This window comes from Oryx dammah, unplaced genomic scaffold (assembly GCF_014754425.2).
Source record: "Oryx dammah isolate SB20612 unplaced genomic scaffold, SCBI_Odam_1.1 HiC_scaffold_28, whole genome shotgun sequence".
Lineage (NCBI taxonomy): Eukaryota > Metazoa > Chordata > Mammalia > Artiodactyla > Bovidae > Oryx > Oryx dammah.
Genome location: NW_024070212.1, coordinates 92,835,577 through 93,723,774, shown reverse-complemented (window position 1 = coordinate 93,723,774; position 888,198 = coordinate 92,835,577). Strand labels below are relative to the sequence as shown.

Genomic DNA, 888,198 nt, shown 5'->3' with positions numbered 1-888,198 from the left:
GTGTCCGACTCTTTGCAACCCCATGAATCGCAGCACACCAGGCCTCCCTGTCCATCACCAACTCCCGGAGTTCACCCAAACTCATGTGCATCGAGTCGGTGATGCCACCCAGCCATCTCATCCTCTGTCGTCGCCTTCTCCTCCTGCCCCCAATCCCTCCCAGCATCCGGGTCTTTTCCAATAAGTCAACTCTTCGCATAATGTGGCCAAAGAATTAGAGTTTCAGCCTCAGCATCATTCCTTCCAAAGAAAACCCAGGACTGATCTCCTTTAGAATGGACTGGTTGGATCTCCTTGCAGTCCAAGGGACTCTCAAGAGTCTTCTCCAACACCACAGTTCAAAAGCATCAATTCTTCGGCGCTCAGCCTTCCTCACAGTCCAACTCTCACATCCATACATGACCACTGGAAAAACCACAGCCTTGACTAGACAGACCTTTGTTGGCAAAGTAATATCTCTGCTTTTGAATATGCAGTCTAGGTTGGTCTTAACTTGCCTTCCCAGGAGTAAGCGTCTTTTAATTTCATGGCTGCAATCACCATCTGCAGTGATTTTGGAGCCCAAAAAAATAAAGTCTGACACTGTTTCCACTGTTTCCCCACCTGTTTCCCATGAAGTGATGGAAGTTTTCTGAATGTTGAGCTTTAAGCCAACTTTTTCACTCTCCTCTTTCACTTTCATCAAGAGGCTTTTTAGTCATCTGCATATCTGAGGTTATTGATATTTCTCCTGGCAATCTTGATTACAGCTTGTGCTTCTTTCAGCCCAGCGTTTCTCATGATGTACTCTGCATAGAAGTTAAAAAAGCAAGGTGACAATATACAGCCCTGACATACTCCTTTTCCTATTTGGAACCAGTCTGTTGTTCCAAGTCCAGTTCTAACTGTTGCTTCCTGACCTGCATATAGCTTTCTCAAGAGGCAGGTCAGGCAGTCTGGTATTCCCATCTCTTTCAGAATTTTCCACAGTTTATTGTGATCCACACAGTCAAAGGCTTTGGCATAGTCAATAAAGCAGAAATAGATCTTTTTCTGGAACTCTCTTCCTTTTTAGCTGATCCAGTGGATTTTGGCAATTTGATCTCTGGTTCCTCTGCCTTTTCGAAAACCAGCTTGAAGTTCACAGTTCACGTATTGCTGAAGCCTGCCTTGGAGAAATTTGAGCATTACTTTACCACGTGAAACGAGTGCAATTGTGTGGTAGTTTGAGCATTCTTTGGCATTGCCTTCCTTTGGGGTTGGAATGAAATTTGACCTTTTCCAGTCCTGTGGCCACTGCTGAGTTTTCCAAATTTGCTGGCATATTGAGTGCAGCACTTTTACAGCATCATCTTTCAGGATTTGAAATAGCTCAACTGGAATTCCATCACCTCCACTAGCTTTGTTCACAGTGATGCTTTCTAAGGCCCACTTGACTTCACATTCCAGGATGTCTGGCTCTAGGTGAGTGATCACACCATCGTGATTATCTGGGTCATGAAGATCTATGTGGTGACAAGTGGCTGGAGCAGAGAAGTCTTCTCATTCCTGCATATATTGGGTACACGATCTCCACCCACCACAGTCCCTACACCGAGGGGTCTAACAAACTTTGACAGCAGCCCAGGATTAAAGACCACCCCCCTACACACACCCTACCTCCTTAAGACTAGCAGTGATGTTCTACCAGAGTAAGAGGGAGTAGCAAAGCAGAGGGTATGCAACTCTTTAAGAGGCAACCGCCCTCCACCCAAGCATTTCTCTCATTGACATTACCTACCTGCTCCTTGGAGTTTTCACCTGGAGCCTGGCTGTACGTTAATGACATGTTTATGTGACTGTCCATGGCTGGAGGTACCACTCACTCTGCACACCCCCACCCACAGCCCTTGTCCTAACTCTTCCACCGCCAGCATCTCCACTGTTTTCCCTAAGGGCCTCCTCTGGCTTCCAGAACCCATTTCCCCACCCCACCCCGCTGCTGGTCCTCAACTGACTGACTGAGTTCCTGTAGAAATCTCCAGCCCCCTCACCCTCAGCGGAGCGCTCTAAGGCGCATGCTCTCCACGGAGTTCCCCAGGGTTTCCCAGTGCTATGTGAGCTCCAGCTGCTCCTTGTGAGGACAGGGGCTTCAGTGACACACCCCAGGTGGCGCTCCGCCTCACTTGCTCTCTGTCCTGGGGAAGTGCCTGCGGGATCTCCCCTCAGATAACCTGCTTATGCGAGAGCCCTTATCTCAGGGTCAGCTGCGGAGGAGCCCAGAGTTGAGGACGGAGATGTGGTTTGTCTGTTTGTTCGTCTCCACAGCACACAGCACAGCGCAGGCACGCGTCTAGTGGGCTGTGTGTGTCGACCTCCGCCGTCTCCCCTCCAGCCAGGCCTGGCTTAGGTGCTGGCAGACAGTGATGAGCGCTCCGCTGTTCCACTGCCCTCCAGGAGTTTCCAATCCAGGGAGGAAAACAAAGATGGCTGCCTCCCTAGAAGCCTACCACTTGGCCATGGAAAAAGACTTAGGAATGTGAAAAAGTGGGGAAACAGCACAAACTAGCAAAGAGTGAGAACTCAGATGAATGAGCTGATCCTTCACTCACCTGGCAAAAATCCACTGAGGGATATCCTGACAGGCGCACACACACACAAACAGGCCAACAGAACACCAAGAGGGCAGTGGTCTGATAGGAGCAGAGAGACCGTGGCAGCACCAAGGAGGGCTAACTCAGCCTGGCAGGGCAGGAGGACTTCCTAGAGGAGGTGTCTTCTCAGCTGAGTCTTAAAGGATGGGAAGATATGTGCAAGATATTAAAAGGAAAAAGCATTCTAGATGAAGAAACCACACAGAGACTCATAGAAAGGTATGAAGATGGTTCTGTTTAGGGAGGCTGCAAGTGGCTTGGTATGGCTGAGACAAGGAGAGGGCTCAGAGGGAGGAGAAGCCAGGGGCAAGATTATGGACAAGTTTCTTGCTAGACAGAGGCATTCAAACCTCTTTGGGACTCAGTTTTCTCCTCAGTGGAATGAACATGACAGGCTCTTGTAAAGATAAGACATACTAATGCAAGAACAGACCTTTATACAACAGCTGGCGTTTCACTGGCTCTCAGGGAACTTCAGCTACTTCATCCTGAGAACCACGAGAAATCACTGTAGGATTTGAAACAGCACAGTGGCGTGGTCAGCTAGGAGCCCTAGGAGACACCAGCAAGGCAGGCCAGAAATGCTGAGGAGTTAACGCCCTAGAGACAAGCTAACCCAAGAAGAGTTGGGAGTTGGTGGTAAATCCTCCCGCCTCCTGGATCTCAGAGGGTCTTCAGCTGTTGTGAGCTCCAGGTGATGCCAGAGGCAACCCACTTATTAGCTTAACTTTTATTAGCTTTTCTCCATTTCCTGACTCATTTCTGTATTCCCTCATTGTGTCTCCTAGAATCATCTTCCAAATAAATGACTCACACCCTAATTCTTGTCTCAGGATATACTTTCAGGAAAATCCAAACTGAGTAGTTGGTAACCAATCCCTACCCCCCACCTCCCAGAAAGCAAATGTCAGCAGGAAATTCCAGAATTAGATGCCTAGCCAGCCAGATGGCAAAAAAGAATCCCGTTTCTGGTGGGAAGCGGGAGGTTTTAGCAGCATCACAGTCATGACTCTCACCTGTGATGGGTGGACTGGGCAGATATATAAGTGGAAAGGGAATCCAAGCTATGTAATAGCTCCAACAATTGAAAGATATGGAGGCAACATAAGGATCATGGAGTTGATTAACTTTTGTTATCTGCCACAAGAAGCTTCAAAGAAAGATAATCTGATATGCTTAATAAAGTCCACTAGCAACTCAGAGCATATTATGAAAACTAGAAGGGCTCCATGGCACAAAGAAACATTTATCTCTTACAACTGGAGGATGGACTATGCCAAAAATCAGCCCAAAATTTGATTGTAAGCAAGGCCGGGTTACAAAAGAGGCTGAATCCACAGGCCCAGGAAGTCATGGGCTAAAGTTAGGGTCCAAAGGGCAGAAGAGGCCCTGAGACTTGGGGTTCAGATTTAAGAACTTCAGACTGCCACATTCTCCTGAACCTTGTAATGGTGTCACAAATACCTCCCTTCCCCTCATAGGCAAGGGAAGCTTCCCACTGCCAGGAGACCATGCCAAATCCTCACCCAAGACAAATGCTCTCCAAGATAATGGTCCTCCTCCTGCCTTCCACCATGCCACTCCACCCCACCCCACCCCACCCCACTGCCCATGACATCCAGTCCAAAAACTACAGTCTGATCTCATAATGACTAGTCAGTCAGTTCAGTCGCTCAGTCGTGTCCAACTCTTTGTAACCCCGTGGACTGCTGCACACCAGGCTTCTCTGTCTATCACCAACTCCCAGAGCTTGCTCAAACTCATGTCCATCGAGTTGGTGATGCCATCTAATCATCTCATCCTCTGCCGTCCCCTTCTCCTCCTGCCTTCAATCTTTCCCGGCATCAGGATCTTTTCTAATGAGTCAGTTCTTCGCATCAGGTGGCCAAAGTGTTGGAACTTCGCTTCAGCATCAGTCCTTGCAATAAATATTCAGCACTGATTTCCTTTAGGATGGACTGGTTGGATCTCCTTGCAGTCCAAGGGACTCTCAAGAGTCTTCTCCAACACCACAGTTCAAAAGCATCTATTCTTTGGTGCTCAGCTTTCTTTATGGTCCAACTCTCACATCCATACATGACTACTGAAAACATAGCTTTGACTATATGGGCCTTTGTCAGCAAAGATGGAGTAGTACTGGCCCTTATATGGAAGATAACAGATTATTCATCATCAAAGCTACAGGAACTGACTAATGGTTTCAGAAGCAACTAGAAGATGAGGGTGTTGGACCATGGTGGAAGAAAACTATAAGGCTGGATAGGAGATAGTTGTTGAAGTGAGTGATCCTATCACTCAAGACTTCATAGCCTGACAAGGATGTTCAAAGTCAACCTTAATATGTTGCTAGAGATGACAATGGCCTCCAATAAGTGAGGTGTATATACCATAGCTACCTTGGCAGAGTGTTGGGGAAGAGGTCAGAGGCTCGGAGTAGTGGGCATTCTAGAATGGATTTATGATGTAAGGCCAGACAGCCACCAATGGACTAAGTCCTACAGGAGGGCTAGAAGACACTCACTTTACTAAGTGGAGGGGCTTCCTTGATAGCTCAATTGGTAAAGAATCCACGTGCAGTGCAGGAAACCCCAGTTCAAGTCCTGCATCTGAAAGATCCGCTGGAGACGGATCCCAGACCCATTTCAGTATTCTTGGGCTTTCCTGGGGGCTCAGTTGGTAAACAATCTGCCTGCAGTGTAGGAGACCTGGGTTCGATCCCTAAGTTGGGAAGATCCCCTGGAGAAGGGAACAGCTACTCACTCCACTATTCTGGCCTGGAGAATTCCATGGACCATATAGTCCATGAGGTCACAAAGAGTTGGACACGACTGAGCGACTTTCACTTTCACACTTACTGAGTGGATGTACATTGTAGAATAAGAAGGGATGTATTGGAAGAAACTCAGTGGTGGCTCTCCTCTGTAAGCCAAGCTGATAGTAAGGATGCAGCTATGGAGCCGGCCTACCTAGTGGTGGTAGGAATATAGAAATCTGAACTCTCAGAGGCCAACTGGTAGCATTTAAACATCAGAGGCAAGGTTGATGGGCCACAAAAGTAGAAGGGTAACCAAAGACTCTGACCCACAGAGGGATATGTGGTGATGGCTAACAGACCACAGTATTCCCAGAGATGAGACAGATGGGCAGCCATCTAGAGTGCAGACTTATAAATCAAAAAATATAAGAGCATGGAAGCTGGAGACTGATAATCTGTTGTCACAGTGAAAACCGATGGTCCCTTGTCTGGTTTCTAGGCTTGACCAGGTTTTCAGATCCAGAGTCAATTAATTAAAGGAGAGGCCAGATCCCTTTGCTAGGAGCTGATGTGTCATAGCAAATATATGCAACACATATTACCCTCCTTTCCCCAAAAGCCATATAACCAGTTACAAGACTAACTGCATGTTGAAGAAAGGGAACACCCAAGTCCCTTAAGAGCTACTGAATAAAGTGCCTGAACAGGCACTCTTACCAGGGAACCCAATATGCCATAATGGCTCCCTTGTTGGACTGGTATTGTTTTAAGGCCAGATGACACAGGGAGTCCTGGCCCAAGTCCATCTTATAGTGAAATCCATCCTATGAGAAAAGGTCAAGCGACATCCCCTGAAACTACCCGCTGCCCTGGCCAAGAGAAGGAGTCAGAAGCAGTGCTACATCATGGGTAGGGTGGCAGGAATTAGATCCACCCTCCGTGATTTAAAGGCTGCCAGGGTGGTGGCTTTCATTACATGAGTGTGTGCTCAGTTGTGTCCGACTCTTTGCAACTCCATGGACTGTACCCCACCAGGCTTCTCTGTCCATGGAAATTTCCAGGCAAGAATACTGGAGTGGGTTGCCATTTCCTCTTCCAGGGAATCTTCCCAACTCAGGGATCAAATCTGTGTCTCTTTTGTCTCCTGCATTGGCAGATGGATTTTTCACCACTGTGACACCTGGGAAGCCCCATTTTTACCATCTCTCTCTCTAATTATATCCCCTGCCAAAAAAAAAAAAAAAATAGATTATGGTAGACAATAGTGGACTCTCGGAAACATAACCAATCACAGCCCTCATGCCAGATATGCTACCTCTGCTAGAAACAGTCAGCGCTTGGTTATGGAGCTACTGATTCCGCACATGTATTCTTTGCAGTCCCCATCAAAAAGGAAGATCAGCAGTTCACAGTTTCCCGTTTCCCAGTCACCTAGGATGAGCAGCGGTACACACTGATCTTCTGGCCCGAGGGCAGTGGTAATCCTCCTTTCTGTCTCAATATATGTCAGGGGAACACAGATCATTCTGACAGTGCCACAGAGTATCATCATACATCCACCCTGCAGATGGCATCATCTTAATCCCATTACAGTGTGCCAGAGAGTAAGTAGATTAACCCTGCAAAGATTAAGGGGACTGCCACATCAACAACACTTTAGTAGGCTAGTGGCAAAGGGTATTGGAGGACATCCCACCGCCCCAGAGTAAAGGCTGTTATTGTACTTTTACCTCCTACAACTAAGGAAGAGTCATAGCCCTTAGCAGGTCAGCCCACACTTAGGTAAACTGCTGTAATCTGTTTTCTGGGTGACTTAGAAGGTTACCTACTTTGAGGATTCTCTACAGTTGGTTCCGGTCACTGTAAAAGCTGCCTTGACCCATAAGCTATATGAACCAGTAGACCCAATCCTGATAGAGGTGTCCGTGGTCGACAAAAAGACCATGTGGAATCTCTGACTAGTCTCAAAAAAGAGCTTCAGTGTAGGCTTCTGGTGTTCACAGTTCTGCAGCAGAGAAGACTTCACTATTCAAAGACAAGTTCCTGGCATATTACTGCACCTTAGGATATAAACGAAGAACATGACCTAGAATATAAGACGACTACAAAACCAGAGATGCTTATCAAGACCTGGGAGTTGGGAATTCTCTGGCAGTCCAGTGGTTAGGACTCTTCACTTTCACTCCCAAGAGCACAGGTTGGTCAGGGAACTAAGATCCCATAAACCTAGTGGCATGGCCAAAGTAAAAGATACATAATTAATATAATAATAAAACTTAGGTAGGGGTTTCCCTGGTGGCTCAGTGGTCAAACAAAAAAAGGAAAAGTCTGCCTGCCAATGCAGAAGACGCAGGTTTGATCTTTGGTCCAGAAAGATCCCACATGCTGTGGAGCAACTAAGCCTGAGCACCATAACTATTGAGCCTGTGCTCTACAGCCTGGGAGTCACAACTACTGAGCCCATGTGCCTCAACTACTGAAGCTCTTAGAGTCAGGTGGCCAAAGTATTGGAGCTGCAGCTTCAGCATCAATCCTTCCAATGAATATTCAGGACTGATTTCCTTTAGGATTGGCTGGTTTGATTTCCTTGCAGTCCAAGGGACTCTCAAGAGTATTGTCCAATACCACAATTTGAAAGCATCAATTCTTTGGCACTTAGCCTTCTTCATGGTCCAACTCTCACGTTCAGACATAACTAATGGAAAAACCATAGCTCTGATTATATGGACCTTTGTCAGCAAAATGTTTTTAATATGCTGTCTAGGTTTTTCATAGTTTTCCTTCCAAGGAGCAAGCATCTTTTAATTTCATGGTTGGAGTCACTGTCTGCAGTGATTTTGGAAATCCAAGAAAATAAAATCTGTTGCTGCTTGCACTTTTTCCCCTTCAACTTGCCATGAAGTGGTAGGACTGGATGCCATGACATTAATTTTTTGAATGTTGAGTTTCCAGCCAGTTTTTTCACTTTCCTCTTTCACCCCATCAATAGAATCTTTAGTTCCTCTTCGCTTTCTGCCATTAGGGTGGTATCATCTGCGTATCTGAGGTTGTTGATATTTCCCTGGGCAATCTTGATTCCAGCTCATGATTCATCCAGGCTGGCATTTCGTATGATGTACTCTGCATATAAGTTAAATAAATGGGGTGACAATATATAGCCTTGACATATTCCTTTCCCAATTTGGAACAGCCAATTGTTCCATGTAAGGTTCTACCTGTTGCTTCTTGACCCACATACAGGTTTCTCAGAAGACAGATAAGGTGGTCTGCTTTTTCCATCTCTTTAAGAATTTTCCAGTTTGTTGTAATACACACAGCCATAGACTTTAGTGTAGTCAGTGAAGCAGTTTTTTCTGAAATTCTCTTGCTTTCTCTATGACCCAATGAATGCTGGCAATTTGATCTCTGGTTCCTCGGCCTTTTCTAAACCTAGTTTGTACATTTGGAAGTTATCTGTTCATGTACTGCTAAAGCCTAGCTTGAAAGATTTTGGACATAACCTTACTACCATGTGAAGTGAGTGTAATTATATGGTACTTTGGACATTCTTTGGCACTGCCCCTCTTTGGGATTGGAATGAAAACTGACCTTTTCCAATCCTGTGGCCACTGCTGAGTTTTCCAAATGTGCTGACATATTGAGTACTGCACTTTAACAGCATCATCTTTTAAGATTTGAAATAACTCAGTTAGAATACCATCACTTCCATTAGCTTTGTTTATAGTAATACTTCCAGTCAATCCTAAAGGAAATCAACCCAGAATATTCACTGGAAGGACTGATGCTGAAGCTGAAGCTCCAATACTGTGGCCACTTGATGTGAAAGGCTAACTCATTGGAAAAGACCCAGATGCTGGGAAAGATTGAGGTCAGGAGGACAAGGGGGCAGCAGAAGATGAGATGGTTGGATGGCACACCAACTCAGTGGACATGAGTTTAAGCAAAATCTGGGAGTTAGTGAGGGCTTCCCTGGTAACTCAACTGGTAAAGAATCTTCCTGCAATGCAGGAGACCCCAGTTTGATTCCTGGGTTGGGAAGATTCCCTGGAGAAGGGATAAGCTACCCACTCCAATATTCTTGGGCTTTCCTGGTGGTTCAGATGGTAAAGAATGCACTTGCAATGTGGGAGACCTGGGTTCAATCCCTGGCTTCTGAGGATCCCTGAAAGAGGCCATGGCAACCCACTCCAGTATTCTTGCCTGGAGAATCCCCATAGGCAGAGAAGTCTGGCAGGGTACAATCCACTGGGTTGCAAAGAGTTGGACACAACTGAGTGACTAAGCACACACAGAGAGTTAGTGAAGGGCAGGGAAGCCTGATGCGCTGCAGTTCACAAGGTCGCAAAGAGTCAGACATGACTTAGCCACTCAACAACAATGCTTCCTGAGGCCCACTTGACTTCACACTCCAGTATTAGATTTTTAATTTATTTTTATTGTAGTAAAATATACATAAATGCTACCATTTTATGTACACTATTCTTAAGTGTACAACTCAGTGGCATTAAATCCATTCATACTGTGGGGCAAACATCACTGTTATCCATCTTCAGGACTTTTTCATCATCCCATACTGAAATTCTGTACCCATTAAATACTAACTGCCCATTCTCTCTTCCCCTCAACCCCTGGTAACAACTGTTTCACTTTCTGGTTCTATAAAGTTGGCTATTCTAGGTACTTTTTATAAGTAGCATCACACAACATTTGTCCTTTTGTGACTGGTTTATTTCACTAAAGTAAAGAATGCACTTGCAATGTGGGAGACCTGGGTTCAATCCCTGGCTTCTGAGGATCCCTGAAAGAGGCCATGGCAACCCACTCCAGTATTCTTGCCTGTTTGGGCTTCTCTGATGGCTCAGCAGCAAAGAATCTGCCTACAATGCAGGAGACCTGGGTTCGATCTCTGGGTTCAATCCCTGGTTCAGGGAGATCCCCTGGAGAAGGAAATAGCAACCCACTCTGGTATTCTTACCTGGGAAATCCCATAGACACAGAAGCCTGGTGGGCAACAGTCCTTGGGGTCAAAAAAATCAGACACAGCTTAGAGATAAAGAACGACACCATGTCTTCAGGCTTCTTTCATGTTATATCATGTATCACGATTTCATTCTTATTTTAATCTTTTCATTTTCTATCCATTATTGAGAGAGAGCTATTGTAGTCTCCCACTATTATTATAGAACTGCTTCTCCCTTTAATTCTATCAATTTTTCCTTCAGATATTTTGAGGATCTCTTATTAGGTGCATAAACTTATTATTATTATTATTATACCCTCACAGCAAACTCTGAGGGAAGACCATTACTATCCCCATTTTGAAGATGAGGAAAAGAAGGTTTACAGAGGTCAAAGTAAATGATTCTTTTAAAAAATGTATTTATCATCATTGGAGACAGTCAAGAAGAGAGTGAAAAAGTTGGCTTAAAACTCAACATTCAGAAAACTAAGATCATGGCATCTGGTCCCATCACTTCATGGCAAATAGATGGGGAAACAATAGAAATAGTGAGAGACTTTATTTTCTTGGGCTCCAAAATCACTGCAGATGGTGACTGCAGCCATGAAATTAAAAGACACTTGCTCCTTGGAAGAAAAGCTATGACCAAACTAGATAGAATATTAAAAAAACCGAGACATTACTTTGCCAACAAAAGTCCATCTAGTCAAAGCTATGGTTTTTCCAGTAGTCATGTATGGATGTGAGAGTTGGACTGTGAAGAAAGCTGAGCACCAAAGAATTGATGCTTTTGCACTGTGGTGTTGGAGAAGCCGCTTGAGAGTCCCTTGGACTGCAAGATCAAACCAGTCAATCCTAAAGGAAATCAGTGCTGAATATTCATTGGAAGGACTGATGCTGAAGCTGAAGCTCCAATACTTTGGCCACTTGATGTGAAGAACTGATTCATTTGAAAAGACCCTAATGCTGGGAAAGATTGATGGCAGGAGGAGAAGGGGATGACAGAGGATGAGATGGTAGCATTGCATCACTGACTCGATGGACATGAGTTTTGAGTAAGCTCCAGGAGTTGGTGATGGACAGGAAGTCTGGTGTGCTGCAGTCCATGGGGTCGCAAAGAGTCGGACACGATTTAGCAACTGAACTGAACTGAATTGTACCCACTCCTAAGTCTGAGTATTATCAGTTAACAGGAAAATATAAAGCTTTTAGCCTACTTGTTCTACTCAAACTGTCTGTCAAATTGCAGGCAACTAAGTACATTTGGCCAACGAGGAAAGGTCTTTCCTTACAAAAGAATTTCAACTAGAAAATGTTGATAGAATGATGGGATTAGAAAAACACTTTTTTTGCGAGTCCTCATGGAATAATATTCTAGATGATGATGAGCAATGGATAAAAAACACATTTGATCAAAATTTGGTGGATGTATTTTCTATTGCTACTGTAGTTACAAAGTTAGTGGCTTAAAGCAATATACGTTTTATTATTTTACAGTTCTGGAGGTCAGTAGTTTGAAAAATCAGAGCTAAAAATCAGAGCGTCATGAGGGCTGTGTTCCTTAAGAGGCCCTAGGGAAGAATCTGATCCCTGGCCTATAGCTGGGTTCTAGAGGCCACCTGCATTCCTTGCCTAGCTGCCTCTTTCTTCTTCAAAGCCTTGAGTGTAGCATCTTCAGAGCTCTTTCAGACTTTGAGCCCTCCCTCCCATGCCTCCCTCTTCCACTTTAAAAGAGCCTTATGCTTCACTGGGCTTCCCTGGTGGCTCAGACAGTAAAGAATCTGCCTGCAATGCAGGAAACCTGGGTTTGATCCCTGGGTCGGAAAGATTCCCTGGAGAAGGGAATGGCAACCCACTCCAGTATTCTTGCCTGGAGAATTCCATGGACAGAGGAGCTTGGCAGACTATAATCCAGGGGGTGGCAAAGAGTTGGACATGACTGAGTGACTAACATTTTCAACTTTGTGCTTACACAGGACTCACCTAGATAATCCAAGATAATCTCTTAATCTTAATTTCAGTTGATTGTCACCCTTAATTCCTTCTGCAGTCTTTCATCTTTCTAGGTAACATATTCACAAATTCTGCCTATCACAATAAGGAACTAGATGCTTGCAATATATCAAATGATCAACTTACTTAGAGGTCATAAAGGGGGAAAACACACCTTATCAATGAAGGAGTCAGATTGTCTCCAACTAAACCCACTAATAATTTTAACATCACTAACAGTATGCATTCTGATGTTATGTAACGTGAAATAAAAAGCATCACCTATGAAATATTCTTAACAGAAATGTTTTACATGACTTTAAACAACCTTTTGTAACTAACTTCCAGTTTATCAGAAATACTGAGGATGGAGGAAAAAGTTAAATGACATCATGAAGCAGGAAAATTGTCTCAGTTTCTTTAGTAAATCACTGCCCTTAAAAAAAAAAAAAAAAAAACCCAGTGGCTGTTTAGGATTAAATAATAATGGTTCCCCCAGAAGCAGACCCCCATATATGGATCTGAGTGTATGTGGGAAGTACTAGAGTACCTGTAAAGATGCAAGGAAGAGAAACAGGGAAAGAAAGGTGTTGATACTGGGTTTACCATTAAGCCAGCTACCACAGTGGGCAGCTGAGTCTCAATCTCATGAGGAAACTCTAGGAAATGACACAAAACACAAGATTCAGGATTTCCACACCCCCTCAAAAAAAAAAAAAAAAAGAATTACCACACCCAAAGAGCAAGGGAGCTGGAATACCTATATAGCAACTGGTAAAAGTCACTTGTAGAGAATTGGTCCCTGGGAGTGTTAATTGCTTGGCATGCAGCAAGCAAGTAAAGGAATCTTGTACAGTGGTATACCTAATATATTTGATACATGCAATAGATCACATTTAACCTCTTTCACAATATGAAAAAATTGTTTTCAATAATTAGTATGGAATAAGATGAAAAATAACCAGATGGGAAATACAGTAAAAAGTTTCTTCTGTTGAACTTTGTACATCCATGCCATTAAAATGTAAAATAATAAAAAATAAAATAAATAATACAGTACAAAAAAAGAAAAAGATAAAGGCTTTCTAAATATATCAACATAGTTTTTGAAAAAGGGGGAAAACATACCCTCTACTGATCTATTGCAGTAATGAATAATAACAAAACTTATTTTTAAGCCTTAACTTTTACAAATTTGCCAGGGACTTCATCAAAATTACCTTCTTCATATATACATGTCAAACAAACAGTATAATCTGTCGATCTGTCTTTACTCCTTTATATCAGTTTTAATTTTGAAAAATCTCTTTTATATGAAGTAGCCCATAAATACTTTGATGGAGATTCTTAAAAATCTATTTCATAACAAATTCTGGAAATCATAACATCACACACTACTTTGTTTTTGGAGAATGATGCTAGTGGATTCTAATTTGTCTCCAGAGCCAGTTTTCCACTAGAGTGTCTTCACTATTCTACTATGCTTGGTAATCTCCATTTTTATTCTGCAAAATAAGATGAAGTGGCTGAATGACAGAAAATATTGATGTTATCTGAGTCATTGTTTTAGAATGAGTGTCCAGTTCTTGGTCGAAATGATCAAAATATTCAAACATTGACTTTTTGTTTCTTCCGGCATATTTTTTCATTTCTCCTGGAAGTCTTCTTCAAAATGTGGTTCTTTTTTTCCATGTAAATATTCATTCCTTTCATTTTGTATTGTATAGTCGATGGCCTTCTCCACAATTTTTATGTGTCAATCTTCAATCATGACTTTTACCATACATTGTTCAAGGTTGATTCTGGACCTTTCCAAACATTAGTTTCTTATTAACCTCATCTAAAATTTCAAACCAAATAATAAAATATAATTCAGAAAACAAATCATGGAGAGCAAAGAACAAATTATGAGTTGACCCTCTTATGTGCATGCTTTCTTTTAGATTGCACAGTATCTCAAAAGTTAACTAACTTTCAAACTTTGACCTTATTGTGGACACAGCTTCATTTGCCTAGAATAGTCTCTTTCACTGATATACTCACATTCAGCAGCATTTTTAGTAAATTAGGTGATATTGAAAAGAAAGAATAATTTTTCCCCAAAGTTTAATAAAAAAAAAAGTCACACATTAAAAAGAACTTCCAAAAGTGTGAACTCCATAAAAATTCAGAGAATATTGTAAAAGGCATAAATAAGGATTTGGAATTAATATCTTTGAGTTTTACCTGAACTACACTATGCTCACCAAAAAAAAAAAAAAATACTGCACCTCAAATTTCACACTTCGTTTTACTGTTTTAAATTTCAAACACAAACAAAAGTCTCCAAGAGGTCACATGAAGAGACAAAATTAACTCAAGTTCTGATTATTTTTTTATTTTATCATCATTTATTTTGAATCTGCTGTTTAAACAAGGGAATACGTAGTTCCACAGAAGTTGGAGTATTGAACTACATCCTAAGTAGGCTCTGATGATTCCAAACCTTTACTAATTTAGTTTTGAAACAAATGCAAGTAGCTGAGTTTTCATATGTTGGGGACTAACTGTATACCTTTAATTGCTCTGAATTAACTTACAAGTAGAATACAAGGCTTGTTAAAATGTAAGCAATTAAAAAGAAATGATTTGTTTCTGGTTCCAGCTAAAAGGAACTAAAATAATCAAAGCAATTTAAAAAATGAATAAAGTTGAAGGATTTGTGGCACTCAGTTTTAAAGCTACATTGAGGAAGATAATGTGTGATTAACAAAAGGATAGATACATAAATCAATGGAACAAAATAGAATCCATAAATAAATGCACATAGACAGGGCCACTTGTTCCTTCAACAAAGGTGCAGAGACAGTTCAATAGTGAAACGACAGTCTTTTCAACAAATAGTGTTAGAACACATGTTCACCTGTATGCAAAAGCATGAATTTCAACCTGAACTTCATGCCTTTTACAAAAATTAATTCAAAATGAGTCATGGGTCAAAAGTTAAACTATATAGTTATTAAAATTTTAGAAGAAAAGATAGAAAATTTTTATGACTTTAAGCAAACAGTTTGTAGATATGATACCTCAAAAACAATTCTTTAAAAATTGACAAATTGAACTTAATGAGAATTTAAAACGTTTCTCTGTGGAAGGTACTGTTAAGAGAATGAAAAGATAAGCTACAGACCGAAAAAAAAAAAACTTACAAATTACATATCCAACAAAGGACTTGTATCCAGAACATACAAAAACAAATTCTCAGTCTGTTTAGTCGCTAAGTTGTATACAACTCTTTGTGACCCCATGGACTGCAGCACACCAGGCTTCCCTGTCCTTCACTATCTCCCAGAGTTTGCTCAAATTCATGTCCATTGAGTCAGTGATGCTACCTAACCATCTTATCCTCTGCCTTCCCCTTCTCCTTTTGCCTTCAATCTTTCCCAGCATTATGATCTTTTCCAATGAGTTAGCTCTTCACATCAGGTGGCCAAAGTATTGGAGCTTCAGCATAGGTCCTTCCAATGAATATTCAGGTTGATACCCTTTAGGATTGACTGGTTAGATCTCCTTGCAGTCCAAGGGACTCTCAAGAGTCTTCTCTAGCACCACAATTCAAAAGCCTCAATTTGGTGCTCAGCCCCCTTTATGGTCCAACTCTCACACCCACATATGGCTACTGGCATAGCCATGGCTTTGACTAGACAGATCTTTGTCAGCAAAGTGATGGATGTCTCTGTCTTTTAATATGCTGTCTGGATTTGTCATAGCTTTCCTTTCAAGGAGCAAGTGTCTTTTAATTTCATGGCTGCAGTCACCATCCACAGTGATTTTGGAGCCAAAGAAAACTAAATCTGTCACTGCTTCCATTTTTTCCTCTTCTATTTGCCATGAAGTGATGGGACTGTATGCCATGATCTTAGTTTTTTGAATGTTGAATTTTAAGTTTTAAAAGTTTTTATGTTTAAGAATATATAAAAACAAATGCTCAACATTCAATAATAAAAAGAACAAACCAAACCCAAGGCAAGTAGAGAAAGGAAATAATAAAGATTAGAGTGGAAATTAATGAAGTAGAACATAGAAAAACAATATGCAAAATAAAATTATATGTTATTTTGAAGATTAATAGAATTGACAATCTTTTAGCTAGACTGGCCAAGAAAACAGACTAAAGATTGAGGGAAAAGACTCAAATTACTAAAATCTGAAATGAAAGAGGGGCATTACTACTGGCCTTATAGAATTCTTTTAAAGGAGTATAAGGGAATATTGTAAACAACTATGTGCCAACAAATTAAATAACTTCAGTGAAATGAACACTGAAATTGACACAAGAACTAACAGAAAATTTGAACAGATCAATTACAAGTTAAGAGATCATTAGTAATCAAAAAACTACCCACAAAGAAAAATCCAGGCCCATGTTGTTTCACTGATGAATTCTACCAAATATTTAAGGAAGAATCAATACCAATTCTTCACAGACTTTCAAAAAATAGAAGAGGGCACAATATTTTCCAACTAATCCTATGAAATTAATATTACCTTGACACCAAAATCAGACAAAGACATCACAAGAAAACTACAGCCTGAAATTCCTTATGAAAATGATGCAAAATTTCTCAATAACATGGGCTGAATCCAACAACATACAAAAAAGGATTATACACCATGATTTACCTCAAGAATATAAGGTTGTTTTAAAATCAAAAAATTGATTAATATGATAATTAACAGAATAAATGATAAAACCATGATTATCTTAATTGATGCATAAAAAGCATCTGACAAAATTCAACACCCCTTCATGATAAAAACACCCAACAAACTAGGCATAGAAGGGTACTTTCTCAACCTAATTAGGACACCTACAAAAAATGCACAGCTAATATTGTATTTGGGCTTCCCTGATGGCTTCCTGCAGTGTGGGATACCTGGATTCAATCCCTGGGTCGGGAAGATCGCCTGGAGGAGGGCATGGCAACCCACTCCAGTATTCTTGCCTGGAAAATCCCATGGACAGAGGAGTCTGGTGGACTATAGCCCATAGGGTTACAAAGAGTTGGACGTGACTGAACTGACTTAGCACTCACATGTGCAAAAAAATGAATTAGGACCATTACCTCACACATATACAAAAATTAACTTAAAGTGGATCAAAGACTCAATGTAAGAGTTAAAACCATAAAGCTCTTTGAAGAAAATAAAAGTGTAAGTCTTCACGATCTTAGTTTAGGCAGTATTTCTTAAATATAATATCCAAATACAAACAGCAAAGGAAAAAACAGATGAGTTATCCTTTATCAAAATTAAAAACTTGTGCTACAAAAGACACTGTCAAGAAAGTGAAAAAATAACACTACAATGGGCAAAAATACTTGTAAATCATCTAGCTGATAAGGGGCTATATTTTGGATATATAAAGAATTTTTACAACTCAACAGCAAACAGACAACCCAATTTTAATATGAGTGAAGTACTTGAACAGACATTTCTACAAAGGTGATATACAGATGACCAAAATGCATATGAAAGATGCTCAATATCATTAGTCATCAGGAATATGAAAATCAAAACCACAATGACATACCACTTTTATACCAACTAGGGCGGCTAAAAGTAAAAAAAAAAAAAAAAAACACAGATAATAACAAGTGTTGTCAAGGATGTGGAGAAACTGAAACCCTATTGCAATGCCAGTAGGGTTGTAAATGGTGCAATGGCTGTGGAAAACAGTTTAGCAGCTCCTCAAAAAATTAAACAAAGAGCTATGACCTAGCAATTCCACTACTGGATATATAATTAATAGAAAGGAAAAATGTATGTTCACAGAAGAACGTGTACACAAATGTTCATAGCAGCATTATTCTTAATAGCCACAAGTGGAAGCAACTCTTAATTTCATGGCTGCAGTTGCCATCTGCAGTTATTTTGGAGCCTAAGAAAATAAAGTCTGTCACTGTTTCCACTGTTTTCCCATCTATTTGCCATGAAGTGATGGGACCAGATGCAGCCATGAAATTAAAAGACACTTGCAAAAAAATAAATAAAGACACTTGCTTCTTGGAAGAAAAGCTATGACAAACCTAGACAGTATATTAAAAAGCAGACACATTATTTTGCTGACAAATGTCTGTGTAGTCAATGCTAAGGTTTTTCCAGTAGTCATGTATGGATGAGAGAGTTGGACCATAAAGTAAGCTGAGCACCAAAGAACTGATGCTTTTGAACTGTGGTGTTGGAGAAGACTCTTGAGAGTCTCTTGGGCTGCAAGGATATCAAACCAGTCAGTCCTAAAGGAAATCATTCCTGAATATTCATTGGAAGGACTGATGCTGAAGGTGAAACTCCAATACTTTGGCCACCTGATGCGAAGAACTGACTAACTGGAAAAGACCCTCAGGCTGGGAAAGACTGAAGGTAGGAGGAGAAGGGGACGACAGAGGATGAGATGGTTGCATGGCATCATCAACTTGATGGACATGAGTTTGAGCACACTCTGGGAGTTGGTGATGGACAGGGAAGCCTGGCGTGCTGCAGTCCATGGGGTCGCAAAGAGTCAGACACAACTGAGGGACCAAATTGAACTGGAAGCAACTCTAATGTCCATCAGCAGATGAATAGATAAAAAAGATGTGGTATATTCATTTGATGGAATATTATTCAGCATTAAAAAGGAAGGACATATTTATCTATGCTACAATGAACCTCAAAAACATTATACTAAGTGAAAGAAGCCAGACACAAAAGACCACACATTGTATGATTCCATTTATGTAAATTTTCCAGAACAGGCAAATTTATAGGCAGAAAGTAAATCAGTAGCTATGCAGAGTTGGAGAATTTAGGGCAAAAGAGTAGTGACTGTTAATGAGTATAGAGTTTCTTTGGGGGTTGATGAAAATATTATAAAACTGATTTTGGTGATGTTTTCATAACTATGGGAATACACTAGAAACCATTGAATTGTACACTTTAAAAAGTGAGTTGTATGGTAGTTGAATAATTTCTCAAAAAGCTATTATTTAAAAATATACAATTGTTAGAAAACAACTCAATTTTTTAAAAACTGGGCAAAATATTTGAACAGACAATTCAGCAAAGATATATATGGATAAAATATAAATACATGAAAAGGTGCTTAAGGTCATTAGTCATTAGGGAAATGCAAATAAAACACAATAAGATACTGCTGCACTACTATCAGAAAGGCTTAAAAAAATGAGCCAGACAAAGCAAGAGTGCTGACGCAGCAACTCTCATATGTTGCTGGTGAGAATGCAAAACGGTATCACCCCTCTGAAAATATGAAGTTAAACATACACTTACCATATGACTTGGCAGTCATACTTCCAAGTATTTACCCTGGACAAACGAAAACTTGTGATCACACAAAAGACTGTTCATAGTTTATAACAGTTCCATTCATCCATTCATAATCACCAAAAATGAAAACAATCCCAAAGTCTTTCAACAGTGAATGGATTAGCAAACTGTGGTATATCCATTTAATTGGATACAGCTGCTGCTGCTGCTGCTAAGTCGCTTCAGTCGTGTCCGACTCTGTGCGACCCCATAGACGGCAGCCCACCAGGCTCTGCCGTCCCTGGGATTCTCCAGGCAAGAACACTGGAGTGGGTTGCCATTTTCACCTCCAATGCATGAAAGTGAAAAGTGAAAGTGAAGTCGCTCAGTCATGTCCGACTCTGTGCGACCCCATAGACGGCAGCCCACCAGGCTCCTCCATCCATGGGATTCTCCAGGCAAGAGGACTGGAGTGGGGTGCCAGTGCCTTCTCTGCAATTGGATACTATGCAGCAATCAATCTGAATAAACTACTGACATATGCAACAACTTGGTTGAACCTTAAAGGCATTATGGTGAGTGAAAGAAGCCCATCTGAAGAGGCCACATACCATATGATTCCATCTATATAACACTCTGGAAAGGAAGGAACTGTAAAGGCAGAGAACAGTGGGTGCCAAGGGCTAGACGCTGAGGAAAAGCTTTGATCAAAAAGGAGCTGCATGGCAGCTTTCCGGGGTGATGGAGATGTTCTGAATCCTGATTGTGATGGTGGTTATGCAAATCTATTTGTGCATTCCACCACTTAGCAATGTACCACAGAACAGTCAAATATTAAAAAATAATAAAAATAAAAATTTTTAAATAACAAAAGAAAGAAATACATGAATGTATTATATACATGTGTTTATCTACCTATATTTGCACACAGTCACTGCAAGGTTTGTTTAGGACTTTGACCACCAACAATTTTTTTGAGATAAGTAATATTTTCTTTCTGACACTTTTCAGAATTTCTGGGCTCTGGTGGTAATTTTAAAAGCTGATCAACTTGTCAGTATTATTATTGTTTTAAACTCTCTACAAATCATGTACCCACTCACTGCCTACTCTGGAGAAAAGGCTCTCACTACCCCAACCATGGTGTGTCACTTGCTTCTGTGATTCTGCACTTAAAGCCCTCACACACAGAGAAGCTGTTTCTGGAAGCTGGAAATAAGTGAACTAAAAGGTCCAAGGGATGTAAGTGGGACTCTGACAGGATCTGCTATAGATGATCAAATCCTGGTTCAAACGATCAATAAGTTATATGTTATATGTGTGTGCATGCACGCTCAGTCACGTCTGACTCTTCGCAAGCCTATGCACTTTGCCCACCAGGCCCTTCTGTCCATGGGGTTTCTCCAGGCAAGAATAGTAGAGTGGGTCACCATGCCTTCCTCCAGGGGCTCTTCCTGATTCAGGGATCCAATCCACGTCTCTTACGTTTTCTGCGTTGGCAGGCGGGTTCTTTACCACTAGTGCCACACTTTACCACTTAAACAAACAAATAAGTCTATCCCCAATAGGAGTAATTGGGTAAATCTTAATACATATTGAGTATTAGATAATATAAAGGAATTATTTTTATTATTGATATTGTATTAACAATACTGGAGTTCTGTAAGAAAATGTCTCATGCTTCAGAAATGCACACTGAAGTATTTCACAATGGAACTTTACAATGTCAGTAATTTATTTTTAAATACTTCAAAGAAAAATTTAGACCAAATATGGCAAATGTTAGTAATTAATAAAGTTCTGTGATGAATATGTAAAGACATATTCTTCTCTCAACTTTCTTAAATGCTTGAAATCTTTCATAATAAAAGGTTTTCAAAATAAAAGTGCACCAGAAAATCCCAGAAATGTTGAGTCTCTTAGTCCCTGAGCCAATGAACCCTTTGCAATTAGACCCCATGGTCCGATCATGGTATATGCTGAGATGAGTTTGAATCAGAAAAAGTCTAGAGTATTTCAGTGTCCCTTGGAAACGAAAATGGAAAAGTAAGTACCACGTTTTATATAACTTCTACCCTAAAACGTTAAAACAAAAACTAGTAGGGCTAAAATAGACATTCAACTGTCCTGAAATCTTGGTTTTCCAGAGGCCCTATATCCTGCAGAAACCTTAGTAACTGAGGAAGTTTCAAGGAGGACTTCAATGATCTCTTTTTAAGTTAGTGTGACTTGGGTGTCAGTCACTTGCAATAGTAGAGTCTTGTTACATTTCTTGATCTGTAAGGCTAGATTGTAAATGGCCACATAGCTTTCACTTTGTTCACAGAAATACCTGCTCTTGGAACCTTGAGTCAACATGTAAGAGGTCTGATACCCTGAGGCCACCATGACAAAGGGCTGCAGATAGGTGCTCCAATCAATGGTCCAGCTGAGCCCAGCCTTCCTGCCCCATGCAAAGGCACCAGACAAGTGACTGAAGCTGTTGGCCTCCAGACCAACACATTGACCAGCTGCATACCACTAAGAGATCTCCATCAGCACTGTATGGAATAGTTTTTAGAATAACCCAGCCATGTGCTTAGTCGCTCAGTCATGTCTAACTCTTTGCGACCCTTTGGACTGTAGCCTGTCAGGCTCTTCTGTCCATGGGATTTCCCAGGCAAGAATACTGGAGTAGGTTGCCATTTCCTTCTCCAGGGAATCTTCCCGACCCAGGGATCAAACGAATGACTCCACAGTCTCCTGCATTGCAGGTAGAGTTTCCACCCACTGAGTCATCAGGGAAGCCCAATAAAATAAAATAAAAGACACTGCATATTTTTACTGGTGGCCACCGAAGAACTCCAAGCTGAGATGTGCTGTGCTGTGCTTAGTTGCTCAGTCGTGCCTGACTCTTTGCCACCCCATGGACTGTAGCTCACCAGTCTCCTCTGTTCATGGGGATACTCCAGGCAAGAATACTGGAGTGGGTTGCCATGCTCCAGGGGATCTTCCCAACCCAGGGAGTGAATCCAGGTCTCCTGCATTGCAGGCAGATTCTTTACCCTCTGAGCCACCACGGAAGCCCATGCCCTGTCCAAATTCCTGACCCACAAAATTACGAGGTAATAAAATGATTATTGTTTTAAGTCACTAAATTTGGGGGCGTTTGCTATGCAGCAATAATGAACAGAAACAGGAAACCAGAAGGTGTGACCAATGTTGTACAGGAGTGGATGCAATTTTTAATGGAGCCTGAAACTTTAAGACAAAGAAGCCTCTTGACTATGTGCACAAAATGCAAGACCTTGGAAAGAACATGTAGAGGTAAAGAGTCTCAAAGTTTAAGTTTTAAGCTCCATTGCGTCACAATAGATCCAGGACTGACTGCCCAGGGTCCTGCCCCAGGCCAGTGACCTTTAAAGGGTGCAAAGTTTTAAGAGAATAATTTTAATATGCCGGCCTTCTTGGCATGAACAAAAATGGTGAGAGGCAGAATTCCAATGTCTGGGATCTTGACACCCTTCCCTGGTCCATGGCCTCTACTAAGAGAGTCCTGTGTCCTAAGGAGTGGGGGAGAGGTAGTGCGGACCCATTCATTCTCCCAAGGCCCTGCTGCCACTCAAATATTGACTCCAACATTTTGGTGTCCATTTCTAGAGGCCCTATAAGTCCTTCCAAGTCTGTATTTTGAATATTGAAAAAATGTTCCTCACCCTCCAACCTTGCCTCTGTTTCAGGAGCCCACATTCCAAGTATCATCCTCAATGAGTCACCCAGCCCAGACATCTGCAAATCAGCCATGAGCTCTCCTCCCAGCTTACTCCCCACATTGGATCACCAGTGGAGAGTCTGGCTCCCAACAGTGCTTGCAGTCAACCTCTTCTCTCCCTGTTCCTGCTCCCACTGGTCATTTTTGGTGCTGCCATCTCTCACAGCTCCTTCTCAGAGGTGTTCAGCCTCTCTCCTAACAATCTATCCAATCCAGGATCTTCCCAACAAAGGTTGAATCTTCCCAACGCAGAGATGGAACCCGGGTCTCCGGCATTACAGGTGGATTCTTTACTGTCTGAGCCACCAGGGAAGCCCTAGGCTATCCAATACTAATGCAAACCTCACCAGGCTCTGCTATCAGTGTCTGCCAGTACCCACACTCTGAAAGCCAGACCCCTTTTACTGGAGTTCAAGGATCTCCATGACCTAACCTCTAACCTCTAGTCACAGCCTGCCCCCAACTCCTTCCTCTCCAACTGCTTCTTTAGAGGAACACTTCACTCTCTCACCAGTTTCCTTCCATGAATTGCAATGCTGCCCCTCATCAAGCTCCTTGGAACCTAGTTGCAGCCTTCCCTTGTCTCAGAAGCATCTGCAGAACCCACACTCTCCAATCTGATGACCTTTCTCTGTGGCCCCTTGCCCTGGGCAGGGTGTCTCCCATAACTTGTGACACTTTAGAGAATTTATAAGCTGAATTTGTCCCAGTCACTCCATCCCTCTGAGCCATTTCCTCCTCTGTGAATTGGGATAATGTCCACACCAAAGAGAAAGTGAAAAGTGAAAGGGAAGTCGCCTAGTAGTGTCCAACTCTTTGCGACCCCGTGGACTGTAGCCCACCAGGCTCCTCCGTCCATGGGAATCTCCAGGCAAGAATACTGGAGTGGGTTGCCATTTCCTTCTCAGACCCAGGGATCGAACCCAGGTCTCCCAGATTGCGGGCAGATGCTTTAACCTCTGAGCCATCTGGGAAGCCCAAAGAAATCTGAGAATTACAATAAGGGAAGCCTAGTGAGTAGGCACTGAGTAGTGAGTACTGACTGAGCCAAGAGCTTTTTGTACAGTATCTCATTTAATCCTCACAGCACTCAAAGCAGCATAGGCTACCACAGCCCTATTTAACTGAGAAGGAAACTAGGGTGAAGCACCTTGCCTAGCTTGCCTTTCAGTGGCCTCCCTGGCAGACCTCCTTGGCACTGGTCAGCACATCCTCCTTGTCTGCTTAGTTGTTTCCTGACTTAACTCCCAACACAGTTTTTATTGGGCAGGGATGGCCCCTGTCTTGCACTGGGTTTGGCATTCAGTAAGCACTGAGTAAATACTCACTGACTTCAGTGATCTGTGAATGAATACACCTGGCGGCCGACAACGGAGCCTGGATCCCAGTTCTTGGCTCTTCCTCACCTGCCCCACCCCAGGAGGGTCCTGTGCAGGTAATATGCTTAGTACAGGTTCTGGCACACAGCAGACACTCAGTAGCATGGAGCTGCTGCTGTTGGGCTCAAAGGGGAGTTAATTTTTAAAGACTACTATTTCAGTGGTGTCTCCTGCAAGGCAGTCCAGCCCAGGGTCGGCTCCAGCAGGCTTAGGGGAGGGTTTGGAAATAAACAGCCAGTACAGATCAAGGGAACTCCTGTCCCATCTTCCCCTCCTGGGAGAAAAGAGGTTATGCTCCTATCTTTGTCCTATCAGGGGAGACAGCACCACCCAACTCGAGAACCCCAAGCTCTTCCCCAATGCGGAACCCAGCGACCTCAGGCCCCAGCCCCCTCCAGCCCACCGAGGAAGCTCCCGGAACACGGAACCCGAGGTGCCTCCTCACCCACCCTCGCACTCCCACCGGTGCAACTAGCAACCTAGCTTGAGCTTCCTGGGCTCCCGATTCCCGCTCCTCACAGATGTCCGACCCTGCACGGGTCACTGTCTTAGCCTTTCTGACTGCTCAGTGGGCGGTGGAGTCTGGAGCGCCAAAGATGTAGGCCTTCGCCAGGCGCCGAGGCCGTGACTGACTGCCCTGGGTTTCCAGCAAGAAGCGAGCTGAAGAACCAGCGAGAAGAGGAACCTTGGAACCCCGCTACCCCATCCCCTCTAACTTCCACCGCCTGAGAACCTTTCTGAGTTCTATGAAAGATGACGTTCGAACCTAACGGAGGCCCCGCGGCCTCTCTGGGAGCTAGGAGCGAGTCGTTTCTCCTCTCTGGGCCGCGTGTGTACACAGAAGTGCAATTTCCGCAGAGCCTCCACCGTCGGTCAGCCGAGACCGCTTCAAGAGAGGAGGAGGAGGAGGAGGTCCAGTGGGAAAATGGAAAGGAAAAGAGAGCCAAGGTCCCGGATGGGTGGACAAGTCCCTGAACCACTCTGGATCTGTTTCCTGATGATTTGCCTGCGAGGATGAACTAAAATAATACCCTTGGAATCTATGAAGCTCTAGGTATTTTAGAGAGTGGGCAACACGGGCCCATAGGCAGCCTCCCTAGGCCTAGCTTGAGGACCATCAGGAACCCAAAACTTCATAGTATCCAGTATAGATCCCTCCTGAAACCAAGAGATCTTAAGTTTACCTCGAGTGAGGATGGGGGCAGATGCTGAGGAGGGGGTGGCTAGAACCCGGAATGAGAGAGACCTCGAGGCATCCGAAAACCTGGAGTGGGAGGCAGGAGAGCGCAGCCTTGAAGCACAAGCAAGTTCACACTTCTAGAAGCTCCGCTCACTTTCTCCCGCCTTCCTACTTCCTAGGTAACACTTTCCTCTTTTCTTTTCCCCTCTCTCTCCTTTCCTTCCTTATCTTCATTGCCTGTCTCGAGCCATCTCTCTCTTGCCCCATCTTTCTTCTCTCGCTCCTTCTCACCGCCCCCCCACTTCCAGCTCTCCCTCACCCTCTCACTTTATAACCAAACAGCCAAACCCCTTTCCAATTAAAGTGGAATTAGGCAACTCAATCAAATTAGTTCCCTATTAAAGCCCTTCTTTATTAAACCGTTTTCTTGTCCTGCTATTAAGTTTCACCGCCTGGCGGAACTCGAGTCGGCCTCAGAAGTTTACCTTGGGAAGTCGCCGGCCCAGCCTAGGGGAGGGGGCGCGCCCGGTTTCTCGGAGAGGGGGAGTCACTCAGCTGGGAGCTGGAGGGACGCGGGAGGCCGGAGGAGGGGGTCGGCCCGGAGCCGCTAATTTCCTCCGCTCCGCTAAAGCGGGGAAAGAAAAAGGGGTGCGGAGTGAGGACTGAGGTCGGGCTGGAAAGCGCGTCCTCACTGCCGCTCTCAGATTACACTGCCTAGGGCGAAGGCAGCACCCCGCCACCCCAAAATAACTCCCAGGCCTCTGGCGGAACACGGTCTTAGCCTTCCCGCCCCAGTCGCCTGGTTGTGTCTAGCCTACGGTTCGTTCCAAAACCCAGCAGGGAGGCGCGCGGTGGGCGCCCAGATCTGCGCCCAGAGAACAGGAGCCGGGCCGCCAGCCTCGCAGGATTCCAGAGACAGAGAGCACTGGCCAGGCGACCCCGCCGCCGCCCGAGCGGGAGCTGGAGGGACACCAGGTCCCACGCGAGCAGCGGGCGCCGCTCCTCCTGTAGGGCCGAGCGCACGCCTCTCCCAGGCGCGGCTGGAAGTCTCCTCGTTCAGCACCCCCGAGGGTCGTAGCACCCGCCGGACCTCGGCCAAGCTTCTTCCAGGCACCGAGGCTCCCGCGAGAAATTAAGATTTTTCAACCCGGCCGCCGGAGAAGCGGGACGGGATTCGGTGCTGTTTTCTTAGAAAATAACATTTATTTCTAGCTCATGTCTATGCAAAGGAAAGCACAAAGTGAGCCATTCTCTGCAGCAGCGTTTTCCGCTGCCGGCCCTTCGGCCGACGTGTTTGGCGAGTCCGGGGAGGCGGGGATGGGCTCCAGCGGGCGGCTCTGGCTCAGTCACACGTCACTCCGTTCTTGCTTTCGTGCGCACCTTGACCGTTCCTTAGGGAGAGACCGGCCGCAGGCAAGAGGGGCGGGTGGGCAGGATTCGTCTCGAGTTTACGATATATTTCATCTATAAAACCTGATAAGTACAAAGCGCGCATAGTCTAATTTTTTCCGTTTTGTCCTTTTTTTTTGCTTGTTTTTGAATATTTTTCACGTTAATACCGAGGTCACCTACAGATTACAATTAATAACTTAGAATTCCATTTTATAACATTATACACTGGCTTGTATATATATGTATAGTTTATATATAGATTTATACATATATAAAAACTCACACTGCACCAAGGAAACCCATGCTTATCGGCATAAGCAACAAAGAGAGCGACAAATACCGCAACGAGGAAAGTGCACCTTAGAATTTGTTTCCTTTTTTTTTTTTTTTACAATTGATATCGATATATATGTGTGTCCCAAAGACTCGACTCAGTGCCAAGAGATTTATACATCCTAAATTTATATTTGTTAGAATATTTAAACTTTTTTAAGGAAAGGGGAGACACATAAGACAGACTACCCTGCCATCCATTTGCGAGCGCGGGCAGGTGGGACGAGCATAGAGACAGGAGAGGCAGGAGCTGGCGCGGCGGCTGCGACCTCTGAATTCTCAAGAATTCCTGGTCTTTCGAAGGGCTGAGAGCCTTGATGAGGGGGTCGGGTCGAGGATCTGGGCGGCGCATCCCCTCCGAGAACATCTGCACCCGAAGCTGCTCCTCTCTGCTCGGCTCTCCCCACCCACTGTCCAAAGCAAAACTGAAAACCACCATGGAGCGAGAGGACCCCAGCCGGGGCGCAGAGAGCGCACCAGGTGAGGCCTAGCCGGCGGCCCGCGGGAACCAGGCTGGAGTCCCTGTTTGGGGGCCGACGGGCCCTACTGCTTCTCAGGGGCGCCGTTGACCATGGGCCCGTACAGGCCGCCGCCGTAGGTCGGCTCCTTGTGCACAGCAGCGGCGGCGGCCGAGCGGTCGCGCATGAGATCGCTGAAGGCGTAGTCCATGGGCGGGCGGAAGCCGAGGGTGGGCACCAGGCCAGCGGTGGAGTAGGGAGCCATGAAGGCCAGGCCGCGGCTGTGCGCCGCCGCCGCCGAGTAGGCCAGGCGCAGGGGGCTGAGGCCGAGCGGCGCGCCTAGCGGGTAGGCGCCGGCGTCGGCGCCGAAGTGACTGGCGTTGGGCTGCAGTGGCGAGAAGGCCGAGCGGCTGCTCAGCGAGCCCAGAGCCCCGGGCGCCATGGCGCCGGCCAGCAAAGGTCTGTGGTGCGGAGGTGCGGCGGGGCCCGCCTGCAGCGGCGCGGGGAGCCCCGGGCCCCCGGCGGCCGCGGCGTCCACGCGGCCTGGCCACGTGTCGTCCGCAGCGCCTACCGCCCCCACTGCGGCCTTGTCTGGGGGCACGGTGGGGCCGAGGCCGGCCGCCAGGCCCCCGCGGTGGTGGTTGAGCACCTGCTCGATGGCCTGCACCACGTCGCCGCCGCAGCCCTGCAACACCAGCTCCAGGACGCCCCTCCTGTGGCCCGGGAAGACGCGCGTCAAGATGTCCAACGGCGTCCGCTGCCGTGGACCCGGGCCCCCGCCCAGCCCTGGCGCAGGCGAGGCCTCTGCCTCTTCTTTGTCGGCCTCGGAACCGGATTCTGAACCCAAAGGGCTGGCGGATCCTGGGCTGTCCTCCTCGCCGCCACCTCCGGGGCCAGCACTGCCTGGGCAGCTGCCACCTGCCTCCTTGGAGGCCCGGGCCAGGGGTGACCCCGAAAAGGACTCGCCGTCGCCGTTCTCCGAGCCCGAGCCTGGCCGCACCTCTGGGGACGATGTCCCAGGACCCGAGTCCGCGCCGTCGGGTGATAAGGGCTTTCCCGGCTGCGGCTGCGGGCTGCCTGGGCGGCCTGCCTGAAGCAGCGTCTTGGGGAACAAGTCAAACTTCTGTAACTTGGCCTCTAGGAGGGGAGAAAGGGGTATGTAAGGAGGGGTTAGCACGGAAATGACCGCACCCTGTGGCACCTGAGCCCTTTGGATCTCAGCTTCCTTTCCCTCTGAGCCCCACAACCCTCATTCACTGGACTCCAAAGCCCATCTTTTTGCTCCAGCATTCCTTCCCCTCTGAACTCCTATAGGCCTAGCTCTCTTTCCAGGCTGTCAGAGCACAGTCTTTCTGTACCCAGAATCCCAACCACCTATGCCCTGTAAACTCAATGTCCAGTGACCCTCTTCCTACGACTGTGCCTAACATCTTCACTCTTCCTAGTCTTGCTCTGCTCTGGAGAAGTGGCCTGACCCAGAGTTCAAAAAGCAGCCAACACAACTCGCACCTGTACCACCACGCTGTAAAGAAGGCCTCACTCTATCCCTGTGATTCCAAGAGCCAAGCCAGCCCCGGCTGTTCTCTGGCCCTGGGCAGCACAGCCTGTAAGGGAAGGTACTTTGGGCGTTTATAAGATTCCAAGCTTCTCTACAGGGAAAAGTAGAGCCTCTGTTTTAATCCATCCTTTCCAAAATCAAGAGCTAAGAAGTTCTTCCCTCCCAAGCTGGAAGGTGAGACACTCTCTGCCCGCCCCTCAACCCCGGGCAAATTCCCAGCCCTACCAAAACAGCCTAAGGAGTAGAGAGGGAAGAGGAAAGGGGATTGAGAGAAGGGAGAGAGCGCATACTCTGAGAAAAGGGAGACGAGTGGGGAAAGAAGCTGGAAAAAAGGAGCAGGGCGGTTGATTAGGGAACACTGGGAACAGAAGAAAAGGAATCTCGCCCGGGGAACTGAGGGGTTTAAAAGGAATTCGGTGTCTTCAATACCTAGAGAAAAACAAGCGGGGAGGGGGAGGAGATTTGGAGACAGTGGAATTTCTGAAGAGAGTTGGGAAGGAGAGGGGCGAGGGCGGGGCAGGGGGGGGGGGGTTGGGAATCTGCGGCATTTGGAGAAGCGCTGAAAGAAGGAAAAGATAAGGCGCGTGGGTTTTTCGCGCTGGGGATGACCCAGTGAACTAACCAAGGAAGCTGGGACATCCCTGCGTTTGGGTAGAGGCGATAAGATTAAAACCTTTACTTTGGGGCCTGCGGTGGGAGAAAGGAATAAAGAGCAAATGCTTCAGAAAGAGGAGAAAGGAGAGTTTTGTGTGTTTATGCCCCAAATTAGGAGCTGGGTGCGCGGCCAACTCCAGCAGTTGGGGCATCTGGAGAACGGGATTCTACTTTTTCAGAACCGAGATCAAGTCCCGAAGGCCTCGCACCCCTGGACCCGTCCCTGCTCCCCTCTCCTCACCTGAGCTCCCTGCGCCCGCTGCGCCGCCCCCGGTCCCCGCGGGCGTTCCTGCTCCCGGCCCCCCGCCGTCTGCTGCGCACACCGAGCCAAAGACCTCGTAGGCCGGTCGCGGCGGGATGATGCCATTGGCGGCGGCCAGCGCCAGGCCCTCGGCGGTGCCGTAGAGCAGCTGTAACTCGCGCGCCTCGTTCTCTTCCTGCGCCTGTTGCCTGCGCAGCGCCACCTGCGCCGCCATGACGCGCTGGCGCTCGGCAATGAGCGTGCACTTGGCGCACAGGCAGTCCTTCCAGCGGCAGTAGCGCTTGTGGCCCTTGAGCGCAGACACCACGCCGTGGTTGCGGCAGCGCGCGCACTTGGGCGTCCGCGGGTACTTCTCCGCAGCCCGCAACAGCAGCGGCGGCGCCCGTAGCAAGCCGCCCGCCACGCTCACCGGTAGCGAAGCGGCCGCCGCCGCCGCCGCCGCAACCGACGCCACCGAAGCCACGGGCGGCCCCGTCGCTGTCGCCGCCGCCGTCGCCGCGCCGGGTACGCTGGGCAGCTCAGAGCGCAGCTCCATGGCAGGACCTGGCGTGGAAGACCGTGGGAAGAGAGGAGAAACTTGCGGTGAGGAGCGCATGGTGCACTAAGCTAAAGCGCACCCTTGAGGAATCCAGGTTTAGGGAGAGGCATTTCGGCAGCGGACAGTTTGGCTAACAGTTACCAAATTGCTGGGAGGAGTTGCTTTGGAGCCTCCTTGTAAATGCCCAGCTCCTTCACCCCACTCCCTTCAGAGTTCTTCTTATAACTCATTTACGCACTGTGTGTAGATTTCATTTGAATCAGTAGTTCCGCTGGGGAAAAAAGTTTGAAAGTCACTGGTTCAGATGAGTGTAACGTGGGTTCTTTTTTAAAAAAAAAACAAAAACAAACAAACCCAAACTTTAGCATAACTAAAGGTTAGTCGGGTAGAGAAGAATGTTTGATGGGACTCGGATTAGAGAGAAAAATTTGACCCAATAATTAGACTGATGCCAAGACCAAAACAGGAAAATCCGGAGCGAAACATTCGGTTTTGTAGAAGGGTGACGAGGAGGGAGGTACTAAAGCATAGAGATCAGCTGGTGGGGCTGGAACAGTTTTCGCTGGTGAGAGGTGAATGAGAGAGAGGGAAAAAAATCAAGAATAGGAAAAAAAAAAAAAAGCTCTAGGAAGGCGAGGATACAAACTCAGAGGCAAAGTTAGGCCCAGGGGCCCAGGGACCCGTGGGAATGTGGGGGCTCCAAATTCCAAGGTACGAGCCTCCAGAGAGTAAGAGAAAATGGTTCTGGAGCTGAGTTTAGGAGGCCTGGGAATGAGGATTAAAGAGAAAATTCAGAGCAAGAAACTTCTTTTCAATAGGCAACCCTACCCCGAAGATTAGCATGAGAGGCGAGAAAAACAGCGAGAAACAGGTGATACTGGAGTCTGGGAGAGAGGTGTGTCCGTGAAAAAAAAAAAAGAACCCTCAGGCATAGGCTGGGCTAGAAATCGAGTAAAAACTACAAGTTTTTAAGCCTTGTAGTCTGGAGTAGTCGGGGAGCAAAAAGTATCTTGCAGAAGTTAGGTACTGTAGAAAAAGCCTTTTCGCTGAGCCACTCACCCAGCCTTCCCCTCCCCTCCAGTCGTCAGACACGCCCTCCCCATCCTGGGGCCCCGCGGGACCCCGCTCGGGAGCAGATTCCCCAAGTTCTGGTCTCGGAGTTGGGCTCGTGGGACTTGAACGGCCCAAGTTAGCAGGACCGAGGCGTTGGGAGTCGCCTCTGGAACGGGGTTTCGGAGAACACAGGAGTCCCCCCTGCGCCTTGGCCTCTGAAGGCCCAAGAAGGCCCAACTCTTAAGCTTCCGCCGCGGCCTCCTCTGGGTCCCGGGTTCCCGGCCTGAGCCCAGGAACGGATCCTGGTGTTTCCGCGCAAGAATTCTGGACCCCGTTCCAGCGAGCGCTGCCTCTTCCGCCAGGCCCCTCGAGCCACGCAGTCCCTAAAGCCAGAGTGGCCCGGGCTTCGTCAACAGGGACGGAAGGCCGGGCCAAGTCCCCCCGCCCTCCCTGAGGCCCTCAACTACCTGCCTTGGGCTCGGGGATCCTCCTCCGCGGGCGCTGCGCGCGCCTCCCAGCTCCGCCCGCGACGCTGGCGCTCTCGGCCTCTTCCCCTTGCCCCCGGCCCCTGATCTGACCACGTCACCCTCCTTCAGTCACCATGTCCGAACTTCCGGACCCCCTCTGAACGCTGCGCAGTTCAACCCTTCCGTCGGAAATCGGAGCCGGGGGACCGTTTAGGGATCGACTGGCTGGAACCCACGACCCGGCCCTCGCCGCGTCCCTTCGCGGAGCGCGCCGTACGCTGCGCACAGCCGGGCCGCAGTTGCCCGGCGCTGCCAGACTCTCAATGAGCCGCTCGCCTGCTCTATTGTTGCTCCTTAGGGCTCCATTAGACAGAATTGGACAACAATGTGGCGCCTGCCATTGGCCAGGGGAGGCAGACGGCGCTCTGATTGGCCGGGCCCGCGTCCGGGGAGCCCCGCATTCTACAGTGTCCGAAAGATTCGAAACTCCAAAAGCTTCTCTGAGCGCCTCGGGGAGGGGAGGGGGCGCGCCAGGGAAGGAGTGGAAAAAAGTGGGCAAGGAGGAGCGTTGAAAATACCGTGACAAGTAGTTTCCGTGTGCCCGAGAGCGTGTGAATTGCGCCTAATTACCGTGTCCGGTGCGCCTCTACGTAGACGTGTGTAACCCTTCGGTTTCTGGGGCGCGGGCTCTGCTGCTCCGCTCTCACTAGCTAGGGGCGCTTGGCAAGGCCGACATTCCCAAGTAGCCCTGGCGGCCGGGGGCGGGATGGGGGCAGGTGACAATTCAATTACCGTGGCCGGGGTGGGGGTGGAATGGGAGCCCGGGGGTGGAGAAGGGAGGGTGCTCATGGCATAAATGCCAGGAAGATTTTTCCTGCCTTTATTCCGCTCTGTTTCGGCTTGCTCCCAAGTCCGACGCTTTTGGGGTAGTTGAGACACATTTTCCCCCCTTTGCCGCCTTTAAAACGCAGGTCCTTTACTTTAAAAGCCCTGATACGATAGGCATCACGGAGGGTAAATGTGGCTTGACGGTTTTCGTTTTTAGAAAGGGGCCGAGAGAGAAGAAATGAGATTGCGCTTCCTGTCGGCGCCCGCCGAGCCAGTGCGCTCTGCGCCTTTCCCCTCCCAGCCCCCCTACCCCGTCTTCTGCCCCATCTTGCGCTTTTTTTTTCCTCGCTATTGCAGCATCGATACCTTTTCCGTGGTGGTGGGGTTATTTTCATCGTTGCTTTAACAAACAGTTTTTCTTTTTTAAATGAAAGTAAAAAGTGGCCTCTTCGACTCCCCAGATTCCCTTCAACGCAGGACGCACATCAATCTGTCTATCCTTCCAGTCCGGAGACAAGGTCGCCGCCGGCCCCCAAGAATAGTTTTAACTTTGGTCACACTCTCCCGTCCTGACGTCACGGCTCTGAGGAACAGCACGGTGCGCTGAGGTAACAGGTTTCGGATTTTGTTTCCCTTTTGAATGGCAACATCTGGAATTAATGCCGCGGTCCTCGCGCGGGATCGCTTCGGGTTTTTCTAGCTCTGACTCTTGCCGTTTCTTTCTTTTTCTCGTTCTAATGTTCTCTCATTCTTTTTCTTTTCTCTTTACTCCGAAAGTAAAGAAAATTCATTTAATTCATGAGCAAAGAAAAATGAATTGCCTGTCGTTCTCTCTCCACTCCCGACCAAGCGTTTCCGCGTTGCTTTTTCGAACTTCCAGGGCCCCCAGGCTCTGGCCCGCCGTCCTGGGCGCGAAGATTCGGCCGGGGCCCTCCGGACGCAGCCCTTCCCACCTGGAAGGTCAACTGCTGCCAGCGCAGCCGCCTCTGAGCCCGGGGCTGGGCAACTGGGGTGGGAAGGCTAGACGAGCCGGGTTGCCGCCGCATGCCAGAGAACATCGCGCAAGTTCCTCCGCGAAGCCAAGCCGGGGACCCCGGCAGGGGAGGGGCTGGTGCGCGGAAGCGCCTGGCACGTACCGGGAGATTGCTTCCAGAAAGTTGACCAGGCCCGCGCGCGACATGCTCAGACCTTGACGGTCTTCGATAATGATAGAAACCGGGCTGTTCGCCCCTAGCAAATTCCACTCGCTGGAGCCTGAGAGCGAAAGGTGTCAGCCCCCGTTGGGTCTCCCGCTCTGAGTGAGGGTAAGGAAGTGAGTCTGGAATAACTGTCCTGCAGGGGCGTAGGACCCAGACCCCCACCTTCCAGCACCTTGAGGTTACGAGGTTAAGGAAATCTGTGCGTTAACTGCACCCTAGCAGGGGACGGCGGGGGGTGGCTGGAGGAGAGAGAAGAGAATCTGGCCCCGGGAGCCAGGCGCCTCCCAGAGCTCCCTTGGATAAAGTTTTCGAGTCATTTTAAACCCCAAACGAAAAGAAGTAAGAAGTATAGGCGTCGGCCTAGTTTGGGAGGCGCAGGCGGGGGCTGAGCGTTGAGGCCAGGCCGCTGTGAGATTCCCTCCACTCCTGTCCCAATGATCCTGCGGCATCCAAGGGTCAAGCCACAGGGTTTGGGGTCCCCGTGTTTTATCCCAGTGGTGTAGAAGGAATCTCATTTCCTTAAGATGCGGAGAGGACACAGCCTGGTCCCCTGCTCAACCAGAGGAAACCTGCCTCCCTAGAGCCTGGCCTCTTTCCTCGCATTCACAACCCAACAGGTCCGGGACCACAACCTTGCTTTTGATGTCCCTGAGGTTCTGATGTCCCCCTATGCTCATGTGAGTGCATATGTCATGGAAGGAGTCAGAGTAACCGTCCTCCGGCGAGGTGGCTGTACTCACACCTCCATAGGCCACTTTGGGGCTAGTCCTGATTTGAACTGTGCTCTCAGAGGGGAGCAGACCGGAAGTGGGTCATTGGACGTGGCCGCCAAGGGTGGGGAAAGCAGGCCGATTGAGGCATTAGGGGGTATGCCCCTAACGCACGCCGGAGTGTGGCTTCACAGCTGGACACACAATCTGCACGTGTGACCTCATTCTGCACAAGTCTTGGACACACCCTTACATCTGAGCACCACAGGTGGTGGTGGTTTAGTCACTTAGTTGTGTCCAACTCTTGTGACCCCATGGAATGTAGCCCATCAGGCTCTTCTGTCCATGGGATTTCCCAGGAAAGAAGACTGGAGTGGATTGCCATTTCCTTCTCCAGAGGATCTAAACGCATCTCCGCTGCTCTCCCACCCCAGAGGACCCCTTCCGAAAGTTTGATGGACTTCACAGCCCTCTCATAAGCATGTTCTCATTCTGAGACATCCACGTGGTGTGTGACCTCTCACCCAGAGGTCCACAGACTCCCACCCAGGTGACTGAACACCTAGACCGGAGCATAAGCACTTGTGCTTGGCTCGTCCACGGACCTAACACTACTACAGAGCCCGGCGCGCCGCCGCACCCTGGGCAGAGAAAGTCAGACCTCTGGGACAGATGAGGTGAGGAGAGCAGAAAGCCCGCCTTCACACAATCGCACACTACACACTCGCTTACGCATGTCCTCTTAGCTCAAACTCACTTGCACACACAGTTCTGCTGTGCCAAGGTGTGGGGGCCCCGGGTGAGCGTTCTGAGCAACGAAAATCTACCGCTTGCATGTCTGAGACTGGCCCCCAACCTTCGCCCCCGCCCAGGCAGTGGTGGGGTACAAACGGACGGCCCTGTTGGGGGCCCAGGGTGAGGGCTGTAGGAGGCGCGGAGGGGGCTGGGGGCGGGGCGTGGTGGCGCTGAGTAGGAGCCGGGCCGGGGACGCGGATGGGGGACCCGGGAGGCATTGACTTTTGCGCTGTTTGCCCTCGGCCGCGGAGCGAGCAGGCGCCATCTGTTTGCCGGCTGCGGCGCGTCCCGTTTAATTACCCTCCCGGCAGCCTAATAGAGATGATATTAAACTAAATCTTTCTGACATTAAAAGTAATTATCCCCAAATCAGGGGCTTCGGGACGGAATCGCCCCTCCTGTCCCTGCCCCTCCTTTGGCCGCGCCAGATTCCGTTAGTTTGGCTGAAACTCCTTACCGGGAAGGGGGCGCGGGGAAAAGAGGGAAGGTGCCTCTGGGAGAAGGAGTCTACGCCGGCCGCCCCAAGCACGCTGTTTCCAGCACAACTACAGACGCTCTTGTGCATACGACCTGCGCATGGATACACACACACCTGTACACGCACAGACACACAACGACAACATCTTCCTCCAGTTCAACTCTCAAGCTACGTTCATTAAGGCTGTCTGCCGCGTGCACCCCCATTTGGACCGGGGAAGCGCAGCCTGGTTTGCAGTCTCGGTCCCCAGCCCTTAAAACGGTCTTTTTGCGTGGTCGAGGCCTCGGATCTGGCCTAGGCCAGGACCAAATACCTAGATACAGGTTTGCAGCCACCAAGACCCTCTGCCATCGTGGCGCTTGACTTCTCCCGAGACCGTCCTGTGAGGGGCCCTACGCCTCATGCTTCCTTCACATGCGTTTGTAAGTCACACCGCCTTCTGCCTCTGAGAGGCAAGTCCTGTTATCCCACTTGACAGGTGAGAAGACAGACTCAGAGAGGTGAGGTGACTTGTCCCACGTCTTACAACTAGTACGGGACACAGCAGAATTCGAACTCGTGTGTACCAGGAAAGCCAGAGTCCAGGTCCTGCCGGATTCCAGGCGCGGGCTCTCGCTGGGCACGGTGGATTTCTGGGCCTGAGGCCCTTCTCAGAACCCATACCCTGGCGCCCGCAGGACCGGCCTCTTCCCAGGCTCTCAACTCCCCCAGGGAAGGAGTGAACCGGAGACCTAGCTGCAGGCGGAGGGAGCGAGGGCCTCCACGCGGAGAGCGCGGCCGGAACCCCAAAGCAGAGCCCCAGCCGCAGCCCTCCTCTGGTTGAAGCCCTTGCCTCTGCAGGTCGCGCCCAGGAGGGCAGCCGCCCCTGGCCGCCTGGCTTCCTGTCTCCACATCCTTCTTGTTGAGCGCATCTGAGCCTGGGACAAACGCGCAGAGAGTGATGTTCATCACCCTCCTACTTACTTCTAGTTTTGAGTGCCTACTGTGTACCGCTACTCTGCTAAACGCTTGGTGTGTGCTGTCTTGCTTGTTCCGCAGTCCTTCGGGGAGGTGTGACGTGCAGCCTTTCCGGATGAGTCGGCCGAGGTTCCAAGGTTCAGCGAGGCGACATGACTTGCCCAGGGTTGTAGTGCTGCTGAGCCCAGAGGAAGACCGGCACCCAGATCCGACTCCCACTCCCAGGCGTTTTTCTTCTCACCTTCAGTTCTGGGCTGGTAGGGTCAGACCTGGGGGCTTTCAGTCGATTCCATTCTATTCAACTCGCTGGTTATTCACAGAAATGTAACATTGGTCATCATTCATTTCATTAATATCGAGCACCTTGTATGTGCCTGGCCCTGAAGACTGGAGATAAGTCAACTGCGATGGGCCCTTAAAGAGCTCATTGGCCAACTGTGGACCCAGTCACCTAACAGTGACCTCGCAGGGAGTAGAGGGCTGAGGTGTGAGTGGGCAAAGAAGGGTCAGAGGAACCTTATGAAGAAAGGGACCCTTGATTCAAGACTTTAGGTTTCCAAAATGGAAACATTATTGCCTGTTCTGATAAGTAAAACATTTTAGACATTTCAGCAAAGTGTATCTGGAATATTTCTGTGTGCCTACATTTACAAAAATACACTTTTTGTTACTTTAAAAAATTTGCTATGATAAGCACTTTTCATATCAATCTATATCTACATAATCTTTTAAAGAATTGCTTAATATTTCGTTGTATGGATGTACCCTAATTTATTTAACCAATTCCCTTTTAATAGGTATTTAAGTTTGTTCCCAATATTTCCTATAATAAAAAAATACAGTGAACATCCTTTGTGAATTTGCCTAATTATTTTCTTAGGATAAATTCCTAGAAATAAGACTGATTAGTCAGAGGGTCAGAGGCTTTTTTCAGTTTTTGATTGCTACCTGTCAACACTCAGGAAAAGTTGTATCAGTGGATACACCCAACAGCAATGCATTTTGCTGATCTTTGCCAGTTCAAGCAGGAAAAGGGGATCTTATTGTCACTGTAATTTGCACTTCCTTAGTTTTTCCCATGTGTTGGTCATTCATGTTTAAAAAAATCTGTGTATAGCTTTACTTATTTTTCTAACAGAGAGCTTCTCTTTTCCTTAATTTGTAATTGCTTTATATAGTAAAATCAGCAGTATCCTTTTATCTGGACATATGCTGCATTTCTCCATTTTTGTTGATCCTATATTGCTATTGTTATACCCAAACTAACATTTTTCATGTAGTCACATCTGTCATTTTTTTCTGTATTCTATTTATAGATCATACTTAACAATTGAGTTTTTCAAATCCAACTATCCAAAAGCATTTACTTATATTTTATATTAGCACTTTTAAATTTACATTTATTTACATTTTTGAAATTAATTTGAAAATTAATGTTGGAATATGTGAGTAAGTTTATGGTTTAATTTCCCCCCAATGATTAGTCAGTTATTACAGCACCACTTAATGACTCACCATGTCCCCACTGACCAAATACCATACTCTGCCTTCTCAGGTGAACTCAGGTCCTCTCTGCTTTCTCATCTAGGGAGCTATTTCCTTTTGCCCTAGTCTCACCCTTTTAATTATTGTAGTTCTGTAATGCTTGAAAGGGCAAGTCACCTTCTGATTCCTGATTCTTCCCTCCCTCCCCAAATTCTCATAGTTATTTGAAAAAACAGTCTTCTAAATAAATACATTAGAATTTTTAAAGCTAGTTCCAAAACGAAAGTGAAAAAATTTAAACCCTTTGGAAATTTGATTTAACTACCTTTAGACATTACTTTGAGGGAGATTATACATCTTCACAATATGGTATTTTTTCATCTAAGACCCAGAATGACGTTCACTTATTCACAACTTTTACAGCCCTTTGTAAATTCTGTCGTGCTTTTTTCCCCTCTGTTTCTTAAGCATTCTTTGGCATTTTATATGCTGTTGTGAATGAAATCTTTGCACTCATTACAGTGTCTAACTAGTTATGACAGGAGCACAAGAAAGTTATGGGTTATAGTATATTTATCTTGAAACCAGTCTCCTTTCTGACCCTTCCCCTTTTAAATTAGTTTCCTGGAGCTGAGTTTAGAAGGACCTGGAATTGACCAGGCCAAGGAAGGGAGGGAGGGAGAGGCAATTTTGCACAGACAAAACAGTGCAGAGGCCCGAGTGATTTGCAGGTCCTCCTGGGACTCTGGAGATGGTGTTCACCTGCAGGGTGGTCTTCTGGAGCATTCTTCTCCTGGTCTCCATCTCCCAAGACGGCCTTTGGAAACAGCAATTGGGGAATCAGCCCCAGCCCGACATCCCATCTAAACTTAAGCCACTGCTGCGCTATGTGACCCATGCTGGGCTCACCTCCTGGCCACCCTGAAATCAGACTACCTGGAGGAGGCAGCGGCCAGGCCACCGAATTTCAGGGGAAGAGAAGTCTAAGAGGGTGAGCATTAGGGCTAGGCTCTCACCGGAGTCTGAGTTCCAACTCCACTTCAGAAATGCGTGGAGGAGCGTGTGTTAGCCGGTGTATGCACCCAGACTGTAATCCCCAGGTCACTGACCAAAATGAAGATATGAGGGAGGGATGGGGCTTGGAGGGAAGAGACCTAACCTGGCAGCCCCAGCCCCCACCCTGGGCCTCTTTCCCTCAGATAAAAGAGTTCTGCTCTAACTTCCACCCCCACAGGCCCACCGCCCATTCCCTCCACCCCTTCTTTTGCGCTAGGACCGCCCTAGTCTTTAAACTGTGTATGGTGGGTGAGTTCCAAGCTGCATGACTGGCTCAGGACCCAAAATTGGTTGGCCTGGAGCCCAACATGTTAGCTCTCTTTCCTGGCCATGGTGGTGGCAAGGTTGGGGTCAGGAAGCTGGCTCACAAATACGCCTTTGTGCCCCAGTGGGTGGTTCAGACTCTAGGCTTGAGGTGATAACTAGGTACAGACCACCAACCCCGCCTCCCCCCCCCCCCACCCGCCCAGGTTCCTAGGCCCAGGCCAGTAAGTTACCTGGAAATTTCTACTAATGCTCTAGTACCCAGCCCCTTTGGATCCCTTACCATCCTTGCCAGAGGCACAGTAGGCACAGTGTGACCCTGAAAGCTCTCCAAGTGCCTCTGCATTCCCCTCTCCCCTCTCTGAAGCAATCCATATCATGTCATATCAGAGGAACCTGAGAGAGGAAGTGACTTTTCCAGGCTCATCCAGCTAGGTGCAGGGTAGGGGAAGCGAGCTGTTCTTTGCATCTACAGAAGAGACTGGTTGGCGACTTGGAGGAGTTGAGGCCACTTTCTTTACCCTCATTTCTCTGAACTGATCCACTGGGGATGGGTGGAGGAAGGTGTTTGGAGCCTCTTCTCCTGGGGGTTTCTTCACTCCTTTCTGTGCACCTAGAACCCCCTTCACCCCTCAGGATGGACCACACTGTGCCTCACTGCTGGGCAAGACTCCAGCACCACCTTTCATGCATCCTCTGCACGTGGGGTCACAATGCCTGGCTGAGCAGGGCTGCCAGTATGGAAGGGAACCTGGGCTGGAGTCCTGCTTTTGTCACATTTCCTCCTTTTTGTCACATGGGAGTAGAACTAAGGCTTTCATGGGAGCCTCGTGAGGCTTCAGTAACACAAGTGATGTGAAGTCCTCAGTGTCTGACACGTAGTGGACTCAGGTGTACCGGATATTCTTATTTGTTGGCAGTTGTTGGATGAATGATTTTCTCTTTCTTCAGAGAGGAAAACTGTTCCTTTTTCAGTACTTTTTTTTTTTTGCCTCCATCAGAAGGAAGACTGGGGAGCTAGTTGACAGGAGGTGCCTCCACACTTGAATCAAAATCTGAAAAACCTCCTCCAGAGTCAGAATTCTGATGGATCTGCATGGCTCAGAGAGCTTGTAGCAGGCCTGGGCTATTCCCTTCCTCGGTCACTTCACCCACTCCGCCCATCACCTTCTCCTGGGACTCCATTAACCAGAACATGTCTGCTACAAAGCACAAAGTGGTAGTGTCAGTAAGAAAGGAGCAGCCCAGCTCAGGGCACACCCCCAGCCTCTGGAAGCATCCTCACCTTTTCTCTTCTCAGGGGCCTCCACTATTTGGAGCATGCTTGGCACTGCTGATTCCTAGGAGAGCTCCCCTAGTAGACTCTGGACCCCCATGGCACACTACCACTTTTATTCCACAGAACCTGTTCTTCATTCTATGTTCATGACTTCCCATAGCATATAAAAAACTCATAAAACGTACCCTTTTTCGTATGAAGAAACGGAGGCATGTAGGCAATAGCTGTGCAAGCTAGTTCCCCACTGATGCTTGGTGTGGTTGAGGAGGCCGGAAGGGAGGCTTTGGCTAAGTCACTTCATTGCTCTGGCCCTCCATTTTCTCATCTGTAGGTAGGCCTGCTGATCTGGAAATGCTCTGAAATGAGAGGACTATGCAGACCCTGCTAGGAAGATGATGATCCCCACGTAGGATGCACCATCCAGCTGAGGCCCTGGCATCCACCTCTGGAATAGAGCAAAGTTCCTGGCCTCCACACCTGGTTTCCCATGCATGTGCTTCCACCTGACCCCCCAAACACAGAAAAATTTCGGTAAGACTCTCGTTGTTGCCACCTCCTTGGAAAAGTCCTACACAAATGTTAGCAGTGTGTGCCCAAGGAAGGCAAGAACATTTCCAGGGGGCTGGAGACCTGAGCCCAGAGGGGCAGATCTGATCCCTAGGATGCCCACCTTCTCTAACTCTGGGATCTGACTCTTGGGCTTGGGTGGCCCATTCATTACAGAGGGGACTCTGGCCAGAGCGCCTAGATGGGGTTCACCCCTCCCCAGAGCCCCTCTGACTGCCTGCATGAGGGCCTCCTCTGGGGTCCCACATCTCCTGGCACTCCTCTAAGCATTGCCCACACTGCACTGGAGTTGGTGGCTCCAGGCCAACCCAGGACTTCTGGGTCAAGGGTAGAGGCTGCAAATCTGTGTTTAACAAAAAGCCTAAATGATGAATGGATGTGTGAGTCAAAACTGACCCAATTTCCATAAGGAAAAGGCCACTTAAGTGCCCTTAAAAGTACTTCAACTAATGCTGGTTTGATGAAAATGCATGATGGAAAAAGCATTTATCTTAGAGTATGCTATATAGTAGCTGTGAGACTTTGGGCAAATGATTTAACCTCACTAAGCCAGCCTCAGTTTATCAATGTAAGAGACAGGGATTGTAGATCCTGTATATTTCGCCTCAGAGGGCAGTTTTACTATTCATTCATTCATATAACACTCACTGACTGTGCCCTATGCCAGGCCTGGTGAGGACACACCTGTCATGGTCCACAGAGGAGATTCTGTGCAAATAATCACAATGATGTGATAAGTGCTCTACTGCAGGTAAGCACAGGGATTAGAAGGGGCCCTAACTCGTCCTGGGGATTCCATGAGGCTACCTGGAGGAGGAGTAGTGGGGTGGAGTGATCATTGCCTGAGTTCTGGAGACAAACTGTGAATCTGACTTCTTGGTTTACCAGCTGTATGACCTCAGGCAAATTACTTACCTAATCTCTTGTGCTTTAATTTGCTCACCAATAAAGTGGGGATAGTAATATTAATAGTTCCTACTTCATAGGATTGCTGTGAGATGTAAATGAGTTAATACAAGTAAAGCACTTACAGTGCCTGGCATACAGTAAACATGGTATAAATATTCACCATCGTAACAGCCATCTATCAAGCACCTACACAGTGCCAGGCCTGTGCTAAGGGATCTGTCAATGATCAGACTGACACAGACTACCCTCATGGAGGCAAAATCTGAACTGAGTATCAAAGTACAAACTGCTTCTTCTCTAAGGAAAGTTTGGAACAGCAGAAGGCAAAGGAAGGAACTCAGTGAGTGCTGACATTTCACAGGCAAGCAGAGCAGGAAGACTACAGAGCAGACAGAGGGGGCCTTTCGGAGAGGCAGGAGGGAAAATAACGAAGTGCAGAGTCCTGGAAGGCAGAGGGGAGTGGGTGAGAATGTTCACTATACTCTATTATCTGTGGGCTAGAAGTTACAGCTACTGAAGCAGCTCATGGAAGGTGCCTCACTGATGAGGGGAAACAGAGCAGGCCTGAGGGTTGGCCTCAGATCCAGACTGGAAGGTCAGCTTCTTTCCCTACTTGGACACGTCTCTTGGACAGTGTCACAGTTTCTCCGAGCCTCAGTTTTCCGGTGATATAAGGGGCACTAACAGTAGGGGCCTTACAGTGATGCTGAGGCAGTCGTGGGAGGACAGGGCACAGAGCCCCAGCACCGCGCACGGCTTACCTGTGCGCTCAACACCAACTCCTCTACTCTCTCCTCACCAGCGCCAGTTGGTTTTGCTCCAGCTCCAATTAATTAACTGCTTCAGTAACTACTGGGTGCCCGACAGCTACGTGCCAGACCCTGGGCTGGCTCACGGAATAAATGGATGACTACGATCTGGTCTCTGCTCTCACAATGTTCCCAGAAAGACTGGATGTTAGAGATGGAAGTGACCACCTTATTAGTATTGATACGTGACCATCATTATTTCTTTGTTTGAATTTGGTTAGTAAGTCCAAATTACTGTGTGCTTACTTCGAGTCATTTTGCTAGGCCTTGAGGACATGAAGTAACTCAGACTCTTTGGGAGCTCACAGTCTGGGGTCAGGCGGAGGGACAACATGTGAGCTGAGAGTTCCAGTTCAGAGCGATTCAGTGCTGCAACAAATCCAGTCCAGCTCAGCACAGGCCCCTAACCTGGAGAGTGTGTGGGGGTGTGGCTATGGTCTGGTATACCAGCCATCGTGGAGGAAGTGAAGCCTAAACTGAAAGTGAGGGCTGGATGGATGGATGGTGCAAGGAGTCTCATGGTGATGGAAGAGCAGTCAGGGGAGAGGGCCTAGGAAATTGACGCTTTTAGGAAACTGCAGGTATTTCAGGATGTGTGTTGAGGGCGTGGCTGGAGATACAGATCAGGAGAGAAGTAGGGACAGATGACAGGTGGTTTAAATCCAAGCCAAGTTTGGATTTATTTGGAGGGCAACGGGAAGCCTTTGAGAGGATAGAAGCAGGGGTGTGGCATGGTAAGGCAGGTGTTTTAGAAAGCTCTTTCTGGCAGTTAGGTGGAGACTGGTCTAGAAGAGAAAGGACTGGAGAAAGGGAGATCAGTTAGAATGTAGTTTTATCAGCCAAGTGAGAAATGAAGGTCAGTAGGGACAAAGGATGAAGGAGTAGGGAGTCCAGTTTGGAGATGTCAGAAGCAGAAGCTATGGAAACCTTCTTAAATCACTGCATGTACTTAAGAGGCAGTGCTTAAATTCTGGCTCTGATGCTCTGGGGAGTCATTTTGGAAAGCTGAGTTTCCTATAAAAATGTGACTTTTTAATCCCTCTTGGCATCCACCAACATTTAAAAGATGTTATTATTGTAACTATTATTTGAAATGCTTTAGTTGTGTCATAGTTTAGCTGAAGGTGGCACTGAACTGTCATAAACACAGAAGCTTTGGCGTTGCAGATCTGGGTCCCAGACTGCTCTGCACTAGCTCTAGAGCTCGGCCAAGTCACTTCATCACTGTGAGTTCGCTGCCTCTTCAAAGTGGGGTCGAGATGACCCACCTAGCAGGTGGTTGTGGTCTTACGGGAGGTAATAAATGTACACAAAGCTCTAAGTATAATATGGGCATACCCTGAGTATTCAGCAAGTTAGTCCTCCTCCCTCCTCCACCTCCTCACGATGCCCTAGGCTGACCCTTACAGACACCAGTAACTCAGTGACACTTTGTGCAGGGCTCTCTGACCTTCCCTGAAGGACCCCAGAGCAGTGCTTTGGACTTCTTGTGTCTGCTTGTCATGTTTCCTGTGTCTTCCCCCATAACCTGCCATTTCGTACTGCTGTCATCACCCAGATAGCAGTGGTTCTCTAACTCCCTTACATATTAGCTAATAGTTGAGTGTTAATCATTTAATTTTCACAACTTTATCAAGCAGGTACTTTTATTATACATTTCACAGCTAAAAAGCTGAGACACAGGAAGGTAAAGTAATTCCCAAGGGCACACTATTAAGTGGGGGAGTGACCTGAATTCGGGCAATATGGCTCCAGAGGCTATTCTCTTAACCACACATTATGTCACAGTTAATAGACTGAAGACTGGAGAGCAGGTCTCTTTTACTGGCGTTTCCTTTCAGAGATTTTCAAAACACAGGAGCTGCATGGCCAGTTGGGGTTGTTAATGGTGATCTTCCAAAGCAGCCTGGGACAGAGGAGAAGCACGAAATGTAGAGGGCGGTTCAAGGCAGGAAAGACCGGTTGTTGCATCCGACCCTCTTTGTGACTTTTAGATTAAAAAAAAAAAAGACTTGATGAGAAGAACAGACAGATTCAACTTCCCAAATGGTCTGATGTTGTTTGCATAATGTAAGTGGGAGGGGGTGTCAATCAAACCCACTAACAATCTGATAAATACAGATTCTCCTTCCAGAATAGAACACATTTAACTTTTTGTATACAGTTTTAGGGAATTCTAAGATCCATGTTTGGACATGAAATTTAGAAGTTCTTTATGGAAGAGCTGTGGACCTGAAAATCAGAGCCTGGGGCTTGAGTTCTACTCTTCTACTGCCATTTTCTGCGACTTCAGGCAAGCATCTACTCTGAGCCTCATGTACAAAATGGAATGATCATGCCTGGCATGCTTCCCTCATTGCAGTGGACTGTAATGATGGCTGTGGAAGGTGTGGTAAAATGCAAAGTGCTGTGCAAATGTTATCAGCACACTGAGGTTCAAATAATTTACTCACCTTGGGTCACATAGCTGTTTAGTGGCAGAACCAAAGTTCAAACTGAAGGACACTGTAGTCTCTGGAATGTGTGTGTGTGTGTGTGTTTAGGGCTCCCTCCAAGAATCTGAAAAAGGGTCAAATGAGGTAATGCATGTGGAAGGGTCAGTTAGACTATAATGTGAATTACTCCTGGACTGAATTTAAGATTCCACATCCCATCTGCCTGTGGGATTCAGGACTGGTCGAATGAGGGGCTGAGGGGGATGGTGGAAGTGTGTCAATCAGAGATGCTGCTTATGGAGACAGTTAAGACCCCCTCCCACATCCACATGAACTTCTGTGCTTTCAGGAAAATATGCTGGAGCTCTGCAACCTCACTGACCAGCACATCTGACTCAGCATGTCTAGCTTTGAGAGTAGAAATTTTAATACAACTGCAGACTTATTTTATGTTTTTAATGTCACCAATAAAATCTATAAAAACCTGAATCCTCTTCTCTTACACTGAAAAGGAAAGACTCCATAAAAGAACTCAGAACTTGGATGCTTGCGTTTCAAAAATGAACACCTGTGTGTCCCAAAAAACTAGTGATGCCCGAGCATGAAACATTGTAAACCAGCAAACTCCCCCAAGCTGCACCTTCTGAGAGGCAGCAGGAAATTGGCAATACTTCCTTAAATCTCCAAACAATTTCTCCAAACATACAAGTGATAATCCAAGAAATACAAAGGAATGAACTGGGCTGAGGCAGGGATGACTGCAGCCTGGAATGTCACTCTAGACAGCTGGGCAAGAACACAGGGCACGTGTTCTGACCGACACATTTCTGTGTCTGGAGGCTGGGATGTAAAGCCCAAGGAAGCAGTAAAGCCAAGGGCAGGAGGAAGAATTACAAAGGACACTGCTGTTTCTGTGGGGACAGTAAGTGATTTAATATTTTTCTTGGATCCTAACTTTCTATGTCATTTTAATGTTGTGTTTGTAAGAAAGGACATAACATTGCTCTGGGCTCCTGTTCTAAAGCTCAGTAGGACAGAATGGCATGAGTGAACAGTGATAAGTAGCTGAGGTGTCTCCTAGCAGAGGGACCAATACGATAGGATTTCATGAGACCGAGCAAGAACTTTTCAAGGCAGGGTTGAAAAAGGGTGTGTAAACTTCATACAGGTTCAAGTAGCATTTAATAACTTTTATGAAATCGGTTTCAGAGTAAAGTCTATATTATTGGAATACAGAAGTGAAGGTGATAGAGGGGAACAACATGATGCAGTCAAACCCAAATTAGATGGAACAGGTCAGACATGAGAGTGAACTCAAGAGTCGCCTCCCTCCAGTCCCCACCCACACCATTGCTTGCTGGTCCTGAGTGTGGCCTGAGTTCAGGGCTGTTGCTTCTCCGCATCAGCTACAGAACATGGGCTCCCTGGAGAAAGAAGAGCTGGTGCCCGAGTACATCTGTAGCACTGGAAATGATCGTCTTGTGGGGCCATCAGTTTGGGAAGGTGGGAGTGGAGCTGGAGAGGAAGTGCTCAGGTTGAACTACCCCGGTTTGGGTGTCTTTTCCTTACAGCCTCCCTTGAGAGACCCCTGGGGCCAGAAAAAGCCTGTACACAGGCAGATGTAGCACTAGTCTGTTAGGAACACACTTCTCTTACGAGAGTGTTCAGGGGAGGTCCCTGGTTTGCGTGTCAGAGAAAAGACACAAGGTGGAATTTTCCTGGCCAATGCCCATTTCTGGGCAGAGGGAAAATGACCAGGCATATCTCAGGCTGTTGTTAAGAGTCTCCTGAGAACCCCTTGGTTTGGGTCAGGGGGATAAACCCAGCGCTTAAGACTCTTCTGGGCATGTACAAAATGTCAAATCAGGATCCCAAAGCCTAGGATAGAGACCACAGGTGATACAAAAACAGATACGGAAAAACATTTCAAGACTGAAAAGAAATCACTAGTGGTGAAGGTATAAACAGTTCTTGCAAGAACTAAATTCCCACCCCCAAATCCATAGATTATTAAGAATCCACATTTACTAAATCATCCCAAATTATTATATGTAAGTTCAGGCAATACATGTCTTCTGAGCTGAGCCCCCAGGTTTGCTCTCTCAAATATATGACATCAGAATTTTCAGCCACAGAATGAGATCCCTTTCATTTGAGATAGGACTCTACCATCTAATACTGAAACATTAAAACAGTGAAACAGTGGGGCAGGTTCCTATTACAGCAGGGTTCAGAGTCCAAGGGGTGGCTGATCAGTCAAAGTGCTTAAAACACCAAGTGACAAGGTCCAAATGTGTGATGGAGTAGAGGGAGAAAAGAGCAAGAGAGAATTGCATTTAGTGTAGACTGACGGACCAGCAACCTGGGAGCTGGTATCCATGAGGTTCTACCTGCCCAAGAGCAAACCTAACAGCAGCTTTCTGCAGCTGGGCCAGACATTGAAGTCCTGGTACTGGTCCTTTTCACACTATCCCAACATTCACATCGTGAGCTTAAACAGTTTCTCACACTGTAATGGAACAGCAAATAACTCCCAGATGGGTCCTGGGGACCCAAGGCAGCAGCAATAAATAAATATCTTGCTATATGTCAGATGCAGTGCTCAAACACAACCTTACATCTTAGTAAAGGAGTCAGGAAGTATCAACAAAAATGATATGCCTTTTGTTTTCCTACAATAATGTTTAATCTCCATGCCAAGAAGTCTCATTTGACTTTTCCCCCTGCCTCTTAAAATTAGGTGACAAAGTAGAAATCCAGTCATGAAAAGAAAAAGGCAGGAGTGTATGAGCCCTGGCTCAATGAGACATATCAAATACACAGCAGCCTGGTGTCACAGGTCAGGCAGAATGGTCCCAGACCCTGTGTGGAGAAGACGGGCACGGGAGAGGTAAAAATCCTACTTCATGATCACTCACACTTTAACAGCGCATTAGTCATTGAACAAAGGTGAGGTGAACGGGGTCAGGATGGAAGAGTTGTAATTCTCTACAACGAGGATTGGGAACATATACTCGCGGATGGGAAATTTTAAGTAGCTATGTTTATTATTACTTTTTTCCAGCAATCTTGCAAGAGGCAGAAGTGTGACATTGAGTTGAGTGAGACGAGCGTGTAAATGGGTTGATGAGGAGCCGTCCTCTTGATGCAGCCTCTGGCTTGTCAAGGAATGGCTGGTTCCACCGCTGAGCCATGTTCACTCTTTTGCTTCAAGGAAAAGGGTTTCTTGAGGGAACAACTTTACCTCCAGTAATGACTTATTTGGATCCAGCTGGGTTACCTAAAAAGAAAGAAAATATATACTCAAAAGACTGGAAGAAGCACTATTTTCTCTCATGGCATTCAGATCCTGTCCTGAACTTTGATTTTGAGCCTACTATGTACCAGCATGAGCATTTTCACACCTACTATTTTCATTTGATTCTCAAAATAACCCTGTGACGTAGGTGTTGTCCCCATTTTATAACCAAGGAAACCAGGGCTCAGAGAGGCCAAGTCTCATAGTTTAGTGGAAGAACTAGCATTTGACCTCAGGATGTACGTTCAGAAGCTGGAATCTCTTCCTGGGCAGGTAGAGACCCACAGCTCAGCTGGGAGAGCAGAGCAGGAGGGCCTTAGGAAAGGGTGCTGGTTAAAAACTAACTGGCATTCCAGAGGACACATACTTGTTTAACTCTGGACAGCAGGGAGGACCTTTTCTGTTTGGTGGGAGAGAGCTAAGCTTTTGGGGCTGATCTACCTGCTGAACACACCTGCAGCAGAGACTATACGGTGCCCATCCCATGGAGCCCAGAGACGAGCATCTCCCCTACTGAGGAGAGGCTCCCTAGGGAGGCATATCAGTCTCCCTGCTGGTGGCACTGGTGAAGATATTCAGTTCCAAAAAAAGGAGGGAGTTGATGCCATAATATGACTTTATATTTTAGAAGTAAAAATTATTTTATGATATGAACTAGTAGAGGGAATAAAGCTAGACAGAGTCTTCTTGGCTCATTGGGGTATGTTGATCACACCCCAAATCAAACCCTATATTAGGGTTATGGCTTCCTTGGTCACCGGCAAGGATGTGATGTGGAGATTTTCTGAATCCAAGAGTGAGAGGAAAAAAACCCCAAGCTTTCCTAAAGGGAACATGAATTTTAAAAAGCTGAGACATACTAATACTAGTTTAGTGATATGGACAATGGGCTGTGACTCCAGAAAGATTCTGGTTCAAATCACAACTGTGTAGCTATTAGCTTTGTGGCTTTGGAGTTAGTATCAACCCTGTAGGGCTGTTATGAGGATTAAGTGAAGAAAAACATAATTAGCACAGTGTCTGGCACAGAGCAGGTATTCAATGATGGCTGCCATATAGGTGAGTAACTATAAGGGTGGATGATGGACACACAGATAAACGGACAGCTCCAAGTGTGTGTGATGGGAGGCTGGGCAGTCTGCTCAGTCAGATTTGTGTATAGGAGCTCTGGGCCCCTGGGCACCTGAGAGGGCAATCTTGTCCTCTGCTCAACTCAAGCCACACCTAATGAGATGGCTCTGCTGTCTTCTCCAAGATGATGGGAAGGGGACACCCTGGGGGCCTGAGTGTCACAGGCAGGCTGGTGAACTGAAGAAGGGAACAGTAGCTTTGACTATATCCAGATGGAAATCTGGTATGCCCAGGAGGGTCATTAAGGAGGCACACCCACCTCCAGAATCCTCTCTGCTTACAAGGAACCCATTGCAAGGCTGCTCTACTGATATCTCTTGGGCTCTGGGCAGATGGGCAGACAAGGTGGTGGGGAGAGCCTAGCCTGCTGTCTGTCTTCCAATGCACAGTGGGTAGGGTGGGGGGGGGAGCAAGCTGCAGGCAAATGTTTACCCACTTCCCCAATTAACGTACAACACTGCGCTGGCTTCTGTCAACAAACAGAGCTATGCTGCCTCTGCTTCTGACTCGTTGGCATTTTCTGCCCAGCTGCTTCTGCTATTGTTCTTAATTAACAAGCCAGAGCTCTTCCAGCATCTTCTACTTTGTTATTTGTGGTTCATAAATATGATGTTTGCTGGAAGAAACCAAAATCATAATAGTGCCAGGGCTGTGCATACCAGCAGAAAGATAGGCCTAGAAGCAAAAGAGGCTGGGAGATTGGAGCCTTGAGGGCGTATTATCGATACACAAGGTTAGGTGTTCGGAAAACACACCCAGTTTTCACTGTGTCTGATAAAAGTCGAGTGATTTTTCCCAGTCAGTTTAAGTGGGAAAGCTGGGATTTGAGATGGAGAAAACTGTAATTTCTTGAACACCTGTTACATATCAAGCACTTTAAATATGTTATTTCATTTAATCCTTAAAAACTAGGCGCGACTCCATGGACTGTAGCCTACCAGGCTCCTCCCTCCATGGAATTCTCCAGGCAAGAGTACTGGAGTGGGTTGCCATTTCCTTCTCCAGGGGATCTTCCTGACTCAGGGATCGAACCCAGGTCTCCTGCATTCCAGGCAGACGCTTTAACCTCTGAGCCACCAGGGAATTAACTAGGCAAGGTAAGACGGAGATGACAGAATTGAGGCTCAACATGGCTGCCACTTGTTTAAGGCCACATAGTTAGTGAGGGTCTGTGTATACAGTACAGTAGTTAAAAACAGTGAGGCAACAGGTTCAAACTCTAGCTCTGTTACTTACTACTTATATGACCTTGAAGAAGTAATACAACCCAAGAGTCTCAGTTTTCCCACCTATAAGATGGGAATAGTAAATTTCTCTTTTATAGGTTGTTGTGCTAGTTAAATAGAATAATGGTGATGAAGGCTCTGGTACAGAGACTGAACCAATAAGTGCTCAGCTGGTAGCAGCCATTACTAGCTGGAGCACTGCCTTGGGTGGGGACTGGATCTGCCTAACTTTAGCTGGAGCTCTTTCCCCAAAGTCTTCTGGAGCCCAAGCCTGCACTAGGCTCTCTCTCTTATTTCCATCTTGTTGCTCAGCAGAAGGGCTCCCTTCTCTCTGATAGATCAATGTCTCAATACTTGGAGAATCCCTTCAGCAGGGCTGTGCCACCAAAAGACTGCTCACATTAAATGTGGTCGTGTTGGGGCTGCTCCTTCTGGTGCCTTGTATCACAAGCAATTTTTTTCTCTGAAGGTCATTTCAGACAGAAATTTAAAGTGAACAAGGACAATTTCATTTCCATTCTCATCTGCCTGGAGTAGACAGAGAGACTGTACGGAACCTAGTGAGATGCAGGATGCCATGCCTTTCCTCAGCAAGACTGTGGCTATACTGTGAAATGGTCCTGAAGTGTTCTGGGCCCCATTCAAGAAGGACTGGGAGTGTGCTGGAGGGACCTCCTGTGAGGGAGGAATCTAAAAACCATGTTTTCTAACACACATCTGAAAAATGGGGTATGTCTTCCTGCTGCTGTAGGGTAAGGGAGGGGGCTGTGTGCCCTCTTTGAACATCTGCAGGGCTGGCAAATAAGCCAGGCAAACAGAGCAGATGTGTTCTCTGCAACTCCAGTGAACAGAGATGGCAGTGATGAGGTGAAATTGCAGGGGAGCAGAACCTCAGCTGGTCAGAAAATACTTTTTAATAGAGCAGCAGGTGCTGGTGTGGCCACTACTTCTCTTCCATCTTTCTTCATTCCCCTCTTGTCCTGTAATTTTCTTGTTTTTCTTTTATCATCATCATCATAGTAGCAATCATCAATTCCAGTCGACCCTTGAACAACCTGGGGGTTAGGGGCATCACCTTTCTACGCAGTGGAAAATCACTAACTTGTAGTCATCCCTTCATATATGCAGTTCCTCCGTATTTGTCTTTCCTCTGTATGTGGGTTCTGCATCCATGATCAAACTGAGAATGGCACATTATTGTAGCATTTGCTGCTGCTGCTGCTAAGTCACTTCAGTCGTGTCCGACTCTGTGTGACCCCATAGACGACAGCCCACCAGGCTCCCCCATCCCTGGGATTCTCCAGGCAAGAACACAGGAGTGGGTTGCCATTTCCTTCTCCAATGCATGAAGGTGAAAAGTGAAAGTGAAGTCGCTCAGTCGTGTCCGACTCTTAGCGACCCCATGGACTGCAGCCTACCAGGCTCCTCCATTCATGGGATTTTCCAGGCAAGAGTACTGGAGTGGAGTGCCATTGTCTTCTCCGGTAGTATTTGCTACTGAAAAAAAATCTGCCTATAAGGGAACCTGTGTAGTTCAAATCCATGTTGTTCAAGGGCTAATCATATTCAGCGCCTACAGTGTAGCTGGAACCATGCTAAATACTTCATATGAAATGCTTTTGAAGTAGTCCTCAAAACAGCCAAACAAAGTATGTATTATTATTACCATTTTAAAGTTGAAGATACCATGGGTTATCTTACCCAAGGTTGCAGATTGAATAAGGTTTAAAACTCAAGTCTGCCTGACTTCAAAGCTAAGGATAACCAGAGTGCCACTGGCCTACATGTTGACAGGCTGCCCTGGGGGACAATACAGGGGTTGGGAGGGGAAGGGAAGTGTTCAGAGAGGGGCTTATTTGAGGAAGAAGATCATGATGATAAAGCTAACATTTATTGAGTATTTAATTTGTACCAGCCACATTCTAAGCACTTAACATTTATACAACAATTTAATTTTCATAATAACCCTCTGACATAGGCACAATTGTTATTTCTATTTTACAGATGAGGAAACTGAGCCATGGAACATATTAATACTTGCTTAAGTTCTCAAAGTTGTTAAGGGCAGAGCCAGAATGTGTCAAGGCAATTTAGCTTTGGAATCCATATGTTTAACTATTGGACTATTTTGCCAGAGGTGCTGCTAAGCATAGAGTCCACACAAAGAAAGAAGTTGGATGACATGACACTGAGGTTGTTTCTAACCAAGCTTCTAGGATATAAGATCTTCACGTTAAGAATGGCAAAAGGTCAAGGGTCAAGGAAAAAATCCTGAAATGTTTATAAAATACGAATACAAAAATGCAATCTGAGCTTATGTCTTGCCATTTACTTGGGATTTTACTGAATTATTGACTTTCTAAATCAACAGAGAAACCCTCCCTTTGGGACCTTCTCGGGGAGGAGGGGCCGTTCTCAGATAAGAAGTAAGGCCTGACTTTGTCTAGGTTAGAAAAGGAAAGTTAACCTTCTTGATACTTTATTCATTATATTTAAGAAACCTGAAAAAAAAATGTTCTCATCAAGTTTACATTTTAGCAAACTGCCTTTTGTTTATGTTAACAAAAATGAGACATGCTTTCTGCCAAAGAGAGTTATTCTTTTCTAGGTCACTTTTCTCAGCAGTTTGAGCTTTCATGTATATTGTACTTCTGTTATTTCCCTGGGCATTTTTTTTTCCCTGAAAAAGTATAACATTGTTGCTGAGAAAACTGTGAATCAATAGGACAGTTTCTCATCCTTAGGCCATATTGAGTGAGTCCTACAATGTAAGAGTGGGAAAGCTCCTTAAATGCCAAATGGTCCAAGCCCTTCACTTCTCTATGGGCAACCTGAGGCTCAGAGAGGTCAAGTGACATGGCCCAGATCACTTGGTTGATAAGGCACAGATACAGTGCTCTACCTGTTTCTGACTTCTGATTTGAGGTTCTTTCTAGTCACACTATTTTGCTTGTCACTTAACAAAAATGCCTGAGCAGAAAATATAACACTAGTACTAGGCTGGGAGCTACCTGAGAGTAGGAGCTGAGTAATACTAAAAATACCAGTAACTACAATATATGAACAGTACTGTATAGTCTGTAAGATATTTATATAAACATTAAATCAAAATCTTGCAGGGTTGGTATTATTAGTCTTTCACGTTTTATTTAGCTTTCCTAAGGTAAGCTTTTATTTTAAAATTGAATAAAGGAAAGTCTGGATCTAATATTTTCATATTTAGAAAAAAATGCTAAGTTCAACAATTGGTTTGGAACAGAACATCTGCAAGCAAACAATGAATCTAGATGCAAAGACATTACAGCCTTCACAAAAATTAACTTGAAATGGATTGTGAACTTAAATGTAAAACACAAATCTATAAAATTCCTAGAAGATAACACAGGAGAAAATATAGATGACCTTGGGTATGGTGATGGCTTTTGGGATACAACACCAAAGACACAATTCATGAAAGAAATAATTGATAAGCTAAACTTCATTAAAATTAAAAACTTTGCAAAAGACACTGTCAAGAGAATGAAAAGACAAGACAGAGACCAGGGGAAAATATTTGCAAAAGACACAACTGATAAAGAGCTATTATCCAAAATATACAAAGAACTCTTAAAACTCAACAATAGGAAAATGAACAACTCAGTTAAAAAATGGGCCCAGAACCTTGAAGATACCTCAGTAAAGAAGATTGACAGATGGCAAATAAACATATGAAAAGATGTTTCTCCAACAGTATATGCCATCAGGGAAATGCAATTAAAACAGTGAGATACCACCACACACCTATTAGAATGGTCAAAATCCAGAACACTTACAACACCAAATGCTGACACTCATTTACTGCTGGGGGAATGCAAAATGGCACAGCCACTTTGGAAGACAGTTTGATGGTTTCTTACCAAATCAATCATATTCTTACTATATAGTTCAGTAACGGCACTCCATGGTATTTACCCAAAGAAGCTAAAAACCTAAGGTCCACACCAAAATCTGCACACAGATGTTTAATAAGCATCTTTATTCACAACTGCCAAAACCTGGAAACAACCAAGACGTTCTACAGTAGGTGAATAGGTAAACAGAATATCCAGACAATGGAACATTATTCAGTGCTAACAAGCTCTCCAACTACCGTAACATATATTGTCTAAATCTTAGAGCTATCCTAAGAGATTCGACTAATTTATCCTCATTTTCACAGATGAGAACACCAAAGTTCAAATAGGGACATTACTTGCACGTGGTCATACAGCTAAAAATTGGTGGAGCTCAGGTCTTCTCACTCTAAATCCTGAGCTCCTTCTACTCCATGAAGTAGGTAGCACAAAGGCCACATATGTAAATCCCCATATTGTATTTAGTAAAACTGAATACATCTGCCCTTGGTTTTGTTCAAAATTAGCATTTACTTTGAACTTGGAAGAACAACTTGTCTTTCTGGTAAGCTATGAGTAACATATTCTGTTAGCTGTGTATGTGTGCTTAGTTGTGTCCAACTCTCTGTGACCCCATGGACTGCAGCCCGCCAAGCTCCTCTGTCCATGGGATTTCCCAGGCAAGAATACTGGAGTGGGTTGCCATTTCCTCCTCCAGATCTTCCCAACCCAGGGATTAAACCCACGTCTCTGTGTTTCCTGTATTGGCAGGTGAGTTTTTTACCACTAGCGCCACCTGAGAAGCCCCCAACATGTTCTGTTACTTACTCTATTAAAAACATGCATATTAAATATTACAAGTTTAGAAAATAATTGCCAATGTCATCACTATCAAAAAATTTACCATTTATTTGGCAAAGTGTCAGGCACTATACTAGCTGTTCTATATATTACCTATTTAAATGATCACAACAATCTTATGAGATAAGTACTCCTGTTATTTTCATTTATAATGAATTCGCTGAGGGCAAAAATGGTTAAGGGACTTGCCCAAGATTACACAGGTAAGTAGGAAAGATAATGTTGGAATTTGCACCCAGGTTTGTGAGCTTCTAGCCTGTATCTGATGCACTGCATTTCACGTCCTTTTAACTTCTGATCCTTCTTCTAAACAGAGGACAGCTAATGTAACTAAATGGCTTTTCTTGGCCATAAAGAAAGCAGGCATTCTGCAGCTGTCCTGGCTCATGTCCCTGTTGTGGCACAGGCTTTGCTGTTCCCCACAGGAAAACAAGCTACCTTTTGTTACTATCAACTTGGTCCTAACAGCTAATTGTTCATTTTCTTTAAACACCTTTTGATGAGCTGGGAATCCTTAAAGAGGGCAGTTATACCCACAAAGTATCAGAGGAAGAACTTAAGACCCAATCTGCTGGTCGTGTGCTGATCAGGGTGTGAAAAGGCTTTGGTAACTGTAAAGTCTTTTGCAAACATAAGGGACTGACCATCAACATCATCCACAACACCAGCTGTAGCTCCTAGCAAATTCTCCTCTACATGTGCTGCAGGTGGTAATGCAAAAAGAACTTCCATTCTGGAACGGTGGCACTACGGGGCTGGGGCTTCACTACAGCTTATTTACATTCCAGCTTCCAGTATAGTTTCTGGACCAATCTGTCTCACAGGATCACAGAAAAGAGTGGCACTGGGGTGAGGATTTCCAGGAAAGAGTGAGAGATGCTATTCTTCCCATTATTAAAGTGTGGTAGAACAAGTGGGGTGCTAGAAGTGAGGGTGGGTGGTCTTCTGTGGCTGCTAAGCACAGGAATGCCTATAGGACATTTTGATGTTTTCAGGTGGGAAGAAGACAGAAAGAAAAGTTAAAGGAAGAACAAAGGGAGAGAAAACTAAGGTCTAGGCTGCCCTATGTGTTCCTTTTTTTTTATATATAATATTATAATGATAACAACAGTTAACATTTATGGGAGCTTACTAGGTGCTAATTGTACCAAGTACTTTATAAGTACTACACAAGCCCATGAGGGAGATACTATTACCTCCACTTTAAAATGAGGAATAGAAGCTCAGAGAGTTTATATAACCTGCCTAAGATCGCACAGGTGGGAAGTAACAGAGCAAGGATTTAAAACTAGGTCTGGTTCCAAAGTCTGTTTTCTTAACCACCACATTAGGTACTTCTACTACTGTAGTCATACAATGCACTATTTATTCTTTGCCTCTTGCTTGGAAAGACTATCCCCTTTGTGTAACTGAAGCATAAATTTCCCCACAACGGAGTATATTACAAACTCAGACACTTGGGCAAATTTCATTCATAGCTCCTCAATTATCACAGACCTAGTGATTGTTAAAGCTGGAGGGCCTTTAGGAGTCCATCTCTGTAACAGATGGGGAAAGAAAAGCCCAGTGAGTGGAAAGAACTTACCCAAGGTTACTCAGCACTCTCAGCAGATCTGGGACCAAATCTGGATTCTTCATTCCCAGCCTGTGCCTTTAGACAGACTGTTTAATGAGGATACCAATTCTAAAGTGTTCCCAGTAACAAAATGACCTCAAACTTGGTATACTGTCAGGGAGATCCTAGGCATCAAAACAAAAAAATGTGATCCTCTCCTTGCAGTGCTATCACTGATGGTGGTTTTGGTCACTACACTTTTTTTTTTTTAAAGTTTAAAGCAGGTTTTTTGAGAGAGACACATATTCCATAGGCAGAATGCAGTCCATCTCATAAGGCGAGAGTGGCCTGGTCACTGTATTAAAGGGTAGTGGGGAAGACCCAGAGGGAACAGAGAGACTTCTATCTGGAGAGGTGGGGGGTGGGTTGTGGAGGGGAAAGCCTCTTTAGTCTAGAAACACAAGAAGATCCAAATTGGCAGAATGAATATAAAAAGCATAAAAAAATAGAAGAGGCATGCCTCCTCACCCTGGGAAGCCCAAGATTAGTCCTGTCCCTCCTGGGCTCTGGAAGACAATTTCAAGTAACTAAAAGGAAGTCCTGCTTTACAGAGTGGTTTGCAAGCTCACTGTTTCTGAAAGCTTAATAAACAAGGTATAGGCAAATTCATTAATGAGGATTCTGGAGTGTGGCAAGAGAAAGCCAGAGTCACTCAGCCTTGCTGGTGTGGGTTATAGGTGTACCAGGAAATGGGTCTCATCCCTCAAAGCAGCCAAGATCCTGAGGGGTGGGTTACCTTTGACCCTGAGCACCTGGTGCTGATCTGAAACAGTCTGCAAAACATTGATGGAGGGGACATGCCTCACTTTCAGAGGCCCATATCATGGAAGGCAGCCAGGATCTTGCATAAAAAGCTCCTGGAACAGAAGCTCAGAGAGTTTGCCTCTGATAAAAGATGGGACCGCAACACTGCACTAAGACAAATGAAAGGAGAGAAATCTGTTAACTGTTTAGATTTAGAACTGCTCAGTTCAGTTTAGTCGCTCAGTCGTGTCCGACTCTTTGCGACCCTATGAATCACAGCATGCCAGGCCTCCCTGTCCATCACTATCTCCCGGAGTTCACTCAGATTCACGTCCATCGAGTCGGTGATGCCATCCAGCCATCTCATCCTCTGTTGTCCCCTTCTCCTCCTGCCCCCAATCCCTCCCAGCATCAAAGTCTTTTCCAATGAGTCAACTCTTCACATGAGGTGGCCAAAGTACTGGAGTTTCAGCTTTAGCATCATTCCTTCCAAACAAATCCCAGGGCTGATCTCCTTCAGAATGGACTGGTTGGATCTTCTTGCAGTCCAAGGGACTCTCAAAAGTCTTCTCCAACACCACAGTTCAAAAGCATCAATTCTTCGGCGCTCTGCTTTCTTCACAGTCCAACTCTCACATCCACACATGACCACAGGAAAAACCATAGCCTTGACTAGATGGACCTTAGTCGGCAAAGTAATGTCTCTGCTTTTGAATATGCTATCTAGGTTGGTCATAACTTCTCTTCCAAGGAGTAAGCGTCTTTTAATTTCATGGCTGCAGTCACCATCTGCAGTGATTTTGGAGCCCAAAAAAATAAAGTCTGACACTGTTTCCACTGTTTCCCCATCCATTTCCCATAAAGTGATGGGACTGGATGCCATGATCTTCGTTTTCTGAATGTTGAGCTTTAAGCCAACTTTTTTACTCTCCTCTTTCACTTTCATCAAGAGGCTTTTTAGTTCCTCTTCACTTTCTGCCATAAGGGTGGTGTCATCTGCATATCTGAGGTTATTGATATTTCTCCCGGCAATCTTGATTCCAGCTTGTGTTTCTTCCAGTCCAGCGTTTCTCATTTAAATACTCTCATAGAAACTCTGATTATTGTTCTTTAGTAGACATGGATTAAGTGCTAATTAGGGAGGCAGTAAGAAAAAGGTCTGGTGGGTTTTGAATCTTCGTTCTGCATGAGTGCTCTTGAGCAAGTCACTGGATCTCCAGAAGACCCAAATTTCTCACCTGTAATGATAGCATCATTCAATACCTAATAAGCTCTAACAGACCATTTCTCTGGGTTTCTCCTGTCACTTGAGAGAGTTGAACAAAATATTTGAGCCCATCTCCGTCCTACTTAAAACTCCTACAAGATTCCATACGACAACAGGATAGTTCCTTTTTGCTTTGACCTCATTTCCCCCAATTTGTAAATGGGTAAGTTTCCTGGCAAGGCTCATAGCATGCCAATAGTGGAAGGAATGGCTGGAAAGGCAGTTTGGAGACAGACTGTAAGGGACTCAAACGACATATTATGTTTAAACGTCTTGGAAACATTTTTCTCTCAGGCTTTGGAGAGACCTGCAGTAGCATACTAGATGCACTCTTCAGGCAGAGTGGCTGGGGAGGATGTAAGCATTCTGAATGCATTTTAATACTCAAGCAGAGCCATGTGAGCTGGTGTGGGCGTTAACTCTGCACGCCAACACAGCTCAAGAGCTGGAGCTTTGAACAGGAGTTAAAAGAGTTGAGTCCCTAACGACATACAAAAGACTTGCTGGTGTGATTTATTCTGATGTATTTACTTATCCAATTACCAAAACAGCAGGAGATCATTAAATTTTCTAGTTACCAGATGCAGCACGTTCAATATCTTAAATGTTACCAAGGCTCTCTCTGAGCTATTTTGATATTACATTTCATCTGCCCAAAGCTTATGAAACTGGAAGGCAAGAATCATGAAGAGTGCAGGTGTTTTCTTTGAAGGCTGGTACAGTGGGTGTTTCTACTGCACCAAACTTATACCAGCTCCCAAACTCGTGGATTTAAGGAAAAGTACTCTGATGAGAAACAAAAGTATTTAGGAGGGAAGATGTTAAGAAAGTGGAGATACGCAATGAAGGTGGCTGGAGATATGCATTTTACCTGGCCAGAACTTTCTTCATGCTCATTTCCTATCACTTCAGTTCCAAAGTCCACAGAGGGTGAGTCAGGCCTCAGAGTAGAGGAGAAGAGAACGGAACGAATATCCTCTTAGTGACTACAAACTTCACTACTAACCTTAGCATACTTGTGTGAGCTTGAACAAGTTACCCTTCCTTCTCTGAGCTTGATGCTGACATCTGATGCAGCATCTTACAGGCCTGTGATGAGCATCATCACAGCTTGTCTTCACAGAAACATTTCCTGTGTTAAGACTGAATAACTTAAAAGGCAGGACTGTTTCCAGCTTCTGTATCTCTAACATCCAGCAAAGAATCTGGTATATTATATGCTCTCAATAACTGCGTGTTGAACAAATGACCAAACCAGAGAATGGACATTATGGAATACTAAAAAATACAGACTAAATAATAAAAGACTTTATTAATGATATTTTAGGAGTAAGTTGCAAAATAGACATTTATTCTATTTTCTTTTGAAAAAAATATCAAGAAGTAGAATCTGGGCCTAAACTTTTTGAAAGGGTGGTGGTGGCTTGGCCTCAACATTCTTTACTGTTTTGATCTCTAAATACCATCCCTTCAAAGATATTATGCTCTTGTCAACCAGAGCAGTTTGCTATTCCCCATTTATAGCTTCTGCTTCTCTTCCCTGAACCTTTGTTTATGTTGTTCCCACTAGTGGACCATCCTTTCTCCCCAGTTTCACATGTTGAAAACATCCTTCAAAGCTCAGCTTAACTGCTACTTCTCTCATGAAACCAGGTCTAAGTGACAGAGTGTCTTCTCCCATTCACGGGGTCACGGCTCCTGTTGACAAAGGGGCCATATATGTTCACTGAGGTCTCTCCTTCATATTCCTATTCCACTGCCCTGCACCTGATGAATTCACACTTGCTTAACTAATACTTTTGTTTCCCCTTAGGTTTCTCAGACAAGGTGGCTTAAAGGGTCTGCTGGCAGACTCAAGATTAGTGTTTAAACTGGAAAACAGGCACAGGTAATGCTAACCTTGTCCTTTGTTAAAACAGTACTCCTATACTTTGACCAACCCATTTCTGAAGCACCTACCCCAAAGGATTAGCTCCTGTCTCAGACTAAGTTATCTGTTCTGTCTCTCAAGCTATACTGCAATTGTCTATAAGTCAGTCTCTCCAGTTATATTGAATTCTGAGGGCATATAATGAGGTTTTACTGACTTTCTATCCCCAGGGCCTAGTAGACTACTGGAAACAGTGTGAATTCAACAACTGTTGGCTGAAAGACAGAGCTACTGAATGACTGAATAGAGGCTCCCCACTACCCGCTAAAGCCTCCACCAATCCAAAATCAAAAGAAGCCACATCCCCAGACCTCTTCCCCTAGACTCACTCCTATGGCAGGCAGACCCTGCCAGTGATGCCACCAGAAGGTCACCCAGACAAGTCCTCTAGCTCTGGACTCTCTCTGGCCCTTGTCTCAGTCAGCCCTGCTGCACAGACAAAGGGAATGAAAATAAGTTTGTATCTGTTGCCCTTTCAGAAGGGACAGATTTTTCCCTGCCTATTTAAACTGCTGTTGGAATTGGATAATTAGAAGGATTTAAAAAATCTTAATACTCTAAACAGAGAAAACTGGTTCTGAATTATTAAGCAACATTTTCAATGCATGTGAATAACCTTAAATGACTTAACTGCCACCTGATCCTAAGCTCTGGCTCAGATAAATAAATGTGAAATATTGTCAAAGCCCCGGCTTATAGGAACTGCCAACTACAGTAAATAAAAGCTTAAGTCCCCATAAACTGCCTGGGACAGAGACATTCTCATATAAAAGGAGTAAGAGAAGATGATCTTAAATAAAGCCAGTAGGACTGGGAAGCCAATGGTTTTGTTTTAGTTTTCAGAAGAGAGTTGTCAACAAGATAGGTATTATCTATATCCAGGTCATTTAATTATAGAATCACATAGTATCAGAGCTGACAGAATATTAAGAAAGCACTTATTTTAATCTCTTCATATTTCAGATGAGGAAAACAGGACCCAGAACTTACTTCTCTAGTAAGTACCTTCCTTGAGATCATACAACAAATGGCTGGAAGAGTAAAAATTCTGTTCCAGGATACATGGCTCCCAGCTCAGCTCCCTTTCCACTACATTCCATTCATCTGAGACTACCCTACTGGAGATGTCAAACTAAGAGGCTGACTGTTAAAAAACACCTGAAATATTTTTTCCATCTCTTCATTTTTAATCTATGTGTACGGCGCTAGTGGTAAAGAACCAGCCTGCCAATGTAGGAGATATAGAGATGCAGATTTGATCTCTGGTCTGGGAAGCTCCCCTGGAGGAGGGTATGGCAATCCACTCCAGTATTCTTGCCTGGAGAATCCCATCGACAGAGAAGCCTGGCAGGCTGCAGTCCATAGGGTTGCACAGAGTTGGACACAACTGAAACGACTTAGCACGAACATCCCTTGCCCTAAAATGGGTCTCTTGTAGGCAACATATTGTAGGTTTTTATCAGAGGTTCCTTAAAAAGCTAAAAATAGAGTTATCATATGACTCAGAAATCCCACTCCTGGGCATATATCTGGAAAAGACGAAAACTCTAATTTGAAAAGATACATGCACCCTGATGTTCACAGCAGCACTATTTACAACAGCAAGAAATGGAAGCAATTTGTGTCTATTTGACAGATGAATAGATAAATAAGGTGTGGTGTATATACACAGTGGAATACTACTCAGCCATAAAAAGAATGAAATAGTGCCATTTATAGCAACATGGATGGACCCAGAGATTATCATACTAAGTGAAGTAAGTCAGACAGAGAAAGCCACATATTATATGATACCACTTAGTTGTAGAATATAAAAAAAAATGATACAAATGAACTTATTTACAAAACAAAAATAGACTCACAGATATAGGAAACAATCTTACGGTTACCAAAGGGGAAGGGGTGTGTGTGGGAGGGATAAATCAGGAGTTTGGGACTAACAAATATATACTATTATATGTAAAATAGATAAATAAGAAGGACCTAGTATACTGCACAGGAGATTACATTCAGTATCTTGTAATAACCTATAGTGGAAAAGAATCTGAAAAAGAACATATGTATATGTATATCTGTATGTCTGAATCACTTTGCTGTATAATACCTGAAACTAATACAACAATCTAAATCAACTATACTTTAGGAAAAAACAAAAAAACATGGGGGAAAAGTAAAAAAAACTAAACTAAACTAAACTAAAAATTTAACTACATGGGTGACTTCTTTAATTCCAGAGACTCCATGCTTTGAAGTTCTGCTTCCATGACTATGCGGGAGGAGCAGGAGAAAACCAGAAAGGGAGAGGGAAAGAAAGAAAGGAGAGGGAGAAGAAGGGAGTGAATGAGTGAGCAAATGTACAGGAACGTGGAAGGAAGAAAAAGGAATAAGTGAGGGTGAATGCCACTATGCTGTGGTCCCTCTCTTGCCTTCCTCCACCATGAGGATACCATAAATTACACATGAGTTTCTGCCTGGTGAGATGAGAAATACAAAAACCAAACAAAAACAGTAGATGCATGAATGGGTAGGGATATTTTATTTTCTCTCATTTATTTACTAGACAAATATTTCCTGAGTGTTTACTATGAAGTCAGAAATCATGCTGGGCACTGGGATAGAACGGTGAACACAGCACTACCTCTGCCCTCAAGGAATGCAGCATCCAGGGCAGGATGTGCAAGAAATCAGCCCACTGCAATTCAGAACAGTAAAGGGGTACAGTATGGAAGAAGGCAGCAGGGGAGCACAAGGAAGGTAAACACCTGACTCAGTCCTGGTGTGTCAATTAACTTTGTATTGCTCTCTCTTCTTTGTCTCATTCCAGTACACACAACTATTTCCCACAATCTAATTAACCATTCTACTGACTTTCAGATACAATGAACTAGTATGTGCCAGGCACTGTACTAGGGAAAATTCAGATGAATCAGACATAATCCCAAATAATTTCAGATTTCATGTGTACAAATTTTTTTTTGTTTAAAAAAATGTATATTGTTGTTATTGTGTCCAACTCTTTGCGACCCCATGAACTGCAGCACATCAGGCCTCCCTGTACCTCACCATATCCCAAAGTTTGCCCAAGTTCATGTCCATTGCAATGGTGAAGCCATCCAGCCATCTCATCTACTGATGCCCTCTTCTCCTTCTGCCCTCAATCTTTCCTAGCATCGGGGACTTTTTCAATGAGTTGGTTGTTCGCATCAGATGACCAAATACTGGAGCTTGAGCTTCAGCATCAGTATATCTTATGCTAATTCTGTGACTATGCAAACTTGGGTGTCTTTGGTTTTTCGAGGCCTTGATCAAATTATTTTTTTCTCAGCATCTTGCTTTTCTCATCTATAAAATAAGGATTTTTCGCAATTCTCACAGCCTAAAATGCATGTGTGAGGAAGGCCTGTTCACACAAGGAAGGAAAGTGGAATAAACTTGGAAATATCAAGAATCTTCAGGTTTGCGATTCAGCCACAGACACTCAACCTGAAGCCTGCAGGGCTAGATTCTGGATGAAAAGCAGGGTGTGGTCCAGGTGAGGTAGGCTAGGGCTGCAGCTGGAACTGTAACAAGCACCGCAGTGAGGCCCAGGGAGGCCCAGGGGAAACTGGTATGTTGATGCATGAGCTACTGCACTGTGAAACTCCAGCACTGGCTTTGAAAATTACAAGGAGTGTTTAGAAAAGGTTAATCTGCGCATATACACGTTTGCAGTTGTTTGTATTTACAATGGGGTTATTATGCAGACTTTAAGTGAACAAAGCGTGTCTGCAGAAGCACCTGGAATACTGAGCACAGAACTAATGGTTTTTTATTTATGGCCGGACGGAGCCAGATTGGGTTGTATGTACAGCCCTCAAAAATTTATTTGATTTTGGATATTGAATGATATAGTGCTTTATAAGTACCTTATAAAATTAAGTTCTGGGGCAAAGTAAGTTAATTTGGGAAAGGTTTAAATACATCAGCCTATCTATACACAATCCTAACAGTCACTGCATTTTATGTTTAGCATGGTATAGGGAAAGAACCTGGATTTTAGAATCAAATAGTGGTACTGACATTTACTATGCAACTTTGAGAAATTTAAGCTCTCTAAGCTTCTGTGTTCTCATCTGTTAAAATGGAGATGATACGCATCTTTCAGATAACTAATATACTTGATTGTGCACACAAGGGGCATAAAATAAATGGCTCTATTCGTTGTTATAACCCCCTACTATTCCAAGCACTTTGTAAATGAGTTAGAAAGGGGCAAGGGCAGATTTTATTAAGGTTTGAATCCCATTCAACTTTCATGAAATGGCTGTAATCACCTCAAACATATTTTAAAAACTCTTTTGTGTACCCCTTTTGATCTGGCGAGGAGCATTCAATGATGGGTTTTCTTACAGGGTATCACTTGGTCTCTCAATTCTTTTGTGGGTTAGCAAAATCCTTTCTGTTCCTTGCTGTCAACTTCATCACAACAGCTTAGGTATACTGAGCATTTACTACATATTGATGCTAGTGCTTCATAAGTATCATCTCTTGCATTTTTCCAAAAGCCCTGTGAAGTACGTACTAGCATTATCCTTCTCTTATAAATGAGGAAATTGAGCTATGTAGAGGTTAAGTAATTTGCCAAAGATCAAAAAGCTAGGAAATGCAGAGGTGAGAATCAGCTTGGGACTCCAGAACGCAATCTTTTAACTACTGCCTTATACTGTCTCTCTGTCCCTTATCTCCTTCAAATCCACTCCAGTTACTGCCAGGGCCAGTTTTGGTATTGAGCCAGTCTCAGTTTAAATCTCTTTGTCCTCATCAGAAAGCACCACCTAGACTTTCTCCTGGCACCTCAGACTTAACAAATTCTAAAGCGAACCTGCACCTTCATCAGTCTTCTCTGATTCTGCACATGGTACCTCTAAGCACCTTTGACAACTCCTTCTTCCTACCATCCCTATCTTGATATAGTTAGACAATTACCAAATCTCAGTGATTTGTGCTTCTTCCTGATTCTGTGTCTCCTCTTCATCTCCACCACTGTCATCTTAGTTCTAACTCCCATAAACCTGTTGTCTTGGGTACTTCAAAACAAGTATCTGGTTTCCCTTTCCCAGGCTCCCACTACTCTGATCCTTTCTGATATAAATAATCAACAGGTTTGAGACGGTAGGGGAAAAACACAGAAATATGTAATCAGATGAGATCAGGCATGGTTAGGGTGGCATGATGTAGACAGAAATGTGAACTCAAAAGACCTAGCTGGAGCCGTTGCTCTGCAACTTATTAGCAACCCAATCTGTTAGCCATTTGACAGCTCTAAGCCTAAATTCTGCTTCCTTACACAAGGGCCAACATCTACTTTAACTAGTTAAAATTTCCACTAGAATTGGTTCCATGAGGGTAACAACTTTATTTAGGCTATTCACTACTGTATTTCCAATGTCTTATGCTATATAAGAAGTACTCAAGTGTTTGTTTAATGCAAAGAGAACTCTCCAGTATTTTTTACCTCCCATCTCATTTTTCTCCACTTCCAACTTCATATCCTAAAATCTAGTCACTGCAAACTGTGAGCAATTCCCAATCAACTGCTGCTAAGCCTAGTGCTGAGGTGCTACCTAGTGTTCCTAAGTGTAGGAAGGAGAGACTGTGTGTGTGTTAGATAAGCTGCGCTTAGGCATGAGTTGGTCACAGATTCAATGTTAACTAATCAACATCATATGTCAAATAAGGTACCTTTAAAAAGAAACACACATAAGGCAAGGTTATATATTGACAGGTTGATGAAAATTTGTGACGAGAGGCTCATAGTAATTTAACCCTCTACTTCACCTAGGGCAACAATTGAGTATTTGCTTCTTTAGTGCTTTTGACAACTTTATACAATATAACTACTGCAAATTATAAGACCTGGCTGCAACCCACTCCAGTACTTTTGCCTGGAAAATCCCATGGACGGAGAAGCATGGTAGGCTGCAGTCTATGAGGTCACTGAGAGTCGGACAAGACTGAGCGACTTCACTTTCACTTTTCTTTCCTGCACTGGAGAAGGAAATGGCACCCCACTCCAGTGTTCTTGCCTGGAGAATCCCAGGGACGGGGGAGCCTGGTGGGCTGCCGTCTATGGGGTCGCACAGAGTCGGACACGACTGAGGTGACTTAGCAGCAGCAGCAGCACACCTCTCAGTTCTAAAGCTAATAGCCCCATAGCCCACAGAATAAAATTGTTAATTTCTTAGCTTTAGTTACCTCTCTCACCACAATCTGCACTCCCGACACAGACCTTTTTGTTCGGTCAAATCAGTGTATGCTTCTGTGCCTTGCTTGGTGGTATGTGCCCCACGCCTGCTAGGGTGATCTCCTGCCTTACTGCCCCTACAGACTTGGTCTTTTAGACCAAGGTCATGTTATAATTGTCATTACATTCTCCCCAGTGTGTGTCATCCACCTACACTCCATCTACCCACAGTTCAGGGAGCCCCTACTCTGTGATAGGCCTGTGTGGTCCCTGTGTCAGAAACAGGGGTCATAAAGGCAAATAAGACAGTACAGCTACTGCCCTACGTGAGTTTACACAGAGTCAGCCCTGGAGGACCCTGATATAAATGTCATCATGAGGAAATGAGCCTGTCTCTCACCCTCAGAAAGATACCATAAACTAATTCAGGAATGCTTCCAACTATGAAAGAAATCTGCTGTTTTGGTAGAACAGAATGCAGATATTAAACTCTGTATATTTCTACCTGAACACCCCTTAACCTTTTCTTATTGGTCATACAAGGTAGACTGTTAGATAGCCTTCCTGTAAAAGCTGATATTTTCTAAACAGTTAATATTGGATAAAGATTTCTTGTCTTCTTAAAACCAAAACAGAAAAGAAAAACCAAGGATAGGAAAGAGGGTGTGGGAGTGAAGTGAGAAATAATCACCATTACATCATATCAGTTACCATTATTAGATTTTTACTCTGTTAAGTGCTAAATATATATTAAACATGTTACATTTATTCTTTCACTTAATGCTCACAACAACCCTTTAAAGTAGACACTGTAACTCCCATTTTATCAAGAGATTAAATAATCTCTCTAAGATCACTCAGTGAAAAGTTGATCTAGAATACAAGGCCAGGTCCATTTGACTCCAGGTCTATGCATGCTCTTGTTTCAGGCTACAGTGTCTCAGAAATGTGACTGAAAAGAAGTAGTGTTAAATAAATCATCCTTACAGTGTTGATTTATATTTGCTTATAAAACAAGCAAGGAAAAATAAATACCAACAACTCTCTCTTTATTTTAAGTAGCCAGTTTGAAGAAAGTAATTCTCCCTCTGTGGTGAGGAAGCATAGTTGCAACCTCAAGTGTAGTTGCAACTGCGGGGGCTCTGAGCAGACCACTACAGATTTGGGGGCGAGTTTATATTGAATGTAATTGGATGTTTTGAATGTAATTGAATGTACTGGAACCCTAGAGACTAGGTGACGACCATCTCTGGGGACTGAGTTTCTCTCAGGTTCTCTTGAAAATCTCCTTTGAAAATACAGGGTTAACTGATGCCTGTTTGTATTCTGAGGTTATTTTTATCCTTCACTACTGGACCAAGTTCTGCTACAAGTAAAGATGAGAGACAAAGTCAAATGCTTAGAAGTTTCCCAGTTTATGGAGTTCTACCTACATATCTACTAGTAAACCCCAGAAGTAAACTTGAGATGTGACTGTCTTAAAAAATAAAATTATATCTGCAGAGAAGAAGCCTGATGACTATTCTTTTGAAAGGCTTGCTTACAACGTTGGCATGTGGGAACCTGGCTTTGAGGAGGGTTTGTATGATTCCCAGAACTGGTAATTGTGGCTTACTGTGCCTAGTTTGTACAAACAACATGTTAATAGTTTATGCCGAACATCTTCTTTTCTTCCAGGATTCTAGAGTTTTGGTATATACCAGGCAGAGGGTATCTACGTGATCAGCCCCCAGTGAAACCCCTGAACACTGAGTCTCTAATAAGCTTCCTTGCTTGGCAACATTTCACACGTGTTGTCTCAAGTCATTGCTGGGGGAATTATGTCCATCCTGTGTGACTTCCCTGGGAGAGGACCCTTAGAAGCTCTGCCTGGTTTCTCCTAGACTTCAATCTATGTGCTTTTTCTCCTTGCTGATTTTGCTTTGTTTCCTTTTGCTATAATAATCATAGCTGTGAGTATGACTACATCCTGAGTTATGAATTTTGCTATGGAACCATGAAACTCTGGAGTGGTCCTGAGATCTCTTCCCCAGATAGTGTCAGAAGCGGGATTCAGAAGCCCAACTAGACTCATCAAAATATGGTGGAAACACTGCTTTGGGGGGAAAAAAAGGATGAAGAAGCAGGGAATGATGAACACTTGGTGCCTGAGTGGATACAGAGTCATTTATCCATGGTATGAAACAGAAGCTGAGCTGATGGTTTGTTGTGAGGTAACAGCTACCTTATGCAATTTTAAAATAACAGACCCAACCCAGGAGAGTTGGCTTACTGGCTCCCCTGACTGCTTCTGGCTGTGCTGGGTAAAGTAAGGGGGAAAAGGTGAGCCTTGTAATGCCTTCAGCTTTTGTTCTCACTCTCAGGTGGCAAGAGATTGGATGGGCCAAAAATATTAAAAGTTTGTACTGTTCTCTTCTTTGAGTGTGAGGGAAAAGAAAGTTACATGAGTTCCTGGAACTGGAGCCGAATTTTAGATAAATTAGTGGGAAAATTAAGGGAGAAAAATATTTCAGAAATTTCTTCTGTTTGGCTGCTGTTACCCTTGCTGGACTTCCCTGGTAGCTCAGATGGTAAAGAATCTGCCTGCAATGTAGGAGACCTGAGTTCGATCCCTGGCTTGGGAAGATCCCCTGGAGAAGGGAATGGCTACTTATCCTAGTATCCTTGCATGGAGAATTCCCTGGCGAGCTACAGTCCATGGGTCACAAAGAGTCAGACATGACTGCATGACTTAATACAACACACCCTTGCTGCAGCAGCCTAGTATGGTTCCCTCCCTGACTTCCTTCATATTCTAGGAGAGGTCTTCCCCCAGCAACTTTAACATTAGAATTTTTGTGGTGCTGGAGAAGACTCTTGAGTCCCTTAGATAGCAAGGAGATTAAGTCAATCAATCCTAAAGGAAATAAACACTGAATATTTATTGGCAGGACTGATGCTGAAGCTGTACTACTTTGACCACATGATGCAAAGAACCGTTCAACTCATTGGAAAAGACCCTGATGCTGGGAAAGATTTAGGGCAGGAGAGAAGGGGGAGACAGAGCACGAGATGGCTGGATAACATCTATGGACAGAACTCAATGGACATGAGTTTGAGCAAACTCCAGGAGAGAGTGAAGGACAGGGAAGCCTGTCATGCTGCAGTCCATGCCGTCACAAAGAATTGGACACTACTGAGTGACTGAACAAAATGCTAAATTTACTGCTGGAGGGTTAAGTAAATTTGCAATGAGAAAAAAAGGAGACTAAAACATAATGGTTTTGGGGCTACTATATTTGGGTATATAGTAAAAATTGATATAAAACATGATATATCTCTAATTTCATAAATGCTAGCAGAGTCAGCTTAACTGGGGAAAGCTGCAAGCAAAAAGTGTTAGCAGAACACAACTGCCTTACTCTTTGCTGCTGGTGAGTGGGTTAGAATTTAAACTCTTTGAATGACAGAACAAGTCTCCAGAATGATTTTTGCTTATTAGAGCATCTGGAGAAAGAGAGACAACATAGAAAAGAGAGGCAACCTCCAGAGAGAGATACACATTGGGAGTTTTTAAAAAGTAGTTTTTAGTTTACTTATCAGCACTTATAAAATCAGATGTCTAGTCTTTAGAGGCTTAAGATTTTCCAAGTAAACTGGGCATATTTTTGAGTAGGTAAATTTGGACAAGGCCAAAACAGCATAGGGAAGTCTTGCTTACCATTTGAACTTGGAACACAGCTACCTGTCCCTATAGCATCTTGGCTTTGTTGCTGCAGAAGAAAAGTTGCTGGCTTCTGTTGTTCAGTTGCTAAGTTGTGTCCAACTCTTTGTGACCCATGGATTGCAGCACAACAGACTTCCCCGAACTTCATTATCTCCTGGACTTTGCTCAACCTCATGTCCATTAAGTTGATGATGCTCTCTAATGATCTCATCCTCTACCACCCCCTTCTCCTTGTGCCTTCAATCTTTCCCAGCATCAGGGTCTTTTCCAATGAGTCGGTTCTTTGCATTGGGTGGCCAAAGTATTGGAGCTTCAGCTTCAGCACCAGTCCTTCCAATGAATAATCAGGGTTGATTTCCTTTGGGATTGACTGGTTTGATCTCTTTGTGTTCCAAGGGACTCTCAAGAGGGTTTTCCAACACCACAATTGGAAAGCACTCAGCCTTCTTCACAGTCCAACTCACACATCCAAACATAACTACTGGACACCATAGCTTTGACTATATGGACCTTTGTTGGCCAAGTGATATCTTTGTTTTGTCTAGGTTTGTCGTTGCTTTCCTTCCAAGGAGCAGTTCAGTTCAGTTCTGTCACTCAGTCGTGTCCAACTCTTTGCAAACCCATGGACTGCAGCACACCAGCCTTCCCTGTCCATCAACAACTCCTGGAGCTTAACCAAACTCACGTCCATCAAGTCGGTGATGCCATTCAACTATCTCTCCCTCTGTTGTCCCCTTCTCCTCCTGCCTTCAATCTTTCCCAGCATCAAGGTCTTTTCCTATGAGTCAGTTCTTTGCATCAGATGGCCAAAGTATTGGAGTTTCAGCTTCAGCATCAGTCCTTCCAATGAATATTCAGGGCTGATTTCCTTTGGGATAGACTGGCTGGATCTCCTTGCAGTCCAAGGGACTCTCATGTCTTCTCCAATACCACAATTCAAAAGCATCAATTCTTTGGTGCCCAGCTTTCTTTATAGTCCAACTCACATCCATACACAACTACTGGAAAAACCATAGCCTTGACTAGATGGACATTTATTGGCAAAGTAATGTCTCTGCTTTTTAATATGCTGTCTAGGTTGGTCAAAACTTTTCTTCCAGGGAGCAGGCATGTTTTAATTTCATGGCTGCAGTCACCATCTACAGTGATATTGGAGCCCCAAAACATAATGTTTCTCACTGTTTCCATTGTTACCCCATCTATTTGCCATGAAATGATGGAACCACATGCCATGATCTTAGTTTTCTGAATGTTGAGTTTTAAGCCAACTTTTTCACTCTCCTCTTTCATTTTCATCAAGAGGCTCTTTAGTTCTTCTTTACTGTCTGCCATAATGGTGGTGTCATCTGCATATCTGAGGTTATTGATATTTCTTCTGGCAATCTTGACTCCAGCTTGTGCTTCATCCAGCCCAGCACTTCTCATGATGTACTCTGCATATAAGTTAAATTAGCAGGATGACAATATACAGCCTTGATGGACTCCTTTTCCTATTTGGAACCAGTCTGTTGTTCCATGTCCAGTTCTAACTGTTGCTTCCTGATCTGCATACAGATTTCTCACAAGGCAGGTCAGGTGGTCAGGTATTCCCATCTCTTTCAGAATTTTCCACAATTTGTTGTGATCCACATAGTCAAAGGCTTTGGTGTAGTCAATAAAGCAGAAGTAGATGTTTTTCTGGAACTCTCTTACTTTTTTGATGATCCAACGGATGTTAGTGATTTGATCTCTGGTTCCTCTGCCTTTTCAAAACCAGCTTGAACATCTGGGAGTTCATGGTTCATGTACTACTGAAGCCTGGCTTGGAGAATTTTGAGCATTACTTTGCTAGCATGTGAGATAAGTGCAGTAGTTTGCGCTTTCCTTGGCATTGCCTTTCTTTGGGACTGGAGTGAAAACTGACCTTTTCCAGTCCTGTGGCCACTGCTGAGTTTTCCAAATTTGCTGGCATATTGAGTGCAGCACTTTCACAGCAACATCCTTTAGGGTTTGAAATAGCTCAACTGGAATACCATCACCTCCACTAGTTTTGTTCGTAGTTGCTTGAGTCTATTTGTCACTTCCACTGTATAATCATAAGGGATTTGATTTAGGTCATACCTGAATGGTCTAGTAGTTTTCCCTACTTTCCCTACTTTCTTCAATTTAAATCTGAATTTGGCAATAAGGAGCTCATGATCTGAGCCACAGTCAACTCCCAGTCTTGTTTTTGCTGACTGTATAGAGCCTCTCCATCTTTGGCTGCGAAGAATATAATCAGTCTGATTTCAGTATTAACCATCTGGTGATGTTCATGTGTAGTCTTATCTTGAATTGTTGGAAAAGGGTGTTTGCTATGACCAGTGCATTCTCTTGGTCAAATTCTGTTAGCCTTTGCCCTGCTTCATTTTGTACTCCAAGACCAAATTGGCCTGTTACTCCAGGTATCTCGACTTCCTACTTTTGCATTCCAGTCCCCTATAATGAAAAGGACATCTTTTTGGGTGTTAGTTCTAGAAGGCCTTGTAGGTCTTCATAGAACTGTTCAACTTCAGCTTCTTCAGCATTACTGGTCGGGGCACAGACTTGGATTACTGTGATACTGAGTGGAATGCCTTGGAAACAAACAGAGATCATTCTGTCGTTTTTGAGATTGCATCCAAGTACTGCATTTCGGACTCTTGCTGACCATGATGGCTACTCCATTTATTCTAAGGGATTCTTGCCCACAGTAGTAAATATAATGGTCATCTGAGTTAAATTCACCCATTCCAGTCCATTTTCATTTGCTGATTTTTAAAATGTCGATGTTCACTCTTGCCATATCCTGTTTGACCACTTCCAATCTGCCTTGATTCATGGACCTAACATTCCAGGTTCCTATGCAATATTGCTCTTGCAGCATTGGACTTTACCTCCATCACCAGTCATATCCATCCACAACTGGGTGTTGTTTTTGCTTTGGCTCCATCTCTTCATTCTTTCTGGAGTTATTTCTCCACTGATTTCTAGTAGTATACTGGGCACCTATTAACTTGGGGAGTTCATCTTTCAGTGTCCTATCCTTTAGCCTTTTCATACTGTTCATGGGGTTCCAAGGCAAGAACACTGAAGTGGTTTGCCATTCCCTTCTTTAGTGGACCAAATTTTGTGAGAACTTTCCACCATGTCCTGTCTGTCTTTCGTGACCCTGGCAAGGCTCATAGTTTCATTGAGTTAGACAAGGCTGTGGTCCATGTGGTCAGATTGGTTAGTTTTCTGTGATTGTGATTTGAAAGAATGAAAATCCAAGGAGCAAACATCTTTTAATTACATAGCTGTAGTCACTATCCGTAGTGATTTTGGAAAAAAATTCAAAATAAAAATCACTAATGCCTTCTATTGGAATCCTAAATCCACAAACCCTAATGACCCAGACCTGACTTTAACCTGATTGTCTGCTGTGAGCAGTTTTAGCATCAGAATGTACTGCAAGTGCTGAACTGCAATTAAGCATAGGTTCAATGAACAGGACTCTGACTCTGGGACCACTGGAGATTTATATGTCTGGGTAGGGCCTGAAATTGTGAAACATTATGAATGTTGTCTATACCATCTGGGTCACATACAAATGCCAACAGGAAAGGGTTTGTTTTTTGATTGGACCATCCAAAATCAAGCTGCTGGTGGGCTTATATTTGATATGGAGACGGAACTATCACAAACAGTGTGACCTCCTTGCCCACTCCTGACAGAATGGACTCCTGACTACCTCGGGGGACATCTCATTGCTGTTGACTTGTGTTCACCTTCCCAGAATAGTTGTAGTGTGCAACAATGGACTAATAAATAACCTGACTCTGCTTCTCTCATTTTCTCTAGGAGCACACACCTTTGAAAGACAATTTAATTATTAAATGCTACTGTTCTCAGAAAGGGATTGATCTTCTCCAGGCTACTCATGGGATAAATGAACAGGACTAAAGAGTGAGAGGTTATATAAAGTCATTTTGAAAATTTTTCATAATTCAGGATTTTGTACTAACCAAATCCTAAACATGACATGTCTTTCTGGTTTAGTTGTATAAAAACTATATTCTGTAAAATCTTTTTTCCTTGTTGCATATACAGTCCTTCCTAAGGAAGGGTCTGGATGAGACCAGGGCATAGTTTTTAAAAAAGTAAAATTATGACTGCTAAGACACAATTTTAAAACAAAGGAGGAAAAACTAAACAAAAACCTTGACACCCGGTGGTGGTTGTGGTGGTGGTGGTGGTGGTGGGCTTACAAAGGAGGGAGAAAGCATTAAAGGTCTTTGCCTTTTGAAACTGTTCCTGGACGTTTTCCCTTCTTCCTGAAGGAAAACTCTCCATGCTGCCTTTCCAAGTGGCTGCAAGTGCTTTGAATTCAAACTGACTGCTGAGTCTACCATCACACATGAGAGTGGTGACTATGAGACAGCAGGGGGTGGTCTCAGCTCCGTGCGTTCCAAACAGAATGTCTCCAGATGCCGTCTACACTCAGGAGGTGAATGAACTGGTGTCACGGATAAGCAAAACTGTTTGAGACTGCCTTAGGCAGTCCCTCTGAAACCAAGGGCTGAACTAAATCACTGACTGAGAACCCAGCAGTGGGAGGTATCACAGTGGGCCCGACTAATGCATGTCCTGCTTGGGGTGCTCTAACACTTGTAAGCTTTGTTTCCCATGACCATCCTCTGTGATTGCACTTCTGGTGTGTACCTGGATATTGTGACAGGCTTGTCCCTGGAAGGAGCTTCATGTCAGCTTCAACTAGCTAGTTGTGCTGTACCTGAACCGATGCCTTGGGCCAGGTGAGAGGAAGGGTTAACACATAAACTTAAGGAGGAATCCATCTGGCTTTCTAAGACAGACTATAATGGTTAATGGGATTTGTTTTAACTGGCTAAGTCCAGGATCCCTAAGAAGCAAAAATAATTGAGATCAACAACTATAGGTTTTTCTCAGCCTGTGTGTAGGTTCCTACTGATCATAATTTTTCTGTAAAGATGCCTCAGACAGGAGCAAAGGGTGATCTCTGCAGAAAAGAGTTAACATAGCAGGCCCAACTGCTATTCTTTGAAAGGTTTGCTTACAAGGTTGGCCTTTGGCTGGTGTCTGGGAACTTGGCTTTTAGGGGCGTTCCCATTATTCCCAGAACTGATAAGAGTAGCTCACTAATGTTACTTAAATAGTTTGTGCAAACAATATAGCTATGCTAAACACCTGCTTTCCTTATCAGATTCTGGAATTTTTGTATGTACCAGGTAGAGGGTCCTTATGTAATCAGACTCCTATTAAGCTCCTAAAAAGCTTCCTTGATTGGCAACATTTCACATGTGCTGTCCCAAATCACTGCTGAGGGAATGAAGCTCATCCTGTGTGACTCCACTGACAGAGGACCCTTGGAAGAAGCTTTGCCCGATTTTCTCTGGGCTCGGCCCCATGTGCCTTTTCTCTTTCCTGATTTTGCTTTATATTCTTTTGCTATAATAAATCACAGCTGTGACTATGAGTAGGCTCAATTCTGTGAGTCCTCCTAGAATATCACTGAACCTGGAGGTAGACCTTGGGGACCCTCCTGACATATTATATGAAAAAGTTTTCCATTTAGGATAAAAAGCATAGGTTTTGGATGTTCAAGTCCCAGTTATGTCAGTTACCACATATATGACTCTGGAAATAATACTAAATGTCTTGTAGCCTCAGTTATCTTATTTGGAAAACAGAGCCACTATCTGTACTTTAGGGTTTGTATAAAGATTGTGAGAATACTTTCTAAAGTGTCTAGCACAGCATAGCAAAGAATTATTATTATCCTTGACTGAGTGAAAACTGGAAAAGGCTGTAAGAACTGAAGAGATCACCAAATCAGGCATAAACACTTCAAAGAAAACTTCACATCAGCATCCACTCACTTTCAGAAGGCTCAGACCCAGCTCATCTGAAACTAAAGTAAAAAATTGTACCAACACTTTTTACTAAAAACCTCTTTGGAGTTTAGTCACATTTCCATGCAGTCCTAACTAAGAGGATTCTGCTTTATGAAAACGGTGGTGTGGAAGGAAGAGAAGAGAATATACTTCCTTAAAGCAAAGTCTGATTAAAAGTGACATGGTGTGGTTTCATCCTACACACAGTGCCTTGCCCAGGGGGCATGCCCATGGTGAGCTATGTCACTACCCAGCATAATAAGCTCTACACATCTTAAAGCCTCACATATCCTGAATACCTACTACGTGCCATGTCCGTGCTCTCAAATCACCTCATTTAATTCTTAAAGCCGCTCTATAGGTGGCTATTATTATGTACCTTCTTACATGTGAAGGAACCAGTTTATAGAGGTTATGTGATGCATCCAAGGTCCACCTGATAATTCATTCCTTATACTACAGCATCATGCCATCTCCCCCATTGTGACTGCCAATGCTCAGAAAACATTTTTCCTATACCAGAGGAACTACAATAAACAGTGGACTTTCTTCCAAGGAAGGGCCTATTATAACCCAAGTGACAAAGTGCAGGTCACCCTCATATTAAGAATGAAGAATGTGTCTAAAAAATTTATCTTTTAAAAGTTAGAGACAGGTCAAAGGCAATGACTTGCTGGAGATGGATCAAAGAAACTCAGCATTACCAAATCAAATGGCATGGCCCTCTGCCGTCTACCAAGTGTTCTCATTATCACTTTTGATCTTATCATCACAGTGTATCTGTGAAGATGCACATTATCCTCACTTGAAAGATGAAGTAACAGAAATATAGAAAACAAATCACTTACTCAGTGTAACTCAGCAAATGGACAGAAGTGCCAACATGAGAATGAAGATCTGTCTGACTCCAAGTACAGAAAAGGGAGGAAGAGCTGTGGAACCATTTATCACAATACTTATAGTCTAAGCATTAGACTTTACATACCTACAACCATCTCTCTAATTTCTCCCTGTTTAGTTACATTTTTATCAATCTTATTTTAAGTATTGTGACATCCCCTGACTATTCTTCTGGCTTCAGTCTTTCTCCATGTCAATTCATCTCTCCAAACTACCAGTGAGATATGTAAGAAAAAGAATAAGGACCCTCATATTTAATTTCCAGCTCTGCCACTCTCTGGATATGTGATCTTGGTCAAAACACTGAAAGAATTTCAGTTTCTATATCCATAAAATAGAGATAATATTTGCCTGCTTGATATAACATATTCTGGACCTGGGTTTTTAACTTGGTTCTTTATGCCTTTAATTTTTTTCAATTATAAAGTAACGATAATAGCAGTCTCATAGGGTTGTTGAAAGGATTCAATTAAATGATACCTGTCCAGTGCAGAGCATAGCTGCCCAACACGCAGTGGGAACTCACACAGTGGTAGACAGCATTATTATTCACAGGTTGTTTGTCTACTTTATTCAATAGATAGTTATTTACTGAGTATCAATTTACTTTCAGGTACTGTTCTAAGTGCCAGGTATACAGCAGTGAACAAGTAAAGTTCCTGCCTTCAAAAAGCTTTCATTCTGGTAGGGTGCAGACAATAAACAATATCTATTATTATCTATGTCAGATAGTGATCAGTTCAGTGTAGGAGGAAAAAAAGCAGGCTAAGAGGCATAGGGATTGCCATTCTGGCAGCTTAGGGAAGGTGAGGACAGAGAAGAGGGAAGGAGAACTGTTTTTTTAATATAAGTTGGTGAGAAAAGGCCTCAATGGAAAGGCAGTATCTGAGCAGAGGTCTAAAGGAAGTAACAGCACAGGTACTATGGATCTAGAGAAGAAAATATGAGTGCAAACATCCAAAGTGGGAAAATGCTTCATGGCTTTAAACAAGCAACAAGGATGCCAGGGTGACTGCAAAAGATTCAGTGGGGTGAGAGGAATGCCAAGGAGTCGCATCAGAGAGGCCTTTCAAAAACTCAGAACTAGATGGGATGCCATCATAGGGTTTTGAAAAGAGAAATGACATGTTCTGCCTTATATTAAACAACAACAACAACTGTTACTGTTTTTCAGAAAAAGAGACTGAAAGGGGGAGGATGCATGGGTGGAGGCAGAATGGCCAGTTAGGACACCATTACAGTAAACTAGACAAGAGGTGACAGTGTTTGGACTAACATTTATTTGTGGAAGCAGTGAGAAGTAGATTCTGAATGTATTTTGAAGGTAAAATCAATGAAATTTGCTCATGTGATGGATAGCAAAATGAGAGAGAAATCAAGGATGAACCCGAGGTTTTGGGACTAAACAAGAAGAGTGAAGTTGTCATTTAATGAGATATGGATGACTATCAGAGAAGCAGATTTGGGGGAGGGAGGAAATCAAGAGTTTAGTTTTGATTGTTTAATTTGAGATGTCAGTCAGAAATAAAGTGGAGATGTTGAGCAGGTAGTTGTACGTATAAACATCTGGAGTTTAGGAGAAAGCCTGGGCTAGAATATGGAGCTATACCTGTATACAAAGCATTTGAAGCTACAAGATGAATGAGATCACTTAGATATTGAGCAAAGACAGAGAGAGATCAGAGATTTGACACTTACTGAGCACCTACTATGTGCCACGGAATGTGAATTTATACATTATGGAGTAATGTAGGGGTAATCTTACATTGAAGATAACCATGACTATCAAGTCTTTCCTTTGTTCAACAATCTACTCATGGAATAAGCTCCCTTTCCTGATATTTGAGGTTTTATATAATCCCCCATCAGTCTTTTCTCAGAACTTTATGATACAAACTCCATATTTCAATCAATCTGTTCTATGCTCCAATGCCTACCCATGCCTTGAACTTTCCAACATTAGGTTCTTTCCTCAAGCTGGCCCACGGGCTGCAGAATGTTCTCCCTCTATCAGCCTAACAAAAATCCTATCATCTAAAATTTTGTTTATCTGTTTCCTCCTTTACAAAACTTTTCTTGGTCATCCAGGCCAGCTCTGACTTCTTTTGCCCTTTCAGTCTGAAATACTCTTAGGACTTACTATGTAAACCACACTGTGAGGATTATTTATATGAGAGGTGAGAATATTCTCAAAGGAAGGACTATGCTCCATTCCTTAGCACTTAGCACAGTGCATGGATAAACAGAGTAAGAAATATACAACTAAGTGTATATTTTAGCTACATCTGGCTGTGACTCAGGAATAATAATTACAAGGATAATATAAAGAAATCAGAGATAATGAAACTTTCCCAAATGTATAAAACTGGGCTTCATTTACACATCAGAAGCATTTTTTTGACCATAAACTATCTCACTAATTCATTCCTTACTTGGCTCAAGAGGCAGAATGGCTCTAGAATCATACACACTTAGGTTTATATTTGGTTCGGATATTTACTATGACATTGGGCAAGGTACATAACCTATTTTGTGTCTGAGGACTGTATGAATACTGACCTTTAGAATAATTTTTTGGATTAAATGATAATGCATACAAAATTGGGAAAGGAGTACATCAAGGCTGTATATTGTCAGCCTGCTTATTTAACTTATATGCAGAGTACATCATATGAAAATGCTGGGCTGGATGATTCACAGGCTGGAGTCAAGATTGCCAGGAGAAGTATCAACAACCTCAGATATGCAGATAATACCACTTTCATGGCAGAAAGTAAAGAGGAACTAAAGAGCCTCTTGATGAAGGTGAAAGAGGAGAATGAAAAAGCTGGTTTAAAACTCAACATTCAAAAAACTAATATCAAGGCATCCGGTCCCACCACTTCATGGCAAATAGATGGGGAAACAGTGGAAACAGTGGCTGACTTTATTTTTCTGGGCTCCAAAATCATTGCGGATAGTGATTGCAGCCATGAAATTAAAAGAGATTTGCTCCTTGGAAGGAAAGTTATGACCAACCTAGACAGCATATTAAAAAGCAGGGACATTATTTTGCCAACAAAGGTCCATCTAGTCAAGGCTATGGTTTTTTCAGTAGTCATGTATGGATGTGAGAGTTGGACTGTGAAGAAAGCTGAGCGCTGAAGAATTGATGCTTTTGAACTGTGGTGTTGGAGAAGACTCTTGAGAGTCTCTTGGACTGCAAGGAGATCCAACCAGTCCATTCTAAAGGAGATCAGTCCTGGGTGTAAATTGGAGGGACTGATATTGAAGCTGAAACGCCAATACTTTGGTCACCTGATGCAGAGAGCTGCCTCATTTGAAAAGACCCTGGTGCTGGGAAAGATTGAGGGCAGGAGGAGAAGGGGACGACAGAGGAGGAGATGGTTGGATGGCATCACTGACACAATGGACAGGGGTTTGGGTGGACTCCGGGAGTTGGTGATGGACAGAGAGGCCTGGCATGCTGTGGTTCATGGGGTAGCAAAGAGTCGGACATAACTGAGTGACTGAACTGAACTGAAACTTACTTAAGGAGACAAAAACACTGTACACAGAAAATTATAAGACAATGATGAAAGAAAGCACAGATGACATAAACAGATGGAGAGATATTCCATGTTCCTGGGTAGAAGAATCAATATTGTGAAAATGACTATACTACCAAATGCCATCTACAGATTCAACGTGATCCCTATCAAATTACCAAGGGCATTTTTCACAGAACAAGAACAAAGATTTCACAATTCATTCAGTTCAGTTTAGTTCAGTCATGTCTGACTCTTTGCAACCCCATGGGCTGCAGCATGCCAGGCCTCCCTATCTATCAGCAACTCCCAGAGTTTACTCAAACTCATGTCCATTGAGTCAGTAATGCCATCCAACCACCTCATCCTCTGTCGTCCCCTCCTGCTCCTGCCTTCAATCTTTCCCAGTATCAGGGTCTTTTCCAATGAGTCGCTTCTTCGCATCAGGTGTCAAAAGCATTGGAGTTTCAGCTTCAGCATTAGTCCTTCCAATAAACATTCAGGATTGATTTCCTTTAGGATGGACTAGTTGAATCTCCTTGCTGTCCAAGGGACTCTCAAGAGTCTTCTCCAACAACACAGTTCAAAAGCATCAATTCTTAAGTGCTCAGTTTTCTTTATAGTCCAGCTCTCATATCCATACATGACTACTGGAAAAACCATAGCTTTGACTAGACAGACCTTTGTTGACAAAGTAATGTCTCTGCTTTTTAATATGCTGCCTAGGTTGGTCATAGCTTTTCTTCCAAGGAGTAAGTATCTTTTAATTTCATTGCCGCAGTCACCATCTGCAGTGGTTTTGGAGCCCCCAAAAATAAAGTCTGACACTGTTTCCACTGTTTCCCCATCTATTTGCCATGAAGTGATGGGACAAGATGCCATGATCTTCGTTTTCTGAATGTTGAGCTTTAAGCCAACTTTTTCACTCTCCTCTTTCACTTTCATCAAGAGTCTCTTTTAGCTCTTCCTCACTTTCTGCCATAAGGGTGGTGTTATCTGCATATCTGAGGTTACTGACATTTCTCCTGGCAATCTTGATTCCAGCTTGTGCTTCATCCAGCCCAGCATTTCTCATGATGTACACGGCATAAAAGTTAAATAAGCAGGGTGACAATATACAGCCTTGATGGACTCCTTTTCCTATTTGGAACCAGTCTGTTGTTCCATGTCCAGTTCTAAGTGTTGCTTCTTGACCTGCATATAGATTTCCCAGGAGGCAGGTCAGGTGGTCAGGAATTTCCGTCTCTTGAAGAATTTTCCACACTTTGTATGGAAACATCAAAGATGCTGACTAGCCAAAGCAGTCTTGAGAAAGAAGAATGGAGCTGGAGGAATCAACTTTCCTGACCTCAGATTATACTACAAAGCTATCGTCATCAAGACCGTATGGTACTGGCACAAAAACAGAAATATATACCAATGGAACAAGATAGAAAGCCCAGACATAAACCTATGCACCTATGGGTACCTTATTCTTAACAAAGGAGGCAAGAATACACATTGACAAAGATAGCCTCTTCAATAAATGGTTCTAGGAAAACTGCACAGCTACATGTAAAAGAATGAAATTAGAACACTTCCTAACACAAAGATAAACTCAAATTGGATTAAAGACCTAAATGTAAGACCAGAAACTATAAAACTCTTAGAAGAAAACATAGGCAGAACACTCGATGACATAAATCAAAGCAAGATCCTCTATGACCCACCTCCTGGAGTAATGGAAATAAAAACAAAAGTAAACAAGTGGGACCTGATTAAACTTAAAAGCTTTTGCACAGGTGAAAGCAAGGTGAAAATACAACTGTCAATGGGAGAAAATCATAGCAAATGAAACAACTGACAAAAGGTTAATTTCCAAAATATACAAGCAGCTCATACAACTCAATGCTAGAAAAAGAAACAATCCAATCAAAAAGTGGGAAAAAGACCTAAACAGACATTTCTCCAAAGACATACAGATGGCTAACAAAAACATGAAAAGATGCTCAACATCGCTCGTTATTAGAAAAATGCAAATCAAAACTAAAATGAGATATCACCTCACATTGGTCAGAATGGGCATCATCAAAAAGTCTGTAAACAATAAATGCTGGAGAGAGTGTGGAGAAAAGGGAACACTCCTGCACTGTTGGTGGGAATGTAAATCAATACAGCCCTACGGAAGACAGTATGGAGATTCCTTAAAAAACCAGGAATAAAACCACCATATGACCCAGGAATCCCACTCCTAGGCATGTACCCTGAAGAAACAAGGGTTGAAAAAGACACATGCATTCTACTCTTCATTGCAGCACTATTTACAATAGCTAGAACATGGAAGCAACCCAGATGCCCACTGACAGATGAATGGATAAAGAAATTGTGGTACATATACACAATGGAATATTACTCAGCCATAAAAAGAAACACATCTGAGCCAGTTCTGATGAGGTGGATGAACCTAGAACCTATTATACGGAGTGAAGTGAGTCAGAAAGAGAAAGATAAATATCGTATTCTAATGCACATATACAGAATCTAGAAAAATAGTACCGAAGAATTTATTTTCAGGGCAGCAATGGAGAAACAGACATAGAGAACAGACTTATAGACATGGGGAGAGGGGAAGAGAGAGTGAGATGTATGGAAAGAGTAACATGGAAACTGACATTACCCTATGTAAAATAGATAGCCAATGGGAATTTGCTGTATGGCTCAGGACACTCAAACAGGGGCTCTGTATCAACCTAGAGGGGCGGGATGGCAGGGAGGTTCACAAGGGAGGGACTATATGTATAGCTATGGCTGATTCATGTTGCAGTTTGACAGAAAACAGCAAAATTTTGTAAAGCAATTATCCTTCAATTAAAAAAAAAAGCGAGACATTACTCTGCCAACAAAGGTCCATCTAGTCAAAGCTACGGTTTTTTGGTAGTCATGGATGGATTGAGAGTTGGACCATAAAGAAAGCTGAGTGCCTAAGAATTGATGCTTTTGAACTGTGGTGTTGGAGAAGACTTTTGAGAGTCCCTTGGACTGCCAGGAGATCCAACCAGTCAGTCCTAAAGGAGATCAGTCCTGAATATTTATTGGAAGAACTGATGCTGAAGCTGAAACTCCAATACTGTGGCCACCTGATGTGAAGAGCTGACTCATTGGAAAAGACCCTGATGGCAGGAGGAGAAGGGGATGACAGAGGATGAGATGGTTGGATGGCATCACCAACTCAACGGACATGAGTTTGAGTAAGCTCTGGGAGTTGGTGATGGACAGGGAGGCCTGGTGTGCTGCAGTCCGTGGGGTCGCAAAGTTGGACATGACTGAGCGAGTGAACTGAACTGAACTAGATGCAGAAATAATATTATAACCTACTAGATACTAGTTGCATTCCATTCCACAGTCAGAGTTCCTATTCTCTGAGTCTTGATTACTTAGAGATACTAGAAAATCTCAAATTAGATACGGTGATGTAAAGTATCTGAAGGGAATGGAACAAGCTCAGCATTGCAACTTTCATGCATTTCATTGATTCGATGCTTCATCTTGCTTTACCATGAAATCGATGCTTTTAAGATATAAGTAGTTAAATGGCATTAAGGTTTTTCCTTCTGGTTCTCTTTTTTGGTTTATTTGTTTTTAATCAAACTCAGTCTAACTCAGGGTCTTTTCCAATGAGTCAACTCTTTGCATGAGGTGGCCAAAGTATTAGAGTTTCAGCTTCAACATAGTCCTTCCAATGAACACACAGGACTGATCTCCTTTAAGATGGATTGGTGGGATCTCCTTGCAGTCCAAGGGACTCTCAAGAGTCTTCTCCAACACCACAGTTCAAAAGCATCAATTCTTCAGTGCTCAGCTTTCTTCACAGTCTAACTTTCACATCCATATATGACCACTGGAAAAACCATAGCCTTGACTAGATGGACCTTTGCTGACAAAGTAATATCTCTGCTTTTGAATATGCTATCTAGGTTGGTCATAACTTTTCTTCCAAGGAGTAAGCGTCACCATCTGCAGTGATTTTGGAGCCCCCCAAAATAAAGTCTGACCCTGTTTCCACTGTTTCCCCATCTATTTCCCATGAAGTGATAGGACCAGATGCCATGATCTTCGTTTTCTGAATGTTGAGCTTTAAGCCAACTTTTTCACTCTCCTCTTTCACTTTCATCAAGAGGCTTTTTAGTTCCTCTTCACTTTCTGCCACAATTCTCTGAGCCAGGTATTATTATTCTCTTCTAAAAGTGAAAAAATAAAAGTTCAGCAGGGCCAAGTAAGTTGTTCAATGTCATAAAACAAGTATGTGATGAGGTGGGATTCAGATACAGGTCTAACTACCACTAAAATTTTTATTAAAAGCATGACTTTTAACTAATCTATTTCACTTTCATTCACCCAACAGCTCTCTGTGAAAGGCTCAGGTCATATTCATTTCCTTTATGAAGTCTTATCATGGCAGGCTGAAATTATCTATCCTTCCAACTGTTTGTATGATTCGTAATGCAGTTTGCTTTACATATGTGTTTTTACTAGAATGTGAACTCTTTAAAAGAAAGTGAAGTCGCTCAGTCGTGTCCAACTCTTTGTGACCCCATGGACTGTAGCCTACCAGGCTCCTCTGTCCATGGGATTGTCCAGGCAATAGTCCTGGAGTGGATAGCCATTTCCTTCTCCAGGGGATCTTCCCAATCCAGGGATCGAACCTGGGTCTCCCACATTGTAGACAGGTGCTTTTACTGTCTGAGCCATCAGGGAAGTCTGAACTCTTTAAGGTCAGTAACAATTCCTTTATTTCTCTGTCATTAGTGTCTGGAGGCTGGCTGAGTGGTTGCTCAGCAAATGTTTTACTCTATGAAAGAATGACTAGAAGAATGAAATGCCAATAACCTATTTTTATTTCCTTATGGTGGTAAATAGGATATTCTTGTATTATCAATAAAGTCTAAAGTCATCCAGCAGTAGCTTGTGGATACATATTGTTAAGTTTGACAAGCGTAAGAACTATGTCATTGTTTTTTAATACTGTGTTCTCAGTACTGAGCTTAGTGCTTGGTGCTTAGTGTAGTAAAGGGGGATGGGTGACAGAGGAAGGAATCTGTATACCCTAAATTTGTAAGGCTTCCCTCCCAGCTCATTTAAACAAATCTTCACTGTTTTGGGGACTCATAGCTACAGATCTAGAGGAAGAGATGTTCTTGGGGCAAGAATGGGGGCTGTGTGATTATGCAAGTGGCAAGGCACACAGGTCACCAGTTCTGAAGCTCACCTGTCATCCCCATCCTCATTTAGCAATAGTCTGTACTCATCTGATAAATAGTAAGACCTCACATTCCAGTTGCAGGTGGATATGAGTAGGGAAAGGAAGGAAAGGACAGAAGGCAGGAAGGAGAAGAGCTGTGGGATTAAGAAAACAAAAAATGGAGAGAAGAGTGAAAACAAGGAGGAGAGGGTAATAAGGGTAAAACGGGACTGGAAAGAAGATGGAGGGGTGGGAAAGAAAGGAGGCAAGAAAAAGGAAGAGGAAGGCTGGGGGATACTGACAACCTTACACTGAGTGGCGCCAGACAACTGCAGAGGGCAATGGGGAGCTGGCAGGGATCCCTTACTCTGATTCCAAGGCAGGGTGAGGAACAGTGGGGGTCAGTCTCATTCTTCAGTATTTAGACTCAATTACCTCACTGCCTGGGTATGCCTGAGTAAGGCAAACGGGCCAATGATGTTCTATGGCTCTAACATACCGACGAGGTAGGGCCTAATGATGGCAGCTCTGAAATGAATATTACTTCTTCTCCTAGTAAGTGTCATTAGCAAAATGGAAGACAACACAACTAAACAAACAACTCAGTGTTCTCAGCATCTTGACAATCAGCTTCTCCCAGGAAGGCTTGTGTCTGCTGCTATTTTGGTTGTCCCACAGCACTCAGTTCAGTGGTATACCCAGCAGACATTTAGTAAATACTTGGGACAGCTGGGAAATCTTAACATGAAGTATTGTTTTGATTGGGGGGGTGGGGGGAGGGGCGCAGAAAAATGTGTAACAGGTCCTCTGGTGAGAAACCCGTCTCTGCTTTGTGAAGAAAAGGCTGAAGACACAATAAGACTTCTAGAGTTAACTCTTAAGTTATTTGTTATTAAAAAGGCAAGGTCTTAAGATGTGCTTTTTAACAGTCTTTAGTTTGGCTGTAATTTAAGATGACTTTTACAAATTAGATCCTAATCCTTGCAGACACAGATGGCTGTTACAGAACAGCCTTGCAAAAACACTACTCATTCTACTTGAAAGAGCATTCAGAGAAGGATGAAGGGCCATTAACTCTCATCCCACCCCTAGCTCTAGGAGGTCTAATGAGTCCTGGGTGGGCTTTCTGGGTTTAGGTGTGGTTCTGGAATCTGGGTGGGCCTATGACATCTGTTCTCATTTGGAACAGCCTCTCTAGTTCACCCTGGAATCAGGGATTTAGGATCAATCAGACTTGAGGTCATTAACACTTAACAACATTAACTTGAATGCTTATGTGTGAGTCACCATGCTGGTAACTTCATGGGAGATAGATACTAACATGATATGAACAGTCTCTGTAAATAATTACAGGACAATAGGACAAGTCCTATGAGAGAGGAATGTATAATCTAAACTGCACTGGATACATAAGTGAGGAGCTTAAGAGAAGGGGAAGGCTTCCCAGAGTGGGTGACATTTGAACTAGGCATTAAAAAGTTCAAATGGGTCAGGAAAAGTGGGAAGGGTAGATATTCAAGGAAAAGAGAACAAAGTATATACAAAAGCACAAAGGCATGACAGTCTCTTGTGTCTTTAGTGAAAAGTGAGCAATATCCTATCTCCTGGTGACAGAATTAAGTAAGGGGAGGCAGGATTTAAGGTGGGAGAGGTAGAATTGTGGGCCAGATTGTGATGAGTTTTTAAAAAGCATTCTAATGGGTCTGTACTTATCTTGAGGGAGTAGCAAGCTACCAAAGATCTTTTAAATAAGAAAAAGAATGATCAGAGTAGGGTTTTAGAATAATCATTCTGTGGCAAATAATTTCAAGTTGACCAAGGACCACAGAATGGACCTGTGATGGATACTGGGAAGCTCTTGATTTCTCCAATAGGAACAAGCTGTCTTGGCTAGACATTTTCTCTGAGCAACTGGGCGAAATTTAGTTTAAACTGGCCTTCAGATGAGATGGAAGTAGAAAGGGATCAGGGAGAAGAGACTGTTAACCAGATTGAATAGTGTTCTTCAGCAGAGTAAAACAAATGCGATCTAAGAGTAAATTCTTTCTAAGACCAAGTGACTGACCCTCTATTTCAGTTCAGTTCAGTCACTCAGTCGTGTCCGACTCTTTGCGACCCCATGAATCGCAGCACGCCAGGCCTCCCTGTCCATCACTATCTCCCAGAGTTCACTCAGACTCATGTCCATTGAGTCCGTGATGCCATCTAGCCATCTCATCCTCTGTCGTCCCCTTCTCCTCCTGCCCCCAATCCCTCCCAGCATCAGAGTCTTTTCCAATGAGTCAACTCTTCACATGAGGTGGCCAAGGTACTGGAGCTTCAGCTTTAGCATCATTCCTTCCAAAGAAATCCCAGGGTTGATCTTCAGAATGGACTGGTTGGATTTCCTTGCAGTTCAAGGGACTCTCAAGAGTCTTCTCCAACACCACAGTTCAAAAGCATCAATTCTTCGGTGCTCAGCCTTCTTCACAGTCCAACTCTCACATCCATACATGACTACTGGAAAAACCATAGCCTTGACTAGACGGACCTTTGTTGGTAAAGTAATATCTCTGCTTTTTAATATACTCCCAGTAACCAGGTTCAAAAATTAATCTGAAAGAAAGGTTACTTTTAAAAGCCAGGAAGGTCCATAGATTCCATTTCTTTCAGTACTTTCATTGTATAGATGAGGCTCAGAAGGGTGACTTAAAACCAAGTGTTGGAAGGGGTTAAGTTATACAAGTTATACAAGTTCTCCTAAGTTATACAAGTTCTCCAAGGTGAGATATTCATGGTCCAGCATAGCCTGAAAGAAGCATGAGAGCCAGGCTGATCTTGAACCCCTTGACAGTGCCTCTTTTCTAAGTGTTCACCCATTTAAAGTTCAACTTCAGCCCTAGAATTTAAGGTAGTTTCTTACTTGGCCATGAGGTCCATAGAGCATATGCATGCGTGTGTTCCATTAAGCAAATTTTGTATCTTATATAAGAAAAAAGAAGAGGTTGGAGTAGTAGGTGAGGGCAGTGAGAGAAAGGACAGTGTCCAGCACCTGAGGTCCACTTTAGTCTCCTTGGGTTAGAGATAGTTGTTGGATCTTCATCCTACTTAAGAGGTTTGTGGCTGAGTGGTAGAGCTAAACATATACTACTAGCTTCTGTTTCTGTCCTACAAATCCAACAGCTAATGTGAGGGACTAAGTTGGTGAAGGACAGGAAAGCCTGGTATGCTGCAGTCCATGGCGTTGTGAAGAGTCAGGCATGACTGAGTGACTGAATGATGATGATGAAGATGAACCTTGACCAAATTCTTGGTTTTGGTGTTGAAGTCTATGCTATTAAATCTCACATTAGCAGATCATAATGTAGTCACAGAATATCAAGATTTAAAACGTATCTTAGAGATAAGCTAGTCTCAGCACCTTTTCATATAAAGGAGGAACACCAGGAATGACTTCATATATATCCATTACTGCCAAAAAGGGATAATTTAGTGGTGCTTTGTTAACTTCAAAAATAGAAAAATCACTACCTCACAACACAAAATATTTTTTTCTTAGAAAGACCAAATTTGCCTCCCAATAACTTTCAACTTACTGGTCCTACTTTACTGTTGAGTCGCACAAAATCAGATTCCAGTTTTTACTGGTAGGCTTTCAAACAGCTGAAGACAACAATCACATCTCCCATGGCCATTCCTTCTCTAGAGAAAAATACTTCCCCAAATGATATGATTTCCTGTTTCCTTCTCTTCCTAACTGCCCTGCTCTACAGAAGCTCCTATTTCTTCAAGTGACAACAAGCAGTTTCAGTATGGAATCTAAGGACTCAAAGGTAGTTTACTTTTGTAAAGAGTTGACTAGGACTTAAGTTACTCTCTTGATGGGATTATACCTTTAAAAATGCAGCTGGCTTTTTGATGGCAGTCATAACACATTATTAACATATATTCATCTTAATTTAACCATAATAACCTCTATTCAAGCATGATTTTTCCATCTCAAACTTGAGCAATTTGTTTTCTAAGTCTATGCAGTCATCTCTTTCCATATGTATATCTGTCTGTAAAATTTTCTAGGTTTTACTATTTTAAGGGTTTCCTGAATCTTGTTTTTCATAATCCATAAATATGATAATGTCTTCGTTTAAGTTGCCAATATGTACGGTGAATAATTAGATTAAATATAGAACCTTTTGTTTCCTTCCAGGGAGAGGACAGTCTCTTAGCCAGCAATTTCTGGACCCATCTACTTCATCAGTAAAGAATCTACCTAACTGTCGATTTATATCTCTTTACTTTTCTCCAGAATATTGTGAGAGACTATCAAAAGCCTTACTGAAATACAGATACACAGTGAATTCAGGTCACCCTCCCTGACTTCCCAGGCTAATAAGAGCTATCAAATTATAAAATATTCTTGGTTTAGCATGACTCTTTCATGGTGAACCTATAATCAATGACCCTGATCTGAGTGTTAAGTTGTTCAGAACATAATTCTCAGATCTCCTATGGGATACAGAGATGAGATCTTGGGAAAGCCTGTATGAGTGCTGGAATAGGGGGAAATTGTTAGGAAGGAAGAAAGAAAGACCTGGTACTTAATTCCTTACCTAGGCTACTAGGCACATGTCTGCTGGCCTGGGAAGCCATACTTTCTCCAAAGGCTGAGGAGAGAATGGTGTGCAGAACAAAGAAGGACTCACGAGTGCTTGGTTTTGTGGTAAGGTATTATGCCATGGCACTTTGCTTGGACTACTTTGTCTAGGCTTAATGATGCTTTATCTCCCATCCGGATGTATTTCCCAAGACAGCTGTGGGAACTTACATCTCTCCTAGGAAAGGTACTCAGTAACTTGAATTCATCCCACGGAAATCCTTTGGAAGCTACGAAATCAAAGACGATCTGGAGCTTATTGCTGGCTAGGAAACGCCGCTCAAGGAACTCGCCGCTTGGGGTCCGGATCCGCAGTTTGCTCACAGGCTCAGCATTTTCTTCCTTTGGCTCAGGAGGCAAGGCCTGCTCTAAGGAGAGCCTGATGGCCTGAAGAGGGCAAAAACAAGGTGTTAAACTGTTGATAGATGGAACTGTGGGGGGTGGGTGAGGGAGACACTAGAAAAATCTGCTGGCTTCTAGAAACCCATCAAAAAGTCATTGCCCATTTATGAACTAAGCCTAATACTTGAACAACAGAATCACGTGTTTTTCACCTTTTAAAATATTAGCCCAATATGCAAGTAATTAAAATAAATCCCATCATGATGCCACATTAAATTGATAGGTAACGACATAGAAAAGAAATTAATTTTTTTACTGAAAGGCTCAGTATTTGTGATTGAGGAAATAGGTATCAAACACCCAATTGCTTCCTTTCTGCGGTATGAATTAAGGCTATTAGAAGCATTTGCAAAAGCACGTGTACACACACACACACACACACACACACACACACACACAGGGATGTGAAGGTGGGGGGAGAGACAGAACGAAAGACAGAGAAAACATACATTTCCCAAGTAGAAATGGCTGAAGACTTTGTAGAATTCTGGATAAGATATTAACAATGAAATGGAGGGATGATTCTGCTTGGGGTGATGAAAATTTTTGGAAATAGTGGTGGTGGTTGCAAAATTGTGAATGTAATTCATGCCATTTAATTGTACTTAAAAATAGTTACAAAGGCAGATTTCTGTTATATATATTGTGTTTCAAAACAAGAAAATGGAATGGAAAGAAAAGAAATTAAAATACCAGGTTTACTGGAGCAGACTAAGGTCCCAGTTCCAGCCTTGCCACTAAACTGTCAGAGTTGGCCAAGTCCAGATCTCTGGATCTAGAGATGGCAGATTCAAACACCTTAGGGTAAACTGTTGGGAGATCTCATGGCTAGGGTTGGGCTCTAGTTTTTAACCTAGTGTTATTTCACATTCAAGATACTCCAGCAGAAGGAAGTTAAAGGTCTCTGATGTCCCTGCCTGTGGCAGAAACTCACTAAAACCATTTTGTTCCTAGCACTGGGGGAGGTTCCTTAGACAAATAAGCCTGGAATTGGCATGCTTAGCTTCACAGAAAGTAACCAGTTGTGTTCCTGGTTACTCTCACTCTTTCATGTTCCCAATTTTCATCAACAGGAAAAATAAAAATTTCCCCCAGTTAATTTACAACTATTATAATCAAGTAATATGAGAGAGAGAAATTGGGATCTACATTTTCTAAAATCTCAACACAATTTTCCACATTGGTGTCACTCTTCCCTTTGGAGAAAGGACAATCACAAAAAACCACTCTATTAAACAACTCTCAGGTAAAAAGGGAAATATAAATGAAAACTACAGATTATCTATAAAACAATGACTATTGAAATTTCATATTCATATTAGAATGTAAAGGATTCAGTTAAAGCCGTACTCAGAGGACATTTGTAACCCTAAAATTCTTATATAATTCAAAAGGAAAGAATAAAAATAAGAATGAGGCTTAAAACACTAGTAGAAAAGAAAACTCAATAAAACAAATGGAAAGTAAGCTGAGAAGAAAATAAAACTAAAAGCATAAAGGAATTACATTAGAAAAAAAGAAGAAAAACATAACTAGTAACCAATAAATAGGCTGCTTCTTTGGAGAAAAATCAATAAACTTAAAAAGTAATAAAAAGAAACACAAAAATGGTAAGCTATAGAAGTGGGATAAACAGGATGGAAGAAATGACAGCATTTTCTGAATACGCTGTTTAATATATTTTACTTCTGACTTATATAAATGTATTACCTGTTAAAATATATTTAAAACAACTAACAGCAGAACAAAATCTGCTCAGACTCTAGTATGAATAAGAAATTACTTTCTCTGTTATTCAGATAATCTGATTTGTTCTTACATTGAAGTATTTTCAAAAAAGCATTAAAATTTTCTGTACTGTATAGAAAATCTAGTCTTTTCTATGATACTGAGGTCATTTTCCTTCTGGAAGCACTGAATTAATATCACCTACTTCATCCTGTGTGCTCAGTCATGTCCGACTCTTTGCAATCCCATGGACTGTAGCCTGACAGGCTCCTCTGTCCATGGAATTTTCCAGGCAAGAATACTGGAGTGGGTTGCCATTTCCTTCAAAGGGGATTACAAACATGGGATTATACACACAACATATGTAAAGTTCCCAGTGTACTGTCTGAGACATAACAGTCTTTGGTTTATGGTTGCTTAGGGTTACACTGGTTAAATAGTCCTACACTCTCACTTTTTATATGGTGAAATTGATACTCAGTAATGGAGACAAAAATATTGTTTAAAAATCAGAACAGAAAGTTAAATCAGTTACTTTTATCTTTTTTTTTGGATACCACAAGTAGAAGTTTATCTAATATTAGTGTTCTGAGTCAGCAATGAGTTTCAGCAAAATATTTTCAAATATTAAACTAATTAGTAACACTGTCATATGTTAAAAACCTAATGAAGAGATGAACCCATGTACATCAAAATTAAGGTCCAATTATGTCTATTATAGCTTTCAGTATACTATATTATTGATACTTGTTTAATGTCTGGCTTTCCCACTAGCCTGCAGGCTCTGTAAGGATGTGAGAAAATGTATTACTTTTTATTATAACTCTAAATAGGGCATAGTATACAAAATAGATGCTCACTATATATATTTGATAACAGAAGCAATAAACTAACATGTTAACTGAAATACTGCATATAAAAGTGCTTAGTATGGTGACAAGCACATAGTGGTGCTCAGCAAATGCTAAAAGAATCTGAATATCATGGCTTCTATTTCTAGGAACCAAGAACTGAACACCCCGAGTTTCCTTTCTTTGAGATTGACTTCCTCCAGCATCAACTGTTCAGATTAAGTTTCCTCATGTGTCCTACAAGGGCCAGCTAACCAAGAGTTATTTAAAGGGTAAACTACCTCTATGGATCAGTTATATACATTTTCTAAACTATTTTCCCTGATTATAAATGTAATATACATTTACTGTAAAAACTAGAGTAAATGATAAGAAAACATTACTAATGAATATCTAGATTCACCACCAAGAGACAGCCACCAGAGGCATTACGCATATTCATAGTGTTGCGTTGTCATCACCACTATCTGTTTCTAAAACTTTTCATCACCTCAGAATCTTCATTAATTTTCATTTAAATACACATTTTAAACTTTTAAAAACAAAATTTGAATCAGTGTTATACACAGCTGATACACAGAATCTTCATCTTTTGTTAAAAGCTGTATTTTGTCATTGTTTTAGAGTTTTTATTGAAATATACATGAAAAAGTGCACATATATTAAGTATACAACTTGATAAATTTTCAGTAAGTGAACATTTCTGTGTAACTAGCATCCTGATCAAAGTTCTCAGAATCCTTTTGTCCCCTTCTTTAGAATTACCTTCCTTAATCACTATCCTGACTTTTAACACTGCAGTTTAAAAAACTTTAGTCTACTAAATGTAATGTATGGTTAGAAAACAGGCTTTTGATATGACAACCAGAGGTTCAAATCCTAGCCAATAGGCATATGACAGTCTTTATGAACTTCAGTTACCCTATTTAACAGGGCCAATAATATCTACCACATAACGATGCTTGTATAAAATGCAGTCACATTTATAAAACACTTAGCAGTTGCTGACCCATGGTCAGCACTCAAATTAGTCAGCAGTGCCCAGTACTGAAATTCACGCCGTAACACTGGGCACAACAGATGACTGTTGCTGTTGTTGTCATTATCCCTTTGCATCTACTTTAAATCAGAACTTATGTGATATTTCCTGGTTTCTCTTCCTGTTTCTCTTTTAATCCACCTGTCTGCCTGCTTTCTATTTTGACATTTCCTTGTACAGTATAACAACAGATGCTACATTATTATCTGAACTCAACCAATTATACTATAGACAAATCAACAACAGTAGCTCATTACCCCATTCACTGTGCAGACAATGTCTGCTCCTCAATGCACCCAGTCTCCAGGGCTTTTCCCCAGAATGAAAACAGACCTCAGATATCCCTCACCAGTGATCCAATGTGGAAAACAATGGAGAGATACTAGGTAAGTTAGCAACCTTGGGATCTGAATACCCAAGTTTTACTGGCAAAAAAAGAATAAAAATACATCAGTAGCTCAGTTTCAAACTGACTAAAAGCAAAGGCCTTGTGTAAGTAAATACTGTGGTAAAACAAATGACATAAAGGGCAGCTACAACTGAATAGCAGTCATAGTAAACACTATTGTTAAACTTTTGTTTGCTCAACAAATACAGTTTTTTATTTGCATTATTTTAGGTTTGTAACAAAACGAGGAAACCTAGTGTAAGTAGGAAATATGAACTGATCTTGAGCTTTTTGTTTCACTAAAGTCAAATGAATATTCAAAGCATTCACATTTGAGGGATGAGAAATGAGGACTTTTTGAAGTGAAATTCAGCAGTAAAGACAGATATCCAAAAAAGATTATTTCTATACAATTATGTTTTTTAAACAGAAAGTGTAGGATACACCTACACCAACCTTTAATAAGAATAATCCAAGACTGGCCTAACGTACACCCACCCATGCATATATAAATACATGCACACTCTCTTCTAGTCAGTTACGAACAGACACTAAATAACAATTTATAGCTGGCTGAAGCAGAGTGTGAAATAGGCTAAAGCTAACATTCATTAATTCCATGAACTCTTAAAATGAGCACCTATGTGTCACCTCCCCTCTAGATGATGGGAAAATAAGAGGGAACAAAACAGATAAAATATTCTGCTTCCATGAGGCCAACATTTTAATAGGGTGGGAGAAAAACAACAAATATACACATAAGAAAATACACAGTTTGCCACATAATGATGAGTACTATGGAGAAAAAAGCAGGAAGTATTGGCAAAGGGAGGAAGCGGAACATTAAATACCATAAACCTTGGTACAAATATAAATACAAATACAAATACCATAGGCCTCAGTGAGTAGAGGCCTAAAGGAGAGAAGAGTCATATTTATATCTGAGAGAAGTATTATATGCAAAAGACACAGTAAATGCTAAGCCAGAATGATCAGGTGGAAAGAGGTAGGAGTTGGAGTCAGAGAGGAAGTAAAGGAGAAGAGTGATTAGATTGTTTGTCTTGAGTAGCCCAATTAAATGATTTTTTTCCCACTTAAAAATTTAGGTATAATTTATATATAGTAGCTCAGTTGGTAAAGAATCTGCCTGCAATGCAGGAGACCTTGGTTTGATTTCTGGGTCAGGAAGATCCGCTGGAGAAGGAATAGGTTACCCACTCCAGTATTCTTGGGGTTCCCTTGTGGCTCAGCTGGTAAAGAATCCTCCTGCAATGCAGGAGACCTGGGTTCAATTCCTGGGTTGGGAAGATCCCCAAGAGAAGGGAAAGGCTACCCACTCCAGTATTCTGGCCTGGAGAATTCCATGGACTGTATAGGCCATGGGGTCACAAAGAGTCAGACACAACTGAGCGACTTTCATTTTCCCTTTCCTTGGAAGAAAAGCTATGACAAACCTAGACAGCATATTAAAAAGCAGAGACATTACTTTGCTGACAACAGTCCATCTAGTCAAAGCTATGGTTTTTCCAGTAGTCATGCAATGACGTGAGAGTTGGACCATAAAGAACGCTGAGTGGCAAAGAACTGATGCTTTTGAACTGTGGTGTTGGAGAAGGCTCTTGAGAGTCCTTGGACTGCAAGGAGATCAAACCAGTCAAACCACTTTCACACACACACACATATATAGTAAAACTCATCCTTTTAAATGCATAATTTGATGAGTTTTGATAAATGCATATATTTGTCTAACCATCATCAGCCATCAATATAAATAAAGAACAATTCTATCATCTACCTCCCAATTCCCCTATCCCCAGGCAACCTCTGTTTTCTATCCCTGGTTTTGCCTTTTCCAGAATGTTATATAAATTTAGTTATAAATGTCATATAAATGGCTTCCTTCATTTAACGTAATGCATCTGAGATTCATCCATGTTGTTGAATATATCAGTAGTTCACTTCTACCTATTGCTGACTGGTATTCCATTATGTAGCTATATTACAGTTTGATTACTCTTTCTCCAGTTGAGGGACACTTGAGCTATTTCCAGTTTGGGGTGATTACAAACAAAGCCAGTATAAACATCTGAGTATAGACTTCTGCATAAAAATACATTTTTCTGTTAGTTTCATTTCATTGATATAAATACCTAGGTGTGACTGCTGGGTCATATGGTATGTACATTTTAACTTTAGAAGAAAGTGCCAAATTATTTTCCAAAGTGGATGTGCTATCATTAATGATGCCCATCATTCATATATGAGCATTCTAGTGGCTCTTCATCTTTGCTACTACTTGGTATTGTCCTTTTTTTTTCTAAATGCTATTCTATTGACAATTAGTGTATATCTATTATGGTATTAATTTGCATTTCCCTAATGACAAATAATGTTGAGTATCTTCTCACATCCTTGTTTGCCCTGATGTATATCTTCCTTGGTGAAGTGTTTGTTCAAATATTTGGCCCATTTTTAAACTAAGGGTTTTTTAAAAAAATTACTGAGTTTTGAGAGTTCATTCTATATTCTGGATATTAGAAAGATGACTTTTTTTTCAGTCTGTGGCTTGTCTTTTCAGTTTCTTAACAATGTCTTCTGAACACAAGTTCTTAATTTTGATGAAGTCTAAATATTTGTTATTTTTTGACTTGTGCTTTTAGTGTCAGAACTAAGAAATCTTTGCTTCACTCAAAACCATGAAGGTTTTCTCCTATGTTTTATTTTAGGGCTTTAATAGTTTTAGGTTTTACAATTAGGTTTATGATCCATTTTCAGTTAATTATTGAACATGACACAAGATATGGACTGGAAGTGTTTTTACTGTTTTGTCTTCAATTTTGTTTTGCATATATCCATATATCCACTAGTTTGCAGCACTATTTGTTGAAAAGACCATCCTTTCTTCATTGAATTGTCTTGGCACTTTTTCAAAATCAACTGATGATCCATACATGTGGGTCTATCTCTGGATTTTTGTTCTGTATCATGGATATATGGGACAATCATTTTGGCAATCCCCACACTGTCTTGATTATACTGTCTTGAACTCTAGTAGTGTAAATCCACTACTCTATTCTTTCAAAACTGATTTTTGGCTATTCTAGTTCTACTGGCTTTTCATAAAAATTTTAGAATCCATTTGTAAATGTCTAGAAAAAGAAAAAAAAACCCTGCAAGGATTTTGATTGAAATCACTGTATTTTTAGCTTTTATTTTGAGATATGAAGATAAGTGACGTGAAATGACATGATATGCCAACTGTTTTAAGAAGAATGTATCAAAAGACATACAGGAAAGGCAAAAAATGGAGGCATGGAGTCAAGCTGTGAGGATACTAAAGTAATCCAGGTAACAGAAAATGGTTGCTTAGGTGAGGGTGGTAGCAGTGGGGTTAGTGAGAAGCATCTGAGTTCCACATACATTTTGAAGGTAGAGTCAACAGGATTTGCCCTATTTGTTAAATAGGGACATGAAAGAGAGAAGTTAAGAGTAGTACCAAGCTTTTTGGCTCAAACAACTGGACAGATTTTCCACTTATGACAGGGAAGGCTGTGGACGGTAAGATTGGGTGGGGAGAGTAACATCAGATGTTCAGTTTAAGATATGTTAAGTTTGTGATGCCTATCAGACATCTAAATGGAGATGATGGGCTGGCAATTATACATTCATATCTGGAGTTCGAGGAATGGAAGGAGATGGAGATATAAATTTGGGGGCCAAATGTATAGACAGTACTTAAAATCATGATAATAAATGAGATCATCAAATAAGTGTAATGGATCTTATACAGGTATTGCTGGTCTGACAATCCCACTGCTGGGCATACACACCGAGGAAACCAGAATAGAAAGAGACACATGTACCCCAATGTTCATCGCAGCACTGTTTATAATAGCCAGGACATGGAAACAACCTAGAAGTCCATCAGCAGATGAATGGATAAGAAAGCTGTGGTACATATACACAATGGAGTATTACTCAGCTATTAAAAAGAATACATTTGAATCAGTTCTAATGAGATGGATGAAACTGGAGCCGATTATACAGAGTGAAGTAAGCCAGAAAGAAAAACACCAATACAGTATACTAACACATATATACGGAATTTAGAAAGATGGTAATGATGACCCTGTATGCAAGACAGCAAAAGAGACACAGATGTGTAGAGTGGACTTTTGGACTCTGAGGGAGAGGGAGAGGGTGGGATGATTTGGGAGAATGGCACTGAAACATGTATACTATCATGTAAGAAACGAATCACCAGTCTATGTTTGATGCAGGATGCAGGATGCTTGGGGCTGGTGCATGGGGATGATCTGGAGGGAAAATGTGGGGTGGGAGGTGGGAGGGGGGTTCATTTTTGGGAGCTCATGTACACCCGTGGCGGATTCATGTCAATGTATGCCCAAACCAATACAGTATTGTAAAGTAAAATAAAGTAAAAATAAAAAATTTTAAAAACAAAAGTGAAAAAAAAAAAAAGTGCTCAGCACAGAGTTTAGGACACATTAACTGCTCAAGAATTGATGCTTTTTGAACTGTGGTGTTGGAGAAGACTCTTGAGAGTCCCTTGGACTACAAGGAGATCCAACTAGTCCATCCTAAAGGAGATCAGTCCTGGGTGTTCACTGGAAGGACTGATGTTGAAGCTGAAGCACCAATACTTTGGTCACCTGATGTGAAGAGCTGACTCATTTGAAAAGACCCTGATGCTGGGAAAGATTGAGGGCAGGAGGAGAAGGGGACGACAGAGGATGAGATGGTTGGATAGCATCACCGACTCAATGGACATGGGTTTGGGTGAACTCCAGGAGTTGGTGATGGACAGGGAGGCCTGGCATGCTGTGGTTCATGGGGTTGCAAAGAGTCGGACACGACTGAGCCACTGAAGTGAACTGCTCAGATAGTGACATGCTGATGGCAAAACTGATTGTCATTATGGTCCAGTGTAATGGTATTATCTATGTGAAAAGAAGCAACTTACCTAAGATGAAAACATAAACTATAAAAAAATAGTTTTAGTTTAATAACCTGTTCATGGTGCCACCTTCATTCTTCCTGTGTAGAGTAATAAATAAAAAGAATACTGGATCGGAGTTCTGGTTGTGCTTTTACTAGACAAATGCTAGGTTCAGTTCAGTTCAGTCGCTCAGTCGTGGCCGACTCTTTGTGACCCCATGAATCACAGCACGCCAGGCCTCCCTGTCCATCACCAGTTCCTGGAGTTCACTCAGACTCATGTCCATCGAGTTGGTGATGCCATCCAGCCATCTCATCCTCTGTCATCCCCTTCTCCTCCTGCTCCCAATCCCTCCCAGCATCAGGGTCTTTTCCAATGAGTCAACTCTTTGCATGAGGTGGCCAAAGTACTGGAGCTTCAGCTTCAGCATCAGTTCTTCCAATGAACACCTAGGACTGATCTCCTTTAGGATAGACTGGTTGGATTTCCTTGCAGTCCAAGGGACTTGCAAGAGTCTTCTCCAACACCACAGTTCAAAAGCATCAATTTTTCGGTGCTCAGCTTTCTTTACAGTCCAACTCTCACATCCATACATGACCACTGGAAAAACCACAGCCTTGACTAGATACACCTTTGTTGGCAAAGTGTTATCTCTACTTTTCAATATGCTATCTAGGTTGGTCATAACTTTCCTTCCAAGGAGTAAGCGTCTTTTAATTTCATGGCTGTAATCACCATCTGCAGTGATTTTGGAGTAAAATAGGCTTTTTAATTCTGCTTTGATCTTATTTTCTTCATCTGTAAGATGGTAATGATTGTATCTACCATAATCCATTTTGTAGGATGGCTGTGAAGATTAAATCAGAGAATTGAAGAGAAGTGCCAATGTTTCTAATTCCATCTTCTTCTGTTCTCTCATTTAGTGGTCTTTAATACTGCTTAGGATTTTCTACTTGAAGAGGCATAAAGATTGAAAGGAACCAACTCTGGGTAGATAGGCAAAAACACAACGTTAAAATTTTCTGTTTGAGGAAACCAGCAGCAAAAGGGAATAGCTTTGGGTCCATTCTTTCCTACCCATGATTCCCCAAAACTTGGCCTTCTAGCACTTAGCTCTAGTGATTAAGACTGTGTTCCAAATTTGCCCATTTACAGTTCTGAGGAAGTCCTATGCCTTTCTCCCTTTTTTCATGATTATCCAGCCCATACCTTTTGCCATTTGTCCAACCACCTATCTATTCAATCCATCCAAAATACTCTTCTACTTCATCTTTAACCACCAGTGTATTATCAGTCCTCCAAAGCTTCCTTCCTCTGTTAAGTCTTCCTCGTTGCCTTCCTAGTCAGAGGTCATCTTCCTCCCAACCTGCTATTCTAATGGTTTTTACAATGTATATTATGTTTTCCTATAGTTATTTGGTATTCATCTACCCCCCTGTACTGAACAGTGAGTTCCTTGAGGGTACAGGCTGTCTCACACTTGCTATATAGTACCCACAGTACCAGATTCATTGATCTGTACACACAAAAATATTAACAAATATTTGCTGAATACTGACTGATTAAAAGACTTGGGAGTCAACAATCTTAGTTGAAACCTTCTCTACTTACTCCAAACTCAGTGGCAAAAAACAATATTCAGGAAAGATTTAAGGATATGTAGTTCATACATTTCTTTAAAAATAATTTTTTTTTTATTCATTTTTTGGCTGTGCTAGGCCTTTGCTGCTACACAGGCTTTCTCTACCTGCAGCGCGTGGAGGCTAGTTTCTAGTTGCAGTGCACAGGCGTCTTATTGTAGTGGCTTCTCTTGTTGCAGAGCATGGGCTCTAAGGCACGCAGGCTTCAGTAGTTGTGGCTCCTGGGCTCAAGGGCATAGGCTCAACAGTTGGGGCACATGGGATCTTCCCAGATCGGGGACTGAACCCACGTTTCCTGCATAGGCAGGCAGTTTCTGTACCACCAAGCCACCAGGGAAGCCCCATACATTTCTTTAATTATGATAAAATCCATTCTTTAAACTGAACTATGAGAAAAATGTATTGTTTGAGCCTTTGCAGAGATGCTTTCATTAAACTGTGCTCTGGTCTTATGACTTTAAAGTTGAAAGTTGTAAGCTGTCATACATGACTTGCTATTGCTATTACAGCTACTGGATACAGCTGAGTACAGTATTCGCCATTTCGCATAGTTTTCTCTTGAACAGGAACCACATGGAACATCGCTCTATGGTCTTTGTGCTTGAAAAATCTAGGCACTTTCTGAGGGACTATAACATCAGCTTTTATCTGATATTATAGACAGAGTAACACCTGTAAACAATCATATTTTCCTTTAGCCCAAGAGAAGCAAATAACAAATTCTGTGGCAAATGTACAGAACTCAGTCATATGCATTTGGTGTCTCTGCTGGATTATCTGTTGTCAACATATTAATCTTATCTTTGGCTTTATCTTTCTTAATTTACCTTGTCTTGATTTCTTTATCTTTTCTTTTGCTTTTAGTCCATTTGAATTGAATTGCATGTATTTATGTCAGTTACTTGAAACTCATTTTGGAAAGAAGAAGACATATAAATTTGCAAGACAGCACAAATTTTTGTTGTCATTTCTTTTTTTTCCCCCTTCAGAATAGTCTTACAGACTTTCACCTTATCATGGCCAAGGACCAGATCAAAATACATTCCTAGATTTTACTGATTTTACTTCAGGATTTACCACAGCAAAATAAAGCCAATCCTGAAGGAATTTTCCTGTAACTAAGGTGATCTAACTATTCAGTACTTAATTTTTCTAAAGAATTTTGTAATACTTAGAGATAATGAAAATAATAAAACCATTCTTGTTTCTCAATGCAGTTACATAGGTTAGGTTTTCTGGTTAGAAAGGGATGCAGTGTTACTGTGAAAAGTCAGGTGACTTGGTTTCTAGTCCAGATTATGTGTCCAACCAGTTTGGTGACCATAAGCAAACTGTATAATCTCCCTGGGTCTCAAGTTTTTCAGAGGTTTCAAAATACCAGCTTTTCCCAAAGAGACATTTTGTTATACACTAGTGTGCTGAAATATGTTAACTGGTGCTCCACGAAAAAACAGGAACTGAGTCTGGATAGCAATGAATTAAATTGCTCAGTCGTGTCTGACTCTTTGCAACTCCATGGACTGTAGCCCACCAGGCTCCTCTCTGTCCACAGGATTTTCCTAGCAAGAATACTGGAAGTGAAGTGAAGTGAAGTCACTCAGTCTTGTCTGACTCTTTGCGACCCCATGGACTGTAGCCTACCAGGCTCCTCTGTCCATGGAATTTTCCAGGCAAGAGTACTGGAGTGGGTCGCCATTTCCTTCTCCAAGGGATCTTCCGAACTCAGGGATCTAACCTGGGTCTCCTGCACTACAGGCAGACGCTTTACCGTCTTAGCCACCAGGGGGAGTGGGTTGCTATTTCCTCCTCCAGGGGTTATGTTCCTGATCCAGGGATTGAATCCATGTTTCCTGAGTCTCCTGCGCTGGAGGCAGATTCTTTATCCCTGAGCCACCAGGGAAGCCCAAACTAAGATAAGCATAAGATAAACAGTTTCTCAGTGGTGGGATTTATAAAAGTCATTAATGCAGCTCTCTGAGGGAAAGGATAGTTCATCATTACCTGAAGTTGTTTTTGGGAGTACACCAAAGGACAAGTTCAAGTAATGACTAGCTGCAAAGTATGACTTATCCTTTTTCCCTCTGCGTCCTGTCCTTACACATGTTTACAGCTGGAACACACCTGCACTGAAGTATGCTAAAGGATATTTATGGGGTTTTCTATGAGAGGACAAGCTTTACCAACATTTGGAAAGAGAGAAAATTTTAGCCAAGGGTAAATAAGGTAAATCATCAGAAGAAAGTACATATGCTACCAAGCTCAAGATTCCCTGGAGATGGGAAGAGCTACCCACTCTAGTATTCTGGCCTAGAGAATTCCATAGTCCATGGGGTCACAAAGAGTCAGCCATGACTGAGTGACTCTCACTTTCACTTTCTAGGTCTAAAACAGGCAGTTAATTGTGCACAGTTGGCATCTAGCAAATATATGTTGAAAATATACTATTAGAGAGAGAGCAAGCACATTTGTGAAAGAGCATAAAAGTGAAAGTTTTAGTATTTTAAAACTATATTTCTTGGGACTTCCCTCGTAGTCCAGTGGCTAAGACTCCACATTTTCAATGCAGGGGTGTCCTTAGTCACTCAGTTGTGTCTGACACTTATGACCCCATGGACTGTTGCCAGGCTCCTCTGTCTATGGAATTTTCCAGGCAAGAATACTGGAGTGGGCTGCCATTTCCTACTTCAGGGCATTTTCTGGACCCAGGGTTTGAACCCAGGTCTCCCACCTGGCAGGCAGATTCTTTACCAGTGTGCCACCTGTGAAGCCCTCAATGCAGGGGGCCTGGGTTCAATCCCTGGTAAGGAAACTAGATCCTGCATGCTACAACTAAAGATGCTGGAATTAAGACTCTTTGCAGCCAAATAAATACTTTTGAAAAACACTGTATTTCTTGAAATAGCCTAAAAGTATAGTGACAAATCTCTTATCCAAACTTTTATGAAACTCTACACACATGATTCCTATGGTCATACACAATGAAAAATGGCCTTGTACTGGAATGGAGTAAGCAAAAGAGCATGAGCTTGGTACACAGTCATAAAGACCTAAGTGAGAATCTCAGCTGTTCCCATTTCTATGTGTGACTTCTCAATGAGCTTCAGTTTTTTCACATGTGAAGAGAAATCTCTAAGGTTGTAGCTTGTTTTAATGGTCAATAAGTAAACACAGGTAAAGCAGCTGGCAGAGTACTTGACACACAGAAGATGTTTAACAAAGTTATTTCTATCTTCCATTATTAAGAGTCTTCAGCATGTACAAAGACTAGAGTTTGTCAGGTACAGTGTCTTGCACATAGGTGATAGGCACTCAATAAGTGTTTGAACATGAATAAACTCTGATTTCCAAACAGTGAAATCTTACACATTTCTCAAGACCTACCTCAAATATCACCTCTTCTATAGTGTTGTCTGATTTCAAAAGCTGTGGAAGATTTTTACTTTGGCCCTAAACTCATAAGTATTTTGTTTTTATTTCTCTTATGTTATTTAGCACCCTTTTCCTTGATCTGCTGTTAATTGTAGACATGTTGCATCTTCCCTACAACATGTAATCTCTTCTTGCAGGCAGAAAATGTCTTTCTAGCCTTTGTTTCTCCTTCAGTGCTAAGCATAATTCTTATTCAAAAATCATTTGTTGATGCTGGAGAGGGTGTAGAGAAAAGGGAACCCTCCTATACTGTTGGTGGAAATGTAAATTGGTGTATTCACTATGGAGAACAGTATGGAGGTTTCTTTAAAAACTAAATGTAGAGCTACCATATGATCCAGCAATCCTACCCCTGGGCATATATCCAGAAAAGATTAAAAACTTAAGTTTGAAAAGATACATACACCTCAGTGTGTTTACACTGAGGTGTAAACAGCAGCACTGTTTACAATAGCCAAGACATGGAAGCAACCTAAGTGTCCATCAACAGATCAATGGATAAAGAAGATGTGCTACCTATACACAATGGAATATTACTCAGCCATAAAAAAGAACGAAATATTGCCATATGTGGCAACATGGATGGACCAAGAGATTATCATACCAAGTGAAGTAAGTCAGACTAAGAAAAAAAAAAAAAAAAGACCAATATTATGGTTACCAAAAAGGAAAGGAGGGGAAAAGGGATAAAATAGGAGTATGGGATTAACACACTACTGCTGCTAAGTCACTTCAGTCGTGTCTGACTCTGTGTGACCCCGTAGACAGCAGCCCACCAGGTTCCCCCGTCCTTGGGATTCTCCAGGCAAGAACACTGGAGTAGGTAGCCATTTCCTTCTCCAATGCATGAAAGTGAAAAGTGAAAGTGAAGTCGCTCAGTTGTGTCCGACTCTTGGCGACCCCATGGACTGCAGCCTACCAGGCTCCTCCATTCATGGGATTTTCCAAGCAAGAGTACTGGAGTGGGTTGCCACTGCCTTCTCCGATTAACACACTACTACATAAAAAATAAACAAAAATAATTTATTGTATATCATAGGGAACTATATTCAAAACCTTGTAATTATCTATAATGGAACAGAATTTGAAAAAAAAATGTGTGTGTGTGTATATATATATATCTGAATCATTTCTCTGTACAGCTGAAATTAACACTATGTTGTAAAGTCAACCATATATCGATTTTTAAAAATCTGCTGAATAAGTTACGAGGCAGCATCCTCTGACAAAGAATGAAGACTAATGGAGTTTTCCTCAGCCCAAGTTAGGGCCCTCCAGGCTTTTCCATCACTTGCTTTCTCTTTTTATAAACGAATTTGGCCATTAATTTCATGTCTAGCACAAAGTTCTAAAAGTCCTTTCCTGCGAGCCATCCAAGGAAGTCATTTGATACCACTTCCTTTTTTTTCCCCATTGCACTTCAGGTAAATCACTAGAATACCTTTTACAAATATTATGTAGTTTTATTTTTATAAGACTATGAATTCCTGGAGGGGAGGACCCATTTCCCTGTTCCTAAAGATTTCAGACACATACTAAGTAGTCAAAAAATATTTGCAAAATGAGTGAATGAAAAATTCTCTGTATTATCACAGACATGACATGGACTCAAGGCGGGGAAAAAAAAAAAAACAGCCAAACTAAATGGATTTCTCATAATTAGGGGCCCAGTGCAAGATGTTGCAGGAGTTACTCTGTTTCTCTGGGTGGGTATAGTGAAGCCTGGGAAAAGGGGAGAAAATACACTCTTTGTGGGGTGAGACAATATTTAGGAAGAATGGGAGTATCTGTCAGGCAGGAAAGGGGAGAGGAATTGAGAAGAATAGAAAACCATGAATCTAGTACAAGGTCAAGTTTTCTAAGAGTTCAACAACATAACAGATCAGGAATGATTCTTCTTAAAAAAAGGTTAGTTTTCCATACTAAAATGAGTCTGGGAAAAGTGAAAGAATTAAGTTATAAGAAATATTAACATCCTTAGTAGCTAATGCAATGGAAACAGACGTAGCATTTTAATAACTTTTCTAAAAATTATGACCTACCTCACGTTCTTCTTCTTGTTCTTTTCGAATCTGTTCCAAACGAAATTGTTCTGCCATCTCTCTCTCATGAGCTTCCCTCTGTTGATAAAAGAGAATGGAATTCAACACTCAATAAACACTGGTCTACTTAAAAAAAGAAAAAATCCATTCTCAGCATGGCCCAGAGGTACACTGTAGTAATGAAAATGTTTCTCTCTGGAACAAAGATGGAAATTAAAACAACAACAAAGCAAAGGTCTCTGATCATGTTTAGGTTCCTATTAAACTTGTTTAGGTGCTCTGGGTAGTGCAGCATTCAAGATCCTTTAGAGCTTTCTCTGGTCATCCTTTCTGGTCCTTTCTGCTACCTCAGTTCAGTTCAGTTCAATCAGTCATGTCCAACTCTTTGCTACCCCACGGACTGCAGCATGCCAAGGCTTCCCTGTCCATCACCAAGTCCTGGACCTTGCTCAAACTCATGTCCATCAAATCGGTGATGACATCCAATCATCTCATGCTCTGCCATCCCCATCTCCTCCTCCCTTCAATCTTTCCCAGCATCAGAGTCTTTTCTAACGAGTCAATTCTTTGCATCAGGTGGCCAAATTATTGGAGCTTCAGCATCAGTCCTTCCAAAGAACACCCAGGACTGATCTCCTTTGAATGGACCGGTTGGATCTTGCAATCCAAGGGACTCTAAAGAGTCTTCAACACCACAGTTCAAAAGCATCAATTCTTCTGCGCTCAGTTTTCTTTATAGTCCAACTCTCACATCCAGACATGACTACTGGAAAAACCATAGCTTTGACTAGATGGACCTTTGTTGGCAGAGTAATGTCTCTGTTTTTTAATAGGCTGTCTAGGTTTGTCACAGCTTTTCTTCCAAGGACGTGTCTTTTAATTTCATGGCTACAGTCACCAACCTCTCTTGTACCCAAATATCAAACTAGCCTCTGTCATGAGCCCCTGCTTTCTGCCCTTCCTGCTAGCATATATTACTTCTTCTCTTATCTCTCTTTCTCTATCTGGTTGGAATAAACAGCCTCTTCTATGAAACCCTTCCAAGTACATTTCCACTTCTTGGCTGTTCTGTTCACTGAACTCTTACAGAACTCAGGGCTTCCCTTATGACATTTACGATCCTTGCCCAAGTGTTCCAGCTATCTGTGCTCTTGACTTAATCTACCCTCCACCACAATGACCCTTCTTTTGAGGGTAAGAAACTGTGGCTTATTCATTTTCCTCTTGTGGAAGTGTGTGCTCAAAAGCACTAAATAAGCCAGTGGTTCTCAACCCTGACTGCACATTAAAATCACCTGAAGAGTTTTTAAAACATTTCTAAATTTTACCATAGGCTGCTTAAAGAACAAATGAAGTAAATACTAGGCCCATTTGTATCTTCATTTCTCATGATCCTTAAAAGAGCTGTATCTTGTCAAAATGAACCATGCTTTAAGAACCAGAGGCAGAATTATATTCTTTCTGTTAACTGAATCCAGCTTTCTCCAAGGCAAAACCACCTCTCATGGATCAAGATGATTAAAGGACTGGTCCTTAAATAATCAAAGACTATTTAGGATTGATGTCTTTATCCCAGAAGTCCCTTGACCAAACCTACCTTTGCTCTGTCAGCCTCAAGTGAAAGGCGATAGGCCTCATCTTGTTCTCTCTTCACATTTTCTCTGGCTTCTCGTTCATCCTTATTAAGAAAGGAAAATATTCAATGCCTTTTACCACATTACTGTTTTTTAAAGAAAAAAAAAAAAACGATAATCCTCTTGTCTTATCCCTGTATAAATTTATTATAATTAACAAGGCACTTATAAAGTGTACAGCACAAACAAGTAACAAGGTGCACAGCACAGTATACAGTGAAAATAAAAAGTTTGAAGCTGAGTGGCACCACTTAGAATTGTGTGATCTTGGGTAAGTTAATTAAGTTCTCTAGGTCTTAGTTACCTCAACTATAAAAAAGAAACAACATTTGTCTCATAGGGTTGTTGTGAGAATTCAATACCATATTATATAAACTATTAATACCTAGCAAAGTACTTGGCATTTAGTTCTTCAGTGATTAGTTCCTTTCTTTTTTTCTCCTGATTTTTCTAAGATAAACTTGGAGACTGTCAGAACTGGGCCTAAGGGATGGGAGACAGAAAAAGACTAGGAAGTAATCCCCTGGTCAGCACAGAAAGAGGCTGAAATATCACTGCTAAAGCTTGGTTGTGCTGTGCTGTGCTTAGTCACTCAGTTGTGTACAACTCTTTGTGATCCCCTGAACTGCAGCCTACCAGGCTCCTCTGTCCATGGAATTCTCCAGGCAAGAATACTGGAGTGGGTTGCCATACCCTCCTCCAGGGATCTTCCAGGTGGATTCTTTACCATCTGAGCCATCAGAGAAAGTATTTCCCTATAACATTCACACTCATGAAGTGTACATAATGTAGAAGTTATTTGAGTTGAAGATCTTTTGGAATATTTTTAATGTCAGAAGTGATTATGCCATCTGCCTACATTTAAACTGTGATGTTATATGAAATTAATTCAACTACCAGAATTTATGTGTTAAATTCTGGAGTATAGCCAATATATCAATGTGCTGTGCTGTGCTTATTCGCTCAGTCGTGTCCAACTCTTTGCAACCTCATGGACTGCAGTCCACCAGGCTCCCCTGTCCTTGGGGATTCTCCAGGCAAGAATACTGGAGTGGGTTGCCCTGCCCTCCTCCAGGGGATATTCCCAACCTAGGTATTGAACCCAGGTCTCCCGCATTGCAGGTAGATTCTTCACCGACTGAGCCAGCAGGGACATATTTATCAATACATGTACTTAAATTTAATAAATACCCACATTGGTTGACATTAGAGTACAGCTTCCTTTTATGGTTATTTTGCAGGATAGGTTGATTCATATAAAGTCATCAATATTTACTGGCTTTTGACCCATAAAAATGGACGTTTCATACGGTTTAACTTAATTCTTTCTTTTTGTCTCCTCGATTCAATATATGTTTACTCAGGCTGAGTATATGCTCAGCACTGTCTTAGGTGAACCCTCTGATATCTACTCAAGGTTGGCCTTCTTCCTGAAGTCTCATACTCCTTTTGGTTTCAATGATCCCATTAACTACAATCTCTGATACAAATAGTAACATTTCATTGATTCCTAGTCTTTCAAATAAAAAATTATAAAGAATTAGATGTTGCCGTCCTGAAGTTAATTACTATACTATCTATGATGAATAAGTATGCCAGGGAAATTTAATGTTACAATAAAATATCAGGAACAATGTTTAACCTGAAAGATCACTTAGATAAGGATAATTTACAAGCCATGTAATATTACACATGAATAAAACTAGGTTGTAAAAACTTCTACTTGGAGACTTAGTACTTAGCTATTAGTATTTTCATTTTAAAGAAACAGAAGCATATTCCTTTAAAGATATCTTCATTGATTCCAACGGGTATTTCCCACTGTGGTCTACATACTACAGTTTTACTATGACCAGGTACAACCAGACTGATAGGACATATTTTGTATATTTCTGTTTATATTTACATTTGCCTAATTCATTACTCTGTAAGCACCTCCCTCCCCCAATATACAAGCTTGTACAGAGTGGATACTTAATAGCTCTTTTGGCCATGGCTGATCTATATTTGATGTATAATATCTTATTTTTTCACCGAGAGAGGTAATGAGAAGATTAGTAGACCTGTGTGCAAGTTCCAGCCATGCTATGAGCAAGCTGTGTATTCTTGGGTAAACAGTGTCTCCCTTTTCAGTCATTTATTAAGTTGAAGAATCGAATTTTTAAGGATTCTGTGCCTTTCTAAGCAAGTCTATCTTTCCAAATTTAGATATCCCTAATATTATCAACAACCTATGGGAGTTCTCTTTTAATATTTCAAATAGGGAAATATTTAAGATGCTTAAAATTTTAACTATAACATACTTTTTGATCTCATTTGCAAATTAGTTTAGATTTCTCTTGTAACATCCTGTACTTTCCCTTTAAAAACATTTATCACAATTGTATTGTCAGATGATTGTTTATTTTATGTGAGAGTTCCCCACGACAACTGTAAGCACCATAAAGGCAGAGACCTTGTCCATATTACATACCTTTATATTACAAGTGTTTTGCACAATGCTTAACTTTTGGGAGGCATTTAACAAGCATCTGTTGAATAAATGAACTGCCTTTCCAGGTATAAAACATTTATTGTCTACTGTAAAAATTAGGGAGGAAAATGATACAGCTCATTCACAAAGCAGCTCCATCTGAGTCAATGAAATTGACTAGCTGGGCAGAAATGACCTGTTACGACACTCTGTACACACCACAAAGGGATCTTCTAAAAGCTCTCTGAGCATAAATATAGTCTATAATAGAAGTATTCTAGGTGAACAGCTCTGTTTTAAAACAGACTGTTGCAGATATGAAAGGTCATTAAATACAGGGATCTGTGGCATAAAATGTGGCACCTGTTGTGATAAGACTTCCTAAGCCAGCTAACTTTCTTCCTTTCCTCTCCCCTCTTCTCCCTTCTATTTCTCTGCCCTTCTTTCTTTCTTGAAAATATTTATTAAGCATCACTTTTACTTTAGGCATCACACTAGCAGTGTGAAGCAGGGATACAGAATACAGAAGCGGGACACAGTTTAATAGAGGAAGACATAGATAATTATACATGGACCACCTTCATCATTATTTTAGGCATCTACTGATTTACTGTGACAAGTTCAGTGTTCAAGTTTTGCATTATTTTCCTTTTGTTTCTTAAATAACTTCACTCTTACCACCTGGAAAACATCTTGTTCCATTGGCTCTATCCCTCAAAATCCCAACAGCTTTTCATATGTTTTTAGAAATATAAGAGACCAGTAAACAGATAAAGAAACTGAAATCACATAAGGGTAAATAATTTACACATGACCATTAAGTTAGTGGTAGAACTCAGATTTGAATCCAAATCAGCAATATTTTCCTCTCCTCTCTCCTGGTAATTCAATGTTCCTTTCCTTACTCACAATGTGCCTGAGTATCAGACAGGGAGACAGAAGGACCAGCTCAGGCATGTGGCTCAGGGTCAATTTTCGTAAATTCCATAGGGTCATAGATTCTTGCATGTTTGGTAGTTGCTTGTGATTGACTATCATCCATTTTCCCCCCCTGTCTTGTAGATTTTATACTTGCCTCTCCAACTGTCCTACTCACAGTCATTTCCAATTTGGGGATATGGAGAATGCTGCTTAGCCTTTCCCCCCATTATCCTATGTTGCTGTTGTTGTTCACTTGCTAAGCTGTGTCTGACTCTTTGCGATCCCATGGACTATAGCCTGCTAGGCTCCTCTTTCCATGGGGTTTTTTTCAAGCAAGAATACTGGAGTGGGTTGCCATTTCCTTCTCCAGGGAATCTTCCCGGATCACAGATTGAACCCGCATTTTTTGCACTGGCAAGGAGATTCTTTACCACTGAACCACCTGGGAAGCCCATATTACGATCAAACTTTTAGGACAATTCCAGGTACTGCGGTTAACAGTTCATGTATAAATTTGTTTACATAAACTGTGCCTCTTGGAACGTCTGTGTCCTACAAATACTGTCCTTGCAGAGGTTCCCCTTGCTAAATCTCAGGGGATGCATCAGACAAAATGATTAGAAATACACTGTTGCTTAGGTGGAGGTAGAACAGCTGGATGATCTGGTTTAGGAACAGGTTTCAGGTGCTGCCTGATCTATGGCTTGGGCTACTTAGTATAAAAATACTTCCTGTTATAGGAAAATGAGAAGCTGCTTTGCTCAGAACTAAGTAATAACCTCTACTGGAGGCTTTCACCTGTAGCATACTTGTCACTGCTCTCATGCTGCTTTGTGCCACACTCATCTGTGTATCTGTCTCACTACTCCCTACTTGAGCTATAAACTCCCTAAGGGAAAAGACTCCATATATCCTATAACATCTAGGCTACTATCTTATACATAGCAAGCATTCGATACATAATTGGTAGATGAATGAGTAGAATTATCAGTGCTCACCAGTTTTACATCTGAAGTTCTTGAACTTCTAAGTATTCTTTAGACTAGTGATTTTTTTTTACATAAGCATATTTTTTCTGAGTAGTATAATTACTTGCAAAGAAGTGCTAGAATTCAAATTCAAACTCAGTCTTTTCCTTCTGAAAGCCTATGCCTTTCTTCCACTGTGGCTTTCTGGGTTGCTCAGTAGAGTTTTATATCTCTGAAACAGTGACCACTGAATTAGATGTCTCTACAACTCATCAAAAATAATGTCCACTAGACAGTAAAGTGTCTGCTTACAATGTGGGAGACCTGGGTTAGATCGCTGGGTCGGGAAGATCCCCTGGAGAAGCGAATGGCAACCCACTCCAGTATTCACACCTGGAAAATCCCATGGACTAAGGAGCCTGGTGGTCTACAGTCCATGGGGTCGCAAAGAGTTGGACACGACTGAGCGACTTCACTTCACTTCACTTCAAAAACAATGAACACATTTTATGAGCTATCAAATGGTTCTTAAATGAGGAAATGAACCAGACGTGGAATTTAAGTGCAATCTGTTACTCCTCCTTGTTTAAAGTTAGTAATCATCAGTTAATTCTCAAGAACTAATGTAAAATTTCACATTATCAAATTGAAGAAGCTATAGTGATTAGGCTGGTTTCAAATAATAACCAACTGTATACACAAATACACACATACATATATACATATGGTATTTATCTGTTCTTCTGAATGCCCAGGTTAAAATGTACCTTAACAAGTAGGCCTTTGAAAATAAGGAAATGATCCTGGTCTGTCCCTGAGGAGATATGGACCAAGATAATGTGAAATTCTCTCAATATAAATACTTAGAAATAGTAGATAAAATATAACAAAAATGTTAAAAAGTATTACTTAGCATGTGAGAAAGAAAGGACAAAGGAGAATTCCTAAGTACCAGAAACAAAGAGGAAATTAAATATCAGCACTGTAAATAGTGAGGTAATACGGAACCTGACAGGTAGATTATCCATCTTGGTAACCTAGAGGCCCAGTTGGAACCAGAAGATTTTATTTTGCACCCAAGCAAGGTAGCAAGTTGGAAAAGTTATCTATGGGATAACTTCTGGTAATCTAACAAAAGTATAATTGGAGAGTGGAAATAGGTGCAGGGAATAAGGAAAGAAAAATTATTTTAAGAAATAATGGCCAATTTTTTTTTGAATTTGATAACTATAAAGCCACAGATCCAAGAATATAAATGAACATGAGACAAAATAAAAATGAAGAAAGCTACACTAAGGCACATCATAACCAAATTGCATAAAATTAATATTAAAACAAGAATTCTTAAAATCTATCAGAGAAAAGACATAATATATAGGGGAAAAAATAAAGATGAGATCAGACTTTTCATCTGAAACAGTGCAAATGAGAAGACAGTGAAGAAACATCTTTAAAGCACTGAAAGAAAACAACAACAAAACTTAACTTGGAATTCTATACCCAGGAAAAACATCTTAAAAACTGAAGGTGAAATGAAGACTTTTTCAAATATATACAGAAGCTGAATTAACTACTATCTTATGTATTACAATAAAATTTAAAGGAAGTCCTTTAAGGAGAAGGAAAATGAGTCCAGTCAGAAATCTGGATCTACCCAAAGGAATGAGGAGAACTGAAAATGGGCATTTCACGCATAACTTAATAGACGTTTTCTCTTTACTATTTAAATCTCTATAAGGAACAACTGAGTATATCTCAACAGCATTTGTTACAGAAATAAAAAATCCATTCTAAATTCACATGGAAACTCAGAGACTCTAAATAGTAAAAAAAAAAAAAGAAAAAAGAAAGAAAGAAAAGAAAAGAAAAGAAAAAGGAGAACAATTTTAACAACTCACATTTTCAAAACTTACTACAAAGTTAAAGTAACCAAAACCTTCTGGTCTAAACCAATGCAATAGAACAGAGAGCCCAGAAATAAACTCTCATATAGGGATGCCAAGACCATTCAATGGAGACAGGTGAGTTTTTTCAATAAATGGATCGGGGAAGCTGGATTTCCATATGGGAAAGAATGAGAGTGAATTATCACTTTACACCACATATAAAAACAGCAACAAAAACAATAAAAGATCTAAAATTAAGAAGTCAAAACTATAAAACTCTTGGAAAATAAAGGTAAAAATCTTAATTACTTTGGATTAGGCAATGATTCCTTTAGTATGACACAAAGCTCAGGCATTAAAAAGTAAAAATAGATACAAAAGTTCAGTTCAGTTCAGTAGCTCGATCGTATCCGATTCTTTGCAACCCCATGAATCGCAGCATGCCAGGCATCCCTGTCCATCACCAACTCCTGGAGTTGACCCAAACTCATGTCCATCGAATCAGTGATGCCATCCAGCCATCTCATCCTCTGTTGTCCCCTTCTCTTCCTGCCCCCAATCCCTCCCAGCATCAGTCTTTTCCAATGAGTCAACCCTTCGCATGAGGTGGCCAAAGGATTGGAGTTTCAGCTTCAGCATCAGTCCTTCCAATGAACACCCAGGACTGATCTCCTTTAGGATGGATTGGTTGGATCTCCTTGCAGTCCAAGGGACTCTCAAGAGTCTTCTCCAACACCACAGTTCAAAAGCATCAATTCTTCAGTGCTCAGCTTTCTTCACAGTCCAACTCTCACATCCATACATGACCACAGGAAAAACCATAGCCTTGACTAGACGGACCTTTGTTGGCAAAGTAATGTCTCAGCTTTTGAATATACTATCTAGGTTGGTCACAACTTTCCTTCCAAGGAGTAAGCATCTTTTAATTTCATGGCTGCAATCACCATCTGCAGTGATTTTGGAGCCCCCAAAAATAAAGTCTGACACTGTTTCCACTGTTTCCCCATCTATTTCCCATGAAGTGATGGGACCGGATGCCATGATCTTCGTTTTCTGAATGTTGAGCTTTAAGCCAACTTTTTCGCTCTCCTCTTTCACTTTCATCAGGAGGCTTTTTAGTTCCTCTTCACTTTCTGCCATAAGGGTGGTGTCATCTGCATATCTGAGGTTACTGATATTTCCCCCGGCAATCTTGATTCCAGCTTGCGTTTCTTCCAGTCCAGTGTTTTTCATGATGTACTCTGCATTGAAGTTAAATAAGCAGGGTGACAATATACAGCCTTGACGTACTCCTTTTCCTATTTGGAACCAGTCTGTTGTTCCATGTCCAGTTCTAACTGTTGCTTCCTGACCTGCCTACAGATCTCTCAAGAGGCAGGTTAGGTGGTCTGGTATTCCCATCTCTTTCAGAATTTTCCACAGTTTATTGTGATCCACACAGTCAAAGGCTTTGGCATAGTCAATAAAGCAGAAATAGATGTTTTTCTGGAACTCTCTTGCTTTTTTTCATGATCCAGCAGATGTTGGCAATTTGCTCTCTGATTCCTCTGCCTTTTCTAAAACCAGCTTGAACATCAGAGATTTCATGGTTCACGTATTGCTGAAGCCTGGCTTGGAGAATTTTGAGCATTACTCTACTAGCATGTGAGATGAGTGCAATTGTATGAAATACTTAGGAATAACTTTGAAAAAAAGATGTACACTGAAAAACTAAAACATTCTGAGAGAAATTAAAGACAACCTAAATGGAGACATATAAGCTTTTTATGGATTAAAAGAGTTAATGTTTTATATGTCAATTTTCTCTAAATTAGATTCAATGCAACGTTAATAAAAATACCAGGAATATTTTTTTTTAAAGAAATTCACAAACTGATTATAAAACTCATATGGAAATGTACAGGACTTAGAACAGCCAAAACAACAATGAAAAGAGGAACGCTAGAGGACTTACACTACTTGATCACAAGATTCATTATAAAGGTAAAGTAATTGCATGTGGTATTAGTATAAGACAGACAAAAGAATAATAAAACAGAATAGAGTCTAGATATATACCTGCACAAGCAAAGGTCATTTAGCAAATAGTGCCAGAAGTACTGAATATCCATAAATTCTTTTACCTCCCAGAAAAACAAAAAAACCCTTCAGTCCCTACTTTATACTAAATATGAAATTTAACTCAGATGGATCACAGACCTAAACATACTATCTAAAGGTATAATGCTTTTAGAAGAAACATAGGAGAAAACAGTGACCTTGGTTAGTCAATATTTCTTAGATATGATGCAAAAACAGAATAAAAGTAAAAATACTAAATTGAATTTCATCAAAACTAAAATCTTCTGTAGTTCTAAAGACAGTTGAAAATGATAATGAAAATTAAGCCACAAGTTGGAAGAAAAATCTTTGAAAATTACATATCAAAGGACTTGTATCTAGAGCTTATAAAAAACTCATTTAATATAAAGCAACGAACACAATTTTAAAAATAGGCAAAAGATTTGAAAACTTTTTATTAAAAAAGATATGGGTAGCAAGTAATCACATGAAAAGCGGCTTGACCTCATTAGTCATTGGGAAAATGCAAATCAAAACTACAATGAGGAACCACCAAAAATGTATTAGAATATCTAGAATTAAAAGAGACTAGTTACACCAAGTGTTGACATACAAACTGTAGCCACTGGAACTCTTACACAGTGCAGGTAGAAAAGTAAAATGGTACAACTACTTTGGAAAACACTTTGGCACTTTCTTAAAAAATGAAGGATATACCTACCATATGATTCAGGTAATTACTATGCATATTTAAATTTAGAAAGCACTGCTTAAGAAGCTTTATGAGAGGGAGAGGGTGGGATGATTTGGGAGAAGGGCATTGAAACATGTATAATATCATATAAGAAACGAATTGCCAGTCTAAGTTCGATGCAGGATATAGGATGCTTGGGACTGGTGCACTGGGATGACCCAGAGGGATGGTATGGGGAGGGAGGGGGGAGGGGCGTTCAGGATTGGGAACACGTGTACACCCGTGGTGGATTCATGCTGATGTATGGCAAAATCAATACAATATTGTAATTAGCCTCCAATTAAAATAAATAAATTTAAATACCCCCCCCCCCAAATAAAAGTAACATACATTGCTTAAGTGACAAGTGGTTGTCATGTTACTTCTGCCTTCAGAAAAACCATAAATGGAGAAAGTTTATCTATACTGGTGCAGAAGAATGGTTAAACACTAGGACCAGGACCTAATTCTTCAGCAGTCAATAAGTCTGGGAGACAAGACCTATGCTTCTGAACAGAATCCTATAATAGGTTCCCAAATGGACACATAGATTTCTCCTACCTGTCTACTGAGAACATAAACTCTCGAGAAAGGGAGAGAGACAAACATATTTCCTTTCCAGTATGGCAGCCCTGTTACATGGAAAGTCCAGCTAAATGCTCTGGAGATTTTTTTGGTGCATGTGTGTACACGCACATGTAAAACAGAGATGATGTAACAGTCTTTGAAAAAATCTAAATACTATAGTCTGTGGCCATTCCTTCCTGAAGGCGGACAGATAAGAAGGAGGAGGAAGGTTACTTTCAATCAAAGGTCAGCAAACTGTGGTCTTTGGGCCAAAGATGGCCTGTGGCTTATTTTTGTAAATAAAATTTTTAGTGGAACATAGCCATGCCTATTTGCTCATGAACTGTCTATGGCTACTTCTGTGCTGCAGAGGCACAGTTGAGTAGTTGTGACAAAGAGTATACAGCTCCCAAAGTTGAAAATATTTACTATTTGACCCTTTGCAGAAAATGTGTGCCAACCCTTTAAAATCATTATAAATGTTGGTTTTAGCCTTTATAACTTTTAGTAAGTTGAGAATAAAGCCCTAATGAAATTTTAAATTTGTAAGTCTAGGGAAAGCTTCAGGAAAAGGTCAGATGGAAAGAATAACTAATTTGCTTATCACATACAAAAAATCAGAAGCCATAAACTAGCTCTGACATCAGTATGAACGGTTTAAGTCAAAGGTCTTACAGCAGCCTCTTACAAGGACTAATAATAAAAGGTCTTGAAGGTAGATCAAAGATAAAAATAACTGTATTAAATGTAAGAATGAAAGAGAATTACATACTTGGATAGGTTTTCAGGTATCTAGGAAAAGTGGAGGAATGATTTCTAACTCTAGACACATTTAGGGGGCAAATCATCTGTCTTAGAGACTTAGGTATAGAACTTTTTGTTCTGTACCACTTGGTATCTTGGCTTAGTTTCAGGCAATGACTCTGTTGAACATAGGGTATGAGTAATACACTGGGCCAGGTATTGTAGGAAAGAGAAAGATGGTAAACTAAACTAGTAGTTGTTAAACTAGCCATACTTTTTTTATATAAATTTATTTTAATTGGAGGTTAATTACTTTACAATATTGTATTGGTTTTGCCATACATCAACATGAATCCGCCACAGGTATACACGTGTTCCCCATCTTGAACCTCCCTCCCTCCTTCCTCCCCGTACCATCCTCTGGGTCGTCCCAGTGCACAAGCCCCAAGCATCCAGTATCATGCATTGAACCTGGACTGGCAATTCATTTCATATATGATATTATACGTTTCAATGCCATTCTCCCAAATCATCCCACCCTCTCCCTCTCCCACAGAGTCCAAAAGACTGTTCTATACATCTGTGTCTCTTTTGCTGTCTCGCATACAGGGTCATCATTAGCATCTTTCTAAATTCCATGTATATGTGTTAGTATACTGTATTGGTGTTTTTCTTTCTGGCTTACTTTACTCTGTATAATCGGCTCCAGTTTCATCCACCTCATTAGAACTGATTCATGTATTCTTTTTAATGGCTGAGTAATACTCCATTGTGTATATGTACCACAGCTTTCTTATCCATTCATCTGCTGATGGACATCTAGGTTGCTTCCATGTCCTGGCTATTATAAACAGTGCTGCGATGAACATTGGGGTACATGTGTCTCTTTCAATTCTGGTTTCCTCCAATATGCCCAGCAGTGGGACTGCTGGGGAAATAGAACAGCCCTACTTTTAAAAAGTGTTTTAAATTTCATCTAAAAGAAAGGGACAAATGATCTGGGAAAGCTATTTCTACGGAGATTTTGTAGTTATCAAATTTTTATTGTTGAAAGTACAATGTCAAAGACTTACCTTTCTACAATATAAATCACAGTATAATACTCCTTCTTCCTAACCTTCAATGACTTTCCCACACCCTCGGGATAAACTTCCTAGCACAGGAGCCCTCAATTACTTTATCAGCTTCATTACCCACTTTCCCCTTCCGCATACCCTATGGTCTAGCCCTCTCACTGCTCCCTGAAATGCATCTCACTGCATCCTTCTCTGCCTTTGCCTATCCTTTATCCTCAGCCTGGAATATTCTTCCTGACTCCTCCTTTGGCAAAATCAGACTTATCTTTCTGGCCCAAAGTAAGTGTCTAGGCATTCACAGATACCTCAACCTGCGCTGAATGGTTTCATTTCTGTGTTCTATTTGCATTGTATTATTATAATTATATTTTCACACATGCCTCTCACTCAGTAGACCAAGCATTTAGAGGACAGGAATACTGTCCTATTAATTTCTGAATTTCCAGCATACCTGAACACTACCATGTTGGCATTTGATACAATAATAGTAAACATCCAGTGAATGTTTAGTATATGCCAGACATTCTTCTAATTATTATTTTATTGAATACTCAGATATATTAAGGGAAGCAGGAAAGAAAAGAGATGACTATACAGATAAAAAGAGAAAGAGACCTAAGGTGTCTGCTCCAGGAACCGTCATGGACCTCAAAAGTGGCAAACGTCTTTGCAAGCTAAATGCTCTTATTTTACTTTCCTCTTGCTACCATAGGGTTTCCCTGGTGGTTCAGATGGTAAAGAATCCGCCTGCAATGTGGGAGACCTGGGTTCGATCCCTGGGTTGGGAAAATTCCCTGGAGAAGGGAACGGCTATCCACTCCAGTATTCTGGTCTGGAGAATTCTATGGACAGAGGAGCCTAGCAGGCTCTAGTCCAAGGGGTCATAAAGAGTCAGACACAAATGAGTAACATTCTTTCTTGCTACCATTATCCTAACTGGGGTTCTGAGACTATGGCTAGAAGCATTGAGAGAAATAATAATATAGTCAGGAAGGGAAAATGCAAATAGCTCTCCTGGGGAAAATGACAGCATCCTCTTGTAGGGTGCTGGATTATTTTAGGACTATCTTCCTTCTGTAACATAATCTGTAAGGGTGACAAGTTTCTTTTCTTCATCTGATGACTGGGCACAGTGCCTGGCATGGAATAGGTAGTCTACAAATGTATACTGAATTGAGCTGGGAGGACAATTAACTGACTTTTCTTGAGTCACTAAAACAGATAAACCAGTTTCTAGAAAATTTGCAGATTCAGTGATGTCAGAAAAATGTAAAATAATTCAAATATTTAATCATTTAATGCCAAGTTTTCAAAACCTGCCTCTAAAGCTAAGTTGATTATTTTTCATAAATACTTGGTTGGTGTGAGATCAAAGGAAGCAGAGATTTTAACAATTAAATTATTCTTTTTTTTTTTTTTCAGTGTTACAGCTCTATTTTATTTAGAAGATAGCAGGAGAATCCACCCTTGAAGCATGAGGGCATGCCAACCCAAAGACTTGAAGAAAAGAGAGTGGAGGAGCACATGGGAGAGGGTGAGAGAGAGAGAGAGGGAGAGAGAGAGAGAGCACACATGCAGGAGAGGAAGAGAGAGAGACAGAGAGAGAGAGAGAGAGAGAGAGAGTGCGCGCTTTGGCTCCTCCTTTTATATGTTTTCCTCCACCTGGGCCTGCCCTATGCAAATTGGGCTTAGCCAGGAGTGCTGTTTCTTCCATCTGAAGTCTTCACTCTGGTCCTCGGACTTTCCTTTGACCTTCCTTGTTTTTATTTTTTAGCCACTGCCATTTTGGACTCCTTTTCCCTATTCTACCTACCTAACATTCCCCCCTCAAGAGATGTGAGGCCCAGTTCTTTGGGAATAGGGGCGTCGAGGTCTTTCTGGCTACTTCCTGCTGAACTGGGGCTGCGAGGGGTATTGGGCCTCCCCCTCTTGCTAGTCTCAAGCCTCAGAGTCCTTATAGCAGTGTCCATCTAAAGGTGTGATATTTTTCGTGGTCGGCTGTAGTTTTATATCTTTGTTGGACTGGCACTGCATGTTGTAGCTTGTTGACCTTAACTGGAGGTCTTCTGGGATCTGAGACTGGGCCATGTGGGCTTTCCGCTGTCCCAGTTTCCAGCACGATGGGCCTTCCCCTGCGCTGGATTTTCTTTGTGTTCTGCCTATACCGCGGGAGCTTCACTGAGTTGGGCTCCGGCTCTGCTTGGCCTCTTCCACACGGAGATTGTTTCAGCCAGGTTACATCCGAGTCATGGCACCATAGATACCACACAAGTGTATGTTCCTCTGTTCTTTGTCTCGTCACAACGAAGATTTGGAGCGATGGACATTAAAGCCCTCAGCAGGTCACAGCTCTCGGGTCTTGGACAAATCGTGTTATAGCTCTTAGGCAAATCAGTGTTACAACTCTATTTTATTTAGAAGATAGCAGGAGAATCCATCCTTGAAGAGTGAGGGCATGCCAACCCAAAGACTTGAAGAGAAGAGAGTGGAGGAGCACGTGGGAGAGGGGGAGATAGAGAGGGGGAGAGAGAGTGAAAGAGTGCACGCATGCAGGAGAAGAAGAGAACAATTAAATTATTCTTAAGGAGCTAATTCATTAGGCACCAAAAAGATGTAAGACTGTCTCAGTTTCTCCTTTGGTATTTGAGAAGTAAAAAGCCTGTGTCTCTCTTTTTTTAAATCTCCAACTTATGGTTTTGTCAGAAAGCATTTAACAGGAGGCTTCCTGTGTGCTGTTTGGGATCTGTCAGGAATTCAATATACAGCCTTGACATACTCCTTTTCCTATTTGGAACCAGTCTGTTGTTCCATGTCCAGTTCTAACTGCTGCTTCCTGACCTGCATATAGGTTTCTCAAGAGGCAGGTTAGGTGGTCTGGTATTCCCATCTCTTTCAGAATTTTCCACAGTTTATTGTGATCCACACAGTCAAAGGCTTTAGCATAGTCAATAAAGCAGAAATAGATGTTTTTCTGGAACTCTCTTCCTTTTCCCATGATCCAGTGGATGTTGGCAATTTGCTCTCTGGTTCCTCTTCCTTTTCTAAAACCAGCTTGAACATCTGGAAGTTCACGGTTCACATATTGCTGATGCCTGGCTTGGAGAATTTTGAGCATTACTTTACTAGCATGTGAGATGAATGTGAAGTCAAGTGGGCCTTAGAAAGCATCACTATGAACAAAGCTAGTGGAGGTGATGGAATTCCAGTTGAGCTATTTCAAGTCCTGGAAGATGATGCTGTGTAAATGCAACACTCAATATGCCAGCAAATTTAGAAAACTCAGCAGTGGCCACAGGACTGGAAAAGGTCAGTTTTCATTCCAATTCCAAAGAAAGGCAATGCCAAAGAATGCTCAAACTACCGCACAATTGCACTCATCTCACATGCTAGTAAAGTAATGCTCAAAATTCTCCAAGCCAGGCTTCAGCATACGTGCATCAGGGGAATGCAAATCAAACCACAAGGAAATACCACCTTATATCCACTACAATGGCTATTATTTTAAAAAAAGAGAGAGACAACAGCAAGTGTTGATGAGGATGTGGAGAATCCTTGCACATTGCAGGTTGGAATGTAAATGGTACAGACACTGTGAAAACTGTTTGGTGGTTCTTCAAAAAGTTAAACAGAATTACCACGTGACCCAGTGATCTATTTCTAGGTATATATCCAAAAGAACTGAAAACAGGGAGTCAAGTAGACCCTTGTACAAGAATGTTCATTCCATCATTACAACAGCCAAAAGACGGAAATAGTCCAAATGTCCATTAACAGATGAACGGGTAAACAAATTGTGATGTATCCATACAGTGGAATATTACTCAGCTATAAAAGGAATGAAGTACTGAGATATAATACAATGTGGAGGAACTTAAGTGAAAGAAGCCAGACACAAAAGTCCCATGTTGTATGATTGCATTTGTGTTAAATATCGAGAACAGGCAAGTCCAGAGACAGAAAATAGCACGGTGGCTGCCAGAGGCTGGCAGGGAGCCAAGAGGGGTGGGGCAAGGAGCCAAGACTGCTTAATAGGTTTGGGGTAACTAGAATAGAGGTAATGGCTTCCCAGGTGGTGCTAGAGGTCAAGAACCCGTCTGCCAATGCAGGAGACATAAGAGATGTGGGTTTGATCCCTGGGTTGGGAAGATTCCTTGGAGAAGGAAATGACAACCCACTCCAGTATTCTTGCCTGGAGAATCCCATGGACAGAAGAGCCTGGCAGGTTATAGCCCACAGGGTCACAGAGAGTCAGACATGACTAAAGCAACTTAGCACATTTACAGATAGATATAATAGGTGCAAAACACTGTGAATGTACAAAATGCCAGTGAATTGTATGCTTTAAAATGGTTCATTTTCTGTTATCTGAATTTTGCCTAGCCACTGCACCCCCTACATGTCAAATTACAGAGCCAAGAACTACATAGTGACAAAGCTCTCTATGTGTAAAATGGAAGAAGATTTTAATTTTTCTTCATGTCAAGTATAAATGATGAGGGCATTACTTGAAAAGATGTGTTAAGTTAGCATTCAAAAGAAGTACTGACTGGGTAGCTTCTCAGTGTACTGTGGCCAGGGCATTCGTCTTCCAGCCAACTTGGATTCTAGTCCTTGTTTCATCTCGATGGCAGAGCAGTACAGGGAAAAAATACAGCTTCAAACACAGATATTTTAGTTTGGTTTGAATTTTAGGTTGGCCACTTAATTTCTGTGTCCTTGGGCAAGTTCCTTGACCTCTTTCAACACTTATCAATTTTCTCTCTAAAATTGGAAAAATACCTCCTTGTTGGATTGCTGGAAGGAGGAAATTAAATGATGAATACCTATCACGTAGCATAGTGGGCATTTGATAAATGTTACCCTAATAATCATCGCTATCATAATCACCTTAATAATATTAGTTTTCTTCCTTGTAATAACTAATGTGTAACCGTAGGCCAAACAGTTGTATTCCTCTGAATTTTTCACAAGGACTTCCTAGGGAGGATCTGGGGAAAATCATCCGTCATTAATAGCATCATTTTTCAGCAAGTAAACTGGCAATGGTAGAAGAGGATAAACAGGGGAACATTCATAAATGATTATACAGACATGAGCCTCAGGTCTCTGAAACATCTTCCCACTGTCCCGTAACTGAATGCTGTGCCCTACTCTAGTCACTGTCTGTGTACCAGGGCTCTGGCAAGGATCCCAGGGCCAAAAAAAAAACATTAGAGGTCTGAAGCGAGATTATACAGCCTATGTAATTTAGAAGCAATATTAAACTGTGTTCAGAAGTCTAACAAAATTGTAATTTTTCTTAAGACTACTTTGATTTTTCTGAAATAATAAATTTCAAAAAGGTATCTCTCTGTCTCTCTATATTTTTCCTATTTGGTGAAACTACTTTGCTTATTTTACAGGTGCTTGGTCTGCCTTTATATAATCACATTTTAAGCTGCAAAGGAGGGAGGTTTTTAATATGGAGGCCCAGGACAGACCCCTAAGTTTGCTCTACTTCCAAGAGACCCAGGCTATGAGGATTAAATACAATACATGGTGGGATAATGCTCTGAAATGGACTAAGATTCCAGACTGGAAGGAAGGATCAGTTTGTTTACAGAATTAGGAATGACTTAGAAGGCCTCATTTACTCTGTGGTAAGAATGAATTTCTTGGCACTAGGCCTAATTTATCACTGATTTCCATTCTGTAAAAAGCTCTCATTTCCTTGTTAATCAAAGTGACCATTAACTAAGTATTTGCAAAGGAAAACATAGTAAGTATTAATAAATATCCCCCTGCCTATATCTTTATCTAAGATTTTTAATCCTTTAAAGTCTTATATTTCAAGGTTTACAAACCACTTTCACATGTGATACTTACAATAATTAGGCTGGCCAGGAAGGGACTTTGATCCCCATTTAGAAAAGAGCAAACAGACTAAGAAAGTTTAACTGATTTTCCCAGGGACACTTAGCTTATTAAAATATAGGCCACCCATTCTCATTTACAGTTCTTTCTGTCATTTCACCTCTCTTCAACCAAACACTTACCATGTTTCTCCCTCTCTAAATTTTCTTCCTTCCAAACACTGCAAATATTGTTCTTGAATCAGTACAGGAATGGTTATGGTATGATTTTCATGGGAATAAACTATTTTTACTTGCTGAATGAATGAAGCAGGAAAAACAGATACAAGTTTAGCTTACTTCATTACCAATGGACTCTCCACAGAGAAGAGCAAGATGGTATAGAATGGATATGTACCTCCAGCCTTGTATTATCCTGTAGAGTTGTCATCATTTATTTACTTGTCTATTTCTCTCTTCAGACTCTAAACAAACTGAAGAGACTTTTCCTTATTTATCTCTGAATCCCTGGTTCTAATCTCCAGCAGTACCTATTACTTTGTAGAAACTTAAAAATGGAATAGTGAATGAACACCTTGAACCCACAGACATATGCATTATAAGTTTAGACTTGTTAAGCTGAATTGCTTGTAAAATCATCAATGACAGCTCAAAAACAGTGAAATGATTATGGCTAACCTGACACTTGACATTCTTTCAGGTTCCTGAAACAATAAGTTTGGCACCTATTATATCAAGGGCAGAGCCTAAATGTTAGACTAACTGGTTATTTTTAAAAATCCAGTTATCAAAAGTTTTAAGCAGAGAAATTTCAAGATAGTTATATCTGGTATTTATATCATAGTCTAATCATAGGACTATGAAAACAGAGATGAATTCACAAATAGAAAGTAACTTCCAAGTTCTAACTAAGACTGTCTTGCTTTGCTAGAATGTAAGTCCCTGGAATTTCCGGCAGAGATGTTTAGAAAAGATTCTTTTTCATCTGGATAGAAGTGGTATGTGGGAGTGAGTTGAAAAGCTGGATTTAAGACTGGTTTGCTAATTTCTTTAGTGGCAGGATTTCAAATGATGAGCTGCGTCTCAGAGTCTGCTTTAGAGGAAGTGGGACAACTTGTGAAAGAGAGAGTTCATGTTAAGCTAAAACAATCCAGAGAATCTACCTACCTGCTTGGTAACCTGGGATGAAACCTGCATATTTTCCAAGCATGATGCCTCAGTTCTGACCCTGGTCATCTCTTGCGACTACGGCACTGGCCTCTTAGTGGATCTCCTAACTTCCAGTCCCTTCCTATAAAATTCATTTATCCAGTCATTTCACTTACACACTTGTAAATCATTTATGCTCATCTACTATATGTTAAGCTTTGTGTTAGGAAATGGAACAGTAAGTAAGAAGTTGTTTCCTTCTCTCACTAGTTGCTGGAAACAGATGTATAAGACTGGAAAGGAAGGCAATATGAGGGCCTATTATGGATTAGTCATTTTATAATATGCTGTTTCTTTTCATCCTCACACTACTACAATTATTACTTCCACTTCACTATGGGAAAACCAAGACTTGACTTGGTTACATAATTAGCCTGTAGTGTCTAGCTTGTATGGGACTGAATTGGCTTTAATATTTAGGTCTATCAGTTTGTAAAGCCTATACTGTTTCCACTAAACTAATGGTTCTCAAATTTTAAGATATCAGGAATCACTTGTGAAACTTGTAAAGACCCAGATTCTCTGGCCCAACTGCAGAGATTCTGATTCAGTAGGTCTAGCATGGAAATTCAAAAGTCTGTACTGTTAACAAACATGTGCTCAGGATCACATTTTGAAAGCACTGCAACTCAAAAAGAAAAAAATGATAAAATTATAACTCCAAAAGAAGTACTATCATAAAGATATGAACAAAATGATTAGCAAATAGCATAGACATAAGAATTAATTTCCTAAATAACAAATCTAATTAGGTCAACTTCCTGCTTAAAAGAAGAGATGAATACTCACTCTGCCCACAGTTTAGGGTTCAAATGCTACAGCAGAGCATAGAAGTACAGTGTGGTGTAAAGCATATGTTTAGCCTCTTTTTTTCTCTTTTCATACTCTTCTTGCTGTTCATGGGGTTCTCAAGGCAAGAATGTTTAAGTGGCTTGCTACTCCGTTCTCCAGTGAACCACGTTTTGTCAGAACTCTCCACCATGACCCATCTGTCTTGGGTGGCCCTGTACTGCATGGCCCATAGTTCCACTGAGTTAGACAAGGCTGTGATCCATGTGATCAGTTTGGTACAAGATGGTGGAGTAGAAGGACATGTGCTCTTCTTCTCCTGTGAGTGTCTGGAGTTGCTGGCGGAGGCACGGGTCAACAGCAGCCGCTGGGTCAGGGGCACTGACCACAACTGTCCTGGGATCCGTGGTGTGCTGGTCAAGACACTTGCTCCTTGGAAGAAAAGCTATGACTAACCTAGACAGCACATTAAAAAGCAGAGACATGACTCTGCCAGCAAAGATCTGTCTAGGCAAAGCTATGGTTTTTCCAGTAGTCATGCATGCATGTGAGAGTTGGACTATAAGGAAAGCTGAGCGCTGAAGAACTGATGCTTTTGAACTGTGGTGTTGGAGAAGACTCTTGAGAGTCCCTTGGACTGCAAAGAGATCAAATCAGTCAATCCTAAAGGAAATCAGTCCTGAATATTGTCAGTGGAAGGACTGATGCTGAGGATGCAATACTTTTGCCACCTGGTGTGAAGAACTGACTCATTAGAAAAGACCCTGATGCTGGGAAAGACTGAAGGCAGGAGGAGAAGGGGACAACAGAGGATGAGATGGTTGGATGCCATTACCAATTCAATGGACATGAGTTTGAGCAAGCTCCTGGAGATGGTGAAGGACAAGAATGCCTGGCGTGTTGCAGTCCAAGAGGTTGCAAAGAGTTGGACACAACTGAGTGACGGAACAACAACTTTCCCCTTCCCTTTACTAATACTTCCTTCTTGTCTTACAGAACTACTTTACATTTCCCACATGTCTCAAGTCATTTGATAATCTCCAAGCTGTAATACATTTCCACATTTTTTCAATGTACTTCTTCCTTAATCCAAATGATTATTTCCTACTTGCTCTTCAAAATTCATTTATATATTATTATTGAAAATATTTCAAAAGTACTTAATAGATACCAGGTACCAATCCAAACACTTTACATGTATCAACTGATTTAATCCTATCAAGTAACTACCAGCTACTAATTGAGGAAACTGAGGCACAAGGAGATTGAAAGAGTTTTCTCAAGGTTATACAACTGCTAAATGGCAGAGCTAGGGCTTGAATTCAGGCTACAAGTAACTTTATATGAACATAAAGTAAAATAATTATTTTCAATGTATGTTCCTATGAATTTTAACACATGTATAGATTTTAACCACCACTGAAATAGGATACAGAACAGCTCCATCATCCCACAAATATCCCTGATGCTATCCCTTTGTTGTCATCCTCTCTCTTGAGTCCTAATTCTCAGCAACAACTGATTGGTTCCCTGGCCCTAGAGTTTGTCTTTGTAAAAATATGAAATGGAACTCTATAGTACATAACCTTTAGAAACCTTTTTTTTTTACACTAAGCAGAATGCCTCTGTAATACATCCACGTTGCTGTACGTATTAGCAGTTTTTATTTTTATTTTTTAAGTTTCTGAGTAGTATTCCACAGCATGGATGTAAGCAGTATATTTATTCACTCACCCACTGAAGGTGAACTGAAGGATAATGAAGGTCCTATTTGTTTCAGCTCTGACAATTATGAATTGAGCTTTTATGAACATGTGCAGTTTTGCTGTTAACATAAGTTTTCATTTTTCTAGGGTTAATAGTAATAAATACCCAGGGATAAGACTGCTGGGTCATATGTTAAGTATATGTTTAACTTCCTGGGAAACCATGACCAACTATTTTTCTGAATGGCAGAACCATCTTGTATTCCCAGGAGCAATGAATGAGAATTGTTCTTCATCAGGCACCTCAGTGTTCTCTCTTTAACTTATGGGTAATAAGCAGCCCTAGTCCAAGTCCCCAGAGCTTGGAGGGGAAACCCCACACAAACAGGTCATGAGTATTTTAGCACATAAACAGTGAATTGCTTCAATAAGACAATGTGTGAAAGTCGCTAAGTCGTGTCTGACTCTTTGCAAACTCATGGACTATACAGTCCATGGAATTCTCCAGGTCAGAATACTGCAGTGGGTAGCTGTTCCCTTCTCCAGGGGATCTTCCCAACCCAGGGATCAAACCCAGGTCTCCCACACTGCAGGTAGATTCTTTACCAGCTGAGACCCAAGGGAAGCCCAAGAATACTGGAGTGGGTAGCCTATCCCTTCTCCAACAGATCTTCCTGACCCAGGAATTGAACTGGGGTCTCCTGCATTGTAGGCAGATTCTTTACCAGCTGAGCTACCAGGTAAGCCCCCCAAAATGGGTACAACTGGGAATTCCAAAAGCAAATCCTCTATTAAAATAGTTTAATCTGCTAACTTTTTTCCTAGGATATTTTTCTACATATGTCCAGACATGAACACACACACACACACAAACACACACACACACCCCCCAAACAACAACAAAAATTTAGAAGTGTGGAGTGCAGAGGACCATTTATCTTTGTGGTAACTACTGCTAGCGTAATTTATGGTAAAAATGGTCTGCAAAGACAAGATGAGTATAATAGGATATGGGAGGTATATGGCTATTGTTAGAGTGAAATATTTAATCTGAAATTAGAATCATTCTGCCCAGTTAACCAAGCAGCCCTCATTTACTTATGTGTGTCTCTTCTGGCTGATGATGTAGTCTTCTGATCTAGCCATCTACTAGAAAAGTACCCTTCCTCTGGAAGACACTGCCCTATAAGTCCACCTGCTACAATGTTGCTTTTTCCTTTTTTTAAAGTTTCAACTTAAAAGAATCTTCCCTGACAGGCAGATTTAACATCCTACATCTATCTCCATCTTGGAATTACATAATTATACTGGGATCTTTTTGCCAACATGTCACCAAACATCTAAAGGATTGTGTCATCCTTATATCTACTGATGCTTAGCACAAATGTGGGTATATAGCAGGTCCTTAATAAAAATGTGTTGATTTAGGGGCCAAAGTAATGAATTAATGGTGGTGAACATCTACATGTCATGTTTTAAGATTCAAACGTTTCTGCCTCTAAAAGTTCTTCGTGTCACCTCTGTACTTTGTGTGTGTGCACAAGCAAAGTTGCTTCAGTTGTATCTGACTCTTTGCAACTCTCTGGACTGTAGTCCACCAGGCTCCTCTGCCCATGGGATACTTCAGGCAAGAATACTGGAGTGGGTTCCCTGCCCTCCTCCAGGGAATCTTCCCAACCCAGGGATTGAACCCACATCGCTTACATCTCCTGCATTGGCAGGTGGGTTCTTTACCACTAATGCCACCTGGGAAGCCCTCTGTATTATGTACTTATTGTCACTGCTGTTTTACATACTATACCATAATTACTGTTTGCTGGTAGAAGTAACTGAATAGTGTAACTGTAGTTAAGGCAAATTTATAACTGTAAGAAGGGTACTCCCCCCATGAGAGGCACACAAATCAGAGAAAAGTAATTTTGAAAGGCAAAGGTGACTTGTTGAAAATACTAATGGTAGGCAACTTAATTTTCCCTCCTGCTATTTCTACACAAATTCTCTGTTTTATCTAAACATGCCTTCAACTTCTTTACACTATTCCTTTGGTCATACTTTCTCCATATTGTAATGCTCTCTCCTTTCCAGTTCCAGATCCAATCTCACATCTTCAGAGAAGTCTCTTGTGACTACACATTTCACTCCTTCTGAATTCTTTCAGGTCATATAACAAACTGTTTACTTCCGTAAGGATGTGCTTTAGCTTTCAAACTGTAGGAACTAAGTCCCTTAAAGAAAAGTACTGTCCCTCATGATTTTATTTTTAAAATCTCTCCAAAAACAGTGAAAGGCCCTCAATCTTGTAGCATAACACTTCAAGGTAAAGGAAGAATGCACATGTACTTTCAGCCCCTAAATTCCTTCTCACAAACACAGCCATGTATTTCCTAGTGGGAAAGAACAATTTGTGAAGGATATGACTATCTCTAAAGATAGGAATTTAGGTATCATTTAAGATATGAACAGTTTCTTCTGAATCTTTTCAATCTTTTTGGTGCCTGTCAGGCTTATGACATTGGGAAAATCTTAACAGCTACTTGAGAAAGACTTTGGAAGTAGTAGAAAGCTTTAATTTTTATTTAGAGAACACTAAGATAGCTACTTTGAAAACAATGGTACATAAAAGAAAACATAATAACTAGATATACTTCCCCCAAAGCTAGCTAATATTGAATAACTACAAAAATAAACATACTTTGTTAGACTCTACTGCTACTAAAAACAAAAACTGGACAGGTTGGGCCAGTTGTTTAAAAATTAGTGCCTTTATAGTAATAAATGTTGACAGCCCAAATCAAAAAAGAACGCATTACTGAGATATCATCAATTGTGTTCTGCCATTACAAGGCAGCTCCACCCAGTCTAAGCTTGTCAAAAAGTGTTACTGTAATCCATGAAGAAGTCTCCACCTCAGGCAAAGGAAGGAAAAATGTGATGGGCTGGCTCTGAACAGGTGTGTTGAATTGTAATGCTAATGTTGAGTCATAAATCTCTTTACATTAGCTTCACAAATGACAAATTATTAACTTCTACACTGAGGTGTCAAGCATGAATGAACAGATCTGTCAGTAGGCACTTTAAGAGCAACAAATGTAAATAAACAGGGTGTGGATATAACTTTTTAACAGTGAGCATTATTCAATGCTCAAGACAAATGTTTTTATCCTCCTCAAGTGAATATGATATTTGGGAATCTCTGAGTGTCTGACCTATTCTTTGGGTCAGTCCACTGATTCTCCCTAATCTTGATAAGAGAACTGCTTCAGTTTACCCCCTGCATCTTTAATGTGAATGTAACTCAGCTTTATAAGGGATCATGAGTGTATGAAAAGCACGTAAGTGTGTATTCTGGTTTTGACACAGCTGTGTGACTTTGGGCAAATTATTTAACTTCTGTAAGCCTCACTTTCTTCCTCAATAAAACAGCGATAATAAGTATCTCATAAGATTACCATGAAAGCTAAAACAGAATATTTATAGAAATTATCTAACAGACACTCAACACATGCTTGTTCCCTTCTTGAAGGTACTTCAACTGACACCCTTGCTTCCCTAATAGGTAGAAGTTAGGAATTTAATCTAGAGTAATAAATTGCTCAGGATGAAAGTGAAGCAATAAATTGCTCATGAAGGTGAAGATTGTCTCTTTTCCACTCTATGTCAGTCCCCAGGAGTGTCAGCAAGTATTAAGCCCAAGAAATCAACAAGATTGCCAGTCCACAGCATTCTGTATTCTATGCACTCAAAAATACTAAACATGCTTCTGTATTGTTTTCTTTTATAAAACATTATTACAGTATTTCTTTTTAAAAATCTTACTCATTAGAAGGGACTGATGCTGAAGCTGAAGCTCCAATACTCTGGCCACCTGATGCAAAGAACTGACTCACTAGAAAAGACCCTGATGCTGGGCAAGAAGGAAGGCAGGAGAAGAAGGGGACAACAGAGGATGAGATGGTTGGATGGCATCACCAACTCAATGGACATGAGTTTGAGCAAGCTCCAGGAGTTGGTGATGGACAGGGAAGCCTGGTGTGCTGTAGTCCATGGGGTGGCAAAGAGTCGGACACGACTGAGCAACTGAACTGAACTGATAGTAAGATATATATAATATATAATTTACTATTTTAAGTATTCACTTTAATGGCATTAAGTATATTCACAATGTTTTGCAAACCATCACCACTATTTAGTTCCATAACCTTTTCATCACCCTAAACAGAAACTCTATACTCATTAATTCCTGGGCTTCCCTGGTGGTGCAGAGGTTAAAGCGTCTGCCTGCAATGTGGGAGACCTGGGTTCGATCCCTGGGTTGGGAAGATCCCCTGGAGAAAGAAATGGCAACCCACTCCAGTATTCTTGCCTGGAGAATCCCATGGACGGAGGAGCTTGGTGGGCTACAGTCCACGGTTCGCAAAGAGCTGGGGACGACTAAGCAACTTTTATCTACTTTCTGTTCTTAGGAATTTGCCTATTCAAGATATGTAAGTGGAATCATATAATATTTGACCTTCTGTATCTGGCATTTTTCATTTCAAGATCTATAAGGTTCATCAACGTTGCAGCATGTTATCAACACTTCAATCTTTATTGCTGCTGTTGTTCAGTCGTTAAGTTGCATCCGACCCTGTGTGACCCCATGGACTGTAGCATGCAAAACCTGCCACAGTATCTCCCAGGGAGTTCATGTCCATTGAGTCAGTGATGCTATCCAACTATTTCATTCTTGGCTACTCTCTTTTCCTTCTGCCTTTAATTTTTCCCAGCATCAGGGTTTTTCCCAGTGTATCACCTGTTTGCATCAGGTGGCCAAAGCACTGGAGCTTCAGCTTCAGTATCAGTTCCTCCAGTGAATATTCAGGGTTGATTTCCTTTAGGATTGACTAGCTTGATTTTGCAGTCCAAGGGACTCTCAAGAGGCTTCAGCACCACAATTTGAAAACATTAATGCTTCAGTCTTTATTATGACTAAACACAAATCCATACAATGTATATAGCACATTTTGTTTATCCATTCATCTGTTACTGGACATTTGGATTGCTTCCACCTTTAAGCTTTTGTGAATAATGATGCAATGAACATTCATGTACAAGTTCTGAATCCCTGTTTTTAATTCCTAGAAATGGATTGCTGAGTAAAGTGATAATTCTGTTTAACTTTTTGAGGAGCTGTCAAACCGTTTTCCATGTACCATTTTACATTCTCACCAGCAATGTACAAGGTTCTGCTTTCTATACATCCTTGTTGACAAGTGTTATTTTCCATTCTTTTAGATTACAGACATCCTAGTGGATGTGAGATGGTATCTCACGGTAGCTTTCATTTGCATTTCTATAATGACTAATGATGTTGAGCGATTTTTCCTGTGCTCATTGGCCATTTGTATATTTTCTTTGGAGGAATGTTTATTTAAGGCCTTTATCCATTTTGAATTGTGGTGTTTGGCTTTTCATTGTTGAGCTGTGAGAATTCTTTATATTCTGGTTATTAAACCCTTACCATATATGATTTGTCAGATAAGGCAACGGCAACCCACTCCAGTACTCTTGACTGGAAAATCCCATGGGTGGAGGAGCCTGGTAGGCTGCAGTCCATGGGGTCGCACTGAGTCGGACACGACTGAAGCGACTTAGCAGCAGCAGCAGCATATATGATTTGTAAGTATTTTCTTTCATTCCATAGGCTGTCTTTTCACTCTCTTGATAGTATTCTTTGATGCACAAACATTTTCAACTTTTATTAAGTTGAAACTTACCTATTTCCTTGTTGTGTTTTCTGTGCTTTTCATGTCAGATTCAAGGAACCATTAACAAATTCAAAGTCAAAGTGATTCCTCTCTGTGTTTTATTCTAAGGGTTTTATAGTTTTAACTCTTAAATTTAGCTCTTCGATCCATTTGGAGTTAAGTTTTGTATATAGTATTAGGTAAGGGTTCAACTTCATTCTTTTGCATCTGGGTATCCTGTTTTTCAGCACCATTTGTTGAACAGATTCTTCCTTTCCATTGAATGGTCGTGGGCCCTTGTTGAAAAACATCTGACCATACATATGAGGAATACTTCTCAGTTCTCTTTTCTGTTCTGTTGGTCCATATTATTATGCTAGTGCTATACTGTTTTGAAACTGTTAAGTCTGTAGGAAGTTTTAAAATTAAGAAGTGTAAATCCTCCAACTCTGTTGTTCTTTTTCAAGATTGTTTCAGTGACTTGGGGCTCCCTGAAATTTTGTATGAATTTTAGAATGAATTTTTCTATTTCTGCAAAAATCACCTTTGGGATTTTGATAAGGACTGCTCTGCGTTCGCAGATCACTTCGAAGTGTTATCTAAAAATAGTCTTCCAATTTCATGAACAGGAGAGGTATTTACATTTATTTAGGTCTTCTAAATCTCTTTCAGCCAATATTTTTAGTTTCCAGAGTACAAGGCCTAGGCCTCCTTGGTTACATTTATTTCCAAGTATTTTATTATTCCTAATGTTATTTTAAATAGAAATGCTTTCTAAATTTCCTTTTCAGATTATTCGTTGCTAAATTATACAACTACAATTGATTTTTAATTTTATGTCTGGCAATTTTTTCAAATCTGTTTATTAGTTCTAATAGTACATGATGTGTGTGTTTGTATGTAATCTTCAGGGTTTTCTACACAGAAGATCATGTTATCTGTGAACAGAGATAAATTTTATTCCTTTCAATTAGAATGCCTCCTATCTGTTTTTCTTGCCTAACTGCCCTGTATAGAATTACTACTACTGAAAAGCAGTGATGAAAGTAGGTATCTTTGTCTTGTTCCTGATGTTAGGGGAAAAGCTTTTCAATGTTCCACAACTGACTATAAATGTCAGCTGTGGGTTTCTCAAATATGGCCTATATAATATTGAAGAAGTTCCCTTGTATAAGTATTTTTGTTTTTGTTTTTATCATGAAAGACTGTTGCATTTTCTTAAACACTTTTTCTTCATCAATTGAGTCTCATTAATACCATATTTGCAGATTACGGAGTATAATAGTACGAATACACAATATTTGAGGGCCTATTTCCAGTTCATTTTTTATCTTAATTTGTGCACCTCATAGTTCACTGGCAAAGAAATGGACTTTAATTCCTTTAAATACTGAGCTTATGATACTGGCCCATGTGTAAACCATCAACTTTATGAAAATTTCTAAGATCATAATTTTTAGATAATAAAAAATAACCCATAATATTTAATTAATACTAGTAATAGTTTCTCTCGGCCAGCTTAGTGCACCGGCCGCCACCGCTGCCGCCGCCTGGGGGACAAAGAATAATAGAGTTTTGCCAAGAGAATGCACTGGTCATAGCAAACACCCTCTTCCAACAACACAAGAGAAGACTCTACACATGGACATCAGCAGATGGTCAACATCGAAATCAGATTGATTATATTCTATGCAGCCAAAGATGGAGAAGCTGTATACAATCAACAAAAACAAGACCAGGAGCTCACTGTGGCTGAGATCATGAACTCCTTATTACCAAATTCAGACTCAAATTGAAGAAAGTAGGGAAAACCACTAGACCATTCAGGTATGACCTAAATCAAATCCCTTATGATTATACAGTGGAAGTGAGAAATAGATTTAAGGGCCTAGATATGATAGATAGAGTGCCTAATGAACTGTGGAAGGAGGTTCGTGACATTGTACAGGAGACAGGGATCAAGACCATCCCCATGGAAAAGAAATGCAAAAAAAGCAAAATGGCTGTCTGGGGAGGCCTTACAAATAGCTGTGAAAAGAAGAGAAGCGAAAAGCAAAGGAGAAAAGGAAAGATATAAGCGTCTGAATGCAGAGTTCCAAAGAATAGCAAGAAAAGATAAGAAAGCCTTCTTCAGCGATCAATGCAAAGAAATCGAGGAAAACAACAGAATGGGAAAGACTAGAGATCTCTTCAAGAAAATTAGAGATACCAAGGGAACATTTCATGCAAGGATGGGCTCGATAAAGGACAGAAATGGTATGGACCTAACAGAAGCAGAAGATATTAAGAAGAGGTGTCAATAATAGACAGAAGAACTGTACAAAAAAGATCTTCACGACCCAGATAATCATGATGATGTGATCGCTAATCTAGAGCCAGACAACTTGGAAAGTGAAGTCAAGTGGGCCTTAGAAAGCATCACTACGAACAAAGCTAGTGGAGGTGATGGAATTCCAGTTGAGCTGTTTCAAATCCTCAAAGATGATGCTATGAAAGTGCTGCACTCAATATGCCAGCAAATCTGGAAAACTCAGCAGTGGCCACAGGATTGGAAAAGGTCAGTTTTCATTCCAATTCCAAAGAAAGGCAATGCCAAAGAATGTTCAAACTACTTCACAATTGCACTCATCTCACATGCTAGTAAAGTAATGCTCAAAATTCTCCAAGCCAGGCTTCAGCAATGCGTGAACCGTGAACTCCCTGACGTTCAAGCTGGTTTTAGAAAAGGCAAAGGAACCAGAGAGCAAATTGCCAACATCCGCTGGATCATGAAAAAAGCAAGAGAGTTCCAGAAAAACATCTATTTCTGCTTTATTGACTATGCCAAAGCCTTTGACTGTGTGGATCACAATAAACTGTGGAAAATTCTGAAAGAGATGAGAATACCAGACCACCTGACCTGCCTCTTGAGAAATCTGTATGCAGGTCAGGAAGCAACAGTTAGAACTGGACATGGAACAACAGACTGGTTCCAAATAGGAAAAGGAGTACGTCAAGGCTGTATATTGTCACCCTGCTTATTTAACTGCTATGCAGAGTACATCATGAGAAACGCTGGACTGGAAGAAACACAAGTTGGAATCAAGATTGCCGGGAGAAATATCAATAACCTCAGATATGCAGATGACACCACCCTTATGGCAGAAAGTGAAAAGGAGCTAAAGAGCTTCTTGATGAAAGTGAAAGAGGAGAGTGAAAAAGCTGGCTTAAAGCTCAACATTCAGAAAACGAAGATCATGGCATCTAGTCCCATCACTTCATGGGAAATAGATGGGGAAACAGTGGAAACAGTGTCAGACTTTATTTTGGGGGGCTCCAAAATCACTGCAGATGGTGACTGCAGCCATGAAATTAAAAGATGCTTACTCCTTAGAAGAAAAGTTATGAGCAACCTAGATAGTATATTCAAAAGCAGAGACATTACTTTGCCAACTAAGGTCCGTCTAGTCAAGGCTATGGTTTTTCCTGTGGTCAGGTATGGATGTGAGAGTTGGACTGTGAAGAAAGCTGAGCGCCGAAGAATTGATGCTTTTGAACTGTGGTGTTGGAGAAGACTCTTGAGAGTCCCTTGGACTGCAAGGAGATCCAACCAGTCCATTCTGAAGGAGATCAACCCTGGGATTTCTTTGGAAGGAATGATGCTAAAGCTGAAACTCCAGTACTTTGGCCACCTCATGCGAAGAGCTGACTCATTGGAAAAGACTCCGATGCTGGGAGGGATTGGGGGCAGGAGGAGAAGGGGATGACCCAGGATGAGATGGCTGGATGGCATCATGGACTCGATGGACTTGAGTCTGAGTGAACTCCGGGAGATGGAGATTAACAGGGAGGCCTCGTGTGCTGCGATTCATGGGTATCACAAAAAGTCGGACATGACTGAGCAACTGAACTGAACTGAACTGATGATGAAAAGGACATCTTTTTTTTTTTTTGGTAGTTAGTTCTAGAAGGTCTTGTAGCTTTTCATAGAACCAGTCAATTTCAGCTTCTTTGGCATCAGTGATTGGAGCACAGACTTAGATTACTGTGATGCTGAATGGTTTGCCTTGGAAACAAACTGAGATCATTCATTCATCTTTGAGGCTGCACCCAAGTGCTGCATTTTGGACTCTTCTGTTGACTAAGAGGGCTGCTCCATATCTTCTAAGGGATTCTTGCGCACAGTAGTATATACAATGGTCATCTGAGTTAAATTTGCCCATTCCTGCCCATATTAGTTCACTAATTCTACTATGCTGATGTTCAGTCTTGCCATCTCCTGCTTGACCATGTCCAATTTACCTTGACTCATGGACCTAACATTCCAATTTTCTATGTAATATTGTTCTTTACAGCACTGAACTTTCTTTCACAACTAGACACATCCACAACTGAGCACTGTTCCCACTTTGGCCCAGCCACTTCACTCTTTCTGAAGCTATTAATACGTGCCCTCCACTCTTCACCAGTAGCATATTGGATACCTTCAGACCTGGGGGGCTCATCTTCTGGTGTCATATCTCTGTGCCTTTTCATACTGTTCATGGGGTTCTCCAGGGAAGAATACTGGAGTGGGTTGTGATTTCCATCTCCAGTGGACCACTTTTTATCAGAACTCTTCATTATGATCTATCCATCTTGGGTAGCCCTGCACATCATGGCTCATAGATTCACTGAGTTACACAAACCCCACTGCCACAAAAAGGCTGTGATCCATGAAGAGAAAATCAGATTGACCATGTTCTTTGTAGCCAAAGATAGAGAAGCTCTATACAGTCAGCAAAAGCAAGACCAGCTGCTGACTAGCTCAGATCATGAGCTCCTTACTGCAAAATTCAGGCTTAAACTGAAGAAAATAGGGAAAACCACTAGGCCATTCAGGTATGACCTTATTAAAATCCTTTATACAGTGGAGGTGACAAATAGATTCAAGGGATTAGATCTGATAGACAGAGTGCCTGAAGAATTATGGACAGAGGTTCATAACATTGTATAGGAGGTAGTGGCCAAAACCATCCCAGAGAAAAAGAAATGCAAGGAGGCAAAGTGGTTGTCTGAGGAGGCTTTAAAAATAGTTGAGGATATAAAAGAAGTGAAAGGCAAGAGAGAAAAGGAAAGACATACCCAGCTGAATGCAGAGTTCCAGAGAATATCAAGGAGAGACAAGAAGGTCTTCTTAGGTGAATAATGCAAAGAAATTGAGGAAAACAACAGAATGGGAAAGACTTCTTAAAAAAAAAAAAAGGAGATATCAAAGGACTATTTCATGCAAGGATGGGCATGATAAAGGACAGAAATGGTAAAGACCTAACAGAAGTGGAGATTAAGAAAAGGTGGCAAGAATACACTGAAAACTATACAAGAAAGGTCTTAATGACCTGTATAACCATGATAGTGTGATCACTCATCTAGAGTCGGACATTCTGGAGTGTGAAGTCAAGTGGGCCTTAGGAAGCATTATTACGAACAAAATGAGTGGAGGTGATGGAATTCCAGTTGAGCTATTTTAAATTCTAAAAGATGATGGTATGAAAGTGCTATACTCAGTATGTCAACAAATTTGGAAAACTCAGCAGTGGCCACAGGATTGGAAAAGGTCAACTGTCATTCCAATTCCAAAGGAGGGCAATGCCAAAGAATGTTTAAACTACTGTACAATCATGGTCATTTCACATACTAGCAAGGTTATGCTCAAAATCTTTCAAGCGAGGCTTCAAAAATACGTGAACTAAGAAATTCCAGATGTACAAGCTGGGATTCAAAGAGGCTGAGGTCAAATTGCCAACAGTCAATGGATCATTCAGAGAGCAAGGGAGTTCCCCAAAAACATCTACTTCTGCTTCATTGACTACACTAAAGCCTATGCCTGTGTGGATCACAAAAAACTGGAAAATTCTTAAAGAGATGGGAGTACCAGACCACCTCACCTGTCTCCTGAGAAACCTGTATGTGGGTCAAGAAGCAACAGTTAGAACCAAACATGGAACAACTGACTGGTTCAGAATTGGGAAAGGTTGTGTATTGTCATCAAGTTTATTTAACTTATATGCAGAGTACATCATGTGAAATGCCAGGCTGGATGAATCACAAGCTGGAATCAAGATTGCTAGGAGAAACATTAACAATCTCAGATATGTGGATGATACCACTCTAAAGGCAGAAAGTGAAGAGGAACTAAAGAGCCTCTTGATGAGGGTCAAAGAGAAGAATGAAAAAGCTAGCTTGAAACTCAACATTCAAAAAAAAAATTAAGATCATGGCATCTGGTACCATCACTTCATGGCAAAGATAGGGGGAAAAGTGGAAGCAGTGACAGATTTTATTTTCTTTGGCTCCCAAATCACTGTAGATGGTGACTCCAGACATGAATTGAAAAGATGCTTGCACCTTGGAAGGAAAGCTTTGACAAACCTACACAGAGTATTAAAAAGCAGAGATATCACTTTGCTGACACGGTCCATATAGTTGAAGCTATGGTTTTTCCAATAGTCACGTACAAATGTGAGAGCTGGACCATAAAGAAGGCTGTGCACTGAAGAACGGATGCTTTCTAACTGTGGTGCTGGAGAAGACTACTGAGAGTCCCTGGGACTGCAAGGAGATCAAGCCAGTCAATCCGAAAGGAAATCAACCCTGAATATTCATTGGAAGGACTGATGCTGAAGCTCCAATACTTTAGCTGCCTGATGTAACAACCCAACTCATTGGAAAAGACCCTGATGCTGGGAAAGACTGAGGGCAAGAGGAGAAGAGGGCAGCAGAGGATGAGATGGTTAGATAGCATCACCAACTCAATAGACATCAATTTGAGCAAACTCTGGGAGATAGTGGAAGACGGATGAGTCTGGCATGCTGTAGTCCATGGGTCACAAAGAGTCGGACACGACTTAGGGACTTTGTTGAAAAACAACAAAGCAAGACAGTGAGCACAGTGTGGTCACTACTCTTCTACAGACCATCCTATTGCCACTGCATGCCACCCAATAGTGCCATTTGATGAAGTTACTTCCTTTAGAACTTATTCTGCTTTATTGTTTGGGCTTTTCTTTTTTTTTTTTTTAAACTGTTAATTTTGTAGTAGCTGGATTTACAAGTTTCTTGGCAACAGTAGAATCTGAATCCATTTTTACCTCAAAGACTGCCATTTGTAACCAAATTCTCCTCGGTGGTTTGGTTACTTTTCTGAGGTAAGCAATATGATTTAAAAAAATGTGTTAATGGTAAGTATTACTTTGTCTTTTGTCCTGAAAAAAATCTATTGCTTTAACAGAGTGGCAGGTCACTGAACTTTACTTAAAAGTGAAACAAAAACTCTGAAGGCTTTGTGCTTTTATGAAAAATTTTGTAACAGAGAAGCAGTGGCATTAGGGTAAACAGATTGTGTTTCCTAAACAATCTATATTCATATATTTACTTTTCAGTCAAAAGTTTCTTTTATTGAGGCCAGTATGAAATCATCAGTATCAATAGTAAGTTCCCTTGCATGTTCTATGCTAGCATTAGAGTTCTCTTAATTATGTTTACACTGATGTTGAACTAGTTTCAACTGTCTATACTGATTTACAGTATTTTTAAATATTTACTTTATTTTTGGCTGAATTGGGCCTTTGTTATGGCACATGGGATATTTGGTGTGGAATGCAAGATCTTTCATTGCAGCATATGTGCTTCTCTCTACCTGTGGTGTGTGGACTCTAGAGTCTGTGGGCTTCGTAGTTGCAACATGTGGAAACTTTAATTCCCTGACTAGGGATCAAACCTGTGTTCTCTGCAATGGAAGGCAGATTCTTCACCAATGGACCACCAGGTAAGTCTCCTGATTTACAGTATTCATTTACAGTATTTTCATCATTATCTTTATGCTTCAGTGAACCACATGTAAGCCATGAAAAATTCTGGTGAACTAAGAATATAACTAATTTAAGCAAGAAAATATGAATGTAAATTTAACAGTAACACATGAATGACATGAAAGTACAGAAGCTGAAACCAACTGCTGCAGTCAAATGAGTGTTTGTCAAGACTAAACAACCAATGTAATCCTGGTAATACACGAGGAATCTAATAAATTATAAAAGATACGATGAATCAAACAGGATTTGGAGGGATACTGCAATTTATCTTACATTTCAAAATATGAAATAAACATGAACAAAACTGACTATGTTGCTTGTTCAAACTAGCTGCTTGTAATCCTTGATAGATGGCTGAGTACACCAGTAATCCGGGAAACACAGTGAAAAACACTGCCTTAGAGATTAGAACTATACCTGGCATGTAGCACGAACTTGAAGAATGACTACTATTATTACCTTATTTCTTATTTCTTCTACCTGCATCTTAGCTTACATTGGCAGTATGCAAGAGCCCTTCTGTGTGCTCCATGTCAAGCTGCCTGCAAAGCATGCCTAGCTCGCCCTGGGTAGGTGCTCCTAAGGCTTCATCTACCTGACAGCTTCGTAGACTTATTGAAAATGCTGGGTGGTAAGTCCAAGGACCCTGTCTGTCTTGCTACAGCTGTGTTACTGGTGCCCTACATCTGGTGCATAGAAAAAGAATATGAAATGAATATACAAGCAAGATTACACAAAACATCATCTGCTGTGATTGGGGACTAACTATGTAGAAAAGTCACTGGATGAAGAACCCTTTTAAAGTACTTATGTACCCCAAAAAAGGAGCACCTAAATATTTGGTTGGCCAACCCAATACACAAAACAAATATTAACAGACCTAAAGGAAGAAATAGATAGCAATATAATAATACACTACTTTATTAGTAGATATTTTTGTTAACAGTATTGATTTGGTTTTCTAAGTGTTTACTGAGCATCTATGAAAGATACAGCTCCTCACTAGAGAAAGCACTAGTTTAAAGGGAGATTAGTGGCTCAGCTGGTAAAGCGTCTGCCTGCAATGCAGGAGACCCAAGTTTGATCCTTGAGTCAGGAAGATCCCCTGGAGAAGGCAGTGGCACTCCACTCCAGTACTCTTGCCTGAAAAATTCCACAGACAGAGGAGCCTGGGGGGCTACACCCCATGGGGTTGCAAAGAGTCGGACACGACTGAGCAACTTTACTTCACTTTCACTTCACTTCACTAGAGCAAAGTACCTCTCTGTCCCCAGTACTGAGCCCAGTGCTGTATCTTTCATAGATGCTCGGTAAACAGAACAATTAATGATATAAAAGGTTAGTTCATTCTGAGCCACTGAAGAATGAGTCATTAATATATAGTTTGTGCTTGGTTCTATTTAATAAAAGCTTTATAATATAGGCATTTCTGGTTGTACTAATACAGTAGAATCATTGAAATGATGAATGTAAGTGAACCAAAGTTAAGTTTAAATAAATTCAGGCCTAGGAAGTCATTCTTCAAATCTGCTCACAAATTCCATTTTAACTGTATGCTTAAGTCTTATTTAAAACTTTTAAAGAAGTAAAGCCAAATTTACAATTACAAGAGACAGTGTTTCTTATCACTTACTCAGCAGATACCAAATCATGATCTATGCATAGTCAAGAGAAGATTTTAAACTTAGGAAAGCTTTTCTTAGGAATTCTACTTATGATCTGAAAGATAACTTTTCATGAAGATACTCTAAAAACAAAGAGAAACCCTTATCTCTTGCAGTTAAATTTCAATTAAAAATTTCAATTATATGGAGTCTTAGACATTTCCTGTAACCTTCATATTAAATTTTGTGCTCAGTATTAAAGGAATTAAAGTCAATTTCCTTACCAATGAATTACGAGGAACACAAATTAAGATGAAAGAATGAACTGGGACTATGCATGCAAATATTGTACATTCATATTATTATACAACATAATCTATAAATCTAGTACTAATGAGACTCAAGATTTAAATGGCTGAAGAATGCGTTTAGTGCATTATTGTCAATCAATGCCTCTATTCCAGGATAAATGTAATCTTGAATGGCAACACACCAATTATTACAAATTCCTAACTAAGTACAGTACTTCATAATTTCAAAATGTCAGTGTCAATTTATAAAGCAACAGATAAACATCTTTCTACCATATATCCAATTACCTTTCCCTCAGAGTAAATAAAACACTATTAGGAAAAATTACAAACAAAATTTTTACAGCAACAAAAGGAACCTATTGATATTAAAATTCTAGTTATAGCACTCTGAACTTTCATATTTGTTGATGTGGATACATCAGGTTTTATACCACTGTAATTAAGTATTATTTTTAAAGTCACACTATTTTATATAAGTTCTTGCAATAATTTATTTATTTAGTCATTTAACAAACATTTTTTAAGTGCCTACTAGTGACTGAACTGAACTGAACACTGTGAGAAGTTTGTTACTGTTTGGTTGCTAAGTTGAGTCCAACTCTTTTGTGACCGTCATGGACTATAGCCCACCAGGCTCCTCTATGGGATTTACCACAGAGGAAATGGGAATTTCCGAGGCAAGAATACTGGAACGGGTTGCCATTTCCTTCTCCAGGGGATATTCCAGGCTCAGGGATCAAACCCATGTCTCCTGTACTGGCAGGCAGGTTCTTTTACCACTGAGCCACCAGGGAAGCCCAAACTGTTACAAGACAGCGTTACAATATGAATATGATATAACCCTTGCTTTTAAACTCAAGTCTAACAGAAGACAGAGACAAATAAATAAAGTTAAATACAATATTAAAGGTTATACTGAAATTGTTTACATGTTTCCATTTGTAATAGCCAAAGGGTATTGTACTGAAAACACTCATTATACCTGGAAATTTTACATTATTGCTCAAAAATCAAACTCTCCTTTATTTGTTCTATGTAAATCTTTCTTTAAAAATTAAAAACAAAGAAAAAATTAAAAAGAATAATTTGATAGATATATGAATTTAGCATCTCAAATTAATAGGTGATAATATTTGTTTCATATTTTACCTTTAGATTGCTTTCCAAATCCAGAAATTTCTTGACTGATAAAGCACTAATAATTACTTGAGATTAACATCAATCCTACTCGCTGTGTGACCTTGGGTAAATTAACCTTTTTGATTCTCAGTTTTCTCATCTGAAAACTAGAGATGACAGTACCAATCTGTGTTGGATTATGTTCCATTTGCCCATTCAGTTCCTGATGGCTCAGATGCTAAAGAATCTGCCTACTGTTCAGGAGACCCAGGTTCAATCCTTGGGTCGGAAAGATCCCCTGGAGAAAGGAATGGCAACCCACTCCAGTATTCTTGCCTGGAGAATTCCATGGACAGAGGAGCCTAATGGACTACAGTTCATGGGGTCGCAAAAAGTTGGACAAGACTCAGCAACTAACACTTTCACTTTCCTTTCACCCGTGTTCTACCTGAGCTTCCCTGATAGCTCAGTTGGTAAACAATCTCCCTGCAGTGCAGGAGACCCTGGTCAATTCCTGGGTCGGAAGATCCCCTGGAGAAGGGATAGGCTACCCAATCCAGTATTCTTTCCTGGAGAATCCCATGGAGAGAGAGCCTTATAGGCTACGGTCCACGGGGTCTCAAAGAGTCGGACACAACTGAGCGACTTCACTTTCACTTTCACCCACTCCAGTATTCTTGGGATTCCCCTTGTGGTTCAGCTGGTAAAAAAATCCAACTGCAATGCGGGAGATCCGGGTTTGACCCTCAGTTGGGAAGATGCCCTGGAGAAGGGAAAGGCTACCCACTCCAGTATTCTGGCCTAGAGAATTACCTGGACTGTATAGTTCATGGGGTCACAAAGAGTCAGACACGCCTGAGCGACTTTCACTTTCACTTTTCACTTTCATGCTCTACCTAGCTTTTTGCCCAGGGAGGTTCTCTTGGCTGCCTTTCAGTTGCTAGTTGGGTTAGGTCAATAGAAGGTACTAGCAGGAGATCATAAGTATAAAAGGGAAGGGGAGCTATTCCTTAGTTTCCTCCTTACCAGCTCAAAAGGGCTGGCCCTGAAAGAAGCAATCGTCTCCACATACTACCCTTTCCTAGGCCTTCAGGCCTAAGGGTGGTAATGGCTTCCTTTAGCCCTAGAGTATACTATCCATTGATGACTCCTATAAATTCTGCCCGTATCTGTATAAAGAGTTGCCTTATTAAACTCTTCTCAATAATCTAGTTTGAAAGCATCACCTGTTCCAGCCAGAACTCTAAATTATACGCAACCTTGTGGGATAGTTTTAAGAATCACATGAGATGATAAATGAAATGTACTCTGAATAGTGCCAAGTCTTATACATTATCTTGGTCATGAAGATCTTTTTTGTACAGTTCTTCTATTATTGACACCTCTTCTTAATATCTTCTGCTTCTGTTAGGTCCATACCATTTCTGTCCTTTACTGAGCCCATCTTTGTGTGAAATGTTCCCTTGGTATCTCTAATTTTCTTGAAGAGATCTCTAGTCTTTCCCATTCTGTTGTTTTCCTCGATTTCTTTGCATTGATCGCTGAGGAAGGCTTTCTGATCTCTCCTTGCTTTTCTTTGGAACTCTGCATTCAGACACTTATATCTTTCCTTTTCTCCTTTGCTTTTCGCTTCTCTTCTTTTCATAGCTATTTGTAAGGCCTCCCCAGACAGCCATTTTGCTTTTTTGCATTTCTTTTCCATGGGGATGGTCTTGATCCCTGTCTCCTGTACAATGTCATGAACCTCATTCCATAGTTCATCAGGCACTCTATCAGATCTAGTCCCTTAAATCTATTTCTCACTTCCACTGTATAATCATAAGGGATGTGATTTAGGTCATACCTGAATGGTCTAGTGGTTTTCCCTACTTTCTTCAATTTAAGTCTGAATTTGGCAATAAGGAGTTCATGATCTGAGCCACAGTGAGCTCCTGGTCTTGTTTTTGCTGACTGTATAGAGCTTCTCCATCTTTGGCTGCAAAGAATATAATCAATCTGATATAGGTGTTGCCCATCTGGTGATGTCCACGTGTAGAGTCTTCTCTTATGTTGTTGGAAGAGGGTGTTTGCTATGACCAGTGCATTCTCTTGGCAAAACTCTATTAGCCTTTGCCCTGCTTCATTCCGTATTCAGAGGCCAAATTTGCCTGTTACCCCAGGTGTTTCTTGACTTCCCACTTTCGCATTCCAGTCTCCTATAATGAAAAGGACATCTTTCTTGGGTGTTAGTTCTAAAAGGTCTTGTAGGTCTTCATAGAACCGTTCAACTTCAACTTCTTCAGGGTTACTGGTTGGGGCATAGGCTTGGATTACTGTGATATTGAATGGTTTGCCTTGGAAACGAACAGAGATCATTCTGTCATTTTTGAGACTGCATCTAAGTACTGCATTTCGGAAGCAGAAGATATTAAGAAGAGGTGGCAAGAATACACAGAAGAACTACACAAAAAAGAGCTTCATGACCTAGATAATCACAATGGTGTGATCACTCACCTAGAGCCAGACACCTTGGAATGTGAATCAAGTAGGCCTTAGAAAGCATCACTATGAACAAAGCTAGTGGAGGTGATGGAATTCCAGTTGAGCTATTTCAAATCCTCAAAGATGATGCTGTGAAAGTGCTGCACTCAATATGCCAGCAAATTTGGAAAACTCAGCAGTGGCCACAGGACTGGAAAAGGTCAGTTTTCATTCCAATCCCAAAGGAAGGCAATGCCAAAGAATGCTCAAACTACTGCACAATTGCACTCATCTCACATGCTAGTAAAGTAATGCTCAAAATTCTCCAAGCCAGGCTTCAGCAATACATGAACTGTGAACTTCCAGATGTCCAAGCTGGTTTTAGAAAAGGCAGAGGAACCAGAGATCAAATTGCCAACATCTGCTGGATCATGGAAAAAGGAAGGGAGTTCCAGAAAAACATCTATTTCTGCTTTATTGACTATGCCAAAGCCTTTGACTGTGTGGATCACAATAAACTGTGGAAAATTCTGAAAGAGATGGGAATACCAGACCACCTAACCTGCCTCTTGAGAGATCTGTAGGCAGGTCAGGAAGCAACAGTTAGAACTGGACATGGAACAACAGACTGGTTCCAAATAGGGAAAGGAGTACGTCAAGGCTGTATATTGTCACCCTGCTTATTTAACTGCTATGCAGAGTACATCATGAGAAACGATGGGCTGGAAGAAGCACAAGCTGGAATCAAGATTGCCGGGAGAAATATCAATAACCTCAGATATGCAGATGACACCACCCTTATGGCAGAAAGTGAAGAACTAAAAAGCCTCTTGATGAAAGTGAAAGAGGAGAGCGAAGAAGTTGGCTTAAAGCTCAACATTAAGAAAATGAAGATCATGGCATCTGGTCCCATCACTTCATGGGAAATAGATGGGGAAACAGTGGAAACAGTACCAGATTTTATATCTGGGGGCTCCAAAATCACAGCAGATGGCGATTGCAGCCATGAAACTAAAAGACGCTTACTCCTTGGAAGGAAAGTTATGACCAACCTAGATATACATATTCAAAAGCAGAGACATTACTTTGTCAACAGAGGTCTGTCTAGTCAAGGCTATGGTTTTTCCAGTAGTCATGTATGGATGTGAAGGTTGGACTATAAAGAAAGCTGGGCACCAAAGAATTGACGCTTCTGAACTGTGGTGTTGGAGAAGACTCTTAAGAGTCCCTTGGACTGCAAGGAGATCCAACCAGTCCATCCTGAAGGAGATCAGTCCTGGGTGTTCATTGGAAGGACTGATGTTGAAGTTGAAACTCCAATTCTTTGGCCACCTCATGTGAAGAGCTGACTCATTTGAAAAGACCCTGATGCTGGGAGGGGTTGGGGGCAGGAGGAGAAGGTGATGACAGAGGATGAGATGGCTGGATGGCATCACCAACTCAATGGACATGAGTTTGAGTAAACTCTGGGAGTTGGTGATGGACAGGAAGGCTTGGCGTGCTGTGATTCATGGGGTTGCAAAGAGTAGGACAGGACTGAGCAATTGAACTGAACTGATTAATACATTATAAATATTCAGTATGTGTTGACTACTATTATACTATCAATATTGCTGTTATTATGATTCTATTATATTTGAGGTTCCATGCCCATGTCATCTATGCCATCTAAATGTTTGAGAGACACAAAATTCAGAATTCTGGTGATCGTTTTACTAATTCTCACAGTGATTCAAAAATATGTTCAAATGTAAAATGTGTTCATTGGCAATCAATCTCAAAAAGAGTAAGAGGACCTTAAAAGGGAGTGAAATACTCATATAATAGTACTGGACTATGTAGTTTCTCCTGTAAACATGCTTCAGAATTCATTTCCTGTGAATTGCAAATCTAGCAAAGAATAACTTCATAAAGTTAAACAAATTGTTGGGTCTTTGGGTCATGAAAAGAATGGACTGAAATGTAAATTCAGTGGCATAAAAATTCTCAGTTCATGTAGAAATGCATCTTCATCAATGCCTTGTTTATCAATCATGTCATAGGCAAACATCACCATGTGACAAATTATCTCATCAAAATCCTATTAAACATCCACTTAACCTTTTACCTTACCTCATCCTTTATATCTTCCTGTTGTTGGGCTGTGAAGATCTCCATTGCAGCCATGAGTCTCATCATTAACTCATCCACTGTTGTATTACCTAGCAACATACGGAGATTGCCAAACTTTACATCAAGGTTAGAAAATGGGAAGTTGCTCTAGAATTAATCATTAAGGAATAACTACAGTCTAAAAAATTACAGACTAGCATGCCAATAAAGACTTTTATGCTTGCATTGAAAAGTTTATTTTCAATAAGAAAGTAAGGCAGTACACTGGCAATTGAAATTTCAGAATACTTAGATTTGTGAGAACAGTCTCTTTATAAAGATTTTTGGTACTATTTAGAATATCCAAGTCAAAAGTATCTTTCAAATTAGGAAAACATATCTACTGAACAACACTGGCAACAACTACCATTTGTTTGTAAGCCAGTGATCAAGTTAAATGATTAGGTTTATATATATAAAATCTCACTTAATCTGTATAACAATTCTATGAAGGCTCATTATGATTTTGATAGTAAAGAGAAGGAAAATGAGGCTTACAGAGCTCAAGTAACCTGACTAAACAAGGTCAAGTTGGTTAAGTTACAGGACCAGGATTTGAAACCATATGAGTCTGACTCAAAAGCCTGTCTTCTTTGCCACTTTAGCACACTGTTTACTTAGAATTATCTCCTACTAAAATTTCTTTGGTGAAACAAATAGTAATTCAATTTCTGGGAAAAAAAAAAAAAAAAGATTTTTTCCCCCTAAATGGTATTTTTCCCTTTTAGCTGCAAATATTTCCCTTCAAATAACTATGCTATATAATCTTTATGGACAGGATATTTAAAATGTTTGATTTTCTTGAATGCTATTTTATTCCAAGTCCATAACAAACATATATGCCATTTTTTGCATGCATCGAGTCTTGCTATTTGCTTTGGATACATCTACAAGAGAGAAAGTCATGAAGATCCATAAAGATATAGCAATTTTTCTCTTCTTTCAAACCAACAGGCAAAAGAGCCTGTCTTTCTCCAAGCCTCAAAAGGTGTCTTACAGTCCCATTAATGGAATGGCCACCAATGAGACAACACATAACAAGCTTCCTTGCTTGTATTCTTCCAGAGTACCATCTGCCTAACATGATCCTCCACTGGTCCTTTCCCAGTTTTCCTTATGATCACTGGCAACATGGGGTTGCTACTGCTAAGTCACTTCAGTCGTGTCCGACTCTGTGCAACCCCATAGATGGCAGCCCACCAGGCTCCCCCGTCCCTGGGATTCTCCAGGCAAGAATACTGGAATGGGTTGCCATTTCCTTCTCAAATGCATGAAAGCAAAAAGTGAAAGTGAAGTTGCTCAGTCATGTCCGACTTAGTGACCCCATGGACTGCAGCCTACCAGGCTCCTCCATCCATGGGATTTTCCAGGCAAGACATGGAGTTAGGGGGCAGTTTTGGTCTCTAGTCAAAGAAATAATCTAATCTGGCCACACTGAGCACCACTCTCTCCATAAATCAGCTAAAGAACAAATATTATCTTGGTGTGGTATAACATTACCAAGAAGTAGAGTTAGTTTTAGAGTGAGAGTTCTAACCCTAGTTCTACTTCTTACATGATCTAGTACCTAGAAACTGCCTAGCACATGACAAGGGCTTAGTAAACAAGTGAATAAGAAAAGAGAGCGTGACTATAGCTCTGACACAATCAGTTTTCTTATCTGCAAAATGAAGATAACACTACCTCTGTAGGGTTCTTAGAAGGATTAGAAATAATATAAAGTGCCTGGTACCAAGGACACACAGCATCACTGTGTGAGACAGATACAATAAACAGTAAAAGTTTAATAACAGTAACCTCAATGTAGATTTTGATACTGAGCAAATCTTTGGGTTTCCATTTCTTATTTGTAAACTACAGTAACTAAGAGAGCATGGGGCATTAATACTTTGTAAAGGTATCAGAATCATCACTGGGGAAATATTATAATTTTATTGTTGTTGTTGTTCAGTTATGCCTGACTCTATGCGACCCCGTGGATTGCAGCATGTCAGGCTTTCCTGTCCTTCACCATCCCTGAGCTTGCTCACACTCATCCATTGAGTCAATGATGGCACCCAACCATCTTGTCCTCTGTTGTCCCCTGAATAGGTGACTACATAATGGCCATTAATTTTTAGGCTTAAAGCTACTGCTTATCAACTATGCTTTGACCCTAATTTACAGACTCATTGCCAAACTGTACTTGAAGGTACTTTATACCTAAGCCCTTAATGATCCAAGATGCAGAAAAGTATCAGTTAATGCATTTCAGGGACAATTTATTTGTTATAGTTTATTGCAAAAGAATTTCTTTATATACTTAAAAACTGTTGAGATCCCTGAAGAGTTTTTCTTTATGTGGATATGGTTACCAACATCTACTGTGTTGGAAATGAAAACTGAAATATCTAAAACATAGTTATCCATCCATTTAAAAGTTAATAATAAACCCATAATTTGCTAATATAAACATCATGTTTTATGAAAAATTACTGTATGTTCCAAAAGGAAAGATTTACTGAGAAGAATGTCATTATTTTAACATTTTTACAAATTTCTCTAATGTTAAGCTTAATAGAATACAATTGGATTGTCATATCTATATCTACATTAAACTAATTATAATGCGTCATCTTGGTTGAAATTTATGAAGCAATTGTGGCCTCACACGGATACATAGTCAGAAAACGGAGAAGTATTTTAATAGGTAATTACAGATTTTTTATTTAATACTCCCAAACTGACAAGTGGGACTTTTTTTAAGATTAGGTATGTGAGGAACTGGAAACTGTATCAGTGAACTTACTGTACTGTGTTATATTAAAATCCATTGGTCTATTTTGACCTTTGAATAGGTCTGTTACTCATGCATGAGTTTATGACATTATACACTGGTCATCTGGAAAATATTGGTTCATTGAGTAATCCATTTCTTTTGAATGCTGACACAGCTAATTTTATGATATAAAAAAAAAAAATCACATTTGTTAGTACCACCACTGATGTCACCAGGACAGTATTTAAGCTGTCAGTCTTAAATGGTGGAGGACATTCTAACTTTTTGCTTAAAAAAACAAATTTCTATCATTGGCAACAAATGTTATTTGTTCTAAAGCTTGCAGTAATAGGCTGTCATTTTGTTCATTTTAGAGAAATGTCTGCCCAACTGTGTCACATAAACTATAAAAAGGTTTAATATTTAATAAAATATACTTTTTTAATGTACATACATGGAAGTGGAAAATATGAGTACAGTTCTGGGTCATGGCCCTGATTTGTGCTAAGGTGCCAGCAGTTTTAAACAGCACTGATTTTTTGCCGTCAGTGCACATGTCAACACAGTAAAAAACGCAAAAAAAAAAAAAAAAAAAAAAGTCTATTACTATTATGAAAACGTTTTTGACCTTGGAGATGCCCTGAAAGGGTCTAGGGGACCTGTAGGGTCCATGGACCATCCTTGAGAACCACTAGCTATTGTAACAGTGCCCCTGACAGGAAAACTGAAATGAAACATTATCTACTTAATCTGTATAATTTGTCCCCCCAGCAGGTCTTCTTTAACACTGTTTATGAAAGTGAAAGCTCTAGTTATAGAGAAAACATAAAATACTGGAGGTTTTGTTTTATTTGAGTTTGAAAGGCACTAGAAGTTATACCCTTTCCTCACTGCGTTATCCACTATCGAACTTTTAGCTTAAATAGGGGCAGAAATTAAGTATTTCAGACACCTTGGAGCACTTGAAACATCGTTTTTCCTGTGGCATAGAAAAAATAAACTGTTTTCAATTTAAGCTTTGCCAAGAATAAGGTATTTTTTTTATACTAATCTTTAGGGTATGTTAGTAACATTAAAAAAACACTCATTTTTTGGTAAAGAATGTGCACTGTGATTAAACTGACAGGCATCCTATAGCTTCACACCTCAAGGTTGCATTCTAGACAAAGATTCACACAAATAAGGATAAACAATTGCCACTGTGAACTATTCAATTCACAATACCCAGTCACAAGTTTTTCCAGATAACTAACCAGAAGGATTTCCTTCAACCAATCAAAATTACAGCAAGAAATATACATACGTATACACAGACACACACACACACACACACATATGACATCATCTTTGATGACTGATTATGACTTAATTTCTATTTTAGAAAACTTAGCAATTTTGAATAGTTAACATGATTAACCTATATCCCAAGGGCTGTGCAGTTTTATTAAGGTGTTTCTATTGGATTTTCATGTAGCATATTTCATATTTCACAGCATCTATACTTTTTAAAGATACTCTTCTTCAGGATGTTCTATATTTCAAAATGCAAAGATATTCACCAATACAGAGAATAACTTTCAGCTATGATGGTAAATATTATAAGGTTATCACATAAATAAGGAGACACTCTATTCCTCTTGTGAATGTACTTTACCTTGTATCACATTTAACACTTCATTAGATGATCGCTTTCCCATAATAATCAGAAAAAGTGGAAACTGATCTGTTTTTTGAGTCCGAATGGTTTGGGCAACAACACTGCCAAAGTGTCTATTGCACATTGTCAGAAATCTAAAATGAGACAAAATCCAAAGTTAGCTTCATTTCAGAATTTAAGAAATTTACTACTACCCAAAGAAAAAATTCAGTCTTATAATAATTATAATATTATAACTGAAAAAATTCAGTTATATTAGACAGTCTGCTTGATATCAATACATAAAATCTTACTATATTAAGTTTTCAACTAAATCATAAATGGAATAGAAATGATTATCAGACATCAATATCAGAAATGATTATCAGAAGACAGAAAATCAGGCACTACATGCTAAGTGCTGAGTAGGACTGACAGCATAGGATTCTTAGTTTTAAACATTACAAGCTGTATTACCTTAAACTATCAGAAAAAACAAACAAAAAGAATTTTATGAGGAAAGAATTTCTTCAAGAGGACAAATACTGGGTGGTAAAAGTTAAATTGACCAGCTGTATCCTAGTCTAAACAGGATTCAGCAACATTTTTGCAGGTCCTTAGAATAAAGAATTGTACTTTAGAACCGTGTTTTCTCCAGTAGTAGCAGGTCTTCTAGTTTCATACTTAGTATGGGATAAAAATAATAATTCTAAGCTTTTGACCAAAAAAAAAGCTCAGAGATATTAGCATACAGAAGTCTAGCATTAGTATTCTTAACACGATCTGGAATAAATGAAAAAACTGATAAAGCTTTTCTCTTCTATTAGAGGACTGTTTGAAATTAGCATTTCTTTCAAGAGAAAAGGGTAGCTTATGATATGTTTTCAGATCTGATGGTAAAAAGTAAATGTCATAATAATAATGAATTATGAAAGACCAAATGCAAATATAGAATGCTTTAATAAGATCCAATTTAATAAAGTCTGTAAAAATAATGGACTTTTAATAACACAGGTCACAAAAGGCAAAACAGTGGAAATTCTGGGGACTAGCCACTGGTACTGGCTTATTAATTCTTAATTATGTTCATGAAAGGCAACTTAAATCATGTGTTTTCTCATGCCTTATGATAATATTTTAGGTAACAACTCCTCTGAAATGTATGTTCTAGTTGATGAGCAAAGTCCTGTCATCACATGCATTAGAAAGTAAATCTATTTGAAAAGACAAACGGCATTAAAATGTCATGTGCTCATATTCATTTGATATCCAAATTCAAAACAGAATCAAACCACTTCATTTTTAAAGCCAATATATTTCTTGTGTATAGAAATTTATCCCAGAAATTTAGGCTGAATCCTCCACAAAAACCTATGCTATGACTACACACAGGGCCACGAGAACTGTTGGCAAGAGTGTCAAAACAAGTTAGCACCACTGCAGTAAGTTCATTGGGAGTTAGGTTCATACACACGTTTAGAGCAGCAATAACCAGATCTCATGGCAATCTGAAATGACAAGGCCTTAAAAAACTCATTGTTGACCATGAAATATCAGTCCCTCCATGAAAATTCAGATCTTCACATTCCACAACTATTATGAGATAAAAGGTGCTGATGCAGCCTAAGCCTCTATACCAAAATTCACACCCATACAGCTTTAATTCACCAGTGAAGATGTGTAGATCAGGAGACTAGAAAGTTAGATCTCATTTTCCTTTCTGCTTACTACTAAAATATTTCAGTCAATCCTGACCCTCATCTGATCATTGACAACCTCTGAAATTAAAGATGTCAAAAAACAGTTGGAATGCTGTTTCCTACAAAAGGGAGAAAATAAGTCCTTGTTGCTTTCACACCAATGGATTAAGTGGATATCACACAGTATATGCCCAACACAGCATTAGCCTCATGAGTGATATTAAATACTAGCTAAAGAGGAGACCTGCAAAAAGTGAAGGAAGGAAAGAAGCCAGGAAGGAAGGAAGAAAAGGGGGCAGGCAGGCAGGTTGGCTTAGTAGTTTTAGGAATTCGATTTCAAGACAATTTTGCCTGGAAATTGTGTACGTCCCAAAGCCTCTTTTTGCGAAAATGAGCTAGATGGGAAAATAACTATGAAAATACAGGTATTTAATTGGGTTTAAATTTACAACATAAATTTCAAAACTATATAAAACATTCAAGGGAGGTACAGACTTCAAGGTCACATTAACCACTAAGCCATTCAATTGCTACGAAAAAACAAGGTGATCAGTTTTCTACCAGGTATTAGCAAATCCTTCCAATCATTTCTCAGCAAGTGAGAAATATGAAGGGATCACACAGCCAGTTGATGCTTTCCAGTGGCCTTAACTAACAATTTGTTGTAATCAGAGAAACTTTGTTAAAACTTTAATTAACCTGCTTAATCTTCCTAAGATCTGAATTAAGCAGATCTTAATTAAGAATTCAGATCTCAGCTCCTAAGATCTTCCTAAGATTTGAAATTTTCAAATTGCAATCATCAAGAGCCTATAGCGCCAATGGACAGCTCCCAATTAAAAAATTCCTACTTGCCAGTTCCTTCCTTTACAATTTACAAGAACTTCACAATGCAAATATCAAATCTTTCTCATGGGTGGGAGGCCCTGCTTCTTCTTCTCAAGATCACTCACAACACAAAGTTACCATTCACATCACACTACTGGCAGCAGAAATCTAGTTCAAAACCTTACAGCAAAATCAGACATGGGAAAAAGCAAGTGGTTTTAAGAGAATAAATGCAGTTCTCTCATAATTGTGGTATTTTCTTCCTTTGAAAACACAAAAGTGTGCCAGTGCATCTAGAGGCAGCAGCAAACTTGTCTGACTACCAATGGTGCTCATCAGAATCAGGTGCCAAGAAGAGATAAATGCAACTGAATTGCTGCAATCTCAAACACCAAAGAGGGAAGCAATGGTAACCATTCTGTGGCAAGAAGAAATGACTTTGTTTTTTGATTGTAAAATATTTTAACAAATCAAACAACCTATGCATCATAGACTGACTTGAGGAATGGGAATAACAAACTGCAAAATGAACCCCCAAAGCCAAAGGCTAAAGTAACAAATTTGAAAAGACAGAGAATGTTTTTATTAAGGGGGTAAAACGAGGGAAAGAGGGAAAGAAGAAGGACAGGTTGAGAAAATGAAGTAAAATGGTTAATAACAAGTCAGAATTAATAATGCAACTCACTGTTCCCTGGGGCATGGGTGGGTAGGTAGTGGTGGAGGTGGTGGGGATAGGGAGTGGGAAGCCTCAAACTCTGGCCTTGGTAAAGAAAATGAAAGTGTTAGTTGCTCAGCTGTGTCAGACTCTTTGTGACCCCATAGACTGTAGCCCACCAGGCTCCTCTGTCCAGGCAAGAATACTGGAGTGGGTTGCCATTTCCTTCTCCAGGGGATCTTCCCCACCTGGGGATTGAACCCAGGTCTCCTGAATTGCAGGCAGATTCTTTACCATCTGAGCCACTGGGGAGGCCCAAGAAAATATAATTAGAAGCTATATTCACCAATTCTTGCTATTAGAAGTCTAAAATTGGAAAGATAAGAGGAAGTGGTTTTAATCTAAAGTTTGAGGAGAAAAATAAACAGAACATCTGATGGCTAGCATATATTAATCACTAGTAAAATTTTCAGCTTCTGAAGCAGAGATCTTTTCTATCCTGTTAATGGAAACCAGGATTACTAATAAATCAGATATGAGAAAAAGTAATCTCATTTTAATTCAAAACATGATATAGTTTAGTTTCTTTCAATCAAACCCATAATTACATAAGTCATCAACTTTAAATTTCAACAAAAGCTATATACTAAAAGAAACAGCAATTTAGGGAGAGGGTGATGAAATTGTACATCTACTGTCTACCTACTGTATCTCAGGTAATGTAAAGAGGCACATTTGCTAAAAAAAAAAAAAACAAAACAAAACCAAAACTGTTAAATACTCTGTGTGAGGCTTCCTGATTATTACATTTCAATGTGACATCCATAAGTTTAAAGAAGCCTTGTATATAAAGTGGAAATAACACAACTTTAAACCACTTAACATTCTTATAAGATACAGAAAGCACTCACAACTGTGCTTAGAACATGGTAGACAGTTAAAATTGGTAGCTATTTGATCACTATTAAATGCACAATTATATTTAAATTTTTTATCATTTTTTCCACAATCAAAATGATAACTTATAACTATGGGCCAACACTAAAAGATTTTTTTGTATATTAAGACACAGCATCAAAAAATTGTTGACGAAACAAATACAATCACTGGTATTACTCTCATTCAAAGCACGAAAGGGCAGGTATTGATATTTGGGAAATAAGGAAGTACAATTATAAATGCTGCAGTTGTGTAGTACTATAAAACTTTACACACTTAAAAGGGAATATGTAACTAAATAATCTGGAGAGAAATGGCAACCCGCTCAAATTGCCTGGAAAATTTTATGCATAGAGGAGGCTGGCAGGCTACAGTCCATGGAGTCGCAAAGAGTCATACTTGACTGACAGTGTTCATGCATGCTTGTGTGCATGTGCCTGTGCATGCACATGCGCGTGCGCACGTGCACACACACACACACACACACACACACACAATGTTAACTAATTTGAAACCAAGAATCAGCATCACAATTTCTGGTTGCTAACCCTTGAACTATTAAACACATTAAATGTCTTTCTGATAATGTGTGAACCATTTTTCCAAAATGAAAGGTTATCGAGTAGAAGAAATTCATATTCAAAAGTAATATAGGACTTTTCCAGTATGGGCTGCTGAGTGGGGTTTTTTTGGTTTGTTTGATTTTTATATTACATCTTTTGAAATCACTTTGATTTAAGGAGGCTCTTCTTTTTAAAGCAAGCCAAACTTGGTTTTTGCTATAGTAGTAAGCCTCATTAGTTATACATATTCATTCATGCGTTCAGGGTCTGTTAAAAAACATGTATACAGCTCAGTAGAAAAACCAGAATACAAAATACATAGAAAGGACTTTAAGAGATCATCTACTGTCTAGCCAACAGAATTCTCCCTTCTTCCTTTTTTGCCCTTAATAGGCAAGTTAAAGCCAAGGGTCTATAACATGTAAAGTGAGACCTAACAATGTTGCTAGCATTGTCAAGCATACCAAAAACAGCCAAAGACTACTGTCTCCGACGACAAAATCCTTTCTCCAAGCCTGCATGCCTATCCACTGTGCAGCTCATTTCTGGAGATGATCTTCAGCACCGCTGGCATATGTGCCTTTGTCCTTTAAGGGTGGCTTTGAGGTTTTGAAAAGTCTAAGTCTAAGGGTCAAAATAAGTTAGGTAAACAAGCTGGGAGACACTGACTATAAAGGCAGTGATTTTCAAGCTTTAAAGGCCTAGGAATCACCTATGAAGTTTATTCAAAAGGCAAATTCCTCAGTCCCATCGTTGAGAGATTCTGATTTAATAGATCTGTGGTAAGGCCAGGAAACTGTCCTTTTAATAAGCTCCCAATTGTCTCCCTCCAAGGTGTTTCTGATTCAAGTGTTTGGTGGGACACACTTTGAGAAACACTGCTTTTAGGTGGCAGGACTTCTTTCTCTGAAGGCAGCTCTTAAAAGAAGTGTCCCCTAAATGTTTTGGGCAGTGGCATATTCACTGGACCTAGTGTCTAGTCTCCTGAGGTGATGACAATGAAGATAATTCCCACTTCCTTCATCTGTATAGGTGAGGTGTAATATGATGTGAGACAAAACTAAAGTCTGTGAGCTCCAGGTGATGGAGGAAAAACAAGGCAGAGAAGAGGTGTTGCAATATTACATAGAGAAGTCAACTTAAAAGTGGATACTTGATCAAAGATTCAAAAGAGGTAAAGGATGAAGTGGAACACATATCTCTGGGAAGAGAATTCCAGGCAGAGAGAATAGCAAACACAAAGACCTTAAAGTTGGAAAGTATCTAGCATATTTGAAAGGTGAGTATAGCTGAAGCAGAGTGAAGCATAGAAGAGAAAACTGATAATTTTGAGTTTTCACATGGTTGGAAGAAAACCATAGCTAGGCCAAAAAATAAATTATGAACTGGAAAAAAATTCTGAATTTGAAACCACAGAAAAAGGGCTAACTTCCCTAAATGTATAAAGAACCCTTAATAACCAGGAAAAGATCAACAAAGAGTATCTGTCTGCTTCCAGAAACAGAAACAGTAATGGCTCATAAACATGTGAAAAGATACTAAAAATAATTCCTAATGATTTCAGTTCAGTGCAGTCGCTCAGTTGTGTCCAACTCTTTGTGACCCCAAGAACTGCAGCATGCCAGGCCTCCCTGTCCATCACCAACTCCCAGAGTCCACCCAAACTCATGTCCATTAAGTCAGTGATGCCATCTAACCATCTCATCCTCTGTCGTCCCCTTCTCTTCCTGCCTTCAATCTTTCCCAACATCAGGGTCTTTTCAAATGAGTCAGCTCTTCGCATCAGGTGGCCAAAATATTGGAGTTTCAACTTTAACATCAGTCCTTCCAATGAACATCCAGGACTGATTTCCTTTAGGATGGACTGGTTGGAACTCCTTGCAGTCCAAAGGACTCTCAAGAGTCTTCTCCAACACCACAGTTCAAAAGCATCAATTCTTCTGCGCTCAGCTTTCTTTATAGTCCAACTTTCACATCCATACATTACTACTGGAAAAACCATAGTCTTGACTAGACGGACCTCTGTTGACAAAGTAATGTCTCTGCTTTTTAACATGCTCATAACTTTCCTTGCAAGGAGTAAGTGTCTTAATTTCACGGCTGCAATCACCATCTGCAGTGATTTTGGAGCCCCCCAAAATAAAGTCAGCCACTATTTCCCCATCTATTTGCCATGAAGTGATGGGACTGGATACCATGATGAGTTAGCTCCTAATTAAAACTGTACTAAAACCATTTTTTTATCTGTCAGATTAGTAAAGACAAAATAAAATTTGGTAATACCTTGCACTGGTCAGATTATAGGGAAACAGGCACTACTGCTTGCTGTCAGTAGGAGTGAAATTGGTACCCACTCTCTTGTGGGAAATTTGCCAGTGTCTATTAAAATTAAATATACTCTTAACCCAGTACTCCTAAAATTGGGAATTTATTCTATAGATATATTTTCCAGATGGAAATATATGTGCATAGTTATTTACTGTAAGCTTGTAGTAGAAAAATATTGGACATGACCCAAATGACAACCAATAGGGTCTGGTTAAATAAATTATAGTATATTATGGAATTCAAAGGAATACTATGTAGTGATAAAATAAAAAGGATTGTTTATGAACTGATATGAAGTATCTTTTAAGATATGATGTTAGTGAGAAAAAGAAGGTGTTAAATATTGTTTACCATTTATGTAAAATGGGAAAATGATGATATATTAGCTTATTTATGTATAAAATAATCTCTGGATGGATAAATAAGAAAAAGGTAACTTAGAAACAAGGATAAGGAGGAGACTTTTCATTATGTACCCTTCTATGACTTTGAGTTTTGATTAATATGAATGTATTACCCAGTCAATAAAGAATTTGAACCTAAGACAGGAACTCTCTTATAAAAACAAGGAAAAATTGCACACAATCCCCAAATTTACCACAATGTTAATCACATTTGTCTATTTCTTATCAGTCTTTTGCACAAGTACATCTTTTTCTTTTTGTGGTAATCAGTGTTTAGTTGGATACAGTCCTTTTGCCACCTATACAAAAGTAATGAACCAGCAAGTTAGATGGCTGAATAACATTCCATTGAGTAGACGTAACTGCCATATTCATAACTATTCACCTACAGCTAGATTTTTCTTTTTAGTTTTTTTTTTAATCAGTATAAATAATACCGGAGAAATTCTTAAAGTATTTTTAAGGGAAAAGTCTGTGAAGTGGAATTACAGGGTAAAAAAGTATAGAATCATTTAATGACTGGTGATAAATACTGTCAAATTGTTTGCTAAAAGAATAGTATAATGTCTCTCTGCACAAATGCAAATACTGAATGCGTGCATGTTAAAGAACACAGCCAAACTAAAAGGTGAATTTAAGAAACCACAAGATGAAACTTTGTGAAAATTTAATCTGAAAAGCTTCTTTCACTTGTTTTTGATTTAAGACTAACCAGTAATAGTAAACTGCTAAATCATCTCAATAGATTAGTAGTCAGAGTTTAAAAAACACACAAGTATCTCCTTGCTGTCATCCATAAATTATTCAAGTGGAAAAGCTTTGAAACACTGACAGTTTAATGACAGGGCTGTAACTAATATACAGGGACCAATTTATACTAATTTTTTGGAGGGACAATAATCAGATAACTGGGTAAGAATATAAACATTTATTACTCAAAAATATTTAAGTACCCCATTTTAAGTTGGGTGAGAGAATAGAGAACATTTAACCCAATCGCTTATCAAACATAGACATTTCTTCTCTAGCAATGTAAAGAGAATACTCATTTTCCAGGGGCTATACAAGAGAGCAAATTTATGTTAAATGGCAGATATTTTTTCTGTGTTCTGCCTTTTACCAATTGATCAGTATTTATGAGGGTCTACTAAATATGCAAGATAAGACATGGTCTGTGTCCTTAAGATAATAAGAATATTTCAGGTTTGATAAATCAATACTGCCAAATAGGAAGCATAATCTGATATAAAACTGGGGGCTAGATAGAGTGGTTCAGATTAAGGGCTGGAAAAAAATCAGAGAAAGGAATGGGAGCTTAGAAATCATGGAGGACTTTCTGTTCCAAGATAGTGCTCCTGGACAGCTAATAGGAGAATCATCTTTTAATCATATCTGTATTCCTAGCACCTACTGCCAAACAGTATATATCAGTATTTTTTACAAGAATGGGCTAGTTCATGCTTCAATAACTTTTATCTCCACTGTAGCACTGATGATCATACAATCTTTCTTTCTCTCTTCCAACTACTTTAGTTGAAATCAGTTTATTTTTATTTATTTATTTGGCTGTGCCAGGTCTTAGTTGCAGCATGTGGGATCTAGCTCCTTGACCAGGGATCAAACTTGGACTCCCTGGCAGAGTCCTAGTCACTGGACTACCAGGGAAGTCCCCTGAAATCAGTTTAATTAAGACAGTTGGTATGAATTACCATCGTCTCCAAGACCTCCTTCAGTATGCTTCTACCTTGATAGATCATTTGATCCCTCAAAATAGCAGGTATTCACCCACAAGTTCATGACTCTAAGCTTCCCACCTGATTTTTAGAATACTGTAGTTTTTACATCATTTCATCCTGTCACCATCTACTAATTGAAAATGTTACTTAGAAGAGGTATAAAGTATCCAAATTTTATCATATTAGAGAAAGCATTAATAGGAATTATTGTAATCAACATAATATTGTGAGACAAAGACTTTGGAGTAAAATAAACTGGATTTTGTTGCTTACTAATTGTTTCTTTGGATATCTTAATTTTTCTGAAGTGAGTAAGTGAGTGAAAGCCACTCAGTTATGTCTGACTCTTTGTGACCCCATGGACTATACAGTCCATAGAATTCTCTAGTCCAGAATACTGGAATGGGTAGCCTTTCCCTTCTCCAAGGGATCTTCCCAACCCAGGGATCGAACCAGGGTCTCCTGCACTGCAGGCAGATTCTTTACCAACTGAGCTTCAGGGAAGCCCTAATCTCTCTGAGCCTTTGTTTTCTTACATATAAAGTGAAGGCAATAATATCTACTCTGGGAGTTGGTCTGTGGATTAATCAATATTACCTCTTTTTCCTCCCTATTATATGCTTTAGAGTCAAAATGGGGTTTTCCTTTCTCATCCCTTCCCCCAAAATTAAGGATATGGCAAAATGGTTCCTAACGTAAGTTATAACAGCAAATCTTAAGACTCATATCACTTAAATAAGAAGTCATACGTATAATACAGTGCCAAACACTGTATTAAAAGTTACAGTGCTCTGTAACTTCTATGGAATCATCATAAAGTAAGATTATGCCCTACTCTAAGGTGGAAAACAAAGATATACATATTTTTTTCCATGTTATAGTCTATGTTTTTTTTTCCCTGCAAAATTTGGAGACTTTGTGATTTTATTATTATGTAAGATTCACTCAGCATTATTATATAAAAATTTTTCAGAGTTGGTTGGCTTCTCTTGAGACCTTAATATTTATATACAATTTCCTTATGTATTTGAAAAGAACTATTATTCTAACGGATTAAAAAATGTAGGAGAGCATCAGGAGAAGTCTTATGCACAGGAAAAAAGGTTTTAAAAGATAAATGACCAACAGCGCAGAGTATTAGCACTTCGTCATTCATCAAAGCTTTCAAGCAAGAACTGGTTACAACGCAGCACCTGACAAAGGCTCATTTGAGACAGCTGATGTTTGACAGAAAGTTGAAGGGCCAGGTTTACTACAAGGCTGTTTCTAAGCTCTATGCCTGTTATAAGTTAGATCAAGAAAAGGAGTATTTCAGGGCCGTATTCACCTAAAGAATTACCATGTCTGAAAAAAGATTTAATACAAAGCCCTCTGTTTTCACCGGGTATTGATATAAGAAACATCTATTTAAAGTGAGTCATCTTTCTACAATAGTAGAAAATAATTGTTTATTATATTTTATTATTATATTTCCTAATGTTTCTCAAATTAAAAATCATGCAACAAAATTCTTCTTTGAATTCAGTGCCAGGAAATTTTGACACAAACGATTAGGCTACCTTTTATCAGACAATGAAAAATTTAAATGGTAAATCATAAACTCTAAGGCATAGTACCTGGCACATAAAATAAATATACATTTGATGGATAGATTAAAGAGTGAGGATATGCCTATCACATTTCCTCTTTCTCCTTTAGCTGCCAGAACTGAATTCAATGCTTATATACAAAACCTTGCTTGTGCTTATTTTTTAAAAAATCAGTGTGATTGTCTCCAGCAGTGTTCAACTGCAAGGCATGGGCATAGAGAAGGTGAATAGTTTGGGTCAACAAATTGAGTGCAATGGAGGAAGACAGAGATGAAAGAGTTTCAAGTATTACAAAGAAGTGATAATGATGAACCTTGAAATTTAAATAGGACAAGGAAGGAAATGAAGACTGGACATAGGAAAGGGTGGATGAGGTCAGGTGGTGGGGGTCAACAGATTGAAGGGCACGATGAGATAAAAACAAAACGAAACAAATTTAGCACTGGTGACACTTGAGGTAAGTGAAATAGGACGTGTTTGTCAGAGCCAGATGTTTGAAATAAAAATACATAAGGTGATAGAGTTTCTATTGATGACCAGATCTAAGTATGGTAAACAAAGAGAAGAAAAAAATTTTTCTCTAGTTGGACAAGTCTGGGAACTGAGAGAATTATCAAGAATGATAACAGGAATGGAGACAATAAGAAGTTCAGGTATTGTTTACGAGTGATAAAATTTGGGAGAGTTAATAGAACACAAGCTTCAAAAGATCTTGCCAATCAATTGCATTAGTAGAGAATGGTAGAAATCTGGTTTAATATCAATAACAACTCAGACCCAGTCCATTCTGGACCACCCCATACTGAAAAACTGCTAAGGGATTTTAGTTGACTTCCTCAGTTCAATAAAAGCCAATAATAAAGTTATAGTCTACAACTGAGCACAGCATCAGACAAATTTCCACTGAAGTATTATGCTCGATTCTGGGTCCCTTTAGAATGGGCTAGGTCTAGATACCCTATCATATGAGGAACAATGGAAGGAATCAATATACTTGGTTGGAAAGGCAAGAAAATTAAGGTAAACAAGACAGTTAGGGTTAAACAAATAAAAGACTACAATGCAGAAAAGAAGCTAGTCTTTTTTTTTTAATTGCCACTCTTTTGTTTTCTTTTTTCGTTTTTGTTTTTTGAAACATAAATTTATTTATTTTAATTGGAGGTTAATTACTTTACAATATTGTATTGGTTTTGCCATACATCAACATGAATCCGCCACAGGTATACACGTGTTCCCCATCCTGAACCCCCCACCCTCCTCCCTTCCCGTACCATCCCTCTGAAGCTAGTCTTATTTCAGGTAATTCCAAGGCCAAAACTAGAACCCAAAGGGAGGAAGTTGCAGAAGTTCTCTATGGGAAGAAGTACTATTGCAAAAAGTGCCACTCAAAATCTTTTGAAGCTTTCATCTCTCTGTCCCTAGCAGGATTCATGTAGCAAAGTGAAAGTGAAAATGTTAGTAACTCAGTCACATCTGATTCTTCGCAAACTTACTTGGGGCCCACTAGGCTCCTCTGTCCATGGAATTCTCCAGGCAAGAATACTGCCATTTCCTCCGCCAGAGAATCTCCCAACCCAGGAATCAAACTCGGGTCTCCCAAATTGCAGGCAGATTCTTTATGTAGAGACTGTAGTAGTATCAGTTAGACATAACATAGGGGAAAATGCCTGCACAGTTGCAAACTGGATGTTAACTAAGAATGTTTCTAACCCCCAACTCTTTAAGATTTGGTGAATTTGGTGTTTATTTGTTCCCTAAGCAAAAGATCCCTGTCTTATACTTCTCTTATACCTCCCACAGGTCTATGCACAGTTTTTGTACAATTTGGTGGTAATAATACAGCCTGACAAGGTCAAGGGACACCAAGTATGTAGTAGAAAAGTGCAGGTAGATCTAGGATTTATATCTGGTACAACCATTTATGTGACCTTGACTAAGTTACAGAATCTGAGTCAAAATAGCTTCCTAACGTGTGAAATTGGACTTTACCATTGCCCTTACAGAACTATGGTTAAGTGGGGAAATGTATATATAGAGTGAGGATTAAATGAGCTTATATATAGTGGTGTTAGAGAAGACTCTTGAGAGTCGCTTGGACTGAAAAGAGATCAAACCAGTCAATCCTAAAGAAAATCAATCTTAAATATTCATTGGAAGGACTGATGCTGAAGCCCAAGCACCAATCCTTTGGCCACCTGATGCGAAGAGCTGACTCATTAGAAAAGACCCTGATGGTGGGAAAGATTGAAGGCAGGAGGAGGAGGGGACAACACAGGATAAGATGGTTGGATGGCCTCACCAACTCGATGGACATGAATTTGAGCAAGCTTCGGGAGATGGTCCATGGGGTTGCAAACAGTCAGACATGACCAGAGCAACTGACATACAGTTGAGGCTTAATTAATGACTGCAATTGCTGTGTGTGTGTGTCTGTGTGTGTGTATGTGTTTTAAACAAGTATTGATAATCTTGATCTTAGCTACTGACTCTCTGTCAGTATTTGAATGACAGTTCTAAGAATAAGGAAGATGCCTTTATTGGTAAAAGAGGTGGAAAATGGCTGTGGTTTCCTTAGCTGCTGCTGCTGTTGCTGCTAAATCGCATCAGTCATGTCTGACTCTGTGCGACCTCACAGATGGCAGCCCAACAGGTTCCTCTGTCCCTGGGATTCTCCAGGCAAGAATACTGGAGTGGGTTGCCATTTCCTTCTCCAATGCATGAAGTGAACAGTGAAAGTGAAGTTGCTCAGTCATGTCTGACTCTTAGCGACCCCATGGACCGCAGCCTACCAGGCTCCTCCGTCCACAGGATTCTCCAGGCAAGAATACTGGAGTGGGTTGCCATTGCCTTCTCTGGCTAGACCCCACTAAGGTCACTCTGACTGGATCACAAGCTGGTAAGGGCAGTATGCTACAATCTACCTACAAACTTTATTAACATTCATTTTTAAAATAAAATCTTGCTTAACTCTCATTTTTCTATTGAAAACTGTGTGTTCACATCATCAGAAGATCATAGAATTTTAGAGGTAAAAAGTTCAAATAGGGTCAGGTCCCCCACATTTTCACAGAAGAAAAAAAAAGCTACAAATATTATACCACCTGACTAATAACCTCTTATTCTTCATAATCCCAGACTGAGTCATATTCTTAATTTACCTACATTTTATGATTTACATATGAATGTCTGCATAAACAGTGAGGAAACAGTTGTATTGAAAATCAGTCTTTTAAGAATAACAGCTAACATATTTAAATGTGAATAGGTTTTGCTTTAAGAACTAATAAGTAAGAGTTACATAGCTTTCATAACATCCAAATAATAAATTTTTGTTGCTGTGGTTGTTAATTAAGTAACTTATCTGAGAACAGTTCAGAACCTCCAATACCTTATTTGATACTGGGACTGGGAAACATAATCTCTCAGATTGAGACATCAAAGTCATAGTCTCTTTACTGTTCATATAAACTTGCCTCATTCTTTCCTTAGTTGAGATCTGTCGAGAAGTATGTTAAAGAGGACTTTCTTGGTGCTGATCACATACTGAGGAAAGGAAAGATACATGAAAGGTGACAACTTATTAGGAAGATTTTAATAATTGTTGTGGCTACAGGCTGAATCAGTCAACAACAGACAAATTAACAGATGGCTGTTTAAAAACCCCTATAGTTAACTCTTTATTTGTAAATATATAAAACTGATACTTTTCTCTATTATGATAATGCAACCAACCAAGTACAAAGATACAAAAGTATGCTGAACTACCTAAACATCTACGAAATAGGAGTTCACCTGATCCCTCAACTGCAGACAAATAGTTATTTCCTCTTTCAATTTTTGGTGGTATGTTTGGCAGATTCAATTACTAAGATTATTGGGCACTAAAACCTCTTTTGAGCATCTATGTAGACTGAAAGGCAAATATTGGAAAAGTATCAAAGGAATCAGTTTCCATAGGTGGTTTTACATGACTGACCTAATATGTTTCTTTTATAGTTTCTCTCAGGATTTTACTATCAGCATTTATGAAAGAGAGAAATATGCTACCAATTTAAATGGCACAGACGACATGATTAGTAAAAATTCTTCAGAAACAACCATAAATATAGAAATTATCAATACTTACAAAGCAATTAAGAAAAATTTCTTGAGATCTTATCAATTTCAGGAAATAAGAAAAGTAAATGATATGAGGGGGTATATTACTTTAAAAAATATTTTATTTGGGGAATGTCATCATTTTTGAATTTGTTCCATTAGATAACTCATGTTTAGTAATCTCTATACGTAAATTGAATCGAGTATCTCTGGTAGTCATATTTATTTGAACCTGTATTTACTAAAATACAAAGATAACTAGCAATCAGAAGTGAATATTTGCACAAAATTATACATGGGAGTCACACAAGAGGTATGGATTTGGCAATACAGCACAAAGGGGTGAAGACTTGGTATGAAGCTCAAACTTTATATGTCTTGAGAATGCAACAATTCTTTTAATTCTATGATTCTCAAAATCAAGATCCCTAGAATACTCAAAGCACAGAGTTTAGGAGAAAGACCAAGGAAAACTCCAACAGAGTAATAAGAAAAGTCTAGTGCATGAGGAAAATGGGATCTGATAAAAACTTGAATGTGCTTTTGGACTGCCATGTCAACAGTATCACCCTGCATTGTTCTTTTGTAACAGTCTTCATGTAGACTGTGAAAACAGACAACTGTATCTGAGTTAAACACATATTTCATGAATAGTATTAATTGTTAACAGATGAATGTCAAGGAAGTAAAATTGTTTTTACACAAATGCTTGATTCAGATACAATGCATGCACCACCAGACAGTTATGACTGTAGTACTAGGTAGTAGTGTGGGAAGTATCCAAATCAGAGTTAAAAAAGCTTATAAAGTGGTAATTTAAAGTTATATCAAAGAACGCTTTTAAAAGGATAATTGTCTATTTTATTTTATTTTTTAATTGTCTATTTTAGAAAGAGTAAAAAATATATTGTAAACAGTTTAGCCATCATCTATATACAGACTGGCTTCTTTTCAATTGTAAGAGGCCATCACCTTTTATCCTCTCCCTCTTTTCCTTCCTTTCAGTACTATTAGGAAACTATTTACAAGTGCACTCTTGGACAACGCTGAGCAGTAATTATGACTTGCTGACGAAGAGATATGAACAATTACTGAGCCCATTTTGAAACCTTACACTAATAAAGTCATTAGATGCTGCCCTTGCCATGATCCTTGTAAAAGCTTCTGAAGTTACAAGAACACACAGCATTGTTTGCAGGGACAATTGCTGCTGGCAGAATGCAAACCTTGAGTTAAACCATGCTGCAAATTGATCTTGACATTCTGTTAAGACCGCCACTAAAAATCAAAAGCAGAGGAGAAAAGGAGAAAATGAGTGGGTAGGATGTAATCATGGAACAGGAGGGGTTCCTCCTCACCTTCTCTCCTCCCTCTTCACAAAACAAACCAGGGAGAAAATGACAAACTCTCCTGGTGTTTTGGAACCTTTATTTTAAAGCATTAATTAAGCCTTGACCTGGGATGTTTAGGATGGCAATACATTTCCTTTATAAGGATTTGGAAGGAAAATGTGTCATAAAGGAAATAAAGGAGTTTGGGGAAAATTATATGGAAATCTGGCATGAAGGCACCCTGGAAGTCTTAATACTCTGACCATAACATGTCCATCTGTTTTTATCAGCTACTTTGCAGAATCCATATCTGCTTGTAGGGAAGCAGCTGGAAATTAACACTTCTTGTGTCTCCCAAGGAGACACCACACCTGGGCTATATTTGCTGGATTAAATGGAAGCATAGGGTTAGAGTAACATGGTCAGCTAGCTTCAGCCAGGCATGAACCAGCAAGTAGTTTGAAATTAAGGGTAAGCCACTGTGATATGGCTAATTACTGAGATGGAACGAGCAGGCAGACAACCTACTGATAATAAGAGATTTAAGCCAATTAACTCTTGCCAAAGATTAAGTAATGTGGAAAACTATTACTTGAATATCAGGGCTAACAAGTACCTGTCAGCACAGCAGCATAAGTCTACAGTGACCTATTATACTGCACCCAAGGGCATTAAGTTCAAAAGCTAACACTGATAGGCAATAGAATTGTCTGTGAACACTGGTACTAACTGTGTAATGCTACATGTGTTACACGTAACCTGTGTAACCCAGGCTCTGTCAGTAATTCCTAGGGTTCTATCTGCAGTTACTCTGAACACCACTTAGAAATAGTGTGCAATGCCTTATTTAACACTCTGTGGCATGTCCACTGATGTGCCAAACATTTTCATCTCAGGAACTTACATATAAGCAGCTCATTCTTCAGCACTCATACATTGCTGATTACCCAGTTTGCACTATCCTAGTCAAATTCAATGCTTAAATTTTCTAGAATGAGATAATCTAAAGCAATATCTATACTGGATGTACTAAGACATTAGCCACATGGGCCTATTCAGAACAAGTGATACCCATTAACCTACTCATTACTGGTTAATACAGGTGGTTTATTGTGCCACACGTATTACATGGCTTTCCCTGATGAAACAACTTCAGTCAAGAACCTGTAGTTCAACATCAAGGGCACTCATGTGTCAATATTCCCACTACCCAGTCCCAAATAGCTCTAATAGAGTTTTTTATATAGTTCTACGTATATTTAATTATGATGGTGCCCAGATGGACCTTTGCCTAGCTTCTTGACATACTGCAAAATGAAGCAAGTCCACCATTCTTATATATCCAATGGGCATATTTATTTTAATCAAAGCCACCACCAAAGCAGAAGGTTCAGAGTACCATCCCAAATGGCCCAATGTGAAAGACCAATTGCTTTAGAGGTATCACAGAGACTTGGTGAGTCTGGGGGAGAAACTTTGGAACCAATGGATAAACTTGTCTTGGTTAGAATTCAATCCTCTTTCCAGATGGCCAGCGGGTGCCGGGGGTACACGAGCTGAAGCCACAACAGCCTGGGGTACTAATGTTAGCAGAAGATGAGGTACCCCTTCTAGTTATTTTTAGTTCATTCTCTAAGAAGACTTTTGAAGGCTTTTGCTTTATTATTCCTATTAACGGCTGTTGGGGAAAATCATACAATTAGAGGGATATGGTAGCATCTCCAATGATATTTCCACTATCCAAGCTCATCTCTCTTATTCATTATGTTTCAAAAATCCTATTAGAGATTATTGGTTTAATCTATCAATATAACACTTATATTTTAAAAGGTACTTTAATGCATTGACATTACAGACATAGCTCCCTTGGGAAGCTGACAACCTAACAGGGAGATAGACAATAAACATTCCATGTAATGAATGCCATCAACACAAGTTAGTACAGCGATACTATGGCAGTATACAGAATGTGCATTTTTACCCAGACTGAGGCAAGGGAAGAATGGGAGTAGATGCAAGGCTTCCTTGAAGTGATATGTGTTCTGAATTTCAAGAAATTATTCTCTCACAGATGATCCACTTGCTATATTATGCTAAAAATATTTTTGTTGTTTATTAGTTAAATCCACCATGGTTTTATACATGTTACAAGTCCAAAGGGTTCCTGATCTCTGCTCCACTGTCTGCCTAAGAGCATTTGCCAATACCAGCATGAATTACTGACAAAACAACTTCTTGAGATCTGTCTATCCTGATTGGTTGGCCTTAATGTTCAGTTTGGTTCAGACCACACAGGATTACATTAGCTCGCCAACTCCTATTTTTTCTCTCCTCCACAATTCAGATAGCTAATTATGAAATTTAAAGTACCAATATCCTTTTGTAAGAATAGCAACTCAATAAAGTAAGAATGCTGCTAACATTAAAAAATCTCTGAAGAGAAAGAGTGAAAATCTATTATCACCTTCTGTGTGCCATCTCTTTCAAGTCCTTCCCTGGCTCACTCAGGTAGAATGACTCAGTATGAATTTCATCTATACTCCCAAGGTACCCTGTATATATTTCATATTACATATTAGCTCTTATGTCAGTCGTACCTACTAGACTATGAGTGTTTTAAGCATTAGCACTGTATCTTTTCCAACTTTTCATCCTCAGTGCATAGCACTGATCCTGGTTCATATTAGACATTCAGTAAATGTTTGAAAAGTGAAAGTGTTAATCCTTCAGTCGTGTTAGACTCTTTGTGACCCCCTGGACTGTAGCGTATAGCCATTTCCTTCTCCAGGGAATCTTTCTGACTTAGGATTGAACCTGGGTCTCCTGCACTGCTGGCAGATCCTTTAAAACATCTGAGCCACCAGGGAAGCAATAAATGTTTAATAAATGAATAAACATGGAGCAATATATACCTTTCTTAAGATATTTTAGCCACTTCCATTGAATTACAAGATCTCTTTGTTTACTATTATCTATTTGGTTTTAGCTTCTTCTTTACAGTTACATCCTGTTTTTATCAGGATCATTGTTTTATTGGATATTTGGGAAATTATATCTTCTAGCACCTTTCAAGACTAAAAAGGGCTTTCTGCCTACTGCTTTAAGAAAAAATGGCTCTGAAATGCAACTATACCTGGCAGCCAGTAAGACTATACAGAATTTTCTAAGAAAGAAACTTCCATTTAGATATACAATACTGAAATTATAAGCAACATTCTTAAGTGGAATTAAATGAATACATTCATTTGTCAAATTCTTACTGAGTTTCTTCCCCAGAATTTCGTAAAGTGCTTTGTTTAATGAGACAAATAAAATAAGTCCTTCCAGAAGATCATGATTTAGTGAGGGAGAAAACAGGCAAGTAATCACTACTGTTAAAGTCTGATGTTTTAGTTAATATTTGGACTGATCCACAATCAATCTAGAAGTTATTCTAATCCATTATACAGATATAGACTGGTTAACTTAAATATTCAGCTTAGAAAGTTACTAGAATCATTTTGGAAGGGGGAAATCCAAACCATCTATATCTTCAGGGTGTATACCTGTAACATTCTATAGAAATCTGTTTCTTATTTATTCTAGTTTAACAAAATCAGGCATTCTGGATTGTTAGCAAAACTAGGATATCTAACTTACAATATCAATTCACATTCATATTCTTGTAACTTAACTAAAGCATTCACTTAGTTCACTATCCTTCACTTAAAACAGAAGAGATTCACAGTAAATTATGGAGGACTAATGTTTCTGTAGGTTCAATCCAAGTATTTCTTAAGCAAAAATAAAATAGTTTGGCAAGTCTTTTCCTATCTTGGGCATCAATGTCCCCAGCTATCATATCAGAGGACAGTCTCATAAAACCACTAAGGAAGCATCCAGACTAAACAGCTTATAGACACTACAGAGATGGAAACTCAATTAGATAATTTTATTTAGATGAATCTATGGTAGATGGTAAGAAAATTGTGGCTAAAGCCAAACTCTTTTGGGGGGCAATATATCAGCCTAAGTAATTCTCTTATAATTTTGTATATCAAAAGGAAATCTACTTTTACTCTTTTGGAATAAAAGTATGGAAGTGTGGAATGGAAGAACATTCCATTCTAACAAATTGTCATCTTGTGTTTGTAGAATGTGAATTTTACCATAGGCCTTAACTGTAAAAATGAGCAGCTGTACACAAACAGTAGCAATATAATTTTACTTATTACTTTATAGAGATAAATGTAATACCTTAAAATAGTATTTAATTTGTAATATGGATAGAATTTGACTTTGAGTAAGGATGCCAAATATTTTAAATCCCAGAAATTATGTTTTCTCCCCATTGCCTTGTTTCTTGTTCCTATAAATGTTTATTAAATTCCTAGATGTTTCTATTTAGTCTTTAATATAATTTCTTTTTGTTTTCATAACAGTAACTTAATAATGAGATGCCACATAAATGTAGATTGAAATATCCTATCATACCTCATAGTTGGTCTTGCAACTCCTTGAGAAAGAGCTCTAAAGCCTTAAACAAGGCTTTTATTTTGTGTTTCAAAAAAGTGTCATAAGGAGTTAATAGGACACAGCTGTACTGGCTCTTTCTAATAAGCAGCTTCTGTCGCTTTGGTCACCACAGGTGTCTCTGTAACCTGCAAACTCTTATTACTAGTGTATCAAAGTTGTGCTACTTAACAGACTTCTTTAGTAAAACATAACAAAGCAATTACATGGCTGTTGATTGCCAGTCATAAAAAAAACCCTCAAACACTGCTTTTCAAAAGAAACTACACTGCAATTTTTTGTCATTGTAAAATAAAAGGAACTAAGGAATTAAATGGAGGATAGAACAAAATAACAGCAGGTAGCCTGCTGAACTTAGCCACTACAGATGGTTTAGAAATAGTGTTTCCTTCTCCATCGAGTTGTGGATAAAAGGAAAGGAGGAGATTCCTTACTGCCAGTGAATGGCAAAAGATTTAGCCAAGTCTCCAGTCTATGTATTTTGCCTCATGAAAGACCTTCGATGCTGCATTTTTATCTGTTTTTGGCACTGCTTTTCATCACCTTTAACTGAGTGTGAATAATAACCTGATTTAATTTAAACAAATACAGGTGCTAAAGGTTCTTTATTTATGTATAACAGGGAATATTTCCAAGGCAGAATGAAGTTATCCTATGAAAATTCCTAACCATTTACTTAAAGAAACGAAATATTAGATGAAGAAACTGCTTCAACATTCTTTCGCTTCACTTTTAAGGGAAGAATCATCTTTCTTTCCATATTCATATTACATAAAACAAAGTTTGAATGATGAACAAAAATTCAGTGAGCCATAAAATAATAAAAAGACAAATCAGATGATTTTCAATTGTTCTACAGTCATTTAAATCATGTAACTACAATAGGATTGCCTGAAATGAATTAATTTAATTTCCCTGTTCATAAACCAGCAGGCTGTGATTATGATTGTGTTAACACCACCCAAAGTTGCATCACAGGATGTTATGGCCATAAGTGTAATTAAACACGATGAAATATATTTCAGATGGTAAACTCAAACAGGCAAAATATGAAGAATTATTCATTACTTACAGATATTATGATTAACAAACAAAGTAAATTTATCCTGACAGCTAGGAAAGGGAATTTTTTTTTTTCTACTGAGAATATGGATGTATTGCTAGCTGTGTGCAAAAGAATGTGTGCAATAAAGCGATTACATCAATTAGCATATGCTAGAGTTAAGCTATTACCAACTCCACTGGACTAGTCCAGAATGTCTTGCCTTCATCACTGGAATTATTAAGAAAGCAAACTTACTAGTAGGATTATATATTATATTTTCCTTGTCTTTCCTGAATATTATTAGAAACAGATTTTAATGTTCAACAACATATTAGAACATTAGAATATACAGTACAAAGAAATGTATTTTATTATTGCAAAAGGATAAGAACAATGTATTTTGGTTTTGGGGTTATTCCTGAATTTAAGAAATCTTTTATTAAAGTATTCTTTCACAATTGTAAATAACTGCATATATTAACTACAACAAACAGTTTTTATCTAATTAAATGTAATAATAGAAAAGCTGAGGATGAAAATGTTTATGATGATAAATCAAATACAATGATGACTTAAAAAAAATAAAAGCCCAACTTATAACTTATGAACAACAGTATTACCTTGCTCTGTTGGCATCCTTTGTCAGATCCCAAGCCCAGGTTATAAAATTTTGACTCAGATAAGAGACAATAGATTCAGCACAAAGCATTTGTGAGCAGAACACGTTGGTTAATACACTTTCATCATGGTGGAGGTAGATAGCAAGAAGCTTTCTCTGAAAAGAGGAGAAAAGATTGATGAATTAAAATATCCACTGAGGTAACCTTTCTTGAATTTTGAAAGGCACAATCAGTCAATACAAACAACAAAGATAAAAATTAAATGTTATTCCCTAAGAGTATCTGACACCTGGAGCTCCTAAAGCATCTACTAATTTGAATACATTTTGCTTCGGATGATTATACTCTGTCTTACAGACTGCTGTCACAGATTCCTGTTAACATGTGCAAGCCTATCTCAAGCATGAATCAAAATAGGATTGCGTTTTCTTTAAAGGAAATGTAATTACAATTCTTCATATTTAGTACATACTTTATAAGTAAAGGGAAAATTAATTCTGAGCTATTCAACAATACAGAGAAAAAAATACCGATTAAGATTGAATGCCAAAATCTCCTCTTACATATTTTTTATGTTTTCAACCTGAACACTGAAGAGTCTCTTCTACTTGAAAGAAAAAAGTCTGAAATAACTTTTGTTTTAGTTCCACAGGTAATTTCAAAGTCATTAATGTTTTCCCATGTCTAAGTCCTTACTTCAGAACATGTGATTGATATCTACTTGCCATTTGAAAGGATGCTAGAAAAATGTTTACTTCACATGAGTTCTTTCTAGTTTATATTTCAGAAAATATCCAATGTAGTTTCTCATATAGAAAATTATTCTTTCCTTTTTGCCTGATAAAACTTGCTTTCAAGAAATGACATTTGCTCTTTTAAATGTACCCTCTGTCATAGCTAGATAATAAAATAACTGAAACTAAAAGCTGATATGAGCAATATAATTTGCAAATGTCAGCTTTAACCACAACAATGGTGGTTAAAGAACCTAAATTGTCCTTAACTAATTTTCTGGTGCTACACTATAGAAGAGCTGAGTTTAAGAACAGCCAGTTACCAGGAAATGGAAAGGTAAAATATTATGATAAATACACAAACTAATCTGTGAAATTCTGGTGAAGGACAATTTCAAGGAAGCTTAGAATCCTTCCCCTCATATTGAAAAAGAATGTGATGATGAAAAAAACTGCTGTGTAGTAAGATGAACAAAAGATGGGATTTTATTATAACCCAGGGTTTTTATTTATTTAACCCATTCACAGAAGAAGGGTTCATGTTGATGAACATCTGATGCTTGGAATTATGTTGATAAACAATCCTAATAATAATAATAATCATTATTTTCTTCAAAGGAAAATTTTGTACTAGATGAGGGTAGCCAGAAGAAGATGCTTCCAAAATGAGTGTGTTAGTTACATACCCATTATCTACTTTAATCTCTAGAATAAACCTGTAAAATGGTATTCTTAACTTTATTAACCTATGAGGAAACTGAGCTTTAGAAACCTGACTTATCCTGAATTTCACAACTAATAAGTAAGTAGTTTATCTGGGATTGGAATCCAGATTGACTGACTCCAAGCCTAGTGTTCTTTCTTTGATACTATAGAAGTAGCAAAGAACCCAACTACACTACACTCCAGGCTTAGAGAGCTTGTAGAGTATTAAGGCACCAGATGCTCACACATCAGTACTTCTGGGGCCTCAGAGACAGCATGTAATGTGAATAAGGGCAGAACTCCTGAGTGTAAGTAGCTCCAACAGTAGCTGCTTCCAGGTGTCAATTTATTCATTCAACAAGTATTTGTTAAAATATTCTTTGTCTCAGGCTCAGCAGGAAGCAGTAGTGATGAAACATCGAACAAGAAAGGTTTAGGGTTTTTTCATCTATGTTGACACCTGCAGATAATAGTAGCTGGTATCTAGGAAGTCTGTAATCAGATACATTGTGGGAGAGATATTTATCTGGAAGATTCCTACTCAATCTTTAAGGCTCAAAGTAAATGCCTCTATGAAACCTTCCCTGATTCTCCAAGGCAGTGGAGCGCTTCCTTTTTGGGCCTCTATCTCTTCTGTTATATTATAATTGTTAACCAGTTTCCCCTCTAAACAAAGTCTCTCAAGGGTAAGGGCAGGATCTCTTTTGGTCTTCTTTGCGTCCCTAAGTTAGCACAGGTCTCAGCATATTTGAGGAAAGAAACAGGAATGCTGGTTTGTATCAACGGTAGCCCTCTGGCAAAAAAGACACCAAATGGTAGCCAAATCACTCGTAGTAAACTAATCTAGAAATCTACTGCTTTAGGGGTGGGAATATGAACCTGGCAGCACTAACAAGTTCAGCCCTAACAAGTCTTCTCCTTAGAAGCTCTCTAGCCCAACAGACAGAGAGATGTCAACCTCTAATTCTGCTTGACTGTATCTCAGCAACTACATTTAAAGAGACACCGGGAACAAGAGAGCCATCCATTTTTGAATCAGCATATTTTTAACCAAACAATAGCAATGGCTAAATCTTTAAAATGCTTATTTCTCTCAAGAACACTGCAATGGAACATTTAGACTTTGGGAAAGAGATTAGCAATTTACATTACTATATCACTGATTTAATTTGAATGCTCTTCCAAAACAAACACACACATACTGAAGAGGCTACTAAGAAACCCAACATGCAGAGTTCCCTATAAGTGCAGCCGACAGTGTTGACTGAAACTAAACTTGGAAATCCAGGGCACTAATGCACAATATCAAGCAATAAAAAGCATCTCTTTGGCAATATTTAATTTAAAAGAAGAAGAAAGAGGCAGGCGAAGATCAGGCACTGTCTGTTTTGGAGGATCAACCATTCTGCATTTCAAAGCATTGGTCCCTGCAATATCCAGGTTACTGTGCTAGAATCTCGACTATTATATCGCAGTTGTGAGAGGGAGGGCAAAGATGTGTTTACTCAGTGATTAGGCCCTTAGAATAAGCCTCTAGCTCCTAGAGAGACAGCTCACCACTTATTCATTTGGACCAATTCACAAAGCCTAGGAAGATTAAACATCCATGCTGAGAAGACAAGCGAATGCAGACGGTGAAAAAGAAATAAAAATTCTTTAAAAACTCTGAGATGACTTCATTATTTTTCCACAAGGAAACTTTAGGAAAGTGTTTAGTTAGAGAAAAACCCACATTGACCTCTCTCTAAACCCTTAATCTTTCCTTTGTGGTGGCACTGCTTTGTGGTAAGCGACTGGCTCGCCTCGCCCCTCTTTTCACTGGAAGCTGAGAGAAAAAAGGGTCTGGAGAAACAGTTTTCGTTCCAGGGACACAAACCCCTGACACTGTTAAACATGAGATGCCAGGAAAACACACTTAAAAAAAAATCTCACTTTAAGCTCTAAACTGTGAGAAAGGAGATGATACAAAGAGTATCAGAGAAGGATCTTCAGATTGGGGGTATTCCCATAGTAGCTTTCACAAGAAAAACTGAAACATCTTAAAATAATCTTTTCTCCCAAACATAATAATGCTTTCAACTTTCAATGAAAATTTTTTCTTCTGCTATTATGACAGGTAAAAATAGGTAAAATGTTAAGACTTAATAATATGAAAATGCTACTAAATTTTGGTTACCTAAATCTCTGATTAAACTATAGGCACCTAAATGAAACCTCTCCCAGACTCAGATTTCTGATTACTTTATTGACTCAACTAAACACAGGCCAAAACAGTGAGAACTGGGTTGAGCATATCATAAAACTGCTTTTGTGAAGAAAGGGCATTTAGTACATAGAAAAAGCATAGGAAAATGTTTTGTTTTCCATTACTATAACCATTTTTCCCTTTGGCCCATTAATAATTCAGTTCAACAACATTTACAGAGTGCCTATGTGTTAGGCATTGAGAATATAAAGATGAATAAAACAAAGTTCCCGTGCTCTCTAAAAGTTGGGGGTCCGGGGGCAAATGCGGAAAGCAAAAACTTAACTGCAGTATCATATGAGAAGCAGTAAGAGCAGGGCATTTAAAGAATGTACATTTTATTTGTCCTTTCTAAATTGGCAGAGAGAGTGTAAGCCTGGTTGAGGAAAAAGGCAAGCAGCCTAGCTATATTCTCCTTAGGCTCCCTCTTTGTGATCTAGGTTTTGGTAACAGTAAAAGGAAAGCCTCCAAGCATTAAAGTAACAGAAAAAACTGTGCTAAACCCAGTTTTGCCACTTAACAGCTGTGTAATTATGGAGGCAAGATGTAAGGATTGTGGATATAATAGGTAAAATACCTATTTACAATGTGTGGCCCGTAATAAGTGCCAAATAAAATGCAGCTGTTAGGCTCAAGATTCTGAAAATATCCATGCAAAATAAAGGATTTAAAGGCCATTTCAAGATAAATTATAGCCATAAAAATACAACTCCTTCATTCCTCCTACTAGTGTTTGGGATGCTTAATTGTGTCCGCAATTTCAGGGCTTCACTAATCTTCATATTCAAATCCAGGTGCTAAGGTACTAAGTTGACTCTTAGAAAATGCCAGGCTGCCAGCAACCAATGTGACCTGGCCCTGAGCTACAGTAGCTATTGTATTTAGACACTCAGCATCACAGAACTACAGAACAGTAGAGCTGGAAGAAATGAGCTGGCTAAGTCTCAAAATAAGCCAGGCACAGAGCAGACACTCAGAAAATATTTGCTGATGGACTGAAAAGAAAGTTGTTTAGTTTCTTTTTAGGTACCAGAATATCCGTCATTTGTGTGTTCAATGATTTTGAAGTTGATATGACAAATGATTTCCAGAAATGGTATTTCATATGTTTTTCAGTATAAGAATTAAATTAAAAATAATTATCTTTGTGTAAACTGGGACCCAACTTTATTTCTCCATTTTCAGTTTCCCTTCTCCTTTTACATCATCACCATAATAGAATCATCACTCTTCTTTTAAGTTTGGGGGTGGTTTATGATACAAGCCACTGATAAACTGATACAATAGTAAACACTCTTTTATATTTTACCTAGATTGATCAATTATTAACATTTTGCCATATTCACTCAATCATTCTTTTCATGTTTCTTTCCCTGAAACATTTAAAGCTACACATATCATGACACCTCTACTCTAGTGTCTGTCTCCTAAGAAATAAGGATATTCCCTTACATAATCATTATTTCTTTACTCACACCTAAGACATTTAATATTGTTTACAATATTTACAACTTGATATTGTACAATTATCTAACACAAAACCCATATTCAAATTTCTCCAGTACCTCAAAATGACCTTTGTAGCTATCTTATTTATTGTTTTAAATCTAGGCTCTAATTAGTTCACGGCCAGTTCTAATCATCCCAGTTCACTGCCCACTTCTACAATCTTGTTCCTATATATGGATATTCATAGATCCAACCAGCATCCAACCAAGACTCAAGCACACAGTAAGAACTGTGGCACAGTAGTATGAAGCTACATTGTCTGGAAACAAATTCCTGCTTCACCACCTCCCAGCTCTGTGACGTTGGGAAAGCTATTTCTTTTCTGTGCCTGGGGTGACACATAGCTTTGGAAGTCCAACACTCTTAGATGGGAGTGGTGACATGACTAATATATAGAGGGGGTCCTTGCGTCTAGGTATGAACAACAGACAGGCTGCTTCTTTAGGAAGGTGATATTTGAGCTGAAATTTAACTTTAGGTGATAGTGGAAAAAAGGAAGAGTGAAAAAAGAGTAAAAGCAAAGAGAAAAGGTTGGGAAAAGGCCCTGTGATGTCAATGGCCTGATGCATTCAAAGAACTCCAAGCTAGTAATTTTGAAGAGTAAAGAATCAGAGTGCAGACTGATTTTGGAGAGAATTGTGACACTCTTGTCTTTTTTCTTTTTTTTTTGCTCCTAAAACCGAGTTGAGGGACCAACTGATAGCAACCAACTAGAGAAGTTCCAAAAGAAAATAGCCAGCTAGTGAAGATGAAGAGGTGCTAGGATGGTATCTTTTCCCTCTTACTTCCTAAAGCAGATGTTGGAATGGCACTCTTGAAGACACAGTATATGTCTGAGATGTATTTGAATCTCACACTGGGAGATTGCTCATGTGAAAGTCATAAGTTAAACAAACAAACCAAAAAGCCTAAAGCAAAATTAAACTCTCTTCGTAAAATAAGCTAACAAGTGTTCACTGGGTACAGAGCTTTATCAGTTTGCATTGTTCAAACTGTATTACTCAGGTCATAAAATATCTTTGAGAAAGATAACCATGTGCCTAAAGTTCTTATGAATAAGGAAATTGGAAGCCTGGGACTTCCCTGGTGGTCCAGTGGTTATGAATCTGTCTTCCAATGCTAGGGACACAGGTTTGACTCCTGGTCAGGGAATTAAGATCCCACAAGCCGTGGGGTGACTAAACCCACAAACCATAACTAGACAGCCAGTGTGCTGAAACTAAGAGCTGAACAGTGTGCTGAAACTACGAACTAACAGTCAAAATAAATAAATAACTATAAAAAAAATAAACTGGAAGCTCAGTTGATTGGCTGTTATAGCAAACTGACTGTTTTTACTTTTCTTTTCTGTGAAATATTTACTTATATTGTTTGCCCCTACTGGGTCATTGTCCTCTTTTAACTGATCTTTAGAGTTCTTCATGGGGCTTCCTGTTCTTCGTAAGTGTATATGCTAGAGAAATTAAGTTCCCAATACTTCTAATAAAGATACTAGGCCCTGCTTAACATCAGAGATACTTTGATTTTCTTAATATAGTTATTTATAAAAGACTGTAAATGACAAGGCAAATATAAAACCAACAGGTTCTATTGAAATGCTTCAGAGGAAAGAAAGGTCAGAACACATTAGTGTAGGTCTATGACAAAAGCAGTATTATTCTGTTTTGTTAGGCACTCCAAGAGTGTGGGAGAAACAGGATACTAGAAGATACAAATGTATAAAAAGGTATACAAAAGCTAACAGGCTGTGAAATGCAGGAGTCAAAAAGTTTGTAAACTACACTGTGCTATTATCTACTATGATTTTCTAATCATTGCCTGACACTCCACAATTACACATATACAAACATACATAGTTGCTCAGTCTCTGCCACCAATTTCTCCCTTTCCATCCATTCTATTGATACAAACTGCCACCACAATATTTTTCTCTGACAATGTCACCCTCTTCTTCAGCACTTTCAAAAGCTAACTACTACCTCACAATAACAATAGTCTTTAGCTGGCATTCACGGATTTCCATGTTGAAACCCCAGTCTACTTCTCTATTTCAGATTTCCTACTGCTCCTTTACATTTACCAATTATGTAGACCAATTCATCTTCCCTAGTATGTGCATCTGAATAACTTGGTTACTGTGAAGGTAAGGATTCATTATTTCAAGCTGGGTTAATTGCCAAGGTACTTTAATCTCCATTTCAGAGAAAATGTTGGCTTATATAGTCAGTTTCAGGTTCCAGGTTCAAATCCAAATCTGCCTGATTTATTCAATGTCCATCTACTAAAAGCAAACAATCTTAAAGATGTTTCACAAACATTTTGAAGATGTTTTACTTATATTAATTTCTTGTTAACCTTGTGAGGTATGCACTACAATACAAATTTTTAAGTTGATGCTCAGAGAGATTGAGTAACCTAATTTTAATAGCGCACGGCAAGTAAATGGGGGCTCAGAATTAAATATAAGAATTCCCATTATGTCTCTTTCTACCATACTCTTTATATTTAAATGAAAATGTTTAAGATTAGATATAGAACAAATTTCTTAAATTTACAAATGAATACTTAAGAGATCCAATTTAGCTTTTTATCCTTTACAAATAGGTAGTATGAGTAACAGACACTTTCTAGGGACAGGGAGGGCTCCTTAAGAGAAATGATACAAATATGACTAAAGCCCACTAATAAAAATCAGCCTTGCTTTTCAGATTTTAATAAATTTTACCTATATAGCTGTTTTGAATATGGTTATATGGCTCTCAAAAAATGGTGAACAGCAATAAATTGAGAAGAATGCTTCACACAGCAGCATATCTTAAAACTAATTAATTTTAACTAATTTTAAAAAGTTTTATTATAAACATTAAAGATTTTTACAATCTTAATTAGGTAGATCTGATAACTCAGAGAATTAGAGGCAAATTCTAGATAAGGTGCTAACTATATACTGTTTAGTGGAAATATCTAATTACAGAACACCATATTTAGTATGGCTGCACTTCTATAAAACCCAGCAACATTTTTACTGATATAGATGTTTGGAGACTTTTCTTTTTTAAACCACATTTAAAAGTAAAAACATTTAATAGTGCTTATTTTCAGGTTTAGGATTATGAGGTAACTTAATTTGCTACTTTAAATGTATCTGTATTCTTTTCTTTTAACAAACACTTCATTTATATGAAAACATACTTCAAAAATTATACTAGCATCATAGTTCTTATCTCATACATGTGCCAGATGCTATCCTAGCTGTCATAAAAAATTACTCTAAAGACACTGTCTGCCTTTAAGGAATTTAAATTGAAAAGAAAACAAAGACATGATGAACAAACTGCGTATTTTCCAAAGCACAAATAGGTCTGTTTGGCTGATTTTTCTGGATGATAGAGTGCTAGAAACTTACCAATCACGGTTCTGGCTTCAGATTTGATTAGTGCTTATTTCTTTTTAAAAAACATTGACTGGGGATGATATTTAGGTTATTCACTTGAGGAAGCAGAAGCAGCACTGCTACTTTGCTGCTCAGTCCTGTGCGACTCTTTGCCTGTCAGGCTCTTCTGTCCATGGGATTCTCCAGACAAGAATTCTGGAGTGGGTTGTCATTTCCTTGTCCAGCACTACTTTAAAATGGGCCAATTTTTAAAATGAGTGTAATAAAACCTGATAATGAACAAAGTACTATTAGAGCAAAGCATTCATTTTAGATCTATAAATGCTCAAATGGGTTCTCAAAATTCCTTTATGGAACTGTTCTTAAAGTTAAGAACAGTTTTTTATTATTTTTTTTATTCATGTACTGCATAAAAAAATCAGTTTTGGTATTTTTCAGATTATTTTCCATTGCAGGTCATTATAAGATATTGACTATAGTTTCCTATGCTATACAGTAAACTTTATTGCTTGTTGTATATCTGTTTTCTGCGACCCCATGGACTATACAGTCCATGGAGTTCTCCAGGTCAGAATACTAGGGTGGATAGCCTTTCCCTTCCCCAGTGGATCTTCCCAACCCAGGAATCGAACCAGGGTCTCCTACATTGCAGGCAGATTCTTTACCAACTGAGTTATCAGGGAAGCATTTGTGAGGAGATCCCACTTAATCCTCAAAACAACCATATGAAGTAAATACATATTATCATCAACCCTTCTTTTTTCTAGATTAGAAACAGGCTCATTATTTGTTTGGGAACACAGAGTTACTAAGTGGGAAATCAAGAATTGAAGCACTGGTTTCCTTAATTTATGTGTAATATTTGGAAACAGCACTGGGTCTGAAGATCTAAGGAAGTATAACAGGATTACTGCTATCAAAGCCCAGTCTCCCAAAGGGCAGCTGGGAAAAGGAACAATCTTTCACATGGGATATAAGCCCTGGCATTGGGGTTTTTACTGCTGTTGATTTTTAGTCACTTACAAATGTCTAATCATTCTCTGGGGGGCTTTTTGTTGTGAAGTGATCTTAGGGACAGCAGAACTGAGAGGTGGGGAGGCTATAAGGAGAAAAAGAAACTTCTTTAGGGGAAGAAAATCCCAGGGAATCATGGGTGTGGCTGGTGGTAACTTCTGCAACTATAATTAAGGAGGCAAACCACTGGCTCTTCCTTATCTATAGATAAAATGGAAGCTTCATTCAACAAATATTTTTTAAACACCAGGTAATGCCAGAGCATCACAGACCCCTCTATGCTCCTGTTGATGTTCTCAGCCTCATCATACCAGGCAATCCAACTCTCTGTCTTGCATTGTTTCACTCTCTGTCTTATTTTTTTGGTTGTATTTTCCCTGGTAGCTCAGATGGTAAAGAATCCACCTGTAATGCAGAAGACCCAAGTTCGATCCCTGGGTCAGGAAGATACCCTGGAGAAGAGAACGGCAACCCAACTCCAGTATTCTTGCCTGGAGAATTCCACAGACAGAGGACCCTGTCAGGCTACAGTCCATGGGGTCACAAACAGTCAGACACGACTGAGCACCTTTCAGCCTCAATTACAATCTGCTGGTATTTCCTTATGACCTTCTTTTGTTTAGAATTCTATTTGCTTGTTTTATTTATCTTACAAGATTTAGGTCAGAAGTACCTCCTCTAAAAATCTCCCTGAACTTCTAAGGCAGATGAAGTACCTCTCCTCTTTGCTCCTAAAGCATTTTACATTTACAGCATTTTATAGATCTATTTATATATTGTTTTATCTTCCTTACTAGGGCTTCCCAGGTGGTGCTAGTGGTAAATAACCTGCCTCCAATGCTGGAGATATATGAGAGATGCAGGTTCAATCCCTGGGTCAAGAAGGTCCCCTGGAGGAGGGCATGGCAACCCACTCCAGGATTCTTGCCTGGAGAATCCCAAGGACAGAGGAGCCTGGAAGGCTAGAGTCCATAGGGTTGCAAAGAGTCGGACATGACTGAAGTGAATGAGCACACATCTTCCCTACTAGACTGTGGACACATCAAGGACAGGAAACCTCAATATCCTAGGTCCTTAAATAGGCATACAATAAATATTTATGGCCTTCAATTCAATCAACATCCCTAACAGTTAAGGGCAAAGAAGAGATCATAAAACCAATTAATCCATTATCAGAAGTCAAAACTTTCCACGATATACTTAAACACAAGAACTTAGAATACCTGTTTCACTGAAGTTGGAGCTCTACTTTGAACAATATTGTAAATTTCTCATGAAAAAGGCAGAAAGAACTTGAGTACCCTCACCAAGTGCTCTCAAATGAAATCAGTTTGAAGCAGTTTTCATTAAGATGAATTGAATGTGTATCGTGAGAAACACTTTATCAAATGTAGTGTTTTACTTAGTGATTAACTATATACCAGTTGATGAAGCTCCCCAAATCCTTTGTAATCCCACCACTCCAATAAACATTTAATGAGTATATAAGTTCAAAAAGCCTAGCGGAGGATTTAAACCTTCAATCTTGTTTTTATTTACTCTTGGAACTCAATTTCTCACTTCAAGTGAAGACTGCTGGTGCTCAAGGCTCATCTGTTGCCCTGGTAAAATTAATGTGTCTCCCACAGTTTAAATTAAACATGTAATGTTTAAGATGAAAGAAATTTAGTAACAATCCCATAGTATCGGTCATACTTGCCTTAAAATGTTTGAACATAATAGGAAAACTCTTTTCTTAAAAATGATTCATTCAGAAGTTTTTTAAAAAAATATCAAAAACAATTTCTTTTAACTTTCAAATGTGCAGTCTGAAAGAAGAGATGAGTTTGATAACTGAATACAGTAGTTTAGCAATTAGCACTGAAAAGGTTCTGGAAGTAAGATGGTATAATATAAAACACACTTTTATATGTTACAACACCTGCACTTTTACTTGGCCTCTACTGCTTACCCTTGATTTGCCTTTGGTTAAGTCATGTAGCTTTTCTGAGCTTTCTCATCTCTACAATTGGAATACTGATATTATGGATCCCTATCTCACTGGTTTGTTGTGGGGTTGAAATGAGATTGTATGCACAGGAAAAAGCTTCACAACCATAGTACTCCATATAAACCAAAAGCAGTAGTACTATTTCTATACTTTCTAGACAATTGTTTTTAATTTTAAAGGAATATGTATATAATTTGGTTGATGATGTATATAATTTGTATGTATATAATTGTATGTGTATAATTTGATATGTATATAATTTGGTAAACTATGATGACTAAAATAAATGTTTCTTCTCAGATTTAATTTTGAATAACTTATCCACTATGCCAGATAAATCTTAAGTTTACAGCAATGTAATACATGATATATAAACTGCTATTGACCTTCAACTTGGAAAAGAGAAATGAAGAAAGAAAAAAATCCCTGGACAAGCAGAAAAAGATAAAGATGGTTTAGGAGTCCAAACAAGTCAATGGATTTTGGCATCAATCTAATATAAAACAACACATTTAATTACATGAACCAATGACTTTCAGTTGTTAAAATACTAATTCACTAATCAAAAACAAACAATCAATTGTTTCATTAGAAATACCAGAAATTATTAAGAGTTTATGTTCCTCTGGGGATCAGCAGTCTGAATAAATCCAAATCCCAATTTACTGTACAAAGGCAAAAAAGTTCTTTCATCTATTACATATTGTATATTTAAATAAAATATCATCACTGAAAGTTATAATGTTTCTAATAGCTTTTAAAATGGAATTCAACAGATGACTATGCCTGTTTGGGAGCTATATTTAGATTATAAAAGACCCTTGTATTTTCTGGTTACTCCAACTGCTTAGCAATCTTGCTGGAAAGCAGAGACAAATTCATCCTAAATACATTCATACACAGGAATGAGTTGAAAAATAGATTATTTTAGAACTATAAATATTCTTTCAAACATATTTATGTTCAACAATAAGTGATTGTTTAAATAAAATAACATCTCCATACAATGATGGACTCTATAACCATTAAAAATCTGATTATAATAAAGTATTCAGCATTATTAAAAAGCACTCTTGCAAAAAAAAAAAAAAGAAATTCACCTGAATCTAACAAAGCTTTAAGCCTTAATATCCATTTCTCAGGAAATACGGAGATAGAGGAACAAGTTAAATAATATCACAAGGAAACAATAAAACAAATCAAGAATTTAGAACAATGTGTAATCATCCAACATGATTTCTTCACAAAGCAAATGTCATAAAAACAGGCGGTGGGGAATAAAGGGAATGTTTGCTTAAAAGGGTGTAAGAAATCTAACTAACATATAATTTGTTATCCTTGACTGGATCATGGTTTCCCAATCCACCAGTGAAGTTTGAATATGCACTGGATACTAGATGAAGTTATTGTTAATTATGTTACAAGCAATATTGGTATTGTGATTCTGTAGGAAAATATCATTATTTTTGAAAAGTGTATGCAGCTGTTTTTATCGGTAAACTATGATGTCACCTTGAAATGGCTTAGCAAAAATAATGAATATATAAGGGTATCCTAACTTATGCAGTTTAAGTTTCAATAATTTCAAAAGTTTAACTGCTAAAACTTAAAAAAAATTTGCAACTTAGATTTCTTTTATATTTGCTTTTATGAATTTTGAATAATAAATTCAAAATTATTTTCTGTTCCAGTCAAAGTTTGCCATTTTCAATCAGAGGGACTGAAACAAAAACTTACCATAAAAATTTATTAATCAAAATCATAAATCTAATAGCATAAATAATGTAAATAATTAAACCTCAAATGCTGCTTCTTTATAAGTATGTAGCAGTTAAACTTTTGAAGTTATAAGGCTTAAAATTCTATTAAAACTTTAGGATGTCCTGTATATAAAGAACCAAATATGGGGTAAAATTTTAGTGATTATTAAGTCTAGGTATAGGTGATTTGAGTGTTTATTGTACTATTCCTTTACTTTTTCTGTATTAAAAATTATTTTAGTAAAAGTTGAAATATTATAAAATATAATTAAGGAAATGATCATATAATATTAAAAGATGAAAATAAGCTGTTTTAACAGGATTATAACATGACCAATTTCTTGTTAAATGTGTAAATGGGTTCAACAAAATATATAATAAAAAATGGAAAGAACATATCATAAAGCTAATCTGCTAATTAGAATGTATTCTTTGTGCTTTTTAGTATCTTCCAAAACCTGTATAGAAACTATAACACTATATTATTGTAAATATATGTCTTCAAAAATAAAATCCATTTAATATAGTTTTAATAGTTAAAAAATTGATGGTTAAAACAGACTTTACATGGGCTATTCAGCTATTCTTAGGGTAAAGAACAGTTTATGTTTCTTAATCTACTTCATTGAGCTATCAATGACAGATTTAAGTTGATCACTAATTACTGTCATGGAATTCCATTTTTCAAAGTTGTTTTATTTTTTTTTAAACATAACCACATTTATTTAAGAATGCATTCCAATATTAAATGGCAAAATTCAACAATGCAAAAACCACAATTACTTTTGCACCAACCTAACAGTAAATTAATTATTATTTTTCTTTAGGTCATAAGTAGAAACTAGAAATTCCAGAGCCATCCTTGTACTCTATTCTCAAAATTCCTAATTCCAAAACTTTTACTCTAACTCCATCTACACATTAGTCCTTTCTTCCTCCCTTTTTTCCTTTATTCATTAAACATTCAGAGTATTTACCTAACCAGGTAAAGAGCAAGATGAAAGATATTCTTAACAGTAAGGCAGCATTAGAAAAGAGTAAGATTATGGGGAAATACAAATAGTATACTACTGCTACATTAATTAAGTGTAAGACAGGAAATGGGAAAAGTTGAAGCTGTACAGGTAGGCAAGAGCCAGATAACTGAGGCCTGGACTGCAGTGTCAACATATAAATAGAATAATCGCATAGAATCTTCTTGCTCAAAATATAACTACTGATTTTTTGTTACATATTTCAATCTTCTTGATTTTAAGATCACAAAGTTCATTTCTGTATTTGAAGAAAAATCTTCTTGTTGTCTAAAATGACTTTTAGGAAAAAATATTACAGTTATTAGATATATACTATTAGATGGAATAATCATTTGGGGAAAAGACTGAAGGACAAATCCTTTAGCAAGAAACTGTCAATCACATAACTAAAAAGAATACAAGTACATAACCTGGTCCCTTCTAAGCATGTCCACCTCTTTTTCCCCCTTAAAAAAAAGAAAGAAAGAAAGAAAGAAACCCTATTTCAAAGCCTGACAAAGTCTTCTGCAAGAGCCAGTAGTACCCTATCATACTACTGCTCTCTGACTGAAATAGGCATCTTGGTGATGCTTAGGTTGGGAAATGGACCAAAAACAAAATCAAGTCTTCAATCTGAAAAAAGCGGAAAACATTAAGCATTGCCTCAGGCCTGGTGGTAAACCTATGGGATGCATTGTTTAATTTTAAAAGGTAAATTGCACTTACATCTCGGGCTTTCACATAGAAGGCCTCTTGAAAAGCTGCTTCTAATGAGCCAATAAAAAATACAGGATGGCAGTCACCATATCTATAGGAAAAATTGCATCTATTAATTAAAATACATTTCAAATTTACTTCAAGTTTCACAAGTCTAACCAATGACTTTTAAGTAAATGTTGGGGCTAATGTCTCTTTCAGTATAGACAAACATTGAAGTATTTCTTTAAAGGCTTCATTAGTTTTTTGAACTCTTCTTGGCCTCTAGTGGTAGATCAGAACACTGGAATTTTAAGTACATCAAGCAAATGGACTTAGTAAGTGCCCCACTGCCATTTATAAGCAGTAATTCCTGGTTACCTATTTCCCTAAGATTTCCTGATTACAACAGCCTTAACTTTCCATTTTAGTTCATTTATTCTGGAAGTCCAACACAGAGAGAAAAGATGGTCCCTTGCTAAGTTTCCAAATTACATTACATCAGAAAATAGAACTAAAGAGAAATATCATTTACATGAAAATTTAGGTTTAAATATTTAAACACCTTAGGAGAATCTCAAAAAATTCACAGAAAAATTTGTATTAGACTATTAAAAGAAGAAATGCTAAATTATTCCAAAATAATTAAAAGATTCATTTACAGTTAAAAATGTTTAATTGTCTTTTTATCCAATAATTTAAAGAACATTTTGTTTGTCCTAGGATATACTAAAAATTAGTATCCTATACCTAGTCCTTTTGGACTTCCCTAGTGACTCAGCATTACAGAATCTGCCTGCAATGCAGGAGATGTGGGTTTGATCTCTGTGTTGTGAAGATCCCCTGGAGAAGAAAATGGCAACTCCAGTATTCTTGCTTGGGAAACCCCATGGTCTGAGAAGCCTGGCAGACTATGGTCCATGGGATCACAAAAGAGCTGGACATGACACAGTGACTAAACAAAAACAGCCTAGTCCTTTTGCAAATATCGTCAAGATATTAAATTAGTAATCCATTTATTATGCTTCTATAATGACACAGAGATAAGATAAACACATCTCTGAAGTGGCATAAGTAGTTTATAGTTATCTGATTGGAACACTCTATATTCACTATCAGGACTATATGTGTAGATAAATGTATACTTTGAATACTTTAAGGATAAATTTTAAAACAATCTATGATTAAAGTTGTTTCAAAAAAAAAAATCACAGTAGCATTAAAAGAACATCAATTTATATAGTTAATGTCCTAACCCTACCTTGAAGAAAACTCTGCTGTAAATTGTAATAAGGCATCTCCTTCATTTTCTGCGTTTTCTGGCACTAAAAAACAAACAAAAGAAAAAACAAAAAACAAAAAACCAAAACAAATAGACACAAAAAACAAACCACATAACATCTAATCCCACATATAAGAAATATATTTAATCAATAAAGAGGAAATAAAATTAAATTTTTACTTCTGTGATATATCTGAGAAGACATTTTAACTCCAGCTACATTAGAAGATTTTATCAAACCTTAGAAAAGAACCCCCAAAAATGTCAAGCTCATGAATTTTTGAAAACTGACACAATCTTGCTAGGTGTTCAAAATATGTGCCAGTCATCAATTATGATTTCAAAGTTTTCTTGAAAATGACACTTGTAATTAAATTATATAAAAAGGCTCTCAAATTAAAGATCTAATGGGAAAAATGAACTTTATGTAAATATCACATCTATTTCTGCCCATAAAGGTTCCCTAATTTCAGAGTAAATGAGTCGCTTATGGGCTTAGTTTAACAGTCATCTTGTATGTAGCACCACTTAAGATCCTACACTGCATCCTGTCAAGTGCAAGTGAGGGAGAGGATATAGTTTACTTTTTTCCCTCCAAAGATGGGTGAATGGAAAAATAATATAACTACTGATAAAACTGGTATCTCCAATAAGATGTGTGGTGGTAACTATAGTCACAAAAAGTACAGCTATTTTATCAACTTCCAGGCTTCAAGTAGATAGACGAATTCATACATGTGAAACAAGTTACATTCCCTTGAGTTTTTAATGAATTTTACTAAAGTACTGGGAATGGTTGGACTTAAGATCAAAACTTAAGAGGCTCTAGTTCCTATGAATAATGTCTGCTTGCTACATTTTATCTCTCCAAACCTGAAAGTCAGGAAGAAATTCTTAAGTTCATCGCTCCTCATAAGTTGCTGAACTAGGGGGGAGAATCATAATGCTGGACCCAAGGAGCTATTAATACTCACTCATTGGAGATTTTCTCAGGGCAGATGACGCCATGCCGAATACTTCTCCATCATCCACCCCAAATTCGGAAGCATCTTCAAAGTCATCTCCATCACTATCACTAACCATATGAACATCGGTGCTTTGCTATTTAAGAAAAGTCCTATAATTAGTTTCATACTGACTTTAGGAAATCAAATTCCTAACATACAAGTTATATAATCACAATAGGGCATTAGAATTATAAAAATTTTATTAAATAAGAAGCTATTTGCTAGAGTGAAGCTTAATATTTCTCATTTTAAGGCTTATATATATATATTAAATATATTTCTAATCTTGCTATGATACCCCTACTAAAGGATGGAGGCTGAGGGAAAATGAAGGATGCTTACAAAATCAATGAAGACTGACGTTTTTATCAGTTTTATCCCCAGCCTATAGTACACAATTAAGAGCACAATAAACAAAGGAAATCGGAGAAGGCGATGGCATCCCACTCCAGTACTCTTGCCTGGAAAACTCCATGGACGGAGGAGCCTGGTAGGCTGCAGTCCATGGGATCGTGAAGAGTCAGACACGACTGAGTGACTTCACTTTCACTTTTCACTTCCATGCATTGGAGAAGGAAATGGCAACCCACTCCAGTGTTCTTGCCTGGAGAATCCCAGGGACGGGGGAGCCTGGTGGGCTGCCGTCTTTGGGGTCGCAGAGTCGGACACGACTGAAGCGACTTAGCAGCAGCAAACAAGCAAATGGGTAAAATCTAAGATGTCAGAGATAAATAAGCTATACAGGTCTTTCAGAAAGCTTATGGGCAGGAGTAATGATAACATTTTAAACCTTGCCATTTCCTTATTGCAATGGTTCTAAAATTTCTTATTAGTGAAATATGGTATGCCACCTCCATGGTATTTTTGGAAGGTAACACAAAATAATATATGAAAGGTCTTTTAAACTGAAGGCTATTAAATGAGATGCTTCAATTATAATGATGCTTCAATTCAGTAAACGTTTACTGAGAATTTACTACATGCTAGGAACTAGTGGTGTTGGAGAAGACTCTTGAGGGTCCCTTGGACTGCAAGGAGATCCAACCAGTCCATTCTGAAGGAGATCAACCCTGGGATTTCTTTGGAAGGAATAATGCTAAAGCTGAAGCTCCAGTACTTTGGCCACCTCATGCGAAGAGTTGACTCATTGGAAAAGACTCTGATGCTGGGAGGGATTGGGGGCAGGAGGAGAAGGGGAAGACAGAGGATGAGATGGCTGGATGGCATCACGGACTCGATAGATGTGAGTCTGAGTGAACTCCGGGAGATGGTGATGGACAGGGAGGCCTGGCATGCTGCGATTCATGGGGTCGCAAAGAGTTGGACACGACTGAACGACTGAACTGAACTGAACAGAGGCACTAGTAACCATCCTCTGTTTATTTTGTTTTCAGTAACCTCAATTGAGATGTAAGGTACTACAATGGAAAACATCACTTTCAAAATATGAATTCAGCCCCTGATCTCTAAATTAGAGATTAAAAAAATTATTTAATGTTTTGGTTGCATTTGTGCTGGGCTTTTGTTGCTGCCAACAGGCTTCCTCTGGTTGTAGCATACAGGCTTCCTCTAGTTACGGAAAGGGGATACTCATTGCAGTGGCTTCTCTTGTTGTGGACCATAGGCTTTAGGGTGCACGGACTTAGTTGTCCTGTGGCATGTGGGATCTTTCCCAAACAGGAATCGAATCTCTGTTTCCTGCACTGGCAGGCAGATTCTTAACCACTGGACCACCAGGGAAGTCTGAAATACCAAACATTTGAATTGGGTTGTGAATACTGACAAATATTCACATCTTGGATAACAAGGGTGCCCCAGCAAGGTATCTGGCTAAATGCCTGTATATACTATGTTTAATAAATCAGGTCTACAAAGGTCACTTAATAAATGAAGTTTCTATATTTTAAATTATGGTGGTGTGTACCTAAATTATTAAAATGTATTAAAAGGAACTTAGGAGCAAAGATTCATGAAACTTGTCTAGAGGGGACGTTATAGTTCGGTCAGCCATAGAATTATAGATACTGAAACTGGAAGGGATTTTAAAGATCTCTCACTAATGGGTTTCATGTTTCTTTTCACAGAGTTACCTAGCTGTCCTTTGCTTTTGTTCAGTCACTCAGTTGTGTCCAACTCTTTGTGACTCCATGGATTGCAGCACGCCAGGATTCCCTGTCCTTCACCTTCTTCCCAAGTTTGCTCAAACTCATGTCCATTTAGTTGGTGATGTCACCCAACCATCTCATTCTCTAGTGCCGCCTTCTCCTCCTGCCTTCCATCTTTAGCAGCATCAGGATCTTTTCCAGTGAATCAGCTCTTCGCACCAGATGGCCAAAGTACTAGAGCTTCAGCATCAGTTCTTTCCAATGAATATGCAGGACTGATTTCCTTTAGGATGGACTGGTTGGATCTCCTTGCAGCCCAACAGACTCTCAAGAGTCTTCTCCAGCACCACAGTTCAAAGGCATCAATTCTTCAGTACTTAGCCTTCTTTATTGTCCAGCTCTCACATCCAAACACAACTACTGGAAAAACCATAGCTTTGACAGTACAGACCTTTCTTAGCAAAGTTATCTCTCTGCTCTTTAATATGCTGTCTAGGCTTTTCATAGATTTTCCTCCAAGGAGGAAGCGTCTTTTAATTTCATGGCTGCGGTCACTGTGTACAGAGATTTTAAAGCCCAGGAAAATAAAGTCTGTGACTGTTTCCATTGTTTCCCCATCTATTTGCCATGAAGTGATAGCATGGGATGTTATGTTTTTAGTTTTTTGAATGTTGAGTTTTAAGCCAACTTTTTCATTCTCGTCAAGAAGCTCTTTAATTCCTCTTCACTTTCTGCCATTAGGGTGGTGCACTGACAAATATGAGGTTATTGATATTCTCCTGGCAATCTTGATTTCAGCTTGTGAGTCATCCAGGAGTAGATATTATGGTCATCTGAATTAAATTCACCCATTCCGGTCCATTTTAGTTCACCGATTCCTAAAATGTCGATGTTCACTCTTGCTATCTCCTGTTTTGACCATTTTCAATTTACCTTGTTTCATGGACCTAACATTCCAGGTTCCTATGCAATACTGTTCTTTACAGAATTGGACTTTACTTTCACCACCAGACAAATCTACACCTGGGCGTTGTTTCTACTTTGGCTCAGCCTCTTCATTCCTCCTGGAGCTGTTTTTCCACTCTTCTCTAGTAGCATATTGGACACCTACTGACACGGGAGGTTCATCTTTGAGGTTATATCTTTTTGCCTTTTCATATTGTTCATGGGGTTCTCAAAGCAAGAATGCTGACGTGGTTTGCCATTTCCTTCTCCAGTGGACCACATTTTGTCAGAACTCTCCACCATGACCCAACCATCTTGGGTGACCCTATATGCCGTGGCTCATAGTTTCATTGAGTAAGCCAAGGCTGTGAACCATTTGATCAGTTTGGTTAGTTTTTTGTGATTGCTGTTTTCATTCTGTCTGCCCTCTGATGGATGAGCCTAAGAGGCTTGTGCAAACTTCTTGATGGGAGGAACTGGCTATAGGGAAAACTGGGTCTTGTTCTGGTGGGCAAAACTAGGCTCAGTAAGTCTTTAATCCAATTTTCTGCTGGTGGGTGGAGACTCAGGCCAAATGCAACCTCTTTCAAAAGGACTTATGCTAGCCTGAAATGAAATATGTTGACTTGGCAGGCTTTTCCTCCTTGGGCATAACCAAACATTAATGCCCAGACTTGTAACATTTTCCCTCTTATCTTAAAGACAGTTTTCCCAATGGTTTGAATTGAGAAGGTACATAATACTTATTGGAAAAATGAAATGAATGGCTCCTGCCCTAAGCATCTTCTATTCTGACTTTACCACTATTTCTTACAGAAGTCTTGGTTCCATTTGCAGTCCTAATGTTTCTTAAGTGTTTTGCTTTGTGGAGTCAAGATCTCCTCTTTATTTCAGCAATTCAACAGCTTAAAAATTTAAACCCTTTCTCATATCAAAACAGCGAGGGAACCTACTCTTCAAAATAACACATTTTATAGGACCATAAGTGAACTAAAAAGCCTCTCGATGAAAGTGAAAGAGGAGAGTGAAAAAGTTGGCTTAAAGCTCAACACTCAGAAAATGAAGATCATGGCATCCGGTCCCATCACTTCATGGGAAATAGATGGGGAAACAGTGTCAGACTTTATTTTTGGGGGCTCCAAAATCACTGCAGATGGTGACTGCAGCCATGAAATTAAAAGACGCTTACTCTTTGGAAGAAAAGTTATGAGCAACCTACACAGCATATTCAAAAGCAGAGACATTACTTTGCCAACTAAGGTCCATCTAGTCAAGGCTATGGTTTTTCCTGTGGTCATGTATGGATGTGAGAGTTGGACTGTGAAGAAGGCTGAGCACTGAAGAATTGATGCTTCTGAACTGTGGTGTTGGAGAAGACTCTTGAGAGCCCCTTGGACTGCAAGGAAATCCAACCAATCCATTCTGAAGGAGATCAGGCCTGGGATTTCTTTGGAAGGAATGATGCTAAAGCTGAAACTCCAGTACTTTGGCCACCTCATGCAAAGAGTTGACTCATTGGAAAAGACTCTGATGCTGGGAGGGATTGGGGGCAGGAGGAGAAGGGGACGACAGAGGATGAGATGGCTGGATGGTATCACTGACTCGATGGACATGAGTCTGAGTGAACTCCCGGAGTTGGTGATGGACAGGGAGGCCTGGCGTGCTGTGATTCATGGGGTCACATATAGTCGGACATGACTGAGTGACTGAACTGAACTGAACTGAACTGTACTTGAATTCCATCTGTGCTTCAGGTAGGCAAATATCTGGAGCATGAACTGCCTTTGAATTTTGAGGCTCAGTCTTTAAACAGGTAAAGGCTCAGGATATAAAAGGTACACTATACATTCCTTTAGAGTACTTAGCCAGGCTCACAGACACGTGGAAAGAAACAAAGGTCCAGTATGAAAAACTTTCTCGTATTCTCAGTCAGCTAAGCTAACGTCTCAGCCTTCACTTAGTCTTGCCTATCACTTACCCTCCCTTTAAGAGGCATCAGATTAAGAAGGAGGTTTGGAGGACAGAAGGTAAAGAAAGAAAGAAATTGTTCTATATATTTTCTCTGTCGCCCCCTCACTGTTTTACCTTACTATCTCACATCTATCCTTTCTCCTAATCTAGTTTTCAGACAAATAAAAAACACTTTTCGTAAAAACAGGACTTGACCTCATACTAGGAAGGTGATTTTAATTTTGTGCCTATGTAATGCATTGTTTTTTCTTCACGAAGTATAGAATTTCCAATTCTCTTAAGAGAGAGATCCTAGAAAGACAAACCCTACAACTAGAACATCTTCAAAGGAGGCTATCTAAAAAGCCGATTTTGTTGAAAAAATTATATTTCAAATATAAATTATTGAACTATCTGCAAGAATGAGCTACTTAATTATGTATAAGGAACTCCCAATCTCTTCACATTTTCTTATCAGCTATCTAATAGGTTAGGAAAAGCTTCGTCCAAAAAATGAGATAAATAATCTTTTCTCTTTAATGTTTGCTGATGAGAATAGATAATCTCTTGGTTCAGAGATGGTTGCCCTAAAATTCTTTGAATTCAGAGAACTATTTATTGAGAATTTTTAAATAAAGGTAAAAATAAAGTAATTAACCTCCAATTAAAATAAATACATTTATATTAAAAAAATAAATAGTCAAGATCAAAGTATTTCAAAGGAAAAAAAAATTAGTGATTCTATTTTGGCTTATTGCATTCACTTATTCCCTTTATCATTTAAAATATATCCATTAGCCCTACTAAGTGCTACATAGCCTGGACTTGGATGAAAGATATATACTGTATGTTCTCTCATGGAATATAATGTAATATATTTGCGACCCCAAGCACTGTAGCCCGCCAGGCTCCTCTGTTTATGGGATTCTCCAGGCAAGAATACTGGAGTGGATTGACATTCCCTTCTCCAGAGGATCTTCCTCACCCAGGGATCGAGCCTATATCTCCTGCATCGCAAACAGATTCTTTACCATCTACGCTTCAGGGACAATCCAATGTAATATACAGTTACAGGTAATTATAATAACTAACAATAAGTGTTTAAAAAAAAAGTGTGAACAATAGAGATCTCTTCAAGAAAACTATAGATACCAAGGGAACATTTCACGCAAAGATGGGCACAATAAAGGACAGAAATGGTAAGGACCTGAAACGAAGCAGAAGAGATTAAGAACAAGAATACACAGAGCTCTACAAAAAAGGTCCTAATGACCCAGATAACCACAATGATGTGCTCACTCACTTAAGAGTCAGACATCCTGGAGTGTGAAGTCAAGTGGGCCTTAGAAAGCATTACTACAAACAAAGCCAGTGGAGGTGACAGAATTCCAGCTGAGCTAGTTCAAATCCTAAAAGATAATGCAGTTAAAGTGCTGTACTCAACACGCCAGCGAATTTGGAAAATTCAGCAGTGGCCACAGGACTGGAAAAACTCAATTCTCATTCCAATTCCAAGGAAAGGCAATGCTAAAGAATGTTCAAACTACCATACAATTGTGCTAATTTCAAAGGCCAGCAAGGTAATGCTCAAAGTCCTTCAGGCTGGGCTTCAACAGCACATGAATTGAGAGCTTCCAGGTGTACAAGTTGGATTCATAAAGGGCAGAGGAACCAGAGGTCAAATTGCCAACATCTGTTAGATCATAGAAGAAGCGAGAGAATTCCAAAAAAACATCTACTCCTACTTCATTGACTGTGCTAAAGGCTTTGACTGTGTGGATTACAACAAACTGGAAAGTTCTTGAACAGATGGGAAAATACTACTTTACCTGCCTCCTGAGAACCCTGTAGGCAGATCAAGAAGAAACAGAACTAGACATTGAACAACAGACTGGCTCAAAATTGGGAAAGGAGTATGTCAAGGCTATATATTGTCATCTTGCTTATTTAACTTACATGCAGAGTACATCATGCAAAACGCTTGGATGAATCACAAGCTGGAACCAAGATTGTGGGGAAAAATAGCAAAAACCTCAGATACGCATATGATACCACCCTAAGAGCAGAAAGTGAGGAGGAATTAATAAGCCTCTTGATGAGGGTGAAAGGGGAGAGTGAAAAAGCTGGCTTAAACCTCAACATTCAAAAAACTAAGATCATGGCAACCAGTCCCATCACTTCATGGCAAATAGATGGTTAAAAAAAAAAAAAAAGTGGAAACAGTGACAGATTTTATTTTATTGGGCTACAAAATCACTGTGGGTGGTGACTGCAGCCATGAAATTAAAAGACACTTGCTCCTTGGAAGAAAAGCTATGAAAACCCTAGACAGTATATTAAAAAGCAGAGACATCACTTTGCTGACAAAGGTCCGTCTAGTCAAAGCTATGGTCTTCCCAACAGTCATGTATGAATGTGAAGTGAAATGAAGCGAAGTCGCTCAGTTGTGACTGACTCTGCGATCCCATGGACTGTAGCCTATCAGGCTCCTCTGTCCATGGGATTTTCCAGGTAAGAGTACTGGAGGGGGATGCCATTTTCTTCTCCAGGGATCTTCCAGACCAGGGATCAAACTCAGGTCTCCTGCATTGTAGGCAGACGCTTTTACCGTCTGAGCCACCAGGGAAACAATGAGAGTTGGACCATAAAGAAGGCTAAGTGCTGAAGAACTGATGCTTTTGAACTGTGGTGCTGGAAAAGACTCTTGAGAGTCCCTTGGGTTGCAAGGAAATCAGTCCTGAATATTTATTGGAAGGACTGACGATGAAGCTGGAGCTCTAGTACTTTGGCCACCTGAAGCAAAGATCCAACTCATCAGAAAAGACCCTGATGCTGGGAAACATTGAAGTCAGGAGCAGATGGTGATAGAGGATGAGATGGTAGATGCCATCACTGAATCAATGGACATGAGTTTGGGCAAACTCTGGGAGATGGTGAAGGTTAGAAAAACCTGGTGTGTTGCAGTCCATGTGGTCACAAAGAGTCAGACACAATTTAGTGACTGCACAACAACAGGAGTTAGGACAGATAAGTTCAGTGGAGAGCACCTAAGATCATGGCAGTGCGAGGAATCAGAGCAAACTTCTTAGAAAAGAAGATAACTAAACTGCTTGAGACAAAAATTTAGAACTCATGTATACATAAGGGAAGCTCATAATTAAAGCTGATATTTCTTTCACCAACTACTCACTATGTTAAGAACCTAGTTAAAAGTCTGGGATACAGAGAAAATCCATGGTTCCAGTTTTCAAGAAATTCCCATTTTAAAGCAAGACATATTTAGTGGCAAATATGTGTTTTTCAGTGTTAAGGGATACAGTGAAAGTTTAAGCAAAGACTACTGAAGAACAAAGGAGACTGTGCAGGCCTCACGCAAGTGCCAATATTTCACCCGTATCATTAAAAAAGATTATATATTAATGAGATCATCTCTTCAACCATTACCTGCTTTTCAAATATTTTCCCCATTTACATTTTCATTTTATTGTGCTTTTAGAGACTAGGAACTTGTTTATTTTTACACTATTGGACTTGTGCTTCATAGCTTTTCTTTCTGTTTGTGGTTAGGAAGCCCTCCTCATCCTGACATATCTTGCAGTTTTTGTGTTTCCCAAAGTGCTTAACATAGTGCCATACGCATATTGGTTTTAATGTGAACATGAGGTTTTAGGACTAGCTGCTTTACTTTACAGGTATGCTTGGGCTTCCCTGACAGCTCAGTTGGTAAAGAATCCTCCTGCAATGCAGGAGACCCTGGTTCGAATTCCTGGGTCAGCAAGATCCACTGGAGAAGGAATAGGCTACCCACTCCAGTATTCTTGGGCTTCCCTTGTGGCTCAGCTGGTAGAAAGTCCACCTGCAATGCAGGAGACCTGGGTTTGATCCCTGGGTTGAGAGGATCCCCTAGAGAAGGGAAAGGCTACCCACTCCAGTATTCTGGCCAGGAGAATTCCATGGATTGTACAGCCCATGGGGTCACAAAGAGTTGGACACGACTGAGCAACTTTCACTTAAAAAAGGTATCAATGTTGTGCAGAATGTATAATGGAAGATTGTTGGGGAGGGAGCTGTGCTCTAGGGAGAGAAAAAACACGGGCAAGAAATTGGATATCTTAAAAAATCAATAAAAAATTACAAAAAATAAACTAAATCATCAGCTCGATGTATGGAAGTGGGATGTGGACTGGCTACAAGGCAAGGAAGTTTTCAGGAAACTAGATTATAGCACTCAAACTGGCATACTTAGGAATTTGGACTTTACTCTGATGGCAATAGGGAAATCACTAATGATTTTCAAGGACAGGACTGTTCAGAGAACAACTCTGATGGATGGATGGATATGTGTGTCTACAAGCGTGCGTGCATGTGTGTCTTTTTTGTGGTGATTTGGTACCATTCGGCAGATTAGATCTGAAGACATGAGAAGGGATACTTATTTCAATGTTCCAAGTGCAAGGACTTGAGAGTTTATACCTTAATAGCAGTGAGAATTTAATAAAGGGGACAAACTTAAAACATACTTCAGTAGAACTGATAAGAATTGTTCATCATTTAGATTTGAAGCTTTAAAAAAGTGGAAGAGGCACATAAAACCAAACTCCTAGTTTGGGTAACTGAGTGGTAGGGAAGGTCAGGTCTGGTAAGCAAGAATATTGAGGCCAGTTCTCAGAATACATCTGAGGAAGCTGTAGGACATCCAAGTAAAAACATCTAATAGGCAACTTGAAAAAAAATCTTTTTAGGAGCTCAAGAAAGATGTCCAGAAAAGATTTAGATCTGGAAATAATCAGCAGATAAATAATAGCTGAGCTTATAGAAATGAATAAGATCATTCAGTTAAATTTAAAAAAGAACAACAATAAGGATAAAAGTTTACAGAATATATTTCAACTGGTGAAGAAAAGAGAGATGAAGTAAAAACCATCAAAGATTAGAAAGGCAATTAAGACAAAGAATCTGAGATGTAAGAACTGAGGAAATCTCAATGAAGATAAGAAACATAAACAGATTCAGAAGGATGAGAATTAAGTAAAAAGAAGTTATGGTATGACGAAAAAAAAAAGGATAAAAGATCCTGAATTTATAAACCAAAGAACAGGTGTTGAATATTTTGCCATTTTCTATATGACTCTAGGCAAGCATCACTACATCACTACTGCAGGGGGTGACTTATATTGACACAAAGGTGGCTGTGAAAATGAAAAGATACGGTGTAGTATGGCATTTTATAAAATCTACTTTTTTCTGTCCCAAACTGTTTTTTTATTGAAGTATAGTTTATGTACAGTATTATAAAAGTTACAGATGTACAATATAGTGGTTCACAATTATTAAAGGCTATATTCTGTTTATATTTGTAAAATATTGCCTATATTCCCAGTGTTGTATAATATATCTTTGCAGCTTATTTTATACATAGTATTACATTGGTGCCAAAGTAATTTAATTTCTGAAAATAAAACTGCCTTTCTGAATATGAGTTCCCAATCACTGGAGGTATTCAAGTAAAATCTCTGTGATAATTTGTTGAAGAACATTATCAGGAATTAAAGTATTTATGGAGAGTTTTAGTAGAATGTATTAGGTTGGTACAAAAGTAATTTTGGTTTAGCATTGCTGAACTTTGCCATTTGATATTAGAATGAATATGTTCTTAAATAAGTGTGATTATGTTATACATCATTTTAATGTGCATTTCTTGCTTTATCTGTTTTGCTAATGAATTATTACTTTCTGTTTATTTTATATGCATTTTAAGACTATGGAAATGATGTCAGACAAAAAGCAAATTTGAGTGATTTTCTTATTCAAGTTCAAATTGGGTCATAAAGCAGCAGACATAACTCAACAATATCAACAATGCATTTAGCCCAGGAATTGCTAATGAATGTATAGTGCAGTGGTGGTTCAAAAAGTTTTGTAAAGGAGACGAAAGCCTTGAAGATGAGGAATGTAGTGGCTGGCCATCAGAAGTTGACAACGACCAATTGAGAGGATCATTGAAGCTGATCCTCTTCACAACTAAATGAGAAGCTGCTGAAGAACTCAACATAGACCATTCTAAGGTCATTTGGCATTTGAAGCAAATTGGAAAGGTGAAAAGGTCAATAAGTGGGTGTCTCATAAGCCGACTGCAAACGAAAAAATTGTCATTTTGAAGTGTTGTCTCTCTTACTTCATGCAACAATGAACCATTTTTAATCAAATTGTGACCTGTGATGAAAAGTGGATTTTATATGACAACTGATGACAACCAGCTCATTAGCTGGACTGAGAAGCTCCAAAGCACTTCCCAAAGCCAAACCTGCATCAAAGAAAGGTCATGGTCACTGTCTGCTGCCTTTCTGATCCACTACAATCTCCATAATCCTAGAGAAACCATTACATCTAAGAAGTATGCTCAGCAAATCCATGAGATTCACCAAAAACTGCAATGCCTGCAGACAGCACTGGTCAACAGAAGGGACCCAATTCTTCTCCACAACAATACCTTACCGCATGTTGCATAACCAACACTTCAAAAGCTGAACGAATTAGGCTAAGGAGTATTGGCTCGTCCACCATATTCACCTGATCTCTCACCAACTGCCTGTCACTTCTTCAAGCATCTCAACAACTTTTTGCAGGGAAAATATTTCCACAACCAGCAGGAGGCAGAAAATGCTTTCTAAGAGTTCACTGAATACTGAAGCATGGATTTTTATGTGACAGGAATAAACTTATTTCTCACTGGCAAAAGTGTGTTGATGGTAATGGTTTTTATTGTGATTAATAAAGATGTGTTTGAGCCTAGTTATAATGACTTAAAATTCATGGTCCAAAACCGCAATTACAATTGCACCAACCTAGTTTCACCTCTTAGTCAGCTACCTGTATTTTGGCTCTCACTTCCCTCTTCCCGAAGGGAAAGGCTACCCACTCCAGTATTCTGGCCTGGAGAATTCCATAGACTGTATAGTCCATGGGGTCGCAAAGAGTCGGACATGGCTGAGCACTTTTCATTGCCCTCTCCCCACTGGTAACCACTAGTTTGTTTTCTTTATCTGTGAGTCTGCTTCTTTTTTGTTATATTCACTAGTTTGATGTGTTTTTCAGAATACAGACATAAGTGATATCACATAGTATTTGTCTTTCTCTGTCTTATTTCATTTAACACAATAACTTCCAAGGCCATCCATGCTGCTGGAAATGGCAAAGTTTCATTCCTTACTATGGCTGAGAGGTATTCCATTGTGTATGTGAGCACACACACGTGTGTGTATGTAAAATACTGTAGATATTAATACATACATACACAAACATATAATGCCAGGACCCCTGTCCTGGGGACCCCAACATGGGGCTCAGACCACTCAGTCCTATGAGAGCCTCTGCAATAAAATTATTCTCTAGTTTGTGACTTGGGACTATGAGACTTGATTATATCATGAATCTGCCCCTCCTACCCATCTCACTTTAGTTCCTTTATGTCTTTAGCTGGAGGAGATCTTTTCTGGTAGGTTCCAGTCTTTTTCATCAATGGTTGTTCTGCATATAGTTGTGATTTTGGTGTGCTTGTGAGAGAGGTAAGCTCAAGATCCACCATCTTAAATGATCTCCCAAAGACTATTATCTGACTCTAACAGTTAAATTCAATTTTAGTCACATAGCAGAAAGAAGCCATGCTGTAGTGAGTTAACAAAATAAACAATGAAGAAATAGAGTCATTTGGTACAGATTACTCTAAGAAGCTTGGCTGTGAATAAAAGAACAGAGGAGTTAAAGCTTGAGGGGGAAACTAAATTTGAAGGAATATAATATATATATGTAATATATATATTTATAATACAATAATATAAATAAAACAATATATATTTTTATATAATGTATATATATAGATATTATATATATATTTAGGATGAGAATATATATATTATATATATATAATATATAGAAATATTTATAATGAAGAGAAGGAACCAATAGACAGAGGATTAAAAATGCAAGAGCAAGTCCTTACCGTTCCCATGTTGTACGGAGAAGCTAGTTGGAGTAGGATCAAGATAATGGGCAGAACATAGACTCTAACAACAAACATTTCAGCTAACAAATTAGGGTAAAAAAATCTGATGCTGATATAAAAATATCCTAATTTGAACAGTCAAAAGGATCATAAATATCTTGATGTATCAGATCAACTGGGACAGTTTCAAAGAACAGCAGGTCCCTCAATGACTGGAATAAACATATTTTGTCTTAGCTTAGCCCCCTCCCTCACCTCCCACCTGGCTCCCCAGTCCCACTGTGACACCCAGTCACCTCTGGAGCTCGAAGCAGCTACCATAAGCTAAGTTTTTAAGTAACTGTCTTGCCCTGGGAGTGTGGAAAATAAGAAAGAGACTTTGTTTCAATAAAAACCAGTGTGTCTGGCTGAAACTGTTTCATTTAGGCATTTCAGTTGTATGCAGAGATCAAAACATGAATAAAGAGCCAGTTTAAGATGGCAGAGCAGAAGGACATGTGCACCTCTCCTCCTGTGAGGGCATCAAAACTGCAACTAGCTGTTGAACAACCACTGACAGGAGGACACTGGAACCCACCAAAAAAGATACTGCACATCCAAAGGCAAGGAAGAAGCCAGAGTGAGATGGTAAGAGGGGAATAATCACGATAAAATCAAATCTCATATCCGCCAGGTGGCTGATCCAGACGAGAGAACAATAATACCAAAGAAGCTCTTGCACTACTGTGAAGGTTCTGAACCCCACATCAGGCTTCCCAGCTTGGGGATCCAACAAAGGAACTGGGAATCCCCAAGGAATCTGGCCTTGAAGGCCAACGGGATTTGATTATAGGCCTTTCAGAGGACTGAGGGAAACAGAGACTCCAGTCTTGGAGGTGAGACATAAACAAAATTTTGCACACACCAAGACCCAGAGGAAAGGAGTAGTGACCCCACAGGAGGCTGAACCAAAACTACCTGCTAGTGTTGGAGGGCCTCTTATGGAGGTGTGGGTCGACAGGGGCTCACCACATAGGGACAGGCACTGGAAGGTCCCCTTTGACATAAACTTTCTTGGAGTTTTCCATTAACCTTACCATAGAGCCCATAACACCAGGGCTGGGTCAAACAACTACCAGAGAGGGAGTGCAACCCCAACCCATCAGCAGATAGTTGGATTAAAGCTTTACTAAGCAAGGCCCTGTCTACCAGAGCAAGAACAAGTTTTTCTCATTGCCAGTCCCTCCAATCAAAAAGCTTACACAAGCTACTTAGACTCATCCATCAGAAGGAAGACAGAAGAAGCACAGTCTCACAGTGGCTAAAACAAAAAACATATCACAGAAAGTTAATTATGATGACAAAGTAGAAAGTTAAGTCCCAGATGAAGGGACAAAATAAAATTCCAGAAAAACAACTAAATGAAGTGGAGACAGAACTCAGAATAAGAATTCAGAATAATGATAGGGGAGATGATCTGGGATCTCGGGAAAAGAATGGAGGCAAAGATTGAGAAGATTCAAGAAATGTTTAACAAAGACCTACAAGAACTAAGGAACAAACAGAGATGAATAATACACTCGAAGGAATCAACAGCAGAATAACTGAGGCAGAACAGATAAATGGCCTGGAGGATAGAATGGTGGAAATCATCACCACAGAACAGAATACAGAAAAAAGAATGAAAAAAAAAAATGAAGACAGCCTAAGAGACTTCTGGGACAGCATTAAATGCACCAACTATTGCATTATAGGGCTCCCAGCAGGAGAAGAAAGAGAGAAAGGACCTGAGAAAATACTTGAAGAGATAATACCTGAAAACTTCCCAAACATGGGAAAGGAAATAGTCAACCAAGTCCAAGAAGCAGAGAGTCCCAGGAAGGATAAACCCAAGGAGAAACAGACTGAGACGCATAGTAATCAATTTGATAAGAATTAAAGACAGAGATAAAATATTAAAAGCAACAAGGGAAAAATGACAAATAACATACAAGGGAACTCCCATCAGGAGTTCTCAGTAGAACTGATTTTTCAATAGAAATATCAGCTGATTTCTCAATAGAAACTCTATAAGCCAGAAGGGAGTGGCAAGATATATATATGAAATGATGAAAGGGAAGAACCTACAATCAAGATATTCTACCCAGCAAGATTCTCCTTCAGATTTGATGAGAAATCAAAAGCTTTCCAGACAAGCAGAAGTTAAGAGAATTCAGCACCACCAAACCAGCTTTACAACAAATGCTAAAGGAACTTCTTTATGCAGGAAACACAAGAGAAGGAAAAGATCTACAGCAAATAAACCCAAAACAATTAAGAAAATGGTAATAGGACCATTCATATCAATAATTACCTTAAATGTAAATGGATTAAATGACTGTGTGAAAGAAAACATGTGGATGTATGCACTTCCACTTACCACATCACTCTGCTTGATCTGCCCAAACTGTATGTAATTATTTTATACTGTTAAGCTAATTTTCTTCTAATTATTGCTTGCAATTGTAATTGACTTTTATTTTTTGTCTGGCTATAGATTGTGAAAACTGATAAACATGTTCTACTACTGTGATTCTGTAACTATTACTCATTTAATACCACTATATCATGATTGGTCAACAGAAAAATAATAGAACTCTGTATCACCAAAACTAGGATAAACTAGGATCTAATAGAAAAACCTGTAATCACTTTTTAAAATCCAGATGCATATCAGAATTATCTTGAAATTTTTTGAAAAATACAAATGCTCAGGTATTGCTTTTTCTCCAGAGCTCCATATTTATGTTTCTAATGAGCAGTCATAAAAACCAACTAGACTATATGATGATCTTTTATCTAGTTTGTTTCACTTTTTCTATTTCATATTCAGTGTTTCCTTTCATTTAGTTTATGTTCTCCAATTTCTCCATCTTTTTTTTGATATTCTTCTTCAAGCCTTTATCAAATGTATTAGAAAAGCTTTTGTACACACACACACACACACACACATATATATATATAAATATGTATAATATATATATTTTAGAAAGCTTATGAATTTTTGCCTAACTAAAAAAATTATGACATTTTGGTTGTACTTGTGTGACTTAGTATGAATAGAATGCTGTATTTCATATTAAAAAATAGATATGCAACAAGAAACAAAGGTTTATTGTATAGCATAGGGAACTACAAATTTTCAATAATAATATATGTGTATTTATACTAACTGAATCACCTTGATGAGCACCTGAAACACTGTAAGTCAACTATTCTTCAATAATACATATACATAAAAAAAAAAAAGAAACACAAATTTTGTGCAATTATGTGCATTCAATTTCATTTAGTTAGGAACAAGCTCCTTAATGGAAAGACTGTTTTTGTTCAGAGCCATATTCCTAACACTTATGCCAGTGTCAGGGGTAGAGAAAGGATGTAATCAGAATTCACTGAATAACTACTGAATAAATCTTTTCTGCCAATTAAGCCAAAACCTAGGTATTCTTATCCTCTGCCTCTTTCTTCTCCCACAGATCCTGTCTGTCACCAGTCCTACTGATTTTCCCTCCAAAATATATCCTAAATCCATTTCCTTCTCTTTTTTGACTAGTGATGTTCTAGTTTAGGAATCTCATTATCTTCTGCCTATACTAGTACAACAGATTCATATCTGATTTCTCTGTCTCTAGTCTTGCTTCCCTTACATCTAGTCTCTGCACAGCAATCAAAATGTTTTTCTCTAAAATGTCCATTTGGGAGAGAAAAAAAAAAAAATCACCCTCCACTTAAAAGTCTTCTGGCTCCCCAGAGTTCAAGTTTCCAACTTGAGATATAAAAACCTATTCACCGTTGTCTCATTTCTTATCTTTCTTTGTCTCCAATTTTATTTTGCATGAACACCAAACTGCACTTAGGTCTCCCCATTCACTACATCAAATCATGCTATTTTCTCCAAATGGAATACTACATTCATGTTTCTTCATTTGGCTATGACTCATTCTTTTCATTTTCATTTGATTTGGATATAAATTGCTCTAGTTCTCCTCTCCTTCTTTCTTTTTAAAATATTCATTCACAAACTATTTATTCTGTGGCTGGTATATACCAGGAGCTTTACTAGATGTTAGAGCTACAGAAGGAGATAAGGCAGACAAGGCTTTTGCCTACAAACATTCTTGAAAGTTGTAGCACCCCTTTCCCTGTAAGTGTGTTTCTCTAGTATCTTATGCTTATCTCATCTTTCTCATTAATTACATAATATGAAATTTTCAGTTTATAGTCATTTGATTAGCACAGCAAGTATTCAATAGATGTCTGCTTAACTGAAATTACAAATCAACAGTTTTAACATAACTATATTTTAACCTTGGGATTTTATTTTTGTTGTTGTTATTCTTGGAGTATCCCTCCTACTCTTACACTATCAACTGAGGATTGGACAACTCTCAAAAAGCCTGGGTCCAGCAGGGGTCCCTGTAATGTCCCAACCAAGCAGCTGGGATGAGGAGAGATAGGTACCTAGCTAAAGTACCTAGAAATATGGAAAGGTCATTGAAAGGGAGGGGCTTCCCAGGTGGCACTAGTGGTAAAGAACCTGTTTGCCAATGCGGGAGACATAGGAGATGTGGGTTCGATCTCTGGGTAGGGAAGATCCCCTGGAGGAGGACATGACGACCCACTCCAGTATTCTTGCCAGTAGAATCCCATGGACAGGGGAGCCTGGTGGGCTACAGTCCATAGGGTCGCAAAAGAGTCACACACTACTGAAGCGGCTTAGCATGCACCTAAGCATTGAAAGGGAGCTCAGGAACAAAGGGAAGATGGGAAGAAATGAGAAAATATTAATTATAAGGAAAATGTATTTGCAGGGCTAGAAGGACGATGTAAGAAAAAAAATTCCCCCAGTTAAAAAACACATAAGTACAATGCATAAAATTCAAAACCTGAATTTAACCACTGGTCTCAAATATCTTCTTCCTAACTCAAGGCTGAAGACAATCAATAGCAAAGTGGTAATTATCTTGAAACACACAAAGTCATGTAAGAGAAGGGTTAAAACAAGAAGAAAGAAGTAGAACCACTGGGTTCTACACAGTTCTACACAGTCATAGCTTCTGATTTAATATAGGGTAGATAACAACAGCGGAGAAAGCAATGGCATCCCACTCCAGTACTCTTGTCTGGAAAATCCCATAGACAGAGGAGCCTGGTAGGTTGCAGTCCATGGGGTCGCTAAGAGTCAGACACGACTGAGCGACTTCACTTTCACTTTTCACTTTCATGCACTGGAGAAGGAAATGGCAACCCATTCCAATGTTCTTGCCTGGAGGATCCCAGGGATGGGGGAGCCTAGTGGGCTGACATCTATGGGGTTGCACAGAGTCAGACATGACTGAAGTGACTTAGCAGCAACAGCAGCAGCAGATACCAACAGAGATGCTCAACAATGGAACCAGTTGCCTCATGAGGACAGAACCCTGCCATTAGAGATAAAATGCAGATATTATTTTGTGTGAGCTCTTGCAGCACAAAGACTGGGATCCTAATGTTTGGCATGTAGAAGACACTGAAAAAATGTTTAAATAAATGAGGCATAAATGGATGGGCAAGTGTAAATCAAATAAAAAATTGCTTCCAGTTTCATAATTTTATGACAACATAAAAACCAAGCCATGGCTCCTTTCCCATTTCTCACCAGCCGCCTGGAGAAAGTGGTATATTTACTTAGCCAGGGAAGGAAAAATAATGGAATCATCCCAGAAAATCAGATTTAAAGATATCCCCAAGTCTGTGGCTCTCTTAGTTTTACAAAGCTCCCTAACCCCACTCTACTTTCTTCCTTATTAATCTAAAGTATATGCCACCCTCTAATACGCTTTTCCTCAATTTATGGGAAAATTTTTTCCATAAATAAGCATAAAGTAAGCATAACTCACTTTAGCCACTTTTCCTTCCACTGAAAGTGAAAAGTGAAAGTGGAAGTCCTGCAGTCATGTCCGACTCTTTGTGACCCAATGGACTATACAGTCAGTGGAATTCTCCAGGCCAGAATACTAGAGTGGGTTGTCGTTCCCTTCCCCAGGGGATCTTTCCAAACCAGGGATCAAACCCAGGTCTCCTGAACAGTGGGAAGATTCTTTACCAGCTGAGCCACACACTCCACGGAATGGAATGCCCAAATAACACATATAATGGTGAGGGTGAGAAAAGGAAATGAAATGAAACAGGTAACTGTCACCTCTTAGATCATAAAATCATTAAGAATTCTGGGTGGAGCTAGTTGGCTTCCTTTTAATATTAGCAGATTTATTCATTAAAGGGTTGAAGCATAACTTACTTTAGCTATTAAAAATATACTCAAGCAGTAGAAGGGAATATTTCAATAAATTGTTTTTGGCAGTTTCTTCAAGCAGTGAAACTCAATATTATTTTTCCTTTCATGAGCAATTAGCGAGATAGTGTTGGAAAAAATGGTGTGGGCTCTTTAAAGGAAATTAACATTTTTAGAAACCTAAAGAAATAGTATAGTAGTATTTGCAGTGGGGGGAAAATCTCCCTTCCTTATGGATTTCCAAAAATTGATGAGAAAATTGTCATTTTCACAGGATGATCACAGATTACAACTTCAGTTATTCAGTCCCTTTTCTCTTTTACATATTTAAATGATACAATTACATATTCAGAGAATAGTGGGAGAGGTTTTGTGGCAGCTTCCATAATAAATGTCCAAAATATTTAAGTTTAAATAAAAATTTGCAACTGTATTTTATATAGAATGTAAATGGAAAAGGTTTTACGGGACTAATTTAAACTTTTGAAGGACTTCCCTGGTGGTCCAGTGGCTAAGACTCCATGCTTCCAATGCAGGGAGCCTGGGGTATGATTCCTGGTCTGGGAATTAGATACCACATGCCAAAACTAAGAGTTCCCATGCTGTAACTAAAGATCGAACCTGCCCCCACTGCACTGGAAGCACAGAGTCTTAACCACTGGACCACCAGTAAGTCTGAATAAATACTTCTAAAACTGATAAACTGCAATGTCCAGGCTGTCTTTCTCATTCCCTTATACCCAAGTCATGGCTGGACACAGTGCTATTGTACCCAAGGAAAAGATTCTGCCTTTTAATATAGTTCAGACCTGCAAAGACACATACAGGCATACCACATATATAAACATGTTCAATCTCCTTGCTCCTCTTTGTTTCTACGGCACCCTGTAATGCACTGCTGTCACTGCATTTATTACATTTGCCATTATTATTGGTTTACTAATGTATCACCTTTGACTCTGAGCACCTTGGTACAGGTACACTGTTATTCATCTTTGTTCCCTAGTATTGAGGACAATGTTTGGCACATAAAACCCGATCCAGCTCAATGAGTTAAAGGACCTTCAGGATGAGTTCTAATAAATGTAGTCTACTACACAGTCAGCAACTAAAAAATTCCTTTGTTAACCTAACAATTCTAAGTAAAAATCATTTCAGTTGATCCACCCCAATTCTGTCTGTTTGAAACATGAAATTTACAGAACAAGAAGAAGCACATTAGCAATAATTTTGCTTGGAAAGTTTCTGCCTTTAAGAATTTACTGAAATGTTATTCATGCTACATTAACTCTACCTATTCTTTGCTGTGGCAGATAAAAAAGAATAGGAAGTGGGCAGGTGAGTGGAGGACAGACATTATGTTTGATGAAAAGCTAACTAACAAACATGCTTACCTCTTCAGATTGCTCCCGGGTCTGTGCAGGTGAAGATCTTCTTCCCACTGTAAGTCGATGGCAGGGATAAGAGAGCCCTGATTCAGCAAGACACATCTGTAAAACGTAGAATCCATCACTTGTAAACAAATTGAGGTTATATTTTGCAAAAAAAATTATATTTAGACATTTTCTATTATTTCTGAAGCAAAATTAAAGTTCACTCTAGTAGTCTAGGCATTACATTCAAAGGGAGGCTTTAAAAATCTGAAATTTTTCCACATATGTATGTTACATTGGTCAAGGCTAGTTTTTATCAGACAATAGGCTGGGGCTTCAGGAAACTGCAGCAAGCCTAAAATAAAGCTAATCATATACACCTCCCCACCCTAGCATGTCTGCTACTTTTCTGAGCAGGATAATAACACCTCCATTTCTCAATTCCCAAGGCAATACTCTCTAATCTTGTTTGAAAGTGTATCTAGAAGACTGTTTGCTGAAGGCATTAAAAAACTTTTCTATACAATGTAACAATGTCATTTATGATCAAATCAATATTAATCCAGAAGTTCAGATCATTATAGCTGATGAGTCTATAATACTTATAAAGTACCTAGCACAGTACCTGGCACAGACATTTAGTTTTATTACCATTATGATCTAAAACACTAACCAAGTTTAGCCAAACCAATGAAATTAACATATATTAATTTCTATTGAATTTTATAGTGAGTCAGATATTAAATAACTATTTTGAGATTTAAATTAATTTAGGGAAACGAGAACATGTTCAGTTCATGTTCGAGTTCAGTTCTGTTGCTCAGTTGTGTCCGACTCTTTGCAACTTCACGAACTACAGCACACCAAGCCTCCCTGTCCATCACCAACTCCCGGAGTTTACTTAAACTCCAGTCCATTTAGTCAGTGATGCCATCCAACCATCTCATACTCTGTTTTCCCCTTCTCCGCCCGCCTTCAATCTCTCCCAGCATCAAGGTCTTTTCCAATGAATCAGTTCTTCACATCAGGTGGCCAAAGCATTGGAGTTTCAGCTTTGGCATTAGTCCTTCCAATGAATATTCAGGATTGATTTCCTTTTGGATGGACTGGCTGGATCTTCTTGCTGTCCAAAGGACTCTCAAGAGTCTTCTCCAACATCACAGTTCAAAAGCATCAATTCTTCGGCACTCAGCTTTCTTTATAGTCCAACTCTCACACCTATACATGACTACTAGAAAAACCATAGCTTTGACTAGATGGACCTTTGTCAGAAAATTAATATCTCTGCTTTTTAATAAGCTGTCTAGGTTGGTCATAACTTTTCTTCCAAGGAGTAAGCATCTTTTAATTTCACGGCTGCAGTCACCATCTGCAGTGATCTTGGAGCCCAAAAAAATAGTCTGTCACTGTTTCCATGGTTTCCCCTCTATCTGCCATGAAGTAATGGAACCAGATGCCATGATCTTAGCTTTCTGAATGCTGAGTTTTAAGCCAACTTTTTCACTCTCCTCTTTCATCAAGAGGCTCTTAAGTTCTTCTTCACTTTCTGCCATAAGGGTGGTGTCCTCTACATATCTGAGGTTATTGATATTTCTCCCGGCAATCTTGATTCCAGCTTGTGCTTCATCCAGCCCAGCATTTCTCATGATGTATTCTGCATAGAAGTTAAATAAGTAGGGTGACAATATACAGCCTTGACATACTCCTTTTCCGATTTGGAACCAGTCTGTTGTTCCATGTCTAGTTCTGACTGTTGCTTCTTGACCTGCATACAGACTTCTCAGGAGGCATGTAAGGTAGTCTGGTATGCCCATCTCTTTCAGAATTTTCCACAGTTTCTTGTGATCCACACAAAGGCTTTGGCACAGTCAATAAAGCAGAAGTAGACATTTTTCTGGAACTCTCTTGCTTTTTCGATGATCCAATGGATGCTGGAAACTTGATCTTGGTTCCTCTGCCTTTTCTAAAACCAGCTTGAACATCTGGAAGTTCATGGTTCACGTACTGTTGAAGACTCACTTGAAGAATTTTGACCATTACTATGCTAGCATGTGAGATGAGTGCAATTGTGTGATAGTTTGAGCATTCTTTGGAATTGCCTTCCTTTGGGACTGGAATGAAAACTGACCTTTTCCAGTCCTGTGGCCACTGGTGAGTTTTCCAAATTTGCTGGCATACTGAGTGCAGCACTTTCACAGCATTCTTTTAGAATTTGAAATAGCTCAACTGGAATTCCATCACCTCCACTAGCTTTGTTCGTAGTGATGCTTCCGAAGGCCCACTTGACTTCACATTCCAGGATGTCTGGCTCTAGTTGAGTGAACACACCATTGTGATTATCTTGGTCATGAAGATCTTTTTTGTACAGTTCTTTGTATTCTTGCCACCTCTTCTTAATATTTTCTGCTTCTGTTATATCCATACCATTTCTGTCCTTATTGTGCCCATCTTTGCATGAAAAGCTCCCTTGGTATCTCTAATTTTCTTAAAGAGAATGGTTCTATGAAGACCTACAAGACCTAAAACTAACACCCAAAAAAGATGTCCTTTTCATTGTATGGGACTGAAATGCAAAAGTAGGAAGTCAAGAAATACCTGGAGTAACAGGCAAATTTGGCTTTGGAGTACAAAACAAAGCAGGGCAAAGGCTAACAGAGTTTTGCCAACAGAACGTGTTGATCATAGCAAACACCCTCTTCCAACAACACAAGAGAAGACTCTACACATGGACATCACCAGATGGTCAATACTGAAATCAGACTGATTACATTCTTTGCAGCCAAAGATGGAAAAGCTCTATACAGTAAGCAAAAACAAGACTGGGAGATGACTGTGGCTCAGATCATAAACTCCTTATTGCCAAATTCAGACTTTAATTGAAGGAAGTAGGGAAAACCACTAGACGATTCAGGTATGACCTAAATCAAACCCCTTACGATTATACAGTGGAAGTGACAAATAGATTCGAGGGATTAGATCTGATAGACAGAGTGCCTGAAGAACTATGGACAGAGGTTCATCACATTATACAGGAAGTAGTGATCAAGATCATCCCAAACAAAAAGAAATGCAAAAAGGCAAAATGGCTGTCTGAGGAGGCCTTACAAATAGCTATGAAAAGAAGAGAAGCAAAAGGCAGAGGAGAAAAGGAAAGATACACCCATTCGAATGCAGAGTTCCAAAGAATAGCAAGGAGAGATAAGAAAGCCTTCCTCAGTGATCAATGCAAAGAAACAGAGGAAAACAATAGAATGGGAAAGAGTACATGTTACTTTTGTCTATAAAAAGGAACTCAAACAACACTGAATAGCCTAAAGATGTATTTTTTCCTTGGTGGTAGTAAAATAACACATATTTAATGTAATGATGATATAAAGTTTCTCTATATTACTATTAGAAATAAAATAGGGTATCCATTAGCACACTGGAAACATCCATTGTAACTTTTGGGGAGCTGGGAGTTAAACTGACATATAAGGAAACCCAAATATCAGCAAATTCATAGGTACCAGACTTAATAGTGGGTTAGTTCTAACTACACTTCAAACGTGTTATAATTAGGCTAATTATCTGAAGACAAATACTGGAATGGAAAACATAAATGTCACCTAAATATCTACATAGTTTCAATCATGTGCAGTGTATGCTGTCATATGGATTATACAAAAATTGTGTCTTTGATTATTGTTATCTTTCTTTTAGCCTCATTAGTGGTTTTTGTTTGTTTGCTTTTGCATCTAGATATTTTGGCAGTGTACTTCACAAATGCTAGAAGACCTGATTAACACAACAAACAGACAAATAAAACTTCATTGATTCTGTCATTTCTATCCACCAACATAATTATCACAATTAGCTCAATTTATTTCATTTCAGTATAAATAAAAGCAAAGCTACGTTGAATAAGCAGCATAAGCTAAATTTCAAGCCACACTGCTTTCATTTGAAAAAGGTTCTCCTCCCCCTCTCTGAAATCCTCTGGTAATGAAATAGTAATGATGGTAAATGTCACTGACAATCAGAAGCAGTGTAGTGTAATGGAAAGAGACCTGGAGGAGCCAGAAAAATCTCAATTTAAGTACTGCCTCGCCTCCTGATCTTGGAATAGTCATTTCTCTATTCTAAGCTAGAGTTTCCTCTTTTATTAATTGAGGTGAGTAATCCCTGCCCTAACTACCTCAATGGACTCTTGAAGGGGTTAAATAGGATAAGATAAATAAAAGATGGCTTTGAAACTATAATGAAATAGCCAAAGAGCTTTTTATCACTCCAACAGTCATTATTTATAGGATTGAGAGAAGAAAAACAGTGATTAACTTCCACTGTGACTATCACTGCATACAGTCCAAATGTAAATCAAAAAAGGGTATATTTTGGGAGGAACTGGAGGAAGGCACTCACTAAAAGTACCTGGCACTACAAATGCACTGGCTCTTTAATGGGCTTGTCTCCACAGTTATCAACGTTAACCTTCTCCATTGTTTAGTCGCTAAGTCTTGTCTGACTCTTTTGCAAACCCATGGATTGTAGCTCACCAGGTTCCTCTATCCATAGGATATTCCAGGCAAGAATACTGGAGTGGGTTGCCATTACCTTCTCCAGGGGATCTTCCTGACACAGGTTCAAATCTGAGTCTCTTACATTGGCAGGCAGATTCTTTACCACTGAGCCACCAACTTTCCCCACAGCTACTAATAATTCCTGAAGATAAGAGGACAGTAGTCAGTACTTTCTCCTCAGTCTACAGGTGACCAGGTAGGCCTCATTCTGCACTGAGGAAATTAAAGGGTCAGGAATTTTTAAGTTACTAGGTGCCCAGTGCTGATTAAACACAAGGCATGATGTCTATTTTAAAGGAACATATATACCAGTTGGGGAGATTTACATAGGAACAGACAGAAGAAGGAAAATTACTGCAGTCTCAGTAGAGCTGGGGACCCTTTGGAGGGACAAGTTACTCAGACAGTCATTTCAAGAAGTTAGCACCAAAGTTTTGCTATGATTCATGACAAAAACTTATAACAGATGTGAAGTCAGAAGGCTGAGGTTCCAGCCTGGCTAAAGCACTTAAGTCGCCCAATGATAATGGGCAAAATCATTTAGAATTTTTGTACTTCAGGGTTCTTACTTAGAAAATGATGTAATACAATCTGTCCTTGATTTATAAAATAGGGTAATACAATCTGTTCTCTCTCTCTCTCACAGAGTTGGTATGAAGATACAGAAAGATAATGTATGTGAAATCAAAGATAATGTATGTGAAAGATAATATATGTGAAATCAAATGTGATATCAATATTATCACTGGAGTATTTATTTTGCAAGAAACTGGAACAAGAAAAAGATTACGGCTGCAGGTTTGTTTGACTTTATAGTTTAAAATTTTACATTTAGATATACATACATCATAATAATTAATTAACCTCTACATAAAGGTAATCTTTCAATCACAAGATTGCTTTAATCTAATACAATGAAGGATTGTGACTCATTTCAAAATCTGTTTCAAGTCTTTATTCAGTTTTTTCTGGTTATGTTAGACTTAATTCTCTGACTTTCCATCATGGTAGATGAAGAGATTAAAAATGGGTTCAAAAATTCAGCACAGAATAAAGTCAAGAAAGCTTCATTTTATTATTTAATTCTACACAATTGCTGCAAATCTGGGTATATAATCTTCTGGACACTGAAAGATTGGGAAGACTGACAAAAAAGTAGAATTTTTATGACTAAAATATCACTGGTATCACTCACTGCACATTTTTACGCTAAAATGGGTATGTTGTTGAATGGGTTTTATCGAAAGGGCTGAATGGGCATAGGATTTTGTTATATATGTATTAAGACTTTTTTTTTTAAGAGTAATTTTAGGCGTACAATAAAATGGAAAGCAAAGTACAGCAGCTGCTCAAGTTATTTATATAAAATGGCATAGTATAGTCAGCCCTCTTTTATCTGCAGGTTCAGCATCTGTGGATTCAAACAACTGCAGATCGAAATCCACAGATAGAAGGTTGATTGTATGCATTTAAAGTTCATCTATGTCTTGCCATGTCTTAAAAGTTCATTTACTTTCAGTGTTGAGTGATATTCCTGGATTTGCCATGGTTCATCCATTCACCTATTGAAGGACATCTTGGTTGCTTCCAGGTTAAGGCAATTATGAATAAAGTTTATATGTAAAGTGGAGAGGACAAAAAACTTGTAAGTCTACCATTGTAGTAGATTCTATGAGGGCAAGAATGAAGCCTGTTTGTCTAGTTATTGCCTCAGTTTATCATTAAGAAAATTGTTAATAATAATTGAGTGAAAAAAAATGTCTCTGAGATGAAAATAAATGGCTCCAATGCACATGGGAATCAGATATGACTATTATAACACCTAAAAAACAACAAATTGGAGGAGAGACACAGAATAAAGAAACTCCATAAGACACTTACATCCCTAAAACAACAAGTACATGATTCAGTTCAGTTCAGTCGCTCAGTCGTATCCGACTCTTTGCGACCCCATGAATCGCAGCACGCCAGGCCTCCCTGTCCATCACCATCTCCCGGAGTTCACTCAGACTCACGTCCATCGAGTCAGTGATGCCATACATGATTAGGTTCTATATAAAATTCTCTCACTGAAAAGGTTACCTTTTATTTGAAGGTTTACAAAAGTTCTCATATTGCAGGGTGCTTCCTCAAATACTTTAAGTTGGACGACAACAGACTATTTGGGAAAGACTATTTGGGAAAGAATTAGTCTGAAATAAGGCCTCCCCTCTCCTGTCAGTGATGCTTGAGATGCTTACAGAGCACCTCTGTCAGAACTGGTTAATAAAGGAGACACGGATACTTAATATCAACTTCATGATTATTCTTAGAGGTATGATCTCACAACTGCAAGTGTTGGAAGTCCTTATAAATAAGACTTTAAAAGATATTTTGAAGAATGTTTTGGCTTCCCTGGTGGCTCAGACAGAAAAGAATTCACCTGGGTTGGGAAGATTCCCTGAAGAAGGGAATGTCAACCCACTCCAGTATTCTTGCCTGGAGAATTCCTAGGACAGAGGAGCCTGGTGGGCTATAGTCCGTGGGGCTGCAAAGAGTCAGACATGGCTGAGCGACTAACACTTGGGAACATGATGATATATCATAAGACAGATGATAACAAAAACCCCACAGATGCCCTAATGATACATAATAGAAATGGTATTAGACTAGTACTTTTTCACAAGGACAGGATAAGGCTGAGCTAATATGTGTAAAGCACTAAGAACATTGTCTAGCCACAGTAAATGCTCAACAAACACTCCTTTTGTTATTCTGTGAATAAGGACTTGTAGTTTGGGATAAAATGACCAGTGAGAGCATGAAAACAATGATTCAAATTAATGTTAAATTAATGAATTAATTTGACAAGTATATATTCTATTACATTACCACAAAAAGTTTATATATTTAAACTGTTCAACAAACTCTCCTCTTTTCAAAACTAAGGGATTCTACAGTACTTTTATTTCAAAAATAAGACCACATTTTTAAAGCATGATAGCCACAGTAGGGCTTCCTTGGTGGCTGAGAGGTTAAAGTATCCGCCTCCAATGCGGGAGACCCGGATTTGATCCCTGGGTTGGGAAGATCCCCTGTAGAAGGACATGGCAACCCACTCCAGTACTCTTGCCTGGAGAATCCCATGGATGGAGGAGCCTGGTAGGCTATAGTCCACGGGGTCGCAAAGTGTCGGACAGGACTGAACAACTTCACTTTCACTTTCCACAGTAGGCAAGAATTCAAGCTGATTCTTCCTGTCAGCTGATGACAAAACTGTTAATAGGTTAGAACAAATGCAACTCCATACTGGATCTGTTTCTTTTACTTTAAACTCTGTATGCTATTACTTTTTCTAAAGTTAAGAATGTTGCCAATAGCATGGAAATAAACAGGAAAGAACATTCTCAAGGTTCTGATCTTCAAAGGTATAATATTTTCCCATTCAAATAGAGACAAAAAGTGGCAGAACAGAGAGTAACATTTGTCTTGTTGGAGGTTTACAGGAATATTGTAACCTGACCTACCTATGAGGATAGCTCCAAGAACAAAGGATTCTGGCACCAAGAGGTTTGCAACAACCAGTCACATGCCCTCTCATTTTAGTATAAAAGAAGCCTGAATTCTAAGTCAGGTATGATGATTCTTTGGGACACTAGTCCACCATCTTCTCAGTCTGCTGGCTTTCTGAATCAAGTCACTATTCCCTGCTTCAACAACTCAATTTATCGGCCTGTCATGTGGCAAGCTGTATATGAACTTGGTAACACTAAAAGCAAATTTGTTTTTAAATTAAAGAAAAATGACCCAAATCAAGTAAATCTGCTGTGTTAATAAGTAATCCAAGGAAAGCGCAGGCACTTAAAAGTTCTGGTGAATAGTTAAAGGAACTCATTCTATTTAACAACAGGGGAAGGTTGAATGTACCATGGACTTTTAAAATTAATAATACACATTTGAAGTTCATCTATGTCTTTTCATGCCTTTAGAGCTCATTTCTTTTTAGTGGGGGGAAGAATAATAACCCATTGTCTGCATGTATCATAGTTTATTCATCCATCTACCTACTAAAGGACATATTGATTGCTTCCAGATTATGGCAATTAGGAATAAAGCTTCTACAAACATCTGTGTTTAGGTTTTTGTGTGGACATAAGTTTTCCACTCCCTTCAGTAAGTACTACAGAGCACAACTGCTAGATCATATGGTAAGAGTATATTTATTTTGGTAAGAAACTGCCAAACTGTCTTCCAAAGTGGCTGGACCATTTTGCATTCCCACCAGCAATGAATGAGAGTTCCTGTCGCTCCATGTTCTCACCAGCAGTTGGTGCTATCAGTGCTCTGGATATTGGGCATTCTAATAAGTGTGTAGTGGTATTTCACTGTTCTTTTAATTTGCACTTCCTGATGACATATAATGTAGCATCTTTTCCTATGGCTATTTGTCACCTGTGTATCTTCTTTTGGTGAGGTGTCTCCTAAGGTCTTTGACCCATTTTTCTGAGTTGTTTGTTTTCTTGTTGAGTTTGAAGAATCCTTTGTATATTTTGGATAAGAGTCCTATATCAAACGTAGGACTTTTGAAGATATTTTCTTCCAGTTTGTGGCCTGTCTTCTAACTCTCTTGAAAGCAAGGACTTGAAGAATAAGAGTGTCCTGAGTTCAAAATCACTTTTGCTAGTCACTGTGCGACTATTTACTCAAATAAATATTTTATGTCTCTTAAGTTGTTTCTTTTTATATAAAAATGGATAATATTACCTCTCCTAACAGGCTCTCTGAGTGGATACATTTGCCACATGTAGATACTCCATCATCTAGTTCAGCTCAGTTCAGTTCAGTCGCTCAGTTGTGTCTGACTCTTTGTGACCCCATGAATCACAGCACGCCAGGCCTCCCTGTCCATCACCAGCTCCCGGAGTTCACTCAGACTCGCGTCCATCGAGTCAGTGATGCCATCCAGCCATCTCATCCTGTTGTCCCCTTCTCCTCCTGCCCCCAGTCCCTCCCAGCATCAGAGTCTTTTCCAGTGAGTCAACTCTTCGCATGAGGTGGCCAAAGTACTGGAGCTTCAGCTTTAGCATCATTCCTTCCAAAGAAATCCCAGGGCTGATCTCCTTCAGAATGGACTGGTTGGATCTCCTTGCAGTCCAAGGGACTCTCAAGAGTCATCCAACACCACAGTTTAAAAGCATCAGTTCTTCAGTGCTCAGCCTTCTTCACAGTCCAACTCTCACATCCATACATGACCACAGGAAAAACCATAGCCTTGACTAAACGGACCTTAGTCGGCAAAGTAATGTCTCTGCTTTTGAATATGCTATCTAGGTTGGTCATAACTTTTCTTCCAAAGAGTAGGCATCTTTTAATTTCATGACTGCAGTGATTTTGGAGCCCCCCAAAATAAAGTCTGACACTGTTTCCACTGTTTCCCCATGAAGTGATGGGACTAGATGCCATGATCTTCGTTTTCTGAATGTGGAGCTTTAAGCTAACTTTTTCACTCTCCTCTTTTACTTTCATCAAGAGGCTTTTTAGTTCCTCTTCGCTTTCTGCCATAAGGGTGGTGTCATCTGCATATCTGAGGTTATTGATATTTCTCCCGGCAATCTTGATTCCAGCTTGTGTTTCTTCCAGTCCAGCATTTCTCATGATGTACTCTGCATAGAAGTTAAATAAGCAGGGTGACAATATACAGCCTTGACGTACTCCTTTTCCTATTTGGAACCAGTCTGTTGTTCCATGTCCAGTTCTAACTGTTGCTTCCTGGCCTGCATACAGATTTCTCAAGAGGCAGGTTCAATTGCTCAGTCATGTCCAATTCTTTGCGACCCCACGGACTGCAGCACTCCAGGCCTTCCTGTCCATTGTCGGTGACGCCATCCGACCATCTCATCCTCTGTCATCTCCTTCTACTCCCGCCTTCAATCTTTCCCAGCATCAAGGTCTTTTCAAATGAGTCAGCTCTTTGCATCAGGTGGCCAAAGTATTGGAGTTTCAGCTTCAACATCAGTCCTTCCAATGAATATTTAGGACTGATTTCCTTTAGGACGGAATGGTTGGATATCCTTGCAGTCCAAGGGACTCAAGAATCTTCTCCAACACCACAGTTCAAAAGCATCAATTCTTTGGTGATCAGCTTTCTTTATAGTCCAACCCTCACATCCATACATGACTACTGGCAAAACCATAGCCTTGACTAGACGGACCTTTGTTGGCAAAGGAATGTCTCTGCTTTTGAATAAGCTTTCTAGGTTGGTCATAACTTTTCTTTCAAGGAGTAAGCGTCTTTTAATTTCATGGCTACAATCACCATCTGCAGTGATCTTGGAGCCCCCCAAAATAAAGCTGTCACTGTTTCCACTGTTTCCCCATCTATTTGCCATGAAGTGATGGGACCAGATGCCCTGATCTTACTTTTCTGAATGTTGAGTTTCAAGCCAACTTTTTAACTCTCTTCTTTCACTTTCATCAAGAGGCTCTTAAGTTCTTTGTTTTCTGCCATAAGGGTAGTGTCATCTGTATATCAGAGGTTATTGATATTTCTCCTGGCAATCTTGATTCCAGCTTGTGCTTCATCCAGCCCAGCGTCTCGCATGATGTACTCTGCATATAAGTTAAATAAGCAGGGTGACAATATACAGCCTTGACACACTCCTTTTCCTATTTGGAATCAGTCTGTTGTTCCATGTCCAGTTCTAACTGTTGCTTCCTGACCTGCATACAGATTTCTCAAGAGGCAGGTCAGGTGGTCTGGCATTCCCATCTTTTGAAGAATTTTCCACAGTTTGTTGTGATCCACACAGTCAGGTTTTGGCACAGTCAGTAAAATCATCATTTAGTGAATACTCTTAAATCTACAAAGTTTTTTCTTTTCTTCTTACAGAAAGTATTTAGTATTTTCTTAGGAAGACATTAACTATCCCAATTAGTTCTCAAAGTATGGTGCATAGACAGAAGGTTCTCTTTAGTTTTGGTTTTTTAAATTTCTACAATATTGTGTTGGTTTCTGTCGTACAACAACATGAATCAACCATAATTATGCACATATTCCCTTCCTCTGACTTCCTTGGTGGCTCAGACGGTAAACCGTCTGTCTACAATGTGGGAGACCTGGGTTTGATCCCTGGGTTGGGAAGATTCCCTGGAGAAGGAAATGGCAACCCACTCCAGTACTCTTGCCTGGAAAATCCCATGGACGGAGGAGCTTGGTGCAGGCCACTGTCCATGGGGTCACAAAGAGTCGGGCACGAGTGAGCGACTTCACTTTCACTTTCCCTCCCTCTGGAGCCTCCCTTCTTTCCCCTCATCCCTCCCCTCTAGGTCATCACAGAACACCAGACTTGGCTCCCTGTGTTACGTAGCAACTTCCCGCCAGTTACCCATTTTACACACGATAGTGTATATATGCTGACGCTACTCTCTCCATTTGTTCCACTCCCTCCCTCCTTCACTGTGTTCACAAGTCTATTTTCTACATCTGCATCTCCATTCATTCCCTGCAAACAGGTTCATCAATATCTTTTTTCTTGATTCCATACATATGTGTTATTATAACAATATTTTTGTTTTTCTCTTTCTGACTTAGTTCACTCCGTTTAACAGGCACTAGGTTTATCCACTTCACTAGAATTGACTCTAACTCATTCTTTTTATGGTTGAGTAACATTCCACTATATACGTGTACCACACATCTTCTTTATCCATTCATCTGTTGATGGACATCTGGGTTGCTTCCATTTCTTGACTATTGTAAACAATACTGCCATGAACATAGGGGTACATGGGATACACGATTTTCAGTAACCTTTTAGAGTTTCCATAAAATCAAAATAATTTTTGAAATAAACACATAGATAGTATTTTATTTTTTCACTGTGTTTATACGAATGGTAAATCAATGGTGTGCTGATGTGTGTGCTAAGTCGCTTCAGTGTGTGCTAAGTCACTTCAGTCATGTCCAACTCAGTGCAACCCTATGGGGTTGTAGCCTGCCAGGCTTCTCTGTCCATGGGATTCTTCAGGCAAGAATACTGGAGTGGTTTGCTGTGCTCTCCTCCAGGGGTTCTTCTTGACCCTGGGATTGAACTTGCATCTCTTACTTCTACCAGCACTGGCAGGTGGGTTCCTTACCACTAGTGCCACCTGGGAAGCCTGAAAACTGCTGATAACCTTAGCACAAACCAAAGTAGTGATACTATATTGTGTTTAAGTCTTCAATACCATGTATTCACTGTAAAAACACATATTTCCCTCAAGAATGTTCCTGTTGAATGGGCAAATTTTATTAGTTTTAATTAAACCTGACTTGAGTACAAGCCTTTTAATATTCTATGTGACAACTAGGAAGCATGCATAAAGCACTCATACTGCACAGCAGAGAATTATGATTGTGCAGAGGGAAAAGCACTTATGTAACTATATGAGTTGTGTTCTGAACGAGCTACTTTTTCCAGGGAACACTATTATTACTTAAATAACTGGCAGACGAACTATGGTTATTCAGATTTAGGTGTTAGGATTTTCCACCAAAATAAACGAAGCAAGCTTGTTATTTCAAGGCACAAATCTGACAATATTAATTGCCAATGACAAAATTTGAGTTTTCAAGATTAAAAATTAAAATTTTGGAAAACCATTTATTGCTACCATGCAATCAATATGCTCCTTAATGCCTAAAGACTTTTCTAATGAGATTGGAGGTGATATTAACAGAGTGATTTTTTTTTGACATTATATAATGCACTCTTTCAACATTAGAAAATTTGTGTAATTCAGAGGACCAACACCCTCCAAATAAAGAATGCATGACATTACAAAATTATGCATGGATAAAGGATATATTCTAAGTGTGAGACAGATCAATGGATCTTGTAACAAAGTACAAAAAATACACTGATATGGTACCAGATTCCACATTGAAACTAATCTTTAGAAAACTGTCACTTGTCAAGTTCTAGTTTAGTATCAAAGAAGAATATCCACAATTGTCTGAAAAGACTATTAAAATACTTTTCCCTCTTCCAACTACAACTCTGTATGAGGCCAGATTTTCTTCATATACTTCAGGGGTCCCCAAACTTTGGGATCTAATGCTTGATGATTTGAGGGACCTGATGTAACAATAATAGAAATAGAGCACGGAATAAATGTAATGTGTTTGAATGATCCCGAAACCATCACTTCCCACCCCTCAGTTCGTGGAAAAATTGTCTTCTACAAAACTCCCTGGTGCCCAAAAGGCTGGGGAATGCAGATCATACGTCAATGAAAACAACATATCAGAATAGGCTGAATTCAGAAGCTATGAGAATCTAATTGTCTTCAATTACGCTAGACCTTAAAGAGATTTGTAAAAGTGTAAAACATCATTCATTAATTCTAGTTTTTTTTAAAAAATAAAATTACTTTTCATAAAAATGCTATTCATACCAGCATGTAATGCGTTTATTACTACTATCTTAAACATTTAATTTTTCTCAATTTTAAATATGGCAAATGTCAGTAGATATAATTCTGACTTTCTTAAGAGTACAAAAGGATCCTGAGACCAAAAAGTTGCGAAGTGCTAGACTATGCAAGGTGTACAGGTGAAACTAATTTTCATAAATAAGGGCAATTATTTGAAACAACTGAGAAGGCCCCACAGCATATTCTTCTGTGAAGTTTAGAATCTTCTCAATGTTTCCTCTTATATAATTTTCTTTTAAATAAATTAAAATGAAATACCAAAACAATATGTAAAGACAATTCCTAAAACCCATCATAATTGACCACTGGTTATTTCTGACAAGTATTCTTATTGTTTCAGGGTGTTTATTAGGCCCTTCTTAATAATGCTTTCTCTAACCATACGAATTAGTTCTTAAAAGTGTTTTTGTCTGGCAGCCAAATTTTAGCCTTTCCCCAAATACAGACTTGTAGCCTGTCTTTATTCCTTACTATTAATGACAGACTAAGAGAAATATCAATAACCTCAGATATGCAGATGACACCACCCTTATGGCAGAAAGTGAAGAGGAACTAAAGAGCCTCTTGATGAAAGTGAAAGAGGAGAGTGAAAAAGTTAGCTTAAAGCTCAACATTCAGAAAACAAAGATCATGGCATCCAGTCCCATCACTTCATGGGAAATAGATGGGGAAACAGTGGAAACAGTGTCAGACTTTATTTTTGGGGGCTCCAAAATCACTGCAGATGGTGACTGCAGCCATGAAATTAAAAGACACTTCCTCCTTGGAAGAAAAGTTATGACCAACCTAGATAGTATATTCAAAAGCAGAGACATTATTTTGCCGACTAAGGTCCATCTAGTCAAGGCTATGGTTTTTCCTGTGGTCATGTATGGATGTGAGAGTTGGACTGTGAAGAAGGCAGAGTGCCTAAGAATTGATGCTTTTGAACTGTGGTGTTGGAGAAGACGCTTGAGAGTCCCTTGGACTGCAAGGAGATCCAACCAGTCCATTCTGAAGGAGATCAACCCTGGGATTTCTTTGGAAGGAATGATGCTAAAGCTGAAGCTCCAGTACTTTGGCCACCTCATGCGAAGAGTTGACTCACTGGAAAAGACTCTGATGCTGGGAGGGATTGGGGGCAGGAGGAAAAGGGGACGACAGAGGATGAGATGGCTGGATGGTATCACTGACTCGATGGATGCGAGTCTGAGTGAACTCCGGGAGTTGGTGATGGACAGGGAGGACTGGCATGATTCATGGGGTCACAAAGAGTTGGACACGACTAAGCGACTGAACTGAACTGAACTGAAGACATTTTTAGAGTACTACACAAGAATTTAGGAGACCAAATTATGGGCCTTGGGATAGTCATCAGGAGAATCAATATTCTCTTTTGTAAAATGTAAGAGCAACCCACATGATTTATCTTTCAGACCTCTTACAATTCTAATGGACTGTGATCTTAATAAGAGACTAAGAAAATTCAGTTCAGCCACCAGGAGGATCTTCACCCTGCATATGACACACTCAGTAACATAAAACAACAATTCTGAAAGCATAGCTTTACTTTGTGCTGTGCTTAGTCGCTTAATTGTGTCTAACTCTTTGCAACCCCATGGACTGTAGCCCGCCAGGCTCCTCTGTTCATGGGGATTCTCCAGGCAGGAATTCTGGAGTGGATTGCCATGCCCTCCTCCCGGGGATCTTCCCAATCCAGGGATCGCACCCATGTCTCCTGCATTGCAGGCAGATTCTTCACCGTCTAAGCCACCAGGGAAGTTTTACTATATGTATCTTTAAAAAATCAGTTTGTAAAATATAATTCTCTTGTGCTTAAAAAAAATAAAAGAAAGTTTTTTAAAAACTATGTTTTCAAGCCTGTCATCGTCTTGATACTAGGATAATTAATTTCATCTGGGTCTGGGAATGCTACTGGGCACCAGGTATTCAATACAATCAATACTACACACACACACACACACACACATGATTGAGTATTGCTCTGCTGTTGTTCAATCACTCAGTCCCGTCCAACTCTGTGACCTCATGTACTGCAGCACGCTAGGCTTCCTTGTCCTTCATCAACTCCTGGAGTTTGCTCAAACTCATGTCCATTGAGTCAGTGATGCCATCCAACTATCTCATCCTCTGTTGTCCCCTTCTCTGCCTCAATCATTCCCAGCATCAGGGTCTTTTCCAGTGAGTTGGCTCTTTGCTCATCCACAGGATTCTCCAGGCAAGATACTGGAATGGGTTGCCATTTCCTTCCCCAGAATATTGCTTTATTGAGGTAAAACTGATCTACAATAATGACACATATTTTGAAGAGTATAATTTGGTGTTCTGAAATATGTATATTTACCCATGAAACCACTCAGTAGTTTAAAAATTATTTTTAAAATAACTGCTATTATTGAGAGTTTAATATGTATTGGTATTATATGAAGTTTTTATATGCATTATTCCATTTAATTCTCACAATAACCCTGCCAGATAGGTATTATAATCCCATTTTAAAAGATGAGGCTACTAAGCCTTATATAGATTAAGAAGCTTGCCCAAAGTTATACAGCTACTAAGTGCAGTTCAGTTCAGTTCAGTTCAGTCGCTCAGTCGTGTCCGACTCTTTGTGACCTCATGAATCGCAGCATGCCAGGCTTCCCTGTCCATCACCAACTCCCGGAGTTCACTCAGACTCACGTCCATCGAGTCCGTGATGCCATCCAGCCGTCTCATCCTGGGTCGTCCCCTTCTCCTCCTGCCCCCAATCCCTCCCAGCATCAGAGTCTTTTCCAAAGAGTCAACTCTTCGCATGAGGTGGCCAAAGTACTGGAGCTTCAGCTTTAGCATCATTCCTTCCAAAGAAATCCCAGGGTTGATCTCCTTCAGAATGGACTGGTTGGATCTCCTTGCAGTCCAAGGGACTCTCAAGTGTCTTCTCCAACACCACAGTTCAAAAGCATCAATTCTTAGGCACTCTGCCTTCTTCACAGTCCAACTCTCACATCCATACATGACCACAGGAAAAACCATAGCCTTGACTAGACCGACCTTAGTTGGCAAAATAATGTCTCTGCTTTTGAATATACTATCTAGGTTGGTCATAACTTTTCTTCCAAGGAGGAAGTGTGTTTTAATTTCATGGCTGCAGTCACCAAAATTAAACTTAGGCAGTCTTACCTCAGAGCCATTTAAAAATAATTCAATCAAACAACTATTAATGCCCTACTATATGTTGTCTCATGGTCTGATAAACAATAATTACTTTCTTTGTCTTAATTTAAATAGCTGCTTCTTGATATCATCAATGTGCCAGGCACTATATATAAAATGTGTAACATACATATACCCTACATGGCAATCCTGCAAATTAAAGGCAATCATGATTGTATAAATCACAATACAGCCTTTTGAGAGACAGAACAACTTATCCAAGATCAGTCAACTACCAAGTAGCAAAGTAGATTTTACTCCAAAGGCCATGGGGTTTTCAACTACATCATATTTCTGAGCAACACACGGCCTTTTAATGGAGCCCTGACGATGACTGTTGGAATACTCCTTTAAAATTTTCAGATGCTCACTGTTTAGCTAGACAGATTATTAATGTAGTTTAAGCCAAACTGAATCAAGAGGCTGAAGTTTCATTTACTGCCAACCAGAGTGCAAATCAAAAAAGCTTATTTATTTCACAATTCAAGCTTTTTTTTTTTTAAATCACTTATGTGCTAGAAAAATCACAGAGCTTTTAATTTGTGGCAGGTTGAAGCAAGCTTATTAAGAATGTTAGTTACCAAGTGCAACTCCACTTGTCTGGACTAGTCCACTGTCACATTCTTGTAGCAGGGTTAAATAGCAGTTTAGTCACCTCATAAAAAAACACACTGTTAAAAAAATGTGACTAATAATAAGCTGGAACCAATGGAACATCATAAGAGATGTATAGGTCAAGATCAATTATGTACAAAACTCCTGCGTAAACAGCTAAAAAACTGTATTCTCTGCCTGTCCTTGTTGTGCTATAGTACTCAGTTGATCGGGCAAGTTAGTAAGATTTAATGAGATAAACATCAACAGTAATAAACTCTGAAGTTTTTTTGTTATGTATATAAATATGAATGCTATCAGAAAAGCACAGAGTTGGAAGAAACAAGGCTTCTTACAGATGGGTTCATTTTAGACTCATAAGATATGAGAGTTGGAAGGGTCCTTAGAATTCATCAAATGGCATTCCAAGCAGGACATCACAGATCTTGAAATCTTAAGTGTATTATGCATTGCTGCCATACCCTCCCTGTCAAGCATCCTCAGCTCCCTTCCAAGCTAGAATTGAGAATCTCCAGAGAGAAATGTATCAGCAGCCGATTCTTAAAACTTCTTCTATCAGGAGTCCCATCATCCCCAACAGATTCCAAATGAAAAGCAATGTCTTCTCACAGGAAGGAAACTGAGATGCACAGAGGTTTAATTTGCTTGCCCAAGTCACCTATCTGCATGAACATATTTTTTTGACTCATATTCAATATCTTCCTACTAAATAATGTTAATTGTGTGTTCTTCAGATGCCATAGGTAGTTGTAAAATACTAATAAGTATCTTGATTTAATAACATCAAATTTCTAAAAAGATTTTTAGGAATATGTATGAAAATAACAACAACAAAAAAGCTTCTGACTTAGTATTTGTTTCTTTCAATCTGCTGAGGAGCTTCAAAACGCATTATAACTGCTCACCTTTATGCTTCTCTGAACTGCTCAAACATTATCTTGAGTTCTAGCAAAAAAAAAAAAAAAAAAAGAGTGCTCCATATACAAGTTTTGTTTAAAAGAAAAAAAAAATCTATTGCACCCCAGCCCTTAAAACTAGATTACACCATAGAGAGATAAAAAGTTGCCCACTGCACCAGAATTAGATGTATTTTTATTCAAAAAGGTAGTATTTTTATAAACTAGATATACAGGCAATAGCAGCATTCTTGAACCCTTTTATTGATTATCATAAGTACACTTAGAAGAGCATCTGAAAAACTTCAGAATACTAGAATAAAACCGAACAGCATTAAGTCATGCAAGAAATATTACCCTATTAGGCCAGCCTAATGCTGCCTAGTGGCACAGTATTTCCCATATCTATTTAGCAAGATTGGTCAGGTTTACCTGCATAAAGATACTTGCACAGGTAGGCAGACAAGCTGTATTTGCAAGGCAACTTTAAACCAGAGTTCTGTTTTAAAGTCAGCTATTTTGCACAGGGGCCAATAATCCATGCTGTGAATTAAAATGGTACTGGTTTCTTGGTTTGTTTCTATGGCTTTCTGTCATTTAATTGCTTATGAGCACCCTCTGGTGGAGGGCAGAAGAGAGAAAATATTGCTTTAACCCACAAGACTGGTTACAGGGAGAAAGTAATCTGAGACAAGAGTAGATTTCTCTTGACTTTTTTCTTCTTCCTTATAATTAGTTCATAATTTAGAGTGAGCTGTTTAATAAGCTTCATTAACCATATCATTATCTAGAGTCTATAACTTAGTCATTCAGCAAACACTTATAAAGTTCCTATTATATTCCAGGCACTTGGATGCAGATAACCCGGTCTAGGATCCTCATTTAGATATTTAATGTCATTTCCCAGGTAAGCTATTTAACCTCAAAAGACCTCAGTTTCCTCATATGAGAAATAAGAATAATATCTTGGTTGACAACATTAAAAAGATGAAAAATGAAAAGGTGCCTTAGAAGATTGGACTTAATTTTGCAATTTGAAACACACACACACACACACACACACACACACACACACACACAATTTTGGCTCTTTGACAGTGGAAAGGACTATCATATGGGTGTTTTCAAATGCAGTACACAATTGTTTCTTTTAAGAAATTTAAGCCTATTCACAAATATAGGGGACAAACTAGTGGTTACCAATGAGGTGCAGGACAACTTAGGAGTGGGGAAGTGAGAGGTAAAAACTATTGGGTGTAAGGTAGGTTCAAAGATGTACTGTACGTCACATGGAATATAGCCAATATTTTGAAATAACTGTAAATGGAAAGTAACATTTTAAATTGTGTAAAAATTTTTTTTTAATTTTAAAGAATTTAAGCCTAGATGCCAGTGTTGGGGTTTATTGGTATGCATTGTTTTATAGCACCTTATGTCAACCATGTATAGCTTATTTAGTATGTATCCTGAAACATACAGAGAGCAATCAAAAATATAACTTAATCTTTTCCACAGCAAAAATATCCAGATGTTGATCAATACTTGATAAATTACTTTTTTCTAGGTGAACAAAGTTTATTGAGATGTTTCTCATCTCTTCTCAAGAGCTTATATGACATTCTTTTAAGTGCCGCCCAGTGGAGAGTATGTTTATTTAGATATATTTTGGCTCTCAGTTTGTCTAAGAGTTCATCTCTGAAATTCACTATCTGCTTATGACTGGTATTTTTAAAAGTATATCCTATAAGTGATGTCCAAAACTGGAACTTGTTTAACTCATGAGATGAACTTAATGAAGACTGAGAGACCGGAAAACAGGTTATTGAGGGTACAGAAAAGTCACTGCGGCAGTGACTTTAGGAGACCAGTTAAGCCTACTGAGAACTTTCAGCTTAAATACACTTAACTTAGAAGAGCCTGTAAGCTACTTCTTTTCTGTCACCACCATTAGAGCAAAGCAAATATTGTTCTTTTATGTCTTAAGACTGCATGGTGCCTTTTTATTACTTTCTCCCATCAATACTGCCTGTGATACGATTCCACGTGTGTAAAAATATTTGTGGAGCACTGTACACAGATAAAAGGACCGGGGTAAAAATCCTAAATCTGCCTCTTACTAAAGTTATTTCCAAGTTCTTTTCTCTTACTCTGAACCAATTTTTCAAGGCTATTACGTGGCCCACCTTTCCAGTTATTATCTCCCACTATTTTTTATACTGCATACAGGTGAGAGGGAAAGAACTATACTACTGAATAAGGAAGGAACCTCATCCCCTATATGTACCCAATGTCTTCTGAATCATTTATATCTGTGACAAGGAAGTTTCTGGAAAAAAGTATGTCACTGTAAGGCAAATTCCTTGCTAATTAGGTGTCACTATATTTGCTTGGAGAACTATATAAGAAGAGTGATTATGAAGTTGACTCCAAAGCTACACTGCCAGTGTTTGAAATCCTAGTTCTGTATGCCTCTGAATAATTCTCCTATCTTCTAAGTGCCTCAATTCCCCTCTCTGTATAGCTCCTAAGTCAAAATCTTGTAGTGAGGCAAGTAGTAGACTCACCGATATATAGAACAAACTAGTGCTTACTGGCAGGGGAGGCAAGGGGAGGGACAAATTGCTGGGTGTAAGATAGGCTCAATATTGTACAAGTTGGGGAATATAACCAATATTTTGAAATAACTGTAAAAAACTGTAAATCATAACAAATTTTATAAAACATTAAAAAAGAAAAAATTAAGATTATTGTGAGGATTATAGTCTATATGTATACATATGTAGATAGATATAGGAGCCTGGCAGGCTACAGTCCATGGGGTGGCAAAGAGTTGGACATGCCTAAGCGACTAACACTTTCACTTTCATTTTTTCATGCTGCTGCACCCAGTACATCAGAGACTTAACAAGATAGCCAGGTTCGCTCAATCTAAAGTGGAGGTGATACCACTTTTTTTAAAAAAAGCTAAGAGTCAACATATGTTAGTCCTGACTCTGCTCTGTTTATTGGCTCTGAGATCTGGGGTGAAAACAGGGGCTTCAGTTTTCTTTTCTGTAGAATAGGACTGTAGCAAACTATGCCAAATGCATTCTCATTTAGGGTATACCAAAGATTAGGCATATCAAGGATTAGGTACACCAAGGATTAGGATGGACAGGGAGGCCTGACGTGCTGCAGTCCATGGGATCGCAAAGAGTCAGATACGACTAAGCGACCAAACTGAACTAAACTGAAGGATTAAGTATAGCAGAATACTGGTAACATTGTCTGCAATTCATTCACAAACCTATAGCCTAGAAAACCATTCACTTCATCAAAGTAGATACTGTTCACCACTGGTGGTATCCTTGGCAGTCAGCTGAGATCTTGGCACACAGTAGATGCTCAGATATGATTAGTAAAGTGAATTTATAATATATTTAGCACTTTACTTAAAACAAATTTAGTACCACCTATTTGTCTTTTCCTCAGAATTATATTTTAAAATCCTTACCATCACCATATACCTATATATATCTTATATCTGCTGCTGCTGTTTAGTCACTTCAGTCATATCCGACTCTGTGAGACCTCATGGCTCTGCCAGGCTCCTCTATCCATGGGATTCTCCAGGCAAGAATACGGGAGAGGGTTGCCATTCCTTTCTCCAGGGGTTCTTCCTGACCCAGGGATCAAACCCGAGTATCCCGCATTGCAGACAGAGTCTTTACTATCTAAGCAACTAGGGAAGTGCCACAGCAACATGGTAAAGTTGAATTATGGAAAAAAAAAAAAAAAAAGGTTTCTAGATGTCATTAGATCACCTGAAACCATAACTCTAGAAAGGCAATGAAAGAAAAACAGCAACTAAAAAAAAAGAAAAAAAAGAAAAACAGCAACTAATATTGTAAAATCTCATCTGCTTCTTTGCAGTTAGCTTCTATAGTCTGGAAATTTATGAAGAAGAACCATACTAAAACGTCTCTATATTTCTCAGGTTAGATAAACATAGTCATCATGTCATTTGAATTGTTTTGTAAGTAAATTAAAGGTCTCCTGCATTGCAGCACGGACTCTTTACTGACTGAGACACTAGGGAAGCCACCTTAAAAATACTACTGTCAAAAGAAAATGACAATGGATGGTGCTTGAAGAACAGATGAAAAAGATTTATCAAATCTCACCTGGGTCCTATTCCACTAAGGAAGTATACTGCTGCTATACTTCTCCAAGGAAGCATGTGCAACACTGTTGACTTGCATTTCATTCACGTCATTCGTATGTATTATTCTGCTTCGTATGGGCGAGTCCAATATACTGAACACCTCTCAAAGTATCTGACAACCAAACTTTCAAGCAGTTTTTGGTGCTAGTTGTGAAAGTATCCTTTCCCAGAAGACAATATAACTTTCTATAAACTACTTGAGATTTCAGACCATAATGGCTTCTTAACACAAAAAGCATGAAAAAAGTTTACCAAAACTACTAAAACAAAAAACAAACAAACAAAAAAACCCAAAGAAATCATGTGTTAACCGAAAAAATCAAATGCATGTCTTCCAGCCATTTATATTTCATGATAATAATTAAGTTATTGTTTAATTAGGCTCCATGAAAATACCTCTTGAAAGGTATTCAGCAGTTTATGTTAAACGGGTGAAAAAATCTATCTTGGGTCCAGTGTGTTCAGGTTATAAAAGCACCAGTGCTTATTTTATCTCCCCACAAAGTGTTGCTGAGATAATTACTGCTGACAGCTTTATTCAAGGTTCATTTCACTTTTTCTGCTATTTTTCTCTGGTTAGAAGTTCAACAGAGCCCATGGGAAGCCACACCCCTCACACCTGTTAGGCTTCTTCATGTTACGGAGGGCCAGTATGGACATGTCACTTCAAATTAGCATTGTACCAGGGCGCTAACTGTGACAATTACTTATCACAGGTTTAACTAAAAAAAAAAAAAAAAAGTTTCTAATTCAACCACAAAAACAGTGTGACAGAATGTAATTTAAACCTGTAAAAGCAGGTTGCATTAAAAACATTCAGAGAGCAGCAGCAAAAGTTCCCAGGGTTGAGCTTTGTGCTATATCTGAATCATGCAGGAATGCTCTGCAACTGAACATTTCTTTTAAAACAAAACCAAAAAGGTAAACAAGGAAGAGCCAGCAATTTTACCAGTAAGCAATGGTGATAAGTGGGCCTCTTCATGTTTCTCTCTCAATCTTGAATCTTTTATTCATTTTGCTAATTCTTCTGTGTCATTTAACTAAATCAATAATGAAATTTTCAGCTAAAGCAAAGCTGCTACTTATAGATTTACCAAAGGAAAAACACAGCTCTATAACTTGATAGGAAAGAATACTCTCTTCAAATATTTGCTTTTTTTTTTTCCCCCACTTGGAAACCATAAAATTATTAGGGAGGGCAGGCATTAACTCAAAAAGAAAAAGGAAAAAACTCACACTCTTAAATGTGTTTCAAGCTAATTATTATAAGTTTCTCTGTTTCAAGTACAAAATAATCTCAGAATTAGGCCACCTCTGAAAGACCTGGGATGGTTGAAGGTGGTTAATATGGACTGCTGGGAAGCTAATTGTGGATCTTGAGTTAATTACTGTCTCCTCATAGGGGATTTTAAAAATAAATAAAATGGTCTTTTACTCAATTTTTACTTCAGTTTGGAGTTAAGGAAACACCAATGATGATGGATACTTCATTATTTGCTGCTGTTATTTAGATGAAGAAAGTCTTGGAAATAAATATGTCCACATCATAATCAATGCTAATGTACACTAACAAAACAATAAAGAATGTATCTGTACTTGCCACAGCGTGCAAGACTTGATTCACAAATGCCCAGTGTCTGTTACCTGGGTACAGTTAAAAGGAATTCAGTGTTGTTTCTCACAAACATACATATACCCTCACATGCATGGATGCAGATAACAATCTGTCTGGAGGATGCAAAGCCAAAGCTCATGGAGACTTCTTTGAAAAACAATCTAGAAGTATTAAACACTCATAAAAAGCAAAGGACATAATAATGATGCTAAGCAGGAATTCAACAGAAGAAATCAGTCACAAATTTATAGGAAATTACATCTAATGGTGAATCCATCGTAATTTTGGTATGGCAACATAATTTCAATACCTTAACAGTACCAGAAATTAAAGAGCCATCATATGCATTAATGGTGCATTAAAAATACAGAATTTTTCTTCATCTAAAATACAGACAGGGTATTTTATGTAGAAGAAAAAAAGAGAAACTCCTCAAAATATTTTTCTCCATTTTTCCAACATTTAGAAAGTTAACAAAAGCATACAAAGTCAACATAGGAAATATTCATCATAAGAATCCAAGATCTTATCAAAACAAGTCCTTTGCCTTATTCGATAATCACAACATATTCAGAGGCAATAAAGACAAAATCTTTGGTTAGAAAGGTGCTTTTTACCTCAAGCTGGCTCCTCATTTAAGTTTGATGAAGAGGTACTATTAGCAGGAAAACCTCATTATTTTAGAGAGCTACTGTATTAATCAGTGGTGACTTCAGTTTATCATAACTACAGAAGCTTTAAACATACAAGGATACATCTCAAATCTGTTTTGTATGCATAAAGAGTACTAACCAGCCATTTGGCACATATCTAGTCAATAGTGGGATGCCATTTACCCCACAACACTGTGGAACTCTTTGGACAGCAAACATAGTAGTTCTGGATATTTTTCCAGCAGCATCTAATTCCTTGGCAAACTTGGGCAGTTATGCTAACAGCTTTGGTCTCAGCACATGGACATAATGCTCCTGAGCATCTTGTCATGGCTCCTCCTCCTGGGAAAAATAGTGTGACTTAACTACAGAAAGTTAGGCACAGCACTATAAATGGGTGCTATCTAGAAACTAGAAAGAATGTCCCTTTGCTCGTTAATGCATACCTAGCCCATCCCAGACAAGTGATTTTTCTCCTTTGGCTCAACTCCTATACCCTTATTGTAAACTTCTAGAATTCTTAGTCTGTGGTCCTTTTAACTCTGCTTGTGTCTATGTTTAGGTCCTAAAGTCCTTGAAGACAAATCAGTGTTCTCATTTTCAGCCCTCATAGGGCTTAGTAAGTTGCTTTGATAGGCCAGCCATGTAATAAATGTCTGGCATGGCGTGTGTGCTCAGTCGTGTCTGACTCTTTGTGACCTCATGGACTTTAGCAGTCCAGATTCCTCTGTCCATGGAAATTTCTAGGCAAGAGTGCTGGAATGGGTTGCCATTTCCTACTCCAGGGGGTCTTCCTGACCTAGGGATTAGGGTTAGGATTAGGACTGAGTGACTAACTCTTTCACTTTCAGCCTAAATAAAACACAAAAAGATACTTGTAATTTTCTGGAGAAAAAATTATATCTACCTGGGGAGGGGCTGTGCCTGGAAACTATTTCAAAGTGAAATAAGAAATGCTAAAACTATCATCAGAGTACTGTTTTAGTGATCTCTGGGTTTGAGTGGAAAGTATAAGGCTCAAAAGGATTCTGACATAAAATAGCTTAAATTTAATTCAGCAGTCAGTGATGACTTGAAACAACTAGTCAAATAAGTAAAATACAGACCACTTAAATTCAACATCAATATAATTTAAACTTAGTTTCTTTTTTTTTCATATAAAGGTACATTAGTTTCAGAGAAGGCAATGGCACCCCACTCCAGTACTCTTGCCTGGAAAATCCCATGGATGGAGGAGCCTGGTAGGCTGCAGTCCATGGGGTCGCTAAGAGTCGGGCACGACTGAGCGACTTCACTTTTACTTTTCACTTTCACACACTGGAGAAGGAAATGGCAACCCACTCCAGTGTTCTTACCTGGAGAATCCCAGGGACGGGGAGCCTGGTGGGCTGCCGTCTATGGGGTCGCACAGAGTCGGACACGACTGAAGTGACTTAGCAGCAGCAGCAGCAGTTTCATTTTGTATTTAGCATTTCTGCATAATTATCTTTCTATTCTAAAGTATTACATCCTATGTACTACATGGAAATTAGAGTAATTCAAATGTCACTTAAGCTCTACTCTGTAAACACGGTAACTCTCAAACTTATGAGGATGCATAATATAGCTAATAAAAATGTTTTCAGGTATAGAAACCACTCAGTAATGCATACTATAAATCAAAATGCTATAATACATTTTAAACTCTCATATAAAAATAATAATATACCAGAATTACTTTACTATTATATTTTTTAAGACTTGCACTAGAAATACAAGAACCAATAAGTCATTCCTCTGTTATACATGTGTATATGTTTCTTATTGGTTTATCGGTTCTTCTATATCCATACACAAGCTCACACACACACACACAAAAGAATAATATTTTGTATTAAAAAATAGGAAAATCCTCAAATTCAATAATCTTTAAAATAATATGTGAAACATGACAGTGTTCCTTCCCTGAGTCAAGCATGTCTTCTGTGGGCAGATTCATACCTGCAGCAGTTATTTATATGAATGCCAAAAAAATTATTATAAAATGAAACTGTGCTAAAGTGTTAATTCTCCAAACAGGCAGTAATCACTGTTGGATATTAAGTCTTATTTTTCAAATAACTACCTGTGAAAAGAAAGGGAAAGTGTTAGTCATTCAGTCATGGCCGACTCTTTGTGATCCCATGGACTGTAGCCCGCCAGGCTCCTCCGTCCATGGAATTCTCCAGGCAAGAATACTGGAGTGGGTCGTCATTCCCTTCCCCAGGGGATCTTCCCTAGCCAGGGACTGAGCCTGGGTCTCCTGCATTGCAGGGAGATCTTTACCATCTGAGTGATCAGAAACTTCACTTTAAGCTAAATAAATTTACGGAAAAGTACTACAGTTAAAAATAAATAAATAAACTTTAAATAAATAAAAAAATTATTTACTTTAAATAAATAAATGTATTAATAAATAAACTTGAATGTGAGTATAACAAAACTAAAACAGTAAAGATTTTTCTCCAGAGGCTAGGAATAATTCATTTTATACAAAATTATTTTGATCAACATATCAACATACAGTAATAACATTAGCAAAATCAAGAAATGATTAAAGAATTTAGGAAAGTTTTATTTTTAAAAGAACACTAATACAGTTGTCACTCAGGAGTCATTTATTATTTGACATTTACCTACTTTTAGTTGATCTATTTCATTTGTTGAAGACTTATGTATTAGATTTGCCTAGAATTAGAGAATTTTAGAATTAGGGGAAACCGTGGCGTTGAGGGTAGGGAAGATGATGGAAGGAAGAGGATTCTGATATTTATTGAGCATCTACTAAGCAACAGACACTTTAAATTCATCTTTTCACTTCCCATTAATACAAGGGCTCTATGAGGTAGGTATTAATATCCCAGTTTCAGGAAATAGAAGTCCTGAGAGACTATATACTCCTGATGGGATTGAGATTTAATTTTAATTAGAGACGTTCTGATTCTAGAATCTGTATTTGTTCACTCATATGAAAGAAACTGACTTTTATTCAGCCAAACAATCCATATTCATGAACTCATTTAATCCTAAAGCTGCTAATATTGACACATGACAGATGAAGAAACACAGGCTTAGGAAAATTAGTAAATATGTCTAAAGCTACTTTAAGATCTATTATATCTGATCACATACATATTTTCTAATATATCTCATTTTTCTGCTCAGAAAATCAACATTCAGAAGATTTGCATGACTTTTCCTAAGTCAATAAGATGGCAAGTTACGGAGGAAAGACTATGACATGGCTCTGTCAGCTTCAATGTGCCGCTTTTTCCATTCTTTGTCATTCAAGAGACACATTTCACCACCACTTAATCCAAGAGCCTCATAAATGATGTCATATAAACTCTTCCCCAGCAAAAATGACATTCAAAACTATTTAACAACATCAAACTAACATTACCCAAACTGAGTTCTCTAATTTTCTAACGCTAAAAGTTTTACCCAGTTACGGCCTGGGAGAAAATAATAACACGCGGAAGCCAGTCTTAGGTGAAGTCTGAATTCATCAAGGTTGGCTCCTTGGAGCTTAATAACCAGCAGGTTGCCATTTTGGACACATACAGGAAGCTAAGGAACAAGTGGCAATGAATGACTCGCCTCTAGAGTTGAATGTCCTTGAAGATACCATGAGAGGAGGGGAATCTGGTTCTCCTGGGGAAGCTTTGATTGCACAGCTGTGTATATCTGGAGCAGTGTTAGTCACGATTGGGCACAACTAGGAGGTAGCCTAGAACTTCTTCTACACTCTACCCCTGTTCCCTAACTCCCCTTCTAGGATCTGGATCTCTCCTTCATCATCTTAGACTTGGTAACTCCATAATGTACCCTCATCTCCATACCTTCAGTTCAGTTCAGTAACTCAGTCGTGTCTGACTCTTTGCGACCCCATGAATTGCAGCACGCCAGGCCTCCCTTTCCATCACCAACTCCCAGAGTTTACTCAAACTCATGTCCATTGAGTCGGTGATGCCATCCAACCATCTCACCCTCTGTCATCCCTTTCTCCTCCTGCCTTCAATCTTTCCAAGCATCAGGATCTTTCCAAATGGGTCAGCTCTTCATATGAGGTGGCCAAAGTATTGTTTCAGCTTCAACATCAGTTCTTTCAATGAATAATCAGGACTGATTTCCTTTTGGATGGAATGGTTGGATCTCCTTGCAGTCCAGGGGACTCTCAAGAGCCTTCTCCAACACCACAGTTCAAAAGCCATCAATTCTCTGGCACTCAGCTTTCTTTATGGTCCAACTCTCACATCCGTACATGACGACTGGAAAAACCATAGCCTTGACTAGATGGACCTTAGTTGGCAAAGTAATGTCTCTGCTTTTGAATATGCTGTCTAGGTTGGTCATAACTTTTCTTTCAAGGAGTAAGCGTCTTTTAATTTCATGGCTGCAGTCACCATCTGCAGTGATTTTGGAGCCCCCAAAAATAAAGTCTGTCACTGTTTTCATTGTTTCCCCATCTATTTGCTATGAAGTGATGGGACCGGATGCCATGATCTTTGTTTTCTGAATGTTGAGCTTTAAGTCAACTTTTTCACTCTCTTCTTTCACTTTCATCAAGAGACTCTTTAGTTCTTCTTCACTTTCTGCCATAAGGGTGGTGTCATCTGCATATCTGAGGTTATTGATATTTCTCCTGGCAATCTTGATTCCAGCTTGTGCTTCATCCAACCCAGCGTGTCTCATGATGTACTCTGCACAGAAGTTAAATAAGCAGAGGGACAATATACAGCCTTGACATACTCCTTAACTGATTTGGAATCATTCTGTTGTTCCATGTCTAGTTTAACTGTTGCTTCCTGACCTGTATACAGATTTCTCAAGAGGCAGGTCAGGTGGTCTGGTATTTCCATCTCTTTAAGAATTCTCCACAGTTTGTTGTGATCCACACAGTCAAAGGCTTTGGCATAGTCAATAAAGCAGAAGTAGATGTTTTTCTGAAACTCTCTTGCTTTTTTGATGATCCAGAAGATGTTGGCAACTTGATCTCTCGGTCCTCTGCCTTTTCTAAAATCAGCTTGAACATCTGGGAGTTCACAGTTCACACACTGCTGAAGCCTGTCCTGGAGAATTTTGAGCATTACTTTACTAGTGTATGAGATGAGTGTAATTGTGCAGTAGTTTGTGCATTCTCTGGCATTGACTTTCTTTGGGATTGGAATGAAAACTGACCTTTCCAGTCCTGTGGCCACTGCTGACTTTTCCAAATTTGATTTTTTAATGTTATCTTCTCCTACACCATGACCCTGCTCCTCTTGATCATCTCCCAACTGTGCTGAACCTTACATGTGGTGAGTTTCGTCTTCTCAGTGTTTTAAGTATCAACTAACTCAATAGATGCACCAAGCTTGAACCAGTCTATATCAAGTTAATTGCTGGAACTGAAGACTTTGCTAGATTTACATTCATTCATTTAGACTATGTCATTTAAGGGACATTGTTCAACTTTGAATGTAATTTGGAAGTTTTCAGAAATTTTGGCTCAGGTTAAAACAGTCCTTATAGATCAAAGCACAAATGGCATTGCCCTGGTATAGCCACCAGAAAGGTCATGTGGCTCCATGGGAGGCATTCTGGTAGACAAGTCAGTCTACTCCAGACTCGCACAACTTTCTAATTTTCTAGTGTTCCTGCCAAAGTTTTTTACCTTTCTGATCCTCAGTTTATTTGTAAAAGAAAACAATAGCTCTTCTGCCTGATTAAAAATATATGAAAGAAAAATAAGTCAGTTCATGTGAAATGACTTTAAAAACTGGAAAAAAATAGATGATTGATTTTATTTCTCAATATTTACTAGGTTCATCCTATGTACTATATAACATGGGGCTTCTCAGGTGGCTCAGTGGTAAAGAATCCGCTTACCAATGTAGGATATGTGGGTTTGATCCTTGGGTCGGGAAGATACCCTGGAAGAGGAAATGGCAACCCAATCCAGTATTCTTGTCTAGAAAATCCCAAGGACAGAGGAGCCTGGCAGGCTACAGTCAATGGGGTCACAAAGAGTCGTATATGTCTGAACATGCATACATGTACACACACACACACACACACTATATAACATGAGCATTATCATATCTGTAACTTTTGGTATGTGCTCACCTGGTTACTTTATAAGACCTCAAAGTAAAACTCAAGTGCCATACGGTAAGCATATGTGCAATAAAAACATATGACTATTAAGCTGATCTTGATGACACAGTAAGAACTCTAACTAAAGTTCAATGCACTGTAATTACCCCCCTACAAAGCACTAGCATCCTGCAGCTGACCTCAGTCTTAACAACAATAATAGATGAAATCCCCTATGCAACATGAGTTAGGCCCTACATATGTTCCCATACTTTAAAATATGACCATTCTTTATTTGCCTTGGTCATTTTTCTCTGCTGCTGCTGCTAAGTCGCTTCAGTCGTGTCCGACTCTGTGCGACCCCAGACGGCAGCTCACCAGGCTCCCCACTCCCTGGGATTCTCCAGGCAAGAACACTGGAGTGGGTTGCCATTTCCTTCTCCAATGCAGGAAAGTGAAAAGTGAAAGTGAAGTCGCTCAGTCAGTCGTGTCCGACTCTTAGCGACCCCATGGACTGCAGCCTTCCAGGCTCCTCTGTCCATAAGATTTTCCAGGCAAGAGTATATTTTTCTCTAATCACCCTATAAATAAAGTAACCATTATATATCTATCGATAGAGTTTAAAAACAATAGCATCCCTGCCTTTGAAGGGCTCAAAACAAGTAGTCAAGTGTACTTGTACATAAGAAGTGTAAAGAACCTATTTTCCCAATATGGTAAGTTCCTTAATAGGTGCTTTGGGAAGAAATGACTAGCTTTGCCTGAGAACTTAAGAGAAAATATCACAAAGGAGTATCAGCTGAATCTTAAAAGGATGATACGATTAAGGAGTAGACCAAGAGTGGTACAAGCACCTAAGAAGAGAAGGAATGTGATATAAGCAATGGCAAGAAAGAAGGTAATATATCTAATAAACAAGTAGCCTAGTATTGCTGGAGAGGAAGCAGGGTAAAAAAATGGTGAGGGAGACAAGTAGAAGGGAAGGCATAGGTTAGATCACAAGAGTCATATATGCTCCATTAAGGACCTTAAACATTATCCTATAAGCAATGGGAAGCCATACAGTTATATGAAGCAAGGGAATAATACGATGCAAATGCATTTTATAAAGATAACTAACTGAAGAAGGGAGAAAGGACTAAGGGAAGCAAGAGAGGAAGATCTGGAACAGGTAAAGCAGGAGAAAATGATGAGAGTCTAAACTATAGCAGGAATGATAGAACGACCATGGAGACAGATCAACAAACCAAAAGAATGAGAACTGAAACCACAATAATTTTTGCCATTTGTTTACATAATCCTACTATCATAGCAAGATTTAATATTGGAATCTTCAGTAGCCAGAATCTATCTGCTTGGGCATAATAATACCAGTTCCTTACATTTCTTTAGAGCATTGTATTTTAGGGTGTGTTTCCACATATGTTATCTTATTTGAACCCTACAACAATGCTGAATAGCTGTTAAGAATTGGAAACAGGCTCAGACAGGTTTACTCATTCAACCAATATTTACTGAGCACCTTCTATCAGAAGGTATTAGTTATGTAAAGCTGAAAAAAAATAAGACATTTTCCCTATCTTAAAGCTTATGTGGTAGATAATCACTTAAATAAAATGTAAAATCACAAACGTGGGAAAAAGGAATGAAAAAGCAGCTTCCATGGAGAAGTGACTGAGTTTGAAGAATGAGTAAGAAATATACAGGAGAGACTGAAGGGAAGATGACTGTTCCAGGTAGAAACAACAGCATTGCAAAGATCCAACAATGGTACAGAAGAACTATAGAAGACCAGCGTAGCTAGAGAAGAAAAGGCAGTGTAATATAGACAACACTATAGAAGCGAGCAGGAGTCAGACTAGACAGTGCCCAGTGGATTATGCTAAGGCTCTTGGTGCTTTTAAGGGAAAATTTTGACATGGACATTGCTTGAGTAAATATATTTATATACTTATAAATATATTTATAAATATATATTTATATATATATGTATTTTTTAAAGGATTATCCTGATACAGTCTTAAGAGTAGTTTGAAGGGAAATGAGAGCGGTTATGGGAACCCAGACTGGAGATTCTTGCAATAGTTCAGATTCAAAAAGTTGGTACCATATATTAGGGTGATGACAGTGGAAATGGATAGCAGAGAATGAATGAGAAATATATGAGCTAATATTGACAGAACTTGACAATTTGGATATGGGCAGCATGGGAAAGCTATTAAGAGTAGCTCCTATCTGGCGTACAGAACTGGTGGGTGGAGGTGCCATTTATGGAATTAGAGAACTTTAGGAAAAAACAAGGTATGGCCAGGGAAGACCATGGATTCAACTTTGGATATGTTGGATTTGAAGTCCTTTGGGACCTTTAAGTAGAGATGATAGGGCTCTTCTGGATCTGACATGGGATGACTGGGCCAGAAATACATTTCCTAATTGCCATCACATGGGTGATAATTTAAACTATAGCTGTGATAAGAATGTCAAGGAAGAACACACAAAGTAGGACAAAATGATTGCATAGGGCTGAGCCCTACTGAACTCCAATATTTAGTGGTGGGCAGAGTACGATGTTGGCTCCCCAGGTGACTCAGTGGTAAAGAATTCGCCCACCAATGCAGGAGACGCAGATTCGATCCCTGGGTCAGGAAGATCCTCTGGAGAAGGAAATGGCAACCTGTTCCATTATTCTTGCCTGGGGAATCCCAAAGACAGAGAAGCCTCGTGAGCTACAGTCCAGAGGGTTGCACAGAGTTGGACACAACCGAGTGACTGAGCTCGCACGCAAGCAGAGAAAGACGAGCTTCCAAAGGAGAGAGAAAACGAAGGAGCATCATAAGGGGAGGGGAAAAACCAGGACAGTATCATTTCCTGGGAGCCAGTGGAAGAGCACTTTAGGAAGGAGTTCTCAACAGGGTCAAACGCTGCTGAAATCTCTTTAAAATAGCCCAGCACTAGAGCTAATTAATGAATATAGTAAAGTTGCAGGATATAAAATCAACACACAGAAATCCCTTGCATTCCTATACACTAATAATGAGAAAGTAGAAGAAGAAATTAAGGAAACAATTCCATTCACCATTGCAACAAAAAGAATAAAATACTTAGGAATATATCTACCTAAAGAAACTAAAGACCTATATACAGAAAACTATAAAACACTGATGAAAGAAATCAAAGAGGACACTAATAGATGGAGAAATATACCATGCTCATGGATCGGAAGAATCAATATAGTGAAAATGAGTATATTACCCAAAGCAATTTACAAATTCAATGCAATCCCTATCAAGATACCGGCGATATTTTTCACGGAACTAGAACAAATAATTTCAAGATTTGTATGGAAATACAAAAAACCACGAATAGCCAAAGCAATCTTGAGAAAGAAGAATGGAACTGGAGGAATCAATTTGCCTGACTTCAGGCTCTACTACAAAGCCACAGTCATCAAGACAGTATGGTATTGGCACAAAGACAGACATATAGATCAATGGAACAAAATAGAAAGCCCAGAGATAAATCCACATACATATGGACACCTTATCTTTGACAAAGGAGGCAAGAATATACAATGGAGTAAAGACAATCTCTTTAACAAGTGGTGCTGGGAAAACTGGTCAACCACTTGTAAAAGAATGAAACTAGATCACTTTCTAACACCGCACACAAAGATAAACTCAAAATGGATTAAAGATCTAAATGTAAGACCAGAAACTATAAAACTCTTAGAGGAGAACATAGGCAAAACACTCTCCGACATAAACCACAGCAGGATCCTCTATGATCCACCTCCCAGAATTCTGGAAATAAAAGCAAAAATAAACAAATGGGATCTAATTAAAATTAAAAGCTTCTGCACAACAAAGGAAAACATAAGCAAAGTGAAAAGACAGCCTTCTGAATGGGAGAAAATAATAGCAAATGAAGCAACTGACAAACAACTAATCTCAAAAATATACAAGCAACTCCTGCAGCTCAATTCCAGAAAAATAAACAACCCAATCAAAAAATGGGCCAAAGAACTAAATAGACATTTCTCCAAAGAAGACATACGGATGGCCAACAAACACATGAAAAGATGCTCAACATCACTCATTATTAGAGAAATGCAAATCAAAACCACAATGAGGTACCACTTCACACCAGTCAGAATGTCTGCGATCCAAAAATCTGCAAGCAATAAATGCTGGAGAGGATGTGGAGAGAAGGGAACCCTCCTACACTGTTGGTGGGAATGCAAACTAGTACAGCCACTATGGAGAACAGTGTGGAGATTCCTTAAAAAATTGCAAATAGAAATGCCTTATGACCCAGCAATCCCACTGTTGGGCATACACACAGAGGAAACCAGAATTGAAAGAGACACATGTACCCCAATGTTCATTGCAGCACTGTTTATAATAGCCAGGACATGGAAACAACCTAGATGTCCATCAGTAGACGAATGGATAAGAAAGCTGTGGTACATATACACAATGGAGTATTACTCAGCCATTAAAAAGAATACATTTGAATCAGTTCTGATGAGATGGATGAAACTGGAGCCGATTATACAGAGTGAAGTGAGCCAGAAAGAAAAACACCAATACAGTATACTAACACATATATATGGAATTTAGGAAGATGGCAATGATGACCCTGTATGCAGGACAGCAAAAGAGACACAGATGTGTATAGCGGACTTTTGGACTCAGAGGGAGAGGGAGAGGGTGTGATGATTTGGGAGAATGGCATTGAAACATGTAGAATATCATGTAAGAATCGAAATGCCAGTCTATGTCTGATGCAGGATATGACACGCTTGGGGCTGACGCGCGGGGATGACTCAGAGAGATGTTGTGGGGAGGGGGGTGGGAGGGGGGCTCATGTTTGGGAACGCATGTACACCTGTGGTGGATTCATGTCAATCTATGCCAAAACCAATACAGAATTGTAAAGTAAAAATTAAAAATAAATAAATAAATTTAAAAAATAAATAAATAAAATAAAATAAAATAGCCCAGCAGTAGAAACTACCCAAAGACCCCATCAAAAACAGATGAGATAAATAACATGAAATATCCACATGATGGAATATTATAAAGCAATGAGAATGACTGAATTATAACTACAAATGAGTATGAATCAATCTGATAAACATAAGGTTGAGAAAAAAAGGAAGGAAGGAAAGATGGAGAGAGGAAGAAAGGAAAGAAGAAAAGAGCTAGACAAAGAATATATACTATAAGGCTCCATTTACATATGTTTAAAACAAGACAAAACTAATCTATGGTCTTCTCTCCTAGATAAAAGAGACATGAAGGAGTTTTTAGATGCTGGAAATGTTCTTTTTCTTAGTCTGGATCCTGGTTATCTAAGGGTATTTTCTTTATGAGAATTCATTAAGCTGTACATTTATGATTTATACCCTTTTATGAATAAATGTATTTCAATAAAAAGGTGTTTTTTTTTTAAGTACTAAGAGGTCAAGACAGAGAAAGCAATGGCATCCCACTCCAGTACTCTTGCCTGGAAAATCCCATGGACGGAGGAGCCTGGTGGGCTGCGGTCCGTGGGGTCGCTGAGTCAGACACGACTGAGCGACTTCACTTTCACGTTTCACTTTCATGCATTGGAGAAGGAAATGGCAACCCACTCCAGTGGTCTTGCCTGGAGAATCCCAGGGACAGGGGAGCCTGGCGGGCTGCTGTCTATGGGGTCGCACAGAGTTGGACATGACTGAAGCAACTTAGCAGCAGTAGCATCAAGAGGCCAAGAACAATGAGACAGCAGTCACTGGTAACTGAAGAAAAACTATTCTGGTGGAGAAATGGATTGAGGGTCAAAGTGGCATAAATTAAGGAATTACTGGAAGAGAAAAAATTAAAGATACTAAGTATAGATAATTCATTTAAAAGTTTGGCTGCAAAGAAGAGAGACAGTGACAGGTAAACTCAAAAGAGGATTTTTGTCTTTGTATTTACTGCATGTATGTGTGTGTTTCTTTCAAGGTAAGAGGCTTTTCATGTTTAAATACAGACAGAATATCTAGTACTATGAGATTAGTAAAAAGTACTAAAGCAGAGATTATTGATCGTGATAACTGATAATTATTAACAGGGCAGAAAATACAAAAGGTGATGGGGCAAAGAGCACAGGTAGAGGAATAGACTTTCAGCTTGGACTAGAAACAAGATTTTGTGATCCCCAAGTCCAGTATTCTTTTTCTACACACAGTTATCTGATTGGAAGTGTGGGCTGGGGCTAGAGGCAATATTCTAATGTTCAGTGTAAAGGAGTTTCCAAGTTTTAATCCTATTTCTGTGGCCTTGGACAAATTTTTAAATAAAGAGCCACAGTATCTTCCACATTTAAAAAGAGGATAAATTTAATAATATTTCTGGAGTCTGATGATCAATTTGTAAACCATCAACTAATATTGCTTTATAGATGAAAAAAATGGAATGATGATCCTTTCTCCTTCTTGGAAGTTAAAAGGTTATTAGTAATTAAACAACTGTCTCTAGACCAGTGACACTAAAAGAAAAATGAAGAGAATTGGCAGACATTGTGCATACTATGGTTACACTGCACTGTAAATTAAAGAAAGATCCAGTTTCCATTTCACATTTCATGAAAGTGGAATTATGGCCACAATGAATGTGGTGAGTTCATCCTTGAGTTGCTCCACAGTGAACATTACAGCATGGTGAAGAACAAAGATGATGGATAGGTTTTTACAGATGTCCTGTCACTGATCTTCCTCTGCTATAATGAGGCATAGAGTAAGGCCATGAACTCTGTTGTACCTGAGTTCAAATACCATTGCTACTGATTATAAGGTCATAGGAATATGCCTCAGATGGTTCATGTGTAAAATGAAAAAATAATAATCTTTACCTCATGGGGTTGCTAGGCAGATTGAGTCATATTATTAATTGTATATTGCTAAGGCAATATATATACTTTGTATATAGTAAGTATTTTTAAGTACTCTATAATGTTATTTACAGAGACACAGGTCTAAGATGAGCCTAAGGCAATGGAACCAATCTTATGAGGCTAAGATAGAGTAAGGAAAATATCTAAAAGTTCCTAATAGGTAAAACTGAAGAACTATGCTAGGGAAGGAAAAAAAAGTAATTGGGGTTTAAGTTCCACAAGAAAATCCATATGGTACAGCACAAAGAGGTAGCCTTTAGAGTAAAACAGGACAGCATCCCCTTCCCACCACTTCTCTGTGTGTTGCTGGACACGTTACTAAGCCACTCTAAGCTTGAGCTCCTTCATGTGCAAATGTGGGATAATAACACCTACCTTTCAGAACTAATTAATACAAAGACTAGAGATAAAATATATAAAGGTCCAGAGAAGTGCATAAGAAAGCAGGATAAATATACTATTCCTGTTATTATTATTAACAACAAAATACTTATAGAAATAAGGAGAAATGGTTAAATTTCATCTAGACTTTTTATTTTACTTCCTAGATTCAAGTCACAAAAGTATGTAATACTGTGTATTAAAATAACAAAACTGCAATTTTTGTAAGTTATTTTAGTGCACTATAAAATCTGTGATGTCATACTGCAACAGCTACTTTTCACTGAATTATTTTTGACTTTACAGTTACCTGAAAACAGATAAACATCAAAGGCAAAAACTATGATGAAATTTTTGAGTTTCTGAATTCAGGGGATAAGGTGTTATATTAGTAAAAAGCTCCAATCTCCTTAATATAATAACCACTTTTTAACATGCAGTCACCATACTTTTTGAGAGCCAACATGCCCTTTCCCTCTATTCTGTAGGTTTCATTACTTTGTTTTGCTTGTTTGCTTGTTTTGTGTTTTTTTTTTTTTTAAGTAACAATTATAAGCTGATATTTATCAATTTTAAAACACTGTGGGAATGATATGGTCTTAAAGACCATTTCAGTAAATGACTAAGTTTTGAGAGAGACTCTTAAGTGGATAACCACAGCACAAAAAAGCATATGACATAATTATACAACTCTTAAAAATTTCACTTCTATTTTCCTCTTAACATAGCAAAACAGATAACTGAAGATCAAGTTTAAACCATAAGAAGGAATGCAATGAACATCACAGGGTAACACAGTGTTAATAAAAGTCTACTAAATATCATTTGAAAATGTCATATTTATTTGTCTAGTCTGAAGGTAACCCTTTTTTGTCTGAATGATAAATATTTGAATTTTATGAGTGAGTTTATATCTGCTCAAAATGAGCCTAAAAGGTCAGAAAGTAACACAAAGTAGAACTCCAGCTTTTCAACTGTACAACTAATCGAAGAATTAGATTTTTTAGGCCAAATTTCTCTTCTGAGCCCTCATTCATGTGCTGTCTATTTGCCTGTTCATCTAGCATGGTTCACCAGCAATTCTGAAATTGAGGAACACATCTATTGTTTTTCATGTCTTCGTATTCCCAAGTTACTTCTCTATTTGGCTGGTTCTACTTGCTCCCTATTTAACTGCAAATTACATTTCAATTTTAGGTGTTTAAGTGTTTCGTACCTCCTTTCAGATTTGCATAGTTTAAATTTAGGTTAGTGTTCCTCTTCTTTTTGGTGTTCTTTTCACTGCTTTTAAATATCAACCATATAGAAAGTCTGGTTCTCAAAGTATCCTTTACTTACCCAGTATTACTCAAGTTCTCTTTCTTGCAGAATAACAAATATTAACTCTCCAAGCTTTGTCTGAGGTTGGGGCGGGGGGCGGGGGCGGGGAATGGCTTCTTAAGACCTCTATGTTTTTTCCAGGTAAGATTCCATTTTCTCCAGTTATTTCTTGAAATGTACCCCTCCCTCAACCCACTATGTTTCATCATCATAGTGTCTTCTTCTGTATAAGCCTCTGAATAGCTTATACCATTATGTTATTTATAAAACATTCATTTTTAATTATTACACTGAGAATGCTGGAAAGAAAGTATAATTATAACCTTAAGAATGTGTCCTAATAAAGCTACCTGCCTCTAAACAACAAAATGTTAAAGCAATGGTTTCAAATGGGAAAATGATATATAGAAATGAAAGATAACCTCTAAACTTTGAGATGTAACAGCTTCGAGATGTAGTATGGTTCATCAAGTAATTTAGAAGTCAGGTGCATTTACTTAGCGAGTGCCTAACTACATCATCCCTAATAGCTGAAAATGTCCAAATTAATTTGTTACATATGGTTATGAAACATGAATTGGCACTTTAAAGTTTTATTTGCAGTATCAGTCCTGTATTTTCTAACCTGTTATAATTAATTCACTCCCCTTGCACTTTGAAATCTCCACAATAATAAGAACTTTATCAGGCTGGTGTTGGTATGAAGTGGCACAGCAAACTGAAATCCCACCGGGAGCAGTCCACAGACTTCTCTTCTAAGCAGCAAAAAGCTGTTATCATTTTCTGAATTACAGGAACTATAAAAGGACACTCTACTCAAGCTGCCGCTGAATGTCACCTGAAAAGCAATCACAAAAGGGCTCTGTCTTGGCTTATCTCTGAGCTCTGTCACTACGGCAACCAGCAGGGAATAAGTATCTGTGGGTCTATGAATTTCAGAATCCCATAAAAGCCAGGGCTAAAAAGGCATGTGCAGCCTCTCAGAGATTGACTGCATTAATACATTAGCAAATACTGTGAAACACTGGATAAATGTCAGCAATTATGGAAAAAGCGTCTAATAACGATATTCGTTGCCTGTCAAACCCCCGTGAGGTTTGATATGTAACTGCCACTCAAAGCTGTCTGTAATTTTATCTCTTTTATACATCTGAATCCACAGCATTCAAATTTGTACTTTGAAAGTAATAAACTGTAAAGCAGTTCATTCCATGTTGATCACAACTGTCAACAAACATACAATAAAAGAACAAAAAGACTTTCTTTGGCTGTGGGAACAATCAGTACCAGCAATCTCTTGTGGCTGTTTATCAAAAACACCCTTATATATTCTACATGTAGAATATCAAACAAAGTCATGATGTGGGGCAGCAATTGATTTGACTATTGATCAAGGCACCTCGAGCTCAAATGGCTACTTTAACATGCATAAATTTTCATTTTAAGCCTTCTCTTTGGGTTACAAAATTTGTAAGAACTTAGCCAATTAGACAAAGTTGCAAACATCCTTTTAATTGCACATCAAAAAATGCCATGGAATCTTTGTTAGCCAAAACAGCTGTAATGCTCTCTTTACTATCTTTCTCAAACAGAATTATGGGCAATTGATTACATCTAAATCCAAGGGTCTAAAGTACAACTTAACAAGCTGGGAATACTGCCCTTCATATTCGTATTTCCACTGCTCAAGAAAAAGACTTATTAAGAAATCTTATCACATATGTTACAGCTGTTCAAACGCAACAGACAGCATGTTAACTTCAAAACACAAATGCTAGAGATTAAGTACTGCACATATGTATTATAAACAACCTTCCATTTCTCAGTAATAGAATAGGGTCAAGTACAAGAGTTCCAACAACTTCTTTCTCAGTTAACAGCGGAAAAGAGCTTTCTTTCTTGAAAAAGAACAGGGGTATCTCTGAAGAAAGTAATGATATATATTGGAGAATTAAACTAGCAGTTGTTTACTGCAATTTAGTGCCAACCACTTGACTTCATCAAGTTTAATATAAACACAAGAAACCTTTACTGAATGTTTATTTTGTGCCGGGGCTTTGCTAGGCACTTGAGACACAAAAATGAATAAGACACGCTTTCTAAGAGGTAGCTATTAAGAAAATATGGTTTGAAGAAACTCTGGAGAAAACTTCTACAGATAGTAATGTATTCCACTGTATACTATTTCTATCAAAAATTATTTGTAATCTACTACTTGGCTCAAATGAGATCATGTATATGAAATATGCTTTGTAAACTAAAATCATTACATAAATGTCTGTTAATATACTCACCGACCACTATGTTAAATAACTATCAGTACCAAAATAGAGTCCTGTTGCTCATTCTCTGCCACATTAATGATATGGCTACTATTCAAAAAGACACAGCATATAATCCAAAGTGCTACAGTGAAAATTTTAAGTTCACTTATCTTCAAAGACTCCTAAATGCCAACTTAAAAAAGGAAAATAAAGGCAAAGTTTGTTTCTCTGTTACTGTCTTTATGAATAACTAAAACTTCACAAGAGCATGAATACAATTCTGGGGAAAACTTAGACTGGATATTTCAAAACTGGAACTATTTTGAGCAGCATGGAATATACAAGGACCCACTCCAGTACTCTTGCCTGGAAAATCCCATGGACGGAGGAGCCTGGTAGGCTGCCGTCCACGGGGTTGCTAAGAGTCGGACACGACTGAGCGACTTCACTTTCACGTTTCACTTTCATGCATTGGAGAAGGAAATGGCAACCCACTCCAGTGTTCTTGCCTGGAGAATCCCAGGGACAGGGGAGCCTGGTGGGCTGCCGTCTATGGGGTCACACAGAGTCGGACACGACTGAAGAGACTTAGCAGCAGCAGCAGCAGCATGGTACAAGAGAAAGAACACTGGCATCAGAGAGCAGGCAGATTGAGAAATGAATACTGGTTCTGCATTTCACCTTCTCATGTACCAGTTACAGTTTTAGATCAACATGCTCATCATAAATCACTAGTTAAAATTAATTGAGATCTAGTTACCTATAATAAAATGCACCCATTATAAATGTACAGTTCAAGAGTTTTAGCACTTCTAACTACCACCACTACAATCAAAATTTCAAAAAGTTCTATCACTCCCCTAAATTGGCTGTGTTATTATTTATTTGTAAGACTTTTTTATGTAACAGGATAGAGGACCTTTGCCAAATATGTTTTCAGATATTTTCTCCTTACTCTTGAAAAGCAGAGACATTACTTTGTCAACAAAGGTCCGTCTAGTCAAGGCTATGGTTTTTCCAGTGGTCATGTATGGATGTGAGAGTTGCACTATGAAGAAAGCTGAGCACCGAAGAATTGATGCTTTTGAACTGTGGTGTTGGAGAAGACTCTTGAGAGTCCCTTGGACAGCAATGAGGTCAAACCAGTCAATCCTACAGGAAATCAACCCTGAATAATCACTAGAAAAACTGATGCTGAAGTTGAAGCTCCAATACTTGGGTCACCCTATGCAAAGAGCAAATTCATTAGAAAAGACCCTGATGCTGGGAAGATTGAAGGCAAAAGGAGAAGCAGGTAGCACAGGGTGAGATGGTTAGATAGGATCATCGAGTCAAAGACATGAATTTGAGCAAACTCCAGGAGAAAATGGAGGACAGAGAAGCCTGGTGTGATAGAATCCATGAGGTCTTGGAGTCAGACATGACTTAATGACTGAATAACAACAGTAATCTGATATTAAGCTCATTGGTGAAATTATCATTTCAGATATTATTTCTCTATCTTTTATATATTCTATTCTTTCATCATTAAATTCATGTTTTCCTTTAAATCCTTGAGCCTTTTCAGAGCATTTACAATAGCTAAAGTCCCTACCTGTCAATTTCATTTAAACTGATTTCTTTCCTGGTTAAGGATTAGATTTTCCTGCTTGTTTGTATATATAGTAACTTCTAATTGGATGCTGGACTCTGTTCTTAGATCTACCTATTAATCATCTTAGTCCTTTCGGAAACTGTTTCTAAGCCTGTGGAAGGGAAGTCCTACAGTAGCCTTCACTCTAAGCCTTGTTTATACACTGCACCGAGGTGTGATTCTCCTGTGAATATCTCCGATGGTGCTCCATGTATTCACTGAGGTGCCTCTACTATGGCTGGTGGGAACTCAAACTATTCCCAGCACTGTGTGGGCTCTGAGTACTGTTTGCCTTACAGCTCCCAGTTAATTGTTCTTTTTCCAGGCAGTAGTTCTTTGCCCAGTCTCCTGGAATTTCACTCTATGCATGGCATGCATGGATTGGGATTCAGCTAAAAATCAGGAGAACAATATACATTTCTGGAGTTTTTTCTCTGTTGGTAGTCTGTCTTGCAAAGTCTAGCTGCCTTGACCTCCCTAAACTCTATTTCAGTCTCTTCAATTGCAATAAAATAAGCAGATTCTGTTTTAGCTTTCTCTCCCTGTTATGGGGTCCAGGAACTACTTCCCAGCAAGGCTCATTTGTTTCCTTCTTCAGAGTCCTGAACTACCTGTTGTCTAACATCTGAGAACTGCTGTTTCACACATTATATCCAGTCTTCTAGTTGTTCACAGAAGGAAGACAATTCCCATAGCAGTTACCTCTTCATGGGCAGAAGCAGTATTGTACACGCTTGAGATTTTAATAAAATGAAGTCAACATTCAGAACATCAGATCTTAGTGTTTGTAAATTTCCTGTTGAGGGCTGTCTCACTTTCATGTGTTCTCCCTCATATTTACCAAGTAAATATGTCCCTTGAGTGCCTTACCCACCCTCCTGAACTTCTCTCTCACTCTTCAGGGTGTAGTCTATTTTATAACTGTCTATTCCTTTTAAACTTAAACTTTCTTCTACTGTTTTTAAACCTGTTCTTTCTGTCTGTTTAGCCTTTGCCTGTGTTATTTGTAAAAGACTCTATATGTTGACAAGGGCAGCAGACCTTCTGAAGCTACTGAGTCTCACCACCATTAGAAGCAACATTATCTATGACCTTGTCAAATAAAGAAAAAGCCAGTGAAAATGTCCAAAGAGTGCCTGAATCTGTCTGACCTAGGACAGGCTAACAAAGTAATCTGAATAGCATAAGATGACCCCGACGCTACTCAAAGAATACTTCTGATTCTGTATGCGTATGTGATATAAAGAAGATGCTTATACAAGGGAAAAGGGGCCAACATTTGTTGAATGCCTACTCAGTGTCAAACATTACACCACTGGTTAGCAAACTTTTTCTGTTAAGGGTCAAACAGTAGATATTTTACGCTTTGTGAGCCATGTAACTTTGCTGCAATTAAACATCCCTGCCACTAGTTACAGTGTAAAAGCAGCTGTATACAACACAAAAGCAAATGGTGTGACTGTGCTCCAATAAAACATTATTTACATTCGTCTTGGTGTTGAATTTTTGGATCTGACTCTAAATGCAAAAATAAAAGGTGGGACTACATCAAACTAAAAAGTTTCTCCATAACAAAGGAAACCATCAACAAAATGAAAAGGGAATCTACTGAATGGAAGGAAATATGTACAAATCACATATCCAATAAGGAGTCAACACCAAAGATATAGTAAGAACTCAGACAACTCAACAGCAAAAAAACAAAAACATTTCACTAAAAAATGGGCAGAGGATTCAAATAGACATTTTCCTAAGGAATATCTACAGATAGTCAACAGCCAAATAAAAAGCTGTTCAACAACGTTAATCCTCAGGGAAATGCAATTCAAAACCACAAGGAGATTGACTTTACATCCTGTTACAATGGTGACTATCAAAAAGGCAAAAACTAACAAGTGTTGGTAAGGATACAGAGAAAAGGAACCCTTGTGCACTACTGGTGGAGTGTAAATTGGTACAGCCACTACAGAATGGAGGCTCTGCAAAAAATTAAAAACAGAACTACCATATGGTCCAAGCTCTTCCACTTCTGGGTATTTATCCAAAGAAAACGAAAACACCATTCAAAAAAGACAAATGCAACCCTACATTCATTGTGGCATTATTTACAATAGCCAAAATATGGAAGTAACATAACTGTCCATCAGTTGGTGACTAGATAAAGAAGATGTGGTGTGTGTGTGTGTGTGTGTGTGTGTCTAATACTATTCAGCCATAAGAAAGAAGGAGATATGGCTATTTGTGACAAGATGAAATAGACCTTAAGGATATTATGCTAAGAGAAATAAATCAGATAGAGAAAGACAAATAGCGTGGCTTCACTTATATGTGAAATCTTAAAACAAAATGCATAGATACAGAGACCAGTCTTCTGGTTACCTGAGGGAAAGGAGTTCGTAGGGTGGAGGGGGAAATGGGTGAAGGGGGGTCAATTTTATGGTAATGGATGGTAACAAGACATTATGGTGATCACTTTGTAGTGTATACTAATATCAAATCATTACACTGTATATCCAAACTAATATAATGTTTTATACCAATTCTGGGGCTTCCCTGGTGGCTCAGATGGTAAAAGATCTGCTTACGATGCAGGAAAAACAGAGAGAGTAGGATTTGGGCTGAACTGCTAAATCCTGCATTATATAATATAAGCTTTACATATAGGTAAAACCATATGGAATGGCTAATATTCAACATTTTGTCCTTTAAAAATGGCAATTTCATACAGTTCAAACTATTATGTTAATCCATTTAATCTTCACAACAGACTTTCAAGGGTGTTAACGTCATCTTCATTTTACACATGAGGAAAATGAAGGTCATACAATAAAGAACTTATAATAAACAACTTATCCAAGTGATAGCAATGTAGGGATGTGATGAATTTGGACTGGTCTGCTTGGTTCTCTCACAAACACCTCACCTTCCAAATCTGCTAGTCTACTTACCAAGGAATATTGAGTTTTGATCATTTTTATTAGAAGGAAAATAAACCTGATTCTCAGTTTATAAAGTCACTATATCACACCAATTCATCATTTAGTTGTTTATTGTCACAGATGTCAACTTGGTGGAGCTCTGAACAACTCAGATGCGTGAATGTATAAAACACTATATTAAAAAAAAAAAAAACCCACTACACTTTATCCTGCAGTGCATACAAAAATGAGGAAAACAGTTCTTACTCTCAATTTTTAGAATTTACATAAGCGAGGAACACAGGATACAAATTAAAATGTAGTTTAGACTTGTTTAATTTAACTTAAGGGGTATTTGGTTCCTTTTTCTGGGGAGCCATTTTTTCACTACACCATCTGCTAGAGAAATTAGTTGTTTCTTCTTCTATGATTCTATGTTTTGCATTTACATAAACTTCAATCATCACTGTTTATGTGTCTGTCTCACACTATACTTTGCAAACCCTAAGGAACAGGACTTCATCCTTGTAACTTTAAGGTCCAGTTTGTTTACTGGTGTAAAAGAGTTTTTTTCACAAATGTCAAATGAATGAATAGATATATGGATCAAAAAAATAGTAATAGCCAAAGGTTAACCATATATTAGACATTATCTAGTACAGACTACTTAAATCTTCAAAATAAATAAAGAAGTAACTATATTTGTAACTACTGGCTCTAAGTTTTTACAAACTCTAGTAGGAGTATTATCTGTGTTTATGGTTATAGAGACTGAGACTCAAAAGAGGTTAATCAAGTTATTTGCAATTACTCAGATAAGTAATGGAGCCAGGTGGGAGGGAATGAAGGACAAAAATAACAAAAATAAGGAAAAATAAAAATAATTTAAATAGAAACTAATTTCTAAGTTGGTTGGAAATGGTAGCATGGGATACAGGCAAAGTTTCTGAAGGAAAGGTCTTGAAGGAAAGAAATAATTGTTGCAGATATTGTGGGTAAAAGGAATAGTATGATAAAATACAGGAATAGAGAACCAAATATATCAGAAGAACAGCAAAATGAATATTTAGCTAAAGTGGAGATATATGTGGTATCATATTCAATCACTTATTCAAGAAACATTTATTGAGCAATTTCTCTAGGCTTGTAAGGGAAAATAAACCCAGAAGGGAAGTTTTACACTAAAGCATGAAGGTTGTGAATGACAGCATAAAAATCTGTACATAAGTCAGCACATACTAGGCTGCCATTGAAGATAAATAAGTAAGGCTGATAGTGTGGTAAGTATGTGGTAATAGGGAGAGTCTGTACTAGGATAGCAGCTGCTATACAGTGAAGGGCGGGGATCCAGTATTAGGGGGATGTTTATAATTTGACACCTGCCAAAAACAAATCATTAGAAAGAAGTTACAGGAGAAAATGGCCTCCACCAGTAGGATGAAAGTAGACGGTATTCCCTCATTCACAAATTCTTTTTAATAATAATAAAAAAGGAATATGTCATGTGTGTGACTTTTGTTGTATTGTTATTTCACAGAAAAGCCACTAGGTTTACCCTGTTTATAAATGATCTCATTTTCAATGTGAAAATATTTAATATTTAATAAGTAGTTTTATGACTCCTAACATATACCTAAAGACCTCTGGTCCTAGAATTCCTAATTTCTCAAATTCTGATTTAACATTGCTTAGCCAATGATGAAACTACAGATGATTACTATTAAAGAAAAAAGAGGAGGGGAGAACAACAAAAACTATTAAAAACTGAAGAATTTTTCTTTCTTTGTATAAGTATTACTAAAACCTGGAGTTTTAAAAACTACATATATTCATATTGTCTGCATTATAATAAGGTGCCTTGACATAATTCATAGAGTTAAAATCATTTCTACTCTCTGGAAATCAAGTGTCCTGTTAAAGTATAAAATGAGACTTTGCCTACTTATAACTCCTTGTTCTCACAGCTGAACTGTCACAGCATGAAAACATTCCCCTACTGGTGAAGCTTTAGATACCTATTTCCCTGGTGAAAGAGCGCAAAAGGAACTAAAAGAGTTATTTACAATTCATACAGTATCCCATGTCCCATCAGAGTACAACTATAAGCAAAGAAAATATTTTAACTCTGAAGGGAGATGGGGCAACAATGCTTTAAATCATTGTTAACTTCACTGTGTAGTGCTGGAAATGTCAAAAGACGTAGTCTATCACGTTTGTAAGAGACTCAAGATTATACAAGAATCTAATTATAAGAAGTCTTTCTTTGTCCTGTTTGTTAAGTCAAAGGTTAATGAGAAGTACATTGAAGAAAACACCTTCTGCATTACTGCAAAGCATTTCTCATGGAACATAAAAATGCAAATCAAGAAATATTTTAATATAGTTCTTCACTCGTATCCTTTAAGAAATAGCTTTACTGAGAATATAATTTACATGCCACAAAATTTATTTTTTGAAATGTTTAATTCTATGATTTTTAGTAAATTTACAGAGTTGTATGGTCATCATCAAAATCTAATTTTAGAACATTTCCATCATCCCAAACTATTAATTTCTTGATCTAAGATATTTCCATTAATTCACAGAAGCCACTGGTATCTAAAACTATTATATATTCAAAGCCACAGAAATTTCTGCAACTGAGCAGGAAAAGTATAAACTAATCTCACCTTTAATGACCTTTATAACCAATCCTCTACTCTGGCATTGGGAAGAAAATGTTCAGGTGCTTTCTCTGAAAGTTAAACCATCCTAAATATTCAGTTATGGCACACTGTCTTGGAAAGAAATTAATTATATTTTTGTTGGTAACACATTTCAGGCTGTTTACACAGCTGACATTTCTCAGCTGCACCCAATTCATGCCCTAAGCTGTGAGGACGATCTTATTTTGTAGCAGATGCCTCCACTTGAGGGATTTAAATAAGTATAAAAACACCATCGCCTGCAACAATATAGATTACAGGCACCAGCTTTACGAGTTTTTTATAGTCCTAATGAAAGAAAGGTTGCATGACATTTCTTTGGCTAGGATCTCCTTAAAAGACTACAATTATAAGCATTTTTTGCCAAGACTCAAGCACTGGAACTAGTGGATCTGCTATGGCACCAATTAAAAGCAGCCTGGCCTTAAACATCTTTGTTGTATCAAATCATGCAGATCAAGGCAACATCCTGCCAATGTGGCAACATATGCTCTGGGGAGGTACAGGCAGGCATCACTTCACGGGTTCTGGGACTAGGTGCAAACATGAAAAATGAGGCAGAAAGAATAAGGCTTCTTAATGGACATTCCCTCTTTACTTGGATTTCTAGTATCAAGTAGAAGCACAGACGGGAAAACAATGGTCCAGTGGTAAAAGGCGGTAAAAATCTGCCTACCAAAGCGGGGGATCCAGGGCAGGCAACTAAACCCATGCTCCACAACTACTGAGCCCACATACTTTAAAGGCCATGCTTTGCAACAAGAGAAGCCTCTACAATGAGAAACGGGAGCACAGCAACTAGAGAGTAGGCCCTGCTCATCACAACTAGAGAAAGACAGTGCATAGCAATGAAGACCCAGCATAGCCAAAAATAATAAATAAATGAAATTAAAATATATTAAGTACTATGTTACAGAGGAATATATTGCATTTCACTGATTTGCCTATCACTCTTGAAACTTGCTCTGATAAGCCCACTTCAGCTTGGTATCCATAAAGATGGGGCCCATGAGCAAATGACTTTTCCAACCCTATTAAGTCCCACATTTTTGGACTTTATTATCTTAAACCAGACAATTATTTTTATTTTAAACTTACAGAAATTTTCAAATGTATACAAAACTTGAGAGTATAGTATAAAAAAATCAAATATACACATTAACTATCTTCAACAATGATCAGTTTGGATTTATAAATATCCCCACTCATTCTTCCAACACAAGAGGTTATTTTAAAGCAAATCTCAGGTACCATTTCATTTATGTAAACCAGTCAATTCTTGCCCATGATCACTCTCTGAGTTAATATTAAGTTATAATACTGACTCCCATTTATTGTCTACTATGAACAGAGTATTTGTATTATTGCTAATCCTCATTACAATGCTTTAAATAAGTGAGGTATCTGAAACTCAGTGACATGCTCCATCTTAATAATTTTCTTCTATTAATGTTACAAATTGTAGCAGTTTATTAGACAATGTTAAGAACATTTCTGGTTTCTTCATATATTCTCAGGTAAACAAAAAGCTATCATTTATATACTTAGTTTCTTAATTTTATAAAAATAAATGTATTGTATTTTCCATTAAATTTCTCAGTCTAACAGGAAAAAACCATACTAAAAACAACAACCACATTCTTACCACTTAGCCGTGGACAACCATCAATAATTATAATGACATAGTATAATGTCAATGTCAAAATTAACAGTTTATAAATAAGTGTAAGTGCCTATACGTAAATAATTTTTTTCTGAAGGGTTCACTTGAAAAACAAGTTTTGCTATTTTCTGGTTATTTTTGAAGTTTCATAATCCACAAAGCATTTTACAAAGGCACAATATTTAGATTGTGGAATAATTAGACTCAAGTGGCATCTACATAAACAAATTGTTTAAAAATGTTACTGTCTTCCACAAAGAATTCCTTTAGACTAAAGTATATGATGGTGGTGCTAAGAGAGAAGTGGTAATTATTATTATGACAAAATGTAATATTATTCTGACAAATGTAATATTTAGAACATAAGAAAACATAATTAAACTCCTAGCCATAATCATTTATTTCGATATTTATTGTTGTAATGTGTTTACAAAATCTTAGCATCTTTTTAGCCCTATTTATTTTAAAAATAAGACTCACTTCAAAATTCTTGAAAGATTTTAATTTTTTCCTTAAAAAAATTGGTTAGATCAAGACTGTGGATAAAAGTAGCCAAACGGCCTCCTCAATGATAAAATTTACTCTCTTAGAAAAGAATAATCACTGGAAACAAGACAGAGATAGGAAAGGTTTCAAAATTTACAATAGGAAATTATTATGAGTAGATGTAATAATAATTAAAAATTACAAACTAAGTCTTGTCTTTCAGTTTTTTATGGCAGTGAAAATTATGAGTATTTTAAGAATAGAGTGCGATTAACTATAAAAATTAACTTTTTAAAGTATAGGTCTAACTATGGGAAATGCAGTTATAAAATTAAATAAAATGATTAAATTGATTTTGAAGTATCTGTAATTTAGGAAAAAAAATTTTTGTGTTTGGGACATTTCACTAGAAATATCTGAATATCTGTATTTTTTTCATCAAGGAAAAACTTAAGTCAAATCAAGCAGTATAAAGTTCCTGACACTGATATTGTAACATTGTCAAGAGAATGCTGATATATTTGGCTTATGACACTAGTTCTTCAAGTGAATGCAAATGATTTATAAAAATTATTTCCATGGATACAAAACATTTGATTTCCACTTAGTATCACAGCCAATTAGGCTGAAAGTGGCAAAAGAGAGAGGAGGATATAAGACTGACAATTCAACTGTCACTTACGGAGTCATCTGTGGCAGAAGCTGGCCAGCCCTCCCATAACTGATGGCGAACAGGGATACTTGTGAGGTCATACACATTTCTCTTTACCTATAAAAAGAAATAAAACAATTAAAATAGGGTTTCCACATGACTTATGATAGCTGCTAGTCAATTTATGGGATACACTGTGTTTCCTTTGTTCTCTTCTAGATTTAAAACAAGAATTTGAAACTAGGAAAACACAAATCATAAAAAAATTTTATTAAATAAAACTAAACCAAATTTAAAAGCAGATTCTCAATAAAGGTTAAATGAAATAACAGTTCAAGCCATATTCTCCTACCTCACCCTGCTGATTATTTTTATAATCCTGGATGGCTTCAAGTTTCTTTTCAGTCTAAAGAGTAGTAGTTTCTTTCCCAACAGGGTGAAAGGAAAAACCTAGAGTTTCCTTCACTGTTTTATGTACATTTCAAGGATACAATACTTAATAATAAAGCTGTACAGGGTATATATTTTTTTTAATCACCCCAAATTAGAAACTATTTTAAGAAAATATTTATTACCTGAGGGCTATCCATTAATATATTATTTAGGCCCTTCCCCCAAAGAAAATATAGTACTGATAGTTTTTATTTTAAATAAGATAAAAGTTGAAAAACTATTTTTTTTCAACATTTAATATTATACTTTGAAAATACTTATTTATTTATAGCCATACCACACAGCTTGTGGGATCTTCTCTACCAGGGATGAACCTGCACCCACAGCAATGAAAGCATGGAGTCTCAACCACTAGACCACCAGGGAATTCCCAATACTTTTTAACTTTAAAGGAGAGGACACAAGTAATTATCAGAATGAAGTGTTGGAAGGTTAAACTCTTATTCAGTAATTATCATATCCTTTTTTAGCTTTTTTCTCTAAACAAGTTACAAAAATTCTCTCATTCCATATTTCCAAATAAATGATCAAATCATAAGAATGACTAGATCATCCATCTTAGCAAACTCTTCATGTAAATTCTGAGATTAACATATTGTAACAGTGAAACTAATTTTGAAATGTTGCACATAATACATTCTATAATATGATTTCCATGTGGAAAAGAAGCAGCGTTCATTCATGTTTTTAAAATGCAGAAGCCTGAAGTAACACATTGTCCAATTACAGCATTTCTGTATCACATTACTGTTTATTATACATAAGCATATCTAAGTTACACTTCCAGTGAAATGGAGATATATATTCACTGGGGAAAGAAAGAAACAAAACAAAACCTGGAACTCAATCTATTTTTATCTCTAATATACACCTGTGAAAAAAAGACTTAGTAAATGAGAACTGTGAAGCTTGGGGTCATGGCTTGATACCCACTCAATTCAAACAAACAGCTTTTTTTCCCAAGATTCTTAGCAATGCCAGTCTACCATGCAGTATCTTGTTTATGGTCAGTCATATCAAGTTTGGAAATTTTCGTTAGTCATTATCAACCCAACAATTTAACAAAATGCAACTGGACTAACCTCTTATCACCTGCACTAGCAAAGACTATTCTGTCATGCTTAAACATTAGTGCTCTTAAGAGGAAAGGTGTTCCATAAAGCCAAAGCATTATTATTATTGTTTATTAATAAAAGAAAGGGAGAGGACAGAAGATGGTAGTATGAGGAAACTTTAAGCCACAAGTCAAAAAATTCCTTTCTTAAAGTTAGTTTTAATTATGTTGTCTAGAGACACCAAGGGTCAGCAGTTATTCTTGAAGGTGGAGGGGAAGGCAGGGCAAATATTTACATCTGTTGGAAAGGTGGCAAGGCTACCTCTGCACTGGAGAATATACACAAATACTATGAGTTGAATATATAAACGAATAACCTGGAGTGGAATTCTTTAAATTCCATCTTAATTCTAAAACATAACAATACGGTACTATGAAATAAACAGTATTTTTCTTCTTTCATTAACTCATCTGTAACTGCACTGAATGAATAACATTCCTTTGCTATTCTAAGCCTGAAAAGCATGTTCTGGCTATAGTGTTATGTTGGTATAAAGCACAACGCCAGACTGATGTGCTGAACAAAAGTGATCAAAGTTAGAGTAATGTTAGCCATTGCACAAGTATTTGGCTTCATTGTTCTCCCCAGAATGACATCTGTTAAGCAACTTGTCATAGAATAAACTGGTTAATGCAGAAAGAACTTGGCTGAGAGGGTACAACATAAAGCATATTAGGCTGATGTTTGACTGTTTCAATGGAAAAGCTAAGTTCACAGTATTTCTGAAATTAAGCCAAAAGAATCTTGTGCTAAACCATAATCACTAAACAATATACCTGAAAACAAATTAGTTTTTAAAAAATAATTTCATGTTTATCAGTGCTAAAATCATAGGCAGATTTTACCAGTATATGGAAAAAAGACAAATGATAAGATAGCAAAGGCACAAAATGAGTAATGGTTTTATTAATAGAGATAAAAATATTCTATTGTCTTTATTGATGACTTTAACTAAATTTTCAGTGACAATCCTGCAGGAAAGAAAAAATCAGAAATATATACAAAATAAAAATTGTTCAAATATACCTAATTATAAAATGATGCAGATGGATTTAAGGTCATCATGAATCAAATGCAGGACAGAGTTTTCTCAGAGAGATAAGGATGAAGGAATGGAGGAAGGAGAGAGCAAAGACTTAAGGCAAGGGGAGAAGTGAGAGGCGGGGGAGGGGGGAAGGTTGAGAGATTGATTGATTTGAGAGATTTAAGAGCTCTTCAGAGAAAGAACACACACACAGGCTAAGTTGCTGTAGCTGGCATGCTCAGCTGCCATTACTGTGCTACTTCTCATGGAGTTTCATCTTTAGAGATTTGTGTTAAATTCCAGTTAAGGACAAGTGGCACTTCACAGGGTAACATTTCCTAAGGGCCCTTTTGTCTTACATAATTTCTTTGATCAGCTTTGGCTCAAGATCATTCTGAATCTTCATAATCTTTTCAATTCTTGTTATGCATTAAGCTCTAAATCTATGAGATTTTAGGCTGTTAAACTACATAAATGTTTCAATTAGTTCTGAAAAAATTTAATGAAAGCTTTGATTAGCAGCTGAACAGTACAATTATGTTACAAACTACACTGTATTTGGATCAAAGGTTCTAGATTGACAACAGATTTTCCAGAGCTTATTTTCCAGATTTTCTAAAAGAACAGTTTCATTTTTCTGCCTTCAGTTGTTTGTGATTAAGAAAAACATATTTGAATCAGATTACCCTGAAATAGTACAGAATTAATGCAGTATTGATTCATTTCCTTATTATTTGCTTTTCACTGTTAGTAAACATCTATTTATATATAATAAATAATGTAAGCAATGATCTCCACTTCAAACTTCATATTTCCTCACTGTGAAAACTTCAATGATACACACAGCACTGGGAAAAAAGATTACTATATTACGACTTGCTCAGTATAAAATTATATAAGACATTCATCTCCCACAAAGCTTTGAGTTCCATACATTTTTAAACAGTTTTATACTTTGGTTAAATTTTATCAGAATTTCTTAGAAAATAATTCTTAGTTCCTCTTCTAAAGGCTAGATTTTGAGGTTGAGGTTTTAGATTAGCCTTAAATGAGCCATTTGCAGCTATTTGCAGCTATTCAAACTGAAAAAAAAAAAAAACTGGTAAACAACTTTGTCAGCTCTATTTTATAGCAAAATGTTGTGAACTATATGTTGGATACACTACTGAAAAATATTTTAAGGAAGTTTAAATTTCATTCAGGTATTGGTCACCTGAAAGAAGTCACAAAATTTGAGTTAACTGTGGCATAATATGAGACAGAAAATTAGATTTCTAGTCCCAATTCTACCCAGCTGTTACTGTGGTACAAACTGGTAGAAACTGAAACCAGTTTATTCAATATTAGAAGAGAACAAAATGAGCTCATTGCTAACTTTCTAAGCTCTAAAATTCTTTGATTTTTTGGAAAAGACTGGAGTTAATCCCAGGTACAGGAAAAGAAGAGCTAAGTACATTTAAGATATGCAAGTAAAGAGGGAAAGTTTAAAACCATTAAGGCTAGAAAATGAAAGAAAAATACTAAAGAGTTAATAAATACAACACATCAAAAAGGAAAACTGCAAATAATTTCAGTTAAGAAATCTAGACATATAATAAACATTTTAAGTGAATTTTTTTCTTGAATAAAGAAAAGTCTTAGTTTTTGCTTTTAATTATACTAAAAAGTCTTAGTTTTGTTTTTGTTTTTTTTTTTAGAAAAGACTCAATATATTTTTCCCCAAAGAGATCTCATTTAAAAGTAAAGCTTACTGGTTTACTTACATCCTGGTTTCCCAAATAATCATTTCATCAACCAAACAGGCTAAGTGTTGCCAGAATACTAACAGCAGAGTGATACAACTGTAAAGTTCTATTAATTTATTTCAGCATTTAAAAAATTTTGAAATCTGGGCTATGAATTTTCACATATCAAACAGTTTAAAATAGCAAAAAGAAACATACAATATATTGAATTGCCATGGGCTTAGAACAGCTATCAGTTTGTTAGCACTTTAGTTTCTAGATTTTTTGAATTAAGAATACCTTGACAAATGACAGCCCTTACAAAAAAGCATCCTGAAACTACATACATTTATCTCATTCTCTTATCAATCTTAGAAGAGAAAGGCCTTTGGGAATATTAGAACCTAAGCTTATTCAAACATTAAAAGTATCAAAATCTGAACTGCAAGTAATTCACATCATCAAATGATGTTCCAGTTGAGTTTGCTAAATAATAACTGCACCAAACAAATAAGTATCTGTGTGTGATTAAAATAAGACACACAGACTAGGCTTAGTTCCAGTTTCTTAGCAATCACTGGTGCTCAGAAAGGCTTATAATAGGAAACCAATCACTTCTGATCCAGACTGGGTTTTGAACATATACCTCATATCTAAGAACTTTTTTTTTTTTTTAACATACTGTACACTTGACGCAGTTGCACATGGATCTGTTTTACTAGGATGCAAGTTAAAATCCTCCTAAAAATACTTCTTGAACAAAAACACTTGAAACCGGATGGTGCAAGGGGAAAGAGAAGGTGGCATCAGTAATCAAATGTTAATTAGCAAGCTTTTTTCCCCTCTTCCCTCAGGGCTGGCCTGTGTTGGAGAATTCAAATCAGAAATCAATGCTCCAAGTGTTTAACTATTACTTCTTCTCATTAACCATTTAAGAGACTCAGCAATTCTTTCCTCATAAAAAAAGTAACTCAAGACATTTCTTTTTCTCAAATACCATCTTTCCAGAAAACAATGAAGATGTTGTTTGAAGAAAACTATAAAATTGGTGGCTTTCAATCAGGCTTTGGACTGCATTTTGTTCTATTAAAACATTTTTTTGGCTGTAGCTGAATTCTTCATTCCAACAACTGTAACTAAGTTTTGCTTTGTAACATACTTTAAAAACTTATTTCACTTACTTGTCTGTAAAGAAATCTGACAACTGGCTCTTAAGCAATTACTGGGAATGATGACAATAAAGCTAATCAAATATGGAAACTAGTTTGAATGCATATAGTTAGATGGATTTTATCCAGCAAACTATCATGGATAAGATTTAACACTTTCAACATGGTTATATTCATAATATTCTATTCTAAAAGTTTGGTGTGGGTGAAAATGATACAAAAATTGCAGTGGTAGGTCATAAAATAAATGAACTAATGGTCATAAAGTTATTAAAATTAATTCATATATATATATATATATTTAGTGTTCTTGCCTGGAGAATTCCATGGATAGAAGACCCAGAAGGGCTATAGTCCATGCAGTAGCAAAGAGTCAGACTTGATTAAGTAACTAACATATATATATATATATAAATATCTTTAGTTAAAGGGTAAGCCCGGATTTTAAGAAAAGAGAACTTGTAAAGAGTGAAGAAAATGTTTATAAATGACCAAGGTTAAGTATGTTTCACAAATAGAAAAGATGCTAAATTTTAAGTCTTTTGGGAAGCAAAAAAGGTTTAGAGAAACTGTAAAGTTATAGAAGTTGCAGTTATAAACAACAACAATACCACAAAGGGGAACAATCATTTTTCTGCATTTGTGACTCTCAATGTGTGGTGCCTGATACTAATACAAATAGTATTAGTATCACCTGGAAACTATTAGAAATGAAAATCCAGGGAATTCACCCAAGGCCTAGTACACTGGAAATGCTAGGACCCTACAGTATATGTTCTGACAAGCACTCTAGGTAACTCTTACCAAAATTTGAGTTACAGGCTCTCCTAGATGGCCATGCCCTTCTAATTTACTGATTCTAGAGTTCTTTAAACTCCTGCCTGAGGTAGCTAGTCCTTTTGAGAATGAACATGATTAATAATAATTTGCTAAAAAAGTTCTAGAAATGCTATCACTTTTACAATGATAAAGTAGTTATTTTTAGTCTAAGAAAGTAATGAGAGATAGTACTAAGTCACTACAGACTCCACAGCACTGACATAATTGATAAATAATAATCTTCATCACTGCAAATCTGTGGTAATCTTCAGTTCTTCTGCCTTAAGTGTTATTGCTTTTTGGCTATAATATATATTTGGGCATTGCAATAAAACTGAAAATCCACAATAAATGATCTATTGGTCATATTAAATAAACTCGGAAGGCACCTGTACCTGTCAGTTGAACTGAGGAAATGTCCCTGAACACCAGAGAACTGTTTGAAGCAAAGGAAAGACTAAACAGTTTCTGGTTTGTTTTTTTGGTCTCTCTCATAGGCAAGCTGAAATAAGACCCACAGGAAAAACAGTGGGAGGTTAACCTCATATCAGTCATTAAAGACCTTATCCTAGAAGGTAGTATTTCCTCTCTGTACCTTATGGGAACAGTGAAAGAGCGAAATCTTTCCAACAATGGACTGATACCAGAGAGGTGAATTTTTTTTTATTGTCCTCAATGAATAAAACATCAGTCACTCATTAAATGCTCTTAAAATTTTTCCTTTTAAAATGAAGTAAATTAATTTAAAAATTCTTCCATGAAGAAAAACACTAAGTAAAAAGTCAATCTTAGAAATAATGGGGTAATTACAAGAACATTTTAAGGAGTCCTACTTAAATCTTAAAATGTTTCATTAAAGTTCAATTTTACATACAACTTTAAAAATTGGTCACATAAACCAAGAAATACTTGTATATCAGGAACACTTTGATTTTTAAGTCTGAACTTTAGTAGATAAACCATTTGCTATGTCAGAAGCACTACACGAGTTAATGTTTAAAGACATAATCATACATGTAAGCCAAATATTTAACTACAAAGATATTCACTGCAGTCTGTTTATTATTACACACAGACAGACACACAATTGGCACAAATTTAATATCTGATAATGAGATAGTTAAATAAATAAATACCACGAAGCCATTAAAACGATGATGTAGAACTAGGGTCAGCAAAGTGCAGCCTATAGGCCAAATTTAGCCTGCTGTTTGTTTCTGTAAATGAAGTTGTATTGGAACACCACTACCTCCATTTATTTACATACTGTCTATGGATGCTTTTGGCACTACCATGAGGGCAGACTTAATAGATGCAACAGAGATCACACGCCCTGCAATGTCTGAAATATTTATTATCTAGCCCTTTGTAGAAAAAGTTTACTGACCCTACCTAGAAGAATATTTAATAACATATAAAGTTGTTACATATTAAACAAAAACCAAGTTACAAAATTATGTTCATTTCTATTTATTAAGCTATACATGTACATATACGAAAGTGAAAAGTGAAAATGTTAGTTGCTCACTCGGACTCTTTGCCACCCCATTAACTGTGGCCCCCTGGGCTCCTCTGTCCATGGAATTCTCCAGGCAAGAATACTGGAGTGGGTTGCCATTTCCTTCTCCAGGGGATCCTCTCTCACCAGGGATCAAACCCGTATCTCCTGTATTGGCAGGAAGATTCTTTACTGCTGAGCCACCAGGGAAGCCCACCTGACACATGACCGTAACGTGTAAGAATTTTCCGTTAAGACCATTTATACTTACTCTAAATGGTGAGCATTATAAGGTAACAAAAGTGATCAACCAAGGTTACTCTCTCTCGTAACTGAGCCTTTTTATACCTGTTGCTCTGTAACAGCCAATGAAGAGCAGTTACAGGCTGTCAATTTTGTACTGCAGAAGAAGGACAACTACAAGATCTGTGACTTACTGTTTCAGTGACTGAATGCTGCCTTCACAGTAAGAGGGCAGTTCCTGGTGTCACACATAGCTGGGAAAGAAATAGCAAGATAAAACATATTCAAGGAAAATAAGTCAAGGTAAAAGAAGAAGAATACTTAAAACAGTAAAATAAACTTTATCGTGTGAGGGTTGGCAAAAACTTCCTCGTATAAACTTTTGCTGAATGCCTTCTGAGTTTCTACCCACCACTAATGTTGAGTTTTGTCTGCAATAAAAATATAGGAAGACTGCTGCTTCTACTTTGTCTATATACAGTAAGTAAATCAATTATGTCCTATCTTGTTATTCCAGTTTTTCCTTCTCTCACCAACTGGGCACTGTTGCCATCCCTCTTCTGTGCTTTGGATCTGGACAAGTGAAACTCTGATTAGATATTTATTTGCAACCTCATTAAGTTCTAAAATGAAATTGCATCTATAGGGAAGACGATATAGGGCAATGCTATAAATCTATTCTGCCAATTTGTTTTTCATAGAACTATATTTTCTTTTAAATTTTATACACAGATAGATTAAACTACTTGCCTTGCAAATGTCATTCACTTAGTTAATGCCTAAATCAGGATGATAATGCAAATTTAGAAATATTTTTAAAATCTATTTCTTGTTAATTTTTTTTTTCCCTTTAAAGAACCAATGCCTCTGTAGAAACTTCAAAATTTTTCAGGTGCTGGCAATCTTACTGTTTTGGTGAAGACTCATCTTTATATTTTGATAAAGACTGTGTGTATCCTCCCCCACTCTGGCAGCACCAACAATGATGCTTAGACATAATGTTTATGTTTGCTTTGCTGCTTTCTGTTGCCTATCCAGGACTTTGTCTTTTTCTGAGACGCTGAAAAAAGTGGTGGGAACTATCAGCAATGGAACCTCAGTCTATAATCAGGTCTCTTATAATTTTATCTTTTCTTGTTAACAAAAAAATTCAAAAAACAAAGACAACAAAGGGACTTAGTGTTGGGGTCTGCCATGAATACTAAAGTGCCTGGGGGTGTGGTTCATCAAGGGAAAATAAACCATTCAAGTCACCCACATCAAGGAGAAAGTTTGGGAACAACTAGGCCAGTGTTTGCATTTGGGGCCCTGGAGTCAGGAGACTTACATTTCCCTTCCCTCGGCTTAACCAAGGCACCAGAGACAACCTATTTAACCTCTCCTTTTGGAAATATTAAGCAATCATCAAAGAACAGCTCTGTGAAATATTTTAAAATGTGTCTAGTCAGGTTTTCTGATTTTAACTTGCTCTTTTCCAAGATCAGCTTAATGCTGTCATTACTTTCTCTGAGAGAAATGTGGGTAGAAAGGCAGGAAGTATATCTTAAGAAAAGTAGCTGCTTTGGTCAAGAGCAAAGTTACAATAAGAGCATAGCCATCAAAATCACAAACCTAGTTAATTTTAGATGAATGAAGAAGAGTTAGAAACTGGTTCCAAATAACAATTTAATTAAACCTTTCAAAGTGAACTGACATCATGAATGAAAATCTAATACAGTACAATAAACTTAAAGGACTGATGATGCCAATGCTCAGACGCTCCATACAATTGGCTTTTAATTAAGGAAGTTAAAATTGCACCCCAAAGATTTCACTGTTAGGACTGACCCTGAAATGTAAATGTAATTATTTTATAAAAAATAAAACAGGGATACCTTAGCATCATCTCTTAATGTATTAAGATCAGAAAATCTTTAATCACATGATTTATTAAATAAACAGGCATTCTAAACAAACAGCCTGAAGTCTCCTGTTTTAAAAAAAATTTACTCCTATTTATTCATTAACAAAGCTATTGCTTAGCTCATCCCTGCCATAACCTACTCTATTCAAAACCATATGGGAAAGGACATTAAAAAACCGCCACAAACCATGGACTTCTGGTATTAGTGCTACACATTGCATACCCCTATTCATTATTCTACCTCCCTTGTTTAATCTATCATTAAGATTCAGTGACCCTACACTAAATTTAAAGCAGATCCTTCCTTCCTCCCATGCCTAAATTCACATACTTTTCTAGTTGGGGATGCCCTCAAGTATTAACAACTCTACGGGGTTTCTCTAATCTCAGCTCTGAACTATGTCATGCTATAGAACCAAGAAATTGCTGTTTTACATCTCTAACTATGAAGACTTCCATAAAAAAGGACCATATAATTTACTTAATAAGATAAAGGGAGAAAAATCACCATTTAATAAGTTTTTTTTCATTGAATATAGTAGAAAAGGCACATGGAGACATTATTATACACTGTGTTGTCTTAAAAGTGAATAATACTTCAACTGTATTCATCACAGAATTTAGAGTTTTAAATAATGATGAAAATGTTAGGTATTGACTATCTTAATAAATGGAAGAAACATATTGTTTTAAATGTATAATTGATAAAATAATCATTTTGGGGGCAAAGAGATTTCAAGAAATTAAGCAAGATAATATTTCTAGGACATATTCAATTTCATTTTCAAAGTACAAACAAAATATCTAACATACAATGTGGCAAAATAAGGGATAAGGAATTGTGTATATGATAGCCTACCAGCTGCTAACAGAACTTTCTGTGATGACAGAAATGTTCTGTATCTGTCCTATCCAATAGGGTGTCCACTAGCCCCATGTGGCTACTGAGCACTTAAAACACACCTAGTGTGACTAAGAAAAATGACTTCAAATTTCATTTCACTTTAATTAATTTAAATTTCCATATGTGGCTAGTAGCTACCCTATTGGCCAGTGGATTAAGAAAGTAGAGAACATAGACCCACACAAAAATATACCATTAATGTTTACAATGCCCTGGTGGCTCAGTGGCAAAGAATCCATTTGCCAATGCAGGAGACCTGATTTTAATACCCCGGTTAGGAAGATTCCCTGGAGAAGGAAATGGTAACTCACTTCAGTATTCTTGCCTGGGGAATCCCACGGACAGAGGAGCCTGGCGGGCTACAGTCTATAGGGTCACAAAAGAGTCAACACAACTTAGCGACTAAACAACATACTTTATATACAATGTAGACTATATATACATACTATATATTTAAACATGCTTTAACACATTATTTCCTTACAGTCTTTTAGGCATAAAGGTAGAAACATTGTGCTAAACTAATTTTTTACTTATTCTTTTATTATTTTTAATAGGAACTATATGCTTAGTACCACAAAATTGAAAGAGTAATGATAGAATACATGTAATCATAAGCTGAAAAAAAAGAGCAACAATAAAATATAAAATAATTAAATATCGAAGACAGTAAAAATACTCTGTAAAGAAATAAGTTTACAACTCACATAACTGCCACATTATATTGGTCTAATTATTCATCAATTCATGCATTCATTTACAAAACAGTTACCAGGGAACAACTACAATGATGTAGATGTTATCAAAATAATTCATGTTAACTGTGCATCTGGCAGTTTTATTTTATTTAAGTGAGTGATGATTCAAACTTAACCATTCTTTTGGGAGGAATTCATAGCAGCAGACCGGGAAAGATAGGTGTAATGGATGCCAAAACAGTACCAGTCTCACACTCTGTCCCTTATTGACTCAGTAAGTTCTTACCAGCATCTATCACTTAAGTCATTACAACATAGCAAAGAGAGTGGTGGACAGACAAGATGCAGACTTTCACACTCCCTTAAGGAACCAAATCTAGTTGGGAAGAAAATGTGTAAATAGTTATGTACAACACAAATATACTTGTTACAAGATTTTTATTTTAAAGCTAAGATTTTTATTTTAAAAGTGAATAACTTGAACATATAAGTGAAAAATTACAGATGGGACTGAGAGTTAAGATATACACATAAAACTCTTGCTCCTTACAAAAAGCACTTCATTCCTTATATTAAGTGCTAAAAATTAGGGTGTCAGTAAAAAATATTTTAAAAGAAATACATAATCTACTGCTAATAAAGTGCTAGGAGAATCTCTCATTGGACTTATAAGCAACAGATAAACATGTTCTAGTTTAACAAGTACATTCAATAAGTGCTAATAATTCATGACCATTCATTTAGTTGGCTACACAGTCAACAAATATTTATGGAGTGTCTACTAAGAGGAAAGCACTATTTTGTAGTGGTTCCTGAGAAAACAAAGTCTCTGCCTTCATGGAGCTTACATTCATTCTATATAGCAGGTGCATGGTGGAGGGAGTGGTGAGAAAGGAGAGAGAAAGAAATATGAATATATAAACGAGATAATTTCAGAATTAGATAAGTTCTATGAAGAATGATATTAGAATCCTTTCAGTCATTCTCTATTTCTTGGATAGGTTGAATCCTGAATGAGAAGGTACAAATCCCAGAAAGAATGTTCCAGGCAGAGAAAATATGAAATAGAAAGGTTCTGTGAGATGTTTTACATATATGTATATATTCTCCAACTCTTACTATCAACTTCAATGCAGCTTTTATTTATTTTCTTTACAGAAAATGCAACTGAGGGTAATAACTCTTCAAGTAAGAAGCAGAAGCAAACTTCAAAAGGAAAATTATAGGACGTCCAGGCACTTTATCTTTTTTAACTATTTATGATATTTTCCTCCAAAACTGAAAGTAGAAAAGTTTTCCAGTACATCATTACTACACCCCTCTTCCTTGCCAAAGAAATGTTACCCACACTTTTCACTTACTTGGCTAACCCTTCCTTCACAGATTTGGGACATGCATCAGTTCAACTAAATAAACATAAATCCCAAATTACTGTCAGGTATAAATTAATAAAGTTTATTATACTAATACTAATTCAAAGGGATACTTCAGAGTTCTGATCAAAGATTCCTTGTCTTCAAACACAGTTGGGTGTTGTTTGTATGTTTTGCTTAAGTGGAAAAGATACTACCATGCATTCCAAAATAAATGGCAAGTGCATTTGATCATATTTTATTTTTTTGTCATGTTTCATTGCACTACACCAGTAAATTTGAGGATGTCTAGTTTTGAAAATGTGGCAGTCTAGTAATCACATCCAATGAAATCCAGTTATTTCAGCTCATCATTCTCTGACCATGTCCAACATTACCATTACTTCCTCATGCTGTATATTGAAAAAGGTGATGGGAGTAGTTGTTGTTAAAGCACAGCTAGATCCTCATCATTCGGACATTTTAAAGTAGATCAAGTAAACCTTCTATACTTGTTTATGCTTAAGGTTCTTTCAATCACTCATTCATTCAACAAACATTTGTTGAGCGCTTTCTAAGTTACGGACAGGCTTCCCTGATGACTAGGATAGTAAAGAATCTGCTCGCAATGCAGGACATCCAGGTCAAACCCTGGGTTGGGAAGATTCCCCTGGAGAAGGAAATGGCAACCTACTCCAGTATTCTTGCCTGGAAAATCCCATGGACAGAGGAGCCTGGCAGGCTACAGTCCACGGGTCACAAAGACTCAGACACGACTGAGTAACTACCAAAGTTACAAACTCTCTGTCACTAGAGCAGCTTTCTCAAACACAAGTATCTAGAAAAGCAGACAAAAGATGAGTGAAATGTGATGGGCAAAGGGCATTCAGCTTTAGTTCTGAAGAAGCAATATTCAGGTGTTGAGGACTATGGCAAACCAGACAGCATGCCTCTCGAAGGATGCAGCTCTACTCCAGAAAAATTCCTTACTGCCACGGAAACTCTGGGGTTCAGTATTGCTGAATTTTCTGATTCTTTGACAAAAGCCAGAAACAAGGAATCCTGTAATGTTTTGCTTTATCTTGAAATGTGAAACTTTTAAACTTTTCAATGTTGGCAACCAGTTCAAATTTAAAACACTCTGGGACAAAAACAGGTAGCTGAACAAAACAGTGCTGTACTTAGTAGTTGGCAGTTGCAAACTCTGCAAGAGAGATATGAAGATCGACCTGATACTCTTACCTTTAAGAAAGTCACAGCCCAATGAACATCTGTCACACAAACAAATACTCATGGTACAATGTGATAATTATAATGCTAAAGATATCAATAAAGTATTAGGAAGATAGAGAAGAGACAACTATAACAGCTGCAACCATCATTTACTGAGTGCCAAGGCAAGGATTATCCATTTGGCATGTGCTACTACATTTCATGCTCACATCAACCCTGTGTATACAGAAATGACTTTATTAAAGTGGCAGACCCAGATTTGAACTCCATTCTTTCCAACTGTAAAAATGTGTTTTTGTCCTACCATATTACACTGGTACCCACTGCTCTAAATAAAAGTCTTAGTTTCTAAAGATCAACATGAACATATGAAAATGAAACAAATTACTTTTTTACTCATTCTACCTCATTCCAGAAAAAAAGAGAAATCTTTTTTCTTTTCAATTTAATGATCACACTGAAAGATACTTATAAAATACATTCTTTAAGATGTAATTTTTAGACATTAACATTTAAGTTGTAATACATTTGCATCATTAAGTTTTATCGAAAATGCTGAGATTCCAGTGTTTGAAGAATTACATGTACTCGATATGCAATAAAATTTATGAATTTATTTAGCATATATTCAAATAGTACTTACAGGCAGTAATCTAAGCACTTTGTAAATGTTAACTATTTTCATGATTTTTCTTTTATAAACCATTTTACTGAAGTATGATTAAAATATAAAAAGCTATACATATTTAATATATACAACTTGATGAATTAAACCTGTGAAACTATCACCAGAATTTATGCCATAAATCCATCTATCACCCCCAAAAGTTTTCTCCCACCCTCTTTATTTATTATCATTATAATTACCATTCGGTTCAGTCGCTCAGTCGTGTCTGACTCTTTGAGACTCCATGAATCACAGCATGCCAGGCCTCCTTGTCCATCACCAACTCCCGGAGTTCACTCAGACTCATGTGCATCGAGTCAGTGATGGCATCCAGCCATCTCATCCACTGTCGTCCCCTTCTCCTCCTGCCCTCAATCCCTCCCAGCATCAGGGTCTTTTCCAATGAGTCAACTCTTTGCATGAGGCGGCCAAAGTATTGGAGTTTCAGTTCAGCATCAGTCCTTCCAATGAACACCCTGGACTGATCTCCTTTAAGATGGACTGGTTGGATCTCCTTGCAGTCCAAGAGACTCTCAAGAGTCTTCTCCAACACCACAATTCAAAAGCATCAATTCTTCCGCACTCAGCTTTCTTCACAGTCCAACTCTCACATCCATACATGACCACTGGAAAAACCATAGCCTTGACTAAACAGACATTTGTTGGCAAAGTAATATCTCTGCTTTTTAATACTTTCTGATAAAAACATTTAACATAAGGTCCACTCTCTACTGCTACTGCTGCTAAGTCACCTCAGTCGTGTCCGACTCTGTGCAACCCCAGAGATGGCAGCCTGCCAAGCTCCCCCGTCCCTGGGATTCTCCAGGCAAGAACACTGGAGTGGGTTGCCATTTCCTTCTCCAATGCATGAAAGTGAAAAGTGAAAGTGAAGTCGCTCAGTCGTGTCCGACTCTTCGCAACCCCATGGACTGCAGCCTACCAGCCTCCTCTGTCCTTGGGATTTTCCAGGCAAGAGTACTGGAGTGGGGTGCCATCGCCTTCTCCGACCACTGTCTTAGCAAAATTTAAGTATATAATACAGTACTGTTAACTACAGACACTGTGTTTTATTGTAGATCGCTAGGATTTAAATATTCTGTATAACTAAAACTTCGTATCCTTTCACTAATGCCTTCCCATTTCCTTCTTCCTCCAACATCTAGCAACCACCATTCTATTTTCTGTTTCTAAAAATCTGATTATCTTAGATTTCTCATATAAGTAGTATATGGAGAATTTGTCCTGTGTCTATTTCACCTAGCACACTGTCCTCCAGATTCATCCATGTTGCTGCAAATGGCAGCATTTTCTTCTTTGTTAAGAATGAATAATATTCCATTATAGTTATAATTAATCTTTATTATTTATTTTTAATAATTTACAAATAAATTACTATTTATTTTGTTTATTCATCGAGAGATAAGGCATCTGAGGCACAGAGATGATATGTAACTTAACCAAAATCACGTAACAGTAAGTTCCGGAGGCAGTATTCTGGTTCAGGCAGTCTGGCTCAACAATCCATACTTTTAACCACTACGCTCTTCTGCCTCTCTACATTTTATTCCAGTAATGATATATTGAAAAGGGCACTAAATTAAACACTACAACATATACTGGTCTAAAGTAAAATTAACAATGTGAATCATGGGTGGCAGTGTCACTGTAGTTTAACCATTACTATACACATTAACTCGGAGAAGGCGATGGCACCCCACTCCAGTCCTCTTGCCTGGAAAATCCCATGGATGGAGGAGCCTGGTAGGCTGCAGTCCATGGGGTCGCAAAGAGTCGGACATGACTGAGCGACTTCCCTTTCACTTTTCATTTTCATGCTTTGGAGAAGGAAATGGCAACCCACTCCAGTGTTCTTGCCTCGAGAATCCCAGGGACGGGGGAGCCTGGTGGGCTGCTGTTTAGGGGGTCACACAGAGTCGGACACAACTGAAGTGACTTAGCATTAGCATACACATGAACTAATCACCACTAATTCAATAAATACTAAAATAACCTGACTTGGAAACTACTATAATATCATTAAGATAATGATACAGAAAGAAAAACGTTTACTTTTTGAGTAATTAAGGAAATGCATATTGAAACAAACACCATTCACACCTTTCAATTCAGTTCAGTTCAGTTGCTCAGTCATGCCCAACTCTGTGACCCCATGGACCACATGCAACATGCCAGGCTTCCATGTCCATCACCAACTCCCGGAGCTTGCTCAAACTCATGTTCATTGAGTTGGTGATGCCATCCAACCATCTTATCCTCTGTCACCCCCTTCTCCTCCTGCTTTTAATCCTTCCCAGCATCAGTGTCTCTTCCAATGAGTCAGTTCGTCACATCAAGTGGACAAAGTATTCAAGCTTCAGCTTCAGCATCAGGCCTTCCAATGAATATTCATGATTGATTCCCTTTAGAATTGACTGGGTTTTATCTCCTTGCAGTCCAAGGGACTCTCAAGAGTTTTCTCCAACACCACAGTTCAAAAGCATCAATTCTTTGATACTCATCTTTCTTTTTGGTCCAACTCTCATATCTATACATGACTACTGGAAAAACCATAGCTTTGACTAGACTCACCCTTGTCAGTAAAATGATATCTCTGATTTTTAATATGCTGTCTAGGTTTGTCATAGATTTTCTACCAAAGAGCAAGCATCTTTTAATTTCATGGCTGCAGTCACCATCTGCAGTGATTTTGGAGCCCCCCAAAATAAAGTCTGTCACTGTTTCCATTGTTTCCCCATCTATTTGCCATGAAGTGATGGGACTAAATTTCATGATCTTTGGCAGTTCAATGTTGAGCTTTAAGCCAATTTTTCCCCTCTCCTCTTTCACTTTCATCAAGAAGCTCTTTAGTTCTTCACTTTCTACTATAAGGGCAGTGTCATCTGCATGTTCAAGGGTATTGATATTTCTCCCAGCAATCTTGATTCCAGCTTTATCCAATCCGGCATTTCGCATGATGTACTCTCCACAGAAGTTAAATAAGCAGGTCGGCAATATACAGCCTTAATACACTCCTTTCTCAGTTTGTAACCAATCTGTAGTTCCATGTCTGGTTCTAATAGTTGTTTCTTGACCTGCATACAGATTTCTCAGGAGACACGCAAGGTGGTCTGGTATGCCCATCTCTTAAAGAACTTACCACAGTTTGTTGTGATCCACACAGTTTAAGGCTTTAGCAGAGTCAATAAAGCAGAAGCAGATGTTTTTCTGGAACTCTCTTGCTTTTTCTATGATGAAACAGATGTTGGCAATTTGATCTCTGATTTCTCTGCTTTTTCTAAATTCAGCCTGAACATCTGGAAGGTCTCGGTTCACGTACTGTTGAAGACTCGTTTGGAGAATTTTGAGCATTACTTTGCTAGCCTGTGAGATGAATGCAATTGTGTAGTAGTTTGAACATTCTTTGGCATTGCCTTTCTTTGGAACTGGAATGAAAGCTGACCCTTTCCAGTCCTGTGGCCACTGCTGAGTTTTCCAAAGTTGCTGGCATATGGAGTGCAGCACTTTCACAGCATCATCTTCCAGGATTTGAAACAGCTCAACTGGAATTCCTTCACCTCCACTAGCTTTGTTTGTAGTGATGCTTCCTAAAGCCCACTTGACTTCACATTCCAGGATGTCTGGCTCTACGTGAGTGATCACACCATCGTGATTATTTGGGTCATGAAGATTTTTGTACAGTTCTTCTGTGTATTCTTGTTACCTCTTCTTAATATTTTATGCTTCTGTTAGGTCCATACCATTTCTGTCCTTTATTGTGCCCATCTTTGTATGACATGTTCCCTTGGTATCTCTAATTTTCTTGAAGAGATCTCTAGTCTTTCCTATTCTATTGTTTTCCTCTATTTCTTTGCATTGATCACTGAGGAAGGCTTTCTTATCTCTCCTTGCTATTCTTTGGAATTCTGCATTCAGATGGGTATATCTTTCCTTTCCTCCTTTGCCTTTACCTTCTCTTCTCAGCTATTTGTAAGGCCTCCTCAGACAACTATTTTGCCTTTTTGTATATCTTTTTCTTGGGGATAGTCTTGATCATTGCTTCCTGTACAATGATACAAACCTCTGTCCATAGTTCTTCAGGCACTCTGTCTATCAGATCTAATCCCTTGAATCTATTTGTCACTTCCACTGTATAATCACAGGATATTTGATTTAGGTCATACCTGAATGGTTTAGTAGTTTTCCCTACTTCCTTCAATTTAAGTCTGAATTTTGCAATAAAGAGGTCATGATCTGAGCCACAGTCAGCTCCTGGTCTTGTTTCTGCTGATGGTATAGAGCTTCTCCATCTTCAGCTACAAAGAATATAAACAGTCTGATTTCAGTATTGACCATCTGGTGATGTCCATGTGTAGACTCTTCTCTTGTGCTGTTGGAAGAGGATGTTTGCTATGACCAGTGCATTCTCTTGGCAAAGCTCTACTAGCCTTTGCTCTGTTTCATTTTGAGGTCAAAGGCCAAACTTGTCTGTTACTTCAGTTATCTTTTGACGTTGTACTTTTGCATTCTATTCCCCTATGACAAAAAGGACATCTTTTTTTTGGTGTTAGATAAAGAAGGTCTTGTAGGTCATCACAGAACATTCAACTTCAGCTTCTTTGGCATTAGTGGTTGGGGCACAGACTTGGATTACTGTGATACTGAATGGTTTGCCTTGGAAACAAACAGAGATCATTCTGTCATTTTTGAGACTGCATCCAAATACTGCATTTTGGGCTCTTTTGTTGACAAGGAGGGCTATTCCATTTCTTCTAAGAGATTCTTGCCCACAGGAGTAGATACAATGGTCATCTGAATTAAATTCATTCATTCTCGTCCATTTTAGTTCACTGATTCCTAAGGGCAAATTCATTAGTGTTTGACCAGGGTATTATAGGGACTCCCTTTTAACTGTAGCGTACACATTTCATGAAATTCACTGATTTTTAAGAGTAAAAACAGAAGTGAGCAAGAACTAGAAAACCTATTGATAAAATTAGTTGCTTTTTTAAAAATACATTTTCCTCTGGCAGATTCTTTATCTATCAAATATGACAAATCAACACAGCATACAATTCTTTGTAACTGCTAAATGTGGCAACAAAATTACAGAGGGAAAGTAACTCAGTTCCAATTTGTTAAAGAGTGCAGTTATAAGGTTTTAAAATATCAACTTCATTCATTTATTCCTTCATTCATTCAACTAACTATTAAATGTCACATGTTCTATACATTACCACATCCCTCAGTATACCTATTAAATATATAACATTATTTCCACTTTAAAGATGAAAAAAATGATATCTAAGGACTTGTCCAACTGATATACCTGTTTCTCCACAGAGACATTTAAAAGACAATGAAAAGTTAACAGTCAAAGCTAAATTATCACATTCAGTCCTCTTTATGTCCAATAAATGACACTACCATGCACTCAGTTACTCAAGTCAAGATTTCAGGAATCATCTTTCATTTTCCCCTTAATCTCACCATCCAGTCCCTTTTAATGTATATTCAAAACACGACTACTATAATCTATTAGCTAGACTATGGCAAGAACCATTTCTCTAGTCTAGGTGCTTTCACTTTTGCCTTCTGCAATCCACTCTACACACAGAGCAAAAATAGTATTAAAAACAAAAAATAGGTCATATCATTTCTCTATTTAAAACCTCTAAAAGCATCCCATTATGCTTAGAATGATTTGGTCCCAACTTACTTTTCCAAACTAATAATTTATCCTCTCTCCCATCAAGTTATTTGTTTAAAGATGAATATATGACCCAAGCTGGGCCATTTAAATCAGCAGCAAGAATTCTGCTGTAACCATAAGAAAGGCAGACTTCACTGAAGTTAAACTCAGAGCTCTATAGTAGCCACTATATCAATACTTTGGAAGCCACTGACTAAGAATAAAAATATTTCAGAAGAAAATAGAAGCAAGAGATGGACATAGAGAATCATTTATGTGACTTGTACTAGACTCACATCACTCCATTTATTATTCAAACATTGACAACTTACTATATGTTAAGCATATGTGTTGGGTAGACCCTGACAGGATCTGAAGATAAAAGAAATCTTTTATATATATATAAAAATCAGAAAAATAATGTTTCCTTAAAACTTTCATGCCTCCACACTTTTTCCTCTTGGCCCTTGGAAAATTCTTACTCATTTTTAGAAGTTCACCTCAAATATTGCCTCTTGAGAAGGCTTTCTTCAACCCTGCAGGTAAAGTTAATCCCAGTTCCTACAATTCTTCAACACACTTCATTACAATACTTACTAAATCATCTTTAATATGTATGGGTTTATCTCAGAAAGTCCACATGCAAACTATCTTTGTGCTGTCGGGTGTCGGAATGGTGCTTAGCATGTGGTAGAAGCATCAGGAATATTTGTTGTATATATATGTGTGTGTGTGTATTACATGGGGAGATGTTTATACAAATGTCAGAAACTGCACTATTAAGTATCAAAAGAAAGTAATTCTATCTCTATGAAAGATTAGCAAAGTTTAGAGGTGGCACTTTTCAGCACAGATCTGAGAAACTTTCTAGATATGGACATGGAATGTAAAAACAATGAGAGCAGAAGCAGTATGAATAAATAAAAGTGCAAGAAATTGAAGAAGTGTGTGTCTAAGAATGCAGAGCAGCCCGGAGCAGTAAGAACCTCTGATGAACAAGGGAGAATAAAGGTGAAATCGTTACTAGCTCGTTACAACACTCAGACATGAAGAGAGCAATTATTATTACGATGTAGATACTTAAGGGATAGAATCAAGCATCAAATGGGTGTTGAATTAGACTTTAAATTGCAACAGAACACTGTACATTAAACCCCCCATATATGAACCTTCAAGATGCAAATTTTCAAAGATGCAAACATGTGTCTGCATGTCAGCTGTTGTACTGTACTACTGTACTTTTCAAGGTACTGTTTTCTAAGATTAAAAATGTTTTCTTTAATTTTTGTGTGTGTTTGTTTTTTATGCATTACTGGTATGAAAAGTGTTATATATCTATTACATTACAGTACTATATAGCCAATTGTATTAGCTGGGTACCTAGGTTAACTATTTGTACAAACTGGACTTATGAATGTGCTCTCAAAACATAACTCATTTGTATATAGGGGACTGACTGTACTAGATAAGAGTAATATATACAAGTAAGGAAGACATACCCACTATCCTCCTGAAGCTTACAATGAAAGAGAGTAATGGATACAACAATAAAAAGGTTTCACACAATCCAGGCAATAATACATCTTAAAATAATGTTATAGCATGTATTGAGTGCTTATTACATTTTAAGCATTGTTAGGAGCTTCAGATACACTAGTAAAGTTAATCTTTATAACATACCTGAGACTGATCATCATCTCAGAGATGAGTAAACTGAGGCAGGAAGAACCTAAATAACTCCCAAGGTCACAGAGTTTCTAAGTGGAGGGTCTAGTACAAAGTGTTACATCAGTATAGGAGACTGGATTTGACTGGAAATGTCTCTTAGAGGCAGTAAAACTGTGTTGTAGATACTGAACTAGGTGCTTGGATTATGCCAGGGAATGGAACAACATGGTTTTACTCCTGTGAAGCCTATAGTCTAATAGGAAAGACAAGTAAACAAATATTTAATTACAACTTGTGATCAATCCTATGAGGGAAATAAACTAGATTTAGTAATGGAAACTAACAAAGGAGTGGAAATCTACTTAGATTGGGGGAGAGGGGAATGGTGGCAGAGAATGTCAGACAATATTTAAACTGAGACCTGAAGAATGAAGAGCCAATTGTAAAAAGAACGTTTCAGACAGGACAGTAAGAGGCGGTCAAGAGACTTATGTGTTTAAGTAAAGGAGACAATGTGATAATTCTCAGTAAATAATTTTGTAGTAAATTATACTTTATTTCTATTAGCTATATTTCAATTTAGTACTGCTGAAAACATATTGCTGGTTAACAAACTCATAACTCTATGTAATTAAAATGTAAAGTACATAGTAGGAAAATAGAAAATAAAAAATACTGGTAATTACCATATCACTCCACATGTATTTGTAGGTCACAGATATTCTAAATGCAAATACTAAAAAACAGTTCTGTAGCATCTGAACCATACATCTTGGCAGTTAATATATCTAATAACAACATCACATAGATCAACAATATATTCCATATATGATAAATGTTCCAAAGAGGAATAAGTTCTAGAGCCTGGAACTTATATCTTTGCTTCAAAATAAGTAACATTTTGCCTTGAGATAAAACCTAGCTTAAAAAAGGAAATTCATTTTCACTGCAACACAGCTAGTACACATAGTAGGTGCTCAAGAAATCAGTTTTGTTTCATACCAAATTAATGAGGATACAGAATTAGGGAATGTTAAAAGATTAAAATCATGTTTTCCAAGTTGAAACAATGTCAAGCTCCGACAGTGTACAACAGAGTGGTAATACAGATAGCTAATTAATGTTTTCTAAAACTCAGTGTTCAAGTGTTATGACAATTAGTTTTATCACTTGAATTATATTTTTTAGTCTGTTCCCTGCTATACATTATTTAGATTTTATCAAAAGTATGCCTTTGAAAGAGAAGTTATAATGCTCTATCACATTATTAAGAGAACACTTTGAAAATCAACAGATTATAAGAACTTTAAAGCCAAAAGTGACCTATAGGATCATCTAGTCAAGACATCTACTCAGTGTGGCAGTCTCCATAATGAAATTATCTCATAACTGATGAGAATTTTGAGGGAATTTCTAACCCTCTCCAAGACTCTCAGATCAACTTAAGATACTTCTAATTTTTCCATTCTTATAGTATAGAACACATAGAATTTAACCAAACCCATTATATGCAGACTCTACAGAAAGCTATTCTCTAATCTGAACAGTTGCTCTACAGAAACTGACTATGCATTACAGATCACAGACACTACATTAAGATTTCCAATTATTTCAATGAAATGCCCGAAAAAACGAAAACTCTTAGTTACATGCTTAATTTGTGATAACCATGACTTTGTCAGAAAATAGTAGTTAACTTTTTGTTTTGATTTATTGTAAATTTCAAGTATTCTGAAAATGTTTCACAAATATTCTCCCCTACATACACTTCAAAAGAAATTCTAACACAGTAAAGTTTTTAATCCAAACAAGAATCTCCCATTTTTCTGAACAGCTTGTATCTCTTAACTGTGCCATACAAAAGGTAAGGTTTTTATTAAGATGTCATCACTCCATTATTATTATCCTTGAATCAAACATCTTTAGTATCTGTGGTACATTAATTCCATAAAGCCCAGAATTTCAATATGCAACTGAGTAGCTGATGCTGAAAGATGTACCTCCAGAGATAGAGTGCACTTGCATCTAATTAGAACTGTTTGAAATTTTTCACACATTCAATAAAACCAACAAATATGGATGTTGTCTAATGTCATTTTCTGTTTGTCTCGATTTTAACCAACAAAATATTTAACTTGTTGTGTAAAGTGAGAGCAGAACATGAAAAACAAAAAATTATGTTGATAAGCGATTAGTCTGAATATGTTACACATCTAATATGTATTGGGACTTTCTATCTTTCTAAAACAAATTTAAAGTACTATAAGTCACATAAAATATGGTGTACAGAACATAAAACTTACTGAAATCTTTAGAAAGTAAGTTGCTATATTTATATTCTTTTAATGATTAGTGTTGAGACCTTAATATAATGTTGATAAATCTACAAATTTTAAAATAAATTAAAAACAGTTTCAAGTTTAGATGGTAACAGATGGCACAAAGAATGGCCAGAAAGGTAGCATTATTTTTTTAAAAAACTTCCTTGCAACCTCAATATGAAGGATGTTTTACAAAAAATTAAAAAGTCAAGCGACTGTTAACATCTTTAAATTTCATCTTATATGCCACTTTTGATAAAATCAACAGAAAATAAGACAGTAAAGTTGTACTAATATAGAATTTTTAAAGTAAAATTTTAAGGTCCTAACACATTATATTTTCATTTGTTGGTATTTGTAACATCTGTGACTAGAGAAAAATCAGTTAGTTACCTCTTATAAATATGAAAAAAAATCTTTCAGCTAATTTGAGATGGTTCACACTCTTGGCTTTCAACTCGGAAATTAAAAAGTAAGTTAATTCATTAAGCAATAGATTCCCCAAACTTAGTAGGTAGCAAAGTCAGAGCAAAAGTAGCTTAACAAGGTGATAATGGACAGAAATGCCATCCTAACTGTGCTATTGAAACATGTATGTTTAACAGCCTTGATTTCCAACAGACACTTTTTTCTGGTTTAAACTATGAAGCAGAAAGAAAACTGCAGTCCATGACAATGGGTCATTTTGGAACTTGGTCTCAAAAATATATTAGATTCTGCTAACTCTACTAGCAAGAGTTAGCAGTATAGGAATAAGGCAGTTGATATATTCAATCACTTATTTATTCACTAATTCAGCAAACAGCTTTCCTATCACAGAATAGGCACTGAGGCAGAGATGAATCTGAAGGAGTTCACAATCTGCTGGGGTTTAGAGACACACCCAGAGTGTGCTGATAAAACTGGACCTCCAAAAAAAAATTAAAAAAAAAACAAAAAACAAAAAACTGGACCTCCAAACAAAAGGCTGTGATTTGAAAAGACTGCTGATTTCCATGGTGCAAATACTCTCTCTATGGCTGATTTCAAGTAAGCAACAGTTTGCCAAGTTCACAAAATTCTTGAGTGTCTCAGTTAATTTCAACAAATACCTTTACTTCTACTACTGTTCTAAAAGCATTCTGTTCAGTTCTATATAGAGGAAATAGAAAGATGAGAAGAAATATATTAATAGTATAATCCCTCTCTTCTCAAACAGCATATAGGCTGGACAATGGGCTAAGATATCTACACGTTAAGTATGGGACACAGTGACACTCTGTGGCATTTGAGGACAAAATCAACATGTAAGGAAAGGTTACATTCACAATAGGACAGAGGACTTAAGGTTTCCCACAGGGTGTATAAGCTAAGTATGGTCTTCCTGAAACATATAGGGGTGGTTGAACAGTGTGAAGAGAAAGTGAAAGTGAAGTTGTTCAGTCGTACTCGACTCTTTGCGACCCCATGGACTGTAGCCTACCAGGCTCCTCTGTCCATGGGATTTCCCAGGCAATAGTACTGGAGTGGATTGCCATTTCCTGAAACATATAGGGGTGGTTGAACAGTGTGAAGAGAAGGGATCAAGCAAAAAGAGAAGAGTCAAAGGAATCTTTTTAAAAATAGTAAGGTGTGAGACAATAATATCATTTAGTAAAATCTGAGGTACATGGAAAGTAAGAATAACTCCTTTAAAAAGTATTTTACAGTAAATAAAGTTATATTCAACTATATTATCTCAATTTCATGCTCACAATTAAATATCTGCCAGGCAAGTAATATTTCCACTATGCTAACTTTAAAGATGAGGAAAGAGTCTGCGCAGAGACAAAAGGAGGGTAAAGTAGGTTATTCCTCAGTACACACACTGCTAATGGATTAAAGATTTAGGGAATGGAATCACTGAAGGCACTACAAATCATACAGCGAGGAAAAGTGCCGGGAGCCAGCGTGGGGAATCCCGCCCATGGCAAAGGTCATGAGGAAGAGGCCTGACAGGCAAAGGCAAAAAAAGTAATGATTTTATTGGAGATTCTTAGAGACAACTTATCTACAATCTGCATTAGGACCTCTCTTTATTTAGCAAGATGGAAGAGTTTCCATCGAGTCCTACATTCACATGCACATCAAGACCACAGCTTTCAGGAGATGCCATTTTCAACCTGTGTAACGATATGCACAGGCCTCACACTAGTAGAGTCTATAAGAATCAAATGAACTAAGGCAGGAAGAAGGGAATTGAAAACCATAAAACACTAACCCAATGTGAAGCTTCCTCCTTTTTCCTCTCAATGAAGTTATCAACAACTTTAAGGTTAATAACCAGAATATCACTGACTAGAGGAGTCTCCACAGAAATTTATCCAAGAATTTGAAAAAGAACAGACACATGTATATGTTTAACTGAATCACTTTGCTGTATACCTGAAACTAACAAAACATTTTTATTCAACTCTTCTGCAATATAAGTGTTTTAAAAAAGAATTAAAGCCAATTACACTATTGAAAAGAAAAATACACAAACAAATCCAAGTAAAACTGGGGAAAGCTGAATAAGGGGAAACAAAAAAAAGAAATTCACCTAAATTACTGTGAAATAAAAACCATCCCAGTTTTTAATGAGCCTCTACTAGATTACAGATGACAGATAATAATTTCCCATAAAGAATGTTTTTTAACAGACTAACAAATAACAAAGAAAGGAAATGTCAAAGAATGCTCAAACTACCACATAATTGCACTCATCTCACACGCTAGTAAAGTAATGCTCAAAATTCTCCAAGCTAGGCTTCAGCAATATACGAACCATGAACTTCCAAATGTTCAAGCTTGTTTTTTTAGAAAAGGCAGAATAATCAGAGAGCAAATTGCCAACATCCACTGGATCACCAAAAAAGCAAGAGAGTTCCAGAAAAACATCTTTTTCTGCTTTATTGAGTATGCCAAAGGCTTTGACTGTGTGGATCACAATAAACTGTGGAAAATTCTGAAAGAGATGGGAATACCAGACCACCTGGTCTGCATCTTGAGAAACCTGTATGCAGGTCAGGAAGCAACAGTTAGAACTGGACATGGAACAACAGACTGGTTCCAAATAGGAAAAGGAGTACATCAAGGCTGTATATTGTCACCCTGCTTAGTTAACTTCTATGCAGAGTACATCATGAGAAACACTGGGCTGGATGAAGCCCAGGCTGGAATCAAGACTGACAGGAGAAATATCAATAATCTCAGATATACAGATAACACCACCCTTATGGCAGAAAGTGACGAAGAACTAAAGAGCTTCTGATAAAAGTGAAAGAGAGAGTGAAATAGTTGGCTTAAAACTCAACATACATGGCATCCGGTCCCATCACTTCATGGGAAATAGACAGGGAAACAGTGGCTAACTTTTTTGGGGCTGCAAAATCACTTCAGATGGTGATTGCAGCCATGAAATTAAAAGATGCTTACTCCTTGAAAGGAAAGTTATGACCAACCTAGACAGCATATTAAAGAGCAGAGATATTACTTTGTCAACAAAGGTCCATCTAGTCAAGGCTATGGTTTTCCCAGTAGTCATGTATGGATGTGAGAGTTGGACTATAAAGAAAGCTGAGCGCCAAAGAATTGATGCTTTTGAAGTGTGGTGTTGGAGAAGATTCTTGAGAGTCCCTTGGACTGCAAGGAGATCCAACCAGTCCATTCTAAAGGAGATCAGTCCTGGGATTTCTTTGGAAGGAATGATGCTAAAGCTGAAACTCCAGTACTTTGGCCATCTGATACGAAGAGCTGACTCATCTGAGAAAACCCTGATGCTGGGAAAGATTGAGGGCAGGAGAGAAGGGGATGACAGAGGATGAGATGGTTGGACAGCATCAGGACTCAATGGACATGAGCTTGGGTAGGCTCCAGAGTTGGTGATGGACAGGAGGCCTGGCATGCTGCAGTTCATGGGGTCGCAAGGAGTCAGAAACGACTGACACAACTGACACGACTGAGTGAGTGAACTGAAGTAAACAAATAATTAGCATCTTTACTCTGGATACAAAGTATTCACTCCATGCTCAAAAATGAATCGATTACATCAAAGTAACAGAACAATACTGATAGGGAATTTCCTGGTGTCCAGTGGTTAAGGCCATGCACTTCCAGCGCAGAGGCTGCAGGTTCGGAACTAAGATCCCATATGACGTGTGGTGTGAACAAAAATAATACTGATGAAAAAGTTCTATGAAAAATTAAATCAAAGAAACTCTACATGATGAAATCATCAGGACCATTTAACAGTACTGTTCATGTTACCACCGTGTAAAGAAATTGGTATTAATCCACTTGGGATATTATTCTAGTCATGCAACAGACCTGCCGTGAAGTAGAAACAAAGTAAGAATCTGTTCCCTTTTAAATATTTACCAGAAATGCTTATGTGATTCCCCAAATCTCTCCAATCCTTAATAATCTCAAACTCAAGAAAAATTCTCTCCAACATTACCAAGTCTGTCTATTTCCTCTTAACTTCAACAGAAAGGGGGGCATGGAGGGAAATTTAGTTACTATCTCGAAAAGAGTTCTTTAAATTCTTGGCAAATACTGGTAAATTGAAATCTAGTTTCTCATATATTGGGTTGGCCAAAAGGTTAGTTTGGTTTTTTTTCAGTAAGATGGCTCTGCTGCTGCTGCTAAGTCGCTTCAGTCGTGTCCGACTCTGTGCGACCCCATAAACGGACACCCACCAGGCTCCTCCGTCCTAGTAGTATTCAAAACAATTTTGTTATAGTGTGATGGCTGTCATATCAGTGTACATTTAAAAAAAATTAAAAACTGGTGAAATTTTGTGTAGCCATTTTAATAGAAGAAAAACTGAAGATAGAAGAAAAAGCAACATTTCAACATATTATGCTTTATTATTTCAAGAATGGTATTAATAAAAATGCAACTGTAATGCAAAAAAAAGATTTGTAGTGTATGAAGAAGGCACTGTGACTGACTGTGTCAAAAGTGGTTTGCAAAGCTTTCATGCTAGAGATTTCTTGCTGGACAATGTTCCAAGGATGAGTAACCAGTTGAAGTTGATAGAGATCAAATCAAGATATTAATTGAGAACAATCAATGTTATACCATGCAGGAGATAGCCAACATACTCACAATATCCAAATCATGTGTTGAAATCATTTGCACTAATGCGATTATGTTCATCACTTCAATGTTTGGGTTCCACATAAGTGAAAAAACCTTCTTGACCATATTTCCACATTTGATTCTCCACTTAAATGTAAATATTCTGTCTTTAAAACAAATTGTGACAGGCAATGAAAAGTGTATACTGTATAGAAATGTAGAATGGAAGAGACTGTAAGGCAAGTGAAATGAATCACCACCAATCACACCACAGGTCGGTCTTCATCCAAAGGTGCTGTTGTGTATATGGTGGGACTAGAAGGGAGTCCTCTAGTATGGAGTGTCTTCTGGAAAACCAAACAGTTAACTGCAGCAAGTAATGTTGCCAATCAGATCAACTGAAGGCAGCAACAGAAAGTGTCTGGAATTAGTTAACATAAAAAGGATAATCCTCCATAAGAGTAATGTAAGAACACGTGTTTCTTTGATGACCAGGCAAAAACTATTACAGCTTGACTGGGAAGTTCTAATTCATCTGCCATGTTCACCAGACATTGCACCTGCAGATTTCCATTTATTTTGGTCTTTAAGAAATTCTCTTAATGGAAAAAATTCCAATTCCCCAGAAGACTGTAAAAGGTACCTGGAACAGTTCTTTGCTCAAAAAGATAAAAAAATTTGGGAAGATGAAATTATGAAGTTGCCTGAAACAGCAGTAGGTAGCGGAACCAAATGGTAAATATATTTTTCTGTGAAGTTCTTAGGGAAATGAAATATGTGTCTTTTTACTTTAAAACTAAAGCAACTTTGTGGCCAATCCAATACTTTATCCTGGTGGCATCATCACCAGTTCTTTAACCCTTTTTGGTATAATATTTCAATTAGTAGGTGTTGCATTCTCGTAGGCTCTCAGTTCTTGATACTCATTTTTGTTTAGTTTACTTTACTATTTTTAAATGTATAGTTCAATGGGTTTCAATAAGTTCACAAACTTGTGCAACCATCATCAATAGTGAATTCCAGAGTTCATCAATCCAAAAAGAACCTCCCCCCAAATGGATAAAGGATTTAAATGGACATTTCTCCAAAGAGTATGATATACAATAGACAATAAGCACCAGAGATAATGCCAGGTCAATATCACCAGCCATCATGAAAATGCAAATCACAAACCAAAATGAAATACCACTCTACATTTACTAAGATGGTTTTATTAACCTAGAATTACCGTATGACCTAAAAATTTCACTTGTGGGTATATATCCAAAAGACCTGAAAGAAGAGGCTTGAACAGATATTTGTCCACCCACACTCACAGCAGAATTATTCTCTATAGGTAGAAGGTAGAGGCAACCCAAATATCTCGTCAATGGATGAATGGATAGAACAAAATGTGGTACAAAAAATACAATGGAATATTATTCAGCCTTAATAAAACCATGGAAAAATCATACATATGGCAAATTCAGATATTTTAAAATTTTTAACCTTTTTTTTAAAATTTTTTTTAAATTTATTTTTTAACTAAAGGATAATTGTTTTACAAATTTTGCTATTTTCTGTCAAACATCATCAGATTTTTCTTAGAAAGCCAAAAATATTTTAGAACTCTGAAAATTCACTAAAGTAGGGAGAGATATGCACACAAAAACAAATGTGTACACAAATAAATATGAAGATTGAAACTGGCTTTCCTAATTTCTTAAATATTCTATGGGTACCCATATGAAGACCACTGTGTTGTATTTAGATTACAGGATATTTCTCATCATGAAAAGATGTTGCATGTAAATAAATACACAGTTAAAGATATTTAATATTCTAATGGATTGTTGCACCCTTAAGCTGTTTATTATTAATGAAATGCAAAAAACAAAAACAAGACAAAGGAAAACAATATCAAAACACCTAAGTTCATTAGTAGCCATGACCCATTCCCCTTTCTTACTCAGCCAGATGTCCCTGACAACAATGAATCTACTTTAAAAAAAAAAAAAAAGTTTTTTAAATAGGCTGTAATTTTTAAAGAAGTTTAGGTTCACAACAAAATTGAGAAGGTGGAGTTTCCACATACCCCTTGCCCTGACACATTCACAGCCTTCCCCAACATACCCTACCAGAGTAGTGTATTTATTACAACTGATAAACCTACACTGACATCTCATTATTACTCAAAGACCATATTTTATGTTAGGGTTCTCTTGGTGCTATACAGTCTATGGATTTGGACAAATTTATGGCATGTATCCACCAGTATTGTATTATACAGAGTAGTTTCAGTCCTACTAACCTTACATGTTATCTCTGTACATTTGCCTATTTGGGGCACTTCAAATAAATGTAAACACACAGTATGAGTTTTTGTGTTTGGCTCTTTCATGTGAATAATTTTCTCAAGATTCATCTAAATTTTTTTTTTTGGCAAGTATTGGTATCTTATTTTGGTTTCGGTTTGCAATTCCCTAATGACTAAAGAAAGTGAAGTGACAAGTGCCTAAAGAAGGCAGAAAGTGAAGAACTAAAGAGCTTCTTGATGAAAGTAAAAGAGAGTGAAAAAGTTGGCTTAAAAATCAACATTCAGAAAACTAAGATCATGGCATCCAGTCCCATCACTTCATGGCAAATAGATGGGGAAACAGTGGCTGACTTTGTTTTTTGGGGCTCCAAAATCACTGTAGAGGGTGACTGCAGCCATGAAATTAAAAGACGCTTACTCCTTGGAAGGAAAGTTATGACCAACATAGACAGCATATTAAAAAGCAGAGACATTACTTTGTCAACAAAGATCTGTCTAGTCAAGGCTATGGTTTTTCCAGTAGTCATGTACGATGTGACAGTTGGACTATAAAGAAAGCTGAGCACCGAAGAACTGATGCTTTTGAACTGTGGTGTTAGAGAAGACTCTTGAGAGTCCCTTGGACAGCAAGGAGATCCAACCAGTGCATTCTAAAGGAGATCAGTCCTGGGTGTTCACTGGAAGGACTGATGTTGAAGCTGAAACTCCAGTACTTTGGCCACCTGATGCGAAGAGCTGACTCATTTGAGAAGACCCTGGTGCTGGGAAAGATTGAGGGCAGGAGAGAAGGGGACGACAGAGGATGAGATGGTTGGATGGCAGCACCGACTCAATGGACGTGAGTTTGGGTGAACTCCGGGAGTTGGTGATGGACAAGGAGGCCTGGCGTTCTGCGGTTCATGGGGTCGCTAAGAGTTGGACACAACTGAGTGACTGAACTGAACTGAATGACTAAAGATGTAGAGCAATTTTTCATGTGCTTACTGATTGCACAGTCTTCCCTGATGGCTCAGTAGGTAAAGAATCTGCCTGCAATGCAGGAGATGCAGAGACACTGGTTCAATTCCTCGATCAGGAAGATGCCCTGGAGGTCTTCAGTATACCTTCAGTACCCCTACTCTAGTATTCTAGCACATAAGTATGAACTTTTCCTCATTTTGCCATCGGGTTATTTTTCTTTTTGAGCTGTAAGAGGTTTTCACATATTTGAGATAAAGTCCCTTACCAATGTATGATTTGGAAATATTTCATTCTCTGAGTTGTCTTTTCACTTTATTGATTATGCTCTTGGAGGCACAGAAGTTTTTAATAATGATGAAGCTCAATTTACCTGCTTTCTATTGTTTATGTTTTGGTGTCATATTTAAGGAATCATTGCCTAACCCAAGATCACAAAATTATTTCAATGTTTTCTGTTAAAAGTTTTATAGTTCTAGCTTTTACATTGAGGTCTTTGATCCAAGTGAGTTGATTTTTGTATATGATGTGAAGGAATAAGCCAATTTTATACTTTTGCATGTAGATATCCAGCTGACTCAGATTATTTCTGGACTTATAATTCTATTCCATTAATGTATATGTCTATTATCTTGGCAGTAACTTAGCCTTGATATTCACATAGAATTTTAATTCACTTACTACAAGTGAAACTAATGACATCAAATTAATATACCACTTACTTTTATCACATCTCAGTATTTTTTAAATCTCCTTATATATTAGAAAGGTGTGTCATGCTTTTGCAATTAACTGTTAAAATCTTATTGCATGATACATATTTAAGGCAAAAGTGTACTTTAAGATAAAAATAAAATTATTCAGAAAAATTCTTAACTATAGAAATCCAAACACCATGGCAACAGAGGCCTCTATTTCAACCTTGAGCCTTTTAAGTAACACCTTAATGATTAAAGGGATATTTACATCCCACTATGGTAAATATGTATATTTATATACATAGTTATTACCCATTGACCAGTTTTTTTCCTTCTCTCCCTCTCCCTCCCATACAAGCATATATGAAATTTTAAAATTCACATGTAATCACAACATTTTAGAACCAGAAAAATTTTGGAAATTATTTCCTATTTTTTATAGATGAACCAAACCCAAAGTAGTTAAATGAACTGCCCAAACTCATATAGGGAGAAAGCAAAATATCAGATATTAGAATCTAGGTTTCCAAATTTCTTTTCAACCACTGAATGCTAATTCATGTAAATATTTGCTCATTCAACAATCATTAAAGGGCGCTAGGCACTAGGCTTAGTGCTATAAATATGAAGACTGAATGACAGATCCTGCCCTCAAGGAGCCTACCATGAAAAGGAAAACAAACGCAAGGCAAATAGAAGGACAGAAATGCTACAACAGAAGTGTCTAACAAGTGCAATGAGACACAGGGACTTTACACATATTTTAAGGTTCATTTTATATTTTCACTAGCGAAAACAGAGCTTCTGCAGTCTTACATTGAAAAAGCCAAACAAACGAAAAAGACATACCAGGCCACTCAGGCCTAGATGATCATATAGCTTTCTAGTGGCAGAGGGTTTAGACCTCAGATTCACTATGTCATAATGCAATAATCTTTCCACTATCACAAGTTAATTAATTGCCAATTGAGAAGTACTGTTAGATTCAAAGCTATAACACTGAATCTTGGATCGACATTCACTGTACTTAACATTAGGCTTATCTCTATCAGAGAACAAAAAGAGAATTACATAAATGGATACAGAGTCATGCTTTCGAAGTGGGGCATATTCAAGAGGTACAGCAAGTATGTAAAAATTCTAGAGTTGTTTAGCTCTAAAATCTACAAAATGGAAGTTTCAGTCTCTTTCATAATATGGTTTTTCTCCTTCAACTACATCGCTTTCTTTCTTTTTTCTTTTTAATTTATTTTTAACTCACAGCTTACAAAGCAAGGAGAATTTTATCGGTATCATTAAATATCCTCCTTATGGACAACCTGAAAGCAATTCAGATTATTTCAGTCAAATAGGAAGTCATGGTTCCCTAATCTCTAACAATGAAAGAGAAATTACATTTATAAGATAGTTTTATTTAGAACATTTTCTTGTCTTCTCACTCAATAGTTTAATCTTGGACTTCCTATGGTATATAATTTATGCTGTCCTCCCAAAAAACATAAATAAAAGTTTGTACTTTCTCAAATGGAGGTTATTTAATCCTAAATGTCCCCTCACAGATATAAGCCTAGTATTTGTTTTGGAGACAGAAAATAATTCCCTCTTGGATGCCTACAATCATTTCTAGTCATTCCTAGCTAAAAGTTTAACTAGGAAGTTCCTCTCTTACCTTCTTCTGAAATTGGTGCAATCATTTACTTCTTCACTGTTTTTCCCCACCTAATGTCTCTAAATCAAACAGAACAAACATCTGGTTTTTATACTAATACTTTTAATTATTTCCAATTTGTGGGCATCTGACTTTTGTAGCATAAATTTTTAGCAAATTATTCCATAATCAACGTGTGGAATAGCTGTGGCTAAAAAGGAAAAGATTTCTGTCTTGTGTTCAGCCACATGGATTCCATACCTCTAGACACTGAAGACTAAAACTCCTCTGGCATTTTAAAAATTTTGCACTCTATGTGCAAATCTAATTGGTTTTCCACTGTCACTTATGTCTTTCCCAGCATTATTCTTTTCCAAAGTACCTTCTTTCCTCTTGTTTCCTTCATCCTTTTTCATCAAGTGTCCATGTTCAATATTTCTCCCCCTGCTCTCCCTCCACCCTTATGTATTAGCTGTAAAATAGATGTAAAGCTTGGTGTAAGTCCAAAAATTTTATGATCAAAATACATACTTAGCAAATTGTTTGGCTAAATCTTTCATGTATGATGAAAGATTATTACCACAATTCATTAGCAAATTATAGACTTTGAAATGTAGGCAGACAAATATTTGGCCCTGTATCAATCAATTTGGACCAGCTGGGTAGAAATTCACACAATCCCAGGAAACCCGGGAAGTGAGGTGCTCTTTCATTTTTCATTCACTTGAAACATTAAAGAAAAATTATCATTCTATAAAAATGTCCACTTCTCAAGATTTTAGCAGAGCTATTTTAGATTGAGTTTTATTTTCAGTCAATTACTACTTTAGTGGCCAATAAACTGATCATTTTCCTTGCAATTGACTGTAGAATAGTGCCTAATGCATACATAGGCATCTTGACTATTTATATCTCAGTTTAAAAGCTAAATATTTAATAATGATTCTATTGCCCTAAAAAGCAGATAGGGGGAGAAGCTATGGGGACTCTACATATACTAAACCAGCCTGGAAACTAATTTTGGAGTTATTCATGATAAATAATATCATTAACATTCTTCCTCTGAGCCTCTCTTGCCTAGTGAGGTGACCCTTGTACAAAGATTCTGATTGATCCTGTGTGTCTGTTTTATGGGGACAGCTGCACTTTGGGAGCAACTTAAAACAAATTTCATCTAAGGGGCATCTAATCCAGTCCTTGGTACAAGACACATGGAAAAGTCAGTGTCAAAATTAAACAATGCCGGCTTTGCAATGAGCAGATGCTTTTGCCTTGCAGCTGTAAAAACCTTAAAACAATCCAGTACTCTACTGTCTGGTCACGCAATGACCACAGAGCAAGGAATACATTTTGTCATTTGCAGAAAATGTTTGCTATGAGCTTTTAAAGTCTTTTTCTTCTAAAAAAGTGCTTAAGAGAATAATAATAGGAATACATTGATAGTACTGAGCAACAAAATTTTTTAAAGTATATTTGCCAAAATAGATAACGTTTGAAAAAGGATAACTGCTTGGCTAAATAGTATTAGGCCACATACAAAACACATTAGACAAAAGAAAAATTACCATACGCAGACATTTTAAGAGGTTATAGACAACGTTTGGTATATAGATAAACATGTAAATATTTCCTATATGCAGACCTTATTTTTATACACCTAGTCTTAGTCTAGCTTATGTATAAGCACTTTATGTTTGTTCATTTACCTACCCACCCTTTGATTTACTTCTTTGTTTTTGTTTATGTTTTTGCTGGGGGGAGAGTGGGAAGACAGGGAAAATATAATTCTCTTTTTTATTTTTATAATTATATAAAGGAGGCTACATAATTTTCTTTAATATGTTTATATCTATTTAAAGGAAGCTATATAATTCTTATTTTATGCCTAGAGGATAGTATAATGTTAAAACACATCTCAGCTTAAGCAATGTGGTATTTACCAAGGTATATAAACCACAGTATTTTCCAACCTTTACCCACAGAAGAGAATCTTATCTCTGACATTCAGGAATCTAGGGGGTTAATATTTTAATACTGAAATAAACTCTTCTTCATGAAGAGAAAAGCTCCAACTACTGTGTGTGTGAAACCAAAGATTGAGCCCCACCTAAACAAATGACTGCATGGTCATGATCAATCCACTTCTGCTATATGAGGGTCTGGCTTTAAACACAGCTTTTTATGGTACCTACAAGAAAGAGAATCTAGTAGTCTTACCCTTATTTTAAATAGTCTACTGCAAAAAAATTTTTTCAGTAAGGTCCCCTAATCATTCAGATTTTTTCTTGAAATCTCTTTTCCCCCAACGATATCAATTCATTAATACCTCATTGCTTATAAATTTCACTGGATATTTTGTTAGTTGAAAGTCTGGGGATTCCCCTTATATTCCTCTCCAGCCTACAATTTATATTTGAATGAACAAGTCCCAAAGTAATGACTGCATTAATAGGAAATTAATTTAATTTAAATATCAAGCAGCATGCTATCCTCTTCATTAAAGGTCTTTGAAAAGTAAAATTTTAAATGTTTTTGTGGTTGTCTTTATATTTCTATATTTTATTTTCTAAGAATATAACTAAAACATATTGACATATAAAGCATATTGGTACATTATGCCAAAATGTAAACTCTAGACATTTATTTTTTTGTAAAATGTTTATAATTATCACATAAGTCATATACTATTGGTATGATTCTGCTGTTCTTTGCTAATGGCTATATTTAAAATAAACTTGATTACAGTGTAATATGTGCCATTAAACAAAAGTAAATCATGGAACAAAAATATATAAGAGAATTATGCCCAAAATATAAAAATGCACAAAATAATTTGCATGTGATCCTTTGTATTTTAATCCATATACCTTAGAATAAGAATTATTTTACATTATCAGTATTCCAAGTTACAATTGTACACAAACAGCTTTAAGAATAAAAAATAACTATAAATTTGCACAAACTAGGTTTGCTTATACTTTCTTTTTTATTTTATAATAATTTTGGTTACTAATCAGAATTATGCTAAGCAGAGCTATGCAAAAACAATTTATTTGGAAGTTCATTTGAACTTAAGGTTATTAATTACACAAGTCCAATTTACATTTAATGGACTTTAATACATTATATATTTTTATGGTACCATGTGGAGATTTGGAAAAATGGTTGGCTCAAATAAGTGGTTCCTTTTTAAGTGCATTTTATCCCTTTCGGTTTACTCAGTAACAGCGATATATTTTTAAAGTATATATTTTACTCAAAAAATTCATAAGTAAGTCACAAACCAAAAGCTAACAGATGTGTGACTTCTAATTAGTTATAATAATCTCTGCTTCAATGCCATTAGAATGAGCCTTTCTTTTCTTTTGAAAACTAAAAAAGCTTTCCTTTGAATTTTAAACTGTCAGGGTGCTTCAAAGTCAATATACAAAATCTGCTTTGATTAAAATTTTAGACATCTACAGTGATAACTTTATGAAAGGAAAATATTAAATTATAATTATCCTAAACAGACACAGTCTTGTGAAACTAACCCTACATTCATGTTAAAACACAAAGAGTTGAATATAATGAATTTGATTCATCCTCGAACACAAAGCTTCATCACAGTAAACTCAGTCAACTGTTGCTCTTGCGCCTATATTCATGGTGCTTAAATAGCGCACTTTAAAACAAAAAAAACTCCAATTGGCTTTTCAGACATCCACCCTCCCCAAAAATAACGCACTTGAAAAACTCAAATGATATGAAAGGCTTCAAGGCCTCTTTTCTCCCTTTCATACCCCCTTTTTTTTTATTTCTGTTTGCAGTAATCTGCCTTTCTCTTTCTCTTTCTCATTGCTACAGAGCAAGCGAGGAGGCTCAGAGCTTTGAAAAGGGGGCTCAGTGTGTAATGGGTCTACTAGAATTAATTTACTTGCACCAAATCCATTGAGCACAGAGGGATTTTTTTCCTCCCTCTCTCTCTCCCTCTCTCCTCAAATCATTTGGAGTCGAACGCAGCCCCCCAGCCTTTGTAATTCTAGTAAAGCACTTAAAGTGCACAGTAGGTGTTCATGAGGACCATCTGGTCAAAAGCAAAACAAGCTGCTGATTTTGCCTTTGAATAGAATGAAGCAAGTGTGAATTAGTCTCTTCAATTAGCACTATTACAACCTGTCAAGTGCATATTGTAAAACAGGATTATTACAGTATTGGTCACCAGTGCAATTATTTACTCTCTGCCTTTTCTTGCATATAAAAATGTCTTATGTTTATTAGTTTCTGATAACTGAACATAATATCTCTTACCCCAGGCATTCAAAACCTACCAACACACAAATCACAGATTATGAAATACAGTCGGCCAAGAAGTTGTTAGGATACACGTACCTTAAGTAACAAAGGTCTAAACCCTCTGTCAACTTTTTAACAAAATTTCATTGTTTCTATCTTCTTGAAATGTAGGAGAAGAAATACTTACATGGGCTAAAAAAAAAGCCCAATAGAGATTATTTTAAAATACTTTCAGAGGGAGAGAAAGACTTGTCAGTTCTAATGGCTGCATTGTAAATATTAAATGTATTTCCTAAGGAGATAATTTATTAAGCATCACAGAAAACCCCAATATTTATAAACTGATCATTACTCATTTGTTCATTTGAAATAGCATAACTTCAACACATCTCTGTTATAAAGTACAACTTGAAACTTATAATATACATGCATATTTAAAAGAAACTCATAATCTCCTTTTCTGAAAGCTGAATAAAGGCTTGAATTCACTGCCCAGTTTCTTAAGAAATTATCTTTTATTCTTGCTTAGGTATCATTTGTGATTTCATATTTTAAAAAAATCAGACTATGATACATGCTAATTAAAATGGGTTCATTCTAATTGAGCTTATATGTCATTTATCTTGCAATAAAAATAAACCACTTAAACTTTAATTAAATAAGCACACAATTTAATTTATCCTATTGCATATGAGCATTCTCAACTCCCTACTCTCCAGTTCTGTGCCAGCAGCCCCTACACTCTCCATACTGGAAAACAAACAAACCAACAAATAAACAAACAAACTATATCTAAAACATATATAGAAAAGGCATGTTAGTTAAGAAGTTACAGTCAATACACTACTAGAAAATTGCTCCTTAGTATAATCTGTAAAAGACTACATATTTAATTACTGGTACTAACCTCTAGCACTAAAGGAGAATAGTTTGAAATATATGTTAGTCAAGCAAGTTGAGAAAGGAGGAAAAGAAAAATGCACACAAACCCCTAACAGGAATTTCAGTTTGCAGAATCAGAATTAGCCTCATGAGTTCACAGTTATTTAGCCGACATTATTTTCAAGGACTGGTATGATTTATTTAATTTACTTCTACTTGCTAATTCAAATTTGTAGCTTCCTACTAGTATTAGTAGTAAATTGTTCTACTATTTCATGCAAGATGTATCTTTATAGGTTGTCAATTTTTCCCTTTAATTTCCATTAAGAAATAAATCAACATTAACAAGAACAGTGAGAATTTTAGGATAAAGTGAAACTCAGAAAAGAATTTAAATAATTCCAATAGCTATTCATCATGCCTTCTGCTGTATGAGACATGGAATACTCCATGATTCAGAACCAAAATTACTTTGTTTCTTTAATCCGTATTATTCTGGGTCATGTGTATATTCCTTAAATTTGTATGACATCTACAAAGCAAAGTGGATATTTTGTCTAACAGGAGCTTCTGCAATAGCAAGATGGACAACAAAGAATTAGTTTCCAAGAAAAGTTGGCTTGATTTCAGGGACTTTATATCCTTTTCCACACCTGGAATTAGGATTTACAGTAGGCAAATCAATCTTTTCTTCTCCTTAATTTAACCAATCCCAAGTGCATTTGTAACCACAGATCTTTAATAGTATTTGAAGACAGAATTACTTAGATCTATACAATTAACTGTTTAAAAAAATCTAAATTCTCAGGGTAGAAAATTCATTAAAATAAGGTAAGATTGTTTAAATTTTCAAGGAAAGTCACTACAGTGTGCCAACCAGCTGATTGAGGACCCCAAAAGTAGAAATATCATGAAATTATCGTTATATTATTTGATAATTTTTATAACTATCTTGTCATAATGGAAAAGGATAATGGATTTTTTATTCTTATGACTACTTGCAACCCTCCATTTTGACCTTTTTATACTAATATTGCTTTTTCCTCAAGTAGGAGGATAATGTAAGTGGAAGGATTTGTAAAGAGCTTAAAAAAATAACCTCAATATCTAACTAGCTTAAATTAAAGTCTAGAGCACCCAAAGGACATAAGTCATGCATTGTAAGGCAAGAGACCACAGAGCCAGAATGAACCAACACTTGTACAACTATCGGTTTATCACCACTAACTTGCATGAATATATGGTCAGTGAAGTTATTTAAAATTCAAACTGCATCTAAGTTCTATTTTCCAAGTCAGTATTTTTTAAAATGTATTTTGTTAATTAAAAGTTGAAATTATAGTGCCTTTTTCAATCCTATTTCATTTAAAAGAACTTTCCCTTTAGGGTGTAAATATTATAAGAGTTTTCTTTTTAAAATATAAGACTTTCAAAATACCCCCAAAATGATATTTTTCCCATCTAAAACAAAAATAATATACTATTAAGTGAAAAGTAAAATAAAGTTTAAAAAAAAATTTCTTCCTTTCTCTCATATGTTGCTTAGAATTCTTCTTGAACCTTTTAAACAATACTGAAAAAGAGATTTCTGAAACTGGTGACAAAAATTAATTTACAAGTTAGAATATATGATATCATTAAGCTTTCACAGTAATAGCAAAATTTCTAGCATTTATAAAGTAACATTGTAAAATCATTTCAAGATTATATTTTTGTTGTGTGGCAACCTGACCTTCCATCAGGCTACTACAAAAAAATACATGTATTTAAGTGTCACTGTGGGTTGCAAGGCTGTAGCATAAGACCATTTTGTCCTCCTGAATCCCCTTCCAGGTATTCCACAAGTTGAAGAAGTCTTAGGGTTAGGCCTACAGAGTAGGACCCAAGGCCTAAAGAGTATAATCCACATTCCTTTTCTAACCTGTACAGAATAAAAGAGCCTATGTGTACCTGTCTGCCCACAGATATTAGAAATGAAAGTATTTATTTTTTTCCTAATAACTAGTATTTCAAAATATTACTTTAGGTCAACTTTTGAAAAAGGAAAAAAAAAAAGAGAGAGAGAGAAAAGAAAAAAAAAGAAAAAGAAAAACCAAACTCTTGTTAAGAAATACATTTAAGAACATCCATCTGCAAAAATATTTTTGAGACATTTTTCATTTAGAAAATGATGTAAAAAGATTTACTGTTTTCAAGTCCTTGAAGCTTAAAATATATTTGATAATCTAAATAGCAGGCTACAGAGAACAGTTTCAGCCAACGGTGGCATACAATGGCACATTTACAGAATTTTAAATATTTCTTTTAATAATTGATGTAGTCATTTTGAATCATTCTGCATAGGATATCAGGTGTGAGCAGATTGCATTAACGCTGCTTAAACATTTCAACTTGTCAGTATGGCCAACTCGATTTCGGAAATATTTGCAGTATTTTCCCATCGAAACAGTAATAAAGGCAAAATAAATATATGCCACTACTTTATAATCACCGAACATTAATGAATATTTTATGTCTTTTTAAATCTCCCTGTTTAATTTAAAAGGGTGAAATTAAGTCTCCTCCCTGCAATGTGCCAATTATCTGTAAATCAAACAATAACTTGGCCATTATGCTCCTTTTTGTTAATATAAGAGAAGCTAATTTGAAAACACTGAATGGCATTTTTAGACTATCAGTTTAATAGTCCTCTCTGCCCTCTTGTGGGAGAAAGTTGAAACACACTCAAACTATAAAAACTGGGAATGTTAAAACAAAAATACAATAAACAAAAAAAGGGAAAATTTTGGCTATAAAAATCTCAACCAAAAAGAAAAATAGGACAGTCTATATTTATCCTTCATGCACTATACTAGTCTTCAACTTAAAAAAGTAAATCAATAACAATGAAATTATCTCTCATTATCTGTGCTTTTCTTCATTAAATCGAGGTTATTTATTATATAACTAAATTTCTTATTTAATTTTATTCAATATATAATTTAAATTTCATAATCATGAGGTTCCAAGAATAACTTTTCAATAGGGCCAGAGTTATTATTTTTATTTTATTATTTTTAACATAAAAACAACAATGATTCTTCAAGGAACTAAAATTTAAATTCAGAGAACAGAACATCCATTTTAGAGATTTTAAATGAAATGGCAGTTACTATATTTAAAACCTTAGAAAAAAATCAAATAATTTAAACCTAAAATTCAAATTACGGGCCAAAATAATTTTTTAATCTTAGTTACTAGTCAATAAACTATTCAAGTGATAAACAGAGAAAATAAACTTCATGTAATGAGTTATTTATGCCAAACTCAGCAGCTGAAATTTTTTGATAAAAAGAAAAAAGAAAACCATTAACTGTCCAGCCATTTCAGAAACAATTCATATACTTCTGAAGTATGATTAGGATGGAAACTTGTTCTTTCAATATGATATTAATAATTAGTTTAAGCAATATAGTCCAAAAAATTTATGAAATAATCCAAGATTAAACATGATCAATAAAAACATGATTAGACATGAGTGCTGTCTTCATATCTTACAAGAGGTAATGTGACATAATCATTTCACTGTTTCTAAACACAAGTCTCATCATAGCCTTACACATATCTGCCTCGCCCCATCCAAGGAGATAAATTACTAGCTTTTAGGTGGGTGGGGCCACAGACAAGAAGTTACCTCTTCTCTCTTGGGGAAGGTTCTTTTTTGAAACAGTGGCCCTGGTTGGCTCCACTGAAGAAAATATTGACACTATAAATAGATTCTTATTAGATACTCTGGGCAAAATGACTGGGTTCCTACAGCATCTCTAGAATACTGCCCAAGGCTGGAATTCAGCTGCTTAAGAAAAGCCTCTTCAATTCCTTTTGGAAGCAGGCAGGATACACATTATAAATAACACATTTGAGAGCAACCATTCAAATAAAATATAAACATGTCTGAAAATGCATGCTATCAATAATTTCCAAATTAGTATACTGAATAATTACTATAAAACTGTGAAATATATAACAATGAGTTATTTTTAAGAAAGGTTTTAAAAGTTGACTATTTTAAGAATTATTAAGAGCTTTCAATTACGACATCTATCTTTCTAGGTCAAGTAATATATCTACAGTAATCATTGATGCTCCAGTTAATTAAAATTAAGAAGCCAATAATGAAACATACAGAGAGTTTCCAACCAGAACAGATAAGCCCTCTTTAACAGGGTCAACATTAGCTATAATGAGCTACCTTTATTCCTTAACTGTGAGACAAAACTCACCTCTTGAATGGTACTGCTTCCTGAGAAGTTCAGGTTGTACTCCCGCTGGACTTCTCGGTGGGTGATGATCAGCATGAAGTTTTGATTTAATGACTCCTGCAGGGCACTGAAAGGGTTGAAAGAAAAACAAGGAACTCTGAGATGAACAAGTTCTAGCATGCTTTACAGTTAGCTGCAAAAACCCCAGGAGTACCATAACCTCCACACAGGCAAGTCCGGGCCCAATGTTATCATCTTTTCAGCTCCTAAAGGCAAGAGAGCATACTGAGAACAACCAAGGGGAGCTAACTCGTTAACTCCTTCTCTACCAAGGTGTTTTAAACTTCAATTATAAATACATTGCATACATAAGAATTTCTACAAGTTATATGCTACTGCCTACATATGTATTTTCGCCAAGAGAAGCAAATTCGTCAACTATATTAAATTCCAAATATGCTACTAAAATGTACACTCAAAGACTAGTTTCCAAGTGAAACAGCAATTCTGGAAGAACAGAAATTTGAAACTATACTCACGAGTATTGTATAGGAACAGAAATACAGCTTCAGTAAAAATTGAGAAACCATTGAAATCTATAGAACTTTAATTGCTATACCATAATTCCCTCAAAATAACATAATTTCACTTAGGACTCAGAAAAACCCAATATTCAGAAACTGGAGAATTCAGAGCAACATTAAGCTCTGTGCCAAAGTTCCAAACAGTAAGAAATGTGCCAGAATCATGAATGATAAATACATTTAGCCGCATAAATTAAGAAACATAAACCATGGTTCGTTTATGATAATATTAAAAAACACTAACAGCAATAAAAATTTTTTAATGTCACCATTACATATGAACAATCTATATTGCTAGCCTCAAGTGTAATTATGCCATACTTATGGAATAAAAAATAATATATGATTCTGGCCTTCATCACTCCTCCTTTGCCAATATGTAACTATGGGATAGATATACGTACGAAGTAAGATTAGAATTAGGCAGTTATCTGTAACTTGGTGTCTCCCATAGGGTTCAAAGGTTAATTACAGATTCAAAATATCTAGGAAACACCAATATACAGCATGAAGTATTATTAATCAAAATCAAAGAAAACAATACAGTTTCTTTGGGCAGGGACCTTTGTCAGCCTTACCACTTAAGTATAATGTCTGGCACACTTTAGATAAATATTTGTTTAATAATGAATAAATTATAAATTCACAAGGCAAGAGCAATGTTATCTTCTGGTAAACTACCATGGGAATCAAGATTCTGATTTTTATTCATTTATTTATCAATATTACCTGAATGCCTTGAATATTTCAGATGCTAAGGAAACCAACCCAAATAATATACAGCTCCTGTTCATGAAAACCTTCACAATCTAATGAGGGCAGACGGATACATAAACAGCTGTAGTATAATGTAATAAGTAAAACTGAGAAATTGAAAAAAGTACAATGAAAACTGAGAAGGAAGTGCTTAATTGTGCCTTAGTGAAAGGGTGAAAGGGCTAAGGAAAAGCTTCAGAAGAGAAGAAAAATATAAACAGAAACTTAAAGGACCTTAGAGTTTATTAATGAAAGGGATGAAATTTTTGGTTTGGGGAAGAGAGATGGGTAGACAATGAAATAACACACGGAAGAACACAGCATGCTCACATGTATTTATTGAGCACCTACCTACGTTTATGACACCATTCTAGGAACTAGGCATATGAACAAAAAAACTACGGTCCCTGTTTTCATAAAACTTATATTCTAATAAAGGAAACAATACTCAAGTAAATGAATAAGTAACTTTAGAAAATGCTAAGTGTTGTGAAGAAAATAAACAGGATTGTAAAAGGTAGCAGAGGGGCAGGGGGAAGGGAATTATTTTCAATAGAATAGCTGGGGAAGACATCTCTGAGGAAGTGACATTTAAGTTGAGGCTGGTATAAGAAAGAGATAGCAGAAGTCTGATCATGTAGGTCCTTACAGACCACAGTAAAGAAGTTGATATTTATAGTAATTGCAAAGGAAAGCCATTGGAGAGTTTTACATTGGGAAATGGTTAAGATCTGATTTACACTTACATTTATACAACATCATTCTGGTTGCCCTGGCTACAGTGTGGAAGGAGTCAAGGCATGGCTGGTCTCAGCAAGAAATGATGGTGGCTTATGCTAATGAGGGTAGCAGAGGCAGAGATAGTGAAGAGTTGTTAGGTTCAGCTGTATTTTAAAGGAAGAAACCAGATAGCTTACTAATGAAATATAAGAGAAAAACATAACTCCAAGGCTGTCCAAGCAAATGGAAAGATGAAACTGCATTTGACAAAGAATCAGGTTAAGAACAGGCTGGGTGGAAAAACTAAGAGTGAAATTTTGTATATATTAAAGTTTCAGGTACCTACTAAAGATCCAAAAAGAGATATGATATACAGTTGTGTATAAGAATTGAGTGTCAAATAAGTCAGCTTAGAGCAGGAATCAAGATTGCTGGGAGAAACATCAATAACCTCAGATATGCAGATGACACCACCCTATGGCAGGAAGTGAAGAAGAACTTAAGAGCCTCCTGATGAAAGTAAAAGAGGAGAGTGAAAAAGCTGGCTTAAAACTCAATATTCAGAAAACTAAGATCATGGCATCCGGTCCCATCACTTCATGGGAAATAGTTGGGAAAACAGTGGAAACAGTGACAGGATATTTTTTTGGGCTCCAAAATCACTGCAGATGGTGACTGAAGCCATGAAATTAAAAGACGCCTTGCTCCTTGGAAGAAAAGTTATGACGAACCTAGAAAGCATATTACAAAGCAGAGACATTACTATGTCAACAAAGGTCCGTTTAGTCAAGGCTATGGTTTTTCCAGTTGTCATGTATGGATGTGAGAGTTGGACTATAAACAAAGCTGAATGCCCAAGTATTGATGCTTTTGAACTGTGGTGTTGGAGAAGACTCTTGAGAGTCCCTTGGACTACACGGAGATCCAACCAGTCCATCCTAAAGAAGATCAGTCCTAAATATTCATTGGAAGGACTGATGTTGAAGCTGAAACTCCAATACTTTGGCCACCTGATGGGAAGAACTGACTCATTTGAAAAGACCCTGATGCTGGGAAAGATTGAAGGCAGGAGGAGAAGGGGACGAGAGGATGAGGTGGTTGGATGGCATAATGGACTCAATGGACCTGAGTTTGAGTAAATTCCAGGAGTTGGTGATGGACATGGAGGCCTGGAGTGCTGCATTCAAAGGGATTGCAAAGAACTGGACACGACTGAACGACTGAACTGAACTGAGAGCAGGAGAGTTGATAGCACATAAAATAGCATCCCCTTATCCTCAGTTTCCATTTCTGCAATTCCAGTTATCTGCAGTTAATCAAGGTCCAAAACTATTAAATGGAAAAATTCCAAAAATAAACAATTTCTAAGTTTTAAATTGCAGGCTATTCTGAATAGTGTGATGAAATCTCATGCTCTCCTGCTCCATCCCACCTGGGTCATGAATCATCCCTATGTTCAGAAGTCATTCAGCAGTTATCTTGGTTATCAGATCAACTATCACAGAGCTTACATGCAAGCGCAAATCCTAATTTTACTTAATAATAGCCACAAAGCACAAGAGTAGTGATAGTGGCAATTTGGATACGACAAAGAGGAGCCATAAAGTGCTTCCTTGACGTGAACAGGTAAAAGTTAAAAGAAATAAAAATGTATACTGAGTTTGCTAAACTCAACAGTAAGAATGAATTTTCTTCCATGAAATTGTGATGAAGGAAAAAGAAATCGTACTAGTCGCAGTCTCACTTCTACTTCCAAAAGTTATGGCTACAGTGCCGGAAAGCGCTTAATTAAGAAAAGGCATTGTATTTACACAATACAATATTTTGAGAGAAAGTCCACATTCCTGTAATTTTTAATATAGTAATTGTTATAACTTTTCTATCAACATTTATTGTTGTTTATCTTTTACCTAATTTAATACTGTGCCTAATTAATAAATTAAACTTTATTATAGGTATGTATGTACAGGCATACCTCATTATATTGCACTTTGCTTTATTTTTTATATTTTTATATTTTGCTTCACCATGTGTTTTTTTTTTTTACAAATTGAAGGGTTGTGGCAACCCTGTACTAAGCAAGACTATTGGCATCATTCCAACAGCATTCTTTTTTAATTAAAGTATATCATTGATTTTTTTAGCCAGAACTCTATTATACACGTAACAGACTACAGTATAGCATAAACATAAGTTTACATGCGTAGGGAAGCCAAACAATTCACTTGACATGTTTCATTAGTGGCTCACATGGTAAAGAATCTGCCTGCAATGTGGCACATCCAGATTCAGTCCCTGGGTTGGGAAGACCCTGTGGAGAAGGAAATGGCAATCCACTCCGGTATTCCTGCCTGGAGAATTTCATGGACAGAGGAGCCTGTCGGGCTAGAGTCCATGGGGTTGCAAAGAGTCAGACACGACTAACACTTTCACTTTCATTTCATTATGATATTTGCTTTATTGCAGTGGTCTGGAATTGACTTTAAAATATTTCTGGGGTATGTGCCTGTATAAGGAAAAACACAATATATGTAGAATTTTGTACTCTTTGTAGTTTCAGGCCCACCATGGATGGCAGGACTACTATAGATAGTATTTAGATTTTGTAGTCCCCACCTCAAAAAAAAATCATCTAGGGAACCAGAGAAAGAGGAGAAAGGCCAAGATGGAGTCCTGTGGCATTCCAATAATTCAAAATCAAGCAGGGATAAATCAATGAAAAGGAGACTGATAAATGGCCAGTGAGATAACAGAAAAACCAAGGTAGCCAAAAGACATAACCATTTCAATTAGGAGGGCATAAGCAATTATGTCAAACGATACTTGAGTTTTACATGCAGTACAGCCAGAAAAAGTGATCCTGTTCAGGAAATTGCGGAAAGCTCAGTGTAACCACAATAAAGGGTATATGAGAGGACTATGGTGAAGCTCAAACAGTAGGCTAGGTCAGTGCTGGAATGGGTAGCCATTCTCTTCTCCAGGGGATCTTCCCAAGCCAGGGACTGAACCTGGGACTCCCACAATGCAGAAGGATTCTTTATCATCTGGGCCACCAGGGAAGTCCCTCAATGTACATACGTATGTCAAATGAATCTGGAGTTGGAAGTGGCAAGACTGGAAAGTCTACTTGGGGTTTCAAGGTCTTGCATGGGTAAACCTATTTCACAATTATTCTCTAGAATTCAAGCTCTAGAGTTTGGCTGACTTCCCCTCACATCAAAAACTTTACACCAAACTCACTTTGATCTCGATTCATATTGTTTTCATCCTTCTTTACATCCCTCTCCTCCCAAATACTGCACATGTGAGTGAGTGAGTGAGTCGCTCAGTCATGTCCGACGCTTTGCAACCCCATGGACTGTAGCCTACCAGGCTCCTCCATCCATGGGATTTTCCAGGCAAGAATACTGGAGTGGGTTGCCATTTCCTTCTCCAGGAGATCTTCCCGACCCAGGGATTGAACCCAGGTCTCCCGTGTTGTAGGTAGACGCTTTACTATACTATACATATACCTTATTTAATACTTATTTATAGTGTGTTTTGTAAGGTTTGCTTTGTTTCATGTGTGGAAGGCCTGAATTCAAGACTGCAACCCTTTTGAGGGTAAGAATTTTATCATTCATCTGTATTTCCCTTGGCATTAGCATCTAAAAAGTGATTCAATGAAATCCTATAAATATTTAAGAAATAATTCTGCATATAGTTTACAAACTATATTTGATTCTATGTTCTTTGTACACCAGCATTCTGTCTCCCAAATAGCTAGGCTGCTTTGAGGATGTAACAATGAATAAGACCCCTGACTGCTAGAAGCTCACAACTCCTCCACTTTCTATAATTATTTGATTCTTATTTGTAATAATATAGGAATCAAAGACATAATCACTGACCTCAAGACAGACTAGTGTGAGTTAAAACTTGAGGATTTTGGAAAAGCGAACGAGTACTTTGAAGTACTATGAAGAAGAATAGATGGTAATTTTATTAAGTAGATAATGGAGGTGATTTCAGACACAGACTAGTTTGAGCAGAGATAGAGACTGGAGAATACAGGGAAGGGTATAGAAAGCAATGAAGAAGAAGTATAAGAGGATGTAAAGAAGGGTTTCTGAAAGAGGAAACTTGAAAAACATTAAAGACCAACATTATGAAAGCTTTAAACGCTAGGCTAAGGAATTCAAAATTCCAGAATTCTTGATTATTATATACAGAGATCCTCTTATCTTTACATATGAACCTACACAAATGCTTAATACCCTTAGTGCTTGCCTTTATGTGATCCCTTAGATATGTTTCTTGATCCTGATTTGCGAACTTGTGCAATAACTTTGGAAAAAGGTTTGCCAGGACCAGCACTGACTGCCAGAATAGATTAGAAGAACAATTTAGTCTAGTGCTACAATTTTCTAGTAGCCCTGGGGAAGGGTAAGTTTGGCAAGAAAAAATATTTATGGCTTCAAACTGTTTGGGAGTCAGAGACAGATTTGAATTCCTGCTTCATTACCTGCTAGTTGTTGCAAGTTGTCCCCCACCTCCACAATAACACATTCTTTGAATACTATTATGCCACCATCAGTCAGTCAGTCAGTTCAGTCACTCAGTCGTGTCCGACTCTTTGCGACCCCATGAATTGCAGCAGGCCAGGCCTCCTTGTCCATCACCAACTCCCGGAGTTCACTCAGACTCACGTCCATCGAGTCAGTGATGCCATCCAGCCATCTCATCCTCGGTCGTCCCCTTCTCCTCCTGCCCCCAATCCCTCCCAGCATCGGAGTCTTTTCCAATGAGTCAACTCTTTGCATGAGGTGGCCAAAGTACTGGAGTTTCAGCTTTAGCATCATTCCTTCCAAAGAAATCCCAGGGTTGATCTCCTTCAGAATGGACTGGTTGGATCTCCGTGCAGTCCAAAGGACTCTCAAGAGTCTTCTCCAACACCACAGTTCAAAAGCATCAATTCTTCAGTGCTCAGCCTTCTTCACAGTCCAACTCCCACATCCATACATGACTACTGGAAAAACCATAGCCTTGATTAGACGGACCTTAGTCGGCAAAGTAATGTCTCTGCTTTTGAATATGCTATGTAGGTTGGTCATAACTTTCCTTCCAAGGAGTAAGCGTCTTTTAATTTCATGGCTGCAGTCACCATCTGCAGTGATACAAGGCCTGTAGTTGAGACACTTAACTACTCTATAAATTTTCAGTTTCCTCTTCAGAAAAAAGGAAAATAACTTTTACTTGATAAAACTATGAATATTAAATTTTAGAAAGCCAAGTCGGAATTTTTATTACATATAAGATTTATGGTGACCTATTATTAAAAACTAGAATACTTTTGAGGGGTACCCACAATTTAAAATCTTACAATGACAGTGAAACATTGACCAAAGGATCTTTGGTGCTTTTGAGGCAGCTATTTTTCATGTGTTAGTTCTATTTTTCTGTAGGAATTCATAGACAGTAAAACTTTTTTATAAATTTGTATTTTATACTGGAGTAGTTGATTAGCAATGTTGTGTTAGTTTCAGGTATACACCAAAGTGATTCTGTTATATATGTATCTTCTTTTCCAAATTTTCCCATTTAGGTTGTAACAGAATATTGAGTAGAAGTCCCTGTGCCATACAGGCTATTTATTTTAAATATAGCAGCGTGTGCCTGTCATCACTTTCCTGATGGCTCAGTGGTAAAGAACCTGCCTGCAACGCAAGAGCCGCAGGTTCGATCCCTGGATCAGAAGATCTCCTCAAGGGCATGGCAACTCACTCCAGTATTCTTGCTTGGGAAATCCCATTACAGAGGGGCCTGGTGGGCTACAGTCCATGGGGTTGCAAGAGACCTGGATACGACTTAGTCATGTCGTATGACTTACACATGTCAATTCTAAACTCCCAGTCTTTCCCTCCTCTCCCAGGGAATATTGGAATGGTATCCTGTCCCTTCTTCAGAGATCTTCCCAACCCAGGAATGGAAACGGGGTATCCCATACTGCAGACGGATACTTTACCAGCTGAGCTACCCATATGATAATCTCCAGGTAAAACCATGTTTAGTCATGAAATTTAAGTGTATATTATGCCTAACATTATACAAGCTTATAGGTTCTTTATAGCACAGATCTTGTTTAGTATTGATACATCACATTCACGTTCCCTGTGAAAACATTTTTTTTTATTATTTGCAACCTCAGACTCCAGCCTGATTCACTCACTCAGCCGTTTGGCTACTCTTCAATGAGTGTAGACAGTAAAGAATCTGCCTGCAATGTGGGAGACCTGGGTTCGATCCCTGGGTCCAGAACATCCCCTGAAGAAGGGAATGGCAACTCACTCCAGTATTCTTGCTGGGAGAATTCCATGGACTGAGAAGCCCAGTGGGCTACAGTCCATGGGGTCGAAAGGGGTCAGACACGACTGAGCTATTAACACATTCACTTTTCATGCTAGGATAGTTAGCCACAGTTAATCCACCTTCAAGCAGTCTTCTTTCATCTTCAAAATGCAAAGTCATTCATGCTACTTCAACTTTGACCTTTGGAATAGTTCTAAGGGTAACTGCCAACCAAAGTAGGTGGATGAGAAATAACACAAAACAGTTTTTTGTTTCCCTTAATGGTTTTCTCTTCAATTAGAGGGAGAAGGAAAGTGTTAGCAAATGTAGAAAATTTTCAGAAGCAGTTGAATTTTATCTCAGTGCAAGAAGTGGTTTTAAATAGAAATCTATTCTCTCCTAGGAGAAGGCAATGGCACCCCACTCCAGCACTCTTGCCTGGAAAATCCTATGAATGAAGGAGCCTGGTAGGCTGCATTCCATGGGGTCACTAAGAGTCGGATACGACTGAGCGACTTTCCTTTCACTTTTCACTTTCATGCACTGGAGAAGGAAATGGCAACCCACTCCAGTGTTCTTGCCTGGAGGATCTCAGAGACGGGGGAGCCTGGTGGGCTGCCGTCTATGGGGTCGCACAGAGTCGGACACGACTGAAGTGACTTAGCAGTATTCTCTCCTCACTGGTTTTTAATGTATTATTCTCCATTGTGATTTTCCTTTCAGTTTTAATAGCTGCATTTACCAACAAGGAGATGGTTGTTTCTACAAACAGACAACAGTTATTAAAACTTACCATTACTCTACCCTCAAATACAAACTGAAATTAACATTTAAAAGGTAATGAAAATCATATACATTGTCCCCAAGCTTCAAACTGGTAGGTATTTGCAAAGACTACAACATAATGAATGTTAATATTTTAAAGCAGTTAGTGGCAAAGTGCACATTTACCATCTCATAATTTTCCAGCCAGTTTCTTAAAATTCAAGCTGGGGGGAAGGGCAGAAGGAGGGAGGTACATTCTAAGAGAGGGAACTATAAAAAGACAGATAGGTGAATAAATAGATATCCACCTCCTTAAATTTTTCATTATGATAACTAAGCATTAGTATCTAATACCAACAAAATTCTAGAAGTAGTTTCAATAGAACATCCCTTCTCTACTTTCATTTTTGTCCACAAGTCTTGCCCTTCCAGTGCTCTTTCATTAGCAGAATGTCCATCTCTTACCTGGAGGGGGGGATCCCATTCCAATTTAATTATGAGCATTTATCAGGAACAGTGAAGTCATCTGTAAAATATCTGCCTTCTAGTGAATAACAACTTTATTTTAATTCACTGACTTAGTTTAATACATTTTATATTCCTTTCTAGTTTTTTCTTTTGGGGGCCGGATGCGGGGGAGGGGTATTGGATGGGGGGGTTGACCATAAGGAGAAAATAGCATTTAGCAAATCTTAACCCAGGCCCCAATAAATAAATCTGAAGTTACAGACATTTTTATACCTGTGAACATAAAAAGTCATAAATTACTGGCTTCCATATGTCAAGTATGGATAAAACAACATTAAGAAAATATATATAACAGCCTTTACTGTCTTTATTTCACATTGAGAGAGTACTTTAATGATCACTAATACAGAAAGCATATGGATATTTTAATATATATGCCACAATGATTTTTCAAGGTTAACTTATGGTTGAATTATGGTAGCAAAACAATCATTTAATCATCATGTCACTATATACCTGCCATTAATTCCTGATTAAGAAGAGGAATGACTTCTTTCTGACAAAGAGCAGCAGGCCCATAGGATGGAACAGTAGAAGGCAGGGTGTTTTTGCATCAAGGATATTAACAGTAATTTTAAGGATTTCTTCTCCAGAAATTCCTTGAATCAAGAATTTTCTCTTAAATCTTCAGTGAACAGAAGATTTGGTCAGGCTAAACTATAGCCTTTCTATTATTAATAAAACAGAAACAGTTCTGTGAGAAGCACACATAGAGTATAAATCCATCAAGATTAAACAACTAGACTAGGAAGAACAACACATTTAGACTTGGGATTCAAGGCTGTTACAGAATGAATGTTTGTGTATCCCCTCAAATTCACATTCTGAATACCTAACACCCAACATGACAGTATTTGGGCGCAGGGTCTTTGGAAGATTACATTTATATGAAATAATGAGGATGAGACTCCTAAAATGAGATTACTGTTCTTATAAGAAGAAGAGAGATACAGGATGCTCAGAGCTAGTGCACTGGGATGACCCAGAGGGATGGGATGGGGAGGAAGGTGGGAGGGGGGTTCAGGATGGGGAACACATGTACATCCGTGGCGGATTCATGTCAATGTATGGCAAAACTAATACAATACTGTAAAGTAATTAGCCTCCAATTAAAATAAATTTTTTTTTAAAAAAGGAAAGAAAACAGAGCTTGTGCTCTCCCTCTGTCAAGTGAGGACACTGTGAGAAAGTAGCCGTCTGCAAGTCAAGAAGCAAGTTCTCACCATGAACCAAGTCTGTCAGCATCGTGGACTTTCTAGCTTCGAGAACTGTGAAAAAGTAATGTCTGTTGATTAGGCCACCCTGTCTACGGTATTTTTTATAGCAGCCTAAGTGACTGACATGAGTTTTTAGGGGTTCTGTATTCATAGCACTCAAGAAAACAGACACCATCACATCAGCACAGGCTGTTTGTTAAATACCTGTATACACACATCCAAATTAATATCCCACTCATTTAAACCCACTGTAGAAAACAATAAGCATTTGTCAAATCTCATATAACTGGGGGGCACTTAAGAATTATGCATTTATTGTATGTAAATTATATCTCCATAAAAAATTATAAGCCATAAAATTTACTTCAATAATTGGATAACTACTATTTGTGCAATCAAATGAGACTTGTATTTTTAACCTCACACACTTTTAATCAACGTAAATGGAAACTATGGATTTTTTCTCCAATGCTACTTTATAAGAGTATGTGACCACTAACATATACTGGTTGTTGTCCGTGAAATTAAGTTTCTCAAATCAATGTTGTATAGGTAGTTCAGATGAGTAAAATATTAACATCAGTAAAGAGATCGAAAATCTTCTGTTTCATTTCTGCTCGTGTGTGTATGCTATTTCTTTTTATTTTTTGCACTGAATATTTTAAACAAATATCAATGAAAAATAGGTTTAGAAGGTGCATTTCCATTAACTTGATTTTTTAAATATGACCTAATACTGAAGCCAAAAAATTAATTTTTTCAAATTACTGATTTTCTTTTAAAAATAAAATAATCTTAGAATGTGTTACTGAATTTTTCATTAATATTTTACAATTTATATTTTTCTAAAAAGGTCTACAAAATTTTCTCTCCTTTGTCTCTTTGGGAATATTTTATGATCTACAATGATCTTTTTATCCTTTCAGATATAGCAAGCTTTTAAATTAAAAAGCATGACACATGGCAATTTAAATTTCCATTCTAAACTTACAGAGTCATATGAGCTCTTGTCAACAAAAGACCAAATTTACTATAATTATGGATTATTTACACTAAAACAAAATAAGAAATCAATATGTAAATTTAATGTTTGTTGTAGCTAATGCAGCCAGCAATGACAGATTAGGTTCAAATAGCAATCAGTTTGAAAATCTGGTACATATGTAAATGAGCTAGGGACTTGATGTTTACCTTTGACTGTATTTCATTCAGGATTTTTAAATTGTCTCAGGAACAGCACAAAAATAAAATGTTAATCTTTCTACTACAAATACAACTTGAGCCCTCATCATAACTGAAATTAGGTTTTGTTCCTGTCCAGCTAAACTAACATGTGATATTAATAATTCTGAGCTGCAGATTACATCATTCTTAATTAACACTCTGCTACAGTTGTTAACATCCTCCAAGACACCATGTTATCATCACCACAAGTTCTGTAACAATTTTAAAACCACGTTTAACAAAGGTTGGCCTCTTACTCTGCAGCTACTTTTAATTGCTTTCTTTGCTGGCAATTAAATATGTCTAGATAAACAAACATTTGGTTTCACATAATTCTTAATAACATTTTTCAGGAAGATTTCAAAGTTCAGGTGTCCTTATGTCTATAATTACTGTTTATCAATATAGAGATATATTGGATTCAGCGAAATGTACTAACTAAAATATATAAGATTAATCAAAATGTGGTAATTAGCAGTGATAGTGATATATTGTGATTTACCAAGTAGTTCATAGCAAAACTGTCAAAACATAATTCTATCCATCTAGACAAACCATGAAGAAAGAAAAACAACTTACAGATACATTGATTTTTGTTTCATGAATTAGTGACCAAGTTTCCAATTTTCCATTAAATCAACCACAGAGAATACCTGTAGTTCTTTTTCAAAGTGTGATTTTAACAAGCTAATCTCAGTAGTCACTGACCTATCAATAGGCAGTTAACTATATAAACAGGTTTGGTACATCAATCCAATTAGAAGTGTTGTGATCTCCATCAATGCTATAATTGGGGACAAGTTTTTTTTATCCAGAATGCATAACTTTAGGGAAATGTCGTCTTCTTAAAATAAGCCACTTTTCAGTACCCTTTATTAAGACACATTTACTAATCTAATACTTCCTAATATCACTTTTACAAAATGTAATAAAAATGCTCATGAGAATTGAAGTTAAACACTAACCACAATAATGTACTTGAAACACTGATTATACTATATTAAGAAATGATGAGTTGCTTTAAGAATGATATACATCAAATATTGTACTGCTTACAGCACCAGTAAAACATTTTCACAGATGAATATCATTTGTGAAAACAACAAAGAAGTTGTTTTGTAAAGCATTTTGGAAGGAAAAATTAATCAATCCATTCAGAACATCTACTTGCATATGTAAAGTTACATCTTTCTGTACCTCAGTTCTCCCAGTCATAAAATGGGACTAGATTAAATGACTGCTTTAAATCCTTCCAAAGATGATACCCTAGAGTTGTCACCTTATTCTAAGTCAGAGATCTCGTAACTGTGACAACTGCATTAAAGAAGAACACCAAAAATTGAAATAGCAGGACATAGACAAAAAGAGTGAAAAATATTACAATGATTAACATCTGTGTAGAGATTGTGAGATGGTAGGGAAACAGAAGTAGGATGAGAGCTATCTGAAAGCATCCTTAGAATGTTCTTCTAATAAGTGGACCCCAAGTAGTTCCATGAGACGTCTCAGTAATCTTTTTAGTGGGGATAATGAGGGTGAATAAGTATCTTGAATGGCCTCAGAACAGGGTGGGAGAGATGAGGGGAAAAAAACAAAAAGAAAAAAGTAAACTGTCTGTGTAAGTATCAATATACATATCACCCAGAGGTGTCACCTCTTAGCTAAGACCAAGGCTAGGAACATAGCTGCAATTACCACAGCTAGTTATAAGAAGCAGGGGCAGAAGAGGAATACTTCCATTTTCCCCTTTTTTATACCACGCTTCATGGATGGAGGAAGGGAGTATTCAAAGCACATTAGAAGATACCTCAGGGATCATGAGAACAATGTTTCATTTGCTTTCCTTCAAACTTCTGCCTCTGCTCACAGGTAAGTGCTATTTCCGCCCGTGCTGCTTCTCTTCACAAAGGAAGGTTTCTAATAAGAACACTTGTGGCATTTTTTCCAGATTCTAAACTTTCTTCTTCCAGAAAAAAGAGAAAAGACTATTACAATTATTCACAAAGTCACCGTGTGCTAGGTTAGGTTTCACAGAAGGTGAGGATGAGACAAGCAGCTTTGTCCCCCATTTCCTATGGCCTAGTGCACTAAATTACCTTCCCCTTTTTATCCCCCGTGGTAGATAGTCCTGAACAAGGTTTGCCATGAGCTCTCTAAGCTACGGATGCTGCTGTGACCACGTTGGTGAGGCAGGCCGGCTGCATCAGTCCTTAAGGCTCTGAAAACCCAGTCATAACTCTTTCTGTAGGTCACTTGAGCATGTGAAAAAGTAAAAGTGTTAGGTGCTCACTTGTGTCTGACTCTGTGACTCCAAGAACTACAGCGTGACAGGCTCCTCTGTCCATGGAATTCTCCAGGTAAGAATATTGGAATGGATAGCCATTCCCTTCTCCAGGGGATCTTCCTGACCCAGGGATCGAATCTGGGTCTCCTGCATTGCAGGCAGATTCTTTACCATCTGAGCCACCAGAAACGTGGGTCCTAAGATTTAGGTCTGGAGTGAAAGGTAAAAGATCTCACGAAGAACTCAAGTCAAAGCCACATGATCTACTTGGTGCTTGTCTGGTTACTAAAGCAGTTTCTTTTCCCCAATCATGGAGTCTCTTTATTTTCTGGTAGCATCTGAGGTCCATAGCAGAAGAGTGACCTGCCCTATCAAACAGTGATTCTGTGGGAGAGCTGGGGCTAGAACTCAGACGGGGCTGCAACTCAGATATCTTGACTCACTACTACTCAATTTCCTTCCACAGTATCCACTGGAAAATATAATACCCTACTCTAGATTAATTCAAGGCTATTGTTACCCGATTTCCCATGAATGGTTTTCCAAGAACAAAGAAAGGCCACATATTTTAATACCAGTGGTTTACTTAACTATCACAAGAGTCTCAATCAGTACCCTGAATTTACTCAAGCTTGCACAAATAGCAGCTAACTCAAAGCCAGAATAGGCCACACAAGAGGACCATATGCTAGACTGTATGACCAGAGTTCAACAACACCCTCACAGAACCCATCAAAATATTAATGGGAACCATCCTCCCAGTATAAAAAGGTCAAAGTTCAATAGCAAGACTCAATTACTACTTATAAAAAGGGACAACTATATATAAGGGATAACTTATTTTCTATCCCCCTGCCACAAAAAATTGAGACAATCTATGTAATTATTATGGAGCTGGACATTTTTATTACTTATTAGGATAAGACTAAAGCACACTGAAAAGACTATACTTTATTACCAAGGTACCTATTCAGTCACTAGTTATTGCCACTAGTTATTTGGCACTAGTTATTTCCCTTGCTTAGAATACTATTCATTCTGCTCTTCACTTTAATAGTGTTTAATTTAATGTCTCAGCTGAAATAGTACATCTTCTGAGAGGCCTTTCCTCACCATACAACTTACAGGAGTTGCCCAGTTACTTCTTATCATGTCATTCTATTTCAGTTTTCTGCAAAGCACTATTATCATCTGATGCCTCTTCTTGCTTGATTCACAGTTTGGTGCCTGTCCTTGCACTGTTCCCCCATATGTACACATATTATATTGTAAATTCCATGAAAGCAGGTACCCTGTCACCTGGTTTCTCATTGTATCTCTAACACCTAGAACAAGGAACTAAGACACTGTAAGATGGTACTCAATCTGTATGTGGCAAATGAATGAATAATTGACATCCTATAAGACTAAAATGAGACAGACTCTCCACATATCTGAAAAACACAATTAGCAAAACAGCCAATGGAGAGACTATATGTGTATGGATGAAAACTAAATCCCTCAATTTGTCATGAAACTTTTCATATTCATTAACAACAAATGTTTATTAAGGGCTTCTACATAGATGGCCATAGATGAGCTGAGGGAGATGCTCAGTAAGAATGCTCTTGTTTTCACAGCTTGGGATCTGGCTGGAGAGAGAGGACAGCCATTTATGAAATAATACCGGGGAAACTAAGATTCATAAAAGAAAGGTGCTGCCGGAGGCCACAAAACCAGTGGGACAGACACAGGATAAACAGTGTCTGACTATAAAGCCAGAGCTCCTTCCATTATCCCATACTTCAGTGGGAAAAAAAAAAAAAAAAGATCAACAGGAACACTGGAAAAAAATGCTAAACTCAGGCCAAGGAGTGGAGACTGCCTAGTTTATTACACTTATGGAACACTTGTAAGATCTTCAGCTCCCCAAATATCTTATATCTGTTCTGCATGATGCTTGATATTCCACACTAGAACTTTTACTCATTAGCTTTGGTCTCTCTTAGGAGGCAAACATTCTTAGGGATATATTACTTCACAGTATTCATTCTATTAATATTTCTAAGTACTTACAATGTTTCAGGCACTCTTTCAGCTGCTGAGGATACAAGAGTGAACAAAAAAGGTCCATAATTTCTTGTAGCTTTACATTATGATAAGGAATACAGACAACAAATATGAATATATTACTAATATAATGCATTTTATAATAATTTAAGATAAAGGGAAAGACTATAAGAGAGGGACTTTTTTAGCCAGGGGAATTAAGAAAAATCTATCTGAGAATGTAACATTTGAGTAAAGGACTGAAGAAAGTAAAGGAGTGAGTCAAGTTGATAACTGATGAAAGAATATTCCAGGTAGGGGAACAGCACAGTGCAAGTGTCCTGAAGTTGATGAAGCACACTTAGAATGTTTAAAGAACAGGGAGGCCAGTGTGGCTGGCAAGATACAAGCCAGAGATGAGAATGATAAAGGTGAAGTTTAAAAAGTCAGGGACAAGATTATGTAAGTCCTTAATATATTTTGGTAAGGAACCTGAATTTTTGTCTAAGAGTAATGGAAAGCTAATGGAGGGATGTGAGCAGGGGAAAGACACAATCAAGCTATGGTTTTGATTCATGTATATCTTAGACCATTTTAATATGGGGAGAGCTGTCATTTGCAGGTAGTGGAATAAGGACAGGGGAAAGAAGAGGTCATTAAATGGTAAGACTGAGAGAAAGCAAAGAAAAATTTACCTACTCATTTTTATTATCTATGAATATAAGTAAGAAATACACATAATTTTTTCTTACATTATTTTTTTCCAGTTTTGATAACAAGATTACACAAACATTATAAAATAAGATAGGTAGCAGTCCCACTGGGAAGTTTGTGGTAAGATTTCTTTATGGAAATCCTCTGGGCAAGGGGAAGAATATAGCATGCAAAATTTTACACTATAAGTTCAATTTCTGTAATGGTCATATTACTTTTTCAGGTTATCTAAGTCTTATATTCATTTTAGTATCTGATAGTTTATACAAAATTCTCCACTTCAACTAAACTTCAGATTTTACTGCCACAAAGACAAGTTTATTTTATTACTATTCATGTACACTTTCATTTTAGAACAATTTATTAATTTATGTTTAGCATTAACTTATTTAATAATTATCATACTAATCAAAACCTCTCCTCTGAATCTGTAGTTAAGTCCTCTTTTTCAACCTAATATTTTTGTGCTTTTTCTCACCCTTTCTTGGCTAGATTTCTCAAGCAGTTATTATTTGTTAATTACTTATATCATTAATTGCACGCGTGCTCACTCATATTTGACTCTCTGTGATCCCATGGACCATAGCTCGCCAGGCTCCTCTGTCCATGGAATTTTCCAGGCAAGAATATTGGAGTGTGTTGCCATTTCCTACTCTACTATCATTAATTACTGCTTTTAAATGTTTCTTTCCATCTATTTTCTTCAGACTTACTCTACTGCTATTTCTGTAATTTCTTAAGTAGAACATAAAATGCAATTATTTGCTATCTCTATTGTCTTCTAATTAGTGGACTTAATATTACAAATTTCCCTCTAAGTATCACTTTTGCTGTATTCAAAGTTTCAATATATAGCACTCTTATTTGTTCAGTTCAGTTCAGTTGCTCAGTCGTGTCTGACTCTTTGCAACCCCATGAACTACAGCACACCAGGCCTCCTTGTCCATCACTAACTCCCAGAGATCACCCAAACTCATGTTCATTGAGTCGGTGATGCCATCCAACCATTTCATCCTCTGTCGTCCCCTTCTCCTCCCACCCTCAATCTTTCCCTGAATCAGGATCTTCTCAAATGAGTCAGCTCTTCGCATCAGGTGGGCAAAGTAATTGCACTCACCTCACACACTAGTAAAGTAATGCTCAAAATTCTCCAAACTAGGCTTCAGCAATATGTGAACCGTGAACTTCCAGATGTTCAAGCTGGTTTTAGAAATGGCAGAGGAACCAGAGATCAAATTGCCAACATTCACTGGATCGTTGAAAAAGCAGGAGAGTTCCAGAAAAACATCTTATTCTGCTTTATTGACTATGCCAAAGCCTTTGACCGTGTGGATCACAATCAACTGTGGAAAATTCTGAAAGAGATGGGAATACCAGACCACCTGACCTGCCTCTTGAGAAACCTATATGCAGGTCAGGAAGCAACAGTTAGAACTGGACATGGGACAACAGACTGGTTCCAAATAGGGAAAGGAGTACGTCAAGGCTGTATATTGTCACCCTGCTTATTTAACTTCTATGCAGAGTACATCATGAGACACGCTGGGCTGGATGAAGCACAAGCTTCTTCCCAAGAATCAAGGTTGCCAGGAGAAATATTAATAACCTCAGATATGCAGATGACACCACCCTTATGCAGAAAGTGAAGAAGAACTAAAGAGCCTCTTGATGAAAGTGAAAGAGGAGAGTGAAAAAGTTGGCTTACAGCTCAACATTCAGAAAACTAAGATCATGGCATCTGGTCCCATCACTTCACGGGAAATAGATGGGGAAACAGTGGCTGACTTTATTTTGGGGGGCTCCAAAATCACTGCAGATGGTGATTGCAGCCATGAAATTAAAAGACACTTACTCCTTGGAAGAAAAGTTATGATCAATCTAGACAGCATATTAAAAAGCAGAGACATTCATTACTTTGTCAATGAAGGTCTGTCTAGTCAAAGCTATGGCTTTTCCAGTAATCATGTATAGATGTGAGAGTTGGACTATAAAGAAAGCTGAGCACCAAACAATTAATGCTTTTGAACTGTGGTGTTGGAGAAGACTCTTGAGAGTCCCTTGGACTGCAAGGAGATCCAACCAGTCCATCCTAAAGGAGATCGGTCCTGGGTGTTCACTGGAAGGACTGATGTGAATGGGAAAGACTAGAGATCTCCTCAAGAAAATTAGAGATACCAAGGGAACATTTCATGCAAAGATGGGCTCGATAAAGGACAGAAATGGTATGGACCTAACAGAAGCAGAAGATTTTAAGAAGTGGCAAGAATACACAGAAGAACTGTACAGAAAAGATCTTCACATCCCAGATAATCACGATGGTGTGATCACTCACCTAGAGCCAGACATCCTAGAATGTGAAGTCAAGTGGGCCTTAGGAAGCATCACTATGAACAAAGCTAGTGGAGATGGAATTTCAAAATCCTAAAAGATGATGCTATCAAAGTGCTGCACTCAATCTGTCAGCAAATTTGGAAAACGCAGCAGTGGCCACAGGACTGGAAAAGGTCAGTTTTCATTCCAATCCCAAAGAAAGGCAATGCCAAAGAATACTCAAACTCTTATTTGTGCTCACTTCTAAATTACTAGTGGTTGTTATTATGATTTCACTTTTACCCATAAATTATCTGTAGTATCCAATGTATGGAGGACCTTAGAGATACCTTTTTATTACTACTTCACCTTTAATTTTACTGCAAAATGGCCAAAGAATGGATCAGCATGAGAGTGATTCTTTGGTAGTGATTCTTAATCATCCTACTTGGAATACACTGCAGTATTTTGTACCATTACCACTGTATATTTGAGACAAAAAATATAGGTAGTAGTACAGATTTCTCAGGATTGTTTCAATCTAGATAGAGACATATGACTGAATTACAAGACATACATACCAGTGAAAGCTCAACTGGCAACTAGGAAACAGGTGTTTATAGAGATTTGTCATTTATACATATTTGGAAAACGAAGCACTGAGAGGAGTTGTCAGGGAAAATGTATAGTAAGAGGGGCTGCTGAAAACAGAACTCTAGGGGACACCAACTTTACAGCAGATGAAGAAAAGGGGTGCTTACAGGATGAAACAATCTGAGTGGCAGACAGAACACCAGAAGAGTGTTGGAAATTTTCTTTAAAGAGATTAATTTTTTTTTAAGTCACAATATGTCAATGACTAGGTTGTAAGTGCCTAGAGGACAGAGCATGTTTCATCTAGTAGTTAATCAATAAATCTTTGATAGATTGACCCTCTCCTATGATATGAAACAGGTATAGTTGACAGTTCCCCTCTTTTAATTTTATTGTGATTGACAGTACAATCTGAAGTTGTGCCATAGGTGTAACTGCATCACCTTTGAATTAATAAGTGAAATCTGATCTATTTTAAAAAGCTTAAAAGCACTTTTCAATTGTTAAAAAGATCATGATTAAAGAGTTCCTCTTAAATTCTCAAAAAGCCTGTAATTCTATTTTCTGAAAAACAAAAACATAATTTACTTTAAAATAATTCTAAATATAAGGTTATAGACACTTATATGGTAATTCTGCTGCTCTTAGCTTTTTAAAAAATACTGTAAATACAAAATAAGATTTGATTACTAGGCACCCCCTAGTGGCAGTAAAATCTAGTTAAAAAAATTTTCATAAGGCATGGTTTAATATATAGCTCTCACCAAACCTGGAGAATAAAACTGTTTGTCAGTAAACAATTTAAGAGCATGTTATTTTACATCTATATTTTACTAGATGATGAACAGTGTACAGTAACTAAAAAGGTCATCACACTAAAATTTCATCAATATTCTTGAAAACTACAGTAACTGAAATGCATATAAATGAATTTCAAGGACTATATAATGACAAATAACAAGATTTTTTTTTAAATGTCATTATAGAAAACAGCTTCTAAAAAAGAAGTCATCTTTGGAATAAAGCTTTATATATTTGTCAAGAAACCAGAAGCTAGATGGAGAGTCAGATGAAGATATCAGTAGCAGAAGTATTATTCACTGTTGACCTTAAACCAGCTGCAAAACTCTCTTTAAAACACCTCAATTTCCTAATTTATAATATAGATATCAATATCAGCCTCTGTGTTCTTACAGAGGTGCTATAAAAATGAAGTGAGAGTTGAATGAAAAAGATTACTACTGGTATTTACTAGCATACATGTTTTAATAATTATGCTTTGCAATTTGTGCTTTTACATATAAATGTACCTCTTCTGTTTAATGAATTTTTATGAACACCCTGGCAACTAAAATCAATGCTTAATATTTTATATAAGGAGAATCTAAGACCCTAGATAAACAGGGGTTATAATCTGGGACTTTTCTCTCTAGATCTTACCTTTTTTGCATGGGTAGATTATAATAACATTACTTTCCTGATTTGGTTATAGTAAACTTTGTATAGGAATGACAGCATAACACCAGTACTATCCAATTCATTGAGAGAAGACTGATCCTCTAAAGAAAGAACATGACGATTGCCACTGCACTGAAATTGGAAGGGTGGAATCCAGCAGCAGGACCTCGTCACAGTTCTGCACTGCAATTAACAGGCAGTTTATTACCCAGTTTCCCTCAGTCTTTCCACATCCACTGACTCGTGTCAGAAAAATAAAAGAATAAAATCAATTTAATATCAAACCAACCACCTAAATCAAATATACCTTTAAAAAAAATCCCAAATCTGAGGAGAAGGATGGGGTGGTATGTACATAAACTTTGCTATTTTCCTCTATCAGTTTCCAAGTTTTTCTATTTGCCAGTTCTCAAATATAACAATCAGAATGATATTTTCTCCTTTTTAGATTATAAACTGGATTACAAATTATAAATAAGGTTTGTATGAATCCACCAATTATAACAAAATGTTGCAAAAACAAATCAACTTGATTTATTATGTAGGTTAGTGCACAGCAATACTGTCTCCCATATTTGATAATATGATATGCTATATAAATAAATATTAAATTACTTTGGGGTTCCATTATACAGTTATGATATAAAAATTATTTTTGTTTGATAAAACACAAGTGAAAATCATAAGTTAAAAATAATTATTACCATTAGCTTTTAAAATTCTGTATGGATTTTGTTTTTAATTGTCTCTCATGAAATGAGAATTTAAGATACATTTTATAGATTAAAAAAAGAAAAATTATCTCTAGCTTTATAGAAAGCTATCTTGGATTAACATATCTAAAAGAAGTACACTGTAACTTTTATGTGCATTAATAAACTTCTTCATCAGCAGGAGCCTCTATGCTCCTCCTCTCACTAGCCAGATACACTGTGTTTTTTGTCTCTTTTATTTGACTTTGAATTTTTCCGTCTTTCTTATCATTCCAACATAGGAAAAAGCACCATTATAACTTGCTAAAAATCCATACAGCCAACTAAGGAAGACTACTTTGAAAAGTGGAAGTGAAAGTCACTCAGTCCTGTCAGACTCTTTGTGACCCCATGGACTATCCAGTCCATGGAATTCCCCAGGCCAGAATACTGGAGTGGGTTGCTTTTCCCTTCACCAGAGGATCTTTCAAACCCAGGGGTCGAACCCAGGTCTCCTGCATTGCAGGCAGATTCTTTACCAGCTGAGCCACAAGGGAAGCCCAAGAATACTGGAGTAGGTAGCCTATCCTTTCTCCAGCAGATCTTCCTCACCCAGGAATTGCACAGGGGTCTCCTGCATTGCAGGCAGATTTTTTACCAGCTGAGCTACCAGGGAAGACTAGCTTAGTATTACATAAAGTAGTCATTCCCCAATAAACACTGCATTTCAAGAAACACTGTAGGGCCCTGCCTGCCTAGGGACTGAGACACATGGCAATGAACATTTCCATTAGCCCAGGAAGACATTTTTGAACAATCCATTTAATCATACTACTGGAAAGCAACAGACTATAACCAATGATGTCTCTTATCTATATTTAATTATGTGGATTACATACTGGATGACATTCTTAACTAACCTAAAAATAATGTTGTACTTGAGTAGATAAAGAACCCCTATCTATAATCTCATCTGGCATTTAAATCAACATTACTATAAGCACAGACTATAAGTACTGTTTCTCATAGTATGCAAATACAAATTCCCATTAATATATGATCTGGACATAAGATACAGAGCAACTCAAGAAATCTTTAAATTCTTAGCCTAAAACAAACCATTAACAGACTATTAGATACAATTATATCAGATTTAACTTTCTTCAGCTCAGTGATTTCTACTTTGGTAAAGTGAAATTTACTTTTCTTTTTGATACTATCCACCTGTGATGGTATGAGCTATTAGAAATACACATTTGGTTTTCTTCCCCACACAGAGCTCCTAATATCTGCAATTTTTTAAGTAATAAGAGTGATACTAAGGAGCTTCTATCCTGGTTGTCAGGGGAACCAACCTCATGATTAGAGGGTTAGAATGTTTAACCACCTCTCCCTCCCACCCTACTCTGTGTAGAAGAGAGGAGCTGGAGGTTGGGCTAATTACTAGTAGCCAATGATTCAATCAATCACGCCTATGTGGTGAATCTCCATAAAAAATTCTAGTTCAAGAGCTCTGGAGAGCTTCCAGGTTGGTAAAAAAGAAAGCATCCATGTGCTGGCAGGGGGTCACACCTTAAACATTACAAGCACTCCTCTGCTCGAGACCCTTCCAGATCTCACTCTATATATCTCTTCATCTGGCTGTTCATTTAAAATATGTTTTACAATAAATTGGTAATAGTACATAGAGCATTTCTGAGTTCTATGAGCCATTCTCTCACAAATTATCGAACACAGAAGGGAGTGGTGGGAACCTCCAATCCACAGCCAGTTGGTCAGAAGCACAGGTGACAACCTATACCTGCAACTGGGTCTGATATGGGGCAGTCTTATGGAGCTGAGTCCTGAACTTGTGGGATCTAATGCTATCTCCAGGTATGTAGTATCAGAATTTTGTTAAATTGAAGAATATCCAGCAGGTGTTGAAGACTTGGCAGGTAGGAGACACATTTGTTGGCCAGTACTGTTCCATGGGTAGTACAGTAAAGAAAACAGGACGTTTTTCCTTTCACTACGCTAATAATAAAGATAGTGGTGAGGAAAAATTTGACAATATTTGAAGTTTAGAGACACCAAGTTGTATTAAATTAAAAAAAAAAGAAAATGGGCAAAAAATTGTAAAAATCTAAGAACAACTTAAACACAGTTCTAGAAGGATACTGTGGTCAGGAAAATTATGACTCTATTACTAGCTTAATGATTCACTTTAGATCTGGTTGCTTCATTAGGCAATAATAATACAATATATAATTAAATATTGAAATCATTTGATCATTCTATAAATATACTGAGTTTCACTATAAAAACTAAAAAAAGAATGACACTATCTCTTCCAAAAAGAAAGAAAATATTAAAAATTTTATATCAATGTATTTCAAGCTGTATTCTCCAGAGCACAAGAAATTTCCTCAAAGATATACTGCTTCAGCCATGGGAGAAACTAGAGTTCCAGTTACTCATTCTCTTCCCTCCCTCCCATTCTTCCCTTCAAACAGAGAAGTACCATTTATGACTCTTTTATTATATAACAAAGTTTTGCTAGCTTTTCTTTGTAAAAAGATTCCATCACTAAAATCAAACAAATAAACACTCCAAACCAAATAGTTTGAAACTTTATATAGTTAATAGTTGTTAGTAAGCTAAAACTTCAACAAGCTTTGATTTAATTTTGATATTTATATACAGCTTAAAGAAATTTAATAATCACACTTTTCATTTCCTATTTCCAGGAAAATTAAACACCTTACCCAGTATGACTAGATGATGAAGGTGGCGGCAAATCTGGTGTAAGGACATAAAGACTGTTGTTTTTTGGCAAGTGTAGTGATTTTAAGACCGTCTGAAAAAGAAAAAGAAAAAAACAAAAAATAACTATTGATTGTGCACTATTAATCTTTTCCTATAATTCTTAGAAAATTATTGCCATTGCAGCTTGACTTTTCATCTTTTGACAATTTCCTAAATAGGATAATATAGAACTATTGAATCCAAATAAATCTGAGTAGTAAAATAAAATACAAATTCTTTAGCTCACAAAGAGATACAAATATACACAGTTATATACACAGTTGAAGACTATTAATTACTTCATTGAAGAAGCATAAACTGGCAACTAATATCTACTTCATTCAGGACCATTATAGCAAAAATTAGCAAGTTATGTTTTCAGAGATCATTAGACCTAGAAAAGATGATAGAGAATATCTTAAATCAAAGATTTTATAAATGAGGAGCTATAGCCTAAGAAATGAAAAGACCTGGATGAGGTCTCTACTAAGTGTTACCGAGGTTACTTAACTCTTCCTCCAGATAATCATCATGTGTGTATGTGTGCTCAGTAGTGTCCAACTTTTTGGGACCCCATAGACAGTAGCCTGCCAGGCTCCATGGTCCATGAGACTTCCCAGGCAAGAACTCTGGAGTGGGCTGCCCTTTCCTCCTCCAGGAGATCGTCTCATGCCAAAGATAACCCATGACTCTTGCATCTCCTGCACTGGCAGGTAGATTCTTCACCACTGTACCACATGGATGACTAAAAAAACATTTTAACATGAAAGTCAATGCTGAAGGTTCTTCAGAGAGGAAGGACTGGAAATGGAAAAGAGGAACAATGAGGACACATATTTTAACAGTTAGTCCAGTAGTATAATGGCTACTTCAGTTCAGTTCAGTCGCTCAGTCGTGTCCGACTGTTTGCAACCCTATGAACCGCAGGACGCCAGGCTTCCCTCTCCATCACCAACTCCCGGAGTCCACCCAAACCCATGTCCATCGAGTTGGTGATGACATCCAACCATCTTATCCTCTGTTGTCCCCTTCTCCTCCTGCTCTCAATCTTTCCGGGTCTTCTCAAATGAGTCAGCTCTTCGCATCAGGTGGCCAAAATATTGGAGTTTCAGCTTCAACATCAGTCCTTCCAATGAACACCCAGGACCGATCTCCTTTAGGATGGACTGGTTGGATCTCCTTGCAGTCCAAGGGACTCTCAAGAGTCTTCTCCAACACCACAGTTCAAAAGCATCAATTCTTCGGTGCTCAGCTTTCTTTCTAGTCCAACTCTCACATCTATACATGACCACTGGAAAAACCATAGCATTGACTAGACAGACCTTTGTTGACAAAGTAGTGTCTCTGCTTTTAATATGCTGCCTAACTTGGTCATAACTTTCCTTCCAAGGAGTAAGCATCTTTTAATTTCATGGCTGCATTCACCATTTGCAGTAATTTTGGAGCCCAGAAAAATAAAGTCAGCCACTGTTTCCACTGTTTCCCCATCCATTTCCCATGAAGTGATGGGACCAGATGCCATGATCTTCTTTTTCTGAATGTTGAGCTTTAAGCCAACTTTTTCACTCTCCTCTTTCACTTTCATCAAGAGGCTTTTTAGTTCCTCTTCACTTTCTGCCATAAGGGTGGTGTCATCTGCATATCTGAGGTTATTGATATTTCTTCCAAAAATCTTGTTTCCAGCTTGTGCTTTCTCCAGCCCAGCGTTTCTCATGATGTACTCTGCTAAGTCACTTCAGTCGTGTCTGACTCTGTGTGACCCCATAGACAGCAACCCACCAGGCTCCCCCTTCCCTGGGATTCTCCTGGCAAGAACACTGGAGTGGGTTGCCATGTCCTTCTCCAATGCATGAAAGTAAAAAATGAAAGTGAACTCGCTCAGTCGTGTCCGACTCTTAGCGACTCCATGGACTGCAGCCTACCAGGCTCCTCTGTCCACAGGATTTTCTAGGCAAGAGTACTGGAGTGGGGTGCCATCGCCCTCTCCACATGATGTACTCTGCATATAAGTTAAATAAGCAGGGTGACAATATACAGCCTTGATGGACTCCTTTTCCTATTTGGAACCAGTCTGTTGTTTCATGTCCAGTTCTAACTGTTGCTTCCTGACCTGTATACAGGTTTCTCAAGAGGCAGATCAAGTGGTCTGGTATTCCCATCTTTTTCAGAGAAAAGCAATTAAAACTGAGAATCCTCCAAAGAAACAATATCCTCAGGAAGGTAGATTTCAATCAGAGGTAGATGGTGAAGAGAATGTGTAGGCAAGAGGTTGGCAATAGAAGGAATTTTGCTAATGATGAAATTAGTCCCACAGGGCTCAGGAAAAATTTTCAAGCAGTGGAGAGCAAAATGAACAGAGACAGATATGGGCTGTACAGAGGCTATGGAGATTTAAGTGAGGAATAATTTGGGAATCTGAGACTCTTGCGGTATAAACTGGCATAAACAGTATAAAAGGCATAATGAAACTCGTTCTGGTTGAATCAAAGCAAATAATAATGTCAAGGCTGAAAGTATTGGAAAGAAATGTGGAGCAGATATCTAGGAATCACTTTAACCCTGCATATGAAACAGGGACACCTGGAGAGAGCTGATCTTATCCTAGCATATAACCTAATGAATTTATTCTTGACCCTCCATGAGAGTACCCATCTTACTAAAGGCAGAGTCTTCCTTCACAAGCTTTGGGACTTATTCTTGACTTATATTTGTCATGCCTTAAGCCTTACTCATTATTTGCAATATATTCTGACATCCTTCATACTATTTCCTTTTCTTTTAATGCTGGATATAACCCACTCAATTAACTTCACAACTCACTAATGATTTGTGACCCATGGTTTGAAAAAACACTGTAATAGACAATTAATCGTAACTTCACAATCATCCAGGAAGCCTTGAAGTTCTGAATCTTTTTGTCAAATATATGCAAGTTATTCTGAAATGGATCTGTTACCCTGCAAGAGTTAACATGCAAACAAACAAAAGTATGGCATACAAACACAAGAAAGTTACTTTTTTTTCTTTTAACACAGGAAAGTTATTTTTTATCTTTCATTATTTTACTTTGATGATTACTGATAACAGCTTGGTCTTACCATTTGATCATTACTGTCACTTTACCATTCCTGATCCAAAGATTTTCCAATAAATCTTCCTTCTCAAACCACTTATGATATGATTAAACATATACTTTAGGTAGGTCAGTCATACCACAAACATTTATTTGATGCTTATTATATCAGGCATTGGATATCTAATGATGAAAGAAACACCATTTTATGGTGTTGTGATAGAAAATGCTGGGATGGGAGCTATTTTACAAAATACAAACATCTGTTAAGAAAGTAACATTTAAGCTGAGACTTGAAGGTTGAAAAAATTACCCATGTGAAGAACTGACCAGGGTAAAGCATTCCAGGCAGCTAAATAGCATCTGTCAGATAAAGATGTAAACAGCTCAAGCATTTTAGAAGAATTAAAAGGTTCTATGATCACAGCTTAGAAAGTGAAGGTATGAAAGGTTGAAGATGAGGTTGTAGAGGTGACTATAGGGTAAATAATATAATACCTTTTAAACCACGGTGAATAGATTGAATTTTATTCAAAGTGCAATAAAAAGTTATACTTTACCAGGAGAGTGATATAATTTATGTTTTTAAAAGAACACTGTCACTCCTCTATGGAGAATGCATAGGAAGAATCCCCCCAAAAAAGCTGAAAAAACAATAATGAAACTATTACACTGGCCCAGGCAAGATATGCTAACAGCATGGATTAACAATAACAATACTGTAAAGTGGCTATGGTTGAGACATATTTTGAAAACAGAGTCTATAGGACTTACTAAGGATTAGGTACTTTTGAAATTTTTTATAAAATTATTTTATTGAGGAACTCCCTGGCAATCCAGTGGCTAGGACTCAGTGCTTTCACTGCCATGACCCAGGATCAGTCCCTGGTTGGAGAATTAAGATCCCGCAAGCTGCAGAGCATGGCCAATTAATTTATTTATTAAAGTTTATTTTACTGAAGTATAGTTGATATACAATGTGCTGAGTCAGTTTCCGAGGATTAGGTGTTTTTCAAATGGGAAAAGATTAATGCCCACATTTTTGGATTTAGCAGTGGTAATATGGTTCTGCCATTTATCAGGGAAGACTGGTAGAGAAATGGCATGGGAAAGAAAATCAAAAGTTCCATTTTAAATATGTTAAGCTAAAAATGCCAATAAGATATGCAAGAATAAAACTGAACTACCAATTTGGTTATATGAATTTACAGACATATAACCTAGCAATACATATTTGGGAGCAATCAGAAAATTAATGGCATAGAAATAGCAAATATCACTTAGGGAGAAGAGCACATAAACAGTCAGTCCTCTGTATCCATAGGTTCCACACCCAAGGATGGAAAATACTCGTAAAAATAAAAATTCCAGAAGCTCCAAAAAGCAAAACTTGAATTTGCCACACATCAGCAACTATTTACATAGCATTTACATTGTATTACATATTGTAAGTTATCTAGAGATGATTTAAAGCATACAGAGGATGTATAGGTCATATGCAAATGCGATGCCATTTTATATAAGGGGCTGACTTTATTTTTCTGGGCTCCAAAATCACTGCAGAGGGTGATTGCAGCCATGAAATTAAAAGATGCTTACTCCTTGGAAGGAAAGTTATGACCAACCTAGATAGCATATTCAAAAGCAGAGACATTACTTTGTCAGCAAAGGTCCGTCTAGTCAAGGCTATGGTTTTTCCAGTGGTCATGTATGGATGTGAGAGTTGGACTATAAATTAAGTTGAGCACCGAAGAATTGATGCTTTTGAACTGTGGTGTTGGAGAAGACTCTTGAGAGTCCCCTGGACTGCAAGAAGATCCAACCAGTCCATCCTAAAGGAGATCAGTCCTGGGTATTCACTGGAAGGACTGATGTTAAAGCTGAAACTCCAGTACTTTGGCCACCTGATGCGAAGAGCTGACTCATTGGAAAAGACCCTGATGCTGGGAGGGATTGGGGGCAGGAGGAGAAGGGGACAACAGAGGATAAGATGGTTGGATGGCATCACTGACTCAACGGATATGGGTTTGGGTGGACTCCGGGAGTTGGTGATGGACAGGGAGGCCTAGTGTGTTGCGGTTCATAGGGTCGCAAAGAGTCAGACACGACTGAGCGACTGACCTGAACTGAACTTGAGCATCCATAGGTTTTGGTATGAGGGGAGAGATGCTGGAACCAATCTCTTATGGCTACTGAGAAACAACTTATCAGAACACACTGCTTTAAGAACATTTTGAAAGTGTTTACCTTTCTTTTTACAAGCTACCAAAAATGCCAGGTAGGTAATTCATATCCATGGGTTTCCCAATAAATGAATGGATAAATAATATAGCTATGTAAACTAATGCATCTTGTTTTATTTCTACCAAAGTTGTTGGTTTACTCAGTCAACATTTCTTTTTATTCTTAAATCTACATTTCAATTAGAACAGCCATAAAGGACCAGATGTCAGTCAACTATACCCTGTGCAAAAATTCAGCCTACTACTTAACTTTTGTATGTCCTGTCAGCCAAGTATGGTTTTTGCATTTTTAAATGTTTGAAAACAAATCAAAAGAAGAGTAGTGTCTGATATGTGAAATTATATAAAATGAAAATTTCTATGTCCACAAATATTGATTTAATCCAACAGTCATGCTCACTGGTTCATATATGGTCTAAAGTTATTTTCATCTATGATAGCAGAACTGAGTGGTTGCAACAGAAATTCCATGGTCCACAAAGCCTAAAATATTAACTACCTCGCTCAGTACAGAAAAAGTTAGCTAACTCCTAATATTGTTGTTGTTGTTCGGTCGCTCAATCATGTCCAACTCTTTGGGACCCCATGGAGTGCAACATACCAGGCTTAGCTGTCCTTCATCATCTCTGGAGTTTGCTCAAACTCATGTCCACTGAGTCGATGATGCCATCCAATCATCTCATCCTCTGTTGCCCTCCTCTCCACCTGCCTTCAATCTTTCCCTGCATCAGGGTCTTTTCCAATTAGCTGGCTCTTCACATTAGGTGGCCGAAGTACTGGAGTTTCAGTTTCAGCATCAGTCCTTCCAGTGAAAACTGATTTCCTTTAGGATGGACTGGTTTGATCTCCATGCAGTCAAAGGGACTCTCAAGAGGCTTCTCCAACACCACAGTTCAAAAGTATCAATTCTTCAATGCTTAGCTTTCTTTATGGTCCAACTCTCACATCCGTGCATGACTACCAGAAAACACAGCTTTGACTACACGGACCTTCGTCGGCAAAGTGATGTCTCTGCTTTTTAATATGCTGTCTAGGTTGTCATAGCTTTTCTTCCAAAGAGCAAGCATCTTTTAATTTCATGGCTGCAGTCACCATCCGTAGTGATTCTGGAGCCCAAGAAAATAAAGTCTGTCACTCTTTCCATTGTTTCCCCATCTATTTGCCCTGAAGTGATGGGACTGGATGTTATGACCTTAGTTTTGTGAATGTTGAGTTTTAAATCTGCTTTCTTACTCTCCTCTCTCACCTTTATCAAGAGGCTCTTTAAATCCTCTTAGCTTTCTGTCATTAGGGTGGTATTATCTACATATCTGAAGTTATTGATATTATAGTAATAATATAGCACATCAGTAATTTTTACTTAAATTTATAAGTATCTTGCCAACCTGAAATTCCTATAAATAACTTAATGAAGTACTCAGAGTATCTCCATGTATCAAATGAACTCACATACAAATATTTATAAGCACAATGTCTACCAGAAGCTATTAACAGAGAGTTGAACCAAAAGTTGAAGATTTTAAGTTCATGCCTGGTATTTAAATATCAACTCATTAACTAGCGTGAAAAGATTTAGTATTTCTATTTCAAACACCTAAAACTTCAGTTAACTCATTTCTTTCCATCTGACTCACTCTGTCAGAAAAAAGAATGTGCATAAAATATTTTATGCCTGAGGCTGCAAATGGGTGCTTGAGAATAGCAACTACTAGCTTAAAATTGCAACATTTTGTGTAAACTCTTAAAATATAACTCATCCATGCACCTGACCCTATCCACCTAACAGAAGTATTCTTACCATTTAAATTTTCTAAGTTAAAAATATTTCCTATTACCTTTTTGTTTCATATAAATACTTGACATAAACATATGCGGGCTTCCTTGGTGGCTCAGATGGTAAATAAAGAATCCACCTGCACTGCAGGAGCCCTCGGTTCCTGCGATGCAGGGTTCAATCCCTGGGTTGGGACGATCCCCTGGAGAAGGGAATAGCTACCCACTCCAGTATTCTTGCCTGGAGAATTCCAAGGACAGAAGAGCCTGGTGGGCTACTACAGTCCATGAGGTTGCAAAGAGTTGGAAACAACTGAGTGTCTAAACATTCACTTTCATAAATGTATATAAACTGAGTATGACTTCTTTCAGGCCAACAAGTAACTGTTTAGAAAATTATTATTCCAAGGCAATTACTGACATCATATGAGGTTTGAGAAAAGGATAAAATGCTCTCAGAAAAAGACGTCAAGTTGACTTCTATAAAATACTTATAAATAGGAAAAATATGCCAAAGAGTGATTTCACTTATATACCTAATGAATGTTGCTGATTAACTATGAAATGTTTTAACTTGAAAAACACTGTTTGCTGTATTCTTAAACTAAGTTACTATTACCAAATCTCCATCTGTCATATGTAACAACATTAACAAAAAACAATTTTATACTTTAGTCAATAGCATAACTTAATTTTCTTTTATTTCTAGGTAATTATGAAACTCACACTGTCTTCCACGTCTCCAGTCTTCCAGCCTTTTAACAGCATTTTAGACATAGGTATCTGAAGTTCATTTTCTAAAATCTGTTTAATTTCTCCTGTACAAATAAGAAGAGACCAGATATTAATAACAAAATAATACAATGAACATTTATTCATATCCAAAGCTAGTACTAATATTAGGTATATGGTTCTCAAGAAAATGACATTTGTTTCATGAATGAATATGAAAAATTTCAGTAGTCCAAACTTCAAATCTTGATTATACAATATGATGCCCCTTTGAAGAAGTGAAGTTTCAACATTATAATAAAAAACTTATTAATTAAGTACTTTTTAAAAAAGAAACAGATATCAGTGATGGGGTTTTGAATAGAAACAATCTACTTCAAACCAACCAACAGACCAATTTGTGATCAGCATATTGTGGGAGTAGTCAGTAAAGTATAAAACTTGAAGCATTAGAGTATAAGGAAAGCAAACTGTGCAATGCAATTTGGGGTTGAAGTCTTAGCTTAAAGAAATAAAACAAATTGTCTATTCTTAGTTTTTTTATCTGTAAAATGGGGAATAATACTGTCTATCTTATCTACCTCTAAGGTTCAAGGATAAGAGGAGACAACATCCATGAAAGTAGCTGGGAAAAAAAAAAAAAACAACCAATGCGTATAATCTAGAAGACAATTTAAACTGTCTTAAAAAGAAAAGGAACAGAATTTAAGAAAAGAAAAAAAAGTTATGTTGGATCAAACAGAGAAAGCTTTGTGAGACAGATGAGACTTCAACTCAAGTTTCAATTGTAGCTGGATTAAAACCAAGCATGAAGTATAATAGGGTTGTAAAGGAGAATCAAATCAAAGGAAAGGATATACTACTCGGTGAAGAAAAAGACCAAACGGTAAAAGCAAAAATGAAAATGATGCTAATGAGAAACAGTAAGGAAACACAATTTTTCCAGCATGCTACAAAGTACTTTTCAAGAATCAAGTCTACTTATTAATTAGCCAGCTCATTTCTGGTTCTACAGATCATTAAATCAGAATGTACAAATATTTCATTTATGTGCTTTTATTAGATTGGTTAGTCTATAATTTTAGATTAACATGTAATTCCATTCATAATAAGTGACTGAACACTGTAGAAAATGATCATACTATACATTAAAAGGAAAGTAATTCCATGCTGATAAAGGAAAAGAAGGAAGGTGGAGCTTACCCTATACAAGTTCTATGGAATCACAGTGGTCTAGGTAAGCAATGGTACAATCAAACCCTTCATGGTCTTCAGTTCAGTCAGTTCAGTTGCTCAGTCATGTCCAACTCTTGGCAACCCCAAGAACCACAGCACACCAGGCCTCCCTGTCCATCACCAACTCCTGGAGTTTACCCAAACTCATGTCCATTGAGTCGGTGATGCCATCCAACCATCTCATTCTCTGTTGTCCCTTTCTCCTCCTGCCCTCAATCCCTCCCAGCTCTTCTCAAATGAGTTAGCTCTTCGCATCAGGTGGCCAAAGTATTGGAGTTTCAGCTTCAACATCAGTTCTTCCAATGAACACCCAGGACTGATCTCCTTTAGGATGGATTGGTTGGATCTCCTTGCAGTCCAAGGGACTCTCAAGAGTCTTCTCCAGCACCACAATTCCAAAGCATTAATTCTTCAGCACTCAGACTTCTTTATGGTCCAACTCACATCTGTACAGGACTATTGGAAAAACCATAGCTTTGACTATGCAGACCTTGGTTGGTAAAGTGACGTCTCTGCTTTTTAATACACAGTCTGGTTTCCCAAGGAGCAAGCGCCTTTTAATTTTGTGGCTGCAGTCACTATCCACAGTGATTCTGGAGCCCAAGAAAATAAAGTCTGTCACTGTTTCCACTGTTTCCCCATCTACTCACCATAAAGTAATGGGACTGGATGCCATGATCTTTGTTTTTTTAATGTTGAGTTTTAAGCCAGCTTTTTCACTCTTGTCTTTCACCCTCATCAAGAGGCTCTTTAGTTCCTCTTCAGTTCAGTTCAGTTCAGTCACTCAGTTGTGTCCAACTCTGCAATCCCATGGACTGCAGCACACCAGACTTCCCTGCCCATTACCAACTCCCGGAGACTACTCAAACTCATGTCCATCATGTCAGTGATGCCATCCAAACATCTCATCCTCTGTCATCCCCTTCTCCTCCTGCCTTCAATCTTTCCCAGTTATCAGAGTCTTTTCAAATGAGTCAATTCTTCACATCAGGTGGCCAAAGTACTAGAGTTTCAGCTTCAGCATCAGTCTTTCCAATGAATATTCAGGACTGATTTTCTTTAGGATGGACTGGTTGGATCTCCTTGCAGTCCAAGGGACTCTCAAGAGTTTTCTCCAACACCACAGTTCAAAAGCATCAATTCTTCAGCACTCAGCTTTCTTTACAGTCCAATTCTCACATCCATATACGACTACTGTCTAGTCAAAGCTATGGTTTTTCCAGTAGCTATGTATGGATGTATGGATGTGGGAGTTCCTCTTCACTTTCTGCCATTAGAGTGGTATCATCTGCATATCTGAGGTTATTGATATTCCTCCCAGCAATCTTTACTTCAGCTTATGATCCATCCAGCACAGCATTTTACATGATGTACTCTGCATATGAATTAAATAAGCAGGGTGACGTTATATAGCCTTGAGGTATTCCTTTCCTAGTTTGAACCAGTTTGTTGTTCCATGTCCGGTTCTATTACTCCTAAACATAAATGTTCCATTAATTCTAACAGAAGCCTAATAATTATAACTAGAAGGGGAGTATTCAAAATAACTTTACTATGAGCAAAAATTCCAGTCATTTAGGAAGCATAATGATCAATAATGACTGTCAAATAATTTTCATTAGCAACTGTGTTTTCTGTTTATCTTTTTGCTTCTTATACCATTGAACCTTTACCCAAATAAAGATACTCTGTGTTCACCATCCATAAAGCAGAATTATTTTAAGTTGAGTGGAGTACAGACTGGGCCAAAAGTCAAAAGACAGTGACTGGCTGTTCTGGAGTCTGCTACTACTACCATGGCAGGGTAGCCTCCCTAAGCTAGGTTAAATGCCCTCTAAGGGCTTTTCCAATCCTAAAACCTCATGTTCATATTACAGCCAATATGCGTTAAGCACTTTGGGAAATACAAAAAATGAAAGATACGTCAGGATGAGAAGAGCTTCCTAACCACAAACAGAAAGAAAAGCTATAAAGGAAAAGTCCATTATCATAAAAATAAAAAAAACTTCCATGTCTCCAAAAGCACAATAAAATGAAAATGTAAACGAGGAAAATATTTGCAAAACATGTAATGAATAGGTAATCTCATTAATATATAAGAAGTTCTTATAATTTTAAAAAATGTTAAGGAAGTCACAGTAGAAACATATAAGCTTACATAGAAAAGAGCCAATAAACCAAGTGTATTAATTAATTAAAAATTTAAAAAATTGAACTGAAAACATAACATTTTTATTGGAAATAAAACTGACAAGACTTTTTTTTCTTTTCTTTTTTACTGTAATAAAATATTCAAACCAAATGTACCGTTTTAAAGTATACAGTTCAGTGACATTAAATACATTCACATTATGTAACTACAACCACTACCCATCTACAGACTGTTTCATCAATCCACAATGCAACTCTTTATCCATTAAATAACTCCCCATTCCCACCCCATCTCAGTCCATAATAACCACTATTCTACTTGCTGAAATTTGACCATTATAAGTACCTCTTATAAGTGGAATAACATGTATTTCTCCTTTTCTGCATCTGGCTTATGAAACATTTAGCCTAATGTCTTCAAAATTCAGCCATGTTGTAGTAAATAGCAGAATTTTGTTTCTCTGTAAAACTGAACAATACTCTATCTACATACCACATTTTGCTTATCCATTCATCAGTCGACAGTCAGTTGGGTTGCTTCCACTTTTTGTTCTGCTTTTCTGTAAAAGCTCCTATTTTCTATTATTTGGGATATATACTCAGAAGTGGAACTGATAGATTATGTGATAATTCTATGTTTAATTTTTTAGAGAACTGACATACTATTTCCCCAGAAGTTGTACCATTTTGCATTCCTACCAACAATGCACACCACTTCCAATTTCTTCATACCCCCCAAAAAGCAGATTTTTAAAGCATCAAAGTGCCAACATTTGTTACTTTTTGTTTGGTTGGAGTAATTTTTTATATATATAACAGTCATTTTAATGGGCATGAAGTAGTATCTCATTGTGGTTTTGATTTCCACTTCCTTAATGATTCACGATGTTCTGTATCTTCTCACGTGCCTACCAGTCACCTGTATCTTATTTGGGGAAATACCTATTCAAGTCCCTTTACTTATTTTAAAAAATTATTGTGATATCATTGACATATAACATAGTATAAGTGTAACATATACATGTGCTGATTTGATATATTTATATACTGAAATACAATTACAACTATAGGATTAGCTCTATCACATCACATGGTTTTTTGTAGTAGGAACTACTTTAATTGGTTTTTTGTTGTTGTTGTTAAGTCATAGGGGTTCTTTATATTCTGGATACTAATCCCTTATCAGATATATGATTCACAAATATTTCTGCCATTCTGTAAGTTGCCTTTTTACTCTATGGACATTGTTCTTTCATGCATAACTTCTTAATTTTGATTAGGTCTGATTCACTTGCTTTTTCTTTTGTTCCTGTGCTTTGGTGTCATAAATAATAAATTGTTCCCAAATCCCCTGTCATAAAGCTTTTTCCCTATGTTTTCTAAGAGTTTTATAGTCTCAGTTCTAATGCTGAAGTCTTAGTGAGAGTTCTGTTCTTTTTAATATCACAAACTACTGGCAAGACTACAAATTAGTATACTGTTGATGGTAATTTAAAATAAGATTTCTCTAAAGAGTAATTTGGTAGAATATATCTAAAACTTTTAAAGTGTGTATCACCTCTCATGCAGAAGTACACCTCTAGGCATCTTTACGAAGAAACATAATCACTGAGGTTCAACAAAGTTCACTATAACATATAACAGGGAAAGATCAAGAATGAGGTGAGCTCAAAATAACCAGCAAAAGTAAAATGGTATAATAAATCATAGTACAGGTTTTAAAAATTATATGACTCAATGGTATTTTAAAATATAGAAAATGACCATGATGTAATATTGCAAGTAAAAAAAAAAAGCAGCTTTTAATGCATCAAACATAGCCTATCTCAATTTTTAAAAATATTTATTTATACAAAAGACATAGAATGAAACTGGGAATAAATGCAGCAAAATGTTAACTGTAGTTAAAAGTAGAATTACTGGCAATTTTTACTTTTTTCACTCTTTTACTCAATTCATAAATGTTCTACAATCAACACTGGAGCAGGAATATGGTTGGAAATGAATTATTTCAAAACAGAGCAAGGCAATTTCTATCCCAGGATTCAAGAAAGAAAGGGGAGACAAAGAAACTAATATCTATTGAAAGACTTTCTTCTAAGCACCAAATTTCAACCATGTATACTGAATAGTAATAGGAACTGGTTACTTTTTCAAACAAGAAAATCTAGCAGTAGAGCAAAAAATTAAAAAGGAAACAGAAGAGAGGAAAGCTATTAACCAAGGGTATTAAAACAGCAAGATAAGAAATGGTAAAAGGCGGCATAAACTGTTTATGTTGAAAATGGAAAAGGTGATGCACAAGACAGTAAGCTGAAAAAGACTCTTTAGCAGTGTTTCTTAAGATGTAGTTCTTCAATTTCATCAGAATAACCTACTATTTGTTTCTAAAAAGGCATATTTGTGGGCTTTACCTTGTTACAGAATTAGAATCTAAATCTCTGGGATGTAACCCAGGACTTATACATTTAATCAACCCCCATCCCCTTTCCAAGGTGAGTTTTATGCATATAAAATTAGTAACATTCTTATGGAATTTAATAACTAGTAGAACCTGAAGATGACAGGGATGAAGGAACAGAAGAAATGGTTGAGGTATCAAGAATGCTGGTACCAGCTCCATGTTGCTATAGACTCTTCATAATCCACAGGCTTGCCACACAACTGCTGCTTTATACTTACTTTACCCTGACAATTACTTCTGCCTAAAGTCGGTTGCTTTCCATCATACTACCTAACCGCTTAATTTGTTCTTTAGGGAGTATGTTTTATTAACCTCTGAAGCTGTTTACCTTAAAACTTAATAAGCATTTTAATGTCAATCCTATCCTTAAGGGACTAGAAGAGCACTTGAAGGCATACAATGAAATCAGAACCAGGTATTTACAAGGTAAAGAAAGCAGTAGGGCTAGAAAGGTAGGATAAGACCAGATAATAAAGGGTATATGTTTCCATACAAACTATGAAATTATTTGTTCTAGTTCTGTGAAAAATACCATCGGTAGCTTGACAGGGTTTGCACTGAATTTATATATTGCTTTTCACTATATTGCTTTTCACTATATTTTCACTATATTGATTCTTTTCACTATATTGATTCTTCCAATCCACGAACATGGTATATTTCTCCATTTATTTGTGTCATCCTTGAGTTCTTTCAACAGTGTAGAGACTCCTTTAAAAACTGGAAATAGAACTGCCATATGACCCGGCAATCCCAGTGCTGAGCACACATACTGAGGAAACCAAAACTGAATGAGACACATGTACCCCAGTGTTTATTGCAGCACTGTTTACAATAGCTATGACATGGAGCAACCTAGATGTCCATCAGCAGACGAATAAGGAAGTTGTGGTACACATACACAATGGGCTATTACTCAGCTATTTAAAAAAAAAAAAAAAAACACACATTTGAGTCAGTTCTAATGAGGTGGATGAAACTGGAGCCTATTATACAGAGTGAAGTAAGTCAGAATGAAAAGAGGCACAGAACAGACTATTGGACTATATGGGAGAAGGTGAGACTGAGATGATATGAGAGAATAGCATTGAAGCATGTATATTACCTTATGTAAAACAGATGACCAGTGCAAGTTTGATGCATGAATCATGGCACTCAAAGTCAGTGCTCTGGGACAATCCAAAGTGATGGGGTGGAGAGGGAGGTAGGAGAGGGGTTCAGGATGGGTAGGGTGGGGTGGTGGGTGGAGTGCACATATGCGCCTGTGGCTGATTCATGCTGATGTGTGGCAGGGGCCTCCAGAGTGTTGTGAAGTGACTGTCCTCCAATTAAAATAAATAAATTAATTTTTTTTTAAAGGGTATACGTATGCTAGGCTAATGCACTAGAACTTAACTGTAGTTAATCTCTTAACTCCGGATCTGATTTTTTTCACTAGTTTTACCTTTTCAGAAAGTTATATAAATGAAATTATAAAGATTTCCTCCTGTATCTGGCTCCTTTTACGTAGCACAATATTTGAGATTCAACCATGCTGTAATCAGCATCAGCAGTTTATTCCTTTTTATTGCTAAACAGTATTCCATTACATTGTTGTACCACAAGCTGTTTACTTATCAGTTGATGGACAACTGAGGTATTTCCTGTTTGGGGTTATTATGACTAAAGCTTCACTGAACATTCATGTAGAAGTCTTTGTGGGAAATGTTTTCATTTCTCTTGAGTAAATATCTAGAAATATAATCACTAGGTCATACAGGTAAGTATGTTCTAATAAGATTCTACTGTATCATACCAAACTACAAAACGTTTTTTCAAAACTGTATCATTTTGCATTCCCACAGCAATATATGAAAATTCTAGTTGCTCTGCCTCCATGTCACCCTTTGGCATTCAGTGTTTCTAATTTTAACCATTCTAATAGTTGTCTGGTTGTTTCTCATGATTTTAGTTTTCATTTTCCTAATAATTAATAGTACTGAATTATTTTCATGAGATTATATTCTACCTCTCCAACAAAATATATTTTTTAAGATTATTATTCTTTGATAAAGTGTTTGATAGACTCATTTGCCCATGTTTTATGGGCTGTTTATCTTCCTCAAATCGAATTTTGAGAGAGCTTCCCTTGTGGCTCAGCTTGTAAAGAATCTGCCTGCAATGCGGGAGACCTGGGTTCGATCCCTGGACTGGGAAGATGTCCTGGAGAAGGGAAAGGCTACCCACTCCGGTATTCTGGCCTGGAGAATTCCATGGACTGAGTCCATGGTGTCGCAAAGAGTCGGACACAACTGAATGACTTTCACTTTCATTTTAGATATCCCGGATATAAAACCTTTATAAGGCATGTGTTTTGCAAATATTTTCTTCCAATACTCTTCAGCTTGCCTTTTCATTTCTTTAAAGAATATCTTTCAAAGATCAGAGTGTGTGTAATTTTGATAAAGTTTAATATTTCAAATTTTCCTTTAGATTTGTGTTTTTTCTGTCCTAGGGAGCAAGGGGAACTTGGCCTAGCCCAGATCACAATGATCTTCTTTCAGAAATTTTACAGTTTTAGCTCTTACATTTAGGTCTGTACACTATTTTGGATTTTCTATGTGGTATAAGGGTAACATGGAGATGATGCTGATGTGGCTGCCCTTTTTTTTTTTTTTTCAATTTCAATGTCCAAATAGTACCAACTACACTTGTTGAAAAAATTATTCTCACTAAAATGAATTAACTTATAAAGTTGTAAAAATATGACTGACCAAGTATATGTAGGTCTATTTCTTGACTTTATTATGTGCCAATGACCTATCTATCTTTGTTGCCCATACCATACTGACATGGTTACTATTTTTAAATGAGTCTTAAAGTTAGGTGGTATAAAGCTAAAAATGTTTGATTTTTTTCAAAATTCTTTTGACTATTCTATACCATTTGCATTTCAATATAAATATTAGAAAAAACTTGCCAGTATCTACTTTTTGTAGCTGGAATTTTTACTGGAATTGCACTGATTCTATAGATTAATATGAGAAAAAGGATGCTTTATTAATATTGAGTCTTCCAGTTCATGAATGTAATATATCTCTCCTCCATTTGTTTAGGTTTTTAACTCATCAGGAATGTTTTATAGTTTTTCATTAGAGGCCTTACATATATTTTGTTATATTTACCCTAGAAGGTGAAAGTGTTAGTCCCTCAGCCATATCCAACTCTTTTGAGCCCCCATGGACTAGCCCGCCAGGCTTCTTTGTCCATGCAATTCTTCAGGCAAGAATACTGGAGTGAATAGCCATTCCCTTCTCCAGGGGATCTTCCTGACTCAGGGATCAAACCCCCATCTTCTGCACTGAGGCAGATTCTTTACCATCTAAGCCACTAGGAAAGTCCTAAGTCTTTTTAAAAATATTTTTATAATATAAAATATAAGTTTTTAATAACAGTTTAGTTTCCAATTGTTTGCTGCTAGCATAAAGAAATGGAGAAGGAAATGGCAACCCACTCCAGTATTCCTGCCTGGAGAAACCCAGGGACAGGGGAGCCTGGTGGGCTGCCATCTATGGGGTCGCACAGAGTTGGATGCAACTTAAGTGACTTAGCAGCAGCAGCATAAAGAAATACAATCAATCTTTTATATATTTACTTTGTATCTTGTTGACTATAGAAATTTCAATTATTAGCTCTAATATGTATTTTGTAGATTATCTGGGGCTTTCAACACAGATTATTATGTCATTTTTGGATAAAGATATTTCAATCAATATTTTATTTCTTTCTTGCCTTCTAACCTAGGACTTCCAGTAGAATGTTAAACAGAAATAGTAGGAGGGATCTTCCCTGCCTCGTTCTTATTCTTAGGTTGAAAGCATTCGATCGTTTATCATCAAATATTATACTAAGTATACGATTTTTCTACATGCCCTTTATCAGGTTGAGGAATCTACCTTTAATTCCTAATTTTGAAGAGTTTCTTTCAAATGGATATTGAATTTTGTTAAATGCTTTTTCCATATCTGTTAAGATGACTGTATGGGATTTTTTAAAGTCTGTTGATAAGGTACATGATTCCTATAGCAAATCAACCCTAAATATTCACTGTAAGGACTGATGCTGAACCTGAAGCTCCAATACTTTGGCCACCTGATGTGAAGAGCTGACTCACTGGAAAAGACTCTGACGCTGGGAAAGACTGAGAGCAGGAAGAAAAGGAGGGGCAACAAAGGATGAGATGGTTGGACAGCATCACCAACTCAATGGACATGAGTTTGAGCAAACTCTGGGAGATAGTGAAGCACAGCGAAGCCTTGGGTGCTGCAGTTCATGGGGTCTCGAAGAGTAAGACACAACTCAGTGACTGAACAACAACAAGGTAAATTACATTCTTTTCAGTCACAGCAGTGACATGATTCTAATTCTATTCATGATACGGAACTTTTCACAGGCTCCAATTTATTTTTAATGAATTGGTTATGTCTATATCCCTTACTAAGTTCTATGAAGATAAATGTTATGCCTGTTTTCTTCTCCATCTTATACCTAGGATCTAATACAATACCTAGATCACAGTAGAAAACGCATACTGAGTGAATAAACAACATGTAAACAAATGCAAGAACAGCAATTGCTATTAAGAAACAGCTAGAGCAGAGAAAGACCAAAAGTGGAGAAAATAATGGGACTATCTCAATGAGGGTTGATATTTCCACAACAGAGTAGTTAAGGGGTAAAGGATCTAATCTGATTAGGAAAAAAAAAATTTTTTTTTCAAAGTTTCTACATGCCCAAGATATCTGGAGAAATTTAGGCTGATATCAGCAGTCTACATCAATCAGGGTGTGAGTTATTGTCATCACCAAACTAGGAAATGAAGGCCAGGAAATCTGCTCTATTTCTCCTTGGTTACCACATATACTTGAATTAACCTAAAACTTTAAGTATCCTTGATCCTCTCCAAACTAGAATTTATTTTCCAAGCATATAAAGGAATTTCCAAACCAAATCTGTTTGTGTATCAGCTTGAAAAGTGAAAGTGTGAGTTGCTCAGTCGTGTCTGACTGTGACCCCATGAACTATACAGTCCCTGTAATTCTCCAGGCCAGAATACTAGAGTGTGGGTAGCCTTTCCCTTCTCCAAAGGATCTTCCCAACCCAGGGATCGAACCCAGGTCTCCTGTATTGCAGGCAGATTCTTTACCAGCTGAGCCACAAAGGAAGCCCAAGAATACTGGAGTGGTAGCCTATCCCTTCTCCAGCAGATCTTCCCAACCCAGGAATCAAACCAGGGTCTCCTGCATTGCAGTTGGATTCTTAACCAACTGAGCTATCAACAATTTAATATCCTATAATAGCATAATTGCCTAAAATGAGAGAGAAGGTCAGAAGAGGTATGCAAAACAAAGGATAAGCTCAAAAATACAACAATCCTAAAATACCAAGATATACTAAGATGTTTGTTTTTATTGAAGTATAGTTGATTTACAATGTTGTGTTAGTTTCTGGTATACAGCAAAGTGACTCAATTTATACATATACAAATATTCCTTTTCATACTCTTCTCCATTATGGTTTACTGCAGGATATTGAATACAGTTCTTTGTGCTATATAGTCGGATATTACTGTTTATCTATTTTATATATAGTTATTTGTATCCTCTAATCCCAAACTCTTAAATTATCCCTCCCCTACCTCCTTTCCCCTCTGGTAACCATGTTTGTTTTCTATGTCTGCAAGTATGTTTCTGCTTTGTGAATAAGTTCATTTGTGTCATATTTTAGATTCCAAATATAAGCAAACTATCACTTGATAACTGTCTCTAACTTATTTCACTTAGTATGGTCATCTCTAGGTCCTTCCATATTGATGCAATGGCAACGTTTCATTCTTTTTATGACCGAGCAGTATTTCATTGGGTATACCACATCTTCTTTATCCATCCAAGATACATTATGTTTACAAGAGATTGTTTGGCTGATAGAAGAGGTAATAATTAAAAACGCCTTACATTAAGGGCATATTCCTATTGCTTTTTCTTCTCCAGACTTTAGCCCACTAAGATGGTAAACAAGTTGGCCTTTGGAAAGCCAGGAGAATGGTCTGAGCAAATCAGAAATTCAAGCTGCATATGAATTGGAGCTATAGGAAAGGAAATTCTCAAAAAAAAAAAAAAAAACAAAAAAAAAACAACCCACAAACTAAAAGAAAAGGAAAATGGACAGGAGAAGATACCATTAAAGTTTAAGTATCAGATCAAGGCTCATCCCATTATATGATAAATGTACTCAACAAATATTTAACTAACACCTACTATTGCCAAGCACCAAGGCACAATAAAGATAAGAAATTATGGCCATCTTCAAGGAATTCACAATCTAACGTAAAGATACTTGTTAAAAACCATAAAATAACTGCTATACATCAATATATAATGGACAGAAAGAGAGCACAGGGCAAGAACCAATCACCATCTCACTGTGAGACTCTGAAACACCTGAAAAAGAGGTTCCAAAAGATACATCCTAAAATGAACCATGGATCTAAAGTGTGAAACTATCTGGAAGTGATGCCTCACAAAGAATGTGCTATTTCCAGTTTATTTGAAATATAATCATTATATAACATTATACTGGTTCCAAAGTACCCAACATAATGATTTGGTATATGTACTGCAAATCATTACCACCATAAGTTTAGTTGGCAATCACCTTCTTAAAATTTTTTCCATGCCATGAGAACTTTTTTAAGATCTACTGTCTTAGCAAATTTAAAATACCTAATACAGTGTCGCTAACTATAGTCACAATATTATCCATTACATCCCCATAAAGCAAGCATTTTAATTTCAACACAATTCTGTGCTCAATTCTGGCTGAATGAACTGAAAATGTTTAGCCTGAAGAAATGGGGGAAAATAGAACTGTCTTTTAATATCTGGAAAACTATCAGGAGAGAAAATATATCACTTTGTGTATTCTTTCTCTGAAAACAGAATGAGATCCAAGTAGAATGAGGTCAAGTGAAGTGAAGTGAAGTCACTCAGTCGTATCTGACTCTTTGTGACCCCATGGACTGAGAAGCCTGGTAGGCTACAGTCCATGGGATTTTCTAGGCAAGAGTACTGGAGTGGGTTGCCATTTCCTTCTCCAGGGGATGTTCTGGACCCAGGGATTGAACCTGGGTCTCCCACATTGTAGGCAGACGCTTTACTGTCTGAGCTACCAGGGAAGCCCTGGCAGAATGAGGTCAAAGTGGTCACTTAAAATAAAAAAAAATTAATACATTTAGCTGATATCTCTGTTTTGCATGTGGTTGATGAAGTGTTTTTATTTAAAAAATTTCAGTCAGAACTGCTGAACAATGAAATTACTTCCTTAAAATTAATAAGCATCCCATTGCTAAAAGAATTTAGGCACACACTAGATAAACCTAAAACAAAAATGTGGAAAAGACTACTTACTTAGTGATCAGCTAGACAAGCTTTTACAGATCTTCCAAAACGATTAATCTCAATGAACCAGTAAGTCACTTACTCTCTTATGTCAGTTTTCACATCTATAATGTGCGGATCCAGGTTCTGGCTATCTCAAGGTAACATGAAAATAAGTAAGCCAATGAGTATAAAAGGGCAGGGGCAGAAGTGAGGCAGGATCAGGAGAGGGAACTATAGCATGGATCTGTCACTGGTAGAAAAGGAGAGAACTTTTCAGCTAACTGAAGACCACAACCCCACCTTTATGCTCAGGATTGCATATTCCTCCAGACACACCATTATTATTCCTGCTTCTGTGCTTTTCCTTGACTAGAATAAACTCCTATGTCCACATGACATATTTTAACTCATAGCCTGGTTATTTCATTTCCCGAAATATTTCATAGTCTGGGTCCTCTGTAATCTTTCCTAATCACCCTCATAACTCTATTTATTCCCTTCCCATATTTCCAAGTCATCAAATAAAACTGAATTGCTTCTTTTTCAACAATCTCATAGCACTCTGTATGTATTTTCATAACTGACACTGTTTTATTGGAAAGATCATGAATTCTAGATTTGTCTAAGACCAAATCTGTGGTTCAGGAATTCTCTGAGCCTCAGTTTATTCCTCCTCAAAACAGTTTTAATAACATCTGCCTTACAGTATTGTTGTAAGGGTTGTACAGCAATTAAGTATAGTCAATACAGTAGCTGGTGTACAGTAGGTAAATATACATACAGTAGGTATGTTTGTGTGCATGTGTGTAAATGAATGAATGAGTAGGTAAATGTCCTTTTTTCTTTGTCTTCTTCCTCTCTCTATCCAAACAGATGATGGAGTTTTCTGGGATAAGGGATTCCTTATTTATTCAAAGCCCAAGACCTTAGCATAATATTAAGCATAAAGTAATCAGCAAACATCTATAATAAAATGACCCATTCTAACTGCACAGAAGTCTTTTAAAATTTACTTCCTAATTTTCAGCAGTAATTGCTAAACATGAAACCCTGGGAAAGTACATTATTTACTATTGCTATTACCTCATTTTATTGCACTCTGCAGGTTATTTCCTTTCTTACAAATTGAAGGTCTGTGGCAATCAGGAAATCTACTGGTGCCATTTTTCCATCAACATTTGCTCATTTCATTCCTATGTCATATTTTGATAAGACTCATGAAACTTCAGACTTCTTTATTACTCTTATTTGTTATGGTGATCTGTGATCAAATGACCTCTGATGTTACTAGAGAAACTGTTTGGGGGCACTATGAACAACGCCCATATAAGACTAGGAACTTGATAAATACTGTGTGTACTCTGACTGATCCACCATCAGGCCATTCCCCTTTCTCTCCGTTCCTTGGGTCTCCCTAATCCCTGAGTCACAATAGTATGGAAATTAGGATAATTATTAACCTTACAATGGCCTCCAACTGTTCAAGTGAAAGAAAGGGTCATATATCTCTCACTTTAGAATCAAATGCTGGAAATGATTAAACACAGTGAAGAAAGCATGTAGAAAGTCAAGACAGCCCAAAAGCTAGGTAGGCCTTTTTGAACAAACATTATCAAAGTTGTGAAAAGGAAAAGTTCTTAATGAAAATTAAAAGTGCTATTTCAGTGAATACACAAATGAAAGAAAAGTGAAACAGCCATATTTGTGACACCGAGGAAGATTCAGAGGTCTGCACCGATCAAACTAACCACAACAATCCCTTAAGCCAAAGCCTAATTCAGAGAAAGGTCCGAACTCTCTTCAATTCTAAGAAGGTTGAGAGAAGTGACGAAAGTACAAAAGAAAAGTAGGAGGCTAGCAGAGGTTCCTTCAAGAAGTTTAAGGAAAGAAGCCATCTCCATAACAACAAAATGCAAGGTAAAGCTGCAAGTGCTGAGGTAGAAGCTAAGGCAAGTCAGTCAGAACATTAGTTAAGATAATGAAGAAGGATACACTAAACAACAGATTCTCATATAGACAAAACAGCCTTATATTGGAAGAAGATTCCACCCAGGGCTTTCACAGCTAGACAGTAGTCAGTGTTGTTGTTGTTCAGTCACTGAGTCATTTCCAACTCTTTGGGACCCCAGGGATTCCAGCACACAAGCTCTCCAGTGCTTCACTATCTTCTGGAGTTTGCTCAAATTCATGTCCATTGAATCAGTAATGCCATCCAACCATCTCAATCTCAGTCATCCCCTGCTCCTCCTGCCTTCAATCTTTCTCAGCATCAGGTGCTTTTCCTATGAGTCAGCTCTTCCCATCAGGTATCAAAAGTATTGGAGCTTCAGGTTCACCATCAGCCCTTCCAATGAATATTCAGGGTTGATTTCCTTTAGGATTAACAGGTTTGATCTCCTCGTAGTCCAAGGGATTCTCAAGAGGCTTCTCAGTCAGTTCAGTAACTCAGTCCTGTCAGATGTTTTGTGACACCATTGCAGCACTCCAGGCTTGCATGTCCACACCAACTCCAGGAGCTTGCTCAAACTCATGTCCATCGAGTCAGTGATGCCATCCAACCACCTCATCCTCTGTCGTCCCATTCTCCACCTGCCCTCAATCTTTCCCAGCATCACGGTTTTTTCCAGTGAGTCAGTTCTTTCCATCAGGTGGCCAAAGTACTAGAGTTTCAGCATCAGCATCAGTCCTTCCAATGAATATTCAGGACTGATCTCCTTTAGGATGGACTGGTTCAATCTCCTTGCAGTCCAAGGGACTCCCAAGAGTCTTCTCCAACACCACCACACTTCCAAAGCATCAACTCTTCAGCACTCAGCTTTCTTTACAGTCCAACTCTCATATCCATACATGACTACAGGAAAAAACATAGCTTTGACTAGACTCACCTTTGTCAGCAAAGTGATGTCTGCTTTTTAATATGCTGTCTAGATTGGTCATAACTTTTCTTCCAAGGACCAAGTGTCTTTTGACTTCATGGCTGAAGTCACCATCTGTAGTGATTTTGGAGCCAAAGAAAATAAAGTCTGTCACTGTTTCCATTGTTTCCCCATCTATTTGCCATGAAGTGATAGGACCAAACGCCATGATCTTAAGTTTCCTGAACGTTGAGTTTTAAGCCAACTTTTTCACTCTCCTCTTTTACTTTCATCAAGAGGCTCTATAGTTCTTCTTCACTTTCTACCATAAGAGTGGTATCATCTGTGTACCTGAGGTCATTGACATTTCTTTTTTGAGATATTGATACTTCTATGCAAAGTATCACGTGAAATGCCAGGCAATCTTGGATTTCAGCTTGTGCTTCATCCAGCCCGGCATTTTGCATGATACTCTGCATGTAAGTTAAATAAGCAGGGTAACAATATATAGCCTTGATGTACTCCTTTCCCAATTTGGAACCAGTCTGTTGTTCCATGGCTGGTTCTAATGATTGCTTCTTGACCTGTGTACAGATTTCTCAGGATGCAGGTCAGGTGGTCTGGTATTCTCATCTCTTGAAGAATTTTCCAGTTTGTTGTGATTCACACAGTCTAAGGCTTAGTGTAGTCAATAAAGCAGAAGTAGATGTTTTTCTGGAACTCTCTTGCTTTTTCAATGATCCAACAGATTTTGGCAATTTGATCTCTGGTTCCTCTGCCTTTTCTAAATCCAATTGGAATATCTGGAAGTTCTTGATGCACACACTGTTGAAGCCTGGCTTGGAGAATTTTGAGTGTTACTTTGCTAACGAGTGAGATAAGTGCAATTTGTGCAATAGTCTGGCATTCTTTGGCATTGCCTTTCCTTGGAATTGGAAGGAAAACTGACCTTTTCCAGTCCTGTGGCCACTGCTAAGTTTTCCAAATTTGCTAACATATTGAGTGCAGTACTTTCACAGCATCATCTTTTAGAATTTGTAATAGTTCAACTGGAATTCCATCACCTCCACTAGCTGTGTTCGTAGTGATGCTTCCTAAGGCCTACTTGACTTCACATGCCAGAATGATTGGCTCTAGGTGAGTGATCACACCACTGTGGTTATCTGGGTCATTAAGATCTTTTTTTGTATAGTTCTTCTATGTATTCTTGCCGCCTCTTCTTAATATTCTCTGCTTCTGTTAGGTCCATATCATTTCTGTCCTTGATTGTGCTGATCTTAGCATGAAATGCTCCCTAGGTATCTCTAATTTTTCTTGAAGAGATCTTTAGTCTTTCCCATTGTACTGTTTTTCTCTATTTCTTTGCATTGATCACTGAGGAAAGCTTTCTTACCTCTCCTTGCTAAGAGTCTTTTCCAGTACCACAATTTGAAAGCATCACTGTTTTGGCACTCAGCCTTCTTTATGGTCCAACTCTTACATCCTTACATGACTACTGGAAAAACCATAGCTTTGACTAGACAGACCTTTGTCAACAAAGTGATACCTCTGATTTTTAATATGCTGTCTGGGTTTGTCATAGCTTTTCTTCCAAGGAGCAGGCGTTTTTTAATTTCATGGGTGCAGTCACTATCCACAGTGATTTTGTAGATGTCAATGCCTCACTACAAAGCTACAAAGGACAGGCTGACTCTCCTGTTGGGGGCTAATGCCACCAATAGTCATTTTATCATTCTGAAAATCCTAGTACCATTAAGAATCACAGTAAATCTGTGATAGAGCACTCTGTTTGTGCTCTATAAATGGAACAACAAAACCTGGATGGAAACAGATCTGATAACATATTTGCTGAATATTTTAAGCCGACTGTTGAGTTCCTACTGTTCAGAAAAAAAGATTCCTTCCAAATTATTTCTTTCCAGTGACAACACACCTGGTCTTAAAAGAGCTCTGATGGAGATGTATAAAGAGATTCATGTTGTTTTCATGCCTGCCAACACAACATTTATTCTGCAGTCTATGGATGAAAGAAAGAGTCATTCGAAATTTCAAGTCTTACTTTTTGAGACATACATTTCATTTGGCTATAGCTGCCATAGATGATAATTCCTCTGATGGATCTGAGCAAAGTAAATTCAAAGCCTTCTGGGAAAGATTCACCATTCTAGATGCCATAAAGAATAGTCACGATTCATGGGAAGAGGTCAAAATATGAACAGGAGTTTGAAAGAAGTCAATTTCAACCATCATGGATGACTTTGTGGAGTTCAAGACTTCAGCAGAGGAAGTAACTGCCAATATGGTGCTAACAGGAAGAGAACCAGAATCAGAAGTAGAGCCTGAAGATGTAACTGAATTGTTGCCATCTATGGTAAAACTTGAACAAATGAAGAGCTGCTTCTAATGCATGAGCAAAGAGAGTAGTTTTTTGAGATAAAATCTACTACTAGTGAAGACACAGTGAAGACGCTGAAATGACAGTAAAGGATTTAGAATATTACATACCCTTAGTTGATAAAGCACTGGCAGGGATTGAGAAGATTCATTCCAATTTTGAAAGAAGTTCACTGTGGGTAAAATGCTATCAAACAGCATCACACACTACAGAGAAATCATTTGTGAAAAGAAGATGTGGAAATTGATGTGGAAAACTTCACTGTTGTCTTATTTTAAGAAACTGTCACAGGCAAGCCAACTTTCAGCAACTGATACCCTAATCAATCAGCATTCATCAGCACTGACACAAGATCCTCAACCAGCAAAAAGATTATGACTCACCAAAGGCACAAATGATGATTTATATACATCTCTATTTTTAAAATGTTTACTAAAGCACAGTATCTAAAAATGTGGGGCTAAATTTTTTAAAAATGCTAATGCATAAACAAAAATAAATTATGCACAGTAAGACCAGTATGGGATGATGCTTATTTAGACTTCAAATTGACTTTATATGATGTATATAACTCAAATCATTATGCTTCACACCTTAAACAGTGTTCTATGTCAATTATAACTCAATAAAACTTGAAAAATGATTTTATAAATAATTAGGAGTAACATAATTGTTAACATGGTGACAACAGACATGAGTTTGCTGATGGACCAAAGAAAAATATTACTAATAGACAACATTTGCTATCTTTCCTCTTCAAAAGTACAAGCTATGATCAGTTCTCTTGCTTCATGCTGATTCATACATATGAGGCAAAAAAGGTTGCTACTATTTCTTTCCACATGTACTGATAACAACTAACAACAAAATTACAGAATTTACCTGCATTTAAGAGTCAAGACCAGAAAACAAGTTCATATATTCAAGACAAAAACTGGTTTGAAATATTCCAAACTATTTTTTTTTTGGTTCAAATGCACTTGGTAAATGTTTTAACTCTTTCCATACTCAATCAAACACTTTTACACCAAAATGGCATCCAACATAATAAAAGGATTAAAAGCTCTTTTTTAAGAAAGAAAATTAAAAAGAAATAAGTAAGGCAAATGGTTCAACTCACAACAAACCTATTTTTCTGCTACACTCCAAAAATGGAACTTAAGGCTACGCTGAACAGGCCCAGCAAAAGCAGGTTTGCAGACAGACTTTATTGAACAAACTGTATTGAACAAATACCTGTATGTCCATTGCTAGATCTTAGACATAAAAATATACAATAACTCCTATCTTCAAGGTGACACTACTTCACACTAGATAGTATTACTGCTTTAAAATAATTCTTTAAGTTTATTCAAGAAAATCCCAAACAATTTTGTAATAAAATGAAACTACAGTAATAAAAAGGACACAAAAATATTAACAGACCAATACAATTACCACTAGGTGTCACTCTGATATAAAGTTCTTGGCTGCCTTTAGGCTTACTTTTTTTTTTTTTTTTATACTCCCTTTTGGTTGGTTTTATTCACTTGGCATGATTATTTGGAAATTCATCCATGCTACTGTGTATATCCATAGGCTTACTTTTATATTTTGTAAACTCTTCCTGGTAATAACACGGGAATGGCATTATCTTACTGAGCATCTCTCTGTACTTTAGTATTTATTTACATATATATATAGAGAGAGACACAGATAGATAGATACAGGAAAAGTAGTATTTGTCCAACTCCTTAATAACAGTAAGATGGTCAACAGCTAAAAACTAACAATTACATTGTAAGTTGCATAAAATTTCATGTGTCTATTTTTTTAATTTCCTGCAGGGAAGAATTAATGTGCATACACATTTATACACATGCTCATTTACTGAGACATACATTTTCTCAACTGATACCACTCTATGCCAAACATTGCGTTTAGAGGAAGGATTCAGAGAAAAAAATAGAACTTGGTCTCTGAGTTTGAGAAGTTAACATTCACAAGGGAAAACCAAAACACAAAAAAAGAGTAAGATGTTTTAAAATCAATTTTGAAGGTATACACAAAATTTTATGATATCATAGGAGATGAATCAAAGTAACTGTCCACGGTGGTTAGGAAGGGCTTCATAAAGGGAGATATTTACTCATCATATTGAAAGATGAGTGTACGCTTTCCAGAAAACTAAAATAAGAAAGAACAAAGTCAAACAGAATATAGAAAGTAAGGTACCAACCAAGGATATGAGGAGATTTAGAAAGATTATAAAAGATCACCATAGGAAAACTATGTAAGATACAGACTACTGGAAGGAAGAAACTGAAAGAATATAAATAGAGGGAGGAATTGTTACAGTAACTAATGCAAGAAATTAATTCTTGAACTATAACATAAGGGATCAAAATAAAGGAGGAATTCAAGTGATACCATGAAACTAAGAGAACTTAATCAAAAGCAGTGAAAGAAAAAAAAAAAACTTCCAACAATTCCAAATATCCCTGAGTGTGCCTTCCACAGTGATGCATATCAACAAACCAACAATGAACAAAGAAAATATGCATGATATGATTATTTAACTGGTATATAGTTCATAATAAGAGAATAACAATAATCCAGAACAAATAAAAACTGGAACAGTGTGGACAAGCAGTAGAAAGATACATATCATACAATGATAGTATCTGGCTTACAATTTATTTGGAATCAAGTTTCATTTATAAAATGTATGTAGCTACTTAAATTGTATTTGTTTTCAAAAATCAATGATAACACAAATGCTTCTACTCTATAATACTTCAGTAGAAGTCCATTTTTACAGTTAATTAAAAGACTAAGAGTTTATAAAATGTGACCCCTAGAAACTCTATCATATATTTCTATAACAAAGCTTTAAAATAGTTCACATTCTCCAAACTAGGATAGAATTAAAGTATAATTTTAACATATATAATCGAGAAGTGAACATTTTCATCACCATCTTTGAAATGAGGAGGGACACAAAACTGACTCCAACTGAGTGAACCAATAAAAAGTGGTTCAAGTGATTAAAATATCCATGAACTTTCATCATATCCCAAATACTTCAACAACAAAAAAGTGAAGTCGCTCAGGCATGTCTGACTCTTTGCAACCCTACGGACTATAATCCACCAGGCTCCTCCTCCATCCATGAGATCTTCAAGGCAAGAATACTGGAGTGGATTGCCATTTTCTTCTCCAGGGGATCTTCCTGACCCGGGAATAGAACTCAGGTCTCCGACAACAAAAAGAATCAGGTCAATTTGAAAGAGACACTATTAACTACTCAGTCACATGCTATACAATAGCAGTTAAAATTTATTTAATACAGAACTGTATCCTAGTATTCTTAAAATAGATAAAAATTTGATATAATTTTATGATTTAAAAGAGAAAGTAAGATATGACACTGAGTTACTTCTCTAATTACAGTGAATACATTCATCATTATGCTAAGAAAGTAAAGGCTGGCTAATACCCTCCTAACATACCAAGGATAACTTAGCAATATTACTGAAAATACATATGAGCAATAAGCATGGTCAATTCTAACTAATTACAATATTACTGTAAAGATAAATAAAATTATTTTTCACTATCAGTAGATGAGCTTTGTGATTTTAAAAATGCAAGCTCATTTTAAATATCAGCAAAGAGATAATATAAAAATTAAAAAACTATAAAAAAGAATCAAACATGAATCCTGGAGCTGAAAAATATAATAAGTGAATTGAACATTTCACTAAAGGGGCCCAACAATAGACTTGATTAACAAGAAGAATCTATGTGCTAAGACATGTCACTTGAAATTATCCAGAGAAATAAAATGAAGGATAAAAAAGACTGAAGAAAGGCCAAAGGTCTTATGGTCATCCATTAACAGACAAATATACACATAATGGGAGCTGCAGAGGGAAGGAGAAAGCATATTTGAAGAAATAATGGTTGAACACTTCCCAAATATGGGAAAGAAAAGACATTCAGATTCATAAAGCACAAAAAATAACAAGAAGGATGAATCCTAAGAAATCTACATCAAAACACATTAAAATCAAACTGTCAAATTAAAGGATGTGAATGTGTGCATGTGTGCTCAGTCACTCAGTCATGTACAACTCTACAACCCCATGGACTGTAGCCTGCCGGGCTCCTCTGTCCCTGGAATTTTCCAGGCAAAAATATTGCAATGGATTGCCATTTCCTACTCCAGAGGATCTTCCTAATTCAGGGATCAAACCCACACGTCCTGAGTTTCCAGCATTGGCAAGTGGATTCTTTACCACTGAGTCACCTGGCAATTAAAGGATAAAGAGAAATGTGAAACAGCAAGAGAAAAGCTTGTCACATAGAGGGAACCTTCACAAGACTATCAGCTAATATTTCTCAGTAGAAACCTTTCCAGTCGAAAGAGAATAGAATAATATATTCAAAGTGCAAAACCACCAAACAAGAATACTATGGCCAGCAAAATTATCCTTCAAATATTAAGGCAGAATAAAGACTTCACCAGATAAACAAAAACTGAGAGAGTTCATCAACAGTAGGCCAACCTAATAAGAAAAGCTAAAGAGAGTACTCTAAGTTGCAACAAGAAGACACTATATAGAAACAAACCACAAAATATTTTAACAGTGGTACTTAAAACACTTAATCTGAGAGAGGAGTTAAAAGACAAAAGTGCAAAAAATAAGTATAACTACAAATATGTTAATGTATACATAATATGAAAAGATGCAATTTATGAATCAGTAACAAAAACAGGCAGGTCAGGTGGTCTGGCACTCCATCTCTAAGAATTTTCCAAAGTTTGCTGTGATCCACACAATCAAAGGCTTTGGCATGGTCAATAAAACAGAAATAGATGCTCTTCTGGAACTCTCTTGCTTTTTTGATGATCCAATGGATGTCGGCTCTTGAGAAATCTGTATGCAGGTCAGGAAGCAACAGTTGGAACTGGACATGGAACAGACTAGTTACAAATCGGGAAAGGAATATGTTAAGACTGTTTTATTGTCACCCTGCTTATTTAACTTCTATGCAGAGTACATCATGAGAAATGCTGGGCTGGATGAAGCAAAACTGGACAAGACTGCTGGGAGAAATATCAATAACCTCTGATGTGCAAATGACACCACCATTATGGCAGAAAGAGAAGAAGAACTAAAGAGCCTCTTGATGAAAGTAAAGAGGAGAGTGGAAAAGATGGCTTAAAGCTCAACATTCAGAAAACTAAGATCATGGCATCTGGTCCCATCACCTCATGGCAAACAGATAGGGAAACAGTGGAAAAAGTGATAGACTTATTTTTTTTGGCGGGGGGGGGACCTCCAAAATCACTGCAGATGGTGATTGCAGCCATGAAATTAAAAGACACTTGCTCCTTGGAAGGAAAGTTATGACCAACCCAGACAGCATATTAAAAAGCAAAGACATTACTTTGCCAACAAAGGTCCGTCTAGTCAAAGCTATGGTTTTACCACTAGTCATATATAGATGTGAGAGTTGGACTATAAAGAAAGCTGAGCACGAAAGAATTGATGCTTTGGAAGTATGGTGTTGGAGAAGACTCTTGAGAATCCCTTGGACTGCAAGGAGATCCAACCAGTCCATCCTAAAGGAAATCAGTCCTGAATATTCACTGGAAGGACTGATGCTAAAGATGATACTCCAGTACTTTGGAGTACTTGGCCACCTGATATGAAGAACTGACTCATTTTAAAGACTCTGATGCTGGGAAAGATTGAAGGCAGGAGGAGAAGGGGACGACAGAGGATAAGATGGTTGGATGGTATCACTGACTCAATGGACATGAGTTTAACTCCAGGAGTTGGTGATGGACAGGGAGGCCTGGCATGCTGCAGTCCATGAGATCGCAAAGAGTTGAACATGACTGAGTGACTGAACTGAACTGAATTGATCAAAAAGAGGAGAGAATAAAGCAGCAGAGGTTTTGTATATGACTGAAGTTAGGTTAAAATAGATTGTAGTAACTGTAAGATGTCTTATATAAACCCAATGGAAAGTACAGAGAGAATACCTAAAGGAGATATACAAATGAAAAGAATCAGAGAATGACACTACCAAAAAAAAAAAAAAAAACGAAGACAGGAAAATAGAGATAAAAAAGCCACAAGACAGAAAGAAATAATTAACAAATGGCAACAGTAACTCTTTTCCTATCAGTTATTACTTTAAATGTAAATGAATAAAACTCTCCAATCAAAAGACATAGACAGGCTAAATGGATTAAAAACACAAACTCCAACTATATGCTGTCGATTGTGTCCACAACTATATGCTCAGTTGTGTCCAAATCTTTGCAACCCCATGTACTATAGCCCATCAAGCTCCTCTGTCCCTGGGATTTTCCAGGCAACAGTACTGAAGTGAGTTGCCAAAGGTATCTTCCTGACACAGGAATCAAACCCACGTCTCAGGCATCTCCTGCATTGACAGGTGGATCCTTTATCACTGAGCCACCTGGGAAGCTCATATACTGTCTATAGGAGACTCTAGCTTCATGAACACATACAGGCTGAAACTGAAAGAATGAGAAAAGATATTCTGTGTAAATGGTCCAAAAACAGACAACTAAATGAAGGAGATCCCTCGCTCTCCCTATCCCTCTCTCCCACTCCCCCAAACACATACATACACACACACACACGAGTACTATTCAGCCATAAAAAAGTATGAAATGCTGTCATCTGCAGAAACATGGATAGATCCAGAGAAAGGCAATGGCACCCCACTCCAGTACTCTTGCCTGGAAAATCCCATGGACGGAGGAGCCTGGTGGGCTGCAATCTATGGGGTCTCGAAGAGTCGGACACGACTGAGCAACTTCTCTTTTACTTTTCACTTTCATGCACTGGAGAAGGAAATGACAACCCACTCCAGTGGTCTTGCCTGGAGAATCCCAGGGATGGGGGAGCCTGGTGGGCTGCCGTCTATGGGGTCACACAGAGTCGGACACGACTGAAGCCACTTAGCAGCAGCAGCAGCAGAAACATGGATAGATCCAGAGAATATTATACTTGGTGAAATAAGACAGAGAAAGACAAACTTATATGTGGAATCTAAAAAATCTAATACAAATGAACGTATATACAAAACAGAAAGAGACCCAAAGACATAGAAAAAAACTTATGGCTAAAAATGGGGAGAGGGAGCCAGGGAAGAAAAATTAGGGGTATGGGATTAACACACTACCTGCCTGGAGAATCCCAGGGACAAGGGAGCCTGGTGGGCTGCCCTCTATGGGGTCACACAGAGTCAGACACGACTGAAGTGACTTAGCAGCAACAGCATGCATGAAATAAGTAAACTGCACAGCACTGGGAATTACACCCAATACATTGTAAAAATCTATAGGGGAACATAATCTACAAAAACACTGAAAAACTATACAGCATACCTGAAATTAACACAACGCTGTAAATCAATTATCCTTCAATCTAAGAAAAGAAAAAAATGTTGCGAGAAAAAATTATATAATGATAAAAGAAGCTATTCACCAGGAGGACGTATCAATTATGAGCATATATGTATTCAACATCAAAGAACCCAATTTACAAAGCAAACAAGGAAAGAATCAAGGGGAGAAGTATACAACACAAAAATAGCAGAGGATTTCAATAATGGATAAAACTTCCACAGAGAAAATCAATAAGGACTTGAACAAAAATTGTAGACAAAATGGAACTAACAGACATGTACAAAACATAACACCCAACAGCATCAGAATACACATCCTTTTAAGCATACAAGGAACACGCTCAGGACAGATAATAAATTTAAGAAGAAAAGCATAAAGAAAAGTGCTGCTGACTTTCAGTTTCATTATACTGTGGTTGGAAAACATTCGTGGTATGATTTCAGTCTTCTTAAATCTGTTAACTTGTTTGTAACCTAATATGCCAGGATTCCCTGGCAGCTGAGAGGTAAAGAGTCCACCTGCAAATGCAGGAGATGCAGGTTTGATCCCTGGGTTGGGAAGATCCTCTGGAAAAGGAAATGGTAACCCACTCTAGTATTCTTGTCTGGGAAATCTCATGGATAGAGGAGCCTGGAGGGCTACAGACCATGGGGTCACAAAAGGTGGACATGACTTAGTGACTAAACAACCACCACCACCTAATATGTCCTCTATCCCAGAAAATTCACAAATATGTAGATATTAAACAATTTAATGCTTGAACAACCAATAGGCCAAAGAAGAAATAAAGAGAAGTAGAAAATATCATCAGACAAATGAAAACATAACATTACCAAAACTTATGGAAAGCCATACTAAGAGGAAAGTTTCTAGCAATAGATTCCTACATTTTAAAAAGTAGAAAGATCTCAAATAAAAACAATACTAAAATTCATATGGAACCACAAAGGACCCTAAATAGCCAAAACAATCTTGAGAAAGAAGAATGAAACTTGAGGCTTCACACTTACTGACTTCAAGAAATTTTACAAAGTAATCAAAACAGCCTAGGACTGGCATAAAGAGGAGAACAAAATAAAGGCCAGAACAAAACCCACACATAAGTCAAATGATCTTTGACAAGGGTACCAAGTCTACATTATAAACAGTCTCTTTAACAAATAGTGTGGGCAAAATTGGATAGCTACATGCAAAAGAATGAAATTAGACCTTTATCTTATACCATACCCAAAAATTACCTCAAAATTGGTTAAAAATCTGAAATTGCAAAACTCCTAGAAGAAAACATAAAGGAAAAACTCCATAATATTTATCTTGGCAATGATTATTGGATATATGACACCAGAAACATAGACAACAAATATAAAAATAGACTAGTGGGACTAAATTCAACTAAAAAGCGTCTGTACAGCTAAAGACATAATAGAGTAAAAGGAACCTACAGAATCGGAGAAAATATTTGCAAACTACATATCTGTTATGGGGTTAATATTCAAAACAAATAAATTCACAACTAAATAGCAATAAAGTTAAATAATCCAATTTAAAACTTGGCACAGGACTTGAACAAACATTTCTCCAAAGAAAAACAAATGATCAATAGCTATATAAAAAGATGCTCAATCATCATGAACTATAAATCAAAACTACAATGAGATGTCACTCATGCATGTTAAGACGGTCATTATAAAAACAAAAACAAAATATCAGAAAATGACAAGCAGTGGTAATGTGGAAAAACTGGAAGGAATACTTGTGTACTATTGCTGGAAATGTAAAATGTTCAGCCACTATGCAAAAAAGTACAGAAGCTGCTCAAACATTAAAAACAGAAATAACATATGATCCAGCAAGGCCACTTCTGGGTATTAATCCAGAAGAAAGTGAAAGTGAAGTCGCTCAGTCGTGTCCGACTCTTTGCGACCCCAAGGACTGTAACCTACCAGGCTCCTCTGTCCATGGGATTCTCCAGGCAAGAATACTGGAGTGGGTTGCCATTTCCTTCACCTAAAAGTCTATTGACAGAGGAACGGATAAGGAAGATGTGGTACCTATATGCAATGGAATATTTGTTGTTGTTTAGTCCCTAAGTCAGGTCTCATTTTTTGCGACCCCATGGGCTACAGCCCACCATGATTCTCTGTCCATAGTATTTCCTAGGCAAGAATACTGGAATGGGTTGCCATTTCCTTCTCCAGGGGATCTTCCTGTCCCAGAGATTGAACCCACGTCTCCTGCATGGGCAGGCAGATTTTTTTTTACTGCTGAGCTACTAAGGAAGCTCTAACAGAATATTACTCAGCCATATAAAAGCGTGAAATAAGCCATTTGCAGCAACATTGATGGGCCTAGAAATTATCATACTAAGTGAAGTGAGGCAAATATCATATGATGTCATTTATATGTGGAATCTACTTTAAAAAAAAAGAATGTATTTACAAAACAGAAATGAACTCACAGATACTGAAAACAAACTTACAGTTAGCAAAGGGATGGGGAGGGGTGGCAATAAACTAGAACCCTGGAATGAATACACATGCACTACTATACTTAAGATATTAATGGATAACCAACAAGGATCTACTGTATAGCACAGGGAACTCTACTCAATATTCTATGATAGCCTATTTGAGAAAAGAATCTTAAAAAAAAAAAAGAATATATATATACATATAACTGAATCACTTTTGCTGTACACTTAAAACTAATGCAACATTGTAAATCAACTATACTCCAATAAAATGAAATACAGAAAACAAAAACAAAAAAACAGAGAAAAAAACAACACACACACACACACAATGAATTGAAAACAGAGTCTAAAGAGATATTTGCAATACCATGTTCACAGCAGCATTATTTATAATAGCCAAGAGGTGGAAACAACCTAAATGTCCATAAACAGATGAACAGATAAAGAAAATATGGTACATACACACAATGGAATATTCAGTTCAGTTCAGTCGCTCAGTCGTGTCCGACTCTTTGCAACCCCATGAATTGCAGCACGCCAGGCCTCCCTGTACATCACCAACTCCTGGAATTCACTCAAATTCACGTCCATCGAGTCCGTGATGCCATCCTCTCATCCTCTGTCATCCCCTTCTCCTCCTGCCCCCAATCCCTCCCAGCATCAGAGTCTTTTCCAATGAGTCAACTCTTCGCATGAGGTGGCCAAAGTACTGGAGCTTCAGCTTTAGCATCATTCCTTTCAAAGAAATCCCAGGGCTGATCTCCTTCAGAATGGACTGGCTGGATCTCCTTGCAGTCCAAGGGACTCTCAAGTCTTCTCCAACACCACAGTTCAAAAGCATCAATTCTCTGGCGTTCAGCTTTCTTCACAGTCCAATTCTCACATCCATACATGACCACTGGAAAAACCATAGCCTTGACTAGACGAAACTTAGTTGGCAAAGTAATGTCTCTGCTTTTGAATATACTATCTAGGTTGGTCATAACTTTTCTTCCAAGGAGTAAGCGTCTTTTAATTTCATGGCTGCAGTCACCATATGGAGTGATTTTGGAGCCCAGAAAAATAAAGTCTGACACTGTTTCTACTGTTTCCCCATCTATTTCCCATGAAGTGATGGGACCAGATGCCATGATCTTCGTTTTCTCAATGTTGAGCTTTAAGCCAACTTTTTCACTCTCCTCTTTCACTTTCATCAAGAGGCTTTTTAGTTCCTCTTCACTTTCTGCCATAAGGGTGGTGTCATCTGCCTATCTGAAGTTATTGATATTTCTCCCAGCAATCTTGATTCCAGCTTGTGTTTCTTCCAGCCCAGCATTTCTCATGATGTACTCTGCATAGAAGTTAAATAAGCAGGGTGACAATATACAGCCTTGAAGTACTCCTTTTCCTATTGGGAATCAGTCTGTTGTTCCATGTCCAGTTCTAACTGTTGCTTCCTGACCTGCATATAAGTTTCTCAAGAGGCAGGTCAGGTGGTCTGGTATTCCCATCTCTTGAAGAATTTTCCACAGTTGATTGTGATCCACACAGTCAAAGGCTTTGGCATAGTCAATAAAGCAGAAACAGATGTTTTTCTGGAACTCTTGCTTGTTTGATGATCCAGCAGGTGTTGGCAATTTGACCTCTGGTTCCTCTGCCTTTTCTAAAACCAGCTTGAACATCTGGAATATTACTCAGCTTTAAAAAAGGAAATCGAGGATATCATACTAAGTGAAGTAATCCAGAAACACAAATGCTGCATAATTCCACTTATATAAGGTATTTAAAGTAGTCAAACTCATAGAAGCAGAAAATAGAATGACAACAGCCAGGGAGTTGCATTTCAATGGATACAGAGTTTCACTTCTACAAGTGAACCCACTTCAGTACTCTTGCCTGGAAACTCCCATGGATGTAGGAGCCTGGTAGGCTGCAGTTCGTGGGGTCGCTAAGAGTCGGACACAACTGAGCGACTTTCCTTTCACTTTCCACTTTCGTGCGTTGGAGAAGGAAATGGCAATCCACTCCAGTGTTCTTGCCTGGAGAATCCCAGGGACAGAGGAGCCTGATGGGCTGCCATCTATGGGGCTGCACAGAATCGGATACGACTGAAGCAACTTAGCAGCAGCAGCTGTACAACAATGTAGCTACTGTTAATAAAACTATACTGTACATATCTCATTTACATGTGGAGGAATTTAGGCAAAGAAAAGAACAAGTCCAAATGCCCTATTGGGTATAACCTATTCAGTGAACCAAAAGAAGTCCATTACAAGTTGGGCATGGTGAGTAAGGAGAGTGATAACAGATGAAAACTAGAAATGCAGCAGTGTCTGGTCAAGCAGGGACTTACAGGCCATGTTAAAAGACTTGAATTTTATCCTCCAAACAGTGGAAAGTTTCTTAATGGATTTCAGTAAAGGAATAACTATCTGATCAGTTTTAACAGCCTTGCTTTTGTCTTAATGTACTTCAATTAAAAAAATTAAATAAGAATCACCCCAAAAATGAACAAAAGCAAAATTTCAGAAATATCTAAAATTTAGATTTAAGGCAAAATTCTATTAAAATAAAAATACAATTTCTGGTTCTACAACAAACATGGATCAAATAATCTTAATCAAATATGAATTCAACATAGTTTCTCTACAGAATTCTGGTAAAGTTTGTCTTAAAATGGCAGGCATACACTTTGAGTCTCCTTTTTTTTTAGGGTACATTATATTTTTATTCAGTTGGAAGTCATATGGTATTTGTACAAACTTAGTATCTTTTAAAAAAAATTTTTTTTCTTTTAAAATGGTTGATTTTAGACATCTCTTTTATTTTTTTTCCCCCTTTGTTTTATTTATTTATTTACTTTACAATATTGTATTGGTTTTGCCATACTTCAGCATGAATCCGCCACAGGTGAGTCTCCTTTGAAAGAATAATGCTAAAGCATTTATTCAGCCACCAGGGAGAAAAAGTGATCTCTCATTAATCAGTATTAAAAATGAGGGCACTTCAGCTAAAAAGTCTGGTATCAATGTACTTAATCATTTTTTTTTTTTTTAAGCTCTGAGATGTTTGGTTTGTATCTGCCCTGAAACAGCTTCATATACCATTCTGTATATGTAGAACAAAAAAAACTTTCTTCTCAAACTTACCTCAGTATCAAGACAGTATTTAAAATTAGAATACAATAATATATATGGAACAACATCAATCTGGTTTTTTTACCCCTTCTTGGTATAGCAGTCAACTCAAAAGAAAAGAATATGAGCTGAATGTTTACCTAATAAATTTTTTATTTGTGAAGGCTATATGGCAGGAAAAACCTTACCAACAGTACAGCTGTCTTCAAGTACCACATCAACATTTCTGTCTCTGTACTCAACCCTGAAGTCCAGCATCCGTGGTTGCCTTTCTACAATTTGCCTAGATGGCATTACAGGTCGAAATGCTGAAGAGGAAGAGGGAGCAGGAGCTGGAGCTGGGTGACTTCCTGGATCAAATGCAGGTCCTGATATAGTCTCACCTCCATAGTCACTGAAATATTGACAAAAAAGGATTATCATCAACCAAATCACTACAAATTACCACTAAAGATCTACTGTATACTTGGCTTGTGTTGTTCTTCACGTCATATTTATCTACCTGTGCGTCAAGGACTATCTTAAGTTCTAATTCTTTCACAAAATCTCTCCCACTGAGTGAAAGCCACCTTACTTTCCTTCTCATAGTAGTATCACACATATCATTCAATTATTTTTTTGTCCTGTGCTCTTACTATGTTGGTAAAATATCATTTAAACTCTTCTGATTTACAGTATTTTCTTAACCCACTCTGATTTACTTACCCAGTCATTAACTGACTACACTTTCCACAAAAGCTATTCTGAAAACTTTACCATTCCTACACCAAATAAACAAATAACCTTAACCATTTCTTCCAAGAACAATCTTTCCTTCCCATCCCATTCCCAAATTTCACCTTTCTTCTAGCTAAATTATCCTTCATATCTCAGATTAAATATTTTTCAACTCAGAGCAGGTTTTACTACCTCAGACTAGTTCTAACTTCTCACCACTACCAATAATTATGAAGCTCACATTTGTGTTTTTATTGGTAGTGTCATCTGCCAAGTTCAATACTTTTTCACAGGAGATACACATTTAACAAACTAATGAGAGGAGAAATAATTCTAAAGAATTTGGATTTCTTTCTCTGACTTAATGTATATTACATATATATATATAGTGTCACTGTTTTCCCCGTCAGTAGGAACAGTATTGAGGGAGCATAAGAAATGCTCCTGTTAAATATCATTATTGTATAACTTTTCTCCAACATAAGAACTATAAGCTCAGTTCTAAAATACCTTTCCTCTCACCCTGAAGTTAAAGTAAATTAATGGGTGGAGGGCTCGAATAGTAACAACGACAAGAATGACCAAAAACAAGCTAGGTTAAGCGTTGTTTATACAATTAAGGAGAAAACATTTACATTTACTTCATATTTTAAAGAATAGAATTAGGATAAGACTAAGAATAGAGTAGAAGAGAACAGAACAAAATAGAAATTATCAGTATGTTTAATAGTTAGAACTAAGTATTGTTTCAAAAAACTTGATTCTGGGACATATTTGTAATATGTGTTTTGGATTTCAACTATTTCTCACTGTAGGTCACTGTCAAAAAGTCTTAACATGACTAGCTTCTTAGATCTTAACTGAGTTCAGGCACTCATGTAATCGCTGATTCAAAGACAAAAACCTATCCATTCTCCCAGTTGTTACAGTCAAGGAAAGTAATGTGGGAAGGAAGACATGAGAACAGAGAAAATGTCCAAAGCAGGAAGAATGTCACTGCTGGAATCCAAAGTGAGTTTTTAAGTATCTAAGAACAGAATCTGTGCAACACTTCACGCATCTAAATGTTGTCATAATGTCTCAGAATCTAAGAAAAACAGTAGCTTAGTCACTGACTTATTGTTTCTTAACTCCAAATCCACCCTTGTATAGTCTTCTGTAATTTAGGAGCTAAGATTTCTGCAAAATTATATTTTTTTCTTTAAGGTTTCCTGATAGACTTTGTCAAATAGAGGATACTAGATAGAACTTAGTAACTAGGAGGAGGGCAAGAAAGATTTCCTTCTCCCTGTTTACATGCATTTCCATTAGCATCACCCTGCAGCTTTCAGTCGCATGCTTTTTTCAGCATTCTTACAACCAGCTTCTTGTCATTGCCCCTGAGATACCAGTTAATGGCTAGACAATAAACATCCCACAGAAGTCTAATCCTCCATTCCAAAGAGCCGTTCTGAAATTTAAAGTTCTGTTAATTTCTTACACCTTCAAGTAGTAACTTCCTGAAGCAATTATTATACCTAAGTTACTTCAGTTTTACTTTTTTGCTCTTTAGTCCTCCAAACCTGTTTAACTGATCCTACACTGTGTGCTTAGTCACTCAGTCGTGTCCAACTCTTTGAAACCCCATGGACTGTAGCCCACCAGGCTCATGGGATTCTCCAGGCAAAAATACAGGATTCTTGGATTCTGAATTCATGGGATTCTCCAGGCAAGAATTCTAAAGTGGGCAGTCATTCATTCTCCAGGGGATCTTTCTGACCCACAGATCGGACCTGGGTCTCCTGCATTGCAGGCGGATTCTTCACCGTCTGAATACCTCTGTTAAAAATACCCTAGAGTGTGGTTTCATTTTCTTGATAATGAAGGTGTACCAGGAAACACAGGATTCAGGAACTGCCTTGATTATGGCCTTGACCTTCAATGCACTGCTTAGCTCCTTGCCAATGGAAAATGGGATATTAGTGATCCAAGCCATGCACTGGCATAATGATTAACTATCACTATAGAAACAAGTGCCTGAAGGAACCAAATGACGATCGGACCTGACCATTATGGTGGTAATAATGATAACAAGAACTATGAGCAGGCTGCTTCTGACTCCAAAGGAGAGCTTACAGAATGACACACTAGGGGGGTTTTAACATTCCATTCATTCATGTTAAGAATGTTACAGAGTTTCTGAAGTGGCACTTCTAAACAAGTTTCTTATTTCTTGTAATCAAAGGTATGATTCTCCTAAAAATCAGACTCAAAATTTAAGTTTTCAGCTTGCATAGCTATAGTGAAAGTTGAATATACATGCTTTTTAAGTCTCTCTTGTGAAAGTTAAGGCACTGTTGTGGAAGGAGTGAGGACCTAAGATGTGGAATGGGGATGAAAGTGAAAGTTGCTCAGTCATGTCTGACTCTTTGCAACTCCATGGACCGAATAGGGGTCGTATAGGGAATGTATTCTCCAGGCCAGAATACTAGAGTGGGTAGCTGTTCCATTCTCCAGGGAATCGTCCCAACCCAGGGGTCAAACCCAGGTCTCCCACGTGGCAGGTGGATTCTTGACCAGCTGAGCCACCAGGGAACCCCAGGAAATGCGGATACCTGAGTGGATTCAGATAAAGGTGGAAACTGTGAACCCCTTGAGTCTCTCTGAGCCTCTTTTGTAGGCAGAAACACCTCCTCCTCATGGTTAAGAAGACTAGCCTCTTGCTTAAAAACTATTAATACTATTACCTGAGACAGTTCCCTTGAAAGTACATGCCTATTCTTAAAACCTACCTCCACCATTCCTTACTACTTCTAAAGTCAGATGTAGGCATGCTCCACAAAAACAAGTACAACATATTAACTGAGAAAAGATAGCTTATATCCAAAAGTAATTATAAGATTTTGATAAATATATCAGCAAAATCCTAGGGAATAGTTGTGGAAATAAATTTGAAGTGAGTCTGACAAAAAGAGTTTGGATAGGGCCAAATATAATGTTTGCTTAAACAGCTGTAAGAACCTCTAGTAGTTTTCTTGCTGAGCGAAGAAAAGTTAAATCCCAAATGAGTCTACATTTAATGAGGATGAAATGCCCAAACTTTCCTGGCAAAATGTAGAAGAAATCAAGATGCTTAGAAAAACAAGAATGCTGGAGTGGATTAATCATGTAGAACCTGAATATATACACATCATCCCATGACATTATCCATGAGGTCCCAGAGAATACTGCACTAAAGCATTGAAAAAACACATTAGGAAGGAAATCTACATCCTTGAAAAACTCTGTAGTATCTGTCTTCTGTGGGTAGGGAATAAGACGGTGTTTCAGGGCTAATGACACCACTGAAAAAGATTCCCTAATAGGCATGATGGGGTCCCACAGTGCAGAGGTCACAGAGCAGAGTTCAACAAGAAAAAGGTGGAAGCAATGTTGTTAATAGAAAGCATGGATGAAATGTAAGAATCAGATTTCAACCTGCAGAAATCTTTAATAGTACTTCATTGAATGTGGTACTTCTAAGAAACAAAATTGAAAGTCAGTTGACTAAAATTACTTGATCTATAAACAGTAGAAACCTAGATCTGGCAACCTAGATCCTAACTTCCATAATATCTACACTGGAGGGTCATAGTTACTCTCAGTTTCCAAACACAAAGTCCTTGGTCACCTAAAGACAATGCAAGAAAGCCACCATAAGTATTGTAAAATTTCCTCTAAGAATTCCCCTAAGAGACCTGTAGCTATTTACTAAAGGTTTGTGTACTGATTAAAGGAAAATCTAGATCTTTAGGAAATAACTAGATGCTAACTCTAATACTAATTCTCCTGGGAATATAAAAAAGGAGGATTACAGTGGTAAATGAAGTTTTGGCCTAATCTAATTACACAAGGTTCATTTACTCTCTTCAACCTCAGTTCAGTTCGGTTCAGTCGCACAGTCTTATCCGACTCTTTGCGAGCCCATGAATCACAGCACGCCAGGCCTCCCTGTCCATCACCATCTCCCGGAGTTCACTCAGACTCACGTCCATCGAGTCAGTGATACCATCCAGCCATCTCATCCTCTGTCGTCCCCTTCTCCTCCTGCCCCCAATCCCTCCCAGCATCAGAGTCTTTTCCAATGAGTCAACTCTTCACATAAGGTGGCCAAAGTACTGGAGCTTCAGCTTTAGCATCATTCCTTCCAAAGAAATCCCAGGGTTGATCTCCTTCAGAATGGACTGGTTGGATCTCCTTGCAGTCTCCAACCCCACAGTTCAAAAGCATCAATTCTTCGGCGCCCAGCCTTCTTCACAGGCCAACTCTCACATCCATATGTGACCACAGGAAAAACCATAGCCTTGACTAGACGGACCTTAGTCGGCAAAGTAATGTCTCTGCTTTTGAATATACTATCTAGGTTGGTCATAACTTTTCTTCCAAGGAGTAAGCGTCTTTTAATTTCATGGCTGCAGTCACCATATGGAGTGATTTTGGAGCCCAGAAAAATAAAGTCTGACACTGTTTCTACTGTTTCCCCATCTATTTCCCATGAAGTGATGGGACTGGATGCCATGATCTTCGTTTTCTGAATGTTGAGCTTTAAGCCAACTTTTTTGCTCTCTTTCACTTTCATCAAGAGGCTTTTTATTTTTAGCTCCTCTTCACTTTCTGCCATAAGGGTGGTGTCATCTGCATATCTGAAGTTATTGATATTTCTCCTGGCAATCTTGATTCCAGCTTGTGCTTCTTCCAGTCCAGCGTTTCTCATGATGTACTCTGCATAGAAGTTAAATAAGCAGGGTGACAATATACAGCCTTGACGTACTCCTTTCCCTATTTGGAACCAGTCTGTTGTTCCATGTCCAGTTCTAATTGTTGCTTCCTGACCTGCATACAGATTTCTCAAGAGGCAGGTCAGGTGGTCTGGTATTCCCATCTCTTTCAGAATTTTCCACAGTTTATTGTGATCCACACAGTCAAAGGCTTTGGCATAGTCAAGAAAGCAGAAATAGATGTTTTTCTGGAACTCTCTTGCTTTTTCCATGATCCAGCAGATGTTGGCAATTTGATCTCTGGTTCCTCTGCCTTTTCTAAATCCAGCTTGAACATCAGGGAGTTCACAGTTCAAGTATTGCTGAAGCCTGGCTTGGAGAATTTTGAGCATTACTTTACTAGCATGTGAGATGAGTGCAATTGTGCAGTAGCTTGAGCATTCTTTGGCATAGCCTTTCTTTGGGATTGGAATGAAAACTGACCTTTTCCAGTCCTGTGGCCACTGCTGAGTTTTCCAAATTTGCTGACATATTGAGTGCAGCACTTTCACAGCATCATCTTTCAGGATTTGAAACAGCTCAACTGGAATTCCATCACCTCCACTAGCTTTGTTCGTAGTGATGCTTTCTAAGGCCCACTTGACTTCACATTCCAGGATGTCTGGCTCTACGTGAGTGATCACACCATTGTGATTATCCGGGTCGTGAAGATCTTTTTTGTACAGTTCTTCTGTGTATTCTTGCCACCTCTTCTTAATATCTTCTACTTCTGTTAGGTCCATACCATTTCTGTCCTTTATTGAGCCCATCTTTGCATGAAATGTTCCCTTGGTATCTCTAATTTTCTTGAAGAGATCTCTAGCCTTTCCCATTCTGTTGTTTTCCTCTATTTCTTTGCACTGATCGCTGAAGAAGGCTTTCTTATCTCTTCTTGCTATTCTTTGGAACTCTGCATTCAGATGCTTATATCTTTCCTTTTCGCTTCTCTTCTTTTCACAGCTATTTTGTAAGGCCTCCCCAGACAGCCATTTTGCTTTTTTGCATTTCTTTTCTGATCCCTGTCTCCTGTACAATGTCACGAACCTCATTCTATATCTTCAACCTATCCTGCAGTTTTTTCCCCAGATCCCGACAGATAGCTCCTATTGACTTCCTGATCCATGAAATCAGGGATATTATGTAGGAGGAGAGAACAGGAACAACAACTCTTGCATATACTTTTTGTTTTAATTTGCAAGCACCATGACAAGCATTTTGCTGCCTCTCAGCAGGGTAAACAATAAACCCTCACTGTCTTTTCCTGAAGGTTAAATCAACTCTCTTGCTCTCTGTCATAATAATCTAGCCTGGACAGATCTTGATCACCCAGGTATCCCACAAAACATTATAGTGATGACAATGCAGACTGGCCCCGAAGAGCAAAAGTAGCAAGCATTTTGATGCTTTGGTAAGATACATGGGCGTGCTAGACATTAGGAGATACACACCACAAAAATGCAGGGCCCTTCACCTTGGTGAAGTTTCAGGGTCCAGGGGTCAGAAGCTGGTTGCTGTACGTACTCCCATCAATGCCTAAGAGATATCTAAGCTAACTGAGAAAGAAAAAATTTGGACTGGGAAAGGAAAAAATGATTATGTATAATATGCCAGTAACAACCAAAAATAAACTGCTGAAACATCATTACAACCCTAATCAAAGATATCCCTGAAGGACTTCCCTGGTGGTCCAGTGGTAATGAATCTGCCTGCCTATGCAGAGGACACAGGTTCTATCGTTGGTCCAGGAAGATCCCACATGCCTTGGAGCAACTAAGCCCAAGGACCACAACTTTCTGAGCTCACATGTTACAACTACTGAAGCCTGTGCAACTAGAGCCCATGCTCCCCAACAAGAGAAGCCATCGCAATGAGAAGCCCACACACTGCAACGAAAATAGCCCTACTCACAGCAACTAGAGAAAGCAACTAGCACACAGCAACAAAGATGCAGCACAGCCAAAAATAAATAACAACTAAATAAAATGTTTTAAAAAGACAGTAGTGAAAGTGAGGAGAACTTGAGGTTGTAACACAGGGTGATCACTTCATTTTGACAGAGAAATAACTTGAGATACAAATTATACTGAATCACATGAAGTAGTTAATGAATTGGTCAGCTGATCAGAACTTAGAAAACATAAAAAGAAAACTGACTCACACAAGAGTCCGAGGAAGAGGGATGGAAATGGATCATTTAGTGTGGACACAAAATGTGAATATATGTTACTGGGTGACTGCTGTCTATGAAACTGAAAGTAAAATCGCTTAGTCGTGTCCGACTCTTTGCAATCCCAGATATTAGTCCATGGAACTTTCCAAGCCAGAATACTGGAGTGGGTACCTACTGCCTTCTCCAGAGGATCTTTCCAACCTAGGGATTGAACCCTGGTCTCCTGCATTGCAGGTGGATTCTTTACCAACTGAGCCACCAGAGAAGCTATCCAGTTAAAAAAAAAAAAAAAGGCGGGGGGTGGGGGTGGGGGGAAACCTCTCAATGCAGATAAAATGGCATTGTTCTGCTGATGTCAGTGAGCTTTATTCATTTGTACCCCAGGACTATTCAATGCTTTAAGGTACAATCTGGCCACACCAATAGGAGTGGAGGTTAGGCACAACAATATCAGCTTACCCTCACCAGGTCTGAATCTGGCTAGGGAATCTACAGAATGCCTAAACTGCAAACAACAGGGACCAATACGGAACCCTCAATACAACTCCATTCACAGGGGTCTGGTAATGGATCATTTCTACCATGGAGGGGGCAGTCAGTCATCTGTTCCTATCTAAAAAGACACTTTTCTGGATACATAGTTGACTTCTCTGACAGCAATGCTTCTGCCAGCACCACCATTCATGGATTTAAGGAATGCCTTATTGATCTATGACTTCCCTGGTGGCTCAGATGGTAAAGCGTCTGCCTACAATGTGGGAGACCTGGGTTCGATTCCTGGGTCGGGAAGATCCTCTGGAGAAGGAAATAGCACCCCACTCCAGTACTCTTGCCTGGAAAATCCCATGGATGGAAGAGCCTGGTAGGCTACAGTCCGTGGGGTCGCAAAGAGTCGGACATGACTGTGCAACTTCACCTTATTGATCTATGGCTTTCCATGCAACACTGGTTCTAACCAAGGAACTCATTTCACAGTAACAGAAGTTCAGCACTGGTATCACTGGTGTATACCATTACCCAGACAGCTAGCTATTTAACAGTGGAATGGTTGAAGATAGTATGGCACAGATTGGGTATACTTTGTGTGTCAGTTGCTCAGTTGTGTCTGACTCTTTGCAACCCTATGGACTGTAGCCCACAAGGCTTCTCTCTCCATGGGATTCTCCAGGCAAGAAAACAGGAGTGGGTAGCCATGTCCTTCTCCAGGGGATCTTCCCAACCCAGGGATCAAACTCAGGTCTCCTGCATTGCAGGCGGATTCTTTACTGCCTGAGCTAGCAGGGAAGCAGTCCTCAAAGTTTAAGGGTCCACCTTAAACGATGGTATATGCTTTACATCAATGACCAAAACATCGTGATATGTCTCACTGTCAGGGAAAAAAAAAATGAGTATGAGAATTAAGTGGTGGTATTAACTTATTATGCCTAATAACTTACCGAATTTCTGCTTCCTGCAACTTTGGGATCTGGTGGTTCAGAGATCACAGGACGTAATGTTTCCACAGTACTTCTACTGTGTTAGAATTTGAGAATGCCACTTGGCCATGTTATACTCCTCAAGCTACTGAATCAGCCAACAAAGGAGGAGATACTAGCTGATACCTCCTGATAATCAAGGGGAAAAAAATCAAGATTGTTGCTACATGCAATGGGCTATTTTCTAGGGTATACCCAAAATTAAGAGTTAATGGGAAACTATAACCAATTTTCTTCAAAAGTCCACTGAGGATTCTAACTTTTCAAGAATGAATGTTTGAGATGTCCCACCAAGTAGAGAACCTTGACTATTTGAGGTACTGACGGACAGAAAACAATGGAAGAACAAACAAACCATGGCTGTACGGCCAGTAAGCAGAAACAAGGACAGTAACAACATGTGTGTACACACACAAAATTCTGTTCTTACAGTTTACACACTGAACCTATCAACACTATCCTAGCAGTGACAGCACCATCATTGGCACCCACTTTGTTTCAGAGTCAATCACTGATGTTAGCTTCTATTTTCTTTCAATACTTCAAAACAAATCTCTGCATCCTGTCAGAAATATCAGTATCAGCTGAGCAAGATTTCTTTCTCATGTCTGGTGCTAAGTTCCTAGGGTCCTTCCTCTGAGCTCCAAAATTGTGCTAACTTCAACCTCTCCCAAAAATCTTTCTTTTTTCCCTCCAGTACAAGGAATAACCTTGTGCTCTTCAGTGGTCAACAGGGGGTTCTTCTGGGCAGCCTGTCCTAGAGCAAGCTCTCAGGAGTGGGTTCCACAGATCTGCCCCATACAGTCCCAGCTCTGCCCACCCTTCTCAGAGGACACCACAGCTTTAAGTTTTCTCTGGCCCTAGGCTCCCTTCCTCACTCACCAGAAGAACACACCCCATCTGGGCCTAGTGGTGCAGTTGTTTCCTGCAGTCGTTACATTCAGATTGTTTTAAGTATCCCTTTCGGCTCTTTCAACCTACACCACATCTGTATAACTATGCACTATATGAAAGACCCTCAGATTTGAAATTCCTAGTGTGCTGCTTTTTTTCTCTTTACCAAACCCTAACTCAAGGACACAGTTTAATATTTCTAATCAGAGCAGGCTATTTGGTATGTTTGTTGGTCACAAAGGATTTTTTTTTAAGTTATCACTTTAAAATTTTCTTATTAGCTATAATTATTCTATTTCAAGATCAACAAAACATAATGAATTTACATTAGCGTTTCTTACTAGCAATCAAAAAAAGAGAGAGAGTCAGAGAGAAAAAGAGGTCCAGTTAATGAATAATCTTATCAGTCGTGACTAATGTTCAATAGCATCCAAAGAGTGCAAAAGTATCCAAAACTGTTTACTCAAAAAATATATTTAAAAATTTTTCATCTATGAAGACTTCAATCCTATAATCTATTCTCACTATTCTAGTTAACCAATAATTTAAAAGGAGAAGAAAAAAAAAACATACATACACACAAACACAGTGGTAAGGGAAACTATGGAGAAAACAATTTAGATCTAAACTTCAACTAAAGTGTTGTTTTTATCCTTATTCAACTTTCCTCTACAAACCACACAGGTCCAGGAAAGGCAGTGAACAAAGCAAAGTAAACAGAGACTCTAACCTTGTTATTTCCATTTTGAAAAGTTCACCCCTTGGTAAAACCTCTAGGTACAAGATAAATAAATAAAGTGTGCCTTAAAGATAAATGTATTAAAAAAAAAAAAGCCAGATTTTTTTAATGGACATCAGAAAAGACAATAAACAGAAACTAATTAGCCAAAATGGACATTTTCTAAATTAGAAAATTTCAGCATCTACCTATTCTGAAAGCTATTTATAATAATGCTCAAGATCTGAAAGCAAACCTCTCTTCTCTAGGCTTCCTCAATGAATTAATAAACAAAGACACATATAATACATATGTCTGGATCACAAAATAAAATAGTTGATAAATACTATTCAATCAATGAGCAAAATTACACAGTATTAATTCAAAAAATTTTTAGAACATAACATATACTGGCCAAAAATACAAGTAATTCATTAGTGCAACTTTCTAACAATAGCTATCTCCAAAAATAATTCTTTAAAGGTGCTGAAGTGAAAGAGAAGAGTGAAAAAGTTGGCTTAAAGCTCAACATTCAGAAAACGAAGATCATGGCATCTGGTCCCATCACTTCTTGGGAAATAGATGGGGAAACAGTGGAAACAGTATCAGACTTTATTTTTTTGGGCTCCAAAATCACTGCAGATGGTGACTGCAGCCATGAAATTAAAAGACACTTACTCCTTGGAAGAAAAGTTATGAGCAACCTAGATAGCATATTCAAAAGCAGAGATATTACTTTGCCAATTAAGGTCTGTCTAGTCAAGGCTATGGTTTTTCCAGTAGTCATGTATGGATGTGAGAGTTGGACTGTGAAGAAGGCTGAGCACCGAAGAATTGATGCTTTTGAACTGTGGCGTTGGAGAAGACTCTTGAGAGTCCCTTGGACTGCAAGGAGATCCAACCAGTCCATTCTGAAGGAGATCAACCCTGGGATTTCTTTGGAAGGAATGATGCTAAAGCTGAAACTCCAATGTTTTGGCCACCTCATGTGAAGAGTTGACTCATTGGAAAAGACTCTGATGCTGGGAGGGATTGGGGGCAGGAGGAGAAGGGGACAACCGAGGATGAGATGGCTGGATGGCATCACTGACTCGATGGACGTGAGTCTGAGTGAACTCCGGGAGTTGGTGATGGACAGGGAGGCCTGGCCTGCTGCGATTCATGGAGTCGCAAAGAGTCGGACATGACTGAGCGACTGAACTGAACTGAACTGAACAATATCCTGAATAAAAAAACATTTTACGAAGAAGGATTAAATATACATGTATATATTTGATGTTTATGCATAAATGAATGGTTTAGATTCTGACTGCATTAGTTACAAACTTCACTCAGTTCAGTTCAGTCGCTAGTCAAGTCCAACTCTTTCCGACCGCATGGACTGCAGCATGCCAGGCTTCCCTGTCCTTCACCAACTCCCACAGTCTGCTCAAACTCATGTTCATTGAGTCAGTGATGCCATGCAACCATCTCATCCTCTATCATCTCCTTCTTCTGCCTTCAATCTTTTCCAGAATCAGGGTCTTTTCCAATGAGTCAGTGTTTTGCATCAGGCAGCCAAAAGATTGGAGTTTCAGCTTCAGCATCATCCTTCCAACAAATATTAGGGACTGATTTCCTTTAGGATTGACTGGTTTGATCTCCTTGCAGTCCAAGGGAATCTCAAGAGTTGTTTCCAACATCACAGTTCTAAAGCAACCATCTTCGGCGCTCAGCTTTCTTTATGGTCCAACTCTCACATCCATACATAACTACTGGAAAAACCATAGCTTTAACTAGACGGCCCTTTGTTGGCAAAGTAATGTCTCTGCTTTTTAAAATGCTTTCTAGGTTGGTCATAGCTTTTCTTCCAAGGAGTAAGCGTTTTTTTAATTTCATGGCTGCAGTTACCATCGGCAGTGATTTTGGAGCCAAAGAAAATAAACTTTGTCACTGTTTCCATTGTTTCCCAATCTGTTTGCCATGAAATGATGGGACTGGATGCCATTATCTTAGTTTTCTGAATGTTGAATTTTAAGCCAGTTTTTTCATTCTTCTCTTTCACTTTCATCAAGAGGCTCTTTAGTTCTTCTCACTTTGTGCCATAAGGGTGGTGTCATCTGCATATCTGAGGTTATTGATATTTCTCCCGGCAATCTTCATTCCAGCTTGTGCTTCATCCAACCCAGAATTTTACATGATGTACTCTGCATATAAGCTAAGCAGGGTGACAATATACAACCTTGATGTACTCCTTTCCCAGTTTGGAACCAGTCTGTTGCTCCATGTCTGGTTCTAACTGTTGCTTGGACCAACATACAGATTCCTCAGGAGGCAGGTAAGGTGGTCTGGTATTCCCATCTCTTGAAAACTTTTCCACAGTTTGTTGTGATCCACACAGTCTAAGGCTTTAGCTTAGTCGATGAAGCAGAAGTAGATGTTTTTCTGAAATTCTCTTGCTTTTTCTATGATCCATCAGATGTTGGCAATCTGATCTCTGGTTCTGCTGCCTTTTCTAAATCCAGGTAGAACACCAGGAAGTTCTCAGTTCACATATTGTTAAAGCCTCTCTTAAAGAATTTTGAGCACTACTTTGCTGGCATGTGAGATAAGTATAATTGTGCAGTACTTTTAACACTCTTTGGCATTACCTTTCTTTGGGATTGGAATGAAAACAGACCTTTTCCAGCCCTGCGGCCACTGCTAAATTTTCCAAATTTGCTGGCCCACTGAGTGCAGCTTACACAGCATCATCTTTTAGGATATGAAATAGCTCATCTGGAATTCCATCACCTCCACTAGTTTTGTTCACAGTGATGCTAACTAAGGCCCACTTGACTTTGCACTCCAGGATGTCTGGCTCTAGGTGAGTGATCACACCATCATGGTTATCTGGGTCATTCAGATCTTTTTTGTATAGTTCTTCTGTGTATTCTTGCTACCTCTTTACATGAGTTCAAAAATAGAAATTTTCTTTTTTTTAATGTACCCATAAGTTAAAGACACGTAAGAAGCCTTTTTTTTTTAATGCTTAAGGTATTAGGTAATTGATAGGTAATTGTGTTAGGTAATTGATATTGTTTTCTTTATTAAATCCCATTAAAACCCTTAAGAAAGAAATGCTCATATAGATGAGGAAACTCAAGATTAGAGAATTTACAGATTGACCAAATGCCACAAATGTAATAGGTGGTGAGGTCTGGATTTTTTTCATTTTAAAACCATGCTTTTTCTTTTATACTACTCTGTCCTCTTGAAGTTATTAATCTAGTCATAACTTTTAAGATTTTTTTCTCCTTGGGATAAAGAAAGCAAAATTTAATGCATGTATGTAGCATCTTTCTTCTACAGCTTTGCTTTTACAGTTATTATTTTAGTTCTAAGCAAGCATATGCTGTATTAGCAATATACTGTGTAGTTAAATAAGCCTTGGAGGATGAGGCAGAAGACTTGCTTATGTTCCTGACTCCATCAACATCATGCTGTGTTATCTGAGTCAAATCACTCATGGCTTATTCTCTCTCCTTTAGAATGAGAGATAAAAATACCTGTGTTTACTTGCTTACAACTGAAATAATGACTGTAAAAACAAAGCTCTAGAAGAAAGATGCTATATACATGCATTAAATTTTAACTTCTTTACCCCAAGGAAAAAAAATCTTAAAAGTTATGACATGACTAGATTACTGACCTTCAAGAGGCCAGATTGGTATAAAATAAAGAGCATGGTTTTTAAAATGAGAAAATCCAGACCTCATCACCTACTACATTTGTGGCCTTCAATGAACCTATAAGTTCTCTAATCTTGAGCTTCCTCATCTATGAAATATGAGCATTTACTTAAGGGTTTTAATGGGCATTAATAAAGAAAACTGTATCAATTACATAGCAAAATACCCTAAGCATTAAAAAAAATAGTTTCTTTACCTTGAATTTATGGGTACATTTAAAAAAAAATTCCACTTTTGAACAAACGTGAACATCTGATTTCAAGAAAAACTATAAAGTACAGAGATTAGGTTCTTTTCCCCAAAATAATTTACATATTTAAAAAAAATAACCATCCCTCTTCTTGGTAGCTCTTTTCTCTGTTGAGGTATAAACTGACAAATTGAGGTAGCTGTTTTCACAGCCTATCATCAACTTATTACAAAATTCAAACACACAAAACAAAGATTCTTTTAAACTGCCTACATATACCATTCCTAGCACTGTATCTTACACTTTCAGTGTTAAATCCACGAAAAAGTACAAAGAGCCCTCTTTCATTTCCTCTGGTCAGCAGACTACAAGAAGAATTTTCAGTTCTATCAAATCCAGTGATTTGAAAACTAAAGAACAAAGTTAGGAAGGAAAATAGTTGAAGACTATTACTTTCTTCTGTGGACATATGATTCATTCCTTTAACAAGCAAACAAAACAAAAGAAAACACACCCTGATGAAAGTTAAACCCCAAATATTATAGTAACTTTATTAGAAATCAATTCAGTACTGAATTTCTTAGCTATAAAATATATTAAGCAAAAAGTATCTTCTGTGACAGGAAGTTGGGATGTTTCCAGGGATGAGGGAATTTCTACAGTTCACCTCTAGCAAATACTATTAATTATAAGATATATCCAATATGTACTCAGAACCTAGCAGCTGAATCCACAAGGGTTTAGCAAGCAAAAATTCTGGCACAAAAAGTGACATAACATTTACTCAAGAATAAAACTGGAGCCATATTTAGCAATCTAAAACTTTCTAAACCAAGGGGAAAAAATAATCTTGAAGGAAGCTCTTGTAATCATCTAGTTTGCTTTCTAGACAAGGGTTTCAATAGAATTGAATGCTTGTGAACTTAAAAAAAAAAAACTGAACAAACCAACAGACAAAAATTTGGTACAGACTGTGGAAATCGGCCACATTTACTCTGGATGAAATTCTGATAGTCTTCCAAAAAAAAGAGAGAGTGGGGAATAGGTCTGTTTATCATTGCTTTGACCTAAAAACCATTAATCACAAAGGGTGGTACAGGTAACAAACAGAATTTTTCTTCCTTTCTAAATATACACAGTTTCCTATAAAGTACAGCACATTCTGCAGTTCATGGTGAATTTTTTGATGTTTTTGCAACAGCACTTTCCTTCCTCTCCAAAACAACCTCATTCCTAGTCTGCTGTTTCTGTTTGCCTCATCTGCACTTAGCAGATCATGCTTCAGTGACTTAGAAATCCCAGCCACCAAAATTCAAGCCAAAGTTTGAACTGCAAGGAGAGAGGAGGGGTAGGGGGAATCGAGTAATTAAACTATACTTGGAAGGGAGAATGGTTTGCCTCCTATGACTTTATAATGTGCTCTCTTAATCCATAACCAGTCTCCAATTTTAAGAAAAGAAAGTTATGAATTTATTTTTAATTTAAGGAATTATTTTGTAACTACTATAGCTCTCTTGGCATCATCTTCCAATTTTACCTTTTGGCAATGACACAAAATCACGAAGACTATTCCACATGTTTTACAGTGGATACTTCAGGCAAAATAGTTCAAAGCTCTGGGAAGTTTCATTAGTAAGGACTTACTCAAATTGTTGCAAATTAACAAAAATTTAATTTTGAAACCAAAAAGAAGGAAAAAAAAAGAATTAGTAAGGTTGGAGATAAAGCCTGTATAGTTAAATGATAACCATGCTCTGGAGTTACTGAGCCATGGTCTGATTTTCTCACTACTAATAGCTTGAAGGATTCAGTTCCTCCCATCTTATGAATTTAGAAGATGACCTTGAAAAGTTTTCCTAAAAATAAAATAAATCATCTTTAAAAATGGTATCACCCAATCTGAAATAACATTACACAGTTAAACACTAGAGACTTTCAGAAATTAATATAACTAATCAAATATCTGAAAGAAGAACAACTGTATCAATAACTTTATACACCAAAGATAAAATGCTCTATGAAAAAGTGAAACAAACAAACAAAAAATTAACCACTGTCTCTTTTTTGCTTTAAATTCTCATCATCTTATAACATACCTTTGCAGAATGCCATTTTCCTGGGGTATTACACCATTAATAGCTGCCTGTAAACAAAAACAGAGAAGACATTTAAGGAAACAGAAAAATGCTCAGGGGTGGAGTGTAGTGGAGTGGAAAACACTATAAAGGAAAATAAGTATACTTTGAAAATTTAAACAAAATATTAGGTGTTTCCTCAGTGATAAAAAAAATTTTTCGTTAAATATTTTTTATACATCTCTATAATAAAACTGTATTTTAGAGAATTTTTTAAAATGCATTTGGCATATAATACTTCCAAATCTTGAGTCATAAAAGCTTAATTCCACAGTCCTCATTTAAGCAAAACACCCACAAAACGAAGGATGTTTAAGGATGTTAGAACAAGTAAAATCAGTACCTTAAAAGTTATCTCTTAATATTATTTCCTTCCTCAGACTGAGAGAAGAAAGATATATAATCACAAATGAAAAATGCCAATAAGAATTTTTATATTAGCTCAGGAATTAAATTCATTGTGTTATGTTACAGTCATTATTCCTAACAAAAAGAACAATCAGAAGGAAAAAATGTAGGGCATAAGGTGTCTGATAAACACACCACAATTGGATCAGGTTACAAAAGGAGCAGGAGCATCACCGGGGAAGTCTCCTTACATAAAACATTTCTGAAATTGGTGTCTAAGCTAACAAGTCACCAGTTACTTAAGAGAACAAATGTGACATGATACGGACATTTTTAAAGACTACTAAGCAAACAGGCTGTTACATCCTGGATTGTGGGCAGATCATTACAGGGTAATAGAGAAGATTCCCTGAAGGAAAAAAAAAAAAAAATGATTCTTCCAACTTTGCTTTTGCATCATAACGACTTCTTTCCTCCCCTTTCCCACACATTCACATCAAAATGCAGATAAACGCTTCGATGTTTTATCAGCTGTGTGGAGATCAATTGCAAAAAGGAGTTTGTGTATTTTGTGAAACATTAGTTTAAATACTTGCCAGAGGTAGGTCCAGTTTACAAAATTATACCGTTGAATAGAAACAATGTAGAGTATAAGACACTTGCTATGAATTTTCAAAGTTTAAATGCTCCACGGGCAAAAGTCAAAGAAATCCACAGATTAATACAGATAGTGGATACCATAGAACCCTGACAACTCTGGAGGCTCATAAATCCTTCGAGTCAAGCAAACCCTAAAATCAGTTTTGAAAGCCACAAATTCAATAGAAGGATCTCTTCCTCCGGCCAGGTCAATTATCCCTTTTCTGTTGACAGCAATGGTTCCACATACAAATATCTTCTTTGTTAAAAAACAGAAAGTGGCAAGGGAATGTTCTGTGATGTTGGAAAAGAAACAAAATACCAGAGTCTGGAAAGATTTTGTTCAAATTTTCACTAGAGAATGCCAAGGTATAATGGAAAGAACACTAAGGATTTATAAAGTCCAAGGTTTGAATCTAGATTCCCCCACTTATTGCTTTGATGACCTTAGTATATATTCTCCATTCACTGAACTTCCTTGAGCCACAGTTTCCTCATCTGTAGGAGTAAATACTACACCTTCAGTCAAGGTGGACTTGCCTTTTTGTTCCTTAAAGGCCTTTTTGTTCCTTAAAGGCCTTTTAAGATACTATATCTGCTTGGAATGCCCTTTTTCCTATTGCCTGTCTGGCTGAAACTTAATTAATCATCCTGGCTTCTAGCATGGAAAAAAACCTATTCAACAATTAATTTTACCATGAGAAGTTCTGGTAATATCCAAAAGGAGTCAAAAAGTAACTTTAAATTTACTTTTCTTTAAAAAATCAGAGCTAGATTAAGTAAAGCATCTATTTAAAGGCAAATAAAATGAAGCTCTGGAAATATTTTAATTCCCTCCCTCTCTTTCTTCTTTGGTGAAGTGAGACAAACAGAATCTTGGGGAATTCATACATGTAAGAAAAAGAGAAGAGAAAGCTAAAACCAAAAACAAAACAATAAAAATGAAAGGGTTAGAAAAGAGGGCAAAGAATAGGTATATGTCATAGAGAGGGCAACAAAGATACAATAAAGAGGGACTAGACAAAACAAAAAAATATGGAATCAGTCCAGTATCAGTCCAGTTCAGTTCAGTCGCTCAGTCATGTCCAACTCTTTGTGACCCCATGAACTGCAGCACGCCAGGCCTCCCTGTCCATCACCAACTCCTGGAGTTCACCCAAACTCTTGTCCATCGAGTCAGTGATGCCATCCAGCCATCTCATCCTCGGTCATACCCTTTTCCTCCTGCCCCGAGTCCCTCCCAGCATCAGTCTTTTCCAATGAGTCAACTCTTCGCATGAGGTGGCCAAAGTATTGGAGTTTCAGCTTTAGCATCAGTCCTTCCAAAGAACACCCAGGACTGATCTCCTTCAGAATGGATTGGTTGGATCTTCTTGCAGTCCAAGGGACTCTCAAGAGTCTTCTCCAACACCACAGTTCAAAAGCATCAATTCTTCAGCACTTAGCTTTCTTCACAGTCAAACTTTCACATCCATACATGACCACTGGAAAAACCATGGCCTTGACTAGACGGACCTTTGTTGGCAAAGTAATGCCTCTGCTTTTGAATATGCTATCTAGGTTGGTCATAACTTTCCTTCCAAGGAGTAATGAGGTCTAATAAAAGACTGTTAGACATATTTGAAAACAGTTTTGGTAAAAACTGTATTATAAAAGACTAAGAAATATATAGGAAATAAGAAAGTATAACTGATCTTGAAACAACACAAGAAGTAAAAATATAGGACCTGCAAGAAAAATGGCTACAATAAATTTTTGTTTGTGATTAAAAAAAAAAAGAATAGTGATTTATTGAGTTCAAAGAGAATTCATTAGAAAAGGGAACAGTAAAGAATGAAGAAATGAAGAGTAAAATTAAAAGTTCAGTTCAACAAACAAATGCCTATTCATTGCCAGGCACTGTGCTAGACTATGGGGATGCCTGGGATCTATGTAGGGCTCAGGAGAGCACAGATAGAGAGGATACCTTTAGGAAAGAGACAGATTTAGAAAAACCTACATTAGAGACCGGGCTTCCTTAGTGATCTTCACCAGACTGAAATCGATTTCAAAAACAGCACCTTGCCTTGGTCTAGGTTACAGTAATTTGAAAATCCATTTTGGCATAACTATTATTGCTTTTATGCCATTATGTCAATGACATTTTTAATCCACTAATTTACCACAATTAGAATTCAGCTTCTAAGTTCTCTTTAGCAAAACTTGATGACACCTGAAACATCATTTCTCAGAGTCCACTGGAAGATAGGTAAGGTTATGTTTTAAGTGTAATGGAAGTCAAGGTCAGAGGTGGCTGTAAGAAATATTCTTATCTTCAGCCTTAACAGATGGAGAAAATGATGACACTCATGGTGGGCTTTAGACCTTTTGGGGATGGGAAATGGCAAAAATTCCTGTAGACAGTCTTACATTGTCAGATATGAAAGAAAAATGAGCCATTGGTAAACTGGTGGATTATAAAACTATGGCATCCATTAAATAAATAAATAAATTTACAGCATCTAATACAAATCATCCCCTACACATATAGTAAATCTTGGCTTTGGGTTTCTTTATATTTAAGAAAATGCTAATAACATTTCTTCAGAAGGGAGGGAGATGATATTATCCAAAAATTTCAGTGTCAACTTCCGAGTAAAAGAGATGCAGTAATAATAAAGGTAGCTAACATTATATATTAACAGTACTTACTAGGTGTTATGCATTCTCTAGGTGCCTTGTGTGTGTGTGTGTGTGTGTGTGTGTGTGTGTGTGTGTGTGTGCATGTTCAGTCAGGTCTGACTCTTTACAACCTCGTGGACTATAGGCTACCAGGTTCCTCTGTCCACGGAATTTTCCAGGCGAGAATACTAGAGTAGGTTACCATTTCCTACTCCATGGACTGTTACCTATCAGGCTCCTCTTGCTTGGAATTTTCCAAGCAAGAATACTAGAGTGGGTTGCCATGTCCTACTCCAGAGGATCCTCCCAAGCCAGGGATAGAACCCTCATTTCTTGTATCTCCTGCACTGGTAGGCTCAAACAAAATCATTCAACTTTCATATTACTCCCTCATTTTACAAATGAGGATACCAAGAAACCACAGTAGAAAATAATAGGCAAAAGATGAAACAAAAAAATGATGAATATAAGAGTTTTAAATGTTTGTTCTTTGAAAGACACCATTAAGAAAATGAAAAGGTAAACCACAGACTGGGAAAAGTATTTGCTTCATATATATGTCTGAGAAGGGATTTATATTCAGAATATTAAAAAAATTCTTATGACTCAAAAATGACAAATAATAATAAGATCTGAACAGAAAAGTCTCAAAAAAAGATAAGCATATAAAAAGCTGTTCAAATTAAACAGTCATCAGAGAAAGGCAAATTAAAACCATGGTAAATGACCACCACAAACCTATTAAAATGGCTAAAATTAAATCAGATGATACAAGTTTGGACAATAATGTTGAACAATAGGAAGTCTCATATATTGTATAATCACTTTCAAAATTGCTTTGTATATAAAGGTAATAAACATATAAGCTAGCAATATTACTCTTGAGTATTTATCTAAAAGAAATAAAAACATATTCCCCAAACAAAAACTTGCATACTATAATATTCATAGCAGCTCTAATCACAATTCCCAATAACTGGAAGTAGCCCAAATGCCCATCATTCACACAAATGTTGTTTGGGGTATAACACATTGTCTGGATACAATGGAATACTACCCAGCAATTAATAAAAAAAAAAAAAGAACATACTATAAACACTTTCAACTATATAGGTACATCTCAAAAACATGATGCTAAATGAAATCAGACACACACGAGAAAATACTACATGATTTCGCGTATATGAAATTCTAGGAAAAACTAACTTAATCTCTAATAAAAGAAGGCAGATCATAGGTTGCTTAGGGTGGATGGGGAATGACACAGCACTAACAATAGCACAATTAAGGGATAATGACTCTAGTGGTGGCAGTAATATAGATTCATACAAAACTCATTGAATCGCACATTTAAAATGAGTACATTTTACCATCAATAAACTTCATTTCTGAAAAAGAACAACTAAGAAATCTACTTCAAACACACTAAAATGGGTGAAATTTAAAAGACTAACACCACCAAATGGTGGTGAGCATTTGAAGCATAAGAACTAACACACTGCTGATGGCACAACTACTTTGGAAACAGTTTGACAGTTTCATATATAAAGTTAAACAACCACTTAACATACAATACCACATAGGGATTCATCCAAGAGAAATAAAAACATGTCCAACAAATACTAGCATACAAATATTCACAGCCACTTCATTCATAATACCAAACACTAGATACAAGCAAAAATGTCCTTTAACCAATAAGCAAGACTGCAGCATGTTCACACAAAGGACGGTTATTCAATAATGAAAATGAACTTCTGATACTTGCAACAATACTGATGAATCTCATAAATATCAAGTAAACAATGCCAGACACAAAGACTGCATACTATAGGATTCCTTTTACATGAAGTTTTAGAACAGACAAAACTTTCAAAATGTAGTAATACAAATCTGATCAGTGACTGCCTGAAGCAGGGTTAGGAGTTAGGGGAAAAGAAAAGATTTTCTAATGATAGAAATCTTGAAGGGATGGGGACTGGACACACTGTATACATAAACAATGTAAACACCATCAAAACTCATAGAACTGTATATAATTAAAGTTTGCATATACATATAAATTAGTCATTTTCAAAGCTGATTTAACAAAAGAACATTAAAACTCTAATTCAGTCTCATGGGACACTAGAAAAACGTCATCTCAGACACATATATCATCCCATTAGCTATTATTGTGCCCTACCTGTGGTTTGTACCCACCCATCATCACCTCCCTCTTTACTTTTGATAAGGTCATCTGTCTCCTTTAGAGAATTACGCACGCCTTATCCCATGTGATACTGAAAATGTGCTAATCATGGTGACCCAATTTAGACCAATCAGGCTCTCCTGGGAGTGTGGATCTTGAAAGAGTAACTAACTGGTTGAAGCTGTGTCCTGACAACAGTGCTCAGAGGCACTTTTCACAATAACCTTCTGACAGAGCAATTCTGTTTACTAATTGTCCTAAGACTTGGTTGTTCAAGCTTTCTTTCAAATATGTGAGCAACCTTCCAATAAACCCTGCTTCTTATTCTCCCTAAATCTACTTTGCAGTCAAAGACTGATAAACCAATACTCAATGAGGTTACATGACAAACTCAATACACATTAAGTTATAGATCACCATTTTTCCAGTCTTCAACAACTGTCAGTATTATTAGCTTAATTCTTATAGCAGCCTTCTCACCTGGTCAATCTCCAAATTAACTATTGATCAAATCAATGAAACTAAATACATTTCAAATACAAGAATCTATAAACAAGTAGAAAAAGAAAACCTGTTAAATTTTAAAATGTATGAAAACAGAAATGACATATAATTTTCATTATATAATCATACACACATATATACACACACAATCTCCAGATAGACTAGTATAGGCGACTCTATATTCTAAATGTTTGGAAAGCCTGTGAACTAGGGTAATAGTTATGATCATAATATTAGCATTGTTTCCATCTCTTGAAAATACTTAAAGTATAAAAAATGCTTTCTAAATTAGTGTGCTTTTGTTAAACTTGAAATCATTACTCTATGGTATGTCAGATTTCAGGTATTTTCAAAATATCTTAATAACAGGTGCCAGACCCACAAAGTACTCATATTTTAGCATTCACAACTCTGATCTTGCCATCAAGTGAATTCTTCCAGCAAAATCCAGGCTTTCTCTTCCCCATTATCAAGGCAGTGTTTTAGACACTGGAGGGAATACAAGGATGACAGAAACATTCCTCTCAAGTGACCAGTTAAAGAAACAATTAATAGCAGTCCAACCTGAGAGACAGTATGGAATTCAGAAAGGAAGGAATGCCTATTGTTGATTAATAGAGCTCAAGACCCAGATCTGAATCATTTTCTCCAAGAAAATTTAACTGACTCACACTACGTTTTTCTCAATGATTTTTCCATTGTGTTGTACTTACATAGCAATCATTCATCTTATATCATGCATTTGAATATTTCATTCTTTCACTCCACCATTAACTCATTCAACAAATATTTAATTATTAACTTGAAACTATTCTAAATACTAAGGAAACGACTGTTGTGAATAAGACACAATCATTCTCCTCTCATGTTTTGCTGTAAGTTGAGCCAATGAAAAATTCTGAAGAGATCATCATTCTATAGCTCTGAATTTTGGAATTTTCACCTCTGACCTTGTATGGGGGGAAAACATGCTCGTTGCCCTGTGTGTCTCCTCTACTCTCAAGAGTACCACAACTCTACTTCATTTCTGACAGCACTTGTGTAGATTTTCTATACATTAAGCAATTCTGTAACACCAGGAAAGTATCCATATAACTTAAGTCTGACACTATCTTCCGGAAGATAGATCCCACAAGTTAAGGGTTCAGTCCCACAAGACAGTTTCTACTTCAGATGCTAATCACAATTGCAAGTTGTCATCCGTGCTTCTGATCAAATGTCTATAAATCAGAGGTTTCCATGATCCTCTCCTCAATTCAATTAATTTGATTAAGTGGTTCACAGAAATCAAGCAAAGGTTTTACTTACTAGATCACTAGATTGTTATAAAAGGATATAACTCACGAACAGATGGAAGAGATGCATAGAATGAGGTATGTGGTATGGGACATGGAGATTCCATGCTCTCTCTGGGCATGCCACTCTCCTATGCATTCACCCAGAAGCTCCCCCAACCTGTACTATTGAGATTTTTATGAATGCTTCAACAGGTAGGCATAATTAATCATTAATTAACTCAATCCCCATTCCCTCTCCCCTTCCTAGAGGATACGGCTTGGTCTTTCTAGTGACCAGACGCTTTCTGAAGCTATTCACAAACCCATGAGTTTCATTAAAACAAAAGACACTCCTATCACCCAGGAAGTTCCAAGCATAGATTTATGTTAAGAACCAGAGTCAAAGAAAAAAATATTAGAATAACAACAACAACAACAAAAATGCTACTCTTATCACTTGGGAAGTTACAAGGGTTTCAGAAGCTCTGTGCCTGGAACCAGGATAGACCAATACCAACATCTATTATTTCACAAACCTCATTAGAATTATGTTAATCAAGTGATCTATTTTGGGATGAAAACTTCCCCAGCTACCCATGTGATAGACCAAAGAAATAATAGATTTAAGTGTCCACACTAAAAATGGCTATAAGATTATGGTTGAAAGCCAGTGAAGTCTCTAAAAGATGGCTTAATACCATTTCCTCCTCTTTCTGAGCAGAAAGGAAAACAATTTTTAATAAATAATTATTTAATTTTTCATAACTGTAACAGCTATGTCCAACCATCTACTATATTTAAGGAGAAGGAAATGGCAACCTACTCCAGTACTCTTGCCTGGAAAATCCCATGGATGGAGGAGCCTGGTAGGCTACAGTCCATGGGGTTGCAAAGAGTTGGACTCGTCTGAGCGACTTCACTTCACTCACTTCAAACTTTATCACTGGAGAAGGAAATGGCAACCCACTCCAGTATTCTTGCCTGGAGAATCCCATGGACAGAGGAGCCTGGTGGGCTATGGTCCATGGGGTTGCAGAGTCTTGACACGACTGATGTGACTAAGCACACACTATATTTAAATTCTTCTAAATGTACCTTCAAATTCCTATTTTCCAAATATGTTAATCATTATGATATTCTTCTCTAAATTTTTCTAAAGGACTCCACTGTATGACTGCAAAGCTGATGACTCTTATCTCCATTTATTATGGACTTCTGGAGAAGGCAATGGCACCCCACTCCAGTACTCTTGCCTGGAAAATCCCATGGATAGAGGAGCCTGGTAAGCTGCAGTCCATGGGGTCACTAAGAGTTGGACATGACTGAGCGACTTCACTTTCACTTTTCACTTTCATGCATTGGAGAAGGAAATGGCAACCCACTCCAATGTTCTTGCCTAGAGAATCCCAGGGATGGGGGAGCCTGATGGGCTGCCGTCTATGGGGTCGCACAGAGTCGGATACGACTGAAGCAACTTAGCAGCAGCATTATGGACTTCAATGGAGAAATACATAAGATATTCTAAAGGCAAAACAGTGGCAATAATCTGAATGTTAGGAGTAAAGCTGGGAAGAAAGGATGATTATTTGAAGCAAGTATTAAAACAAGGCTCTTGCAGGGAAAAGGAAGTTGAATGAAAGCATTCAGGGACAGATTTTCTTTCTTTTAAGTGGATCTACTTAATTTACCCAGGAAGGTAAAAGTAATTCTGTGTGGCTTCAGGAACAGTTTACATTAGGAGGCAGTGAGAGACCAGCTGGAAAAGTAAGCAAGAGTTAGATTATGAGATGTGGGATAAAGGCATTAAAAGTTTTGTTTAACCTGAAGATAAGGGGGAGGCAACTGCTGCAACTCAAATTTTCCCTTTAGGAAAATCATTTTAGTAGCACTGTGAGATACGAATTGAAAAGGAAAAAACTGCTGAAAATGAAATCTGGGCTTCTGACTTGGATGAGGAGACTGCTCCTGTTCCAGTTCTCTCACTCTCTAAAAATTACAAGCAATTCTAATGATTCCACCATTCAAGTCAAAAATCATACAATCATCCTCGATTCCTTTCTTTCTCTCTTACTTCACATTTAATCTCTGAGGAGTTCTTCATTATATGTCCAAAATGTAGAACCTCACCAATGTTCTCTGCTATCACCCTGGTCTAAATCACCATCTTTCCTCTGGCGTAGTATTCCAACAGTCTCTGAACATCCTTGCTCCACACACTTACTGCCTATTCACACAGAAGCCAGCATGATGCTTATAAATGTCAAACCAAATAAAATCCCTTTCCTACTCAAAACTCTTACGCCTTCACATATCATCAGACTCTAAGTCAAAGTCCTTATGCGGACCTTAGAAGACTCTATATATTCTGGCTCCAGCTCTCTCTCTCTGACATCATCTTCTACTAACCCTACCAAGTTGTTCTGGTTTTCTTACAATCTCTTGCACAAGCTAAGGATGCTCCCACATTAAACTACTTAACTTATTCTTCCCTTTGTCTGGAATGCTACTCCTTTAGATAGCCACATATCTCACTCCTTCACTCCAGTCAAGTTTCTACTCAATGATCATCTAAGAGAGGCCTTCCTTAACCAACCTACTATTTCCTTGTTTGTTATCAGATAACAAGCTCCAAATGTCTTTATTTGTTCACTAATGCACCATCATCAGGATCAATGGTACCTAATACCTATATAGTGTAAGTTAACATATACTAAATGTTCAAGTGAAAAAAATAAATGAATGCCATAGAATATGAGCAAAGGAATAGGGTAGTAAGGATAGGGAGGTTTGAGGCTTTCAGGTTTAGGCATGTTGATTTTGAACTACACATGGAACATTCATAAAAAGATATCCAACAGATTGTTAAGAATCGAAAATGTGTGAGTCTGAGATACTGAGTTTGGACTCATGAGTCAATCACTTAAAAAGTTATCTAGGGAAAAACAGAGCTACCAAATGATCCAGCAATCGCACTTCTAGTTAAATATCAAAAATAACTGAAATCAGAGTCTCAGAAGAGATATTTTTTTACTGACATTCACAGCAACAATAACCAAGAGACAGAAGCAACCCAAATGTCCATCAATGCTAAGAGATTTTTTTTTAAGTGTTACATACAAACAATAGAGTATTATGCAGCCTTAAAAAGAAGAAAATATTGTCACAGACTACAACATGGATAATCTTAAGACATCATGCTGAGTGAAATAAGCCAGTAAAAAATAACATATACTATCTGATTCCACTTATATGAGGTACCTAGAGTAGTCAAATTCATAGAAACTGAAAGTACATAGCATGGCAGTTACCAAGAGCTGGGGGAAGAGAAGAGGGTTTTAATTTAATGGGTATAGATTTTCAGTTTTGCAAGATGAAAAAGTTCTGGAGATCTACTTCTCAATAATATGTATATATTTAATGCTATCAAACTATATACTTAAAAGTGGTTAAGAGAATATATTAAGTCTTTCATATCTCAATATTTTTTTTAAGTATTTGTAAAAGTCCTAGGAGTGAAGTCAACCAAAATGAGAGGTACTGTGGACAAAGAAAATGTCTCAAGATGGAACCTTTGGAATGCCAACATTTTAAAGTAGTATGTAGGAAAAAAATCAGACAATATTAAACAGAAGTATCAGAGTCGAAGGAGATAACATGAGCATCTGAGCTTCAATACAAACCTCACTTACAGTTATATAGCTATGCATCACAGTTATATATATATATATATATATGCGCATGAATCAACCAAATTGTTAATACTGAAATGTTGGCCTTAAAGAAAATGCAGGTATGATAATTTACTGCCATTAACAGAAAATGGATAAAAGACAGATGGCATGCAAACACTAATTTTTATATATTCATTTTATATCTTTGTTTCTAAGCAAAGAAAAAAAACTACAGTAACAATTCATATTCGGTATTTAGTTCTTCATGACCTGTGATCTATTTAACCATATCAATTAAGGGAATTCCTGTGTTCCATAGTCTGACAAGTCTGTTTTCAAACCCTGGCTCTATCATGTATTTATTACCTGTGTGACTTCCGTCATGTTAATTTGACTACCCTAAGATTTAGTTTCCCATCCATAAGGTAGAGATAATAATACCAACTTATTTCATAAGGCTGTTATAAGGATTAAATGAGATAATACAACAAAGTACTCCACAAATGTTAGCCACCATAATTATCCATCCCTATTACGTGGTCTTTGTTTTAATCAGTTTTGTTATGTTATGCGCTATATATAAGTTCAGTTCAGTCGCTCAGTCGTGTCCGACTCTTTGCGACCCCATGAACCACAGCACGCCAGGCCTCCCTGTCCCTCACCAACTCCCAGAGTTCGCTCAGACTCACGTCCATTGAGTCCGTGATGCCATCTAGCCATCTCATCCTCTGTCGTCCCCTTCTCCTCCTGCCCCCAATCCCTCCCAGCATCAGAGTCTTTTCCAATGAGTCAACTCTTCACATGAGGTGGCCAAAGGACCGGAGTTTCAGCTTCAGCATCATTCCTTCCAAAGAAATTCCAGGGCTGATCTCCTTCAGAATGGACTGATTGGATCTCCTTGCAGTCCAAGGGACTCTCAAGAGTCTTCTCCAACACCACAGTTCAAAAGCATCAATTCTTCAGCGCTCAGCTTTCTTCACAGTCCAACTCTCACATCCATACATGACCACTGGAAAAATCATAGCCTTGACTAGACGGACCTTTGTTGGCAAAGCAATGTCTCTGCTTTTTAATATGCTATCTAGGTTGCTCATAACTTTTCTTCCAAGGAGTAAACGTCTTTTAATTTCATGGCTGCAGTCACCATCTGCAGTGATTTTGGAGCCCCCCAAAATAAAGTCTGACACCTTTTCCACTGTTTCCCCATCTATTTCCCATGAAGTGATGGGACCAGATGCCATGATCTTCGTTTTCTGAATGTTGAGCTTTAAGCCAACTTTTTCACTCTCCACTTTCACTTTCATCAAGAGGCTTTTTAGTTCCTTTTCACTTTCTGCCATAAGGGTGGTGTCATCTACATCAGTGGTGCATAAATGTCTGCCTCATGCTGGACTAGAAATTCAGATACATAAAGTCCTGATCCCAGTGATCCTACTTCAGGTGATTTGAAGTAAGACCCAGAAATCTTTCTTCCCGCCACAAACTCCTCAAGTGATTCTGATGCACAACTAGATTTGGGACAACTATAGAGTATTTGTGAGGTTCCCTGGTGGCCCAGACAGTAAAGAATCTGCCTATAATGCAGGAGACCTGGGTTCGATCCCTGGGTCGGGAAGATCCCTTGGAGAAGGTAATAAATATTCAGTCCAGTTTTCTTGCCTAGAGAATTGCATAGACAGAGGAGCCTGACGGGCTATAGTCCATGGGGTTGCAAAGAGTGAGACATGACTGAGCAACTAATACTTTCACTTTTTCACTTTTCATAGAGAATTTATAGCATACATTTTTAGAGGCCTAGATAAAATAGGCTAGTCTGCCATTACAATACAACAGAATCTATTATTTCCCCTTAAGCCCCTTATTATTTTAGAAATTAATGTCTAAAGGAACATATTCTTCATAAACTCACTCATATGTTGTTAAATAGGCCAAAAGTGAGGGCTCTTGAGCCAGAAACCCTCATATTCTAGCACCATCATTACTAGTTGCATAATCTTGAGAAAGTCTACTTCTCTCTGGCTCAGTTCTTTCATCAATAAAAGGTGGGGGGGAGGGGCCAGCAGTGATAACAGTACTTGTTCACTGGCTTTTTATGAAACTTTCTAACACATATAAAATGCTTAAATGGTGTTTGATACATAGTAAAATACCCAGTAAAGGTGAACTGCTTTTATTGTAACTGCTATCATATTGAGAGCTACCCTTGTTTGAAATCATAAAGATTTTAATCATAAAATTCTGAAGGCAAGGAAAGGACACTATTTAAAAATAGAGAATTTTCCACTCATAACACTTTACCAATTGCAGACAACTTATTTCTGGAGATGCTTCCTCTCTCTCTTCACTGTTTACATAAAGATGTACCATCATCAGAATACTCTAACAGTTACAGATAAGATGATCAGACCAAAGTAGAAGCAAAAAGTTTAACATCCTTACCTAACTCTAAACTCAAATTTCTTTTTATTAACCTTGCTGTTTATTATTGCAATAGAAAAGAATTCCAACTGGCAATCCTATAACAGATTCTAACAGCCTAATATTTGGTTTTAATAAGTTCTGATTTGATTTTTTTCAGGGGAAAAAATGGAAAGCAAAACAATTTAAGAAATGTAACCATTCTACAATTTGCTTTTAGTCTAATACAAAAAGAAAAAAAAAAAACACTCACTGAATATTTCCACACAGATATCACTATCACAATAGCCCAACATGCAGAATCAAGACTGAGGAATACAGGCAAGTCCTAAGACTAATAATGGTACCGGAGAGACTCACCCTTGTCAAATACCTATAGATGAAAAAACAAACAGCAAAAACAACATAGCTAAGATCAAAACAAACGGAACACCAAGATCTCATTTACTAAAACTGAAATGTAAGAAAGGTGGTTTCTGGTATGGTCACTTCCCTTCCGTGGATTCTTGACTCTTCCTTAGGCAACTGGATGGTACTTAGACTTTAGTCAGCATCACATAAAGGGCTACTCAACCTCTCTCTGCTGCCTATTACACAATAATTATTTTCTGCTCTATCCAACAACTGTGGAAAAAGAAAGGGCAAGTTCATTAATCTGCCTTTTCTAGATTCAACTGGCAAGCCAAAACCCAAGAGACAGAAATGTCTTAACGTTAGCAGTTTGAAAGTTTTATAGAGGCAGACATCCTATAGTAGTCAAGGGAAGACTTTTGGTTGCTTGAGCAAAGCCAACAAACCAGATACGCTTTATATTACAAGCAGCAACATAAGGAAAACACTTTTTCTGGTTACTAGCAGTCCTGAATACAGCTACCTCCATCTTGAGACTGATGTTCATCTAAAAAAATCAATTTAATCCAGGAAATAGATTGCAATTACTCTGTACAAAGAATTGTGCTAGATACTACAGATAAGAAACAGGCAAGACAGCCCCAAACTTTTGGAAACCAGGAGGACAAAAAACAATACAACATTAAGAAGAACATAGAAAGTTTCACAACCTTAATAAATGGCAACTCCATTCTTCCAGTTGGTCCAGCCAAAAACCTCAGAACTATCCTTGACTCCCTTTTTCTCTCACTATTCCCTCCTTCTCTACTCATTAGCAAATTCTGATTTCTGAAAAACACTGAGATTCTGATCATATTTCACTGCTACCACATTTCACTGCAACTCTGGTCCTAGTCTCCATCTTCTCTCTCCTCCATTATTATAAGAGCCTCCAAACTGATTTCTGAGCCTTGCACTTCCTCACTTTCAACGTCTTCTTATTTAATAGTGAAGTTATTTGATCACATAAAAGCTCTACTCAAAATCGTCCACGGATATGTTCCTTAATATAAAAAGACAACAGCCTTAAGATGCACTATTCCTCCCTCACTCTCCCAATCTCTCTGATTTGTCCGTCTCCTCTTTTCCCGAGCCATACTTGTGTCTCCTTGATGTTCCTGGGAAAATGTCAGACCTTATTTCTCACTTCAAGAATGTTTGTGGTCACTATTACCCCAGCCTGAAATACTCCTGCCCCCAGATACATGGATGATTTGCTAACTCTCTTCTTCCAGGTCTTTATTCAACTATCACCTGTCTATTTTTCTTAAAAAAAAAAAAAACAAAACTGCAGAGCACCATCCAACATACTTTAGCCTTCTTCCTCATTTTATTTATTTTCCCTTAGAGTTAACATTTTCTGATACACTATATAATGTTATTTATATCATTTATTTCTGTCTCCCATTAAAATGTAGTTCCATCATGGCAGGGATTTGGATGAAAGTGTTATTTCCCTAGCACTGAGAAGAGAACTTTGCATATAGTAAAAGCTCAAAAATATTTCCCGGTGAATTTCTGATACAGTGTCAAGTGAATAAATCTGAGTATATGTGTTTTCAGTCTTAACGAGGAATGAGAAGAAACAGAGGATCTGTCATGTGCAAGGCGTAATTACACATCATTACCTATCTCATTTAATCCTCACTCTATGAAGTAAGCATGTTAACAGATGAGTAAAATGACATTCTGAAAAATTAAGAGATTTATCCAAAATCACATACAGTGAAAAAGTTGGCTTAAAGCTCAACATTCAGAAAACAAAGATCATGCCATCTGGTCCCATCACTTCATGGGAAATAGATGGGGAAACAGTGGAAACAGTGGCTGACTTTATTTTTCTGGGCTTCAGAATCACTGCAGATGGTGATTGCAGCCATGAAATTAAAAGACACTTACTCCTTGGAAGGAAAGTTATGACCAACCTACATAGCATATTAAAAAGCAGAGACATTACTTTGTCAACAAAGGTCTGTCTTGTCAAGGCTGTGGTTTTTCCAGTGGTCATGTATAGATGTGAGAGTTGGACTATAAAGAAAGCTGAGTGCCAAAGAATTGATGCTTTTGAACTGTGGTATTGGAGAAGACTCTTGAGAGTCCCCTGGACTGCAAGGAGATCCAACCAGTCCATCCTAAAGGAGATCAGTCCTGGGTGTTCATTGGAGGGACTGATGTTGAAGCTGAAACTCCCAATACTTTGGCCACCTGATGCGAAGAGCTGACTCATTTGAAAAGACCCTGATGCTGGGAAAGATTGAGGGCAGGAGGAGAAAGGGACGACAGAGGATGAGATGGTTGGATGGCATCACTGACTCAGTGGACATGAGTTTGAGTGAACTCTGGGAGTTGGTGATGGACAGGGAGGCCAGGCGTGCTGCGGTTCATGGGGTCACAAAGAGTCGGACACGACTGAGCGATTGAACTGAACTGAGCACTCAAACTGGGGCCTCTTTGACTCCAAAAAGTCCACCTCTTTTAATCATAAAGCAAGTTGGGGTCTATTTCTTGACAGCATAGAGGAGAGGGGATACTTTTGAGTATCAATCAATACAGTACAAATCTCCATAATTTACTTGCAATACTAAAATTTACTACAGTTCTTTAGGTCACTAAGTTTATTTTAGGAACTGGAAAATCAATCCACCTCTCATCTGTGTCTATATGGAAGAATGGAAGGTGATGGCTGGATTGGACAGCTGAGGTGGAGGGAAGCATGGAACTGACTGCTACCACCAATAGGATCATCCCTAGAAATCTCTGAATTCTTTAAGGCTACAGAACATCTTTCCAGAGTAGTGCTACCCAACAGAACTTTCTGCAATGATGGAAATACTCTGTATCAGCACTATAGAATATTGTAGCTACTAGTCCCATATGGCTATTGATCATTTGAAGTATGGCCAGTGGGACCAAGGAATTAAATTATAATTTAAATACCTACATGGCGTTAGTAGCTTTTGTATTGAACAGCACTGTTCTAGACTCTCCATTCCACTTCAACCACCTCCTTCACCTAACTCACTAACTGACTTGTAATACTCTGGTCAATTTTAAATGACGACACTGAATATAGGGTTAAATTTGTCCCCCAAAACTATCCCAAAGAAAAGAGGAAACTGCCTTATAGCTGAGTCTTTACATTATTCTATTTTTTAAGAACAAAAAACTATTTAGAAAAGACACAGAGCCTAAAGCAACTTCAGACAATACTAGTTCTGGACACTGAAAACAAGTTACCAAATGGAATCAGTTAAAAAGGATGGCAAAGAAATTCAACAAATATCATATTTATTTGGCAAAGTGGGGGAAAGTATTGGCTCAGAATTAAAACTTTACATTCATTATAAATAAGCCTGTTAAAGATTACTTGAAAGGGTTTCATTGTAAAGCTCATGAATAGCAAATAAGTTCTTTTGGCCTGAGATTAAAATTTCCAGAAAAAGTACCATATCCAGATTTTAAGTGCTCTAATTTAAACCACTTAAACAAAAATTAAGATCAGGTGTTCTGGAAAAATATGAGACTAATTTCAGTAATGGGGAAGACACTAACCTTTAAAATGTGTGTGAAGTGTTTGAATATAATTGTTTCATTACATGAGTATTTTTTAAAAGTAACATTTCTAAAGTAACATTTTATATCGTATGACTTAAAACATGTATATATAAGTTAATAAGCTAACTTAATGACTATTTCGTATACAAGCTTTAAAAAGTTTATAGGGCTTCCTTGGTGGCTCAGTGGTAAAGAATGCACTTGCCAATGCAGGACACAAATGTTCAATCCCTGGTCCAGGGAGATCCCACGACACAGAGCAACTAAGCCCATGTACCACAACTACTGACCCCCACATACTGCAACTACCAAAGCCCACATGGCCTAGAGTCCTTGCTCTACAAAAAGAGAAGTCACTATAAAGAGAAACCCAATCACCACAATTGGAGAATAAGCCCCACTCAATGCAACTAAGGAAAAATCCATACAGCAACGAAGGCACAGCACAGCCAAAAATAAATAAAATTATTTTTTTAAGTTTATATCTTCAGGTTAACAAAAATATTTTTATCCTGTCACTGAAAAATGAGAATTATCTCATATTCAGACATATACAATAACCCCCCATATTTATTTTAAAAGCTAAGCTCATCAACTCCAGTCAATAGTCATGAGGCCCAATTCAAGTCTCTGTTTCCTACCCTGAGCATTCTCATGCATTCTCACATTTTTTCAATTTTTATTGCCAAAATATATTTGAATATGCTTATTTTATGGGTCACACACTTAGCACACAGTAATATATTTTGCCTTATAATGTTAATCTTTTTTCTCCCAGTTAAATGATCTATATGTTCCAGATATTCAAGCTGGATTTAGAAAAGGCAGAGGAATCAGAGAGCAAATTGCCAACATCCACTGAATGACTGAAAAAGCAAGAGAGTTCCAGAAGAACACATACTTCTGCTTTATTGACTACACCTAAGCCTTTGACTGTGTTCAGTTCAGTTCAGTCAGGTACACAACAAATTGTGGAAAATTCTTCAAGAGATGGGAATACCAGACCACCTCTACTGCCTCCTGAGAAATCTATATGTAGGTCAGGAAGCATCAGTTAGAACTGGACATGGAACAACAGACTGGTTTCAAATTGGGAAAGCAGTACGTCAAGGCTGTGCTGGATGAAGCACAAGCTGGAATCAAGATTGCTGGAAGAAGTATCAATAACCTCATATATGCAGATGACACCGCCCTTATGGCAGAAAGCGAAGAAGAACTAAAGAGCCTCTTGATGAAAGTGAAAGAGGAGAGTGAAAAAGCTGGCGTAAATCTCAACATTCAAAAACTAAGACCATGGCATCCAGTCCCATCACTTCATGACAAATATATGGGAAAACAAAGGAAACAGTGACAGACTTTACTTTTTTGGGCTCCAAAATCACTGCAGATGGTGACTGCAGCCATGAAATTAAAAGATGCTTACACCTTGGAAGAAAAGTTATGACCAACCTAGACAGCATATTAAAAAGCAGAGTCATTACTCTGCCAACAAAGATCCGTCCAGTCAAAGCTATGGTTTTTCCAGTAGTCATGTATGGATATAAGAGTTGGACTATAAAGAAAGTTGAACGCTGAAGAATTGATGCTTTTGAACTGTGGTGTTGCAGAAGATTCTTGAGAGTCCCTTAAACAGTCCATCCTAAAGGAAATCAGTCCTGAATAGTCATTGGAAGGACAGATGCTGAAGCTGAAACTCCAATCTTTTGGCCACCTGATGGGAAGAACTGACTCATTTGAAAAGACCCTGGTGCTAGGAAAGATTGAAGGCAGAAAGAGAAGGAGATGACAGAAGATGAGATGGTGGGCATTATCAACTCAACGGACATGAGTTTCAGTAAGCTACGGGAGTCGGTGATGGACAGAGAAGCCTGGCGTGCTGCAGTCCATGGGGTTGCGAAGAGTTGGACATGACTGAGCAACTGAACTGAACTGACTGACATGTTCTACGTCCTCAATTAGAGTCTAAGCTCCCACAGGCAAGAACAATATACTACTTCTTTGCATTCATCACAGCACTTACAGCTGATTGATTTTCTAGAAGACAGAAGGAAAGCTGTGTATCGGGTGCTCCAAACATACTAAATAATGACAAAATAAAATTGCCTTCAATCTATTACACAATAGATCTGCAGGACAATTACCTCAAGTTCAGTAAACTTGAGTAATTTGCACAAGGTAAGTGCTACTAAAATCTACGGTCTTTCCAATCCCAGTTCCCAAATGTTAATCCTTTACTGATTGATCACCATCTTATTTGTACACTTTAAATATTAGCACTCAGAAATCAAAATGGTAAAGGAGCACAAACTATTGAATTGGTTATATTTTTTCCTTTTTTAGTCCTATAAACTAATAATGAGTAAGCTCCCTTTGTAACTATATGAAACTGAAAGTAATATGCAACTTAATGCTCTGCTCGGAGAAGGCAATGACACCCCACTCCAGTACTCTTGCCTGGAAAATCCCATGGATAGAGGAGCCTGGTAGGCTGCAGTCCATGAGGTCACTAAGAGTCGGACACAACTGAGCGACTTCACTTTCACTTTTCACTTTCCTGCACTGGAGAAGGAAATGGCAACCCACTCCAGTATTCTTGCCTGGAGAGGCCCAGAGTCGGGGAAGCCTGGTGGGCTGCCCGTCTATGGGGTCGCACAGAGTGGGACACGACTGAAGTGACTTAGCTGCAGCACCAGCAGCAGCAGCAATGCTCTGCTTACTTTCACCTAAATGAAAAACTGTTCCCCACCACCACCCTCTCCCCTCAGCCCCTTCTACTGGCACTACAGGAAGGGAGAAAAGGCAAGAGAAATAAGATGCAGGAGAGACAATAAGGGTTAATGGCAGCAGAAAATTTACATGTGTCCATGGAACATAATTTCATGGTAAAAGCGTCCACTGCAGAAATGTCTCAGCTAGCAACAGTCAGACAACAGCCTAGATATTTTCACTCAGGAAAGGATCAGTATTAACAAAAGATAAGGGATCATAAATAATTAACACCTAAAGGTAAGCTGTATGAATCATTTATCGTGCCAAACCAATGAAGGGAAAAGGCTCCAGGCTGATGAGAATCAAAAGTTCACTAAATCCAAATCACTTCTTCCTTGCTTATTATCAGTATCACAGTGATGGGTATAAAAGAAATATGCAGAGAATGTAGCATAATAATTACGAATCCCAATCCCAGATACGGAGATCTAAATTCAGATAACAGGTCTGTTGCTGACTATCTGTGTCATCTTAGGCAAGTCATTTGCCTCCAAATATGCAAAATTAAAGACAATAATAATAATAGTTATTTCCTAGGGCTGTTGTGAAAATTAAACTGAAAGAAAAATACAAACTACTTCGGAAGGACGTGATGTATGGAAAGTACTCAATATGCTTATTTTTTATTTGAAGTAGAAGAGGGTGAGCTTTTCCACCTGGTTTTACAGCTCTGGGCATGGTTATTTCAGATAATAAGAGTGTTGAATTGGAAACCAAGAGATGGGTTCATGTTGTGGCTTTCTCAATAACTTGATGTTTGATCTTGGTCAATTTCTTTCTCTTTATTAGTCTTTATGTTTCCAAATCTGTAAAACCAAAGGGGTTGGCCTAAATGATCTTGTATTATTCAGAGCTTTCCAGAGAAAGAAAATTAATAGGATGGGGAGAGAGAGAGAGAAAGAGAGAAATTAATTTTAAGGAACTTGCTCATGCAGTTATGGAGGCTGGCAAGTCCAAAATCTACAAGATGGGTCAGCAGCTGTATACCTAGGAAAAAGTCAATGCTGCAGTTGTCATCTACTACATAATTCCCCCTTGCTCAGGAGATGTCAATCTTTTTTCTGTCCAGGCCTTCAACTGATTGGATGAGGCCTATCAATGTTATAAAGGGCAATCTGCTTTACTAAGTTCACCAGTATAAATATAAATCTCAACCAAAAGCATTCTCACAGAACATCTAGCATGCCAGATCAAATATCCAGGCACTATGGTCCAGCCAAGTTGACACATAAAATTAACCATCACAGATTTGTAGGGTCCTTTCCAGACCTAAGATTCCATAACCTCTGACTTCTGCATCTGTGAAAATACTTACTTCATAAAGTCTACTAATGTATCTTTATGGAATTCTGAAATTAGTAACAATAACTACACATACATATATATGCATACATATTGGAGGAGGGCATGGCAACCCACTCCAGCATTCTCACCTGGAGAATCTCAAGGACAGAGGAACCTGGCAGGCTATAGTCCATAGGGTGCAAAGAGTTGGACACAACTAAAGCAATTTAGCATGCATGCATGCACACACATACATACATAATTTGTTAAAGTGGTTTTAACATTAACAGGGCAAGAACTGAAACTAGAATAGATGTAGTCTCCAATGACTCTGTACGTTTTTAAAACTAGCCACAAATTCTTGGACAATACTCCCATCAAGAAGTGAGCTCTTCTGGAATGAGTACAAATCTGTAATTTATTTTTGGAGAGAAATGTGGCAATATTCTGAACATTATATGTGCATCCTGTGTGACCCAGATTCCTATTTAGGCAGGGATGCACCCTGGTATAGAAGGTGATGTGCACAAGAACATCTGTCATAGCATCATTTGGAACACCGAAAACTCAGGAACAACCTAAATGCCAATGAAAAATAAAATAGATGCTGTGTTGCCTCCATGAAAAAAAAAAAAGAAGTGGGCTCTTAAATCTATATTGGTTTGTGTGAAGTACAGCAGTAGTATACTATGTGATTTCTGAAGCTAGGTAATAAAGGGCTACGGATGGTAACTTTCCACATGGTTTCCTTAAAAGTTCACTCTTCGGAAACACCTTTTCAGAACTTAACCCCAAGCTGTGAGAAAAGCACAAACCACATGGAGAGGTCATGTAGAGATGATTCAGTTTACTGTCCTAGCTGAGCTCAGTCTTGTAGTCATCCCAGGACAGGTTCCAGAAACATGAGTGATGAAACCATCTTGGAAGCAGATACTCTAGCTTCAGATATTCCAGCTCCCAACAAGGAGTCACTCTAAGCCATGCCAGCTAAAGCTCTGGACATTGTGGAGCAGACATGCCATTCCTACCATAATCTTTTAAAATTTCCGATCAATGGGATCTGTGAACATAATAAGGTATCTATTTTATGCCACTGAAGTTTTGGATTAGTTTATTATACAGCAATAGTAACGGGAACACTTTTTCATATCTAGCACTCAATATGAAATCATATTCAATATGACAAACACATTGCTATGCACTTTCCATATGTAATTCTGTTTAATCCTTATAACCTTGTGAAATAATTATGATTACCTGAGGATTAAAGCAGTTAATTTAACCAAACAGCCATACTTTTACAGTAAGTATTAGAATGGAGCTGTAAATCAGGACTTTAGGCATTATGTCTACTATTATAGTGCCGTCATTTTCTTAAGCATGATGTAGAGAGAGAAAGTAGAGCTAAGGTATTGAGATAGATATGTGAATAAGCGAAACAGAACCTCAAAAAGTAGGAATGTGGACTTAAGGCAACTGTAGACTGAATGACACAGGGAACCAACACTCTTCAACTCCAACGTATTCTCTTTAGTGTTCTAACCAGATAATGAAAGAAGCTCATAAAAATCACAAACTTGGTTGGAGGTGCAACAGGGCGCTGCAACAAGATCCCCAGGGGAATTTTAGCTCACTGAAGTTTAAGAATCACTGATTCCCAAACTAATTAGACCAATGTCAAGGAACAGTGGTATTCCCCTGGTTTCAAATTTCATCAGGGAAATCTATATTTTCCCTGAAATGATTTAATGGCTTACCTAAGAAATCCCCAAAACAAAATAATACCATATATTAGAGGTGAAAGAGTAAAAGTGATTAATGCTCATTTGAATTTCACAAATAAATCATACAGTATATTTTTCTAAGGTTGAAACTATTACACTGGGTTGGGGCAGCACTGGAGTGATTTTAAAATATATTAAATCCTAATGTCTAGTCAAGGCTATGGTTTTTCGGGTGGTCATGTATGGATGTGAGAGTTGGACTGTGAAGAAAGCTGAGAACTGAAGAATTGATGATTATGAACTGTGGTGTTGGAAGAGACTCTTTGAGAGTCCCTTGGACTGTAAAGAGATCCAAGCAGTCCATTCTGAAGGAGATCAGCCCTGGGATTTCTTTGGAAGGAATGATGCTAAAGCTGAAACTCCAGCTGATAATCAATCTGTTCAGTTCAGTCGCTCAGTCATGTCCAACTCTGCAACCGCATGAACCAAAGCACGCCAGGCCTCCCTGTCCATCACCAACTCCCGGAGTCCACCCAAACTCATGCCCATTGAGTCAGTAATGCCATCTAACCATCTCATCCTCTCTCATCCCCTTCTCCTCCTGCCTTCAATCTTTCCAGGCATCAGGGACTTTTCAAGTGAATCAGCTCTTCGTATCAGGTGGCCAAAATATTGGAGTTTCAGCTTCAACATCAGTCCCTCCAATGAACACCCAGGACTGATCTTCTTTAGGATGGACTGGTTGGATCTCCTTGCAGTCCAACGGACTCTCAAGAATCTTCTCCAACATCACAATTCAAAAGAATCAATTCTTTGGTGCTCAGCTTTCTTTATAGTCCACTCTCACATCCATACATGACTACTGGTACAATCACACCCTTGACAAAATGGACCTTTGTTGACAAAGTAATGTCTCTGTTTTTTAATATGCTGCCTAGGTTGGTCATAACTTTCCCTCCAAGGAGTTCAGTTCAGTCACTCAGTCATGTCCAAATCTTTGTGACCCTCTGCATCACAGCACGGCAGGCCTCCTTGTCCATCACCATCTTCTGGAGTTCACTCAGACTCACGTCCATTGAGTCGGTGATGCCATCCAGCCATCTCATCTTCTGTCGTCCCCTTCTCCTCCTGCCCCTAGTCCCTCCCAGCATCAAAGTCTTTTCCAATGAGTCAACTCTTCGCATGAGGTGGCCAAAGGACTGGAGTTTCAGCTTTAGCATCATTCCTTCCAAAGAAATCCCAGGGTTGATTTCCTTCAGAATGGACTGGTTGGATCTCCTTGCAGTCCAAGGGACTCTCAAGAGTCTTCTCCAACACCACAGTTCAAAAGCATCAATTCTTCGGTGCTCAGCTTTCTTCACAGTCCAACTCTCACATCCATACATGACCACTGGAAAAACCAGTAAGTATCTTTTAATTTCATGGCTGCAATCACCATCTGCAGTGATTTTGGAGCCCAGAAAAATAAAGTCAGCCACTCTTTCCACTGTTTCCTCATCTATTTCCCATGAAGTGATGGGACCAGATGCCATGATCTTAGTTTTCTGAATGTTGAGCTTTAAGCCAACTATTTCACGCTCCTCTTTCACTTTCATCAAGAGGCTGTTTAGTTTCTCTTCACTTTCTGCCATAAGGGTGGTGTCATCTGCATATCTGAGGTTACTGACATTTCTCCTGGCAATCTTGATTCCAGCTTGTGTTTCTTCCAGCCCAGCATTTCTCATGATGTACTCTGCATAGAAGTTAAATAAGCAGGGTGACAATATACAGCCTTGATGTACTCCTTCTCCTATTTGCAACCAGTCTGTTGTCCCATGTCCAGTTCTAACTGTTGCTTTCTGACCTGCATACAGGTTTCTCAAGAGGCAAGTCAGGTGGTCTGGTATTCCCATCTCTTTCAGAATTTTCCACAGTTGATTGTGATCCACACAGTCAAAGGCTTTGGCATAGTCAATAAAGCAGAAACAGATGTTTTTCTGGAACTCTCTTGCTTGTTTGATGATCCAGTGGGTGTTGGCAATTTGACCTCTGGTTCCTCTGCCTTTTCTAAAACCAGCTTGAACATCTGGAAGTTCATGGTTCATGTAATGCTGAAGCCTGGCTTGGAGAATTTTGAGCATTACTTTACTAGCCTGTGAGATGAGTGCAATTGTGTGGTAGTTTGAGCATTCTTTGGCATTGCCTTTCTTTGGGATTGGAATGAAAACTGACCTTTTCCAGTCTTGTGGCCAAATTTTCTGACATATTGAGTGCAGCACTTTCACAGCATCATCTTTTAGGATTTGAAATAGCTCAACTGGAATTCCATCACCTCCACTAGCTTTGTTCATAGTGATGCTTCCTACGGCCCACTTGACTTCACATTCCAGGATGTTTGGCTCTAGGTGAGTGATCACACCACTGTGGTTATCTGGGTCGCGAAGATATTTTTTGTACAGTTCTTCTGTGTATTCTTGCCACCTCTTCTTAATATCTTCTGCACTGTTAGGTCCATACCTTTTCTGTCCTTTATTGAGCCCATCTTTGCATGAAATGTTCCCTTGGTATCTCTAATTTTCTTGAAGAGATCTCTAGTCTTTCTCATTCTATTGTTTTCCTCTATTTCTTTGCATTGATTGCTGAGGGAGGCTTTCTTATCTCTTCTTGCTATTCTTTGGAACTTTGCATTCAGATGCTTATATCTTTCCTTTTCTCCTTTGCTTTTCGCTTCTCTTCTTTTCACAGCTATTTGTAACGCCTCCCCAAACAGCCATTTTGCTTTTTTGCATTTCTTTTCCATGGGGATGGTCCTGATCCCTGTCTTCTGTACAATATCATGAACCTCCGTCCATAGTTCATCAGGCACTCTGTCTATCAGATCTGGTCCCTTAAATCTATTTCTCACTTTCATTGTATAATAATAAGGGATTTGATTTAGGTCATATTTAAATGGTCTAGCGGTCTTCCCCACTTTCTTCAATTTAAGTCTGAATTTGGCAATAAGGAGTTCATGATCTGAGCCACAGTCAGCTCCCAGTCTTGTTTTTGCTGATTGTATGGAGTTTCTCCATCTTTGGCTGCAAAGAATATAATCAATCTGATTTTGGTGTTGACCATCTGGTGATGTCCATGTGTAGTCTTCTCTTGTGTTGCTGGAAGAGGGTGTTTGCTATGGCCATAAAGAATAAATAGCTGCAATTAATAATGCTGAATTCATTTAATTGAGCTGTGATAACAGAGATATTTTTCAATCATAAGAATGTAAAGTACAATTCTTTTTTTAAGTTTTCTTTAAATTTATTTAGTTTTTTATTTTTAGCTGCACTGGGTCTTCGTTGCTACATGGGTTTTCTCTAGTTGCAACGAGTGAGGGGCTATTCTCTAGTTGCAGTACACAGGCTCTATGGTGCTAGTGCTTCAAAAGTTGCAGCTTGTGAGCTTGAGAGTACAGGTTCAAAAGTCTGGCGCATGGGCTTAGTTGCCCTGTGGCATGTGGAATCTTCCTGGACCAGGGATCAAACCCACATTCCCCACATTGGCAGGCGGATTCTTAACCACTGGACCACTGTGAAAGTCCTAGAGTACATTTCTTTATAGGAATGTGGAAATGCTATAAATGATTTCATAAAACACTCAAATACACTTGCTCAGGCCTTAAATTTTTGTGTAAGCTTCTTGAACTATAATCCATACAAAAGACCATGATGTTTTTGCTTCATCTATGCTTTTAACAATACAAAAAGATGGCAAAACCTTATCTGCCAACTGGTACACAGATGTTAGTCACAACAGCAATGTAGCAAACCTAAACATTTAACCAGTCTTAAAACACAAACAACATAAACTGCAAAATGGCCAAATTATACTCCTTGAGCATACTGAAAAAAGTAGCTATCATCTCCCCTATTTTTGGCACATACGGAAAAATTAAAAATTCAGTTAACTTTTCCTCTAGTTCCTTTTCAGTCACACTAACAATTTTACGACCTTTTCAGTCACACTAACAATTTTACAACTTAAGTCTCATATCAAAGCACTGAGATAGCAAAATTACAACCAAGAATTCTATAACACTTGGTCAACATTTGATCTCAAATCATCTCTAAAGGACCTCCAGCCACTTTTTCTACTTTCCCAGATGGTGCCATCTTAATACCAGGCATGATAAGAGATACAAGGCAAATTAATAAGATACCCAGCAAGGACCTACTGTATTGCACAGGGAACTCTACTCAATATTCTGTAATAACCTAAATAGGAAAAAATATTTTGAAAAAGATAAAGATACTTGTATATATATAACTGAATCACTGCTATACACCTCACACTAACAAAACACTGTAATCAATTATACTCCAATAAAGATTTTTAATGTTAATGTTAGAATATAAGTGACAAGGTGATAGATGTTAACTGTGAAATCCTTTAAATTTTTCTACACATTCAAATATTTTCATAAAAAATATTGAACACATTTTTTAAAGAAACCAAATTGAAGTTCAGCAAAAGGCACTTCCTCCCTATCTATTACTGTGGGCAAGAATCCCTTAGAAGAAATGGAGTAGCTCTTATGGTCAACAAAAGAGTCTGAAATGCACTGAAAAGTGAAAGTGAAGTCACGTGGTCATGTCAGAATGATCTCTGTTCATTTCCAAGGCAAACCATTCAATATCACAGTAATCCAAGTCTATGCCCCAACCAGTAATGTCAAAGAAGCTGAAGTTGAATGGTTTTATGATGACCTACAAGACCATCTAGAATTAACACCAAAAAAAAAAAAAAAATGTCCTTTTCATCATAGGGAACTAGAATGCAAAAGTAGGAAGTCAAGAGATACCTGGAGTAACAGGTAAGAATGGCCTTTGAGTACAAAATTGAAGCAGGGCAAAGGCTAACAGAGTTTTGCCAAGAGAATACACTTGTCACAGTGAACACTCTTTGCCAACACCACAAGAGACAGATTTACACATGGACATCACCAGATGGTCAATAATGAAATCAAATTGATTATATTCTTTGCAATCATGGAGAAGCTCTATACAGTCAGCAAAAATAAGACCAGGAGCTGACTGTGGCTCAGATCATCAGTTCCTTATTGCAAAATTCTGGCTAAAATTGAAGAAAGTAGGGAAAACTACTAGACCATTCAGGTATGACCTACATCAAACCCCTTATGACTATACAGTGAAAGTGATAAATAGGTTCAAGGGATTAGATCTGGTAGACAGAGTGCCTTAAGAACTATGGACGGAGGTTTATAACATTGTAGAGGAGGCGATAACCAAAATCATCACAAGGAAAAAGAAATACAACAAGGCACACCGGTTGTCTGAGGAGGCCTTACAAATAGCTGAGTAAAGAAGAGAAGTGACAGGCAAAGGAAAAATGGAAAGATATACCCAACTGAAGTAGAGTTCCAAAGAATAGCAAGGAGAGATAAGAAAGCCTTAAGTGAACAATGCAAAGAAATAGATAACAATAGAATGAGAAAGACTAGAGATCTCTTGAATAAAACTGGAGACATCAAAGGAACATTTCATGCAAAGATGGGCACAATAAAGGACAGAAATGGCAAGGATCTAGCAGTAGCAGAAGCAGTAGAGATGTCAAGAATATACAGAAGAACTATACAACAAAGGTCTTAATGACCCAGATAACCACAATGGTGTGGTACTGGAAAACCTCAGTTTTCATTCCAATCCCAAAGAAAGGCAATGTCAAAGAATGTTCAAACTACTGCACAACTGCGCTCATTTCACGCACTAGCAAGGTAATGCTCAAAATACTTCAAGCTAGGCTTAACAGTACGTGAAATGAGAACGTCCAGATGTACAAGCTGGATTTACAAAAGGCAGAGGAACCACAGATCAAACTGCCAACATCCAACGGATCATAGAAAGAGCAAGAGAATTTCAGAAAAACATCTGCTTCAGTGACTGTGCTAAAGCCTTTGACTGTGTGGATCACAACAAACAGTGGAAAATTCATAAGGAGATGGGAATACCAGACCACCTTACCTGCCTCCTGAGAAACCTGTATGCAGGTCAAAAAACAACAGTTAGAACCAGACATGGAACAATGGACTGGTTCCAAATTGGGAAAGGAGTACATCAAGGCTATATATCGTCACCCTGCTTATTTAACATCTTTGCAGAGTACATCATGTGAAATGCTGAGCTTGATGACTCACAAGTGGAATCAAGATTTCCAGGAGAAATATCAACAACCTCATAAGTGTAGATGCTACAACTCTAATGGCAGAAAATGAAGAGCAACTAAAGAACCTCTTAATAAGGGTGAAAGAGGAGAATGAAAAAGCTGGCTTAAATTTCAGCATTCAGAAAACTAAGATCCTGGCATCCAGTCCCATCACTTCATGACAAATAGAAGGAGAAAAAGTGGAAACAGAGACAGATTTTATTTTCTTAGTCTCCAAAATCACTGCAGACAGTGACTGCAGCCAGGAAATTAAAAGATTTAAAGGAAGAACACTTATGAAAAACCTAGACAGCTTATTGAAAAATAGAGACATCACTTTGCTATATAGGTCCATATAGTCAATCCATGCTATCATTTTTCCAGTAGTCATGGACGGATGTGACAGCTGCACCATAAAGAAGGCTGAACACTGAAGAATTGATGCTTTCAAACTGTGATGCTGGAAAAGACTCTTGCGAGTCCCTTGGACAGCAAGATCAAACCAGTCAATCCTCAAGGAAATCAACCCTGAACATTCACTGGAAGGACTTGATGCTGAACCTGAAGCTCCAATATATTGGCCACCTGATGTGAAGAGCCAACTACTTGGAAAAGACCCCGATGCTGGGAAAGGCTGAAGGCAAAAGTAGAAGGGTGTGACAGAGGATGAGACAGACAGCATCACTGATTCAGTGGATATGAATTTGAGCAAACTGTGGGAGATAATAAAGGATAGGGAAGCCTGGTGTGCTACAGTCCATGGGGTCACAAAGAGTTGGACATGACTTAGTGGCTGAACAACAACAAAAAAATCATGCCTCAATTAAAACATTTTTTCTTAAGTTATAAAAGAAGCCAGAGAAAAAGGAGCAATATAAAATCACAGGAATGCCATGAGACTGGCCCACTAAAAACAAAACAGAAAGGCCAGAATATAATGGAAGAATGATATCTTCAATCAATGTGTAAAAGGAAAATTAACAACTAACTTAGATTCTATACCCAGGGAAAATATTTTTCAAGAATAAAGGAACGAGGGGAAAACGATTCTTCAGACAAATTTAAACCTGGAACCTAATCATCAAAAGGACATCATCACTTTATTGTTGTCACTCACACTTGACAGAAGGATACTAAACAAGTGCATGAACATATAGAGGCAGAAATCACCAGAAGCCATCTTACAGTCAGTCTGCCACCAAAAATAGCAATAAACTGCAAAGGACTGAAATCATACAAAGTGCACTATCCCATAATGTTATAATTATAGCAGAAAACAATAACAAGATTAATTTCTTTAAAAAAACATATTTGAAATGTTATACACATATGTCCAAATATATCCATTTGAATTCTAAATATATCCATGTTAATTCTAAATAAATCCATCTGAATTTGTTTTTACATTTTCACTGCACTGCTTAAACACTCCACTGTGTCATATAATAACACTCTTTAAAAATTCTTGCCTGATCATTGAAATATGTGGATACCCTATGGATCTGTTTCTGTTGTGTTTCTCTTGGTCTTCAGTACAAACTTTACTTCTGGGGAAAGAAGAATGGTACAGAACCTTTCATTTAAGGGGACAGTACTAGCATTTCCTAAAATTGACAGACATCATCAAGACACATATCAAAGAGATCCTATGAACTCCAAGCAAAAATAATAATAATAATAATAAAATAATAAAAAAGCCACATATAGGTACATATTAGTTAAACTGCTAAAAAACAAAGACTTAAAAGCAGCCAAAAAGAAAAGCTTTCCTTTCAGGAACAAAAGTAAATCTATAGTTGTTTTCTTCTGGAAAGCAAAAGGAAAATTTTTTCAAATTAATGAAAAAGTAGATAAACTTTCCAATCCAGAATTCCATATTCAGTAAAAAATACTCTTCAGTAATGAAGGAAGAAATGAGATTATAAATACATTTCTGAAAATATTTTAGTTTTTATTAATAGACCCACAATAAAGCAAAAACTAAAAGGTGTTCTTCAAGCAGAAGAAAATGATACCAGATGGAAGGAAGGAAATGCAGAAAGAAATTAAAAGCAACAGAAGGAGTAATTAGAAGGTAATTCTAAAGACATAATGTAAAACAATAATAATAACCTCTTATAAACTACAAATGCATATAGAATTAAATAACACACTGGGCTTCCCAGGTGGCACTAGTGGTAAAGAATCCGCCTGCCAATGCAGAAGATACAAGTGACATGCGTTCAATCCCTGGGATGGGAAGATCCCCTGGCGTAGGAAATGGCACCTACCTCCAGTATCCTTGCCTGGAAAGTTCCATGGGCAGAGGAGCCTGGCAGGCTACAGTCCGTGTGGCTGCAAAGAGTCAGACACGACTAAGCAACTGAGTACACACACAAATAACAAAATACCTAAAACATAAGAAGCAAAACATGGATGTTGTGTTGCTCTACTGTCACTGCTTTGTTTGGAAAGAGGTAAAACTCTTCATTTATATTATGTTTTAAAAAATCAGGGGTACAATGTTTAAACTCTATCATAATCAGGTTAAAAAGAATAAAATATCCAATAAATAAAAATTGAATATCCTTGCAGGATATAGGTCAATATATAAAATTAATATCTGTCCTATATACCATCAATGAATAATCCAAATTTTAATTTACACTAGCACACTCAAAATGAAATATTTATCTCTAAATCTAACAAAATTCCAGGCATAGATTACTTCACAGATAAATTCTACCAAATGTTCACAGAAGAAAACACCAATATTACACAAACTCTTCCAGAAGAAAAGAGAGAGGCAACATTTCTGAACTTACTTGTGCTGCCAGATAAAATATAGTGCACCAAATTAAATTTAAATTTCAGATAAAAAATAAATATTTTCAGTGTAATTATTCATGGGATTTTTATTTGCTATATATGGCAGGCCTTTTGAGATCAAAACACATTAACATTACAAGAAAAAAAGTCATTTTACTTTACTAAATACTTTCTTAAGCACAGATGTAAAATTTCTAAAACATTAGCAAAGTATATCCAGAAGTAAATGGAAAAGAATAACATAACAGTCAAATATTAATCACTTAATGCACAACATTAATAGAAGAAGAAAATGTCTCTGGCCATTTCAACCTATGAAGAAGTATTGAGTTCAGTTCAGTTCAGTTGCTCAGTCGTGTCCGACTCTTTAGTCAACCTCAATACCAATTATAATCATTAAAAGATAATTTCTTTATAAGAGAAAAAAGAAATTTCATTAGCCTGATAAAAAGTAGCTATAGAAAACCTATAACTAACATCGCTTTTAAACACTCATTGAAATCTCTACCTGTAAGAATGGGAATGATTCAAGGATACTCACTAGATCACTTCTTTCAACAGTATAAAAAAAGATCTTAACCAGAACAATATGCAAAAAAAAACAAAATTCAAAGTATTAAAAAAGGAATGAAAAATTTTAAACAGCATTTACATCACAATCACAAAGGTTTAAGTACCTGGAGACTAATGAAAAATATAAAAGACAACAACAACAAAAATCTCAGAATAGTAAGAGACATTGAAAACAAGTTCAATAAATAGAGTGATATTCTATGTTCATGGAATTGAAGATTTCATGCTGTAAAGATGTTAATTCTCTCCAGATTAGCCTCTAAATTCAATATAAACTCAACTATAATCCTGACACAATTTTTTCTTAAAACTGATAACCTGACTGTAAATATATATGAATATGCAAAGATTCAAGGACAGCCAAGACAACCTTGGAAAGAACAAAGTTCAAGGACCTATACTGCCAGATTATCAAGATTTTTTAAAAATAAAATATAGTAGTAATGAAGCAAGGGTAGATAAATATAGCAATGTAACAAAACAGAGTTCAGAAAACAGGTCTACACATCATAAGTGTAGTCAATTTATGACAAAAAAGGCACTGCTAAGAAGTAGGGAAAGAATAGTATTTTTAATAAATGATAGTCAAACATATATTTGTAAGAAAAAATAAAACAAAAAACTTGAGCCTATCTTATACCACACACAAAAAAATCAACTCCAGATGAATTATAACTCTAAATGTAAAAAGCAAAAATGGTAAAACTTCTAAAAGAAAACATCTGTAAGAACATTTTCATTAATTTAGGATAGGCAGAGATTTAAAAAAAAACAAAAACAGGACCCAGAAATCAATAAAGGAAAAGATTAATAAGCAGAGCTACATTAAAATTAGTCATTCCTGCTCATTAAGTATCCCACAAGAAGAGCAATAAGGCAAGCCAAGAATGGAAGAAGATATTTACAATACATACAACAAAGAGCTTCTAAACCAAAAATATGCACAACTCTTAAAAAACCAAGTGGAAAAAAGACACAATCCAATAAAAATAAATAAATAAGTAGGTTTGAATGGGTACTCAGAAAAGAACATAGCCATATGGCCATCAGTAATCGGGAAAGTATAAATTAAAACCACAGTGAAATGCCCTTACATGCCTAAGACAAAAGATAAAAATTAAAAGACTGGTAACACCAAGTACTGGCAAGTATGTAGGACAACTAGAACTTTCATACTCTGCCAACTGTAATAAAATTGGTGCAAACACTTAAGAAGTAATATGACACAATCATTACGTAGAGGGGAGTGGGATATGAAGGTGCATTCCTGCAAGGAGCTTTATTCCAACATGAAGGTAAAAAATGGAACCAAGCCGGTCAGAAGGATGGGGCAAAATATACAAAAAAGGTCTTATCCTTACACACTTTTTCAACAGTCTCACAACTTGGTTTTTACAGTGTTAGCTACTATGGAATACTAACATCGTGTGCTGTAAACTATAAATTGATTCACCCTCAGCTAAACAGCCTCTCATTAGAGCCTAACCTCAACACTGCTGACGCCCATCTGTTGCCTTCCTCCACACATTCCCAAAGTGGAAAACAGGCATGTATGCCAGAGTAGGTAGGAAACTGAGACTGCTGCTCAGAATTAAAAGCAGTCAACAGCAACAATCCTTCCCAAAAGTCCATTCCTCTTTCAGAGCATTTTGTACTACTGAGTGGAAACATCAGGAAACCAAGAAACTACCCACACACCATTCTCTTTTTTCCCATTCCACTTGTTTCTTCTAAATCTGGGCAGCTCTTCTGCATCCTGTAACTGAGCTGCCAATTATTGACAAACCAAGGGCCAGCATTTCAGTTGTTTAAACCTCAGGAGCCAAACTGCTTTTGCAAGTGAGTTATATAAGAAAAAAATTATTATAAATAAAAAGCATTATTAGTAGCATGAAACAAACTGTGAGGTTACAAAAGTAACAACAGGTTGGTCATTAGAATCTGCCCTGCACACAGCACTCAAACCTTGGTGACACAGAGAGACTATTTTTTTAAAGGTTTCTTTAAATTTTTTCTTATAAATTTGATCATTAAATCAACAGAGAATCAGTACTTCAGCAACCATTTTTTTTATAAAACATTTCCAAGTTTTATCAATGTACATTTTATAATCTGAATAGAAATTGTTACTAGTTTATCAGAAGCTATTCTATACTGCAACTTCCTCCAGGGCTGAAAGTCTTGTTTACCAATTCCAATTGCTTCTCATATCACTTTAAAATATGAAATAAATACAACTAAAACTTTACTGAAGAAAATAAAATGAAAATTTGAAGACATGGAAAGCTCCCCTGAATGGAAATATTATTGCAGTGATGCCAATTCTTCCCAAGCTACCTTATAAGAATAAAGAAATCCCTATAGTAATAACAATTTTCTTTTTGTAACTTAAAATACTTCTAAATCCAATCTAAAGAAAAAAAAATCTGCTGAAAACAAGCAAAACATTTTTATAAGAGGAGTATAAGGAAAATATATTTGTCCATCAGATGTAAGTACACACTATAAAGCTACCTTAAGGAAACCAACTTGAAGCAACTTCAAGAATAGATTTTAAAAATTAAAGGGACCACCATATGTTGCAACAATCCCACTGCTGAGCATATACCAGGAAAACACCATACAGTAAATCCCACACATACAAATTTCCAAAGATGCAAACATGTTTGCATGTCCAATCACGTAAGTTAGTTCATGTGTCTAGCGTACACTGTCACATGCATGCATCCTCTACAAGTGGTTGTGCTTTTGCATACTGTACAGTACTGTATAAAGTTCAGTAGTACAGAATCTTTATTTGAAGCCCAGGATGTCCAGAAGCAAGTATAAAAGAAGCAGTGATACAGCTGGTACTGCTAAGAAGCACTAAGAAATGACAATGGAAACAAAAGTGAAAATAATTGAGAGAATGGAGCAAGGCAAAAGGATGGTAGATCTTGCTTGTTTTTGTACAATAAATCATTCAACCATTGGAACGATTCTAAAGAACAAAGACAAGATCATGGAACACACGAAGTCTGTTGTCTAAAGAACAAGGACAAGATTGTGGAACATGTGAAGTCTGCCATTTTGATGATGTCGACAATAACATCAAAGATGCATGGAAAAGTGATGGAAGAGATTAGGAAACTGCTTAGTGTGTGGATGTAGGGTCAGCATCAGTGTCAGGCCCCACATGGGTTAATACTGATTCAAGAGAAAGCTAAAAGCTTTTATGAAGACAGGAAGAAGAAACATGGCGAAGAATCAGGGGGCACATCTTTAACACCAGCCGTGGCTGTATCATCAGTTCAGGTTGACAGCCAATCTTCACAATGTAAAAGTAAGTACTGACTGCAAAAACAGTAGCTACCCAGGAATTTCCTGAAATGCTTCAAGAAATTATTGATGAGAGGCATATTCACCTCAGCAGGTTTTTAATGTGGGTGAAACAGGACTGTACTAGAAGAGGATGCCAGATTGAAGTTACATCAGTAACGAGACAAACCTGATACCAGACTATAGGGCAGCAAAGAACAGGCTAACTCCAATGTTCGGAGGCAATACTTCTCTGCAAAAAATGTACAAGCCGGAAGGCAGTGGCATCATATTTTTCAAGGGCTGATGGGAGAAAACCTACAACCTAGGATATTCTACTCACAAATTATTACTCAAAACTGTCCAAGAGATAAAGAAGTTCTCAGACAAGCAAAAATTAAAAGAATTAATCAACAATAAACTGACCTTAGCTTTGTAACCACAATGGGTGTGATCTCTCACCTAGAGTCAAACATCTGGAATGCGAACTCAGGTGGACCTTAGGAAGCATCACTGCAAATAGAGCTAATGGACATGATGGAATTCCAGTTGACCTATTTTGAATCCTGAAAGATGATGCCGATAAAGTGCTGCACTCAATATGCCAGCAAACTCTGGAAAACTCAGCAGTAGCCACAGGACTGGAAAAGGTCAGTTTTCATTCCAATCCCAAAGAAAAGCAATGCCAAACAATGTTCAAATTACTGAACAATTGCACTCATTTCACACGCTAGCAAAGTAATGCTCAAAATTCCCCAAGCCAGGCTTCAACAGTACGTAAACTGTAAAATTCCAGATGTTCAGGCTGGATTTAGAAAACACAAATGAACCAGAGATCAAACTGCCAACATCCACTGGATCATAGAAAAAGCAAGAAAATTCTAGAAAAACATCTACTTCTGCTTTATTGATTATGCCAAAGCCTTTAACTGTGTAGATCACAACAAACTGTGGAAAATTTTTCAAGAGATGGGAATACCAGACCACGTCACCTGCCTCCTGAGAAACTTGTATGCACGTAAAGAAGCAACAGTTGGAACCAGACATGGAACAGACTGTTCCAAATCGGGAGAGGAACACATCAAGAAGGTATATTTTCACCCTGTTTATTTCATTTATATTCAGAGTACATCATGAAAAATGCCTGCCTGGATGAAATACAAGCTGGAATCAACAATGCCAGGGGAAATAGCAATAACCTCAGATATGCAGATAATACCACTTTTATGGCAGAAAGTGAAGAGGAACTAAAGAGCCTCGTGTTGAAGGTGAAAGAGAGTGAAAAAGCAGGTATAAAACTGAACATTCAAAAAACTAAGATCATGGCATCCAGTCCCATTACTTCATGGCAAACAGATGGGGAAACAATGGACACAGTGACAGACTTTATTTTCTTGGGCTCCAAAATCACTGCAAATAGTGACTGTAGCCATGAATTTAAAAGATGCTTGCTCTTTGGAAGAAAAGCTATGACCAACCTAGACAGCATATTAGAAAGAGACATTACTTTGCTGACAAAGGTCCATCTAGTCAAAGCTATGGTTTTTCTAGTAGTTGTGTATGGATGGGAGAGTTGGACTATAAAGAAAGCTGAGTACCGAAGAAATTATGCTTTTGAACTGTGTGGTACTGGAGAAGACTCTTGAGAGTCCCTTGGACTGCAAGGAGATCAAACCAGTCACTTCTAAAGGAAATCAATCCTGATTATTCACTGGAAGGACTGATGCTGAAGCTGAAACTCCAATGCTTTTGCCACCTGATACGAAGAACTGACTCATTTGAAAAGACCCTGATGCTGGGAAAGACTGAAGGCAGGAGGAGAAGGGGATGATAGAGGATGAGACGGTTGGATGGCATCACTGACTCGATGGACATGAGTTTGAATTTAGCAAGCTTTGGGAGTTGTTGATGGACAGGAAGTCTGGCATACTGGAGTCCATGGGGTTGCAAACAGTCGGACACGACTGAGGGACTGAACTCAACTGAAACTGACCCTACATAAAGTGTTAAAGGTCTTCTCTAAGTGGAAAAAATGGCTCAACAATAAGTAAGACTTTATAGGTATGTAAAATTCCCACTACCAAAGGCAGTTCAGCTCAGTTCAGTTGCTCAGTTGTGTCCGACTCTTTGCGACCCCATGAATCGCAGCACGCCAGGCCTCTCTGTCCATCACCATCTCCCGGAGTTCACTCAGACTCACCTCCATCGAGTCAGTGATGCCATCCAGCCATCTCATCCAAATATATACTAAAGACTATACTTCAATCACTTAAAGGACTGTAGCTCCCAGGCTCCTCTGTCCACAGAATTCTCCAAGCAAGAATACTGGAGTGGGTTGCCATTCCCTTCTCCATGGTATCTTCCGTACCCAGGGATCAAATCCTGAAAGATGATCCAGATCTCCTGCATTGTAGGCAAATTCTTTACCATCTGAGCCACCGGGGAAGCCCAACACAAAGATTAAAAGACAAAAATTCAAATAAAAAAATCTGTAACTATAATAAAGTTACAGGAAAATATGCAGGTGTAAATAAGATATCAAAACACAAAACATGGGGAAGGGGAGTAAAAAATGTAGATCTTTTAGAATATGTTTAATCTCAAATAACTATCGATTTTAAAAGAGTAGATACAGTTAAAAGTCAATATATATGAGCCCCATGGTAACCACAAATCATAAACTGACAAGAATTACTTCCCCAATGGTCCAATGGTTAAGAAGCAACCTGCCAAAACAAGGGACAGGAGTTCAATCCCTGGTCCAGAAAAATTTCACATGTAGCAGGGCAACTAAGCCCATGAACCAGAACTACTAAGCCAACAATCTAGAACCCACAGATCACAACTACTGAAGCCTGCACACCCTAGAGCCTGTGTCCACAAGAAGAGAGCCACTGCAATGAGAAGCCCATGCACAAGCAACTTAGAGAGTAGCCCCTGCTCACCACAACTACATAAAGCCCATGCAGCAATAAAGACCCAGTGCAACCAATAAATAACTGCTGAGCCTGTGATTTACAGCCCACAACCTGCAACTACTGAGCCCACAGGCTGCAACTACTTAAGTCCTCATAGCCTGAGCTCTGCAACAAGAGAGGCCACAGCAAGGAGAGGCCTGAGCACTGCAACTAAAGAGGAGCCCCCTCTTGTCACAACTGGAGAAAGCTCATGCACAGCAACAAAGACCCAGCAAATCCAAAAATTAATAAATAAATACCAATAACATACACATAAAAACTAACAAGAAAGGAAGACAAGCATACCACAAAATAAAATCATCAAAGCACAACAGAAAAAGACTAAAAGAAGAGAACTACAAAAATAACCAGAAAACAAGAAACAAAATGGCAATGAGTACAAACCTATCAATAATGAATTTATTTTTTTCAATATCACTTTAAATGATAATGGACTTAGTGCTACAAACAAGAAACACAGGGTGTAAAATTAGATTTTTAAAAAACTGCCATTTAAAGAGATTCACATCAGAACTAAAGATGCATACATAATAAAAGTGAGGGGATGAAAAAATATATTTCATGGAAATGGAAACAATAAGAAAGCTAGGACAGCAATACTCATACCAGACAAACTAACCTATAAAACAAAACTCTATAACAAGAGACATAGAAAGGCCTTATATAATGATAAAAGGGTGACCATAAGAATAGTATATAATATTAATTAACATACATGCACTTATTACATGAGCACTTAACCATATAAAGCAAATATTAAGACAAAAAGGAAGAAGTTCACATTAACACAATAAATAGTATGGACTTTAACATCCCATTTACATCACTGGACATATTATCCAGATAGAAAATCAGTAACAGTGGCCTTAAAGGATCTATTAAACAAGTTGGACTTAATAACCAAAAGCAGCAGAATACATATTCTTTTCTAAGGTTCTATGAAAACCTACAAGACCTCTAAGAACTAACACCCAAAAAAGAAGTCCTTTTCATTATAGGGGACTGGAATGCAAAAAGTAGGAAGTCAAGAAACACCTGGAGTAACAGGCAAATTTGGCCTTGGAGTAAAGAATGAAGCAGGGCAAAGGCTAAAAGAGCTTTGTCAAGAGAATGCACTGGTCAGAGCAAACACCCTCTTCCAAAAACACAAAAGAAGACTCTAAACATAGACATCACCAATGACCTACACCGAAATCAGATTGATTATATTCTTTGCAGCCAAAGATGGAGAAGCTCTATACAGTCAGCAAAACAAAACTGGGAGCAGACTGTGGCTCAGATCATGAACTTCTTCTTGCCAAAGTCAGACTTAAATTGAACTGAACTATTCACATATGACCTAAGTCAAATCCATTAAGATTACATAGTAGAAGTGAGAAATAGATTTAAGGGACTAGATCTGATAGATAGAGTGCCTGATGAACTATGGACGAGGGTTCGTGACATTGTACAGGAGACAGGGATCAAGATCATCCCCATGGAAAAGAAATACAAAAAAGCAAAATGGCTGTCTGGGGAGGCCTTACAAATAGCTGTGAAAAGAAGAGAGGCGAAAAGCAAAGGAGAAAAGGAAAGATACAAGCATCTGAATGCAGAGTTCCAAAGAATAGCAAGGAGAGATGAGAAAGCCTTCTTCAGCGATCAATGCAAAGAAATAGAGGAAAAAACAGAATGGGAAAGACTAGAGATCTCTTCAAGAAAATTAGAGATACCAAGGGAATATTTCATGCAAAGATGGCCTCAATAAAGGAAAGAAACAGTATGGATCTAACAGAAGCAGAAGATATTAACAAGAGGTGGCAAGACTACACGGAACTGTACAAAAAATATCTTCACGACCCAGATAATCATAATGGTGTGATCACACACCTAGAGCCAGACATCCTGGAATGTGAAGTCAAGTGGGCCACAGGAAGCATCACTACGAACAAAGCTAGTGGAGGTGATGAAATTCCAGTTGAGCTATTTCAAATCCTGAAAGATGATGCTGTGAAAGTGCTGCACTCAATATGTCAGAAAATTTGAAAAACTCAGCAGTGACCACAAGATTGGAAAAGGTCAGTTTTCATTCCAATTCCAAAGAAAGGCAATGCCAAAGAATGTTCAAACTACCACACAATTGCACTCATCTCACAGGCTAGTAAAGTAATGCTCAAAATTCTCAAGGCAGGTTTCAGCAATACATGAACCGTGAACTTCCCCATGTTCAAGCTGGTTTTAGAAAAGGCAGAGGAACCAGAGATCAAATTGCCAACATCTGCTAGATCATCAAAAAAGCAAGAGATTTCCAGAAAACATCTATTTCTGCTTTATTGACTATGCCAAAGCCTCTGACTATGTGGATCACAATAAACTGGAAAATTCTGAAAGAGATGAGAATACCAGACCACCTGACTTACCTCTTGAGAAACCTGTATGCAGGTCAAGAACCAACAGATAGATCTGGATATGGAACAGACTGGTTCCAAACAGGAAAAGGCATCCGTCAAGGCTGTATATTGTCACCCTACTTATTTAACTTCTATGCAGAGTACATCATGAGAAACGCTGGGCTGGATGAAGCACAAGCTGGAATCAAGATTGCCAGGAGAAATATCAATAACCTCAGATATGTAGATGACACCACCCATATGGCAGAAAGTGAAGAAGAACTAAAGAGCCTCTTAATGAAAATGAAAGAGGAGAGTTAAAAAGTTGGCTTAAAGCTCAACCTTCAGAAAACGAAGATCGTGGCATCCAGTCCCATCACTTCATGGCAAATAGATGGAGAAACAGTGGCAGATTTTATGTTTTTGGGCTCCAAAATCACTCCATAAGGTGATTGCAGCCATGAAATTAAAAGATGCTTACTCCTTGGAAGGAAAGTTATGACCAACCTAAACAGCATATTAAAAAGCAGAGACATTACTTTGCCAACAAAGATCCGTCTAGTCTAGGCTATGGTTTTTCCAGTAGTCGTGTATGGATGTGAGAGTGGACTATAAAGAAAGCTGAGTGCTGAAGAATTGATGCTTTTGAACTGTGGTGTTGGAGAAGACTCTTGAGAGTCCATTGGACTGCAAGGAGAACCAACCAGTCCATCCTAAAGGAGATTGGTCCTGGGTGTTCTTTGGAAGGACTGATGTTGCAGCTGAAACTCCACTACTTTGGCCACCTGATGTAAGGAGCTGACTCATTGGAAAAGACTCTGATGCTGGGCAAGATTGAGGGCAGGAGAAGGGGACGACAGAGGATGAGATGGTTGGATGGCATCACCAACTCAATGGACATGAGTTTGGGTAGACTCTGGGAGTTGGTGATGGACAGGGAGGCCTAGTGTGCTGCAGTTCATGGGGTCGCAAAGAGTCAGACATGACTGAGTAACTGAACTGAACTGAACATATTCTTTTGAAATGCACATGGAACGTTCTCCAGGATAGATGACATGCTAGACCACAAAACAAGTCTTAACAAATTTAAGAAGATAGCAATTATATCAAGCACATTTTTCAACCATAATGGTATGAAACTACAAATCATTTATAGGACAAAAATATAGGACAAACATAAACACAAGGAAACTATGCAACATTCTACTAGGAAATGAAGATGAAGAAATAAATGAAGAAATCAAAAAGTAAATCAGAAAATACCTTGAAAAAATAAAAATAAAAGTTTACAAAATTTATAGGACATAGTAAAAGCACTCCTTAGAGGGAAGTTTATAGCAGTAATGGCCTACCTCAAGAAACAAAAATGTTTTCCAAATAAACAACCTAACCAAGCATTTAAAGAAATTTTACAAAGAAAAAAGCCAAATGTCAACAGAAGAAAGGAACTAATGGAGATCAGAGAAGAGTTTTTTAAAATAATAATAAAGACAAAAAGATTTTAAAAAGTTAGTGAAATCAAGAGCTTTTTTTTTTTTAAATAAACAAAACTTCTGAGACTTCAGTCAGGTTCATTAAGACAAAAGACAGGACCCCAATAAAATAAAAAATGAAAGAGGAGAAAGTACAACCAATATCACAGAGATAAGAGAATAGGGCAAACAGTTATATGCCAATGAACCAGACAACTAGAATAAATGGATAAATATCTAGAAATATATAATTTTCCAAAACTGAGTCAGGAAGAAGTACACATTCTGAACAGATGAGTAGTGCAACTGAAAAGTGAAACTGTTGGTTGCTCAATTGTGTCTGACTCTGCGATGCCATGGACTGTAAACTGCCTGTTTCCTCTGTCCATGGAATTTTCCAGGCAAGAATACTGGAGTGGGTTGCCACTCTCTTCTCCAGGGGATCTGCCCAACCCAGGGATCAAATCCTGCATTGAGACAGATTCTTTACTGTCTGAGCCGTCAAGGAAGCCTGCAATTGAATTAGCAATCAAAAAACTGCCAGCAAACAAAAGTCCAAGACTGATGGCTTCACAGGGGAAATCTACTAAACATATAAAAAAGAACTAATATCTATTCTTCTCAAACTATTCCAAAAAGCTGAACAGGAGGGAACACTCCTAAATTCATTCTATGAGGCCACCATCACCCATACTAAAACCAAAGATAGTACAGAAACAGAAAAATTACAGGTCAATACTTCTAATTAATATAGGTGCAAAAATCCTCAACAGAATATTAGCAACCAAATTCAACAATATATAAAGAGGATCATAAAGAGGATCATACAGCATAATCAAGTATGATTTATTCTGGGAATGCAAGAATGGTTCTATATCCATAAACCAATCAACATAATATAGCACACTAACAAAAGGAAGTATAAAAATCACATCATCATCTCAATAAATGCAAAACAGACATTTGACAAAATTCAACATCCATTCATGATAAAAACCCTCATCAAAGTTGATACGGAAGGAGGACATCTCAAATGAATAAAGGCCATATGTGACAAAACCACAGTTAACATTATACTCAACAGTGAAAAGCTGGAAGCATATCCTCTAAGATCAGCAACAAGATAAGGATGTCCACTGTCGCCACTTCTATTAACATAATACTGGAAGTCCTAGCCACTGCAATCAGATAAGATAAAGAAATATAAAGTTTCAATATCAGAAAAGAAGTAAAAGTGCCACTGTTTGCAGATAACATGATACTACACATACAAAATCTAAAGGCTCCACCAAAAAAAGTTTCAGAATAAGTGAATTAAGTAAAGCTGTAGGACACAATAATAATATACAGAAATCTGTTGCCTTTTGACACAGTAAAAAATAAACTATCACAAAGAGAAATGAAGAAAATAATCCTCTTTAAAAATCCTTTCAAGACTTCCCGGGTGGTCCAGTGGTTAAGAATTCATCTTGCAGGGCAACCCACAAGACAGCCTATCTGCAGTCACCCTAGCCGAGCCCTGTAGACTCATTACAGACTTACTAGGAGCAGGAGTGGACATTGTGAACACCATCTATGGTTGAGGACAGTGCTGCTGTACATGGCAGAGATCAAGCCCAAGCCTTTGGAGTGGGAGCACTGACTCCAAGACCCTAGACTACCAGAGAACTAACCCAAGGGGGTATCAAATAGTGAGAACTCAAAAAAGGAAACCACTGGAATACAAGACCCGGCATCACCCAACCACCAATAGCACCCTGTGCATGATCCCTCACCTAAACAACAAACAAAACAAAAATACAAACCCAATCATCAGCAGACAGGATTACCACCTCACCCAGCCTTGCCCATCAGAGGAAAAGCAAAAAAAACAAAAACTCAGCACAAATCTCACCCTATAAGAAGCTTACACAAAGCAATGGACCAACCTTGGGAGGGCAGAAACCAAAAGGAAGAAAGAACTCTTGAAACTTGGGAAAAGTAGACCTCAAACAGAATAAGTTAAAAAAGTAATAATAATAATGAAAAAGCAGAGAAATACTACACAAATGAAAGAACAAACTAGAAACACAGAAGTCCAAATAAATGAAGAGGAAATAGGCAAATTATCTGGAAAAAAATTCAGAATAATGATAATAAAGATGATCAAAAACCTTGAAAACAATATGGAGAAAATGCAAGAATCAACTAACAACAATCTAGAAGAATTAACAAATAAACATGCAGGGACAAACAACAAAATCACTGAAATTAAAAATACTCTAGAAGGAATCACTAGCAGAATATCTGAAACAGAAGAACAAATCAGTGAACTGGAAGATAAAATGGTAGAAATAACTTCTGAAGAGCAAAATAAAGTAAAAAGAATGAAAAGAACTGAGGATAGTCTCAGAGACCTCTGGGACAATATCAAACACACCAACATTTGAATTAATGGGATCCCAGAAGAAGAAGAGAAAAACAAAGGGAATGAGAAAATTTTTTAAGAAATTATAGTTGAAAATTTCCCCAACATGAAAAAGGAAATAGTCAATCAAGTCCAAGAGGCACAAAGAGTCCCATAAAGGATAAATCCAAGGAGAAACACACCAAGACACATACTAATCAAACTAACAAAGACTAAACACAAAGAAAGAATATTAAAAGCAGCAAAGGAAAAGCAACAAGTAACATACAAGGGAAACCCCATACGCTTAACAGCTGATCTTTCAGCGGAAACTCTGCAGGCCAGAGGGAATGGCAGGATATATTTAAAGTACTGAAAGGGAAAAATCTACAACCAAGATTACTGTACCTGGCAAGGAGCTCATTCAAAATTGATGGAGAAATAAAAAGCTTTTCAGACAAGCAAAGGTTAAGAGAATTCAGTACCACCAAACCAGCTTTACATCAAATGTTAAATGGACTTATATAGTCAAGAAATACAAGAGAAGAAAAAATATCTACAAAATCAACCCCAAACAATTAAGAAAATGGCAATAGGAACATATATATCAATAATTACTTTAAATGTAAATGGATTAAGTGCTCCATCCAAAAGACACAGACTGGCTGAATGAATACAAAAACAAGACCCATATATATGCTGTCTACAAAAAACCCACTTCAGACCTCAAGACACATATAGACGGAAAGTGAGAGGATGCAAAAATATATTCCATGCAAATGGGAAGCAAAAGAAAGCTGAAGTAGCAATCCTCATATCAGACAAAAAATACAGAAGATCACAAGAGATAAGAAAGGACACTACATATTGATCAAGGGATCAATTCAAGAGGAAGACATAACAGTTGTAAATATCTATGCACCCAACAGAGGAGCACTTCAATACATAAGACAAACACTAACAGACATAAAAGGAGAAATTGACAGTAACACAATAATAGTAGGAGACTTTAACACCCCACTGACACCAATGGACAAATCATCAAAACAAAAATTAATAAGGAATCACAAGTCTTAGATGATACATTAGATGAGATGGATCTCATTGATATCTTCAGGACATTCCATCCAAATGCAGAAGAATACACCTTCTTCTCAAGCGTACATGAACATTCTCCAGGACAGACCACAAATCAAACCTCAGTAAATTTAAGAAAATTGAAATCATATCAAGCAAGAAATTGTATCAAGCATCTTCTCCAACCACAACACTATGAGACTACATATCAATGACAAGAAAAAAACTGTAAGAAACATAAACACACGGAGATTAAACAACATGTTTCTAAATAACCAACAGGTCACTGAAGAAATCAAAAGGGAAATAAAAAAATTTCTAGAAACAAATGACAATGAAAACACGACAACTCAAAACCTATGGGATGCAGCAAAAGAAGTTCTAAGAGAGAAGTTTATAGCAATACAATCCTACCTCAAGAAACAAGAAAAACATCAAATAGACAACCTAATTTCACACCTACAACAACTGGAGAAAGAACAAAAAAAACCCAAAATTAGTGGAAGGAAAAAAAAAATAAAAATCTGAGCAGAAATAAATGAAAAAGAAATGAAAGAAACAATAGTAAAAATGAATAAAACTAAAAGTTGGTTCTTTGAGAAGATAAACAAAATTGACAAAACTTTAGCCAGACTCATTAAGAAAAAAAGAATCAAATCAACAAAATTAGAAATGAAAAAGGAGAGGATACAACAGACAATGCAGAAATACAAATGATTATAAAAGACTATTATGAACAACTAACTATATGGCAATAAAATGGATAACCTGGAAGAAATGGACAGGTTCTTAGAAAACTTCGATCTTCCAAGGATGAACCAGGAAGAAACAGGAATTATGAACAACCCAATTACAAGCGTGGAAATTGAAGCTGTGATCAAAAATCTCCCAAAAAACAAAAGCCAGGACCAGATGGTTTCACAGGAGAATCTGAGAATTCTGTCAAACATTTAGAGAAGAGCTAATGCCTATCCTTCTAAAACTCATTCAAAAAATTGCAGAGGAAGGAACACTTCCAAACTCATTCTACAAGGCCACCATCACCCTGATACCAAAACCAGACAAAGACAACACACAAAAAAAGAAAACTACAGGCCAATATCACTGAGGAACATAGATGCAAAAATCTTCAACAAAATTTTAGCAAACAGAATTCAGCAACACATCAAAAAGCTCATACACCATGATCAAGTTGGAATTATTCCAGGAATGCAAGGGTTCTTCACTATATGCAAATCAATTAATGTAATACACCATATTCAGTTCAGTTCAGTTCAGTCCAGTCGCTCATTCGTGTCCGACTCTTTGCGACCCCATGAATTGCAGCACTCCAGGCCTCCCTGTCCATCACCAACTCCCGGAGTTCACTCAAACTCACATCCATCGAGTCCGTGATGCCATCCAGCCATCTCATGCTCAGTCGTCCCCTTCTCCTCCTGCCCCCAATCCCTCCCAGCATCAGAGTCTTTTCCAATGAGTCAACTCTTCACATGAGGTGGCCAAAGGACTGGAGTTTCAGCTTTAGCATCATTCTTTCCAAAGAACACCCAGGGCTGATTTCCTTCAGAATGGACTGGTTGGATCTCCTTGCAGTCCAAGGGACTCTCAAGAGTCTTCTCCAACACCACAGTTCAAAAGCATCAATTCTTCGGCACTCAGCCTTCTTCACAGTCCAACTCTCACATCCATACATGACCACAGGAAAAACCATAGCCTTGACTAGACGGAACTTAGTTGGCAAAGTAATGTCTCTGCTTTTGAATATACTATTTAGGTTGGTCATAACTTTTCTTCCAAGGAGTAAGCGTCTTTTAATTTCATGGCTGCAGTCACCATCTGCAGTGACTTTGGAGCCCAAAAAAATAAAGTCTGACACAGTTTCTACTGTTTCCCCATCTATTTCCCATGAAGTGATGGGACTGGATGCCACAATCTTCGTTTTCTGAATGTTGAGCTTTAAGCCAACTTTTTCACTCTCCTCTTTCACTTTCATCAAGAGGCTTTTTAGCTCCTCTTCACTTTCTGCCATAAGGGTGGTGTCACCTGCATATCTGCGGTTATTGATATTTCTCTTGGCAATCTTGATTCCAGCTTGTTTCTTCCAGTCCAGCGTTTCTCATGATGTACTCTGCATAGAAGTTAAATAAGCAGGGTGATGATATACAGCCTTGACATACTCCTTTTCCTATGTGGAACCAGTCTGTTGTTCCATGTCCAGTTCTAACTGTTGCTTCCTGACCTGCATACAGATTTCTCAAGAGGCAGGTTAGGTGGTCTGGTATAAAAACCATATGATCATCTCAATAGATGCAGAGAAAGGCTTTGACAAAATTCAGCACCCATTTATGATTAAAATTCTTCAAAAAATGGGCATAGAAGGAAACTACCTCTACATAGTAGTAAAGGCCATATATGATAAGCCTACAGCAAACATTACTCTCAATGGTGAAAAACTGAAAGCATTCCCCCTAAGATCAGGAACAAGACAACGGTGTCCACTTTCACCACTATTATTCAACATAGTTCTGGAAGTCCTAACTACAGCAATCAGAAAGGAAAAAAGAAATAAAAAGAATCCAAATCAGAAAAGAAGTAAAGCTCTCACTGTTTGCAGATGGCATGATACTGTACATAGAAAACCCTAAAGACAGTATCAGAAAATTACTAGAGCTAACCAGTGGATTTAGCAAAGTTTCACAATACAAAATTAATATACAGAAATCACTTGCATTTCTATATACTAACAATGAAAAATCAGAAAGAGAAATTAAGGAATAAATCCCATTCACCATTGCAACAAAAAGAATTAAATATCTAGGAATAAACTTACCTAAGGAGACAAAAGAACTGTACACAGAAAATTATAAGACACTGATGAAAGAAATCAAAGATGACATAAACAGATGGAGAGATATTCCATGTTCCTGGGTAGGAAGAATCAATATTGTGAAAATGACCATACTACCAAATGCAATCTACAGATTCAATGTGATCCCTATCAAATTACCAATGGCAGTTTTCACAGAACTAGAACAAAAAATTTCACAATTCATATGGAAACACAAAAGACCCCAAACAGCCAAAGCAGTCTTGAGAAAGAAGAATGGAGCTGGAGGAATCAATCTTCCTGATTTCAGATTATACTACAAAGCTACAGTCATCAAGACAGTATAGTACTGGCACAAAAACAGAAATATAGACCAACAGAACAAGATAGAAAGCCCAGAAATAAACCCATTCACCTATGGTACACCTTATTCTTGACAAAGGAGGCAAGAATATACAATAGGGCAAAGACAGCCTCTTCAATAAATGGTGCTAGGAAAACTGGACAGCTACATGTAAAAGAATGAAATTAGAACACTTCCTAACACCATACACAAAGATAAACTCATAATAGATTAAAGACCTAAATTAAGACCAAAAACTATAAAACCCTTAGAAGAAAACCTAGGCAGAACACTTGACATAAATCAAAGCATGGATCCTCTATGACCCACCTCCTAGAGTAATGGAAATAAAAACAGAAGTAAACAAGTGGGACCTGATTAAACTTAAAAGCCTTTGCACAGCAAAGGAAACTATAAGCAAGGTGAAAAGACAACCATCAGAATTGGAGAAAAATCAGAGCAAATGAAACAACTGACAAAGGGTTAATTTATAAAATATATAAGCAGCTTATACAACTCAATGCAAGAAAAACAAACAACCCAGTCAAAAGTGGGAAAAACACCTAAACAGACATTTCTCCAAAGAACACATTCAGATGGCTAACAAACACATGAAAAGATGCTCAACATCACTCATTATTAGAGAAATGCAAATCAAAACCACAATGAGATATCACCTCACACCAGTCAGAATGGCCATCATCAAAAAGCCTACAAATAATAAATGCTGGAGAGAGTGTGGAAAAAATGGAACACTCTTGCACTGTTGGTAGGAATGTAAATCGATACAGCCACTATGGAAGACAGTATGGAGATTCCTTAAAAAAACTAGGAATAAAACCACCATACGACCCAGCAATCCCACTCCTAGGCATATACTCTGAAGAAACAAGGGTTGAAAAAGACACATGCATTCCATTGTTCATTGCAGCACTATTTACAATAGCTAGAACATGGAAGCAACCTAGATGTCCACTGACAGATGAATGGATAAAGAAGTTGTGGTATATATACACAATGGAATATTACTCGGCCATAAAAAGGAACACATTTGAGTCAGTTCTGATGAGGTGGATGAACCTAGAACCTATTATACGGAGTGAAGTGAGTCAGAAAGAGAAAGATTAATATTGTATTCTAATGCACATATACGGAATCTAGAAAAATGGTACTGAAGAAATTTTTTTACAGGGCAGCAATGGAGAAAAAGACATAGAGAATAGACTTATGGACATAGCGAGAGGGGAGAAGTGGATGAGAAGGGAGGAGAGGAAAGAGTAACATGGAAACTTGCATTACCCTATGCAAAATAGATAACCAATCAGGATTTGCTGTATGGCTCAGGAAATTCAAACAGGGGCTCTGTATCAACCTAGAGGTGTGGGATGGGAAGGAGATGGGAGGAAGGTTCAAAAGGGAGGGGATATATGTATAGCTATGGCTGATTCATGTTGAGGTTTGACAGAAAACAAAATTCTGTAAAGCAATTACCCATCAATAAAAAAATAAATTAAAAAAAAAAAAAGAATTCACCTCGCAATCAAGGGACACTGGTCTGATTCCTAGTCCAGGAAGATACCACATACTGCGGAGCAACTAAGTACATGCACCATAACTACTAAGCTAGAGTACTAAAGCCTTCAAGCTGCAACTACTGAAACCTGTGCATCTAGGGCCTGTGGTTCACAGTAAGAGAAGCCACCACAATGAAAAACCCAAGCACCAAACGAAGAGTAGCTGCCACTTGCCCCAACTAGAGAAAGTCCATGTGCAGCAGTGAAGAGTCAGTGCAGCCACAAATAAATAAATTTTTAAAAGTAATAATAATAAAAAAACCCACAAATAACAAGCATAGGCAAGAATGTGGAGTAAAAGGGAACTCTGGTATACTGCTGGTGGGAATGTAAACTCATGCAACCATTATAGAAAACAATACAGAGACTCCTCAAAACACTAAAAACAGAAACACCCTAACACTTAGCAATTTCACTCTTGGGTATATATCTGAAGAAAATGAAAACATTAATTTCAAAAAGATATATGTACCCCAATATTCATAGCAGCATTATTTACAAAAGCCAAGGTATGGACACAAACTAAGTGTCCATCAACAAATGAACAGAAAGATGTAAAATAAGTGTGTATGTGTAAAATATGTGTGTACATATAGGTAGATATACGTATGCACTTATATATATATATAATATCGATGTGTGTGTGTGTATATATATATATACACATATGCATGTGTATACAAACACACACACAATGGAACCGTACTCAGACATAAAAAAGAATGAAATTTTGTTATCTGCAATACTGTGGATGGACCTGCAGGGTATTATGCTTAGTGAAATAAGTCAGAAAGAGAAAGACAAATACTATATGTTATCACATACAGAATTTAAAAAAAAAAAAAACTAGTATATACAACAAAACAGAAACAGATTTATCAGATACAGAGAAGCAGCCAGTGGTTACCAACGGGAAGGGGAAAGACAAGAGAGGAGGGACAAGATGGGGTAGGGAATTAAGAGGCACAAACTAACATGTATAAAATCTGTAAGATAGAAGAATATACTGTACAGCACAAGAAATATAGGCAATATTTTATAATTTCAAACGGAATATAGTCATAAAAAAGTGAATCACTATGTTGTACACTTGAAACCAATACAACACTGTAAATCAACTATATTTTAAGAAAACCAATACAACACTGTAAATCAACATACTTACTTATCAGACTGACATATGTCTATTTATACACACACAAATACAGTGTTACTAAAGACATAATGGAAAGGATTTCTTATATATTGTTGGTGGGATTGCAAATAGATGCAGCCTCTTTGGAGGTTCAGATGGTAAAGAATCTGCCTACAATGCAGAAGACCTGGGTTTGATCCCTGGGTCATGAAGCCCCCCCTGGAGAAGGGAATGACAACGCACTCCAGTATTCTTGCCTGGAGAATTCCATGCCCAAAGGAGCCTGGCAAACTATAGTCCATGGGATCACAAAGAGTCAAACACAACTGAAGTGACTGAGCATGGCCTCTACAGAGGTTAATATGATATAGCAGTATCAAAAACATTATAAAGGGTCAGAGAAAGAGATTCTTTTAAATCAACAAATCTATCATTAGGTATTTGGTTTCAGGAAATAATTAGTAGTATTTGATGTGATTTTTCTACATGGATATTCACTCTGGTGTTTATGTTATAAAAAATTAGAACAAACCAAGTGAACAGAACCTGGAAGCTGGTTCAAAACTACGTTTCATGATAGGACTTGGGGTCATTGAAAATCACACTTTATAAAAATATACATTATAACATCTTAAAAGAAATACTAAAAATAAAATAATGTATAAAAGAATCATTTGAGGGAGAGACTTAAGCCAAATTATTAACAGTACTGATAACTGGATGGAGAGAAACCTACTCTATATTTTTATAAATTTTATAAAATGAATCTATATAACTTTTATAATTATAAAAGAGGTTAAGTTTGAAATATGTAATTACTTTTGAAATATATTTTCAGCCAAAAATGTAAAAGTAGCAACAAGCTTCCTCTGTCATTTTTATCTTTAATCTGGGAATATATTTAAATGAAATTTTCAAAAATTATGTCAGGATAGTATACACTGAAATAATAATACCCCAATTCTGGTGGTTTAACAAATCAAAAGTTTATTTCTCACTCACTCATGAAAGTATGCACAACTCTCCAGGATAGCTGTCTTCCATATAGTAACTCAGTGATTTAGGCTACTCCAGTATTGTTCCATCACATTAGCAGAACTTTCATCAATGGCCACAGTTTAGAATGAAGTAAAAAAGAAGGGAAGGAGGAAAAAGGAAAACAAAGGAGGGGCATGTCTGCCTGTAACTTCAAAAGGGCTAGAAAAAACAACTTTTCTCTTTTCCCAGGAAAGAGTCATATGAAAAAAGGGATTTTGTATAAATTTCATAGGATTATTGCAGTCCATGATCAGAAGTCAATGTTGTCAGAAAACAGAAGTTTTATTATTTGTTCTCATTCCTCCAAATGCATTCTATGATTCAGTGATACTGTAGAATCTATAGTTTCTTAAGCCACTCTCTTTCAATCTACAGTGCCTTTACACCTGATCCTTGTCTTCCTTCAAGATAAAAATGTCACCTCTTTAATCTTACCTCTTTCCTGACTCTCCTCTTACCTCCTCCTTCCTAGGTCCCTGAACAGCAAATACAGAATGAATACAAACAGGTATTCAGCACCGGGTATGAGCCTCTATCACCCAGTTTCTCATACTGCACTGCAGATAACAGGGTCTATATCTGCTTTCCAACTACACGGGAACTCTTTAAGAGCAAATAATCTAACTAGTTCCTGTTCTCTTGAACCTACTCTTGGTACAGTGCTATGGTTCATTAAATGTTTGTTAAGCAAATAAGGGTGAATATGATCAAAAGGAAAGAAGGTCTCTACCAAAAAGTTTTCAAGTTACCAGCACTTCTCTGTAGTAGGTTGAACAATAGGCTAAATAAAAAAATTTCATTTCTACCTATAACCTAAAAGTGTAACCTTATTTGATGCTGGGAACCTTCCTGATGCTGGGAAAGATTAAGGGCAGGAGAAGGGGATGACAGAGGATGAGATGGTTGTATGGCATCACCAACTCAACGGACATGAGTTTGGGTAGGCTCCGGGAGTTGGTGATGGACAGGGAGGTCTGGCGTGCTGCAGTTCATGGGGTTGCAAAGAGTCGGATATGACTGAGCAACTGAACTGAACTGAACCTTATTTGAAAACAGGGTCTTTGCAAATGTGACTCGATTAAGATAACACAGAAATAGAGTGAGCCCAGTATTTTTGCTGAGGAAATCCCATGGACAGAGGAACCTGGTGGGCTATAGTTCATGGGGTCACACAAGAGTCAGACACAATTTAGCAACTAAACAACAACAAATCCAATGAGAGTATTTTTATCAGAGACAAAAAAAAAAAAAAAAACCCACACAGATAAGGTCATGTGAGGATGGAGTTATGCTGTCACAAGCCAAAGAACACCAAGAGCCATCAGAATCTAGAAGAAGCAAGAAAGGATTCTCCCCCTAGATCTTTCAGAGGGAGTCTGGCCCTGCCAAGTCCTTGACTTTGAGTATCTGGCCTCCAGAACAGTGAGTAAATTTCTCTTGCTTTAACACACCAAGTTTGTGGTAATTTGTTAAAGTAGCCCTGCTGCTGCTGCTAAGTCACTTCAGGAAACTACTATACCTGCTGTCAGAAACATGAATGTGCAGTGTGACGGAACATACGAAGGATGAAATTGGAAAAACCAATACATTTCCTCTCAACTTATCTGCAAACCCAGTGGAACCATTATTTAGAAGTTCTCGAGTAGTACAGACATTAGCATTAGCTGTTTCAGCAGTTGTTCCCAGAGTCCTGCACTGCCACAGAACCTACAGTAGTGACAGGAACAGAGTGATCCACCATCCACTGCACCTCTTATACTTAGTACCAATTTTGATACCTGAGAGTTTCAGATTTCTTGACTGTCTGGAGGAATAAAAGCCAGCAGCATCCTTATAGTATAATAGGTTTTAACAGCTTCCTGCAGAACAAGTACGAGAGCATAACAAATACTAAATTTAAGCGTGCAACTGCAATAATATTAACAAGGAGACTTTCTCCACAGTGTATGTTCCATAAGAAAATTCTCAAAACCAAAACTTATAGCCTTTGAACTCAATGAGCATGTTTAGAGAGTTGTTTTTTTCACAATTAGTTTTCTCTTTTTCTATCTTTAAGCTGCTTCTAATAGCCCTCTCTACTTTTAGGGAAAACAGAACCTAAATTGGTTTTTAGGGAACCAAGTCTTTAGGTGGGAAAAAAATACATATATTCTGTATAAATCTGGAATGTCTCTGGTTTGAAGTTCCATCTTTTATTCTCTTTTGACACTAAGGCTGAAATTAGAAAATAGTTTAAGCTATTTACTCCCCTAGTTATATTACCCCTGACACAGAAAATCCAGTTTCTTACAGAACAAAGAAGTGTTGTCATGCCCTCCTCCAGGGGATCTTCCCAATCCAGGGATTGAATCCGCATCTCTTCTCCTGATTACAGGCAGGTTCTTTACCACTACTGCCACTGGAAAGCACAATTTACCCTAAACATTCTGTCAAAGTGGAACTCTTACAAAACTATTGTCATTGTGTCACATCTTTGCTCAAAAACCTTTCATATGAAATAATAAAATCAGAGTGATTGGGAAGGATGGATTTGGGGGGTAGGGAGGGGCAGAAAACATTTAAGTCAACCTGTCATTAACTGGATGAGGTAACAGAGGTCTAGAAAATGAACAGTGACTCGCCTAAGAGTGTGTACCAAATACTAGAAATAGAGTTCTCCAATTTACCATTCCAACACCGAGGATGAACAAAATAAACATAAAAGTCACAACAACTCTGAGAAAATCTAATTTTTCCAGCTCCCCTAGGCAAAGGTAGTTTTACAGTTTTACTATTAGATGGTGGCCCATCAACATTTACTGACCCTAGAGTTCAGAGTTTTAAAGCAAGGCATGAAAATGTAGTTCTATAACAGAAACATGCATAGGACCAAAAAGAAGTACCTAATTCAGCCAGCGAAGGTGTTATAAAGACTTCAAGTAGGAATTTATACTTTAAAATCTTGAATAAGTATGACAGATAATGTGGCTGATACAGCTAGGGAAATAACAAATATGAAGGCATGCAGTCACAAGAGACTTGTTGTTGCTGTTGTTCAGTCGTTCAGTCATGTCCAACTCTTTGCGACCCCATGGGCTGCAGCACGCCAGGCTTCCTTATCCTTCACCATCTCCCAGAGCCTGTTCAAACTCATGTCCATTGAGTCAGTGATGCCATCCAAACATCTCATCCTCTTGTCATCCCCTTCTCCTCCTGCCTCCAATCTCTCCCAGCATCAGGATCTTCTCTAATGAGTAGGCTCTTTGCATCAGTTGACCAAAGTATTGAAGTGTCAGCTTCAGCGTCACTCCTTCTAATAAATATTCAGGGTTTATTTCCTTTAGGATTGACTGGTTTGATCTTCTTGCAGTGCAAGGGACTCTCAAGAGTCTTCTCCAGCACCACAGTTTGAAAGCGTCAATTCTTTGGCACTCAGCCTTCTTTATGGTCCAACTCTCACATCCATACGTGACTACTGGAAAAACTGTAGCTTTGACTAGATGGACCTTTGTCAGCAAAGTAATGTCTCTGCTTTTTAATACACTGTCTAAAAGTTATGACCAACCTAGATAGCATATTGAAAAGCAGAGACATTACTTTGCCGACTAAGGTCCTTCTAGTCAAGGCTATGGTTTTACCAGTGGTTATGTATGGATGTGACAGTTGGACTGTGAAGAAAGCTGAGTGCCGAAGAATTGATGCTTTTGAACTGTGGTATTGGAGAAGACTCTTGAGAGTCCCTTGGACTGCAAGGAGATCCAACCAGTCCATTCTGAAGGAGATCAGCCCTGGGATTTCTTTGGAGGGAATGATGTTGAAGCTGAAACTCCAGTACTTTGGCCACCTCATGTGAAGAGTTGACTCACTGGAAAAGACTCTGATGATGGGAGGAATTGGGGGCAGGAGGAGAAGGGGACAACAAAGGATGAGATGGCTGGATGGCATCACCGACTTGATGGATGTGAGTCTGAGTGAACTCCGGGAGTTGGTGATGGACAGGGAGGCCTGGAGTGCTGCAATTCATGGGGTCGCAAAGAGTTGAATACGACTGAGCAATTGAACTGAACTGAAATGAACTGAGGTTTGTCATAGCTCTTCTTCCAAGGAGCAAGCTTCTTTTAATTTCACGGCTGCAGTCACCATCTGCAGTGATTTTGGAGCCCAAGAAAATAAAGTCTCTCACTGTTTCCACTGTTTCTCCATCTATTTCTTGAAATGATGGGTCTGGATGCCATGATCTTCATTTTTTCAATGTTGAATTTTAAGCCATCCTGTCACTCTCCTCTTTCACCTTCATTAAGAGGCTTTCTAGCTCCTTGCTTTCTGCCATAAGGGTGGTATCATCTGCATATCTGAGGTTATTGATATTTCTCCCGGCAATCTTGATTCTAGCTTGTGCATCATTCAGCCCAGCATTTCTCATGATGTACTCTGCATAGAAGTTAAACATAAGCAGGGTGACAATATACAGCCTTGATGTACTCCTTTCCCTATTTTGAACCAGTCCATTGCTCTACGTCCAAGTCTAACTGTTGCTTCTTGACCTGCATACAGGTTTCTCAGGAGATGGTCTGGTATTCCCACTTCTTGAAGAATTTTCCCCAGTTTGTTCTGATCAGCACAGTCAAAGGCTTTTGTGTAGTCAATGAGCAGACTATAGCAGCTGCAATTCAGCTCTTCATGCAGCTGGAAAGCAGGATAGATGTGAGAAGCAATGAAAGATGAGGAAAAAGAAGCATGTAGGGACAAGGTGGTATGAAGTGCTTTGTTTGCTGTTTTCATGCTATCAATGAAAAGAAGCAATATGGCTAGACTTGCTTTTGAAAAGGCTCACTCTTCAACGGCTTGGAGACTTAACTAAAGAAAATGGGGTTGATAAGAGAAATACTGATTAAGTAGGCTCTTTAAGCAATCAAAACTGAGACTTAAACAACAGTAGTATCACTGAAAGTAACAGAAAAGGTCTTAACTTAGGAAACTGGAGAGAATGAAGTCCTTAGAAACTGGAAGTATGTGTGTGTATGTGTGGGACTGTGTGTGTGTGCACGTGTGCATGCACGTGCATGTGTGCGTGCGTGTGTGTGTGTGTGTGTGTGTGTGTGCTCAGCCACTCAGTAATGTACAACTCTTTGCGACCCCATGGACTATAGCCCATCAGGCTCCTCTGCCCATGGGATTTTTTGGGCAAGAAAACTGGAGTGGGTTACCATTTCCTCTTCCAGGGGATCTTCCCGAGCCGGGGATCAAACTCACATCTCCTTCATTGACAGACGGTTCTATACCACTGAGCCACCAGGGAAGCCCCAGAATATTGAATAAGTACATGAAAAATACTAGCTCTCTTTCCCCATTTCTTCCTCCCCTAAAGACAATTACATACAAGGATAGTAATTGTAGGATGATACCCAGGTGCCTGGCAGATACACCTAGATAGATCAAGGCACCCGTAACTATGGAAAATAAAAAGAAAGGAATAAGCTTATGACACTTTGCATTTAAGGTATCTGTGTGACATCTAGAGTCTCATGAGTAATTAGAAAGAGGAACGACCTCAAGGTTTAGGAGAGGAGTCTGAGCATGAAGTAGTTGTCTATGACCTTAGGCATATTTCTCTAAACCTTACATTACTCATCTGTAAAGTTAAGAAAACATCATCTATCTTACCTAGTTCACAAAATGTAATAGAATGTATATAATCCTTTATATATATTCTTTTCAGAGCTAACATAAGATCCAGCAACCCCATTCCTGGGCATATATCCATAGAAAACTCTAATTTGAAAAGGTACATGCACCCCAAAGTTCACAGCAACACTATTTAAAATAGCCAAAACATGGAAGCAAACTAGATGTCCATCAACAGCTGAATGGAAAATGTGCTATATAAATAAAGGAATATCACTCATCCATTAAAAAGAAAGAAATAATGCCACCTGCAGCAACAGGGGTGAACCTAAGATCATCATAATAAATGAAATCAAACAGAGAAAGATAAATATCATATGCTGTCACTTATATGTGGAATCTAAAAAAAAATTATACAAATGAATTTATTTACAAAACATAAACAGACTCACTGACACAGAAAACAATCTTATGGTTACCAAAAGAGCTAATAAGGGGTTAGGGAGGATTAGCATTTGAGGATTAATACATACACACTACTATATATAAAACATGTAAACAACAAGGGTCTGTACATAATATAAAAAGAATATAAAAAGAATCCCTATAATAAGAAAAACAATACAAATATAATGCACAAAAGATCTGAATATAGACACTTCACCAAAAAATATAAATGACCTATAAACAACAGAATGTTTCCTATAGAATCTTTCTGTGACAGTAGAAATGTTCTATATATTGACTGGAGGCATTAATTACACAGGTATATAAAACTGTCAAAATTCATCTTACTGCATACTTGAGAACTATGCATTTCACTTATAAAAATTATAATAAAAATATTCCATAATGTGTAGTGTTAGTAAAGATTAACTTTGTTATCTATAAATTTCTCAAGTGCAACTAGGCAATTCAGATAAAATTTGAGCAATTTCACTTCTAGGAGTATATCACAAGGAAATCGTCAGACAAGTAAATAGGAAGGTATTTACTGCACCCATGTTTCGTTTATAATAGAGAAAAATTAGGAAGAGCCTAAACGTATGTCAGGAGAAGATTAATTATATAAATTATGGTACATTCAACAATGGAATATTATTCAGCTGATAAAAAAATTACATGATGGGTTATTAAGGCTGGTACTGACACTACATATTACCAAAACTTAGTCTCTCAGGACCCAGTCACTTGGTACATGGGTGTCATACTTTGACAAAAATAGCTAACACTGGACATGATTATGAGAGAGGAACATCCCAACTATAGCATTACCATGACCAAAGGTATGGAGCACAATGGCTCTACTGCAGAAGAATAAGATCTAAAAGAATAAGGTTCAGCAACACATAACAGTAAGTGAAAAAAACCAGTGCCGATATACTGAATCCTGAATTCTCCTGAAAATATATATAAAACATTGTCTTTTAAGTCCTTTTTCTTCATCCATAAGTTCCAAAATATTTTAAGATACTTGTGACCCCAAACAGTTTAAGAAAAACCAATACATATGTATACATGCTTATACATAAGCACAGGATGGGAAAAAAAGGACGAAAAAAATTTATCAAAATGTCAAACAAAAGTTAGAGTATCAAATGATTAGTGACTTTCTCCTTTGTTGCTTTTACATAGTTGTCAATTTTTTCAATAATATCTTATGTATTGTTCACTATTTAAACACAAATATTTATATCATAAAAACATAATAGTAGTAAACTCAAAAGAAACAGACTAAACCTAGCTATGCTTTTCATTTGTTTCTTTGCCTTTAAGGTTTTAGTAAAAGGAAGATAAGAGTAAGAACTCAAGGCCTGTGCCTAGCAAAGGGGAAATAAAAGAGAAAAGATACGAAGTTATTTGAAAAGCAATATTTTTAATTAGCCAGTCAATTAATGTAAGAGAGAATGAAAGGCCAGATAGTAAAAGATTTTTTAAAAGAAGTTATTAAGGCAAAAAGAAAAACTCAGATTGACACATAAAATTTTAAAGAGATTGATCCAAAGCAGGGCTTGAATAAATTAATGATTCCAAAACTTAACTTTGACCATTTATTTCTATTTCCTTCCCATCAAACCTTCATACCAGCTGCTACGCAGTATCCAGCTAAATGCTGGACTATTATACTTCCTGACCAACTAGGAATGCTGGACCATTACACTTCCAGACTAAGTAAGAGATTTGGACTCCATTACATTTCCTGACTGACTAGGAATGCAAGGGCCTCATTATATTTTCTAACTTACTTGGAATTCTGGACTACATTTCAATTACTGACCAAAAATGTAAGATCCCGTTAATACTTCATCTAAGTATACCAAGTTTTATTACCCTAAATACGGTTGCTGGGTCCAGACACATTAATGTACTAAGCCTCATTACACTAAGAGTACTTACTTAACCACTTCACACCTACTGACCAGAACCAATACTTACTTTCAGTCATGCATTTTGAACTCTTAGATCACTGCAGACCAAAAAGTGGAAGACAGGTAGGTACAAAAAGAACTGAGCACCTGAGAAGTGATTTCTTTAGAACAGTAATAAGTTCGTCCCATTGTTTCTTCATTGATAGGTATTATATAACATGTCATTTTAAGAAAACACTATTTTGTAACCCAAACCAATATTATTTTCTATCATTCTTAAGCATGTATTTAAATGTTTCATGTATTAATGAGAAAGTAATTTTGGGGTTATGAGTTATCAAGTTGAAATCTTCTTGATACACATAAAATTTCATCTATGCCCAAAGATGGGCACAATAAAGGACATAATGGTAGAGACCCGGTAAACACTGAAGAGATCAAGAACAGATGGAGAAAATACACAGAAGAACTGTACAAAAAAGACCCAAATGAACTGAATTACTATGACGGTGTGGCCATCCATCCAGAAGAGAGCAAAGTCAAGTGGAGAGCAAAGTCAAGTGGGCCTTTGGAAGCACTGCTGTTAATAAAGCTAGTGGATGTGACAGAATTCCAGTAGAACTATTCAAAACCCTAAAGGACGATGCCATCAAGGTGTTGCATTCTATATATGTCACCAAATCTGGAAGACCCAGCAGTGGCCACAGGACTAGAAAAGGTCAATCCTCATCCCAATTACCAAGAAGGGTAGTACTAAAGAATGAGCTAGCCATCAGACAATTGTACTCATCTCCTATGCTAGTAAGGTCATGCTTAAAATCTTGCATGCTAGGCTTCAGCATTATGCAAATCAGGAACTTCCAGATGTCCAAGCTAGGTTTAGAAAAGAAAAAGGAAGCAGAAATCAAATTGCTAACATTCACTGTATCATAGAGAAAGCAAGGGAATTCCAGGAAAACATCTACCTCTGTTTCACTGACTATGCCAAAGCCTTTGACTGTGTGAATCGTAATAAACTGTGGAAAGCTCTTTAAGAAATGGGAATAGCAGATCATCTTACCTGTCTCCTGAGAAGCCTATATGCAGGTCAAGAAGCAACAGTTAGAACCCTGTATGGAACAATCAATTGGTTCAAGATTGAGAAAAGAGAATATGCTGTCACCACGTCCATTTAATCTACATGCTGACAACATCATGAGAAATGCCAGGCTGGATGAGTTACAAGCTGGAATCAAGATAGGCAGGAAAAACATCAACAACCTCAGATATGCAGATGATATCACTCTAATGGCAGAAAGTGAAGAGGAACTAAACAGTCTCTTGATGAGGGTGAAGAAGAGTGAAAGAGCCAACTAAATACTAAATATTATAAAAACTAAGATTGTGGCATCTGGTCCCACTACTTCATGCAAATAGAGAGGGAGAAGGTGGAACTAGTGACAGATTTCCTCTTCTTAGGCTCAAAAATAACTGTGGACGGTGACTGCAGCCATGAAATCAGAAGATGTTTACTTCTTGGCAGGGGGACTACAACAAACCTAGACAGTGTACAGAAATGCAGAGACATTAATCTGCTGACAGAGGGCCATATAGCCAGGCTATAGTTTTCCCAATGGTCACATACAGTTGTGAGAGTTCCCAATGCCACATACAGTTGGCAGAGTGCCAAAAAATTGATGCCTTCAAACTGTGGTGCTGGAGAAGATTTCTAAGAGTCCCTTGGACAGCAAGGAGCTCAAACCAGTCAATCTTAAGGGAAGTCAACCCTGAATACTCATTGGAAGGACTGATGCTGAAGCTGAAACTCCAGTATTTTGGTCATCTTATGAGAACAGTTGACTCACTGGAAAAGTCCCTGATGCTGGGAAAGACTGAAGGCAGGAGGAGAAGAGGGCATCAGAGTATGAGATGGCTGGATGGCATCACCAGTGCAATGGACATGAACTTAGACAAACTTAGGGAGATGGTGAGGGACAGAGAGGCCTGGTATGGGGGTCACAAAGAGTCATGCACAACTGGGCGACTGAACAACAACAACAATAATTTTTAGATTATGAGTTATCAAGTTGAAATATTCTTGCTACACAAAAAATTTCCATCTGTAGAGTCCTACAAATTCGAGTCCCTATCTCTTGTTCTGCCTTAGTATTCTCTTCCCTTTGCTAACTATAGTCACATCAGAGTTCCATCTCTTCCTCAAACACATGTTGACTCTTACCTCAGGGTCTTTATATTTCCTCTGTCTCTCCAAAACTTTTTCCTTATATCTTTACATAACTGGCTCCTCATTCCAGTATCAACTAAAATGCTACTCAATAAAATAATGTTACTTGAATCCATAATATAAAAGAGCCCTCTCTATGTCTCCAGTCCTGTTTGGTTTTCTTCCTTTTTGATATTACTTTCTAAAATTATATCATATATTTACAAATTTATTTACAGATATTAAGGCTCCTACCCACCCAAGACTGCAAGTTCCAATAAGACTTGCTGGTCTTATTCACTGCTATATTCCCACTGCCTAGGAAAATGCTGGCACATAGTAAGGACTCAATGAAGTGAAGAAGTGAAGTCGCTCAATCGTGTCTGACTCTTTGCAACCCCATAGACTGTAGCCAACCAGGCTTCTCCATCCATGGGATTTTCCAGGCAAGGGTACTGGAATGGGTTGCCATTTCCTTCTCCAGGGGATCTTCCTGACCCAGGAATCGAACCTGGGTCTCCTGCATTGCAGGCAGACGCTTTACCCTCTGTGCCACCAGGGAAGCCCAAGGACTCAATAAATTTAATCAATTAATAAGTGAAGCAGATAAACTCACTTTGGGGTTATATATTAGCTTCATAGGACACATCATGGCAGGTGGTGGGAGCAGAGAAGCAATGTCAATTATCTTTGATTAAAACCAAAACCTAAAACTGCTAGTTGAACTTCATTACTAGTGAACACAACTGATTTTTAAGACACTCCAAAATAAATGTGGTTACAATGAAAAATATATGTCCATGGCAGGTATTCAGAAGCACTTGTGTCACTTTTTCCTACTAAATCTGAACATGATCTCAAATCTTAACACACTTCTTTAGTCAGGCACTACCAACTAACTGCCTTTGCAAGCAGAAAAAATACAAAAGAAAAATCAACAGAATTGGGTTATGTGCTAAAAGCATCTGTTGTCTCTAGTATAATGAAATCTAAATCCAGCATCAGAAAACCTGGACCAAGTTCTGGTCCTTCAGCAATGTCAATGTAATGATGGAAGCTAAAATTTTAGTCGAAAAGACAGGTACACAAGATTTGAAAAATAGGGTAAAGGTGGCAGAATCAATCAATTATAGATTCTAGTGTGCCTGAAGGACTTCCAAGTCTAGTTATTAAAGGGTATGGGATGGGGGGGGGGGGGGAGACGGATGTCTGAAATTAAGATTACCAAGGACAGGCAGCGATTGGTAATAAAATGGTTAAGAAAAAGATTATAAGAAGGTGCCTATGGCAGGATAAATGTTTGACACACTGAGATGAAGGAAAGGTTTGAAGTACCAAGTGATGGCACAGCAAACACAGGCTTTAGTAAAAAATAAAGGGTACAAATATATAAAATTTGGTGAGACTTCCAGATAACTTAAGCCAACAATGGCTGCCTAACTATCATGCAATATTTCTTTCTGTGTTATTTATCAATTTACTGACTCTCAGATCTGAATGCACATTTCAGTTATGTTCTAGGATAGGGCTGAATAGGAAAGGAACAAAACAAAATGGAATGAAATGAAATTTCTTTAAATATCTCTTTTTTAAAGGGAGCACAATCTTAAACTTTCTCAATAGAGAACACCAGGATATAAAATTCAGTGTTCAAAGATCTCTTGCCTACCCACAGTCCCTTGACTCCCTCTACAAGCCCCTGTGAACAGCCTGCCTGTGGTCAGAGGGTTCACACCATGCCACCCCTTCTTCTTCAAGTCTCCAGTCCACCACATGCAGCGTTCCTGTGCCCAGAGGATCCGCAACTCCATGCAAGCTCACTGTACACCCATACTAACTGATTGCTGATTTGCTCCTCCATTGCACACCAGGGGGCTTCCTAGGTGGCCCTGGTGCAGAAGCTATCTGCCAGTGTAGGAGACATAAGAGACTTGGGTTCAATTCCTGGGTCAGGAAGACCCTCTGGAAATGGCAACCCACTCCAGTATTCTTGTATGGAGAATCCTATGGACAGAGGAGCCTAGCAGCCTACAGTCCTTGGGGTCGCAAAGAGTCAGGCACAACTGAAGTGACTTCACACACACAGCATACCAGAGAGTGCCAATTACTTGCCTAGTGATTACAAACCATTTCTGGCTTGGTCAAACAATGAACACTTCTTCTACTGAGTGAGCTGAACAACTTCTCCATCAAGGTATGATTCCCTTCAAAGTATGTCCATCCTTGGGTATACTCCCTCAGTACTACACAGTACAATATAGAGTTTCCTCATATCTTATCTTTACTGGTTTATCATAGTTATTAATTCATTATATTAAACTTCACCTGTTTAACCTACTTTGTGATTATATACATCCTGATTGAACGCAGACTATTATACCATACATAACAATACTACTCAACAAGGGGAAAATAAAGCTAAACAAAGAGAATACTGAAACTTCAAAAACAACTATGAATTTTAAAAAAAAATTACCAAATCCTAGTGCCTGATCTCTCATGTGCCTGGTCCCACCCCTACCCTACAAAGACATACCCAGAAAAAAATGAGAGGAAGACAGAAGAGGGAAGCTAGGGAAGGAGATTAAAATTGCTCTAAAACTACTGCCTGAAAACCTAAGTTCAATCTGTCTGAAAACATTAAAAAGAGTATATCAACAGATCAGAGCAAAGATTACAAGAAAGGAACTTCAAAAAAGCACAACTTAAAAGGAGCAGACATGACCTAAAGGGCAAGTTAAGAAACACATAGCTTCTGCAAAGAAGAAAAAAGGCAAAAAGAAAGTGAAAAGTTCCCTACGACAACCAAGCGGTAAAAGGGAAAAGAGGCAAAAGAGAATCATAAAACCAAAGTGCTTGTTACTCCCCACCACCCTTCCTCACCAGCCCCACACACACTGAAACAAACCAGCCAAAAAACTAGCTAAAGTATATGAACTTTGACAAACTGACAGAAGAGGGCGCCCTTAAATAAAAATCTCATAAATCACACCATTCCCATGAAAATACAAAGATATATGGTGTATTGCAAAAAAAAAAAAAATCAAGAAATGAAATTACACACATTTCTACTAAGAAAAATTTCTTCCCACAAAATAACCATGAACAGAAAAAACCTGTAAATCAAACAGTATATTAAATATACTTATACTTATATTAGGATATTAAGTAAATTCATAATGACTAACTCTGAGACACAGTATACTAAAATATACTTCAAATAGTATATTAAATATACTTAAATTAGCATTTGAGGATATGAAAAATCACCTGAATTAGAAAATTCAAAAACTATAAATAACAACCTCCCCCCCAAAAAAAAGGGCATGGAAAAATGGAAGAAAGTTGATGTTACCAAGAAAGAAAAGAAAAAAAAATTCTCTTAGAAATAAAGAACAAATCACAAGATGCCCAAGGGAAAATAGATGCCAACAAAATTTAATGTGAGGCACTGAATAACGGCAAGAAACCAACCAAGAGAATGAAAACAACATAAAGGTAGAAAGGATCAGAGAGAAAGTAATGGAAGTAGTAGACAAAGTAATAATATTCACATTGTCAAATCCCTGAAAGAGAAAAACAAAGCAATGGAATAGATCTAAAATTTAAAACTATAATCTTCCCAGCTGGCACTAATGATAAAGAACTTGCCTGCCAATGCAGGAGACACACGAGAAGCAGGTTCGATCCCTGGCTCAGAAATATCCCCTGGAGGAGGGCATGGCAACTCACTCCAGTATTCTTGTCTGGAAAATCCCATGCACAGAGAAGCCTGGCAGGCTACAGTCCAGGGTTGCAGAGAGCCAGACATGACTGAACCCACTTAATAATCTAAGAAAGCTTTCCAGAAATACAATAAAGACAAGAATCTATATCTTAATAGCTCACTGGATGCCTCAGAAAAATTCATAATGTCTCTGAGACATATTCTACTAAAACTACTAAATTTCAAAAATAAGCTCCTCAAGGCCTCCAGGAAAAGATCAATAATTTACAAAGGCAAAAGAGTAAGAGTAGCATCAGAGTCTACAATATATAAAACAAAGCAATAATGAAGCAATATTAGGGTGGGTGGGGGATGAACCAAAGATCTTTATATACAGAAAAGCTGACTGTCAAATTTCAGGGTGACAGAAAAATTGTTTTCAATAATACAGGAACTTAAGGAATTACGCTTCAATCAGACCTTGATAAGTCTACTAGAGAAAGAGCATCCAACTGATGACTAAGAAACTTTCAGTAAAAGGATCAACGATAAGTATTTTTTTAATACGTGAGTATTTTTAAATACAAATAAATATACACCACTAAAACAAAGGTGGGATGCAAGTTGAAAGGCAAATAGATAAATCTTCACGTTCTTAAAAAGTATAAATAATGCAATTTTTAAGTGAAAGAAGGATGAGAAAAAGGAAAATACAATAAGTATATTGATTGCTATATAGGCAAAGCTAAGGCTGAGAGAGTACTTGAAAATTGATAAATCACGTAGTATTTCATAGAAAGCATAGCAAATACAACAAAGTATGCAAGATTACAAAATATTATAACAGCACTGACCAAACACATCAATTATATTTAGTGACTATGAATGGACTAAACTATGAAAAGAAAAACATTTTCAGTTCAGCTCATGAAACAAGACTCAACTATATGCTATATATAAGAATTACAACTAAAACAAGGTAATGATTAAAAATAAAATTAAAATATCAGGTTAATGGAAACAAAGAGAGTAGGGGCAGCCTACTGATATCAGACAAAACAGAATTTAAGCCCAAAGCATTATATGTGAAAAGGTCACTTTCTAATGCTTAAAGCCATATTTCACAACAAAATATATTACTCTTACGAATATGTATGCATGAAATAAAGCAATCAATTTCATGAAGGAAAAACTATAGGAAATTTAAAAAGACAAAAATATACTAAATAATGAGGCTAAATACACTCACTACTCTCAATAAAAGATATATCAAACTGAGGAAAGAAGGTAGAACATCTTATGGGTATATACCCTGAACTCCACATTTTATACCACAGAACACACCTTGTCTCAAAACCCAAAGACACATACACAAAAATCAATTATATGTGAGATCATAAGAAACATAATAGACACAAAATAGAAACATCATAAGCTGATACTCTCTGAATGCAACAAAATGGAACTAGAAGTTACTAACAAAACAAAAAAAGAAAACAGAAAGGACTCTGCATTTGAAAATTTTAAAACCATCTATTAAACCTTTGTCTGGAAAGAAATACAAACTGAAATTACAGTGATTTCTCAAGGTAATGACAATGAATCATTAGAGAACTGGAAAGTATATTGTTTCCAACCTAAATATGGATATCTTACCATGGCTGAGAAATGCAAGCTATTACTTCTGCTGGAATCTGATTCCAAGATCTATTCTCTACCATTAGTGGGAATGTAAGTAGTGCATTACTCATAAAAACCTTTTCAGCCATATATGTATTGAAATGTTTATGATAAACATGTGAATCATTTGTACTATGAATATGTCATTAATACTTGGGTGACCTTATAAAAGGTAATCACCTTATAAAGGACTTTCCTGGTGGCTCAGATGGTAGTGTCTGCCTACAATGCAGGAGACCCGGGTTCCATCCCTGGGTCAGGAAGAACTCCTGGAGAAGGAAATGGCACCCCACTCCAGTACTCTTGCCTGGAGAATCCCATGGATGGAGAAGCATGGTAGGCTACAGTCCATGGGGTCGCAAAGAGCAGGACATGACTGAGTGACTTCACCTTCTTTTCTTTCTTTCCAGCCTTATAATGGGAAGAGCAAGAGCATATGTACATGACTTTTCTGAAACCCATCAGAAAGTAAGATCACAACACAAAAAATTGGCCCAAAATCTAAGACAGGTTAACCCTGTCAGAGACAGACAAAATGTGAGCACTGGCTTACTAAAGTAAAAGTTACACTAGGATGACTGACAAATTGGTAGAGGCTAACAATGTAATGGTGAGAAAGTTAAGGCAAGTATAGGGAAGGGGTCTGCAAGTTCCTGCAGGCTTTTACTCCATTAACACCACAAAGTGCTCACAGAAAGGGAAAAAAAGAAAGAGGAGGAATAAAATAAATAAATGGCAAAGTCCTCAGGAACTCTATTATGGTGCAGAATAAAGAAAGAGGGCACAATGAGAGGGCACAAAACTCTACCAGGACTCTGGTATCTCCTTCACAAAACAAAAGCCTTAATCTGAGAGGAGAACGGCCACAACCATCGTCATCTTGGTGCACTTGTGGTATCCAAGTAGAAAAGGGAAAAACTCCTCTGCCCCAGGAAGAGGGTAGGAAAACATGCTTGGGCTCACAACTATATCTGGAGAGAGACGTGAGCTTTGCAAAGACAACATATCCAAGGACTAGGGACTCAATGCCTGCAGAAGCCTGAAATATTATCAAAAACAGAAAATGCCCTTCCAGTTCCCATAGTCAGATAGCTAGCAGAGTAATAGGCAACTTACAAGAGATATATCCTTTCTAAAAGATGATGCTGTGAAACTGCTGCACTCAATATACCAGCAAATTTGGAAAACTCAGCAGTGGCCACAGGACTGGAAAAGGTCAGTTTTCATTCCAATCCTAAAGAAGGGCAATGCCAAAGAATGCTCAAACTACCACACAATTGCATTCATCTCACATGCTAGTAAAGTAATGCTCAAAATTCTCCAAGCCAGGCTTCAGCAATGCGTGAACTGTGAAATTCCAGATGTTCAAGCTGGTTTTAGAAAAGGCAGAGGAACCAGAGATCAAATTGCCAACTCTGCTGGATCATCAAACAAGCAAGAGAGTTCCAGAAAAACATCTATTTCTGCTTTATTGACTATGCCAAAGCCTTTGACTGTGTGGATCACAATAAACTGTGGAAAATTCTGAAAGAGATGGGAATACCAGACCACCTGACCTGCCTCTTGAGAAATTTGTATGCAGGTCAGGAAGCAACAGTTAGAACTGGACATGGAACAACAGATTGGTTCCAAATAGGAAAAGGAGTATGTCAAGGCTGTATATTGTCACCCTGCTTATTTAACTTCTACGCAGAGTACATCATGAGAAACACTGGGCTGGATGAAGCACAAGCTGGAATCAAGATTGCCGAGAGAAACATCAATAACCTCAGATATGCAGATGACACCATTGTTATGGCAGAAATTGAAGAAGAACTAAAGAGCCTCTGGATGAAAGTGAAAGACAGCAAAAAAGTTGGCTTAAAGCTCAACATTCAGAAAACTAAGATCATGGCATCTGGTCCCATCACTTCATGGTAAATAGATGGTGGGACAGTGGAAACAGTGGCTGACTTTATTTTGGGGGGCTACAAAATCACTGCAGATGGTGATGGCAGCCATGAAATTAAAAGACGCTTTCTCCTTGGAAGGAAAGTTATGACCAACCTACATAGCATATTAAAAAGCAGACACTTGACTTTGTCAACAAAGGTCTGTCTAGTCAAGGCTTTGGTTTTACCAGTAGTCATGTATGGATGTGCAAGTTGGACTACAAAGAAAGCTGAGCACCAAAGAATTGATGCTTTTGAACTATGGTGTTGGAGAAGACTCTTGAGAGTCCCTTGGACTGCAAGGAGAACCAACCAGTCCATCCTAAAGGAGATCAGTCCTGGGTGTTCATTGGAGGGACTGATGTTGAAGCTGAAACTCAAATACTGTGGCCACCTGATGTGAAGAGCTGACCCATTTGAAAAGACCCTGATGCCTGGAAAGACTGAAGGCAGGAGGAGAAGGGGACGACAGAGGATGAGATGGTTGGATGGCATCACCAACTCAATGGGCATTAGTTTGGGTAAACTCCAGGAGTTGGTGATGGACAGGGAGTCCTGGCGTGCTACAGTTCATGGGGTTGCAGAGTCAGACACAACAGAGCCACTGAACTGAACTGAAGCACAGCTCAGATTAAAAACCAAAAATTAAGGGCAAAGTGAACATTAAAAAAAAAAAAAAATCTCAGAATTCTCTGGTGGACTAGTGGTTAGGACTCCACACTCTTACTGCCAAAGGCCTGGATTTAAGCCCTGCTTGGGAATTAATATCCCACAAGCTGCGTAGCCCCCAAAAAATAATCTCTACCAAATCAGTTGACACCCTAAACACTATGTATCAGGAGAAGTTTGTTTTTTTTTTTTTTTTAATATTTATTTATTTGGCCACACCAGGTTAGTTGTGGCACACAGGATCTTTAATCTCTGCTGTAACCTGTGAGATCTAGTTTCCCGATCAGGGGTCGAACCTGGGTCCACTGCAATTGCAGCATGAGTTTTAGCCACTGGACCACCAGGTAAGTCCACAGGAGAAGAATTTGAAGGCCTTGGTATACTGAGCAAAAGCCATTGGAGAACAGAGTCTCAAGAACAACCCACATCAAAATCAGATCAATTCAAACACCTGCACTGAAGTCTTAGCATAAAGAAAGGCATGTCAATTTCCAGACATAAAATACTGGGTTGGCCATTAACTTTGTTTGGGTTCTTCCATAACATCCCAAAAGAACTTTGTGGCTAACCCAAGATTTACCTTAGTCTCTACTATCCTAGCAATAAGTTATGCAGAGTTGAAGGACATGTGCTCATGCTCTCCTGTGAGAACACCAAAATCTCAACTAGCTGCAGAACAACCATCAACAGGAGAATGTTGGATCCCACCAAAAAAAGATACCCCACGTCCAAGTGCAAAGGAAAAGTCCCAACAAAATGATAGGATGGGCATAATCAAGTTTAGAATCAAACTTCATACTCAGCAGGCACAAACAAAACCTTGTGTGCACCAGAACTCAGGGAAAGGAACAGTGATGTCCACAAGAGACTGAGCCAGACCTCCCTTTGAGTGTTTGAGGGTCTCCTGCGTACGCATGGGTCAGCAGTGGCCTGCCATGGGGTCAATGGTACTGACTACAGCAGTCCTGGGAGCCATGGCGTGTTGGCCTAAGTCCTTTTGAAGGAAGTCGCCATTAGCCAAACTATAGAGACCCTGAGCAGATGACCCACAAACTGGAGAACAATTATACCAAAGAAGTTCTCGCACTGCTTTAAAAGTTCTAGGGCCCGCAAGAGATTTCACAACCTTGGTGATCTGGCAAAGGGACTGAGAAATCCCAGGGAAACTGACTTTGAAGGCCAGTGGGATGTGATTACAGAACGACCAGAGGACTGGGGCAACAGACCCTTGTAAGGCATAACAAAACCTTGTGTGCACCAGGACCCAGGAGAAAGGAGCAGTGATGCCACCAGAGACTGAGCCAGACTTGCCTGTGAGTGTCATGGAATCTCCAGTGGAGATGGGGGTTGACAGTGGCCTGCTGCGGGGTCAGTGGCACTGACTACAACAGTCCTAGGAGCTGCAGCATGCTGGCCTAAGTCCTTTTGAAGGAGGTCACCATTACCACCAACCCCTACTACAGTTTGGCCTCAGGCCAAACTACAGGGAGGGAACACAGCTCCACTCATCAGCAGAAAATTGGATTAAAGACTTGCTGAGCAGGGCCTCACCAACCAGAGCAAGACCCAGTTTCTGCCACAGCCAGTCCCTCTCATCAGGAAGCTTGCACAAGCCTCTTATCCTCATCCATCAGAGGGCAGAAAGAATGAAAACCACAATCACAGAAAACTAACCAAACTGATCACATGGACCACAGCCTCAATGAAACTATGAGCCATGCAGTGTAGGGCCACCCAAGATGGATAGGCCATGGTGGAATGTTCTGACAAAACATGGTCCACTGGAGAAGGGAATGGCAAACCACTTCAGTATTCTTGCCTTGAGAACCCCATGAACAGTATGAAAAGGCAAAAAGGTATGACATTGAAAGATTAACTCCCCAGGTGGGCAGGTGCTCAATATGCTACTGGAGAAAAGCAGAGAAATAACTCCAGAAGGTATGAAGAGGCTGAGCCAAAGCAAAAACAACACCCAGTTATGGATGTGTCTGGTCATGAAAGTAAAGTCTGATGTTTTAAAGAATAATTCTACTTAGGAACCTGGAGTGTTAGGTCCATGAATCAAGGCAAATTGGAATGTTCAAACGGGAGATGGCAAGAATAAACATCAACATTTTAGGAATTAGTAAACTAAAATGGACCAGAAAGGATGAATTCGATTCAGATGACCATTATATCTACTCCTGTGGGCAAGAATCCCTTAGAAGTAATTAAGTAGCTCTTATGGTTAACAAGAGTCCAAAATGCAGTACTCAGCTGCAATTTCAAAACAGAATGATCTGTTTGTTTTCAAGGCAAATCATTCAGCATCATAGAAATCCAAGTCTATGCCCCAACCACTAATGCCAAAGAAGCTGAAGTTGACTGGTTCTATGATGACCTACAGACCTTCTAAGAACTAACACCAAAAAAAGATGTCCTTTCATCACAGGGGACTAAAATGCAAAAGTAGAAAGTCAAGAGATATCTGGAGTAACAGGCAAGTTTGGTCTTGAAATACAAATGAGGCAGGGCTAAGGCTAACAGTTTTGCCAAGAGAATGCACTGGTCGTAACAAATACTCTCTTCCAACAACACGAAAACAGACTATACACATGGACATCACCAGATGGTCAATACCAAAGTCAGACTGATTATATTATTTGCAGCCAAAGATTGAGAAATTACATACAATCAGCAAAAACAAGACCAGGAGCTGACTGTGGCTCAGATCATGTACTCCTTATTGCCAAACTCAAACTTAAATGGAAGAGGGTAAGGAAAACCACTAGACCAATCAGGTATGACCTAAATCAAATCCCTTACAATAATACAGTGGAAATGACAAATAGATTCAAGGGATTAGATCTAATAGACTGCCTGAAGAACTATAGATGGAGTTTTGTAACATTATACAGGAGGTGGTGATCAAAACCATCCTGAAGAAAAAGAAATGCAAAAGGACAAATGGTTGCCTGAGGAGGCCTTACAAATAGCTGAGAAAAGAAGAAAAGCAAAAGGCAAAGGAGAAAAAAAAAGATATAACCATATGAATGTAGAGTTCCAAAGAATAGCAAGAAGAGATTAAAAAAACAAAAATGTTCCTAAGTGATTAACGCAAAGAAACAGAGGAAAACAACAGAATGGGAAAGACTAGAGATCTCTTCAAGAAAATTAGGGATACCAAAGGAATATTTCATGCAAAGATGGGCACAATAAAGGACAGAAATGGTATGGACCTAATAGAAAAAGAAGTGATTAAGAACAAGGGGCAAGAATATACAGAAACTGAAGTCGGTCAGTCATGTCCGACTCTTTTTGACCCCATGGACTGTAGCCTATCGGGCTCCTCCGTCCATGGGATTTTCCAGGCAAGATTGCTGGAGTGGATTGCCATTTCCTTCTCCAGGGAATCTTCCCAACCCAGGAATCAAACCCGGGTCTCCCACATTGCAGACAGACGCTTTACCGTCTAAGCCACAATACACAGAATACACAGAAGAACTATACAAAAAAGATCACACCACGATGGTGTGATCACTCACCTAGAGCCAGACATCCTGAAGGGCGAAATCAAGTGGGCCTTAGGAAGCATCACTACAAACAAAGCTAATGGAAGTGATGGATTTACAGTTGAGCTGTTTCAAATCCTAAAAGATGATACTGTGAAAGTGCTGCACTCCATATGCCATCACATTGGGAAAACTCAGGAGTGGCCAAAGGACTGGAAAAGGTCAGCTTTCATTTCAATCCCAAAGAAAGGCAGTGTCAAAGAATGTTTAAACTACCGCACAACTACAATCATTTCACATGCTAGCAAAGTAATGCTCAAAATTCTCCAAGCTAGGTTTCAACAGTATGTGAACTGAGAACTTTCAGATGTTCAAGCTGGATTTAGAAAAGGCAGAGGAACCAGAAATCAAATTGCCAACATCCAGTTGATCATATAAAAAGCAAGAGAATTCCAGAAAAACACCTAGTTCTGTTTCATTGACTACACTAAAGCCTTTGACTATGTGGATCACAACCAAGTATGGAAAATTCTTCAACAGACGGGAATACCAGATCACCTTACCTGCCTACTGAGAAAGCTGTACGCAGGTCAAGGAGCAAGAGTTATTACCAGACATGGAACAATGGACTGGTTCAACATTGTGAAAGGAATACATCAAGGCTATATAGTGTCACCCTGCTTATTTAACTTCTATGCATAGTACATCATGCAAAATGCTGGGCTGGATGAAGCACAAGCTGGAATCAAGATTGCCAGAACAGATATCAATAACCTCAGATATGCAGATGACACTATTCTATGGCATAAAGTGAAAACTAGAAAGCCTCTTGATGAAAGTGAAAGGAGAGAGTGAAAATGCTGGCTTAAAACTGAGCATTAAAAAACTAAGATCATAGCATCCAGTTCAATCACTTTATGGCAAATAGATGGGGAAAATCACTGCAGATGGTGACTGCAGCCATGAAATTAAAAGACACTTGCTCCTTGAAGAAAAGCTATGACAAATCGAGGCAATGTACTAAAAAGCAGAGACATCACTTTGCCGACAAAGGTCCTTATAGTCAAAGCTATGGTTTTTCAAGCAGTTATGTACAGGTGTAAGAGCTAAACAATAAGGAAGGCTGAGTATCAAAGAACTGATGCTTTTGAACTGTGGTTGGAGTCTTAGAGAAAACTCCTGAGAGTCCCTTTGACTGTAAGGAGATCCAACCAGTCAATTCTAAAGGAAATCAATCCTAAATATTCACTGGAAGGACTGATGCTGAAGCTGAAGCTCCAATACTTTGGCCACCCGATATGAAGAACTGACTCGCTGGAAAAGACCCTGATGCTGGACAAGATTGAAGGCAGGAGGAGAAGGGGACGACAGAGGATGAGACGGTTGGATGGCATCATCGACTCGATGGACATGAGTTTCAGCAAGCTCTGGGAGATGGTAAAGGACAGGGAAGCCTGGCATGCTGTAGTCCATGGTGTCATAAAGAGTTGGACAAGACTGAACAACTACTATCCTACATAAAATGTCCAGCTTTTGACAAAAATTGCAAAGCATACCAAAAGGCCATGTAAAGCATATTTGCAAGCGACAAGCAATCATGAGAAACCTACTTAGATAGGATACTAAAATTGACAGGGAATTTAAATGCCTATGATCAAAATATTAAAGGCTTTAATGGGAAAAATGGACAACATATAAGATCACATGAAAAAATATTTGGGAGGGTTAAAAAGGGAGAGATTTAGAAGAGGCTATGTTAGAAAATTTTAAAAAAATAATACAGTAACAGATGAAGAATATCTTCAACAAGCTTATCAGTAAAACTGACACAAGGAAAGAATCAATGAACTTGGAGACAGGTCTAGAGAAACTACTCAAATTAAAACATATAGAACAAAAAAGAAAAAAGACAGGGAAAAACAGAACAGAACATTAAAGATGTGTAGAACACCAAACCACACTATTTAATATATGCAACACAGAAGGAGAAGAGAGGAAAGAAAAGAGCAGGAAACATAATATCCAAGAGAGCTGGTGGTTGCACAACACTGTGAATACAGCATATACCATCAACTATATACTTTATGTTACACGAATTTAGTCTCAAAAAGAAAAAAGAATCTTCAAAGTCACAGATCGAAGAACATCAAGCTGGATTACAAACACTACACACACACACACACACACACACACAGACACCCCTTGGGTAGATCATTGTCAAACTGGTGAAAAACAAAAAGAAAATCTTGACAGCCGTAGGAGAGGAAAAAGACATTACATACAAAGGAACGACTATAAAAATAGCAATGGACTTCTCTCCAGAGACCAAGCAAACTAGAAGATAACAGCATGGCATCTTTAAAAAGGTAGAGGGTAAGGGGAAAAAAAACTTTCAGTCCAGAATTCCATAACCACTGAAAGAATCTTTCAAAGCTGGAGACAAAACAAAGACTTCCTCAGACTAAAAAAACTTATGGGAATGTACAGCCAGCAAACCCACACTACAAGAAATAAAGGAAGTAGTTCAGGCAGAAGTATGATACCAGATAAAAACTTAAACATACAGAAAGAAATAAAACAAATACAATTAAAATTTAATTATTTTTCTTTATATTTTATTGCTCTAAAAGATAATTATCTGAAGAAATATAGTAGCAACATATTATGTGTTATAGCATATGCAAAACTAAAATATATGAGAAAGTGAAAGTCACTCAGTCGTGTCTGACTCTTGTGACCTCCATGGACTATACAGTCCATGGAATTCTCCAGGCCAGACTACTGGAGTGGGTAGCCTTTCCCTCCTCCAGGGGCTCTTCCCAACCCAGGGATCAAACCCAGGTCTTTTGCATTGCAGGCAGGCTCTTAACCAGCTGAGCCACAAGGGAAGCCTGAAAATATATGAGAACAACAGTACAAAAAATAGGTGAGAAGAATTGGAAATACAGTGGGATAGGACCATCACACTACATATGAAGCAATATCTTATTATTTAAATGTAGATTTTGGTGGCTTGTATTTTAAAACCTAGAACAACTACTAAAAAACAATTTCAGAAGAGAGATTACAATAAATCAACAGAAGAGAAAAAACTAGTGGGCAAAAGTTTAGTGAAAAACAAGATATTTGTATTATCTAAATGTATCTCCTCGCAAGATATTGACTAATTACAAAGGTGAAGAAACCTAGGAGACATCATCTTAACCAAGTGTCAAAGTTAACACCATCAATAATAAGACACATTAACATCATGTACCTCCTGTTGCACTGAAAAAGGCACAAAATTACATCTGTGGTATTCTTGCCAAGAATGTATAAGCTCAGTCTATCATGAGAAACATCATACAGATCTAAACTTAGGAATATATTGCATGGTATCTGAAATGTCATGGTCTCCAAAAGTGTCATTGTCATGAACAAAAGATCACAGACTAGAAAGGGCTAGAAAGACAAGAAAACTAAATGCATTGTGGAATTTAGATCAAATACGAAACCAAAAAAAGTACATTAAGAGAGTATCTAGTGATATTCAAATAAAGGCTGTTGTTCAGTTAATAATATTGTATCAACAGTATAATAGCACCAAAATAGAGTACTATACCAATTGTGTTTATGCAAGATGTTAGAAGTCTGATGAAGGGTATAAAAAACACTGCACTATTCTGCAACTCTTCTGTAAGTCCTTAGCATTTTCAGATGTCCTCATGCCCTACACACATTGTAATACATGTCTCAGAGTTATAGAAACTCATTCATAATGAAATTACTTAGTTTCTAAGTCATGTCCCACACTTTTGCAACCCCATGGACTGTGACCGCCAGGCTCCTCTGACCATGTGATTTCATAGGCAAGAATATTGGAATGGGTTGCCATTTCCTTCTCCAGGGGATCTTCCCAATTCAGGGATCGAACCTGTGACTAACTAACACAGAGCTTAGTCAGTCTTAGAGTACCTTAATATCTGAGGAACTATGAAACTATGTTTATCACTTTACTATGGAGAGAGTTTAAGCTTGGCTATGATTTTTTTAAAAACATACAAGTCTGTGTTTGAGAGAAATCCACCCACAAGAGAAAGAAGCATTAAATAAGGACCCCAAAAAATATAATTAAAAAATTACTAAAATATCAAGTTAAACAAAACCTAAACCAAACAACAAAAGCCAAAAATAGAAGAGAGTAAAATTGTTGAGAGATCTTAAGCATTCTCACCTCAAAAAAAAAAAAAAAATGTTTAATAAGAAAAATAAGAGGGAATGAAGAAAATGATAACTACAGGATACATAGAAAGGAACTATAAATGTTTTTTATGTGAACATTTTAAGCACAATTTTACTTAAAGACAGAAATACAACTAAACTTTTTAAGAAACTATACTGCCATTAAGTACCAATTTATTTAAAAATTGTCAGTATAAATACAAAGTTCTAAAGATAGGAATTTAAAATACCATATTACTTTTTCCTTACAAGCACACACTGATCTATGTCAGCTAATCCTTGAAACCAGCAGAAAGAACAGCAAGTCATCACATTTACAGGTGTAACCACTAAACCACTTATTTTGCTGCAATGATATTTTGTTTAAACCACTTCCAGTAATAGAAATAAATATAATATCAAGGCAATCAGTTGAAAATAAACCCATTTTTCAAATGAAGTTAACTTGTAAGTTAGCAAACTTTGTAAAATATCAAGACCAAACTACATCTAACTGAAATGAACAACTTTAAAAACAAACCCATGTACATTTTTATTTTCTTTTAAATGTTCAAGTCACAGCCTTTGGCTTAATTTCATAGCAGTAAGTGGACTCCTTACTACATGCTCCATTTGAAGAGTATACCTGTGCTCTAAATCATTGGTTAGATAAGTAGTACTGCTGCTGCTAAGTCGCTTCAGTCATGTCCGACTCTGTGCGACCCCATAGACGGCAGCCCACCAGGCTCCCCCATCCCTAGGATTCTCCAGGCAAGAACATTGGAGTGGGTTGCCATTTTCTTCTCTAATGCAGGAAAGTGAAAAGTGAAAGTGAAGTTGTTCAGTCATGTCTGACTCTTAGTGACCCCATGGACTGCAGCATACCAGCTCCTCCGTCCATGGGATTTTCCAGGCAAGAGTACTGGAGTGAAGTGCCATTGCCTTCTAGAAATCAATAAATATTAACCGACATTTCCAAATTGCACTTAACAATGGGCATATCATTTCCAGCTGGGAGATTAACATATGGCATTCTCACCAAGTCTTAAACCCTGGGAACTTTTATCTATCATCAGTTCAGTTCAGTTCAGTCGCTCAGTCGTGTCCGACTCTTTGAGATCCCATGAATCGCAGCACGCCAGGCCTCCCTGTCCATCACCAACTCCCGGAGTTCACTCAGACTCACGCCCATCGAGTCCGTGATGCCATCCAGCCATCTCATCCTCAGTCGTCCCCTTCTCCTCCTGCCCCCAATCCCTCCCAGATCAGAGTCTTTTCCATTGACTCAGCTCTTTGCATGAGGAGGCCAAAGGACTGGAGTTTCAGCTTCAGCATCATTCCTTCCAAAGAAATCCCAGGGTTGATCTCCTTCAGAATGGACTGGTTGGATCTCCTTGCAGTCCAAGGGACTCTCAAGAGTCTTCTCCAACACCACAGTTCAAAAGCATCAATTCTTCGATGGGTTTTATAAAAGAGGAGATGTCTGGCTTATGTAAATTACATTCAAAGGAAAACTAACATATGAAGCAAAAGCCAATAAAGAGATAAGCAGAAAGTTAACTTGCAGTCTGGGGTAAAACGTGGACCTCAAACAGTTTTGATTTAATAATGCGAACCATTAACTGTAAGTTTTGTAAACTGAGAATTTCATGTTCGTAAAAACTCAAGTTTTCCTTTGAAAGGCAGAAAACAATTCTTTCATACCCACTTAATTAAACATTAATTAGAAGTGATCTTTTATCACACTTAGTTTTCTCCTGAGAGGCAGAACTGTGAAAACTTCAAATAGGTTGCATTAGAGCTTCCTTTACAATAGAATGGTACAACCAGAAATAAATAGGAGAGAAAAAATTATTTTTGAGATGCCAAGAAAAAAACTTGCAAAGAAAAGGATTTATTTGTGAATAATATTTCTCAAAAAGCCACAATAGGTAGAAACCATCTAAATTTTATTTGTGAGATAATGAAATCAGTCCAATCTATTCCTTACGTAACTGGGCCTCCCTCTTTTCCTCTTTCCTCAAATCTTATGTTTGCCAGATAAGGAAGACTGACAGCAATAAGAATCACAAGTCTGAATAGCAAAGACTTTTCCAATATCCAAATAATGAAAATGGAAAACAGACTTAAAAATAAGTATGCTAACAATAATACCAGTCAAATATTTTAGTAAGCAACTACCATGTGCTAAAACAAAATTAATAAGAAACATAATTCCTTTCCTCCAGAGTATTAGAACCTATCTGAAATCAGAGCATAAACATATTTAAATTACCATTATGTAACTGTAGCAAAAGCTCTTTCATTTGACAACATGAAATAAGCTGTGAGTGACAGAAAGAAAAGTATAGGAGTTCAGAAAAGATTAACACACTACAGAAAATCTAGTAACCTTAAAACTGCAATAGTAAAGCTTTTAAAATTTTAAAGGGGAAACCCTAGTTCAAAACCACAGTTTTACCCCTTATTAGCTAAGTGAGCATGAACAATTTACTTAAAGCACTGGGCCTCAGTTTCTCATCTATAAAATAAAGATAATATCTACCTACCCACTTTAAAGATCATATCTACCTGCTGGGAAGATTAAATGAAATAATGTAGGTACATCACTTGACATGATACCTAACACAAAGCAGACCCTCAATAAAAGGAGAGAAGGTAGAGGTGGGTGGATGATGGTCAAATTACACAGTGAGAAACTGAAAACTTCTGTAGAATTTTAAAGGGCTTATAGTCCCATAAACCAAGGGAAACAAAGCAGGCTATAGCAAAGGAGGAGAAACTGATATGACGAGGTAGTCCTTCACAGTAAAATCTCTTCTGTCACAGCAAAGATCTGTGCAAATATAAGCCAGTGTCTAATGGCCATTGATGAAGCCCAGCACTCAATGCTTGGCTGCTTTCTGACGATGACAGAGACTCATTATATCACTGGTTAGACTAGTTCATTCATAAAACTGCAGGTGTTCATAACACTGTATAAAGTAGCAAAGCAATGCACATTCGAGGAACTCTATAGCCACATCTTGAGAAACGTAGAAGAAGAAACTGTTCTATCGCATTTCAGGATAATTATTAAAACACATTTCTTCAAAAGTGAAAATTGGTGGAATGGAAATGTCTCAAAGCACCTCAATGAATCTCAAAATGAGACAGATTATGTGCATAATTTTCCTTGGATTTGACTTAGATTTACTGTCTTTACTATAAACTTCCATTAACACAAAATTATTTTTGAAGATTAGAAATTCAGTAATGATCCAAAATTGGACACACTGATTTGTTTCACTTTTGCCGTAAGTTGGGACATGTAGTTAAAGATAAATACAAGCACTCTGAATAGAGCCTTTCTTCAACAAAGCAGCTATGTCAGCACAGGCAGCAAATTAGAGCAGAAATTGAGTACAAAGTTCAAAAATTATTTCCAAAGAGCATGGAGTACTTAAAATGTAGTACGGCTAGGTTAATATTTACTTGTACTTTATTTCACTTAGCATTGGGTTATTAAGTATACATCAAATAGCTTCCCCTGGATCTCCTAGAGCTCAGTGGAAATATTAACTTATTGAAGGAGTTTCATATGTATAGACCTTCCATGAAATAACTAGCACAGCATCTTGTCCATTATCTATGTCATAAAGCTGTTAAAAGGATTCATCAAAATAACACAAGTGTTTCAAACTTACAAAGTTCCATTAAAATATTTACTGGTACTATAATTCATAATTGACTGTTTTTATAGAATATTATTAGAAATTAAGACATAAATAGACTCTTCATAAATATTTAATGTTTCAGAGATCTTGAATATAAATTAGTCCAAATTCCTTAATTTTATATGACATTCAGAGAGAAGTAACTTGGCCTAGGCCATACCGAATAAAATTGTAACAAGAAGTTTGAAAGTCAGGGCCCTTGATTCAAGATGAATGCAACGGGTTTACCATGATAGTTAGCTGCCTCGTATTTTGATTACTCAAAATAAACACAAGCTGCACAGACTACTACTCCTCATTGGCCCAAAATCTTCTATACTGAAAACAGAATATGAGCAGTGGATCAATACTGGAGCCCAGATTTATAATTTATAATATACAGTGATCATGCAGCATGTTTCCACGTAAGAAGGCAATCCTTTGGTAAAAGATTCTAATTCATTGCTAATAATTCTTCCTTTCTGGAGGTACATTGAAAATACTTGTCTGCAAAGAAGGAATCACTGCAATGACATTAATCTTAACTAAAAATGCAGGACAATGTGAAAAATGTAAGTCTGAGGTAGACTGAGATATGAGGAGTAATACTACAGGACTCACATCAAGTAGATCAGTATCTCAAGATGCTTACCAATATTATTAAAGTTGATGTTATTTTGTTTTCAGAATTTAGCATATATAAGCCAACCTGCAGTTGCCCAAAAAATAAGCAGTCAATTGTAGGGCACTTAAAACATTGGGTTTGGAAGGACTGGTCTGTGGATAGCTATATAATGAAAATAATGTACAGGATCAGAGAAAGTGACTAATAATTAAAGTTTGTTAGGACTGGGCTTTCATATAAAGTTCTTTTTTATTTGTATGTGTAAATCTATAAAATGGCAACAATATTTGCAATCATTACTTTTTCAGGAAGTTATACCCATTTCTGAGTATAATATGTATGTATAAAGGCCCACCTGTCTTATCAATTTCTCAGTACACTTCAGACACCATAAACATGTTTTTAAGCATCCATTGTATCGAGCATAAATCTGGGTAAACTGTAAGCATTCAGTACCAAGAGAATGAGTTTTCTGTTACTGGACTTTATAAATTTCATTACAATTCCAGACTGTGACGCTTAACTTACATTCCTTTCTACATCTCTAGTAAAATATGCACAAAAACCCTGGAGATGTCTTACTGATACGTATAGCAAATCTGAAATACAAACATGTCCTAAGTTAAAAACTTAAACTACGCAAACTCTTCCACAAGGGCCATAAAATACAAAAAGCAGTGATAATCATAATTAAAAAACACAAAATATAATGCACAGACAAAATATATAAAATACCACATAAAAAGTTTCATCATCCTAACGAAACTTTGAACTAGTAATGGATTATTCAAAATACTTGCTTTGTTTTTTAAAAACCACAATGTAAAGTGAGTTCTACATAAAAACAAGGTAAATGAGAACTTTTACAGAGTAAGACAGTTACACAGCATAGCCATCATTTACTGTGAATAAAAGTGGATTATGTGCAAAGAAAAGCCAGCTAAGACAAATATTTTTTTTAAAAAAAGCCAGTTTAAAACTGTGAAAGATAGCCCAACAAAGGATGTTTGGGCCCAACAAAGAATGAGATTGCATTTCTGCAGAAAGATAGCATCACTGTTTTTAGCCCAAATGCTATTTTAATATTTTTCCAAATTTTATCTCACAGTTGGAGAATACCTGTACCACTCAATTATTTAACTACCTGGGAAAATTCTCCTCTTGCAATATTCTAGATTATTGGGTTGAGAAAAAATCCAGATTCAGTAAGAATTTAACCTTCAAAACTAATGAAACAGACCAATATGAAGCAGACAAGGAAAGAATTTATAGCCATTCCCCCAAAATGGTAATTCTTACTTCAAAGACCTGTAGTCCATTACTCCCAATATACAACCTCCCTTTACTCCAGCACCATGCATGAGTGGCTTGATGAGATTTTTAACCTTAACCAGTAATTTGCATCAGGCTCTCCATGAGATACTCTAAAACTATACATACTAAATAAAGCAATGTTCTTGCTATTGCAAAAGAAGTTTCAAGACAAGAAACCTGATGATATTATTTCAGATAAGCTACTGTCCTTTCCCCCTTCCACCACATAGAAATCAGGAATATGTCACCTCTATCATGCTTTGTTAAGAGAATCACAGTGGTGAAAGCATGGTTTTGAAGTCAGGCCATACAAATATTTATAAACTTTGACAAGTGCTAAAACATGAAAAAATAAGATAATCGTAAAACAGGCAATCCTAAAAATATATGTAAGTCAGTAGAAATTTAAATTAGCACAACCAATCTGGAAGGTAGTATAATTATAATTATCCAAAAGCCTAACAATATGTATATAATTTGACCCAGAAACTCAAATTATTAATTGGAATTTATTCACTGTCTTCCAGGAAAACAGTAGGTTAAATATGCAAGGATGAATGTACAAGAATATCCTATAACATATATAATTCCAAAAATCACAGAAATTAACTATCTAACAGCATAAGACTGATGGGTCAAATTACTCTGCTATGACAAGACCATAAAGCACCAGCCAAACATTAAACATTAGAGAGAATGATGAATGGTCACATTTACCCAAATGGAAAGACATTCATGATAGCCCATTCCATGAAAAACTCAGACTACAAAACAGAAGTATACAACTCTAATTTGCATTAAAAAAAATTTTTTTTTAATCATATAATTAAAATAAAACATTCTGGAATAATATACACAAAAAAGTTAAACTAACTATCTCTAAATGATGGAATTAAATGTGATTATTAATTTATCCTTTATAAATTAATAGTGGTAAATCTATACAAAACACATAGATAATTAACTTCATTATATAAATCTATGTATGGACTTGAACATAGCTACGTATCTAATCTCAGCTCTATTATTACCTTCAGTTTTGACTTTTGAAAATTAACATTTCTTCAAAATTCTAATTTAGACTTCTTTAGGATTTCAAAGGCATTGAGAGATATGTGTCATCCCAACATAACCAATACTGTTCCTATACTACTGTACAAATTATTTTTAGTTTGCTTTGCAACTGTAAATAAAATACAATTTTGCAATTTTGCAATAAAATACAAATATGCAATGCTATGCTGGGCGTTGCCTTCTGAGTTACTGCCCAACCCCCTCCAAAAAATAAATAAATAAATAAACCATTTCTATAATAAACTGCCTGAAGTTCATAAGGAAAACCACAGCACAATGCCACTTGCTTAATAGCTTTAGAAAAGAGTAATCATCAGTGAGGCCCCCCCACCTCCACCGCAAGAGAAGGAGAAACATCAAGTAGACTTATTCAGACATTCAACAAGTCTGACTTCCCTCTCCTTCTAAATAAACATCTCTACCGCAATACTACAGGGGGAAATGTAGCTTAATATACAGTAAGAGAAGTTTAGAGATAATTGAAATTACCTAAGGTTTCATAATAATTTAGCAATTTAATACTGAACTAAATATGAACTTCATATTAAATATATGACATTCAGATTGTCCTCATTCAGATTACAATTATAGATGGACCACGTATAGATATGCTGAACCACCTATAAGTAATGCTAAAGACATTCCAGAATTCATAAAATTTCATTGTCAAGATAAAGAGTTAGTTGCTCAGTTGTATTCAACTCTTTGCAACTCTATGGACTATAGCCCACCAGGCTCCTCTGTCCAAGGAATTCTCCAGGCAAGAATATTGGAGTGGGTTGCCATTTCCTACTCCAGGGGATCTTCCTGACCCAGGAATCGAACCCCCGTTTCCTGCATTGCAGGCAGATTCTTTACCATCCTAGCCACCAGAGAAGCCCAGATAAGGAAAAAAGCACTTAAAATAAGTCAGACAGTTAAAGACAAATACTGCATGATTTCACTGATACGTGTAATCCACAAAGAAAACCAATCATAAAAACAGAGTAAAGTGATAGTTGCTAGGTGTGGGTGGAGAATGGGTAAAGGTGGTCAAAAGGTTACAAACTTCCAGTTTTAACATGAATAAGTTCTGGGGGTCCAATGTACAGCATGGTAACTATAGTTAACAATACTGTATTATATAGATGAAAGTTGCTAAAAGAGTAATGTGTTAACTAACCTTACTGTAGTAACAAGTTTGCAATATATATGTACATCAAATCATCACATTGTACACTTTACACTTACACAATGTTGTTTCTCAAATATATCTCAATAAAGCTGGAAAAAAGAAAAAAGCACTTACCACTAAGTCCCAATTATTTTGTTCAAGCAATGTAATAGCTTCATCAATGTTTTCAATGCCAGTACATGCCTGAAAACAAAGTAAGAATTTTAGACAGAATTTTGAGAATGGAGAGGTTAATTAGCATTGAAAGAAACAAACAGCATAATGTGCAATTTAGGTTTGAACAGGTATGTAAACAAAGCCAAGACACTAAATGCCTAACACTTCTAAGCATTTTACACAGACGATTTGAAAATTGTTCATTACAATATAAGTTAACATTACACTGAAGTAAAAGACAATAAAGTAATAAATATGTTTGAATGCTGATTGGAGCCCAGAATGATCTCTACATCTCTATCGGCCCAGGACAACTTCTATTAAGCAGCTTCTGATGAACAATCATGTGTTTAAAAAATGAACTTTGATCCATACTTCGCACTTTATTCAAAAATTAACTCAAAATAATAACAGACAAAATACTCACTGCAGCCACTGCCAGAACCACAATGCTGAAAGGAAAGCAGCAGCAGCAGCAGCCCTCATTGCCAGAGCAGGAGGAGACTTGAAAGGGCTGAAAGTCCCATCAGACTACCTAGCCTTTGAGGCCCTCCTGTCATGGCAGTGAAAACCCTGGTGACTCCAAGTCAGCTCTTCACGATGACTTCACCATTGCTCAGTCTCCCATCTCCTCCCTGAGCAGGGAGAAGGGTTAATTAAGCCTCAGATCTGGCTCATGTGGTCACAGCTGGTAGGAGGCCAATTGCTGAACTGCCTTTTCCTGGACCAGGCCATAGGGATCCCTCCAGGCAGGCTTTTACAAAAAGCAGAGAAATCCTCAAAGTCTCACGAGCTAGTCTTATTAAGAATACCTGCCCATCCAAGGATGGACCCCAGGTTATGAAAGACAAGATTCAACTGCCCTGTCTGCTGACACTTTGCCAAAAAGGTCCACTATTCATACAGGGACTGACCTCTTTGTCTTCTACCACCCAGGCATCAGTGGACCTCCTCTGTGAGACTGTGCCTTCCCACGGCCCTCTGTAACCTACCAACCATATACTTCCCTGTGGTCCTGTGATGGCTAGTGTGGGGCTATTCCAACAACCAGTCAGTAACACCCACTCCCATGGCCATCTCCCCCATTTGGGGTCCAAAGTTGTGTTTCATCACTGGTGTGCAGTGTACATACTTCTGATCAAGCCTTCAGAGAGTCATTTTCAGGACCCCATCTTTGCTCTGTTCAACTGCCTCCTGGATCCTCTTCCCCCTAGCCAATGACTGCTGAACAGGAAACTTCTTTGGTGCTGTTTCTTATTCATCTGTCCACCCAGCCTCCAGGGTTGCCCTTAATTCCTGAGAGGCACAGAGCAGTTCCCTTCATCTAGCTGCTTGTATTTTAAGTTCTTTATATGTCACAACCCCTACACCCAATAGTGTCAGCAGCTCTGTGAAACTGACCAGGTGGTCCAATCCCAGGGCAGGTTTGAATGACTGGTAGTCATACTCCCTGAAAGGCTATACCTCCATTTTCAAGTTTCATAGTTTCTGCACTAATAGCATGATCCCCACTACTATGGTCTCTGGTCAATATACTTTGTGAAACTGTACGTCCCCTCATAGCCTTTCTCGGTGTTCACATAACCTTTGTCACTTTCAACAGTATAGTACTCTTTTCTGCCCAATTGAGTGAGGCCACTGTACTGTCTAGACCTTCCCCACCTCCCAACATGGAAAAATTATGAAACTTTACACAAGACTGCCTTTCTGGTCCTCCCCATTCTTCCAGTGCCAATTTCTTTGGGTCCAACATAGGCCCAAGAGATGTCCTCTAAGTATCAGATGGGCCTACCCTGTGTCCTCTTCAACTTCCCTGGTGGCTCAGACAGTAAATCACCTGCCTACAATGCGGGAGACGCTTTACCATCTGAGCCACCAGGGAAGTTGAAGAGGACACAGGGTAGGCCCATCTGATACCCAGGTTAGAATCCCTGGGTCGGGAAGATCTCCTAGAGAAGGAAATGGCAACCTACTCCAGTACTCTTGCCTGGAAAATCCCATGGACGGAGAAACCTGGTAGGCTACAGTCCACGGGGTCTCGAAGAGTCGGACACGACTAAGCGTCTTCACTTTCAATTACTTTCTTTTTTTTATGTCCTCTTCAGCCCATTTTACTTAAGATTACATCTCTGTGAGGTCACCAGCCCTTCTGCTTGAATTCTGTGAATCTCCCCCTGGCCTCTTTGGGTAGAACCTAGACAGTACTGTTGGCACCCCACTCCAGTACTCTCGCCTGGAAAATCCCATGGACAGAGGAGCCTGGAAGGCTGCAGTCCATGCAGTCACTGAGGGTCAGACACGACTGAGCGACTTCACTTTCATGCATTGGAGGAGGAAATGGCAATCCACTCCAGTGTTCTTGCCTGGAGAATCCCAGGGACAGGGGAACCTGGCGGGCTGCCGTCTATGGGGTCACACAGAGTCAGACACGACTGAAGTGACTTAGCAGCAGACAGTACTGTTGCCCATTCCCAACCTTCTTTCCCGACAACCGTGGCACTTGCTGTTGTCCATGAAAATGGCAGTGAACAGATTCAGTTTTGAACTGGCCCTAAGGAAAGAGGTCGGAGTTGTATGGGCAAAAGGGAGGAATAAGAGCCATTGGAGAACTGAGAATGAATTAACTTTTTTTATATTAGTAACAAATACAGTGGAAAATAAACAAATACATACATATCTAAATAAATAAATAACAGAGGTAAAGTAAAACCCCAAATTACAAAGCCTCTAAATTTGTGCTGTTGGATATGGTAGCTACTACATTCAACTGAGTTAAGATGTGTTGTGTTAAATACATACCAGTGTAGGACTTAATATAAAGATTAAAATGGAAAGTATCTCATTAATAATTTTTCTAATGAACAAATGTTGAAATATATCATTTAAAGTATATTGGCTTAAAGGCTTCCCTGGTGGCTCTGTGGTAAAGAGTCCACCTGCCAATAGAGGAGACAGGGTTAGATCCCTGGTTGGAGAATATTCCACGTGCTGCAGAGTAGCTAAGCCCACACAACACAACTATTGAATCTGTGCTCTAGAGCCTAGGAACTGCAACTACTGAAGCCCATGTGCCCCAGAGCCTGTGCTCCACAACAAAGAAGCCACTGCAACGAGATGCTCACGCACCTCAATGAGAGAGTAGCTTCTGCTCCCCGTAACTAGAGCAAAGCCCACACAGCAGCAAAGACCCAGCACAGCCTAAATAAATAATGAAATTATAAAAAATAATTGGCATGAATAAAACACATTTAAATTTATTTTACCTGTTTCTTTTATTTTTTCTGTTTCTTAATGTGGACACTAAAGAAATTTATTACATATATGATTCATTCTAATGCTATTCTAGAAGAACACATAGAAGGAAATCTTTGTGACATTTAGATACAAATGCAAAAGTACAATCCAAAAAACTGATAAAATGGACTTTATTAAGAACTACCACTCACAAAGACCAAAACAGACATTTCTCCAAAGAAGACACAGAGATGGCCAAGAGGCACATGAGAAGATGTCAAATATCACCAATTATCAGAGAAATGCAAATCAAAGTGACAATGAAATATCACCTCACACCAGCCAGAAAGGCTATCATCAAAAAATTCACAAACAATAAAGCCTGGAGAGGGTATGGAGAGAAGGGAACCCTTCTATACTGTTGGTGGGAATGTAAATTGGTATAGCCACTATGGAGAACAGTATGGAGGTTGCTTAAAAACTAAAAACAGAGCTATCATATGACCCTGCAATCCATTCCTGGGCATATATCCAGAGAAAAACATGATCCAAAAAGATATATACACCCCCATGTTCATTGCAGAACTGATTACAATAGCCAAGACATAGAAGGAACCTAAATGTCCACCAATAGGGGAATGGATAAAAAAGACGTGGTACATATATATAATTCTTTCTCAGCCATTAAAAAGAATGAAACAATGTCATTTGTAGCAACACGGATAGACCTAGAGATTGTCATACTGAGTGCAATAAGTCTGACAGAGAAGGAGAAATATCATATGACATCCTTTATATGCGGAACCTAAAAAGAAATGATACAAATAAACTTACAAAACAGAAAGAGACTCACAGACTTAATGAAAACAAACTTATAGTTGTCAGGGGGAAGGATGAGGGAAGGGATGGTTACAGAGTGTGGGATCAATAGATACACACTGCTATATTTAAAATGAATAAGCAACAAATACCTACTGTATAACACAGGGAACTTTGCTCAAAGTTATATGGCAGCCTGGATGTGGGGAGTTTGGAAGAGAATGCATACTTGGATACGTATGGCTGACCCCTTCACTGTTCACCTAAAACAATCACAATATTGTTAATCAGCTATACACCAATAACAAGTTAAAAAAAAAAACAAAAACTACCACTCATGAGAAAAGGGGATGACAGAGGAATAGATGGTTGGATGGCATCACCAACTCGATGGACATGAGTTTGAGCAAGCTCTGGGAGTTGGTGATGGATGGTCAGGGAAGCCTGGCAAACTGCAGTCCACAGGATCGCAAAGAGTCAGACACAACTGAGCAACTGAACTGACTGACTGCTCACAAATTCCCTGGCAGTCCAGTGATTAGGACTCAGCACTTTTACTGCTGAGGACCCAGGTTTGAACCCTGACTGGAGAACTGGATTCTGAAAGCCACACAGTGCAGGCAAAAAAGAATAAGAAGCTTTGGAAAAAAACCTACTGCTCTTTGAAAGCCACTGTTAAGAGAATGAAAAGGCAAGCCACACACTGGGAGAAAATCTGCAAAATACATGGAACAGAAGATGAGTAACCAGAATATAAGAATTTTAAATCATTAAAATTCAATTTATACAATTTTTAAGTAGCAAAAGATTTTAACAGAAACTTTACCAATGAAACTATACATGAGAATAAGAACATGAAAAAATATTCAACATCATTAGTCATTCAGTTCAGTTCAGTTCAGTCACTCACTTGTGTTCGACTCTTTGCGACCCCATGAATCACAGCACGCCAGGCCTCCCTGTCCATCACCAACTCCCGGAGTTCACCCAGACCCACGTCCACAAGTCGGTGATGCCATCCAGCCATCTCATCCTCTGTCGTCCCCTTCTCCTCCTGCCCCAATCCCTCCCAGCATCAGAGTCTTTTCCAATGAGTCAACTCTTCACATGAGGTGGCCAAAGTACTGGAGTTTCAGCTTTAGCATCATTCCTTCCAAAGAACACCCAGGACTTATCTCCTTTAGAACGGACTGGTTGGATCTCCTTGCAGTCCAAGGGACTCTCAAGAGTCTTCTCCAACACCACAGTTCAAAAGCATCAAGTCTTCAGCGCTCAGCTTCCTTCACAGTCCAACTCTCACATCCATACATGACCACAGGAAAAACCATAGCCTTGACTAGACGGAACTTAGTCAGCAAAGTAATGTCTCTGCTTTTGAATATACTATCTAGGTTGGTCATAACTTTTCTTCCAAGGAGTAAGCGTCTTTCAATTTTATGGCTGCAATCACCATCTGCAGTGATTTTGGAGCCCAAAAAAATAAAGTCTGACATGGTTTCCACTGTTTCCCCATCTATTTCCCATGAAGTGATGGGACCGGAGGCCATGATCTTAGTTTTCTGAATGTTGAGCTTTAAGCCAACTTTTTCGCTCTCCTCTTTCACTTTAATCAAGAGGCTTTTTAGTTCCTCTTCACTTTCTGCCATAAGGGTGGTGTCATCTGCATATCTGAGGTTATTGATATTTCTCCCGGCAATCTTGATTCCAGCTTGTGTTTATTCCAGTCAGCGTTTCTCATGATATATTCTGCATAGAAGTTAAATAAGCAGGGTGACAATATACAGCCTTGACATACTCTTTTTCCTATTTGGAACCAGTCTATTGTTCCATGTCCAGTTCTAACTGTTGCTTCCTGACCTGCATACAGGTTTCTCAAGAGGCAGTTCAGATGGTCTGGTATTCTCATCTCTTTCAGAATTTTCCACAGTTTATTGTGATCCACACAGTCAAAGGCTTTGGCATAGTCAATAAAGCAGAAAGATGTTTTTCTGGAACTCTCTTGCTTTTCTGATGATCCAGCAGATGTTGGCAGTTTGATCTCTGGTTCCTCTGCCTTTTCGAAAACCAGCTTGAACATCAGGAAGTTAACGGTTCACGTATTGCTGAAGCCTGGCTTGGAGAATTTTGAGCATTACTTTACTAGCATGTGAGATGAGTGCAATTGTGCAGTAGTTTGAGCATTCTTTGGCATTGCCTTTCTTTGGGATTGGAACGAAAACTGACCTTTTCCAGTCCTGTGGCCACTGCTGAGTTTTCCAAATGTGCTGGCATATTGAGTGCAGCACTTTCACAGCATCATCTTTCAGGATTTGAAACAGCTCAACTGGAATTCCATCACCTCCACTAGCTTTGTTCGTAGTGATGCTTTCTAAGGCCCACTTGACTTCACGTTCCAGGATGTCTGGCTCTAGATGAGTGATCACACCATCGTGATTATCTGGGTCGTGAAGATCTTTTTTGTACAGTTCTTCTGTGTATTCTTGCCACCTCTTCTTAATATCTTCTGCTTCTGTTAGGTCCATACCATTTCTGTCCTTTGTCGACCCCATCTTTGCATGAAATGTTCCCTTGGTATCTCTAATTTTCTTGAAGAGATCTCTAGTCTTTCCCATTCTGTTATTTTCCTCTATTTCTTTGCATTGATCACTGAAGAAGGCTTTCTTATCTCAGACTCTATCTAAGTTGCAACCACATTAATGAAAATTTCTTCTGAGTGGTTTCAGGTCAGCAATGGCCATAAGAAAAATATGTGCAAGATTTAGAAGGCAGAAGAGAAGCAGCAAAAAAAACTACCCTCCAAAAGTCTAGTTATGGCCCCAAGTGTTATTGTAACTCATATACACTATTACTGATCCACTGGCTCACCTCATGAACATGGAACAGAGAGAAGGTCCACAACTTCTCCAGGCCTGGATTAATTTTCCTCATGAAAACAGATGCCAAAACCCTTAACAAAACCAAATGCAGGGACATATAGAAAGAATAACACATCATGACTAAGTGGGGTTTCTTCCAGCAATGCAAAAGTAGTTTAACATGAAAGAAGCAAAGGTATCTTTTAATATAAATGTCTGTACATAGAAAATCCTCTTCATTCTTTAAAAAGAAAAAGCTTCCAGAGTGATAGATAAATGTTTAAGGTCACAGGATACAAAATATATGACAAAAGTCTACTATTTTCTCAAAAAACTAAACACAGAGCTACTATTTGATCCAGCAATTCTACTTCTGGGTATATACCCAAAAGAACTGAAAGCAGGGGGGCTTGAATAGGTTTTTATAGATTTGTGTTCATAGCACAGTAAGTCAAAAGATGGAATAACAATAGCACAATAAGTCAAAAGATGGCATCAACTCAAATGTCCATTGACCAATGAATGGATAAACAAGATGTGGTATATACATACAGAATAATATTCAGTCTTAAAAAAGAAGGAAATTCTGACATATGCTACAATAGGGATGAACCATGAGGTCATTATATCGAAATAAGCCAGACACAAAAGGACAAATACTGTATGATTCTACTTCTATGAGGTACCTAGAACAGTCAAATCCATAGACAGAGAAAGAATGGAGAGTTAATGTTTAATCAGAATGGCATTTAGTTGGGAAAGATGAAAAAACTTTGGAAAAATGGCAGTGATTGACGTGCACAATAAAGGGCATGTACTTAATGCCACTACACTGTACACTTGAAAACAGTTAAAAAGGTAAATTTTGTTACACACATTTTAATATACAAAAAGAAAGCTACACATAGTTTCACACATACACTGTTTTTTTCAGGTAAAACTAATATATATAATATTAGATTAAAAGTACTGGGTTTTCTTAGAGCATGGGGAATAGTGCAAGGGGAAGTACTGACTAGAAGGAGATTTCTATAGTTCTACTTATATTGTTTTCTTAACTTGAATGTCATTTTCACGGACATGTTCATTTTGTGCAAGTTTATGAAACTATACTTTTATGATTTGTGTTCTTTAGTATATGAATATTACACCACAATGAAGTTTTATTTTTTGTCTTAGTTAATGACAGATAAATTGTGATTTTGCTGATTGAGGACTAGATCATGCTTCATATCTAGATAGGTTTCAAGAACACATACCAGTCTAGCAAATGAGCCCAATATCTACCTGGATGGGTGGGGGTCTGGGAGAGGATTCATGGATATGCACAGCTGAGTCCCTTCACTGTTCACCTGAAACTATCACTACATTGTTAATCGTCTATACCCCAATCCAAATAAAATGTTTATAAGAAAAAAGAAATCCAGTATCTATACTACAGTAAACATTTATTGCATGCTACCTGTCTTTGGCACATCAAGTATAATTTTTCTCAAGAGGTGAAAATATTGCTTCTGTTTCAAAAATAGTCTAAAATGAAAGTCAACTTCTACTATTAACAACAGAAGTAAACAGAAAATGAAATCTAACAGTGTACTATGAAAATCTCTAAGTATATAAATAAAAGAATGTCAAGGACATATATCTGTGTTAAAAAGATTTTTCTACATGTCAAAGAATTTCCAAGGCCCAGATGCTTATTGTCTCAGTTGGATTAAGTCTTTAGAACAAAAATATTATGCATTTAAAAAAAAACTGGTCAGGTCTTCTAATATTAAAAGCTATAGAAGGCAAGCAAACTGATTAAGTTTTTATTTTTACTTTGATCAAAACAAGTAGTGATTTTTAACACAGGAAATAATACTCAGTAATACTCTCATAATATACAAAAACATCTAATGTGCTTTAGAATTAAAACAAAAAAGTTATTTTCATAATTGTAATTTATATGCAGAAAATTAGAAAGAATATGCTTTAAAAGTACTACTAAGTTCTGGACTGAATAATAATTTACAAACTTTATCTTGGACATTACACAGTGATACTTGAACATGAATTCTGTATGTTTTAGGAGTGTACATGAACTAAAAAATTTAGAGTTGATAAAGTTGTATGAATTAATATCCTTCCAAAAACAGAAAAAATTGATGTTTTATATACTATTTATGGTTCACCTCTTAAAAACAAAACTAGAGAACAGACTTATTATAAGAACTTACATTCTCCTTTATATCCACAAGAGGGAGCAAACATTTAATAAATCTTTATAGGAACTGCATTACATACTAATTTTTACATGAGACTTTTAGGAACAATAATCAGAAAAAATAATAAAACTACCAAAAATATTTGAGTGTCTACCACATACCAGCATAGTCTGAAAATGCAGCAGGTAAAAGATATAATCATGATCTCAGATTTCACAGCGTATCAGGCAACAAAGTACATCTAGAGACTTGTAAGATAACACAAATAATACTTAGCATTTATAGCATCACTATAAACTAAAGTTTATAAGTATTCAGTCTGACCAGAAACTACAAATGTGATGAAAAGATTAAACAAGTATCAGTAATGCACAGTCTACAACTCTAAGAGGCAAATAATATGCATTATGCAATTTATCATATAAAGAATGCACAACAGGCTATAAAATGCCAGTATCTTTTTACCAAGCAGACTTTGATGATCTAAACTACTTTGTCTTCCCATTAAGCTTAATCAAAATGAAAGCAAATTAACACTGGCTTAGGGGACTGCTGGGCCATAGTTAAAGTACTTCAGGAGAGGCATCTTTGAAATGTACTGATTAGTAGTAAAATCATAATGCCAACACTAAAAAGTCTCAATCACAACCTATTAATAACATTTGAATACAATTATTTTTATATGACTTAAAGAAGAATGGGTTCCAAAAGGGCATGATTAATTAGGTAGCAATAATCGAGGAGATCTTCCAATTAGGTATGCCTATATAGAAGCAAAACATATAGATACAGTCCTTTTCGGGAAGGTACATTGTCAGGAAACAATGTATAGTGAAAAAAATCAAGTCTTAATCAACACAGAACCAGAAGGTGGCCTAATGGTTAGGACTCCATGCTTTCACTCCTCCGTAGATCCACATCCATCTTTAGCTTAAAGAACTTGCATCAGCATTTCTTACGAAGGGCAGGTCTGCTGGCAATAAACTCTCTCAGGCATTATCTTCTGACAATGTCTTCATTTTCACTTTTGAAAAATAATTTCACTAAATAAAACTCTATTTTGATTTTTTTTCAGTACTTAAAGATATCATTTCATTGTCTCCTGTATTCCATAATTTGTGATGAGATGTTAACTAACATTCTTGTCATTGTTCTCTTCATAGAATGTCTTTTTTTTTCCTCTGACCGTTTTTAAGACTTTTCTCTCTATCTTTGGTTTTCAAGAATTTGGCTGTTATGTGCCTATGTGTTAGTTTCTTTGTAATAATCCTACTTGGTGTTCTCAACTTAAATCTATAAATATATGTCTTGCACCAAGACCCATCAAAGATACTAAGGGATTTTTCTTTTTTCAACATAAGGCTAGAATCACTTCAAAAGAGGGGGAAAATAGAAAAATTAAGATAAATATTACTTTGCTATCAATTCATAACAAATTTTAAAGTAAATTCTTGAAGAGATGCTGGCCAATAGATCCTCAGACGGTAACTATTATCACTATGAATAAATGATGTCCAAACATTTTTTAACAGATGATTTGACTTGTATGTCAGGAATATAATTATTTTTCATAAATCTGGATTTCAATAAGGCAAGTGACAAAATTTCTTGGATTTATTCTGAAAGATTAAACATAGAAATAAAGACTTCCCTGATGATCCAGTAGTTAAGACTTCACTTTCCAATGCAGGAAGGTGTAGGTTCGATCCCTGATTGAGGGGCTGGGATCCCATGTGTCTCACAACCAAAAAATCAATACATAAAACAGAAGTAGTATTGTAACAAACTCAACAGTCTTTAAAAATGGTCCACGTTTTTTAAAAAATCTTTTTAAAAAAAAAGGACAGAAATAAAGATGAATGCTACTAGTCATGCTGAAGCTTTAGAGCATGAATGCCTTCATCTAATTTCAACTTGACTTCAGTTCAGTTGTTCAGTCGTGTCGGACTCTGTGCAACCCCATAGATGGCAGCCCACCAGCCTCCTCTGTCCCTAGGATTCTCCAGGCAAGAACACTGGAGTGGGCTGCCATTTCCTTCTCCAATATTAAAACTAGTTAAGTTCAATTTAATACCCAGTGAGAATACACTTTGTGCCAGAAAGTATGCTAATCATTAAGAATACTAAAATGACTAAGATCTACTTCCTGGCTGTACAGAATTCACAAATTAATTAGAAAGACAAACAGATATTTTAAAAGTATGTGAAAGCTGCAATGACAGCTATTATGTATAAGAATAATAGATACAGAGGAGGAAGGAATAAGTAAATGTGAGGGAAGACTTCACAGAGAAAATGCCTATGCACAAGTCTAAGAGATAAACAGAAGACTGAGATGCAAGCAATTGAGAAAACTGGCAAAGGCAAAGTGACATGACATGATAAAAGTTCACAAAAATTACAAGTATCAAAGTATCACTATAGAACAAGTCATTGGGAAAAGTATAGGCTGCTGCTGCTAAGTCGCTTCAGTTGTGTCCGACTCTGTGCGACCCCACAGATGTCAGCCCACCAGGCTCCCCTATCCCTGGGATTCTCTAGGCAAGAACACTGGAGTGGGTTGCCATTTCCTTCTCCAGTGCATGAAAGTGAAAAGTGAAAGTGAAGTCACACAGTCATGTCTGACTCTTTGCAACCCCATGGACTGTAGCCTACCAATCTCCTCTATCCATGGGATTTTCCAGGCAAGAGTTCTGGAGTGGGTTGCCATTGCCTTCTCCAAAAGTATAGGCTACCTTGGGCCAAATCACAAGGAGCTCTGTTAACCATGTCAATTAAGTTGACTCATCCTATATAAGCAATTGAATAGAGAGTTCAAGAGATGTTAGGAATGAGGCTGCTGCTTTGGGAGTCAACAGCACATACATAAGTGAGTGAAAGTCGCTCAGTAATGTCCGACTCTTTGCAACCCCATGGATTATACAGTTCATGCAATTCTCCAGACCAGAACACTGGAGTGAGTAGTATTCCCCTTTTCCAGGAGACCTTTCAACCCAGGGATCAAACCCAGTTCTCCCACATTGCAGGCTGATTCTTTATTAGCTGAGCCACCAAGGAAACCTAAGAATACTAGAGTGGGTGGCCTATCCCTTCTCCAACGAATCTTCCCAACCAGGAATCAAACCAGGGTCGCCTGCATTGAGGGCGAATTCTTTACCAACTGAGCCACCAGGGAAGCCGAGCACATACAGAGTTCAGTTCAGTTCAGTCGCTCAGTCATGTTCGACTCTTTGCGACCCCATGAATCACAACACGCCAGGCCTCCCTGTCCATCACCAACTCCCGGAGTTCACTCAGACTCACGTCCATCGAGTCCGTGATGCCATCCAGCCATCTCATCCTCTGTCGTCCCCTTCTCCTTCTGCCCTCAATCCCTCCCAGCATCAGAGTCTTTTCCAATAAGTCAACTCTTCGCATGAGGTGGCCAAAGTACTGGAGTTTCAGCTTTAGCATCATTCCTTCCAAAGAAATCCCAGGGCTGATCTCCTTCAGAATGGACTGGTTGGATCTTGCAGTCCAAGGGACTCTCAAGAGACTTCTCCAACACCACAGTTCAAACGCATCAATTCTTCGACGCTTAGGCTTCTTCACAGTCCAACTCTCACATCCACACGTGACCACTAGGAAAACCATAGCCTTGACTAGACGGACCTTAGTCAGCAAAGTAATGTCTCTGCTTTTGAATATGCTATCTGGGTTGGTCATAACTTTTCTTCCAAGGAGTAAGTGTCTTTTAATTTCATGGCTGCAATCACCATCTGCAGTGATTTTGGAGCGCCAAAAAATAAAGTCTGACACTGTTTCTACTGTTTCCCCATCTATTTCCCATGAAGTGATGGGACTGGATGCCATGATCTTCATTTTCTGAATGTTGAGCTTTAAGCCAACATTTTCACTCTCCTGTTTCACTTTCATCAAGAGGCTTTTTAGTTCCTCTTCACTTTCTGCCATAAGGGTGGTGTCATCTGCATATCTGAGGTTATTGACATTTCTCCCGGCAATCTTGATTCCAGCTTGTGCTTCTTCCAGCCCAGCATTTCTCACAATGTACTCTGCATATAAGTTAAAGAAGCAGGGTGACAATATACAGCCTTGACATACTCCTTTTCCTATTTGGAACCAGTCTGTTGTTCCATGTCCAGTTCTAACTGTTGCTTCCTGACCTGCATACAAATTTCTCAAGAGGCAGGTCAGGTGGTCTGGTATTCTCATCTCTTTCAGAATTTTCCACAGTTTATTGTGATCCACACAGTCAAAGGCTTTGGCATAGTCAAGAAAGCAGAAATAGATGTTTTTCTGGAACTCTCTTGCTTTTTCCATGATCCAGCAGATGTTGGCAGTTTGATCTCTGGTTCCTTTGCCTTTTCTAAATCCAGCTTGAACATCAGGAAGTTCACGGTTCATGTACTGCTGAAGCCTGGCTTGGAGAATTTTGAGCATTACTTTACTAGCATGTGAGATGAGTGCAATTGTGCGGTAGTTTGAGCATTCTTTGGCATTGCCTTTCTTTGGGATTGGAACGAAAACTGACCTTTTCCAGTCCTGTGGCCACTGCTGAGTTTTCCAAATGTGCTGGCATATTGAGTGCAGCACTTTCACAGCATCATCTTCCAGGATTTGAAAGAGCTCAACTGGAATTCCATCACCTCCACTAGCTTTGTTCGTAGTGATGCTTTCTAAGGCCCACTTGACTTCACATTCCAGGATGTCTGGCTCTAGGTTAGTGATCACACCATCGTGATTATCCGGGTCATGAAGATCTTTTTTGTACAGTTCTTCTGTGTATCCTTGCCACCTCTTCTTAATATCTTCTGCTTCTGTTAGGTCCATACCATTTCTGTCCTTTATCGAGCCCATCTTTGCATGAAATGTTCCCTTGGTATCTCTAATTTTCTTGAAGAGATCTCTAGTCTTTCCCTTTCCATTATTTTCCTCTATTTCTTTGCATTGATCACTGAAGAAGGCTTTCTTATCTCTTCTTGCTATTCTTTGGAACTCTGCATTCAGATGCTTATATCTTTCCTTTTCTCCTTTGCTTTTCGCTTCTCTTCTTTCCACAGCTATTTGTAAGGCCTCCCCAGACAGCCATTTTGCTTTTTTGCATTACTTTTCCATGGGGATGATCTTGATCCTTGTCTCCTGTACAATGTCATGAATTTCATCCATAGTTCATCAGGCACTCTATCTGTCATATCTAGTCCCTTAAATCTATTTCTCACTTCCACTGTATAATCACAAGGGATTTGATTTAGGTCATACCTGAATGGTCTAGTGGTTTTCCCTACTTTCTTCAATTCAAGTCTGAATTTGCTAATAAGGAGTTCATGATCTGAGCCACAGTCAGCTCCTGGTCTTGTTTTTGTTGACTGTATAGAGCTTCTCCACCTTGGCTGCAAAGAATATAATCAATCTGATATCGGTGTTGACCATCTGGTGATGTCCATGTGTAGAGTCTTCTCTTGTGTCGTTGGAAGTGGGTGCTTGCTATGACCAGTGCATTTTCTTGGCAAAACTCTATTAGTCTTTGCCCTGCTTCATTCTGCATTCCAAGGCCAAATTTACCTGTTACTCCACGTGTTTCTTGACTTCCTACTTTTGCATTCCAGTCCCCTATAATGAAAAGGACATCTTTTGTGGGTGTTAGTTCTAAAAGGTCTTGTAGGTCTTCATAGACCCGTTCAACTTCAGCTTCTTCAGCGTTACTGGTTGGGGCATAGACTTGGATTACCGTGATAATGAATGGTTTGTCTTGGAGACAAACAGAGATCATTCTGTCGTTTTTGAGACTGCATCCAAGTACCGCATTTCAGACTCTTTTGTTGACCATAATGAATACTCCATTTCTTCTGAGGGATTCCTGCCTACAGTAGTAGATATAATGGTCATCTGAGTTAAATTCACCCATTCCAGTCCATTTTAGTTCGCTGCTTCCTAGAATCTCGACGTTCACTCTTGCCATCTCTTGTTTGACCACTTCCAATTTGCCTTGATTCATGGACCTGACATTCCAGGTTCCTATGCAATATTGCTCTTTACAGCAGCAGACCTTGCTTCTATCACCAGTCAGATCCACAGCTGGGTATTGTTTTTGCTTTGGCTCCATCCCTTCATTCTTTCTGGAGTTATTTCTCCACTGATCTCCAGTAGCATATTGGGCACCTAAAGAAAAGATGATTATCCAAAGAGACCATACAGGGAAGGATGGAATGGAAAAGGGAACAAGGAGAGACCCTTAAGGTATACTGATATTAACACTTAAAAGAAAGATGGGAGTGGGAGGGAGAGATCGATGCATTCAGAGTAGGACATAAAATCAATAAAGCCTATTTTTAAACTGAGAAAAACTTGGTAAATCTTTAAATTGGAAGTGGGCTCAGAAACAGGAGCCAGTAGAAAGGGAGCCACAAATCCAAAGGAAATGTAACGAAAAACTGATGTGGTGCAGATTTCTAGAGAGATGATTAAGAGCAGGTAGAGGGATGGCAGTTAAAGTTTAATGATAAACTCCCAAGCTCCTCCTTTGAAGTGTGCCATTAATAAGTAAACACATCCAGAAAAAGCAACCAAGTGATAAGACTGGTGGAACGAACTGGAAAATTAGGGCTCAGATAATAAGAGTTAACATAGCTGCCTTCATGTGGTGGGAAAATAAATCCTGTAAGGGTCTAAAGTAAATTAGTACATCCTGGAATGTGAACTCAAGTGGGCCTTAGGAAGCATCACTACAAACAAAGCTAGTGGAGGTGATGGAATTCCAGTTGAGCTCTTTCAAATCCTGGAAGATGATGCTGTGAAAGTGCTGCACTCAATATGCCAGCACATTTGGAAAACTCAGCAGTGGCCACAGGACTGGAAAAGGTCAGTTTTCGTTCCAATCCCAAAGAAAGGCAATGCCAAAGAATGCTCAAACTACCGCACAATTGCACTCATCTCACACGCTAGTAAAGTGATACTTAAAATTCTCCAAGCCAGGCTTCAGCATTACATGAACCGTGAACTTAACTTCCAGAAGTTCAAGCTGGATTTAGAAAAGGAAAAGGAACCAGAGATCAAATTGCCAACATCCGCTGGATCATCGAAAAAGCAAGAGAGTTCCAGAAAAACATCTATTTCTGCTTTATTGACTATGCCAAAGCCTTTGACTGTGTGGATCACAATAAACTGTGGAAAATTCTGAAAGAGATGAGAATACCAGACCACCTGACCTGCCTCTTGAGAAATTTGTATGCAGGTCAGGAAGCAACAGTTAGAACTGGACATGGAACAACAGACTGGTTCCAAATAGGAAAAGGAGTACGTCAAGGCTGTATATTGTCACTCTGCTAATTTAACTTCCCTTTTTTTTAATTTTAATTGGAGGTTAATTACTTTACAATATTGTATTGGTTTTGCCATACATAACATGAATCCGCCACAGGTATACACGTGTTCCCCATCCTGAACCCCCCTCCCTGCTCCCTCCCCGTACCATCCCTCTGGGTCATCCCAGTGAACCAGCCTCAAGCATCCAATATCATGCATTGAACCTAGACTGGCGATTCATTTCATATATGATATTATACATGTTTCAATGCCCTTCTCCCAAATCATCCCACCCTCGCCCTCTCCTACAGAGTCCAAAAGACTGTTCTATACATCTGTGTCTCTTTTGCTGTCTCACATACAGGATTATCATTACCATCTTTCTAAATTCCATATATATGTGTTAGTATACTGTATTGGTGTTTTTCTTTCTGGCTTACTTCACTCTGTATAATAGGCTCCAGTTTCATCTGCCTCATTAGAACTGATTCAAATGTATTCTTTTTAATGGCTGAGTAATATTCCATTGTGTGTATGTACCACAGCTTTCTTATCCATTCATCTGCTGATGGACGTCTAGGTTGCTTCCATGTCCTGGCTATTATAAACAGTGCTGCGATGAACATTGGGGTACCTGTATTCAACTTCTATGTAGAGTACATGATAAGAAACGCTCGGCTAGATGAAGCACAAGCTGGAATCAAGGTTTCCAGGAGAAATATCAATAACCTCAGATACGCAGATGACACGATCCTTATGAAAGAAAGTGAAGAACTAAAGAGCCTCTTGATGAAAGTGAAAGAGGAGAGTGAAAAGTTGGCTTAAAGCTCAACATTCAGAAAACTAAGACAATGGCATCTGGTCCCATCACTTTATGGCAAACAGATGGGGAAACAGTGCAAACAGTGGCTGACTTTATTTTAGGGGGCTCCAAAATCACTGCAGATGGTGATTGCAGCCATGAAATTTAAAGACGCTTATTCTTTGGAAGGAAAGTTATGACCAACCTAGACAGCATATTTAAAAGCAGAAACATTACTTTACCAACAAAGATCCATCCAGTAAAAGTATGGTTTTTCCAGAAGTCATGTATGGATGTAAGAGTTGGACTATATAGAAAGCTGAGTACCAAAGAATTGATGCTTTTGAACTGTGGTGTTGGAGAAGCCTCTTAAGAGTCCCTTGGACTCCAAGGAGATCAAACCAGTCCATCCTAAAGGCGACCAGTCCTAAGTGTTCATTGGAAGGACTGAAGCTGAAACTCCAATACTTTGGCCACCTGATGCAAAGAGCTGACCCATTTGAAAAGATCCTGATGCTGGGTAAGATTGAAGGCGCGAGGAGAAGGTGAGGACAGAGGACGAGATGGTTGGATGGCATCACCGACTCAATGGACATGAGTTTGAATAAACTCCAGGAGTTGGTGATAAACAGGGAGGCCTGGCATGCTGCGGTCCATAGAGTCACAAAGTGTCAGACACGACTGAGCAAATGAATTGAACTGAAACTTTTATTAGCTATCTTAGTTGCATTATGAAGTAGTGATCTCCCAATTACTAGTACAATGCCTGGCACAGAGTAGGTATTCAGTTTCGTCAAGTGAGTGAAAATATTCATTAAGACAGTTTCAAGTAATATATATATTTTGGTATTCTTCATATCTTCACATCACAATATGTGATATGTAATAAGAATTGAAGATTCTATTCATTAATCCAGGACTATCACTAATACCACCAAAACTCCATGATACTCCCATCTCTTTTACTTCACTCATCTGATCACAATAACAACCAGAAGAGACATATCAATATTTCTGAGGAAAGGTCTTGTTGGGTAAGATCAGAGCATCCTATCTGCGGTAAGTGAAAAAAGCAGCCTAAATACATGACTCTATAATTTTATACTTTTCCATGGGTGACAAACAGCAGGTCCAAATGTGAGATGTGGCCTGGCCAGCAGGGAATTCCCTGAAAGTATCTTCATGAAGGTCTCCTAAAAACTCAGGAGGACTGCATATGGAACTGAGTCCTAGGGCCAGCTATGTATGTTACCACTGCCCTTTAATCAAAGGATGACTCTACATACATGTTAAGTCAGTATACCTTCAGGATCCATCCCCTGGAAATGCCAAGGCTCTTCTTTAATCTCTGTCTCTCTCTCTGTCTCTCTCAAACACACACACATACACACACGTGAACATAAGGCATAGATTTAAAAAAAAGGAAAGACATAAAAATCCTCTGTTAGACATGCCAGGAAAATATGTGGTTGTTTCTTGGCATATTAATATTTTTATCTTGGCAAATTAAATTACTCCTGGATTATGGACAGGATTTATGATCCAAAAAAATCTTTAATCTTAGCAATAAAACATACTTCATTATGTCACAATCTACATTTTAACTTTACATTCTCTTCATGCCTGCTTAAGTGGGAAGACTAATAGCTTAAGCAGTATTTCTCTGATCTTCAATCCACATTAAACATGTTTCATGAGGCAAGCATTACCCAGATAGTAGAACCAGGCAAGGACATCACACACAAAAAAATTACAGGCCAACACCATAGATGAACATAGATGCAAAAATTCTTAATAAAATAGTAGCAAACCAAATTTAACTTATATACCATGACAAAGAGGAATTTATTCCAGAGTTGCAAGGATGGTTCAATATCTGCCAGTTAGTCAATGTACACACCACATTAATATAACAAAGGGGGAAAAAATCAAATGATCACCTCAGCAGATACAGAAAAGGCATCTGATAAAATTCAATATCCATTTATAATAAAAACTCTCAATAAAGTGGGTACAGGATGAATGTACCTCAACATAATAGAGGCTACATATGACAAACCTGGAGCTAATATCACACTTAACAGTAAAAAGCTATAAGGAACAAGACAAAGATGTCTATTATTGCAATTTTATTTAACACAGTGTTGGAAATCCTAGCCACACCACAGCAATTTAAAAATAAAAAGAAATAAAAGGAATTCAAATTGGAAAGGAAGAAGTAAAACTGTCATTATTTGCAGCTGATATGATACTATATATAGGAAATCCTAAGGACCCTGCCAAAATACTACTAGAACTAATAAATATAGTAGCCATAGGATACAAAATTAATATATAGAAATTTATTGCATTTCTATACACTAACAATGAATTACTATAAGGAGAAATTAAGACAACAATTCCATTTACAACTGCATCAAAAATAATAAAATGCCTAGGAAAAAATATTACCAAGAGAGGTGAAAGACCTGTACATGAAACCTATAAGACAATGATGAAAGAAATTGAAGAGAACACAAATAAATTAAATTCCACGCTCATGGATTGGAAGAATATTGTTAAAATGTCCATACTACCTAAAGCAATCTACAGATTCAATGTAATATCTATCAAAATTACAATGGAATATTTTATAGGACTAGAACAAATAATTATAAAATTTGTATAGAACACAAAAGATCCTATTTAGCCATAATCTTGAGAAAGAATGAAATTAGAGGTATCATGCTCCTTGATTTCAAACTACATTACAAGCTATATAGTATGGTACTCACACAAAACAGATTCAGAGTTCAATGGAACAAAATTGAGAACCTGTAAATAAACCTACAGATAAATGGTCAATTAATTTATGACAAAGAAGGAAAGAACATACAATGGAGAATGGATAGTATCTTCAATAAATTGTGCTGGGAAAACCAGACAGCCACATGCAAAAGAATCAAACTAGACCACTATGTGGGTTTTTCTGATGGCTCAGTTGGTAAAGAATCCGTCTGCAATGCAGGAGACCCCAGTTCGATTCCTGGGTCGGGAAGATCCACTGGAGAAGGGACAGGCTACCCACTCCAATATTCTTGGGCTTCCCTGGTGGCTCAGCTGGTAAAGAATCCTGCAATGTGGGAGACCTCAGTTCAATCCCTGGATTGGGAAGATCCCCTGGAAAAGGGAAAGGCTACCCACTCCAGTATTCTGGCCTAGAGAATTCCATGGACTGTACAGTCCATGGGGTCACAAAGAGTCGGACAGGACTGAGCGATTTTCACTTTCACTTTCAGACCACTATCCACACCATACATAAAAATCAACTCAAAATGGAATAAAGACATGAATGTAAGACCTGAAACCATAAAATTCCTAGTAGAAAACATAGGTTTTAACCTCACGGACAGCAGTCTTAGCAATGTCTTTATGGATGAGTTCAAAGGCAAGGGAAACAAAAGCAAAAATAAACAAATGGGACTACAGCAAGCTAAAAAGCTTCTGACAGCAAAGGAAACCATCAAAATGAAAAGGTAGCCTACTGAATGGGAGAAGGTATTTGTGAATCATATCTGATAAGAGGTTAATATCCAAAACATACTTTTAAAACTCATATAACTCAATAACAAAAAATAAACAGTTGTTGTCAAACAACAATTAAGAACTGGGCAGAGGATCTGAATAGTTATTTTTCCAAACAAGACCTACAGATAGCTAACCCATATATGAAAAGGTGCTCAATATCTCTATCAGAGAAACACAGATCAAAACCACAATGAACTATTACCTCACAACTGTTAAAACGGCTATTAAAAACACAAGAAATAAAAAGTGTTGGACAGAATATGTAGAAAAAGAAACACACATTTGCTGTCGGGAGTTTTGTAAACTGCTGGTACAGTCACTACATAAAACAGTACAGAGATGCCTCAAAAAATTAAGACTAAAACTACCACATGATCCAGCTATCCCACTTCTTGGTATTTATCCAAAGAACACAAAAATATTAATTGGAAAAGATATGTGCATCTCTATGTTCACTGCAGCATTATCTACAATAGCCAAGACATGGAAACAACCTGTTTCTATCAGTGATGAAAGGACCAAGAAGACATGGGTGTGTGTGTGTATGTATAAATTATACACAATGGAATACTATTCAGCCATAAAATAAATTTTGCCGTTTTTGACAACATGGATAGACCTTGAGGATATTATGTTAAATAAACTCAGAAGGAAAAACACAAATACCATATGATTTCACCCATATGTGGAATCTAAAACAAAACAAATGAACGAACAAAACCAGTCTCACAGATACAGAGAACAGATGAGGGGTTATCAGAGTACAGGAGCTGGAGGTGGATGAAAGGGGTAAAGTAGGTTAAGTACATGGTGATGAAAGGTAACTAGACTTCTGGGGGTGATCACTTTGTAGTATATAAAGATGTTGAATTATAATGCATCTGAAGCATATATAATAAAAATGAAAGAAAAGGACAGAAAGAAAAAAATGTATTTAAACATTATCATCACTTGCTATTCTACTGGGACAACAAAGGCAGAATGAAAACTAAAAGGGCACTGCAAAAAGCAGATTGTATCAATACACAGAAAACGACACATCACTAACTAGCCTTTATCTTTTGCTTAATATATCTTTTGTACTTAGGTTTCTGATTTTATTTAAATATTCCTTTAAAAAAAGAAAAGAGGGTGGGAGGGGGGTTCATGTTTGGGAACGCATGTACACCCGTGGTGGATTCATGTCAATGTATGGCAAAACCAATACAGAATTGTAAAGTAAAATAAAAAAAAAATTTTTTTTAATAAATAAATAAATAAAGAAAGAAAAGAGCTATTAGCACCTCTTTGCCAAAATAACTCTTCTCTTCAGTTATTCAAATTTAGCACACAAAGTTAATTCCTTACACGTTTCTTTTAGTTAGAAAATTGATTACTTTCAGGAAACCTTTATTCCAAGACTTCAGCTAAAGCTTTTAAGAAAGAAAATTTAACTAGTAAGCTACTTTAAATTTTACATTGAAGACAAAAATATAGACAAAAATTCACCAACTATATTGGTAAAATGTTAGAATTACATAACATTACAACTTCCTTGTAATAGTCATATCCCTATTCCTCTAATCTTACAGTCCATTAAAACATGAAGATACTATCCTAAAGCTTACAATCTCCCCAAAGTAACTTTTATTTTGGCAAAACATCTTTTTTACTTTTTTATGAAAAAGATCTAGCACATACAAGAGTAGAAGTTAACAGTAAAATGAACAACCATGAACATAACAGCCTCGTCAACACGTACCAAGACACAGCCACTTTTGTTTTACTCCCCATTGATCTACTCCCAAAGACCTCCCAGAGAGTTCTGAAGTAAATTCCAGACATCATATCATTTCATCTGGAAGTATTTCTGTATATATTTCTAAAGGATAAGGACATTTTTAACATAACCTAATATATTATCATATTTAAAAGCCCTAAGTATTTAATTTCCTCAAATATTCAGTCAACCCTGGCAAAATATCTTACTACACTATCCCAAAATAATCACTAGGTAATGTTTTTCTTTTTTAAAAATACAACGCAAAAAAAAAAACCCACAACACAGTGTAAAACAAAGTTCGTGTATATCAAGTTGGGGTCAACTTGATCGATTCAGTGGCATCAACTCTATTACTCTTGCCACTATGTCATTACAGTATCCATGGATGTGAAACCTGTAGACTGTACTGGGCCATTCTGTGTAAGGGACTTAAACATCCTGGATTTGGGAATCTTCAGGGGCTCCTGGAGCCAATCCCCCGTAGATACAGAAGGACTTTAGCTTCACACCCCACTACCAGGACATCACAAATATACCCAAACAGACAGCAGGCCACAAAATGATGCAAATACTGATAAATGCAAAAATGAAGTTAAAAAAAAAAAAAACAGTGACAGGATAATCTCTTGCTAAAGTACTAAGTAATCCCAATAGAAACCACTGCCACACACAATTTCAAGATAAGAAGTCAATGAATACCAGTTTTGTTCTTTGATTCCTCTATTGACCTCAGTAAATCCTGAGACACCAGAAAAACCTTGTTATTCTTCCTTTTTGTGTTTCACAAAGCTATATACAATAAGAGGAAAATCAAAAATAACTGGAGGCATCTTTGTGTTTTTTTCTTAAGGCTACCTTGTAAAACAGTGTCAGACTATTTTTGGGGGCTCCAAAATCACTGCAGATGGTGACTGCAGCCATGAAATTAAAAGACGCTTACTCCTTGGAAGAAAAGTTATGACCAACCTAGATAGTATATTCAAAAGCAGAGACATTACTTTGCCAACAAAGGTCCGTCTAGTCAAGGCTATGGTTTTTCCTGTGGTCATGTATGGATGTGAGAGTTCGACTGTGAAGAAAGCTGAGCGCTGAAGAATTGATGCTTTTGAACTGGTGTTGGAGAAGACTCTTGAGAGTCCCTTGGACTGCAAGAAGATCCAACCAGTCCATTCTGAAGGAGATCAGCCCTGGGATTTCTTTGGAGGGAATGATGCTAAAGCTGAAACTCCGGTACTTTGGCCACCTCATGCGAAGAGTTGACTCAATGGAAAGGACTCTGATGCTGGGAGGGATTAGGGGCAGGAGGAGAAGGGGATGACAGAGGATGAGATGGCTGGATGGCATCACGGACTCGATGGACGTGAGTCTGAGTGAACTCTGGGAGTTGGTGATGGACAGGGAGGCCTGGCATGCTGCGATCATGGGGTCACAAGGAGTCAGACATGACTGAGTGACTGAACTGAAATGAATCTTGTAAAATGCAGTTCTTATTAATATTTTCCTCTACTGTAGTCAGAATAATAGAGGAAAACATGTTCTCTCACAGGAGGGGAGGAGATGACCCAAAGAAAAGCAGGCCAAATTTTTACAATTTCTTTGAAGTTTGCTTTTCTATTTAAAATTCATGCAAATTTTATATTTACTTCATGACAACTGACTTTAATTTTTTTGAACATATATTTCGTTTATTCTAGTAAATTGGTCCTACAAAATGTGCATTTTTATTCTGTAGCTTTGAGTACTCCCTAGCATGCCCATTTAAGAAATGTGTATATATATAATTTCACAGACTAGAACTGAGTTCCAAAACCAGTCTTGTTATGACTACCTGTCATTAGATAATTACTTAACCTCTTTACACCTCCATTTTTTCATCTTTAAAATGGGAATAATAACAAGACCTACCACAGATTAGATCTCATATACCAATTAGTTTGGATAATGCAGATAAAACATATCACAGACACCAGTAAAAAGCTCAGTAAGTGTTAGTAGTAATTACAATTATCTCCAAAATCAATCTGTACAATGAGGGATTACCAGCCTTTCATGGTGGTAAGAACTGTGAAGCATCAAATATTACTCTCAACTTACTTGCACGCTAACAATACAGCCTGTTATAATTTCATGAATGCTGGAGGAAGACTCAGTAGTTGTGGTACACTGGCTTTGCCTCACAGCATGTGGAATCCTCCCAGACCAGGGAGTGAACCCGTGTCCCCTGTATGGGCAGATGGATTCATATCCACTGGACCATCAGACAAGTCTGAACATGAATCCTTTATCGTGGACAGTAAGCATGCCCACTCTTTGCTTTGTTTATCTTTATTTTCTAGGCCATAAGCAAACTTGCCCTTTGGTCTGGAAAGGAGACATGTGACCATGGCTGATCACAATCCAACACCTTTGAAAACAGCAGTTTGGAACAACCAGTGTCTCTATTCATAAGACATGCAGAAATAGAAGAGATACAGACAGAACTGTCTCCCAACAATATCTACCCCTCAATCCTAACCATCTCTGCCACTGAACAAAGTTTCTCATGGGTATACCACTCCAGCAGCTGCTGTGATTAATCTGATCGGCAGAAGCTAGGGCTAAATCTATCTAATTTGTCTCATACAACATTTAATTAAGGCAACTATCAACAGTCAGCAGGATGATGACAACCTTCAAAATTTATTTCATCCATGTTCCTCAGGGTTCCACACCCAAGTAACATGAAAAAATCAGATAAGTCATCAGGGTTTACCTCAGAAAAGTATGTGGGGCTTCCCTGGTGGTCTAGTGGTTAAGAATCCACCTGTCTATGCAGGGGACACTAGCTCAATCCTAGCTGCTGTAAGGCCTGGGAGCCACAACGACTGGGCCAGTGCTCCAGGGCCTACGTACGGAAACTACTGAATCTACACGCTGTGACTACTGAGGCCTGCGCACATAGAGCCCACACTCTGTAACAAGAGAAGCCTTGCAAAGAGAAGCCCAAGCACCAGTACAAAGACCAGCCCCAGCTCACCGCAGCTGGAAAAAGCCTGTGCACAGCAACAAGGACCCAACTCAGTCAAAACATAAAATCTTCACACAAAAAAAGTCTAATAGCTTTCTCTCAGTTTCTGTATTAACCTTTCCACTTGGCCCAAGGCATTAATCTAGAACAAGGGAATGAATTAACAATTATACAGGCTCTGCCCTGACCGACAGGAAAGAAGTACAGGGCAATTTTATCAACTCTGGTTAGTGACTTGTGGCTGACCTGAATGCTTTCCAGGGCCAAGATGATCCACTGATCACTTCAGCTAAAAAGTCAGGAACAAATTTTGAACCACCTTTTCTAACTGAATGACTTCCCTCAGAGAGGTAACTGTCCACAGGGTGCACATAAGTAACAAATCAGAAATCACTCTGCGAGGCTTTCCCAAAGATAGCCTCATCTGGGAGAGATCTTCGCAGTCATATGAAGGCTACAAGATCTACTGGTGATGTTTACTTAAATATTCAAAAGGTGAAGGAGTCCATATTTTTTGGAGGAAGGGGAATTAATGCCTGGTTTCCACACAAGAAATACAGTCCTGAAGGCAGACACAGTTCACCTAGAAAGAGTAGGTTGTTCACAATTGTTGGTTCCTTCCAAGTGGGACCTACATCAGTCTGGAGGCACTATTAACTTGTTTCTCAACATGATGTCCCATTTAAGTGGTGGCTCTTAGGGTTCCCAATTCCTACAATTAAGCTTAATCCTTGTTGTTGACAGGAATTAATGAAGGCAGTTAATCCAAACTGTCCCATCTGACCAGGCCCACCAGTAATTTGCCCCACAGAATCTCTAACTGAAGGCTATGGTATCGGACTGGGGTAGGCATCAGGAAGTGCTGACAGCTGTTCTGCATGAAAGTAAAGAATCTGGAGGCCAACTCCTGATATTTCCAATAGACCTGTTCATAAGGTTAAGACAAAACACAGGAATGACAATCAAAAAGCTGTGAATGGTAGAGTGTATCAAAGGTCCCTCAAATACCTTGACTGTCAGCTCACTACTGACTTTTGCAATAAAAACTGCACCACTGTCAGACTGCAAAAGGTCCAGAAAGATGGAAAGTAAAGCACAATTAGTTTCAAAAGCCAAAATGGCATAGCCAGTCAGCTAACTGGACCAAGAACAGTGAGGCACCACTGATACTTCAGAGAGGGAGGTCAAGGTCCAATTTATTTAACCTGCAAAAAGCAAGCAGGAGCCACATCCCATGCAATGTGGCTTCTCTCATGTGACAAACAGGTCAACTTTTGGGAGGAGTCACATGTCTGTCATGCAGTGGTACCCTCTGCATCAGAAATACAGTCTTCTGCTTTACACATACTTTATGATAGTTAATATGTTGTCACATCTGATATGATGATGAATCCTGGCAACAGTAATGGCTCTGGGCAGTACAGGCTCAATCAGAAGCTTGATTCCAGGGGGCTTCATCAGAGAAAAAGCCCTTACTGTGGGCATCTACATGAGTGATTCAGACAGTTTGATCAGCAGCTATAATTTGTTTCCATAGTTCACAGCTTCAAAGAAAGCTGTCTTTAATCTGTCAGTCTATAGTTTCCAAGTGGCAGACCAAATAGCTGGGCCACTGGCTACAGGCCAAGGGTCAATAGAAATACAACAAGTCTCATGAAGGAAAGGACAGGCCAGACCTATAAGAACACTCTTGAGTTCTATACACTGAACACAGCAATTACAGTCATTACTAGTCTGCATAGCTGGTGCAGAGGCTGAACAGTCACAAATGACAAGCAGACACAACCCATTTCAGCTTGGCTGAACCACTGGTGAACCAGGTCCAGGTTTAGGAAAACCTTAATAAATTGAGGCCCTCACTGAGTCATTGGCTTTGCTTTAGATATGAAGTTGGGAACAAAGCTTCCTTCAAAGGAGGGGCTGAGCTACAAGACATTATGCACCCTCATCCTCTGATCTCTCAGACAAACCAGTGAAAATTCTAATAATTTTGCTTTCTGTCCACCGTGACTGTAAATTTGACTCCTTTCGCATTCAAATGTAGGTGTATATACATCTGTAAATGTCTGAAAGGAGGCAGAACCTTCTGCCCAGCCAGGACAAATCTTAGTGCTATTTGCTACATTGTGGAGCATCAGAACCTGAGTCTGACAAATTGGTGGAAAACATTCCCTCCATCTGAGAGGACATTTGAGAGTTGTTGAAAGTTAGCCACAACCAGTGAAGAAGGAAATGACAACCCACTCCAGAATTTTTACCTAGGAAATCCCTAGACAGAGGAGCCCAGCAGGCTATGAGAACAAGCCACAACCAGAGGATTGTTTAGGCAGCTGTCTTTGAACCTATTTCCCGGTACTCAGTCTGCAACCACCTACTTACTTCCTCCTCATTAATAGGCAAGAAAGTAGAGAACCACTCAGTTCTGTCAACATATTCACTACCAATTCCCAAGAACTTCTCTCAAACTATTAACCAGCCCATAAGGCCCTCACTCTTCCTCTTCCAGAAAGTTATGTGTCTGTCAACATCTCATCCTTACTGCTAGAACTGTTAAGAGAATTGAAGGATATGTGATTTTCACCCTACTTGCAAACGAAGTTGGAGCCTGCCAGTTTCATGGATGCTGGCAGAAGACCTAGACTCCTGAGTTGGAGACAATGAACTTTATGATTCATGGCAATATTTGTAGTCAAAATATCAGCATTTTCTTGCACAGTTTCCTAGTTCCATTTCCCACTGCGTGACACAAACAAAGCAGTCCAAATGATACCTGCACATACAGTGGACTGTATTACAGCAAAGGAACCCAGAGCCTGGAGCACCGAATTCTTTTTAAATGGGACACTGTGCGTGCTTACCCTTTGCTCCAGAGAGAGATATTACCTCTATCTTCCAAGGCTTCTCACTGCACAAATATCCTTGAAAATATAATCAGAAACAAAAGCAGCAGCAGTCAGGACTCTGACAAGTCATACAGAAACCATGGTTATCTCTGAAATCCAAGACAGGGCTGCTGTAGAATTTAGATGTTAAGAACCTAGCACAATATCTGGCACATACAAACCAGTCAAAAGCTATATGCTAATATTATTATTCCTTCCTCATTAAACCTAAAATAAAAATGATCAATCATGTCTCCATCTCGCTTTAAAGATGCCAAAGAATATGACTAAAATTGACTCTGAAAACAGTTTAACCACTACTCTTCCCTTGAGAGAAAGAGAGTGGGATGCCAGGAGAGCACAAGAGACAAAATTTTCCTGTAACATTTTTCTAATATAGCTCAGTCATTAAAGCACATGAACTCTGGGATGGGGAGGAAGGGGAGGGAAATGTGACTGGAACCTAACTCTAATGCCATTAAGGTGCATATAACCTGCAAACTTTTCTACTTTTCTTTACCATAACTTGATATCTCATTCTATCTCAATTTTTCCTCTATAACCACAAATAAAGTATAAAGACAGGTACAATTATTCTGTTAATCTTGCTTCTCAAACTTACCTTAAAATCAATGAGTAATGATTTAACATGGCAAGAACTTTTTATTTGAAATTAGAATTTCTGCCTTAAAAACAGTTTGAGTGAAAATGTAATCAGGTAGAGTGGTAACATAATGCAATTCAGTGATAGCATGCAAATTTTACAAAGGTCATGGCCTCAAGCCCTATATTTTGCTACATTATCTTACTGAGTCCTCTATAAAAGCTAACACAGAGGGTAGGTGTTTTGAACTTCCCTAAAAATGGCTCACCTTGAAGTTACAACCCTCAATTCAATAAATGAGTCTAATTTTTACTCTCCCAATGACAGATTTACTTATTCAAAACTATGTCACAAAACAGTAGGTACTTAAAAATACATGAAAATTTACAATTCTACTCCATTTATTTGTACCATAACAGCCAATATTCATAATATTCCTTCCAAAAAAATTCACTGAGCACCTATTAATAGATACTACAGGAACAGTGGTTAAGATCCAGGCAGTTGTTCACTCAAACAGCTGACAGTAGAGGAAAGAAACATGGTAAGTGATTAGCAACAATCTGATATAAGACTCAAGAGAAATACGTACAAGATATTTAAGAAGAAATGATTAACTGGGCACAGAATATGGATGTAATTAAATAAGAAAAAGGTAGGCAATGATTTTGAAAGACAAATAGAAGTATTCCAAAAGGATATGAGGGTTTCCGAGGTGGCTCAGCAGTAAAGAATCCGCCTCCCAACGCAGGAGACGCAGGAGACACGGATTCAAAACCTGGTTTAAGATCTCCTGGAGGAATAAACAGCAACCGACTCCAGCATTCTTGCCTGGAGAATCCCATGGACAGAGGAGCCTGGAGGGCGAGAGTCCACAGGGTCACAAAGAGTCAGACACGACTGAGCACGCACGCACTCAAAGGGATATGAAAACTAAGCCTTCAAACATATAGACTCATGAAACAGCACATTTTATTATGAGCATCAAGTATACACTGAAACACTCAAATTTTTCTAAGTCATAAAAAATGGAAGAGCACTTAAGATTACAAAATCAAAGAATCACAGGAATGAATGTAACGTCAAAAATCATTTAGGTCAGTTGTTCTCTAGTCCATAGATCCAGCAACATCAGAATAACCGGAGAACCTGGTAGAAATGCAAATTTGCAGGCACCACCCACGATCCACTGAATCAAAAACTCTGGTCTCTTGTGATTTAACAAGTCCTCCCAGTTTTTTTTTGTTTGGTTGGTTGGTTTTTTTTGGTGTTCCCTGGTGGCTCAGTCGGTAAAGAGTCTGCCCAAAATGAGGGAGACCTGGGTTCAATCCCTGGGTCGAGAAGATCCCCTGGAGAAGGAAATGGCAACCCACTCCAGTATTCTTGCCTGGAGAATTCCGTGAACAGCAGAGTCTGGTAGGCTACAGTCCATGGGGTCACAAAGAGTGGGACATAACTAGGTGACTAACATGTTCATTTTCTTTCCCAGTTATTTTTATGCAAGCTACAGTTTGAGAACCACTAATTTAGACCAGTGGTTTTCAGCACTATTGAAATTCTAGGGCAGATAATTCTTCATCATCATGGGATGTCTACTGCATTGTACAATATTTAGCAGAACCCTGGCCTCTATCCACTAAATGCCAGCAGCACCCCCTAGTTGTGACAGCCAAAAATGTTTCTAGAAACTGCCCGGTGTTCTCTGGGGGACAGAAATTATCCAAAGCTGAAAACCACTTATCTAGACCAGGGATCAGTAAACCTTCCTGTGAGAGCCAGGGCTCTGCAGACCATGCAATGAACTACCCAACTCTGATAACAAGGGCAAAAGTGGCCAGAGACAATACATAAATGAATATGCATAACTGTCTTCCAATAAGGCTTTACTGACCAAAAACAAAAATGGTGATTTGGCACTCCGGATGTAGCTTGCTAACACCTCAAGCTAGATAAGGGCTTCCCAGGTGGCACTAATGGTAAAGAATCAGTCTGCCAATGCAGGAGACATAAGACATGCGAATTTGATCCCTGGGTCAAGGAAGATCCCCTGGAGGAGGGCATGGCAACCCACTCCAGTATTCTTGCCTAGAGAATTCCATGGACAGGAGACTGACAGGCTACAGTCCACAGGATGCAAAGAGTTGGACACAACTGAAGAGACTCAGCATGCACATGAACTCAACAAGCTAGATAAATTGGCTTCTCTGGTGGCTCAGTGGTAACAAATCCTCCTGCCATTACAGGAAACACAGGTTCAATCCCTGGGTCAGTAAGATCCCCTGGAGAAGGAAGTGACAACCCACTCCAGTATTCTTGCTGGGAAATGCCATGGACAGAAGATCTGGAGGAGACAGTCCATAGGGTTGGTCGCAGAGTCAGACACGACTTAGCAACTAAACAACAACACAAGAAAGCTAGATAAACTACCTAAATTATATCTGAATGTCCCCAACCTCAAGTGATTATTCAGACTCTATCTGAACACCTGATCTAGTCCAATCTTTTATGTTCAAGTAGATAGGGTTCTAAACAGATCTCCATCTTGTATTCTGAGTAACTGATATCCAGAAAGGATAAATGACTCTCTCAGAAAACCACAGCCAAAGCAAAAAAAAAAAAAAAACCCAGAGCTCTTGTTGGCCTAAGTGCCTCCTATAGAAGAGTAACCATATAACGTGGCCTGTGATACATTCAAATGTTCTCACTTCAGAGTTATTAAAACCTAGAAGGGCTTCCCTGGTGGCTCAGAGGTTAAAGCGTCTGCCTCCAATTTGGGAGACCTGGGTTTGATCCCTGGGTCGGGAAGATCCCCTGGAGAAGGAAATGGCAACCCATTCCAGTATTCTTGCCTGGAGAACCCCCTGGACGGAGGAGCCTGGTAGGCTACAGTCCACGGGGTCGCAAAGAGTCAGACACAACTGAGCGATTTCACCTAAAACCTAGAAAGAAAAGTACTGATATCATGGGGTGGGCTGAGGGGGGTGGTATGGGAAAAGGTAGATAAGTTTATCTTAAAAGCCCAGATAGTAAATATTTTGAGCTCGTGGGCCATGAAGTCTCTGTCTCAACTACTCACCTCTGTCACTGCAGTGACAGAGCAGTCATAGAAAACAGGTAAATGAATGGGTGTGGCTGTGTGTCAATAAACCTTTATTCATAAAAACAGGCAACCAGCTTATAGATTACAGTTTCCTGACCCCTGAACTACAGAGTCCATAAAACCTGTCTGGCAAACAATAGGCATCCACCCAACCACACTCAACAAATCTGAAGTCTCTTCCCATTCCATGGTTTCTGACCACCTGTGAGGTCAGAAGCATGGCACTGGACTGGACTGAATGGCAGTCTAGGGAGAGCAGTCCCTCCCTTCCTCCTCCTTTTCTTCCCTCCCTTCCTCCTCCTTTTCTTCCCTCCCTTCCTTCCTTCTGGCATGTCTGCTATATGCCAGGAACTGTTAATTTATTTATACATAAGTTTTATCAATTTAGAGAAATTTCTAAGTGGTGGATCTTGTTTTCCCTTGGAAATTCAAGCTATCTGACAAATTAAGCTAGAATATGAACACTTTTATGTACACCTGAATAAAACCTTTGTTTCAAACCAGTTCATGACCATGGACAAGTCACTTCCTTTTTCTGTGTCTCAACTTCCACAAAAGAAAAAATGAGAAGCTAGAAATAGATGATCTCTGAAGTCCCCTGCAAGAACAAGTGCGTACCTTAAAACTGTCAACAATGAAAATAACAGCTTAAATTTATTAAACATTTTCTATATCAGACATCTGTTCTAACCACTTTAACTCGTTTTTCCTATGGGAAAACTGAAGCAAAGTCATATGAACTAACTGGTCAAAAATGACAAGATGAGTAAGAGGCAGAGCTATGATTTTAATCTAAATAATCGGACATCAAAGTCCATTCTCTTAACCACTATCTACTAAACTTTAACCTATATGCCAAAACCTTATTTCCACAATGACAAACAATCCAAACACAAAACAACATGATTTGTCCCTCTAAAAATAAAGGGGACAGTGAAGTAAAGAAAAGAAAAAAGAGTAACAAGACTACTTCCTACCATAGCACTCAATCTCACCCAAGATAACTTCCAGGAAATAAAGATGATGTTCCATGATTACTTAGTTTGGTCCCTGATTCACAATATCACCAAGGAAACCTGTCTGTCTGATTGGTACCAATTCTATTCATAGTCTGATATCCTCTTTTGGAGAAGATAACTCTTTGTGTCAAACTGAAAAAGACAGGAGAGGGATTTACAGATTTAGAAGGAAAAAAAAAATGTAATGAAAGGGTAGACCAATAGTGTCATGAATTCATGCTTCAGAGAGGAGTTGATAGGCAAATGAAAATTTATTATACTCCATATTGATAATCCAATAAATGTAAATGTACAAAGCAATTTAAGTACCAAAGGTATTACTAGCTGGAAAGACCAGGAGTGGAAAACAAATGCACAATTGTGTCATCCAGGATACACAACAGAAGTAACATCAAAATCAGTGCCAAATTAGAGAAGAAATAAAGGTCTTCCTATTGTGACCAATAGAACTAGATTCAGAAAAAAATACTTTTTTAGCAAAGCAGATGAGTTTCGTTTAAGCAAAAGTCTAAAAGAAAATACTACTAGTAGTTAGAGTTGCTTTTGCTTCACTTGAGTAGCACTGTAATGTGTCTGTATTATCAGTCACCAAGAAATAGAAAGACATGTGACGCACATGTGACACTAAATTGCTACACCACTCATTCTGCTCTCAAAAAAAAAATTTATAAGAAAGTACTTAGACAAAAAACAATTTGGCATAGTATTAATTGAAAAGTTAAAGGGATGGGGAAGAGAGAAGACTCATTCTTCTGTTTATCTAGAATTAAAGTAAAAGGTAACTAATTACTTATTAAATAGCAACTACAATTTTGTTTGCGTGTTTTCTCATCTATAAGCAAATCAAATACAGTATCGAGAGTTTGTCTGATCAAATGATTTTTGTTCTATACCTCAACCTTTAAAAAAAATTAAAGAATTATACAATTACAAAAAGATTTGGAATTTTCACCCAAATGCATCTCTTTGTTATAAAAAGACCTTAAGGAAGGAAAAAGACTCACAATTCATCAGTGCCTGCCTGTTTTTTAAACCCAGGAAATTCCTTTACACCCCCTCCTCATTCTGATTAGCCAGAACTGTAGGTGTACCAGTTTACTCATTCCTTTACCAGTAATATACTATGCTAACACTATTTACATTTAAAGCTGATTTTTGTTAGACTATTCCAAGTTCCAAACTTACTAGTTCAGAGTGGAATTTACAAATAATTGATTAAACACTATGTTGTCATTCTCTCCAATCAATTTTGGTGATGTAACCATTATGGAAAACAATAGGCAATTCCTAAAAAAATTAAAAATAGAAATACAATATGATCTAGCAATTCAACTTCTGGGCATATATCCAAAAGAATTGAGAACAGGGACTTAAAGAGATATTTGAACACCCATGTAGAGCATTAATGATTCACAACACCCAGAACATGGGGGAAAAGTGTCCACTGGCAGATGAATGGATCAACAAAATGTGGTACATACACAAAATTATTAATTATTATTAATATTCCATTATATTATTCCATAATATTCGATATTAATATTCAATAATATTAATTAATAGTAATTAATATCAATAATATTAGAAAGGAAGGAAATCCTGACACATGCTACAACATGGATGACTATTGAGGCCATTATTGTAAGTGCAATAAGTAAGTCACAAAAGAACATATACTGTATGATTCCACTTATCTAAAGTACCTAGAGCATTCACATTCACATTCACAGAGACAGAAAGAATGGTGGTTACCAGGGGCTGGAGAGAAGGAAGAATGGGAAGTTATTTAATAGAAACAGAGTTACAGTTTTGCAAGATAAAAAGAGTTCTGAAGATGGTTGGTTGCACAACTGTGACCATACTTAAAGCCACTGAACTGTCATCCATGCATCTCTATCTCAAATCTCTTAACTTGGAAAATAGTTAAGATGGCAGATTTTATCTTACGCATATTTCACCACAATTTAACATTTTTTCCAACTGGTAGCTGCTTTTACTTGGGGTTGGGGGGGAGAAATCTTTTAGAAGACAATTCGAAACATATTTGCTTTGTAATTAGTTCACTCACCTACAAAATCTCAAATCTATTCCATTAAGTGTGAGCCGGAATCTCATCCACTACTTATCCCATTAAAAGAAACCAGGCAATTTTTTAAAATTATAGCCTAAGACTTGGAATGTAGATGCTTGAATGATACATGCTTCTTCTATAACTGGTCAAATCAATTTCCTTACCCATAACTGAACATAGTAAAATTATGTTCTATTTACCTCATATGATTGTTAGCCACTCCTCCACTGACTTCACCAGAAGTCATTTCTTTATTAAGTTGAAATATTTAGAGAGAATACAAAATCCTTCTCAAGAACTTTCCCACATTTGGACATTGTAAGAACCTATTATCTAGCAATAATCAATGTCATAAACTTAATTATTTTAAATTTTACTCACATTTTAAAATCATGTCCTCTTCTACAATGGAAGCAATGAGCTCAAAACTATTAATTTTCACAATCATATGAAATAAGCAGAACATAACTACACTATGTTCACTTTTGCTGGGGAAATCTTTTGTCCAGTTACAAAAGAAGCCAGTATCATCCACGTATCTATATCTCAAATCTCAAGCTATAATTTTTAAAATAAACTGACTGGTTTCTGATAACTGGATAAATGCTATTTTTTAGGTTAATTCTATAAAAGTTTTACATGTTATTTAAAAGAATAATTTTTATTTTTATTTTATATTGGAGACAGCTGATTTCCCTGGAGAAGGGAATGGCAACCCACTCCAGTACTCTTGCCTGGAGAATCCCATGGACAGAGGAGCCTGGAGAGCTACGGTCCACGGGGTCACAAAGAGTCGAACAAGACTGAGCAACACACACACACACACACACAGCTGATTTACAATGCTGTGTTAGTTTCAGGTGTACAGCATAGTGAAGAATAATCCATTTTAAAACCAAGTCCAGTTTACTGGAGTAAACTGATCTGGAATCATCATTTGCAAGAGGAATACAAGGTTCCTAAAATACACAAAAAGCTAATGTGCTTGTGTATGGTTTTCCAAATAACTTTATTCTACAATAATATTCTCCTGCCTATTTGACAATATGAAATAAACTCTCACCATTTGGAAAACAATTGTTTGATACAGATGCCATAAGCTTTTTTTTTCCATTTGTAAACAACTGTTCACAGGATTGCCATTTGTTTGAAGAAAAAAACTTACTAGAATGTTTTCATGTGCTCAAAATAAAATCTGAAAAGCTTGTCAGAAAATCTTACTTTACCTCTGAATACAAGAATTCTAAATTTCCAGACCAAAACCAATACATCTAAGCATAATAACTGTCACAAATAATGAGAGAAAACAGCTACAAGTTACTAGAGTAAGTTTTAATGAGTAAACTATCCTTTTTGTTGTAGTCTAAAGCCATTCCTACCAGAGCAGAACAATTTTACAAAAGGATAAAACCATTTCTAGATATATTGAGTCCTTTGTCACACAATGATATTCCACATTAGGTAAAAGATTGAATTGGAGAATGAAAAAAAGAAGGTGAAATTAGGCAGAAAATCTCAGGCCAATCCTAATCCTACAAAGCACCAAAAGCTTGCGGTCAACTTTTATTTTCAGAACCTCTTTCTGAGTTTGAAAGTTACAGTATAATGAAATGCAGACACATGCATTTCCCTAACGTAGCAGGTATCACTTAGATAATTAAAAGAGCAAACTCTGGAAATGGACATCAGACTATAAAGTTGTAAGAATAAGTAACTTTAAAAATCAAAGAAAGAAGAAAAGCCGTACAAAATATCATTAAGAAAAAATACTGCCTACTAAGCTAATGTGAGACCATGTGCAATGATGACAGCGTTAAAGGAAGGAAATGCCTGCCTATATGTAACTGAAGCTTCTAAGTTAATGCCAAAATAAATGATTAAAAACATCTCACTACAACATTTTCTTCAAACATCAAAAGGCAAAAGTGGTGTTTACAGGGTATTCTAACTTCAAATGCTTCATGAAGCATACAGCTTTACTTTCAAAGGGATTTCTTAAAACAATTATATGCCAGTGGCACTACAGTTGGGTTCACTAAGAAATAATCTTAGCTCATCCTTTAAATTATTCCTGGAGAAAGAACACCACCCAAGTAATTCAAATCTGTAGAGGAAGGGAGTCCAAAAGCACGGATTGGTAATTTATTCAACTTGTGAATTCACAGTTTGTAAATTATCTTTGATATACACACTCCTCATCTTCTTATACCCAAAGATTCTAATAAGGCATCAAAGTCTCAAATGTTTACTTCCCCTTCAAAACCAGCACAATGCCCTGCTACCCTTACCACCTCATCATTCTTTTTAACTCTCCCCTTAATACACCACACCCACACCACACCCACACTCCACAGAGCACACTCTCCTCATAAACAACCCAAACTCCTCACCCAAAGCACCTCATACTTAGAAGCCCCAGATTTAATACCTTCAAACTCTACACACTCTTCATATAATACAAGAAACAGTACACAGTCCACACACAAAACAACCCAACACAATACAACCTCTCCCTATAAACGACGTTCACACCGTACATAACACATTCTACACACGCCCCAACATAACATAATCCCCCACAGTTCACAACACACACACATCCCAAGCCAGGTACTGTATAAAAAAAAACCTGAACCACACAGCACTGCTGTGCTCAAACAAACGCTGGGAAGAGGCCACCCTGTGGGCACTGGAAAGCCACGAGGTTGGAGATGGGAGGATAATCGGGCCCAATACTTCACCTGAAAATCCGCCAGGATCATCTCCCGGTCCATGTTGGACGTCATGGCGGCCGCCGAGTTCCGCGGCTCCGGGAGCGAAGCGCGCACCTGGGAGGGAGACTGCGCCTCCTGCGGCCGTCGCCGCCGCCGCCGCCGCCGCCGGGCGCCGAAGGGCTGGCGGGCGAGCCGGCGGGCGGGCCGGCGGGCCGGCGGGCGGGGCAGTGCGGGAGGCTAGGCGCTCATGCACTCGGTAACCTTCAGGCGCCTGGGCCGCCCGCCTGTGCCCTGTGGAGCCCGCTCCGCAGCCGCCCAGACAGAGGTTGGTAAGGATGTGGGTCCGGTCTTACTGTCGCCGGCCAGGATGAAGGCAGGTTGCGACAGCGCGCACCCGGTCTCTTCAGCGGCGGCGAGACCGGCGGGGGCGGAGAAAGACAGCGAAAAAGCAGGCGGGCAAACGCCACGGCCGCCTCCGCCTCCTCCGCTTCCTCCCAGGCCGCCGCCTCCGCCCCTGGTTGGCCAGAGCCAAGGCTGTCGCACATTTTGCCTGTCATCGAGGTCGCAAAGCGCCGCTTTGCGGCTGCCACGTGACTGCTCTCCTGTCAAGCGCCGGACGAGCGACTACCGGGCGGGGATCTGCGCGCGGCTGGCAGGGACGCCAACCTGAAACTGCGGGAGCTTGGAGTCCCGCAACAGGTTTTTCCGGTTTGAATTAAGCAAAGGCCTGAGGTACCGCCTCCCTCTGGCTGGGTTGGCGATCAGTTTCTGCTCCTTACGTTGTTATATAGTAGCACACATACACGTCAAGCCTCACAAACCAACTCCCCACAGTCACAACCCGTCTAACAGCATTTCATAAATGTACATTTTCTCTAACAAAGTTTCACCAAAATACAACTTCATATACACTCTTTTACGTCAACCTGTCAAAACCCACTTACAGTCACACTCGATCCCAAGCCCTGACGCTTACATCTTCAGACATAATGTATAAAGGATGACGCCTTGCATCCTCAGACATAATTTACAAGGAGTAAGAAAGAACCAGATTCCCACGGTAGTTATGGGGCAAACATGGAAGCTGAGAAATGCGAGAATATCCATCCCAAGACAAAGACGATCAGGCTTTGAGCCAAAAATAGACAAAGACTATGTACAGTGAAGTGTGATGGTTTGTAATTGTCGCTGGAGGAAGAGTGACAGTAGAATTTGTTCAACTTTGACTTGGGAAGATATCATCTTCTGGATTGAACTAGAACTTGTATTTGCCTTGGAAAGCATACAAAATCCTGAAAGTGTAAAGTAAGATTGATAATTTTGTGCTGTAGAGTTGAAATAGATAATAGTGAAATCACGATATAGAATCAAGGCCTGCTGCTGCTGCTGCTGCTAAGTCGCTTCAGTCGTGTCCGACTCTATGCGACCCCATAGACGGCAGCCCACCAGGCTCCCTCATCCCTGGGATTCTCCAGGCAAGAACACTGGAGTGGGTTGCCATTTCCTTCTCCAGAATCAAGGCCTAGATCTTTGTATTCCCTGAACACGAAGAGCACTGTGGTGTTCCAAAGATCTAGGTTTATTCTGTGGGCTTTTTTTTCTTTAAATGAAAATAGTCTGGCCTACAATTCTCAAGTAATAATCTGTATTGAGCCCAGAATTAGCTAGATAAGGAATAGAACCCTCCATAGTCATATGAATTGAAGGGTTCCCTGGTTAATTGCTGCCCCCCAAGGAAGTAATTCCAAAATAAAGCATGAATGTGAATCATGAGGTGAAACATACTACCAGCAATTTAAGTGTGGCAGTTCACTTGTCCCATTCATATATGTCGTTCTCAGCACAAGGCAAGTGAGCAAATCCTGCAAAGTTGAGATTTTTCTCTGTGATGAAAGGTATGTGTATCTGAGCCAATTCAAATCCAGTACTGCTCCCCTTCTCCCTCCCTTCTCTCCATCTGGAAATTAAAAGAATGTGGTAATGTAGAAACCAGGGAAGAGAACACTAAACATTCAGGAATATGGTTTCTAGTACTGCTTTCCCAACTAATTAGTTAGGTGAAAGTGGATGGGTCACTTAGACTCTCTGACTTCAGCTTCTGACATGACTGTTTCAGGTGATGAGAAAACAATTATGAAAATGCATGGAAGCATAAAATATTTTTACAAAACAAGCATAGACTGCATAGCATTACTAGGCTTGCGTTCTAGTTCTGCCCCTTGACAAAAACAAAAAACTTCTCTGAGTCTCAATTTATTTCTAAAATGGGGCTCATAAAACTTACTTCATAAGGTGATTGTGAATAGAGTGTATAATGCTTGTGAAAACTTTTCAGAAACCTTAAAGCTGTCCAAACATATTAGTTGCTATTACTTGTATGTATGCATATATGCTAAGTTGCTTCAGTCATGTCTGACTCTTTGCAACCCCATGGACTGCAGCCCACCAGGCTCCTGTAGGCAAGAATACTGGAATGGTTGCTATGCCCTCCTCCAGTATTACTAGTACACCAGTTCCTAAATGCTTTTCTCAGGATAATTTCTTTCATAAAACTTAAGCCAACAAGGATTCTCTTCCTTTCTAATCACTGCTCTACGATCTTTACAACACAATTTAATACTCTGTAATTAAACTCTGTAATTTTTTTTGTCTAATTGTTTCATCTATGCATGTTTTTTTTAATATTTATTTTTATTTATTTGGCTCCTCCAAGTCTAAGTTGCAGCATGTGGGATGTAGTTCTCTACCAGGGATCAAACCGGACCCCTACATTGGGAGCTCGGAATCTTAACCACCAGACCACCAGGGAAGCTCCTATGCATGTTTTAATCTCTCCTCAAAGTCTGAACATTCCTTGAGATTATAAGCCGTTTCATTCCATGTTTTTATATTCACCATAGTTCATTCATGGCAAGGTCTTGGGTATATAACAACCAAAGCTTTTGAATTTATTTTTATTGGATGTCTAGAATGTACAGGTATTTTACACATCTTATCTCATTTAATGCTTATAATGGAATAAACAAAATTAAAAAACTGCTCTGAGAGGTTAAGAATGTGCCCAAAGTCATGCTATACAGTGAGGCTAGGTCAAAACTAGTGCTCTTTCCACTTACCCTGTTGCTTCTCCGCATTTTACCCTCCATAGTGTATAGTGAGGTGATTGATTCTTCTCTATGACCTAACTATTCATGGTTGGATATCCAGAGTAATTTTTTACTACAAAAATAAATACTGAATTAAGAGAAAATTCATTTCGCCAGAATTCCTTCCTTAAAAGAAACAATTTCACTGCAGTGTCACAAACTAAGAGAATAAAAATGTATAGAGATTCTCTGTCCATAAGCACAAGCAAAGAATGGTTTTTATATATCCATCCTCTTAGTTGTTCTATTGCATTAACTCATGGAGCACAGTCTAATTCAAATATAGATCTTTCTCTAGAATCTCCATGTTCTTTGATCTTACCATTCTTCTTTTGAAAGGAAGTTTTATTTCATAATTTTCAAATATATATATAAGCTACTTGTAGATATTTTGCTAAATTTTTAGTTGCAATAATTTTCAATTAATCTAATACTTGCAAACATAGTACAGAATGCTCTTTTAATCCAGCTTTCTCTAATGTTACCGTCTTACACAACCATGGTACTGCTATCAAAACTAAGAAATTGACATTGGCATAATACTGTTATGTTTCAGAGACTCTGTTTGGATTTTTACATTAATGTACTCTTTCTGTTCCAGGGTCCAAACCAGAATTCCACACTACATTTAATGGTCTGTTTCCTTAGCCTCTTCCAATTGTTGACAATAACTCAGTCTTGACTTTTGAAGAATAGTGGTCAGGAACTTTATAGAATGCCCCTCAGTTTGGGTTTGTCTTATAATGTCTTCTCATAATTATGCTGAGTTTATAGATTCAGGGGAGACCACAAACATGGTATGTCCTCATCACATCATATCAGGGACACATGATATCAACATGACTTATTTTGGGGGGTGTTAACCTTGATCTTTCAGTTAAGTTAACCAAGTTTTTAAACTGCTACTCAATTGTAAATCATGAGATTAATGCTACTACAGTTAGATCCACACTCAAGTAATCAAAAACATATATATATATAATGATATATGATATAATGTTCCTTAGGGCACTAGTGCCTGATCCTGTCTTTTTCTTTTTTTTTAAATGTATGATTACAACTTATTACAGAGAAAGGGGAAAGGATACAGGCCAAAACCAGCCAATGGAAGAAGCATTTAGAGAAAAATCTAAATGCTTTGCGTTCTGAACACAAAGCTTCCAGGGTCCTGGACTCTGAAGTAGTGGAAAAGGCCTAATATTTGGGACCCAAGATCTGAGTTCAAATCTTATATCCACTACTTACTGGCCTTAGTCACAATTTCTATAAGTCTCAATTCCTTCACCTGAAAAGAATGAGGGGATAGTTATATTTACCTCCCAGAGATGTTGTAAGATTAAATAATGTATACATCGTATGTTATAACCAGGAAACACTACACAAATATTAATCATTGCTATTATAAACTTTTGAGTTGCTTACATTTTTTTCTCGCTTTACAAAAAGACTTCCATAAGTGGTATGAGAACCCATATGAAAAAGCCTACTGAATCTCAGAAATAAAATGCCAAATGCCATTTCATTATGCCACAGTAATGAAATGACAAAAAGTTCCCCTGAGTGTACCAACCTGTTTCCTACCTCCCTTGGGTCTATAAATATAACAAAAGGAAGATTTTGAAACTATGTAAATAAATTGTAAATACCATATACACATAACCATAAGTTACTCATTCAGAAACTATGTATACTTAAGTCAAAGGGGGGAAAGCACAAAATAATTTGATTATAGTCTTTCTATAAGTCCTTTAAAATAAGTATGAATTGCTGAAAAGAAAAAGATTTCCATGACTATTTGTATTTTATACCCAACTAAAAGGCTCTGTTTCAGTGTTTGAGAGATGTGCCATTACTGTGTGAAAACACAAACTACTATTTTCAATATAGTAGATTCTTAACTGTAAATCTTTCTTGTATACCATGTTAGAATTTAAGCTTGTTGACCGCAGAGATACTCACCTTTGAAACTATTTCAGTGAACTAGCAATCAATATGAAATTTTCATTGAGGGTCCTCTGTAGTCTCACTTATGCTTTCTGAACTAAGATTGTAACTTCTGTGCCTCTGGACTGCCAGTTCTGGGTTATACAATAAGCAAACAAAGCATATGCTTTAGAACACCAGCAAAGCCAAAGTGAAAAAACACACACACACAACTTCCTTAAATTGTTTAATATTTCAGCAAAATCACTAACATAGTCAAGACGGGAAAAGTCAGAACCTTGTTGGACTTCTTCACATTTATGTTTTGGTCTTGTATTATTTTTATTTACACATTAGGTGAATTGGTGGGACATCAAAATCTTTTCAGTGCTTAGGATCTCCAAAAATCTTAATCCAGCTCTGTAGGCATCTTAAATTACCCTAAGTTTTATTTCTTGTTATTCAGCAAAAAGAATTTTATTTCATGAAAATTATAACCCATGTATACCTATACTTCACATGAGTACAATTTAAGAATCTTCCTTATTACACTGTCTTCTCTTAGAAACCATAATAAATGCTAGACAGCAACTCTCATAAGTTGGATTAATGCCAGTTATCTCTTATTAGCCAACAATACTACTATAGCATCACACCCTCCAGCTGTATTGAAGGATTACATACTAATTTCCCAGAATAATCAGAAGTAAATTATATTATTTATGGTATTTACTGGTATATATGGAATCCTAAAAGTTCTATTTGAAATGTCTAAATACACGTAAGAAGCAAGAGGAGTTAATTTCTTGTGTTGTAGTTCATGTTTGATTCACATTTCAAGTTTAGTTACCTAAGAAAATAGATCTGGTTACTTTTCTGTTAACAATTCCGTTAAAGGAAACACCACCAGATTGTTCAAAGTTTGAACTCTCCCTCTACCAACCAGGCAATCTGTTGCTAATGACTATCCAGATGTTGTTGGTGTGTTTCGTTGCTAATACCTACAGTGTACCTCAAGGAGCTCGGTATAGATGTTGCTTAAAAACATGCTTGCTAGAGACCGGTAATAATTAGACCACCTGTCACTTTTTGTTTGGTTTCATTTTGCCCACTGGGTGCATCATGCAACCGTGTTGGATATTTTTAAGAGCAAAAAATATAGAAAGCAGTAATTAATTAATCTTACATAGCTAAAAAAGGAAGTTAAAGTACAGAGAACTGGTGCCTCGGACGACTGAAATAAACATTAGGGAAGATACTATTCCTTTACATTTAAACACCCCTCCCCCACCCCCAACAAGTCCCATCTAAAGTAGTCAGAGAGAACTTTGACAAAAACAAAGGCCCTTCTTAGAAAACCCTTCCCAAGACCTACTTTAAAAAATTTTTTTGGCTTTAAAGTTAATTGCTTTTCTCCCTTTCCACAAAGAAATGGAATATTTCCGTTTCAAGTCCCTGGAACATTAAGGCTTGAGTTCGTCGTGATTTCTTACCTACACCATGCCTTTAGTTTTCGTAACAATCAGTCTAGAAAAGACTTTTGCTTTTTCTGAGCAGTTTTTTGCTGTCAGTGAGGTCTCTCCCCCCATCCCCGCGGCCACCTCGGCCCACCGCGGCCCTGAGCGTTGATCTGGCAGGTGCGAGGCCGAAGCGCTGGACTGAGAAAAGGAGGCCGAGTTTGCACAGAGCGCGCCACGGAGGTGGCGGCGGCAGCGGTAGGCCTGGCCTCCGGAACTTCGAGAGCCTGGCCGGGGAGCGCTGAGGCGGGCGGCCTGCCCCGCCAAGGCCGGGGAAAGACTAGCTCCGCGCCAGACTCCTCTCTGCCTTCCAACAGTCAGAGCCGCCGAGCCTCCGAGGCCCTGCGGCTCTCCGCACCCTTAATTAACAAGCGTCTTTTCCCCACCTCCGGCCCCGCCGGCTTCAGGACAGCTCGGGGTTTCACGTCGCACCCTCCATTCCGCCCGCCAGCCAAAGGAGGCCAAACCCGGCTTCGCCGGGCCGAAAGCCGCTCCAGCCCGGGCCTGGCCGCTGGGCTGGCGGGTGGGAGCCAGCGCAGGAGACAGCGAGGGAAGCGGAGAGCCGGGAGGCGGGAGAAAGGGCGCGGGGCAGGGGGCGGGGCGAACGGGGCTGAGGGCTCGAGCGCCACCAGGGCGGAGGGCGGGGCGTGGGCGGCGCCCGGCCTTCCCGCTCCCGCGGTGCTGTAACTCCGCCGAGCCTCCTTAAAACTCTGCCGTTAAAATGGGGGCGGGTTTTTCAACTCAAAAAGCGCTCAATTTTTTTCTTTTCAAAAAAAGCTGATGAGGTCGGAAAAAAGGGAGAAGAAACCGGCACCGTCTCTGCAGCGGCAACAGAAGCAGCAATTGTTTGAGCGAAAAAAGAAGCGAGGGAGGGAAGGAAAAGACCAGAAAGGGGCACGACGCACAAGTGTCTGTAGGGGTGAAGGGAGCAGGGACCAGTGATTTGGGGGGGACCAGCTACAAAAGAAACTGTCACTGGGAGCGCTGCGGCTCGGGAGGAAGCGGTGCTACCCGGCTAGGCTCCCGGGCACAGCTGGCTGGCGGCCGCTGCTCTATCGGCGGCACAGGCTGGGGGCACAGGCCAGGGGACTGCGAGAGGTTGGCGAAGTGGCACAGGGCGCCGAAGCCGTTGAGCTCTCGCCGAGGGCGGAACTGGCTGCGCCCTGGAATTGTGGCGACTCGCAATACTCAGAGCTTGGCCTGAGACTTCCTAGGACCCTCCCGATCTCTGGAGCCCTCAGAAAACCGAGAAAGGAAGGAAAAGAAGCGGCGGTCGCTCAATGAGCTTCTTCTACGTTAGGAAGTCTGAACTGGCTCGGTTGTAGGCGGGAAGTTACCGGTGGGCTGCCCCGTGCAGCTGCGATGCTGCAGCGCGCTGCCTCAGCAGCCGGGGCTCCATAGACACTTCCCGCATCTCTCTCCCCCTTCCTCACGCTGCTGGGCGTCCCAGGACCCGGTGGGGCCGGCATGACCGGCTTGCCGGGGGCCCGCCGCGCGCCCGGCCGTCTCCGGAGACGCGCGCCGAGCCTGGCTCCCACGGCCTCTCAGGCTCGGCAGGGCTGCGGTAGCCCGGCGGGCGGGCTCCGGAGCCCTCCCGCACGGCATTAGCCCGCAGCTCGGCCTGGGCGCGGATTAAGACTCATCCGGAGAATCGAAGGCCACGGAGGAGTTCTTACGACCTGTAACTTGAGGGCCACGGAACTGCTACTCTCGTTTGATTTTGGTGATCATCTTTAACCCCCGGAGCACATCAGCATCCAGCCACCGAGGCGCTCTCCCTGCAGCGGAGGACTCAGAACTACCCCTTCGCCGAGACGGATGGAGACCGAGCCCCTCCGAGGACCTGCCCCTGCGGTACTGGCTCGCGCGGCTCAAGTCACTACTGTGAACAAGGGTGGGTTAATACCTTTTCTTCCCCCTAAATGTCTCTTTTTCCACGGTATTTTCTGCCCTAACCTAGTCCCTTAAATCTCCGCATACATTCCTCCTGGAGATCTGGAGTGTAGGTACGTGCCAGCTCTGCCTACATTTTACGTCCAGAGTAATTTGCCAGGAATATATGTGTGTCTGTATATCTCTCAGTTTAATCACCAGAATTCTTCATAGGGGTTAAGCTAAAAAGCGAGGAGCGGAGCCCCTCTCCAATGGCTCAGTTTTGCTGAATAATCACGTGTGAATCGAGGGGCGGGCTTTTGGCAGGCAGATCTTACTAGTATTTACTACCAAGCTCTACTCCAGATTAACCATCCCAGTCCTTCTGTCAGTCTCCGATGCCATCATGCAGCCTGGTTAGGAGCGAAGGAAAGGGGAAAAAGAAAAACAACTAATTCATCTTTTCCCGATCGTCAGGACCCTAAAGAATGGCCGAGCCTTGGGGGAACGAGTTGGCGTCCGCAGCTGCCAGGGGGGACCTAGAGCAACTTACTAGTTTGTTGCAAAATAATGTAAACGTCAATGCACAAAATGGATTTGGAAGGACTGCGCTGCAGGTTGGTATCCAGAGAGGTGGGGAAAACAGGTCAACAATGTTGCCTACGTGACCCGGGTTTCTAGAATAATAGCTTTCAAGCTTTCAGGGGTACTAAATTTCACTGTTTTTAAAACTAGTTGGTTGCCATATTTTATATCTTTAAGTGGATCCAACTCCCCAAAATGACGTACTTTGAACAAACTCGTCAAATCCAATAACATCCTCTATATCAAGTGGGTTCCAGGTTTGGTCTTAATTTTTGGAATGTTTTTGTGACTGTGGGGATTGTGTACCAGTCGTAGCAGCGCCGAGGTTTTTGGTTTTTTTTTTTTTTAGACAGTTCTGTAAACACGTTATTATGATTATTATTTGAAGTAAATACACTGCTATTAGTGGTTTCCGTACTTTGCTCCAATAATTGACTTTAACGTTAATTTTCTTGACTACTGGCGAGGGTATTTTTTCCTTCAAATGCTTCAAGTTTTGACAAACGACCTTTCCTCGTTTGGAATGGGTGGCCTGGGCACAGGCACAGGATGTACATTTCACAGTTAATATAATACCATCCACCCATTCAGGATTGAGGAGGAATAAAAAGTTGAATTTTCTAATCAGAGCTCAGTTTATAGTGTTTTTGTCTCTGCGGTCTTACCGTGGTATGTTCTAATTTTTAGTAATTAGATTTACAAGCAACAAATGAAACATGTCCAGCTGCCAAGTATTGTACCTAATAACTTTTTTCCTCCTCTGAACGTTATCATGTAACTTGGTTGAAAGGCTTAGAAACAGAAAAATGGCAAAGTAGTCTCAAACAGTTGCTTTATCTGAGTTCTGATGATATTCTTAAAAGAAGTTCGTATTTGAAATGCAACACTTAAAGCTGTTTTTGAAAATCCACTGGGGAGAGGGTTTTTAGAGTGCTTTGTTTTTAATTGCAAGAATGAGAAATTTAAGTGACAGAAGATGTACTACTAACAGACTACGTCCATACACCCTGTATATTTTAAATCAGAATACACTGACTTTGCAAAAATTTCAGTATTAAGGAAGCTTATAGATACTAAATTATTTATCTTGTTATTTCAGGTATATTAAGTGGGGAAAGGATTTTTTTCTTTTTCCACCTTGTAGTTTTTAACAGGTATTGTGATGATAGCAATGTCACAAATTTAACATATTGAAATTTTTCCTATTGAACATTCAAAATATTATATAAATCTCACAAAGAATGAGCCACTTAACCCTGTAAGAATAGTATCTTGCAGGACTTGTGACGAGCAGGAAGACTAGGAGATTAATACTGCAAAACAAAAGTTTTGACAAACATTTTTAATACAACTCTGCGGTCTTGTTTATATTAAACATACTTATCAAGATATTAACACCCACTTATTGTGGCTTAGTCCTAGTACATATAATGAAACACACACAAACAAGAGTCTCAAAGCCTGTTTTCAGTATGTATAATCCCGACTCTGAAGTTGTATCATAACTCAAGAAAGAACTTTCTTTCAAAACAGTTTCCAGCATTGGTATTATTTTCTGTGGAATATGGCAAAATTTCTCCTACAGTAATGTTTATTTAACTGAATTACAAAAGGTTTTTCCCTTTTCCTAGTGTTAGCCTCTCAATCAGGATAATATCAAAGGCCCTGATCGTACATTTGCTTTACAAAGATCCAAGGTGTCTATCTCCTATTTTTCCCAGTTCAGGTCTTTAAATGTAACTAAATATTTAGAGACAATTGTGGTAAAAATTAGATTGTGTTAATTTTTAATAACCAAAAAGTGTATTTCATCTAAGTTCTTAAAAAATAAATTATGTATCATTTTTAACCACTGCCACAAAGGAAGGGCCAAAAGTCAGCAGAGTTTTATCAACAGGGAAGCTTAACATCTTAGTCATCTATATAGTTTGAATTTATAAAATATTATTCATTCTAAATATATTTTATATTACTTAATTTGTGATTTTTAAAACAAACATTCTAAAGAGATAGATCAGCTTTGCATGTTTTTCCAGGATGTATTTAATTTCGAGTGTCTACTCTGCAATCTATTTACTATAAATTTAGGTTATTATGAATATACCTAGGAATAAAACAATTAAAATGCTGAAATTTCCTTGCATGTTAATGAGACTGTATTTTTTCACAACTAGATTATATGTATTGTATAATTTCATGCTGCTGTACAAAATACTTTATAATTATGAGAGCCTAATAGAGACCTCTTATTAGAGTGAAATATATTCAAACACCAGTACATAAGTCTTTATCATGTAAATTAGTTGTATGTTGATAGCAAATTTTAATATCAAATTCTGGCTTTTAAAATATTGCCAGTTTACAAATAACTTTTCCTAAATGCCTGATAATAACTGCTAAAGGAAATAAGATGAGGTCACCAGTTGATTAACAAATAGGCTGAAACCACAGACAAAGCTTTCTATGTCCCAAAATATACGTTAAATATCTTACTTTCTCTTCTTTTGCTCAATTGAAATTAGGAAGCTACCTAAAACTTTTTAGGAGACAGTAAAATAGTAGAATGACTGTTCTATTCCTTTTAAGAACAGTTGCCATACAGTCTTTTCCTATCTAATACAGGCACATCATTAATATGTTATGTTTTAGATAAATCAGTATCATTGGCAATGTAAAAACACTTGCTTTTTTAAAAAAAAACACTTTAATATTCAATAACATTTTAAATTTTCAAGTGGAGGATTCTAAGCACTAAATACACCTAGTAACCCACATGAAATAATTGCAAAGAAAAAAAATTTAATTACTTGGAAACTTGGGGTTTATCTGTTTGGAGAGAACGTGTGAAAATTAATAATTTAAGAAAATACCAGCTTTGGATATTTAAAAGATCATTTTTACACTAGTAAAATCAGCCTAGATGGAGTCTGGTGTGTGGAAGCATTTCTTTGAGGATTTAAAGAAGCTCATTCTCCTTCTTTTTAGCTATTTAGAAAAATTTTACCCACATTTAATTTTACAGAATCAATACCCCAGGCACATTTTATGAACATGATGAACCAAACAGAAGACTTACTTAAATCTCAAGTTCCATTTCTTTTATTTTAATAAATTCATGAAATTACACAACTCTTCATGGGAGACAGAGAGCTGAGTTGTCAGTGAATTTTGTACAAATAGTACTCATTCTATTTTTATTAATCAATATATCCTACTTGGTGGCTCGTTTAAGATATTCCATCATAGAAGCTCAATTTTTAGAAGTTTTCTTCTACTTTTACCTAATAGTACTCATCTGCTGCAACTGAGCCCTTCAAACTCCATCACATGGGTCCTCCCAAAGCACTCCGTCACCAAAAAAGTTACATAAATAGAAAGATGGATATTCTAAAATAGTCTTGTAGTAGGAGCGCTTGAAGGATTCTACCGTTTCTTCTCCTTTTCTAGGTTATGAAACTTGGAAATCCGGAGATTGCCAGGAGACTACTACTTAGAGGTGCTAATCCCGATTTGAAAGACCGAACTGGTTTCGCTGTCATTCACGATGCGGCCAGAGCAGGTTTCCTGGACACTTTACAGACTTTGCTGGAGTTTCAAGCTGATGTTAACATCGAGGATAATGAAGGGAACCTGCCCTTGCATTTGGCTGCCAAAGAAGGCCACCTCGCCGTGGTGGAGTTCCTTGTGAAGCACACGGCCTGCAAAGTGGGGCATCGGAACCATCAGGGGGACACCGCCTGCGACTTGGCCAGGCTCTACCGGAGAAACGAGGTCGTTAGCCTGATGGAGGGCGACCGGGCAGAGGGAGCTGCGAATCTGCAGTGAATGTGGGGAGGGCTCTCCCACGCTGCCTTCTGTTTTGTCAGTTAATTGATTGGCTGTCCTATTTTAATATCATTTGTTAAAATTCAGTTTTGTCATATTTTAAGCAGCTAGTTAAAGCCTCTGAAACTGCTAAGTGGAAATCTTACTACAGCTTTATGAATATATTTAAGCAACATCTCTTTCAGCTGCAAAACCCCGAATTCTAACATGTAATTGCAAAAGCTTTGTCTTTCTTCTGAATATTTTATCTTTCCCTGACTTTTCTCCTTGCCTCTCCCTTTGCCAGTCTCAGTACCCAACTTGGAGACTTTGTTTTTAAAATGGTTTGTCCTGATGCTTCTTTTGCCTGATTAAAACACATTTTCAAAACAGGACAATGTTTTCTGTGATTTCCACTCCTCTTATAATCCACACGTGATATGCTTCTTGCTAAGGAGAACTAAACTGAAAGATCATGGTGTTCTAAGTCTTGACATTAGAACTAGACATATTCTATTGATGATCCAGTTAAATGCTTTTCTTTCTCTCCTCATGCCTCCCAGCAAAGATTTTACTTGATGCCTAATATGTCTGCTTTAAAATAGAGTAAGAACAACATTTTTTTGGAAATCAAACCTGAAATTACCTCAGTGTAGACTTATCCTAATATTTGATCTTCCTTTTTTCTCAAAGTTAAGTTAAATCGTTGAAAAACAGGTTTCAGAAGTAACAATATGGAATCAAATATATGTTAGCCCTAAAAGTCACTTCAAAAAGAAATTGCCATTAAAAAGTGCTTCCCATTTGTTGATTTTTTTTTAATCACAAAATGAAACAATTGGTTAAATAGTATATTTCCCAAAAGTATGCTAAGTGTAACAATGGCTTTTTCTCCCTAAAATACCAGAAGTGTAAAATTATAAAAGTTTAAGTATTAAAATGCACTGCAAATACCAATATTGAGGTGATAAAAAGCTTAGCAAGGCATATATATATTAATTACATATGTGTCATTACTTATTTAGGGGCTACAGTATAATAAATATAGAAACTTTTACAGTAAATAAATAGGCCACTCCTACACATAGTACTTGATTCCCTCAAAACTTTTTAGTAAAGGCATATAAAACTCTTAATAATACATCTAGCTAAAAATTTTTTTGAATGAAATGGAAATATCAAATTTCCAAGAGAATTTTCCAGTCTCTACTACTTACTATTATTTTAAAGATTTCACCAAAGGATTTCAATGCAGTTATCTCTTATAAATTTATAAATACTTTATTCATCATCTCCCACATGAACAAAAATGTTTTATGTAAAAGGTCCCTCCTGTTTCATAAGCTCCCTGCCCTCACTCCAAAAAGAACAAAATACTTGAAGGTTTATTGACAGACATGGTTCTGATGCTTGCCCTAACAAGGATTGGAAGGTTGCAGACAAGCGGTTTTCGATAATTTATTTTTCATAGTAGTATAAAAGAATATGCAAGAAAAAATCCTTTCCATTTGGCATTTTAAGTTCACCTTCCCTATGTCAAGTGCAACAAGACTTCAACTTCTGCCATCTCAAACCACAAGATACTGAATAAATTTATTTTTAATAGCAACATGAAATTAAATGTAAAACATTTATTTTAAAGTTTGGGGGAAAAGTAGAAATTGAGATGATTTTGAAAGAAAAGGGTGTATTTTGTATTTAAGAACTAGAATCAATATACAAAATACACTGCTTGAGTAAGCTGAATACTTTCTAAACATAAGACTATTACTAAAAATAAAAGTAATACTTCTTACAAGTTGTAACTGTAAAGATAAATGTTTCTTAAAGTTTATTTAATGGACTTTTCAGTATCCACTAAGTATAAGCATTAAAATCGCTCTTTAGCTATTTCGAATATAGGATGTTCATTGAAGTTAAAGAGCGGTACTTCTGCGCTTGCTTTAGTCTCAGATGGTCGGAGCACGAAGTGAGAAGAAGGAGCTCTATCTCTCTTCATCAGCCTAAAACTTGCCTAGACATTAAAACATCGCCACATTTCTTTGGTTCTTCGCAGGAAATAGCTTTGCTAATCTAAGTATTTTAGAAATGAGTTGTGTGGTCCCCTCTAGGAAATATGAAAAGCCATTATTCAATCTCTTAAAAACCTCGACAATATCCAGTAAGACAAATATACCGAAATATATAGGATGGAAGAAACGGCACTGCAGAGTTTAACCGGGGTTTAATTTACAGCCAGCTGAGACCGGAAAGGATCTGAGCTTTTTCAGATGCAGAGTAGAGAGGCAAGTGCTAATCAATGGAGTAACCAGGGCCTCAGAGAAAGAGTGGCGCGGCAGTAGGCAGAGATGCGTTTCTCAAACTCAGTTATTCTCTGAGCCCGCATCCACGTCGGGAAACTCAGGCTTAGCTTTTGCTCAGTAAATTGAACCCCCGGCTTATACCTGGGGCAAAGCAGGGCCGGTGAGGGGTTGCGGAGAGGGTGGAGGAGAACACCAAAAGGACCTCAGTCCACGTTCTGGTCTCCAAGCCACCAAGCAAACTGCATTTTATCATTTTTTGGTAGTAAATCAATAGTTCTCTGATAAACAATACACATCTCCTAATAGTGTGATGAGCTCCTACAAACACACACCACGCTGGGTGACCAATAAATGTAAAATATTTCTGTCCCAGGAAAGCATTTCAATTAGTAATATTGTAAATGTGCCTGATAATGTGGGTCAAACAAACGTTGTGGAATCCGTAGCCCCGGACTGGTTTCGAAATCTCAGTTCCCAAAAAGGTGCTTTCGGCTTTTGCCGGGGGAAGAAGTAATCGTTCAGAAGTGCTGAAAGAGCACAGTGCTGGAGCGAGAAAGGGTCGTACTCACTGCCTTCCTGACTGCCCTAAGCGACCTTCATCCAAAAGGGGGGGTGTAGGGGGTAGGGTGGCGGGGGGTGGAGGGGAAAAGTCCGGGTCTTGGTCTATGGAGACTGCTTTGATTTTTACACCACAATTTCAAAATAATCAGATTGACGTTAGGGACCTAATGAGAGGCTGGAGACAAGCTTCCAGCCTAAGAACCGGGGTAAAAAGGCTCTGCCCGTCGTCAACCCAAGTCCTCTATGGAGGGGCTGCAGAGTCATCCTTTCTGTTCCCTCGAAATTCTCCAGACTCCAACCGCAGCTCCCGGCTCCCTAGCGAGGAAGCTGGAGCCCAGAGCTCCCTCAGGGCGCGCAGAAAAGCCCGGGGTGGGGGTGGGGGAGTTTCAAAACCGTTAGCTCGCGTTGTGTTTTTTTTTTTTCCCCTCCCTCGCTAAGGTTTCTTTTCTTTTCTCTTCCTGTCCAAATATTTCAAATTTCCGCGCCTTAAATAACAGTCTCCTTTTATTTAGTTAGTTTCCTCGGCAGGTTTGGCCGCCCGCTTGTCTCTGCCCCCCAGCGGGCCCGGGGCGCCTTGGATGCCTCGGTGCTGCCTGCAGCCCCTGTGCGCTGCCCCCCGGCCCAGCCAGCGCGGCCCGGAGCGCGGCCGCCGGAGCCACAGCCCCCTCTTGCCGCGACCTCGCCTGACCCGACTCTCCCAGCACCCAGAGCCAACTAAGGCCGCCCCCCGCCCGGACGCTCGTCTGCTCCCAGCTCGAGACTTCCCTCCCCGGACTTTGGAGTCTCTTCTGCTTTGGGGTTTGGAACCCGGTCGCCCTGGAGCGGCTGAAGAGCCGCGGCGATAGGAAGGCAGCGGAGGAGGCCAGTGGCCGGAGACTGCCCCAGCCCCCACCCCGCGGGTAACCTTGGAGGCGCCCTCGGAGTGAGTGTGTGCGCTGCTGCGCCAGCCGGCTGGGGCAAGCGGGCGCACGGCGCGGCAGGCAGGAGGCGGGAGCGGGGGCGGGAGGGGGAGAGGGCCCCGGTGCCTCACTGCAACCGCCACAGCGCCCCGGGTGCTACGGGCTGCCAGGGCGGCCAGGGTTCCCCGGCCCTGGCCCTCAGGCAGCGGCCCCTGAGGAGGCGGCGGCCATCCCTCTGGATGGTTCCGGCGACCTATGCCTGAGGACTGGGGCCGGAGGGCGACTTGGGAGCAGGGGCGAGCGGGCCGGTGAGTGCCTAGCTCTCCGCAGAGGTGAGCTGGCGGCGGGACCGGGCGCGGCGGCTGGAGCAACTCCATGCCCAAAGCCAATGCCAGCACTCCCTCCCCCCTCCCCCCGTGACAGCTGAGGACAGCCGGGCTCCGAGCCTCACGTCCAACTGCGGGGAGGCAGTTGCCTCTCCGGCTTCTCACCCTCTTCGACTGTCCGAAAAGTCCTATGGTGTTGCCTTTTAACCCCACAAATTATTAGACGTCCGGGACTGAAAATGCACATTCATTAGGAAAGACCCTCAGCTTGAAACACTGAGAACTGCAGGCCCGTCGGGACTTTGGGTGGGGCTGGGGTGCGCAAAACACCTAGAAGTGGTCTTGTTTTTTCAACCCGGAATAGAGCCGAAAATCCAGTATGGATCTTCAGCGGTGCCTGAAAAGATGAAAAACTCTGCAGATCTGGATATTCACTTGGTAAATCAAGTTTCCAGTGAAATGTTTTGCCATCTGCTATAGAAACACTGTGCGAGCTTCAGGTGTTATGATGTGGGTTTGGAATTTTCTGTGCTGTCTTTAATCCTCAAAGATATTCAATAACAGCATGGTAACACACCCGGCAAAGGAGCAGAGGTTATCCTTGCCACCACAGCACCTGCAAAAGCACAAGTGGGTCTCCTTCCTAAGTTCTAAAATGGCTTCAGGACGGTCCAGAGGTACCAGCACATAGGAGGAGAGGGACGGGGGGCTGGACGAGTTTGTACATTTTGTAAAACTACACAGATACTGTTATACTAAGAGTGTTTGATCTCATCTCTCCTCTCTCCAGTCACCATTGGTCAAGGAAGATTTTCAGTGTTAGGCCTATTCAATAATTCAACTTACAGACTTTTTCTCTTCCCTCCCCCTCCCCACCCCCCCGCAAAAAAAAAAAAAAAACAAGAGTCAGCCAAAAACATCAGCTCTTTGGGGGAGGAAGTAAAAAAACCACCAATCCTTATCCAAACTACCCGTCATTTCTTTGAGCACTAAGAAGAAATCCTACATATAATCTATACTGTGAAAGAAAAAAATAATTTACCAGGACCTCAGATGCATTCAACTGATATAATTAAAGTGATATTAATTGCCTTTTAACATTAAAATAATGGGACAGTTTGTGGAATTGATAGGTGAAAAGCTTAAAAAAACTGCATTGAAATGTTTGGAGATGGGAGCTTCTGCTCTCCTTTATATTTCATAAGTACAGTAGTTACTTAGAAAAAAAAACTGATACTTTATCTTGACCATATAAAGCAGTATCATTCTAACTAATTTTATTTTAGTTATACACCTTAGTTTTTCAGATTAGTTATAAGCAGAGTTAAAGTTCACATATAAAGCAAAACTGACATCTTTAATGTTAAAAGTTTAATTTAGAAATGCAACTAAATTATCACAACTATACTAAAGTACAGTTCACTCCCTTGTTTCTTCTGAGTGTACAGTTTGTACAACCTGCTGGTAAAGAAGTCTGTCCTGGGTTTAAAATGTATGCCTTAGAAACATAATTTCCTAAAGGAAAAAATAACTCACTATGCTTTAAGAATGATTATTCTATAATTTGGCTATTCTTTACTATTGCTAATGTAACAGTATCTTCTTTTATATTTTGGAACTATTGTAAAAGCCATTTGGGCCCAAATTGTTCTTGTTCCAAAGTTTTCTTCTTCAGATATTTTTACTAAGAAGTGGCTGTCCTTAATGATGTAGCAGGATTCTGATGCCCATTCTGTTAATTCAAGAACTTCACACTAGACTTATATACACATTTTAAAAGAAATATGCATTTCTTCTTTTGTCCAAGTTCAGAACAGATGTGGATGAACGTTAACATTTGAAAGGCCTAGAATAATTAATTTGTAAATCAGTTATTACACTGTGATGATGAAAGATGAAATTTTAAAAATCTCATATATCAAAAGAATAAATGGGATCACATTATTAAGTAGCATTTGATGTTGATTAATAATACAGTATTACCTATCTCAAATTCAAATAAGTGATAGTGTGTATTGTGGAATGATTTTTAACTGTGAAAGACAGTTATGTAATACTCCTCTGATATATAAAAGGGGTTGAAGTCCAGAATATCTTTTTCAGTGTTACATAAGACATAATTAAAATACAATAGTTAAAAAAAAACTTAACTACACTATCACCTATGTTTTTGGCTGTCCACATATTTATTTCTTTCTCTTTTTTCCAACTTCTCTTACTTTTTTGTCTCTACATTATAGGTGATGAACAAAAATAGCATATAGAAAAAGGTTTCCAGTTCTCCTTTATTCCTCTGCCTTAGTCATCTACTTCTCTGTTCACAAACATGACTTCAGTTTTAAAAACCTTGTTTTGTGGTGCTAAAAAGTAATCATTCCCATTAATTAAAATTTATCACAGGTCTATGAGTGAAAAAAGCATTGTCTGTATTTTATTTAAAATAAAGTTAAGTGAAAAAAATGGACATTAGGTTGTAGCAAGTGTATATTTGTTTTGAATATAAGTTGGAATCTTAAAATACATTCAAATTTTGACATATGCTAAGGTTATAATTTTAGAATCAAGATCTTAAAAGTATTAAATTTAGTTTCTGGTCTTTGCAAAATAATTTAATATATTTTAATTTGCCACGGTAAGATAAGGCTAATTGTTTTAACTAGTGAAAAGTTAGAATGTTGATACTTGGAAAATATGAAGAGAGGACTATAATGTCAAATCCAAGGCAGTGTTTTCTTTTTTTAAATAAATTACTCCTACTGGTAAATTATATACTTTAATTGTAGTGATTATTATTTTATAATTAAATTTTACACTTGGCAGATGGACCAAAGTTCTCTGTGTTTATCTATAAGCATATATTTGGTTATGCAGGTAATCCAAATAATACTTTGTAGTCCTGTTATATATGAGCATTTTTATGTATGTGTGTGTATATTTAGATATTTCTTACTAATGTTCAATACTGAGTAAATAGATATTTTGGACAAATACTACAAATTCACTTCCTATTGCTGTTTTTTAAGATGGTAAATTATGATTTGCTTCAGGAATATAAGCTGATAATTTTTTAGATATACATGAGATCCTTTTCACTAATGATCCAGGGAAAGATATAAATTAAAATCTTAGAACTGGATACACTGATGCAGGTCTTAGGTCTATCTAGGTTACTGTTTCAAATTCTTATCATGAAGCAAATATATATGAAAGCCACTTAACATCCACAATTAATGTAATCAAATTTGAAATATTAGAAACAGAATTGTGGTAAAGATAAGAGGAATAATGGACTTTTCAAGTGTTTTGGATAGCCATGCCTCTGAATTAGCTTAATATCAGTTACATGATGGGCAATTTGCTAAATAATCCAAAACAAGGACAAAGCAAGACCAGTAAAGACATTTGCCCAGTAATTCAAAAGTGGGGCAAAGACCAAAAAACAATTTTTTCCCATTACACCACCATGGGAAATAAAAAAATTAATGTACTTGTATGGATAATTTTACAGTTTCCAGTGAAGTTTTCTACTATTTCACTTAGATAATGTTTTTTAAAACACAGCTGGACAGTAACCACTTATTATATTTGGTCGTATTTTAAAATTACATATATGTTTTACTTAAATACAACATATACATATTCTGTCCAAAAATAGCAAGTTTAACACCAATCTGAAAGGGTGAATGGATACAGTTGGACATCTGGACTAGACTGAGGAGCTGTTTAATGTGCAGCCCGAGTAGGGCCGCATGGGAGAGAGTACAGAACTGACTGAATGCTGGCAAATTTGCTTAAGAGTAATCAAAATGGCTTTGAGGTAGTATAAATTTCCTAGTTCTTAAATATACCATGTACCTGATGAAAAAGCAAATAGCTTTATACAAAGACAGTTAAAATAAGGAATATATATATGTTTTTTGAATCCATAGGGACATTACAAATGTCACGGGGAAGTATTAATGTAATATTAATATAAAAGAAAACTGTACATAATAACATCAGCTGAAGGTAAATGATTGCTTTCATTTCTTTAAAAAGGCTTATTTATTATGTTTAAAAAATTTTTAATGTACAGTTCTTCGAACATATGGATATCTATAAAATATAGTGCACATACTAATTTTTGATATTCTAATTTTTAAATTTTTCTCAAAAAAGTTATTCAAAGTACCTTTTAGTTCATCAGATCCTATTAAAAGATAATCTACCATACCCTAAAATCAGCACATAAAGTTTGAGGCTTAGCCATATAAAAGAACTGTAAAGATAAGTGCTTTCAAAGAAAATGTTCTGTCTCAAATTATCAAGATAAAGGTCTGAGAATTTTCAGTAGCAGATTTCATCTTCTATGAACAAATAGATTATATTTAGGATCAATGTAAGGTATATTTAATATTTCTATAATAAGGTAATATTTTAATATCATCATTTTGAGTTTAAATATGTAGAATTTAAACAATGGAACTCTGTAGAAACATTGCAAGCTTTCTCCTTATTTAGCAACAGAACAGATTAAAGAGAAATCAGATCAAAACATAAAATTCAGATAAAAGAGTCAAGTTAAAGAGCAACAATGATGTGAAATCAACAGAAAAATTGTCTCACCTGAAAATCTTCCATTAATTTGGGGAAAAGGCGTGACAAGAAAAAAATATTTAAATCCTTTTCCATTAGATTAAAAGGTTACTGATTTCTTATCCAATATTGTTGGAAATAAAATCCTAAATATTTAGAAAAAGGGATATGACCATGCTAAAAAGCAAGTGAGTCTCTGTATAGGAAGTGTGATGGTAATTGACCTGAGAGGATTTTCTAAAACTATTTTAATATAGTTGTGAACATGTTAGCATATAAAAAGTACTAAATATACTGAAATTTGTCATCATCCTGTTAAATTGTGTACACAAAGAAAGTAGGAGATGCTCTAATAATTATCTCTTCTTTTTGGTACTTCTTAATTTACAAATATATTAATTCAACTTACATTTCAGTAAAAGGAGAGAGAAGAAGACACAAAATCAAGCAAGTTAATAAGTCAATATTCATTATTTAGTCTCTGTATAACCTAATTTAATATTCATAGCCCCTTCATGGATTGAGCTTTATTCTCCCAATTTTATAAATCCAAAAACTCAGATTTAATGATTCTGAATAACTTGCCCATGTTACAGGCTTGTAATTATAGCATAAGGATATGAACCCATGTCTTTTGTTACTTCATTATAGCCAGATGAAAAGATCTTTCAGGGAAATAACAAATCAATCAACTCAAAAATCACATATTAAGGATCCATCATTATAGTCACTTAATAGGTTTATAGCTTTGAGACCAACTGTCTCCAAAGCTTTCTGCATCTGCAAAACGGGGGTAATAATACCTAATTTGTTGTTACTGTAAATGAAATTTGTGTAAATTTCCTGGGACTCAGCAAGACTTTACTAACAGGAACTATTATTATAGGGAATACAAAGTAAGAGAAAACCCATCTTGACCCCAAGGAACTTAAAAAACTATTTGGGTAAATAAAGTTTACATGTGGCACACATATAACAACTAGAAAGCAAGCAAGATATAAGCAAGGACATGATAGTATGTGGTATAGCTTACGCCATCTTATTAGATTTATGATACTGTAGATTTAAATATCCTGTAGTGGAAATTTTCCTTTATTGAGAAGAAAAGGGGAAGGCCACTTCAAAATAACTGACTTCTCTAGCATGTACACTCTCGAGGTGTCTACATCTAACAATATATTGGGTAAACAATGGAAAGCAACTGCATGGACAGAAAATATAAAAAACATGTGTAAGTAGGTATTTTGAAAGGTATAAATGAAAGACATTATTTTTAGAATAAGTGACTGTGATATTCTGATTCATATGAGAATAGAAATACCTAGGAGTTTCATAATCATTAGATAATGGGATCCCTAATAAGCAGTAGAGGATAGTGAGTGAATGGCTTTAGGACCACTCACTATTCAAAATAAATAAACTTTATTTCTAATTCTGGTACATACTATATATCTTAGCACTTAACCTTTTTAATCCTCATTTTCTCATTTGTAAAATGGGCATAATAATAACAACAATTACTTTACAAGGTTTTAATAATTAGGAATAATATTTATTAATAAGTCATTTAATACTCTAACATAGGAAGCTTGAAAGGCTATACACTAACAGGTTTTCTGAGATTTAGAGTTAGTTATATTAATCAGAAAGAAAAGAAAATCCCTCTTCTGTGAATACAACCTTGAGTAACACAGACATTTGTGGATTAAGAATAAAAACTTTTCATTTAAAGTCATTACTCCAAGTATCTATGCATATGACCCATATATAAGTACTTTCAGTTGAATAACCACATTTATTAAAAACCCATTATATGTAAAGTGCTTTTGCATATGCTGAGAATATAAAGGTAAGACATCATCTCAGCCCTCAAGGAACTAGAAATTTAATGAGAGAAATAAAATATCTTATATGGTGTATAGTAGGATATTAAATATAATGAAGTAATAAGTTAGATTTGGAAAGTAATAAGTACCTTTAAGATACCAAACTCCATTTTCAGAAAGTTACTCTGGAAGAGTCAAGTAGATTTTCATTTCCAACAAAATGAAGACTAGATTTCCTTAAAAATCTTCCCAAAACATAACAAATAAACTGCTGGCTAAAATATTTTTTTAAATATACTTTAGAATTCAGAGTTGCACTGACAAGGTAAGGGAAATCTGCAGAGACCAAAAATAAGGAAAGTGAGTCTGTTGTGGGGGGCATCCACTGATCTCTAGTATGTTATTTTCCTGGGGCTGCTGTAATGAAGTATTACAAACTGAGTTGCTTAAACAACAGAAATTTATTGTCTCACTCTTTAAAGCTGAGAAGTCTGAAATCAAGTTAGTTTCTTCTGAGGGCTGAGGGAAAATCTATTCCATTCCTTTTTCCTAGCTTCTTGTAGCCTCAGGTATAACTTGGCTAGTAGATGCTGTTCATCGTGTTTTCTCAGCCTTCCCTTTGTATGTGTCTACTTCTGCATTCAAATTTCCCTTTTTTATAAGAATACCAGTCATAATTAATTAGGGCCTACCCTAATAATCTCATCTTAACTTGATCATCTGTTAAGACTCTATTTCCAAACCAGAACACATCCACAGGTACTGGAAGTTGGAAGTTGGAAGTTTGACATCTGTTAGAGGGACAAAATTCAACCAATAACATTTGATAACCTCAAGTTTTAGTTTTAAAGAGACTCAAGGAGAGGAAAAAAGACAATGCTTAGGGCAACTGTGACCTGGGAAGACTGACAGAAGGCCCCCTTGACAAAGCCAGAACTGCCAAAGGATAATGCATTCAAGGCAAAGTTAAACTAAACGTCAAAATATTTTGCCTTCTTTATTGTTTATTTTCTTATTATTGAATTTTGAAAGTCCTTTGAATATTCTGGATACAAGTTTTTTTTATCAGATACGTGTTTTGTAAATACTGTCTCCTAGACTGTGGCCTGTCTTTTTGTTTAATCACATCTTTTGAAAAGATGTCTAATTTAATGAAGTACAGTTTATCAGTTTTTTTCTTTTCTGGTTCATGCTTTGCATGATCCAAGAAATCTTTACCTAAACCAGGGAAATAAAGTTTTTGTCCTAGAAGTGTCATGGTTTTAGAATTTACATTTAGATCTGTGATCTATTTTAAGTAAATTTTTATACATGGTGTGAGGAAAGGGTTAAAGGTTTGGGGGTGTTTGATTTTGTTTTGTTTTGTTTTGTTTTTTTGCATAGGTATATCCAATTACTCTCGGATCATTTGTTGGAAATACTATCCATAACCACTGAATTATCTTGACATCTTTGTGGGAAAATCAATTGACCATCTATATGTGTAGGTCTAATTCTGACTTTTTATTCTGTACCACTAATATATATGTCTATCATTATACAAAAAAATTTTTTTTTTCTTTTTTTTGGCTAGGCTGTACTGATTGTGAGGTCTTAGTTCCCTGAACAGGGATTGAACTTGTGCCAGGGCAGCAAAAGCACTAAGCCCTAACCATTGGACCACCAAGGACATCCCTGTACAAGTATCATAGTCTTACTATAGCCTTACAGTAAGTTTCAAAATCAAGTAAAATGTGAGTTCTCCAACTGTTCTTTTCCAAATTTAATTTTGATATTCCATGTCCTTTGATTTCTATATATGTTTTCAAACTTTAGGTTTAGCATGTCAAATCCTCAAAAATGATTAGGATTATGTTGAATCTATAAATTAATTTGGGGGAAATTGACATCTCAGCAATTTTGAGGATTTTGACCATGAATATCTCTCTAATTATTTAGGTTTAAATATTTCTTTCATTAAGATTGTGCCATTCATCATATACAGACTTTGCATACATTTTGCCAGACTTGCTCCTATTTCATATTTTTATGCAGTATACATTTCAATTTGCAATTGTTCATTGCTAGTATAGAAAATCAATGACTTTTGTGTTTTAACCTTATATCCTATAATCTTGCTAAACTCACTAATTATTCTAGCTTTTTTTTGGTAGGTACTTTTTGACTGTCAACACAGATAACCATGTGCCTGTAAATAAAGACAGGTTTCATTTTTTTCCCCTATCCAATCTGCATGCCCTTTATTTCTTTTTCTTGTCTTGCTGCACTGGCTATGACCTCCAATACAGTGTTGAATAGGAGTGGCAAGAGAGCACTTTCTTCCCTTATTTCATTTCTGAACTTAAGGAGAAAGCTTTCAGTCTTTCACCATGATACTCAGTTCAATTCAGTCGCTCAGTCATGTCCGGCTCTTTGTGACCCCATGGAGTGCAGCACGCCAGGCTTCTCTGTCCATCACCAACTCCTGGAGCTTACTCAAACTCAAGTCCATCGAGACAGTAATGCCATCCAACCATCTCATCCTCTGTCATCCTCTTCTCCTCTTGCCTTCAATCTTTCCCAGCATCGGGGTCTTTTCCAGTAAGTCAGCTCTTTGCATCAGGTGGCCACAGTATTGGAGTTTCAGCTTCAGCATCAGTCCTTTCAATGAATATTCAGGACTGATTTCCTTTAGGATTGATTGGTTGGATCTCCTTTCAGTCCACGAGACTCTCAAGAGTCTTCTCCAACACCACAGGTCAAAAGCATCAATTCTTTGATGCTCAGCTTTCTTAATAGTCCAACGCTCAATCCATACATGACTAGTGGAAAAACCATAGCTTTGACTGGATGGACCTTTCTCTGCTTTTTAATATGCTGTCTAGGTTGGTCATAGCTTTTCTTCCAAGGAGCAAGTGTCTTTTAATTCCATGGCTGCAGTCACCATCTGCAGTGATTTTGGAGGCCAAGAAAATAAAGTTTCTCACTGTTTCCATTGTTTTCCCATCTATTTCCCAAGAAGTGATGGAACCGGATGCCATGATCTTAGTTTTTTGAATGTTGAGTTTTAAGTCAGCCTTTTCACTCTCCTCTTTCACTTTCATCAAGAGGCTGTTTAGTTCTTCTTACTTTCTGCCATAAGGGTGTCATCTGCATATCTGAGGTTATTGATATTTCTCCCGGCAGTCTTGATTCCAGCTTGTGCTTCCTCCAGCCCAGCATTTCTCGTGATGTACTCTGCATATAAATTAAATAAGCAGGGTGACAATATACAGCCTTGCTGTACTCCTTTCCTGATTTGGAACCAGTCTGTTGTTCCATGTCCAGTTCTAACTGTTGCTTCTTGACCTGCATACAGATTTATCAGGAAGCAGGTCAGGTGGTTTGGTAGTCCCATTTCTTTAAGAATTTTCCACAATTTGTTGTGGTCCACACAGTCAAAGGCTTTGGGGTTAGTCAATAAAGCAGAAGTAGACGTTTTTCTGGAACTCTGTTGTTTTTTCGATGATCCAACAGATGTTGGCAACCATGATACTAGTTCTAGATTTTTCATAGATGCCTTTTTATCAGTTTTAGAAAGTTTTCTCTTATTCCTAGTTTGCTGACAGTTTAAAAAATCATAAATGAATGTAATTTATAAAAATTTTTCCTGCTTTTCTTGAGGTGATTTTTTTTTTTTAGCTTCTCATAGACGTGAATTACATTGGTTTTCAGATATTAAATCAACCTTGCATTCCTAGAAGAACTCTCCCTTGGTTTTTATTTTCTTCTTACATATTGCTGGTTTTTATATGCTAATATTTTGTCATATATTTTAATGTTTATTTTCATGAATGTTATTGACTTATAGTTTTGCTTCTTCTTGACATCTTGATATAGATGGAATATTTGTGTCCCTGCCCAAATTCATATGTTGAAACCTAATGCTCAATGTGATGGTATTAGGAGATGAGGGCCTGTGGGAAGTGCTTAGATCAGGAGGGCAGACCCTTCATGAATGGGATTAATGTTCTTATGAAAGAATGCACCCCCTAGAGCTCCATAGTCACTATCACCTATGAACCAGAAAGCAGACCTTCACCAGACATTGAACCTACCAGAGTCTTGGTCTTGGACTTCCCAGCCTCTAGAACTCTGAGAAATAAATTTCTGTTGTTGAGAATTCCCTGGTAGTTCAGTGATTAGGACTCTGAAGCTTTTACTCATGAGTTCTGGGTTCCATCCCTGGTCAGGGAGCTAAGATTCTACAAGTAGTGTGGCACAGCCCCAAAAAAATCGGTTGTTAATAAACCACCTAGTCTATGGTATTTTGCAGCCTGAAAAGATAAGATACATCTCTCTCCCTCTCTGATTTTGGTAGTATGATAATGCTGACCTCATAAAATGAGTTGGGAAACGCTCCCTCTTCTGGTTTATGAAATAATTTATATAGAATTGGCATTATAACTTTCTTGAATGTTTGGTAGAATTCACTAGTGAAGCCCCCGTGGCCTGGAGTCCTCTTCATGGCAACATTTTTATCTAGAGATTCAAAATTTAAAATAGATACAAGCTTATTTAGGTAACCTGTTTATTATTTAATAAGATTTGTTAGTTTGTGTTTTTAAAGGAATTTGTCTATTTTATTTTTGTTGTTAAATTTATTGAAAATACATTGGTCATAATATTGCTTTTTTTTAATGTCTGTACTATAGGTAGTTATATCCTCTCTTACATTCCTGATGTTGACAATTAATATCTTCTCTCCCTTTAATTCATTTATTTCGATCAATTGACAATATCATTATACTGAACTTTTCAGAGTCAGTTTTTGGCTTCACTGATTTTCTTTATTGCTTTTTTTTTTTTTTTTGCTTCAGTTTCACTGATTTCTGCTCTTACCTTTATTATCTTCTTTCTGTTTGCTTTCAGTTTAATTTGCTCTTATTTTCCTTTTTAAATAGAAGTGTAGCTGATTTACAATATTGTGTTAGTTTCAAGTGACAGCATAGTGATTTATTATTTTTTCAGATTATATTCCATTATAGATTATTTTAAGATAATGGGTATAATTCCCTGTCTGTATAGTATAGCCTTGCTGCTTATATATTTTATATATAGTAGCTTCATCTGTTAGTCCTACACTCCTAATCTGTTCCTCCCTACTTCCCTCTCCCCTTTGGTAATCACGAGTTTGTTTTATCTGTAAGTCTGTTTCTGTTCTTCATATAGATTAATTTGTGTTATTTTTAAAAATTTTATTTTTTTCATTTGTTTTATTTTAAAATTTTATTTATTTATTTTTAGCTGCAGCACCATGCAGCATGCAGGATATTTAGTTCCCTGGCCAGGTATCAAATCCATGTGCCTTGCATTAGAAGCATAGAGTTTTAACTACTGGACTGCCAAAGAAGTCCCTGTGTTATTTTTTAGATTCCACATGTAAATGATATCATACACTATTTGTCTCTCTTTGTATAACTTATTTTGCTAAACACAATATTCTCTAGGTCCTTCAACATTGCTGCAAATGGAAGTATTTGATTTCTTTTTATGGCTGAGTAATATTCCATTGTGTGTATGTACTACATCTTAACTGAATCATCTGTTGATGAGTACTTGAGTTGTTTCCATGTCTTGGCTATTGTAGATCATGCTGCTATAAACACAGAGGTACATGTATCATTTCAAGCTGGCATCTTTGTTTTTTCCTGATATATACCCAGGAGTGGAATTGCTGGGTCATATGGTAGTTCTATTTTTAGTTTTTTAAGGAACCTCCATAGTGGTTGCACCAATCTACATTGCCACCAACAGTATATAAGGAGGGTTCTCTTTTCTCCATATCCTCTCCAACATTTGTTATGTCTAGACTTTTTGATGATAGACATTTTGACCACTCTGTTATGATACCTCACTGCAGTTTTTGTTTTTAATTTTTTTAATATTTAAAAATATTTATTTGTTTTTGGCTGTGCTGGGTTTTTGTTGCTGTGCATGGGCTTTCTCTAGTTGTGGCTAGCAGGGACTACTTTCTAGTTGTGGTACATGGATCTCTCATTGTGGTGGCTTCTCTTATTGCAGAGCATAGGCTCTAGGCATGTGGGCTTCAGTAGTTGTGGCACATGGGCTCAATAGTTACAGCTTGCAGGCTCTAGAGAGCAGGCTCAGTAGTTCTAACACATAGGCTTATTTGCTTTGTGGCATGTGGGATCTTCCTGGACCAGGAATTTAACCCATGTCCCCTGCAGTGGCAAGCAGATTCTTAACCATTGGACCACCAGGGAAGTCCCCTCATTGTAGTTTTGGTTTGCATTTTTCTAATAATTAGCAGTATTGAGCATCTTTTCATGTACTTGCTAGCCATCTGTATGTCTTCTTTGGAAAAATATCTGTTCAGGTCTTCTGCTCATTTTTTGATTGGTTGTTTGTTTTTGATATTGAGTTATACGAGCTGTTTGAATGTTTTAAATATTAACCTCCTGTTGGTTGCATCATTTGCATTATTTGCTCTTATTTTCTTAAAACAGAAGCTTAGATGATTGATTTCACATATTTCTTATTTTCTAAAAGAATCAGTTGCTTCTCAAATTTCCCAACATGCAACAAATTCTGATATGCTCTGTTTTCAATCAATCAAAAATATTTCTAATTTCCCTTTTGACTTACTCTTTGATCCATGGGCTGTTTGTACTATGGCCAGAAAATATACTTTGTATTATTTCAATTGATATCAACTACATCAGCCATATCAACAAATGTGAATGGCCAGAAAACATTAAATGAGAAAAATGAGGAAATTTTAATAATTACTGAAGACAACAATACACAGAGAAGTTATAAAAGTTATGAATTATATGAAGCAAATAACAGCAACTTCATAAATAACTTATCATTATAAATTAGTTAGTACTTATACGAGGTGCAAGGAAAAATAGACAGAAACATACTAACATGATTCTTAATCCAGCATGTGTCAATTTTAACCAAAGGTGTAAGACTCAAAAAGTCTTAAAGAACACAATAAATATGGTAGCCCTAATGCATATATCAAACTTTACACTCTGATAATAGAAAATACTCCTGCTTCTCAAGTGCACATGAAGCATTTATGAAAATTAGTCATAGTGAGCAAAAAAAAAAAAAAACCTCAACAAAAGGTAAATATATTACAAACAAGAGTCTCTTATTTCACTTAAAATAGCAATTTTTTTTTTTTTTTTGGTCTCCAGAAAATGTTTTTTTGTAGCTGCTGCTGCTGCTGCTGCTACTTAGTCAATTCAGTCATGTCCAACTCTGTGCAACCCCATGGACTGCAGTCCCCCAGGCTCCTCCATCTATGGGACTCTCCAGGCAAGAATACGGAGTGGGTTGCTATTTCCTTCTCCTTTTATGTAGCTGTGTAGCTTACATATTTTGTTTTGTCATTAGAAAATATAGAGTAATGATCAACAATTCCTTGTTTTTCAGACCCTCCATCTTGTGGCATTAATAATAATGGCAGTTAACATGTATTGTAAACTATGTGCCAGATACTGTCATCTTTTTAAAAAATTTTTATTTTACATTGGAGTACAGTTGTTTAACAATGTTGTGTTAGTTTCAACTGTATAGCAAAGTGATTCAGTTATACATATACATGTATCTAATCTTTTTCAAATTTTTTTCCCATTTAGGTTATTATAGAATATTGAGCAGAATTCCCTCTGCTATACAGTAGGTCTTTATTGGTTATCTATTTTTTTATTTATTCATTTATTTAAATATTTTATTTTATTTTGGCCATGCCACATAGTATGTGGGATCTCAATTCCCTGACCAGAGATCAAACCCATGACCCCTGCAGTGGAGGCTTGGAGCTTTAACCACTGGCCCACCAGGGAAGTCCAGTTATTTATTTTAAATAAAACAGTGTGTACATGTCAACCCCCAAATCCCAGTCTGTTGCTCCCCATATCCTTCCCATCTGGTAACTAAAAGTTTGTTCTCTAAGTCTGTGAGTCTGTTTCTGTTTTGTAGATAAGTTCATTTGTATATATATATATTTAGATTCTGTATATAAGTGATATCATGTGATATTTGTCTTTCTCTGTCTGACTTAACTTCACTTAGTATGATAATCTCCAGGACCATCCATGTTGCTACAAATAGAATTATTTCCTTTTTCTTTTACTTAGTTCTTTATTTTTCCTCAGTTTTAAAAAATTATTTATTTTTTAATTGAAGGATAATTGTTTTACAGAATTTTGTTGTTTTCTGTCAAACCTCAACATGAATCAGCCATCAGTTCAGTTCAGTTCAGTCACTCAGTCATGTCCAACTTTTTGCGACCCCATGAATCGCAGCACGCCAGACCTCCCTGTCCATCACCAACTCCCGGAGTTCACTCAGACTCACGTCCCTCGAGTCAGTGATGCCATCCAGCCATCTCATCCTCGGTCGTCCCCTTCTCCTCCTGCCCCCAATCCCTCCCAGCATCAGAGTCTTTTCCATTATCCGCTCCCTTTTGAACCTCCCTCCCATCTTGGCTGAGTAAATATTCCATTGTATATATGTACCACATCTAAAAAAAAATCTTCTTCCAACTACATATTTTATAAATTTCTCACAAACAACTCTTGGCTATAAAGGAAAATAAAATTGAAAAATCCCAAAATTTCTAAAAAAAATAATAATAATGGGTAGATGTCAGAATCTCAGTGACATAAATAAAGCAGTGGTCAGAGGAAAATATCCTTAAACACTTATATCAATAAAAATGAAAACACATGAATTAGTTTTTCAATTTAACAAGCTAGAAAAGAAAAATCAAATGAAATCAGAGGGAGGACATAATATGTAAAAGCAAATATTGCGGTAGAACACAGAGAAACTGTACAACAAATAAAGCTTCTTTTTTGGGGGGAATGTAAATAAAATAGAAAAATCACTAGCTTTCCTATCAAGTGGCAGAAGGTATACATGTGCAAAATAAGAAATGACAAATAGGAAATAAACAGTGATATAGAAAATATGAAAACAAATAATGAAAAACTACTTTTCACAACTCTATGCCAACACATTTGAGTATAGTTAAAAATACATAATTTCTAGTAAATAAAATTTACTAAAATTGACCTCAATGTAGGTAAAAAGCTTAAATAAGCCAATTTCCACAGGAAAAAAAATAGAAAAAATTATCAAAGAAGTAGCTCTCCAAAAAGCAATATTATATGTTTTACAGGCAAATTTTACCAACTTCTCAAACACAAATAATGACAAGCTCACTTAAATTATTCCACAACATCATAAAAAAAGGAAAAATTTTAAATGCTACACTTGATAAAGATAGGAACAAAGAAAAATACTGTGGTAGATTGAGTTATATGGCCAATTACTCGTTGTTCCCCATATCTATATGCTTTGCCAGGTGAATTTGCTATTCCTCTCACAAGAAGCAGACTATATTTTCCAGCCCCTTATATTTAGACTCAGTCATATGATTTGTGTTGGCTAATAGGATTGTTAGCTTTTGTTGGTTAACCGACCACCCAAAAACTTAATGTTTAAAACAGTAAGATTTATTATTTAATATGGTTCTGTGGATTGACTAGAGGGTTTTTCTCAATTTGATCAGTTTACATAAAGTTGGATAGTCTAGAATGGTTTTTAAACATTTGAAAAAATATTCAATTTCATTCAAAATTATATAAAGGCAAAATGAAAATATAATTCTCATTGATAACTTTGGTAGGAAATTTTTAATTTGGTAAAAAAAAATGAACAGTGTATTCTGTTGGTGAGGCTAGGGGAAAACAGGCACTCAAATCATTATTGGTGGGAATAAAATAGTGGTACAACCTCTCTGAAGTAAATCTGACAACACATAGAAAATGCATTTGAATAAATGGATAACCAAAATATGATATATTCATAAAATATAATATTTTCAGACAAAAGGGAATGAAGTATTGATATATGGTACAACATAGAGGAACCTTGAAAACATTATGCTAATAAATGCTGGAGAGGGTGTGGAGAAAAGGGAACCCTCTTACACTGTTGGTGGGAATGCAAACTAGTACAGCCACTATGGAGAACAGTGTGGAGATTCCTTTAAAAACTGGAAATAGAACTGCCTTATGACCCAGCAATCCCACTGCTGGGCATACACACCGAGGAAACCAGAATTGAAAGAGACACATGTACCCCAATGTTCATTGCAGCACTGTTTATAATAGCCAGGACATGGAAACAACCTAGATGTCCATCAGCAGATGAATGGATAAGAAAGCTGTGGTACATATACACAATGGAGTATTACTCAGCCATTAAAAAGAATACATTTGAATCAGTTCTAATGAGGTGGATGAAACTGGAGCCAATTATACAGAGTGAAGTAAGCCAGAAAGAAAAACACCAATACAGTATACTAACACATATATATGGAATTTATAAAGATGGTAGATAACCCTCTATGCAAGACAGCAAAAGAGACACAGATGTATAGAACAGACTTTTAGACTCTGTGGGAGAGGGAAAGGGTGGGATGATTTGGGAGAATGGCATTGAAACATGTATACTATCAGGTAAGAAACTAATTGCCAGTCTATGTTTGATACAGGATACAGGATGCTTGGGGCTGGTGCATGGGGATGATCCAGAGAGATGATATGGGGTGGGAGGTGGGAGGGGGGTTCAGGATTGGGAACTCATGTACACCCATGGCTGATTCATGTCAATGTATGGCAAAACCAATACAGTATTGTAAAGCAAAATAAAGTAAAAATAAAAATTAATAAATAAATAAATAAAAATAAATAAAAAAGAAAACATTATGCTAAATGGAAAGAAGCCAAGCATAAAAGACTACATATTGTATGATTCTATTCATAAAAATGTCCAGAATAAGCTATATACACAGAAAGTTGTCAGGGGCAATTGGAGGGGGAAATAGGGAATGACTGTTAAAGGGTATAGAGTTCCATTTGAAGTGAAGTGAAGTTGCTCAGTCATGTCTGACTCTTTGCAACCCCATGAACTGTAGCCTACCAGGATCATCCGTCTATGGGATTTTCCAGGCAAGAGTACTGGAGTGGGATGCCATTTCCTTCTCCAGGGGATCTTCCCTACCCAGGGATCGAACCCGGGTCTCCCACATTGTAGGCAGACACTTTACCATCTGAGTGATAAAAAAGTTCTTGAACTAGATAGTGGTGATAGCTACACAATTTGGTAAAAATGCCAAAATCACTGAACCATTCATTTTATTAAAAGGGTGAATATTATGGTGGATGTATTATATATAAAATCTTTTTCAAAAAGAAAGGGACAAAAAAGACAAAATCAAAACCCAGAATGTGTCTGTGCCTTTACTTGATACAAAGATAATGATGAGTCTAAATAGGATATGTTATTTAGTTTTGAAGTGCTTTATTTCTCTCAATGTGAATGAGGAAATGCATTTCTTTTGGTTACCTCACTATCCCTAATTCCTACCATAGTGCCTAGAACATGGTAGACACCCTGTAAATACGTGTTGAAGAATGAAGGAGAGAGTTAAGAAATGCTATTTTGTAATCATCAGTGTAATAGTACTTAGCTAGAAATCACTATGTGAAAGTTTGCTGGGTAACAAGATACTTATGAAACCAAGCAGGACCCTGTGAGACTCCTGGGCACGGAAACCTTCCCGTGTCCCTGTTTCTTTTTTTTTTTAAATTAATTAATTAATTTTAATTGGAGGATAATTACAATATTGTGATGGTTTTTGCTATACATCAACATGAATCAGTCACAGGTATACATGTGTCCCCCCAGCCTGAACCCCGCTCACACCTCCCTCCCCTCCCTATCCCTCTGGGTTGTCCCAGAGCACTGGTTTGGGTGCTATGCTTCATGCATCAAACTGCCACTAGTCATCTATTTCACATATGGTAATGTACATGTTTCAGAGTTACTCTCTCAAATCATCCCACCCTCGCCTTCTCGCACTGATTCCAAAAGTCTGTTCTTTATGACTGTGCCTCCTTGGCTGCCCTGAATGTAGGATTATAGGTACCATCTTTCTAAATCCCATACATATGCATTAATATACAGTATTGTGTTTCTCTTTCTGACTTACTTCACTCTGTGTAATAGGCTCCAGGTTCATCCACCTCGTTAGAACAAACTCAAATGTGTTCCTTTTTATAGCTGAGTAATATTCCATGGCTTCCCTGGTAGCTCAGCTGGTAAAGAATCTGTCTGCAATGAAGGAGACGCCAGTAGACATGGGTTTGACTCGTGGGTCAGGAAGATCCCCTAGAGGAGGAAATGGCAATCCACTCCAGTATTCTTGCTGGGAAAATCCCATGGGCTGAAGAGCCTGGCAGGCTATAGTCCATGGATTTGCAAAGAGTCAGACATGACCGAGTAATTAGACATGCACAGCTTAATCATAATGTGTTTTGCTATGGATGACATTCATTTATCCTTCTTGGAACATATTGAACTTCTTGAATATGTAATTTCTTATCTTTGGTCAAAAAGCACACGCAATATTTCATTGTGTATATATACCACAACTTCCTTATCCACTCATCTGCTGATGGACATTTAGGTTGCTTTCATGTCCTAGCTATTGTAAATAGTGCTGCAATGAGAAATAAAAATCAAATGCAAATCAAAATGATAATGAGGCATTATCTCATACTGGTCAGAATGGCCATCAACAACAAGTCTACAAACAAATGATGGAGAGGGTATGGACTGTTGGTGGTAATGCAAACTGGTACAGACATTATCGAGAACAGTGTAGAGATTCCTTAAAAACCGGGAATAGAATTGCTATACAACTCAGCAGTCCCAGTGCTGGGCACATTCCTTGTTTCTTTTAGACAAATGACTCCAGCATTCATGATCCTTGCTGAGTTCCAAAGGGCAGATTGAACAGTTGCTAATTAGACAAGGGAGGGGGATACAGAAATAAGGGAGAAGCAGAAATAATAGTGCAGCCTTGGGGGCATTGTCCTGATGCTACATCAAGGGATACACAATATAATATCTTTGACCTCTCTGTTGTTATTGTTCAGTTGCTAAGTCCTGTCTGGCTCTTTGAAACCCAATGGACTGCAGAATGCCAGGTTTCCCTGTCCTTCACTATTTCCAGGAGTTTGATCAAACACACGATGACTGAGTTGGTGAAGCCATCCAATCATCTCATCCTCTGTCACCTCTTCTCCTCCTGCCCTCAATCTTTCCCAGCATTAAGATCTTTTCCAGTAAGTGGGCACTTCCCATCAAGTGGCCAAAGTATTGGAGCTTCAGCTGTAGCATCAGGCCTTCCAATGAATATTCAGGGTTGATTTCCTTTAGGATTCACTGGTTTGATCTCCTTGCTGTCCTAGGGACTCTCAAGAGTCTTCTCCAACACCACAGTTCAAAAGCATCAATTCTTCGGCATTCAGCCTTCTTCATGGTCCAACTCTCACATCCATACATGACTACTGGAAAAACCGTAGATTTGACTATATGGATCTTTTTCAGAAAAGTGATATCTCTGCTTTTTAATATGCTGTCTAGGTTTGTCATGGGCTTCCTGATGGCTTGTGCGTGCATACGTGCTAAGTCACTTGTCATGTCTGACTCTTTGCAACCCTAAAGATTGTAGCCCGCCAGGCTCCTCTGTCCATGGGATTCTCTGGGCATGAATACTGAAGTGGGTTGCCATGCCCTTCTCCAGGGAATCTTCCTGATTCAAGGATCAAACCCACATCTCATATCTCCTACATTGGCAAGTGGGTTCTTAACCACTTGCATCTATAAAGAATCTGCATGCAATGCAGGAGACCCTAGGTATGATCCCATTACTTCATGGCAAATAGATGGGGTAAAAATGGAAACAGTTACAGATTTTATTTTCTTGGGCTCCAAAATCACTGCAGATGGTGACTGCAGCCATGAAGTTAAAAGATGCTTGCTTCTTGGGAGAAAAGCTGTGACAAACCTAGATAGCATGTTAAAAGCAGAGACATCACTTTGCTGACAAAAGTCCATATAGTCCAAGCTATGGTGTTCCCAACAGTCATGCACGGATGAAAGAGTTGGACCATAACGAAGGCTGAGCACCAAGGAACTGATGCTTTCGAACTGTGGTGCTGGAGAAGACTCTAGAGAGTCCCTTGGACAGCAAGGAGATCAAACCAGTGAATCCTAAAGGAAATCAACCCTGAATATTCATTGGAAGACCTGATGCTGAAGCTGAAGCTCCAATACTTTGACCATCATCAGTACTTTGATGCAAAGAGCCAACTCATTGGAAAAGGCCCTGATGTTGGGAAAGACTAAGGGCAGGAGGAGAAGGAGGTTACAGAGGATGAGATGATTGGATGGCATCATTGACTCAATGGACATGAGTTTGAGCAAAGTCTGGGACATAGTGAAGGATAGGAAACCTGGTATGCTGCAGTCCATGGGATCATAAAGAATCAGACACCACTGAGCAACTGAATAACAAAGGTTTGTCATAGCTTTCCTTCCAAGGAGCAAGTGTCTTTTAATTTCATGGCTGCAATCACTGTCAGCAATAATTTTGGAACCCAAGAATATAAAATCTGCCACTGTTTCCACTTTTCCACTTCTATTTGCCATGAAGTGATGGGACTAGATGCCATGATTTTAGTTTTATGAATGTTGAGTTTTAAGCCAGCTTTTTCATTCTCCTCTTTCACCCTCATCAAGAGGCTCTTTAGTTCCTCTTTGCTTTCTGCCCTAAGAATGGTATCATCTGTATCTCTGAGATTGTTGATACTTTCCCAGCAATCTTGATTCTAGACAAAAACTCTCAACACTCAACAAAGGGAAAATTCTTTACTCAAGAGAAGAACACCTAAGAACAGTTCAGTTCAGTTCAGTCGCTCAGTCGTGTCCAACTCTTTGCAACCCCATGAATCGTAGCACACCAGGCCTCCCTGTCCATCACCATCTCCCGGAGTTCACTCAGACTCACGTCCATCGAGTCCGTGATGCCATCCAGCCATCTCATCCTCGGTCATCCCCTTCTCTTCCTGCCCCCAATCCCTCCCAGCATCAGAGTCTTTTCCAATGAGTCAACTCTTTGCATGAGGTGGCCAAAGTACTGGAGCTTCAGCTTTAGCATCGTTCCTTCCAAAGAAATCCCAGGGCTGATCTCCTTCAGAATGGACTGGTTGGATCTCCTTGCAGTCCAAGGGACTCTCAAGAGTCTTCTCCAACACCACAGTTCAAAAGCATCAATTCTTTGGTGCTCAGCCTTCTTCACAGTCCAACTCTCACATCCATACATGACCACAGGAAAAACCATAGCCTTGACTAGACAGACCTTAGTCAGCGAAATAATGTCTCTGCTTTTGAATATACTATCTAGGTTGGTCATAACTTTTCTTCCAAGGAGTAAGCGTCTTTTAATTTCATGGCTGCAGTCACCATCTGCAGTGATTTTGGAGCCCAAAAAAAATAAAATCTGACACTGTTTCTACTGTTTCCCCATCTATTTCCCATGAAGTGATGGGACCAGATGCCATGATCTTCGTTTTCTGAATGTTGAGCTTTAAGCCAACTTTTTCACTCTCCACTTTCACTTTCATCAAGAGGCTTTTTAGTTCCTCTTCACTTTCTGCCATAAGGGTCGTGTCATCTGTATATCTGAGGTTATTGACATTTCTCCCGGGAAATCTTGATTCCAGCTTGTGTTTCTTCCAGCCCAGCGTTTCTCATGATGTACTCTGCATAGAAGTTAAATAAACAGGGTGACAATATACAGCCTTGACATACTCCTTTTCCTATGTGGAACCAGTCTGTTGTCCCATGTCCAGTTCTAACTGTTGCTTCCTGACCTGCATACAGGTTTCTCAAGAGGCAGGTCAGGTGGTCTGGTATTCCCATCTCTTTCAGAATTTTCCACAGTTTACTGTGATCCATATGCCTATGGGGCAACCCAAGATGGGCGGGTCATGGTGGAGAGGACTGACAGAATGTGGTCCACTGGAGAAGGGAATGGCAAGCCACTTCAGTATTCTTGCCTTGAGAACCCCACCTAAGAACACCTAAGATTAAAGGAAGTAGAGAAACTCATCAAGAGACTACCTGAAATCATATCAAAGGAGTGCAGACCCTGTACACACCCTAATCCTTATCAGCAATCCTGGCCTTGAACCATTGCTATAAAACTTCTTCAGAATCCTCCCAGGTGGGGACTCATAGTTTTTCAGGGCATGAGTCGGTATTCTCTTCGGCCTGACAATGAACTAAAGCTATTCTTTTATAAAGTAAATGTTAGTCACTCAATTGTGTCCAACTCTTTGCGACCCAGGCACTTTAGCCAGCCAGGCTCCTCTGTCCATGGAATTATCCAAGTAAGAATAATGGTGTGAGTTGCCATTCCCTTCTCCAGGGGAATCTTTCCAACCCAGGGACTGATCCTGGGTCTCCCACATTGCAGGGAGATTCTTTACCATCTGAGCTACCCCAAAACTCTGTCTCCAAGATTTGATTTAGCACAAGTGCGCAGAGGCCGAGTTTCTGGCATCATTTATATGATCTCCAAGATCACCCTTAAGATTGCTTATTAATCACAAAAGGGAATCGTATAATTATAATGGAGATCTCTTGAACATCACTTTAATTAATGATCAAACTAGGCATGACTCTAATGGAATGAAATGATATTAAAGCATCTCCTGATAAGATACAGGGGACAAACACAATTGTTGTTCACTCAGTTGTGTCTGACTCTTGGAGACCCAATGGACCTCAGCATGCCAGGCTTCCCTGTCCTTCATTATCTCCCAGAGCTTGCTCAAACTCACGTCCATTGAGTTGATGATGCCATCAAACCATCTCATCCTCTGTCATCCCCTTCTCCTCCTGCCTTCAATCTTTCCCAGCATCAGGGTCTTTTCCAATGAGTCAGTTGTTCGCATCAGGTGGCCAAAGTATTGGAGCATCAGCTTCATCATCAATCTTTCTAATAAACATTCAGGGTTGATTTCCTTTAGGATTGACTGGTTTGATCTCCTTGCTGTCCAAGGAACTCTCAAGAGTCTTCTCCAGCACCACAATTTGAAAGCATCAATTCTTTGGCACTCAGCCTTCTTTATGGTCCAACTCTCAGTCTGTACATGACTACTGAGAAAACCCTAGTTTGGACTACATGGACTTTTGTCGACAAAGTGATATCTCTGCTTTTTCATATGCTGTCTGGGTTTGTCATAGCTTTTCTCCCAAGGAGCAAGCATCTTTTAATTTCATGGCTGCAGCCACTGTCTACAGTGATTTTGGAGCCAAGAAAAATCTGTCATTGTTCACACTTTTTCTCCATCTATTTGACGTGAAATGCTAAGACTGGATGCCATGATCTTGGTTTTTTGAATGCCGACTTTTAAGCCAGCTTTTCACTTTCTTCTTTCCTTTCATCAAGAGGCTGTTTAGTTCCTTTCACTTTCTGCCATTAGCGTGGTATTATCTGCGTATATGAGATTGTTGATATTTCTCCCTGCAATCTTGATTCCAGCTTGTGCTTCATCCAGCCTGGCATTTCTCATGATGTACTCTGCATATAAATTAAATAAGCACAGTGACAATATACAGCCTTGACATACTCCTTTCCCAGTTTTGAACCAGTACATTGTTCTGTTTCCTGTTCTAACTGTTGCTTCTTTACCTGCATACAGATTTCTCTGGAGAGAGGTAAGGTGACCTAGTATTCTCATTTCTTAAAGAATTTCCCACAGTTTGTTGTGATCCACACAGTCTAAGGCTTTAGCATAGTCAGTGAAGTGGAAGTAGATATTCTTCTGAAATTCCTTTGCTTTTTCTATGATCCAACGGATGTTGGCAATTTGTTCTCTGGTTCCTCTGCCTTTTCTAAATCCAGCTTGAAAATCTAGAAGTTCTCGATTCACGTACTATTGAAGCCTCACTTGGAGAATTTTGAGCATTACCTTGCTAGTATGTGAGATGAGTGCAATTTTGTGATAGTTTGAACATTCTTTGTCCTTGCCTTTCTTTGGGACTGGAGTGAAAACTGACCTTTTCCAGTCCTGTTGTCACTGATGCATGTTCCAAATTTGGGGGCATACTGAGTGCAACACTGGAACAGCATCATCTTTTAGGATTTGAAATAACTCAGCTGGAATTCCATCACCTCCACTAGCTTTGTTTATAGTGATGCTTCCTAAGGCCTACTAGACTTCACCCTCCAGGATGGCTGGCTTTAGGAGAGTGATCACACCATCATGTTTGTCTGGGTCAATAGGATCTTTTTTGTATAGCTCTTCTGTGTATTTTTGCCACCTCTTCTTAATATCTGCTGCTTCTGTTGGGTCCATAACATTTTGTCCTTTATTGCGCCCATCTTTGTATGAAATGTTCCCTTGGTATCTCTAATTTTCTTGAAGAGATCTAGTTTTCCCCATTCTATTGTTTTCCTCTATTTCTTTGCATTGTTCACTTAGGAAGGCTTTCTTATCTCTCCTTGCTATTCTCTAGAACTCTGTATTCAGAGGGGTATATCTTTCCTTTTCTCCTTTGCCTTTCACATCTCTTCTTTTCTGTTATTTGTGCACAGTGCTACTTATGTATTGTATACATAATATTACTTATGAAATTTCTTGCCCAAAATGTTTAACCAGAGTCTAATTTTGAAAAGCAATCAGACAATAAACAGATTGTGAGATATTCTATGGCTCAACCCTTTAAAAATATCAGTGATATCAAAGAAAAAATAGATTTACAGTGACTAAAGAGATGATATATGCAGCAACATGCATGGTCATGTCTTGGATCCTTGATTGAATTAAAGACAACTTTAAAGAACATTTTTGGACAACTAGGGAAATTTTAATATGGACTGTATGTTGGACATTATGAATGTATCAATGTTAAATTTCCTGTGTGAGATAATAGCAATGTGATTATTTTCAAGAATATCCTTGCTAGAAGATACCAAAAGCTGGCCTTTGAACAGGTTAAAAAATATTCATAAACCTTTTAGCTAGGTTGATCAATAAATAGATAATACAAAAATTAACCACTATAGATTTTTAAAGGATAAAACAAAAATTATGAACAAATTTATCTTAATAAATCCAAGAACCTGAATGAAAAGTACACATTTCTTCTTGGCAATAACAGATAAACAAATTAACAAAATTGAATCAAGAAGAAATATAACTTTGATGAGTTGCATAGTGTTTTACCTATTAAGGAAATTAAATTCTTAGTTTAAAACTTTAATGCTAAGGTAACTCTGGTTCCAAATGACCTCAATGATTTGACTTCATAAAGTTTAAGGACTTCATAAATCTTCATAATGCTAACCTGCACAAACTCTTTCAGAAAACAGTAGAAATACTTTCCAGTTGATTTTATGACATAAGCATTACCCTGATACCAAAACTGGGTATCAAAAGAAAATAAAGTTATTGAGTATCTCTCATAAACATGGATAAAACACTTCCTTTCAAAATATTCACAGTTAGAATTCACTAATATATAATATAGCCTGAGGAAGTAAAGTTTAGCACAGAAATGCAAGGTTGGTTTAACATTCAAAGGTCAATCACTTTAATTCACTATGTTAGCAAAATTCAGGAGAAAACTCATGTAATCATCTCAACAGATGTAGAAAAAGCATTTGTAGATACCCATGCATTATAAAAAGTAATAATAAAATGGACGTCTTTAACCTCCACAGGGCAACTATGCAAAAATTATGACTAACCTCATTTGTAATGATTAGACTCAGTGTTTTCCTCCATCAGATCAGGAGCATGGCAAGGATGTACATTCTCACCACTTCTATTCAATGTTGTGTTGGTTATCCTAATGAGTGAAATAAGCAATAAAAAGAAATAAAAGGCACAGACATTAGAAAGGAAGTTACTTTTTGGTGTCATAAATTACTTACTGATGAACTTAACAAAATATGTTCACAAGTTATACATTTCAAACCACAAACATTGGCAATAAGTTTTAAAAATAAATGGAGAGATATAGTGTAATAGACTCATGGATTAGAAAAGTCAGTAACACTAAGATTTTAATCTTCTCAAATTGATTAATGGAGTCAACAGAATCACATTCAAATGCCTAGAGGGTACCCTTTGTTAGAAACTAACAACTTGATTCTGTAATTTGAATGAAAATACAAAGCTCCTAGAAAAGTAAAAATAATTTTGAAGAGAACAATAATGTTGGAGGACTAACTCTACCTGATTCCTAGGTGTACTATAAAACTTCACAAATATTTTACACAGCAAAGGAAACCATAAACAAAACAGAAAGACAACATATGGTCTAGGAGAAAATATTTGCAAATAATGCAACCAACAAAGGCAAACTCAGGGAGATAGTGAAGGACAGGGAAGCTTGAGTGCTGCAGTCCATGGGCTTGTAAAGAGTTGGACACGACTTAGCAACTGAACAACATACAACTCTAAGAAAAACCAATTATATTTAAAAATGGGCAGAAGATGTAAATAGACATTTATTTGAAAAAGGCATATAGGTGGCCAATAGGTAGATGAAAAGATGTTCAACAGCACTAATTTTTAGAGAAATACAAATCAAAACTATGAGATATTATCTTACTTTGGGGAGAATGACCATCATTAAAAAACCTACAAAAGATAAATTCTGGAGAGGGTATGAATAAAAAGGAACCTTTGTAAACTGATGGTGAGAATGTAAATTAGTGTAGTCACTATGGAGAATAGCATAGGAGTTACTCAAAAAACTAAAAAATATAGTTCCATATGATTTAGTAATCCCCACTACTAGGCATATGTCCAGACAAAACTATAATCTGAAAAGATACATGCATCCCTATGTTCATAGCAGCACTATTTATAATAGCCTTACACATGGAAACAACCTAAATGTTCATCGAAAGATGAATCAATAAATAGATATGCCATACACACAGACACATACCCACAAGAATATTATTTAGCCATAAAATATAATGAAATCACTTGCAGTTACATGGGTGTACCTAGAGCTTATCATACTAAAAGAAGTCAGAAAGAGAAAGGCAAATATCATAAGATATCACTTATATTTGGAATCCAAAATATGACACAAATGAGCATATCTATGAAAGAGAAACAAACTCACAGACATAGAGAACAGACTTGTGGTTGGCAAGGAGAAGGAAGAGTTGGATTGAGAGTATGGAACTAGCAGATGCAAAATACTATATTTAGAATAGAGAAGCAATGAGATCCCATTGTATAGCAAACTATATTCAATATGCTGTAGTAAAGCATAATGGAAAAGAATATGAAAAAGAATGTTCTGTATACCAGAAACTAACACAGCATTATAAATCAACTATACTTCAATTTTAAAAAGCCGTAATGGAAAAGAATTTTTTAAATACTTCAGAAATAAAAGATATACAAATTGGAAAGGAAGAAGAAAATTATCTCTGCCTATAGATGATATATGTACAAAACACTAAAAATTCTACAATCACACACACTTTAGAGTTCATAAATCAATTTAGCAATGTAGCAAAGTTGCAGGTTACAAAATTAACACACATAAGCAAGCTGCATTTTTATACACTATCAATGAACAGTTTAAAAAGGAAATCAAAATATAATTCCCTTTACAATAGTATCAAAAAAGAATAAGATGTTTAGAAATAAGTTTAATCAATCTTGTACACTGAACATCACTGAAAGGAATTTTTAAAAGGAATTAATAAATACATAAATAAATGAACAGATACCCCATATTTATGAATTATAAGACTTAATACTATTAAGATGACAATATTATTAAGATGACAATACTACCCAGAGTACTCTACCAATTTGATGCAGTTCCTATCAAAATCCAAACATTTTTTCATAAATAGAAAAACTCATTATAAAATCCATATGGAATTTCAGTTCAGTTCAGTCGCTCAGTCGTGTCCGACTCTTTGCGACCCCATGAATCGCAGCACACCAGGCCTCCCGGTCCATCACCATCTCCCGGAGTTCACTCAGACTCACGTCCATCGAGTCCGTGATGCCATCCAGCCATCTCATCCTTGGTCGTCCCCTTCTCCTCCTGCCCCCAATCCCTCCCAGCATCAGAGTCTTTTCCAATGAGTCAACTCTTCGTATGAGGTGGCCAAAGTACTGGAGCTTCAGCTTTAGCATCATTCCTTCCAAAGAAATCCCAGGGCTGATCTCCTTCAGAATGGACTGGTTGGATCTCTTTGCAGTCCAAGGGACTCTCAAGAGTCTTCTCCAACACCACAGTTCAAAAGCATCAATTCTTCGGCGCTCAGCCTTCTTCACAGTCCAACTCTCACATCCATACATGACCACAGGAAAAACTATAGCCTTGACAAGACAGACCTTAGTCGGCAAAGTAATGTCTCTGCTTTTGAATATACTGTCTAGGTTGGTCATAACTTTTCTTCCAAGGAGTAAGCGTCTTTTAATTTCATGGCTGCAGTCACCATCTGCAGTGATTTTGGAGCCCCCAAAAATAAAGTCTTCTTGTTTCTACTGTTTCCCCATCTATTTCCCATGAAGTGATGGGACCAGATGCCATGATCTTCGTTTTCTGAATGTTGAGCTTTAAGCCAATTTTTTCACTCTCCTCTTTCACTTTTATCAAGAGGCTTTTTAGCTCCTCTTCACTTTCTGCCATAAGGGTGGTGTCATCTGCATATCTGAGGTTATTGATATTTCTCCTGGCAATCTTGATTCCAGCTTGTGTTTCTTCCAGTCCAGCGTTTCTCATGAAGTACTCTGCATATAAGTTAAATAAGCAGGGTGACAGTATACAGCCTTGATGTACTCCTTTTCCTATGTGGAACCAGTCTGTTGTTCCATGTCCAGTTCTAACTGTTGCTTTCTGACCTGCATACAGATTTCTCAAGAGGCAGGTTAGGTGGTCTGGTATTCCCATCTCTTTCAGAATTTTCCACAGTTTATTGTGATCCACACAATCAAAGGCTTTGGCATAGTCAATAAAGCAGAAATAGATGTTTATCTGGAACTCTCTTGCTTTTTCGATGATCCAGCGGATGTTGGCAATTTGATCTCTGGTTCCTCTGCCTTTTCTAAAACCAGCTTGAACATCATTTTTTCATAAATAGAAAAACTCATTATAAAATCTATGTGGAATTTCAGGGGACTCCAAATAGTCTAAACAATAAATAAGAATAAAATGGGAAGACTCACACTTCTTGACTTTAAAACTTACTACAAAGTTGCAGTAATCAAAACAGTGTGGTACTGGCATGAGGATAGACAAGAAAAATCAATGAATGGACTTCCCTAATGGTCCAATATGCCTGCCATTGCAGGGGACACAGGTTCTTTTCCTGGTCTGGGAAGATTCCACATGCCATGGAATACTACTGTGCACCACAGTTACTGAGCCTGCCCTCTAGAGCCTGCAAGCTGCAACTAGTTAGCCCATTTTCCCTTGACCCCATGCTCCAAAACAGTGAAGACCCAGTGCAGCCAAAAACAAAACAAATGGAACAACAACAACAAACACCACACAATGGACTAGAATAAAGCCCTCTCCCCCAGAAAAAGAACCTAGAACTATATTCTCACGTAATGGTCAGAATGAATTCAATACTGCTGCCAAGATCATTCAATGAAGGAAAGAAGAGGTTTTTGTTTAACAAAATTTACTAGGAAAACTGTACATCCACATGCAAAAGAATTAAATTAGAATATTACTTTACACCACATAAAAAATTAACTCAAAATGACTCAAAGACCCAAATATAAGAGATAAAACCATAAAACCCCTAAAATAAAACATAGAGGGAAAGCTTCATGACATTAATTTTGGCCGCGTTTATTTGATACAACATAAAAAACACATGCAACAAAAGAAAAAATAAATTGACCTTCACCAAAATTAAAAACTTCTGTGCACCAAGGGACAGTGTAAGGAGAATGAAACCACAATTCACAGAGGAGAAAGATATTTCCAAATCATATAACTGATAAGGGATTAATATCTAGAATATAAAAAGCACTCCTACAACTCAACAACAAAAAATCCAGCTTTAAAATGGGCACAAGATTTAAGTAGTCATTTTCCCAAAGAAGAAATACAAATGGTCAATAAGGAAAAGAAATGGTGCTCAACACCACTGATTGTTAGGGAAATGAAAATCAAAACCATGACAAGATGTCACTTCACACTTGTCAGGATGATTATTACTACTTTTAAATGAAAATGACAAGATGACATCAATAAAATAGAGCTTTCATGCATTTTTGTTGGGAATGTAAAATGACACAGTTGCTGTGGAAAACAGTTTCCAATGTTCCTCAAAACGTTATAGAATTACCAGATGACCTAGTAATCTATTGCTAGATATATACCTAAAAGAATTAAAAGCAAAGAATCAGATATTTGTACCATGATCAGAGTAGTATGCTTTTTTTTTTTTTTTGGCTGTGCCAGGTCTTAGTTGGAGCACTTGGGATCTTTAGCTTGGCACATGGGATCTAGTTCCCTGACCAGAGATTGAACCTGGGCCCCTGAATAGGGAACACAGAATCTTAATCACTGGACCACCAGGGAAGTCCTCACAGTAGCATTCTTCACAATAGCCTGAAGGTACAAACAACTCCCATCTATAAATGGGACATATAAATCCACTGCATAAATGAATAAACAAAATGTGGCATATACAGACAATGAAACATTACTCAGCCTTAAAAAAGAAAGAAATTCTAATACATGCTACAACATGAATGAACCTCAAAAACAATATACTAAGTGAAGTCAGCCAGACACCAAAAGATAAATATTGTGTGATTCCAACTATATGAGGTCCTTAGAACAGGCAAATTCATAGAGACAGAATGTGGAATAGTGGTTACTAGGGGCTGAGGAAGCAGGGGATGAGGAATGATTGTTTAATAGGTACAGAGTTTCTGTTTGGAATGATGTAAGAACTCTGGAAATGGATAGTGGTGATAGTTGTACAACACTGTGAGTGTAACTTAATTCCACTAAATTGTATGTATACAAACAGTTTAAATGGCAATTTTTGTTGTATATATTTTACAATAAGAAAACAAGATAAACATTCATTAATAAAAAAATTGTGGTCTTGGTGTAAGGGCAGATACAAAAAACAATGAAATAATACAATCTGCAGAAATACTCCCATGCAATTATGCTCAATTGATTTTTATTTTTAATATTTTATGTATTTTTTAATTTGGTTGCATCAAGTCTTAGTTATGGCAAGTGGGATCTTCCACTGTGGCACTTGGGATCCATAGTTGACACTCTGGTTGTCTAGTTGGAGAACATGCACAGACTTTGTTGCTCCATGGCATGTGGAATCTTAGTTCCCCAACCAGGGATCAAACCTGTGTCCCCTGCATTGCAAGGCAGATTCTTTACCTCTGGACCACCAGGGAAGTCCAGCGGGTTTTCAACATACCAAGATAATTCAAAAGAGTAAGTTTAGTATTTTTAACAAATGATATTTATTTGGAATAAATGAATCTTGACTCTTACACTATACACAAGTTAACTTATTATAAAAATAGATTTTAGGGAAATATATGCAAATCATATATGTGATAATGGACTTGTATCAGAATATATAAAGAATTTTTACAACTCAATAATAGCCAAATGACCTAATTTTAAAATGGGCATAAGTATCTTAATAGATATTTCTCTAAAGAAGATATGCTAATGGTTAATAAACCCATGAAAATATGCTCAAAATCATTAGCAGATAAACAAGGAAAAAAACACACACAGGGAGATATCACTTCACATACAGTAGGATGGCTACAATCTAAAAAGACTATAACTGTTGACAAGGATGTGGAGAAATTGAAATCCTCATTCACTGCTGGTAAGGATATTAGTTAGTAGAACCACTTTAGAAAACAGTTTGACACTTTCTCATATTGTTAAACATGCAGGTACCATATGATGCAGAAATTCTGTTTTCAGTGTATAGATATATCAGAAAAAAATGAAATATATGTTCAAAAAATTATGTACACAAATGGCCATAGTAGCAATACTGAAAGTAGCCAAAATAGTGGATACAACTCAAATGTCCATTAACTGATGAATGAATAAATAAAATATGATATAGCCATACAATAAGTAAAATTTTTGTTTTGATGAAGCCCTTTTATAATTGTTTTTCTGTCATGATTTTCAGGATCCTCTGTGCAAAAACTTTGCTTAGTTCATGATCATGAAGATATTTTCTTTTTTCTTCTTCTAATAGATTTAGCTCTTATATTTAAATTTATCATCCAGTCTATCAGTGGTTGACACATGACTCTTAAGTCTCTGGCTATAATTATGGATTTGTCGATTGTTCTTTCAGTTCTAAAATTTTTACTTCTCATGTTTTGCAGACCTGCTGTTTGGTGCATATATATTTAGTACTGCTGTGTCTTCTTGGTGGATTGATCACTATATAATGCATTATACATTCAGCAAAACAAGACCAGGAGCTAACTGTGGCATGAACTCCATATTGGAAAATTCAGACTTAAGTCAAAGAAAGTAGGGAAAACCACTAGACCATTCAAATATGACCTAAATCAAATCCCTTATGATTATACAGTGGAAGTGACAAATAGATTCAAGGGATTAGATCTGATAGGGTACCTGAAGAACTGTGGACAGAGGTTCGTGACATTATATAGGAGGCAGTGATCAAAACCATCCCCAAGAAGAAGAAATACAAACAGGCAAAATAGTTGTCTGAGGAGGACTTAGAAATAGCCGAGAAAAGAGAGATGCAAAACACAAAGGAGAAAAGGAAAGATATATCCATCTGAATGCAGAGTTCCAAAAAATAGCAAGGAAAGATAAGAAAACCTTCCTAAGTGAACAATGCAAAGAAATAGAGGAAAATGATAGAATGGGAAAGACTAGAGAGCTCTTCAAGAAAATTAAAGATACCAAAGGAACATTTCATGCAAAGATACACACAATAAAGGACAGAAATGGTATGGACCTAAGAGAAGCAGAAGATATTAAGAAGAGGTGGCAAGAATACACAGAAGAACCATACAACAAAGATCTTCATGACCCAGATAGCCACAATGGTGTGATCACTCACCTAGAGCCAGATATCCTGGGAAGCGAAGTCAAATGGGCCTTAGGAAGCATCACGACGAACAGAACTAGTGGAGGTGATGAAATTCCAGTTGAGCTATTTCAGATCCTAAAAGATGATGCTTGAGAGTACCATACTCCATATGCCAGCAAATTTGGAAAACTCAGCAGTGGCAATAGGACTGGAAAAGGTCAGTTTTGACTACAATCCCAAATAAAGGCAAGGACAAAGAATGTTCACACTACCACACAATTGCAATCCTCTCATATGCTAGCAAAGTAATGCCCGAAATTCTCCAAGCTAGACTTCAGCTGTACGTGAACCGTAAACTTTCAGATGTTCTAGCTGGATTTAGAAAAGGCAGAGGAACCAGAGATCAAATTGTCAACATCCGATGGATCATCAAAAAAGCAACAGTGTTCCAGAGAAACATCTACTTCTGCTTTATTGACTATGCCAAAGTCTTTGACTGTGTGGGTCAAAACAAACTGTGAAAAATTCTTAAAGAGATGGGAGTACCAGACCACTTTACCTGCCTCCTGAGAAATCTGTATGCAGGTCAGGAAGAAACTGACACAGAACTGGACATTAAACAACAGACTGGTTCCAAATCGAGAAAGGAGTACGTCAAGGCTGTATATTGTCACCCTGCTTATTTAACTTCTATGCAGAGTACATCATGAGAAATGCTGGTCTGGATGAAGCACAAGCTGGAATCAAGATTCCCGGGAGAAATATCAATAACCTCAGATATGCAGATGAAAGGGAAGAAAAACTAAAGAGCCTCTTGATGAAAGTGAAAGAGAGTGAAAGAGTTGGCTTAAAACTTAACACTCAAAAAACTAATATCATGGCATCCAGTCTCATCACTTCATGGCAAATAGATGGGGAAACAATGGAAACAGTGACAGACTATATATATATATATAGGCTCCAAAATCACTGCAGATGGTGACTGCAGCCATGAAATTAAAAGACGCTTGCTCTTTAGAAGAAAAGTTATGACCAACCTAGATAGCATACTAAAAAGCAGACATTATCTTGCCAACAAAGGCCCATCTATTCAAAGCTGTGGTTTTTTCACTTGTCATGTATGGATGTGAGAGTTGGACTATAAAGAAAACTGAATGCCAAAGAATTGATGCTTTTGAACTGTGGTGCTGGAGAAGACTCTTGAGAGTCCCTTGGACTGCAAAGAGATCCAACCAGTCCATCCTGAAGGAAATCAGTCCTGACTATTCGTTGGAAGGACTGAAGCTCCAACACTTTGGCCACCTGATGTGAAGAACTGACTCACTGGAAAAGACCCTGATCCTGGGAAAGATTGAAGGTAGGAGGAGAAGGGAATGACAGAGGATGACATGGTTAGATGGCATCAGTGACTCAATGGACATGATTTTGAGTAACCTCTGGGAGTTGATGATGGACAGGGAGACATGGCCTGCTGCAGTCCATGGGGTCACAAAGAGTCGGACACGACGGAGTGACTGAACTGAACTGAAATGACACCTGACTCTCTTTGGTTCTTGAGATCCTCTTCTTCACTTAACTTTGTCCCATACCTGTAAATATCCTTTATAATGCTGTCTTAATTTATGTACTTCTGAGCGTGCCATCCATTTAGTGCAAGGGCTATAAATGATTTCAACATGCACTCTGAATGAAGGTTGATGTTAGAAATATTCAGATTCTGATTAGAAAGTGAAAGTGAAAGTCGCTCAGTCATGTCCGACTCTTTGCGACCCCATGGACTGCAGCAAACCAGGCTTCCTTGTCCCTCACCAACTCACAGAGCTTGCTCAAAGTCATGTCCATCAAGTTGGTGATGCCACCCAACCATCTCATCCTCTGTCATTCCCTTCTCCTCCTGTCTTCAATCTTTCCCAGCATCAGGCTCTTTTCAAATGAGTCAGTTCTCATCAGGTGGCCAAAATATTGGAGTTTCAGTTTCAGCATCAGTCCTTCAGATGAATATTCAGAACTGCTCTCCTTTAGGATGGACTGGTTGGATCTCCTTGCAGTCCAAGGGACTCTCAAGAATCTTCGCCATAGTTCAAAAGCATCATTCTTCAGCACTCAGCTTTCTTTATAGTCCAACTCTCACATCTGTACATTACTACTCTCACATCTGTACATTACTACTGAGAAAACCCTAGCTTGGACTATATGGGCCTTTGTCGGCAAAGTGATGTCTTTGCTTTTTAATACGCTGTCTAGGTTGGCCATAGCTTTTCTTCCAAGGAGCAAGCTTCTTTTAATTTCATGGCTGCAGTCACCATCTGCAGTGATTTTGGAGCCAAAAAAAATAAAGTCAGCCACTGTTTCCACTGTTTCCCCATCTATTTGCCATGAAGTGATGGGACCAGATGCCATGATCTTCGTTTTTTGAATGTTGAGTTTTAAGACAGCTTTTCCACTCTCCTCTTTGATTTTCATCAAGAGGGTCTTTAGTTCCTCTTCACTTTCTGCCATAAGCATGGTGTCATTTGCATATCTGAAGTTACTGATATTTCTCCCAGCAATCTTGATTCCAGCTTGTGCTTTATTCAGCCCAGCATTTCTCATGATGTACTCTGCATATAAGTTAAATAAGCAGGGTGACAATATACTGCCTTGATATCCTCTTTTCCCGATTTGGAACCAGTCTGTTGTTCCATGTCTGGATCTAACTGTTGCTTCTTGACCTGCAAACAGATTTCTCAGGGGACAGGTAAGATGGTCTGGTATTCCTATCTCTTTAAGAATTTTCCACAGTTTGTCTTGATCCACACAATCAAAGGCTTTGGCATAGTCAATAAAGTCGAAGTAGATGTTTTTCTGGAACTCTCTTGCTTTTTTATGATTCAGCAGATGTTGGCAATTTGATCTCTGGTTCCTTTTCCTTTTCTAAATCCAGCTGTAACATCTGGAAGTTCTCGGTTCACATACTGTTGAAGTCTAGCTTGGAGCATTTTGAGCATTCCTTTGCTAGCATGTGGGAGAATTGCAATTGTGTGGTAGTTTGAACATTCTTTGTCCTTGCCTTTCTTTGGGATTGGAGTGAAAACTGACCATTTCCAGTTCTGTGGCCACTGCTGAGTTTTCCAAATTTGCTGGCATATTGAGTGCAACACTTTCACAGCATCATCTTTTAATATTTGAAATAGCTCAACTGGAATTCCATCACCTCCACTAGCTCTGTTCTTAGTGATGCTTCCTAAGGCCCACTCGACTTCTCACTCCAGGATGTCAGGCTCTAGGTGCATGATCACACCATCATGGTTATCTGGGTCATTAGGATCTTTTTTGTATAGTTCTTCTGTGTTTGCCACCTCTTCTTAATATTGTCTGCTTCTTTAGCACCACCTAATATTTAAATGTTTTACTTGCTTACTTGCAATCTTCTCCAGTAGACTGTAAGCCTAGAGCAGAAACCATGTTTATTTTTGCCACACTGTATTGCTTGTTTCTAGCATATAGCAGGTTATTAATAAATATTTTCTTTTCTACTTATTTAACAAATAAACATTAATTGAAGACCTTTTGTGTGACAGGCCCTATTTCAATTTCTGGAAACAGAAAAAATAAAGCAAATTCCTTCTTTTATAAAATGAATAAATAATTTGCATTCCAAATATCGACCTATGGGTATTAATAGCTTTTACATGACAAAAGCATTTTACGGGCAAATAAATTTAAGAAACAGTTACTGAAAATTTGTATAAAATTTTTTGTTGCAGGCTTTATCAGTTACTTTAATAAGCAATCATGATTTTTGCAAGAAGATCTTGATATATATTCACTGTGTCTTTAGCTCTTCTATCACAGAGCTCCGTTTTCAAAGAGCAGTCAAAGATAAAGATTTTAAAGTAGGTCATAATTTGGCTGCGGGGTTGGGGCATGGTTGTTGTTTTAGATTTTTAACATGTAAGAATCGAAATGCCAGTCTATGTCTGATGCAGGATATGACACGCTTGGGGCTGACGCGCGGGGATGACCCAGAGAGATGTTGTGGGGAGGGGGGTGGGAGGGGGGTTCATGTTTGGGAACGCATGTACATCTGTGGTGGATTCATGTCAATCTATGCCAAAACCAATACAGAATTGTAAAGTAAAAATTAAAAATAAATAAATAAATTAAAAAAAAAATAAATAAAATAAAATAAACTGTGAAAAAAAAAAAAAGAACTTAGGAAAGATTCTTGGTATATAGTAAGAGTGTAGTATATAATTGCTTTAATTGCTATCATTAAAGTTTTCCCTTTTACATGTTAAAAAAAAAAAAAGTTAGAGATTTAATTTCCCTATCTAATCCACTCCTATTTATTATCTAATCCCCTCCTATTTATTTCCCTACCAGAGCCCCATTGTCCTTTAACCAACTGATTCAAAATGTATAACATAAAATGATTTTTTTTGATGTAAGACATGATATATCTCTTTTAGAAGATATAAAATTTAACATTTTTTTCTGGTGATTCATGGAGTGATGTATAAATTTTTGTCTTTTTTAATTTATTTATTTTTAATTGGAGGATAATTGCTTTACAGTATTGTACTGGTCTGTACTGAACATCAGCATAAATCAGCCATAGTTTTACTCATATTCCCTCCCACTTGAACATGATTAATAACAAATTTTCCATAGAAAAATTAGTTCCTCAAAGAGGTATAATTTCAAATTTATCCATGTTTTCTTCAGGGTCATGCCAAAACAGCCTTCATCAGTTTTACCAATTCACAAGATGCCCTACTGGGAAAACCATGTACCTTCTCATTTCTACCTCTTACATGCTCTTTTTTCCCAGAAGAAGTCATAGTTCCATCTCTTAATCACTGTGTCTTTGGAAAAAAGATCTCCTCTTTGAACTCAGTTCTCAACTATGAAATGAGATAATAATTGCTATCTCATAGGAATAAATAAGATTATATATACATGTATACATGCGTGTGGGCTTCCCTGGTGGCTCAATGGTAAAGAACCACCTGCCAACCCAGGGGATGCAGGTTCAGTCCCTGAGTTGGGAAGATCCCCTGGAGAAGAAAATGGCCACCGACTCCAGTATTCTTGCATGGGAAATCCGATGGACAGAGGAGGCTGGCAAGTTACAGACCATGGGGTTGCAAAAGAATCAGACATAACTTAGTGACAAAACAACAACAAATATATTTCTGTATATATTTATATACACATACATACATTTCCTCTAATGACTGGGAGGTTATAGAAAAGTCTGAGAAAGAGACTAGAGTGAGAAATGTGGTAATGGATTCAAGTTGGCCACAGCAGTAAGAAAGCATGTTTGATTAATATAGATACAGATGAGCAAATATAGCATGGATCATCTTCTGTCATCAGAATGTAAGGAACTGTTCAACACATATACACATATTAGTGGAACATGTCAATGGGGCATAGGAGCCAACTGAAAGAATTCCCAGTGGTCAGAGTTGGAACAATCTAAGCACTGTTCACATATAAGTAGGATTGGATTATAACCAAAAGTATAAAATAAATATTCACAAACCCATATTGATATAAATAAATGACTGAACACATTAGTAAATGAAGGAGAACAGATAAATCTCCCATGCAGAAGAATTTCAAATAAATTATGTAGATGCTAAAACTTAGAGGAAGGGGAGAATATGTTCCCACTCTTTGAGTGTGGGCTGCACATAGAGAATTTTTTCCAAACAGTATAACAAGGAAAGGAGGTAAGAAAGAATATCCTTACAGTGGAGAAGCCTGATGAACATTACTTCAGTCAGGTGGTCAAAGTCAACATCAACAGTGTTAAGTAATGGTGGTAGTATGTAACTTTGATATGATATTATAAAATGGAACTTCATATTTGCAATCTTCCACCAAAAACTCCCTAAATCATACCATTATGCACCTATTCAGTTCAATTCAGTTCAGTTGCTCAGTCGTGTCCAACTCTTTGTGACTCCATGAATCGTAGCACGCCAGGCCTCCCTGTCCATCACCAACTCCTGGAGTTCACCTAAACTCATGTCCATCGAGTCAGTGATGCCATCCAGCCATCTCATCCTTTGTTGTCCCCTTCTCCTCCTGCCCCCAATCCCTCCCAGCATCAGAGTCTTTTCCAGTGAGTCAGCTCTTCGCATCAGGTGGCCAAAGTATTGGAGTTTCAGCTTCAGCATCAGTCCTTCCAATGAACACACAGGACTGATCTCCTTTAGGATACACTGGTTGGATCTCCTTGCAGTCCAAGGGACTCTCAAGAGTCTTCTCCAACACCACAGTTCAAAAGCATCAAGTCTTCGGTGCTCAGCTTTCTTCACAGTCCAACTCTCACATCCATACATGACCACAGGAAAAACCATAGCCTTGACTAGATGGATCTTTGTTGGCAAACTAATGTCTCTGCTTTTTAATGTGCTATCTAGGTTGGTCATAACTTTCCTTCCAAGCAGTAAGCGTCTTTTAATTTCATGGCTGCTGTCACCATCTACAGTGATTTTGGAGCCCAGAAAAATAAAGTCTGACACTGTTTCCACTGTTTCCCCATCTATTTCCCATGAAGTGATGGGACCGGATGCCATGATCTTAGTTTTCTGAATGTTGAGCTTTAAGCCAACTTTTTTACTCTCCACTTTCACTTTCATCAAGAGGCTTTTAGTTCCTCTTCACTTTCTGCCATAAGGGTGGTGTCATCTGCATATCTGAGGTTATTGATATTTCTCCTGGCAATCTTGATTCCAGCTTGTGTTTCTTCCAGCCCAGCGTTTCTCATGATGTATTCTGCATAAAAGTTAAATAAGCAGGGTGACAATATACAGCCTTGATGTGCTCCTTTTCCTATTTGGAACCAGTCTGTTGTCCCATGTCCAGTTCTAACTGTTGCTTCCTGACCTGCATATAGGTTTCTCAAGAGGCAGGTCAGGTGGTCTGGTATTCCCATCTCTTTCAGAATTTTCCACAGTTTGTCTTGATCCACAGAATCAAAGGCTTTGGCATAGTCAATAAAGCAGAAATAGATGTTTTTCTGGAACTCTCTTGCTTTTTCAATGATCCAGCGGATGTTGGCAATTTGATCTCTGGTTCCTCTGCCTTTTCTAAAACCAGCTTGAATATCTGGAAGTTCACGGTTCAAGTATTGCTGAAGCCTGGCTTGGAGAATTTTGAGCATCACTTTGTTAGCGTGTGAGATGAGTGCAATGTGTGGTAGTTTGAGCATTCTTTTGCATTGCCTTTCTTTGGGATTGGAATGAAAACTGACCTTTTCCAGTCCTGTGGCCACTGCTGAGTTTTCCAAATTTGCTGGCATATTGAGTGCAACACTTTCATAACATCATCTTTTAGAATCGCCACACACCTATTAGAATGGCCAAAATCTAGAACTCTGACAACACCAAATTCAGGCAAAGATGTGGATCAATGGGAACAGTGACTAATTGCTGGTGGGGAAGCAAAATCATACAACCACCTTAGAAATTGGCAGTTTCTTACATAACTAAATATACTCTTATTCTTTGATACAACAGCTGCATTCCTTGGTGGTGATGGTGGCAGTTTAGTTGCTAAGTCATGTCCGACTCTTTGTGATGCCATCCAACCATGTCATCCTCTGTGGCCCCTTTCTCCTCCTGCTCTGAATCTTTCCCAGCATCAGGGTCTTTTCCAATCAGTCAGCTCTTTGCATCAGGTGGCCAAAGTATTGGAGCTTCAGTTTCAGCATCAGTTCTTTCAATGAATATTCAGGGTTGATTTCCTTTAGGATTGATTGGTTTGATCTCCTTGTTGTCCCAGGGACTCTCTAGAGTCTTCTCCAGCACCACGGTTTGAAAGCAAGTAGGCCTTAGGAAGCATTACTACAAACAAAGCTAGTGGAAGTGATGGAGTTCCAGCTGAGCTTTTTCAAATCCTGAAAGATGATGCTGTTAAACATACCATCAATATACCAGCAAAATTGGAAAACTCAGCAGTGGCCAAAGGGCTGGAAAATCAGTTTTCATTACAATCACAAAAAAGACAATGCCAAAGAATGCTCATATTACTGTACAATTGCACACATTTCACATGCTAGCAAGATTATGCTTAAAATCCTTCAAGCTAGGCTTCAGTAGTATGTGAGCTGAGAAATTCCAGATGTACAAGCTGGATTTAGAAAAGGCAGAGGAATCAGAGATCAAATTACCAACATCCGTTGGCTCATAGAAAAAGCAAGTGAATTCCAGTAAAGCATCTATTTCTACTTCATGGACTACACTAAAGCCTTTGACTGTGCAGATCAAAGCAAACTGTGGAAAATTCTTACAGAGATGGAAATACCAGACTATCTTACCTGCCTCTTGCAAAACCTGTATACAGGTCAAGAAACAACAGTTGGATCCAGACATGGAACAGTGGACTGATTCCAAATTGGGAAAGGAGTACGTCAAGGCTATATATTATCACCTTACTTATTTAATTTACATGCAGAGTACATCATATGAAATGCTGGGCTGCATGAAGATTAAGTTAGAATCAAGTTGCTGGGAGAAATATCAATAACCTCAGATATGCAGAAGACACCACTCTAATGCCAGAAAGTGAAGAGAACTAAATAGCTTCTTGACGAAGGTGAAAGAGGAGAGAGAAAAAGCTGGCTTAAAACTCAGCATTCAAAAAACTAGATCATGGCATCCAGTCCCATCACTTCATGGCAAATTGATGGGGAAAAAGTAGACACAGTAGCAGATTAAATTTCCTTGGGCTCCAAAATCACTGTGGACAGTGACTGCAGCCACAAAATTGAAAGACATTTGCTCCTTGAAAGGGAAGCTATGACAAACCTAGACAGCATATTTAAAAGCAGAGACATTAGTTTGCCAACAAAGGTCTGTCTAGTCAAGGCCGTGGTTTTTCCAGTAGTCATGTATGGATGTAAGACTTGGACTGTAAAGAAAACTGAGTGCTGAAGAATTGATGCTTTTCAACTGCGGTGTTAGAGAAGACTCTTGAGAGTCCCTTGGACTGCAAGAAGATCCAACCAGTGCATCCTAAAGGAGATCAGTCCTGGAGTTCATTGGTAGGACTGATGTTGAGCTGAAACTCCAATACTTTGGCCACCTGATGCAAAGAGCTGACTCATTTGAAAAGACCCTGCTGCTGGGAAAGATTGACGGCAGGAGGAGAAGGGGACGACAGAGGATGAGATGGTTGGATAGCATCACCGACTCAAGGTACATGAGTTTGGGTAAACTCTAGGAGTTGGTGATGGAAAGGGAGGCCTGGCATTCTGTGGTTCACGGGGTTATAAAGAGTTGGACACGACTGAAAAACTGAACTGACCGACTGACTGAGCTTACCTGGAGAGGGCTCTTTCTCCCAAAATTTTAATTAATCTAAATGAATGTTGGTGTATTTTAAAATATGACTTTTTGTCATTTATCCCACTAAAATGGTCCACAGGCATCTTAATTTCAACATTTCTAAAATATTTTCTAACCTTTTTTATTATGATATATTACATATCCACAGAAGAGGGAAAAAAGCCACAGAGAAAGGGAATATATTTGCAACACATAAAACTTACCAAGAACTCATTATAGAAAAAATACTTATAAAAATCTCCTTCAAATCTTCAAAATATAAACAACCTAATAGGAAAAAAAAAAAAGTAAAAGACATATATTTTACAAAAGGGAAATCCAGTGCCCATAAATAAATGAAAATAGCTCAATTTAATTAGTAATCAGGAAAATTCATTTTAAATCATAATGATAATTCCACTTGTAGATAGGATATAGGGGAGGATAGATCAATGTTCTACTGCAAGAATTTTTAAAAAGTGGACAAATTACAAAAAGTCATATTTTAAAAGATACCAGCATTCATTTCAATGAATTAAAATTTCAGAAAGAAGAGACCACTCCATGTAAGCTGACAATAGCCAACTATTTTTTTTTCTTCATTATAGTTTTTAATTCTAGGCACAGACTGAAGAACTGGGCTTGGCCTAGTCAGAGAAACTCCTTTGGAAGAAACAGAAAATCATTTGATAGCTGGCATAATGGATCAGAATTTAGAGGTACCTCAAATGTGCAGCCAGTTTATTACATGGGATTTTTTGACAGTGAATCAGAAAGCTGGTGGGCCTGGGCCAGGAAGGCAGAAAAATGTTCAAGATGTTTAGGAGACAACGAATCTCATTAGAGTGAAACAATTCAGTTCAGTTCAGTTCAGTCACTCAGTCATGTTCAACTCTTCACGATGCCATGGTCTGCATCATGCCAGACTTCCCTCGCCATCACCAACTCCCAGAGCTTGCTCAGACTCATGTCTTTGCATTTTCCAAAACTGATAAGAAAGATAGCAAAATAACAGATTCAAGAATTTCAAGATAAATGCAAAGATAACATTCCCAGATAAAATTTAGTAAAATTGCTGAAAATCAAAGGAAGGAAACCTAAAATTTTAAAAGCATCAGAGAAGAAAGGTAGCACTTTAAAAGAGCAACAATAAGATCTCTAACTGACTTCCAGTAGAAGTTGAAAAGATCATGAAATGACATCATTAAATTGTTCAATGAAAATATCTCCCAACATAGAATTCTGTACGCAACAAAAATATTCTTCAAAATGAAGTAAGATAAAGACAGAAAGCAAGCTAAATGAATTTGTTGCCAGAAGATTCACAGAACAATAAATTCTAAAAGGTCTTCAGGCTGAAGGAAAATTATATAGAATAAGTACAGAGCTGCAGAATGTAATGAAGTGTAAATACATGGTTTACTGCAAAAGAATACAGGTTTTTCAGAAGACAACACTAACAATAATATTGTCTTGTGGGGTTTGTTACATATATAGAAATAAAATATATGGTAACAATGCTACATGGGGAACAAGGGAGATGGGGCTAAACTACTGTATATTTTGCTATTGTGGTAGAAGTTTTTATTTATTTTGACTGTATTTACTGACTTATCTACTAGTGATTATAAGCCAAGGGTTAAAACAGAGATTTCTAGAATATTGCCCATTTTGTAGCCAGTTATATGTGGCTATTAAGTATTTGATATGGCCAGTTTAAGTTGAGATGTACTGTAAAAGTAAAACACAGGTTTGGAAGAAATAGTTATAAAAAAGAATGTGGAATATTTTATTAACAACTTTTATGTTGATTACATTTTGAAATGATGATACCTTGCATATATTTTGTTAAATAAAAACATTCTTTAAAGTAATTTTACCTCTCTCTGTTTGCTTTGTTAATGTGGCTACTAGAAAATTTTAAATTACATCTATAACTTGTATTATATTTCTATTGAATGAATCTAGAGCAGTGGTTCTCAACCAGCATTGATTTGGCCACCCCAGGGAACATTTGGTAATGTCTTGAATTTTTTTGGAAGTCACAATCTTGTCAGGGGGTTTGGGAAGGTGCTGCCACTGCATATAGGTCAGATATGTTGCTGAATATCTTATAATTCACAGGACACAAGAATTATCTGGTCCAAAATGTCAATAGTAGAGACTTTCCTGGCAGTCCAGTGGTTAAAGACTTTGCCTTCCAATGTAAGTGATGTGGGTTTGATCTCTGGTTGAGGAGCTAACATCCCACGTGTCTCATGGCCAAAAAATAAAAATATAAAAAACAGAAGTAATACTGTAACAAATTCAATAAAGACTTTAAAATTGGCCCATATAAAAAAAATCTTTAAAAAATGTCAGTAGTGCTGAGATTGGGGAAACCACATTCCAAAGTGATCCTTTATATAATAATAAAATAAAATATGGAAACAAAAATTGACCAGTACAAAAAAAGAAGATTATGATCACTACCATAGGAAAGGAGAAATAAGAAAACAAAGATTGGATGAAACAAATAGGAAACAAAAAGAAATATGATAGATTTAAATCTAAATATATCGGCCCTGACATGTATATCGACACTGATTAAAAGACTGACAGAATGACTGAAAACAACATCCAACTATATACTGTTTACAGGAGGCATGCTGTGAGAATAAGAATAGATAAAGGTTGGGAATTACCTCTAGTCAAAAGAAAACTATCATAGCTATATTAATGTGAGAAAAAGTACTTTAAGGCAAGATGTGTTGCTAAGTATAAACAGACATTTGATAATGTTTAAAGTATTGATTCAAAAGGAACATGTAACAATCCTAAATATAAGCACCTAATATCATTCAAAATAAATCAGCTCAGTTCAGTTCTCTTGCTCAGTCGTGTCCGACTCCTTGCCATGCCATGAACTGCAGCATGCCAGGCTTCCGTGTACATCATCAATTCCTAGAGCTTACTCAAACTCATGTCCATCAAGTCGGTGATGCCATCCAACTATCTCATCTTCTGTCATCCCCTTCTCCTCCCACCTCAATCTTTCTCAGCAACAGGGTCTTTTCAAATGAGTCAGTTCTTCCCATCAAGTGGCTAAAGTATTGAAGTTTCAGCTTCAGCATCAGTCCTTCAGATGAATATTCAGGACTGATTTCCTTTAGGATTGACTGGTTTGATCTCCTTGCAGTCCAAGGGACTCCCAAGAGTCTTCTCCAACACCACAGTTCAAAAGTATTAATCCTTTGGCACTCAACTTTCTTTGTAGTCCAACTCTCATATCCTTACGTGACTACTGGAAAAACCATAGCTTTGACTAGATGGACTTTTGTTGGCAAAGTAATGCATCTGCTTTTTAATATTCTGTCTAGGTTTGGAGACTCAGATGGTAAAGCATCTGCCTACAATGCTGGAGACCCGGGTTCAATCCCTGGGTTGGGAAGATCTCCTGGAGAAGGAAATGGCAACCCACTCCAGTATTCTTGCTTGGAAAATCCTATGGACAGAGGAACCTGGTAGGCTACTGTCCATGGGATCTCAAAGAATGAGACATGACTGAGAGACTGCACTCACTAAGTTTGTCATAGCTTTTCTTCCAAGGAGCAAGTGTCCTTTAATTTCATGGCTGCAGTCACCATTTGCAGTGATTTTGGAGCCCAAGAAAATAAAGTCTGTCACTCTTTCCATTGTTTCCCCATCTACTTGCCATGAAGTGATGGGACTGGATGCCATGATCTTTGTTTTTTGAATGTTGAGTTTTAAGCCAGCTTTTTCACTCTTTCCTTTTCATCAAGAGGCTCTTTAGTTCCTCTTCACTTTCTGCCATAAGGGTGATGTCATCTGCATATCTGAGGTTATTGATATTTCTCTCAGCAATCTTGATTCTAGTGTGTGCTTCATCCAGCCCGGCATTTCGCATAATGTACTCTGCACAGAAGTTAAATAAGCAGGGTGACAATATACAACCTTGACGTACTCCTTTCCTGATTTGGAGCCAGTCTGTTGTTCCATGTCCAGTTCTAACTGTTGCTTCCTGACCTGCAGACAGATTTCTCAGGAGGCAGGTAAGGTGGTCTGGTAAGGAGGCTTCCCTGATAGCTCAGTTGGTAAAAAATCCACCTGCAATGCAGGAGACCCCGTTTCAATTCCTGGGTCAGGAAGATCTGCTGGAGAAAGGATAGGCTACCCACTCCAATATTCTTGGGCTTCCCTGGTGGTTCAGCTGGTAATGAATCTGTCTGCAATGCAGGAGACTTGGGTTCGATCCCTGGTTTGGGAAGATCCCCTGGAGAAGGGAAAGACTACCCACTCCAGTATTCTGACCTGGAGAATTCCATGGACTGTATAGTCTACAGGGTCGCAAAGAGTCGGATATGACTGAGCGACTTTCACTTTCACACAAAGGCTTTGGTATAGTCAGTAAAGCAGAAGTAGATGTTTTTCTGGAACTCTTTTGCTTTTTCGAGGATCCAACAGATGTTGGCAATTTGTTCTCTGGTTCCTCTCTGCCTTTTCTAAATCCTGGAACATCTGAGGTTCACAGTTCACATACTATTGAAGCCTGGCTTGGAGAACTTTGAGCATTATTTTGCTAGCGTTTGAGATGAATGCAATTGTGAAAAATAGTTTGAACATTCTTTGGCATTGCCCTTCTTTGGAACTGGAATGAAAACTGACCTTTTCCAGTCCTGTGGCCACTGCTGAGTTTTCCAAATTTGCTGGCATATTGAGTGCAGCACTTTCACAGCATCATCTTTTAAGATTTGAAATGCTCAACTGGAATCCCATCACCTCCACTAGCTTTGGAATGATGCTTCAAAATATGTAAAAGAAAGCAAAAGGTAAAGAAGGAAAAGGAAAAAATCTGTTAGAGAAACTGTGTCCAAAATTAAAACTCTTTCCACAAACAAAATTCCAGGCCTATATGATTTCATTGGTAAATTATTCCTCACATTTAATGAAGGAAATAATACCAGTATTAACACACTCTCTCAGACTATAGTGAAAGAGTAAACAGTTCCCAACTTGTTTTACATAGCCAGCACAACCCTAATTACAAAATCTGACAGTGATATTACAAGAACAAAAAATTACAGGCCAGTATCTCCCATGAAGCTAGATGCCAAAATCCTAAACAAAGTATTAACAAATCAAACCTATGATATGTAAGAATACCACATCATGACCAAGTTAGATTTATTCCAGGAAGAAAGCATGGTTTAAAATTAGGAAAATTAATTAATTTACTACATTAACAGAATAAGAAGGAAAACAATTTGATCATCTCAACTGCTGCAGCAAAACCATTTGCTAAAGTTTGACATGCATTCATGATAAAAAAAGAAAACTTTCAGCAAACTAAGAAAAAAAGGAGAACTTTAAAAATCTTTTAAATGTTATTTATATTTCATCTAAACCTTCCCCTAAACTTGGGAAGATGACATCAATGTTCACTACTCTATTCAGCACAGGCAGGCCTAACTCAGTTTATTGCTCTTCACTTTATTACACTTCACAAATACTGTGTTTTTTTTACAAACTGAAGGTTACCTTGTGTTATCAGATGGTTGTTAGCATTTTTTTAAACAATATATACATTTTTATAGACATAATGCTCTTTCAAACTTAATAGATTATAATATAGTGCAAACTTGTGGCTCAGATGGTAAAGAATCTGCCTGCAATGCAGGAGACCTGACCCCAAGCCCTTTGTTGGGAAGATCCCCTGCAGAAGGGAATGGGCTACCCATTCTGGTATTCTTGCCTGGAAAATCTCAAGGACAAAGGAGCATGGTGGGCTACAGTCCATGGGGTTACAAAGAGTCAGACACAACTGAGTGACTAACACTTTCACTTCACACATACTGTAACATAACTTTTACCTGTACTAGAACACAAAAAAATTGTTTTATGTGTACTGGGAAACCAAAAAAGTCTGGGGTTTCTTTACGGTCTGCAGGCTCAAATGTTCCAGGCTCCACAATTTCTGATTTGAACACTACAAAGATGACACTAAGTTTACTTCCTTCAAGAAGACGTTAACACAGAAAGTTAGACTTCCTTGGTGGCCCAGTGTTTGGGAATTGGCCCGCCAGTTCGGGAAACATGGGTTTGATCTCTGGTCTGGGAAGATTCCACATGCCTCGGGGCAACAAAAGCTGTGTGCCGTGACCACTGAAGTCTGTGCACCTTAGAGCCCAGGCTCCACAACAAGAGAAGAAATTGCAATGAGAAGCCTGTGAACCACAATTAGAGAGAAGTCCCCTCTCTCTGCAACTAGAGAAAGCCCGGGTGCAGCAACAAAGACCCAGTGCAGCCAGTAAACAAATAAATAGATAAATAAAATTTTTAAAAAAGATTAACAAATGTGAGGTGTTAGTGACATACCAAATTAAGATTTAAAAAACATAGAAAGCTGTTCATATTCCCAGAAACAATTTTAGTAGTTAGGTGATTTAAGTAGGGGACAGATGATTTTCCCCAAGGCAGGTCCAGCAATCAGTAGATCTACAATCTTTCCTTAAGAGTAACCATGAGAGCAATAAAAATGGGCAAATCAGGCCAGCATAGCTCATTCTTATGTTCATTCATCAGGGGCTTTCCTGATGGCTCAGTGTTAAAGAATCCACCTGCCATTGCAGGAGACATGGCTTCGATTCCTGACCCAGAAAGATCCCACATGCCACAGAGCAACTATTGTGCTCTAGAGCCCGGGAGCCACGACTAATGAAGCTTGTGTACCCTAACCGTAGAGTCTGTGCTCTGCAGCAAGAGAAGCCACTGAAATGAGAAGCCAACACCTGCAAGGATAAAGTAGCCCTTGCTTGCCACAACTAGAAAAACGTCTTTACAGCAGCAACGACCCAGCACAGTCAAAAATTAAATAAATAAATAAACAAAATTTTAAAGAATGAAATATTATGGCATTAAACATTACATGAAACAATGGACAGGTTCAAAATTGGGAAAGGAGTACATTAAGGTTGTATATTGTCACCCTACTTTTATTTAACTTACATGCAGAGTGCATCATGAGAAACGCTGGGCTGCATGAAGATCAACCTGGAATCAAGATTGCTGGGAGAAATATCAATAACCTCAGATATGCAGATGACACCACTCTAATGGCAGAAAATGAAGAGGAGCTAAAGGGCCTCTTGAGGGTGAAAGAAGAGAGTGAAGAAGTTGGCTTAAAATTCAACATTCAAAAAACTAAGATTATGGCATCCAGTCCTATCACTTCATGGCAAATAGATGGGGCAAAAGTGGAAACGGGGCAGGTTTTATTTTCTTGGGCTCCAAAATCACTTTGCATGGTGACTGCAGCCATCAAATTAAAAAACGCTTGCTCCTTGAAAGGAAATCTATGAGAAACCTAGGCAGCATATTAAAAAGCAGAGATATCACTCTGCCAGCAAAAGTCCAAATAGTCAAAGCTATGGTTTTTCCAGTAGTCATGTATGGATGTGAGAGTTGGACTATAAAGAAAGCTGAGAGCCCAGTAGTTGATGCTTTCAAACTGTGGTGCTGAAGAAGACTCTTGAGAGTCCCTTGGACTGCAAGGAGATCAAACCAGTCAATCCTAAAGGAAATCAGCCCTGAATATTCATTTGAAGGACTGATGCTGAAGCTGAAGCTCCAATACTTTCACCACCTAATACAAAGAGACAACTCACTGGTAAAGACTTTGATGTTGGGAAAGATTGAAGGCAAAAGGAGAAGGGGGCGGCAGAGGATGAGATGGTTAGATAGCATCACCAACTCTGTGGACGTGAGTTTGAGCGAAGTCCGGGAGATAGTGAAGGAGAGGGAAGGTAGGAGTGCTGCAATCTATGGGATCGCAAAGAGTTGGACGTGACTTAGTGACTGAACGACAAAATGTTATAAAATGTAGAAATGACTGTCTTCATAGTACTTTTTTAAAATAGCACTTTAAAGTTAATTGATCATATTTAAAATTTTGAAAATAACCATAAACAGAACAGTATATTCCTAAAATGTCACAGAATTATATAGGATTAATTACCTTACACCAATCTGATGGGCATTCAGTTGATAGTTTATACAGGTATACTTAAAATTCAGTCTCATAGTACTATTACAGTCACAACACTCTTCATCTTTAAATCAACAAAAGATGTCTCAATATCACATTGACACTTACTAGAAATCACTTTTTAGCTCCTATATTCATGTTTAAAGGAATCTCTAAATTGTAAAACATTAATACAGCAAAAATATAGTCAAATGTTTTACAAGACTTGGTATTGCATTTATTTCATTGTAAACCATTTTCTTTTTAAATTAGAAATTGAAGTTAAAATTCTCAAAAGATGTAAATTGGCAGCCAACCTCTCAAACATTAATGTAACATCACAAATTAAAATCTAATAGTTGCATATTTTAGTTTAAGTTATATTTGAGATTGTCTCATCCATTACATTCGCATTGGGTTTGATAATGATCTGATGTAAACTTTTCACCAATTTCTAAAACAGTTTCTGGTACAGTTTAGTCTGAATAACTTATGATGTTTTAATAGCAGGAAATCCTGTTGCTAAATTTGTTAATATTCATCTACTACTAGGATTTTAATGGTAATTTGCTCTTGTAAACATAAGGTCAAAAGTATTATTTGGGAATGTGTACGCAAAACCAAGTTTGGAAGAAAATGTACCACAGTAAACTTTTAACAGAAATGCAATTCAAGGATTTAGAAATTTATCATTTTAATGACACAAGAAATAAGCATTTCTCCTAAGAAGCCACCTGTAACACATTAAGTATAAATCATAGTTTCTCAAGTGCTGTTTTGGGACCTTTATGTTGCAATTCCAGATGCATAAGTTAGGTTGATTAAGCAAGGGTATTGTAATTGGAGTGAGCAAAAAGAAAGTGATGAAAGGCAGGCCTTAAAATAAGTTGAGGGAGAAACACTTTGGAATTCAAGCTTGATATAGAGTAAGTGTGGTGAAAAATAATATAGCACAAAGTAAGTAAACTTTAAATTTATAAACATCTATATAGCAGAGGAACATTTGTTTACTGGCCTTATTAGATTTATTGTTTTTAAATCGTGGCTTGGAAAGATTCCCTCTTATTAAAAAATATAACAAAATAGCACCAAAAGTTTAAATTAGACGAAAAACTATTTTAACATGTAAGTATCCATATAAAAAATAGAGTTCAGTCTTAACCCTAGAATTTCTTAAAACTTTTGCTAAAATTCCTCATTATTTTTCAACAATACTTTTATAATACTTACAAAGTACCAGTTACTATTCTAAATACTTCATAAATATGAAATCATTAAATACTTATAATAACCTCATGAGTTAACTATATTTTCATTTTACAAACAAGGAAACACATTACTTTTAGCTGGTTGAAACCTCCAACAGATTGAACTTCAGCTACTTGTCCAAGGTCACAAAGTTAGTAAGTAGCAGAACCAGACTAAACCCAGACAATCACTCCAAAGACTATGTATGATCCTATCTACAGTATGCTATATTACGCTTAATATGAAGTCTTCAGAAGATTAACTAGTATCAGAAAATAGTAAATCATTTTGAATTTTTTAAATTGAATGAAATGTCAATGACTATAAAGGCTAAGGGTATGAACTGTTAGGTTGGTGCTCTCCTAGTTAAAAAAGAGTCTGAAATGTAGTACTTGGGTGCAATTTCAAAAACTATAGAATGATCTCAAGTCATTTCCAAAGCAAACCATTCAGTATCACAATAATCCAAGTCTATGCCCCAACCACTAATGCTGAAGATTAATGGTTCTATAAAGACGTACAAGACCTTCCAGAACTAACACCAAAAAAGATGTCTTTTTCATCATAGGTGACTGAAATGCAAAAGTAGGAAGTCAAGAGATACCTGGAGTAACAGGCAAGTTTGGTCATGGAGTACAAATGAAGCAGGGCAAAGGCTAACAGAGTTTTGTCAAGAGAATGCACTGGTCATAACAAACACTGTCTTCCAACAAGATGAAAATTGACTCTACACGTGGACATCACCAGATGCTCAACACCAAAATCAGATTGATTATATTCTTTGCAGCTAAAGATGGAGAAGCTCTATACAGTCAGCAAAAACAAGACTGGGAGCTGACTGTGGCTCAGATCATGAACTCCTTATTGCCAAATTCAGACTTAAATTGAAGAAAGTAGGGGAAACCACTAGGCTATTCAGGTATGACCTAAGTCAAATCCCTTATGATAATACAATGGAAGTGACAAATAGATTCAAGGGATTAGATCTGAAGACAGAGTGCCTGAAGAACTATGGATGGAGGTTCGTAACATTGTACAGGAGGCGGTGATCAAAACCATCCCCAAGAAGAAAAAAGGCAAAATAGTTGTCTGAGGAGGGCCTTACAAATAGCTGAGGAAAGAAGAGAAGCCAAAGGCAAAGGAGAAAAAGAAAGATATATCCATCTGAATGCAGAGTTCCAAAAAATAGCAAGGAGAGGTAAGAAAGCCTTAAGTGAACAGTGCAAAGGAACAGAAGAAAACAATAGAATTGGAAAGACTAGAGATCTCTTTAAGAAAATTAGAGATACCAAGGGAACATTTGGCATCTCTAATATGGAAGGACTGATGCTAAAGCTGAAACTCCAATAGTTTGGTCACCTGATGTGAAGAACTGACTTATTTGAAAAGACCCTGATGCTGGGAAAGATTGAAGGTGGGAGGAGAAGAGAATGACAGAGGATATGATGGTTGGATGGCATCACTGACTTGATGGACATGAGTTTGAGCAAGCCCTGGGAGTTGGTGATGGACAGGGAAGCCTGGTGTGCTGCAGTATATGGTGTCGCAAAGAGCTGGACACGACTGAGCAACTGAACTGAACTTAAAGGAACGTTTCATGCAAACATGGGCACAATAAAGGACAGAAATGGTATGGACCTCACAGAAGCAGAAGAGATTAGGAAGAAGTGGCAAGAATACACAGAAGAACTATACTGAAAAGGTGAAAAGGTCTTAATGACCTGGATAACTACAGTGGTGTGATCATTCGCCTAGAGCCAAATATCCTGTAGTGTGAAGTCAAGTGGGCCTTAGGAAGCATCACTATGAACAAAGCTAGTGGAATTGATGGAATTCCAGTTGTGTTATTTCAAATCCTAAAAGATGACGCTGTGAAAGTGCTGCACTCAATATGTCAGCAAATTTGGAAAACTCAGCAGTGGCCAAAGGACTGGAAAAATCAGTTTTCATTCCAATTCCAAAGAAGGGCAATGCCAAAGAATGTTCAATCTACTTCACAATTGCACTTGTTTCACATACTAGCAAGATAATGCTCAAAATCGTTCAAGCTAGGCTTCAGTAGTATGTGAGCTGAGAACTTCCAGATGTTCCAGCTGGATTTAGAAAAGGTGGAGGAATCAGAGATCAAACTGTCAACATCTATTGGAGCATAGAAAAAGCAAGGGAATTCCAGAAAAACATCTACTTCTGCTTCATTGACTATGCTAAAGCTTTTGACTATGTGGATCATAACAAACTGTGGAAAATTCTTAAAGAGATGGGAATACCAGGCCACCTTACTTGCCTCCTGAGAAACCTGTATGTGGGTCAAGAAGCAACAGTTAGATCCGGACATGGAACAATGAACTGGTTCCAAATTGGGAAAGGAGTACATCAAGGCTGCATATTGTCACCCTATTTATTTAACTTATATGCAGAGTGCATCATGTGAAATGCCAGGCTGCAAGAATCTTAAGTTGGAATCAAGATTGCTGGGAGAAATATCAATAATCCCAGGTGACACCACCCTTATGGCAGAAAGTGAAGAGGAGCTAAATAGCTTCTTGATGAAGGTGAAAGAGGAGAGAGAAAAAGCTGGCCTAAAACTCAACATTCAAAAAACTAAGATCATGGTATCTGGTCCCACCACTTCATGGCAAATAGATGGGGAAAAAGTGGAAACAGGGGCAGATTTTATTTCTGAGGGCTCTGAAATCATTGCAGATGGTGACTGTAGTCATGAAATTAAAAGACATTTGCTCCTTGAAAGGAAAGCTATGACAAAGCTAGACAGCATATTAAAAAGCAGAGACATCACTTTGTCAATAAAAGTCCATATAGTCCAAGCTATGATTTTTCTAGTAGTCATGTATGGGTGTGAGACTTGGATGATAAAGAAAGCTGAGTGCTGAAGAATTGATGCTTTTAACTGTGTTGTTGGAGAAGACTCTTGAGAGTCCCTTGCACAGCAAGGAGATCAAACCAGTCAATCCTGAAGGAATCAACCCTGAATATTCATCAGAAGCACTGATGTTGAAGCTGAAGCTCCAGTAACTTGGCCACTTGATGTGAAGTGTCAACTTGTTGGAAAAGGCCCTGATGCTAGTAAAGATTGAAGGCAGTAGGAGAAGGGGGCAACAGAGGATGAGATGGTTGGTAGGCATCATCGACTCAATGGACATGAGTTTGAACAAACTCTGGGAGATAGTGAAGGACAGGAAAGCCTGGCATATCGAAGTTCATAGGGGTCACAGAGTCAGACATGACTGAGCAACTGAACAACAACAACCAAAGTAATTATGGTTTCATACCCTGAATTTTAAAATTATTATAACTAGTCTCAAACACATTTTTATTAATTAAAATAGGAACCATTGCAATCAACATATTTTGCCAATAAGAAATAAGTTTGTTTATTCTGGTAGCATAAAAATCCATGCTTCAGGATTTGATGAACTCTTGGAAAGCATTTTCTGCATTCTGCTGCTTGTGGAAGCATTTTCCCTACAAAAGTTTTGGAGCTTCTTCTTTAGTCCAACCACTGAGAAGGTAATTGCTGGTTATTTAAATAAATTCCACTTTTTGTCGCAGATCACTATCCGATTGAGAAATGATTTATTGTTGCTGAGTAGAGTAAGAAAAGAGGACACTTGAAAATGACGACTGTTTTGATTTGCGGTCAGCTCATGAATCACCCTCTTATCCAGCTTTTTCACCTTTCCGATTTGCTTCAAATGCCAGTTGACCATAGAATGGTCTATGTTGAGATCTTGGGCAACTTCTCCTGTTTGCGTAAGAAGATCACTTTCGATGATCCTCTCAGTTGGTTGTTGTCAACTTCCAATGGCCAGTTACTGTGCTCATCTTCAAGGCTCTCGTCTCCTTTGCAAAACTACTTGAACCACCATGACACTGTATATTAGTTAGCAGTTCCTGGGCCAAATGCATTGTTGGTGTTGCAAGTCGTCTCTGCTGCTTTACCATTTTGAAATCGAACAAGAAAATTTCTCAAATTTGCTTTTTGTCTAACATCATTTCCACAGTCTAAAATACATATAAAATAAACAGTAAATAATAATTCAATAGCAAAATATATAAAGCAAGAAATGCACATTAAAATGATGTATAACATAATCACATTAATTTAAGAATGTGATATCAAATGGCAAATTTCAACAATGCAAAACTGAGATTACTTTTGAGCCAACCTGATACATTATATTAAGTACTTTAACTCCTAATGAAGTTTGTCAACAAATTTTCATAGAGATTCTACTTGAATACTTCCAGTGACAGGGAACTCATATTCAGAAAGACAATTTTATTTTCAAAAATTAAATTTTTACTGAACTGTGTCTTCTTTAGTTTTTTTATCCTATATCTAACTTATCTTCTGAAGTCATACAAAATCAATCTTTTGTACAGCTGCTCTTCAAATATTTGTGAAAGAACTAATTATATTCTAATTTCCCCTGACCCAAGCTAAACATTCAATTTCCTTCAAAATTTCTTTTTGTACAAGGTGAAATTTCCTTACATTTCTACTTTTGTCCTCTGGACACGCTCCAGTTTGTCTTGTATCATTTAACTTGTAGCAGTACCAAACCAATTTCCATATTCAGGAAGCATTTTGGCCATAATAGAGTAACAACATTATATTTCATTGTAAATATTGTTTATATAGATCAATATTGACTTTTTTAGACAGCATTTATAGACTTTACACCAGGTTTATTATAAAATAAAACCTCTAAGATTTTCTTTCACATATGCTTCAGTTAACAAACATAATTTACTTGTACAGTTGACTTTTGGACATAAATTCAAAATAATTTAATTTCATGAAATTGGAGATCAGCCTATCAGTCTGTTGAGATCTTTTAAAATCTTGGTTATCCCTTTAAACATTTATCCCTTCTCATTTTTCTCAATCAAACCTAGCTTGGACACTATCAGTGCTTATTCAACACAGTAATTTATATACCAAACATGAAAGAAACAGATTAGCCATTAAAAATTACTATTAGCCATTTAGAAATTTATTTATTAAATAATCTGCTCATTTTATAACAGTTTTAGATACATGGACTTATATTACAATGATAGTACAGAGAGATATACCCCATCCTACCACTAACTTTTAATACCAAAGACTGCCTCCAGTTTAAAACATCTATGATTCTTATTATTGTCTTTGAAAGTGAAAGTGAAAAGTGAAAGTTGCTCAGTCGTATACAACTCTTCACAACCCCACAGACTTCTCTGTGAAGTCCAAGGAATTCTCCAGGTCTGAATACTGGAGTGGGTAGCCGTTCCCTTCTCCAGGGGATCTTCCCAATGCAGGGATCAAACCCAGGCCTCCCTCATTGCAGGCTGATTCTTTACCAGCTGAGCTACCAGGGAAGCCCATTATTGTCTTTAATAAATATTTTTTAAAATTAAAAATTAACTTTATTGCATAATTATCAAGTCAATATGCCTATGTTATCCACCATCTGTTGTCAAAAGGGATTAGGTGCAGAGAGTATTAGCTGAATTCCAAACAACATATAATGGTTTCCTTCTTCTAATAAAGGTCTATTAATACTTTCAAATGACATTATCCAAAGAAAATAAGAGGTTCTTCTTATTGAACATGGGCTATGTGCAATTATGACTGAAAAAGATTAAAGGACAAAGTTTCAGAACCTGAAAATAAATCAATTAATTAAAGTTGTTAAATATGCAAATAAAATCTTAGCATCCAGAAGTACAGGACAATATATGGCAAACAATCTGTAATTATTGCTCTTTACACTGGGTAGCTATTATGCCATTGTAAGCTAGCAATGGAAATGACAACCCACTCCAGTACTCTTGCCTGGAAAATTCCATGGACTGAGGAGCCTGATAGGCTACAGTCCACGGGGTCTCAAAGAGTCGGACACGACTGAGCAACTTCACTTTCACTTTCAAGCTAGCAATAAGTTCTATAGTCTCAAAAAAACAGAACTTTTAGAGACAGTAATGTAAATGATGAAAATGTTGAGAAGTAGAAAGTAACAATAAAGGTTAAAGTCCACCTGAAACTATCACAACATTTTAATTGACTATACTCCAATATAAAATAAAAAGGTAAAAAATAATAATAGAGGTTAAACAACTCTATTACTTTAGAGAAAGGACAGATACAGAGTTATTTAACAGTGCTCTTAAAGATTAAGGCACTTATCTTTCTCTAGTTGCTTTAGGTATAAGGTTACTTTGTTTATTTGTGATTTTTCTTGTTTCCAGAGCTAATTGTATTGCTATAAACTTCCCTCTTAGAGCTGCTTTTGCTGTGTCTCATTGATTTTGGATTGTCAAGCTTTCATTTTTCTCTAGGTAACTTTTTATTTCCTCTTTAATTTCTTTAGTAATCCATTGGTTGTTCAGTGCCATATTGTTTAGCCTCCACATGTTTGTGTTATTTACATTTTCTTTAAATAGTTTACTTCTAATCTCATTGCATTGTGATCAGAAAACATGCTTGATATGATTTCAGTTTTCTTATATTTATCAAGGCTTGATTTGTGGCCCAAGATGTGATCTATTCCAGGAAATGTTCCATGTGCACTTGAGAGGAAAGTGTTTTCTGCTATTTTTGGATGGAATGCTCTATAAATATCAATTAAATTTATCTGGTCTAATGTATCATTTAAGGCCTGTGTTTCCTTATTGATATTCTGTATGGATAATCTGTCAATTTATGAAAATAGGGTGTTAAAGTATCCTACTATTATTGTATTACTGTTGATCTCTCCTTATATGGCTATTAGTATTTGCCTTATATATTAGGGTGTGCCTATTTGGGGTGCATATATATTTACAATTGTTTACCTTCTTCTTGGATTGATCCCTTGATCATTATCTAGTGTCTTTCTTTGTCTTTTACAACATCGTTAAAGTCTATTTTGTCTAATATGAATATTTCCACTCCACCTTTCTTTTGATTTTCATTTGCATGGAATATCTTTTTCCACCCCTTTCTTTCAGTCTGTTGTGTCCCTAAGTCTGAAGTGGGTCTCTTGTAGGTAGTATATATATGGGTCTTGTTTTTGTATTCTTTCAGCCAGTCTATGTCTTTTGGATGGAACATTTAATCCATACATATAAAGTGATTATCAATATGCATGTTCTTACTCCCATTTTCTTAATTGCTTTGGATTTGTTTTTGTAGGTCTTTTTATCTTCCCTTCCTCTTTTGTTCTCTGCTATTGTGATTTGATGACCAATTTTAGTGTTGTGTTTGGATTCCTCTTTCGTGTGTGTGTATCTATTGTAGATTTTCAGTTTGCAATTATCATGAGGAGTTGATATAAAAGGCTTCCCTGGTGGCTCAAATGGTAAAGAAACTGCTTGCAATGTGGGAGTTTGGGGTTCAGCTCCTGGGTCAGAAAGCTCCCATGGAGAAGGAAATAGCAATCCACTCCTGAAGAATTCCGTGGACAGAGGAGCCTGGCATACTGCAGTCCATGTGGTCACAAAGAGTGGGACAAAACTGGACAACTCACACTTTGATATAAAAGTCTATATATAAACAGATTGTTTTAAGTTGCTGGGCTCCTAATTTCAAATGCATTTCCAATATCCTGCATTTGTGCTCTCCTCTTCCCACAATGACTGGTTTTGGTATCGTATTTGTGTGCAGATGATTCCCTACTTTTACTTTATGGTTGCCTTTACTTCATTTCTTCATTTACTGGTAAGCTTTTCCACTTGTAATTTTCTTGTTTCTTAAAGTGGCTTTTTCTTTTCTGCTTTGGCATTTGTTGCAAAGCTAATCTGGTGGTGCTGAATTCTCTTAGCTTTGCTTGTCTGTAAAGCTTTAGATTTCTCCACCAAATATCAATGAAAGCCTTGATAGGAAGAATATTCTTATTTTTTAAAAAAAATAATTTATTTTATAATTGAAGGATAATTGCTTTACAAAATATTTTTGTTTTCTGTCAAACATCAACATGAATCAGCCATAGGTATAGGTAGAATATTCTTGGTTGTAGGTTCTTCCCTTTCATTGCTTTAAGTATAATGTGCCACTTCCTTCTGGCACACAGAGTTTCTCCTGAGAAATCTTCTGATACCTTTATGGAAGTTCCTTTGTATGTTATTTGTTGCTTTTCCTTTATTGCTTTTAGTATTTTTTTTACTTTAATGTTTGTCAACTTGATTACTATGTGTCTCAGTGTGTTACTCCTTGGGTTTATCATGCCGGGGACTCTCTCTGCTTCCTGTACTTGGGTGACTGTTTCATTTCCCATGTTAGGGAAGTTTTCAGCTATTATCTTTTCAGTTGTGCTCTTTGTCCTTTTTTTCTCTCTTTTCTCCTTCTGGGATCCCTATAACACAAATGTTGGTGTGTTTAATATTGTCCTAGAGGTCTCTTAGACTATCTTCATTTCTTTTCACTCTTTTTTTCTTTATTCTGTCTTGAGGCAGTGATTTCAACCACTCTGTCTTCTAGGTCACTTATTTGTTCTTATGCCTCATTTATTCTGCTGTTGATTCCTTCTACTATATCTTTCATTTCAGATGTTATATTGTTAATTTCTGTTTGTCTGTTCTTTAGTTCTAAGTCTTTGTTAAACATTTCTTGTGTCTTCTCAGTCTGTACCTCTATTCTTTTTCCAAGATATTGGGTCATCTTCATTATCATTACTCTGAATTCTTTTTCTGGTAAATGCCTGTCTCCACTTCACTTGGTTACTCTTTTGGGGTTTTATCTTGTTCCTTCATCTGGGACATATCCCTCTGCTGTCACGTCTTCTCTACCCTTCTGTGATTACCGTTTCTCTTCCTCAGGATTCAGGGCTGTAGTTCTTTCTTCTTTTGTCTTCTCTCTGATGGAAGAGGCTGTCTAAGAGTCTTTGGTAGGTTTCCTGATGGGAGGGCCTGGATTCTGCTCACTGTTGGGTCTTGTCCCTCTGGTGGGTAGGCCCATGTTCAGGAAGCTGCTTATTTGCTAATGGATGGGGCTGTGTTACTATTCTGTTGGTTGTTTGGCCTGAAGCATCTCAACACTGGCCTACAGGCTCTTGGATGGGGCTGAGTCTGGGGGATGGTAGCCTACAGAAGGGCTTGCACCAATGAGTAGTTACCAGAGCTACCCCTGCCAGTGTCTTTTTCCCTTGTAGTGAACCACAGCCATCTCCCACGTTTGTATGAGATCCTCTAACACTAGTAGTTCTGGCCCAATGTCTTATGAGCTCACTTCTTTTTTCCTTTTGGTCCTGATGCACACTAGACCTTGTGTGTACCATCTAAGAGTGGAGTTTCTGTTTCCCTCAGAATTCCTGTGGAATTCCTGCAATCAAACTCCACTGGTCTTCAAAGTCAGATTCTCTGGGGGCTTCCCGTCCATTGTCAGACTCTAAGGGTTGGAAGCCTGCTGTGGGGCTCAGGACTTTCACTCCTATAGGAGAACTTCTGTGGTATAACTATTTTCCAGTTTGTGGGTTGCCCACCTGGCAGGTAAGGGACTTGATTTTATCATGATTGTACCCCCTCTTATCATCTCATTGCACCTTCTTTGTCTTTGGGTGTAGGGTATCTTTTTTGGTAGGTTCCAGTATGTTTCTGTTGTTGTTTTGTCAATAGTTGTTCAGCAGTTGTGATTTTGGTGTTTTTGTAAGAAGCACTGAGCTCATGTCCTTCTACTCTGCCATCTTACTGGCAAGTCCTCTAAGACATTCTTTTCAGTGCCCAGAAGCAATTTAGAGATTATTGAAAACATTAAAATCATTTGATATGGTGCATTTAAAATTTTTAAATTTTATGCTGGAGTATAGTTGATTTGATATAGTCAAGGAAATCAATCCTGAAAATTCATTGGAAGGACTGATGTTGAAGTTGAAACTCCAATACTTTGGCCACCTGATGCGAAGAACTGACTCATTTGAAAAGACTCTCATGCTGGGAAGGACTGAAGGTGGGAGGAGAAGGGGACGACAGAGGATGAGATGATTGGACGGCATCACCAACTCAATGGACATGAGTTTGAGTAAACTCTGGGAGCTGACAATGGACAGGGAGGCCAGGCGTGCTGCAGTCCATGGCATTGCAAAGAGTCGGACACGACTGAGTGACTGAATTGAACTGAACTGATAGTTGATTTACAATGTTGTGTTTGTTTCAAGTGTTCAGGTTTTAAAGGAACTTCCATATTGTACTTCACAGTAGTTGTACCAAGTTACATTCCCAACAGTAGTGTAGAAGTGTTCTCTTTTCTCCACACAAAATAATGCATTTTTGAGGAGAACGTAGGATACCTTTTTTTGATTCTAACTCATGAGTCTCTCTAGAGATCAAATTCAGGATGCAATTAATTTGTTTACTTGGAAGCTTATACAAAAATAAAACAAATCTGAAAACAACTTACTGTTGTAAAACATGACTTTTGAATAGCATCTAAAGGGCTAAAATATTTAGTTATAGGTCATTTTAGTCAATTGTTTTATTCTTAGTTTAAATGTATACTACACAGATATCATATCTTGCAGTTTTGGTGTAAGAATATGAAGGCTTCTGATAGTCATAGCTAAAGCATAGAGAAAAAATGTAATAACTAAAAGGTACTAATTTGAAAAGGAAGAGACAAAAGTATTATTATTTGCAGATAGATAATATGATCAAATGTGTAAAGAACCTAAGAGAATCAACTGAAGATTTTTAGGAACTTTACTAAGTTAACTGGGTACAAAATAAGTAGGCAAAATTGTATATTATAATAAAACTGTATATTATAATAAAAGCTTTATGATGACAACCATTATGGAAAAATGTTTCTTTAAAAAACCAACCCAAATAATTTCCTGTTATGAACTTAATAAGAAATGTAAGAATTATTTGAAAAGCATAAGCCTGATGGATATATTGAAAACTGATTCAATGGAAAAACTGTCTTACACAAGCATAGAAAAATGCTATTGGTCCTTTTATTAATTTATGCATTTAATATACTCAATCAAAACAATTTTTTGGAATGAAATAATTCCAGTTGAGCTATTTCCAATCTTAAAAGTTGATGCTGTTAAAGTGCTGCACCCAACATGCCAGCAAATTTGGAAAACTCAGCAATGGCCACAGGACTGGAAAAAGTCAGTTTTCATTCTAATCCTAAGAAAGGCAAGGACAAAGATTGTTCAAACTACCACACAATTGCACTCATCTCATACACTAGCAAAGTAATGCTCAAAATTCTCCAAGTGATGCTTCAACCATACATGAACTGTGAACTTCCAGATGTTCAATCTGGATTTAGAAAAGGCAGAGGAACCAGAGATCAAATTGCCAACATCTGTTGGATCATAGAAAAAGCAAGAGAATTCCAGAAAAATATCCACTTCTACTTCATTGCCTATGCTAAAGCCTTTGACTGTGTGGATCACACCAAACTGTGGAAAATTCTGAAAGAGATGGGAATACCAGACCACCCTACCTGTCTCCTGAGAAATCCGTGTGCAGGTCAAGAAGCAACAGTTAGAACCAGACATGGAACAATGGACTGGTTCCAAATTGGGAAAGGAGTATGTCCAGGCTGTATATTGTCACCCTGTTCATTTAACTTATATGCAGAGTACATCATGAGAAATGCCGGGCTGGATGAAGTGCAAGCTGGAATCAAGATTGCTGGGAGAAATATCAATAACCTCAGATACGCAGGTGACACCATGCTTATGGCAGAAAGTGAAGAGGAACTAAACAGCCTCTTGATGAAAGTGAAAGCGGAAAATGAATAAGTTGGTTTAAAACTCAACATTTCAAAAATGAAGATCACAGCATCTAGTCCCATCACTTCATGACAAGTAGATGGGGAAACAATGGAAACAGTGAGAGACTTTATTTTCTTGGGCTCCAAAATCACTGCAGATGGTGACTGCAGCCATGAAATTAAAAGACGCTTGCTCCTTGGAAGAAAAGTTATGACCGACCTAGACAGCATATTAAAAAGCAGAGACATTACTTTGCTGACAAAGGTCCATCTAGTCAAAGCTATGGTTTTACCAGTAGTCATGTGAGAATTGGACAATAAAGAAAACTGAGCACCGAAGAATTGATGGTTTTGGACTGTGGTGTTGGAGAAGACTCTTGAGATTACCTTGGACTGCAAGAAGATCCAATCAGTCCATCCTAAAGGAAATCAGTCCTGACTATTCATTGGAAGGACTGATGCTGAAGCTCCAATACTTTGGCCACCTGATGCAAAGAACTGACTCATTGGAAAAGACCTTGATCTGGGAAAGATTGAAGGCAGGAGGAGAAGGGGAAGACAGAGGATAAGAGGATAAGATGATTGGATGGCATCACCGACTCGATGGACATGAGTTTGGGCAAGCTCTGGGAGTTGGTGATGGACATGGAAGCCTGGTGTGCTGCAGTCCATGGGGTCACAAAGTGTTGGATATGACTGAGTGACTGTGCTGAACTTAACATCATTCAATTCTTCTGAAAAAATTAATATATAAAAGATCTTCTTCCAGCAACATGTTGGACTATACACTCGAAAGGTTATCCTATTACATTATAATGGCATCCTGGGTAAAATATAGGCATTCGGATAAACTATAAGACTTTTTTTTTAAGTTTTGCTGAGCTTTCAATATAGTGAAAGAAATTTCCAAGAGCCAAAATAAAGACACAGCAATATGAAACCCGAATTGTGAGAGGTTAGTAAATTCCTAAGAGAAAGTTCCATTGGATTTAAATGCCAATGCCAACACTGATACAGGGAGGCAAAATATAGATCCTGCTCCAAAGTAAAGGAGCTAAACTTGAGACTCCAATAATTAATCAGAGTTCATGAACAAGCTAAAGTGGTCTCATAGCATCCCCAGTTATTATTAGAAACAAGCAAAATAACATGTTTTCCTCTTGGAAATTTTAATTTAGACCTTCATGATTCCATATATATCGAATTCAATAAATTATGTGAACTCAAAATATCAAACAAAGAAAGAAAAATCCAATGAGTAACAGTCAGCAAAATGCTAACAAATTTTGACTTCCAAGATCAGATAAAGATTATAAAACATGTAAATTACTGATATGATATTTTAAAATGTCAAAATAAACAAGATACAATCAAAATGATCAGGTAAATTTGAAAGTAAGTAAAACTTCTAGAAATGAAAAATAAAAGAAAAATTTAAACATTAGTTGTTTAGTTAAACAACAGACTAGCTACAGAAAAATGTGGACAATAAGCATGAGGTAGAAAGGAAGATGGATATGAGGCAATTCCCAAGAATGAGGCACAAAAAGAGTAAGACACAAAGTAGGAAGAATTTAAGAATTAACATATATCTAAGAAGATTTCAAGAAAGAATGGAAGCAATATAATATTCAAAGAGATTGTAGCTTGGAATTTCCAGAATTAATAAAATACATGAATATTTAGCTATAAGAAACACAACATGTACCACACAGGATAAGCAAAAACAAAACCCCCCAAATCCATTTCTAGATATGTTCCTGAGAAACTTGAAAAAACACCATAGTTTTAAAAAAGATACATCTTAAAAGTAGCCAGAAAGAAAGGACACGTCACTTATAAAGGAATAATATATAGGGCCAGAGCAAAAACTTCTCAGAAGCAGTCCTGGAAGAGAAGAAATGGAATAATATGTTGGAAGTGCTTAGAAAAAAATAACCTTCTAAAGTTGTATAGCAAAATTTTATTTCAAGAATAATGGTTTTTGGTCTTCCCTGGTGGCCCAGTCATTAACAATCCACCTTGCAATGCAGGGGACACAGATTCTACTCCTGGTCCAAAAAGATTCCATATGCCACAGAGCAGCGAGGCCCAGATACCGCAACTACTGAGCCCACACGCTGCAACAGTTGATATATGTGCACCTAGAGCCTTTGCTTAGAAACAAGAGAAGTCACCGCAATGAGAAGCTTGTACACCTCAACCAGAGAGTAGCCCCAGCTCACCACAACTAGAGAAAGCCTGAGATCAGCAATGGAGATCCAGCATTGCGAAAAATAAATTAAAATTTTAAAAAGAATAATTCTTTTAAAAAAACAAACTTTTAGATTAGCAAAACTTATGAGAGTTATCTACCAAGAAACCTAAACTAAGTCTTCTAGAGGATTCATTTCAGAAATAGGAAAAATGACCCCAGCAGGGGTGTCAACAATATGTAAAGAAATGGTGAATATATATAAACATGTACACCCGTGGTGGATTCATGTCACTGTATGGCAAAACCAATACAGAATTGTAAAGTAAAATAAAAAAAAATTAAAAAAATAAAAATAAACATGTAGAGAAGTTTAAATGAAACCTGCCTGATAACAACAATAACAAAAAAAATTTCTTAGTGGAGTTAAAAATAAAGTATTAAGAGGGAAAGAATTACAGCTGTAACAGAATAAAAACCTTGACAAATTCTTTTACCACAAAACAACTTAAAACTGGACGAAATTGAAAAACAAAATATTCACAAATCAGAGAGAATTAACAAGAAATATTTGTGGAAACCTGCTAAATAGTAGGGAGAATGTAGAATTCTTGCATTCTCATACAGACAGGAAAATATGACTCATTCTTAGGGTGGTTAGAAGGCAATGGCAACCCACTCCAGTACTCTTGCCTGGAAAATCCCATGGATGGAGGAGCATGGTAGGCTGCAGTCCATGGGGTCGCGAAGAGTCGGACACGACTGAGTGACTTCACTTTCACTTTTCACTTTCATGCATTGGAGAAGGACATGGCAACCCACTCCAGTGTTCTTGCCTGGAGAATCCCAGGGACGGCGGAGCCTGGTGGGCTGCAGTCTCTGGGGTCACACAGAGTTGGACACGACTGAAGCGACTTAGCAGCAGCAGCAGCAGGTGTGTTATAATGTTGCATTTAGTATGAAATTATTTTAAAGCAGTTATGAGTTCAGAGAATTAAAGGGACCCATATTTAAAGATTAAAAGAAAATATAATCACAATAAGTGAATAGGGAATATTCATATAAGTAGAAATTATTTTAAAAGGACTCACACTTAAAGATTAAAGGAAAATGACAATAAACAAATAGTGAATATCAATATAAGCTGAAATTATTTAAAAGAAGCTAATGGTGATTTGAGGATTGAAAAGCAATATAATAAAAATGAAAATTTCAATTTGCTCAACAAAGTATTTAAGTGCTAAAAAAATTAGTGAACTTGGGCTAGATCCATAGAAATACTAAAAATTTAAGAACATAGAGTAAAACATTGAATAAAGATTAACAGCACCTCAGAAACCTGTGGAACAGTATCAAATGTACCAGCATACATGGAGGGGATACTTCAGAGAAAAGCAGAGGAAGAAAGGGGAGAACCATTATTTGAAAAACAGCGATTGGCTTCCCAAATTTGATTAACAGGAAAAAAGGTTGACTTAGACTTTCAAGAAGTTTGAAAAGCTAGGGAGAAAATCTTTAAAGAAGCAAGAGAAATAAGATTCATCAAGTACAGTCACACTTAAGCGATATTGTGGTTTCAGTTCCAGACCACCACAATAAGGCAAATATTGCAGTAAAGCAAGTCACACAAAATTTTTTTGTTTCCCATTACATATAAAAAGTATGTTTATATGTCTATACTATACTGTAGCTTAAGTGTGTAATAGTGTTATGTCAAAAACAATGTACCCACCTTAATTAATTTTATTATCATTTGGAATTTTTGTATGTATTTTAAAAATATTTTTTACTGAAGTATAGTTGATTTACAATGTTGTACCAGTCTCTGCTGTATAGCAAAGTGACTCAGGTATACATATATATATATATATATACACACACACACTCTTTTTAATGGTTTATTATGAGATATTGAATATAGTTCCCTGTACTGCACATTAGGACCTTGTTTTTCATCCATTCTAAATGTTAATAGTTTGCATAAGTCTCTCTCTTCCCCTCCCCCTATCCCCTTGGCAATCATACATCTGTTCTCTGTGTCTGTGAGTTTGTTTCCAATTTGTAGATAAGATTCACTTGTGTCATAGCTTAGATTCAACATATAAGTTATATCATATGATATTTTTCCTTCTCTTTCTTTTTTTTTAAAATATAAATTTATTTATTTTAATTGCAGGCTAATTACTTTACAATATTGTATTGGTTTTGCCATATTTTGACATGAATCCGCCACAAGTGTACATGCGTTCCCCATCCTGAACCCCTCTCCCACCTCCCTTCCCATATCATCTCTCTGGGTCATCCCAGTCCACCAGCCCCGAGCACCCTGTATCATGCATCAAACCTGGACTGGCAACTCGTTTCACATATGATAATATGCATGTTTCAATGCCATTCTCCCAAACCATCCCACCCTCACCCTCTCCCACAGAGTCCAAAAGACTGTTCTATACACCTGTGTCTCTTTTGCTGTCTTGCATACAGGGTTATCGTTACCATCTTTCTAAATTCCATATATATGCATTAGTATGCTGTATTGGTGTTTTTCTTTCTGGCTTACTTCACTCTGTATAATAGGCTCCAGTTTCATCCACCTCATTAGAACTGATTCAAATGTGTTCTTTTTCATGGCTCCTTTGTGTGTATGTACCACAGCTTTCTTATCCATTCGTCTGCTGATGAACATCTAGGTTGCTTCCATGTCCTGGCTGTTGGAAACAGTGCTGCGATGAACATTGGAGTACACGTGTCTCTTTCGTTTTCTGGTTTCCTCGGTATGTATGCCCAGCAGTGGGATTGCTGGGTCCTATGGCAGTTCTATTTCCAGTTTCTTAAGACATCTCCACACTGTTCTCCTTAGTGGCTGTCCTAGTGTGCATTCCCACCAACAGTGTAAGGGGGTTCCCTTTTCCCCACACCCTCTCCAACATTTATTGCTTGTAGACTTTTGGATAGCAGCTATTCTGACTAGTGTGAATTGGTACCTCATTGCGGTTTTGATTTGCATTTCTCTGATAATGAGCGATATTGAGCATATTTTCATGTGTTTGTTAGCCATCTGTATGTCTTCTTTGGAGAAATGTCTGTTTAGTTCTTTGGCCCATTTTTTAAATTGGGTCATTTATTTTTCTGGAATTGAGCTGCAGGAGTTGCTTGTATATTTTTGAGATTAATTCTTTGTCAGTTGCTTCATTTGCTATTATTTTCTCCCATTCTGAAGGCTGTCTTTTCACCTTGCTTATAGTCTCCTTTGTTGTGCAAAAGCTTTTAATTTTAATTAGGTCCCATTTGTTTATTTTTGCTTTTATTTCCAATATTCTGGGAGGTGGGTCATAGAGGATCCTGCTGTGATTTATGTTGGAGAGTGTTTTGCCTATGTTTTCCTCTAGGAGTTTTATAGTTTCTGGTCTTACATTTAGATCTTTGACCCATTTTGAGTTTATTTTTGTGTATGGTGTTAGAAAGTGCTCTAGTTTCATTCTTTTACAAGTGGTTGACCAGTTTTCCCAGCACCACTTGTTAAAGAGATTGTATTTTCTCCATTGTATATTCTTGGCTCCTTTGTCGAAGATAAGGTGTCCATAGGTGTGTGGATTTATCTCTGGGCTTTCTGTTTTGTTCCATTGATCTATATTTCTGTCTTTGTGCCAGTACCATACTGTCTTGATGACTGTGGCTTTGTAGTAGAGCTTGAAGTCAGGCAGGTTAACTCCTCCAGTTCCATTCTTCTTTCTCAAGATTGCTTTGGCTATTCAAGGTTTTTTTGTATTTCCATACAAATTGTGAAATTATTTGCTTTACTTCTGTGAAAAATACCGTTGGTAGCTTGATAGGAATTGCATTGTATCTATAATTGCTTTGGGTAATACACTCATTTTCACTGTATTGATTCTTCTGATCCATGAACATGGTATATTTCTCCATCTATTTGTGTCCTCTTTGATTTCTTTAACCAATGTTTTATAGTTTTCTATATATAGGTCTTTTGTTTCTTTAGGTAGATACATTCTTAAGTATTTTATTCTTTTCATTGCAATGGTGAATGGAATTGTTTCCTTAATTTCTCTTTCTGTTTTCTCATTGTTAGTGTATAGGAATTCAAGGGATTTCTGTGTTTTGATTTTATATCCTGCAACTTTACTATATTCATTGATTAGCTCTAGTAATTTTCTGGTGGAGTCTTTAGGGTTTTCTATGTATAGGATCATGTCATCTGCAAACAGTGAGAGCTTTACTTCTTCTTTTCCAATCTGTATTCCTTTTATTTCTTTTTCTGCTCTGATTCCTGTGGCCAAAACTTCCAAAACTATGTTTAATAGTAGTGGTGAGAGTGGGCACCCTTGTCTTGGTCCTAACTTTAGGGGAAACACTTTCAATTTTTCACCATTGAGGATAATGTTTGCTGTGGGTTTGTCAGAGATAGCTTTTATTATGTTGAGGTATGTTCATTCTATTCCTGCTTTTAGAGGGTTTTTATCTTAAATGGATGTTGAATTTTGTCAAAGGAATTCTCTGCATCTATTGAGATAATCATATGGTTTTTATTTTTCAATTTGTTAATGTGGTGTATTACGTTGATTGATTTGCAGATATTGAAGAATCCTTGCATCCCTGGGATAAAGCCCACTTGGTCATGATGTATGATTTTTTAAATATGTTGTTGGATTCTGTTTGCTAGAATTTCGTTAAGGATTTTTGCATCTATGTTCATCAGTGATATTGGCCTGTAGTTTTCTTTTATTGTGGCATCTTTGTCAGGTTTTGGTATTAGGGTGATGGTGGCCTCACAGAATGAGTTTGGAAGTTTACCTTCCTCTGCAATTTTCTGGAAGAGTCTGAGTAGGATAGGTGTTAGCTCTTCTCTAAATTTTTGGCAGAATTCAGTTGAAAGCCGTCTGGCCCTGGGCTTTTGTTTGCTGGAAGATTTCTGATTACAGTTTCAATTTCCATGCTTGTGATGGGTCTGTTAAGGTTTTCCACTTCTTCCTGCTTCAGTTTTGGAAAGTTGTACTTTTCTAAGAATTTGTCCATTTCTTCCAAGTTGTCCATTTTATTGGCATATAGTTACTGATAGTAGTCTCTTATGATCCTTTGTATTTCTGTGTTGTCTGTTGTGATCTCTCCATTTTCATTTCTAATTTTGTTGATTTGATTTTTTTTCCCTTTTTTTCTTGATGAGTCTGGCTAATGGTGTGTCAATTTTATTTATCTTCTCTAAGAACCAGATTTTGGCTTTGTTGATTTTTGCTATCGTCTCTTTTGTTTCTTTTGCATTTGTTTCCGTCTTAATTTTTCAGATTTCTTTCCTTCTACTAACCCTGGGGTTCTTCATGTCTTTCTTTTCAAGTTGCTTTAGGTGTAGAGTCAGGTCATTTATTTGACTTTTTTCTTGTTTCTTGAGGTAAGCCTGTATTGCTATGAACCTTCCCCTTCAGTTCAGTTCAGTTCAGTCGCTCAGGCGTGTCTGACTCTTTGTGACCCCATGAATTGCAGCACACCAGGCCTCCCTGTCCATCACCATCTCCCGGAGTTCACTCAGACTCACGTCCATCGAGTCCGTGATGCCATCCAGCCATCTCATCCTCGGTCATCCCATCCTCGGTCATCCCCTTCTCCTCCTGCACCCAATCCCTCTCAGCATCAGAGTCTTTTCCAATGAGTCAACTCTTCGCATGAGGTGGCCAAACTACTGGAGCTTCAGCTTTAGCATCATTCCTTCCAAAGAAATCCCAGGGCTGATCTCCTTCAGAATAGACTGGTTGGATCTCCTTGTAGTCCAAGGGACTCTCAAGAGTCTTCTCCAACACCACAGTTCAAAAGCATCAATTCTTTGGCGTTCAGCCTTCTTCACAGTCCAACTCTCACATCCATACATGACCACAGGAAAAACCATAGCCTTGACTAGACGGACCTTAGTCAGCAAAGTAATGTCTCTGCTTCTGAATATACTATCTAGGTTGGTCATAACTTTTCTTCCAAGGAGTAAGCATCTTTTAATTTCATGGCTGCAGTCACCATCTGCAGTGATTTTGGAGCCCCAAAAAATAAAGTCTTCTTGTTTCTACTGTTTCCCCATCTATTTACCATGAAGTGATGGGACCGGATGCCATGATCTTCATTTTCTTAATGTTGAGCTTTAAGCCAACTTTTTCACTCTCCTCTTTCACTTTCATCAAGAGGCTTTTTAGCTCCTCTTCACTTGCTGCCATAAGGGTGGTGTCATCTGCATATCTGAGGTTATTGATATTTCTCCCAGCAATCTTGATTCCAGCTTGTGTTTCTTCCAGTCCAGCGTTTCTCATGATGTATTCTGCATAGAAGTTAAATAAGCAGGGTGACAATATACAGCCTTGACGTACTCCTTTCCCTATTTGGAACCAGTCGGTTGTTCCATGTCCAGTTCTAGCTGTTGCTTCCTGACCTGCATACAGATTTGTCAAAAGGCGGGTTAGGTGGTCTGGTATTCCCATCTCTTTCAGAATTTTCCACAGTTTATTGTGATCCACACAATCAAAGGCTTTAGGATAGTCAATAAAGCAGAAATAGATGTTTTTCTGGAACTCTCTTGCTTTTTCCATGATCCAGCAGATGTTGGCAATTTGATCTCTGGTTCCTCTGCCTTTTCTAAAACCAGCTTGAACATCAGGAATTTCATGGTTCATGTATTGCTGAAGCTTGGCTTGGGGAATGTTGAGCATTACTTTACTAGCATGTGAGATAAGTGCAATTGTACAGCAGTTTGAGCATTCTTTGGCATTGCCTTTCTTTGGAATTGGAATGAAAACTGACCTTTTCCAATCCTGTGGCCACTGCTGAGTTTTCCAAATGTGCTGGCATATTGAGTGCAGCACTTTCACAGCATCATCTTTCAGGATTTGAAACAGCTCAACTGGAATTCCATCACCTCCACCAGCTTTGTTCGTAGTGATGCTTTCTAAGGTCCACTTGAGTTCACTTTCCAAGATGTCTGGCTCTAGATTAGTGATCACATCATCATGATTATCTGGGTCATGAAGATCTTTTTTGTACAGTTCTTTGTGTATTCTTGCCACCTCTTCTTAATATCTTCTGCTTCTGTTAGGTCCTTACCATTTCTGTCCTTTATCGGACAGAAGCCCATCTTTGCATGAAATGTTGCCTTGGTATCTCTAATTTTCTTGAAGAGATCTCTAGTCTTTCCCATTCTGTTATTTTCCTCTATTTCTTTGCATTGATCGCTGAAGAAGGCTTTCTTATCTCTTCTTGCTATTCTTTGGAACTCTGCATTCAGATGCTTATATCTTTCCTTTTCTCCTTTGCTTTTCGCCTCTCTTCTTTTCACAGCTATTTGTAAGGCCTCCCCAGACAGCCATTTTGCTTTTATGCATTTCTTTTCCTTGGGGATGGTCTTGATCCCTGTCTCCTGTACAATGTCACGAACCTCATTCCATAGTTCATCAGGCACTCTATCTATCAGATCTTGTCATTTAAATCTATTTCTCACTTCCACTGTATAATCATAAGGGATTTGATTTAGGTCGTACCTGAATGGTGTAGTGGTTTTCCCTACTTTCTTCAATTTAAGTCTGAATTTGGTAATAAGGAGTTCATGATCTGAGCCACAGTCAGCTCCTGGTCTTGTTTTTGTTGACTGTATAGAGCTTCTCCATCTTTGGCTGCAAAGAATATAATCAGTCTGATTTCAGTGTTGACCATCTGGGATGTCCATGTGTAGAGTCTTCTCCAGGCTATTTATCTGTAATTCCACTTTGTTTTCAAGATTTTGGATCATTTTCACTGTCATTATTTGGAATTCTTTATCAGGTAGATTCCTTATCTCTTCCTCTTTTGTTTGGTTTGGTGGGCATTTATCCTGTTCCTTTACCTGCTGGGTATTTCTCTGCCTTTCATCTTACTTATATTGCTGTGTTTGGGGTGGCCTTTCCGTATTCTGGCAGTTTGTGGTTCCTCTTTATTGTGGAGGTTCCTTGCTGTGGGTCGGGTTGGACAGGTGGCTTGTCAAAGTTTCCTGGTTAGGGAAGCTTGTGTCAGTGTTCTGGTGGGTGGAGCTGGATTTCTTCTCTCTGGAGTGCAATTAAGTGTCCAGTAATGAGTTTTGAGATGTCAGTGGGTTTGGCGTGACTTTGGGCAGCCTGTATATTGAAGCTCAGGGATATGTTTCTGTGTTACTTGAGAATTTGCGTGGTATGTCTTTCTCTGGTACTTGTTGGCCCTTGGGTGGTGCTTGGTTTCACTGTAGGCATGCAGGTGTTTGATGAGTTCCTACTGATTAATGTTCCCTGGAGTCAGGAGTTCTCCGGTGTTCTCAGGATTTGGACTTAAGCCTCCTACCTCTAGTTTTCAGTCTTATTCTTACAGTAGCCTCAAGACTTTTCCATCTCTACATCACTGATGATAAAACATCTAGGTTAATGATGAGAAGTTTCTCCACCGTGAGGGACACCCAGAGAGGTACTCAGAGTTACATGGAGAAGAGAAGAGGCGGGGAGGGAGATAGATGTGACTAGGAGGAGAAGGGGGGAGAATCAAAAGGGGAGAGAGCAAGCTAGCCAGTAACCACTTCCCTATGTGCTCTCCATAGTCTGGATCCCTCAGAGATGTTCATGGAGTTACACAGAGAAGAGAAGAGGGAGGAAGGAGACAGAGGTGGCCAGGAGGATAAAAGGGATAATCAAAAGAAAACAGACTGATCTAGCCAGTAATCAGTTCCCTAAGTGGAACTGTTCCACAGCCCAGAACACACAAAGAGATTCATAGAGTTGGGTAGAGAAGAGAAGGGGGAGGGAGGAGATAGAGGCGACCTGGTGGAGAAAAAGGAGAGTCCAAAGTGGGAGAGAGCAATCCAGACAGTAATCTCGCTCCCAAGTAAAAATGGGCACTGAAGATTGGGTTCTTAAAGGTACAAAATTGATAACAAATACCAAAAAGCAAAGATTAAAAATCTAGAGTAGAGATTAGATTCTCAAAAGTACAATATTAAAGAAAAAATCAAAGTCACAAAAATTATAAAATACATATATATGAAGTTTGCTTTAAAAATCGGGTCTTTTTTTGCAAATAGGTTATAAAAATGAAAATTAAAGGAGTAATAGAGGACTTAGTTTTTTTTAATTTAAAAAATGACAATAGTAAAAATATATCTAGGACTTTCTCTGATGTTGTGGACAGTGTGAGGTCAGTTCATTTTCAGATAGTTCCTTGATCCAGCTTACACTTCTCAAAATCTATAGGCCCCTTACTATGTAGTCGGTGCTAACTGCAGGGTTTTAATCTGTTTCACCTGTCACTTCCAAAGTGGTTCCCTTTGTTTATTTTAGCTTCTTCTGTTTTCTGGCCTCTTCAGTGTCTAACTTCCGCCCTGACACAAGGAGGCAGTGGTGGTCACTTTTTTAGGCTTACTTGTTCAGTCGTGCTGTGGGGAGTGACGAACACTGCAAACAAGTATCACTGGCGTGTGTGGGGATTGCTCGCAGTGTCTCAGCCACAGTGGGTTTGCCCCTGCTCACGGCGTGTGTGCTTTCCCAGTCTACACTGTTCAGGCTCTAGGTTGCTTTGCCAGAAACTGTCTGAGGCGGGCCCTGGGTTTCATGCACTTCCCAAGTCTAAGCCGCTCAGGTTCAGGTTCTCGGGCACTCCACAAAAGCACAGACTTGGTTGGGCCTGCGTTTTGTGCCCTTCCCAGGTCCAAGCAGCTCAGGTGACCAGGTGCTTGGCAAGCACAGTCGCCTCCAGTTGGAGGCTGCAACTTATCATCTCCCGCGTCCCTGCCACTCGGTTTTCTGGGTGTACAACCGACATACCTTCTCAGGTGTGCCGTGTGTCTCTTCTGGGGAGCTGATCTCTGTGACCCTCCTGGTGGATGTCGACCGTCCAGAATCCCAAGAAGTCTTGGTTAGCAACAATGCCTGCTTGCAGTTTGGAAGATGATGCCTCTCTGGGGCCATGATTGCCCCCTTCTGGCTCTGGCTGCCCTCACCTGCCTGTCTCCAGTGGGAGGTGGGCCCGTCCGCAGCCAGCTAGCTCTGCTCAGTCCTTTGTTCTGTGAGCGGTCCTTGAGGTGTCTTAGGTTAGGGCTTTTCACGGGATAGCTATCCCACAGTCTGGGTTGCTATCTCTAGTTAGTTCCCTCAGATTGCCTTCGGGGCATTCATGCCCGGTCCTCACCCTAAGCAATGCAGCCCACACCTCCCTGTCCTGTCCCTGCTTGCTAGTGGCGGATGCAAGCGTCTGTGCTGCTTCTCTGCTGGGAGGTGCCTTAGGCACATAATCTGTGGGTTTAATTATTTATTTATTTTTCCTCCCGGTTATGTTGCCCTCCGAGGTTCCAAGGCTCGCCACAGACTCACCGGTGAGAGTGTTTCCTGGCGTTTGGAAACTTCTCTCTTTTTTAAGACTCCCTTCCTGGGATGGATCTCTGTCCCTACCTCTTTTGTCTCTCTTTTTATCTTTTATATTTTTTCCTACCTCCTTTCGAAGACAATGGGCTGCCTTTCTGGGTGCCTGATGTCCTCTGCCAGCATTCAGAAGTTGTTTTGTGGAACTTGTTCAGCGTTCAAATGTTCTTCTGATGAATTTGTGGGGGAGAAAGTGGTCTCCCCGTCCTATTCCTCCACCATCTTAGGACCGCCCCCTTCTTTCTCTTTCTGACTTACTTCACTTAGGGAGATAATCTCTAGTTGCATCCAAGTGCTGTAAATGGCATTATTCCATTCCTTTTCATTAGTGAGTAGTATTCCACTGTATATGTATATCATTTTTTCTTTATCTAGTCATCTATCTATAGACATTTATATTGTTTCCATAATTTGACTATTGTGAATAGTGCTGCTATGAACATAGGGATGAATGTATCTTTTTGAATTATAGTTTTATCCAGCTATTTTTCCAGGAGTGGGATTGGTGGCACATATGGTAATTCTATTTTTAGTTTTCTAAGGAACCTCCACATGGTTTCCCATAGTGACTGCACGAATTCACATTCCTACCAACAGTGTAGGATGGTTCCCTTTTCTCCACACTGTTCAGTATATGTTATTTGTCAACTTTTTAATGATGGCCATTCTGATTGATGTGAGTTGATATCTCATTGCAGTTTTGATTTGCATGTCTCTAATAATTACTGATGTTGAGCATCTTTTCCTGTGTCTACTGGTCATCTTATGTATTCTTTGCAGAAATGTCTATTAATGTCTTCTGTCCATTTTTTAACTGGGTTGTGTTTCTTTGTTGTTGAGGCGTATGAGCTGTTTGTATGTTTTGGAGATTAAGCCCTTGCCTGTTGTATCACTTGCAGATATTCTCTCCAATTCTGTACGTTGTCTTTTCATACCTACCTTAATTAAAAAATATGTTATCACTAAAAATGCCTACAATCATCTGAGCCTTCATTGAGCTGTAATCTTTTTGCCAGCAGTGGGTCTTGCCTTGATGTTGATGGCTGCTGACTGATCAAAGAAACGGTTGCTAAAAATTGGAATGCCTGAGGCAATATCTTAAAATAAGACAACAACAAAGTTTGCTGCGTATATTGACTTTTTTTCACAAACCATTTCTCTGTAGAATACAATGCTGTTTGAAAATATTTTACCCACAGTAGAACTTCTGTCAAAGTTGGAGTAAGTCCTCTCAAACCCTGCTGCTGCTTTATCAACTAAATTTATGCAATATTCTAAATTATTTGTTGTCATTTCAACAATCTTCACAGCATCTGTACCAGGAGTATTTTCCATCTCAAGAAACCTTTCTTTACTCACCCATAAAAAGCAACTCCTCATCCATTCAATTTTATCATGAGTTTGCAGCAATTCGGTCACATCATCAGGCTCTACTTAAGATTCTAATCCTCTTGTTATTTACACCACATTTGCAGTTGCTCCTTCAGTGAAGCCTTAGTCAACCATGAGAGTTGGAATCAACTTCTTCCAAATTCCTGTTAATGTTGATATTTTGGTTTCTTCCCATGAGTCATGACTGTTCTTAATGGCATCTTGAACGGTGAATCCTTTCCAGAAGTTTTTCAACTTATTTTGCCAAGATCCATCAGAGGAATCACTATCTATGGCAGCTATAGCCCTATGAAGTGTATTTTTAAAATAATAAGATTTGAAGTCAAAATGATGCCTTGATCCATGAAATGCAGGACATTGAGTTAGTAGGCATAAAAATAATATATAAGTGTCATTGTACAACTCTGTTTAGAACTCTTGGGTGACCAGGTGCACTGCCAATGAGCAGTAAGGTTGAAAGGAATCTTTTTTCTGAGTAGTAGCTCTCAAGATAGGGCTTAAAATATTTAGTAAACTGTATTGTTAACAGATGTACTGTTATCCAGGCTTTGCTGTTCCATTTATAGAGCACAGACAGAGTAGATTTAGCATAATTCTTGAGGGGCTGAGGATTTTCAAAATGATCAATGAGCTTTTGCATCAACTTAAAGTCACCGACAGCATTAGCACCTAGCAAGTGAGTCAGACTGTTTCTTGAAGCTTTGAGGTCAGGTATTGACTTCTCCTCTCTAGCTATGAAGATGCTATGGCATTTTCTTTCCATATAAGGCTGTTTCATTTACATAGAAAAATCTGTTGTTTAGTGTAACCACCATCATTAATTTTCTTAATGAGATCTTCAGGCTGACTTGCTGTTTCTACATGAACACTTGCTGCTTCACTTTGCACTTTTATGTTATTGAGATGGCTTCTCTCCTTAAACATGAACAACCAACCTCTATAAGCTTCAACCTTTTGTTTTGCAGATTTTTCACCTCTTTCTTGAAAAGAGTCAGGGTCTTGCTCTGGATTGGCATAAGAGAATGCTGTGGTTAGTTTGACCTATGCAGACCTCTAAAACTCCCCAGATCACCAATAAGACTGTTCTGCTTTCTTATCACTCATGTGTTCACTAGAGTAGCAATTTTTGTATCTTTTCTTAAAAAAGAAACCATTTTTAATCTTTTAGTACAGTACCTTAAAAGATGTGTAGTATAGTATGACAGCTGGCAAATAGGGGCTGGCATCAAGTGAACAGGCAATAAAAGTTACTGACTGGAGGACAAAGAGGAGGTGGGAGATGGGATTTCACTTGGGTTGTTTGTTTATTGAGTTGGATGAGTTGTTTGCATATTTTGGATAGAAACCCCCCGGTTTGTCACATCATTTGCAAATATCTTTTCCCATTCCATAGGCTGCCTTTGTTTTGTTGATTGTCTCCTTTGCCAAAGCATTACCAAATTCCTTTTCCAAAGATTATTTCCTTGTAAGTTTGATTAGGTCCCATTTGCTTAGTTTTGGTTTTATTTATTTTGCCTTGGAACATTGATATAAGAAAATATTGCTATGGTTTATGTCAGAGAATGTATTGCCTATGTTCTCTTCTACTAGTTTTAGTGGTATCATGTCTTATATTTAAGTCCTTAAGCCACTTTGAGTTTATTTTTGTGTATAGTGTGAGGGAGTGATCTAACTTCATAGATTTACATGTGGTTGTCCAGCTTTCCCAACACTGAAGAGACATTCTTTTCACCATTGTATTTTCTTGCCTCCTTTGTTGTAGATTGACTGTAGGTGTGTGGCTTTATTTTGGGGCTCTCTACCCTGTTCCATTGATCTATATGCCTGTTTTGGGGACAATACCACACTGTTTTCACTCTGCAGATTTGTAGTATTAAGTATGGAAGGGTTATGCCTCCAGCTTAGTTCTTTTTCCTCAGGATTGCTTTGACAATTCTGGGTCTTTTGTGGTTCCATATAAATTTTAGGAATATTTGCTCTAGTTCTGTGAAAAAAAATGTCATAGGTATTTTGATAGAGATCACATAAAATCTGTAGATAGCTTTGGGAAGTATGGCCATTTTAACAATCCAATTCAATGAGCATGGCTATCTTTCCATTTCTTTGAATAACCTTCAGTTTCCCTTATCATTGATAGTTTTTAGTATGTAGGTCTTTCACCACCTTGACTAAGTTTCTTCCAATTTTTTTAAATGGAATTGGTTTTTTGTTTTCTGTCTATATTTAATTGCTAGTGTAAAGAAATGCCACAGATTTCTATGTATTATTCTTGTATCCTGCTGCCTTACTGAATTAATTATTAGTTGTAATGGTTTTTGTGGGGAAACTTTAAGGTTCTCTTTATAGAGTATCATGTCATCTGCAAACAGTGACAGTTTCACCTCTTACTTTCCAATTTGGATACCTTTTATTTCTTTTTCTTGTATGATTGTTGTGGTGAGGACTTACAATACTGTGTTGAATGAAGTGTTAAGAGTGGGCATCCTTGTCTTTTTCCTGAATTTAGTGGAAAAGCTTTCAGCTTTTCACTGTTGGCTGTAGGTTTGTTGTAACTGCCTTTTATTATGTTGAGATATGTTTCCTCTACAGCCACTTTGGTGAGAGTTTTTATTGTGAATGATGTTGAATTTTGTCAAATGCTTTTTCTACATTTACTGAGATGATCATGGGTTTTTGTCTTTCCTTTTGTTAATGTGGTATATCATACTGATTGATTTGTATATGTTGAACCATCATAGAAACTCCTGAAAGAATCTAACTAGATCATGGTGTATGATCTTTTTTTGTGTATCATTGGGTTTGATTTGCTAATATTTTGTTGAGAATTTTTGGATGAATATTCATTAAAGATACTGGCCTGGAATTTCCTTTTTTTTTTTTTTTTTGTAGAGTCTTTTTCTGGTTTTGGTATCAGGGGTGATGGTGGCTTCAAAAAGTGAATTTGGTAGTCTTTCCTCCTCTTCAACTTTTTGGAATAGTTTGAGAAAGACAGGTATAAGTTCTTCTTTGTATGTGTGGTAGAATTCCCCAGTGAAGTTTTCAAGTCCTGGACTTTTGTTTAAAAAGAGCTTCTTATTATTATTATTACAAATTCTATTTCACTTCTAGTGATTTGTATGTCCAAATTATGTTTCTTCTAGATTCAACTTTGGTTGGCTCTATGTTCCTGGAAATGTTCATTTTTTAAAGGTCATCTAATTTAGCATGTAACTGTTCTGTATGACTTTCTAAACTTCTGTGGTATCAGTTGTACACTTCCCTTCCCAATCTTTCATGTGACTTCCCTTCTCTATTTGCCATCTCCAAATGCCTGTGTCAAAGAGTAGAATTTTATAAAAATATCAGAAAATAGAACATAGAAAAGAGGAAACATCAATTATTTTTATGAGGAAAGGACAACTTGATAGAGCATCCCAACAAGGATAGCACAAGAAACATGCAAGCAAATTTCATTTATGAAAATACCTATAAAAATCTTAAATATTAGCTGGTTGAATCCAACAGTGTATATTAAAAATGCAATATGATCTAATGAAATTTAGCTTAGCAGTGTTAAAAAATTATCAAAATTAGCCTCACTAATGCTCAACATTGCTTATTATTAGAGAAATACACATCAAAACTCAATGATGTTATCACCTCACACTGGTCAAAATGACCATCATCAAAAAATCTACAAACAATAAATTCTAGGTGCTGGAAAGGGAACTCTCTTGCACTGTTGATGGGAATGTAAACTGATACAGCTACTATAGAGATGAGTATAGAGATTCCTTAGCAAACTAGGAATAAAACTACCATATGACCCAGCAACCCTACTACTGGGCATATACCCTGAGAAAACCATAACTGAAAAAGACACATAATCCCCAGTGTTCACAGAAGCATATTTACAATAGCCAGGACATGAAAGCAACCTAGATGTCCATTGATAGATGAGTGGATCAAAAAGTTTTGGCACATATATACAATGGAATATTATGCAGCCATAAAAGGAATGAATTTGAGTTAGTTCTTGTAAGGTGAATGAATGTAGAGCCTGTTTTACAGAGTGAAGTAAGTCAGAAAGAGAAAAACAAATATTGTATATTAATGCATACATGGGCTTCCCGGGTGGCTCAGTGGTAAAGAATCCACCTGCCAATGCAGGAGACTCAGGTTTGATCCCTGGATCAGAAAGATCACCTGGAGTAGGAAATGGCAACCACCGCAGTATTCTTGCCTGGAAAATTCCATGGACAGAGGGGCCTGATGGGCCCTGGGGTTGCAAAGAGTCATATACTACTGAGCACACATGCACAACACATTCATATGGAATCTAGAAAAATGGTACTGATGAACCTATTTGCAGGGCAGGAATAGAGGCTCAGGCATAGAGAACAGACTTGTGGACACAGCAGGGGAAGGAGAGGGTAGGACAAATTGAGAGAGTAGCATTGAAACATATACATTACCATATGTAAAACAAAAACTGAAATGTGATTTACAAGATGAAAGTGAGATATATATCAGTTAGCTGTAGCTCTGGTCTGCTGCTGCTAGAAAGCAAGTTTTATAAATGTGCAGCCCTCTGAAAAAGGATTCCAGTGTCCATTACCTATGAGTAAAGAAACAACAGTGATGGCAACGCTTTTGCATTGGAATTTACACTTTGTAATCTCTAGTTTGCTGTCTTAGAGACTCATTCTTTGCCTTCTTGAGTATAAGAAACTATTGTGGCAGCAGCTTCTTAAAGCATAGATGCTGTGGCCTCAGTGGTAGTTGTCACTTCAGACTTATTCTGGTAGTAATCCTTAGGATGCTTATTCAAGAAATCACTCCTTTAATTCTCTAAAGATTCTGTAAGCACTTAAGTCCCTGTATCAAATCCCTTCCTGCATGAAATATCAAGTCTTCTATCTCTTATCTGGAGCAAACCCAAACTGATAAGAGTTTTTGGTATCAGAAATGGATGATGCTATAAACAAAATTACTCAAAAGTGCAACATCTACATTTGCTTAGTAGATGAAAAGAAAACAATTGTATGCTGAAAATTTAATTACCTTCATATACTGTGGAAAGACATCTGGTAAAATTGTTGTCTCTGATATCTTGGAAGTAAAATTATGCACTAAGAGAACCTGGAGCTCTAGATGAAGAAGTTACAAAATACTAGCCTATGGTATATATTGGCTATTCCTTGATGCTGACAGTAAGATATTACAACAAAGAAATTTTTTCAAACAAGAATTGGTTAATTTTCAGGCATAAGTGAAAAAGAATTCAGTTCTCTTAAAAGAGATTCTCCCTGCCTGTGGGTTGACTCATACCCAGTAGGTTGACTCATACCCGGTGGGTTGGAAAACTCCAATCAGTTATACTCCTCCAAACTACTTTATTTGGCTCCAGATTTTTCTCAAGCTTCTTCCATTAATACTTCTCTTCTATAAAATGGAAGATAGAGAAAAAATAGATTAAGAATGATATTTTCCTTCCCAAGCCTGTTATTAACTTAATTGGACTCAGCAGCAAAAATAAATGTAAATAAGTTAGTCTCACGAAAACAATTTGTGCAGTGATTATTAGCACATAGAACTGTCTGGAAGTATGTCAGAAAGTTGCTAAATATTTTAGGGAATTGAGATGCCAAATAAACCATAATTCAAGTTTATAGAAAACAATGAGTATACCTAGGTGTGGATATCTTTGAGTTTATCCTTAAATTGAACTTGTTTAGCTTTTCTGAGGTGTTGATTAATGTGCTGCACCAAATTTACAAAATCTTGGCCAAAATTTTAAGTATTTTTTTCTGTTCCTTTCTCCTTGCCTCCTTGGTCCAACCTTATCCACTATTCATTATACATACATACTATTATGCATATAAGAATGCATAATTGAGATTATCCAGTCCGAGGAACAGGAAGAGAAAAGAATGAACAAAAATTAACAGAGTCTCAGAGACCTGTGAAATACTGTCAGGCATATCAGTATGTGCATAATTGAAGTCCCAAAAGAAAAGGCAAGAGAGAAGGAGCATAAGAAATATTTTAAGAAACAATGTCCCAAGTCATCCAAAATTTTGATGAAAAACATTACTCTATACATCCACACAACAGGATAAATTCCAAGTAGAATAAACTCAAAGAGATCTACACCCAGACACTTCAAAATCAAACTGTGAAAAAGAGAATCTTTAAAGCAGCAAGGAAGATGCAACTCATTAAGTAAAAATATCCTAAACAAGATAAACGATAACCCTGTATGTGAGACAGCAGATGTATAAGAGCAGTATAATGCTCAAAAGATGTATAAGATGTAAAAGAGACACAGATGTATAGAGCAGTCTTTTGGACTCCATGGGAGAGGGCGAGGGTGGGATGATTTGGGAGAAGGGCATTGAAATGTATAATATCATATATGAAACGAATCGCCAGCCCAGGTTCGATGCATGATACTGGATGCTTGGGGCTGGTGCACTGAGATGACCCAGAGGGATGGTACGGGGAGGGAGGTTCAAGATGGGGAACACGTGTATACCCGTGGCGGATTCATGTTGATATGTGGCAAAACCAATACAATATTGTAAAGTAATTAACCTTCAATTAAAATAAATACATTTATATTAAAAAACAAAACAAAATAAAATACAGGGGAAAAAAGATAAATAGCTAATTTCTAATAAGAAATTCATAGAGTGTATTCCAAACACTCAAAAAAAAAAAAAAAAGAAAGAAAGAAAAGAAAAAGAAGACTGTCAAACAAAAATTCTGTATCAGTGAAATCATTCTTCAGAATTGAAGGGGAACTTAAGACACTCCCAGACAAACAAAACTGAGAGGATACCTCATGAGCAGAAATACTAAAAGGAGTCCTTCAGGCTAAAAACTGTACTGTGATATCATTTCTCACATACCAGATTGGACAAACCTCACAAGTTTTTCAACACACTATATTGGTAAGGCTTTGAGGAAAGAAGCAGTTTCACATGCTGCTGATGGGAATGAAAAACAGTGCATTCCCTATAGAGGTGAATGTGGCAATATCTAATAATTACATACACATTTATACTTTGACCAGCAACTCCATGTCTAAAAATTTACCCTCAGAATACATATCCAAAAATAAGAAAATACGTACGCACAGGGCTATTTACTGTTCCATTATTTGTAATTACAGAATACTGAAAAAACCTAAATGCTCATACATAGGAGACTGGTTGAGTAAATTATAGTATATTTATACAATAGGGTATGCAGCTATAAAACCAAATGAGGAAGAGCTGTATAAACTGAAATGCAGGGATTTTTCAGGATGTACATAAAGTGAAAAAAAAACTGTAAGAAGAGCAAATATTATATGCTATCTTTTATGAAAGCCAAAAGGGAAATAAGAGACTATATAATACATATGTCTTTCTGATTTTTATAAAAAAAAAAAAGCACAGGAAAAACAAACCACTATGCAATGTAACTGACAATGCAATAAAGGTAATGTAATGGGACAACCTGATATCATCATTATATAGTTTGTGATAAAATGAATAATCTGGATTTAATTGTGAGGAGACATCAAAATATAAAGGATATTCTGCATAACAACTAGTCTATACTCTTAAAAATATCAGTATATGAAAGACAAAGAAAATTTGAAAAGCCATTCTATGTATTAAAGGAGACTAAATGAAGACAGCAACAAAATGCAATGCATCATCCTGGACTGGATCCTGAATCATGGGGAAAATTCCATAAGAACATTGCTGAGATAACTGCCAAAAATTGAATATGGACTCTACATTCAATAATACTGAGATATCAGTAGAAAATTCCCCAAATTTTCTAATTGTATTTTGACTATATCATCATTTGTTTTCTTGTTCTTAGGAAAACACATGAAAGAAGTTTTTAGGGCATTATCTCTATTAACTCCCACTCTCAAATGACTCAAGAAATTATATATATATAAATACATATATATATATATGTACTCATGATCTAGCAATTCCACTTTGGATCTGTAACCAAAAGAATTGAAACCAGAGTCTCAAAGAGTTATTTCTATGTCCATGTTTATAACAGTGTTATTCACAATAGCTAAAACATGGAAGCAACTCAAGTGTCCATCAATGCATAAATGGATAACCAAAATGTATATATATAAAATGGAATAATAAGCGTCTTTTAAAAGTTAAAAAATTCTGAAATTTGCTACAACAGAGATGAAACTTGTTGCAAGTTACATCATGTTAACTGGAATGTTAGGCACAAAAAGATAAATATTGTATGATTATACTTATTTGAGACACTTAGAATAGTGAAAATTATAGGAATGGAAAGAATGGTGGCTTCCAGGTGCTGGGAGGAGGGTAGAATGGAAAGTTATTATTCAGTGGGTATAGTGTTTCAATCCTCTGGGATGAAAAGAGCTATGGAGATAGATATCTCCCTATCTCCATAGCTCCATCTCCATAGAATGTGCCAGTTGCATAGCATTATGAATTATTTAATACCACTGAACCACACACTTAAAAAATTGTTGTTGTTTGTTTAGTTGCTAAGTCATGTCCAACTCTTCAGCGATCCAATGGACTGTAGCCCACCAGGCTCCTCCATCCATGATATTTCCCAGGCGAGAATACGGGAGTGGGTTGTGCCACTTCCTTCTTTAGGGGATCTTCCTGACCCAGGGATTGAACCTGTCTCTTGCAATGGCAGGCAGATTCTTTATCATAATTGCTAGGGCTTCCCTGGTGACTCAGAAATGAAGTGAAGTGAAGTGAATTCGCTCAGTCGTGTCCGACTCTTTGTGACCCCATAGACTAGCCTATCAGGCTCCTCCGTCCATGAGATTTTCCAGGCAAGAGTGCTGGAGTGGATTGCCATTTCCTTCTCCAGGGGATCTTCCCGACCCAGGAATCGAACCCGGGTCTCCCACAGGGAAGCCCCCAAAATCATTAAGATAGGTAAGTTTTATGTCAATTGTATTTTACCACAACAGAAAATTGAATAATGCATATATGTATGTACGTATGTAGAGAGTGAAAGAATGATAATAAAAAAGTAGGAAAACAGTAAAAATTAGTGAATTTGACTGAGGAATATAGAAAACTGTACTATTCTTATTACTCTTTTTTGGGCTTGAAAGTATTTGAAAACAATTATTTAAAAAGATGTTGATTAACCAAAGTCATCAGTTTTTTTAACCAGTGTCTACATTTGATGAAAATATGATTTGATGATCAATAATGAGAAATAAAAGAGCCTTTTGATGAAGGTGAAGGAGAAGAGTGAAAGAGCTGGCCTAAAACTCAGTATGAAAAATCTCAGATCATGGCACCTGGCCCCATTGCTGCTGCTAAGTCGCTTCAGTCGTATCCGACTCTGTGCGACCCCATAGACGGCAGCCCACCAGGCTCCCCCGTCCCTGCGATTCTCCAGGCAGGAACACTGGAGTGGGTTGCCATTTCCTTCTCCAGTGCGTGAAAGTGAAAATGAAAGTGAAGTCGCTCAGTCGTGCCCGACTCTAGCGACCCCATGGACTGCAGCCCACCAGGCTCCTCTGTCCGTGGGATTTTCCAGGCAAAAGTACTGGAGTGGGGTGCCACTGGCCCCATTACTTCATGGCAAATAGAAGTGGAAAAGGAGGAAGTAGTGACAGATTTCCTCTTCTTGGACTCTAAAGTGAAAGTGAAAGTGAAGTCGCTCAGTCGTGTCCGACTCTTTGTGACCCCGTGGACTGTAGCCCACCAGGCACTTCTGTCCATGGGATTCTCCAGGCAAGAATACTAGAGTGGGTTATCATTTCCTTCGCCAGGGGATCTTCCCAACCCAGGGATCGAACCTGGGTCTCCTGCATTGCAGGCAGACGCTTTACCCTCTGAGTCACCAGGGAAGCCCAAGATCACTGCAAATGGTGACTACAGCCACAAAATCAGAAGATGATTGCTTCTTATTAGGAAAGCTATGACAAATTTAGGTACTATGTTGAAAATCTTACCCTGCTGACAAACAGCACCAAAGAATTGATGCCTTCAAACTGTGGTGCTGGAGAAGACTCCTGAGAGTCCCTTGAATGGCAAGAAGATCAAATCAGTCAATCTTAAGGGAAATCAACCCTGAATACCCACCAGAAGGACTGATACTGAAGCTGAAACTCCAGTCTTTGGGTTATCTGATGCAAACAATTGACTCATTGGAAAAGTCAGCTGGGAAAGATTGATGGCAGAAGAAAAGGATCCTTCTTCTTGTCCTCCCGTGTCAGAGGATGAGGTGGCAGGATGGCATCACCAATGCAAATGAACATGAACCTGAGGGACAGGAGGCCTAGCGTGCAGCAGTCCGTGGAATCACAAAGAGTCAGACACAACTGGGCAACTGAACAACAGCAACAATGAAAAATGTCTGTTGGAAGACAGGAAGAAAGAGGCAGTAATTGAAAGACTGCAAAATTCAGACTAAGTCCAAAAGAAAATAAGATTTCTAAATAGTTTTATCACCAAAACAAAATTCATAAAAGGCAATTCTGAAGCAATAGATTATATTGGAAGTAGAATACCAGATTAAAATCTGAGATAGTATATAAATTTGTAAAAAGAAGTAATTAAGGTTCTTTTTTAAAGGTTTCTGGATAAGTAATTCAGAAATGAGGTAGAAAACATATTAGACCTATTAAACAGATAAAGAAATGGCAAAATCTTGTAATGAATAAGTCATGAAAAATACCAGACTAATCAAAGAAGACTTCAAGTACAGCTAACTAATAATAATTGTACACCATAATAGAAAAATGCAAAGAGATAAGAGTTTAATGATAAAATTTTAAAATAATTTTAGGTGTTTGTAGGAAATCCAGTCAGAGTATTTTCATACTTCCACTTTTCCACATATTTTTCACTTCACTTTTCCCCATTTCCTAGCTTCCCTCTTGAGCTGCTTTCTCAAATTTCAGCGTATTCTTGCTGTATACCTCTGACTATTTTAACAAATTCTCCCCATCCACTCATCAAATTCTCCTTTAGATTTTCCTTCAAAATACACCCTTTTACTACAGCTGTGTGCTGTATTTGTGCTAAGTCACTTCGGTCGTGGTCAACTCTTTGCGACCCTATGGACTATAGCCCACAGGCTCCTCTTTCCATGGGATTTCCCAGGCAAGAATACTTCAGTGGTTTGCCATTTACTGCTCTAGGGGATCTTCCTGAACCAGAGGTCAAACCTACATCTCTTATGTCTCTTGTATTAGCAGGCTGGTTCTTTACCATTAGCACCACCTGGAAACCACTGCAGCTATGGTGAACCTAAATTGGAACAGCCTTAAATATTGTTAACAATTATATATGTTTAACTATAAGTAATCGGAGAAGGCAATGGCACCCCATTCCAATACTCTTGTCTGGAAAATCCCATGGACGGAGGAGCCTGGTAGGCTGCAGTCCATGGGGTCGCTAAGAGTTGGGCACGACTGAGTGACTTCACTTTCACTTTTCACTTTCCCGCATTGGAGAAGGAAATGGCAACCCACTCCAGTGTTCTTGCCTGGAGAATCCCAGGGACAGAGGAGCCTAGTGGGCTGCCGTCTATGGGGTCACACAGAGTCGGACACGACTGAAGCGACTTAGCAGCAGCAGCAGCAACTATAAATAATAGTTGATTGTTATAAACTGTATGAATTTCCATCTACTGTGCAAAACATGCTTTATTTTTTAATAATTTTTCTGCAGTTTTGGTAATTTTTATTGTTAAAGGTTGTTTTAATCTGCTCAAACTGCCATAACAAAATACCATAGACTGAGTAGCTTTCCAGTGGTCAAGTGTGGATGTGAGAGTGGACTATCAAGAAAGCTGAGCACCGAAGAACTGATGCTTTTGAACTGTGGTGTTGGAGAAGACTCTTGAGAGTCCCTTGGACTGCAAGGAGATCCAACCAGTCCATCCTAAAGGAGATCAGTCCTGGGTGTTCATTGGAAGGATTGATGCTGAAGCTGAAACTCCAATACTTTGGCAACCTGATGCGAAGAGTTGACTCATTGGAAAAGACCCTGATGCTGGGAAAGATTGAGGGCAGGAGGAGAAGGGGACAACAGAGGATGAGATGGTTGGATGGCATCACTGACTCAATGGACATGGGTTTGGGTGGACTCTGGGAGTTGGTGATGGACAGGAGGCCTGGCGTGCTGCAGTTCATGGGGTCGCAAAGAGTTGGACACGACTGAGAGACTGAACTGAACTGAACTGACCAGTTCCAGAGGTTGGAAGCCCCAAATCAGAATGTTAGTATAATCAGTTTCCGGTGAGAATTCTTCCTGGCTTGCAGAATGCTACCTTCTGGCTGTACCCTCAAAGGTGAAGAGAGACAGTAGGCTCTCTGGTGTCTTTTCTTATAAGGGTACTTATCCCATCATGAGGGCCCCCTTCCTGAGCTCATCTAAACCTAATTACCTTCCTGAAGTCCCATCTCCAAATACCATCACACTGAAGGTTAAGCTTTCAACATATGAATTCTGGGGGGACACAATTCAGCTCACAGCAAAGACCCAGCCTATATATAAGATTAACTGATGCTAATTAATGGAACAGCATTTGGATATTATTCTTGATTATGGCAGTAAAGATGAAACATGAGATCATTAAAAATATATCCATTAATTTGTAAAATATAAAAGGTCCAATTGATGTCTCTTTTAGCAACTTTGAATATCATTTCATTGTTTAATATTCCTTTTGAAGAAACATACATTTACAAAGAATAAAACATTTTAATATTAAAATGTAATAATTTGAACATGCAAAATGCATTAATGAATATTATTATAGAAAACAAATGAAAATTTGGTGGTAATTTTGTCATATACAATGGTGTGTCAAACACTTTCTCCTTATTTTCAAATTTCCATGTTAATATGTTAACCATGGCACCATCTTGTGGATATTTATCAAATAGCTGAGCTGTGCAAACATTTATCTGAAGGTACTAAAAATGAAAGTATTTATGAAAAATATGAAAGTTTTAAAATAAAGTTTAGGTTAATGAAATAAAATGTTGGCAAGTAATCTTCTGCAATCTTTCAAAGACCTTTAATTATATAAATAAACTCTTGAACCAACTCCAGCATTTTCTTTTTAAATGCTGGAGTTGTTTCTTTTTAATTTTCTTTTTCTTTTTAAAGCGTCTTCTTCATTAAATGCTTATATAAAATTTCTAACTGGCCACTTGGTTCTAAATACACCAAATAGATTATATTTTAGTGTGTATAGTATGTGTACATGTATGTTTATATAATTAAATATAAATGTATATGCTTCTATAATTTTATATTGATTTAAGATCATGGTTGTTAAAAAATAGGAACTGATACAGAGTAGCTTTTTTTAAAAGCAAAATAATATTTAATAAATTTAAGTTTTGTTACTCACTGGCCATGAACCACCTCTTTTAAATCTTATTTTCCTGAGCTAGAATGAAAAATACTGATAACTGTCAAATTTTGGAGAAGATATACCCAAACACATTAAGCTCTGACAATGTCAAATCAAAAAGTATATGTTATTTCACATATAGGATTTAAATATTTATTGACTACAATAGGAAACTATACTAAATGTGGTATTTTAATTAGAAAACTCTTAATCACACAATGTTTTAATGACTTCTTTAGAGAGTATACAGGAAAATCATTGCTGTAATTAATGTGATTTTTCAAAAAGATTACTGAATGTGTTTCTGTAATATCTCCATTGTAAAGTTTCAGAATTTAGAATTCACAATTACATTTAATTGTAGCATTTATTATAGATTCCATTATAGGCTACGCATCTGGGTACATTATCTAATACATCCTTCCAACAATCTTTTGAGTTCATATTATTATTTCTACTTTGCATGTAAGGAAAATTGAGACTGAGTAATTATATAACATTTCATGAAAAGATGGGCACAATAAAGGACAGAAATGGTATGGGCATAACAGAGGCAGAAGACATTAATAAGAGGTGGCAAGAATACACAGAAGAACTATACAAAAAGGATCTTCATGACCCAGATAACCACTATGGTATGATCACTCACCTAGAGCCAGACATCCTGTAATGTGAAGTCAAGTGGGCCTTAGGAAGCATCACTACAAACAAAGCTAGTGGAGGTGATGGAATTCCAGTTATTTCAAATCCTAAAAGATGATGCTGTGAAAGTGCTGCACTCAATACGCCAGCAAATTTGGAAAACTCAGCAGTGGCCACAGGACTGGAAAAGGTCAGTTTTCATTCCAATCCCAAAGAAAGGCAAGGACAAAGATCATTCAAACTACTGCATGATTGCACTCATTTCACAGTCTAGCAAAGTAATGCTCAAAATTCTCCAACCTAGGCTTCAACAGTACATGAACCAATAACTTGCAGATGTTCAAGCTGGTTTTAGAAAAGGCAGAGAAACCAGAGATCAAATTATCAACATCCGTTGGATTATAGAAAAGCAAGAGAATTCCAGAAAAACATTTGCTTTACTGACTACACCAAGGCATTTGACTGCATGGATCACAACAAACTGTGGACAATTCTGAAAGAGGTGGGAATACCAGACCACCTTACCTGCCTCTTGAGAAATCTGTATGCAGGTCAAGAAGCAACAGTTAGAACTGGACCTGGAACAATGGAATGGTCCAGATTGGGAAAGGAGTATGTCAAGGCTGTATATTGTCGCCCTGCTTATTTAACTTCTATGCAGAGTACATCATGCAAAATGCCAGGCTGGATGAAACACAAGCTGGAATCAGGTTTGCCGAGAGAAATATCAATAACCTCAGATATGCAAATGACACCATCCTTATGGCAGAAAGTGAAAAAGAACTAAAGAGCCTCCTGATCAAAGTGAAAGAGGAGAGTGAAAGAGCTTGCTTAAAACTCAACATTCAAAAAACAAAGATCATGGCATCCAGTCCCATCATCTGAAGGCAAATCAATGGGGAAACAATGGAAACAGTGAGGGACTTTATCTTCTTGGGCTCCAAAATCTCTACAAATATTGACTGCAGCCATGAGATAAAAAGATGCTTACTCTTTGAAAGAAAAGCTATGACAAACTGAGACAACATATTAAAAAGTAGAGACATTACTTTGCCAACATAGGTCTGTGTAGTCAAAGCTATGGTTTTTCTAGTAGTCACATATAGATGTGAGAGTTGGACCATCAAGAAAGCTGAGCACTGAAGAATTGATGCTTTTGAACTGTGGTGTTGAAGAGGACTCTTGAGAGCCTCTTGGACTGCAAGCTCAAAGCAGTCAATCCTAAAGGAAATCAACCCTGAATATTCTTTGGTAGGATGGATGCTGAAGCTGAAGCTCCAAATACTTTGGCCATCTGATGTGAAAAGCTGACTCATTAGAAAAAATCCTGATGCTGGGAAAGAGTGAAGGCAGGAAGAGAAGTAGGCAACAAAGGATGAGATGGTTGGATGGCATCACTGACTCAATGGACATGAGTTTGAGCAAGTTCTGGGTGTTGGTGATGGACAGGGATGCCTGGTGTGCTGCAGTCCATGGGGTCACAAAGAGTCAGCCATGACTGAGCCACTGAACTGAATTATACAAGTCACCAAGGTCACACAGCTAATAAGAAGTCATAATTTTAACCCAGGTCTTCAAAGCCCCAATTCTTGTCACAACACAAACTTGCTTCTCAGAAATGTCAGGTGAGGACTTCCCTGATGGTCACTGGTTAAGAATCCCCCTTCCAATGCAGGGGAAGTAGGTTCAATCTCTGCTCAGGGAACTATGACCCTACATGCCATAGGCAACTAAGCCCGTTCACGACAGTGAAGAGCCTGTGCTCCACAACTAAGAAAAAAAAGAAAAGAAATTCAGATAAAATCAGATATTTTAATCCAGACATCAATAAAGAATTTAAAAATCTGTTTACTGAAAGTCCCAAGCTATGCCAAATTAAAACTGCTTTATTTTTCTCTCTGGAGTGAAAATATGGGGAGGGAGGTGGGAAGGGGGTTCAGGAGTGGGAACTTATGTACACCCGTGGAGAATTCATGTTGCAAAACCAATACAGTATTGTAAAGTAAAAAAAAAAAATTAAAGAAAAAACTGCTTTATTTTACACATGCAATTTTTAATGCACTAAATTTAATATTATTGCATTTTAAAACATAATTCTCCCAATAATATAATACCATGAAATACAGGAATGTAAGGTATATTATTAATTCTCTGTGTGTGCTAAGTCACTTCAGTCATGTCCAGCTCTTTGCAACCCTATGGACTGTAGCCCACCAAGCTCCTCTGTCCATGGGGATTCTCCAGGCAAGAAACTAGAGTCGGTGGCCATGCCCCTCTCCATGGGATCTTCCCAACCCAGGGATCAAACTTGTGTCTGTAAAATCTCCTGCATTGGCAGGCAGTTTCTTTACCACTAGCTATAGATAAGAATAGAATATAAATAGAAATAAAATTTTCTTAATGGTAATTCTTAAGCATTAATATCCACTCCATCATTATCTTCTTTTATTAAATACTATAGCATAAAACTCTTTATGAGTCTTTTATAATAAAAAAAATTGTGATAGAAACACTTAATATGAGATTTACCCTCAACAAAATTTTAAGTGCTTAATATAGTATTGTTAACTACAGGCACAATGTTGTACAATAGGCCTCTAGAATATACTCATCTTGTGTAACTGAAACCTGATACCCACTGAACAATTCCCCATTTCCTCTCCATTTAGCCCCTGGTAACTATCTTTGTACTCTCTGTTTCTATGAGTTTTGCTATTTCAGATATCTCACAGAAGTGGAATTATGTTGTGTTTGCCCTTTTGTGCCTGGCTCATTTAACTTAGCATAATGTCCTCTGGGTTCATCCATGTTGTTGCAGGATTCTTTCTTTTTTAAGGCTGTATGTATATAACATGTTTTCTTTATCCATTCATCTGTTCATAGGCATTTAGGTTTTTCCCACATCTTAGCTATTGTGAACAGTACTGTAACGAACACTGGAGTGTTCATCTGAGATCCAGATTTCTCTTTTTGATATATACCCAGAGTAGGACTGCTAGATCATGTAGTAATTCTATTTTTACTTTTTAAAGGAATCTCCATACTATTTTCCATAATGACTGCACCATTTTACATTACCACCAACAGTGTATAAGCATTCTAATTTCTTGACAATAGCCATACTAACAAATGTGAGATGGTATCTCATTGCAGTACTGATTTGCCCTTCCCTGATGATTAGTAATATTAAGCATCTTTCCATTTACCTGCTGGCCATTTGCATGTCTTTGGAGAAATGTCTATTCAAGTTCTTTCTTATTTAAAATATATGTCATTTTATTTTTTTGCTGTTAGGTTGTGAAAGTTCCTTGTATACTTAAGATATTGATCTCCTACCAGATACATGGTTTGCAAATATTTTCTATTCCATAGGTTGCCTTGTCACACTGTTGATTGTTTTTTGAGTTTTTTTTCCTGCTGTGCAGAAGCTTTTTAGCTTTACATAGTCCCACTTGGCTTTTTTGCTTCTGTTGCTCGTGCTTTTGGTGTCCTATCCATATCAGTAGCATATATCAATCATTACCAAGCTCAATGTTACAAAGCATTTTCCCTATGCTTTCTTCTAGGAGTTTTACAGTTCCAGGTCTTAATGTTAACTCATTAATCCATTTTGAGTTGATTTTTTACTATAGTGTAAAATAAGGGTTTAATTTTGTTCTTTTGCATGTGAATATCCAGTTTTCCAAACATCATTTGTTGAGGAGACTGTTCTTTTCCCATTGTATACTCTTGGCTCTCTTGTTGAAGATCAATTCATCATATATCTACGGGTTTATTTCTAAGCTCTCTATTATGTTCCATTGTTCTCTATATATTTGTTTTTATGTCAGTCATACTTTTAAAAAATAATTTTATTTATCTATTTATCTTTGGCTGGGCTGGGTCTTTATTGCTGCTTGGGCTTTATTTTTTCCTAGTGGCAGCAAGTGGGGTCTACTCTCTAGCTGTAGCGTGCAGGTTTCTCATTGCAGTGGCCTCTCTTGTTGCAGAGCACAGGCTCTAGGGTGCGTGGGCTTCAGCAGTTGTGGCATGTGGGCCCTAGAGCAGAGGCTCAATAGTTGTGGCACTCAGGCTTATTTGCTCCACAGCATGTAGGATTTCCCTGGATCAGGGATCACACCCATGTCTCCTGCATTGGCAGGTGGATTCTTTAACATTGAGCCACTTGGGAAGCCCCAGTCATACTATTTTAATCACTATTGTTTTATAATATATTTTAACATCTGAAAGACTGATGCTCCAGCTTTGTTCTTCATCCTTAAGATTGCTTTGGCAACTAGGGTCGTTTGTATTTCCATATGAATTTCAGGATTGCTTTTTTCTGTTTCTTAAAAAACTGCCATTGGGATTTTGATATAGACTGCATCAAATCTGTAGATTGTTTTGGGCAATACAGACATGTGAACAATATCAAGTCTTCCAATCCATAAATACAGGAAGTGTTTTCATTCATTTTTGTCTTAATTTCTTTCATCAATGATTTATAGTTTCTATAGTATGAATCTTTAAACTTTGGTTAAGTTTATTCCTAGGTATTTTATTCTTTCTGACACTATTGTAAATGGGATTGTTTTCTTTTTCCTTCTCAGATGATTCATTCCTAGTGTATAGAAATACAACTTATATCTATACATTGATCTTGTACCCTATAATTTTATTGTATTCATTTATTAGCTCTAATAGTTTTTTTTTTTGTGTGTGTGTGTAGTCCTGAGGATTCTCTATATATTAGATCATGTGATTTGCAAATAGAGGCAATTTTATTTTTTCCTTCCTGATTTGGGTATCTTTTATTTCTTTCTCTTGCTTAATTATTCTGGCTATAACTTCCAGGATTATGATGAAAAGAAGTGAAGCAAGTGGACATCCTTGCATCATTCCTGACCTTAAAGGAAAAGCTTTTAGTTTTTCACTGTTGAGTATGATGTTGCTGCTGCTAAGTCGCTTCAGTCGTGTCCGACTCTGTGAGACCCCATAGACGGCAGCCCACCAGGCTCCTCCATCCCTGGGATTCTCCAGGCAAGAACACTGGAGTGGGTTGCCATTTCCTTCTCCAATGCATCAAACTGAAAAGTGAAAGTGAAGTCGTTCAGTCGTGTCCGACTCCGCGACCCCATGGACTGCAGCCTACCAGGCTCCTCCGTCCATGGGATTTTCCAGGCAAGAGTACTGGACTGGGGTGCCATCGCCTTCTCCATGAGTATGATGTTAGCTGTGGGGTTTTCACACTTGTCCTTTACTATGTTGAAGTAAATAAATGCCTTCTGTACCTACTTTGTTGAGAGTTTTTATCATGAAAAGGTGTTAAATTTTGTTAAGTGTTTGTTCTGGCTTTCTTGAGATGGTCATCTGATTTTTATTCTTCAATCGCCTAATATGGTGAATCACATTAACTGATTTGCATGTGGTGAACCATCCTTACATCTTAGGGAAAAATCTTGGTCATGATGTATGATTATTATAATGAGCTGTTAGATTCAGTTTGTCAGTGTTTGTTGTTTCTTTGTTTTCAGAAATTTTACATCTATATTCATTAGGGATATAGGTCCGTAGTTTTCTTGTAAACTAGTCTTTGTTAGTTTTTGTCTAACTTTGGTATCAGAGTAATTCTGGCTTCATAAAATGAGATTGAAAATGTTCCCTCTTCCTCAGTTTTTGGAAAGTTTAAGAAGGACTAGTGCTAATTATTAACTGTTTGACAGAAGTCACCAAAGAAGCCATCTGGTCCTGGGTTTTTCTTCATCGGAATTTTTTTTTTTTTTTTTTAGTGATGAAATCTTATTTGATATTGGTATGCTCATGTTTACTAAATCTTAATGATTCTGTCTTGGTGAATTATGTGTTTTTAAAAATTTAGCTATTTCTTCTGGGTTATCCAGTTTGATTGCATATAACTGTCCATAATAGTTACTTGTGTGTTCAGTCACTTCAGTCATGTCCAACTCTTTGCAACCCTATGGACTGTAAACCACCAGGCCCCTCTGTCCTTGGGATTCTACAGGCAAGAATACTGGAGTGGGTTACCATGCCCTCCTCCAGGGGATCTTCCCAACCCAGGGATCAAACCCGGGTCTCTTGCATTACAGGTGGATTCTTTACTGCTGAGCCACCAGGGAAGCCCATAATAGTTACTTACAATCTTTTAAATTTCTGTGGCATTAGTTGTAATTCTGCTTTTCCATTTCTGATTTTATTTAGTTCAGTCTTCTTTTTTTTCTTAGCCTAGCCAAGGGTTTGTCAATTTTTAAAATCTTTTTAAAAAACCAACTCTTTTAATTATTATTTATTTATTTTGGCCACACCATGTGGCTTGCAGGATCGATGTCAATCATGTCAGTCCTCTGTATGAAGTGAGATAGAAACCAGCCCCTCGGGTGGTACACTGAAAGACTGCTAACTTTGGGGACATGCTACACTCTCCTCTCCCTTTGAAAAGCATCAGTTATGTGCCTTTTTCAACCTTGCAGAGCCATGCCAGCTGCAGAAATGCTGTCCATTCCTTTAGCCACAACAGACAACTGTATTATGCCAGTTCTTTCTGTGATCCACATGAAATGGGACTGAAGCTGGTTCCTCTGGCAGTCCACTGAAAGACCAGAGATGTAGAAGTTGGCCCTACTTTTTCTCCCTCCCTCCAAAAAAAGAGGAATCACAATCTCTCTTCATGCTTAGTTGTGATACAGGTAAAGAAAATTTGCTTTGTGTAACCTCTCTTGATGAAGCTGATCTCAGCCTTGTGCTTGTCTGGAGTACTGTAACTTCTTAACTGAATTATATACTGCTCATAAGGATATTTTGTTACTTATGTTATTGTTAAATCTGTGTATCTGTGAGGAAACAAGGACTTGCCATCTAGCTGATGTCACTCCATCTTGTCTTTTAGACACAAATTCTCTGACTTATTTATTATGAAGATAAATGTACTAGAGATTTGATAGAAGTTGTTCAGATAGATCACTGCTGCCATGACACATAGATAGATTACTGTTCTTTACAAATCTCCCCAATTATTTTTTGGAATTTTTTTCAAAATAATCTAAAATTTTAATTTAGACATAAGTATTTTCTGGTCTACAATATCAAAAAAATTTCTGGAATTCATTTCTTTTTTTCCTTTAAAATATCTGCAAGCAACAGACAGTTTGCAGAAATAAAATACAAGTATTTTAAATGCATTAAGACAGGGCACTCAGGACCAGTGCACTGGGATAACCCTGAGGGATGAGATGAGGGGTGGGGGTGGGAGAGGGTTCAGGATGGGGGACACATGTACACCCATGGCTGATTCATGTGAATGTATGGCAAAAACCATCACAATAAAAAAATAAATAAAAAGCAGAGACATTTAAAAAAACTTCCTGATACTAAGAAAAAATAACTCAAAACCACACTGTGATATTGTTTTCTTATAGTGACAAAAAAACTGAATATTATACCACTTTGTGAAGATGTGGAAAAATAGAAGCATTCTCATACATTGTTTTAATTCAGTATTTTATATGATTCCATTCTCTCTCTTCCTGGCTGCACTGCATGGCTTGTGAGATATTAGTTCCCAGACCAGAGATTGAATCCAGGCCCTTGGTAGTGAGAGTGTGGAGTCCTAACCACTAGACCACAAGGGAATTCCCTCCATTTTCTCTTTCTAAGTACATCAGTTATACTTAAAAATTTGGTTTTCATGATTGCTTTAGAGTTTGGAATACATATTTACATCTAAGTCCACTTTCAAACAATACTGTAACACTTCATAGGTAGTGGGAGTACTATAAAATAATCCTAATTCCCCCCCCCCCATCTTTTGTATCATTTTGTTATTCATTGTCCTTATATGTAAGCATACACACACACATAACTAAACACATTGTTGGTACTATTTTGAACATAATTTTTTCCTATTAGATCAATGAAGAAAAAGAAACATTTTAAATTATGCCATATTCCTTCTCTGATGGTCTCCCTTTCTTAATGTAGATCAGAGTTTCTGCCCTACGTGATTTTTCTTCTCTCTAAAGAACTTCTTTAGAACTTTTTTATAGTGCAGATCTACTATCAACTAATTTCTCAATTTTTGTTTGTCTGAGAAAGTATTTCTCCTTAATTTTTGTAGGGTACAGAATTCTAAGTTGTTATTTTTTACTCTTAATGCTTCAAATATTTCTTTCCACTCTCTTTTTGCTTGTATGGTTTCTGAGGAGAAGTTGGATATAACTAATCTTTGTTCTTTTATAGGTAAGGTTTTCCCCTACTCTGGTTTCTTACAGAATTTTTTATCTTTGATTTTCTATAATTCATTTAAAAAAAGCTTCTTGGCATTCATCCTGCTTGATGTTATCTGAGTTCCTAGATCTGTGATTTGGTGTCTGACATTCAGTTCAGTTCAGTTCACTTCAGTTCAGTCACTCAGTCATGTCCAACTCTTTGCGACCCCATGAATCACAGCATGCCAGGCCTTCCTGTCCATCACCATCTCCCGGAGTTCACTCAGACTCACATCCATCAAGTCCGTGATGCCATCCAGCCGTCTCATCCTGGGTCGTCCCCTTCTCTGCCTGCCCCCAATCCCTCCCAACATCAGAGTCTTTTCCAATGAGTCAGCTCTTCACATGAGGTGGCCAAAGGACTGGAGTTTCAGCTTTAGCATCATTCCTTCCAAAGAAATCCCAGGGCTGATCTCCTTCAGAATGGACTGGTTGGATCTCCTTGCAGTCCAAGGGACTCTCAAGAGTCTTCTCCAACACCACAGTTCAAAAGCATCAATTCTTCGGCGCTCAGCCTTCTTCACAGGCCAACTCTCACATCCATATGACCACAGGAAAAACCATAGCCTTGACTAGACGGACGTTAGTCGGCAAAGTAATGTCTCTGCTTTTGAATATGCTATCTAGGTTGCTCATAACTTTTCTTCCAAGGAGTAAGCGTCTTTTAATTTCATGGCTGCAGTCACCATCTGCAGTGATTTTGGAGCCCCCCAAAATAAAGTCTGACACTCTTTCCACTGTTTCCCCATCTATTTCCCATGAAGTGATGGGACCGGATGCCATGATCTTCATTTTCTGAATGTTGAGCTTTAAGCCAACTTTTTCGCTCTCCTCTTTCACTTTCATCAAGAGGCTTTTAGCTCCTCTTCACTTTCTGCCATTTGAGGAAGTTCTTAGTCTTTATTATTTTAAATATGTCCTCTGGTCCTTTCTCTTTATTCTCCTAGTATTCCCATCACACATACATTATAGCTTCTATACTTGTACTACAGTCCTTGGATATTCTGTTCTGTGTTTACAGGCTTTTCTCTTTTCTCTTTTCAGTTTTAGAAGCTTCCATTGCTATATCCTCAAGCTCAAAGATTATCTCTTTGGTCATGTCTAATCCACTGTTAAGTCCATTAAAGGCATTCTTCATTTCTGTTATAGTGTTTTTGATCTTTAGTATTTAGTTTTGGTTCTTTCTTAGGATTTTCATCTCTCTGCTTACACTGCACATCTTTGCTTGAAAGCTGTACTTTATCCATTAGAGTCCTTAGTATAGTAAGACTTCCCTGGTGGCTCAGACAGTAAAGCGTCTGTCTACAATACGGGAGACCCGGGTTCGATCTTTGTTTTAAATTAACATTCTGGTAATTCCAAATTCTCTGTCACATTTCATTCTGATTCTAGCTTTATGTGTTCAAAGTGTGTTTTGTGCCATTTAGTATACCTTGTAGTTTTTTCTTGATAATGAGACATGATATGCTAGGTAAAAGGAACTGTTTTAAGGAGACTTTTAGAACTATGCTAGTAAGGTGTCAGGGGAGGGGAAACAGTCCTATGATTAGGTCTCAGTCTTTCAGGGAGCCTATGCCACTGGACTGTGAATTTCATGAGTATCTCAGTTTTTTATCTCCCCTCTTGGATGAGGCAGAATGGCTAGAGGGAGCTGGAATTGAGCATTTCCCTTCCCCCCAGAGTAGGCTCTGATAATATCTCAGCAGATTCAGTTCAGTTCAGTTCAGTCGCTCAGTCATGTCCAACTCTTTGTGACCCCATGAATTGCAGCACGCTAGGCCTCCCTGTCCATCACCAACTCCCAGAGTTCACTCTGACTCATGTCCATCGAGTCAGTGATGCCATCCAACCATCTCATCCTCTGTCGTCCCCTTCTCCTCCTGCCCCCAATCCCTCCCAGCATCAGAATCTTTCCCAATGAGTCAACTCTTCGCATGAGGTGGACAAAGTAGTGGAGTTTCAGCTTTAGCATCATTCCCTCCAAAGAAATCCCAAGGCTGATCTCCGTCAGAATGGACTGGTTGGATCTCCTAGGCTCTGTTTAAACAGTTTTCCCTGATTGTAGGTCTTGACAAAAAGAACAGAATGATATGGCATATTTCAAACCGGTTCCTTTTTCTATCCTCATGCTGGAAACATGAAGGGATTTTTCTCAGATATTTGCTGTGGGAACTTATTTGAACTCTTGGTTGAACAACACTGTGAGTGCTCCCCTATGACTATATTCGTTGGAGTTTTAAACTCTCAGACAGGCCCATGTTGAGGCTCCAGCAATTCACAATTACAGTTCAGGTTCTCCTACCCTGACACTGGTTTCTGGTTCATTTTTTGCTTAGGCAGGAGTCTCTGCTCTAATAAACTGTGACTCTTTGTATTTAATTGTCTTTCTGATCCTGTGTCTTCAGTTTTCTATTTTTCAACCTGTCAGCTTTTTACTTATTGTTAGGATGAAGTGGTGACTTCCAAGTTCCTTATATGTGAAAATGGAAGTCCTCATATATTATTGAGGGAAGTATATAGTGTTATTTCTATGGAAGACAGCTGGCAAAATCTATTAAAATTACAAATGAATATATCCTTTAACCCAACAATTTCACTTATGAACTTATCTCATAGATTTATTGATATACAATCACGATGGTGTGATCACTCACCTAGAGCCAGATATCCTGGAATGTGAAGTCAAGTGAGTGTTATGAAGCATCACTATGAACAAAGCTAGTGTAAGTGATGGAATTCCAGTTGAGCTATTTCAAATCCTGAAAGACGATGCTGTGAAAGTGCTGCACTCAGTGTGCCAGCAAATCTGGAAAACTCAGCAGTGGCCACAGGACTGGAAAAGGTCAGTTTTCATTTCAATCCCAAAGAAAGGCAATACCAAAGAATGCTCAAACTACTGCACTATTGCACTCATCTCACACGCTAGTAAAGTAATGCTCAAGATTCTCCAAGCCAGGCTTCAGCAATATGTAAACGTGAACTTCCCGATGTTCAAGCTGGTTTTAGAAATGGCAGAGGAACCAGAGATCAACCTGCCAATATCCACTGGATCATGGAAAAAGCAAGAGAGTTCCAGAAAAACATCTATTTCTGCTTTACTGACTATGCCAAAGCCTTTGACTGTGTGGATCACAATAAACTGTGGAAAATTCTGAAAGAGATGGGAATACCAGACCACCTAACCTGCCTCTTGAGAAACCTGTATGCAGGTCAGGAAGCAACAGTGAAAACTGGACATGGAACAACAGACTGGTTCCAAATAGGAAAAGGAGTTTGTCAAGGCTGTATATTGTCAACCTGCTTATTTAACTTTTATATGCAGAGTACATCATGAGAAATGCTGGGCTGGAAGAAGCACAAGCTGGAATCAAGATTTCTGGGAGAAATGTCAATAACCTCAGATATGCAGATGTCACCACCCTTATGGCAGAAAGTGAAGAAGAGCTAAAGAGCCTCTTGATGAAAGTGAAAGATGAGAGTGAAAATGTTGGCTTAAAGCTCAAAATTCAGAAAACTAAGATCATGGCATCTGGTCCCATCACTTCATGGCAAATAGATGGGGAAACAATGGAAACAGTGTCAGACTTTATTTTTCTGGGCTCCAAAATCACCATAGATGGTGAATGAAGCCATGAAATTAAAAGATGCTTACTCCTTTGAAGCAAAGTTATGACCAACCTAGACAGCATATTAAAAAGCAGAGACATTACTTTGCCAACAAAGGTCCATCTAGTCAAGGCCATGGTTTTTCCAGTAGTCATGTATGGATGTGAGAGTTGGACTATAAAGAAAGCTGAGCACCAAAGAATTGATGCTTTTGAATTGTGATGTTGGAGAAGACTCTTGAGAGTCCCTTGGACTGCAAGGAGATCCAACCAGTCCTTCCTAAAGGAGATCAGTCCTGGGTGTTCATTGGAAGGACTGATGTTGAAGCTGAAACTCCAGTACTTTGGCCACCTGATGCAAAGAGCTGACTCATTTGAAAAGACCCTGATGCTGGGAAAGATTGAGGGCAGGAGGAGAAGGGGATGACAGAGGATGATATGGTTGGATGGCATCACTGACTCGATGGACAAGGGTTTGGGTGGACTCCGGGATTGGTGATGGACAGGGAGGCCTGGTGTGCTGCGGTTCATGGGGTCAGAAAGAGTTGGACATGACTGAGCAACTGAATTGAACTGAACTGATATGAAATGACATATGTAAAACGTTATTCATTGCACCACAGTTGTATTAGCAAAAGATTAGAAGCAACTTGACATTCATCAACTAAGAGTTTGTTATGTCCACATATTCATGGGATGGAAAACTAAGCAGCCATACATATGAAACTGCTAACACCAATTGCTTGAGTAGAAGGGAACCATAACAGAAGGTAGATATTTCATTATTCACTCACTTACCTTCTGAGTGTTGAATCACCTTAAAAATAAACACCACTCCAGTGTTCTTGCCTGGAGAATCCCAGGGACGGGGACCTGGTTTGCTGCCGTCTATGGGGTCGCACAGAGTCGGACATGACTGAAGTGACTTAGCAGCAGCCAAAAGAAACTATGGAGTTAAACCCCTGCTCCCCAAGCCCTCTGACTTTGCCTTCCCTTGTTCCCCAAGGACCTTAAATCTGAGATGGGCATGTCTAGGGTGACATATACTCACTCTGGATATCCAGCTATTAGGTTGGTGCAAAAGTAATTGTGGTTTTACATTGTTGAAGTTTGCCATTTGATATTGGAGTACATTTTAAATAAATGTAGTTATGTTATATATCATTTTAATGTACATTTCTCATTTTATGTTTTTTAGCTAATGACTTATTACTTGCTGTTTACTTTTTATTTATTCTAGAATAGAGGAATGATGTTAGACAAAAATCAAATTCAAGCAATTTTCTTTATTTGAGTTCAGAATGGGTTGTAAAGCAGTGGAGACAACTTTCAACATTAACGAGGCATTTTACCCAGAAACTGTTAACAAACATACAGTGCAGTGGTGGTTCAAGAAGTTTTGCAAAGGAGACAAGAGCCTTGAAGATGAAGAGTGCAGTGGCTGGCCATTAGAAGTTGACAATGACCATTTGAAAGGATCATCAAAGCTGATCCTCTTACAACTTCATGAGGAGTTGCTGAAGACTCAATGCCAACCTTTCTAAGACTGTTTGGCATTTGAAGCAAGTTGGAAAGCTGAAAAAGCTTGATAAGTGGGTGCCTCATGAGCTGACCATAAATCAAAAAATAACCATCATTTTGAAGTGTTGTCTTCTTTTATTCTCCACAATATCAATGAATCATTTTTTGGTCAGATTGTGACTTGGGTCAAAAAGTGGATTTTATACAATAACAGGTAGCTCAATGGTTGGACTGAGGAGAAGTTCCAAAGCACATCCCAAAGCCAAACATGCACCAAAAAAAGATCATAGTTGCTGTTTGTTAGTCTGCTGGTGGTATGATCCACTACAGCTTTCTGAATCCCAGTAAAACCATTACATCTGAGAAGTATGCTCAGCAAATGGAAGAGATGCACTGAAAACTGCAACACCTGCAGCTGGCATTGGTCAACCGAAAGGACCCAATTCTCCTCCACAACACCCGACCACACGCTGCTTAACCAACACTTCAAACGTTGAATGAATTGGGCTGCAAAGTTTTACCTCATCTGCTATATTCACTTGACCTCTCGCCAGCTGACTACAGCTTTTTCAAGCATCTTGACAATTTTTTGCAGGGAAAATGCTTCCACAACCACAGAAAGCAGAAAATGTTTTCCAAGAGTCTGTGAAATCACAAAGCATGGAATTTTATGCTAGAGGAATAAACAAACTTAATTCTTGTGACAAAAATGTGTTGATTGTAATGATTCCTATTTTGATTAATAAAGATGTGTTTGACCCTAGTTGTAATGATTTAAAATTAACAGCCTGAAACTGCAATTATGTTTGCACCAACCTAATATTTAGAGAAAAATGAAAACAAAACCACAGCATACCAAAATATGGAATGCAGAGAAAGCAGTGCTCAGCAGGAAGTTTACAGCTATAAATACTTAAATTAAAAAGCAATAAAGATATGAAATCAAGAACCTAACTTCAAAACTTAAGGAACTGGATAAAGAACAAAGAACCCCAAAGCTAGCTTAAAGTAGGAAATAATAAAGATGAGAGCAAAGATAAACAAAATAGAGAAAGATAAACACAATAGAGAAATCAGTGAAACCAAAGGTTAATTGTTCAAAAAGATCAACAAAATTGACGAATCTTTAGGCTGTTGCTGTTGCTGCTGCTGCTAAGTCACTTCAGTTGTGTCAGACTCTGTGCGACCCCATAGACGGCAGCCCACTAGGCTCCTCTGTCCCTGGGATTCTCCAGGCAAGAATACTGGAGTGGGTTGCCATTTCCTTCTCCAATGCATGAAAGTGAAAAGTGAAAGTGAAGTTGCTCAGTCGTGCCCGACTCTTAGCGACTCCATGAACTGGAGCCTACCAGGCTCCTCCATCCATGGGATTTTCCAGGCAAGAGTACTGGAGTGGGGTGCCATTTCCTTCTCCAGATCTTTAGGCAGATGACTAAAAAAAAAAAAAAAAAAAAGAGAGAGAGAGAGAGAAGATTCAAATTTCTAAAATCTGAAAGGGAAGCATTATTATTGATCCTATAGAAATAAAAATATTATTAAGAGTACTATAAAAGATCATATGGAAAAATTTTGGATAACCTAGATGAAATGGACAAATTCCTAGAAACACAAAACCTACCAAGACTAAATCACAAAGAAATAGAAAACCTGAACAGACCTATAAGGAGACCCTGAACAGACCAGTAAGGAGACTGAAACCATAATCAAAAATCTCCCAACAAAGAAAAGTTCTGGACTTGATGGCTACACTGGTGAATTCCATCAAACTTTTAAAGAAGAACTAATACCAATTCTTTTGCATATCAGATCCTTTTTGTACATCAAAAGACACTACCCAGAGAGTAAAAAAGCAATGCACAAAATGGGAGAGAAAATTTGCAAACCATATATCTGATAAAAGATTTACATCTAGAATAGAGAACTCAAACTCAACAACAAAAAGCAAACAATCCAGTTCAAAAATGGGCAAAGCACTTGAATACTGATATTTCTCCAAAGAAGATACATGAATGACCAATAAGTATATGAAAAGATCTCAACATCGCTGATCATTAGGGAACTGCAAATAAAAACTACAATGAGATACTGCCTCACATCAACAGAATGGCTAATATTCAAAACCAAATGAACAGAAACCAGAAAATAAGTGTTGGTGAGGATGTGAACCCTTGTGCAATGCTGATGGGAATATAAAATGGCCCAGCCACTGTGGAAAATGGTATAAAGGGTGCTCAAAAAGTTAAAAACAGAATTATCACATAATTTAGCAATTCCCCTTCTGGGTAGTTACCCAAAAGAATTTTAAGAAGGGTCTCAAAGAGATATTTGTACATCAATGTTCATGGCATCATTATTCTCAATAGCCAAGATACCGAAATAACTTAAAAGTTTATCAACATATAAATGGATAAAGAAATGTGGTATATACATACAATGGAATATTATTCAACCTTAAAAAGGAAGGAAATTCTACCATATATTGCAACATGGATAAACCTTGGAGACATTACACCAAGTTAAATAAGCCAGTCAGTCACAAAAAAAGAAATACTGTATGATTCTATTTACATGAGATACTTAGTCAAAATCATGAAGAAACAAAGTATAATAGTATAGTGGTCGGCAGGGCCTCAAGGGAGAGGAGAATGGGAAGGTATTGTTTAATAAGTATAAAGTTCCACTTTTACAAGATAAAAAGAGTTATGGGGATAGATGATGGTGATCGCTGCATATCAATGTTAATATACTTAATACTACTGAACAGGTAAGATGGTAAATTTTATGTGACATGTATTTTACAACAACAACAACAAACTGAGGCAAATTAGCTTATTCATCAGTTCAATATCCTTCAACAGTTCTCATCTCAGAGTAAAAGTCAAAGTCTTCATTATGACTCACAAAGTCTTTCATGATCTAAACCCTTTCCCTTTATCACTCCAACCTCATCTTATTATCTACCACTTCCATATTCTGTTCCTGCCACATTGGCTTTAGGGCCTCTGCACTTGATATTCCATCTCTTCACATGTACTCCCCACACATAACAGCTTGATTCTTTCCCCTGTCTGCTTTATGTAAGGACCTCCTTGGCTATCCTACCTAAAAATGCAACAGTCCCTACCACATATATCTTATCTCCATTCATTACTTCACTTTTGTATTTAACACTTAGCACCTAACATGCAACATATTTTACTGATTTATATTCATCTTATTGCCTGCATCTCCAACCAGAATGTAAACTCCATGAAGACAGGGATTTGGGTCTGATTAAACCTCTGTTTCACACAAAGTAAGAGATCAACAAAATTTATTGTATTGATCAATGAAAGAACATGAAAAATATGAAGTAGTAAAGAAGTTAATCTACTTCTGTTTATTTGAAAATGATTCATGTATTTTCACCAGTCTATATAGTTTTTCTGTTAACAGTAACTAAGTGCCAGCCTGGGCATGCTAGTTATAACTTAGAACACTGACTATTTTACTAGACAGCCTTCTCCTCTACGCCATAGATGGGGCTGAATGAACTTGGAAGCAAAGGCCAAAAATACATATAAATATGTAGACACAGACAGACCTTGATTTACATCCCAGATACTCCACTTGATAGAGTAGGGTTTTTAACTCCTATGTGCCTGCATCGCTATAAAGACAGTGTGAAATGCTGGAAAAAGTATGTTGGCTTAGAAATCAGAGTCCTGGACTCCATTGTCATTGTAACTTTGAGCCAATGTAGTTATAACTTTGAGCAAGTTATTTGTTTATTTTTTAAAATTTATTTATATTAATTGGAGGCTACTTTACAGTATTGTATTGGTTTTGCCATACATCAACATGAGCAAGTTATTTAACAGATTGCTCAGTCTCAATTTGTTTATCTATAGAATGAAGGTAGTATTTCTTTCATAGGGTCCCTGTAAAAATGTAAGACACCTGACACAGAAGATAACTAGTAAATGTTCATTTCTGTTACTAACGTAGGACAGTCATTAATTTTCTGCATGAGATAACTTTGTTCATTGGTAAGAAGGCATCTGCCCTAGAGATAGTGGGTTTTTTTTTTTTTTTTTGGTCATGACTACTACTTTCGTAATGAGCTAAGATGATTGTCAATATTACTAATAAGCCCTATGGTTAGAGACCAAAGCCAGAAATGCATTTTTATTAGTAAGATTTTACCCACAAATATACATTCCTAAAGAAAGTCAAGGCTATGGTTTTTCCTGTGGTCATGTATGGATGTGAGAGTTGGACTGTGAAGAAGGCTGAGCGCCGAAGAATTGACGCTTTTGAACTGTGGTGTTGGAGAAGACTCTTGAGAGTCCCTTGGACTGCAGGGAGATCCAACCAGTCCATTCTGAAGGAGATCAACCCTAGGATTTCTTAGGAAGGAATGATGCTAAAGCTGAAACTCCAGTACTTTGGCCACCTCATGCGAAGAGTTGACTCATTGGAAAAGATTCTGATGCTGGGAGGGATTGGGGGCAGGAAGAGAAGGGGACGACAGAGGATGAGATGGCTGGATGGCATCACTGACTCGATGGACATGAGTCAGAGTGAACTCCGGGAGTTGGTGATGGACAGGGAGGCGTGGCGTGCTGCGATTCATGGGGTCGCAAAGAGTCGGACACGACTGAGCGAATGAACTGAACTGAATTGAAAGAAATGGAAGGCAGCAAGCACTGCCAGCGTAAAACATTCGTTTTGCATCCATTTTCTGTTTTCTATTACAGGTGGAATTTCATTTTAATGAATACCATTTTAAACATCTGTATGGACATGGTGAAGCTATTTTGGTGTTCTAGGAGATGAGCCACAGGAACTGCGCTTTGTTGACTTGGCTAAAACAAATTCTAAAAAAAAAGAAAGAAAGAAAGAAAATTCTTTATTTACAAGGGCTGTCAATGCAGAAATAGGTATTTTAATAAGAAGCAATTATCATTCATAAGTGAAATACCCTGGCTACTTCCAAGAAAACAGAACAAGAGCTGATGAGTTGAAGGCAAAGTGAACTGGAAAGCAAGAGAAAATGAGGGAAAATGGAGCAAAGCACTCAACTGAGACCTGTTAGAAAGTTCAAACCTTAAGCCAGAATTCTACTTGTAAACATAACCCCTCCTCTTCTACTGCTTACTTTACAAGTTACCTCCTTTACAAAGCGTTTTCAATTCCCTCCAGACATACAGTTCAGTTCTCTGTTTCCTGTAGTCCCACTTGCTCTGAATCTGTGCATAGCATTTACCATTATTCATCTTATACCTTTAAAGATAATTGTTTTGTGCTTCTGTCCCTTTCCCCCACCAAGACTCAGAGCTCAGATCTCTAAGACAAAGATTGAGTCAACTTTCTATGACCAAAACCTAGAACAGAGCTTAGTACATAATAGCTATTTAATAAATTCTCATTGAATTTAATATATATTAAATATATTTTTTACGTATATAAATATAAGATAGATAGATATAGTTGTTGGTGAAGCTCTCAGGACAGGGACTTGGAAGGGCTTAACACACTGTTAGGGTTTCGCAGCCTGCAAGAACAAGTACCTCAAAAGAACCAAAGGCCAGAATGGGGACTGCGAAATGGACTCGAAGGCGCTGTCCGGCACCACATTAGAAGGCTTGGTCCCCTTCCCTCAGATAACATCAGCTCAGGGGCTGGTGCCAGGGCAACGGAGCTATTCTGAATGAGGTTCCACTTCCAACCTCCCTGCCCCAGCGTTCACGCCTTCACATCTTGACTTGGCACTGCGTCCTGGGTCCAAGCTTCCTAGCCTGCCAGGCTCTTGCTTCCGGCTGCGAGACTCTGGCTTCCGGCCGGCCGCTGAGGTACCGCTCAGTCCCAAAGGTGCGCAGTGGGTGCGGCGCTGGTAGTTGGCGCCGCGATGGCAGTTGGTGTTTTGAGCTTTCTTGCTCCTCCCTTCCCTAGAAGATCTTTCCTCTTTCTCTCTTTCTGCTGTTCCAACAAGCTGCAAACCCTATATTTAAAAAAAAAAAAAAAAAGCCTCTGTGCCTCTAGCTTCTGTGAAGTCTGGCATCTTCAATGGAGTCTCCTGCAGGGGTGAGTTAATGGCCTGGCACCTGTTTTCGCCCTCATTTTCTTTTGCTCCCTTTCTTTGGCAGCCACTAGGCTTTAGGATTTTGGAGTCGACTTCCCTCTCTAATCTAGGGTTCTTGAGAGAGGCCTGCTTTAGTTGACTCTGGTTTGCAACGGTTTCCCCGGTGCTCTAGTGGTAAAGAACCCAGCAGCCAATGCAGGTAGATATGAGATGCTTTGATCCCTGGGTTGGGAAGATACCCTGGAAGAGGGCACAACAACCCATTCCAATATTCTTGCCTGGAGGATCCCCATAGACACAGGAGCGTTGGCGGGTTACAGTTCATAGGTTTGCAGTGAAGATCCCCTCGCCATGTTTGTAAGGGAAAACCAGAATCTTAAAATGATGAAGAAACTGCTGCCTCTAAAAAGTTGCAGAATGGTCCTTGGAATAGTGAGATAACCCTTTTTTTTGTCTTCCTATGCCTGCCTACAAGACCTTTTAGAACTAACACCCAAAAAGGATATCCTTTTCATTATAGGGGACTGGAATGCAAAAGTAGGAAGTCAAGAAACACCTGGAGTAACAGGCAAATTTGGCCTTGGAATACATAATGAAGCAGGGCAAAGGTTAATAGAGTGTTGCCAAGAGAACACACTGGTCATAGCAAACACCTTCTTCCAACAATACAAGAAAAGACTCTACACATGAACATCACCAGATGGTCAACACCAAAATCAGATTGATTATATTGTTTGCAGCCAAAGATGGAGACGCTCTATACAGTCAGCAAAAACAAGACCAGGAGCTGACTGTGGCTCAGATCATGAGCTCCTTATTGCCAAATTCAGACTTAAATTGAAGAAAGTAGGGAAAACCACTAGACCATTCAGGTATGACCTAAATCAAATTCCTTATGATTATACAGTAGAAGTGAGAAATAGATTTAAATGACAAGATCTGATAGAGTGCCTGATGAACTATGGATGGAGGTTCATGACATTGTACAGGAGACAGGAATCAAGACCACCCACATGCAAAAGAAATACAAACAAGAAAAATGGCTCTCTGGGGAGGCCTTACAAATAGCTGTGAAAAGAAGCGAAAAGCAAAGGAGAAAAGGAAAGATATAAGCATCTGAATGCAGAGTTCCAAAGAATAGCAAGGAGAGAAGAGAAAGCCTTGGTCAGCAATCAATGCAAAAATATAGAGGAAAACAACAGAATGGGAAAGACTAGAGATCTCTTCAAGAAAATTAGAGATACCAAGGGAACATTTCATTCAAAGATGGGCTCGATAAAGGACAGAAATGGTATGGACCTAACAGAAGCAGAAGATATTAAGAAGAGGTGGTGATACACAGAATACACAGAAGTACTGTACAAAAAAGATCTTCATGACCAAGATAATCATGATGGTGTGATCACTCACCTATAGCCAAACATCCTGGAATGTGAAGTCAAGTGGGCCTTGGAAAGCATCACTACGAACAAAGCTAGTGGAGGTGATGGAATTTCAGTTGAGCTATTTAAAATCCTGGAAGATGATGCTGTGAAAGTGCTGCACTCAATATGCCAGCAAATTTGGAAAACTCAGAAGTGGCCACAAGACTGGAAAAGGTCAGTTTTCATTCCAATTCCAAAGAAAGGCAATGCCAAAGAATGCTCAAACTACCACACATTGCACTCATCTCACATGCTAGTAAAGTGATGCTAAAAAATCTCCAAGCCAGGCTTCAACAATACGTGAACCGTGAACTTCCAGATGTTTAAGCTCGTTTTAGAAAAGGCAGAGGAACCAGAGATCAAACTGCCAACATCTGCTGGATCATGGAAAAAGCAAGAGAGTTCCAGAAAAACATCTATTTCTGCTTTATTGACTATCCCAAAGCCTTTGACTGTGTGGATCACAATAAACTGTGGAAAATTCTGAAAGAGATGGGAATACCAGACCACGTAACCTGCCTCTTGAGAAACTTGTATGCAGGTCAGAAAGCAACAGTCAGAACTGGACATGGAACAGCAGACTGGTTCCAAATAGGAAAAGGAGTATGTCAAGGCTGTATATTGTCACCCTGCTTATTTAACTTCTATGCAGAGTACATCATGAGAAATGCTGGACTGGAAGAAGCACAAGCTGGAATCAAGATTGCCAGGAAAAATGTCAATAACCTCAGATATGCAGATGACACCACCCTTATGGCAGAAAGTGAAGAGGAACTAAAAAGCCTCTTGATGAAAGTGAAAGTGGAGAGCAAAAAAGTTGGCTTAAAGCTCAGCATTCAGAAAACTAAGATCATGGCGTCTTGTCCCATCACTTCATGGGAAATAGATGGGGAAACAATGGAAAGAGTGTCAGACTTTATTTTGGGGATGGCTCCAAAATCACTGCAGATGGTGACTGCAGCCATGAAATTAAAAGACACTTACTCCTTGGAAGGAAAGTTATGACCAATCTAGATTGTATATTGAAAAGCAGAGACATTACTTTGCCAATAAAGGTCCGTCTAGTCAAGGCTATGGTTTTTCCAGTGGTCATGTATGGATGTGAGAGTTGTACTGTGAAGAAAGCTGAGCGCCAAAGACTTGATGCTTTTGAATTGTGGTGTTGGAGAAGACTCTTGAGAGTCCCTTGGACTGCAAGGAGATCCAACCAGTCCATTCTGAAGGAGATAAGTCCTGGGTGTTTTTTGGAAGGAATGATGCTAAAGCTGAAACTCCAATACTTTGGCCATCTCCTGCAAAGAGTTGACTCATTGGAAAAGACTCTGATGCTGGGAGGGATTGGGGGCAGGAGAAGGGGATGATAGAGAATGAAATGGCTGGATGGCATCACCGACTCGATGGACATGAGTTTGAGTGAACTCTGGGAGTTGGTGATGGACAGGAAGGCCTGATGTGCCACGATTCATGGGGTCACAAAGAGTCAGACACGACTGAGAGAGTGAAATGACTGATGCGTGCGTGAACACTCTGGCAAGAAATTAATTTCCTACCACGTGCTAATTGAAGTAATGGTCAATAACCTCTCCTTTGTGTATGACCTTACTTTTGCAGGGGCTGTAATGGAAATGAAGTGTAAATACTCTACGTATAAAATAATATGTGTGGCTGACTTATTCCAAAAATAAGGTGTGCTGAATCTTAGGAAAGGTGTAGATACCTCAGATACCGCAGGTTCATTTTCAGACTAGGACAATACAGTGAATAGAGCAGTAAAGTGAGTAGCACGATTTTTTTTTTTTTTTTGGTTTCCCGGTGCATATAGAAGCTATATTTACACCATACTGTAGTGTGTTAAGTGTGCAATAGCATTATGCCTAAGAAAAACAGCATACATAATATAATTTAAAATGCCTTATTGCTAAAAATGCTGGGCATCATTTGATAATGCAGTATTGTCATGAATCTTCAATTTGCCAAAACAAAAAAGTGCGATATTTGTGAAGCACAATAAAATGGGGTATGCCAGTATAGCAGAGAAAGTGAGAAAAGCAACCAATTCTACTTGAATATATTTTCTGTTATTAATCCACAAGATTTATTTTTCAAAATGTAATTCATTTTATTCTGTCAGGAATGTGTATTCAAAACTAGTATTCTTTTCTTGAACTTTTATAATCACACTGTTTATACTACATATAAATTTAATTATGGGTCTGACCAATAGGAAAGAGAAAGCTCAAAACAAGTTAGGAGGTGATATAAATGTAATAGGGGCTTCCCTGGTGGCTCAGAGGTAAAGAATCTGCCTGCAATGCAGGAGACATAGGAGTTCAATTCTTGGGTCAGGAAGATACCCCAGAGGAGGACATGGCAATCCACTCCAGTATTCTTGTCTGACTACAGCCCACTGGGCTGTAGTCAATGGGGTCTTAACAAGTTGAACGTGACTGAGTGACTAAGCACAACAGTACAACATAAATGTAATAGAGTGTGGGTTACATAGAGTCAGATGGACCAAACCTATCTATTTATTAGCTGTGTATGAATTTAAGCAACTTATTTATCTTAAGTTGGGTTCTCCTACAGCTAAGACCCTGAAATAAGGCATGGGGTACTAATTCTCTTCTTAGTGGTTGACAGTTACTTTTGGGATTGTTAATTCTCTGGTACTTCCCTAGGCAGCCTTCCTTTGAGTAGCTTGTGCCTACTGCTAAATAAAATCCTCAGGCAAAAAGACAAACAATTGAGACAGGAAGGCATCAGCACAGCCTTAATGGAAATTGACACATGAACCTGCTGGTAGCCTCTAGGGTGGAACAACAGAATATGGGCTGGCACTGATGATGTGTGATACATTCATTAAACCTTAATTTCTTTCTCTGTATGCTAGAAATAATAGAGATTATAGCTAGAATGATAAGCCTCTAGCTCATAAAAATATTTTTTAAATTTTGAATATCTTAACATAATAATGTTGTATAGTAATACTTAGTCACCTCTTTTTAAAATTTTAAACATGCATTAATATTTGTGTGTCACTCTGTTTGTGGGACACACTCCCTTTTCTTCTTCTGCTGCTGCTGCTAAGTCGCTTCAGTCGTGTTTGACTCAGTGCCACCCCATAGGTGGCAGCCCACCAGGCTCCCCCAACCCTGGGATTCTCCAGGCAAGAACACTGGAGTGGGTTGCCATTTCCTTCTCCAATGCATGAAAGTGAAAAGTGAAAGTGAAGTTGCTCAGTCGTGCCCGACTCTTCGCGACCCCATGGACTGGAGCCTACCAGGCTCCTCTGTCCATGGGATTTTCCAGGCAAGAGTACTGGAGTGGGTTGCCATTGCCTTTTCCACCCTTTTCTTCTAGTCTACTTCTACTCACTCTTATAGGAATCACACATTAGCTAGAAGATGTTCCTAAATCTGATTCCTTAACACCCTACTCCTCTCTCTAGAATAATTTGTCTCCCCACTAGATCATAACAAGAACAAAGGCAGTGTAATTTATACTTCAACAAAAATGTATGAAGCACTGTGACAAACTGGAGAACATAAAGATTAAAAAGGAAACCCCACTTTCAAGGTTTTACGATTCAGACTGGGTATAAACAAAAAGTTAAACTACTAAAATACATCATGATACTTCAGTTCAGTTCAGTTGCTCAGTCGTGTCCGACTCTTTGCGACCCCAAGAATCGCAGCACGCCAGGCCTCCCTGTCCATCACCAACTCCCGGAGTTCACTCAGACTCACATCCATCCAGTCAGTGATGCCATCCAGCCATCTCATCCTCGGTCATCCCCTTCTCCTCCTGCCCCCAATCCCTCCCAGCATCAGAGTCTTTTTCAATGAGTCAACCCTTCGCATGAGGTGGCCAAAGTACTGGAGTTTCAGCTTTAGCATCATTCCTTCCAAAGAAATCCCAGGGCTGATCTCCTTCAGAATGGACTGGTTGGATCTCCTTGCAGTCCAAGGGACTCTCAAGAGTCTTCTCCAACACCACAGTTCAAAAGCATCAATTCTTCGGGGCTCAGTCGTCTTCACAGTCCAACTCTCACATCCATACATGACTACCGGAAAAACCATAGCCTTGACTAGACGGACGTTAGTCGGCAAAGTAATGTCTCTGCTTTTGAATATGCTAGGTTGGATAAAGGTAAATACAAGGTTTTAAAGAAGAAAATAGGAATTAACTCACCCTGTCTTTGAAAGTGACAGAGAGCCTCAGAAGTAAATGTAGTTAAGCTTACAGTTGATGAATAAGTAGAATTTAGCCTGGAAGGATACAAATGAGACTGTTAATAATAGTTACATGTAGAGAAGGAAGTGTGTGTTTGTAATTCGGAGGAAAGAGGGCAAAATAAAGGAATACTTAATTTTTACTCTGTGTACTTTTGTGTTACCTGAATCCTTTGTAAAGAATATGTACTCATCATTTGCTTGTGTAATTAAAGAGAAAAAAGAAAAAACCTGCTAGCTTGATTGAAGGGATACCAGAGAGGAAACTGTAAAGGTAGAGACTTCAGCTCAGGAAACTGCATCACATTCAGAGAGGTACATGTATGGCTGTTACATAATGAGCCTAAAGGAAAGTGTCAGGAAATCAAATTAGAGAGTTATATTTGGGGCAAACCAGATGTGTAGGTTATTTGCAATAGTCAAATGGAAAAGCATGAACACATAAACTAACAAGGGTGAGAGAAGAAGGAATGGAGGATACCAGAGACAGAGGTAGTGAAAGAAAGTTTTAGTCACTCAGCCATGTCTGACTCTTTGCCACCCTGTGGTCTGTCCATGAAATTCTCCAGGCAAGAATCCTGGAGTATCTTCCCAACCCAGGGATTGAACCTGTGTCTCCTGCATTGCAGGCAGATTCTTCTATAGTCTGAGCTACCAGGGAAGCCCAGAGAAAGAGGTAAAAGCTACATAATTTGGTGCATAGATAGAGAAGGTAAAATAGCACCTATCTCAACTGAGTTCTATGAGACAATTAATCCCTTATGTCTTAAAATATCTATTATGTGCAATGAATTAATTTCCCATGCATCTGGAATAGTACTAATTATGTAACTATTCTTGGAAAAATTGTGAAAATAATCACTTAAATAATTTTCCATGTTCAGATAAAGAACATGGATTGAGAATATAATTGCCTGGAATATGGTTGCATATTATTGGCAAAAATGTGTCCTGTATGTGTAGAAGTAAATTTGAGTTCAGTTTTCAGTATATTGAATTTGAATTGTTTATGGTACATTTAGGAGGTGTGATGTGATAGCTTGTTGAGTAAAAAATTCTGGAGCATCTACTAGATGTCTTGACTGGAAAGAAAGTTGAGTAAGATTCAGCATATAAGTTAAATCCATAGATTCATAAAGTAACTCAACTCAAGTAATATGAGAAAAAAAAAAGATTTAAAATAGAATCTTAGAGAAGTATGACATTTGGGAGATGGGCATCAGAAGATGAGCCTGACTAGAAGATTAGAGAAAGAACTGGAAACCTGAAGAAAATTATGCATAGAAGTCGAGGAAGAGAAGGATAATAAAAATGATGGAAGGATCAACAGGGTCATTACTGCAGAAATGTGTCCATTGACACTTCATTGCACTGCAAAGAGAAGAGATCCAGCTCCACCTACCAGAACACAGACACAAGCTCCCCTAACCAGGAAACCTTGACAAGCCTTTAGTCCAGCCCCACCCACAGGGAGGAACCTCCACAATAAAAAGGAACCACAAACTTCCAGCTTACAGAAAGGGGCCCCCCAAACACAATCTAAACAAAATGAAAAGGCAGAGAAATATTCAGCATGTAAAGGAACATGATAAATGTCCACCAAACCAAACAAAAGAGGAGGAGATTAGGGAGTCTACATGAAAAAGAATTCAGAATAATGATAGTAAAGATGATCCAAAATCTTGAAAACAAAATGGAGTTACAGATAAACAGATTGGAGACAAGGATTGAGAAGATGCAAGAAATGTTTAACAAGGACCTAGAAGAAATAAAGGAGAATCAATCAATAATGAATAAAGCAATAACTGAGATCAAAAGTACTCTGGAGGGAACCAACAGTAGAATAACTGAGGCAGAAGATAGGATAAGTGAGGTAGAATATAGAATTATGGAAATAAATGAAGCAGAGAGGGAAAAAGAAAAAAGAATTAAATGAGAACAGCCTCAGAGACCTCTGGGACAATGTCAAAGCCCCAACATTGGAATCATATTAGTCCCAGAAGAAGACAAAAAGAAAGGACATGAGAAAATACTTGAGACAATATTTGAAAACTTCCCTAAAATGGGGCAGGAAATAGCCACCCAAGTCCAAGAAATCCAGAAAGTCCCAAACAGGATAAACCCAAAGTGAAACACCCCAAGAAACATATTAATCAAACTAACAAAGCTCAAATACAAAAGAGCAAATATTAAAATCCACAAGGGAAAAGCAAACAAATAACTCATAAGGAGATCCCCATAAGTATAACAGCTGATCTTTCAATAGAAACTCTTCAGGACAGAAGGGAATGGCAGGACATACTTAAAGTGATGAAAGAGAAAAACCTACAACCCAGATTACTGTATCCAGCAAGGATCTCATTCAAATATGAAGGAGAAATCAAAAGCTTTACAGATAAGCGAAAGCTGAGAGAATTCAGCACCACCAAACCAGCTCTTCAACAAATGCTAAAGGATCTTCTCTAAACAGGAAACACAGAAAAGGTTTATAAACTCAAACCCAAAACAACAAAGTAAATGGCAATGGGATCATTCTTATCAATAATCCCCTTAAATGTAAATGGGTTGAATGCCCCAACTGAAAGATAAAGACTGGCTGAATGGACACAAAAATGAGACCCTTATATATGTTGTCTACAAGAGACCCACCTCAAACCAAGGGACATATACAGATTGAAAATAAAGGGCTGGAAAAGATATTTCATGCAAATGGAGACCAAAAGAAAACAAGAGTAGCAATACTCATATCAGATAAAATAGACTTTGAAATAAAGACCATGAAAAGGGACAAAGAAGGACACTACATAAAGATCAATGGATCAATCCAAGAAGAAGATATAACAATTATAAACATATATGCACCCAACATAGGAGCACCACAATATGTAAGGCAAAAGCTAACAAATGTGAAAGGGGAAATTAACAGTAACACAATAATAGTGGGAGACTTTAATACCCCACTCACACCTATGGATAGATCAACCAAACAGAAAATTAACAAGGAAACACAAACTATAAATGATACAATGGACCAGTTAGGCCCAGTTAATATCTATAGGACATTTCACCCCAAAACAATGAATTTCACCTTTTCCTCAAGTGCACACGGAACCTTCTCCAGGACAGATTACATCCTGGGCCATAAATCTAGCCTTAGTAAATTCAAAAAAATTGAAATCATTTCAAGCATCTCTTCTGATCACAATGCAGTAAGATTAGATGTCAACTACAGGAAAAAACTATTAGAAATACAAACATATGGAGGCTAAATAACACACTTCTGAATAACCAACAAATCATGGAAGAAATAAAAATATGCATAGAAACAAAACAAAATGAATCCTATGGGATTCAGTAAAAGCAGTGCTAAGGGGAAGATTCATAGCATTATAAGCTTACCTCAAGAAACAAGAGAAAAATCAAATAAATAACCTAACTCTACACCTAAAGCAACTAGAAAAAGAAGAAATGAAGAACCCCAGGGTTAGCAGAAGGAAAGAAATCATAAAAATTGGGGCAGAAATAAATGAAAAGAAACAAAGGAGACTATGGCAAAAATCAACAAAACTAAAAGTTGGTTCTTTGAGTGGATAAATAAAATAGACAAACCATTAGCCAGACTCATCAAGAAAAAAAGGGAGAAGAATCAAATCAACAAAATTAGAAATGAAAATGGAGGAATCACAACAGACAACATAGAAATGCAAAGGTTCATAAGAGACTGCTATCAGCAACTATATGCCAATAAAATGGATAGTTTGGAAGAAACAGACAAATTCTTAGAAAAGTATAACCTTCCAAAACTGAACCAGGAAGAAATAGAAAATCTTAACAGACCCATCACAAACATGGAAATATAAACTGTAATAAAAAATCTTCCAACAAACAAAAGCCCAGGACCAGACAGCTTCACAGGTGAATTCTACCAAAAATTTAGAGTAGAGCTAACACCTATCCTACTCAAACTCTTCCAGAAAATTGCAGAGGAAGGTAAACTCCCAAACTCATTCTGTGAGACCACCATCACCCTAATACCAAAACCAGACAGATGCCACACTCAAAAAAGAAAACTATAGGCCAGTATCACTGATGAACATAGATGCAAAAATCCTCAACAAAATTCTAGCAAACAGAATCCAACAACATATTAAAAAGATCATGCATCATGACCAAGTGGGCTTTATCCCAAGAATGCAACGATTCTTCAGTATTTGCAAATCAATCAATGTGATACACCACATTAACAAATTGAAGGATAAAAATCATATAATTATCTCAATAGATGCAGAGAAAGCCTTTGACAAAATTCAACATCCATTTATGCTAAAAACTCTCCAGAAAGGAGGCATAGAAGGAACATACCTCAACATAATAAAAGCCATATATGATAAACTCACACCAAACATTATCCTCAGTGGTGAAAAATTGAAAGCATTTCCCCTAAAGTCAGGAACAAGATGAGGGTGCCCACTCTCACCACTACTATTCAACATAGTTTTGGAAGATTTGGCCACAGCAATCAGAGCAGAAAAAGAAAAAAAAAAGAATCCAAATTGGAAAAGAAGAAATAAAACTTTCACTGTTTGCAGATGACATGATCCTATACATAGAAAACCATAAAGACTCCACCAGAAAATTACTAGAGCTAATCAATGAACATAGTAAAGTTGCAAGATATAAAATCAAAACACAGAAATCCCTTGAATTCCTATACACTAACAATGAGAAAACAGAAAGAGAAATTAAGGAAACAATTCCATTCACCATTGCAACGAAAATAATAAAATACTTAGGAATATATCTACCTAAAGAAACAAAAGACCTATATATAGAATACTATAAAACACTGATGAAAGAAATCAAAGAGGACACGAATAGATGGAGAAATATACCATGTTCATGGATTGGAAGAATCAATACAGTGAAAATGAGTATACCACCCAAAGCAATCTATAGATTCAATGCAATTCCTATCAAGCTACCAACGGTATTTTTCACAGAACTAGAACAAATAATTTCACAATTTGTATGGAAATACAAAAAACATTGAATAGCCAAAGCAATCTTGAGAAAGAAGAATGGAACTGGAGGAATCAACCTGCCTGACTTCAGACTATACTACAAAGCCACAGTCATCAAGACAGTATGGTACTGGCACAAAGACAGAAATATACATCAATGGAACAAAATAGAAAGCCCAGAGATAAATCCATGAACCTATGGACACCTTATCTTTGACAAAGGAGCCAAGAATATACAATGGAGAAAAGACAATCTCTTTAACAAATGGTGCTGGGAAAACTGGTCAACCACTTGTAAAAGAATGAAACTAGAACACTTTCTAACACCATACACAAAAATAAACTCAAAATGGATTAAAGATCTAACTGTAAGACCAGAAACTATAAAACTCCTAGAGGAAAACATAGGCAAAACACTCTCTGACAGAAATCACAGCAGGATCCTCTATGACCCACCTCCCAGAATATTGGAAATAAAAGCAAAAATAAACAAATGGGACCTAATTAAAATTAAAAGCTTTTGCACAACAAAGGAGACTATAAGCAAGGTGAAAAGACAGCCTTCAGAACGTTAGAAAATAATAGCAAATGAAGCAACTGACAAAAAATTAATCTCAAAAATATACAAGCAACTCCTGCAGCTCAATTCCAGAAAAATAAATGACCCAATAAAAATAATGGGCCAAAGAACTAAACAGACACTTCTCCAAAGAAGACATACAAATGTCTAACAAAGTCAAGTGGGCCTTAGAAAGCATCACTACGAACAAAGCTAGTGGAGGTGATGGAATTCCAGTTGAGCTGTTTCAAATCCTGAAAGATGATGCTGTGAAAGTGCTGCACTCAATATGCCAGCAAATTTGGAAAACTCAGCAGTGGCCACAGGACTGGAAAAGGTCAGTTTTCATTCCAATTCCAAAGGAAGGCAATGCAAAAGAATGCTCAAACTACCACACAATTGCACTCATCTCACATGCTAGTAAAGTAATGCTCAAAATTCTCCAAGCGAGGCTTCAGCAATATGTGAACCGTGAGCTCCCTGATGTTCAAGCTGGTTTTACAAAAGGCAGAGGAACCAGAGATCAAATTGCCAACATCTGCTGGATCATGGAAAAAGCAAGAGAGTTCCAGAAAAACATCTATTTCTGCTTTCTTGACTATGCCAAAGCCTTTGACTGTGTGGATCACAATAAACTGTGGAAAATTCTGAAAGAGATGGGAATACCAGACCACCTAACCTGCCTCTTGAGACATCTGTATGCAGGTCAGGAAGCAACAGTTAGAACTGGACATAGAACAATAGACTGGTTCCACATAGGAAAAGGAGTATGTCAAGGCTGTATATTGTCACCCTGCTTATTTAACTTATATGCAGAATACATCATGAGAAACACTGGACTGGAAGAAACACAAGCTGGAATCAAGATTGCTGGGAGAAATATCAATAACCTCAGATATGCAGATGACACCACCCTTATGGCAGAAAGTGAAGAGGAACTAAAAAGCCTCTTGATGAAAGTGAAAGAGGAGAGCAAAAAAGTTGGCTTAAAGCTCAACATTCAGAAAACGAAGATCATGGCATCTGGTCCCATCACTTCATGGGAAATAGATGGAGAAACAGTAGAAACAGTGTCAGACTTTATTTTTTTGGGGCTCCAAAATCACTGCAGATGGTGATTGCAGCCATGAAATTAAAAGACACTTACTCCTTGGAAGAAAAGTTATGACCAACCTAGATAGCATATTCAAAAGCAGAGACATTACTTTGCCAACTAAGTTCTGTCTAGTCAAGGCTCTGGTTTTTCCTGTGGTCATGTATGGATGTGAGAGTTGGACTGTGAAGAAGGCTGAGCACCGAAGAATTGATGCTTTTGAACTGTGGTGTTGGAGAAGACTCCTGAGAGGATGAGATAGCTGGATGGCATCACGGACTCGATGGACGTGAGTCTGAGTGAACTCTGGGAGATGGTGATGGACAGGGAGGCCTGGCGTGCTGCGATTCATGGGGTCGCAAAAAGTCAGACACAACTGAGCGACTGAACTGAACTGAACAAGCACATGAAAAAAATGCTCAACATCACTCATTATCAGAGAAATGCAAACAAAACCTCAATGAGCTACCATCTCACGCCAGTCAGAATGGCTGCTATCAAAAAGTCTACAAACAATAAATGCTGGAGAGGGTGTGGAGAAAAGGGAGCCCTCTTACACTGTTGGTGGGAATGTACACTAGGACAGCCACTATGGAAAACAGTGTGGAGATTCCTTAAAAAACTGAAAACAGATCTGCCATACAACCTAGCAATCCCACTGCTGGGCATACACACTGAAGAAACCAGAATTGAAAGAGACTCGTGTACCCCATTGTTCATTGCAGCACTGTTTACAATAGCTAGGATATGGATACAACCTAGATGGCCATCGGTAGTTGAATGGATAAGAAAGCTGTGGTACATATACACAATGGACTATTACTCAGTTATTAAAAAGAACACATTTGAATCAGTTCTAATGAGGTGGATGAAACTGGAGCCTATTATACAGAGTGAATTAAGTCAGAAAGAAAAACACCAATACAGTATATTAACACATATATATGGAAGTTAGAAAGATGGTTAATGATGACCCTGTATGTGAGATAGAAAAAGAGACACAGAGATAAAGAACAGTCTTTTGGATTCTGTGGGAGAAGGTGAGGGTGGGATGATTTGAGAGAATAGCATTGAAAGATGTATATTACCATATGTAAAATACATCACTAGTCCAAATTTGATGCATGAAACAAGGAACTCAAATTGGTGCACTGGGAAAACTGAGAGGGATGGGATGGGGAGGGTGGTGGGAGGGGGTTCGGGATGGGGGACACTTGTACACCTGTGGCTGATTCATGTCAGTGTGTGGCAAAAACCACCACAATATTGTAAACTAAATAGCCTCCAATTAAAATAAATAAATTTTTTAAAGAAAGAATTGTGTCCATTGGCCATGGTAATGTGGAATACAATGTTGACATTAGTGAGAGCAGCTTTGGAGGAATTGTATGGGCAGAAGCAATATTAGAGTGAGTTGGGAAGTGAAAAACAGAGTAGTGACAGTGAAAAACTTCCAAGATGCTTGCCTGTGAAGAAGGATAAAGGTTTTATTTATCTTGAAGATGGAAGGGACTTTTGGTTGGTATATGTATATATTAAGGGAAAAGATCAATAGAGGGATGGGAAAGAAATAGTACAGAAGGAAGAGAGAAGATAGTTTCCAACTGTAGTGCTGGAGAAGACTCTTGAGAGTCCCTTGGACTGCAAGGAGATCAAATCAGTCAAACCTAAAGGAAATTAACCCTAAATATTTATTGGAAGGACTGATGCTGGAGCTCCAATAATTTGGCCACTTGATGTGAAGAGCCTGCTCACTGGAAAAGACTCTGATGCTGGGAAAGATTGAAGGTAGGAGGAGAAGGGGGCAACAGAGAATGAGATGGTTGGATGGCATCACCAAATCAATGTTCATGAGTTTGAGCAAACTCTGGGAGACAGTGACGGACAGGGAAGCCTGGCATGCTGCAGTCCATGGGGTTGCAAAGAGCCAGACAAGACTTAACAACTTGGACAACAATGGTAGCTCTGTTTTTGTTTTTCTGAGGAACCTGCATATTCTTCTCCATAGTAACTATATCAGTTTACCTTCTCACCAGCAGTGTAGGAGAGTGCCCTTTCCTCCACACCCCTTCAGCATTTGTTGTTTGTAGACTTTGATGTTGGCCATTCTGACCTGTATGAAGTGATACTTCATTGTAACTTTGATTTGTATTTCTATAATAATTAGCATTGTGAGCATCTCTTCATGTGCTTTTTGGCTATCTGTATGTCTTCTCTGGAGAAATGTCTATTTAGAACTTCTGCCCATTTTTTAATTGTTTTATTTTTTATGTTAAGCTGTATGGGCTGTTTATATATTTTTGATATTAATCCTTATCATTTGCAAATATTTTCTCCCATTTTGGTTATCTTTTTGTTTTGTTTATGGTTTTCTTTACTGTACAAAAGCTTTTAAGATTGACTAGGTCCCCTTTGTTTATTTTTATTACTCTACAAGGTAGAGTAGTAAAAGATTGGTACAAAAGATTGGTACGATTTATGTCAGAGAGTGTTCTGCTTGTGTTTTCCTCTAAGGGTTTATAGTATTCAGTCTTACATTTGGGTCTTCAATGTATTTTAAGTTTATTTTTGTGTATGGTGTTAGAGAATATTCTAATTTCATTCTTGTACATGTCCAGTTTTCCAAGCACCACTTATTGAAGAGGCTGTCTTTTCTCCATTGTATGTTCTTGCTTCCTTTGTTGTACATTAATTGGCCATAAGTACTTGTGTTTATTTCTGAGATTTCTATCCTGCATTGATCTATAAGTCTATATTTGTGCCAGTAATCAAAACAGTAGCTTTTGATTACTGTAGCTTCACAATATAGTTTGAAATCAGAATGCCTGATTTCTCCAGCTCTGATTTCCTTTCTCGAGATTGCTTTGGCTCTTCAGGGTCTTCTGTGTTTCATACAAATTTTAGGGTTTTTTGTTGTAGATCTGCAAAAAATGCCATTGGTAATTTCATAGGGATTGCACTGAATCTATAGATTGCCTTGGGTAATATAGTCATTTTGACAGTATCAAAGGCAACTTCATTTTATGATTAGTTTTCTTACTACATTCTTCAGCATATTCTTTCTAATGATATTTTTTAGTACTTCTTAGAGTTTTTCAAAATAATTTTAATCATAATAATAAATGATTTAATATTGAATACCAAAGTGATTTAAAACATCTGCTTAATTATGGTTGTATTTTACTATGCTTTTCAGGTCAAATAAAAGGGTATCAATATCAGTGCTGAACTAAACCACTTACACTGGACAGTTACCATCTTCAAATTCAGAGTAGGCCACACTTCAAAGAACTTAATTTATTAAAGGGCTGGGAAGAAAAATTATTTATGGGTGTTAGAAAGGCAAAATTTCAACAGAAAATATGAAACAAAGGCAAGAATTGGCAAAAAAGGTTTCATTTGAAAATATTTTAACACTCATTTAATATGGTAAGCAAAAATAATATCAGTGAAATTAGGATATCTATTTACAAAAGATAAAAATGAAAAACAAAACTCAATTTGGCTTTAACAGCAAAAATTATATTGTTTGGAATTGTAGGAGTTTGAAGAAATACATATAATATGAATCAGATCACATTTTATGAAAGAATCTTAAACTTACCTAAGAAAGAATGTAGTTGAAAAAAAAAACAATTCAATTGACTTTAATAAATATTAACAATATACTCTGACACATGGTTGGTAAATACATTGAGAAAGTCTTGTGAGAATAAAAAAGCATCTCAGTATTAAATTTAACCTACTCTCTTCAATGAAAACAATCATTTCAAACTAAAAGCAAAAAGGATACTATGATTTTCAGTTCAGTTCAGTTCAGTCATTCAGTCATGTCCGACTCTTTGAGACCCCAAGAACCGCAGCATGCCAGACCTCCCTGTCTGTCACCCGGAGTACACCCAAACTCATGTCCATCGAGTCGGTGATGCCATCCAGCCATCTCATCCTCTTCTCCTCCTGCCCTCAATCTTTCCCAGCATTGGGGGCTTTTCAAATGAGTCAGCTCTTCACATCAGGTGGCCAAAGTATTGGAGTTTCAGCTTCAGCATCAGTCCTTCCAATGAACACCCAGGACTGATCTCCTTTAGGATGGACTGGTTGGATCTCCTTGCAGTCGAAGGGACTCTCAAGAGTCTTCTCCAGCACCACAGTTCAAAAGCATCAATTCTTCAGCGCTCAGCTTTCTTTATAGTCTAACTCTCACATCCATACATGACTACTGGAAAACCCATAGCCTTGACTAGATGGACCTTTGTTGGCAAAGTAATGTCTCTGCTTTTTAATATGCTGTCTAGGTTGGTCATAGTTTTTCTTCCAAGGAACAAGCATCTTTTAATTTCATGGCTGCAGTCACCATATGCAGTGGTTTAGGAGCCCAAGAAAATAAAGTCTCTCACTGGTTCCATTGTTTCCCCATCTATTCTGAATGTTGACTTTTAAGCCAACTTTTTCACTCTCCTCTTTCACTTTCATTAAGAGGCTCTTTAGTTTTTCTTTGCTTTCTGCTATAAGAGTTGTGTCATCTGCATATCTGAGGTTATTGACATTTCTCCCAGCAATTTTGATTCCAGCTTGTGCTTCATCCAGCCCTGCATTTCTCATGATGTACTCTGCATGGAAGTTACATAAGCAGGGTGATGATATACAGTCTTGATGTACTCCTTTCCCAATTTGGAACCATTCTGTTGTTCCATGTCCAGTTCTAACTGTTGCTTCTTGACCTGCATGCAGATTTCTCAGGAGGCAGGTAAGGTGGTCTGATATACCCATCTCTTTCAGAATTTTCCACAGTTTGTTGTGCTCCACACAATCAAAGTCTTTGGCATAGTCAATAAAACAGAAGGAGATGTTTTTCTGGAACTCTCTTGCTGTTTTAGTGGTCCGACGGATGTTGGCAATTTGACCTCTGGCTCCTCTGCCTTTTCTAAATCCAGCTTGAACATCTAAAAGTTCTCGGTTCATGTACTGTTGAAGCCTGAGTTGGAGAATTTTAAGCATTACTTTGCTAGAGTGTGAGATGAGTGTAATTGTGCGGTAGTTTGAGCATTCTTTATCTTTACCTTTCTTTGAGATTGGAATGAAAACTGACCTTTTCCAGTCCTGTGGCCACTGCTGAGTTTTCCAAATTTGCTGGCATATTGAGTGCAGCACTTTCACAGCATCATCTTCCAGGATTTGAAATAGCTCAAATGGAATTCCATCACCTCCACTAGCTTTGTTCATAGTGATGCTTTCTGAGGTCCACTTGATTTTGCATTCCAGGATGTCTGGTAGGTGATAAATACCATATGATCTCACTTACATGTGGAATCTGGAAAATTCGGTAAATGAACAAGCTGAAATAACACAGAAACAGAGTTATAAATACAGGGAACATTTGGAGGTCTCCAGAAGGGAGTGGGGGGAGGTGGTTTGGTGAAATAGGTGAAGGGGATTGGCAGGTACAAACTTGTAGTTATAAAATAAATGAGTCATAGAGATGTAATATACAGCATAGGGAATATAGTCAATAATACTGCAGTAACTTTGTATGATGACAGATGGTTACTAGATTTATTATGGTGATAATTTCATACTGTATAAATGTTGAATCACTGTATTACACACCTGAAATTATTATAATATTGCATGTCAATGATACTTCAATTAAAAAATAAAAAAAGAATGCCCCTGTGACTCTCTAGTCTGGCTCAGCACTTATCTTATACTGTGGTTTTGCTGTCTGTGCCCAGACAGCAGCTGTGATTGCTCCTCTGGTTAGAATTTGGAGCTCTGTTCTTGATTTGTAAGCATTTGAGTCCCTCTTCCTTTATACTTACTCTTAGCTTATGCATCCACTAATTTCTGACTTAAGTTCATCTTCTCTTCAGTTATTTGTTATAATAAGTATATATGATGTGTCAGCCACACATACTTCACTCTCCTGGCATTCTTTCACTATCGCTGGCACTGGAATCTCAGGGCTTTTGGGTGGGTTTCCAATTAATCCCACTGTTGTGACTTTGTTCTCTTGAGCCCCTTCCCCTTCTTACAGGTTCTCCTTGGAAAGCAGTGACACCTATAACTAGAAGGAAATAGAATTCAGAAATGAAAAAGCACTAATCTCCAAGTTTTGCTTATATGTTCTTTTATAGATTATCCCTATTTATGAGATTGGATTGTAAAATATCTTATAAAAACTAAGAATCTTTGCTATTTGTTTTATAAATTATGCTGTTATATTTCATCAAGTTTGTATCACTTGTTAGAAACAAATATATTTTTGTCACATTGGATAAAACTATATTAAATAGCTTATTTTACCTTTTTCAGTTGTGCTTTTTAGTTTTTCTGAATATATAATAAATGTACATGTGATGGAAGTAAAAGTATATAAAAAGACACAATTAGAGAATTTAAATCACATGAGAAAGTTGTTTTCCCATCAAAATTCATTTGAATACTTTCCAGAATAATGTATTAGCATTTATTTGTAGTAGTGTCCTTATTATTTGTACTTGTATAATTGCATATCTCTCAGATGTATGTTTAAGTTTGACAGTAAGCACTAACATAATACTTTGCAAGGTTGATAACTTAATGATAATGAAACACCAAATATTTTATTCCTGTGCTAAATTCCATAAAAGCTATTTCTCAAAATCTGTAAAAGCTTATCTCAAACATTATCAAATAAATTAATCTCCACCAGAGGATGCTGCAATTGCATGAAGAAGAGAAAACAATGGGTTCAATGATATCATACCTATCTAATTCAAGTCAGGGAGATTAAAGTGCTTATCCTAGCCAGTGACACATGTTTATCTTTTGACTTATGATCTGCTTATCTTTTGGAAGAAAGGTTACAGTGAAAAGGACCTAAGAAAATGCAGAGAAAATTTAAGAAATAAAAATAGAAGGCTCTTCCCAACCCAGGGATTAAACCCGATTGTCCTGCATTGCAGGCAGATTCTTTACCATCTGAGCCACCAGGGAAGCCCAATAGAAGGCTACCTTTAGTAAAAGTCAACAGACTTCTCTGTTGTTTGTATAATGAACTTAAATAACATAACTGTCTATGTTATTTTGATGCTCTAATAATGTTCAACATTTTCTACTTCTAAATCCTTAAACAAACTCCCTAGCATTGTTTTTTTTAATAAGTGCCCCCAGTAATTGAACTGATGACAAATATAGGTAGTATCCCTTTTAAATTGACAATTCAGATATTTTTATGGATGATAGTACAAAAATACACATTATCTTGAGATATCCTTTCCAATTTCCCACTCATTCTTTGGTGATTTCTCTAAGATCTTTATTATTCTCTAAAAGTGTCTTATTTGCTTATGTGTTTATTCTTTGTCCTCTTACTAAAACATGAGTCCTAGGACCCTCATCTTTTTCATCACAGTATCATTGGCTTCAGAATGTGTCTGGCACATGGTAGGTGCTCAGTAAATAATTATGGAATTAATAAATTCCATTCTTATTGTGTGGGAATTCTTCAAATTATAATATGAGCCATTCACAGTTCTATCCCTATTGGTTACTAAGCTGTAAGCAAAATTTAAGGATCAATTTTAAAGTGCCCAGGGGGACAAAAGTCAACAGTATGGGATGCTTTTGAAGCACTAACAAAGTTCTAATGAATTTAAGAAATGTATGACTTTTTTAATTTCGGAAAATTTAAAGTAGTTTTCAATGAAAGTCATATAATAGAACTGATTAAGATATAAAGTTAAAAATTGAAAGGAGAAATAGAAAAGTCCTAATTTAGAAATTTCAGTTAGCATAATTCCCATAATCAAGGTTGAATTTTAGTCTAAACTTTCTTGTACTCAGGGCAAAGGATAACTGGGTATATATATACTTCTTAGGTCTTGACAGTTGAACGCATTATCAGTTGGTCTAAAAAGACTGTTTCTTGATATTGACTAAAAGAAGTTTGTCATAAACCTTTAGCCAGGCTGTCCAACAAAAAAAGAAAGGATATCCAAATGAACAAAATAATAAATGTAAGAAGAAAATTAGCAACCAATACCAAAGAAATACATAAAAGAATACTATGAACAGTTATGTATTGACAGATTGGACAGGCTATAAGAAATGGACATGTTTCTGGAAACATAAAGCCTGCCAAAATTGAGTCAAGAAGCACTAGTTGTGAAACAAAATCTGTAATTAAAACAAATTCCCTGAAAACAAAGTCCAGAACTAGATGGCTTCACTGGGGAATTCTACCAAACATACAAAGGACTTATACCTGACGTTCTCAAACTATTCTAAAAAGTTCAAGAGGAGGGAACACTCCCAAATTCACTCTATGAAGCCACCATCACCCTGGTACCAAAACTAGACAAAGACACTACAAAAAAGAAAGTTACAATCTAGTATTTTTGATGAATATAGATGCAAAATTTCTCAACAAAAATGTTACCAAACCAAATCCAACAATACACAAAAAGGATCATACACAGTGATCAAGTTGGATTCATTCCAGGGTCTCAAGGATGTTTCAACATACGCAAATTAATCGGTATGATGCACTACTCTAACAAAAGGAAAGACAAAACCCGCATGATCATCTCAATAGGAAAAGAAGAAACATTTGACAAAATTCAACATTCATTCATGATAAAAACTCTTACAGAAGAGGTGTAGAGTGAATCAGTTCAGTTCAGTGCAGTCACTCAGTCGTGTCCGACTCTTTGCGACCCCATGAATCACAGCACGCCAGGCCTCCCTGTCCATCACCATCTCCCAGAGTTCACTCAGACTCACGTCCATCGAGTTGGTGATGCCATCCAGCCATCTCATCCTCTGTTGTCCCCTTCTTCTCCTGCCTCCAATCCCTCCCAGCATCAGAGTCTTTTCTAATGAGTCAACTCTTCGCATGATACCTCAACATAATAAAAGTCATTTATGCCAACCGCACAGGCAACATAATACTCACAACTGAAAAGCTTTCCTTTAAAGGCAGAAACAAGACAAGAATGCCTACTCTTACCCTCTTGCCACTTCTATTCAACATAGTATTAGAAGTCCTAGCCACAGAAATCAGACAAGAAAAAGAAATAAAATGTATCCAAATTAGAAGGTAAGAGGTTAACACTGTCACTATTTGCAGATGACATGGTACTCTATAGAGAGGACCCTGAAGTCTCCCCACAAAAACCTTTACAACCAATAAATGAATTCATCAAGGTAGCAGGGTATAATAATATACAGAAATTGTGGCATATCTTTACACTAACAATGAAATACCATACAAAGAAAGCAAAGAACCAATTCCATTTTAAATTAAAAAAACCTAGGAAGAAACTTTGTCAAGGTGGTGAAAGACCTACATACTAAAAACTATCAAACAATGATAAGGGAAACTGAAAGTTAATCAAAGAAATGGAAAGATAGCCATGCTCATTGATTATATTGTTAAAATGATCATACTTCCCAAAGCTATCTACAGATTTTATGTGATCTCTATCGAAATACCTATGACATTTTTTCACAGAACCAGAATAAATATTCCTAAAATTTATATGGAACCACAAAAGACCCAGAATTGCCAAAGCAATCCTGAGGAAAAAGAACTAAGCTGGAGGCATAACCCTTTCACACTTAATACTACAAAGCTGCAGAGTGAAACAGTGTGGTAGTGGCCCAAAAACATACATTTAGCTTAATGGAACAGAATAGAGAGGCCCAAAATATAAAGTCACACACTTATGGTCAGTCTGTGACAAAGGAGGCAAGACTATACAATGGTGAAAAAAAGTCTGTTCAGTGGTGTTGGGCAAGCTAGACAACCACGTGTAAATCAGCACTAAGTTCAAACACTCCCTTACACTATACACAAAAATAAAGTCAGAGTGACTTAAGGACTTAAATACAGTACATGACATCATAAACTAGAAGAGAACATAGGCAATACATTCTCTGACATAAATCATAGCAATATTTTCTTATGTCAGTGTCCCAAGGCAAAATAAAATTTAAAAAAAATAAGCAAATGGGACCTAATAAAATTTAAAAGGAAGCAATCTTTGGAAAAGAAATTTGGCAATTTGTCAAAGGAAACAACAAATCAAAAACAACCTACAGAATGGGAAAAGATACTTACAAATGATATGGTAAACAGGGGGTTAATATCCAAAATAGCAAACAGCTCATTCAACTCAATAACCCAAGTAAAATACAGGCAGAAGACCTAAATAGACATCTCTCCAAAGAAGATGTACCAGTGGCCAACAGGCACATGAAAAGATGCTCTAATAATCACTAATTATTAGAGAGATGAAAATCAAAACCACAATGAGGTATCACCTTCCATCTGTCAGAATGGCTATCATCAAAAAGTCTGCAAATGATAAAAGCTGGAAAGGGTATGGAGAAAAGGGAATCTTGACTGTTGATGGGAATGTAAATTGGTACAACCACTATAGAAGATAGGATGGAGTTTCCTTAAAAACTAAAAGAAGATCCATTGATCTCACTCCCAGGCATATATCCTGAAAAGATTAAAACTCTAGTTCAAAAAGATTCATGCACCCCAGTGTTCATAACAGCACTATATAAAATAGCCAAAACATGGAAACATCCTAAGTGCCCATCAACAGATAATTGGTTTAAGAAGTGATATAAGTATATATGGTAATACATATATATGTGCTATATATGTGTTAGTACATATATGTGTATTGATCAACATACAAAAGAATATTGCCATTTACAGTACCATGGATGGACCTAGAGAATATCATCCTAAGTGAAGTAAGTCAGAAAATATGTTTTTCGTTTTATTAGCTAATATAATCTTTCCATCCTTCCCCCCTACTCCACTGCTAAGGTTGATACCATGAGGCTGAATCAGAATTTAGCTCAGAATTTCTGCTTTGAAGTCTGGTACCTTTCTCCCTAGGACTTGCCCATCTTCAAAAACAGATGAGTCCCAAGAGTATCTGCAATGATGACAGAATTGTGTGTTTTTATTTGTGTTTTTTGTTTGTTTGCTACTATTTTCTTGTTATTGATCATGGAATAGATTATTTGGGCCTGGACGTTTTTTCTGAAAGAATTGTTAGAGTTTGGCCTCAGTCATTGAAGTTGTTCAGTGGCTAAGTCATGTCTGACTGTTTTGTGGCCCTCATGGACTGTAGCCTGCCAGGCTTCTCTGTCCATGGGGTTCTCCGGCAAAAATAGTGAAGTGGGTTGCCATTTCTCTCTCCACAATCATCAAAGACTTGCTTATAATTTCTGCCCATCTGATTTTTAATATCATGTCCAGATAAAGCCTTCAGAATGAGCTGGCTGTAAAACTTAAAACTGTGGCAAGTGGGAGCTACTCTTCATTGTGGTGTGCAGGCTTCTCAGTGTGCTATTTTGAGGCCAGAGCACAGGTTCTAGGGCATGCGGGCTTCAGTAGTCATGGCACACAGGCTCAGTAGCTGCAGCAAGTGGGCTGTAGAGCACGGGCTCAGTAGTTGTGACACATAGGCTTAGGTGCCTTGCAGTATGTGGAATCTTCCTGGACCAGGAATTGAACCTGTGTCCCCTGCATTGGCAGGCGGATTTTTATCCACTGTACCACCAGGGAAGTCTTCTATGTAAACCTTCTTCCCATCCTTCCCTGTCCCCTATCTCTAAGCAATCACTCATCTTCTTTCTGTCACTGTAGACTAGTTTGCATTTTTTAGAGTTTTATGAAAATGAGATCATACAGTATGCAACCTTTTTTTTTTTTTGGCTTTCAGCAGAATTTTAAAATGTATTCATGTTGTATATATCAATAGTTTATTTCTCTTTATTGATGAGACGCTTACATTGTATGAATATATTACAATCTGTTGATGGTCGCTTGAGTTGTTTCTGGTTTGTAGTAGTTTTCTATTGCTGCATAACAAGTTACTACAATCTAAGCTGCGTATAACACCACCCATTTATTAGTTTTTAGTTATGTAGGGTGTAAGTCCAGGCACACCGTGGCCAAACTGATATGCTTACAGTATTATAAGGCTGAAATCAAGGTGTCAGCCAGGCTGCATTTCTTTCTGGTGGCACTGGGGAAAAAATCCATATCCAAGCTCATTTTGGTTGTTGACTAAATTTAGCTTCTTCTAGTTGTAGAACCAAGGCCCCCTTTTTCTTGCTGGCTTCAGTTAGGGACTGCTCTCAGCTGCTATAGGCTTTCTTCATTCTTTGCCACGAGGCTACCTCTACCTTCTAACCAGGAGCAGGGAGCTTTTTATACATGAATCCCCCTCATGCTTCAAATCCCTGACTTTACCAGGCTGACCTCTAGACCCAGATTCAAAGGGCTCAAGACTTTACCAGTCTGACCTCTAGACCCAGATTTAAAGGGCTCAAGTGATTAAGTCAGACCCACTCAGATCATCTTCCTATCTTAAATTCAGCTAATTTGGGGCCTTAATAAATCTGTACAGTCATTTCAAAGTAGTACCCAGATTATTCCTTTTAAAATACCTGGGTGAAGGTAGGTGCATGTATACCAGGGGCCAGGAATCTTGGAAAGATCTTAGAATTCTAGGCAACACACAGGTTTTGCCTATTACAAATAAAGCTGCTATGAAAATTGTATGGATGTATATTTCTTTTTCTCTTGGGTAAATATATAGAAATAGAATGGCTGAGTCACATGGTAGGCATGTGTTTAACTTTTCATGAAACTGTCAAACTATTTTCCAAAGTGATTGTGCCATTGTTCATTCCCATCAACAGAGTACAAGAGTTCTAATTTCTCTGTATTCTTGCCAGACTTTGGTATGGTCAGTCTTTAATTTTAGCTGTCCTGTAATATATTTGTGAATCCCAATCCTTCAGTTTTGGATGCCAGATCTTAGTTAGTATATGCTTTGCTGAGATTTTCTTCCAGTCTGCGGATTGAATTTTCATTCTATTAGTAGTGTCTTTTGAAGAGTATGTGTTTTAAAATTTGATTTTTAGAACTTCCATGATGGTCCAGTGATCAAGAATCTACCTGCCAAAGCAGAGGACACAGGTTTGATCCCTGGTCTGGAAACTAAGATCCCACATACTGTGGGGCAACTAAACCCGTGAGCCGCAACTACTGAGCCTGTACTCTGCAACTACTGAGCACATGCATCGCAACTACTGAAGTTTGTGCTCCCTAGAGACCATGCTTCACAACAAGAGAAGCCACAGTAATGAGAAGCCTGCATACCACAACTAGAGAGTCACCTCTGGTTAATCACAACTAGAGAAAGTCTGCACACATTAAAAAAAAGAGCCCATGGGCCACAGCAAAGACCCACTGCAGCCAAAAATAGTAAATAATTTTAAAAAAAAATAAGATTTGATTTGTCCATCTGTTTTTGTTTTTTTTTCTTTATTTTCAGTTGTGCTGGGTCTTCACTGATGCACAGGCTTTGCTGCTTGGGCTTTTCTCTCATTGTGGCAAGCGGGGGTTACTCTAGTTGCAGGGTGTGGGCTTCTCAATATCAAAACAGTAGTATGTCTTTCAACTCATGAGCAAGGTATGTGTCTCTATTTATTTAGATCATCCTTAATTCCTCTTAGCAATATTTTGTAGTTGCCTATGCACAGGTTTTTCACATCTTTGATCAGATCTGTGCCTAAATATTTCATATTTTTAGTCTTCCCAGGTGGCTCAGTGGTCAAGAATCTACCTACCAATGCAGGAGATATGGATTGGAGTCCTGGGTCAGGAAGATCCCCTGGAGAAGGAAATAGAAACCCACTCCAATATTCTTGCCTGGGCTATCTCATGGACGGAAGAGCCTGGCGGGTTACAGTCCATGGGGTTACAACAGAGTTGGACATAACTTTTCATATTAAGTTGTGAAACAATTTTTCATACTTTTATGCTGTTGCAAATGGTAATTTTTGAACATTTCAATTTCCAATTGTTTTTAACAGTATATAGAAAGTCTTTTTTCTACTTTAAAAAAAAATTGTATTTTATTGTGGTAAGAACACTTAACATGACATTTATCCTCTTAAAATTTTAAGTGTGTAATACAGTACTATTTTCTATAAGCACAATGTTTTACAGCAGATCTCTAGAACTTATCCATCTTGCATAGTTAAGATTTTATGCCCATTGATTAGCAACTCACCATTGCCTTCCTTCCTCCAGCCCCTGGCAACCACCATTCTGTTCTTTGATTCTATGAATATGATTGTTTTATATACCTAATATATATAAGAGGAATCACATAGTATTTGTCTTAATATGATTAATTTATTTAACTTAGGCTAATGTCCTTCAGGTTCATCCATGTTGTAATATTTTGCAGGATTTCCTTCTTTTTAAAGGCTGAATAACATTCCATTGTGTGTGTGTGTGTGTGTGTGTGTGTATGCATATGCTTCATTTTCTTTATCTATTCATACATTGATAGACATTTAGGTTTTATCCAATTTTAGCTATTACTGAACTTTAGAGTACTAATACCTCTTTGAGATCTTATTTTCATTTCTTCTTGATAAATACCCAAAATGAGATTGTTGAATCATATGGTAGTTCTGATTTTAATTTTTTGAAGAATGTCCATTCTGTTTTCCATAGCAGCTGCACCATTTTGCATTTTAAGCAACAATGTACAAGAACTCCCAATTTCTCTGCATCCTCTTTTATGTTGTTGTTGAAAATAACCATCCTAACAAGTGTGAGATTATATCTCATTGTGGTTTTGATTTGCAGATCCCTAATGGGTAGAAACGTTGAACATCTTTTCATATGCCTATTGGCCATTTCTGTGTTTTCTTTGGAGAAATGTCTGTTCAAATCTTTAGCCCATTTTAAGGTGGGTTCTTAGTTCTTTTGCCACTGAGTGGTAGCTTTTATATTTTGGAAATTAACCTCTTATGGTTTGCAAATATTTTTTCCATTCTCTGTTGCCTTTTCACTCTGTTGTTTTCTTTGCTGTGCAGAACCTTTTTAGTTTGATATAGTACCATTTGTCAATTTTTGCTTTTGTTATCTATGCTTTTGGTGTCATATTCATGAAATAATTGCCAAGGCTGATGCCATGAAATATTTTTTTCTGTTTTCTTCTAGGAGTTTTACAGTTCCAGAAAACAGTTGATTTTTGAGTATTGTCCTTATATTCTGCAGTCTTATTAAACTCACTTAATTGTTTTACTGGTTTATATAAAATTGTCCAGGATTTTCTACGTATATGATAATGGTCTCTGTATGCCTTAGTCAATTCAAGCTGCTATAGCATAATACCACAATCTGTATGTATAAACAACAGAATTTTATTTCGCACGGTTCTAGAGGCTGTAAATTTAGATCAGGGTGCTTAAACGATCAAGTTTTGTGTCTAGTGAGAGCCCTCTTCTGGCTTCTTGCTGTGTCCTCGAATGGTGGAAGGAGCTAGGGAGCTCTGTGGGATCTTTTTCTTAAGAGCACTAATCCCTTCACAAGGCCTCACTCTCATGACCCAAGCAGATCTTGGAGATCCCACCACTTAAAACTATCACATTAGGCATTAGGATTTCAACATATGCATTTGAGCAGCACAAAAACATTCAGACCAAAACACTGAGAACACTTATTTTTCCCCTTCTTAATCTAGATGACTTTTTCCTTTTTCATGCCTTCTTGCACTGGCTAGAACCTTCATTGCAGTGTTCAATAGTAGTTGTAAGAGTGGACATCCTTTTACTGATTTTAGGAGGAAAGCATTCATTGTTTCACTATTAAGTCTGATTTTTAAAATAAATGACCTTTATCAGCTTGGGGTACCTGATAATGAGGACTGAGATACACTTCTGCCTAGTTTCTGAGACCTTTTTTTAAAAATCAGGAATAAATCTCAAAATTTTTCATCTCTATTGACATAGATCCTTATTGATCACATGAATTTTCTAATTTGTTAATATGGTAAGTTGCATTGATTTTTTTTTTTGCATTGATTTTTTAAATGTAATCCAACCCTATTTTCTTGGGATAGACTCCACTTCATCACCCTTTTAATATAATGTTAAATTTAATTTGCTAAAATATTGTTTAGAATTTTCCTTGTTTATAGGTACATTTTCATGTATGTTCAGTTTGTAACTTCCTCTGTTTCTCTTTCTGTCTGTCTGTCTTTTATTCCTAGTTTTTGTATAGCCTCATAGGATGAATCACAAAGAATTCTCATCAAATTTTTGAAGCAGTTCTGCAGAATTAGTAATGTTTTTTTTCCCCTTAAGTGTTTGGTAGAATTTACCAGTGAAGCACCTGGACACGGAGTTTTCTTTGTAAGAATTTTAACTACAATTTCAGTTTCTTGAAAAGATATGTGTGTATCTATGTTATCTGTTTCTTCCTGAGTGAATTTTGAAAACATATCTTTTAAGGAATTTTCTAAGTTGTTAAATTTATTAATATAAAATTGTTCATAATATTGCCTTATTATTCTTTTAATAGCTATAGTATCTGTAGTAATGTCACCTCTCTCGTTTCTGATACTGATAATTTGTGTCTTTTTTCTTATTAGTCAGTCTAGCTAGTTTATCAATTATATAGATGTCAAAGAACCAGCTTTTTGTTTCAGTGATTTTCTCTATTGTTTTTCTGTTTTCTATTTCATTGGTTTCCATTTGGCTTTTTAAAATGCTTTTCTTCTGTTTTCTTTGGGCTTAATTTACTTAGTTTTTAAGGGTGTTTCACATTTTCCCCTACTATTACAATGTTTTAGTATTGATTTTCCCCTACATATTGCTTTATTGGCATCCCCAAAATCCTGATATGTTGTGTTTCATTTTATTTGGGTTGAGTGTTCTGTAAATGTCAGCTAGATCAATGATGATACTTGGTTTCCAAAGTTTCCTTGGGATCATCTCCATCTCAGCCAAGCCTAAAGGAAGATTATGGAGAAAGGTACGTGGGAGGTTTTTATGACATCACTTTCATTCAAATTCCATTGGTTAGAACTCAGTCACATGGCTTCACCTAATGGTATGGGAAGCTGGGACATGTAATCTAGTTTTTACATGGGAAGAAGAAAATACATTTGGACAAACAGCCAGAAATCTCTTTCTGTTTTCTGGAAGAGCTTGTATAAGATAAGAAACATTTGTATCATGGGTATACAATAGAAATTATAGTTATTGGGGCCTGCTCTTTTCTTTGGGGGAAATTTTGTAACTGCTGATTCAGTTTAATGGATACATGTTCATTTAGGTTTACTATTACTTCTTGAGTCATTTTTTGTAAGTCACTTTATAGGTATATATAATTTAGTGTAAGTTTTAGAATATACTAGAATAAGTTTGTTAAAAGTATTTTCTTTTAATCTCTGCTATAACTGTAATTATATTCTTTCTTCATTTTTGAAATTGTTTACTTGTGCCACTTTTTAAAGAATTTAGTTACTAAACATTTCTTAATCTTATTGGTCTTTTCCTAAAATCTTAATTTTTTTCACTAATTTCTGTTCTTTTTTATTTCCTTCCTCCGCATTATTTAGGGTTACTTTTCTGGTCTTTTTCAAGTGGTAATTTGAATGCTAAGTTCATTATTTTTCACCTTTTTTTCCTAACATAGCATTTAGGGCCATATATTTTCCTGGAATTGGTCATCAGCTTTGTTGCTGCAAGCATTTATATTTAAGTTCAGTTCAGTCACTCAGTCGTGTCTGACTTTGCCACCCCATGGACTGCAGCATGCCAGGCTTCCCTGTCCATCACCAATTCCCAGAGCTTACTCAAACTCATGTCCATTGAGTTGGTGATGCCATCCAACCATTTCATCGTCTGTCATCCCCTTCTCCTCCTGCCTTCAATCCTTCCCAGCATCAGGGTCTTTTCCAGTGGGTCAGTTACTCACATCAGGTGGCCAAAGTGTTGGAGCTTCAGCTTCAGCATCAGTCTTTCCAGTGAATATTCAGGACTGTTTTCCTTCAGGATTGACTGGATCTCCTTGCAGTCCAAAGGACTCTCAAGAGTTTTCTCCAACACCACAATTCAAAAGCATCAATTCTTCGGCACTCAGCTTCCTTTATAGTCCGGCTCTCACATCCATACACAACTACTGGAAAAACCATAGCTTTGACTAGACAGACCTTTATTGGCAAAGTAATATCTCTGCTTTTTAATATGCTATCTAGGTTGGTCATAACTTTTCTTCCAAGGAGCAAGCATCTTTTAATTTCATGGCTGCAGTCACCATCTGCAGTGATTTTGGAGCCCAAGAAAATAAATTCTGTCAGTGTTTATGTTGTTTCCCTATCTATTTGCCATGAAGTGATGAGACCAGTATTTATATATAGTGCTTCATTATTGATTAGTATTATGTATTTCCAAATTTCCATTGATTTCTTCTTTAATACATAGTTATTTACAGTGTGATTTAAAATTTTCCAAGTATGGGAACTTTTCTTAGAGTATGTGTTAGGTTACTAATTTAAAATTAATTGGGCTTAATTTACTTATTTTAGTTTTTAAGGGTGTTTCACATTTTCCCCTACTATTACAGTTTTTTAGTATTGATTTTCCCCTACATATTGCTTTATTGGCATCCCACAAATCCTGATATGTTGTGTTTCATTTTATTTGGGTTTAGTGTTCTGTAAATGTCAATTAGATCCGTGATGACACTTGGTTTCCAAATTAGGTTACTAATTTAAAATTAATTTAAAATTAGTTGTCAGAGTGTGTGGTGTGTATAATATGATTCTATAAAACTTGTTGTCCTGCTTTATGGTCTGGTATACACACGCTGTTTGAGATATCTTCTTTACTATGTTAGTAATTCCTTGCAACATTATCTTGTTTATTCCTTATTCTAATCCTCTGAGACAGATAATATGACTCCCGTTTTTCAAATAATAATGTTAAAATCCAATCAGCATAAATAACCCTTCCAAGTTCAGAGATCTAGTCTGTCAGAGCAGCCAACAACTAAAAAACTGGTGTGATCAGCTTTTTATGCCAGGTGCATATGAGGCTTACTAATAATTTCGTTATAAAATTTTAAACCTCAGGATGAAGATTCCTTCTTACTTCAGTGACCTTTTATCCCTCACTTGGTGCCTCAAACAATATCTCACACATATGGGTTTTCAATAGGCATTTGTTGAATTGCAGTAAATCTCAGACTGAAATCTGAAACCCTAAAAGAGTATAACAAAAAGTTAATTTGTCAATACTCAAAAAATGAAATTGAACATTCAATTCTGGAATCACTGCAAAATATAATTTGAAAATACTCCTGGAACAAAGGTATAGTAATTCTGCTTAAAGATATTAGGCATAGATACAGATATTACATCTACATCTAATGTCTGTATGTGTCTATGTTCTTTATATATCTGTGTATAGCCCTATTTACATATGTGAAAGGATACAGCTAGATCTTTCTCTGGAAGGATAGATGGACTGAGGAAGTTGAGGAAGAGGGACCTGTAAAGGCAATTAAATTATAAACAGAGAAAAGGGAAGAAAACCAAGTGAATTTAGGTTACTTATGCCCAGGTAAGAGAGTGAGAATGGTCAATAGTGACCTTTCAATTTTGTGTTCATGAAGTTATTAATGACCTTGGAAACAGAACTTGTGAAGTAGAAATTCTCATTTTAAGAGTTTTGGCTGAAAATGATTTAAAAAAAAAAAGAAAGGGTCAATTGTAAGCTATAGCTTAATGTGCATTGAGAGAGTTTTGTTTACCATAAGATGAAAGAATCATACCCTAGTTTAAGATAATATCTGGAAATTTATCTCTTACTCATTCTGTAAGATTCAGCTCTGGTGTTCCCTTAAAAACTGTTCCAGCACTTGGTCAAACTGCTTCTGCTGTCTTCTTGTTGTTCAGTCGCTGAGTCGTGTCTGACTCTTTGCAGCCCCGTGGACTGCAACATGCTGGGCTTTCCTGTCCTTCACCATCTCCCAGAGCTTGCTCAAACTCATGTCCACTGAATTGGTGATACCATCCAACCATCTCGTCCTCTGTTGCCCCCTTCTCCTCCTGCCTTCAGTCTTTCACAGCATCAGGGCCTTTTCTAATGAGTGAACTCTTCATATCATGTGGCCAAAGCATTGGAGCTTCAGTTTCACTATCAGTCATCCCAATGAATATTCAAGGTTGATTTCCTTTAGGATTGACTGATCTCCTTGCAGTCTAAGGGATTCTGAAGAGTCTTCTCCAATACCACAATTTGAAAGCATCAGTTCTTTGGCACTCAGCCTTCTTTATGGTCTAACTCTCACATCCATACATGACTACTGGAAAAACCATAGCTCTGACTAGACAGGCCTTTGTCAGCAAAGTAATGTCTATGTTTTTTAATATGCTGTCTAGGATGGTCATAGCTTTTCTTCCAGGGAGCAAGCATCTTTCAGTTTCACGGCTGCAGTCACCATCTGCAGTGATTTTGGAGCCCAAGTAGATAAAGTCTGTCGCTGTTTACAATGTTTCCCCATTGATTTACCATGAAGTGATGGGACCAGATGCCATGATCTTCGTTTTTTGAATGTTGAGTTTTAAGCCAGCTTTTTCACTCTCGTTTTTCACCTTCCTCTTCACTTTCTGCCATAAGGGTGGTGTCATTTGCATATTGAAGGTTACTGACATTTCTCTTGGCAATCTTGATTCCAGCTTATGCTTCATCCAGCCTGGCGTTTCACATGATATTGTGCTGTCAAGATGTTATTATCATAACAATTAGAATATTATAATGAATATTCTATTTAAATGTTGTACCCTTCAGATTTTAAAGTCTATGACCATGTGTTACTTATGTTTGAATCGCCAATTCTTGTCAAGGACTTGGCAATGGAAAGTTTTCAAAGCATGTTTCTCATTAGACTATGTAACTTTCAAAATTTTTTTCTCTTATCTTTTTATAGATCTTTCTGTATCTGTATTTTGTATTTATTTCTTCCACTATAATGCCTATAATACCTTTTAATTGCACTTATTCTTTTTCACATGTATGACCTTCCTACTAAACAACATACCTAAGGACTTCCCTGGTCATCCAGTGGTTGAGACTTCATGCTTCCACTTCAGGGTACATGGGTTCAGGCCCTGGTCAGGAAACTAAGATCCTGCATGCCACTTGGCACAACCAAAATAAGAAAAAAAAAATCCCACATACCCATATTACAATTTTTGTACTAGCATCTAGCACAGTGCCTATCATTTATTCATTGAATAGTCAATCATCTATGAGTAACCAGCCATTATTCTACCTCATAGAATACCAGTGAAAAAGACTTATCTTCAGTTGAAGACAGACATTAGACAGTAAACTAATAAATAAAGAACATTATTTATTATATTAATTATTAAGATGAAGAAACAAGGTGATGTAATAAATAAAGTGACTGTTGACTATGAAGAGTCATTAGATACCATACTTAAGGACAGAGTCAAGAAGTAAAATTACAACCTTTATATATGGTGTTTCTTAAAACTATATATTGGCTAAATCTTCAAAGCGAGAGGGGATTTTAAGAATAACAGAATCAAGACTTTTCATTTTACAGATTGTTTTACAGATAAAGTGTGACTTGGAGATATTAGAAAATATGTAATTTGTCTTTCTGTTGGTAAATTGATTTGGGGAACTTTTATATTCTTTATACCTCATTGGAATTCCTCTTGAGATGTAAATGGCTCACTGACACCAAGGACTAGAATGGTGTTTTACTAATTACAAAAATGATAAAAAGGAGGGCAGAGCTCTTCAGTAGGAGAAAGCTACTAAGTAGGTTATAAAACAGTGATAACAATAGAGAAAGTGCTACAAGGAGACTTGTACTGTCCAAGCAAAGGAATCAAGAATCTCATATGAACATTAAAAATTTTGTTCCTGATTTTTCTAAGATACTCATGGTAGAAAATCTAAATATACAGAAAAGTCTAGAGTAGAAAATTATAACTAAGCCCTTACCCCAGAAGTAGCCAGTATTAGCCAGTATTGATTATTTTCCTTATACAAGTATGTTTCTCCCTTTTTCCTCTCCTTTTTTTTTTACAAAATTGAGGTCATTGTTTATATTTTTTACACTTGAGATAACCAGGAAGGTAAAAAGAAAGGCACAAAGAATAACAAACTTTCATGTAATTTTCTACTAAGTAAAATTTTTTTGGTTATGTAAACTTCAAATATTTAATCTTTTATACAAATCTACAGATAAATTCTTAAGTTTATATTCAATCCACAGTCCCAGATGCAATTAATACTATATTTTAATATTTATATCATACTTTTTAAAAAAGTATATTTGATGTTTTCTTTTAACGTACATAAATGGAATCCATATGATTGTTACAATTGAATATAAATTTATGGAAATTGCCTTATTCACTGAACACTAGGTTTTCCAGTTCTGTTCGTGCTGATACATATATACCTAATTTATTCATAAGTGTTAAGCTTGAATTTTCACTGAACACACCTATATAATCAGCGCCCAGTTCAAGAAACAGAACGTTAATTACTAGCATTCCTGAACTCCTTCTGATGTCTGTCTTTGCCTCTTTTGCTCAACGTTATTTATGAAATTATCCACTTTGTTCTGCATAGTTGTAGTCTACTCTTTCCCATTGGTATGTATTTTGTTTCCTTAAATCAATTAAACTTTTAAAATTTATACATTAACTATTGATGGGCCTTTGCGTAGTTTCCAGTTTGTGTCTCTGTCAACATACAGACACAAAAGTGATGCTTTCAACATTCTAGTATATAATTTTGTGAAAATATATATGTACTTCAGTTTGGTATGTGTCTGAGATTTGCTGCATCATAGGGTATGTATATGTTCAGCTTTAATAATAGTGACATGAACACTTTTCCAAAGCATTATATAAAATTACGCTCCCACCAATAGTGAATGAGAATTCAGGTTACTCTGCCTCCTTGACAACATTTGATATTTTTTCTCTTTTTCATTTTAGGCATCAAGTTGTCATATTAACTCACTGTGGTTTAATTTGCACTTCTGTGATTATTAGTGAAGTTTTCATATATTTATTGGTCATTTAGATATTCTCTTTTGTGATACACTTCAATATTTAGTATTCATACTTAACTGTTTTTCTAATAAAATCTAAAGATATTCATTGCCTCTATTAGATAAGGAAGGACTTTAGCAATTTGTAAAATTACTATTGTTCCCTTGCTTATTGATTATATGCCTTTTGAGCAAGTTACTTAACCTCATTTTTGCCTCATCTGTTTCCTAATCTCCAAAGTGGGGAAATAGAGCTGTTGTGAGAATTAAATGAGTTAATATAAACACTTTGAGTAGTGCCAAATACTGTTATATAGTATTTGCTCTATAAGTAATATGTTGTTATTACTGTTGTTATTCATGAAAGGGAATATATCAGGGGAACAGAATAGAGAGTCCAGAAATAGACTGACACTAACATAGCTAATTGATTTTTTCAAGTGTACAACAGCAACTCTATGAAGAAAGCATAGTCTTCAACAAATGGTGTTGAAACCACTGGATATGCATATGCAAGGAAAAAAAAAAGACCTTGACCCCTATTTCACACCTTATGCAAAAATTAATTAAAAATGAATCCGAAATTAAATGTAAAACATAAAACTGAAAATATTTTATAGGAAACATAGAAGAAAAACTTTGTTACCTGGATTAGATATTGTGCTGTTAGAGAAGGACCCATAGCACAAGTCATAAGAAAAAATTGATAAATTGGTTTCACTAAAATTTAAGTTTTGCTTTGTGAAAAACACTATTAAGAGAATTGAAAAGACAGTACACAGCTGGGAGAAAATATTTGCAAACCACACATCTGACCAAGAACTTGTATCCAAAATACATAAAGAATTCTAAAAATCTGCCAAGATTTGAACCAAAACTTCACTGAAGAAGATATGAATGGCAAATAAGCTTGTGGAAGGATGTTCAGCATAACTGACTAAGGAAATGCAAATTAAAACCACAGTAGGATACCATTGTGTATCTATTAGAATGGCTGAAATGAAACTGACAATATCAAGTGGTTGCAATGATACAGAGCATGTGAAATTGTTGTATAACACGGTAGGAAAGCAGAGCAGAATGGCCACTTTGGAAAGCAATCTCATAGTTTCTTATAAATTTGAATATATACTTGCTACTGAATTCAAAGTTTATGTTCAAACAAGCACCTGTATGCAAGTATATAGTATGCCATATTCCTAACAGCCCTGAACTGGAAACAACCAGATGTCTCTCTGCTGGGGAATATACTGTGGTCCATCTATAAAATAGAATGTTCAGTTCAGTTCAGTTCAGTCGCTCAGTCGTGTCCAACTCTTTGTGACCCCATGAATTGAAGCACTCCAGGCCTCCCTGTCCATCACCAACTCCCGGAGTTCACTCAAACTCATGTCCATCGAGTCGGTGATGCCATCCAGCCATCTCATCCTGTCATCCCCTTCTCCTCCTGCCCCCAATTCCTCCCAGCATCAGAGTCTTTTCCAATGAGTCAACTCTTCACATGAGGTGGCCAAAGTACTGGAGTTTCAGCTTTACCACCATTCCTTCCAAAGAACACCCTGATGGCAGAAAGTGAAGAGGAACTAAAAAGCCTCTTGATGAAAGTGAAAGAGGAGAGTGAAAAATCTGGCTTAAAACTCAACATTCAGAAAACTAAGATCATGGCATCTGGTCCCATCACTTCATGGCAAATAGATGGGGAAACAGTGGAAACAGTGTCAGACTTTATTTTGGGGGGCTCCAAAATCACTGCAGATGGTGATTGCAGTCATGAAATTAAAAGACGCTTACTCCTTGGAAGGAATGTTATGATCAACCTAGATAGCATATTATAAAGCAGAGACATTACTTTGCCAACAAAGTTCCGTCTAATCAAGGCTATGGTTTTTCCAGTGGTTATGTATGTGAGAGTTGGACTGTGAAGAAAGCTGAGTGCTGAAGAATGGATGCTTTTGAACTGTGGTGTTGGAGAAGACTCTTGAGAGTCCCTTGGACTGCAAGGAGATCCAACCAGTCCATTCTAAAGGAGATAAGTCCTGGGTGTTCTTTGGAAGGAATGATGCTAAGATGGAACGTTAGTCAGAAATAAAAAGAAACTACTGATACATGCCACAACATGGATGAATCTCGAATGCAGTGGTGGCAGTTTAGTTCCTAAGTCATATTCCACTCTTGAGATCCCATGGACTGTAGCCCACTAAGCTCCTCTGTGCATAGTATTTTCTAGGCAAAAGCACTGGAGTGGGTTGTTATTTCCCTCTCCAGGGGATCTTCCCGACCCAGGAATTGAACACGGGTCTCCTGGATAGTAGGCAGATTTTTTACTGTCTAAGCTACATGGAGGAGAAGGCAATGGCAACCCACTCCAAGTACTCTTGCCTGGAAAATCCCATGGACGGAGGAACCTGGTAGGCTGTGGTCCATGGGGTCGCTGAGGGTCGGATATGACTGAGCTACTTCACTTTCACTTTTCACTTTCATGCATTGGAGAAGGCAATGGCACCCCACTCCAGTGTTCTTGCCTGGAGAATCCCAGGGATGGGGGAGCCTGGTGGGCTGCCGTCTATGGGGTCGCACAGAGTCGGACACGACTGAAGTGACTTAGCAGCAGCAAGCTACATGGAAGCCCCTCGAGTACATTATGCTAAGTTTAAAAAGCTAGACTATTTCAATTTATATGAAATTCTGGAAAAGGCAAAAGTATAACGATAGAGAATGCTGCTGCTGCTGCTGCATCGCTTCAGTCGTGTCTGACTCTGTGCGACCCCACAGACGGCAGCCCACCAGGCTCCTCCATCCATGGGACTCTCCAGGCAAGAGTACTGGAGTGGGGTGCAATTGCCTTCTCCAACGCATGAAAGTGAAAAGTGAAAGTGAAGTAGCTCAGTCATATCCGACCCTCAGCGACCCCATGGACCACAGCCTACCAGGTTCCTCCATCCATGGGACTCTCCAGGCAAGAGTGCTGGAGATGGATGCCATTGCCTTCTCCGATAACAATAGAGAATAGGGATGGAAAATAATCAGTAGTTGCCAGCAGTTTGTTCTTGACCTCTAAGAGGCTGTTCAAGGAAATATTTTCGGGTGATAGAAGTTTTCTGTAACTGGGTTGTGATGGTGATTAAACACTTTTTATATTTGTCAAAACTTACAGAATTGCATGCACACAGTGAATTTTACTATGTGTAAATTGAAAAAAAATTTTAGAAGAAACCTTCTTAAGCTGTATCTCTGAATATTGCTTCCCTTCTACTTCTTTATTTTCTCTTTGGGGACCCCTGTTAATTTTTTATTTTTTAATTAGTTTAGTTTTTATGGAAGGATAATTTCTTTACAGAATTTTGCTGTTTTCTGTCATACCTCAACATGAATCAGTCATAGGTATACATATATCCCCTCCCTTTCAAAACTCCCTCCCATTTCCCTCCCCATCCAACCATTTTAGGTTGATACAGAGCCCCTGTTTGAGTTTCTTGAGCCATACAGCAAATTCCCATTGGCTATCTATTTTACATATGGTAATGTAAGTTTCTATGTTACTCTTTCCAAGTTTTATGCTGTATGTTCTTCATCTTTTCTGTCTCATAATTTATCATATTTTTCACTTTTTTAATGTAATTGGATGGACTGTCAGTATTACCTTTCATTTCATTAATTCTTTGTGTTTAAAGAGAGTTTATTCCATCTTAAAATGTTTAATTTTATAAATTCCAGGATTCTTCCTTGGTCCTTTTTTGAGTTAGTCATTCACTCTGCCAGAGGATGACTTGGTCTAGTTATTGTCTTACTGATTTTCTTTGCTTCTTCTAGTTAATTCCTCTTCTAGATCTCAGAGCTTAGATGCCTGTGGTTGAAGCTACTAATTATTATCTATATAGCTTTTCTTCTTTTGTCCATAGAAATATTTATCTTATATTTGAGAATAACTATATCTTTTAAGTTTTTTTTTAATATGGGTTTTATCTACTTGCTTTTATCATTTAATACTATCTGATATTTCCTTATACCACTATACCTATAATTCTCAACTGAGGGTAACTCTGCCCCTCAGAATACATTTGATATCTTTGGCATAATGCACAGGACAGTCCCTCAGACAAAGTATCTGATCCAAAATATCTATACTTTTTTCATATGTAACACCATCATAATTTAATTGACTCCCTATATGGGTATTGGGGGGGGTTGTGTTTTTTTTCCAACATTATATCACTTTTATAAATAGTCTTATATAACTTTTTTACACCATTAATGAATCGCCAAATGTAGATATTTCTGAATCCAAAGAAAACTAAGATTTGAGAGGCACTATCTAGGAAGTTGAAAATTACTTAGAAAACAAAAGTCTTTATCATGTTGTTCCCATAGTGGAACTTATAATATACGTTCACACATAAAGATCTTCTATTAGTTTTACTTTTAAACTCCTTCCCTCCACCCCAAATATACTCCTAAGTTGTCTTGCATGCGTGCATGCTCAGTCACTTCAGTCGTGTCCAACTCTTTACAGCCCTATGGACTGTAGCCTGCAAGGCTCCTCTGTCCATAGGATTCTCCAGGCAATAATACAGGAGTGAGTTGCCATGCACTCCTTCAGTAAGTTGTCTTAAGGTCCTTCAAATTCTATACAGCCTTCCTTGCTTTATGCTTATGTAGAAGATTTCAGAATCTTAATGAATGCTTTACCAACCTAACTGTAAATATATCATGCTTTCTTTAGTCTTAATTCTTTTTAGTACAGACCAGTATTAAGATGTTTGGTAGCAGGGATATGATAATAGATAAGAACAGAGGACTGCCTTTAATTTGCTGCTTGACCTAACTTCACTTGCTTCTCTCACCTGGGCTTCAGTTTTATCATATGTAAAATAAAAGAGTTATACCATCTAATTCCCATAGGCTTTTCCACTTATAAACCGGTGATATGTTATTATTTACATTGCTTTTATTTGCCTTTTGGCTATGACCCTTTACTGGGATAGAGATAAAATGTTTAAAGATTTCTAAGATCTTGAAAAATTCCTCGTATTTGGCCTTTACTATCCTTATCTCTCTCCTGGTAGTGATTGATAATAAAAATCTTAAAATGGAAATTGTCATATGCTGTAGAACTACAAAAAGTGGTGCTGGAAAAATAGCATAAAATTTTACAGCTGGATTGGAAAGGGAAAAAACTAGATAAGAAAAAAGGGGGTAACAGCTATATAAAACAGCAACAACAACCTAGGTCTCAAATTTTAACAGGGTCAAAGAAATGTGCCCTAGGGACTAATCTTCATTAGCCCCCATGTAATTCTCAAACTCAGGATCTTGAAATTTATTAGAATTACACAGGACCAGAATTCAGGTCCCCCAACCTTCTAGTTAATATCTTAAACACTACACTATGTAACACCATTTGAAATATTATGGCATTTAATTTTACATAGAGAATGAAGATACATGCATGAAATAATCTTTTATAATTTATTTGTATAGGTTTTTTTAACCACTTAACCTATTTTCTGGCTGCTGGTGCTGTTACTTTGGGAATTGGTTTCTTTGCTTTGGCATCAGCCTTGTGGTTCCTGATTTGCAAAAGAAGGTAAGATTTATTAAAGCATCTGACATTTTTCTTTTAAAAAATTGATGAAAGATTTTCTCAAATGATATTAAACTTAAATAACTATAATGATATTTTATAATTTGACTGGGAAGAAAACTACTTGTTTAAAGTAGCCTGAGCAGAGAAGTCCTAGTAGTATAATAGTCCGAGTAGTATAGTAGCAATCTTCATGCATGAAATTTTTAAGGAATAATGAGATGTGTTTTATTCTGTAGAAGACATGGGTTTGAATTATAATAAAAGGCTAGAAATTTTTTTAAATTTTTGGTTACTAATTTGGAGATTTAAAAAGTTACTGAAAGAAAAAGACTCTCTTCCTTTAGGAGATAATATAAGAAAAGAGCTGACAGAATGCTCTGGTATGGTCTAAGTGTAGTCTTTTGCCAGAGATGGAAATAAGAAACTTGATACCTCAGTTCCTTTCACCCCTAAAATTTGGTGTTTTTCATTATTTAATTGGTTTGGTGTTTGCTTTGGCTCATGTTAAAAAATGTAATCTTCCCACACACTCTTCCAGTATTTCCTATTTCAGCAAATGAATATATACTGTCTACTCACTTGCATAAGTCAGAAAACCAGAAATTATTCACTAATCCATTCTTTCAACAAATATTTATTGGGTGCCCGCCATTCTTCAGGGTACTAAAGATACAGTTGTGAACAAGTCAGGTAAGGTTCTTATTTCATAGACTTGCAGTGCCACTGAGAAGAAACAAATTAACAAAGTGGTGGGGAGAATGTCTCTTCCAGTGAGTAATATCGAATCTGAGATTTGGCTTAAAAAAGGAGCCAGACATGTGGTAACCCTGTGCAAGTGCTTTTCCCTATGCTAATGGGATAGTAAGTACTGGGATTTCAAGTGGGAATGATCTTGGTGTTGTTCAGTAAACAGAAAGTGTGAATAGATCAAGTGAGAGGGAAATAATGATGACATTAAAGAGGTAGATAGGGGTCAAATCACATAGGAGTTTGTAGGTAAGAACATGAAATTTAGGTTTTATTATTTCTGCCATCAGAAGGTTTTAAGCAAGAGAATGGCATTATCAGCATTATCACAGCTAAAATCAGGTGTTTACTATATACTATTCTAAGTGCTTTATATGTTCTTATCTCATTTAGACTTCATAGCAGCCCCATGAAGTTTCAGTAATATTATCCCCACTTTAAAGACTACAGTGCCACCTATAGATGATTTACATTTTAGTAACACTTAAAATTTGAGATATAGATTTTAAATATATAATGAGGAATTTCAACAAATATATTCCCATATAATCACAACCCCATTGAAGTCTCAGAACTTTTCCATCATTCTGTAAGGATCTCTCATCCTCTTTTCCAGGATTTATTCCCCACCTCCCACCCAGAAGCAGTCATTATTCTGATTTATCACCGTAGATAAATTTTACCCATTTTGAACTTTGTACAAACTTTTTACATTTGCTTTTTTCACTTAGCATAATATTTTTTAGATTCATTTATGTTGTTGAGTTTATCTTTTCCTTCTTTTCACTGTATAAGTATATCTCAGTTTGCTTTTCCATTTTTCAGTTAATGGACATTTAGGTCATTTCTAATTTTTAGCTCTTAGGAATATGGCTGCTATGAACATTCTCCTCTAAATCTTTTTGTACACATATCTTTAAGTTCTCTTGGGTAAATACCTAAGAGTAGAGTTGCAGGATCATGTGATTAGCTTTATAAGAAACTGCTAACCAGTTCTCCAAGGTGGAATTACACTCCCATTCAGCAAGGTATGAGCGTTTTAATTCATATTTTTAAAAGATTTTTCTTACATCTCTCTGATTCTATATTTTAATGGAGTGTCTAAGTGTCTAAGAGGATATGAAAAAAAAGGAGTTGGATTTGGGATAATTTTACAGGTAAAGCTAGGAGGTCTTGTTGATGGATTGGATGAGGCAAGGAAAGATAAGTGAAATGGCAGAGATAATGCTAACACCTACATTTTTACCATGAGTTAATCATGCCATTTACTGAGATGAGGAGGTAATGAGGGGGACAAATTGAGGGAATGGTGATAAACTAGGAATTGTATTTTGAATGTAAATTTGAAAGCCTATGAGACATCCAAGTTAAAATGTTAAATAGACAATTGGATATACATGTATGAACTTCAGGAGAGAAGTCAGGGGTAAAGATTTAGGTTATCAGTGTATGGAGGTATATAAAGTCATACAACTGGATGAGACTAACCAGGGAGTAATTTTTGAAAGAGAAGACTGTATGACTGTTCTCTTCAGCTCACCAACATTTAGAAAGCTAGAAAAAGAGCAAGAAGAATCAACAACATCTGAGAAGGAAAAGCAGAAAGGTGTGTGGTGTCAAGGAAGTCAAAATTAAAAAATGTTTTAAGAAGGAGGCGATGACCAGTTATGTTAAAGGAACTTAAGAAGTTGAGAAAATGAGGATAAAGAAATAATTTTTGGATTTAGAAGTATAGAAGTTATTGTTAGCCTTGAATAGTTTTGGTAGAGTGATGGGTTCAGAAACTTACTTTTGAGTAAAACCAGGAGGTGAGAAAATTGAAATAAATACATACATTCTTTTAAGAAGCATTTTTTGGGCAGTAATGTGTAGAGGAGTTGCTAAAAGGGGCAGAAACTGGAAGAAAATGTGAGGTCAGGAAGAATTTTTTTTTAATATCTATTTTAAGAAATTATTTATTTATTTTTGGTTGCACAGGGTCTTTGTTGCTGTGCTTGAGCTTTTCTCTAGTTGCCACTCTTGTTGCAGAGCACAGGCTCTAGGCACGTATGCTTCAGTAGTTGCAGCTTATGGGCTCTAGAGCTGGACTTAGAAGCTGCGGTGCGCGGGCTTAGTTGCCCTGCAGCATGCGGAATCTTCCCAGACCAGGGATCGAACCCATGTCCCCTGAATTGGCAGGCGGATTCCTATCCACTGTCCCACCAGAAAAGTCCAAGGAAGGATTGTTTTGTTTTTCCTCGAAACATGGAAAGCATGTTTGATATCTCCTCCTCTCTTTCGCACCCCTACTAAACTTGAACCATCATGTTCTATTTATTTTTACCTCATAAATTGCTCAAATCTATCCATTTCTCTCCATTACCTTTGCCACCACCTTATCCCCCACATAGACTCCTGCAGTAGGAGTTATAAATGACCTTTACCTTTGCTACTGACATCATTTAATCTCTTCTCCACACTTCATCCAGATATTTTCCAAATGCAGATCTGATCAAATCACCCTACTTCCACCCCATTCCCACTGTGAAGGCCATCCCATTGATTTTAGGATAAAGATAAAACAATATGACTTTTAAGGCCCTACATGGTCTCCCCGTGCATATTCTCAAATTTCATTTCCCACTTTCCCTCTTGCTTTCTGTACTTCTGCTACACTGTCCTAATGTGGCCACTAGGTCTTTGTACTTGATATTCTCTCTGACTAGAATGTTCTTACTCCTACATCTCCCCTCCTCCACTCATTCTATCTAATACCTGCTCCCATTTCTTCAGATGCCTAATCCAATCATTTCTTCCTCAGAAAGGCCTTCCCTGACCTTTCTAATCAGGTTAATTCCCTTTCTTATAGACACACAGAGTAGCAAGTAGTTTTCCTTGATAATACTTTCCATAGTTGTAATTTTTTCATTTTCTTGTGTTTGTTTTATTACTATCTGTCTTCGTTGCTAGTGTTTAAGCTCCATGAGCACAGTGACAGTTCCATGAGGGTAGTGGCTGTGCTTTTTCTCCCCTGCCACTGTATATAACACCCAGCATAATGCCTGGCACATAGTAAGTACTCAGTATATATTTGTTAAGTAAATTGAATTCAATAAGTGAATGGATTTTAATTGTTAATACTGTATTAAGTAACATAATATGATCTCTTGAATTGATTTCGAAAATTTCTAGTACCTCAGAAAAAAGAAATGGAAAAAAAATTTTAATTAAGTCTAGAATTACTATTAGAAACTACAATCCTTTATACTTAACTGTCTTCAATCAGCTGGAGTTTTACTTGCTATTTCATTATTTTAGAAATAATGTGGCTGCATGCATAAAGATCCCAGGTATTCTTCCCCTGTAAGTCATTAGTTTCCATTCAGTTTCCTTCTACTTATTTTTGCCAGTTCAGTTCAGTTCAGTCACTTAGTCGTGTCTGATTCTTTGCGACCCCATGAATTGCAGCACGCCAGGCCTCCCTGTCCATCACCAACACTTGGAGTTCACCCAAACTCATGTCCATCGAGTCGGTGATGCCATCCAGCCATCTCATCCTCTATCGTCCCCTTCTCCTCCTGCCCCCAATCCCTCCCAGCATCACAGTCTTCTCCAATGAGTCAACTCTTCACATGAGGTGGCCAAAGTATTGGAGTTTCAGCCTCAGCATCAGTCTTTACAATGAACACTCAGGACTGATCTCCTTTAGAATTGACCGGATCTCCTTGCAGTCCAAGGGACTCTCAAGAGTCTTCAACACCACAGTTCAAAAGCATCAGTTCTTTGGTGCTCAGCTTTCTTCACAGTCCAACTGTCACATCCATACATGATCACTGGAAAAACCATAAGCCCATAGCCTTGACTAGATGGACCTTTGTTGACAAAGTAATGTCTCTGCTTTTTAATATGCTATCTAGGTTGGTCATTACTTTCCTTTGAAGGAGTAAGCATCTTTTAATTTCATGGCTGCAATCACCATCTGCAGTGAATTTGGAGCCCAAAAAAATAAAGTCTGACACTGTTTCTACTGTTTCCCCATCTATTGTCAATATTATTAAATATAAAAATGGCCAATGAGTTTCATTCATTTAATTTCCTATGCCATTAAAGGCAGATCTATGAAAAGCCTAGCTGACATTAAAGTTGATTATCTCACAGCCAGAGAGAGAAGATTATCAAAAACTAATGGTTGATCTTCAAACTGGAAATATTAACCCTGTGATGAAGTAACTTAATTTATATTCTATGAACAAAATAGTGTGAAATCAGTAACATATGAGAAGAGAATACATGAGTTGATTTGCACTTTTGAAAGTAAATATGTAATAATATATTCTGATTTTAAACCATTTAGGTAGAACTGTTAGAAACAATGATTTTGTTTTATAATTCATGTTTACTAATATTCTCTATAAAATATTTTTCAGAGAAATATTTCAAGACTCTAAATTTAAAGCAGTTGATGAGAAATGCAGACAAAGACCATCAAAGGCGAAGATCAAATCTCATCCTCAGTGTGTTTTTATTTCTCGTAATTTTCATACTGGAAGATTCCAATCACAGGTAGTGTGTAATATTTTATAGCAATCTTGTCAAATAATTTCTTGTGACACCATGTCATTAGCATTGTTGTCTTTATTTTAATTATCCACTATTTTTAAATTTGAGGGACAGTAACATGGAGCTAAACTTAAATTACCCAAATTAGTTAGGGTTTATATTATAGGAAATTGAAAGGCTAAGTGAAAATGTCTCCTGTAGTTGTTTCCTTATATTTCTAGCCTGAGAACCTGTATTCCCCATATTGCAGTTGTTATAGGCTTGAAGATAAATGGCATAAGAAAAGCAAAGCAAAATTGCTAAGTCTATGAAAAGAAAGAGATTTGGAGATAAGAGGATGCTCAGATAACCAAAAAATCTAATCAAACCAACTAATTGAAATTAAATACAGTTTAACAAGGATTTATTAAGGCTTCATTACATTCTGAGCTCTTGGCCCTCCCTATGGTAAGATATGAACCCTACCTTCAAAGTGCTAGTGTAGTACAAGTGGAAAAGACAGATGCATAATTAACTTTCTGTTATATGGTATCAAAATAGTGTTGTACGGACAAAGTAAAACAAGGGAGACACCAGTAGAAATTTAAAACTATGGTATAGCTAAACAATGTTTGATTAATGTTTTTGGATTCTATGTCTAATATATTCTTCCTTTTTCTGTTGTACTTCTAAGCCTCATCCAGATTGGTGCATATACTGATTATTCATTGTTTTTTTTTTTTATTTTGTGGTGTTCTGTTATATAAATATGTCAAGTTTTTTGTTATAAACATTTAATTGTTTTCAGCTGGGGTTTGTTTTTTTTTGAAATTTCCAAAAAAAATGTACCTAACATTGGAATCACTGACTCATGAGATTTGTGCATGTTTTATATTATTAGATAAATTCAAATTATTTTCCAAAGCAGTTATGTCAACATATGTTCCCCTAAGGCATACAAAATTGCTAGGATTGCTCCATATCAACAAGTACTGATATTTTTAGGCTTCTAAGTTTTTAACAATCTGATGGGTGTGTAATAGTATCTCACTATAGCTTTCTCTTAGTTGACTTTATTTTTCCAAGAGGTTTTAGGCTCACAACAAAACTAAGGAGAAAGTATAGCATTTTCATATACTCCTTACCCCTACACAAGTACAGCCTCCTCTACTATCAACATCCTGTGCCAGAGTGGTACAGTTGTTACTACTGATGAATCTACATTGAGACATCATCACCCAGAGTCCATTGTCTGTTAGGATTCACTCTTGAATCCTACATTCTATGGGTTTTGACATGTATGTAGAGACAGAAACACACACACACACACACAGAAAAATAGGGACAGATGGAGAGAGATATGTGGGCAACATTATATTAATAGCATCACATACAATAGTTTTACTACCCTAAAGGTCTTGTTCCATGCTTGTTCAATGGAAGGATCATCCAACCAGTGGTCATTTAGCTGTTTCCATGTTTTTGCCTTTTCTAGAATGTTGTATAGTTGGAATCATATAGAATGTAGCCTTTCAGGCTTCTTTTTCTTATTAATATGCATTTAAAGTGCTCTCTGTCTTTTCAAGACTTGATATCACATTTCTTTTTGGCAGTGACTAATATTCCATTGTATGGATCTGTTGTTGTTCAGTTGTTCAGTGCTGTCCGACTCTTTGCAACCCCATGGACTGTAGCACACCAGGTTTCCCTGTCCTTCACCATGTCCCTAAGCTCACTCAAACTCATTTCCATTGAGTCAGTGATGCCATCTAACCATCTCATCCTCTGTCATCCCCTTCTCCTCCTGCCTTCAATCTTTCCTGGCATCGGAGTCTTTTCCAGTGAGTTGGCTCTTCACATCAGATGGCCAGAAGTATTGGAGCTTCGCTTCAGCATCAGTCCTTCAATGAATATTTAAGATTGATTTCCTTTAAGATTGACAAGTTTGATCTCCTTGCAGTCCAAGAGATTCTCAAGAGTCTTCTCCAACACCACAGTTTGAAAACATCAATTCTTTGGTGCTCAGCCTTCTTTATGGCCCAGCTCTTGCATCCGTATATGACTACAGGAAAAACCATAGCTTTGACTATATGGACTTTTGTCAGCATAGAATGTATGGATCTACCTCAATTTATTTATCCACTCCCTTACTGAAGGATATCTTGGTTGCTTTCAAGTTTTAGCAAGTATGAGTAAAGCTGCTGTAAACACTCAGTGTGCAAATTTTTGTATGGACATACATTTTCAACTTATTTCGATAACTACTGAGTAACATGATCGCTGGATTAACTGGTAAGAGGTGTTTAATTTTGTGAGAAACTACTGAACTGCCTGACAAAGTGGCTGTACCATTTTGCATCGCCACCAGCAATGAATGAGAGTTTCTGTTGCTCCACATCCTCGCCATGACTTACTGGTGTTAGTGTTGTATTTTCACCATTGTAATAGGCATATACATATAGCTGAGCTATTTCAAATCCTAAAAGATGATGCTGTGAAAGTGCGGCCCTCAATATGCCAGCAAATTTGGAAAACTCAGCAGTGGCCACAGGACTGGAAAAGGTCAGTTTTCATTCCAATCCCAAAGAAAGGCAATGCAAAAGAATGCTCAAACTACTGCACTATTGCACTCATCTCACTCACTAGCAAAGTAATGCTCAACATTCTCCAAGCCAGGCTTCAACAATACATGAACTGTGAACTTCCAGATATTCAAGCTGGTCTTAGAAAAGGCAGAGAAACCAGAGATCAAATTGCCAACATCTGCTAGATCATCGAAAAAGCAAGAGAGTTCCAGAAAAATATCTATTTCTGCTTTACTGACTATGCCAAAGCCTTTGACTGTGTGGATCACAATAAACTGTGAAAAATTCTGAAAGAGATGGGAATACCAGACCACCTGACCTGCCTCTTGAGAAACCTGTATGCCGGTCAGGAAGCAATAATTAGAACTGGACATGGAAAAACAGACTGGTTCCAAATAGGAGAAGGAGTACATCAAGGCTGTATATTGTCACTCTGCTTATTTAACTTCTATGCAGAATACATCATGAGAAACACTGGGCTGGATGAAGTGAAGCTGGAATCAAGATTGCTGGGAGAAATAGCAATAACCTCAGACACACAGATGACACCACTCTTATGGCAGAAAGTGAAGAAGAACTAAAGAGCCTCTTGATGAAAGTGAAAGAGGAGAGTAAAAAGTTGGCTTAAAGCTCAACATTCAGAAAACGAAGATCATGGCATCTGGTCCCATCACTTCATGGGAAATAGATGGGGAAACAGTGGAAACAGGGACAGACTTTATTTTGGGGGGCTCCAAAAATAACTGCAGTTGGTGACTACAGCCATGAAATTAAAAGACGCTTACTCTTGAAAGGAAAGTTATGACCAACCTAGACAGCATATTAAAAAGCAGAGACATTACTTTGCCAACAAAAGTCCATCTAGTCAAGGCTATGGTTTTTCAAGTGGTTATGTATGGATGTGAGAGTTGGAGTATAAAGAAAGCTGAATGCTGAAGAATGGATGCTTTTGAACTGTGGTGTTGGAGAAAACTCTTGAGAGTCCCTTGGACTGCAAAGAGATCCAACCAGTCCATCCTAAAGGAGATCAGTCCTGGGTGTTCATTGGTAGGACTGATGCTGAAGCTGAAACTCCAATACTTTGGCCACCTGATGTGAAGAGTTGACTCATTTGAAAAGACCCTGATGCTGGGAAAGATTGAAGGCAGGAGAAGGGGATGACAGAGGATGAGACGGTTGGATGGCATCACCAACTCAATGGACATGAGTTTGAGTAACCTCCAGGAGTTGGTGATGGACAGAGAGGCCTGGTGTGCTGCAGTCTATGGGGTCGCAAAGAGTCAGACACAACAGCTACTGAACTGAAATGAATAGGCATATAATTGTTTCTGTTGTTTTTGTTTTTCATTTCCCTAATATATGGTGCTAATAATCTTTTCATATGTTTATTTGTCATCTGTATATCTTCTTTGGTGAGGTGTCGGTTCAGATCTTTAGCTCATTTTTTAATTGGATTGTTGGGTTTATTATTGTTGTTTTAGGGGTTCTTTGTACATTTTTAATAACAATCTTCTATCAGATATGTCTCTTCCAAACACTTTTACCTAACCTGTGTCCTGTCTTCTCATTCTCTTGATATCTCACTATAGTGTTAATTTGCATTTTCCTGCTAAAAACTGAGGTAATTGTCTTTTCTAAAGATCATTGGCCATTACTAATTTCTCTTACGGAAAATGCCTATTCAGATTTTTGACCCCTTTTCCTATTAGCTTATCTTTTTATTATGAAATTTTAAAAGTTTATGTTAATTTAAATTTATATAAATTAATATAAATTATAAAATTATAATATAAATGGATACCTATTCCTTTGAAAGTTATGTAAATTTTGATACCTTCATCCATTTTTGGCTTTTGTTTTCACTGTTTTTTAAACTGAAGTATAGTTGACTTACAATATTGTGTTAGTTTCAGGTATACAACAAAGTGATTCAGCTTATATACATATATTTATTATACATGCATTAAATTTTCAGATTCTTTGCCATTATAGGTTATTAGAAGATATTAACAGTTCCCTGTGCTATTCATTAAATCCTAGTTGACCATCTATTTTATATATAGTGGTGTATATCTGTTAATCCCATACTCTTTTTAAAATAATTTTTTGTTTAGTTTTGTTTTTTATTAAATTAATTATTTTATTTTAATTAAAGGCTAATTACTTTACAATATTGTAGTGGTTTTTGCCATACATTGACATAAATCAGCCATGGGTGTATATGTGTTCCCTATCCTGAACATCCCTCCCACTTCCCTCCTCAACCAGTCTCTCAGGGTCATCCCAGTGCACCAGCCCTGAGCAACCTGTCTCATGCATTGAACCTGGACTGGTGATCTGTTTCACATATGATAATATACATGTTTCAATGCTATTCTCTCAAATCATCCCACCCTCACCTTCTCCCACAGAGTCCAAAAGACTGTTCTTTACATCTGTGTCTCTTTTGCTGTGTCACATAGAGGGTCATTGTTACCATCTTTCTAAATTCCATATATATGCATTAATATACTGTATTGGTGTTTTTCTTTCTGACTTGCTTCACTCTGTATAAAAGGCTCCAGTTTCATCCACCTCATTAGAACTGATTCAAATGTATTCTTTTTAATGGCTGAGTAAGATCATGGCATCTGGTCCCATCACTTCATGGGAAATAGATGGGGAAACAGTGGAAACAGTGTCAGACTTTTATTTTGGGGTCTCCAAAATCACTGCAGCCATGAAATTAAAAGATGCTTACTCCTTGGAAGGAATGTTATGATCAACCTAGATAACATATTAAAAAGCAGAGACATTACTTTGCCAACAAAGTCTGTCTAGTCAAGGCTATGGTTTTTCCAGTGGTCATGTATGGATGTGAGAGTTGGACTGTGAAGAAAGCTAGCGCCAAAGAATTGATGCTTTTGAACTGTGGTGTTGGAGAAGACTCTTGAGAGTCCCTTGGACTGCAAGGAGATCCAACCAGTCCATTCTAAAGGAGATCTGTCCTGGGTGTTCATTGGAAGGACTGATGCTGAGGCTGAAACTCCAATACTTTGGCCACCTCATGTGAAGTGTTGACTCATTGTAAAAGACTGATGCTGGGAGGGATTGGGGGCAGGAGGAGAAGGGGACAACAGAGGATGAGATGGCTGGATGGTGCCACCGACTCGATGGACATGAGTTTGAGTGAACTCCAGGAGTTGATGATGGACAGGGAGGCCTGGCGTGCTGCAATTCATGGGTTTGCAAAGAGTTGGACACAACTGAGCAACTGAACTGAACTGAATATTCCATTGTGTATATGTACCACAGCTTTCTTATCCATTCATCTGCTGATGGACATCTAGATTACTTCCTTGTCCTGGCTATTGTAAACAGTGCTGTGATGAACACTGTGGTATACTTGTCTCTTTCAGTTCTGCTTTCCTCGGTGTGTATGCCCAGCAGTGGGATTTCTGGGTCCTATGGCAGTTCTATTTCCAGTTTTTAAGGAATCTCCTCATTGTTCTCCATTGTGGCTATCCTAGTGTGCATTCCCACCAACAGTGTAAGAGGGCTCCCTTTTCTCTGCACCCTCTCCAGCATTTATTGTTTGTAGACTTTTTTTTTTTTTTTGTAGACTTTTTGATAGCAGCCATTCTGACTGGCATGAAATGGTACCTCATTGTGGTTTTGATTTGCATTTCTCTGATAATGAGTGATGTTGAGCATCTTTTCATGTGTTTGTTAGCCATTTGTATGTCTTCTATGGAGAAATGTCTGTTTAGTTCTTTGGCCCATTTTTCAATTCAGTTTATTTTTCTGGAATTGAGCTGCATGAGCTACTTGTATATTTTTGAGATTAATTATTTGTCGGTTGCTTCATTTGCTATTATTTTCTCCCATTCTGAAGGTTGTCTTTTCACCTTGCTTATAGTTTCCTTCGTTGTGCAAAAGTTTTAAAGTTTAATTAGGTCCCATTTGTTTATTTTTGCTTTTATTTCCATTACTCTGGGAGGATCTTGCTGTGATTTACGTCAGAGAGTGTTTTGCCTATGTTTTCCTCTAGGAGTTTTATAGTTTCTGGTCTTACAGTTAGATATTTGATCCATTTTGAGTTTATTTTTATGTATGTTGTTAGAAAGTGTTCTAGGTTCATTCTTTTACAAATGGTTAACCAGTTTTCCCAGCACCACTTGTTAAAGAGATTGTCTTTTCTCCATTGTATATTCTTGCCTCATTTGTCAAAGATAAGGTGTCCATAGGTGCATGGATTTATCTCTGGGCTTTCTAATTTGTTCCACTGATTTATATATCTGTCTTTGTGCCAGTACCATACTGTCTTGATGACTGTGGCCTTGTAGTATAGTCTGAAGTCAGGCAGGTTGATTCCTCCAGTTCCATTCTTCTTTCTCAAGATAGCTTTGGCTATTCAATGTTTTTTGTATTTCCATACAAATTGTGAAATTATTTGTTCTAGTTCTGTGAAAAATACCGTTGGTAGCTTGATAGGGATTGCATTGAATCTTTAGATTGCTTTGGGTAGTATACTCATTTTCACTGTATTGATTCTTCCAATCCATGAACACGGTATATTTCTCCATCTATTTGTGTCTTCTTTGATTTCTTTAACCAATGTTTTATAGTTTTCCATATATAGGTCTTTTGTTTCTTTCACTTTCTCCAATATTTAGGTCTTTTGTTTCTTTAGGTAGATATATTCCTAAGTATTTTATTATTTTCGTTGTAATGGTGAATGGAATTGTTTCCTTAATTTCTCTTTCTGTTTTCTCATTGTTAGTGTATAGGAATTCACAGGATTTCTGTGTGTTGATTTTATATTCTGCAACTTTACCATATTCATTGATTAGCTCTAGTAATTTTCTGGTGGAGTCTTTAGGGTTTTCTATGTATAGGATCATGTCATCTGCAAACAGTGAGAGTTTTACTTCTTCTTTTCCAATCTTTTTATTTCTCTTTCTGCTCTGATTGCTGTGGCCAAAACGTCCAAAACTATGCTGAATAATAGTGGTGAGAGTGGGCACCCTTGTCTTGTTCCTGACTTTAGGGGAAATGCTTTCAATTTTTCACCATTGAGGATAATTTGCTGTGGGTTTGTCAGAAATAGCTTTTATTATGTTGAGGTATGTTCCTTCTATGCCTGCTTTCTGGAGGATTTTTATCATAAATGGATGTTGAATTATCTCAAAGACTTTCTCTGCGTCTATCAATATAATCATATTGTTTTTATTTTTCAATTTGTTAATGTGGTGTATAACGTTGCTTGATTTGCAGATACTGAAGAATGCTTGCATCCCTTGGATAAAGCCCACTTGGTCATGATGTATGATTTTTTAAATATGTTGTTGGATTCTGATTGCTACAATTTCGTTAAGGATTTTTGCATCTATGTTCATCAGTGATATTGGCCTGTAGTTTTCTTTTATTGTGGCATCTTTGTCAGGTTTTGGTATTAGGGTGATGGTGGCCTCATAGAATGAATTTGGAAGTTTACTTTCCTCTGCAATTTTCTGGAGGAGTTTGATTAGGATAGCTGTTAGCTCTTCTCTAAATTTTTGGTAGAATTCAGCTGTGAAGCCATCTGGCCCTGGGCTTTTGTTTGCTGGAAGATTTCTGATTACAGTTTCAATTTCTGTGCTTGTGATAAGTCTGTTAAGGTTTTCCACTTCTTCCTGGTTCAGTTTTGGAAAGTTGTACTTTTCTGAGAATTTGTCCGTTTCTTCCAAGTTGTCCATTTTATTGGCATAGAGTTGCTGATAGTAGTCTCTTATGATCCTTTGTATTTCTGTGTTGTCGTGATCTATCCATTTTCATTTCTAATTTTGTTGATTTGATTTTTCTCCCTTTGTTTCTTGATGAGTCTGGCTAATGGTGTGTCAATTTTATTTATCTTCTCAAAGAGCCAGCTTTTGGCTTTGTTGGTTTTTGCTATGGTCTCTTTTGTTTCTTTTGCATTTGTTTCTGCCCTAATTTTTAAGATTTCTTTCCTTCTACTAACCCTGAGGTGCTTCATTTCTTCCTTTCAAGTTGCTTTAGGTGTAGAGTTAGGTTATTTATTTGACTTTTTTCTTGTTTCTTGAGGTAAGCCTGTATCACTATGAACCTTCCCCTTATCACTGCTTTTATAGTGTCCCATAGCTTTTGGGTTGTTGTGTTTTCATTTTCATTCATTTCTATGCATATTTGGATTTCTTTTTTTATTTCTTTTGTGATTTCTTGGTTATTCAGCATCATGATGGTCAGCCTCCATATGTTGGAATTTTTAATAGTTTTTCTCCTGTAATTGACATCTAATCTTACTGCATTGTGGTCAGAAAAGATGCTTGGAATGATTTCAATTTTTTTTAATTTACCAAGGCTAGATTTATGGCCCAGGATGTTATCTATCCTGGAGAAGGTTCCATGTCCACTCGAGAAAAAGGTGAAGTTCATTGTTTTCATGTGAAATGTCCTATAGATATCAATTAGGTCTAACTGATCCACTGTGTCATTTAAAGTTTGTGTTTCCTTGCTAATTTTCTGTTTAATTGATCTATCCAGAGGTATGAGTTTGGGTATTACAGTCTCCCACTATTATTGTGTTACTGTTAGTTTCCCCTTTCACACTTGTTAGCATTTGCCTTACATATTGCAGTGCTCCTATATTGGGTGCATATATATTAATAATTGTTAATCTTCTTGGATTGATCCTTTGATCACTATGTAGTGTCCTTCTTTGTCTCTTTTTATGGCTTTTATTTCAAAGTCTATTTTATCTGATATGAGTATTGCTACTCTTGTTTTCTTTTGGTCTCCATTTGCATGAAATATCTTTTTCCAGCCCTTTACTTTCAATCTGTATGTGTCCCTTGGTTTGAGGTGGGTCTCTTGTAGACAGCATATATAAGGGTCTCGTTTTGGTGTCCATTCAGCCAATCATTGTCTTTTGGTTGGGGCATTCAACCCATTTACATTTAAGGTAATTATTGATAAGTATGATCTTGTTGCCATTTGCTTTGTTGTCTTGGGTTCGAGTTTATACACCTTTTCTGTATTTCCTATTTAGAGAAGATCATTTAGCATTTGCTGGAGAGCTGGTTTGATAGTGCTGAAGTCCCCTCAGCTTTTGCTTGTCTGTAACGCTTTTGAGGTTATTGATATTTTTCCTAGCAATCTTGACTCCAGCTTGTGTTTCCTCCAGTCCAGCGTTTCTCATGATGTACTCTGAGTATAAGTTAAATAAGCAGGGTGACAATATACAGCCTTGACGTACTCCTTTTCCTGTTTGAAACCAGTCTGTTGTTCCATGTCCAGTTCTAACTGTTGCTTCCTGACCTGTATACAGATTTCTCAAGAGGCAGGTCAGGTGGTCTGGTATTCCCATCTCTTTCAGAATTTTCCACAGTTGATTGTGATCCACACAGTCAAAGGCTTTGGCATACTCAATAAAGCAGAAATAGATGTTTTTCTGGAACTCTCTTGCTTTTTCCATGATCCAGCGGATGTTGGCAATTTGATCTCTGGTTCCTCTGCCTTTTCTAAATCCAGCTTGAACATCAGGAAGTTCACAGTTCACATATTGCTGAAGCCTGGCTTGGAGAATTTTGAGCATTACTTTACTAGCATGTGAGATGAGTGCAATAGTGCAGTAGTTTGAGCATTCTTTGGCATTGCCTTTCTTTGGGATTGGAATGAAAACTAACCTTTTCCAGTCCTGTGGCCACTGCTGAGTTTTCCAAATTTGCTGACATATTGAGCACAGCACTTTCATAGCATCATCTTTCAGGATTTGAAACAGCTCAGTAGGAATTCCATCATCTCCATTAGCTTTGTTCGTAGTGATGGTTTCTAAGGCCCACTTGACTTCACATTCCAGGATGTCTGGCCCTAGATGAGTGATCACACCATCGTGGTTATCTAGGTCATGAGGATCTTTTTTGTACTGTTCTTCTATGTATTCTTGCCACCTCTTCTTAATATCTTCTGCTTCTGTTAGGTCCTTACCATTTCTGTCCTTTATCCAGGAGATCTTTAGTCTTTCCCATTCTGTTGTTTTCCTCTATTTCTTTGCATTGATTGCTGAAGAAGGCTTTTTTATCTCTTCTTGCTATTCTTTGGAACTCCCCATCCAGATGCTTATATCTTTCCTTTTCTCCTTTGCTTTTCACCTCTCTTCTTTTCACAGCTATTTGTAAGGCCTCCCCAGACAGCCAATTTGCTTTTTTGCATTTCTTTTCCATAGGGATGGTCTTATTCCCTGTCTCCTGTACAATGTCACGAACCTCATTTCATAGTTCATCAGGCACTCTATCTATCAGATCTAGGCCCTTAAATCTATTTCTCACTTCCACTGTATAATCATAAGGAATTTGATTTGGGTCATACCTGAATGGTCTAGAGGTTTTCCATTCTTTCTGGAGTTATTTCTCCACTGATCTCCAGTAGTGTGTTGGGCACCTACTGACCTGGGAAGTTCCTCTTTCAGTATCCTATCATTTTGCCTTTTCATACTGTTCATGGGGTTCTCAAGGCAAGAATACTGAAGTGGTTTGCCATTTCCTTCTCCAGTGGACCACATTCTGTCAGACCTCTCCACCATGACCTGCCCGTCTTGGGTTGCCCCGCAGGCACGGCTTAGTTTCATTGAGTTACACAAGGCTGTGGTTCTAGTGTGATTAGATTGACTAGTTTTCTGTGAGTGTGGCTTCAGTGTGTCTGCCCTCTGATGCTCTCTTGAAACACCTACCATCTTACTTGGGTTTCTCTTACCTTGGGCATGGGGTATCTCTTCACGGCTGCTCCAGCAAAGCGCAGCTGCTGCTCCTTACCTTGGACGAAGGGTTCTCCTCACCGCCATCCATCCTGACCTTCAACGTGGGATAGCTCAAAAGCCTCTTGATGAAAGTGAAAGTGGGGAGTGAAAAAGTTGGCTTAAAGCTCAACATTCAGAAAACGAAGATCATGGCATCTGGTCCCATCACTTCATGGGAAATAGATGGGGAAACAGTGGAAAGAATGTCAGACTCTATTTTGGGGGGCTCCAAAATCACTGCAGATGGTGACTGCAGCCATGAAATTAAAAGACACTTACTCCTTGGAAGAAAAGTTATGAGCAACCTAGATAGCATATTCAAAAGCAGAGACATTACTTTGCCGACTAAGATCCATCTAGTCAAGACTATGGTTTTTCCTGTGGTCATGTATGGATGTGAGAGTTGGACTGTGAAGAAGGCTGAGCGCCGAAGAATTGATGCTTTTGAACTGTGGTGTTGGAGAAGACTCTTGAGAGTCCCTTGGACTGCAAGGAGGTCCAACCAGTCCATTCTGAAGGAGATCAGCCCTGGGATTTCTTTGGAAGGAATGATGCTAAAGCTGAAACTCCAGGACTTTGGCCACCTCATGCAAAGAGTTGACTCACTAGAAAAGACTCGGATGCTGGGAGGGATTGGAGGCAGGAGGAGAAGGGGACGACCGAGGATGAGATGACTGGATGGCATCACGGACTCGATGGACGTGAGTCTGAGTGAACTCCAGGAGATGGTGATGGACAGGGAGGCCTGGCGTACTGTGATTCATGGGGTCGCAAAGAGTTGGACATGACTGAGTGACTGAGCTGAACTGAAAGTTTTTGATTTCTCCTTCATATTTTAATGAGATCCTTGCTGGGTACAGAAATCTGGGTTGTAGTCTTTTCTTTTTCATCACTTTAAGTATGTCCTGCCATTCCCTTCTGACCTGAAGAGTTTCTATTGAAAGATCAGCTGTTATCCTTATGGGAATCCCCTTGTGTGTTATTTGTTGTTTTTCTCTTGCCACTGTTAATATTTGGTCTTTGTATTTGAGCTTCATTAATTTGATTAGTATGTTTCTTGGGGTGTTTTGCCTTCGGTTTATCCTGTTTGGGACTTTCTGGGTTTCTTGGACTTGGGTGACTATTTCCTTCCCCATTTTAGGGAAGTTTTCAACTATTATCTCAAGCATTTTCTCATGTCCTTTCTGTCTTCTTCTTCTGGGACTAATATGATTCGAATGTTGGGGCCTTGTCCCAGAGGTCTCTGAGGTTGTCCTCATTTCTCTTAATTCTTCTTTCTTTTTTCCTCTTTGCTTCATTTATTTCCACCATTCTTTCTTCCACCTCACTTATCCTATCTTCTGCCTCAGTTATTACTGTTGGTTCCCTCCAGAGTGTTTTTGATCTCAGTTATTGCATTATTCATTATCTCTTTTTTATTTCTTCTAGGTCCTTGTTAAACATTTCTTGCATCTTCTCAATCCTTGTCTCCAGACTATTTTTTAAATATAAATTTATTTATTTTAATTGGAGGTTAATTACTTTACAATATTGTATTGGTTTTGCCATACATCAACATGAATCCACCACAGGTATACATGTGTTCCCCATCCTGAACCCCCCTCCCTCCTCTGGATCGTCCCAGTGCACCAGCCCCAAGCATCCAGTATCATGCATCAAGCATGGACAGGCAGTTCATTTCATATATGATATTATACATGTCTCAATGCCATTCTCCCAAATCATCCCACCCTCTCCCTCTCCCACAGAGTCCAAAAGACTGTTCTATACATCTGTGTCTCTTTTGCTGTCTCACATACAGGGTTATCATTACCATCTTTCTAAATTCCATATATATGTGTTAGTATACTGTATTGGTGTTTTTCTTTCTGGCTTACTTCACTCTGTGTAATCTCCAGACTATTTATCTGTAACTCCATTTTGTTTTCAAGATTTTGGATCATTTTTACTATCATTATTCTGAATTCTTTTTCAGGTTAGCTCCCTATCTCCTCTTTGGTTTGGTTTGGTGGGCATTTATCATGTTGCTTTACCTGCTGAATATTTCTCTGCCTTTTCATCTTGTTTAGATTGCTGTGGTTGGGGTGGCCTTTCTGTATGCTGGAAGTTTGTGGTTCTTTTTACTGTGGAGGTTCCTCCCTGTGGGTGGGGTTAGATGAGTGGCTTGTCAAGGTTTTCTGGTTAGGGAAGTTTGTGTCAGTGTTCTGGTGGGTGGTGCTGGATCTCTTCTCTCTGGAGTGCAATGAAGTGTCCAGTAGTGAGTTTTGAGGTGACTGAGTTTGGTGTGACTTTTGGCCATCTGTATATTAATGAGTAGGGTTATGTTCCTGCGTTGTTCAAGAATTAGTTTGGTATGTCTTGCTCTGAAACTTGTTGGCTCTTGGGTGGAGCTTGGTTTCAGTGTAGGTATGGAGGCTTTTGGATGAGTTCTTGTTGATTAATGTTCCCTGGAGTCAGTTTTCTGGTGTTCTCAAGTTTTGGATTTAAGCCTCCTGCCTCTGGCTTTCAGTCTTATTCTTACAGTAGCCTCAAGACTTCTCCATCCATACTGCACCAATGATAAAATATCTTTTGAAGACAATGGGCTGCCTTTCTGGGTGCCTGGTGTCCTCCACCAGTGGTCTCCCCATCCTATTCCTCTGCCATCTTAGGATGCTCCCCCCGCCCCCGCCAGGCTTCCCACCTTTATAATCTCCACACCAGTCTCCAATCCTATACTCTTAATTTATCCCTCCTCCCTACCCCCTCAACTTTTCCCCTTTGGTAGCCATAAGTTTGTTTCTATGAGTCTGATTCTGTTTTTGTTTTCACTATTTTACGGTGTGTTTTGATGAACAAAAAATTCTTTAAATTTTAATGTAAACTAATTTCTCAACCCTTTCCTTTATTATTTATTTCTTTTCCCTACTGCAGAGTCATAAAGATACTCTTCTGTATTGTCATCTAAGAGTTTTATAGTTTTGACTACATAGATCTTTAACCAATCTAGAATTTATTTCTGTGTTTGGTATAAATAGCAACCCAATTTCACTTTTTCTCTTATGTTTGCTCAACTGCCTAGTAGCACTTACTAATATTCTTTTGGGATTTTGAGGGAAACTGTAGTGCAATTTTAGATCAATTTGAGAAAAACTAGTTTTAATATCTTTAAATAAAGCTTTAAAATCTTGCACATCTTATACTAGCTTTTTTTAAAGTTCATTTTTCATTGAAGTATAGTTGAATTATAGTGTTATATTTATTACTACTGTACATCAAAGTGACTTAGTTATACATATGTATATGTGTGTGTGTGTGTGTATACACATTCTTTTTCATATTCTTTTCCATTATGGTTTATCACAGGATATTGAGCATAGTTTCTTGTGCTATACAGTAGGACTTTGCTGTTTATCCATTCTGTATATACCAGTTTGCATCTGCTAATTCTAAACTCCCAGTCCAATCCTTTCCTGGCCTATACTAGTCTTTATTACTGGAAAATGTTTTTTATGTTTTTATGATATGGTTTTTAAGTAAAGTATTTTGGAATGGTTTTCGATTTACAGGAAAGTGACAAAAGTAACACAGTATAGAATTGTCTTGTACTTTACCTATTTCCCCCTGATGTTAAAAATATTTTTGCCATATTTTTGTCAAAACTAAGAAACCAATGTGATGGACATGAATTTGAGTAAGCTCTGGGAGTTGGTGATAGACAGGGAAGCCTGGCGTGCTGCAGTCCATGGGGTCTCAAGGAGTTGGACATGACTGAGCAACTGAACTGAACTGAACTGAAGAAACCAACATTGATACATCACTAGTAACCAAGCTCCAGACTTTTATTTGGGTTTCACCAGCTTTTACATGAATTTCCTTTTGCTCCTTCAAGACCTAATCCAGGATAACACACTGCATTTGTCTCTAATTTCTTCCACTCTGTGACTATATCTACATCTTTCCTTCTTTTATCTGAGCTTTATAAGTTTGAATAGTACTGTCGTGTATTTTTTACAATGTTCCTCAATTTGGATTTATCTGATATTTTTCTCATCATTATACTAGAGCTATGGATTTGGGGGGAAGAATACCACTGAAGTCAAATTTGATATGATTTTTAAAATATTTATTGATGTATAATTACCTGCAATAGAATGCAAGACCTTAGATTTTCCACTGTTGTAGGCTTCTCCATCCATGGGATTTTCCAGGCAAGACTATTGGAGTGGGGTGCCATTGCCTTCTCCATTATGCATTTAAACAACACTAAAAACAAGATACAGAATATTTTTATCACCTGAAACAGTTACCATATGTCCCATTCCAGTCAGCTCTTCTAACCATTCCATGCAAGCACTTTCTGATTTTTATCAGCAAAGTTTAGTTTTAATCTATGTCTGGATTTCATGCAAATGGAGTTGTATAATATATACCTTTTACATATGGCTTTCACTTAATACAAATTTTTAAGATTCACCTATGTTAATTTATATGTTAAAACTTTGTTCTTTCTATTGGTAAGTAGTGTTCTATTGTACTTTGGCCACCTGATGCAAAGAGCTGATTCACTGAAAAAGACTCTTAGGCTGGAAAAGATTGAAGGCAAAAGGAGAAAGAGGTGGCAGATGAAGGTTAGATAGCATCACCGACTCAGTGGACATGAATTTGAGCAAACTATGGGAGACAGTGAAGGACAGGGGAGCCTGGTGTGCTGCAGTCAATCCATGGGGTCACAAAGAGTTGGACACAACTTAGCGACTGAACAACAATTCCATTGTATGGTTATATAACAACATGTTTATGTATTCTTAGTGAGGGACATTTGAGTTTTTTTTCAGTTTTTGACTAATATGAGTAAGGCTGCTATAAATATTTGTGTACTTTTAGTAAAAACTTTTGGTATTTTTCTTGGAAAAATACCTGGCATGGAATCAGTGGGACTTGAGTAGTCATATATATATCCTTATAAGAAACTGCCAAACAGCTTCCAAAGTGGTTCTAACTTATTTCACTCCCATCAACAATAAGCAGATGTTCCAGTTGCACCACATCCTTGTGAACATTTAGTGTTACTAGTGTTTTGTTTTTAATTTTGCTATTTTAGCAGGTGTGGAATGGCATTTCCATATGCTTTTAATTTATATTTTTCTGATAAGTAAAGATGTTGAGCACTTTTTCATGGGTTCATTAGCCGGTTGCATATTTTTTGTGTGGAGGGCTTGACAGTTTAAGTTTTTGGTCATTTTTAAAGATCGGTTTTGTTTGTTTGTTTTTTAAATAATGACTTCTAGGAGTCCTTAATACAATTTGGAATTAGTCTGTTGTAAGATATATATGTTGTGAATGTTGTTTTCCAGATTGTAGCTTATCTGTTCATTTTTATAATGGTATCAGTTGGTAGGCAGAAATTTTCAATGTTGATTGAGACTATGATTTTTTCTTTTAAAAGAAATTTGTATCTGTCTAATAAATATCTACCTTTCTAAGTTTGCAAAAATAGTCTATATTTGTCTTAGCTGTATAGTGTTGGGTTTTATGTTTAGGTCTGTAAAGTACAGGTCAATTTGCATATCCAATTGTTCCAGAAAATTTTGTTAAAAAGACGTTCTTTCCCCATTGAACTGATTAGTCACTTTGAATGAAAATCAGTCTACTGTATATGTATTGGTTTATTTGTTGAACTTTATATTCTTTTTAGAGAACTATTTGTTCTTAAACAATACTCTTCTGTCTTGATTACTGTAGCGTTATGTCATGGAATCAAGTATAGTAAATCCTCCAACTTTTTCTTTGTTCAAGAATATTTTGACTACTCTAGGTGCATTGTTTTTCCATAAAATTTAGAAAGCAACTTGTTTAGTTCTTTAAAAAGGCCTGCTTGAATTTTTATTGGATTGGCATTGAATCTATAAGCTTAGGAAGAATGGATATCTTAATATTATTGATTCTTCTAATCTATGAGAATATTATTCTTGTTGACTTCTTTAAAGTTACTGATTTGATTTATTGAGCTAATCTTTTATTTTAGTTCATTGTTTTCAGTATAGAAGTCCTTCACATTTGTTTTAGATTTATTTGTAAGTATAGGTATTTTTAATATAATTTTATTTATTTTTGGCTGCACTGGGTCTTCATTACTATGCGGGCTTTTCTCTAGCTGTGGCAAAAGGGATTGCTGTTCATTGTGGTGCATGGGCTTTTCATTGCAGTGGCTTCTCTTGTTGTGGAGCACAGGCTCTAGGACACGTGGGCTTCGGTAGTTGAGACACATAGGCTCAGTAGTTGTGGTTCCCAGGCTGTAGAGCACAGGCTCAATAGTTGTGGTACACAGGCTTAGTTGCTCTGCAGCATATGAGATCTTCCCAGACAAGGGATCAAACCCATCTCTAGTGATTTGGCAGGTGGATTCTTTACCACTGAGTCACCAGAGAAGCCCTATTTATAGGTATTTTTATGCTATGTTAAGTAGTATTGATTTAAATTTTTTATTTCCCTATTTTTGTTGTTAGTAAATATAAATACAATTGATTTATCTTATTCTGAATTGAAAATCAAACGTTGCAAAAAAATGTACAAAGATGCCCTATATACCCATCACACACTTGTCCAATGACAACACCTTATATAAGTATACTTCATGAAAAGCATACTTTTAAGTATGCATTATCAAAACCAGGAAATTTAGATTACAGACCTAACTCAAAGTTTACCAATTTTTTCACATACTTACTCTTTGTTGCTTTTGTATATATTTCTATGACATTTTATCGTATATATAGATTTGTATAACCACCATGACAGTCAACATACAGAACTGTTCCATTGCCATGAAGAAACTCCTTCATACTAGCCTTTATTGTCACACCCTCCCTCCTTTTCCTTAACCTCTGATTCTGTCCTCCATCTCTCTAATTGCTTCACTTCTAGAATTTTGTATAAATGGAATCCTATAGCTTTATGGCCCTTTGAGCTTGGGTTTTCATCACATAGCATAATGCCCTTAAGATCCCTCCATAGCATTGCATGTATCAATATTTTTTCTTTTTTAATTGCTGAGTAGTATAACACCATTTATCCACTGAGGAATATTTTGTTTCTGGTTATGAGGTATTACAAGATAAGCATGCCATGATTGATTGTTTGTATACAGGCTTTTCTGAAAACATTAGTTTCAGTTCCTCTAGAATAAATTCCCAGGAATGCAGTTTCTGGATCATGCGGTAAGTGTGTACTTTTTTTTCTTTTGGCTGTGCTGGGTCTTCATTGCTGTCCATGGGCTTTGTCTAGTTGCAGTGAGCTGAGGGTATTCTCTAGTTGCCATGCATGGGCTTCTCACTGCAGTGGCTTCTCTTTGTTGCAGAGCACAAGATGTAGGGCAGGCAGGCTCAGTAGTTGTGGTGCACAGACTTAGTTGCCCTGTGGCATGTGGAATCTTCCCAGACCAGGGATCAAATCCATGTCCCCTGCATTGGCAGGCAGCTTCTCCACCTTTGGACCACAAAGAAGTCCCAATATGTTTCCTTTTAAAAGAAATTCCCAGATTGATTTTCAGATGGTACCATATCACATACCCACCAGTAATGTGTAAGAGAATCATGTTTCCACATCCTCACTATCATTTGATACTTAGCAGCATTTTAAATGTTAGCCATTTAAATTTGTGTGTGTGTATGCCATTTCCTCAGTTGTGTTCAACTCTTTGCAACCCCATAGAGTATATCCTGCCAGGTTCCTCTGTCCATGGAATTTTCCAGTTAAGAATTCTGGAGAGTGGGTTGCCATTTCCTCCTCCAGGGCATCTTTCTGACCCAGAGATCGAACCCATGTCTCTTGTGTATCCTGCATTACAGATGGATTCTTTACTCACTGAGCCATCAGGGGAAGCCCATTTAAATATGTTTAGTGATTTTCATTTTTATTTCTTTAATGGGCAGTGATGTTGAACAGCTTTTCATATTTTTATTTGCCATCATGTATCTTCTTTGATAAAGAGTCTCTTCAGCTTTCTTGTGCATTTTCTAATTGGATTATCTTTCTGATTAATTTAGAGTGTGTATTCTGTATACAAGTCTCTTTGTCAGATATGTGATTTACAAATATTTTCCCCTAATTGATGATTGTGCTTTCATCTTGTCAACAGAGGAGTTTGCAAAGCATAAGATTTTATTTATCCATTTTCCCTTTTTGCTTTGTTTTTATTAAAGGATGGTTGATTTACAATGCTGTTTCAATTACTGCTATACAGAAAAGTAATTTAGTTATATATATTTGTGTGTGTGTGCTCAGTCACTCTGTACTCTCTGACTCTTTGAGACCATATGAACTGTATCCTGCCAGGTTTCTCTGTGCATGGAATTTTTCAGGCCAGAATACCAGGCTGGGTTACCATTTCCTACTCCAGGGGATCTTCCCAATCCAGGGATTGAACCCACATCTCTTTCATCTCCTGTGTTGGCAGGTGGATTCTTTACTACTGCACCACCTAGGAAGTCATAGCAAAATGATTTAGTTATGCATATATACACATTCTTTTTAATATATTATTTCCATTGTGGTTTATCGTAGTATATTGAATATGGTTCTCTGTGCTATACAATAAGACCTTGTTGTTTATCTCTTCTATGTATGAAAGCTTACATCTGCTAACCCCAACCTCCCATACCATCCCTCCCTCATAATTCCTCCCCTTTGGCAACCACTAGTCTGTTCAATATGTCTGTGATTATGTTTTTGTTTCATAGGTTCATTTGTGTCATATTTTAGATTCCACACAGGAGTAATATCTTATAGTATCTGTCTTTCTCTTTCTGACTTGCTTCATTTAGTATGATAATCTCTAGTTGCATCCACATTGTTGCAGATGGTATTATTTTTTTTTCATGTTTATCTGTTCATTTATTTCCTCTTTCTTCCTCCCGCACTGGAACATAAGTCATAGATACTAGGGATTCAGTATGGATAAGACATGCTTTGCTCTCTTGGAATACAAAAGTCTAAAAATGATTTGTAGCAGAGTGGCGCCGCGGAAGCGTGCTGGGCCCATAAAAACGATCTGTAATTAACTTAACAGATGGTATTATTTCATTATTTTTATGACTGAGTAGTATTCCATTGTATGTATGTACCATGGCATCTTTATCCATTCATCTGTCATTAGACATTTAAGTTGTTTTCATATTTTGACTGTTGTGAATAGTGCTACTATGAACATAGAGGTGTGTGTAATTTTTTGAACCATAGTTTTGTCTGAATATATGCCCAGGAGTGTGCGTGCTGGATCATATGGTAATTCCGTTTTTGGTTTTTTCAGAAATTATCATACTGTTTTCTACAGTGGCTGTACCAACTCACATCCCCACCAACTGTGTAGTGGAGGGTTCCCTTTTCTCCATATCCTCTCCAGCATTTGTTACTGTAGACTTTTTAATGATGGTTTTTCTGATTGGTGTGAGACGGTACCTCATTGTAGTTGATTTGCATTTCTCTAATATTAGAAATGTTGAGCATCTTTTCACGTGCCTGCTAGCCATCTTCATTTTTTCTTTGGTGAAATGTTTGTTTAGGCCTTCTGCTCATTTTTCAATTGGGTTGTTTGCCTTTTTGTTGTTTAGTTATACATTTTTCATTTTTGGATCATGCTTTTAGTGTCATATCTAAGAACTCTTAGCCTAACCCTAGGTCACAAGAATTTGCTTCTAAATTTTCTTCTAAAAGTTTCTTGGCTTTAGGTTGTTTTGTTTTATATTTAACAGCTTTACTGGTATAGCTCACATAATGTATAATTTGCCTTTTTAAAGTGTATACTTCAGAAATTTTTAGATATTCACAAAGTTGTAGAACAGCCTTCACAATCAATTTAGAATACTTTTATCACCTCTAAAGGAAACCCCATACCCTTAGCAATCACTGACCCTCCATTTTCCTACAATCCTCCTAGGCCTAGACAACTACTAGTCTACTTTCTATAGCTATAGATTTGTCTATTCTGGAATTTCTCATAAATATGCAATATATGGTCTCTTATATCTACCTTTTCATTTGGCATAATGTTTTCAAGGTCCATCCTTGTTATTACATATATCAGTATTTTATTCTTTTTTCATGGCTGAATAATATTCCATTGTATGACTATACCATATTTTGTTTATCCATTTATCAGTTGAAAGATGTTTGAGTGGTTTATACTAGGTTGGTGAAAAAGTAGTTGTAGTTTCAGATGTGAATTTTAAATTGTTATAACTAGGCTCAAACAGCTCTTTATTAATCAAAATAAGAACCATTAAAATCAACACATTTTTGCCATGAGAGATAAGTTTGTTTATTCCTGTCTTGTAAAAATCCATGCTTTGGGATTCAACAAACTTGGAAAGTATTTTCTGCCTCCTGCTGGTTGTGGAAGCATTTTTCCCTGCAAAAAGTTGTCAGGATGCTTGAAGAAGTGGTAATCAGTTAGCAAGAGATCAGGTGAATATGGCAAATGTGGCAAACCTTTGTAGCCCAATTCATTCAAGTTTTTTGGGGCAGGGGCGGGAGCAGGTTGCTGACAGAGAAATCTTTATTCAATCTTTAAAAATGATATTATTCAAGACACACAAAAGGGAAATGAGTGATGAGAAAAGAAGGTACTATTACAAAAGTAGTCCCAGGATATTAGGTTTATCACAAAATTCTTTCCATGAGTTAGTTCATCTTTTCCATTTTCGTTTCAAGGAGGATATTTGACCCCTTGGAATTAAGTCTTCTCCTACTTTAACCAAATTACTAGAGCCAATGAATATTCAAGTGAAATCTTATCCAAATTCAGGGCTCCCCTGACCACAGAGGACCCTCTGCCTATATTATTGTTCCTGAAACCCACACAGCTGTCTCTGGAGAACACAGAGTGGAGGCCAAGTTTCTTGCATGAGATGCAGTAAGATTTAAAAGGAGGTAGTTGATCCCAGAAAACACACAGCTACTTTTGAAGCAATGGTTGTATGATATGTGGATGGGTGTTATTGTGGAGAAGAATTGGTCCCTTTTTTGGTGACCAGTGCTGGCTGTAGTTAGTTAGTTCAGTCACTCAGTCGTATCCGACTCTGTGCGACCCCATGGTCTACAGCACACCAGGGCTCCCTGTCTATCACCAACTCCCGGAGTTTACTCAAACTCATGTCCATTGAGTTGGTGATGCCATCCAGCCATCTCATCCTCTGTCGAACCCTTCTCTTGCCCTCAATCTTTCCCAGCATTAGGGTCTTTTCAAATGAGTCAGCTCTTTGCATCAGGTGGCTGAAGTATTGGTGTTTCAACTTCAGCATCAGTCCTTCCAGTGAATATTCAGGACTGATTTCCTTCAGAATGGACTGGTTGGATCTCCTTGCAGTCCCAGGGACTCTCAAGAGTCTTCTCCAACACCACAGTTCAAAAGCATCAATTCTTCGGCCCTCAGCTTTCTTTATCATCCAACTCTCACATCCATACATGCTGCTGCTGCTGCTGCTAAGTCACTTCAGCCATGTCCGACTCTGTGCAACCTCATACATGACCACTGGAAAAACGATAGCCTTGACTAGACAGACCTTTGTTGGTAAAGCAATGTCTCTGCTTTTTAATATGCTGTCTAGGTTGGTCATAACTTTTCTTCCAAGGAGCAAGCATCTTTTAATTTCATGACTACACACACCATCTGCAGCGATTTTGGAGCCAAAAAAAACTAGTCTCTCGCTGTTCCCATTGTTTCCCCATCTATTTGCCATAAAGTGATGGGACCAGATGCCATGATCTTAGTTTTCTGGATGTTGAGTTTTAACTCAACTTTTTCACTCTCCTCTTTCACTTTCAAGAGGCTCTTTAGTTCTTCTTCACTTTCTGCCATAAGGGTGGTGTCATCTGCATATCTGAGGTTATTGATATTTTTCCTGGCAATCTCGATTCCAGCTTGCGCTTCATCCAGCCCAGCGTTTCTCATGATGCACTCTGCATATAAGCTAAATAAGCAGGGTGATAATATACAGCCTTGACATACTCCTTTTCCTATTTGGAACCAGTCTGTTGTTTCACATCCAGTTCTAACTGTTGCTTCCTAACCTGCATACAGATTTCTCAAGAGGCAGGTCAGGTGGTCTGGTATTCCCATCTCTTTCAGAATTTTCCACCATTTTTTGTGATCCACAGTCAAAGGTTTTGGCATAGTCAATAAAGCAGAAATAGATGTTTATCTGGAACTCTCTTGCTTTTTCGATGATCCAGCGGATGTTGGCAATTTGATCTCTGGCTCCTCTGCTTTTTCTAAAACCAGCTTGAACATCTGCAAGTTCATGGTTCACATACTATTGAAGCCTGGCTTGGAGAATTTTGAGCATTAGTTTGCTAGCATGTGAGATGAGTGCAATTTTATGGTAGTTTGAATATTCTTTGGCATTGCCTTTCTGTGAGATTGGAATGAAAACTGACTTTTTCCAGTCCTGTGGCCACTGCTGAGTTTTCCAAATTTAACTTTCACAGCATCATCTTTCAGGATTTGAATTACCGCAACTGGAATTCCATCACCTCCACTAGCTTTGTTCATAGTGATGCTTCCTAACACCCACTTGACTTCACATTTCAAGATGTCTGGCTCTAGGTGAGTGATCACACCATCGTAATTATCTAGGTCATGAAGATCTTTTTTGTACAATTCTTCCGTGTATTCTTGCCACATCTTCTTAATATCTTCTGCTTCTGTTAGGTCCATACCATTTCTGTCCTTTATCGAGCCCATCTTTGCATGAAATGTTCCCTTGGTATCTCTAATTTTCTTGAGGAGACCTCTAGTCTTTCCCATTCTATTGTTTTTCTCTATTTCTTTGCACTGATCACTGAGGAAGGCTTTCTTATTTCTCCTTGCTATTCTTTGGGACTCTGCATTCAAAAGGGTATATCTTTCCTTTTCTCCTTTGCTTTTTGCTTCTCTTCCTTTCCTAGCTATTTGTAAGCCTCCTCAGACAGCCTTTTTTGCTTAGCTAAAGAAGATAATTGCAACCTCCTTCAAAAGGTCCCATGCATGCATTGCTATACTCAGTGCCCCTAACCCTGCAGCAGGCCACCACCGACCGACGCCTCCACGAGAGACGCCTAGACATTCACGGGCAAGTCTGGGACAGTCTCTTGTGGGATCACTGCTCCCTTCTCCTGGGTCCTGTTATGTACAAAGTTCTCTTTGTGCCCTCCAAGAGTCTGTTTCCCCAGTCCTGTGTAAGTTCTGGCAGCTCTATGGTGGGGTTAATGGCAACCTCCTCCAAGAGGGCTTTTGCCACACCCAAGTCTGCTGCACCCAGAGTCCCTGCCTGTGTGGCAGCCCACTGCTGACCCGTACCGCCACAGGAGACACTCACACACAGTTCTGTCTCAGTCTCTGGAGTCTCTGGGTCTTGGTGGGCACAAGGTTTGTATGAGCCCTTTGAGCATCTCTGGCAGGTATGGGGTTTGATTCTAAATGCAATTTTGCCCCTCCTACCATCTTACTGGGGCTTCTCCTTTGCCTTGGATGTGGGACATCTCCTCAAAGTTGCTCCACTTTTTTTGTTGTTGTTGACCAGTGCTGGCTGTAGGCTTTGCAGTTTTCAGTGCATCTAATTGATCTGTCCCTTGGACTGCAAGGAGATCAAACTAGTCAATCCTAAAGGAAATCAGCCCTGAATGTTCATTGGAAGGACTGATGCTAAAGCTGAAACTCCAATCATTTGGCCACTTGATGACTAGAGATCTCCTCAAGCAAATTAGAGATACCAAGGGAGCATTTCATGCAAAGATGGGCTCAATAAAGGACAGAAATTGTATGGACCTAACAGAAGCAGAAGATATTAAGAAAAGGTGGCTGGAATACACAGAACTGTACCAAAAAGATCTTCATGACCCAGATAATCATGATGGTGTGATCACTCACCTAGAGCCAGACATCCTGGAATTCGAAGTCAAGTGGGCCTTAGAAGTATCACTGTGAACAAAGCTGGTGGAGGTAATGGAATTCCAGTTGAGCTATTTCAAATCCTAAAAGATTATGCTGTGAAAGTGCTGCACTCAATATGTCAGCAAATTTGGAAAACTCAGCAGTGGCCACAGGACTAGGAAAGGTCAGTTTTCATTTCAATCTCAAAGAAAGGCAATGCCAAAGAATGCTCAAACTACTGCACAATTGCATTCATCTCACATGCTAGTAAAATAAGGCTTCAGCAATATGTAAACCGTGAACTTCCAGATGTTCAAGCTGGTTTTAGGAAAGGTGGAGGAACCAGAGATCAAATTGCCAATATTCGCTGGATCATGGAAAAAGCAAGAGAGTTCCAGAAAAACATCTATTTCTGCTTTATTATCAGTATAGATTCTTGGATTTCTATTTTATTTAGCAGATTATAGTCCATCACTATCATTAATTTATTGCTCAAATTTTCCTAAATCTAACCAGTGAGCCACTTGTTCAAGATTATTCCTCTTTTTTATATATCCCCATCATTTTTAGAGTCTTTACTTACTTCTGATCTATAGTATCATTTTTGAAAGAATACTCATTTTACTAATATCTATATATCCTTATATATTTAAATATTTCCTTACTCTTAGAATTTTACATTATAGACTTTAAAAATGCTAAACTGTGTTGTGAGGAAAATTCTAGTAACTGCGTATTAACATAAATCCAAAATTATTTACCTGGCAGAATAATTTTCTAGAAGAGGACTTGTTAAATTGCCCTCTAGAAAAATTATACCTATATTAATAGTCAGTTCAATTAATCAGTCAGTTCAGTCGCTCAGTCGTATCTGACTCTTTGTGACCCCATAGACAGCAGTGTACCAGGCTTCCCTGTGCATCACCAACTCCTGGAGCTTGCTCAAACTCTTGTCCATCGAGTCAGTGATGCCATCCAGCCATCTCATCCTCTATGATCCCCTTCTCCTTCTGCTTTCAATATTGCCCAGCATCAGGGTCTTTTCCAATGAGTCAGTTCTTTGCATCAGGTGCCCAAAGTATTGGAGTTTCAGCTTCATCATCAGTCCTTCCAATGAATATTCAGGACTGATTTCCTTTAGGATGGACTGGTTGGATCTCCTTGCAGTCCAACGGACTCTTGAGAGACTTCTCCAAAACCACAGTTCAAGAGCATCAGTTCTCCGGTGCTCAGCTTTCTTTATCATCCAACTCTCACATCCATACATGACCACTGGAAAAACCATAGCTTTGACTAAATAGACCTTTGTTGGCAAAGTAATATCTCTGCTTTTTAATATACTCTCTAGGTTGGTCATAACTTTTCTTAAGGAGCAAGCGTCTTTTAATTTCATAGCTGCAGTCACCATCAGCAGTGATTTAGGAGCCCCCAAAGATAAAGTCTGCCACTGTTTCCACATATTCCCCATCTATTTGCCATGAAGTGATGGGACCAGATGCCATAATCCTAGTTTTCTGAATGTTGAGCTTTAAGCCAACTTCTTCACTCTTTTCTTTCAGTTTCATCAAGAGACTCTTTAGTTCTTCTTCATTTTCTGCCATAAGGGTGATGTCATCTGCATATCTGAGGTTATTGATATTTCTCCCGGCAATCTTGATCCCAGCTTGTGCTTCATCCAGCCTGGCATGTCACATGATATACTCTGCATATAAGTTAAATAAGCAGGGTGACAGTATATAGCCCTGAGGTACTTCTTTCCCTATTTGGAACCAGTCTTTTGTTCCATGTTCATTTCTAACTGTTGCTTCTTGACCTGCATACAGATTTCTCAGCAGACAGGTAAGGTGGTCTGCTATTCCCATCTCTTTAAGAGTTTTCCACAGTTTATTGTGATCCACACAGTCAGAGCTTTGGCATAGTCAATAAAGCAGAAGCAGATGTTTTTTCTGGAACTCTCTTGCTTTTTCCATGATTCAGCAGGTGTTGGCAATTTGATCTCTGGTTCCTCTGCCTTTTCTAAATCTAGCTTGAACATCTGGAAGTTCACAGTTCACGTATTGCTGAAGCCTGGCTTGGAGAATTTTGAGCATTACTTTACTAGTGTGTGAGATGAATACAACTGTGCAGTAGTTTAAACTTTCTTTAGCATTGTCTTTCTTTGGGATTGAAATGAAAACTGACCTTTTCTAATCCTGTGGCCACTGCTGAGTTTTCCAAATTTGCTGACATATTGAGTGCAACACTTTCACAGCATCATCTTTTAGGATTTGAAATAGCTCAACTGGAATTCTATCACTTCCACTAGCTTTGTTCATAGTGATGCTTCCTAATGCCCACTTGACTTCACATTCTAGGATATCTGGCTCTAGGTGAGTGATCACACTATTGTGATTATCTCGGTCATGAAGATCTTTTTGGTACAGTTCTTCTATGTATTCTTGTCAGCTCTTCTTAATATCATCTGCTTCTGTTAGGTCCATACAATTTCTGTCCTTTATTGAGCCCATCTTTGCATGAAATGTTCCCTTGGTATCACTAATTTTTTTTAAAGATATCTCTAGTCTTTCCCATTCTATTGTTTCTTATCTCTCCGTGCTAGTCTTTGGAACTCTGCATGCAGATGTGTGTATTTTTCTTTTTCTCCTTTGCCTTTCACTTCTTTTCTTTTCTCAGCTATTTGTAAGGCCCTCTCAGACAACGAATTTGCCTTTTTGCATTTGTTTTTCTTGGGGATGATCTTGAGCCCTGCCTCCTGTACAGTGTCATGAACCTTCATCCATAGTTCTTCAGGCATTCTGTCTATCGGATCTAATCCCTTGAGTCTATTTGTCACTTCCACTGTATAATCATAAGGGATTTGATTTCAGTCATACCTGAATGGTCTAGTGGTTTATATATTTATATATATAGCAATATATAAGAATGCCCATTTTGTCATTCCCTAGTTTGGGTAGAATTTTAATATTTCTAGGGCCTTACTCTATGGTTCCCATACCAATAATATCAGCATTACCTGGGAACCTGTTAGAAATGCAGAATCTCAGACCCCACCCCAGACCCACTGAGTTAGAATCTATATTATAACAAGTTCCCCCAGGTAGTACATAGGCACAGGAAAGTCTGAAAAGCAGTTTCAAATATAATTTATATGTTGTTCAGTCGCTCAGTTGTATCCAACTCTTTGCAACCCCATGGACTGTAGCCCACCAGGCTCCTCTCTCCATGGAAACCTCCAGACAAGAATACTGGAGTGGGTTGCCATTTCCTTCTCCAGGGGATCTTCTCCACCCAGGGATCAAACTCACGTATCCTGCATTAGCAGATGGAATCTTTGCCAATGAGCCACCAGGGAAGCCCGTGTGTAGGCAGGAGCATAGAATAGTCCAGAACTTGATACCAGAACTTCTTAGATTAAACTGCAGGCCCGTGTGGGAAAATTGACTTGATCCTAGACAGGCAAGTTAAGTCAAGAGCCTATACTGAAATTAGATTCCAAAAACAGTGCTTATGTGTTATCCTATCTATATTTATATTCCGTGTGTGTGTGTGTGTGTGTGTGTGTGTGTGTGTGTCTCCTAATCAAGCCTTTTTGGCAAACAGGACAATGAAGATCAGCACAGAGTACCAACACTGTTCCCCTGTAACATGAGACAGTTTGTCTCTCTGTCTTCACCCACTGCATACCAAACACTCTGTGCATTAGCTCATCATTTATCTAGTAGTCTAAGGAAAAACTGAATCAGATCGCTTATGGAGTGGTTTACAATAGATACTTGTAAACCCTACTGCCCAATAATCTGTTTTAGTGGTCTGATATTGTGTCTAAGAAACAGCATTTTTAATAAACACACTAGGTGATTCTGATGCCCTAAGTTTGAGAACTACTACACCACTACACTTTCCAGAACATATCTGAAATGTATTGTTTGATCAGATGTTCTATTGGTTTCAAAATAGTCGCAATTTTATAAAAGCTTTCAGCCAGCATTTACTTTTTTGTTGTTATTAGTTAATAGGATGAGTAAGTCTAGGAATTGTAATTACTTTTATTGTCATCACTAGTTCTAACCAAGCAACTCTAAGTTAGTGAGAATAGAGAGAAATAATCCTGTTGAACTCTATTTCACCCTTCATTCCCTATCCTGGAGACTGCCTTCTTGAGCCAATTCACATTCTTTTCAGATGATACCTCAACACATTTTCTTTCCTGTCAATATAGTTTGGTGAGATAAATTCATATCATGGAAAAAATATGATTCTATAAAAATTTTATTATGATGTTAACATATATTATCACATAAGTATATATCAAGTAATTATTTTAAAACTATTAATTTTTAAAATTCAAATAATATTTTTTATGTAGGAGGAGCAAAGAAAAAAGGAAACAGCATGTATAAAAGGTACTTTTTCTCAACAGTTTATTAGAATAAATCATAATCAACTTTTAGCAATTCACATTTTAAAGAATCAAGAGGCTATCTTAAATATATACTAAATATCTAAATATTTTTAAAATCATGAAAACTCAAGGGAAATATCTGTTTATTAGTGCTATGAATGAGCATTTTTTTTAGAAAACAAAATTTGCAATGTCCTATCTTAAAATGTGAAATTTTATTTATTTATTTTTTGTCTTTTATTTATACCCAAAGGTATCAGAGTCAATGCCATAGAGACATGATGGAGAGTCAAAAGGCATGAGCATTTTGTAACCCTTTAGATACTGACTTAGTACCTCAAAGCCTTACTCTCCTACATAATTTTAGAAATGCTGAATATAGAATGTAATAAGGTATTTAAAACAGCTTTAAAATTAATGTTACATATTCACATCAACATTATGTAAAATATCATAAAAGATGTTTTAGGATATTTTGTAAATGTGATATTTTCTAAAACTTAGCAATTTTATTTGCAACTGTACAGCGTAAATAATGTAATGGGAGAAGCATGGGACTTACAGTAACACAGATCTAGAACAAAGTCCGTTTTGTATCTGATTTTGGTGACTCATTTCTCTAAGTCTTATTCTCAGTAATATCTTTTGTGAAGTAGGACTGATAACTACCTTGAGTAATAATTGAAAGGATAAATGATATCTGGAAGTATATCAAACTGCTGTGCAAATTCTAAAGCATTATATATGAATGTTAATTTAGTTGTTACTTTAATTGGTATAAAGCCAGTTTGATCCCATGGTGGACAAACATTTTGTAATTTAGCTGCTTTGACCCCATGAACTGTAAGCTTCAAGGCTCCTCCATCCATGGAATTCTCCAGGCAAGAATACTGAAGTGGATAGCCATTCCCTTCTCCAGGGCATCTTCCCCACCCAGGGATCAAACCCAAGTCTCCCATACTGCAGGCAGATTCTTTACCATCTGAGCCACAGGGAAGCCCCAGTTTATCTGCTTAAGGAGACATTTTTAAATTTATTTTTTATTTTTTTCCTCTTACTTTTCTTTTTTTTAATTGAAAGATAATTGCTTTACGGAATTTTGTTGTTTTCTGTCAAACCTCAACATGAATCAGCTATAGGTGTACATATATCCCCTCCCTTTTGAACCTCCCTCCCATCTCCCCCTGCATCCCACCCCTCTAGTTGATACAAAGCCTCTGTTTGAGTTTCCTGAGCCAAAATTTATTTTTAAAATAAGATAATATTTAGCTCTAAATAGTTAAACTATCTGCCATTTCTGATTTTAAGGGACATTCCAGAACTGAGCTTTCTAGCCTGTTTAGAATCTTCTCCTGTTGAGACAAGTTGATTTTATTTAGAATAGATTTTTCTACTCTGGTTTATCATGAAAATATTGCTGATTCCCCATTAAATACTTAACATTGTGTAGATATTGATAGCAACTTAGAATTTTCACTGTTGCATTATTCTGTTCCTAAAAACCGTAAAAAGAGTTTGAATTTTAGAAAAACATTATCCTTATATTAAGATTTGTCTCATGAATATGTAATATTCATAGTAAATCTGTTTTGTTTTGTTTTGTTTTACAGCAAATAATGGTTATTCTAAAGATGATTTCTGCCTTGCAACAAAAAAAGTCATTTGTGACCCCTCAGTGTCTAGCTCGGCAACAAATCCCAGCAGTGTTACCTTAAGCTTATCAACATTACCATCTGATTTTTATTATAGCCAAAGTGTAGAAATAGCTGATGACTGGCATTCTGATGATTCTCAAATGAAAAAGAGCCCTCCGACGCCTTTTCTCGGGGAGCCTCTAATGGAAAAAGTATTTTCATACTTGACAACCATTCCATTAGAACAATGTACTGAAAATGTACTAAATATGACACTTTGTGATGATCAAAAAGATGATAACCTTAAGGAAGTATTTACGCGAAGAAATACAGAGGTTGAAATACAAAACCTTCAACATAATACTGAATGACTTTTTTCTTTTGAAACTTTGTGTACCCTGAAATCATGTAAAGTTAAAACTGAATTACCAGCTTCTGAGTCTCTTAACATGTCCATGCTAATATTATTTCTTTTGTTCTTTAGCATAGAGTGGTCCTACTTCCCTTTCCAATTATTTGTAGAAACAAAATTACAGGAAGAAGTAGAGTGATATCATAAACATTAAGTTTAACTCCTTGTATCTCATCAAAGGATATAACAAATAATACAAAAGTATTTTAACACATAGGAGAAATACTTTAAGAAATCCTCAGCACAAATACATTTTAAATAAAACATTTGCAGCATTTCTTTATACTTCTGACATTTTCAGTTTCATTTCAGTGTGGGTAAGACTGGGTAGAATACTTCCATCAGCTATTCTGATTTTTAAATACATAAATCACCTACCATTTAAATCTTATTACGCCATGATTTTCATAAGCAATATAACTTTGTTCCTCTAGGGGAGCCTGGAACACTGAAGAATACAGAAAATAATTTTCTTTGCCCTATCCTATGTCTGTTTCTCAGAATGACCCTCTGACCCTTACCCCACTATGATGAAGGTATAAGCAGCTATGTTCAAAAGCAGTTGACTCAAGCTAGGATGAACCAGAATTTCTCTCTAGTCTGAGAAACCCATGGTCAAATTTCAATTTATGGCTCCCATGGATTTTGACACCTACCCCATAATTAATCTTTTTTTCTTTCTCATAAATACTCTTCATGTAATTAGGCCCTGTTTTTCTTTCTCTTCGGAGAAACAATGAACTATATCATTACTTTTTGTGCTTGAAACACTCACACTGGGACCTGTGCATATCTTCCCAAGAGATAAATCATGTCTATTACAATAAATGAAAGGAAACTTGTCTCAAATATGGTAGTAGTATTATACAGGCCCATCACTTCTCTCTTAGAGAGGATATTAAAAAATATTAGAACACCTCTGTCTTTTGAAGCATCTGGTCATATTTGTTGGTTAGATTGTGAGAATATCTCTCTATATCTCCCTACATCCATTCCTAAATCAAAATAAGCCATTTCAGTTAGAAGTGTGTAAAGAATGGTAAAAAAAAAAAAAAAATTGGTCTCTATTTCTTGGTTTTCTACCAACTTCTATCTTATTGCCTATCCCAGAGAAGAAAGTCATCTCTAATTTTGGTAACATTCTAAAGCTTCCCTAGAAATTTGGGGTTAGAGACAACAGATTCTAGCCTTTTTTGACTAATCTCTGGAATAGAAGAGGAGACATAAATTGGGGAGCTGTGGACTGCCGTGTCCCACTCTGTGGTTTAGGAAGAAACGAACAGCAAATCTGCAGTAAGAGAGCAGTGAAATATTTGCAAAGTGAAGAACAGAGATGAGAGATCAGAAAAATGTGATCCCTGGCTTTCTTAACAGTGTTCCATTCCCTTATTCCAGCCCTTCTTGAATCCTGCCCTTGGCTTAGTAAGGCACCCTCATATCTTAATTATAAATTCCCCTTTTTGCTTAAACTGCTGCTGCTGCTAAGTCGCATCAGTTGTGTCTGACTCTGCGACCCCTAGCAGATTTGATTTCTGTTACTAGCCACTATCACTGAGGCCTGTTTTTAACTGTTTTGTTCTGTTTTGTTAGCTTTGGTGAGGTACCCATATAATTCTTTAATAAATTACCCTTTTTGCATTAAGTAGAGTTTTGTTTCTGTTACTGTAACCAAAGCATCCTAATCAAATTCTTGTCATTACAAATGAGAAATAAAAAGAACTATACATTTAAAGAACTTTTCACACTGTAGTGATAGAAAAAACTGAGTATTTCTTCAGAACCTAATACATTTGCTTGTTTATTAAAGTGTTACTTTGTATCATAGGTATATACCTCGTTCTCTTTGAAAAATCTAATGAGCAGTACATATGAAATTACAGCATGTCTTTTAAAGTGAAAGTGAAAGTTCCTCAGTCGTGTCCAACTCTTTGCAACCCTATGGACTATATAGTCCATGGAATTCTCCAGGCCAGAATACTGGAGTGGGTAGCCGTTCCCTTCTCCAGGGGATCTTCCCAACCCAGGGATGGAACCCAGGTCTCCTACATTACAGGCAGATTCTTTACCATCTGAGCCACCAGGGAAGCCCACATATGTTTTAGGTCAGTGACAAAGGACAGTTTATTATTCATAGCAATAGCCAAAGTATCATCATTTTTGCCTCATTTCTTGAGCCCCAGTTCCCAAAAAGCAGTGAAAAGAGGCCCGAATAATGACTGCACAGTGGATTGCATTACAGGAAAGAACACTGAGTTAATGGAAGCAAGTATTTTATAATGAGCAGTAAGCATGCCTGCCCTTTGAACCATAGGAAGCCACAATATATTCTAAGAGTGTTTTGCTCCATATACATTGGTGAATAGAATTAGGCATTCTGTGTGTCTGCTCACAGGTATGCAGAAATACAAGAGATCGGTGATTAACACTGCCATAGAGTATTGATTACAGTTTATTTTTAAATCCAAATACCTGGAAACCAACACAGATTAGCTTAGGAAAAATATTTTTATTTGTAAATCGAATTCAAATAATGGTTAAGCAACTAAATATAGAAAGCACAAGAACATCTCTTCTTGGGTCTCAAGAACAGATGGAACAGGGTCAAAGTCCATCAAGACTATTTCTGTTTATACCAGTCAAGTTTTGATGAGGGGAAAATGAATCACTATCATGTATGAGAAAGGGGATTTTTAAGAGCTATATCTTAAATAGTTGTAGAAGAAGCTGGGGAAGTGAAGGTTTAGAAGAGAAGTTAGAGGATCAGAGAAGTCACATAATCTGAGAAGCCACCTTGTCCAGCTGCCACAGGGAGCCTGGGGAAGGGAGAAGGAAGGCTTGTGAGAATGTCTAGAGAAAGATGTGCCTCTGCGTAGCAACTGCCTTGACAGTATTTTATCAACCATCTGGTGGTGACCCTGGGGCCGTTGTTTGTCAACAGGGTCAACAGTTAGGAAGAAAAGCTGTATGCTGGGGGAATGAACTAGAAACACAGCAGAGGAGAGTGAGGACAATTTGGAGCCTACTGTCCTCTGCTGATACCACATGTAAACATGATGGCCTTCACAGAATAATGGCTTCTGCTTGAAGTCTGCCTTCCAAATAATGCACAGATTACTTTCTTGGCCAACTCTAACCCAGAATCATACAGGGGAAAGTGTACAGGGAAACATAATTCTAGCGTAAGGAGTTAACAGAGTATAAACTATCTCAGTCCACTCATCAATTTGGCATTCATTTGTTAGAGTCCCAAAGAGTCGGGCACAACTAAAGCAATTTCGCATGCATGCACACACGCACACACACTTGAACAATATTTAAAACTTCTGCAAAAAGAAGTAGCAATTGTGTTCTCATGTTTCAGATGAGATGAGGCAAGTTACCCCCTATAAAAAACAATGCACCTAGACTCTCCCCAGGGGAGGATACAGAGTCCCACTTGTCACTTTGTCCATTATTGAGTGATGTTTCTCTTTTAGCAAGACAGATCCGCATTGAAATTCTATAACCTAAATAATGAAATATAAGGTTAGCCACTATTCACATGTGTTCTTAGAGGAATAAGATAGAGGAAGAAAAGAAAAAGAATTGGTATATATTCATTTCAAGGTAGGAGTGAAATGCCTGTAACTACTGCCATCGTTTTTGTAATTTGTCACGTGGTCATTGCTGAGACAAAATAAAATATTCACAACTGGATTACCAGGAGTAATAGAAGAGTCAATCTTTTTTACACCCTTTCTTTCTTGGACCTGAGAATCCTGGCCAAGAGATAGAGAGATCTCACTATTCTTGGTATGGAACACATCTGTCTGGCCCATGAAAAGTGTTGCCATTAAAACTGGGTCTTCAAAAAGTCCCCTCCCCAACCCCCATACCATTCTATCAGATTCATGCTTTGGGTAAAAGGGAAAATGGTAAGAAAAGTTAATTCCATGAGCGTAACCCTACTGACACACCTCATTTGATGTCAAGTAAAATTGTTTTCTGGTCAGAAGCACTTTTCAGATACCATGATGGTGAATCAGGTACCCTGAAGTCCAGGGATAGTGGTAATGGAAGAAGCTCTGTGGTCTGGAAAGGCAAATCTATATCCAAAGTGAAATTCAAGTGAGAACACAGGTAATAATTTGTAGTAATTTGTAGTAGTCTGAAGTAATCAACCTGTTACCAGATGGTGATACATGCTCCTCCCAGGAAATGGGGAACCAGTGTTAGTCTCTGCTTTTTGCAAGTGGGGCTCTCAGAAGTGGCTGTAGTCACATCAGCTTTAGTGAGTGGAAGTCCATGTTCCTAAACCCATAAGTAACTTTCATCCCTTTCAACATGGTTGTTTTCTCCATGAGTCTGTTGGACAAGGACAAGGGTAGCTGTTGGAAGAGGCTGACTGACATCCATGGAACAGATCATCTTGTCCACTTGATTATTAGCATCTTCTGATATTGCCCTTTGGGGAGCATTTACAAGGGCCTCCAATTTATCTTCACATTTTGTGCCCATTCTGAGAAATTTACCTACAAGTCTCTTCCTTGACTCCTTATTGGTGATTTTCCAATTGTACTCCTTACAAGTTCCCAGCCATCCCCCCAGATCATTAGCCACTGCCAATGAGTCAGTGAAAATCTATACTTCTGAATGTATACTTCTTCCAGTCTATAAAAACAGGTCAGTGCTCAGAGTTATGCCTACTAAGACTGTCTTTCATTCCTGACCATCAGAGTGATATATGAGCAGGGCTATGGTACTCCAACTCTGAATTTTTAGCTGATGCTGGCACATCGTGCAGAAGTATCTGTGAACCAGGGTCAAGCATTTCCCTCCTCAGTCAACTGGTGACAAGTAAGTCCACTTGATCTCATAGATACAAGTAGAGAGAAGACCACGTAGCAGTAATCGGAGCCCAAAAACATTAACCATTTCCTCATACAATTTCTTTGTGGCTTCAGAATCTACTCAAATTCAGTTTTACACGTCTTAATGCCATTTTAGGTCTATCACAGATCTGTATGCCTAACTTTATCTATTAGTGAGCCAGACAACATCCAGTTCATGGCGAGCAGCTCAGTTCACCAGTTCTAGGTAGCTTGGTGGCCGTGGTCACAGATTAAACCGCTACTAGTCTAATGGCAAGCTAGGTGTTGTTTTCAAAAGGTGAATAATTATTGGCAGGTGATAACATAGCTTTGTTTGGAATCCTATAAACTCTGATTAACCTTACTTGCCTGCTGAAGTCTCCATACGGCTTCCTATCTGATAGATGCTTCAAATAGCATAGGTCTGCTGGGCCATATGGCCCAAGGGGCAGAACAACTAACTTGGTAACCTGGACCTGTTGCAGAGCCTTCTGTTCTTTTGGGCAATAGTCAGAACTGGAACTCTTTCCAGTTAACTCAGTGAGTCAGAGTAGCACATCCAAGTGAGGTTTGTGTTGCCTCCGGTATCCATTGTACCTCTTAGTGCTTGGAGAAGTCAGATGCAGCAACTATTTTTCCAACTTGAAGCATCTTGTCCATTTCCATCTGAACATACTCCAGACCACTGGATGCTAAGAATTTACTGAGGCAACAAGCCCTTGTATTTTGTAGAATTTATTTCCACCTTCTGGCATGCATATATCTTATCAAATTATCTAGAATAGTTACTAATTCTTATTCACCATGGACAATCAGCATGATACCACAAATATCCTGTGGTGTCCATTCATGTGTAATGAAGATCAAGACCAATTTGGACTAGATTATGACGGAGGGTTAGAAAAACAATATAACCCTTGGGGGGAACAGTGAGGGTACAGTGCTTTTCCTTGCAAATGAAATAAAACTGCATCTTGTGGTTCATACTAACAGGAATAAAGGCGGGGGAGTATTTGCCAGAGGAATAGCAGATACAAGGGAAAGTGTTGATTTTTCTTTTCCAATAATGAAGCAACACATGAACAGCAGCTTTAATTGAAGTCTACCTGAATAAATCATTTGGAACAATCCTCTTTCATCTTCTAGAAGCTATTTGTCTTCTGCACAGGCCAGAGAAGCAAGCTGAAAGAAGAGTCACCATCCCTGCCTCCTTCAAGCAACATTAATCTTTCTCATCTTTCTATGTGGTTTTGCTTTTGGTTTCTTATTTTGGTAGGGAGAAACACTTACAGTGTGTGTGGTTTTTGCTACCATAATAACTCTCATTCCATAGGTTAGAGAGCCTACATGGAGATTTTGTCATTTGTTAAGTATGTCTATTCCAATTATGCTTTCTGCAACTGGAAAGAAAACCATGGATTGGGTTTGGAATTCAAAGGACCTGTTGAGATGGACCCAAACCATAACTACGTTAGTGACCTGACCTCCATAAACCCCTATTTGACTAGTGAACTACTGTGACATTTTAAAACTCCAGTAATTAGTATCAATTCACAGCTGCTGTCTCCATTTAAAAATCTGGTTATTTCCCTTAGCCCAGTGCACCGTCACACTGGAAAATGGTTGTACTTATTTGGGGGGAAGCCTAGGAGGAAGATTTACAGTGTGAATTTTCAGCAGAGCAGCGAGGTCCTTCCTCAAAAGTATCTTTTATCCTAAGGGCTCTGGGTCTGAGAAAAAGCTTAAATTTGGGATGTAGTTGAGGAACCACAACTCTATATTGTAGAGATTCGAGCTATTTATCTAGCTAGAGCTTTTTCTCTCATTCAAATCAAGTTAGATTTATAGGTTAAATCTGTCTGCACTGTGGTAGACCTCAGCTGAAGTGTTTGCTTGGCTCTTTCAGCTCTTGTTTTGCCCCTGGACACCTTGGATTATCACCTATGTAACAGTTCAATAGTAAGCCATGGCAGAGGACCAAAGATATATTTTCCCAAAGACATGCAGATGGCCAACAAGTACATGGAAAGTTGCTCAGCATCACTAATCATCAGAGAAATTCAAATCAAAACCACAATGAGATGTTACATCACACCTATTAGAATGGTTGTCATCAAGACAAATATAATAAGTGTTAGCAAGGATGTGGAGAAAAAGGAACACTTGTGCACTGTTGGAGGGAATGTAAGCTGGTACAGCCATTATGGAAAACAGGGTGGAGATTCCTCAAAGATTTTTAAATGGAACTACCATATGGTCCAGCAATTCTGGATCATATCCACAGGAAATGAAAAGCTATCTCAAAGAGGCATTTGTATCTTCATGTTCATTGTAGCATTAATTACAATAGCTAAGACACAGAAACAAGTTTCATCAGCAGATGAATGGATAAGGAAAATGTGGTATATATAGACAATGGAAGAGTGTATAGGACTATATAGTGAACATCTTGCCATTTGTGACATTGATGAACTTGATGGGCGTCATGCTAAGAGAAATCAGGGGTAAGACCAGAAACTATAAAACTCCTAGAGGAGAACATAGGCAAAACACTCTCCGACATAAACCACAGCAGGATCCTCTATGATCCACCTCCCAGAATTCTGGAAATAAAAGCAAAAATAAACCAATGGGACCTAATTAAAATTAAAAGCTTCTGCACAACAAAGGAAAATATAAGCAAAGTGAAAAGACAGCCTTCCGAATGGGAGAAAATAATAGCAAATGAAGCAACTGACAAACAACTAATCTCAAAAATATACAAGCAACTCCTGCAGCTCAATTCCAGAAAAATAAACGACCCAATCAAAAAATGGGCCAAAGAACTAAATAGACATTTCTCCAAAGAAGACATACGGATGGCTTACAAACACATGAAAAGATGCTCAACATCACTCATTATTAGAGAAATGCAAATCAAAACCACAATGAGGTACGACTTCACACCAGTCAGAATGTCTGCGATCCAAAAATCTGCAAGCAATAAATGCTGGAGAGGGTGTGGAGAGAAGGGAACCCTCCTACACTGTTGGTGGGAATGCAAACTAGTACAGCCACTATGGAGAACAGTGTGGAGATTCCTTAAAAAATTGCAAATAGAACTACCTTATGACCCAGCAATCCCACTACTGGGCATACACTCTGAGGAAATCAGAATTGAAAGAGACACATGTACCCCAATGTTCATCGCAGCACTGTTTATAATAGCCAGGACATGGAAACAACCTAGATGTCCATCAGCAGATGAATGGATAAGAAAGCTGTGGTACATATACACAATGGAGTATTACTCAGCCGTTAAAAAGAATACATTTGAATCAGTTCTGATGAGATGGATGAAACTGGAGCCAATTATACAGAGTGAAGTAAGCCAGAAAGAAAAACACCAATACAGTATACTAACACATATATATGGAATTTAGAAAGATGGCAATGATGACCCTGTATGCAGGACAGCAAAAAAGACACAGATGTGTATAACGGACTTTTGGACTCAGTGGGAGAGGGAGAGGGTGAGATGACTTGGGAGAATGGTATTGAAACATGTATAATATCATGTAAGAATCGAATTGCCAGTCTATGTCCGATGCAGGATATGGCACGCTTGGGGCTGGCACGCTTGGGGCTGGTACGCGGGGATGACCCAGAGAGATGTTGTGGGGAGGTGGGGTGGGAGGGGGGTTCAGGTTTGGGAATGCATGTACACCCATGGTGGATTCATGTCAATGTATGGCAAAACCAATACAGAATTGTAAAGTAAAATAAAAAATAAATAAATTTAAAAAAAAAAGAAATCAGGGGAAAACAAATATTGTATAGTCTCACTTATATGTGGAATTTCAAAAAACAAAACTCAAAGAAACAGAGGGCAGATGAGTGGTTGGCAGAGGCTTGGGGTAAGGGGTGGAGATGGTCAAAAGGTACAAATTTCCATTTATAAGATAAATAAGTTCTGGGATATAATATACACCATGGTGTTTTTAGTTAGCAATACTGTATTACATATTTGAATGTTGCTAAGAGAATAAAGTTCTCATCACAAGAAAAAAATTGTAACACTTTGGTGATGAACATTAATTATACTTATAGCAACCATTTTGATATATATATATACATGAAATCATTATGTTGTATACCTTAAACTAATATTGTCAATTACATCTTAATAAAACTGGGAAATGTTTAAATAAATTAAAATATATTTTAAAAAATGTGGAGCCCTGAATTGCAGGAGCATTTATATGCAGATTTGGGGTTCCACATCCATTTTAGCAGTCACCAGTACTGAAGGTACTTTTGTGGAAGTCCAGGAATCCAGTGTAGAAGTTCCAAAATACTGCCAAAGAAAAATCTGGGAATAAATATTTTGAAAATGGTAAGATAAAGAGTTTCACTTTGCCCATGTTACCTCTCCCTCAAGGTAGCAGGGCTTGGTGTCAGGAGAACCCCACAGCCTATGATTTTGCCCACAGGAGATGAAGAGAATATGTGAGTGAGTACCTGCTTCTCCCAGCTGAGCAGGATGCTGACCAAGAGATGCTTTCCTTTCTCATCCAACTCAGTTTACTGAAGTGATCTGCAAGACTGTGTGATTGGGAGAGCACAGGGACACAACTAACAGCTTCACTCTTCTTCCTACCAGCTGATCTGTGGATTCTCTCAAAAAGGCCAATCATGAGACATTGGGAATGCCTTACCCTACCAGGATCATGAGAACTCTCAACTCTCTGTGCATCTCTGCCATATCTACAACCTCCCCAGGCTGGCTCCCAGCATGAGCTTCTATGGACAGTGAGAGCTAGCCCTTGCAGATGGCTAGTAAACAAGCACAGAAAGTTATCCCAACTCTGCAGGACTGGGAAAAGGTTCATAAATTTCAGTGATTCAGGGTAGTGCTAAGGGGAGGGAGGCGGGGGGCTCTCAGCATCCAGTCTGTCTTTGCAGGATTAAGAAAAGGCATACAATTTTTAGAATTTCCCCTTAAGAGGAAGCACAAAGTATAGATTGGGCATACCCGTAGAAAAAGTCTTTAAAAGTCTCAGAATTTCTTAGCTGTACTAACAGATGAAGGTACTCTCTCCTGAAGTCAGTCAGTAAATAATGGAAGAGATGACTTCTTCAAATGTGAAGACAGCAATGCAAGACTTTAAGAAATAATAAAATTTTTTTAAAAATCAAAGAAATATTACACCATCAAAGGAACACAATAATTTTCTAGTAACCAATCCCAAAGAAATGGAGATCAACAAATTGCCTGGCAAAGAATTCAAAATTCTTATTAGTATTACTTTTGGTCATGCATGGTATGTGGAAGCTTAATTCCCAACCAGGGATCAAACTTGTGCCCCTGCAATGGAACCACAGTCTTAACCACTGGACCACCAGGGAGGTCCTCAAAATAATCATTTTAAAGAAACAGTGAGCTGCAAGAGAAGACAGACAATGAAATCAGGAAAACAGTGCATGAAAAAGGTTCAACAAAGAAAATAAATTATTTTTTTTAATTCTGCAGCTAAAGATACAATGAATAAAATAAAAATTGTGGTAGCATGAACAATATACATAATCAAGCAGAAGAAAAAAATCTGTTAATTCAAAGAGAAGTAATTTGAAATTATCCATCATCATGGAATCCATCCATCATCACAGGAATATATAGTTTATTCCAGCTATGTAATTTTACACCTCAAGGAACTAGAGAAAAAGAACAAACTAAGGTCAAATTTAGCAGAAAAAAGAAAATAACAAGGATCAGATTAGGAAAAGGGTACAGACCAAAAAAGAAAAAGAAAAAAAATCAATGTAACTAAGAGCTGTTTTTAAGATAAAGCAAACAAAATTGACAACCTTTCAGTCTGACTAAGGAAAAAGAGATTCAAATAAATCTGAAATGAAAGAGAAGATATTACAACTGCTACTGCAGAAATACAAAGGACCATAAGAGACCATTATGAACAGTTATATGCCAATAAATTGGACAACCTAACAGAAATAGATAAATTCCCAGAAAGAAAACCTGCCAACACTGAAGAGACAAAAATTGTGAATCACTATGTTGTACATCTGAAACTAATATAATAGTATTATAAATCAACTTGTACCTCAGTAAAAAAATTTTAAATAAAATAAAATTTAATTTTTAAAAAGACTGACTCATGAAGAAATAGAAAGTATGAATAGACCTAAAACTGGTAAAAAGATAAAATTAGTAATCAAAAACCTCCCCAAAATAGAAAAGTCCAGGACCAGATGGTGTACCTGGTGAACGGTACCAACCATTTACAGAAGAATTAATGCCAGTCCTTCTCAAACTCTTCCAAAAAATTTAAGTAGATGGAACACTTCAAAGCTCCCCTTGCAAGGCCAGCATCACCCTTATACCAAAGCCAGACAAGAATACTATAAGAAAAGAAAGTTACAGACAGACCAACATCCCTCATGCACATAGATCCAAAAATCCTCGGCAAAGTATTAGCAACAAATTCAACAATACATTAAAATAATCATAAACCATAATCAAGTGGGATTTATCCTGGGGATGCAAAGATGTTTCAGTATTCACAAATCAGTAAATGTGATATATCATATTAGCAAAATGAACACTAAAAATTATATGATCACCTCAATAGATGCAGAAAAAGCATCTGATAAAATTCAACATCCTTTCATGATAAAAACTGTCATCAAAGGGAGTGAACGTACCACAACATAATAAAGGCCATATATGACAAGTACACAGCTTACATCATACTCAGTGGTGAAAAACTGAAATTTTTTACTGTTAGATCAGGAATAACACAAGGATGCCCACTCTCACCACTGTTATTTAACATAGGAGTAGAAGTCCTGGCCAGAGAAATTAGGGCAAAAAAAAAGATATCATATATAGAAAACCCTTAAAAATCAAAACAATTGTTAGAACTAACAGTTACCAAAAAAAAAAAAAAAAAACTGTTAGAATAAACAGATTCAGTAAAGTTGCAAGATACAAAATAAACATATGAAAATCACTTGCATTTTGATATGCTAACAATAAACTGTCTGAAAGAGACATTAAGAAAGCAGTCCTACTTACCGTCACATTAAAAACAATAGAATATTTAGGAATAAACATAATCAAGGAGGTGAAAGACTTGTACACTGCAAACTGTAAGCTACAGATGAAAAAAACTGAACAAGACACAAATGGATTGAAAGAATATCAAAAAAACATCCATACTCCACAAAATGATCTACAAATTCAACACAATCTTTATTAAAGTTCCAGTGGCATTTTTCACAGACACAGGGGGAAAAAAATCCAAAAATTTATATGGAGCCACAGAAGATCCTAAATAGCCAAAGCAATCTTAGAAAAACAAAGTTGGAGGTATAACACTTCCTGATGTCAAACTATACTACAAAGCTATAATAATCAAGCACTGTGGTACTGGCATAAAAACAAACACTTAGAACAATGGAATGAAACAGAGAAGCCACAAATAAATCATGCATATACAACTAATCTTTGACAAGGGCACAAAGGACACACAATGGGGAAAGGCTAGTCTCTTTAGTAGTGTTAGGAAAACTGGATATTCACATGCAAAAGAATGAAACTGGACCTCTATCTTATGTCACTCACAAAGATTAAAAACTTAATGTAAGACTGGAAAATGTGAAAACTCCTAGAAAGAAAACACAGGGGAAAAACTCCTTGGTGTTGGTCTTGGTAATGGAATTCTATATTTGACACAAAAAGGACAAGTAACAAAACTAAAAATAAACAAGTAAGACTATATCAATTTAAAAGGATTTTGCACAGCAGAGGAAACTGTTAAAAGAATGAAAAGGCAGCCTGTGGAATGGAAGGAAATTTTTGCAAACCACCTACCAAATAAAGAGAATAATTTAACATATAAGGAACTCATATATCTCAATGCAAAACACAAATACTCAAAATTTTAAAATTAGCAAAGGACCCAAATAGGCATTTTTCCAAATAAGACACAGAAAAGGCCAATGGTACATGAAAAGATGCTCAGCATCTCTAATCACCAGGAAAATGTAAGTTAAAACCACGGTGAAATATTACCTCACTCCCATCAAAATGGCTATTATCAAAGAGAGAATACATAACAAATGTTGGTGATTATACGGAGAGTAGAGAACCCTGTGCACCATTTGTGGAATGTAAATTATTTCAGCCATTATGTATGTAGTTTCCTCAAAAACTTGAAAACAGAATTTCCACATGTCCAACAAACCCAAGTCTGAATATATATCTGAAAGTGAGTATCTTGAAGAGATATCTCACCTCCATCCATGTTCCCTGCAGCATTACTTATAATAACCAAGCCATAGAAACAACCTAAGTACCCGCCTGATGGACACCTGATGAAGGAGTGGAGAAAGAAAATATGGTGTGTGTGTGTGTATACATAGGTATATATACATATACACATAATAATGGAATATTATTCAGCTACAAAAAATAAGAATATCTTGCCATTTGCCACAACATGGATGACCCTGGTGGGCATTATGCTAAGTGAAATAAGCCAAGTAGAGAAAGCCAGTTTCTATGTAGTATCACTTATACATGGAATCTAAAGAAAAAAAAATGTCAGTTATAGAAAAAGAGTAGAATTGCATTTGCCATGGATTGGGGAAATGGGGAGATGTTGGTCAAATGGTACAGACTTTCGGCTATAAGATGAGTAAGCTCTAAAGATCTAATGTACAGATAGTGACTGTAGTTAATAATACTGTATTACATGCTGAAATTTTATAAGAGAGTGAATCTTAAGATTTCTCACCATATACACTCAAAAAAGTGTCCTTTTTTGAGGACACTTTGTTAAGTGTCCACCCACCTATTAAGGTGAAGGACATGTTGATTAAATTAATTGTGGTAAATATTTCAGTGTGTTAACATATCACATCATCACGTATGCCTTGCTGCTGCTACTGCTGCTGCTAAGTTGCTTCAGTTGTGTCCGACTCTCTGCAACCCCACAGACGGCAGTCTACCAGGCTCCTCCGTCCCTGGGATTCTCCAGGCAAGAGTACTGGAGTGGGTTGCCATTTCCTTCTCCAATGCATGAAAATGAAAAGTGAAAGTGAAGTCGCTCAGTCATGTCCGACTCCAAGCGACCCCATGGACTGCAGCCCACCAGCTCCTCCATCCATGGGATTTTCCAGGCAAGAGTACTGAAGTGGCTTGCCATTGCCTTCTCCAATATATACAATTTTGTAATAAAATTATACTCAATAATTATATTTGATAATAGTGTTCAATAATTATATTATTATAATCAATTATATTTAAACGATATATAATACATGCATATGATGTATATATTATGTATAATATGTTCAATTCAATACAGCTAGAAACAAAACATTTCCCAAAGTTGTTTCATTAAATTCTGTGCCTTCAAGAAACTGTCAAATGCTCTTGAATATCATGATAATATCTTCATCAGCACCCCAAAGACTTAAAAAAATAAAAAGATAACAAACTTCTGTTCTGTGGGAAAAACAATATTATCTGGTGTGCTTGTTTTTGTATTTTAAAATAGAGAAAAGTACCATAAAATTACAATAAAAAGTCATATGTAAATTCCCAAAGTAAAAAAATATTTATGTTTTCTCAAAAAAAAAAAGTGATTTGTTAGGTGGCATCCAGATGAGTCTGTAGTCTAGGCCTAATAAGTAAAGCTCCACTCCTAAGGCATTCCTATTCTGAGAACTCCATGTGATGCCTCATATAATATGATGTCTCCCCACTCCAGCTTTGCACACAAAAATATTCCCAGCCCTAGGCAAATGTGGAAATTGTTTGGCCTACTGCTTTCTAAGAGACCTTCCTCAGCCTCAGACAGTTTTCCTCGTTTGCTTTCATGACTTACTGCTCACCCAAGCACACAGAGGTCACCCTCAGTAGATCTCTCAAGTTCTTTCTTTGTGCATTCTGCCTGTCTAATTACAGCTGCCTTCGCCTCCAAAAACTCCAGTATCTATTTCCTCAGCTCTAGACCACCAGAATCTGAATTTCCCTTCTCTGCGCTGCACTGTAGAAACTTCCTCCAGGGTGTAAGTTGAGGAAATCAAAGGATTGGCTTCTTTTATTTCCCAATTCTCAGCGTTTTCACAGTCCTTCAAGGCCTATTCAACATCTAAAACATGTTTCACTTAGTTTGTCTGGTTTTCTATTTATGTGGAAAGATAAACCTAGTCCCTATTACTACCTCATAGCTAGAAGTGTGCTGCTGCTGCTGCTGCTGCTAAGTCACTTCAGTCGTGTCCGACTCTGTGTGACCCCATAGACGGCAGCCCACCAGGCTCCCCTATCCCTGGGATTCTCCAGGCAAGAACACTGGAGTGGGTTGCCGTTTCCTTCTCCAATGCAGGAAAGTGAAACGTGAAAGAAGTTGCTCTGTCGTGTCCGACTCTTCGCGACCCCATGGACTACAGCCTACCAGGCTCCTCCGTCCATGGGATTTTCCAGGCAAGAGGACTGGAGTGGGGTGCCATTGCCTTCTCTGAGCTAGAAGTATAAGTCCCACCTAACTCTGGATTTGCATTTCTCAAATCTATCTGCTTCCTTATAAAGTCAGAGTGATATTTTATAAATGCAAATCTAATGTCATCTCTCCTCACGTAAAGCCCCTCAATTGCTTCCACCTGACACTAATCCCGTCCTTAAACTCCAGGTTCCCGTCATCCCTAAGCAGTCCTGGAATGCATCAGGCTGTCTCATGCACCTATTCTTATTTTACTCCCCACTCCTTTAGCCTTTAAAAGATAGCTCTCTGTGGTCAGAGAGTAAAACTTCCAGTTACAAGAAGAATAAGTTTGGGATATCTATTGTACAGCATGGTGATTATAGTGAATAATATTGTATTATATACTTGAAGTTGCTAAGAGAGATCTTCACCATTCTTACCATAAAAAAGAAATATTAGTATGTGAGATGATACAGGTATTAGCTAATGCCATGGTAGTATTCTTTTTGCGATATAGAAGTGTATCACATCAGCATGTTTACACCTTGATATTACACAATGTAATATATCAATTATATCTCAATGGGGAAAAACAAGGACAGCTCTCTGAATCCTTTATGAGGACTTTTTAAACCACTCCTTGCATCTCAGTTCAGCTCAGCCACTCAGTCGTGTCCAACTCTTTGTGACCCCATGGACTGCCACACACCAGGCTTCCCTGTCCATCACTATTTCCCAGAATTTGCTCAAATTTATGTCTGTTGAGTAGGTGATACCATCCAGCCTCTCATCCTGTCATCCCCTTCTCCTCCTGCCTTCAATCTTTCCCAGCATCAGGGTCTTTTCCAACGAGTCAGTTCTTCACATCAGGTGGCCAAAGTATTGGGAGTTTCAGCTTCAGCATCCATCCTTCCAATGAATATTCAGGACTGATTTCCTTTGAGATTGACTGGTTTGATCTCCTTGCAGTCCAAGGGACTCTCAGGAGATCTGGCACAGTCAATTCCTTCTTCATTTGTACTGACATTTTATCTAGTACTAAATTCAATTGTTGTTATTATTACTATCTGTTACTACTACCATCTGTTCATCACACACACATATATTAAAATTAATTGTGGGCAGGTGCTATAGAGAGGTGGAGGAGGAAATGGCAACCTACTCCAGTATTCTTGCCTGTAGACTCCCCGTGGACAGAGGAGCCTGGCAGGTCGCAGAGTCAGATATGACTGAAGTGACTTAGCACACTGCTGCTGCTGCTGCTGCTAAGTCGCTTCAGTTATGTCCGACTCTGTGCAACCCCATAGACGGCGGGGAGCCCACCAGGCTCCGCCATCCTTGGGATTCTCCAGGCAAGAACGCTAGAGTGGTTTGCCATTTCCTTCTCCAATGCATGAAAGTGAAAAGTGGAAGTGAAGTCGCTCAGTGTGTCCGACTCTTAGCGACCCCATGGACTGCAGCTTACCAGGCTCCTCCATCCATGGGATTTTCCAGGCAAGAGTACTGGAGTGGGTTGCCATTGCCTTCTCTGGACTTAGCACACTACAGAGAGGAATAGAGGAGTGAGACCCTGGCACCCGATATTCCTGGCCCTGTCTTCTACCTGTTGGGCTGAACTGGCCACCCCCAGGGGCTCTGCAGTGCCACCAGACCCTGGATATCTGTGGGGTACACATATCCCCAGAATTTGACCTAGGATGAGCAGAAGCTCAGTGTGGCCAGGCTGGACTCTACACATCTCCGTGGTCCCGGCCCACTGACCTAACTGCTCTGGCCAGAAATACCAGTTGTTGATGGTAGTCGGTGGGGGTGACTTGGGCAAGTTGGCGCTCACCATCCAGTACTATTTTGTAATGGATTGTGAACCAACCATCTGCTTTGTGTATATGTGGTAAATGACAGAGCAGCCCAGCTAGATATTCAGGTTACAGTGGGAGAAGAAGTCCTGAGCTATAACGGTTCCTGAGAACTGGTGAGGGTTTCCTATTGCTCTTTTCAGTCATGGATAGAGGCAGTTTTGAAAGTATCTGTCAGTTTAAGGAACAGACTCTCAGAGTAAAGAATCATGATGAGTTCCAATGATTTTAATTGGCAATAAATCAGACTTGGATCATCAAACTCAGGTAACATAGGAAGAACACCAGTGGGCTCACAACTTACAGTAACACACCATGGAGGTGTCAGCAAAGACTAGGCTGAATGCAGACAGATTAAAGGAAACACTAATGATGCTTCAAAAATCATCTGATAGGGACTTCCCTGGTGTGGGCTTCCCTGATGGCTCAGATGGTAAAGGCTCCACCTACAATGTGGGAGACCTGGGTTCGATCCCTGGATTGGGAAGATCCCCTGGAGAAGGGAATGGCTACCCACTCCAGGATTCTTGCCTGGAGATGGACATAGGAGCCTGACAGGCTACAGTTCCATGGGGGTTGCAAAGAGCCAGACATGACTGAGTGTCTCACTTCACTTCACTTCCCTGGTGGTCCAGTGGTTAAGAATCTGCCTTCCAATGCAGGGGATGCAGGTTTGATCCCTGGTGAGGGAACTAAGATCCCACATTCTGCAGGGCAGCTAAGCCCACGCCACAACAAGAAAGGGCACAAGTCACAACGAAAGAGCCCATGTTCCACAACAAAGACCCAATGCAGCCAAATAAATAAATAAAATTTTAAATTATCTGATTCCATATAAAAAATACACTCAAACTGAAATGAATTTAAGACCACTGTACCTGATTTGAGATACTAAGTGGTATTGTATGTTGTCACTTTATTGAATGTGTACAACAGTCCCATGACATTTGTAGTGTATGCTTGTATGGCTCCAGGTTCTAGAACTAAAATCGATCTGTTACCACATATAAAAAAATTATTTGTATATCTGTCCCCACTGCTAAATTATGAGCTTCTTAAAAGTAGGGCTTGTCTCTTTTTAGTGTTTCTATCCCCAGGAATTAGCACAATGTGTAGCACATAGTAGACATATAATAACCATTTGAGAATTCAGAATCAGTCCAATTAGCTTCTACCTCCAAAATATATCACAAGTATATTCTTGTCTGTATCATCTGCTGCTACTCTAAATCATTATTTTACCTTGCCTATGTTACTACAAGTCATAACTATCTCCCTGCTCTTTTTTCTTGGCCTTGAACAATTCATTCTCTACACAACATCCAGAGTACTATTTGGAAAAATAAATCAGATTATCATGATCCCCTTCTCAAAAACTTTTAGTGTCTTTCTGTTGTGCTGAAATTAATTCCTAACTCCTTACTATGTCCTGTACAGCTTTTTATTCAAACCACCTTTCAGTAGCTCAGTGTGTTCCAACCACTTGAGTCATTCTGCTTCTCAAACATATCACACATTTCTGCTTTGAGTCTTTCTGTTGTTCCCTCTGCTTTTAATGATCTGCTTCCAGAGTTTCACATGGCTGGCTTCTAAATATTATTCTGATTTCATCTCAAACATCACTTCCCTAGACAGACCTTAGCTGATCTTCATGCAGAAAAAGACCACAGAATGAAAAAAAACCATGTAATGTGGTATTAGTTTAGAGTTACAGGTATCCATATATATGTATATATATTGTGTGTTTGTATATTTATTTATTTCCACTGATCCCTCTAATCCTGTTATTAGTATCAGCATATTCATACTATATATGTTCATCCTATATATGTTAATACTGACATCTCATTCCAGTGGCAGTGAGCACAGTTAATGCTCAGATCTTGGTTTCTAAAAACTATTCCCCACTCAAGGGAAACAGTGTTCCTTGAAGAAATGGCAAATTCTATCTATTTATGCTTTATTGACTATGCCGAAGCCTTTAACTGTGTGGATCACAATAAACTGTGGAAAATTCTGAAAGAGATGGGAATCCCAGACCACCTGACCTGCCTCTTGAGAAACCTGTATGCAGGTAAGGAAGCAACAGTTAGAACTAGACATGGAACAACAGATTGGTTCCAAATAGGAAAAGGAGTACGTCAAGGCTGTATATTGTCACCCTGCTTATTTAACTTCTATGCAGAGTACATCAAGAGAAACACTGGGCTGGATGAAGCACAAGCTGGAATCAAGATTGCCAGGAGAAATATCAATAACCTCAGATATGCAGATGACACCATCCTTATGGCAGAAAGTGAAGAACTAAAGAGCCTCTTGATGAAAGTGAAAGAGGAGAGGGAAAAAGTTGGCTTAAAGCTCAACATTCAGAAAACTAATATGGCATCCAGTCCCATCAGTTCATGGGAAATAGATGGGGAAACAGTGGAAACAGTGGCTGACTTTATTTTGGGGGCTCCAAAATCACTGCAGATGGTGATTGCAGCTATGAAATTAACAGATGCTTACTCCTTGGAAGGAAAGTTATGAACAACTTAAACAGCATATTAAAAAGCAGAGACATTACTTTGTCAACAAAGGTCCGTCTAGTTAAGGCTACTGTTTATCCAGTAGTCATGTATGGATGTGAGAGTTGGACTACAAAGAAAGCTGAGCACCAATGAATTGACGCTTTTGAACTGTGGTGTTGGAGAAGACTCTTGAGAGTCCCTTGGACTGCAAGGAGATCCAACCAGTCCATCCTAAAGAAGATCAGTCCTGGGTGTTCATTGGTAGGACTGATTTTGAAGCTGAAGCTCAAATACTTCGGCCACCTGATGCGAAGAGCTGACTCATTTGAAAAGACCCTGATGCTGGGAAAAATTGAGGGCAGGAGGAGAAGGGGACCACAGAGGATGACATGGATGGATGGCCTCACCGACTCAATGGACATGGATTTGGGTGGACTCTTGCCTGGAAAATCCCATGGATGGAGGAGCCTGGTAGGTTGCAGTCCATGGGGTCGCGAAGAGTCGGACACGACTGAGAGACTTCACTTTCACTTTTCACTTTCATGCATTGGAGAAGGAAATGGCAACCCACTCCAGTATTCTTGCCTGGAGAATCCTAGGGACGGAGGAGCCTGGCACGCTGTCGTCTATGGGGTCGCACAAGAGTTGGACATGACTGAAGCGACTTAGCAGCAGCAGTAGCAGCAGCCAGGAGTTGGTGATGGAGAGGGAGGCCTGGCGTGCTGCGGTTCATAGGGTCTCAAAGAGTCAGACACGACTGAGCGACTGAACTGAACTGAACTGAACTGAACTGAACTGAGGGCAAGAAAAGTACAAAATGAACCTCGAACATTTTCTTGTCCTTAAAGTAAGGAAGTGCTCATAAATTGATAGGACCAGGCCAAAAGGACATCTGAGCCAGCTTGAAGGGGCTCCCACTTGTCAAATGTGGGAAATTTTGAAATAAAAATGAATAGTAATAGGCTATAATGTATTGAATAAAAAAGAATCCATGAGTCCATATTGATAACTTTTTTAAAAATTTAAAGGAGATAATGACAGAAAGCAAGTAGTAAATGCAGAAAGAATGATAAAATTAGGACATCACCATTTTGCAACCTCTTTAGCAATAACTAACAATTGTACAAGTCAATGTACACTAAAATATTAGGTTTAAGATTGTTGAGAATATGATATTCACAGTCTCAAAGAATCATCCACTCATTATGTATAAAAGGGGAAAGTACTTTTGCAATGAAAAAAATCTAAAAATGACGAAAGTGATCAAAATTTTGTCACCCGAAATGGGACCAGTTAACATTGTTTGCCTCCTGATAGGTTTGTGCAGAGAAGAACACAGCAATTCCTATGTAGTATTCCTGAGGTTCTGCCCCCAAATTAATCTGTATGTAATCATGGAAGTGAAAGTTGCTCAGTCGTGTCTGACTCTTTGGGACCCCACGGACTAAATAGTCCATGAAATTCTCAAGGCCAGAATTCTGGAGTGGGTAGCTATTCTCTCCTACAGGGAATTTTCCCAAGCCAGGGATCAAACCCAGGTCTCCCACATTGCAGGCATTAGAAACCAATAACATAAATGTAAATTAAAGGATAGTCTGTAATACAACTGACCTGGATTCTTCAAGAATGCCAGGGTCATTTAGGTCTGATTCACGTTGTTGTATGGAAGAAACCAACACAATATGGTAAAGCAACTATCATCCAATTTAACAAAAAAAAGAATGCCAATGTCTTGAAAGACTAATGAAAGGTAGGGAATTGTTCTTTTTTTTTTTTTTTAATTCTTTATAAGTGAGACTAGGAGCTTTGCTTCCCTGGTGGCCCAGTAGTTAAAACTCCATGCCCCCAAATGCAGGGGGCGTGGCTTCAATCCCTGGTCAAGGAACTGAGATCCCACATGTCATGTAGTGTGGCCAAAATAATAACAATAAGTAAGACTAAAGAAACATGTCAACTAACATGTGATACTTGTTTGGATCCTGGATCTCTGCCCCCCCACACACACACATACATAAACACATACACAGCACTATGAAGAATATTATCAGGACAGTTGGAGAAATTTGAATATAAACTGTAAGATAATGATATTGTATCAATGTTCAATTTCATGTGTGATAATTATATTGTGAGAATGTCCTGATGCTTCAAAGTCACATGTTGAAGTGTTTAGGAATGCTGTATTTCCCACATGTATAACATAATTCCACCTGCAACATAGGAGGCCTGGGTTCTATCTCTGGGTCGGGAAGATCCCCAGGAGGAGGGAATGGCTACCCACGCTAGTATTCTTGCCTGGAGAATTGCTTGGACAGAGGAGCCTGGCAGGCTACAGTTACTGGATTGCAAAGAGTCAGACACAACTGAGAGACTCTCACTTTCATAATTGTTTAATTTAGTATTTTGAACTAGAAGCCCCAGTCGGTAACTGATAATAAAAGGATTTATTGTTTTTCAGTTGCTAAGCCATGTCCAGATGCCCAATAAAAGGATAAAGTAATAGTTTCAATAAGATTGGTTTAGAAGTGATATGCAAGATAAACTGCAGGGAAATTATTTAAGAACTTGCTCTGTTATACTAGAAGCAATCTGAGCTGAATCTTGATCTATTACCAATGTTTTACTTGGCAGAGAAGTAGGAGAAGAGCAACACAGGCAGAAGAGTCAACATTACACAGCAAGGGGAGCAGGGTGTTTGGTTGAAGAGGAAATTGTAGTCTAATGCAGCATGAGCCAAAGTGTGGTAAGGGACACAATGACGGGAGATAAGACTAGAAAAATAAATTGCAGCCACATTGTGGAGAGCTTTGAATGCTCAGCTAATGTTCTAAAGGCAATAGGTGACATAAAATATTTTTAAGAAGAGAAAGATGTTTTGGAGTGAAAATTATAAAAGAGTATTGAAATGCTCAATCGGTTCAGTTCAGTTCAGTTCAGTCGCTCAGTCATGTCCGACTCTTTGCGACCCCATGAATCGCAGCACGCCAGGCCTCCCTGTCCATCACCAACTCCCGGAGTTCACTCAGACTCGCGTCCATCGAGTCAGTGATGCCATCCAGCCATCTCATCCTCTGTCATCCCCTTCTTCTCCTGCCCCCAATCCCTTCCAGCATCAAAGTCTTTTCCAATGAGTCAACAAAATTCAAGATAGAGAAAGTTTTCATTTTTCTAAATTTGGATTTTCATAAATGACAGTGTATGCTTTAACAAAACAAAGTTACAAAGAAAATTCCAGGAAACTAATATTCTTGAAGAGATCGAAACTTGCCAGCTGGTTTGTGTCTCATCAGATAGGTATATCAAATATAAATATTTTGTACCTTTACTTGAATCTGCTAAGGATGTGTTTTTGAGTGTTAAGTTTGATTATCTTTGTAACTCTTGCATTTTTAGACTTATGTTTCATTTGCAGTGTTTCTGAGTTCAGAGGGATAATAATTATTGTTTTAGATTCTTGTTTTTTAGCTCTTCCATTCAAAACCACAAAAGAGTCTTTGTTCCAGTTTTGGCAACATTATTTTTATTAAAAATTTTCCAACATGCTTTTCTCTTTGCTGGTGTTATTCTTACACACATACCTACAAAGTCTAAATCAACAAAAATACAATGAAAGTGGCATTTTAATTGACTAAATCAGACAAGATATTTTGAATTATAATAAAACATTTTTTTTCATAGAAATCAAATAGTAGCATATGTAGTTGCATAGAAAATAAGTTGGATTCTTTCCTGGATAATGAAAAGAAGAACTAATAAAATCAGGCATAGGAAGAATAATAAGTTGGAATCTTCACTAATTTGCAGTCTTCGAAGTACTTAAATTATTTAGTTTCCAAGTTCTCTTGGAATTATACTCTTCATGTTTGATATGTGTCTTTAATGTTGATGTTCTACAGCGTTACATATGAGTGATGTAGACAGTACATGACTTAGCATTTTAAAGGGTAATTTTGAGTATGTTCAGTTTTTGGTTTAAGCCTAATTTTAAATACAATTATTCTGTCTCCCCATCTATTATTAAGATAGGATTTCAGTGTTTCCTTCTTTCTTCCTAAAAGAGTTTCATTTAATTAGTTGATTTTTTTGTGTGTAAAACATTTACTTCCTGAGGAATTTCTTTTCTAAAGAGAAATGCCAATTTTTGTTTATTAAAGTAATAGCAATACTGTTTAAAATGTTTACCTATTGGAACTAGAAATGTACTATTACTTTTCAGATGCTCATTGGGTTAAAACTCTTGGCATTACTTTTGTGGGATGTAGATGCTATCTTCACTCAGGTAAATATGAATAATGATGAATAAAGAATATTTGTTAAAATAATACTCATCTTAAATATTACAAATAAAAATGCCTTTAAAAAATCAAAACACTTCCAGATGAGAGTATGAGACATGATAGCAATACCTGAAACACTTAGAAGTAATATTTATAATGATTGCGCACAAACAGATTAACTTCTGCAAAAGAAAGCACCATTGTTGTTGTTATTGTAGTTGTCATCAAGGGGAAAAAGTACAACCCAACATTTTGTATTCACCATGATTATTGTTATACAAAATCATAGCATATAAAGACTTGAAAAGATGGGAAGAAAAGGAAAATACTTGCTGAGTTAAGATTTAGAGATTATTTTTATTTCTAAAAAAAAACTGCAAGTTTAATTAGAAATAAGCATATTAACAGTCTACAAAGCCAATTAAAGGTCAGTCTTTATTTTACCATGTTTAAGAGAGAAAATGTTTTAAAACTTTTAACAATATTGAAAATAACAGAAAGTAAACTCTTAAAAATATTCTTTTAAAAAACACTTCAATCAAACTATTCCTTTAATCAAAGAAACTGTCGATCTTCCTCAGGGGTGGGAAGAAAACAAAGGATTGAGATGAAAGCACCCTTTGATTTGTCCAAAAAGGATTTAGGCGTTTAAAAATTCCATATGCTTTTATAACCTTCTGATTTATTTAGTCTTATGTTTCTTGGCATAGTTCAAACTTCCATAGCTGGTCTTCATAAGAGGTGTGTGTCTACATTGATAGAAGAAAGGAACATGTGGTAAAGAACTGCCACATTAATTTTCCATTTTGAATACTTTTTAAGAGGGCTGATAATGCTTTTTTTTCTTCATTCAAGAACTTTTGAGATAAATTTTGCAATTTTTCAAAAGATTAAAATAGTGTCTTGGATGCAAAGTTTGAATTATGTAATCAATAGTATCAAGTTTTCAGAACCTTAGGCAAGAACCTGCTTCTGGGGCCCAGCTGTGACAGGAACAACAGTGACGACCTCAAACACGGAGAGGAGTCAGCTACCTTTGAATCTCCTAAGATCTTTATTGACCCAGGAAGTCAATCGCTGTCCTCAGTCACAAAGACTGAAGGAGATACCCTTTTCATTTTGACATTCTCCTTTGCCTCAGGTGAGATCTTTCAGGATTGCCCTGTATTTGGGGAGGTGGAGAGGCCAGACATTTGGCAGGAAGTTGTGAGACTGCAGAGACATGTATTATATTGTTTTAGTTTCTTCTGGTATGATGCTAAAGTGAGGACCTTTCTGGAGATGGAGACAGTAAATCCCCCTTCTCCAAGGAGGAGAAATGCAGGTATAGTAAATATATTTCCACATGACTGCTGAGCCCTTTGTCTCTTTGAAATCTGCCAGTTTCAGCCCTTGCTCTAGGGATTTGCTGGCCATGGCTGCATTAGGTGACCCTTCCTTAGCATCCTTTTGACTACTGCAGAACAGATCAGAGTTCACACCTGGTCCAACTTGAGTCAAATTCTTTTTCTCTTAGAAATTTCAAATTGGTATTCAAAGTTGATAGAATTCAACTGGGAAAACCAGAGGTTGTCTGAATGTACTTCCAAATTGGAGTGTTGCTGCACTTTTTCAGGATGTCAGTGTGAGGGTGAGAGCAGGTCAGGGCAATTTAAGGGCAAGCATTCTGAATTTGAATTCCACCTCTGCCACATACTCAATGTGTAACACTGAGAACATTAATCCCCTCCAAGATTGAACTTTCAAGTGAAAAAAGATGCAGTTAAAAGTGCTAACCTTGAAGCACTGGCTTCCGTTGCAGCTCAGCTGGTAAAGAATCTGCCTGCAATGCGGGAGACCTGGGTTTGATCCCTGGGTTGGGAAAATACCCTGGAGAAGGGAAAGGCTACCCACTCTCCAGTATTCTGGCCGGGAGAATTCTATGGACTCTGTAGTCCATGGGGTCGCAAAGAGTTGGACACGACTGAGCGACTTTCACTTTTCACTTTGCAGCACTGATGTGAAGCTCAAATGAGATAAATGATGTGAAATCAATGTGATCATGAGCAATGTTTTTGTGATGAAATTGAGTAAAGTAGAAAATATCACACTATATAACACGTAGCTGTGAAACTCTGTCATATATATATATATATATTCACATATGTATGTGAAACTCTGTCATACACACACACACACACACACACACAAATGTGTGTGTGAATTGGATCAAGCTATAAAGTATATTAAATCGTTTTACTAAAGATTGTAGTATTTTTTTTCTTACATTTGAATGGTGCTGCTTAACATATATGGTCCAGAGACATCTACATTAGAATCATTTGGATACCTGTTAAAAATGCAGATTCTTGAACTCCACTGCCAAGAATCAGAATTTCTGAGGGTATAGTTCAGGAATCTACATTTCAGCTATTTCTCCAGATAAGTCTCATACACACTGAAACTTGAGAATCAGTGCTTTAAACTTCCAGAAAGTATTCAAATGTTAGTTGTTATTATTATATAATTAAGTTCATTCCTGCCTTCAAACACAACTGTACTCCACGACAGGCATAGAGGAGGAGGCAGTTAATCTGTTTTGAGTAGTGTAACATCTATCAGCATAGTGCTCTGGCATTTTGGTTGATCTGATATGTTTTGCTGCATTTGACTTCTTGTTTACCAGACAACTAACTCTAAGGCTAGAACTCCCAACCTCTATACTGTACCTCAGTAATGTCACAGATGTTCCCAAGCTATTGATTCCCCCAGTTCTCAGAAACTTGAATTATGAGAAGGCTTCTATATTTACTCCAGTGTGTCATTTTTGGAAGCACTAACAAAGGCACAGATGGTAAATATACATACATATATATATATATATATATATATAAAATTTATGGTCAAATGTAGACTAGAATTCAGGTACACTAGAGCTACTACTCAAAATATTGTTCACAAGCCAGAAGCACTTACATTATCTGGAAGTTTGTTAGAAATGCAAAATCTACCTAGAGGGGTGAAATGGGGTGAGAGGTGGGAGGGAGGTTCAAGAAGGAGGGGACATGTGTATATCTATGGCTGATTCATGATTCAGAACCCAACACAATATTGTAAAGGAATTATTCTCCAATTAAAAATAAATAACATTTTAAAATGCAGAATCACAGGCCCATCCTAGACCTACAGTAAAGTTTGAGAAGCACTGTACAAGAAGAAACATATAATCTGTTACCTAATTTTCAGCAACAACTTCATGCAAAGGTAACAATTTTCTGAAAAATAATTATTTAAAGTATACCCACTACCCTATCAACAAAAATGCCAGTATTTTGTAGGTAGTGTTTGCTGGCTATAAAATCATATGATCATTGTAGAGATGTTTGAAAGTTTAAAAAGTAGGAAAACTTATCCACAATGAAATGTATATTCATGGAACTTCGCTGGTGGTCCAGTGTCTGGGAGACATCTTCATGAAAAGATTACTGCAATATGGTGTGATAAGTAACAGAAGAACATTCACACTGTGAATGAGGCAAGACTTCTGGGATCCTGGAACCTATTGGGTAAGAAGGGAGTTAACAAGATAAAATCCAAAGTAAGAATAAGGCAGTTTAGAAAACATTCTAGTCTGAAGGATCACTACAATAAAAGACACAATAGTGAAAGATAATACTAAAAATTTACTGAGAATTTACTGAGCCAGGCACTGTGCTATTTATCATCTTCTTTCATCTTCACAACCCCATAAGGTTGGATTTGTCATAGGAATGATAAAGATGCCATTGGAGGGTTTTAAGCAGGAGAGTAATGTAATTGTGTACTTTAAAGGTAAAGAATCACTCTAGGGGATTCCCTGACAGTCCAGTGGTTAGGACCACGTTTCCATTGCCGAGGGCAAGGGTGCAATCCCTGGTCGGAAAACTAAAATTCTGCATGCTGTACGCCCCCCCAAAAAAATTAAAAATAAATAAATGAAAGAGTCATTAAAACTAAAAAACAACAACAAAGGATCATTCTGGCAGTATAGAAAGTGCTTTTTTTAAAAGCCACTACATGTAGGCTCTCTTGAAATACGTGTAATTACCAGCATTCCCCAAACCTAATTTCATAAGTGAGATCCCAGATTCCCGTTACCACTTAAAACCAAACTGTCCAATACCTTAACTCTTTTATTCTATTTCTTCTTTTTCTCTCTATTCTGTTGATTTTCTAGCAACACACAACACTCTGTAAGGAAATTGTTATTAGGTTTTGTAACATGGGCTCCCTCTGTTGACGTGTAGCAATAAAACAGCAACCATTCGACATCCAGCAGAAACAATTGCTTTGGATCTGTACAGTAATTCTTCTTTTTTTTGCTTTTAGGAAAATTAGAGGTCTTTAAATTATGTAACTTATAAAGCAATCAAGTGTATTTATGACCCAGTTATTGAGTCATTTACATTTTAACTAAAGAAATATTTTCATACTCCCAGTCACCATTTTCACTGGCCTTGTTCCATTGCTTCATCAAAAAGCCATTTACGCTTATTAAGCTGAACAGCTACTTGAATTTCATAATAGAATTATTCAGACTTCAATTTCCTATTATGCCCATAGTCACACAAATGAACTTTATTATTGCCACTTATCAGTAATAATCACTCATTAGGAGTATCATTTCTACACAACCTCCAGATCGCCTAAGTCCATAACAGGTTGGCTCCCAACAGCTCCAAATGAATACCTGGCAAAGACTGCAGTAAGAGATTCACTATGTGGGCTTCCCCTGTTGGACTGTAGACAGTCATGCACTCATTTAACAAATACCTACTGGCACTTGCTCCAAGCCAGCTCTGTGCTTCAGAGACCTATTGTAACATCGACCCTGAACCCAAGATTCCCTTGGTCTAGTGAAGGAGACATTTGACATCTGAAGCAGCCTCTACCTTGTAGTAGAATTTACGTGTAATTCCAGTGGTACTACATGCCATAAAAGCAGAAGGAGTTATTAATTATGATTGAGAAAATTCAGAAGGATGCCTTGGAGAGGATGCCATTTGGTCTGAAAAGGACATAAGCACCATGATGGCAGGATTATTTTCCTGTTTTGTTCAGTGTTTTATCTGAAGTTCCTACAAATACGACTGGCACATAATAAGTGCTTAATAAATAGCTATTGAATGAATGGGTTGATCTTGAAATCAATAAGAATTTTAATGACAAAAAAGCAAAGAAAAAGAATTTCCTTTTTGAAGAGGCTTCAAAGCCATGATTATTACCTTTCGTTTACTCTTGACTTTCCATTACTTTTAGGATAAAATACTGTCCCCTGTCCTCCTCTCCAGAGTTATATCCACATATCCCATTTCAAGCCATTAGTGTTTGCATATGTCTGGTGAGGAACTGGACAGTCTACATTTTATCTATCTGTCCAAGAAATAAAAAATACAAAATATTTTAACTTGGTATGAATAATTCATGTACCAGTTATAATGTAAGTTATTAATGAACATACTGATCCTGTGTATATGTGTTTCAAGTTGAGATCCACACAGTTTCAAGAAATAGAAAATCCAATTAAAATTGGTTTAACTTAGTGAAAGGATTTATTGTCAAATGTAACTGAAAGCCAAACAATAGGGCAGAGTTCAGAGTGGTTCAGTCGGGGCTTTTCCTCAATTGCTGTTCAGCTGTTTCATCTCCAACTGCTATGTATATAGCCTATAATCCTTGCACTGGCTTCTGTAGTGGATGCAGACTAGCAGCTAGCAGAAAGATTATGTGCTTTCTTGCTCACATACAAAGGAAGAGAGCATTGCTTCTTAAAACTATTAATAGTGAGTAAAAGTTCCAGACTTGACTAAACCCCCACTGAACTGCTTTCTGTAGCCAGAAACTTCCAGATTTGACTGACTTATGCCTGATCTACCAGAACGAATCGTTGTGTCAAGGGGCTTAAGATTACTTGGCCTCTGTCAGTCAGAGCCCCTCTAGAACTGGGATTGGAGTCAACGACACAAGGAAGAAGAAGTAGTGCCCAGAGGAAAATATGAGTGCGGTAAGAAAGGGAAAATAGCAGAAAGGGAAGAGGAGCTAAAGATTAGATAGCATCACTGACTCGATGGACAAGAATTTGAGCAACGTCCGGAATTCAGTGGAGGTCAGAGGAGCCTGTCATGCTGTAGTCCATTAGGTTGCAAAAGTGGGTCATGACTTAGCAACTGAACAACGACAAAGTAGGGAGAAGGGAAGGTTGGCGCTGGATAGGCAACTGATGAACCTCTAATGTGTCACCTTTTTGATTGGCAAGTATGTATCAACTATTGCTGAAATTTTTATTGAGGTTATCTGAAATTTCTGCTGGCTATAAATCTACAAACAGGCCTGAGCTTTTACCATTGCTCCATCACATATTCAGCTCTCTCTCCCCAGAAACCCCCTTTCACCCAGGAAACTCTTATTGTCCTTGAAGAACTACTCTTCCCTGAAAAGGCTTTTCTGACTCTCCATCTGGTTACTCACTGACACAAGGCTCTCATGGTCCCCTGGTTTTCCTCTAGGGCAGCAGTTGACATACTGAGATGTATTTGTTTCCATATCTGGCTCTCCCACAGGCAGGGTTCTCCTTGAGGATAATGTTATCAGATGCTTTGGCTGCAAATAACAGAAACCTAATGCAAACTGACTTAACCAATATGAGAATATATTATTTTTCAAAATGTTAAGTGTTTGGGTAGGGCAGCCTCCAGAATTGGTTGATATAGTGATTCAACAGTCTCATCAAGAGCTCATCTTCTTTCCCTTTCTCTGCCATCTTCAATGTTTAGCTTCACCGTCAGGCTGCTAGAGAGAAGGCAATGGCATCACACTCCAGTACTCTTGCCTGGAAAATCCCAAGGACAGAGGAGCCTGGTAGGCTGCAGTCCATGGGGTCGCGAAAAGACGGACACAACTGAGTGACTTCACTTTCACTTTCACTTTCAGGCTGCTAACAGGATGGCTAAAAAGTTTTAGGCATCATATAATCCAGAGAAAGAAGAGGAAATTTCTATTTCTTTGGAATAAGGAAAACATATTCCAGAAACTCCCCTCTACATCAGTCACTGGCGAGGGGAATAATGTTATCACAGAGTTTAAGTTAATCATCCAAGGCAGGGTGGAAACTGGTAAGTATTTATGTTAATTACTACAGTAAAGTCTTGCTGTCACCCCTCATCCCCTGAACTCTGAGGTTTTATGGCTCTGTGCATCTGCCTTTGTGACTCCATTTTCCACCCCAGCCCAAAACTTATCAACATTGTCATATCCTAGATCATAACCTTACCAATAAATATACCCCTCCATAATTTCACTTTGAAACATCTCACTCACTGACTATAGTTCCAGCTCTTATAGTTCCAGTTCTTTAGTACCGCAACTCCAGCAATCTTGCAGCCCCACTCATATTCCACTAATGATTGACATATTCCACCAGTGTTCCTACCACCTTTTCACCATCTGTCACCCACTTCATGTCCTCATTTCTCTTCCTACCCAGCTTAAATTTCATGGGCCATGATTATGATCACTCCCTTGCATATACTATCAACACCCTTGCCCCACTTCATTTCATGATACTTTTTTTTGTAAGGTTACAACCCTACCCATACCCTACTCAACTTATTCTGTGCACCAAGACCTTTATGTGTGGCTGGAGAAAAACACAAGACGTTGTACATTATTCAGTTCAGTTCACTTGCTCAGTCATGTCCAACTCTTTGCGACCCATGAACCGCAACACATCAGGCTTCTCTGTCCATCACCAACTCCCAGAGCTTGCTCAAACTCAAGTCCATCGAGTCTGTGATGCCATCCAACCATCTCTTCCTCTGTCATCCCCTTCTCCTTCTGCCTCCAATCTTTCCCAGCATCAGGGTCTTTTCCAATGAGTCAGTTCTTTGCATCAGGTGGCCAAAATATTGGAGCTTCAGCTTCAACATCAGTCCTTCCAATGAATATTCAGGACTGATCTCCTTTAGGATTGACTAGTTTGATCTCCTTGCAGTCCAAGGGACTCTCAAGTGTCTTCTCCAACACCATAGTTCAAAAGCATCAATTCTTTGGTGCTCAGCCTTCTTTATGGTCCAACTCTCACATCCATATGTGACTACTGGAAAAGCCATAGCTTTGACTAGATGGACCTTTGTTGGCAAAGTAACGTCTCTGCTTTTTAATATGTTTTCTAGGTTTAGTCATAGTTTTTCTTCCAAGGAGCAAGCATCTTTTAATTTCATGGCTGCAGTCACCATCTGCAGTGATTTTGGACCCCAAGAAAATAAAGTCTGTCACTGTTTCCATTGTTTCCCCATCTATTTGCTGTGAAGTGATGGGACTAGATGCCATGATCTTAGTTTTTTGAATGTTGAGTTTTACTTAACCATTAGTCTTACTTTACTCTTAATGGATTTTTACTGCTGAACAGTAAAGCTGCTCAGCAATCACGATACATTTCGTTAGTCTGTTTTGTCTTTCATTCTCCTAGGTGATCCTCCATCTCTGAAAATACCTCCTTTCAGTTTCCAAATGTAATTGCCTACTCTGCTTCTATTTTATTGAGAAAACAAGGTGACTAGAAAAGAACTTCCTTAGATTCCTAACAACTTCCTTAGATTCCTAACACCACATCTAGCCATCCAGCTGCATCTGTGCCGATAACCTCTGCTTTCTCTATTAATGTGCATTCACAGTCTATGAAACTAATGGAACCATTCCTCTTCTTATGCCATAGATCCAAATCCATTCTCACTTACTCAAGGATATTGCCCCAGCAATTCTCCCATTTTTCTGTCTGGCATCACCAATATTTTTTTCTACTAAGTCAGTGGTTCTCAACCATGGGTTATTTTTGCTCATTGCCCTCCCTCATCTTGCAGGGAACATTTGGCAATGTCTAGAGTCCCTTATCAGAGAAGGCAATGGCAAACCACTCCGGTACTCTTGCCTGGCAAATCCCATGGATGGAGGAGCCCAGTGGGCTGCAGTCCATGGGGTCACTAAGAGTCTGACATGACTGAGTGACTTCACTTTTACTTTTCACTTTCATGCATTGGAGAAGGAAACGGCAACCCACTCCAGTGTTCTTGCCTGGAGAATCCCAGGGACAGGGGAGCCTGGTGGGCTGCCGTCTATGGGATCGCACAGAGTCGGACACGACTGAAGCAACTTAGCAGCAGCAGCAGAGTCCCTTATGGCTATCAGAGCTAGGGAGATTGGGGAATGCATAGAGTGGATAGACTGCCAGGGATATTATGTTCAGAATCCTATAATGCAAAAGACAGCCCTCCACAACAAAAAATTATTCAGCCCAAAATGTCAGTAGTGCCAAATTTGGGAAACTCTAAACTAGGTCATTCCTATAAGCACACACGCATAAATTCTGATATTTCTCTCATATTAAATCCTTAAACTCCCCTTCCAACTTCAACCCTGTTGCTATTTTGTTGTAGAAGTCCTCAAATATCTTATCTAATCTTGCCGTGCCACTTCCTTTCCTCTAAATCTCACTTAAACTTTTCCAGTCTGGCTCTGCCCCATCAGAGCCAGACATTCCATCAGAAATTCTCTTGTTAAGTTCAACAGTCAATTCTCAGCAGCACATAATTGAGTTGATCACTCTATTTTCCTAGAAACGTTGCCTTCATTTGATTCTTAAAAATCTACCCTCTCCTGGTTTTATTTCTAATTTTAACAATTCTTCTTCAGTCTTCTTTTCTGGTTTCTTATGTCCTGACCTTAGCCCAGAGCTCAGTCCTTGGACCTTTTTCGTGTTTATACTCACTTCCTTGCTGAATTCATGTAGCTTCAAATAATCATCTACATGCCAATGAATCCTAAATTTTTATCTCTAGCCTGAACTCCAGAGCCATATATTCAGTTGCTTGTTCATCATCTCCACCTGAATATTTAAATGCACATAAGGCTTGGCTATGGTGTTGGAGAAGACTCTAGAGAGTCCCTTGGACTGCAAGGAGATCCAACCAATCCATTCTGGAGGAGATCAGCCCTGAGATTTCTTTGGAAGGAATGATGCTGAAGCTGAAACTCCAGTACTTTGGCCACCTCATGCGAAGAGTTGACTCATTGGAAAAGACTCTGATGCTGGGAGGGATTGGGGGCAGGAGGAAAAGGGGACGACAGAGGATGAGATGGCTGGATGGCATCACTGACTCGATGGACATGAGTCTGATTGGTGATGGACAGGGAGGCCTGGCATGCTGCGATTCATGGGGTTGCAAAGAGTCGGACACGACTGAGCGACTGAACTGAACTGCACTGAAGGCTTGGCATGTCCAAGCTTAGCTCCAGATCTTTTCTCTTAAAACCTGCTTCTTCCCAGTCTTATTCACCAAAGTAAATGTCATCCATGACTCCACTCTTCCACATCTCAGTCTGATCCATTAGCAAACTTTATAAGCTCTACCTTTAAAATACAGGATATTCAGAATCAGACCACTTAGCGCCTCTACTGTTATCATCCTGATCCTAGGCATCATCATTTCTCCCCTACAATACTACCTATCAGTCTCCCAACCTCCACCCTTATCCTCCTCCAGTCTATTATCAACACAGGAACCAGAATGAAAATGTGACATCATAAAGTAGATCATATCCCTTCTTGGTTCAGAAGCCATCCAATTGCTACCCATCTCTCTCAGAATACGAGTCAGAATTCTTATAGTACTTAGTCTGCCCCAGTTTCACTAGCCTTTTTGTTTCTCCTGGATCACACCAAACACACTCCAGCCTCAGAGATTTTGTACTTGCTCTTTTTTCTATCTAGCATGCTCTCATTTTTGTGAAAATGCAAGGTCTTTGCTTAATGGTCAGCTTCCTAGAGAGGCCTTTCCTGATCTTGGTATCTCACTGATTCTTCCCGCCCTCCTTTCTTTCTTTATTTGTCTTCCTGACTTTTAACACCTTCTAAAACTCTATATATTTCACATACTTATTTGTCCATCTCTCCCTAATAAAATGTAAGCTCCATGACAGCATGTCTGTCTTTTTTACAGTTGTATCTGTAATGCCTAGAGCAATGCCTCAAACATAGTAGCTTCTCTATACTTATTTGTGGAAAGAATGATCCAGCCCAGTGACCACTACTGGAAGGGACCATATGACTTTAATCCAAATCCATGGTGCCCAGGAGAGGCACACAATAGGGACTAATAAAATAAAGGAATCTTCATTATTGTTTTGAACAGTTGTGCCTGTCATGTGTTTCAGTGCTTTCTTGATTCTGATGGATAAAGTTTCTCCTCGTCTGCACTCTTCAGATAGTCCTGTGGGGAGACAGAGATTTCTCTGGGCACTCTTTTTAAGTCCCTTGGTATCTGGGAGTCTTTCTATTCCCTTTCTCCTCTTCCTGAAGTTTTTAACCCACGACTCTGTACCCCAGCCAAGCCCTGGGCATATCTGACACCATCACTCCTTTGGGCTCCACTCCTGGAACACCTGCACTTTCCCCCTAATTTTGGGTGCCTGACACCTTTGTTAAAGATTATATTGACTCTTTTGTGTCCCTATATATTTAGGATAGGGCCTGGAACATACTGCTACTACTGCTAAGTCGCTTCAGTTGTGTCCGACTCTGTGCAACCCCATAGACAGCAGCCCACGAGGCTCCCCCATCCCTGGGATTCTCTAGGCAAGAACACTGGAGTGGGTTGCCATTTCCTTCTCCAATGCATGAAAGTGAAAAGTCAATGTGAAGTCGCTCAGTCGTGTCCGACTCTTAGCGACGCCATGGACGGCAACCTACCAGACTCCTCCATCCATGGGATTTTCCGGGCAGGAGTACTGGAGTGGAGTGCCATTGCCTTCTCCATGGAACATACTAGGTATTCTATTATTGGTACTTGGACTAAGCCTTTGCCTATTTCTACTTTTACTTACTGCCATTCAATAAACGTCATTCTCTCCATATTACCACATAGTCACCATAATACCTTAGTAAATGTATCAGTAAACATATTTTTGTGGTGTTGTGATTAAGAGCATAGTTTTGGAATCCAATATACTGAGTCCTGGCTCCGTAACTTGCTGGTTATAAAATTTGGGGGAAAAAAAGATATTTAACTTCTGTAGCTTCTCTTCCTCTACTGCTAAAATGGAAATAATAATGCCAGAGAAAGTTATGGTGAAGATTAAATTCAATACTGTGTACTAAACCCTAGCACTCTGGAACAAAGTAGTTCAATGAGTGATAACAGGAATATTCTCTAGTGTATGATAATAATAGTACAACTATGAGTATCTTGAGGATCAGGGACTATATTTTTAGCATCTAGAATGTATAGGCCTTGTGAAGGATGCAGATGGTGAGAGGTGGGGCTGTTGATGCCAGTGGGGGCCACATTATGAAGGGTTAAGCTTTTATTCTTTAGATAATGAAGAATAATCAAAGAGTTGTATAACACCTTAAAGCAAAGAGCAAGTTAAAGATGATATTTGTGAGTATCAAATGAGGAAGGCCAGGAGAGCTGCATTGGGCCATGTTAACAACTCATTGAACTTTATGGTGACTGACATCAGTAATGCACTCAGGCTATAGTTACATGATGTCAGCCTTCAGATGAAAACGGAAAACTTCAGTCAAACATCTGGTTGTTTAGTCTACCCAACATCAAAGACCTGGCTGTTCTGAAACTTTCAGATGTTTGGCTGAATGGTTTAGTTTTCATCTTCATCTAAGGGGCCTGGTAGACACAATCACTATGATTTTTGTCAGCTTTAGGCTTGAGGGTTCTTTTTTTTTAATTATAAAAACATTTTTATGGTAACATAAAAGGATTTTTTTTTAAAGAAAAACAAAACCTTCCTAATTCTACCATGCTAAAACAACTGGTTTTATTTTTGTATATTCCCTTTATAGCACATAAAGTTTATATTGCTTATCCACAGTGAACATACATTTGTGTCCTTTTCTTTGCACTTAGTGTTATATTGTAATGTTTAATGTTAATATAATTCATGTTGGAAAATAATTACTATATAATATTATCAACTCAATAAACTAGACATCTACTGAATTTTAACATCTTGAGACTGTTGGAAATTTTTGTACTTTTTCATTAAAATGTATAATTTTTTATTTATTAAATTTTTCCCTCTAAAAAATTTCATAGGATAATCAGTTAAAGGTCAAAGTGTTTTTATGACTCACTATATATTTATATATTCCAAAGGAATTTTATTAATTTATGTTGCTAACAATAATGTATGAGTTCTCTATTTTACCACAGTCTTATCAACATTGATATTATAATTTCAATGCTTTCAATTTTGGCTAATTGAACCAGTTCTAACATAATAACATATAAGTAATATATTATATATGTAATATATACATAACACATGTTTTATATATGTGTGTATTATAATCTATATTTGTCCTTATCTCTTTTTCTTTCCCAAAACATCAATAAAAAGAGAAAAAATTATTTTTTTCAAGGTATCAACTCATAGTTTAAAAAAATGCAAGAGAAGTTGTCAGTGGGCACATTTTTAGAAGTGGGGAAAGTTAGCAGAGTTGAGAAATTTGAAATATGCTGACAGGTGAATCCATTGGGAAGCTATAGAAATGAATAATATTAATAGTAATATCTTACAACATATCTTCTTAAATATCAGGCATTGTTCTAAGCATTTTATATATATAATTTATATATATTTATATATATGTGTGTAAAATCATTTAATTCTCACAACATCCTTTGAGGTAGATATTATTTTTACCATTTTACAAAAGAAGAAAATGAAGTATGAGGTCAAATAATTTGTCCAGGGTCACATAGCCAAATTTCAAGCCCAAGCTGTCTAGGTTCAAAGCTTATTCCCTTGACTACACATTGTACTGCCTCTTGATAAAGCCTCAGTAATTTGAAGAACAGAGAACCACAGAAGGCAGGGACGAGGTATGGAAATTGATTGAAAGTCTGTAAAAAGAGAAGTTAGACTTGCAGGTCCCTTCCCCAAATGAATAAGTCAACCTGGTATATCTCCCTACCCTGGCAGGAGACCAGACATTTGATCAAAAGAAAAATTGAGCCCTAGAGGCCAAAGCACAGATAAATTAGGTCCTGTGGTAGCTGGAGAGAAGGGCCAAGTGAAAACAGGAAAGTTAAGTGAGTGTCTACTTACTGAATGGTGAGGCCTTTGGCCCCCATGTCCTGTTCAGCTTAGAGTACTTGGATAGTCAGGCAGTCACACCTGCCTCTCTTACCCAAGAGAAGGGACTGGAGAATCTGACCAGCTTCACAGAAAAGAACTATAGATACTGATACTTTGGGATCCCCAGCAAACTGGTCAAGTAACCCCCCTATTACTCTACAGTGAAGCCACCAATCAACAAATTCCATCTATTTTACACAGAGCTCCCAATTGACTTTTTAGTAACTTACTGTTAAATATGAAGAGCTGCAAAATTTCACCAAATGTTTGAAAAGAGATTCCACAATGAGAGATGACAAAAGAAACAAACAGAAAATTAAACTCACAGGAAATAAATTAGGAAACAGAAGAAAATTTTGAAATGATCATTAATATGAGAAGGGGATGACAGAGGATGAGATAGTTGGATGACATCATCAACTCAGTCAACGTGAGTTTAAGTAAACTCCAGGAGTTGGTGATGGACAGGGAGGCCTGGCGTGCTGCAGTCCATGGGGTTACAAAGAGTCAGACATGACTGAGCAACTGAACAGAACTGAACTGAATTGATACTTAGATAAAAATAGACATTGCATTCATGAAATAAGACTAGGATGCTTTCTTTTAAAAAAAAAGGAATAATAAAAGACTAAGAACTCATGAAAATTAAACACATGATAGCAGAAAGAATCAACAAAATGTTTGGAAATTAAAGAAATAGAACAAAAAGTGTTTGACAACAGAAGAGATACGGAAACTGAAAAAAAAGAAAAATCCAGGAGATCTAACTTCCAAATAATGTGAGTTTCAAAAAGAGAAAGAAAAAAAAAAAAACTTCCATGGCTGCTGCTGCTGCTGCTGCTAAGTCACTTCACAGCTAAAGAATACATATTTCCATTTTATAAAGGCTTATCAAGGGTGGAGCAAAATGGATTTAAAAAACAAAAACTATGTCAAGGGGCATCATTAAGAAACTTCAGAACACTAGAAGATTAAAAAAAAAGTATGCTCAGGCTCCCAGGGGAAAATAATGGTATTATATAAGGGATTGAGAGAGTATTGAAATTACATTAAATTTCTCAAAAACAAACACTAGAAACTAGAATATGAAATAGCAATGCCTTAAAATTTCTGTAAGAAAAATTTTTTCAACCAACCAAGAAGTCTTTATCCAGAGAACTACCAATCAATTGTGAAGGCAAAATTAAGGCATATTGAGACTTGCAAAGTCTTTTTTAAAAATTACTTCCCATAGCTCTTTTCCAGGAGGCTACTACAGGATATATGCCACCAAAATGAGGGAGTTAAAAAAGAGAGAGAGAAACATGGGATTGGTAAAATAGGAGATAGAACAAAGGAGAGAGGCAAAGAGAATCCCCACGATGATTATAAAAAGGAATCATAGAACTGAGAAAGTAGCATTGACATAGGTACATGTGTGCATGTTCAGTCATATCTGCTTCTTTGTGACCCCATAGACTGTGGCCCACCAAGCTCCTTTGTCCAGGGAATTTTATATGCAGGAATACTGAAGAAGGTTGCCATTTCCTTCTCCAGAGGATCTTCCTGACCCAGGGATCGAACCCACGTCTTTTGCATCACCTGAATTGGCAGGCAGATTCTTTACCACTGCACCACCTGGAAAGCCCGAATATATATATAGTTAGTTCAGTCGCTCAGTCATGCCCAACTCTTTGCAACCCCCTGGACTGCAGCACGCTAGGATTCTCTATCCATCACCACTCCTGTAGCTTGCTCAAACTCATGTCCATCGAGTCTGTGATACCATCCAACCATCTCTTCTTCTGTCGTCCCCTTCTCTTCCTGCCTTCAACCTTTCCCAGAATCAGGGTCTTTTCCAATGAGTCGGTTCTTCAAGTCAGGTGGCCAAAGTACTGGAGCTTCAGCTTCAGCATCAGACCTTCCAATGAACACTCAGGACTGATCTCCTTTAGGATTGACTGGCTTGATCTCCTTGCAGTCCAAGGGACTCTCAAGAGTCTTCTCCAATACCACAGTTCAAAAGCATCAATTCTTCAGCACTCAGCCTTCTTTATAATCCAACTCTCACATCCATACATGACTACTGGAAAAACCATAACTTTGACTAGATGGACCTTTGTCGGCAAGGTAATGTCTCTGCTTTTTATTATGCTGTCTAGGTTGGTCATACCTTTTCTTCCAAGGAGCAAGCGTCTTTTAATTTCATGGCTGCAATCACAATCTACAGTGATTTTGAAGCCCCCAAAAATAAAGTCTGCCACCATTTCCATTGTTTCACCATCTATTTGCCATGAAGTGATGGGACCAGTTGCCATGATCTTCATCCTCTGAATGTTGAGTTTTAACCCAACTTTTTCACTCTCCTCTTTCACTTTCATCAAGAGGCTCTTTAGTTCTTCGTCACTTTCTGCCATAAGGGTGGTGTCATCTGCATATCTGAGGTTATTGATATTTCTCCTGGCAATCTTGATTCCAGCTTGTGCTTCATCCAGCCTAGCGTTTCTGCATATAAGTTAAATGAGCAGGGTGGCAACATACAGCCTTGACGTATTCCTTTCCTGATGTGGAACCAGTCTGTTGTTCCATGTCCAGTTCTAACTGTTGCTTCTTGACCTGCATACAGATTTCTCAGGAGGCAGGTAAGGTGGTCTGGTAATCCCATCTCTTAAAGAGTTTTCCACAGTTTGTTGTGATCCACACAGCCAAAGGCTTTGGAGTATTCAATAAAGCCAAAGTAGATGTTTTTCTGAAACCTTTTTGCTTTTTCAGTGATCCAACAGATGTTGGAAATTTGATCTCTGGTTCCTCTGTCTTTTCTAAAACCAGCTTGAACATCTGCAAGTTCATGGTTCACATATTGTTGAAGCCTGGCTTGGAGAATTTTGAGCATTACTTTGCTAGCGTGTGATATGAGTGCAATTGTGTGGTAGTTTGAACATTCTTTGGCATTGCCTTTCTTTGGGATTGGAATGAAAGCTGACCTTTTCCAGTCCTGTGGTGCTAAGCTAAGTGTACTATATTTCCTGTCTTGTACATATTTTCCTTACTGGAGATATTAATAGTTTTTTCATTTGTTTATAGCAGAGACATTACTTTGCCGACTAAGGTCCATCTAGTCAAGGCTATGGTTTTCCCTGTGGTCATGTATGGATGTGAGAGTTGGACTGTGAAGAAAGCTGAGCGCTGAAGAATTGATGCTTTTGAACTGCAGTGTTGGAGAAGACTCTTGAGAGTCCCTTGGACTGCAAGGAGATCCAACCAGTCCATTCTGAAGGAGATCAGCCCTGGGATTTCTTTGGAAGGAATGATGCTAAAGCTGAAACTTCAGTACTTTGGCCACCTCATGTGAAGAGTTGACTCATCGGAAAAGACTCTGATGCTGGGAGGAATTGGGGGCAGGAGGAGAAGGGGACGACCAAGGATGAGATGGCTGGATGGCATCACAGACTCAATGGACGTGAGTCTGAGTGAACTCCAGGAGATGGTGATGGACAGGGAGGCCTGGCATGCTGCGATTCATGGGGTCGCAAAGATTCAGACACAACTGAGCGACTGAACTAACTGGACTTCCCTGGTGGCTCAGACGGTAAAGCATCTGCCTACAATGCGGGAGACCTGGATTCAATCCCTGAGTTGGGAAGATCTCCTGGAGAAGGAAATGGCAACCCACTCCAGTATTCTTGCCTGGAAAATCCCATGGATTGAGGAGCCTGGTAGGCTACAGTCCATGGGGTCACAAAGAGTCAGACACGACTGAGCGACTTCACTTTCACTTAGCTTAGCAGTAGCCAATACTTAGAATAATTCAAAACCTGAATTTTGATTTAGTCAAAAGTTATATGTTAACTATATAAGGGAGAGGAAAATAGGTGTCTAGGGTGATAGAAGAGATGAATACTCATCTTCCACAATAGGGATTTGAAAGAAAACGCCTAAAGCTGATAAATCAAAAAGAATCAGTATAAGTTGAATTTCCTTAATTTTTTTTTAATCGTGTTTATGTGCTGACTGCAAGTTACTTAACAAATATTTACCTATGTGTTTGGTGTCTTGCCGGGCACTGAAGATAAATAAATAAGAAGAATAAAAGCTTTCCCCTTAAAGAAATAGCTCAGAAAACAGGTGAGGGAAAAGATAAATAACCAAGTAGCTATCAAATAGATGAAAAGTGCTATAATAGAGAAATATGGTGGGCATAATGGGAGAAGAAAGGAGGGCATTGCTAGCTTTGCCTTGGGAGAGGTGTATCTTAGCTGCTTCACAGAGGAGGAAAAGGGAAGGGAGAGCTTTTCAGGCAAATGGAATTGATGTGAAAAGAGTTGGAGGTGCCAGCAAATTTCCTTTGTCATGTCTAGGATGTGTAGAATCTGGACTTCCTCAATTTTGTTCAGTTTTATTTGGGTCAGGACAAGTTTAGGGGCATTCTGTGGACATTTTCAAGTCTCAGAAAGGTACCTGCCATTAAAATCCAGCTGATGTCCTGTCTTTGAGGTAGAAAGAAAGCACATAGCTATAGATGGCACAGTATCATTAAGAGGAAGGCCAGGAAAACAATAAAGTGTTTGAAGTTTTTTGGTACATATATCCTCTTACAGTCTCTGTGTCCAATTTGCCCTATGTGAAAGACCAGTGAATTGTAAGCAGAGTTTCTGACTTTCCAAATATGCTTTCATCCAAGCCTCTCCAAGCAAAACTGGCAGCATTTAATCATCTTTCAAAATATTATGCCTGTTGGTAAAGACATTAGCTTTGAGAATAAGCACTAGTCCACATGTTCCTTGGTTCCCTTTCCTCCATCCTCACTATAATCATCCTAGTTCAGGTGTTGATGTCAGATATGGCACCTGATTCCTGACTTCCTTCTCTTTGCCTCCAGCCTCTTCCACTCAGTCCATTTCTCCTTGGCACCAGATTAACTGTTCCTGAAACACAGACCTAATCATGGCATTCCTTTGATTAAAAAAAAGAACAAGAAAGAAAAGCAATTTTAATGCCTCCGCATAGCCTACAAAATCAAGTCCAGACTCTTCTGTCTAGCTTCCTGGCCGCAAACTACATTTCTAGCGCCCTCTTCTATCATTCTTCTTTCATCATCTCCCTCTACTTCCTACCACACACACACCCATGCACAATGTTCTTTCTCTAAATTTCCCTAAACTTCTCTGAAATCCTATTCTTAGAACATGGTGAACTTTCATGCCATCAAATATTAGCCTGTGTTTTTCTCTCTTAAATGTCCTTTGGCATAGGAATCTTCTTATCTTAAGGCCTAGTTCAAATGTCTCTACTTATGGTTAAGAGCATGATGTCTGATTCACCAGGATCTAACCCAGGATTACTAAATGTGTGACTTGAACAGGTTACCTAAGCTCACTTTGCTTTAGAAATAAAAGTGGAAAATAATAGTACCTGCTTCACAGGGTGAGATATAAATAGCACATGTAAAATACCTAGAACAATGGCAGGTACATAGTTTGAGCTCAATGAATGTTAGCTCCAGTTTAAATAATAATAAATGAATAATTAATGAACAAAATTAAATGTCTTCTTTTCTAAGAAACTTTATTCATTTATCCAAGGAAAATTGATCATTTCTTCAACTTCCGCCAAGGAAAATTAATCATAAGCAATTCATATTGCCTGTGACATTTACTTTCACATTTCTTCTACTTTATACAATATCAGTCATATAGAATATATTCAAAATGATTTTTTAAATAAAGTAATATTAACTTCTGAAGTTTTTAAAAATATTGTTTCAAACAATATTTTATACCTAAATATTGTTAGGAAGTGACTTAGCAGCAGCAGCAGCAGCATGGATTCATATCCTGGATCAGCCACCTACTAATAATGTGATCTTGTGTGTGTGCGCAGTCGCTTCGTGTCCAGCTCTTTACGACCTTATGGACTGTAGCCCGCCAGGCTCCTCTGTCCACAGGATTCTCCAGGCAAGAATACAGGAATGGGTTTCCATGCTCTCCTCCAGGGGATCTTCCTGACCCAGGGATCGAACTCACGTCTCCTGCATTGCAGGCGGGTTCTTTACCCACCGAGCCACCTGGGAAGCCCAGTGTGATCTTGGGCAAGTGACAAAACCTCAGTTTCTTTGTGTATAAAAGGAAGAAAAACATAATTTATCTGACAGAGGATTCAATGGTAATTTTCCTTCAGAGGTTTCCCAGGGTCTGTAGACAAAGCCTAAAACTTTTGGCTAGGTACACAAGTCTCTCCACAATCTGGCCTTTGCCTACCTTTCCAGCTTTGTCTACCACACTCTTCCTTATACTTGCTACTTCAATGATTCTAAAATGCTTGCATTTCAGGTTTGTCCAGGTTTTTGCATTTTTGTACATGCTGTTCATTCTGCCTGAAGTGTCTTTCCCTTCCCTTCTGCTTACCTAGTTCTTCATCCTTCAAAACTCATTGAAATATTTATTGAATACCTAACAATATATGTTCTCTGTTCCTCTGGTCATTCTATATATGAATGCCATTTGGTGTAGTCCAACCGCCTTCAACTGCATCCAAACTGAAAATCAGAGCTATTGAGACTCTTAGAGTTCACCCAACCTAACCCAACACTGCTCAAGCTGAAGAAGTAGTACTAGAGAGAAGAGACTGACTCAAGGTCATGGAGATCTCAATTATTTACTGCTGTGTAACTGTAATTATCCCAGAGTTCAGCAGCTTAGATAACAACCTTATTATTATTTCTCAAAATTTTGTGAGTCAGGAATCCAGTCAGAGCTAAGATAGTTGCTTTTTCTTCTCCACATGGAATCAAGTGAGATCACTCAGTGACAATTTGTGGCCAGAGGGCAGATGGTAACAGATTAAAGATGGCTGTAAATTCTTTGATCCTCAACTGAGTTTCACTCAATGCTTTGAACCTTTGCTTCATTTGGCCCCCTCTTCCCTTCCAGAAAAGGCTTCCCTGGTAGATTAGCTGGAAAGAATCTGCCTGCAATGCAGAAGACCCCAGTTCGATTCCTGGGTCAGGAAGATCCCCTGGAGAGGACAGAGGCTACCCACTCCAGTATTCTTGAGCTTCCTTGGTGGCTCAGCTGGTAAAGAATTTGCCTGCATTGCGGTAGACCTGGGTTCAGTCCCTGGGTTGGGAAGATCCCCTGAAGAAGGGAAAGGCTATCCACTCCAGTATTATGGCCTGAAGAATTCCATGGGGTTACAAAGTCAGACATTCACTTTCACTTTCACTTTCAGATAGTTTCAATGTGATCTCTTTGCTAGAGTACATGCTAAATCACTTCAGTTGTGTCTGACTCTTTGAGACCCCGTGGACTGTAGCCCGATGGTCTCCTCTGTCCAGAAGATTCTCTAGGCAAAAAGACTGGAGTGGGTTGCCATTTCCTTCTCCAGGGGATCTTCCCGACCCAGGGATCGAAATGGAGTCTCCTCCACCTCCTGCATAACAGGCAGATTCTTTACCACTGAGCCACCAGGGAAGCCCATGGAGCCACCAGGGAAGCCCAAATAATAAAGGCATCTCATACATGCTAAGTCACTTCAGTCAAGAGTACACGGAATCTTAGGGCTCAAAGAGAAAATGTTCCCAGAAGACAGGGAGTGGGAATTACCAGTCTCTTAAGACTTGGGCTTGGAAACTAGCACAGTGTCACCTCTGCAGTATCTTCTTGGTCAATACAATCATAGAGCCCATCCAGACTCCAGGGAAGGACACACAGACCCCATCTGTCACTGGGAGGAGGATCAAAGAATTTACAGCTATCTTTAATCTGTTACCATCTGCCCTCTGGCCACAAATTGTTTACATTCTTCCCACAGCACAATACATTCACCTCCTCAAAGGACCTGCCCCTCCAAACTCAGCCTATTATAGCATCAGACTCAGGGTCAACATCCATGATCTCATCATCTGAATAAGTTCCAGGCATGGATGAATATCCTCAGATGTAGTTCCTAGGGTGTAGTTTCTTTAGCATTGTTCTTTTCCATTGAAGATCTCTGAAACAAAAAAGTGACCTTCCCCATATACAACCAACTATTGATTATAATGGTGAGCAGGCATAAAGTAACTGCTGCAGACATTCTGTTCAAAGGAGGGTGGTGGTTGTGGTGGTAGAAGGAATAGAAGTACAAAGCAGTCACTGGTGCTTAGAAATTCTGAAATCTAGCCAAACACTTGATGCCAGTTCTTTAATTAAGGCCTACTTCTGCTCCCTGGGAAAGAGTCTCTGTGACTTTTGGTTCTGCCCTCTGAGTCACCCTTCTTTTTCCACAAGAAATAGCCCATTTTTATAGTTGAATAGTTTTTTCAGCCTGCTCTCTGCCTATAGTAGACTGGGAGTCCAAAGACCTCTTTTCATTTCAAACTGCCTCTGTCAGTTTCAGGCCAAGCTAACGTAATCCTTTTAAAATTTGGGGGATTTCCTGTGTATCGAATTATACTCTACTCCATTATCCAAAACACACACACACAAATCTTTCAGATAGTATTTCTCGACCTTGGTCCCCCTGTGAACCTGCTGTGGAATGACACCCTTAAGACTCTTAGAAACCCTACTATTTAACACAGAGTATCCATAAGGCACAGCATTGAGATCCTCAGAAAAAATTTGTTTCCACTAAGAATAACTTTGAAAGCATCTATGAGACACCGCCTTAAATCTTTCTGACCTACACTGTTGGTGAGAATGTAAATTGGTGCAGCCATATGGAAAACAGTATTGAGTTTCTTCAAAAAAATAAGAATAGAACTATAATATGATCCAGCTAGTCTACTTCTGCGTATATATCCAAAGAATGTGATAACAGTAATTAGAAAAGATATACATACACCTATGTTCACCACAGCATTATATACAAGAGCTAAGATATGGAAACAACCTAAGTGCCCATCAACAGATGAATGGGTAAAGAAGATGTGGTGTGTGTGTGTATACATACACACAGACACACACAGACACAGATGCACACACACAGAGAAATACTACTCAGCTAGAAAAAGACGAAACCTGCCATTTGCCATAACATGGGTGAATCTTGAGGGTAAAAGGCCAAGTGAAATAAGTTAAAGACAAATACTTTATGATTTCATTCATATGTGGAGTATAAAAAAATGAAACTAAACAAAAACAAACACATAGGTACAGAGAACAAAGCAGTGGTTTCCAGAGAGGAAGGGGGGTGGGGAGGGTGAAATGAGTAAAAGGGATCAACTGCATGGTGCTAAATGGAAACTAAATTTTTGATAAGCATGCTGTAGTGTATATAGAAGTTGAAATATAATATTGTACACATGACTGTTAAAAACCAATGTTACCTCAATTAAAACATATCTTTCTGAAGTCTTAACAAAAGATCTTACAGTTGCATCTTTGACTTGTTTTTACCTGGTGATGTCATTTTGTCAGCAACACCTTAGATTTAATCTTTACCATGAGGCCATTCTTTACCTTTGAGACTCTTGTGCTGCTTGGAAATACTATCCTGGGTTCTTCTTTAGTTTACTTCTAATATTTAATTATAAATAGCTACAAGAAGCCAGTTGACACTTTGGACTTTCTGTCTAGAAACTCCCCAACTAGATCCTCAAGTTCATTAGGTACCTTTCTATTTTCCATGTTGCCATAGGTAACCTTGTTTCCAAACCTTCCTATGGCTTCCAATAACAATTTATTGACTGTTCTGAAAGTGATCTCCAACACCTCCAGATCTTTCTAGCTTTCACTAACAGACTCCTCAAGGTCCTTCAAGTCACTACCCATTTCCCAGTCTCAAAATTAATGTCACATATTTGGGGTTTGGGTTACAGAAGTGCCCAATTACCAGTTATCAGCTTCTGTTGTGGTTACCAGTTGTTCCCTAACAAAGTGTCTCAAAGCTTAGTAACTTTTAAAAAAAAAAAATCATTTTATCTCTCAATATTGTGTGTCAATATTTGAGGTAAGGCTTGAATAACCAGTTCTCAGCCCCATATGAAATGAACTGGGGTCTGCTGATGGTATTCAGCTAGAAGTTGAGCTGATCTGAAGGATCCAAGATAGCTTCACTCACATGACTGAGACATTAGCAAGGCTAGACTTATCCTTCTCTTGAAGGCTGGGCTCATTCAGGCCCTTCTCTTCTGCACGTAGTCTCAAATCCTGTTCATGAAGTATGTCCAGAAGTGTTGTCAAACATCTTATATGACAAACCAAGAAATTCAAGAATCAGTGTTCCAAGAAAAAGGAAGTGGAAGCTTCCAGTTTTTTAGTCCTGAGTTTGCAAACTGTCAATTTTTGCCATGTTTTATTTATTAGCTAGAGAAAGGCAATGCCAAAGAATGCTCAAACTACCGCACAATTGTGCTCATCTCACACGCTAGTAAAATAATGCTCAAAATTCTCCAAGCCAGCAATACGTGAACCATGAAATTCTAGGTATTCAAGCTGGTTTTAGAAAAAGCAGGGGAACCAGACATCAAATTGCCAACATCCGCTGGATCATCGAAAAAGCAAGAGAATTCCAGAAAAACATCTATTTCTGCTTTATTGACTATGCCGAAGCCTTTGAATGTGTGGATCACAACAAACTGTGGAAAATTCTGAAAGAGATGGGCATACCAGACCACCTGACCTGCCTCTTGAGAAATCTGTATGCAGGTCAGGAAGCAACAGTTAGAACTGGATATGGAACAATAGACTGGTTCCAAATCAGGAAAGGAGTACGTCAAGGATGTATATTGTCACCCTGATTATTTAACTTCCATGAAGAGTACTTAATGAGAAATGCTGGGCTGGATGAAGCACAAGCTGGAATCAAGATTGCCAGGAGAAATATCAATAATCTCAGATATGCAGATGACACCACCCTTATGGCAGAAAGTGAAGAAGAACTAAAGAGCCTCTTGAAAGTGAAAGAGGAGAGTGAAAAAGTTGGCTTAAAGCTCAACATTCAGAAAACGAAGATCATGGCATCTGATCCCATCACTTCAGGGTAAACAGATGGGGAAACAGTGACAGACTTTATTTTGGGGGCTCCCAAATCATTGCAGATGGTGACTGCAGCCATGAAATTAAAAGACTCTTACTCCTTTAAAAAAAAGGTATGACCAACCTAGACAGCATATTAAAAAGCAGAGACATTACTTTGCCAACAAAGGTCCATCTAGTCAAGGCTATGGTTTTTCCAGTAGTCATGTATGGATGTGAGAGTTGGACTATAAAGAAAGTTGAGTGCGAAGAATTGATGCTTTTGAACTGTAGTGTTGGAGAAGACTCTTGAAAGTCCCTTGGATTGCAAGGAGATCCAACCAATCCATCCTAAAGGAAGTCAGTCCTGAATATTCATTGGAAGGACTGATGTTGATGCTGAAACTCCAATACTTTGGCTACCTGATGCGAAAAAGTGACTGATCTGAAAAGACCCTGATGCTAGGAAATATTGAAGGCAGCAGGAGAAGGGGATGACAGGGGATGAGATGGTTGGATGGCATCACTGACTCAATGGACCTGAGTTTGAGTAAACTCCAGGAGTTGGTGATAGACACGGAGGCCTGGCATGCTGCAGTCCATGGGGTTGCAAACAGCTGGACACAACTGAGCAACTAAACTGAACTGACCTGACTGAAAGCAGTTAGAGGGTCTGCTCAGATACAAAGGGAAAGAATATGAATATCATTCCAATAGAAGGAGCATCAAAGAATTTGTGGCCATATTTAATCTGCCACATAAAAAAGTGAAGTCACTCAGTCATGTCCAACTCTTTGCGACCCCATAGACAGTAGCCTACCAGGCTCCTCTGTCCATGGGATTTTCCAGGCAAAATTACTGGAGTGGGTTGCCATTTTCTTCTCCAGCCACATAAAGAAAGTTAACAGCAAAACAAAAAGTTGAATCCAGATCTTCTGCCTCCAGATGCATGCATTAGTCATAGCACTCATTCATTCATTCATGATTCAGCAAGCATTTCTGAAATGTCCCTGTCTGTTAGATACCGTATTAGATGCTGAGACAGGATGCCAGGGTCCAGCCTCGGTGGATCCATGGTGATTCAAAGGGGAGATGGAGTAGGCGAGGAAAAAACTTATTTATTTATAAATATAAAATTAGATTAGGAAGAAATAGTGTAGTAGGAAAATTAAGTGGAGAAAAGAGGCTGAATATCTTGGTTTACATGGAAAGCCAATAAAGTTCCAGACAAGGAGCTTAAGACTTATTTGTGTTGTTCTTCTCAAAGTCTGGTGCCACTCTCAGAAAAACACTAAATAAAGTTACATTCTTACATAGCAAAGATACAGCAATTTATAACAAGTTAAAGGAGTACAGTGATTTATAACAAAAGAAAAGTAATTAACTCAAAAGTCTAGTGTTGCTAACAGCAAAACTATTATATATCTTTTTCCATATCCCGTTTACATTGATTAACATCCTCCCAGGTGCCTAAAAGATAAAGAATATGGAGGCCTGGCGGCAATCATTGAATCAACAGTGAAAACCCATCACCAATATGATTTTTAGCTCTTTAGAAAAGGCTCTGTATCTTTAAGATGCTTTTAAGCTTTGTGCCTCTCTTGGTTGGGGGGCTGTAAGCAATTCACAAGCTGTAAGAGGTCCGGGGGAATCTGTTAGGCAAGCTAGAGAGTTATCAGAGGGGGTTTAACTGAAACATCCCTTTCAAATGCAGAAGACTAAAGCCCTGAGTTGACTTTTTCCAGAGTGTGTCAGAAGAGTGGAAAAGCAGAGTACAAAGGCTGGCAGATTTTTGGTTTTGGGGGTACATGCTCAGGAAATACCAGGGGGACACCCTGAGATCTGACTCGCCTTGCCCATCAGATCTCTGCTGCATGACCTTTTCATGGGTGGGATTCCTCACTTTGGCTCCCGGCAACAGGATATAAACATTGAAAAGGTATAAACTCTATTCTAGAATAACCCATAGTCTAATGAGATCAGTAGATATGTTAACAGATAATGCTAAATGCTATTAGAAAATGAAATTATTAGTTGCTCAGTCATTTGTCCAACTCTTTGAGACCTCATGGACTGTAACCCACCAAGCTCTTCTGTTCATAGAATTTTCCAGGCAAGGATACTGGAGTGGATTGACATTCTCTTTTCCAGGGAAGAATCTGGGTCTCCTGCATTACAGGCAGGTTATTTACCATCTTAGCCACCAGGGAAACGAGATGCTGTTAGAGAGTTATGCCAAATGCTAAGGGAACACCAAAGACAGAGGAAATATCTACAGTGAGGTAGAGGGAGTATCAGCAGACCTCCTAGAGAAGTGACTTTAGAGCTGAATTTTGGGTTTTTTTTTAAAGTCTTCTTTTTTTCTAAGGCCTCCTCAGACAATCATTTTGCCCTTTTGCATTTCTTTTTCTTGGTTATGGTCTTGATCTCTGCCTCCTATACAATGTCACGAACTTCCATCCATAGTTCTTCAGGCACTCTGTCTATCAGATCTAATCCCTTGAATCTATTTGTCACTTCCACTATATAACCATAAGGGATTTGACTTAGGTCATACCTGAATGATCTACTGGTTTTCCCTACTTTCTTCAGTTTAAGACTGAATTTGGCAATAAGGAGTTCATGATCTGAGCCACAGTCAGCTCCCAGTCTTGTTTTTGCTAACTGTACAAAGTTTCTCCATCTTTGGCTGCAAAGAATATAATCAATCTGATTTCAGTATTGACCATCTGGTGATGTCCATGGGTAGAGTCTTCTCTTGTGTTGTTGGAAGAAGGTGTTTGCTATGACCAGTGCATTCTCTTGGCAAAACTCTGTTATCCTTTGCCTTGCTTCATTCTGTACTCCAAGGCCAAATTTGACCATTACTCCAGGTATCTCTTGACTTCCTATTTTTGCATTCCAGTCCCCTATAATGAAAAGGACATCTTTTGGGGGTGTTAGTTCTAAAAGGTCTTGTAGGTCTTCATAGAAACCATTCAACTTCAGCTTCTTCAGCATTACTGGTTGGGGCATAGACTTGGATTACTTGATACTGAATGGTTTGCCTTGTAAATGAAGAGAGATCATTCTGCTGTTTTTGAGATTGCATTCAAGTACTGCATTTTGGACTCTTTTGTTGACTATGATGGCTACTCCATTTCCTCTAAGGGATTCCTGCCCACAGTAGTAGATATAATGGTCATCTGAGTTAAATTCACCCATTCCAGCCCATTTTACTTCACTCATTCCTAAAATGTCAGTGTTCACTCTTGCCATCTCCCGATTGATGAACCTAACATTGCAGGTTCCTATGCAATATTGTTCTTTAAAGCATCGACTTTACTTACATCACCAGTCACATCCACAGCTGGGTGTTGTTTTTGTTTTGGCTCCCTCTCTTCGTTCTTTCTGGAATTATTTCTCCACTGATCTCCAGTAGCATATTGGGCAACTACCAATCATGGGATCTAGACCCATCACTTCATGGCAAGTAGATGGGGAAACAGTGGCTGACTTTATTTGGGGGGGCTCCCAAATCACTGCAGATGGTGACTGCAGCCATGAAATTAAAAGACACTTACTCCTTCAAAGGAAAGTTATGACCAACCTAGACACCATATTAAAAAGCAGAGACATTACTTTGTCAACAAAGGTCTGTCTAGTCAAGGCTATGGTTTTTCCAGTAGTCATGTATGGATGTGAGAGTTGGACTATAAAGAAAGCTGAGCACCAAAGAATTGATATTTTTGAACTGTGGTATTGGAGAAGACTCTTGAGAGTCCCTTGGACTGCAAGGAGATCCAACCAGTTCATCCTAAAGGAAATCAGTCCTGAATGTTCATTGGAAGGACTGATGCTGAAACTAAAGCTCCAATAATTTGGTCACCTGATGCGAAGAACTGACTCGTTGGGAAAGACCCTGATGCTGGGAAAGATTGAAGGCAGGAAGAGAAGGGGATGACAGAGGATGAGATAGTTGGATGGCATCACCAACTCGAGGGACATGAGTTTGAGCAAGCTATGGGATTTGGTGATGGACAGTGAAGCCTGGCTTGCTGCAGTCCATGGGATCACAAAGAGTCAGACATGACTGAGTGCCTGAACTGAATTTCTTTTTTTATTACTTTGCCCAAGTATTTTTTTTAATTAATTTAATTGGAGAATACTTTACAATATTGTGATGGTTGTTGCCATACATCAACATGAATCCATCACAGGTATGCATGTGTCCCCCTCATCCTGAACCCCCCTCCCACCTCCCTCTCCACCTTATCCTTCTGGGTTATCCCAGAGCACTGGCTTAGAGTGCCCTGCTGTATGCATCAAACTTGCACTCGTCATCTGTTTTACATATGGTAATAGGCCTGGTGTTCTGCGATTCATGGGGTTGCAAAGAGTTGGACACAACTGAGCGACTGAACTGAATGTATATGTTTCAATGGTATTCTCTCAGATCATCCCACCCTCGCCTTCTCCCAGTAAGTCCAAAAGTTGTTCTTTACATCTATGGCTCCTTTACTGCCCTGCATGTAGGATCATTGGTACCATCTTTCTAAATTCCATATATATGCATTATTATACAGTATTTGTCTTTCTCTTTCTGACTTACTTCACTCTGTATAATAGGTTCCAGGTTCATCCACCTCATTTGAACTGACTCAAATGTATTCCTTTTTATTAGAACTGAGTTTTAAAAGCTAAAGAGAATTTCCTAAGAAGACAAGACAGTGAAAGACTTTCTAGGCATGGGCTGAGAAGAGGTGGGGTGAGGAAACATGGAATGTCTGGGGAACGATGAGGGGTTCACATGATTGAGGTGGAAAATGTGAGTAGTAGAAACCTGAAATTATTTTAATGTTTTTTCCTGGGGTAGTCAGAAAGGTATAGGGAGAAGGGGATCGGAGACTTCATTTCAACCTAATGTTTTTCCTATTGATTCTAAGAGTTGTGACTCCAAAGCTTTTCTTTGTTTCTATTTGTAACCCTGCCACCCCATTTCTTCATTAAATCACAGCAATAGGACTAGAGGAAGATAAGACTATTTAATGTTTTATATTTACATCCAGTAGCATTTAAACTTGTCTTCTAACAAGAGTGCAAGTCTGGGCAATGGACTGTGTGTCATAAATGTTATTCATGCCTCTTCATATGATTATCTGAAGACTACATATTAAGCCCAACCTTAATCCTTACTGGAATAGAGATTGATATGGTTCAACGAAGAGGTTATTTTACTTGGCATCAGACTCCAACATGCTAAGTCAAAGACCTATTCCAATACCCATCCCCTGCAATGCCTATGTGAAAATCAGAAAAAAGTACATCCTCTGGGTACATACAGCCCTACACTAGGTTTCAGTGGCTTGGAGAGTAGAGCAGGGTCTGAATTTCAGCTGCCATTTGTTTCCTGCCTCAGGCACCTTTGTGACATGAACAAAATGTGTGACTCTATGTTCTGGCCCCGCCTGGTTATTGGTGTGCTATTGTTAAATTCAGAACACAGCCTCTGGACACAGACCAGGGAAGTTAGTTTCTGTCCCCTTCTCCCCACATCTTTTAATTATAACATTTTGTGATTTAGTGTTCAAACACTAAGCAAATCTTCCTCCTTCTGTCTTTATTTTTCTGTCTGAATGCTCCAGAGACTGTTCCTTCCTATATGGAATATAGAGCTCCATTTGTCAGGAATGAGTTTGGCAAGCATAATACTCTATCCACACTTTTCATCTGACTCAGGAAAATGATGGGTTTTTTTAAGTTGTTTTTTTTTTTTTCAGTGCATAAATCATTTTGAAACACTAATACCAGAAATAAAAAGAAAGAGGGAGAGAAAACGTTGCCGACAAACCCTATCTCCTATCGAATAACTGTTCTCATTTCTCCGTATAACCTTGGTGACATTGTCTCCAAATTCCTAAATTCCAAACTCTGTCCTCATGTATGTCATTTTTTCATTGTTTTAATGAAAGAATACATTTCATCTTATTTTCTGTACTTTTTACTGAATAGTATTGGCCCCCCCCAAATTTCGTGTTTCATTCATGCATATATCCAACAAATTTTACACAGTTCTTATAACTTGCCAGGCTCTATTTTAGATGACAAGGATTCAGTAACGAACATGCCAAAGACTTTATCCTGTGGATTTAATTCTACTTAAAGAGACATACAACCAACAATGCATATATAGCAAAATGTCAGGTGCTATAAAGCAAATTAAAGCAAGGCAAAGGAATAGAGAACAATGTTGCAGGGAATGACCATTTTAGAAAATGCCTCTTGGAGTAGGTACAATTACTTAACACTGATACCAAATTCAAACATTTAGATCATTGTTTCTGAGATTGCCTATCAGTGAAATACATATTTATGTTTTTATTAAAAGTTTCCTTTAGCATAAAACTCTGAAAGAGGACTACTAGCAGTTTTAGCTCCTGGTCTTTCCTAAAGATTATAATCACCACAATTCACATGTCAGAGGGCAAAATGTTAGCAAGAGAGAATTCTAGGAAGATGGCAAAGTAGAAAGCACCAGGATTCTATCTCCCCACCTGCCAACAACTGCACTAGCAGAATCTGCCTCCTGTAACTATTTGCAACTCTGGAACCTACTGAAGACTTGCTGGCAACTTCCAGTGGAAGACTTGCTTCTGATCACAGAGGTGCAGACAAAGAAGCAGGCAGTCGTTGCTGTACCTCCCACCCTGTCGCAAGTGCCTACCCATACAGCAAAACTCCAGGGGATTTAAAGGGCTGCCATTACTATTCTCCCTCTCTTTTTCTCTGATGGAATTGAAGAGAGAAATAGAAGGTTCAATTCTGGGATTTATTTAGGGGTTTGAAATTTTCTCATGTTGGCCATGAGGGAAAAAGAAACAAGCCACAGCAACATCTGAACCCTTGAAAAGATCCTGAGAGAAAGGGGGAAGGGAAAAGAACAGCCAGCAGCCCAACCACTTGTGTCTTCTGCCCCTTTCCACCTATCTCGCCCACCCTACCAGCCCACACTGCCTGGTACTTGAAATCTGTGGCTAAAGGACCATTACCACATAACTTCAAAAATAATTAACCACCCTTCCTTCCGAAACCCACCCAAATTCACCCATTCAACACTTACTTTTTTGAATCCACTCAGAACTTTTTTTCTATGAGCCCCCTCCCTAAATGGAGTTGGGGAGGGGGGAATGCATGCTGAGTTGGGCTTTATTTTTTTAAGAGACTTTTTGATCCAATGAGGCCCCCCCAAATAATTGAACTTTGGGTTCTGATTGGTTGTTTTATTTATTTTTTTCCTCCAAAAGTTTAATCTCCTCCCCACCTGAGCCTGATAAAACCTTGATCATGGGTTTGGGTCCCATAGGCCTCAAAAAGAGTCCTTAAACTTAAGGATGCTGGATAGCTTCCTTAACTGAGATGGGGAACTCAAGAATATGGATGAGATTTTAAAGATGTTCAGTCTGATGAAGGAAGCATGAGAGATGGTGAGTCATCGCACTTATCTGAGCATTCTGCTGCAGACTCACTCACCAGAAATATTGGTCAAGTTTATTGATGCTGGTAGTTACAAGTTTCTTAACAATTCACTGACAAATTAAAAAACAACCAACAACATTCCCCTCTTGCAGCAAATTCTACTGACCCTGCAGCATCTCCACTCCCTGCAGACCATCTCAAGCAGAACAACACAGCCAAACTGGTGAAGCAACTGAGCAAGTCAAGTGAGAATGAAGAGCTCTGGAAATTGGCCTCAGTCCTTATCAGCGACTAGATGACCGTCATCCACTCCCAGAGCAGTACACCACCCAGCCTGCTGAGAAAGATAAGAGAAACAGAAATAAGAGGGAAAGAGTTAAACAACCCCTCCTGACCAACCAGTGATAGAAGTGAAGGCTGAGACTCAGGCTCAGGAGGCCCCAGAGAAGAAGATGGAGAAGTCTAAGTCTCTTATAACCCCAGTGTCCAGTCTCACACCAAGTTTCACTGGACTAGAGCTGGAGACCCCCATCTTTGGTGACTGTGAAGAATACCAGTGTAGTGGTGGTTTCTGACAAGTACAACCTTAAACCCGTCCCCCTCAAGTGTCAACACAACACCCATTGCCACCAAAGAGATCTAAGATAATCCTGCCACAGCTAATGGAAAGCCTGGGCTTTCTGGATATGCTCAATTCATCTTCTGTTCCAGGCATCAAAATCAAGAAGAAGGTGCTATCACTCACAGCTGCCAAGTCAAGCCCATTTGAAGGGAAAATAAGCACAGAATCAAGCACAGCCGAAACTTCTTCCCCAGAGCCAGTCAGAACCTCCTTCTGAGGTTATGGACACAGAATGTCCAGAGCCCCCAGTTTCCCCTGCTGAAGTCCCAGAGCTCATGGATACCACCTCTTTGGAACCAGGAACTCTGGAAGCAAAGCCAATTGAGAGTACCAGAGATCCTAGTCAGCTGACTCGGAAAGGCAGGAAGAGGAAAGCTGTGATGTAGCCAGGGGGCAAACTGGGAGAGTATTTCTGTTTTGAACTGGATGAAACTGAATGAGCAAATGTGAGTAAGATCAAGGACTTTGGCAGGTCAGCTAAGTGAGAGATACCATCAGCGCGAACACATGTTTGAGATAGGCTGGCATCTGAGCCACAGCACCATGGAGGAGAAGGTGCCCTGGATGCGCACCAGGCCCCTGGTGATACTTTCACCTCTCGTTATCCCTGAATGCAACAGCAGGTACATCCAGGCTGAGGAGAAGGGGATCTTTCAGGAGCTCTTCCTGAACAAAGAAAGTCCTCATGAGCCTGATCCTAAGCCTTAGGAGCCTATTCCCCCCACCCAAACTCATCACCCTAGATGTGGATTGTTCCATGGATGAGACCGTACAGCCTAAGGGGCCTGTGGTTCACCTGATGGGGAAGGCAGTTTGAAGTTGCCTCCTATTATGGCCAATTTTATTGGAAGCACAGGTGCCGGGAAGAGTCCCCAGGACCCTAGAGCAGGAGGCATCAATTTGCAGGAGAGCCTCTCCTCCATCATGGGTAGACCTAACAGTTGGCCCTCACAGGAAGACCAAAGCAACCAGACTGTTCAGACAAGATCAAGCAGATGCTGGTGCCACCTGGATTCAGGCCTGGCCCAATTGCCAGTGGTTTCTTACTGGAAGGCCCTGAGGGGCCCAAGGGCATGCAGCACTTCCTCCCTGAACCTGGGAAACTCTGCCAGATCCCCACGGAGGACCTGGGTGTCCTGGTAGCCCAGAGGGTCCACGTCTGCTGTGTCCCCCACCCTCTTCCAGGGAGGGGGTGGTGATCCCTTCTGGGATGGCCCATGTGACTCCATGCAGGGTGACCTGGTGTGGGGGGGTCAGCATCAGGTCCTGGGCCATACCATAGAGGCCATGGTGGCCAAGGAGGAAATGAAGCTTCTCTTGCTCCAGTCTGAGGGGCCAGAAAAGCTCGTTCTGAAGGAGGACTCCCAAATGGAGGGGACCCTGGTGGGGGTGTGGTTGGAGATGGTGGGCATCATCTCCACAAAGGCCCTGGCAGTGGCATGGGGGTGAAGGCAGTGGACATTGCCCCCACGAAGGCCCTGGTGGAGGAATGGATGCTGGTGGGAGACACTGGCCCCGTGAAGGCTTTGGACATGGGGGACGGACCCCATGGCCACCAGCCTCATGATATTCCTGGTTACTGAGGCCACAACCATTGAGGGCCACCCCCTCATGAACACCGTAGCCATGATGGCTCTGGCCATGGGAGGAATGTGGGGCCACTGAGAGCATGACGGAGGCCACAGCCATGGAGGAGACTGGAAAGTTTCCCCCTAAGATCAGGAACAAGGTAAGTGTGGATGCCCACTTTCACCACTTCTATTCAACATAGTACTGGAAGCTGTAGCCAGAGCAAGTAGGCAGAAAAAAAAAATTGAAACCAATTTTCAATTGGATTTGAATTGTAATCAAATCCAATCCTTTCCAGATTGGAAAGGATGAAATAAAAATATCTCTATTTGCAGATGGTATAATCTTATATGTAGAAAATACTAAAGATTCCACAAAAAAAGTCTGTTAGAACTAATTAATTAATTCAGAAAAAAATCAGGATACAAAGTCAACACAAAAGTCAGTTGCATTTCTATACACTAAGAATGAGCAATTTGAAAAGGAAATTATAAAAACAATCCTCTTACTATAGCATCATAAAGAATAAAATACTTAGGAATTAACTTAGGATGTTAAGTGCAATGAAAACTATAAAATATTGCTGAAAGAAATTAAATAAGACATAAATAAATGGAAACACCTCATATTTATGGAATGGAAGATTTAATATTGTTTAAAAATGACAATATTGCCCAAAACAATTTACAGATTCAATGTGATCCCTACTAAAATACCAACTACATTTTTTTTTTTTTTTGCAATATGAAAAAGCATACTAAAATTCACACGGCATCTCAAGGGACCCCACAAAGTCAAAACAATTTTGAAAAAGAACAAAACTGGAAGACTCACACTTCTTGATTTCAAAACTTACTACAAAGTTACAGTAATCAAAATAGTGTGATACTGGCATAAATACAGACATAAAGATCAATGGAATAGAATATATAGCCCAGAAATAAACTATAACATATATGGTCAAATGATTTTTGACAAAAGTCTCTAGACTATTCAATGGGGGAAGAACAAGCTTTTCAACAAGTGATTCTGGGGAAAATGGACATACATATGCAAAATAATGGAGTTAGACATTCAGCTAACATCATATAAAAAAAAAAATTCTTCACGGATCAAGGGCCTACATGTAAGACCTAAAACAATAAACTCTTAGAAGAAAATAGGACAAAAGCTTCATGACATTGAACTTGGAAATGAATTCCTGTCTATGACATTAAGGACGTAAGTAACAAAAGAAAAATTAGACAAAGAATACCTCATGAAAATTTTAAAACTGTATGCATCAAAAGTCACTATAACAGTGAAAAGGAAAACAACAGAATAGGAGAATATATTGGCAAATCATTTATCTTTAAGGCATTAATATACAAACTATATAGAGAGCTTTTAAAGCTCAACAATAAAAAAGCAACCTGATTCAAAAATAGGCAAAGTACGTGAATAGATATTACTCCTAAGAAGATATACAAATAGCCAAGAAGCACATGAAAAGATGCTCAGCATCACTGATCGTTGCTGCTGCTGCTGCTGCTGCTTCTGCTGCTAAGTCACTTCAGTCGTGTCCGACTCTGTGCGACCCCATTGACGGCAGCCCACCAAGCTCCCCCGTCCCTGGGATTCTCCAGGCAAGAACACTGGAGTGGGTTGCCATTTCCTTCTCCAATGCATGAAAGTGAAAAGTGAAAGTGAAGTCGCTCAGTCGTGTCTGACTCTTAGCTACCCCATGGACTATAGCCTACCAGCCTCCTCCATCCATGGGATTTTCCAGGCAAGAGTACTGGAGTGGGTTGCCATAGCCTTCTCCTCACTGATCATTAGGAAAATGTAAATAAAGACTATAATGAGTTATGACCTCACACTCATTAGGATGGGTTCTATCAGAAAAACAGACAACAACTAATATTGGCAAGGATGTGGAGAAATTGGAACCCTTGTTCATGTTGATAACTGGAGGATTATTGTTTAGTAGGTATAGGGTTTAAGTTTTACAGGATAAAAAGAGGTATGGGAATGGATTGTGGTATTTAAAACCACTGAACTACACATTTAAAAAATGGTTAAGATGGTAAATTTTATGTTACAAGTATTTTAGCACAATTTTTAAAATCTGGAAAAGAATGTTATCAGAAGTCTAGATATGTTCTGTTTGCAGTTTCCCAGCGTGTCATAACATTTCTCTCTACTACTATTTCATCCATGTTCTCCTGTCTGCCTGAGTCCTTGGTCATCAGTCCTTCCCTAGTCATTCTATAAAACTCAAGTGTCAGGGAGATTTTTTTTAACACCCCTAGACCAGTGTTTCTCAAACTTTAATGGGCATCTAAATCATCAAAGGATCATGAAAATGTACATTCTTATTTATTCAGTCTTGTGTGGGGCCTGAAAGTTTGCATTTCTTTTTTCCTTTTTTTTTTGAGTTGGCATTTTTAAGAAGCTCCCAAGTGAGTTAAGTAGTGCAATCCATGGAACACACTTGAGTGGGGAAGATTTAGAATAGCAGTTCTCAGACTTTTAATCTTAGGACTACTGTATGCTTTTTAAAATTATTAAGGATCTAATTGTGCTTATTTAACTTATATGCAGAGTACATCATGAGAAACGCTGGGCTAGAAGAAGCACAAGCTGGAATCAAGATTGCCAGGAGAAATATCAATAACCTCAGATATGCAGATGACACCACCCTTATGCCAGAAAGTGAAGAAGAACTAAAAAGCCTCTTGATGGTGAAAGAGGACACTGAAAAATTTGGCTTAAAGCTCAACATTCAGAAAACGAAGATCATGGCATCTGGTCCCATCACTTCACGGCAAATAGATGGGGAAACAGTAGAAACAGTGTCAGACTTTATTTTGGGGGGCTCCAAAATCACTGCAGATGGTGATTGCAGCCATGAAATTAAAAGACACTTACTCCTTGGAAGAAAAGTTATGACCAACCTAGATAGCATATTAAAAGCAGAGATATTACTTTGCCAACAAAGGTCCATCTAGTCAAGGCTATGGTTTTTCCAGTAGTCATATATGGATGTGAAAGTTGGACTGTGAAGAAAGCTGAGCGCCGAAGACTTGATGCTTTTGAAGTGTGGTGCTGGAGAAGACTCTTGAGAGTCCCTTGGACTGCAAGGAGATCCAACCAGTCCATTCTAAAGGAGACCAGCCCTGGGATTTCTTTGGAAGGAATGATGCTAAAGCTGAAACTCCAGTACTTTGGCCACCTCATGCGAAGAGTTGACTCATTGGAAAAGACTCTGATGCTGGGAGGGATTGGGGGCAGGAGGAGAAGGGGATAACAGAGGATGAGATGGCTGGATGGCATCACCGACTCGATGGACATGAGTTTGAGTGAACTCTGGGAGATGGTGATGGACAGGAAGGCCTGGTGTGCTGCGATTCATGGGGTCACAAAGAGTTGGACACGACTGAGCAACTAAACTGAACTGAACTGAACTGAGCTTCTGTTTATATAAATTATATCTAGCATGTCTGTCATGTTAGAAAATAAAACTGAGAAATATCAAATATGTATTTAATCCCTTTAAATCACAATAAAAATTCCATTACATGTCTATATATAACATATTTTTATGAAAAATAACTATATTTCCAAGAAAAGTCTTCTATATTTTTACAATAGCTCTTTAATATTTGGCTCCACTTTGTCCGAAATGAAGGCATCTAACAGAAAATTTGTAAGCACATATTTGAACTCAATAACACCATCAATCAAATGGGTATACTGGGTATCTATAGACTACTTTATCCAATAACCAGCAGAATATACATTTTATTCAAGTCCACATGAAACATTCACCAAGATAAACTGCATTCTGGGCTAGAAAACACCTCAACAAATTTTAAAAGAAATCATACAATATTTGCTCTCAGACCACAGTAGAATTAAACAAGAAACCAATAACAGAAAATCCCTAAGAACTTTTTGATTAAACAACACACTCCTAAATAATCTCAAAAGAAATTAAACAATATTCTTAACTAAATGAAAATGAAAACCAAACTTATCAAAATTTGTGGGATGCGGCAAAAGCACTACTTCAAAGGAAATTTAGAGCATTGAATGCATCTATTAGGAAATATAAAAGATCTAAAATCAGTCACCTAAGTTTCCACATTAGGTGACTAGAAAAAGAAGAGAAAATTAAATCCAAAGTTAATAAAGAAAAGAAATAAAAAACAAGAGCAAAAATCAATGAAATTGAAAACAGGAAATCAATAAAGAAAATCAGTGAAACCAAAACTGTTTCTTTGAAAAAAAAACAATAAAATCAATAAACCTCTAAGCCAAGTTAACAAAGAAAAAATGAGAGGACACAAATTATTAACATAAGAAGTGAAAGAAGGGGCATCACTACAGATCTCATTGACATTAACAGAATAATAAAAGAATAATATGAATAACTCTATGTCCACATATTTGATAACCTGGATGAAATGAACCAATTCCTTGAAAAAAGCAATCTGCCAAAACTCAGACAAAAAGAAATAGACAATATGAATAGGTCTATATCTATTAAAGAAATTTAATCAATAATTAATAACCTTCCAAAACAGAAAGCACTAGGCTCAGATGGGTTTACTGTTGAATTCTTATAAACATTTAAGAAAGAAATTATGCCAGTTCTCTCAGTCTTTTTCAGAAGAGCAGCAGAATAGATGCTAACTCATCCTGTGAGACCAGCCTTACCCTCATTACTGAGACCAAAGAAAGACATTATCAAAAAAAACCCTGACCAATAGTGCTCATGAACATAGATGCAAAAACTCCTCAATGAAATATTAGTAAATAGAATTTAACAATGTATAAAAAAGAATTATATACCAAGTGACATTTATCACATATGCAAGGCTAATTCAACAGTTGAAAATCAATTAATGTGGACTTCTCTGGTGGTATAGTGGATAAGAATCTGCCTGCTTATGCAGGGGGCATGGATTCAATTCCTGGTCCTGGAAAATTCTGCAGGCTGCAGGGCAATTAAGCCTGTGTGCCACAACTACAGAGCCCATGCACAAACCACAACTATTGATGTGCCGAAACTACTGAGCCCCAAGCTCTAGGTCCCATGAGTCACAACTACTGAACCTGAGTGCCTCAGCTACTGAAGCCTGCATGCCTAGAACCTGTGCTTTTGTAATAACAGAAGCCACCTCAATTGAGAAGCTGGTGTACTGCAATGAAGAGTAGCCCCTACTCATGGCAACTAGAAAAAGCCCATGTACAGCAACAAAGACCCAATGCAGCCAAAAATAGAATTAAATTTAAAAAAGAATGAGGGAAGACCCAATTAATAAAAATAAAATAATGTAACCCATTACATTACAATCTTAACAGTCTAAAGAAGAAAAATCATATGATCATATCAATAGATATAGAAAAACTATTTGATAAAAATCCAACACTCAAAAGAAAGAAAAAATCCAACACTCATACATGATAAATACTCTCAGAAAACTAGAACTAAAGGGGAACTTTCTTGATAGTATAAAGAATATTACAAAAAACCTACAGTAGCATTTACTGAATGGGGAGATTCCAACATTGGTAAGATTTTCCACTGAGATAAGGAACAAGGAAAGGATGTACCCTCTTACCGCTGCTATTCAGCATTGTCATGGAAGTCCTAGTTAATGCAATAAGACAAGAAAATCGAAGCTATTTAGGTTGAGAAAGAGGAAATAATAGCTTGAGAAAGAGGAAATCAAGCTGACTTTGTTAATAGAAGACATGATCATCTCTATAGAAAATCTAAAAGAATCAACAGAAATAACAAAAACCCCACCTGGAACTAATAAGTGATTATAGTAAGATTGACCCCTCCTAGAGTAACATTGGAGGATACAATGTTAATATACAACAATCAATTACTTTTCTATATAACCAGCAATGAACAAGTGGAGTTTGAAATTAAATATGCAATATCACTTACATTCAGTTAAGTTCAGTTCAGTTCAGTTCAGTTCAGTCCAGTCACTCAGTCGTTTCCGATTCTTTGCGACCCCATGAACCGCGGCACACCGGTCTCCCTGTACATCACCAGCTCCCAGAGTTTACCCAAACTCATGTCCATTGAGTCAGTGATGCCACCAACCATCTCATCCTCTATCGTCCCCTTTTCCTCCTGCCCTCAATCTTTCCCAGCATCAGGGTCTTTTCAAATGAGTCAGCTCTTCGCATCAGGTGGCCAAAGTATTGGAGTTTCAGCTTCAGCATCAGTCCTTCCAATGAACACACAGGACTGATCTCCTTTAGGATACACTGGTTGGATCTCCTTGCAGTCCAAGGGACCCTCAAGAGTCTTCTCCAACACCACAGTTCAAAAGCATCAATTCTTCATTGCTCAGCTTTCTTCACAGTCCAACTCTCACATCCATATAGGACAACTGGAAAAACCATAGCCTTGACTAGATGGATCTTTGTTGGCAAACTAATGTCTCTGCTTTTTAATGTGCTATCTAGGTTGGTCATAACTTTTCTTCCAAGCAGTAAGCGTCTTTTAATTTCATGGCTGCAATCACCATCTGCAGTGATTTTGGAGCCCCCCAAAATAAAGTCTGACACTGTTTCCCCATCTATTTGCCGTGAAGTGATGGGACCAGATGCCATGATCTTCGTTTTCTGAATGTTGAGCTTTAAGCCAATTTTTTCTCTCTCCTCTTTAATTTTCACCAAGAGGCTCTTTAGTTCCTCTTCACTTTCTGGCATAAGGGTGGTGTCATCTGCATATCTGAGGTTATTGTTATTTCTCTCAGCAATCTTGCTTCCTAAGGCCCACTTGACTTCACATTCCAGGATGTCTGGCTCTAGGTGAGTGATCACACCATCTTGGTTATCCGGGTTGTAAAGATCTTTTTTGTGTAGTTCTTCTACGTATTCTTGCCACCTCTTCTTAATATCTTCTGGTTCTGTTAGGTCCATACCATTTCCATCCTTTATTGAGCCCATCTTTGCATGAAATGTTCCCTTGGTATCTTTAATTTTCTTGAAGAGATCTCTAGTCTTTCCCATTCTATTGTTTTCCTCTATTTCTTTGCATTGATCACTGAGGAAGGCTTTCTTATCTCTCCTTGCTATTCTTTGGAACTCTGCATTCAAATGGGTATATCTTTCCTTTCTCCTTTGCTTTTCGCTTCTCTTCTTTTCACAGCTATTTGTAAGGCCTCCCCAGACAGTCATTCTGCTTTTTTGCATTTCTTTTTCTTGGGGATGGTCTTGATCCCTATCTCCTGTACAATGTCACTTAGTATTTATCAAAATACTTAGATACATATCTAATAGAATATGTACAAGATTGATATGAGAAAAACCATGAAATTCTGAATAATGAAATCTAAGTAAATAGAGAGATAGATATCCACATTCATGGATAAGAAGACTCAATATTATCCAGATGTCAGTTCTTCTAAAGTTGATCTGTAGATTCAGTGAATCCCAAATTCCAGCAAGTTATTCTGAGGTTATCAGCAAACTGATTCTAAATTTTTTATGAAGCAGCAAAAAACCCCTTTTTTTAAAAAAATGGGCCAAACACCTCACCAGTTAAAATATACAGATGGCAAATAAGTACATGAAAGGAAAATTTCAGGGAAATGGGAATTAAACAATGAGATCTTACTCCATACCTATTAAAATGGCCAAAACCCAAACCCAAACACTGTCAACACCAAAAACTGGTGAGGATATGGAACAACAGGAATACTCCTTCTTTGCTGGTGGTACAGCCGCTTTGAAAGACAGTTTGGTAGTGTCTTACAAACTGAACCTACTTTTACCATATAATCCAGCAATTGTGCTCCTTGATATCAGCCAAATTACTTGAAAACAAGTTCACGTAAAAATCTGCAAACATATTGTTTGAGGGAATGTAAAATGGTACAACTACTGTGGAAAAGCAGTCTGAGTTACTCAAAAAATTAAACATAGAATTACCATATGATCCAGCAATTTCAATCTTGGTGTATAATCAAATAATTCAAATGAGGGTCTTGAAAAAGATATTTGTACATCCATGTTCACAGCAGGATCATAGCAGCTAAAATGTGAAAGCAACCCAATTGTCCATCAATGAATGAATGGATAAGCAAAATGTGATACATACATACAATGTAATATTATCCAGCTTAAAAAAGGAAGGAAATTCTACAATATGCTATACCAGGATGAACCTTGAAGACATTATGCTAAGTGAAATAACCTAGTCACAAAGTACAAATGCTGTGTGATTATACTTATATAAAATACTTACAGTGGTCAAAATCAGAGACAGAAAGTAGGATGGTGGTTGTCAGTAGCTGAGGGAAGGGGAAAAAGAGGAATTATTGTTTGATGGATAGTTGGAGACTTCCCTGGTAGCTCAGATGGTAAAGCGTCTGTCTACAATGCAGGAGACCTGGGTTTGATCCCTGGGTCGGAAAGTTTCCTGGAGAAGGAAAAGGCAACCCACTCTAGTACTCTTGCCAAGAAAATCCCATGGACGGAGGAGCCTGGTGTCCATGGGGTCACAAAGAGTCGGATACAACTGAGTGACTTCACTCACTTTCACTTGAGTTTACAAGATGAAAAGTGTTCTGGAGATGGATGCTGGTGATGGTTGCAAAATATTATGAACATATTTAACATTGAACTGTACACTTAAAATGGTTAGGGTGGTAAATTTTATGTTGTGTATTTTACTACAATAAAAATAATTGGGAAAAAGACCCCTATACACAGATGTTTATAGTAGATTTATCCATAATTGCCAAAACTTGGAAGCAACTAAAATGTCCTTCAGTGGCTAAATGAATAAATTAACTGTGAGATAGCTAGAGAGTAGAATATTATTCAGTGATAAAAAGAAATCATCAAGGCATGAATAGAAACAGAGGAATCTTAGTTTTCACTTAAGTGAAAGAAGTGTGAAAAGACTACATGCTGTAAGATTCTAAATATATGACATTTTGAAAAAAATCAAACCATTGAGACTGCTAAGAAATCAGTAGTTGCCAAAGGAGGAATGAATAGGCTGAGTACAGAAGAGTTTTAGGGCAGCGAAACTATTCTGTATGATGCTATAATGGTATATATACATAATTATATATTTGTCTAAACCCATAGAATGTACACCACCATGAGTGAACACTAACATAAACAAGCATTTTGTGTGATAGCTTACCAGTTTAACAAATGTTTGGGACTTCCCTGGTGGTCCAGTGGTTAAGAATCTGCCCACCAATGCAGGGAACATGGGTTCAATCCCTGGTCTGGGAAGATTCACATGCTACAGAGTAACTAAGCCCATGGTCCACAGCTACTCAGCCCATGCACCTAGAGCTTGTGCTGTGTAACAACAGAAGCCACTGCAAGGAGAAGCCCATGTACCATAACTAGAAAGGGTCCACTCGCCACAACTAGAGAAAGCATACTCACAGCAATGAAGACTCAACACAACCAAAAATAAACAAATAAGCTGGTCTGGTGCAGGGTGTTGATAATGGGGGAGGCTATGCATGTATGGGGGCACGGGTATATGGTAAATCTCTGTACCTTCTGCTCAGTTTTTTGATGTGAACCTAAAACTGGTCTAAAAAAATTGTTATTAAAAAAAAAATCTGGCTCAACAGAAGATACTAGATTTTCGTATCTGATTCTGCATTAGATATCCTGGTCAGAGAAAACAAGAATCAGACAAAGCAGTGAAGGCATATTTTATTCAGTACCTGTTGCAATAGGAGACAAGAGACTCAGTATAGAATTAGACTTCACTCTATATTATACAAAAAGGACAAATGGGAATTTGTGGGCAAGGAAAAGGGTGGGAGACAGTGGATGGAAAATTACAGAGGAAATATCAGGGATAAAAGAGAATTCTGGCTAAAAACATTGATAGGATTTCTGCTAAAGGCAGGCCAAGGTGGTCAGATACAAAGGGAGAGGGACTCTGGCTAAACTAATTCAACTAGATTCTTGCTAAAACTGAAATAAGTAGGTCAAGCATAAAGCCCAAAGTTAGAGCCTTGAGGGCTTAGAGGAGCCTGACTAGAGCTGGGTCTAGAAGAGTCTTTGTCACTTCAATAGTGTTGGTTACTTTTTTTATTTAAAATTGTTTTGTGATTAGATCACCCTTTCTGGTATACAGGACACTTCCCAAATGTTCCCTTCTAAAACTAGATTAGGAAGAAAGATCATTGAATAGTACTTCCTTACAAAAGTACACATGGATGCTAAAGGCATTGAAGATAAGTCTTCTCCCATTCTCTTGTTTTTATACACTGAGAAAAGACTATCAGAACGAAAAATGACATAGTTCCCTCTCCCAACCTAATAGAGGCAACTGGTATATAATTTAAATACTGGCTTTACCCCCTGAGTAGCCATGTGAAGCCATATTTCTATTCCTGTAAAACAGGAATGTTAACATCAACCTTTCAAGACTCAGGCTAATAAATGGAAGTTATGGTTTCATTCATTCTTACATATATATTCAGATATATACACATCTGTGTATATACATAGAAATTATGTTAAACTATTCACATAAATAGATATATAGAGTATAATATAGTAATGGATCCCATTTATTTTATATTTTTACATATATTTCAACTAAATGAAATCAAGGGCAGCTGTATGAAGAAAGTAGCATCTAAGGATTCTAATCCATCTTAAAAGATAGTTGGATTTCAACAAAAGGGAACAGCATGGCAAGGGATCAGAAATGGAAAAGCATAGTGAAAATTGGGGGCATAGAAAAATAGGGCATAGGGTAAGTATTATGATGTGGCTGGAGTATAGGATGCCTGGTTGGAGTCAAGAGTCATATAGGCGGGATGGGGAAGGAGGTGGGAGGGAGTTTCAAGAGGGAGGTGACTTATGTATACCTATGGCTGATTAATGTTGATGTTTGGCAGAAACCAACACAATTCTATAAAGCAATTATCCTTCAATTAAAAAATAAATTTAAAATTAAAAAAGTCACATTGGAGATCAGGATGGGACCAAATGGTTCAAGGCCTTAATGTCATGCTAAATTTCTGAACCACAAGTCTATGAACGCTCTCTGATCACATTCTTCATGACAGTAGTGTGGAGAATGTATAGATGGTGCAGAGGCAAGGGCTTCATTAAGAAGTTGTCACAACAGTTCAGAGGGGACCAGGAAAATGGCAATAAGAGGAAAGAGGAAAATACCTGAAAATTTCTTTCCAAATGATCCAATAATTTTATTTGTCCAAGCCACAGAATTAAGCAATGATTCTTGGGGATGTGTGAAAGATTCTGATAACAAACATGGCGTTACAGATACACCTATTCAGGTGGGAGCCACTAACAGGAAGAAAGGTAAGTCTTGGCAAAGAGGGAAAATAGCAAAATGGTTACATTTAATGTGTGATATGAGTATATTCAAATAAAATATGTGATTTTGCAGAACAGGGACTTCAAAGTTACAGCATTTAGGACATGTCATTTTAACACAGTTCTACTTCCAAGAATCCTTTCTGATCCTCACCCAATGCTCTAATTACTCCCTCCTGTGCCCTCTAGAGGAGAAGGCAATGGCACCCTACTCCAGTACTCTTGCCTGGGAAATCCCAGGGACAGAGAGAGGAGCCTGGTGGGCTGCCGTCTATGGGGTCGCACAGAGTCGGACAAGACTGACGCGACTTAGCAGCAGCAGCAGCAGCAGCAGCAGTGCCCTAGAGGGGCACTGTCCTGGGGGTGGCAGAAGACCTCACTGTTTACATATCTTCCTAGCTGGATTCTGGGCTCTATCAAGAATAAGCCAGATTTCCTTAGTGCCTAATATACAGTCTAGTGGAAAAAAAAAAAATTAGTAAATGAAGAATGAAAAAAAGACAATCAAGACCCTCTTTTCCTCTCGTTGAATGAATATTAGAGCATTCTCATCTTTCATATTTCCTCCCTCTACATACATTGCCTCTTGAACTCTTTGTTATTTTGGTTAAGAAGAAAGGCTATTCTGCCTCAGGCAATGTGCCAGGTCTTTGTACAGAGGAGGGGCAGATTCAGCTTGATCTGGCTGTGACAGAGACTCACAGGGACTCAGGAACTGAGTGCTCAGGGACTGTGAGCACAGAGGAGGTAACTAACCCAGACAGGAGGGTTAGAGGACAGGCTTCCCAGTGGAATCAAAGTTGAGTCCAGGAAGGACAAGTGGGGATATAGTTTGATGGAAGGTATAAGCTCAGGAGTGGGGAGAAGTGAGTTTATGTCAGAGAAACATTATGGGTAAAGACCTCAGCCAGAGGGAATAGTCTTCTAGATAACTGAAAACTATTTAGACATCCTAAAGTTTAGAATATGTGAGGGAACAAGGCCACAAATGAGACTGGGGAGGTAGCCAGAATTGTAAACCATTTAAGAATTAATATTTCAGTCATAACAGTATTGGGAAGTTTTTAATGAATGTTTTAAAAGGCTTAAATTCCTCCTACAGGAATGACCTGATCAGATTTACATTTTAAAAAGATAACTGTACAAATAGTAAATTGAATGGGGGCAATGGCGAACGCAGGGGAAATAGTTCAAAGTATTACAGCAGAGAAATGACGGTAGCTTGTACTATGGTGGTAAGAATAGAAATAAATAGAATAATCGGTAGAAGAATTCTTCTGACTGTGATGTAGGAGGATTGCAAAATGACTGGGGAGGTAGTGAGTTTGGACTTTATTCCGAAGGGATAGACCCTTTAATATTTTAGTCATGGGAGTAATCCATTCAGATATGGGTTTTAAAATGGATTACTGGGCAGAAGGTGGCCAGAAGACTGTTAAAACAACGCACAGGTAAGAGCTGAGACAAGCGAAGAGGGAGCAGTGCGCGTGGGGAGGAACCGAAGACCCAAAAGAGGTGTCGGAATCGCGTCCCAGGCTGTCAGAGAAGCAGAAACTGACGCAGCCCCAGAAACAGCTGCTGGGGACGGGGGAGGGGCGGGGGGGCGGCCAAGGAGCCGGGAGCACAGCCGGAGCTACCCACGCCTCCCGGCGCCGGGGGCGGGACCAGGGCACGCACGGCGGCGTGACGCAGGGCCGCAGCTGGCCTCGTTCTGGCCGCCGCCGCCGCTGCGAAGCGGAGTAGGATGAGGCCCGCGGCTGCGGCTCCGGCGTCGGCGGGGCCAGCAGCAGCAGCTGAGGCAGCAGCTGAGGGAGCCGCGACGGCTGCGCCCCCCCCTCCTGACCTGGATTAGGCCCAGCAGCTCCGTGGCCGCCGCCGCCCCGCGGGGGGGCGGGGTGGGGAAGTGCTTCGTCTCCCCGCCCCCCCCCCCCACTGCCGCCGCCTCAGAGGAGGCAACCGCCGCGACCCCGGGAAACCCGCGGCCCAGCCTTAAGCCCCCAGCCCCAGGGACTGGCATGAGCTGCCCTTCGGCGGCGCCGGGGGCCGGGGGAGCCGCTGCCGCCTGAACCCCGGCCTGCCGCCCGACCCCACCTCGCTGACCGAGGCTGACCGCGGAGCGTGCGAACGACCCCGCCACTGCTTTCTTCCTCCCCCAGATCACACACCCCAGCCCCAGAAGATGGGGAACTGCCTCAAGTCCCCCACTTCGGATGACATCTCCCTGCTTCACGAGTCTCAGTCCGACCGGGCCAGCTTTGGCGAGGGGACGGAGCCGGATCAGGAGCCGCCGCCGCCATATCAGGTAGGGGAGGGTGTGTGTTGGGGAAGGGGGGTGCGAGGAGTAGAGGCGGCTCTGGCGGAGATTGTGGGGGCTTCGGGGCTGTCTGTCACTGCCCCTGGCCTCGGCAACACCCGGCCGGAGAGGCACTGGACCCCCTTAGGGCTGGGTTTAAGTGTGATTGCTCCCATCGTCAGTGTAGGGGGAATCCTTCACCTCCCTTCGAGCAGTATGGGGATGGTACTTCTGTCCTTGAGTTCTGGGATTCGAGTGTGTGATCATATCCCCTTGACCAGTGACTGGTGGCTAAATTGTGGAGTTTGGAAGTGATATTTTCATGCCTTTATATGTGAATTGTGAGGTTCGAAGATGATTTCCTCATCACCGGCTGGATTATGGGTTCTGGATAAGTGGTTAACCTCCCCCCACTACCCCACCCCGCCACACATACATCCCATTTATACTTTCAAGTGTGATCCTCCTCTCCTCCCTCTCGTCTGTCTGTATTCATTGAATTTAGTAGGCGTTCATTTCTTCTGTGCTTGGGAGATTTTCAAGTAGTGATTTTGGTTCCAGCAACATGGAGTTGCTTCTTTACATATATATGTATACATATATATATATGTGTGTGTGTTTATACTAATTGTAGGACTCAACTTAGCGACAGAACAGCAACAACAGTATTAATTCTGAACCCCTCCTCTTTTTGCTCCACCCCTGTGACACACCTTTTAAACGCGCTGATCTAGAGAACTTGATTATCTTGAACTTTGGAAACCTTTAAACCTTACTTGAGAAATACCTTCTGTTACTCATGGTTCTCCCTGTGTATCAAAGACTTGTCTTCTAAATGACTTCACTGCTTTTTGTACAGCAATCAGCAGCTCCAGATGTCTTTACACGATTTGTAAAGAGCTGAAGACCTCTTTAGAAAACTCAAAATAGATAGGTAGATGTTATAATCCATAATATATGTATAAACCTTTCCTCTACTTTTTCAAGATGATGATTAAAAACTTTACCAGAAGGACTTGGATAGTTAAGTGGCTTAATTTTTTTCCTGATTGGGGTTTAATTTTCTAACTGGGCAGTCTCCTTTGTTGTTTCATGTGGTGACATCATTATCTAGTGTTATTCTTTTCTCATTCCTATGTTAATCATTGTCTCACCACACCAGAAAAACCTGATCACAAATGCTGGTTTTCTGAATAAAACCCATCAGGGGCCTTTCATATATGCTGGTAAAGTCCAGTCTTTTCATGTGGCTTACTGAAGACTCCATGATTTATCCCTCACATTCATATTCCAGGCCTGTCAAACACAACAGCTTATTCACACCTCTCTGCCTTAGCTCTAGTTGCTCTCTCTGGAACCCTTCCCCCAAGGTCAGCAGGTGAGCGTGTAATCCTCTTTGAGGACTCAGCTGAGCTGTATCTGAAGTTCCTAAATTCCCCTCCCTTTCTCCCTGAATCAATCACTCCCATGAAGGAAGTGCCCGCACTTTCAGAAGCAATGCATATAACACTTATATGTTGACCTTGTTAAGTTAGATGTGTGTCTCATTCTTGAGGCATTTCCCTCCTTCTCCAGTATAAGCTGAATGCAGGTAGGAACTCTGTTTCCTGTTTGTTGTATCCACATCTGGCTTCATAGTAGTTGCTCAGTAACTGGAATAAGGGAAAACTCTAAGCCCTTGAGAACAGGGACTATGGCCAGTGCTTAGTGCAGTTTCTGGCACATAAACACTTAAATGTTGAGTGAATTAATGAATTTAAATGGAGTATTGTTATGTAAGTTTACTCACCCATTTCTTCCAAAGAGTTGTCACAGAAGTCTCTTTAAAAATCCAAACCAAATCTAAGTGCTTTCCTGAATTTTTGAAGCAAGTAAATTGTTTCACTCTAACTTTCCTTCAAATTTCAGTCTTGATTTCCTTCATAAATGTTTATAGGACAATGTGCTTATTTCCATTTCATGAAAATTTTTTAGAGGTATGAGTTTTTATTTCAGAATCTCCTATATTTCTTAGTCCTCTTCTAAGCAAGTAAAATATCTTCAACTTACTGTACTTTCTCTTAAATACATGTATATCTTATACGTTGTTAAGAATAACTTCTTTAGAATTTATGGAGATTGTATTCAATATTTGCCTTTTCCAGGAGGATAAGATAATAAAGAGAGGGATTTTTTTGGTATCAGGTAGAAAGGTCTTTTTGAAATACGTTATTTGTGACAGTGGGAGTTTTTCGTGGTTTCCTTTTCCTGAAATGAACAACCCAGATACTGATAGGCAACTTTGGTATCAATTTGAAGAAAGTAATTTCTTCAAAGATAAAAGTATAAAAAGAGAAACTTTTGTAAAAATTTGTCTTACCTGAAGGAACTGAAATGTTTTAGGAATGTAAAATGTGTTAGGAATGTAAAATTCAGATTGTCTGAGAAACACCAATCCAAGATAAATAATTTATACTTTTAATGAACAGAAGTAACTTATTTTTTCTTCAAAAATAGTATATAATTGACAGCTATAGAAATACTGGCTTATTTCTTTAAAGAGTAGTTTCAGCTACAAAAGGATGTTTTAAAAATTCAGAGAATAACTGATTGTAAAGGGACACATTTGGTATTCTGCAGTGAGTAGTTAAAAGATGTGTGTACATATATATGCCAAGAGCTCTATAATAAACTTCAATAAGATCCAATTATTTCCTATTAGCAGGATCTGAGATTTGTTTTATCTATTTATGCTTGAAAGTGAGCATAAATAAACTGTGGTCAAGTTTATGGAAAATACATATTTCTCTCCTGGGTTTCTTTTGTAGCCTCCTCACTGGTCTCACTCCTTTAATCTATCATCCAGATTGTTTCTGGTAAAATAGATCATGACACTCTACCAAACTTTCTGTGAATCCTCATTTCATTCAAAGTAAAATCCAGATTCCTTAGTGTCCCATAAACCCTACATGATCTGTACTCTCTGCCCGCATACATAGCTCTCTTTATACTTGCTACTACTCTACCTGTGCTGGCTTCTCTTTAACCTCTCTGGCCTCTTTGTTCTAGGATACACCAGAACCTTTGCTCTGGTTGATTCTGTGCCTTGAGTACTTTTCCCTCAGGTATCATCATGGCTGACTCCCTTCCTTTCAAGTTTTTACTCAAATTGTGACACCTTCTTAAATCGTCTCTGACTACCCTATTTAAAATTGCATTTACCTTAGCTCTCTGCTAAGCTTACCTTGTTCTGTTATTTTCCCATAGCATTTATCATTTTCTAACATTATTTATTATTATCTGTTTCTCCTGCTGGTGGTAAACTCCATGAAGAAAAGGGAGTGTTAAAAAAAAATTGTGGTTTCCCAAGTGCCTAGAATAGTGCCGGGACATAATAGGCACTCAGTTACTGGTTGAAGACTGGATTTCCTTTAAATGAATTAATATATTTATTTTGAGGCAAATCCAACTGAATGTCTTATAAAAATTATGCATATTCCTAGTGCCTTTTTCCTTTATTGTGGGTCATTTTTAAGAAATCAATCCTAAAAATCTAATCCCAATAATACTAAATATAGTAATTGGTTTAAAATAATCATTGATAAAATAGTGTAATTTTTTTCAACCCTTTGTAATCTTAACAAAATGTTTATGAGAAAGAACGTGAATCCTTGTCCTTAAAGAAATCTGAGATAAGAGGTTAGAGCTGTTCTTGAATTAGAAGATAAAAAACAAGAAATTTGACATACCATGTGCTCTTTAAGGAAGGAATTTTTAAAAAGAATACAAAGGAAATCTACCCATCAAGGACAGTCTTAGAAGGGTTGTTAGAGGGAAGATAAGTCATGAAAGGCTGAGGAAAGGGCCAGGTAAGATAGCCCAGCCTTGGAAGGTGTAAGTGAACTAATTGAAAAACCATTAGTCACTCAAAGACCCCCATTCCTCTGCAGAAAAGCTCTTTACAGTATTTTTATCTGAATAGGTATATATTTGCACAAAGTGGTATCTCTCAGTTTTGCATCAGTTGTATGTTCAGTAGTTTGAGATTTACTGATCTCTTACTTCTGCCCTGCACTTTGTGATTAATACATTTGAGATTTTGAAATCAGAAGAAAAATTATAATACAGCACTGAGTGCAGTTGTAGCTCTGGTTTTGGAGTCAGATGGGTCTGACTACATATCCTGGTTGTTACTTATATGTAGACTATGAATAGGGTTTATCAGATTATGTTACGTCTTGAGGAACTTCTTTCACAAATAACAAACATAACATTTTGGATATTTCAAACTGACTGAAAGTTGTTTTTTTAAGGCGTGGTCTCTCCTTTATTCTCTCTCGTTTAAAAATCTAGACTAAGAAAATACTTATTTTTAAGCTTTCGAACCTGTAATAAATAATACCTTGTTTTTTTGATATCTTTATGAAGTTCAGGTAATTAAGGTTTTGAGGTGTTTTTTTGGTATTATTATTATTTTTAATGTACTAGTGTTTTGTTTACCATTTTGCTGAAAATTACCTCAATGTATCTCACATATCTTACTCTTAATAAACAAATTGTTTAACATATCTTACTCTTACTAATCGAATTGTTTGTGAGATTTTATCCCTCCCCTCTTAAAGTTCTACCTTTTCATTGAGGTGCAGATCAACTCCAACCTCTTTAATAAAGCTTCCACTTTCATTTTTCCCCTCTCTTGATTTCTTCCATTACAGTACTTTTTCTGTGTAAAATTTATCTGGAAATCATATATTACCTTATCAATTAGTTCTTGATGCTTTAACATTTATTATTTTTCCAGATCACAATTTTCTTAAAAGTGAGAATGATGTGTTCAGATTTTAAAAGTTTCTTGGTAGAGGAGAATGGCACCTTACACATCATAGACCTAGAACTCTGCCTTCTCCCTCTTACACCGTCACCACTGCAACTGAAGTCGTCATGACCTCTCACAATTTGATGTTTAATGTCTGCTCTTCTCCCCATTCATTTCATCCCTTCTTATTCAGTAGATTCTGTCCAAATCAGATTCCCTTGCCTCTTAGTCCTTAATGATTCTTCATGACTCATCACTAAAGACCTATCTTAGCATTCAGAGTTATAATCTGACTTCTTTTATACTTTCCCAGCTTTTTGTAGTCTCATGAAATTACAGGTGGCACAGTGGCAGAGAAACTGCCTGCCAGTGCAGGAGATGCAAGAGATGAGGGTTCAGTCTCTGGGTTGGGAAGATCGCCTGGAGAAGGAAGTGGCAACCCACTACAGTTTGGTTTTTTTGTTTTGTTTTGTTTTTGGAAAGGAAAGTTTGCTTTATTTCAGGTGCTGGTGTCTGGGGAGGTAGGGTGGCAGACATCTTTTCAAAGGCCAACTGCCCCCCGCCACACACACACAACTCTCTAGTCTCTTGCTGGAAAATTCTATGGACAGAGGAGCCTGGTGGGCTACAGTCGATGAAGTCTTCAAAGAGACACAACTGAGTGACTGAACACACACACGTACGCACATAAAATCTGTACTCTAGTCAGACTGACATTTGCTATATAATCTTTTGGGTTGGTCAAAAAATTCATTCGGGTTTTTGAATGATCTTACAGAGAAATGCGAATGAACTTTTTCGTCAAACCAGTATATATGTATGCCTTCTGGTTCCCAGCCTCTGCCTTTGCTCATTGCCCAGAATACCCCTCTTAATCATTCCCAGTGTAAATTTTAGTTTGCAGTGTCCAGCTCAAATGTTAGAAGTCCTTTTCTGATCTCCCCCAACATGAATACCTTCTTAATCTGAACTCACTTAGCACTTGTTTACCTTTCTTAGGACACTTTACCTTTCCTATTTGATTTTAATTCTTTATAACAATGTTACATCTCCCCTTCCAGAATCCAAGTCTGATGATTCATCTTCGCATGGCTAGAACTATTTTCACATAGCAGACACTCAAATACTTGAATAAATGTGAAAATCGGTTACTGTGTTTTTCTGTGAATGTGAAGTTTTATGGTTGTTGACTTCTGTGTAAATTGTTCCCAGAATCCTGTGCTTTAGTGTTTGGCTTTGGTACTTTAGAGGGTTCTGCTATTTTTCTGTCCCATGTTAACTGTTTTATCTGACTATATTCAGTTCTGTCCCATCACTTCTAATTTATAAAGTGCATAAGCTTTGGGAAAGTTAATCTCTTTACATTTTTTTTTTTCCTTTGAGTTTGGTCTGTGTTCAGCTTGCCTCATCCTTCTTTTTTTTAAATAAGCAATTTACTTGTAACCATTGTTGCAGGAATTTTGTCTGTGCATGATCTCCCACTCTGGATGTCCTTTAATTAAGGCTGATTCTTTGCCATTAAGAATGTATGAGCACCTTTAAGATTAGGACAGTTTGTGTTAGAGTTTAATTCTAGGACTAATTACAGGGTAACTTGAGAAGATAGGGGTAATGAGTACTTGGTACAGAAGATCTGAGAACTTGACTTTCTTAAAATATTTTTTAGTTGGTACTTTCTGGTATATATATTTTTTGTAAAATTTTGATCTTTAAAAAATTCTTAATACTTAAGATAGGTTAGATTTTTTTTTTAATGATCTTAATTTTATTTGGTTCCTTCTACATAGTATAAGTGTCACAGACTGGCTACTCCAGGTTCTCCCTGCCTTTTTTCTTCAACTTACACCACTACTTTTTTGTCTTCACTGTCTCAGCCAACTTCAGAACTTGTAGAAATGAGGAAGGGAGTGGAAAGAGGATGATGTAAATAAATACAATTTAATTTGGATGTTATATTTCTTTGTCATCTTGCCCCAAGCCATTTCTGAATATAATTATCCTCTATGTATTACCTTTCTTAAAGCAAAGAGTTAGGGATGATATAAAGAGTTAGGGGTGCTGTGTTTCTGTCCTGTGTCATAAGACTGTAACAAATTCCCAGAGATTGATTACTTGTCAGTAACTTTTAATATTGAATTTAACAAATACTTATGATATTGTTAACCTGCTCAATATTCAAGATTTTTGCACTTGTGATATAAATGAAATTAAGAGTGAGATGGTAAAAATACCAAAGACAGAGTGGAAATATAAGTGCAAGATGTGAGGAAAAGCAAGCATATAGATAGGCAAAGTGAATGTGTTTTTAATGGCAGAAGAGATTGCTACATGCAATTGAAAAGTAAAGTGATAAGGGAGAACTAAATATATTTTCTGCTCTTGGGGAATCTCGCTGACCTTTTGGTTTTGATATTCAGTTTGACTTTGTGGTATGTTGCTTTTGAAGTCTTTGAAGAGTTCCTTTTTGTAACCAATTAAAAATATTTTGAGTTCATTTTACTGTGAATGCACATATACCTATCTTTTAATTAAATAGCAAACCTGGAGTGTGTTCCCAAGGGCAGTTGAAGCAATTAATCTTATTACTTAATCCAGAGAGCGTACAATAAGGTAAATAAGGGATCTGAAAGTATGGGAATGAAGAAAGCGATCCTCCAGATATATTCGTTCCTAAATTTATTAAAACTTTTTGAATTCTTATAAAGCTAACTGACTTTAAGAAGAATGAGACTTTTATAATTGTTCTAGTTAAATTGCACATAATTTTGTATAACAATTTAATTATTATATTTGAGGAAAAAAGCAGTTTACCATAAACTGAGTAGCAAGGCTTTAAGGTTAAAAACCAAGACACTTGATACCTCACTTCTTCTCGCAGTCTGTAGTTGTGTGTTGGGCACCAAGACAAAAGGAAAAATGAGTTCTTTACCCCTAAAGAGCTACTGCTTTAAGGAGACAAGATTACTGTATATACATGAAGCATTTATTCAGTGTGAAACAGTATAATCAAGTATTAAATTGTTTCAGACTTTTTAAGTTGGAGGATCAATTTATAATATAGGGCAGTGAATCACAAAATAACTCTTTAGCTTCTGAAGATATCGAATGATGACCATCAGTATGAAAAATGAATAAAAGAGAAGAACTGCCCTGATTAAACTATGAGTTGGGGAGCTTGGAGCCAGAAGAATAATCTGTAGGTGGTGAGCATGAATTTAGAGGGAGGTGTGTAGTCTTGTACAGTTAAAGTATAATATGTGTGTGTAAAACCTTTTTATTGTTTATATATAATACAATAAAGACTATATCTTTAATAGTGTAAATAACAATCCCTAGTAACCTAGTGAACTTGCATTGCAGGCAACTTCCTTACCATCTGAGCCACCAGGGAAGCCCTTACGTATTATAGCCACCCTCAGTATGTAGCCAGTATCCAGCCCCCAAAAGGCTCCCTCATATCCCTCCAACATACAATGCCCCTTCTCCAAAGGTAGCCACTCTTGTGCCCTCTTAACACCTTATATTGTTTTTACCCAATTTTGAACTTAAATAATTTGTTCAGTGAAATTCAGTTATGTTGTTTCATATTCGTGGGAGCAGCTCATTATTTTTCGTTACTGTACAGGATTCAGTTGAATAAATACACTTTTTTAAATGTAGATAATTTTTTTTTAAATCTTCATTGAATTTGTTACAATATTCCTTCTGTTTTTTTATATTTCGGTTTTTTTGGCCCCAAGGCATGTGGAATTATAGCTCCCTGACCGGGCATTGAACCCATTGGAAGGTAAAGTCTTAACCATTGGACCACCAGAAAGTGAAAGTTGCTCAGTTGTGTCCGACTCTTTGCAACCCCATGGACTTTACAGTCCATGGAATTCTCCAGGCCAGAATACTGGAGTGGGTAGCCTTTCCCTTCTCCAGGGGATCTTCCCAACCCAGGGATCGAACCCAGATCTCCCGCATTGCAGGCAGATTTTTTACCAGCTGAGCCACCAGGGAAGTCCCTAAATATACTTTAAAAGTCCATGTTACTATTTGATGTATATTTGGGTTGTGTTAGTTTTTGTCTGTATGAATGTGCTATGAACATGTTTTTTAAATATACATAAATACCTCTTTGTATATATTCAGGAGTAGAAATGTTGGGTATTGGAACAGATATGAATTTAGTTTCTCCCACAATATTGTGTTATAGAAATTTCAAAAATAAAAAGAAGTTGACAGAATTGTTTGGACACCCATATTCCTTCCACTTAGTCTGTAGTTAACATTTTGCTGAATTTGTTTTAACATACATCCAACCCCTTTATCAATCCATCCTATTTAGGGATGCATTTTAAAATAAGTTGCCAAAGTGGTTTCACCAGTTTACACTCCTATCAGCTGTGTATGCTCTACATCCTTACCAACACTTGGTATTGTCAGTCAGGCTTTTTTTTTGGAGTTAATAAGTCTGTAGAAGTGTTTCAGTGTAGTTTTAATTTGTATTTCCCCAATGAGAAGTGCAGGCTTCCCTGGTGGCTCAATGATAAAGAATTCGCCTGCCAATGAATGTCTTCCCTAACCCCTGGAGAAGGAAGTGGCAACCCAGTCCGGTATTCTTGCCTGGGAAATCCCAGGGACAGAGGAGCCTGGAGAGATAGAGTCCGTGGGGTTGCAAAGAGTCAAACATGACTTAGCTCCTAAACAACATGAGAAGTGCATACCAATATGCATATTAATATGTGGTCTTTTGTTGCTGGCCTCTTACTTACTGTTTTCAAGATTCATCTATATGAATCCTGTGGTATATATGAGAACTTCATTCCTCTTTATTGTGAAGTACTTTATTGCATGGATCAACCACATTTTGTTTAGCCATTCATCATTGATGAATGTTTGCACTTCCATTTTTTGGCTCTTATGAATGCTTTTATAAACGTTTGAATTAAAGTTTTTATACAGATATGTCTTTATATCTCTTGGTTTATACACTTCGTAGTAGAATTGCTGTGTCATATAATTCCATGTTTAACCTTTTGAGGGACTGCCAGACTTTTCCTGAACACTTGTAGTATGGTTTTACATTCCCACCAGCAGTGTACAAGGGTTCCAATTTCTGCACATCAGCACCAAAACTTGTTATCTGCTTTTTGCTTTGTTTTTAAATGGCTACTCTAATGACTATGAAGTGATATCTCATTGTGGTTTTGCTTCCATTTCTGTAAAAGCTAATATTGAGCATCTTTTTGTATGCTTCTAGGCCATTTGTATATCTTTGGAGAAATGTCTATTCAGATCCTTTATCCATTTTTAATCAGATTGTCTTTATTATTGAGTTGTCAAGAGTTCTTTATGTATTCTGATCCCTTGTCAGATATGAGATTGCAAGTTTTATCCTGTTTTGTGGATTGTCTTTTCACTTTTTTTAAAATTAATGTTTATTGGAGTATAGTTGATTTACAATGTTGTGTTAGTTTCTGCTGTACAGCAAAGTGAATCAGTCACACACATACATACATTCACTCTTTTTTAGATACTTTTCCCATAGAGGTTGTTACAGAGTATTTTGTAGAGTTCTCTGTGCTGTACAGTAGGTCCTTAGTAATTATCTATTTTATGTATAGTAGTGTGTATATGTCAATTCCAATTTCCAAATTTATCCCTTCCCCCACTTCTCCCTTGGTAGCCATAAGTTTGTTTTTTTTACATCTGTGAGTCTGTTTCTGTTTTGTAAATAAGTTCATTTGTACCATGTTATTTTTATATTCCACATATAAGCAATACCATATGCTATTTTGGCTTCCATTACTCAGTATGACCATCTCTAGGTCCATCCATGTTGCTGCAATGGTATTATTTTCATTCTTCTTTATGACTGAGTAATATTCCATGGTATGCATATACCACTTCTTTATCCATTCTTTTGTCCATAGACATTTAGTTTGCTTCCATGTCCTGGCTATGTAAGTAGTGCTACAGTAAATGTTGAGTGCATGTATCTTTCTGAACTATGATTTCTCCAGACATATACAATATGATTGTGGGATCATGTGGTAGCTCTATTTTTAGTCAAGGAACCTTATTCAGTTGTCCACAGTGGCTTTATCAATGTACATGCCCACCAACAGTACAGGAAGCTCCCTTTTCTCCATACTCACTCCGGAATTTATCGTTTGTAGGGTTTTTTGATGATGTCCATTCTGATCGATGTGAGGTGATACCTCATTGAAGTTTTGATTTGCATTTCTCTAATAGAGGTGTTGAGCATCTTTTCATGTACTTTTTGCCATCTCTGTGTCTTCTTTGGAGAAATGTCTATTTAGATCTCTGCCTATTATTTTATTTTATTTTTTTAATTGAACTGCATGAGCTGTTTGTGTATGTGTATATATATATATATATAGGAGATTAATCCCTTGTTGATCACTTCACTTCCAAATATTTTCTCCCTTTCTGTAGGTTATCTTTTCACTGTGGTCTTTCTTGATGGTATTACTTGAGCACAAAAATTGCTAATTCTGATACAGTCCAGTTTATTTTTTCTTTTGTCACTTGAGCTTTTGGTGTTGTCTGAGCAAGTTTTGCCTAACCCAGGTTCAAAAAGATTTATTCCTGTGTTTCAAGAGTCAATTTTTGTGTACAGTTTAAGGAAAGCCCAAATTTATTACTTTACATGGGAGAAATATCAATAACCTCAGATATGCAGATGACACCACCCTGATGGCACAAAGTGAAGAGGAACTAAAAAGCCTCTTGATGAAAGTGAAAGAAGAGAGTGAAAAAGTTGGCTTAAAACTCAACATTCAGAAAACGAAGATCATGGCATCTGGTCCCATCACTTCATGGGAAATAGATGGGGAAACAGTGGAAACAGTGTCAGACTTTATTTTGGGGGGCTCCAAAATCACTGCAGATGGTGATTGCAGCCATGAAATTAAAAGACGCTTACTCCTTGGAAGAAAAGTTATGACCAACCTAGATAGCATATTGAAAAGCAGAGACATTACTTTGCCAACAAAGGTCCGTCTAGTCATGGCTATGGTTTTTCCAGTGGTTGTGTATAGATGTGAGAGTTGGACTGTGAAGAAAGCTTGAGCACCGAAGAATTGATGCCTTTGAACTGTGGTGTTGGAGAAGACTCTTGAGAGTCCCTTGGACTGCAAGGAGATCCAACCAGTCCATTCTAAAGGAGATCAGCCCTGGGATTTCTTTGGAGGGAATGATGCCAAAGCTGAAACTCCAGTACTTTGGCCACCTCATGCGAAGAGTTGACTCATTGGAAAAGACTCTGATGCTGGGAGGGATTGGGGGCAGGAGGAGAAGGGGACAACAGAGGATGAGATGGCTGGATGGCATCACTGACTCGATGGACGTGAGTCTGAGTGAACTCCGGGAGATGGTGATGGACAGGGAGGCCTGGCGTGCTGCGATTCATGGGGTCGCAAAGAGTCATACGACTGAGCGACTGAACTGACTGACTGACTGATGGACTATCCTGTTAGAGCACCACTTTTTGAATACTGTTTCCCCATTGTTGTGCCCCAAATCAATTGTCTGTAAGTGTTAAGGGTTTATTTCTGGACTCTTCTGTTATATCCACTGATTTTATATGTCTGTTCTTAATGCTAGGCCTACACTAGTTTTGCAGTAAGTTTTGAAATCAGGAAATGTGAATCTTCAAACTTTGTTCTTATTATTCAACTTTGTTTTGGCTATTCTTAGTCCCTTGTAGTTCTATATCACTGTCAATTTCTGAAAATAAGCCAGCTGGGATTTTGATTGGGCCACATTTAATTTTTTTTTAAATGAACCTACCCTAAAACATCATTATTATCCAAAATCCATAGTTTACATGAAGGTTCACTCTTGGTGTTGTACATTGCATGAGTTTGGACAAATGTACAGTGACATGGCTCTTTCATTATAGTATCATACAGGATATTTGTCCTGCCTAAAAAATCCTCTGTTTCACATAGTCATCCCTTCCTTCTAACCCCTGGCAACCACTGATCCTTTACTGTCTCCATAGGGTTTTTTTTGTCTTTTCAAGAATGTCTTATATTTAGAATCAAATAGAATGTAGCCTTTTCACATTGACTTCTTATATTTTGTCATATGCAGTCAAGGTTCCTCCATGTCTATCCATGGCTTAATAGATCATTTCTTTTTAGCACTGTATTCCATTGCCTTGATATATTACAGTTTATTTACATAAAGGTTATGATTAAAGCTGATGTTAAATCCAAGTGTAGGTTTTTTGGGTGGATGTAAGTTTTCAACTCCTTTAGGGTAAATACCAAAGGAGCACAATTGCTGGATTGTATAAGAGTATGTTTAGTTTTGTAAGAAGCCACCAAACTGTCTCTCAAAGTGGCTGTACCATTTGCATTCCCACCAGCAGTGAATGAGATTTCTTGTTGTTCTGTCCATATCCTCACCAGCATTTGATATTGTCAAGTGTTTTAGGTTTTCACCATTCTAATAGGTGTGTAGTGATATTTTTGTTTACTTGTATTAATTTGCAATTCCCAGTGCTTCTCAGTGTGTCCACCTCTGCCCCTTAAGGTGAAGAAAAATAGAATGCTCTGACATATATCAAAATAGTCCCTTTCCCCTTCCTCCTCTTGCGAGCATGAGGGGATTTTTCTAATAATATAATAATAATTAATAATCTAATAATAAGTGATCCTAATAGTCACTGTGAGGACCTGGTATAGCTCAGGAAGTAACACAGATTTAGTGCTGGTTCCCTTGGAGTTTATAACTCAGGCTTGTTCATACTGAACCCCCCGCAATCATACAGCTCCCAGCAGAATTATAGTTTAGGTTTTTCTACCCTAGCACTGGTTCTGCTTGCATGCTAGATCAGAAACTGGAAGTTCTTAATTTTCATAATAATTATTTGACAGTGAATGTTATTCCCATCTTATAGATGAAGAAACAGGTTTAGTTAGCTGTAGAGTTAGTCAGCTATATGAGAATTGAGTTTTAGATGGCAGAAGTAATTGCACAGTGTGGCAGTGGAATAGCAGAAGAATCAAAATAGATATAACACACTAGATTTGGCTCAAAGGCAGTCATGGGAACCTGGGAGTCCTTTCCAGTAGAGTGAATCTGTCAGAAGAATGGGATACTGGAATGAAGTGGGTTATACAGTGATATAATTGAGGTAATGAGGCTCCTTTATAATAAAGTGGGTCTTCTAAAAATATCTCATAAGTCATATAAAGGTAGGTTTTGTATAGCACAGCAGGATTGTGCTAAATTGACAGAAATGTCCCTTTGCGTAACATCTGTTTTGTCGTTTGAAAATAAACAGCACTGCCACTCAGCAAAATGCTAAAGTTAGCAAAGTATTTTTGTTGTTCCAGTGGCCTCTCTTCTGTCCTCAGCTGGTGATTCCCCTTTCATCTTTCTTTTCTCCTTTAAGTGATCAGGGGTCCCTGTCTAACCTTTCTCTCCCAAATCAAAATAAGAAATGATACATTTGCCATTAATTGATATTAAGGCACCAATTCCTGATTAAAGTTAATTATAGTATAGTATAGTATAGTTCAATCCCTGGGTCAGGAATATCCCCTGGAGGAGGGCACGGCCACCTACTCCAGTATTCTTGCCTGAAGAATCCCCATGGACAGAGGAGCCTGGTGTCCATAGGGTCGCACAGAGTCGGAAACGACAGAAGCACCTTAGCACGCATGTAACATCCATAGTACAGTGTGAATGTGTTTTATTTAGTGTTATCTCCACTAGTCATTTGTATCCTAGTTTCTTGCTTTTTATTGTGATATTTTTTAAATGTTAAAGTAATAAAAGTAGATTTGAAGTTTAAAAGGGCCCTGAAGCCATAAGACCTGATAAGTAGTCTATTCAGGGTAATGAAGGAGCAAAGAAACTTAAAAAAACAAGACTTGAAAAGATGAAATATTCAGCCTAGAGGAGTGGGATGGGGTTCGGGGTGGGAAGGAAGTTCAAGAGGGAGGGGACATACATATACTTATAGCTGGTTCTTCTTGTTGTTTGGCAGAAACCAACACAACATTGGTGAAGCAATTATCCTCCAATTAAAAATTAAATTTTTTAAAAGATGGGGTATTGAAATCACACAGGAGTGGATCCAAGTGTAGAAAATCTAACTGCAATTAGATTTAAGTGAAATTTTCCAATTCAAACAGTTTATTTTGGATAGATAAGTTTGGGATAGAAAGCCTTCTAAAATATATTTTACATTTTTAACATTTTTTTATTCCAGTACACTATCTTTGGTAACAGTGTCTTTCTAAGATTGATTCTCAGCTGAGTCAAACTTTGCAACCCACCCTTTTAATTCTTATTCCTTCCCCCATATCATAAATCACTGAAATACTGACTTCAGAGCAGATTTTCATCTCATTTTACTGATTGAAAATTATTAGAAAGATGAGTTTATGATACTCTCTAAGGAATAGAATGATGCCCAGAGTCTTCAATTATGCAGGAATATTTGTGTTACTGAGTGAAATCTATTCTACTTTTCATTCTGATAGCTGCATTTTATAATTTTTGTGGGGAGGGGCCAAAAATTTCATTTCCTTGGCACAAGTTTGCTAAAGTAAAGTTGATTTTAGCAGGAAGTCCATATACACATGAGAGTAGAGAAATAGAGAAAGGGAAGAAACCTTTAATATTGAAGTAAGCTTGTCAGGATTTCATTTTTCAAATATACCTCCCATTCCTGTTTCATTAGCTGGAATTTTCTCTTGTCCCTAGATACTGTTTCTCAAAATGCTTTGTTTCTTAAAATGTACTTTAGTTACCTAAGACTCCTTATGTATAAATTCTTAAACTCACTGTAATGTTTAGCTTGAGAAATACTTACCTTTAAATCCACAGATCCCTTTGGGGTCAAGAATAGAACTGCATTTCACTGTAACTAATTTCCTTGGTAATCTTACATATCCATTCAAAAGCAGTGTCTGAGAAGGGAACCATGACTTTCATCAGTTCGGTAAAGGTTTCCATGCCACAGAGAAGGTTAAGAATCTGTGAGAGGCAGTCTCTGAGTTGCAGATCATGAGTTCGTATCTCTGCTGCCAGAAACGGCAAAGCCTTGGGTGTTTGAACCACAGAGTTCTGCTGGTTGTGTGATATAGGTATTCAGTTAAATTTTGCTGTTGCAACACTGTTAGGTAAATTGTCAGACCTCATCTAAGATTGGGTAACATGAAGTGGAGCCATTTTTAAATGACTGAAATTCTGAAATCTATTGACAATTAAACTTGAGGTGTAATTTCTTAGTCATGGATGAAAAAATGGTATCATAGCAATACAGTAGCATCATAGTTTCAAATCGCTTAGACTGTGGAGTTCAGATTTTTTTTTTTGACAACTCATGTTAGAAAAAATACGTTTTATACCAGATTGTTTATAAAAATGGAAACAAGTTTCATAAACAGTATTGACCCTTACCATTATGTATTCTGTATATTGTTTCATTTTCTAAAAAGTCCTAGCTTTGACCCTCTAAAACTGATTCCACAACCCACAATGGTTATGACATATAGCCCAGAAAGACTCCAAGATATAGCACCACAAAGATAAGATTACGAAATACATTTAAAATACTTTTTTATGTCTCTCATTTCAAACAAAATCTCTTAGGAACAAACTTGCCTCTCTAAAAAGAGCATTTTAGAGAAGCAGGTACGTGTTTGTAAGCTGGGAGTTGTCATTAAGATGCTTGTGCCAGGTCCTTTACATTTATTATCTTTATTAAAGATTTTGAATTTTATCCTAGAAAAGGGGAAGGATAGCCAGTGAAGGGAGAAGGCAATGGCACCCCACTCCAGTACTCTTGCCTGGAAAATCCCATGGACAGAGGAGCCTGGTAGGCTGCAATCCATGGGGTCGCTACGAGTCGGACACAACTGAGCGACTTCACTTTCACTTTTTACTGTCATGCTTTGGAGAAGGAAAGGGCAACCCACTCCAGTGTTCTTGCCTGGAGAATCCGAGGGACGGGGGAGCCTGGTGGGCCCCCATCTGTGGGGTCGCACAGAGTTGGACCTAACTGAAGTAACTTAGCAGCAGCAGCCAGTGAAGGATTTTAGGTAGGGTTGGAGAAGTATTATCTAAATTAAATTTTTGGAGGAGATCTCTGAGAACAGAATATATATTCTATTTAGGGGTGTTGTCAGCAGAGAAGAAGAGTTACAGATGAATTCTCTTGTTATTTTAGAGAAATAAACAGCAGAACTCACTAATGGATTATATGGTAAGAATTTTTCCCAAGAATAGAAACATCAAGAACATGTTATTTTGGGAGGAGATCAGCTTTGAAGGAAGAGGGTGGTATAGGAATAGGCAATAATGGCCTGTGGAATTGAAGGTGGATAGATTTTAATGAGAAAGATGTAGTATAAGGTTTCTGAGAAAGTGGAAGCGGATGGAATCCAAACAGAGGTAGTGGGATTGGCCTATACAAAAGAAAACAAGCTTTAGTTTTTTGTTTTTTTTTTAAGCTTTAGTTTTTAATAATATTAAATAATACACTCATGTGGTCAAATTCACATGGACAAAAGTACAGGTGAGAAATCTTACTTTTCTTTGGCCGCTCAGTTCCACATCCAATAGGCAACTAATGTTAATATTTTTTTTATATCCTTCAAGAAATTTTATACACATGCAAACAAATACAAGTAGTCCTCCCTGATCCCTTTACACAAAATGTAGCCCACTGTACACACAGTTTTGCACGTTGCTTTTTCTTCCACTATGTCTTAAAGCTCTTTCCCTATCTGTACATAAAAGCTTCATTATTTAGGGCTGCATAGTATTATTGTGTATACTGTTATTTATTTAACCAGTTCTGTATTTGATGGACATTTGGGTCAGTACTGTTTTTTGGATAATACCTCTGTTTTAACAAGTCAGAAAGACTAACTAGAGATAGGTGCACAAATGGGCAGGACTGTAAGTTTGACTGTAGAAGTTAAGTGGTCCAAATTATCTGAGTACAGAGAGCTAGGTGGTCCATTTTTGGACCAGCAGATTGAACTTTAATATTTAGGTTAAATGAGCTGATGTGTGGGGAGTTACTTGGTCAAATAAGCAGGAATTAAAATGCCTCACCTAGGGAGATCTGGCCAAGTCAATAAACCAGATGGAGGTAAGGAAGTCACTGGACCAAAGTTGGAATCATTACCAGGAAAACTCTTAATTAAAGTACATGTTTGTCTGTCAGAAGTCACTTTTAGAAATCACCTTTTGATGGAGAAAAATTAGGACTATTTTTGGGTAGCCTCAAATTCAGGACCTTCCATTTAAGGTTAAGTGGATCTAGCTTATCTGAAGGTCAGGGATCCCTTTTTAGGGCAAAGACTGTGTTTTGGGTTCAGAAGCTCTATGAAAAGACATTACTGCCTAATTTCCAAGAATTTCCATTTTCTACTGTTTTTCAGTTATAGAATGTATAATTTTAAGCTAAAATAGAAAAATTGATTAAGCCCAAATTATAAATTTGTTTGCAGTAACATAAGGTACTTGCAAGTGGTTATAATTTTTTCAGATACTTTGGGTGGGTCTAGGAGGTCACTCTCACTATTAGTTACCATGGGCCAAGGATAAGATCAGACTTGAAACAGTACAAAGTCATGTGGGTGGCAGGTGCTAGAGAAGACTTGCGGTGGGACAGCTAACTTTGGTTATAGTTGTGAGAGGGCTTGTTTAAGGACTGGGTGTTCAGGTATCAACAGCCAAGATTTCTTCTCTGAATTTTTAACTTATATTCCTTCAGCTGGTTTTTCTGTTTCTCTTACAAGCATCCAAGTTCACACAAGTGTCTCTTAACCCTTTTATTATTTAATAATTATTGAGAAGCTGAAAACCATAAATCCTCTTCCTGGGCAGGTGCACAGAATTTTGTATGCAATTTGAAAGAATTTATGTACCCACTTAAGCCCAGATCTCAATTAACAATCTCTGGCCTATCATCTCAAACTTCTGTTCTTACTTCCTTGCATTGCTTTCTTCAGTATACCTTGTCTGCTGCTGCCAGGTCTCCTGTTAACAGTGGTTCCTCCGTGCCTGCTATTTAATATAAAGAACAAAAATTTAAGAACATTTGATGTCCTGTACTCTTGGAAATTTGAGTGAGTGTGACAGGGTCACACAGCTATTTTATAACACCACACTGAGCCCCGTTTTCCTGATTTGTGGTACACAGTATGTATCATTGGATTTCATTACATAATTCTAAACTAGAAGTGGTATTATATACTTAAAAAAGTCATTTTGAAATTTATTCTTTTTTTGTAGTTTTACAGTTTTAAGTATAAACAAAAATTTCCACTGATTTGTATACATTTGCACTCCAAAATAACATTGTTGAAACAAAATATAATTTAATTAATAGTATCCTATATACAAGCTTCCCTGGTGGCTCAGAGGTTAAAGCATCTGCCTCCAATGCGGGAGACTGGGGTTCGATCCCTAGATCGGGAAGATCCCCTGGAGAAGGAAATGGCAATCCACTCCAGTATTCTTGCCTGGAGAATCCCATGGACAGAGAAGCCTAGTAGGTTACAATCCATGGGGTCGCAAAGAGTCGGACACGACTGAGCGACTTCACCTCATCCTGTATACAAGAAAGTCTCAAAATAATTTTATATGACTGATTCAGTATATCTTAAAAATGGAGTCAATAACATGCCACAACATGGATGAAGCTCATTTATATACTGTTCAGTGAAAGAAGCTAGACATCAAAAAAAAAAACCACCAAAAAAAAAAAAAGAAGCTAGACACTGGACACGATACACATAGATGTGGCTCCATTTATATAAAATGTCTAGAATAGGTAAATCCGTAGAAACAGACTGGGGAAAAGGAGGAATGAGTTTTATGATTTTTCCCAAATGTAAATATTTTAAAATATAATAGTACCCTGATATTTTTGCACACTTTTAGTTTTTACTTAATGCCATTTAAGTATTTTCTCATGTTGCTGCAGTCTTGAAAGTTCCAATTTTTAAGAGCCATTAAATCTATAAATCCATTGTCTATATTATGCTCCTGTACATTCAGAGTGTTTCTTGATATTCTAGGATAAGTTTCTTGATTCCTGATAGTGGTAGGAGTGGAGGAGATGGTGAGATGTGTTTCTCATATATAAATTGTACCAGGGAGCTTTTATGAAAAAGTAGTGTGCTGACAGTTTCAGTTTGAAAATAACTTGTAAATAGCTGGCTGATGGGCAGATAGCCTTGCTTAGGGCAACTTTTACATTTGGATACTAAGATTAGTAACTCTCTAGTAATCTTAACTTTTACTTATATTTGTATTCAGTTCAGTTCAGTCACTCAGTTGTGTCCGACTCTTTGCGACCCCATGAATCGCAGCATGCCAGGCCTTCCTGTTCATCACCATCTCCCGGAGTTCACTCAGACTCACGTCCATCGAGTCCATGATGCCATCCAGCCATCTCATCCTCGGTCGTCCCCTTCTCCTCCTGCCCCCAATCCCTCCCAGCATCAGAGTCTTCTCCAATGAGTCAACTCTTCTCATGAGGTGGCCAAAGCACTGGAGTTTCAGCTTCAGCATCATTCCTTCCAAAGAAATCCCAGGGCTGATCGCCTTCAGAATGGACTGGTTGGATCTCCTTGCAGTCCAAGGGACTCTCTAGAGTCTTCTCCAACACCACAGTTCAAAAGCATCAATTCTTCGGCGCTCAGCCTTCTTCACAGTCCAACTCTCACATCCATACATGACCACAGGAAAAACCATAGCCTTGACTAGATGGCAAAGTAATGTCTCTGCTTTTGAATATTTTTTTTTTTTCTTTTGAGGTTCATTAGCAAAAGGACTTAAGAACTCTGTAAAAATTTCCTGATGACCTGACCCCTGGAATTCAGCTTGAAGAATCTAAAGATTCAACCTCATTTTCTAGTTTAAGACTTGTAGGTGCTAATATTTAGCATAATCTGAGCAGTGTAGTAGAAAAGTATTAGCATCTCAGTATTTATTTAATACAGTCACAACATTGATATCCAAGATAGCTGTGTCTTAAAAAGGATCATCATATACAAACAAAACAGAAAAGAAAATAAGATTTGGCAGTGATGTGATGAAATAGGAAATAACCCTCATACACTTCTGGTGGAAATGTAAAATGGTGCAAGTGCTTTGGAAAACAGTTTGGCAATTGTTCAAAAGATTAAACTTAGAATTATCATATGACCCAGCAATTCTGCTCCCAGGTGTATACCCAAGATAAATGAAAACATCCCCATACAGAAACTTGTACACAAATGCTCATAGCAGTATGTTTGTAATAGCTAAGAAGTAGAAACAACCCAAATGTCCATCAACTAATGAATGGCTAAGCAAAGTGTGGACATACATACCATGCAGTATTATTATTCAGCAATAAAAAGGAGTGAGATTTTGATACATGCTACAACATGAGTAAAATATGCTAAGTTGTAGGTCGCCAAAGAACTACTGTGTCGCTCAGTTGTGTCCGACTCTTTGCGACCCCATGGACTGTAGCCTACCAGGCTCCTCAATCCACGGAATTCTCCAGGCCGGAATACTGGAGTGGATTGCCATTTCCTTTTCCAGGGGATCTTCCCAACCCAGGGATCGAACCTGAGTCTCCCGTGTTACAGGCAGACGCTTTACCGTCTGAGCCACCAGGGAAGCCCCTATAAAATAGATAAGCAAGGATATATTGTACAGCACAGGGAAATATAGTCATTGTTTTGTAGTAGGGTTAAATGGAGTGTAGTTTATGAAAATATTGAATGACTCTGCTGTATACCTGAACCTAATATAATACTGTGAATCAACTATACCTCAACAACAATAGCAAAAAGCTGTTAGAATCCAAGAAATATATCTCCTAAAGAGTTTTGTAGAATTCTTGCAAATGAAGTTCACTGGTTTTTAGAGGGAATTAGTTTTTTTGGTGATGTTAGCCCTGGTCCTTCAAATATTAACTTTTAAAAAAGAGAGGGGAAAGGTATCTGTTAAAGAACTTGGTGCAGTAAATGCAATAACAGACTTCCTGAGATCGAAAGCCAACCCTTGGCTGCTACAAACATATTCTCTTTGGAATTAATACCTTTTTTAAGCTTTCATCTTTTAACTCCTTAGAGGCTGTGTATATTCTAGCTCTGGTTTTGCAGAGAACTCTAGGGCTTATTACTGTTAGCTTTCAGGTAGTCATACATTTGCATCTTATGTTTAAGGATGAAAGATAATTATTGAAATGTATATTCTTATTCTTTGAGCTGGTAGGATGCTTAAATGAGAAAAATAGCAGTATTTTTTGGCTGTAGCAAAGAAGTGATTCCAACAATAATTTATGTAGTCAGTCAGAGGAATATCTCTTCGCCTACAACTGCCCTGGAAATCAGCTCCACTGGTAAGCAATTCTTTTTTTTTTTTTTTGGTAAGCAATTCTTTGTCAGTCATTTGGTACCATTTCCCCTCTGGAAACCAGTTTGCTTGATGAAAAGGAAAAGGTAGGCTAATTTAGGTCTCATTTAGCAAAGAAAACGGTGGTGGTGCTTATGAGACTATTTACTTTAGACAGAAATTAATTCGGAGGAAAGGTGCTTTATTTTAATGATATAACACATGGGTTAGAATCAAAAAACTGTAAAGGAACCAAGGCAGCCAGTGTCTCCCAGTTCTTTTACCCAGGTACTTCAGGGTTTTTCATTTGTGAAAATATCACCACAAATATCTGGTGATTTCCTGATATCTGCTGATATTAGGAAATATCACAAATATCTATGATTTCCTAATACCTATGCAGTATTGTTCTTTACAGCATCAGACTTCCATCACCAGATTTCAGCAGATTTCCTAATATCTGCTTTACTCAGCATTTCTAATCTGTCTTTAATACCATCAGTTTACTCAAAACCTCAGTTTACACGTTTCTTATTTGCTGCTCAGTACCTTTCAGGTCAATTAATTCAGTGTTCCAGTTCTAAGAGAAGACAGTCTCTTGGTTCATCCTCTCTTCACCAGTCAGTAGGTGCAACTCATCAAATGTTGACTAGCCTTTGGATCCACTGAAATGTATGCCTGTCCCTAGAATTGCCAGGTCATGGACAATTTAGAGATAGGAGCCTTTGGTGTGGTAATCATCTTGTTTGCTGTCTCTGTATCCCCCTACTTACAGGCGATTTAAGCTTTATAAGGACAGGCCTCATCTATCTTTGTCACTACTATATCTCCTTTGCCTAAAATAGCATCTGAAATGTGGTTGAGTATTTAAGAAATATTGTAATTTGTGCCTAGTCTCCAAATGTGACCTTGATTTCAGTCGTCTTGACCTTTAGATGGATTTATCTAATGACTTGGTATTGCTGAGTGCCTGTAGTAATAATGCCTACCAGCCGTCTACCAATTTGGATACTGTGCTCAGTGAATATTTATATAGTGAATGAAATAAGCCAACTTTTTCATTTCTATAAAAAACAAGCAAACAAATGCAAACTGCCTCCCTGGAAGCAGTGCTCCTTTTCCATGTAGATCACTTTGGTTTATATACTTTCGCATTAAACAAAACATATCATTTGTCAGTGTCATTGATGGGATACTGGGTTTTTTTCCCCTCAATGTATAATTGTTATCCTTTATGGTTCAGGAATTGCATTAATGCTAGTCTTTGGGGTTTTGTTTGTTTGGTTTGAGTCTTTTTGGTCAGGAGTCATTGCATTGAATGTCAAAGTTAGAATATGCATTCAGATCATTTATCCACATCCTCCAGTTTATGGCTGTGTTTCAGTCTGGCAAAATGCAGGAAACATCCCCAGTAGGAGACTGCAGCTGGGGAGTGGGTGCTGCCAGCAGCAGCTTGTGCGGCTGTAAGGAGAAAATCAGAAGAACTAACTCTTCTGGAGGAAAGGATACAGATTTTGGTGACAAGCTGCATTCTTTAGCAGTGACTTTATTTTTCCTTTACCACAGACCAGACTTGTACTATTTCCAGCCTCAGCACATTATTTAGGCACTTCCCCACTGCATTGTTTTATTTAGTTTCTGAAATTATATCATAATTCCCTAAACTGGGTCCAATTTTTAATATAGTGCCTTTCAGATAGACATATTTGGACTTTGATCTGTTTCTGTCTTTCTTGACTTTTAAACTCCCTGAGATTAGAGCCTATTTTTAATAACTTTCATAATTTTATAGATGCTTCATTATTTATTAACAAACAACTGGAACACTTCAGAGGTTTACCTTATCAGAAAGTCAGACCTTGCTTTTTTGTGTGACTGACCCTCTTTTCTGTTTGCCCTGCCTCAGCACATCTTGTAATCCTTTGTTCTTTTTCTATTCTACCCCTTTCCATGATGCTGCATTTCTTTTCCAAACACATTTTTAATTTAAATTACTCCCTTTCTTTAAGGCAAATATTTTGCTTGGATTCTCTTGGGCTTTTTGTTGTTTTTGTGTGGGGTTTTTTGTTTGTTTTTTTGCATGAAGACTTAAAGCATTAATGAACAGATCATTCTGTTGTTTTTGAGACTGCACCTAAGTACTGCATTTTTGTTGACTATGAGGGCTACTCCATTTCATCTAAGGGATTCTTCACAGTAGTAGATATAATAGTCATCTGAATTAAATTCTCCTATTCCAGTCCATTTCAGTTCACTGATTGTTAAAAGCTTCCCTGGTGGCTCAGAGGTTAAAGCGTCTGCCTGTGATGCAGGAGACCCTGGGTCGATCCCTGGGTTGGGAAGATCCCCTGGAGAAGGAAATGGCAACCCATTCCAGTATTGCCTGGAGAATCCCATGGAGGAAGGTCCCTGGTAGGCTACAGTCCACGGAGTTGCAAAGAGTCGGACACAACTGAACACTCTTGCCATCTCCTGTTTGACCACTTCCAATTTATCTTAATTCATGAACCTAACATTCCAGGTACCAATGCAGTATTGTTCTTTACAGCATCAGACTTCAATCACCAGTCACATCCATAATTGGGCACTGTTTTTGCTTTGGCTCCATCTCTTCATTCTTTCTGGAGTTATTTCTCCACTCTTCTCCAGTAGCATATTGGGCACCTACTAACCTGGGGAGTTCATCTTTCAGTGTCATCTTTTTGCCTCTTGTTACTGTTCATGGGGTTCTCAAGGCAAGAATACTGAAGTGGTTTGCCATTCCCTTCTCCAGTGGACCACGTCTTATCAGCAGAGACATTACTATGCCGACAAAGGTCTGTCTAGTCAAGGCTATGGTTTTTTCAGTAGTCATGTATGGATGTGAGAGTTGGACTATAAAGAAAGCTGAACGCCAAAGAATTGATGCAACCAAATTGATGAAAGCCAAAGAAACACTTCTGAACTGTGGTGTGGAGAAGACTCTTGAGAGTCCCTCATTGCAAGGAGATCAAACCAGTCCATCCTAAAGGAAATCAGTCCTGAATATTCATTGGAAGGACTGATGCTGAAGCTGAAACTCCAGTACTTTGACCACCGGATGTGGGGAACTGACTCATTTGAAAAGACACTGGGAAGGATTGAAGGCAGGAGGAGAAGGGGATGACAGGATGAGATGGTTGGATGGCATCATCAACTCAATGGACATGAGTTTGAGCAAGCTCCGGGAGTTGGTGATGGACAGGGAAGCCTGGTGTGCTGCAGTCCATGGGGGTCGCAAATAGTCGGACATGACGAGACTGAACTGAACTGAGAGCATTAAGGAGGAAAAAAATGTTTAAATTTATTTGAATACATTTGCTTCTCTTACAGTGAATTCCCTCTTTCACAAGATTTAAACTCACAGGGCAAGTACATGTATGTCTCCAAGTGACGTTGAGGAAATGGTAGTTAGATAAAGATTATAAGACATTTACCACTGAGCCACTGGGCTTCCCTGGTGTCTCAGTAGTAAAGAATCCACCTGCAGTGCAGGAATCACAAGAAACATGGGTTTGATCCCCTGGTCTGGAAGATACCCTGGAGGAGGGCATGGCAATCCTCTCCAATATTTTTGTCTGGAGAATCCCATAAACAGAGGAGCCTGGTGGGCTACAGTCCATGGGGTCACAAAGAGTTGGACACAACTAAGGTGATTTAGCACAGCACATAAGACATTTAAGTAGATGATAAGGCTAAAGGAAAAGCGGGGGGAAGAGATGTGTACCTTGGATGACTCTAGATGTCAGTATAGGAAGGCCCATATATTTGAGCCCCTGTCGTGGTTCGTGCATTTTCTTAGGTATTCCTTATAGCACTCTTTTAAGATGGGTATTCTATACATTTTTCTGATGAGAAACCTTAGAGGTATTAAGTAACTTGCCTGTGGTCACATACCTAATAAGTGCCAGAGGCTGATATTCTATATCTGTTCCTTCCACTGTACTTCTCTATCATTAACCTAGGTAGTGGACATAGAAATTCTGAGTTTAAGAAAACTTATGGGAGTAGGAGAGCATTGTTTCAATGGAATAGAAAGATAGGTAAAAGTATGACAGAGGCAACAAATCAGATCATCTCTTGGAGAAGGAATGATGGTTATAATTTATATTAAGTTTTCCTTTTTGGTTTTATTGTGGCATAATCCAGATCCTTAGAAAAATTTTCATAGCATGTTTACAAAATCCTGATATGAATATATAACATGGATTTCAGGAACATGAGTGCTTTCATTTAAGTCATTCAATTATCCAGTAATGTTTGAATCTCTACTATGTGAATGATACTCTGTGCTAGGTGAACAGTATATATTGGTGAGCAAAATGGATATAATCTCTGCCTTTGTTAAGCTTATGAAGTGGTGAAGGAATAAATTAGTCATATAGTCACACAGGTAATCACCTTTTCAGCCCAGGCACAAAATACTACTTGAATCATTTTCATAGAGAGGTGAGGACAGTCAAGTGAACCACCCTCAAAGGTTCCCAGCATCTGTATTAATTAGCAGTTTACTACATTGTTGATTTAGATTTTCATAAATCCATTCATTTTGTACTAAGTGCCCTGTACATTTTAAGTGGGAAGATCCCCTGGAGAAGGAAATGGCAACCCACTCCAGTATTCTTGCTTGGAGAATCCCATGGACAGAGGAACGTGGTGGGCTGCAGTCCAAAGGGTTGCAAAGAGTCAGACACGCTGAGTGACTCACATTATCAGTGATTAATTTGTAAACATTTTCCACAGGTTTTCAAAATTACATTTAGGGGTCACTTTTGGAGAGGAAGTGATGGACATACTATTATTAGTCATTTTTAAAGAATATACTTAGCAAAGCCAAAGCAGCTCTGTAATCCCAGGATTATAGCATATGTATACTAACTTTAATAATTATTGACAGTTATGTACAGGTTCCTAAAAATCTAAAGGAAAAAACTAAAATGTGAAAAACACTGCAGTCAGTTAATGGGTGACTGTTTTTAGCTATTAGTAGGTAACATTTTTAGTAGGTCATTTATTCATCTATCCATCCAGTGAGGAGCAAAAGCAGACACAACTCTTTTATCATGGATCTTACAGTCTGGTGGGAAAGACAACATTCAAGTTAATGTATAACTAAATATAAAATTACAACTATGACAAATGCTATGAAGGGAAGTCACTTGGTGTAAAAGAGCCTATAGTAGAAAAGAATGGTTAGGGTAAATATCTGAAAAAATGGAAGTTAACCTGAACTCTGAAGGAAGAAAAAAGAAGTGTCTAAGCAAGAGTCAGCTTCCCTGGTAGCTCAGTCAGCAAAGAATCTGCCTGCAATGCAGGAGACCAGGGTTTGATCCCTGGGTCAGAAAGAACCCCTGGAGAAGGAAATGGCAACTCACTCCAGTCTTCTTGCCTGGAAAATCTCATGGACAGAGGAGCCTGGTGAGCTGTAGTCCTTGAGGTCTTGAGGGTCAGACACAACTTAGTGACTAAACCACCACCAAGCAACAATAATGGTGGAAGAGAGTGTTTTATGCAAATATAACAGGTGCTGTGACTTCACAGAAGAGATCATGCTTCTTTAAAGGATCTGAAAGAAGGCCAGTAAGACTAGAAAGCAGTGAGTGAGTTGTTAGATGAAAAAGGAGAGGATGGGTGGTAGGTAGACTTATGCAGGGCGTTGGAGGTCTTGTTAAGGACTTTGGACTCCATCCTAAGAGCAGTGGAAAGCTATCGAAGGGGTTTTTAACGTATGTTGAGGAGAGCATAGGGTTGGATTTGTTTTTGAAGATTGCTCTAACTTCTAGGTAGAAAACAAATTGAGATTTTGCTAGCTAATACTGTACATCAGGAAAGAAATGGGAACTTAGACTGAAGTATCGGCAGTAGACGTGGGAAGAAATCAACAGACTTTCATCAGCATTTCAGTAGTTAAGGGAGGGGAAGGTGCCAAGGATGTTTCTATAGAAACATCTATAGAACTATAGAAAGGAAGTCATGTCATTTACTGAGATAGGGAAGAGGAACAGGTTTTGGAGGGCAGTTCATTTTTGGACATTGAGTTAGAACTGTCAAAGTATAGCCTGGAGTTTAAAAGCGAGATCTAGACTGGAATATAAATTTGTGAATCATTTATATCTAGGTAGTATTTTTAGCTGTCAACATGGACATAGTTTTTAGTGACGAGTATAGGGCAGGAGAACAGAGCAGGACAAAAAGTCACATTTGTGACTCCAGATGCAGTCACATCATGAGGTTCTGGGGGTTAGGATTTCAACATAAGGATTTTGGGGGATGCAGTTCAGCATGTAACACTTCTGTGCTGGAGATGGTTTTCTCTGTGCTTAATAATAATTTCAGAATACTAGTTCCTTTGAACTTACTTTGAAAAAATAGGAATAAAACGCAAAACTGTGTAACTGTCATTGTCAAAACATAGCTTTCACAAAGGAGCATTTCTCTTCTTGAGGAGAGGGGCCACTCCTCAAAACAGGCAGGATCTTAGTTCTCACGACCAGGGATCAAACACATGCTCCTGGCAGTGGAAGCACAAGAGTCTTAACCACTGGACCGCCAGGGAAGGCCATAAAGAAGCATTCCTAATGAACATCACCAAGTAAACTATTTGAAAACAGGAGAAAGAGTCAATGCAGCACTTATCCATCTTTTTTGTGGAGTCGGGGAGGGAGTGCCAAGCCTATGCCCCTTGCAGTGGAAGCACGGAGCCTTAACCACTGGACTGCCAGGGAGTTCCTTCCATCACTCTTACCATCTAGATCTTCAGTTCCATTGGAGGACTCATAGTTCTTAGCATATAATTGTAATCACAGTTATGATTTGTTATTGCAGGAGAACACAAGTCAGTTGGTGAAAAAAGGTGCATATGTCTATAGGTAAGGCACAGGCTTCTAAGAGTTCTCTCCTGGTGGAGTCACACAGAATTGTGCCAACATGTGTGAAGTGTTAACTACCAGGGGAGCCCAAAGTACTGAATAGACAGTCACTGCCTCACATATACCAAAATTCTAGACTCCCAGAGGGAAAACATGTCCAGCATAAATCATATTGTTCACACAAAGAGTTTAGGCACAGTGAGCCATCAATTAGGGAATGTCCCAGAATCCAGCCTTTTAAAACTTGCCGTTTTTATATCCCTGTCCAATCTTCTCTTCTAGTCTTCTGACTATATTCTATTTTGCCACTTAGAAAATACCATTGGCTCTCAAGTTACTTAACATTAACTCATCCTTAAGGTCATTTTTAGTAAGTATGATGGGAATAAAACTAGGTGTTTGTGGTAAGAAGAGAGGCCATCTTTAAAATATTAGGAGTTCTTAGTCATTTCCTTCTCTGTAGAGGGTTTCTAAAAAGTTGCATGTAAACTGAAATTAGAATGGTGAATCATTTAAAATTTCTAGAGTGTTCCTTTGGTTTAACAAAAATACCAAAGAAGAAAATACATCCATAATATTATAAGAGATCGGAGTTGTGGTTTTGTGTCTATTAATATGCTTCTTCATAAGGTAGAGCTTTCCTTTTCTGTTCCTGCTTTCTGTGTTCTCTGTACCCATATGTGAACCACAAGACCAAAGAAATTGAGCCTTTTATAAGCACATGCTTAAGAGACAGTTAAGGTGTTTTGGTTTGTAGTATAGGTCTTTTTGTTTGTACTAACAGTGTAGTAGGTATGTTCAAGGATTAAGGAGTCTTACACTACCCACAGTCTTACACTATTTGTTCCACTGACTTTCGAATTAGTCATATCTTGATGTGGATGGCAGTCAGTTGATCTGGAACTGAGAATAAGAAAAATAGTCTAAATTGGAAGTCATAATTCAGGGGTTGAAAATCTTAGCTGGCAGGGATTACAACAGAGGCCAAAGAGTTGCTTGTATTCAGAGACAAGCCAGAAAGCTAAGACCAAAGCCGGGGCAATTGCAGTTAGCCTAAAGTTTGCACACCAGAGGCATTTGATGATGGGAAGAAACCAAAGGGTTCAAATAACTTATTCACTGCAGAATGTATCAGAGACTCAAGTTTTTCAAACTGAAAATCCCATATTCATAAATAGCAGTATTTTAAAAACTGTTTCATTGATTCCTAGGATTCTGCAAAGGTACCCTAGATAGTAGGGGGTGGGGGGGTGCAGGATTCTTTTTTTTTCTTTAATCAGCAATAGAATCTATTTTATGAGACAGTTTCAAGATAGAGTTGATGTTTTTTGAAATTCTAAATTCTGAAAGTTGTTGAAATTACAAAATCTTTATTGCAGATGAAAAAAATTTATAACTTTATTAGAAATACCTACTTTGGCTTATTTTTGAAATAAAACATTCAAATTTATTTTTAAGAGTTCAATAGCTACCTTAAGAAAAACATAACTTTTTTGTTGTTTTGGGGCAGGGCTGGGGGAACTTAACGTGTATTTCTTTTGCTTCAAAGCCAGGAGAAAGCTAACATGATTTTTTTTTTTTAAACAGTATTTGCATACCTTTTTCAAATGAATTTACAATAAAACATGTAGACATCCATCATAATCAGCAGATATTCTTAATCAAAAACATTTTAATTTGGATGTACTTTTAACATTATGAGTCATCTACAGTTAACATCTAAAACAAAAAATAGTTAACTACTCTGAGGCCAAATAATAGTCAATATCTAGTACACCTTAACCAATACAATCTAATAGAGCTTAGTTGCACAAACCTATATTCCTTTTATTACTAACTTCCTGATTGACATTGCTAAATCAAAAATAAATACTGGTACTATACTTTTTCTCTTTGTTAAAAACAGAGAAATGATAATTGTATTTCTAGACTAGATTTTGCCAGTAACTAGTTGTTGGACCTGGAACTGGAATTAAGTCTTTCTAGGCTTTAGCTTCCTCATTTTTTTTTAATTTATTTTTAAATTGAAGGATAATTGCTTTACAGATTTCTGTTGTTTTCTGTCAAATGATGTCTTTCTTAAAATGTCATTTCAGTGTAATGCAAACAGACAAAATCCAAATCATTTAACTGAGAGAATCTCCTTGCTGTCCAACAACCAAGCATGATGTAGTGGAAATTACCAGCTTAAAAGAGACCAGAATTCTAATTCCAGTATTGTCAGTAATTATTTAGCAGTTCTTACTACAACTAAGACCTGATGCAGTCAAATAAATAAATATATTTTTAAAAATCAACTTCCTAAAAAAAAATTCCAAAAACTGAAGGACACAACACCTGATTAAAAGAGCCTGCCAAAGGCTCAGTAGAATAAAAAAAAAAGACATGCCCCAGCGCATATCATCATGTTCGAATCTGTGACCCCATGGACTGCAGTATGCCAGGTTTCCCTGTCTTCACTATTTCCAGAATTGACTCAGATTCATGTCCACTGAGTCAGTGATGCTCTCCAACCATCTCATCCTCTGTAGCCCTTTTCTTTTACCTCCATCTTTCCCAGCAGCAGGGTCTTTGCCAGTGAGTCAACTCTTTGCATCAGATGGCCAAAGTATTGGAGCTTTAGCATCAGTCCTTCCAATGAATATTCAGAGTTGATTTCCTTTAGGATTGACTGGTTCCATCTCCTTGATGTGCAGGGGACTCTCAAGAGTCTTCTCCAGCACCACAGTTTGAAAGCATCAGTTCTTCGATGCTCAACCTTCTTAATGGTCCAGTTCTCATATTCATACATGACTACTGGAAAAACCATAGCTTTGACTATACAGACTTTTTTTGGAAAAATGATGTCTCCGCTTTTTAATATACTGAGTTTTTCATAGCTTTTCTTCCAAGTAGCAAGTGTCTTCTAATTTCATGACTCCAGTCACTGTCCACAGTGACATTGGAAACCAAGAAAATAAAATCTGTCAGTTTCCACATTTTCCCCATCTGTTTGCCATGAAGTGATGGTACTGGATGCTGTGATCTTAGTTTTTTGAATGTTGGATTTTAAGCCCGCCTTTTTTCGCTCTCCTCTTACACCCTTAGCAAGAGGCTGTTTAGTTCTTCGCTTTCTGTCATCGGAATGGTATCGTCTGTGTATCTAAGGTTATTGATATTTCTCCCAGCAATCTTAATTCCAGCTTGTGCTTCATCCAGCCTGGCATTTCACATGATGTACTCTGCATATACATTAAATAAACAGGGTGACAGAATACAGCTTTGAGGTACTCCTTTCCCAATTTGGAACCAGTCCATTGTTCTGTGTCCCATTCTAACTGTTGCTTCTTGACCTGCATACAGGTTTCTTGGGAGACAGGTAAGGTAGTCTAGTATTCCCATCTCTTTAAGAATTTTCCAGTTTGTTGTGATCCACATCACCAAAGGCTTTAGCATAATCACTGAAGTGGAAGTAGATGCTTTTCTGGAATTCCCTTGCTTTCTCTGTGATCCAACAGATGTTGGCAGTTTGATTCCTGGTTCCTCTACCTTTTCTAAATCCAGCTTGTACATCTGGTAGTTCTCAGTTCACATACAATTGAAGCTTAGCTTGAAGGATTTTGACCATTACCTTGCTTGCATGTGAAATAAGCACAATTATAGTTTGAACATTTTTTGGCATTGCCCTTCTTATTTAGGATTGGCATGAAAACTGATCTTTTGCAGTCCTGTGGCCACTGCTGTGTTTTCCAAATTTGCTGACATACTGAGTGAAGCACTTTAACAGCATCCTCTTTTAGGCAGCTGGAATGATATCACTTCCACTAGCTTTGCTTGTAGTAATGTTTCATAACGCCCACTTGACTTCACACTCCAGGATGTCTGGCTCTAGGTGAGTGACAACACCATTGTGGTTATCCAGGTCATTAAAACCTTTTTGGATAGTTCTTCTGTGTATTCTTGCCACCTCTTCTTAATCTCTTCTTCTTCTTTTAGACCCTTGCTGTTTCTGTCCTTGATTGTGTCTATCTTTGCATGAAATGTTCCCTTGGTATCTCCAGTTTTCTTGAAGAGATCTCATAGTCTTTCTCACTCTATTTTTTCCTCTGTTTCTTTTCCTTATTCACTTAAAATGACTTTCTTCTATCTCTCCTTGCTCTTCTCTGGAACTCTGCTTTCAGTTGGATGTCTCTTTCCCTTTCTCCTTTGCCTTTTACTTCTTTTCTCAGCTTTTTGTAAACCGTCCTCAGACAACCACTTTGCCTTCTCGTATTTCTTTTTCTCTGGGATGGTTTTGATGACTGCTTCCTGTACAGTGTTAGGAATCTCTGTCCATAGTTCTTCGGGCATTCTGTCTACCAGATCAGATGTAACTGTAGGCAAGCTTGGGCCTGTAAAATGAGAAAGTTGATCTTAAAGATTCTTTTTTGAAATGTTTTACTTCCTTCTGTCACAGTCTGGTCTATTTCTTCTTTTTAAAAAAATTGTTTTATTTCATTTTCAGCTTTATTGAGGTATAGTTGAAATACAAATTGAAATTTAGTCCATTTCTTAAAGTAAATGTTGGAATGCTGTCACATAATAGCAACCACAATAATAGTAGCTAAAATTTATTTAATGAACTTTTGTATGTACAGTAGTCCTAGTAGAAGCTAGGCAGATGGTCCGGAGAAGAACATCGAATCTCATTGTCCTCCCAACTTTTTGACCTTCCCTGAAGGCCCTCAAACCATGGTTTGAGCTCAGGGAAGAAAAAAAAAAAATTGCCCACTGGGTATAAAACCTTTAATAGGTGAATATCTAAACCAGAGGTGCAACAGCCATTTTTACGATCTTTAATAACAGAAGGGTCATGTAATTTTTATAGGACTGAAGAAAAGCTTTCATGCTGTGGTAAAGAAATGCAGTTTTGTACCTCACTTCCACTTTGAAAGCTAGAATTGACAGCCTCTTGCTTAATAACTATTTTGTTATTTGTTAACTGAATTTGTTATTGTTAATTGTTATTTGTTGAATTTTAACAGTATTTGTTAACTGAAGTTTCACTGTATTCTGTTTAATCTTAATTCTCTTATAGGCAGACACATGTAATTAAGATGAGGCTAAAGGCAGTGTCTATCAATATTGGGTGGCAAGGAGGAGGATCGGGTAAAGTTTTACATTGACAAGATATTAATATACTTTGAACCAGTGGACCTGCAGGGGAAGGTAGAGAGAATTGCAAGAACAAAGGCAGTAAGATGGACAAGCTTGAAACTTTTAGGAAATAGCTAATTGGCCTGAAGTAACAGAGCTCTTCAAATGCAATATTGATAGTTATAAAAGCCACTGTTTAGTGAGTTCCTGCCATTCTAAGGTTCACTGTCTTTCTCATTTAAGTCTTAACAGCAACCATATAAGGTAGGGTAATCCGGATAGGTTAAATCTCTTCAACATGGTCACTCTAGTGGCAGAGAAGTAACTTTTGACAGTAATCCAAGGTTATCTGGATCCAAAAACCATACTCGATAATAATAAAATATGTTCTTTCCATGTGAAATGAACTAAATGTTTGGATGAAGAATGTAATTCTGATAAGTATTGTTACGCTTGGTTATTATTTTCTAGATGAGCTAGAAGTATTAATCATTATTGATTTCATGTGGGAATTTATAAAACATGAAACTTTGAACTACTGGCATTTTACTGTGTCAGAGAACATAACATTATTTGATAAGAATTTACCTTTTTTTTGAGATCTTTAATTACAGATTTGTTCTGAATCTCAAAAGAAATAGTCTTGAGTTGAATTGCCTTTGACCAGAAACTCAATAATAACTAGTCAGAAAACAGGTTTATAAGAATAGGGCTAATTAAAGGAACATAATCGTATCTTTAAGAGACATTGTGATGAAATGTCTTTTTCCTTGAATTAAATATTTCAGTATTTGAGCCTAATATATATGTATCTGAGACTTGCCCCTAAAATTTCTCTTTGAAAAGCATATTTATACTTAAGCTCTTACAAAGTCTCATCATTGGTGCCGTCTGTTATTTTCTTTTGAACCCCAGAAACCATTGACTAAAAACAGCCTCAGCTGATGCTAGTTCTAATACTTAGGGAGGTTATTTCACAGAATTTTTTTAAGTTGTTAAACAGTTTTTTCAAATTGTTAAAAAAAGGTTGTGTCAACAAATTCAGCGATTATTCCTGAAGGCATAATCTCCTACTTGCACATGTTGGCTATCATTGTAAACAAATGCCTAAATTGTAGAAATCATGAGTAATCATACAGGATGAATAAAAATAACATTTTCTAACGTTAATGTGAATAGACAGTTGTGATTTAATGTGAATTTTCCCATGAAGATGTTATACATAGATTGAAAGTGTTATGTCTCAGTCAATTTATTCAGTAGAGAGGTTATCTGAAACACTGTATTAATTTATTAATTAGGTGGCTCAAAAATGGTTTTAGCCACAATGAAATCATTAGGTCAGAGATGAACTTCATAGTATTCATCGAGTTGAGATCTTTTCCCAGATGTCTCATCAGAGGTTTTTTCTGAGTATCTTATAAGGTAGCTTTCTCCATCAATCAAGGAACTTTATTTTGTTTGCACTTCACTCCCCATCACCTAGTACCTAATAGATACTCAGGTATCTGTTGAAACAATGTATAAAGAGTGTGAATAAAATTATCTCATAAATGTGAGACTTCCCTGATGGCTTAGACAAGAATCCACCCACAATGTGGGAGACTTGGGTTCAGTTCCTGGGTTGAGAAGATCCCCTGGAGGAGGGCATGGCAACCCACTCCAGTATTCTTGCCTGGAGAATCCCCATGGACAGAGGAGACTGGCAGGCAACAGTCCATGGGGTCTCCAAGAGTCTGACACAACTAAGCACAGCACAGCAAGTAGAAAAATAAAGCAATACAGTTGCTTGACCCTTGAACTACGTAGGTTTGAACTGCACAGGTCAGGTCCACTTATGCATGGGTGTTTTTTCAACTAATATGCACTACAGTACTGCATGGTTCATGGTTGAGTCCTCGAATGTGTATTCCATTTGGAAGGGAGGTGGCCTCATTTCGCTCACTGGTCATCATATCCAAATACATATGCAAAGCCTAATTTTACAGGAATTTATTGCAATAATATCTCATCTTTCCAAATAAAAAAATTAATTTTAAAGATTGTTGTCTGTATGGAAAGAAATAACAAGTTTGCAAATAAGAATCTGTAATGGCCAATTCTACTGTAAATAATGAAATATACCAAGACCATGAAACTCCCATTGTGGCCTACAGGATATTGAATACAGTCCATTTGGTTAATTAATTACATTGATTTATCTGTTTGTGTATCAGGAATGAATATGTCTGTGTTATTTGGTTTTCCTATAGAAATACTTCAAATAACATTCCATGCCAGTTTTACTGCAAAGCTTGTTTTTATATCCTTTAAAAATAGGTCAGATATGCTAAAGTTAAGGCAGGGTAAAATAGAATTTCATGCCAGTGCATATTTGTCCAATCCCCTTCCTCTCCAAGGTCCCCTCCTCAGCCAAAAAAGGAAGAACAAAAAGAAAACGTTACCTAGAAAACAGATTTTTTTAAAAATAATTATTTTCTCCATTTTAAAAAATTTAGGAACAAGTTCCAGTTCCGGTCTATCATCCAACACCTAGCCAGACTCGCCTAGCAACTCAGCTGACTGAAGAGGAACAAATTAGGATAGCTCAAAGAATAGGCCTTATACAGCATCTGCCTAAAGGAGTTTATGACCCTGGAAGAGATGGATCAGAAAAAAAGATCCGGGAGTAAGTTTTAATTTATTCATGTTTCAAAGGTCTGTCTTCAGAGATTTGTTTTTTAAAAATATTCTGTTGCATTTTGAGAGTCAGATATTTAATGAATTCTGGGCAAAAATTTGTTTAGATGTAGAAATTAAGAATTTTCATATAAAAATAAATAAATGACAGTACAAATTCTGACCATTTTGTAGGTTGTCTGTGTCCATTTGGATGACAGTTAATGTCAGTTAAAAATTATTTACCTGTGTAATAAGTGTGAACTAGTACCAGCATTGCTGGTGGCCTAATCAGTTGGTAAAGCCGTTTGGCAATATTTCACGGACCTTTAGATCTAAACCCTTTGAGACAGTTAATTCTAGAGATCTATCCTGAATATGTACCTCACTTCAGCTCCCAGAGTTTTATGCGCAGAGATAGTTACCATAATTTTAGTTAGTGAAAAACAATAATAGAGGAATACTTTGGTAGGTTATATAGATTAAAATTGTTTGCTAAGGATATTAGTGATATGAGGAGAATCTTATCCATTTCTTAACTTATAGACTAATTGTACTAAGTCTGATGAGTTAAATATAAAATTTTACTTCAGGGAGATTTTTCCTTCAGAGTTCATTATTGTTTGAGAATCCCTGAGAACAACTGTTTATTTTCCTTGTAGGTTAAGAATGATCTTTACCAACAGACATAAAGTAATTTATTATGCTGTGCTTGGCTGTTTGAGCTATAGCACCATTTAGGGTTAGTGGTTCTGTATTTACATGTAGTTGTTAAAGTGAAAGCTGTCTGGGCTTACACTGAAAACTCAGTTCAAATAAAATTAATCTAACATGGTTTCTTATCTACTAAAGCTTCACATCCTCCTTAAGGTGTCTTCTGTAATATGTAGCTGTTTTACAAGCACAATTCTAGCAGTGGACTTGATTCCTATCTGATACCTTTCTCTTTGTTGATTGCTCTCAAACTCTTCAAATTCCCAGGTGATTGAAAAAAGAGATTGTAGCAGGATAATGCCAGGAAAAAGTTCCGTCTGGATGCTTAGGTGATAGAATGGCAGGAAGCCGTTTTTGTCTGTTCGTATTAACACTGTCTTTGTAACGGGGATTTTAAAGAGTATTCTAGATAGATCACATGTCTAAAAGTGCTTTCTCACTTCTCTCCCTCACTCCAACAGGTGTGTGATCTGCATGATGGACTTTGTGTATGGAGACCCGATCCGATTTCTGCCGTGCATGCACATCTATCACCTGGACTGTATCGATGACTGGTTGATGAGGTCCTTCACGTGCCCCTCCTGCATGGAGCCAGTTGATGCAGCACTGCTTTCGTCCTACGAGACTAATTGAGCCAGGGTCTCTCATCTGACTTCAAGTGAACCATCATTTTTGGTGGTTTTGATCTTTTGTCACTGAGCCCAAAGAGCCAGGGATTAGGAATTAAGATCATGCACAAAAGTTTCCTAAAATTTCCTGAATGGCTGCAGATGTTGGGGAAAAGTACGTGATATTTTAGAAACTAAGGGGGAAAAGTAGGATGGTATTTTTATGTAAAGCCTTGACCCAGTGTTTAAAAATATAATTGTATTTAGATCTTGTTATTGCTCCAGTACATAGGAATTGTGTAAAGTGTTACAGCAGCTGTATATGTTTCAATTGTGTGTGTCAAAGATTAGGAAAAAGATAGTGGTTGTTTTTTCCTAAATGAAATAACTTTCTTCTTCTCCCCCACCCAAATTCTTTTCTGAAGTTGCTGGCATTTGGGTCAAGGTTTTATTAAAAGCTACATTTTATAACACTGGCACAAAAAAAGTAGTTTTAAGCTTGTTTGCACAGTTCTTTTTTTCCATTGGAAATGGAATTCATTGCCTTAGGTCTTTTTTAAATAGTGTATTATTATCGTTGGGGCTGGCTCTATGCTTGAAAACCAGTTTATTTATAACCTGTTATAAGTGCTATATCTGTTTGCAGTTAGGAAATGCAGAATTCAAAGTGATCTCCTAGCTTGTAAGCAAACTGAGATGCACTATCCCTTTTCTATTAAAATAAAAATCAGTTAATGTGTCAAGAAACCAACTCTAGTAAAGTCAGGTTTAATATTAGCCTTTCTTATGTGTTTCATCTAATTATTTTGGTTGTTAATATGGTGATAATTATTTTGGTTGTTAATATGGTGATAATTAAAAGTCAAGGTAAATTTTAAATATTAGGAATTCTGATTTATTGAGCTTGAATTATGCCACCATGCTTATGTAAAAATGAAAGTGGCAACATGGTTAAACTGAGAAAGTTTCTCAGTTGTAACAGTTTTGATTTTCTTTCCTGTGACCTTCTTCCCTGTTGTCTTGAACCATAGCAAAAGGATACTGCATCTCTTGTTGTATTGCTGAGGTTATTGAAGTTACATAAAACACGTCTCAGTCTCTGTTTCTTAGAAGGAAAGTCCTGCTAGTTGACTGACAATTCTAAGCAGGGAGAATTAAGATAAATGTGTTTAATTAATGTTTTGCACACAAATGCAGAATTTGTATAACCACATGACATCATAGTTGTGATCTCAAAAAAAAAAGACTTTCTCCTTTATCTTTTTCTTGCAGTTAAATGTAGGAATTCTCTGAAACTCTAAGCTTCTGAAGTGTTAGAGGTAGAGATGGTCTAGCAAAGATGTAGTTTTGTAATGTTTTATCCATTTAGCATGTGTTTATTTTTTGTTATGTACTAGAAGGTGACATATTTGTTTGGCTCAGTGATAATTACAACTAAAAAATTATTCATTAGCGAAAGGAGAAGCAATCTCAACCTTAACAAATCAGAAATGTTTCTTATTATTTTGTATTGAGTTGAATATTTGACTCTTTAACACTTTTCTACATACAAAACACAAGTCAGGTCTCTTGAAGGGTTCTTCATAATTGTATTAAGAAGAATTTAGTATGTCATAAGCACTTAAAGATTTGACATTCAACTGTAGCAGTATCTATGTTGGTTAATTTTCTTATGAGCCCCATGATGAGTTTGAGAAAAATTGAAAGAAATTATAGATTATCAGGTTCTGTTAAATTGTTACATGTATCTTGCTTAAGTTTTTGTTCATTAATTTATATTCAATTACATAAAGCAAATTTGGAGGAAACACCTGAAGTTGTGCAATATTTTCAGCGATATTACTTTTTTATCTTTGTGTTTTCTACTTAAACATGATGTCTGTCATCAAGTATTATAGTCAGACTTTCTTTTTTTCTAGATTGTCAAAATTGGTAAATGAACTTTTTTTTAATCATCTTCTATGTTGCTATTAGTCTTTCTTTATTAACAAGGTTTCTTTTACAGAAGTTTGGCAGTAATATTGAGGGAACCAGGATTGAGCTGAATTTTTTTTTTTTTAATAAAGTACTTTGTATTCTTTAATTTTGATCTCCACATACCATGTTAAGAACCATCAATTTTGGCTTTTACCAAGTTAAATAAAGTTATAATACAGTTGTAAAGGGCTAAAGTTAGAATTGATTACATAAGAATCAATTCTCCCAAGTTATCTAATCCTTCCTTCAGAACACAACATGTACAAATTTAATTAATTGCCTTTAGTTTTCTAGGTGTATATATATAAACTTTGGGGGAAGTATTTTTTATGGCTTGGCTTTTACTATCATCTAATCATAAATTTAGAAGCTTGGTAGCTTCTATATTTTCTAAAGCAAATAATAGGCATATTACCGTGTTATCCAGCATAATTGGGATTGGGTAAGATGTGTTCAGGCTTGGCTGTAGGATTTGAAATGTCTGAAAAGCCTGACCTGGAAAAAATAAAAGAATCTTATTCTTTTAAATGTAAACCATAGAAGAAACACTTTCAGATACTTGGAATTTGGTTCACACAAACTTTTTAAATGCTGTGAGTGTTCTTTATAAGGCTCTTATAACAGGTATTGACTCTCCAAACTACTTTCAGTGTCTATATGACATAAAACAGAATATAGTGAGCATCAAGGTAACAAATTCTCTATGTGCAAAACTCCTCTTTAGGGAAGCATACATTTTTAAAAAGGATTAAGAATAAAGCAGTACAAAGTAAAACTGCCTGTGGTCCTTAGACTGAAAATGGCAAACAGAGAAGGTAAGTTTTTTGGCAACATTCATAAATGTAGACAGTTGGTGGCCATGTTTGCTTACAAAGGCATTGGCTAGCAGATCAGTTTCTCAGTCAGCTGAGGACACTTGACACTTCCATGTTAAGTGCATCATAGCTGATCAGCTCATTTTTTAAGCCTTTAAATTTGAAATTGGTGGACATGAGAAAAAGTGGATTTTGGGGTAGTATCTCCTGAAGTAATGCTAAACTTACTCACCTGAATTTAAAGGTCAGCTATTCTTTTACTGGGTAGGGGGAAAGTTAGGTAGTCTGTAGCCCCTGCTTGTGTCCCCTGTGTAGCTCCCCTTTTCTAGACTTCCCGAAGACTCAGGCTCAGTGCAGGTTGTCCGCGTCATGTGAGCCCTCAGGGTCATTCAGTCGTATTCTGACTGCCTTCTCTTACTCCTTTTGAGGACATAGTTTAATTCCTTCTAATTTCTTCCTCCTGGTCCCGCTTCAGAAGTATTTTGCCATCATTAAATTAAAAAGTGTGGAGTAAAAATGTCCAGCTACAAATTTCATCTTTGCATTAAATGTCGTTACTGATTGACCCACTGTTAGGTGACTGACCTGAGAGCTATCAAGAAATGGCCTGCGAATTTTTCTTCAGTTCTGTATTGTCAGAATAGACACTTGCTTATGGCCAGGCAGTAGTTTAATTAATGCTCATAATTCAAATTTAGACAGCGCTTTAGTTTGTAGAAATTTCAAGTGAAACAAGGATTTAATGGGAATGACTTTAACTGCTTGATTACATTATGTAAAACACCTTAAAATGATACTTTTTCTGAGTGGTTTGAAAGACGTAGCAAGTCCACTTCATGTATTTAGGGAAAGTTAAGTGGACTGTTCTCTCTTCACAGAAATTATTATTTTTAACTAGAGAAAAATACATGGCTTTTTGAGCTCTGAGAGTTCCATTATAACAGCAATGTTTGTATTAAAATGCCATGTAGAAGTTAGTATGAATGAGGCACATATAATTTGGGAATATTAAATGTACTTTGTAATGCCTTTTCTGAGAGCCTCTGGGTCTGAAAACAGCAGTACTGGGTGATTGTTTATTCAGATATTGATTGTCCCAATAACAGGTATCCAGACTTTGCTTTTCCATTTATCCTTCATTTTCTTGCATAGAAACAGAAAACACAGATAAATTCCTTTACAACCCATTTCTTGATCCATAAACCTTTTGTTAAGAGGCTTCAGTAAAATTTTACAAAAGGGGTTTGGACTTAACCTGCACCTTTTAATTGTCCACATTGTTCTTCATTACATTATCACCCTGAGCAGTGTGCATTAGCCCAGGACAGTAACTGGATACATCTAATTAGTGTTACTGATGGACGGAAAAGAGTTTAAGAAAACTTTAAGAGGTTCTGGCTTCTCCATTTCTGTTTTTTTGAGAAAAGTTACTGTCCACTGGAAGACTTAGTTATCTTGGATGCTTTCCACAGCAAGTTTGTTTTTGTCTGTATAGTGAGTGAAGCAGCATTATTAATAAGGTACAGATTTTAGGCATCTAAAACTGTAATCAAATGATAAGCAGTGCCTGTTTGCCTTGAACACATTGTAGGCAGTGCTTATCGACTGTGTTTCTTGGTGCTGAGAAAAAGAAGTTGAAAAACGCAACTGAGGGTTTACTTCAGGAGTCTGGTTGTAGTAGTGAACTCTGAAGGATTACTAGAAAATTTGGTTGGCTAAGCAAGTGCTGGGCCCTTTTCTCTGGGAGCCATATGGTAGTTAATCTAGTCATTTTGGATCCAAAAGCAGGTTGTAGGTGTTAGGTGAATTGGGAAGGCTGGGCTGTCTTAGCAGTTAAGACATTGAGGTTGGCTTCCCAGCACTATCCATACCAGAGGTATGGAAATAAGCTACATTCTGCCAATTCCAGAATCAAAGCCAGTCTCACCTTTGAAATAGTGCAGAATAGTGATCCTCTTTCCATGAGGGTAGCTGAACTCAAGCACAGATAAGTTAATTGCTACAATTTTAGAGTATGCGCTGAAGGAAAGTTGTTTTTCACAAACTATTTTTCCTCATAGCCCTTGATAATCACTATAATGTTATTTTGATATGAGGAATAATAACCATTCTTCTGAGTAGTGAGATGGATGCTAGCTGGGCATTTTCAGGTTGAGGGTATCCTTAAGAAATCATGTTTATGGGTTTGGATTTCAATAAACTGCATTGCTGATTTCTCATGAAGAGTAGAGAACATGAAATGCCAACTCACATGGACGCTTAGAGCCTGATTATCACTTGCCATTTTGAAAGTGTTTTTCTCCCCCTAAGTGTCATAGCTGGTGAAGAGAAGATGAGGTGTTTTAATGGCAATTCGCACGAAGCAGGAGCAATTGGTGGTGGTGGCATTTGGCATGGCACTGGGTTCCCAACTTCCATGTTTAACCTTATATGGTGCATTCTTCACACAGCAGTTAAAATAGTTGAGTAAATTGGATGATGTCATTCATCTGCTTAGAGCTTTTAATTGCTTTCTATTGTGTGGAGAATAAAATCCAAGCTCCTTAATGGTGATAGTAGATTTTCTGCCTCTCTCCTTTAATAGTACTCTACTTTTTAGACTTTTTGTGCTTTTTAAAATGCCAGGCTCTGGTTTCTATCCTGTAGTTCACTTCCCCAGATTGTTTGATGGATGGTTTCTTATCCTCTGTACCAACAGTCCCTGTTTATTCCATGGCTCTAATTTGTTTACTTTCATTTGTTTTTATGAGAGCAGGACATTTAGGTGCTCCGCAGATATTTATTAAGTGAAGGGAAGGAGAAAGCAGGGAGTCTGAGCATTTCTGATGGAGTGGAAGCCACCATCTAGGAGGTTCCCATTGGAAAGTAGGGATCTTACAAAGATTTTTGAGGGTGGCAAGAAGGACAAAGGCAAAGCTCTTCTTGAGTGGGCAGCTTGCTGATAAGCCACCTCTCTAATCAGTACTGCCCTTCACCTGGGAATCAACTTTTGAAAGAAAGGATGTATAGTGGATACATGTTTTTGTCTGCCCAGTACCCCATGTTTTTTAGAAATAATTCCCAACCAAGTGTGTAACTCAAGATGGACCAATTGTAGTACCTCACGCCCTTTCCAAGGTGGTTCTCACACTTCAGTGTGCATTAGATCCACCTGGAGGACTGCGGTTGTTCAACCTCACCCCTACATTGAAAGGAGGGGACTTGATAATTTGCATTTCTAACAAATTCTCAGATACGCTGGGAAGCCACCAGCCTAAGGGAGGAATATTTGAGCCAAAGTCAGACTAATCAAGAGTCCTTATTTGGGGGTTTTTCATTACTAAGGGTAGATCATCGAAAAAGCAAGAGAGTACCAGAAAAACATCTATTTCTGCTTTATTGACAATGCCAAAGCCTTTGACTGTGTGGATCACAATCAACTGTGGAAAATTCTGAAAGACATGGGAATACTAGACCACCTGACCTGCCTCTTGAGAAACCTATATGCAGGTCAGGAAGCAACAGTTAGAACTGGACATGGGACAACAGACTGGTTCCAAATAGGAAAAGGAGTATGTCAAGGCTGTATGTCACCCTGCTTATTGAACTTTTATGCAGAGTACGTCATGAGAAACGCTGGGCTGGAAGAAGCACAAGCTGGAATCAAGATTGCCGGGAGAAATATCAATCACCTCAGATATGCAGATGACACCACTCTTAAGGCCATGGCAGAAAGTGAAGAGGAACTAAAAAGCCTCTTGATGAAAGTGCAAGAGGAGAGTGAAAAAGTTGGCTTAAAGCTCAACATTCAGAAAACGAAGATCATGGCATCTGGTCCCATCACTTCATGGGAAATAGATGGGGAAACAGTGGAAACTGTCAGACTTTATTTTAGGGGGCTCCAAAATCACTGCAGATTGGTGACTGCAGCCGTGAAATTAAAAGATGCTTACCACTTGGAAGAAAAGTTATGACCAACCTAGATAGCATATTGAAAAGCAGAGACATTACTTTGCCAACAAAGGTCCGTCTAGTCAAGGCTATGGTTTTTCCAGTAGTCATGTATGGATGTGAGAGTTGGACTCCGAAGAAAGCTGAGTGCCGAAGAATTGATGCTTTTAAACTGTGGTATTGCAGAAGACTCTTAAGTCCCTTGGACTGCAAGGACATCAGCCCTGAGATTTCTTTGGAAGGAATGATGCTAAAGCTGAAACTCCAGTACTTTGGCCACCTCACGCGAAGAGTTGACTCACTGGAAAAGACTCTGATGCTGGGAGGGATTGGGGGGAAAAGGAGAAGGGGATGACAGAGGATGAGATGGCTGGATGGCATCGCTGACTTGATGGACATGAGTCTGAATGAACTCCGGGAGTTGGTAATGGACAGGGAGGCCTGGCATGCTGCAATTCATGGGGTTGCAAAGAGTCAGACACGACTGAGTGACTGAACTGAACTGAAGGAGCCCTTTTCTTCTGGTTACAAAGCTGTAAGGATGTAAGGTCTGAACCACCATGCAGAAGAGTCAGTTCAAGAGAATCTATGAACAAAGTAAAGGGTTGGGAAAGGCCTAATGGATGCATTTGAGCCATTGATTCAGTCATCCCCTAGGCCAAACTCACCGCTGCCTTCCCACAGTTCATGTGGGCCAATACATGTACCTTAATAAACTAAGGGCTGTTTGTTTAGTTAGGCTATTTATTCAGTTGATTTCTTTTTATCTTCAGCAGGCCTGTGAAGCAGTTGACATTAAGCCCCATTTTATAGAAGAGTAAACTGATTCTCAAAGCAGTAAAATAATTTGAATTCAAGCTGTACTTATATCCACTATTCCCTGTAGATAATAGAATTTACAGTTGCTATTTTTAGTAGCTCAGGCTTTTCTCTTATGAATTTGCTCACTACCTCTTTTCCATAGATAGATGTCTGCAAGTCACCTCTAGCCCAGGGGTGACAGATTTCTGGCCCATGAACCACTTTGACCCATGGATGTGAGATATTTGGCCAGCCAGAGCTCTTAAGCACTGAAAAACTTAAATTCTAAGAGTGTCTTCAGCATCATATGCTTCTAAGTTTGCCAGTGTTCCTACCTCTCAGAGTGTCTTCTAGCATATGGTTTGGACTCAAGCCACAGTCCAGGCCTGAGCCTCTGCATCAGTTCACTTTCCATCTCTGGAGTAGCTGGCTGGAACTCTACCTCTTCAACTGGGATTAGCTCATACATTTTCCTCCAACATCCTAATTTTATGAGCAAATATGGTTGCTTAAGGATTGCCTTTGTCCAACTTAGACCCTGTCCCTACTTCATGATGCTAAGTGCCATGTGGGGAACCATGCCACACAGACATAATTCCATGCGCTCCAAGCCAAAGATTTTTAGTGTTTTGAGTTGTTAGCCAGTACCTTTTCCTTATTTAACACTGGCCCAAGAGTCAATTAAATCAGATCCAACTTGAAGCTAGTAATTGGAAAGCTTGACCAGTAGTTTAGCAAAGCATGAGCTTTAGAGTTCAACTGCTTGGCTTCAAATATTTCTGATGCATAATAGCTGTGTGGTCTTAGGCAAGTTGTTTAACCTCTGTCTCAGTTTTCTCATCTGAAAAATGGCCATAATAGCCCTACTTCATAGAGTGGTTTTTGAGGATTAGATACGTGTGGACGACTTAGACTCACAACTGGTAAGTAGCACTTAATATTTAGATGTCCACAGCAATCTTCTGTAATTCTGTATCTTCCCAAAGTAAGGGCTCTATTATATTTTGTCATTTTAAGAGCTAAGTAGACAGTGGAAGCAACTCATAGACTGCTTACTTCAAAATGGATTTTTAAGGCCCTGCGGGCTCCTTGTTTGTGGACTTACTTCACCCTGTCAGACAGTGATGAACTTTGCACCAGATTTCCACAGAGCTGTGCTAACTCAAGCAGAAAGGCACTTTCCAGCCTTGGAAAACTGCATCTGAGGGTGAGGGTGAGAAGTTCCCATTTGCTGATGGTTTTCAGAATCCAGACACCACATTTATTAGTGAATTAGTGTGATGGTGCTAAGGACATAAAAGAACTGTTGAGAAGGCACACTGTTGGACTAAATTTGAAGCAAAGAGGAAGACTGTTTTCTACTCCTTACCGTCTTAGAAGAAATCAACTTGGGAGTCACTCCGGAGAAAAGTATCTGGATTTTATTCCCCTGTTGAATGATTCAGGCGCTCAGCAGGCTGGGGCTTTCTAAAATCCCCCAGTGCTCCCCCTGTTGCTGGGAATCTCCCGCTCAGACCTGAGCCAAGTGTTTGGTTGATGCTGGCCTTTTAGAGTCCTGGCTTCGCTGTCAGGTCATGGCTTCTTTGCTGTGAATGACGATAGCTGTCTTGGAAACGCTCCTATTCTGACTTGAGAGATAAGGAATAGGGAATCCTGCCAACATATGGGAGAGCTGATAGGGACCAGCACACTGCTGGAAGCTACCCTGCCAGTTCAAGGCCTGGGACCAGTGAGAAGCAGAGTAGACTTTGTTGCCAAGAGCCTGTTCAGAGCATGTTACACAGTTGCTGCTCCCTAACAACTGAGTTCCTCTGTGTGGCAAGGATTCACACTTTCCACAAATGAGGATTAGTTGCTCTCTGGGTGTCCTGGACCACCAGAGAGGCCCCTGATTGAGGGAGTCTATCATTACTTCTCATAAGCCACCTGGGGACACAAGCCTTTGACAAAAGGTAGAGAGGTACAGATCAGTTGCCTCTTTTTGGAGATGAAAGCCCAGAAACAGTCTTGACCAAAATTAGAACTGTTGACAGCAGGAGGGAGCCTTAATCTAGTTCAAATTACTAAATTTTAGAGGCTCCATGACTCCCAGGGTCACACTGAAAAAGCAGTAGTAGCAAAACAGGGGCTGCAATTAGGTCTCCTTACTTGGAGGCCAGAAATCTCATCCAATCAGCTGCCTTTTCTAGGGCAGATGTGCTAGGAAGGTCTGGAGTGTTAGAGAAGCAATGACCAGAAATGGCTCAAGACACAGTGAGACTCTCAAGACAGCATTTTCACCTTCAGAGGCCTCTGCACAAGGATACAGTGGTGTAGACACCCAGCATTTTCAAGTTCCTTCACATACGTGTGTGTTTGTTTTTGGCTATCCAGCTTGCAGGATCTTAGCTCCCTGACCAGGGATAGAACCCCGGCCATGTCCGTGAAAGCACCAAGTTCTAACCGTTAGACCGCCAGGGACCTCCCTCACAAGCATGTGTTTGAGGGAGGAGCTCAAGCTGCAGGTAGGATAAAGGAGACAAAACCGATACGTCTGCAGCCAGGGCAGCAGACAGCTGGGCGGCTAATGCATGAGTCCCAGAAGGAAACAGCAACGACTAGGAGATCACCCTGGCACAGAGAGATCAAAAACATCTAAAATGAACACTGAAAGAAAGGCTTTTGTAAATGGCAATTTTATGCTTCGTATGTGGTGACCAGTGCTGCTTTTATACTGCGATGGGTAGCATTCTGATATGTGAGGGAGGCCAAGAGGCCACCTTGTTCAGCAGTCTAGCTCCAGTTCACCGCTTTCACCTGCCCTACTAGGCTGGGCGCCCAGCATCCAGGCTGTGGAAGAGAGAGCTTGCCCTTTGTGGAAAGCATTCTTTTGTCTAGTTCTAACAAGGTACTGGATGGAGCTTTCCTTCAGTAGCATTTCTGTTCTGACAGAAAGGATCTTTCGACTGTCTTTTCAGTCGAAAATGAGAATATGCTTTACCTAAAACCCATAACTTCATTCAATATCAGTCAAGGAAACTTAGTTGTATATTAATTGATTAAACCACCCTGTCCCTAGCATATGCTTAAAAGTGTTTGCTAAATACAGCAGGCTGGAAGATTGGAAAAGTCGTCTGTGGTCCTTCCCTTACAGAAACTGCATTTGTGTGTTTGAGTTAGTAAGGCACTTTTAGGGGCCAGAAGGATAAGTGTTGAAAAGAGCTTCTACCCAGCTCCAACTGATTGTTGCCATTTGAAAATGAGGCCCGATATTGCCAGATTTTTAAAGTAAGAAGCCAGAAACCAGATTTATTTGTGAAGTCTCCCCATTTTTAAATGTTTGTTAACTTATTCTGAAAATTTTAAAACATTAGGTTGTCTAAATAAAACATGCTTGGGCCATATGGCTTCTGATTGAAACTTTCTGCCCTGCCCAAGAATTCAAGCAACAAAGTATTTTACTGAAATAGATGTTGTATCATCTCTGAAGTGTATAAGTTTTATTACTGAAATATAGCTTTTCTCTTGACTGAAAAATCTAAAACATACATAAACAGGCTAAGAATAACCATTCTGTTTCTAAGAAAAATGCTGTCAGTAAATAAATGTACCTTGAAGTATAGATTTTTTATCTTTCATAAATCATTCCCAGTGGTTTCAGTTTGGCGTATAGCAGACTAGTGTCTGAGAAACTTTACCTGCCAAATTTCTTGGCTTTGGCACAGAAAGGGCTCCCCCTCCTTCAGGCCTCGATATCACCATTCCTTGGTAGTGGGAATTGATGTTTTTTCCTACAAATGGACTCAAGATTATCTCACTAAAAAGACATGTTTGTTTTTCAATTGCAGAATTACAAAGGGGCTGTAAGAAGTAAGGTGGTGGGATTGTGTGAAACCTCTGTGTTTAGCCCTCAGAAATCTCGAAGCCTGAGGTCCAGATCCTCTTTTAGGTCCTTCCAGCCCTGGAAGCTGAGACCTCACTGAAGTCTAACAATGATCTACATACCGGTGGTTGGTTGGTGTTTTTTTTTCCCAAAAGCCAACTTTGATTCCATCAGTGTATTTCTAAGGAAAATGTAAACTGTTCATACATTCTCTTAACATCACAGTGAAAAACAAGTACCCGTATGTGTGACAGGGCAGGCAGGGAGCTCCACCTGCTCTGGCCTTGACCAAAGCCCTTGGCTGTACTGGTGAGCATGCTGGCTTCACTTCTGCACAGACACCTGTGTCGTGCTGTCCCACTGGAGCACCGGTGGACCCCAAAGGCAGGGCAGGGGGAAGGGTTCTTTTTGAAATGTTTCCAGGAGCTCTGTCCAGCTGATTCTGTCTCCCAGCCTGGGACTGCTGCACAAAACTACAAGGACACTGATGAGACCATAGATCTGTTGCCCTTTTCTAGGGAAGACTTGGCTTGGAGTGTGGCTGCCTGGATTCGAAAATGTGTCCTTGACTCCATGGAATAATTCTTATAGTTTTGCCTGGAAGAAACCAGAGAATCAGACATATGAAGATGCTCCAGGTTGTGATTTTTCCCTTAGTCTGAGCTGTGGGAACCCACTAGCCAAGGAATATTTTTAAAGGCCGGTCCCTATCTCTGTTTAAAGAACGAGTTGGGCTTAAATTTAATAGGGATTACCTGTCATCATGCCCTCTGGAGCCACTCTTGGTCCTTTGGGGCCCAGTGTGAAGGAATGCTTTCAGGATCCATGGGCTAGAGGCAGGAAACCTGCACCTTCACACCAGCCCTGCAGCTGGCGGTGTGACCCTGGACAACTCAGTCACTGAGTCTGGGATTTCAGTTCCTCTTTGGTAAATTAGGGGAGAAGCCTCCCTACCACCAGGTGAGAGCTGGGTTCCCCTGGGGACGTGGGCCCAGCCTCTGGGCTGCTACACTGCCTTTGCCAGCACCCTCTCACACTGCCGCCTGGCACCTCTGCCTCCCCTGAGCTCATGGGGAACAAAGGCCAGGCCAAGGCAAATCAAGCCTTACTTGGCAGTTTCCAAGAGTTTGACGGCCTCTTCATTTCTGCCTTGCTCCATAAACAGCAGGGCCAGCTCCAGCAGGGCATTTGGGATCAAGTAATGGTCATATTTAATCCTCTTTTCACTGTAGGACAGAAGAAAACACAGCTTACAGGCTCTGCTCTTGAAACATTCTTTGGGCACGTCCGTCAGACTCCTCCTGAGCATCTCCCAAATGGGAGGATCCGACTCATGGTCTCGTGGGGTTTTCTGACCTGAATTCCAGCTTGGAAGGTTCCCACTATTTAGCCCTAGAAAGACTTAAGAACCACAGCAAAGCCTTCCAGTCCTCTGCACCTGGGGCCCCAAGTCCCTGACAACCTATGGTTCATGTCATGTCCTAGGTCCACCTCCACCTCAGTCCCCAACCCTGCACCCCGCCCCCCAACCGCCTTTATTTCATCTGCAACCCTTTCCCTCTATGGCTTCACCTAAGCAGGGAAGGACTGACTGCCCGACCTCAGGTGTCTTTCCTGTGTCCAGGCATTAGCACATCCTCTACCTGCTCCACTTAAAACTCCTCTTTCCTTGCTTTCTCTGCCTGAACTTTCCAACTGAAGTGGCATTACTGGAAAGCCTTTCCTGGTGTCTGGCATTAGGTTCAGGTCCATCCTCCTGGCACCTGCTGGCCTCTCTGCTTTCCTCTAGCACAGCCCTCACCATACCAGATTAAGTTATCTATAGCTGTCTCTCTAATATCTGTACTCCCCAAGGACAGAGATCCTCAGTTACAAACTCCAGGGGGCACCATTCACAGGAAACACTGCAGATAGGCTCCTGTCGCTGGGCAGGACGGTGGCCCTGGAGGACAAGGTCTAATGATCTGGGCCTAGAAGGGTCCTGGCACAAAACAGAAACTAGTACATGTGAAGTGAGGAGGAGCAGGCCAGAGTCAGGCACCGTGCATGTGTGCATGTGGAGAGAGAAGCCCAGAAAACGCCACCCTGGAGCCCTGGGCCCAGTAGGAGGCCATCTGGAGTGAGAGCAGCCACAGAGGCACTTACTTGGCAGAGATGCTCCTGAAATTCTCCTCAGCCTCCTGGACACGGCCCAGATATTTCAGACACAGGCCTTTCAGCAGCTTCACCAAGCACTCATCATCCACTGAGTACTCATTCTCTGAGAACAGAGGAGTGAGGGAAGACAGCTTTGTTCATTTGCTCAACAGTTACTCTTGGAACCCCTACTCTGCTGGGCCCTGGGGACACAGAGATGGCTTGCACATGGCCCCTGTCCTCAGGGAGCACACATCTGGGGAGGAAAGACAGATACTGAGACGATGACAATGCAGTGAAATCAGGACCTACTGAAGCAAGCTCAGGGCTTGTGGGAGCCCAGCAGAGGCCCTGATGCTCCCTGGGGGACAAGGGACAGCTTCTTGGAGGAGCCGTCACTGAAACTCAGCCTAGAAAGGCAGAGGACAATTACCAGGGCAGAGAAATAAGGAAGGACATTTTGGGTAGAGGGAACCTTCAGCTGTAAAGACCTGTGGTCAGTCCCAGCCTGGCCAGTTCAAGGGCCTGGGGTAGTCACCTGGGCCCTTTTCCAGCATCTCTTCAGCCTTGATGATAATCTCAAGGATTCCATCTGTGAGTTCCGGCTGCTTCCCAATCACAGCGTAGCCATTCCAAATGTACATCATTTCCTAGGGGCAGGGGAGCAAGTCAGTCCTAGGTTTCCTCCCCAGTGGGGCCTCAAGTTTCTCCATCTATAAAACGTGTAGCTCAGATGAGGATCACTAAAGGCCCTTCTAGCTCTAATCTTCCATGCCAAGTCTCAGCCCAGCCTTTGAAGCTGTAGGCTTGAGGGAGTGATGGGGATTCTTATCTCTTACTTATTATTGAGATCTCTCCTTACCCCTGTGAGAATTTAAGATGGACCCGTATTCTCACTCTGCTCCTCATATAGTTTTCAATTACATTTCTGTTCCTGGATCCCTAGGGCACTAGTCTGCACTCTCCCAATCTCTGTCCAAATTTCCTATCCTTTGAGAACAAGGTCATGCCCCACACTCTCCATGGAGTTGTCTTCCTTGCTCCAGCTAACAAGGCCTCCTGTACTGGAGGAATCAGTTGACATAAGCTCTTCAGGGGCTTAAGACCAAGTTACCTTCTCTCCTATTTCACTAAGGCAGTGGGCCTGAGTTTCCATCTATGAAACATATGATTTCTTTCTTTGCCTTAGCTGCCAGGAAGCTCAGAATACTAAATTTTCATCCTAGTAATTCTGTTAGCCAAGATTAGCATTTCCTAAACTATCAAACGAAGCAATGGACATGACAGTGACTTGTACACATAAAGTTCTAGAAAGACTTTCTATAGTTCTTGTTATGTTCTAGGGAGGGACTTTAAGTTTTGACAAGTACTTAGTAAATCATTACATGGTCTAAAAGAGTTCTGTGGCTAAACAACAGGGAAAAACTGCATTTCAGCTTCTTCTCGGAGACCTACCATGCAGATGAGCATATAAAGGCTCCAAGAAGGTCTACAGTATGTAAACTTTGTTCAGGCCGGTCTTTCCCAAATGTATTTAATCACAGAAATAATCTTATGCACACATAGCATCTTGCCGGTTACAGTTTTGGAAATTCTCCCCTAAATATCCGGTTAGCAGCTTTCCCTGCCCCTCCTTACAACATATGCCCCCATTTGATGACAGCTTTATTGTATATTTTGAATTGTAAAATAGTTCAAAATTTATTTAAAGATATTCAAGATATAAGCTCAAAATAAAGTCTACATAAATACTGAATTTGTTAATTTATGCAGTAAGTTTAATAAGTTTTTATCAGCAGACTTTCATACCTGCTCTATGAAACGGGCAACGTAGATATTTACAGTAAGGGAAAGGAAACCTATATCCAACGTCCCACAATTAGTGAACAGCAGAGCCAGGTCTCTGAAGCAGCACCCTTCCTACCTTTCTGGCTGCCTTATTATTTGAATAACAAGGACTCTTAACAAACTAGAACTTGCTCTGATGCCTGCTCAGATCATGCATGGAATTAGCATCATAGCTGTGATTCAGAATATGGACTCTGGAACTAGACTGCCTGGGTTCAGATTCTAACTCATCAGCTATGGGACTTGGACAAGTTATTTCATCTTTCTACTTATATCTTACCTATATTTTAGCTTCCTATTTATCTATTAGGCCTTTTTATCCCCTTCGGTAAAATGGAGATGCCACCAGCACCTAAGAGGGTTCTTGTGAAGGTCAGAAGAGGCAATAGGCAATGGGTGTAACGAGCCTTGAACAAGCATATGCCCAGTAACAATCCCAGCAATTACTGTTATTTCAAAGTTGACTGTAACACGGGTCCCAGCCTCAGAAAAGCTTGGGGCAGTGATGGGGGAACAGTATAAACAATAATTAAACTCATGTGACAAGACAGAAGCAGACAGGATGGCAACACAAACAGCTGAGAGATGCCTATCTGGGAGAGCTGAGCTTTCTGCTTTCAGGCATCCGCAGCCTGCTCACCTGCCTGCCCACCCCCATCCCTAGTAGACCATGCTTTCTCAGAGGCTGAGGTAGGCTCAAACTCCTGTCCCTCAACCAGGGCCAGGTGATCTGTAAAATCATCTCCAGGCCCTGGGGTCATGAAGGTCTCTGTCCTGCATCCACACCCTCCAGGGTCACTGGCTATATCCCTGACCCTCAGCTAATCCCCACAATCCCAAATGAGTTCAGGACCAGTCAAGACCCTCCTACCCACCAGAGCAGGGACGGGCAACGAGATAGGTTTAGGGGAGAGGTAGCGTCTGGACTTCCGGATGGCAAACTTCTCTGTGGGTAGAGATTTCCCAGCAATCTTGAGTTTCAGGCCTGGCACAGCTCTGTGGAAGAGATGAGGATGGAGAGAGAGCAAGAAAATGCTAGAATAGAACTGAGAGTCTCCAACCTGCCCACTGCTTGACCCCTCTCTGGGCCTCATTTTCCCCATCTATAAGATGAGAGTGTTGGATTCATAGCCTGTGGCTACGACCTAATTTCATAGGCCTTATCGCAAGATCTGACCACTTCCTATGGCTAGGCAGGCTCCTCTGCACCCGTAGCTAGAGCTGAGAAGGTACATGACCACCACCACCACTCCTCAGGTCTGCTCTGCCTTCCAGTTGTCCCTCTCTACTCCCAGCCCCCATTTCCTGAGGGCCCAGCAGAAGTCTGACCCTAGTTTCACAGAGGAGATTAAAACTCATGAGGGAAGGACCTGCCCAAGACCACACAGCACAAGCCTTTCATTAACTCTGGCCATGTGAGTTGCAGCCTCCTCAGCTGTTTCCAAGGGTAGAGTAAAATGTGGTATGCAGCTGAGCAAGACTACATCTGGGGCTCCATCCCCCCAGCTCTGCCTTGCCCTGAATTTCTGCCACAATCATGGGGGTATAGCTGTGACCTGAGCCGTCCAGGCCCAGGAAACAGCTGGACCTAGTTGTGAGGTCCCCAGCAAACACCTCTGCCACTTATTCACTGTGGAACCTCTTTCGGCCTGCTTTCTTATCCCTGAAATGGAGACAATGATATGGAAAGGAGAAGTTGTTACCCCCAAATATGCATCTTTGGCATAAGGGTTATTTTAGGCTGATTATTTTTAAGAAAACAGCAATCACACAAAATGCTCTGAAAATCTAGTAGAATTTAACCTTCTTGTAAGAGACATTTACAAGGAAAATGTCCATTTGTAAGGATGTCTTTCTCTGGACTAGGAAGAGAAGTAAGACTAAATCTCCAGAAACTTATCAATGAAGAAAGCGGAGACTAAAATCTGCATAACAACCATATACCCTCTCTTTTACCTGAAAACCTCCCATAACTGGCTCCCCATCCAACTAACTCTTCTTTTTTGCTTTAGCTGGAGATGGCATTTGAGGTAACAGCTTGGGCCATTTCAGAGAGTCACCTCAGTTTTCCTGGGTCCCTCCCATACAGAAGTTATTACATTTCTGTTTGTTTTTCCATTAATCTTATTATGAGGGTCTCAGCCAAGAATCCAGAAGGATGGAGGAAAAATAACTCTTATTTCCCCACGGATTCTTACCCTCACAGATCTTCTAGAAGAGTTACATAAGATAAAGAAACTAAGTCCCTCAGTAAATGACAGCACCCTGTGACTGCGACAGCCCAGGAAGCAATGGTCACACTCATTGCCATATCTGCAAGTTGGGGCCAACCCTCACCACGACCGGGGGAAAGCCCGAGGCTCCCTCCTCGGGCCTGCCATGGCTGAGTCCTGCTCTAGCCCCTTCGCAGAAGGCAAACACAGCAGTGCAGGTAAGAATAAAAACAGCCACCATTTACTGGCTCCAGGCCCTACCACAGACTCTTTAAATCTATTCTCTATTTGATTTGCAAAACAACCCTGTAAAGCCAAGTTTGTTATTCCCATTTTACAGATGCTGAAACTGTCCCAGATGACACAGGTAACAAATGGCAGAGGCCAGATTTAATCCTGCTTACATGATTCCAACTCTGCTTTTCTGAGTGTATCAGGTTAACTCGGCAGAAGGAACCTCTCTGGACCTGTGTCCACATCTGTGCTACACTCTGGATGAAAGAGGCACAGTGGAAATGATGTTGACAAAACCACTTTTGTGAAAGAAAACCTCTGAACAGATTCAAAGGGCTCTAACAGCAGCAGCAAGAGGAGGTGGGGGTAGGAGACAACAACAGGCGCAGGGTGGGGGGAGGGTTGGGGAGGGCTGGGGGTTCTGGGCCCTGGGGATGACAACCCCCCATCTCCCTCTGCTCAGGGTGGCTGTGGACAGAGCCTGGCTGAGACCTACAATGGAATGCAATGGCCGGACCCACCTAAACAACTCCACTTCGTCGTCTCCGAATGGTTTGCAGTCCTCCTTCCCAAACATGCTGAGGTAGGCGGCCTTCATGTAGATGTAGGTGGCCTGTGTGAGGCAGAGCAACAGTCAGGTGTAAGCAACCTGCCCTCCAAGTCACAGTCCTGAACTGGCACAAATACCTCACTGGAACCTCACTATTATCCCCAACCCCCAGGGAGAAAGTGGGTGAGGAAGCTGAGGCAACTTGAGGACATGACCTAGGGATTAAATCCGTGCTGGGCCATATCTAAGCTCCTGACTTCTCCACTTTGAAGCAACTGGGCAGACGCAAGCAGCTAGTGGGTGCGCCAGGTGGTGCTGAGGACAGGATGGAGATACAAAGACGGGGCAGCAGGGGCTTCAAGGAAGATACTTCACACTGGGCCCTTAAAGGCCAATGGGAAGATTCACAGAAACAGAAAAAGGACCTTCCAGGCAAAAGGAACATCCTGATCAAAGGGAGGGCAGAGACGTGTGTAAGTGGGATATAAATGGGTGGTAGCATAAAGCATGGAATACCCAAGAAGTGTGAGGCCAGGAGGGGCAGGGACCTGGGTTGTGGCTCATCTCAGGGTCCCTTGGTGAGACTGCCTTGCTGTGTACCAGGCACTTTACATATATCCCAAAGACAATGCCAGAAAGGAATCTGTACCCTACCTCTGCTTCCTGGGACCGCAGGGCTGCTAGGGGCAGAGCTGGGAGGGACCCCAGGTTTGTGTGGCTTCAAGCGATCCACTGACAAGAAAGGGGTGGTTTGCAGAGCCCCAACCTCACCCCCATCTCAGAGATGTATTCCTGAAAGCCGCTCCCCTTTGCCTGAAGTTCAGTGCCAGAGGAACCTGGCTCTGTGCTGCCCTCCAGTGGTCGAGTCTTGAACCACAGCTCTTGCCCCCTGGGGCTGCTACCCAGCAAAATATAGCGGGTAGAGGAGGGAAGGAAGCCGGACAATCTGGAGTCTAGGCTTAGGAGAAGGTGGAAAGCAACCTCCACCTGGGAGCCCCACCCATGATGAAACCCAGGGCTGCTCCCAGTTCCAGTCTGCCCTCAGCACCTCGACCTGCCCTTCACAACATGAGGAAAACCTGGTCTTTGCAGGGTATGCTAAGAAGATGCTCCCCTCAGTGAAATCTGTTCCCCAGCCCTCTTTAACCTCTTGGTGTCACCTGTGCCTTCTCCTTCCCCCTGGCCCCAGTACTGAGCCACCCAACCCTCGGGACTTTACTGCCCAGAGCTCTTGAATCCCACTGGCCTGGCCCCTATCACTCCACGCCATCTCCCCAGGCCTCGCCCTGGTCCATGTGGTCTCCTCACTCCTGCCCCCCGCCAGCCATTCTCCACACCACTGCCGTGTGGACATTTTAGAATGAGGTCACAGCAGTCCCTCTTTGACTCATGATATCCCATTGCACTTAGGCAGAAGGCCCACATTCCCTGTCACAGCCTGCGAGGCCTGATGCAGCCTCCCTCAATTTCCCCTCCAGCTTCTCCACTGGTGCCCCCTTGCTCTAGCCACACTAGCCTCTGGACTGTTTCCAGAATATATCAACTCATGGCTTCAGCTTCCTTCTACACCTGTCCTAACATCTACCAGGCCTGGAACATTCTTCACGGAGATGTCAGCCTGGCTTGCTCCTCCACTCCATTCTGGTGTCTTCTCAGGCAGGCCCCTCCTGATCACACTGGTCACATCCTCCACCCGCACCTTGCCCAATTTTTCTTCATGGCGCTTAACCAGAACCTGGCGTTATCTTACACAGCACATCATCTATGTTTCTTGTCTCTCTCCCTACTAGAACATGAGCCTCGAGGTCTTTGCTCTGTTCAGTTGTAGATGACCTGCCCTAGAACAGGACTGGCATGTGAGGGTGCCCAGCGACTGCAGGACAGATTTCTAAAGGCACAAATACAAGCCACAAGCAACAAGAGCTCCCCCACTGTCAGGCTAAAGCCCAAACAGCCACTCAGGGCCCTGGAGACCGGCTTCTCCGGCTCCTCCTCTGGGCCACTCTCCCCCATCACTCCCTGAACTCACCTCAGGCCCCTGCTTATGCTGTCCCTCTGCCTGGGACCCCACTGTCCCTTCGTTGCCAGGCTCATCTGCGGGCTTCCTCTCAGAGCTTCTTCCCCAGCCCTGGCCCCCACCCAGACTGAGTCAGCAGGAATTAGGACAGATGCAGCATGGCGAGAGCCATGGGCATCCAGGTTACTAAGGGATGTTATGGGGCCATGCGGATGGAGAGCCACAGCCACCCTGCCTGAGGGGGAGTCCTCTCTCCCAGAGTTACTTGTTTGCCTGTTGATTCCACATATTTATTTGGCTGGATTATTCTACTAGCTTCTGTGCAGGCAGACAGTCCTTGTCCCCAAGAAGCTTCCAGTGTGTGGCTTAGAGGGGGAAGATCCCTCCACAGTCCCCCTGCACTTCCACCCACAAGCCCTTCACCTGGTGAAACAGGACCTCCTGGCAGCCCCTGGCTCCCCAGCCTGTGCCGCTGCAGTTCTCCTGGCCTGGGGTGTCCTGCCACCCTAACTCCTCGTCCTTTGAGACTCTCAGTTCAGACATGTCCTTTTCCAGAAGCCTTCATTGTCCTCTTGGCTGGGCCACTCAGGGCCGCCTCTGAGCCCCCCTCGATGCCCCCATTGTGGCACTGAGCACACATTTGTCACCGCCTGGTTTCTGGCTGCAAGCACTAGGGGCAAGGCCCATGGGGTGAGCCAGCCGAGCACGGGCAGACGGAGCAGAGGGCCCACGGGGTGAGCCAGCCGAGCACGGGCAGACACTGAGCAGAGGGCCCATGGGGTGAGCCAGCCGAGCACAGGCTGCAAGCTCTAGGGGCGAGGTCCACAGGGTGAGCCAGCTGAGCACGGGCTGCAAGCTCTAGGGGCGAGGCCCACAGGGATGAGTCAGCCTAGCACGGGCAGACTGAGTAGAGGGCCCACGGGGTGAGCCCGCCGAGCCCGGGCAGACGGAGTAGAGGGCCCACGGGGTGAGCCCGCCGAGCCCGGGCAGACGGAGCAGAGGGCCCACAGGGGAGAGCCAGCCAAGCACGGGCAGACACTGAGCAGAGGGCCCAGGGAGTGAGCCAGCCGAGCACAGGCAGACTGAGCAGAGGGCCCACAGGGGAGAGCCAGCCAAGCACGGGCAGACACTGAGCATAGGGCCCATGGGGGTGAGCCAGCCGAGCACAGGCAGACTGAGCATAGGGCCCACGGGGTAAGCCCGCCGAGCACGGGCTGCAAGCTCTAGGGGCAAGGCCCACAGGGGTGAGCCCGCCGAGCGCGGGCAGACACTGAGCAGAGGTGCCGGCACGCAAGGCGTGGCCACGGGCCAACTCCCTAGAGCTGGAAGCCGGTGGACTTTAGTAGCCAAGCACTGGAATTTAGAGATGAATGAGGCCCCAGAACTTGAGGTGCCACAGCCTCTACCTACTTTCACAGGAAACCCTTTTGAGAAAGCATTGCAGAGAGGTGGGGGGCTGACCACCCCACAGCCACAGAGCTGAAGGCTGAGCCAACTCCCAGGCAGACGTGCTGACGCGTGGGAGGCCTGGCTCCCCCTCTGCTCCTCACAGCAGCTGTGTGGCCACCTCAGGTCTCTTCTTCCCCGGGTAGAAGGCCCAGCTGCCTGCCCCACTTCACAAGCAGGCTTCTAGATCACTTTAATTTAAAAAGGTTCCCGGAGGCTTTGTTGGGAGGGGGAAGGATGAGGGATGAATGCTGGCCCACAGGGGCTGGGCCTGAGGAAGTGCCTTCAACAGCAAGGTGGTCTTGGGGTAAGCTGGGCCTACTCAGGGGAACTGAGGAGCAAGGGAAAAGCAGAGGCCTTGGAGTCACACAAAACTGTCTTCAGATCCTGTGTGTGTCACCAACTGCTGTGTGGCCCAGGGAAGTCTCTCACTCTTTCTTAGCCTCAGTGTCTCTCATGTGCCTGATGGAGGTAACATCTACCTCACTGGGTATAATGTGGAGGAAAGGACAAGTGCTGGGCACACAGTCAGAGCTCAGTGAAAGCCCACTCCTCCTCCCAGCCCTGCCCGCCCTGAGCCAGCGAAAGTGAAAGTCACTCTGTTGTGTCCGACTCTTTGTAACCCCACAGACTGTAGTCCACAAGGCTCCTCTGTCCATGGAATTCTCCAGGCAAGAATACTGGAGTGGGTTGGCATTCCCTTCTCCAGGGGATCTTCCCAACCCAGGAAGTGAATCCAGGTCTCCTGCCCTGCAGGCAGATTCTTTACCATCTGAGCCACCAGGGAAGCCAGCCCTGGGCCAGAGCCCTTTCAGCCTGGGCCCTAGGCAGGGTGACTGAACAGGGACTTTCATGCAGAGGTGGAGGAAAGATGAGAAAATCAGGGTCACCGAGACATACGTGCTATGGATTTCACAACAGCGGATGCTCTCTGATGATCTAAATGATTCTAAGACTCTTAGTTCAGAATTCTGTGCTATTATTACTCTATGATGATAATGGCTTATAATTATTTCACCACTTACCATGATAATAGGGCTTCCCTGGTGGCTCAGAGGTTAAAGCGTCTGCCTGCAATGCAGGAGACCTGGGTTCGATTCCTGGGTTGGGAAGTTCCCCTGGAGAAGGAAATGGCAACCCACTCCAGTATTCTTGCCTGGAGAATCCCAAGGATGGAGGAGCCTGGTGGGCCCCAGTTCACAGGGTCACAAAGAGTCGGACACAACTGGCCACCTGATATGAAGAACTAACCCATTGGAAAAGACTCTGATGCTGGGAAAGACTGAGAGCAGGAGAAGGGGATGACAAAGGATGAGATAGTTAGATGGCATCACCAACTCAATGGACATGAGTTTGAGCAAGTTACCAGGAGTTGGTGATGGACAGGGAAGCCTGGAGTACTGCGGTCCATGAGGTTGCAAAGAGTCAGACACATCTGAGTGACTGAACTGAATTGAACCATGATAAGCATTTATGCTGAGCATCTGTTTTGTTTCGCCTCCGTGGCATCTCCTTAATGCTCACTCCCAACAACACTTATTCTGGGGCATCACCTCATTTTTCTCCTGGCGAATCACCCCTCTCCTACTTCTAATCCATGGAAATGGTCTTCCCACCCCTGTTTCCAGGCACTGGCCTGTGATCTATGCAGACCAATGAGGCTTTATCATGGGACTTTGGTTGAAACCAAACGGGAGAGATGATATAGGAACAGGCAGCCCACAGCCACCCTGCTGGCACATGAAGAAGTCACAGAGAAGAGCACAGTCCCAGCCAGAAAAAATAAGCCCAAATGACTTAGAATTCATGGATTCGCCCAACCTGAAATCAGATGTGCCTAGAATTTTCAGTTATATGAACCAATAAGCCTTTGTGTTTACACCTGCATAGTCATGTAACATGTCCACTAGCTCCATGTGACTTTTTACATTTAAATTAATTAAAACAGAATAAAGTTGAAAACATCCAGTTTCCCAGTTGAAGCAGGCAGATTTCAAGAGCTTGGCGTGCACGTGTGACTGGGGGCTCCCACACTGGACAGCATAGAACATTTTCACTGTAACAGAAAGTTCTGTTGGGCAACACTCATGTAGACCATGTGAGTGACACTTCTGTCCCTTGTGGCTAAAAATCTCGACACCTTGTAGTTCTAAAGGTCACCTGTTTCCCGTGGTCTTTAGTTCCTTCCAACCCTGAGGTCTAGTAGAATTTGTGGTTTTGCTTAAATTATAGCTGAGATGTCTGTGTTCAGTTAGGGGCTTGGTCCTAGTCTGGGGGCTCATGGCCAATCTAGGCTGGTCTTCTGGTCTCCCTGTTCCCCCAACACGTGGTGTCAGCCCACCTTGGACCAGGAGTTCTCCTTGCTGAGCAGGTCTGCGTAGAAGTAGGCCATCTTCCACTGGCCCTTGTAGGTGAAGCACCACATCAGCTCCCAGTAGCACATGTGGTGGAACTGCTTCCAGTGCTGCTGGGCCTCACAGCACTCCTCGAACCGCCGGATGGCCTGTAGGAACCTGCCACTGAGCCTCTGCCAGCATCCCCCAGCCCCAGCCGTCTGCCCCAACCCCCCGCCACACCCTCCACCCCTGCCCAACTCCACAGCAGCCCCAGCCCCAGGCCAGCCTCAGGAGCGGGGTGAGCAGCAGCATCAGGGAGACAGCGGGTGTGGCCTCCAGTCCCAGTTCTATCCTCAAAGCCTTACATGACCTTGAGCCCAGTTATCAACCCTCCTAGGGACTCTAGTCTTTCGGCACAAAGCGGCACAAAGTGAAAGAGTGTGGGACAGAGCTATAACAGAGGCATAATAGGCAGCGGGAAGTATTAAAGTGATACAGTGATGTCTCTGCCTCAGAGCAAACTCCAAAGGTTCTAGCAGCTTCCACAAAGTGACCTGGACCCGGGACATCTGTCCTTCGGCCTGATGAACCACAGCCAGGACCAGCGGGAAGCGCCAGAACTCCGAGTCACAGGGTCTCTCCTGGGCCTTGGCTTAGTGCTGGGGACTCTGCCAGGGTGGTAAGCCTCCCCTCTCTCACCCTTTCCACGGCTCCCTCCCACCTCGGAGCCCAGATCCTTAGTCAGGCCATCCAGACGCCTGCTTCGCCCCTGGCAGCCTGTCACCCTGCCCTGGACAGCAGACCCGCCCGCCTCTCTGCCTTGCTCAGGGGTGCGGTATCCCTCCTTCTCCCTGCCAATCCCACTCACCAGCACTGCCACCTCCCCCCTCGCCCTCCCAGACTCTCCCGTCATTGGCAGTGCCTCTCCTGGGTCCGCTCCCTTCATGGATCTTCTCTCAGGGTCCCCTCCCGGTCTGCCTGTCCCCTGTCTGTGTGTCTGCAGTCCCACTGACCTGGGAGACCTGAGGGGCCTCCAGCACTGGCTCAGACCCCCGTTACTTACCGCATCAACATTGCCTTTAATGACTTCAATCCGCCCCGCAAAGAACAGGAAGATGGCGCCCTACAATGACACGTATCTGGGTTTGTGGGGGTCCACAGGGCACATGTGGGCTGCAGCTCTCTGCCAGGAGGTGAGGCTCACCTTAGGGTATCGCTTCAGGTAGGGTCTCAAGAGCTTCTCTGCCTCCTCGATGTTGACATTCCCGGTGCCTGAAGGAGGTGGGGGACAACAGGACTCATCACCATCCTCCCTGGTGATCCTCCCAGCAACCTGCCAGGGGCTTCTCAGGGTCTCCATTTCTGCTCTGTGAAATGTTGATGATAACTCTTCTGTGTCTGGGGTGATGTGAGGACTGAATAAGACCCTAGGGCTGACAGCATCCTTATGCCCTCTACAAGGTGGGCAGGACCCACCCCCATTTCACAGATGAGAAAATCGAGTCTGGAACCCAGTCACACTGTAAAGAAGTGAGTGTCCAGGCCCCTGGACAGTTGTGGTTCTACTGTTTCTGGTTTCAGGGGCCCTTCCCCAGTCCTGGGGGCCAGCAGCTCCTTGCCCTCTCACCCCTGCCCTTAGAGGCAGTCGAAGCCCAGAGGCCCTGGTGCTCACTGGGAGGGCGCTCCTACCAAGCACGAAGGTGAGGAAGGTGTGGTAGCAGAGCAGCAGCATGACGCAGAGCACGGCGCGGAAGCTGTGTCCAGATGCCCCCTCCTCCAGCTGCAGCAGCCCGTAGTCCTGGGGAAAGACGGGGACAGCTGAGGCAGCCAGGCCCGAGGCCCCCAGCTCCACCCCGCGACCTGGGGCAGGGGAGGGGAAGGGAGGTCCCTGGACAGCTGTGAGGGCGCCATTGCTGCGGAAGGGGCCAGACAGCACTGGGCTCCGAGCCTGGAACCCTGGAGGCCGCGCAATCAGGAACAAGAGGCCATCCCTCTCAGTACCTCAGTACCTCAGCCAGCAAGGGGGCAGAGGACCCCACTGCCACAGCCAGGGCAAAGGCAACGGCATCCCCTACCTCCCTAATACCCCCTTCCCCATTCCTCCCTATAGCCACCTGCTCAGGCGCCAAGGCCCTGAGCAGCCCCAAGTCTGGTGGGGGAGTAGAAATGACAAGGAGGCAGATAATCCTAACCACAGGCTCAGGGCACAGAAAGGGCCATAGAAACTGCAGGCTGGGAAGGCTGCCAGGAGGAGAAGGCTCCAGAGCCTGCCTGGGGAGGAGCAAGAAGCCAGACTACACTTGTATCACCACCAGCAGTTTCTGCGCCACTGCCTATCCTAGAATGCATTTCTGATCTTTCTAATAGACGCATCTGACTTGCCTCACCCCAGCTGCAAACCCTCCACAACCCCCTTGACTGGGACAAAGACGAAGCCAGAGCTGGTGGGTGCAGGAGGTCCCTCTTGCTCCAGCCTTGCCACCCTCTCTTCCTGGCCAGGTCACCCTGTCCCACCTCTCAGACTTTCTCGTGTTCTTCCATCATCAACCTGAGATCCTACTCAGGACCCAAGGGCCTTCTTATTTAAAAAAAAAAAAAAAAAAAAAACTGAGGACTTTCAGAGCCTCTATTGAGTGTTTCCCTGGGCCCAGGCCACAGACCACAGATGGCAGCCAAGCCTGTACGTGTCCTGGGACAGGTGAGAAGAAGCAGAGGGTCCCAGGGAGGAGCAGCCCTTCCCAGTACTCAACTGTCCTCAGGGTACAGGAGAAAGCCTCAGTGTGGTGCTGGAGCGAGCAGCATCACCCTGCTCTAAGCTGTCTTTCACACAGAGATAAATAGGCTACACGATCTGGTGGACCAAGGAAGACTGCTTGGTCCTGTAGTATTTATCGTTACGATCATGCTCTTACCATGCCACATAATATGGGGTCTCTGTGTAGTAATGTTTCCTTTAAATAAATTTAAGTAAAAAAAAAAAGAACCACACTTGAGAAAAATAATATGTAAATAATAATATAGAGGTCTGTGCACATGGCAAAAAGTCAGGAAAGGCTGGAGAAAGTCCAAGCTGGAGAAACACTGATTTGATCAGTGGAGAGGGCAATCAGTAGTCTTTGTTCAGAGTCACAGGAAGAAGGGGATGAGGCTAGACAGACCCAGGGCTCCTGACTTCCAGGCTAATGCTCCTTGTACCATTTTGGGTCTTCTCCACCAGGGAGCCCTCCCTGATCTACTACCTGGCACTCAGGTTCCTACCCTCAGTAAAGCCTCTGGGTTCTTGAGTCCTCTGGTTTCCACTTCAAGGCCCAGTGCACAGCAGGGCTCCCCATGGGCATCTCCCAGACAAGTCCCAAGGGGAAGGACTTGCTCAAGGCTATCTGAGGGGAGAAGGACCAGGTTCCTAACACCTACCAGACATAGAGATGATGACCCCAGGCCCCTAAAGGACCCCAGGAGCCACTCTTCACACCCATCCTCACCCTAGAGCCTCTCCACCCTGAGAAGAGCCTGGTAGCAATCACTGGTCCCATTTGCAGGAGAACAGATTGCGACCTAGAGAGGCCTGGGCCTTGTCCAGGGTCTCACACCGAGGGGGGCCACTGAGCCAGAGCTGGCACTAAGGCCCCACAGCCCCTCAGCCACACCCCACCAGCTGAGCTCCGGCCCTGGAGCTGAGGATTGGGAGCCCCAGGAGGGCAGTGGTTACCTTGTTTCCTGAAAACCCTACGAACTCGAGCAGCCGCAGGATCCTGGTAGGAAGCATGGACAGCGTCTGAAGAGAGAAGCAGGCGAACCCCTGAGGGGTGGGGGCCACCCCTCCCAAATGCAGACCTCCACAGTCCTGGGGGTGATCCCTGAGGTGCAGGTCCATCTCTGGAATGCCCATGAGGCCGCCCCCAGCTCCCACTGATGGAGAGAGGCACTACAGCATGACAATAAGGAAAAGACTGCATCTCGATCCTAACCTCACCACTCCCAGCTCGGTCACCTCTCTCTGCCTCAGTTTCCTCATCTGTAAAATGGAAATAAAAATAGCCCCTACCAGATGGATCACATCAATACACGTGAAGCACATAACAGAGGTTGCACCTAGTAGTTAGCTATTGTTATTACACTTAATCCCTGCTTTGTACCAGGATCTCTGTCATTGCACTGAATCTCGGAACAGTCTTGCAAAGAAGGGATTTACTGCTATGTTTAATAGAGGGAGAAACAGAGGCATGAGGTAAGTGACAGAATATGCCCAAGGCTCCACAGATCAGAAGTGGAGCCACTTCTTGAACCCAAGACAGTCCAGCTACAACTGCACTCTGCAGCTTGTATTTCTCAGCACTTGGGCCAGAATCACTGCTCCCATCTAACAAATGAGGAATCTGAAACCCCGAGAGGGGCAGGATCCCCACCCGAACAGGCTTTGCCTGTAAGGGAAGAGCCACCGCCCACCACACACACTTTGGGGTAAGTCCCTGGCCACCCAGGGCCAGAAGTCCAAGTCATCCAAGAGCAGCTCCTCCTCCCAGGAGCAGGCACGCCTCTTCTGAGCCTCCCTGACTCAGCTCACACTGTCCCCTCTGCCTAGAATGCTCTTTCCACCTTACCTGTGGATCCTTCAAGTTCCAGCTCAAATACTCCCTGCTCCCCGGAACCTTCCCCAAGTCCCCCAGCAAGAAGTCCTGGCTTTCTGTTCCCCATTGGTCACCAGTTGTTTCCAGGCCTGTCTCCTTCCCAGCCACTGGTCAATGTTTAACCACCAGCTTTCTGGGGTGGAAAAAGCCCTGATGTCTTGCGCTTGTCAATTTCTGGTGCTATAAATACTGTCACCATAGTTGATTTCAAGCTTCAACTTGCCTCAGGAAGAAACGTACAGAAGGGACCGTGGAGCCATGGCCAGCCTCCACTCCCACCCCAGCCGAGTTACCCCCAGGCTGGCAGTGTGTCTGCATCATCACTGGGGCCCAGGACAGTAGCCCGGCAGAGACCCAGTATAGCCAGTGATGTGCAGGGGAGATTAATCTTGAACCCAGATGCTGGACACGGGGAGGTATGCCCACTCACCAGGTTGAAGGCGCCCACGCCGAGCTTCACCCCTCCTTCAAAGTGCCTGTGGCTCTCCCCCTTGCAGTACTGTGAGGACTGCACAAGGCTGTCCAGCTCCCTGTGGAGGGAGGTAAAGCCTGTTTCAGCCACAGCTGGGGGGCGGGGTCCCCTTCCAGCTGGGGCCAAGTGGCCCCCACTTCTTACTGACCCCAGAACTCCCTGGTGGTGGATATGTAACTGTCTGGCAATCCAGAGAGCCGATATTCGAGGAACCTCTAGCCCCATCTCCCACCGTAATGACAAACTCTTTGCTCTTGAATTTCAGCTTTATCAGCTCTTACACACCTGCCTCATCTGACCTCTAGGCATTGGCTTGTGCTCTGCATTCTGTCTAGAACAGCTTCTCGACCTTGGTACTACTGATAAGTTTAGGCTGGATAACTGGATAATTCTTTGTTCAGATTGGGGGCGGGGGGTGGAGGCTGTCCTACACATCCTAGGTAATTTAGCAGCATTCCTGCCCTCCACTCACTAGCTGTCAGGAGCAGCCTCTCCCAGTATGACAAGCAAACTGTTTCTGGACGTTGCCTCGTGGTGGGGAAACTGGCCCCAGATGAGGAACACTGGGCTAACTCCAACAGCACCTCCTTAAGGAAGTCTTCCTGGAGTTTCTGGGTTGGAATCTAACCCTCTTCCTTCTGGTCACCCATAGCTCTGAGCACAAACATATGCCAGTCCGCCTGGGGCAGGACAGGGAAATTAAAGAGGTACCTGCCTCCTCCCCAGGCCATGAGCATCTTAAGAGCATTACTCAGCAAACACTGACTGAGCTTCTCTGGACGGCAGGGCACAAAGCCGTCAAGCTGCTATCTTCACAACTCTCAGGGATGGACCCCCATCGAGTCACTGAGAGGAAGAGGGGGAACCCTGGAGCCTGACCTCATTTGGGGTGCTGGGAAGGTTTCTTCAAGGGGCTGACATCTGAGCTGAAACCTGAGGAACAAGGAGCTAGCCTGCACAGAGTGTTCCTGGCAGAGAGAACAGCATGTCCAAAGGCCCTGAGGTAGGAATGAGCTGGTATGTTTGCAAAACTGAGGAAAGGCCCAAATGTCTGAGGTGGAGGGGGACAGGAGATGAGGTTACAAGAACAAACGGAGCTCCCAGGAGTGACTTGGCAAAGACCTAGGACTTTATTCTAAGAGCAAGAGAGGTCTTGGGAGTTGGCAGGGAGTGACCTGACAAGGTTTGTGCTTTGAAAACATCACTCTGGCAGCAGGTAGGGAGCCTGGAGGGGCCAGAACACACATCTGGTTTCCTTGAGCAATTCCAGCAGAGACCACACAAAGGAGCTGGCATCCGTATACGGCATGGTGTGTTATACCCCAGGAACACCTTGAAATCAACCTCAGTGAGGGAAACTCTCACATTAAGTGGGCAAAGTAATGGCAACAGTCTCGAGTCAATTCAAGTCAACTTTTAATGGAAAAGGAGTTTCAATGCCAAACTGAGGGCAGGAGGGAGGGTTAATTACTTGCAGAGCTTTCCTGGTCTGGGAATTACAGACAAGGACTGCAGGACCATGTCGGGCAGAAGTGCTCTGGATTAAGTCTTCAATCTTTGCTCCATAAACACGGCCCTATGTGTGGCCCAGTGCTGAGCCAGCATGGAAATAACCTATCTGGCCCTCGAGGAGCTCCCAGTCTGCAGAGGGGGCGTGTGTGTATAAGCACCATTTCTACATATTGGAGGGTTTAAGGAAGGCTTCATGGGGAAAGTGGCATTTGGATGGGGCCTTACGGATGTGTAGGAATTCTACTGCTGTCCTCAAAATGATTGTTCCTGCATCTTTCTCCTACCCCAACCAGACCGAGCTGCTTGTACCGAATATGTCTTATTTTTCCCTAGTTCAGAGTTAGGCACAAAGACAGCACTTGGAGGGACCAAATAAACAGATACACCCAGAAAACCAGGGGAATAATATTCCAGAAAACGGAGGTCCTAAGGTTGCAGAAATGTGAGGTCACACAGCATTCTAGGTGTCCTGCCTCCAGCCAGCACCCTCTGCCTCCCACAGTGCAGCTTGAGGGGCACAGGATAGTAGATGCTGTGCTCTGCTGTGCCCCCCAACCCCCACACCCCCCAGCCCAGGCCAGTCCCACTCACTTGTAGGTCTGGTAGCTGTTTCGAACTTTGATGCCGCCCTTGATGAAGCTCACCATGTTCTCGTCCTGCAGGAGGGAGACTTGCTAAGAGCCAGGCCTGGGTGCTTAGCCACAGGCTTGAGAGGATCCTCAAGGCTCCAGATCCTTCCTTGCTTTCCCTAGGCCTCGCTTTATGAGGGGCCCTGCATGGGTAGGGGTCCGAGGTCAGCTAAACTAGACCTCCCCACTCTACCCTGGGGACTTAAGACGAGGGCCTTGCTTGCCAAACAAGCCTTCCCAAATGCCCAGGGCTGGACCACAGCCTCCTTTACCAGGCTCACATGTACATGAACTATGTGCTTGGAGAAAGGCCTGGGGGAGATGCTCCCACCAGTTAACCATGTCTCCTCCAGGTACAGGAACTGTGGGGAAGGAACGGAGACTTTCGGTTTGGGATTGTAGTTTTTTTTTTTTAACAACAAGCAGGTATTTATCACATTTGTAATTTAAAGCACCAATACCTGGGGACTTTCCTGGTGGTCCAGCGATTAAGACTCCACACTTTCACAGCAGGGGGCATGGGTTTGATCCCTGGCTGGGGAACTAAGATCTCACATGCCACACGACGCAGGAAAAAAAAAAAAAGAAGCACCAATACCTACAGCCCACCTGGCTGTTCCACTCCCAGGTATACACCCAACAAAAACGGATGTATTTCAAGAAGGCTCACAGCACCACTGTTCACAGTAGCCAAGGCCCGAAACAACCCAGATGTCCTTTAGCCGGAGAATGGATAAACAAACTGGCATGTTCACAGCAGGGAGTATTAAACACAGCCTTATGTGACTGGGTAAAAAAAGCAAGTCCCACACAGTTTAAGGCCTTAAGAAACTCAAAGGCAACCAAAACATAGCAATTTGGTGTTCAGACATGAATAGGCAGCTGAGAAAACGTTTTTAAAAAAAAATAGGGTGGGGATGATACATACAAAACTCCAGGTAGTGGTCTCCCCCCGGGGGAAGGGAGGGAGGAAGCAAGGAGGCAAGGAGGCTTGCCAGCAGGGTTTTGTTCTTTGATTGGGTGGGGGTGGGGTTCATGGGTGTTTAGGTATTACGTGTAATAATAGAGTACACAAACAAAGGAAATAAAAGGCCATTCATGGTGATCCTCATGAAGAACTAAGATAAATCAAATTCTAATCATCCAAGGTCCAAAAAGATAGAAATATCACTAACAAAAATAAAGAACACCCCAACAATAAAATTTATATGTGCCTCTCCCACCCCAATACACCTATTTACATGATGATTGCCTGCAATGCAGGAGACGTGGGTTTAATCCCTGGACACAACTGAAGAGACTGAATACATACGCACATATATTTATAACTATAATCCAGGCTTTTTGGTAAAACCAAAGGGTCTCACAATTTCCTCTATGGTGAAGAGCACAGGCTCTGAGTCAGCCAGAAGGCATGTGCTTAGTCGTGTCCAACTCTTTGTGACCCCATGAACTGTAGCCCACCAGGCTTCTCTGTCCCTGAGATTCTCCAGGCAAGAATACTAGAGTGGCTGCCATTTCCTACTTGGCTGAGTCAGCCAGATCTGGTTTAAATGCCAACTCTGCCATTTGTTAGCCATATGACCCTGAGAAGGTGGGTCCTTTCCCCTAATTCTCCCCTTCACAGGCCTGAGGTGATGGTTAAATAAAATATGCAAATATAGGCAGAAACAAATATGTAATGGGTATAAGGTATGTAAAAACGACAACCCTGCAATGTATATACAAAGTACGGTGTGTTGCAGGTGTTACAAGTCAAGTTCTTGAATGAATCAAGTTTGATTCATTCCAACTTGTCTCTTAAATAAATCAAATGTCAGGCTTTGATTGACATTTGAACCCGTGACACAAAAGCAGCAGAAAACCAGCAGTCACGAGGTGGACGTGCATCCTGTCGGTGGGAACACGTGTGCCCCTTGTGGAGAGGGAAAGCCCGTCACCTCTGCCACTGAGCCTGCCCAGGGCCAGGAGTGCTGGGGTAACTGTGCCTTGGTCCTTGCACCAACCACAGGTCATGGCTTCTCTAGATCCTTCAGGCTAAGATGTGGTGCTCCGCCCTCTGAAACCCCCAGGATGCTTGTACAGGCAGTGGGTTCCTACCTGCAGGAAGGTCAGGGCCGCTCTCTGCAGCAGGCACTCTGCGTAGCAGACCTCAGCGTGGATTTCCTCTGCAGGGAGAAAACCAAAGCCCTGCGGCCTCCTGGAACTCTTGGCAGGAGACTTGGGTCACTTCCTCATCTCATTTCCCAAAAGGCAAAGGGAGCCTGAGTCAGCACCTGCCCACTGCCTCCTGAGTCCCATCACTAGGTTCCTTCACACATGGCACTCACACGTCCCCAGTTAGCTTACATTCCCCATGCCTGCATCCCCCTAGAAGCCAGCACAGGGCCCCGGGCCTTGTCCTCCTGCCCTCCAGGCATCACTGTAGGTGCTGTGCAGCAACACTCCTAGGGCACTAGGATGAACAGATGAAACCAGGGAAGCCACGGGCTGTGGGAGCGAGGAAGGAGAACTGACACAGCTGGAGGAGTCAGGAAAGACTTCCAGGAGATGGATATCTGAGTAGAAAATGGGATGGAAGCATGAGGCAGGAAGAGCTTTCTTGGCAGAGCCCCAGGAAAGTCAAACAACTCTGATGCTTGGGGACAGCTGAGCCACAGAAGGTTGAAATGGGGTGAAGTGGGGAGAGACTGAGGGGACAAGGAAAATGAGGGGCAGAAGTCTGGCTGAAAGGGCCTTACACACAGGTAAAGACTTACAGATTTGGTCCTGTGGGCAGCGCGGAGCCATGGCAAGTTTGAACGAGAGGGACACCATCGAGGGCAATGTTTTGTGCTGGAACCATTGAGGGCTCTCGAGGTGGGGACAGCCATTTGCTCCCCACCCCCACTGAAGGGTCCCCAAGCGCTTATGGTTGGCTGCTGCTGCCTCTAGGACTGCGGCCATGGCACAACGATGCACTGTGGCTCTGGCAGCCCGACCTTCTCTGCCACTGCCCCCAGCCATTTCATCACAGGGTGTCAGGCTCTAAAACCACAGTCCCCTCTGGGGCACCTGAGATCACTATGGTCTTTAAACCACTAAACCTAACTGCACACACAGCCCTAAGTCCACCCTAGCCTGAGGAGCAAAGTGACAGCTTCTTTGACAGCATTTTCTTTCCTCAAGTTGCAGGCCTCAGCAGGTAATGCTGTAAGGTAACTGAGTCTTACCTGCTCCCCACCCACCCCTACACACGAGACCAGTCCTCAAAAGGCTCCAGGTCTGACACATCAGTGTCTCAGTGCCTGGGCCAGGGCTCGGCCCCCTGGATGACAACGAGGAGGATAACTGCCCCTTCCTGCCCCTTCCCGGGCCTGGAACCAGGCAGCCTGGCATCAGCGGATGCCACACCTTCTGTGAACTGGTCCATAGTGGGGCGGTGCACCAGGCTACTGAAGGAATCTGTTACAGAGGACTTCTTCCTGTGCCTGCAGAGAAAAACAGGGCCTCATATCATTCAGGGAGGTGAACAGGGGGTTCAGGCACCTTCAACAGCATCCCCTGCCCCTCCCAGAGGACTCCACACACTTAGCTCCTGGAAACTCCCCCAAATCCAGGCTTTCTCATGCCCTTGCCCCTGCTGCTGCCTCTGCATGGAGCCCCCTCCCCTGCCCCCTCTAACCTGACCTGTTCCTGGTCACCCACAGGACCCAGCTCTGATGTCACCTCCTCCAGGAAGCCTTTCCTGCTCCTCAGGCTGGACCCCCACAACCCTATGAGCTGCCCTGCATCATGCTGAGCTGTCACTATCTGTGCCTGAGTCTCCCTGATCAGGCCATTCAGGCATCAGAGGGGCCAGGGTCTGATGATTATCTGGGCAAACAGAGCCCAGCACAGGGACTGGCCTAGGTCAGGCTGGAGTGTGTCCCAGTGAATGATGACTCTACCTGTGCACAAACACTGAGGGTCTGTTTATTCATGCATTCAAGCAGTTAATGTGCACTGAACACCAACTATGCAGTTCCCACAACAACTCTATCATCACACCCATTTTACAGATGAGGAAAGTTGAGTCCAGAGAGGGACTTGCCCAAGGTTAGAGAATTATTACATGACCACAGCCAGGATTCATCTCCTCCCAATCCAGTCTGGCCCTGGAAGCCCTCAGTGACCAGCTCAGACAACGTGGCTCCTGAGGCAGTGCCAACAAGGACAGCTTTGAGCACATGGGGACACACTTTTGAGCCAAAAGGAGCACGACTAATAGTGGCATTTTAGGCACTGGGACAGGCCAAAGTGGCAAATGGATGCTTCACAACGCCTCAGCCTTGCCTGCCCCATGGGCCTGACCTCTGACAGAGCGACTGCGCCTCCTTCATCATGTTGCCAGCAAGTAGGATGTCCTGGGGGTCGAAAGTCATCATAGCCTGCATCTCCAGGATGGTGGCGTAAGTCAGCGAATGGTACATGCTTTCTTTGGTTCTGCCAGAGAGAAGGGACATAAAAGCATCAACCCCTAGAACTTCAAGATAGCTGATCCCATGACATCATTCACCATCCCCTCCCCCATCGTGCATGGGGGGAACACAGGTCCAGAGAGCAGAATGGACTCGCCCAACAGCTGACCCTTCCATTGCTACTCAGGCGGCCTTGGATCCCAGCTCCTCTTCTTCCTGCTGCGTGGCCCTAAGTGAATCTCCAAATCTGAGCTTCAGTTTCTCATTCATTCTATACAGGATCTATACATTCATTCAGATGGCAGCAGCAGCAGGCTGACCTGAGGTGGTACTTCCCTGCGCCAGGGCCATCTTTCGCCTTCACCCCTACCCACCACAGGCCAAGCCCAAGTCCTGTCTGCAGGGCCTCCTTTATCCTCAAACCCCACCCCGGGCTTACCCATCTTTGTGTCTGGACTCCCCTGGCCTCGCTACCTCCTGCTTCTCCCCATCCCGTCACCTGACCACATCGCTTTCCGCTTGAGCCCACCTGGGGCTTCCACCTCCCATGAGATAACTCTGGGGGTTGAGGCCCTGCCCACCTCTCCAGCCCAGTTCTCCTATCACTTCTGCTCCTGCCTCAATATCTGCACACATTCAAGTCTTCCCACACTGAACCATACACGCTTACCTCGGGAAAATTCCACCCTTTCCCTCCTGCAGGCCTTTGTCCTTGCTGTTCCCACAGCATGAAATGCCCGTTCTCTACCCCACACCCTGAGTCACCCGTAAAGGTGCTCGAATGCCACTGGGGCTCCTGCTCCAGGGAGCATGCGTCTATGCCTGAGGTACGGGCCACGCTGAGCTTACATCAGCAGACAGTCAGCTCTCTCCCAGATGGTGGGCATCTCAAGAACAGAGCCTTGTGGGTTTATCTCTGTCTTAGCACCCATGTGACAGTGCAAGCTGGGCTCAGGAAGCCTCCCGCTCCTCTCTCCCTGCTCCTCCACAGTCCCAGACCTCTCATCTAAAGGCTGTTGGAGAGAGAGGGACGGCATTTAGTCTAACACATACAGAGAGCAACAGGCAAGGAAGGATGGGACCTGACCCCTCTATGTACCTGGGAAGTCACAACACATCTGGGCCTTGATTTATGGTTCTGCAAAACGGGGACAATAACGCTGCTCCACCAGAGTCCCCATGAGACTGGCCAGGGAGTGCCCTAGCCTGGTACACAAGTAGACGCTGCAGCAGTCTTCACCCCCTTCCCTACACTCCCTTGTTAATTATTTTCCAAACTCCTCAGTGCCAGGCTTATGCTGGGAACTTCACAGGAGGCAGAGATGACTAAGGTTTATAGGCTGTTTATAGACTGTTACAGAGTATACGACTTCACACATTTTCCTGCCATTCTCATTCATAAAACACCTCTGGTAAATTAAGTTGCTTTTCTACTTCGGGTGATTCTCAGGTGATATTATCCTCAGAAGTCAAAGGTTTATGAAGAGAATCAATCCTAGTAGCTGTCAGGACACCTCCCAGGTCTTTGCTAGAACTGCTTGTTGGAGGGCAGTGGCGTGTGGAAAGGAAGTCACAGCCTGTCGTGGGGACAGAACTCAAGCTCCAGAATATGTCAGACACAGGCACTAGTTACCAGCTGTGTGATCCTGGTGAGTTCTGTAGGCATCTCTGAGCCTCAGGTTTCTCCTCTGTAAAACGGACACAATAATTCTCTCCCAGGACTTTTGGGTATCCAGGCCCTGGCCACAATGCTGATGCTCAATAAATATGAGTCTAAGTCCCTCTGGGTCCTGACAGGGTCAAGGGTCATGGCCCTGCATAAAAACTTTCTCCTTTAGGAAGGGTTTCCCTGGCAGCACAAAGACCCACATCCCAGATAACTCCCTTCCTCAAGCCTGTCTAACTCTCATCCTCCTTACCCTCAGGTCCCAGGCCCAGGACTCAGCTCCACTTGCCCAGCCCAGTAGGAGGGACCCTGCCTGGGCAGCTGGCAGGCAAAGTGGAATTTCAAGTCTGTAGTCTGGACTGGGATTCAGGGCACAGAGGTATAACACGGCCCCCCAAGACCTCAGGCACCCCAAGTTTAGTTTGCATTCCACAAAGTTCTTATCTGTGCCTATGGTGACTGGACCATTGGAAGCAATGATCCCCTTCCCTGTGAGCTAGACCCAGCACTAGGACACAATGCCCATGGGGTCTCTGCCAGGCCTAGACCAGCTGTCGAGAGAAGGAGAGCACTGAAGATCCATCGGAAGAGCTGTACGTTGGGATCGGGGACTCCTCGGCCACCTGGAGGTCCACTAAGCCCAGTGGCCTCCAGCCCTTCCCTCCTCCTGCCAGTAGCCATGACTCGGGCCCTTTGTCCTCACCATCAGGCTGACTCTGATCCCACCCCTACTACTCTTTCTGGGGACCTCCCTGCAGTCCTAGTCTAAACCCTGACTTCCAGAGGACCTCTCTGGATGAGGCTGTTCTAGGCTGGAAGGCAGACAGAGCCCCCCACCTCCAAGCCACTCTCCTTCATCCTCATGGAAGCCCCCCAGCGCCTCTCAGACCCACCTCGCTGCCCTTCTCTCCAGCTCAGTCACCTCCAGGGGCAGCTGTATCCCCAGTCCACCTTCCATCACTCAGCCCTCATCCTTCTGGGACCTACTCCAGCTCCCCCTATCCCTGACAGGCTGAGTGTCTCTGTTCTTCAAATACACTAGGCCCTCTTTCTCTGCCTGGCCTTTGCACAGGCTGTTTCTCTGCCTGGAAATGCTCTCTCTATCTGGCTGACTCCTTCTCATCCAGCCTATCTCAGTTTAAATGTCACTTCCTCCAGGAAGACTTCCAGGGCTGGCTTCGCGGGTATGCCATCTGTGCAGTCACACAGGGGTCCATGCTTGGTTTAATGCTCTGCTGTCATTGTTTTGAAATCCTTAATAATTTCTGAACAAAGGATTCTACATTTGCATGTTGCAATGCACCCTAGAAGTTACGGGGCTGGGCCTAAAGCCTTCCTGACCAGCCCCTTCCCACATGAGTTGGGGTCCTCGTACAACTCTCAGCACCACCCTTTACTGGTTCCCTGAGGAGCGCTGAAAGCAGCCCATACCTTGTTCAGTCCTGCAGCCCCAGCACCCCACCTGTTGCCATGCACGCAAGGTTACTCACGAGGCGCTGCCAAGTGAAATGGTCATGGGTGCCCAACTGCCGCATCCTGACTTCATCATCAACCCACAGAACAGCTCTGCTTCTGGAGGCCTGCATGACACACTCACCCTCCCAACCACAGGCTCCCCACCTCTGCACTCTCTCATCACTCCCACTGCCTGATCCTCCAGCCCGTCCTGTCTTCCTGACCCCTCAAGCTTCCTCATATCACCCACTATCTTGTCAAAACCCTCACTGCTGAGCCTTCCAGCCGCTGCAGCACTGGTTAGTAGCCTGGGCCCAGAAAACAAGAAACCGCCTACTCTCTCCACAGCGCTGCCACCGCGCAATAAGAGAGGAAGCCGCCACTACACAGACAGGTACATCCTGAGCTGGATCACCAACCTCAGCCCATCACACTGCTCATCAACTTTTCCTCAATCCCTGTCACCCCCTACCCACCCCACCACCAGCCTGGGCCCTTACTCTCAGCAGGGGACTTGGCTTCCTCTCTCAAAGGAATCCTAGGGGACTCCTCTGGTGGTCCAGGTATTAGGAATCTGCCTTGCAATGCAGGGGATGTGGATTCAATCTCTGGCCAGCAACCACAATGCCATGGAGCCACTAAGCCTGGGTGCTGCAACTGCTGAAGCTCCTGCGCCACAACTAGAGAGTTCTCAAGCTGTGACAAAAGATCCCACGTGCTGCAACTAAGATCCGACGTAAACATTCAAGAAAAGGAATCCCAGGACAGTGCGCACCACCCTGTCCCCTATTCTACCTCCTTCCCTCCCACCTGGAAGAGGAGGCAGGCGTGAGGCCTCTGTGCCAGACACACTCCTCCCCCTGCTTGAGATCCAAGAAGGCCCAGGAGGCAGAGTGTGGCTTGTGGAGCTGAGGGGGGCTGGATTTCAATCGTGGCTCTGCTAGCTATCAGCCGTGACCAATGTTTTCATCAAACAAGTGGAGTAGTGACCATGTTCCAGAGACAGCGCTCAAGGGCAGACATGGAGTGAAGTAAAATAAACTAGAAGCTACTCAAAGACGTGACAAAGGGAAAGCAAAAACTGGGGGGTAGGGGTGGGAGTGGGAAGCCTGGTGAGCCCAGTTACTCCCCGAGGGCAAAGTGCGGATAACAGTAAGTGAGACACTGTGTGTGCAATAGGAACAGCGAATGAAACTGACTCCCAGCACCCTTCACAGCTTCAGTGGCTATGCCTGGGCAGGGGAGGTCATGTTATGGCAAGAATTATTTTCTCTAGATCAATGGTCCTTCACAGTGATAGAGAAAGATATTTCCTGTGCCTCCCCACACCTCCCTTCTAGAAACATTTTTTGGTTGTCACAAGAAGGGGTGGGGTGTATGCTAATGACACCTGTTTGGTGGAGGGGAGGCTCGTAAATGCAGAAAGGAAGGAAAGACCCTTTTTTAGAACGGGGCAGGTGCTGAGCTAAAGAGAGGCCACAGTGTCTCGTGAGTGAGGCAGAGGTGGCCTCGCAGGAAGACTGTTCTCTCTGTGCTGCCTCTAGGGCCCTGAGTTCAGGACTCCCTAGGAAAGTACCCTCCTGAGGTGAGAGCGGGCGAGGCAGCCCCTCAAGGAGGAGGGGGCTTCGGCGGGGAGGAGGGCTTTGGTGGGTGAAGTGGCAGAGAGGAGCTGCTTAGGGACAGGTAGTGACCAGGAGGGAAGGGGAGCCAAGGAGCCTTCCAGAAGTACTGGAAGGTACTCAGAGATGGGGCAGGATGGAGCCTGGCCTGCCTCAGACGGTGGCCACACTCTTGAGCATAACTGGTCCTGCCCCATCTCAAGCCAGACCCTCTCAGAGGGTGGGGTGAGGTGTCAGGGCTGCTACCAGATGGAGCGCTGTATGACTCATGCCCACCAAGGCCTGGAACTGCTCCCTTAGAAGCTGGGCTGCTGACCCCAGACAGGAGAGCGATGGGTCAGTCAGGTCCAGAGAAACTGAACAGGACTGGCTTGAGGAAAGCAGCAGCCCTGCCCCAGCACTCGCTCTCCCGGGGGAGCTGGCGGGGAGGGCGTTTCTGGGGGAGCCAGCTGTGGCAGAGGACAACCTAGAGCTGAAAAGAGGGGATTAGGCCAGCAGGCGGCAGACGTGATTAGACCCCACCCCGACCCCATCTCAACCCCAGGACCCAGACTGCCAGGGCTCTCTGCCCACTAGAGGAAGGTAGTGGGGGCGCGGCGTTCTTTTCCTGAAATGCTAACATCTGGGGCCCGCTCTCTGCCAGCTCATCCAAAAGCTGATCCCACCAATCACAAGGCTACTTGGGCCAGACCCTCCCATTGGATTTTGAGTGAACTTGCTCTTAAATATGACCAGACAGCCAGCCAGGGACCATGGGTGTCTCAGGAAAGCCCCTCCCCACCATGGGGAAAGGATTCTCCCTCTTAAAGAAAAAAGAAACACTGAGAAAGCCAAGATTATGTAGGAAAAAAATAAAATATTTTTAAAAGAGATAATTATTCTGTGATAATAATAACAGCAATAAACACTCATTAGAATGCTTACTATATGCCAGGCCCCATCCTCAGGACACTCATATTTTAAATATAGATATAAAGAACACAGTGCACCCATAAACCAAGAATAAGATGTTTTAGGGAAAAAAGAACATTCAGAAAACATTGAGGAGTACTAGGGAATTAATCATATGATTACACACAAAAAAGAAAAGTCAGTGGATTTAATGATAAGGTTGAGGAACTTTCCTAAAAATCAGGGGGAAAAAAGAAAGAAATGCAGTGGGGAGGGTACAGATAAATAGCTCAGAAGAGGACTGGACCAGAAAGCCTAGTGGCTGACGTAAAGTCCAGGAAAGAGAAACAGAATTTGGAAGGATCATACAAGAGAATTTCCTAGAACTGAGTTTTCAAATTAAAAAATACCAATTAAACAGACCTACACTCCAGCACATCATTGCGAAATTTCAGATTTGCAGGAATAAGAGAGAAGATCCTAAACATGTCTGGAGAAGGAAAAAAGATCCCATGCCATGAAAGAAGAATTAGGATTCTCCTGGCTACAGTACCTGCCAGGAAACAGGGCAGAAAACAATGCCTTCAAAATTTTGAGCAGGAAAGCTTATATTCATGCAACTCTCTCTTAGGAAACTTCTAGAGGATGCGCTCTAACCAAAGGAGGGAGGATATGGACGTGAGAGAAAAAGCCAGGCCAAGCAAACTGGAGAGAAGTAAAGGGGATTCCAGGAGCCAGCTGGAAGGTGGCCAGTAAACAGGCCTGTCCTCCAGGGAACAGGTTTCCAGAAAAAGGAGGGACTGAGAGGGTTTCCCTGATACATGTGAGTATTTAGAGAAAACCTCATGACTTTATGGAGTGGATATAAAGAGCTCAGGATAAACATATAGCAAATTAGGCAAATGAAAAAAACAAGACAATTATTAACTACAAAAAGAAAATATAATCTTATAAGGTAAGGCTTATCTCTGTGATGAGCATAATTACAATAATTACATAGTTATAATAATGAAAACACTGATTACTAATTTAGCCAGATATTGTGATATAATAATAGGCAGAGGAGGAAGGAAGGGAGGTGGGGCAGGGGTTTAAGAAAGCTAAATTCTTGTCAACCATTTGTTGTTCAGTTGCTAAGTCATATCTGATTCTTTTGCAGCCCTGTGGACTGTAGCCCACTAGGCTCCTCTGTCCATGGGTTTTCCCAGACAAGAATACTGGAGCGGATTGCCATTTCCTTCTCCAGGGGATCTTCCCGACCCAGCGAACGAACACATGTCTCCTGCTTTCCAGAGGGGTTCTTTACCACTGAGCCACCTGGGAAGCCCCTTGCAACCATTAGATGATTTGTAAAAAAAAAGTAACAGGAGTGAATTTTATGGTATGTGAATTATATCTCAACTTAATTTCAGTTTTTAAAAAAAAACTGAAAAAAGAGGTAAGTAAGGAAAGAGCAGTCCAAGTGTATTATTTAGAAATAAGGCAGTCAACACTAGAAGAAATGGCTAAACTACTAACTGTCATTATTGCCCTAAAGGCTTCAGTGAAAGCAATTCAAGTCTTTAGTACTCTGGAGGAAAATAACTAAAAGGGGCTGTTTTGGAGCTGGATTCTGTGGGATCAAGAAATCAAAGTGGAAGAAGCCACAAGAACCTGAGGAGAAGGAAGTCACGGTGACCGTGAGGAGGGCTTGGCTGTTCATGGCTGTGGAATGGAGATCCTGAGCCATTTTTATGGAATTCTCAGAGGTCAGAGTGACCCAGAAGGCCAAAGACATTCAGTGACACCGGATTCCTCTCACGTAAGACTTCTGGTTCTCCATCTAACACCCCCATCCCTACACTCACATATGTGCATGCACACGTGCGCACACACACACACACACACACACCCTCCACCCCCAATCTGGGCTTAAGCCTCACCTGGGCTTGAGGTAGTTGAGTGCTTCTGAGAACTGGTTGGTGAGGAAGAGGTCAAGGGCGGTCATGCACTGGTCCAGGGCCTCATGGAGGCTGCTCACAGGAGTCCTGGTGGGAGAGACATGAGCATGACCCGGAAGCTCTCAACAGAGTCTTGGTCGAGAGGTTCAACTGTCCTGGTTGAAACAGAGCCTCCCAGCGCCCATTTGACCTCCCTGGTGATCCTTGGATGCGTCATGAGCTCCTCCAGGCTGCCCTCTCTGTACTAGGACACAGGACAATCTGAACCTACCTCTGAGTATTCCTAAAGGTAGGAGAGGGGAGTGGAAGGGGAATGTCATCTGAGACCCAGTAGGGGAACTGGGAAGGGGATGAGGATAGAGTGTTGGGGGTTGGTGCAAGGAAGCCTCAGGAATAAGTTTATCTTACCTTCCATGCCCCTTTTGACCCATTAGACTTTTCTGCCCCCACTTAGTGGGGACAGGCCACCCACTAAGTCCCACTTCAGTCCTTTTCTTCCTCCTTCTTCTCTAGGCCTTCTCCTGGCCTCCTCTGGCCTGCACTTTAGAATCCCACAGGCCCTGTCACAATGGGTTGGAATGGGCAGCCACCCTGTCAGAGCTGCCCAGGGGGCCTTACGTTCAAGAGCCACCTTAGCCAATAGCATCTCCAGTATTCCTGGCCTCCTTCCAGTCCTTACACCTCTTTTTTAAATATATTTATTTATTTTTATTTGGCTGCACAGGTCTTATTTGCAGCATGAGGGATCTTCAATCTTTGTTGTGGAGTGCGAGATCCTCGGTTGTGGCATGCAAACTGTTAGTTGTGACATGTGGGATCTAGTTCCCTGACCAGGGGTTGAACCCCAGCCCCCTGCGCTGGGAGCACAGAGTCTTAACCACTATACCTCTTTATAGCTCTTATCACTCTGTGACACTTTGTTTTTTAAACTTATTTTTGGGTTTATTATCTGTCTCCCTCCACTAAAATATAAGCTTCCTGAGGGCAGGAATCTTCATTTTGTTCACTACTGTATCACCAGCATCTAGTATCTGGTACAAAATGGGCTTTTGATAAATATAGGTTGTCAGTAAATGAATGAATGAACAAACAAATGAATGAATGAGTAAATGAAGAGCCCTGGGTTCTGAGAGCAAATTCCTTATCTTTCTGAACCTGTTTCCACCTAAAAGATGAGAGATGATCCCAAAAGTCCTGATTTCTTGTGAATGTTTCTTCTCAAGTGGTCTCTTTTACGTAGCTGCTCAGTCACTTCAGTCGTGTCCGACTCTGTGTGACCCCATAGACGGCAGCCCACCAGGCTCCCCCGTCCCTGGGATTCTCTAGGCAAGAACACTGGAGTGGGTTGCCATTTCCTTCTCCAATGCATGAAAGTGAAAAGTGAAAGTGAAGTCACTCAGTCACATCCAACTCTTAGCGACCCCATGGACTGCAGCCTTCTAGGCTCCTCCATCCATGGGATTTTCCAGGCAAGAGGACTGGAGTGGGGTGCCATTGCCTTCTCCGTCTCTTTTACGTAGAGAAGATTCCAAAAAGAGTCTTGAAGATCTTACTGCAAAAAGATCCTTAAAAGTTAAAGTTCCTTCTCCACCAGATAAAGTGCTACACCTATCTTAAGGCCCAGCGGTAAGGACTCTGTGATGCATCAGCAGAACCTCCCAGGCAAAATGAAGTATGTTTTTTGGTCAAAACTGTTTCTTCTCCCAAATCTGTTCTCCAGATTTCTCATCTCAATAAACAATACCCCTCTATCAAGTTTCCCAAGCCAGAAATACTAGTAGTCATCCTTGACACATCCTCCCGCTGGGCTCCGTCATCTGCTCCATCAGTAAGCCCTATCAGTTCTACCTCCTGAAAATCTCTTAATCCACCTCCTTCTGTACCCAGTGGCCTCCAGTCCAGGCCATTACCATCTCTACCTAGGTCTGATGGGAGACTCCACCTTCTACTCCTGTCCATTCCTAACTCTTCTCTGTGTTACCTCATTTTATTCTGTGCTTCATTTCTCTTCATTCTCTTCTTGGCCATCTCTTTCACTCACTCTAGATTTGGAGTAGTTTCTTTATGTCTTTCATTTCACTAATTCTCTTTAAGTATGTCTCATCTGCTGCTTATCCTGTCCACTGAGTTTTTTTAATTTCAATGATTTTATTTTTCATCTTCATAAATTCTACTTGGTTCTTTTTCAAATCTGCTTGGTCATTTTTGGCAATATTTTGTTCTCTGCTTATCGTTGCAAGTCCATCTTTGCTTTCTTTCCACATTTTAAACACAATCACAGTGTCTCATCACTCTAGGATCACAGACTCTAATTCTGCTATTTCTTGCTTCTGGTATCTATTGCTCACAGTGCCTCGTTTCCTTGTATGTTTTATAATTTTACCACAAGCTCCTATCTGACTGATCCCAAAGGGATTTTGAAATGAGAACCCACTTCTTCAGAGAGCATTTTTATTCACTTCAGCCAAGTTCCCTGTGGTGCTACCACCCTAAGACCACTTATGTTACTTTTTTGGTTTAGCATTTTCAGGACCACAGAGGTAGTGCATATTCAAACCTGAAATTTGTGTGAAAGCTGACTGGTATGTATAATTTTCTAGGGAGCCCCTTGGTCCCCACCAGAACTGTGGTCTCCCTTTGTGGTGTGTGGGTATTTTTTTCCTAGAGTATCCTTACGTGCTGAAGACACCTTTGAGGGTGGCACATCCATGCAGCGGTGGGGTGGTAGGCAGGATAAGTTCCGGCCCCTCACACTGTTGGGTAGCCCCAAGTCCTTATTTCCTATTCCTTGTTGTTGTTGTTTAGTCACTGTATCATGTCTGACTCTTTTGCCACCCTGTGGACTGGAGCCCACCAGGCTCCTTTGTCCATGGGATTTCTCAGGCAAGAAAACTGGAGTGGGTTGCCATTTCCTTCTTCAGGGGATCTTACCGACCCGGGATCAAACCTTCATTTCCTCCTCTCCTACACTGGCAAGTGGATTCTTTTACCACTGAGCTACCAGGGAAGTCCATTCCTTAAGTGTCATTAAAACTCAAGATTCTAGGTTTCTGTAGCTTGTAAATACCACCAGGTTGCTGTGGCTTCATCTTATTTACCAGCCTGATTTCAGCTCCCTTGGCTTGAGGGATTCTTGGCTTGAGGGATTTGTTACTTCAGCAGACTCTCAGGAATGTATGTTAAACGATGAATGTTGTAACTCATCCAGCATCTAGGTAGTTTTATTAAGGGATAATGTAATAGCCAAAGGCATCTTTTTAAAAGCCAAATCTGACCATGTCATTTCCAGACTTGAAAGCCTTCACTGTCTTCACCTTTAGGATAAAGCCAAAAAGACCCCACTTCATGAAGTGGGGACAGTGTCTTCCTTTGCGCCCAAGGATTAGCCTAATGAGTGGGGTTCAGTCCATTCATCTCTGCTGGTGAATCAGTGAAAAGGCAATGAGTACCCACTGCCCCAGGTACTTAACTGCTGTCCTCTCCTTAAGCACTCACAAAGCTTTGTGAAGTGGAATTATTATCCCACTTCAGAAGAGGGGACTAAGGCACAAAGAGAGGTGACTTGGCCAAGCATGGGTTCTAACCCAAGTTTCTGCCTAAGCCAGTGCCCACCAGCTCAGCCCCAGGGAGTCAAGTCCATTGTCCTGGCTTCTGTCCATCTCTAAACAATTTCAGAGGCAAGAGCCTACCTTCCCTTTCTGTGCACACCCCACTCCCACTCCCACCACCATCTCTACCCGCATCAAGAAAGAGGTTCTGCTTCCTCAGTCCACCTGGAGAGAAAGATGCACAGACAGACAACACATAGGCACATATTCCCTTCTCTAGCAGCCTCAGCACCCCTTCCCCTTAACTGTGGTGAGGCGGGTCTGCGGTGACCTCTCCAGACCTGGGGCTAGACCCTGGGGAAAAGAGACTGGACCCAGGCCTGGGCCTGCCCTGAGGGCTACACAAGGCCGAGGCAGTGACAACTGGAGTCATCAGGGCTGTGCTCATGGGCATCATTGGGGGCTGACGAGACCAAGAAGTGAGCGTGGGGCAATCAAGGAAGTTTTCTGGGTATGATGGCCCTGAAGTGAGGACTAGATGGACAAAGCAGTCCCAGAAGGGGAACAGAGTGTGAGCAAACGGCTGGAGGCATGGCACCACAGTGAGGAGGGGGCACCAGCCACCATGGGGCAAGTATGGAAGACAGGCTTGGCAAGGCCTATAAGTGAAGGAGTGAGGTGGGGGCATCCCAGCTGGCTGGGAAGCTGAGGTGGGCTGGAGACATCAGCCCCACTGGACTTAATAATAGCACTAACAAATAACCATCACCGTCAGGAGAATATCCCTTCAAGTTATCTAAATTGATGCCTGCATTATTTCACTCAATCCTCCCACCAGCTCCAAGAGCCAGAAGTTCTTATCTGCATTTGACAGATAAGGAAGTGAAGACAGTGAAAAGAGGAACCTGGTTTCCCGCTCCCAGGAACCTGGGAGAAGACAGAAATACTTTCTGCAAAAGCAACCTGCCAAACCTTTCCCTCCCCCCGGCTGTGACTGAGGTCCCCACTTCTCTGTAGGCTGTTGCATGTCTTTAAGGCCTTCCTGTTCTAAGCTCTCTGCTGGGGCCCAGGCCAAAATATTCGTGGGCTCCCAAGTAGTGATGGTGGCCTCTTCTTCTGTGCTGCAGGTGGGGGTGGGTGGGCAGGGATCTCGAGCTGGATAGAGGGTGGAGAATGGCTAGTGACAATGAACACCAGGATCTTTAGCATAGGGGGAGGGGGCTTGAAGTCAAAGTGAGAAGAGAGCTGAAGGGTGGGAGGGGGTGTCAAGCCTGGAGCCATCCTACTCTCCCCTTCCTTCCCACCCCTCCACTTCAGTCTGCCTGGAAATCACTACCTTAGTGTGTGATGGGCAGAGCTGGGGTACCCTCGTACCTGCTGAAAACAGAAAACCCTCCTACCCAGCCCTCAGTCAGGGTGAGGTGGGTGGGGCAGTGGAGGCAGGGCAAGGTGGTCACTCAGAGCAGACAGGAGTCAGAGCTGGCCTCTACTTCCTGCTCCAGCATTCACGGGGAACTCTGGCTCAGGGGAACCCATCTATGGTGAACCTGTCGCTTCCACAATGACCTTTCTAAACTGCAAATATGACTGGGACTCTGCTTCCAGAGTCACCCTTAGCTGTGCATAAAGCCAGTACCACATGGCAGGGAGTGATGTGGTGTGGAGTTTTGAAATCAGACAACCCTGGACTATAGATGCAGCTTAGCAATCACTTGTTGGAAAAACTTGCGAAAGTTCTTTAACCTCTATGAGCCTCAGTTTCCTCATCAATAAAATGGGAATGACAGTATCTACCTCCCAGTGTTGCTGCTAAGAATGACTGAGACAGTGTAAAGGACAATAAAAAGAACTCACGAAATGTTAGCAATTCTTTTCCCTAAGATGTTTCCATCATTTCTTTTACAGAACAGCACCACTTTTATAATGAAACTAAGTAACTTTAAAAATTGAATGCACATGTCCCACTACTCAGCAATCCCACTCCTACCTGGGAACCTGGAAGGAGACTCACATATGTGCAAGACAATCATTTGAGAATATTGTTTGAATAACAAGATCCTGGGAACCATCTCAGTTTCAGGTGGACCTTCTTTCCACCTCAGGAAGGCTAGATAAATAAATAAATAACAGTCTCTACATCAGGTGGCATACCACACATTGGAAGGCAAGTGCAGACCAGGGTTTCAAGGATCAAGAGAACTTTATCTCAGAAACCTGAAGCTGAATGAGTAAAAGCAAGTTGTAGAATGATTTATGCTGTATGATTCCATTTACAGAAAAAATTTAAAGAACTACATAATTTTTAAGCTTAAACATACTCAGTAAAAGAATAAAAACAGAAAAATGACAAACCAAAATTCAGGATGGTGACTGTCTCTGTAGAGGGAAGGGTAGGGGTGGTCCACAGGGGCTTTGACCATCTTTGCCATGGTTTATTTCTTAAAAAGAATATGAAATAAATGGGGCACAATATTAACATCTGGAAAAGCTTGCTGGCAAGGGCATAGAGTTCATTTTATTATTGGCTATATTGTTCCAAAGGTTGAAAATATTTCATAATTTTTGAAGTGATGGAGATTTAAATGTTGGTTTGTTCATCACTGACCGTCACACATGGAGCTGGGCTCAGAGTAGGCCTGGGAATTTGTTGAGTGACTGAATGAGTGTCTATGGTAAAGGAACTGCTTTGCTGCTGCTCTGCTCAGACCCCACCAGAATGCACCGACTGGTACCAGATGGAACTTGAGGGCACGCAAATGGGCAGGTATGGTTTAGTAGGAGGATGACGTGCCAGTGCAGAAGGGCCAGCCCAAGGAGGGGCCAGAGGAGCCTAGAGTTGTAGAGGGGACTCAGGCAGGGATGTGAGGGCGCAAGGAAGAAGATGAGTGAGGGTTCTAGTCTGAGGGTTCAGGATTCTTTGATAGGTGCCCTGCTCCACAGCTGCCTTTTCTCCTAAAAATCATTTTTCTTGGCCCAGTGGGGGTAATGCTCAGAGCTGGGCAGACAGACTTAACTAGCTTCCAGATTTACAGAGACCAACCCAGAGAAGGAAGGGAGCAGCCAGCTCAGCCTCCCTGTATTTTCCAAAGGAGGGACCAGAAGTCTAGAGAGGTTAAAGGACTTGGTCAAAGTCATACAAAACGCTGCCTGACTTACCAGGCAACCCTCCCCCAAGACAGGGAGTCCCCCACCCACCCAACTTCCAAGCCCTCAGTCTGGAACACAGAAGGACCCTGTGGAGGCCTCCAGCTGACAGGTGGCACCAGCCTTGTCACCTCCCTATTCATGTGTTAGCCCTGAGGCCCTACGCAAATACTGTCCTGTTGGCCAGGCTCCAGGCAGAAGGGCACCCCTCCCAGCTCACCTGGGCCGGATCTCCACCCAACACCTTCGCAGCAGCTCAGGCTCCCAGCCCCTACCAGTGGGGCCCACGAATGGCAAAGAGCCGCTCACTGCTGCGGGGCAGTGTAGGGTCCCAGAGGTTCCTCAACAGGGTGCGGTGGCAGTGAACAGCAGTGCCACGTTGAGAGTGACGCCCACCCTTTACTACCCCTGTTCCTGTTGTGCCCAGGGGGCCCGGCCGCTTCCTAGCTTAGCCTTTTAACTTCTTCGAATAGCCCTGAAGATGAAGTAGTGCCTGGCATCAGACACTGCTGGTTTCAAATCCCAGGCCCACTTTCTCACCTCCTGGGAGACCTAAGACAAGTCATCTAAGAGCTCCTGGCTGAGGTCCCTCACCTGTAATGGAGGTGATGACGGTGGGCTCAGGTGTAAACGCCAGGAGGGAGGGAGGAAGCTCTGACGTGGCTGTGGCCACAGCTTCCTACAAAGTTGGAACCCAGAGGGGAGTGACCGACCCAGGGTCCCCGGGGCCTCCACCTTCCCCGCCCAGCCCCCTTCCCGCTCCCCGGCTGCGGCGGTGGCGCCCGGAGGCAGGGGCTGGAAGCCGCAGTGCGGGCCGCTGGGGAGGCCGGGCCCGGCGCCGCTCCCCGGCCCCCGGCCCCCGGCCCC

The 888,198-nt window shown here is 38.9% G+C and overlaps 6 protein-coding genes, 1 long non-coding RNA gene, 1 other non-coding gene and 1 pseudogene across 10 annotated transcripts in view; 5 read left to right on the top strand and 4 right to left on the bottom strand.

Annotated features, from left to right (window-relative positions):
• Positions 1-27,099: 27,099 nt before the first annotated feature.
• Positions 27,100-31,112, bottom strand: DMRTA2 (DMRT like family A2). The gene is made up of 2 exons (XM_040231206.1): positions 30,553-31,112; positions 27,100-29,236 (listed from the first exon to the last, which is right to left on the bottom strand). The coding sequence occupies exons 1-2, from the start codon at positions 31,106-31,108 to the stop codon at positions 28,185-28,187; spliced, it is 1,608 nt and encodes a 535-aa protein (XP_040087140.1). The 5' UTR covers positions 31,109-31,112; the 3' UTR covers positions 27,100-28,184.
• A 17,957-nt stretch (positions 31,113-49,069) lies between these two features.
• Positions 49,070-521,254, bottom strand: FAF1 (Fas associated factor 1). 2 transcript variants are annotated; one of them, XM_040231205.1, is made up of 19 exons: positions 520,806-521,205; positions 482,792-482,860; positions 395,419-395,465; positions 378,862-379,067; positions 347,122-347,213; positions 339,267-339,358; positions 314,340-314,445; positions 269,790-269,876; positions 217,552-217,647; positions 196,828-196,954; positions 195,833-195,896; positions 194,602-194,683; positions 179,512-179,666; positions 157,182-157,318; positions 152,731-152,819; positions 110,542-110,622; positions 108,945-109,022; positions 92,637-92,852; positions 49,070-49,682 (listed from the first exon to the last, which is right to left on the bottom strand). In XM_040231205.1, the coding sequence occupies exons 1-19, from the start codon at positions 520,848-520,850 to the stop codon at positions 49,599-49,601; spliced, it is 1,953 nt and encodes a 650-aa protein (XP_040087139.1). In that variant the 5' UTR covers positions 520,851-521,205; the 3' UTR covers positions 49,070-49,598. The 2 variants fall into 2 exon arrangements, with proteins under 2 accessions (XP_040087139.1, XP_040087138.1); XM_040231204.1 differs by lacking the exon at positions 49,070-49,682 and having other exon boundaries at positions 91,439-92,852; positions 520,806-521,254.
• Positions 51,842-51,914, bottom strand: TRNAS-GGA. The gene has a single exon. It is a non-coding gene; the product is annotated as a tRNA-Ser (tRNA).
• A 2,577-nt stretch (positions 521,255-523,831) lies between the features above and the next one.
• CDKN2C (cyclin dependent kinase inhibitor 2C) lies at positions 523,832-534,020 on the top strand. 2 transcript variants are annotated; one of them, XM_040231203.1, is made up of 3 exons: positions 523,832-529,248; positions 529,714-529,853; positions 533,269-534,020. In XM_040231203.1, the coding sequence occupies exons 2-3, from the start codon at positions 529,725-529,727 to the stop codon at positions 533,644-533,646; spliced, it is 507 nt and encodes a 168-aa protein (XP_040087137.1). In that variant the 5' UTR covers positions 523,832-529,248; positions 529,714-529,724; the 3' UTR covers positions 533,647-534,020. The 2 variants fall into 2 exon arrangements, with proteins under 2 accessions (XP_040087137.1, XP_040087135.1); XM_040231201.1 differs by having other exon boundaries at positions 523,832-529,258.
• A 2,740-nt stretch (positions 534,021-536,760) lies between these two features.
• On the top strand, positions 536,761-538,740 carry LOC120856164. Its single transcript, XR_005719401.1, has 2 exons — positions 536,761-537,411; positions 538,079-538,740. It is a non-coding gene; the product is annotated as an uncharacterized LOC120856164 (long non-coding RNA).
• Positions 538,741-688,745: 150,005 nt separating this feature from the next.
• On the top strand, positions 688,746-726,990 carry CUNH1orf185 (chromosome unknown C1orf185 homolog). Its single transcript, XM_040231944.1, has 5 exons — positions 688,746-688,758; positions 689,641-689,746; positions 694,900-695,035; positions 724,624-724,660; positions 726,270-726,990. Exons 1-5 carry the CDS (start codon positions 688,746-688,748, stop codon positions 726,662-726,664), a joined length of 687 nt encoding a protein of 228 aa, XP_040087878.1. The 3' UTR covers positions 726,665-726,990.
• A 6,980-nt stretch (positions 726,991-733,970) lies between these two features.
• On the top strand, positions 733,971-785,569 carry LOC120856589 (annotated as a pseudogene).
• A 12,872-nt stretch (positions 785,570-798,441) lies between these two features.
• Positions 798,442-839,386, top strand: RNF11 (ring finger protein 11). The gene is made up of 3 exons (XM_040231200.1): positions 798,442-799,073; positions 835,742-835,911; positions 837,077-839,386. Exons 1-3 carry the CDS (start codon positions 798,951-798,953, stop codon positions 837,246-837,248), a joined length of 465 nt encoding a protein of 154 aa, XP_040087134.1. The 5' UTR covers positions 798,442-798,950; the 3' UTR covers positions 837,249-839,386.
• Positions 839,387-847,410: 8,024 nt separating this feature from the next.
• Positions 847,411-888,198, bottom strand: part of TTC39A (tetratricopeptide repeat domain 39A) — a 51,349-nt gene continuing 10,561 nt past the window's right edge. Inside the window, exons 2-18 of the mRNA XM_040231199.1 lie at positions 880,622-880,726; positions 872,962-873,093; positions 872,023-872,099; positions 870,730-870,797; positions 868,592-868,656; positions 866,447-866,546; positions 865,098-865,163; positions 863,078-863,186; positions 862,593-862,660; positions 862,452-862,511; positions 861,394-861,555; positions 855,561-855,652; positions 853,468-853,588; positions 851,283-851,394; positions 850,754-850,868; positions 849,718-849,834; positions 847,411-849,205 (exon numbers count right to left, since the gene is read on the bottom strand). Coding sequence (XP_040087133.1) covers positions 849,082-849,205; positions 849,718-849,834; positions 850,754-850,868; positions 851,283-851,394; positions 853,468-853,588; positions 855,561-855,652; positions 861,394-861,555; positions 862,452-862,511; positions 862,593-862,660; positions 863,078-863,186; positions 865,098-865,163; positions 866,447-866,546; positions 868,592-868,656; positions 870,730-870,797; positions 872,023-872,099; positions 872,962-873,093; positions 880,622-880,726 — 1,693 coding nt within the window. The 3' untranslated portion in view covers positions 847,411-849,081. The remainder of the gene's footprint in view (positions 849,206-849,717; positions 849,835-850,753; positions 850,869-851,282; positions 851,395-853,467; positions 853,589-855,560; positions 855,653-861,393; positions 861,556-862,451; positions 862,512-862,592; positions 862,661-863,077; positions 863,187-865,097; positions 865,164-866,446; positions 866,547-868,591; positions 868,657-870,729; positions 870,798-872,022; positions 872,100-872,961; positions 873,094-880,621; positions 880,727-888,198) is intronic.

Excerpts from the sequence above, each read along its gene's own strand:
- RNF11 (XM_040231200.1), top strand. The coding sequence starts at position 798,951 with ATGGGGAACTGCCTCAAGTCCCCCACTTCGGATGACATCTCCCTGCTT. Across the intron at positions 799,074-835,741 it reads AGCCGCCGCCGCCATATCAG|GAACAAGTTCCAGTTCCGGT; the intron begins GTAGGGGAGGGT and ends TAAAAAATTTAG. Across the intron at positions 835,912-837,076 it reads TCAGAAAAAAAGATCCGGGA|GTGTGTGATCTGCATGATGG; the intron begins GTAAGTTTTAAT and ends TCACTCCAACAG.
- CDKN2C (XM_040231203.1), top strand. The coding sequence starts at position 529,725 with ATGGCCGAGCCTTGGGGGAACGAGTTGGCGTCCGCAGCTGCCAGGGGG. Across the intron at positions 529,854-533,268 it reads TTGGAAGGACTGCGCTGCAG|GTTATGAAACTTGGAAATCC; the intron begins GTTGGTATCCAG and ends CTCCTTTTCTAG.
- CUNH1orf185 (XM_040231944.1), top strand. Across the intron at positions 689,747-694,899 it reads TTCCTGATTTGCAAAAGAAG|AGAAATATTTCAAGACTCTA; the intron begins GTAAGATTTATT and ends AATATTTTTCAG. Across the intron at positions 724,661-726,269 it reads GGAAACAGCATGTATAAAAG|CAAATAATGGTTATTCTAAA; the intron begins GTACTTTTTCTC and ends TTTGTTTTACAG.
- DMRTA2 (XM_040231206.1), bottom strand. The coding sequence starts at position 31,108 with ATGGAGCTGCGCTCTGAGCTGCCCAGCGTACCCGGCGCGGCGACGGCG. Across the intron at positions 29,237-30,552 it reads AGCGGGCGCAGGGAGCTCAG|AGGCCAAGTTACAGAAGTTT; the intron begins GTGAGGAGAGGG and ends CTCCCCTCCTAG.
- FAF1 (XM_040231204.1), bottom strand. The coding sequence starts at position 520,850 with ATGACGTCCAACATGGACCGGGAGATGATCCTGGCGGATTTTCAG. Across the intron at positions 395,466-482,791 it reads AAAATAATTGGGACTTAGTG|GCAGCTATTAATGGTGTAAT; the intron begins GTAAGTGCTTTT and ends TTTTGTTTACAG. Across the intron at positions 110,623-152,730 it reads AGGAAGATATAAAGGATGAG|GATGAACGAGAAGCCAGAGA; the intron begins GTAAGGTAAAAG and ends TTTCTTAATAAG.